Source organism: Ovis aries, chromosome 24 (assembly GCF_016772045.2).
Source record: "Ovis aries strain OAR_USU_Benz2616 breed Rambouillet chromosome 24, ARS-UI_Ramb_v3.0, whole genome shotgun sequence".
In the NCBI taxonomy this organism is placed as follows: Eukaryota; Metazoa; Chordata; class Mammalia; order Artiodactyla; family Bovidae; genus Ovis; species Ovis aries.
In genome coordinates this window covers 25,371,791-26,511,158 of record NC_056077.1, presented here as the reverse complement: position 1 = coordinate 26,511,158, position 1,139,368 = coordinate 25,371,791, and the positions used below count along the sequence as shown (strand labels likewise).

Genomic DNA, 1,139,368 nt, shown 5'->3' with positions numbered 1-1,139,368 from the left:
ATAGCAATTTGATGTCTTAGCAGTGCAAAAACTTCATTGTGGTTTTTTGAACTCGGGATTTAGATTGAAATTTTTCCTGAATGGAAAGAATCACACTGAAACACTGCTACCCTACACTGAATGGCTTTAGTAACTAGCTTTTGTTGCAGAATTGACAGTGTTTATTAATGAACTAAACCTAAAATTACAAAGCAGAATAGCATTTATATACATACATTATAACATTGTAAAGTAATTTCAATGACAACATTGTTGGAATCACATGTCAAACTGCATTCTGCAGACGATGTCAAAAATTAAAACAAGCAGCAGCAAGATCTCCATTCTCACACCAATTTGTAAGAGCAGTTATTTTGCAAGCTCAAACTATAGTTTCAGCAGCATTTTTTAGGACTTTAATATGGGCAGTACAAAGGAAATTTCCATATCTCAAAATCCATTGAACTGTGTGATTCAGGGAATTTCACGTAACCTTCCATTGGAAGTGATCAATCTGTAGTGTTGTGACATGCTACAAAGCAAATAACAAGAAATTTTTTTTTTAAAAAGCAAATATCAAGAGAAAACTCTTAACAGAATTCTTCTATACAATTTGTGCCTTCCAAATGATGAATATGCTCAAATAAAATTTATGCTTATGTACTGATATCTGTATTTGGCAGTACCTATCTGTGTGAAATACACAGATTAAAAATACTATTACAAGGACTTCCCTGATGGTTCAGTGGCGAAGACTCTACGCTCCCAACACAGGGGCCTGGGTTCAATCCCTGTTCAGGGAACTAGATCACACATGCTGCAGCTAATGATCTAGCATGCAGCAACAAAGATCGAAGATCCCGAGTGCTACAGCTAAGACCCAGCAAGTCCAAATGGATAAATATTTTTATGTCTTTATAAATCTGAATTAGCATAAATATTTGTGAAAGATTTTGATAGAGAACACTCACTTTGAACTCCAACTAAACAAAAATGTTACACAAAAAATTCCATTAGTAGACTTATAAAAAGCGTACTCAACTATTGTTACCATATTTTTAATCTGACAAGTAAAAAGTAGTTTTTCTCTCTTGTTACACGAGTAACCTATAATATCCTCATTTTTGCCTGTTGTCCCACCAATGCCTAAAATATGTACAATTTAGTTCTTTACAGAAAATGTTTGTCAACTCCTGCTCTGCTGCTGCTGCTAAGTCGCTTCGGTCGTGTCTGACTCTGTGCGACCCCATAGACGGCAGCCCACCAGGCTCCCCCGTCTCTGGGATTCTCCAGGCAAGAACACTGGAGTGGATTGCCTTTTCCTTCTCCAGTGCATGAAAGTGAAAAGTGAAAGTGAAGTCGTTCAGTCGTGTCCAACTCTTAGCGACCCCATGGACTGCAGCCTTCTAGGCTCCTCTGTCCATGGGATTTTCCAGGCAAGAGGACTGGAGTGGTTCGCCAGTGCCTTCTCCGAACTCCTGCTCTAGAAAATGCCAATAAGGACTTCCCTGATGGCCCAGTGGTTAAGACTGTGTGCTTCCACTGCAGGGGAAATGGGTTTAATCCCTGGTCAAGGAACTATTAATAAGATGCCGAATGGCACTGGTTGGGGGGAGGGTACAGAAGCAAACAATTTATAGTGACATGAAGCAGATCAGTGGTTTTTGGGGGATGGGAGAGCTTGGAGAGGGGCAGATGGGAGAGATGACAGAGGATCACAAACTTTTGAGGTAATGGTTATGTTCATTACTATGATTGTGGTAATGGTTTCATGGTTGTATACGTATGTCAAAACATACCAAATTTTTCACTTTGTACAGTTTATTGTATTTTAATTATACCTCAGTTACGCTGGTTTAAAAATGAATTATTTGAGTTGATGAATTACAATGATAGTTAAATTCAGTTTCACAAATTTCTTACATGTGATTCTGGGCACTGCTTGGGGAAGAAGTGGATCCTGAACTTGGAATGTTGTTGTTCTTTAGTTGCTCAATCATGTCCGACACTTTTACGACCCCATGGACTATAGCCCGCCATGCTCCTCTGTCCGTGTGATTTCCCAGGCAAGAATACTGGAGAGGGTTGCCATATCGTTCTCCAGGGGATCTTCACGCCCCAGGCACCAAACTCAAGTCTGCATTGGCAGGCGGATTCTTTACTACTGAGCCACCTGGGAATCCCTATCAATTACAGCCTCATGACCAGCTACAGAAATGACAGTTGTAGAAGCTCGGCATATTTTCTCTTCCTTTAATATATCCACATGTTTATTTGTATATGCTAGCCAGCTTCTTTTTCTGTCTTCATTTTTATTTTTATACAAGTTGTTGGGGGTTAACTTTATAATTAGTGTTTAGGTAGTAGAATATTCTGGAGGATTGTGACCGACTTTGAGGAGTAATTCATATAACCAGCAAGTTATACAATGATGTTTCCCTCCTTTTAGGCAACAGGAAAGAACTTCACTTGTATGAAGGCTAGCTGTATTTTATATTGTGAAACAATGGTATGGGTGCCCTAATTTTTTTTGTTTTTAAAGGAGGAGAGCATACAAAAGCTGAGTAGCCAAAAAGGTGGCTACTTTGATGGTTATCAATTTTTTGCCTCTCAGTTTCAAATCTACCCTTCCTTGCTCTGTTTGTGGGCATGTAATAGACACTTTATTAATGCTGATGCATAAGTGAATGAATGCATGAGAAATGGGATGGACTAGACGGTTATCGCTGGAAAGAAACAGTTTTGGAAAACAGAAGTGAGGAGATAGGGACATGGGTATGAAGTGAGTCCAACTAAAAGAGAATTGGAAAGGTTGAAGGAGGAGAGAAGGTAGAAGTTGGCAGAGAACCAGAAAAGAGGAAGTAGACAGAGAAAAGAGAAGTCACCTGGGGAAGTGAATGAAAAACTAACTCTCAGACAGGCTGTGGTCTTTTAGGCTTGAGAGACAGGAGGCGACTACAGGAATGAACTCAGGTCTGAGAGGCAGAAGAGAGTGTTCATGGAGAAAAGTCTGGGCTTCAGGACTGGACAAGGAATGTTCCTGAATGTGGATTCACTCAGCCAACATCTAGAAGAAGCTGGACAGTCAGAGATTTGGGGGATACTCAAGAGAGGGGTCATTTATAAAAGATTTGAATACTTAGCTAGGGGAAGGGCTTTTTCCTTGGAACAAGTGAGTAAGTTTCCGGGGAGAAGAGTCTGCTCCAGAGGTTTCAGGAAACTGACTCCCTTTTTTCCATCTTCCATGGTCGGGAGACTGGCGACAGGGTTTTCAGGGTGATGATGAACCAGAGGGATATTATCAGGACTATTTTGCTGAGCATCACTGCCCTGGATGTGTGATTTTCTACATCTAAAGAAGCACGGAGGTATCTGGGGTAGAGAAGGAGCAAGGTGAAGAGCCCAGAATGAGACAAGAAATAAACACTACCACCATGGTGACATGGACTGGGAGGTTCAGGGCCGCTTGGAAAGGATTGGAATCTTGCTGCCTTTCTTGTGGAAATCCTGGGATTCTAGACAGGGAGAGGAGAAAATTAGGCAATTGTTTATTTAACAATTTTTAAGATTTATTTTATTTTTGGCTGCCCTGGGTCTTCATTGCAGCACCTGGGCTTTCTCCAGCTGCAGTGTGCAGGGGCTACTCTCTAGGTGCAGTGTTCAGGCTTCTCATAGCAGCGGTTTCTCTTGTGGAGCATGGGCTCTAGGTGCGCGGGCTTCAGTAGTTGCGGCACATGGGCCCAGTAGTTGTAGCTCTCGGGTCCTAGAGCACAGGCTCAGTAGCACATTCCATAGCATGTGGAATCCTCCTGGACCGGATTGAACCTGTGTCCCTACATTGGCAGGCGGATTCCTACCCACCTAGCCACCAAGGAAATCCCAGGAAATTGTTTCTTTTGAAGGAGAAACTAGTATCTAGCATCCTTACATATCCCAGTCTCCAAGATCTGAAAAGCAGCAGATGGAGAGGGCAAGGAAGAGATGCCACAGAGAATTGAGTTCCTGTCCTTGCAGTGGACTTGGAAGCAGAGTCCCTGTGATCATATTGGCTGGAGCTCCCAGGAGACGGGAGTGCTCGACCCTGAAGTTCTCTGGATTAGTGGAAGGTGGGGAGAGATGAAAACATGATAGGTAAATACTGAAGTGCAAAGCCCAGGAAAGTGCGAAGGGATTGGGGACCAGACACTGCGATGGGAGAGAGAGATGGGTTTTGAAGAATGGAGAGGTTCCTGGAAGGAGATGGAAGGAGTGAGCTTTAATTTGTGGGAGTAAATGAGCTCAATCTTTGAGGCTATGTTCAGAAGGACAGAGATAAACAGGAGAGACTGGTCAAGGGAGACAAAGAGAGCCAGATCCTAGAAGTGAATAGTGAAGGAATGCTTTTTTAAAAAAATTAATTTATTTATTTGACTGCACTGGATCTTGGTTGTGGCACACACCATCTTTCAGTTGGAGCATGTGGGATCCAGTTCCCTGACCAGGGATCACACCTGTGTCCCTTAAGTTGGCAGAATTCTAACCACTGGACCACCAGGGAGGTCCTTTTTTTCACATTTTAAGTGAGATCTCTGGGAACAGTAGGATACATCCCTGACTGGCAAAAGTTGGTTGAAGCTGAGAAGTGGGCATCCCTTTTAGATAGGGAACGTGCTTTCCAGTTTCATGGTGCTTCTTTGCTTCACTCTGTTGTATCACCCATCTCATGCAGAATTTGAGTTTGGGATCCTTCTAATCTAGCCTTTCCTTTTACAGATTGGGATGGGGGTCCCAGAAGTCCAATCACCTGCCCTTTATTAGTGCTAACGAGACAAAGGCAGAGCCAGAACTCTTATCTCTGGGGACCCTTTATTTCTTCTGCTGCCAGATGCTGCCTCTTTTTGGGAAACGTTCAGGCCTTTGTGAAGGAAAACTTCCTCCGTAAGATTTGTCAGGGAGATGTAGTTGAGTTTGGACTTAATGAATGTCTCTTGCTGCCCCAGCCACTCTCTTGACAAGTCTTAAGTGAGAATATGGCCTCTTTGGTATCAATGGAGTTGGGTAACCCTTGAATCTCAAACTGGAATTGCTTCCCAGGTGTTGTCATTGTTTAGTCACTCAGTCATGTCCGACTCTTTGCAACTCCATGGACTGTGGCCCACCAGGCTCCTCTGTCCATGGGATTTCCCAAGCAAGAATACTGGAGTGGGTTGCCATTTCCTTCTCCAGATGTTGCCGACCCAGGGATGGAACCCACATCTGCTGCTTGGCAGGCAGATTCTTTACCTTGTAACCTTAACTTCCCAGATATACTTGAATAAAATGCAGTGAGCACTGGGGCACTGCCTAAGGACTCTCATGAGCTACAGACTCCTCACCTAATTTATCAATGAGTTTATGAGTGTTTAGTATATAATTAGATGGTTTATTCTCACTCCTTTCCCTGACTTTAGGGGTATCAAATAAATTTACTTAATTAGATGTAAGTTTATTTTTAAAATAATTTCAAACTTACAGAGACATTAAAAGGCTACTTCAAAGAACCATGTTTACCCAGATTCACAAACTAACATTTTGCGAATTTGCCTCATCATTTTCTCTGCGTGTGTATAAAGAATATCTAGAACTTGAATTATTTGTTTTTTGGCTGCACCACACAGCACAGGGGATCTTAGTTTTTCGATCAGGGATCAAACCTGCACCCCCTGCCTTGGAAGCACAGAATGCTAATCACTGGATCACCAGGGAAGTCCCATAACTTGAACTATTTAATAGTAGGTTGCATAAGTCATGTTCCTTTGCCTATAATACACTTTAACACATCTACAGAGTTAGCACATTTAGGAAATTTATCTGCATGTAACACTTCATAGTCTATATTCCAAATTAATCAATTTCCCCACAATGTTTTTTTATAGCAGTTTTGTTCAGGATTTACGCCCGGATCAAGTAATTCATCTAGTTTTTAGTCACTTTCAGTTCAGTTCAGTTCAGTCGCTCAGTTGTGTCCTGCTCTTTGCGACCCCATGAATTGCAGCACGCCAGGCCTCCCTGTCCATCACCAACTCCCGGAGTTCGCCCAAACTCATGTCCGTTGAGTCAGTGATGCCATCTAGCCATCTCATCCTCTGTTATCCCCTTCTCTTCCTGCCTCCAATCCCTCCCAGCATCAGTCTTCCAATGAGTCAGCTCTTTGCATGAGGTGGCCAAAGTGTTGGAGTTTCAGCCTTAGCATCATTCCTTCCAAAAAACACCCGGGACTGATCTCCTTTAGAATGGACTGGTTGGATCTCCTTGCAGTCTAAGGGACTCTCAAGAGTCTTCTCCAACACCACAGTTCAAAAGCATCAATTCTTCGGCGCTCAGCCTTCTTCACAGTCCAACTCCCACATCCATACATGACCACCGGAAAAACCATAGCCTTGACTAGACAGACCTTTGTTGGCAAAGTAATGTCTCTGCTTTTGAATATGCTATCTAGGTTTAGTCACTTTAGCTGCCTCTAATCTGAAACAGTTCCTCAGCCTTTGTGTTTCATATCATGGACAGTTTTGACAAATACAGTCATTTCTGGGTTTCCTTTTTTTTTTTCAGCTTTGTATGCATGTACATTTATATGTTAACAGTACAGATTCATGGATTCTTTTATTCAGTGAGCTATGCATGTGTGCTGAGTCCCTCAATCGTGTCCAACTCTTTTCGACTCTATGGAATGTAGCCTGTTAGGCTCCTTGGTTCATGGAATTTATTTTTTTTTAAATACTGAGTTTATTTCACATGTATATTTGTCTCCCCACCATTCCCATCTGTCTGACCACCACTACTACTATTCCTATCATAACATTCCATACATACTTAAAACCAAGCAAAGGGTGGAGTTCCATCTTTAAAAACTAAACAGGCATTTTGGACAACACATTCTTGGCAATGGAACGTGGACAACGTTTATCAGACACGGTAGGGAAAGTTCTCACTCTGCATTATAAAAAGGACAGCCAGATATCAACTGTTACAGAAATGAAATAAGACGGAAAATTTTTAACAAACTGTTTAAACTGTTTTCTTAAAGAGACTTCCTCCACTGCCAGAGATCTTGAATAGCCTCCTGGTCAGTCATCCGGAAACAGTTCTTCACGTAATTGATAAACTTGGCTTCCACTTTGGGAAGGGAACCACCTTTTTCTATACTTGCTTGCATTTTTGCTTTAATGTCTTCTACAGAGCTAGGTCCTTTTGGTGTTTTTTCCTGCTTCTTGAAGGATTCTTGACCTTTTGATCTTGGTGTTGACGGTTTTGAGTCTTTTCCATTTTGGTTTGATTTTTGTGCATTTTTGGCTGGAGTATCTCGTACAGATTTCTTTACTGGAGCTTTTTCTTCAGCTTCTTCATCAAAATCGTCATCATCATCTTCATCAGCAGCAAGCTTTACTTTTTTCTGGGGAAACTTGCTACCACTTCCAGGGACAGAACGCTTTCCAGATAGGAGTTTCACCTCCTCCTCCTCCTCTTCTTCTGACTGCATCTTCCTCCACAGCTACTAAGTGCTGTCCACTGATATGCACAGACCCTGAACCACACTTCAACCGTAAGACCACAGGTGGTGTAATTTCAAAGCCCCCAAGAGAAACCGTTGGCTGTACAGACATCTTCAAAGTTGCCAGTGTTACTTTAATTGGACTGCCTTCATAATTCATCGCCTCTTCTTCAACAATGTGTAACTCATCCTTTGCTCCGGCCCCTAAACTGACCGTTCTTAAAGATAACTGGTGCTCATTTTCATCATTATCCACCTTGAAGTGATAATCGCTGTCAGCCTTTAGTTCACAACTGAAAAGATAGTTCTGGGGCCTCAAGGGGCTCATGTCCATGTCCATTGAATCCTCCATGGGTTGGCGGCACACACTTATGTGGGAGAGAAGCAGGACGGAATTAAACGACTACTATTTGAACCAGCAGCCTCGCAGGACGGAATCACACCCCATGGAATTCTTTTTGAAACCCCATGGACTGCAGCCCGCCAGGCTCCTCTGTCCATGGGGTTTTCCGGGCAAGAATACTGGAGTGGGTTGCCATTCCCTTCCCCAGGGGATCTTCCCGACCCGAGAATTGAACCCACTTCTCACGTCTTCTGCATTGGCAGGCTTTTTTTTTTTTTTTTTTTAACCACTAGCGTCACCTGGAAAGCCACCAATGAGCTATAATCACTATTTTTATTTGTTTCAGTGCTCCACTTGTGCCAGATTTGTCCTCTTCAAGATGGCGGCTATGGCTCTTTGATGCCCTTATAAATGTTTTTAAACTTTATTGTCTTTTTTATTTTTGGCTGTGCTGGGTCTTGTTACTACACGTGGACTTTCTCTAGTTGTGGCAAGCAGGGTCTACTCTCTAGTTGTGGTGTGAGGGCTTCCCATTGCAGTGGCCTATCGTTGCTGAGAAGGGGCTCTAAATAGCATGGGCTTTAGGAGGTGAGTAGCTGCTGCACGTGGGCTCAGTAGTTGTGCACAAGCTTAGTTGCTCCATAGTGTGTGGGATCTTCCCAGACCAGGGACTGAACTATTCTCCTGCATTGGCAGAAGGATTCTTTACCACTGAGCCATCGGGGATGTCCCAGTAAATGTTTTTAGTACTTACTTTCTTCAAGGAGCCCTGGTTTGTTTCTGTGGGATATTTAGAAAACAAGATCTGGGAACTGCTGTAAATATCAGTGTATCTATCTATCTAATTTTTTTCCCATAAATTTTATTTTACTTAAAAATTATGTATATCTTATTTGGCTGCATTATGTCTTAGTTGTGGCATGTGGGATCTTTAGTTGAAGCATGTGGAATCAAGTTCCCTTACCAGGGTTCAAACCTGGGTCCCCTGCATTGGGGGAGCATGGTGTCTTAGCCCCTGGACCACAAATCCTTCCTATAAATTTTATACTGTTGCTTTCCATTCCAGTCCCTCATTTGTGTTAATTTCTCTCATCCCACATTTGCTGCTCCATACTTCCTCAGCAAGAACCCTAGGACCCAACCTGCCTGCACATTTACGCTTGTGCTCAATCCTACAATACACTCCACATAGCTTCAGAATTGCCATGCCCTTACTAGAACAAACCGACCTAAGAATTCAAGGTGTAGAGATTTTTTCTTTTCTTCAGCAGGTGCTTGAAAGTGACTTGAATTAGTTCCATTTTTTTTCTGTTTTGCCCTTCAGGGTGTTTTTACTCATTTACAATAGAGTTGGGTTCATTTATTTACATCTGTATTCAGATTTTAGGTACTCTGTTTTTGTTGATTTAATTGAGTATGTTGACCATTAACATTACTTGAAAAGCCAAAACTATATGAAAAGGCTCAAAGAAGTGTCACCCTCTCCCCATTCAGGGTTCTGTTGTTTCCCCTCAACAAGAGGGACGTAACCCAACAACCAAGGAACCTTTATTTTTCCTTACCCCTCAAGGGTGCCTGATTTTATTAGTTTTTGGTTTACTCTTCTTGTTCTTCCTTGCAAGAATTTGTGGATATGTTTCTGTTTTATTTCCCCTTCTTCCTTGCACACAAGGAAGCATTCTTTACACTTTCTTCACTTAAATCCTGGAAATCACTCCAGAGCAAATCACAGTGATACCATGTTTCTTTTAAAAAAGTACTTACTCATTTGGCTGTACCAGGTCTTAGCTGAGGCACTTGAGACATTTAGTTGTGGCATGTGAGATCTAGTTCCCTGACCAAGGATCGAACCTGGGACCCCTGCATTGGGAGCCCAGAGTCTTAGCCACTGAACCACGGAAGTCCCTATCATTTCTAAATTGTATGTAAGATGACAATATTTCATTCATTTATCAACTTGTTGAATCACTGTGCCAGCCACTGAGCTAGACAGGAAGGAGAGAGAAGTGAGTAAAATATCACCCCTGACCTTAATGATCTCAGGCTCCAATAGAAAGGGAAATCATACATGCAAACAAACAACAACAGCAACAACCATCACAGTGCTCTGGGAACTGAGAGGAGGGAGTCAATAACAAGTTGTCCAAAAGGACTAACACCTGAGCTTGAATAATGAGAACTAGGTGAATAAACAGCACTTTCAAAGGCAGAGCTGGACCAGGGCAAGGCAGGTTGCGGAAATTAAGAGTTTAATGGGCTGAAACCTAAGAGTGTGGGAGCAGTATGTGATTGGGGAGATGGGAGCGCCCATAATGCTGCTGAAGAGGTAGCCTGGCACCATGTGGTACAGTTAATGCCAGGAAAAAGCTGGACAGTTATTCAGACACCCAGGAGACATGGTCCTCAAAATAACACTTGAATCCATTCACTTCACAGGTATTTAACGGACTGCCTGCATTATGCCAGGTAACACAGAAGGAGCAGTGAGTAAGAGTAAGATCCCACCCATTAGGGAGCAGATATCAGCTTCCCTGGTGGCTCAGACAGTAAAGAATCCACCTGCAACGCGGGAGACCTGGGTTTGATCCCTGGATTGGGAAGGTCCCCTGGAGGAGGGCATGGCAACCCACTCCAGTATTCTTGCCTGGAGAATCCCCAGGGGAGAGGACCCTGGCTACAGTCCATGGGGTCATAAAGAGTCAAACATGACTGAGCAACTAAGCACACACACCAGCAGTAAAACAGAATAGAAGGCGCTCACAGAATAAAGTGGGGGGAAACTGCTGGCCAAACAGCAGTTTTGGGAACCCAAAACTCTCAAAGCTAGGAGTGAGGCTGGGCTAAGGAATACTTCTCAAAGAGTAAGACAGACTTTTAGCTAAGTATGTGCATGTTCAGGGGAGAGTTGAGAGCTGGAAGAGTTCCAATGCTAACACCTGGAGGGAAGAGAGACTGAGATATTGAAAGTTTCACCTGGACTAAGACCTATCACTCCTGCACTCCATTCTCCACCTTGCAATAAGTAAATCCTTTAAAAAGGCAAATCTGTCCCCTTCATTTTCTGAAAAGGGCTCCCCACTGGTCTCAGGTTACCTGTCTTTTCAGTTTCTATTTTTAAAACCTCCTTCCTGTTATTTTATACTACAGACATGCTTAAGTTTTTTTACCTTGTCATGTCCTATTCCCCCTGCCTAGAAATCCACCACCCAACATTGAAGTAGGTGTGTCACTCTTATCTATTCTTAGGGGCCCGTGCTTCAGCCTAATAGATTGCATCTGTCTGAATACACTGCTAGTTTAAACTCCTTGAGGGTAGGAAGTGGTTTAATTATTAACAGTTATATCCAAGGCACCTAGTCTAATGTCCTAAAGAAGGTGTAGTCGCTCAGCTGTGTCTGATTTTTTGTGACCCCATGGACTGCAGCCTCTCCGGCTCCTCTGTCCATGGAATTCTCCAGGCAAGAATACTGGAGTGGGTTGCCATTCCCTTCTCCAGCAGATCTTCCTGACCCAGGGATCAAACCCGGGTCTCCTGAATTGTTGAGATTCTTTATTGTCTGAGCCACTAGGCAAGTCCCATGTCCTAAATGCCCAACTAATTTGAATGACTGAAAGCTGTTTTCATTGTAGAGCTGGGTGGAAGATTTTGAACTAGACCCTAGGAACTTTGGTTTTCAGCCTGTTACTAGTTTAAGATTCATTCTGGGCTTCCCTGGTGGCTCAGATGGTAAAGAATCTGCCTGCAATGTGGGAGAGACCCCCTGGAGAAGGGACAGGGTACCCACTCCAATATTATGGCCGGGAGAATTCCATGGACAGAGGAGCCTGGTGGGCTACAGTCAGTCTATGGGGTCGCAAAGAGTCGAACACAACTGAGCGACTACACTTTCACTTGCCACTTCCACTTTAAGGGTTCATTCTAGGGCATGGAGAAACCATTAGTTTGAAAATCATTAAAATAATTTAGAATTAGGTATAGAGTTATCTCCAAAGATCAGCATGCTCAAAATGATAACATTAATGCCTATCAGTCTTTTATGGAAAGCAGATAAAGTCCCCATGAAACCTACCACAAGCCTTAAATAAGTACCAGTTCTCGTGCCGGGACTTTTTTTGTACTCAAGACTCCGCCCATGGGCCCTCAAATGGCGGAAGAACTGCACGCTACGTCGTGACTTCTCACACTACTGCGGAGGTATCCCGACGCTACGCCGCCGGCGTAGGCGGGGCGGCCGGCTCTTCCTTCCTCTCTGCTTCTTCGGCTCCACCCCCAGCGTTTCACACGCTCATTGTGAAGCGACAGCGGCAGGCAGTCTTCAAGGCTGCTTGAGACCTAGAGACCCTAAGTCCCTGGGGCACGCAAGCGCCCCGCGCTGCTCCTTCCCCACTCCAAAGGCGAGGGGCGCGAGATTCACCTTTATTTTCTTCCCCCGCCCGGAGCTAACCGCCCCGGTGCGCGCGGACATCTCGAGCCGCCGCTCCCTCCTCCCCGCCCCTCCCCCTTCGGGAGCTCCCGCCCGCGCGCTCCTCCCCCTCCCCTTTCCCCGGCGACGCGCACGCGCGCCAAGCCGGCTCGCGCCCTCTCGCTTTCCTCCGGCCCGCGAGACCCCCTCCCCTTCCGCCTCGCGGTGCTTCCTCGCGCCGCGGTCTTCTCTATTCACCCCCGACACCGCGGGGCTTGCCCCCGCCCGCCAACGGCGGGTCCCCAGCTTCCCAGTCCCCTTCGCTTCCCGCGCTCTCCGGCGGGGGCCCAGCCCCGGCCTCCTCTTTCCCTCCCTTCCCCCTAATTCCCCTTCCGGACGCTGCCATCATGTTGAAGCCTCAGCCGCCACAACAGACCTCCCAGCCCCAGCCGCCCCCCACGCAACAGGCCGTGGCCCGTCGCCCTCCCGGGGGCACCAGCCCGCCCAACGGCGGTCTCCCGGGGCCCCTGGCCTCCACCTCGGCTCCCCCAGGACCTCCTGCGGCCGCCTCCCCCTGCCTGGGGCCTGCAGCCGCTGCCGGGAGCGGGCTCCGCCGGGGAGCCGAGGGCATCTTGGCGCCTCAACCGCCGCCACCGCAGCAGCAACATCAGGAGAGGCCAGGGGCAGCGGCCATCGGCAGCGCCAGGTGAGGATGGTGGGTTTCCAGGCGCTAGAGCCGATGTGGCCGAGACCTGTACACCGCGCCAGGTGGACTTCTAGCTTGGCCACCTTTGAGGGTCGCCAGGGGGAGTGGGAAAGCCCGGTGAAACGGGGGTGGGCCCTCAGGTCCTAACAGGTCGGAGGAAGAGGGTCCCTGGTGGCCACCGGGGTATTCAGGGGCAGTGCTCAGTTCTGCTAGCGTAGTCAGGGCTCGGGAGCTGGGCCTTAAGGGCAGGCAGGGCGCATCCCGCCGGCAGCGTCGGAACGAGGAGTTGGGGGGGTGAAGAGGTGATCGGGGTCCCCGGCTCCATTACCACGAAGGGTCTCGCGGTTCCCATCTTCAGCCAATGGGGAGTCAGCTGCGGGAAGGGGTCCCTGCCCGTAGCCAATGGAGGGGGGCGCGCGGCTCACAGTTTGGCCAATGGGGAGGGAGGGACTTGGGAGCGAGTTGCTACCTCCCCGTCCCAGTCTGGCCAGTAGGAGGGGAGCAGGGTGGGCGGGGGGACGGAAGGAGGGACTGGGAGGACTGCGGGCTGGGAACCTCCAGCGCGCGCGCTCTTCCCGTACGTGCGCGCGGATGCTGTGTCTTATGACCCGGCCATTCTCCAGCCTCGGGTAACATATAGGGCAGCGGCTGGGAGTGTTCGTGGACGGGTTCGCCTGGTGTTCTTGGATGAGTGGTGGACACCCGACTCGGTTTCTTCTGTTTGTGGGTTTATGGAATTGAGAGTGGAGGTATACGCAGGCGCAGTGGGTTCTGATCGCGGGGCGGGGGGGGGGGGAGGTCGATTTTGAAGAGGCCCGTAGGCTTTAGTGCGCAAGCGCAGACCGGGCGAGGCCTCCGGGTGGATAGCTTTTGCGGCTGCGCTGTCCCCCAGCCCTGCCAACGGCCCCCTGATCGCCCTCTTCAACCGCTGGTTACATCAGCCAGCAAGAAGCAGGGTTACTGGGTGATAGGTGACCCCTCCCAGAGTGGGTAACAGGCTGAATGAGTAAAGAGGTCCAGAAGGGTAGATTGTAGAGGGAGTACCTTCACTCCTAGTTTGGGGCGTAAGGCTGCGGGAAATGATGGCCTTTCCTGTTTGGGAGGTAATTTACCTGAACCTAGATAGTTCAAAATTTGAGTTCTCTGAGCTTCCACTGTTACATCTGGCGGGGGTTATTGTCGAATATCGTAACGTTTGTCATTTGGAAGCATGCAGCCCTGGCCCTCTTGCAGAAACGTTGTGTTGAATTGGTTTTTAAAGCAGTTGACAGACGTTGATGATTGAGCCTATTTTACTGGTATTTGGAGGAAATGGCTTTTAGTGCTTTTCTTCCTCTGTGAAGTGAGAATTTGAAAATCTGTTGGTTAATGATGTGTAGCCTAAGTCGTCATCCTCACATAGTACGTGGTCTTGGCATACAGTCCTTTGAAAGCAGTTGAATAAAAGGGCTTGATTGTACTTAAATAACTAGCTTCTTGTTTCCTTCTCTTATAGGGGACAAAGCACAGGAAAGGGACCTCCACAGTCACCGGTGAGTGCCTTTTCTCCCCTGTCTAAGACACAGATACTTAAAAGATATATATATGGGAATAGAGGGCAGACTAGGTGCAGAAATAGATGTGTTCCGAAGGGCAAGTATCCCATATGTTCGAGGTGGTTATGAGTGGAGTGTGGACATTGTGAAGGAGGGTAAGGTGTTGACTGGCTGTTCCTTTATTTTTGTCTCTCTCCTGTGTTACTGACAGGTGTTTGAGGGTGTCTACAACAATTCCAGAATGCTGCATTTCCTTACCGCTGTTGTGGTAAGTGGGCCCTTTGCTGCTAGCTTGAGGGGTGTAATGCATTGGTTTGCTAGAGGCACTCTTCCGTTTTCTTCCCTCTGCTCTTTCAGGGTTCCACTTGTGATGTAAAGGTGAAGAACGGTACCACCTACGAGGGCATCTTCAAGACGCTGAGCTCAAAGGTCAGTCTACTCAAATTAGCTTGCTTTTTGGAGTTTCATGGGAGAAAGAAGAGAACGAAATAGGTTCCTTGAAGATACAAAGATGAGTGGTTTTGGACAACATGATGGCTAGCCTCGTTTTTGTAGGCCTTTGTCGGAATAGAGCTGCATGGAATTAAAGACGTGGGTTTGAAATGTGAGGGCTGGGTATTTTGATGAGAAGTTTAAAGTTTGGGGCTTTGACTAAATCCCATGGGTGATGTTGTCAAGACAGTGCACGTGAGAATGTGTTGGGGAAAGTTTAGAAAGGGTGAAATTAAAAGTAGTCATATTTTTGTCTTCACGTTTCTTAATACTGACCCTTGGTTGCTGGGAAATGGAACTTTTATAGTTTGAACTGGCAGTGGACGCTGTGCACCGGAAGGTATCGGAGCCAGCGGGTGGCCCTCGTCGGGAAGACATAGTGGACACCATGGTGTTTAAGCCAAGTGATGTCATGCTTGTCCACTTCCGAAATGTCGACTTCAATTATGCTACTAAAGGTATTTATGGGTGCAGGCTGTTGTGTCAGACCCAGTAGAAGGCAGAGAATGTGATGATCTGATTCTCCTCCTTTCCGTTCTTTGTCACCTTATTTCTGAGGAGGAGGCCTGGAAGTTTTTTCTTGAGAACATGTGTTAATGTCTAAGATGCAGTGGGGTGAATTCCAGCCTATGTTGTGGTTCATACTTTTCCTGCTTTGTTTTCACCTCCTTGCTTCTTTTGAACTCTTGGAACAAGTGTTTTTATGCTGCCCTGCACCCCCTTTGCTTCTGTGGTGGGAAGGGTGTCGGAAAGACGGCTATGAAGTACCACCTGACTGCTGATCTCAATCCACCCTCACAGATAAGTTCACTGACTCGGCCATTGCCATGAACTCGAAGGTGAACGGGGAGCACAAGGAGAAGGTGCTTCAGCGCTGGGAGGGGGGAGACAGCAACAGTGATGACTACGACCTGGAGTCTGACATGGTACAGTCCCTTCTGGGGAGCCCTAGAGCTGGGGGGCTCTGCTGCCCAAGTGGGGTGTTGACCGTGACATCACTCTTGGACCCGAGAATTGCTGGGGTGGGTGGGGAGAAATCTTTTACTATTGCCTGGCAGTCAGAGTCCAATAGAAAGGTATAGGACATACTCAAACAGAAATACTCATTTTTCTACCATCAGTAATTGATACCTGTTAAAATTTGCTTCAAATCAGTTTTTTCCCAGCCTGGGAGAAAAAAGATACAGATGAGATTGCGTATTGTATAGGCCCGTTTCCCTTCCTCCAAACAACCACCTTGATTTAAAATTTGTCAGTGAATTGTTACCTCACTTTATTAGTTTGTTTAAAATTTGCTTTTCCTACCTGTTTTTGGATGTTTCACTTTGGTGTATAGATCCTAGTCATTGCTTTTAACTACATGTGTTGTGCTATTTGTATGTGTATACTTGTGTGTATATATCTGTTCCTTTTTTATTGGTGTTTCTGGGCCATTATTTTGGTATTAAAAATAGTACCTTACTGGATTTTTAGAATGTGTATCCTCATGCACTTAGGTCAGAATTTCTCTGGGATATAAATCTGGAAATGGATGTTAGGTCCCAAAGACTTCTGTGTCTTGGAAACTGCCAATTTGTGCTGCAGTCAGTAGATGACCTTCCCATCGGCCCTGTTCCTTTTTTTCCCCACTCTTGGTTTGGTCAGATTTTTAATCTTTCAACCTGAGGAAGAGAAAAATTGTTTATTATTGCTTTCCTTGCTGAGCTTTGAAACATTCTCCCTCTTCCTCTAGTCTAATGGATGGGACCCCAACGAAATGTTCAAGTTCAATGAGGAGAACTATGGTGTAAAGACTACCTATGACAGCAGTCTCTCTTCTTACACGTGAGTGTCTTTCGGTAGTTCGCACATGGTGCAGTTTGAGGTATGGGGACATCAACAGAACGGAGGTCTCTAGGTGGAACATAGCTTTTGTACATGTCTTTCTGGGTGTCTGGGTTGCCGTCTCCCCACTCCTGACCTGCCTAGTGAACTCCTCGTGAAAAGGTTTTTCTCTTTCTTATAACCTTGATTCCGTGGGTAGAATTAACTGCTTTTTTGGTCCATACTTTTCCTGTAAAATCTTAACAAATTTATATGTGTGTCTCAGTGTCCCTCAGATTCAGAGAGATGCCTTGCAGCTCTGCCTAGGACCCTGCTATATGCCAGATCAGTGTATGCTGAGTTGTTGAGGGTTTAAATACCCATGTCTGATCTGGTGATGGGACTGATAGAAATGTCTTCCTTTTTCCTCCCTCTTGTCCCATGGCCCTGGGGTGGCTACGGTCCTCACAGGGTGCCCTTAGAAAAGGACAATTCAGAAGAATTCCGTCAGCGGGAGCTGCGTGCTGCCCAGTTGGCCCGAGAGATTGAATCGAGCCCCCAGTACCGCCTGCGGATCGCCATGGAGAATGATGACGGGCGCACGGAGGAGGAGAAGCACAGTGCGGTTCAGCGACAGGGCTCAGGGCGTGAGAGCCCCAGCTTGGCAGCCAGGTGATTGCTGGGGGAGGCTGGTCTGGGTGGGGCTCAGTGTTTGCGCCAGGAGTTTGGTGTATACTTTCGTTGAAGCCTCACAACCACATAGGTTAATATGTATTTACTCCCAATTTTTTGATTTAGGTTAGGGCTGAGAGCTTGTTCTATACTCTCGTTGAAGCCTCACAGTCATATAGGTTAATACATAGTTATTCCGAATTTGGGGGTTTAGCACGCTGAGGCCTAGAACTATTAATTTGTCTGAAGTAAGAAGGCTAAAGATTAGGGATTAAGACAGGTTTTCTTTCCCCCACCGATTTTTGCTACCTTTTTTTTTTTCTTTTCCTTTTTTTGCTTTTTGCTGCACTCTGCAACTTGTAGGATTTTAGTTCTCCAACCAGGAACCTAGGCCCTCAGCATTGAAAGCTCAGAGTCCTACCCCTAGGGAATTCCTCATATTCTTTTTTTATTCTGCATTTCATTCCTATGTATGTCTTAACTTCTCCTTTTATGAAAATGAAACTGAAGTGTATCGTACCTTAATCCACAATGTTATACTACCTGTCTTGTAGGTCAGGAGGGGCTAAGGATTAATGGAGCACTGGCTGCTGTGGTCTGGTCAGGCGTAGCTGCAATGTAGGGTCATAATCCTGGAACCGCAGGATAGTTTCTCAAGGGAAATAGTACAGAAAGCTGAAGTCAGGCATATTTGTGTGTGTGCATTGAGGCAGGAGGTGGACTTTATAAGGAGGGCTTTATTCTTGGAAATTGTGTGTTTTGTGGCTACTTGATGTTATTTGAACTCTCTCCCCCAGGGAGGGAAAGTATATCCCTCTACCCCAGCGAGTTCGGGAAGGTCCCCGGGGAGGCGTTCGCTGCAGTAGTTCTCGGGGCGGCCGGCCTGGCCTTAGCTCTTTGCCGCCCCGTGGCCCTCACCATCTTGACAATAGCAGCCCTGGCCCAGGTTCTGAGGCACGTGGTATCAATGGAGGTGAGTTAGGAAGCCGATTTGTTGATGGCAGGGGAGGGGATGGTGGTAGGTGGCAAGGAAAATGATTTACGTGGGTTGGATGGAAGTTGCATTGATGGTCATGTAATAGCAGGAACTCTGCCTCTTTTTTCCCCATCTTAAAAAAAAAAAAAAAAAATAGGCCCTTCCCGCATGTCCCCTAAGGCCCAGCGACCTCTGAGAGGTGCCAAGACTCTGTCTTCCCCCAGCAGCAGGCCTTCTGGAGAAGCCTCTGTTCCACCTCCTCCTGCAGGTAAGATTCCAGCAGCGTTACGTGAACAAATGGATAGGGGTGTAAATAATCAGTTGTTAGAATGCTGGGCTGGGAGAGTTCCAAGATAAAGGTGTTTTGGAGGCTAGTATTTATTTATGCTTTTTAGGAAAGAATTTTTCAGTTTCCCTCAGGGAGAAATTCCAGCATGGCAATCCATGCATTGTGTCTGGCTGGCAGGTGCCTTTTATTTAAATTAGTTGGCAACTAATTTTAAGGGAGGAGAAATCATAGAAAATGTCTTAATATCTTTTGAAATACAGAAAGTTCTGCAAACACAGAACCTGTCTTTCTGTAAAGCTCTGGTTGGCTGGAACTGAGTCGTGACTGCCCCTTGGAGCATTCCAGTCTTTCGTGGTACCCATGAGGCCATTTTACGTGCTTACTTTACTTGCCTTGGCCTTCTAAACATTTAGGTTTGTGACCTTGTAGATAAACTTTCCTTGGTGTTTCTGGTGGGTCCCTAGTACTCACTGCTCAGTGTCCAGCAGTGACCAACACAAATCCCTCTCCCTTTTCTTCCAGTGGGCCGGATGTACCCGCCGCGCTCTCCCAAGTCAGCTGCCCCTGCCCCAATCTCAGCTTCCTGTCCTGAGCCTCCCATGGGCTCAGCAGTACCAACCTCTTCAGCTTCCATCCCAGTAACATCAGCAGTTGGGGAACCTGGAGTAGGCTCCATTTCCCCAGCTTCTCCAAAGATCTCACTGGCCCCCACAGATGGTAAGAGCCACCTGGTGGGGGACTGCGGACAGTGGGAAGTGTGCTTCTGGACAGAAGGGGCTTCATGTGTCTCTTCTTTCTTGCTCAGTAAAAGAACTCCCAGCCAAGGAACCTGGAAGGACCCTGGAGTCCCAGGAGTTGTCCCGGATTGCAGGGAAAGGTGAGGATTGTTGTTTTTCCTGCCAGGGTCTCATGCCCCTTTGATTAGGGGAGCATTTCACTTAGGAAAGTGTTCCAATTCAGAAACAGATGACATTGGGTCAGCCTTTTGATCCTAATTTAAAGGGTTCTAATAAGCTCAGCTTTTTTCCCTTGGTTTCTTTGTTCTTTGGGTTGCTGTGTAGCCACCTTCAAGAAAAGAAATGTGTATTTTCTCCTTTTTTGCTCTTTCTCATAGTCCCTGGCCTTCAGAACGAACAGAAGCGTTTTCAACTGGAAGAACTGAGAAAGTTTGGGGCCCAGTTTAAGGTGAGTGAAGTGTGGGAGTGACTAGGATGTTAACAGGAAAGAGATGAAGGTTGAGGGGTCTGGGGAGAGGTTTATGGAATAGGCACTGGGTGGCGTTGAGAGATGAGAGCGCGCAAAGATAACGAAGGAAGGTGAGTCTGGGGTTGAGATAGGAGAGTACTCTCTATGTTCTGGTTTCTGTCTTTCTAGCTTCAGCCCAGTAGCTCCCCTGAGACCAGCTTGGATCCTTTTCCTCCACGGATCCTGAAAGAGGAAGCCAAAGGGAAGGAGAAGGAGGTGGATGGTCTTTTGGCTTCAGAGCCCCTGGGGTCTCCTGTTTCCTCAAAGGCTGAATCAGTATCAGACAAGGAGGACAAACCACCCCTGCCACCAGCAGGGGCTGCCGAGGGGCCGGAGCAACCTCCCCAACCTTGCCCAAGCCAAACTGGCAGCCCCCCAGTGGGCCTCATCAAGGGAGATGACAAGGATGAGGGCCCAGTTGCCGAGTGAGTGGAATGGGGAGCTGGGCGGGTGTCTGGTGACGAGAGGCAGGCCGTGAGAATTTACTCCATTTTTCTATCATAGACAAGTGAAGAAGTCAACATTGAACCCCAATGCCAAGGAGTTCAACCCCACTAAGCCCCTGCTCTCTGTGGTGAGATGGGACAGGGGAATGTGGGCTGGGGTTTCCATGAGGAGAGTTGGGAGCTGGGTGTTGGGGGGAGTGAAGAACAGTCATGCAAGTACGTCAGGACCGCGGCAGTCGTGGAGGCAGGTCTTAGCAGTGGCTGGCCGGGGATCGTGGCGTATCTGACAGACACTTACGGGTTCCTCACTGGGACTTGGCATTTGGTTCAGGGGGAGTCACAGTCGTGCATTTAGGAGCATGGGCTTCATTTGGGCCCGCTGATTGCGCTTGAACCTCTTGCAAGCTCTGTGATCTTGGATGAACCACTTAACCTCTCTGTCTCAGTTTCCTTGCCTGTAATTCAAGATCACTCATCTGGAGGTTGATGTGAGGTTTAACCAGGATAAAGTGTAGGATATGTTTGGTGCACAGCACTCTGGATGCCCTTGACTGGGAGAGGAGGGTGGTATAGACGTCATTAAGATATCTTCTGCATGTCCTCCTTTGTCTCTTACAGAATAAATCCACCAGTACTCCAACTTCTCCTGGGCCCCGAACTCACTCAACTCCCTCCATCCCGGTGCTGACAGCAGGCCAGAGTGGGCTCTATAGCCCCCAGTACATCTCCTACATACCTCAGATTCACATGGGACCAGCTGTTCAGGTGAGAAGAGACTGGGCGGGCCCAGGGTAAGAGACGTGACGGGGCTGCCTGAGGGACCAAGGCCCACCTGTCGTGAGCATTCACGAGCGAGTCGTTCAGCCTCACCTCTGTTCTGGTCCCCAGGCACCGCAGATGTATCCGTATCCTGTGTCCAACTCAGTGCCTGGACAGCAGGGCAAGTACCGGGGTGCCAAAGGTGAGCAGGGTCAGGAGGGGCCATGCAAGGTGCCACCCGCTGCCTGCTGGCAGATGGAGCTTGAGCTCTGCACCGTCTTCCCCCCACCTGCAGGCTCCCTGCCCCCGCAGCGCTCGGACCAACACCAGCCAGCCTCCGCCCCTCCCATGATGCAGGCTGCCGCCGCCGCCGCCGGTCCACCTCTGGTGGCCGCCACCCCTTACTCTTCCTACATCCCCTACAACCCACAGCAGTTCCCAGGCCAGCCCGCCATGATGCAGCCCATGGCCCACTACCCCTCGCAGGTGACTGAGGCATGGAAGAAGGTGGGGTACAGAGTCCTGGCATCTTAGCAAGCCTCCTCCACCTCCCACACTCAGGAGCTGGCAGGAGAAGCCAGCAAGAGTTCTGGGTGGTGGGGTCCAACTTGGGCTTCAGTCTTGGCTATAGGAGGATCCTGGGGAGGCAGTGGATTCTGGGGCCTTTGTTTTTTTTTCTGTAAAGTGTAGCATCTACTTGATAAGGGTATTGTGAAAGTAAAGTAAGGTGGTCATCATGATGAGAGCAGAGTAGTACTGAACCCGGTTGTTTGGCAGCAGGGTACTCTCTTGGGCCCTCTGCCGGGCCAACCGCTTCTCTCCTCCTCCTCCAGCCGGTGTTTGCCCCCATGCTTCAAAGCAACCCACGCATGCTGACGTCGGGGAGCCATCCCCAGGCCATCGTGTCATCCTCCACCCCTCAGTACCCTTCTGCAGAGCAGCCCACCCCCCAGGCCCTTTATGGTGAGTTCTGTCCTGTCCCCTGACCCGGGTCGTGCTGCTCAGCCCCTCCAGGGTGCCTGTCACTGATTGTCTCCCCTTTCCTGCTGTAGCCACTGTTCACCAGTCCTATCCACACCATGCCACGCAGCTCCATGCCCACCAGCCGCAGCCGGCCACCACACCTACTGGGAGCCAGCCGCCGTCCCAGCATGCGGCCCCCAGTCCTGTCCAGGTGCCTGCTGTGGGGCATCCACGTGGGTGGGGCAGGGATGGGTGGCTGAAAGAGAGGACTAGGACTCAGGGTCATTCCCTAGTGAGGAGAACCTTAGGGTCAGAGGTGGTACTGGAAGTGGCACTCACCATTCGCCTTGCCCTGATGACAGCACCAGGCGGGGCAGGCCCCACACCTGGGCAGTGGACAGCCACAGCAGAACCTGTACCACCCAGGGGCCCTGACAGGCACGCCGCCTTCTCTGCCACCGGGACCTTCTGCCCAGTCCCCTCAGAGCAGCTTCCCCCAACCAGCCGCTGTATATGCCATCCATGCCCACCAGCAGCTGCCCCACGGCTTCACCAACATGGCCCATGTTACCCAGGTAAGAGCCCACGCCACCTGCCCTGAGCCATGGGGCGCCCCTCCTGGGGTCATCGGTGCGCCTTTCCCTCTGCCACTGCCTGGGGCTCTCCGACCCTGTGGCGCTCCCGTGGTGCTCACAGCTCCTTTTCTGTTCTCCACAGGCCCATGTCCAAACTGGAATCACAGCAGCCCCGCCCCCTCACCCTGGGGCTCCCCACCCGCCCCAGGTGATGCTGCTGCACCCACCCCAGAGCCATGGGGGCCCCCCCCAAGGCGCGGTGCCCCAGAGTGGGGTGCCTGCACTCTCAGCTTCCACACCCTCACCCTACCCCTACATCGGACACCCCCAAGGTGAGCAGCCTGGCCAGGCGCCTGGATTTCCAGGAGGAGCCGATGACAGGATTCGTGAGTTCTCGTTAGCTGGGGGTATTTGGCATGGAAGAGCTGATGGGCTGCAGGTGGGGCAGGATGCACGGGTTCTGGGTGGGGAGTGAGGGGTCTTGGAGGCAGGGCTGTCCCACAGGGCGCCTGCCGACCTGCACCTGTCTGTGAAGTATGTAGGGTGGGCAGAAGCCACAGTCGCCGCCGCCAGGGGCTTGCTCCTGGCTCTGTCCTTTGCTTCCCTCCGTCCTCGCTCAGTTGTGATCCAGCAGCCCCCCTCCCCACTGCCTCCCCAGCTCTCAGTGACCCCGACTGTCTCCTGACTTAGCCGAGGTAAGGTCAGCGCAGTAGACAGGGCCAGGCTGGGGTGTGGGGGGCTGAGCTGGGCACGTGAGGAAGGGCTCTGGCTCACGGGGAAACGGCGATTGATCTGTGCTTCTGACAGCCCCATGAGACACCTCGAGGCGGCCGCTCCTACCAACACTCCCCCCACACCCCACACTGGACGGCATTGGATGAAGGGACAGCTGCTTGGGTTCTAATGCTCCTGCTCTCTTCTCTTTCCCCTCCAACCAGTTCAATCTCATCCCTCCCAGCAGCTCCCCTTCCACCCCCCGGGGAACTGAAGATTGTCCTGGCCGCGACCTGAGACCTCCATGAGTGGAGGGAAGAGTGATCTATGTCTCTTCCCCCAGCAGCTCGGACCAGTCCCAGCCCCCCACCCCCTTTCCCCGCCCCGGGGGAGCTGGGGAATTCCTGCCAAGCACCTTGAATGGGAAGGGCTTCAAAGTGGGCAGGGCCAGGGTCCAGCGGGGGTGGGGGGGTTCCTGCTCTGCCCTTGCCCATCCCCACCCCATCTTGCCCTCCCATCCTCTCATCTATCCCCCCCCTCCCCGCTGGAGACGGAAGATCTTTTATTTTCTATTATTTATAACCTTGGGCCCCCTGTTCTTTCTTCCCATTAACTTGAGTCACCTGCGTAAGAGAAACAGACATGCCCCGCAAGGATGGTTGGACAAGGACTTTTACTTTTTATTACATAAAAATATTTAAAAAAATTAAAAAAAAAATAAAATTTTAAACTAACTTAACCGGCCTGTAGTTTTCTCTTTGAATAGTAAGATGGGAGTGGTTAGTTTTATGAGGTTTCCAAGGTGGGGCACTGTAGTTGCCCACTCAGAGTATCCAGAGATGCCTTTATGGCTCTGTAACCGCCATGCAGGCCTGCCATTGTCTCAAAGGCTGTTTTCTCAGCTCAGAACTGGCCTCATTGTGAGGTGTGACTTGACGTTTTCATTTCTAAGGAAAGTGCTTCGTGAATGATGTCTAACTCTTTGTCCTAAAAAGTACACTTGTGTTTTGGGCCACCTGAGATAAGGGCCGGAGTGGTGCACAGCTGAGCGGTCTTGGTTGTGGGTGAAAGCTATATAGGATGAAGCTGCTAGTGAAAGTGGCAGGAGGGCTGGGTTGAGCCAGGCTGAGGGAAGCAGGGGCTGGATTAGAAAGATGGGGGCCAGGTATGGGATGGAGAAACAATAGGCTCCAGGAGGAGTTTGGAATTTTTTACTAATAAGAACTGGTATTCGTTTCTTACCTGTTTCTTACAGGTAGAGGATAGAGAATGGGACTGATCTGTAGCCTCTAATTGGTTGTTAAGAAGGGGCAGGTTGGGGACTTCCCTGTTGGTCCAGTGGCTAAGACTGTGTTCGTAATGCAGGAGCCCCCAGGTTTGATCCCTGGTCAGGGGACTAGATCCCACATGCTGCAACTAAGACCTGGTGCAGCCAAATGTTTTTTAAATATGCGGATGTGCGGTCCCAAGTGACAGAGCTCTCCAACTGGGGTTGGGAGGCCTTAATGGAAATAGCAGCAGGAAAGCCTTCAGGTGGGCTCCAGATGTCTGCAGTGCAGATGGAGACCTAGTTTCTATAGTGCTGGAGACGTACGTAATTGCAGGTGTTCCTGGGTAGCCCTCTTAATTTATTCCTAAGAGCAGAAATCTTAGGAGCTAGAAGGAACTTGAGCCTCCACCCTGACTGAATGTGCCTGAAAACTTTCATCAGCCTCTCATTGCACACTGAAGGTAAAACAAGTAATTATGCTTTACTGTTGGAGAGTACTTTTCATGAGATTGCTTTATGTGAAGTTTGCTTCTGTTTGCCTTGTTCTGGGCCTAAGAGCCTCCATTCTCTTGTGCTATTTGTGAGTAGGTTGTCTGTCCTGAGTATATTCATTTGTCAGGATACAAGTTTGAAAAGGTGCCATTAACCCCTGCTGAATGCCACCTGTGTTACTGGGGGTCATCCCAAAATCTCTGTGATTTGATAAACAGACCTTGTTAATTTTAAATCTCAGTAATTAACATTAAAAATGAAACTTTCATTCTACAGTTTCTCACTCCAGTTTGGACTTGGTGATATGGTGGGGATAACCCATCAAGTCTACAAATTATTTCCTAAGGATAATATTCTGTGTGCCTGGTCTAGAGTCAAGATAGAACACCCAGTACCCAGTATCAAGTTTAAATAAGGGTAGCTAGACATGAACAGGCTGGTGACAACTCAAAGAGACCAGGCACCTGAACTGGGCCCAAGCTATAACCGTTTGACCAGTATCTCTAGGAATAGCTAACATTTAGCCTGTTTTATGTAGCATTTTGCTAAGCAATCGAAATTAAGAGATGCTCCTTGGAAGAAAAGCTATGACAAACCTAGACAGCATATTGAAAAGCAGACTTGACTTTACAGGTCCATATAGTCCGAGCTGTGGTTTTTCTAGTAGTCATATATGGATGTGAGAGTTGGACCACAAAGCAAGCTGAGCACCAAAGAATTGATGCTTTTGAACTGTGGGGTTGATGAAGATTGAGTCCCTTGGACAGCAAGATCAAACCAGTCAATCCTCAAGGAAATCAGTCCTGAATATTTATTGGAAGGACTGATGCTGAAGCTCCAATATTTTGGCCATCTGATGGGAAGACAGGATGAGAAGGTTGGATGGCATCACCAACTCGATGGACGTGAGTTTGAGCAAACTCCGGGAGCTGGTGATGGACAGGTGTACTGCATGCAGTCCATGGGGTCGCAATCAGATACCACTGAGCAACTGAACTGAACTGAAGCAATCATAGAAAGCTCACTAGGATAGCTTTCAGTCCTTTAGTTTCTCTACCTTCCTCATGTTGCCACGGCACTGCTTTAAGACGAGCTCTTCCACCGTGTACCAGAGATGAACTCGTGAGGCTAGAGAAGTACTCTCAGTTCAAATGGCTCAGGGATCACTCCCAAGCTCATGTATCCTGGGCTTCAGCTCCATTTCTATATCCCCCACCCTCCCAGAGTACAAATGACACAGGACACACAGGCTATCTTTCTATTCACAGAACAGTTTATTGACCTACCTCACCTGGCCAGCCACATGGCCCTTGGACCAGGGGAAGTATCTAGCTGCAATTCAGCTGGGCCACAGCCTCTGCCCTGCAAAGAGGGCCGCAGAGGCAGGAGAGAACGCTGGCCAGTGCAGCCCTGAACACAAGAGAGCCCCAGCAGCAGAGGTCCAGACTCAACTCCACTTGATGTTCTTGTCCTCCTCGGTCATGGCCGGCGTGTCAGTGACGAGGCCAGTGCCGATGGTCCGGTTGCCGTCCCGCAGGGTGAAACGCTGGCCTTTCTCCAAGATCATTGGCTGCCGCAAGATGAGCGTGAGCTTCAGGTCCTCCCCAGGCATGGCAAGCTCCTGAAAGGCAGACACAGACCATGTTTCAGGGCACCTTCACTTCCTATTGGTTACCAAGGTTAAAGGTTATGGGAAAATGCAGCAGGGTGATTCTGGGGAAACTTCTGTCCTAGCTGTTAGGCATATGCAAAGGCAGAAAAGGACTCATGGGACTTCCTTGGTGGTCCAATGGTTAGGAATCTGCCTGTCAATGTAGGGGACATGGATTCGATCCCTGATCTGGGAAACAAGATCCCACGTGCCGTGGGGCAACTAAGCCCCTGTGCCACAACTACTAAAGCCCACATGCCCTAGAGCCTGGGCTCTGCAACAGGAGAAGCCACCGAAATGAGAAGCCCGTGCACTGCAACTGGAGAGGAGCCCCCACTCTCCCAACAGCAAAGCCTGTGCAGTGCAACGAAGACCAGGGAGGCCAATAAACAAGCTATAAAGATAAAAATTAAAAAGGACTAGCCATTAGCGTCTCTAAAGCTTTTCTTGAGGAAAAAAATTGTTTATAAAATTTGGGGTTACGCAGGTCTTGGGCTCAAGACTTCTCTTGAGCCTTTACGTAAAATACAGTGGAACTCTCTACTACAGGAACTCTGCTGGGGAATCTGTGTGGGTCAATGCTAACACAGCTAAGGAACCCTGGAAGAGGATTCGTTCCGCCTGAACCCACTGATCTGACCCTTCCATCACCAGCTCTCCTCTTGCACCATCAGCCAGGCTTTCTTCACCAAGGAAAAGTCACCCCCACTGCCATACACATCATACCTTCCCTGGAGGTAAGATGATCCGACAGGCCATGTCCCAAGTCAGGGAGAACATGACAGGCATGAAGTGGGATACAAAAGGCTTGTGGCGGCCACCCTCTTCCTTGCTGAGGATGTACACCTGTGAGAGGGAGCAAGAACATGGGTGAAGCCGGGCCTGGCTGGAAGCACTGACCCTCCACAGTGCCTGCCCATCACCTAGAGCCCTCACCTGTGCCTCCACCTTCTGGTGGGGCTGGATGGAACCTGGCTTGGCCATGACCAGGCCACGTCTCAGGTCCTCCCGCTTCAAGCCTCGGACCAGGGCCCCAAGGTTGTCGCCCGCCTCTGCCCTATCCAGGCTCTTGTGGAACATCTCAATGCCTAAGAGAGGGGAGACACGCAGGAGAAGGGTGTGGGGGCAGAGGGAAGGCATGGGGGGGGTCTGTGGGGGGGAGATGTCACCCTAGCCTGGGTCCCAAGGCTGCCTCCTGTACCTGTCACCACAGTGCGAATATTCTTGCTGTGTCCCAGGAATTCACACTCGTCTCCTTTCTTCAAAATGCCACGTTCGAGCGTGCCTGTCACCACTGTGCCCCGGCCTGGGAGGGAACAGGACAGGGCATCAGGGACACCGGATGAAGCGGCAGAGAGGGGAAGGGAATGCAGTGAGCCAGGTCCTCACCAGGGATCGAGTACACTGACTCCACGGGCAGCAGGAAAGGCTTCTCCAGGTCCCGGGTGGGCACTGGGATGTATGTGTCCACAGCATCCAGTAGCTTCTGCACGGACTTCAGGCCTAGCTCAGGGTCACGTTGCTATGAGCGGGAAGTGACAGGACTCTGAAACTTCCATTCTGCTCTTCTTACTTGCCCAGAGCTAGGCCCTGGACTCAGAGCAGAGCTCTGGGTGCCCATCCAGCCCCCTCCCCAGCCTGACCCCGCCTTCACCTCAAGGGCACAGAGGGCAGAACCAACAATGATTGGAGTCTCCTCCCCTTTGTAGCCAAACTCAGTCAGCAGTTCCCTGATCTCCAGCTCCACCAGCTCCACCATCTCAGAGTCCTGCACAGCGTCCGCCTTATTCACATACACCACCACATGCTCGACACCAATCTGCAGGTGAGAAAGACACACAGACGGTGTCCTGAATGGCCCAACACCCGCCCGCCCCCCCTTCCACCCCTTCCCAGGCTCTTGAGTACCTGTCTGGCTAGCAGTAAGTGTTCTCGGGTCTGGGGCATGGGGCCATCATTGGCTGCCACCACCAGGATGCAGCCATCGAGGGGGGCAGTGCCTGTGATCATATTCTGGGGAGAAAGAGGAGAGGAAGTAGTGCAATTCCATGACCTCCTCCACTCCCCAGCCACCTAGCTAAGCACAGACACTTCTTTACCACCTGCTGTGACTGGCCAGGCCCACAGATCCAGGATCTCCAACCCATACATCTCAAATATCTTAACCTCCTCCCCACAATCCTAACGTTTTTCCTGAGGGGGGCAGTTCCCAAGCCCTGTCCCCAGCGGCTCTCTCACCTTAACGTAATCTGCATGACCGGGGCAGTCAGTGTGGGCATAGTGGCGGGCGGCTGTGCTATACTCCACATGAGCCGCATTGATTGTGATACCTCGGGCTCGCTCCTCTGGGGCGTTGTCAATCTCTTCGTACTTCTTAAACTTGGCCCCACCTCCCTCCGCTAAAACTAAGGGAAGGAAGGGAACACACTTTTCAGCAAGGCCCTTTCCACTTTAGAAAAGGACAGTCTAGGAAAAGCAACCTTCCAAGATACCCTCCTTCAACTCCTGGGACTAGTAACTCCAGATCAGAAAGAAAATAGAGCCTCAAGGGCTAGCCCTGTGACTTCTCTAGGCCAACAATTCTGCTTACAGGGCACCTTCCCAGGGCTGGAGGGAGGCCACTGGGGGGGTCCCCCAACTTATGCATCAAAAACTTCGTGTTCACGGGAAATCTGTCTTCTGCATCCTGCAGTGTACTGTCCGCCCAATTTCTGGCGCCTTGTGCCCTGGTAAGTCACTTCAGTCGTGTCCGACTCTGTGCGACCCTATGGACTGTAGCCTGCTAAAACTAAGGGAAGGAAGGGAACACACTTTTCAGCAAGGCCCTTTCCACTTTAGAAAAGGACAGTCTATGGACAGGCTCTTCTGTCCATGAGATTCTCCAGTCAAGAATACTGGAGTAGATTGCCATTCCTTTCTCCAGGGGATCTCCCCGACCCCAGGGATCGAACCGGCCTCTCTTACGCCTAACCTGCATTGGCGAGCGGGGTTTTTACCACTAGCGCCACCTGGGAAGCCACCTGGCGCCTTTGGGGCAGCACCAAACACCTAGGCAGTTCCTCCGCGGGCCCCGCCCCCTTGGCTCCAAGTCCCACCTGCAGAGCAGGCGTTGCTGGAAGCCCCCCAACCCAACCCCACTTACTTTTCGTGATGGCCGCGGTGAGGGTGGTCTTGCCATGGTCTACATGGCCGATGGTACCCACGTTCACATGGGGCTTGTCACGTACATAGGTCTTCTTGGCCTCCACAGCCAGGCCACGGCACAAGACGGGCAATGCCGGGGCCTTCAGCTGCCGCAAAAGACCCTGCAATAGTGGTGCTGGGCCGGCGCCGAGACCTGCCGGGGCAGATGCCTGGAGTCACGGCGCAGGTCTGAGCCCGGCCGCTCCCGACGACCCCCACGTGAACCCGGGGCGCCGTGGCCCTCCCCGCCCCCTCACCGCTGAAAAGGGGCGTCGCGCGCAGCAGGGTAGCGGCCGCCATTGTGGTCGTACTGGCGCCGTAGAGAGTACCGGGCACGGGGGCCGGCGCGTGCAGCGGGGAAAGGGCAATTGCGGATGGAAGTCGCTTCCGGCGGAAGTTAGGACCGAGAGGGCACGTCTGGGCCCCTCTAGCCTCCAATCTCTATGGCCCTGTGAACTTCCGGGCGCGCGACAGAACCCGTCCAGGAAAGTGCTGATGGTGGTAAGGTGGGGAAGCTTTCCACGGCGCCCTCCAACCTCGCGGGCTCAGGAGCCACGCAGTTCTCTCTGGTGGCGCCGGGAGGCGATGTGGAGCATCTCATAGCGCGCCTACGCCCCGGAGGCTCATGGGCGTTGTAGTTCCCAGGGCCGTGAGCTGTACTGGCACGTATCGTGGGAGGGCGAGGCCAGGTCCGGAGGGACGGTCCAGGCCTTCTTGAAGCAGAGGCAGCGGCCCCGGCGTGGATGACTCCGGAACGTCTTGGCCCCGAACCACTTGGAGTCCAGTCCGACCCGCCGCGCGGGTCTGACGACAGATCTGGCGGCCTTGTGTCGCAGCTGGAGGTAGGACCAGCCGCTGCGGCCAGGCTGAGGGAAGACTCCCGAGAACCTGTTGGGGGTGGGTCTCTAGTGTGACCCACCTCTCTTTTAAGCCTTTGTTTTCTTATCTGTGAAGTGGGAATAGTATCTACTTTACAGGAAGATCCTGACATCTAGCTCTGAGAGGAAATGAGCTGGGCAAGAGGCAGAAAAGGGGTCCAAAAGCCTCCGGGTCCTACAGTCTTTGAGACCCTCCCCTGGCTCAAATGCCCTGTGAGCCAGGGGGGACAGAGTTTCCTGTCCACCCCTGTCGCCCCTCAGCAGGCCAGAGTAATTCTCTGGATCGTCGGTCAACCCACCCGGTTTTACAGATGACCAGGTGAGAGACCAACTTCTTGTGCCTTTAAGGGCAGCCTGAGTCTGTCTTGTTCCCGCTGTGTCCCTGGCACCTACCACAGGGCGGGGCACTCAGTGAGTGCTCAATTAATGTCTGTTGACTGAATGAATGAGTGCAAGGATAGTAAATGACCTTTAACTTTCACATCCATCATCTCATCACCGTGGGATGATAATAGCAGCTGCTTAACCTTGATTAATGTTTCCAAAATTCATCAGCTCCTAAGACTCAGCTGATGGTGTCTGTTTCAAATAGATTCCTTAATTCCTCCCTTGGAGATTATGATTCAGTAGTATCTGGGTACAGACAAGAAAACTATATTTATTTTTAATACTCTTCTTAAACTCATAGGAGTTTGGGGGACTCAGAATTAGAGCTTTTCATGGTTCAGGCGTTGTGCTTCATGTTGCTTCTCATTCAGTATCACATTCAATGTTATACTGTGTGATAGGACCCCATTTTACTAGTGAGAAAACTGAGCATCACGGTAATTAAGGAACCCAACACAGCTAAACTCCAAAAAAGTGTGCATTTAGCCACTTCACCGAACTATAATTTAACTGTCATTTTACAATGAGAAACTTGCTAAGACTTCTGTCTTCCTGGCCCTCTAAACCCATCAGCTTTGATGAGAAAGGGCTTGTACAATATGAAAGGGTTCTCCTTGTCCCCAACCTGAACCTCAGTCATTCCACTTCTAGAAATTTATCCTAAGACACTATCAGCCACTAACCAGGATATGAAATATTGGGGGCTGGTACTTAAATTAATGCTTTCTTTTTTAGTGGTGCTATATTCATTTTAATGTGTATTAGTTTGAAAGAAAGGCTGGCATTGTAAATGTTGTATTTAAAAAAATGTTGAATCAATTAAAAAAAACAACACTTGGTAGATAAAATGGGTGATATGAATATATGGCAAATCTGGGGAGAGGTGTATGTGAATGACTGAAATTTGCAAAACACAGTGCTCAGGAAAGAGTCCAGAGGGACAGAATTTTTGTAGAGCTTTTGCCTGTTGCACCCTATGTCACAGGAGTCTGGATTTGCAGATAATAGAATTTACATGGGCTGGTTGGAAAACTGTGTCAAGGTGGTAGGCAGCCTACAGAATTGTGGAACGGGCTGAAGAAATGGATCCTAAGCCACAGGTCTGACCTGACCTGGTAAGAAAACTGCTTCTCCTGACACTGCCACCAGACACTAAATGCCAGGACTTAGACTTGTCTGCAACAGCTGCTGCTCATGGTCCTGAAACCGCTTCTACATCAAAAAAGTGACCTTTGGGACTTCCTGGTGGTCCAGTGGTTAAGAATCTGACTTCCAGTGCAGAGGACTTGAGTTCAAGTCCAGATGGGGAACTAAGATCCTACATGCTGCAGGGCAACTGGGCCTATGTGCCACAACTACTGAGCCGGTGGAGTGCTCTGGATCTGTAAGCCACAACAAGGATCCCACGTGCCACAACAAGGATCCCACGTGCCACAACTCAGACCCAACACAGCCATAAATGAATAAATATTTTAAAAAGAAGGAGGAGACACCGAGGAGACAGACCACCTTCTGACTCTGGGAGTTGTTGGATCAGGATGGGAAGCCTGGAATTACCATGCCCATCATGCTCCCATCCGTGGTGAAGCCAAAAATCCAGAAGTGGGCAAAGAGGATCTTAGAAGCCTGGACTCTACATGGTGTGAGATGACAAGTGTCTTTATTGTTTAAGGCAGATGGTGTTAGAGTTGTCTGTTACTTAAAGCCAAATACACCCTAACAGATAAGTCTGCCTTACAGCACTTGGACGTATTTCTTGGTGTCACTTGTCTGAGACTAAGTGACTTGAGTGGGGTGAGGACTGGGCTTCCTTTATCTCCATATACTGTGTGCCTGGCCATAGCAGGTCTCTGTGCATACTTGCACTTGAACTGTTCATGAGCCTTCCAAATCGAAGGGTGCTACCACTGTGATGCTATGAACCTAACATACTCCAAACAGGACACTATGTTTCTCCCATACTCTCTTTACATATCTGAATAAATGGCACCACCTTTGTCCTTTTCCCCCAAACCTACATCTGTCCATTACCCAGTCCCACTGGTTCTCCAAAATAAATCTCAGTGTAACCGTTTCTCTCTCTCCCCTGTCAACACTGGGCTTCAAACTGGGATCATCTCTTGCCTAAGTTACCTCATGATCTCTCCAGTGGGTCCTCCAGCTTCTGTCCTTACTCTCAATATCTGTCAAATCCATCTTCCACACAACCAGATCAGTCTTTAAAATGTGAATCAGAAATGAATCCTCCCTTAGTACACGTGGAATAAAATCCAAACTCCTACTTATTTAAATGGGTGAATTGTATGGCAGGTAAATTATATTTCAGTAACATACATATTTTTGTCAGTAAACATTAAGAAAAAAAAGTCCGACATCCTCCCTGGGGCCTGTGGTCTGGCATGGCCATGATCTAGCCCCTGTCCACCTCTCTGATCCCCATTTGGTACTTTCCTCTCACTCTCTCCAGCCACACTGGGCATCCTTCTGTTCCACCAACACCCCAGGATTGCTTTTACCTCAGGGTCTTTGCAAATGTGCTTCCATCTTCCTGGAATGTTCTTCCCTGGAGCTTTCCCCACAGCTTGTTCCTTCTCGTCTTCCAACCTCACATGTCACCTCTTTTGACACCCTCTTATCAATGGTCCTCTTATTTTCTTGATAGCACCTAAATATCCAAAATTATCTTAGTAGTTTGCTTGTTTGTTGGGTTTTGTTTTTTGTTACTTTTTTCTCTCTCACCAGCTCATGATACTAAGAACTTTTACTTTTTATTTTAGGAATAGTGTCTAACACTTAGGTCAAGAAACATTTGTTGAAGGAAGAATTTGTTGAATCATTTCAGTTGATCATTCAGTGAAGCATTGTGTTGGGCTTAAGTTTCTGTGTTTTCAGTGGAAAGCAAATTTTGTATTCACATTCATTTAAAAAATACAAGCGAATCACTAGAACTTCTGAGGCCTCTGCTTTATAAAATGGGGGGAGTGAAGAGGTAAAACTATGATCTGTAAGGGTTTTTTTTTTTTTTTTGTAGCTGTAGCTTCTAAAAGGAGGTGGGGTCTGCTGTAATTGACATGGGTTCTGGGCTGACCTATAACTTAGTGGCAAATTGGGGACTAGGACTTAGAGCCTTGTCCTTGGTACCACTCAACAGACTTATTGGAAACTCAGGGGCATCTTTCACTCTTTTTAGGGGCTCACAAGTTACAGACACTTCTGTCACTCAGGATATTCCAGCCAGCCTGGCAGTGTCTCCTCAGAAATCCCTCTGGACATTCACCTTGGAATTAACCCCACTGCACTGCCTTGGCTGGGTCAGCATCATCCCCCTCTTGGACCACTGCACCCATCTCCTCTCTATATCCAGTCTCAACGCTCCCATACTGGCCCTGAATATCCTTCCAAACACAGAACTCCAATCATACTCATGTCACTCAGATGTGACTGGAGACATTCCAGTTGGAAACACTCTGTGAAGCTCACACAAAAGCTGCTAAATAAAAGGCACTTGAGAGGCTGCCTCGGTGCATTGGCCTTGCATAGCTTCTTAGAGGAGGCTACACTTTGGCGCCTGAAACCAGAGAAGGAAAACTGGCAGAAGTGGGGAAAATGGCGTGTGTAATACCAGAGACAAACCTAAGTGAAGATGGAGTATGTTAGCTGTCAGAGTGTTCTGATTGTGCAAAGCATGATTTGCTTGGAAGGACAGGAAGTTCTGGCCAAAACACTTAAGGCTGAATTTGACATATCCATCTCTTGGGGCGGGGGAGGGTCCAGATGACCTCCAGAAGAAGCTGGTAAGCAACCAATTCCCCCTCAGTGAGAGACTCTGGTTTTCCTTTGAAGAACCACCCTCTGCTGTGCTCAGCCTATCCCAACCTCAGGTGATTGATCGGTCCATGATCCAGTGTTTACCAATCAACCTAATCTATCCTTCACGGTCACAACTGTCCATTCAGGGTTAGTATTGTGTTTCAACCCCCACTGGTGACTTGAAGTTCAGTTCTGGCACTTACTGCCCAGAGTTAGCAGAGACCCCGCAAGGTAAGGGCTCACTCCACAAGACTGCCCCCACTTCAGATGCCAGCTGCAAGGGGGTCCCCTGGCCATCTATCCTTGGCAAGCACCTACAGATCTGGGAGTGTCCATGAGCCCCCTGAGGCTTGATAATTTGCTAGAACAATTCACAGGGTACAGGAAAGCACTATACTTACATTTTAGTACAGTTACGATTGTATTTTATAATTAAGGATACGTCAGGAAGAGCTAAATGAGGAGCTACATAGGGAGAAATCCTGGAGGGTCCACGTAGACTTGGGGCATATCACTCTCCCCACACATCAGTGTCTTCACCAACAAGAAGCCCCACTGAGCTTCAGTGTCCAAAGTGTTTACTAGGGGTTTCACTACTTAGGCACAATGGAGTAAATCACTGCCGTGTGACTGAGCTCAATCTTCAAGTCCCCTTCCCTCCCTGGAGATCAAACTGGCTCAAAATCCCAACCCTCTAATCATAAAGTTGGGGCTTCTGCTGACCAGTCCCCATCTTGAAGCTATGTAGAGGCTTGCTATTAGTGATTTCATCAGCAAAAACTCACGTGTGATCGAGGGGGCTCACAAGTAACAGACACTTCTGTTACTCAGGAAATTCCAAGAATTTTAAAAGCTCTGTGTTAGGAACCTGCAACAAAGACCAGACAAATTCCTTATTATACAAAAGATGGGCACTGGGTGACCCAAGCTGAGCTGATGAGGTGCAGCCCTACTGCACTTGAGCTAGAATTATTGGAAAAGCTATGATCTGTCTCTGCTGGGACCATGAAGCTAGTAGAATGTAAACTTGGGACTCTGGTGGCCATCTTGCTCCCTGGGAGAGGGCAATCTGCTTGAGAAGGAAGATAACCCAGAGGAAGGCAGAGCTAAGAGACAGAGCAAGTTCACATGGACCCTGTTTGAGTCTCTGGCTCCTGCCATGCCTCACGTCATTCTATCTCTAATTTTTTTTTTTTTTTTTTTGCCATGCCACATGGGGTCTTCCTAGACCAAGGATGGAACCGTGCCCCCTGCAGTGGAAGCACGGAGTCTTAACCGCTGGACTGCCAGGGAAGCCCATACCTCTTACTTTTTAATTCTGTGAACCAACAAACTCCCCCTCTTTTAGGACCTTAAATGGAGTAGGGGAGGCGGTGGTCCGATTACTTGTAGCAGAAAGCATCCTGAATATTACATCCCCTGTTCCTAAGGAGGAAGAAGTGTTTTGCTTTTCACATTAACAGCTTGCTTAACTGGGCTCTGGACCCATCCTTCCCCTGGGGGTGGTAATTGAAACTTCACTCCTTCAATTACTTCTACTGGATCCTCTCTCCTAAAACTTCAGACAGAAAATCCAGCTTCTCTCAGGATATAAACAAACAAGCAAACCTTTCCATCCTCTACAATCCTCCATATCTCCTTCCCTTTTTGGCCAAACTGTGTAGGATAACTTCACATTCCTACCCCCACTTGTTCACCTTCCATTCATCCCTCAGTCTGCTACCATTGCCTTCTGCTTCCTTCACTTCCCTAAAAATGACTCTCAACAAAGTCACTAAGCAATCTAAGTCAATGTTTTCTATAGGAGACAACAGCAAGGCCCAGTCCTATGGATCCCTTGTCATTTGTGTATAAAGTGTTTGCTCAAACCACCCCACGCCACCCAATTTACACGCATGCTCACATGCACAGGCTCTTATTACCACACCCCCTGGTCTTTGGCATGTGGTGTTTTTTCATACAATTAGACCTTCTAGATGTTTTTTCTTTTTCTTGAGAACTGTCCTGTCCTCAGGCTACTGGAAGCTTTGCCTTGATGAAGTGCCTGAGAATTGACATCTCCCAGGGGAAGCCCTAGTTAACAGCTGAAGAATGTTGGTACGGGAAAGGGCCAGCTCCCTTGTTTCTGGATAAATCTGAGTCACAACTTACATCCAGAACTTCTCTGAGGAATCAAGCTGAACTGCTCTCACACATTCTCTGAGATCACACGTTCTCTCAGTTTCCTCTCCTGCCCCTCCCACTCTTTTACTAGTTTCTCCTGGTAGCACTTTAAAAAAAAACATCATTTGCACACAAATTCTCATCTCTGGGTGTGCTTCTGGAAAACCTGATCCAAGACATCCCGGCACTTTTACTTTTTTTTTTTTTTGCCTGCCCATTAAATGTGGTTTCCCTAAATTAAGTTCTAGGCCCTCTTCTCTCTACAGGTATTACCAGGACAATCTAATTCATGTCCATGGCTTTAAACACTACTTGTGTCTGATCACGGATCACACTGCTGAGACTGTAGATCTGTCTGCTGGACAGCTCCACCTAGTTGTCCTCAGACATCTCTTACACCAATACAGTAAGTCATCAGGCACATGTGACTATTTTAATTAACTAAAAAAACCCTTCAGTTCCTTAGTCACACTAGCCACATTATAAGTGCTCAAAACCCACATGTGGCTAGTGGCTACCACACTAGGCAGTCCTGATAGAGAACATTTCAGTCATTGCACAGTTTATTGGACAGTTTAGACAATATTTCCAAACCTAATTCATCATCACTAGCCCCTTTCTGTATTCCTCACCTGGTCTCTCTTCTGGACAACAATGGGCCAACTACAGAGAAAGGGTGTGTGAACCTGTCAGGGAGGAGGGGGGTGATCACAGAACTAGAGTCCTTTCCACTGACATCTTCTGAATTGGAAAGATGGATGGACGAAGATGGTGACGAAGACCTTAACAAAGGCCATCTGGTGAGCTGATGCTAATATGGGTTAGAGCTGGGGGAGAGATGGGGACTAAGACTGGCTAGGCCAAGACTTTGTGTTTCAGGAATAGCAAGTGATACAAGCCAATCAGCTAAAGTCAGTTCTGGAAATTTTACTGCAAATCTCAGAGGAAAAACATACCCCTACAAGAGTTGCTAGGCTATTAGGACTTAAGTTTGGAGCTATAGAAACCTATTTTGCCACTAAGAGAGGCACGGGGAGAGCTCAGTCTAGAGGTGAACCACAGGTTCCTGATATCTTTTGGCCCTTTTATTCAGCTGTTCCTGAAGAAACTTGATCCATTCTTTTCAATGGCTTGAGTCCAAAGAGTCCCTTATTGCTTAGGCCAGTGGAGCTGGGTCAATGAGAGATCTGAGTGACTAGGATCTCATCGTGCTCATGATTTCAACTGCCCTCTACTACACCTTAATACCGTCTCAATTTCTACATCTGGCCTTGATGTCTCTCCTGAGCTCCAGACTGTATATCCAACTGTCTCCTGACGTCCCACAAACACGTCCAAAACTGACCTCATTATTCCTACCGCCCTCACTTCCATTTCCCAAGCTGAGAGATGGAATCTCCTGGAACATCCAGTACTTTGTCAAAGAAACCACCAAGGTCGTAAGTTCAGGCTCCGCCTCCTCTCAGGGCCTCACCAAGGTCACCCGCATCTTCCCTCCCCCAGCTCCTTGGGGGCGGTGCCCTCGAACCCCTCAGCGGCCCAGGACGGCGCTCTAGGCTGCGGCGGGCCCTTCAAAAACCCTTCTCAACTCGCTGGTTTCCGGTACCTGGCTCCTCTAGCCTCCGTCAGGCCCTCGAGACTCTACTCCACTAAAGTCCCTTCTCTATGGTTGACAGCTCTCCTTTGTCCCGACTTTCCTCCAGGAGGATGTTCTGGTAGGACCCAACCCCTTCTTATGGCTGTTCCTGCCGACCCTGGTAGGTGCAACTGGAGAAGTCACTGAGCCCTCCGAGACTCACATACTTTCAGCTCTGGAAGGGCTGCACGCAGTGGGAGGATGGCGGAAGTGAGTATGAAGGTGCCCTTCCTTCTCCCCGCTCTTCTCTATGGTCGCTTCCTACGGTGACGGGAAAAAGGGGGTCCCGGCGCCTGCGCAGAACCGGGCTGGGAGCTAGTCGCGGAGGGGGGGTGGGGCAGGAGCGGGAGCTGCCGCCGCCGCCGGAGCTAACCGCGGGGACCGAGATGCAGGTGGGACCGGAACCGGAACCCCCCTCTTCAAGTCCCTCTTCCCTCTCCGCGACCCGGCCCCGGCGCTTGCGAGGACCCTTGGGTGGGGGCGGGCGTGGGGGGGCTAGAGGCAGGAGGGGCGCCCGGCCCCGGAGAGTGCAGCGGACAGGGCTGCTTCCTTGGGGGCTGCGGCCCCGGGGAATGGGCGGGTAGAGGGTGTCCGGGGAGGAGGGTCGGGTCGGAGTGGATTGACCACCGGGTCCGGAGGGTCCGAGCCAGGAGCGGAGCCTGCACCCTCCACCACCCGCCCTTCGGGAAATAACAGAACTGAGCCAAGAGGCAGGTGCAGTGGGAAAAATGTATCTGAGTCCCGCTTGACGAAAGAGAAACTGACTCACCAGCTTAGGGCCCGCAGGGTCAGCGGGCCTGAAGGGGGGCTGTGTCTGCCTGTGGTGCAGAGGGTTGGGTGGGCCGGTGTGAGCTGAGGTGGCCTCTGCCTGGAGATTGGGCTCTCCTCTGCTGTGTGTACACCTCTTGGCTCGGTTCCCCCGTGCTCCATGACTCTTTCATCTCCTGGCGTCTTCTCGTTGGTTTGGAATTGCCCCTGTGGTTGGAGCCATCTGAGTGTGTAGGGTCCAAGCCAAAGAGAAAGGGGAGGGGGCGCTGACCTGGGTCTGAAGAGGAGTCTGGGGTTTGGGGAGACTTGCCTGAACTGCCTTCACCCCCTTGGTGCCAGTCATCTTCAAGTATAACATGGGGGAGGAACACTAACAGAGGAGCCATGGGCTTGTAAATTCCCTGCCCAGCTTTGCCACTTGCTAGTTGTAAGACCTTGGGAAGGCTCTTCCTTTTGCTGATTTCTCTTTGAGAAAATCAGAACCCCATAAAGATAGTAATAACGACTGTCATTTGTTGTGCACTTACTTTGTGTCAAGCCGGGACACGTCCTGTTTAATTCTCCCAACAGTTCTAGGGGTTAGGGATCATTAGTCCTGTTTTATAAATACGAAAACCAAAGCTCAGAGAGGACGTGTAATTTGTTCAAGATCACCCAGCTAATAAGTGGCAGTGATGGAATTTCATCCTAAGTCTAACTCCAGAACCTATGGCCTTAACCACCAAGCAACCAGCCTTTAGGGCACACTCCTCTATGAGAGAAGAGGAAGGTGAGAAACCCAAGGCCCCAGCTCTCTGTTTTACCTTGCGGCCAGCAAAGACTCCCCCAGACCCAGCCCACACTGCTGTTGCCTCTGGGCCCCAGACTGGAGGGCCACCCAAGAAGTGGGCTCTGGCCCTTCCAAGCCTTCCAAGCTTTCCAAGTACAGTGCTTGGGTACTGGGCCCTGGGGTTGGCTTTTATTGGTCTGTCCTCGATGAGCAACCTCCGTCCTCAGTGATGGACCATGGGAGGCAGGGTCTCTTAAGCTCCACAGGCCTGGCTCCCCTGCAAGCTGGGGCAGTGAGGGGCAGTGACGTGAGACGGGCACGGTCAGTGCCTGGGGACGAGGGCTGTGCCGTGGGAAAGACAGGAGACTTGGAGTTCTGAAACTCTCTGAGCTCCGGGTTCCTCTTCTGTTAAAGAGGCTGTTAAAACCTCTCGCAGGGAAAGGTAAGAACGGCAACTGGGAAGCAGGTGATAAATATCGAAGGATCATTTTAGAGAAGGGAGGGAACGTGAAACATTCCTGTTTAGAGGAAGGCGCTGTCCAGCCGTCCATCACACCTGGAGCTGAAGCCAGGGAATGTGGATCAGGGAGGCAGCAGGAGGAGGGGTGCAGGCTAGACATTGGAGTCGGGGGCGGGTGGGGGTGGGTGGTTGATTGGCTGGGGCCTGTGGGGCGCAAGGACCTGGGGAAGGGCAGGGAGGCAGTGTGGTGTGTGTTCCAGTTGCGCTCAGAGGAGGGGGTCTGGCCCCGTCCCACCTCAGCAGTGACTCCATATATGTGCCTCTTCCTTCTGCAGCTGCTGCCGCTCACCCCGTGTCTTCTGGCCGCTTCTCTCTTTGCCGCCCCTCCCCACAAGCTCCCCCTCTCCGCCTCCTGGGGGCCATCATGAATGGTGCCCCTTCCCCAGAGGATGGGGCCTCGCCCTCCCCTCCCCCGTTACCCCCGCCGCCTCCCCCGAGTTGGCGGGAGTTCTGCGAGTCCCACGCCCGGGCGGCCGCCCTGGATTTTGCCCGCCGTTTTCGCCTCTACCTGGCCTCTCACCCCCAGTACGCAGGGCCAGGGGCCGAGGCCGCCTTCTCCCGCCGTTTTGCCGAGCTCTTCCTGCAGCACTTTGAAGCGGAGGTGGCCCGGGCCTCCGGCTCCCTGTCGCCACCCCTCCTGGCTCCTCTGAGTCCTGGTGTGGAGGTCCCGCCACACGACCTGTCCCTTGAGAGCTGCAGGGCGGGCGGGCCCCTGGCTGTGCTGGGCCCTTCTCGATCATCTGAGGACCTGGCCGGCCCCCTCCCTTCCTCGGTCTCTTCCTCTTCTACGACCTCCTCGAAGCCGAAGCTCAAGAAGCGCTTCTCTCTCCGCTCAGTGGGTCGCTCGGTCCGCGGTTCGGTCCGCGGCATCCTGCAGTGGCGGGGAACCGTTGACCCGCCCTCTCCAGCAGGGCCCCTAGAGACAGCTTCGGGGCCCCCGGCGTTAGGTGGGAACAGCAACTCCAACTCCTCTGGCGGGGCTGGGACTGTCAGCAGGGGGCTGGTCAGCGACGGGACGTCCCCCGGGGACAGATGGACTCACCGTTTCGAGAGGCTGAGACTCAGTCGCGGTGGGGGGTCCTTGAAGGATGGTGCAGGCATGGTGCAGCGGGAAGAGCTGCTGAGTTTCATGGGGGCTGAAGAGGCTGCCCCTGACCCCGCTGGAGTGGGCCGGGGAGGAGGGGCAGCGGGGCCTACCTCAGGGGGAGGGGGGCAGCCTCAGTGGCAGAAGTGTCGCTTGCTGCTTCGAAGTGAAGGAGAAGGAGGAGGAAGTCGGCTGGAGTTCTTCGTACCCCCCAAGGTGAGGCCCAGCGGAGGTGGGGTGGCTGGGAGCAAGGGGTTGAGCAACCAGGGTGGTGGCTTGGCCCACATACCGAGCTATGCTTATTTGTTGTTTGTTTTTAAAAAAAATTTGTATTTGTTTATTTGGCTGTTCTGGGTCTTCGTTGCTGCGTGGACTTTCTCTAGTTGTGGCAAAGGGGGGCGACTCTCATGGTTTGCAGGCTTCTCACCTCAGTGGCTTTTCTCGTTGTGGAGCCCGTGGCTCTCGAGCGCTCCGGCTTCCGTAGTGTCGGCTCGCAGGCTCTATAGAGCACAGACTCAGTAGTTGTGGCGCACAGACTTAGGTGTCCCGCAGCATGTGGGATCTTCCCGGACTAGTGATCAAACCTGTCTCCCCTGCACTGGCAGGCAGATTCTTTACCAATGAGCCACCCAGGAGGGCCTGGGTTTTTTAAAGCTAGCTCCTGACTCTGGGTTAGTCGCTGTGGGCACGACAGAGAAAGCAGTGTTACTTGTTTAATGCCCTTTGGGTGTGGAAGGAAGGCCGAATCTCTGGAGGGAGGGGAACGATTGTCTCTCCACACCAACAGTCTGGGTCTTGTTCTCTCTCGCGACCTAGGCGTCTCGGCCTCGACTGAGCATTCCCTGCTCCACCATCACCGATGTGCGGACGACCACAGCCCTGGAGATGCCTGACCGGGAGAACACCTTTGTAGTTAAGGTAGGAGGCCTGGGCTCCCTGCCCTCTTGGAGCACTCACGTTAGAGAGAAAGCTCTTTTCGGACATTGAAGCAAGGGATACACGTACAAGGAAGGTGCCTTGAGAATGTGTCCCCAGGGCGGCGGCTTTTCTGGGAGGGGGGTGAGCAGGAGGATGTCCTTGCTCCTGTTAGGGGTGCATTAGGGCCTCGAGACCTGGAAGTGGCCTGTGGGCCTCCTCTTGTCCCCATAGGTGGAAGGCCCCTCGGAGTACATCCTGGAGACAGCCGATGCGCTACATGTGAAGGCCTGGGTGTCTGACATCCAAGAATGCCTGAGCCCAGGGTGAGGAGCCCGACTTCTGTCACTGAGGGGCCCAGGGGTGGGCTTGGGGAGCAGCTGTCTGCCTCTCCGCGGTGACTTGTCCTCCCAGCACCGTTTTCCCTGTCTCTGCAGACCCTACCCTGCTACCAGTCCCCGCCCCATGACCCTCCCTCTGGCCCCTGGGACCTCCTTCCTGACAAGGGAGAATACAGACAGCCTGGAGCCGCCCTGCCTGAACCACTCGGAGAGTCTGCCCAGCCAGGGCCTGCTGCTGGGACCCAGTGAGAGCAGCGACCGCCTTTCGCAGGGTAAGGGTGGGGCCTCAGAGCTGAGGACCCTGGGACCTGTTATGTAAGCCCCCTGGCCGGCAGGCCCGGGCCCTGGCCCTCTCTCCAGGCTCCGCTCAGCTGCCACCCACCAACATTTGACTTTTGTCCCTGAACAGGCCCAGCCACAGTTTACCAGTTAGAACCGTCATCATCACTGCCCCGACCCAAGCCCCAAGCCCACCCTTCTCCAGTGTTCTGTCCCCGCCCCGTCACCTTCTCCTTCACCACTCTGGCCAGAGATAATGGTTCTCTTCTCCAAGCTCGCAGAACGCTGTGCACATCTTTGTTGTCTTCTTGCTCTGCATCTCCATGCATATGTTGGTGGTACTGGGATTTCTTTTGAGTCCCAACTTTTAAACACACACATACGCTGTCCGCACACATAAACACAAAAAGATGTGTCTACCTGGCCCCAGCTCACCTTTCTAGACTCGACTACACTCTTCCAATCCTCCATTCTGAGCTTCAGTTTCACTGTACCTTGCACACAGCCTGTGTAAACAAATGTATTAAAGAATCTAGAGGCCAGAATGGACCTTACAGGTCTTCAGTTCTGATCTCCTCATTTCTCAGGCAGCTAAGAGCAGAGAGGAGAAATGGCTTTTCTGAGGTCATCCAAGGATCACTGACAAAGACAAAGGCTATGCCAACTTGATCCTGAGCCACAGTGCCCTGCACCCCGCATATTCCTGTCCTCAGCACTAATATGTAGGACGCACCTGTAGGCTCCTGCCTGCTGCTCAGCAGACACTCAGGAACTCCTAGTACCTCCTCGACCTAGGCTAGGCTCTGGGCAGGATGAGGAGCTCAGAGCTCCTCTGTGGGCTCACGGTCTAGCTGAGTTGACATCACTCCTAAAATACAGGGCTCCCACCTGGTGAGCCTGAACAGGAGGCCTTGGGAACTTTGGAGGAAGAGAATCAGGGAAGGTGGGCTAGATGAGGAGTTCTGCACAGGGGAGGAGAAAAGAACGTGGCTTGGAGAAAGGAGACGGTGTGAGCAGAGACCTGAGGTGGGAAGAGCCCTGGACATCTGAGAAAGTTAGGCGGGATAATTGGGCTAAATCAGAGGACACGGGAATACAGGGTAACCTGAAGATCAGGCTGGTTAGGTTGACGGAATTCACAGAAGTAGAATCTTTGATGCCACTGAGAGTTGAGGGCTTTGTCCTGTAGACAAAGAAAGTACCTATTTTTAATGTGAAAATACTTGAGGGGTTCTACCCCCCAGTTCTGCAACTATAGAGTTGGTTCAGAAGAGATGTGGACACATTTGGATTCTAAGACCTTATTGATATCACTGCAGCCCTTTCAGCAGTGTGTGAAGTATAAGTTAGGAGCCACCGATGAGAACCATCAGGCTCAGTGCCTGAAGAAGGAGCCAGCATTTCGGCCGGCTGACGCCAGTGCCCACCGGGTAGCCTGGCCGCTGGGGAAGTGGGTCCGGCAGACCAGTCCTCCCAAAAAGAAGCTTCAAGTTCTCAGTTTTACTCTCCCCTTTTTCTTCTAGGGGCCTACGGGGGCCTGTCAGACCGCCCCTCGGCATCCATCTCCCCCAGTTCCGCCTCCATCGCCGCCTCCCATTTTGACTCAATGGAACTGCTTCCCCCAGAGTTGCCCCCACGGATCCCCATTGAAGAGGGACCCCCAGCAGGGACCGTTCATCCCCTCGCAGCCCCTTACCCACCCCTAGACACTCCGGAAACAGCCACAGGTACCAGAGGTGTGAGTGTGTGTCTGCTTCCAGGCCTGGTGCCCACCTACCTAAAACTCTTGTCTTGGGATCCTCAGGGGTCCGACCTGGGGGGCTCGGGAGTAACCCATGAGGGAAGAGCAAGGCTTCTCTTCTCCTTGGGATCAGGGTGGCTTCCCTGACACCTGGTTTCCTTCCCTCTGTCTTTACTGAAGGGTCCTTACTGTTCCAAGGAGAGCCAGAGGGAGGCGAGGGGGACCAGCCCCTCTCAGGGTATCCTTGGTTCCACGGGATGCTCTCTCGACTCAAGGCCGCCCAGCTAGTGCTGGCTGGAGGCACTGGCTCCCACGGGGTTTTCCTGGTACGTCAGAGTGAGACAAGACGGGGTGAATATGTCCTCACTTTCAACTTCCAGGGTAAGGCCAAGGTGAGTGCCTGAGGAGGAGGCTCCATTGCAGGCAGCGGGCCTGCGGGTCGAGTGGGGGAATGCTGCCATCGGAGGAGGAGGGTTCTGTGACTGGTAGGGCTCAGGCTCCTGTTTTATCCCACTCGTCCCACCCTCAGCACCTGCGTCTGTCGCTGAATGAGGAAGGTCAGTGCCGGGTCCAGCACCTGTGGTTCCAGTCCATCTTTGATATGCTCGAGCATTTCCGGATGCACCCCATTCCCCTGGAGTCTGGAGGCTCCAGTGACGTTGTCCTTGTCAGCTATGTCGTGTCCTCCCAGCGACAGCAGGGTGAGCAGAGCAGGTCTGCAGGGGAGGAGGTGCCCGTGCACCCAAGAAGTGAGGAGGTGTGTGTGCCAGCAAGCTGGAGGGGGGGGCCCAAGGAGGAGAGCGGGGGCAGAGGAGATGCCTGTGTGTTGGGTCTCTCCGGGAAAAGGAGCCCATGGGGACGTAGGAAGGCAGCAGGCTCCATGCTGGAGCTGGGAGGAAGTGGAGAGCTGGGTTTCGCGCATTCCCATTCCATCGGCCCGTCTGTTCCATCGTCTGTCTGTCTCCTAGACGTGTCCTCCCTGGCCTTGGCTTTGCCCTCCATCACAGCCTCACCTTGGGCCTGCCCTTCTTGGGGGTGCTCGGTCTGATCCCCTTCCCTCCTCCCTTGGTGTCTGATGTCCCTGTCTGATCTCTCCCTTTTCCCCACCCCCAATGTCCCATCTGTCCCCACGTTGCCCCTCCCCTACCCCCCAGGCCGGGAGCAGGCCGGGAGCCATGCAGGGGTGTGCGAGGGAGATCGATGCTACCCCGATGCCTCCTCCACCCTCATGCCCTTCGGAGCGAGTGACTGTGTGTAAGTGTGGTCCTCCTCTCACCGCCGCCCATGATCCATCTTCCATGGATGGGGGGATTGCTCAGGAGACGGGATCTGGGGGAGATAGCACATGGCTCCGGGGAGGGGATGAGCGAAGGGGAGGCTGTTCCAAGAGCTTGCCTCCCTCCACCATCAGTCTGTCTTCTTACCGTTCCTATCCAGAACCGAGCACCTCCCATGACCCACCCCAGCCCCCTGAACCCCCTTCATGGACAGATCCCCCACATCCTGGGGCAGAAGAGGCGTCGGGGGCGCCAGAAGTGGCGGCAGCAGCAGCCGCAGCAGCCAAAGAGAGGCAAGAGAAAGAGAAAGCGGGCAGTGGAGGGATCCAGGAAGAGCTGGTCCCCGTGGTTGAGCTGGTCCCCGTGGTTGAATTGGAAGAGGCCGTAGCCCCAGGCACGGAGGCCCAGGGAGGCGCAGGATCTGCTGGGGCCCCCGGGGTGACCCTGATGGTGCAGCTCCAGCAGTTACCACTAGGGGGCGACGGAGAAGAAGGGGGCCATCCCAGAGCCATAAATAACCAGTACTCTTTTGTGTGAGACACCCTACCCCACCCTCTCTCTTCTTGCTCCCCAGCCCTCAGTTGGTGAGATTGGGGCTGGGCTGAGACACAGAGGAGCAGTGAGAATCCCCTCACCACATGCTTCCTGACCCTTGACGGCCAAGGGCATGTATGTTGGTACAAAAAGGTTCAAAAGCCCTAACTCCCCAGTTCATACACTACAGGTGCCCCATCCCCTGGGCAGGGGATTCAGGCTCCATTACCTCCCTAGGGGCTCTTACGGTCAGCCCCATCCCTGGGGGCCATTTCCCCATTAACCACCCCTCAGCCCAAGGAAGGGTGAGGGGGAAGGGCTGTCAGTTATATTAAGGTGGTTGTTCTTGTTGTTTTAAACAAAATGGAGAAGCATAAATAAATAAAAGGGTTTATCTCAGTTCCATTGTGATGGCTGTGGCCAGTGTTTGCAGTGGGGGGCTGGGACTGGCGGGTCAGGAAGGTAGCCCACTCAGTGTTGCCAACTTCAGAGCTGAGAGGCCAGAGGTCTGGGTCATCTTGAGTCCCTGTTGCTCCCAGACCTGAGCTTTTGGCCCATTGCTCCCGGGGGGACTGTCCTGTTTCTTGAGGGTTAAGTGCGGAGCCAAATGGTGCTTCTCAGGGTCTCCAGCTAAGTTCGCTTAGTGGGACAGGACCATGAACAGCAGGATCGATGATCTCCAATCAGTACAGACCTTCCTGCTCTGGATTCTTCAGTTAAGGCTTCTTACCCTGGAGAGAAAACAGGCCAGGAGAGATTGTGAGGGGCTGGGCTAGGGGCACGGTGGCTGTGTTGGGCGATTGAATGTGGCCACCACAGCCTAGCTGCAGAGAGCCCCAGGGGCAGGCTGACCCGCCCCTCTTCTCAGAGCCAAGCTGGAAAGCTGAAGGCTGGATGATAAAGAGTGCTGGCTTCCACTCTTGGCTTTGCTTCTCATTTGCGGTGTGTCCTGGGCAAGGTGTAGCCTCTCCAGGCCTCAGTAGCCTCATCGGTAAAATGGGAAGGTTCATCTAGGTTGAAGCCACTGACATGATTTACTTGGCCTGGATGATGTTTCCATTGGAATTTCACATAAAAGTTCAGATCACTGGTTCTTCCCAAAAGTCAGAAGATCCAGCCTCACGTGGTACCCGCCTTCCACATCTGCTCCACGCCCACTGGCCCACTTTACTCAAGGAGGCTCCTAGCTGGGCCTGTGAGTGTTTGAATTTGCGACGTCTCCCTCTCCTCCCTGTACCCCTCCCCCACAGCACCCAGGCTCTGCTCTCTGGACTGAATTGCGGCTGTGCCTTCCTCCAACTGAGGGCACCCCTGGGCTTCCCAGCTCTGCAGGTGCCAACAAGGAGGAGCTGGGTTCTGAAGAATCCCACCTGTTCTGTTGGCCCTCTCCCTCCCCCACTTCCATCTGGCTGGGCCCCTTCCCATTCTGCCTCCCACTTCCCTTCCCAGGCAGTGTGGAGGCTCCACGCTCACGCCCCTCAGCCTCTGCCCCCACCTCCAGGAGGCCCTACCCATGCTCATGACCTTGCTATTCTGGGCCTTGCGTCCTGTTGGGAGATGGACAGGAGACAGCTGGGCTCATGGGCCACCCAGCCTGGGGGCTTGCCGGGGGAAGCTCTCCTGGTTTCGTCTCATCCTTGGGGCTCCCCCAAACCTGGGCCTAGGGAGCCTGGGGATAGAATTGGCCTTGCAGAGGGAGGGAGATGGATTGGGGATCTGGATGCTGTGTTCTCAGAGTGAGGTGGCGAGAGAAAGCTGTGGCGCCCCAGGGTAAGCAGGAGCTCATCGTCTCCTAATCTAGCAGCAACTGCTGCTGTGAGGCTCCCCCTCCCCGCCCCCTCCAAACCCTGCCAGCCTTCAGGGCTTCGCCTTCTGAAGGTGGGTGGGCAAAGGGTACCAGGACCCCCTCATTCCCCCTCCCCCACCCCCCCAAGATGTGCATATCTTGGCTGGAGGAGCCTAAGATACTGTTTCCCTCTAAGCCTGTCTACTGATGTTTCGGCCAAAGTTCCGAACTGATGGGGAATGGCCAGGCCGTGCCTCAGTGGTCCCTTAGAAGTCCACCGCTCCCGTTCTCAGCTCCAGCCCTCAGGATGGGATGAACACCTTCCAAATCTGGGCCTGGAGACCCTGGCGTAATGGTGTGTGTGTTGGGGCGGTGCTCCAAAAGAGCATGCGCCTCCATCCCAGTTCACACCCAGCCTCCCTGACGGTGATCCTTTTGCAGCTCTTGGCTGGTGGCTATCCCTTCCTGGCTGCCATTTCCCCTCTGGGAAGTTGAGGGAGGCAGAAATGAATAACCTTAAAGGGCCTCGTTGGCAGCGGTGCCCTGTAAAGCCTGCGTCCTTCCCTCAGCCTCATGGTCTGAGTCCCTTGAAGCCACAGTCTGTCGTCTTCTCCCCCTTCTCCATGTTTGGGCATTCCTGCTCCTTTAAGACAGTGCCCCTGTCACTCCTCCAGGGGGTGGCGGGGACAGGCCAGCCAGCACCAAAAGGCTTGATACTGGCCTAAGAAGGTAGGTGCTCGGCCAGGTGGAGGTGCCTGGCAGTGTGACCCCCAACACACATGCCTCCTTGTCTGAGCCCCCCAAACTCCCCCAGGTCACCGCAGGATTCTGCTTCAGGGAGGGATTTATTGGACCTATGAAATGGGGGAGGCAAGGAGCACCGTGTCCTTAAGTCACCTGAGAAGCCACCCTCCCCTCCAAGTGCAGGCAGAAGAAAGGATGAGCTGGTGGGGGCAGCTAGATCCTGCAGTGCCAACCACCCCTGCTGGCCTACCCACCCCCCAAAGTGGGGCTCCCCTCTCCCTTTGCCCCACCGTCTGCTGTACCACTGTCTGCTTGGGAACGTGGGTGCCAGACAGGGAAGCAACCGTGAGCACCCTTGCAGCGGTCCATGTGCCTCACTGTGGACTTAGGAAACTGAGCCCCAGACAGAAGGACTTGAGGCCAGGGCTGCTTCCACGAGGCTGCTGCTTCACCTCACTGACCTCGCACCATTCTCTCATGGAACCTTCCTCCTCTCTGCCCCCGTTTCCTCCCCTGCCCACGCCCCACGCCACCCTCTGTCTGCTCCTCCTGCTGCCCTAGTAGTGACCAACAGACGCCCCTATCCCAGAGCCGGGGTGGGGGTGGGGGGTTCGGAGCAGCTGCTTCTCCAAGGAAGCTGACACCGAGGCCAGCCGCTCAGCAACAACTTGTGGCTTTGCACCCAGCTCTGGGCCCCCACCCACCTGGCTGCCGCCTGCCAGCTCCCTGCTGTCCGTTTTCCCCACTGCTCCTCAGACTTCCCTCTGACCCTGGCAGCCTTGTCTCTAGTCCCCCAGGTCTGTCTGTCCTTATTTCCCCTAGACCTGTCCCCATCAATCTGCCCGCGTCCATTCCCTGCCTCTGGAGCCTCTGCTTCCCCGGCCCCTGCCTTTGATGCCCCTTCCGTCGCACCTCTGCCCACGGGGTATGCCCAGCGCCTGAGCACAGTTCCATCTTTACTTCCCTTGAGCACAGCTCCTTCGGGGCCAGGGTGGAGTGCAGACCACATGCCATCCAGGGTCTGCCATGTAAACCCTGTGGATTGAAGAGAGCACAGCGTGGGACGAGGTGACCCTCATTCTGTGACTTGGGGTGACCCCTGCCCCCATTCTGAAACTTTGATCCCTCTCTGTCTGCCATCAGCACATTCTGTAGGCTCTTGGGTTTCCCGGCTGCCTGGGTATCCCATTTTCTTGGGGGGGGATTCCCTCTCAAGGATGGGGGGGCCCTGAAGGCTCTGTTCCCAGAGGTTGAGTTAGAGCCATGGTGGGGGGGTGGTTTAGGGGAGAGACAAGCAGTCCTGGCTCTGCTCACCAGGGCCTGGACACTAAATCCCTTGTTGATGGCTGCAGCAACCCCTCCCTAGGGTAGGGTTACCATCTTCTGCCTTGTCCCCTTGACCCTCTCCCCTCCCTGATTCCCCTTGTCCCTTTAGAGCCACTTCCTCTTGCCCCCAAAGGATGTCCTCTCCCTTTTCAGCCCCTTGAGGGCTGGGTATCTCTGCTGCCATTTCAACAAACTCAGTAAGGAAGGCTGAGTCTGCAGCAGTAGAAGTAGGTTCAGAGGGGATGAGATGGGAAGGGGGTTCGAGGAAAGGGAATAGAGAGAAGTGGGCTGAAGGGAAGAACTGGAAGGAGTGACTCTGTAAGAAATTCAGTGCAGCTCAAGAAGTCGGGGCAATTGGGGAAGGGCTCAGCAGCAGAAGACAGAAATTGAGGTCTCTCCCTGCCCCCTTCCCTGGGGCTGGGGCCACCTTAGCTTCCCTCATGAGTGACATCTCAGGCTGCAGCCCCACTGTTCCCCCTCGTCAGCAGAAATATCTCTCTCTTCTGACCCCTCCTGCTAGAGTCCCGGCCAGCCAATCCCTGGTCTGAGGGAGGGGGGAGCCTGGCCCCCCCACTCCCTCATAAGGACCAGCTGGGGGCTGGGGGGGTGGCCGGCTGCTGTAAGTGGAACGGGGGTCAGAGCTTCGTGAAGGGAAGAATAACTTGGGGGGGGGAAGGAAAGAAAAAGGAAGACACCCAGACAAACAGGCAGGTGGATACACTGAGGAAGGCCCCCGACGTGTGAGAACCCCCCCAGAAGGAAGACACCGCCCCCTGGCCCCCAGGAAGGGAGCACCATGGAGGCTGCGCACTCCAAGACCACAGAAGAATGTTTGGCCTATTTTGGGGTGAGCGAAACTACAGGCCTCACCCCGGACCAAGTTAAGCGGCATCTGGAGAAATATGGCCATAATGGTAAGTGTTCCCTGGAGGAAAAGGCTGGTAACACCCTCCTACATCCCTACAACATACACACACAGACACACACACACAGAGACTCACTTACACACACTGACACACACACACTAAAGCCTCTCCCTCCAGGGTATCTTAGCGAAGAGGCAAGACCTGGTCACTTGAGGGCAAGGGAGGGGAGGATACTGAGAAAGCAGGATCCCTGAGTCCCTGAGTTTTGGCAAGTTTTTTGGGACAACCTCGGTGAACCTCAGCTTTTTGGTGGCCTGATTCTCTTACCTTAGTCACAAAGTCCTGGTTGTGGGTGGCATTAGACTGAATGCCAAATGAATAATATCCTTTTCTTCTTTTTCCCCGGGCAGAGCTCCCTGCCGAGGAGGGTAAGTTACTGGAAGCCCTGAGCTCTCACAAATGACACCTCCTTCCCTCTGGGCCCCACTCCCTTCTCCCTGTCCTCTCCTTCCAATTCCTGGGGCAAATGTTCCTCCCCAAAGGTTAGAGTCTGGCTGGGGGCAGAAGTTTCCAGGCACGTTCTCCTTGAGGCATCCAATCCTTGAACAACTGCCCACCACTTTGAGGAGCCTGTTTCTGGACTTCGGGCCAGCTCCCTCAGCCCTTTTCTCAGTACCAAATGGCCTGCCCATCACCCTAGACCTTTCCTGCTCCAGGCTGGACTCCAGCCTGCACCTGGAGTCCCTGCATTCATCCGTTAGACCTTAACACCGCTCCCCCCGCCCCCCCACCTCCCTCCCCTCCCCTTGCCTCTGCCCTCAGGGAAGTCCCTGTGGGAGCTGGTGTTAGAGCAGTTTGAAGACCTCCTGGTGCGGATCCTTCTCCTGGCCGCCTGCATTTCCTTTGTAAGTGTGTTGCGCGGTGGTGCGGCGGGGCAGGTGGGGCAGGGGGGTAAGGGGGTGTATCTAGGGGCTGGCCTGAGCTGTGGATTGGGGGGATCTGGAGAATCTGCTCGTGGGCAGCCCCAAATCAGCGGCTCCTTTGGTCCAAGCCCTCAGCATCCTGTCCTACAGACTAGAACTGAGGGAGAGGGATGACGCTGACTTGCATACTCCTCTGTCCTCCCCCACACCCCGCAGGCAGGTTTTATTTTAAGCTTTAAGGATGTTCTCAGCCAAAACACTGAAGCTAAGCCGCCCCCGGAGCTTCAAGGGCTCCGAGGGCTCGGGTTACCCCCCCAGCGCCGGGCTCCGGGGCTCAGATGCTACTGCTGTTCCCAGGCCACCACGGCTCCCAGCATGCCCCGGGGCTCACACACGGCTCCGCCAATCCCCGAGCGTCCCGGAGCTCCTGCCCCTCCCCCCTGACGCTGATTGGTCGACACAGAAACTCCCTCCTAGAGGCGGGAAAGAGCTGCTGGTGCGAGGGGAACTCCAAAGGCGCTCAAAGGCCCAGACCCCTCACCTGTCCCTGGGCCTCACTTCCCAGCTACCCCTATCAGGGCTGGAACTCCCGGGACCCCCTTCCTCGTCCACTTGACCTGACCCTCCCCTTCCTCCTCAACCTCAGGGCTACCCCCACCCGCCTCCCAAGGGCCTGCCTCGGCTCCTGCCCTGGAGCTCCCCTGCGCACCTACCAGCCTAGCAGTCCCGCCTGCATTTTGGACTTCCTTTCTTAACATCGTAGTCCTCCTGGAAGACAGGACTCTGGAGGCAAAAGCGTCTCCTTGTCCCCTGGTCTCTGTAGTAGAGGCCCCGCGGGCCCCTGAGTACTAGCTGGCAGAACCCCACTTCTCCCTTCTCAGATTTGCTCCTTGACATTTGCCTGTGGCTGTTGCCTGGCAGTGGCAACAGCTGGGGTGGGGTGTGTACAGGAGGCCCCGTAACACTATCCCCTCCTCCTGCTCCCTCATGAAATTGGAGCTTCCCTGCCTCAGGCTGTGGGGGAGGGCTGTGGGTGGGCAGGGCGCCTGCGAGGACCACAGGGTTTTTTCTATCGGATTTTGGCTCCCGTGGGATGGATGTGGCTTGAGGGTAGTTGGCCTGGGTGTCCCCTGAGCTTCGTGTACAAGCCAGCAACTTGGTCAGGGAAACCTGAAAGCATTCCCAGCTAATCCCCGAGCTGTGCATGTCTGTGCCCGCCTGTTCTCGCTGAATAACAGCAGTGGCTGCGCTTGTGTGAGTTAAAGGAGTGGACCGTGTAGGCACTTAAAGGGATGTGGGGCTGCAGTGCCTCCGTGATGCCCCGCCCACTTTGCTCCTGCACGTGTTCTCATCTCTGTCTGCTCCCTTTAACCACCTGAGGGGCTTTATTATCTGTTGATCTCCTTCCCTTGCTCCCCAGGTGCTGGCCTGGTTTGAGGAAGGCGAAGAGACTGTCACCGCCTTTGTTGAACCCTTTGTCATCCTCTTGATCCTCATTGCCAATGCCATCGTGGGGGTTTGGCAGGTTAGCTTTGACCCCACCCCACCCCATTCTTTCACATCCTGACACTGGACCTGAGGCCAGCCTCCCTCCCTGTCTCCTCCTCCATCACTTACCCTGGGCTTGCCTAGTATCTGGTCCTTTTGCCCAGTCCAGGAGACTTGGTATTCCCACTTTCACTTGCTGGTTGTTCAACCCTGGGCAGGTGCCTTCATCTCTCTGAGTCTCAGTTTCCTCATACATAAAATGGGACTCATAATCCTGTCCCTTGAGTTGTGGTGAAATTTAACAGGATGATGAGTGTGAAAGTACCCAGCCCTGTGTCTGGCATGTAGGAGGATTTCAGTAAATGCTCATTTGATATCCTTCTTCCTCTTGCTTTCTACCACCCTCTGCTTTTCCTATCCCCTGCTTCCTGATTTTCTTTGATTCTCCTTCTTTCTCTTCCCAAAACCCCTGTAGTAGTAGTAGCAGTGTTAGTTGCTTAGAGTTGCAAAGAGTTGTCCAACTCTTTGCGACCCTATGGACTGTAGCCTGCCAGGCTCCTCTGTCCATGGAATTCTCCAGGCAAGAATACCAGAGTGGGTAGCCATTCCCTTCTCCAGGGGATCGTCCCAACCAGGGATCAAATCCACATTGCAGGCAGATTCTTTACTGTCTGAGCCACCAGGAAAGCCCCTAAACCCCCTTACCTATTCTCAGCTATGAGTGATGGTATCCTCACTCATCATGTGAAGTTTGTCTGCTCCCGTAGGCCAGGAGCCAGGACCACATAACCTGCCTCCTTCTCTGTGATGCCCCAACTTCCCCCACGACTCTGGCCCCTGCTCCTCCATCTCTACCCCACCCCATCCTCCTTGACCAGTCCCTTCTCACTCCACCACCTTCTTTTCTCTGCTAACCCTCCTCTCCTCAACCCTATTCCCCCCAGGAGAGGAATGCAGAGAATGCCATCGAGGCTCTGAAGGAATATGAACCCGAGATGGGGAAGGTCTACCGGGCTGACCGCAAGTCAGTACAGAGGATCAAGGCTCGCGACATTGTTCCCGGAGACATCGTGGAGGTGGCTGGTGAGTGATGGGAACGAGTGGTCCAGGATGGGTTTTGAGGCCAAGAAGATGTTGGGGGTAGGGTGGGGGTGGGGGCTGCTCAGCCCCGATCCCGTGTCTAAGAGGTAGCCAGGATGGTGTCTGGTAGTCTTGGCTTCTCCTTCTCAGACTCCTCGGGGGTCACTCCAGGGCACTGTGGCCACGGCACATCCTCTCCACCAGAGTCTGAGCAGGAACAGCCAGTCCTGTCCCCGAAGCTGCAGGCAGACCCCTTGTTCCCCCTCCTCTCAGCCAGCCCTTGCGAGCGACAGGTGGAACCCAGTCCCTGCCAAGGGCCCCGTCTCCACCCCCTCCTGAGGCCTGGCTTCCCTCTCCTTCCACCCACCCCCAAGCTTGGTCAGCTTTAAATCTTGACCTCTCAGTGCCCTTGAGGCCTCTCAAAGGGGAAGGAGCGACAGTAGAAGGGAAGGGGGGGCCAGAGGCTCGAGCCCCCGACCATGTAAGGGAAACTCAGGCCCCAGCAGAGAGCACGGGACCTGGAGGAGGGGAGCTCAAGGAGGGCCCCGCCTCTCCGGTGAGGGACACTTAATGCCTGACCAGGGAGGGGTGGGGGCCGGGAGGCTAAGATTACTGGGATTCTGCCCCCTTCAGCGGTTTTTATATTTGCCCCACACCAGCCTTCCCACGTCTCCAGGCCCCTGGCATAGGGAGCCGTGTCTTTCTAGGGCCTGCTTCCCTCCACCAGACACCCAAGTCGCTACCCTGGGAAGCTTGGCGAAAGGGAGGGCGGGCGGGCTGAAGACCCCAGTGCTGCATCCCAGGGCCCATCTGCCACCGTGACACTTTGGAGTCAGCGCCATGAATGTCTATAAATATCCCTTTGGCTTGGGTGACAGGGTGTCCCGCCCAACTCCATTGCTGACCTCCTCCCTTCTCCGTCAGCTTCCTCTGGCACGGGAGGAGGAACCTTGGGAGCAGGGAAAGGAGAGCAGTCAAACCCCATCCCTGGGACCAGCCTTGGGACCAGGCAGGATGAGGCTAGGGGGCGGTTCTCTTCCTTGGAGAGGTCTCCAAGTCTGGTGGGGCATCCGCCATGTCTCTCAGGTGGTTTCTTAGGCTGACCCCCTCTTTCTGTGCCCATCCCTTGGCCTCCCCCGACTTTTCTCAGCTATCTGCTGTCTATGGCTCCCCCCTGCCCCCCCACCCTGCTGAAGCCACCACCACTGCCTTGTTCCCTGCAGATGCCCCTTCTCCCCAGCCCATCTCCCCAGCTCACTCACACTGGCTTCCTGCCTTCCCTTGATGCTCAGACCATGGCCCAACAGGCTTCTGATGTGCATCCATCCCCTCTATGTGGGCCTGGCGGGCCTGCACCCTCTGCTTCCACCGCTGCCCCCTGTCCTCCTGTATCTTCGCTTCTCACACTTCCCTCTCCTGTCTTCTTACTCCTCCTTTTGTCTGGGTTGACACTGATTTTCTCAATTCCCAATTTTTTTTTTTTCCTGTTTCTTGCTACCTTCTCCAGCTGTTCCACTTTGTTCTCGTCCATGGATACATGTCTATCGGACTTACCCTAGTTTTGGGGGGTCAGGGCTGCCTCTTGTGGCATGTGGGGTCTTAGTTTCCCAACCAGGGATTGAGCCCGCAACCCCTGCATCGGAAGCATGGAGTCTTAACCATGAGCTGCCAGGGAAGTCCCTGACTCATCCTGTTTACTCTAGTTCTTCTCATGCCTGTCCCTCCTCACCTTTCTCCCTCTCGTTTCCCTCTCTGTTCTGCTGTCTCCCATCCTCACTTTTAGAGCTTCCCTGGTGACTCAGTGGTAAAGGACCTGCCTGCCAATGCAGGAGACTCAAGAGTCATGGCTTTGATCCCCGAGTCGGGAAGACTCTCTGGAGGAGGGCATGGCAATCCACTCTAGTATTCTTGCCTAGAGAATCCCCATGGACAGCAGAGCCTGGTGGGCTACAGTCCGTGTGGTCGCCTAATAGGGAGAGGAACATTTGGCAGGGAGACAGTGGGAGTGAGGGTTAGAGGGATAGCCTTGCTAGGATGACAGGAGCATAGCCCAGGTGACCCCCTGAGACCTGAAGGAGGAGGTGAGGTCTTCAGACAAAGATGGGGTTTTCTCCCTTCTCTGCTGACTTCATGCCCCTCTTCTCTCTCCACAGTGGGGGACAAGGTCCCGGCAGATATCCGCATCCTCACCATCAAGTCCACCACCCTCCGGGTCGACCAGTCCATCCTGACAGGTCTACTGGCCAGGGGGCTGGCGGGGGGCGGGGGTGGTTTGCATCACAGGAGGATTTGATGCGGGAGGAACTGAGAGGACAGAGAAAAGGGACCCCTGGCCATAGGGCCCCTGTCCTGGCCCCATCGTGGCAGCAATGTTTGCCCTGGTCAGCTCTGCTCACAGCCTGAGCCTGGAACATGGGGTCACAGGAGACAGTGGGATGTTTGTGCCCATCTCCAGATGGCCGATAACTCACCCCTTCCACACAGATTATGTGGGCACGGTCACCCAGAAAACCATCCTGCCTTTTCAAAAGCCCCCAAGTGAGGAAGCATAGGTTCTAGGATCAGATACAGGGTTCAGACCCACTTAAAACCTCAGCTGCTTCCGTTTCTGCCCTGGGAGAGAGGGGAGAGAGCCAGTGAGCTTGCTCTGTGGTTCAAGGAGGCCAGCTGGGCTGGCTCAGGGTGATTGCCTGAGCTCCTGCCCTTCCGGTGAGGGAGAAAAGGTCCCCAGGGTGGGGGCCTCTCCCTTCCACGAAAGCGCTCTCCAATTGAGAGCGCACTTCCACGTACATCTGCTTATTAGATTTTCACCAAGACTGTGTTCTGAAATGTACACGTCATTGTCCCTGTTTCACAGAAGAGCAAACCGAGGTTAAGTCATCCAAAGCCATGCAGCTTGTGAGTAGTCAGGCAGGGATTGGGGTCAAGGCCTTTTTTCTCTAAGGGCAATGAGTTTCCCATCTGCCTCCAGGGGCTTCTTTTCAGAGTCCAGACTTCCTCCAGGATTGTTGCTTGGTCCTTCCTAGGCTGAGAAGAGAGAGAGTTAGGGGCGGGAAGTCTGAGAGGACATGACGTCATCTGAAAACCCCTCCGGCCCTTCTCCGCAGGCGAGTCTGTCTCTGTCATCAAGCACACAGAACCTGTTCCCGACCCCCGAGCTGTCAACCAGGATAAGAAGAACATGCTTTTCTCGGTGAGCCCTTCAGGGCCAGCTGTCCTGTGCTCTAGCCAGGGGGCCCTGGTCTGGGAGAGATGTGACGGCAAGGGAAGAGATGAGGCCCACAGCTGAGGGGGTGAGCTGCAGCACGAGGGGCGTTGTCTGACTCCCTGCCTCTTCTTTCCCTTCCCAGGGCACCAACATCGCAGCCGGCAAGGCCATCGGCATTGTGGCCACCACAGGTGTCAACACCGAGATTGGGAAGATCCGTGACCAAATGGCTGCCACAGAGCAGGACAAGACCCCTCTGCAGCAAAAGCTGGATGAGTTTGGGGAGCAGCTCTCCAAGGTCATCTCCCTCATCTGCGTGGCCGTCTGGCTCATCAACATCGGCCACTTCAATGACCCCGTACATGGGGGCTCCTGGATTCGTGGTGCCATCTACTACTTTAAGATCGCCGTGGCCCTGGCTGTAGCTGCCATCCCCGAGGGTAGGGCGACATCTCTGTCTCCTCCCGTTTGCTCCTCTCATCTGCAAAGACCTTTCATCCGAATAAGATAACATTTACCAGTCCCAAGGATTAGGCCCCGATATCTTTGGGGGCTGCTCTTCAGCCAGGTGGCACAGCTGTTAAAAGAATCTCTCTGCCAGTGGAGGAGACGTGATGAGACGTGGGTTCAATCTCTGGGTCAGGAAGATCCCCCTGGAGAAAGAAATGGCAACCTGCTCCAATATTCTTGCCTGGGAAATTGCATGGACAGAGGCCTGGTGGGCTTCACAGTCCACAGGGTCCCAAAGAGTTGTATACGACTGAGCACGCGTGCATGCACACACACATGCGCACGCATGCACACGCGCACACACACACACACACGGCTCTCCCTCTGTCCCCCAGTTTAGTTCCCTCACCCCCTCTTTTACCCCACAGGCCTTCCTGCAGTCATCACCACCTGCCTGGCCTTGGGCACCCGCCGGATGGCAAAGAAGAACGCGATCGTGAGGAGCCTGCCCTCCGTGGAGACTCTGGGCTGCACCTCTGTCATCTGTTCCGACAAGACGGGCACCCTCACCACCAACCAGATGTCTGTCTGCAAGGTCAGGGCAGGGTGGCAACTTCCACTCAGATGGGAGGTGAAATGGTGGGGTGACTCCTTCATCACGGGCCTGAGAAAGAAATGCTCAGAGGGCACAGGGCGCCATCCTGCCAGCTATGAGAGGGAGCAGAGAAGCCCATGTGTCCTGGGCAGACAGCTCTCTTGGCCCCCATCCATGTGCCAGACACTGCCGTGTGTTATCTCTAATCCCCCACAGCTGCCCCAGCAGGGGAGGGTTTTGTTACCTAGTTTTCCAGAGGAGGAAACTGAGGCTCTGGGAAATTCCATGCACAGTTAATAAGGAGCAGAACTGAGTTTCAGACCCAAGTCTATCTGGCCCTGGAGTACCTGCCTGTGCACCAGACTACCCTCCAGAGTGGTCCTGTGTGACGGGGCAGGAGGAACCTGGTCACATGAATCCCAAATGGCATTTCCTAAACCAGGGCCCTTGATCTTGGGCCTTGGACCCTTTAGCCGTCTGGACCTCTACATTTAATATTTTCAGTGTATAAAATAAAACACACAAGATCCTGTTTTTAAAATACACTGGATTGGGAACTCCTGCCGGTCTGATGGTCAGGGCTTGATGCTTTCGCTGCCATGGCCCAGCTTCCATCCCTGGTCGGGCAGCTAAGATCCTGTCAAGCCAGGCAGCGCAGGCAAAAACAGAAATAAAATGCACTGGATTACAGAGGAAACCACTGATTGAAACACAGCAATCAAAATATTTTAAATCGTGATTTGATAACACATATGCTTCTTTAATAATGTATTAAGTAGCAAGTCCAGCAGTAGTTCTCATAAGCGCCGTAACGCTGAGGCAGGGATGAGTATAAATGCTATTTTGAGAGCCCTGAAACAATGCAACGTGATAGGAGAGTGTTTATGATTTTATTGGTGGCCAAGTCACAGGTTTTGCTAATGCTAACGTGGTGCATTGCCCACATTCATAACTGGACGGAAATGCTAAATATCAGAGAAAAAATGGAACGTAATTTTAAATTTTTTAATTCATTTTTAATTGAAGGATAATTGCTTTAACAGTATTGTGTTGGTTTCTGCCAAACATTAACATGAATCAGCCATAGGTATATCTGGAAAAGATGTTAGTTTTGTTTTGCCATCAAAGTTCACAGATCCCTTGGTCTGTGGGGTCATCCATGGACCTGAGGCAAAGAACCCCTGACCTAAACACAATTCTCTAGACTAGCATGTCTGTGAAATAGAAATTACTGTCCTAAGAATCAAGGCCTCTCAGACCAGGCACAGAAAGGCTGTACTATAGGCCTGCTGGCATTTGAAAGCCTCGGAGAAGGCTGACCATAGAGAGGATGGATTTCCCTCTATTTAACCCAGATTTTCCCAGACTTTGCTGGCCGCAGAACCACTTTATCTTGGAACGTGTCTTAAGCCCCATCCCTTCCACACTTGCTCTGGTTCAGGGTGGGCTTCTCGCCTCTGTGCTGCGTGACCTACATTCCCTCCAAAGCACAGGCATCAAAGCCAGGCCACTGGGCTCCTGTCATGTTTCATAAAAATGAACTCATTGCCCCCATTTGAAAAGTTAAGAGATTTCATAGAAAAATAACCTGAGTTTCTAGTTCTTCCTGCAAAACTGGAAGATCTCGCTGCAAGAGGCTGGAGCTGTAGATGGGTCACGTGCTGACACGTGGACCGGTGGCTGCAGTCCCCAGAACATCTTGTGATGCACCTCTTATTTTACCAATTGATCTGGAGGGACCTTCAGTGTGACCGGCAATAACCTTAAAAAAATAATAATTTTATTTATTTATTGGCTGTGCTGGGTCTCTAGTTGTGCGAACTTTTCCCTTGTTGTGGTGAGCAGGGTCTACTCACTCATTGCAGTGTGCAGGCTTCTCCTTGTGGTGGCTTCTCTTGTTGCTGAGCTTGGGCTCCATGGCATGTGGGCTCAGCAGCTGTGGCTCCCAGGCTCTAGAACACAGCTCGACAGTAGTGGCACACGGGCTTGGTTGCTCCGTAGCATGTGGGATCTTCCTGGATCAGGGATCGAACCTGTGTCTCCTGCATTAGCAGGCGGCTTCTTTACCACTGAGCCACCAGGAAAGCCATGCAATAATTTAAAAAATATATATATATATTCATTTTTATTTATTTGTCTGTGTGGGGTCTTAGTCATGGCACCTGGGACCTTTGATCTTCACTGCAGCATGTGGGCTGTCAGTGGCAGCACGTGGGATCTAGTTCCCTGACCAGGGAGCCAGTCCAGGCCCCTGCATTGCGAGTGTGGAGTCCTAACCACTGGACCACCAGGGAAGTCCCGTAACTTATAAGGCCATGGACACAGAATAAGAAAAATGATTTGCAAGGGAGTGGTGGGAAAGGGGAGGATGCAGGAAGGAAAAAGGAAGAATGAGTGGGGGGATGGTGAGGGGAAGTTGGGTAAGTGTGTGCAGCTGGCCGGACAGGGATGCTCGTGGCCCGGCCCTCGCCTCAGTGCAGACTGCCTTTGGACACAAGGAGAGTTAGCCATGTGTGCGCACCTGCTTCTCTGCAGATGTTCATCATCGACAGGGTAGATGGGGACCTCTGCCTGCTGAACGAGTTCTCTATCACTGGCTCCACTTACGCTCCTGAAGGAGAGGTGTAAGTCCCCCCAAAGGTCGTCTTCTGTTTCCCTGTGCCCCTTCCCCACCACACACACAAACACACAGACACACACACACCTCCTCTCTCCCCCGGGGCCTTCCCTCTAGTTTTGTCTTCCTGTTTCTCTCCTGTTCTTCCCTGGCCTCGTTCTCTCTCCCACCACCGCGCATCACCACGTTGGTGCCACCTCCCCCGTCCCTCACTGCTTTCCCCATGCTCTCTCTGCATCTCATTCCCCGTCTTCTCTACCTGTCTCTTCCCCTTCCTTCCTCCCTGCCCCGCCGCCAGCCTGAAGAATGATAAGCCAGTCCGCTCAGGGCAGTATGACGGGCTGGTGGAGCTGGCCACCATCTGTGCCCTCTGCAATGACTCCTCCTTGGACTTCAATGAGGTAACCTCTCCTCTCCTGAAGCGGCCCCTCCTTCCCCCTTGAGCTGGCTGCGTCCAGGCCTCCCCGACAGGCCGCAAAGAAGGGGTCTGGGGGAGGGGGTCCCTCGTACCAAGCCTCTCCTGGGTGCAAGGGGAAGAGAGTAGTTTGCTCCCTTCCTGTTCTAGGTGGAAGGTGGGAGCAAGGGACCAGGAGCCCAGGGCACCTACTTCCTCTTCCTTCTCTGCCCTCTCAGGCCAAAGGTGTTTATGAGAAGGTGGGAGAGGCCACCGAGACAGCCCTCACCACCCTGGTGGAGAAGATGAATGTATTCAACACTGAAGTGAGAAACCTCTCGAAGGTAGAGAGGGCCAACGCCTGCAACTCGGTGAGTCTGGGCGCTCCCTCCCAGTTGTCTCCACCCTGTACAGGCCAGGACCGAAGGAACCTCAGGAGATGGGGCCCCGCAGGGCCTTGTGCTGGGAGCCGGCCCGAACAAGCAGCCGGCCTGACCGCAGCTTTCCTTGGCGAGGCTGACTTGGGGTGGGGCCTCCTGACCCTCACTTACACTGCTCTTCTGGTGCCCAGTTGGAACATCCCTGGATGCACTGACAGTCACCTTCTCCATCATGTTCCTAGTGGAAAGGGACTGAGCTGGTCCCAGAAACCATGAGTGACCCATCCTGGGACAGCCCAATGTCAACTGCTACCCACTGCCTCTAGGAACACACTCATTTTTTAAATCAGATCTCAAGACTTGATTTGCGGCTTCCTTGTGGCTCAGATGGTAAAGAATCTGCCTGCAGTGTGGGAGACCCCCGGTTCAATTCCTGGGTCGTAAAGATCCCCTGGAGAAGGGAATGGCTACCCACTCCAGTATTCTGCCCTGGAGAATTCCATGAACAGAGGAGCCTGGTGGGCTACAGTCATGGGGGCGGGCTACAGTCCATGGGGCCGCAAAGAGTCAGACACAACTGAGTGACTAACACGTTCAAGACCTGACTTAGGATTTGAGAAATATGACCACCTCATATGTTCTGCTTCCCTGATACACAAGTCAAAATCTGAGATTATTACTCTAAGTTCCCACTGTTAATATTTACTGAATGTCTATATTGATTTCCTCAGGGTTGTCTTATATTTCCCACACTGCCCATTCTTTTTTTTTGTTTTTGGTAAAGGCAAGATGCTTATTGGTGTTTTAATATAACAAAAATATTGAAAGCCACCTAAGTGGCTTCAATCATTAAAAAAATTTACAAATGATAATATGAACATCAACATATTTTTAATCTTATTTACTGTTGCTATTATTGTTTTGTGGAGAAACTTTCAGACTGCATTTGGCACATTCATTTTATGAGGTGCTTAGTACTGCATGCCAGGCACCAGCTCACCACTGTCTAACAACACACAGACCCACACATGTGGTTGCTTACATTTAAAATATTAAATAAAGTAAAAACTCAGTTCTTCAGTTGCACTAACCACATATCCTGGACTCAGTAGCCACTGTTCAGTTGCACTGCATTCAACCACCTCGATTATTAAACATACATACCCATCATTCTGGAAGGCTCTACGGACAGTGCTGCACTACATCATCTTGTTTCTATTGTGCTTTCAGTTGGACAATAAGACTGTAGCACCACTAGCCTTGGAATTCTCTCCATTTCTGCTGTAGGTAGCAGACTCAGCTTTATCTCAGACTCAGCTTGCGGTCTGCTCTGACCTCCAGATCTTTTCTGGCTATGCTTTTAGGGGTCTGGGACCCTTCTAGCGCAGCATCATCGCTCTTTCCCCATCCGTCTCAAGCCTGGCCTCTCCCTCCCTGTCTCCTCTCTCCCAGGTAATCCGCCAGCTAATGAAGAAGGAATTCACCCTGGAGTTCTCCCGGGACCGAAAGTCCATGTCTGTCTATTGCTCTCCAGCGAAATCCCGGGCTGCTGTGGGCAATAAGATGTTTGTCAAGGTCAGGAATTTCTGAGTGTGCCTTGGCCCCCCTTCTTCCTAATCCTGAGCTCTTCTCTTTGCCCGTGCCACTCACCATGTGCTGGAAAGAACAGCCATCTCTGAGTGTTGTTCTGCTCCACTAGGGTGCCCCCGAGGGGGTCATCGATCGCTGTAACTACGTGCGAGTTGGCACCACCCGGGTGCCCATGACAGGGCCGGTGAAGGAGAAGATTTTGTCGGTGATCAAGGAGTGGGGTACTGGCCGGGACACCCTGCGCTGCCTGGCCCTGGCCACCCGGGACACCCCCCCCAAGCGAGAGGAGATGGTCCTGGATGACTCTACCAAGTTCATGGAGTACGAGGTGAGTCACCTGCCTCACCCTCTGCCACCCGTCATGTCCTACCTCGTCACGGGGCCTGGAGTCACAGGACGTCAGAGTTTGAAAGAATCTTAGGAGTCTTCCAGTCCAGGCCACTTGGCCTGTGGTCCATGGACTCATCTGATATGAGGGTGAGGCACTTGTTCCAGAACAGAAGCCAGCTGGGTCACTGAGCACACTTGGGTTCAGCTGACGTGTTTCCACAGTGAGGTTTTGTGGGGGTTTTTTTTGGGTCTTTATTGAATTTGTTGTGATATTACTTCTGTTTTATGTTTTGGGATTTTTTGGGCCCCGAGGCATGTGGGATTTAGCTCCCTGACCAGGGGAGCTTTCGGTCCCGCACCCCTTGCATTGGAAGGCAAAGTCTTAGCCACTGGACTGCCAGGGAAGTCCCACAGTGAGGTTTCCTTAAGAGGTGCATCGACCTGTATCCTGGCACCGGCTCTTTATCTCGTAGTGGACCTTCTCTGAGTAGCACAGAAGTCCACTCCATTTTACAGAGAGAATAGTGTGGCCTGGCAGGTAACACTCAAAGCTGGAGACCAAGCAAGTGGCCCAGCTGAAAGCAGAAAGCAGTTCCCTCACTTCCAGGTCGAGTTCTATGAAAGACAGGATCTGCCACCTATGATGGGCCTGGCATCACCAGGCCCACAGCCCCTCATGGGAACAAGGAATGTTTCCTGCCCCTGAGCTTAGAGGCCTGGCTGAAGTTTGAGCACCAGGCGCAGACACAGCTCTCCCTCCCACCCCCGCCAAGCCTCGTCCCCTGAGCCCGTCACTCTGCTCTGTCCCACTAGACGGACTTGACATTCGTTGGCGTAGTGGGCATGCTGGACCCACCCCGCAAGGAGGTCATGGGCTCCATCCAACTATGCCGAGACGCCGGAATCCGAGTAATCATGATCACTGGGGACAACAAGGGCACGGCTATTGCCATCTGCCGACGGATTGGCATCTTCGGGGAGAACGACGATGTGGCCGACCGGGCCTACACTGGCCGGGAGTTCGATGACCTGCCCCTGGCCGAGCAGCGGGAGGCCTGCCGACGCGCCTGCTGCTTCGCTCGTGTGGAGCCCTCCCACAAGTCAAAGATCGTGGAGTATCTGCAGTCCTACGATGAGATCACGGCGATGGTGCGGGGACCAGGGCACGTGGGGTCTGCTCAGTGTCTGTTGAGATGTCGGTCTTGGGAAGCTGGGGGCCCAGGGAGGACATGGCTGAGTGGGCCCCCTGCTGAGATGTGCAGAGGGGAGGAATTCGGACCCAGATGGAAGTGTCAGGAGAGTACAAGGAAGGGGCCGGCTCCCACCTTCTCTCTCTCCCTGCAGACAGGTGATGGCGTCAATGACGCCCCTGCGCTGAAGAAGGCAGAGATCGGCATTGCCATGGGATCCGGCACTGCTGTGGCCAAGACGGCCTCTGAGATGGTGCTGGCCGACGACAACTTCTCCACCATTGTGGCTGCCGTGGAGGAGGGCCGCGCCATCTACAACAACATGAAGCAGTTTATCCGCTACCTCATCTCCTCCAACGTGGGCGAGGTGGTCTGGTGAGCAGCGGGAAGGGCTATCAGCAGGGAACCTGTGGCTGGTGTGGGAGACGGGGCGACCACAGGCCTGGGAGGCAGGACAGACCTGTGACCGCCTGCTTCTGGCAGCATCTTCCTGACAGCCGCCCTGGGGCTTCCTGAGGCCCTGATCCCTGTGCAGCTGCTGTGGGTGAACCTGGTGACTGATGGGCTCCCAGCCACAGCCCTGGGCTTCAACCCCCCAGACCTGGACATCATGGACCGACCCCCCCGGACCCCCAAGGAGCCCCTCATCAGTGGCTGGCTCTTCTTCCGCTACATGGCAATTGGGGGTGAGCAAGGCGGAATGTCGGGCTTCTTGCCCACCCTCAGCTTCCCCACGGCAGCCACCCTGGCTGGTGGGCCCCCTGCCTGCACCACTGTTCATGGCCACCAGGCCCTCTCAAGCCCTCCTATCTTCCCAGCCCTGACGCCCCACCCCCCAACTCCCATCTCTCCACCGCAGGCTACGTGGGTGCAGCCACCGTGGGAGCAGCCGCCTGGTGGTTCCTGTACGCTGAGGATGGGCCTCACGTCACCTACAGCCAGCTGGTAGGGCAGGACCGAGGCGGGAGGAGGGGCAGTGAAGGAGCGTGGTGCGGAGGCTTCTGGGGGATCCCAGCCTCTCCCCTCGCCCTCGGCAGACTCACTTCATGAAGTGCTCGGAGCACAACCCTGACTTCGAGGGTGTGGACTGTGAGGTCTTCGAGGCCCCCGAGCCCATGACAATGGCCTTGTCTGTGCTGGTCACCATCGAGATGTGCAACGCTCTCAACAGGTGGGCCCCCACCCCCTCCCCCTGCCTGTCTGGAGGCCACCGCCTTTGTCCTCCGGCCCTCCCGCTCATCACTTCTCTCCCCCGTGCGCCCCCCACCCTGGCTCTGCCCGCCGCCCGCTTGCAGCCTGTCTGAGAATCAGTCCCTCATGCGGATGCCACCCTGGGTGAACATCTGGCTGGTGGGCTCCATCTGCCTCTCCATGTCCCTCCACTTCCTCATCCTCTACGTGGACCCTCTGCCGGTGAGCCTTCTTCTGGCCAGGGGCCACCTGCCCCCTCACCCACGGGGGCCTCTTCAGGGATGCAGAGGGAGGGATAGTCAGGCTGGGGCAGTGGCAGCTCTGCGGGCTCCTTCTCACTGCCTTTCCCGCCTCCCCCCAAGATGATCTTCAAGCTCCAAGCCCTGGACCTGTACCATTGGCTCATGGTCCTCAAGATCTCGTTACCAGTCATTGGGATCGACGAAATCCTCAAGTTCGTTGCTCGGAACTACCTGGAGGGTAAGAGGCTCCCCGCCTCAGAGCCCCATCTGCCCCCCCCAAGCCCCGGCACAGCCCCCTCCCTCCGCGCTGCGAGGGTGCCTGCCCCCCTCTCCTTCCTTTTCAGGTGGGTGAGTTCCCGGGGTCCGCCAGCCCGTGCCCTTCGTCAAGCGGCCCACCCGGCCCCTTCCCTCCTTTCCCGCGGCTCGCCCCTCTGAGCCCCATGCAGACATGGTCTCCTAGGCACCCTCACAACCTCCCCAGCCCTCTTGGCCCCTGTGCCTGCCTCCCTCCCTGGATAACGGTGTCTCTCTGTCCTCTCTGGCCATAGGATAACCCGTTTCCCCCTCCTCCATCTCTTTGAACCGTGTCACAGGTATCACCCCTCTTCCTGCCCTTGCCCCAGCTGCTGTGCCCCTTGCCCGCCCCTCTCCCTTCAGGTGGCGCCGAGGTCACTTATCCTCGCAGCTCCACCTGGAGCCACTGCCGCCACCGCCGCCGCCACCGCCGCGCTTCCTAGTGGGGCCGGGTGTCTGGCACCACTGTCTGCTGGGCTGCGCTGCGTTGCGCTGGCTGGGCGCTGAGCTGTCTGCCGCTGGGGCTGCAGTGGTTGGGAGGAGGGGGGCTGGGGACACAGGTGAGTTGGGGAGGTTGCGGTGAGGGGGGCCCTCCAGGTGAGTGTGCAGGGAGCTGGGAGGGACTGTTCTTCTCGGGTCCTGCTCCACCCCCACCCCCACTAAGATGAGAAAGTCTCATCCTTCCCTTTCCCCTTCCAGATCCAGAAGATGAAAGAAGGAAGCAACCAGGCCTTTTGCCCTCCCTCCCCACCCCATAGTGACGCATCTTCGGCCAGAGCTGTGGCACAGGCCTCCCACCCCCCACAATGTTCCCTATTCCTCCCGCCCCGACATTCTTGTTTATAAACACAATGTCCCCTTCACTTCTCCTTCCCCCTCAGCAACCTGTCCCCCTTTTGCCTTGTGAAACTTCCCCTCCCCAACCCTGTGGGGCTCGCAGGGACAAGGCGACTGATTGAGCTGAGCTGCTTATTTATTGAAAATAAATGACAGAAAAATCTGGCCTTGTCTCCATGCACACATCTTGGGGCCTGGCTCGGGCCCCTGGGGACAAGCATCTTAGTGTCAACGCAGTCTGGGAAGCAGCCACCTGCCCAGGGCGCGGGTGTGGAGGGGCCTGGGGACGCACCCCAAGGCTCCCGGCCACCACTCGCAGCTGTCCCTGGGGGAAGGGGACGCGAGGTGACAGGTGTGGCTGTTAGTCTGGGTGGCAGCGAGCGCAGGAGGGTTGGAACCCAGGAGGCATCATGGCAGCCAGAAAGCCACAGGGCCGAGCTGGCTCACGGAGGGGCTTGGGACCCTCGCACGGGTGTCATCTTTGGAAGCAGAAGGCCAGCCGCCCTTAGGAGGAGCGCTGCAGGGGACAGGGCAGCAGTGGCCCCATCACCTCAACCCCGGCCTTGGAGAGGGTGACGACTCCATCCTGAGACCACCCGCCTCAAGCCTCGGCCTCACAGTTCAGGAGTGAAGGGAGGTCTCCTCCAGGGTGGGTGGGCGCTGGCCCCTCAGGTGTCCTTGATGTCCCTGACATCCCGAAGGGGCGCCTCGTCTATGATGCTGCGCACCTGCTCCAGGCTCCCTGCCTGGCGGATCCGTTCCAGGCGCACCTGTGGGGGCCGGCAAGGGAGGCAGAGGGCCCTTGGTGGGAAAATGCAGCCTCCACCCCGCCGGCCAGCCGTTCCCCAGCCACAAGAAGCAAGGGCTCAGAACTCCTCCTCCCCCAACCCACAGTGAAACTGGCTTCAAGGGAAGAAGTAGGTCCTCAGACAGCAGGCCAAGGAGGGGCGGGCAGGGGCAGGCGGGACTGACGAGATGAGCATGCGGCATGCCCACAAGCCAGGCCCTGGGCGATGGGCTTCGAGTGACTAAGAAACACGGACACACAAGATCTTCAGTGTTTTTTGAGCAACAGCTCAGAGGAAAAGACCATGCCAGCCCCAGGGGGATGAAGAAGACTCCTCTTGCCGGGGGCCTGTCCTTGCAAGACCTAGGACAAGTCGCCGGGAGTCATGCCAGCCGGGTGGGGAAGGGACACGCCGTACCTGCAGGGCCTGGGACAGTCGTACGAAATCCCGCTGCACCTGCTCACTGGTCTCCAGCTCCGCCTGCAGCCGCAGCATCTTTGCCCGCTGCTCCGAGAGCAGGTCTGTGAGCTGGGCCTGGGGGCACAGGACATAGAGCTGGGGTCCTGCATGGGATGTCTGGACAGGGTTACCCCTTTAGTACAACCCCGATCCTGACCTCTTCTGTGCGGCCCGAGCCCTGTGACGGCCTGAGGACCTCCTGCCGCTTGGCCTGAGGGAGACAGAAAGGGCAGCAAGGACTGGTGAGGGTCTTGTCCACGCTGCCAGCCTCCCCCGTCACCCTGGCCTGGCCCAGGTCCTGCCTCACCTTGCTCTGTTCCTCCTGGATGCGCTCCATCTCCATCCTCAAGCTGCACAGGGAGGCTGGGGAGTCAGGCAGGGCCAAGACGTCAGGCCCAGACCCTTGCTCCTTCCCCTCCCAGCCTGGCAGCGGGGACAGGCTCCCGCCCATACTCACCCTCTAACACCTCTGTGCGGGAAGGAAAGAAAGACAGGTCAAGGCTCATCCTTCTTGCCCTGCACCCTCTCACCCCTCCCAAAGCCCAGGGCTGCGGGGGGTGGTCCTCATGGGAGCTGGCCTGGGGAGGGAGTATGGGTGGCTGGCACCCTCTCTCTCACCTGTCTCCTCCCGCTGCACCCTCAGCTGCCCCTCCAGGCTGGCCCTCGCCGCCGTCTCCTCGTCCAGCGCCTCCCGCAGAGTCACGATCTCGATCCGCAGCCTCTCAGCCTCATGCTCCTGGGCCTGCTGGCGGGCCCGCGCCTCCTGCTTCGTGCGGCGCACCAGCTGCTGCAGCTCCTGGGAGGAAGCAAGTCACCGGCTGGTTTCAGGGTGGTGTGTGGGGGGGAGGGGAGGAGGGGCAGAGGCCCTGGGGGCCAGGGACTCAAGGGGGATGGTGAGGAGGGTGGACACACACACCCTTGGATGGCTGCTTCCTGCAGCACAAGCCCGGGGAGGAGGACCCTCAGGACCACTCCCAAGTGCAAGTTGAGTGCAAGTCCCAGATTACTCAGAGCAAGATTTGGAGCTCTTGTAATGCTCAAAAACAACTAAAGTTATGAGCACTCCACAGTTTAGGCAGACGTGTGTATGTGTTGGGTTGGCCGAAACATTCATTTGGGTTTTTCTGGGTGCTGTTATGGAAAAACCGGAACGACTCTTTAGGCCAACCCAATGATAAAAATGACACCAAAGAAGGGCAAAGGAATGATAAAGCTGGGGACGGCAGAAGCAGAGCCAAGGAATGTAGGGCAGGGTCGCACGTAAGATGTCAGTCATGGTTCTCAGGGTGGGAAGGGTTCCAGGTGATGTTCATATTCTTAATAAAGTCAATTGACGGATGGAGGCCATGCACGGATCAATGATGATAGCTTTCAACAAACCAAAGATTCTGATGAATTCAATTTGGTGGACCTCCTGTCACTTAAAAATAAGTCAGGGACTTCCCTGGTGGTCCAGGGCTTCAGAAGTGGTGCTTCCACCGCAGGAGGTGCAGGTTCAATCTCTGGGTGGGGAATTAAGATCCTGCATGCTGTGCGCTGGGCTTCCCAGGTGGCACTAGTGGTAAAGAACTCTCCTGCCAGTGCAGGAGACCTAAGAGACATCAGTTTGATCCCTGAGACATGAAGATCCCTTGGAGGAGAGCATGGCAACCCATTCCAGTATTCTTGCCTGCAGAATCCCGTGGACAGAGGGGCCTACTGGGTTACAGCCCATAGGGTCCTAAAGAGCTGGACGTGACTGAAGTGACAGCACACAGGCTTGCTCTATGCGGCCAAAAGAATTGATAAAGTAAAAATAACAAGCCAAATGACTGCTTCCTTTGTGTCAAAGTGAAAGTGTTAGTCACTCAGTCGTGTCCTACCCTTTGTGACGCCATGGACTGTAGCCTGCCTGCATTATGGGCAGATTCTTTACCTTCTGAGCCACCACAGAAGCCCCTCTTCATGTCAAGCGCTCTGTTAACTCATTTTCTCTCCGTGCCAATGCTGGGAAGGGTTGTGGCCCCATTTTGCAGAGGAGGAAACTGAGTCTTAGCAAAGCCGCATGAGTTGACCACGGTGATGCAGCTGAATCAGCAGCCTGGGCCTGTCCCTGAGTCCTGTGGCCCCAGGCCAGTGCTTCGCTGCACGTGGAGAGGAAGGGCGCACACCCCCCTTACCGGCAGCGAGCTGGGCAGCGACTCCTCCCAGCCCTCATCCTGCTCCAGGACCCGGGGGGCTGAGGATGGTGGCTGCTCAGCGCGGAGCCCTTGGTTCTCCTCCGTCAGGCGCTTTACCTCGTGGCTCAGGCACTTGTGGGAGTTTGCCAGCTCTGCCTGGGGGTGGAGAGTTTAGGATGAGGCGATGAGGGGATTGGCGTCTCCTGTGAGGCCAGACCCTGAGCCCTCCTCCCAGACACTGGAAGGAGAACCAGGAAGCCCACGCCCTCCTTCTCAGCTGAGAAAGGAAGAAACACCCTTCAGTAAGCATCTTTGGCTCCCAAGCTCATTATTTATTTTTTTTCCCTTGTTTGCTTGAGGGATCTTAGTTGCCCAAGCATGTCAAGCTCTTTCTACAGCCTCCTCGATGATTTTGAGGTCACACAGTGGCAGCTACAGGCCACATCGGTTGTTTTATGTGGTCCCTGGATATTCATTCAAGGACTGATGATGAAGCTGAAGCTTCAATACTTTGGCCACCTGATGCAAAGAGCTGACTCATTAGAAAAGACCTTGATGCTAGGAAAGATTGACGGCAGGAGAAGGGGATGACAGAGGACAAAATGGTTGGATGGCATCACCGACTCGATGGATGTGAGTTTGAGCAAACTCCAGGAGACAAAGAAGGACAGGGAAGCCTGGCATGCTGCAGTCCATGGGGTCGCAAAGAGTCAGACATGACTGAACGACTAAACAACAACTTTAAAACCTGGGAGACTACAAACAAATATCTGGATCTGGCTTCTCTTGACAAATGAGAAAACCAGGCAGCATGAAGCCTGAATTCCCATGTGCCGCGGTCAGCAGAGTCGAGGGGCATGAAGCCCCCTTTACAGGGTCTCTGTTTGCCTGCTGCTCCTTCTGGCCATACACCAGACCTTGTTCAATCATTTGCCTCTCTTGTCTCAAGAAGCATCCGATTTTGCAATCTCTGCTTTTCATCCTCATGACTCTGCAAGCTAGGACCCATTATTGCAATTTCACCGCATCAAGGCTGCAGCTCTGGGCTTGTGGGATTAGCTTAAAGATCACTGAGTTGAGTGTGTGGTGGGCTCTGTCTAAATGCGGTACTGGGTGCCCTGGAAGCCCTCTTATCAGGAAGCCTTACCAACTCCAGGGTGAAGCCAGAGCAGATTGGGGTGGGGGAAGGCCGTAGGATAGGTGTCTCGACTTTCCACGTGGGCCTCAACCAAGTCCCCTCCCACTCCTCTCCTGGCCCCCCTGGCCCCCCTGCCCTCACCATCTGCAGCTGAACACGCTCCTGTGCCTGGCTCACGGTTCCCTGCAGGGTCCGCAGCAGCTGCTCTGAGTTCTGGACCTGAGCCAGGAGGACTTGCATCTGTGGGTGGAGGTGGGGCGAGGGTGAGGCGGGGCCAGAAGGAAGCCGGCAGTAGAGGCCCTGTGGGGCTGGAGCTGAGGCTGAACCCACCTGCTTGGCGCAGTCCTCATTGCTCCGTCTCAGGCCCTCCTGCAGCTCGTCGCGCTCCCGGCTGACGCTCTCCAGGTCCTTCTGCAGCTGCCGCCCCTGCCATAGATCCTGGCCTCAGCCTCAACGGCCAAGGGGAGGCCTCCCTCCTCTCCAGGCCTCTCACGCCTTGCCTCCTGCATCTCCTTGGGCAGCGCCAGCATCCGCCCAGTCGTTCCAGCTGAAAGCTCGGGAACGGACGTTGACTCTTCTTTGTCCTCCACTACCCGGGTCCGGACCACCAGCAGGCCCTGCCCGGCAGCCTCCAGAATGAATTCCAAATCCACTCACTTGTCTCCATCTTGGCCGCCACCTCCTGGTCCCAGTCACCACTTTCCTCTAAACTACATCAAGCGTCACCCTTCCAACCAGCCACCTTGCTTCTCCTGTTACCACTTCCCCAGATTATAATCCATCCTCACCTAGAGAGACCAGTGACCCATGATGAGCTCAAAGCAGAGCAGGCCTCTCCCTGCCTTAAACTCCACAGAGGCTTCCCACAGCTCCTGGTGTGAAACGCAAACTTCATGGCTGGCCCCGAAGCTGAGGCCGACCTCCTGTGGCCCCTGCCTGCCTTTCTGACCTCATCGCTCTTCCCCTCCTTGGCAGCCTTCCAGCTCCTCAGACACACCACAGTATGTCTATCCTCTGGGCCTTGGAACCTGCAGATCCTTTGGTCTCTGATCTTCAGAAAGCACCTCTCTTGTTAGGTAGGAAGATCTCCTGCCCTGCCAGTCTCTACCTCATAATCCTAATTTTTAAAAAGATTTTTTTTGGTATGTTGATCATTTTTAAAAGTCCTTATTGAATTTGTAGTGTTACTTCTGTGGTTTCCGTGTTCTGGATTTTTAGCCGCAAGGCATACGGAATCTTAGCTCCCTGACCAGGGATCGAACCTGTGGCCCCTGCATTGGAAGGTGATATCTTAACCACTGGACAGCCATGGAGGTCCCTCCACAACCCTGTTGAGTTTTGTGGTGGGGGTCTCCCCCTGTGATGCTGTCTTCCTCATGGGCCCATGGGCCTGGCTTCCTCACTAGAGGAAGCTCCAAGAGGGTAGTTTTCTTCTTCACTCCAGGATGCCCGGCTCTAGCTCAGTAAGGACTTGAAGGGAGAGATAGATGGATGGATGGATGGATGGATGGACGGATGCGTGCATGTTGGCAGCCCACCCTGCCCTCTCCACTCACCTCCAACTGCAGCTGCTCCCACTGGTTGTCTGGGACCAGCTGGTAACCAGGAGGGGGTAGGTAGATGCCTTCAGGGACCAGGGTGCCCGTGGACACCAGAGAGGCTGTCTCCTCCTGCTCGGGGCTCAAGCCCTGGCGGCTGCGGGGCAGGGAGGCGCTGCCGCTGGGCCCCCCGCCAAGGGAGAAGGAAGAGATGGAGGCGCTGTCATCACAGTTGTGGGCGAAGGCCTCAGCTGCTGGGCCCCCGTCCTCACTCAGCTCCTCAAGAGGCTCCAGAGGGGGAGATGGGTCCCGGGACAGGAGCAACTCCGTGGAGCCGTGCAGGGAAGGGGGATGCCGGGGCCGTCTCTAGGGAGATGGGGCAGGGAACAGGCTGAGGGGCTGGGGTCCTGCAGCGCCCCTGCCTCCCTCAGCGCCCCCTGGCCACCCCCTCACCTGGATCTCTTGGATCAGCTCCTCTGCCCTCAGCAGTTTCGCCTTCAGCTCCTCGATCTCCTGCTCCATGGGCAGCACGATCTCCCGCAGCTTCTCTGAGTCCTCATGGGCCTGGAGAAGGGGAAGGGGCATTGGGCAGTGACAGGCAGTCCTCCCGACTGCAGGAGCCTCAGGCCTGTTAGAGTTTTACCTTCAAGCACATCAGTTGTTCTAATCCTCCCAGGCACGTGCTATCACCCCCATTTTAGAGAGGGAAACACAGAGGCTCGGAGCGCTTACAAGGCTTACCCCAGGTCACATGGTAGGTGGCTAAAGTCACAACCGCCTTCCTGTTGCCCACTTGTAGAGTGACATAATTTTCTCCCCCAATATCATGTGTCCCTTTTTTAAATCATAGAGTCTCACATTTTCAGCTGGGCTTGTGACCTGAATCCTAGAATACCATCTACATTTCTCAGCTTCCCTGTAACTAAGCATGGTCATATGACTAAGTTTCAGCTAATGAGATGTAGGCAGACGTGCTGGGTGTAACTTCCAGGTCAACGCCTCAGGGGGAAAGGCTGTATTTACTCCTCCTTCTCCTCCTCCTTCTGGCTGGCTAGAATGCAGACGTGATGGCTGGTGCTCAAGCAGTCATCCTGGACCATGAGGCAGTACGCTACCTATGGCATACCAGCAACATAGGAGGAGCCTGAGTTCCTGACGACTTGTTGAGCTGCCACATCAGTCCTAGAATGTCTACTTCTGAACTCTAATAAAAATAAAAGTGAAAGTTGTGTCTGACTCTTTCCAACCCCACGGACTATATAGTTCATGGAATTCTCTAGGCGAGAATACTGGAGTGGGTAGCCTATCCCTTCTCCAGCAGATCTTCCAGGCATAGGAATCGAACCAGGGTCTCTGTATTGCAGGTGGATTCTTTACCAACTGAGCTATCAGGAAAACCCAAGAAAAATACATTTCTACCTTATTTAAGCCCCTGTTGATCTGGGTTTTCAAACTTTGTCCTACCTGTTATGTCTTCCCACACTCCCATCGCTGCCATATTGCTGGCTGCTTCTCTTTTGCTCTCTTTTCAGGTTTGGGATTCTGTTGAACTTGTACAGTCAACAGCCTCTGGACACCTCAACTTGCAGGTTGGACAGGCTCTTCTGTCCTTGTACAGCCAGTCTAAACCAACTCACACTGCCATTTCTCCTCTCGTTAGCACCAGGTCAACAACAATGACCCTGCTATCCACTCAGCTGTCCAAGGCAGAAATTGGCCAGTCATCCATCCTCTTCCAATTCATACAAGTTCTGCCTCTTGGGTAATTAAAAAACCCATCTCAGACAAGTTCAGTGTAAACCTCCAAATGTCTTATGTGAACACTGCCAACAGGTAGGGTAAGCCTGTATGGCCCAAACAAAACACCTCTGATCCCATCTGAAGCCCTGAAGTACATGCTCTGCAGATGCCCACACAGTGGATGAATGACGGCTGGATGCAGGGCCAGGACCGGAACTTCCTGACTCTGGGCCTGTGCTTCTTTCCACCGTACCTGGCAGATTTAATTTAGCAGAGCCTTTCTCCTTCACCACCCTGCATAACCACTCCCTGAGGAACACTTAGAATGCAAGTATAGTGGCAGTCCCTGCAGGCAAATTGTGGGTGGGAGGCCTTCCTTTCTTGTGCTCCTGTTTAGATCTTTGTCCTTCTCACCAGATTTACTCCATCTCCCTGAGCTTCACATATAAGGTGAGCCTCACATTCCTCATGTATAATGTGAGTAAGTACCCACCTCACAGGGCAGCTGTGAGGCTCAAATGAGGGAAGATGTGACCTAGCCCTGAAAGGTGAAGAGTTTGGTAATATGTGTTTCCTATGATTGTTTATGACAGCAGGAATAAAAGTGATGGTGCACCATAGAGATTAAGAACAAAGCTTTAGAACTAGGCTGCCTAGATTTTAAAATCCCAGATCTGCTCCTTTTTTTTTTTACTGTGCTGGGTCTTCCTTGCTGAGCATGGGCTTTCTCCAGTTGCAGCGAGCAGGGGCTACTCTCTAGTTGTGAGAAGCAAGAGCTTCTCATTGTGGTGGGTTCTCTCATTGTGGAGCATGGGCTCTAGGGCTCTTGGGTTTCAGTAACTGTAGCACATGCGCTTAGCTGCTCCTCAGCATATGGAATCTTCCGGGACCAGGGATCAAACCTGTGTCCCCTGCATTGGCAGGAGGAGGATTCTTAACCTCTGGACCACCAGGAAAGTCCCAGATCTGCTCCTTTTTATGTGCATAACCTGGCAAGAATGACTAAACTTCTTTGAGCCTCACCTTACTCATCTGTTACATGGATCTAATGGACCTATCTTTTACGGAAAAGACTGCAGAGATTGAGTCTGTCCACAATACCTAGTACGTAAGCGGTATCCTTAAATGTTAGGGGCCCCCACATAACTTTTCTTAATTTTTCTGAGTCATGCCACACAGCATGCTGGATCTTAGTTCCCCAAGCAGGGAATGAATCTGTGGCCCCTGAGGTGAAAGCAAGGAGTCTTAACCAGTGGACCACCAGAGAAATCCCAATTTTCCCGTGCTGAGTACAGGGTTAGTACCTAGAATTATCGCTGGGTGCCCTGCTCCCAGTGACGTGGCAGTGGGACATCAACAAACCCTGTGCCCCAAGGTCACCTTTGGCTGCCTCAATATCTTCTCAAGTCCCCGGGGAGGGGGCAGGTAGACTATCCCAACCCCAACCTTTTCCATCTGCTTCTCCAAGGAGTCCAGGGGGTGAGCCCGAGACAGCAGCTGCTTCAGGCGCCCCAGCTCCCGCTCCTTCTCCTCACAGTCCTGCTGCTGCTGCTGCCGCTCCTGCTTCAGAGACGTGATCTGGGCTTCATAGCTGCTGATGGAGTCTGGCAGGGCAGGAAGGGCAGAGGAGAGGGAGGGTCAGTGCGTCAGCCCTACCTGGGGGCGAACAGGGAGCTCTCCATCACTGCTGCTCTCTGCAAGGCAATTTACCATAGCGGTGATGACAGTAGGCTTTGCGGTTGGACTGAGGAGATGGCAACCTACTCCAGTATTCATGCCTGAAAAATCCCCATGGACAGAGGAGCCTGGCGGACTACAGTCCATGGGGTCACAAAGATTTGGATATGACTGAGCAACTGAACACAGCACAGCAAGCTCCTGGGCAATTTGCCTCTCTGCATAATGTCCTCAGCTAATGAAAACCCTGCTGGCTTGTTATACGATCCAATGACATGATATCGGGAAGGGCTTTAACCCTCTTCCTGGTGCATAATAAATGCTAAAGATAGGCTATCTGTTGCTATTAATACATAAGAATAACAAGCAATATCTAATAATAGTCATAAATATTCATTCTGGACCAGACTCTGAACTGGGCTCTGGAAATAGAGAAATTAATCAAACACAAACCCTGACACCAGGAGCCCACAGTCCAATGAGAAAGATAGCCGTGGAAAGTTACAAAGCAGTCTGAGAAGACCTTGTGAGAGGACCACTCCTGGCCTTGGGGGTCCCAGAAGAAGGAGACCCTCGCTCTGAAGCAGGTCCAGAAGGCAGACCCTGCCTGCCTGGCCAGGAGAGACACTACCAAGTGGTGAAGGACAGAAAGGACACATTAAGTAATGGGCGCAAAGGCTCACGGGTGGGAAAGTGGATGGTGTGGCTGGGGCATAGTGGACACACTGGAAGAACAGCAGTGAAGATGCAGAATGCCATGCCGGGATTTAGAACTCATCTTATCAGGTCAGTGAGAGTTAAAGGTGACATTGAGTGGAACATGGTCATTTTTCATTTGCATAGTTACTTATTTTAACATGTACTAACATCAGAAGTAAAGGTTCTGTTGTCAGACTGCCAGGGTTCAAATCTTCTCCTTTCCAGCTATATAATCTTAGGCAAGTTATCTAACCTCTCTGAGCCTCAGAGCTTCCTCTGTAAAATGGAGACGGATAACAGTTCCTACCTCATAGAAATTCTGATGAAGATTAAATACTCATCAAGTATTTAGTTCAGTGAAAGTGTCAGTCGCTCTGTTGTGGCCGACTATGCGAACCCACAGACTCTACCCCACCAGGCTTCTCTGTCCATGGAATTCTCTAGCCAAGAATACTGGAGTGGACTGCTATCCCATTCTCCAGGGGATCTTTCCAACCCAGGAATCAAACCCAGGTCTCCCACATTGCAGGCAGACTCTCGACCATCTGAGCCACCAGTGAAGACTGGCACTCAATAAATGTTGGTCATCGTTATTATTTAGGACACAGTTTCTTAGATGGATAGGAAGTTCCCTTTAAAATAGATGTGTGTAAGTTTTTAAAAAGTGGATCTATTTGAAGAACAAGCATCAAGCAGATTACAAGGTAAGTCATATAAGGAGACAACCACATTGCACAGATGGGACACGGATGCCTAAAATGTACGAAATATGGGCCCAGAGAAGTCTGGAGCCAGGAGTGGTCGTTAGAAAGGGGAATGACATGGTGGGATGGGAACTGTAAGAAGTTTAATCTGGAAGCCAAGGTCAAGGCCAGACTATGGAGGGAGACTTTTAAGAAGGCTGAGGCTACATTATGCAGGATCAGACAGAGAGCTCCGCTACAGCAGTAGCCATGGAAGCAGGGGTGGGACGTGACTGGAAGCTATTTCAGAGAATCTGGCCTCTGACTAGGGGAGAGCAGGAAAAGAGGAAAAGATGCTGGATGATCTGGGACGAGGGGAGTTGATGTATCCCAAGTACAGAGGCCGTGAGGGAAGACGGAAGTTGGTGCGTGTTGGGGGAGGCGGAGGTTGTGCGAGGATGTAGGGGTGCTTGGGGAAGCAAGGAAATCAGATAATGAGATTTACAGAGATGAGGCCCAGGGCTGAGTCTGAAGGCCAAAGACTCAAACGAGTTCTCAGGGAACTGAGAAACTGCTCACTTTCAGGGTTGATCAGTCATTAGTGAGGGACAAGAAACGACATGAGGCCAGGGAAGAGGTAGCCTTCTGAGCTAAACTTAGCTGGAACTGACAGAGCTGCTGCTGGAGCCCAGCCTGGGGTTCTATGCAAATTAAAAAAGCACGCTTCTTCTGTTTCTTCCTCTTGAGTCCCCAGCCTGCCTGTGCTAGGCAGTCCTGCTAAACTACCCCATGGGTGTAGGTCATGACCCCTTTCTTGTCATGCACTCCCCCTTATGGGGCCGAGGGGGTCTGGGAGGACCACCTGCCTCACCTTTCAGGATGGCTTGCAGCGAGGCCACCTCCTCTTGGCATTGCCGCTGCACCGCCGCCACAGCCTCGGCCTTCGTGCTCTCGCTCACCTCGGCCACAGCCTTCATGGTTTCCATTTCTGCCAGGGCGCCTGCTAGCTCAGCCCGAAGCCGCTCGAGCTCCCCAGACTCAGCCTCAACTTTTGCCCCCTCCTGGGGCTGGATGTCCAGCGCTGTGGAGAACAGGGATCAGCCTCTTTTCTCATCACTCTGATTCCCAATATTCCCAAGGTATCAAATCCTCAAATGCTGCAATTTAGAACTACAGCCAAGGTCCCTGCACCTTTACCTAACCCCGCCCTGCTTACCTGGCCCCGCCCCTTCCCCGCCTCCTCCTCACCTAGCTCTGCCTCGTATTGTCTAGAGCCCCGCCTCTTTCTCCCTCGGTTCACCCAATCCCCTCTTTTCTGACACGCCCCCTCCCTTTCAGTGGCCCCGCCCCTTGTCCACCTGGCCCCGCCCCGCCCCTCCCACACTGGGCCCCACCTCTAACCTGCCACTGGCCCTCCACCTTGCATCGCTAGACCACGCCCCCTCCACCTTTTTTTCCTGGCGGCGTGGTCCCGCCCCTTTCTCCAGGCTCCCCCCACTCCCCCCCCCATCCAGCGACGCCGAACTCGGCCCCGCCTCCGGCCTCACCGCCCCTCGCGTGCACGGACGAGCCCTCACGTACCGGCCCCTGGCAGCCGCCGCCGGCCATCCTCGCCCGCGGCCGCCGGCGCAGCTGCCGCCATTGCCTCCGCGCAAACGGCGGGTTCCCGCACTCCCTGGTGACGGCGCTCACCGCTTCCGGGTCTTCTCGGCTGTTTCCGGATCCGCTCGGCTGTTTCCGGATCGGCCCTGAGCTCGAGGCTGAGGCTGAAGTTAGGGGGGCGGGGGTGGCCGAACCTCAGCCGAAGATTGCCGAGTGGACGCCCTGCCGCTGCCCCGGGTCCCGCCGCGGCCCCGGGTCCCGCCGCTCCCCGCGTTCTTTCTTGAGTTCCGCTGTTGGACGCCTACCCTTCAAACCCTGAAGTAGCTCTTTCATCAAAGGCCTCGCGCGTCTCCGCGTGACCTTGGAAGCTCTGCTCAAATTACACGTCCTCCGGGACTCCCGCCGGCTTCAGCCTAAGGAGGACAAAGTTCTCGCGGTCTCGCCCAGTCCCCGGAGCTGACCCTTTTGATCGGTCCCTGGCCGCCCTTCCGCCGGAGCTTGGCTCAGGTTACAGCGAATTGTGGTCGAGCCTCCCTGCACCTCCGCTTTCGTGGAGCGTCCTTCGGAGCAGGGCTGCTGGGTCGACTTCACTTTTCTGGGCGCCTGGGCCCCCGCGTCGTCAGTCGTGGAAGTCAGAAACTTCCATGTCCCAACCCCAGTTTGCTATTCAGCCAGTCACCGCTTCCTGCTAATCTTCCCCTCCCAGTGCCGCTCAAATCCCTCCTTTCCTCTGTGGGCCACTGCCCTAGGTCAAGCCCTCATTATCTGTGACCTCTCCCTCCAACAGCCGACCTGAGATCTCCCCTAGTCAGTGACAGGCAACTCAGACTTAAGTCTAGAGTCGTGATTCCCCTTCTCCCAAACACGCTTCTCCTTCTGTAAAGTAATATTCCAGGAGCCTGCAAGTCTTGCAAGCTCTACCTCCAAACGACTGAATATTCCAGAATGGGTCCCTATTTCTGCATCTTCAGCGCTGACACCCAGCCCCAGTCCCCATCATCTGTCTCCTGAACTTCCACACTGCCTCCTGCTCCGCCTGTGTCACCGTTTGGGCCCCTTAGTTAATTCTCAAAGCAGTTAGAGTGATCTTTGTAAAACAGATCATGTCTCATCCCCGCTTAAAATCTAGTTCAATCCAATTTGAAAATGGGCAAAGGACACGAGTTTCACTAATGTAGGTGGCAAATTGAGCATGAAAAAGGATACCCAACCTCATTAACCATTCAGTTCAGTGGCTCAGTCGTGTCTGACTCTTTGTGACCCCATGAATTGCAGCATGCCAGGCCTTCCTGTCCATGACCAACTCTCAGAGTTCACTCAGACTCGCGTCCATCGTTAGAGAAGTTCAAATTTCCTATTTGCACACCTACCAGGATGGCTAAAATTTAAAAAGAGTAGTAATATCAAATGCTGGTGAATAGATGGAGAAACAGCTTCTCAAGTATTCCTGATGGGAATGTAAAATGATATAGCCACTTTCTGGAAGGGTATGACAGTTTTTTTAGAGACTAAACATGACCTTGCTTGAACACACCAAGCTTTCTCCACCCCAGGTCCTGGCTCAGAAGTTACCTCCTCAGACCTCCCGGTGGTGCAGTGGATAAGAGTCCGCCTGCCAATGCAGGGGACACAGGTTTGATTCCTGGTCCTGGAGGATACCACAGAGCAGAGCAACTATGCCCATGAGCCACAACTACTGAGCCCAGATGCTGCAGCTGCTGAAGCCCAACGGCCTAGAACCTGTGCTCCACAACCTTAATGAGAAGCCCACACACTGCAACTAGAGAAAGCCTCCACATGGCAACGAAGACTCGATACAATCAAAAGGAAGAATAAATAATGTTTTTAAAAGTCACCTCTTCAGTGAAGCCGTCCCTGATCACGCTGTCTTAAGTCACCAGCTCAATAATCTGTCCACTATTAAATCACGTTAGAGACGTCTCACCATTTGTTTATTAGTTAATAATAAACAAACCAGTTGTTTATTGATTCACTTTATTACCTGGCCCCCTTTAGCCTTCTGTGGCCCCAGGACTTGAATCAGAGCTCCATGAAATTAAGAATCTTGTCTTTCTTGTCCCCTGTTATTTCCCAGCACCTAGCACAGTGTCTCGGAGAAGGCAATGGCAGCCCACTCCAGTACTCTTGCCTGGGAAATCACATGGATGGAGGAGCCTGGTAGTGGTAGGCTACAGTCCATGGGGTCGCTAAGAGTCGGACACGACTGAGCGACTTCACTTTCACTTTTCACTTTCATGCATTGGAAAAGGAAATGGTAACCCACTCCAGTGTTCTTGCCTGGAGAATCCCAGGGCTGGGGGAGCCTGGTGGGCTGCCGTCTCTGGGGTCACACAGAGTCGGACACGACTGAAGCGACTTAGCAGCAGCAGCAGCAGCACAGTGTCTGGTAAATAAACAGTAGTAAACAGGACTTCCCTGGCGGTCTAGTGGTTAAGAAGCCGCCTTGCCTTTCAGGGGACATGGATTCCATCCCTAGTCTGGGAAGATTCCACATGCTGTGGCACAGCTAAGCCCGCGTGCCACGATTGCTGAAGCCCAGGTGGTGCAACTACTGAAGCCTGCTCGCCCTAGGGTCCATACTCCACAACAAGAGAAGCGACCGCAATGAGAAGTCTGATATCCACAACTAGAGAAAGTCAGCACAGCCAAAATAGTAATAATAAATAAACCGTAACACTGACTGTTAAAGTAGTAAATATTTGGTGAATGAATGAATGAACATGTCCCTTTCTGATCTCTCTGGACTCCCTCCAACCCCCTCTTCTGCCACTGCGGCAAGGAGAGTTTTAGAAAATGACCAGGTCAACTCCTAGCTTACAAATCCCCAAGAGCCTCTTGCCCTCAGAATAAAGTCCAGATTCCCTGTATATGCGGCAGGGTTTCTTGTGAAAGGTATGAAATGAGGGCATGAAATGATGCCTGTAAGTAAGTCAACTATCAGGTTTGGATTTTAACCTGAAACCCTGGGAGTCATTGAAGGCTGTTGAGCAGGGGAAGCACATGGCTGATCCCAAGGAATATCTCTCTGTGAGCAATATGGATGGGAATTAAAAGGTAGAGGATAGAGAGCCCAAAGGAGAAGCTGTTGAGGGACTTTCCTGGTGGTCCAGTGGCTAAGACTCTGAGCTCCTTTTGTGGGGAGCTGGGATTCAAGTCCTGGTCAGGGGACTAAATCCCGGGTGCTCCAATTAAGACCTGATACAGCCAAATAAACGAAGCTGTTGAAATTATTCTGCTTGAGAAGAGTCCAAAATAGGGGGAAACTGACACTAGAGTTATTAAGGATCAGAAATAGACTAACTTTGGTGACTTTGTACATGGGGGAAAGAGAAAAGTTTTCTGTCACTCTTCCCAACTTCCTTTCCTTTTCATTTTTAAATTTTTTATAATTGATTTACAATATTGTGTTAGTTTCAGGTGTATGGCAAAGTGATTCAATTATATACACATATTTTTTTCAGATTATTTTCCAATATAGGTTATTACAAGATTTTGAATAGAGTTTCCTGAGTTATACAGTAAATCCTTATTTCTTATCTATTTTTTGTATAGCAGTCTGTATCTGTTAATCCCATACTCCTAGTGTATAACCCCCCCTCCCTTTCCCCTTTGGTGACCATAACTAACTTCCTTCCTTTATATAACCAACACTTAATGAGCACCTTCTGGATGTCAGTGAAGTAAAGACCCTTGTTGTAGCAGAGCGAATAATCTAGGGCAGGAGGCCAATGAGAAGACTTGAAAAATAAACAAGCAGACTTTGGGACTGGGGCAAATAAATGCTGGGAAGGAAATAAAAGAGGTGTGAAATTAAAAGTCCCGGGGGTGGGACATCCCTGGTGGTCCAATGGCTAAGATTCCATGCTCCCAATGCAGGGGCCTTGGGTTTGATCCGTGGACAGGGAACTATTAATAGATCCCACATGCTGCAACTAAGAGTTGGCATGCCTAAACAAAAGATCCCACAAGCAGCATCTAAGACCCAGCTCAGCCAAATAAATAATTTTTTAAAAAAGTACCTGGGGTGTCAGGGAAGGTCTCTGGGAGGAAGTAAGGTTTGAACAGAGGCTTGAGTGATGGAAAGGAGCCAGTGGAGCGCAGAGCCGAGTGTCGTTCCAGGAAGAAGAGCAGCAAGTGCAGAGGCCCTGAATGGGGGCAGACTGTCAGAGGGCTGAGACAGCAAATGTAGTCATGGGTAGCCTCACTCAGACCTTTGGAGGCCGTGGTTTGGAATGTTGACTTTAGGCAGATGACCGTCGTTGGAATGTTCTAAGCAGGGGGCTGACAAGCTTTAGCAAGAAGACTCGGCGTGTGAGGCAGCTGAGTAGCCAGTGAAGGGATTAGAGAGATTCTGTTGAATGAAAGGCACACGGACTCCTGCTCCCTCACCCCCTCCATTCTCCCAATGCCCCAGTCTTTCCCCTGCAGCTACCCCAACCCTACCAAAGGGAAGTAGGGGGCCTGGCAGCTTGAGGGTCCCCTGAGGTTCAACTCAGGCAAACAGGAAGCCACAGCCCAGTGAGACGGGCCTGGGAACCAGCAACTGAGAGAGCCGGTCTCCTGGGTCCCTGGCCCTTTTCCCTGCGTGACTGCAGCAGTGATAGACACAGAGCTTCACATGCAGGGGTGGGGCGAGGTGAGAGAGAGAGACGAAAAGCAGGGTGGGAAGAGACGGGGGTTTGTGTGAGACAGAGAAAAGATTTAAGAGTCAAGACTCCTGCCTTCTGGTGTCTAATTATACCACCAGTGGAATTCGTGCTCTTAGACACACCCTGCCCTTTGGGGGGCCTCAGTCTTCCCATTTCTGAATGGGTTCCTTCCATAACTGAAGCAAAAGGCTTCATGGGGGAAGATCTGGAGACAAAGGGGCATTAACTATCAGTCATTTCTCAGGACTGCGGCAAAGGAGCCCCAGTGGCAAAATGACTTGAACCCTTAGCTCTTAATGGACCCCATCTCTCATGGACAAAGAGGGCTTGCTATGTGCTGTGCTGGGCTACTGCTGTATGTATGTCATCCGGTTTAATCTCCACAAATAATATTTGGATAGTACTATTATTATCCCCAGTTGATGAAGAGAATGAAGCTCAGGCTTGGAAAGATGAGGACATTTAGCCAAGCGGCAGAGGCAGAGGATTCACTCAGGTCTGCCGGATCCCACCTTATTTGTGATAGGCTGATTGTATGGAGGTGGAAGAAGACCCAAGAGATGTTGGTTGAATGAATGAAGGGGGTTGGTATGTGTGTGTGAAAGGAAATGAATTCAGAGCCTGAGGTTGAATGAGGGAGGAGGGGGAGAAGAAAGGAGTCTGAACCCACTCATTCAACAAATATTCCTTGGGCAACTACAGCATGCCAAGCCCTGTTCTGGGGCACCATGTGTACAGTCTGAACCAGACAATCTTTGTCACAAGAGGCTTACATTCGAGGGGGGTGGGGGACAGAAAGTGATCAAATAAGGAAACACACAGACAAGGTCATTCACATGGTGGTAAGTGCTGAGATGAAAATAAAACGGGGTAGCAGGGAGGAGGCGAGTTTTGTGGTTCTGGAGGGGTGCATGGAGACTGGGCCTGAGGCGTGACCACCCCTTCCTCTCTGGGGGGACTGCCCGCCCGCCCCCACAGACGCCCATGGTTCAGTGCCCACCGGGTCCCCGCCTGCCCCAGCATCCCCCGCGCGGCGAAGCCGGGCGCCCCGGGGAGTCTGGCCACCATGCCACCTCCTCTCCTCTTCCTCCTCCTCTTCCTTGCCCCTGTGGGAGTCAGACCCGAGGATCCACGCCTAGTGGAGGCTAAAGGTATGTCCGGAGGGCAGAGGTGGATGGAAGTGTTGGAAATCTGGGTTCCGGCTGGGTGCCCTTGGCTGAGTCACTTACCCTCTCTGGGCCTCCATTTTGTTATCTGTAAAATCCAGGGGAGGATTGGAAAGACTCTGAGGACTCACCCACTCCCTGCTGTGGGGATTAGGGGCTCCTCACCCAGAGTGAGGAGTGAAGGGGGCTGGGGGTTCCTTTCTCCCCGCTTCCACCCTGCCACCCCACCCTGTCTCTCTCTCTCTCTCTCCACAGAGGGAGGCAACGCTGTGCTGCCATGCCTCGAAGCTTCCTCGGCTGGTCCCCCTGAACAACTGGCCTGGTTTCGGGGCTCCCAATCAACAACACCCTTCTTAGTGTTGACCCTAGGGTTACCAGGCCTGGGCATCCATGTGGGGCCTCTGGGCACCCTGAAGGAGCCCCAGGGAACCATGCTGTTCCTCTTCAATGTCTCCAAACATATGGGGGGCTTCTACCTGTGCCAGCCAGACCCGCCTTCTGAGCAGGGCTGGCAGCCCGGCTGGACGGTCAGCGTGCAGGGCAGCGGTGAGGTCCGGGCTGGGGCAGGGAGGGCTGAGTGAGAAGAGGGAGGCCCACCAGAGATGGAGGAGGTCCAGCAGCTGAAATGAATCCGGAGGGAGGGGCCGGAGGGGCCGAGAGACAAGCTGGGAGCTAGTTTTAGGTGGCTTCTAAAACCCCCTGTGGCTTTATGACGTCAGCGCCGTGTGGCTCTGTGTTTTTCACTCTTTTCTCTGAGCCGCTCTTTCTCTGTCTCTCTCTGGGTCTTTGCGTCTACCTTTCTGGGTCTCCGTCTCTCTCCTCCTCTCCTGGATGTCTCTGTATTCTGGTTCTGGGTATCTTCCCAGGGAAACTGTTCCGGTGGAATGCTTCAGACCTCAATGACCCGAGCTGTGACCTGGGGAAGGGCCCCAGGCCCACTTCTGGTCACCCCACAAAGTCCCAGCTGCATGTGTGGGGCAAGGACCACTTTAAGGAGATCTCACACACAGACCGGGCCTGTGCTCCACCTAACAGCACATTGAACCAGAGTGACAACCGTGGTAAGGTGATGGGGGTGCCAGGAAGAGGGGGGAAGGTGACTGGGAACTGGATGATCTGCAGGGGAGGAGGATCCCCTACCCCAAGGATTACACCTTCCTAGCCGTGGCTCTCCCTGCCCCAGACCTCACTGTGGCCCCGGGCTCCACGCTCTTGCTATCCTGTGGGGCCTCCCGTACCTCCCTGGTCAGAGGCTCCGTCTCCTGGATCCACAAGCATCCCATGAAGCCTGAGGTCAAATTGCTGAGCCTATATGTGAGCGAATATGCCCAGCTCAGAGAGATGTGGGTCATGGGCACCCTTGGGGGAAAGGTGGTTCTGTTACTGCCCGAAGCTACAGCTCGAGATGCTGACATCTATCGTTGTAACCATGGCAACAAGACCACCCAGATGCAGCTGAAGGTCACTGCCCAGTCAGGTAGAGTTTCTTCCAACTGTGGCTCATCTGAGTGGCTGGGGCAGGGAGGGCTGGCTGAGGAGAGGGAAGAAATGGATGCTAGGCAACCTTGGCCCCTTGACCTGAGACCTAGTACCAGCCTCATCATCCCAAACTCCAACCTCTACACTGAACACCGACCCCAACTCTTTTCCTCCCTTGCTTCCGAGACACCCACTTTTCCCTGTCTTCTCCTACCACTGGTTATTTCTTCCCATAAACTTTGGGGGAGTTTTCCTCCCTCCCTCACGCCTCACTGTTGAAGCCCTGAGCCCCCTTCTTATGTCTGTCTACACTCCCACATCCTATTTGACTTCCTTTACTCCCATGCCTCTTTAGGCCACCATGCCTTGTGACTCAGTTTCAGGCTCCATCACACCCCACACCCAGCCAACACCTGGAATTGCCATTTGATATCCCATGGACAGTGCAAGCTCAACTTTTACAAAATCAAACTCGATAGTCTTCTGGGTGACCCTGTGTAAGTGAAAGACACCTGCCCACAGGCCCAAGCCAGGAACCTGGGCATCCTTCCTTTTTTCTTACCCATCCATCAAATTGGTCATAATGTTCTGCCCATTCTGTCTGCCTTCATTCAATCCTACTGTGCTACTGCAACCACAACTCTCACACTCAACCTGAATTTTCCCTGCTAACTTAACCTCAGCACATGGCACATCCCACCTCTAACCTTGTGAACCCCACTCTGCCCTTCACACTGACCATAGCTGTTCTTAGCTGCAGCAGGAAGCTGATCATCTTGCTCCTCTAAATCCTAACATAGCATCTGACGATAGTCATAGTTTGTCAATGGTTTGCTTAACAGATGCCGCTCCAGGCCCTGTGCGAGGTTCCAGGTCCTCAGAGGGAGGGAGGAGAGCCCTCCGTGTAGCTTGGGGTGTTGAGGATCTATATCTGGCCAGGATTTCTCAGACCTATGGCGCTTTGAGGAACTGAGGCTGAAAAGCAAGATGCCAGCCTGGGGTCTTCATCTCATAGCTCCTTCCCCCTACCAGTATGGCATTGGCTGCTGGAGACTGGTGCCTGGGAAGTCCCTGTTGTGACTTTAATTTATCTGATCTTCTGCCTGACTTCCCTGGTGGGTTTTCTTTATCTTCGAAGAGGTGAGTCATGTTTGTCTTCCCAAGCCTTACCCCTCCTTCCTCAGGAGAGCCCACTCTGGCCACTCTGACAACCATTTTCCCTCCCACACCTCCCCAACAAACCTCAGAGTCCTGCCCTCCCTCCTTTCTTATCCTCCCCAAACTACCCAAGCCCTTTGAAATTTAAACTCCTTTCTCCTCCAAGTTATCTCCCCAGCATCTCCCAAATCTTCACTCTTGAGTTTCTCCTCTGATCATTGCCCTTAACTCCCATCAGCCCTGATCCTGAGGAGGAAAAGAAAGCGAATGACAGATCCCACTAGAAGGTAATTATTCCAGCGCCCTCCAGGCTCTCACTCCTACACTTTCACTTTGCGCTATGCTCTCAGTTTCCTCTGCTCGTGGTGTCTTTCCTCCATCTCTATGGTTGAAATGCTGCCCAGCCTTCAAAGACCAGCACCAAATCTACCTCCTCTGTGAAGTCCTCCTTGGATGATCACAGATCCCTCTGTAGGCTATGTCAGAAGCTGCTGCTGCTAAGTGGCTTCACTATGTCAGAAGAGAGGTGCTAACTAATAACAAGTGATCACACTTTATTTTATTTTATTTTTTTTGCTTCACTGGGTCTTAGTTCAGGCATGCAGGATCCTTGATCTTCCCTGTTGCATGCGGAATCTTTAGTTGTGGCATGCATACTCTTGGTTACAACATGTGGAATCTAGTTCCCCAATCAGGGATGGAACCTGCCCCCCTGCGCTGGGAGCACGTCTTAGCCACCAGACCACCAGGGAAGTTTCAACAAGTGACCACGTTTTAACCTCTAAGGGTTTAGCCTGAATCTTTTTTTTAAATAGTTATATTTATTTATTTTTGGCTGTGCTGGGTCTTCATTGCTCTGCGGGCTTTTCTCTAGCTGCGGAGAGTGGGCGCTACTCTCTAGCTGTGGTGCCCGGGCTTCTCATTGCAGTGGCTTCTCGTTGTGGAGCACTGGCTCTAGGGTGAGCAAGCTTCAGCAGTTGCAGCGCGAAGACTCAGTAGTTGCGGTTTGGGGGCTCTAGAGCACAGACTCCATAGTTGTGGCGCACAGGCTCAGTTGCGGCACGTGGGATCTTCCAGGATCAGGGATCAAACCCGTGTCTCCTGCATTGGCAGGCTTATTCTTTACCACTGAGCCACCAGGGAAGCCTAGCCTGAATCTTGAGGCCTGGCCTCAAGTGCAACTCCCTTTTCCTCCCCCAGGTTCTTCAAAGTGACGCCTCCCCCGGGAAACGGGGCCAACAGCCAGTACGGAAACATGCTTTCCCTCTCCATGCCCCACTCTGGCACGGGTAGGTACCTGACCCAGAGCGGCATCCCACCCATTTTCCTCCAATCTCCTGAGCTCCAAATCTTCCCGAACCCGGAGCGTCGCCCTCAGTGAAAAGCCCGCCCCCGCGACGCTGAGACCACCCAAACCTGAGGCCCGCCCCCAGGACTAAGGCCCGCCCTCAGAACTCATATCCCCGCCCCCAGGACTCGAGACCCTAAGTCTGGTTGCGAGAGCAGAACCTCGCGTCTATATTTAGGTCCCGCCTCTGCCCTCGCTCAAGGCTGGGTACCAAGACGCGGAGTCCTTCAGCAGGGCCCGAAAGCATCCTCCGCCCGTAGCCCTGACCGCCTCCATCTCTTCTCACCCTCCAGGACGCGCCCTGCGGTGGGCTGCGGGCCTCGGAGCCGCCGCGCCGTCCTATGGAAACCCGCGCAGCGACGTCCAGGAGGCCAGAGCCGCGGGGTCCCGGAGCCCGCCAGGAACTGGTGATTGATGGGGGTGGTGATTACTCACATGAGAGGTGTCGGAACGGTCTGGGATAGGAACAGTAGACTGGGGCCTAGAGGAGGGGGCCCCGTGACCCGGTTCCCACCTCCATCCCCGAACCCCAGGCCCAGAAGAAGAGGAAGGGGAGGCCTACGAGGAGCCGGACAGTGAAGAGGGCTCCGAGTTTTACGAGAACGACTCCAACCTTGGGCAGGACCAACTCTCCCAAGGTAAGACTGCCCTCCCCCATCCTCACCTCCTCGGGGCCGTGGGCTGTGGGCCGTCGTTGGATGCCTCTCCTTTCCCACCAGATGGCAGCGGCTATGAGAACCCTGAGGACGGGAGTTTGGCTCCTCAGGATGAAGACTCCTTCTCTAACGGTAATCTGGAGACGTCGTGGGGCCTGGGAGACTCGGGAGAACCCACGGGGCTGGGATTCCCCTGCAGGAAGGAGTGGTCCCTGGAGTTCTCTTTTTCCTGCAGGAGCTGATTCTTATGAGAATGAAGATGAAGAACTGGCCCCGACTGTCACCAGGACAACAGGTGTGTGTGAGGATGGTCACGTTCCTGTGGGGTGGGTGGGTGTGTGTGTGACCCAAAAGCCAGAAATGACTTCCCTCTTCCTTCTCCAGACTTGCTGAGCCCCCATGGATCAGCCTGGGACCCCAGCAGGGAGGCAACCTCCCTCGGTGAGAAGTGCTTGGGACCTGCCTGTCTTGCCCAGATTGGGTTGATGTGGCCCTGGCTCTGAAATCAGGCCCCACCTTGACCTTGGCACTGACCCCCAACCCAGGCCCAATCCTGACCTTAGACTGGACTCCTAACCCTAACTTCAGCATTGACCCCACGGCCTATCCTGACCCCCAGTATCCACCCCCATCCCTATCAACAGCAGCCCCAGTCTCAATGCACTTCCAGCCTGGATTTTGACCTCTAGCTCACCCCAGCCCCAGTGCAGACCTCAGCTTTGACCCAAACTCTCTCTACAACCTCCTGACAACTCTGACTCTGACTCCTTCCAGTTCTGTTCTTGACTTTTTCTCTGACCATGAATGTAATCTAACCCACATGTGACCAAAACTTACAGGGAACAAGGGCCCAGAACCTGGTGCTAACCCTTCCTAGCACAATATTGCTCAAGTCTCTAAGAGCCCCCTCCATATCTTAGGCTGCACTTTCCTTCCCCAAGTTCCCAGGATGGCTCCTAGGCCTCCAACTCTCTGTGCCCTGCCCACACAGGGTCCCAATCCTATGAGGATATGAGAGGGATCTTATATGCAGCTCCCCAGCTCCGCTTCGTTCGAGCCCAGCCTGGTGCCAATCATGAGGAAGGTAGGTGCATCTTCTGCCACCTCCTGTGGTCCTCCGAGACTTCCTCCCTCTTGGCTGACTTCAGGCTCTACTTCCATCTTACTCCTTCCTGGTTCTGACCAGATGCAGACTCTTATGAGAACATGGATAATCCCGATGGACCAGAACCGGCATGGGGAGGAGGGGCTCGAATAGGGTGGAGCACAAGGTGACTCCCTTCAGGTGAGCTGGGAACTGCCCTCCAAGGATGCGAAAGGAGGGAGATGAAAAGGGATGGAAGTGGGGTGCTCTCTGCTGGACCCATTTTCCATCACCCTTTCTTCTGCATAGCCTGGGCCTCTTCAGGGCCCTGAGGTCCTCACCCTACTTTGAAATCTGGGACCCCAAGAAGACAGTGTCAGCTCTGGAGCGAAGTTATGTCAACCTTTGGATGCATATAACTGTGTGTGTGTGTGTGTGTGTGTGTACAAGTGAAACTTCAGCCCCCTTTGCACTCCCCAAATAAACTGTGTGTGTTTGTGTGCTCAGTCATGCCTGACTCTTTTCAACCCCATGGACTGTAGCCCACCAGGCTCCTCTTTTCATGGGATATCCCAGGCAAGAATATTGAAGTGGGTGGCCATTTTTCTCCTCCAGGGGATCTTCCCGACCCAGGGATCAAACCCATGTCTCCTGTGTCTCCTGCATTGGCAGGCAGATTCTTTATCACTGAGCCACCTGGGAAGCCCAAACTCAGTGAGCTCTTCCAGTCCTGGGACATAGTGCCCTTGTGGGGGAGGGGAAGGGAAGATGCGAACGCTTGTGCTCCCAGCCCCTCTGGAATCCAGTGAGAACTGTCTTGGGGACCACAGGGCCTTTCTCCCCATGACTTGACCTGCACTCATCTCCTTTACTTGCCTGCCATTCCCGCCATTCAGGCATTCAATCATGGTTCATTCAACAGTTGTACGAGGGGCACCAACTGAAGAGGAAGCAATCCAGGAATTGGCAGTCATCACTACCATTTATTATTTTATGTATTTGGCTGTGGTAGGTCTTAGTTGTAGCACTCCGGATCTGCAACCTTGGATGCGGCATGTGGGCTCTTTAGCTTCAGCATTTTCCCCCTCTGCTATGTAGGCTGTTCACTGCGGAGCATGGGCTTCTCCTGTTGCAGAGCATGGGCTGTAAAGGGTTCAGTCTTTGCAGCACATGGCTCTCTTTAGTTGTGGCATGTGGGCTTAGTTGTCCATGGCATGTAGGATCTTAGTTCACTGACCAGGGCTCGAACTCTGGTCCCCTGCTTTGGGAGCACAGAGTCTTAGCCATAGGGAAGTCCCATCACTGTTAGTTACTGAGTGTCTGCTATAGTCTGACATCAATGAATGCATTTAATCTTTCCAATCACCTCACAAGATTATTGAGCTCTTATGTGCCAAGACTGTATTAAAGTATTTTATATTTATTACGTGTGTATGTATGTTTCTGTACATTAACTCATTTTGCCTTCACGAACAACCTTATTTCATAGATGAGGAAACTGAGGCAGAGACACTAAATTACGTGCTCAAGGCTTGCCTAGTTAATAAAGATTGGGGTCAGGATTTGAACTCTGGCAGTCTAATTCCAGAACCTATATCATTCTTGACACCCTCCCTTCCTAAGTGCAGTTCTGTAGATGGCAAACTGAGAGTCAGAGAGGCCAGGTCACATGACTAGCATGTCACAGAGCTGAATCCAGAAACCTGGCTCCTGTTCTATTACCTGGTAAACTGCCTGTGATGTAAACCACAGACACAAAGACTTCAGAGCTAAAAGTCTCCAGGCTCTGAAACTACGATGTAGCAAGCTCCACCACACCCAGATTCCTGTCTCAGGCAAAGATGGACTCGGTCATTGACAGTTCTGGTATCTTCTGCCTGGCTGCCCCAGCTCCAGTGCTCTTCTGAAAATTGGTATCTGAATCCTAGTCCCTCTCATGCTCTCTGTAAGGCTGCCTAGACTTTTTCAATACCCACATTTTTATTTCTAGAGTTCCTTTTCTTTTTCAATTAAACTTTTTGTTTTGTATTGGAGTATAGCTGATTAACAATGTTGTAATCGTTTCAGGTAGACAGCAAAGGGACTCAGCCATACATCTTTTTTTTTTTTTCAATTTTTTGTTGCACTGGGTCTTCGTTGCTGCAAGCAGGCTTTCTCTAGTAGCGGTGAGTGGGGCTACTCTTCATGCGGGTGTGTAGGCTTCTCATTGCAGTGGCTTCTTTTGTTGCAGAGCACAGAGCTCTAGGGTGCATGGGCTTAGTTGCTCTGTGGCATGTGGAATCTTTCTGGACCAGGGATCGAATCCATGTCCCCTGCATTTTCAGGGGGATTCTCAACCACCTTAACCACAAGGGAAGTCCTAGAATTCCTTTTATTAATACTCCAGTTCTTCATAATGTCCTATATTTATTGTTGAGACTGTTCTTTCTTGTCTCTGAAACTTTGTGGCTCAGACATTAAGAATCTGCCTGCAGGCATGCTCCGGTGTGTCCCGGAGGTCGCTCGCGCGGGTGTTTAACCACGTGTAGTGTAACTTAGGGCATCATGTTGTGAAGACATGGGGGCTGCGGTGGCTCGCGCAGTCAGGAATTTCAACCTAGAGAATCGGGCGGAACGGGAAATCAGCAGAATGAAGCCTTCCCCCGCTCCCAGGCACCCCTCCACCAAAAACCTCCTGCGAGAGCAGATGAGCAGCCATCCAGAAATTAAGAGAGAAATTGATAGGAAAGATGACAAACTGCTGTCATTACCAAAAGACGTGTATGTTGATTCCCAAGATCCCATGTCTTCTTTGCAGGGAAAGGATGCCGCAACACGTCAGAAGCCTAAGGAGTTCAGGTTGGCGAAAGACCATCAGTTTGACATGATGAACGTTAAGAACATTCCCAAAGGCAAAATTTCCATTGTAGAGGCATTGACACTTCTCAATAATCATAAACTTTACCCAGACACATGGACTGCTAAGAAAATAGCTGAAGAATACCATCTAGAACAGCAAGATGTAAATTCCCTTCTCAAGTATTTTGTGACTTTTGAAGTCAAAATCTTCCCTCCTGAAGGCAAGAAAGCAATAGAATCAAAATGAAGAGAATCTTGACAGGACTTTTCCTGTCCTCATCCCTATGTCTTGTTTATTTTCTTCATTTGTAGCATGTTAAATTATATAAATTACCAATTGTGTTGAGCTACCTCCTTGTGAGAGCTTACTATTTATGAACTCTTTTGAATTTTCAGGATGGCTGATAGGATTGACTTTTTCTCTCTTTTAAATTTTGGTTTCGTATGTGTTCTTATGTAATATAAGCATGACTAATCAGCACATGTATAAATTTACTGTAAATAAAAGCTACTGTATCTTAAAAAAAAAAAAAAAAAAGAATCTGCCTGCAATGCAGGAGACCCAAGTTTGATCCCTGAGTTGGGAAGATCCCCTGGAGTAGGAAATAGCAACCCACTCCAGTATTCTTGCCTAGAGAATTCCATGGACAGAGGAGCCTGGCAGGCTATAGTCCATGGGGTCGTGATGTTGGGCACTACTAAGCAACTAACACTTTGATTTTAGCTATTTTAATATACCTTCCTCATAGGATGATGTATCAGGCATAGTTCTAATATTAATAAATGCCTTACAAGTAGCATCTCGTTTTATCTTTATGACAATCCTATGAGGAAGGTAAACTAAAGTTATTGCCTTAAAGCCGAGAAGACTGAGGCACAGAGAAATTAAATACTTTAATTGCTAACTGACTTTAAGTAACTTACTCAAAATCACTGACCCTCAGTGTTCCCAGTTATAAAGTAGGATTAGGGAGGAGGTGATTACTGTCATCTGTACATGGCGATGTCACCATGGAAGCATTCTTTGTTTCTCCTGCAGGAGTCCTCTGAGTTCCCTGGGCCCCACTCACATCTCCTGGGGCCAGCTTGATTTGGCTTCTGCCACAGTTTTACAGGCTACACAGGTTTCTTATCATTTTATTCAGAGCAAGCTTTTACCCTAGAGGTTTGGTCTGAATCCAAACCCATAATCCGATGGCTCCGGGAATTCTGATGACTTTTTCCAAGCTGTATCCCAAGGTTTGTGGATGGATTTTTTTTCCCCCTCTGTCTTCTGTGCCCAGGACATACAGTCTTTTCTCTGCTCCCAGCTTTGTGCAGGGGGCTTAGTTTCAGCTCGCTGCTCTTCCTGAAACTGCAAACTTGACCTCTGTCCCCAGGTGGTCATTTAAACTCCAATCTTAGGGACCCTAGCATTCCAATGGGCTTCTGTTTCACTGCTGTGACTTTGATTTCCTTCTTGATTTCTAGCACTGGGAAAATTCTGTCCTGCATTTGAGCTCAGGTATGTACTAAGAGAAAGAAAAGAAAGAAAGTGATACTTCCTGTTACATTTGCATAGTGTATATTTGGAGTGTGGGGGTTGGGAAATGAACCTTCAGCATTTCCTTGGGCTTCCATCTTGGACACAGTCCATGTGGCAAAAAATAAAATAAAATTCCCACATCCAGCTCAAGATTCACCCTCTCCCTACCTTACCCTTCAACTAATATAAACTTTCCATATTGCCATAGTCCCCAGCATTCTCTATTGCCTCTCACCCAGCGTGCTTCATTCATGTAGGTTTCCTGTCTATGCCTGAAGCATGTAAATTTGTGACTCCTGGTGAAAACATCCTTCCTCCTTGAGGGTGAATTCAGGTCTGGGTCTTCTCTGTGCCTCTGATACCCAATCAGAGGATGGCAAAGATGAAGAAATGAGTGGGAAAGGAGGAGTGAGTGAAGGACTCTGGCAAGTCCTGAGATTTGGGGGACAAAAATAGGAGTCTTGTGAGCTCGGTTACCTGGCGAATGCTTGGGGGAAGAGAGGAGCCAAGGTGTGCCAACTCCAGCCCAGTGCTCTGGAATCAGACTACCTGGGTTTGATCCCAGATCCACTCTATTCTGACTGTGTGACTCAAGCTGTCTGTGCTGCAGCTTCCTGATCTGTAAAATACCCATCGTAATGATAGCTACATTAATGAGCCTTAAGTGAGATATGAAGCATGTGACGGTGGCATAGTAGTCACTCGAATATTGGCTGTTTTTACTATTATTTTTAAAATATGTATTTACTAATTTGGCTGTGCTGAGCCTTAGCTGTGGCACACGGGATCTTTGATCTTTGTTGCACCATGAGGAATCTTAGTTGGGGCACTTGGGGGTCTAGTTCTCTGACCAGGGATTGAAACCCGGCCCCATGCATAGGGAGCATGGGGTCTTAACGACTGGATCACCAGGGAAGTCCTAGCTATTACAATTATTTGGCATTTATTAAGGGCCTCTGTGTCCCAAGAGCCAGAGGCCACCCAGAACATTTGGGTCAGGACTTCCTCCAGCGTAGGGACCTGCTCAGAAGACAGCCACGCTCCAGAGTTTCCCAACTTCCCACCCCATCATCTGTCTCTTTGGCAGGTGCTGGACCACTTATATCTCGTGAACAGGATTTAGGGAGACAGGCTTGAGGGAAATTTCAGGCCCTCAGAGTCACCCCTAGTTTGCAGGAGCCTCTCAGGTAGGGAGGGGCTTCCCAGGTGACACAGTAATAAAGAATCCGCCTGCCAATGCAGGAGACACAAGAGACGTGGGTTCAGTCCCTGGGTTGGGAAGATCCTCTGGAGGAGAAAATGGCAACTTGCTCCAGTATTCTTGCCTGGAAAATCCCATGGACGGAGGAGCCTGGCGGGCTACAGTCCATGGGGTCGCAAAGAGTTGGACACGACAGAGGCTGAGCATGCTCAGGTAGGGACCAAGGTGGCAGAAAGACTTTTGGTGCAGTCTCTATTCTTCCAGCTTTGCTGCAAAAAGATGATTTCCTGGGAGTGGGAAGTCCTTGGAGTCCACACTGCCAGAGCCAGAGTCTTTGTCCCTTGGGAAACAGCCCCACCTGCTGGGCCTGTGTGACTTCAGTCTTGACTTTGGCTGAGTCTATTTGGAGGACTTCAGATGTTGGGCTAACTTGAGGTGTATGTATAGTGGATATCAGTGTGGTAGAAGAGGGGGATGGGATAGGATGTGGGTGGATGTCAAGATGCTGTATTGGATGGGTGTGTGAAGCACAAGCCACGTGAACCCTATGTGTGTGAGAGACAGGTGGTATTGGCTGTATGCTGGGTGGGCGTTCTGTGTGAAATATGGTGTGGCATGTATAGTGTGAGGTGTCAGGGGTGTGAAAATTAATAAAGGGAACCCTCACTAAAATGCTTCCCTCGTGGCTCAAAGGGTAAAGCGTCTGCCTGCAATGCAGGAGACCCAGGTTTGATCCCTGGGTCGGAAAGATCCCCTGGAGAAGGAAATGGAAACCCACTCCAGTATTCTTGCCTGGAGAATCCCATGGACAGAGGAGCCTGGTGGGCTACAGTCCACGGGGTTGCAAAGAGTTGGGCACGACTAAGAGACTTCACTTTCTCCAAAATGCAGTTGAAGGGGATGCTTTCATCAATTACAGGGACCGTTGTCAGTTGAAGACACTCATCATCAATTACAGGAAGAACTGTCAGTTACAGACCCTAATGGAAGAACCATGGACCGGGAAGAATCATCAGTTACAGGTCCCAAGAGGAAAAGATGGACATTTCATCTCCTAGAAAAACCATTACCCTAGCAACTCGAACAGTGAGAAACCATCATTACCCTGAACTCTTACTTTTCTCCAGTGGACATTCCTTCAAAACAACCCCTCCCAATATCTTCCCTTTTTTTCCTATACAGTAACCTTCTCTGTTTGTTGGCCTTGCCTATGGCTTTTGGTGTAACTTCCTTGTTCTCTGCTATTCCTGAATAAATCTATTCTTGCTGGTAAAAATAACTGACTTTGGTTTTGTTTGTCTTTTTGGCTGTGCCACTCCCCTTGAGGGATCTCTAACCAGGGATTGAACCCTGGCCCTTGGCAGTGAAAGTGAGGAGTCCTAACCACTGGACTGCCAGGGAATTCTCTACAATAACTGACTTTTATTTAGGTCAACAAGTGTCATGATTGGAGGCAATGTAGGAGGTGTCACATGTGGGAGGGGGTGTGTCTGTGCTGTGTGTGTTGGGGTGCATCTGGTACAGGAGTTGTGAATACTGTAGTGTGTGGAGGGTAGGTAACCTCTGAGGGACGCAGTGTCATTGCTGGGTTGGTTGGGAAAATATAATGAAAAAACAAAACCTTCCAACCCAGAAAACCTCTCTACAGAGGTGGTAGAGACAGAAAACCATTTTATTATTAAATAAGCATTAAACAGAATGTGATGCATGTCACAGGCAGTCCCCTAAGAGACTGATTGCAAAAGCCGAAAGAAATCTCACACTTTCGTATAAGCCAAGCAGGTATAACCCATTATCCTCTTTTCAAGATGAATATTCAAAACCATATCCTGTTTCCAATGACTAGACCTCAAGAAGGGGACTTGACTTCACCTTTAAGACATACGTAGTCGATCACCCTTTCTCATGGCGATTGGCTTTTATCCAAGGGTGAAACAAGCTTCTAGCATCTTTCAGATGGTAGGTGGTTTTGAATATTGCAGAAGAGCTTCTACAAGTTAGGCTGTTAGTCTCCCGTTGGAGCTGGAGCTATTTCCCCTGACACTTGGCTTTCAAAAAGATGGCTCCAGAACTTATTTACAGAACAGAAACAGACTCACAGAAGAAAAAAACAAGTTCATGGTTACCAAAGGGGAAAGGGTGCGGGGTGGGTTGGGATCAATTAGGAGTTTGGGATTAGCAGAAACAATTACTATATATAAAATAAATAAACAACAAAGTCCTATTGTATAGCACAGAGGACTACAATCACTATCTTGTAATAAAGTATAATGGAAAAGAATTTGAAAAAGAAAATATATATAAAACTGAATCAAGGACTTCCCTGGTGGCACAGTGGATGAGTCTGCCTGCGTTAGCAGGGGACATGAGTTTGATTCCTGGTCTGGGAAGATTCCACATGCCACGGAACAATTAAGCCTGTGCACCACAAATACTGATCCCATGAAACCCATGCCTAGAGTTCTGTGCTCTACAAGAGAAGTCATCCCAGTGAGAAGTCTTGGCACCACAAATGAAGAGTAGCCGCCAGCTCCCCCCCTCCCCGCACTGCAACTAAAGAAAGCCCGCACAAAGCAAGGAAGACCCAGTCCAACCAAAAATAAAAAAATAAAATAAAATGTTGATGTAAAAAAGCTAACCTTAAAAAAACACACACAAAACTGAATCACCGTGTTGTACACCAAAAACTAACACAATGTTTTAAATCAACTCTACTTCAATTAAAACACATACACACAGATTTACAAATTTTTAAAAGTTGCAAGAAAGAAATTCTGAAAGAGTGAAGAAGTCATGATCCTTATTTTCAACAGGGAGAATTAAACCTATTTTTCATTTGTGTTTGCCCTTCCAGGTTTTTTGCGAGGCGGGTGTTCTGAGGTGTATATCGAGGGAGTCTTGCAAGAGCGCATGTTGTGTTGATATGGCCCGTGTAGTGTCTGTCGGGACGTCCTGTGTGAGGAACGCTGGAGGAGGGAATTCGGAGAGTTGTATGGTGTTGAAGTGTGGCTCCGGGTGTGTGTTGCGTGGATTCTGTACATGAGGAGGGGCGTATGCGAGGTTCGGCGTGTAGTGTAATTACTGAGCCCACCCCGCAGTTGGGGGAAAGGAGAAAGCGGACACCCATGAGATCCGCGGTGTCTGAAAGCTATTGTCAGCCCAATTTAGTCTACACTAGCCTGAGGGTTTGCGGACTATAATTCCCAGGATGCCTCACTCCTCCACCAACCAGGAAAAAGACTCCATTCAGTGGGCGGGCCTTGTAGAAGGCCGGTCAGGCCAATGGGTGAGCCGGACCGAATCGAAACCTACGACGATTGTGCCAAGGTTGATTGGAATATTTGGCGCCTTGGTTTCAGTGGTGAATACGTGATGGGCGGATGCAGAGACCAATGAAAAGGCGGAGAGGTGGAGCCAGAGGGCGTGGGCGGAGAGAGGTGTTGACTAGCAGGCGATTCGCCCAATGAAGGGCGGAATCCGCTGGAGGGGGCCGGGCGAGTTGACCAGAAGCTGGCGACTGTAGAGTCCCGGTGTGTGCCATGGCGGAGCCGCTGAGGAGACCGGGCCGTCCCAGAGGCGGCGGCGGCGGCCGAAGGACTCGGGGATCCCGGGGCGGCCGGAGCCGATGTCCTGGCGCCCAGCGATCCCCAGCTCGACGCACCTTGGACTCGGTGCTCGTGGACTTGGTCAGCGACAGCGATGAGGATGTCTTGGAGGTCGCAACTGCGCGCGACGCTGCGGCGGCGGCCGAGGTCCCACTCCCTGAATCCCCCGTGCCGGCCGCGTCCCGGGACGACAGAGACAGTGACAGCGAAGGGGCGGACGCAGAGCCGGGTGGAGCCCCTCGGGTCTTGGTCAGGCGGCGGCGGCGGCTGCTGCTGGATCCTGGGGAGGCACCGGCGGTTCCAGTGTACTCCGAGAAGGTGCAGCCGGGTTCCCGGGAGGGTTAGCGCGGAGGGACTGGGTTTAGGAGTGCTGAGGTAGAGTTCTAGGGTTGGTCTTGGGAGACGAAATGGAAGCAGGGCCTAGGGGACTTGGAGGCAGAAAGATGCAAATTGGGGAGGCTGAAGGGGTTTGGAGTGTGCTTGGAGTTTGGGATTGCCAGGAGCTGGAGTGTCGCGGGGGAGCCGTATAGGGAGCCTAAGGGGTTGGGATCCCTGATGGTTAAGGGAAGAGCTGGAGGACCTAGGGCTGGGATTTGGGGCATGTTGGGTTTCTCGATGCTAAAGATTCAGGAAGATGGGGACGGGGGTCCATGGAAATTCAGAGAGGACTGGGGTCCCCACATGGTATGGTGAGTGAGGGGCCTGAAATTGCCAAGGATCCTAAGACAGCAAGATGGCTAGCTCCTTCCTAAGAAAGGGGAATGAAACTTGCATCCTTAGAGTGCATTAGGAAAAGGGTGCTCCTCATCAGAGTACTCCTGTATTTTTTAAATTGAAGTGTAGTTGATGTACAATGTTGGATTAACTTCTGCTGTACAGAAATTGACAAAGTGAATGTGGCAAAGTGACTCACATATATGTTCAGTTCAGTTCAGTCGCTCAGTCGTGTCTGACTCTCTGCGACTCCATGGAGAACAGCACACCAGGCCTCCCTGTCCATCACCAACTCCTGGAATTTACTCAAACTCATGTCCATTGAGTCGGTGATACCATCCAACCGTCTCATCTTCTGTCGTCCCCTTTTCCTCCTTCCACCTTCAATCTTTCCCAGCATCAGGGTCTTTTCAAATGAGTCAGCTCTTTGCATCAGGTGGCCAAAGTATTGGAACTTCAGCTTCAGCTTCAGTCCTTCTAATGAATATTCAGGACTGATTTCCTTTAGGATGGACTGGTTGGATCTCCTTGCAGTCCAAGGGACTCTCAAGAGTCTTCTCCAACCCCATGATTCAAAAGCATCAATTCTTTGGCATCAGCTTGCTTTATAGTCCAAATCTCACATCCATACATGACTACTGGAAAAACCATAGCCTTGACTAGATGGACCTTTGTTGGCAAAGTAATGTCTCTGTTTTTTAATATCCTGTCTAGGTTGATCATAACTTTCCTTCCAAGGAGTAAGCGTCTTTCAATTTCATGGTTGCAGTCACCATCTGCAGTGATTTTGAAGCCCCCCAAAATAAAGTCTGCCACTCTTTCCCCATCTATTTCCCATGAAGTGATGGGACCAGATGCCATGATCTTCGTTTTCTGAATGTTGAGCTTTAAGCCAACTTTTTCACTCTCCTCTTTCACTTTAATCAAGAGGCTCTTTAGTTCTTCATTTTCTGCCATAAGAGTGATGTCATCTGCATATCTGAGGTTATGTGTATGTATATATATTCTTTTCCATTATGGTTTGCCCTAGGACATTGACACTGTGCTGTACAGTAGGGCCTTGTCCGTCCATTCTATATGTAATATGCATCTACTAACTCCAAACTCCCAGTCCATCTCCCACCCCACCCCCAACTTCCCCCACCTCCCTGCTTGGCAACCGCAAGTCTGTTCTCTAAGTTCTGCTTCCTAGATGGGTTCATTTATGTCATAGTTTAGATTCCACATACAAGTAATATCATATGGTAGAGTACTCCAATTTTGGATCCTGGCGAAGCTGAGCTCCTGAGTTCCTCTGGGAGAGTGGTAATATCTACATCCTTGGGGTGGACTTGGGAGCTGGAGGAGGCTGGGTGTGAGAGAATTGACCCCAGTTTTCTCTGTAAGTCGAGGGAGCATTTGGTACTGATCTACTTTTTCTTTGCAGGTGAAAAGCAGCCTCCATCTTATCCCAGATAACGTGTCCCTCCTGAAATTATGTCCCCCAGAGGCTGAGGAAGGTAAGGAGGGCTTCTAGGGAGAGGTGTCCACCGCTGGCCTCTCTGAGAAGACTTTCTGGAGTTTACATTCCTGCAGTTAGTTGTTTCCTGAGGCTCAAGAGGAGGACATGAGAGAGGCGACTTCTGCGTCCTAGCCAGAAAAACCTCCAGTCCTGAAAGGAGCTGGCTTGTTAACCAGAAGACTCAGAAAGTGTTGTCCAGACACTTTCCCCTAGCTCTAATAAGCATCACAATGTGCTAAAATTTTTTTGGCCACATTTCGTGGCTTGTGGGATCTTAGTTTCCTGAGCAGGAATTGAACCTGGACCCTCAGCAGTGAAAGCACCGGAGTCTTAGCTGCTTAGCCGCTGGACCACCAGGGAAGTCTCTCACAGGTTTCCAGGTGTTATCCCCAGAGACTCTGATTGTATAACCTTGGGAGCAGTGGAAGGGAGAAGTGTTGAGAATTTGTAACATCTTTTTACATCTGTAGCAAGTTTCCTGGGAACACTCTAAGCCAGCAGGGTGTTCTCTGAATCTTATCAGGGCTGCCCAGCCTTTGTCCTCCTGCAGTGACGTGATTTTTTGCAAACTGCTCAAGGGCAGTGAATAGAAATCAGGTCTACTAGGGAAGAGATCCAGTGAGCAAATGCAGACCTTGGACTAAGACTTTTGTGCCATGAGGGAGTATGGCAGGGTGATGAAGAGCTGATTTAGGAACCAGCTCTCCCCCTTAGTAGCTGTGTGACTTTGTGCAAGTTAATCTTTTAAGGCTTCAATTTCCTCATCAGCCAAATGGGGATAAATAATGGACCTGTGTCAAAGGATTCTGGTGGAAATTAATTAAAGAGAATATGTATTAATAGAAAGCCCTCCTCCCGTGGGCTACATATATGGTTTACATATATGGTACTTGAAACTATATATGTATGTGAAAGTCGCTCAGTTGTGTCCAATTCTTTGCCACCCCATGCCACCCCACTCTTTGCCACTATACAGTCCATGGAATTCTCCAGGCCAGAATATTAGAGTTGGTAGCTGTTCCCTTTTGCAGGGATCTTCCCAACCCAGGGATCGAACCCAGGTCTCCTGCATTGTAGGTGAATTCTTTACCAGCTGAGCCACCACCAGGGAAGCCCAGTTAAAGAAAATATGTGTTAATAAAATGTTCCCCCTCCCACCTTGGGCTGCATATATGGTTTACATATATGGTACCTGGAACAGAGAAGTACCAAGGCACCTCTGTCCTTGCCACTCAAAATGCAGGGCCCAGGAACTTCCCTGGTGGTCCAGTGCTCGGGATTTCACCTTCCAATGCTGGGGGTGCAGGTTGAATCCCTGATCTGGGAGCTAAAATCCCGTATGCCCTACACGGAAAAACCAAAGCGTAAAACAGAAGCAATATTGTATCAGATTCAGTAAAGACTTTAAAAATGGTCCATATAAGAACAATCTTAAAAAAAATGTGGGCCCAGGAGTGTTGGGTATCTCCCAGGAGCTTGTTAGAAATGCAGAGTCTCAGGCCAATGGCAGCTCCTAGGACAGGGTTTCTCACCCTTGGTGCTACTGCATTTGGACTGGATCCTTCTTTGTGTGGGGCTGTCCTGTGCCCTGTAGGGTGTGGAGCAGCAGCCTGGCCTCCACCCAGCAGACATCGTCATCCCCCGCAACTCCTTCCTCCCTTGGCTGCGACAGCCAAAATTGTCTCCAGACACGGCCACATGTGCTCCGGGAGGCAAAACTGCCTCTGGTTGAGAACCACTGATCTAGGATTTATCATTGTTTTGTATTCACGGTATTTATTTATAAAAATAAATAACGATGGTTAATGATCTGGTGACAGGCAAACGGAAAAGAGCTTCTATGGTCTAGAATAATATCTGGTTTCCTTTTCTAAGACATATGAGTGAAGATGAGTGATTTAAAGAAACATCACGTAATACGGAGATATGGCAAAATAAAACAATGACACTCACATGAATGCCATTTGAGAAGCCTGGACTTAGAGGGCCTGTACTTAACCTCTTTACCAAAGACCCTCCCAGCCCCCACCCCAGACACATCTTTGTGCCCACCAAATTGAGTAGGGGCAGAAAACAAGAGAAATAGTTGGGGGAGAAAAAAATCATCCTTTGATAGCATTTGTTTTAATGTATGATTCATAACATATATAATGGTTAGTACATGTATAGTAAGTGAAAGTGAAAGTGAAGTTGCTCAGTCGTGTCCGACTCTTTGCGACCCGATGAACTGTAGCCTATCAGGCTCCTCCGTCCATGGGATTTTCCAGGCAAGAGTGCTGGAGTGGATTGCCATTTCCTTCTCCAGGAGATCTTCCCGACCCAGGAATCCAACTTGGGTCTCCCGCATTGCAGGCAGACGCTTTACCGTCTGAGCCACCAGGGAAGCCCATAGTAACGTGTATTAAGTACATACATGTTTCTGGGTTGTGTGCTCAGTGTTCTTGATTTGTGAGGTGCAGGTGATCACAATGAGAAGAGCACGCGTTAGTTGCTGAGCCACTTTCCGTGAGTCCACCCTTGCCCCTGTGTCATGCACTAGTGCGAGGTGTGGACACTTTCCTAATCTCATCTGTCAGACTCCAGTTCATGCCTCTCTCTAAGGCTCCCCCTTCCTTTTTTTTTGGCCACACGCATGTGGGATCTTAGTTCCCTGACCAGGGGTCAAACCCATGTCCCTGCACTGGAAGGCAGAGTCTTAACTGCGCCACTGCAGTGTTGCTGGGGAAGCTCTCTAGGCTTTTGTCTTGATTCATGCCCCCAAACCCTTCCCCAGTGGTCATGTGTGTCCGGGGTCCCCTAATCTCCTCCTTTTTCAGAACCTTCTGAAGCCCCTGCCTTGTCTCTCCTTGGTCTCCCTCTGCCTTCTCTTGGCTAACCCTTTCCACTTCCTCCTCCCCTGTCCCCAGAGGCAGATGTGGAAGATGCCAGCAGTCCTCATACAGTGGATTTTCCACGTCCCAGTTCCCCCTGGAAGAAGAAGCTGAGGAGTAAGGATGGAGAAGAGAAGAAACAGATGTTACTGTGAGTGAGGCAAGAGCACTGGGGCCACAGGAGCAGAACGGGAATCGGAAGGGTGGGCTGAGGCAGGCAAGACCCTTGGGTGGCTCCTGGAAGGGTAAGAAGTTTCCCAGAAGGCAGCCTGAGGCTTGGATGAGGAATGAAACTCTTGGGAGAAGCAGTGAGTCCCACTGGAGGATGACAGCAGATTCTCTAGACTGGCCAGGAAGTGGAGGGGCTCCACTTTGTGTCTAAGAAGGTAGTGATGCAGAGCTGAAGGGTGGCTCTGGAGACTGCCCTGTGCTTCAGACCCTGTCTTTGGGCCAGCCTCTCTCTCTGTTTTGGCTGCAAGGGGTCTTCGTTGCAGTGTACACGCTTCTCTAGTTGTGGCATAAGGGCCTAGTTGCATGTGGGATCGTAGTTTCCCAACCAGGGATCGAACTTGCGTCCCCTGTATTGGAAGGCAGATTTTTAACCACTGGGCCACCAGGGACTCCCTGGCCATCCTCTTTGTGCTTCAGTTTCCTCTTCTGTAAAACGGAGATAATAGTGATACTTGGGTTAGAATTTTAGGGTAAATGAAGAGTTAACCCTTAGCATGCAGTGTTTGGTGTCATTTGGATTTTATCAGATATTCACCTGGAAACCAACTTATCTTAAAAGTGAGGCATTCTCCCTCATATTTGGGCCATATAAGTATAAAAGTCATGACTCAGGTTTTCCCTGTCCTTCCCTACCCCTCCACCCCTCCCCACGCCAGTCTTCCAATAAGATGGATGTCACCAGAAGTGCTCCCAGTTGATCCCCCTGGTCCCCCTCTGGTGCCCAGGGGTCCCTTGGAAGGAGAGGTGTGGGTGGGGCTGGGGTCTCATCTTATTTCTGTCCCTCTCTTCTGTCTGCAGGGCTCAGGACACCTCGCCTTTGCCCTCACCTCTGCCACGGACCAAAAGCAGGAAGCATACTCAGGCACTCCGGAAGCTAAGGTACCAAGGGCAGGGGTAGGGGGCTGTGCCCTGCTCTGGGCTCGATTGAAGAAGGGGCAGTCGGGAGGGGGCCCACCCTGACTGACGCACAGTCCTTTCTGCACCCCAGGGAGGTGAACAAGCGTCTCCAAGATCTCCGTTCCTGCCTGAGTCCCAAGCAATCCCAGGGCCAAGCCCACTTGAGCCAAGAGGATGAGGTGGTCCTAGTGGAGGGACCCACTCTCCCAGAGCACCCTCGACTTCTGCCACTCAAAATCCGGTGCCGAGCTGACCTGGTCAGGTTGCCCATCAGAATGGTAAATGCCTGAAGAGTCTGGGAGCAGGGTCCCAGGAGCTGCCTGTGGAGAGACGAGTGTCTTCCTTTGCGCATCTTGCTGTCTGAAGCTGCCCAGCGCGCTTTCAGCCCTCTGCGCCTTTGCACTCGCTGCTCCCTTTGTCCGGATCTTTTCCTCCCTCTGCTCTCTCTATCTGGCAAGCTTCCCACCTATTCTTCAAGGCTCCACTAAAACATCCTAAGAAACTTGGCTTGGTAGGCCCTCCTCAGGGGGCATCCCTCCCTCCTTCCTTCCCTTGAACCCTGTACTTCCCTCCTGTGCTTGTTCTGACTGCCTCGGACACCCGGGGGTCACTTGGTCCTTCCAAGCTCCCCTAGCTTCCTGGTGAAGACTACTATTATAGGGATGACCCTCATTCCAAAAGAGCAGAAATGACTACTTATTGAGTAGCAACCGTGCATCAGACAAGCAGCTAAGCCAGAACTTGCCAACTAGCAGCCCCTGGCCTTGCCAACAATGCATCTTCTTGTGTTTTTTTTCTGTCCATGCGAGATCTTAGTTCCCCAACCAGGGACTGAACCTGTGCCCTCTGAATTGGGAGCGGGGAATCTTAACCACTGGCCCACCAGGGAAGTCCCATGCATCTTCTTTCGAGCTGTATGGTGATTTTAAAACCAAATAGTTCATTGCCAACCTTTGCAATGGGTGACTGGGGACTGAGGTCCAGATTTCTGGCTTCTCTTAAATAGGAAGATGCAGTACCTGGCCCATATTCCCGCCTGGTACCAATTAGCCAGAGCTGCGGAACAGCTGCCCAGGCTTAGATGGGGCATATCCGGTTCTGGTTGGCCACAACCCCCACCACTCCCTTTTTTTCCCTCTTAACTCATGGCTGCTTCGTGTCTGTGTCACTTGCCTGAACCTCTTATTGACGTGATTTTATTTTGTGCCTTTCCAGGTAAATATGATGGAACTCACTGCTGAGGAATTCAGCGAGTGGTTAAGGCCAGAAATTGGGGGTGGGGGTGGGGAAGCAAGTCAAGGCGGGAGTGCCTCCTTTACTTTCTGTCCCCCTCCTAGTCGGAGCCCCTTAAGAGTGTGGTGGACCACATGGCCGCCCACCTTGGGGTGTCCCCAAGCAGGATCCTCTTGCTGTTGGGAGAGACAGAGCTGTCCCCTACCGCCACCCCCAGGACCCTAAAGCTCGGCGTGGCTGACATCATTGGTGAGGGGAAGGAGGCCTGAGGAGGCTTTTGCCACATGGAGGGGATGTGGGAGAGGCCCAGAGGGGGCCCAGCTTCCAACCCTCACTTAGGCCTGGCTTCCCTATCCTGCCTGCCACAGACTGTGTGGTTCTAGCAAGTTCTCCGGAGGCCGCAGAGACGTCGCCACTGCTCCAACTTCGAGTCCAGGGCAAAGAGAAGCACCAGACGCTGGAAGTCTCGCTTCCTCCCGTGAGTGGGGGAGCCGGCTGGCCACGCCCCTTGCCCTGTTGGAGTCCCTGCCCTCTGCGGTTGATCCTAGAGAGTTTATAAAGTTCAGTGTTCAGGTTCCCTCCCCCTTCTTCTGGGAAGCTGGCACTGGTCTCCTAACTCCTGGTTAAAGCGGAAATCATCCTTGAATAGTGACCAGTAAGACCAATCAAAAGCACAACAGAAGTGACAGTCCCTGTGCTAAGGCTAATTACTTCACATTCAGGATATTGAAATTCATAGCAGTCTTGTATGAGAAAGCACCCTCATTTAACAGATACGGAAACCAGCATCTGTAGAGGTGGAATAACTTGCTGTATTTGTTTCTGAGAGCTGCTATAACAAACTACTACAAACTAGGTGGCTTCAAACAATAGAAATGCGTTCTCTCCCAGTTTTGGAGGCCGCAGGTTTGAAATCAAGCTGTCAGCAGGTTCTTGCTCCCTCGGAGACTCTGGGTCCTTGCTTCCTCCTACCTTCTGCTGGTGGCCAGCAGTCCTTGGCTTGCAGCTGCATCCCGCCTCTTTTGTCATAGGACGTTCTCCCTGTGTATCTCTGTGTGTGTCTGTTTTCCCTTCTTACAAGAACACTAGTCCTGTTGCCTTAGTGCACACCAAACCATGACCTCATTTTTTTTAAGAGGATTAAAAATGTTTTTTTAATGTGTATTTATTTATTGAGCTGCACTGGGTCTCAGTTGTTGCAGCATGCAGGATCTTTAGTTGCAACGTGTAGCATCCAGTTCCCTGACCAGGGATTGAACCTGGGCCCCCTGCGGTGGGAGCGTGGAGTCTTAGCAGCTGGACCACAGGGAAGTCCCAGCCTCATCTTATCTTGATCATATCTTCCAAATGAGGTCACATGCACATTTCTTAAGGGTTAGGACCACACGGTATGTTTTTCGGGGGATACAGTCAATCCACTGTCGTTCGGTCACTAAGTTGTGTCCCAGTCTTTGGGACCCCATGGACTGCAGCACACCAGGCTTTCCTGACCTTCCCTATCTCCCGGAGTTTGCGCAAACCCATGTCCATTGAGTCGGTGATGCCATCCAACCATCTCATCCTCTGTTGCCCGCTTCTCCTCCTGCCCTGAATCTTTCCCAGCATCAGGGTCTTTTCCAATGAGTTGGCTCGTCTCATCAGGTGGCCAAAGTATTAGAGCTTCAGCATCAGTCCTTCTAATGAACATTCAGGGTTGATTTCCTTTAGGACTGACCTTGCTGTCTAAGAGAATCTCAAACCCATAGCACTTGGCTAAGGTTACACATGTAGTTTAACACATGTAGTTTAAGGCACCTGGCCCCCAGCTTGGGTCATGCTTACTCCAGAGCCTGGCTGGCTTCCTCCTTGTGCTTCACGCCTCCACGTTACATAAGGAGACCAGCTCTGGAGAATGTATCCGATCCAGAGCCAACATCTCAGCCCTGGGCTCCATGGCCCAGCTCCCTAGAGAAACGAACCAGCTAGCTGCTGGCTTCTTCGTCCACTTGTGTTCCCCTCGGTGGGCTGCAACTTGACATGTTCCCTTGTCCTCCCTGTCCCAAGCTCTCTGTCCCTACAAGTTTTCCACAGTCTCTCTTTTCAGATTCTCACGTCTGTGTTTTTTTCTTCTCCGCCCAGGATTCTCCTCTCAAGACCCTCATGTCCCGCTACGAGGAGGCTATGGGACTCTCCGGCCACAAGCTCTCCTTCTTTTTTGATGGGACAAAGCTTTCAGGCAAGGAGCTGCCGGCTGACCTGGGAATGGAATCTGGGGACCTCATCGAGGTCTGGGGCTGAAACCCCTCCCTGTTTGGAGGCCCAGCCTGGACTTGAGGAGAATGGGCTGCCCCCTTTTGGCCCGTAAGGGCTTGCTAGCTGCAGCTGAGTTAGAACTCGTCTTCAAGCTGAAGCAAAATCCAGAAGTGATCTTTGACTCCCTCTCCTTTGACCCCAGTTTCAAGCTGTTAGCTGCTGCTGCTGGTTTAATTGTGTGATGGTCTTTGCTGCCTTAGGTGGACTGTGGCTCCATCCGCAGGGTGTGCTGAATTTTACCACCCTCTGGGACATGGAGAAAGGTATCCCTCACCTTCACCTGTCCACCATCACTCACTGAAATGTCTCGTATATGAAACTTCTCATACTGAAAGAGTGAGTTGAAATTAGTAAGGGTTGGGTAGGGGACTCCAGGCTTCGGAATTCTGCCACATCTGGGACCAGCCGTGGCCTCAAGGTCATCGGGGGATGGAGGTGAAGTTGACTTGAGGCACGTACAAGGGTGTGGTTCCTCTGCCCGGCCGGAAACTAAATGATCAACCTCACAAATGCATTAGCTTCACCAGAGGCAAACAGTGGGTTATTACTTTGAAGAGTACAGTAGATTCTCAGGCTTGGGTGTCTTCCACACCCTAGGACCCTTTTGAGCCACCTTCCCGATGCACACGTGTTGTTTAAAGCATAATTGAGCACCTTGAACCTTTTGGTTTTGATCTCAGGATCGCAGTCCACACAAGGCTTCTTTGGTTTTATGGCTTTTTCCCTTCACGTCATCCTCTCCTGTAAGCATCCATTCGAATGTGTTGATTCCATGTCTTTGAATATGAATGTTTCCTTGAACATCCTGTGCTGAATGTGTGCGTCTACTTTGCCCACATGTAGTATAATGCTGTCGATCTTGTCCTATTGCTTCTCTCACTCAACATGGGTTGCTTAGGCTACATCAGCTTTATTTCTTTGAGCTGCTCTAAGATATTCTATGGTGGGTGTTAAGTGCATTTTTTTTAGACATTTGGTAAGTGGTAGACACCTGGGTTGCCTGCAACTCCTCGGCCCATATGCACGGCCACGGTGAACATCTTTTCCTATGTCTCCTCCCGTACTTTATGGACAGTTCTCCAGCAGAGGTACCCAGGATGGGATTATGCATCAGACAGCTTAATTTCTCTATTGTTTTTTTAGAATGATTTTTGACTCGCCCGCTTAAAGCTTCCTATTTCTGCTCACCCCCACCAGCATTTATTACTGCCCAACTTTCTAACTTTTGCCAGTCTCTTGGTTAGAAAGTGGTGACGTGTTTTAATGTACATTCATCTAGTCACCAGTAATTTGAGGAATTTCATTTTCCTGTCCGCCTTTCAGGTGCCCCTTTCTGTGAATTCCTAATTTATCTTTGTTCCTTTTCTCATGGGGGCTTCGCACCTTTTTTTTTGTTTACTCTCAAAAGTTCCTCGTATATTCCTGGGTAGTTGCAGAAACTCTGAAGATGGCGCTTGTGTTTGTATAACCAGGGGTCTCCTTCACTGAACAGACATTCTTAATTTTAATGTAGGTGAATTAGCTATTTTGTTATATCATTTGTTGCTTTTTTATTTCTTATTTAAAAATAGTTAACAATATTTTGCAGTTTCTTCTATTAGTTTTATTAGCTTTTCTTTCACATCTAGGCCACTAAATATTGGGCTGAAGTCCAGCCAGTACATGCTGGTATGTGTACTGGCTAGCATCTGCCCTGCGTGGTCAAATATTTGTTTTCATTGCTTGATGCCAGGCTGAAATGTTGAATATTAAACTATTTAAAATTCACCTTTGTGTATGAGATCCAAGTTTTGGTTTCACTGTATAATGAGCCAGTTTTCTCAGCGCCATCTACTAATAAAGCCATGAATTTTCCACTAATATGTGGTATGATTTTGGCAAAAGCACATCACTCTCTTTAAAAAGTTTTTTTAATTGTTGTTGGAATGTAGCATTCGTTTGAACTTATAATGTGGGAAATATAGAAAGACAATTTTTAATATTTAAATAATCCATGGTATGGTATAGCTCGTTTTTTCAGATATGATATGTCCATTAATAAGTCTGAATACATTAAAATGATAGGTTCAGTATCAACAGAATAAATGGGAATATATTAAATTTGTGTATATTTGAGGATTTCTGTCTCTGCCCCCACCATGTGACCCACCGCCCCCCATGAATCCCATGGCTGAGACCATCAGTTGTCCCCTCACATCAGTTCTTCAGAACCCCCGGTTTTTAGCAGAGCACAGAGTGTTCAGGGTGAAGACGGTGCCTGCCAGCCTCCATTGTAGCCTAGTGTGGCCAAATGCCAATACAGGGGAATGGGGTTTGACTTCCAGGATCAGTCCTAAGTGGGCAGCGTGTGCCCTTCTCTTTGGCTTTTTTCAAGCTGCTGACTGGAGGTGGAGCATCCCTGTGGACACCCCCTGGGGTGACCTTGGTGACCCTGGGGAAGGAAGCCACGCAGGGCAGGACAAGGAGAGGAGGCACCTGGGTCTCAACTTCCATACGGCATCTTACTAGCCCCGCACCACTGACCTCTGGATTTGGCAGGAAGGGGAACTTCCTGTCTTATTTAAATCACTGCTATTGGATGGGAATTCTCTGGGAATCCAGTGGTTAGGACTCTGCACTTTCACTCCTGGAACCTGGGTTTGATCCCTGGTTGGGGAACTAAGATCCTGCAAGCCATGTAGCAAGACAAAAAAAAAAAAAAAAAAAATCCCTGCTTTTGGAGGATTCCTGTCATTTGTAACCAAACCCCATCCTAGCCCCAGGGTGGTGCTATTGCAAGCAGTGTTGTAGTGACCCTGAGTGGGACTTCCTCAGGTTTATATCCAGGAATGGAATCACGGATCCTCAAATGTGCACCTACACATTTTCACTTGAGTACAAGTGGCTGGACCTCTTCATGATAAATGCATTAGCAGGTACTAGAAGGTTCCGGTTTCTTCTTTTCTTTCTCAGCACTTCATCTGGGGAGGATTCAGGAAAGATTCCTCATTGTAAAAGGATTTGCAGTTCTTCTCTGATGAGAGTGATTATTCATCCTTCTAATCAAACAGATTGATCACCTTTCTAACACTTTCCCAATGAGAAACCTTCACAACTTGAAGGAGCCCTAATCTGGTACCACATACCAAGCTCAGCACTTTTCCTAATCACATTCATCCTCAGGGCGATCCTGGGAGGTAGGTGTGATACTTCCCACTTTACAAAAGAGAAAGAGAAGCTTGGATGAAATAACCTGTCCCAGGCCACACAGCCACAGAATGCAGAACAAGATGGAAAACCAGGTGGGCCTGTTGATGACTCAGTTAAGGAGCTATGTGCGTTTCACACTTCCGTGTGCACGCAGATCAGGTGGGGAGCTTGTCATGATGGAGGTGGGGGACCCACAGTTTGGAGGTGGGGCCCGAAATGCTGCATTTCTGGTTTAAAATTATTTATTTTTGGCTGTTCTGGGTCTTCTCGCTGCATGCCACCTTCTCTAGTGGTGAGCGGGGGCCACTTCTTGTTGCAGTGCTTGGGCTTCCTATTGTGGTGGCTTCTCTTGTGGAGCCACGGGCTCTAGGTGCGTGGGCTTAGTTGCCCTGTGGCATGTGGGATCTTCCTAGACCAGGGATTGAACCCATGTCCCCGGCATTGGCAGGCATATACTTATCCACTGGACCACCGGAGAGGTCCGATGCTGCATGTCTAACAATGCTCCCAGATGCTGCCACACTGCTGAGTGGCAAGATGCCATTTTCCTTTTTTGTTATAGCTTCACATTTTTAAGGTGACCTGGTGGCTCAGACAGTTAAGAATCTTTCTGCAATGCAAGAGACTTGGGTTTGATCCCTGAATTGGGAGGAGCCCCTGGAGAAGGGAATAGCAACCCACTCCAGTGTTCAAAATCCCATGAACAAAGGAGTCTGGCAGGCTACAGTCCATGGGGTTGCAAAGAGTCAGACACGACTGAGTGACTAACACTTTCACTTTCACAACTTTAAAGCTTCCCATGATCCACCCTTCCCATTTCCTCCATAAAACCCCCCACAGGACTGGTCATGTTCTTTCCTGTGTCCCACCTTAGCCTGGACCAAGGATCTAGCTCAAAACTCCTGAGCTGTCTTTCTTGGTCTATGTCTTTCATCCCTACTAGACTGTAAGTTCTTGAAAAAAAATACTGTATCTTGTTTTTCCCAAAGATTCCCTAGCTCTGTGTCTGGCACATAGAAGTTACCTAACAAATGTCTGTTGAATAAATATAAATCCTTTGTCTCAAAGAATCCCATTACCATTCATGAGCCCAAAACCTAAGTCTCACTCTTTTTTGGGGCTGTACTACACGCTTCCCTGGTGCCTAAGACAGTAAGGCGTCTGCCTGTAGTGCGGGAGACCCAGGTTTGATCCCTGGGTTGGGAAGATTCCCCTGGAGAAGGAAATGGCGGCCCACTCCAGTACTCTTACCTGGAAAATTCCATGGACAGAGGAGCCTGGTAGGCTACAGTCCATGGGGTTGCAAAGAGTCGGACACAACTGAATGACTTCACTTCACTTCACGCAGTATGTGGGGTTTTAGTTCCCTTGACTAGGGATTTAACCCAGCCCCCACTGCAGTGGAAGCATGGAGTCCTAGGAATTTTAATCACTGGACTGCCAGGGAATTCCCTAAGTTTTGTTCTTTTTTTTTAAGATTAAAAAAAATATATGGACCATTTAAAAAGTCTTTATATTGAATTTGTTACAATATTGTTTCTGTTTTCTGTTTTGGTTTTTTGGCCACAAGGCATGTGGGGTCTTAGCTCCCTGACCAGGGATTGAACCCCAACTCCCTGCATTGTAAAGTCTTAACCACTGGACTGCCAGGGAAGTCCCTCTAAGTTTCATTCTTGATACCTCTTTCATGGAGCCACACTCAGACGGTAAAAAATCTACCTGCAATGCAGGAGACCGGGTTTGATCCCTGGGTCAGGAAGATCCCCTGAAAAGGGAATGGCTACCCACTCCAGTATTCTTGGCTGGAGAACACCATGGACAGAGGAGCCTGGTGGGCTATATACAGTCCATGGGGTCTCAAAGAGTTGGATACGACTGAGCGACTAACACACACACACCTTTTTCATTCCCATAGCTTCTCCATCACCAAATCAACTGCCCCAAAGCAGTTCACTTCCCTGCCTCTGTCCCATCCTGGTACAGGCCATCACAGCCTGCAGCCTAGTGCCACGGGTTGCTGTACCTCTGAACCCTTCCCATCCAGCCAGAGTGATTTTCTCAAATGCAAATCTGACTTCAAATGAAGGAAATCCTTAAACATGGCCCAGGCGCTGCCCAGCCTGCTCCCCACCTGCTCCCTAGCCAGCCTCCCGCTCTCACTGCCCTCCACACTGCCCTTTCAGATCCTTGTGTTCATTGTGCTTCCTTTTGTGACAGGGCCTTTGCACATGCTCTTCTGCTGCCTGACTCCTCCCCAACAACTGAGGTTTTATTCAGGAGCTTACTGAGAAACTGCTCCAAAGAGTGAGCAGGCAAGGTCAATTTACATGTATATATTTTGGTCAGGAAATACAAGCTGTAAGTATGCTTTTTGGTAAAAGATTACTGCCAGTCACAAAGAACAGATTTCTCAGGGACTTCCCTGGCGGTCCAGCAGTTGGGACTCCACGCTTCCACTGCAGGGGGCACGGGTTTGCTCCCTGGTCAGGGAACTAAGATCCCGCATGCCCCAAGGTGTGGTCCCAAACAAACAAAAACAGAAAACAAGAACAACAAAAAACAAAGAACAGTTTTCTCAAATTAATGATTATAGTACTTTTCTTTGTAAGGGAAGATGCAACAATCAGGGTTCATTAAAATTCTTCTTGAAATGAGAAGAAGCATACCTAACAACCTGTTTATTCAAATCACAGCGCATCCTATTATCCTCAACTTCCTCTGTCTGGAGTACAAAGCACTTCACCTGACTATCAACTTAATCTCTTCATCTGAAGCACAGAGTGTGTTGTTGGTCAGCGGCTGCAGCAGCTTAGACTTTGTAAGATGTTGAGCAAAATGCCTTTTTTTTTTTTTTTTTTTTACTTTTTCCCTGCTGCAGTAGGTCTTCAGAGTGGCCCACAGACTTTTCTCTAGTTGAGGCACACGAGGACTTCTCAAGTTGTGGAGCATGAGCTCTAGGCTCGAAAAGTGAAATCAAAGTGTTAGTCCTTCAGTGCTATCTGATTCTTTGTAACCCCATGGATTGCAGCCCATCAGGCTCCTCTGTCCAGGGGATTTTTCAGGCAAGAATACTGGAAAGGGTTGCCATTTCTTTCTCCAGGAGATCTTCCCGACTCAGGGATTGAACCCGGCTCTCCCACATTGCAGCCAGATTTTTTTTACTGTCTGAGCCACCACGGAAGCCCAGGCTTGAGGTCTAAGTGCTCTTATTTTGTTTGCAGAGCTCAAGGACCACTTCCTCAGAGAGGCTATCAAACTTCCCTGACCAGGTCAAATGCCCCTGTTATCAGGTCCTTATAACACCATATGCCAGACTTTTTTGTGACACTTGTCATAGATGAACTTTTTTCCCCCCAAAATTCCACATGTACTTACATTTCACAAACCACAATTTCCAGAGCAAAAAGTTGGGGTCCAGTTGAAACCAATAGACCTGTATGGATGTATTTATTTATCTGACCTTAAAGGAATTTTAATCTTACTTATCTGACATTAAAGGAATTTTAATCATGACATCCATAAAATTAAAGGACAGCTGGGGGAACTCACTGGCATCCAGTGATTAGGACTCCTCGCTTCCACTGCAGGGCATGGGTTCAACCTCTGGTTGGGGAACTAATATATCCCACGGCCAAAAATAAAAGGTACCTGTACTTGGTGAAGAATCAAATATTTTTCCCATTTGCCAAAACCAATTAGCATCAAAATATTTGACTTTATAACCAGAAAGTTTTATTTTCATTCATGTCCAGAGGTGCTTAATGGGATTTAATTTACATGTCTAAGCGTTTACTTATTTTAAATCTACAGTTCAATGAGTGTTAACTTCCTGGGTAGCTAAATGGTAGAGAATCCACCTGCAATGCAGGAGACTCCGGTTCAATCCCTGGGTCAGGAAGATCCCCTGGAGAAGCCCCAGTATTCTTGCCTGGGAAATTCTTGCCTGGACAAAGGAGCCTGGCTGGCTATGGTTCATGGGGTCACTAAAGAGTCGGAAACAACTTAGCAACTAAACAACAAGACTAGTTTTACTTAGAGTGTATGTTTATTAACTGTAGCTTGGCGACTGGGGTGAGCAGATGCTTAACAACCAGGCTGTTTTGGTGCCAGGGCTCTGTTGTGTTCAAGTCCCCTTGGGGCTAGGAGTCTCCTTGTTGTTGTTTATTCACTGAGCCGTGTCTGCACTTTTCGACCCCATGAACTGCAGCACGCCAGGCCTCCCTGTCCATCACCAACTCCTGGAGTTCACTCAAACTCATGTCCATCGAGTCGGTGATGCCATCCAGCCATCTCATCCTCTGTTGTCCCCTTCTCCTCCTGCCCCCAATCCCGCTCAGCATCAGAGTTTTTTCCAATGAGTCAACTCTTCATATGAGGTGGCCAAAGTATTGGAGTTTCAGCTTTAGCATCAGTCCTTCCAATGAACACCCAGGACTGATCTCCTTTACAATGGACTGGTTGTATCTCCTTGCAGTCCAAGGGACTCTCAAGAGTCTTCTCCAACACCATAGTTCAAAAGCATCAACTCTTCAGCGCTCAGCTTTCTTCACAGTCCAACTCTCACATCCATACATGACCACAGGAAAAACCATAGCCTTGACTAGACGGACCTTTGTTGGCAAAGTAATGTCTCTGCTTTTGAATACACTATCTAGCTTGGTCATAACTTTTCTTCCAAAGAGTAAGCGTCTTTTAATTTCATGGCTGCAATCACCATCTGCAGTGATTTTGGAGCCCCCCAAAATAAAGTCTGACACTGTTTCCACTGTTTCCCCATCTATTTGCCATGAAGTGATGGGACCAGATGCCATGATCTTCGTTTTCTGAATATTGAGCTTTAAGCCAACTTTTTCACTCTTCTCTTTCACTTCATCGAGAAGATTTTTAGTTCCTCTTCACTTTCTGCCGTAAGGGTGGTGTCATCTGCATATCTGAGGTTATTGATGTTTCTCCTGGCAATCTTGATTCCAGCTTGTGCTTCTTCTAGCCCAGCGTTTCTCATGATGTACTCTGCATATAAGTTAAATAAGCAGGGTGACAAAATATAGCCTTGACGTACTCCTTTTCCTATTTGGAACCAGTCTGTTGTTCCATGTCCAGTTCTAACTGTTGCTTCCTGACCTGCATGTAGGTTTCTCAAGAGGCAGGTCAGGTGGTCTGGTATTCCCATCCCTTGAAGAATTTTCCACAGTTTATTGTGATCCACACAGTCAAAGGCTTTGGTATAGTCAATAAAGCAGAAATAGATGTTTTTCTGGAACTCTCTTGCTCTCTTGCTTTTTCCATGATCCAGCAGATGCTGGCAATTTGATCTCTGGTTCCTCTGCCTTTTCTAAAACCAGCTTGAACATCTGGAAGTTCACGGTTCACGTATTGCTGAAGCCTGGCTTGGAGAATTTTGAGCATTACTTTACTAGGGTGTGAGATGAGTGCAATTGTGTGGTAGTTTGAGCATTCTTTGGTATTGCCTTTCTTTGGGATTGGAATGAAAACTGACCTTTTCCAGTCCTGTGGCCACTTTTGAGTTTTCAAAATTTGCTGGCATATTGAGTGCAGCACTTTCACAGCATCATCTTCCAGCATTTGAAATAGCTCAACTGGAATTCCCTCACCTCTAATAGCTTTGTTCATAGTGATGCTTTCTAAGGCCCACTTGACTTCACATTCCAGGATATCTGGCTCTAGGTGAGTGATCACACCATCGTGATTATCTTGGTTGTGAAGATCTTTTTTGTACAGTTCTTCTGTGTATTCTTGCCACCTCTTCTTAATATCTTTTGCTTCTGTTAGGTCCATACCATTTCTGTCCTTTATTGTGCCCATCTTTGCATGAAATGTTCCCTTGGTATCTCTAATTTTCTTGAAGAGATCTCTAGTCTTTCCCATTCTGTTGTTTTCCTCTATTTATTTGCATTGATCCCTGAGGAAGGCTTTCTTATCTCTCCTTGCTATTCTTTGGAACTCTGCATTCAGATGCTTATATTTTTCTTTTTCTCCTTTGCTTTTCGCTTCTCTTCTTTTCACAGCTATTTGTAAGGCCTCCCCAGACAGCCATTTTGCTTTTTTGCATTTCTTTTCCACGGGGATGGTCTTGATCCCTGTCTCCTATACAGTGTAAGGAACCTCTGTCCATAGTTCATCAGGCACTCTATCAGGTCTAGTCCCTTAAATCTATTTCTCACTTCCACTGTATAATCATAAGGGATTTGATTTAGGTCATACCTGAATGGTCTAGTGGTTTTCCCTACTTTCTTCAATTTAAGTCTGAATTTGGCAATAAGGAGTTCATGATCTGAGCCACAGTCCTTATCCCCTGCCTATCTCAAGTGAGACCATCTGAGGGCGCAACGACCTTGGTCCCGCTGGGAGGTGAGGAAACACTGGCTCCAGAAGCCGCGGCTGGGGTGTGGGGACGCTTTCAACATCCGCTGGGAAAGTTCAGGGGTTTACCGGTAGCTGGGTTGGGGAACTGGAAAAGTAGGGACGGGGTCGCGCTGTTCACCACTCATTCATTCATCCAACAGGTATGAAAGCCCCAACCTGGACACCGTGGGGGAGAGAGTCAGAGCTGTTTGTTGGCAGGTCTGGAGGCCATGGGGTCGCAAAGAGTAGGACACGACTGAGTGACTGAACTGAAATGTGAGATGTTTACTATTTCCAGAAGCTTTTAAGGCTCCATTATCTCGTTAGATCTCCTTCGACAAGAGGTCTGCCCAGTAGCGCTGCAGATAAGGAAGCCAGAGATTCAGAGCGGGGAGGCGCTGCCCCAGTTCACCCAGACAGCTTTAGGTCGCTGGTCACGGCGGGAACGCAGCCGGCGGAGGACCCCAGCGAGCGGCAAGAGTCACCTGATGTGGGAGAGGCTGCGAGGCCGCAGGGGCGCGCTCGGCCTCCGTAGCCGCGTCGGGGCGCCAGAGCGTCTACCGCCCCAGCCCCTACTCCAGGGTCACATGACCGGCTCTTAGGCAACATGGCGGTGGCCGTATTGCAGCACCCTGGCTGAGTGACCGCGACTGCAAGTGGGCTCCTACCCGGGGCGAGGGGTGGCCTCAACCGGGGAGCAGAGGACCACAAACTCTCCTCAACCCGTTCCTGTCTCCGATCTCACCCGAGTTCCACTGGTCCCCTCCGCGCGGTGTGTCCGCCGGCGCGGGGACGCATGATAGAGCCCGGCTGCCATCCCCCGGCTCTGTGCTTCGGGGCAAGCTCCTCTTGTGTGTCCAGGCACATCTCCTTCGCCTGGGTTCCCTCCTTTCTCCAGCCTCCTCCCCTCGCAGGTGGGATCGTCGGTGGGACCGTAGCGCGGGCGGGCGCGGCCCACCGGGGCCATGTCCGGGTCCGACAGCGCGCCCTTCCTCAGCCAGGCGGATGACACGGACGACGGGCCGGCGCCCGGCACCCCAGGGTTGCTGGGGTCCATGGGGAACCCGAAGTCCGAGGATCCCGAGGTCCTGGACCAGGAAGGACTGCAGCGCATCACGGGCTTGTCTTCGGGCCGTTCGGCTCTCATAGTGGCCGTGCTGTGTTACATCAATCTCCTCAACTACATGGACCGCTTCACCGTGGCTGGTACTGACTGTTGGGAGAAAGTTAGAAGAGGGGAAGGGAGTGGGGTCCTGAGTGGGGCTGCCTCGGACGGCCCATCCTGAGTCTTCTCCTTCCCAGGAGTCCTTCCGGACATTGAGCAGTTCTTCGACATCGGAGACGGTAGCTCTGGCCTCATCCAGACCGGTAAGTGGAGGCTAGGCACAGGCAGCAGCTCTTCTTTCTGTCCTGCCCTCCTTGAGGCCACATGTTGGCCTGCCTGGGGCCTCATTTTTGGGAGGTACTGTGACCAGAGGTAGGGGAGATGGCCTCGACTCTACCCTGAAGCTGTCTTGTTTGAATAGGACACCACATTTAAAGAGATTTCAAGAGGGAGTCAGTTTAGTGTGATGGTATTTAGGCAGACATGGGTTTAAACATCAGCTTTTCACTGACTGTGATGGTAGGTAAGGCCCTCAGTTTCTCTAAGCCTCACTTTCCTTGTGGGTGAGATGGAACTCATAATAACCAGACTCACCTCCTAGGGCTGATGTGAGGATTAAATGAGGTAATGCCTGTGAAGTGGCTTGTGCAATGTCGGCAAATGGTAGGCACCCAGTAAATAGTGGCAGGAGGGGAAGAGGTGAGTGTTACTTGTTCAGAACTTCGGGATTCATGGGAGAGGCAAAGCCAAGACCTACTCCTCTTTACCTTCCTTCCCTCCTTCATTCATTTCTGAGCACCTACCTGTGCCAGGCTCTGGAGGAAGTGCTGATGACATCCAAAGAGCATGGCAAGACCTCGTACTCTCATTGTCTTCTAATCCTTTTTATCAGCCAAAGAATCTGGGTTATTATTCTTATTTTATAAAGGAAGTAGGTAGTATTTTTATAAAGAAAAAATATTTTTAAAGCTATACTTTTATAAAGAAACTGAGGCTTGGAGAAAAGTTAAGACTTTCCTAGGGTCATACAACAAGTCCGAAGCAGAAGAGGAGTTTGAAACAAGGTCTTGCAGTGTTTTTTGCTCCACTCTGGGCCACTAAGGAAATGGAGATATCTAAGCCAAAGTTGGATGGAATGAGAACGGGATCACAGGTCCAGTTCTGCCCAGCTCTAAAGAGTTGTTGAGTTAGAGAAGAAACAGGTCTTTCTTGGCAACCGTGTTCCCGTTTTCATTCAACTCATGTTTGCTGGACACCTGTTTTGTGCCAGGCATTGTGTTAAGGGATGGAAACACAGTCATGCCCATTACAGGCAAGGTCTTTTTCTTCCTGGAGCTAACGTTTTGCTGCGCATGAGGGGGCAGCAGTCCCTAAACTACAATGAGATAGTGTTCTATAGGAATAACTGTTATGTCAAAGAAGACAGAGTAGATGAGATAGAGAGAGATTGGATATGTGGTGGTTGGGAAGGTTTCTGAGCCGAAGGTAAAGGAGCTGAAGTCTGTGAAGCTCAGGCGAGAGGAGAGATTGTTCGAGATGGAGAGGACAGCATCTCCATAGCCTTCAATACCAAAGCCTTAAGTTGGTACTGAACTTGGCAGTTGGACCATTGGGGTGCAGAGTGGAAATGTGGATAAGCGTGAGTTTGGAGAGGTAGGGAGGGGCTGGATCAGATAAGTTTTCGGGCCAGGGTATGGAGGATAGGATAAGTCAGCTGGGCCATCCATTCTACAGTGGACGATTTGAAAGACATTACAGATGGGGTTGGACGACTACTCCCCCTACCCCAATCCATCCACACCCCAAAAGGAAGCTGTGATGGTTTCAGGATCGGGAGTTATTCTATCCCTCTTCATCCTCCCAAGCTGGGGTGGAGGGTCGGGTAGGGGTACTGAGGCTGGGCTGTGACTCTCTGCTTCCCCCCAGTGTTCATCTCCAGTTACATGGTGTTGGCACCTGTATTTGGCTACCTGGGTGACAGGTACAATCGGAAGTATCTCATGTGCGGGGGCATTGCCTTCTGGTCTCTGGTGACACTGGGGTCGTCCTTCATCCCCAGAGAGGTGAGGTCCCATGCTGGTTCCTGCTTCCACCCCCATCCCCACCCCCTGCCCCAGCCCTCGCATCAGTCTTTGCTGCTGCTCTTTGGAGTCACTGCAGAGTGGGCCTGGGGAGCTTGCGTGCTTCCCTTGGTCCTTACCATCTTTTATCCCTTGCCTGCCTAAATCATCTGCCCACCCCATCCTCTCCCCTGTTCTTCCAGAACCTTCTTCTGTCCGTCATCCCCTCTCGCCCTTTGACTGGCGATTGACTCCTTCCACTGCATACCAAACGCTCCCGTTCCTCTGCCATGGGAAAAACCTTACCCAACTGCCCTCTGTTTGTCTTCCTATTCCTAGCCAGACTTCCCCAAAGGACCCCTTACCCCAGCTCCAGTCTGGGTGAAGGGGCAACCGGTCAAAGGCTCTGCTTTGCCTGTACTTCCTCTCCTCACACTCCTTGAGCACCGCTGGCTTACCTGCCCCCACCGCTCCATTGCCAAAGTCAACGGGGCCCTCTCAGTTGCTAACTGTAGCTCCCAACTTCTTAGGCCTGTTCTCCCTTAATCTCCTGGGAGCCTCTGGCTCTGTTGACCCCCTTCTTCCTTCCAGAAACTCTTCTGACTTCTCGGACTCCCCTCTTCTGGTTTTCGCCCCGCCTCCCTGGCTGTTGCTTCTTTACAGAACTCTCCTCTGTCTGTCGTCACTCTCTGCCCTGGGACTCTGTCTCCTCAGCCCCAGACACTATGTACTCTCCTTGGGTGATCGTGCCTTGTCCTTAGCTTCTGGTGTCTTTGGCAGACAAATAACCCCCCACCTAAGATCATTATTCATTGCCGCGGTGTCTTGGATGGGTGGATGAGATAGAAATAAAGATTTATTTTGCACCAGTAGGTGCAAAATAATGAATAGACCTTTTGTGGTCCAGTTCTCACAGCAGTTATGTGAACAAGTTGTTGTTATTATCCCCTTTTGCAGATAAGGAAACTGAGGCTCAGAGAGGTTAAGTTGCTTTCTCACAGTCACAGCTAGTAAGTAGTGGAGCCAGGATTCAAGCTCAGGTCTGTTTGCTTCTGAAACCCAGGCCTCTCCTGCTATCCCCACCACCTCCCCAGAGCGGGCTGGTGAGATTGGCGGGGAGGCTGGCCGCAGAGCAGGGTGCCACCTCCCCCATATCTCATTCCCCAGCGATTCTGGCTGCTCCTCCTGACCCGGGGCCTGGTGGGGGTTGGGGAGGCCAGTTACTCCACCATCGCGCCCACCCTCATCGCTGACCTCTTCGTGGCAGACCAGCGGAGTCGGATGCTCAGTGTCTTCTACTTTGCCATCCCAGTGGGCAGGTGAGTGGACCTCGAGCCTGATAGGGAGGCAGGAGGGCCTCACCTGGGATGTGACTGACCGGCTGTCTCCTCCCCCACCCTCTTTCCCCAGTGGTCTGGGTTACATTGCGGGCTCCAAAGTGAAGGATGTGGCCGGAGATTGGCACTGGGCTCTGCGGGTGAGTTGGGTCACAGCCTGGGAGAGGGTCAGCAATATGCTCACTGATTCACCCTTTTTTACCTTCAGGCACCCCCCCCCCCCTTTTAAGGCATTGCTCACTCTGCTAAGCCTGCGGGAAACCTGCCCTCACCATGAAGCCACATACTAGATAAAACTCTTGGTTACAGGTGACAGAAGCCACTGTAAACTGTAAGCCCCTTAATGGGACTGTATTGGAAAGTCCCAGGGTGAGCTTCAGATAAAGCTGGATCCAGGACACCACACTGTCCCAGGAACTTGCTCATCTTTTCTCTCAGCTCTACTTTCCCCTGTGTTATCTTCATTCTCAAGCAAATGAAAGCTCCACGTGTTTATCTTCCCATTTAGAAACTTTAGCAGCCTGGGTCCTTGAGCAGTAGTCCTGGATGGTGTCTGATTAGTTGAATGCAGGTCACATGCCTTCCACTGAATCAACCACCAAGGCCTGGGAGGTTAACGTGACTCTTGTTGGCTAAGTCTGGGTTTCAAGCCCCACCCTGTTTGAACCAAATAGGGAGTGGTTTCCCAAAAGAAAGTTAGGGAAAGTCCGTTGTTACCAAGGAGGGAGCAGTTAGGCTTGAAGAAACGGGGTCCATTGACAGTGACAGTCACAGGTTTAGCTTCCTTGAGCCAGCACTCACTGGTTGTTTGAGGTCTCGGGCCCTGAGTTGCCTTTACACACGCGTATGGTCTCTCATTCCCCAGGGTTGAGCACCTCCCCGCCTGTTCCCTTCCTGAAGCCCACTCTTTCCCCAGGTGACGCCAGGTCTAGGAGTGCTGGCTGTCGTGCTGCTGTTCCTGGTAGTACGGGAGCCACCAAGGGGAGCTGTGGAGCGCCACTCAGACTCGCCGCCCCTGAACCCCACCTCGTGGTGGGCAGATCTGAGGGCTCTGGCAAGAAAGTGAGTTTCAGTTCAGTCGCTCAGTCATGTCCGACTCTTTGCGACCCCAGGGACTGCGGCATGCCAGGCTTCTCTGTCCATCACCAACTCCCGGAGCTTGCTGAAACTCATGTCCATCGAGTCGGTGATGCCATCCAACCATCTCATCCTCTGTCATCCCCTTCTCCTCCTGCCTTCAGTCTTTCCCAGCATCAGGGTCTTTTCCAGTGAGTCATTTCTTCAAATCAGGTGGCCAAAGTATTGGAGTTTCAGCTTCAGCATCAGTCCTTCCAATGAATATTCAGGACTGATTTCCTTTACTGGAAACTGACTGGTTTAATCTGAGTTTAGTTGGAACCTAACATCTGAGGGCCCCAGGGAGGCCCTGGGGTTGGTTTTGAGATTTACATGGGTGTGGTCTTTGTTGTGTTCTATCCGTTGACCCTACCCCAAGGCAAGGAATGCTTGACCCCTTTGTGGCAGCTGCCTGAATTACAGGCCCAGATCCTGGAGCTGGAACCACCATTATACCCAGTGCCCAGGCAATTCAAATAAGCCAGAGAAGGAGAACAGAGGTCTCTGACCCTGATGCCTCAGTGGAGTCTAACTTCCTCCCTCCCGATTGTCCGCAGTCCCAGCTTCATCCTGTCTTCCCTTGGTTTCACTGCCGTGGCCTTTGTCACGGGCTCCCTGGCTCTTTGGGCCCCTGCTTTCTTGCTGCGTTCCCGTGTGGTCTTGGGGGAGACCCCACCCTGCCTTCCTGGAGACTCCTGCTCTTCCTCTGACAGGTACCTGGATGGGGACTGGGCTGGGGGCCCCTGCAGGTGGCAGGGGATGAAGTGGAGAGGGTCTGTGATTCAGACTCAGGCAAGGAGAGTCTGAATCCTGACTTCACAGCTACTTCCTCTCGCAGAGTCTCAGTTTCCTAGTCTGGGAGTAGGTGTCTTCCTCTTGGAGCTTTGTGCGCCATGGGGTTCTGTGCCTAGATAGACCTGGGTTGTGAGCGTGGCTGTGATGGACCATCTCTGGGCCTTGGGGGTGAGGCTAGGGGGCTTGGCAAGCAGAAGGGCTAGCCCCCCTTTTCCTCCCCGTCCCCTAGTCTCATCTTCGGACTCATCACCTGCCTCACTGGGGTCCTGGGTGTGGGCCTCGGCGTGGAGATCAGCCGCCGCCTTCGCCGCACCAACCCCCGGGCTGACCCGCTGGTTTGTGCTGCTGGCCTCCTGGGCTCTGCACCCTTCCTCTTCCTGGCCCTCGCCTGCGCCCGTGGCAGCATCGTGGCCACCTATGTGAGTATCCAGCAGGTGTCTAGGGGGTGGTCTAGGTCCAGGGTGGAGGGATGGTGCACTGAGGGGCAGAATTGGGGTCAGAGCCGACTCTGGAGCAGGAATGCCTGGATTTGCATCTCAGCTCTGGCCATTCTTAGCTGTGTGACATTGGGCAAGTGACTTAACCTTTCTGTGCTCAGTGTCAACTGCTGTAAAATGGGAATGCTAGTAGCACCTGTCTCCAAGGGGTGTTGTGAGGGTCAAAGGAATTAATAGAGGGGCCTGGTACCTGGTGAGCCCTCCACATGTCTGCTCATGTTGTGGTGAGACCCACCCCATCCCCCCTCCTTCACCACCTACCTCCCATCCTCCAGATTTTCATTTTTATTGGAGAGACACTGTTGTCCATGAACTGGGCCATCGTGGCTGATATTCTGCTGGTAAGTAGGTGTCTGGCCCAAGGTTACCCCAGTGGCTGATGGGAGCGGGTGGTGGGTAGGAAACTTCATGTGTGCTAAGTCACTTCAGTCGTGTCCGATTCTTTGCGACCCTATCGACACTGTACCCCTCCAGGCTCCCCCGTCCATGGGATTCTCCAGGCAAGAATACTGGAGTGGGTTGCCAGGCCCTCCTCCAGGGGATCTTCCTGACTCAGGGATTGAACTCACGTCTCTTATGTCTCCTGCACTGGAAGGCGGGTTCTTTACCACTAGCACCACCTGGGAAGCCCCATAGGGAACCTCACTTGTCTTGAATTGTAGTGGTCATCCCTTTTTCAGAACCTAGCCCTGAGACTGACTTCCAGCCCCAAGTGGGCCTGTAGTTTGGGCCTGCCCTGCCCTTCATCCCAGCCACACCTCTGAGCTGTGGTTCCCCTGATGTCAGCCTAGGGTGTGCCTTGCTCCTCTCCTTACCCTCTGCCTCCTGTTCCTCTCTCCCACCAGTATGTGGTGATCCCCACACGACGCTCCACTGCTGAAGCCTTCCAGATTGTACTGTCCCACCTGCTAGGTGATGCTGGGAGCCCGTATCTCATTGGTTCGGTGAGCAGGACCTCTTGGCCAGGCCTGGGCTGGGCTTCAGGGGGACCCTACGTTCCTGGCACCAGCCAGTCACCAGCGGCCGAATTAGAGGGTCCAGTCCAAGTGAGGCATCCGAGTCCCTGTGCCACGCACCCCTCACCTCAAAGCCTCAGCTCGGCCGGCAGGATTTTGTCTTGGTAGATTTCCACCGGTGAGGTCCTGGCTTAAGTCTTCTTCGTTCTTCTGGAGTTTGGGGGTTTCCTTTCCATGCCTTCTTCTGACTTTTCTTTTCCTTCTTTTTTTTTTTTTTTTTTTAAGATTTTTTTGATGAAAAATTCTGCTAAGTCTTTGTTGAATTTGTTACAGTATTGCTTCTGTTTTATGTTTTGGTTTGTTGGCTGTGAGGCATGCGGGATCTTAGCTCCCCGACCAGGGGTCAAACCCGCGCCCCCTGCGCTGGAAGGCCAAGTCTTAGCTACTGGACCGCCAGGGAAATCCCTCTCTTGACTTTTCTTTCCCTGTCTCCCTGCAGATCTCTGACCGCCTGCGCCGGGACTGGCCCCCCTCCTTCTTGTCCGAGTTCCGGGCCCTGCAGTTCTCACTCATGCTCTGCGCCTTCGTGGGGGCACTCGGGGGCGCGGCCTTCCTGGGCACCGCCATCTTCATCGAGAGCGACCGCCGGCAGGCTCAGCTGCACGTGCAGGGTCGGTCGGGCCTCCCCTCTGTCAGTCCACAGTTCCCTGTCTAGCTTCATGATGCTGCCTGCTTGTCTGTCTGTCTGCCCGCCCAGCCCTGTGTACCTGGCCTCTCTCAGTCCTCAGCCCTCCCCTTCCTCGGCTTCAGGGCTGCCTGACCCATGAGCTCATGCCCTGCTGTGTGCCCATCAATGCTGCCCTGTCCATTTGCCACTGCTTGTTCGTCCCCTTCCTGGGCCTGTGTCTGTCTGTCCATCCAGCCCTGGCTCTGATTCTCTTCCCTGGCAGGTCTGTTGCCTGAAACCGGGCCCACCGATGACCGGATTGTGGTGCCCCAGCGAGGACGCTCCACCCGGGTCCCTGTGTCCAGTGTGCTTATCTGAGGGATCACCGCTTGCTATCTGCAGACCTATCACAGCTGGCCCTGGGCCCACCCCAGGAGGTGCCCAGGCCCCAACTCCTCGGCTAGCCCGTTTTCCGGGAGGGGCCTTGGGCCGTGTTCCAGCTCCCACACACTACATGGGTAGCCAAGTGGGGACACTGGGGGCTCGGGACGGGGGAGCCCCTGCCCCTGGAGCAGCCCTGGGGGCTCGGTGCTATTTGTAACTGAATAAAATTTGTAGCCAGAACCCCAAGTGCCTGCTGGAGTCTCTCTGGGTTAGGGACCTCTGATCTCTGGATGGTGGGGGATGCCCCCTCTCTACCCCCAGGGTCCCAGCGGCTGTCGGGTGACCCCCGTGGGCCCTGGGGCAAAGCCCTGTCCTTCTGGGCCGGTGAGCATTGGGGTGGAGTGAGCTGGCTTTGTGTGACCGTGAGTCATGCCCGTGTCTCCCCTAGAGCCCGCCCTCCGCAGGCCAGCCAGGGCGAGGTGGGGGTGGGCACACCCAGGGGCCCCTCAGAATTCCCGGTGTCGGAGCCTCTCTTTGCTGCCTCCGTGAGCCACAGCTGTGGAGGCCGCGGCCACTGACTGGCCTGGAAGCATCTTTCCCTCCTCACCCCCGCTATGAGTTGCCCCTTGCCAGGGAGACCAGCTGACCCTTCTGGAGGGCCCAGGGTGGCTCCTGAGGTGGCCTCCTCCCCCTCCTCACTGGCTGAGTGGGGGTGGGAAGGGGGCGGGTGCAGCTGGCTGAGCCCCGATGATTTCCTGCCCTCACCCGGCGCTCACCACAGCTTCCTGCCACAGGCAGGCAGGCGCTGAGGAGAGGCGGGCGCGGAGCGAGGGGCAGGTAGGGCTGGGGCACAGGGTCTGTGTAGGGGTGGCTGGTGCCCCAGACTCCAGCCCAGACCCTGGCCTGACCACCCTGGGGTCCAGGGTCTTCCAGAGCCAGCGCTGACACCCGCTCAGCCCAGCGAGGGGAGGGGATCCAGAGGAACCCCTGCCTTCAGGCTCTCAGCCGGCCGCCGGTACCCTTCCCGGCCTGGCCCTTGCCCGCTGCTTCTCTGTGTGGAGGGGTGTGCAGCGAGCAGCTGGGCCTGGTCCAAGCAGATGGAGGCGGTCAGCCTGCCTGTCTACGTGCTGGGGCCCCTGCTGCTGCCTCTCTTGGCCGTGTTGCTGATGGCTCTGTGTGTCCGTTGCCGGGAGCTGCCAGGTGAGTGGGTGCCAGTGGGTTGACCAGATGCCCAGACACACTGCTAGGGATCCTCACTCCATTCTCTGACCTCTTCCTTCCCTTTAACTGTCTGTAACTCTTTCTTGCACGCGGAGACGCTGAGAGCCCCATACTCCATCACCCTCTGCCCTCGTCACCCTCTTTTCCTGCCTCACGGGCCCTCTCTTCCCCAGGCTCATACGACACTGCCGTCTCCGATAGGTGAGTCTGCCTTGTCGACCCCGTTCGACTCCCTCAATGCCCCGTGTGGGGCTGGGCCCCTGGGGGCCTGGGGTGGGGTCCAGGGCCTCTCCCAGCTGCTGACCTGAGCTCTGTCTCTCCTGCCAGTTTGACCCCAAGTAGCATCATGATCAAACTGCCTCGTGAGTACATGAGTGTCCCCTCCCTTGGGTGCGGGGAGAGGGTCCCCTGGCCTGGGAGAGCGTGTGCTTTTGTTCATTTCCCCGCTGTGGCCGCCCACATGGCCTGAGCTGGGGGTGGGGAGGGAGATCGTGTCTGCCCGCCCAGGACTCTCCAGGGCCCTGGGGGTGGCAGGGGTCAGTCTGCCTTTCGAGGCCTTGTCCAGGGTAGGGGTGTGAGGTGTGGAGTCATTCCTTCAGCTTGGTCCTGTGTCCTCAGCCACACTCGTCCCACGACCATCGACCACTCCCTACCCGCTCCCGAGCCAGCCAGACCTGCTCCCCATCCCGTAAGTACCAAATCCCCTCTTTAACCCCTCACCTCCTTGGATTGGGGGCCTCTTGCCCTGTTGCAAGCCCTCTCCCCCTAGAGCCCCACCCTAGTATGACCTCTGACCTTTGACGCCCAGAAGGTCCCCGCAGCCCCTCGGAGGCTCCCACCGTATGGCGTCGTCCCGGCAGGACTCAGATAGCGGTAAGCCTGGAGCGGGACCCACAGGGCTGGGACCACTGGGTAAAGGCCCCCTCCGAGCTGACTCAGTCTCCCTCTTGCGTTCTCTCTGCAGCCAACAGCGTGGCCAGCTACGAGAACGAGGGTGTGACTGGGACCCCTGTGGCCCCGGCTGGGAGGCGGCTGAGACCCGTCCTGGGCTCCGCTGACCCTGTGTCGTTACCCCCAGAGGCAGCCTGTGAGGATGCGGATGAAGATGACTATGACGAAGACTATAACAATGAGGGCTACTTGTGAGTGGCCAGGTGGGAGGTGGGGGCCGAGGCCAGGGCTCCTCGCTCACCTGACCCTTGACTCCCGCAGGGTGGTGCTTCCTGACAGGGACCCGGCCACCAGCACTGGCAACGCCGTCTCACAGGCTCCTGCGCCCAGCAAACCCGGCCTCCGAGACAGCGCCTTCTCCAGTGAGTCGGCCGTCTGACCACTCCCTGCCCCTCCGTGCTGCGGCTCCTCGGTCTTCCCTCTCCTCCTGGATCCTTGCGCCCCTCCATCTTCTCGCTTCTCTCTTTCTAGCCCTCCTGTCCTTCAGCTAGGGGACTTCCGGCTCCGATCTTCTTTTCTTTTCTCTCCTCTTCCCTCTTGATCGTTTGCCTTTTTGTCTGCAAGATTTCCTTGACTCTATTCTTCTTTGGGCTCCGAGCTTTTGTCTTTCTTGTCCAAAAGCTCTTTCTTCATCTCTGAATATTCCTTTCTCAGAGCCTCCTCTCTTGTCTTATGAAGGTGATATCATCTTGCAGATCTCGAAGGATAGTGATGATCAGCTGTCTTTTTTGGGTTTCTTTGGAAAGTTTTCTTCTGCTTCCAGTGTTGTTTCAGTTTCCTTTGGGCTACTTTTCGCTCTTCGTTTTGGTTTCATCCTGCCTCTTGGAGGCTTTTATCAGTGTCTTGTGATCTTCAGTGTCCGTTACTCTTTTCCTTCTATGCTTGCTCTGTGCCATCGTGTCCACACCCTGGCTTAATTTGCCATCCGCATCATCCCTAACTCATGGCCTCTCTCTTGGGCCCCAAACCATCTGTCCAAGTGCTTATTTTCATTCATTCATTCACTCACTCATGTTCGTCCATCTACTCACACAATTCAGCCATCATACTTACTGGTTGCCCCTGAAATAATCACTGCTAATGAGTCTGAGTGAACTCCGGGATATGGTGATGAATAGGGAGGCCTGGCGTGCTGCGATTCATGGGGTTGCAAAAAGTCGGACACGACTGAGCGACTGAACTGAACTGAACTGAATGAGAAAAAGTCATGATTAAAGCAGCTCGCATTACTGAGGACCTCATACATTCGCAGCTAAAGAGTTTTATGTGTATTTGTTGTTGTTATCTAGTCACTAAGTCATGTCTGACTCTTTTGCAACCCTGTGGACTGTAGCCCAGCAGGCTCCTCTGTCCACGGGATTTCCCAGGCAAGAATCCTAGAGCGTGTTGCCATTTCCTTCTCTGGGGGATCTTCCCAACCAACTTATTAATATTAAACCTCACAATTCCCAGGGGCTTTTGAGCTTCTCCCTTCCCCTCCTGCCTCTCACTTATCCCATCTATACAATGATTTGTGTATTTAACAGAAGCTTGGCAGCACTTACTGTATGACAGACCTTGTTTTATTTAACTCACCATTTTCACAACACCCCTCTGAGGTGGGTACTGTTCCTCACCCTATTTTACGAAACTGAGGGCTGGAGTGGTTAGGTAGATCATCTGAGGTTAGTTAATGCTGAGGCTGGACTTGAACCTGGGCAGTCTGGCTCCGAAACCTGCCTGTCCACAGCCTCATGGAGAAAATAAGTCAACCCCTGAAAGAATAAGATGGCGTCAATGGCGCGAGGCACCAGGAAGGGATGAGGACAGGGGAGGGGGTCAGGGCAGGCCTGGCTGAGGAGGAGGAGCCAGTGGGGCTGATGACGCCCCTGACACCACCCAGCCTTGTGTGCTGTCTCCTTCTCCACACGTGTCGCCCTGCCCCGCCGCCCCGAGCTGCTCCCTGTGTCCCTGCTCACCAGCCTGGGGGACGCGCTGGGATCTGTTGCCTCTCCTCCCACAGTTCTCTTTCCTCTGATCAGTTCTGGTTAAGTTGCCCAGGTTCTTTCCACGGCCATGGGCGTCACAGGGCCGGCCTCCCTGTACCACTCCGGGCTGACGGTGGGCGTGATCTCTGGTCGGGGGGAGTCTGTGTGCAGGAGTCTCGGTCTGGTTACGTGGGAAGTTTTGGGTATCTGCATTTGGGGAGTCTGGGTAACGGTGCCCGGGGCGCCTGTGCTTTTCCTCTAGTGGAGTCAGGGGAAGATTACGTGAATGTTCCTGAGAGTGAGGAGAGTGCCGACGCATCTCTGAGTGAGTGTGGGCGGCCCTCCTGATGCCCTCCTGGGGTCTGCCATCCCTTGCTCCCTCCCTCTTGCCCCCTACCCCATCCTTACTCCCATGCCATCCTGGGGTGGGTGTCTCCAGTCCCCTGCCCCCCTTGTGGCTCCCTCGCCCTCTGCCTGGGTGTCCTCTTGCTCTCGCATCCTCTGTGTGACCTGTCCCTCTTTGGGTGTGGCTGTCCCTCCTTCTGACCTGTCCCCACAGATGGGAGTCGGGAATATGTGAACGTGTCCCAGGAGCTGCAGCCCGGGGCGAAAACCAAGCCTGGTGTGTGTCTGTGTGTGTGTGTGTGGAGGGGGTGGGGGAGGTGGGGCAGACCCTGAGGGAGCCGCCTTGGAGATAGGGGTGGGTTCGCTTTAGGAGCTGAAGAGGAGCCTCCCCTTCCTCACAGACACCCAGAATTCCCAGGAGGTGGAAGACGAGGAAGCTCCGGATTATGAGAATCTGTAGCTGAACTGAGGGCCTGGTGAGAGGTCCCATCCGGCCCAGCCCTGCCCTGCCCTGGGCCTGCAGGCCCTTGATCCTTCCCACCCTCTCAGCCCTCTCTGTCTGACTCTGGGGACCCCCTCTGACCCCACCGATGACCTCCCCCCTGACTCACAGCCCCTCCCCATATCCCCGTCCTCTTGTGTTTCAGCGTGTGGCCGTGCCTGTTCTGGAACCAGCCTCGCCTGGGAGTGCTGAGCTGGGAGGCTGGTGGTGGCTCTGCAGGGCCCTGCTTGGCATCCTGCCCTGGCTGCTGCCTGACAAAAGCCTGAGAATTTTCCCCCTAACTTATTGTCACTTTGGGGTCCAGTCTCTGTGGCCCCCGAACTCTGCACCTTCTGACACAGCCTGAGAGTGAACCACCCCGGCCCCAGCCCTCCTCTGTCAGAGAATAAAGGCTGGTGTAGTCTGCAGTGCTCTTGGCTTTGGCTGGCCAGTGGGTCCGAGTCAGGGTTTGGGTGGGCTGTGTCTAAAGGCTTGTGTGGTTGTGTGAATGCATGTGTGTTTCTGGATCTCCATTCTCACAGGCCCTTCGTGCTCCCAAGGGTCCCGACTGCATGTGTGAGTGACTGCATGAAGCCTGGGGCTCGTCGCCTTCTGAGTGAGGCTGTTTCTGACCCCGGCTGGCACTCTTGGGGCTCGGACATGTCTCCCCACAAAATAGTCCTTGGAAGGGGCTGGCGACGACTGTGATGATGGGAGAAGGGGGTGTGAGGAAGCACTGGGTGGGCGTCTGGAGCAAGACTTTCCCCGCTGGCTCCCAGTTTCTCCGTCTTTAAAATAAAGGAGTTAACTCACTGACCTCAGAGGACCTTCTTAATTCTTAATTTTTGTGGTTCTTAATAAAACAGAACTTTAAAAAATTGTCTAAGTGACTGAAAATGTTAACGGGCAGCACAGTCTTCTTCAGGCTTGGATGTACAAACGGGGGGTTTTGCTAAAATGCAGATTCAGATTCAGTCAATCTGGGATGGAGCCTGGATGGACTCTGCATTCCTAAGGAGCTCCCAAGTGGTGGTTCTACAACTGCTGTTCTGAGACCCCGTTCCAAGTCGCAGGGTCTGGTGGATACCCTGGTTGCTGTGACTGGCTTCCCTGCGCGAGCGTGTGACAGCCTGGCCAGAGTGAGGCCCAGCGCTGGATGTGGGCGAGAAGCATCAGGAAGGAGGAGCTTTCTTGTTCATGGCAGTCGTGGAGCAGGGAGAACGTGGCCCTGGAGCCCCCCCGCCCACCCTGGAGAGTCTCCCGAGAATGAAGCCAGCGTGGAGGGGAGAGACAGCCTGCAGATGGGCAGGGCTGGCTTCCTGGTGGTGTCAGAATGCTTGGACCCAGTCAGAGCTGAAGCAAGACATCCCCTCCAACTGCCAGTTACTTGGGCCAATAAATGACCAGTTTCCTTCAACTGGCTTGATGGGGGGTTTCTGTCTCACACAACTAGAGTAGGCCTGAGTGAGATGCAGAGTCGTTGGCATCCTTTGCAAAGCTGTGGGCTCCAGATGTGATAGTCACAGCTCCTCTATGGAGCGCCTGCTTCATCTCCAGGCTTATTTTATCATCATCACGCCCCTGTTGTCAGCGAAGGAGCCTATCCCATATCCCCATTTTGCAGGTGAGGAAAGGCAGGCTCAGAGAGGAAAAGTGGTTTGCCCAGAGGCACACAGCCAGAATGGCAAATCTAGGGTGAGATGTTTGCCTGTTGGTCTTCAGAGTCATTGCTGGCAACACCTTTGCTCTGGGTGTTATACTAGCTGCTGGCTGCCCCAGGCGGGGAGGTTGTGAGAGGCCCATTATAAAAGTGGAGGAAGGAGGTCTGGGGAGGGGCTTGACAAGCTAGATGTCAACAGGTGGTATTAAGTCATTTTGTTTGGAGATAGTTAAAAGGAAGAAGGGTACTTCCCTGGTGGGCCACTGGTTAAGACTCTGGATTTCCACTGCAGGGGGCATGGGTTCGATCCCTTGGTCTAGGGACTAAGATAACCACAAGCTGTTTGGGGACAAACATCCCACATGCCATGCGGCATAGCCAAATAAATAAATGAAACAACCCAAACCTGAAATAATTCCAAATGCCATTAAAGGGCAGAGGCACCTTCCTGCCTGGGCTGAGGCACAGAAAGAGTTTACCAGAAGGTTATGTTGGTGTGGTCACCCTGAGGGTCATCTAGCAGCATCTGTCAAGCTGAAGACTGTGTGTCCCCTTGCTGAGCAATATCCCTGGATATAAACCTGCACAAACCAGCACGTGGGCTAAGGGGGTGGGCCCCAGGGGCTCAGGGCAGGTTGTAATGGCCCACAGTGGACACGGCAGAGGCCATTACTGGGGGAGTGGACGGTGGAGGTGCAGTCTAGTGACACGGTGGAAACCCACCAGCAGAGAAAACTGGATTGGAGAAACATCTGTCAACTCCAATGAATATCACCAACAGGATGTGGAGTGGGCAAAGGAAAACATTGTTTTATTTATATAAAGTTAAAAATGAAACATGAAAGATCTGTATAGGCAAACGAGGGAATTCTTGGGTGGTCCAGTGGTTAAGGTTCCATACATTCACTGCTGTGGGCCTGGGTTCAATCCCTGTTCAGGGAACTAAGATCCCACAAGCTATTCAGCCCAGTCAAAAAAATAAAAGATAAACAAAGGAATGAGGAATACCAAACTCAGGAGAGTGGTTGTTACCACAGGCCAGGGGGGGAGGGTTCCTGGGAAGGGGTTCAAGAAGGCCCTCGTGATATGTATAATGTCTTGTTTTGAAACAAGGTTGGATACATAGGTGTACGATATGTGATCCTCTCAAGTGTTTGCACGTCTGAATGATTTTATAGTAAGAAGAGACCTAGGCTTAAGGGGGGAATGGATGGGGGCAGGAAATAGGGCAGCTTTAGGAGGCAGAGAACAGGAGGCTGAGAGGCACCAGTCTGTGCCAAGTAGGTGAGTTGCATATGGCACTCCAGGCCTTACGGTCAGCGAAGGCAAGGCCCTGATGTGGGATCAGTGAGGCGGCTGCTGGATTCATCTACATGAGAAACGGCGGGCCAGCTGAAGAAGCGGCAGGGACAGTGGTGAGAGGAGGTAGAATAGGAAATGTTTGAGAGGCAGAGGCAAGGGACGTGGTGATGGGTTGGTCATGGGCTGTGAGGCTCAGGGAAGCCCAAGGTGACTCTGGCCCTTGGCTTGGTGGATTGTGGGGGGCGGGGGTAGGTGTTCCTGGAGGGACTGAGCAGCTTCCCGTTGATGTTTCTTGGATCAGCAAGAGAATGTGGCTTTGCTTCCACCAACAGGTGAGCCGGGAAGAACAGACAGTCAAGGCCAGGAAGTCTGCAGCGCTGAGGCTAGGGTTCCCACTTCACACCGTGGGGGTGGTCAGGAGGTAGAGTCCTAAAAGCTGGGAAACAGAAATAATTTTTTTTTTTCCTTTTAACTCTGTTGGAGGAAAGGTAGATTTAGTGATAAGTCAGAGAATGTTTTCTAGAATTGCTGGGGAGACAACTGGGTGTTTTAAAGGCCTTTGGGGACTTCCCTGACGGTCCAGACTTCCCTGATGACTAAGACTCCAAGTTACCAATGCATAGAGCCTGAGTTTGACCCCTGGTCGGGGAACTAGATCCCACATGCCACAACTAAGATTCCCCATGCCTGAACTGGAAGACTCCGAGTATTGCAGCTAGAGATCCTTCATGCCGCAAGGAAGATTAAAGAGCCTGAATGCCGCAACTAAGGTCCGGCACAGCCAAACAAGTATAATTAAAAGTCTTCAGGGAAATCCGGCCGTCAGGAAAATATATAAGATCCACTGGAGTAGGGAATGGCAACCCACTCCAGTATTCTTGCCTGGAGAATCCCATGGACAGAGGGGCCTGGAAGGCTACAGTCCATGGGGTTGCAAGAGTCAGACATGACTCAGTGACTAAACAACCGCCACCATAAAATTAAACATTAAAAAATAATAATAATAAATTAAAAGAAAAAAGGCTATCAGGAGGTAACAACTCTCTTGATTTAGGGTCAGAAGCAGTCCTTGAGACAAGGGTCCCAGTGAAATTGTTTATTTGGGAGGTGGTCCCAAAAACAATGACAGGAAAGTTAGATAGGAAAGAGATGGCAGCTAACAAAGGGTGCATGAAAGAGCCAGTTACCCCTGCAGTCACAGCCCGGTGAGAAGAGGAGCGGGGGCAGGCTGGGAGCCTAGTGGAGTGGGTGGGTGTGAGCCATGCTGCCCCGGGAGGGAGCTGCGGTGTTTGACAACATCTCCCACTAGTTACCACTGAGGGAAGTTCCAGGAGAGGCCAGGGCTGTTTATTCTCTAGAACTTCTGGCCTCCCACCTATGTGGACACAGTGGGCTCCATGGCCCCAGCAAGCCTGGAACAGAGGAAGGCAGTTTCTGGCAGGTGCGTGGGCCACTGCACCCTGAAATGGTGAGGAGGTGCAGACCGACAAGGCACTGTCAGTGCCTGCTACAAGAACTTGGGCTGAGGCGTCCCTGGTGGTCCAGTGGTTAAGAATCCACTTGCCAATGCAGGGGACACAGTTTCGATCCCTGGTCCAGGAAGATCCCACATGCAGCAGAGTAACTAAGCCCATGCACCGCAACTATTGAACCTGTGCTCTAGAGTCTCGTGCCCTGCAACAGGAGAAGTCACTGCAGTGAGAAGCCTGCTCACCTCAGCTAGAGGGTAGCCCCACTCACTGCAACTAGAGAAAGCCTGCGTGCAGCAACAAAGACCCAGTGTAGCCATAAATAAAGAGCTTGGGGGAATCCCATTTTTCTCAAAATGCACTGTGTGGCCCATGAATCCTGGGAGAAGCTCCTCGAGAAAGTATTCTGCATTCAGAAGAGTTTGGGAAAACCGCCTTCTCTGAATCCTTCTGGCCGGGTCGGATGAGTTCCTGGCTCTGAGGGCGCCTATGACTCTTTGTCTAACTTAGTACTCCCCAAATATGTTTACCTTCAGAACCTTAAAAAAAAATTATTATTAGCATTTTGCTGGCCACCTTTTTAACGTCTATAGAAGACCTCTTTTGTTTTCCTTGTCTGTATCCATGCCTTCTTCTTTCAATGATGCCACCTGAATTTGAAATGTCTATGTGGCTCAGGTGGAACTGAAGTCTTAGATGTGCCTATGACCCAGAACTGGCCAATCATTCATTATATCCCACCCCCTGACCACACCCATTGGTTGATAGAAGGGCACATGCCCAAATTTAGGCCAATGAGACACATTCCTGAGACTTTGGGTAGAACTAATGGGGAAGAGTTTCTAGTAGGTTGTCCACCGGGGATGTTAAGCCCATAAGACATAGACCTAGAGTTTTTGCAGGCTTCCACTTGGAAGGAGCCTGCCTGAGAATGAAGACTCCGGAGAGGAAAGCAGAGTCAACATAAATAAAAATAGAAAAATTGAGTCCTAACAGCTGTATAAACTCCCACATCCAATGATCCATTGTGCCTGAAGGCATTACTCCTTGATGAGTCTTTTTTTTTTTTTTTTTTCAGTTAAGCCAGTTTGAGCCTGGCTTTCTTTCACTTGCCACAAAACGATTCCTAGTGGATAGCCATGGCTCCTCTCATTTCCACCAAATCCCAACCACAATCAGGCCAGCCTAGGCTGGTGATCAATGTGTGAAACTCACCTTTTTTGTCACCTTCTAACTATCCCTCAGAGACACCTGGGTGTACACTTTATGGCTGGTAACCCATCTGTCCTGTGCCTATCTCCCTCCTCAACCCTGCAGGGAAATACTTCTGTATTTTTCTGAACTTTTTCTTTACTTACTTGGTATTATTAGTCTTAGAGCTGATGAGCAAGAATTCCAGAAAAAGAACCACGTTTGGTGGCAAGAGCACTGGAACACAAGTGAGGAGACTGAAGTTTGAATCCTAACTCTGCTACGAGATTTCTGGGCTTTGGGAATCTTTGAGGATGTTGAACTTAAGTTTTGGGTTTTTTAAAATATAAATTTATTTATTTTAATTGGAGGCTAATTACTTAAAGCATGATTTTTTTTTTTAAAAAAGAACTTATTTATTCATTTGGCTGCGCCAGGTCTTAGTTGCGGCATGCAGGAATCTTTTTAGCTGTGTCATGCAGAATCTTTAGTTGCAGCAGGTGAGATCTATTACCTGACCAGGGATCGAATCCAGGCCCCCTGCGATGGGAGTGAGGAGTCTTAGCCACAGGACCACCAGGGAAGTCCCGAACTTAAGTTTTAAAACATTCTCATTCTGGGGTCCCTAGCCCCACAAGGTGTCCCTGAAAGTAAAGAATGGAATCCCTTGTTGCTGAGAAGGGCTTCCCTGGTGGCTCAGACGGTAAAGCGTCTGCCTACAATGCGAGAAGTTTGGAACTCAGGTATGGCTGGAGTCAGAGGCCTAAGTATCACCACTAACTTCTAGTTCCTCTTCATCTCTCCTTTCTCCACTGATTTTGTTTTATCTCCCTTGTGGTCATGTGATGATTCGAGCAGCTGCAGGGAATATGTCTTTCCAGTTTGCAGCCTTGGGGCAGTGGCAGGGTGGGGGGAGGGGAGGGATGTCCCAGCATCTCCAACAAAAGCCGTAAACTTACTCTAATGAACTTAGCTTGGGTCGCAAGACTCCCTGGTCTTCCCAGGTGGCACTTAGTGGTAAAGAACCTGCCTGTCAATGCAGGAGACATAAAAGACATGGGTTCAATCCTTGGGTTGGGAAGATTCCCCTAGAGAAGGAAATGGCAACCCACTCTAGTATTCTTGCTTGGAGAATCCCATGGACAGAGGAGCCTGGCAGGCTACAGTCCTTGGGATCTCAAAGAATCAGATATGACTGAAGCAACTTAGCACACACGTACGAGACTGCCTGAATCAATCATTGGCTGGGAGAATGCCATAAGCTGACTGATTTGGGCCTGGGTCCTATGCTCCTCTCTGAGGGATTAGAAATGCAGAAGGCGCCCAAAGAAAATTAGGGGCTATTGCTGGTAGAAGGGAAGATAGTGGTTGGGATGACATCTCACATTTGGGGTTCTCACATTATTTTGAGAACCGCACTCATGATTTCACTGAGTCTCCCAACACTCAGTGAGGAAGTGAGGTATGAGGTATGAGGAAGCCCCTCTTGTAGAGAAGAGAAATAGACTCAGGGAAGTTAAGTGATTTGCTTCAGGTCACACAGCAATCCCAAAGTTACTTATGAAAGCATGGCCTACTTTGGAAGGGAGGGAGGGAGGCCATATTAGAAGTTCATGTCTCAGCCACCAGGGAAGCCCCTAAAAGTTGATGCAGAAGGTGAAAAGAGAGAGGCAAACCAAAGGAGAAATTCCACAGAGAGTAAATTCTGCTTGGCAGGACTTCCCTGTTGGTCTAGTGGTTAAGGATGCACCTGCCGATGCAGGGGACATGGGTTCAATCCCTGGTCCAGGAAGATTCCACACGCTGCAGAGCAGCTAAGCCCCACAGTTACTGAGCCCGAGTCCTGCAAGTACTGAAGCCCATGTGCCCAGAGCCCGTGCTCCACAACAAGAGAAGCCGCCGTGATGAGAAACCTGTGAACCGCAACAAAGAGTAGCCCCCGCTCGATGCAACTAGAGAAAACCTGCTCACAGCAAGGAAGACAAGTGCAACCTAAATAAATAAATAAAAGTAATCATAAAAATCATTGGCATAGGGACTTTGGCCAAAACTTTTGGAACTAAGGCTGTCTCTTTCTCTCTCCTGTGACCCCTCAACAGGGAGGATGTGGGCTTGGAGCTGCCAGGGGCCACCATGTGAAGGGCACCTGTGAGGGAGAAGGCAGTACAGAGGTGAGCAGCACCAGGCAGGGGGAAAAAGGCTTCTGAGACTGTGGGTTGGGGTCCTGGATCCATTCGTTCCTGAAACTGGCGCCACCCATGAACTGCTCAGTTACAGGAGTGAATAACCACCCCTCACTTGGCTCGGCTCCAGCTGGGTTTCTGTCATTTGCAAATGAAAGGGCCCTGACTCATCTAGACAGGATGCTGTGGATCATCGACCTTCAACAAGGCCCACCTGCAGGCACTGAATAGGCCACGCGAGATGCCACACACTTCACATATGTTCGGTGGCTTCTGTGACCCTGAGTAAGTTCTGCTCATTATCACCATTTTACAAATGAGGAAACTGAGGCTCAGAGAAGGCAGGTGGCCAGACCAAGCAGGGGATTGGCCAAATGGTCCAAGCAACCCCTGTTCCCGAGTGCCTCCATCTGTACCCACCAAATGCCCCCTCGGCCTCTCTGTCCACCTCTGTCTCTCAGCGGGTAGACGAGGCCACTCAGAACTCACATCCTGGCAGGACTTCAAATGGGCTGCTAGCTCTGGGGCTGTGAGCAGCTGGGCCTGAGCTGAGTCCTCTTCTCGAGGACACGCGGACTATGTGAGCCTGAGGAGTGGATGCTTGGAGCATCTGTGGCCCTGTGGAGGCTGGGAGTCCTCTGAGTTCTGCGCGAGAGGGGGGCTCGGAGCCCCTCCTGCCTCCAGCGTCCTCGTGCGCCCTGGCGGGGCCTCTGAGCGCTTCTCACTCTCTCCCACTGGCTCTCAGGCCTGCCTTGTCGTTCTGTTTCCGGGTCCCCCCCAACACCCTGCACCCCAGGCTCTGACTCTGGCCCCCTGTCTGCCTGTGCCACTTGCCACTTTCCTCTTATGCCCTCCCGCCTCGTCTCAGGTGCTTCTGGGTCCCTGTCCCGTGTCTCTGCAGGCCTCAATCTGTTTTTCTGTCTTGAAGCTGTTCTCTCGTCTGTCTCTCTGCCCTGTCTCTCTCTCTCTGGTTCTCTGTCTCCCTCCTCCTCTCCCTGCCCCTCCCTCCCCACATCCTGAGTTGTCTTTGGGGAACCGGAAATTTGGGGGATCAGAGAGATACCAGGAGGCTCAGCTGCTGCCGCCTAGAGATAAAGTGCGTGTGGGGGGCGCGGGCTGGATGGGGGATGGGGGAGCCCAGAATCCACCGCGTCTTCCTCCCGGCCCTGCTGCAGAGACTGACAGGAATTATATCACCCCTTCAGGGCTCAGCCCTACCCTCTGGGGACTGGGCCTGATAACCCGCTCCCCTTTCGGGGTTCCTGTGAGAATTCAACCAAGTCTCCTGGCTGGAGCAGGGGCTTGGGGTTGGGGGGCGGGAAATGGGGCCAGTGAAGGGGAGAGAGAGGGCTCGGGGTGGGGTGAGGCCGGCTGGGTCTGGTGAGGGGCTGAGGGAAGGGGGCTTCCAGATGCTCTGAGCTCCTCCATTCCCCTACCTGCTCCTCAGGAGTCCTGCCTATAACGCGGTGGGCTTATCTATTTCACAGGGATTTCTCAGCCCTTTCTCTAGCGCAGGTTTTCCTATTCATGGCTTTAATCTTCACAGCACCCTGAGGAAGTGGGTTCTGTTATTTATCCTATTCTAGTGAGGGGGAAACTGAGGCACAGAGAAGTTGAGTGACCTGCCCAAGGTCACTCTGAAGGAACTGTTGATGTGACAGGACTCTGGTTGGATTAGACTGGTCGTTGCCAATAGCTAGGTGCACTGCATATGCACCTTTTTAAACAGTGGCAGCATTGTCCTTGTTTAGTCCCTAAGTCATGTCAGACTCTCTTGCAACCCCATGGACTGTCGCCTGCCAGGCTCCTCTGTCCATGGATTTCCCAGGCAAGAAGACTGGAGTGGGCTGCCATGCCCTCCTTCAGTAGCGTCATTAACTCACCTTAAATCCTGGGGAAAGAGAGTAATTTTCTTCTCAATTCTGATTATGGCTATGGAGAAAGGTTAATTATCCTTAGACACTTGATTTGTTTGGTCACGTCGGAGTCTTTGTGATCCCATGGACCATATCACGCTGGCTTCCCTGTTCTTTACTATCTCCCAGAATTTGCTCAAACCCATGTCCACTGAGTCGATGATGCCATCCAACCTAGACACTTGCTAATCTCCCTTTTGCAGTGAGAGGAAGCCTCAAGCTCCATGCCCTGTGTAGACAGCTGGATATAATTTAATCATTTTGATGGATTTGTCTTTTAGGGTTTCCTTTTGTTTGAGGAAATTAATACAGGTTTTCCATTTAGGAATATAGCACATAGTTGACTTTTAAATGAATTTGAGTTTTTTGTTTTGTTTGGGCTGTGCTGTGCAGCTTGTGGGATCTTAGTTCCCCAATCAGGGAATGAACCTGTACCCCCTTGCAGTCCAGTACCCCTTGTAGGGAGTCCTAACTACTGGACCACCAGGGAAGTCCCTGAAATTAAGTTTTAAAAGGAAGTCATTTTAAAGCAAAATGGGAAGACTGAATCCAGGCAGTTCTGGATACGGTAAAGATCCTTAATGTGGGTTCAGAACTGAATTTTAGGAAACCCAGAGCCAGTCAGTGACTGAGAGCCCTTTACTTGCTCTGCCAATGTTTCTCCGAGCCTGGCAGAGCCAGAGGTTGCCTCTCCCAGACCACATAGCCAGTCAGTAACAGAGCTGAGACCCAAGCAGCCATTGAGGGGGCTACAGGACTGATGATGGAAGCCCCGCAGCTTGGGAGACCCTCTAGATCATGCGGAGTTCCTGACAACAAGCAACAGAACCCAAGGGAGACTCTTGGCTTCAAAGAGATGCACTAGATGGGATGCCAGGCCCAGAGGATCATGGGAGAGGGCCGAGGCGGGCTTGGAAAACTGGCAGGAAGTGAGGGGAAGGTCTAGGCACAAGTGGCTGTGCTCAGACACTCCCAGCCCTGCCAGCAGGCCACTAGCTTGACGCTCAGCTGTCCTTCCCAGGCCCCACACTCGTGCCCAGGCTGCGGGGGTAGGTGAGGGAGAGGTTTCTCCCCATACTGGAAGTGGGTTCAGGGCCCTCCAGTGTCCCACCGCTCATGGCTCCTACCGTGAAAGTAAGGGTCATAGGCTGTGGCCTGCATCCTCTCCCATGCCCACCGAGCCCACACTGGGGAGAGGTGTGCCTCACCTTCAGGCCTAACTCCTGCTCTCCCCTGGCCTTACTTGGAGTTCCTTCTCTGCTCTGGGCCTCAGTACACCCAGCGGTTGACTGGGGGCAATGGGACCCACACAGATCAGTGGTTTTTAAATTTTCCCAAGGAACTAGTTCAGAGATTCAGCAGACAGTGGATGTATTGAGGTAAACAGCAGACTTTGAGGGGTGTCTGTTGACCCAGTCTTTCTCTAAGACAAAATTATTGTTATAACTTATTTTTGCCTGGTATTTTTGTTGTTGTTTTAAATTTATTTTTAATTGAAGGATAATGGTTTTACAATATATATTTTTACCATAAAATTTAATGATATATCTGAACTCCCAAATCAAGTTTATGCTGATTTTTAAAAAAGCATTTATGCTGATAAAACGCTGCTTTTTCTCTGTTTCGTATACGTGGGCTTGCTGCCAGTACTTTAACCATTCACCTCCCCCTTGCTCTCTGAGTCAGTCACGCAGCCTTCCTGCCTCATCCTCCCCAAACAGGCCAGGCTCATTTCTGCCCCTGGGTCTTGGCACTTGCCCTTCCTTCTGCCAGGAGCCCTTCTCCCATGTCCTCACATGGCCCCCTCCTTCCATCATTCAGATCTTCAGGTAATCATGTCCCCCCTCAAAGTCACCCTGGTTCCCGTCATCCCCCTGAATTGGCTGAAAAGTCAGTAACACTGATCTTTTTATGCAGTTGGCGTTTATCATTTGTCCCCTCTCTAGACTGTGAGCTACTTCATCTCTGTCACTCCAGGGCCTGGCATAGATACTGGCACAGAATAAGTGCTCAATTAGTACTGTTGAATGAATGAATTAAAAGGGAGCTTAAGGGCCTTCCCTGGTGGTCCAGCAGTTAAGACTTCGTCTTTCCACGCAGCAGGTGTGGCTTCAATCCCTGGTCAGGGAGCTAAGATCCCGCAGGTCTTGTGACCAAAAACCCAAAATATAAAACAGAAACAATATTATAACAAATTCAATAAAGACAGACAGAGAGAGCCTCAGACAAGCATATGCGCCCCTAAGAGACAAGTTCCCCATGGCTCTTGCAGTCCTAATACATCCAGCCTCAGGGAAGCACTATCTAAGAGAAGGATGGCAACCTGCTGACCCTTTACAGTGTTTATTTTTTTTTTAAACTTGTAGTTATAAAAAAATAAACATGTAACAGAAGGTTCACCATCCTAACCATTTCTAAGTGTACAGTTGAGTAGTGTTAAATAAATTCACGTTGTTGTACAACAGGTCCCCTGAACATTTTCACCTTGCAAAACCGAAACTAGGCCCATCAAACGACTCCCCATTCCCATTCCCCCAGCCCCTGGCAACCGCCAGTTTACTTTCTGTTTCTATGCATTTGACTTGAGCGATCTCATATCAGTGGAGTCATACAGTATTTGTCCCTCTGGGATGGTCTTATTTTACTTAGCGTAATGTCCTCGAGGTTCATCCACGCTGTAGCATGAGACATGATTTCCTTCCTTTTTTTTTTTTTTTTTCAATAATTGTATTTATTTATTGTTGGCTGTGCTGGATCTTGGTTGCTGAGAGCTCTTTTCTGTAGTTGTGGTGAGTAGGGTCTGCTCCTCCATGTGGTGTTCGGGCTTCTCATTGCGGCGGCTCCTCTCGTTGCACAGCACAGGCTCTAGGGTGCGTGGACTTCAGTAGTTGCAGCATGGGGGCTCAATAGTTGCAGCTGCTGGGCTCTAGAGCACAGGTTCAATAATTGGGCCTATAGGCTTAGTTGCTTGAGGCATGTGGGATCTTCCCAGACCAGGGATCGAATCCATGACTCCTGTATTGGCAGGCGGATTCTTTACCCCAGAAGCCCTTGATTTCCTTCCTTTTAAAGCCTGAATTATATTCCATTGTATGTATACACTACATTTTGCTCATCCATTCATCTGTTGATGGATGGTTGCTTCCCCCTCTTGGCTATTGTGAATTGACAGATCGTATGCTAATTCTTGGAGAAGGCAGTGGCAACCCACTCCAGTACTCTTGCCTGGAGAATCCCAGGGACCGGGGAGCCTGGTGGGCTGCTGTCTATGGAGTCGCACAGAATCGGACACGACTGAAGTGACTTAGCAGCAGCAGCAGCATGCTAATTCTATTTTTAATTTTTTAAAGAACTGCCATATTGTTTTCTATAATGGCTGCACCATTTTGCATTCCTACCAACAGTGCACAAGGGTTCCAATTTCCCTACCTCCTCCCCAACACTTATTATTTTTTGTTTATTTGTTTGCTTTCTGGCTGTGCTATGTGGCTTGCAGGAACTTGGTTTCCTACCAGGAATTGAACTGGGGCCCATGGGCAGTGAAAGCACCAAGTCTTAACCACTTGGACTGCCAGAGAATTCTCTATTTTCTGATTTTTAAAAAAAATCTTCTTTATAGCAGCCATCTTAATAACTGTGAGCTGATATCTCATTGTGATTTTTCTGCATTCCCCTAATGATTAATGATGCGTATTGGCCATTTGTGTATTGTCTTTGGAGAAATGTCTATTCAAGACTTTGGCCCATTTAAAAAATCTGGCTATTTTTTTTTGTTGTTGAGTTGCGGGATTCTTTATATATTTTCTCCCATTCTGTAGGTTGCCTTTTCACTCTGTAGATTATACCTTTTGAGACGCTGAACCTCTTAAGTTTGATGTAGCCCCTTTTATCTTTTTTTTTTTTTGCTTTTTATCTTTTTTTTTGCTTTTTTTTTGCTGTGCTTTTAGTGTCACATTCAAGAATTCATTGCCAAATCTGATTCATGAAGCTTTTCCCCCATGTTTTTTTTTTTCTAGGAGTTTTTTCAGTGTTAGGTGTTTTACCCAGTTTGAATGAATTTTTGTATATGGTGTTATGTAAAGGCCCAACTTTATTCTACTTCTTAAAAGATTGGTGTTTATTTATTTTTGACTGTGCTGGATTTTCACTGTGGTGGCTTCTCATTGTGGTGGCTTCTCTTGTTGCAGAGCATGCACTCTAGGCACGTGGGTTTAGTTGCCCCTTGGCTTGTGGAATCTTCCTGGACCAGGGATCAGAACTCTGTCTCCTGGATTGGCAGGCGTATTCTTAACCACTGGGCCACCAGGGAAGTCCCCAATTTTATTCTTTTGCCTGTGGACATCCACCTTTCTTAATACTATTTGTCAAAAAGACTATCCATTTCCCATTGAATGGTCTTAACAACTTTGTTGAAAATCATTTGCCCGCATATCTGAGGACTTATTTTATTTCATATATATGTCTGTCTTTATGGCAGTACCACACTGTTTTGATTACTGTAGCTTTGTAATAAAATTTGAAATCAGAAAGTATGAGTTTTCTAAATTCGTTCTTTATCAAGATTGTTTTGGCTATTCAGGGTTCCTTGAGATTTCATATGAATTTTAGGGTGGATTTTTTTCTATTTAATTTTTAAAAATTAGTTGCTGGGTTAGTTGGATTTACAATTGATTGAGACCTGACTATAGTAGCTTAGGCAAATAAGAATCTAATTCTTTGTGCAAATTAGAGAAAGATACCCCATTCTCCAAGACTGTTTTCCACTTGTTGAAAGACATTGTTGTGATTATGCTGATTTTGTTCAAACAAGACTTTCCACTATTGTAGTCTAGAAAATGGTGACATGCACATGTGAACGTGCCATGTCTGCTATGTGAATGTGCCCTACAAGGCAAGTAGGCCCAGTCCAAGTGTGTGTGCCAGCTCCACAGTATTATCAAGAACCCAGCTTCCTTCTGTATTTCTGTGTTACCATCCTCAGCTCTTGGCTCCATCCTCAGAGTCACAAGATGGCTGCCAGTGCTCACATCTGTGCTTCAGCAGGAAGAAGAAGAGCAGGGTGAGGCAAAATGGGCACCTCTCCCACCAGCTCAAAGCCCCTATTCCAGGTTTTGTGTATCTCCACTCAGGGAGACCACAGATTCTATTTCACTAGCTAATCCTAATGGCAGAGGAAGCCAGGAAATACTTTTTTTGTTTAATGTGATCACGTCGTGACTTCAAATCAGAGGTCTGTAACTAAGGAAGAAGCAAGTAATGAGAGTGTCATAGTGGGCTCTGCACTGTTGCCACCATGAAGAACACAGGTAATTTCCATACGAAATTCAGTTCCAACTTCTTCTAGAAGCATGACAGGTCTAGCAAGACTGGCTTTGCGTTACTGTGTGGCAATCACAGGCCAGAGTTGGGTAGAGCTTGCCCTGTTTATTTTATTTTCAAAGTTTTAAAATAAAAATTTAATATGTTTTAAAAACTAGGTATTAGATACATATACATGTAGGGCTGAGTCCCTTCTCTGTTCATCTGAAACTATCACAATATTGTTAATCAGATATGCTGCTGCTGCTGCTAAGTCGCTTCAGTCGTGTCCGACTCTGTGTGACCCCAGAGACGGCAGCCCACCAGGCTCCCCTGTCCCTGGGATTCTCCAGGCAAGAACACTGGAGTGGGTTGCCATTTCCTTTTCCAATGCATGAAAGTGAAAAGTGAAAGTGAGTTGCTCAGTCGTGCCCGACTCCTAGCGACGCCATGGACTGCAGCCTACCAGGCTCCTCCGTTCATGGGACTTGCCAGGCAAGAGTACTGGAGTGGGGTGCCATTGCCTTCTCCGGTTAATCAGGTATGCCCTAATACAAAATAAAAAGTTAAAAAAAATAGGTATTAGATTTCTGTGCTTTAAAATCCCAAAGGTACTAAAGGGTATACAGTGGAAAGTCTTCCTCTTTTGCCCCCATACCCTGCCACTAAGTTCTTGACACAAGGCACGGTAGGTGTTATGTTACCCGGAGATCTTTCACACATATATAAGCAAATACATGTATGTGCATATTATCCACCCCTCCTTTTTAAAATAAAGGGTATAATTCTATATGTTCTTTGTATGTTGCTTTTTTCATGCAACAGTGTGTTAGAGGTTGTTCTTTGCATATCCCCAAATTTTGCTCATTCTTTGTTGGTTTTTTTTCTTTTAACAGATCCATAGTTTGTCACTGTATGGATGTACTTCAGTTGTTTAGTGATAGCCACTTAGATTGTTTCCAGTAATTTACTTTACACACATTGAGAGGCAATAACGATCTTATTCCTGGGAGTATCTCTGCATAACAAATCCCTAGAAGTGGAGTCATTTGATCAAAATGAACTAGCAAGTGTGATTTTGATAGATATTGCCAAATTCCCCTTTGGGGGAGGAGGGCAGTTGACACTCCCACAAGCGGTATCCACAGCGCCTATCTCCCCACATCCTTGCCAACTCAGTGCGATAGAACCCTTTCATCTTCTGCCAAACTGTCAGTTAAAAATTGGCATCTAACTGTAGTTATAGTTTGCATTTCTCTTATTATAAGAAAAAGTTGAGCATCTTTTCATATGTTTAAGAGTCATTTGTATACTCTTTTCTGTGACTTGTCCATTGCCAAATTTTGAGTAGTCTTTCTTATTTATTTCTCAGAACTTTTTACATATTGGGGAAAGACACTTCACCTATGATATGAGGAGCAAACATGTTGTCCCAATTTGTCATTTCCCTTTTAAAAAAATAAAAACGTACAACATATTGTGCTGTATTGGGCTTAGTCACTCAGTCGTGTCCAACTCTTTGGGACGCCATGGGCTGTAGCCCACTAGGCGCCTCGGTCCATGGGGATTCTCCAGGCAAGACTACTGGAGTGGGTTGCCACGCCCTTCTCAATGTATAAAATACTTGGTGTTAAATCAGAAGTGTGCAGCTTGATGAACCTTCACAAAATGGGCCACCTGTGTCCCCAGTTGTTTATGACATTCATCATCATTTATCCTAGGGTTTGCCATGAGAAGTTTCTTATTGTTACACAGGTGAGTTTATCCATCTCCTGTTTTATGACCTCTAGGTTCTGTGTCATAGCAAGATCTTTCCTACACTGAGATAAAAACATTTTTTCTGACGATTTATTTTAGTATTGTTGATGTTTTATTGTTTCCACTTAAATCTTGGATGTAATTCATGCTAGTGTAAGGTATGAAGTATGGAGCAGTCTCATAATTTTTTTCCAGGTGGCTAAATCTTATCCCCATGCCATTTATGAAATAATCTATTTTTTCTGTCTATGGATTATACATATAATCTGAAATTGTGCCATATCTTATACTAAATTCCCTGGGCCTGTTTCTGGATTTTTGGTCCACTTGTTAACATCTTTCTTTTCCTGGGCCATTTCAGGTGGTGATTCCTGATGTGGAGGTGTTTTTGAGCACTTCTGTGCTATGCGGTTTATACATAAGAGCCCTGAGCCCTGAGCCCTGAGAATTACTGTGACCTCAGTGACCTTGAGTGAGTGACTTCATCTATCTGCCTCAGTTTGTTTCTTTCCTTTTTTCCGACCATGCTGCACAGCTTACAGAATCTTAGTTCCTCAACCACGGATTGAACTCAAGCCGACAGCAGTGAAGTGCTGAGTCCTAACCACTGGACCACCAGGAATTCCCTCTGTCTCAGTTTCTTCCCAGATCCTGATGCTGGGAAAGATTGAAGGCAGGAGGAGAAGGGGACGAATCTGCATCCCCTGCTTTATAAGTGTGGGGTCTTAACCACTGGACCTCCAGGAAAGTCTCTATTTATATTATTTAAGGCCATTTTTAACCCTTCCTTCAGCTCTGTGATGTAGCAAGTATTGCTGATCCTATTCGGGATGAGAAAACTGAGACTTGGAGTCATGAAATGACTTTCCCAGGACCTTGCTGAGTGGCGGCACTGCTTCCGAAAGGGGGCTTGTCTGCTCCTGAGCCCCACACACAGATTTCTCCAAGTTCCCATGGGTGCAAGGGGCCTCTCTTCCTCCCTCTCCCCCAGCCCCAAGGCGGAGGCTGATCCTCAGAGAGGAAATGTCACTCGAGGCCCCAGCTGCAGGGGGTGGGATGAGGCTTCACCAGGTGGCTGCAGCACCAGCTCCTGTGTGAACAGACCTCGTGGGCTGAGGGGCTGGGAGCCTCAGCCGCTCAGCCCCTCCCCTCAGGGCTTGGTCACCTCTGCGGGGAGCCTAGCTCTCCGAGGAGGCGAGAGCATGCTCTGGGCAACCCTGAAGTCCTTGAAAGAGACCTCGGCTCACCACTCACCAGCTGTGTGACCTGGGGCGAGGCCCTGACTTCTCTGAGCCTCAGTGTCCTCATCTGTCAAATGGGGACAGGTTGTGGGGAGACTCAGAGGAGAGGATGTGTGCAGAGCAGGATGGTGTGCAGGGGTTGCAGGGGTTGATTTGTGGCGGCCTGCTCATGTGAGGCATCAAACAATGTGTTGATTTCTACCCCCACCCCCCCAACAAAGGCAGCTGGGAATGGAGACTGAGCCCAAACTGCCAGTTCAAAGGACTGTGCCAGGTGTGGCCCAGAAGGGATCGGGGAGGGGAGGCCAAGTGGGAGAAAAGGTTTTCTCCTTGCCGGCAAGTGAGGAAATGTATCCGATCCAGAAAGGGGATGGACAGGGAGAGTTTGAGGTGATGGGGAGCCTTGGTGGGGTTCTTCCCTCCCTCTCCTGGGGAACCCATCCAGGGGCGAGGATGGGGTGGGAAGAGGGCAGCCCCCCAAGGAGTTTGGGGTCTTTGAGGAAGAAGAAAACCAGCAACCTTCTCAACTGGATTTTCTGGGCCGGGTCCTTCCAGACAAATCCAGTCCCTTCCCTCTGAGTTGTGCTGCCAGGGGTGGCAGATAAAAATATAATATTTGGGCCACATTGACACAAAAACATTATTGATTTCCTGAACTTTGAATTATTTAACAAGTCTACCATGGGCTTGAAAGGAATAGGAGGGCATTTCTGGGGGGAGGGCGTATCCCACGGCCTATGCCTAGAGAAAAGGCCTTCCAGAACTTTCTGCGGACTCCCAGGGGGACACAGAGGAAGCTGGAATGAACAGCTTGGGTGCTTGCCAGCAGGGAGGCTCTTGCTTCTTGGAGGTGATGTGACCGTGTAGCTGAGGGCTGGTACCAACCAGGTATCGAGCAGAGGGTTGAGAAGCCTCAGCAACAGTGAACCCAAAGAAGAAAGCCTTGAAGCTGTAGGGGAAACCACAGCGTTCCTGCTCATCCTCTCCCCAGGGCAGGTGGGAGGGGGTGGGGCAGAAGCACCAGCCAGGCCCCAGCTCAGCCCGACCAGTCCTAGAGGCAGATGATGGGGGAAGAATCTCATGACCACTGTCATAAAATGGCTGAGACTCAGTCTTCACCATGATTGAAAGTCACCAGTCTACACTGGATTTCCCTGATCCCGTCTCCATTGTGGTGTCAGAGGTGATGCGGAGGGTGGGAAGGGTCCAAGTCAAGAAAATTAGGTCCAGAAAACAAAGTTATACTTTCTTCATCTGCTCCAGGATTCTGTGATTTTCGCTTCTGCAGGGAGCGCCTGGTGTGGAGCAGAGCACCCAGCCCCGGATCTGGGGTGGAGGGTCAGCTGGAAGCAGGGCTTTGAGGGTGATGGATCAACCAGGGTGTAGTGTGAAGGAGTAAGCGGCCTGGGAAATAAGGGCCCTGTGACCTAGACCTTGAGGTGGCTGGGGCAGGGAGTGAGAGCTGGCCAAATGTGGACCCTTGAAGGGGATGTAGTGGCTTATTTTTATTCCGACAACCCTCACGCAGCATTGCTGTGGCCAGCCCTGCCTTAAGCGCTTTATAAATAGCCATTTGTTAATCCTGGTTGGAGCCCTTGGAGGTAGGACGACTGTTACCCCTACATGGCCAGTGGAGACACTGAGTAACTGAAAGGTTAACTTAAGTGACTCGCCTGAGGCCCAGAAAGAGATAGTCCCCCTCTCATTGCAACATAAGCCCAGCCTGCCTGTTCAGGCAGCTCTGGGCCCCAGCCTCTAACTGCCATTCAGCACCAGGGAGCTGGACCTCAGTCATTCATCCAATAAATCAGATAAGTGTTGAGATGGCCTCCAGCGAGGGCCTTGTGCTGGGCTCTGGAATTTCTGCTCTTGGGGTGCACTCGGCCCAGTGGGAGAAACAGACAAACACAGTATCCACAAATCAGTGCCATAAAAATGAGCCTGCTGTAACGAACATTCACCGTGGGGCAGGCCCTGTCGTTAAGCCGGTTACCCAGCTTATCTTTTCATCTTTGAAGAACCCCTTGAGATGTTGCTGGCCCCATTTTGTAGATGAGTAAACTGAGACTTAGAGAGATTCAGTAATTTGCCTAAGGTCATAGCAATAACGTGACAAATTTGGGACTCACTAGGGGAAGTTTGGAGTTCTATAAGGGCATATCCCAGAGGGCTTCCCAGAGGAGGTGTCCTGCTCTTGCGATGTACCAGAGAGGGAACTGGTCCAGTGGAGAGAAGGAGGCAGGTGATTCAAATAAAGGAAACTCTCTGCAAAGGCCTGGAGGCTGAGCAGCCTGGCATTGAGGGAAGCTGCAGGCCATTCTCAGGAGCTCTGGCTGGTCTGAGCTGAAAGAACCGGATGAGGCCCCAGGGCAAAGACCCAGCCTTGCTGGGCCCTTGGGCAGTGTTGGTGTTGGTGCTGATGCTGATCATGGAAGGGAGAGCCAGAAAAAGTCACCAGGCCAAAAAGGCAGGATCGTATATTGAGTCTGTGCCTGGACTCGGGTCATGGGCTGCCTGAGTTGGATTCCCTCCTGTGTCCTTGTCTGGCTCTGTGACCTTGGGCAAGTCGCTTCCCCTCTCTGGGCCTCAGTTGCCTCATCTATCAAACAGGGACCATAGTACCTCATGGCCTTTTATGAGGACTAAATGTCTTCATGGATGCAAAGGGCTTGGAGCAGAGCCTGGCTGAAGTCAGCACTCCAGAGGTGTCAGCTGTTATGAACACCGAGGCTGCATTTGCCTGGCGGGTTCACTGCTTTCACTTAGGGGGAAGGAAATGAAGAGTGGTTAGAGAGCCTGGTGCACCCCGACCCTCACCGGCCACCCTGCCCACCTCTCAGATCCCGGCCTCACCAGCCCCACCACCGAGCCCCCACCACACTTGGCACCAGAACCCACTGGGGGTGGCCCTGGTGGCCCTGGGGCCCTGGCGGCCCTGGCTGGGGAAGCAGAGGCTCCCGGCTGTCGGGGGAAGGGTGGGAACCAGAGACCTGGTGACTAAGACAGAACCCGAAATGCACTCTTCTGTGGGGGGGTAGGGGGAGGGGAGGCTTCTTTCACTCTGGCTTGGGGCGAGTGACTCATGCGGGGGCAGGTACGGGAGGTGCCAGGGAGCAAGGGGTGATGATGCATGTGCCTTCCAAGAAGCTGGGGGTCCAGTGGGCTATGGAGGGCTGGGGTTTCTCCCAGATTCTGGGGTTTGGAGGCTGGATAGATCCTGTGACTGAGAGGCCTGGAGCTGGAAAGACCTAGGTTTGGATTTGGGCCGTTGCTTTGTGGCCGGGTGAACTAGGGCAAGGGATTTCCCCTCTCTGTGCCTCAGTTTCCTCACCTGTAACATCACGCTAATTAAATCCACTTCCCAGCATTAAGCCTTTTCTGCTGTGCTTTTATTGGGGACTTCCCACCTCAGAGCCCTGCAAAGGCTCCCTGGTCCCCACACAGCAAAGTGCAGACGGGGCCCAAGTGCAGCCTTCCATCAGGGGGAGCTTGGGACAAGGGGGAAAAGGAGGAGGCACATTTTGGAAGGTCTGCAGACACTCACAGCCTTGTCTTGGTTAAACTTCACACACATCTGTTTACAACTCAGAAACCCACTGCCAAATGTGCGTATGCTGAACCTTGGGAACACCGAAGAGTAATTTATAAATGTACCTTAACTTGGCTCTTGGGTCTTCGTTCTGTCTCCAAACTTAACATTTATGTTACATTCCCTTTTTTGAATGTGTAAAATTGTTTGTAAAGGCACTAGGCCCTGGCGATTTCAAAGATGAGTCATCAGACAGTTTAAATTGATGAAATTAAAGGTAATTTCAGTGTTACTTAAACTATTCTAGGTCAGAGAAAAAGATGGACACTCTCCATTTTATTTTATGAAAGGAACATGACATTAATATGAAAATCTGATAAACATAGTAAACCAGTAAACAGATTGCAATAATAAAAAGAGAAAGACAAAACCCAAGCCAGTAAATTGTAGACCAATCTCTCCACAATTTGGATGCAAACCTTATAAATAAAAAGCTAACATGCAAAATGAAATTATATATCAAAAGAATAACATAATTTGAGCAGATAGAACTTTATTTCAGGAATGTATGGCAGGTTTAATCTCAATAACTCAGTTGGTAAAGAATCTGCCTTCAATGCAGGAGACCCCAGTTTGATTCCTGGGTCAGGAAGATCCGATGGAGAAGGGAAAGGCTAGCCACTTCAGTATTCTTGGGCTTCCCTTGTGGCTCAGCTGGTAAAGAATCTGCCTGCAATGTGGAAGGCCTGGGTTGGGAAAATCCCATGAAGCAGGGAAAGGCTACCCACTCCAGCATTCTGGTGTGGAGAATTCGAACACAACTGAGCAACTTTCACTCAAGCCAATTGATCAATGTAATTCTTTACATTACATTAAAGGAAAGTAACAATGTGATCATATCAATTGATGTAGAAAAGTCAGTTGAAGAAATTCAATAGCTTCTTCAAAAAATTACTAAAAAAAAAGAAATTAAAAGAAATAAAACTACTTAAAGATGATAAGTTTTCTCTGCCAAACATTGACAGCAAACATTATTCTAAATACTAAAGCCATTCCCTTGAAATCAAAATAAAATAGTATTTTGGAGACTCTATCAAATACACCAGGATTTTATTATCATTATTATTTTTACCTGCTGGGAAATGTTTATTTGCCACTAAATCGCCCAAGCATGCTACAATTATAAGAAAGGTACAGGTCATTTTTCCTTTCCATAACAATATCCATAGCATCTCCTCAATCATAAATATTACAAAAGAAAGTAAAAAAAAAAAATCACATTTTATAGATCTTAGACTTGTCTTTGGAGAAGGCAATGGCACCCCACTCCAGTACTCTTGCCTGGAGAATCCTATGGACGGAGGGGCCTGGTAGGCTGCAGTCCATGGGGTCGCTAAGAGTTGGATACAACTGAACGACTTCACTTTCACTTTTCACTTTCATGCATTGGAGAAGGAAATGGCAACCCACTCCAGTGTTCTTGCCTGGAGAATCCCAGGGATGGGGGAGCCTAGTGGGCTGCTGTCTCTGGGGTCGCACAGAGTCGGACACGGCAGCGGCAGCAGCAGCAGCAGACTTGTCTTTAGTATTTAGCTCAGATCTTACCATCTCCAAAAAACAGTTCTGTCAAACTCATCAGCTAAAAGTTCTATCCAAGCAGTGAGAAGATGGCCTTTCTTAGCCCGTGGCAATTTTTTTCCGATTTGTCCTAGCTTGTTAATGCTGAACGGCAGAATGAGGATTAGATTGCAGGGGTGGGGGTGAAGGGGTAGCAAGAGTTAATTTCCCCCAGTACAAGATGGCATCTGAAGCTTGAATGGGAGAGCTGAACTGGAGAGAATTGAGGGAAGGGTCCAGGCCCTGTATTCAGTCAGAGTTACTGCTGGAAGAGGAGGAGGAGGAATGCTTGTCATGCTTGTGGTGTTTCTGCTTCTTTTTATGAGCTTTCTTCATTTTCTTGCGCACCTTCTGGTCAATCACTATTCCTGGTCCTACTATACCCGGAACCAATGGATTCACAGGACGCATGCCAGGGCCAGGTATGGAGGAGGGTAGGGACCTGAGGGCTGGCATCCTGGATATCCTGGCTGTGGCACAGGATGACAGGGCCCACAGGGGGAAAGGCTGGATTCCCCTGGGGTGCTCCTGGGGGAGTGGGAAAGGGGCCTGGAGGAAAGGGAGCGTTGGCAGGTGGTGCATGGCTAGGATTGCAACCTCCAGGATGCCCAGTGTTAGGGGGGTGTGGATATGGTCCTGGATGCCTGGCATTGGGATTCCACATGTTCAAATGTTTCCTTCAGCCCAGGAATTGAGAAAGGAGACTGGGGTATCGAGATGACTGGTCACCCTTACACCCCATACCAGGATTTTAAAACGTGAAATGCTCACTCTGGACGAAGTAATTTGATATTGTAAAAAATTATTGGTAGAAATGGGAAAAGAAAAATATTTCATTCACAGTTATATTATCAGAGGATGTAGGATCTCTATGAAGGAAAAAAATGTCTTGAAGGAAAAATAAAGAGGCGATATCAGAAAACAGGATTTTTTTTTTAAGAAAATAGGGTTACTTAAAACATCAGAAAATATGAATGCTCCCACATGCAGCTCCCATTAAAATGGGGTCTTTTCGAAATTAGGTAACATGATATAAACTTTAATATAGAAGTTCACATGGAACATGTTAAAATCTGCAACCAGGACAACTAAAGAGACAACCCAGAAATGGATCCCATTATCTATAATAATCATTACAAAAGTGGAACTTCACATCAGTCAGAGAGGGCAGTTTGTTTATTTTTAACTTTTTTTTTGGCGCACACTGGTGGCCTGTGGGAGCCTAATTCCCTGACCAGGGATCGGAAATCGAACCCGTGCTCCCTGCAGCAGCACCTCGGAGCCCTAACCGCTGGACACCAAAAAAATACCAAGAGGGCAGTTTATATAGTAATATGTTCCAGCACAACTGGCTGTTTGGAAGAAATAAAGAAATAAAATTGAATCAATATCCCCTTATATCATAGGCAAAAGTAAATTAAAGATGAATTAAAATCTTAATAATAGTCTTAGAAGAGGGACTTCCTTGGTAGTCCGGTGGTTGAGAATCCTCCTGCCAATGCAGGGGACGTGAGTTTGACCCCTAGTCCTGGAAGATTCCATATGCTGTGGGGCAGGAGCCACAACTACTGGGGTCTGCGTGCCCCAGAGCCAGTGCTCTGCAACAAGAGAAGCCTCTGCAATGAGAAACCCAAGGACTGTAACCAGAGTGGCCTCTGCTTGCCATAGCTAGAGAAAGCCTGCGGGCAGCGACGAAGACCCAGTGTAGCCCGAAAAAAGTCTTAGCGGAAAATTCAGGAAATTAGATTTACAATCTAGGGCTTGGGGGAAATATTTTCAGACCAAGTCAAAAAGCCCAGAGGCCGCCAAAAATCTTTAGATGATTCTATGTTAAAATTAGAGGGAAATGTATGGGAAGATACCATCAGCAGAGTTAAAAGAATAATTAGGGACTTCTCTGATGGCTCCAGGGTAAAGAATCTGCCTGCCAACGCAGGAGACAGGGGTTTAATCTCTGATGCAGGAAGATTCCACATGCCTCAGAGCACCTGAGCCGGTGCACCCTAACTAGTGAGCCCCAAGTGCCCTAGAGCCTGTGCTCTGCAACAAGAGAAGCCACCGCAATAAGCCTGCACATGGCAACTGAGAGTAGCCCCCTACTCATCACAACTAGGGAAAAGCCTGAGCAGCAAGGAAGACCCAGCACAGCCAAAAATAAAGAAATAAAAAAAATTTTTTTTTTTTAAAGAAAGGGATGATTTGTATTTACAAAGATGGTCCAGGCTTGTTCCGCTCAGACAGTCCTTATAGGTAGACAGCAAATCCAAATGGCAAATCCATAAACTAAAAATGTTCAATCTCATAGGCAACAGGGAAAGGCAAATTAAAGCTCCAATGAGCTGGCAATTTATACCCAGCAGGTAGGCAAAAATGAAAGAACTGGAGGGGTCTGGGGTTCCTATATTGCTGATGGAAATGCAAACTGTTAACAACTCTTTTAGAAAGCAATTTAGCAACATCCCATAACAATTTTTGCAAGATTTTATGCACACTTTATTGAGCAACTGCAAAAGAATGTGCTCCACCAAAACAAGAGAGGAAATCAAGGAGGCTAAACATAATTTCATATAGAAATAGGAGCTCCAACATAGAAAAGAGGGAAGGGACTCCTCTGGGAAATATTGAGAGACAGACCCCAGGATGACATGGCAACAGGTTCAGAGAGTGGTCAGTCCACCTTGGAGCAGGGCGAGGGGCTCCAGCAGAGATTTTCTTCAAGAAGATTAGATTTGTAAACCAGTTAATCCAACCGAACATCTTGAGAAACAATTTAAACAACTGGTGGAGAGTCTGAGGTTGAATTTAACACATGCATGGCTTTTTCTAAGCAGATGGGGAAGAAAGAAAGAAAATTACTAACACCAGGAAAACCAAAAGTGCAGAAAGGGAAGGTAATTATAATTTACTACTTCGCTCAGCACTGAGTAGTGTTTACATGTCTTAGCGACATTGGCTGAGATTCTTGGATGGACAGATTAATATCTCTTTCATCAAGTTTAGGAAGTTTTCAGCCACATTTTCCCTCCCTGCCCCAATATGTTTTTCTGTTTTCCCATAGTTTATTTATTGATTTTCGACTGCACAGGGTCTTCGCTGCTGCTCACGGGTTTTCTCTGGTTGCAATGCTGGGGCTTCTCATTGCAGCGGCTTCTCTTGTTGCGGAGCACCGGCTCTAGAGTGTGCGGGGTTTCAGCAGTTGTGGGGCAGGGGCTTGCTTGCTCCACCGCACGTGGGATCTTCCGGCACCAGGGACTGAACCTGTGTCTCCTGCCGTGGCAGGCAGATTCGTTACCACTGAAACCACCAGGGAAGTCCCGTTATTATTTTTTGGCTGTGTTGCATGGCTTGTTAGTTCCCTAACCACAAATTGAACCGGCACTCTCAGAGGTGGAGGCACCAGTCTTAACCTCTGGACCCCCAGGGAAGTCCCTGTGTTATTAATAATAAGTTATATGTAAGTGATTATGAGATTTTGTTTTCATGCAGCTTTGGGGAACCCAAACCCTAAACCCAATTTAGTTTTATTCAGAATGATGAACACATGCAGTGTCTTCTGGTTTATAATTTGATAATTATGCTTTCCGGGTGCAAACTGGCAGCTCTCTGGGGCTTGGCCATGAACCATTTTCTAGGTCATCCATTTTGCCAAGCCTCAAAAGGAAAACATCTTTTTTTAAAACTATAAATTAAAAAAAATAAAATCAGATCATGTCACACCCTGCTTGAAACCTTCCAGGGCTTCCTCACGCACTCAGGATAGAATCCAAGGTCCTTAAATGACCCAGAAGGGCTGACAATAGCAGCCTCTACTCAATTAGGCTGCAGCCATACCTTCTCCTCAGCTTTTTATTTTTCAAATATTCAAACACGGAGGAAATGAAGGAATGGTATAACAATCACTCATCGTCTGATTCAATAATTACCAATAATTGCTTTACTGCTTGGGCCATGTGTCTGTATTTTGCTAAAACATTTTAGTTAGTTGCAGGCAACATGACGTGCGTGCATGCTAAGTCGATTCAGTCATGTCGGTCTCTTTGCGACCCTATGGATTGTAGCTTGCCAGTCTTCTCCGTCCATGGGATTCTTCAGGCAAAAATACTGGAGTGGATTGCCATGCCCTCTTCCAGGGGATCTTTCCAACCCAGGGATCGAACCTGAGTCTCTTACATCCCTTTCACTGGCAGGCAGGTTCTTCACCACTAATGTCACCTGGGAAGCCCAGAGCTCATGACACTTTACCCTTAAAGACCTCAGCATAAATCTGCTAAAAACAAGGACATCTTCCTTCACAGTCCCATGCCCTCATCATATCCAAGAAAATTAACAGTAATCCTCAAATATCTTCTAATACTGAAGGATGAAACAGAACAGGCTCTATCTTGAAAGCATGACTCCATCTTGGGCCAGACTGTGGACTTTGAGCTATATGTCCAGTATCTATGGAAACGACATACCGGCTGGAAAACCAGGCCTCCAGAAGGAAGAGCCCCAGGGCTCTCCATAACCTAAAAGAATACCCTAATTATCTGTGTAATTGAATAGAATCATACCTTCTATTATGTTTACTGGGGTATGACCACAGGCCTATTGATAATTGTCCACTGTTAACTACTTAGGCTTAAGGCATATGATCGTGGGTTAACTTTGTATCTTTCTTTTTCCTTTGTTCAGACTAGTTTCAGGGAACCTTATACACTTAGGGTATATAAGTTTTCACAAAAACTGGTCAGGGTCCTTGGCTAAGAGGAGACTCTGTCTTGGGCCCGCTGGTGTGAAAAACTGCACTCCCCCATCTGCATTGTCCTTCTGAGTGAATTTGTTTCCCGGAACCCATGGCTACAACAATACTGAGTCCACATTCAAATGAACCCAGTTATTTTCCAAATGAGTTTACAGATGTTTATTTCTTAAATCAGGACCCAGTAAGATTAACATGTTGCATTTTTCCCAGTCTCTGGTAGTCTAGAACAGTTACGCATGGTGAGGTTTGGGACCGCAGATTAGAGCACCTGGAACCTGTTAGAGATGCAGCTTCTTTGGCCCTGCTCCTGACCTCCTATCTCCAAACTCGGGGTGGAGCCTGGGAATCTGTGTTTCAACCAGCCACGTGATTCTTATTCATGCACAAGTTTGCGAATCACTGATAGACCAGCCCAACTTTTCTTCCCCCTGCTTCCTTGTCCTTCACCATCTCCTGGAGATTGCTCAAACTTGTGTCCATCAAGTCGGTGATGCCATCCAACCATCTTGTCCTCTGTTGTCCTCTTCTCCTCCTGCCGTCAATCTTTCCCAGCATCAGGGTCTTTTCCATTGAGTTGGCTCTTCACATCAGGTGGCCAAAGTATTAGAGTGTAGGAATTTAGAACCAGAAAATTGTTAAGTACCCAGCCAGTTGTCTTCATGATCATTTCTGGCCATTCCGCTCCGCTTTACTCTATCAGTTTCCTCCCTCTTGCTCTCTCTCTCCAGTCCTGTAGCAGAGAAATGTGGCTCCTTTCCTCTTGGGCATCTATTTCCCAGCCTCCCGTATGGTTAGTTATTGTTTAGTCGTTCAGTCATGTCTGACTCTTTGCAACCCTATGGTCTATAGCCCATCAGGCTCCTCTGTCCATGGAACTTTCCAGGCAAGAATACTGGAGTAAGTTGCCATTTCTCCAGGGGATCTTTAGGTGTGGTCATATGACCAGTTCCAGCCAATGGGATGTGAGTGGAAGGTGTGTTCCATTTCTGGGAAAAAGAATTTATCCTCTCTCTATATTGTTTGCCATCTCCCAACTGAGGCCCCAGGGGGAGCAGAACCACAGACAGAGGTCCTTAAATCACCATGCAGAAGACCAGCCTCAGACTGTTCGGTGAGGCAGATATAATGTTTGCCACATCAGTTATGATGTTAAGCCACAGAGATTTAGAGTTTCATGTGTTACAGCATCAGTTTAACCAACACATTGACTGTTCCTGCTTCTCTAGGCTCAGATTAAACACAGCTGCCCTGTGACTTCTACGCACTCATATTTTATTGAGATATTGAAGCAGGTATTGATCAACTTCTCAGTTTCAATTCTACACCTCTGGGAGAAAGACTCAAACTGGCCCAACTTGGGACAGCTTGAGACTACCCATAAGTTACCAGCTATGGCACAAACATGGCAGCGGACCCCTCCATTGCCAGTGGAGGGACAGGGCCATTCTTAAAGAAGATAACTATTTCAATACTTTCTAGTCCTTAAAAACATATGCGTATGCAGATAAGGAGTAAAGAAAAACAGGGGGTGAAACTCCCTGGTGGTCCGGCAGTTAGGACTCTGTACTTTCACGGGTTTGATCCGTGATAGGGGAATTAGGATCCTGCAAGCCGTGGCACAGCCGAAAGATAATAAAAATAAAAGATGACATTCTGATGTTAGTTTGCAGGCTTCCGTGTGTTGTGCTGTGCTTAGTCACTGAGTTGTGTCCAACTCTTTGCGAACACAAGGACTGTGAAGTAGTACTTAAAGAAAAACGGGGAAAAATACAAAGGCAGTTATCCCAGATCCATGAAGAAGAAACAAACATGGTTTCGTTGCAATGGGAGAAAGTAAGAGACATTGAGCACCCAGGAGCAAACCCCCTTTCAAGCCTCAGGATCACACCTGGGCTCACATTGGGCTGCTACCTCATTAACTGCAAGTCATATGCTTTGACCCCAGATTCAAGAGAATGGGAAGGTCATCCTGCCCGTGGTTGGAAGGCACTGCAAAATAATCTGGCAAAGGACGTGGGTGGAGAGAAGGGTGAAGAATTGGAGGCAAAGGATACATTCCCCACACCCCATCTGAATTTTCCCTGGAAGAATACACCCTCTCAGTCAGTTCCTTGAGTGAGGTTCCACCTCCTGCTCAGGGGTGGAGTAGCTGACAAGGCGTCAGCCAATCAGAGAACTTCATTGCCCTGGCTACTGGTGATTGGCTCATCCATGATACAGGATCCATTCAGGACCAACCAAACGCAATGCAAACACCAGCCAGGACAAGACGGAGAGGAAGGGGACTCACACTCTTTCCAGCTGGGAATCACTCTGAGATGATGCTGGCTGGGGGGACTGGCAGCCATCCTACACCACCGGCAGAGAGGAAGTCCGGAATAAGTTGACACAGAGGGGGCCGAGCTGGTGGAGAGGGAAATCCATCGCGGTGTTGAAATTGAAGCCTCTGCATAAGCTGACCCTGATTTGTGCTTCACTTTTACAAATCAGTTTCAAATCAGCCAGTCTGTGTTGGTTTATCTATTCCTGCTGCTGCTGCTGCTTCGTCGCTTCAGTCATGTCCAGCTCTGTGGGACCCTATGGACTGTAGGTCGCGCCAGGCTCCTCTGTCCATGGGGTTCTCCAGGCAAGAATACTGGAGTGGGTTGCCATTCCTTCTCCAGGGGATCTTCCCAACCCAGGGATCGAACCTGGGTCTCCTGCATCGCAGGCAGATTCTTTACCACTAAGCCACCAGGGAAGCCCCATTTATCTGTTATTCCGGATCAAATAGATCCTGATGAACACTCAGGTAATCTCAGCCTGAGAAGTGAGAATCTAGACCCAGAAGGGCTCAGTGGCTTCTAGAAATCAATGTTACCTATGTTGATCCGTGGCTGCTGTGGGACAGGACCCCATAGATACTGGTGGTTTCAGGGGTCTTACAGATTAGGTTTCTCTGCCTACCAGTCAGAGCTCTCTCTCTCTCTCTCTTTTTAAACTTATTTGGCTGCATTGGATTTTAGTTGCAGCACACCAACTTAGTTTCCCTGTGGCATATGGAATCTTCTCGGACCAAAGATAGAACCTGGGCCCCATGCATTCCAAGGTGGGTTTTTTACCATTGGGCCCGCAGGGAAGTCCAGTTAGAGCTCTTTGTTTGCAAGGGATAGACAATGAACTCAAATAGATTTGTGAGGATATGTTGGCTCATGTAACTGCAAAACCCATTTTGATCTAATTTCAGTCATGGAAGCATGCTAAGTTGCTTCAGTTGTATCGGACTCTTTGCAACCCTATGGATCGCAGCCCGGCAGGCTCCTCCGACCGACTCTTTGTGAGCCTATGGACTATAACCTGCCAGGCTTCTCTGTCTATGAGATTCTCCAGGCAAGAATACTGGAGTGGGTTGCCATTTCCTCCTCCAGGGGATCTTCTGAACCCAGGTGTTGAACCTGTGTCTCTTATGTCTCCTGCACTGGCAGGCAGGTTCTTTACCACTAGTGCCACCTGGGAAGCCCATGGATCATTCATGGATCCTTGTATTCAAATAATGTCATCAGAGTCCATCACTCCTTGTCTCAACTCTGCTTCACTCACTGTGTCGGTTTCATGCTTAACGAGACTCTCCCCAAGAGGTGACAATGATGGCCACCAGGCTTACATCTCACAGGTTACAGCTCTAATGAAAAGAGCATACTTTTCCCCCTAATAGGTGCAGAGAAGAGCCAGGAGCTGCCTAAACGTAGTTATACAACCTGGGCTGTATAACCCAGTTCTGTAAACCTGAGCCAATCGCTGTAGCTCATGAGTAGGAAGACGCTGCTTGACAAGACCTGGGTCATGTGATCATCCCATGGAGCCAAGGGATGGAGTAAGCCCCACTGGAACCACGTAGATCAAGAACATGCAAGGGAAACTTGGGTTGCTGTCACCCAGAGAGGGGCAAATGAATGCTGAACAGGAAATAGCAGATGTCCACTAAGTCTTCTGTTATTCTTAGCATCCCATGGTCCTTATCACAGCTGTAATTAATTATAAGCCCCAGTCCTCTACTTTCTGCAGTTGCCCCCATTTTCCTTAAATATCAGAATAAAATGTCATGAACCTCTCACCACATGCTAAGGATATCCAGGCCCCTCCATGATCTTTCTGAGGATTCCCAAGTTGGGGCTCACTGTCTCTTTTTTTTGGTTGAACCACCTGGCACGTGGGATTTTAGTTGCCTGACCAAGGATTGAACCCACATGCCCTGCAGTGGAAGCCGAAAGTCCTAGCCGCAGAACCACCAGGAAAGTACCAGGGCTCACTGTCTCTTGAGTTGGGCCATCCTAGTTTATTACTTTTTTTTCCTTAGCTTTATTGAGGTTTAATTGACAAAATAAAATGTGTACAATGGGGCTTCCCAGGTGGTGCTAGTGGTAAAGAATCTGCTTGCCAATGCAGGAGATGCAGGAGACATGGGTTCGATCCCTGAGTTGGGAGGAAATGGCAAACCCACTCCAGTATTCTGGCCTGGGAAATCCCATGCACAGAGGAGCCTGGAGGGCTGCAGTCCACGGGGTCGCAAAGAGTCGGACACCACTGAGCAGGCACACACGCCATGTATGCTGTACAACTTGATGTTTTGAAATAAGAGTATATTATGAAATGATTACCACCATCTAATTAATATATCCTTCAACTCCCATAGTTCAAATTTTACGTGGTGAGAACACAAGGTATACCTTTGTGGCAAATGTCATGTATACAATACAGTATGTTAATTATACAGCCTACTCTGTGGCTGTCCCCATATGCTCTCGGCCTCTGAAGCCACCATCCTCTTTCTGCCCTTTTGTTTCCACATGGAAACCCCTGAATTCCTCCACTGCCCCAAAGCTCTGTTAACCCAAGGCTGGGTGATGAATATTCTCCTCCCCTCAACTTCTAGTAAATACCTCAAATTTACTTTTCCTCCACCCACATTTCCACCCCAATCCAGGCACTAGATGGCTGGGTAGGGCTTGACATTTTTGAGACAGAGATGCTGTGTGGGGACTGTCTTCCTGAGTGATGTAAGTTGAGTAGGCATCCACTGTCTGGCATGAAGGGTATACTGGGAGCTTTGAGGTTGCCCCCGCCAGTGCTCCTTGTCTTGACAGCCTTAACTGTCACTGGCGAGAACTGGGGAAATTTTGCCTGGGGTTCAAGGAGCACCTTGGGGAAAAAGGAACCAAAGAATAAAGTCTCTTCTCTTCTAAAGTTCAGTGTCATAGGAAATCTTTTGAGGGACTAAATTAATCTAGACTGAAGACTGCGGGCAGGAAAGGACACTAAATGCTCTGGAGAAGAAACTTTCCACGATCAAGGGGAGGTTCAGTTCAGTTCAGTTCAGTCGCTCAGTCGTGTCCGACTCTTTGTGACCCCATGAACCGAGTGTGCCAGGCCTCCGTGTCCATCACCAACTCCCGGAGTCCACCCAAACCCATGTCCATTGAGTTGGTAATGTCATCCAACCATCTCATCCTCTGTCATCCCCTTCTCCTCCTGCCCTCAACCTTTCCCAGCATCAGGGTCTTTTCAAATGAGCCAGCTTTTTGCATCAGGTGGCCAAAGTATTGGAGTTTCAGCCTCAACATCAGTCCTTCCAATGAACATCCAGGACTTCAAAAGCGTCAGTTCTTCTGCACTCAGCTTTCTTTATAGTCCAGCTCTCACATCCATACATGACCACTGGAAAAACCATAGCCTTGACTAGATGGACCTTTGTTGACAAAGTAATGTCTCTGCTTTTTAATATGCTGTGGCCTGGGCTAAACAGAAGGATCCAAGGGATTTCTGGGGGTTGATTGGGTTCTGAAACAGTGTGATGTTTTTATGGAAACCCTTCTTGTCAAGCCCCTTTGAGCTGGCAGGACGATGACTTCTATCACCCGGAGGATGCCTGAGTTCAGCAGTGACACTGAATGGCAGACCGAAGCAACAGCGCAGAAAACCAAGGCCCCCTAGTGGCAAGTCCTGGCATTCTCTGACACATTGTTCAGTAGCTAAGCTGTGTCCTACTCCTTGGGGCCCCATGAACTGCAGCACGCCAGGCTTGACACATTGGGGGTTACAAAGAGGGGATATTTGTACATTAGTAGATTTCCCTTCCATCTCCATGTTGTTGTTGTTTAGTTGCTAAGTCGTGTCCAACTCTTTTGCAATCCCATGGACTGTAGCCTGCCAGGCTCCTCTGTCCATTGGATTCTCCAGGTAAGAATACTGGAGTGGGTTGCCATTTGCTTCAGGGGATCTCCTTCACCCAGGGATCGAACCCATGTCTCCTGTATTAGCAGGCAGATTCTTTACCACTGATTCACCAAAGTGTTCTGTTTTGTAGGGGACTATTGCCCCCAGGTATCCACCTTTATCATTGCAAACAAATAGCAGACATTTTCAAAAAATTCTTGGGTAGGATTCCTTCCCCATCTGATCTAGTCTGGGTGGATTTTTTTTTTCCCCTCGCTGTCTCAATTTTTTTTTAAATTTGTTTTTATTTATTTATTTGGCTGTGCCAGGTCTTAGCGGTGGGATCTTCCATCTTTGTTGCCTCTTGTGGAATCTTTGGTTGTGGCATGCAAACCCTTTAGTTGTGGCATTTGGGATCTAGTTCCCCAACCAGGGTCCGAACCCAGACGCCCTGCATTGGGAGTGCGGAGTCCTAGCCACTGGACCACTAAAGAAGTCTTTTTTTCCACTTATTTCCCCCCTTTCTCTTTTACCTCCATGCCTCTCAATTTCATAGATAGTTTTGTAACCTATTTAATGCCTGTTTTTAGAAGTAAGCTTCAGGAGATATGGATTGTATATCTTGTTTATTGCTATATCCTCAGCCCCTAAAATAGTATTAGGCATTCATTCACTCAGTTGACAAATTCTTATGGAGTGTCGTGTGCCAGGCCCTGTACTAGGCATTTGGTGGGGGTGGGGAGGGGAGTAGCAATTTGCCAAATACTGACTCTGCTCTTATGGAACTTATGTTCTAGTGGGGAGAGATGGAGAACAAACCAATACTTGGTATCCGGAATGGTGGGGCGTGAAGCAGGGTGAGGAGCATCTGCTCCAGGAAGTGGACTCTGATCATTGGCATTGGAGCAGGGACCTGAAGGAGGGGAAAGGGAGCTGCAGGGAGATTTGGGAGAGCCCAAGGCAAGGATTCAAGCCCTGAGGGTAGAGTGTACTTGGCTGACCTAGAGGCCAACAGGGCCTGAAGGCAGCACAGGCTTGGAGTAGGGAGTGGGACCTTTGAAGGCCACTGTAAGGACTTCAGCTCTGATTTGGAGTGAAGTAGGGAGATTTTCTGGGGCTTCCCAGGTGGTGCTGATGGTGAAGAATCCCCAGCTAATGCAGGAGATACAGGAGACACAGGTTCGATTCCTGGGTCAGGAAGATCCCCTGGAAGAGGGCATGGCAACCCATTCCAATATTCTTGCCTGGAGAATCCCATGGACAGAGGAGTCTGGTGGGCTGCCATTCATAGAGTTGCAAAGAGTTGGACACAACTGAAGTGACTTAGCATGCATGCATGCAGGGAGCTTTTGTAGGCTTTCCAACAGGATGACAGGTGTCACCTATGTGCAGACTCATTCTGGCTGCTGTCCTGATAAGACCCTGAAGAGGCTCAGGAGAGGAAGCTGGGAGTGAGTGAGGAGCACCAGGCAAATGAGGGGTGCCAACTTCCTTGCTGGCAGTGCACGCACTCAGATTCTGGGTAGAGCTGTGGCTGAAGGCAGAGCTGACAGAACTGTTCTGTTGTCACGAGTACGTAATTAATAAATATTTGCTGAATGAATGTCGAATCATGAAACTCCTCATCGCCCGCCTGACTCCCCTGCGTTAGAACGTCCATTTGCCTGCTGCCTCGAGTCTGCAGCCTCAGCCAATCAGCTTTTTTGCACCCGCTGTGCCTGCCACCCAGACAACAAGCCTCTGGTCTCCGTCTTTGGGGAGTTCCTGCCGCCTCCGAACTTGACCGGCTTCCCGGTTACGTAATTTCGCAGCCCCCAGCCTTCCACGTGGGTGATGTCTGCTACATCAGTAGACCACTGGCTGCCCGAGGATGGGGCCCCATCTGTCCTGTTTACTGGCATATCCCCAGGCCCATCTAGGAAGCCAGGTGCACAGAACGCGCCCCAGTAAACATTTGCTGCTGAGTGGCTGGCTGAGTCGCCTATTCTGGTCCTCTGGGCTTTTTGGCCGCTGTTTCCTGCCCAGTCTGTAGGGCTCCATGCTGAACCTGGAGTCCAGTTCAGGGAAAGCTCCCTACTTCTCCCCCACAGAACCCAGGTCCTTGTTCCTTTCATGCCCCATCATCCCTGGCTGGGGCCTCCTCTAGCTCACACAAGAGGTCGCAGGAGGCCTGGGGTGGCTGCCTTTGGACTCTGCAGACCCCACCTTAAACCATGTGTTGTCTTGTTTCCAGAGTTAATTCTGTGTATCTCCCTCTCTAGGCCCTATCTGAGACAACACAAGACACCCAGTGGTAATTTTTCTAAACTTTTCTTTATTTTATAGCAATTGTCATGATTAGAGAAGTAAATAACACATTTAAAAACCTTCTCAGGGCCAAAGGATGCCAGAGTATTTACAAACACATGGTGGAGGACGGTGGCAACGTGAGGGTCTGGGGCTGCGGGGCTGGGATCCCACCCAGGCCCCGAGTCAGGCTGGAATGCTGACACCAGCCACCAGGACGGTCCCACCGGCCACAGTGTGGGCCCGGGGAGCATTGGCAGCCTTAGGGCTCTGCTCAGCTGGCCTGGTGGCAGACGGCTTAGCTAACCTGTGGCCCTGCCTCCTGCCCAGGGGCTCACCACACCCCACAGGCCAGCTCCGAGGGGCCTCTGGGAAGCACCGAAGGACAGGGGGCAGTGTAGGGGGCGCGGGGCTGGGACAGAGGTCGGGGATGACCCGGCCAGCCCCGGGTGGGACAGAGACACGTGCGCGTGTGCGCACACACAAACACCTGCACAGAAGAATCGCGAGGGTTTTTTTTCCTAAGTCTTCAGGTCTACGGCGTGATTCATTTTTTTGCTATTTACTTGTTCTTTGACAGTGACATAAACTGAGGTAAACATCTGTGACCAACACCTCTCCTAAGGGGCAAAGGGTCCCAGCCCCCACAGCAGAGGTGGTGGTGGTGGTGGCGGCGGCGGCGGCGGCAGCAAGGCCCCGATGCGGAGGGCGGGCACAGAACCGGTTCCAGTCCTGCTTCGCTCTAGGCTGCCGCTGCCCCCCTCTGTGCCTCTGACAACAGGGGCTGGGCTACAGAACTACGGTCCCTTCCCAACTCTAACATCCTAGATACTACGACAAGGGAGAGACTCTCAAACAGGATCTTAACAGAGAGAGAGAGAGAGAGAAAGAGGGCGCACGCGAGGGGTGTCTACTTGGAATCTCGCTTCCGTGTTATTGCAGGAGAGACGGGATGTCGAGAGGCCTAAGGCAAAAGGAGAAGTCGCGGCTGGGAGAGGTGCCCAGATGGGCTCCAGGTGGGCTGGGGCGAGGGCAGTGATGGGGAGGCAGGCCCTGCTCCAAGGCTTGGCCCTTGGTGGGAGGGGGGGGGTTGCTACTTACCTGGCATGTGTTGGGCCCCCATGCCCGCCGGGGAGGTGGGTCTCTAGATGGGCGGGCACACTGAGGAGGGAGGGGGACCAGGCCCTGGGGCAACCACACACTGTAAACTGGACCCGGGCAGGGTGGGGGGACCTATAGCCCTTTTGCGTGGTGGGAATGAGGGTGAATGGAGAAGTGGGGGCTCCTGGCCAGAGGGTCCCCTCTGGTCAGCGTGGCCCACTAGGGAGCCCCCTCAAATGGCCGAGAACCCTGGAAGGGACCCTGGAGGGTGTGGCCTGGGACAGCGGGTAGGGTGCTGCCAGGCAGAGGGAGCAGCCTCTCCCAGGATGAGGTTATTGCAGGGTCCCAGGCCTCCACGGACAGGGCAGGAGTTGTGAGGGCGGGCTTTGTGAGTCTGGGCTCCTCTGGCCTGCGGGTGCCTCCTTGCCAGGCTCCCTGATGGGTGTGCTGAGCCGGGGGCCTGAGCGCCCTCTGGCAGCTGCCCGCTGAGAATCCTGGGGTGGAGTGACTGGGGTGTCTGGATGCAGTCACTGAACACACGAGGCTACACGCACACAGGTGCCTTCTGCATGTGCTCACACTGCACAGGTACCTGCTCACACGCTCACTCCCTCCCATTTCCAGGGCCTCTGTTCTCACACCCACACCCCAGTAGGAGAAACTTGGGAGACATGGGGATGGAGTCAGCCCCAGGCTCAGATGTTGGACTCCAGCAGAAATCCGGGAGAAATTCCTGGCACAAGTAACCTCGCCGCCTGCTCAAAGTCCAGGCCACTGTCTGGGCTGGGGCAGCGAGGATTGAGAGGATCTGAGCAAGGTTTCCCTGGCCCGGGGAAGGTGCGGGTGGGCAGGCCAAGCTGGGGTGCGGCCGGGCTCTGAACTCATTCCCCGGGCCTGGTGATGCAGGGGCATGAGGCCCCTGGCCTCGGGGACCAGTTGTCCTGAAATCCCTGTAAGGGGAGGGGGAGGGCTGCCGCCTCTCTGGCTGTGTGTGATCTTGGCCGGCTGCCCTCCTTTTGGGCTCTGTGTCCTCATGGGTTGAGGGGAAGGACTGGGTGGTGGGAGAGTCACTGGATTCTTGGGGCCTGTGTTTACACATACACACTGCTGTGACATCCAGACGTTTGCTACATTTTTGCAGGGGGCGTGGTCCCTCCCCTCTAACCCTCCCTGGAAAGGGGCCGGTCTCAGATGAGCAACACCCCTGCCCTCGGCTCACCGCCCTCCTCCCAGCCAGTGAGTGCCTAGACGCCCTAAGCCCTTTCTCGGCCCCAGCACTTGAGTTCCTTTTCGTTCCCAGGGTGGGGGTGGGGGCGGGATGGTTGGGAGGGGGGCAGGAAAAGGGGTAGGGCTGCTGGATGGTCTGCCAGGGGGGTGCAAAGGGCCCGGAGCCACTAGGGCAGGGTCCCAGGTTCAGGGAGGTGTGGGGGAGTCTGCCGGCAAGCTCCCTTGCTCCTGGTGTCGGGGGTGGGGGGTGGGGTGGGGGCCTCTGAATCCTCGGGTCTGTGGGGCTGGGCTCCTTTGGTGGCATCTCACCGGCCCGCCGCCGGGCCGGGCGCCTGCCTCGCCTACCACTACTCCCTCCTGCCGCCGCAGGGGGCTGGCCGCTTCGGCCAGGGCGGCTCCCTGCGCCCCGGCCTGGCTGCTGCTCGGCGCCCGGGCCCCGAGGGCGGCGGGGGCGGCTCAGACGCAGATCTCGATGGCCGTGGCCAGCACCACCTGCCCTTTGCTTTTGTCCGGGCGGCCGTCGGTCCTGCCGGGAGGCCCCGGGGGGGCCAGGCCGGGCTCGGGCACGGGGACCGGCACGGGCACGGGGACGGGGACCGGCACAGGTCCGGGCCCAACGGTGGGAGGCGCGGGCCGAGAGCCGCTGCCGCTCTCGGTCAGCACCGTCCGCTTGAGCGGCCCGGGCGCCTCGAGGCGCAGCGGCCCGGCGGCCGGCGGGCGGTCCCCGGCGGGCTTGCGCGCGCGGTGCGAGGGCCGGCGCCGCAGCTCGGACGTGAGCTCGTGCTTGAGGAAGCGGAAGACCTCCTTAGCCGGCCCGCGGCGCTCGGGCTCCAGCGCCAGGAGCCGCTGGAACATGCGCAGCGCTGGCTCGGTGAAGCGGCGCCACTGCGACGGCAGCCCCGGCAGGCGGCCCCGCTGCCAGCGCACGAACTCCTCGAAGAAGGCGTCGGCGCCCGACGCCGCCTCCCACGGGAAGTTGCCGGTGAGCACGCAGAAGATGAGCACGCCGAAGGCCCACACATCCACGCCAGTGTCCACCGCGAAGCCGTCGGCGCGGCCCGCCTGGCACACCTCGGGCGCTGTGTACGGGATGGTGCCGCTCACCCGCTTCACGCGGCAGCCCACGCGGCGCGTCATGCCGAAGTCGGCCAGCTTCACGCGCCGGCACTCGCGGTCGAACAGCAGCACGTTCTCCGGCTTGATGTCGCGGTGCACCAGCTGCCGACCGTGCATGAAGTCCAGCGCCAGGCCCAGCTGTTGCACGCAGCGCTTCACGGTGTCCTCGGGGAGCCCCACCTGCGGCCGGAGGAGAGGGCCGGAGGGCGGCTCAGGGGCGCGGACAGGTTCCACCAGGCCCTCTCCCTCCACCCCCGCCCCGCCCGGCCTCTCCTTCCGCCCCCGCCCCGCCCGGCCCTCTCCTCCCAATCCCCGCCCCCCAACCGCCCCCTCCTTCCCATCCCCGCCCCCCAACCGCCCCCTCCTTCCCATCCCCGCCCCTCCATCCCATCCCCGCCCCCGCCCCGCCCTCTCCTTCCCATCCCCGCCCCCGCCCCGTCCCTCAACACGAACTCCTTGCGGGGTCCCTTTCCTGGGCAGATCCGGGGCCAGCCGCCCTTCCTTATCCTACTTGGGCATCCCCGGCTCCCTCCCTGGCCCCCGGGTTTTCAGATACCCCTCGAACCTTCCCCACCTTTTCCCCCAGCACCTGTACGGAGCGCCTGCTTTGGGCCAAGTACTGGGTTAATAAGGACCCTATCCGGCATGGTCTGCTGTATGCCCATCTCACTTAAACGGCAGCTCTGAGAGGCCTTGTCACTTAATCCGGTGAGCGGCAGGGCAGTGTTTCATCCTGGCCGACTGCAAAGCCAGGTGCCGGGAATCCCCGGGAGCAGTCTCCCCATCCCGGGCACCTCCTCTGGGAAGGCTAGTGGCCCTGCCACCTTCCCTCTTGGGTCCCCACCTCCTATACAGCAGCGGAGGAGGGGGCTGCTGGACTTATCCCATCCACCGGCTGGTCCTTATCGCAGTACGGTGCCTAAGTCAATTCAGTCGTGTCTCTTTGCGACCCTGTGAACTGTAGCAGGCCAGGCTCCTCTGTCCCTGGGATTCTCCAGGCAAGAATACCGGAGTGGGTTGCCATTCCCTTCTCCATCATCTTAGTGCCTCATGTGGCCAACTGTGGAGTGTGTTGCCCCCACTAGGCCCATAGCAGGAGCTTTTGTTCACTGTGTATCCGCAGCCCTCCAAACAATGACTGATACACAGTAGGCACCTAATAAATGATTTAAGCGAGTGGCCTGACTCCTCTTCAGCTCTCACACTCGGGGACCCAGCAGAGCCTCTCCCCTCCCTCAGCCACCCCCCCAGTACCTGAGGAGGAATAATGTCGAACAGGTCCCCGGCGGGCGCGTACTCCTGGGCGAAGACATAGCAGTCTTCAGTCTCAAACACGACGTCGAAGACCTTGATGATGAAGGGGCTGGAGGAGAGGCTGTTGGTAATGCTCACCTCCCGCAGGAAGTTCTTCAGCTTGGTTTTGCTCTTGTTCACAAACTTCAGCGCCATCTTCGTGCCTAGCGGGGCGACAGTGAGAGCGGTGAGGACCCCTCTCCCTGCGCCCCTGCGCCTCACACAGCCGGGCCTGTCTGTGCAGCCTGTCTGGGCCACAGCGCATGACTTGACGGGAGCCCCAGTGGGCAGGCTGTCATTTCACAGGTAGGAAACTGAGGCCCAGAGAGGGGAAGGCCCTGCAACAAGTCAGGGTCAGCCTGGGTCCTCTCTGCCCCGCCTGCAGCCCTCCATGAGGCGGGCCTGCTGCTTCCTCCACCCTCTTGTTTTTCTCCTGACACACTGTGTACTTACGTATCTTGTCTGTCTGCCCCTGGTCAGAAGGCCCTTGAGCACAGGAAACTATCTGGTTTTTTTTTTTAAATTTTTTTGTTGTGGACCATTTTTTCAAGTCTTTCATGAATTTGTTACATTATTGCTTCTGTTCCTTGGCTGTGAGGCATGTGCCATCCCAGTTGCCTGACCAGGGATGGAACGGGCACTCCCCTGCACTGGGAGCTGAAGTCCCAACCACTGGACCACCAGGGAGTCCCAGGAACCTGTGTCTTGTTTGCTCTTGTATCTCCAGTGCTCACAGAAGAGCCTGGTGCACTGCAGGTGCTCCGAAAACGTTTGTTAAGCAGATGAATAAGTAAGAAGGCAATAGACACACAGAGGTGAGGGCCTGCAAGGCACGTGTCCCCGACTCTGAGCGTGAGCAGCCATCTGTACCCATCTGGGTACAGAGCTGTGTGACACGTGTGTGTTCACAGAGAGCTTACACATTGCGGGTCTTGCCTTCTGCACTTCATGTTCACAACTCACTTTTTATAAAAACCCTGTCAACTGGGCATTAATACTCCTCTATTTCACAAAGGAGGAAATCTAGGCACAGAGAGGTTAAGTCACTTGCCCCAGGTCACACAGCAAGCAAGCAGCCAAGCTCAGGTGACCCCATGTCCAAGGTTCCTCCTTCTGGCCCGGTCCCCTCTGAGTGCAGCTGTGGGCACCTATGAGCCCCTATCCCTGGCTGGCTGATGGGCACTGCAGTGAGCTTACACTGTGGGGAAGGCATCACGTTTAGCAGTTAAGCGAGAAGGCCCTGGAGCTGATGACTGGGGGCTCATCCTAGCTCACACTTTCTGTAGCTGCATGACCTGGGCTGAGTGACTGCATCTTTCTGGGTCTCAGTGTCCTTGGGATCTGAGGAATGGAGCAGCCACATGGACCTCACAGGGCCCTCTCCCACCTGCTGTTAAGCATGGTGCTCTGTTCGCGAGGACCCCAGTTCAGTTTGGTCCACCCTCCCGGGGACAGCTATCACATATATGCTGGTCATCCCCCAAACACCACTGCCAGCCCTGACCTTTCCCCTGATTCCACACGTCCCCAGGCACACCTCCTCGACTGTCCTGAGGGCACTTTTGTTCAGTTGCTCAGTTGTGTCTGACTCTTGGTGACCCCATGGACTGCAGCATGCCAGGCTTCCCTGTCCTTCACTATCTTCCGGAGTTTGCTCACACTCATGTCCATTGATTCGGTGATGCCATCCCACCATCTCGTCCTCTTTGGCTGTCCTCAGGGCACTGTGGATGGCCCCAGAGCAGCCCACTTTCCCCAGAGATTCCTCCCTTGTCCCCGCTTTCCCGGGCTGCTTCACGCCACACTCTCCACTGGTAGCACAGACTCTCCTTCCCTGCTGGCCTCCTGGCCCCCACAGAGAGCCCCCACCAGGTCCCCACTCCTGTCTTACAGCGGGCCGCCCTGCAGATACTCACCCGTGCCCTTGTAGGCCACGAGGTCGACCTTCCCATAGGTGCCCTTGCCCAGCTCCCGGACGAGTTCGTAGTGCTTGGTGACGTCGCTTGCGGCCACTGTGCGGAGGGTCAGCGCCTGCATGTCTTCGGTGAGGAGGGGCACGCCGGCACCCAGCCCGGGGGCGGTCCCTGGCCCGCAGCAGGGCAGGGAGTGGGGCGGCTCGGGCTCTGGGCAGCCCACGCTCATCTTCTCCCTGGTGTGGGGGTGGGGAGAGGGATGGAGTGTGACATCAGACCCCTCCACTCCCCACCTCCTCCCCGTCCAGGGCCCAGGATGTCTGGGGCTGGGCCCGATGCCAGGCCTAAGATGACCACCAGGCGGCGACAAGCATCTTTGCTGCAAATGGTTGGTTGTTTAGTTGCTAAGGCGTGTCCAAACTCTTTGAGACCCCACAGACTCGAGCCCACCAGGCTCCTCTGTCCATGGGATTCTCCAGGCAAGAATACTGGAGGGTGTTGCCATGGCCTCCGCCAGGGATCTTCCTGACCCAGGGTTCAAACCTGCATCTCTTACGTCTCAGGACAGGTAAAGCGGGTTCTTTACCACTGAGTCACCTGGTTCAGTGGTAAAGAAGAATCACCTGGGAAGTCCCCATCCTTTCCCTGAAGCTTCAGGGTCAGGCCTGAGCCAGCAATCCCCAGAGACACGGCCATTGTCCCACCGCTCCCTACTTGGGCGTCTCATGCTATCATCCAGACACAGTGTCAGGCAAGGCACACGTGTTTATGTCACACAAAGACATGCCATATGCTGAGTTCACACGGGTGCTCCCATTCACAAGTATTGATCAGCACCTGCTGTTTGCCAGGTGCGGTTTGGAGCCCTGGGGACACAGCCCTGAACACACAGACTTATGTTCAAGGTGGGGAAATGGACAATACACAGTAAGCCCACAAATTATATATTGTGATAAAAGGTGACATTGGCTATAGAGAAAATAAGGCTGGGGAGGGGCAGGGGGGGTGTGAGGGGAGGTTGTTCAGTCACACAGTCGTTTCGGCTCTTTGCGACCCCATGGACTGCAGCACGCCAGGTTCTGCTGTCTGTGGGGTTTCTCAGGCAAGAATGCTGGACTGGGTAGCCATTTCCTTCTCCAGGGGATCTTCCCAACCCAGGGATGGAACCCAGGTGTCCTGCATTGCAGGCGGATTCTTCACCGACTGAGCCTCCAGGGAAGCCGTAACAGGGGGCAGAAGTCTCAGATAAAACCCTGGCAGGGCGGCGCAGGCTGGCCACATCCCCACCAAGGCCTTATAATCTGTCCCCCGACCTCAGACGACCACACACAGCCCAGCTCAAGTACACAGCTGCAGCTGTAGCTCCTGGGTCCCCGCCCAGGCTCCTCGGATACAAGGACAGAATGCCTGTTCCACCACGACCCACCCTCCACTTTTCACCCTTCCGTGTTCACACGGGCTGGGGGAGGGGGCTTCCTGGACACACCCACCCCTTCGGAGGTACTGAGTTTGCCTCCTGATGGTGCTGGGGGCGCAGAGAGCTGCAGTGGGAAGCGTTCAGGGGTGGGTGACAGCGAATGCTTATCTGGGGTTTGCATTTCTCGTCCGTCTAACGGGGGGAGGCTTAGACCAAGGAGCCAAGCAACTGGGAGCAAGTGTCTGTGTGCCCATGTCTGCCTATGCACCAATGATTGAGGCCGCCGATGAACCCCCTCTGGGCTGAGCCTCAGCAGCCATCCCCGGGTGCAGCTCCTCCGCCCTCGCTCCCTTCTCCCTCCTGTAGGTGGACCACCAGTGCTCTCAGTACCCACAGCCTGCCCCTCAGCCCCCAGCCCTGCCCTCGTGGTTCAGAGTGAAGGCACAGACTTGGAGCCAGACTGCCTAGTTGGAAGCCGGGCTCGATGACTTGCTAGCTGGATGTCCTTGCGCAAGTTACTTCCTGTCTTTGTGCCACGGTTTCCCCACCTTATAAAAAGAATACAATAGTGTCTTTTCCCTGAGGATTATAGGACATGAAGTGGTTGGTCCCTGGTGCACAGTAAGCGCCCCCCAAGAGGCAGGTGCGGTTGGGTTCTCATTCCGATGATGCTCGCCTGCTCAGCTGGGGTGAGCCCAGCCCGGGAGCCTGGTGTCTCTACCCTGGCCCGGCCGCTCCCCTTCCAGGCCCAAACCCTCTTTTCCTCCTCTGCTTTCCCCTTCCCCCTCGGCACGACCCAGCCTCCCACTTCACGCGGAGAAGAAGAACATCAGGAGGGAACTTCCTGCCTCCCACCCAGCCCCAAACGGAGCTCCATCTGCACGTCCTCCTGGCTGGCTGCGGGGTGGGGGGGGGGGGGGGGGGGCGGGGGACGGTGGCGGGGACAGGGAGGGCAGTGCAGGGAGCCATCCTCCCCTCCTCTGCTCTGGCTCCCACCCCCTGCTTCTTCCTCGGTATCCGGCTTCCCCACACAGGCCCCTCCCCTCCATTCATGAAGTCCCATACGGTGCTCTCCCCACCGAGTCTCCAGCGAGAACCTAGGACCCCTAACCCTGCTCCCTCCACCAGCAACAGTGTGTCAAACCCAGCCCTGCCTGGCATGGCCACCGAGTATATGCAGTGCCTGCTCAGGGCAGGACAGCACTGGGCATCTCCCTGCTGCAGGGCTAAAGTAGGGTGACATCTCCCCATGACAGTCTCCGGGCTAAAAGGGTCAGCTCTCCCGATCCCGGTCACATGTCCGCCCACTGCCTAGGTGGAGAGGACTCCAAGAGGGAACAGCCAGGTCACGGGCTCTGGTGCAGCTTGGGGAGTAGGGGGGTCAGGCTGTTCCTGTGGAGTGAGTGGGGCTCCCCCTGCCCCCTGGGTGCTGATGAGTATGCATCCTCTTCACCTGGAGCTCTTCCCCCCTGCCCATCAAGAGACCCTGGGCTGCTCTGCTGACCTACTTCTGATGTGTGTGGACTCCCCAAGGGCTGTCTCGTGTGTGCAGGCACCTGTGTGCACACGTGTGGCGATGCTCCCGCTTCGGGCTTTGGTCCTGTCAGGTCCCCTTGGGGCTGTTTTCTGCATCCCCTGGGAGCTTGGCAACTGCAAGTTGCTAGAAGCCCTTCTTCTCTCCCCCAGGGACTGTGGGGTGCCTGCTTCTCTCTGCCACTTTGGCCTCAAGAGTTGCCCTGGGCAGGTTCCGCGGGCTGGGTGGGGGCCACACCAGCTTCCTCATCCTCAGGCTCAGCCCAGGCTCTGCCCACTGCCCAGCAATGCTGCTCATCAGCTTGAGTGTGCCTCTCCAGCGCCCTCTGCCATTCCTGCTGGCCTGGCCTGCCCTCCCCAGCCCCTGCCCCTTCCCCTTATCTCATTATCCTCAGGTCCCACTCCTCCAGGAAGCCTTCCCTGCTGCCCCAGGTATCAATTCCTGTCTCTGAGGGGCCCCAGGGTTCAGGCAGGGTCTGTATGCCTCTCTTCTGGCCCCTGTTGAATATCTTGGGTGGTCGCAGCTGTATCCTGTCAGTCCCCATCAACAGGCCAAGACTACCCTGGGGGCTAGTGCTACATCAAACCCAACTCTCCATGGTCCCTTCCCTTGGTTCTGAGGGTCCAGGTTGTGGGACCTCCATTTCTTTCCCCCACTCACTTCTTCAACCCCTCTTCCTCCAGGCCTGTTCTCTGCAAGGTGTCAGCAGGAGACAAGGGACTGACCTGCACCCGTCCCTGATTGATGCTGCCGCGTCATCCCCCAGGTACGCTGCCTCTGACCCAGTTACTACGCACATGACTTCAGAGGCGCAGTGGGGAAGCGATGGAAACAGCACGGGCCTTGGGGCTCAGCAGGTTTGGCCTTGATCCTAAGGTGTGCCACTTTTTAGCTGGGTGACCTTGAGTAAGTCACATCCCCTCTCTGGGCCTCAGCTTCCTCATCCGTAAGATGAAGAAAATAACAGTAGTAACAGGGGTGACGGCTGACACTTAAATGTACTCACTGCATGTCAAGCCCTGTTTGGTCGGAGGCTGACCTCATCTCTCATTTTCACAATTCCAGGCGTGCATGCATGCTGAGTCCCTCCAGTTGTGTCTGACTCTTTGTGACCCTGTAGACTGTAGCCTGCCAGGCTCCTTTGTCCATGGGATTTTCCAGGCAAGAATACTGGAGTGGGTTGCTATTTCCTCTTCCAGGGGATCTTCTTGACACAGGGACTGAACCTGTGTCTCTTATGTCTCCTGCATTGGCAGGCGGGTTCTTTACTACTAGCATCACCCCGGAAGCCCACAATTCCATGAGGTAGCTGGTATTATCATTATTATTGTTACTACTACTACTATTATTTTTGGCTACACTGCACAGCTTGTGGGATCTTAGTTCCCTGACCAGGGATTGAACCCATGCCTCCTGCAGTGGAAGCATGAAGTTTTAGTCTCTGGACCACCAGGGAAGTCTTCAAGGTAGGAATTATTAGTATCCCCATTTTAGGGGTGATGAGCACGAGGCACAGAGACTGTATAACTCGCCCAATGTCATCTCGCTAGTGCTGGCACTGGCTCCAAAGTTGGTGCTTTTAACCACCTCTATTTTTTGCCCCAAGACAGAATGTGGGGACATTACCTCCAGCTCCCTCAGTATCCGAGCATGGAAATGGAGGCCCAGAAGGGGGCACAGCCTCAGCCGGGGAGCACATGCCCTCCTGGAGCTCCTGTGGCGAGTCGACTGGGGGCCAGGCACTGGTCCAGATATTAACTCACTTAGTTCTCACAACAGTCCCTGCGGCAGGTGTGTGTGCTTGCTCAGTCGCCAAGTCGTGTCCAACTCCTTGGGACCCCTTGGACTACAGCTCTCCAGGCTCCTTTGTCCATGGGATTTCCCAGGCAAGAATACTGGAGTGGGTTACCGTTCCCTTCTCCAGGGGATCTTCCCGACTCAGGAGGTTGAACCATGCATCTCCTGCACTGGCAGGCGGGTTCTTTACCTCTGAGCCACCTGGGAAGCCGAGGTATACCAGCTCCTTTTTTCAGGTGGAGACTTGAGCCCTTCAGCCTCGCTGGGTGGTTGAGGGCATAGATGTCTGGTATCATGGGGAACTTGACCTTGAGCTATTTCACCTTCAGCATCATCACTTCCTCCCCTTGGAGGAGCAGCTGAGAACTTGGTGGCTGTGAACTTCCCAGCACCAGGCGTGGAGGCCCTGGCTGGCCTCCGTTCACCCTGTGTAGCTGGTACTGCATCTGTGCACACTTGAGGGCTGTGCTGCCCTTGGGGACCCCATGTGACCTGTACCTCCAGTGTGTGTCCTTGCTGATCCCAAGGGAGGCCCTCAATTCCCCATCTGTGGTGAAGGCAAGAGGGCCTCGCCCAGTCTTCATGGCAGCGGTGGTGGCCCTGACCACAAAGGCTCCAGCCCTGTGGGCTGGGTCTTCCGCCACAGGCTGGGCGGGCCACGGTGGTGGGGGAGAGTTTCCTAAGCAAGACCGAACCACCTACCACTTCCTGTTGGCAGGTGGCTCGAGCTGGGTTCCACCTTTGTGAAAACAACACCCAGTGTGTAACCCAAGTCAGGTCTACACTGGGACCCCCTTCCCTACCATGCGTGCGTGCGCACGCACACACACACACACACACACGCACACACGCGCACACACACACACACACACACAGTGCCAGACTGGCAAAATTTCACTCACTGAGTCCTCATAAGTGCCCTCAGAAGGGGGCAAGATGCCTCCTATTTTTAAAAATCTGCTCAACTGAGGTGTAACTGGTATATCTAGGCTTCCCTGGTGGCTCAGTGGTAAATAATCCACCTGCCAATGCAGGAGTCACGGGTTTGATCCCTGGGTTGGGAAGATCCCCTGGAGAAGGAAATGGCAACCCAAACCAGTATCCTTGCCTGGGGAATCCCACGGACAGAGAAGCGTGGTAGGCTATACTCCGCGGGGTCGCAGAGAGTCAGACACGACTTAGTGACTGAACAACAATTGGCAATCACAAAATTCCCCCATAGCAAGTGTACAATCCAGTGATTTCAGTAAATGTACAGAGCTGTGCAACCGCTGCCTCCATCAGGTGATCTCCCTCATGGATGAAGAGCAGAGGCCCAAGAGGTTGATGACGTATTGTGGTTATCACAAAGATGGCCAACTGCCTGTCAGAGCTTTGTGTTCCCTCCTGTGATACAGAGCTGTTCTGGAGGGTGGTGGTCAACAGGGAGCTACGTCCCTCCCCTCCCTTGCATCCAGCTGTGGTCACCTGTGGCAGGTTTTCCCCAGTGGCATGTGAACAGAAACGAGGTGTCACTTCTAGGCTGGGGCTTTTAAGAGTGGCTAAAGTGTCTCTCTTCTTCTGCGCCTTGATGCAGAGGACCCCAAGACTCTAAAAGATGGTGGTGGAACTAAAGATGGGAGGAACCTGGTCCCCAGGTGTTGGAGGCCCGCTGCTGACCAGTATTACCTGCTCTGGTATTTTGTGAGCTGGAAGTAAAATGCTGTCCTGTTAGGCTGCTGACGTATATGAGATTTAGTTGTTAAAGCAGCTGACATCACCCTGACTCAAGGGTTATGCTGCAGGTAAGCAAAAGAGCTGAGATTCACACCTCAGTGTTTGGACTCCTGGGATGTGGCCAGAGAAGGGAACCCAGATGGTGGTAACACTGGCAACCAAGCGACAAGAATTCAGTTACTGGATTAGGTGGAGGGTGACCAGTCTGTGAAGGTAAGGGAATCTGCTCTTCTCCTGTCTTGTGGGAGAATAATCATCCTGGCAAATATTTACTGAGTGTTGACTGTATGCCAGGTGGTATGCAAACAGTGGATTAAATCATTTCATCCCAACAAATCTGCGAGGTGGGTGCTACTCTTATCTCCATTTTATAGAAAGGGATACTGAGGCACAGATGGGTTGAGTAACTTGCCCCAGAGCTAATAAACAGCAGAGTGGGATTTGAACTCAGGCTATGAGGTTTTAGATCCCATGCTCTCATGCGCTGTGTCCTGCGAGGCTCCTGTAGGCAGACAGCAACTCAAAAATGAGACAGTTCTCACAGTCTCACAGTCTCACAGCAGGGAGGAAGTGCGTTCTTCATTGCTGGGAGCAGAGAAGCAGATACTGGAAGCCCATCTGTTGGGGGGAATCGGTGGGGGGTGAGATTGGACCGATCCAGCCCTCTCTAACTGTCAATCTGGGATTCTGAGATTCTCAGTCCCCATGCCGGGGCCCCTTCACTCAGGTCACTGGACCCATGCTCTGCCCTTTGCACAGGCAAACCCCAAGGGTGTCCTTACAAAGCCCTGGCCTGGAAGGATGCCATCAAGCAGTGATTGTGCCTTGGGGGACGGGTCCCCTCTCTGCATCTGCACTATCACTAAAAGTTCCCATGAGAAAGCAGCCACAAGGTGGGATTTCAGGTGATGAATCGGGATGGAAGTTAGCCTCTCTCACCTGCTTCACTTTGCTTCTGTGTCAAATGAGAGGCTGGGCTTCCCTGGTGGCTCAATGGTAAAGAACCTGCCTGCCAGTGCAGGTGACCTGGGTTCGATCCCTGGGTCAGGAAGGTTCCCTGGACAAGGAAATGGCAACCCACTCCAGTACTCTTGCCTGGAAGACCCCATAGAAAGAGGAGTCCGGCGGGCTACAGCCCAGGCTTAGAGACCAAACAACAATAACACCAGCGAGCGGCTGTCACTTCATTCCTTCAGCCTGTGTGGCTGAGCCAGCTCGCTGCACCCCACATTCTCCCCTAGCCTGTCTCCAGGTTTCTCCCCTCTAGTCCTCCCGACCTGTGGGGTCAGATAAATTGTCTCAAGGCCAGAGTTGACCTGATCCTTGCCTCGTTCACATTTTTGGTGGTTTCTTGTGTCGGGTTCTAGTGTGGTCTCCTGTTCAGCATCACTTCCCCTTTCTCTGGGGAGTGGTTCCCTCCTTCAGTCCACTGGTTCAGTAGGGCTGGCCCCACCCTGACTCTCAGCGCAGAGCTGGTCCAGGGCCAGTCAACCACGGGGTGCCTCCCATCTGCAAGGTCACTCTGGCAGGTTCTAAGATGAACATGTGCTCCAAGGTGACCCACTGAGATCTCACTTTAGGACTCTTGCTTAAGTTTTGAGAAAAGAGATACCTCTGACCCCTGGCCTACAAAGCTGGAGAACACAGGCCTGGAGCTGCTGGGGGCTGGCTTGGCCAGCATGAGGGTAGCCTGAGAAAGAAGCAACAAAGAGATAAGCAGCGCTGAAAGATGGAGAGATTTCTGATGACTCTGAGCATCTGGCTCCAGATATGCCTAAAGTCAGTCATACTCCTGAAAGTTTGTTTCCTGAATCAATACATTTCCTTTCAGCTTAAGCCAATTTGAGTTGAATTTATGTAGCTTACAGCCTAAAGCCTCCAGACAAGTACATCTGTTCAAGCCCAGGCACTGTGCTGGGTACTGGCACTGGGTGAGTAGGTTAGATAGAGGGTATGAGCCTACAAATCAAGGAGGCAAACCAAAGAAGGACTCAGATAATCATAAGGCCAGGAAGGCCATGATCAGTGCTCTGCCATTTCCAAGAAGGACACTGGCAGTGGGGATCAGGGTGCCTTCCTGGAGGAGGTGACACCCAAATGGGCCTTGAAGAGGACTGACAATCTAGCAAGAAACCCAAGAGCTCCTTGAAAGCAAGCCCCATGCCTTAATCATCTTGCTATTCCTAGCTCTTAGCCAGGGTGTGACAAATGCTGGGTGAATAATTCTTTACGTGTTTGGGAAGCTGTAACTTTTTATATCTTGGCTTTCCTGAATGTGACCCTGCAGGCACATAGCTATTTTCTCAAGGGTCTGCATGAGATATCATTAGCCCCATTTTACAGGTGCAGAGACTGATGGCCAGAAGAGGACAACGATTTGCTCAAAAATCACAGAGTCAGTGGCAGGGCTGGACTAGAAGCCAGGGCGTCTGTAGGACAAGGTGCTATCTCCCTATAACAGCCCCCAGCCCCAAACACAGCAGAGATGGGAGTGGCGGTGAGCGACACTGGTCACTGTGAACAGAGAGGCTGGGGTGCCACGATCAGAATGCTGAATACAAGGGAGAGGAAGTTGACAGCAACAGCTAACACTTAAGGAACCCCTGTCCTGTGCCAAGTCCCTCATGTAAATGAACTCGTCTACTCTATTATTCACTCCAGTTTACAGACAAGGACACTGAAGCATAGAGCAAGTCATGTCACTTGATCAAGACCATCCATCCAGTAAGTGGTGGGGCCAGGATTCCAATCTAGGCATTATCACTGCAGTGTCCAAACGCTTCTCCACTATGCATTACAGCCTCTAAAATGATTAATAATCAAAATGACTATTTATTTTCTCAATTGCCAATGCTTTACATTGCTGCTGCCATTCAATCTTCACAGCAACCCCATTTTACAAATAAGGATCCTGAGGTTCATAGGGGTTAAGCAGTTTGCCCAAGGTCACCTAGCTGGTAAGAGGAAGAGCTGGGAATTGAACCTTGAATGCTTCCTGCTCTGTCTCCCTTTTCCTATCTTTGGTCTCTGGTTTGCAGCCCAGACCTCCCTCCAGCTCCATTATCTTCAGCACCACAGGTGTGGACAGCACCCGGGCTGGCATTAAATGCAAGGCTAGGGGAGGTCCAAGGAGGCTGGACTGCAGGACAGAGGAACTGCTGACAGACCAAAGCCCCCAGGGCATGAAAAGGTTTGTCTGAATATAGGTTGTTAATGTTGTTTAGTTGCTAAGTCATGTCCAACTCTAATGCGACCCCATTGACTGTAGCCCGCCAGGCTCCTCCGTCCACGAGATTTCCTAGACAAGAATATTGGAGTGGGTAGCCATTTCCTTCTCCACGGGATCTCCCTGACCCAGGAATCAAACCCACATCTCCTGCATTGCAGGTGGATTTTTTAACCACTGATTCACCTGGGAAGCCCATGGATATAGACACTGCCATTTATTTAACCAACTGATAGATGCTGACTGTGTACATTCAACCTTTTGCTGCCACAAACAATGAGCAGCCTTGTACACAAGTCCTGTGGCAGTTGGCAGGTGTGTCTGTAGGATCGATTCTAGAAGTGGGTTGCCAGGTTAAAGGATGAGTGCACCTGGGATTTCTATACAGAGCCTGATGTCCCCCAGGGGGCTGTGCCACTGGCCCACCCCAGTCATCAGGAGAGGGCTGTGGGACACAGCAGCTGCCACCCGCTTCCTGGCTCTCTCTGGGCCTCCATATCACTTTGTTTAGTACATTATTTTGAAGTGAGGGGGGAAACAGGAATAGGTTTCTTATTTGCTTGCATTTGCATAAAGTAACTCTGGATGCAACCAGACACTAATGAAGGTGCTTGACCATCCTCAGCACTCACTCCTACTGTTCTGAGCCATCATCAGGGCTCAGCTACTGTTCCCCACCCCCCTCAACCTCTCCTGACACAGCACCCAGGGAGCCCATCAAACACCAATCAGACCACATCACTCCCTGGCGCATCACCCTCCAGGGGCTCCCAATCTCAGTCCAAGTCCTTACAACAGCCCTTGATTTACCCCTCTGACCTGTCTCGTCCCTCCTGCTGCTCCAGACACACTGGTCTCTCTGCTGTTCCCTGAACACGCCAGCTCCCCACCCGGGAGCTGTTCCCTCTGCCCCCAGACATCCACGTGGCTCATTTCCTCCAAGTTCTGTTCCAACAGCATCTTCTCAACTAGCGCTATCCTACCGCACTCCCCTTTTCCTGTTTTACTTTCTCCCCCAGCAGAGCATAGCCCTGTCTAACATAACGTCTATTGTGGATGTCTCTCTTCCCCACCTGAATGTAAACATCAGGAGGGCAGGGACTCTGTCAGGCTGGTCTCGTTCACTGCTGTATCACCAGCTAGCGCAGTGCGTGGCACATAGTAGAAAACTTAATAAATTTTGGTGAACGAATGAATGAACGTCTGGGGAAAGAAGTGGGAACTGAATGACCAGGAGCAGGGTGAGAATTAAATTTTCACTGGGTACAGTCCTGTTGGATCTAGGGGGATATAAGGAACCAGGCATGGTTAGGGGGCCAGACAATCCCAAGGGAGAGTGTGAGGGGAGATGGTGCCCACTCACCCAGGCTCAGCACCCTGGGATGGGCATCCCCAGAGAGGGGCCTGGTGGGGAGGAGTGGCCCAGCTTGGTTGCCCTGAATCACCACATGGAGCTGGCCCAGGCTCAGGAAGGTGGGGGAGCTGGGAACCCCCCTGACACTCACCCCCAAGGGGAGCCCGCCCCCCTCCTCCCCCACGGCCAGTGCCCCAGTCTGGTTCTCTGTCAATTAACACCTTCTCAGTAGAAATCAGTTCACACGTGGGCTCTCCCATCCACTGCAAGTGAGGCGGGGGTGGGGGAGGTGGTCCAGAGCTGGGTCCTCTCACCCCAAAAAGAGAAGTGTGAATTGCCTGGGAAAGCTCTGGCCTTTGCTGCTCATGCCCAGGGAACCTTGTGCAGCCCTGCCCCCAGACCCTTATCTGCACAAGTTTCCAATCTAGGAAACGAGCTATTTCATGTTCCTTCATGGGTCACCAAAGTCTCGGTTCTCTTTACCCTGAAAAATGTCCCCAGCCACCACCTACACACTTCTGCATATGACGTCAGGGCCCTGAGAAGCCCGTAAGAGAGGCCAGGCAAGTCCTCTCCCTCTCCTTGGTCCTTTGACACAAATAACAGACTCCACCAAACATTCCGTTCTGGCTCAAGAGGAAGAGGAGAATATTCTCAGATCTTTTCATCTTCCCCTCATGGTGCATATTCTGGCTGTATCCCCTGCCTAAGCCTGACTAAGCCTCAGTTTGTCCATCAGTAAAATGGGATGAGAATGCCCATTTAACGTGATGGGCTTCTGTGAGAGTTAAAGGGGCACTTCCTACAGTGCTTGGCACAGAGCAGATGCTTGGTAAGAATTTGCTGCACGGAGGGGACTGAGACCTTGGTTCCATCCTGGACCCTGAAGACGCTGTACCGTCTTGAGTGTCTTGGTTTTCTAGGCTGGACATGGGGGCCATACTAGCTCTGCTAAATCTCACCCCCCAGACCTGCCTGAGCCAGGAGGGACCTTGGAGATCACGTAGCACCGCCCCCCCGCCCCACATCTCCCAGGTGAGGAGACTGAGAGGGAGAGCTGAGACTGACCCGAGATCAAGCAGCAGAGGCTGGCAACGGCCTGCTTCCCGCTGCCCTCCCCACCAGGGGCAGCCTGGGGTTCCCTGTGCTGCCAGGTTGCTTCTGGCTCCAGCCTTTGCCTCAGCCTCCTGCCCAGCTGGCGCAGTCTGCCCCTTCCCCAGGGCACAGCCTTGGTGGTTATTAATAGTCTGTGCTACGCCTGCCTGCAGCTGGTGCCCAGAGCTGGGATAGGCGTTCTAGCCAGGCCCTGAGGGGAGGTGGGAGCCCTGGGCCTCCTTGTTCCCAACCTGCCTGTGGCAGCCCCTATGGGTGCGGGAGGAGGCATGAGCCTTGTTGCTGGGTGATGCGGGCAGCCTGGCCCTCAGGGTCCTTGGCTGATCGGCCACCAGTGGAAGGGGGCAGTCACTGGGTGGGTGAGCAAGAGGCTCCCTGCAGAGCGGAGCCCTTCCCCAGCCCTCTCTGCGGCCCCCTGCCCTGACCCCTAGCGAGGGATGGAAGGGGAGATGCAGCCTAGCTTGGGAGCCTGGAGCCCAGTTTCAGTCCCCCCTGGGTGGAACCAGGTCACCACCACATCCTGCCATGAAGAAGTCACTTGGGTAAGTCACTTGCTTTCTCTGTGCTTCCATTTCCTTGTCAGGAAATAGGGTTAATAGTGGTCTGGGTTAAAGTGTTATTAATAATAGCTGACATTTATGAACCACCTAAAGTACTTTAGACATATTGACTCATTCATACTTCACAACCATTTTAGGAGAAGCTGCTCTTGCTGTTCCCATTATATCCTTCACTGCGCAGGAGACTTGAGACTCAGAGATGGGGCAGCTAAGTGACGTGTCCAGTGGCACGCATTTAGGGCATGGCTTACAGAGCTCTGCCTGGCTCCAGAACATTCAGCAGATGTTTGCTGAGCACCTACTATGTGCTTGGAGGTGGAATACATTCATGAACCAGACAAACAGCCCTGTCCTCAAGGACGTTACATTCTTATTTGGAGACAGACAATGATAAAGATAAGTAAGAGGATGTTCTAAACAAAAAAACAAAGCAGGGAGAGGCAAGGAAATGCTGGGGGTGGGGAATGGAACTGTAGGACAGGGGACGAGGGGGTCAGGAAAGGCCCTACTGAGAAGGGTGTAAGCACATGGAGAACTGTAGGCCTGTGAGTCTTTTTTAATATTTTATTTGGCTCCACTGGGTCTTGGTTGTAGCACACGGGGTCTTTAGTTGCAGCCTGTGGGATCTAGTTCCCTGACCAGGGATCGAACCTGGGCCCCCTACACTGGAAGCTTGGAATCTTAGCCACTGGACACCCAGGCAAGTCCTGTGGAGACTGTGGATCTTGTAGGGGAAGAGTCCTCCTGGCAGAGGCATGTGCTGTGCTTGGTGTGCTCAGGGAACTGTGAGGAGGCTGGCATGGCTTGAAGTAGTGGGTAAGGGACAAGGGCCAGAGGGGATGGCAGAGGTAAGGGGTGGGGGGCAGTGGACAGGGCCTCGGAGGCCGCAGTGAGGACCTGCCTTTCACTCCGAGTAAGATGCGTGCCAGTCTCTGAACCTGAGCAAACCTTTCCTGAAGCCAGCCCATGCGCCAGGCCCCGAGAGGCCAAGAGACAGCAGGAACCTGACCCTGCTGCACTCAGAGACCCCTTCAGGCCAGCAGCATCCCACCACTGTCCTTGGAGGGGCCAAGAGAAGAAGGAGTGGGGAGCCTTTCAGGCTTCCTTCGAAGATTCCTCGGTGCTGCAGCTCTCAGCTGCTGTGGCCCCAGGTGAGGTGTGAGGGCAGTATGTCCAGGAACATGGCCAGAGCTCAAGTTAGTGTCTGCCGGTTCCTTCTGTCTGGCCATGCCCTGTGGGCTGTGTGTGAATGATGGAAGGATGGATAGAATCCTCTCTGAATCCTAGATATGGACGCTTGAGTAAAGACCTTTAGCCCAATCCTCTTTTTTTTTTTTTCCCCACCTGTAAAATGGGGCTAACATTCCCCTTCTGCTCAGGGCTTCAGGGGGCTGATATTAACAGCAAAGCATAGAGGGTACTTGGTGCCATTCACAGCACTTTACACAGCTTCATCACTGAGTCTTCACTATGACACTACAAGTCAAGGACTAGTCTCATCCCCTTTTTTTGTAGCTGAGGGATCTGAGGCACAGAGAAGCTAAGCACCTTGCCCAAGGTCATACAGCGGGTCGAGAAGTTGTGCTTTTGGCCACTAACCCTGTTAACTGCGGGTCCCGCTGCACTTCCTGGAGACATGTAGGATCAGGGCTGGCAGGTACCTGAGCTCTCAGAGTGGGATGATCTGATCTGCCTTAGGACTGTGGGCCCCCAGTTCGAGAGAGCAAGACACCTTCTTGCTATGTTGCGGGCCCATCAGATGAGGAGCTATCCTGGGGTGGAGATTGGTACAGCCTCTACAGGGCCTGACCAGGAGGAGGCTCTATCCTGTCCACTAACCAGTCCCCATCCCTGCCCCTCAGGGTCATCCCAACATGCAGAGGCAGCTGGAACATTCTCTGCCTCTCCCAGGACTGGCTAAGGCCACAAGGAAGGGAGTCACAGTGGCTGGATCCACTCATCGTGGACCCTGCAGCCAGTGGCAGAAGTCATAAGCAAATACTTAAGTAGCAGGTGCCATTATAAGTGCTCGATCATGTAAACCTCCCCACACTAGGAAGGAGCTCGTACTATTCCCATTCTTCATCAGAAGAAATTGAAGATGGAGGAGACTGCCTCATCCAAGGTCACACAGCTGGAGAGGGGTAGAGGCAGTTCTGATGTCAGTTTCACATGAACCTTTGGGAGTTCATAGGGCTGGGCTCAAATCCCCACACTGGGTTAATGAGGTGCTGTTCTTCGTGTTATGGGAGAGGGGATGTCCAGAGACCGACGTGGGACACTTGACACTAAAAAATGCTTCCCAGAACCCTGATATTACATGGCTCCCCGAATCAGGGCAGAGCTGGGAGTCTAGACCTGTCCCCTTCTCAGGCTGTGGCCAAGCTATACGGTGGGGGGAGAGGAGGATGGGGAGAAGGACAGGAGAGGAGAGGTGCTCTTAGGGCCCCACCAGACTTTATGCCACAGCTTTCTGAGACCGAAGAGGGACTAAGGAAGTCGGGGAGGGAGGGGGAAGCCTGGAGCAGAACACATCTGTTGGAGATGCTGGTCTGGCTCTGGCCAGAGGCCCATCTGCCTGGACAGGAAGTCTGGGGACACAAGCCTGGCAAATACCTCACCTGGAAAGCAGCTCTGGTCAGGAAGAGGACCTCAGCTACAGCTAACATAGATCCCACCCCTCAGGCTTGACTTTCACCCTACCCCCACCCATAGCAGGGGCATGTCATTAAGCACCACACAGAACTACTCAAACACCCACCTCCCCTTTCCTGAGGGGAAAAGCCCTCTGGCTTCCCCAGTAGGAAAATCAAGAATAGTTTCTGAGCACAACTGGCTCCTATTGGAAAGGGCATTGGCAAGTGGATGAGTAACCCTTGGTGGTAATGCCACCTGGCAGATCCTGTCCAAAGCCCTTTTCATGCTTTAGTTCACTTAATCCCCCTGCTGACCCTGAGGTAGGTATTATCCTTGTTTTCCACATAAGTAAAATGAAGCTCAGAGAGGTTAAGTGACTTGCCCGAGGTCACACAGTGGCGATTCAAACCCCAGAAGTCCAGAGCTCAACTACAGAGCTCTGCTGATTCCTTTGGCCTCAGGATGCTGTTGACCTTTATCCAGGAAGACAGCACACCCTCTTCTAGGGACATGCCCTGTGCCTGGGGCCCACTACTGATTCCTGACCCCTGTGCAGCTACTTAGTATCACCCCTTGGTTTCCTCAATGTTTAGGGTAGGTTAATATTTTTGCATGACTTTGAGACCCCCCCCCCCACCTCTTCTGCCTGACCAAAACTTAGAGCACTTTAGATTCAGTCCTAGAGTGTTAGAACAAGGAGGAAGATTATAGCTGACAGAACCTCTAGTCCAATTCCTCCCTGACACATGGGGAAACTGAGGCCTGGAGGGCAGTCCTCCCCCACGAGGCCTCAGCAAGACCTTGGTCTAGCACCTGGGACTTTTGCTCCCACGTCATGTGGGACAGTTAAAACAGGATTTTGCTGGCTGAATCCTTCTAGAAGAGGGGAAGGGGCATAAGATGGGGCCCAGAGTGTAAAGTGAGACCAGGGAAGAGATGCTTCTGGCTAATGGAGGAATTCAGGCTCACTTCATCTCTTGGCCTAAAAGACCTTGGAGAGCTGCTGCTCTGTGGTTGTTCTAACCTGGCCACGCGGGAGGCAGGGAAGACCTGAATGCACAGATATACAGAGACAAAGGTCACCCGCTGAGCAAACATTTTCCGGCCTCTACCTTAGGCCTGCAAAGCTAGATGCTACAAGAGGGACCAGCAGGTCATGTAAATGAGTGAACAGGCCAGGTGGGGCCTGGGGCCAGCTAGATGATGACAGCTTGCCTAAAGGAGGTCATCATTCTTCAGCTCTGGTCTGGGCTTGTCACAGCATTTGATTTTTCAAGAGGACCCCCAGATCAATATTTGTATGTGACACTGCATGTTTGTTTAGCATTGGCAACAAACAGGAGAAAAACACTGTTTGGATCAACAAAATGTGTCGAGAAGTTGTGTTTGACAACATGTGCTATACAATATGCTGGGCTCTGGGTTAGGCAAAGCCGATGCTGCGGGGAGTGGGGGACAGACCTGGTCCTGTCTCCTGGAGTTCGGAGTCTGGAGATGGAGATACACTCTCACAGCCACCAACCATCACCCAGCCCAGCTCTGCTCTCCATTCTGTGCCAGCCCAGGTCAGAGCCAAAGGGGAGGGTGGAGACAGAGCGCTGCCCGTGAGCCATCCTGCAGTGGGGCTTTTCAGGTCAGGGAAACAACACGTGGTGGAAGGAAGGAGCTGGGGGACAGAGATGAGCCCGAAGTAGAGGATGGAGAGTGAGGAACGAACAGGAGGTGATGCTTGGGAGGTGGTTTCAGGTCACACTGCAAAGGGCTCATTCCAGACTCAATGGGGAGCCATCGCAGGTGAGCCTGGAGGGAAGAGCTTACTCTCTGTCTCCCTCTGGTCTCTTGGTGGTTTTCCCTAGTCACAGTGACTCAAATCTCCACTCATTTAGCCACCGACTCCACTCCTTTGCCGGTGAGTTGTCTGACAAGGCCCTGGGCTCTTGGGAAGCCAGTGGGGGAAGAGGAGCTCCTTTAGAGATGGAGAGGGCACACCTGGATACTTCTGCGGGCCCAGGTGCGATCCACATCCACCCTGCCAGCTGCAGAGTGAATGGCTTGCTGTCGTTCTCTCTGGGAGATGCCACTTGCTTGCCCAAGGTCACCCAGTCTTCAGGGCAATTGGCTCCCCCACAGCCTGAGCTGAGGCTGGGGGCTGTCTCAAATGTCCTTGAATTTGAAGGCAGGGCCGCCAGGGGTCTGACCTGGAGCCCCCAAGCCTCTTCTCCTGCTGACCACATCCCACCCTTTAAGTCAACACCAGTAGCACGTAGGGATGGGGGCACTTGGTACTGGGAAGTGGGGAGAAGAGGAATCTGCTACCCAGGCTCAGACGCTTCAGGTGTGGGATCAGAACTGACCAGACCCACCTCAACTGGTCCAACCAAGTACGGACAAATTGAGAACAGCCCAGAGACGTGATGAACAGGAAAGATCAGGAAAGGGGATGAAGTGGGAAAAAGGACCTTGACTCCAGTACCTGGTACCTCACAGACACTAGCTAAAAGGTTTGTTGAATGAACCAGTGAACAAAGGAACTCCTGGTGGGGCCACCTGTACCCAGAGTCGTACCTTCTTCAGCATCACTGTTCGCATGCAGAGGGCTGAGAGAGGAGGCTGGTGGACACCCCAGTGGCTCCGTGTGTTCCCTTGCACGGTCCCGTCCCTTCTCAGGACCTCTGATCCAGAATTCAAGGATAAAACATCCCCTGGGCCTCTCATCCTCCCGTGAGCTGCAGGGGCTGGGGTTCAGGACCTCACTGATGGCCGGGCGGGGATACTGCTTTGTACACCACCTGTAAAGCTGAAGCCGGAACCTAGAATGGTTCCTTGGTTGTCCAGGACACACTGACCCCACCTGCGGTTTGGCCCTGGGTGTCCCAGAGGTCAGGAGGACAAGGGAGAGCCTTGGCTTTGCTGCCCCTGGGGCAAATGGGGACAGAAAGGTGCCCTGACCTGAAATGGCTCCTTGATCCAGACTTCTTCCCCTCCCCAGAAACCAGAGCCTCACTTTAGAAAGGGCTTGTCCCCTCCTCCTTGTCCTGCAGGGAGCACAATGTATGGCCTGGGTGAAGATCCCCCCACGCCCCCTGTAGTTTGGGTGAGGGGGGGTGCAATGGGATCATAGAGAAAAGAAGGGGATCCCACTCATTCTCTCAAACACACCCCTTCCTTGACTTTCACAGACAAAGACACACACCCAAAGCCCCAGCCATCACCCTAGGGCCACCCACTGCAGGCCCCCTCACCTGTGGACACCCCAAATCTTCTCTTCCCAGGAGAGGACTTCACTTGAGAACTCAACCTGGCCTTGGGAGGAGGGGTGTATATCCTCCAAGGACCAAGGGTCCCAACAGCTCCAGGCTCGCGATTTTGGGGGGTGGACTCCCCACCCTCTTCTCCCTTCTTCGCGGCCGAAGGGTCTCTGCCACCACTCCCCCGCGGTCTGGGGAGCTGTGCCCGAACCCCAGGGATAGGGTGGGGGGTGGGGGAAGGGAGAGGAGGAGGGGGCGGCTCCTCCAAGCGAGACACAAAGAGACGTCCTTCAGCCTCGGCTCCATGGCGACGCTGGGGAGGGGGCCGTGCGCACCCCATACTTCCTTCCCCACCTGCAGGACTAGGGGCCTCGGAGGCCACTCACCTGCTGCCCCTCACCTGGGCCCGGCTTACCTGAGCTGGGGCCGCGGGGACGCCGCGGCAGGGGGCCTGGGCGCCGTCTCGGTTTCCGTCGTCAGCCCGGCCCGGGGGGCTCAGGGCGCCACGATCATGGGCCGGGATGAGAAAGGGGCCGCGAGGGGCTCAGTCGCCCCGGTCCTGGAGCTTTCAGTGGGGGTCCCCGAAGCCTCTTGCTGGTGAGGGATAGCTCTTGCTGTCCTCGGGTCCCTAGATTTGGGGTTTCTGTGCGCCGGAATCGGGGGATCTAAGACCCCTGATCTAGGGGCGTTCTGAGCTGGATCTTCGTGTCTTGAGGTGTGGAGTTGTAATGGCCAGGATCTTGAGAAGGGGTCCCCACAATCCCGGACAGGGGGTCACTGCGTTCTAGGTCTTGTGGGGGCCCAGACTGAAGAGGGGGAGTCCGCGGAACCGCAGGGAGGTCGCTGTCTTCTGAATACGGAGGTAGTCTCCGCTTTCCCCGGGTGGGGAGTCGATCTCTGTTGGAGCTGGGGGGCCACTCGCTTTCCTAAAGGTCTCTGGGTCCTGGATGTGGTGGTGGGGGATCCCCGCGCTCCCCGGCTGCGGGGGCTTGCTGAGTCCCGGCCACCGGCAGGAGCTGGGAGGAAGCCCCTCAGCCGCTGGGGGGCTCCGTCGCCGCCGCTACGAGCAGCCCGGCCCTGCGGTCCCGGACCCCGGCCTGGTCCGGGCTCCGGCTGTGGCTCCGGCTCGCGCTCCGCCCGGTGCTCGGGCCCCGGCCCCGGCGCCCGCCCGGGCAGCGCTCCATCGCGGCATCGCGGCTCCGCCCTCCGGCCTGCGCGCACCTGCCCGCCTAGCCCGCGGCTCCGCCGTCCGGCTCGCGCGCCACCGCCCGCCCCTTTGTCCGCCCCGCTTGGCGCGCGCCCTCGCGCACGCGCACTATCCCCGGCGCGCGCTCGCCCTCCCGCCGCGCCCTCCTGCCGCGCGCCGCGGGGCGCAGATTTTCCCCGCGCGGAGGGAGTGGCGCGCGGCGCCCCCACCCCGCCTTCCGGCCGCGCTGGGTCCTAGCGCCCGTGGGCTGCTTCTCTCCTTCATCCCCGTCTTTTCTAGGTCAGAGCCCACAAGGGGGCGAGAATGAGGTTAGAGGGGACTCGGGGGAGTCTGAGAGGGTCACCTGGTCCACCCTCCAGGCCCCTGCGGGACCAGACTGTCTCAGACTGTCCCAGTCTGTTGTGGGGCGGAGCCTGTGTCTTTTTCAAGGAGGGAAACATCGCTCTGCAATCCGATATAAATTCATCAATCCGTCCATCCATCCATCCATCCATCCGAGGAGGACCTCAGAGAACTAACTCAGGAAATCCTACTTAGGAAAGAGGTTGTAAACTGGGGCTTTCAGGGTCAAGTCAGCCCAGGTTGCGTTTTCGACCCCTATTGTAAACAGGCAGTAGCCAGTCATGAGATGCAACTGGGATTCACAGAGTTCACCAGATAGAAGGGAGGGAAGGGGATTCGAGGCAGCAGCATGTGCAAAGGCACTACCCAGGTATGAAGGACCACTGTCTGGTAACTGGGAATTGATGACCTGGAAGGAAGCGGGGTGAATGAGGATGGAGATGAGATGGGAACAGCTCACCCTCCCAGCCTCTATTTTCCTTTCTTTCTCAGCCTCATCCATGCAGCCTCACCCACACTGTTTCCCTAAGGAGAAAACCCCTGCACCTTTCCTGTTTGTCCACCCAGCACACTCTTTCCAACCACACCTCTCCGTTCTTCTAGAAGCTTGAGTTTGTTTCTGGCTGTGCCACACAGCTTGTGGGATGTTAATTCTCTGACCAGGGATTGAACCCTCCTAATTACTAGTCTGCCAGGGAATTCCCCATTTCTAGAAGTTTGAGAGCCATTGATTGCAAACTGACTAGGTTCAGGTGTGACAACATAGGGAATGGTGGCGATGAAGCAAACTGAAGTATCATGGGCCCTGTGCGGACAGATGACTTTTCAAGCAGGGAATCCATATTCTAAAATACAATTTTGGCCATGCCACACAACTTGTGGGATTTTATTTTCCCACCCAGGGATTAAACCCAGGCCCTCAGCAGTGGGAGTGTGGAGTCCTAACCACTAGACCACCAGGGAATTCCCTAATTGTCCAACTTTTAAATGTTTGAGATGAATTCCCCAAATTCAGAAATACTGAATGGGTCAAATGAAACACTGGTATTTTAGTTGCTAAGTCGTGTCTGACTCTCTGTGACCCTGTGGACTATAGCCCACGGGGCTACTCTGTCCATGGGATTTCCCAGGCAAGAATACTGGAGTGGATTGCCACTTCCATCTCCAAGGAATCTTCCCGACCCAGGGATCGAACTCTGGGCTCCTGAATTGGCAGATGGGTTCTTTACCACTGAGCCACCAAACATTCTTTGGGACCAAATCTGGCCCAGGGCCATCAAACTTCTGCCGGGAAGAATATTGCCTGACTTTCTATCTTGTCTCCCTCCAGCTTCTATCGAAACTTTTAAAAAATAATCCAAGTCTATGTGACCATCAGCTCCGTAAAGTACATAGTAGATTGGGTTAGTCCCCTACATAAAATTACCAGTAACTTCCTGTTACCTCTGAAAATACTTTCAAATTGTGATGCTGGAGAAGACGCTTGAGAGTCCTTTGGACTTGGAGGAGGTCAAACCAGTCAACCCTAAAGGAAATCAACCTCGAATAATCTTTGGAAGAACTGATGCTGAAGCTGAAGCTCCAATACCTAGGCAAAGAGACAATTCATTGGAAAAGACCCTGATGCTGGGAAAGATTAAGGGCAAAAGGAGAAGGGGGCAGCAAAGGATGAGATGATTAGAGAGTGTCACAGACTCAATGGACATGAATTTGAGCAAACCCTGGGAGATAGTGAAGGACAGGGAAGCCTGGTGTGCTGTAGTCTTTGGGGTTGCAAAGAGTCAGACACGACTTAGCAATTGTACAACCACCACCTCCGAAAAAATCTAACCTTATCCTGGCATTCAAAGCCCTCAGCCTTTTGAGTCTCCTACTTTTGCCTCTTCTCCATTTGGCCTTGACCTCAGCTGGTGTTCCTAGAACGTCCTAGAACCCCTCTCTGTTTTTCTGTCTCCTCTGTCTAGAACATCTTCTCTTCCTTGTACTACAAACAGCTTTCCTCCAAGCTACCTCCTCTGTGGGGATTTCCCTGGTGGCCCAGTGGTTAGGACGTCACGTTCCCACTGCAGGGGCACTGATTCGATCCCCAGGCAGGGAACTAAGATGACCCTACACGCTGTGTGGTTGGGGGGCGTGGGGATTGAAGATGTCTCCTCTGTGTCTGTCTGCTTTTCCTCTCTCCTCCCTGTCCTGCCAGTGTTTCAGATTTCATCCTAACTGTGTTCTAATCCTTTCCACCTGTGGCCTTATTGCCAAACTCAAATGAATGGAGGGGTTTGAGTTACTGGGCAGCTCATAGAAGGAGACTAGAGAGGGAGGAAGGGGTAAGGGAATAACTTCCTGGGTCTAACACCTGAGTCCCAGAACATTAGCTTTTAGAGAGTACGTCCTCTTTTTGCAGATGAGGAAACTGAGGCCTAGAGAAGGGCAGAGGTGGAATTGAAATGTTCCCAGCCATGGTTATCAAGGGTAGTGCTGTTCAAGGCCACTTTCAGCAGAAGCCATCCCTGATTCTTCAACTGGGGATTTGATTCCTACCACTGTGATTAGTGGGTTTTCCAGGTGGTGCTAGTGGTAAAGAACCCACCTGCCAATGCAGGACACATAAGAGACATGGGTTCGATCCCTGGATGAGGAAGACCCCCTGGAGTAGGAAATGACAACCCGCTCCAGTATTCTTGCCTGGAAAATTCTATGGGCAGAGGAGTCTGGCAGGCTACAGTCCTTGGGGTTGCAAAGAATTGGACGCAACTGAGCGCGTGTGATTAGTAAGTTTGCCAAAGTGCATTGTGGGTAATCGGCCTCCCTACCCCCCAGCTCTGCAGGGTTGGAAGTCCTGGTCCCTAAAGGGGGCAAACTCTTACTAGGGGACACAGCATGGGTCTCATTAAAATTTAAGCAGCTATGGCTGCTGCCAGGACACTCTGGAAACTCTGTGTTGTGGGACCAGCAGGTAAGAAGAGAAGTCACTGTTCTGGTGGTAGACACCGACCCTGATTGTTTAATAGAAGTTACTAGAAGTACGCTGGCCAATTATTAAAATTGGTAATTCTAGTACCAATTAGGTAAAAGCAGGGCTGCTTCTACAAAGTGGGAGCAGGAAGATATACACGTGGAACCCAGTGAGCCATCAGAGTGATCTATTGGTTATGCTAACCAAGAGTTTGGGTTTTTAAACTTTTTGTAACTTTTGTTTTTGGTTGTGCTGGGTTGCTGCACGTGGGCTTTCTCTAGTTGTGGCACACGGGCTTAGTTGCCCTGCAGCATGTGGGATCTTCCCGGACCAGGGATCAAACCTGTGTCCGCTGCATTGCAGTGTGGATTCTTAACCACTGGACCACAGAGAAGCCCCTAACCTGCCTGGGCTTCCCAGGTGGTGCTGGTGGTGAAGAATCCATCTGCCAGTGCAGGAGATGTAAGAGACCCATGTTCGATCCCTAGGTCAGGAAGATCCCCTAGAGGAGGGCATGGTGACCCACTCCAACATTCTTGCCTGGAGAATCCCACGGACAGAGGAAGCCTGGCAGGCTACAGTCCATAGAGTCAGACATGACTGAAGCAATTTTCCATGCAACCCAGAGTTGAGACCCTTCAGGACTAAAGGTCACACCACCAGGTAACCCACCAAGATCTTCCCAGGTGACAGTTGAGTGTTCGGATAATTGAGAATGGGTGGTGGTGGGGGTGGGGGAGATGAGTACCACTTATGTCCTCAGGTCAAGGGCAGCAGAGGGCAGGGGAGCTATAGTTCGTTCCACCATGCTCCCTCTTGAAAGTTTCTGCTTGGAAAGAGAGGCTCACGGCCCCCATGGAAGAGCTATGCGGCACAAGGGGCGGGATGGGGCAGTCCTGAAGACGCACCGCCCAGAGCTCTGACGGCAGGGCTGCTGACCCTGGGGGCAGCAGTCATGGAGTCTGCAGAGCTCACACAGGAGGTGCCTTTGATCCCCTCCAGCCCATCCCAGCTAATGACTGAGTGCGGCAGGGACTCTCAAACGTCTAGTTCTGGGAGACACAGGGCTTCTCTGATGGGCCCCTTGAGATCAAGGACTCTCCATTGGCTTTGTGGGAGCTTTCTTAACCTTGCACTGCAGTTAAAGACTCTTCCTATCCCCTATTCCTTCCTTCTTTCCCTTTGCCAAATATCGGCTGTCTTGCAGTCCGATGGTTCTCCCAGCTTCCTCTGGCTCCTTCTGTATGTTCCTTCTCAAGCATTCCCTGCCCCGTACTGTAAATCCCTTGCACATCTGACCCCATCATGGCTCGCTTCTTGGAAGGCTGAACCAATACAGTGTATCTGAAGAGAAGAACTAGAGCATCTGTTTGAATGCTGCAAACATTGTTTGACATTGAGAGACAATCCACCTTGGCCCACTCACAGTTTTGTATCCACAGCAAATGCTGCCTTTGCAAGAGAAGGTCTTGATGGCTGCAGTTTTCATTTATTTATTTAATTTTATTTTTGGCTGCACTGGGTCTTCGTTGTTGCGCTCAGGCTTTCTTTAGTTGAGGTGAATGGGGGCATCTCATTGTGATAGCTTCTCTTATGGAGCATAGGCTCTAGGGCGCGCAGGTTTAGTGGCTCCGCAGCATGTGAGATCTTCAGGGACCAGGGATCAAACCGGTGTCCCCTGCATTGCGGGATGGATTCTTCACCACTGGACCACCAGGAAGTCTGATGGGGGTGATTTGAACACAAAGTAAACTTTGACTGTGACCTCCATAGCGACACAGAAGAAACACTGGAAAACAGAGATCTCCATTTAGATTTCCTTGCCCATATCCCTCTCCATTGCTGACATGTCCTCATTCTCCTGGGCGGTCACTTGCTGATCTCCTTGCAGGGAGGCAAGTGAGACCAGGAACTTCAGGATTTCTGATGATTTATGCACCTTCCCCCCAGTTGGCTGCATTTTATATTCATTGATGTGTCAGAAGTTCCTGTTACCACTGCGGGAAGCAGAGAAATCGAAATAGAATCCTTGTCCTGTAGTAGGAGGAGGGTCTTTGTGGCTCAGATCATAAACAGTCTGCCCGCAGTGTGGGACACGATATCGTGTTTCAAACTGGATGAGTTTGGGTCACTCTACCAGCCGTACTGAAAGGGCTCTGTTGGGACAGTGTCTTGGCCATATCGACCGTCTCCATCAGTGGAACAACGATGGCCCTTGTGGTCTGTGTTCTGCGGTGCTCCTTATCACGTCTGGCCCCCGTCAGGATAGGGAGAGGACATTCCTGGCTTGTTGATCTGCGTTGTGATCGGCTTGTGCAGAGACAATCTCCTCTCCTGGATGGCCACCATCGAGTCCAGGACCTTGCTGGTGGCAACTGGCTGGTGCCGCAGGATCAGGGACCCTGGTGGCATTGGAGGCCGAGTAGCTCAGAGCTGATCAGGCTTAGGATGCTGAAGACAACGGCATTTTAGGCAAAGGTCCAAAAGCTTCTGGGGCTTCCCTGGTGACTCAGTGGTAAAGCATCGGCTGCCAATGCAGGAGACACAGATTCAGTCCCTGGGTCGGGAGGATCCCCTGGAGAAGTAAGTGGCAACCGGTGTTCCAGTATTCCTGCCTGGGAAGTCCAATGGTGAGAGGACCCTGGAGGGCTACAGTCCATGGGGTCTCAGAGTCAGGCACGACTTAGCAACTGAGCATGCGCGCACCAAAGCTGCTCACAGCCAGGAGTGGGAACATTCAGGGCCACTGGGAGACACAAGTCAATTTGTAGCTGATAAGGAAAACCATGAATCCACCAGAACCCACGATGGATCAGAGAGAAGGCGGCGGGGCAGCCCAGGACATATGGCAGCTGGAGGCCATGGATCTTTGAATCTCTCATCACCTTTTGGGAGAATATATTCTGAAGTGAGAAACATTGTGTTCAGCAACAGTCCTGATGGGCTCCACACCTCCCCGGTGGAAATACAACTCTGTGATGGCGGGCAGCAGGATGCCAAGGATGATGGGAAGTACAGAGAGGAAAGAACCCGCTTTTTATGACATCGCAGAGCTACTGAGTTGTACTTGGAGCTGCTTTGAAGGGAATTCTGTCCCTTGCAGCTGAAAGCATGCCAGCTGATTTGAGAAGACATCTGTGGTTGCCCCTTAGGGATGGAATCCAGGAAATGGGACTGGGGCTGGGGCAGATCGTGGGAGTTCACTTTTATCTGTTATATTTTAGTCTTTTTTTGTTCAAAACATCTGACACAAATACAATAAAATGTTACCATTGATTTTAGTTATGGATAGGCACAGGGTTACCCTTTTCTCTGTTTTCTTTTTCTTTTTTTCAAAATAAAAATTACTAACTGGGAATGCTTTTAAATGGGATCTGGGAAAAAGAGAGGAAAGGGACTTCCCTGGGGGTCCAGTGGCTGGGACTCTGAGCTCCCAGTGCTGGGGGCCTGGGTTCGATCCCTGGTCAGGAAACTAGATCCCCCATACTGCAACTAAAGATCCCACATTCTGCAGCTAAGACCTGGTGCAGCCAAATAAATGTTTAAAAAAGAGAGAGAGAGAAAGAGAGAGGAAAAAAAGAACTTTTTCACTGGGGGATTCTGTTTTCTAAAGCCAGGTCTAAGAGCTATCTGAAATGATCTCACCTCTTGCTCTCTGAAGGCAGAAGAGAGTGACAGAGGATGAGATGGTTGGATGGCATCACCAGCTCAATAGACATGAACTCAGGCACACTCTAGGAGATGCTGAGGGAAAGGGAAGCCTGGTGTGCTGCAGTCCCTGGGGGTAGCAAAGAGTCAGAAATAGCCTGGAGACTGAATAACAACAACTCGACCTCTGAGGATTATAGGAATGGGTAGTATTGAATTGGCCAAAAAGTTCCTTCGGGTTATAGAAACGCTCGAATGAACATCTTGGGCAACCCAATACATTTGGCTCCTGGGCCCCCAATACCAGTCCCTACTGCTCACAGGAGATGAGGACACTCAGGCCCCTTAGGGCTGGATGTGGCTGCTTCCCTGGAGGTTGTGACCTGAGGATCTGAGAGGTCTTTGCCCCTCTCCTGTCACACTTACTGCAGGGGGACCAGGGAGCATCCTTGGAGCAGAGGCTACTCAGAGCCCATTCAGTCTCTGCTCCTGCCTCAGGAACGTGGACATTCTGAAGGAAGCCAGTGCGGTCTGGTATGCATCCCTGGGGGGCTGGCTTTGATGATGTCCTAGTTTGGGTTTCCTAGAAACAGACCCTGAACCAGGAATTTGAGATCAGTTTTTTTTGTTGTTGATGTTAGGTGATCCCAGGTAGAGGGGTAGAGAAAAGAGACAGGGAGGCAGGGAGGCACCTCAGGTTACCACTGCGGGCAACTAGAGGTGAACCCACTGGAGAGCTCTCAGAGATAGTGTAGAACACACACGGACACACACTGAACACATATGATATCCCATCTCGTGTCAGTCATTGGTGAGAGCTGCCGGTTGGGGAGTGCAGACTGGAACAGAGGAGGTACTCAGGAAGAGAGGCAAGGATGCACGTGAGTAGAAGTGGGGAAGGGGCCCAAGGAGATCTGAGGCTCCCCAGGTGGCACAGTGATAAAGAATCTGCCTGCCAAGCAGGAGACCTGGGTTCGATCCCTGAGTTGGGATGATCCCCTGGAGGAGGAAATGGCAACCTACGCCAGTATTCTTGCCTGGAGAATCCCATGGACAGAGGAGTCCGGCGGGCTACAGTCCATGGAGTCACAAAGAGTCAGCCACGACTAAGCATGAGCATGCATGAATTCCAAGGAGACTCAGGCAGAGAAAGGACAATGCCTGCCACAAATAACGAGCACTTAGAACAGGGCCCTGGGGTTGGCTTGATGCTCACCTATTCCAACTGGAGTGGAATTCTGGTGCCCAGTATCACCTGCCCCTCATTTTTACCAACAGAACCCCAATTTTCCTTTGGGGACTCACATTCCTTGACATACCTTTCCCTACTCACTAGGGGTTCTGAAGGTGGGGCTTACCTCTTCGGCTCTAGGGCTAGGCTTGTGACCCCAGCTCCCATCAGTTAGCATATGCCAGCCCCCTGGCCACAGTGATTGTTTCTGAGATGGGTCTGTGATCCACACCAGGCTGATGTGCCAGAACTTACTATTGCACTGAAAGAGGGTGGGATGTCAGCCTGGAGTGGCTTCCACCAGGGAGAACCTCCCAGAGGAAGAAGCCGACATAGCAGAGAGCAGTCAAGAGATGGAGAGTATCAGAAGCCACATGCCATCATTTGAGCCCCTGGATCCAGCCATGCCTGAAGTCCCTGGACTTTTCAGTCTTGTAACCTGATAAAGTCCCTTTCGTGCTGAAGTCAGTTGGAATTGGGTCTCTGTCACTAACACCCCCAAGTGTAAACTATGTGTAAATGGGGGTTTCTAAAGTGTTTAAGGATGCAGGTGTAAGTGAAAGGTTCTCCTCTCTGTCTGCCATAATCGCTATTTGCTCAGCACCCCAGGATGTCTGAGGAGATTCTCAGAGGGAGCTCAGTGTGTCCAGGAACAGGGGTTTGGAAGCCTGGGAGTTTCAGCTCCTGTCTCCTTCGGGTATGGTTCTTGGGGTCATGTGAGGAGCATGCAGGGTGGGAACCTGGGCTGCCATGTGGCCCACTTCCCTCTAAGCATCAGGAACCTCTGGGTTCCTGCATGCACACATGAATTCATACATTCACACTTATTCGTGGGCACCTACTGCATAAAGGGGGCTTCCCCGATGGTTCAGGGGTAAAGAATCCACCTGCAATGTAGGAGACCCGGCTTCAGTTCCTGGGTTTGGAAGGTCTCCTGGAGAAGGGAATAGCAACCCACTCCAGTATTCTTGCCTGGCAAATACCATGGACAGAGGAACTTGGCGGGCTACAGTCTATGGGGTCGCAAAAGAGTCGGATGGAGTGACTAAATAACAACTGTAAAAGTGTACCAGGATAAAAAGGTGGGCTAAACAGACAATCCTTGCTTTCAGGAGCTTCCAGTCTAGTGGGGGGTGGGGGTGGGAATCTCTATACTAATTACACCAATAAATGTCAGATTCTGAGCTAAGTAGGTAAAGGGCCACGCCAGTGTTCAGGGCCTCATCTTACTCCCTTCTGATCCTTGATGACTGCCCATCTCTCCCCTGAGCCCTCTCAGCAGCTCAGACACACTTTTTCTCCGTCACACCTTCCGGATCTTGTACTCCTCAACCCCGGAAGTCCCACCTCAAGTCTAATCTGCATCCTGCCTGCTGCCTGCTCAGCCTGCTTTCTTTGCTTTGGTCCCCAGGGAGGTGAAGGCCATTGAGCATCTTTTTGTGTCACCTCACTGCTCAGGGATGAGTCTCTAGACATTTATCAAGCATCGAGGGTGTGCCAGGTGCCTGCAGAAGGCTAGACCTTCCCCAGATGGAGAAACTGGGGCATGACCGTGGCAGTCCTGCGCTAACAAGGCCAGCCTCTCCCGTCCCCTGGAGTAGGAACGGGACGCCCTGTCCTGTGCCCTTCTTGCTACTTGTCCTCTTAACCTCTCCCAGGCCAAGAGTTTCTCTAGATTGAGGGCAGGAGGAGAAAGGGGCAACAGAGGATGAGACTGTTGGATGGCATCACCGATTCAATGGACATGAACTTGGGTAAACTCCGGGAGATCGTGAGGGACAGAGAGGCCTGGTGCACTGCGGTCCATGGGGTCGCAGTCAGACACGACTTGGCGACTCAACAACAACAACAGGCCAAGGGTCCCTCCCAGTTGGCAGCCCCTGCTTGCAGTTCCCAGGCCCAGTCCACTGCCTGCACCCCAGAGCCTGCCTGAGGGTGGGGGGTCTCCCTGACCCCTGAGGATGGCCCCTTCTGCCTGTCTCCTCCCCTCCTCCAGCCCCTCCTACTTATTTAACAAACACACATTTGGCCAGATTTGAAGCATAAACTCATTTAAACCTCATAATATACTTACTGTGTGGGTGAGTGATCATTTTGTATCCGAGATGCAGGGAGGGAAGAGGTTGCCGAGGCTGACCCATTAGCTGGGGCTCGAATCCAGGCCAGCTCTGGAGTCCAGGCCCCTAACCACCTGGCTGCCCAGCCCCTCCAGCCCCCACCATCCTGGCCTCCTCTCACCTGATTCCACTGATCTCACCTGCATCCCTCTTCCCACCCACCTCTCACTCTCGATTTCCAATCCTTTGGTCCTGGGCTGCAGCCAGGGGAGAGGCACTGGGCTGGTCCTACCAGAAGGAGGGACACTGGGTGGAGGCCTGAGAGCTGGGGGGCCCAGCCCCGCCCCCACCGGTTCCTGGTCCTGAGTGGATGAGAGGATGGGCTGTGCCAGGGCCCTGGAGGAGGTGGGCAGGGTTGCAGCAGGGAGGGGAGGCTGGGTGGAGCCAGGCCTGCAAGCCCTAATTAAGTCAGTTAATTAGGTGGGGAGGAGAAGCCTGTGGGAATTAATGAGCTTGGCTAATTAAGTGGATCTGGCAGAATAGCTCCGATCCTAGCGGCTCCAGAGAGATGGGGGCCTAGGCAGGACACAGGGTCGGAGGCAAAGTGCTGGGCACCTCCCCTTTCCACCAGATCTGCAGCCTCCACTGGGCTAAGGCCACTGCCAGGGCCCGCACTGACCATCAGGGTCTGCGGCCACCTCCTGAAGGTACGGGCCATGCATGCTACTAAAGTCCCCATCGACAACCTGGTGCCCTGTTACCCATCCCTCAGGGGTTAAAGCTCTATCCCCCCTTTGAACATTTCGGAGATGGAGGCTGAAAATGAGCCCCCACCAGGCTCCTAGCAGAGCAGCCACTACAATCCCTGACCGGGAACCATGACTGCCACCCACATGTCCCCCAGGTTTCAGAGGGAAACCTGCCTGGTGCTCTCCCAGCTCACAGATGTGGCAACTGAGGCCGAGAGGAAGGGGCGTGGCTTGTCTTCCACCCATTGCTTACAGCAGCGGCTGGCCCGGGAGCCTGGGGGCTTTCTCTTGCTGGGCACTATTTCCCTCTGATCGTGGGCCGTTGAGTTACAACAGCAACAGTGCCCATGGCTGGAGTACATACTGTTTGTGAGGTGTGTGTCCTTGACACAAGGGCCAGCTACAGAATGTGAGGTTTCTTATCTAGAAAGCAGGAGAGAAGCTTTTCCTTCCTATCCAAACCTCTCTCTCTGCCTGCCACAGTGTTCTATATTTGCTATTGAACATGATGCTGCCTTGGGCATCACGGATGCCTGGGGCCCCCTGATGCACACCCAACGTGGAACCTTCCTGGTATCCAGGCCGCTGCTAGACCAAGCACATCAACCTTGACTGTGGCATGCAGGACCGTAGTTCTTTGACCAGGGACTGAACCTGTGCCTCCTGCAGTGGAAGCACAGAGTCTTAACCACTGGACCTCCAGGGAAGTTTCGCTTGTGCCACCGTTACTCAGACTTCACTTACACTTGAAAGATGATATGATGAAGAATGGCAAGCTGCTGGGAATACCCGGGCAGTCCAGCGTTAGGACTCTGTACTAACCTGAGGGCATGGGTTCAATCCCTGTTTGGGGAGCTAAGATCCCACAAGTTGCATGGCACAGACAGAAAAAGAAAAGAAAAAATTCTAAGATACCAACCACAGAGCATTAGAGCCCAAGTTTGGGGCCCTGAGTGATACATATTAACTGAGTTCTCACAGCCACTCTGCTTACTGGGATTGTTACTGCCCTCGTTTCACATATTTGTTCATTCATCCATTCAATTACTAAATATTATCAAGTGCCTCCTATGTACCAGGCAACATTTGCAGTGAACAAAACAGAAAAATCACTGCCCTCATCCATTGTAGTGAGGGGAAAAGACAACAAACAGGGTATGTGAAGAAAGGACTTCACAGGATTTATGGAGGGAAGACATAAAGCCGGGAGGTCTTCACAGAGAAGGTTCCTTTTGAGCAGAAACTTGAAGGAGGTGAGGGAGGAAGGGAGCCATGCTGAAATGAGGGCAGGCAGGCAGAGGGAAGAGCCAGTGCAAAGGCCCTGAGGCCAGAGTGTATGCTTGGGGATGCTCAGGAACAACGAGGCTGATGGAGCCTGGGAGGAGATGAGAGGTGATGGGGACAGTTCATCCAGGGCCACAGTAAGCCTTTGCCTTTGACTCTGAGAGCAGTGGCAGTCCTTGGAGGGTTTTGAGCAGAGGAGGGAGAAGGTGGATTATAGGTTTTAACAGGCTCCCTCTGGCGGCGCAAGAAGGGAAGTGAGCAGGCTCCAGTACCCAGCGAAGTGAAACAAGATAGCAAGGGACCAGGTAGTAGGAACAGAAGTGATGAGAAGTGACAGGATCTGCTGACTGGACAGTGGGGTGGAGTGTGTGTATGTGTGTTATTTGCCTTCAGCCTCTGGACCGTGAAATTCCACCAACAGCCGAGGACACCAAGCAGCTCTCTGGACCCTGGATTCCTTGCCCCTGAAGGTCTGCTCTCAATTCTGGGACCCTACCCCTCTCCCTCTGCATTTCTGCCTGCCTGGGGCCAGTGGCTGCAACATGGACAAGGTACATGAAGCCTCTCGGGCACAGTTCTCCTTTCATGGAGTCAGACTGAGACACTGAGTCCCCAGGGAGGGACTGTGAATGGGGTGCATGACCTGGGTGGCGGACAGTGGTGAGCGGGAGAGCCCTAGCCCATCTGAGTGGTGGCCTCCCCTCCCCTGGGGCCATTGCTGTCACATGGGAATGTGAACTCAGGATTTCAGAGCTTCTAATTTTCCAGGAGAAGTTAGAAACCTGGATCTGATTTGTAAAATGTTAGCAAACCATTGATTAAAAAAAGTCAGGAAGGCTAGACCCCCTCTGAGGGACCAAGGATAAGACAAGGGGGGCTGCTTCTGTGGGTCTTCTACACATCGCGACCTCCATACCAGCGGCCTCGGCCAGCCTGGGAATACAGATACACGAAGACACTTCTCCCCGAGGTGTGGCCTCGTAGGCCAGCTCTTGGCTGGTCTGGGCAGGATCCTGGAAGGACTGGGGCAGTTAGGATGGAGCACCCCTTCTGAGCCCTTGGTGGGGGCACCAGACGGTGACATTTCTCAAGGATGATATGGCTGCCAGGCAAAGGCAACTGCTGGTCCCCTGGCTGCCTGGAGGAGCAGGAGAAGGCCTGGGGTCAGAAGGAGAAGACCATGGCCAGGAATGAGCCACAGGGTGAAGTCTGCTCCCAAACAAAGAGAACCAGCAAGACTAACAGGAACGGGAGGCACCCAGGCTTGTTCCTGCCTTACAGGCCGCCCTTAACTCTGCCTCTGCTCTGGAACATTCCAGAAGCTGACCTCTGTTTCTTCCCCTGGATCTAGGCTGGGCAGGGCTGGGCTGAGGGGCTGCAGGAGAAGCAGAGAGAGACAGAGGCGGTGGCAGAACCTCTGGCACTGTCAGATCGGGTTAGCCATCGCCCAGTGTGGCGCAGCGCTTCACACGCCTGACCTCATTCATCCTCTGAACTGTCTCAGGTCAGAGTTACAGCTGTACGGAGGACGAAACTGGGTCACAGAGCGGTCGGGTAACTGGCTAAGGTCACGCAGCCTAAAAGTAGCGGGATCTGGAGTTAAACCCAGGGGTATCTACCTGCAGAATCTGAGCTTGGACATAAACTCTGTCAGAAAAAGACCGAAGCAGCACGGACAGACGGACGGAACGAGCGGTGCCGTCCCTGCATGTGCGGGCGCGGCGCTCCCTCTAGTGGCCAACTCACCGCAGTGCGGGACAGAAGAGGGGCTCGCCGGCCGCCGGACTCGCTGTCTCTGGGTCTCTGTCTGTCTCACAAGCCTGCACGCACGCACGAGGGCGCACACACATTCAGTTTTCCAGCGGGAAGACCGCAACATCTCCACCTTCTCACCTGCCACAAGCGGCCCCTACCCGGCTTCCCCTTTCCCCCTGGTCAGGCTCCATCAGCGATGCCAGCCCCAGGGAGCCTTCCGGTTACTCCCCTGTGTCTCTTTCTCTCTGTCAGAACCTGGGTATCCTTGTCTATACCTGTGGTTCTCAAACTCTGCTGCACATTCTAGTCTGGCCGGGAGCTTTCAGAAGTCCTGATGCACGGCCACGCCCAGAGCAAAGGAATCAGCCTCTTTTCTCACCATCACTAGACCTTAGGAGTTTAAACCTCAGGTGGAGGGTGGAGATCTCAGCCTTTTGGTTCTCTGGCCTTTCCTGACACCTTTAACCCTCTCTGCTCCCTTCCACCTCTGAGGCTCACATCCCAGACCATATAATTACCCCACACCCCACCCGCTCTGGGATTCTGTTTTGATCACCTCCCTCTGTGTTTCCCTTCCATTCTCTTCATCTGGTACCTATAAGCAACAGTTTTTTGACCCCATCGAGGCCACCAGTCCGCGGGCCCCATCCCTTTCTCACTGCCCATCAGCCCCCTTCTGCCATGATGGTCCACCGTGCCCTGCTTGGGCTCTGCACACCATCACCATGGCTGCTCCCTGGCACCTTCATCTCCACCCCGCTGTGTCCAGCTCTCCTGTTGGAGAACCTGCCTGGCAAAACCCCAACCATCACCTGCTTTCTGCCTGCACCATACAAGCCAGCACTGGTCCGAGGGTCCCCCACCAAGTAGAGAGTTTCCCTTCATGGTCTTCAAGGGGCACTCGCTGCCCCCCACAACCCCAGTATGCCTGCCATGGCCCTTCCCCACTCTCTCTGACCAGGCCTTCTCAAATTTTAATTTGCTTGCACCTCTCCTAGGAATCTTGGTGAGGCCTGAGCTGCATGTCTAACCAGCCGCCCAGGGGTGCTGGTGCTGTTGGCCTCTGCACCCTCCTCTGAGCGGCAAGGTCCTCCCACCTTCTCCTCACTTCTCAAACCACGGTTCCCATTTCACTGAGAATACAGGTGGACCGGATGCAGTTTCATTGGCTCCTTTTATCAAAGCACAAAGCCACCCAGCCCCTCACTCTCACTTCTTCCAGCAGCTTCAGTGAGGGTGGGGAGGCCCTTCTCCCGAGGCCAACCCCTCCTTTGGGCCCTGGACTCTTCAGGACTCCCCTCTACCACACGTCTCCATCCATTTCTATCAAGAAACACGGGCACCTCCCACTCCCATTTCCCACTGCTTTGGGACAATCATTTCCATCCTTTTAGCTGAGTATTAGTAATTTTCATTCCTATGTTTCCTGCGTAGCATGTTTTAGGTTATGCTTTTCATCTCCACTTCTCATGCTGGAAGATGAACATGGACCACTTCCTGTCTCCCACCCTCCAGGAACAGTTGCATCATAGTATTGATAAGATTGGTAGTGTTGGCAGGACTTCCTTGGTGGTCCAGTGGTTAAGAATCCACCTGCAAATGCAGAGGACATGGGTTCGATTCTTGGTCCGGGAAGATCCTGCGTACCGCGGGGCTATAAAGGCCATGTGCCACAACGACTGCACCCTCCTCTAGTTTAGACCTCCTTTAGACCGTGCCCTAAAGCCTGTGCACCGCAATCAGAGAAGCCACCATAGTGAGAAGGCTGCATCTCACTATGGCATCTAGAGAGTAGCCCACACTTGCCATGACTAGAGAAAGCCCTCGTGCGGCAACGAAGACCCGGTACAGTCAAAAATATATAAATAAATAAAATTTTTTAAAAAAACGATTGATAGTGTTGGGGACTTTCCTAGTTGCCCAGTGGTTAGGGCTCCGTGCTTCCACTACAGGGAGCGTGGGTTCAATCCCTGGTTGGGGAACTTTGCCGCACAGCCAAAAGGGAAAGAAAAAAAAAAAAAGATTGGTAGTATTTACATAGTGTGGAAACACAACTTTCTGTGGGATACTATGATTTCTTTCCCCCCTTTTCCCTTTTATGATAGATTTTCTGTTTTAGTTTTATAGAACAACTGAACACGAAGTACAGAGACTTTTCATGCATACCTCCCCCCTCTGCATTTTCCCTGATTATCAGCATTTTGCATTAGTGTGGTGAGCTTGTTACAATTGATGAACCAGTGCTGATAAACTAATATTAACTAAAATCCATAGTTTACATGAGGGCTCCCTCTGTCGTACAGCCTATGGGTTTTGACAGATGGATGGGGTCACGGACCCATCTTTCCAGTATTGTACAGAATAGTTCCACGGCCCTAAAAATCCTCCGAGCTCCACCTACTCACTCCGCGCTCCCCACCAGCCCCTGACAACCACTGATCTTTTTCCTGTCTCTAGTGTTGACTTTTTCAGAATGTCATAGAGTTGGAGGCATACAGCTCATAGCCTTTTCAGACTGGCTTCTTTCACCTTGTGGGGTGGTTGTTGTTTAGCCGCTGAGTCATGTCTGACTCTTTGCAACCCCATGGACTATAGCTTCTCTGTCCGTGGGATTTCCCAGGCAAGAATCTTGAGTAGGCTTCCTTCTCCAGGGGACCTTCCTGACCCGGGAATTGAACCCCCGTCTCCTGCATCAGCAGGCAGGTTCTTTACCACTGAGCCACCAAGGCCATATGCATTTAAGATTCTTGTATGTCTTTTTGGGGCTTCATGGCTCATTTTTATCAGCAAATGATATTTCATTGTGTGGATATATCATAGTTTGTTCATCTATTCGCCTGTTGAAGGACATTTTAGATGCTCCCAAGTTTTCAGGCAATTATGAAAAAGAGCTTTTATAAACATCCATGTGCAGGGTTTTGTTCAGACATACGTTTTCAACTCATTTGGGTGAGCACCAAGGAACGCTATTGTTGGATCATATGGTAAGACTATGTTTAGCTTTGTAAGAAACTGGCAGACCGTCTTCCAAAGTGACTGTATCGTTTTTGAGTTCTCACAGCAATGAACGAGAGTTCCTGTTGCTCCACATCCTCCCCAGCATTCGTAGCTGTCAATATTTTGGGTCAGTGTGTAAATGTATCTCACTGTGGTTTGAATTTGCCATTTCCTGATGACATCTGATGTTGAGCATCTTTATAAGCTTATCTGCTGTCTGTATATCATCTTTGACCTAGTGACCGTTCAGATCTTTTGCCCCCTTCTTTAATGGGGCTGTTCCTTCCCTTTCTTCCTTTTCTCCTTCTTTCTTTCTTTCAGCTGCACTGGGTCTTCACTTCGGCACATGAGCTTCTCATTGCGGTGGCTTCCCTCGTTGCAGAGCAGAGGCTCTAAGCTGCTTGGCCTTCGGTGGTTGCTGCGTGTGCGCTCAGCAGTTGCAGTTCCCGGGCTCTAGAGTGCAGGCTCAGTAGTTGTGGCGCATGGGCTTAGTTTCTCCTCGGCATGTGGGATCTTCCTGGACCAGGGATCGAACCCGTGTCTCCTGCATTGGCAGACGGATTCACCACTGAGCCACCAGGGAATCCCTGTCCTAACTGTTTTAAATGTTTTCCATTCCTGCTCTGATTTCCTTTAGGATTGACGGAAATCAGTCAGTCTTAAAGGAACATCAATCCTAGAGGAAATCAGTCCTGAATATTCATTGGAAGGACTGATGCTGAAACTGAAACTCCAATACTTTGGCCACCTGATGCAAAGAACCGACACGTTGGAAAAGACCCTGATGCTGGGAAAGATTGAAGGTGGGAGGAGATGGGGATGACAGAGGATGAGATGATTGGATGGCATTACTGACGCGATGGATGTGAGTTTGAGTAGGCCCTGGGAGTTGGTGATGGACAGAGAAGCCTGGCATGCTGCAGTCCATGGGGTCGCAAAGAGTTGGACACGACTGAGTGACTGAACTGATCTGAACTGAAATCTGCTAGGATACTTTTTTTTGAAAATTGAAGTACAGTTGATTTACAATGTTGTGTTAATTTCTGCTGTACAGCAAACTTATTCAGTTATACATACATATATATGTACATATATACATATATAATATATATTCTCTTTCATATTCCTTTTCATTCTGACTCACCACAGGATATTGAAGATAGTTTCCTGTTCTGTAGAGTAGGACCTGTAGTTTATCCATTCTATGTATACTAGTTTGCATCTGCTAACCCCAAACTCCCATTGCTATAATATTCTTAAATTTTAAGAACTTTTTTGTTTTGTTCATCCTCGGAGGTTTGTTTTCTTTCAAAATAGCATCTAGTTTTCATTTCATAGTTACAATATATATTCCTAAATCTCTGAGTATTGTAGTAGTTTTTTGGGGGGCGCTCTCCAGGTGGCATTAGTGGTAAAGAACCGGCCTGCCAATGCAGGAGACGTAAGAGACACAGGTATGATCCTTGGGTTGGGAGGATCCCTTGGAGGAGCTCATGGCAACCCACTCCAGTATTCATGACTGGAGAATTCCACGGACAGAGGAGCCTGGCGGGCTACGGTCCACGGGATCTCACAGAGTTGGACAAGACTGAAGCAACTTTGCATGCATGCAGGGAGAGAAGAGAACTAAAACCGGAAATAAGAGACCAGCAAGAACAAAATACCCATTGTCAACATATTCCGAGGCTGAAGGGAGTGAACTCTGCTGTGTCCTGCCTGGAGAGTCTGGACCAGATTTCACTGTGCTGGGAGCCGACGGGGGAAGGACGCTCCAGGTGATGGGGGCAGGGGCAGGACACCCCGCATTCAAGATGCAAATATTCAAATAATCCCTCCAGTAGAGCATAGAACTCCTCCTTATCCTCATGGTGCCCTGTCCTCCAGTTCACAGACCCTGTGTTTTATCCTCGCTGGGGAATAAGCCTTCAGTCTTTGTCAGGGTGGGGGAGGGGCAGCTGCCCTGCGGAGCTGAGCAGGGAAAGAAATCTGAGAATTAAAGCCCTTCTTAGACCAATCCTCCTGGTTTTGGCCCTAGCTTTACTCCCCCTTCCAGAGGTACTTAGTCCATTAACACTAGGGCCTTTTGAGGTTTTGTGGTGGAAATTGTGGTGCCCCTTGTTTTTTTTTTCTCATGCCCAATTTAGGGTTCCCTTGAGGCGCCACGTCACCGGACCGCTATATCCCTCACCATGTTCATCTGTTTTCTAGATTCCAACGTCGTGTTGCTCTTGTCTCCTTTTTCGCTGTTTAAGTTCTTGCTGATTCATGCTGTGGGAGGCAGAATAATGCCCCACCTAATTCCATTAATGTCTATGTCGTCATCCCCAGAACCTGGGAGTATGTTACCTTAGGTGACAGAAAGAGGCTTTGCAGGTGTGATTAAGGTTAAGGACCTTGGGATGGGAAGATAATCCTGGCTTGTTCAGGTGAGCCCAAGATAATAGCATGCAGCATTAAAAGCTGAGAACCTTTCCCAGCTGTGGTCCAAGAAAGATGTTGAGAGAAGCAGGGCCAGAGAGACGCTGCCTTGCTGGAAGGAGGGGGGCCCTCTGGAAGGCGGTACCTTGGAAAAGATAAGGGGGTGGATTTTCCCTGGAACTTCCAGAAAGTTCTTCCAGAAAGAGTTCCCAAGAGCAGCCCTGTCAACATCTTGACTTTAGCCCAGGGAGACCCATGTTGGACTTTTGACATATAGTCAGTAAGATAATCAATTTGGTTTTAAACAACTAAAGTTGCAGTAGTTCGCACCTTAAAACCCACTCACACGTGGAGAAAAGGGCTTACACTGTTGGTGGGAATGTAATCGATGCAGCCACTGTAGACACAGTATGGAGTTTCCTTAAAAAGCTAAAATAGAGTTGCCCCACAACCCTACATTCCTACTGCTGGGCCATATATTCAGGGAAAACCCTAGTTTGAAAAGATGCACGTGCCCCCAATGTTCGTAGAAGCACTGTTTACAATAGCCGAGATGTGGAAACAATCTCGATGTCCACTGATAGACAAATGGATAACTAAGAGGTGGTATATTATGCGCAGTGGGATATTACTCAGCCGTAAAAATGAAATAATGCCATTTGCAGGAAAATGGCTGGATCTCGAGATGATCGTCCTAAATGAAGTAAGTCAGACAAAGACAAGTATCAGATGATGTCACATATGTGAATCTGAAACATGGTACAGACGAATTTATTTGCAAACCAGAAGCAGACTCACATAGAAAACAAATTTGTGGTTACCAAAGAGGAAAGGAAGGGGGAGGGATAAATTAGCAGTTTGGGATTAATTGATACACACTACTATATATTAAATAGATAAGCAACAAGGTCCCGATGTATAGCACAGGGAACTATATTCAATATCTTGTAATAAACCATAAGGGAAAAGAAAAAAGTAAAACCCACTCGTTTCTTTTTCATGGGGTTTCAGGATGCAGATAACTTAAATGTGTGTATTCAGTCCACCATTTTTAACCGGAAGTCTCCACTCACCCCTGCTCCCGTCTCCACCCCGCCAGGAACTGTAATTATCCAGGTCACTTTCGACTTCTGTGCTGCTAGATCGATTCTCCTTTTCCTTGGCTGTTCAGCATCTTTGAAGCCAGTTGTCCACCTCTCTCTCTGCCTTGAGACACTCGTCTCTTGGTTTCCATGGCTACCCACGCTCCTGGTTTTCCTCCTACTTTATTTCTCTCCCGCCCTGTTAGCATCTCCTCCACGTGACCTCACATTGGTAGTGTTCCTCCGGGCTCCATCCTGGGGCCTCTCCTCTGTCCCTCCAGTGTGACCTCATGGCTTTCAAAGCCACCTTCATGCCACAGTCTCTGATATCTCCTAGGTGGCCCACAGACTCCTGCTTTGAGCTCCAGTCTCTTAGTACCAACTCCTCCTTTGACATCTTCACTTGGGCGTCTCATGTGCTTCCAGGTTGAAAACCTCTATGGCTGAATTCCTGAATTTCCCGCTCTCTCTCTTCCCGCCCTTGAGCCTTCCCCTCATCCACACATTTATCCAGCCTAGAAACCTCAGATTCATCCTTGATTCCCTTCGTTTAACCCATCAGCAAGTTCTGTCTCCTAAATCTATCTAGAAAGTGTCTATTTCTCCCACGCCCTAGGGACACCTTGGTCCAGGCCGACACCACGGCCCCCCTCCGTCACCACCATGACTTCCACACTGATTTCTGGTGTCTGCTCTGGCCTGGCTGCCACGGATTCTCCCCAGAGGAGCCCAAGTGATCGCTTAAGATGGCAATCAACTTATGCCACTTCCCCCCTTTCCAGTCACATTTTATACCAGAATAAAATCCATCCTCCTCATGAAGGCCCATAAGGCCTGTATGATCCAGCCCATCCCTGTCTCCCTTCATTGCCCATGTCTCTCTCCCCATCACTTACCTGCCCTGGCCATACTGACCTGATATTTTCTCACATTCCCCAAACTCTGACCTGCCTCTGGGCCTTTGCCCTCCCTATTCTCTATGCCGGGAATACCTCTCCCTCAACTCTGCTTGGCTCCTTCTCTTTCTTGAGGTCTCAGATGAATTGTTCCTACCTCCCCTCCCCCTTATGCCAAGTGGTGTTTCCCTACCATGACTCTGGTAATTTCCTTAACAGTATCTTTTTCTAAAATATATAATATTTGTTTACTTATTTGACTGCATTGGGTCTTCGTTAAAGAACGCGGGCTGCTCGTCGTGTCACATGGGGTGTTTTTGTTGCGGTGCGTGGACTCAGTAGTTGTGGTACCCAAGCTTTCTTGCTAGGCGGCGTGTGGGATCTTAGTTCCCTGAACAGGGACTGAATCCATGTACCCTGCATTGCAAGGGAGATTCTTCATCACTGAACCACTAGGGAAGTCCCAACAGTGGGTGATTGCATTTGTTTGTTTACTTGTGTTTTGTTTGACTCCCACTTTGATAAAAGCTCAGTGAGAGGGAATTCCCTGGTGGTCCAGTCGTTAAGACGCCATGCTCCCAATGCAAGGGGCATGAGTTCAATCCCTGATCAGGGAACTAAGATCCTGCATGCTGCACTGCAGGGCCAAAAAAAAAAAAAAAAAAAATCCAATGAGAGCAGTGAGATGTGTTTTCTCTGTCCAGTTTCTAGGACTAGTCCACTGAGGGTGCTCAGTGAAGTCTGCAGAATTTCCGCGCAAACATGCTGGGCACCTCTTCTGTGCCAAGTGCTTTCATGTATACCAAACATATCATCTTCACAACAGGATTATGTTCCCGAGGTTTCTCTTGTAATTAGCTGCCCTGGCCACACAGCGTGGGCAGGAGTGAAGTAGGCCACTTGCAGCTTTGGTTTGGAAAACCCTTCCATGTGATCTCCACCCTTCTTTGACTGCCTGTGAAAGCAGAGAATCCAGTGGATTCTAAAGCCCTGGGTGATGACGGCATCACAGGTGGGCGGAGCCTGGGTCCCCAAAAGACAGAGTGGAGCAGAGTCTCCCCCGGCCCCGCCCAGCCCTCTCTGGACCTTGCCTGAGCAGCCAGGGAGGGTCTGCCCTTTGAAGCACATGTGGTTTCAGTGGAGCCTCACCTAATCACGCATCAGACATCAAATAGAGATGGCTGGTGGGCGATGCTTTTGTTGACAAGTTCTCATTAAATGCAGATGAGTTCTTGGTGGGGGCGGTTTCTCACTTCAGCCCCAAACAGAAACGGAGTTCACACCTCAATGGCAGCACGTTGCACTGCAAGCCATTGTTTCAGCGCGTGTTCCCTGGCTCTTCCAGGGAAATGCCTGATTCGTGTTCATCTCTTTGGCCTCAGCCTCTAGTCCTGGGAAGCCTTGGGGAATCTTTGTTGAACCCACAAATGAGGGAACTGGTCTCCCTACATTCCTTCTTGCATCTCTATCCCTAAAAGCGCCCCAGCAGCTCTTTAATTTTACAGAGGCTCAAAGAGAAGAAAGGACTTCCCCGGCATCCCAGAGAAGCAGGATGCTGCAGAATTAGCACGCCCTGGGGCAGCTAAACACGGCAGCAAATTGGGAGTGAAACCTGGCGCCTTCCAGGGGCTGGAGAAAGGCTGAGAGTGGTGGGGTTGGGGAGCAGGCTCCTCTAAACCCCCAAGGTGACCCCACCAAACCTCACTGCTCACTGCCCCTCCTCCACTAGGGAAAAAAACACTCCAGAACCTCCCCCCGCCAACACTACCCACTAGCACTGCCTGGCTCCTGCAGCCTGGGCGTCCACATCACTCAGTATTTTTAGCTTCACCACCTGGCACCTGTGGTCACTGTCTTTGCCCAGCCTGGTGGTGTCCCCTCTCCAGATCTTAAAGGGCCAGTACCCACCAGCTGGAAAGGAGACCAGATTCTGCCAATGCAGGTCACCATACTGCCAGGACAAGAGGCTGAGGGGCATGCCCTACAGGAGGAGTCCCCAGAGTTGGAGGAGGAAGATGGGGAGATGAGGGAAGAGGGCAGGATCTCATGACTGCCTGACTCTAGAGCCCATCCCTGTCTCATTCTGGGGTTTCCCAAATGCTGGTTTATTCAAGCTGCCCACCTGGTGGGGGTTGGTTATTGTTTAGTCACTCCATCCTGTCTGACTCTCTGTGACCCCATGGACTGTAGCCCCACCAGGCTCCTTGTCCAAGGGATTTCCCAGACAAGAAAATTGGAGTGGGTTGCCTTTTCTTTCTCCAGGGGATCTTTCTGACCCAGGGATTGAAACTGGGTCTCAATCAGGTGGATTCTTCACCACTGAGCCACCAGGGAAGCCCCACCTGGTGGGGGGCTGATTAGAAATATATATTCATCCCCTCTGAGACGTGAGGCCACGAAGTCTCCAGGGCAGGGCCTGGGAGTGTGTATTTTTTTTAACAATCAGCTCAGTGGTTCTGATGTTCCATCTCCCCACATCTCATCCATCCATCCATTCATTCAATCATTCAACGAGAATTTTGAGTTCCTATTATGAAAACAGTGATGCTCTCAGGAGTCCATTGTTTTGTTCGGGAAACATTTCCACACCTGTGGTCTCACTGAATCACCTAACTCGTTCCATTTTGCTTCAACACCCTCCCCACAGCTCGCTCTATCACCTATAGATCAAGTCCTGGGCTCAGCAGTCAAGACCCCTGGTGACCTGACCCCTGCAGACCCTGCCAGCCCCATGCCCACCATGCCCACACAGTTTCTTTCTCACGCCACTGGGTCTTTGCTCTCTCTCCATCTCCGCTGTCTGGAATGGCCTTTCCTTAACTTCACTCCTAGACTCACAGACGTGGAGAACCATCTTATGGTTGCCGGGGTCGGGGGAAGGATGGGGGGAAGGGATAGTTAGGGAGTTCGGGGAGGTCACGTACACACTGCTATATTTAAAAGGGATAACCAACAAGGACCTACTGGGTAGCTCAGGGAGCTCTGCTCAGTATTATGTGGCAGTCTGGATGGGAAGGGTGTTGGGGGAGAAAGCATGCATGTGTATATATGTCTGTCCATCAGAAACTATTACAATTTTGTTAACTGGCTATACTCCAATACAAAATAAAATGTTTTTAGAAAACTTCACTCTGTACCTGGAAGAGGACCTGTCCTTTAAGACAGACCTGCAGGGGCTCCCAGGGTTCCCGTGGGCCGGGGTGGTCAGTCTCTCCCCCTCACTCCCTGAGCACAGTGCACTCATGCCCAACCAGTGCCCATCACCGCCAAACTGATCCGTGTGATCGAGGTCTCTCCTAGCAGGCTGGACCCCAAGAGCGCTGGGGTCCTGGCGCTCTGAGTACCCAGTCACTGCTGAAGGATGAACTGATGATCATGCACCATGCACAGAGGAGCCCACTGTTCCACACATGAGAAGACAGAGGCCCATGGAAGACAAATGACACACCCAGGCCCACCAGTGAGATTTAGGGAGGAGCCTGTCCCAGGCTGCAGGAGCCCCCGCCCTCCTGCTAGGGGCCAGGAGGGCACACCTGGGCTGGCACTGAGCCTGCCCTTCTCCCCACCCAGGGCAGTGCTGACTCAGGTGGTGATGGAGGTGTGGGCGGGCTGGGCTGGAGCAGAGGTGACCCCTGTCTCCCCTACAGATGTTGCATCTATTCCCGGAGCCTGTGGTCACAGCTTGGGAAATGCACTTGGCTGGAGCCTGGGTTTCCCTGAACGTGGGGGTGGGAAGAGGTGGCCAAAGAGACGCTGATCTGTAGGGCATGAATCCCTCACCCCTCCGGGCCCAGTGCACACCCTGCCCCATACCATGAGTACGTAGAACTCACACCTAGTGCCACAAACATACACACACACACATACACACTCACCCCCAAATACCCAATCACCTAGACACACAAGCCTTCCATCCCCTCCCCTCCCTTTCTTTTATACAGACACACACACACATGCGTGAGTACGCACATGAAGACATTTCCACTTATTAATTCAACAAAAACCTAACACTAAAAAGTGTCAGTGCAGTGTAGGTAGGAAAGGTGACTCTCAGCTTGGGATGGGGCAGGGGCTTCCTGGAGGGCTTCTTGGAGGAGGAGGTATGGCAGCTGGGCTTGGAAGGAGGGGAGCTAGGGGAAGGCAAGTCTGGGCAGGGTTTCATGGAGGGTGAATACAGGGGAGAAGAGCGAAGATGAGGTGGGTGGGGCTGATCTGATCTCACAGGCCTTGAATGTCCAGCTGAGTGTTGACTTCACTGTGTGGGAGCTGGGAGTCACAGAAGACTCTGAGCAGAAGGGGCATGACCACAGGGGGAACAGACAGGAGAGTCACTGTGGGGGCAGGATGGGAGAGACAGGGAGGAGGCTGTGGGGTACCCTGGTGAGAGATCTGGGAGTCTGACACAGGAAGGAGGGATGGGCTGGTAAGCAGTGGACAGAGGAACTCAGAAGCAGGACCCCCGGCCCCCAAGGGGCCCCTTCCCAAGTCCTGTGCCCTCACCTTGCCCACCCACTGCCCACCTCGGGCACTGACCTCTGCAGTGGGACCTCTTCCAGCAGCTCCTCCTCCTCCTCCCTGTGGAAACAGACGAAGCAGAAGGCTGGCACATCCTCCTTCCCACAGCGCAGGGGCCAGGCCGGAGGCAGCTCCAGGACGGGGCAGGGGCGGCCGGTGGCGGCCTCGACAGCATCGTCCCTCGCCTGGGCAGGGCTCCCCGAGCCAGCGTGCTCCAGGGTCAGTAGCCTGTTGGCCTCGGGACCCTGCACCTGCGCTTGCCCACCTGCCACCTGTGCCTTTTCACTCAGGTTACCCGTCGCCTCGGTGAGTGGGAGAGCCCGTGGCTCTGTCTGATGGGATCGGCTGTCCTGAGTCACGGACCTTCCAGCCCCGCGGCTGGGCCCTCGGAAGCAGCTCCCGGTCGCCTGGACTCAGAGGCAGCTGGCCGGTGGACAAAGGTCCAGCAGGGCCCCTCGCCACCCCTGGTGGTGCCTGAGGCTCCTCGGCTGCCTGCTCCACTGCAGCTGGTCAGAGGCGTGACCCGGAGGACAGGCTCACAGATGCCCTGTCCATCTGTTCATCTGGCTGTCCGGCTGTCTGCTCCTTCCCGGCCAGCCAGCACAGGCGATCGAGGTGGTTTCTCCAAGAAAGTTTGTTCTCCCCGGGGGGGTGGGTGGCATGGGTGGCCTCCAAGAGGGAGGGTCGGGACCTGAAGCTGAAAGGTGGGCGAGGACCAGATGAGGTTGGCACGGTGCCCACGCTGTCCACGAGAAAAGTTCTGGTCCCTGGACTCCTGGCTCCAGTGCCAGCTCGGACTGGAGCTCCCTGGGCTCAGGGCTCCTCCGGCTCCTCCAGCGGCGGCTGCTCTGGCACACCGGCTTGGCTGTGGGTATTAATAGCTCCACATTCACGCTGAGAAGCCGGGAGGTTAACTCCTTCTCTGCCGGAGCTGGGAGGCCAGTGGGCGGATGGCCACAGGGAGCAGAGGGAAGGCGGCGCCTGAGATCTGCCCGCGCAAAAGCCTAGCCTGGCCCCCTCATCCCCCCTGCGGGACCCTCTGATGCCACCTCCTGCCCGTGAGTGACTATGCAGCGCTCGGCATCTGGATTTCGAACAGAATGCCCTGGCCGCCTGACCCCACCAAATGCGCCTCCAGGAAGCTGGATTAGACTGGGGGCTCAGGGCAGAGTCCCTGGCAAGGTCAGGGCACTGAGTTCTAGGGAGCATTGCCAGGACTCCTTCATTTACACATCCCACTCCTGGGGCCCCTTGGCATTCTCTTAACAAACAATTACCGTCACCAAGTCTGGGGCCAGTTTTGTCCCTGGCTTCCTGTGGGATCCCCCGCTAGATGAACCATACACAGCCCCAGAGATGGACCACATGCGTGGTGCATTCTACTGAAGAGTGTAAGGAGTGGATGGGAGTGGAGGAATCTGAGTAAGGTTTGTTTGCTTGAAAAATGTTTATTGCAGGACCTCCCTGGGGTCCAGTGGCTAAGACTCCACGTTCCCAATGCTGAGGCCCAGGTTCAGTTCCAGGTCAGGGAACTGAAACCACATGTCACAACTAGGAGTTCACAGGCTGCAACCCGTTGCAGCCAAATAAATAAATATTTTTTTTTAATGAAAGAAAATGCTTGAGCACCGGCTATGTGCCAGGCACTGTGCTGGGCACTGGACATACAGCAACGGAGACAGCAGACACCTGTCCTGTCACAGCTGGAAGCCACTGGGGCTGAAATTTGTATACCTGGTGGCCTGGCAGTGTGCGAATTAGGGAGGGCGCTCCCGCTGGGCAGGTGCAGCCTCTTCCACAGCCCCCAACCCCTCTCCCCAGCACCCAGCTTGTAATGTGAGTCGCAAGGTGGCCTTTAGCCTCACTCACCTCCTCTGCAACTTACAACATGCATAGCCATTCATTGTGGACCTGGAATCACCAATAAACAAAGGAAAAATTCAGCTTGTGAAAAGGCTTATGAAAACAGAAATCAAGGAGAGGTGAGGGAGACTAACCAGGAGGTGGTTGGATAGGGTGTTCAGGGCAGACCTCCCACGGCGTGACACTGGAGCTGTGACCAGCGCGAAGAGGAGCCAGTGGGAATATCTGGATGGAAGAAGGGTCAGCAGCTGCAAAGGCTCAGAGGCAAGAACTAGCTGGTATGTTTAAGGAAGAGAGTGAGCAGCAGCGAAGGTCTTTAAGCTGAGTTTGAGCGTGAATAGAGTTTCCCCAGGGGCTCGAGAGGTGGGGTATCACCAGCAGAGAGGGCAGAGTCCCTGCAAAGACTCATGAAAGGATGCATAGGGCTTTCTTGCTGGTCCAGTGGTTGAGAATCCACCTGCCAGTGCCAGGGACATGGATTCGATCCCTGGTCTGGGACGATCCTGCCTGCGATGGAGCGACTAAGCTCATGCACCACGACTCCTGAGCCTGTGTGCCGTAAGTGCTGAAGCCCGCACTCCGCAACAAGAGAAGCCACCACAATGAGAAGTCTGCTCGCCGCAACTAGAGAGTAACCCCCATCATTGCAACTAGAGAAAGTCCATGTGCAGCAACAAAGACCCCGCCTAGCCAAAAATAAATAAATAAATCTTTAAGAAACAAAAAAGAAGGGGGGATGCATGGTGCCTTGCAAGGCAGGAAGAAGATGCAGGCACGGTCAGAGATGTAGGAGGTATTCATTCCCGAATTGCTTCTCCTGGGGCTCTGAGGAGGAAGGCTGGGTGGGAGGAGGATGGAAGCAGGGACCTGGGCCAGCCGAGGGGCTGAGGCGGTGCGTGGGAGATGGAGCAGCTTAGAAGGAAACATCAGTTCAGTGAATTGAATTATGCTGGCTGGGAGGACAGATCTGGGTCTCCCTGGCCCAAAACGGTGGAGCCCCCACATACAGTTGCTTAGGCTCCACACTCTGCACAGGGCACCCTGGCAGACGGTGAGTGAGGGCTGATATCCAGCCCTACCTCTTGCTCTGCCAAGCCTTCCACCTTTAAAACTGTGACCTCATTGGGGGAGGGCACCTTTTTCTCATTGGTCCACTCAAAAGAGTTCCTGTTTCTTATTGGTCAGCCTGAAGAGGGTCTTTTTAAAAGTTAGTCCAAGGATCTCCCTGGTAGTTCAATGGCTAGGACTCTGAGCTCCCAATGCAGGGGGCCGGGTTTCGATCTCTAGTCAGGAAACTAGATCCCACGTGCTGCAACTAAGCGTTCGCATGCCACAGCTAAAGATCCTGCATTCCGCAAAGAAGAACGAAGATTCCCAGGTTCTGCAACTAAGACACCAGTGGAGCCAAATAAATAAATATTAAAAAAATAAAGGTTAAAAAAATCAGTCCACTTAGAGGGATCTCTTTTGAACTAGCCTCTTTAGAGGGCACACTTTCATCTAATTGGTTCCCCCGGACAGGTGCCATTTTCCAACTGGTCAATCCAAGGGGAGTGACCTCTTTTTTTGGGGTTTGCATAAAGGTACCCTATCGGCTGGACTGGGAGCGAGGATGACTGGAGGCCCCAGGTCCTAGTATGGGCTCTGTTTGCAGACCTGCTGTGTGTGTGCTTTGGGCCAATCACTGTCCCTCGCTATGGAACCACAGATCTATAGACTTAGCCAGAGGAATGAGCCCAGAAAGGGGCAGACTCCCCCGAGGTCACACAGTGACACACAGCAGAGCTGGGCAGACCTGACTCTCCTCTCAGCACTCCTGTCTTCCTAGGTCGCTTGCCTTGGAGACTTGTTTCTTTGAGACAGGAAATGAGAGGGGACAGGAGGACTAGTAGAGATTCATGGAGGAGGAGAGGAGGGGAGGTCAGGCCAGGCCAGGACTCCCGGGTGGTGGGAGTCATAAGGGGTCAGGTGCCCCAGGCCTCTGGGCACCCCTTCTCCCTCCCCTGGGCCCCCTGGGGTTGTCATTTGTGGATGTTAATTATTCATGATGCTGGTGCTTTGCCTGGTTTTAATGCACTCTGATGGCCTTCTCTAGCTAATGGGGAAAATCAATAGGTTTTAATTCTCAGTGGCTGTGAAGCTCTGTCTCCTGTTTGGGTGGCTGGGTCTGGCTCTTGGGCTGAGGGTGGGGGGGTGGAGGCTCAGACCCAGTTCTCAGGAGCCTGAGACTCTGGGTCCCACCCGCTCTGACTTCAGCCTGGAGAGAGAAGATTAGTCATCAGGCATCTCCAAACTGCCCCAGGCATCCTGGGAAGAGTCTGAGCACTACATCTAAGCCATTTAACCCCCTCCAAGAGAGACTGCCCCGGCACCAGACTTATGGGCCAAAAATGCATCAGCAGGGGCAGTCCCACCAGCTCTGGGGGACTGGAGTCAGGCCTGCAACCCTTGATACTTAGGGTCAGCCCCAGCCATCCTCCTGGGCTCAGGCTCCGCTCACAGAACTGTCTCAGGCGTCAGAGGAGTCTGGCCCAGGCTTCTGAAGAGACTTAAATGTAAGCTTCTGCTATGGTTTCTAGATGCAGTTATATATTCAGGCATGACAATTTTCTGATGGGGTTGATAACCAAGAACATTTATGGAACATTAAGAGCTTGTCCCATCTCAGATTACACTCTCCCCTGACCTCATGGGTTATCCCTGAGTCAGTGTCCTTTATGAACCCTGTGGTTGTCTTGTGAGTGGAATATCTGTCTTGCACTCTATTTGTGCGTGTGTTAATTAGGCAAGTGTAAACATTTATGATGGGTTTCCCAGACGGCGCTAGTGGTTAAGAATCCGCCTGCTAACGCAGGATTCATAAGAGATGACAGTCGGATCCCTGGGTCAGGAAGATCCCCTGGAGGAGGAAATGGCAACCCACTCCAGTATTCATGCCTGGAAAATCCCATGGACAGAGGAGCCGGGCAGGCTACAGTCCACGGGGGTCGCAAAGAGTCAGACACAATTGAGTGAACACACACACACATAAACATTTACGATATACCGCGGTCTTCATTATGCTGTTTTTGGCATTTCTGAATGTTTCCAGGACACAGTGAGCCTCCCAAAAAGAAGGAGTCCTGGCACTTCCCTGGTGCTCCAGTGGTTAAGAATCTGCCTGCCGATGCAGGGGACCCAGTTCAGCCTCTAGTTGGGGAAGATCTCACGTGCTTCGGGGCAACTAAGCCCGTAAGCCGCAACTACTGAAGTCAGTGCTCTGCAACTACAGTCTGTAAGCTGCAATGCAAGATCCCATGTGCTGCAACTAAGACCCGACACAGCCAAATAAATAAACATCTAAAAAAAGAAGTGAAAGGAGAGAGGCTTGCGATGTGTTCACCTTGGAGAGGCCCTGCCTTCTTCTCTGAGAACCTGGGCCTTTTCTGATGGACTCTGGACCCACGTCTTGCTGTCTGGAAGCACTCAGACCATTTGCTGGGTTCCCAGCCTAGTACCCTGGCCTTTGGAAACCAGGAACCAGTGTGAATAGTGAGTGCCAGGCCTACAACCTGTCCTGCCTATCCAGGCCCCATGCCCCGTATTTTCCATTTGGACCCAGGTATTCAGAAGGCAGAGTTCGTTCTTCCCTTCAGTTCATGGTGGGGACTTCCTTGGAGGCTCAGATGGCAAAGTCTGCCTGCACTTCAGGAGACCTGTGTCTGATCCCTGGGTGGGGAAGATCCCTGGAGAAGAGAATATCAACCCACCGCAGTATTCTTGCTTGCAGAATTCCATGGACAGAGGATCCTGGTGGGCTACAGTCCATGGGGTTGCAAAGAGTCGGACACTACTGAGAGACTAGCACTTTAATTTTCCCTTTCCCTTTTCAGCGCATGCACATTGTTATTCTCAGTCTATGCAGACCCCCTTCTCCCTTGTTTTGATTCAGTTCTCATTGTCTTTCACCCCCAAGGATGGTGAGCAGGCAAAAGCTGCTGGGTTTTTTTCCAAACACCCACCTTGTGGGATTGTGGGAAGAAATGTATGAGCCAGTCAAAAAGAGGCCTCCAACTACAGTGGCTCAAAAAATCTTCTGACAAATTAATTAAGAGCACATGCCAGAGTTTTACTTCAGGTTTGCCATGGAGAAAGAGGCTTATGGCCAAGTTGATTCAAGGAGAACTTTCCCTTTCAGAGGAAAGAGACTGCTGAGATATTTGTTGTTTGATTTGTAGAAGCAAGGAAGAAGAGTGTCTGATATTAGAACATTAGCTCCCTGAGTGACTGACAGCTGAGTAGATAGGAAGACCTCTTAAGAAGTCTTCCTATAAGACCTTCCTAGAAGAGGTCTTACTCGAATTAAGGTTTATCAGAATATTGCTTAAGCATTTTGCCACAAATGCCAATGTTTTCTCAGAAGGATCTTGAGAATTATATCACATGGAGAAAGTTATATCTCAAACCCAAGTTTGTTCCGGGTTTTGTTTATTACAAGTGAATTTTGTTTCTCTTTAGGTAATAGTCTAGAGATAGGTGGTCCTCTGGGTTGAAGCTGGCTCATGGGCATCATGCTGAATTTTTAGTCCTCAAGAAAGAGGAAAGATTAAAAAAAAAAAAAAAGAAAGAGGAAAGATGGAGTGATGCAGAAGGAGCTTTCCTCACCTTCACTGTATTCTGTCAGCAAGCAATAGGTCCTTTAGCTGCAAGAATGACTGGGAAATTTAGCCCTGAACTGCACAGTCATACGCATTTTTAAAAACCAGGGCAGGGGTTGGGTATTACGAAAAGGGAGAAGGGAATCCAGTTTGAAGTCAAGAAGGACTAATTCATAGCTGAGGCTCTGAACTTTCCTTTCTGCTTTCTGCCATAAACTCTGTTTACCAGTCCACCTTTTGATCTTTTTAAATGAAAAAATAGAAGGGGTAATCAGTCTATATTGGTCCAAGAGGACAAAGGTGCCAAGATGTAGATTATATGATGTATGTTTGGATCTATTAAGAAGAGACTTTTCATTTTGTCAAAAGGGTTTGAGTATGCATTAAGGAAGGTGAAATGGAAAAAAAATGAAGAAATTATTAACTCCAGGGAAAACAAAAAGTTGCACAAGAAAGGAAATGTAATCAAGGTATATTATGTGACTGAGCTGTGAATATTATCTATGAAAGTAAAAGTGTTAGTCACTTAGTCTTGTCTGACTTTGCGACCCTGTGGACTTTAGCCTGCTAGGCTCCTCTGTCCAAGGAATCCTCCAGGCAAGAATACTAGCGTGGTAACCATTTCTTTCTCCAGGGGATCTCCCTGATCCAGGGATTGAACTTGGGTCTCCCAGGTTGCAGACTCTTTACCATCTGCGCCAGCAGGGAAGCCCATCTATAAATAAACAGTAATGTAAATAACAAAACTGTTTTAAACAAAAAGGTACCTGACTGTATTGGGAGGATGGGGATAGGATCCACATGTGTGGGAACAGGGGGAGAAGAGAACAAAACTTTCACTTTCTATATTAGGAAGTAAGATCAAAAACAAAACATCAAGAAATAGCTATATTAGCATGTTAGTTAGAAAAACGCCCAAAGAATGATCCATGGACAGGTAGCATCAACATCATCTGGGAGAGCTTGTTAGAAATGCAGAATCTTGGAGCTCGCCTCAGACCTGCTGAATAAGAACCTGTATTTTAACAAGATCCCAGGTGATTCATGTGCTCCTTGAAGTGAGAAACCCTGACTTAGAGAATGGAAAAGATAAAAAAAAAAAATTAAAAAAAGAAAGAAAGAGCGGCAACCGGAAGGGACAGCTGAAAGATTTGAATTCATCGCCTTTAGGAAAAGACGTGGAATACAAGAAGGGGGAGGGTAGGTGACTGCTAATTTTTGATATAATCCCTGTAGCTCAAACTGTGTGGAAGATTTGCATTGCTGAAAAAGGTAAACCATGTGTGTAATTTAAAATCCCCTAAATATCAAATGGTATACAAAAGTTTTCTCCCGCATGAGACCCCAGGCTCCCTTTTGCCTTGTCAACAGTTTCTAGAATATTCATTCAGGACATTTCTCTGCACATCCAGCCTGCGTGCATCTGGTCATCCTGCTTATTTCGTACAGATACGAGCCCATGCAATGCACTGTTCTGAGTCTTGCTATTTTTACTCAACAATACCTTGGAGGTCATTTCAAATAAGCACATATAGATCTGCTTAATTCGTTTATAGGTTGCTTTTATAGACTATTACAGGATGCCTAATACTGTAATTTATTTAACCGCTCCCCTACTGATGGGAAATTAGGTTGTTTCCAGCCTTCTTCTGTTACAGACAGTGTTGCAATATAAGCATTTGGTAACTGCAATAAGGGCACAGGCCCTGGATGAAGAATGCCTGGGACTGGAGACAGGCTGCTGCTACTAAAGCCAGTTATTTAACCTTTAATTTCTGTAGCTGTGAAATGGAGATAAAAATACTGGAAAAAAAAATATATTGGGATTTCCCTGGCTGTCCGGTGGTTAGAACTTCACCTTCCAGTGCAGTGGGTGCAGGTTTGATTGCTGGTCTGGGAGCTAAGATCCTGCATGCCTCGTGGCCAAAAAAAAACAACCATAAGACAGAAGCAATATAGTTACAAGTTCAATAAAAACTTTTAAAATGGTCTACATAAAAATATTTTTAAAATTTAAAAATAATGCTTCTGAAAGTGGTTGGGAGGAATTTGGTCAACAGATATTTTTTGAGCACTTACTTTGTGGCAGGCACCGTCCTAGACACAAAGGACTCAGTCATGATCAATGATAAACAAATAAGATAAAGCAAAAAGCAAGATCAATTAATAAAATAAGCATATAAGCAAATAATAAAATAAAAAGCAAATCAGCAAATAATAAAACAAGCATATAAGAAATAATAGGCTTGTATTCTAGTGGTAGTAAGCATATAAGAAAGATAATAAGCAAGATCAATTAATAAAATATATGATAAAATGTTTTAGGGAAGTGGCGCAAGGAAGAGGGATGCAGAGGGAGGTTTGCAATTTTAGATAAGGTGGTCAGGAATGGCCTCCCTGGTAAAGTGACACTTGAGGGACAGACCTGAAGGAAGTGAGTGGTGAGTTATGTTAATACTTGGGAGAAAACCATTCCAGAGAAAGGATCACTGATGGGGAACTCACTGCCTCCCAAGATGGATTCTGGAAATGGGAAGGGCCCCTGTGCCTTCTACCCACTAGTCCTGTCTACCCCTGGGGACTCAAGCTAAAGAAATAAAATCCTTCCCCTCTGTATAGCAGCCCTTCCAGCAGATGCCAGCTAGAGAGCGGCTGCCTCATGCTCCTGTATTGTCATGAGCTGTCCAAAGAACTACCGTAGTATCAGCCATAGCTGAAGAAGTCTGGTGGCCTTAGAGATGGATTCCCAGCCCAGCATGTTCAGTCCCTGGCACCAGTGGACTCTGCCTTCAGGTCTAGGTTCTCCTTCCAGAGTGGTATGTGGTGGGGAGGAGGAACCAGAGAGTGGGAGGCAGGGAATGTTGTCTTTGGGTCAATATACTGGGTAGGCTCAGCTTTGTGGAGAAGTTTCCTGGGCTGGGTGAACTGCCGGCAGGTCTCAGCAAGGTGGCGGCTTCCCAGGTGGCGCTAGTGGTAAAGAATCCGCCTGCCAACGCAGCTGATGCAAAAGACGTAGGTTCAATCCCTGGGTTGGAAAGATCCCCTGGAGTAGCAAAGGCAACCAGCTCCAGTAGCCTTGCCTGGGCAATCCCACGGACAGAGGATCCTGGACCGCTACAGTTGCAAAGAATCGGACACACTGAGTGACTGAGCACTCAGCAAGGAGGGTCTTGGACCTGGGAGAGCAGCCCCCTTAGATCTTGATGATCTCTCCTTCTGAACCCAAGTAAGGTCAGTTTCATCATTTCTCCATAGACATCTTTGGGAAGGCAAGCTGATTACAAGAGAAAGAGGAGCTTGTTTAGAGGCAGCGATGGAGAACCAGGCTGCCGCTGAATTTTGTGTTTATTTGCGATGACTTTGTAGGGGGTGATTGATGAAGTGGTGGGAGAGTTTAAGCCCCTCAGTCACCCATAATCATCACCATTGCCCCAGGATCCATGTGGGTCCTCTGTCCTCCAGTCCCAAAGTGTGCCTCTAGCGCCCCCTATGGGCAGAGTTTACCACAGCGCGCTCACCCCGGCAGGACTGCAGCACGCCACGCTTCCCTGTCCATCACCAACACCCGGAGTTTACTCAAACCCATGTCCATTGAGTCAGTGATGCCATCCAACCATCTCATCCTCTGTCGTCCCCTTCTCCTCCTGCCTTCAATCTTTCCCAGCATCAGGGTCTTTTCAAATGAGTCAGTTTTTCACGTCAGGTGGCCAAAGTATTGGAGTTTCAGCTGCAGCATCAGTCCTTCCAATGAGCCTCAGCCTCTGCAAATAACTTCCCAGGTGGCTCAGTGGTAAAGAACCCGCCTGCCAATGCGGAGAAGGCAATGGCAACCCACTCCAGTACCCTTGCCTGGAAAATCCCACGGACAGAGGAGCCTTGTAGGCTGCAGTCCATGGGGGTCGCTAGGAGTCGGACACGACTGAGCGACTTCACTTTCACTTTCATGCATTGGAGAAGGAAATGGCAACCCACTCCAGTGTTCTTGCCTGGAGAATCCCAGGGACGGGGGAGCCTGGTGGGCTGCTGTCTATGGGGTTGCACAGAGTCGGACACAACTGAAGCGACTTAGCAGCAGCAGCCGCCAGTGCAGGGGATGTAAGAAACACAGATTCGATCCCTGAGTCAGGAAGATCCCCTGGTGGAGTGCATGGCAACCCACTCCAGTATTCTTGCCTGGAGCATTTCATGGACAGAGGAGCCTGGCAGGCTACAGTCCGTGGGGCCGCAAAGAGTTGGGTACGACTGAAGGGACTTAGCACACACGCATCCTACGCATTGCAAAGTCCAGTATAGCAGGGGTAGATTTGAGCTCAATGCCCGGTCCCTGGGACATTTCAAATTAGTGAAAAAAAGATGGCTTATTAAAAAAAAAAAAAGGGCTTTTTGATAGTCTTTGAAAAATAGAAATCTGGGCCCTCACTCATTGGATAGCTCACTCGTTAAAGCATAGGAAACAACAGATGGATCAGAGATCTCAAAGTTAAAAATAAAGCTATAAACGAATTAGAAAAAAATACGAATGAATTTAAAAAATAATCTCAATGGGAAAGTGTTTTCAGGGTGAGAAACCAAGTTCAGAAATTATAAATTTGACTACCAAAAAATAGAAGTTAAAATTTCTACACAGCAAAAACTACCACAGAACAAACAAACACAAATGGCCAACTATTTTTAAAGTATAGTACAAATGACAAATAAAAGCTAGTGTCCTTAATAGAAAATTCACTCTTACAAATCAGAAGCAAAGGACCATGAACCCAATAAGAGCAGGAGCACAGTCTGTGAACTGGCAGTTTCAAAACAAAGAAAAAAAGAAACAGCCAATAAGTACATGGGGGAAGATATTCAACTTCTCTCATCTCCGAAGGGGCTCTGCATTTCCTGTTCATTTACCTGGAACACTCCTCTAGGTAGCAACATCGCTTTGCCACAGGGGCCCTCAAGTAACAGTATTTAAGCTGGGGAGGCCCCTGGAAGATCATCTTTGTGAATTAAGGCCAACAGGGACCAGGCTGTGCGAGCGGGTGAAGGGTTTCGATTTGATCCTAAGAGGAAAGAGAGGCTAGTGACGGGGACAGATTTGTGACTTGAAAAATTCCCTCTGGCTACTGAGGGCAGGATGGGGGTGGGGAACTCACGTGGGAGATGCTGTGGTGGTCCAGGTGACAGTGGCCTGGAGCAGACTGGAAGATGTGGATGAATGTGAAAGCTATGTTGAGGGTAAAACTCGGGGTATGGTGAGGTTGGAGGACAAGGGGCACTTCTGGGCTCCTGGCTCATGTATATAGACTGGCAGTTTCGCCAGTCACTGAAAACAGGGAACGTGGAAAGAGAATTGGTAGGAGCATCAGGTGGGCAAGCTTAGCCTCATGGGCCCTTCGGGTGTGGGAAACATCCAGGTGGAACTGACGAACAGGAAGTTAGATGTGCAGAACCAAACCTTAAGGGTGGGTTTGGCCAGATGGTGATTAAACTCAGGGAGTGAGTGACATCAAGGAGGGTTGGTGCGGAGTGAGAGGAAAAGAGGGGCTAGGACCCCACCTCGGGGAATGCCCACGTTTAATTGCCACATAGAGGGGGATGAGCCAGGAACGGGAATGAAGAATGGGAAACCTGGTCACAGAAGTCAGCTTTTCAAGATGCAGGGAGGGAGGGTGAGTGTGAATGCTGCTGAGAGGCCAAGAGTGATGAAGACTGAGAAAAGTTCCCCTGGATTTAATATGGCTGGCAGAGGCAACCTCAGGGCTGGGATTCTCAGCCTCGGCCCTGTGGATGTTTGGCCTGGACGATTCCGTGTTGTGGGGCTGTCCTGTGCCTTGCAGGGTGTGTAGCGGCAGCCCTGGCTGATGGGGTGGCAAGGTTTTGACCATCCTTTGCCACTCCTTTTTTTGGCGGTGGGGGGCTGTGCTGGGTCTTACTTGCAGTGTGCTGGATCTTTGATCTTCACTGCAGCACATCAGCTCTTTAGTTGTGGCCTGTGAGATCTAGTTCCCTGCCCAGGGATCGAACCCGGGCCCCCTGCACTGGTATCTTGGAGTCTTAGCCACTGGACCACCAGGGAAGTCCCTTTGCCACTCTCTCATAGGTGAGAAATAGCCTCTCAGAGTGATTTTGATGTACATTTCTCTTATTATGAGTGAACATGGCATCTTTTCATAGGTGGAGGGGAAATTTCTCTTTAGAGATTCTCTTTGTTTTTTACATTTTTACCCATTTTTCCTATTGGTTCATTGGCCTTTTTTCTTATTGACTTTAGGAATTCTACAGATTAGGCAGAAAGTCCCTGCATTTGTGATATGAATTGCAATAGTTTCCATTAGTATGTCATTTTTCTTTAAACTCTCGTGAGACAAAAGAGACATAGGCCCCTGTGTATATTTCCGATAGGCTGTGCAAATTGGTACGATTCTTGTGATCGGTAATTTGTCATTGTCTATCAGAATTAAAGATGCCTTGGCTGGGGGACAGAAGGATTGGGAGTTTGGGATTAGCAAATGCAAGCTATTATACATAGGATGGCTTCCCTAGTGACCCAGGTGGTAAAGAAGCTGCCTGCAGTGCAGGAGACCAGGGTTCGATCCCTAGGTTGAGAAGATCCCCTGGAGAAGGAAATGGCAATCCACTCCAGTATTCTTGCTTGGACAGTTCCATGGACAGAGGAGCCTGGCGGGCTACAGTCCATGAGGCCACAGAGTTGGACATGACTGAGTGACTAACACACACACACACACACACACACACACACACACACACACACTCACACTGTATAGCAGAGGCAACTATGTTCATTCTCCTGTGCTAAAGCATAATGGAAAATATTATAAAGAGAATATACACACATATAACCAAATCATTTTGATATATAGCAGAAATTAACACAACATTGTAAATCAACTATAGTTCAATAAAATTTTAAAAATTACATGTGCTTTTATCCTTTGATAAAGAAGTCTCACCTCTGAAAATTTGTGCTATTGAGCAACTTGGCATGGATAAAAATATGTGTGTGTGTGTGTGTGTGTGTGTGTTGGTTACTGTTTCTGTTGACCATTTGTCTTACAAGACTGGAAATAGCCCAAGAAGCCATCAATAGGGGACTTATTCACTGCGTAAGAATTTTTGATAAGAAATAAAAACACTTATCAAGCTTTTAGAAATTATAGCAGAGGAAGAATAAGATAGTATGAAATTTGAAATGATAAATATTATCATAGTTTTAAGCAACTTGGAGGTTGTTGGATTGAAATTATTAGTCATTCATTCAAATAATAAACATTTTATGAATACTTGCCATAGACTTTTCAAAAAGACTGAATCACTGCTATAAAAAAATGAAAGTTTCTATATACTGTAGTGGAAAGATCGCTGGGATACACTGTCACGTGAAAAAAAAAAGCAAGAGAAGAAAGAGTATATTTATAGTGCCATCTTTTGTGTAAGACACGAGGGAAATGGGAAATAAGAAAATATATTTTATTTACATTAAACAAAACACTGAAGGGAAATAGTAAAAAGTGATTACCGCAAAAGGTTGGGACACAGGGAGGGTGGAAAATAGAAATGACAAATGGAAATTTATTTTGTGTTTAGCATTTTTTTTAAACAGTAAATTATTTACTCAAAAAATTAATGGGATGGATTTCATTTGAGAGAAAGTGTTGGAAATATAGAAGAGATGGGTTCTCAAAAAAGTAGGAGGGTTGGGGGACTTCTCTAGTGGTCCAGGGGCTAAGACACTGTGCCCCCTATGCAGGGGGCCCTGGACTTGATCCCTGGTCAGAGAACTAGACCCTGCATTCTGCAACTAAAGTTCCCACATGCTGGAAGAAAGATTGACGATCCCACGATCTGGAGCAGCCAAATAAATAGATTAATTAAAACAAATTTTTAGAAAATGTCTTAAAAAAAAGAAGGTAGGAGGGTTGGGATTCAAGGCCCAGGTGTAAACGTAGGGGTTTGCCTCAGTTTCTCCATCTGTACCATGAGCTAACCAGGAAGAGCACTTAGCACTGAGTTTATTGAATGGAACTCTTGCTTCTTCTCTGAGGCCCTGAGTAGGCCAGCTGCAGATGCCAGGTGCGGGAAGAGACCTTGTCCATACCTCCTCCAAGTGCATCCTGGGAGGACAGTCAGCAGTCAGTGCGGGGCCTGAGCCGGTCCCAAGCCTCACCGTGGGAGAGGGAGGGAGACCGTGAGTGAGGATGAGGGGCGGGGAGGCTGCAGGCCTGCAGCCATCACTTCACGAGTCCACCCACACCCTTCTCCAGCTCCACAAGCCCACGGTGGGGACAGATTGGCCCTAAATTTAGCTAAAAAGCAGCCCCAGGGGGAGCTTGAGAAGCAAAACGCACAACGGCAGACATCAGCAGGTTAAGCCCCTTAAGAAAGGAGAAACCTATGGTTCACAAAAGAAGAAACTGAGGCTCAGAACGGGCAGAAGGCCCGATGACCCAGCGCTGCACAGCAGGGTGCGTCTGGCCCCTGCTGGCAAGTGTGTGCTCTGGAGTGCTGTCCCTCTACCCCACTTCATACGTGGTGCTGGAGAAGACTCTTGAGAGTCCCTAGGACTGCAGGAGATCCAACGCGTCCATCCTAAGGGAGATCAGTCCTGAGTGTTCTTTGGAAGGACTGATGTTGAAGCTGAAACGCCAATACTTTGGCCACCTGATGTGAAGAGCTGACTCATTTGAAAAGACCCTGATGCTGGGAAAGATTGAGGGCAGGGAGAGAAGGGGACAACAGAGGATGAGATGGTTGGATGGCGTCATTGACTCAATGGACATGGGTTTGGACGGACTCCAGGAGTTGGTGATGGACAGGGAGGTCTGGCATGCTGCAGTTCATGGGGTTGCAGAGTTGGACACGACTGAGTGACTGAACTGAACTGAACCCCAGAACCTTAGACTGTCACAATGTCTGATGCACAGTGAGGCCAGACAAAGTATCGGAGTTTGGAACAGAAGAATATTTATTGCAGGGCCATGCAACAAAGGAGATGGCTCGTGCTCCTCAAGCCCCCAATTTCCTGAAGGTTTTCAGGAAAGCATTTTTATTTTTATTATCATTTTATTATTTATTTATTTTGGCCTGGCTATTTGGCAAGTGGGATCTTAGTTCCCTGACCAAGGATCAAACCCATGCCCCCTGCAATGGAAGCATGGTGTCTCTTTTTTCCCCCCTTTAAAAAAATTACTTATTCTTAATTGGAGGATAATTACTTTACGATGTTGTATTTGTTTCTGCCATTCATCAACATGAAGCAGCCGTAAGTACACCCACGGCCCCTTGCTCTTGAACCTTCCTCCTACCTCCCATCCCTCTAGGCTGTCACAGCGCACCAGGCTTGGCTCCCTGTGCTCTACAGCAATTTCCCATTAGCTATCTTATACGTGGTAGTGTATATATTTCAATGCTACTCTCTCAATTCACCCCACCCTCTTTTTCCCCTGCTGTGTCCGTAATTCTGTCCTCTGAGTCCTTATTCCTGCCCTGCAAATAGGTTCATCAGCATCATTCTTCTAGATTCCATATATAGGTGTTACTATATGATATTTGTTTTTCTCTTTCTGACTTACTTCATTCTGTGTAATAGGCTCTAGTTTCATCCACCTCACTAGACCTGATTCAAATTGGCCCCTTCTTATGGTTGAGTAATATTCCATTGTATAAATGTACCATAGATTCTTTATCCATTCATCTGCTGATGGACATCTAGGTTGCTTCCATGTCCTGGCTCTTGTACATAGTAATGCAATGAACATTGGATACATGTGTCTTTTTCAATTCTGGTTTTCTCAGGATATATGCCTAGTAGTGGGATTGCTGGTTTTTAAAGAAATCTCCACAGTCTTCTCCATAGTGTCTGTATCAATATACATTACCATCAACAGCGCAAGAGGCTCCCCTTTTCTCCACATTCTCTCCAGCACTTAGTGTTTATAGGGAAGCACAGAGTCTTAGCCACTAGACTGCCAGGGAAGTCCCAACAAAGCATTTTTAAAGGCAAGGTGAGGGAGGGATGTGGTTGGTTGTTGCAAACTTCTTGGTGTTGGAATCCTTTCTTCTTGCAGTTGTCCACATAAGTCAACTCAAGGTGTTCCTGTAAACCTCAGGAGACAAATATTATTCTCTGTCTACAACTTTTTATGTCTGTATGAGTGGAAAAGTGTTAAACTCTTAAAGGTCAGAGTGTTGAGAATGGGCTGTTCTCTATATTTCAGGCAATAAGCAACATGCTTAACTGGAAGTAAAGGCTATAGAACACAAAGTTTAAAGCAAAAGAAACAGGTCTAATATGGAGTCAGATTTGTTCTTCCCTGTTACAACTGTATTTGGAGATGGTGTCTTTAAAGAGGTAATTAAGGTAAAATGAGGTCATTAAAGTGGGCTAATCCAATGACTGGTGTCCTTATAAGAAGAGGAGATTAGGACAACACACAGAGGGAAGACCAAGTAAAAACAGGGAGAAGACAGCTGTTTATAAGTCAAGGAGAGACAATCCTAAATTTCTAGCCTCCAGAACTGTGAGAAGATACATTTTGTTGTTTAAGCCACCCAGCCTATAGAACTTTGTTATGGTGCTCAAGCAGACTAATATAGTTCATTTTCCATTCATGTCAAATAAGCCTGGAGTAGGGCAGTCCAAGATGGTATGGCCACTTTTACTTCACTGTTCTCCACTTTTACTTCCACGGTCTATTTTCAAGGTTACCTCTTGGACCAAGATGGCTGCTGCAGCTGCTTTATTCCAGGCAGCATAAAGGAGGAAGGGATAAAGGATGGGTCCCTCCCTTTTAAGGCAACTTCCTTCAAGTTCCATGGGGCAGTTTTGATTACATCTTATTGGCTGTTTCTTAGTCACATGATTATACCTTGCTGCAAGGGAGTTTGGGAAGTATGCTAAAAGCCAGGGTTTGTTCCTAAGGAGCAAGGGGAGAATGGATGCTGGGGGAAGCGACCACAGACCGTGACCTCAGTCTGTGTACTTACTCACGGGTACATGAAGAGCTTTCTTTGCATTTTCTGTATCTTAGCATAATTTCTATTGCAAGCCAGAATGACACTTAATGTCACTGTGTGAATGTCTAATTTCCTGGGTGGTTTTTGAAATGCCCAGCAACGCTGGATGATATCTGTCCTGAAGTCCTCTATCTATGTTGTTTTTGTTAAGTCACTGAGTCGTGTCTGAATCTTTTGCGACCCCATGGACTATAGCCCTCTAGACTCCTCTGTCCAAGGGATTTTCGAGGTGAGAATACTGGAGAGGGTTGCCATTTCCTTCTCCAGGGGACCTTCCTGACTCAGGGGTCTGCACTGCCAGGTGGATTCTTTACCACTGAGCCACCAGGGAAGCCCTCTGTCCATGTCAGTGTGTCCAGACATCAGCTCTTAGGTATCTGCCACTGACTTGTTCAGGTTCTCTTGTTTCTGTCTGTGAGTTCTTCTGGACCGTCCTCCAGGCTCAAGGATCATTCTGTTGCTCGCATGCCTGCATTCTTTCCACCTGCTCTCAAAATCTCTTTCTGGGGTACTTCAGGAAGTAGTTCTCCTGGGTTTCCTTACCCTACTGCCCTTCACCCGGGTACCCTTTCCCAATAAAATCTCTTGCTTTGTCAGCACATGTGTCTCCTTGGACAATTCATTTCCTAGTGTTAGACAAGAGCCCAGTTTCGGGCCCTGGAAGGGGTCTCTCTTCCTGCAACAAATGGTGACTCTGGTGGGACTCTTCTTCGCCAAGACTGACATCCTGACCACTGGGGGTACTCAGGGGCCAGCTTGCCTGCCAATGGACCAGACCCAGCAGCCGCAACTGGGACCCTTTTGTCCCTGGTCTCCTCCTGATGCGGACAATTGGCCAGAGTGCCCCGACCGGTAAGGAGCAAAAGACTTTATTGCTCTCTCTCCCCTTCCCTCTCTCTTTCTTCTCCTTAACCCTTCCTATCCTTCCCTGTTTTTCTAGTCCCCCGGTCCTGGACGCAGGAATCTGATTGAAGGGCCCTCAGCCTGAGCTGAGGACTGGAGACTGATCATCTCCTCTTGGCAGAGAACTCAAATTCTGGTTCTGGTCTGGTCTGATTTCTGGTAGGGCCGAGTTCTAGTCCTCCCTTCTCTGGAGGCCCAGGGAAAACTCCCATAACGCCTGGGTATCTGTAGGTGGCAGGAGATGTCTGTAAGGCCACCCCTTTTGCCCCCCTCTCCCGTCTCCCCTCTCCCGTCTCCTCCCCCTTCTTCTTTCAACCTGGCTTTCTTTCCTCCCTTGAAATCTTTGATGTTAGTACTTGGATCTGAAGTTCTGTGTCTCTATAGGAGGTTTTCTGAGAGACTGTATTCTTGTATTTAAGGGCTTCCCTGGTGGAGCAGAGGTTAAAGCGTCTGCCTGCAATGTGGGAGACCTGGGTTCGATCCCTGGGTCGAGAAGATCCCCTGGAGAAGGAAATGGCAACCCACTCCAGTATTCTTGCCTAGAGAATTCCATGGACGGAGAAGCTTGGTGGGCTACAGTCCACAGGTCGCAAACAGTCGGACACGACTGAGTGACTTCACTTTCACTTTCAGGAAGTACAGTTCAGGGCCTCATCCCCAGAGACTTCCCAAACTCTCTCTTTTTCATTACCTCTCTTCTGCCTCTCTCTCTTTTGTCCCATACCTCAGGGGAATATTTCTGATCTGAGGTTGGCAAGCTTCTAGGTTTCTCCAATTAGGACTTAAGCGACTGGGACACAAAAGCCAGATTCATGGCTTTTTACTGCTTTCTACCTGCTCACATTCCTCTCTTGAGGTGACAAGCACAGGTTTTGACTTGACAGCAGGAAAGAAAAAAGAAAATATCAAAGGACAGAAAAAAAAAAAAAACAGGTTAATATCGCCAAATATTATCCTGCCACATGTTCAGTAAGCTTTCCTGTGCTTGACACTATTTGGCATTCTTCACCTCCTTCTCTCTTGTCACTACACAGTCTAGAAAGGCGAAATGTTTTCTCTCCCAGCCTCTCTTACAGCTTAAGGAAGTTGTATTTCTCAGTTCTCATCAATAAGATGAGAGCAGAAGGCTGTTCAAGGTTTACAGGAAGACTTTAACTTTATCAAAAAAAAAAAAAGAGGCAGGGGCAGATGTGGCCGCCACCACCGTCTCTTTCCCTCTGCTTCTTACTTAGGATGTGAAGACAATACCTGGAGCTGCAGCAGCCTTCTTACCACCATGAAGGCAAATCTAGGAGAATCGGAGATGCTGTGGAGCCATTGAGCAGCTGAGTCTACATAGCATCACTTATTTACTGTTAAGCAAGAAAAATGTCTTTGTATCTTGCTGCTGAAAGCACTTCTAATGTATATACTATCGCTTCCTTCAAGTTAGCACAAATGAGCTTCTCTTTGTTGTTGCAGCTGGTCCCTAGGCAGTGACAGTGTCTTAAATTCTGGGCCATGCGGATACACGAGAATTCCTAGCCACCTTCCATCATGTTCAGCCCAGACCCAGCCAGCAGTTCTGTACTCTGGTGTTCCCGACACTGGGCTCTAGGTTTCAAAGGGAGTCACATGGGTAACTAAATGCTGCCCAGCAGTAATGAGTGGACAATCTTGGTTCTTCAAGTAGGCTGAAGGGTAGAGATAGTCCACCGACTACTGTCAACCTTGGGACCCACCACACCTCCTTGGCCTTCCTTCTGGGAAACAGAGGGCCCATTCAGTGAGTATCTGAGGAAAATCCAAGCATTTCTAATAGGGTCTTCTCTAGGGTGTGTCATGATATGTCAGGCAGGTTCCTGACTGCTCTGGAGAGAGGTCCCAGCCTGAGGTCTGTCTCCCTTTCTGAGAAGGCAAGTCCTTTTTCGAGCCCCTTCCTTCTGCACCTTCCCTCAACTGAAGTCATTAAGGCCTGAAAATAGAGGGGTGACAGAGTACAGATATGGTCAGCGTGTGAAGCCTGTGTACTATCTAGAACTTAAATCTGACTTCATACAGCTCAAGGGTGATGGCCCAAGCCTAGCCAATCTAGAATGAGCTCTCAGACTCTTCCAAGAACAATTCAGGAGGAAAATCTTTCTTTCCTTTAGAATTATTCCTGAGAGGATAATAGTCTGGAGCAATTAGGGTCCACAACTAGAGGCGACTCTGGCCAAGTGCAAAGCAAAAGTGAAGTAATAGAAAGATAATTGATGCTTTTGAATTGTAGTGCTGGAGAAAACTTTTTGATAGTCCCTTGGACAGCATGGAGATCAAACCAGTCAATCCTAAAAGAAATCAACCTTGAATATTCATTGGAAAGACTAATGCTGAAGCTGAAGCTCGAATATTTGGCCACCTGATGCAAAGATCTGAGTCATTGGAAGAGACCCTGATGCTAGGAAAGATTGAGGGCAAGAGGAGAAGGGGGCAAGATGATTGGATGGTATCATCAATTCAATGGACATGAGTTTGAGCAAATTCTGGGAGATAGCAAAGGACAGGGAAGCCTGATGTGCTGCAGTCCGTGGGGTCACAAAGAGTTGGGCATGGTTGGGCAACTGAACAACGACAAGAGAAACCAAGGATGTGGGAGGAGCCCCTGGATCAGGCTATGCCTGGTCACCTGCACCTAAACTTTTAAGAATATATGTGAATCAGAATACATCACTATTTTCTTAAAGCCAGTTTGAATTGCTTTCTCTCATACAAACTAAAACCATCTTGAGAATTTCAGCTCATGATGAACAGTGTGGCATGTAGGCAGCTAGGCTGAGACTTAAGGCCCACACTGTCTGCTGTCAAATCCATTGCAATGCAGTGATTGACCAGAGCTTGATTCTAAAGTGTCCCTGGGAGAATTTGTGAGCACAAAGCTTCTCCTGATGTTTGAGCTCTGCTTTGTCCCTGAGGATTCCCCAGGCCATTGGTTCTAGCCCAAAGTGCATCCCTTAGCCCTCCACACTTATCTGTGCAATGCATTTGGCACTAAAGTGTATACCACTGCATTTGTTGCTATCCTGAATGAGTCTTTGAAAGTGAAAGTCACTCAGCTGTGTCCGACTCTTTGTGACCCCATGATTCTCCAGGCCAGAATACTGGAGTGGGTAGCCTTTCCCTTCTCCAGAGGATCTTCCCAACCCAGGAATCGAACCCAGGTCTCGTGCATTGCAGGTGGATTCTTAACCAGCTGAGCCAAAAGGGAAGCCCAAGAATACTGGAGTGGGTAGCCTATCCCTTCTTCAGTGACCCTTCCCGACCAAGGAATCAAACCAGGGTCTCCTGCATTGCAGGCAGATTCTTTACCAACTGAGCTATCAAGGAAATGTCCAGGGAACTGGTCTTTAAATCTTGACAAACTTGGGCTGCTCTTAGCTTTTCTCTTTTTATGTGAATTCCTCCAGGCCAGGAACTGGTTTAGACAGCTTAGGGCTCTGCATACAGACGAAACTTTTGGATGACAGCATGGAACAATGAAAGATACAGTGGCTTTGAATCCTGGCTTTGCCACATACTAGCTGGGTGACCTTCAGCCAGTTACTTAACTATTCTGAGTCTTATCAGGGTTACTGTGAAGACTAAATAATATAAAATATCATTCATTTTTTTCGCCATTCAATAAATACTTATTTGAGTGCACACTCCGTATCAGGCATGGGGCCAGGGGCTAAAAATACATCGAGTGAGTGTACCAGTCGAGCTATATTTTGAAAAATCTTAAAAAAATATTTGTTTGTTGCTGCGTGTGGGCTTTCCCTAGTTGTGGCAAGCAGAGGCTACTCTCTAGTTGCAGTGCACAGGCTTCTCATTGCAGTGGCTTCTCTTGTTGCAGAACATGGGCTCCAGAGCACACAGCCTTCAGCAGTTGTGGCCTATGGGCTTAGTTGCCTTGTGACATGTGGAATCTTCCTGGATCAGGGATTGAACCCCGCGTCCCCTACATTGTCAGGTGGATTCTTAACCACTGGACCACCAGGGAGGTCCCAGTCAAGATATACTTTGTTTGGTAGTAAGTGATGGTGGCTAGCACAGTTTCTTTGTTCATCCTGGCACAGAGCTAGACTACATTTCTTAGTTTCTCTTGCAACTGGGTGGGGCCATATAGCTAAGTTCTGGCCAAGTTTGCCAAGATTTAAAGACCAGTTCCCTGGAAATTTCCAGAAGTGATATATGACACTTCCAGGGCTTTCTTCTAAAGTACCTCCAGTGGATTCCTCTACTGTCTATTTCTTTTTGCCAGCAGATGCAGAGGATCTGAAAGACTCCAAGTTCCTAAAGGTGGGTTGAACCCCAAGATGCAAAAGGTATGGGACCCTGAATGACTATGTGAAATGGAGCCCTCCTGTCAAATCACTGATCATGACATGAATATGTGATAAGCTACGGAGGTTTGATTTATTTTTTGACTGCACTGTGTGGCATGCAGGATCTTAGTTCCTCGAACCGGGATTGAATCTGCACCCCCTACAGCGGAAGCGCAGAGTCTTAACCATCGGACACACCAGGGAAGTCCTGCTACTGAGATTTTAGATTATTTATTACAGCAGCATAGCCTACCCTCACATCACCTGTGGCCAACTTAAGGAAAAGTGAATTTCTTGGAAGGAAATGGGCTGCTCATGGAGTCAACAGGAAGCTTGGAGATGGGCAATTCCAGAGACCAGGAAGGGGAACTTGTTACATGAAGTGGGCACCGTATCTGACGTCACAGTCCAATCATTTCACTCTCTTTGTCCCAATATTCAAATTCCCAGGAAGAGGGCTCCTTTTGGCCTGTGTGTGTGCTCACGTGTGCTCAGTTGCTAAGTTGTGATTCTATGGACTGTAGCTCACCAGGCTCCTCTCTCCATGGAACTTCCCAGGCAAGAATACTAGAGTGAGTTGCCATTTTCTCCTCCAGGGGGTCTTTCCAACCCAGGGATCGAATTTGTGGCTCCTGTGGCGTCTGCACTGGCAGGTGGATTCTTTACCACTGAGCCACCTGGGAAGTCCATCTGGCCTACTTTTAACCATATGCCCCTTCCCTTTGCTAGAGAAGAGAAACCTTTTCTTTAAAATTTATTTTTGGCTGTGCTGCGTCTTCACTGCTACATACCGGCCTTCTCTAGTTGTGGTGAGCAGTAGCTACTCCTGTTGTGGTATATAGGCTTCTCACTGCAGAAAATTTTTTTGTGGTATAGCATGGGCTCTTGGGCCCTTGGGTTTCAATAGTGGCTCCTCTTGGGCTCAGTAGTTATGATGCATGGGCAGCATATGGAATCTTCCTGGACCAGGGATTGAACCCATGAACCCTGCATTGGCAGGGGTATTCTTAACTCCTGGACCCACTAGACCACCAGGAAGTCCAGAAAACCTTTTTCAATCCCTATTAATTGTATTTGTTGCCAAGCAAGGGCTCATGTATCCATGGCACAGAAAGCCAAACTCTGAGAGTGGATGTTTGCAACAAAGTAAGGGTTTGTTTGCAGGGTGCCAAGCAAGAAGAAGAGGTGGTAAGAAGACACAGAAGAACTATACAAAAAAGATCTTAATGACCCAGATAACCACAATGATGTGATCAATCACCTAGAGCCAGACATCTTGGAGTGCGAAGCCAAATGGGCCTTAGGAAGCATCACTACGAACAAAGCTAACGGAGGTGATGGAATTCCAGCTGAGCTATTTCAAATCCTAAAAGATGATGCTGTGAAAGGGAGGCACTCAATATGCCAGCAAAATTTGTAAAGCTCAGCAGTGACCACAGGACTGGAAAAGGTCAGTTTTCATTCCAATCCCAAAGAAAGGCAATGCCAAAGAATGTTCAAACTATGCACAACTTCACTCGTTTCACACCCTAGCAAAGAAATGCTCAAAATTCTCTAAGCCAGGCTTCAGAAATATGTGAGCCGAGAACTTCCAGATGTTCACACTGGATTTAGAAAAGGCAGAGGAACCAGAGATCAAATTGCCAACATCTGTTGGAAAAGCAAGAGAATTCCAGAAAAACATCTACTTCTGCTTTATTGACTACACCAAAGCCTTTGACTATGTGGATCACAACAAACTGGAAAATTCTTCAAGAGATAGGAATACCAGGCCACCTTACCTGCCTTCTGAAAAACCTGTATACAGGTTAAGAAGCAACAGTTAGAACCATGCATGGAACAACAGACTGGTTCCAAATTGGGAAAGAAGTACGTCAAGGCTGCATATTGTCACCCTGCTTATTTAACTTATATGCAGAGTACATCATGAGAAATGCCGGGCTGGATGAAGCAAAAGCTGGACTCAAGATTGCCAGGAGAAATATCAATAACCTCAGATATGCAGATGACACCACCCTTAGGGCAGAAAATGAAGAGGAACTAAAGAGCCTCTTGATGAAGGTGAAAGAGGAGAGTGAAAAAGCTGATTTAAAACTCAACATTCAAAAAACAAAGGTCGTGGCATCCGGTCCCATCACTTCATGGCAAATAGATGGGGAAACAATGAAAACAGTGAGAGACTCTATTTTCTTGGGCTCCAAAATCACTGCAGATGATGACAGCAACCATGAAATTAAAAGATGCTTGCTCCTTGGAAGAAAAGCTGAAATAAGCCTAGACAGCGTATTAAAAAGCAGAGATGTTACTTTGCCAACAAAGGTCCGTCTAGTTAAAACTATGGTTTTTCCAGTAGTCATGTATGGATGTGAGAGTTGGACCATAAGGAAAGCTGAGTGCCAAAGAACTGATGCTTTTGAGCTGTGGTATTGAAGACTCTTGAGAGTCCCTTGGACTGCAAGAAGATCAAACCAGTCAATCCTAAAGGAAATCAACCTTGAATATTCATTGGAAGGACTGATGCTGAAGCTGAAGCTCCAATACTTTGGCCACCTGATGTGAAGAGCTAACTCATTGGAAAAGACTCTGATGCTGGGAAAGATTGAAGGCAGGAGGAGAAGGGGATGACAGAGGATGAGATGGTTGGATAGCATCAGCAACTCAAAGGATCTGAGTTTGAGCAAGCTCTGGGAGTTGGTGATGGACAGGGAAGTCTGGCATGCTGAAGCCCATGGGGTCACAAAGAGTTGCACACGGCTGAGCAACTGAGCTGAACTGACATTCCACAGACAGAGTATGGGACATCTTGGAAGGCAAGAGGCCTTAGGAGAAACACATTCCACAGAGTATGGGCCATCTCAAAAGACAAGAGAGGCCTAAACTTTCATGTTTTGAGACAGTGAGATTTGGGGGTTGGTTTGTTACTGCAGCATAACCTGGCCTTTCCTGACTGATACACATGACCATGTGTGCAAAGATGAACCCCCATTGAATCATATCTATCAGTATTCTCAGCCTTATGTAGTCCCCTGCCCTTGAACCTGGACTGGCCCTGTGAATTCACTTCTGACCAATGAAATGAAGTAGAAGGGAGCATGACTTCCAAAGTTAGATCTTAGAAAGCCTACAGCTTTTGCCCAGGAATATTTCCCTTCAGAGCAAATCAGCCACTGTGTAAGAAGTCCGGTTACCAAAGACCGCCATGCTGTGAGGAAGTTCTGGCAAGCCACATGGAAAGGCAGTGGGAAGAAGGAGACAGTTGGCTGACCAGCTTCCAGCCATCACAGCTGGCCCAGCTGAGGGATGAGGCCATCTTGAATGGTGGAGCCCAGTCAGAACTTGGGAAGACTTCAGGCCCAGCACCTCTCTGACTGCCGCTGCATGAAAGACCCCAAATGGGCCGTCGCTCTCCAACGCCAGTGCCACCTCAAGCTCGCCGAGCTCCAGCCGAAGGAGAAGCGGGGTAAGTAAAGAGGTCTCTATACCATGGCTCGTACAAAGCAGACTGCCCACAAATCGACCGATGGTAAAGCACCGAGGAAGCAACTCTCTACAAAAGCCACTTGCAAGAGTGTGCCCTCTACTGGAGGGGTGAAAAAACCTCATCGTTAACAGGTCTGGTACTGTGGCACTCCGTGAAATTAGACGTTATCAGAAGTCCACTGAACTTCTGATTTGCAAACTTCCCTTCCAGCGTCTGGTGCGGGAAATTGCTCAGGACTTCAAAACAGATCTGTGCTTCCAGAGTGCAGCTACTGGTGCTTTTCAGGAGGCAAGTGAGGCCTATCTGGTTGGCCTTTGTGAAGACACCAACCTGTGTGCTATCCATGCCAAACGTGTAACAGTTATGCCAAAAGACATCCAGCTAGCACGCTGCATACGTGGAGAACGTGCTTAAGAATCCACGATGATTGGAAACATTTCATTCTTTAAAAAAAAAAAAAATTATCTTCTTCCTGTTATTGGTAGTTCTGAACGTTAGATATTTTTATTCCATGGGGTCAAAAGGTACCTAAGTATATGATTGCAAGTGGAAAATAGGGGACAGAAATCAGGTATTGGCAGTTTTTCCATTTTCATTTGTGTGTGAATTTTTAATATAAATGCAGGGACATAAAGCATTAATGAAAGTCAAAATGTTTCAGTGAACAAGTTTCAGCAGTTCAACTTTATAGCAATTATAAATAAACCTGTTAAATTTTTCTGGACAATGCCAGAATTTGGATTTTTTTTTAAACAAGTAAATTTCTTATTGACTGCAACTAAATGGTGTTTGTAGCATTATATCATGCAGTAGATTCCATCCATTCACTATACTTTTCTAACTAAGTTGTCCTACATGCAAGCACATGTTTTTAATGTTGTCTGTCTTCTGTGCTGTTCCTGTAAGTTTGCTATTAAAATACATTAAACTAAAAAAAAAAAAAAAAGAAGGACCCCAAATGATATCCAGCTAGGGCTGGTCAATCCACAGAATTGTGACAGATAACAATAAGCTGTCTTAAATCATTTACATATTGGAAGACAACAGTATATACCCAGTACCTGTAACAATCCGGAACCAGGAAGCTATAACAAGGTCTGCCCTTTAAGGGAGCCCTTAAGGAGCCATCACAGCTCCTTGCTTTTCAGACTATGAAAACCAGTTGACCATAACCCCAATCAACCACCAGGCAACCCCTTGACAGGAGACCTGGCCCATTTTCTGTTGACTGTGTCCTTTCAAAGACAGAGAGTGCCTGAGGCTCACATCTTGGAAGATCAAGACCATCCAACCTGGAGACACTCCCAGGTCTCCCACAGCTTCACTGAGCCCCAGGCAACCTTCAGATCAGAGCCCTCCAGCTCAAACCCAACCCCCCACCTTCACCATCAGCTACTTGCTGACATGGATTTCTCTTTGAAAGAATGGCAGACTTTGAAAGAATGAAGCAGGGCATATGTATTATTAATTAAAAAAAAATTGTGAGGATGCAATACCTTGATCCTGAGCAGTGTATGGAAGAGATATATTTTTTTTGTAAGAGATATTTTTATCTAAATTATTTCTTCAACATCTAAATTTAAGAAACCCATAAATAACTTGCTTTTTTAAATGGCAAATGAACATGGGGAGGGTGGTAAAAGATCGCAAATGATTTCCAAAAATATGGTGCTGACGAAAGAGAGGATGAGCCCTGGTCTGTAGACGGGTAAGGACAAATTGTGTGCAAAACACCTCTATTTTATATGCAGATTAGACCTAATGGGGGGAAAAATGTACAATGCAGAAAACTAAAAGGACAAGTTACGGTAATTCCCTGGCGGTCCAGTGGTTGGGACTCTATGCTGTCACTGCCAAGAGTGTAGGTTTGATCCCTGGTTAGGGAACTAAGGGTCCACCAGCTACACGGTGCTGTAGTCAGAGTTTTTTTTAATTAAAAAAGAAAAAAAACTTATTATGAAGCAGATGACAAAGAGGAGATAAATCTAGGGCTGTAATGAAGGAAGATATAACAAGAGAAATTAAGTGATGTAGCTACAATATAATCAAAGTCTTAAACACAAGTGTAACCCAAGTGCCTGCTGTGTCTTTGTCCTCTGACTCCTGTGTGCTCTCCTTTTTTCCTTACATCAACCTGGATGCAAAACCCAAAACATCTTCAAATTTTCCCAGACAATTCACTCACACCAAAGCAGTGTTTCCAGCTGGGGGTGCAAACAGGTCATGTATGAGAAATATCTCACTAGATGGCATGATCCTGGCCACGGAGACAGTAAGGATCATGCCCTCACTCCTGGCAGTCACTGTAACCAGTAAAAAAACCAGCTCCCAAGTTTTGGTGGCACTAGTGATAAAGAGCTCGCTTACCAATGCAGGAGACATAAGAGACGTGGTTTCGATCCCTGGGTTGGGAGGAGCCCCTGGAGGAAGTCATGACAACCTAGTCCAATATTCTTGCCTGGAGAATCCATGGACAGAGGAACCTGGCAGGCTACAGTCTATAGCGTTGCAAAAACATGACTGAAGTGACTTAGCACGCACAGGGACAGTACCATCCTCAAAACAGCAACTGTGCACCAGAGCCACGAGGACCCATCTTTACTAAAATTTTCATAAGAATTCAGAAGAGGGGACTACATCACCCATCCCAATGCAAAATAACCTAAGACCTTCATTCACGCTTTCTGCTTTTTTTTTTTTCTACAATTCTTGCATCAGCAAAACTGCTACTGGATTATTTTTTCTTTAGCTCATATCTCTCATAGTGCCTGGCAGTCTAGTTTATTTCTCTCCCTCCAGAATTTCATTCCAAATCCCAAGTTTCTCTTCTTAGTATTACACAGAGACGAGACATATCACTGCCCTGGATGCTACCCCATGTTTACATATCCATGCTCATCGTTTGCTCAGCAAAGCAAAGGACCCTCACGTCGAGAACCCGTTATTCTTAAAAGGTGTTTTTTTTGGGGGGGGGGGGTGTTGTTTTTTTGGCCACACTACCCAGCTGGCAGGATCTAAGTTTCCCAATCAGGGATTAAACTGGGCCCCGGCAGTGAAAGCACCCAGTCCTAACCACTGGACCAATAGGCAATTCCCTAGAAGGTGGTTGAGCCACTATCACTGGTTACCTGAAAACATCTTGAAATTATACCACAAGTGCCATGTCAGCTGTGTTTGCTCTGGAGCATTCTGACAGAGGCAGCTGTTTGTACCTTGTTACACAGGAAGAACATGGAGGGTGCAGGACTGTCATTTTCTTCCTGTCCCTTGCTCTGATAACCCCAATATTGCTCAGACGGTAACTTTCCTCTCCTCTCAGTGAAGTATGGCTGGACTGATCCCACTCCTTGGTGTCATGTGACCTGAGGGGTAAGCATGTGACCCTAGATAATATATTTTCCATTCTTTTAATAACAAAACCAATGCTGTAAAAAATAATCTTGTGCATCTATGCATGTAAGTGGACTAGAGGGTCTATAGACTAAATTCACCAAAGTAGAACTGCTGGGTCAAAAAGTGTTTTTGGTGGACTGTGCCAACTCACTCTCCGGAGTTGTGGACTCCTACCAGGATATGTGCGTGCTAAGTCGCTTCAGCTGTGTCCAACTCCTTGCGACACTGTGGGCCATAGTCCTCCAGGCTCCTCTGTCCATGGGATTCTCCAGGCAAGAATACTGGAGTGAGTTGCCATGCCCTCCTCCAGGGATTTTCCCAACCCCACATCTCTTAAGTCTCCTGTGTTGTCAGGTGGGCCCTTTACTACTAGCGCCACCTGGGAAGCCCCCTACAAACTACACAGAGTATCTATTTCCACACAGATTGGCCAAAGGCTATGTTGTCGAACTTTTGAATTTGGAGCTAAACTGGGAGGTGACATCGCAATTTTTGGGTGAACTATCAATTTACGTACTTTACCCCACTCTTTCTACTGAATTGGTGGACTCTTATCTACATTTCTAAGAGTTCTTTTTGTAATTAGGAGGTGATTATCTCTTTGTGACATTGACTTGCAGATATTTTCCCCAGATTGTCATTTGTCTCTTGACTTTGCTTATGCCTTTACTTTGCCAGGAAGTTTTTAATTTATTTTTTACAGTTGAATTAATCAATCTTTCATTGTTTCTAGATTTTGAATCATTTTAGGTAATGTCAATGTTGAAAGTAATTTGCTCAGGCTTTCTTCAAGTACTTTTATAGCTTTGAAAAAACAAACCAACAATAACAGGTAAAACTTTGGTCTGAGTGAGTGAGTGAGTGAAGTTGCTCAGTCGCGTCTACTTAGAGTTTATTTCGGTGTACAGTTTGAAGGTGAGGTATGAAGCCAGATCTGGCTTGAGAGAGGAGAAATAAAACCCAAACCAGGCACAAACTAAGGTGACTTCGTTCCCAAAAAGAGACCAAGCCAGTTGCCAGGACCTGATATACAGAATGAAAAAAGTGCCCAGAACTGACCAAGGTTAGACTCTAGGACAGCAAGAGCCAACAACAGGTCCCAGTAGGAAGATGGCAAGAAGTGGGATCAGATGGCACGTCCAAGGTCCCAGGCAGCAGAGGAACAAGGAGGCCAGGAGAAGGCCTGGGTAGCTGCCTCTGGAATTCCAGACAAAGCCTGCATGTAGCATGATCCCCGGGAAAGCCTGTGACTCCAGGCCTCCCCAGCCTCATGGTCAACATCAGCTTGAACCCTACTAACCTGATACATGAAGGGAGGTGGGAGAGAGTCCTTGCCCTCAGTAAAGTCCCCCTTAGGGGCATCCACAGGGAATTTCCTGGTGGCCCACCAGATAAGACTACAAACTTTCACTGCGGGGGACCCAGGTTCAATCCCTGGTTAGGGAACTAAGATGCCAAATGCCTCCAGGTGCAGCAAAAAATCAAAGGAGAGTCACAGCTGTCTGCCACTAATTCTAATAAAGATTGAAAGCAGAATAAAGGTCAAGGAACACTGATCGGGTTTCTGCTGGTGGTCCAATGGCCAAGACTCTGAGCTCCCAACGCAGGAGACTGGGTTCAGTTCTGGTCAGGGAACTAGATTCCACACACTGCAACTGAAGATTCTGTGTGTTGTACTTAAAACATGGCAAAGCCAGATAAATAAATAAATATTGGGGGGAAAAAAGGAACACTGAGCAGTGCATTCTGACCAGGGGTGCTTCTTGTAGGAAGGCATTTGAACTGAGACTTAAAGAGTGATAAAGAATCTGCTTGCCAATGCAGGAGATGCAAGTTCAAGTCCTGGGTCAGGAAGATCCCCTGGAGGAGAAAATGGCAACCCACTCCAGTATTCTTGCCTGGAAAATCCCATGTACAGAGGAGCCCGGGGGGCTACAGTCCACGGAGCGGCAAAGAGTCAGACACGACTGAGCACACATGCAGACACATTAAAGAATTAGTGAGGTCTGAACAGATGGGATGGAGAAGGCAATGGCGCCCCACTGCAGTCCTCTTGCCTGGCAAATCCCATGGACGGAGGAGCCTGGTGGGCTGCAGTCCATGGGGTCGCTAGGAGTCGGACACGACTGAGTGACTTCACTTTCACTTTTCCCTTTCATGCATTGGAGAAGGAAATGGCAACCCACTCCAGTGTTTTTGCCTGGAAAATCCCAGGGACGGGAGAGCTTGGTGGGCTACCATCTACGGGGTCGCACAGAGTCGGACACGACTGAAGCAACTTAGCAGCAGCAGCAGCAGCAGCAGCAGAACAGATGGGAGTTTTTGTTTTTTTTTTTAATCACAACAATATTTACTATATAGATCATCTTAGGAAGAAGTGGCATCTTTATGCTGTTGACTTTTCCTTCAAGGAAAAGTTTGTCAAGTCTGTCAAGACCTGACTTCAGTCTTCTTTAGCATCATTCAGCAATGTTTTAAAGTTTCCTTCATGGAGATTTTATTCATTTCTTAGTAAGTCTATTCTTAGGGTCTACCTTTTGTGTTGCTGTTGCAAATGGGGGTCACCACTTCCATTATATCTTCTAAGCAGTTGTGGTTGATATAAATAGGGAAGTTATTGATGTCTTTAGTTTAATTTTGGACCCAGCCAAGTAACAGAAGATTTTTATTATTTGTTCAACAGATTCACCTGGATTTTCCAGATATACGACTGTATCATCTATAAACCATGTTTGTTTTACCTCCCTTTTTCTTTTCTAGAGATGACTGAAAATCAAAGAGGGCATTCCTCCTGGTTTAAAATCCTGTAAGTTTGATAGTGAGGAAGACAAGAGAAATTCACATCTTCTGTAGTACCTCATGGCCTTTACATACATTTTTTCCTTTGCCATCACCTCTCCTTTTACATTGGAAAAGGAAATGGCAACCCAGTCCAGTATTCCTGGGCTTCCCAGATGGTGCTAGTGGTAAAGAACCCACCTGCCAATCCAGGAGATATAACAGATGCAGGTTCGATCCCTGGGCTGGGAAAATCCCCTGGAGGAGGGCATGGCAACCCATTCCAGTATTCTTGCCTGGAGAACCCCATGGACAGAGAAGCCTGGTGGGCTATAGTCCATGGGGTTGCAAAGAGTTGGACATGACTTAGCAACTAAAGAACAACTCTTTTACATAGGAGATTCTGATTCCCATTGAGACAGGAGGGAAGGGGGTAGGGCCCAACTATTAAAAGAATAACATAGTTGTTGAGGATACCACAAAAACTGGTTAGAACCAACTAGCTCCAAGATGGCAGAAGATCTGACTTCTAGTAGACCTTGAGCTTCACTATACATTTATTTTAATGCATTAGTATCTAAATGATATCAGCTTCCCTGGTAGCTCAGCTGGTAAAGAATCTGCCTGCAATGCAGGAGACCCTGGTTTGATTTCTGGGTCAGGAAGATCCGCTGGAGAAGGGAAAGGCTACCCACTCCAGTATTCTGGCCTGGAGAATTCCATGGAGTGTATAGTCTGTAGGGTCACAAGGAGTCGGACACGACTGAGCAACTTTCACCTTCAGTTTCACTAAATGACACAACCACAGGTCCCATGACAGTTCTGAGGCTAACCATAAAAGGCCAAAAAGTGGATGGCGACCCCCAAATCTCTCTAAATACACTTGGGCTTTCACTTTACTGTGTCTCATTCTTGAATTCTTTCCTGTGTGAAGCTATGGACTGTCACTTGGCAGCTGGCCCCAGGGACTCCCCTGAGACCTGGGAAGTGACCATCCCCTCGCACCCCATTTTTTCTTGCAACACCATCACTCTTCAAGCCTGAGATGAAGTGTTGCCTCCTCTGGGAAACTCTCTCTAACTACATAGCCCAAGTCTAGGTGGCTTGTACTTCTCCATCATGGAGCTCACCCCAGTCCATTGTACTGCCCTATGGGAGGATGTGATTAGCTTCCTGTAGGCTGGGATTCTTCAAGGGAAGAGAGTGCTCATTTGAGGAGCACTTGTTTTCAATTTACTGAACATTCATCTCCCCCTCAGTTTCCTTTTGACGTTTTCTTCCTCTTACTGAATATGAAACTGAATCTCCCTCAAACTAAGTTCTGCTGAGTTTCTGATTAATCTCTCTATCCAAAACTGTATTCCCTTTCTTGTCCCAACCCTGTTCCCTTCAGAATTGAGGAATATCGAAGAAAAGGCGGGGATTGAAGCCAAGCAGGACCCTGCGGGCCTTCTCCGGCACAGAAGTCCCTCTGTGACCTCCATTTCTTTCTTTTTCTCTTTTAAATACTTTTATTCATTTATTCTTGGCTGTTCTGGGTCTTTGTTGCTGCACGGGCTTTTCTCGGGCTGTGGGACGCAGAGCCCACTCTCCAGTTGCCGTGCCCGCAGGCCTCTGATTGCAGTGGCTTCTCCTGTTGCAGAGCACGGGCTCTAGGGCTCTCAGGCTTCAGTGGCTGCAGTGCGTGGACTCCGTAGTTGCAGCTCCCAGGCCCTAGAGCACAGGTTCAACAGTTGTGGTGCACGGGCTTACTAGCTCCGCAGCATAGGGGATCTTCCCGGATCAGGGATCGAAACTGTGTCCCCTGCATGTGGCAGGTAGATTCTTTACCACTGAATCACCAGGGAAGCCTCCCCTCCCAACCTTTTTAATGTAATAATTTACTTGGCTCCAAGTAAGTAATTTGCAGCTCTTAGTTGTGGGTCTTTGCGGGATTTAGTTGCAGCAGTTGGGATCTTCGGTCTTCCCTGCGGCATGAGCTCTCTTAGTTGCAGCTTGTGGGACCTAGTTCTTGATCAAGGGTTGAACCCAGGTCCCCTGCATTGTAAGGTGGATTTTTAACCATTGTGCCACCAGGGAAGTCCCTCCATTTCTTGTTTGTAGGAGAAAAAAGGCTTCAGTCTCCAAGGCCTTCCCTGAATTTCAAAGAGCAGGCTCAAGCAATCAGTGATTAGGACAAGAACCACAGGACTCCTAGTTCCTTCTAAAAGGAAACAGATAACAATTTGATGCATATCTTTGGGTTGTTCTGCAGAAACTAAGCCCCCCCCCCCCCCCACCCAGGTGGAGGATGGTGAGTTCATGCCGCTTTACAACAGACCCCCTGCTGACTGGAACCAGAAGGTTGAGATTCCTGAAACATCACAAAGTTACCTCACCACCAACCAGTCAGAAGAATGTCCACAAGCTGTCCACGTACTATGACCCTCCCCTCACCACCATCTTTAAAAACCCTTGCCACTGAAACCACTGAAGAGTTTGGGTCTTTTGAGCATGAGCTACTCATTCTCCTTGCTTTGTTGTCCAGTCACTCAGTCCGACTTTTTGCAACCCCATGAACTGCAGCACAGCAGGCTTTCCTGCCCTTCACCATCTCCCAGAGTTTGCTCAAACTTATGTCCATCGGTCAGTGATGCCATCCAACCATCTCATCCTCTGTTGGGCCCTTCTTCTCCTGCCTTCAATCTTTCCCAGCATCAAGGTCTTTTCTAATGAGTCAGTTCTTTGCATCAGGTGGCCAAAGTATTGGAGCTTCAGCTTCAGCATCAGTCCTTCCAATGAATATTCAGGACTGATTTCCTTTAGGATTGACTGGGTGGATCTCCTCGCAGTCCAAGGGCCTCTCAGAGTCTTCTCAAACACCACAGTTCAAAAGCATCAATTCTTCAGTGCTCAGCTTTCTTTATGGTCCAACACTCGCATCCATACATGGAAAAACCATAACTCTGACTAGACGGACCTTTGTTGGGAAAGTAATGTCTCTGCTTTTTAATACGCTGTCTAGGTTTATCAAAGCTTTTCTTCCAAGGAGCAAGAGTCTTAATTTTGTGGCTGTAGTCACCATCTGATTCTGGAGCCCAAGAAAATAAAGTCTCTCACTGTTTCTATTGTTTCCTCATCTATTTGCCATGAAGTGATGGGACTGGATGCCATGATCTTTGCCTTTTGAATGTTGAGTTTTAAACCAGCTTTTTCACTCTCCTCTTTCTCTTTCAAGACGTTGTTTAGTTCCTCTTCATTTTCTGCCATAAGGGTGTTGTCATCTGCATATCTGAGGATATTGATATTTCTCCTGGCAATCTTGAGTCCAGCTTTTGCTTCATCCAGCCTGACATTTTACATGACGTACACAGCATATAAGTCAAATAAGCAGGGTGACGATATACAGCCTTCATGTACTCCTTTCCTGATTTGGAACCAGTCTGTTTTTCCATGTCCGGTTGTACCTGTTGCTTCTTGACCCGCATGCAGATTTCTCAGGAGGCAGGTTAGGTGGCCTGGTATTCCCATCTCTTGAAGAATTTTCCAAAATTTGTTGTGATCCACACAGTCAAAGGCTTTGGTATAGTCAATGAAGCAGAAGTAGATGTTTTTCTGGAATTCTCTTGCTTTTTCTATGATCCAGCGCACGTAGGCAATTTGACCTCTGGTTCCTCTGCCTTTTCTAAATCCAGCGTGAACATTTGGAAGTTCTCAGTTCACATACTATTAAAGCCTGGCTTGGAGAATTTTGAGCATTACTCTGCTAGCGTGTGAGATGAGTGCAATTGTGTGGTGGTTGAACATTCTTTGGCATTGCCCTTCTTTGGGATTGGAATGAAATCTGGCCTTTTCCAGTCCCGTGGCCGCTGCTGAGTTTTCCAAATTTGCTGGCATAGTGAGTGCAGCACTTTCACAACATCACCTTTTAGGATTTGCAATACCTCAACTGGAATTCCATCACCTCCACTTGCTTTGTTCACAGTGATGCTTCCTAAGGCCCACTTGACTTCACATTCCAGGATGTCTGGCTCTAGGTGAGTGATCATACCATTGTGATTGTTTGGGTCATGAAGATCTTTTTTGTATAGTTCTTCTGTGTATTCTTGCCACCTCTTCTTAATATCTTCTGCTTCTGTTAGGATACCATTTCTGTCCTTTATTGTGCCCATCTTTGCATGAAATGTTCCCTTGGTATCTCTAGTTTTCTTGAAGAGATTTCTGGTCTTTCCCGTTCTATTGTTTTCCTCTAATTCTTTGTGAAATGTATTTCTCTCTAAATAAATCCATTTATTACCTATCACTTTGTCTGAAAACAAAATCAGCTCATTCTGCTGGTCTCGTGTGGGTCAGGAAGTGGTTCTGTCCTGTGCAATCACTTCATTTCATGGTGCCACAGTTTCAACATGGTGCCTCAGGGTTCACTATGGTAGGGGAGAGCAGAATGGAAGAGAATCACCCACGCAAAGAAATGCTCTGGCCCAGCAGTGACACAGGTCACTTCCACTCAGTCAACTGCAAGGAATGGGGAAGTACAATCTGTCCTTGACATGGCTGGACATTAGAGGTCTCTCTTGCATAATATTGTACCCATGGATGATTCCTGTTGGATATTTCCAGGAGCTGTTACAACCAGGTAAAGCTGCAGGCAATATTTCTCCAACGTCATATTAATGATGGTTTATTAACTCCTTTTATTCAGGTGGCTCAGATGGTAAAGAATCCGCCTGCAATCCAGGAGACCGGGGTTCGATTCCTGAGTTGGAAAGATCCCCTGGAGAAGGGAACGACAACACACTCTAGCGTTCTTGCCTGGAGAATTCCATGGACAGAGGAGTCTGCTGGTCTACAGTCCATGGAGTCACAGAGTCGGACAGGACTGAGCAACTAGCACTTTCACTTTCATTTTCTTTTACTCCACAGGAAGAGGACGCTCTGTGGGGGACATCTGCTTTTGGTCTTTGGGATGAATAGGAGATTGAAAGGGGTCAGGAAAAGGTCATCCTAAGATGGAACATGAGCATAGGCGCAGAGACATGAAAGAGCCTACTGTCTTCCAGGAGCCATGAGGATTTGAGGAAGAGGAGTTTGAAAGGAGGGCTGGAACTAGGATGGAAATAGTAATTGCTAGCTAAAATGATTGAAAATCTTTAGGGACTTTCCTAGTGGTGCAGAGGTTAAGAATCTGCTTGTCAATGCAGGGGACGTGGGTTTGATCCCTGTTCCAGGAAGGTCCTGCATGTCATGGGGCAGCCAAGTCCGTGAGCCACAACTAAGTGTACACCCTAGAGCCCATGTTCTGCCAAAAAACAAAACCAAACCCAACAACAAAAAACTTTACAATTTTAAATGCCAGGTTTTGTTCTAAACACTTCATGGTACTCTGCTCGTTCTCTTCTATTCCCCTTCTCTGCCTAGCCCTGGGTCTAAGAGGTTGGTCTCTATGAACAGTATCAGCAGCATCCCTTGGTCCCTGGCTTCTAGTTGGATTTATGCAATGGGGAGTCCCAACAGGAGAGAGGGGGAGGGAAGACAGTGAGGTCAGCGTATTTATTCCACTGGCTTCTTCCCTGCAGGATCACCTTGGCTGGATGCTTACTTCAGCTGCTTTCACATGATTCTCCCTTGTCAGAGTCTGGCAACCATCCCTCCTCTTGCCCTGTTAGGTCTAGAGGTGCAAGTTGTCCTACTATTGCTAGACTTGGGGTACTGTATTACCCTTTGTAGGGTTTCCTTACCCACCTTTGAATTACACCCTTGTCAATCCTTCAAATCTAAACTAGGGTTTCCTGATAGAATCTGACTCACACAGGTACCTGTACTGATGTTATTCCCATTTCATGGATGAAGAAACTGAAGTTCAGAGAGTTTAAGTGACTTGCTCAAGGCCACACAGCTAGTAAAGGGCACAGTAGAGACTCAACCCAGAGAGTCTGGTTATACAGTTTCAGACTGTCAAAGGCCTTGAATGACAGGCTAAAGACAGTTTTCCTATCACCTATAGAGAGTGCACACACTTACCCTTTTTTTCACCCCCTTCTTTCACCAAGTCCATACTGAGTGTTACTGTTAACACACCTTTTGAGAAACTAACATGTTTCCTCATCTGCAAAATGGGAGAATTCTCCAGGTTCTAACAGCCTGGCAGAATTGTGGTTGGGCTCAGAGAGAACTTGGCCATTCCCTTGAAAGAGACATTGTGGAGCTTGGGGTGGAGCATGTGACCAAAGTCCAGCCAATCACAGCATCATATTCACCCCCGGTTGGAATGATTGGGTCATAGTGAGCCAACGAAAGCCAATGGGATTATTTTCCTGGAACCTTTGTAGGAGAGGCATACTCTCTTTTCTACCAGGCTTCCATCTGGGAGAAGATAAAGCCTGGGTATGCTGGGCCCACCACATGGGTCTTCAAGCAGAACCAAGAAGTGGGGAAAAACTGAGTTCTGTAACATCATTTCAGACCCAGAATTCAGTTGTGTCTGAAATCCATGCAACCCGTTGGATCTCTCCTAGAAACAATACAGTCCCTTTTTTGTTATATGATAGTTGAGTTCCAACTCTAGGGTCCCAATGTTGTCACTTGTAGTGGAAAGAGTCTTGTCACAGTAGAAGACAGCTTCGAGTTGGAATAGGAGTTGGGGACACTGCTGCATTCAGGTGAACTTCTATTCATCCCAGAAGATCCAACTGAAATGTTACCATTTTTGTTTAGCCTCACAACTGCTTCCCCTACTATTGCTAGAAGACTTATGAAAGTGTGTGTGCTCACTCAGTTGCTTAGTTGTGTTCGACTCTTTGCAACCCCATGGACTGTAGCCTGTCAGACTCCTCTGTTCATGGGATTGTCCATGGGAGTGGGTGACCATTTCCTACCCCAGGGATCTTCCCGACCCAGGGATCGAACTTGCATCTCCTGCATTGGCAGGCGGATTCTTTACCACTGTGCCACATGGGAAGCCCAGAAGGTTTGTATCTATCTCTATTATAGCATCTCTCACACTGTGGTAATTGTTTGGTGGCTGTTTCTACCACGAGGCAGTGAACAGTTTGTCTGAATCTTATTCATTTTGGAAATCTTAGGTTTTGCAAAAGGTCTGGCAGAAAGTTGATACTAACCGAATATTGAACAAATAGCAGAATGAATGAGACCAAGGCAGGGGCAATAGGAATGGGCAGAAGGAGATGGATACGGGCCATCCCTGCAGTGCCAACAAAAGGTAACAGCAGCCTTAAATCTTCTTTTGGAATGGACATGCTTGAGATTAATATTAATAACAAAATGTTATTTACTTGACTTGGACAAAATCCCTGGAGTAAAATTAATAATAGCTGTGATGTATTGTCTGCCTTATGTGCTAGATGTTTTGTGTACATTAAATTTAATCTTCACTCTAGCCTGGCAATGGAGGTATGATGGACATGGCGGTGACGCCAACAAATCCACTTTATTCTGGGGAATTGAAATCAGCCCCAGGGGAGGCTTCTTTAAGTCAGTCTTAGCAATTCCATCTTCCTCTACATGGCTAGTTCAGGGATGGGCAGGCCTGGGTCGATTAGGACCAGAAGTGTAAAACTTACTGCCATGAGATAAGACATGGGAAAATATGCTCTCTCTCTTTTTAAAACATGCATTTATTTGGCTATGCTGGGTCTAAGTTGTTGGACGTGGGATCTTTAGTTGTGGCATGTGGGGCATAGTTCCCTGACCAGGGATTGAATCCTGCTCCCCTGTACTGGGTGCACAGAGTCAGCCCCTGGACCACTAGGGAAGTGCTCTCTCTTACTGGATGTGAACAGGGAATTGCGTGGCCCTGGATGGCACTGGCTGCCATCTTGAGGACAAGGCTGATACACCTAGGATGGCAAAGCCAAGAAAATCCTAGATTAATGGATCTGGGACACCCATTACTCCCAGCCTGAAGCTGACTTATTTCTGGTTGTCCAGGTTTGCGAATCATGTGAGCCAAAGGCATACGTCTGTTCTTTTGCCATGTGGCATACGGGATCTTGATTCCCTGACCAGGGATTGAACCCACAGCCCCTGCATTGGAAGCACCGAGTCACGACCACTGGACCGCCAGGGAAGCCCTGGAGTACTTCTTGTTGAGAGTGAGTTGACTTCCTGTTGTTTCATCTAATTACACAGTGAGATAATTGAGACTTTGATAGTCTCTTGCTCAATATACCTCGGCTAGTGATTAAGAGCGGAGAAGGCAATGGCAACCCAACTCCAGTACTCTTGCCTGGAAAATCTCATGGATGGAGGAGCCTGGTAGGCTGCGGTCCACGGGGTCGCTAAGAGTTAGACACAACTGAGTGACTGCACTTTCACTTTTCACTTTCATGCATTGGAGAAGGAAATGGCAACCCACTCCAGTGTTCTTGCCTGGAGAATCCCAGGGACGGGGGAGCCTGGTGGGCTGCCGTCTATGGCGTCACACAGAGTCGGACACGACTGAAGCGACTGGCTCAGATGGTAAACCGTCTGCCTACAATGCGGGTAGATCCGGGTTGAATCCCTGGGTTGGGAAGATACCCTGGGGAAGGAAATGGCAACCCACTCCAGTATTCTTGCCTGGAAAATCCCATGAAGGGAGGAGCCTGGCAGTCTGTGGGGTCAAAAAGAGTTGGACATAACTGAGTGACTTCACTTTCACTTTCAGTGATAAGAGCTGGGTTTCCCACTCCAAATCTCTCATTCCAAAGTCTTGGCTCATTTCACTACACTGAGCCAAGACAGGGCAGGCCACTTGGCATCCATCCTGATTCATCTGTTTATCTTCTGAGATGGCTTCTCTTGTACATACAGTTGGAGATTCTTTCCCCTCACTTTGCCTAGCTAACTACAACATGTCATTCAAGCCACGGGTAAATAAATGTCACTTCCTGACTGCCTCCCCATCCAAACCCCCAAGATTAGCTTAGATCCCTTGGCTATTAACCCTCAAATGGTTTGTATTTTTCTTCAATGCTCTTATTGCAATTATAAGTGATGACTCATTTGGTAATACTTTTAAAATAATTCTTCTCTCTATTCCATAAAGGCCCAAGTGTGTCTGTTTTATCAGCACTGAATCCTCAGAACAGTGGTTGTCACTTAGTGGGCAACAGTAAATATTTAATGAAAGAATAAATGAGAGCCATTGCTTTCTGTGGCCATGAGTTATGTCAGCAGTCCCCCAAGGGTGATCCCCGGACCTGGAGCATTAGTATCACCCAGGAATTTTTTAGAAAAATTTATGAGCTTCTACTGATTAGAAGCTCTGGGAATGGGGAAGGACAATCAGTGTTTTAACAGGCCCTCCAGGTGATTCTGATTCATGCTGGAATTTGAAGGCCACTACACAGATTTCCACAATAAACTGTGGAAAATTCTGAAAGAGATGGGAATACAGACCACCTGACCTGCCTCTTGAGAAATCTGTATGCAGGTCAGGAAGCAACAGTTAGAACTGGACATGGAAGAACAGACTGGTTTCAAATAGGAAAAGGAGTATGTCAAGGCTATATATTGTCACCTTGCTTCTTTAACTTCTATGCAGAGTACATCATGAGAAACACTGGACTGGAAGAAACACAAGCTGGAATCAAGATTGCCGGGAGAAATATCAATAACCTCAGATATGCAGATGACACCACCCTTATGGCAGAAAGTGAAGAGGAACTAAAAGCCTCTTGATGAAAGTGAAAGTGGAGAGTGAAAAGGTTGGCTTAAAGCTCAACATTCAGAAAACGAAGATCATGGCATCTGGTCCCATCACTTCATGGGAAATAGATGGGGAAACAATGGAAACAGTGTCAGACTTTATCTTTCGGGGCTCCAAAATCACTGCAGATGGTGATTGCAGCCATGAAATTAAAAGACGCTTACTCCTTGGAAGAAAAGTTATGACCAACCTAGATAGCATATTCAAAAGCAGAGACATTACTTTGCCAACTAAGGTCTGTCTAGTCAAGGCTATGGTTTTTCCTGTGGTCATGTATGGATGTGAGAGTTGGACTGTGAAGAGGGCTGAGTGCGGAAGAATTGATGCTTTTGAAGTGTGGTGTTGGAGAAGACTCTTGAGAGTCCCTTGGACTGCAAGGAGACCCAACCAGTCCATTCTGAAGGAGACCAGTCCTGGGATTTCTTTGGAAGGAATGATGCTAAAGCTGAAACTCCAGTACTTTGGCCATCTCATGTGGAGAGTTGACTCATTGGAAACGACTCTGATGCTGGGAGGGATTGGGGGCAGGAGGGGAAGGGGACGACGCCAGAGGATGTGATGGCTGGATGGCATCACTGACTGGATGGACCTGAGTCTGAGTGAACTCCGGGAGCTGGTGATGAACAAGGAGGCCTGGCGTGCTGCGATTCAGGGGTCGCAAAGAGTCGGATACGACTGAGCGACTGAACTGAACTGAACTGAACACAGATTTGGTTCAGCCCATGACTAGCAGCACCTCTGCTGCTGGGCATTGTTTCTTGCTTCTATTTGTTAAAGTCACTTCTTTCACAAGTAAAGTAGGTTGGAGGATAGAAACAGGAACCAGAACCCACCACGTCTTTGCCTTGTTAGAATCTCTGCAGTTGCTGTTCCTTAACTTTGATCACGCTGGCGGCTATTGACTTTATCCTCAGGCTTGTTTACATTTCCATTCCTCCCTTCCACGTTTTATCTGGGGCCCCTGTGTGTTCGTTCGTTCATAACACTCACAACACTCCTCGTTTCTTACAATTAATTTATTCACTTGGTTGCTACTTGCTGCTTATCTGCCTCCTTGAGTGCAGGGACTACATTGATCTTCTTTACTGTACTAGTCCTGGCATCCACAGCTGAGCCTGGTCCACAGCAGCTAAAATGTCTATGGGCTGAATGGATGTAAATTCCACAAGGGAAGAGGCTGCGTGCCACCGACTTCTAGCCGGGTGCTGGGCAAATAGAAAGTGCTCCTTCAAGATGGGTGGAATGAATGAGCTCAGGAAATGAAAGAGAAACCGCCCCTTTACCAAGATGGCAGGGCCAGTTCCCTTTACCAACATGGCCGCTTGCCCTCGTGGACCGGCGGAGAGCGGCGGGCGTGGGGCGGGGCCGGACGGGGGCGGGGCCAGAGGGAGCCGTCAGGTGCGGCCCCGCCCCGCGCCCCCCAGCCCCCGCCCGCTCGATTCCGGATTGGTCCGGTTCCAGCGCCGCAGCCCGGCGGCCGCGCCGTGGGGCCGCGCCGAGCGCTCGCCACTTCCGGCGCGTTGGGGCTGTTGGTCGCGGGCGGCCGCGCGGCGCGAGCGGGCAGCTCCGGGGCGGGCGCGCGCAGGGATGCTCCGGGGGGCGGCGGCAGCGGCTGTGTGGGCTGAGGCGGCAAGGATAGCGTGGGCTCCCGGGCCTTTCCCCTGAGTCGGCCGCTCGGACTGCGCCGCCCAGGCCCCTTCAGCCTCCGCCCCTTCAGCCTCCGGGCCGGGCCCGCCGCCGTTTCTGAACGCGGGGGCCGGGGAGCCCCTGCCTGGGCCCGGAGCCTCCCCTCGGGGGTCGGGCCCGGGCAGGGGGCCCCGAGCCGCTGCCCTCCTCGTCAGCCCTCCGAGCCCCATTTCCTGCTTTTTTCAGTTTCTTTGGGGAGGGGCGGGTGGGTCTGGATGAATTGTTCCGGGGGTCCCCGATGAGGTGGGCCGGGGGGCCGCACTCTTTTTAGAGGGTCCCCGCGAGGCTCGGGGGTGGGGAAGCGGTTGTCTTTGCATGGGCGGGGGACTTCCCGAGCCTGCGGGACCATGACCTGAACTGTGCAAGCCGGACGTGTCCGAAGCCCGAGAGCCAGCTCACCTGAGCCGCCCCCTCCCCCGGCCAGCATGGTAAGTGGGGTCGAAGCCCCTTCCTTCCCGGGTGCCAAGTCTGAGCGGTGGGAGCGGGCCCGGGACTGCTGAGCCATCGCTTCTCCCTGGGGCGGGGAGAGGCGCGTGCCGAGTCCGGCAGTGACACATGCGTGCAGGGTTTGCAGCCGGGCTCTGAGCTCCCATCCCCCCCCCAACCCCCCCTCCACCCCGCCTCCCGCCCCAGGGATGGTTTAGGACTGGGAGGGACCTGGACGCGGAGCAGACACAACCCTTGCATCTGTTGTTTGCCTCTCGTACATTGTAGCTCATCACGACAGTAGCTAACAATTCTGTGCTAAGTGATTGACGTGTGTTATTAGTACACCAGCCCTGTGTTCTGAAGTAGGGAGACTGAGGCACAGAGCAACTAAATATCCAGCTCAGGGTCACTCTTAAGTGACAGTGGCGAGGTTTGAACCTAGTTTGATTTCAGAGCTCCTAATAGAACACACGTGACAGAGCTGGAGTGGATCTTGTTTTAGCCGGTTCAGTCGTGTCCGACTTTTTGCGACTCCATGAACTGCAGCCCGTCAGGTTCCTCTATCCATGAGATTCTCCAGGCAACAATACTGGAGTGGGTTGCCATCTTGGTAGAAGCTTATATACAGGGCAGCTGAGAGGGTTTGTGGTTTGCAAAGGTCACTTACCTAGATGATAGCAAAGTCAGGAACAGTACTCTGTTGACACTCACCCTGCCTGTCTTTCTACTACATGCCCTGACCTTTGCCCTGGAGTGCCTGGAGATCGCTTCATCTTTCCAGATCTGGTTCAGAAGCCACCTCTTCTGAGGATAACATTCCACATTTTCCAGGCCCAAAGGCACTCTCAGTACTTCCTGAGATTTGTTCACATCTGTTTTTAAGCATTTGTCTTATTGGAGTGATTATTTCTGAGCCGTAGTCGTCCATTGCGGTGAACTCAGTTTCCTCAAAGGTGAAATTGTCAGAATTTTTATCTTCTCTGGCTCTTGGTACATAGTAAGCCCATGGAAGGTGGTTGATCGTCAAGTCTGTGTTTGAGCACCTCCAGTTATAGGGTGCCCATTTTATCGCTGTCACGTTAGGGGTTTAGTAGAGAAAAGGAGGCCGTGACATCGTCTGTGATAATAGCTCTTCAGGCCAGTGTGGTTTTCTGAACGTTGGAGTGTCCTGTGGGTGATGTGTTAGGTCTGGGGCAGAGAGAGGAGACGTAGGCTGTAGCCCGTGTCTTCATAGTGCTTATAACCAGTTAGATAAAATGCACTGTTAATGCCAGGCAGCACTGTATAGTGTTGCCTGTACCAGGTGTAGGTAGGATGGATAGTGGCAGATCAGTTAAACTTTCTGAGTCCCGGGGTCCTCAGCTGTAGAATGTGGAGACAGGAATTCTCTAATGAACAAAGGTATGAGGTGTAACACTGAGTGAATGATGAAAGGCGTATTCAGTGGTCCTTCACTGATTCTTTCAATGAATTAAAAAAAATGGTAGTAAAATATAGGTAACATGAAATTTACCATTTTAACCTTTTTTTTTTTTAATCTTATATGCACGGGTTTAGTTGCTCTGTAGCATGTGGGGTCTTCCCAGACCAGGGATGGAACCAGTGTCTCCTGCATGGGCAGGTGGATCCTTTACCACTGAGCCACCAGGGAAGCCCCATTTTAACCATCCTTAAGGGTACAGTTCAGTCACATTAAGTACATTCATAGTGTGTCCATCCCCAGAATTAGTTTCATCTTGTAAGACTGAAACTATACCCATTAAACAAAAACTCCCATTCCTTTCTTCTCTGTCCCCTAGTGACCACTCTTCTACTTGTCTCTGAATTTAACTACTGTGTAAGCCTTCATATAAATGGAGTCATACGGTTTTGTTTTTTTGTGACAGGCTTATTTCACTGAGCATAATCATGTCTGCAAGGTTCATCTGTGTTGTAGCATCTGTCAGGATTTCCTTCCTTTTTAAGAATGAATAATATTTCATTGTGTGTGAAGCCCACGTTTTGTTTATCCGTTCATCTGTTGATGGACACTTGGGTGTCTTCCACCTTTTGGCTATTGTGAAAAATGCTGATATGAACACGGGTGTACACAACTTTTAATGAATTTAAGTAGCCACTGTATGTGAGGCTCTAGCAAATGTCAGATAAACAAGACAGACAGGTACCTTCTCTCAGGTAGCTGACAACATTGCATTAGAACAGAATTGCTTTTGGGCAGAATTTTACTGTTTATCGACTTAGCTGGCCAAGCACCCTTGTATTCAGGTTTCATTTTAATTAAGAGTCAGGAGACCGTTATGAAAATAACCACCTTTGAGCAATTAATTGTGAAGTCGTTGACTTCATCATCACCATTTACAATTTTTTTCTAGGATAACTTGTGAGTCAAGTTTTGTAATCTTCCCCTCACTTATTTTAGCACACAGTGGGTGACCACAGCGGATGTAAGGCCAATAGGACTGTCAAATCATGTCCTCTTTGCAGCACTGATCCCAGGGGTTTGTCTCCTTAGATGTCCCAGGTTCAGGGGTGTGGCTGGGGCAGGCCTTGCCCCCAACTGCAAGGAAGCTGTTGCCTGGTTTGTGTCTCATTTGAGGGGAGGGATCACAGTTCTTTATTTGTTCCAGAAGCTCTTTTTCCATTTCGTACTGACTTAACATTTTTGCTTTAAAGAGCCTTGAAAGAGTTGACAAATAAGTTGGGGCCTTTGTAATATCTTTTTAAAATTTCAGTTTCCTTATAAGATGAAAATGGTGTAATATAGAACTACCATTGATTAAGTATCTACACTAAGCTAGCTGTGTTTCATTTATTTGTTTCCTTTCAGTCATTCAGTATCAGTTACGCACACCAGTCCTGCTAGGTTGGTTACCGTATTGCCATCACTACTAGAGGAGGAGGTGAACACAGCTGGTGTAGGATACCTGTTTAACAAGAGGTGGAGCTGGCATTTGGACCCAGGCTGCCCTTCTCCAAAGCCTCTGCTGCTTAAGGCCAGATGCTGCCTCACACGGAAGATGGTTGGGAATGTCATCCAGCTATAGTTTATTTGGTTCTGAGATAGTGACGTGGGCAAGGGACCATGGGAATTTCCTTTTAAGTCTCCCTCTAGGAAGAGTTTTGACCTGCAAATTTAGAATTAATGAAAGATTTGTAGGTTCAGCATGGAATACCTAGAACAGTGAGACTGTAACTACCTTTGATGAAATCATTTTGGGTTGAATTCTCATGAGTTCTCAAGTGATGTAACATCTCAGAGGTTCCCACCACTTCTCTGAAAAGTTCTTACTTAATGTCAAATTTGCTTATTATGGAAATTTTGTGCAAAACTGAACCCTTGCTTAAATTAGTGGGGTTTTTTTTTTTTTAGTTGCCTGGAAGATTGCTTTGGTTACTAAGCCTTCTCATTTTTGAATGTCCTCTTCTGTGAACAGTCCCTGTAATGGAGGGAAAATCAGACCTTAAAATTGGCTCCTCACTTGGTGTGCCTTGCATTAGTTTAGCAACTGTATTGCATTGTGCACTGCAGGACTGGAGGCGTGAAGAAGCTCTGGTGGTGGAGGGAGACCACAGGGCAAGGTTCAGCGGTACTCAGGTTCTCTGTGGCAGTCATGGCACAGAGGTTTTCTGGGAGATAGGTTAACTATCGAGAAATGACTTGAACATCTTTTGAAAAAATTAGGAGATGGTATGGTTCAAATGATAAAATGACCTGCTAAACAGATCCCCAAAACACTATTAACATGGTGTCGAGAAGTTATTCTGTACAGCAGGCCAGAGCTTTGTAGTGCCTCAGTTTATTCCTCTGTTTATTGACTTCCTGCATCAAGCTTAAAATCCTAGGATCTGTGGATACATTATCATCATGAAAGAGTCTCTATGAAAGAAAGTGAAAGTTGCTCAGTCATGTCCAACTCTTTGTGACCCCATGGACTGCAGCCTGCCAGGCTTCTCGGGAGGTCCATGAAGTTCTCCAGGCCAGAATATTGGAGTGGGTAGCAGTTCCCTTCTCCAGAGGATCTTTCCAACCCAGGGATTGAACCCAGGTCTCCTGCATTGCAGGTGGATTCTTTCCGTCTGAGTCACTAGGGAAGCCAGAGTAGCCATTCCCTTCCCCAGTGACCTTCCTGACCCAGGGATCAAACCCAGGTCTCCTGCAATGCAGGCAGATACTTTACTATCTGAGCCTTTCAAACAATGCCAGGAGGCAGAGACTATTTTTATTTCCCATTTTATAGATGAGAACATTCAAGGCCCAGAATGGTTAGGCAGCTTCTCAAGGTCACAGTGCAACCAAGTGATAGAACTGGCATTCAGAGCCTGGCAGTCTGGTTCAAGAATCAGTGCTCTCAACTGCTACACTTTTACCCCAGGAAGGGTTATATTGCCCCTGACCTCAGAGTCAGTTGAGTGAGGAAATGGGACATATATTCTGGTAATTACGAGAAGCTGTGTGATAAGGTTTAGCATAGTAGAAGAATAGGGCTTCCTTGGTGGCTCAGATGGTGGAGAATATGCCTGTAATGCAGGAGACCTGGGTTGGATCCCTGGGTAGGTAAGATGCCCTGGAGAAGGGAATGGCAACCCACTCCAATATTCTTGCCTATAGTCCATGGGGTTGCAAAGAGCTGGGCGCGACTGATTGACTAATGCATAGTAGAATAATTCACTGGTACAGAGGTAGCACACCTGAGGGAGGTTAGTGGAGCAGAGTGGCCAGGGAAGAGTTCCCAGGAGAAATATTTGAGTCGTGAGGGATTCAGAAGAGTTAGACAAGGAAAGAAAGGGCCTTCTAATTGAAAATTTGCAGATAGTTACAAAGATTAGATATGGATCAATAAAAATAATAGAAAATGAGGGTGGAAGTGAAGGAAGGAATTAACATCTGTTGAGTGCTCAGGACTTTGTAGGGCCCAGTAGCTGTGGTGCACGGGCTTAGTAGGGGCTCTGTGTGCCCGTGTGGACACAGTACACAAACATGCTGTTTTTTTCTCGTCGTGAATACCTTTACTGCTACCTTCCTGGCCAGCTGCTGCTCTATTTCCTTGTTCCTCTGCAGCAGAACTCCAGGAAAGAGTGGTCTTTAATTCCTCACCTTCCTTCCATCCTCTCTTAAGCTCGCTTGTCCAGGTTCCGCCCCACAGTTGTTGAACATCGAGGTTAGTCCTCATCTTAGTCTGTTGGTAGCACTGGACACGTTGAATACGCCCTTCTCTGTTAAGTCTTTCTTCACCTGGCCTCCAGGATGCTAAAATGTGCTTTTGGTTCCCCCCATCTTACTGGATATTTCTTCTTCATCCCACGATCTTTTAACAGGTGGAGTGCTCTAAGCCTTGGGTCCAGTGAGCTCCCAGGCCGGACCTGTCTCCCCAGTTGCCTTTCTCACATACACAGCTGCATACTTGACATGCAGGCTTGTTTGTCAGGCATGGCAAATGTAACCTGTCTAAAACTCCGCTCCCGATCTTTGCCTTAATTCCTTTCCACCCACAGGGTATCTCTGTCTCAGTTGGGGGCAGCTCCATCCGTTTAATTGCTTGTGCCAAAAACTTGGAGTCATCCTTGACCTTTCTTTCTCTTCTGTCCCACATCTGGTCTGTATCAGGAAGGCTAATTGTTTTCTACCTTTGAAATGTAGCCAGGATTTTCACTTCTTGTTCCCTCTACTGCTGTCTCTCTAGTTTAGGCCTTGAGCATCTCTTGCCTGCATTATTGCAGTTGTCTCCTAACTGTTCTCTTAGCTTCTGACCTTGTGCCTTTATAGACTGTTTTAACACAGTAGCCTCAGTGGTCCTTTGAAAAATCGAAGGCACCTAATATCTTTGTTCTGTTTCCTTGGCTCCTCAGCTCACTTAGAGTGCAGGCCATGGTGCGCCTCCGTGGCCTGCTGTGCCCTCCATATTCTGGCTGTGATTACTCTCTGAACCCATCTCCTGCTCTTCCCTGCTTGGCTCACTGTTCAACTGCCCTGGCCTTCTTGCTGTCCTTGAGAAGCTCCAGATGTGTACCTGCCCCCATCTGTTGTCTCTCCTTGGGCTGTACTTTCCCCTAGATAGCTATAGGAGCAGAGTGAACTTCTTCAAGCCTTCTCAAGAGTAATCTTCCCAGTGAAGCCAGTCCTTACTGAAAACTGTGATCCCATCTCAGAACTCCCATTCCACTTCTTTTTGTAGCATATACACTTTTAAACATTTTACAAACTTAATGTTATTTATGAGGTCTATTTTTTGTTACTTCTTTCTGCCAAAATATTAACTTCCTATGGCTTTGCTCTGTTCACTGATGTATCCCAGGAGCATAGAACAATTCCTGCTGTAGTGGTGGTGGTGGTTTATGCGCTAAGTCGTGTCTGACTCTGTGACCCTATGGACTGTAGCCTGCCAGGCTCTTCTGTCCATGGGATTCTCCAGGCAAGAATACTGAAGTAGGTTGCCATTTCCTTCTCCAGGGGCTCTTCCTGACCTGGGAATCAAATCTGGGTCTCCTGCATTGCAGGCAGATTCTTTGCTGACTGAGCTATGAGGGACATCCTAGACAGTTATGTTGTAGTTAGGAATGATGTGGCAGTCTTGTGTGTGCAAGGTTTTTAGAGAAGGAGAGTGAATAGAACTTGGAGAGACGGGGCACTTCAGAAGAGAAGGGTATAACTGAACGTGTAGTGTTAAGATAGCGTCTGTAATAGACTAGTTTGGCAGTGGTGGAGATTTTTGTGAAGCAGCAGTTAGAAAGCTTATAAAAGCAGTAAAAAGCTGGATAATGGAGGGCCTCCAGCCCTACCCTAGGGAGTTTGGCTTCATTTTTTGGTTATTTTTTTCCTTGAAGGAACATTGATTCATCTGCTGTGTGTAGGTTAGATTGGTGTAGGAAACCAGATAGAACACCTGTGTGGACATGACAAAGGCTTGTCTTTGGATTTGGAGTTAGGTGTGGAGAGGAAAACTTGACCAAGAGAGTCAGCACTTATAACAGATGGACTCTAGATGCAAGGGACGAAGAAAAGGGAGGAACTCAAGCTGATTTTGGAAGCCTCTAAACTGGCGATTGGGATGGTGGGAAATTGTAATTAATTGGTGATTGGATTTGGTAGAGATGAAAGAGATGGCAGGTGAACGGATAGGAAGATGACAGGAGATAGGCCATGGACTGATAAAATAAGGAATTTGGCTCTGTCTGTAGATACAGAGTCACTGCTCTGTCGAGATGAAGGTGATTGTCTTTGGACAGGACAAGGATTGTGACGATTGTAGGTGGTTGGGTTGTCACCGTAAGTGTCCTGTGCAGTTACAAGGGAGATGTAACTGCACAGGCTGGGGTGAAGAGGGACAGAATTCTTGAATGTGTAGCTGTTATTATTGCTTCTTTTTCCTCCTCCCTTTTTCTCTCCACCAGTGGTTGGTTCTGCAACCCATTGCAGACTGATTTGTCGTCACTACTTTCTAAGACCACCAGTGACCACTGTGTGCTGAATCCAGTGTACAGTCATCCCTTGGCATCCATGGGGGTTGGTTCCCGGAGCCCTGAGTATACCTAAATCCACAGATTCTCAGTTGGTGTAGTACAGTGAATACATAAATAGCCTCTTTTCAGTCCTTATGCCCTCTTTTGGCTATTGGCAACCACTGGTCCCTTCCGGCCTCCCGCCCGCCCTTCCCCACTGCCTGCCCCAAAACACTTTTTCTTGGTTCCCATGATATAACTCTTGTTTCAGTCTCCCTTGATCTTCTTTCTTATGACTTCAGCTATGGCCTGTGAACCAGTGAGAACTCAGTCACCCTCTCTTGCCTTGGATGTCCACTGGAGTGTCCTGTAGACATCAAATTAAATGTGTCTTAACCAAACCCATCGTCTTCCATTTAGGTTAGCGCCTCCTCCCCTATACCCTAATTCTCTTAGTGATCTTGTTCACCGGATACTCCAGTGATAAAGCTGAGTCATCTTTAAATTTCTCTTTGCCTGCAGTCCCCCATTTATGGACTTGTTGATGCTGTAGCTAACTTACGTCTGACCTCAGCCTTACCCTCTATTCCCTCTGCCTTGGTGAGGCTACTGTCATCTCTTGCTTTCGTAGTTGGTGTCTTGACAGCTTCCAGATTCTTCCTCCACCAATCCATCTTCTTTCCATGTTCCTGCCAGAGCTACCTCATGGACCTCAGACGTGGTCATGTCACTTGACCCCAAAGTGTTCTGAGCGGAGGGTCCCCAGTGTTGTCAAAGACCAAGTTTTATCACAACAGAGTAGTGGAAAGCACATTGGCCCTAGATTTTCACAATTTCTCTTACTTTTAGTCCTCTCAGTAAGGATGAAGATGATTTATTAAATGCTTATAGTGGTTTGTTCAGAATATCTTTTAAAGACTTCTCAAATTATGTCTTGTTCTATAGCCTCTGCGAGCCAGTTGTCATTCCCAGAACACTGAGTACACTTTGATACGTCTCTGCCTTTGTTCAGTGCTATTCCCTCTGCTTGAACATCTTTTTCTTCTTTTTGAGACCTTACCTACCATGACCGTGACCCCCTTGAGGCTTTCCAGCCACTAGTTTAACATTTATCATCTTTGATTATAGTTAGTTTTTTTTTTACTTCTATTATTTTGATTTGTTTTTATAAGAATTTGTTTTACAAGAATTACAAGATTATATTCTTGTAGTAAGTGTCAAATAATTCATAAGTTTGAAGAGCAAAATGGGAACTTCCTCCATCCTTTCCTTAGCTTTCTCTCCCTTCCTTCCCCTCCAAGCCTGGGGGTGGGGAGGATTGATTCCTTCTCTTTATGATCCCATAGCAGAATGAGTCTCACTCTTTACATTTCCAGTGCCCAGTAAGCATTCAGCAGATATTTAGGTAATTGAAGAAGTCAGGTGTGATGGGCCTTCCCTGGCGGTCCAGTGATTAGGACTCTGCTTTTGCTGCTGCAGGCTCGGGTTCAACCCCTGGCTGGGGAGCCAGCTGAGATCCCACAAGCTGTGTGGTGGAGCCACTCCCCCCGCAAAACAAAAGAAAAAAAAGAGGTGTAAAAACAGCAAATCCCAGAAGGTCATTGTAGGCCCTTGAGGTTAGTAGTTGATGGTAGCAGCATTCAAAGAGTGTAGTAAGATTGAAATAGAGTATGAGTATAATTTTTCCAAAAGCCATGTAGCCAGCAAGCTCAGGTAATTTTTTGGGCAGGTAGAGGTGAGGAACAGGTGAGCAAGAGGAGTTGTCAGAACAAATGCTGTGTAGATGGTACACTTCCTGGGAGGCCTCCAAAACTGATTACTCCTGGGAGAACTGCTGGGGGGTGGGGTGAGGTGAGGTGAGGGCTGTGGATAGTAACTGAGGAAACCCACAAGGCAGAGAGATGGTGAGAGAGGCTGATGGGAAGGGAAAGAAGCTGGGGCTTAGAGGGAGAAAAAGGTCTGAGTGTGTTTCACAATTACACTCCGTGCTAGCTTCGTTTAGGGCCCTCGTGTACTCAGTACCTCATTTTGTCTCTTACAGGTGTTCTGCACGGTAAGTATGATTGTTTGTTCCCATTTTACAGTTGAGGAAGATGAGGACCCTGAGGCTCAGGGAGGGTAATGTAAGTACGCAGCTTGTCCAAAGTTACATAGCAAGTTGATAGAGATGGGGTGTAGACACCAAATTCTAAACTCACAGCCCATGTTCTTTCTGTAGCACTAGGTTTCTTCTTAAGCCTGTGCACATTTACATAGGCATATTTACTTGAAATGTAGCCTAAGTGGGTATGTTGTCCCAGGAAAAACAGTACATATAGTGACAATAACCTTAAAACTTGCATAATTTACCTTTTATAATAGAAAGGGCAATATGGTAAAAGCTTGCTGATAACAAATGAGAGAAAAGAGATTTCTGCTTATTCTCTGATGTGAGAGAATAGAGAAAATCTGACTCCTGAGGGTAACGTGGTAGCTGGAGCACGTTACAGAACAACATAAAGGAAGGCTCTTTGACTTTATGTGTTTCAGTTCAGTTAAGCCAATTAGGCTTAGCATATGCAGTAGTTCATTTATCAGAGCAGTCTGGTGCTCTTTTATATGAAGGTTATAATGAAAAAGGTCTTTGGTCTCAGACTCCCTGGAAAGCTAAAGGTATTCTATGAGTTAAATGCAGTTAGTTAAGATAGAGGGGAATCATTGGTTTTTCTTTCCCTCTGCCTTGTGAGGATATGCAGGCAAGAATACTGGTGTGGGTTGCCATGGCCTCCTCCAGGGGATCTTCCCGATTCAGGGATCAAACCTGTGTTTCTTATGTCTCTTGCATTGGCAGGTGGCTTCTTTACCAGTAGCCCCACCACCTGGGAAGCCCTCATTGGTTCTTAAATTGGCTAATAATCAGACTTGGGATAAGTTTTTTTATTTTTAGTGTAACAACTGGGTAATTTTAATAAAAATTATGTATGCTCATTCAAAATCTAGCAGTATCAAAAGGTGTAAAGAACATGGCAAAAAAAAGAAATCCTCTAAATTCTCGTACCCTGAACTATGATTAATAGTCCATATATCTTTGTTTCTATCTGTCTATAAGATGAGAATAGATGCCTAAAATAAGTACTTTTATTAAAAAAGTGATCATGCTGATTTTTTGGGGTCATGCTTGTTTAAAATAAAAATCATTTTATTATCATTTGCATTTAAAAAAGTATATTTTTTTGCAATGTGTATATCACTCAGAAGAAGTTGCAAAATGAGTGCAAGGCTTTCCATTGTACCCTTCACCCAGATTCCCCCAGTGGTGACATTTTACATGGCTGTGTGCAGTATCAAAACCAGGAAATTGACATTAGTACATGTCAATTATTGACTAGACTATAGACTTAATTCCCTTTTTATCATTTGTAACCTGCATTTACGTGTATGTATGTGGTTCTGTGCAATTTATTCCATGTATTGATTCATGTAACTACCACCACAGTCAAGGTACAGAGCTGTTCCATCACCACTGAAGGTCTGACTCATTCCTAATATTTTTTCCCCTAATACCCTTTGTAACATTCCTCCTTGTCTCCTGGCAACCAGTATACTATCTGTTCTCCATCTCTGTAGTTTTGTCATTTTGAGAGTCGTGTGAATGTAATCTGCAGGCTCTAACCTTTTGGTATTGATTTTTTTTTCCACTGAGCACAGTGCTCTTGAGGTTTCTCTATTTCATTTCAGTTTAATAGCAGAAAAAGGAACAAATGAAACTGAAAGATGATTTGTTAATTTCAAACATATCTTTGCTTTGATAATTATTAGCTCTTGATAAATTTCGTTAGGTTAAGGATAAAAGGTTATGGAAGTGGAAAACATTTCTATGTAATGGAAACCATTACAAAGATGGCATAATTTTTAATATGTTCCATGTTTCAGTTCTAGGCAGCATCAGTGAACTTCATAATAGGAAAAAGAAGATGTGTAGTCTTTCCACTTTTCCCTCTTTACTCTTGTTATTTTACTTTGTCATTGTCTTTAGAGCCTTTATAGTCTGTTCTATAACCACAACACCCTCAGTGTTTAGTCTTAGTTTTATATTTTAAAGAATCCAAATGTCCCCCCACTAGTTCTTTTAACTATGGTCTTTCCATGTCTGAAATTTTTGATTCATTTCCCTGTAAGCTAGATTTTATTGTCACTCTTAAGAAACAGTGCCTTATTTGGTGATTTAAGAATGTCTCTGCCTTTATATATGAAGGACATCTTGGCTGGGTATAAAATTTTTGGAATGCACTCTTTCCCTTAGATCTTGTAGACATTGTTCCACCATCTGGGATTGGGTGTTTTCTTGAACCTTTTAATTTATTTAACATTGATGAGCTGATATATAATGTGTGTGTATACATATATAATTTTTTTTCCAAAAGAGTTTATGGTTGCTCTGTTTCCTGAATTACTCATTTTGAAAGTTTCTGTTGTCCTTACTCATAAATGACAGCTTGGCTGGGTGTAATATTCATGGGTCATACCTTTTTTTTTTTTTAGAATTCTTTGTATATTTCTCCATTGTTTCCTTCCATTGAAGGTTCAGTTCAGTTCAGTCCAGTTCGTTTGCTCAGTTGTGTCTGACTCTGCGACCCCATGGACTGCAGCATGCCAGGCCTCCCTGTCCATCATCAGCTCCTGGAGTTTACTTAAACTCATGGCCATTGAGTCGGTGATGCCATCCAACCATCTCATCCTCTGTAGTCCCCTTCTCTTCCCGCCTTCAATCTTTCCCAGCATCAGGGTCTTCTCAAATGAGTCAGCTCTTCACACCAGGTGGCCAGAGTATTGGAGTTTCAGCTTCAATATCAATCCTTCCAATGAACACTCAGGACTGATCTCCCTTAGGATGGACTGGTTGGATCTCCTTGCAGTCCTAGGGACTCTCAAGAGTCTTCTCCAACACCACACTTCAAAAGCATCAATTCTTCAGCACTCAGCTTTCTTTATACCAACTCTCACATGCATACATGACTACTGGAAAAACCATAGCCTTGACTAGACGGACCTTTGTTGGCAAAGTAATGTCTCTGCTTTTTAATGTGCTGTCTAGGTTGGTCATAACTTTCCTTCCAAGGAGTAAGCGTCTTTTAATTTCATGGCTGCAGTCACCATCTGCAGTGATTTTAGAGCCCCAAAGAGTAAAGTCAGCCACTGTTTCCCCATCTACTTGCCATGAAGTGATGGGGCCAGATCCCATGATCTTAGTTCTCTGAATGTTGAACTTCAAAGCCAACTTTTTCACTCTCCTCTTTCACTTTTATCAAGAGGCTCTTTAGTTCTTTGCTTTCTGCCATAAGGGTGGTGTCATCTGCATATCTGAGGTTATTGATATTTCTCCTGGCAATCTTGATTCTAGCTTGTGCTTCATCCAGCCCAGTGTTTCTCATGATGTACTCTGCATATAAGTTAAATAAGCAGGGTGACAGTATACAGCCTTGACGTACTCCTTTTCCTATTTGGAACCAGTCTGTTGTTCCATGTCCAGTTCTAACTGTTGCTTCCTGACCTGCATACGGATTTCTCAAGAGGCAGGTCAGATGGTCTGGTATTCCCATCTCTCTCAGAGTTTTCCACAGTTTATTGTGATCCACACAGTCAAAGGCTTTGGCGTTTGTCTTGAAGGTTGTTGTGTGGGAAAGCCTTGTCATCCTGATTCATGTGATGTCCCTCTCCCTTTACTTCGGTGAGAGAGAACGTGCCTTTTTTGCGTGGTTTGCTGGCAGAACTCCGCATAACTAAAGTTCAGTAACTCAGTTAGGTTGTCTCTAGTGTGGATCACTCTTTTATGACTTTTCCTGGGAACATGGTATGCCTACCTTCATGTTTGTACCTAGTTTCCTAATGTTGGGTACTTTAGATTTCTAGTGTGTTTTGCATCAGAACTACAGTCAACACATTAAATGTATCTTTATCCATTTTTGTGAGATTGTTGGATAAGTTTCTAGAAGTGGAATTGTGGGGCAAACAGTACATTTAAAAATTCTGGGATTTAGTGCTTCTTCTACAAAATGATTATATCAGTTTATATTATCACTAGTGGGATTCTGGCTGACACCAGTAAACTTTTTAATGTGAAAGATGAAAATGACACTTTAGGAATTTATATGTTATGTTTGGTTTTGAGTGAAGTGCAACATCTTTGGATGTTTTATTTCCATGTGTTTTTTTCCTCTGTCAGCTGACCATTCCTGACCTCTATTCATTTTTCTGTTGAGTCAGCCAACAATGTTTTGAAAAATGTAATTTGGCTGACTAGTTTCAGAATGTTGATAAAATTAGGTTTGGAATAGCCTGTACATTTGGTTGATTAATCTCATGCCACTAATTTTACTCAGATTAAGAACACTATAATTTCTTGTACACTAATACTGTAGACTTGAATAAAATGATTGTCTTGGGATAGGACTGTATAATCTGGTAGTTTTGGTAATTTTATGAACCGTCATACATTTACCTTTTGTCTGATGATCTGTGTAGTTTAGTTGTGTATTCCTCCCCACTTGGTTTCAGGTTTATTTGTTACAACATAATGTAAGAACAGGTTTAATTGCAGGAAAGTGGTTCCATTGCCAGAAAGTTGCAGAACTCACCCTGGTGAATGGTTTTTCTGGTAATCATTTGTTGCTGATCCTGTTAGTTTGGTGTATTAATGTAGAATGTTAAAGCATACATGAAGTAACTTCATAGGAGAGTTTATCAGTCACGCTTAGGATTTCTCTGATTTTCTGCTGAAATTCCTCAAATGGCAGAGAGCCTATACTTGCTTAAGAGAAGGCCCTGTCCTGGGGCTTTAGGTCAAAACAGCTCTCTTCAAACCTGAAATTTCTTGCAAATCTTGAACTGTATGTTAAATCTTTATTGTTTAGAAGTCAATAATATTGTTTAGAAGTCAATATATATTTTTCTTTCTTCCTCTCTCCCTCTCCTTTTTTCTTCCCTTTCCTCCCTCCCTGATCTTTACAAAGATCCAGGCATATATATATATGTGTGTATATGTGTGTGTATATATATATATATATATATATATATTTTTTTTTTTAAAGTCTTTATTGAACTTGTTGCAATATTGCTTCTGTTTTATGTTTTGTTTTTTTGGCCACAAGGCATGTGGCTTCCTAGCTCCCCAATCAGGGATCCAACCTGTGCCTCCAGTATTGGAAGCTAGGAGTCTTAACCACTGGACTGCCAGGAAAGTCCCAGACACATACATTCTCTTTGAGGAGCACTCTGTGTCCACCGCCACGTTTTTCTTTTGGGATTGACTGATCCATGTCTCCAGAATTCTTTGGATAGACATACTTATCTGAGGAGTGCTGAAAAATCATATCATGGTGTATCTGTGAAGAAGACTTCTTATGAAGGGAAAAAACTTGAAGACTTGAAAAGACCTCAGAAATATAAACCATCCCTCTTTACACTGTAAGAGTGAACAGATTGAAAGAGAACTGTTGGCATACTCAGTAGACTCTTGATATGTAATACTTGTGTTTTTGGTTATTTGTCAGTAACTTTCAAAGCCTTTGATAAATCATTTGTTGTTTTAGAGGAGTGTGACTTGCAGTGCCTTCAGGTGTCTGGAACAAGTCTCTTGGCTGGCATATAAGTGGGCCTGTCTGATTGCCTAGCTCAGTACAGCCTGGGGGGTTCTTTACTCTTCAGGGTTATGGCTTGAGAGTTATGAAAATCTTCATTACTTTATGAAAAGTAATCCCCCAAAGAAATTCAACTTGTAGAACTGAATGAAACGATCTGAGGAAGTTAAAGTTCTTAGTTAGCATAGAAGAGTTATGGACAAATTAGAGTACAGGGTTAAAATCTGGTGTCTTCCACACTCTAGTTGTGGAAAGAAAGGAAAGCAATTCGTAATACTAGGTGAATGCTGGGCCATGGCAAACATTGCTGATTGGAGAAAGTTGAAAAGACAGTTAACTTGTGATGTTACTTTGTTCACCAGTATGTCTGTAATTTTAATTCTTTACTGAAATGCAAAGTCAGGAGTCGGAGGAAGCACTGTTGGTGAATTTGGGGCCTCACTTGCAACAGAGTTCCAAAATAATTGCAAATCAGCTGGCCTGCAGCTATTGAATGTAAACATGGGAAAGGCAACTAGAAAGTATGGGTGTGTGTGTGTGTAGGTGTGTGTGTAGGGGTGTGTGTGTGTAAAGATGGGAAAGGGTGACTAGAAGGTGTGTGTGTGTGTGCGTGCACATGTGCACGCTCAGTCGCTCTTTGTGACCCCTTAGACTGTAGCCCGCCAGGCTCCTCTGTTCATGGAATTTTCCAGGCAAGAATGCTGGAGTGGTTTGCCGTTTCCTTCTCCAGGGGATCTTCCAGACCCAGGGATTGAACCTGGGTCTCTTGCATCTCTTGCGTTATTGGCAGGTGGATTCTTTACCACTGAGCCACCTGGGAAGCCCTGACTAGAAGTCATAGAAGTTTTTAACTTTTGGAAGATGAGATGTGCATGGCGGCAAGTGATTACAGTGCTGGGGGAAAAGTACAGAAATAGGCAGCAATGGTGGTGTCTCCAAAGGCAGCTACTCTTGGAAAGGCTTTATTTAATTACTGAGGAAAGGAGCTTTATTATTGTCTAGGAAATTATTCCTCTATACTCTGAATTCTGTTTTTAGATAAAGAAATTTAATTATTATTAGTAGTAGTAATTTTTTTTTTGGCTATGTCATGTGGCATGGGGCATCTTAGTGTCCCAGCCAGATACTGAACCTGTGTCCCTTGCAGTGGAAGCATGAAGTCTTAACCATTGGACTACTAGGAGGTCCCTAATTTTTCTTTTTTATTGAAGTGTAGTTCATTTATAATGTTGTGTTAGCTTCAGGTGTACAGCAAAGTAATTCAGCTGTATATATATGTATAATATATATCTTGCCTGGAAAATCCCACGGGCAGAGGAGCCTGGGGGTCCATGGGGTCGCGAAGAGTCGGACACAACTGAGCGACTCCACTTTCACTTTTCACTTTCGTGTATTGGAGAAGGAAATGGCAACCCACTCCTATGTTCTTGCCTGGAGAATCCCAGGGACTGGAGAGCCTGGTAGGCTGCCGTCTATGGGGTCGCACAGAGTTGGACACGACTGAAGTGACTTAGCAGCAGTGTAAGTTATATATATATTTTCAGATTCTTTTCCATTGTAGGTTTTTACAAGATACTGAATATAGTTTCCTGTGCTATACAGTAGGCCCTTGTTGTTTATTTTATATATAGTAGTGTGTATCTGTTAATCCCAAATTTATCCTTCACCCTCTTTCCTCTTTGATAACCATAAGTTTGTGTTCTATGTCTGTGAGTCTGTTTTATAAATAAATTTATTTGTATCATTTTTTAAGCTTCTTCATAAATGATATCACGGTATTTGTCTTTCTCTGTCTGGCTTATTTTATGTAGTATAATTTCTGGGTCCATCCATGATGCTATAAATGGCATTATTTCATTCTTTTTTAGTGGCTGAATTGATGAGTATGGTGTGTCACTGGACATTTGTGCTGCTTCCATGTCTTGGTTATTTTAAGTAGTGCTGCTTTGAACATTGGGGTGCATATATCTTTTCTAATTAGAGGGGTTTTCTTTTCTTGGATATATGCCCCAGACCAGGGTTGCTGGGTCACATGATAGTTCTATTTTTATTATTTTTAAGGAACCTCCATACTACTGCACCAATTCACATTTCCCACCAAGAGCGTAGGAGGTTCCTTTCGCTACATTCTCTCCGGCATTTGTCAACTTTAGACTTTCTGATGATGGCCCTTCTGACCAGAGTGAGGTGACGCTGCACTGTTGTTTTGATTTGCATTTAGAGAAAAAACAAATTAAGTGATCTATCCCAGATTTATGTGTTCAGTTTAAGCATCTGGTTTTGAGATGTTTTAGACTTTCAGAGGAGTTGCAAAAATAGTACAAGGAGTCTCTTTATACTCTTTTTTCATAGGAATTTATTAAAGTCAAAAACAGAGTCACAATAGCCCAGTCTTCCAAGATTTGTGGCCAGTAGTTTAGCTCAGTTTCTGCACCTACTTGCTTCTAGTACTGTTTGGCAGTTAAAGTTGGTACTAATGTGATCACAAAGTCTTCTCCACCATTTTTTGTTTGTTTGTTTTTGCTTATTTTTTCCTGATTATAAAAGGTATTTTGAACTCTGTAGACTATTTGACAAGTATAAAATAGGCAAGAAATTACCACCATCTGATTCAGCCTCTAATAACATTTTTATTTTCTTCCAGTGTGTTTTTCTATTTACTTTTAAAAAATGGTTGAGATCACACCGTAAATGTACTTTTTTCTTCTGCCTTTTCCACTAATATAAGTAGTTTTTTCAATCATTAAATACTTCATAAGTATTTACAGTGGCCCTATAATATCACATTGCATGGATTCTTAGATAGTTAGATTGTTCCATTTTTCACCATTGTAAATAATATGTGATTAATGTTTTTGCTAAAAGCTTTTTCTGTGTTTCAGAAAATTGCCTTAGAATAGATTCCCAGAAGGACCCAAAGGGTATGAAGTTTTTTTTTTCTTTTTTTTAAATAAATCTTTTAAAGGTATGTCATTAGCCTTTCTCCAGAAAGCTTATACCAATTTATTCTCCCACAAGCTGTAGAAAAATACTCACCAGCATTGCGTAGCCTTCAGAAAAATTGTTGTAGAATTAGTAGGTTTTAAAAATGGCTTTTAGTTGTTCCTCAGTTTCTTTTTTTTCTTTGGTAGGAAAAGTTTTTACCAAGTTAGATTTTATTTTTGTTTGTTTATAGAAGACATCCCTTATGCTTACTTTACTTACTGTTTATCCTTTACTGTCATCTGTTGGAAGTGGTGCCTTAAGCATTTTTTCCCCGTCGTCTTAAGTAGATTTTTATTATTATTTTTAATTGTGTTAAAGTACACATAACAGAGGAACTAAAAAGCCTCTTGATGAAAGTGAAAGAGGAGAGTGAAAAAGTTGGCTTAAAGCTCAACATTCAGAAAACTAAGATCATGGCATCCGGTCCCATCACTTCATGGGAAATAGATGGGGAAACAGTAGAAACAGTGGCAGACTTTATTTTTTTGGGCTCTAAAATCACTGCAGATGGTGATTGCAGCCATGAAATTGAAAGACGCTTACTCCTTGGAAGGAAAGTTATGACCAACCTAGATAGCATATTAAAAAACAGAGACATTATTTTGTCAACAAAGATCCGTCTAGTCAAGGCTATGGCTTTTCCAGTGGTCATGTATGGATGTGAAAGTTGGACTGTGAAGAAAGCTTAGCGCCAAAGAATTGATGCTTTTGAACTGTGGTGTTGGAGAAGACTCTTGAGAGTCCCTTGGACTGCAAGGAGATCCAACCAGTCCATTCTAAAGAGATCAGTCCTGGGTGTTCTTTGGAAGGACTGATGCTAAAGCTGAAACTCCAATACTTTGGCCACCTCATGTGAAGAGTTGACTCATTGGAAAATACTTTGATGCTGGGAGGGATTGGGGGCAGGAGGAGAAGGGGATGACGGAGGATGAGATGGCTGGATGGCATCATCGACTTGATGGACATGAGTCTCAGTGAACTCCAGGAGTTGGTGATGGACAGGGAGGCCTGGCGTGCTGCAATTCATGGGGTTGTAAAGAGTCGGACACGACTGAGCGACTGAACTGAAAACGTAACAGAAGGGCTTCCCCACTGTCTCAGCAGTGAAGAATCTGCTTATAATGTGGGAGCCGCAGGAGACATGGATTTGATCACTGGGTCGAGAAGATCCCCTGGAGGAGAGCATGGCAACCCACTCCAGTATTCTTGCCTGGAGAATCCCAGGGACGGGGGAGCCTGGTGGGCTACAGTCCGTAGGGTCGCAGTGAGTTGGACATGACTGAAGTGACTTAGCACGGCGTGATACATATAACAGAAGGTTGACCATTTTGAAGTGTACAGTTTAGTGACATTAAAACTACATTCACCATGTTATGCAACTACCACCACTCTCTAGTTGTAGCGCTTTCTGACTCTCCTTTGGAAACCCTGTACCCAGGAATAGTCACTCCCCGTTTCTCCCTCTTCCTAGCCCCTGACAACCACAAAGCTGCTTTCTGTCTCCATAGCTGTGCTTATTCTGATGTCTCATATATATGGAATCATATTCAACTTAAAAGAGAGTCACAACCTAAAAGTTGAGAATTATGTTTTATTTGGTGAAAATAAATAAGCCTAAGCCTGGGAGACAGAATCTTAAGTAGTTCTGAGAGAACTGTTCCAAAGAGGTGAGGGAAGGAGTCGGGTTATATAGAAGTCTTAACAACAAAGGGCAGGTAGTCTGAACATCAAAGGATTACTGTTAATTAAAGAAAACCAATGGACGTGAATTCGAGCAAACTCTAGCAGATAGTGAAGGACAGGGAAGGACAAGGAAACCTGGTGTGCTGCAGTCCATGGAACTGCAAAGAATCAGACATGACTCAGCGACTGAATAGCAAAGAAAATCTGATACCCCAAGTTAAGAAATTTAGCAATTTTTTTTTCCTGTGTATGGTAAGATGCAGGAGTCTCGGCTCACGGAAATCATTCCTTTCAAATGCATCTCAACTATCCTGGGGCCAGTATCCTGTGTTTTCACATGCTGACCGCGGTTGAGCTCACCAGAGGGAGTGGCTGCAGTCTAATGACTGTTAGATCACGGGTACTCCTCTCCTTCCTGAGGGCCCTGCAGGGCTGGAATCGCTGATGACTGTGACATCCTTGCTTATTGATATGGCAGGAAGTATTCCAGTTCTCACAATATATATGGCCTCACAGTATCTTTTAAAGCAGGAAAAAAGATGAATTCGATTAAGTAAAATTCAGATTGAATCTATGTGTTAATATTAGAGTTTGCTAATTGACAGTCCATCTATTAAACAGTCTTAATTCAGCATATTTACTGGTCAAGATTTCCCATCCCTAGTTTGTGATTGTTGGTGGTGACAGAGGGCCACAGGCCTTCTGGGGAGGAGGGAACCTAAAGTAAGGACAAAGATAGAAAGAGTATGGTGCTTGGAGAGTGAAAGCCAATGAAGTGAAAGCACATTCCATGGCTGGGAATATACAGGAAGCCCGTCTCAAAGTTAACCTCTACAGCAGCATGATTTGAAGAACTTTAGGTAAGGTGCCTCCCTCTGTGTCATCCAAAAAAAAAAAAAAAGGCAACAAAATAGCCTAAAAATGAATAAGTTTTTGACAGTATCTAACACACAAGAACTCAGGAAATGGGTGAATTTTTGCTTAGAAGTAAGATTGGTACTGGGGACAGCAAGGACAGACAGAGAAGGGCCAGGGCATCTGGTTTTCATGTTTGATCTCTTCACTGAAAGTCCTGGGAAGTGGGGGAAGTTTTGTGTGTCTGGTTTTTCATTTTTTACATGGAAGTTTTTCCAAGGGCCTTCAGAGTTTGATTAGATGCTCACTGAGATGGAATGCTTGGTGTAGATGGAGGATTGTATTTATGGAACCATATATAGCTTCTGTGGTAAATTCTTCTGTGGGCAAGTCAGTGTCTTGTTTTCATTAGTCAACACGTTAATCACTTTCCCAGAGTGGGTGGGGTCAGTGTGAATCAGCAAAGCCAGTGATCAGCACTTGGGTTAGAGATACCTCAGTCCCCCAAGTAGGCAGTGACCTCATTTTATTTCAGCGTTGCTTATGATTAAGCAGTTAAGGACCGATTTTTGCAGCAGGTATTCAGAAAGGAGTACATTCAGTGTTTAGTGATTTTAATACATTCCTAGATATCTGAAGACTAGTATAACCTCTTGTTTAACAGCATGGGTTTGGGGCCTGAGTTTGAATCCTGGCTCTTCCACTTAACCAAGTATATGACCTAGGACAAGTTACTTAATCCTTTTGGGCTTCTGTTTCCTGTCTGTGCAGTGGGATTGTGTACGAGGATTAAAGGAGTTGATGCCAGTTCATTAGGACACTCTGGGGAAGTGATTAACTTGTTTACTAATGAAAACAAGATACTGACTTGCCCACAGAAGAACTGACCACAGAAGCTGTATATGGTTCCGTAAATACACCAAGCACCAAGTTAGGACAGGGCTTCCCTGGTGGCTCAGTTGGTAAAGAAACTGCCTGCATGTAGGAGACCCAGGTTCGATCCCTGGGTTGGGAAGATCTCCTGGAGAAGGGCATGGCAACCCACTCCAGCCTTCCTGCCTGGAGAATCCCATGGACGGTGGAGCCTGGTGGGCTGTAGTCCGTGGGATGGCAAAGAGTGGGCCACGACTGAGCAACTGACACCTGTAGGACAGTGCCTGGTGTGTACCAAGTGCTAAGTAAATGTTAGCTTTTTAGGTTATCACCATTGGGTAACTAGTTTACAGCTTCACTTAACGTAAGAGAAAGAATTAAAGTAACTCCTGTGACAAGTGTTTATTAAGTGCCTGCTGTGTGCTTAGGTAGACCCTGGGAATAGAGATGAATCGGAAGTAGTCTCTGCCTCTGCACTCCAGGCCACTGGAGGGACCTAGCAAGAAATTTCTTTTTTCTCCCGTTCTCTCTTTCTCTTTTTAAACAAGTGAACAAGGTGCAAAATTTAAATGATGTAATAGAGTGTACAGAGAAAAGTCGGCCTCTTTCTGTTCCCCTGCCCCCAGTACTCCATTCTCTTCTTCAGAAGCATCCACCATTGCCAGTGTAAATGAGAGAGAGAGAGAGAGAGAGAGAGTGTGTGTGTGTGTGTGTGTGTGTATTTTTCTCTTAGCCATTCTACCTCTACTAATGGCTAGCATGCTATACCTACTGGTATATTGTTTCACAGTTGCGTAGTATTCCATGATGTGGATGTACCTTATTTAACTAATCTTGCTTTGATGGAATTTTAGGTTGTTCCCAATCTTTTGTTTCATAAAGTGTTGACCTGAAGATCTTTCACACATAAACTTTGGGCGGGGGTGGAGGGGGTGTGGGGTGGGGGAAGAAACTGCTGAAAGTATACTTGCTGGATGAAGCTATCTGTGCATTTAAATTTTTGTAGATGTTGCTAAATCATCTTCTGTTGTGGTGGTACTGGTTTTCAGTCTCACCAGCGTTATATGCAAGCCAAAGAGGTCATTTCAGTCCACTGTCTTCTGTATAATGTTAGGAAGCCCACAAACAATGACTGGCCCAGCTGGGGGAATTTCAGTAGGTTTCACGGAGGTGGTGCCGCTTTTCAAGGAGTCTTGAAAAATGCGTAGATACGAGTTCCCTAGGTAGGGAAGGTGGGAACGGCATCTGAGAAGACGTGGAGGTGTTGTGTGGAGAAGATGGGTTTAGCTGGCGCCCAGGATGGGTGAGGAAACTGGAAGAGGGAGTGTGGGCCTGGTGAGGTCCAAGGGGCAGGTCAAGGCCAGGTGATGGGGTGACTGGATCAGCTGTGATGGTCAGATGGCAAAGACCCTGGGTGGTGGTGAGAGGCTTCCAGTTGAAGGATATTTAGAGAATTTGTAAACCAGACTTTAGCAACCATTTATTACCTGAAGAAAACTTGCCATACTTGGTGGAACCTGAATCAAAGCTGGAAGGGCTTTAAAAATGCTAGGAATTTTAGTGTGGGGGTTTCTTGGAGAGGTCCTGAATGCTGGATAGGTGTTTCAATTCTCCTGTTCATCCCTGTTAATTCAGCAGTCTCTGATTGAGTCTGTATTATATTGGGATTCTGTGTAATATTATTTCCTTAAAAAAACAAAAGCAAACCAAACAGCTTTTGCTGCTGCAGTCGTGGATTTGGTTCCAACCCATGTTGTCCCAAACACAAACAGAAGCCTGGAAGAGAACGGCACCATTCTTATAGTCTTTGTTTGTAGCCCTGGTGAAGATGGTGGCATTCTTGGAATTTTTTTGAGCATTTAGTTGACTCTTATTTGGAATTTTTGTTTCTTTGGTGTCTTCCTTTTTTTAAAGGTTACTGACTCATCAATGAAAAAAACAGTGAAATAGTTTTGCTCCTTTATGGTTAAGGGTGCCAGTGGATTTGTATGTTATGTCATTGACTTCTCATAACTACCTAGAGTGGGGGGAGATTGTTGTAAATCCATTTTGCAAGTGAAATACCTGAGGCTCAGAGAGATGAAGTCATTTGTTCAAGGTCATGCACCAAGTAAGTGGTGAAGTTAGAGGTCAGACACAGGTTAGAGGTCAGACACAGATCTGGAGAGCCCATACCCCTCGTGGTTATGCTGTGACAATTCACTTTTAAGGCGTTCCCAGGAACGGTAGTGTCCAGCCTTCCCAGTAATGGTGGAAGGGCGCACACAGGTGCAGTGGTGTGGAATTTCTGTCCCTTGGCTTTGGACTGTTGCCCTCAGTTCAGTTCAGTCGCTCAATCGTGTCCAATTCTTTGCGACCCCTTGAATCGCAGCACGCCAGGCCTCCCTGTCCATCACCAACTCCCGGAGTTCACTCAGACTCACGTCCGTCGAGTCAGTGATGCCATCCAGCCATCACATCCTCTGTCGTCCCCTTCTCCTCCTGCCCCCAATCCCTCCCAGCATCAAAGTCTTTTCCAATGAGTCAACTCTTTGCATGAGATGGCCAAAGTATTGGAGTTTGAGCCTTAGCATCGTTCCTTCCAAAGAAATCCCAGGGCTGATCTCCTTCACAATGGACTGGTTGGATCTTCTTGCAGTCCAAGGGACTCTCAAGAGTCTTCTCCAACACCACACTTCAAAAGCATCAATTCTTCAGTGCTCAGCCTTCTTCACAGTCCAACTCTCACATCCATACATGACTGCAGGAAAAACCATAGCCTTGACTAGACAGACCTTAGTTGGCAAAGTAATGTCTCTGCTTTTGAATATGCTATCTAGGTTGGTCATAACTTTTCTTCCAAGGAGTAAGCGTCTTAATTTCATGGCTGCAGTCACCATCTGCAGTGATTTTGAAGCCCCCCAAAATAAAAGTCTGCCACTGTTTCCACTGTTTCCCCATCTATTTCCCATGAAGTGATGGGACCGGATGCCATGATCTTAGTTTTCTGAATGTTGAGCTTTAAGCCAACTTTTTCACTCTCCTCTTTCACTTTCATCAAGAGGCTTTTTAGTTCCTCTTCGCTTTCTGCCATAAGGGTGGTGTCATCTGCATATCTGAGGTTATTGATATTTCTTCCAGCAATCTTGATTCCAGCTTGTGTTTCTTCCAGTCCAGCGTTTCTCATGACGTACTCTGCATATAAGTTCAATAAGCAGGGTGACAATATACGGCCTTGACGTACTCCTTTTCCTATTTGGAATCATAGTGAGGAACAAAGCCGAGAGGTAGGAATCAAAAGCAGCACTTTCTCTTTCCCTCTCTTCCTCTCCTTACTCCAGTTGAGAACTGTGAAAAGGGCCATAATGTACTCCTCTTTCCAGCTAGTTGTTCCTGTTATGTGGAATTGGAGGCTGGTGGAAAGCTGTTGAGTCATCCCTGCCTTACCCGGGGATATGAGCAAGGCCAGGGTTCCTGGCAGGTCAGACAATTGGACAGGAGCTAAGTATCCATTTCCTTTCTCCTGTGTACCTCCCACCTCCACTTCCCCCACTCCCCTCACCCCCCAAAAAAACACCCCTGGAACTGCCACTGTTCTGCCTTTGTAACCCAGTGAATCTTCAAAGGGCTAGAGGCACAGGATCAGTATAGTTTCAATATTACAATAGCTTTTCCATATTGTAAAAGTTACAGCTTTTATTTTTTTTATTTTTATTTTTATTTTTTTTTAAAGTTACAGCTTTTAAACAAAATCACAGTTGTGAGTACCAAGCTTATTCTTGAAAGTAAAACTTAAAAGACAGCTGCATTGACTAGTAGAGCTGTGCGGAACCCAGCTCTTACAAGAGCACACGGTGTCTTCTTTCCTGGTGGCTCGTGGTCATCTGTGGTGACGGGAGGAGCATCTAGAGCCCCCAGCCAGGAAGCGTCGCTTCCTACTGAGCGCACATCTCTGCTTGTGCAGCAGCACCACACTTCCTGCAGCCTGCAGCGCCCTCAGAGGTCCTCCGGCAGCTGCTCTCATGGACATCATGGTTTATGTTGTGTGGGATACATCAGCACCCTTGGGCGCTTGGCAGTGGTCCTTTGAGAGCCTTAAAGTAACGTGACTGATTGTAAATAAAGAATTACAGTATTAAGGTGGTGCAGGGTGTATTGAGAGGGACAAGCTGACGACAACTTTAGAGGACATTGTCTTTATAAAAGCAAATCCAAACATGGAGGGTGGGCTGAGAGTAACATACAGTGAAAGAGGGATAACTTATTAGCTAACATTTACATAGTGCTTTATCATCAACTTATCTGGTGGCTCAGAGAGTAAAGAATCTGCTTGCAGTGCAGAAGATCTGGGTTCAATCCGTGGGTTGGGAAGATCCTCTGGCGAAGGGAATGGCAAACCCACTCCAGGATTCTTGCCTGGAGAATTCCATGGACGGAGGAGCCTGGCGGGCAGCAGTCCATGGAGGGTCGCAAAGAGTCGAACACGACTGAGCAATTGAACGGTTTGCATTTTCCTTTTATCATCTACTGCATGACACACACCTGATTGCATTTAGTCCAAGGATGCCTGTCCAGCAGCTTGCAGGATTTGCCCAAAGTCATGTAGGCTGTACTTTGGAGCGGGGCCTGCCCCTCACCTGGCATTTTCTCTGTGGCCAAGGACCTCTTAGTGTTAGCACTGGCTTGCATGAAGCCTGTTCAGTCATTTCTCATGTAAAGAGCTCCTTTTCTGTGTCCCTTCACTCCTGCTCTGGTGCCCACTTGGGGGATTGTCGTCTGTACCCGAGGTGGGAGTTGTACTGGAGCAGATTCTTCTGGGCTATGTCTCCCACCTCACTTTTTTTCCTTCCCACAGGAGAGATTGATCACTGATATGCTTATGATGAGTGCGTGGTGGTGGGGAGCCTAGTAACATGGCCCGCATCTACCAGGTAGAAAGTCATTGCATCAAAGCTACCCAGCTTTCAAGCCTTTCACCTGTCTCCCCGCAGGAGAAGCTCATGTTGCTCTGTGTCCTGCCTTCCTGTCGTGGCTGGACCTGGGCAGGCTGGGGCAGTTCAGAACAGGAAGGCGGCTGCAGCTTTGCCCATCCTGAGGAGGACATTAGACTTTGATCTGTACTTCATTTCTTGAGATTATGTATCAACGGATAGAACTAGGGTGAGGGAAAGGAAATGATTATATATCGATGGATAGAACTAGGGCGAGGGAAAGGAAGTGATTATGCTCTCCCAGATTCCAGCACTCTGTAATACAGCCTGGAGATGTTTGCCAAAATTTCAAACATTATTTTAACTGTTATTTAGAAAGGCAGTTCTGTTCCAGAGTAATTTAGGAGGCATGTGGTATGGGATTTACAGGAGACTTGCTGCTAAACAGTTCCAGTGGCAACAGCAGTGAGATGAAATCAGTTATGTTTGAGCTGCAGTGGTAATTGTGATTCACGTTTGCTGCCTGTTTTTACCGTGGTTCATCAACCCTGCACCCATCCACTTCCTGATTTCATCAGAGGCAGGGTAACAGCAGGTCATTCACCATCCCTAGCTCTTGGAGCAGAACACTTCTACCTTCTGGCAAGGGGTAGAGGAGCTATGGCTGGGAAGGGACTCTGGTGGCCCTGCCCAGTGACTTGACCAGTAGCTTGCCGACTTTGGGCAAGATGCTCTCTCTGAGCTTTATTTTCCTGATCTATAAAAGGGGGTTGAATTGCTGTTCTTTGGGGTTTGTTTTATTTTTTTTTATTTTTATTTTTTTCTTTTAATGACCAATTTAATTCTAAATATTATTCAACATGTGGGGGGTTTGTTTTATTTCTCTCTCAAGATTCCATGGTCCTGATTTAGGAATTTTTGGTAGCATGCCTTGTGTTAAAATGTGCTCAGTGCATATCTTTTGAGTTTAATTGACTCTGCATGCAGATGTAAACATTGGTCCTCCTGGGATATGTACCTGGGAAAGAGCAGCAGATGGGATTGTGAAGAGAGAGCCCAGTCTTGGCTGTGTTACTCATTTATTTTAGACAGTTTCTTGCAGAATAACTATTTTTATCATTTACTTTTTTGGCTGTCTAATTAAAGCCTTCTGACTAGAATATGAATAAGTAAGGATATAAATTGTATGTATTTTAGCTCCTAGTGGGATGTGGTTATAGTCCAGTCAGCAGATGCAAAATTTTTAATGTCTGACCTAGGTATTATCCTTTTTCAGAAACAGTGTGAGATAATAAATCTGGCATCTGAGAAAGTAAAATAATTTCTTCCTTTATTGTATTCTCTTCTCACTTTTTCTTTCCTCTTTGACCAGCTAACTTGGAGCAGTGTGGAGCAAGATGAAATGTACCAATCCAACAGATGAGATTTTAAAAAACTTCACTTGGGAAAATTTCAAATTGGCAAATCTGGCAAAGAAAGAGTAGTACCAGGAACACTCTTAACACTCTTTCTACAAACTCACCTTTTGTTAACATTTTGCCGTGTTTGCTTTATTATTTGCACTTCCTCTTTGTATCTATTATATATGTATATATATGCATATACGTCCATGCACATGATATTTTCTGAATCATTTGAGAGTAAGTTGCCTATGTCATCGTCCATTGCCCCTGTATAGTGTGTTTCCTGATAGAAATATTCTCTTACATAACTATGGTGCAGCTGTCAACTTTAATTAATTTAACATCGATTCAGTAGTTTTAGCTGATCTACCATCTGTATTCCAATTTTGTCAGTTTGCCAAATTAAGTTCTTTATAGCATTTTTTCCCCCTCCAGTGTAGTATCTAGTCTAGAATCAGGTATGAGTTACTTGTGATGACTCTGTAGTTTTCTTTAGATTTGCTGGAAATTTTTGAAACCAGTGCACATGTCCATTCATAGCTAATTGGTGCTTCTTGTTTTTATAGCTTGTCCAGTAGTACAGGGATAAGGTTTTCCCAGCATAAAACACAGTGTCTTCTGGGTACGAGATGTTTCCTCTAATTGGTCCCTGTGGGGACAGAATACACTGCTTTGACTTTCTCGGTGGCCGCAGTGGGACCAGTTGGGCTTCCTGGCTCAGACGCTGGGCTGTCATACTGCTCCTCACTCCCAGTCCTCAGCTGTCAGCAGAGCCTTTTGTTCATGGAAGAAACAGAATCTGACTGGGCACTGTCTGCAGACCCCAGAAACACTGGGAGCGGGAGGGGGGGATGTCTGGCCGTTGATCAACTTTACGGTAGATTTAGACTAAAGCAGAAAGGTGCCTTTTTATGGTTAGAAATATGTTTAGATGTAGCCTCAGTATATGTTTTAATCAAATATTAAGTATCTGCATGATGATATCATACAAAGTTATGTCTGTAGTTACTCTCAAAGGGCAAATATCATTCAGATTTAAGCTATAGGCAAGACAGCCAGGAGCCTTTGTAGGCACATGTGTAACTTCAGTAGTTAGTTGCAGACACATGTTCATAGAGTTGTGATAAGTACATCTGCCTGGGCTTTGTTTTCCCAGAACAAGGTGTGGCGCTCCCTGTATTTCTATCAGTAGAAAACGTGTTCCGTGCCCCGTGCCCCCCGTCCCCGACCACTCCTGCCCTGCAACTTTTGTGTATAACTTAATTACTCCTATGTATCTGTTGTCTCAGCATTCAACAACCCAAGTGTTGGACTTTGAAGATTCAACTGGTTTCACCAGTTTGCTTTTAGAGAAATAAAATGAGTTTTCTAGTTCATCATGGTTTGTTTAATTTGTGTCTCAATCTGCAGACACTGTCCTTTGAAAAACAAAGAGCAGTGATGGGAAGGGTGAGAAGTCTTGTTCTGCGCACCTTCTCCTGCCTGGGTCTTCCCTGATGTGCTTCCTGGCGTTTTGAACTGCCTGTAGGAAGGGATGGACGGATGGATGTCACATTGATTTCCATTGTGTGTTATTTTAAGCTTAGTATTTCATCTCATATTTATACGCAGGCCTAAAGGCCAAGGAGATTTTCCTTCATCGGTTTTCTTTGCAGCGGTGAAGGGTGCAGGGAAGAATGTGAATTTTCTTTTGAGAGTTTAGACATCCGTGGTAATCCTCTTAGCTTCCAGAGTTTACATGAGGTTGAATTTCTTTGCTAATGAAATCTCTTATTAACACACCAGGTGTCTTTTGCATACTTTTTATTTTTAACCTTGGTCAGCAGTTAGTATAGAATCATTTTTCTCCGGAACCTTCTTTAGATAGAAGCAACTGGAGTAGTAAAATGTTCTGCATCTGCTGTAGGAGTCTTTGAGCTCAGAGTCTGCTATATGCTTGCCCTCGTATTTAGGTTTACTATCAAGGAAGCATCAACCTGAGTACAGAAGGCTCATGTGATTCATCTCATTGAAAAATAGACAAAATGTAGCGCTTGGTGAAGGCGATGAAAAGCTTGATTAGCAACCTTCTTTTAAAGAAAGAGTCTTTTTTTTTCCCAGTACCAATTTTATAAAAAGGTTTTGCATTACAGAGGGGTGTTCTAGAGGCAATTAGGTAAAACATTGCAGATTAATCAGGATTTGAGAAAACTGTCGTCTAGGTGTCCTGTCTTAGGAGACAAAGCACAGTAATATACATTGTCAGTCTCAGTGTTTTTACGATAAATTGTTAGCAGTCTCCTGGTTTTCAGAACCTAATCATTGAGTGTTTGTGAGCAAAAGTCATTGTGATTAGAGCTCTTCAAAGGGGGGAATTAAAGCACAGTCATATGTATCTTGCATTTGGAGGAATTGCCATTACTCCTGAGAAACGATATCAGCAGTCTACTTATTCCTTTTACTCTCCTGAATTTGGTCTGTAAAATAATTGAGTGCCAGTCAACACTGGCTTCCCTGTGGCTCAGATGGTGAAGAATCTGCCTGCAATGCGGGAAACCCAGATTGTGTCCCTGGGTTGAGAAGATCCCCTGGAGAAGGGAATGGCAAGCCACTCCAGTGCTCTTGCCTGGTGAATCCCACAGACAGAGGAGCCTGGTGGGCTACAGTCCGTGGGGTTGCCAAGAGTCGGACACGACTCAGCGACTGACGCTCCTCCTACCACCATACTGGCTGTTACAGGAAATAGGAACGCATTAGGCAGAATCTCTTTCCACACAGTTTCATGTTCTCATTAGAGAAAGAGGCCTGGTATCTATGAATTATTAACAGGTACAGATGTGATGTCACATCCTTACTTTATTCCTGGCATTATGTTTACTACATGCTTTACACAGATTGTTTTCTTTAATCCTTAGAACAGTCTCATGAGTTAGGTTTTCTTCTTATTCCCAGTTGTGCGTAAGAGGAGAGTGACAGGTTAAATAACTAGGCCGAGGTTGAGATGTGTTCTGATTTGAACCCAAGGAACCTGACACCAGAGCTTGTGCTCTTTAATGGTGCCATTCTGAAGTGAGCAGAGAACATTGCCATGGGCAAAATTCTGTGATACCGCTTACGAGGAAATACAGAAGATGAAAACAAGGGAGGGATCTGCACTGAAAACTTCATAAGAAATTTCATGAAGGTGGAACTGTGAATTGCCGTGCGTACGTGCTAAGTTGCTTCAGTTTTGTCTGACCCTGTGTGACCCTGTGGACTGTAGCCTGTCACGCTCGTCTGTCCATGGGATTCTCCAGGCAAGAATACTAGAGAGGGTTGCCATGCTCCTCTTCAGGGGATCTTCCTGACCCAGAGATCCTACTCGAGTCTTATACATCTCCTGCACTGGCAGACCAAGGAGCAAATGCAGGATGGGAATAGCTATTTGTTCTGGAGACCATGAGTATTCAGACCGGAGTGATGGCTTCCTGTCTTGAGTAACAGTGAATCAGGCATAGGCATGCTTTCCTGCTAGTAAACGTTGTCTGCATTCTTCAAATCCCAAAGTATTTTGTCATCTCTGTGAAGCTTTCCCTGTGTCTCTCAGAGTTCTGTTTGGGCTCCTAAAGCTATTTATCCGTATGTCACTACTGTAGGATATAAACCGTCATATTCTACTCCCCCCCCCCCCCATAGTCTCTACCCCCGCTCCCCAACCCGGACTCCCTAGGCCATCTCCAGTTCTTGGAAGTCAAGGACAGTCTTTTGTATCTCAAGGACCTAATGCAATATTCATTACTTAGTGAATATTGAGATTGTTTCTTGAAGAGTTAACTGAACATCTCAGTTGGTCCAGATAGAAAGTCTCTTGAAAGCTAGATTTAGGTTAACTGGGGCAGAAAATGGCTATTTAGAAGCATTTATCTGGTAGTGAAGTAGAGATGGAATTGGAATTGGGAAAGCTGACATCAGGATGACTAGGTAAAAAGTTCCAATAATCTAGGCAGGAGGGGGTTAGGGCCTGGTAGAAGTGGTAGTGGGGAAGAGTCAGAAGATTTAAATTATGTGGACCTTCCCCTTCTCTCAGTTTGTTTTTTTCTTTGGGTAAGTTTTTAGGTAATTGTGAGTCTTGGTTGACTTTAATAAATCAGTCATATAGTATAGTGTCTGAGCTGCTAGACCATGAGCAGTGCTATAAAAAAGCAGATAAAGTTAAGGCAGGAACAGTTGAAAGCTCCACTTGGCAGATTTTAACTCTTTCTGGAACAGAAAAGATTTTTTAGATATGTACATAGGTCTCTACGAGCATATTATGAGCCACATTTAATTCACCATCCTGTCTAAATTTGCTGTTGAGGGAAGTCTAAGGGAAATATAGACTTCGGGATTGCAACTTTCTGTTGTCATCCTTGCAGCTTTGAGGAGAAATAGGTGATGATTCCTAGGAATTTAGGAGTCTCATGCTCAGACTTCACCTCTGGGTCCCCAGACTGCTCTTAATAATTGTGCTATTAGAGGGAAAAACACAGTTTCTAAAATCAGAGTCTGCAGACACCAACCTGAATGTTGAAAATAAGTATTCTTTTTAAGTTTCAAAACTTGTGTGTATGTACTTACAAAGGGCATAAAGCAGTCATCCTTGTGTAACTTTCAGATCAAGAAAATAGAATATTACCAGCATCCCAGAATTCCTCCTCCCCAAAGGCTAATAATAATCACTTCTGATTATAGGGCTTCCCAGGTGGCTCAGTGGTAAAGAACCTGCCTGCTAATGCAGGAGACCCAAGAGACATGGGTTCGATCCCTGGGTCGGGAAGATCCCCTGGAGTAGGAAATGGCAACCCACTCCAGTACTCTTGCCTGGAAAATTCCGTGGACAGAGAAGCCTGGCAGGCTACAGTTGATACAGTTGATGGGGTTGGAAAGAGTCGGACGCAGCTGAGCATGCATGCATTCTGTAACATCATGGATTTGTTTTGCTCATTTTTAAAAGTTAGCATAAAACAAATAAGGTTGGATGTGTCTTGGCTTCTTTCATTCAGCTTTGTTTGTGAAACACACCCATGTTGTTGTATGAAGCAATATTCATTCGTTTCTACTGTTATAACATCTTCCTGATGAATGAACCACAACTTATCCATCCCACTGGTGGTGGACATTGGGTTCTTTGGACTCTTTGGATATTATGAATAGTGGTATTGTGAACATTTGTGTACATTTCGTGGGGTACAAATTTCTCTTGGCTATATTGTCAAGGAGTAGAATTACAGGGTCATAAAGTATGCATGTGTTCATTTTCCAAAATGATTATACCCGTTTATAGTCCCACCAGCAGCATCTTCAGCAATTCCTGTCACTGTCTTTTAAACTTTAGCTGTTCTGATAGATTTGTGGCATTATATTGTTTTTAATTTACATTTCTATGATGATTAATGAGGTTGAGTACTTGTTCTATGTATCAGCTTTTGGAGTATCCTCTTTTATAACTATTAGCCTGTTGAAAAAAATGAGTCATTTATCTTTTCCTTATTGATTTGCAGAGGTTATTTTACGCTGAGTTCTCTGTTACCCATATTGATGATATCTTTTTCCATTTTGCGGCTTTCTTTTACACTCTCTTCATGGTGCCATTTGATGACCATTTCCATTTATCAGTCTTTTTCTTTATGTTTAGTGTTTTCAACAATTTTTTCCCTACCCCGGGGTCATGAGGATGATCTATATTTTCTAGAAGCTTTGTTGTTTTACCTTTTATATTTTATATCCGCCATGTAACTGAAATTTTATTGTGTGTGGAATGTGCCTTGCTTGGTTTTTAGCTGACCTCGTTTTTTTGTTCTGTAAGATCTGGGTCTTAAATCGTGTCCAGGATGGGAAGCAGTCAGGTGTGTCTGAATTCTGAATGTTCTTCATCAGTTAATCAGTGCAGTGCTTGAATAGCCTTTGGGAATTGAAACCTCTCTTCCTACCACATCAGGGCACTTGGTTTTGTTTTATTTCTTTGTCCTTTGATTACTTGAAAGTGTAGTCTCATGTGCTTACTTATCACTAATTTCTTAACCCATTGCTGTCTGAATTCTGGCTTCATCACCTGCTTAAAACAACTGGCAAGGGGTCCACTGGCCATCTTGCCAATTAGGGATAGTTCTCCAGTATCCCTTCAACCATTTGCAGGTCTTGAATGTTATCCTTTATATCTCTGTTCTGACTGTGTGACCTTAGTAAAGTCTCAGCCTCCTTTCCTTCCCCTCAAAATAGTTGCGTTTTGAAATCCAGTTAGAAAAGCCCCACTAAATTAAATATGTTTGGGACAAAGCCCTTAGGGTGTGAATCTCCAGTTTCAAAGGAGGCCTGAGTACTTCTATTGTTTTGCTTTGGTCTGCTTTCATTTGGTATCTGGGACTAAATAAAAACGATAGCAGCCATACTGTGAATTAGATAGCTCCTAGGAGTTTACCCAGCAGCTTAATGTGGAGTGTTTCATTTGATCCTCTTAACACCCCGTGGGGTAGGTATTCCTTTTGCAGTTAGAGAAGTGCTTGAAAATGCAAACAGAACGTTATTTGTTCTTGTTGAGAAATTCCTGGTGATGGCACTAGGTTATTAGGTTTTGGAGGTTTCCTTTTTCATATAGTGACCATCATTTGGTAAGAAGCACATCCTATGGTTTTGGTGGGTGTTCATCTTTCCCCTTTCTGTGGGAATGTTAGCTTCTTGGGTTGGACCTGTGAGGTTGGGTGTGATGGGACTGGAGTGGAGATAGAGATGGATTTTCTGTGGAGGCAGAAACTTGCTGCAGCAGCTATGACCAGTGATTGGCAAGTTCATGAACTTCTCCCTCAAGAACCCATCTGAAATAAACCTTGACAGCCTGAACGTGATGAGTTCACGTTTTTTCTAGTCTACGCTGGTGTCGTTCACTAAGAATAAGTTGTGGAGGGACTCCCTGGTGGTCCAGTGGTTAAGACTCCATGCTTCCACTGCAGGGGGCCCAGGTTTTATCCCTGGTAAAGACCCCATATGCTGCATGCTTCGGCCAAAAAGTAAAGAATCACTTGTGGAGCAGGTGTGACTTGAAGATGTGTCTTTAGTGTTCAGGAACTTATTTTGGCTCCTGAAAACTATTGATTTATTTTAGCTAAATAGCTGGCTTTAGTTCAAGAAATATGTCTTGATTTATGGCTATTGTTTTTATTATTATTTTTTTTGCCAAAACGTTACTTTAACATAGATTTTCCTTTGGTTCTTTCAAATCTTCTCACAAACTTTTAAAAACCAAAAATCATTTTTTCAGATGAAATGGTACACCAAGTTGATCTATGAGGCAGACCAAAGCATTCTTTTATTTATATAAATTCATTTTGAAATTTGAATTTATAACACTTAGAAAATCTGTCCGAACAGTGAGACCGTTTTGATCAACACAAACACACACACAAAAGGATTGCAGTCTTATTTTTGTCCCACATTCTGGTTATTTCTGCATTAAAAAATTGTGTAGTTTAGAATTAAGCAGCTTGCAATCCAACAGTTTTTCTTGGTTGAACTGATGTATTGGTTTGAAAGAGGAATAGAGGGCTAATGCTTATCGTGAAATTCAGACAGGAAAGTCCTTTGGATTCACAAGTGCTAGAACTGTTGAGCAGTAATTCGTCACCCCACATGTCAAGAGTTCAGCTGTCATTGCAGGGCTGTCACCGTGACCGCGGCATGGGAGGGACAGCTGTGCCTGGCACTGCTTGAGTGTGACCCCCGTGTGCGGAGGCGTGTTTACATGTGCTGGTTGGTGTAGATGGGCTGGCACAAGCCTGATTCAGCCTGTATAATTAATACCAGTCCTAAAAAGTGCTGGTTCACCCACAGAAGTGGCCCAAGTTCCTCAGTCTCCTGAAAAGCCAGTTACCAAGTAGAGGCCCCTGCTAATACTACAGTTTGATACGTGACACATTTGAATGTGGACTTGTTTTAAATGCAGTTTTTTAGACAAATGTCTATTTGTTTATTCGGCTGTGATGGGTCTGATTTGCGGCAGGCAGGATCTTCCATCGTGGCGCACAGACTCTCTAGTTGTGATACAAGGGCTCCAAAGCCCACGGGCTCAGTAGTCAGCGACCCAAGGGCCAGCAGCAGAATCTTAGTTCCCTGACTAGGGATCAAACCTGTGTCCCCTGCATTGCGAAGTATATTCTTGACCACTGGGCCACCAGGGAAGTTCCCTTAAAATGCAGTTTTAATGGTCAGCTCTCACTCTGGGGGTAGTGGAGAGGATATGGGGAAGGTGGGTGGAAAGGAGGAAATTAATAGACGACTAAGAAATCAGAACTGCTGTTGTCTCCTGATCATCTCATGGTAGATTAATGCCAGTGAAGATTCACAAAGGGCCTGCTAGTGCTCACCTTGTCATAGACTGGTTGGCTATGTGAGGAGTGTTGACTCAAGTTCATTGCTGTGCTTGATGTTCCTGCCTTCAGTAAGAGAAGAGGAAGTGGGTTTGGGGCTCCGCATGGAAAAGGGAGAGGAGGAGCCCTGGGGCCCCTCTCTTCTCATTCTCCGCTGGCGTGGTTCAGCTGAGAGTAGGGCTCTCTGCGGGTCTGTGGTTGGGAGGTGCTCTTATTTTGAGTCCTTGCTCTGCTTGGCTCTTAGCTACACCTTAATCTCTGTTGGCTGCTCATGTGAAATTGAGAGTTGAGGGATCATGTTTGGCTCCTGGAGTCCCTTTGAAACCCCCCAGAAATCCATGCGGCAGTTTGACTGCAGTTGTTCTGAGTCAGAATATGGCCAGTAGTCTGCTGGCTCATATTACGGTAAAGAATCCACCTGCAATGCAGGAGACCTGGGTTTGAGCCCTGGGTCAGGAACAGCCCCTGGAGAAGGGAATGGCTACCTACTCCAGTATTCTTGCCTGGAGAATTTCATGGACAGAGAAACCTGGCGGGCTACAGTCCATGGAGTCTCAAAGAGTTGGACACAACTGAGCGACTATTATTAACACATGCTATTCAGACAAGGGGCAAATATATTGTTGATGGATAGTCTATAAAGCACCCTAACCTCTCTGAATCTCTTCACTCTACCTGTTCAGTCTAAAATAAATCAGGGACTGTTAATTTGCTTTTAATATGTTTCCAGAATTTTAAATTATCGCTCCCTTTTTCCTTAGCATAAATAATTGAAAATTAATTGCATAGTAACATGAATATATACAGTATTCTAAAGCTTTGGGCACTGAGCCAAGTGGGAAATTCCCTGCAATTTTTCTGGCTTATATCATGCATCTGAAGAATGTTGACAAGATGTTTTGAGGAAGTAAATTACTATGACTGTTGAATGTGACCTGGACGGAACTGAGGAGCATAGAACTGAAAATACAGTTGCTGATTTTTTTTCAAATTCCTTTGTTAGGCATCTGAAGAAGCCTCTCTCAGGGCATTGGAAAGTCTGATGACAGAGTTTTTCCATGACTGTACAACCAATGAAAGGAAACGTGAGATAGGTAAGTGAAGTGTTGAATTCTAAAGAGTCATTTATAACGAACAGACCCCAGAGGGGAGGAAGGAGTTGGTACTCTGGACTGGTCAAGCCTAAATGTTTCCCCTTGAGTTCTGGCTTTTTTTGCTCCAGTGCTGCTGGTCAGTGACTGGTGGGGTCTACAGACCTAGCTGCGATGGATGTCGTCAGCAGAGCCCACTTTAATCCAGAGTGATGGATTTTCTTTCCTTTGGCTGTATGTGGAAACCCCTCCTCCTGCTTTGCTTTTAATTTCAACAGTGTTGAACTTTTACAAGACGTCTGTGACTTAATAAAAAAAAAAAAATCTCATAAAAAGCATTAAAACAATCATACTTTTGGTGTGTAGAAGTCTAGCTGAAATCTTATCTAGTGCCCAGAGATCCTTTAACCGGTGTTACCTCCAGTTCTTGCTTTTTCCTTATCACCATTGTTATTCCTCTCCTTCTGAAACTTTTGTTGAACAGAAGCTTCAAACAACAGAGAGATGTAGGTATGGATAACTTCAGGTATTCTCAGCACCTTCTAGAACCTCTTTGTGAATTTTATGTTCATCTACATGCACGCTATTCATTAAAGCATGCTTTACATTAGAAGGGTGTTCAAGTGTGAGATCTCTGCTTCAGAGACATGCTGTACTTTGGTCCTAGAGTAGTCTTTCTCTCTGTGTCTCCAAGTCTTCACTTAACCCCTGAACTTGAAGATGAAAACTGTTTTTCCTGATCCAAACTGGCAGGCCTGCCCCTGCATGTCTGGCTGCTCTGCACTGACCTTCATTGCTTTCACTTCCTTGGAGGCCTTTTTCTGTGTCTGCAGGACTCTGTAGAGCCATTTCTCTGGCCCATGTGGCTTCTCTAAGTTATGTTAGCCAGCTGAGTGGTATGGCTGATCTCTCCCTTTGGTCCAAAGCTTGATTAGGGTTTGGATTTTCGGGTGGCCAGTCAGTAAAGCTTTGGCTGCAGCATCCTTTGAGCATCACATCAGATCCTGGGGGATGTACCTTCTTATCGCTTTTCATTTTAAACGTGATGGTCTCTTTTGGGCCTCCCATGTTTATGCCTTTTCCAAGGGAGTGTGCTATAGGGAACCAGAGCATTTATTAGTGGGGTTTGCTGACAGAAGCTGGGCCCACTTGGATGATCAGGCATCTGGCTCAGAAGACACCCTTTGCTTGCTCCCCTAGGTTCCCTTATTACTCAGTTGTGTTGATGCAACTCCTGCTCCCAGAGTGAGCCCCTTATTAGTTTTATGCTACCAAAGTACCTTACAGTAAAAACATCGTTGGTGATTTTTACCAAAGGAGGTGAAGGATCTTCCCCTTAAATCAGTCTGTTAAATATTCCAACACAAATTTCTCTGTAGTCCTGTTTTTAGCTTATAATGGACATGCTTTTGTTTTTCTCTTAAATTTCAGTTTGCAGTGCAAATGTTATTCATCTTCAGTGTTCATGCATTAAAAGTGGTATCATTTTAGCATGTTTGTATTCTAATCTGATTTTAAAGTAGTTTTAAATAACCAGATGCTACAAATGTCTAATTTGAATGCTAGCTAAAGGGAATCCGGGGGCTCAGTACCAGGCGTGCCTTAGTTCTGTTCTCTTTGTACCTAGTCTCCGTAGCTTTATTTGAGTGTGTGGGCTGGAACCACTTCTTGCTTCTTTTTTGACATCTTAGAATAAATTACAGTCTTTCCACGCTAGGTGGGGGAGAGGAGGGAGACCTTTTATTATAGGGGCCCCACCCATCCTCCACCAGAAATGTGTTATTAGTGCTCTAGAGACAGAGCTGATAGCAGGGAGCCTCTGGAGACGGATTGGTCATTTTTAAAAGTGGAGAAGGATGGAGCATCAAAGAGGAGCAGGGATTCGCTTGGGCTCAGACTCAGTGAGTTAGTGATAGAGTCTAGAACAGAGCCCAGAGCTCCTCATTACCAGTCAGAGGTCATTGTCTCTGGTTGGGCTTCGCCTCTGGGGTCCATGGAAGGTTTGCCCGATTATTGTAAGAAGGCACTGTGCGCTTGCTTCTCTGGGATTCGTAATGAGACTGCCCTGGTGCGTTTAGCCTGAGTGGTGGGGCTCTGGCAGAGCAGTAGGATCAGGATGGGCTGCTGTGCTCGCTGCTTTTCCGGGGGCTTTCGAGAATCTCTCAGGGTCACGGCCTTTGTATTTTTACCCACTTTGTGTTACATTGTATGACCCATGCAGTATAAAATATGACTTATGGGCAGCATGTCTGGAAGCACGGTGATAGGCTCTTAATGCTGCTGTCTGTCCAGCAGTCTCAGGAGGAAGAAAACCATTTCCAAGTGATTTGAGGTAGACAGGGTTGCTGGAAATCCCACAGTTGCTACTCTTTATTTACCGACTTCCGACTCTGGGTGGTGTTTTAAAATAAAACCAACTCACATGAAAGGAGTTAACCATCTTGAATTCTCTTGCATTTTTTTCCAACTCTGTATTTATAAGATTAGTCTTAATTTTTTTCCCTACTTTTCTAGCCGTCATTGTGTGTGTGTAATTGTATGTAAGAATAGTGTTGAGTGAGTGGCGTGGATATATCTACCTTATCTATCTGTCTATCTATCTAGATATATGTGTGTATAGCTGTACCCCAGAGGAAGTAAGTTACCAATCAGCCATCATAAGGCAAAAATGACATTCTTACAGCTATCTATCCACTCATTAGGTTAAGCACTTCAACAGTGACAGTTTCTCTGCCTAAGAAGGTGTCCATAGCTAGGTTATGTATTGGTATTTTAGACTCAGTGTTCATGGTCACCTTAGGTCAGAAAAATACTTATGCTTTGTCCTTTCTGTCTTGAAGAGTCAGCTGGATATTGTAGGTTTTTTTTTTTCTTTTTTTTTTTGGTGTCATTGCGTTGTGTGGCGAGAAGGAGTTAAAAAAATAATAATAAGACAACCCAGCTTTGTATTAATTTCATGTATTTTCATAGCTTTTTTGTTGCTGTTTAACTTTTCCAGAGGAACTTCTTAATAACTTTGCTCAGCAAATAGGAGCCTGGAGATTCTGCCTGTATTTTCTCTCCAGCACTAGGAATGACTATGTAATGATGTACAGTTTAACGGTTTTTGAGGTAAGTTGTCGGATACTTTTATACTATTCTGGAGAGTACTTTGTAGTCACATTGCCTTGTCCTTGGCGCTGGACTTCACTCTTGATGTGTACATGGTTGGGAAATAAGCACAGGGACTTCTTCCCACGTGCTGCCTTTGTCAGGATTCTCTCTCCTTGACACCAGAAGGTAAGATGGGGTAAGGTTGGGAGGGCTTCTGTGGTAACATATAATTTTGTCTTCCCTGTTATTATTTAAAAGAGATAATGAAAGAAAAGCAGTTTGGGAGGAGGGGTGTTACCATTATACCATCCCAACCACAGAAACCTTCGTTTATGTCAGCTCTCCTCCAGTCATTGTCTTCCAGTGCATACTTTTAAAAAATGGAGTTATAAGCTCACATTGCCCATGCCACGTGCATTCGGTCCCTCCCTCCCTACGCTTACCTTTATGTAATATTCCTGTAAGTGGTTGTACCTTTACGCACCAAACTGTTCTCCTGCCCCTACATTAAAGTTGTTTCTGTCATCATTTTTTAATAGAGACAATAGTGCAATAGAAAATTTTTGTACCTGCCCTTTTTTGTTTCCGTTAGATTATGTTGCCAGTTTTCCCAGAAATGAAGTTGTTGTATCATAGAATTTGAATATTTCATTATTCTCATTGCCAGATTGCTCCAAACCTTTGTTTGAAAGCAGAGTTTCTTGTTTGGGAGGTAGCTGCTGGTGCATGAAAGCCAGTTTGTTTAGTGTTAGATCGTTGTTGTTTAGTCACGAAGTTGTGTCCGACTCTTGCGACCCCGTGGAGTGTAGCCTGTCAGGCTCCTCTTTCCGTGGAATTTCCCAGGCAAGAATACTTGAGTAGGTTGCCATTTCTGTCTCCAGGGGATCTTCCCGACCCGGGGATTGAACTCGCATCTCCTGCATTGACAGGTGGATTCTTTACCACTTAGCCACCAGTAGATTGTTAACTTAAAAGATATGTGCTTGTTTTTCAGAACCTGATCAATAAAATGTGGCTTGGGGTCCCATCTCAGGATAAGATGGAAATCCGTAGCTGCCTGCCCAAACTCCTCTTGGCTCACCACAAAACCTTACCTTACTTCATCCGGAACAAGCTCTGCAAAGTGATTGTTGACATTGGCCGTCAAGATTGGCCCATGTTCTACCATGACTTTTTTACTAACATTTTACAGGTAAGGAGATACTTAGGGAAACTTGATCTTGCAAATAATTTGTTTGTAGGAGTGATTCTTTTCTGTTTGGAAGAGGCATTTTAAGACTTCTTTAGACCTGCAGTGGTGAGGGCTCTGTGGGGTTGATTAGCTCATTCACTTAAGCTTTGTTCTCCAGATGGGTTGTACGTTGGTGCAGTGGAGAAGGTGGGGGATGGGGAACCCCAATTGCTGTGGTAACCTCTTGTGAAATTTTGTCCAGCAAATATTGGAAGCCCTGTTGGGTGCCACTCTAGGTGTTGGGTGCCAGGATGAAGTTATAGTTAAGTGGGAAGATTGCTGTGCAAGTAATAATTACCCCACAGTATGTAACGACTGCAGTGGAGTATGCAGATTGTGGTGGTGACACGGCATTTAGACTCACGGAGGTGAGTGTTGCATTTCCAGTGTTGCTGGTAATGCGAGGTGGTGAAGTGGTAGAATGAGAGGCTGGGCTGATGGGCAGGGCCAGGGAAGGAAGGGCCTTGCTCTCGCAGGGGTCATCGGTGTTTGATTCACAGTCCTTTCTTGAGGACTGAGGAAAAGTTTGGAAAAGGGAGACAGTGTGGTCACAGTTTTATACTGGAATGACAGTTCTAGCAACAGTGTGAACTCTGGGTGGCAGAAGGGCGAGGTAGGAATGGAGGCTAGGAAGGCTGCTGCTGGAGACATTGAGTGAGCTGAGGGGCCTGAGCCGAGCTGGGGCCTGCCTGGTGAACCTTGGTGGGGAACAGAGGAGGCGGAATCGCGAGGCTTTGGGCAGGGACTGGGTTGTGGGGATGGGGGGAGGAGGAAGCTAGACTGCCTTCCAGGTTTCTGGCTCAGATGGTAGATTTTCCAGTCCAGGGATGGAGGAAGAAGAAATGGGTTTGGCTAGAAGATGGTGTGTTCAGTTTCATAGAGAATACATTTAAGATTTGTGTGTTGCTTCTGCGTCCATCAAGTGAGACATTAGGAAATGTGGATCTGGGTTCAGGATTTGGAAATCATCAGGGAATAGGTGGGACCTAAAAACCAAGGGGGAGATGCTTTCATTCTTTGACTCCTGTGATAAAGTTGGAAGTGTTTTTATATTATTGAGGCAGTCTTGGGTATGCAAGAAATGGGTATCATGTACAGATTATAGCAATAACAATCTTTGAAAATTGATTATAGTCTCAGTGACTGCAGGTTCAGAATTTTCCTAAACAGTACCATTTCCTAATGTTTGGCTGCTTCTCCCTACAAACCAGTTGAATGATACAGCAATTAAAACAACAGCAGCATCCATCTTGCTTTTCTCAGATTGCCTCTCAGAGTGGCACAGCAGTTCTTCATTCAGTACTATTTCGTTTTATATGGTGATTCATGTATCTAGAGATTTATTGCATTGATATTGTAAAGAAAATTCATGCATCTATTAAAATTTTTTTTCTGAGATTAGCATTTGTTTTATTTTTGGCCGCACTTGGTCTTTGTTGCTGCATGTAGGCTTTCTCTGGTTGCAGTGAGTGGGGCCTACTCTCTAGGTGACGATGTGTGGGCTCCTCATTGCAGTGGCTTCTCTTATTACTGAGCATGGGCTGTAGGGTGTTTGGGCTTCAGTAGTTGTGGCACATGGGCTTAGTTGCCCCACAGCATGTGGGAATCTTCCCGAAACAGGGATCAAACCTGTGTCCCCTGCGTTGGCAGGCAGATTATTAACCACTGGACCACTAGGAACGTCCAGATGCATGCATTTAGTAAACTATTTGTTGAATACCAGCCACATATCAATACTAATAACTAAGCACGTCGTGGGGGGATATAGTAGTGAACAAATACCCACCTTTATGGAGTTTATAATCCCAAGGGGGAGGTATCAGTAAGCAATAAGCAAATAACTTCTTTCAGGTAGTTAATAAAAGTATTGTGCAAAAACTAAATATAAGGTGAGGAGGAGGAAATACCAGGAGTATTATTTAGCGGGGATGATCCTGAAAGCCTTTTCTATGAAGCAGATATCTGAGCAGAAACCTGAGTGGAGGTGATGGAGGGAGCCATGTAGACATCCAGGGAACAGGAACAGTGTTGTAGGCAGAGGGAATAACCGTGCAAAGGACCTGAGGAGGGCAGGAGGCAGGAGCCTGGAGTTGGGGGTTAAGAGGCGAGAGGCTTGCTGGCTCTCTGACACAGTTCCCTTCTCTCCAAGTTGGAAAGAACTTGTGGTTACTCTCCATGTTCTCTAAGAGGGAGCCGGGAAGTCCACGGAGATGGAAAGGATCCGGAAGGTGTGGGTCTGAGTGGTTCCCTTTGTGGGTTGGTCAGTGGTGTGTCTTGTGTGAAGCAGCAATGTAAGGTGAGGCAGACAGAGAGCTGAGTCCTGTCGGCAGCAATGAGGATGGCCCCTGGCGCGAGGCAGTGCCTGTGGGATCATTTCCTTTGATGAAGAACAGACATTACTTATCTGCCCATGAGATTTAATTAATGATTGTAAATGAGAATTTGGAAGAGCACTTTTAGGTTCAGGTGCTCATGGAGATTCCAAAAGGGTAGCTGTCTTTCTCTCTTCCCCACTACTTCCCTCTTCCCACCCTTCATAAATGACTCCTTTCACTTCTTGCAGTCCTGAGGGCTTCAAAACACCCCTTTGTGGAAGGGACACTGAACCAGGAGGTGGTGATTTTTGTTCCAAATCACCTTGACTTTTAGCAACTCCTGCCACTTCTGTGAGCTTCCATTTCTTTCCTTGTAAGATGTGAGAATTGGACTAAGTGTTCTTTAAAATTCTTTCCAGTTGTCTTATTCTCTGCTTATCCTTGAATGACAACCAGTCAGTGGTATGAAAGCCATGTCAAGAACCATTGGTGTTCCATTGCTGACATTTCTGATAATGATGATAAATTTCTTCAGGTATGAGTAAACAAGATCAAACTGGTTCTGGAATCAACTTCACCATTATATGATCTTCTGATTAAATCATCTGAAAGTTTTTTTTTTTTTTTTTTTTTTTGGCTTAGTATCCACAGGGGTCCTGAAACCAGTCCCCTGAGGATACTGAGGAACAACTGTACTTCGCTGGTTTACCATTAGTTAGCCTTCTTTGTGCCTTAATTAGCCAGACACTGTGCTCAGAGCTGACTTTTTCCTGGCAGTTGATCCAGTCCCCCGTGACAACTCCCCTTGGGCTGATCATGTTGAAGACAACTTCAGAAGAGTTGGCTTGTCCCCGTGAGGACCTCAGCGTGGCTCGGAAGGAGGAGCTGCGGAAGCTACTGCTGGACCAGGTGCAGACGGTGCTTGGGCTGCTGACAGGTGAGCGGTTGGGTGGCACCAGGAGGCAGAGTTCTGTCTGCAGATGCCTGAGTGTGGCCCTGGAGCTCAGAGTTCTTGAGCTTTAGCTATTACCGAGACGGTGCGTGAAGACAGAAAGAATATGATGCCATAGTCCCAGCACCCAGCCCAGTGTCTGGCACATGGGAGGAACTAAAAAAAATGTTTGTAATTTATTTTCCTTTTAAAGTCTCCCCTTATTTGAACCTGACGATAGCTATGATTAATGAGATATAGACCGGGTCATGGGAAGGTGATTGAAATACTGATGACTACATTAAAAGTAAGGCAGATGGCAGGCACTTTATTTAAGACGATTTGCATTTAAATCACTAGAAGTTGGAGGAGGAAGACGTGAACGTTTCAGATACGGAGCGGGGAGGTGAGCCCAGGTGTGGAGTTGGAGCTCAGTGCGCCAGGTTGGAGCTGTGTATAGCGTTTGTTTTGTCATCTGGTCTGTTGTACTAGAGCCTTGTGATGATGAATGAAGAGTAGCAACAACTCAAAAGCAAACTGCAGAATGAGAGAGGATGGCAAGGAAGAGAATGGAGCCCCTGTGTCTTGAGGGCAGCAGGGCGGAGGCCGTGCCTGCTGAGCTCCTGGTGGAGCTGCAGGTTCTGAGACACCCGAGGCTCTGGGCTGTGCCAGGCAGTGAGGCCAGGCCACGCTGCTGGAGAAAATAGTGTAGGGAAGGGAAGGGTTTTATTTCCAGCTCTTTGACCGAGGCTGCTTTTTGGATGTCTAGGAACTTTTTTTTTTTTTTTTTTTTTGCATGTGTTAACAGAAGTGCTTAGCATGTGGTGGGCACTTAAAATTGGTTGTCAGAGTGCTTGATTAAAAAGTAAACTTGTCACTCCTCCCCTACCCCCCCGCCCCCTCATCTTTCCCCAAATCTCTAGGGGGAAACCCAGACCTCAGAGCATTTATTTATTCAAATCATATTTATTGACACCCGCAATTAGATGTTAAATTTCTAAAGTTAGGGACCATGTCTGATATCTGTGTCCTACTTGTGTGGACATTGACATTTTTTGAATCAAGATGTCATTCATGTATCATGAAGTCTACCATTTTAAAGTGTAGCAAGCAGCTCAGTGATTTTGAATAGAGTCTCAAGGCTGAACGACTAGCACACTGTCTAGAACATTTTCGTCACCCCCAACCCTGTCACCTCTCAATGGATTTTCCTATTTAGACTTTTCATAAAAATGGAACCATAGAATACGTGATTTTTAATGTCTGGCTTCTTTTGCTTAGCATGATATATTCAGAGTTTTCCATGTCGTAATATTAAATATTTTGAGAACAAAATATTTTTGAAAGCTTTTATGATCTTGTTATGTACCACGTTCTGTAAGGAGATACAAAGAGTGCTGAAACATAGTCCCTGCCCTCTTGTACTGTGTACTCTACTAGGGGAGAAGGATAATGTGCTAAGAGTTAGGGTAGTCATGTTTCATGTGCAGGCAAAACTGAGCAGGGAAGACTTCTTGGAGGAGGTGACAACTGAGTAAAATTCTGAGAGATAGGTAGCAGTTAGTCTGGTGAAAGGTCAGGTTGGATTGGAAGGAGAGCAGGTCAGAGATTGAGAAGGAGGTCACATGAGGAAGGAGCAGCTAACAGTGCAGTGTGATGAAGCCTGTGCGTGGGGTGCAGGTGAAGCCAGATTTGGAGAGCAAAGGCCCATGCCGAGATTGCGTGGGATGGTACTTATGTCTGGTAAGGAACGTGAGAAGATTGGTGGCAGCTTTGTGGGAGAGGATACACTGAGTTTGGAATATCCAAGTGGTGGTGTTCAGAAAAAGCAGTTGGAGAGAGAGACAGATTTTTAAATACTGATGTTGGGTCAAAGATATCAATACATCGTTTTTCTAAATCTGACTTTTATATGTTGGGTTTTATTTCTCTGTTCAACTCAGTTTCTCCTTTCTTGGTAGGTATCTTGGAGACTGTCTGGGACAAACACAGCGTGACTGCTGCCACCCCACCACCATCCCCGACCTCAGGAGAAAGCGGTATGGCCTGCAGCACACACGTGCTCCTCTCTTAACTGCACTCGGGGTCTCAGCAGGGTAACAAACGTTTATCTGTGCCATATACAGATGTAGATTCTTCCTTAATCTATTTTTGGCCTCTCTGCCTTTGTCTTCTGAGTAGCTGTCTTTCTTACTTCTTAGTTCCTTATAAGTACTTTCTAATATAATATTCTAAACAACATAGTTTGTTTTTTCTTGCCCATTAGGGAGATGGACTTTCAGCTTATGACTGCTGTCCCTCCTGGCTTTTTCTTTTTGCTTTTTCTTAAATTCCTTGGCTGTCTTGTTCCTGCTGAGGTTGGCGTGAACCTGTGGGCGTGACAGGTCTGCTTTGCAGGCCTGCAGGGGTCAGGTCATAGGAAGTGGGTGGCAGCCTGAAGGAGCTGAAGTGAGCCTGTGAAGTGTTTTCTTCTCCATGGGCTCAGGGAAAAGTCATGTTGGTCTGGGTGGACTAGGGACCAGTGTGCAGAGATCAGCACACCTTACTTCAGTTCAGATCCATTTGATAAAGTGTGGATGTATTTGCACTGCCCATTAACTAGTTTACTGGTGGCTTAGTATTGTCCCTGGAGAAGGCAATGGCACCCCACTCCAGTACTCTTGCCTGGAAAATCCCATGGATGGAGGAGCCTGGTGGGCTGCAGTCCATGGGATCGCTAGGAGTTGGACACGACTGAGCAACTTCACTTTTACTTTTCACTTTCATGCATTGGAGAAGGAAATGGCAGCCCACTCCAGTGTTCTTGCCTGGAGAATCCCAGGGATGGGGGAGCCTGGTGGGCTGCCGTCTCTGGGGTTGCGCAGAGTCAGACACGATTGAGGTGACTTAGCAGCAGCAGCAGCAGCATTGTCCGCAGTATTAATATCTGTTTCAAAAGTCAGAGTGCAGTTCACCTAAAAATGGCTCTTTTCAAGGATGGATGGAAAGAGGAAATTGTGTCTGAGCAGGAACTTTTAGTTTCTAAACGGCTTTTGTTTACACCAAGTGATCACAAATGCTTTTCAAGTAGAGGACATCCTGTGAAGTGGCGCACACTTCTTCCTCTACTGTAAAGGTTGATGTGGCTAATGAGAAATGTTTCCTCATCTTTCTCTTCTACCTCGGGAAATAGGCTGTTGAAATTGGACAGCTCTGAGCTCCAACGGTTTCATGTAGCCTGTTGTTAATATGTGGAAGTTGAAATTCTTGCAGTTACTGTAGAATTGAAAATATATTGAGGGTGAATTGAAAATGTAATTGAAGTTCTGAGGACTGCTCACAGTTTACTAATTTATTCCAATTCTATTTATCATACCTGGATTAAAAACCGTTAGAGTCTTTTGTCATACTTCTTAGATAAAAACTGTTAACAGAGTTCTAGAGGATATTAGAAGCCTACAAGAAATTGAATTTTATTTTTATTTGGTGGCAAACCTTCATTTTCAAAGTGGATATCTGAGGTGACTTAGCAGATTTATATTTTGAAATATTAAATGATTAAAGAAATTGCAAAGTTGGAGAGATTTGATTTTATACCTTGAAATCTCTTGCAATTTGGCTGATCTTAAAATTTGACCTTTTGGGAATTCCCTGGCAGTCCAGTGGTTAGGATTCTGCTCTCACTGCGGAGGACTCAGGTTCAACCCCTGCTTGGGGAACTAAGATCCGATAAGTCTCGAGGTGCGGCAAAAAATAAAATCTCATTTCAATAGTAATTTGCTAAAGTCAGTTCTTTAGATGGTTGAATACTAGCTTAGTGTCATGATTAAGAGAACAGCAGCAGTTTAGTAAAACTTGTTGTTTTCCAGTACCAAAAGCTGTGAGTTTTAGTTGACTTCTTTCAGGTACATACTCTGAGCTAACTCAGTTTATACTTTGATAGACTTATTTCCTGGAGGTCAGGTTGGGTGATATTAGATAATACAAACAATAAATGCTTGCCTAGGTTTTGTTCAGGCTTCCCTGGTGGCTCAGAGGTTAAAGCATCTGCCTCCAATGCGGGAGACCTGGGTTTGATCCCTGGGTTGGGAAGATTCCCTGGAGAAGGAAATGGCAATCCACTCCAGTATTCTTGCTTGGAGAATCCCATGGATGGAGAAGCCTAGTAGGTTACCGTCCATGGGGGTTGCAAAGAGTCGGACACAACTGAGTGACTTGACCTTCACCTAGGTTTTGTTTATGAGGTTAGGTGAAATAAAATAAGAACTCAGTTAACATTTCCATATAAATAAAACCTTAAAATATGATGCATACTTTTTGAGAGTTGCCTCTTAGGCACTACTACAATTTTTGAAGTTTTGAATTTTAGTATTTGAGACAAAGCAAAATAATTGAGACTAGTGGGAGGATGGACCAAGGAGTTAAGTAAACTTTTAAGCTGGCACACTTCCTCTTCAAGGGAAAAAAAAAAACAATTACATGTTCACTTGTTAACTCTTTTTCTCTTTGTGACAGTTGCAGGTGAAGTCATCAGGTCTTGCTTCACTGTTTGGGCAATACTGATGATTTAATCAACTTCTGTTTTGCTCAACTGCCTTTGTGCCCTTAAGACCCAGTTAAGTGGTAAAACTTTTAGAAAATTCTTTAGCTCTCTTGACTATCAGTTCAGTTTTATGGAGGAAATTCCTTCTGCGAAACTGTGAGGCCCAGTGAGTAGACCAGATAATCCCTAAGCACACACGGTGTGCAGTCCCTGCCAGACTCTCACTGCCCTGCCCAGCTGCCCGTCAGACTTGGCCCTGTGAGCTTTTGGTCTCTTTTTTCACATACTTTCTTGTAATATCATTTTCTGTCTGATCATTTTGAAAGAGTAAAACCCAGGGACTAGTCCCTGCAACAACTACTCTTAACAGTCTGGAGGTAGAAAAAGTGTTGATGAGTATATGTAGTTAATTTCTCAGAGTAGTTCCCCCAAATTGTTGACTCATCTCCTAAGCTCACTTCACCAGGCCATAATCCTGTGAAGTCAATGGTGGTTTTATATCTCATTTACTAAAAAGGAAGCTGGGGTTCATGGTGGTGGTGGGGGGTAACTTGCCAGAGGTCACATCACCAGTGGAGGGTTGCAGTGACGTGAACCATCATTCCAAGTTGAGGTGTGCCGTCTCCTGAGTTTGCTGTCTCAGTCACTCTCAGCACTTCTGCCCGCCGCCTCATTCCCCGGTGGAGTCCTGGCTCTGACGCCTACTCAGTTTACCTTCTCTGCCCTCGGATGTCCTCGTAGAAGAGCGCCTGTGCTCTGGGGAGTGAGGGAGGGGAGGTGGGTGTGTCCCATCTGCGTGCTGCGGGTCAGCTTCCTTCTGCACTCGTGCAGCCTCAGCCCTCTCCCTTAGGTACTCTCCTCTTGTCCCCCTTGTCTTGGGGGTGGGGAGGAAGTGGCCGAAATGGAATTACATAAATACTGTAGTTTTGAACTAGCTTTGATTGTTCTGTAGTAAAAATTAGGAGTCCATGTTGTCCTTGCCCACATGGTGTTTAGTTTTAAATACGTGTGTTCAGTTGTGACTAAGTTGCTTCAGTCATGTCCGACTCTGTGCAACCCTATGGACTGTAGCCCGCCAGGCTCCTCTGCCTATGGGGATTCTCCAGGCAAGAATACTGGAGTGGGTTGCTGTGCCCTCCTCCAGGGGATCTTCCTGACCCAGGGATTGAAGCCAGGCCTCTTTTGTCTTCCGCATTGGCAGACGTGTTCTTTACCGCTGGAGCCACCTGGGAAGCCCAGTTTTAAATATAGACTTGGACATAGACTGTTGATGGAAAGGTTTTAGGTAAATGTGTTAGAGAGCCTGAACTGATTGCGAGCAGTTTACACCTTCCTGTTTTTTTTTCCCCAAACTCTTTACAAGTTGCACAGGTTCATGCACTTACATATCTTCTCACCTGTAGAAAAAATGGGACTTGTTATCACAACTCTTAAGATCTTGTTTCCTCCTCCCAAGGGTTTCTTGAAAAGAGTTCCTCCCCATTTTACTGGACTGAGGCTACAGTTAGGTCAGAGGTTCTCAATTGGGGTGGTTTTGCCCTGCAGGGGATATTTGGCATTGTGGAGAAATTTTTTTTGTTTTTTGTTTTTAAAGAAAAAGAGCATTACTGGGATCTGGTGAGTGGAGGCCAGGGATGCTGGTAAATATCCTACAGTACATAGAACAACAAAGAATTAGTCAACCTCAGATGTGAGTAGTGCTGAGGCTGAGAAACACCTAGTAAAGGTAGAACGGAATAGAAAATGTGGAATTTCAGTAGGGAAGAAAATGAAGATGCTGAGGAGATCTTTTCATAAAAGCCCATTTACGAGTGTTCCAACCATGTCTGAGGTACTCCCAAATTAGTAAATGCCCCAGAGTAGCTCACATACTACTTTGGGCCTGAGTGCCTGTTGCTGCTGGTGCCTGGCCCATTTCGGGGATGATGAGGTCACTGACATGTTTTTGTATAATCAAGGAGGTAGCTTGTTAAAGGAGAAGGCAATGGCACCCCACTCCAGTACTCTTTTTTTTTTTAATTAAAAAAATTTTTTTTTAATTTTTATTTTTACTTTATTTTACTTTTACAATACTGTATTGGTTTTGCCATACATTGACATGAATCCACCATGGGTGTACATGCGTTCCCAAACATGAACCCCCCTCCCACCTCCCTCCCCATAACACCTCTCTGGGTCATCACCGTGCACCAGCCCCAAGCATGCTGTATCCTGCGTCGGACATAGACTGGCGATTCGATTCTTACATGATAGTATACATGTTACAATGCCATTCTCCCAAATCATCCCACCCTCTCCCTCTCCCTCTCCCTCTCCCTCTGAGTCCAAAAGTCCGTTATACACATCTGTGTCTTTTTGCTGTCTTGCATACAGGGTCGTCATTCCACTCCAGTACTCTTGCCTGGAAAATCCTATGGACGGAGGAGCCTGGTAGGCTGCAGTCCATGGGGTCGCAAAGAGTCAGACACGACTAAGCGACTTCACTTTCACTTTTCACTTTCATGCATTGGAGAAGGAAATGGCAACCCACTCCAGTGTTCTTGCCTGGAGAATCCCAGGGACAGGGGAGCCTGGTGGGCTGCCGTCTATGGGGTCACACAGAGTCGGACACGACTGAAGTGACTTAGCAGCAGCAGCAGCAGCAGCAGCTTGTTAAAGCTCTTAGCTTTGCTTTGGAAATACTGCGGCATGAAGCAGGGTATCTGTTCTGTGGGGACTCCTACACTGGGATTCAAGTAACAGTTTTGTTAAAAACTCTTCTTTGATTTACTAAAATTCCCCTGAAGATTGAGAGTTGAGTAAAATATTTTTATCGAGAAACATTAAAAGGTACTTGTTTTGAGAGGGGAGAATCAGAGATCACCCTGTATCATTATTAGTAGGTTGTATTTTATTTACCTTTGCATAATCCTGTTCAGTCTTCGTCCTTGTGCCGGTATCTTTTCTATAGTTTTGGTCATGGTGGACACACACTATTCTACATATGACTTTAGATCTTTGGTACTTTTCTATATTTGAACATTAGTTTTCTGACTGTTCATTCTTCCTGGCTACATAATCTTTCCTGACCTGGCTTCTGGTAAGGAGCATAGGCTTTGTGTATACTAAGACCCAAAGCCTTAGTTTTAGCTAGACCCTGGTTTTAGTTTCAACTCTGCCTCTGACTAGCTGAGGAACATGGGGGAAATGCCTAGTTTATCTGTGTTTTAGATATTCTAAATCCCCCTGGAAATCCCACTGTGGAAAAATTCTGAACTGAAGAAAAGGGCTGCCTTTTTTGTTTTGAAAGCCAGGATTTCTTTCTTTTCCATAAGGTTCAAGAGGCTTTAAAAAAGGCCCAGGGTCCCAAAGATGTCTGGGTGTAATTAAGATCATACTGAGGTGGTGTTGATTGGTTCCTCCATTGCGAAAGCCTCAGTTTGATCCTGGTTGATAAATGCTCTGATAATTTTAAGAGTTGGGTAATGGTGATTTCCTCTGACTTTGGCATCTTTTATAAAGGGCTGTTCCATGATCCATGTTCCATGTTCCATGATGAAAGAAGCAATACCAGAAATAGTCATTGATAGAGAATAGGTTGTGTGACTTAGGTGGATAGCTGCCACAGCAATCAAAATAATTAATCCAGTAACAAACTGAAATGTTTGCAGAGTCTTCTTGAATATCCTTCTGCATTATTCTCTGAAGCCAGGTTTTCTGATTATCAGCTTGGGTAGCTGAGATTATGATGAGTCTCATCTGGTATCAGATGTAGCTCTTTCAGAACAGAAACCAGCAAACACCTTTCAGGATAGATGCCAGGGGACAACTGTTTAATCTGGTTTTAACAATGGAAATTAAAGTCCTTATTAATAAATCACAAAAGCCTCATTTTAATGGCTGAGGAGATTGAGGCTGAGAAAGGTTAACTACTTTGTTCATATTAATCCAACATTAATATAAGGTGGCAGGTCTCAGTAGGTCTGGGGACCCCCGGAGGTCACCCCCATACCCTTTCAGGTCCCAGAGGTCAACCATGTGTTCATAAAAATTGCTAAGACATGGTTTGTCATTTTTATTCTCACTCTCAGGAGTGTACTGAAAAACAAGTGCATTCAGATCCTACATTGCAGGTAACCTTTAAGAAATTGGTACTTTTCAAATTTTGTTATTAGAATAGCTGCCATTATCTGAAAAGGCCACTAAAATACTCTCTTTCAGTTTTATTATCTGTAAAGCTGGGTTCTCTTCATGTCAGTAAAACAACAGATGGACTACAGAAGCAGATGAGAAAATCTGTCTTCTTTCAAAAGTGTGTTAGTCACTCAGTTGTATCTGACTCTTTGCGACCCATGGACTGTAGCCTGCCAGGTTTGTCTGTCCATGGAATTCTCCAGTCAAGAATACTGGAATGGGTAGCCATTCCCTTCTCCAGGGGATCTTCCCGACCCAGGCTCAAACTCTTATCTCCTTTATTGCAGGCAGACTCTTTACTTATCTGAGTCACCAGGGAAGCGCCTCATTTTCTTTTAAGCCACACAGTAAAGAGAGTTCCAAAAATGTAAAAGCAGTGCTATTCTTCACATTAACGTTTTGTAGGGCAAAGTATCTTTTTCATTTATAAATGTTATTTATGATAACAGGTAAATAGGCTTAATTATTATTAAATGAATTAAATATTTGAACAATTTCCAGTTTTAATTTCTAATGACAAATATCAATAGAAATAACCAATATAAACATGTTTTTGGTGTCTTCAATGATTTTTAAGAGTGTAAAGATTTCTAAGACCCCAAGATATGAAAACTGCTGCTAAGGTAAAAAAATATTTAAAATGTAAAAATTTATCTAGTATTCCACCTTCCAGAAATAGCATCATTTCAGACCTTTCTTTCTACGCAGATGTAAAGGTAGAGTAAGCTGAATAAAAGGACAAAATAGCATCATAACACGTATATTTATTTTTTAAAGAAAAGCTGTTTATTTTTTATTTTTTGGCTGCTGGGTCTTCATTGTTAAGCTCCAACTTCATCTCGTTGTGGTGCTCGGGCTTCTCATTCTCGTGGCTTCCTTGTTGCGGAGCATAGGCTCCAGGGCACACAAGCTTCACTAGTTGCGGCTCACGGGCTTAGTTACTCTGCAGCATGTGGGATCTTCCTGGACCAGGGAGCGAACCCTTGTTCCTTGCATTGGCGGGTGGATACTCAACCACTGGATCACCAGGGAAGTCCTATTTTTATTTTTTTATAAAGACTATTAAATTTTAGTTTTACTTGAATTTAACAGAAAGTACTAAATGGAAGTAATTGCTGACTGTGAGATACTTTTTCCACAAGGAATATTAGTTTGTAACAGATATCTCCAAAGATAAGAAAAGAAAGATTATGAAAACAAATTTCTGACTACATGTTTTAATTTTAGTCCATATATTTTGAGACTTAATGCTTGTGGAAGATGAGAAAGTTAGCTAGCACGGCCTTCTATTATTCTTCCGTTTGTTTGGTCTTGATTCTATATTTAATTCAGTACTTGCAGTAGTCCCTTTGCCACAGCTTCTCCATTCCGTAATTCTTCATTTTTATTTATCTCTTTATGTACATGGTTTCTTGTTCATTATTCTCCCTAAGAATTTGTGGGCAATATATTATTTGAATTTTTGCGTGTTTGAAAAAATGTCACCTTTCTTTATACTCAAAGAGACCTTTGGGCTTGAGTCATTCTTTGCCCCAGAACTTGCGACAGTGCACCACTGGTTTTCGGCTTTGAATGTTACGGTGCAGTTGGACTTCAGGGTTTTCTTCTTTGTGTAGGTGCTTTTGCTGCCTTCATTCCTTCCTTATTCCTAAAGTTTTTGTATTGATTACTCCTTATTTTTTTTCTTGGGGCAGAATAAGCCCTTTTATTTTATAGTCTCATCTTTATTTCAGAAAGACTTCTTGTTATAGTTACTGAATGTCTTTTTTTTTCGTCTTTTCTAAAATCGTTTTATAGCCATCTCCCCACCCCCAGTTTCATTTTGTGTGATTTCCTTTGGTGTTTAGTTCAGGGCTCTTTAAAACTAATGAGCAAGCATAAGAATCACCTGGAGAGCGCAGGCGCAGCTACAGGCGCAGCTTCCTGACCCTCCTAGCTTCTGGTTCAGTGGGAGTGAGTGGCACCTGAACATTGGTATCTCTGACCAGCTCCCAGGTTATGTTGATGCAGGTCCACAGACCTCACCTTGACTAGCCCAGTAGTTTCACATTTTGGTCCTCGGGCCTGTTTATTCTCTCTCTTTTTAAATTGAGATATTTAATATAACTGACATGTAACACTGTTAGTGTTAGTTTCTGGTGCATAACATTATAGTTTATGTATATTTTGCAGAATGATCACCACATTCTGACCTATCAACAGTAAATTTATTAACACCCATTACCACACATAGTTACAAATACTTTTCTTGGGGTGAAAACTTGTTTTATACTCTCAGCAGCATTCAAATGCTGTATTGTAAACTATATTGTACATCACATCCCCTCCCCAGGGCTTATTTATCTTATAGCTGGAAGTTTGTACCTTTTTAATGCTCTCAGCCTGTTTGACCCACCCTCAGCTTTGGTACTCTTAAGGATTATTGAGGTCCTCAAAGAGCTTTATGAGTTTTATCTGTTGATATCAAAACTGAGAAAATTTAGAAATATCCTTTTTTGGGAGGTGTCATTTTATTTCTCCTCATATAATTCATCTTGGTTTTATAGTGTATTGTTGTAGTAGTACTACTGTTATATTTGTGCACATTTCAGAACAGTATAAGATTTTATGACAGCTCTCCATTGTGGCCACAGGCTTTCTCTGGTTGCAGTGAGAGGGAATAGAGTCTCTGGTTGCCGTGCATGAGCGTTTTTTGTTGTGGCACGAGGGCTTCTCTGGTTGTGGAGCATGAGCTCTAGAGTTCACGGGCTCAGCAGCTGTGGCCCTCGGGTTCTTTGTTTGTGGTTATGTAGCCTTAGTTGCCCCGAGGCATGGGGTATTTTAGTTTCCTGACCAGGGCTTGAACCCATGTCCCCTGCATTCTTTTTTTATTGGAATATAGTTGATTTACATATTAATTCTTTTAAAAGTAACTGTACTGAACTCAGTACATATAAACAAATAATATATCTTAATGAAAAAATAACTTTCCAAAGCAATCAGAAATTTTTACTTAGAGTGGAGTTATTTTATAGTTTGTAAATCTCTAACATGTAGCTTAATGATAGATAGCTTTTGCTTTTTCTTGCTTGTGGAACGTAGCCTCTGGAGAGCTCTGTTTTACACTTGAGAGATAATAAAAATGAGAGGGGAAAATAGCATTAAAAAAAAAATATTGTGAATTTGTGAACCTCCAAAGGGAGTTCCTGGGGACTGTTAGGGGTCCCCGGACCAAACTTTGAGAACTTCTGCTTTGCACTAATGCTTTGTTTTTTTTTGTTTTTTAAGGAGAATTCTTTCTTAAGTTGGTCTGTAAGAGATTTGATGGCGTGTATCTTAAAGTCTTTTGTATTTCAGGTGACTTACTGAGTAACCTGTTGCAGAGTCCTAGTTCAGCCAAACTGTTGAATCAGCCAATCCCCATTCTTGATGCGGAGAGTGAGTATATCTGTTCCCTGGCGTTGGAGTGCCTGGCCCATCTCTTCAGTTGGATTCCTCTGTCTGCCAGCATCACCCCGTCCCTCCTTACCACCATCTTCCACTTTGCGCGCTTTGGCTGTGACATCCGGGCCAGAAAGATGGCATCAGTTAACGGCAGCAGCCAGAACTGTGTGTTGGGTCAAGAGCGAGGCCGGTTGGGGGTCCTGGCCATGTCCTGCATCAATGAACTCATGTCCAAGAACTGTGTGCCTATGGAATTCGAGGAGTACTTACTGCGTATGTTCCAGCAGACTTTCTACCTCCTGCAGAAAATCACCAAGGATAACAATGCCCACACAGTGAAGAGCAGGCTAGAAGAACTCGATGAGAGGTAATGAAAACAGGTGTGGCTTCGGCTGTGCCCCAGAACGGGCCTTGACCGTTGATCACGTTGCGCTGCCTAGTGTCCGTAATCCTCTTTGGTTTCAGAACCTGGGGCTCCTGGTGAGGAGCGGAGAGGTAGGTATGTGCCAGTAAGTCTGAGCTTAGCCAGGAGGGCTCGGGTGGTTAAGGGAAATAAGTTGAGGAGGAAAAGCGATTGTACATTGTACAGGTTGGTTGTCTTCTTTGCCCGTCCATCTCCTGTCCTCCCTTTCTCCCTCGTCCGCCCTCTTCCTCACTCTTTGCCTGCAGGTCTGAGGTGGTGCAGGAGCGGGGACCGCTGCTCAGGCAGAGCCAAGCACAGGAGAGGAGGCCCGTGGAGGTACAGGAGTTACACTCGCCTTTCCTCGCTTGGTGTTGCTTGTTGGTTCTCACTGTTTGACTTTTCCCAAATGAACGTCGTGCAGTGTATAGGAATGTTGTCACTATTGTAAGTTTTATGCTGCTGGCAAGGTTTCCTCAGAAGAGAGGGGAGATGTTCATGTGGGCAGACATCTGTGTTTCTTGGTTACTGTCCTCTTGAAAGCAGCCTAAAGTCACTTCGCCTGTCTTTGTTAAGGACTCAGATGACTCCGCAGTGAGCTGAGGCACAGTCTCATTGTTTATTTCCCTTAGAGATGATGTCATTTATGAATCTTACAGTGTTCATTAATGTGATGCTACTGCTGTGTAAAAACAGGGGAAGATTGGAAGCTTATATATCAAGAACATTATGTTGACCGTTCAGAAAGTTTCAAGCAGATAAATTGTATTGAATTAGTAAATATTTCTAGATTGCCTGGGAGAAAAAGTCATTAGTATTTCAATCAATTTTCCTTGGTTTGTTTTTGTTGTTCTATACAGAATTAAGCCGTTTCCTTTTCCTTAGAGTAAGCAGTGGGATATAAAGTCAGGTGCCTAAAGTCAAGACAGTTCTAGTCTTTTTTAAATTTAGCGAGTTTGACAAGTTTTTCTAAAGTTGAAAAAAATTGGTATGTAAGATTATTTTGGTTTGGTTCATTGTGAACAAGCTTTCTGTGAAATTTTCTTTGTATATTCACAAAGGAACTCATAATCTGATATGGTAATATGTGGGTTTATTTTGCATTATTTGATAATGGCTTTCTATCTGAATTCAAAGGTATCAGCTTTCAAACACACAACTGTATATGTTTATATCCTTTGTAGCTTTGGTTAAGTAAGGCTGTATCTTCGTATGGTTTAAAAAACCCAACAGTTAACCTAGCAGCTTACACTAAGCATCAAATAGATATCAGTTGTTTTGACTTTTACTTGTAGTCTAATGTCTGTTATGGCTTACATTTGGGTGGTATAAAAATGTCGTCATGGATGATGTATACTGATTTTGTCACATGTAACTTTTGTGCTCTTGGTTTTATATTTTAATCCTATGCTTCCTCTTGCCCTGTGAAAGCTGAGAGGTGCCTGGAAGCAGAAAGGTGACATGAACAATACTGTGTGCTTGCTTCCTGGCTCTTGGGTCCCTTCCCCCTAATTCTAAACAGCTAAGTCCTTTCTCAGTTGTTTAGGAGCTACTTAACCCCAGGTTTCTTGCCTCTCTTCTCCTGCTTTTTTTTTCTAACTTTCTACTGCTCATTAGCACCTGTACCAGAAGGTGGACAAGGGAAAGAAAATGAGGTGAAATAAAATCTGAGTGTTAGCTGCCAAACAGTCTTGCCTGTGTTCTTTTTAAAAATTGAGTTGGAGATGAAAATAAAATTGAGATTGTGTGTTACATGACCTACGACTTTTCCTTATTCTTTTATGGGTGGTAGGGAATTGAGTACGGCTTCCTAAAGAGCAGCAAAATGGTTGACAGCTTTGAATAACCACGTCAAAATGTAATAAGCAGAGCAAGGAATGAAGAGTTCCTGCTCTTGAGTCTTAGTGATTGAAGGCTTCAGAGAGGAGTTCTTTTGTACTTTCCCATCTCTAAGTACAGTTGATTGGTGCCTTACTGTTTTTAAGTGTTTGGCCCCATGATCCTTATCAAACAAAGTAATTTTTTTTTAAAGCTTCAGATAAACTTACCTGTGTGTGGCAGCCACACAGACCGATTGGTCACCCTCAGGTGCTAGGTCCCAGGAGCAATTTGGGACGTTTATTGATGGGCCAGTTTTGCTCTTCTCAGGACTAGTCTTCTTCCCCTTTATTATCTCGTATATCTTTGCTTTAAACAAAAAGGCCAGCTTTTTGCAGTTAGGACTGTCAGAACTGCTTTTAGCCAACATATAATTTTTGGCTAAGACCAGGTTTACCTTTTTTTAATCAGTCTCAAATGTGATTTATGGAGGTACACCCATCTCATTTTCTAATCACCTTTTGGTATTGAGGGGCTTATAATGACAGTTTCTGAAATGTGAGAGTGATGATGTGCTGTGTGTTTAATAACAGACATCTCTTATCCTTACAGCTGTGACCCACACTCCTCTGTGAAATGATTTTTGAATACAAATGAATTGGGAACTCCCTGTGATGTGAAAAGAAAGAGCACTGGATTGGGAGTGGATGGTGGTCCCATTCTTCCATGAGCTGGCTGAGTGACCTTGGGCCAGTCACTTTGTCTCCTCTGGGCCTCATCTGTAAAATGAAGCATCGCTAAATTGTCCCTGAGTCTTGTCCAGCTCGAACAGCCCTCCTCCCTTACTTCTGAAATTTTTTAGAATGGATTGGGATGTGCTATGTTTAATTAGCACCAGAGCTAGAGGGTGGGGAAAAACACGAACATTGGGTTGCAAGCTTGAATAGATCTTACCTGGATGCCACGCCTTTTGTATAGCCTTGTTTTATTTTGGGGTTTTTAGCACATTTGTTGTAATATTTTGGCCTCTTAGCAAAGAAAACCAGCCCTCCAGACGTGCCACATTGAAATGACAGCCGATCCGCCCATCGACCTTTTTAGTACCATTTCCTTTCCCTTTAATTGGGTCACTGAGTTAGCAAATGTGAGGATGCTAGCTTATAAGGTGCCTTAGTAGATGGTATCTGAGGATTAAAGTTGCTTTTCTGCTGTGTTTCAGGTGGTAATGGAATGAAGGGTTGCCTGAGCTGTAGGTAATTGTTGCAGGCCTTTATATTTTTAACTGAAAATATGTTATAAATCTGTATAGTTCTGTACTGAAAGAAATTTGGATTGAATTGAATTATCCTCTAAGGAGGTAACTGAGTTTCTCACTGTTGCCTTTTGTCTTCTTGTCTTCTCTAGCTACATCGAGAAGTTTACTGACTTTCTGCGGCTCTTTGTGAGCGTTCACCTAAGGAGAATCGAGTCCTACTCCCAGTTCCCTGTGGTGGAGTTTTTGACACTTTTGTTCAAATACACATTTCATCAGGTAAAACACTGGAATGACCCATATCCATCCCTTTCCCACCCAAGAAGCCCACTTTGTTATTTTGGGGAGAAAGAACTTTTCTATTTTATTTTGTGAACATTTACATAGCGCTTACTATATGAAGATGAACACCTTTATCCTTCATAACAACCCTATGAGGTAGGTATTATTATCATCCCCATTTTACAGATAAAGAAACTGAGGCACAAAGTGTAACTTGCTGAGGGTCTTAAGAGTTGGTAAGCAGTGTAGCCAGAATTTGAATCCATAGGGCCTTTAGCTGTAGTCTGTAGCTGTCACTAAGCCTTCCCACAAGGAGATGGTAGATAGTACAGCTCTCAAGAGTTCAGTTTTGGTGGTCCAGTTGTTCCCCCCATTCAGCAGTTGTTTTTTGAGCTCCTATTGTATTTCCTCTTAAGCCAAGTCCTTTCTTTTCATTAGAATTTACATTCTGGTAACCCAGTATTTTTGTTTCTGTATGTATTTTAGCAACTTTATTGAGATAGAATTTACTTGCTAAGAAATTCACCATTGTAATTGTACAATTCAGTGGTGTTCGGTAGACATACAGACTTGGGCAGCCATCATCACAGTGCCATTGTGGATCTTTCAGTCATGCCCTTTCACTTGTGCTCATTTGCATGTCTTTTTTTCCCCCTTTTATATAATTGTCTTTATTTTTTTAAACTTTATTTTGTTTTGGGGTATAGATGATTAACAATGTTGTAATAGTTTCAGGTGGACACGATAGAGACTCAGTGATACATACACACGTATCCATTCTCCCCCAAACTGCCCTCCTATCCAGGCTGTCATGTAACGTTGAGCAGAGTTCTCTGTGCTACACAGTAGGTCCTTGTTGCGTGTCCTCTTTAAAATAAGCTTTTTGGGGAGTTCCTTGGTGGTTAGGATTCTGGGCTTTCACTGCCATGGCCTGGGTTCAATCTCTGGTCAGGGGAATTGAGGTTCCGCAAACCTCAAGGTGCAGACTGCCCTGCTCCCCTCCATAGCTTTTTGTTTTTGGGTTACACACCTAAAGAAGTATGTAAATCATGCGTGTACAGCTTCATGAGGTTTCCCAAAATGAACAAAGATTTCCCAGGTAACCACCACCCAAGTCAAGAAATAGAACGTTACCAGAATCCTCAGAAATCCCCTCCTGTCCTTCCCAAATCCTCCCCAGTTCTGACGTCAGCAGCTCAGATTAGTTGTGCCTGTTTTAGAACTCCTCTAAATGGAAGCATACAATGTAGATTTGTTTGACTTTTTTCATTCAACATTATGTTTACGAACTTCATCTGTGTTGTGTGTGGCAGGATTTTGTTCTCACTGATTTATAGGAAGTCATTAGAAAATCCGCGCCCCTGCTGATTTGGGCTACTTCCAGTTTCTGGTGGCCTGTACCATGCAGCAGACGCTCTCGTGCCTGCCTTTGGTGACATGCGTAGCTCCTTCTGTTGGTGTGTACTAGGAATGGAACTGCTAGGTCAGGGAGGGCAGCTGATTTTACAAATAGTCATTTTGGTAGTTTGAAACATGTAACTTCATGAGGCTAGAGGAGAGGCAAGGGTGGAGGCTGGGAGGGGTGTGTGAATGTAATAGGGGGTTTGGAAGGGCCTGGGTGGAGGAGGAGGAGGTTGAAGAATTGATGAGATGTCTGATAGAGGGGCCAGTGAGCTCAGAGCGAGGAGGAAGCCAGCTAAGCTCACCAGGGCTAACATGGGACAGAGAGGTGATGCGATATAGGAGGGTGAGGATGCAGGAGAGAAATATCAGAAATGGGAGAGTTTTGACATCGATCTGGAGAAACTGGAAAGAGAATTAGGAAAAAAGGAAGGCTTTGCTTGATACTTTAGAATAAGTGCAGTAGATGTGAGAGAGAAGGAACCCGTGCTGGGGGCAGAAAGAAGGGGTTTATTTGGGAAAACAGAATGAAATGTTATATAACTTTGCTCTCTATGTAAAATGGGATCTTTTAAAGATGCATGTTATAGAAGAAAGCTTAAAAAAATGTTTTAAGTATGCATGTCTAATGACTACTTCTTTGGGTGTTTGAGCTCTGGTTATTTCTAACAGGCCTCTGTCCTTGGACAAGTCTTTTAAATTTCTAGGGATTTAGACTGCAGGGGGGCATCTTTTTTTTTTTTTTTTCCCCTAATTTTTGACTGAGCAGGGTCTTCCTTGCCACACGAGGGCTTTCTCCGCTTGTAGTGAGTGAGGGCTACTCTCTAGCGGCGGTGCAGGGGCTTCTCGTTGCACAGCACGGGCTCTAGAGCATGTGGGCTTAGTAATTGTGGCTCATGGGCTCAGTTGCCCCATGGCATGTGGAGTCTTCCTGGACCAGGGATGGAACCTGTGCCCCCTGCATTGGCTGGTGGATTCTCAAACATCGAACCACCAGGAAAGTCCTCTAGTTCTCTTTTTGTTCCTTATCTTGTCACCTTAGCAGGTGACTTTACTTCTGAGCCTTGGTTTCTTTAGTCTGTAAAATGGAAAGAAGAAAAATTTCTCTCCGTTTTCCAGGACTATTGTGAAGGTCAGATAGACCAAATGCAAAAGGAAACAAATCCCCTGGAGAAAGAAGTAGTGGTATCATTAGTTTCTAAAGGCGCTTGCCAGTTAGTCTTTATTGACTAACTGGCTTTGGAATCTGATGAGTAAATCTGAGTATAGATACATTTTAGAAAGGAGTCTGTGAGGGCTCTGCAGAGTTGACACCAAAAGTGCGGTCAACCCATCCAGCTTTATGACCTTAGCCTTCTGTGCCCAGAGCAGTCATCAAAGGCCAGATTGTGGGCAGCACAGGAGGCCTCACAGTGGGGCCTGTAGATGTGGATGTGAACCGTGGTGTTTCAGGTCCTGAAGAGGATGTATCTGCCCAACTTTCTTCCAGCCTCAAGACACATAGTAAATCCTCAATTCAAAGGCATGAGAAAGACATGTGTAATCCTGAAGCACTTTGACTTAGCCATTAGCTCTTGGCTTTTCTCAAAAGCCACATGCATCTGATCAGTTATGTTTTTTGGTGAGGGAGCTGGTAGGTATTGCTTTTCAAATCAAGGAAAGGCGACTAGGCAAGCTCCTGACAGGAAGCACAGCACACTGCAGCCAGGACAAGGCTACATCTCCTGGCTGCCGGTACGGTGCCTGTCCCCAGGCCACCCGTATTATTCCCACATGGCTTACTGTGGTTTTTTTCCTGCTTATTTTTCTAATTCATTTTGTGCTCTGAAGATGGCCCTGCCGGTGGTCCTGATGGAGCTGTTAGCAGTCTAGTTCCAGGGCTGCCCTGTGGATTATTAGTGGAGTCTGCCGCTTTGAAAAATAAAAGTTGACATATTTGGCTGTGTTGCGTCTTGGGTGTGGCACGCGGGCGCTCCGCTGTGGCACATAGGCATCCCTAGTTGTGTAGCGTGGGCTCCAGAGCCCCCGGGCTTAGTTGCCTCACAGTATCTGGGATCTCAGTTTCCTGAGCAGGGATCAAATCCAAGTCCCCTGCATTAGAAGGCGGGTTCTTAACCACTGACCACTAGGGAAGTCACTGCCACATTTTTTAAGTTTATAGCTTTTCTGTCTTAGACTCAGCCTGGGTTTAGAACTCTCACTGTACACCGCCACCGTCGTTGTAAGTTACCTCTTAGGCAAATTCCATACCTGCCCATGTAAACTTCTGGATTTTCTTGGATCAGAAATGGAAGGAAGCTGATCTGAGAAGATAGTGTTAGTATTTCTTGCCATATCTAATCCTGCTACCAATGATGTAGTTGAATGGAGCAGTCACAAGTAAAACCAAGGAATTCTTGTAGGTAGCAAGAATTTGAGGGGATACATAAGGGCTTGTGGGGCGGGGGTGCCACAAATGAAACCTAATGTGTATGAGGAGGACTGGATACTGGAGAAAAGAGTGCCTGGATTTTACAGAACTCCTGAGAAAGTGCAGTGGTCCAGTTGCTACGACCCTACAAAGACTTGCTCTCTTCTCACTTTGTCCTTTTTAAAACTCAGGCCAGAGGTTGCTGTCAGCCTGTTTGACACATCTACTTTGCAGATGAGCCGGAGCCTGCGGGTCAGACTTAATGCGCTCACTTTGTCGTGTAGGAAGACTGCAGGTGTTTCTTTCCTAATGTTCAGATGTATAAACTTGTCACTTAGAAGCCGCTGAAACTTAGTTTTGGTTTTATAATAGTACATAGTGGAAAGAGCATTGGCTGGGGGAGTAAAGAGACCTGCTCCTATCCCTGACATTGAACGTATCTCTGGATCTCAATTTCTTTTTCTCTGAAGCAGATTTGAATCGGAGGATCAGTGAGAACTCTCCACATCGCAGTCTCAGAGTTCAACATAGGTGTTCTCTCGGCTTATTTTGTAAATTGGTTTGTTCTGCATAATATCTCCTTAATAATATGTTCCATGGTAACCTTGTCTTGTTAGTTCAGCAGGGCCCAATCGTGAAGACCAAATAAAAGACACCAATTGTGGTTATTACTAAGAAGTCGAGGGAACCTAGGCTTATGGTTGTAGCGTTCTGGTGGAAGTAAACACTGGTGGGTGTGTTTCTAAGGAGTAGTTCCATTAAGTAATTTCATTGTCTGGATTTCTTTTGCACCATAGCCTACTCATGAAGGTTACTTCTCTTGTTTGGATATCTGGACACTCTTTTTGGACTATCTGACAAGTAAAATTAAAAGCCGTCTGGGAGACAAGGAAGCAGTTCTCAACAGGTAAACCACAGAAACATTAATAACTAGAAATAGACATTTTGGTCAGTTTCTCTTGTGGCCTAAAGAGTCCGCCATGCAGTCAGACTGCTTTAGTGAAACGGAGTCGCAGAAGCTGTTCAGGTAGTAATGCCATTGAACATTGTCTTCTTCTCTTCCCCTTAGATACCTCATTTTTAAAAAACATTTTTCTGATTAAAAAAGTAACATGTATTAAATTTTTAGGTATGATAATGCTTTTGTGGCCCCTTCTCCCCCATGATCCTTACTTTAGAGATATAAGTTGAAGTATTTATTGGATGAAATGATATAACATCTGAGATTTGCTTTAAAATAATTCCCTGGGGCTAGTGGGGGAAGTGGGTTGACCATGTGTTGACAATTGATGTTGAACTCAGTTGATAGGAACTTGGAGTTCATTGTATCCTCACTTCTTTTGTATGTGCTTGAAAATTTCCTAAATAATGAATACTTGTCAGGGAAAAAAGTATTTATTTTAAAAACTAGCAAAGATAGAAAAATATAAAGAAGATAAGTTTTCTATAATCCCGCTATCCAGAGACGATTAGTTTTGTACTTCTTGTTATAGTTTAGAAACAGAAAATGGGGAAATGTTTTTCCCCCACATTTCTCAAGACCATTTTTCTTGTTTGCAGGCAGAAAGTATGTTTCCTGTACACTGTGGTCCTTATATATCTAACTATTTGAAGCTAATATATCTAGAGTGTTCAGCACATTACAAATGCTCGGTAAATAGTATCAGTGGTGGATGGTGGAGATAGTAAATACGTCTCTTCTAGAGAGTGCCAAATGGAGGTGGTGAGGAGAACTCCCATCTGGGGAGAGTTGGACTGAACCTCTTAAAACCCTTTCCATCTCTGAGGTTTGAAGAGTTTTTAAAATTCTAAACGGTATTTGCATTCCAAGTTTAAGCATTTGCACTTTCATTTTCCAAACTATTTTTATGATTGCAAAATAGCTTCCAGCTTGTTAGATGTCAGGTCACAAGTGGTTCTGGGTAGTATATTTGTGTATCAGAAACCTTCTTACACAACAGTAGATCCTGTTTTTGGTGAACTTGCCAACTGTGAGTAATTGTGTTGTTGAATGAGATTGTTCAAAGAAAAGGCGCTTCCGCCAGATTCTCTTTCTTGTATGTTGAGCAGTCGCATCCTTTGCTTCTGGGACTGTGCCTGATTTTGCTATATTTAAGTGGTTAGATGGTCTTTCACATCGCTCAGACTTTTTGGAAGAATAAGCTGAGGACATGATCAGCACGAAAATGCTTTTAAAAGCACAGTACAAATGTGCTTTAGGTGGGGAGAATACGGTATTGTTCCACTGAGAAGTACTTGCGCTGATTACTGCTCCAATAGAAGGAGCAGTGGTGCAGTTTAAATTCCTTTTCTGCTTCATGGTAGCAGTGTTACTGTTGGTCAAGTCATATGGTAATCTCATTTCCTCTTGCAAAATGAGATACTAATATCTCTCTTGTAGAATGGCTAGGATTCAAGGAAATCGTGTATATAAAATACCTGGCATAGTATTGATCACATGTTAGGCACTCAATGGATGGTCACAGTAATGACCACACAGTAATAGTAAGTCATAGAAGATGTTGCTGTTGTTTGACTGAGGTGGTGACTGTGGAGTTAAATGACAGTACCCCTGGACAGCAGAGACTCCTCAGCCCACTTGCAGATGGTGGCCTGCCTGCCTGCCCAGGCATCTGTCGTCATAGCTGTCAGCGGTCCTGGCTGACCACTTTAAACACTAGGGATTTTTCTCATTGATCCTTTGATTATTATCCTGAATAAGGCTTTCTGATTTTTCATGACTTAAAAAAATACACACATAACACTTTCACACTTTAACAACCCAAACGTCCAAAGCTCGTCTGTGGTTTATGCCGTTAATGGTAACCATCATCTGGGGGAACAGCTTGTCAGTCTGACACCCCCTAGTGGTCAAAGGTAGTAGACGACAAAGAAAGATGTACAATGGCGTCTACTGCCTGCTCAAAGAAAATAGTTGAACTCTGTGTTTCCTGTCACCTCTCACAGAGCATATTTATAGAAATACATACTCAAAAAACCTTAAATGAAAGTTTTGAAAGTTTGGCAACCACAGCTCTGGGTTATCTTAGAGATCCCAATATATTGAAGCAGCTGATAAAGAGCACTGGCTACAGATAATTACTGCATTGATTTTTAGTGAAGAGCTTGTCAATGCAGTCAAATGTTTTTCAACTGATAAAATATATCTGAAAGAAGTCAGGGGGCTTTTGTGACTTGAACCAGAATTTCAGAAGCAACTGGTCTTGCAGGAAGTAGTCAGATGTTTTCTTGGTGTCTTAAATGGGAGACGTAGGTGTGGTTAAGTTGCAGAGACAGCATTCAGTTCCTGTCTCTTGTGGTTTATAGGTTTTGCATCATTCCTCACAACAAAGTGGTAGGCTTTGTAGGCTACAAATTTAGAAGTACAAATGTACATAGAATTATTTTTGGTCCTAGGAGTTTGGAAATTGGAGTTCCACATGTTCCTTGCTCAATGAAGATGCTCAAGAATTTCTTGTTCAGAGCTGGCGGGGACTTGGAGAACTTGAGTCCCATTGTTAACAGATAAATATTCTATAATGCACCCAACTGAACTAATTGCTAGTGGGGTTCACTGTCCAGGTTTGCCATTTTGAATCAGTGGTGTTGGAAGACCTGAATTTCGGTCTCCATTTCCTCTTTGTAGTTTGGGAATGGTTGTGCCTACTTTACAAGTTCTTGAGCAAATTAAATGAACCAGTGTGTATAAAGTACCTTGGCTGATGGTAGATGTTCAGAAAATAAGTATTAGTTCTCATCCTTTGTCTCTCTTTCTCTAACTTCCTTCTCTCTGTGCTTGTCAGTGTGTAGGGAGACACCTGGGTAGAAACTTATTTTTATAGGAGGATGAGGAAACTTGCAGTGTGTTAAGCAACCTAAAGTTACTGAGTCATGTCCTGTGAACCCCTTTGTCATGAGAGTACTGGCAGGTGCTGGCCACAGACCTGCCAGGGATTCTGGGTGACATTAGATTGGACTGTAAACAAATGTGGGCAGGCGTGAGAAAACTTGCTGCCCTTTTCTTGTGAGTGGGTTTTTCTGCTTAGTAAAGAGGAAGTGCCATTGTGACACACAGCATTTTGATACAGTTAGTAAAAGGTATTAACTAGGTTTATGTCAGGGCTCCAGTAGCTTTCTAGCTCTTGATACATGAAATCCATGCTGTTGACTGCCCCAGAGAGCAAGTGAATAGGAAATATTCACTTAGAATATTTCACTGAGTTGCAAAAGCTACCCAGGATTATGCTTTGGTGCCTTGTAGTTATCTGACTTGTAGGTTTGTTTATTTATTGCCTGCATATTGATTCATTTGTTCTCTTTCATTGATCACACATTTACTAAGCAGCTGCTATGTAGTTGCCTTAACATAACATTTCATTTAACTCTCAGAAGAAGTTGGGGTGCTTCTGAAATCACATTTGTGGTTTGAGCACACCGATCTGTAGGTTTATTTCCATTGTATATTTAAGCATTTAATGCTCTAAGTTTCCCTCTGAGCACTGCTTTAGCTTTATCAAATTCTAATAGGTATTGGTTTCCTTTTCATTCAATTTATTTTGTAATTCCCCTTGAGAATTCCTCTTTGGTGTTTAATTTCTAAATATCTGAGGATTTTCCCTGTGTCTTCTTGCTGTTGTTTTCTAGTTTATTATGATCTGCAAACATATTCTGTGTGGTTCCAGTTCTTTTCAGTTTGTCAGGACTTGCTTTATGGCCTGCTCTTCTTGGGGCTCACTCACTGTGCTTGAGAGTGTGTGCTCTGCTGTTGCTGGGTGCAGTGTTACCGGTATGCCAGATCAGGTTGATTGAGAGAGTTCTACAGGTTATCTTTTTATCCGGTTTGTTCTGCCAGTTACTGAGAGAGGGGTGAATTCTCCCAAGTAAAGTTGTGGATTTGTCAACATCTCCTTTCAGTTCTATCAGTTTTTGCTTTGTTTGTTTTGAGACTCTCTTTGTTAGTTTCTAGAGAAGGAAATGGCAACCCACTCCAGTATTTTTGCCTGGGAAATCCCATGGACAGAGGAGCTTGATGGATTACAGTTCATGGGGTTGCAAAAAGTTGGACATGACTGAGCAGCTAAACGACAACTGTTAATTTTGCACAAATTTAGTTTTCCCTTTGAGTGTATCTACTGAGTGTTTGACTATATTTATGAGTTTTTAAAGTCATTGCTCTGTATATTAAAATGCATATATATTTAATTTTTCTAGTTGACGTATTACCACGTCAAGTGTAATATAGAAGCCTCACTACTGTTTTGCTGTCTCTTCTTGCATTGAGGTTGCCATATATTTTCCATCTGTGAGCAGTGAAAATGCCATCAGACAGTGTTCTGTTTTTGCTTTCATCCAGCATTCATATTTTAAAGTTCTTAAGAGAATCAACAGAGAAGCAGTTGTATTTACCCAGAGATCTGCCAGTTCTCTTGCTTTCCCTTCATTCTGAAGTTCCATGTTTCTGTTTTAAAATTAATTAACTAACTGATTAATTTTGGGGGGCTGCACTGGGTCTTTGTTGCTTTCTCTAGTTGTGGTGATTGGGCGCTGCTCTTCGTTGCAGTGCGCAGCCTTCTCATTGAAGTGGCTTCTCTTGTTGCAGAGCAAAGGCGCTGGAGCACACAGAGTTCAGTGGTGATGGCTCGTGGGCTCAGTAGTTGTGGCGCATAGGCTTAGTTGCTCCACGGCATGTGGATCTTCTCGGACCAGGGATTGAGCCTGTGTCCTCAGCATTTGCAAGCAGATTGAAAAAAAAAAAAAAAAAACCTTAAAAAAAATTTATTTATTTAGTTTTGCCTTTGTTGGGTCTCTATTGGCGCGAGGGCTTTTCTCTCGTTGCGGCAAGCAGGGGCTGCCCTATAGTTGTGGTGCGTGAGCTTCTCCTTGTGCGGCTTCTCTTGTTCCAGAGCACAGGCTTCAGAGCGTTCGGGTTTCCTTAGTTGTGGCATGTGGGCTCAGCAGTTGCAGTATCCTGGGAAAGGCAGGTTCTTAGGCACTGGACTACCAGGGAAGCTCCCAGGTTTCTTTCTGATTATTGTTTACCTTCTCGATCAGCCAGCTCGGGTTGCCATAACGAAATACCACTGACTGGGGTGGCTTAAACAATAGAAATTTGTTTTCTCTTACATCTAGAGAATGGAGGTCATAGATGAGGGGACTGGCGGATTTGGTTTCTGGTGAGGGCTCTCTTCCTGGCTTGCAGATGCTGCCTTCCCTTCATGTCCTCATGTGGCCCCTCTTCTGTGCTTGCACGGGGAGGAGGGAGCGTGAGCACACTCCACTCCCTCAGGTCTCTTTCTCTTCATGTAATTACGGCCCGCCCCGCCCTTATGATCTCACTCAACTTTTATTGCCTTTCATAGGCCTGGTCCCCAAATACAGTCATACTGAGAGTTGGGGGCTTCAGCATACGAAGTTTGAGTGGACACAGTTCAGTCCAAAACACCCTTCAGCTGAAGACCCTCAAGAAGGATGCTTATAATAGCTTGCTTTAAAAATCTTCGATGATTCCAGCATCTGTGTCATCTGTGACAGTTTGCTGATTGTCTTTCCCTTGACAGGTGTTCAGTGTCGTCTCATTTTTTGTATGTCAGCTAGTTTAGAGCCCTGTACATGTGTGTTCTACCAGCTGTAGGCATGACTTCCATCTCCACAGTCACTGTATGGTCAAAGGTGGGTGCTGAATCTAAGGCGTCGCACCCGTGATTCAGGCAGCAGGAGTAGAGGGGAGAGGCTGGGCAAAAGCAGCTTTCCCAGCGGCCCCACCAAATCACTTCTTTTAAAATTTCCTTGACCACTCCTGTCTGCAGAGGAAGACTGGGAAACGTAGTCTTTCATTTGGCATCAGGGCCTCGTGTTCTCTTCCTGGGGAGGAAGGGTGTTGGGTAGGCAAATGACAAATATAAGCTCTAGGCTCAAGTGTTTGAACTTAGCCTTTTTCTAAAGTCTACTGAAGTGGGATTTTGATTCTGTTTGCAAGTTTTCCCACAGATGTTGCCTATTTTATTAGTGATTTTTCTCTGCTAACATTCTCCTCTGGGCCATCATGCTTAATTACTTATCTTGTCTAGCTTGTTATTGGCAAATAATGAAGGACTCTTTGAGGGATTGAGGGGGGACAGTGTCTCTGTTTCTGATGAAGAAATGAGCTCCTGTGCCCACAGAGCTCTGAAATGTGACATTTCAGGAGGATTTTTAAGTAGTCTTTAGACCGTATCTCGGAGAAGGCAATGGCACCACACTCCAGTCCTCTTGCCTGGAGAATCTCATGGACGGAGGAGCCTGGTAGGCTGCAGTCCATGGGGTCGCTAAGAGTCGGACACGACTGAGCGACTTCACTGTCACTTTTCATTTTCATGCATTGGAGAAGGAAATGGCAACCCACTCCAGTGTTCTTGCCTGGAGAATCCCAGGGACGGTGGAGCCTGATGGGCTACCATCTCTGGGGTCACACAGAGTCGGACACGACTGAAGCGACTTAGCAGTAGCAGACCATATCTACAGTCTCAGTACAGGGGTTGTAACTCTTAGACTGAATGAACTGTACTTGGTCTTGGTATTAGATACCTTTTGGCTTTGATTGTCTTGTTGTCCTGATACTCCCGGTATAAGAGGAGGTGACTGATAAGTTAGAGTCTTGTCAGGAAAACAGAAATTACACTTACTTATTTTAAGAATTCAGTGTAGGAAATTGCTTAAACAAGTTTTAGAGGAGTGGAAAGCAAAAAGGGAACACTGAGACAACACAGACAATAGCTACAGGAAGCAGTTTCATCCCTAGGGCTGGGGTACCACGCAGAGGTGTCGGGGACATTGACTATCAATGGCCCGAGAGACGGCCTCCAAGCAGCTAGAGGTCAGATCTCTGAGGGGAGGGAATCCCCCAGTTGCACAGCTCAGAAGAGGGCCCCCAGGGAGCTGGGACTTAATCCTTTGAGGAGAGGTTGTGACCTGGGTCCTGTTGGCACCTCAGAGAGGGTGTGATTCAGCTGGCTTGGGGAGTGTGGAAGCTGGAACCAATTATTGCTGCTGTTACTGCCTGGGGACCATTGTTGGGGTGACACTGCCAGGACAGCAAGCCCACAGGAAGAGTGGGGTCCCTTTGCCATTCAGTTTTCCTCCAGTGTTTGATCGAGTCCAGCAAGCAGAGATGAAGCATGTTGTGTGCAGTCTCAGCCCCAGCATCACAGAATATGGAGAGCGGACTGGTGCTAGGAGCTGGACCACCAGGGTGGGTGCTTTGCTCTGTGTGGGCCCAGCCCTGAACTTCTCGTAGAAACATTTCAGGAAATGTTTAAGGCAGACGTTTAGGCCACATGATTTGTTCTTGAAAGTTAGTGGCTTGTTGGCCCTTGTGGTAGCAACTATTACATATAACTTTGGTGCTGAGTTAGATTCTTATCACATGTGGGAAATATCCAAGCCTCCGGCTCCAAATGTTTCTTTGAGAAATTATTTTTAGACAGATCAAGGGGTCAGGGTGTCCCTAGACTTTTCCCATGTCTTCTTTTCGACTTTAAGTGTTGTTAAAAGTTGACTAAAATTGAGGTTTTTGGGGAATGGGTGGAGCAGGCTCAAAGCCTGTTGGTGGTTTATGTGTAGAGAGAACATGAGGCGTTGAGTTAGGGAGCCCTGGGTTCAAACCAGCTAGCTTTGTGACCTTGGGCAGTTGATTTAACTTCTCTTAACTATAATTTCCTCATCAGAAAAGTATCAGTAATACCACCTACCTCTCACAGTTGTTGACAGCATTGAATCGTTGGGTTCCCTGGTGGTCTGGTCCTGGGGTTCTGGACTTTCACTGCCATGGCCTGAGTTTAATTCCTGCTCAGGGAACTGAGATCCCACAAGCCATGTGGTGCAGCCCCCCACCTCCCCCCCCCCCCAAATTAAACCATTGAGTTAATTGATATTTATATATAGCACGTATAATCCTCAGGGCAACCACTGAGAAAAAAAAACTTTAAAATATATGGTAAAAGAAATGGCAAGGGAATTAAAATAGTACACTCAAAACTATCTATTTAACACAAAAGGAAGCAGTCCTAGCAGAAGTAAGGAATAAAAGATGAAACACAGAGCAAACAAATAGCAAAATGGCAGAAGTCAGTCTTTCCTTATTGGTAATTACATTAAATATAAAGGCTTAACTTCCCTAGTTAAAAAGCAAAGATTGGCAGAATGGACTGACTTCATGTTGTTTACAAGAGACTGACTGGAATTTTAAAGGCACAAATAGGTTTAAAGTAAAAGAAATAGGAAAAGATATTCCATGCCAACAATAACCAAAATAAAGCTAGGGTAACTACACTGTGTAGGGGGGTATTCTTAGTCACTTATTCGTGTCCAGCTCTTTGTGACCCTTTGGGGTGTAGCCCACCAGGCTCCTCTGTCCATGGGATTTTTCAGGCGAGAATACTGGAGTGGGTTGCTATTGCTTCCTCCAGGGGATCTTCCCAGCCCAGGGACTGAACCCATGTTCTATGTCTCCTGCATTGTAGGTAGATTGTTCACCCACTGACTATACTAAGTTAGACAGAATAGACTTTTAAGACAAAAATTGCTACCAGAGACAAAGGATATTATACAAGAAGGTTCTGGAACATCGTTGAGTAAGTCACACCCCTGCTCCTGTCCCACTGTCACGTAGCATTTGCCAAACCATAAACTAAGTTTAGTTTAGATGCTTCCTGTGTGTGGTAATCCAGTGTAGACACCATTCCCTTCAGAATGCAGGGGGCCTTTTTGAAATCCTAGGCTAAGAGCCTGCTCTCACCTGATGCTGCATTTCTCCCTGCCACGCAGGTACGAAGACGCCCTAGTCCTCTTGCTGACGGAGGTGTTGAATCGCATCCAGTTCAGATACAACCAGGCCCAGCTGGAGGAGTTGGATGATGAGACTCTAGATGACGATGTAAGCAGCATAGCCTCGTTGGCCTTAATCCTTGCCATCCTGTGGTATGAATGGAAATGGAGACTTGGAACCCATAGCTTTTTGCTCTGGAGACCATCTTTAAGCCAGAGCAGTCTTACGGTTTGAGTTACACATTTGAAATTTGTATTCTGCTGGTCGATTTGGGTTTATGAACTGTAAAAATATTTTACAGGCATTTACCTATATGGACTAGAGATGTAAGTAAAGCAACCATATGTACAGTGAAAAGTGGTTTAGTAAGAACTTGGCATCCCACCTATTTTCCCCTGCCTTGCATCCACATTCTGGGCAACAAATATAAGCCAGCTGGATACTGGTAGAGATAGTTAGAGATACTTAAATGATAAGGCTAGAATAAAAGGACATCTCTTTTGACTATATGTTATTAATATAAACTGATATCTCAAAGTTAACCTTGAGTTTATTGATGCTGACATGCTTCACATTGGTAAGAAAAACGTCTTAAGGATACAATTCCAGTGTTCCTTTTTCTTAACCACCATGCATTTAAACATTTTCAAGTCACTGTTATGGCTCTCAGAATAGCAGCCACTGTGCTGTGGTTAAGACCTTGAGGGTAGCCATATCTGGGTTAGAAACAGCCTTCTGCTTGGAACCAGATGGCCTAGATTTGACTGTGCAGCCTTGAGTACGAAGAAGGTAGCAGTCTGGTCACTGAATTTCCCTGAGGTTTAATTTCCATGTCTCCCAGAAGAGGAAGGCTCTCTAAACCGACCTGTGTTGACGGTTACCTGTGGGCACCACACGTGGATACGGTGGCACGTGCCTGGTGGGTAGTAGGTGCTTGGCAGCACTTAGTAGACTTTAGCTTCACATCTGTTACCTGTCTGATGTAAGCCAGTGCATCTCATAGTTTAGCCTGAATAAGAGGCGCTGTGAGACAGCTTGTTAAGCAGACTTTGATTCAGGCAGTGTGTGGGGGGAGGGGTGGGGGAAGCATGGCCAGAATTTGCATTTCTGACAACCCCCCACCCCGGAGATGCCGATGCTGCCTGTTCATCAACCATACTTTGTGTAGCACTGGTGTGGCCGGTTATGTAAGCTCAGGAACGGGCTGTCTCAGAAGGTAATGAATGACAAATTCCTATAGCTGGGATGACGGAAAGGGGACTCGAGCATTTATTTTACCAGTCGCTTTTTAAAATCTCTTATTCCTATGACAGAGAGAAAAGTAGGTCATTTTATGTGAATCGTTTCCTTTTTGAGGAACCAGGTCCTTATGACATTAATTTATTGGATCAAAAATTTTTTTAGCTTGGCATTTTTAGAGTACCAAATAACCTGGTTTACTATTTCTCCACATACTTATGTTGGAGAGTGGGCTTGAGGTGGAGGGCAGGCTGGCAGGAAAGCTGATGAGCCTTTGCCATTCTGGGAAGAGCTGATCCTTCTGTGTTTGCCCCGCAGCAGCAGACAGAGTGGCAGCGGTACTTACGCCAGAGCTTGGAGGTAGTGGCCAAAGTGATGGAGCTCCTTCCCACACACGCCTTCTCAACACTGGTAACTCACCGTTTGGAGGGGAGTGAAGAGCCTAACTATTTCCCTGCATATAGCATGAGTAGTAAGGCTTTTGTGCTCACCAGTCTTATAAAATGGATATGTTTTAAACAGAGAATAATAATTATGATAACTGACCCTTGAATTTAATGTGTTTAACATTTCCTCCCAGTATTTTAAAATGAGCTTTTGGAAGCTCTGTTTTTCTTTCCTAAACTCTTGGGTGTAATATAAATTTTACTGATGCCTTTATGCTTTCACCAGTGGCTTACAAGTGGCCAAGCCAAGTGGAAGATTTATTTATAAAAATTACACTGTTGGAAAGTTAGCGTTCGTAAAACTCACAAAACTGTTGGCAGATTATTTACTGGGCACTTTGTGTCTGTATTTATGTCATAAGGACTGATTGCATTCGCCAAGTGATGCTTGTTATTTGAAGGGATTTCGTTAAGTCCACGTCTCCTCTGAAGGCAGGATAGTTCACTGGGGTCGGGTTTGCACTGCACCGCCCAGCTGTCTTGTGTTCTCTCATGGAGAGTGCCATCTTACTTTGCCATCTGCCTTTCGTGGGGACCTGTCACAATAACGTCTTAATTTTATCTTACTGGTGAGTTAGCAGCTTTAGGAAGAAAAGATAGAGCTCTGATTATGAAGGTCCTGTCTGCTAAATGAGTAAGGCAAACTGAGTACAAATAATTTGGCTGTCTCTTCACTCTATCAAGCACTTAAATAAGGCTTAACTGCGCTTTTTTTCAAGGGCAGGGTTTTCCTTGGACTTGAAGGGAGGTGGGTCCTGTGTTAGAGCTCTAGAAAGTATAGATCATTTGGGGGCTTGATATCTTCCTTTAAGGACATAATTGTCATAATAATCGTAGAGCCTTATTTAGAAAAGTATGGAACTAGTGCGTTATTTTCTTTCTTATTCCAAGTATTAACTGGTGGTTTTAATTGTAGAAGACTTTGGGGGTGGGAGGTGCTGAGGGGTGCCACCTCTTAGCTGTGTGTAAAGGCTCCCAGAGAAAAGTTTTTTACCCTGCTCCTCCCACTACAGGTACTTCTTTCAATGTTGAAATGCTGTTAAAATTCGCATTTATGTTTTTTTTAATCTTCTGTTTCTTTGTTTTCAGTTCCCAGTTCTTCAGGACAATTTAGAAGTTTACCTGGGGTTACAGCAGTTTATAGTTACTTCAGGGTCAGGTAAGCTGTCTTTTATTTTCTAATTTAATGTTCAGAAAAAAGGTTCTGAAAAATCATCCTCCCGGGAGGACTTGGGAGCAAGCTCTGCAGCAGACGACCTGGCAGAGCCGATCATGGCGATTGTCAGCTCTCTTGTGTCAGCGTTGTTGTTTAGTTGCCAAGTCGTGCCCAACTCTTTGTGACCCTGTGAACTACAGCTTGCCAGGCTCCTCTGTCCATGGGATTATTCTGGCAAGACTACTAAAGAGAGTTGCTGTTTCCTTCTCCAGGGGATCTTCCCGACCCAGGGATCGAACTTGTCTCTCTTGTGTCTCCTGCACTGGCAGGCAGATTCTTTATCGCTGCGCCACCTGTTAAGCCCTCCTGTGTCAGTGGCCCTGACTGTAGCCATTTGGAAAGGCTTTGGCCTGCTGTTGGCAGGTTTCTCCAGTTGGGGGTTTAAGGTTAGCATTTTGGGATTATTTTGTTAATAATAATAGCTTGTTTGTAGAAGAGGTATTGCATGCCAGGCACCATATTATTTGTTCTTGTTATTTAATTCTCTCAACTCTCCTGTGAGGTGTAAGTACTAATCACAGTTCTCTTGTTTTACAAAAGAGGAAATTCATGTTCAGAGATGTTAGTTTACCTAGGGTTACATAGCTTGTGGCGCTAGTCCCAGGAGGGTATACTAGGAAGCGATAAAAAGTTGAATTAGCCAAAATCTGATATTCATTCTGCCAGCCGAAAGCACCAGGAACATCATTCTTGCAAACACATTTGTGCTACAAACACACACACATAGACACAAGCACAGACACATAGGAACTTAACCAAGTGCTTGCAAACACTTGTGCTGCACACATGCCCACCCACCCATACGCCCGCACAGTTTTCCTTGCAGGAGTTACCCTGGCCCTGGCCAGCTGCCCCTCTCGTATAACTGCTGCTTCAGCCTGGCACACAGCTGCCTGGGGTACAGCCTAGCGCCTGGATGAGCTTGTTATTTGTGGCAGAGCCTCCCCAAGAGGCTCTTTACGAGGCTGCCCTTCTTGGTGGCCTGTGACTGCTTGTTTCCATGACCAGATTAGCTTCTACCAATAAACAACCCACTGGGCCCCAGGAGGTTGACGGGCTTGGCATGCCTCAACTCTAGACCCTGATTTGTGTAGATCGAGTAAGAACAACTTCTGTAGAACTTTAAAAAGACTACTTTTCAAAGCAAATGTGCCTGTATGATATGCCATCAACATTCATGGAAGTCTTTGGACTGTGTACAGATGCTGCAGATATTTCCAAAATCTAGGAAAAAATTCTTGGGGAAAAAATCATACTGTAATGTTTTCTCCCTCAGGGCTCTTGTTCAAATTAGAATATACTCAGGACCCTAAAGTCGCACAATGGTAAAGAATCCACCTGCCAGTGCAGGAGATGCAGGAGACACAAGTTTGATCCCTGGATTGAGAAGATCCCCTGAAGGAAGAAATGGCAAGCCACTCCAGATTCCTTGCCTGAAAAATTCCATGGACAGAGGACCCTGGTGGGCTGCAGTCCATAGGGTTGCAAAGAGTCAGACTGAGCACACACACAGGATCCTAAAAAAGTTATTATTGATCTTAAAGATAAAATTGAGCATGTACTCTTTTCCTCCCAGAATAGATACCTAAAGTCAGTATTAGTAGCTGACTTTTTAACATTACATTGAGTCTGTTTTCAGGTGGCAGTCTGCAGTGATTCCCAAGTCCTTTATCTCATAACTTAGATTTTCTCGTCCGAGAAGGATAATCTGATTGATTTTTCCCTAAATGAAGTATTGTAGGCCTGCTCTCGTCGCAGCCCGTTTGCTGTCAATTTCACAGTACACTTGGCTCTTCCAGGTCATTTCTAAACCTCATCCCAAGCACTGATCCTTGGGGCATATACTCAAGGGGCAGACCCTCTCAGGCCAGAGAAATACTTATTTCCTGTTTTAAGATGAGCTTTCTTATCCATGATGAAGCAAAAGCCAAGTTTCCAACGCAAAGGCTATTAAAAAATGGAAACTCTGAGTACGATTTGTTCCTTGGTTCCCATGGTCGTTTACCCCTCACATAACCTTCATGCTATATTAGTCAGCCTTACTGCCTCTTACCAGAAACTGCGTTCTTTTCCCCAGTGGGTTTGGGCTCATTCCTTTCATTTGCATTTACCTTCTCCTGGCCTGAATTCTGGAGTGATGGAAGCCTTACTTTTTTTTTCCCCTGGCTACGTTTGTGAGGCAGATACAATCTTAGCCCCATGACCATGGTTGAACCCAGGCCCCCTGCATTAGGGGCTCCGAGTCTTGGCCTCTGGACCTCCAGGGAAGTTCCTGGGGGTCTTACTCTTTACTCACTTCTATTGATCCCCCTGCTTCCGCTTCCTTGGTAAAGTCCAAAGCAAAGCGTGCTGTCACTGCGCCTCCTCTACCCTGGCAGTCATCTTGGCCCTGGCTGGCTGTCTTTTGCACTGCTTGTGGTCTGCGTCACCCCCTCATCAGTCATTGTGCCCCTGGTGCTGCGTTTGTGTCCTTACATGTCCTGAAGGGTCTGTCCTGTAGGTGTTTGGCTTCTGCCGCTGTTCACCGAGATCCTCCCCCATTGGGGCAATATTTCTGCTCCAAGCAGTCCTGCTAACTTTTTTGTTTAACTGTGCAGGCTTCCCTGCCTAAGAGATTGCTTATGATACAGACTTTTGGACTTAAATTCTTGGTTCTGCTTAGGTTCATTTATTGTTCTCTCTGAATGGAATACCTTAAGTGCTAAGTTTTATATTTTTATTGCCCAGTCCACCACCCCCGCCACCAAAAAAAGACTGAATTTATTTTTTTAAAAAATATGGACCATTTTTAGTCTTCATTGAATTTGTTACACAGCTGCTTCTGTTTTATGTTTTGGCTTTTTTTTTTTTTTTGGCCCCGAGGCATGTGGACGCCTAGCTCCCTGACCTGGGATCAAACTGACACCCCCTGCTTTAGACAGCAAAGTCTTAATATGTTTCTTTACAGGGCAGTAACTTTCCAGTGAGCTGTTCTTTGTGTTTTTTTTTTTAAGGTTTTTTTTTTTTTTTTTTATGTGGAACATTTTAAAGTCTTTATTAAATTTGTTATAGTATCGCTTCTATTTTATGTTTTGTTTTGTTTTGGAGGGGGGGCTGTGAGGCATGTGGGATATTAGTTCCCCGACCAGGGATTGAACCCACATCCCTTGTTTTGGAAGGTGAAGTCCCAACCACTGGACTGCCAGGGAAGTCCCGTGGGCTGTTCTTTGGTGTGGCTTAGGGGACATCTGTCGAGACAGCTGCAGGGTAACGTGGTTTATGGAAGGTTGGACTTTGGTGTGGCCCTGGTATCTTCTGTCTCTGAAACCTACACGTCTCAGTGTCCTCACCTGCAGGTTCCACTGTGTGGATGTTCTGTGTTGTTGATGGGAGCGAGGAGGAAACTAAGCCTCAGCCAAACAGAATAAAATGTGGATTGATCTGAACAGCCTTTCACAGTGGGAACTCTGGCCTTCCCCCTCAGGTGGCAGTGTGGTTACCTTGCATGATTTTGTGGTGATGGTAGTATGAGGTTTCCAGGCTGGGGGTCAGGGCTAGAGACTGATCTGGGGTACTTACTGCCTGTGTGTTTGGCTGCGTTGCAGACACATCAGCAAAGAAGCAGCTGCCGTTTTGATTGATCTGAACCTTGGATGGCACATAGTGTTGAGTTGAACTCTATGAATTACCATGGTTCTGTAGGCCAGAAACAGTCAAATAGCAGCAAATTAATGTGGTTCAAACCAATAGTTCAAAACACACACAGGCTGTTTCTCATTCTAGGACTGCTTTTTTATCAGAAAAATTAGGGCAGGTTTAAACAAGAGTGATGAGAATGGCCAGGATTCTGCAGAGGGGCTGAGCACAGAAAACAGAAGGGACCAGGCGTGTATTTCAGCCAAGAGGAGATTTGCAAGAATGTGACCCTCCCTCCACATCTCCCCAAGACTGCCATGTGTCAGCAGGCTTAAATTAAGCTTGTGTTTTGTTCTCCCCTGAAAGGGTGGAAGGGCTTCCCTGGTGACTCAGATAGTAAATTGTCTACCTGCAATGCACGAGACTCGGATTTGATCCCTGGGTCAGGAAGATCCCCAGGAGAAGGGAATGGCAACCCACTCCAGTATTCTTGCCTAGAGAATTTAATGGACAGAGGTGCGACCAGGGGATGATAGGAGGAATTATCAGGGAGACCCCTGTGTTTCTGGCCAAGCTATCCAAAGGTGGAAGACTCCCTCAGGAGACATTGGGCCCTAGCATTCTATTGAGGGGTCCAGGAAGAGGCTGAGGGGCCATTGCTGGGGAAGGCCATGCGCCAGATGTATGTGTGGATGAGGGGCAGAGGGGAGGAAGGCTGGCCCCTTGAGGATGACTTTGAAGCTGTCTCATGCCCATCCATGAGGGAAACTTGATGTAGGCTGGTGTTTTGGTTGGTTTTTAATAGAGAAAAAGGCTCTTTCCCTTCATGCTGAGAATTAGTACAGTGCAAAATTTGAAAACAAGTTACTGGGGTAGAGCTGTGTGGGTGATGAGGATGGGTGTGTGCAGGGAGAGGGAGGGGCCCCTGATGAGGAATCGGAACCCCTCTTCTGGCAGGTTTTAGTTGACCCTGGGCTTCGGTTGCATAGTGGTGGCCCTGGACAGCCTTGACGCCCGGAAGGTGTGTGCTGGTGGTGCTTTTCTTAACCGGGAGAGGAGGGTGCAGAGGCCCCGCTCCCCTCACATGACTGCACACGACCACAACCACTGCTTGCTCTGTGTGTTCTGTGGGCTCCTCTGGCTGGCAGTGTGGGGTGCTCACCCCTTTGCCCTGACCCTGGGAGCTGGCCCACCCTCCTTAGCCACCCATCTCATGGTCTTGGCGGGGCTGCCTGCAGGCTGATAATCCTGCTGGGGGACGTTTCTGCGCCAAGGCTATGCTCTCCGTGGGGAGTGCTGCAGGGGGGCAGGTGGTCTGGCAGGTCGGGGCCGCTTTGTCACCGGCTCTTCCTCCTTCCTTTTGTCCTCTGGCCCCTCGGGGCATGACCCACTGTCACAGTGCCCTGGCCACAGTGTCCCCCATTCCAGGCTCCTGTCCCCCATTCCAGGCTCCTGTCCCCCTTTTGGGGCTGTCCTGGGCTCTGTTCCAGCCTCATCACTTGGAAATCTATGTGGCGTCGAACTTGTTGACTCATCCCCCCAGCTCTTAGGTGTCAGCCTGCCTTCTTCCTCTCTACTGTGTTGCCTGTCCATGTGTGTGTGCGTGCTCAGTTGTGTCCGACTCTTTGTGACCACTGTGGACTGTAGCCACCAGGCTCCTCTGTCCATGGGATTTCCCAGGCAAGAATACTGGAGTGGGTTGCTATTTCCTTCTCTGGGGGAAATCTTTCTAACCCAGGGACCGAACCCGCATCTCTGCATTGGCAGGCGGATTTATTACCACTGAGCCATCAGGGAAGCCCCGTTACTTATCCTTTGTTGTTGTTCAGTTGCTAAGTTGTGTTCGACTCTTTGCGACCCCATGAACTGCAGCACTCCAGGCTTCCCTGTCCTTTACTGTCTCCTGGAGTTTGCTCAAACTCATGTCCACTGAGCCAGTAATGCCATCCAACTATCTTATTCTCTGTCACCCTATTCTCCTCCTGCCCTCAATCTTTCCCAGCATCTGGGTCTTTTCCAGTGAGTTGACTCTTGGCATCAGGTGACCAAAGTATTGGAGCTTCAGCTTCAGCATCAGTCCTTCCAATGAGTATTCAGGGTTGATGTCCTTTAGGATTGACTGGTTTGATCTCCTTGCAGTCCAAGGGACTCTTGGGAATCTTCTCCAACACCACAGTTTGAAAGCATCAATTCTTTGGTGCTCAGCCTTCTTTATGGTCCAACTCTCACATCGTACATGACTACTGGCAAAACCATACCTTTGACTAGAGGGACCTTTCCCTTGAGAATCCCTTGAACCATATGGAAAGGCAGTTATCTGTAGTGGGAATTAGAGCATGTTCTTCCTGTTGAAAAACCACCTGAGGCGTTCTGTTTCAGGGCCCAGGCTGAACATCACAGCGGAGAACGACTGCCGGCGCCTGCACTGTTCCCTGAGAGACCTGAGCTCCCTGCTGCAGGCCGCGGGCCGCCTGGCCGAGTACTTCACTGGGGACGTGTTCGCCGCGCGCTTCAGCGACGCCCTCACAGTAGTGGAGAGGTGGGTGGGCAGTTCCAGCATGCAACTCAACTTGCCTGCTTGTATGCGGTGCTGTGGTGGCCAGGCAGCTCTGCCCTGTGCAGGTGACTCGAGGCTCCGCCGCACACAGGGGTGTGGAGCGTTACTGCCCTTCTCTGAACTTCATTCAGGTCCTGGTAAAATGGAGTGGACATAGTATCCTGTGGGTTTATTGTGAGATTTATATGAGGTAAGGCCCTGAGCCTGGGGCTTAGTATGTAGCACATGGTAAAGATAAGCTGCGATTTCATGGAAGAGCTTCTATTTAAAGACAGGAGTAACCTCAAGAGAAACCAGGTGTGGTCATAAAGAGACGTTAAGACAGCCCTGTTAATAAGAGGACAGACAAGTAGGCAGTCTGCACTCTTGACCAGGCAGCCAGATGCCGGAGCGGTCTTCCTCTGCTCCTGTTAGAGTGGGCCTAGTTCTTGCAGTCCTCTTAGGGCCCTGAGGAGTGGAAGCAGGGCAGCCGCCAAGCCTGACTGCGGGGCGGACCCCCGCCTTCCCTGCACGGAGCCCCCATTACTGCTGCTTCCTCGAGGGGCCCTCACAGGCTTTACGGCTGCATTTGTTGAGGTCCTCCCTCTCCCTTCTTATGAACTCAGGCACCTACAACGTCATTTGCTGAAAATAAAAGGGACAAAACGTTCAGGTCATTTCATGGTAACCAGCAAGTAGATTAGATCAAAACCAGGTGGGTGTGGATCCAGCCCAAAGTTGAGACACCTGGTTCTTTCGTCGGCACAGTGGCTATGTCACTGGTAACACACTAGGGGGAGCTAGGGCCCAGGCCAGCTTACTTGCATGCCAGACTTTTCTTTGTTACTCTTGGCTTAAAAGCAGACATGACTGAGAATTTTAGATAAATCTGAAAATCCAGATTAATGTTAATAAGAAAAGCAGTTTACAGTAATAGGAGATTTTAGAAAGTAATTTTGTCCATTTTCTTTCTATATTTTGAGGGACAGGTATTATCACTTTATCTGAGTAAACTGTGTCCCAGAGGGCGAGTGCCTTGCCTCAGACCGTGCAGTGCATGAGAGGCTGCACATGGACTTTTACCAGTTTCTTGAGCCCAAATGCTGAGCTCTCTCCAGACACAAAGCTTCTACTTCAAGCTCTTTTTCCTCTTCTTCCTACGCTAGGCCTGTTTCCTCTGATAGTAGAAACAGAACATGTCTTTCTGTCTGAAGTCTATATTTTTTGAATTTAAACTTAAGCCATGTATTGTGTCCATCAGTCATTTCGGCTTCATAGGGAGGTGACTGTTCAGAGATTCTGGGTTGTTATTTTATAGGTCCTTATGTATATACATCTTTCTGCATTGCTTAGGTTTGCAGGCTCAGTAGTTAAACACACTTGGCTCTTTTGTCTTCACTTAGAATAAAGTGTGAGAGAAGCCTCTTTGTTATGGCTATAGCCACTGTCATCAGTAGCATTTTTACTTGTCGGTTACAGAATATTAGTATCAAGACTGCTAAACATAGAAATATTAAAAGACACATTTAGAAGTTCATTTTTAGTGTGGAGGAACATTAAAGAATGCTGTTGAATGTAAGTGAAGAGTATCAAGTCACAAGCTGTATGATTTCACTTCTATGAGGTACTTAGAGTTGTCAGAATGATAGAGACAGAAAGTCAGTGGTTGCCAGGGGTGGAGGGGTTGTGGAGAGTTACTGTTTAATGGATACAGAGTTTCAGTTTTCTAAGATGGAAAGAGTCATGGAGATAGATGATGGGGGTAGTTGCATGTTACGAATATATTTAACACCAGTAAATTGTACACATATTGTATGAGTGTAAACCAATTTAAAGAATTAAACACTGGGCACTCATTGGTGTATTACTTACTGATGGTGACTTTTGTGATGCCTACTTATCACCACCACCATACCCCACTTCCTAGAACTTCAGATGAGAACCCCTGACTCTTTTACTTAGTTCCTGGCTTACTGGAAATACCTCTTTCTGACTGCTCTCCAACCCTGAATAACTTGTGACTCAAGCTTGTGGTTTTTTATAATAAAATCCTTCTTTCTGCCCCTATCAGAGAGGAATATTTTTCAAAATATGGACCCCATGCATCAGAGTCCCATGGTTGCTCTTAGAGATGCACATTTCTAGACCCCCTCAGAGCTGCAGTGTGCGTCTGTAGGGCGGCACCAGCAAGCTGTATTATAACTAGTTCCCCAGTTGATTCTTCGCTCAGTGAAGTTTGAGACCTTCTGCGCTGTTGGGTTGAGGGAGCAAAACACACACCATCTTCCCTGGCATGCCCCGCAGACCTGAGTCCAGGGTTCCTTATAGAGCAGGCACGGAGGGAACTTAGCCAAGTCTCTAGGTTTTTTTTTTAATGTTTACTCAGAAAGGAGTATCTCTAATGGAAGAGCAGTCTTCCATTTCCCAGTAGAGCTGGCCGTATTTAATGTTCATTTGTATGTAGTGAGCCCTTGGGCAACCAGTGGGCTCAATAACTTGCTTCTTAAAGAATTGTGCTGAAAATTAAACATACCTTAATCTACGTTAAAAGCTTTTGTGTCCTCCCTTTCCCAACCCCATCACAGTGTTGTATCATGAACATTTCATATCTTCAGAAAGTTAAAAAATTGTGTAGGTAATACCCATGTACCTATCACCTAGATTCTACAGTTAAATTTTGCTGTATTTTCTTTATCATATGTCTATCTACCTGAAACATTTGTTTTTCCATTTTTAAAATTGTGATAAAGTACACATACAATAACAATTTCCATTCTAATCATGTTGTTGGATGTATTATGTTATGTTGTCTATTGGATATTTATATTGTTCTCAAAAAGTTTGAGACTGTAGGTAGTGCTTTAGACTGTGTCTTAGTATATAAATCTTTATGCATATCTCAGATTACATCTTTGGGATAAAATTGAAAACCTGGTCTTGATTCTTTTTTGATTGGAAAAAAGTGCGTCCTCAAGACCTTTGTTGATACCTTGTCCATTTTGTCTGCTTTAGTCCACAAACTGAGCGTGGCCTCATTCGTACAATTCTTCTTTGCCAACAGATTGGTCAAAGTCACTTTGTATGGATCTCAGATAAAATTGTACAACATTGAGACTGCTGTGCCATCAGTATTGAAGCCTGATCTCATTGATGTGTAAGTATAGTTAGATGTTTGTGTATTCTCAGAAAGACTTGTTCTCTGCCCCCAAATGGCTTTATAGATAAAAAGGGACTGTAGTGGCTGTCGTGAAAAGATGAAAAACTCCCGTCTCCAAACCTCAAAAGAGAGAAAGCTTGTTATATCTGGGGACTGGGGTGGCTGGAGTGAGTGGCATTCATCAGGCAGATGAGAGCTGGGAGCAGAGGGTAGGTGTATGGAGTAGGCATTTCAGGAGGAAAGAATAGCACATGCCGAGACACAGAAGTGGTGCAGAGTCGCACAGGTAGGGGTGTGGGGAGCAGCTGGTGTGGTGGGAGACCAGTGACTGAAACTGCCCCTAGAGATTCTGATGACAGCAGGATGGTACAAGGCTTGGGTGTTTGCATATTAAACAAGAACCCTAAGTGACTTTGAAACCAGGCACCCAGGGACCACACTGAGAAACATTATCGACGGTGGGAGGCCATTAGGAAAGTGACATAGAGATGGGGTGAAGGAATGGGGACTGGAGATGGGGCCCTCTCCCAGAGGTCACTGCCCGGAAGGCCTCCTCTCGGCTGGAGAGGCATTCTGCCAGATTCAGCCCTGTGCTAGCTTTTTAAAATACCTTTATTGGAACAAAGCCCTGCCCATTCATTTACATATTACCTATGGCTGCTTTTGCACTGTAGTGGCAGAGTAGTTGAACAGTTCTGGGTGAGAGTGGATGGCCTACAAAAACAAACATTTATATTCTGACTCTTTTGCAGAAAAAGTCTCTGATCCCTGTTCTAGAGCATTCTGGAGCTTCAAATTAGATACATAGAAAAAGAGTCTCATTTACTATGGTGGTTAAAAAAAATTTTTTTTTTAAATATTGCTCTCCTGTTTGAGAATTTAGAGAAAGCTTCTTCCAAGAAAGAGGCTAATTTGCTCATAAACACGCCTTGCACACAATTTTGGGAAGTTTCCTTCAGGCTTAAGGAACTGTATAAATGTAAAAAGATTGGCAGAAATTCTGAGACACCCCTTTCACAGGACAGACTTTGATGCCTTTCTCCTTTCTTTTTGTACTTTTTGATCAATGGATTCTTAAGATAAAATACAAAATAACTGTTTTGTCACTGTGAATAGCAAAATCCCTAAATTTATAGTTTCTTACTGTAAGGTGTTTAGAACCTATTCTTACCTACCTTTTTAATTTGGAAAAGCTCAAATTTATAGAAAAGAGGGTAATAGGATGAACACCCATACACTATACTCTGAAGCTCGATTCGTTATTGACAAGTATTCTGCCACATTTGCTGTGTGTGTGTGTTTTTCTGTTTTTGCTTCTCTCTGTATACATATTTGCATGTGCATTCTCAGCGGCTCAGCTGTCTGACTCTTTCGTGGCTCCACGGACTGTAGCCCGCCAGGCTCATCTGTCTATGGGATTTTTTCAGGCAAGAATACTGGAGTGGGTTGCCATTTCCTCCCGCAAGGGATCCTCCCGACCCAGGGATCTGACGTGTGTCTCCTGCACTGCAGATGGATTCTTTACTGCTGAGCCATCAGGGAAGCCCTGCACACGTGCACACACACACATGTTTTTTGCGTGAACTATTTGAAAATAAAGGGCAGGCAACACATCATTTCACCTTTATATCCTTCAGCGTTTATCTCCTAGGAGCGTTCTTCTGTATAACCATAATACATTATTAACACTCAAAACCTTCCATGGGGGCAGTAATGTCATCTCCTGTTTTTAAACATATCTATTTGGTGGTATATTCCAGTTTACCTAATTGTCCCAGGAATGTCCTTTATACGTATGTATCTATAGATGTATATATTTTAGATCCAGGTTCTAACTAATGAATCTCATTATGTGTTTCTCTTATAGTCTAGACAAGTTAGTTCCCCAAATTGTGTGTTTGGGAGGGGTAGGGTGGGGAGAGAGACTTACTTTTTGGAGATGCACATCTAAAATTTTTTTTTTTTTTTAAGAAAAACTTAAAAATCTTGATTTGTCTAGTTTTTGTCTGTGTTAGATCAAGGTTAAACATTTTAGCAAGAATGTTATATATGTGATGGTGTGTCCTTCTTGCGTCATGTCTAGAAGCCCTTAGAGGTTGGTTTGCCCTGGAATTACTGATACTGAGTTTGATTTTTAAATAGTGTCTGCTGTGTCCTTGCTTCTCCACTGAAAGATCCTAGAAGCAGTGACACCACAGAAACAGTGCTCCCTTTAGTATTCAGGCTCTTGGTTTCTGAGATACATTCTCCACCAAAAGGAATCAGGGCTCCTTGGAGAAATGCTACAAGTCTGGGGCAGGCTAACCCTGGAAAATCTTGTTGAGCCAATTGGGAAGGTTGGGAGTGTATGAAAAGGACATGGGAGTCAGCTAGAAAGGGTGCTTCCTGGTCAACTTGATGATGTGATCATCAAGAAAGAATAAGAATGATAAGGAGTTACAATATATTGAATATACAGCATCCGTATGATTAGAAAAGAAGATCGGGGAGAGAAAGTTCTTTTTACAGAAGAATATAGCTAATGAAAAGAAAAAGAATTAGAAAAATCCCTCGTTTGCAACCACCAAGTTTTAAGAATGATTTACTCATGGATTCTCAACAGGTATTTGTTGTGGAGGGTGTTAATTATTTATGGAGTCTCAAAGTATCACCCCATCCAAAAAATTACTTAATAATTTTTTCAGAAACGGGAGAAATTACCCATTTATGTTTATTAGAAGGTCTGGTGTTTTGTAAGCTCTGGGACAGCTGCCTCACTTTTTGAAAGATTTATTCTCTTTGGTGAATTGTGAGCTTTTATGATGTAAAAGAATACACAAAAGAACTGTACAGAAAAGATCTTCACGACCCTGATAATCACAATGGTGTGATTATCTCACACCATTATCACTCACCTAGAGCCAGACATCCTGGAACGTGAAGTCAAGTGGGCCTTAGGAATCATCACTACGAACAAAGCTAGTGGAGGTGATGGATTTCCAGTTGAGCTATTTCAGATCCTAAACGATGATGCTGTGAAAGTGCTACACTCAATATGCCAACAAATTTGGAAAACTCTTATAGTCTAGACAAGTTAGTTCCCCAAATTGTGTGTTTGGGAGGGGTAGGGTGGGGAGAGAGACTAACTTTTTGGAGGCCACAGGACTGGAAAAGGTCAGTTTTCATTCTAATCCCAAAGAAAGGCAATGCCAAAGAATGCTCAAACTACCGCACAGTTGCACTCATCTCACACGCTAGCAAAGTAATGCTCAAAATTGTCCAATCCAGGCTTCAACAGTATGTGAACCATGAACTTCCAGATGTTCAAGCTGGTTTTAGAAAAGGCAGAGGAACCAGAAACCAAATTGCCAACATCTGTTGGATCATTGAAAAAGCCAGAGAGTTCCAGAAAAACTATTTCTGCTTTATTGACTATGCCAAAGCCTTTGACTGTGTGGATCACAGTAAACTGTGGAAAATTCTGCAAGAGATGGGAATACCAGACCACCTCACTTGTCTCTTGAGAAATCTGTATGCAGGTTGGGAAGCAACAGTTAGAACTGGACATGGAACAACAGACTGGTTGCAAATAGGAAAAGGAGTACGTCAAGGCTGTATATTGTCACCCTGCTTATTGAACTTATATGCAGAGTACATCATGCGAAATGTTGGGCTGGAAGAAGCACAGGCTGGAATCAAGATTGCCGGGAGAAATATCAATGACCTCAGATATGCAGATGACACCACCCTTATGGCAGAAAGTGAAGAAGAACTAAAGAGCCTCTTGATGAAAGTGAAAGAGGAGAGTGAAAAAGCTGGCTTAAAGCTCAACATTCAGAAAATAAGATCATGGCATCTGGTCCCATCACTTCATGGCAAATAGATGGGGAAACAGTGGCTGACTTTATTGTTTTGGGCTCCAAAATCACTGCAGATGGTGACTGCAGCCATGAAATTAAAAGATGCTTACTCCTTGGAAGGAAAGTTATGACCAACCTAGATAGCATATTCAAAAGCAGAGACATTACTTTGCCAGCAAAGGTCCGTCTAGTCAAGGCTGTGGTTTTTCCAGTAGTCATGTATGGATGTGAGAGTTGGACTGTGAAGAAGGCTGAGCACTGAAGAATTGATGCTTTTGAAGTGTGGTGTTGGAGAAGACTCTTGAGAGCCCCTTGGACTGCAAGGAGATCCAACCAGTCCATTCTAAAGGAGATCAGTCTTGGGTGTTCATTGGAAGGACTGATGCGAAAGCTGAAACTCCAGTACTTTGGCCACCTCACATGAAGAGCTGACTCATTGGAAAAGACTCTGATGCTGGGAGGGATTGGGGGCAGGAGGAGAAGGGGATGACAGGATGAGGTGGCTGGATGGCATCACCAACTCGATGGACATGAGTTTGATGAACTCTAGGAGTTGGTGATGGACAGGGAAGCCTGGTGTGCTACGATTCATGGGGTCGCAAAGAGTTGGACACAACTGAGCGACTGAACTGAACTGATGATGTATATTTTGTCGTGTGTATGGTACAGTACAACATCGGCAGAAACTGTAGTCTTTGCTCCTTCAAGCCTCAGCCAGATACCATGTATGGTGTGATGGAAGCTTAAAGCTGAGAGTCTTGTATCAAAGCTTATTTGTAAAGCTCTAATTCCTGGTAGTTTTCTACGTCCCGGTCTGTAGTTAGGGTATAAAATTTTTACTATTTCCCAGTCTAACACATTATCACTTGAATTCTTGGATTCTGGTTTTATTATTTACATTATTTCACCTGACCCCATGTGTGTCACAGAAAGATTGAATGAGATCTGATAGACGTTTGCTAACTGCCTTCTGGGTTCCAGGCAGTGGTGGCAATATTTAGATGACGGGTTTTAACTTTAGGTCCTTAGGGCACAAGGAGAAGATTTCTAGCCTGTCACACGTGGTGTAGATTGGTAAATGCGATGGGTGGAATTCTTTCCTCCTGTGAAAGTAGATTTAGTGCTGATGTATTCTGACCTTAACCTGTAACATCGCGTCTTCTCTCTCTTCGCAGGCATGCTCAGTCCCTGGCTGCCCTACAGGCCTACTCTCACTGGCTCGCACAGTACTGCAGCGAGGCACATCGGCAGAATACCCAGCAGTTCGTTTCGCTCATCTCCACCACCATGGATGCAATCACACCTCTCATCACCACCAAGGTCTTGAAACAGCGAAGGCTGCATCTCTTCTCTAACTCCCCATCTGTCCTCCTCTTCATATACCCATTTATAATGCCACATAATATGAGACCCAGTCTTGCCGCCGTGATAGAACTGTGCGCCATTTCACGTTCCTTTTCAGTTCTAGCCCATATGAATTCAAATATACCTATTCGTGCAGTTCTCTAAGTCTCCCATGAATACATGCTCATTGTCTAAAAGTAAAATACTATTCAAATGTATAGGCTAGAAAATTATGGTACTCTCTAATTCCTTCCTCCAAAACATTTTCCTTTCCAGGGTAAGCACTGTCACCCGTTTGTTGCATAGCCTTCAGACTTTTTCCGGGTCTCATACACATAGGTAAATGTTTGTAGACAGCTGGAGATAAATTAATATCTTCTTTTGTGTCACAGTGTGCCTTGGAGACCTTTACATGTGGCAAACAAATGTAGAGTGTGAAGCTGGCCAGTGCTATTCTGTAGTGGGGGTGTATGATAGCTCTTCTTTTGTTGGAAATTAGACCCTTGTATGTACATCCTTGGAGGATAGGTTCCTAGAAGTGTAATTGCTGGGTCTAAGGTTCTATCCATGTAAAACTTGATAGATTCTAAGCTGTCCTCTAAGGAAACCACCAAGTTATATTACTAAAGCATGTAGATACTTCTTTTCCTTTTTTCTTCTTTTTCTGGTAGTTCTACTCATATGGCATTCTGTACCACTGTTAACAGAACAGTGTGCTGTTTTCTATAAATTTTTGTTGTGTTTATAATTGTAATTTGTAAATGAGTTATGATAATCCTGTGAGGGGTTGGTTTGAGAATTCACCTATCCATCGCCGATCTTTTAAATTGTGTCCCATTTGTTAACAATTCATTACAGATAGTTTTGAAATGTGTGTACTCATGACTGTAGCTTTATCCTTTTAGGTAATTTGGTTAGAATAACTGGGATTATAGGGTTCAAAGGTTAGGGATATTTTGCGGTTTTAGGAAATTATGTAATTTTTCTAAATTATTCTGCATACCACTGGCTCTTTGGTGTGCTGTTGGACTGTAGTCTTACTAGCATCTGGTCCTCTTTTTGAAGCATCTTCACTTTTGCCAGATAACTTGAAAGGGATAGAATGGTCCTTAAACCATGGGTTTGATTGGCCTGTTGAAGTGAAGGAAGTAGGCAAGCCTGGTGTGATTGATGGACTGCAGAATGGGAGGTTAAGAGAGATCTCTGCTTGACTAGAGTAAGAAGAGTCAGATGAACGATCCCCAGTTGTTTGGATGATATGCCAAGGAGTTTGCCATGTGGTTTAAATGCTGACAGGGAGCCACTGTAGATTCAGGAGCTGAGAAGTGACTGAGTTCATGGCTGAGAGCTAGAAAATTAGAGACGACGGTCTTGGCTTGAGGGCAGCAGCTGTGGATGTGTCAGGGAAGAGGAAACCTTGTTACTGGGCATCATCATAGGAAAACTTCTTTGAGACAGAGTCTAGTTGTGGCTTCCCTGGTGTCTCAGGCGGTAAAGCGTCTGCCCGCAATGCGGGAGACCTAGGTTTGATTCCTGGGTCAGGAAGATCCCCTGGAGAAGGAAATGGCAATCCACTCCAGCACTCTTGCCTGGAAAATCCCATGGACGGAGGAGCCTGATAGGCTACAGTCCATGGGGTCACAAAGAGTCGGACACGACTGAGTGACTTCACTTTCTAGTTGATGTAGTTTGGCATCAAGCCTCCCTATTCAGCTCATGGTTGCCTCATCAAATTCTTCTAATACCAGTCTCACAGGAGATGTTGTGAGCTGACATGTCTTCTTCCCTCCCCAGGTCCAAGATAAGTTGCTGCTGTCTGCGTGCCACTTACTGGTCTCACTGGCTACCACTGTGCGACCTGTCTTTCTGATCAGCATCCCTGCAGTGCAGAAAGTATTCAACAGGATCACTGATGCCTCTGCCCAGCGACTTGTCGATAAGGTGAGGCCTCAGGGCTCCCCTGGGGTCCCCAGAGCCATGTGGCTCAGGCTCAGAGAGGCTGAGGAAGAAGAATCTAACTTTTCATCTTGTACTTAGAGCTTACAGGCCCTGCCAGCGTATGTGGATTTCTTACATGTATGACACTGATGCAGCCTCAGTGCTCTCTTGTTAAGACCTTCCTTCTCAACACAGTCAGTGTGCTGATTCAGACATAAAAAGTTCCTCCCGACAGGCCTGGTGATTATGGTGCTTTGAGAACTGGCAGTTTGGCTGGTGCTGGGAGAGTCCTCTTTGTATTCTTTGTGGTTTAAACAGTCTGTTTTTATTGTTAAATGTTTGTTTTCTTAGGGTTGAGACACTCCAGACAAGTATATTCTCTTACAATCCTCTGGGAGGCTCAGGCTAGAAGTTTAAAGCAATGAAATGGGGGCAGGGTCATAGGGGCGTCAAAGCAGTTACTTAAAAGTGCCTGGACTGTGAATGTGTTGCTTCTGACTTGTCCCTAAGGGCACATTGAGTGTAAAAGACTCGACAGCAGTGTTCTGAGTAGCTTCTTGGTGGAGGGTATCAGGAGCAGGCGGCCGAGGGACAGGTTAGACTCAGTATCAGTGATTTCTCCCCCTCTTAACGCTTCAAGCAACGAATTAGAGGGTAAGTGCCAGCAGTAAGAATGATGATAGAGGCTGGCCTTCAGATGTGCTTGGCCCAGATTTGGTGGTGTTTCTTCAGTTTTTCTCTCCTTCCTGGATTGTTCAAGTTGGACCCAAGTCCCAGGCCCAGGTTTTAAGAAAGGAGCCCCAGGCCTGAGCTCAGTGTGTGTGGTCAGTGTCAAAGGTCATGTCAGGTGCAGCCGCTCTGCTGTCCACGTTGGTCGTAAACTTATGCTGGATGGATACCCTCGGGTCTGTTCCAGGCTCAGGTGTTGGTGTGCCGAGCCCTCTCGAACATCCTGCTGCTTCCGTGGCCAAACCTCCCAGAGAGTGAGCAGCAGTGGCCTGTGCGCTCCATGAACCATGCCAGCCTCATCTCTGCGCTGTCCCGGGATTATCGCAGTCTGAAGCCCACTGCTGTCACCCCACAGAGGAAGATGCCCCTGGATGACAGTAAGTGGCCCCAAGGCAGGGGCAGCCTGGGGAGATAGGTAGAGCTGGCATCATTCTTCCTTTGTAGCAGATGGGCTTTGCATCTGGGGCTCATGGGTGAACTAATCTGCCCACTGTCACCCAGTTGCTCAGCCACAGAGTTGACTCAGGTAGAACCGTGCTTACCTGTGGAATTCAGTGAACACATCACATGGACCTATTCCCTGAATGCAGGGTGCCCGTCTCTTATTTAAAATGTCAACAGTAAGAGATACATCCATTTGAAGACCCTATTTGATTTGAAGACCCTATTTGATGATGACTTCTGTGGGTAAAAACCCTTCAGTGATTATTGATCCATCTCAGGTACTTGTATAAACAGTCAAAGCAGTTGACTTCTCCACACTGGGAAATAGGAAACTATCTTTTGACTGTTTTTAACCTTTCTCAAAATATAAATGTCTTAGAGGCTTTGAAAGAGCTTTTTGTATCTTTAAAAGTGATTAAGCTTGGTATCTTCAAGTTTAGTTGTTTATATTAAATAAGGAGGAAAAAGAATTCAGTTGTTCAAGTAGAAGGCATCAGATTTCTCTGAACAATCTTCCTGAAATAACATATTACAGAAATAGTTTGAAAATTGTCTCTTCACAGTGAGAAAATAATAGAACATTACTGGATAATGTCAACAAAAATGCTTTGTGACATATTAGTAATATATACTGAATGTTTTTTTTAAAGTACATTACTTTTACAATTAAGAATATTAACACAAGCTCATTATACAAAAATACTAGAGTGGTATACAGATGGAAAAGGGAACTCTTAAATCTCATCATTTTTAGTATTTTGGAAAGTAACCCTTTTAACCATTTTGTCATTGTCAGCTTTGGTAATAGTCAATTATTTTACCAACAAAAGCAGGTTTATTCAGGAATAGCCAGAGGAATTGCAATTCTCAGGTTATGAGGACTGTGGCAGACCACAGGCAAATTCAAAGAGCTAGGAAGGGGCACTTTCTCTTTTAGGGCAAAGGGAGGGGTTGAGAGGGTCTGTAATAACCAGAGTCCATTGAAAGAAGCTGGGAGGTCAAAATTTGAAGGCTTCTCATTGGTTGGGCTGTTAACAGTCTCTGATTAGCTGGCTTGTCTTCAGGAAGAAGAGTAGTTTTCTTCTTCCTGCTGGGTGAAGTGGGTAACACCTGCCTGTTTGGAGTGATTGGCAATGCATGGAAGGGCATAATAGCTCCCCCTGCAGGCCTGTCTTGACTCTTGTTGTCAGTTCAGTCCAGTCGCTCAGTCGTGTCCGAGACTGCCACCCCATGGACTGCAGCACGCCAGGCATCCCTGTCCATCTCCAGCTCCCGGAGTTGACCCGAACTCATGTCCACTGAGTCGGTGATGCCATCCAACCATCTCCTCCTCTGTCGTCCCCTTCTCCTCCTGCCCTCAATCTTTCCCAGCATCAGGGTCTTTTCAAACGAGTCAGCTCTTTGCATCAGGTGGCCAAAGTATTGGAGTTTCAGCTTTAACATCAGTCCTTCCAATGAACACTTAGGACTGATCTCTCTTAGGATGGACTGGTTGGATCTCCTTGCAGTCCTAGGGACTCTCAAGAGTCTTCTCCAACACCACAGTTCAAAAGTATCAATTCTTCGGCACTCAGCTTTCTTTATAGTCCAGATCTCATGTGCACACATGACTACTGGAAAAACCATAGCCTTGACTAGACAGACCTTTGTCGGCAAAGAAATGTCTCTGCTTTTTAATATGCTTTCTAGGTTGATCATAACTTTCCTGCCAAGGAGCAAACGTCTTAATTTCATCTCTGCAGTCACCATCTGCAGTGATTTTGGATCCCCCCAAAATAAAAGTCTGACACTGTTTCCACTGTTTCCTCGTCTATTTCCCATGAAGTGATGGGACAAGACGTCATGGTCTTCGTTTTCTGAATGTTGAGCTTTAAGCCAACTTTTTCACTCTCCTCTTTCACTTTCATCAAGAGGATTTTTAGTTCCTCTTCGCTTTCTGCCATAAGGGTGGTATCATCTGCATATCTGAGGTTATTGATATTTCTCCCAGCAATCTTGATTCCAGCTTGTGCTTCTTCCAGCCCAGCGTTTCTCATGATGTACCCTGCATATGAGTTAAATAAGCAGGGTGACAGTATGCAGCCTTGGCGATATCAGTAATTACATATATTTTCAGCCCCAGGAGACCGAGGTCTGATCAGGCAGTCGATTAGCGCGGCAGCAGCAGGTGCGCTCAGCGGGTCCTGTGTGGGCCATCAGGCTGGAGTCAGACTGGGAGGTGAAGGGGAGGGCTCGATCTGCATGTGTCCATTCCCACCTGTGCCCTTACGACCCTCACATCCTCACTAGTCTGTTCACCATCTTAAAGTCTCAAGTCCAGGACCCCAAACCCGAGGGACATTCCATCTTCTCTGTGGAGATGTTTCATGTGGTAAGAGGCAGAATAGAGGCAGAACACTGAGCAGGCTGGCTGGCAGGCAGTTGGAGTCCTGACAGTGAAAAGGGAACAGAAGAGAAAGAAGATACAGAGAGATCCAGACAGAGATTGAGAACGCAGTCGAGAGAAGCTTCTGTGCGACTGTCCTTCAGAGAAAGACCTTTGCGGATTTCGTCCCCTTCTTGGTGTTCCCTCTTACTCTGCTTTTCTCCTCAGACAAGTCATAACCTGCCGCTCACTTTCGGTTTGCAGCCAAAGTGATCATCCACCAGACACTTAGTGTCTTAGAAGACATTGTGGAGAATATCTCTGGGGAATCCACCAAGTCCCGACAGATCTGCTATCAGTCGTTGCAGGAATCCGTTCAGGTCTCCCTGGCCCTCTTTCCAGCTTTCATCCATCAGTCAGGTAGGAGCTGGCTGCGGGCCCCACTGCTGGGTGGTACTGACAGGGCCCAGAGTCCTGCCTAGCCCTGTAGGGCAGGCTGAGTCAGTCGGCTGCGCAGACTAGAGGTGTGGGCTGAGGGCAGTGACGTCATGAGGTGCTCAGTCACTTGGGAACATAGCAGTGGATGGGGCGTTATTCCAGGGCCGACATAGAACTTTTTCTGGGAGTTCTACTTATTTATTATGTGGCAAGATGAGTTTTGCTGAGATGCTAACCCTCCCTGCACTCTGTCACCATCGCTCAGAGAAGCTCGCTCTCGGTCTCTGGGTCTGCTGGCCTGGCTCTCCTGAGCAGTGACTGTGGTCCTGTCAGTCTTGTGAGAGAAATACCAGGGCTTCTCAGTCAGCACATGCTCACTAATTGCCCCCAGGTGTATGTGGTTGAAGCCAGAACATACTCTACAGATGATTTTTGAGATCTGGAAGTGCAGCCACACTAAATGTAACCAATATTTTCAGCAGTTAGTCCATTTAACGGCCCAGGGCATGCAGTCAGAAGTACACCATTATCCATTTTCAGCGGCTTGACGCTGGACCCAACTGCAGAGAGAAGTGGCTGAAGCCTCCAGGTGCTGACCCAGTTCAGTAGTTGCATCCGCGAGCACAAGATGGCCCAGCCACAGTGAGCGCTCTGCACAGCGCTGGATGCTGGGCAGTGAGGGTGGCTTCAAGGTGACCTTCGTTTCCTACCATGAGCCACTGGGTGGAGTTGTCCATATTAGGGCTGTTTTCTCAGCATGTCCTTAATCATTTCCCACTTTCCGTCACTGGCTGTGATGGTCCTGGCTGAATTTCTTCCAGCAGGAAGCCTTAGAGCTGGAGAGGATAGTACAGATAGCAGGAGGCAGTGCGTCCAGCCCGGGGCTGCTCTTCACGCGGGTGTACGTGCCTCTGATCACCCGCTTTGTCCCTTTATTTAGATGTGACTGATGAGATGCTGAGCTTCTTCCTCACTCTGTTTCGAGGCCTTAGAGTCCAGATGGGCGTGCCTTTCACTGAGCAGATCATACAGACTTTCCTCAATATGTTTACCAGGTAACCACTGACCTGCTCGCTATCCGTGGTTTTCCGGCTCCACGTGAGAAGTGGTGGGACCTGGCTGCTAAGCATGGGCCTTTTTGCTCCCTTTCTTCTCTTGCCACGTGCTGCTCCCAGAGAACCGTTTCCTTGGCTATGGTGTGCTTTCTCTTGTCTTCAGAGAACAGTTGGCTGAGAGTATCCTCCATGAAGGCAGTACTGGCTGCCGGGTGGTCGAGAAGTTCCTGAAGATCCTGCAGGTAGTGGTCCAGGAGCCCGGCCAGGTGTTCAAGCCCTTCCTCCCCAGCATCATCGCCCTGTGCATGGAGCAGGTGTATCCCATCATTGCCGAGGTACGAGGGGCTGGGTGGTCTCCCATGCTGCCTGTGACTGGGGAGGGAATGAGATATTGAGAAAGAGTTGTTGTGTTTTAAACTGAATTTGTTAGTTACTTTATTTTTCTCGTAAGATAATATTTCTGAGAATGCTACTGGCTTGGTACACTGGCTGAGTTAATTAGAACTAACCTAGTACAAGCATAGCAGGTTCATTGTCACGAGGTTGCTTGGTTGGTAAGATCAGCCTCCCATGGGAAACAGTTTATAACTTTAGGTGAGTATGTGGTTTTCTCCAGCAGATATAACAGACGTTATAATAACAAAATTTTATAATGCTTCCCTATTAAGAACTTTCATAATCTCAAGCATACAAAACAAGTTCCTAGAACCATTCAAGGTTTTCGTCATTAGAAAGCTCCTTGTCCTCCTTAGAAAACAGCCACTCAGCATGACCAAATTCAGAATCAGTATATTTTTACTGAAGTTTTCTATGATAGTTTCGTAAACAAGGGCTGTCCTTTCTAACTGCCCAAGCTAAGGCGTAAGTCACTCCAGTTGCTCTGTGTCATTAAACACATCTTGGCCCTCTGAGTGTTCTGTCATGGAAGCTGGTGCCCACTGGTCTTGATTTCAGTCGAAGCTGGATTAAATAGATCCGGGCCTTATAATGTTGACTTCTGCCAAGACACGTGGAATAATGTGACCTGTCATGATCTTCCACGACTTGGAGATTTTTGGATAAATTAGAAAATTATTGCTGAGCCTGCCTCCCTTTCCTCCTCCTCCTGCCGGTGAAAGAGGAGACAGACTTGGAGAGCAGTTAGCACCAGAAGCTGCCTCCACCGTGAGGTGCCACTTCTACCTGGAGGCCCTCTCATGCTGCTTTCGGTGGTTTCTGAGTGCTTTTTAAACTCCTTTTCTATAGAGGGCAGAACCTCTGTTAAGCCTTTTCATCTGTGTCTATCCTCAGAGGTTGCATAAGACCAATAGGTTAGCCGGGACACTTTTTTAATTCTGGCAAAGGAACATGACAGATCAGATCAACTGCTTTCTAAACAGGAAATCCATAGTCCTAATTGTTTTTCCACTTAGGAACCTTTTTTCCGAGCTTGAAAAGCTGTGAGTGCTTCCATCAGAAAAAGGGCCCCTTGGCACTGACCCAGGCATTGTGTGTCTCAGCTCTGGCCCCGTCTTGGCCTAAGTGCTGCTTGTTTGAACTGCAGGCCTGTTGGGGGGCTAAATAGGATGAGATCGAACTCCTTGTTTCAACTGCTGAGAGCCACGCGGAAGGGGGCATACTGCTGTCAGCAGGGATCTCTCAGACCTCTTGCCTGCGCTGGGACCAGGCTGTGGGTGGCTCCTGAGCCTCAGGAAGGGAAGGTGCGAGGGTCTGTGTGTGTCTCCACAGCGCCCCTCCCCTGATGTGAAGGCAGAGCTGTTTGAGCTCCTTTTCCGGACGCTCCATCACAACTGGAGGTACTTCTTCAAGTCCACCGTCCTGGCCAGTGTGCAGAGGGGCATGGCTGAGGAGCAGATGGAGAACCAACCGCAATTCAGTGCCATCATGCAGGTAACCTGGAGAGCTGGTGAGGCTGAGTGGAATCCACGAACAGGCAGGCCCCATTCCGGACGCCAGTGCATCTATTGGCTGACTGTCCGTCGCGTTGCTTCTCCGGCTCACGGTCCCACTTCCTCTAACGTGGCCGCTTCAGCGGGTGCCACAGAGTGGTGCTTTGAAGCCTCGCAGTTTTGGATCTGAAGCTCAACTCTCGCTCTATACTTGTGATGTTAGTTAATTTCCTGGAGCCTCAGTCTCTCCGTGAAGTAGGGGTAACACTGCCTGATTCACGGCTTTGTTGTGGGTTACATGAGAGCATACATCGTGTTCCTGGCCCTGGGAGTGCTGGGTCCACATGAGCTCCCCCTGCCTTGCAGTGGAGTTAGCCCGCGTGTGGGCAGCCCCCTGCGTCGGGTACCCCTGGGCCTCCTCACCCACAGCACTGTGGCCGTTGATCTGCATTTTTCGAAGATAGTTCTGGCTTGTGCGACGGTGGGAGAAGCCCTGCCCTGGGAGTCAGTCTCCCTTTCCGATCAAGTGTGATGCTTGTGAGCCCTGGGGGCCGAGCACACAGGGTGGCCAGCTGCTCCCTGACTGCTTTTAGGCACGCTCCTTGTTCTGCACTCAGCTGTACAACTTTTTTATTTTAAGTCTCGGTCAAAGTAGAGGGTTATTTTTATTTTCTGATTTTTCAGTGCTAGTTTTTCCTCATAGAGAACCCAAAGGGGTTTCTACTGTTCTTCACTTTAGCTCTGCTCCAACACACACGCATGAGACACACTCCTGGTGTGGAAGCGCAATTGTTGCACCCCTGGTCTCGCCAGTTATTTTGCTGTTCTTCCATCTCTGACACCACATGGCTGGCCTGGATTTGGAGTATTCAGGTGCCTTCTCCCCTCCCCTCCTACCTCCTTCTTCAACTCTGTCCTTGCTTTTAAGGTGCTTTTGGTAGACAGATGGCTAGTCCTCCACTCAGGACTGGTGAAAGCCACTTTGGAAAACAGCTTCACAGTTTGGCAGTTTCTTACAAAGTTAAACATGTAGTTACTCCATGATCTGGCAATCTCGCCTCTAAATTTTTTACCTAAGGTAAATGAAGACATGTTATTCCCACAGAGTGTACAGAGATGTTATAGCAGCTTTTTTCCTAATTGCCAAAAGCTGGAAACAATCCAAATATCCATCAGGCGGTGACTAGATAGCCTGTTGACACCTGCCCCTCCACAGTGAAAAGGCACGTTCTCACCGATGCAGCAATGCCGTGGCCTCCCGGTACATTGCACCCAGTACAAAGGAACCAGCTCCAAAGGGTTGCTTTGGAAACACTGCCGATTCCATCCCATCATATGACACATGTTTTGGAAAAAGCAAATCCCAAGGAACAGAGAGTGAGCAGTGGTTGCCTAGGGCAGGAGGAGAGGAAGGCCATGAAATTAAAAGACACTTGCTCCTTGGAAGGAAAGCTGTGACAAGTCTAGACAATGCATTAAGAGACACTAAGAGACAGCCTCTGCTGACAAAAGCCGCACAGTCACAGCCATGGCTTTGCCAGAAGCCACGTATGGGTGTGAGAGGGAAACCATGAAGACAGCTGAGGGCCAAAGAATTCATGCTTTCGAACTGTGGTCATGGAGAAGACTCTTGAGAGTCCCTTGGACTGCAGGGAGATCAAACCAGCCAATCCTAAAGGAGATCAGTCTTGAATATTCATTGGAAGGACTGATGCTGAAGCTGAAGCTCCCAATACTTTGGCCACGTGACATGAAGAGTCGACACGTTGGAAAAGACCTTGTTGCTGGGAAAGATGGAAGGCGGGAGGAGAAGGGGGCAGCAGAGGAAAAGATGGTTAGATGGCATCGCTGACTCAGCAGACCTGAATTTGCTCACACTCTGAGAGGTTGTGGACAGGGAAGCCTGGCATGCTGCAGTCCATGGGGTTGCAAAGAGTCGGACACGACTGAGGGGCTGAACAACAGCAGCAGCAGGGGGTGAGGACTGACCGCAGCGGGGGCGTGAGAGGACTTTCTGAGGAGGGGAAATCTTTGTTATTGATGATGGTGGTGGTTAGATTCCTCTGTGTGTTGCTTAGAACCACATGATGGTGAACATCAAAGGGGTGAACTTTACTCTGTTACACTTCAATAAACATGATTAAAAAATAAAACCATTGGATGTTGTAAAGGTTTCATCACGGCACAAGGATTATAAGACCCCCCTTCTTATAGTTTAGGAGCCCAAGGGCAGAATGATGACGCTGTCAGCTGGCCTGTTGTGGGGCATGTCCTGCCCGCCGATGGGTTTGCGTTTCAGTGGCCTACCCTGCTCCTCCTCAGTCAGACTGCTTTTGTAATCTGTACATGTTGTTCTCTTTGGCTTGCTGGGTCTTCATTGCTCTGTGAGGGCTCTTCTCCAGCTCTCTCGTGGCGAGCGGGGACTGCTCTCTAGCTGAGGCACACAGGCTTCTTGCCACGGCTTCTCACTGCGAAGCGCAGGGTCTAGGGCGCACGGGCTTCAGGAGTTGTGGTTCCCAGGCTCTAGAACACAGGCTCAATAGTTGTGGCCCGTGGGCTCAGTCACTGTGTGGCCTGTGATCAGGGATGGAACCTATGTCTCCTGCATTGGCAGGCGGATTCATTACCACTGAACCCCCAGGAAAGCCCCCTCCTCAGTCACTTCCTGTTGGAGCAGGCCTCTTTGTACTTAGAGTGGGGAGGGTGAACGAGTAACGGAATTCCACAGCCCAGATCCTGCAAAGCAGTTTAAAGATGAGCTATTGCTTAACCCCAAGGCAGAGGCAGCTGGTTGTACAGGAGCTTCAAGGATTTGTGGTTTATGAGACCTGGGATGCCATGGAGAGGGTGGCTTATGGGTGCGTAGTTGGCATGAGCCAGGGGTCGGCAGCCTCTGGTGTGTTTGCCTTGGTATTTGCCTTGAGGTGTTAGCTTCTTCCTCCAAAGACAGACTCTGTGAAGGAGGTTAGAGGTTTATTACAAAAGGGTCAAGATGCAACCAAGTAAGTGAGGCCCAGTGGGGAGTTCTTGGGGGCCCAGACTACACAGGAGCATTCCAAAGATCTGACCAGATGGGCCAGGAGAGCGAGGCAGCAGGCGCCTTCACCCTGTGTTGACATGGGGAGCCGCCAGCGAGTATTGGGTCTCTGGGTGTAGGGAGGTGCCCTGGAAGGGCTGGATCTAAGGGTATGTAAAGGTCGCTAATAAAACGGTGGTCTTACTTCCTAGGCTTTTGGACAGTCCTTTCTCCAGCCCGATATCCACCTATTTAAACAAAACCTCTTTTACTTGGAGACTCTCAACACCAAGCAGAAGCTGTACCACAAGGTGAGTGCCCCGCCAACTCTCAGATAAAGGCTTCATTGTCAGCGGTGTCATGGGCCCAGGCCTAGCCCCCCGGTCAGTGGCTGCGGAGCCTGCCGGCCTGCCGCTCACCCCGCTCGTCCGTCTGTCTGTCTGCAGAAGATCTTCCGGAGCGCCATGCTCTTCCAGTTCGTGAACGTGCTGCTCCAGGTCCTGGTGTGCAGGTCCCACGACCTCCTGCAGGAGGACATTGGCATCGCCATCTACAACATGGCCTCCGTGGACTTTGACGGCTTCTTCACGGCCTTCCTCCCGGAGTTCCTCACCAGCTGTGACGGTGTGGATGCCAACCAGAAAAACGTACTGGGGCGCAATTTCAAGATGGATCGGGTGAGGAGAGAAAGGCCCGGCTGAAGGGAGGTGGGCAGGCGTGGGCGCTCAGGCCCGGCGCCCGTTCCGAGAGGCGGAGCAGGCTGCCTCGGGCATGCTCCGCTGTAGCTTGTGCGGCTCCTGGGGGACTCGGTGCTGTGACCAGACTGAGGGGCACACGCTGTCCCTCGGGGTGGCCTATGTGGCGAGTATATTCTTTGTCTCTGCTGCTCAGCCCCCAATCCCTGTTCTGGCCCCAGCCATCCACCTGGTTTGTCTCAGCTTCTTTGTACCCCGTCGAGCCCACGTCTGAGTAGGGCCCAGCTCTTGTTTCCTCTGGGTCGTGAGCTGGCACAGCCTGGACTTGTGACAGACCAAGAAGATTGGTGCTTGGAAGGGAGCCCAGGGTTAGAGGTGGGGCCTTGGGCACTTCTCAGATGCTAGGCACAGAGGGGCTGACCTGCTGCCGGGGCCTGGGAGGAGCCTCCTGGCGTTCACACTCTTCCCCACGCTGTTCCCCCGGAGGCGGTCAGGTGGCTGGGCAGCCGCTCAGGTGGGAGCTGGGGTGGTGAGGTCTCTGGAGTGTGGGAAGCCATTCCTGCTGGTGTGTCTGGGTCCCATGGTGCCGGCCTCTTCTGCCCTGGGGCCTCCTTGCTGGGCCCTCACCGGCCCTCTTCCTTCCTGTTTACCCTGCCAAGTCTTCGCTGCTCGCCTGCCAGGAGGCTCTTCCAGGACCTTTGTGTCCAATAATTTTTTGCAGTGACGCCTGCTCCTTCTGTGTGCTCTCGGTGTTGCTGACCTGACCCGTGTGCAACAGCCTGTCCACCTACCTCTTCAGGGGCACGTGTTGCTCTTGCTGGGGAAACTCCACATGCTCCTGATCGTCTCCTCTGTGATATGTGGCAGGATCATTCTTTGTTAGACTTAGCTCCTGTTTTCCCTTGTCTTGGAGTCTTTCTCTCCCTGGGATTGATCTTGTTTTCTCCTGAGCTTCTTGAAGTTCACTTCAGCTAGTTGGGTCTTTCTGTCGTCCTTGTCCTGGAGGCCCTAATGTTCAGTGATTGGTTTCTAGTGGTGCCATTGTTAGGTCGACTTCTGGATTTAAACAGTGGCTTTCAAATCTCAGTATGCATCGAGCACCTGAGGTGCTTTTGCAGCAGTACTCCTGTGTTTCACTCAGGAAATTTGAACTTGGCATTCAGGAGCCATTGATTTTAAAAACATCCCTGGATTTGTTTTCATGAGGATGAAATAAGTAGTCAGTGCCTTCATTCATTCATCCACTGTGTAGTTGAAGCTGGCTGCGTCTCAGGCCCTGTGCCAGGGTTTCCGGGAGCGCCACTCACCCTGCTTGCAAGCATCTTGCTGGGAAGACAGGCAACAGCGACCTCTCTGGACCTCGCTGAGCCAAGCATCTTATGTGCTTCGTTTAAATAAAAACTTTATTTATTTATTTTTGGCTGGGCTGGGTCTTTGTTGCTGCTCAGGATTCTCTCTAGTTTTAGAGAGTGGCGGCTGCTCTCTAGCTGTGGTGCGCAGGCTTCTCGCTGTGGTGGGTCCTCTCGTTCTGGAGCACTGACTGAGACGCACCGGCTTCAGGAATCGTGGCTCACTGGTTGGAGAGCACAGGCTCAGTAGTTGTGATGCACGGGCTTAGTTGCTCCACTGCATGTGGGATCTTCCCGGATCAGGGATTCTGCATTGACAGGTGGATTCTTTCCCACTGAGCCACTAGCTCAGTGGAGCTGGTGGAGCTCAGCTCCATTGACTTCTTTAAGCCTTGAAACGGCCTTCTGTGAAGGGTAGGTCCTGTTGCCAGCCCTGCTTCACAGAGGAGCCCAGGCTCAGAAAGGTCAGCAGTACAGAACTTGGGATTGGTAGATTCAAGAAGCAGGATCCAGAGCTAGGGGTTCTGGCTCCAGAACCTGTGCTCTGTCCACGGGCAGGGAGAGCCACGGGCCTCCGAGAGCTCGGAGCAGAGGCGCTGACCTCCCCGGTTGAGGCCAGGAAATAGATCGTATCTGAGTGGCCTTTTTGGAAGAGGCAGCCTTTGAGAGGAGGGAGGGTAGCCAGGTGGCCTTGCAGGTGTGGACAGGCACTGTAGATGTTCCTCTGTGTGTGGACCTGCAATCCGGCGTTACTGATCCAATCCCCAAGTGAAGAAGACGACCTCTGGTGGTCCCATAGTGGTCCGTGGCTGACTTTGGGCTTCCCGTGGGAGGCTTTCTCTGTTTGCACTCGGTGGCCAGCAGGCTAGGTGTCGGGTGGCATGTAGGCCGCTTCCGGTGTGTGACGCTTGATTGGCAGGGCCTGCCTGGAGCCCTGGTTGGAGACGGTTCTGCAGAGGGGCCTGGCTGGCCATGGGGAAGTGACTTCCGTCTGGACGCCCTCCCTTCCGGCCTGTGTCACCGGGCAGGTTCCCTGACCTCTCTGTGCTTCACTCTCTTCCCCCTTCAGTGGCAGTGCTGACAGTCTGTGTCGCAGGCTGGCCGTGAGGATTGAATGAGTTGTCTCCGAATTGCTTGGGGACAGGGCCTGGCACGTGGTAGGCACTAGGGCCGTGCCAGCTGTCATTCTTTTCCTCCTGCCGTGCTTTTGCTCACGTGTGGGGCAAAGAATGAGGACAGTTTCGAGTCTGGTAGAGGGTCCGCAGAGCCCCGAATACCCCGTGGGAAGCAGTGGCTGAGAGGTGTGGGTGGTTGGGGTGTCGTGTGGGGCTGGGCTGCAGCTGTGCCCCTGCCTTCCAGGACCTGCCCTCGTTCACCCAGAATGTGCACAGGCTGGTCAACGACCTGCGCTACTACCGGCTCTGCAACGACAGCCTGCCCCCTGGCACCGTGAAGCTCTAGGTGTGGCCTGCTCACCGCCCGAGGGACCCCGACTCCTGCTGCTGCCCCTGCACCACCTCCGCCTGCGGCCACCGGTGTCTCCTGACCAGCCTCGGCCGCTCCTCTGACGCTCAGAACTCCTCCGTGCTCCTGTCTTGTGCCCCCCTAGCAGAACTGGCTCCGGGGCATCTCAGCACCAGCTGAAGGGCATGGGGTGTTTGGAGCAGGCGGGGGTCACGTGGCCAGGTACCAGGGCAGTGCCCGGACGCCCTGTAGGGTGGTCTGTGCCGGTCATGCGTGTCAGTCACCAGGCAGCGACGCCAAGGACAGCTGCGACGGTGCCACCTTCCCACCATTCCACCCCCCTGGCCCAGCCCGCTCAGGAGAGGCATGACTCTGGGGCTGCATTGGCGCTTCGTCAGGCCTCTCCTCCCTCCCCCTAAATTGCCTTGAAGTCTCTGCTTTTTGTCAGAGATTTGCAGACTCATGGGTTTTTTTTTTTTTTTTTTGGTTGTTCTTGTTTTCTCATCATTCCATTGTGATACTAAGAAACTAAGAAGCTTAATGAAAAAATAAAATGCTTATGTTGTTGTTATATAAACGTTGGTTAGGGAGCTTCTTTTCCACTCAAAACTTTCTCAAGAGGAAAAAAAAAACACCACCACTTCCTCAGGGTCCAGCATCCAGGTGAAGGGTCAGGCCTGGCGAGGAGCGGGGCCATGAGGGGTGGGCCCTGCATCGATGCCCTGGGAGAGCCCTTCCCAGGACTGGCTTCCATTCTACCCTCTTCTCGACAACGTCTTGAACCACAAGAAAACTCGGGCTCTTTTTCTCATGTTCAGGAAGGGCGGGGGACTTGGTTCCACTGATGGTTTCCCTAGTGGAGCGGGCTCTGGCGTCCGGGTGGTGCCCACCCTGTTGCTCATTGAGCCATATCCACTCCTCTCCCTCCCAGGGAGTGGGCCCCTTGGGGTCCCAGGGTCTCAGCCGAGAGTGGCAGGGTGGCGGGGGTCTCCTGATGGACTTTCTGAGAGTGGTGGCTGGAGAAGGGAAGGAGGGTATAGCCATTCATGTGAGGGGCGAGGAGTGGGTGGGACTCGGGCTCACTGGTGTGTCAGGGAACAGACACATGGGCAGCGATGACACTTGTCCTGAGAGTTTCTGGGCTAATGGACCAGTGCAACTCCTGCTTCAGGTGTGATGGGGAGTGGATGACAGAACTGGGTTGCTTCTCATGAGGAATACCACGCCTGGCGGGAGGAGGTATGCTCACTTGAAAGTAAGGGTGGGTTAAGGGTCAGGGTCAGGGTTGTCGATAGAACTGGAGAGGAAGGGAGCTGGCTGATGGCTTCTCCTTCCAGGGCCTTTCTTGATCAGAATCGCTTTGGTGGGAGTGGGGCCCTGGGCCGGGTTTGAGTTGGGTGTGTGTTTATGCACACAGTCCCCTGTTCCTTGTCAATCACAGCCTCCCAGCTGCAGCTAGCCCCACTTCTGAGTTCATAGAGGAGGGAATTGAACTTCAGTCGCTCTCCTACAGAAGGGAATTAGCATCCAATTATTCTCAGGCTATAAATACTACCTCACCTGTCTGCTTGGCAAGGCCGGGAGCAATGTCTATGCCGGCATTATGAAAGGGCTTTCTGAACGCCTGGAGATGGAGTGGGGATGGGTTTGGTCCCCTGTGAGCTCCACTCATGAAACACAAGGCAGGACCTGGGATGGTAGAAGAAAGGCCCTGAGCAGTGAGGTGGGTTGGGATGGAGGGTTTTTATTCCAACACTGACAGGCCCGGCCCCTGCTGTGTGGATTGTAGTGAGCTCCCGGGCCTTGGAGGTGGACAGGAGGCTGGGTGACCTGCAGGAAGGCAGCCTCCCCTTGGGGGAGGTGCGACAGCTCTGATCTGATGCCTCCTGACTGCAGTGTACCGCAAGGAAAGATCCTGCGTGTCACAACAAAGACCCACTGCCACCAAATAAATATTTCAGAAGTTATTTCTGTGAATTTTCTTTCCTATATGTGTGTAGAAATGAACAATTTTCTCATTCTTCCTTTTTTTTAAAAAAATTGAAGTCCCATTGTTTTTATAGTCTTCCTTTTATTTACTTAACATCACCATTTTCTCATGTTATAAGTGTTAATCGCTCAGTTGTGTCCAACTCTTTGCAACCCTAGGTACTGTAGCCTACCAGGCTCCTCTATCCATGGAATTCCGGTGCAGTGGGTTGCTGTGCCCTCCTCCAGGGGGATCTTTCTGGTCCAGGGATTGAACCTGGGTCTCAATGCATTGCAGGCAGATTCTTTAGCCGGGAAGCCCCATTATTAAGTATTACGCTGAGTGTTATGTATTATGCTAAGTCATGATTTTAAACCTTGGTATTGTAATTGGAAAGAACAAATCTGACTCCATGTTTGAGCTGTTTTGCTTTAACCTTTGTATCCTGTTCCTTTTGCCTGGAGTTAAGAATATTGCCGATTGCCTAAAATACACAGGATAGGCCATTCGCAAGGCTCCAACCTTTAAGAGTATAACATTTTTCTACTCATATAGAGATAAAAAGTTGTAGAACAGAGAATGACATTTGTTTTGCTGGAGGTTTACAGGAACATCTTGACCTAACCTACGTGGATGGAAGATAGCTGCATCAAGAAGTTTGCGACAACCAACAGCACCCCTCTGTCACCTGGCCTTTAAAAATGCTTTTCTGAAATCCTTCAGAGAGTTCAGGGTTTGGCGGGCATGAGCCTCCTGTCTCCTTGTGTGGCCCTGCAATAAACCTTTCTCTGCTCAAACTCCAACATGTCGGTATTGTGTGGTCTCACTGTGCGTAGGGCACATGAACCTCAGTTCAGTAATTGTATTCTTTCATATGGTGATAACCATGATTTGCTTACAGTTTTTTTTTTTTAATTTTATTATAAATGAAGCTGCAGTGAACATCTTTGTACATAAATCTTGGTGCACTTGTGTGATTATTTCCATAGGTTCAGTCCTGCATGTGAAATTGCTGCATCAAATATTTTTGAGGCTTACGATAGGTATCAGTGGGGCTTGATTTCTATTTCAGGAGAAGGCTGAAAGTTACAGATTTCAGAGCTGCAAAATGTCTGTGCTGTAAGATTCCAAGTCAGCCCCTGGCTTTGTGGATCTCAGGGCCTCTGAGCCCCCGGGGGCGCCTGGCTGGTTAGTGGCACCCTAAACAGGCCTCCTGCCCACTTCTGAGCCACGTTGTTGTCCCTGAGGGACACCTCTGTAAGGCGGCTGGGACCCGGGGGAGAAGAGGTTACAGTTCTAGTCCACTCCTTGGGCCTTGACAGGAACCATAACTGATGGTGGTTCATCAGTTCAACAAACTTACCATCTGCCTTCTTAAGCCAGGTGCTAGGCTGCAACGAAAGGAAAGATTTGGAGACAAGTAAGACACGGCCTGTGTCTGCAAGGAACTCACAGACCATTGAGAAAGGCAAAGAGATCATTGCAGAATGTGTACTAGACTTCTCCGGTGGTACAGTGGGTAAGAATCCACCTGCCCGTGGAGAGGACACGGGTTCAGTCCCTGGTCCAGGAAGATTCCACTTGCTGCAGGGCAGGTAAGCCAGTGCACCGCCACTCCTGAGCCCGCAAGCTGCAGCTACGGAAGCCTGCTCCCCTAGAGCCCATGAGAAGAGCCAACAAGAGAAGCCACCGTGATGAGAAGCCTGAGCACCACAATGAAGTGTAGCCCCTGCTCACTGCTACTAGAGAAAGCCCACACAGCAACGAAGACCCCGCACAGCCGAAAAACAGAATCTTAAGTATTCAGGACTGTTGGGGGTGATGGGGGTGAAGAGTCTAGGAAATGGACAGAGGGTTGTTGAACTAGGGGGTCAGGGGAGGCTTCGTTGCAGGTGTCACCTGAGCAGGCTCTCACCTGGGGCAAGGGATGGAGGAAAGGTGAAGACCCAGGTCCAATAGCATCTTCAGGCTGGTGAGCCAGGCTGGAACTAGCTGGAGACGTTTTGAAGACTGCCACGAAGCTTTGGTGGACAGATGGGTGGGGTGACTAAAATCTTCCTTCCAAACCAGGATGTGTTGAGCGAGAAGAGACATTATCAATAGCAATTCTGGGACTGCAGGTGTCAGCTGGGGCTTCTGTTCTTCTTGGTCCTGGACGATAGTGTCGGCCCTGGGAGGCTTGTCTCACCATAGTGGATCCTCCCTAGTGGGTCACGCATGAACAGTCGGCCTGCAATGCAGTAGGTCTGGGTTTGATTCCTGGGTTGGGAAGATCCCCTGGAGAAGTGGATGGCAACCCACTCCAGTATTCTTGGCTGGGAAATCCCCATGGACAGAGGAGCCTGGCGGGCTCCACTCCATGGGGTTGCAATGAGTAGGACACAACTGAGTGACTAACACAAAGACAGATGACCCCCGATGTCCTTCCATTCAGCTTCAGGTGCAGCCTCCTGGCTCATTGGGAGGGGTCGACTCTGAGCTGGTCCCGAGCCCTGAGACAGAGGATGCGCAATAGTGTATTCCGCTGCAGCAGTCTGACCGGTTTGGGTTGTCTCCCCACCAGCTCGGGAGGAGGGGCGGGGGGGGGGGGGAGCGGGAAGCAGGGCTCCTCCCTGACCCTCTGGATGAGCCGGCTGCCCTCCCCCAGGCCCTCCCCTCCTCAGGAGCTCTGCCCGCCCCTTGACTCAGGCTTCCTCGCTGACACTGGGTCCCCCACCAGGGTGAGGGGTCCTGGAAGGCCGGGGCGCATCTGTATCCCCAGTGCTGTGTGTAGGGCCTGGCCTGGGACAGGTGCCCCCAGAACACTTGAGTGTGCGAGAATCTCTCCAGATTTATCCAAATGGGTTTTTCCTCACAGGAGGAAGCTGGAGTCACACTGGGGTCTCTTCTGGCTGATTTCTCACATAATGAAGCTGTATCCTTGGTGTCTGCTCGGATCGCCTGGCCTTGCTTTCAGGCTCCTCAGGGAGAAGCGCTCGAGTGAACGGCTCTTCAGTGAAGGATTTCTTCAGTTCAAGGACTCCCTTTTCCGCTCTCCCCTATCTGCATCATTTGGAGACATCTTTTAAGAGCCACTTTAATTAACTGGCTCAGGCCCTTGAGGGAGGTGGTAGATTTCACCGCCGACCTGTGTTTTGTAGCCCCTTGGGTCTAAGCCAAGAGCCTTGTGTGGTGGTGGTGGTGGAGGGCAAGGAGAGAAAGACTAATGGTTTAAACACCTCCAGTAGCTCCAGTGTTTAAAAATATATTTGATTTATTATATTTGTTACCTGCACCGGGTCTTAGTCGCAGCTTGTGGGATCTAGTTCCCTGACCAGGGATTGAACCTAGGCCTGCACTGGGAGTGTGGAGTCTTAGCCACCGGACCACAGGGCAAGTCCCACGGCTCCAGTTTTCCTTCTCTTTATTGTACAAATAATGCATGTTCCTTTCTGATAAAAAGAAAATAAAAATCTCTTAAGGCATTATGATGACCCTTTCCCTGTGTGTCTGTATATCCACACATCTCAGGGTGAACCAGACAATGTTACATGCATGGCAGGGTCCTAGCCCCTTAGGCCCCTCTGCATGTACACGCCTTTTGGTGGGTCACAGGCCCCTTAGAGAACTCAGCTGTCTTTGGCTGTTTCTGCCAAGACATGACTGGGGCTGGTGAGAGAGAAGCGGCCCCTGGAACACTGTCAGAGGTAACCTGGGTCCTCATTTCTCTCGGACCCACATGAGTGTCTGGAGTTAGCATGAGGCCTGAAACAGGAGGCTCATCCAGAGGCGCAGCTCCTTCCAGAGGACCCATCAGATGCTGTCTACTCTTGGAGCCCTCGAGGAAGGCTTACCTGCCATTTTTGCCGAGGTGGGGGCCTGTGGTCCACAGGCTGCCATCAGCCCACCCCACCTCTCCCCGCCAAGTGGATGACTCCTGAGCTGACGGGAATCGCTGCGACCTTGCTTCCAGCCTCTGAAGGGCACTGGAGTAGAAGTGATTCAGGCTCCGGAGAAGGACGCGCGCAGCATCTCCAACTTCCTTCCCCGGAGCCTGCCCGGGGAGGGACTGGGAACTCTGACGAAGCTGTGAAAAAGTGAAAGTGTTAGTCACTTAGTCATGTCCACTCTGCAACCCCATGGACTGTAGCCTGCCAAGGCTCCTCTGTCCATGGGATTCTCCGGGTAAGCATACTGGAGTGGGTTGCCATTGCCTTCTCCGGGGGATCTTCCCGACCCAGGGATTGAGCCTCGATCTCCTGCGTTGCAGGTAGATTCTTTACCATCTGATTTGTGTTGTGCCATTTTCAAAAATGGTTCCCACCTGCCGCTGGAGACAGGCTGCCTTCCAGATCCTGTCCAGGGCTTGCCCTCTGCAGGCACCCACCTCACCCCCTTAGGGTTCCTTTGCTCTTAGAGCACACGCTTACAGAGGAGAAGACTGAGACTCAGAGAGAGAGGTGACTTGCCCAAGTCACTGGCAGAGCTGGGCTCCCATTTGAGGGCTGTGTGCTCCCCTGCCTGCGCTCTTTCTGCTGTGCTAGTGCTCATGGAGGCGCTGGCCTCGGCTCAGCCGCGCTGCGGGTACGGCACGCACAGGGGCCTGGAAGCTTCTGTGCTCCTGTCAGTCATTCCTAAGCCCATATTCCTTTTTTTCGGCCACACTGGCACGTGGGATCTTAGTTCCCCGACCAGGTATCGCACCTGTTCCCCTGCAGTGGAAGTGCGGAGTCCTAAACACTGGACCACCAGGAAATTCCTCCTAAGCTCATATTCCAACGAGCTGGACATTTGTCATTATTCCTCTTAAACCTGAAAGACATTGGGGCCCGGAGGGGTTATGTGGCTTGCCCAAGGTCACACAGGCTTCCCAGGTGGCCCAGTGGTAAAGAACCCGCCTGCCCATGCAGGAGACGCAGGAGACCTGGGTTCAATCCCTGGGTCAGGAAGATCCCCTGGAGGAGGAAATGGCAACACACTCCAGGATTCTTGCCTGGAGAATCCCATGGACAGAGGAGCCTGTGGGCCACAATCCATGGGGTCGCAAAAGAGTTGGATGTGACTGAAGTGACTGAGCAGGCTTATAAGGTCACAGAGCTGGCATGCGGCAGGGTGGGAAACCAGGTCTCCAGGATTCCGAATACTGCTCCCTAGCAGAGGTTCTGCGGCTGCCATGCTCTGTACACTGCTTCCTGACGGGCCCCGGAGGAGGGGCTTTGTGGGTGGGGCTGCGGGGTTTCCAGAGCCTGAGCTGGTTGTGGGGAGAGCGGGAAGCTAAGAGCTCTGAGCCTGGGTCCCTGGGGGCTCAGGTTCACCGTGTCTGCCGGGCCCCATCCCTCTCTCTCTTACCTTCAGAGCCTGTGCGTGTGAGGAACAGAGCTGCTTCCTGACGCACAGCAGGCTTCATTCCTAAGTTGGTTCTGCTTTCCCTGGTGGCTTTGAGAGTAGTTGGCAGAGTCCAGTTTGTGTAGGTGGCCCAGGTGGAGTATACTTCTGGGAGGCCCATCCCTGAGCACAAGGCTCCTTGGGGTTTCTCTGTGTGCAGGGGTGCGGAGTCAAGCCACAGCGGTGTAGGTTTCCCTTAATGGGATGGTGCGTGACACTTACGCTCAGTCTTACTGAACGTGTCACTCACTGGTTCAGTCTGCCAGGCTGTCACCAGGCATTTACTGCGCGTCTACACTGTGGCCATTGCTGGGTCGAGGACCCATGCATGGAAAACCATGGGTCCTACCCTCAACAAAGTGGACTGTGTCCTTTTTCAAAAAAACTTTTAATTCTGTATTGGCATGTGCGCTCAGTTGTGTGTGGCTCTTTGCGACCCTAGGGACTGTAGCCCACCCGGCTCCTCTGTCCATGGGATTTTCCAGGCAAGACTGCTAGAGTGGGGTGCCATTTCCTCTTCCAGGGGATCTTCCTGACCCAGGGATTGAACCCAAGTCTCCTGTGTCTCCTCCATTGCAAGCAGATTCTTCACTGCTGAGCCATCAGGGAAGCCCTATTTTATATTGGAGTATAGCCAATTAACAGAGTTGTGATAGCTTCAGGTACACAGCAGAGCAGCCGTGGCTGTACATGTATCCATTCCCCTCCACACTTCCCTCCCATCCAGGCTGCTGCATAACAGTGAGCAGAGTTCCATGCGCTACGCAGTAGGTCCTTGTCGGTTATGCATTTTAAATAGACCACTGTGTACATGGCGGTCCCAAACTCTCTCTCTCTTCCCCCATACTTCCCCTCTGGTAACCGTCTGTCCAGTTCTTTAAGTCTGTGAGTCTGTTTCTGATTTATAATAAGTTCTTTTGTATCATTTCTTTTAAAGTTCCACATATAAGAGATATCATGCATATTTATCTTTCTCTCTAACTTGCTTCACTGTATGACAGTCTTTAGGTCCTTCCGGGTTGCTCCAAATGCAAACTGTTCCATGTCCTTTATATCATCATAATTACTCATGAGAGAGAGAGAGAGAGAGAGAGAGAGAGTGTGTGTGTGTGTGTGTGTGTGTGTGTGCGTACATGCGTACACGCACACGTGAGGGATGGTGGGCAAAATGAACTCTGATGTGACTCAGGTGTCCACAAAACGTGCCTGTTTCTAGAAATGATCTCATTTTATGCTGGAAAACTGGTGGCTGGAGAAATACATTTTTAAAAAATTTGCCTATTAGGAATGATTCTCTCCAGATTTAAAACAGACTCTTCTGGATAAAATATTCAGTTAAAGTTCCAACTTTAGACAAATTCTGTGAGAGTTTCAAAAGGCACTCTTCCCCCATGCAGGTTCAGCTCCATACCAGGAGAATGGAGGGTGGACACAATTTTAACCCACACTTGCTCCCTGAGCCAGGCCTTGTTGGACAGTGAGCAACCTGCATAGCTGTCCATGGTGAACTTGTCAAAATCCCCACTGAAACTCGTCTCCAGAGGCCTCCTTTCCCCCGCATCCCTCTTCTTTCCAAGATGGCTTTCAAGGGGAGGGGGCTTATGTGTTTTGATGAGGCTAGGGGAGGGACATCTAGCTCTTATTTTGGATTTTTAATCCTCAGACCAACAGGGCATGAATATCCATCACTGACTCAATTCCGTGTCTGGGGCTAAGTGTGTCTGGGTGCCACTCCCTTGCCTGTGGCTTCTGGCCTTAACTGTCCCCACCAGGACACAGCAGGTGAAATATTGAAGTTGTCACTGGTGTCTGGAGTTTCCATTTCCCTGTCACTCCACCCAGGCCCTGTGGGTTAGGGCTTCCCCCTCCGCCCTCAGCCACCCCCTCCTCCCCCCGCAGTGTCCAACCCCCATCACTCTGCCAGAAAACTCTGGACAGGCCACGACAGTAGAAAAAGGAGTTGGTGACAAGAAGTGACGCCAGAGGGGGACGGAGCCAGAGCTCAGTACAGACGGGCGTCAGTCCTGCTGGTCAGTCGGGCCTCACGCGGGCCACTGCCCACACGGAGGCTCGACTCGTGTGGCTCCCGGGGGGTCTGCCGCTCACGGACTGGTCCAGCAGTTTGGATGTGGTGACAGGTGGCGGTCCCCTTCCCGAGCTTCTTGCTCCATCTTTCCTCTTTCTGGCCCCTCTGGCCTCCAATCCAGCCTCCCGGGGACAGAGTTTGGGGTCAGCCATGGCCTTGCATCCTTGAGGGGGTCAGCAAGGAGAACTAAGAATATTTGATGTCCTAGGAATGGGGCGCTTCATGACCGCATCCAGACAGTCTCACCTGTCAGTGCTGAGCAGCAGGTGAGAACAGGAGGCTGCCCAGGGAACCCTGATTAGGCTTGGTGCTCCACCCCAGGGACCTAAACCCCAACCACTGGTCAGGCTTATCCTCTGAAATCTTGGTGTCCCCCACCATGCTCTGCCTCCTACTCCAGGAAGCGACTGGACTCTCTCCTAAACTGGAATCCTAGGTGGGGGCAAATGATGGAGGCAGAGCCTGGGACAGGGAGGCTGGAACGCGAGTATTGCCTTCTATGCCAGGAGATGGATTCCCAATGCGAGAATGGCCCCCAGACGCAAAGGCTGTTTAAAAGACGGTGGGCGGCTGCGTGTGTGACCTTTGGCCACTAGATGGCCACACAGGCACTTCTGGATCCCTCCGTCTCCTCCAGCTAGGGCTTCCCTGCCTGCCAATGAGAGAGGCGGGGGTTTTGATCCCTAGGTTAAAAAAGATCTTCCTCTTTGGAAGATCCCTTGGAGGAAGAAATGGCAACCCACTCCAGTATTCCTGCCTGGAGAACCCCATAGATAGAGGAGCCTGGCAGGCTACAGTCCACGGGGACGCAGAATCTGACATGATTTAGCAACTAACACAGATAATCCCAGAGGACTCTTCCTGCTAGACGACCCCACAGGCCCTTCCTTCAGGTTGGGGAGGGGGCAACAGTGTGTGTGGGGAGCTGGGCCTGGGCCTTCCTGGGGATCCTGCCTTCTGTCTTCCCCTCCCAGTCCCAATCCCCTCTCTGAAGGTGAGGACGCAGCCTTCAGAGAGGCGGGTGTTTGGGAGCATGGTGGCGCTCAGAGTCTGTCAGTTCTTGCCAAGATCTTGAGAGTCAGATTCGGAAAGATCTGGGGTCAAGTGCACACGTTACCACTTCCTACATGCAAGGCTAGATCTTAAACACTGGAAACAGTGTAGGACCAACTCCCCTGCCCCCAACCCCAAAGTAATTAAAAATAAAAATGCTAAGTCAATTGTACCTCAGTAAAACTGGGGATAAGAAAAAAAATCTAAGTCATAGAACTAGATTTAATATTGCAAAATGATGTTACACTTGTCTGTGGGCTGATTTCTCTCTTGTGCTTCTAAGCACAAGTCAGTCAGCCCAGCTGTGTGACCTCGGGCAAGTCGCTTGGCCTCTCTGCTCCTCAGTCCTCAGCTGTAAAGGGGAATTAGTATGAGTTCTTCCCAGGGTTGTTGAAGGACCACGTGAGGTGATGGATGTATTCAGCTTCAAGCCTGGGTTGCCGTAGTTGTGATAGAACAGTGGTCCTTCGGGTTGTTACTGATATAGACTCCTTTGGGCTGTTGGGGTGTGTAATCCACAGAGCATGAGGCCTGGCTTTGGCCAGTCAGGTTGGGGGATTGGGAGTTCAGTCGATCTGTTGTTGTTTAGTCACTTAAGTCATGTCTGACTCCTTGCAACCCCATGGACTGCAGCACGCCAGGCTCCTCTGTCCTCTCCTATCTCCTGGAGTTTGCTCAGGTTCATGTCCATTGAGTTGGTGATGCTATCTAACTATCTCATCCTTTGCTGCCCCCTTTTCCTTTTGCCTTCAATCTTTCCCAGCATCAAGGTCTTTTCCAGTGAGTTGGCTGTTCACATCAGGTGGCTAAAGTAGTGGAGCCTCAGCTTCAGCATCAGTCCTTTGAATGAGTATTCAGTGTTGATGTCCTTTACGATTGACTGGTTGGATCTCCTTGCTGTCCAAGGGACTGTCAAGAATCCTCTCCAACACCACAGTTTGAAAGCATTAGTTCTTTGGAGCTCAGAGTTCTTTATAGTCCAATTCTCACGTCCATTCATGACTACTGGAAAAAACCATAGCTTTGACTCTATGAACCTTTGCCAGCAAAGTGAAGTCTCTGCTTTTTAATATGCTGTCTAGGTTCAGCTGATACGTGATTGTAAAGGATAGAGTCAGCCTGAGAACACTGTCAGACACATGGGCTAGGTGTAGACGTGAGGCAGGTGTCAGGAGAGGAGATAGTCCTGGGCTGGGCATCCCCCCAGGTCTCTCATGCACTCCCCAAACATTGGCCCCTGGGAGAGGTTATTCTCACTTTCTTTGCCTTAAATTTTTTTTATTTATTAATTTGGCTACCCCAAGTCTTAGTTGCAGCATGCAGAATCTTTAGTTGTAGCATTCGAACTCTTGTAGCACGGGAGATCTAGTTCCCTGACCAGAGATTGAACTCGGGCCTCCTGAATTGGGAGCTTGTTCTGCAGATACTAAAACCCTCACCAGCTGTAAAAAGTTAACTGTACACGATCTATAAGCATGTGGACCCCACACCACTTGGAACCAGGAGGGTGATGATGCTGACTCCTGATGACCTCACCACCAACCAATCAGAAGAATGTCCACGAGCTGACCATGCCCTGCTCCTTGAACACTGTCAGACTCCTACTGCCTCCTCCAGAGCAGGACACAGGATCACAGTTTTGAGGGCATTAGCCCACTGGGGCCCCCTTTGTCTGGCAAAGCAGTACAGCTATTCTTTTCTACTTCATCCCAAACTCGGTCTCTGTGCTTCTGTTCAGCACCGGTGAGCAGAGGCCAAATTTGGCAACAAAAGTGACAGCATGTCACTTTGACCTAAGCCTTCAGAGGCCTCATGCTCACTGCCTTGTACCTCTGCCATTGTCATGAAAAGAGAAGGCCTGGGCCACCTTTCCGGCCCCAGGAGGAGGATGAAGAACACACAGAGAGGAGCTAAGACCAGCCCAGATCACCAACACAAGTCAGCTGCTGACACCTGAGTGAGCCCGCCAAGCTCAGCAGAGCCGTCCTGCAGAGCCCAGCCTAGGTTACCCCCAGGCAGGCGGGCAAGCCGGGCTGAGATCAGCAGACCTCTCCCAACTCTCTGACACTACAGTGAGTTCGACTGGATCATGGAGCAGCCCAGATAACCTAGCTGAGACCAGCTGACCCCAGCCACCCCCTGGACGTGTGAGCAGGCCCAGTGGAGATCAGCAGAGCTGTCCTGGCCAGTTCATTCTAGATCATCCAGCCGCACATGCCCCAGATGGCAACTGAGATTTTGTGGCTCCTTGTTACATGCTGTTATCTTGGCCCCTGGTTAACTGCTATACCATCCCCCCACATTTGACCCCACAACGGAGGAGAAGGGCTGAAGATGAAGATGTGTTATGCACCTCTGAGGGCCCTAGGAAGCTCTCTGCCCACGCTTCTCTCCTGTAGGGATGCCTGTCAAGCCTCCAGCTCAGCCAACACCCAGCTGGCAAACAAGATGCCCTTCCTTGTAGGCACCCCCAGTCTGTCTACACAAGCCTCACAGAGCCTATGTCTATTTAGAATGTGGGATCCTTGACAGCTTTTGTCCTGGGCTTCAGATCTTAGCTGCTAAGCACGTACGAAACAGGAAAAATAAATCCCATGAGGTGGCCTGTTACCAGCATATTATCTGAATGAGCGTCTGCAGCATCAGAGAGACTGCCCCCACTTTACAGATGAGGAAAGGGAGAACAGTGATGGTCAGTGTCCGGCACAGGTTGTAAGTGATGGATCCCAGACCCAACACACGTATCTGACATCAGAGCCCTGCTCCTAGTCCTGCCATATCCCCAGGAAAAGAATCTCAGCCAGGTGGATGGAGCGAGCAGCCCTCTCTGGCCACATCATGGAATCTGGGCTGAGATGGGCCTGCGGCTTTTGGAAGAAGTTCTTCAGGGTTCCTCTCTAACTTTCCACCGCTGCTCCCCCAGAAGGGAAGCTGCTATACTTGGGTCAGGTTCAAGGGTGAGGGTTGGGTTCCGTTCGCCAGAGGCAGAGTGAGAAAGGACAGGGGTGGGTGCCTGTGGCTGTGTCTGCCTCTCCCCGTCCCCCTGATTCCTCTTTATTTCTTTCTTTGACCAACATTCAGTGAGAATCTGCTACAGCCCAGGCTCTGTTCTAGGCCCATGGGACTCGGCAGTGAGCCACAGCGCTGGTCTTGCCCTCGTGTAACTTGCATTCCAGTGGAGGAGACAGAACAGCTCGTAAATGAACAACAGCTGTAAATGACTAAACGTGACCATTTGGGATCATGCAGAGAAATGCAGATGGCGCTGGGGCAGGGATGCATGCGCAGTCACAGGGTGAACGGTCGTGGGGTGACTCACGGAGGAGCTGACCTGGAGCTGAGACCCAATGAGACACTGGAGGGGTCCTCAGGCGGGAGAAGCAGCAGTGCAAAGGCCCTGAGGCAGGAATCAACCGGATGAGCTAGAGAACAGAAGGAAGGCCAATGCGGATGGAGTTTAGAGGGTAAGGGGCTGGAGTACTATGAGATGTTATTTGATTATTTAAGTCTGTACATCTACTACTCTGATATGAATTTTAAATAGTAATTGAAAATCAACAGGACAAACCAGGGTCTTCCTTGGTGGTTAGGAGTCTGCTTGCCAATGCAGGGGACATGGGTTCGATCCCTGGTCTGGGAAGATCCCACATGCCAAGGAACAGCTAAGCCCGTGCACCTGGCTACTAAGCCCCCGCGCCTAGCACCTGTGGTCTGCAACAAGAGAAGCCCCCACAGTGAGAAGCCGGCACACCGCACCTAGAGAGTGGCCCCCGCTCGCTGCAACCGGAGAACAACGAAGCAGCAGCCAAGACCCAGCAGAGCTAAAAATAAAGCAAAAAAGAAAACAAACAAGCAAAAACCTCACCATAGTACAAACCATTACGCCCCAAGCCCCAGCACAGCCCAGGTCAGGTCAGAGCTGCTGTCCTGTCCCAGCTGCCTCATATGGTGGGGACGGGGGTCTCAGTCCATCATTTCAGCAGCCCTTGCTGAGGCTTGTTTTCCCCCCAACCCCAAATTTGGGGCCCTGTAAACTCTTGGGCCCCGCGAACCAACCCCACACGTACAATAGCAGAGAGGGTGCGTCCTCTGGTGCTGGTCAGCCTGGCAATGCCGCACAGGAGACAGGCGCGCACACATCCGCGCTTGTGCCCTGGGGCTCTGCTTGGGAAGGCTGTGATTCTGTGATAATTGACCTCCTTGAAAGTCAAAGCAGGACACCCGCTGCCCGCTCCCGAGCACCGAGCACCGCTGGAGCCTCCTGCCGCTGGAGAAAACACGTCTGCTCTGCAATCTGGGTGAGGCTGAACTCTGTGAAACCCAGCGTCCTCCCTTTGGCTCCTTCTTTTTACAGAAAGGCCCTGCGATGGGCTGTGAGAGAACCATCACCCTGGCTCTCAGCTCTGCTGCCACCGGGCCAAGAGACCTCGCACGGGTCCCCTGCCTTGGTTTACTCGAGCACATGACCAGGGAGGGATGCCGATCATCAGAGCTCCCAGTTAGGGCTGTGAGGGAACTGACGGCGAGTGTGCACGTTAAGTGCAGGTACGTAGGATGACATGTGGGAGCGCTGAGTCCTTCTTATAGGGACCTGGAACTCAAAAGGGATCTCGGCTCAAGCGTATATAAACAGCCTCTTTGTCTGCCTCACCTCCTTTACTCAAAGCTGCTCTTCACAGCTCTCATCAACATCTGATCTGTTACTTTTTTCTTTTGGTGGGGGCTGCTTATCATCAGTTTCTCTTCAAAAGAATGGAAGATTCTAGAAGGCAAAAAACCCCCACTTGTAGTGGTTCAATGATGATGCCTTCCATGTCTCAGAACTGGTAAATGTAACCTTATCCTATTGTACTTATTTTTTAAGTATTTATTTGTTTGGCTGTGCCAGGTCTTAGTTGCAACACTCGGGATATTACAGTTGCGGCCTTGAGGGATCGTCCATCTTCACTGGAGTGTGTGGGCTCTTTAGTTGCGCCATGCAAACTAGACTCTTAGTTACAACATGTGGGATCTAGTTCCCTGATCAGGCATCCAACCCAGGGCCCTGGCCTTGGGAGCTCGGAATCTTCACCACTGGCCCACCGGGGAAGTCCCAAGGCAACCTTTTTAAAAAGGGGTCTTTGTAGATATAATTGAGCATCTTGAGATGAGACTACCCTGGACTATCCAATGGGCCCTAAACCCAGTGATGAGTGTCTTTACAAGAGAGGAAGGCAGGAGGCAGGCAGAGACCAGAGGGAGGCAACAGAGGGGAAGACGGGAGGCAGAAATCGGAGGGAGGTAACCAGGGCTTCCTGGGTGGCTCAGTGGTAAAGAACCTGCCTGTCAATGCAGGAGACGCAGGAGAGCCTGGTTGTGATCCCTGGCTCAGGGAGATCCCCTGGAGGAGGAAACGGCAGCCCACTCCAGTATTCTTGCCCGGAAAATCCCATGGACAGGGGAGCCTAGTGGGCTACGGTCTGTAGGGTCGCAAAGACTCAAACATGACTGAACAAGCACACACAGATTGCCACAAGGAGTGTCTGGAGCCTCCAGAAGCTGGGACAGGCAAGGAAGGACACTCCCCTGGAGCCCCCAGAGGGAGCATGGCCTCACTGACACCTTGACTTCAGAGGGAATCCATTTCCGTGGTTTTAAGCACCCCCAGCTTGTGGTTTTTGTTACACAGACCAATGGAAAGAGCCCTGTAGCGCCAACCCCCAGAGCAGGGCTAGAACAGAGCAGAACAGGGGCTGCAGGCTTTCCCTGGAAAGGGCTGGAGAGCAAACATCTGAGGCTCCGTGGGTTACAACAACCCAGCTCCGCCCTGGAGCCTGAAGGCAGTCACAGATAATATGGAAATGAATGGCTATGTTCCAATACAACATTATTTGAGGACACTGAAATTTGCATTTCATGAGTTCCATGTGTCACAAAATAGGATTCTTATTTTGATTTTGTTTTGACCATTGAAAAATGTAAAAACCCTTCTTTGCTCATGGGCAGAAGGCAGCAGGTGGAGGGCCGTGTTTGGCCTGTGGGCCACGGGTCTCTGCTCCCTGTGGCGGATGATCGATGGGGATTTGTTGAGGATTCAGGGAATAGCAGATGTGGCAGCTGGTGCTTCAGTCAAAGAGCCCAGAGACAGAGATGAAACCGTTTGCAGACTGAGTGCCCGGAGGACGAAAATGGACTTGGATTCTGGGGCCCTGTGAGCTGCCGAAAGCAGAGGCCTCACCCCACTATCTTCAGCCACAGGGAAGAGTCAGGACATCTGAGGGCTCATCAGAGCACTCAGATGCCTGGCTAGGGAGGTGGTTCTCAGGTCCTCAGTGCCGGTCAGTTCCCTGGTGGCTGGAGCAATGGAGGATGCAGAGGGAGGCCACGACTGCTCTCTGCAAAGGTCAGACGTTGAGCCATGTGCTTAGTGACAGTGGATCCTGGGATAAAGACCTGCTGGAGCTCTGAGGACGTGCTTGCGTTCTAAGTCACTTCGGTCATGTCTGACTCTTTGCAACCCCATGGACTGTAGCCTGCCAGGCTCCTCTGTCCATGGGATTCTCCAGGCAAGAATACTGAAGTGGGTTGCCTCCAGGGAATCTTCTTGACCCAGGGATCAAACCCACATCTCTTATGTGTCCTGAATTGGCAGGTGGGTTCTTTACCATTAGCGCCACCTGGGAAGCCCAGCTCTGGGGACAGTGGAATTAAAACTCTAACCCAGTGGTGGCAAACTCTAGTGCCTGCTGGGTTTAGGCCAGGGATAAAAATGAGCAAAGTAGAGCTGATGTGAGCCAATAAGGAGTGGTGGGGACTGTGGCGAAGTGGGACACTCTCCAGTCTAAAGCAGTTACTTACCTTCCAGCCAGTCCTGTTGCCTGGAATACAGGCCCAGTGCTGCCGAGTGGTTTAGACTGTTTTTAAGAAGCTGGAGAACACAATTGTTTGTATGCAATCTCCTGATTTAAAACCTTGGCTCACATTAAAAAAAAAAAAGTCAGGGGCTCCCCTGGTGGCTCAGTGGTAAAGAATCCGCCTGCCAATGCAGGAATGCAGGGGGCACGGGTTCAGTCCCTGGTCTGAGAGGATCCCACATGCCTCGGGCAGCCTAGTCTGTGTGCCACAACTACTGAGCCTGTGCTCTCAAGCCCTGGAGCTGCAACTACTGAAGCCCACGTGCCCTGGGGCCTGTGCTCTGCCATAAGAAAGGCCATGTCAATGAGAGGCCTGCATAGCACAGCTGGAGGGTAGACCCCTTCCCACTCCCCGCAACTAGAGAAAGGCCCGTGAAGTACTGAACACCCAGCACAGCCAAAATAATAAATACATATTTTTTAAAAAAGTCATGCTGGGAGTTTCCCATAGGCTAAGGGATCTTGTTGCGCCCATCTTCAGGTTCAGAGGGGCTAAGTTGCTTGGGCAGCAACACAGAGCTATGGGATGACCAGTCTGGGTGCTCCTGCTGCTCAGGCGCTTCAGTCGTGTCCGACTCCATGTGACTTCATGGTCTGCAGCCTGCTGGGCTCCTGTGTCTGTGGGATTCTCTAGGGAAGAGTACAAGAGTGGATTGCCATGCCTTTCTCCAGCGGATCTTTCCAACCCAGGGATCAAACCTGGGTCTCCGGCATTGCAGGCAGAATTTTTTTTTTTTTTTTTCACTGCTGAGCCATCAGGGAAGCCCGAATCTGGGTATGGGTGACCTCATAGTCTTCCACGTGGGGGCCCTGCGTGGCCCCATTCCCTGGGTGGACTGGGGAGGGGCCCAGAGGATCTCTCTGGCTGGGAGGGCTGGGGCCCTGATGCCTTCAGTCAGAGGGGTCAGGAGGGGCTGTTCAGGTTCCTGGATGGGTAAGGCCACACGTGACCCTCCTTCTTGGCTGACAGAGCAGTGGCTGGGCACACACTCCTGCGTCCGATGGAAGGAGCGTCACTCGTGTCTGTGAAAGAGGCAGCCCTTCTGGGAAGGAAACTTGGAAAACTGGATGTGGCTGTTGTGCCCGCATTCTCAAGGGCCCGGGAAAGCACTCTGCATGCGATTAGCGGACTCACAGCCCCTGCTGCAAGGAACGCCCCCCTCCTGTCATCGCCCTGTCACTTCATAATTCCATCTGGACCAGCGACGGCGAAACTGGAGAAGGATTTGCCCTTAATGGGTCTGCCCAGAATTGCCTTGTTTTCTTGACATTGACAGACTATATCCCTTAATAAAAGTTTCATGACTCAATTTAGTGAGGGAGACATGTAATCCCAGCCCCTTCTGTCCTGATCTCAAAGATTATCCCTGGGTGTAGGTCCCAGGGACATGCCTGTGACTGACACAAACGCTGTCTCCCGGGGCGTTGCCTGCTGCGATCGCCAGGGCACGCCTGGGCAGAAGCAGCCCCCTACTCCCTGCCCTTTCGTGGTGGTCCTTGGCCGTTTTGATGCCCAGAATCCATTCTCTTGTATCTGCCCTAATCAACTGTGAGGATTGTTTGCAGACCTACCAGCTCTTTGCAATTCACCCCTCCCATTAAGAGGCGGGGTGCCCTCCCTTTAGATCTGGGCAGAGATTCTGAGACCAACAGAATACATGGAAGTGACTCCATGTGAGTGCACAGGGCAGAGCTTGGGAGGCCTTGCAGCTTCCACCTGTGCCTTCTAAGACCCCAAGACGCCACGGAAAACAGGGGCCTTGTCCAGCTGACTGGAGGGGAGGGCTCATGAGGAGAATGGGGCACCCTGAGCAGCACAGTACAGATTTCCAGGTGTGCAAGTGAGCTCACCAATGATTTTACAGCCCCGGTCGAGCCATCAGAATGGTGTAACCCATGAACGGTGCCAGGAGAGAGAAATGTAGCTGTCTAGATTCCAGCCCATAAAATCATGAAAAGCAGTAATTGCTGCCGAGTATTGCTAGTATTTTATGCAGCAGTAGATAACTGTTCTGGCCACCTCTCTTTCTGTCTCTGTCGTGATGTCTGGGCAGGGACTGACCCCAGACACAGCTCCAGGGGTGGGTCCTGTCTTAAGTCACTTGGAGCCTCCCATTTGCCTTGTCTACAGTGAGACATCAGGAACCATTTGCTGGGGCTTCTGAGAAAAAGAAACTCCCTCACCATCTAAGGAAGAGCTGGTGAGGTTTGAGAATGTGAGATCAAGAATCAAGAAAGCAATTTTGTTGGCCTGGAGCTTCTGGGAGACTTCCATGTGGAGCCGTAGATTGGAGAGATGAAGCTAACACTGTGGAAGGTAAACCAAAAGACTGGAGACGACCCAAGTTCTTGACATCTTTCAGCTGCTAGATCAAGCCACACCTGAAGCCAGACTTTCCCTTGGTTTTTCAGTGAGTGCCCTTTGAATGGATTAAGCCAGCCCTAAATTACACACTTCCCTCCAATGTGTGGCACAAGTAAACCCAGGGGATGAGTTTACAAATTAAAAAAAAGAAGTTGATCAGAACTGTGTTAACAAATGTGCATTAGAGCATCACTTCTATTGAAAAACATAATTGCCAAATGATTTGTAGCTGTTGAGTCGCTAAGTCGTGTCCGAATCTTTATGACCGCATGGACTGTAGCCCGCCAGGCTCCTCTGTCCATGGGATTTCCCAGGCAAGAATACTGGAGTGGGTTGCCATTTCTTCCTCCAGGGGATCTTCCCAACCCAGGGATCAAACCTGCCTCTCTTGCATTGGCCAGTGGATTCTTCCCCACTGAGCCACCAGGGAAGCCCCTGAGCCTGCTTACACACCGCCTGACACAGGGTTGGTGTTCTCTATATAGTGTTTATGATTTATATTATTACTGCTAAGCACAAGACCTTTGCATAGAAGACTTCAGTGATACTCGGTTACGAGATGAGGCGGGATCCTGAGTGTGACTTCAAGCAGCTGCTAAGCCTGAAAGTGAGATTCACGTGTTTCTTTTGTGAAAAAACACAAGCGCCCACATTCGCTGACCTCTTCTGGGGGTGACACGTGACTGTTGACTATTTGTTTCACCCCGGAAACAAACCACCTCATCTGCTCCTCCAAGAGGAAGGTAATTTTTAAACAATGTGAGAGAATGTAACTGATTGTTTTACATTTTTGGAAAGAGCATTTTGAAAGCAGATGTTCAGAAATGTTTCCATTGTTATGAGCTTTTATTGCCCCAAAGCAAAGTATGTTTCCCTTAGAAATTCTCCAAGTCTGCATACTTTAAGAACTTGCAAACAGAAGATTCCAATCAATTTCAAAAAAAGCTTCCCAGAAGAAAACTTTCAGGGAGTTTTGAATCCCATTTGTTAAAAATACATGAATACTAATCTTCCGATTTGTTTGCAGGACTTAGCGCTGGTTATCTAGGAAGATGGAAGTAGATTATCCAGATTTCACCAAAAATGGCTCCCTATTTTGAGAATGCGACTAAATATGAATGTTGATATTTAGAAAGCACAGCCCATAAAGTAGTTCTTTCATTTGGATTTAGAAATCTTTGTATAAATCCAAATTAAAGTCCTGTTTTCAGCTCTAACAGCCAATCAAATCAAGTATGGAAATAACCACATAGAACCAGACCTCTGAATCATGACAGCACAGTGTTAACCCATGCTTTTCAAAAAATTTTAAAAAGCATATGCTATTGCATTGCTCGCTGTAAAAGTATATTATTAAGAATGTTTAATGAAGGCCAAAAGATCTGCTATACTATTAGTAAATAAAAATATTTCAATGCAGTGGCTATTTACTCTTTATGTTCCCCCTTTAAAACTTTTTAGTTTTTAAAATATTTATTTTAAATTCATTTATTTGACTGTGCATTTATTTGACTGGTCTTAGTGGCAGCATGCAGGATCTTAAAACTTCACTGAGGCATGCAAGAACGTTAGTTGCAGCCTGTAAACCCGTAGTTGCAACATGTGGGATCTAGTTCCCTGACCAGGAATTGAACCCAGGCTCCCTGCCTTGGGAGAGTGGAGGCTTAGCCACTGGGCCATCAGGGAAGTCCCCTCTAGTTTTTATGTATGCTTTAATATGTTTGTAATCTATAATGTACTGCTTGTAATATATTTGTGCATCCTTATGTGACTTATAAATATTTACACCCAGCTGGAGACCTCCGCTCTTAGTCACTAAATCGATTTCCAGGGTGTCGGTCAGGTGTCGTGGCAATTTTAGCTTCTTGGTGGGTGGATGGGGAGAAAGGGGGCTTTCTTCCTGGTTAGGGGAAGCAAAGCTGGCATTCCCACTTGTATCCTCTAGGGGGCAGAAGAGGGAAGCAAAAAACAACTTGGATTTAAAAAACAAATGGTCGCACAAACTACCCAAGCAGGGCTGGTTCCAGGAGACACTTCAAAACGTGTTTTCTCCCCAACCTTCCTTGTTGTCCCTCCTCAATATAGGGGTGAGACAAACCAGCTACAGCTCTTGAAGACCTGGAAAAATCCCACTGAGTGCTAAGCACAGTCAGTGGGCTGTGGGGCTTTTACCAGGACCCCTGATTTCACCCGAAGACAACAGTGTCAGGCCCTGGACTCCGGCCTCTGTCCTGCTACTTCTTGAGCCTTAGTTTCTCTAGCTGAGATCAAGACTCCCATAAGAGTTCAGGAGTTCCCTGGCAGTCCTGTGGTTAAGACTGCACTTTCACCATCCCTGCTTGGGAAACTAAGATCCCACATGCCATGTCGGCAGGGCCAAAAAAAAAAAAAAAGTAAGAATTCCAAAAGGGTTCAGTGATATCCCTTTGACCAAAGTGCCTGACATGCCCTTGGTCCTAAATAAATGTCCCCAGACTCCTTCTCCTGCTCATTCTCGCTCTGTCCCCTGAGATCCTCCCTGGCTGGTCATCCAGAGAAGGCCACAGCTGATGCCTGGGACCAGTGTGAGGTCCTCCTGCCCTTCTCCCTCTTCTCTCCAGGCCTGACTCTCTTCCCTCCTGCCCTGGACGCCAGAGCCGTGGCTGACTTGCTGGTCACCCTACGGCTGTGGTTTCGTAGCACGCCTTTGAACAGATGCCCCTACCGTGCATGTGTGTCCTGGCCTTGTTCTCCGTGAATTCGGCCAGGTAACTAGTCTGGTCTCCCATCTCATCGCCAGAGCAGGCGTGGAGCACAGTATGAGCCTCTGACACATCTGCAGGACTCCTCACCTCCCAGCCACTCACCCTGCCAGTCCCCGGGACGACCTTCTAGAAACACAGCCCTGAGTGTGTCATGCTCCCGGCTCCACAGTCATCAGTGAGTCTTCATCGCTGCTGGGGTAGGAACTAAGCTCCTGGTTGATGTTCCAGGCTGTGGCATGGGAGCTCTCTCCCACCCCTGGCACTCCAAGCTTCTTCTCTCTCCTCTGCTTCCTCAGTTTCCCCACCTGTCAAGTGGAGATGACTAGCCCCTTGAAGGTTGAGAGTGCCCGGAGGTGGTAGCCTCCTCCCATGGTGAGGACACTCAGCACCTGTTGTCCTCTGCCCCACCCTATCTACAAATGAGAAAGTTGAGGCTCTGAGAGGCAGGGGAAGCCCAGATGTGGCAGAGTGGGGATTAAAATTTATACCTTCCACCCTCAATCGGGAACATGTTCTCAACCGTCCCTCCTCAGCGAGGCCCCTGGTTGCTTCCTCTTGCGTCCTGATTCCCCATCTGCAATTATTGAACTGATGAGTGGCTTCCTTGTTCATGATTACCTTCTTTTCTGGACTATAAGTCCCATGAAGGCACAGAGCTGGTTGGTCCAGTTTGCCAAAAGCCTGACACAGAGCCAGGGCCTGACAAACTCCTCTTGAATAGTTGTTGGAAGAGCTAAGACAATTTCAAAGAAACTCCAGTTCGTCACTGGCTAATGAAGTGGGTTCCTTTCTCCTCCAGAGAACCCACCCCCTGGGACTTCGTGGATTGTCCTGAGCACCAGGGTCCCTCCTGCCCCTGGGAACACCGACCCTGAGCAGCAGGCAGCCTCATAAACACACTAGCAGCGCCAGGCCGGCTTTCACAGAAGCCCTGGAGAAGCATCTTAAGCAGGGAGTAAAGCGTGTATTAGGCTTAGATACCTTGGGAGTCTATGTTTAAAAAAACCTCACCGGTAATTGGAAATTGGCTAATCCCTTGCTATCATGAGGAGGTCCTGGAGGCCGGGGATGCGCTGGTTCCTCAAGCTTTATTTTGAAGGCTTAGAAAACAGGAAGTGACTGAGGAGGTCCAGAAGCTGCTGAGAATCCCTGCAGCAGCTGACTCCAAGTGGAAAGCGAGATGCATTTGGGTCATGTCCCTTCAAAGCATATTCACGTTTCCTGAAAAGTATGAATTTCATTATTAATAGCAACGATTTTTCTGGTAAATTTTGTTGAATATTAAAAAAGGCACAATTCCCAACTGTAGGGCTTTGATGAGTTTGCATAAACCAATCCCCAGCCTCCCTCCCTACCTCCTGCTCCCCCAACCCCCCCCCCCCCCCCTCCCTCCACCCCAGGGCCTCTCCTAGCCACTATGCCTCCTCCTGACAGTAACCATCACCTAACTTTTAGCACCATAGATGGGTGTTATCCAAAATGTCTAGAGCCTTGACTCCAGGTTCTCAAATTTGAATGCCCCCCACAGGTATCCCTAAGATGGAAGCGCCTAGTGGGCCTGTGGCCCCTGGGGACTTCCTCTGTGGGGACATTTGCCAATAGTTTCCAGGCAAAAAATGCAGGTCCGGTGTCAGCAGGTAATTTGATCTTGCAAAAGAAGCTGGAAGCCTAGATTTTTTATGTGAAATCATGATTACTGAATGTTGGCCACTCATGAAAATTTAACACCCTGTGGAGGCCAATTTCATCCAGGCCAAACAAAAGAAGCTCATGGGCCAAACCTGGCCTGCAGGCTGCTGGTGGGGGTGACCTTGAGGGACACCGCTCCCATCCAGGGCCTGTTGGGGAGAGGAGTGTGAACACAGACATCACACCTCGGAGGAGCGGTGACAAGGGCCGGATGGTGGGTTGCGGGGCCAGGGAAGGCTCTGCCGTGTGTGGAGTGATGTGTGACCACACTTGGAGGAACACACAGGATAAGCACAGCAAGGCCATCCAGGCGGAGGGAGGGAGGTAGGGGGGGCCGGGGGCGCGTCTGAGCCCAGAGGGCTCAGAGTGACGTGGGCCAGGCAGGCCCAGCTGCCTAGGACCTGCAAAGGCAAACTTGGGCATGTAGACTCTGTCCTGGGGCCGGCAGAGGCACTGGGGAATTGCCTGGCGGTCCAGTGGCAACCTACTCCAGAGTGCTTGCCTGGGAAATCCCATTGACAGAGGAGCCTGGCGGGCTGTAGTCCATGGGGTCACAGAGAGTCGTACACAATTGAACAACAACCAGTGCTTAGGACTCGGTGCTTTCACTGCCGTGGGCTGGGTCCAATCCCTGGTTGGTGGTCCTGGGAGACAGCGTCCTTGACTCTGTCTAAAGAGGAGAGAACAGGGGATTCCCTGGTGGTCCAGGGGCTAAGACTCCATGCTCCCAATGCAGGGGGCCTGGGTTCCATCCCTGATCAGGGAACTAGATGCCGCAACTAAGAGTTCTCATGCCACAACAAAAAATAATCCTGCATGCCACAACGAAGATGGAAGAGGCCATGTGCAGCCAAATAAAAAAATAAAGAGGAGGGGACAGGGGTATGGGCCTACATTTCTGGCCTCGTAAACAAGCTCCACCCCCACCATACCCAGACAAAGCCTCTTCTCCGCCAAACCTGAATCAGGCTCCTCTGAGCTCTCTTCTCAGCTATAGGCCCTGACCTTGGGTCCTGTCCTTGGCCTGCCTACGTCAGTTTTAGCAAGAATCCTACTGGCTTAGTTTAGCAAGAATCCCTCATCCTCGAAACCTGATCAAGCCCCTTATTCCCCGCTCTGGAGCTCTCAGTCTTCTTCAGCAGGAATCTTGTCGAGTCACTTTAGCCAGAATCCCTCCAGCCTTCAGGTTTCCTCCATCTGCTGACCCCCACCCTCCTTGGCTCTAAATCCTCTATTGTTCTTGTATTCAGAGTTGAGCTTCATTTCTCTCCTGGGGCAGAACTCCTTTTGCAGCGGCCCCTGAATAAAGGCTGCTTTACTGCCTTATCAAGTGTCATGAATAATTTTTCTTTAACACCTGTCCATTCCCAGGGTAATTCCAACTGCATCCCTATTTGAGGATAAATCCTATCCAAGGTGCTTGCTCTTGAGTTTGGTTTTATTTAAGGAAGGGTGTGTAGACCCAAGCAGCGGCTCCCTCCAGTGGCACAGACTCTATCCCCTTGTTCCATCTTCATTTTGAGTGCAAGCGTGTGTGTGTGTGTGTGTGTGTGTGTGTGTGTGTGTGTGTGTGTGCGCGCGCGCGTTGCTCAGTCATGTCTGACTCTTTGTGACCCTATGGACTATAGCCTGCCAGGGTCCTCTGTCCATGGAATTTTTCAAGCAAGAATACTGGAATGGGTTGCCATTTCCTACTCTAGGAGATTTTCCTGACGCAGGGATCTAACCTGTGTCTCTTGCATCTCCTGCGTTGGCAGGCAGATTCTTTACCACCGTGCCACCCAGGAAGCCCCCAGACTACTTTGAGTGCAAGGCCTGGGACAAAATCAGTGAGAACTGTGGAGCTACTCCTGCCCCCAGCGTTTCCAACTCAGCTGCCCCACCTACGATGAAATGCTGTTCTCCCAGGACCTCCCGCCAAACACCTCGAAGGCGTCTTATACATGCCATCTCAGATCCTAGTGGAACTGCTTTTTTTCGGATGTGGACCATTTTAAAAGTCTTTATTAAATTTGTTACAATATTGTTTCTGTTTTATAGCATTTTTTATTTTGGCTACAAGGCATGTGGGATTTGGCTACAAGGACTGAACCCACACCCTCTGCCCTGGAAGGTGAAGTCTTAACCACTGGACCACCAGGGAAGTCCCAGGATCTGCTTCTAAAATTGAAATAGATGCAGAGCCCTATCGTCACTGCATGGTCTGGGCCACTGGCCTTACTTGCCCGTTTTCACTCACTAGCCCCCAGCTGCTCCTTTCTTGACCTCTTTTTTTTTCTGTAATTTATTTATTTATTTTTGGTCACATGGCAGGGCATTTCAGGATCTTAGTTCCTCAACCAAGGATCGAACCCTTGCTCCACTCTGTGTTGGGTGCACAGAGTTGTAACCACTAGGGCACCAGGGAATTCTTCCTTCTTAATCCAGCATCCTGAGTGGTCCTGTTATACTCTGAGCAGACATCTCTCCTCTGCTCAGAACCTCCCCAGGCTCCCTCCCAACTCAGGGTAAATGCTGGAGTCCTTGTAACAGATTCCACGTACCATGACCTGCCCACCCCCCGCCGTTTCCTCTCTACTCTTCCCCTGCCCCCTCAGCTCTGACCATACTGCTCTCTCAGTTATTGCCTACCCCAGGGCCTTTGCACTGGCTGCTCCTTCTTCCTGGAACCTCTTTTCCTGGGATGTCTCCACAGCCAGCTCCCACCTTCCTTCAAACTTTTGCTCCCATGTCACCTTCCCTTGAGATCTCCTTGCAGCCCTGATTTAAAGCCACAACCTGCTACCCTCGCCTCTGCACCTCCCTGCCTTGTTGTTCTCCCAAGCTCATGACGCCTGCTGACTCTCCAATGTACTCATTAATGCCATCATGCTTTTTTCTCCTTGGTGCTGTATCCAAGGATAATGGAAGAATATCTTAGACGGAAATATCAGACCCCTCTGTGCTTTCTCTAGGTGTGTCTTAAGAGAGTGTGGTCTCGGAGACATATGTCCCCTGGGCTCTCCTCGCTTTGGACAGCCGCGACAGGGTTCCCAGGCTCTAGGTCCCTGAGTCCTGCACATATGCACGTGCCACTGTCTCAAGCCAACATCCAAGGAATTGATTTTCAAATGTGTACAGATGCTCCTCTGATGAATATTGTACAGCCATTTAAAAGCGCTACTGAATTCCTTTTAGCTGCTTGGCCATGATTTATTTTCTCTGTCGACCAATATTCTCAATGCCACCATTATTGAATGGAAGTCCTCCTTCTCAAAATAGTTGGGAACGCCTTGCCTAAGGCCAGAAAAGGGATCTAATAAACAAGTCTGGGGACCCTTGGCCATCCTTCATACAGGGTTCCTGCCAGGAACGTCGCCCACAATTACTCTCACCTACCCCCAGGCAGAGTAGCAGCAGCTTCCAGGGAGCAGGGGCTCACTCACCAGAGTGAGGCAATTCATAATCCGTTAACCTTGAATTCTGCAAGTCCTGCCACTCCACGAGCTGGGGCTTGTGAGAGCCGTTCTCAGCTTGGGAGGAATTCAAATGAGCTCTTGCAAGCAGCATGCACCTCATTGCTGCACATCCCGGGCGTCTGGGCACCGTGTGCTGTACAGTGTGGCCAGGGTTCTGGGAATGTGGTTATCTGAGAGCAGAGGTGCAGGAGTGCTCACAGTCAGCCATCCCACCTTGCACAAGAGATCCTGAGAAGGTCTGTGCAAATTTGATCTGATGATCTTGGTTCAGATGTTAATAATAATGTGTGCTAAGTTGCCTCAGTCATGTCCAACTCTTTGTGACCCCAAGGACTGTAGCCCACCAGGTTTCTCTGTCCACGGGGATTTTCCAGGCAAGAATACTGGAGTGGGTTGCCATGCCCTCCTCCAGGGCATCTTCCCCACCTAGGGACTGAACCTATGTCTTCATTGGCAGGCGAGTTCTTTACCACTAGCGCCACCTGGGAAGCACGTTAATAATACTGGGCAGCATTTACTGAGCACCTACTATATGCCAAGTGCTTTATGCAGGCACAATCTCATCACAACAGCCCAGTATTCCTCCCTGTTCCTCCTCCCCCCCTTTGTAAAATAGATAGGGAAGTAGAGAGGTTTGGTAACTGGTTCAGAGCCCACAGGCGGTCAAGCCCCAGGGTTGCCTGACCTCCAAAGTCAGTATTCTTGACCTTTCTGTCCATCCCCAAACTTGAAGATTCTGGGTTGGCAGCCTCTGTGGAGACACCCCTGTCTGATAACTGCAACAGGTTCCTGTCTGGCATGGTATCTCCTTGGGTCATACTGCTAAGGATCTGGGCTGGGTGGGGATGGCCTGCGAGGGGGAGCTCCATTTCTGTATCTAACACCTGGGCACCTTGTGTGGTTCATTCCTGGCAGTTCCATGCCTTGATAGGGAGGCTTCATTCTGCTGGGCGAGCCTGTCCTATTGGTTCATACAACCCAAATCTCCATGGGAGAGAGACCCCCCAGGGGAAGCATAAGCCCTTCAGACTAGTGCCTGGTGAGGTACCCCTCCTGATAGGTCCTGTAACTCCAGAATCAGTAATGAAGCATCCGTCCCAGTGGGTCCAGCAGCTTCCTTGGTGTGTGAAACCCAAAACTCTGCAGCTCAAACTCTTTGGGGATCCTTCCTGGGGTTCCCTCTTGGGGCGAGGGTGCTGCGGGCCCCTGTTCTTCGTGGGGACCCCAGCAGGCTTGCTCTTCTCTCTAGAGGGCGGGACTTCTTCGGTTCCTGCGCGAGATGACCCCTCCCGGCTGGTTTTGTGGCTTCACCTCCCTCTTTCTCCGAGAGCGCCTCTCTGGCACTCTTGCTTTTCAGACCCTTCACTCGGGTGCCGGTGTCTCCACGCCGCCTCTTCTCTGCCGGGCCCCCCTCCGCCCGCGCCCGGCGAGGGGCGCCCCCTCTCCCCGTGAGGGCGGGAGCCAGAACAGCGTCTCCGGCCGCCTGCAGGTGTCTCCCCACGGAGGGGCGCGCGTCCCTGCGCCGTGGCCGCTGCCAGGCGCCCGCGGCTCCTCGCCGAGGTGCACTCGCGCTCCGGGCTCCGGGCGCGCCGGAGCCGCTCCGCCGCCCGCCCCGCGCGTTTCCCCGCGCGGCCCCCGCGCGCCGCGCCCCCACCCCCGGGGTAGGGGGGCGGGTCATGGGCCCGCGCCGCGTCCGCCGCCGCCCATCGCAGGCGCCCGAGCCCCGGGGCGCGGCGGGCAGCGGCCGCTGACGCGGGGCGCCGGCTGCCAACTTCGCGCGCGGAGCTCCCCGGCGGCGCGGTCCCGGCGGCGCGGGCGGCATGAAGACGAGCCGCCGCGGCCGAGCGCTCCTGGCCGTGGCCCTGAACCTGCTGGCGCTGCTCTTCGCCACCACCGCCTTCCTCACCACGCACTGGTGCCAGGGCACGCAGCGGGTGCCCAAGCCGGGCTGCGGCCAGGGCGGGAGCGCCAACTGCCCCAACTCGGGCGCCAACGCCACGGCCAACGGCACCGCCGCCCCCGCCGTCCCCGCCGCCCCCGCCGCCGGGAACGGCCCCCCTGGCGGCGCGCTCTACAGCTGGGAGACGGGAGACGACCGCTTCCTCTTCAGGAATTTCCACACCGGCATCTGGTACTCGTGCGAGGAGGAGCTCGGCGGGCTCGGTGAGTGAGCGGCGGCGCCCCGGGGCTCGGCTCCCGGCTCCCCCAGGGCTGCGCGCTCCCTCCTCGCGCCGGGGCTGGGGGCCCCGCGCCGCCGCTAGGACGCCGTGCCCCGCGCTCCGCAGGCGCGGCCGGCCCAGCGTTCGGGCGCGGGGAGCGCGGCGGGCAGGTTGCCGGATGGTGTGGTGGTGGTGTCTGTAAGATGCTGTGCTTTCGGGACTCTCCACCGTTTCAAGGTTCAAGAGGAGCTCCTGCCCCTTCCGAGCGCCAGGCGCCTTTAGTGGGGGGCGGGGGACGTCGCCGCGCCTTGGGGAGGCGCGTCTCCCGGCCACCCGCCCCGGCTGCCGGTCGGCGGGGCGCGCGTTCCTTTCCGCGCCAGAACTCATCTTCACGCTCGCCCCTTCCCCGCTTTTCCTTCGCGGGGCTCTGGCTGCCCCCGTCCCTCCCGGGGTGGTGGGGGTGTTGCTGCAGGGACTGTTGCTATCAGCTGCCCCCTCCCACCGCAGATCCACAGAGCCCGGAGCCCAGGGGGTCATTCTTCCCCGCACCCCATTTCCAACCCGCGCTCATCGGCTCCCAGCCCGGGTTTGGGGAGTGAGCAGTGGGGGCAGTCAGGTTGGTTCCCTGCAAGGGGCAAGGAACGCTTCGCGTCAGGCCCCCCGCCCGGGGAGAAGATGAGGCGGGAGGCAGAGAAGGCAGGCGGGAAAGCTGGACAGCCCCGGGAGGATCCGATCAAAATTGAGGCGGGGGGCGGGGGGGGGGCGAGGTTTGTGGGGGAAGGGGGTGACTTTTCAGAAGACAGATCCAACTGCGCGCGCGGCCTCGCACCCTTGCCTGTACCCGCAGGAGGCGGCCAGGGCTGGAATAAGGGTCCCCGAGGGGAATAAGGGTCCCCGAGGCAGGCAGCGAGGCCAGGGCAGGTCCCCGGGGCCCCATGCTGGGGACGCTGATCCACACCACCCGGAACCTCCCGGACGCTGGAGAGGATGTTGCTCCAAGTTCAGGTGAGGGGACCCTCTTGAGTGAATTGACCTCTCTCCCCAAGGTTAAAACTCTCCATCTGTCGCTTAGCTCTCAGATGTCAACGTGGGCTATGTGTGCAGTCACACGGAGACACGAGTGGGCCACAAACCTCCAGTTTGCCCTGAGTTAGGCTTTGGCCTGACTGGTTGAAAGGACCGAGGGAAGGTGTGAAATAAACCCGGGGAGGCTGCAGTCCCTGCAGGGAATGCCCTTTCCCATGTCTTCCCTGGCTGGCTCCTCCTCTGCTCCAGGGGGACTTCCTGGCAGGGTCCCCTGCAGAGAAGACCTCCCTGTCCCCCTCTGGAGGCAGAGTCTTCCCATCTTTGTATTGATAGCTCATTGCCACTTTTATCTCCCCCATCACACGTGGCACAATCTGAAGTTTTCTGGGGGCATGCCTTCGGCCACCCGCTTCTTGTCCCCGGTCCCCATAGGCTGGCACTCTATGAGGGCAGGACCCTAGCCATCTTGTTCATTGCCATGCCCAGTCTCTGGGTATTGTCTAGTGCATAGAAGGTCTTCAGTACCTATTTGCAGGATAAATGTTGCATGAGGCCTCAGGACCATGGACTGGAGGTTTCCTGGGGTGCTGCCTGCTCTGTCTCGCCTCTGGGGGTGGCCCACTGAACTTTTATGGCACCACTTGCTTGATACTGGCTGCTTGCCAAAGACCATCTGAATAGGGTCATGCCCTGACCAGTTTCACCCCATCAGACTTACTTCTGGCGTGCACTCAGGACATGAGTATTTTACTCTGGGATGTAATAATAATAATAATAAATTAACCTTAAAAGACATCTTGGCTAAAATTCCCTGCTTTCCACTCATCCTAGTCCTCTCCCACAGAGGCCCTGGAATGCCTTATCCTGGAAAGGATCTGCACCCTTTTGGGGGTAGAAGTCCCTCCCCACGCTTCACCTCTGCCTCTCACCACGTTTCTCCTCATGGAAACTCTCAGACCACCTGCTCCTTCCTTTGTGTACACACTCAGATCCAACACTGTGCCTGGCGGTGGCGTGGTCCCGTCTCTGCTCCATGAAGTGCCAGGGTCTTCACTGGCCAGCTTAGCCTCTCAATTGTTGGAGGTCCCTCCAGGCCTCTTCCTGAAGGTCACGCCCCGAACTGTTGCTGTTATTTCCCTGTAGCTCATCCGTGCGGCTCGTTCAGGGCTTGACACAAGATGTTACGGATTTTTTGATTGGAGTATAGTTGCTTTACAGTGTGTTAGTTTCTGCTGTACAACAAAGTGAATCAGCAGTATGTATATGCATAGCCCCACACAGGATGTTTAAATTCTTCAAGCTTTAAGGAATGTTAATTAAAAAAATTGAAAACAATACTAGCTCACAATTATTGAGCCCTTGATGTGTACCAGGCACTGTGAAAACGTCTCACCTGCGAAATCTTGTTGAACACCCTTGCGCGGCAGGCACTTCTATGGTGCCCATTTTTCAGATGAGGAGTTTGAAGTTAAGAGAGGTTCTTGTCTGGCCTCACACCTGATGAGGGGGCCTGAGTTGTCTTCCTGGGGCAGAAAGGAATCCAGATGAAGTGATCAAAGAGAACCGTGCAGTTGGGGGTCGGAGAAAGGGGCAGTTTCAGAGAGGGCTCAGCATAAGACCCTCACCGGCAGTCCTTTCTTAGTAAAAACGTGAATGGTTATAGTTTGTTCGGTAAATAAAACAAACCCACAGTTTTTCTCTTTCCTCTTAATCACTGTTGGTTAGCGATCACCCCTCCCAGAAAATCACAATTTTCCTCCCTGGGAGCTTGGAAAATAGTTATCAGCCTGTCACTGTTGGTGAGAAATTTGGGAAGTCTGAGCCAAACTTGGATGATTTTCCCAGCAGATCCTATGGTGCCCAGATTCTACCCCTCCACCACTGTGGTACTGAAAGGGTGTCACGAGGTACCTGGCCTCAAACTTTTGTTGCTATGACAACCTTCCTTCTGGGTTCTGCGACCATTTTAAAATTTCTTTCTACTTAGAGAGGGGGAAAAAAACACCCTAACACACCCCTCCCGCCCACCCCCCAGGAACAAAATCCTACTCTCCACACAGAACATGGCCAACCAACTTCCTTCCCTCCCACCATGAAACTACAGCAAAGGTTTTCTTCCTTCCTCTGGATTTTATGTTCACTCCAGTGAAAACACCAACCACGAAATCCTAACCTCTCCATGAGAGGCAGCTGTTAAATGTTCCTTCCTCTCAAACGCCTGTTCGGTAATTTCTTTCTGTGCTCAGGGTAAAAACCTCTCCCCACTCTGGGCAGCCACAGGGAAATCTAATAAGCCCCTTTTCCCACACTAAAAAAAAAATCTACAGGGTTCACAAAGAAAACTGCAGCCTGTCCTGAACAGACACAATCTCCCCAGACCCGGCACAAAGGACGCTTTTCTCTTTCCTCTAAGAAGGAGCATCAGCCTCCTTCAACAGGCAGACACGGAAGCATGGCCTCGACACAGAATTACCCCAACCCCTTCACGCAAATTGGATTTATCTTCTGGCTGAGATGCTCTGAAGGCGCGGATGGGTGCAGACACGGCCCTTGGGGTGGGAGGGGCGGCAGAGAAAGGCCTGGAAGAGTGATGAGGGAAGGTCTGGCGGTGGGCGGGAGGGGGTGGCAGGAAGGAGGCTGCGCTGACGGGAGCGCAGGTAATGTTTGACTTCGGCTCGGGGAGTGTGTGTTTGAGCCTCAGGAGAAGGGTGACTCCGGAGGATTGATGGGGTGGCCAGGTCTAGTGGGGCTTGTGAGGGTGTCTGGAGGGAAGTGGGACTGGGGTGGCCGGTGAGAAGGGAGAGCTGAGTCAGGGGAAGGAGAAGCAGGATGGTTGGTGTCCTGACTCTAGACCCATTCTGTCCACTGTCATGGGTGGACAAGGTCCAAGAAGGATGGATGCCTCACGATGCCTCTTTATAGCCCTGTGGTTTGGGCAAGGGCCTCAGTTTACTGACCTGTAGAATGGGGTTTATGGGGATCAGAGCAACTAGCAGCTGCTCAAGGAGTAAGGATTCAGTGAAATAGTGAAGGGATGTTCTGGGCACCTGTTGGGTGTGGGATGCCTGGTCACTTCTGTGCTGCCCCTTGTCTGAGCCGTATTGTGTGTCTCTCCTGTGGACTTCTGTACCTGTTCTATGATTGCCCCCATCCCTGCCCGTCCCTGTCCACTCTGCAACTGAGTAATCATCGGATCCTGTCCCTCCTTTGCACAGGCCCCTCTGACAGTCCCCTTCTCACTTAGAGACAAAGCCACATGGTCCCCGAAGCTTGAGGCCCCGCATGAGGGTGGCCCTCAGCCTCCCCCAGCTCTCTGGGTCCTCTCCTTCCCACACTGGTCCCTGACTTCTGCTGCACTGGCCCCCAACACCAGACAAACGCAGCCTCAGGGCCTTTGCACTGGTCCTCCCTTCTGCCTGGAAGGCTCTTCCAGCAGATGGCCACAAAGACTGTTTCAGCAATTAAAAAAAAAAATTTATTTATTTGGCTGCACTGTTGCAGCATGTTGGATCTTTCATTTGTGGCATGTGGGACCTGGGCTTGCCAGGTGGCGCTAGTGGTAAACAGCCTGCCTGCCAACGCAGGAGACATAAGAGACACGGGTTCGATCCCTGGGCCGGGAAGATCCCCTGGAGGAGGGCATGGCAGCCCACTCCAGTATTCTTGCCTGGAGAATCCTGTGGACAGAGGAGCCTGGCAGGCTATAGTCCGTGGGGTTGCAAAGAGTCAGACACAACTGAGTTACTAAGCACACATGCATGTGGGATCTAGTTCCCTGACCAGGAATCAAGCCTGGGTGCTCTGCTTTGGGAGCATGGATTTAGCCACTGGAGCACCAGGGAAACTCCTGTTTCCCAAAGCTTCTTGAAATCAGCTCTCTCCCACACCTGATTCAGCATTGATCTCCCCACACTTTTCCTGTTGATTTCTAGCCGCTCGCCACCATCGACCTTTGCTTAGTCTTCCTTGTTTGTTTCATGTGTGGTCCATGGGCTCTGTGCAGGTGGGGCTTGGGTTTATCTGGGTCCTCCACACTGGTCCCCAGTGCTGGCATGTAGTGGGGTTCCATCACCTTTTGTGGGATGGATTTCGGTTGTTATAACTGTTGTTTTCTGGGTGCAGTTCTCCGCCAGGCTCCAAGTGTCTTCTTATGCTGCAGTGAATCAGGGGGCTGGCCGGGGACCCCTCCCCTTCTGCTGAGGTTTCTGCTCCACCTGCCCCTCATTATGCTCACCAGTGAGCATGGGGTGGGACCCTTGCTGGGGAGGAGAAGCCCCCTGTTACGCTATGCCTTCTTGCTTCCCCTTCATTTCTGCAGAAACCTCAGCCCTTCTGTCTGCCCCTTACATTATGCTGCTCTATTTTCACAAGTATAAGGAGGCCTGTGATGTCCCCAGCCTGGAGCTTCCAGTGCTTGGGAATACATCAGTGTAGTATTACACAGGCCAGGAGCAGCTGATGGGTGAAGAGCTGGACTTTGAAGGGGGTGGCTTGGGCCCCCCATGTGTTACTTCCTTTGGTTCCCATAAGAACCCTGTGAAGTAGGTACCATGGTTATGCCCAGTGAGGAAACTGAGGCACAGAGAGGGAAAGTGATTGGTTCAAGGCCACACCTTTCCAGGTGGCAGAGCTGAGATATGCAGGAGGCACCAGAGCCTGGCCCTTGTCTGCTGTGCCATGCTGTGCCCCATCTCCCCCACCCCAGTTAATAAAGGCTCCCCCGGCGCCTCCCAGAGGCCTTGTTGGGAAGAGCACTGTGCCAGTGGTCCTGAGTCCTGGGTTCGAGTCCAGCCTCCAGTGCCAGCTTGCAGAGGGACTTTAAACAAGTCACACACTCTCTGGCCTTGTCTCTCCTTGTGTGTAAAACGAATGTTTCATTTTGTTTTTTGTCTGCATGATGGAGGCGGCAGAGCACCCTGTGACCACAGGCCTTGTGGTTGCACTGTCCAGGCTCCAGCCCCTAAGCCACCACTCATATGCTGTGTGACCTCTGGCAGGGGCTTGCCCTCTCTGGGCCTCAGTTTCCTTGGCTGGGACAAGAGGATGATGATATCTGCCTCACGATTGTGTCCTTGGAGTTCAGGTGGATAACACAGATGCTTGGCTTGTATACAGCGATCACTCACTAATGGAACTTGTGGTCATCTGACCTTGGGTTAGAGGCTGTGGACGTGTGGCCCTTGGGTCACCTTCAAACTGTCCATTTTTTAAAAAAATAGGTATATTTGGTTTATTTATGTATTTTTGGTTGCGTGGCATGCTGGATCTTAGATCCCCAACCAGGGATCGAACTCTCGCCCCTTTCAGTAGAAGTGCGGAGCCTTAACTGCTGGACCACCAGGGAAGACCCTGTCCATCTGTTTTCTTGGCCCTGCAGTGTTTTCAGCATCTTTGAATAAGTTGCCAGTGTTTGAAAATTGAGACACTTCACAGAAACAACCAGATTGATGGCTTTTCTCAAAAACTTGGCAGGTCCATCAGCACTGGGCCCAGGTTCCTGTGGGGGTGGCAGTTGCCTCTTCCTGTGGTCCACCATCCCCCCCACCCCCCACCATCCGCTCTCCCCCATCCACCCAGGCCCCAATCCTTGGGGTCCTCCTTGGTGCCTCATGTTCTCACATCCCATGTCTCATCCATGGGCAAATCCTGCCTGCTCTTCATTTAGACTCCAGCCCCTACCTGACCATGTCCTGACCAGCTCTGCCCTGGCATCTCTCCCCTAGACTAGGGCAGTCACCCCTCCCTGGGCTCCTGCCCTTGGTCCCCACCCTCTGTCTGTTCTGCATCCGGCAGCCAGAGGAATCCTGTTAAATCCGAGTCCCTCCTCTGCGCAGGGCCCTCCCGTGCATCCTGTCTCACTTGGTTACAGCCAGGCATCCTCCAAGCCCTGTGGGCCCTTTGAAATTTGCCCCTTGTGCCTCTGACCATCTCTCCCCAAATTTGCTCTGCCCTGGCCACACCAGCCTCCTTGCTGGTCCTCCAACAGGCCAAGGCCCTCCTGCCTCAGGGCCTTGGCACTTGCTGCTCCTTTAATGTGGGAACTCTTTTCCAGGTACCTGCCAGGGTCCCTCCCTTCTTAGGCAGGGCTCTGCTCAGATGTCCTCTTCTCAGTGGACATGGTCCCAGACCACCTTCCCAGACCATGTGGTCTATATCAGTGACCTCACGACCTCCAAACACCTCCCCCATTTATTCCCCCATCACTCTAATTATTGTCTTACCCACTACCTATCACTCATTTATCTCTGTCCTTCCTTTCTTTCAAAAAATTTCATTGGAGTACAGTTGATTTACACTGTTGTGTTAGTTTCAGGCGTATGGCAAAGGGAATCAGTTACACATGTACATATCTCCCCTCTTTTTAAGACTCTCTTCCCATATAGGCCATTACAGAGTATCGAGAAGGCTTGCCCGTGCTATACAGTAGGTCCTTGTTAGTTACCTACTTTATATATGGTAGTGTGTATATGTCCATCCAGGGCTTCCCAGGTGGCGCTAGTGGTAAAGAACCTGCCTGCCACTGCAGGAGATGTAAGAGATAAGAGACAGGAGTTCAATCCCTGGATTGGGAAGATCCCCTGGAGAAGGAAATGGCAACCCACTCCAGTATTCTTGCCCGGAGAATCCCATGGACAGAGGAGCCTGGCGGGCTACAGTCCATGGGGTCACACAGAGTTGGACACGACTGAAGCGACTTAGCACGCACACATGCGTATGTCCATCCCAACCTCTAAATTTCTCTCTCCCCCTTCCCCCCTTGATAATCATGTTTGTCTTCTACCTCTGTGACTCTATTTCTGTTTTCATTTATCTTTATTATGTCTCTCCCTTGCTCGGTTGCTGTCTTCATGGGGGCAAGACTTGGTGCGTTTTACATAATACTGGCTTTGAGTGAGGATTCGGTGAATATGTGCGGAATGCATGTGGGGTTCTAGGACCTTCTCAGGACTCTTGTGTGCAGCAGGAGGCCCCCGGTTCTGTGCCTGCTGTTGCCTTGGACTTGTCAGATGTCCTTTCTTCCCTCTTCCCTTCCCTGTTCTGCTTCTGAGAAGAGGTATTCAGTGGGGGTACTGTAAGGGGCTAAGGGGGTTCATGCAGTCATTCTGTTTAAATCCTGGGGCCAGACTTGGAACCTTGTGGGGATATTGTGACCTCAGGCCTCTGTGTTTCCTGTGGGGCCATCAGTGGTCCGAACTGACAGGAGCAGACTCAAACCCACTTAAGGATAGGGTTTCTTTCTTTCTTTTTCTTTTCTTTTTCTTTTTTTTTTTTTAAGGAGGATGCTGCTGCCTGCAAAATCCAGGCAAAGGCCTTGGAAGTCAGAGCCAGGACTATCTGCGCTCCTGGAGGCCAGAGCTAATAATCTTCCTGCAGGTCCAGAGTCACTGACTAAAATCCTACTGAGGCCAGACTGGAAACCAAAGAGAGTTTGGGGAATGGAGGGGCCAGTGGGGAACTGGGAATGGCTGCCCCCCTAAAGGGGCAGCTACTGTTCAGCTCCAGTGCCCATTATTATTGGAGAAAGGGGGACCCCGTGGGACCAAAAGTTGTCCATGTTATCAGCCCTCCAAGTAATGGTTGAAATTTGGCAATGAATTCAGTTAATAAGAAGTGTGCTCTGCAGGACTGGGCCTAACACTTATGAGGGGCGAGCAAGACTCTGTCCCACCAGTTTGCAACTTCTAGGCCAGAGCTCTGCTGCTCATGTGATTGGAGTCCCAGCTCCTTGTTTCCATGGCTATCGGTTCAGTCTTGAGAAAGAATCTGATTGGACGGCGTGGCAGCCTTGATGGCTGATCCCGTTTGCTCTGTCCAGGAGTGGGGGGTGTAGGATCTACACAAGCCCGTCCTGTGAAGAGAGGAGAGCAAGCAGAGCTTCAAGCCAGGGGGATGGCTGGGGGCTTGGATGGACATCCCTAAAGGAGGTGACCCATTAGGCAGGACTCCAGGACTCACCACATGGGAGACAAAATTACCTGAAATGGGCTTAAGAAAAAAAAACAAACAAACAGGAATTTATGGTCGTTCTTGATAGAAAGTCTCCTAAGAAAAGTCCAGGTTGTGGCGAGGCTGGATCACAGTGTAATTGGGAATTTCTCTTTCCTGCCCTTGGCTCTGCCTTCCTCTGGATTAGCTTCATTCTCAAGTCCACTCTTCCCCTGTGGACATCCCCCAAAACTTTGGACTTAACCTCTGTCCCTTCAGTAATTTCAGGGGCAAAAGAGATCATCCTCTCCAAGGTTCCAAACAAAAGTCCCAGAGCCGGTTCTCACTGGATCAGCTTGGGACTGTGTCTCCGTGTCCTTGAACTGATGGGCATGGCCAGAGGGGTAGATGGTATTGATTGACCACAGGAGATGAGGACAGGTTCCTCTCCACCATGAGGCCTGAGAGTGGAAGAGGGCTGTGCCAGTCAGCACTTGCCACAGTGATGCTGTGTAACAGCAGAACCTCAGGGGCAGACAGCTGTAAGCTCAGCTTGACTGTCTGTGGGTCCACATTAGTTTGGGCCTAAATATTAGGTGGCTCACAGGTATGCTGGTCACTGGCTGTTTGCTTTGCTGACATCTCATTGGTCAAAGCAAATCACGCAGCTGAGCCTGGAGTCACTGTTGCGGGCACCACAGAGTTATAATGGCCAAGGGCATGGATATAGGTTGTTGCTATTATTTAGTTGTTAAGTCGTGTCTGACTCTTTGTGACCCTATGGATTGTAGCCCTCCAGGCTTCTCTGTCCGTGGGATTTTCCAGGTAAGAATATTGGAGTGGGTTGCCATTTCCTTCTTTGAGGGAATCTTCCTGACCCAGAGATCGATCCTGAGTCTCCTGCATTGGGAGGTGGATTCTTTACCGTCTGAGCCACCAGGGAAGCCCTCTATGGATACCGGAGAGAATGAAGAATTGGGGCCATTAAAACAATCATTGGATTGACATATACACCTTGCTCTGTTTAAAATAAGTAACCAACAAGGACCTTCTGTTTTAAAAAAAGGGAAGGGGGACAAGAGAATGATATAGATGAGATGACATTGGCCAGGTGCTGATAATTCTTGATGGTAGTCGATAGATTCATGGGGATTTATTACACTACTCCTTTCACTTTTGTATATGTTTGAAATTTTCCACAATAAAAAAGTTAAAACAATCACTGTATTGTAGGTGGTTCTTCAAAGTTGGGACTTGTCCAAGTAAGAGGGACTTCCCAGGTGGCTCAAAAGTAAAGAACCCACCTGCCAACACAGGAGACTCGGGTTTGATCCCTGGGTCAGGAAGATCCCCTGAAGAAGGTAATGGCAACCCACTCCAGTATTCTTGCCTGGGAAATCCCTTGGACAGAGGAACCTGGCAGGCCACAGTCTATGGGGTCACAAAAGAATTGAACATGACCGAGTCACTGAACAACCACCACCCAGAAACAGATGCTGGGCAGATAAGGACAACAGATGCCCCCTACTTACACAGCAAAGGTACATCTAGGAACTGAAGGAGTCTGTGGCTGCGCCCTCCATCCCTGGCCCAATTCCTTTTAGCCAAGGCACTGCAGCTGTGCCCGAGTCAGAGGTTCTTGATCATGTGGCCCTCTGGGCTCTGTGATGCTGAGATGGAAACCTGGAGCCTCCATCCAGAGAACCGGGTCCCCCTAAACACACAATTTGGCTTGTGGTTTCCAGAGACCCACACTGGAGACCACCCCAAGTTGAGGACCTCTGATCCATCTGGTGTTTCCCAAACCTGGCTGTGCCCAGGGCCATCTAGTTGTTGGTGGTGGTGTTCAGTGGCTAAGTGTTGTCTGACTCTTTGCGACCCCATGGACTGTAGCCTGCCAGGCTCCTCTGTCCGCCACTATCTCCCAGAGTTTGCTCAGATTCATGTCTATTGAGTCGGTGATGCTGTCTAACCTGAACTTGCTAAAAGACAGATTCCCTAGGGCCTCGCCCTTGGACCTTCTGCTGGATAGGTGGGGGGTAAGGCCCAGGGATCTGAATTTCTTTTTAAATTAATTAATTAATTGGCTGCACTGGGTCTTCATTGCTGCTCTAGGGTTTTTCTCTGGTTGCACCGAGCAGAGGCCACTCTTCCTTGCGGTGCATGGGCTTCTCATTTCAGTGGCTTCCCTTATTGCAGAGCACGGGTTCCAGAGCTTGGGCTCAGTAGTTGTGGCACACAGGCTTAGTTGCTCCTCAGCATGTAGGATCTTCCTGGGCCAGGGATTGAACCCATGTCCCCTGCATCGGCAGATGGATTCTTAGCCACTGCTCCACCAGGGAAGTCCCAGGGATCCACACGTCTAACCAGCTCCCCAGGGATTTCTGAAGCACAGCAGGTGTGGGCCCCAGTGTTCCTATCCAGGCCTCTCATTCTGCATCTGACAAGGGGGCAGCAGGCTCCGGCCAGGCCCCTCCCTGCCAGCCCCCTCCCTGCCAGCCCACCTCCGCCTCCTGCTCTCTCAGCTTCCGGTACGGTCTTCCACTTCCGGTTCTGCACCATGCTCTCTGCACTTCCTGCCACATCCAGCGTATCTGCGTGTTTGCTCTCACTGGTCCCTCATCCGGATTCCCTTCCTTTAAATATGAAGCTGTCACGTCCGAAGACCCTCCCCAACCCCCAGCCCTCGATGCTGTCTTCTCCCACAATCTCCTCACAGCACGTACCACTCACTGAAATGATTTGTTTCAAATTTCCAAGCACATTTATCATTTGTACCTCTCATCCTAAAGTGAGCAGCTCAGAGCAGACCAGAGACTGCGTTCAACTTCTGACCATGGTGTCCCTCGGCCAGAACGCCGTGGTCCTTAGGAAGTGGCAGAATCCCTTTGGATGGAGAGCTGATACCCAGGGTCTCAATGTTGCAGGATGAGGGTCTTTCCATGGGATGTACATGTTACCTTGGAAATGCAGAAAGCAAAATTGAGGGCTGCCAGGAGGGTCAGTACGCGCGCGTGTGTGTGTGTCTTTAAAGGGGGTAGAAAGTGACAGGCAGGATCAGCCCAAGTGCAGAGGCCCTATTGGCTGGTGGGGAGCGCCCCACAGCCCCCCAGGACTGTTCCAGGGTGGTGAAGCCCAGGGCTCCAGGATTCCCCAGGTCACGATAGGAGCAAGGGGAGACCCTGAGCATCCTCAGAGTGGAGGCCTGGGCAGATGTGCAGGATCCCAAGGAAGGAAGATGTGGTCCCACATGGGATGGGGCCACTGTTGGGGACAGTAGTTTAGAGCAGAGTGAGTGGGAAGTTTTCCTCTCCTGAGTTTTCAGAGGAAATGTGGGTCTCAGTTTCCCCACCTGGCAAGTGGAGTGATTATCCCGAGCTCCTGGTTTGGCTCCTTCCTGTGAGTCAGTTCAGTTCAGTTGCTCAGTCTTGTCTGACTCTTTGTGACCCCATGGACTGCAGCACTCCAGGCTTCCTGTCTATCACCAACTCCTGGAGCCTACTCAAACTCATGTCCATTGAGTTGGTGATGCCAACTATCTCATCCTATGTCGTCCTCGTCTCCTCCCACCTTCAATCTTTCCCAGCATCAGGGTCTTTTCTAATGAGTCCTTGTGGTTTAAATCTATTCCAATGGGAGGCCAGAATTGCTGACAAAAATTGAAGATGGCAGCGCTGACCTCTGTCACTGGATTCCAGGTGGGTGGTGACTCAGCGAGGTGTGAAGGGTGGCCCGGCCCCAAACTGCCCATGCAGAGGCTGCCTCCTCATCGCTTCTGGATAGTGGGCTGCAGGGTCCTCTCCCAGGGGCTGCCCCCTTGCTGCTGGTGGACATCAGCCAGGGGATGTCCATGTTCCATGTTCCATATTCCAGCTTCCGGAAGCAGATCTGGAGCCTGGGGGAGGGGCAGTGGTGGGGAGGGGCCTTGTCCTGCATCCCAGCCTCCCAGGGAGGTGGTCAGAGACGGCAGACACACTCTGAATATGAGAGGGACCCAGGGCAAGGCTGCGATCAGACAGAGGAGCCAGGAAGGGAGGTAATGAAAGAGAGTGACAGAGACAGAGAGAGAGAAAGACACATATAGAGGGGACGAGGGCAGGAGAGGGGAGCAAGGTAGAGACGTGGAGACAGACAGAGGGATGTGCAGTTACAAACCAGGGACACACACACATAGATGGAGAGACACAGAGAGAAGCAGAGGCAGCAATTAGGAGGGAAACAGAGTAACTGAAAGGGAGACACCGAGAGGGAGAGGGACACACACACGCACGCATGCACGCACGCACACACACACAGGCACACACACACACACAGGCAGGCCTGAGGAGCTGGGAGGAGAGGCAAGTAAGGGGAGCCTGAAATAGCCCGGGGGAGGCGGGAAGGCTCACATATGGCCCCCTTCTTGCTGCTCTCTTCCAGGAGGGCTGAGTCCATGGTGGGAGAAGGTGGCACTGCCAGGGGTGGGCTCGTGGGGCCTCAGCCCTGGGTGCCTCGGGCAGGAGGGGAAGGTGCGGCAGCCAGACCAGACCCTCTCCTTCCACAGACTCCCCCTCCTCCTCCCTCCATCCCTCCCCTGCTGGGGGGAGTGGGTGGGCTTGGTGTTGTGCTACTGGGGGGCTTCTGCCCATCGAGGCTCTCCAGCCCCTCTCCAAACTGCCACAGGTCAATAATAATAAGGATGGTGGTGACTCATATATGAGGAGAGTAATAAACACATCTTAGCAAAACTATGGTTTTTTAAAAATTTTTATTTTTACTTTATTTTACTTTACAATACTGTATTGGTTTTGCCATACACTGACATGAATCTTTCATGTTTGGAAAACTATGGTCTTTTTATTAGTCATTCGCAGCCCAAGTAAACTCAGTGTGTAGGAGGCAGCTTCTCAGTGAGTCGACTGGATCTGTGTCCTGGTGGCCACTGGGACACACTGGTGGAGCCTCCCCTGCCTCTGTCCTTGTCTCTCTGTCCCTCCTTCTCTCTGGGCCTCTCTCCATCCTGCTTGCTCTGTCCGAGGGTCGAGCTCCAGAAGAACTGTCTCTCCCTGCCATCCTTGTCCCACGCTCTCAGCTGCCGGCTTTGTCCCCTGCTGGTTCTGGTGGCTCAGATGGTGGAGTACACCTGCAATGCAGGAGATGTGGGTTTGATCCCTGGGTTGGGAAGATCTCCTGGAGGAGGAAATGGTACCCTTCTCCAGTATTCTTGCCTGGAGAATCCCATGGACAGAGGAGCCTGGTGGGCTGCAGCACATGGGGTTGCAAAGAGTCGGACACGACTGAGCAACTAACACTTGCCTTGCCTAGCCTCAGGAGAAATCTGGGTGGTCCTGGGTGAGGAGCAGAGGGAGGAAGACCCTCCCCAGACACAGTCAGGGTTGGGGGTTGGGCACAAGTCTCAGTGACTCCCCTCAGTTGAGACCTCTACTCAGAGGTCTGTCCTGCATCTCCAATGAACAAGTCCCCAACCCACTGTCTGTTCTGCTGCCATCACTGACCGGGGGAGGCTGGTCACTCTGCCCTGACCATCTACAAGTCTGAGAAGGTTCAGACACCCCCAGGGGCTATGTTCCATGTGTCCCCATCCTGGACTCAGGTAAGAGAAGCCCTGTCTCTGGGTTCCGAGACTGAAGAAGCAGGAAAGAGGGGCGAGTTTCTGCCCAGAAGTAGCTTATGCCATTTGGCTTGCATTTCATTGGCCAAAGTAAGTCACATGGCATTAGCTAATCTCCTGGAGGCTAGAGCATGGCGCTCCTACCAGGTGCCTAGACAGCGGAGCTTGGGAAGACTGGTGACAAGCGTGATTGGATACCTCATCGTCACCTGCCCCCTCAGCTCCATCTCAACAAGCAATAAAGGACAGCACCATCTTTCCCAGGTGAAACCTTGAAGGTCTGTTTAAACCCTTCTCCCTGCTCTCTGTCTGTCTCTCACACATATATCAGCGTTCAATCCATCAGCAAATCCTATCGGCTCCTTTTCAAAATACATCCAGGGACTTCTCTGGTGGTCCAGTGGCTAAGAATCCACCTTCCAATGCTGATGCGAGTTCTATCCCTGGTTGGGGAACTAAAGTCCTACATGCTGTGGGGCAATGAAGCCCGTGTGCCACAAGAAGGATTCCCACGTGCTGCAAGGAAAACTCCACGTGTGTCAACTAACACCCGATTCAGCCAAAAGTAAATAAATAAATATTAACAAAAATAGAAATACATCCAGAGTCCAACCATTTCTCCCCCTCCCCTCTGCCCCCCTGGTCTGAGTGGCTTGAGTAGAGGAATACATCTAATGTGTAGTAAGGTGCCAGGCCACTCACTGCTTCCACCTGTGTTCTTAACTGCATAAACCAGTCATGTCTCTGTGACTTTTCTAGACTGTCTTTTTTTTAAATTGAAGTATCATTGATTTACAATGTTGTGTTTGTTTCTGGTGTACAGCAAAATGACTCAGTTATGTATACATATTCTTTTCCATTATAGGTTATTATAAGATATTGAATATACTTCCCTGTGTTATACAGTAGGTCCTTGTTGTTTATCTACTTTATTTTTGAATCTCTTATACATTCAGATACTCACTGTCTTTAATGGAGGTTTTTAAATTGAAGTGTAGTTGATTTGTGAATACAATATCATGTTAGTTTCAGTTTCAGGTACAAAGCACAGTTACACACACACACACACACACACACACACATATACTTTGCAGACTCTTTTCCCTTATAGGTTGTTACAAAACATTGAGTATAGTTTCCTGCGCTGTATTGTAGGTCCTCCTTGTTGGTTATCTATTTTATATATAGTAATGGTACCCCACTCCAGTACTCTAGCTTAGCAAATCCCATGGACGGAGGAGCCTGGAAGGCTGCAGTCCATGGGGTCACTAGCAGTCGGACATGACTGAGTGACTTCACTTTCACTTTTCAGTTTCGTGCATTGGAGAAGGACATGGCAACCCACTCCAGTGTTCTTGCCTGGAGAATCCCAGGGATGGGGGAGCCTGGTGGGCTGCAGTCTATGGGGTCGCACAGAGTCCGACACGACTGAAGCGACTTAGCAGTGTGTATCTGGGGGCTTCCCTGGTGGTGCAGTGATAGAGAATCCACCTGCAATGCAGGAGACATGAGTTCCATCCCGGGGTCAGGAAGATCCCCTGGAGAAGGAAATGGCAACCCACTCCAGTGTTCTTGCCTGGAGAATCCCATGGACAGAGGAGCCTGGCGGGCTGCCCTTTTCCTTGGGGCTGCAAAAGAGTCAGACGTGGCTTAGTGACTAGACAACAACAGTGTGTGTATGTGTTAATTCCAAACGTCTAATTTATCCCTCCCCGACTTTCCCCTTTGGTAACTTAAGTTTGTTTTCTATGCCTGTGAGTCTGGTTTGTAAATAAGCTCGTTTGGGCCCTGTTTGAGATTCCACATATAAGTGGCATTGTATGGTCTTTGTCTTTCTCTCTCTGACTCACTTCATTTAGTCTGGTAATCTCTAGGTCCATTCATGTTGCTGCAAATGACGTGAGTTCATCCTTTTTACAGCTGAGTAGTATTCCATTGTATATATGGACCACATCTTCTTTATCCGTTCATCTGTCAGTGGATGTTTAGGTTGCTTGCTTCTCAAGCCGGTTCTTCATTCTCCCTCTGATTGTGTTGGAGTAGGATTTTGAGACCTGTGGTCAGTCATCTTCCCATATACGACTGCCGGCCCAGTTGTTCTGACACTTACTGGGTAGTTATTTCCATCTTGAAAGAGTTGTCTTCCTTTGCAATAAGAGATCATTTGGAATGATTATTTGGAAGCTATCTTCTTGTCTTCTTCGGTCTTCATTCATTCAGACATGTTTTTTGAGCACCTACTCTGTGCTGGGTCCTCTCCTCTGTACCAGGAATACTGGGTGAACTTGATGAATGAGGTCCCTGCTCATGAGGAGCTCATATTCCAGTGGAGAGAGAAAATAAATAAGTTAAGCAGACATAAATCAATAATTTTATATGAAAAGTAAGTGAAAAGAAAGCTGAGTCATGTCTGACTCTTTGTGACTCCATGGACAGTAGCCCGCCTGGCTCCTCTGTCCATGGAATACTCTGGGCAAGAATACTGGAGTGGGTAGCCATTCCTCTCTTCAGGGGATCTTCCTGACCCAGGAATTGAACCCAGATCTCCTGGATTGGAGGCAGAGTCTTTACTGTCTGAGCCACCAGGGAAGCCCATAATTTCATATATTTTCAATCACTGTAGACCTAAGTGCTATGAAGCAGAGTCATGAGATAGCAGGGGAGGGTGGGGTTCTTGATTGGGTGTTGGGGAAACTTCTTTCAAGGGGTGACATTTGGACTGAGATCTGAATGACCAGGATGAGGTGGCCACACAGAGTTCTGGGTACGGGGGCAGTGTTCTAGGCAGAATAAGTTCATCCATTTTCTACTTCTTGAGTCAGTTTTTAGAGAATTGTGTTGTCTCCTAAAATAATTTATTCATCAAGAGATTCAGACTTATTTGCATAAAGTTTAGCAAAGTATTTTCTTGTGATTAAAAGGAAAAGTCTCTGTTTAATTAGTTTCTTCTTTACACTCCTAGTCCTATATATTTTCCCTCTTTCTCTTGATTTATCTTGCTGAAATCTGCTGAGGGTGATATGGGTCCTGGTGAAAATTGCTTTTCAGACCCTCCAGAAAAGAGCAGACTGGCTTGAAATCTTTACATGGGATCTGTACCGAGATGTCACATTCTCAAGTTGAAGGCTCTGGTAATTTGTTCCTGACTTTTCTCTTGTTTTTGGTCCAGGTCTTACCAGCTAGGCTGTTTAATCGTACCCCACCCTCTTTAAAAAAAAAAAATAAAGAAAGAAGCCATACTCTTGTATTTATAAATTCAGTTTAAATTTCCTAATGCATCATTAATTTCTTTTGGCTTACTTTTGTGAGGGTTGTTTTATTAGCGTTTTCAAGTATTTGAGTTGAAAATTTTGTTTCCATAGTTTTAAAAACAAGAATGCGTTTAGTGCTGAGTTTGCCTATCAGCACCACTTTGCTCAAATCTTGTGAGCTTTGAAATGTAGTGCCTTTTTCAAAATGGTTTTCTAAAAGTTCTGAAATTATAATTTTGTTTTCAGCAGTTCTGGAATTTCAGTTTTGTTTCCTCATTGAATTATTTGCTTGTTTATTTTGGCTGCACTGGATCTTTGCTGTGGCGCACGGGCTGCTCTAGCTGGGGAGCGTGGGCTTAGTTGCCTGCCCTGCAGCTGGGGGTTCTTAGTTCCCTGACGGGGTATTGAACTCATGTTCCTTACATTGGAAGGCGGATTCTTTACCACTGGACCAACAAGGAAGTCCTTTTCATTGAGTTTATCTTCAAGAATAATTTAGTGGAGCATTAAAAATTTCCTGGTGCTTTGCCTTATTCACTTAAATTTTTTTGTCATTAATTTTTAGCTTTACAGAATGTTGAAGGAGGTGGCCTGTGAAATTCTGCTGTGTACTTTTTTGGGAAAAATTATTTGACAAAAGGAATGTTTTATTTAATTTCCCTGTGTGTAAGGTAAAGCAGCTTTATAAAATTTAGAACTTCAATGATGATTTTGTTGTTTATTTCTCTTTGCTTTCTTGATCTGTCAAAAACTGGATGCAGTAGGTCAAAGTCTTTCTCTTCAATAGAATTCTTCCCATTTTTACTTGTGTTTCTAATAGTTTTTGTTTTTATAAAGTTTGATTCTTTGTTATTCATCACAAAAAGATCTGTGACAGTTATATTTTCATTGTGGAATTGTGGATTTTATCTTTTGTCAAGATAAAATGACTGTTTTCCCCTGGTAAATGCTTTTTGCTCTGGCTTCTGTTTTTTCACATTTTAATATCAGTATCCCAGCTTTCTTTTGTTTGTGTCCTCTTGATATCTTTCTAGCCAACTTTTTTGTGTCTTTCTGTTAGGTGCACATCTGGTAAGAACAGCGTAGTTAGAGTCTGTCTTTTGGGACACCTGGGGGTCTTAACCAAATGACGTTTATTTCTGTAATCAGTACATCTGATTTCATGTCTTTTTGTAGAATGTTTCAATTCTTTATTCCTTTCTCTTTAAGCATGTTCTTTGTTTTTCCTTTTTGCTTTTGTTTCTATTTCCTTTGCTAATGACTTGAAAAGTATACACATTGCTGTTAATTCTGTTTTTAAAACCTAGATTTCTATTTCTCTAATAATTATGAAGAGCTGTTTGTAGTACATCTTCTGTGGTGGGATGAGATTGTGTGCTAAGTCACTTCAGTTGTGTCCGACTCTTTGCAGCCCTATGGACTGTAACCTTCCAGGCTCCTCTGTCCATGGGATTCTCCAGGCAAGAATACTGGAGTGGGTTGCCATTTCCTTCTCCAGGTGTTCTTCCTGACCCAGGGGTTAAACCTGTGTCTCTTACGTCTCCTGCATTGGAAGGCAGTTCTTTACCATGACTGCCACCTGGGAACCCAGTTGTTGTTGTTGCTGTTGTTTGGCTGCCTCATGCAGCATGAGGGATCTTAGTTCCCTCACCAGGGATGGAGCCTGTACTCCCTGCAGTGGAAGCCCACTGGCCTACTGGAGAAGTCCTAGGATGAGATTAGTGGCTCTTGAATTTTGGTTTCTACTCATATTTATAATAATAATTGCAACTTGATTTCTTGCATAACTGGTTTCACTAATTCTAAGTCCTTTTAGTTAATTTCCACCCCTACCTCATTTTAGTTAAATGTCCTGGTTGACTTTTGACTTTGAACACTAGATATGATGGTGTATGTTCTGGCCACCAGCTGTGGGCTGGATCCCATGCTTGATGCTGAGATGCAGTGGAGATGAGGCCAGTGAGGTAGTTCCTGCCCTCCTGGAACTTCTAGTGGTGTGTATGTGTTCACACATACATCTGCTCAGGTGTGAATGTGCATATATTAACAATACATGAAGCAGCAAACCCATCTCCTTCTGAGGAGGGGCATTTAAGTGGGGTTTGAACAATGAGAGGAAGCTAGCCTGGGGCAGGCAGAGGAAACAACAGTGAAAAGCCTCTGCAGAGGGACAGAGCTTGGCGAGTGGGAGGAATGGAGAGAAGCTGGATGTGGCTGGAGGGTAGTGAGCTAGGGAGAGTGGTGTGGGGTGAAGTAGGGCAGGGAGCAGAGACAAGATCAGAGCTTTGTAGGCATGGAGGACTGTGCTTTATCCCCAGTGCACGTAATCTGCTTCTTAGCTCTTGTTTAAGAATGGCTCGCTGTGACCTTTGGCTATGAATGACACCATAGCTGGGTATAGAAGACACAGGTTTAAACCTTTCCCCTTAGTATCCTGTGGGCATCATTCCATGTTTTCTGGCATCTCTCACGGAGGAAGAGATGCCTGAAGTCAGTCTATTTTTCTTTTGTAGACAACTTGTTCTGTTTTTCCTTGATTCTTATATGATTTTCCCCATTCATCCTCAAAATAGAATTTCATCACAGAATAAATAAATCTCTTTTTAAATTGGCCAAGTACCTGCCATTATCAGCTTAGGAAGCCTTGATTGTATTGTATTTTCAACTATTTCTACTGTTCCGTTTCTTCTGGGCGCTTCTTCAGAAACACCCACCTCTTATGTATGGGACTGTTTTCTGCCCCCTGACCTCTATGGCTATTATTTTCTGTCATATAGGCTAAACGTTCTTTTTGGCATTCTCTGAACTTTCTGGATCTGTCTGATGTTAATTTGGGGTGTATGTATATATCCCAAATAAATTAAATGTAACATAAATGTGTATATATATCATATCTCATATTCTTTGCCATTATGGCTTATTCTAAGATATTGACTATAGTCCCCTGTGCTATAGACAGTGGCACCTTGTTGTTTATCTGTTTTATATATTAGTGCATATCTGCCAATCCCAAACTCCTAATTTATTCCTCCTCCTACTTTCCCCCTTGGTAACCATAAGTTAATTTTCTGTGTCTGTGAGTCTGTTTCTGTTCGGTAAATAAGTTCATTTGTATCATGTTTTAGATTCCACATATAGTGGTATGATGTGATATTTGTCTTCATCTGGCTTATTTTCTTAATATGTTAATCTCTAGGTCCATCTATGTTCCTGAAAATGACATTATTTTATTCTTTTTATGGCTGAATAATATTCCTCTATACATATTTTAATTACATCTTATTTATCCATTCATGTGTTGATGGACACTTAGGTTGCTTCCTTGTCTTGGCTATTATAAATAGTGTTGCTACAAACAGTGGGGTGCATGTATCTTTTCAAAGTAGAGTTTTCTCTGGATACATGCCCAGGGGTGCAATTCCCAGATCACATGCTAGCCATACTTGGTAATTTTTTTCTTAATAGCTGGATGTGGTGTGCTGGGTAAAAGGAACTTCTGTCAATAGCCTTCAGTAGTGTGATGGTAAGGTGTGGGGCAGGGCAAGTGTCCTGTGGTCTAGCGACTTAGGTCTCAGCCTTTTGGTGAGCCTGTGCCCCTGGGTTGTGAGTTTCCCATGTGCTTCTTGGTCCCCTGTACTATTAGGTGGCATAGGATCGCTGGCATTGGGTATTTCCCTTCCTCCAGGTTAGTGAGGCTCTGATAACACCCCAGCAGGTTAGACTACTCTGCTTCCCTGGTAGCTCAGATGGTAAAGAATTTGCCTGAAATGCTGGAGACCCGGGTTCAGTTCCTGGGTTGGGAAGATGTCCTGGAAGAGGAAATGGCAACCCACTCCAGTATTCTTCCCTGGAAAATCCCATGGACAGAGGAACCTGGCAGGTTAGAGTCCATGGGGTTGCAAAGACTGAGCAGCTAATATACAGGTTGGACTCTGGCTAACTAGTTTGTCCTGAGGGTGAATCTTGTTGAGAAGAACAGAATGCTCTGATGAACTTCATATGGTTCATTACCCCTGTTCCCTCCTGAAGTATGAGGGGTTTTTTCTCTGATATTCACTGTGAAGATGTGGTAGACTTTCTGCAGGTAAAAATCACAGAAGTGTGAGGACCCTGGATGACGGAGTCCCCCGCAGGAGTGTTCATTGCTCAGGCTTGTCCACACTGAGCCTCCAGCAGTTCATCAATTACAATTCAGGATGCCTTCACCCAGCACTGGTTCCCACAGCGGTTTCTGCTCTGGGATGTTGTGTTTCTCTGAATCCGCCTGAGCCTCCACCACTTTTGGGGACAGCCGTTTGCCTTGTGACCTCACTTCTATTGGAGCTCTAAAAAGAGTTGTTGAGTTTTCAGTTTGTTTAGCTTTTTCTTTTACTTGTTCTTAGGATGGATTGGGGGCTTCCCAGGGGGCGCTAGAGGTAAAGAACCCACTGGCCAATGCAGGGGACATAAGAGACACGGCTTTGATCCTTGAGTTGGGAAGATTCCCTGGAGAAAGGCATGGCAACACTGTCCGGTATTCTTGTTTAGATAATCCCATGGGCTTCCCTCATAGCTCAGTTGGTAAAGAATCTGCCTGCAATGCAGGATACCCTGGTTCAAGTCCTGGGTTGGGAAGATCCTTTGGAGAAGGGATAGGCAACCCACTCCAGTATTCTGTCCTAGAGAATTCCATGGACTCTATAGTCCATGGGGTCGCAGAGTTGGATGTGACTGAGTGACTTTCACTCACACACTCATGGACAGAGGAGCCTGGTGGACTACAGTCCGTAGGGTCACACAGAGTTGGATACAACTGAAGTGATTTAGCACACAAGCACGCAGGGTGGACTGGTGACTTCAAAGCCTCTCACCTGCCATAAAGAAAACCAGAAATCCCGTTCCTTCTTTCGTATGCCAGAATAGTTTAGAAAGTTTGTTCTCCAGCTTTTGGTATCTCTGAATGCTCAGAAGCATGGATTCTGGCCCTAAATCCTTTATGCTTTTCTACTCCAGTGATTATGGTTAAATTGTGCTTGGGCAGCTCTGAAGGTGCCTTGGTCTAGTCTGAGAGATCCTCTCGCTTCCCCTTCCCTGTACTCCAGCCTGATTCTGCTGGGAGCTTTAGGGTAGGAAATGTGGTGCTTCCATCAAAGCAAGAGATTCTAGGCCCCAGGTTTAAAAATAATTCTTTTTTTGGCCAGGCCACATGGCATGCGGGATCTTAGTTCATTGACCAGGGATTGAATTTGTACTCCTTGCATCAGAAACTTGCAGTCTTAACCACTGGACCACCAGGGAAGTCCCACCAGGCCCTAGTTTTAATTCCAGCTCAGAGGAGCAGAAACACAAGAGAAGATTCTCTCTGCTCCTCGAGCTGTCCCTCCTGGTGTCCCTGACTCATCAGAGCATCTCCTCCTGGGCAATGGTGTAAGTTTTTGGAGGTAAACCGCCATGCTGCAATGTTGATTCCATTTTCTGTGGGGTTGAGTCTGCTCTTCACTGCTTCAGATATGTATCTGGACTCTGTTTTTGCATTTTTTGGACTCCGATGGTAAAGAATCTGCCCACAATGTGGGATACCTATGTTTGACCCCTGGATTGGGAAGATCCCCTGAAGAAGGGAATGGCTACCCACTCCAGTATTTTTGCCTAGAGCATTCAGTGGACCAGCTGAGCAACTAACACTTTGAATCTTTGCTTCCTTAAAGTCCTTCCTTTCACCTAGACTGCCTTCCTGGCGGCTCTTCCCAACTAAATCTGTTGTCTTATTCTCCAATCTGTTGAGTCTCAGTTATGGAGTTTATATTTTCTCAGGGACAGGAACAAATGCTTCCACGAATTATCTTAGAATAAGTGCATTTCAAAGATGTGCTTCTGTTCCTCTTTTTAGGTTGTAGAATGATCCCCAATGCCCTATTCATGATTGTTTCCCTCATCTCTGGGTTCTGGAAAGGTCTCTTCCGGCCTAATGTTTATTCCAAAATAGGATGTGTGGATTCTCTCTGATCTGCCTCATTTTTCACCTGGTGGCTGTTAGATTCTTCCTCATGTATCTTAAGTGGTACAGAAGTCTGGCACTTATATCACTAAGCTGATTTCTTTTCTTTTCTTTTTTTTTTTTTTGGGACTTGTTTACATTTTGTGACTCAGCTTGCTGGAGGTAGGACCTCCCTCTGTCCCTGCTGGTGCTTTGATATGGAAAGGAGGGACGACCTCCTTGTTCTGTGCAGTACTTTCTAGTTATTTGTTGTTGTTGTTAATATTTATTTACTTGGCTCTGTTGGGTCTTAGCTGCAGCATGCAGGATCTTCGTTGTGGTGCGTGGGCTCAGTAGTTGTGGCTCCTGGGGTTAGTTGCTCTGAGGTGTGTAGAATCTTAGTTCCCTGACCAGGGATGGAACCCACATCTCCTGCATTGGAAGGTGAATAGGATTCTTAACCACTGGACCACTAGGGAAGTCCCCTTTCTAGTTCTTTTCTTAACAGACATGGCTGATGTAAAACTATGGTCCCCCCAGCATTCCTATATTTCTTCTTCTTTGCCCCTTTTACTTCAACTCAAGATGCAATGCATTGTTGCACATCCTTTCTGATCCTTACTGTGTGCCCTCACTGGGCATCACGGATACTGGGTGGATGGAGGCCGGGTACTGAACAGTCCTGGTCGCCTCAGAAAGCAGCTCCTGGGCTACGGAGGGTGGGCACTGCCTCTCCCAGATCTAGTGATGTCACTGAGCTAGGGCAGTGGAACCCCTTTGGTCTTCCTTCTTGGCTGCAAAGATAAGTCAATGAATGGAAATTCCTTCTCAGTCTGGCAGAGATCATTGACTGTAGGCCCAGTTGCTAGTCCCCTTGTAATACTCCACTGCTTCATGTGTCTTCCTGAACGTTTTGATTGAAAGAGGGGTGTGTGCTGAGTCACTTCTGTTGGGTCTGACTCTTTGTGACCTTATGGACTGTAGCCTGCCAGCCTCCTCTGTCCATGGGATTCTCTAGGCAAAAACACTGGAGTGAGTTGCCACGTCCTCCTCCAAGGGGGTCTTCCTGACCCAGGGATTCAAGCTACGTCTCTTACATCTCCTGCATTGTCAGGCAGGTTCTCTGCCACTAGCCCCAAGGGGCAAGTCATATATCCCTGGCCTGCCACTACCCACCAGTATTTTTTTTTAAACATTTAATGTATTTGGCTGAACTGGGTATTGGTTGCAGAACACAGGATCTTTAGTTGCGGCATATGGGATCTAGTTCCCTGACCAGGGATTGAACCCAGACCCCCTGCATTGGGAGCATGGAGTCTTAGTGACTGGGCCACCAGGGATATCCATGTGCTGCCTGTCTTAACCCAGAAGCCCTTCACCCTCTACTGAGTGTAGGTTTTGATAAAGATGAGGGGAGCCCTCAATCTCTTCTGGATTTACAACAAGAAGATATGAGTTGGAACTGTGGCCCCGTTATCAATTCATTTACTCACTCATTCATTCCACTTATTCATGGTCCATTTATTCATTTATTCACGGTCTTTCATGACCATTTATTAAGGTCTGGATTGTCGTTCAGTCTCTAAGGTGTGTCTGACTTTTTGCGACTGTGCAGACTGCAGCCTGCCAGGCTCCTCTGTCCTCCACTGTCTCCTGGAGTTTGCTTATATTCATGACCTTTGAGTCAGTGATGCCATCTAACCATCTCATCCTCTACTGTCCCCTTCTCCTTTTGCCTTCAGTCTTTCCCAGCATCAGGGTCTTCTCCAATGAGTTGGCTCTTCGCATCATGTGGCTTCAGCATCGGAGCTTCAGCTTCAGCACCGGTCCTCTGGATGTTTGCTTATCTTGCATCAGGTGCTTACCTAATAGGTTCTAGAGGTGAAAGATGACTAGCAGTGGGTCTTTGTCCTGTGAGGGATTCTTCCATTACCAGCTCTGTGTGATCCTGAATAAATAACTCAGCTTAAAGTTCCCTCATTGTATCCATCAATAAAACGGCCACCCCCCAAAACATCTGAAGGGTTGTTGGGAGGTTGAGAGAACGCAGGCAAGACCTCTCCCATAGCACTCAGCAGAGGGGGTATGTGCTCTTTAAAGTCCAAATAAACCACTTGGAATTTAGAGAGGGGTTCTAGGATGGGGGCGCTGTTGAGGAAAGAGAGTCTAGTTAGATCTTAACTGGTTCCAAGAAATGCCTGGGTAGCCAATCAGCACTGTCCTGGCTGAGCGGCGGAGGGATTGTGGGAGGCCCTGGAGCTATGTGCAAACCCCTCATCTGCCTGAGTGCCCACAGGGGCCCCAGCTCAGCAGAGGGAAAGCTCTCAGTTCTGGAGCTGTGAGACTGTCTTCGTCTCCTGGGTCCTGCCCCACTGAAAAGGGTCTCTTTGTAGGTTGCTGGGAGGGCATCTATCCCTGCAGTTTTATTCATGCCTTTATTAGAAAAAAATTGAAGTGCATGCTGAGTGCTGTGTGTATTTTGTTTTGTGTTTGGGTTTTTGGGAATCAACAAGGAGGATACAGTGATGAAAGAGATGAGGTCTCTACTCTTATGGCCTGTAGTTCTCTTTTGGGGGAGTGATAAGGCAACAAATGAATAAATAAGATGGTTTCAGAGAGTGAAAATTACAATAAAAACAAAAATATACAGAGTGAAGTAATTCAGAAAGAGAAGGACAAATACTGTATGTTAATGCATATATATGGAAACTAGAAAGATGGTACTGGTGATCCTGCATGGGGGGCAGCAAAGGAAACACAGCTGTAAAGAACAGACTTTTGGACTCAGCGGGAGAAGGCGTGCGTGGGATGATCTGAGAGAATAGCATTGAAACATGCACGTTACCATGTGTAAAATAGATGACCAGGGCAAGTTTGATGCATGAAGCAGGGCTCTGGGACAATCCAGAGGGATGGAGTGGGGAGGGGCTGGGAGGGGGGTTCAGGATGAGGGGACACACGTGTATATCTGTGGCCGATCCACGATGATGTATGGCAAAACCCACCACAATATTGTAAAGTAATTATTCTCTAATTAAAATAACTAAATTATTTAAAAAGATTAGTGATTGGATGGAGGGTAACCAAGAAGCAGTGTAGTTCGATGGGTCAGGGCAAGGAGGCCTCTCTGAGGAAGTGATGTTCTTCTTGAGATCTGAATGTCAAAAAGGAGCCTCGCAGTGAAGATCTGGGGAAAGCAGAGCAGGCAGAGAGAAGAGCAAGTGCAAAGGCCCTGAGGTGGGAGCAAGGAACTGAAAAGAGGAGGGTGTGGCTGGGGGGCTGCAGTTAGCAGGCAGTTCTGGCGGTCCGCACAAGGTGGTAGATGGAGCTGGGGTGGGGGGCCTGGAGGAGGGGGTGGGGGTGTGGGAGCTGTTTCACAGGAAGAACCATCAGGACTTGATGGTGGGGCTCACAAAGGAAGGAGAAGAGTCAGGAATGAACCTTAGGTTTTGGGCCTGATGAACAGGTGGTGCCATTTACTGAGATGGAGGAAAAGGTGGGGGAACAAGTTAGGCAGAAAATCAGGAATCTGGGGTTTTGGCATATAAAGGTCTAGGTATTCCTGTTGGCATCTGACTTGCTGAGAACAAAGGAGAGAAGTCCAGACTTCTGTGAGTGTGAGTGTGTGTGCGTGTGCGTGTGTGTGCATATGAGAGTGGGTGTGTTCTGTTGAGGGCTTCTCAACCTTGATACTGCAGACGTTTCGTTTGTTTGGTTTTTAGTTAATTAATTAATTATTCGGCTGCACTGGGTCTTAGCTGGGATACACCTGATCTTCCCTCTTTGTTGTGGTGTGTGGGATCTTTAGCTGTGGCATTTGAACTCTTGCTTGTGACATGTAGGATCTAGTTCCCCAACCAGGGATTGAACCCATGTCCCCTGAACTGCAAGGCAGATTCTTAGCCCCTGGATCACAGGGAAGTCCCTGACATTTTGTAGAGTGGTGAGAAATCTCACTGGCTTCTACCAAATAGGTACCAGTGGTACCCATTCCAGTAGGCAGCAACCAAAATGTCTCCAGGCATTGTCAAATGTCCCTTGGGGGCAAAATCTTAGAAGATTTTGTTCTCCTGGTTGAGAACAAGCGTGACATCTTCCCAGGGACATTTACCACTGTCCTAGGAAGAAATGGAAAATACGCAGCCCAGGTGCCAGCACCACCCCCTCTCTTACCCATGGTCAGCATCCTTAACAGATCACATCACTTTGGAAAACAGTTGATTTCTTATTTATGGCTGCACTGGGTCTTTGTTGCGGCGAGCAGGGTTACTCTTTAGCTGCGGTACTTGGCCTTCTCATTGTGGTGGCTCCCCTTGTTGCAGAGCACAGCCTCTAGATGTGCGGGCTCAGTAGTTGCAGGCATGTGGGATCTTCCCGGACCAGGGATTGAACCCGTATCCCCTGCTTTAGCAGCCAGATTCTTTTTATTTTGCATTTCTACTTTAAAAATTTATTTATTTATTTTAATTGGAGGACAGTCACTTCACAACACTGGTGGCCCCTGCCACACATCAACATGAATCAGGCATGGCGCACATGTGCCCCCCTCGTTCCTGAACCCCCTCCCATCCCCCTCCCCACCTCATCCCCCTCCCCACCTCATCCCCCTCCCCTCCCCTCCCCTCCCCACCTCATCCCCCTCCCCACCTCATCCCCCTCCCCACCTCATCCCTCTGGGTGGTTCCAGAGCACTGGCTTTGAATGCAGCAGGCAGATTCTTAACCACTGGGCCCTCAGGGAAATCCCCAATCACATTACTTTGTCCTACAAACCTCAGATACTGCCTTAGAATCCTTAACACAGCTGACCAGTAACTCTTATCAATGATGGAGATTGGTAATGAGATGAAACCCATTTATTCTCCCTTGTTGTTGTTCAGTTGCTCAGTCTGGTCTGACCCTTTGTGACCCCATGGACTGCAGCATGCCAGGCTTCCTTGTTCTTCACCATCTCCCAGAGTTTGCTCAAACTCTGTCCATTGAGTCGGTGATGCCATCCAACATCTCGCCCTCTATTCTAGGGTTAAAAGAAAACAAACAAACAAACCCAGAATGCTCTTTGTGGCCCTGATTTACAGTAAAATCCTAGACAGCAGCCTTTATCCATCTGTACCTCAGTGTCCCTCCAGGTCAGATGAAAGCAATTCCACCTGCTTTCTATGGATCTGACAGAACCTTAAGTGGGAGGATCAATGAGATAATCTTGGTAACTCAATTTGAGTTTTTGGAGGCGGGCAGAATGTTACAGAAATGTGCAGCAGGATCATTATCTCATGGGGTGCTGTGAAGGTGAACCTGTAAATAATTAGAAAACATTTAGCTGTTATAAAGTGACAGATTTAATAATGGGAATAATGAAAAAGGAAGGCTCTCAGAAGCGGCAGGCAGGTTGGAAGGCCCTGCGGTCGGCTGTCTCAGGCTATCGCTGGGAGGAGGAGTGGCAACGCTTAAGGCTACGGTAATCTGTGTGGTGTATGATGTTTTGTTCAGGTTCCGCGTAACCATGGAGACAGACTCTCCCCCCCCCCGACCCCCCCCCGCCCCGACCCCGCCCCACCACTCCTGCCTTCTTTCTGTGGAGCTGATTCCTCACTCCTGCATGTATGTATACCACACACACACATGCACGTGTGCACACACACACACACACACACACACACACACTGCCCTCCCTCTACCCCAGCTCCTTCTGGCTTGGGCAGAAGTGAGGAGTCAGAGGAGACCCTAGAGTGGGTGGCATTGTGGGATCTGGACCCCAGGATTGTGGGTTCAAATGCTGCCTCTGCCTGCTCCTGTGTGAATCACATAATCCTATGTGATGTGGGTAAGAGGCTCAGCCTCTGGGAGTCTCCGTCTCCTCATTTGTAAGATGAAGATAAAGTACTCTCCCCTCCCCACAGGGCTATGGGTGGGGGGGCATCAAACTCCATCTCCAGTGGGAAAGAACCCTGTGAACTCTCAAAAACTCTTAGAGTGTGCCCTCACTGACTATATTGTTAATATGGATCTCAGGAACCCAGAATGATAGGGCTCCTTGATTAAAAAAAAACCACACACAAACAAATGAACAAAGTCAACCAAACCGAACCTGTGGTTCACGTTGTTCTCTCACCAAAGAGAGGACATGGCCTCGCTGTGTTTTATTTATGTGTTTAATAAGAGCCCTTGAGGACGAGATTACCTGAGAACTAGATCGTGACTCTGGCAGCCTGTGCTGGTGCCAGGCTGGGCAGCCTGCCTGGGCTCACATCTCACTTCTTGCCTTATTCGATGTGTAACCGCACATTATTCAGCTTCTCTGTGCCTCAGCTCCTCAGCTGTAAAGTGGGATAATAAGAGGACCTACCATAGAGTTGTTGTGAAGATTAGAAGGATTGATATTTGTGAAGCTTTTAGGACCGTGTCTGGCGGCGTAAGTGTTTGTTAAGTCAGTGAACTTAACAAGCCTGGTGCTTGATATCCACTTTCTGCAGAGCTTGGCAAAGCCATGGCAGGATAGGGGAGAAGCACATCAAGTGTGTGTGTGTGAGTGTCTGGACGTCCAGACGAGAGGACCTGGGCGAGGGCGTGGGGTGTCTAGAGGGCGTGGTGAGGAGCTGTCCTTGGTGCTGATGTGGACACATTTAATCCATGACCTGCAAGGGGGACTGGGGGCACTCTGATCAAACATGTAGCCATCAGGCAGTAAGGGGGAGGGGGAATATAAGGTGCAGAGGTTTGGAGAGAGACTGGTGGTGCCTGCATCCCACTAGAGGAAATCTTAGATGGAAAAACGTAACGTGGGGCACTCAGGTCCAGAGTGCAAAGGACAGGATCTAATGGTCAAGTCCAGCAACACATGAGAGATTCAGCAAGGCATTGGTTAACTGTGTGCTTGGTATAAGAACAGTGCCTGGCTCATCATATATGTATATTATTGTTATTGTTGCTGCTGCTATTGTTGTTACTGTTATTTTGTGCCAACAGTGAAAAATGGCTTCCAAAACCCAGAGTGTGACCATGGGTGGTTGCTGTTCAGTTGCTGAGTTGTGTCTGACTCTTTGCCACCCCATGGACTGCAACATGCCGGGCTTGTTTGTCCTTCACTATCTCCTGGAGTTTGCTCAAACTCATGTTCATTGAGTCATTGATGCCATCCAACCATCCTTTGTCGGACCCTGGGTTACATCACTTAAAACATTATATATATAGCACGAGGGAGGTGTGGTCCCTCTCTGTCGCAGTTGAGGCACACCCAAAGCATTTGGTCTTCGAGGGACATTAATGAACGATCATGGGTCTTCTGGAGAGGAACCAGGAGGGTGATTTATTCATAGGGAAGCGGAGGCTGTGTTTTATTCACCTCTTAATGCCTTGCAGTTCTAAGAATTCAGGAATATGCCAAGAGAAATTCTGCCCTCATGGAGTGCACACTCGTCTGTGAGTTTAAACCAGACACATGACTCTCATATACAATGGGAATGCAATTAATACTGTGTGTGTGTATTTCAGCTCTGGGAAAAAGCATTTTAAGCCAAGGAGAGAGAAGAATGCAAGGGGGGAGTGGCCTGGGGGCATCTGAGAGCTGCTCTAAAATGTGTCAAGGGCTTCTGTGGTGGAGAGAGTCCTGACTTGTTCCAGGAGACCCCAGAGTCAGAGTGAGACTGTGTTGGCAAGAGCTTATGGAAGGAAGTTTCGCTCAGACCAGCCAGGGCTGCTTGGCTCCTGCCTTGTAAGCCAACTCTGAAATGAGGATGTGAGGATTTGTGTGCCTGCAGTTTATTTGGGGGGATTCCCTGGTGGCTCAGAGGTTAAAGCGTCTGTTTATAAAGTTTATTTGGGAGGGGGTTCCAGAAGTCCTGCTAAAGAGAGGGGCCATGATTCTTACATGACAGTATACATGTTTCAATGCCATTCTCCCAAATCATCCCACCCTCTCCCTCTCCCTCTGAGTCCAAAAGTCCGCTATACACATCTGTGTCTTTTTTGCTGTCTTGCATACAAGAATCGAATCACCAGTCTATGTCCGATGCAGGATACAGCATACTTGGGGCTGGTACACGGGGATGACCCAGAGAGATGTTATGGGGAGGGAGGTGGGAGGGGGTTCATGTTTGGGAACCCATGTACACCCGTGGTGAATTCATGTCAATGTATGGCAAAACCAGTGCAGTATTGTAAAGTAAAATAAAGTGAAAATAAAAATTAAAAAAAAAATAAAAAAGAGGGGGGCCATGAGACAGGGTGGGGAGGAAGCTGGGTCTCTGCATGTTCCAATGTGGAACCTCGCTGAGAACTCTGGGGGACAAAATGAGGTGTGGGGGCATCAAGCATTTTCCCACCAGCTGCCACGGGCCATTGGCTGAGGGCATCACTGACCTCCTCCCCACGCTGGGCGCTGGCTGAGCATACTCTGGGGCTGGAGGAAGCACTGGAGGATGTTGGGTGTTGAGGCACAAGGGTGGTACTGGAGAGCTGGCAGGGAGCCTCCTGTCTGGGGTTGGGAAGTGTGTCTGGATGACTGTTGGTTGGGAGTTGGGTCTGCCCTGCTCGATGTGGACTCTTGATGGTATTTGGTGCGTGTTTCCCACCTAAGAGATGCTGTCACCCCAGCTCACTATCCCACAGGTGACTGGGGGAGTTTGGAGGTGGGTGGACATGAAGGAAGAATAACTTTTTAAGTGTTTTTTTTTTTTGTTTGTTTTCTTCCCCCCTAAACCACCCACTCCAGCTTCACTCTCAGGCTAAATCCAAACATGGGAACCCGCTCAGCTGTTGGTCAGAAGTGCCCAGTGTACTGACCCTGAGGACTCCTATACCGATTAAGGGTGTTTTCCCGAGGGAGTAGGGTTGGGTGGCCGTGAAGTAGCCCAGTGAACCAGGGGACCTGGGCTCTTTTCACAGTTTATGAGCTGTGAGACTTCAGAAGGTCACCTCCCTTTGTATGGAAAGAGCTCAGATTTCCCATCTGAAAAATGAGGCTTGGATGAGGAAATATCTAATTCTAGAGCTGACATTTCAAGTCTCTGGAAAAAGCTTGAATAAGACATTAAAGCAATTTATTATTTGAGCTGCCGTTAAACTACAAAGACCCTGTGTGGAAATTGGGGCTATTATCATGGTGTGGCAAAGTGATTCCTAATATTTTATGAATTAATCGTGGCCCCATTAGAGCCCCCGTGTGAGGGAGCACCCGTGTGCTATAAAACCAGACCTGTATGTGTGCGGGGGTGAGAGGATGATAAATAATTACTGTCACTGAGACAGGCTACTGAAAAGCTCTCAATTGGGCTTCCCACGATAAAAGGATTCCCACCTATTTTATTTAAATTTAAAAAGCACCATATAAATCCATTTAATATACATCTTCTTTAAAAAATACAGCTGTAATTAGGGACTTCCCTGGTGGTCCAGTGGTTAAGAATCCACTTTCCAATGCAGGGGACGTGAGTTTGCTCCCTGGTTGGGGAACTATTGATAAGATTTCATGTGCTGCAGGGCAATTAAACTCTCAAGCCACAACTACTGAGCTCGCGTGGTACGATGAGAGATCCTGCATGCCGCAAATGAGACCTGGTGCAGCCAAGTAAATAGATAAATAAAGATTAAAAAATAACATTAAAAATATAGCTGTAATTGGGCCTTCTCCTGTGGCTCAGCAGTAAAGAATCCTCCTGCAATGCAGGAGCCGCAGGAGACGCAGGTTCAATCCCTGGGTTGGGAAGATCCCCGGAAGGAGGAAATGGCTACCTACTCCAGTGTTCTTGCCTGGAGAATCTCATGGACAGAAGAGCCTGGTGGGCTGTGGTCCCTAGGGTTAAAAAGAGCCAGACATGACTGAAGCAACTGAGCACACACACAGGGGTTCTTGACTGAGGGTGGGGGCTGCTACTGACATCCAGTAGGTTGGGGTTGTGCTGCGTGCTCAGTTAGAGACTCCATGGACTATAGCCCGCCAGGCTCCTCTGTCCATAGGATTTTCCAGGCAAAAGTACTGGAGTGGGTTGCCATGCCCTCCTCCAGGGGTTGAGGTCAAGGATGCTGCTAAACGTTTTACAGTGCGCAGGTCTGTCCTAACAACAGAATTTCCTATCCCCAGATGTCAACAGTGCGGAGGCTGGGGAACCCTGGCCTGGTATCACCCTGCTAAGGTCTCCTGGAGCCTGAATCCTGGTCGCTCACTGCCTTTGTTGCCAACCCAGTCCTGCATGGGCCTCCTCAGAGCCTCAGTTTCTGATCTCAAAGATCAGCAGGGAGCCGCATCTCTTGGGGTTTCAAGATGCACAGGAAAGAGGAGAGACGGCTCCGGCTCTTTGCCGGAAGATTCCTCTCCAGTGAGCACCTCTACGTTCAAGGTGGAAATGGCTGGAGATGCTTGAACTCAATGGGAAACCTAGAAAGTCCTTTTTTCTGTTATTTTAAAATTATTTATTTGATTACATCGGGTCTTAGTTGTAGTGTCTGTGATCTTTGTTGTGTCTGGTGGAATCTCTTGATGGGGGGCATGGACTCTCTAGCCCTGGAGAAGGAAATGGCAACCCACTCCAGTATTCTTGCCTGGGAAATCCCATCGACAGAGAAGTCTGGTGGGCTTCAGTCCATGCGGCTCACAAAGAGTCGGATACGACTGCACGACTAAACAGCGGCAGGCTCTCTGGTTGTGGCGCGTGGGCTTAGCTGCCCCACCATACGGGGATCTTAGTTCCCCAGCCAGAAATTGAACCTACATCATCCCCCGCATTTCAAGGCAGATTCCTAACCACTGGACCACCGGGGAAGTCCTAGCTTTTTTTTGTCATTTGGGTACCCAGCCGACTTTGGTTCTCCCCTAGATTAGGTAAAGCAGGAAAGTCCTTAAAATCCAAACTCAGGCTTAGAGCTGAGATGTTACCAACAGTTTTTCATGTCGCACGCTCCCTGGAGAAAGTGATGAAAGCTGTGGGCCTTCTCTCTTCAGCAGTTTCCCGTTTTCACGACCCTATTTTCCCTTCTTAGTGTACTCCCTTAGAGTCTGCTTCTCCGTTAATGATTGTCATAAACATTCCTCCACATTCCTGCAGGCTTAATAATGATCATTATTGAGAGCTTCATACTACTCCAGCCTCTTCACAAAGCAGTATTTCCCGAGTCCTTCCTGTGTTGCTGGGCATTTATTTTATTTTTAGTTTTTGGATTCCTTGTAGTTTAACACCACAGTGATTATTTTCTTACATGGGACATTTTTTGTTTGTGGAATTATTTCCTTAGGACAATTTCCCAAGAGTATTTCTCCCTCTCTTATTCTCTTTCCCTCTTTTCTTCCTTATTTTATTTGATTTATTAACATTTTGGAATAATAATATATGCACATGATTTTAAATTCAAAGGCATTAAACAATGCACAGTAAAAAATCTCCCTGTTCCCAGCCACCCACTTCCTCTCCTAGGGGTGACCTCTGGTATTACTCTTCAAGTATCCATTTCTTATACTGGGGTCTGCAACTCAGCCCACCATTCTGCTTGTGGACGTGTATGGGAGCAGAGCTCCTCTGGATGGGAGGCGAAGCAGACAGGGCCTCTCTAAGGAGGTGACATTTGAGTGGAAACCTAGAATATGGTAAGAATGGGAGGAAGAGTGGTACAGGATGATGGGGCAGCATGTTCAAAGGCCCTGGGGTAGGAATGGACTGGTAGATTTGAAGACCTTAAAGGAGGTCAGTAAGGCTGCTGCAGAAGGCAGATTGCTTGGGAGGGAACAGGTCATGCAGAGCCTTGTTGGCTGTGGTATAAAATTTAGACTTTATGCTAAATACACTGGGATGCCTTTGAGGGCTTTTAAGCAGAGAAAGGATATGATTTCCATTGAACAAAGGAGTGCTTTTGACTGATGAGTGGAGACTATTGGATGGAGGCAGGAATAAAAAGCTTAACAGGTGACAGGCCAGGTGAGAGATGCTGGTGGCTTGGCCTCTGGGGAAGATGGAGACAACTGGATGGATTCAGGAGGCAGCCTGAAGGTACAGCCAACAGGATCAGCTGACAAATTGAAAGTGGAGTGAGGGAAAGGAGCCACTTGAGGCCACCTCCTCGAATTTTGTTCTATTGATAAACACAGGGTTGTGTCCATTACTGAGATGGAGAAGACTGAAGTGGGAACAGATTTTTGTTTTCTGCTATTTATCATTAATTTGTTTAGCGGGAGGGGAGGGAATCTTGAGTTCATACTGGCCAGGTTTAGTTTGCTGTGTCTGTGACAACCCAGGGGCAATGTCAGTGTCAGAGGGGAGCAGGGTAGCGATGATGGGGTAGGATGTGGGGGAGGATGGGTTGAGGTTACCCAGGAAGCATTGAGTGCACACTTCAGTGTATGAATCTATTTGTTTCAAACCATCTGTGGTCTTCCCTGGTGGCCCAGCGGTAAAGGATCCATCAGCAGTGTAGGCGCTGCAAGAGACGTGGGTTTGATCCCTGGGTCGGGAAGATCCCCTGGAGGAGGGCATGGCAACCCACTCCAGTATTCTTGCCTGGAGAATCCCATGGACAGGGGAGCCTGGCAGGCTACAGTCCATATGGTCACAAAGAGTTGGACACAACTGAAGTGACTTAGCATGCGTGCATACCAGCTCTGCATGTTATCATTCATTTTTGTTATTTATTTTGTAACTTTCTAATTTTCCAAAGCGAATGTGGCCTGTAGTGAATTTAAAGATGGTTGGCTGCTAGTATTTGGATTTTTGAAACTTTCCTGCTTGTCTCAGTGGCTTTACCTAATCCAGGTGAGAAACAAAGTCTGCCCAATACCCAAATTAAGAGAAAAAGACTTTCTGGGTTTCTATTGAGTTCATGCATCTCCAGCCATTTCCACCCTGAATGTCAGCGGTGCTCACTGGAGAGGAACCTCCCTGTAAAGAACCAGAGCTGTTTCTTCTCTTCCCCGTGCATCCTGAAAACCCAAGAGACACCGCTCCCTGCTGATTGTGGCATAATGCATTCTAGTTGATATTTTCATTATAAATCCTAATTTTCTCTACTTCTAGATTCTTTTCCTTCTCAGTGGGGTTGTAATTCTTGCCAAGGCTCAACAAGTGCCAGGATGCATTTCTTGGTCTCCTGTGATGTCAAAGCTCTCCTCAGAGAGGCTGCTGATAGAGACTCGTGTGGAGTTCACCTTCTGTGCTCTGCACACCCAGAAATCGAGTTTCATGTTTATGTTAACATTTACATGAAAGTGAAAGTCGCTCAGTCGTGTTTGACCCTTTGCAACCCCATGGACTGTAGCCCACAAGGCTCCTCTGTCCATGGAATTCTCCAGGCCAGAATAGTGGAGTGGGTAGCTGTTCCCTTCTCCAGGAGGTCTTCCCAATGCAGGGGTCAGACCCAGGTCTCCCGCATTGCAGGCAGATTCTTTTACCTTCTGAGCCACCAGGGAATCCCATTTACATAAGGCAGCATTAACTGATTCATTGGATAGTTATTTATGGCGCACTGTCCACGTGCTGGAGTTAGAACTGCAATTGTTTCTCAGATCACATCAGGTTGCCACAAAGAATCTGGCATATAAAAGTAGGCAGGAAATTAAATTCACCCCTTTGGTCAAGCCTCTTATAAATGGACAAATGGACTCATCCATGTGGAATCTAGAGGGGCCTCATGCTCTTGGACACCCTGCTTTGGGAAGTTAATGGGTAGACTCAAGTAATAATGTTCATATTAGTGAACAACTACAGTTCGGCCTGTGTGCAGTTACCATAAAGGGCCAGGCTGACTCCTATCCCTCCCACCCCATCTCTTCCCCATGTCCTGAGTTCCTGGTGTGGATGTTGGGATACACAGATGAATAAGGCAACTTGTTTGGTCACAAGTGACAGAGTCTAACTCAAACTTGCTTAAGCAAAGAGACTTTGGGGGGAAGAAAGTCTTAAGCGACACAACACAAAAGGGATGGCTTCAGGCTCAGCTGGATCCAGGTGCTCACAGGATGTTGACATGGTTCAGTGTCTCTCTTTCTCTCCACTTCTTCTGTTTCTGTTTTTTTCCCCTCGCCACTTCAGAATTCTTCTTTCTTTTTTGTTGGATTTACTCTATAGTAGGGTCTTCCCAGGTGGCTCAGCGGTAAAGAATCCACCTTCCAGTGCAGGAGATTCAGGAGATGCAGGTTCCATCCCTGGGTTGGGGAGATCCCCTGGAGGAGGAAATGACAACCCACTTCAGTGTTCTTGCCTGGGAAAATTCCATGGACAGAGGAGCTTGGAGGGCTGCAGTCCCTGGGATCACAAAGAGTTGGACACAGCTGAGCGACTGAGCAGGACAGACACTATGGTAGCCCCAACAGCTCCATGCTTATATCCCCTCCAGTTTAGCACCAGCAAGCCTCCCAGGTGGGGCTCATTAGCCAGGTTTGGATCACGGGCAACCCTTTACCCTGCCATTGTAAAGAATGCAGCCCTGTAGTCTAGCTCTGGGTCGTCTGCTCGTTGCCAGAGTTGGCCTCAACACGATCTCACACACTGATGGTGGTGGTCCCTGAGGGAGAGTCCAGATGCTGCTACCAGAGTTGAGGGGCATGGGGCTTGGCGGGCAGAATCACCAGCAAGCCCCTTGCTGCCTTGTTCTCCAAAGAGCTGCTTCATGCCTCTGCGTCTTTTACAAGCCCTCCCCTTCTGAAATGGCTCCCATCCGGTCCTCCTGGGGTTTTCCTTCCTCCTCTTTCTTCAAGGTTGTGCAAGCCAGGCACCCTCCGACTGTGATCTGGTGTGCCTCGCTGTGGTCTGTTCTCTGTCCCCTTAGCTTGTAGAGATGTGCAAAGTCATCTCTCTATGCACGCTCAGTCGTCGGGATCTGTTCATCAGTGCATGTGTGGTGTGCGAGAGGAGGTCCCCAGTAGCGTGGACCAGGCGCTCAGCCAGCCGCTGTGAGACGTCCGCGGGTCTCCTGGCATCCTCCGAGCCTAACTCTAAGTCAGCGCTGCTTTCCTGCTGAGGTTTCCTTGGCCTCTGTAGGCAGGGTTACTTGCTCCCTCTTTGCGTTCCCATCAGTGAGGTACTGAGTTAATGTGTTAGTTGCTCAGTAGTGTCTGATTCTTTGCGACCCCACAGACTGTAGCCCGCCAGGCTCCTCTGTCCATGGAATTCTCCAGGTAAGAATACTGGAGCGGGGAACGATTCCCTTCTCCAGGGTATCTTCCCAACCCAGGGATCGAACCTGGGTCTCCTGCTTTGCAGGTAGATTCTCTACTGTCTGAGCCACTAGGGAAGCCAGAGTATTGTAAGGGGCTGGGAATTAGGCTGCACCAGGTCACTACCTGCCGGTCCCACCTCTGGCTCGAGGAGTGCTTGAGAGACCAGTGGTGAGTCAGACCAACACTGAGACTAACCCATCATAGGTAGGTGGCCTAGAAGATGGGCCACTCGAAGTAACTGAGAATTTTGGTGAGAGGAGGCCGGAGTGCTTGGTCCCAGCCACCCTGGAAAATTCGTTTGAGATAAAATCAGTGCCCCTTGGCGCTGGACTGTGCTGAACTACATGAGAAATGCCTTTTTAGGGTCTTTCACCTTAACTGGACTCACCAGCAGGCTCCTGAACACAGACCTTCCTTTGTGTTGGTCTGGATGATGTAGCTGGCATAGGAGATTGGGGAGCAGGCAGACTCTCAGAGGGCATATTCCAGAAGTTGTTTTAAAAGTATTATACATTTTAGGTAGCAACCAGGTGGTACCAGGACACTTGTGTGTGTCTGTTGGTCCTTTCATGCCCATGCTGGAGACCTGTCATGGGGCTGCCTGGCATTTTTTAAAAAGTATCTTTTAATTTGAACATTTTTTTCCCCAAAACCCACATTCTCTGCCTAATTCTCCCTCAGGACAGCACAACACACAAACATACACACATATATACACGCTCCTTGTGGTTTGAGGGTTTGGGGTGTTGGGATCTAGTACCAGAGTAAGATTCTGGCCTAGCCAAGAGTTGCATCCTAAAATTTCAATTTCATCACCCATCCATCCTCCATCTATTTATTCATCTGGTATACATCTGTCACCCATAAATACATCACCCACTCATCCACCGTCCATCCATTCATTCAACCATCTCTCATCCATTTATTATATACCCATCATCCATCATCAGTCCTTCATCCTTCCATCTATCCATCACCACGCGTGCATTCATCCATTCACAGTCCGTCTATCCATCATCCATCCCTTCATTCCACCCATCCATGCCCCTATACATTCACACATCCAGTTCTCCATTTATCCATCAGCCATAATCCATCCATATAAGAAATATTTGTTGCTGCTCTGCTCTACCAGGTATTGCCTTAGGCAGTGGGCTGCCCAGATGGGAAAGAAGATCCCTGCCCTGGAAGAAAGCGACAGATGCAAAAACAAAGAGAATTCGGAAAATTACAGGTGATTCCATCTCACCCTTGTGTCAGCCCTTGACTTTGTGTGCACGATTCCTACATGGAAATAGTACATGTGTACTCAGAGAATAAAAATGGCAGTAGTTTATGTTTATTCAGTTCCCTACACAGTGTGTTCTCGTGTATGGCCTCGTTAGTTTCTTAGGATCATTCTGTGGGGGTAGGTTTTTTTTTTTCCTTTTAATTTTTCTTTATTTTTGACCATGCTGGGTCTTGGTTGCCGTGTGCAGGCTTTCTCTAGTTGTGGCGAGCGGGGGCTGCTCTTCGTTGCGGTAGCACAGGCTCTAGGCCCCCAGGCTCCAGTAGTTGCGTCTCTCAGGTTCAGGAACTGCATCTTGCGGGCTCTAGAGCGCAGGTTCAGCAGTTGTGGCGCACAGGCTTAGTTGCCCCGAAACAGGTGGGATCTTCTCTAAGGTCAGGACAGGGTTCAGACCCGTGTCCCCTGCTTTGGCAGGCGGATTCTTACCCACTGTACCACCAGGGAAGTCCGGGGGTAGGCATTGTTATGTCTGTTTCTCAGATGACAAAACTGAGGCTCAGAGAAGGGAGGGACTGCCCACAGACCCTCAGCCCGGTACTCAGATTGGGGCCTTTGGCTCCTGATCACATGCTGTGAGGTGGAGTGCTTTTTGCAACTCTACTCACTGCAGGTCGAGAATCTGTCAGTTAGCTGATGCAGGCTGGGTGACATTTGGTGGTCATGGAAGGCTGCTGGCCCCCCAGTGCCCTGCCATCCACCACCCTGTGAAACTTACCTGGGCTGCAAAGGAGAGCCTTGCAGACTGTGGGTGACCTCCGCAGGCTCCGAGAGCTTCCTGAAGCCAAGTCCTCCCCTCTCTAATCACTGCCTTTCTGGCTACCAGGAGCCATAGCAGGTCTGCTGCTGCCGCTGCTGCTAAGTCGCTTCAGTCGTGTCCGACTCTGTGCGACCCCATAGACAGCAGCCCACTAGGCTCCTCTGTCCCTGGGATTCTCCAGGCAAGAACACTGGAGTGGGTTGCCATTTCCTTCTCCAATGCATGAAAGTGAAAGGTGAAAGTGAAGTCACTCAGTCGTGCCGGACTCTTAGCAACCCCATGGACTGCAGCCTATCAGGCTCCTCCGTCCATGGGATTTTCCAGGCAAGAGTACTGGAGTGGGTTGCCATTGCCTTCTCCAGAGAGAGGGAATTCCTGCCTCTGCCTGAGGCATAAAGCAGAGAGCTTAAGCACAGCGCCTATTAAATCCCCTCCAGATACTGGGGTCGGCTTTGAGCCTTAGGCTGGCTCTCTCTGCACAAGTACTGGAGAGGCATTAAAGATATATTGGCACTGAGCGGGGACTTTCTCCTTGGCATTAACAGAAGGACAGGAGGAGCATTGAAAAGGGAATCGTTTTCTTTCTCTGAGAGTTAAAAGCTTGGGCTCCGAGGCAAAACTGCCTGGGATTTATATTCTTGGGCATACGATTAGTGCTAATACTTATTCATATTACTTTTCTCATGTCCATGGACAGAGGAGTTTAAAAGCCACAAACAGAATGATGTGGTGGTAAAGAGTTTATATTCTGGAATCCTATAGGCTGATGTTTCAGTCCTGGTTCTTTGTCACCTGTTAGCTTCATCACTTTGCAGAATCAGGATGAGAATAATGAAAAAAAAAAAAGGGTTAACACCAGAGAGCATTTGCTAATGCCTGGCACTGTTGTAGGCAGTCCACGTGTAATAACTCACTTGGCCTTCACAGCCCTGCGAGGCAGGGACAACGCCAGCCCCATTGGGCACAAAAGGAAGCTGAGGCATCAGAAAGTGCATTCCCTGCCTGAAGCCCCTAGCTGGTAATTGGTGAAGGTGGGAATTCAAGTCTAGGCTGTCTGGCTCTCCAAGTTCCTCGTGGGCCTATTTAGAAAGATCACTGAGATGCGTATCAGCTGAATGCTTGGCATGTAATGTGCAACCCCATGGACTGTAGCCCACCAGGCTCCTCTATCCATGGGATTTTCTGGGCAAGAATATTGGAGTGGGTTGCCATTTCCTTCTCCAGGGGATCTTCCTGACTCAGGGATTGAACCCGTGTCTCCTGCATCTCCTGCACTGGCAGGTAGATTCTTTACCTCTGTGCCACCTGGGAAGCCCCCTGGCATATAATAGGGCACAATAAATGGAGGTGATACTGTTGCTGATGGCACTGCTTAAGACTAGTTCCACTTCTTTTTTTTTTAAACATCTGATTTATTTATTTGGCTGCCTCGAGTCTTGGTTGTGGCATGCAGGATCTTTCGTTGTGGTGTGTGGGCTCAGTTGCTCCGTGGCGCGTGGGATCTTAGTTCCTCAACCAGGGATCACACCAGCGTCCCATGCATTGCAAGGAAGATTTGTAATTGTTGGGCCACCAGGGAAGTCCCTAGACTCTTTCCACTCCTGATGTTGGAAACCTTATTATCTTAAGCAAAGATACTTTTGTTGTTCAGTTGCTAGGTAATGTCTGATCCTTTGTGACCCCATGGACTGCAGCACACCAGGCTTCCCTGTCCTTCACTGTCTCCTGGAGTTTGCTCAGATTCAAGTCTGTTGAGTCAGTGATGCTATCTAACCATCTCATCCTCTGCCACCTCTTTCTCCTTTGGCCTTCAATCTTTCCCAGCATCAAGGTCTTTTCCAATGAGTTGACTCTTTGCCTCAGGTGGCCAAAGTATTGGAGCTTCAGCTTCAGCATCAGTCCTTCCAATGAATATTCAGGGTTGATTTCCTTTAGGATTGACTGGTTTGTTCTCCTTGCTGTCCAAGGGACTCAAGAGTCTACTCCAGCACCACAATTTGAAAGCATCCGTTCTGTGGCACTCAGCCCTCTTTATGGTCCAACTCTGACATCCATACATGACTACTGGAAAAACTATAGCTTTGACTATACGAACTTTTGTCTGCAAAGTGATGCAAAGACACTTACTTGCTCTTATAAGTGACAAAAGGCATCAGGGTCAATGGGACACAGGGACTCCAAAAAAATCATAAAAGACTCTATACTGATTGCATCCAATATGTTAGCCACTAGCTATCTATGACTATTAGGTTGAAATGTAAATGAATTAAAATGAAATTTAAATTAAACCCCAAAGGAAGTGTGAAGCTCAGTAACTCATTTGCACCAGCCATAGTCATGTGTGGGCAGCATAGAACCTTTTCCTCATTGCTGTCATACTGGACTGTGCCTTTCTGTGGAGACCAGTGTGGCTACTTAGAAGCTCTGCACTCACATCCTACCTACTTAGCAACCCCAGAGAGAAGAGAGCATCTTTCCTGATAGCTCTGGCAGAAAGATCTCAGGGAAGAGCTCTCATTGGCCTGTTTATATCACATGTCCATTCCTGAGCCAATCGTCGTGGCCTGGAAGGTGTCAATACAGTACTCCAGTTGGCTGGCCTAATTCATCTGCCTACTTAGTGCTAAGGATGATTAGATCTGCTCATACCACATAGAATATGTTTCTGGAATGGAGGAGAGGGAAGGCTGGAGAGTGAAAAATAATGTATTCTGCTCAGTGGCATTATTTGTTCACAATTTTTCATTTCTTCTCCATCATTCCACCCCAATTGAAAGGTCACACGACTCACTTTGACCATAGAAATGCAAGCTGATGTGATATGCAAGCATGGCGAGCCTCTGCCTTCCTTTAGCTTCTGACCCTTGTCATGAGAACACAGAGCCCCAGATTTTGGCTCTTTCTTCTGCCTGGTCCTGCAGAGAGGGCACGTGGAACCCAGTGCAGCCAAGGCCCAGCTGAGTCCAGCTGAACTGGCTTGAGCTGTAGCCAGCCTACAGCCCTTGTGTACCATGCTCAAGAAAGCAGTGTTTGGTACTGAAAGTGGCTGAGATGTTAGGAATATTCATTGCTGCAGCAAGAGCTGCCTCATACACACCCTGACCCTCTTCCTCTAGTCCCAGCCAGCTTCCAGCTCTCATACAGTTTGGGATCTGAGGTCACACAATCATGACAACGTCACACTCTGGTGAGGACCAAACGTGGGCCAGGGCAGAAGGGGCTCCTCTCCTGATTGCTCTTGAGCTTGCTGCCTTTCTTTCTTTTTCTTTCTTTTTTTAAATTTATAATTTTATGCATTTATTTTTGGCTGGGGTGGCTCTTTGTTGCTGCGCAGGCTTTTCTCTAGTTGAGGCAAGCAGGGGCTACTCTTTAGTTGCCGTGTGCGAGCTTCTCTTTGCAGTGGCTTCTTTTGTTGTGGAGCACGGGCTCTACGGCTGTGGGCTCAGCGGGCTCTAGAGCACAGACTCCATGGTTGTGGCGCACGGGTTTAGTAGCTCCACGGCAGGTGGGATCTTCCCAGGAGACTCCAAGTCTCCTGCATTGGCAGGCAGATTCGTTACCACTGAGCCACCAGGGAAGCCTGAGCTTGCTGCCTTTCATTCGGTCAGAAGCACTTAATGACCTCCTGCAGGGAGCCGGCACTGCAAGATCTTAAGGAAACTCAGTCCCTGCCCTCTAGCCAGAGGGGGAGTGAAGGGCAAGCAAGTGACCGGGTGCAGCAGGACCAGGACTCTGGCAGACCCAGGTCCAGGATGACCTGGGAGCTCAGCTCAGTTTAACACCAGGCTGCCCTTGGGTCCAGAGCACTGTGTTTGTCTGATCAATTTCTTTAAAAATGACCCTGGATTAGAAGTGCGGTCCTACAAGTGCGGGTGGGCCTGCAAGAGTGGAGGCCTCCAGAGATTCTTCTTTCTGTAGCAAGGATCATCCTTCCCCAGCTCGTTATCCTGCACACAGAGCCTGCCATGGCGTGTCTCTGCCTTGGCTGTGGGTTACATTTTACTCTGTCGAAGCCCCTGGGCCGTCAGAATGACAGGCCCGTCACACCCAACTGTCAGCCCTCTCCTGTCCTAACACACTGTTCTCTGACTTCAGACCTCACTGGTCCTAATTATAAAAGGACAGGCCAGGATGGAGGGGGAGGTCCCTGCTCTTTCATAGCGTCCTAGAGGAAGGCCGGGCTCTCTCTCACTCGTTTATTCATTAACTTATCAGACGGAGAGAAAACCAATTATGTCCAGTTGTGGGTGGGTGTGTGGATGGTTACAAGGATGCATAAGCTTCAGTTAGTCCTTCTAGCCTGGGATGGGGAGTACAGGGATCTGGGGAGGGGAGCAAGGGAGTGGGCATTTGAGCTGGGTCTGAGAAGAGACTGACAAAGCAGAGAGCATTTTAGGCAGAAAGAAAAACACAGGCAAAGATCTGGAAGTTGTCCATGGGGATGGCCCTTGGGAGTTGGGGCTCTCCCCCCCTCCCAGGCCCTCCCCCCCTTGGAGCGCTCGTCTCTATGGAAGTGTGAAGCCGCACAGGGCATGGCAACTCGTTTTCCATTTGCACTTCCTGGAGTCCCAGCCTTTCCTGCGTGGGCTGCGGGGGGAACACGGCTCATTCCACTCAGTCCTGCAAGGTTTTCTTTCAGGACCTGCATAGGGGGTTTCTCTTGGTCCTAGGAGAGGAGCTCTTGTCACAGCCACGGTCAGAAAGGCCTGCACCCCCAGCTGGGGAAAATCAGGTTGCTGTGATCCTAATGTTCCCATTTATTGATCACCTACTATGTGCCCAGCACTTTCGAGGCTGATACAGTACATGGCGGGCTCGGGCAAATTTGAGAAAGCCTCCTGCTTGGGCATGGAGGGTGGGTGCAACTGTAACCCCACTCACAGCTTCAGGTAAATGGCCTTGTTGGTGCCCGACCTGAACAACTGTGCTTGGCGACCCTGGGCCCTGTCTAGTTGATATCTTGTTTAATCCTCATAACAGTGCTGGAAGGTAGTACGTGCTCTTTCCACTCCTATTTTATAGTCAAGGAAGCTGAGTCTCTGAGAGCTCCAGGAACTTGTTTAAGGTCACCTAGCGGGCAAGTGTGGGAGTCGCTTCACACCCAGACGTCTCTGACTGCAAGCCCTCTTTTCTCTGCCACACTTCACCATCTCACGCTACCAGCTGCTCAGGCCTCCCGTCTGATGGGCTCTTAGTTGATTTTCCAATAATTCTCCCTTGCTGCTCTGGGGCCTGTTATCATTCATTATTGCGTTTTGTAGCTTCAGATTGTTTTATTTTTTACTCCCAGTGGCTTGTTGCTCCGATGCAGCTGAGGACTGCTGAGAACCTCGCGCTCCCTTGCTCTAAATGCATAGTGTCAGATGCAAGTTTATCTAATTTACTATCAGAGTTGGTGGCGGCAACTTGTCAATTCCATTTCGAGCTCATTTCCTCTCCAGTGATTTCCATGCAGGTGGTGGTCTACCTGCCAGCCCTTGGGCCAGGTTCCACGTGCATCTCAGTTAGTTGTGACCTTGGGGACATTGGGTTGCCTTTAGCCTCTTGCTAGGGGATATCCATGGGCTTTTTGGGTGGCTCATTGGTAAAGAATTCACCTACCAAGCAGGAGACGTGGGTTTGAACCCTATGTTGGGAAGATCTCCTGGAGGAGGAAATGGCAACCTACTCTAGTATTCTTGCCTGGGAAACCCCATGGACAGAAGAGCCTGGTAAAAGAGTTGGGCATGACTTAGCAACTAAACAACAATAGGGGGTATCCATGGTTATGTCTCAGGAGCACCTGTTCTTTAAAGAGCAAAACCCTACATCTTGGCAAGAGCTTGGATTTGGAGACAGAAGATCTGAATCCAAGTCCTTGAGTTGCTGCTTCCTTGCTACGTGCATGCGTGTGTGCTGAGTCGCTTCAGTCGTGTCTGACTCTTTGTGACCCCATGGACTGCAGACCGCCAGGCTCCTCTGTCCATGGGATTCTCCAGACAAGAATGCTAGAGTGGGTTGCTGTGCTCTTCTCCAGGGGGTCTTCCCGACCCAGGGATCGGAACTTTGCTTCTTGTGCCTCCTGCATTGGCAGGCAGGTTCTTTACTACTAGCGCCACCTGGGAAGCCCTTGCTGCGTTGCCTCAGGCAAAGTGCTTCAGTTGCCTGAGACTCTGTTTCTTCATCTGTGAAATGGACAATTAGGAGGCAGTATTTTCCTTCCCCCAGATGGCTCCCCAATGGAGCACTTGGATGATATCATGAGTCGGTGAGGATGTAGGAATATGAGAATCCTTACCTGAGGCTGGAGAGAGAGGAACCAGTATGTCTACAGTGAACACTATTTTGGCAATGTTTACTAAAACTCTCAGAGTTCAAAAAAAAAAAAAAAAAAAGATAAAAAGAGGGGCTTCCCTGGCAATCCTGTGGTTAAGACTCTGTATTTCCACTGCTCGCGGTGTGGGTTCCATCCCTGACTGGGGAACTAGGATACCACAGGGCGTGGCCAAAAATAATTAAAAAAAAAACTACCAATGTTCATATCTTTGCCACAGCAATTCCAGCTGCTGGGGTCTTTCCTAAGAAAATGCACATGTCCACAAAGATGCTCACAGCAGTCTTGTTCAAATTAGAAACAAACCGAATGTTCATCTGAACGGGATGACTAAGTGAATCTGGAATTCCCACTCTGTAGAGTATACTGTAGCTGTTAAAAAAGAATGAAGTACATTTTCAGGTGACAAGTGGATAGACTTATTGAAGAGTGAACAGAATCAGTGTTTAGAAAGATAGAATGAGAAATCTGCTATAAAACAGAAATACAGAACACGTATTTTCTTAAACTAGGCCTTTTACAATTGTGAATTATATTTATAGGAAGGTACACAAAAGGAAAACGCCCTGTTTAATGATTTATCACAAAGCCTACCTCCTGGAATCACCTCGGAGGTAAATGTGACACAGTGCCACCCTCTCGAAACTCCGCTGACACCTCTGCAATGACCCCCGCCTTTATCCTGAGAAGTGCTCACGGTCCTGGCATTTATGGTGGTCACTGCTTTGATTCACTTGATCATTTTGTGGCTTAAACCTACAACCCTAAACACTAGTATCATTTTGCCTGCATTTTGTATTTACATTAGAGGAGTCACACAGTGTATTCTATTGTGTCCTGCCCAACATTATTTTGTGAGACTTAATCCCATAGTTTTTTGGCTATGTAGTGTTTTTTTTGGCGGGGGGGGGGGGTGGGTAGGGGGAACATAAGTATGAATATAGATAAATGACTAGGAAGAAATATCTGAAAACGTACCCACCAAACTGATGATGTCAGCTTGGGAGAGGGACCTGGGTGTAGGGATGGGAGTGTTCTAAGGAGATTTAGGGATCTTATCTTCTAATTGAATTTTTTTAAAAGGAGGAATGCATTGATGCATTACTTGGCTAATTACATTTTAATAGAAAAAATAAAATGCAGAGAATATTACATGTTTGCCCGAGTTGTTGGGAGAGTGTGAAATAAGTTCATATAGGTAACATTGGGAACACAGAGTAGGCACTCAGCAAAAGGGAGATGGATACAGCTGGACACCAGCTGGATCCCTTTTGGAAGCGGCCAGAGGGGCAGTGCAGTGGAGTGGTTAGATGCACGGGCTCCAGATAGCCTGGGTTCAGCTTTTGGCTCCATTAGTTGCCAGTTGGGCAAGTTATTTAGCTTCTGTCTCCCTTTCTGAGTGTTTCGTTTTGGTTGTGCTGGTCTTCGTGGGGGCATGCAGGCTTCCTCTAGGGGCCCACAGGCTCCAGTGCAGGCTCAGTAGTTGTGCTGCACGGGCTTAGTTGCCCCAAGGCATGTGGGGTCTTTGTTCCCCGACCTGGGATCAAGCCTGAGCTCCCTGTACTGGAAGGTGGTTTCTTAACTGCTGGACCACCGGGGAAGCCCCGCTGCTGCCCGGGTTTTACCACCTGTTCTAGTTATCCAACAGTGTGCGTGCGTGAGTGCTCAGCTGTGTCCTACTCTCTGCAACGCCAGGGGCTGTAGCCTCTCAGGCTCCTCTGTCCATGGGATTTTTCCAGGCAAGAATACTGGAGTGGGTTGCCATTTCTTCGCCCAGAGGACCTTCCCGACCCCAGGACTGAACCTGCATTTCCTGTGTCTCTTGCATCGCAGGCGGGTTCTTTACCTGCTGAGCCATCAGGGAAGCGCTGTTTACTGCCTAATAAATCACCTCCAAGACTTAGTGATTGCAAACAGTAATTGTGGGTTATCTCCCTTGGTTTCTCGGGGTCAGGAATCTGGTGGGTGATTCTGAGTTGGGGTCTCTCATGAGACTGCAGGAGGTGAGGGTTGAGACTGAGGTTATCTGAAGCTTCCCTGGAGCTGGAGGGCTGGCCTCCATGGTGCCTCACTCTCTCGTTGCCAAGCTGGGACTGGCCAGTGGGTTCCTCTCCACACGCACCTCGCCACGGGGCTGCTTGAGGGTCCTCAAAACATGGCGGCTGGCTTCCCCCAGCACACACAGTCCAGAAACCAAGTCAGAACTCACAGTGCCCTTTGTAACCTGGCCTTGGAAGCCACACACTGTCACTTCTGAGGTATTCCATTAGTCACCTGGGCTATCCCTGACTGATGTACACAGCCATGAAGAACAGGAGGTGAGGATCCCTGGGAGTGATGTTGGGGCTGGTACTGCATCCCATTGAAACAGGGATAGGAAAGGCAACCCACTCCAGTATTCTTGCCTGGAGAATCTCATCGAAAGAGGAACCTGGTGGGCTACAGCCATTAGCATTGCAAAGACTTGGACACAACTTAGCAACTGAACAGCAGCAACAAAACAAGTATCCACCTCCTAGGGTTTGTGTGAGGATTGAGTGAATTAATCAGTGTAAAAGCACTTAGAACAGGGGCTGACATGATAAGCTTCACGTGAGCACTAGTTTTTATTTCAGAAATGTTACCAAGTGCACCGTCTTTCATGAAATTTTTGGCCGGGCTTCGTTTTATTTCCTGGTTTTGTAGCTGTAAGTCGGCGCTCAGGTTTCCTGGAATGACACACCATGTCACAATAGTCAGAAGAGCCGTGCTTTGGAGGAACCGCCAGAGCAGTGTTTGAGCCACTGAGCAGAGATGGCACCCCACATGGCCGTTTTGCATGTCGGCTTCACCGCAGGGACTGATGCTCAGCGAGATGGTAGGGCTGATTTTCATCTCTTTGGGAACAAGCCTGGAGTCTTTGACTTCAATCACTGACCACATCAATGCCCCAGAGCGACTGAAGGCATTGATGTGAGAGTAGGCTTGTTACTTTCACCACAGAACAGGGAACTTGACCGTCTTCAGTGCTTTAGTTCAAGGATCCAAAACTCAAGTGTCTATAAGGCCGGACGGGTGACCCAAAGTTTGGGAAGTGGCCAAGGGTAAGAAGAACCACGTGAGCGTGATGATAAGCAGTAGTCAACCCTTGGCTTCAGCGTTGGAGAAACAGAAGGGAGTGGTGGGGACTGCGGCAAACAGGACAGCAGATGTCCTGTCTCAGGATCACTGTCTTTCAAGTGCTGGGCAGTCATCGTTTGCAGGACTGTAGGCCAGCATGGCCTGGATTTTTGCCCCCTCCCACCAGCCCTTGGCTGCCAGGGCCCACCACGATAGTGAACTGTTGGGTCCTCGAAGCTCAAGTTTCCAGTTGATTTGCAACCAGTGCATAAAGTGGCTCATGGCCCGCCCCCCTGCCGCCCGACTAGCTTCTCCCTTTTCTATAGGCTTTAGCATTGGGGTTGTCACTGTGACACACCAGAGTCCCCGCTGACCAGATCACAACAGCAGGAGGACTTGCTGACTTCAGTCATCTGATAGCGTCCGTCGATTGGCAAAGTGAGGTTTATCACTCTGTGTCGGATCATGAGCTGGGGGCTGGAGAGCCAAGGATTTTCAGAGCACAACCCCTCCCCCATCACCAGGCATCTCACGGAAGAAACAGACATGTCTCACCCATTCATTCTGGGGCTGTGTGGTACCCACTCCAGTTTCCACGGAGGCATGGGTTACTTGACAGATTTGAAGGCATCAATGGTAGAACAGATGTACTCCACGTGCCTAGAGGTGGGGGCGGACTGGGATAGGCATTATGCTTTCTGGCCCAGTGGGTAGTCCCTCTCCTTCCTTTTCTGTCTGATAGGGAGGATGAAAAGGGCAAACATTTCCCCAGCCTCCCTTGTGGCTTGTTATTCAGTCGCTCAGTCGTGTCTGACTCTGCAACCCCATGAACTGCAGCACGCCAGGCTTCCCTGTCCTTTACTATCTACTGGAGTTTGCTCAAACTTAATTCCGTTGAGTTGATGATGTCATCCAACCATGTCATCCCCTGTCCTGTGCCTGGCAGTGGTTAAATGATCCAGTTCTGGGACTTCCCTGGTGGTCCAGAGGCTAAGACTCTGTGTTCCAAATGCAGGGCACCTGAGTTCAGTTCCTGGTCAGGGAACTAGATCCCACGTACCACAACTAAAGATCCCACATGTGTCAACTAAGACCCAGGATAGCCAAATAATAAACAAATAAATCAAAGAATAAAGATTAAAAAAAAACTACCCAGTTCTGTCCAGTGAGATGTAAATGGAACTCTGCTGGGACTTTTTGGGAAACATTTTCCCCCTTGATGAAAAGCCTATGAAGGAAGTCTTTCTCACTATCCTGGCTCCTTTCCTACTTCTGGAAGTGGTTGGGTGAAGATGTGTTGTCTGGAGCTGCAGCAGCCATCTTGTGCCTCTAGGAGAATTTCTGAAATGCATCACTGAACTACTAGATCAACCCTTAAACCCTAGCTTTCCTCTTATGACAGATCTTTGAATGCCTGTATTATTTAGGTCACTGTTGGGGAGCTTTTGGTTTCTACTACAAGCTGCATTCCTAATACTATAGAGAATGTTTGAGCATGTTATCTGAGGCTATGGAGAATTGCTGCTGTTGCTAAGTCGCTTCAGTCGTGTCCGACTCTGTCCGACCCCATAGATGGCAGCCCACAAGGCTCCCCCATCCTGGCTGGGATTCTCCAGGCAAGAACACTGGAGTGCGTTGCCATTTCCTTCTCCAATGCATGAAAGTGAAAAGTGAAAGTGAAGTCGCTCAGTCGTGTCTGACTCCTAGCGACCCCATGGACCACAGCCTACTAGGTCCTCCGTCCATGGAATTTTCCAGGCAAGAGTACTGGAGTGGGCTGCCATTGCCTCCTCCCATGGAGAATTGGGTGCCCCTTAAATATCCACGGATTTCCCTGGTGGCTCAGACGGTAAAGAGTCTGTCTACAATGCAGGAGTCCTGGGTTCGATCCCTGGGTCGGGAAGATTCCGTGGGGAAGGAAACAGCAACCCACTCCAGTACTCTTGCCTAGAAAATCCCATGAATGGAGGAGCTTGGTGCAGGCTACTGTCCGTGGTGTCGCAAAGAGTCGGGCACTACTGAGTGACTTCACTTCACTTCACTTAAATATCCACAGGGTCTTGAATTTGCTCTATCCTACCTCTAGACCATTCTCTTCCTTTTCTTTTAACTGTAAATCTAAAAAATTAACTTGTGAGCTGTATCACTTATGCAAAAGAGTGTTTGAAACTTAAGTGTATAGTCTAATGAATAATAATAAAATATTCATATAGTCACCGCCTAAGTATTAGAACATTACCAAACTGTAGACACTCCCAGTGTGTCCCTCTCCATCACAACCTATTTCTTCCCAAAGCCCACTACTATCTGTAAATCTGTGCTGATCATTTTCTGTTGTTCTTTACAGCTTTATCACCTGTGTGTCCCCAAACATATGATATTTAATGATGCCTATCCTTGAATTGTATATAATCATAAGCACTTGGGATGCTTGCTGTTCTGTCGCCATTGCCAACAAGGTTGCTCTGTCTGTGTCTCAGGGTGCACATGGGCAAGAGTGACTCCGGGGCACATGCTTTTGAGTGGATTGTTGGGTCGTAGGGATGCACACGCTGCCTTGGTTAGGTAATGCCAAGTGCTTTTCCAAAGTGGCTATACCCGTTTATACTCCCCCAGTAGTGACTGACGGAGAAGGCAATGGCAACCCACTCCAGTACTCTTGCCTGGACAATCCCATGGACGGAGGAGCCTGATAGGCTGTGATCCATGGGGTCGCTAGGAGTCAGACACGACTGAGTGTCTTCACTTTCACTTTTCACTTTCATGCATTGGAGAAGGAAATGGCAACCCACTCCAGTGTTCTTGCCTGGAGAATCCCAGGGACGGGGGAGCCTGGTGGGCTGCCATCTATGGGGTTGCGCAGAGTCAGACACGAGTGAAGTGACTTAGCAGCAGCAGCAGCAGCAGTAGTGACTGAATTCTTGTGTTGCCTACATCCTCACCAACATTTGGACCTGGATTTGTTCTCTTCTGAATGACCCTGTGGTCAAGGACAGCGATCTCTGATCTTTAAAGGTGCTTTGCCTCATTTGCCATTAAATATCACCATTCATACTTCTTTTTTCCTGAACATTTGTTTACTTATTTGGCTGTGCTGGGTCTTAGTTGTGGCACAGAAGATCTTTGATCCTTGCTGTGGCGTGTGGGATCTAGCTCCCTGACCAGGGATCGAACCCGGGCCCCGTGCTTTGGGAGCACAGAGTCTTAGCCACTGGACCACCAGGGAAGTCCTGGCATTCATACTTCTTTAAATGATCACCCCAGATGATTTTAGGGGGCTTAAGGCCAATGCGTCACTCATGGCTTTATCTCTGGGGTCTACTGATTTTAGAGTTCCCAGTAAGGGGAAAAACTGATCTGACATCTCAGTCATCAAAACTGCCCCTGATTCGATTTGCCCACACATCATCAGCAACTGCTCTTCAAGGTCAGCATCCAATTTCCCTCCCTTGGTTCTCTCTATGTATTTTGAATAATCAGCTCTATTCAATAATCAGGTGAAGGCAAATTTAGGATTCTCAAGGGTGCCTGCTGCAGGGAGATGAGGAAGTGGGGTGGGCAAGAAGACTTGAAAGGATGCAAGGGGGGCCCTCCCTGGCTCTAATTCCTGACTTGGACAGCTCCCCTACCTTCTCTAGGCTTCCGTATTCTCTTCTATTAAAGTGGGGATGTTAGGGGCATCCTTGGTGGTTCAGTGGTTAAGAATCCTCACTTCCACTGCAGGGGGCATGGGTTGGATTCCTGGTGGGGAGCTAAGATGATAATATAGGGTTATTGCAGAGAGAGGAGGGATATAACTTCTTTAGCATAATGTCAGCCTTTAGCAAGTGCTCAGTAAATGTTAGCAGCCTCTATTGGTCATAGTTCTCATCCAGAGTGGTGCAGGGGGGTCGAGAAAAGTTGCGGGCGTCCCTCCTCTCTTGCTGTGAAGGTGTTCCTATGAGACTTTGTGATTAGACTTGTGCACTAATAAGAACAGGGCCGATGAGAAAAAAAGAGTTAGGGTAGATGGTTGAAAAATCTTCCAGAGCACCACAAAATCAATACCAGTTCTAATAAACACTTGAGCACGTGTAGACTCTTGTCAGGGTCTCTGGTCAGAGAGCTAAGATCCCTCAAGCTGTGCTGCACGGCCAAAAAAAAAACCCAAACTCTTGTCTGCACGTGCTTAAGGGTGCCCAGCTACACACTTGTCCACAGGTTCCAACCTTGAACTCTGAGGCTCCAGCTGCCTCTTGAGAGGGCGGTCCTGGGGGGTGGTGGCTTCTCACCAGGACCATCTTGATCCACAAAGATATAATTGAAAGGATAGCCTTGGGCGTTAATCCACTGCTCCAGGAGAGGAGAGGTAGGCACGACTTTGTAGCTTCTTCATCTCAACTTGCCATGTCCCCGGGTGGTTTAATCCTGTGACAGCACAGAGGTCCTTGGAGCCACTGATCCAGCCACTACTTACAGCAAGGGAAGGCAGAATTCCACTCTTTTTCTTCAGTTCTTTAAATCCTGCTAAGGGAGAAATATCAATAAACTCAGATATGCAGATAACACCACCCTTATGGCAGAAAGTGAAGAGGAGCTAAAAAGCCTCTTGATGAAAGTGAGAGGAGAGTGAAAAAGTTGGCTTAAAGCTCAACATTCAGAAAACGAAGATCATGGCATCTGATCTCATCACTTCATGGCAAATAGATGGGGAAACAGTGGAAACAGTGGAAACAGTGTCAGAGTTTATTTTTTGGGGCTCCAAAATCACTGAAGATGGTGACTGCAGCCATGAAATTAAAAGATGCTTACTCCTTGGAAGGAAAGTTATGACCAACCTAGATGGCATATTCAAAAGCAGAGACATTACTTTGCCAACAAAGGTCCGTCTAGTCAAGGCTATGGTTTTTCCAGTAGTCATGTATGGATCGTGAGAGTTGGACTGTGAAGAAAGCTGAGTGCCAAAGAATTGATGCTTTTGAACTGTGGTGTTGGAGAAGACTCTTGAGAGCAAGGAGATCCAACCAGTCCATTTTGAAGGAGATCAGTCCTGGGTGTTCTTTGGAAGGACTGATGCTGAAGCTGAAACTCCAGTACTTTGGCCACCTCATGCGAAGAGTTGACTCATTGGAAAAGACTCTGATGCTGGGAGGGACTGAGGGCAGGAGGAAAAGGGGACGACAGAGGATGAGATGGCTGGATGGCATCACTGACTCGATGGACGTTGGTTTGAGTGAACTCCGGGAGTTGGTGGACAGAGAGGCCTGGCATGCTGCAATTCATGGAGTCGCAAAGAGTTGGACATGACTGAGCGACTGAATGAACTGAACTGAACTGAAGGATATTTTAAAAATCGTGCTTGTTTCTGGCTATTTAAAAATATTAGCGTGCTGGGGAAAATCACGTATGGGTGTGATTTCCTTGTTATCACAACATCCTTTCCCTATTTACCAATCATGGGTGAGGTGTGTTTGTTAAAGAAGTCTGCCTTAGAGCAGAAGAGACTGTCCTCAGAGAGTCTTTCCAACTCTGATGTTCTAGAACAGGGGGTTGGCAAACTACAGCCCTGGGGTCAAATTCAGCCCACTGCCTGTTTTTATGTTTTGTTTTTGCATTTAAATGAAAATTTTAACTTTAAAATTTATATATTTTTGGTTGCACTGGGTCTTTGTTGCTGCGAGGGGACTCTCTCTGGCTTCAGAGAGCAGGGGCTACCCTCTAATTGCGGTGCGCAGGCTCCTCATTGTGGTGGCTTCTCCCATTTCGGACTATGGGCTGGAGACCGTGCAGGCTCAGGAGCTGTGGTCATGGGCTTAGTTGCTCCACAGCATGTGGTATCTTCCCAGACCAGGGATCGAACCCTTGTCCCCTGCCTTGGCAGGAGGATTCGTATCTCACTGTACCACCAGGGAAGTCCCAGAAAATTTTAATTTTTAATTATTGCAAAAAACAAAATGTACCATCTCAGCCATTTGTCAAGTACAATTCCATAGTGCTAGGTATATTCACATTTTTGTGCCCACTGCCTGTTTTTGTAAATAAAGTTTTATTGGAACATGATCATGCTCATTTGTTTATATATCTTGTATGGCTTTTTTTTTTTTTTTTTTTGCTACAAGGTGAGTGTTGGATAATTGTGACAGGGACAGGATGGCCCACAAAACCTAAAAACCTAAAATATTTGCTCTCTGGCTTTGTACAGAAAACGTTTTCTGACCTCTGTTCCAGAACTATGAGAATGGTTATCTTCCTGGGGCTGTAGCCTCTTCCTGCTCTGAGGTCTCAGCCCTTTCCCAGAGGCCAGACTTAGCTGTGATAGAGATGTGCTGCTGTAACAAAGGGGCTCTGTAATGCAGTGGGTCCAAGCTCGTCATCGTCAGCTGGGCTGCCTCAGTTTCTCCGTGGTGGCTGAGGACAGATACGATGTGAGGAGTCACTAGTTGAAGCAGCTGGGATTCATCTGGCCACCTTTCATGTGGGTGGGCTTCCCCCACTGAGTCACTGTCCCTCCTGTACCCCAGGAGAGAGGGGACCCACCCTGCCTCTACCAGGATGTTGCCCAGGCCTTCCCAGGATAGCCGTGGCCAGGCCCTCTGAAGTCACATTTCCTCACTCCTGGCCCAGGCAGACAGGGCAAACTCCCTCCCTCTGAGACTTAAAAAAATTTTTTTTCCGCATGTGAGACCTTACTTCCCTCATCAGGGATCGAACCTGTGCCCTCTGTATGGAAGCACAGAGTCTTAACCATTGGACTGCCAGTGAAGCTCCCTTCTAAGACTTTTGTCTCAAGGAAACCACTAAGCTCAGACTTGCCTAACTGGAAAGTGAAAGTGTTAGTCGCTCAGTCGTGTCTGACTCTTTGTGACCCTCATGGCCTGTAGCCCACCAGGCTCCTCTGTCCACGGGATTCTCAAGGCAAGAATATTGGAGTGGGTAGCCATGCCCTCCTCTAGGGGATCTTCCCAACCCAGGGACTGAACCCAGACCTCTTGCATCGCAGGCAGATTCTTTACTGTCTGAGCCACCGGGGAAGCCCTGACTAACTGGAAAGTGATTCTTAACCTCATTGCTCTGAAACTCCTGCGTCCCGCACTCTTGAGGACTAGTAATTATACCAAGGCCTCCTTCCGAATGAAGCTCACGTCCTGGCCGGGCAGGGCAGGACAAGCACATTTCTAACTTGCTTTAGAAATACAGGAAAGTTTTACTATAGCATGATAGGTATTCATTATCGAAAGACACAATAGCCCCACAGGACAAAAAAAGTGAAAATTAAGAAAATCCCTCTTCTTCTCTTGTGCTGTGGCCCCACTCCTCAGTGTAGCCTATATTTTTCCCTTTGTCTTCTCTCCATATACAACCACGTTCTTCTGTACAGCAATGGAAGTGTGTGACTGTACTTGTCTTCTTGAGAAAACAGAACTCAGGCATTGCTTCCTGTCTGCACCTGGGGATCAGTCACAATGTCTTTAACAGCTGTTTAGTAATCCTTCAAAGGGTATACGCTTATTTATTTGGAATACAGACTTCCTTAAAACTTAGTGCAAATGCTGTCTTCCTCCAGGAAGTCTTCCTTGATTCCTCCAGTCCAAAATGGCCACTTCCTGCTCCAAACTCCTAGAACCCTTTCCCTTATTCACATGTAAGGTTATGCTGCTGTAACAAAAGGTGTGTGTGTGTTGTATCATGCTCAGTTGCTCAGCTGTGTCCGACTCTTTGCGACCCCATGGACTGTAGCCCACCAGGCTCCTCTGACCATGGGATTCTCCAGGCAATAATACTGGAGTGGATTGCCATTTCCTCCTTCAGGGGATCTTCCCGACTCAGGGATTGATCCCACATCTCCTGTATCTCCTGCATTGGCAGGCGGATTCTTTACCACTGAGCCACCTGGGAAGCCCCATAACAGACCCCCTGCCCCTCATACAGAGGCTTACGGATCAGAGAGGCTATTGTCTCTTTTAGGTGCTAGTCTTGGTTAGTGGAGCTGCGCCACCCCTGCCTGTCGTCTCAAGACCTTGGTTCCATCCAAGTCATTGCTCTGCCAACCCTTAGGACAGCCTATTGTCTGCCTGGTTGAAACTGAGCCACCCAGGGAGCTGGGAAAGAGTGTGGGGAAGGCCTGCCTGGTGTCTTCATCCATGACGTGGAGTGCCGACTCACACGCCATTGGCAAGAGCTTTGCATGGCTGTGCCGACTGCCCAGGGGGTCTAGGAGACATCAGTACCAGGGAAGAAAGGAAACAGGTTTTGGTGGGCAATGGCTAGTCTTTACCACAAGCCTTGACAGCTTAACCTCATATCTGGGGGTCCCCTGTTCCTGCTTCCCGGCTTTGGAAGTGGCCAGGCGGAGGGCAGGATCCTGGACCGGTCCATCTCTGCATCTTTCTTCAGTCCCACACAGCACCTGGTGTGTGGCTGGTGCCTGGCAAACACCCAGCCAGTGCGTGGTTAATGTAGTTAGTCACTGAATTGGAGGCGGGCGGACTCAACAGAATCCCTCATTCATTTGGCAGATATCAGTGAACGTTTGCTGTGTGCCAAGCACTGATCTGGGCCCCAGAGACCCAAAGACATAGCTACTCTGCTCACAAGCATCATTATCGTTATCCTGTCTGGTTCCTGGTAAAGGACATTCTCTCCCTGCCTCAGGGCCTTTGTATATGCTGTTCCTGCTTCCTGAGACGGCCTTCCCCGCAGCTGTCCTCACCAGCCCAACCAGCTCCTGCTTTCTGTCTCTTCATAAATATCACCTCCTCATGGGAGCCTTCTCTGGCCTCCTCTCCCAGACTAGACTGGATTCTCTTTTTATCCACACGTGGTACTTTTCCTTTATAAATTTTATCACAACTGCATTGAGGAAACTTAAAAACATCTATTTATTATTATTTAAAAAATATTTATTTTGTGCAAGTTTGTAAGGAAGACTTACACCCATTTATTTTTCCTGTTTATTTTTTAATGTTTACAATGTTGTGTGGATTTCTGCCATGCAACAATGCATGCGTGCTAAGTTGCTTCAGTCATGTCTGACTCTTTGCAACCCTATGGATTGTAGCCCACCAGGCTCCTCTGTCCATGGGCTTCTCCAGGTAATAATACTGGAGTGGGTCGCCATGCCCTCCTCCAAGGGATCTTCCCAACCCAGGGATCGAACCCACGTCTCTCATGTCTCCTGCTTTGGCAGGTGGGTTCTTTACCACTAATGCAACCTGGGAAGCCCCAACAACTAGAATGAGCCGTAATTATACGTATATCCCCTCTTCCTTGAGCCTCCCTCCCTACCCCTGCTCTGCTCTAGGTCGTCACAGAGCACCAGACTGGGCTTCCAGGGTTCTACAGCAACTTCTCACCAGCTATCCACTTTACACATGATGGTGTATGTATATTGATGTTACTTTCTCCATTGGTCCCCCTCTCTCCTTCCTCCACTGTGGCCAGAAGTGTACTCTCAGCTGCACTGGGTCTTTGTTGCTATGCGCGGGCTCTCTCTAATTGAAATGAGCGAGGGCTACTCTTTTGTTGCTGTGTGCGGAGATTCCCAGGGATGGGGGAGCCTGGTGGGCTGCCGTCTATGGGGTCGCACAGAGTCGGACACGACTGAAGCGACTTCGCAGCAGCAGCAGCAGCGGGCTTAGCACGGTAGCTTCTCTTGTTGCAGAGCTCGGGCTTCAGTAGTTGCAGCACGTGGGCTCAGGTATTGTGGTGCATGGGCTTGGTGGCTCAGTGGCATGTGGAATTTTCGCAGACCAGGGATCGAACCCATGTCCCCTGCATTGGCAGATTCTTAACCCCTGGACCACCAGGGAAGTCCCTGAAGTAACTTTTGTTGTATATGATTTTCTTTCAAGCCAATCCTCTCCCTGGGTTTGTAAGCTTCATGATGACAGGTGCATTTCTGTATGCTCAGCACTTACCAGGACACCTGGTAAACCGGTATTCTGTCTCTACTTATTACATGTCACATCGGTTCACAGATGGGGAAATTAAGGCTCAGAGGGGCTGAGGAACTAACGAGCCTCAGATCATACAGCTTGTGAGTTTGTGCACAGGGATTTCAGTCTGTCTGCCTCCGGAGCCCTGGCTTTCACAGCTTGATGCAATTAGAACGCCACATGATGTGTGCTATAATAGGGTATTAATAGGGTATGTTTAAGGGGTGGTGGGAGGGCAGAGGGGGGCGTGACTGACTCAGCCTGGGGGCGCGGGTGGCTGCCTGGAGGAGGCGGTGACCTTGGAGACTTAGAAACTGTGGGTAGTTTGGAGTAGCTATAGCTACTACGTGGGCGTGTAAAAGATGGAGCCAAATGCAAGGCAGGGTGTGCAGGCCCTGCTTTGGGGTCTCAGGGAGTTTGGGCTTAGTCGAGTTGATGGGAACTCTCAGAGGTTCTTCAAGGAGCCACGTGAGACCACAGGGTCCGTTTGGAACATCACCTCAGGTCAGGGCTGCAAGCTGGCACTTGCTGGCTGGCAGAGTTGGCTGGACTCACTGAGCATCCTACTGTGGAATCTGGGGCCAACTGTATTAGTTAGGATTTATATTAGTCTGACCGTGGAGCCAAACACCCTAAAATAGCAGTGGCTTCGGTGTGATAGAAGCTTTTTTCCTCTCTCACGTAAGAGTCTGAACTAGTCAGGCATCTCAGCTCCACACTGGGGACCCAGGATTCTTCTCGATAATCGCTGTACCATCCCCAACATACTGCCCGTGTCCACATGGCCCTAGATAGTCCACAGCCATGGCCAGGTTCTAGCCGCCAAAGGAGGAGAGGGGCTGGATCCTGGGGCCGAATAAGAGTCTCTCTCACTTCAAACTGGGAAGACCAGGAGATTTCAGGGAAGCATTGGGGTTAGGAAGAATCCAGCAGTGGTGGGTCACACCGGGCCACAGGGATGTGAGTTGAGTAGCATCTACCCTTCTGTATGGGACCAGCCGGCACGTGGGCTCTCAGTTCTCCACAGCCCCCACCACTCCCTCGTGGGTCCCTGACTCTGTTGGCGTCAATCATCTTATACCTGCTCTTTCACTCACCTGCATCTGAGGGGACCACCTGATTGGTCCCTGAGGCATCTGAGTTCCTTGTCCTGGGAGTTGGCTCTCACTGGGGGTCCCCATGCAGGGCTGAGCACTGGCAACCCAGCAGAGCCTCCCCACTCAGCCTGCCCTCAGAGGCTCCCAGACCTGCTTTCTCTTCCCAGAAAGGAGGTATACCCAGTGCCTTTTGGCCTGGGATTCTGTGCAGAGGCAATTGTGGGCCACTAGGCTATGTATTGGAGAAGGCAATGGCAACCCACTCCGGTACTCTTGCCTGGAAAACCCCATGGATGGATGAGCCTGGTAGGCTGCAATCCATGAGTCGGGCACGACTTGAGCGACTTCACTTTCACTTTTCACTCTCATGCATTGGAGAAGGAAATGGCAACCCACTCCAGTATTCTTGCCTGGAGAATCCCAGGGACGGGGGAGCCTGGTGGGCTGCCGTCTATGGGGTCGCACAGAGTCGGACATGACTGAAGCGACTTAGCAGCAGCAGCAGCAGCAGGCTATGTACAGATTTTGCAGTCAAGGCCCTGTGGAAGCTCTAGATGATATTTTCTTTCCCACTCTTGCTGGGGACCAGTTGCCAAGGAGTGATTTCCCATGTTGGGATACTTGCCGCCATCCATCCGTATCCGTGATTCCTGACACCAGCACCTCCATAGCTGAGACTGTCAGGCAGGAAGGAGATAATAAGTCTCCTTTTAGGGGGCAAATATTGATGGAGACACTCCAGCTGGAGCTGGAGAGCAGAGAAGCTTGTCTCCCAGGGGCTGGGGGACTCCTGGAAACCAAAGGCCCCTGTGGGAAGGAAAGGGCATTGCCACCTCTAGGTCGACTCAAGTGAAGTCACTCAGTCGTGTCCAACTCTTTGTGACCCCATGGACTGTAGCCCATCAGGCTCCTCCATCCATGGAATTTTCTAGGCAAGAGTGGATTGCCATTACCTTCTCCAGGGGATCTTCCCGACCCAGGGATCGAACCTGGGTCTCCCGCATTGCAGGCAGACGCTTTACCGTCTGAGCCACCTGGAAAAGGCTCTTCCGTACCAGTAGAGGTCTGGTCTTATTTGTTCTTCCGGAGCGCCAGCTCTCAGCTGGGACCTCTATACCCTTGGAGACCCAAGTCCGTCTGGCACAGTTCCCTGTAGAGCATATGGTCTCTGGGCCTATGTGTGTGCTCAGTCACTTCAGTCGTGTCCAACTCTTTGCAACCCCATGGACTGTAGTCTTCGAGGCTCCTCTGTCCATGGGATTCTCCATGCAAGAATACTGGCGTGGCTTGCCACTTGCTACTCCAGGGGATCTTCCCAACCTAGAAATCGAACCTGCGTCTCCTGCATAGCAAGCAGATTCTTTACCCACTGAGCCACCTGGGAAGCCCCCCCACCCCCAACCCCCGGCCCACTCCCTACTATTTCCAAGTTTCCAGAGGCTGCCTGTGCCTTCAGGGTCTAGGTTTCCTACAACTGACTCCCCTAATGAATGGGGTTAGCTTCAAGATGAGATGCTGGCCTTTCTTTGGTTTCCATGGTGACAAACCCCTCTTCAGAGAGCCTTGGGGGACTTAGTTGACTTTACTGAAGATCCGTGGGAGGCTACGTCGCACAGTGCAGAGCTTCTGGCACCTGACGGGCCCCCTCCTTCTACCCGGGTTTCCCACAATGTGTCTGATGCCTCTCCTCCAAGGCCTTCCCAGTACACAGTGTAGGTATGTGTGACGGGACATCACCTTCTACTCCAGCACTCGTCCAAACATTTTTCTCAATGGAGTCATTTCTGTCCCCCCGAGGAATTCTGGTACTGGCAGCCAGGACAAGACATTTTTTCCACCTGGTCATGCTGCTCACAGGTGTGAGATGGGCTGAAGTAAGTCATCACCCCCATATTACAGATGAGAAAACTGAGACTCAGAGAGGGACAGTGAGTCTCTCAGGGTGACCCAGCTGGATGAGGTGTGCCCTGGGACTCAATTCTAGGCCCACTGACTCCCAAGTCCAGTGCCCTTTCTGGGGCATCTCTAACTTTTGGAAGCCTCTTTGCTGCATGGTGATGCTGAGTTCACTTCCATCATGAACCTTCCTGGTATGACCAGAAAGTGAAAGTGAAGCTGCTCAGTCCTGTCTGACTTCGTGAACCCATGGACTGTAGCCTGCCAGGCTCCTCTGTCCATGGGATTCTCCAGGCAAGAGTACTGGAGTGGGTTGCCATTCCCTTCTCCAGGGGATCTTCCCCAACCCAGGGATCAAACCCAGGTCTCCCGCATTGCAGGCAGACTATGAACCATCTGAGCCACCAAGGAATCCCTGGTATGACCGGAGATGAGGTTAATAGCAAAACGTTCATTTATTCATTCAATGGATACGTGATGAGCCCACGCTCTGTGTCAGGAACTGTACTAGGGCATCAGTGGTGAATAAGACAGAGGGGACCCTTCTGCCCTCATGGAGCTCACGGTCTGTGGAGACCAATGATGGGCGCACACAGCACAGGAACCAAAGCGTCTGTTCCCAGTCAGGGTTAAGGGTTGCCAAGGCACATCCAGCAGGGTCAAGAGGGCAGGGGCAGAGTGCTCTCTTATTATGGGGGTCATGTATTTGAGAGTGAGAGCCCCATGGATACCTGGAGGAAGAGAGCAAGCAGGTTCAAAGGTCTGAGACTGGATGGTGCTGGGGTGTGTGTCGGTTACAGCATGGAAGCCATGGGATTTAGAGTACAGTGAGTGAGGGGGTAGGGGGGAAGCTGTGACAAATTGTCACAAGTGCAGAGGCTTAAAACAACATAGATTTTTTTAAATTTTACAATTGTGGAGTGCAGAAGTCCTGTACAAATTAGCCACCTAAAATCAAGGTGTTGGAAGGCTATTTTCTTTTCTGGAGGCTCTAGTGTGGACTCTATTTCTGCTTATTTTAGTTGTTAGAATTCAGTTCCTTAAGGTTGTAGGATTGAGGTGACCGTGCTGTTGCTGGCTGTAAATTGCTGACTCTTCTCAGCTTCTATAGGTCATGATGTTCTTGGCTTATGACACCTTTCTCCATCTTTAGAGACAGCAATGGTGATTGAGTCTTTTCACAGCAGGGAAAGGTTCTCTGCTGTTAAAGACTTGTGTGGTTACATTGGGTCCGCTTGGATAATCCTGGATAATCTCTCCATCTCAAGATGTGCAGTTAATTACATCTGTAAAGTCCCTTCTGCTGTGGAAAGTAATATCCTTATAGGTTCTGAGGATTAAAGCATGGATATCTTTGGGGGCCATTATCCTGCTTACCAAGCCAAAAAATGAAAATAAAGATTGTAATGTGACTCACATTTATTAAGCATTTACTGCTTGCCAGGTTTTATGTTTAGAAACTCACAAATCCTCAGAATGAAGGTAGATGAGAGAATGGAGGTACAGAGAGGTTATGGGTTGAATTGTGTCCTTCCAGAATTCATATGTTGATGTCCTAAACCCTCTAGTCCCTCAGAATGTGACCTTGATTGGAGACAGGGTCTTACAGAGGTAATCAAGTTAGAATGAGGCCATTAAGGTGGGCCTTAATCTAACATCACTGCTGTGCTTATAAAATGGGGAAGTTTGGAGAAGCACATGCTTACGTGGAGAGTGCTATGTGAACATGAAGATGGCCATCTACGAACCAACGAGTGAGGCCCGGAACAGATTCTTCTCTCACAGCCTCAGAAGGAACCATTCTTGCCAACACCTTGATCTTGAACTTGATCTTGATCTTGCCTCCAGACTTGTGAGGCAATAGATTCCTGTTGTTTAAGATGCCCAGTTATTGGTACCAACAAACTAATACAAGTGACTTCATTCGCTGTGGTGCCTGGATTTGAACCCAGGCAGGTCTCCCTCTTTGACTCTTCAGTGGTTTTCCTCCTTGTTTCTGTACCCATCTCTCTCTCCCTTTTGGCTCTTTGGCTCCGATTACGCTGTCCTCATCTTCCCCTCTTCTGTCTTTTTGTCACTCCCTGTCCCTCTGTCTCCTCAGGGCTCACCCATTTAATCTCTCTCCGTCCTTCCCTCCTGGTCTCTTCCTGGCCCTGCAGACTGAGAGGGCTGCTTCAGCTCCCTGTCCCCCTTCAGCCACCCGTTCCTCCCAGAGTGCCCCTCTGTAATTGCTCCACTGACCGATCAAGGTCCAGACATGCCCGCGGCTCCAGGGTGCCCACACGGTCTCTGCTTCGGGCCCTGGTGGCAGCAGCATTGAGCTGATAATGGAGACCCCTCCCTACCTGGGAGAGGAGGCACTGAGCCGCAGAGGAGCCAGGCTGAGTCCCACATGTTCTCTGTGCTCCCAGTGGACTCCGTCCTCTCTCCTTGGCCCTGCCATGCACGCAGGAGCCTCTGGTAGAGCCGCTGTCAGCCTCACTGGGCCTGGCTGGCACACGATACTGACTGTGGGCACCAGCGGCTGTTCTGGCAGTCACCCTGACCCTGCTGCACTGACTGTTGTCTGCTCCTGATTTCTGATTTCACGATCTGCAGAGTAGCCTTTCTCCTTGCCAGACCCCAGCCTCAGTCTTTCAGATTTGGCCTGTCCCCTCTGTTGCCCTTGCATCTGCAGCCCCCTGATGCTCTGAATGGGAAGCTCCCCACTTCCTAAACCCCAGGGAACTCTGGTGATCTGGCCAGCCCATAGTCTCCTGGAGAGCTGAGGGTGGGGACTGAGATGGAGACAGGCATTCAGGAAGTCAATGAAGGCTGCCTAGAGAGAGTTCTGGGAAACGGCCAAGCAGAGGGCCCTTGGAGGTGTCTTCCCAGCCCAGCCCAGCCCAGCCCAGCCCAGTCCAGCCCTGCTCTCCGGGGGGTTCCCCATCTACAGTCACAGCCACTGCCGGCGGCCATATTTTCCTGGGTTGCCCCGGCCTTACTGGGCTGTGCTGATTGGCCACTAGGTTGGACCGGTGATCTGAGCTGGGCCAATCAGCTTAACTCACCTGGAATTTGGAGGACTGGTCAGGCTCTGTTGGGCTGGGTTCTGAGCAGGGGCTGGAGCACTTGAATTGGGCCTGTGGTCTGAGAAGCAGAGAGGGACTGAGACAAGAGACCTTGGAGCCAAGATGGCCAGAGAGAGGCTGCTCTGGTTCCCAGTGGCTCTCGGATCCCTGTAGTCTCTGCATTTGGGTTCAGTAAGATACTGTTGTATTCTTCTGAGTTAACAGGCTTCCATGTTTAAGCTTGTGAACTGGTTCAGTTGTTTGCAACTACTCAGCCTCCAGACAGAGCTTTTCAAAAATGCAAATCAGGTAACAGCATTCTTCTGCTTGGCTTCCTCCAGGACTTGCCAGCACCCCAGCTTATCTCCTTACACCTGTCCCAGCCTGAAGCCTGTAAGACAGCCCTGCCCATCCTGCAGCTTCTGGTGCTGCTGTTCACTCAGGACCCAGTTGGCCCCAGGCCCTCCAGACTCTTGGTTGCTTCCCCAGCTCACCACGCACATTCCTGCCCCAGGGCCTTTACACTTGACGAGCTTCTTTTTGGGATGCATTCCCCCTGGATCCTTACGTGGCTGGTTTGTCCTCATCAGCTTGCAGCTAGAATACTCTTTCATCAGAGAGGCCCTGATCACTCTGTCAAAGATGTCTCATGCACCCATCACTACATCCTGTTTTGTTGTGTTCAGAGTGTATACGACCATCTGTTATTTACTTATTTCTTCACTTATTCACTGTCTTCTCTGCTGGAATGAAAACGTCACGTCCTGTTCAGTGTCAGCTCCTCAGTGCTTTGAATAGTGCCTGGCACATAGTAGGTGCTTAATGAAGATTTGTTCGATTGAATGCAAGAAATGGTAAATGGGCTGAGAAATCACCTGGAACTTGGCTGGGTTTGCAGGGAGAGAGTAAAGGACCCCTCTCATTCTCATGTAGGACCCCTCCTCTTGCCCACTGGCTGCTCTTCCCAGTAGATGATGGAAAGTTCCCAAGTGGTGGGTGAAGACCAGGCTGCCAGGCTGCATGGAGGTTGAGTGCAGCAGAGGTGGCCAGCTGTGTCTGGACTGACCTTGGGTCCCCTACTGGGCTGATGTGCACACTGTCCACTGGGCGGGTGTCTGTTCCTTCTCTTATGAGATGACCTCCTGTGGCAGGTCCCCTGTGTTTCCTAGAGTCCTTCAGTAGGGGACCATGGTTCAGATTTCTCAAGACTTGGGAGGCGGGATGGCTTGGCCTGGGGAAGGGCCTTATGTCAGGAAACAGGCCCCATCTTGGGGCAGCTGGCAGCAGCAATTCTTTCATGTGAGGGTGAGTTGCCTTCCATCTGTCTCTCTCTGCTTTGTTTTTAAAAAATTCATTGCATTTATTAGATAAGCCATCACACAATGATCCCTCAACATATTTCATGCTGTAAAGAGACAGCCCCTGCCATCAAGCTGTGCGCTGTAGCTGACAACAGGCTCACTGCTCACCCCGGCACGCTTGTTGCGAAGTGTGCCGATGTCACAGGCTGGTGGGAGCAGCCATGAGCATGGGAGATCCAGCCTAGTACCGGCCATAGCTCCCTTCTCCTTTCAGGAAAAATGGTCGTAAGCATCGAATTATCTGTGTGACTTGGGGAAGAGGCAACATGAGCAGATGAGGCCAGTGTCCGAGTTGCCTCCTTGCCAAACAGAAATGACTGATCAGGAAGTGGACTTAAAAAAAAATAATTGTTAATTTTTGGCTGCACTGGGTCTTCGTTGCTGCTTGAGGGCTTTCTCTGGTTGCAGCGAGCGGGGGCTACTGTTGGTTGCAATGTGCAGGCTTCTCATTGCGGTGGCTTCTCTTGATGTGGGGCGTGGCTCCGGGTGCACAGGCTTCAGTGGCTGCAGCACGTGGGCTTCAGTGGCTGTGGCGCACAGGCTTAGTTGCCTCAAGGCATGTGGAATCTTCCTGGATCAGGGATGGAACCTGTGTCCCCTGCATTGGCAGGCGGATTCTTAACCACTGGACCACCAGGGGAGCCCCAGGAACTGGTCTTGATGGCTGGGAGTTTGGCAGACTCTTTTCCTTGCTTCCCTGCTGATGGAGGTGCTAACGAGCAGTGCCAGGTCGACAGAGAGGAGGGAAGCAAGAAGCCGGAGGAATCTACTCCCTGCATAATCAGCGCTGAATAATTGCGAATTGACTTGTAATTGCAGTTGTGTCAGCTGAGTTGCTGACGCTAAAAGACAGGAACAGGCAGACAAGAATGATGGGGTCTGGAAAGAGGATGCAGGATCTGGGATTGATGCTGGCAAAGCAACTCAGGGGAGTTAGGGGAAATTTTTTTTGTTGCAATTTTAAACTGCAAGGGCAGAGGGCTAATGCCATGGGAGAAGGTTACCGGGAGGAGAGGAGAGGCATACAGGAAGGAGTGATGTTTCTTTGCAGACAATAAACAACTGCCAAAGAAATGCCAGAAATGACACTTGGAGAACGTATGTGGGAAGCTTAGAGAGCTGCTCGTCCTGAAAGAGTTATTGGTTTTGTTCAAGCGTCATCTGATGCTCACTTAAAAAAACGGATTTTATTTCCCCTTTTGCAACAGTCTGGAGGGGAAAATCAAGCACATAACGTCTGCCTCGTGTCAGTATTCAGATGCTTATGAATAAACTGACACCGGAAGGATAAGGGAATATGGTGGGCCCGGACCTGGCCATCTCCCGATGTTCTCTTGTGTGGATTTATCCACTGTGGGGATTGTCCAGAGGAAATGCCCATTCCAGGGTGGGGTCCTTCCTGCCACTCATCGGGGTATCAGGCCTCTGTCCTTTGTGGTGAGCTGTGAGCAGGCAGTGGCTAAGAGGGTGGTTTTGCAGGCAGATAGACCTGGGCTTGAATTGGTCTCCCACTCACGCTAGCTGCAATGTCTTGGGCCATGTCTCCATTCCTCTGACCCTCTGTTTCTTCAACTGTAAGATGAGGCAGATAATGACTGTGGCAGTGGCCTCTATACTTATCAGTATCTGTGAGCTCCTCTGAATTTCCCAGCATCCTTTGCAGTGGGATTGACCATGTGACTGATGTGGCAGGTGGGATATGAATGGAAGAGATGCAAGTCCTTTCTGGGCCAAGGTGGGGAAGTGTCCCATGTGTTCTCTCCATCCTTTCTCTTTCTTCCCATGGTGCATCTGTGCCATGGAAGCAGCCTGGGTCCTTGAGTCACCTCATGGATGGGAGGCATGCAAGAGAGACAGCTGAGAAATAAGCCTTTCAGATTTTGAGATATTTGTAACAGCAGCTAGTACTCATTACCCAGATACAGTAGTGCTCCCCTGGGGGTTGTTGTGGAAAAATTAATGAGGGAGGCAGAGATTATAAAAAGCTTAGCCAAGTGCCTGGAATATAGAAAAAGTTCAATAAACATTAGATATGCTTATTAATTGATTTACTTGGCAAATATTTATTGAACTCCTGTCATATGCCAGGCACGTGGACTGACAATAATAACAGCATACATTGTAATAACAACAGACACATAAAAACATATTCTGAATCGCAAATAATAAAATATTAATAAGTAAATATATGTATGCGTATACATATATACGCATACATATATGTATTAAACACATATGTATATACATATATATATATATACCTAATATATGTATTTTATACATATGTATTTTGGGACTTCTCAAGTGGCTCAGTGGCAAAGAATCTGCCTGCCAAGCAGGAGATGTGGGTTCGATTCCTGAGTTGGGAAGATCCCTTGGAGAAGGAAACGGCAACCCACTCTGGTATTCTTGCCTGGGAAATCCTGTGGACAGAGGAGCCTGGTGGGCTACAGTCCATGGGGTCGCAAAGAGTTGGACATGACTTAGCGACTAAGCAGCAACAGCGATATGTATATTTTGCACGCCTCAGTAAAATAGAAGGGCTTAAGTCATTCATTCCTTCAGTGTTTGCTAAACCTATCGCGTGCCAGACATCATGCTGAATGGTGGGGATGTGTGGTTGAATAACTTTTCACTCTTAAGTTGCTTGCTGGCACATACAGGCAAATCATTCAAATGCCAAGTGACAGGTGGGGTCTTATGGAGGGGTCTTTCCAGAGTGCTAGCTGGGTCCCTAATTCTTCTTGAGGGAATCAGGGAGGGCTTCACTGAGGAGGTGGCTATGGAGTTCAGTCTTGAAGGTTTGAATAGGAGTCTGGCAGGTGAGAAAGAGCCTTTCAGGCAGAGGGATGGATAGATCATCACGTGGTCTTGAGTTTGATGAGATGTGATGAGTGCCTTGGCTTGAGTCCAGGGTAGCCATGGTGGGCAGACAAGGCTGTCTCTCCAAGAGGTCCCCGTGAGAATCTCCATAACCATGAATTTGCTGCCGCAAATGGTGAAAGAGATTTTTTTTCAGATGTGATTCAGTTAAGGATTTTGATTGGGGAGATTATCCTGAATGTTTCAGATGGGCCCAATTTAATCACATGAGTCCTTGAAAGAGGAGACCCTTTCCAGTTGTCATCAGAGAGGGAGCTTTGTCTATGGAAGGAGAGAGATTCAACATGGCTGACTTTGCAGATGGGGGAAGGGACCATGAGTCGAGGATTGTGGGCAGCCATGAGAAGCTAGAAAAAGGCAAGCCTGGGGAATCGTCCACAGAGTCTCCTCGAAGACACATAGCCCTGCCAGTGCCATGATTTTAACTCAGTGGGACTCTTATTGGAATTCTGACCTATAGAATTACAAGATGAAATTTTGTATTTTTTAAGACTTTAAGTTTGTGGTAGCTTGTTATAGCAGCATAGGAAACTAATACAGTGTCTGAAGGAGAAGACGGAGACCGCACTGGAGAAAAGAAGGGGCAGAAGGGACTTCCTTGGTGGCCCAGTGGTTAAGACTGCACTTCCAATGCATGAGGCAAAAGTTCAATCCCTGGTCGAGGAACTAAGATCCCACATGCCACGTGGCATGGCTTAAAGAGAAAAAAAGGCAGATGAAATGCTCAGATTTATTCTGTAAGGGGAATGAGGCTCAAACTTCAGTGGGGTAACCACTTTTTCTTTGAATATTGATATCCTGTGTTTTGTACTGATATCAATTAATATTAATATTCTATGTTAATGTTCTGAGAGAGAAAGAGCTGCTTTAATGGATGTGCGTGCATTCATGCTACGGTGCTTCAGTCATGTCTGACTCTTTGTAACCCTATGGACTGTAACCCACCAGGCTCCTCTGTCCATGGGATTCTCCAGGCAAGAATACTGGAGTGAGTTGCCATGCCCTCCTCCAGGGGATCTTCCTGATACAGAGATAGAACCCGTGTCTCTTACGTCTCCTGTATTGGCAGGCAGGTTCTTTACCACTAGCACCACATGTGAGTTTTCCATAAATCGAATGTGTATTTCTGATTTACTTCTTGGGAATTTAGATTACTTCTAGTCTTTTGTTATTAAAATAATGCTGCAATGAATTATCTTGACCTTCTGTAATTTTGCACATGTGTGGGTATGTCTGTAGGAAGAATCCCAAGGAATGAAATTGTTGGGTCACAGAGAATATACATCTTTGGGAGTCTACATTTTTAATAAATGTCTGAGGACGTGATGATTCTGATGAGAACTGAAATTAAGTGAGAGTTCCTGAACGGAATTTCAGATTGGGGCTCCATAAACATCCTCGTGACTGACAGTGTGGAGGCAGGGAGACTGGACCTCAAGAGAAATGAATGTGTGTATATGAGAGAGATAGAGATGTTTAGGACTGACTTGGCACAGGTAAGTATAAGTTGATTTTCTTTCTTTGTTTTTTTTTTTTTTTTCAATCAACCTGGGAAATTCCTACAACATGAGAGGCTCTTTCTCAGTGACCCTGGGTCAGAGAGCCATATTGGGGTTGCTGGAGACATGTGTTCACATGTGAGGACTGAGTTCTAATCTCCCTTCTCGTCTGCCCAGGAATTTGACTCTAGGTAGATAGTTACCCTTGTAATGGGAAGGGGGGTTACAGTCCATGGGGTGTCAAAAGAATCAGACACGACTTAGCAACTAAACAGTGAGTCTTACAAGGTCAGGATTGCACTACAGCCTTTGACTTGTGACCCTTAATATCTCCAATAGTTTCATTTTGTTTGGGTGTTTTAGTTCAGTTCAGTTGCTCAGTCATGTCTGACTTTTTTTGTGACCCTATGGACTGTACCATGCCAGGCTTCCCTGTCCATCACCGACTCCTGGAGCTTGCTTAAACTCATGTCCATCAAGTTGGTGATGCCAACCAACCATCTCATGCTCTGTCTTTCCCTTTTCCTTCCACCTTCAATCTTTCCCAGCATCAGGGTCTTTTCCAGTGAGTCAGTTCTTCCCATCAGGTGGCCAAAGTATTGGAGTTTCAGCTTCAGCATCAGTCCTTCCAATGAATATTCAGGGTTTATTTCTTTTAGGATTGACTGGTTTGATCTCCTTCAGTCCAAGGGACTCTCAAGAGTCTTTTCCAACACCACAGTTCAAAAGCATCAATTCTTCAGTGCTCAGCTTTCTTTGTGGTCCAACTCTCACATCCATACATGACTAATGGAAAAATCATAGCTTTGATTAGATGGACCTTTGTCGGCAGAGTAATGTCTCTGCTTTTTAATAAGCTGTATAGGTTGGCCATTCTATGGGGTTGCACAGAGTAGGACACGACTGAAGCGACTTAGAAGCAGCAGCAGCAGGTTGGCCATAGCTTTTCTTCCAAGGAGCAAGTGTCTTAATTTCATCGCTGCAGTCACCATCTGCAGTGATTTTGGAGCCCCCCAAAATAAAGTCTCTCATTGTTTCCATTGTTTCCCCATCTATTTGCCATGAAGTGATGGGACCGGATGCCATTATCTTAGTTTTTTGAATGTTGAGTTTTAAGCTAACTTTTTCACTCTCTTCTTTCACTTTCATCAAGAGGCTCTTTAGTTCCTCTTCGCTTTCTGCCATAATGGTGGTGTCATCTGCATATCTGAGGTTATTGATATTTCTCCTGGAAATCTTGATTCCAGCTTGTGCTTCATCCAGCCCAGTATTTTGCATGATGTACTCTGCATGTAAGTTAAATAAGCAGGGTGGCAATATACAGCCTTGACGTACTCCTTTCCCAATTTGGAACCAGTCTGTTGTTCCATGTCCAGTTCTAACTGTTGTTTCTTGACCGGCATACAGATTTCTCAGGAGGCAGGTAAGGTGGTCGGGTATTCCCATCTCTTGAAGGATTTTCCAGAGTGCCTTCTTTGCCTTGCTGATTTTACTATGACTTCTCCATTCTTGAGTTGACTTTGGTTCATTCCCGGGTGAGCTAAATTTCAGTGTCAACTAGCTTTTCCCAGAGTGGTTCATGGACACTGTATTCTCCAAGTGCCTTCACGTCTGAGGATGTCTTTCCGCTGCCTTTGTAGCTGAATGTGCAGCTCGCCTGCCATTTATCTTCCTGCCGGCTCCCCTCAGGAGAATCCCATGCCCTGGGTTCTGGTTCTTCCATTCATCCCTGAGGATGGATTGGGTGCCAGCAATGCTTGGGCAGCCTGGTGGCCCGTGAGCACGGTGGGGGGGGGGGGCGGGTACATGGTGGGAAGATCAAAGATTGCCATAATTTGGAGTGAGTAACTTTGACTGCCAATTTCAGTCTAGCTGAATAGCAGATTAATTCTCTTTTGTCCTGTGTTTGGGGGTATGTGTTACTCTAAAAATATCCATGGCTGCTGTGTACAGCCATACAGGCTGTGCACTGCAGGACTCCAGGGAGCCTCATTTGTATAAACTCTCATGTGGATGGTCCTCCCAGCCTTGTGCAGGATGGTAGCCCTGCAAGCTCTGGGCGTGGAGTGGACCTAGAAGCACAGAATGCTTTTATCCCAGGGTTTGCCAGACTGCAGTTCTTCTTTTAACACCTTTTTGAATTTGTTCTTAGTCACATACTCCTGTTCTACTATGAATTTTTTTTTATGCTGCATATTGTCTCACATTTTCCTTACAGAAATGAATTTAAAAGGAGAGCTTTCAATTCCAATTGGAAATAGAAAGTCAGCATGGCTTGCCAAAAATAGAAGAAATATATACGTGCGTGTGTGTGTATGTGCGTGCATACAAGAAAACAATGCAGTCAGATTCTAACTGGTATTTTTGCTGTTTCTCTCTTTTTGAAACAGAAGATTACAAGTGTTAGAGCCATGTTTAGGACAGGCTAGCACAAAACTGATTTTTTTTTTCTGGAAGTAATCTTGAAGTGTTGGAAGGGAAAATCACTTCTCGTGATGTGACAGTGTTATTTAGTGTCACAGCTCCCATCATGAACCACCTGTGGGACGTGAGGCAGCACCGCCCAGTCTGATACCTCACTGGCTGCTTGAATCTCCTGGCAACATCTCCATGTGGGAATCCAACCTTTTCTTACATCCTCTCAGCTCCTGGAAGTCTGAGGGCTTTTTGGCTTGTTCGTTTTTGTTTTGTTTTGTTTTGGCGGATCTTAGTTTCCCGACCAGGAATCGAACCATGGCCCCCTACAGTGGAAGTATAGGGTCCTAACCACTGGACCACCAGGGAAATCTCTCACTCCTGGGAAGTTTAATGCCACCGGGGAGGGACTTTTTCTGTGGCTGGACTCTTCTTTGGTTGTGTTGGGTAGGGCTGCTCCTTGGGCTCACTGCATTTAGTTCTGGTCCTAAAGTCAAGCAGAAAAAAAAAAAATCAACTGCTTCCTACAAGTTCCATCCCTCCAAACATGATTAAAACCGAGGCCTCGGGGACTTCGCTGGCAGTCCAGCGGTTAGGGCTCAGTACTTCCACAGCTCAGGGTGCAGGTTCTATCCCTGGTTGGGGAACTAAGATCCCCCAAGCAGTGTGGTGTGGCCAAATTAAAAAGAAAAAAGTGAGGCCTCTGAAATTAGATTCCCTGGGTGGGATCCTGGATCCAACCACTTACTATCTTTGTGGGTTTGGGTAAGATACTTAACCTCACTGGGCCTCAGTTTCTTCATCTGGTAAATGGGAACAGTAACAGTGTCTCCTTCTTATGGTTGTTATGAGAATTAGACAAGGTAGTGCTTATGGAGATTTAGAACAGTGCCTGGCATCTTACGCTCAGACGGTAAAGAGTCTGTCGGCAGTGTGGGAGACCTGCTTTTGATCCCTGGGTTGGGAAGATCCCCTGGAGAATGAAATAGCAACCCACTCCAGTATTCTTGCCTGGAAAATCCCATGGATGGAACCTGGCAGGCTACAGTCCATGGGGTTGCAAAGAGTCAGACACGACTGAGCAAGTTCACTTTTACTTTTGTGAAAGTAAAAAAAGTACTTTTACTTTTGCACCTCATATGTGTTGATTTTAAGGGTTGGCAACTGTTGCTTTCTGTAGCCACAGACAGTGAGGCCCCTGGCCTCTCATACCTTCTTCTGGGTTAGAAGACATAGGACTCAAGTTCCAGCTTCAGCTCAATATCTGCCTGATGACAAGGTCATAAGCAAATCACGAGCCCTCCCTGGGCTTTCGTTTCCATGTCTTGAAACTGAGCATGGTGGGCTTTATGGCCCCAAGTCCCTCCTCCCATCCCCAGCCAAGGTGGAGACTTCTGGGTTGAGGGAGCAGAGGAGAAAAGTGAGGATATTAATACAAATGATTGTGAGCTATAACGTCTGTGTGTGTCAGCCACAGGGTACCACAGGAAAACTATACATACTCTCTCCTTAATTTCTCTCTCAGAACATCATTTTGAGGAGTGAGATAGAACAGAGGATGAAAGATATTCGATAGTATAAAACAAAAGGGCAGAAATAAGACTGAGGTATTGAGAAAAGCAGCTTTGCTTTAACCAAACCCAGCATATGGGATGACATAAAAACACCACAAATCCTTTATTTATCAAGCTCCCTTGAAAGAGGACAGTAATAATAATTGGGAACACTTGCTGAGTTCTTGTCATGCACCAGCTGTCTCGCATGTATGTTTTCATTGGATCCTGAACTATGTATAAGGCAGTAACAGCTGCTGTAACAAATAGACCCCTGAGATGGCAGGGGACTGACATAGTAGCTCATGGAACACAGCTGATGCTGGTGGGTGTCAGCTCTCCTCCACACAGGGATTTGGGGATCTGGCAACTTCCATGTTGTGCCTCCACCATTTCCTAGGGCCTCAGAGCCCTTTGCATCTGGGCTGAAGAGGAAAGAAAAGGCACGCCCATTTCATAAACGCCCGCCTCAGGAAGTGCCATACATCACTTACACTCACATTTTATAGGCAAGAACCAGTCACATGACCCCAGCAGGATGTAGGGGTGCTGGGAAATATTGTGCCTGGCGGGGCAGCCACTCTGTAGCAATAACTCCACACTATAAAAGGGGTGGCACATTTTTTGGATGGATAGCTAGCAGATTCTGTCACAGCTTATGTGGTGGAGATGACAGTTACACCCATTTTACAGATGAGGAAACTAAGGCCCAGAGAGTCTGGGCTGGGTCTCAGAGTTTGTAAGTAGCAGGGGCTCTATGAGTTCAAGTGTTTGTCGCTCAGTTGTGTCCGACTTTTTGCGACTCCATGGACTGTAGCCCACCAGGCTCCTCTGTCCATGGAATTCTCCAGGCAAGAATATTGGAGTGAGTAGCTATTCCCTTCTTTAGGGGATCTTCCTGATCCAACTGCAGGCATTTCTTAACCATCTGAGGCACCAGGGAAGTCCTTGAGTTCATAGCTCTTGCATTTAACCACTATGGTGTTCATCTGAAATAAGCAATTAGGTTCTTCTGGCTGTACAGTTCTTCAGAACAAATTCTTGCCTTCCATTTTTAATGGCCCCAGGTGCCCGAGCAAGGTGTGTCCGGGGGTCAGGGTGACACAGTTGTGATGCCAGGCAGGATTTCAGTTTCCAGTATTTCATCCACTTGGAGAAACGATTATCCCCAGAAAGTTGACCCATATTTTGAACTTCTGCCAGAAATCAAGGCCTGGTACCATCTGTAAGAGATAAATAAATCAAAATATCATCAGCAGATAAGTGTATGCCATCTGCTGCCCTGTCAGTTGAACTGGCAGAGGCCTCCAGAGAATTCCAAGGAAGGGCTTGCCAAGGCTCTGCTGCCAGCGTGGAGAGCGAGAGGAAAAGCTTCACTTAGAATCTGCTGGCATGTTTCTTTACTTTCTGCTCTTGGTGCTGAATGCCTTGAATCCAGCCCAGCGAAGGTGTGTGAATTTTCGCCCTTGTCAAACAGCTAAAATCGTTTCTCTTCAGCCACATTTGTTGGGGGTCCAGGACTGTTTTCCTCTGCTCTCCCAGCAAGTCAAAGACTCCTGCTATACAGACAACTAGCCAAGTGCCTGCCCAGGGGTTGGGCTCCATGGAATCTGGGTCTCAGAACCAGAGGTAAACTCAGAACCAGCCATGTTTGGGCATCTGGCCCAACTTCTTGAAATGCAGCGCCATCCTGATGGATGCTGATTTTTTTCCTGGAGTCCTTTTGGAGGGCATCTGAGACTTCCCTTAGAAAGAATAGATTTTTCTAGAACCAGCTTATTCTGCTCGGGCAGCACAGAGTAGTGGCTAAATTCAAAGGATCTGTGATGGGCCATCTCCACTTGAATCCTGGCTCCACTTTCCACTGTGTAACCTTAGACAAGTTACTCAGTCTGTCTGTGCCTCAGTTTCTTCATCTGTACAATGGGGGTGGTAGTTTGTAAAGCAGATTGGACCTGGCCCCTCACCCGTGGGGCTCCCTCCAGATGCCCTCTCCCTACCCTGCAAGTCCCTGAAACCTCGCCTTCACCATCAGGTGGAACATGGAATTAAGTCACGATCCTCAGACCAGGATCTGGGGACCCAGCCAAGGACTCTGGGACCGCCCCCAGAGCCCCTTCCTCTTGCTGCTCATCTTCCTGCTGCCACGCAGATCTGGTGCCTGCGTGTTCATGCCAAGGGTGACTTGGCTGACCCTCAAGGCTCCTCACGCCTTCTGCCAGCCTTGGGCATCTGCCTCTCACCACCTCCCTGGATTGTGCTCGTGGCCCTGCCAGGCTCCCCTCACCTGCTCGGGCTGAGGCGGCACCATTACAGCCTCCTGATTCTGGCTTGAGAAGACATCCAGGTTCTCTCTCCTTTGGAGGAGCGCAGTGTGACTCTAACTTGGGATCCAGGGACCGAATCAAAAATAGCACTTCAAGCATGGGGCAGGCATCGTCTCACACTCCCTTCTGTTTTCATCCTCTTTGGCAAGCCTAGAGGGCAGATCCCAAAGGACTTTCATCTGGCAGCTGAGGCAAAGGCTCAGACCGATGAAGCCACTTCCTGAGGTCACGGGGCCAGGAAGAGGCAGAGGAGGGATGTGAACTCACGTCTTATGGTTTTGGAACCCAGACACCTCCGTTCACCTTTCTCGGAGGGCGCCCTGGGAGCTGTGATGAATGACAGAGGGATGTGGGTGTTGATGCATCAGGCTGATCCCTCGCAGGTGTTGCCTGATTTAAATCCTAACTGAAGACATCTTGTTTTATACCTGTTACCTCGTTTAGCCCTTTAGCAACACCATGAGGCCTTTTCCTGGCCAAAAAACCCAATCAAATAAATGAAAACCATTGTTCCCCCAGTGTTCCCACAGCTGGCAGGTGGCAGAGCTGGGTTTTGAACTCCTGGGAAGTGAGAGTGCAGGCTTTTCACTGGGGAGCACAGCCTGCCTGGCCCCCATGGGCAGGGCACCCGCCTCCCCTGGGCGCCTCCACCGTGAGCTTCTTTCTCAAGAAGATCAGACCTGGAGGAGGGACCTCGGGGTAAGATTCCTGGAATCATGCGTGCGTGGTGAGTCAGAGAGGAGGTGGCTCTGACCCACCGATTGTCTCTGGGGTGGATTCTTGGAAGCCTCGTTTCTACTGTTTCTGCTGAGAACCTGTGCCAGGCGCTCCCCTTGGTGGCAGGATCGGAGCACCAGCTGACAAACTGAAGATGTTGTGTTGAGGGCAATTTCTGAGCCACCCTCACCCTTAGCTTAGCCAGGTCCCACAGACAGTGGGTCAGAAGGAGTCAACAGCTAGAGCAGGTCAGGACCTCTTGGGTTGCGTATTTTATTCCTGTAATGCTAAAAGTCAACAGCCCCAGTAGGGTGACACCACAGGGTTTAAGAAGAAATGACTTTCCATTTGTCTTTTCTGAGCAAGGAAGCAAACCTTTCAAAGAGACATTTAGGATTTGTTTCAAGATAACCCCACTAGTAGTCAAGTACAGCTGTGAGAATTGGACCATGAAGAAGGCTGAGTGCCAAAGAATTGATGCTTTTGAATTGTGGTGCTGGAGAAGACTCTTGAGAGTCCCTTGGACAGCAAGGAGATCAAGCCAGTGAATCTTAAAGGAAATCAACCCTGAATATTCATTGGAAGGACTGATGCTGAAGCTGAAACTCCAATACTTTGGCCACCTGATGTGAAAAGCCAACTCTGAAAAGACCCTGACGGTGGGAAAGATTGAGAGCAGGAGGAGAAGGGGACGACAGAGGATGTGATGGTTGAATGGCATCACCAACTCAATAGACCTGAGTTGGAGCAAACTCCAGAGCATAGTCAAGGACAGGGAGGCCTGGCGTGCTGCAGTTCATGGGGTTGCCCAGAGCTGGACACGACTTACCGATTGAACCACAACGGCAGCTCCACTAGTGGTGGGGGTGGTGGGTGCAGAGAGAAAAGACTGATCATGGGGCGACAGTTTCCAAGCTGGGATGGGGACATGGGACTCTCATACTAGCCTCTCTGCTTTTGCAAAGGATAGGAACTCCCCATATTATGATGGTTAAAAAGTGTATTTCAGAGACAGTGTTGAATTGCTGGAGTCCAAACAAGCTAGTCTGCCCTTGGTCCCCACCTCCTCTGTGCAAGTCAGTCTCTTTCACGATGGAAAGCACTTTGGAAAGATACAGACCTGGGTCCAGCTCCCAGTCCTCCTGCTCCCTGGCTGTGTAACCTTGGGTAGGTCACTTTGCTTGTGTAAGCCTCAGTTTCCTCATCTGTAAAGTGGAGATGAGTACTGACTTTATACAGTTGTGACGTGTGCCAAGTTCTTAGCATGCTGCTTGCTCTGGACTCTTCTTGGGTCACTGGGCCCTCTAGCTTCTACCTGATGGTGGATAGATCTGCTGTTGACAGTGCCATAGGGGCCAAGCTGTGCCCGAAGTAGAAGGGGACAGTGTCTTGGGAGGTGAAACACTGGAAATTCAGGGAGATATCCCTTCAGGGTGGGGCAGGTGGTTGGTGGATAATACTTGATTTGTGGTGGGGGAGCCGGTGAACTTGAAGGCTAGGGATGGGTCAAATATGGCCAAATGGAGGGAGAGAAGATGTTGAGATTGAGAGGTGGGAAAAGGGAGGTTGTAAATCTGAACTACCAGGCAACAAGCAGCAGAAAAGGAGGTGAAAGGTGGCCATTAAAAATATCACCTCCAGGCTGATCTCCGGGCTCCAAGCCCTCTGTGTCTTGGCAGCTGTGAGGCTGGAATGCCTCTCTGATTGCCTCTTTCCTCTCAGGTGGGCCCTGAGATGCTCTAGAGCTCAGTTTCTTGTCTCACCTTGACCTGCAGGTGTGATGGCCACATCCGTAGGATTCTGTAGAGCTGCCCCCATATGGTGTAATCCTTGGCAAAGGCCATTTGTGAAATGCTCTTCATGTACTCATTCCATCACCACGTCATGTCCGGAGCACCTGTTACTGTACAGGCTATGAGGACACAGCAGCAAATGAGATGCGTGGTCATGGAGCTTCCACTTGTCTCAGAGACGCTATCTGGGCACTGTTTATTTACTAATTTTAATTTTCATATATCTGATTTACACTGTTGTATTTATTTCTGCTGTACCGCAAGGTGATTTAGTTATACACACACACACATATGTATGTAGATTCTTTTTATATTCTTTCCCATTATGGTTTATCACAGGATGTTGAATATGGCTGTCTGCGGTGCACAGTGGAACCTTGCTATTTATCCATTCTACATATAATAGCTTACAGCTGCTAACCCCAGCCTCCCACTCCAGCCCTCCCCCAAGCCCCTGCCCCTGAGCCCTGCCAGTTTGCTCTTTATGTCCCCAAGTCTCTTTCTGCTTCATAGATACGTTCGCTTGCGTCATATTGTAGATTCCATGTATAAGGGATCTATGGTGCTCGTCTTTCTTTCTGACTTACTTCACACAGTATGATAGTCTCCGGTTGCATCCATGCTGCTGCAAATGGCGTTATTGGCTTCTTTCTTACGGCTGAGTGGTATCCATTGTATATATGCAACACCTCTTTATCCGTTCATCTGTCGACTGACATTTAGGTTGTTTGCATGCCTTGGCTCAGAGAAGGCAACGGCACCCGACTCCAGTACTCTTGCCTGGAAAATCCCATGGACGGAGGAGCCTGGTAGGCTGAAGTCCATGGGGTCACTGAGGTCGGACACGACTGAGCGACTTCCCTTTCACTTTTCACTTTCATGCATTGGAGAAGGACATGGCAACCCACTCCAGTGTTCTTGCTTGGAGAATCCCAGGGACGGGGGAGCCTGGTGGGCTGCTGTCTATGGGGTCGCACAGAGTCAAGCATGACTGGAGTGACTTAGCAGCAGCAGCAGCAGCAGCAGCAGCAGCAGCAGCAGCAGCAACGTGCCTTGGCTATTGTGAATAGTGCTGCAATGAACATAGGAGAGCATGTATCCCTCTGACTTAGTTTTGTTTGAATATACACGTCTAATACCGTTCAGATGAGCTGGGACACGTCCTCTTTTGGTGCAAGGATTCTGAGCGCTCGACACATACACTTTAACATTAGATCAGCGGCTCCATGAGGGCGGGCACTTGCCTCCAGGTTCACTGCTGTGTCCCTAGCACCTTGAGTGGTGCCTGACACATAGTAGGTGCTCAATGAATGTTCACTGAATATAACTGCATGAATATCACACACTGGTATTGGGAACCAAAGAGAAGAATATTTTTAGGGATCAAAATTAATCCAAACATCCTCAAGTATCACTGCTGGTTGTGATTTGGATTCCTAGGATTGCGACAGAAAGAGAGAGAGAGAGAGAGAAGGAGAGAGAGAGCGAGTGATTTCATCTGCACTCTTGAATTGTTTTCAGAATGGTCCAGAATGTGGTCAAGCCCACAGCCCAGGCATATCTATGTGTATATATAACCCATGTAGAGGAAAAGTCCACACGCACCCCGTAGAGAACCCAGACGATAAACATATGACCGCATGCATACACAAGATCATTTTAGATGGAGATTGTGATAAGATTATGAAAGAGAAGCATGCAGGGTGAGGGGATGAGGGCGATGGCTAAGGAGGGGTGAGGGCCACCTTGGGTAGGGTGGCATACTGGTCACTCGCTGTTTACCCCTCCACGTCTGTCCTCTGCCCCCTGTGCGGTGAGAGACTGCCCTACTCAAGTGCAGTGTCCAGACTCCTACGTCCTCTTCTTTCTCTTTGGTTCCAGCCAGCGGGAGGCATCGGCAGGAAATCAGAGGGCAGAAGGGGGAGATAGCTGGGGTTGAGACTTCCCTGTTGGTCCAGAATCTGCCTGCCAGTGCAGGGGCATGAGTTTGATCACTGGTCCGGGAAGATCCCACATGCCGCAAGGCAACAAAACCTGTGCGCCACAACTACCAAAACCCACTAGCTGTAGAGCCGGTGATCGGCAGCTGGAGAAGCCACCGCAAGGAGAAGCCCATGCATCGTATTGCAGAGTAGCCCCTGCTCGCCACAGCTAGAGAAACCTCAGTGCGGCAGTGAAGAGCCAGTGTGGCCAAAAGATGAAAACAAATCAATTTTTTAAAAAGTTGGAGTGGTCCTCCTCCCCTGCCTAGTTCTCACCCTGTTGAGGTTTGACAGTGACCACATTCCTCTAAGGACTGTGTGGTCCCCAGATCAGCAGCATCAGCAGCCCCTGGGAATTTGTCAGAAACGCAGCTTCTCGGTCCTACCCCAGAGTTTCTGGTTCTGATACCTGTTTGGGTGCGGCTAAGCTCCAAGGGGCATGTCCTTCTCTGTGGCTTCACCTCTTGCAGCCTCCTTTCCCTCCTCAGCCCTTTCAGGCTGGAGCTGAGGGCTTTCCACATTGCTGGCCCCTCATCCCTGTCCCCGTGTCTGTGAATAGACCCTTCGCTCAGCAGTCTGCGGTGAGCCCCTTCCAGGGTGCCATCTGTTTCCTGCCGGGACCCTGACCAGTCCAGACGGCCAGGATGTTAATTCATATTCCTTTAGACAGAGCACACACCCTCTAGGTTACCCAGTCCATGCAGGCTTCCCCAGTCATTCCTGGGTATTGAGAGCTCATGAATTGACTACCCTTGCGTTGGGGTTGGGTTCCAAGTCCCATCCGTTGACCACAGACCTTGGAGCAAGAGGCGAGGATGAAGATCCTCGTGCAGGATGTTTCCCTTTGAGGCTACGGTGGGTCTGAGTCACTGCTTACAGGCGAAGTGCTTCCCATGAGTTTATTTCTCTGGTCCTCATGGGACTGAATATCCATTTTCTGGGATAGTAGGAAATTCAGACTTCACATAATGCAGGTTCCTTCCCAGTCCCTGGGTGCTGTGAAGTTTTCAGGACTTTTGGGAGAACCTCTGGTCTTCTTCTGGGAGAAGGAGGTCAGAGGGGATCAGAGGCGGAGGGAATGATGGGCCAAAGGGCATCTTCAAGGGGGCACAAATGAGGCAGCCAGCAGGCAGTGTCCATGGGTTTGAGGGGAACAATGGAAGGCGTGGGGCCATAGGGGGACCCCTTTATCCCTGTAACTACCACTTGGCTGGACTCCTGGCTGCTGAGCGGTCCTTGCCTTGCCACCTGGTGTTGGCACTGAGCCCTACGGATCCACCCTGTAATAAGCACTATAGAAACACTAGCATTCGTGATCGTCATTTTTCTAGGTAGGGAAACTGAGGCACCAAAAGGTTCCTGTTGATGTTGCACGTCTAGTAAGCGATGGAGCCAGGCTGGAACCCAGGCAGGTCTGGCTCCGTGGCCACGTGCCACCAGCTCCATGGGGGTGGGCCATAGGGCAGTCTTGTCTTTCAGGAAGTCCCATGGCTTCTCTGACCCCTGTGTGGAAGGTGACAATGACGACAGTCACCATCTCCTAAGCTCCTACTCTTCTTTTCCTAAAAAAGCGTCTCATTTATGTGTTTGTTTGGCTGTGCCAGGTCTTAGTTGTGTCATGTGGAATCTTTAGTTGCAGGACGTAGGATCTTTTTTAGTTGCAGCATGCAAACTCTTGGTTACAGCATGTGGGATCTATTTCCCTGACCAGGGATCGAACCCGGGCCCCCTGCATTGGGAGCATTGGGAGTCTCAGCCCCTGGGCCACCAGGGAAGTCCCTAAGCTCTCCCTCTGTTCCAGGCGCCCTAAGTTCTTTGCCCATGTTGAGCCTTTCTAACACCCCTACAGATCTGTGCCTGTTCTACAGACTGGGAACTCAAGGTCCAGAAAGACTGGGAACTCATGTGACAGGAAGTGATGGAGTCAGGATTTGGGCCCAGCCTTACTGATTCAGCATCTTTCTACAATGCGGGAGACCTGGGTTCAATCCTTGGGTCGGGAAGATTCCCTGGAGAAGGCAATGGCAACCTACTCCAGTACTCTTGCTTGGAAAATCCCATGGACAGAGGAGCTTGGTGCAGGCTGCTGTCCATGGGGTCCCAAAGAGCCGGGCACGACTGAGCGACTTCACTTTCTACTGATCCCAGAGCTCAGGCCTTGGCCACCCTGCTCTCCTGCCCCATAAACACTGCTGCTTGAAGGAGTGTCCAGTGCGATAGCACCAACCACCACTAAAATGACTTACTATTGCTTTTCTAATGCTGAAAATCGATATTTTTTATTTAAAAATATATATTTAAAATAAGATATATTTATTTTTAAAATATAAAATAAATATATATTTATTTTTGGCTGTGCTGGGTCTTCGTTAACGTATGCTGGCTTTCTCTAGCTGTGGCGAGCGGGGGCTTTTCTTCCGTATGGTGCACGGGCTTCTCATTGCTGTGGCTTCTCTTGTTTCGAAGCACAGGCTCCAGGATGCATAGGCTTCAGTTGTGGCTTAATTTCCCCGAGGCATGTGGGGTCTTCCTAGATCAGGGATTGAACCAATGTTCCCTGCATTAGCAGGCAGATTCTTAACCACACTGGACCACCAGGAAACCTTCAAAAATAGATGTTTTTACAGATCAGATTAGAGTGTGAATCTTACCCTGGTTGTCTGACTAGAATCACCTGGGGCTTTGAAAACCCACTGATGTTTAGGCCTCCTGCTGACCAATTACATCAGAATGTCTGTGGGTGGGCTTCCCGGGGCTGAGAACCACTTACACTAGGTGACCTTTAGGATCCTTCCTGGCTTCCCTGGTGGCTCAATTGATAAAGACTCCATCTACAATGCAGAGCACATCTTGTGAAATGCTGGGCTGGATGAAGCACAAGCTGGAATTGAGATTGCTGGGAGAAATATCAATCACCTCAGATATGCAGATGACACTACCCTCATGGCAGAAAGTGAACTAAAGAGCCTCTTGATGAAAGTGAAAGAGGAGAGTGACAAAGCTGGCTTAAAACTCAACATTCAAAAAACTAAGATCATGGCATCCGGTCCCCTTATCTCATGGCAAATAGATGGGGAAACAATGGAAACAGTGACAGACTTCATTTTTGGGGGCTCCAAAATCACTGCAGATAATGACTGCAGCCATGAAATTAAAAAACACTTGCTCCTTGGAAGAAAAGCTATGATCAACCTAGACAGCTTATTAAAAAGCAGAGACATTACTTTGCCGACAAAGGTCCACCTAGTCAAAGCTATGGTTTTTCCAGTTGTCATGTATAGATGTGAGAGTTGGACTACAAAGAAAGCTGAGCACTGAAGAACTGATGCTTTTGAACTGTGGTATTGGAAAAGACTCTTGAGAGTCCCTTGGACTGCAGGGAGATCAAACCAGCCAATCCTAGAGGAAATCAGTCCTGAATTTTCATTGGAAGGACTGATGCTGAAGATGAAACTCCAATACTTTGGCCACCTGATGGGAAGAACTGACTCATTGGAAAAGACCCTGATGCTGGGAAAGATTGACAGCAGGAGGTGAAGGGAACGACAGAGGCTGAGATGGTTGGATGGTATCATCGACTCAATGGACATGAGTTTGAGCAAGCTCCGGGAGTTGGTGAAGGACAGGGAGGCCTGGTGTGCTGCAGTCCATGGGGTTGTAAAGAGTTGGACATGCCTGAGCGACTCAGCTGAACCGAACTGTACTGCAGTGCAGGAGACCCAATTTCAATCCCTGGTCGGGAAGATCCCCTGGAGAGGAAGATGGCGACCCATTCCAGTATTTCTTGCCTGGTTCAATCCCTGGTCTAGGAAGCCCCCACATGCCTTGGGGAGATTAAGCCGCAACTGAAGCCTATGCGTCCTGGAGCCTGTGCCCCGAAACAAGGTCCCATGGACGGAGGAGTCTGGTGAGCTGCAGTCCATGGAGTTGCAAGAGTCAAACATGAGTGAGCGACTAAACCACCATCGTCACCAGCTTTCTGCTTCCGTGGTTCAAGGAAGGTATGCAGCTATCAGGTGGTAGTAACAGGCCACAGCTCCATGATCTAATTGACAAGCCTCAGTGCCAGCAGATAAGCACACTTGTCTTCAGTTTTATACCCAAACGAGATCCCTTGTTCCACATATAGACTTAATAATGATTGTAAAAAGCATTAATGTTTTAAGAACTACTTCTAAAAGCAGTTAGCCAATATGCTAGTTTGATACCTTTCTCACAAATGGTTAGCTAACTTTTATCATGGAACTAAGGGTTTAGAGCCAAAAAAATCTCTTCTGAGTTTGGATTTTCATCATTAGACTTGTTGACCATTGATATATCCAGGCTTTCTTACGTCATCACTATTATTTTTCCTTAAACCTCAGCTTTGCCCTGCACAGTCAGTGTGGGCCAATTTTGACCATCTCTGCTCAAACATCTTCTGTTTGGTCTTGTCCACATAGTTGGAAATGGAAGCATGAGAGTCATTTTATTTAGCCCCTAGAGGATTTTCCCCATGTATGTGGAGGTATGTTCTCAGAGAGTTGCTTTCAGGACCCCGAAGCTCTGCAAATGGGAATAGATAGCTGGAAAAACTTTAGGGCATGGAGTTTGGAGCCTATGGACCTGGGTTGAATGTGTCACTTACTGCCTATGTGGTCTTGAGCAAGTCACTGGAAGTTCAGTGCCTCAGTTTGCTGGTCTCTAAAATAGGGATTCTCAGAACTACATTACAGGCTATAAAAGGATTAAAAAGAAAGCAAACATACTTTTACAATAAAACTACTCAACAAACTAGGAATAGAAGGGAGCTCTGCAAGTTGATAAGGAATATCTATGAAAGGAAAATCGATGTGTGTGTGCTCCATTAGGTCCGATTCTTTGTGACCTCATGGACTGTAGCCTGCCAAACTCCTCTGTCCGTGGCATTGTCTATAGTATATATACATTCTTGTATATAGTACTTTATAAGAATCCACTAAAAACTACTAGAATAAATGAATTCAGCAAGATTTCAAGGTACACGGTCAGAACCAAAGTCCATAAAAATATTTTCTTTTATTTGTTTTTTGATTAAAGATGTGACTTTAATATTTGGTCTTGCCATAAATGAACTTATCTACAAAACAGAAACAGACACACAGACATAAAGAACAAATTTGTGGTTGCCAAGAAGTGGAGGGGGTAGGGGAGGGAAGGAGCCAGAATTTGGGATTAGAAGATGCAAACTAATCTATATTGGATGGATAAACAACAAAGTCCTACTATATAGCACAAGGAACTATATTCAGTATACTGTGATTCATCATACTGGAAAAGACTTTGTAAAGAGAGTATATGCATGGATAACTGAATCATTTTGCTGTTCAGCAGAAATTAACACAACAGTTTAAATCAACTATACTTCAGTAAAAATGTAAAAATAAAAAAATTAAAAAATAATTTGTCTTGCGTATTTAGAAAATCATCTATTATCTTATTTGTGTATATTTTTCCTTCTCATTTGTTTTCCAAGCTTTCCTATCCCTCTATTATGTGTCCTAACTTATTTCTTATGAGAAAGAGAAACATGGCCTCTGACAGCTAGAAGCTGCTCTTGAACCATCAGTTAGACCCGAGTCTTGTTAGCTGCTGAGCTCATGTCTTGGTAGTCTCCTGCTGATTGTAAACAATTTTATAGGATATCAATCAGACAATGACAAAGATGTCACTAACATATGTTACTATAATGGATGAAGACAAAATAAGACCATTCCATACATATGTCTAAGCACAGATTAAAAACATGAACATAATCAAAAGGACAGAAATGAGCAAATATCCTCCTTTTCTGAGTAACATGAATAAGTGCTGCTTCTATACTAATCAGATTTTAGCCGCATTCTACTCTTCGGTCATTCCAGATAAGATTGATTAAAATACCTATAGCAGACCCACTCCAAAATGGCCCAGTTATCCTACCTTCTAGTTCTCACCCTTATGTGTTTCTTCTCTTGAATGTAGGCAGAATCCCTAACTTTCATTTAACCAGTGTAACATGATAAAGATAATGAGATTTTATTTCCATGATTACATTTTATAAGATGGTAAAAATCCACATCTTGCCAGCAGACTCTATTTACTACCTGTCCTTGCTGACTTTGATGAAGTAAGTCACCATACGGAGAAGCCTGCATTGCAAGCAACTAAGGTGGCCTCTAGTTGACAACCAGCAAGGAACTGAGGCTCTCAAGTATCAGCCAATTCAGTCATTCAGTCGTGTCCGACTCTGCGACCCAATGGACTGCAGCATGCCAGGCTTCCCTGTCCATCACCAACTCCTGGAGCTTGGGCAAACTCATGTTCATTGAGTCAGTGTTGCCATCCAACTGTTTCATCCTCTGTCATTCCCTTCTCCCACCTTCAATCTTTCCTTACTGGTTTTTCCAGTAGTCATGTATGGATGTGAGAGCTGAACTATAAAGAAAGCTGAGCACTGAAGAATTGATGCTTTTGAACTGTGGTATTGGAGAAGATTCTTGAGAGCCCCTTGGACTGCAAGGAGATCAGGAAGCTGAAACTCCAATACTTCAGCCACCTGATGTGAAGAACTGACTCATTTAATTTCTTGTAGAATCAAAGAAAAAGAGAAAAATTTTAATACACTGAGTTGGGCAAAAACTTTACTCCAGTGTTTCCGTAAGGTATTATGGAAAAACCTGAACGAAATTTTTGGCAAACCAGAAATAATGTTAATGTATTAATCTCTAACCAATGCATTTGTTAAAATATAATTTCTAGTTTAATTTTTTATTGAGGAAGAGACCCCAAAGGCGAAAGCCTAGGGTCCACATAGTCTTAACGGGGCCCTTGCTGCTCGTATGAATTTGACGGTAAAAATTTTCCCTCTCTAGTTTTGAGAGGAAAAATATAACAAAGAAAGTTTAAGGTGATGCACTCAAAATCCATGCATTCTTAAAGTGTTAGTCACTCAGTTGTGTCTGACTTTTTGTGATGCATGGACTGTGGCCTGCCAGGCTCCTCTGTCCATGGAATTCTCCAGGCAAGAATACTGGAGTAGGTTGCCATTCTCTTCTCCAGGGGATCTTTCCTGACCCAGGGATTGAACCCAGGTTTCCTGCATTGCAAGCAGATTCTTAACCATCTGAGCCATGAGGGAACCCTGGGAGGGGAGGAGGAAGGGATGGAGTGTGGATGGAGAGGCCGATGGCAGCCAGTCCTGGCTCCGCGTGAAGGAATCTGGGCTTGATTTGGGGATGGTGTTTAGAGCAGGAGTGTGTGTTCTTGCGTGTGTGCCTGTGACATAATGTATGGTGTGAAAATATCCCTCCAGCTGCAGTGTGGAGAGTGGATCAGACAGAGGCCTGGGGAGCCGAATGATGGCTTCTGCCCTCATCCTGCTGGGCCTGGATGGGGTGGAGGCTGAGGAAAAGGCCACAGGGCTTTGAGGAGGTGCAAGCGACAAGGCTGGATGGATTGTGCTGGGAGGTGACAGGAGGTGGCATCACAGCGGGGGTTGTGCATTGAGTTTGCATCTTTGCCATCCACATTCCTCAGGGCATTGGCTTTCTGGGAATTAAGGTTAGAGAAAGAGGCTGCTCGGGTTAGACATGCTTGGGTGGCGGCTTAGTCTGGGGCTCCTGGAAGGGGGAGAGGTGAAAGCTTGAAGCTCTCACTTCCTCTCGTATTCTGAAAACCTTTCTTTTCTTTTTCCCCTCCAAAGGTGAAAAATGCCGCAGCTTCATTGACCTGGCCCCAGCTTCAGAGAAAGGTAGGTGTGGCCCAGCTCAGGCGTGCCAGCCTCACCCTCTGGGACACTTCCTGCAGCCCTGGGAAAGCCTGTCCGTTAGCACCCCTGGGTGGTGGCGCCCCAGGGGGCCAGGATCCTGCAGCAAAGCTCTGAGTTCCTTGAGCAGCCAGAGCAGTGGGAGAGGCAGGTGGAGGGTCCTCATCTTGCCCCCTGCCACGCTCCCTCCCCACAGTGGGCGTGTGGTCCTGAGAATCCTTCCACTTCCGTTACTTCTACAGCATGCTGGGACTTTGGGGGAGGTGGAATGGGTGTGTGGAATTTGGGGTCAGGCAAGACAGCGCTGGGGGCATTGCCTCCCAGTGTGGGATTTGTCCTTGGAAGGGAGGGAAGCCAGATGTTCTGTCTCTGTCATCTCACAGGTGTGGGGAGGGCCAGCCTGATTGGACCCTTCCTTTCAGAGAGGAGCCATTGATGTTCAGGGCCGGATATCAGAGATTCTGAGCCCATGACACTCAGATAGGACGACAGGGAGTGGGCTGCAGCGTATGTGAGAGGCAGAGTAGTCAGGATTACATTTAGTTGGAAGTAATGGCACACCACTCCAGTACTCTTGCCTGGAAAATCCCATGGATGGAGGAGCCTGGTGGGCTGCAGTCCATGGGGTCGCTAAGAGTCGGACACAACTGAGCGACTCCACTTTCACTTTTCACTTTCATACATTGGAGAAGGAAATGGCAACCCACGCCAGTGTTCTTGCCTGGAGAATCCCAGGGACGGGGGAGCCTGGTGGGCTGCCGTCTGTGGGGTCGCACAGAGTCGGACACAACTGAAGCGACTTAGCAGCAGCAAAGTGTAAGTAAGTGTTAGTCGCTCAGTTGTTTCCAACTCTCTGTGACCCCATGGACTGAGCCCACCAGACTCCTATGGAATTCTCTAGGCAAGAATACTGGAGTGGGTAGACATTCTCTTCTCCAGGGGAACTTTCCTGACCCAGGGATTAAACCCGGGTCTCCTGCATTGCAGGCAGATTCTTAACCATCTAAGCCACCAGGTGACTCCAAACAACTGGCTTCAGTGGAGAAATGTGTTTATAGCTTTTATAAAGGTTTGAATCCAAAGTGGGTCTGCTCCATACAGTCCTCAGGATCCCAGCACTTGAGGGCCCTCTCCATCACCCTTTGTCCTCTTGGTCTAAGCGGGTGGTTAGAGCTCCAGCCGTCACATCTGTACTCCAGGCAATAGGATAGAGGAAGGGGAAGAAAGAACGGGCAAATCTTGCATGTCAATTGGGTTCCCAGAAGTTGGCCCATGACATGGGCTCATTTTCTCTTTGCCAGAACTTGATTATAGCTGCAAAGGAGTCAGGGAAGTGAGGTCTTAATCAGCAACCGTGGGCTCCGCTAAAAGTCAGGGGTTCTATCATTGTGGGGGAGCAGGAGAATGGATACTGGAGGCTGTGCCGTCACAAGAACATAGGGCGTGGCTGCTTCCCCTCCCGCCTACTCCCCCCATCCCCCCACCAGGGAGAAGCCCTGCCGAGAGAGAACAGGTGTGCAGGTCCCTTTAAACAGCCTGGATATTAGGAGAGGGCTCTGGTCCTGGGAGTTGGGATCGGGAAACAGGCAAGAGTTCAGTCCTATACATTGGAGTCCTATATTTGTATACATCTTATACAGATATGGAGGGCCTTGGTAGGCACTATTGTTGTTCAGCCACTAAGTCGTGTCTGACTCTTTTGTGACCCCATGGACTAGAGCCCACCAGGCTCTCTGTCCATGGGATTTCCCAGGCAAAAGTATTGGAGTGGGTTTCCATTTCCTCTTCCAGGGGATTTTCCTGACTCAGGGATTCAACCCATGTTTCCTGCATTGCAGGAGGATTCTTTACCACTGAGCCACCAGGGAAGCCCTTGGCAAGCATGGGTCAGGGAAAATTAAGTCCAGGACATGTGGCCACCCACACCCCCTGCTGGTAGGGCTGAATTTGGGGTTTCCTTGCAGTGTCAGGAGGTTTAAAAGCCTGGAGGGCTGGGACTGTAACCCCTCCAAGGTGTTGGCAGAGATGGGGTAGGCAGGGGGTGTGGGCCATTGAGGCTGATGACATTCCTATCTTGCACATACTGTCCCCTTGGAGAGCTCTGGCCAAGTGACAGCTGGTGAGACTGAGGGGCCTGTGACAGGAGGCCCGAAGTGCCCTCAGGCCCAAGAAGAGGCTGGGCTCCCCTGCTGAGCAAGCTTGTGGCCGTGGGGACTGCCGCCTGTTTCCTTTGCTTCCTTCCCACACTCTGTACCCGGCCCTTGTACTGCATCTTAGAAGTCGACTCCTGCATATGGCCAGGGCTGAGCGACTCAGACTGTACCTCTCAAACTGAGATCTCCAGAAAATACTATGAATACAGCTGCCAATAAATGACTGAAATTTGATTGATTGGGTACCATGTGCTGGGCACTGGGCCATGCACGTTGAATGTATTAACTTGGAAATCTCCCCACAACCTTGTGAAGAAGGGGCTGACTTTCTCACCCTACTTGACAGATGAGGAAACTGAGGCTTAGAGACATTAAGCCACTCACATCTCACATCTCATAAGCCAGGGGTCCCCACCCCTTGGGCCATGGATGGGTGCTGGTCTGTGATTAGGGACTGGGTCACAGCAGGAGGTGAGTGGCAGGTGAGTGAGCAAAGCTTCATCTGTATTTATAACTGCTCCCCATCACTCTCATTACTGCCTGAGCTCTGCCTCCTGTCAGATCAGCATCAGCATAATAAATGTAATGCACTTGAATCATCCAGAAACATTCCTCCCCTGGACCCTTGGTCCATAGAAAAATTGTCTTCCACGAAATCAGTCCCTGGTGCCAAAAGGTTGGGGATCATGTCATAAGGGGTAGAGTACACATTCTACACCCCACCTTGTACTGCATCTTAGAAGTCGATACCTTTAGGCAACCTCTGTGATGCCCATCCCACAATCCCCTAGGCCTTGGAGTTTCTGGGTCACCTCTGCTCCAGATCTGACTTCCAGGAAGCATGACCCGTGTGGTGGTGTTCAGTTCATGTCTGACTGTTTGCAGTCCCAAGGGCTGCAGCACTCCAGGCTTCCTTGTCCTTCACTATCTCCTGGAGCTTGCTCAGATGCATGTCCATTGAGTTGGTGATGCCATCCAACCATCTCATCCTCGGTCTGCCCCTTCTCCTCCTGCCTTCAATCTTTCCCAGCATCAGGGTCTTTTCCAATGAGTCGGCTCTTTGCGTCAGGTGGCCAAACTATTGGAGCTTCAGCTTCAGCCATCAGTCCTTCCAATGAATATTCAGGGTTGATTTCCTTTAGGATGGACTGGTTTGATCTCCTCGCAGTCCAAGGGAAGCTCAAGAGTCTTCTCCTTGTGTGCACATGTAAATGTGTGTGCATGTCTGGTTGAGGGTGAGGCTGTATATGCATGGGCAGGTGCTCCTGTGAGAGTGTGCACATGGGTTTTGTGTGTGTGCCTGCGTGTACACTGGTGGGTGAGTGTGGGCAGGGAGGCAGGTATGCGTGTGGGTGCACATAGGAGTGTGTGGATGTGTGTGCATAGGCATGTGGGTCTACGCACAGCAGCAGGTGGCTTTCTCTTGCCTCCTGCTGGGGGCATCAGAGCTTTATTGCTGCTTCTTTTACGCGGACCTAGGGCCCCAGAGAAGTTGTTTCTTTGTGTTTACTAGCCTTGTGATTTTACTTTCAGGGCTTGGCGGCCACGCAGAGGACCTTCCGTCTGTGTATATGAAAGTGTTATAAGGAGGCTGAGTGGGCTGGTTTTGCAGACCAGTTTTCATGGACTTGCTGCCTCTCAAGCACTTAAGGTCTCCCTCGGGGCTGGAGGGGTTTGGTTGTGGCAGCTCGGTGGCCAGTTCCCAAACCTCCTGGCCCCTCCCAGGGGCACCTGCAGGAGCGTAATGCTTCCTAACCCTCCGTTATGCTCACCGAGTCCTCACTGTGTTGACTGTCCATTTCACAGATGAGGAGCCTGAGCTGCAGAGAGGGAGGGATTGGTTCTGGGTCACGGCAATGTTGGAGCCCATGTGTGTTCTCTCCCTAAGCGCACTCTTCTGCCAGATTGTGACTTCAGCCTCATTCCCCTGTGACTTCCTGCCTGCTCTGCAAAATCCAATCATTATCATTAGTGTTAGGTGACACTAACAAGGACTGGCTTTCCTGCAGTGCTTGCCACATGCCAGGCACTGTTCTGAGAACTTTACACCCCTTGGCTCATTTAATCCCCATTTTACAGATGAGGAGACTGAGGTCTAGGGAGTTAACTGACTTGCCCAAGGTCACATAATTAGGATGCTGGGATTTGAACCTGAGCCATCTGGCTTTTTAATGCCTGGTTCTTCTGCTGAAAAGCTAGGCCTTTTGTGCCTCTGTGTATGTGTGTGTGTGTGTGTGTGTGTGTGTGTGTGTGTGTGAGTGTGTGTGTGTGTGAGTGTGTGTGATTGAGGCCCTTCTCAAACGGCCCCCGTCTTTGCCATTTTCTCCAATACTCTCCTGTCTTTTCCCCCTCTGCTCTCTCCCCTGGCAAAATAAGTGCCTGTCATCAGTGTTTTTACCATGGCATATTTTCGTTAGTTCTCCTGATCATTCTAGCTTTCTGCTTCACGTGGGAAATCACTTTACATTTTAAACCAGCCTAAGCCACATCCACTTTTCATCTGGATTCCTGCCACAGTCTCTTAGCAGGTTACGTCTTTTTATTTTTGCCCCATCTCACTGGTAGCCAGAATGATCTTTTGAAAGCATAAATCATCTCGTGTGGTTCCCTGTTTAAAACCCTCCTTTGGCTCCCATCTCACTGAAAGGAAAAGTCAGCATCCTCATCGTGGCCTGTGCGGTGTAGGGGATCCAGCCCTGGACATACAGGAGCCTTTCTCCTGAGATCTCCCCCTGTTACCACACTTTAGTCTCCAATATCTTTTTTTGTCCAGTCGCTAAGTCATGTCTGACTCTTTGTGACACCATGGACTGCAGCACGCCAGGCTTCCCTGTCCTTGACTGTCTTCTGGAGTTTGCGCAAACTCATGTCCATTGAGTTGGTGATGCTATTTAACCATCTCATTCTCTGTCTCCCTCTTCTCCTCCTGCCCTCAATCTTTCCCAGCATCAGGGTCTTTTCCAGTGAGTCAGCTCTTCGCATCAGATGGCCAGAGTATTGGAGTTTCAGCTTCAGCGTCTGTCCTTCCAATGAATGTTCAGGATTGTTTTCCTTAAGGATAGACTGGTTTGATTTCCAAGGGACTCTCAAGAGTCTTCTCCAGCACCACAAAGTCTTTACTGTTCCTTGAGTCAGCCAAGCTTGTGTGTGCCCCAGGGCCTTTGCACTTGTTTCCTGTCCTGGGAACACTGTTTTCTCAGCTCTTGGCACAGCTGGTTCCTTCTCATCACTCGAATGCCATATCTTCAGGGTTGCCTTCCTTTAACAACTTTAGAGCAGCCGTTCCTCTTGCCACATTCTTTGCCACTCCCTTCTCTGTTTAGTTGTCTTTACATCATATATGAAATGTGTCCTGTGCTTCTTTGATTAACAGTTGTCTCCCCTGACAGACTGGCAGTTCCATGAGGGCAGGAATTCTGTCTTGTTTGTGACTCACAAACATCTGCAGGGCCCAGAGCAATGCTGGCAATATTGAATTAATCAAAATACGAACATTGATTTTTTTTTTTTACTGTATACACTTGTTATCAAAATTATAGCAATTCTTACATGTATAAATGAGAAATGAAAGTCTCTTATAAGCCCACCCTTAGATACTCACTGGTAATGGTTTGATTTATTAGTCCTTGAAGAAGGATAGAAGGATGAAAGATAGGTAGGTAGATAGGTAAATACACACGTACGTGTGCACACACACACACACACACAGAGGCTTCTCTGGTGGTTCAGACAGTAAAGAATCCTCCTTCAATGCAGGAGACCCGGGTTTAATTCCTGGTTGGGAAGATTCCCCTGGAGAAGGGAATGGCTACCGACTCTAGTGGGTACTCTCGTATTCTTGTCTGGAGAATTCCATGGACAGTGGAGCCTTGTGAGCTACAGTTCATGGGATCGCAGAGTTGGACACGACTGCGCGACTCACACACACACACACACACACACACACACACACACAGAGTAAGTCTCCTACATATGCTCCTTCAAGTTTCAAACTTTCAAAGATGCGAACATGCATTCCATCAATGTCAGGCAGGAGTGAAATTGCAGCCTGCCCTCCGTCTCCTATTGCTGACGATCCTTCAGCTCCACTGTCTCCCACCTCCTCTCTCTGCTCCAGTCAATAGCGCTTCTTGCCTGTTCACTTGATGCCAACCCCTGTGTGCCAGCTGTTGTACTGTACTTTACAAGGTACTGTACTGTGAGATTAAAACTGTTTTATTTTCTGTGTTTGATTTTTGTGTATTATTTATGTGAAGAGTATTATAAACCTATTACAGTACAGTACTACATAGCTGCTTGTGTTAGTTGGGTACCTAAGCAAACTTTGTTGGACTTATGAACCAATTGAACTTAGGAATGTGCTTTCAGAATGAAACTCATTTGTATGTAGGGGACTTACTGTATACTTATATACCTGTATAAAATTGTAGATTGTTTTTTATATCAATACATAGAACTCATGTTCATCTTTTGGAACAACTGTGTCATAGCCCATCACATAGAGACAATTTATTTAATCAGGCCTTGTAGCTGGACATTCAGATTATATCCCCGGTACACTTTGAGAATCTTGTATCATAGCTGAATAATAGCAACCTGTACACACATCTTTCTCCCTTACAAGAACGGGGCCCTCCAGGGCTCAGCCCAGGGGGGCTCAGGAGCCCCGCTGGCAGAGCAGAGTAATAGGTTCTCTGACAAAGATCTTCCCAGCAGGCCATGGGAGGCAGAGGAGGAGGAATGAAAGATGCTTGAGCAGTTTATGAAGATGAAGCATGCAAATGCAGATAAACAGCAACGTTTGTGTGCTGTGAACTTGATAGTGAAAATGCAGAGGAAAAACTTCCTAATCTTCTGCTTCAAGCTTCCTTTATCTCTCCAAATCTCAGTCTCTTATTCCCTGAGGCCAGATTCTCCTACCAAATAATGTGACCAACTGGATAATCGTCAAGCCTAGCACATTGGTCAGCAATAGCCACCATAATGCTGTATAGCTAACCATCTCCAAACTTGGTGGCACTTGGCTTTTTTTTTTTTTTTTGCTTGCATGTCTGGGGTTGATTTAGGTTTAACTGATGCAGACTGTCTGAGTTCCAGGATGTGGACTGGGCTCAAGTCTGTTCCATGTATGTTCATCTTAGGGACAAGGTTGTTGTTCAGTTGCTCAGTTGTGTCCAGCTCTTTGTGACCCCACGGGCTGCAGCATTCCAGGCTTCCCTATCCTTCTCCATCTCCTGGAGCTTGCTCAAACTCATGTCCATTGAGTCAGTGATGCCATCCAACCCTCTTGTCCTCTATTGTTCCCTTCTGCTCCCGCCTTCGGTCTTCTCCAGCATCAGGGTCTTTTCCAAAGAGTTGCCTCTTTGCATCCGCTGGGCTTCAGTCTCAGACTAGGGGCCAGGTAGAGGGAACGAAAATGCAAGATGGCTAATTGCACAAGCACGTTTAAAACCTTTGCTTGCATCCTATCTGCGAACATCCTGTTGGCTAAAGCAAGTCATGTGGTTGCAAACAACATCAATGGGGCAAGAAATGCATGACGCATGCGGAGGGGAGGATGGAGCAGGAATAAATATTTGCTGAATGATAGTGTAATCATCTGGGTCACCACCCCTGGGTCTGACCACAGGCCTTAAGGATGATTGGGAGCTGGTTGTGCTGAAACTGGCCCAGCTGGATTTCTGGATGAATATGTGTAGGGATGACTCATTTAAAATAAGTTTACTTATTTTTATTTTTGGCTGAGCTGGGTCTTTGTTGCTTTGCACGGCTAGTTGCAGTGAGCAGGGCCTCCTCTCTCGTTGCAGTGCTTGGGCTTCTCATTGCGGTGGCTTGTCTTGTGGCGTACAGGCTTTAGCTGCATAGGTTTCAGAACTTGAGGCTCACTGGGCCCTAGAGCTCTGACTCAGTAATTGTGGCACACGGGCTTAGTTGCTCCACAGCACGTGTTATCTTCCTGGACCAGGGATGGATTCCATGTCCTCTGCATCGGCAGGCAGAGCCACCAGGGAAATCCTGAGGGTGACTCATTAATTTGCCTATCAAGGTCTCCTCTCTTTATTGTCATCCCAAAGTGACTTATTTATTTGTCCCAAAGTGCCCTAAATGCTTGGAGGGAGGTAACGGCTGTTCATTCCCCCAGCAACCAACCAGTCGAGCTGCCCCTCTGTGCCAGTCACCTGCACACAGGGCTTCCAATTCAACACAGATTTTCTGAGCACCTACTGTGATCCAGGCTATGGGCTAGGCTTTGGTCAGGGGAGTGTGGGGATGAATGAAGTGAAAGTCCCTGCCCTACAGGAGTGGGAGACAGCTATGTGCATGGCGATCAGGCATCGTGCAAGGGCTCCAGCCAAGGGACAAAGAGGATGCCACCTTCCAGTACAGAAGGCTGGGGACATGATGGCTGCCACCTTTGATCCTGTCACGGGGGGTGAGGTCCATAAGGATTCTGTGCTTTTCTTATATTAACTGCTCCCACCCCTCAGCAGAGATCTATCCTGTCCTTTGTCAAGGTGTGGTGTGGGGAAAATTCCCAGCTCCTAAATCTGAAGTTGGAGCTGCCACTCGAAGGTGGGTGGGTTCTCACTGTGAATGAATGAATGAAAGAAGAATGAGAGAAGGAAGGAAGGATTTGAGCCTGTCATGATTCATATTTGCCATCAAGGCTGCACCAGTAACCACGCACTGTGATTCTTCTATGTCCATTCATACACACCATGGAGTACTGTGTAATCTATAACTGCTCCCAGCAGCATAGATGCTGGGCAAATGAAGCCAGATTCACAGGAACCCATGGTACATGATTCCATTTGTATAAAACTGGAAAATAGGCAAAACAGATCTCTGCTGTCAGAAGCCAGAACAGAGATTGTCCTTGAAGAGCAGGTGTGACTGAAAGGGAGCCCGTGGAGGGCTCTGGCAGCTGGTGAGGTTCTGTTTCTTAATCTGGGTGCTAGTTACATGGATGTGTTCAGTTTATGAAAGTTCATCAAGCTATGCTTTTGTGACCAATGCACTTTTCTGTATATGCGATACTTCCATAAGAAGTCAAGGAAAAAATTCTCACACTGAATTCTAAATTATCTTTCTAAAGTGAAAATCCAGCTCCATCAGCCTCCTGCTTAAAAGCCTTTCCTGGCTCCAGACATACACCATGTAACAGGACCTTCGTGTTCTAATGTGTGCCTGTTCCTCTCCACCTCCTACAAGTCTTGTACATTTCTCCCCAAACTCTCCATCGTCTCTCATGCCTCTGTGCCATGGCATATTCTCTTTCCTCTGCCAACCTGGCAAACTTCCATGTATCCTTTAAAACCCAGTTGAGACATGACATCTTCTGAAGGTACTCAGGCTTCCTAGATGGCTCAGCTGGTAAAGAACCCTCCTGCCAATGCAGGAGACACAAGAGACACGAGTTCGATCCCTGGGTCAGGAAGATCTCTTGGAGAAGGAAGTGGCAACCTGCTCCAATATTCTTCTTGCCTGGAGAATCCCATGGATGGAGGAACCTGGTGGGCTACAGTCCATGGGGTCACAAAGAGTTGGACATGATTGAGTGTGCCTGCACACACGTAGGGCTCATCTTGTTAGAACCCATCAGTCTGCCTTGTGCTGATCTCCTCTACCAGACTGGACACTCCCTGAGGACAGGCAGTACATCTCTGGACTTCTGGTGGTTCCTGTGCTGTCATGGAGTTGGCACACAGCAAGAATTTAATAGAGGTTTGTTGAACGAAGGAAGAAAGGAAGGGAAGAGGGAAGGAAGGAACGAAGGCCATGTTCTAGACACTGGGTGTCCCATCTGGTTTTGGAAACCTGGATCTCTCCTCCATCCCGCCTGGGCTGAGTTGTGTTTTAAGGCATCTCTTTCTGCTCCCTGCTTGTGTTTCCCAGAGAGCTGGGATTTCTGGCAGCCACCAGCTGGCAATTTCTGTGAAACAATCTCCAAAGCTTGTAAGTTTCATTTGTTTAATATTTCAGGGATGTGTAACAAGGTGGTAGCTCTGCGACCACAGTCCCGAGTCTTGCCTGAGTCATTTCTCACTTGAGTTCCTATAATTGTCTCTTGTTGGTTCCCTCAACCTCTCTGTTCTCCGTCTGAAATCGATTTACAGTTCTGCTGCTCACTTAATTTATTTAGTGCGTTTTATTGATTTATGCCATAGAACTGAAACGTGCATAGATCAGAACATGCTGAAGGGAAGGGAGAGAAGAACCAGCTTCCACAGCCGCCCAGACTCTTGACACCGGAGCTGGAAGCGGGTCACCTGCCAGCTGCAGCCTGAACAGAGTCGCTGGTGCATCCTGGCGCCTGTGCGTTAATCCTGGGTGATCTTTTCACCCCGGCTATTTGGGGACCTCCCTGTGACCTTCACCTCTCAAAGATCCTGACTCTGTGAAGTCCTCTCTGGCCCCCAGACTGAGTTAGTTACACCAGCTTTGGTTTCCCAGGTTGCTTCAGTTGTGTCCAACTCTTGGCACCCCGATGGACCACAGCCCGCCAGGCTCCTCCGTCCATGGAATTTTCCAGGCAAGAATACTGGAGTGGGTTGCCGTGCCCTCCTCCAGGGGATCGAACCTGCTCTTAGTCTATCTGCACTGGCAGGCAGGTTTCTACCAGTAGTACCGCCGTGGTGGCTCAGACGGTAAAGAGTCCTCCTGCAATGCAAGAAACCTGAGTTTGATCCCTGGGTTGGGAAGATCCCCTGGAGAAGGAAATGGCAACCCACTCCAGTATTCTTGCCTGGGAAATCCAATGGACAGAGGAGTCTGGGTGGGCTACAATCCACGAGGTCGCGGAGAGTTGGACACGACTTAACAATTCAACAACTGGGCTCCTCCAGAGCCTGACAAACTGGGAACTCTGATTCTTTCATCCCAGTGAGTCACGCTTCAGGAGACAAAGAGGCAGGAGCCCAGCCCGAGTGGCTCACACGTCCGTTTTTCCCTCTCACCTGCCATTCCCAGCCAGCATGGAGCTAATTCTAGGAGCCCTCTGACTGCGGGTGGGAATCATTGTCTGTCTGAATGGTCCTGCTGCTTCCATGGAGGCAGGAAAGGGATGGAATATTCCTACAGGAGGAGATCGTTGCCTGGCAATTCTCAACAAACTCACAACACGGGCCACCTCACCTGGTGCCATTCCATCCTTGGAGACAGGCTTCACCCTTACTTTCAGGGAAGGGCTGTGGGGACCTTGTCCCCCTTGCCTCAGGCCAGTGGCAGTGTCCCTTGGTGGCAGGCTATATGCCAGGAGCTGGGACAGCGAGGAGAACCCCCTTCCCTAGCTTCCGATCTCTAGGAGCTGTCTAGTGGGGTCGGCACATAAAGAGGTAGAGAATCATCTGTGAATCAGGGACCCAGAGTGGGTGGCCAGAGGTCTGTGGAAGGAACGATGGCAGTCTGGGGAGGGTCCCATGTGGGGAGGGCCCTGGAGGATGAGTGGCATTTCTTCTACTGCATAAGGGGCACTGCGGTGGGGGAGGGTGTCATTCCTGCCAGAATGAATGGCCTGTGCCAAGATGTGAGACCAGTGTCCTTGTGCCAGGCATGTGGCAGATGTGCAATAGACGTTCGCTGAATGACTGAAGAGTGGAAGGAAGGTCGAGCCCAGAGAGGTTAAGTGTTTTGCTCAAAGTCACACAGCAAATTTAGGTTAGAGTCAGACTCATCCTCCAGGCTCCTGAGGTCTTTTCATCAGGATCCTGCCCACCCTGCCCACCCCGCCCATCCTTTCTCACCTCCCCTTCCTTCCCACCCATGCCTCCAGCCTCATTTTTTCTAGCATCACACATGGTCCTCCCACCTCCTTCATTCTGCCACTTTATTTTGAAATTCTGGATTCCTCTAATTACGTGCCCTTATTAAAAGTGATTGAATCCCTGTGCCGGTGGAGGATTTCTCCCGGAGATCACAACATCCAATAATTGCTTTAGTTGCTCTAATTCCAATTATTCAAGATTATCTTTTCAGGTAATTAGGTGTCTGGGTAGTCTCGCCTGTTCACTCTCTCTGAAAGTGTCATATTAACCCCAAACAGTGACCAGCTTTCTTGTTTCATAATTGGAAACAGTTTCTCCTTGGTGAGAAGACTCTGTTAAGTGTAAACAATGGTAATTTACATTTTGAAATGACTCCTTGGTCTTATCATACTTTGGTGTGAGAAATTAGCTCAGATGCTTAAATCCAGCCCTTTGCCCTTCTGAGCAGAGGTTTCAGTAGCACTGGGGAAATAGGACTTGCTGAATTGCATAGAGTTGGAGGAATCTGAAGGATGGCTCCTTTGCACATCCCAGGAAAGTCTATCCATGAGCTGGTTCCTTCTAGATTTCTGCCTGGATGGGAGGTCTTAGGATGGTATTTGCAGTAAGACTCTTTATTTGGTTCCAATCTTGCATTCAAACAGGATCTTCCCTTGAGACAAATGATGAGTTCTTCAAATGAAGTTATACAGTCAAGGCTACCGTGGACAGCTGTGTAGGTTACCCACTGTGCAACTCGGGGGTGGGAGGGGATCATGATTTGTCTATGTGAATGGCATAGGATTGGGCAGTGCACGTCCTGTACAACTGTACACAGGGATCAGGGATACACAGGCTATGTTACAGAAGACAGCATTCAATATACAGGTCTATACCTGTGCCTCATTGCAGAAGCACACTGCCCGTGAAAAGCAGGAGATTTATAACCCTATTTTATCACATTTCTTTTTAAATTGATATAACTTTACTGATACGACATACAAACAGTAAAATGCACAGGTTTTAAATGTACATTCAATGAGTTTAAAAAAATGCATGAAAGGCATGAATACATCCAAGGATGTAGCCCACATCCTTGCCAAAACCAGGGCCAGCTTGGTGGACACGTGACCTTACAGTCACATGGGGTTCCATGCATAGAAGGGCCCTCCATTTGGTTTAATGCTGCACTGTTCCTGTCTTAAAATTATTAATAACTCTTGCAAGAGGCCCTGAATTCTTATTTTGCACTGCCTTCCCAACTTGGGCTGTATACGGCTCAATATCTATATTATTATTCACTTATTGTTTTGCTTTACATTGATTCACTTATAGAGTCAAATTATTTTCACCTCATCCTGAGCAGTAAGGTCTGTCATTTGTGGTTTTAGTGTGCCAGGATTTTCCCAAGATGCTTTAAAATAAATAATAATAATAATCCCAACAACTTATTTCTGTTTTGCTAACATGTCAGACCCCACTGGTCCCCCAACAACTTGATGAGTTTGTGCTATCTTTAAACTGGTTGATGGGTGGGGAAACAGGCCCGGAGGGTTATCTCGCCCAAGGCCATATGGGTTGTGACGATGGAGCTGGGTTGGAACCCGGACCGGTGGGCGGCAAAGCCCTTGTGCTTTTGCAGTTCCACTTGCTGCCTTGATGAGTGCGTGTATATGCTTAGTTGCTCAGTTGTGTCTGACTCTTTGCGACCCTTTGGACTGTAGCCCATCAGGTTCTTCTGTTCATGGACTTTTTTCCGGGCAAGATACTGGAGTGGGTCACCATTTCCTCCTCTAGGGGATCTTCCTGACCCAGAGATCAAACCTGTGTCTCCTGCATTGGCAAGTGGATTCTTTACCCACTGAGACATCAGGGAAGCTGTGTTGATGTGAACTATTAAAATGGGAAAAGAATCCCTGTAACTAGGGAAGGACTAAAAGGTGGCTCAGTGGTAAAGAATCTGCCTGCCAAGCAGGAGATGTGGGTTTGATGACGTGGGGTGAACCTTGGGCATGCTTCTCATCTTCTTTATGGTTCACGTTCTTCATCTGAAAAATGGGGATAGTGTTCACTTTGTGGGGTTCTTCTGAGAACCAAATGGGATGATCCATGCCAGGGGTTAGCACAGGGTCTGGTTCAGTCAACGCCAGCTTGAATGACTGATTATTCCATTGTATTTCCCCTATCTCCTCACTTTGGCTCAACCGGCTAGAAAGCTAACTTGAAATGAAACTCAGTTGGTGTTTCTCAACCAACCTTCGCTGAATCACGCACGGAATTCCACTCACCGCTAAATACTTCCACATCTCTTGGTTCGTTTAACTCTTTTGACAGCTGTTTGAGGACTTGTGGTTATCTCTGGTTTACAACCAGCTAAACGGATTCAGAGAAGTTGAGCTACTAGTCTGAGATCACTCAGCAAAGCGATGTATCCCATTCCTTTGCTGTCTCTGCCACACCTCATGGGTCTTTCCATCCTGCCAGGGGGCCTCCTGGCCCCTCTTCTGCTCCTCAGGCCCAGGAAATTCTTTGGTTGTCTTTGCTGTGTGTTTTGACCCAGCGAGGCAGCCCCATTGGCTCAGAGCTGTCAGAGGCTGCGTGGAGCAGAGGGAGGTGGCAGCTGAGGGGACCCACGGTTGCTCCTGGCACCCTCTGCTCCTCACGCATCACATCTGCTGGCTCCTGCAGACTCGTCATTTGCAACCATCTGCCGGGCTCCCTAGAGGCGTGAAGTCTGGGATGTGACTTCCCCAAACATGCTGCCTTTAGCCTGTGTGAGGAGCAGAGGGCTTTAAGTCCCTGAGACCTTACCTACACCTTGAACTCACTAGGAGAAATGGGCTTAAGAGAGAAGCCCTTTCAGAAGGAGTGTCCTGGGAGGGCTGAAGCCTCTGTACCAATTTGCTACCCAGGGCTTTGCTCCCCCAGGCCTGGCGTGGGTTCTACAACCAGCCTTTCTCCAATGGGCTCTGCTTCACTTAGGCATTTGCTTAAAATTTAATTTTGAGTTGAAAGAGTCCTGTGTCTCTTGGCAGGAGTGCCCCAGTCACCTACTTGTCCAGAGGATCTCTGGCCTCATGGGCTTCTGGCATTTAGCATGAGTTTTGCCAAAGGCAGGCAAAGCCCCGGGGTGTGTGTGTGTGTGTGTGTGTGTGTGTGTGTGTGTGCGTGCACACACCCATGCATTATAGAAACACCAGGAAGGCATGTGGTTTCTCCAAATTTGGTGTCTCCCTCCTTGGTTTCATTACACATGCCCCTTGCCTGGCTCATCTCTGGTGGCGAGGGAAGGGGCTGTTGATTTTATTCATTAGTTTAAAATTTTTTGTTTTGGGGGTAACAGCTTTATTGAGATATAATTCACTTACTGTACATTTGTCCCCTTAAAGTTCAATGGTTTTCAGTGTATCGACAGAGTTGTGCAGTCATCACCACTATGAATTATAGAATATTTTCTTTTAAACATTGTTATTATTTTTTGGCTGTGCAGGGTCTTCATTGCATCACATAGAGTTCTCTGGTTGCGACACAAGGGCTCAGAAGTTGTGGTGCATGGGCTTAATTGCCCTGCAGTATGTGGGATCTTAGTTCTCTAACCAGGGATCAAACCCCTATCTCCTGCATTGGAAGACAGAGGCCACCATGGAAGTCCTCAAATTGTAGAATATTTTCATCATCCCAAAAAGAAACACTGTTTCCTATAGCCATCATCCCTCAATCCTCCAGATATAGACCACCAATGATCTCCTTTCTATAACTGTAGATTTATCAATACTGGACATATAAGAACCACCCAGTATGCAAGCCTAATCACAATAGAGTTACTTGTTTTTGACCTTTCTATATCAATATGATTATATGGTGGATTTTTTTGGTATGTATGGCTTCTTTTGCTTAACATTATGCTGATCACTGTCTTAGTCTATTCAGGCTGCTAAAAACAACAGAAATTTATTTCTCACAACCTTGGAAGCTGGAAGTCCAAGATCAAGGCACTAGCAGGTTCAGTGTCTGGTGAGAAGCCACTTCCCTTGTCTTCTTGGTGTGTTCTTACCGGGCAGAAGGGATGGAAGCTCTTTGGGGTCTCTTTCATGAGGCCTCCACCTTCATGATCTAATCAGCCCCAATGCCCCACCCACAAGTACCATCACATTTGGAGTTAGAATTTCAGCATATGTATCTGGGGGGCAGCAGAATACACGTATTCGGTCTACAGCAATTGTGTGGCTGTAGTTTGTTTCTTTCTGTTACTGTATAATATTCCATTGCATAGCTCTATCATCTTCTGTTTGTTCATTTTGCTCTCAGTGGATATTTGGGACATTTTCTGTTTTGTCATCAGTAGTACTGTTGGTTCTTTTAAAATAATTTTTATTTATTTTATGTATTTTTGGCTGTGCTGGGTCTCGGTTTCCGGATGAGGGCTTACTCTAGTTCCGGCAAGAGGGAGCCCCGCTTCGTTGCAGCGCACAGGCCTCTCACTGTGGTGGCTTCTCTGTTGCGGAACACGGGCTCTAGGCGTGCGGGCTCAGTAGCTGAGGCATGTGCCACAACTTTAGCTGCTCCACGGATGTGGGATCTTTCTGGACCAGGGATCGAACCTGTGTCCTCTGTATTGGCAGGTGGATTCTTAGCCACTGGCCCATGAGGGAGGTCCCTGTGTTGTTGATTCTTCAAATGTGGACCCCAGACCAGCAGCAGCAGCATCACCTGGGAGGCTATCAGAACTGTAAATTCTCAAGCCCCACCCTAGACCTCCTGAACAAGAAACTCTGGGTCTAGGGCTGGCAATCTGTGTTTAACAAGCCCTTCAGGTGATTCTGATGCATCCTCCAGTTTGAGAATCTGCTGTAGTATTTATCTGGACTCAGAATTGCTGGGTCAGCTTTGCGTAGCTTTAATTGCACTAAGTAAAGCCATCTTGTTTTCCAAAGTGGGTGTACCAATTCATCTCCTGCTCACGTGGTATGGGAATTCCCATTGTTCTATTCTCGGCAATACTTATCTTTTGTCAGATTTTTAAAATTTGCCAAATGAATGATGAGAAATGGCATCTTATTGTGGCTTTCAATTTGCATTTCTGCAGTTATTAACAGGATCGAGCATCTCCTCATGTTTATCGTGATTTGGATTTTCTCTTGCATAAGTACCTGTTCACATCATTTACCTATGCTTCTATTAGATGGCTTGTCTTTTACTTACTGCTTTATAAATTTTTTTTTAAAGCATATTATAACCCTTTGTTACTTATAGGTATTACCCGTTTCTTACTCTGGGGGCTTGCTGTTTCACAGATGTCTTTTGATGAATGAAGTTCTTAATTTTGAAAATAGTGGTAAAACATCTATAACATAAATTTACCATTTTAACCATTTTTAGCTGTACAGTTCAATGGTATTAAGTACATTCATCTTGTTATGCAGCAATCACCACCATCCATCTCTGTAATGTTTTTCTCATCCTCCCAAACTGAAACGTGATGTCCGTTAAACACTAATTCCCATTCCCCCCTCGCCCATCATCATTCTCCTTCCTGTCTCTGTGGATAAGACAGCTCTAGGTCCCTCATATAAGTGGACTAAGCAATATTTGTCCTTCTGTGCCTGTCTTCGGGCTTCCCAGGTGGCGCAGTTGTAAAGAACCCACTTGCCAATAAAGGAGACTCAGGTTTGACAACTGGATCAGAAAGATCCCCTAGAGAAGGAAATGGCAACCCACTTCAGTATTCTTGCCAGGGAAATCCCATGGACAGAGGAGCCTCGCAGGCTACAGTCCATGGGGTGGCAAAGAGTTGGACACGACCTAGTGACTGAGCGTGCATGCCTGTCTTATTTCACTTAGCATAATGTCTTCAAGGTTCATCCGTGTACCTCGCTGTAGATGCATCAGAAACAAAATGTTCTGGTCTGGTCTGGTATATATACTGTACTTTGTTTATCCACTGGTTGATGGACATTTGAGTTGTTTGTAACTTGTGGGCATTGTGAATAATACTGTGCTATGAACGCTGGTGTACAAACAGCCATTCAAATCTCTGTTTTCACTTCTTCCTCCCAGAAATGGAATTGCTGGATCATATGGTAATTCTATGTTTAATTTTTTGAGGCCCCATCGTACTCTTTTTCCCAAACAGCTGTACCATTTTATGTTCACAATGCACAAGGGTTCCAGTTTCTCTGTGTCCTCACCAACACTTGTTAGTTCCTGTCTTGACAGTAGCCAGCCTAATGACTGTGAGGTTGTAGCTCACTGTGAATTTGATTTGCATTTTCCTAACAACTGGTGATGGTATGCATCTTCTTGTGCTTTTTGACCCTTTGTATATCTCCGTTGGAAAATGTCTTTTCAGGTCCTTTGTTCCTTTGCTCCTTTATGAATTGAGTTGCTTGGTTTTTGCTGTGGAGTTGTAGGAGTTCTGTATCTATTCTGAATATCATTCTTTTTCAGGTGCATGCTGTGCAAATATTTTCTCCTGTTTTGTGGGTAGCTTTTTCCACTCTGTTGATAATATCCTCTGATACACAGAAGCTTTCAACTTTTATGAGGTCCAATTTATTTGTTTTTTTATTTTGTTGCCTGTGTTTCTGTCATTGCACCCAAGAGATTATTGCCGAATACTGGGTTGGCCAGAAAGTTCCTTAGGTTTTAAAGTAAAAATAAAAGACACATTTTTCATTTTAACCAAGAAGTTTATTGAACACTGTTTATTCACTGTTCTGTTCCACTACCTTCTGCCATTTTTCAGGCACCTTGGTAATTCCATCTTTCCAAAACTTTTTTCTCCTTTTGAGCAAAGAACTGTTCCAGGTGCCTTTTACAGTCTTCTGGGGAAGTGGAATTTTTCCCTTTAGTAGAATTTTATAAAGACCAAGATAAATGGAAACCTGAAGGTGTAATATCTGGTGGATAGGGGAGATGAATCAGAACTTCCCACCCAAGCTGTAACAGTCTTTGCCTGGTTATCAAAGAATCAAAGAAACAAGTAGTCTTACATTATCCTGCTGGAAGCTTGTGGGCTTTCTGTTGACTAATTTTGGACACTTTCTGTCAAGTGCTGCTTTCAGTGGGTTTATTTGGGAGCAGTACTTGGTGGAATTAATCATTTGGTTTTCTGGAAGGAACTCATAATAGAGGACTCCCTTCCAATCCCACCATGCACACAACATGACCTTCTTTGAATGAAGACTGGCCTTTAGTGTGATTGGTGGTGGTTCATTTCACTTGCCCTGTGATCTCTTCTATTCGACATTATTGTACAGTATCCACTTTTCATCACTGGTCACAATTTGTTTTAAAACTGGAATGTTTTCATTACATTCAAGTAGAGAATTGCATTGGAAATAGGGTCAAGAAGGTTTCCTTTTTTTTTTTTTTTTTGCTTAACTCATGTGGAACCCAAACATCAAAGTGATGAACATAACCAAGCTAGTGCAAATGATTTTCAGCTCTTGATTTGGATATTTGAGTATGTTAGCTATCTCCTGTGTGGTATAACATTGATTGTTCTCAATTAATGTCTCAATTTAATTACTATCAACTTCAACTGGTCTACCCATCCATGGAGCATTGTCCAGTGAGAAATCTCCAGCATGAAACTTTGCAAACCACTTTTGACACTTTTGATCAATCACAGCACATTCTTCATGCATTGCACATATCTTTGGTTTTGTACTTCGGTTGCATTTTTACCTGTCTTGAAATAAAGCATAATAAACCAGCTTTTTCCTTTGCAGCTCCAATATTAAAATGGCTATACAAAAAGTCACCAGTTTTGATAAATTTGTTATAAATGTATACTGATATGATAGCTGTCACAATACAATCTAACAAAATTGTTTCCAATGAAGTTAAAGACCACAAAGTGCTTTTAAAGCCTTCTTGCGGATATAACAGGATGAATGCTTTGGCCAACCCAGTTCGATGTGAAGTTTCCCCCTACGTTTCCTTTTAAGAGCACAGGCACATCCAAAACTTATTTATCCATCCACCCCTCCATCTATCCATCCATCCATCCAGGAACTCTGATTCTCCAGCCGCTTGCACATCCCTTTTGGCTTCATGGAGAACACTCCAAGGCTGTCCCAGGCCCATTTGTCCTTCGCACACATTGTTTACTCCTGCTCTGTACTGGCTGCAGGAGAACTCTTGAGTCTTGCTGTTCTCCTTGTCTTCCTTGGAAGGTTGGATGATTCTCTGCTTTAAGATTTCCTAGTCTATCATTCCCTCCCTGGAAGGATGGTGTGTGTGTGTGTGTGTGTGTGTGTGTGTGTGTGTGTGTGTGTGTGTACACGCGTGCTGGGGAAAGGTGCCAGGGACCCCTTCAGTGATCTCCTCCAGCATCTATGCTTTTTTGCGTCCCTTGAGTTAGTAGCACTAGCTGCTGTAACAAAGAAATCTCCAAATCTTAGTTGCCTTCCATGATAAGAGTTAGTTTTCTGATTCTAGGAAGTGCTGTGTAGGTGGTCCCATGGCAGACCCCCTTCCTCATTCCCATCCAGAGCTTCATGCTCCTTCCCCAGCAGGCGTTGGGGTCTTCTCCATCCAGCCAGCAACTGGGGAGAGAGGAGAGTTGGGAGGTCCCCATGGGCCGGGCTAGGCCAGGAAGTAGCTCCTTTCATTTGCACCCACATTCATTTGGCCAGAATTCAGTTTCATGGCTGTATTTAACCACAGAGGCTATAGGGAAATGTAGTTTATCTAAGTGCCCACGAGGAAGAGGAAATGGGCTTTGGTGACACATGGAAGTCTCTGCCATACCTGTTATCTTTTCCCTTCTTTGTCCCCCAGGTCAAGGGGGACAATTTTATTATTATTATTTAAAGTATTTCTTTTGAAAAATTATTTTATTCCTCTTATTGTTATTTATTTTTATTTTTTGGCTCTGCCACCTCACATGTGGGATCTTAGTTCCCCAACCAGGGATCGGACCCATACCCCCTGCATTGGAAGTGTGGGGTCTCAACTGCTGGACCATCAGAGATGTCCCTGGGGAAGATTCATTAAGTGTGGGATGTGGGGGAGAGGGGCAGGAGAGGGGAGGGAGCCCAGACTTTCTTCTTTTATTCTAAATACAATGTTTATAGTTAAAACGGTGGCTTTTGAACTTAAACTGTGGCTTTTGTAGCTCAGAAGCCTTGCTCTTGTGTCCTGAGATCTGGGCCTGATTTCCCCTGGACTCTGTCCCCTGCAGCAGTGAATATAGCTGAGGAAGGAAGGGGGCTCAGGAAGGCTGTGGGAAACCTCAGCTAATGTCTCAAAGTATCACTCAGCTGTGGGTATCTCAAGAATCTGCCTGCCTGTCCACCACATTTTAGTTTGCAGGTACTAGTGTTGCAGGAAGGCAGACCCTCTTCCAGGGCCAAAGAGTTGGTCCTTGTCTAACACTCAGAAATGAACTGTCTGCGGAGACACACGAGCTGACAGGGCAAGGGACTTTATTGGGAAGGGGCACCCAGGTGGAGGGCAGGAGGTAAGGGAACCCAGGAGGATTGCTCTGCCATGTGGCCCAAAATCGCAGGTTTTATGGTATTTGGGTGGGTGTCTTGGTTGTCTCTAGCCAATCATTCTGAGTCAGGGTCCTTCCTGGTGAGTTGCGCCTCGCTCAGCCCAGATGGATTCCAGCGAAGGGGATTCTGGGACATCGGTAAGACATACGGACTAGAGTCTCCTCTCTCCTTTTGACCTTTCCTGAGTTCTTCTGGTTGGTGGTAGCTTCTTAGTTTCACATTTCTTACTAGTGAGAGGGAAATTATTAGTTGTTCAGTTGTGTCCGACTCTTTGTGACTCCATGGACTGTATCCCACCAGGCTCCTTTGTCCATGGAATTCTCCAGGCCAGAATATTGGAGTGGGTTGCCATTCTCTTCTCCAAGGGATCCTCTCAACCCAGGGACTGAACCTGGGTCTCCCTCATTGCAGGCAGATTCTTTACCATCTGAGCCACGAGGGAAACAGACCTCCTGTTTAAGATAACTCGTGCAAGTGGCTACTATGGTGGGCAACTTCAGACAGTGGTTCCCCTAACACTAGTTTTTGGAATTAGAACACCCATTACCTGCTTTCACATCCTTGATTCTCCCCTGCACACCAACAAAGGGCTGCTGATCCCCAGTGGGGGGTCCCCACACCCTGGACTGTGTTCATTTGCCCTAGAGGCTGGAACAAATTCATAAGGTACAGAACCCCACAGGGTCAGAGAAGAGTTATTTGCAGACCAGTACTTAGAACGTGAGAAGGAAACTCATCAGGGGTCTTACCGCTATTCTTCTGCACATCTGTTTCTTTTCTTGTGGCCTCTCCGGCATGATGACCATAGGCCTATAGTAGTCTTCTGACCTTTTATCTTCTGACCTAGGTCCCATTTTGAAAAACTCGAGGATGGAGAATGATTGGTCCAGCTTGAAGATGGGAACAACTCAGGTTGGATGAGCCGAAGCAGGGGGTGGGATCACCCAGGACAGCCCCAGGGTTGTGGTCAGTTTCATTATGAAGGGGGTGTGGTCATGGAGATGACTGACAGGGCTACTGTGGCTAGGGGATGAGGAGTGAACCATTGTTTGGATTAGGAGAAAGAGGAGGGCTTTGAACCAGAAGAACCCAAGACTTGGGTTCAAATCCCAGCTCTGATTTGCATGTCAGGTGACCTTACCTCAGGTCTCTTATTTGTAAAGTGGGCAGGATCATCCCCAAGTAAGAGTATTACTTATGAGTATTACTCTCTGCCCTTATGGCAGAAAGAGAAGAGGAACTGAAGAGCCTCTTGATGAAAGTGAAAGAGAAGAGTGAAAAAGCTGGCTTAAAACTCAACATTCAAAAAATGAAGATATGGAATCCGGTCCCATCACTTCATGGCAAATAGATGGGGAAACAGTGGAAACAGTGAGAGACTTTATTTCCTTGGTCTCCAAAATCACTGCAGATGGAGACTACAGCCATGAAATTAAAAGATACTTGCTCCTTGGAAAAAAAGCTATGGCTAACCTAGACAGCATATTAAAAAGCAGAGACATTACTTTGCTGACAAAAGTCCATCTAGTCAAAGCTATGGTTTTTCCAGTAATCACCTATGGATGTGAGAGTTGGACTGTAATGAAAACTGAGTGCCAAAGAATTGATGGTTTTGAACTGTGGTGCTGGAGAAGACTCTTGAGAGTCCCTTGGACTGCAAGGTGATCCAACTAGTCCATCCTAAAGGATATCAGTCCTGAGTGTTCATTGGAAGGACTGATGCTGAAGCTGAAGCTCCAATACTTTGGCCACTTGATGTGAAGAACTTAGTCATTGGCAAAGATCCTGATGGTGGGAAAGATTGAAGGCAGGAGGAGAAGGGGACGACAGAAGATGAGATGGTTGGATGGCATCACCAACTCAATGGACATGAGTTTGAGCAAGCTCTGGAGTTGGTGATGGACAGGGAGGCCTGGCGTGCTGCGGTCCATGGGGTTGAAAACATCTGGACATGACTGAGCAACTGAACTGTACTGAAGAGTATTACGAATGTTAGCACCTCCTTTGCCCTTGTCTGGGTTGCAGTGGCGCTGACCACGTGAAATGCTTAGTGTCCTGGGCAGGCCCCTGGGTGAAGGTCTGATGGGGTCCTGAGTGGGTGGGGTTGATCCATGGGTCCTAGAGCTACGTGTGACCCTGCTTGGGGGAGGGATCAGATGATCAGGTAGGGGTTACTGAGCAGTATCATCTCGATGCGTCTTGCAGGCTAAATGGTTAGGGCAGGGAAAGACATTTCAGCTGGAAGGACCAGCATGTAGAATTTTTTATTTTTGGCTGCACCGTGAGGCATGCAGAACTTCCCTGACTAGGGATCAACCTGTGCCCCCTGCACTGGAAGATTAGAATCTTAACCACTGGCCCACCAGGGAAGTCTAGCATGGGCAAATTTCATATTTTAATTTTGAATTATTTGTTTATTTGGTTGCGCTGGGTCTTCACTGACATGCAGGGGCTTTCTCTAGTTGCAGGGAGCGGGGCTACACTCTAGTTTCCGAGCATAGGCTCTGGGAGCATGGGCTTCAGTAGTTGTGGCACAGGGGCATAGTTGCCCCAAGGCATGTGAAATCTTCCCAGACCAGGGATCAAACACGTGCCCCCTGCATTGGCAGATGAATTCTTATCCATTGGACCACCAGGGAAGTCTGGCAGCATGTGCAAATTTGAGATGCCTGTGGCCTCTTATGTCTGCAGCAGCTGATGGCTCTAGCTAGACACCGACAGTCGGGGAGCAGTGAGGAGCCAGGCTAGAGGGGTCAGCAGGACTAGGTTGCCACAAGCCTCAAATGTCATATCAAGAAGCTTGGTCTTTATCCTGGAGGCCACCAGAGGGTCAGCAACCAGTAGTGGCAGATCTGATCTGAACTCTGGAAACTGATTCATAGCTGCCTCTAGGCAGAGAGGTGTCATTGGAAGCAGCAAGCTCTCCGAACTCTGGGGGAGCTCGGGGAGGGTCTGAGAGGAGGTCTGTCTCTCTGAGATAGCCGGACAAATTCAGGGTAGAAAGAGCCCCAAACCAGAGCCTGTGCCATGGACTCCAGATGTCACCGGGAATAAAAGCCCAAGTAGAGCCCCGCCCCCGTTGCTGACTCTGAAGCCCTCCTTTCCTCCAATAGGTTGTAAGGAGCTGGGGAGGCGGGGCCAGGTATGCTTTCAAAGGACCGGTGGGCGGGGCCTATCTCAGCAGCCCTCCTAGCTGCCCTTCCCAGGGCAGGGGAGCGCTGTTTGCCGGTGGGAGTGGGAGCCTCTTCCTGCGCCCTGTTTATACCAGCACTGCCCACGTGGCCATCTTTCCAGCTTATGGTCTCACCTCAACGAGAGATGTCATCTCCTCGGAGAAGTCTGGTCCTGCCAGCTTGTCTAAAACGGACTCCCCTCATCTCTTAATCACTCTGATTTACCACTTCTGCAAATCCCTAAAATGATCTTGTCAGATGCCTTTAGTTTTCCGTTTTGTTTCCCAAACACCTGGAGATCCATGTGGGCGCAGCCTCGCCTGCCTCATTCGGCGCCGAATCCGGCACAGTGCTTGGCGCCCAGCTGGAGATGAGCCAATATCAGAGCTGCATTTTGGAGGCTCTGCAGAGCCAGGCTGTGTGCACAGACCATCTCACTGAATTCTCCCAACAGCCCCACAACATAGGGGCAATTCTTGTCCGCATTCTTCACACAGGAAAACTGAGGCTCAGAGAGGCTGTTCGCCCTGCTCACACTCACACAGCTGCAAAATGACAGCACCAGTGTTCAACCCTGGAGCTACTTGGACTCCAGAACCAGCTCTTTGGTGGTTTCCAAGTCATTTGCTTTGGGTTTCCTCTACTTGTGGCTATCTTCTGAATCTAGTTTCCTTGGAAATGAAACTCACAACTCACTTAAGCCTTCCTTCCCTCTCTGCACCTCAAGGGCCTTCCTTCCTGAGGTTAATTTAGAATTAAATAAGCTGGAGGTGGCTTCCCAGATGGCTTAATAATAAAGAGTCCACCTGCCAGTCCAAGAGATGGAGGAGATGTGGGTTAGATCCCTGGGTCGGGAAGATGTCCTGGAGAAGGGTATGGCAACCCACTCCAGTATTCTTGCCTGGAGAATCCCATGGACAGAGGAGCCTGGCGGGCTACAGTCCATGGAATCGCAGAGTCGGACACAACTGAGCAATTGAGCACACACACACACAGGCTGGAGGTGGAGGGGCCCTAACAGAGGACCGGCGACCCACTGGGCATGGAAGGCCGCCCTGCTTCCTTGGCTGCCACTTACCTCCCCCTCTGCCGCCTCATTATTTCCTGTGGAGTTCTCATCAACATCCCTTTAGGACTGAAGTTGACAAATAAACTAGCTGCGAAGGTGAGGAAGATTTAATTTAGTTCAGCCCTGGCCTTTCTCCCTCCCTGCACTCATGCCAGTGGAAGGAGCACCATGGGTGGGGCTCCAAACAGGGCTTTCTCCAGCAGAATCTGGCACCATGCAGGGCCAGCTCCCAGGGGACCTTGAGCTTGTTTCTGAACCTCTCTGAGACCTGCCGGGTAAAGGTGACAAAGACCCTCCCTCCAGTCACTTGAGTTCTGCATTCTGACAAAATTGTGTGAAACCTTTCTTCTGGAATAGAGGTTCTGGGGTTCTGAGAGTTAAAAAGGCTTCAGATTTTTCATCTTAGTCGTTGGTTCAAGGAGTCTTTACTGGGCACCAACTGGGGACCCTTCCAAGGTTATTTTAGGTCCCTGCCCTCCTGGACTTGACTTTGGTGAGGCAGAAACTCCGGGAAAAAGATTAAGCTGATGTTACCACTCTGATCAAGGCCCTGACCATCAGTGGTCCATGCGAGTATCTAACTGATGGTTTGATTTCTCTTTCTCCACCGTTCCCTCCTCCCATTCCTCTCCCTTCCATACTGGCAACCCTCCATTCTGTTTAAAGCACTTGTGTTTGTATATGTTCTTACAAATGTGTCACTTTCTGCATCCTTTACGTCTATATAAATAGTACGCATATTACTATTTCTGCAATAAGGCTGTACTAGAACAAATCACCCCCAAACTCAATGGTTTATAAAAGCCAGCTTTATTTTTCTTGCTCGTGGGTATGAGGGTTGGGTGGGGTGACTGCTGTGGGTTCTGGGCTCACTGGGCTTGGTTCCTGGCTGTGCATTGGTTTCAGGTCTGTCCTGGGCTTGTCTTGTCATGCTGGGGCCAGCATCTACCCAGAGGATATTCTCATGGCAATGGCAGAAATGCAGGAGGGTTGAGAGGAGTCTGTGATGCCAGACACAGAAAACAGACTTGCGGTTGCCAAGAGGAGGGGTGGAGGAGGGATGGATTGGGAGTTTGGGATTAGCATAGACAAACTGGTATATATAGGATGGATGAACAACAAGGTCCTACTGTATAGCACGTAGAATTATGTTCAATATCTTGTGACAAACCATAATAGAAAAGAATATGAAAAATAATACATATATATAACTGAGTCACTTTGCTGCATAGAAGAAATTAATATAACATTGTAAATAAACTATACTTCAATAAGATTAAATAAATATCCCATTTGCAGATGCAAAACATCAAGAATAAAAAGAAAATCCTTAAAAAAAAAAAAGAAAGGAAAGGAAATCTGTGATGCCTCTTAAGTCTTGGCTAAAGAATGGTACATGGTCACTTCTGCCTGTATTCCAGTGGACAAAACAAGTCACATAGCCAGGGCTAAAGTTAGCAGGGTGGGGAAGTGTGTTCTGCCCCAAAAGAAAGGAGTGTGAATGTTGGCTGAACAGTAATCCAGTCGATTGCAGTATACATTATAGATCTCACTTTGTTTCTTAAGTTTCCATTGAGTACCATGTGTTTAAGATCCATCCATGCGGCTGTGTGCACACCTAGTCCTGCATCTGCCTGATACTCCACCTTGAGCATCTCCTCGGTGTGCTATTTATTCTCTTAGAGATGGACACTAGGGTTGTTTCATCACAAATGATGCTGCAAAGAACATCCTGAGGTCTGTCTTTGTAAGGACCTAAGTGAGAATGTTCTTGAGGTATACACCCAGGAGCAGGGTTGCGGGGCATCAGGTAAGGTATACTTAATTTGAAAAATTAACACCAGCCACCGCTGGAGGGTCCTACACTCCCTACGTTGGATCATCCGGACTCACATCCCGGTATCAGTCAGCTCTCTAGAATGTTTACCTGTGTAATCAGTAGAAAGCATAAAGTCATGTCTCATTGCCTTAATTTGCATTTCTCTGATTAGTAATGCGTCTGAGTGTCTCTTCACGTGCCCCTCGGGTTTGAGTTTCCGCTTCTGGAAGTGGCCTCTTCATATCCTTCATACTGTGTGCTTTCTGCCAGGAGTGGAGGGGCTGGGAAGGGGGCTGGGCTGGGCCCAGTGGCCTGCAGATCACCTGCTTGGACACGTTGGGCAGGGCATCCATGTGGCTGAGTCCTCAGTGGACACGGCAGGTGATTTCATCTGGAAACAAGTCCAGGCTCATCTGCTTTGTCCTGGTGGCATCCATTATTTAACCTTTTTTAGCAGCTCTGAGACAGGACTCCTATTGTCCCTTGTTTGGCCCTGTGAAGAACCTGAATGAAGAAGCAGATGTTTCATCTTATTTGCTGTTTTATGAGTGACCTAGAGGCACCCCCAAACTTTTCTTTCTCAGGGTGCTGTGGAAATCATAAAAATAACATTTTGGAACCATATCAACCATGTTAGTTGAGGACCTACTGTGTGCAGGGGGGGATGAAAGACTATAGTATCACCTAGGGAATGATAATAGAACCTTGTAAGGACTGAACTCATTCATTCAATCAACAAACATTGCTTGAGCACCTACTATGTGCTGGGCATATGCCAAGCTCTGGGAAATAGCAGTGAATAAAAGGAAAACAATTTATCTTCCTGCAGCTCACCTTCTAGTATGGAGTCAGACAAGAAATGGATCGTGTGGTGTGTTTAGGTGGTGTTGAGTGCTAAGGTGGGAAATGGGGCAGGGTAGTTGCACTTGCAAATAGGGCGATGGAGGAAGACTTATTTGAATAAAGGCCCAAAGGGGACGAGGGGACCAACTGTGGGGTGTCAGCAAGGCATTACAAATAAGTATTGAGAGCAGCTCCTGACACCTAGGGACCTTGGGTATAGAATATAAGGAGACCCTCATTCTTGGAGGCATGCAAGTTCCAGACCTGGTCAAGAGGTGCAGTGGGGCTCAAACCCTCGTCTCTAACATGTAGCACAGGGTACCCAGTAAATCACATACATGTCAGGGTGGCCAGCTATGCAGGATTTGGCTACTGCTTCATCACAGAAAATCTTTTTTGGGGGTGTGATCTGGGCTGTAGGAGACCCACAAGAGCAGGAAAGAAAGAGAGCAGGATGGAGGAGAGCAGAGAGATGGGACCCTGCCCCACAGTCCTCATTCTCTCTCTTTGGGCTGGGTGCCTTGGGCATGTGAGATGGAGTGTGGTCCACAGCCTTACCTCACCAAGCTCACCATGGAGCAGACAAAACAGTCCCAACTCCAGCCATCAAGACTTTTAAACACAGATATTTCACAGAAACACAACTCAGGCAGGCTGAAGGGAAAAAGGAGATTTTGTCGCCCAAGTAACTTGAAAAGCAACTGTCAAGCGTGGCTGGAACCAGGACTCACACTACATCTCTGGAATCTATCTTCTTTTCAGCTATTGGTTTGCAGTTCCTCTGCTGTGACTTTATTATAAGGCCAATTCTTTCCAGGAGGTGGCCCAGCGACTGCTGGAGGGTCCATACATAGCAACCCCAGAGGAAAGACAGCTTTTCTATGTCAGCAGCATCCGCAAAAACCCCAGGTTGTTTCTCTGTGGGATGACTTGAGCTACTTGCCCTTTATGAATCAATCACTGTCACTAGGGAGATGGAAGACTCTGATTGGCCAGGTTTGGGTCATGTGACCATCCCTGGGGCCAGCGGTGAGACTGTCCCAAACCACAGGACAAAGGTAGTGGAGGGATAAGGAAAACCAGGCAACTGTTAGCAGAAGAAAGGAGAATGGGCTGGGTGAATCCACTGGGATATCATCCTCTGTCACCTCCTCCAGGGAGCCTTTTAACCTCTTGGGCAATGGTTCTCAAGTCTGGCTGCAGGTTAAAGACACCTGATATTAAGAAATATGGGTCCCCTGCCTCTTGAACAGGGTATACCTATGGCTGGTTCATGGTGATGTTTGGCAGAAACCAACACAACACTGTAAAATAATTATCCTTCAATTACAATTGAGTAAATTGAACTACTAAAAAAAAAAAAAGAAAAGAAATACAGATATCTGAGCCCCACCTGGATAGATTCAGGTCTGAGGTAGGACGCCAACATTATTATTTTTTAAATGCTTCTCTGGCAGCCAGAACTGAGAACCACTTTTCTGGGTCCCCACACCTTAATTCCCTCCATGTATTATCATTCTGTGATTATTAAAGATTTTTCAGTCTCTCAGTTCAAAAGGAAGAAAGTTAAAAGGGACAGAAATCCATAATCAGACTTGAAACCTCTTAGCCAGTCTCTGGCTTGTATTAAATTGAGCATTGAGCTCCGGGCAGGTGTCTGGGTCTTCTGGGATGGCGGTCATCAATTTGAACCTCAACTGAGCGTGGCTTCTGATGGGCATCAAAGCCACTGAGGTTAAAGTCGCACTGCCCGGGCTGAGGGCCACTCTGAGGACTCTCTGCCCCAGGTCTTTATCATGCCCTTCACCACCAGCAGCCAGATGTCAGCAAGAAGCTCCAGATCGGCTGAACAGAGCCCAATTAGACGCCTCTGCCTGGCGCGCCACGGACCTGACACACAGAGCCCCGGTCTTGGTTTTGTTTTCTCTCCACTCACAAGGGTTTCATTTTCCTTAGAACCAGGCTCAGGGGGTGAAGAGGCTGGGAAAGAGCGACTCAAACACTTAATCAGCGTCCCCTAAGGGGCGACAGCTTCACACTTGTTATTTTTTACCATGTCCTGAGGAGATGGGCCAGGTTGGATAAGAAGAAAGTCCTGGAGTCCTGTGTTTGGGGTTGGAATCCACCTTCTGGGACTTGCTTCTCTCGGTGACTTTTTGAGATAATTTGATCTATTTATTTATTTTTGGCTGTGCCAGGTCTTTGTTGCTGAGCAGGCTTTTCCCTAGTTTTGAAGAGCGGGGGCTGCTCTCCAGCTGCGGTGCGTGGACTTCTCGTTGCCGTGGCTTCTCTTGTTGAGCTGCATGGGCTTAGTTGCTCTGAGACATGTGGGATCTTCCCAAATCAGGGATCGAACCCATGTCTCCTGCGTTGGCAGGCAGATTCTATACCACTGAGCCACCAGGGAAGCCACTCTTTTTGTGACCTGGATTCTGGCCTCTGGGCCTCAGTTTCCCCATCTGTGAAGTGGGGCTATTAGGGATTATTACCTGATAGCATTTTTGTGAGAATGAAATCGGATGGTATATGTGAAGACCTGGCACACGCTGACTGCAATAGTGATCCTCACCCACAGAATAATTATTGTTGAGTGCCTGCTTTCTTAGGAACTGTGAGGCATGCTTGGGGAAACTTTCTGCCCCCATAGAGCTTATAGTTTAGTGGAAGGGACAAACATGAATAAGATGATGGCTTGCCCATTGAGGACATTATGATAAGGCACTGATTCTCCACTGTGGCTGTCCTGGGGTGATTTCCCCTAGACTGGGAAGGTGACTGGTGGGCTGAAGGATAGGTGTAAGCCAACTAAGGAGCTTCATGAGGGTAAAGGAGGGATAGAGTGTCAAAGGCAAGGGAGGAGCATGAGCAAAGGACCTGTGGCATGAATGAAGTTGGCATTGGGAGGATGTCTGCAAAAGGCCAGTGTGGTGGGAGCACAGAGCAGGTGAGTGTGAAGACATGGGAGGGGCAGACTTTACAGGGTCTTGGAGTCAGCCCATGGCGAGGAACCTTTCTTCCATCTCAGCAGTAAGGGAAGCCTTGGAAGGATTCTGGTGGGACAAATTGAAAGATGCTTGCTCCTTGGAAGAAAAGCTATGACAAATCTAGACTGCATATTAAAAAGTAGAGACATCTCTGTTGACAAAGGTCCATCTAGTCAAAGCTATGGTTTTTCCAGTAGTCCTGTACGGATGTGAGAGTTGGATCATAAAGAAGGCTGAGTGCCGAAGAATTGATGCTTTTGAACTGTGATGCTGGAGAAGACTCTTGAGAATCCCTTGGACAGCAAGGAGATCAAACCAGTTGATCCTAAAGGAAATCAACCCTGAATATTCATTGGAAGGACTGATGCTGAAGCTGAAACTCCAATACTTTGGCTACCTGATGCGAAGAGCTGACTCCTTGGAAAAGACCGTGATGCTGGGAAAGACTGAAGGTATGAGGAGAAGGGGACGACCGAGGATGAGATGGCTGGATGGCATCATTGACTCAATGGACATGAGTTTGAGCAAGCTCTGGGAGTTGGTGATGGACAGGGAAGCCTGGCATGCAGCAGTCCATGGGGTCACAGGGTCAGACACGACTGAGCGACTGAACAAGGACATAACAAGGTCAGATTTGCCTTTTCCAAAGATCCCCTGACTGCCGTGTGGAGGGTGGACTGAAGGAGGACAGACCTATGGTCCAAGTAATGGTCTCTGCCTTAGAGGAGCTCATGGTCAGTCCAGTGCAAATGAATAGAAGATAAACTGATGCAATGCTTTGGCAGGGAATCCTAGTGGAGAAGCAGTGAGCTGGAAGTCATGCCATCTGTGGTGACGACTGAGGAATAAGAGGGTAGCCTAGAAGGTTGGCATCAGTGAAATGCACACCATGTACTCAGGTGATTTTCTACCATTTGATGATCATGACAATCCAGTGAGCTGGCTGGTATTACTATCTTCCCTTTTCAGGTGAGGAACTGGAGGCTCAGAAGGATTAAGAAACATGTCAGAGACTGCGCCCAGACCCAAAGCCCTTGACCACTGCCCTGAGCCACCCCCTCATGCAACCCTCCAGCTTTGCTCACCGGATGAATATTGTTGTTGTTCAGTTGCTCGGTCATGTCTGACTCTTTGTGACCCCTTGATCGCAGCACGCCAGGCTTCCCTGAGCTTCACTATCTCCTGGAGTTTGCTCAAACTCATGTTCATACAGTCAGTGATGCCATCCAACCATCTCATCCTCTGTCGCTCCCTTCTCCTGCCATCAATCTTTCCCAGCGTCAGGGTCTTTTCCAATCAGGAGTCAGTGGTTTATATCAGATGGCTAAAGTATTGGAGCTTCAGCTTCAGCATCAGTCCTTCCAGTGAGTATTCAGGGTTGATTTCCTTTAGGATTGACTGGTCTGTTCTTCTTGCTGTGCAAGGGACTATGGTAACCTCCTAATGGCTGTTTTCTAGCCTGGCACATAGCATGGACTTAATAAATGTTTGTGGATGCAGGAAGGAACAAATAAATGGATCACTCCTCCCACACGCTATAAAACCAGGATGGAGTCCAGACTGTGGTCAGGTGGTTGTGGAACCCTTCAGTGATAGCTCCCCACACTTACAATCTAATGTTTAGGGCCTTTCCTTGGAGAAAATGGAACCGTAACTGTATTAATAGATTAGGCTTTGTCATTCCTTTTCTCTATTTCCCATTTGTGAAGCATGTTTTATTGAAATCCAATTAGAAGCCCCACTTCAATTAATGCAGAAAAACTTTCACGGAGGTTGCCTCTGGAATTTTAACAACACACACACCATTTCATTTAGCTAGTTTTCCCCTTTACCCTCTGATGTTGGCATAAATGCATTTTTGTTTGGATTTCCTGGGCTGCTCTGCTGTCACCATCTGAGGTGTTGGCACATAGCCTGGAAACCCAGGACTCTATGCAAGCCGCAGGTGGGGTCATATTCTTCATCTTTGCTTCTTTGCTGGCTTGGTTAATGATGCCATCATTCATTCTCCTCACCCGCTGCCCCCTGGCCCCTGTCCTAACATGCAAGCACTGCTGGTTCTGTGGCTCCTGCCTCTCTGGATGAGTGGACCCTCTCACCTCCCTCTCACGACTGCTGCCCTGGGGGAACCTGTAGTATTACCCTTGGATGATTGTAGCTCGTTCTCAACTGGTCTCCCTTCAGCCACCCCTCCCCTGCTGTGCATTCTCTATCTACACCCAGATTTTTCCCCTCAAAGTTCAGCTTTTCTGTGTCTCTTCTCTGAAACATTCAGTGACTTCCCTTGACCTCCAAACTCTGAGTCCAGCAGGCTTCAGCTAGCATTTAAACATTTACTCCAATTTGGCCTCAATCTAGCCTTACATTGCAGCTTCCCTGGGACATTCATTCTTCCTGGAGAATGTCCCACAATTTATTGCCCCTTGACTGTAGTCATGCTGGAACTTCAACCAGAAATGTTGGCTCCTCCCACACTGTTGACATTTATACATCCTTCAAAGCCCATATCAAATGTCACTTCCTTTAAGCGTTTTAATCCTGTTACTCAAACTTAATTGTTCCTTGAAGTTGGATGTAAGTGAAGCTTACTAACAAGGAACAAGGCGTATACTGTTAGCTGTCTCCCCAATATCTGTCTGCCCTACTCTCCTGCTTCCAAAGGAATTTGTTTTCTGTTCAGCTCTTCACATGTATCCACTCTTGGGGACTGTGACCCCGCATCCCCAGCCTTGGAATGAAACCCAGTTGGTCTAAATCGACAAGGTGAGCCCATCTACTTGGCAGTGGTTGGCTTAGAAGTAGGTGTGTAAACCAGTTCTGCTGGGCGATTGTGGAAAGCTTTTCTTACTCTTAAGAAGGAAAAAAAGTCAGCGCCTTCTTCCAGTTCAGCCTGGATCACTGCAGTCATGTCATGATCGTCAGGGTCAAAATTAGGACAATCCATTTTCTGCAGATGGCAGAACATAACTATAGAAAGGATTCTGTGATGAGATTGTTGAGCTGTCAAATTAATCAACCCCAGACATGCTTTCCTTCCGAGGTTTCTTTTATGTGAGCTAAGAAAAGCCCTTTTTTTTGTTTAAAGCAGTTGAATCAGGGCTTCTTATTACTTGCACCCTAAAGCACCCTATCAGATATAAGGGCAGTAGCTAAGTCAATCCAGGTCTCTTTGCTCTTCGGAATATTATACAGCCATTAAAAAGGAACTCTCAGGTTGTGTAGTCACATGAAACAGTGTTTATCACATTCTTTTTAAAATTTTATTTATTTGATTTTTGGTTGTACTGGGTCTTCATCACTGTGTGTGGGCTTTCTTGAGTTGTGGTGAGCGGGGCCTGCTCTTCATTGTGGGGGGTGTACAAGCTTCTCATTGCAGTGGCTTCTCTCGTTGCAGAGCACAGGCTCTAGCCACACGGGACCTGTCATTGCAGTTCTCAGGCTCTAGAGCTTGGGCTCAGTAGTTGTGGCACATGGGCTTAGCTGCTCCCTAATCTTCCTGGACCAGGGGTTGAACACATGTTTCCTTCATTGGCAGGCAGATTCTTATCCACATTCCTTATGCCCAAAACTCAATACAAACCTCTAAGTCCAGTACGATATAAAATGTACGCAAATGGAAAAAGATTAGAAGAAAATAATTTAAATGATGATAACTCTTACAGTAGCACATTTGTTCATTGCTACCTCCACTTCATGCTGCCTTTAGTAATGTGTGTACAGACACACACACACACATGTGCATGTACACATGCTAAGTTGCTTCAGTCATGTCTGACTCTTTGGGACCCTATGGACTTTAGCCTGCCAGACTCCTCTGTCCATGGGATTCTCTAGGCAAGAATACTGAAGTGGATTGCCATACCCTCCGCCAGGGGCTCTTCCAGACCCAGGGATTGAACCTGCATCTCTTAGGTCTCCTGTATTGGCAGGTGGATTCTTTTCCACTAGTGCCACCTGGGAAGGCCCACAAATACATATTCATTATACTAAATATACTCTATAAAGGATAGTATATAGTGTACCGTAATGATATATAATATTGTTTGCAGAGTTCAGTAAGTATATATGGTGTATACTAAGCACATAACATATATAATGATATATTTATGTTTTTCTGTATATATACATAGGTGTATATTCACATATATGTATAATCTGACTCCTACAGATTAAACATTTTATAAATATAAATTTATACTATATATTTTATTTTATATGTATAATAACAGGAAGGTACTGTTATTATTCCTATTTTACTTGGAGGAGATTGAGGCTCAGAAAAGTTAGGTAATTTGCATAAGGTCACAAAGCTGATATGAGGGGTAGCCAAGATCTGAACATAGATAGCTGGGCTCCAGAATTTGTACTCTTAGCCACCATGGCACTCCTTCTGAATGTCCCTGGACAAATGGTTTCCATGACAGTATTTGCTGTTGGTCTTCTGGAACTTTCCTGTAGCATGCCATGTACCATGGATTTTGGAAGTCTTCGCCATTTGCCATAGGGCAGGGCATTGGTGAGTGTATCAGGAATGTGGAAGTGAGATGTGGTACTTATCCTGGGGGGTGTCTGGAGCTTCTTGGGGACACAGGAACAGAGATGGGAGCTAAACAAGAGCTGCCCAGATGGCTGTGGTGTGCTGAATGTCACACAGAGCCTGATCCTAGCCAGAGGCAGCAGAACAAAGCTTGCTGATCATGTCCAGCCCATCCCCCAGCACTAGGCTTCATCCAGCAAGTAAATACTGGTCCAATTTGTCAAATCTGTGTATGCAAAGAGTATGCTTAAATGATTATATGTTGAATCAGTTGTGGAGAATGAGGGGGGATGAGGAGATTCAAGAGGATAAATATGGGATATCTCCATCTGTCTGTGTTTGTGGAGAAGGCTGGTGTGTAGGATTGAGTGCCATCTACCCTTGGATTTTGAATCCTGGGGTAAATGGTGCTGGGGAGCTGTCCAGTGGGCAGTGCTGAAGGCTTGAATCACAGGAGAAAGCAGAATGCAGAGTGAACAATGGAAAGGACCTAGAGACTCACAGAGACTGGGAATCTAGGCCAGCATCTGCATCAGACAGTCCCATATTCCCCTAGAATTGATGGGTAATGTTAATTGGGTGCCAATCTACTTGTTAAGTAGTAAGTATATAAAAGGTATTTGGTTATAGGTATGTGAAGGAAAAAAAGTATAGTTATATGGGCATGTGTGTTGGAAAATATTTTATAGACATGTTTTGTTGGGAGAAATAGAATATATTGGATCAATGGAAATAGACAAATATCTTGTGCAGCAAGATACTTGGAGACACAGGCATGATAAAGAGGGGAAAACTGCAGTTTTGACATTCTTGTGCCCAAGAGAGATGGGGGAACTAGAGTAATGTAAAGGAGAGAGAAATAAGTCATTTTCAGGGTGGAAAGGATGGGTGATGGATAAAGGAGATGTGTACAGGCACGGTCACAACAAGGGTAAATAAATGTAATGTTGATAAATTTGTTTTATATGTTCTGCTCATCAGCACAGCTGATTAGAGGATATAGTGGGTGGAGGGAAGGCAGAAGATACTCTTCTGGTGGTCTTTACGAGGTTGACTTGAGTAATTGGATACCATGACATTCTGATGCTTTGGTTTCCCTTCCTGTCTTTTGCTGCAAAAAAAAAAAAAAAAAGTGACAGGTATGATAAAGGCAGAGTCTTCATCGTAGGAGAAGGCTACAGTCTAAGGCACATCACCAAAGCAGGATCCTGGAAGAGAAATCAAGACAGAAATCTGATTAAACACAGAGCAGAATCCAAGTGATCAAGCCAGTTTCTCAACTGGCAGGTAACTCACTTATATGAAGTGAAAGTCACTCAGTCGTGTCTGACTCTGTGACCCCATGGACTATACCGTCCATGGAATTCTCCAGGCCAGAATACTGGAGTTGGTTGCCTTTCACTTCTCCAGGGGATCTTCCCAACCTAGGAATCGAACCCAGGTCTCCTGCATTGCAGCAGGATTCTTTACCAACTGAGCTATCGGAGAAGCCCCCACTTATATGAACTAGGGCACAATTGAGAAGGCTTGTGAATGATGAATAGGAGTTTTGAAGGAAAGATGAGGGAGATAGAAATCTAAGTAGGGAGATTTTGCCTTGTTTTGTCTTTCTTGGGGAATAATGGGGAATTCATGTTGCTGGAATTCATGGTGATTGTGTTGTGGGAGATAAGGCTGGACAAGTTGGTAGGAGTGAGAGTATAAAATAATATGTCAGATGAAAGGCTATGGACTTTGTTTTTTTAAAATTTTAATTGGTGTATAGTTGCTTTACAATATGTTAGTTTCTGCTTTATAGCAAAATGAATCAGTTATGTGTATACATATATCACCTCTTTTTTTAGATTTCCTTCCCATTTAAATCACCACAGATCGCTGAGTAGAGTTCCCTGTGCTAAATAAACAGGTTTTCTTTAGTTATCCATTTTATATATAGTAATGTATATACTATGGACAGAGGAGCCTGGTAGGCTGCAGTCCATAGGGTTGCTTGGAGTCAGACACGACTGAATGACTTCACTTTCACTTTTCACTTTCATGCGTTGGAGAAGGAAATGGCAACCCACTCCAGTGTTCTTGCCTGGAGAATTCCAGGGACGGGGGAGCCGTCTATGGGGTCGCACAGAATCAGACACGAATGAAGTGACTTAGCAGCAGCAGCAGTGTGTATATGTCAATCCCAATCTCCAAGTTTATCCCCCTTCCCATCTTGGTAACTATAAGTTTGTCCTGTACACCTGTGACTCTATTTCTGCTCTGCCAATAAGTTCATCTGAACCATTTTTCTAGATTCCACATGTAAGTGTTATTATACTATATTTGTTTTTCTCTTTCTGGGTTACTTCACTCTGTAGGACAGTCTCTAGGTCCACCCACATCTCCGCAAGTGGTGCTATTTAGTTCCTTTTTATGGCTGAATAATATTCCATTGTCTTCTTTATCCATTACTCTGTTAATGGACATTTAGTTTGCTTCCCTGTCCTGGCTATTGTAAATAGTGCTGCTATGAACACTGGGGGACATGCATTCTTTTGAGTTATGGTTTTCTCTGGATATATGCCCAGGAGTGGGATGGCTGCATCATATGGTAGCTCTATTTTTAGCTTTTTAAGGAATTTCCATTTTGAATTCTATACAAAATTGGAACAAAAATTTCCAATGTTTAAGGTTCTCCATAGTGTGCTCGGGTTTCCCTGGTGGCTCAGTTGGTAATGAATCCGCCTGCAATGTGGGAGACCTGGGTTCAGTCCCTGGGTTGGGAAGATCCCCTGGAGAAGGAAATGGCAACCCATTCCAGTATTCTGGCCTGGAGAATTCCATAGACTATCCATGGGGTTGCAGAGAGTCAGACATGACTGAGCGACATTCACTTCACTTCACTTCATAGTGTGCTAAGTCTCTTTAGTCATGTCCGACTGTTTGCAACCTTTTTGGATAGTAGCCCACCAGACTCCTCTGTCCATGGGACTGTAGCCCACCAGACTCCTCTGTCCCATTTCTTCCTCCAGGGAATCTTCCCAACTCAGGGGTTGAACCCACATCTCCTTTGTCTCCTGCATCACAGGGGATTCTTTGCCTCTGAGCCATGGACTATAGATTTTAAATAGTGGTGAGTGATATTCAAAGTTTTTTAATAACATTCAGGCACCAGTGGAAGAACAGACATGGCCAGGGTGCTGGGGCAAGTCTTGGAAGGGAAAACTAAGGATCTTAGAGAGGGGCTGGGACAGTGTGTATTCTAGGATGAAGATTGGGGGCGGGGAGGTGGTGCTCCAGACAGCAACTATTTACCTGTATAAACGTATTTGATATGAAAGTACTGCAGGACTTCCTTGTCAGTCCAATGGTTAAGACTCTGCGTTTCCGGTGTAGGCAGCTTGGGTTTGATCCCTGGTCAAGGAACTGAGATCCCCACCTGCTGCTCGATCCGGCCAAAAAGAAAGGATTTTAGTATTTGAGCCATCAGAATGGGTGAATATCAGCTGACCATCACACCTGAGAAGGGAGCAAGGGAATGATACAATCAGATTTATGCTTTGAAAAGTGGCTCTGGTCACAGCCAATGTTTGTTCGCCAGGTATTAATAGATTGATGGGTTATAGGATTTTAGAATGGGTAGGGACCTGGGCTGATTTCTTTCCACCCAGTTTCCTTCTCAGACTGGGCCCAGCCAGAAATCACTTGCTTGCATCTGGCCCCTCGTTCCCCGTGACTGAACATATCCCCAGCTCCCCCACGTCCGTCTGCTCTTGGCCCCTGCAGCCCAAGCTGCCTCTGCCCGAGCTAGCTGTCTGTGCTTGGCTCTGTCTGGACACGCCTGCTGTGCCTTGCTCTTTTCTCCCCTTACCAGCAGGAGAACTGGCAATCTTCTGGGATTTAATTACAGGTTCCCTGAGGGCTTTTCAGCCCTTCACAAGGCTCCTGCAGGCTGTCGCTGGGAGGGTGACAGGAGCGTGCAGTGATGAACAGCGGCTCCCCGGCATGGTGGCTGTACCCAGTGGCCAGCCCACGCTCCTCGGGCTGCTCTGCATTTTCCTGAGCAAAACATGTCTCATTCCCATTTTCCGAGATCAGTTTGCAAATGGGGAAAACACTTGCAACGGGAGAGATGATAAAAGGGAGAAAGCCACGCAGCCAGGGCGGAGGACAGAAAGCATAGCTGTTCCCCTGGAGGTGGTACCTGCTTCCAAGGACTTCTGAAAACGCTTTAGATCTGTTAAATAATGACTTGGTAATTCTGCTCACTTTAATTAAGTCAGCCTGGTGTGCTGACAGATCAGGTCCAGGTGGGAATCTTTTTGGCCTTAGGCAGCCACGCGACAGTCCAAGAAAGTTGGTAGACTAGCGTCAGCAAATACACAGCAGGCATACCACTGTTCCCCACTCCTCTGCCCGTGGAAGACATTGCTCACTGATCATAGCTCCACTAAGTCTGAATGCTACAGGGGCATGGATGCAAATGTTGGCTATTCAGGGCTTGGGGAGTATCTTAAAACATGGGAAAGCGCTCGTCCCCTCTGTCTCCCTCTTTTTTATTTTCTTGTGTGTGATCCTTTTCAAGTACAATGATAACGTAAGGCCTCAATAGCTCTCAAAGGAAAACATTCTGATCATGGCTTAAAATGGCCTTCCCCTCCCCCCACCCCCATCAAGATTCCCCAATATTTCCCCAGTGCAGCCCTCTCTGAATATACCATCTGCAGGGTGTAGGGGTATGAGGGGTAGGATGACCCTCATCCGGAGAGATGGTATAAACCCACTTACTCTGCACCATTTATTCTTGATCCTGGAAAATAAACATCTAAACATCCTGTCTCTCAAGTTCTTCCTTCCAGGTGAAAACCAAATGGCCCGGATTCTCCATTATCCACTAGAGTGTCTATGGAGCCCATCTTCCCTTCCTTTGCCAGTGTGCTTTAATTTCCCCATGGGCAACCACCTCTCCATCCTTGTCAGTCTTTGTGGTCAGGGTGAGGCTCTCCAGGGATTCAGGATCCATGCCTGGCCAATCAGTTTTCCATCTTCTTGGCTGCCGCAGTGGGGTCTGGATGCTAATAGGGTGGTGAGACGCAGGCTTGGGGCTTTTGCTGCACTCAGTGGAAAAGGGGTGATCTCCTTCTGTGGGATTTGTGGGCTAAGCTGGTGGGATATTAGTCTGGAGCTGCGGGTGAAGGTCTTTGTCTCCTCTCAAGGAAATCTCCCAAAGGCATTGAGCAGCGGCTGAGCTTCGCATGTTTTGAGGAACAAAAGGACAGGCTGGCCAAAGCCTGGAGTGCGAAGGGAGACTTGTAGGAGATGAAATCAGAGAGGAAGGCAGGGACCGCCTATGGAAAGCCTTGAACTCTATACTATAGAATTTGGAGGGACTTCCCTGGTGGTCCAGGGGCTAAGACTCCATTCTCCCAATGTGGGGGGCCCAAGTGTGAACCCTGGTCCGAGAACTAGATCCCATATACCACAACTAAAAGGTCCTGCATGCTGCAACTAAGATCCAGTGCAGCCAAATAAATAAACGTTAAAAAAAAAAAAAAAGAATTTGGAGTTTATTCTAACAGAAGTGGGAAGCCATCCCCACTTTGAATATCTCCACACCCTCGAACTTTCTTTGCCCCTGACTCATCCCTCCATATGAGTCATCTTGGATATTACCAAGATTAATTAGAAATTGGAAGACTGGAGGTGTCCCCAAGCTCTGCTGATGACTTGCTCAGTGAAGTGGGGCAGTTGCATCCTTCTCTGCACCTGTTTCCATGCTGGTTCACGATGGAAGTGGGCTAGATGAAGGATAACAAAAGGATTCCATCTTTCATTCCTTCTCTGTTCACTTGGTAGTGCCTGCCTGGACAGCTGTGGGGAGGACTGTGAGCACCTCCTGGGCTCCATGGGAGAGTGCTGTGATCCATTAGCCATGTCTGCTGTGGGTAAAGAAAAAGGAGTGGTGAATCATTCATCTCAAGACCGCACGTTCCCGGAGGTGTCTCCTATGGCATTTTATGACCCTTGAAATCAGATGTATCAGCAGCTTGGAGCACCAGACCAAGAATAAAAATAGCTAGCAAGTTAGGAAAGTTACACAGAGTTTCCCAGTTTACAAAGAGTTCCATGGCTATTTTCTCATGCGAGCTTAGCAGTCTTTTATGTTTGACTCATACCCAGCATCCCTTCTTCTGGTAACCATACTCTGGAGTTTTTTCCTTGATACCAATCCCTTCCTGTGTTCAGGCTGTGTGCTTTGAGGCTGAGGCTGGAGCATGAAACTCAGGCCTACATCATCATAGATCGTCCCCTCATCATGGCAGTGGATCAAGAGATGGACCCATGGGACTTCCCTCTTGATCCAGTGGTTAAGAACCCACCTTCCAGTGCAGGGGACACAGGTTTGAGCCTGGTCACCGAGCTAAGGTCTCACGTGACTCGGAGCAACTAAGTCCATGCACCGCAACTACTAAGCACTTGCCACAAATGGAAAAGATCCCGAGTGTCACAGCTAAGACCCAACACAACCAAATAAATAAGTATTTTTTAAAAAGACAGAGATGGACCTAGGACCATATAGAGGTTAATGAGATGTACTGAAATATCTGCTGCAACCCCTGGGAAGGCTCCCATGCCCGTGGATTTGCAGGTGGGAGGATATAGGCCTAAGTGTGCTAGGCCTGTTTAGATGTCTCTGGAAGCTCCTTTTACACCTCTTCTAAACTTGACATTCAGTGACACTGTACCGGTAGCTCAAAATTAGCCACAGTGGAAGTTGTGGTTGTTGTTCGGTCATCAAGTGGTGTCTGACTGTGAGCACTTGTCCCTCACCATCTCCCTGAGTTTGCCCAAGTTCATGTCCACTGAATTGATGATGCCATCCAAACATCTCATCTTGTCACCCTCTTCTCCGTCTACCTTCAATCTTTCCCAGCATCAGGGTCTTTTCCAGTGAGTCAGCTCTTCGCATCAGGTGGCCAAAATATTGGAGTTTCAGCTTCAGCATCAGTCCTTCCAAAGAGTATTTAGGGTTGATTTCCTATAAGATTGACTGGTTTGATCTCCTTGCTTTCCAAGAAGCTCTTAAGTGGAAGTATTTGCCATAAATCAGGGACCATTTTCCCCTGAGAACTGACTTGCCAATACTCCACTGGCCTGGGGGCCGCCAGCAGCTTTCTTGCTACTGCCAGGAGTCTAAGACCCAAGTCACAAAGTGGGAAGTGGACCATCAGAGAGAGGACCAGGTCTGAAATTCAGTTGTGCCTGAAGCTAGACCTGCCTTTATATTTGCAGCTGATAAATGATTCTTCTGTTTAAGTCTATTGGGGTTTTATTTTCTATCCCTTTCAATTAAAAGAAGTTGTTATAAATTTTGTATTTGAGTATGCAGAGAACAGATGGTTTAATACTTATCTCTTCAAAACTCTGTGAATAGTTCTGCACTGCCTTGGGTCAAGTTCTTACCCAGCACCCAAGAGTTCCCAAAGTCTGGCTCCACTTCCTCTCTCTGGCTTCAGAAGATTAAGGCATCCTGTGTTCTAGGTTAATTGGACTTTTAAACTCCCTCAACCATCTCCTCCTTCTCCACCTCTGTGCCTTTGCTCATTCCATTCCATCTACTTGGAACACCTTCACTTTCTCTCTGCATCTACATTCCTGCCACTGTATTTTATGGTCCAGCAGCCTTCCACCCCTAGGCTCCTCCAGGTTTCCCCTTTCCCTCTCTATCAGCACTTTCTAGATTGTAGCGTTCTTTTTAAAAACACATTAAAGTTTTTATTTATTATTGGCTGTGCTGGGTCTCAGTTGTTGCATGTGGGATTTTCATCTACGGGATCAGTAGTTGTGGCATGATGACCTAGTTGCCCCATGTGATGTGGAATCTTAGTTCCCTGATCAGGGATCAAACCCGCATCGCCTGCATTGCAAGGCAGATTCTTAACCACTGGACCACCAGGGAAGTCCCTAGATTCTAGAGTTCCGATGCCACGCCTCTCTACCTCTTCTGGACACGACCCCTTGATGTGAGGTTCACCTTTGGCTCCTTCCAAATGCTTGTTATACTGCCCTGCACAAAACGAGCCACCAGTAAGTATTTGTTAAGCAGCCAACAAATCCATTCTTATCAAGCAGAGTGATCTGCAGTGTAAATCAGATTAGCCTACAAACGGCAACCCACTCCAATACTCTTGCCTGGAGAATTCCATGGACAGAGGAGCCTGGCAGGCTACAGTCCTTGGGATTGCAAAGAGTCAGACACGGCTGTGCGACTAACTTTTTACTTTACTTAAAACCCTTTGAGGTTCCAGGCACACCGCCTTTCTGTTACAGGAACAAAACACTTAGCAAGACTTTTTCTCACCACAGAGCTTCTGCACTTGCTGTCTGTGGATTTCTCTTAATCCAGCTCTTCACTTAGTTCACGCCTTTTCATCACTCAGAACATAGCTCAAATGTCATCTCCTCATAGACGTTTTCCCTGGACACTTCTAATGAATGTAGCTTCTTAGACACTTATTTTGCTTTGAACAATTTTTTTCATTAATAATTACGAATGCTTAAATAGGACTTATAATGTGCTATTCTAAGACCTTAAAAATATACTAACCTTATTGTGGTAATCATTCCATAATATATGTGTATATCAAAGGGCTTCCCAGGCGGCACTAGTGGTAAAAAACCTGCATGCTGATGCAGGAGACATAAGAGATGTGGGTTTGATCCCTGGATCGGGAAGATTCCCCTGGAGGAAGGCACAGCAACCCACTCCAGTATTCTTGCCTGGGAAATCCCATGGACAGAGGAGCCTGGTGGGCTACAGTCCATGGGGTTGCAAAGAGTTGGACATGCACAGGTTTATCAAATCATCACATTATATATCTTGAACTTACACAATGTTATAATGTCTATTATATCTCAGTAGCTTGAGAGGGAAAAAGAAATATATTGACTCATTTAGTCTTCAACAATTTCCTAGTTAGAAATGCCATTATGGCCTCCATTTACTGATAAGAATGAGTGTCTTTAGCTAGGTTCCCTAGAAACATAGCTTAAGGTACAGACTCAGGTGCAGGAGGTACTTTCAGGAGAAGGGCAGTGAAGGAAGCATGATGCTGCTAAGGCTTCAATCTGATCCCATGGGAGGCTTCAGAGCATAAACTGCACCATGGAACTGGTCCCATCTTCAGCCAAAGGGGAGGGCCTTGCCCCCTCATTGGCTGCCTTCAGAGTTAGGAAATGAACGTGATCTTCCAGGTGAGGTGGCTGTAATTGGGTCAAGGGCATCTGCAGAAGAGGGCAGTGTGAAGCCACGTGAATATTTAGTGGTCCACATTTAGGGCAGCCAGTGATATGGGGAGAGCGCAGGTAGCATTCACTACAAAGAACTTCAGTGACTTGCCTAACATCCCCACCTAGGAAGTGACAGGGTCAGGATTTGAACCCAGGCTGCCTGGCTCCAGAGTCTGTGCCCCCAGCCACTCTCCTCTGGTTGGCACTCTCTCAAATGATCTCATTTACTTCTTTCTTTTTTAATTTTAAAATTTATTGGCTCTCCAAGTGGTACAGTGGTAATGAATCCGCTTGTCAAGGCAGGAGATGCAAGAGACGAGGGTTCAGTCTATGGGCTGGGAAGATCCCCTGGAGTAGGAAATGGCAACCCACTCCGGCATTCTTGTCTGGAGAATCCCACAAAGGAGCCTGGTGAGCTACAGTCCATAGGGTTGCAAAGAGTAGGACGTGACTGAGCACACACACCCGTAGTTGATTTACAGTATTGTGTTCGTTTCAGGTGTACAGCTTTAGATTCTTTTCCATTATAGGTTATTACAAGATTCATTAACTTCTTGTTCAGTTGCTAAGTCATGTCTGACTCTTTGCCACCCCATGGACTGCAGCAGGCCAGGCTTCCCTGTCCTTCTCCTGGAGTTTGCTCTAACTCATGTCCATTGAGTCGACAGTGCTAAAGCTTGTTTATTGTCAGTCTCCCCAAGAGAGCAGACTCATTGTTTTGAATAAAACAACTACATTCCCAGCACCTTGATCAGCGCCTGGCACGTAGTGGGTGCTCAGTAAATATTCTTGGTGCGAATGGGGGCTGGTGCAGCCTATGAGCCCAGGTAGTTAGTTGACTCTCCGCTGTGGTTTGTTTGCTTACTACCCTGCCCTGTATGACTGATCTTTATTTGTGAGCCCACAAGGCCTCCTGCTGTTCATGGATTTCTTTGCTTTCAAATGTTTCTTTCTTTAACTGAAACAGGAGTCCGGCAAACCCTCCCTAAATCACTAGACCTCCCTGGCAGCAGTCCCCATAGCCAGACCGCACCCCATCCCTCCCTCCTTCCTTCCTGCTTTTGAAACCAACTTGGTGTGTGCATGTAGGCATGTGTGTGTGCACACGTGCACGCACACACATCCTCTCGGGGAGAGAGAGTCGCCCTGTCACTCAGCTCGGTCTGTCTCAGCTTCGATCAATACCTATGTAGTAGCAGCTCAGTTCTGTCTGTAGTCAAGAGCCATTTGCTTTTGTTTGTTTGTTTGCTGGTGGGTTCTCGACAAAGCCCATTTGCGATCATAGTCCTTCAATTATCACACAAATGGTATGTGAAGAGTCATCACAGGGCTGCAAAGTTGAGCTGGAAAACTGCCTCCTGCCACTTTGCCCAGGTCCCTGCCAGATGCTGGTTATTTTCACTTAGGTGTGGATGTAGCCAGGGGCGATCTTCAGAAATTCAGCAGCTGGGGCCTTCCCCCATAGCTTAGCAGTAAAGAATCTGCCTGCAATGCAAGAGAAAAAACAGACATGGGTTGGATCCCTGAATTGGGAAGATCCCCTGGAGGAGGACATGGCAACCCTCTCCAGTATTCTTGCCTGGAGAATCCCGTTTACAGAGAAACCTAGCAGACTACAGTCCATAGGGTCACAAAGAGTTGGACATGGCTGAAGCGACTTAGCAGAGCACATGAGCACGCAGCATGCAGGACTGACCTATCAGCCTGATTATATCCTTTTACCTGTTTATATACTGTTTTTATTTTAGATGGGTGGATTGTATTTATTTATCTATTTTTTCAATGTGTATTTACTTGGCCACTTCATGAAGCATGTGTGATCTTAGTTCCTTGACCAGGAATAGAGCCTTCACCCCCTTGCACTGGAATCGCAGTCTTAACCACTGGACCCTCAAGGAAGTCCCATATTGTTATTTTTGTGCTAGATGCTTCCAGAGCAGCATGTCCTTTAATCCTCCTAAAACATCTCTGAAAGGTATTATCTCCACTTTGCAGTGGAGGAAACTGAGGCTCTGAAAGATAGCCATTTTTGCATTCTGTATGTTCATCACTCTTAGTCGCTACAGAATATTCCATCCGATGATGTACCAAGTTCAGATAATGATTCTCCCACTGCCATCCCATTCATCTTTTTTCCAGTCTTTTTGCTGGTATAAATAATGCAGTCGTGACAGTCTCTATATCATTCAGAATTCCCTGAAGAATTCATTTTGGATGACTATATAATATTTCATATGGACAATATTTCATATTGTCAACAAAAATGTGTGTACAAGGATACTAATCTCATCATTACTTATAATGGCAAAAATGGAATGTAATTAAGCCACACAGGAAAAAAAATGCTTCTAAGATGATATTGAGTGAAAGCAGCAGGATACAAAATTTTATAATCAGCATGCTCTTGGTTATGGAGCGGGGAGATGTATAGATGCATAAAAAAAGAAGGGAATATCTCCCAGTTTTCCTAATGGTTATTGCTGGGTGGTGACCTTATATGGAAAAGTGTTATTTTTTTTTCATGCTTCTATATGTTTCAAAATCTTCACAATGAGCATGTATCAATTTTAAATTTAAAAAAAAGGGGGGAGGGGAAACATTGAAAATAATTAAGTGTGTGAGTTTGGCTCATTGCTCTAGCCTAGGGTTCAGCAAAAATGTTTTGCAAAGGGGCCAGATAGCAAATATGTGGATATTAAACATTGGCTTTATGAGCCTACAGTCTCTGTTGCAGCTACTCACCTTTGTCACTGCAGTGTGAAAGCCATAGACAATGCATGGACAAATGGACATGGCTGTGTTCCAATAAAACTTTATTTGTAAAAACAAGACATGGGCCAGACTTGGCCCAGGGAGTATAGTTTGCCAACCTCTGCTCTAACTTACCCTAATTATTGTTTTCCTTGTTTTTTAAAAATTAACTCATATTTATTCAGCACTGTTTTATTTATTTAATTTTGACTGTGCTGGGTCTTTGTTGCTACATGCAGGTTTTCTCTAGTTGCGACGAGCAGGGGTTGCTCTCTAGTTGCAGTGCACAGGCTTCTCATTGCCATGGCTTCCCTTGCTGCAGAGCACAGCCTCTAGGTGCATGGGCTTCAGTAGCTACGACACAGATTCAGGAGTTGCGGCTCGCCGGCTCGACAGCATAGGCTCAGTAGCTGTGGCGCAGGAGCTTAGCTGCTCCGTGGCATGTGAGGTCTCTCTGGATCAGGGATTGATTAAACCTGTGTCTCCTGCACTGGCAGGTGGATTCTTTAGCACTGAGCCGCCAGGGAAGCCCTATCATTTTCCTTATTAAAAATACCTGACTTTATTAAATATTGGAATAGATACTAAAGACTATTTATGAAAATAAGTTCAAAGTAGTAATAATGAAAATGCAATGAACATCCAATCACCAATTTCTTTTAAAAAATATTTATTTCTTTGAGTGCACTGGGTCTTAGTTGCAGCTCATGGGATCTTCTTAGTTGCGGTATGTGTTCCCTGACCAGGGATTGAAACTGGGTCGCTTGAAGTTGGGAATGCAGAGTCTTAGCCACTGCACCACCAAGGAAGTCCTGCCAATCACCAACGTCATGAAAATTACTGTTAGTGTTGAAGCCCTGGATGCCCTAAATCCAGGTCCCAGCTCCTTCCTTCAAAGAGAACTTATTTCCTGACTTCCCTGTTTAACATTCACTTGCTTGTTCCTTTGCTCATAGTTTTACCACAATTTGCTTTCTCAAGATACATTATGTGGTTTTGCTTATTCTTCAGATCAATTGAAGCGCTTCCCCGATGGCTCTGTGGTAGAGAATCCACCTGAAGTTCAGGAGACTTAGGAGACACAAGTTTGACCCCTGAGTCAGGAAGATCCCCTGGAGGAGGAAATGGTAGCCCACTCCAGCATTCGTGCCTGAAAACTCTCATGGACAGAGGAGCCTGGCAGGCTAGGTCATAGCAAGTTGGACACGGCTGAGTGACTGATTACATATGTACATAGCAGATCAATTGAATGATGGTGTGTGTGTTATTCCATCACTGGCTTACACTTTGATGTTAATATTCATCCATGTTGATGTGTGTAGCCTAACCTGTTTTCCTAATCCATGGTGCATTCCATGGTGTAAATAGACCATAATTTATTTATCTATTCTACCATTGATGGCCATTTGGTTGTTTCTAGGATTCCCACCCCCTTATTTCAAACTGTTTTGTATTATGGTACATACATTTGTCATAGAGGTTTTTTAAAATTAAAAAAAAATTTTATTTTTAATTGGAGGATAATTGCTTTACAATGTTGTGTTGGTTTCTGCCATAGAACAATGTGAATCAGCCAAAAGTTGTAGAGGTTTTTGCAAAGATTAAGTATGTTGAAATAAGTCAATTAATTAGAGTGGCACCAGTACTATAACAAATACTTTGTAATATTAGATATTATTATTATGGTCATTATTATTATTTATACCAAAGAAAAGCACTCACTTGTCTTGGAGATCACAGCATTTATCTTTGTCCCAAATATGGACAGGACAGGAGGGGCATGGAAAGGTGTACATCACTTAATTGCTTTGTGATCATGGGGAATTTATGTTGCTTCTCTGGACTTCGGTTTTCCTTTTTAAAAATTACTTATTTATTTACTTGGCTCTGGGTTGGGAAGATCCCCTGGAGGAAGGCATGGCAACCCACTCCAGTATTCTTGCCTGGAGAATCCCATGGACAGAGGAGCCTGATGGGCTACAGTCAGTAGGGTCGCAAAGAGTCAGACACGACTGAAGTGACTCAGCACACGTGCATGTCAGGTCTTAGTTGCGGCATGCAGTATCTTTAGTTGGGCCATGCAAACTCTTACTTGTGGTGTGTGGGATCTAGTTCCCTGACCAGGGATCGAACCCGGGCCCCTGGCATTGGGAGTGTGGTGACTTAGCCACTGGACCACCAGGGAAGTCCCTGCACCTTGGTTTTCTTGGCAATGAATGGGACTATTAATGTTCTCTTTATAAAATGAGCAGTGCCAGCTTATCTAGAGCTGGGTTATGGTGGGTTTTAGGTCACTTTATGTTTTCTATCTTTTCATTGTCCAGGCCATGGGCAGATAGTGGTGAACAAGGTGTGGGTCTTGACTTTGGGGCCCAAATACATTCTTGCCTTGATGAGGAAGCCAGATAATTGCATTGTCCTGGCCCTGGGAGATTGAGACCCCAGCCAGGCTTCCTGGGGGACTGATTTCTCTCTCTCTTTTTAAAAATAATCGCACAGTTCTGCCCCATGGAGGGCCTTTTTTACACTCCTTTTTTACACATGATGTGATAAGCACCATGGTAACAATAACAACAGCTGGCTGTATGGTGTACTTAAATCTGTGCTCCAGACACCATACTCAGCCCTTCCTGTGGATTATCTATTCAGTTCAGTTCAGTTCAGTTCAGTCGCTCAGTCGTGTCCGACTCTGCGACCCCATGAATCACAGCATGCCAGGCCTCCTGGTCCATCACCAACTCCCAGAATTCACTCAAACTCATGTCCATTGAGTCAGTAATGCCATCCAGCCATCTCATCCTCTGTCGTCTCCTTCTCCTCCTGCCCCCAATCCCTCCCAGCATCAGGGTCTTTTCCAATGAGTCAACTCTTCGCATGAGGTGGCCAAAGTATCGGAGTTTCAGCCTCAACATCAGTCCTTCCAGTGAACACCCAGGACTGATCTCCTTGAGGATGGACTGGTTGGATCTATTAGGCTGGCACTATTTTCATCAGCCCAATTTTCAGGTGCATGGGATGGGTCCAAAGCCCCCAGAGCTGGTGAGTGATGGCTTTAGGACTTGACCCACAATATCCGACTCAAGGTGTTTTTTTCTTGGCTTCTCTGTGCAGTATATGAGATTTTAGTTCCCTGACCAGGGATTGAATCCAGCCCCCCTGCTTGGAAGCTTGGAGTCTTAACCACTGGACCATCGGGGAAGCCCTTGACTCCAGCCTGTTTTAACAGAGGGGTGTTGCAGGGGCACAAAGTAGTGAACTATCTTGCGGTGGGTTGGGAGGAGGAAGTTACTGAAGCCTCCATTGAATGAGACACTTGAACTGAGTATATATATATTCCTACTTTTTGTCTGTGCTCCGTGGCACGTGGGATCTTAGTTTCCTGACCAGATATCGAATCTCTGCGCTCTTCAGAGGAAGCTCCATGTCCTAAGCGCTGGACTGCCAGGGAAGTCCCTTGAGCTGAGTATTGAAGGATGTGTAGGAGTTGTAGATCAGAGTGGGGACGGGGAGGTTCGTTCGCCAGGCAGAGGGAAGAGCCCTTGCAAAGGTCAAAGGTGTTTAGGCGAACTGGAAGATGTGTCAGTGAGCTCTTGCTGCGGTAGTGACATGTGAGTTACGTGTCCCGCGTGTCAGTCGTCTCCTGCGTGTCGCCATGTGTCAGTCATCTCTTGCCGCGGGGCCCGACCTTGGGGCAACAATAGAGGTGCAAGCAGAAGGGCACCCATGTGGTTGCGGCTCATCCACTGAAACCCCATTGGTCAACGCAAATCACGTGGTGAAGCCCAAAGTCCCCGGGCGGGGTGGGGTAGTGTAGAGGGCACAGACACGAGGAGGGGTGAAGAGTTGGGGCCATGGCTGCAATCTGTCGCACTGGGAGTTTGGAGGATTGGAGAGCTGGGGTGTGGGGAAGCTGCAGACGAAGCAACAGAGGTCATTGGGAACGAGCTTGTGGAGAAGGACCGGAAGGGCGGAAGGGAAATGGCAAGGAGGCTGCTGCAGCCAGGAGAAAAGACCTGGGCTTGGACCACGGCAACAGCAGTGGGGCTGGAGACTGATTATGCTACATTTGTCCTATAAAAACCAAGGCAGTCAGGCTGAGGTACTTGGTCTGTTACACAGATGTCACAGATGGCCCCGGGGATGTAATTGGCCTTGGCCTCTGCAGAAAGGTTAATTGCTCAGATCACGCAGTCTGAAGCTTCTTGGACTGACAGAATGGCTCCCCAATTAAAGACTGGGAGCTGCTGAGCGTTCTGTCTTCTCTGCTTGCTTGACCAGGGCTGTGGAGGGGCGGAGAGACCAGAGGCTCTGCCCAAGGCTATGAGGAGCTCCTAGCCTGGAGGGATACTAGGCCAATAAGCAAACATTCTGTGGGCTGTGACAGACATTCTCACCAGGCTCTTCTTGTTCTGGACAACTCATTGCAACAGGCTTGAGCCAAAGGAGGAAGTTGCTGACTCAGGTAACCCGGCGGTGGGGTAGATCTTAGAAATGCACAGCAGGGTCCACTTTGCTCTTAGGAGGTCGCTTCTGTCAGCTCGTCATTCCTGTGTCAGCTTTGTTCTCAGGTGGGTTATTTAATGACAGCTCCATCTTCCTCAGTTTAGCAATCCACAGTGCTAAAGAGGAACGCGGCTTTCCCAGACATCGCCACAAAGCTGGGACCTGGCTCTGATTGGCTCAGCTTTGAGTCACGTGCCCATCCCTGAACCAATCACTGTGGCTTGGGTCTCAGCCCCACTGGAACCGGAAGGGGTGGTCTGTCCCACCCATCACTAGGACTGAAGTGGGGAGCTGTGGTCCCTGGAAGGAAAAGCTGATTCTATTCCCAAGAGGGATGTGGGGGAGGGTAGTGGGGGTGGGAGTGTGGGGGATGGGGAAGGGGGTGGAGTGCCTATCAGGGTCCTCAAGTCATGTCTAGAGGAAGGGTCTTTAGGAACTGTTGAGTCCAGCTGCCTATTTCACTGGTGAGGAGATCAAAATGGGAAAGCTGCTAGGAAGATGAACAAGATGTCAGCGTGGGGAGGGTCTGGGGAGCGGAAGGTTGGATTAGTGGAGAGACTGGAACTTTTCTGGATCCTGTCTGAAAAGTTGACATCTGAGCTGAGACCTGAACAGAAAAAGGAGCCAGCCACATGAAGATAAGGGGGAAGAACATTCCAGAAGGAATATCTACGTGCAGAGGGCCAAAGGCTGAAGTGTAGGTGGTCTACACACCAACATCTCAATGCATGGTCTCTCACACTCCGGGTTATCAGGAGTGAGGGCTGCAGAGGTCCCACACTGGCTTTGCTATGCATTTCCTCAAAAGTGATCTATATTTCTGCTCAAAGCATGGTGGCCAGGAGAAGTCACTGAGCCCTTCCAGTCTGCAAGGGGTCTGGAACACAGAGGGTGTTGTTTCTCAACTGACATGGTTGTTGAATTAGAAGTAAGCGTTCCTGCAAGAGAAACCCACTTGCCCTTACCATTTTCCCCCTGCAAATCTCCAGGCAAGAATACTGGAGTGGGTTGCCATTCCCTTCTCCAGGGGGTCTTCCTGACCCAGGGATCAAACCCAGGTCTCTTGCATTTCAGGCAGATTCTTTACCATCTGAGCCACCAAATAAGCCCCCTTTCTCCAGAATCTATTACTTGAAAAACCTTTGCTCAGTAGGCTTGTTAGAGGTGTTATTTCATGGATGTTTTCATTTAAATTTTACTACTAATGAGGTTGAATATATTTTCCCATACAATTTTAGCTACAGTTGTTTCTTCTTTTGTGAATTATCTGGAAACCTAACCTTTTGGGTCTCCTTAAAAAACCCTTAAAAAAAAAAAAAAAAAAGCCTGAAACATGAGGCATTTGGAAGCTGTGATCTCACAGGCCCTGTCCAGCTTGCATATTCTCTTGGATTCTCTGATCTTTAAAAATACCAAAGGAAATGCCATTTATATTGGCAAAGCTTTGTGGATGCCTCCCAGATGAGAGAATAAACCCCTGAAGTTGGTGAGTTTAGGTATTTTTAGAAGCTTCTGCTAGAGTGTTAAAACCCGGGATCCTTTTGACCATGGTGGGCGCTGGTCTTCTTGCAAAAGAAAAGATGCTGTCTTGGTCCAGGGTAATAAAATAGACATTCCAAGTGCACAGGAGACTCAGGCAGAATCATACATTTCTCCCCCCACCCCCTGCCAAGATGAATGCCTTACTCAGAAGTGCTAGAATAACCTTTCACGCACCCTTGCAGATAAGCCTTAAAAGATCTCTGCCCACAAACATTTTTTTTTTCCATCTGATTCTGTGCATGCCTTAATGGAGCGGATAGGAACTTGACTAGCATCTTCCCCTTTGTGTGGTCTAGCCTGGTGCATTGTAGGAGTTAAAGAAATGTCTGTTAAGGATCAGAAGTCCTGGGACTTCCTTTGTGGTCCAGTAGTTAAGAATCCACCTGCCAATGCAGGGGACATAGGCTCGATCCCGGGTCTGGGAAGATCCCACATGCCTCAGAGCAACTAAGCCCATGAACCACAACTACTGAGCCTGTTCTGTAGAGCCCATGAGCCGAAACTACTGAAACCCACACGCCTACCCTGTGTGACCTTCTTTACTTCTTCCCTCCCTGGGGTGAATTTTTACTATTTGAATAATGATGTGGAGAGCACTCAGTTATGATGGGGTTTTGAGTTCTGTGAAGTATTGCACACTAGTGTCCTTAGGGTCCCACCACCGCTCAGCTGTGTGTGTGTGTGTGTGTGTGTGTGTGTGTGTGTTTAATTGGAATGTACTTGTTTTACAATGTTGTGTTAATTTCTGCTGTATAACGAAGTAAGTCAGCTATATGTATATGTTCATCCCCTCCCTCGTGGACCTCCCTCCCCCTGACCCTAATCCTATTCATTTAGGTCATCACAGAGCACCAAGCTGAGTTCCCTATGCTTGAGAGCAGGTTCCCACTAGCTATCTGTTTTACACATTTGTGGTTGTTGTTCAGCCGCTCAGTCGTGTCCAGCTTTTTGCTATTCCATAGACTGCAGCACGCCAGGCTCTCCATCCCCACCCTCCCCCCTCCCCTGTCCTTCACTGTCTCCTGGAGTTTGCTCACACTCATGTCCATCGAGTTGGTGATGCCATCCAACCATCTCATCCTCTGTCGTCCCCTTCTCCTCCCACCTTCAATCTTTCCCAGCATCTGAGTCTTTTCCAATGAGTCAGCTCTTCGCATCAGGTGGCCAAAACATTGGCGCTTCAGCGGCAGTCCTTCCAATGAATATTCAGGGTTGATTTTCTTTAGGATGGACTGATTCAATCTCCTTGCTGTCCAAGGGACTCTCAAGAGTCTTCTCCAGCACCACAGCTCAAAAGCATCAGTTCTTCTTGGTGCTCAGCCTTCTTTATGGTCCAGCTCTCACATCCATATGTGACTATTGGAAAATGGTAGTGTATATAGTGTATATATGTCAATTGCAATCTCCCAGTCTCTTGCACCTCCCCTCTCCCCTCACCATGTGCACATGTCTGTTCACTATGTCTGCGTCTCTATCCCTGCCCTGCCCTTCTGTACCATTTTTCTAGATTATGTATATGCATTGATGTACAATATTTGTTTTTCTCCTTCTGACTTACTTCACTCTGCATGACAGACTCAGCTCGTGTGGTGTTTGGAAATATTAGAATTTGTTGCTGATGTTTTGGAATGGGGAGATGTCACATAAAAAAAAAAATCAGGATTTCTGGTTTCTTTTAAAAAGTTGGAGGATCTGGCAGCCCTGGTTGCAACATCCCATGGGTCTGCTGAGCGGCCTCTCCTTTTACCTGCGGTGGGGCCCTCCAGGTGGTCGCAGTTGCCATCCTGTTGCCCTGTTGTCTTCCTGACATGGAAGCAGGGGGTCAGTTCCACTTATTATTGTGCTTGTGCCTTTACTGAAGGAAGAAAGTAAGAGATTTCTTGTTCCCATGTTTTCTATCAAAAGTGGGGGGAAAACATGTGCAAAGTCCCTGGGGTGGGAATGAGTTTTGTGCATTTGTGGATGGGAAAAGAGACTCAGGGAGGAAGGGAGATCAGGCTAGACAGATGGGCAGGGGCCAGATCATTTAGAATCCTTGAAGGAACTTGGATTTTATTTTGAGTGTGATGGGAAAACATTTGCACATTTGAGGGCTTGAAGAAGCAACATTCCATTTACATTCTGGACTTGGGCTGCTGAATGGTGATAAATGCTAGAGAGAAAAATAAAAAGGGAAGGGGATTGGGAATATTAGGGAGGGGTGTGGGCAAATAGTGGGATCAGGGAAGATATCACTAAAAAATAACGTTTGGGAGAAACTTAGGGGAGGGGGAGGGGATCCAGGGGAAGGAAGAGGCAAGTGCAAAGGCCCTGAGGTAGGTGTGTGAATGATGTATTTAAGGACCAGCAAAGAGGCCAGGGATGCCTGATGTATTTAAGGACCAGCAAGGAAGGAAGGACAGGAAAGCCTGGTGCATTGCAGTCCATGGGGTCACAAAGAGTCAGACATGACTTAGCGACTGACCAACAACAAGGAGCCCAGTTTGACTAGAAGGAGGTGAGCAAGGGGGAGGAGGGGTAGAGGTGAGGTCAGGAGGTGTCAGCGAGTTAAAGGCTATTGTACTGCTGACCCTGAACAGGTGAGTGAATGCTGAGCCCACTGCAATGCCCTCTCCCAGTGGCTTCATGGAGGACCAAGGAGGGTGTGTATCTTAGCTGGGACCTCCTGGGACCAGGACTTCCCAAGTGAGAACTTGAGGAGGAGGTTGGAGGTGCAATCTGTCCACCAAGCCCTGAAAGCCTGGCCTGTCCTACAGGGGGCGGTGCCCTGCTGGCTCATTCCAGCTCTGAGGCTGTTCTGTCTGTCTGCAGCCCCCAGGATCGAGTCTCAGCAGCTGAAGTCCCCTCCCCATCTGTGCTACCAGTAGGCTCCGCCTGTGACCCTCTGCCAGCCATGGTGTTGGGGGAACAAGGGTGGACAGAGTTGGGTGGGAGTTTGGCAGCTGCCTCGGGTACTTGTCCTCTTGGGACATGTGTCAGATTAGCACAACCTGGAGTTGTCAGGGGTGAGCCCTGTGCCTGCCTTGGCCAAAGTCTCCACCCTTACCTTTGGAATCATCACCGTTCAGTGATGATCGTCACAATCGTGCCCCCACAGATCAGTGTCAACTCCAGGCTCCCTCCCCCCTCCCCCATCTGCATGGCTCCAGCATGAACTTTTGGACACCAGGTCCCTGCTACCCTTGAGATAAAGTGGCCTCCTCTGCCCAGCCCCCCCCCCCCCCTTGGCCTCTGTGGGCCAGCCACACCTGAGGGCCCCTGTGGTTCTGATTCCTGTTTCCCCAGGTCTGGTTTGCCTTTCCTGGCTCCCTCTCATCCTTGAAGTCCCATTGGATGCAGTACCTCCTACAGAAACTCTTGGGACTCCCCAGTCTAGCCACAGTCCTGGCTTACAGACTCATCAGTGAACCATCTGTGCTTTGCTGCTCTGGCTCTCTTCTTTCTGGCATGTCCTGAGAGTGGCCTTTCATCATGACGTTCCAGCTCATCACGGTGCCGGCACAATTAGGAAATAAAAGAGGACACTTGCTAGGCACTCAGTGTGTGCCAGGCTCTGTTTCCACATAGGTCATTGAATCCCCACTATAACCCTTGATGTGGGCGTTGGAGGCATTCCATTTCACAGATGAGGAAACTGAAGCCCAACAGGATTTAAGTAACTTGCCCCGCATCATACAGCTGGTAAGCGGAAGAGGACTGAATCCACTCTGTCAAGGCTCCCTAGAGCCCTGTTCTTGTCCCCACCTTGTCCCTCCCCACTGAATGGGATGAATGACTTGGGTACTGACCCAGTTCAGATGAAAACCCCTCAAACTTCCCCTTCTCTCTCCCTCTGCAATGAAGCTTGAGCAAACCTCCCATCAGGCTGGCCAGTCTCATCATCAAAACCCACAGCATCTGCACCACCAGCCTCACTGATCTCTGGGCCTTGGCCTGCAAAGGCTTGGAGCGGGCTTGGGTTCCCAGCCAGAGGTGGGCTGGGTCATGGCAGTGACAGCATCCGATCCTAGCCACTAGACCAGTGGTCAATGACAAGCGCCTTGGTTCTTCAGGTTTTCAGAAAACAATTTCCACAAAGATGGACACTAGTGAAGCAAGTAAAGTGTTCATTAGGAGGAAAAAGAGTATAGTGCTTGTGGATAGACACATGGGTGGGCTCATGTGAGTCTCTGAGTTGTGCCCACACAGCAGTTTAAATCACTTCCATGGGACATTTCTTCCGGTTTTCTTTTGGCCAATCATTTTGATTTGCCTGGTTTATGGTCCATACTGGTATATCTCAGGTTTTTTCAATGTGTGCGCACGCATCTCTTACCCAAGATGGATCCTACCAAAAAGGCATCTGGGTAGAACATCCCTTGTCATGACTCCCCTTCGGTCTCCAAGGAGACTTTTCTACGCTTGTGTGGTCAGAGAGGTCTCCTGACTTCGGGAATGAGAAATATGTGGTCTGTGCAGGGTTCAACCTCCTCCCGTAACTGCCCTGTGATTCTTGTCTTGGAGTTTCAGTCACTAGAGGATGAATCTCCAATTGCTTTACCCTTGGGTGGGGGATGTGCCCAGGGCATCTGCCTCCTGCCTCATCACTGCCCACTAGTTTCCCAGTGCCTCAAGTCACATTCCCCTTGGCATCGGCCCCTCCGAAGAATCTGCTTCTCTCCCTGCAAATGTCACCAGAGGGGCTCAAATCTCCAAAGCCCGTGGCCTTTCCCTCATCTCTTGGTCCTCATATTTTCCTGACCTTTGGGTGGCATTCACAGCAGCAGCCGCCTCATCCTTGAAGCAGTTTCTTCACTTGGCTCCTTTGCTGCTGGCCGTCTCCTCTGTTTCCTCTTGGCTTATGTCCTTTCTTAATTATTTGTTTAACAACTTTTTGCTGAGCATCTCCCGGGTCAAGGCCAGATCTTGTTCTAGGAGATAGCACTGAATGGTCTGATAAAACCCTTGCCTGTGTGGAATTTTCACTGTGGCTGGAGAACCGATCCCGTGTGTTGGACAAAAGATAATGTTACCATTTCAAATAATAAAAAAGAGAACAGGGTGAGGGATGGGAAGTGACTGTGTGTATGTTGTGGGAATGGTTCCTCTAGATGGAGTGGTCCATGGCATCTAAGCTGGAAAGCAACTGAGCAAAGCTGGGGAATGAGCATTCTGGATACAGAGCTCAGCAAGTGCAAAGGCCCTGGGGTGGCTGGAGCATGGTGGGCGAGGAGGTGTCAGAGGATAGGCGGAGGCTCGACAATTTTGGTGGTGGAGGGGGTTGGTTCAAAAGACAGGCAGGAAGTTGGGGCCTATTCCAAGTGCAATGAGAACTCTCCAGAAGGTTGCAATAAGGAGGAGACTTCATGGTATTTGTATTTTTAAAAGACACTGCTCAAAATATGGCCCATGCATCAGAATGACTCAATGGATATGAGTTTGAGCAAACTGAGAGATAGTGAAGGACGGGGAAGCCTGGTGTGTTGCAGTCCATGGGGTCACAAAGAGTCGGACTCTTTGACTTAGAGGCTAAACAACAAGCAAATCAGAATGACCTGGGGTGCTTTTCATAATGCAGAGCCCAGCCTTTTCCCCCATCTGCAGTATCAGCTACCCTGGGGCCAGCGTGGGAACTGAACTTTAACAAGCACTTACATATTTGAGAACAACTGCTTCAGGCAGAAATTGTTAACCTGGAAATTCCCAAGGAGTCAGTGGTCAGAATTTAGGGGATCCCAGAACTTGGGTGGCCAAATATCACATCTTTACTCTCCCTGCCTTCTAACTGGCAGTCAGCATTTCCCTCCATGATATGTGGTGTCCCAGCCCCACCTGGGACTTTGTTGCTGAGTGGAATCCCAGAGTTTTCATAACACATTACAGGGCGTGCAGAGGTCTTGAAAATATCACTTTCTTCCTGGCTGCTTCAAAGTCTCAGAAGTTATTAGACTCGCACTCGATCTTGTTATTTTGTGCATTAATAAAGAAGCACGTAGGTTGATACTACACATTTGATTTTTTTAAAATGTCTTGACAACTCCATTTCGGTATATTGGTTTCCTTTACGATCCTGTATGTTTGTCTTATGCATTTAAAAACATTGTTCAGGGAGAAATGTGAAGCTTCATCAGATGCCATAGGCGTCCAATGCCCCAGAAAAGAGGCGGATCCCCTGCAGAGAGCCGGAAGGGGGCTCAGACAGGGCTGAGCATCAGTCTTGACTACTCCCCTCGCCAATGCTGTGAGACCTTGGGCAAATCACTCTCCTTCTCTGTGCCTCAGTGTGCTCATCGGTAAGATGGAGCCTGTGTCAGCTGTTTTGAATGCTTCTTGGAAGGGACCAGCCAGGCCAGCCAGAGGCTATCAGGAGGTGCCCTTTCTTCCACTGACCTTGAGGCCAGCTGGGCTTGTCCTTCATGGGGACCTGGGCTGGCTGCCCTTTGAATCCCAGCTCTGTCATTTATTAACTGTGATCCTGGGCTGGATAATTAACCTGCCCATGCCCAGTTTTCTCTCATCTGTAACTTGGTGATAATCATAACACCTAAGCCATTATAAGGTTGAAATGAATTTCTGTTTGCTAAGGGCCCAGCACAAGGCTTGACACTCCTTAGGTGATGTATGTGCATGCGTGCGAAGTTGCTCATTTGTGTCCAACCCTGTAACCCCAGGACCATAGCCTGCCAGGCTCCTTTGTCCATGGGATTCTCCAGGCAAGAATACTGGAGTGGGTTGCCATGCCCTCCTCCAGAGGATATTCCCAACCCAGGGATTAAACCCGCATCTCTTTTGTCTCCTGCATTGGCAGGCGGGTTCTTTACCAATAGTGTCACCTGTATAGGGTTGGCCAAAAATTTCGTTCGGATTTTTTTTTGTCACGTGGTATTGGCCAACCCAATAAACGTGATGGTCATTATTGGGTGTGTGTCTCACCCCTCAGGTTATTTTTTTACTTATTTATTTTTTAAGACATTACAAGGTGGATTTATTTTTGACAGTGCCGGGTCTTCGTTGCTGCGAGAGGGCTTTCTCTAGTTGCAGAGAACGGGGGCTACTCTCGAGCCACAGTGCAGGGGCTTCTCATTGCAGTGGCTTCTCTTGTCGCGGAACACAGGTTCTAGAGCACAGGATCAGCAGTTGTGTCGCATGGGTTTAGTGGGATCTCCTTGGACCAGGGATCGAACCCCCGTCTCCTGCATTGGCAGGTGGATCCTTAACCCACTGGGCTACTAGGAAGGTTCCACCCCTCAGGTTAAATTGGGGGTTTCCAGAGGGCTGGACCCAAATTTATTCCCCTTTGCATTCCTCATAGCGCCTGACGCAGGGTCTGAGTTTGGGAAATGTGGTGCACAGACTGTGAATTTTTCGGGTGAGTTTCAGGGAAGAGGAACACTGTAGGGGCCAGGATCAGGGAGGGCAAGTCAGAGTGCCCTGGATTCTGCAAGAGGGCTACAAAGAGTCTGCAGGCAGAGGCTAGAATGTGCTTCATTTTGGGATCCTGAGCAAATGTTGAATCCAGGTCACCCAGTTGACAGTATCTCCCTAATGCCTGCTCAGCCTGCCTCTTTCAGGCTTGAGACAGATGAATTTTTTCTTCTTTCCAAGTCTCCATGTTCTCATTTGTTAAATGGGGATAGCTGGCATGTATTGAGGCTTATTGTGAGCTGAACCTGGATTATGCCTCTTTACGTGTCTTATTGAATCCTCACAACCAACCACCCTCAGAGGTAGATGAGGGAAGGTTCAGAGAGGTGAAGTAACTTGCCCAAGGTCACACAGCAGGTCAGTAGCAGAGAGGAGGTCTGTCTGCAGACCATGCTGTTAGAATATAGAATAGAATAGAAAGTTGCTCAGTCGTGTCCAACTCTTTGCAGTCCCACGGTTTATACAGTCCATGGAATTCTCCAGGCCAGAATACTGGAGTAGGTAGCTTTTCCCTTCTCCAGGGGATCTTCCAACCCAGGGATCAAACCCAGGTCTCTTGCATTGCAAGCAGATTGTTTACCAGCTGAGCCACAAGGGAAGCCCACCGCTATCATCTCACAGCAGATAAACCTTTCCTTCCCCCCACCCCTTGCAGGGAGGGATCCCATGGACTATAGCCCACCAGGTTCCTCTGTCCATGAAGTTTTTTCCAGGCAAGAATACTGGAGTGGGCTGCCATGCCTTCCTCCAGGGGATCTTCCTGACCCAGGGATTGAACCCACGTCTCCTATGTCTCCTGCCTTGTAAGCCAATTCTTTACCGCTGAGCCATCTGGGAAGCCCTTGTTTTTCAAATGTTGGTATCTATTTCAAAATTTTAAAAAATACCATGTATAACAAGAGAGACAGAAAGATAGAATGACAAAGATAAGGAAGAACAAAAACAAACCCAGGAAACAGAACAAAAGAATCTCAAAAACTTGTCTTCAGACCAGTTTGGGACTTCTGACCTCCCCCATCCTGCTTCCTTGGTCTGCAGAACAAGCCCATTTTAGAGATGGGAGAGGGGAGGCTCACGTGGTGGGAGGACGTACCCAAGTGATGAGAGGCCACGGTGGAGTGGTGGCCAGAGTCAGCCTTCGACTTCTAAGTGCTTCCCATCATGCTCTCCCTCCCAGCCTCCTCCCCAGGACCTGGCATGAGTGGGCCAGAGACTATGTTCAAGGCCAGCTTCTGGATCCTAAAGAGAGAGGACAGTCATTGTAGTCTGATAGGTCAAGGTCACCGTGACACATCTCAAATGCTCGGTGACTATCCCCAGGTTCCAACAGAGCCATTTCTAAAGGGCATGTCTACCAGAGTCATTTCTAAATTGATGGGGACTGTAATCTTGTGGAACTCTGGGGGCAATGAGACATTGTCAGAATCCATTCTACTGATCAACTCATTTATCCAGTTGTGAGCTCAGAGGAGGACAACTCATTTCTCTGGGCCCAGCTTGTCAGCTTGATACACCAACATTTACTGAGGACCTACAGTGTGCCAGGAAGCAGGATGGAGATGTGGTTTGCAGACACCATCTTACTTAACTTGCCCAGAATATGTGTGAGATTGGTAGTGTTGACTCCATTTTACAGCCAAAGAGACTGAGGCTCAGAGAGGTTAGGTAAGGGTCCAAGGTCAAATCCAGACCTGCTTGACTCCAAGTCCAGGCTCTCTCCATCTCAGTCAGGCATTTAACTACCCAGAAGTGATGGAGAAGCTTCCTTCTTTGCTGAGGTCTGTCTGAGGGCTGCAGTGGGGCTGGGTAGTCAGGAGAGGCTTCTTGGAGGTGGTGTCTTGAACTAAGAAAGAAGATATATTAGTTTCTTATCGCTGTTGCAACAAATTAAGCACAAACTCAATGACTTAAAATGACATGGACTTATTATCTTAAAGTTCTGGGGATCAGAATTCTGAAATGAGCCTCATGGGGCTAGAATTGAAGTGTCAGCACTCCTTTCTGGAGGCTCAAGGGGAGAACCTGTTTCCTTGCTTTTTCCAGTTTCTAGAGGCTGCCCGCATTCCTTGACCTATGGTCCCATGTCGCTCCAACCTCTACCTCCATTGTCCCATTTTGTGTTCCTCAGACCTTCCTGGTTCCCTCTTTTTTATTATTTATCTATTTTTGGCTGTGGTGGCTCTTTGACGCTGCACAGGCTTTTATCTAGTTGTGATGATGGGAGGGGTGCCTATTCTCTGGTTGTGGTGTGCAGGCTTCTATCGCGGTGGCCTCTCTTGTTGCGGAGCACAGGCTCTAGGGTGTGCGGGCTTCAGGAGCTGTGGCTCACCAGCTTAGTTGCTTTAAGGCACATGGAATCTTCCCGGACCAGGAGTGGAACCCGTGTCTCCTGCATTGGCAGGCAGACTCTTTATGACTGAGCCGCCAGGGAAGTCTTCCATCCCTCTTATAAGGACCTTTTTGATTACACTGGGCTCATGCAATTAATCCAGGATAACGTCACCATCTCAAGATCATAATCGTGTCTACATTCCAAGCTGCCACTGTAGGGGGCACAGGTTCGATCCCTGGTCAGGGAACTAGGAGCCCACATGTTGCATGGTGCAGCCCAAGGGTGGGGGAATATCATGTCTGCAAAGTCCCTTTTGGCATGTAAGGTAACATCTTCACAAGTTCTGGAGATTAGGACATGAATATCTTTGTGGCCACTATTCAGCTGACCCTGGAAGAGGACAACACTCCAAGGGCCTGGGCCATGCTGGAGGCATGGGGACGATGAAGTGTTCAGCAAGTAGCCAGTGCTGAGGGTGGAGGTGGGCAGAGTTGCTTAGGATCTGCTGGTCAAGGATGAGGGTCCCATATGAAGACAGATAAACTTCATCTTCTAGAACAGCGCTCCCCACACTTGAGCGTGCATTCAGGGCAGCTGGGGAGCTGAAAATATAGCTGCTGGTGTGCTTTGTGTAGAGAGGCTCTGTGTGCGCATGCGCATGTGCTAAGTTGCTTCAGTCCTATCCGACTGTTTGTGACGCTATGGACTGTAGCCTGCCAGGCTCCTGTCCATGGGATTCTCCAGGCAAAAATACTGGAGTGGGTTGCCTTGCCCTCCTCCAGGAGATCATCCCAACCCAGGGATTGAACCTACATCTCTTACATCTCCTGCACTGGCAGGCGGGTTCTTTACCACTAGTGCCACCTAGGAAGTCCAGAGAGGCTCTAGAAAAGGACAGTTCTGCAAAAGATGGTGACTGACACAGGAAACAGCCTCACGCAGGCCCCGTGTTTCCAGAGCAGCACCCAGTTCGGCGTTTGACTGGCATTCCAGTCCCAGGGGCTCTGTTGCCGCATGCTTTTGCATCCTGCAGGAGCAGCCATCTAGGGTCTCCACCGGGCACGTCTGCTTGTGCGTGCGTGTTCAGCTGCTCAGTCGTGTCCGACTCTTTGTGACCCCATGGACTGTAGCTCTTCTGTCTGTGGGATTTTCCAGGTGAGAATACTGAAGTGGGTTGTCATGCCCTCCTCCCGAGGATCTTCCCAACCCAGGGATTGAACCCGCATCTCTTGTAGCTCCTGCCTTGGCAGGTGGGTTCGTTACCACTGAGCCACCTGGGAAGCCCTCTGCCATGACCTGCAGTCAAAGTCTCAAAGTCTCAAAGGTTCTGTCTGACTCCTGAAAAGAAGATTCCCAGTGTCAAGCCCTCCAGCAACTCACCGGCCCTCTCAGGATGTGGGGCTGAGGTAGACAAGAGGACTGTTGGAAATAGATTTCGGATCCATGTGTTTGACTCAGATAAATCAATCCGGGCATATTTTTAGAGCTGAATGCCTTTCCTTTGAAGCTAATTTTTCCTTTGAAACTCAGCACCTTCACGGTGGAGTGTCATGGTGTTTGCTAGAACCCCCGAATCCATGAGGGAGCTGGATAACTGAGAGTTTGATGTCTATTTCACTCCTACATGTATTTATCAGGAAGGACCATACAGGCTCTCAAAATGTTGCATGTCTGTGGAGTGACTGGGATAGACATGACCTTAGACGTCATTGTATGAGGGCTGTAAACTCAAATGGTCATGAGTGCTTGGAAGGAGCCATGAAGGGATGAAGGGGGCTGGCTGGGGCCTGTGCTGACTCAGGAATACATTCCCTGTTGGAGGGGGGCCACAGCATCTCAGCTCCATAGTCATATGGGGGTGTGGGTCCTGCATTCTTGCATCCACCCATTTTGCAAACAAATCCGGAAATCTGGATTTTTTTCTGTGAAGTCTCCTATTTTTAAATGTTGATAATGAATTCAGATATTTTTAAAATACTGTGTGGGCCAAACAAGACAATTTTGCGGGCTGGCTTTGGTCTGTTGGCAGCTTGTTTGAGAAGCCACTTGTTTTACCGAGGAGGGAAACTGAGGCCCCTGGGAAACACCAGGGCCTCCCAGAGGACCCATAGTGCTGGGGCTGGAACTCAGGGCTGCAGAAGTGCAGTGCAGCCACCATTTCCAAGGCAGCCTCGTTCCCCTAAAATCTCAATCCCTGTGCCTCTGACAGCGTCCCCTCACTCCCTAAAGATGCAACGTCACGTAGCCTGGCAGGTGGAAGACCTGCCCCTGCTCCAGTCTGCCCCCAGCCTGCTTTGTGACATGCACACATCCTGACTCTTTTCTGGGCTAATTTCTTATTTGCAGATGGAGAGCTGGGGACTTGGTGACCCTCAAAGCCCCTCACTACAGTTCTTCCAGGCCTCTGGCTTTCTCCTCCCAGCCCCCCATGCATCCCTGCCTCTGAGCTTCCAATATTGACATTTCACGTACAGCAGCTGTCACCGAGCCGTTTCCAGCCTCAGAGGTCCCTAACCACATCATTTACATGATTTAACCTGCTGGGTTTCAGGGGGTGTGTCACCGAGCCCACAGCCAGCGGCCACTGCACCACGACTTAGTGATTTGACATATTAAACGGATGGATTTGGGAAGGAAAAATGTTTTCTCTTAAAATGCCATTGCGTCTTGGGATTTCGTGTGATTTTGCCACAATCCCCCTCTGCCCTCCTCGCCTTCCCCACTAGGGTTTTATTTGTCCTGTGGCTGAGATGCACTCGTTCCAGGCTGCCCACTCCTTGGCTCTACCCATGTGAATAACGATGATGACAACAATAATAGTAACAGCGAATGCACGTAACTCTTGCTATGTGCCAGGCACTGCCCTGAGCTCTTCACTCATTGATTGAATTGCTTTATCTTCACAACCATCCATAAGTGCACTCTGGATCTATCCCCAATTTAAGCGAGAAAACAGATACAAACAGATACCATGAGAGACGACACAGTCTCCCGGTTGATAACAGGCAGAGCAGGTGTCAACCTCTGTGGCCTGGCCCACGTCTGGCTCTTCATCCATGTGCCTCCCTGCCTCTTGTAATTATCATAATTGCCAATAATTATACTAATTAGGAAGTAATAGTAACACTTAAAACTCTTGTGAACACTTTCCAAGTGTCAGGCTTGTGTGACTGCAAGATATTGTCTCATTGAACGCTGATGACAAGTCTATTATGGCCATTTTTCAGTGGAGGAAACAGAGGGCAAAGGAGTAAGGCCCTCCCAGCCAAGGTCACCCATCCAAGACACGGTTCCCACCTGTGATTTCCCCTCCGTTAAAGGGCTGGCCCTGGAAACTGTCTTAGCAAGGGAGGGATTCCTGGGCAAAAGGGAAATCGTTCTTCCAAACCCATCAGTTCCATCAGTGGAGGGTCAGAGTTGGCGTCACAAAGATGTTTTTTAAAAAGGCAAAAAGTGCAGCTAAGAGGATTAGCTGTCACCTCGTGGGCCCCACACCCGATGAGACATCATTTCATTGATCCTGCCCCAGGAGGTCACCAGTTCTCAGCTGTGAATCGAGCCATTAGTGGCAAGTTTCAGAGACTAGAAACAATCATCTCTGTGATTATTGAGCCTTTCCGGGCATCACCAAGGCTCCCTGCTGATCCTGCCCGGAGGCTTCCAGCCCACTGTCCTGCCAGCTTCCCTTATTCACACGTACGTACGGTGCGTTCCGTAGCACTAATAATAACAGTGGGCATTGGTTTTAGACCAGACACTACGTGATGATTCCCAATTATTTCATTATTCCCCTTCTACCTTCTCTCTGTTTGCCAGGCGCCAACACCTACGGTCTAGCATTGACTCAGTTTCCCACCCCCTAAAGTTGACTGGCTTTTTTCTCAGTACGTTTGAAAGGGCACTGCAGATCAGTGATGTTTGTATTTGAATATGCATCAGCATCACCTGGAGAGCCCATTAAGACACAGATGGATTCCACTCTCTGAGTTTCCAGATCCAGGAAGGCCCAAGAATTTGCATCGCAGGTTCCCAAGCGTTGCCACTGCTGCTGGTCCGGAGTCCAGTCTGAGATCACTGGCTTAGATCACTCCTCTAATTGGATCCCTTGCCATAAAAAATGATATGCCGGGGAGCTCTCTGCAGGAAACAGAATCCCCCACATGGTTCAAATGAAGGCTCTTGGATGAAAGCACTCATAGAGGCATGGGAAGGGTTGAGAGAATCTGAGGCACCCGAAGGCTGACAACGGAGTGGAGCTGTTACCAGCTTTGGACAGGAAGGAGAAAAGGGCAGAGCAGAGCGGTGTTCTGGTGCCTGTAAGAATAGTAGCTGTGACAGCGGAGCTGCAGTCGTGGGCAGAAGAATGAGGTCACTACCAGAAAAGTGGGCAGAGACTGAGAGGGAGCAGGGCAGAAGCACGCTGACCTCTCTCTTCCCGTGGTCCAGTTTCCAGCTAGTGCCCCCCATTGCTGACTCAGAGAGCCAGGGAGCCTGGGGGATGCTGTCTAAGGAGTCAGGCCCCTGGGGCACGGAGCGGGGCAGAGAAGGGTGGAGAGCAGTGGCCTATGAGGGAAGAGAGGGTGGGGGAGATGGAGAGTTCCCAGCACACAAGGAAACTGTCAAAATGTTCTTCGGGTCTGCCTTGATGTTCTTCAGCTCCTCAGTCGTGTCCGACTCTTTGCAACTCCATGGACTGCAGCACGCCGGGCTTCCCTGTCCATCACCAACTCCCGGGGCTTGCTCAAATTCATGTCCGTCGAGTCGGTGATGCCATCCAAACATCTCATCCTCTGTCATCCCCTTCTCCTCCTGCCTTCAATATTTCCAGCATCAGGGTCTTTTCCAGTGAGTCAACCCTTTGCATCACGTGGCCAAATTATTGGAGCTTCAGCTTCAGCCTCAAGCCTGCCTAGGAGCTGCTGAAGATCTGAGCATTGTTTCAAACAAAGTGTTAGGAAGGTATTAAGAACATATTGGCAACAAACAGAGATGCTTGGTGGAGCTGATAAAATTTTTTAAATAATGGAAAAATGAATAGTGTTTTCACTTAGATGCAGACAATTTAATGTTGTGCTTCTTCACACTTAACTCCACCTTTCCTCAGGGAATAACGACTTGATTCAGAAGGCTAACAGACTGAGAAAACGGTGGACTAAAGTCCCAAAGAACCATCTTAGAACCGAGTTAGAATTCAGGCTTCTTTTATACTAAAAGGGGAGGGGTTGTGGTTAGTGTTGCTAACTTCTTGGTGTAGGAATTCTTTGTTCTTGCAGCTGTCCACCTAGTTCAGGACATAATATTTATGTAAACCTCCAATGAGACAAAGGTTTTTCTCTATTCTGCCACTTAAAAAAAAAAATCTCTATATGAATGGGAAAGTGTCACACTTGTAAAGGTTAGAACCTTGAGAATGGGCCATCCTGTATATTTCAGGCTACAGGCAACATTCTTAACTTTTAGCAAAAGCAACAGAATACAACTAAGACTTGATGCAGCCAAATAAGTAAGTAAGTAAATAAACTGTTGTTGTTCAGCGCTAAGCTGACTCTTTGCGACCCCATGGACTGAAGCACACTAGGCTTCCCTGTCTTTCACTATCTCTTGGAATTTGTTCAAATTCATGTTCATTGAGTCGATGATGCCATCCAACCATCTCGTCCTCTGTTATCCCCTTCTCCTCCCACCTTCTGTCTTTCCCAGCATCAAGGTCTTTTCCAACGAGTCAGTTCTTCGAGTCAGGTGACCAAAGTACTGGAGCTTCAGCTTCAGCATCAGTCCTTCCAATGAATATTCAGGACTGATTTCCTTAAGGACTGACTGGTTTGATCTCCTTGCTGTCCAAAGAACTCTCAAGAGTTTTCTCCAGCGCCACAATTCCAACACTCAGCTTTCTTTATGATACAACTGTCATATCTGTACATGACTACTGAAAAAACCATAGCTTTGACTATATGGACCTTTGTCAGCAAAGTGATGTCTCTGCTTTTAATATGCTGCCTAGGTTGGTTATAACTTTTCTTCCAAAATGCAAGTGTCTTTTAATTTCGTGATTGCCGTCACCGTCCACAATGATTTTGAAGCCCAAGAAAACAAAATCTGTCACTGTCCACTTTTTCCCCATCTATTTGCCATGAAGTGGTGGGACCAGACGCCATGATCTTAGTTTTTTGAATGTTGAGTTTTAAGCTGGCTTTTTCACTCTTCTCTTTCACTTTCATCCAGAGGTTCTTTAGTTCCTCTTCACTTTCTGCCCTTAGAGTGGTATCATCTGCATATCAGAGGTTATTGATATTTATCCCAGCAATCTTGATTCCAGCTTGTGAGTCATTCAGCCTGGCATTTCACATGATATACTGTGCATGTAAGTTAAATAAGCATATACAGCCTTGTTGTGCTCCTTTCCCAATTTTGAACCAGTCTTTTGTTCTAACTATTGCTTCTTGTCCTGTAGACAGGTCTTTCAGGAGACAGATAAGGTGGTCTGATATTCCCATCTCTTTAAGAATTTTCCACAGTTTTTTTGTGATCCACACAATCAAAGGCTTTAGTATAGTCAATGAAGCAGAAGTAGATGTTTTTCTGGAATTCTCTTGCTTTCTCTATGATCTGACAGATGCTGGCAATTTGATCTCTGGTTCCTCTGCCTTTTCTAAATCCAGCTTGTACATCTGGAAGTTCTCAGTTCGCATACTGTTGAAGGGTAGCTTGAAGGATTTTGAGCATAACCATACTAGCATTGGAGATGAGCACAGTCGTGCAGTAGTTTGAACATTCTTTTTTGGATAATTCCCAGATGGCTCTAGTGGTAAAGAACCCGCCTACCAATGCAGGAGACATGAGATGTGCATTCGATCCCTGGGTCAAGAAGATCCCCTGGAGAAGGAAATGACAACCCACTCCAGTATTCTTGCCTGGGAAATCCCATGGACAGAGGAGCCTGGTGGGCTACAGTCCATGGCGTTGCAAAAAGTCAGACATGACTGAAGCGACTTACCACGCTGAACATTCTTTGGCATTGTCTTTCTTTGGGATTGGAACGAAGACTGACAGATATTTTAAAAACATAAAGTCATGCTCAGAATTCTCCAAGCCAGGCTTCAGCAATACTTGAACCGTGAACTCCTTGATATTCAAGCTGGCTTTAGAAAAGGCAGAGGAACCAGAGATCAAATTGCCAACATCCACTGGATCATGGAAAAAGCAAGAGGGTTCCAGAAAAACATCTATTTCTGCTTTATAGACTATGCCAAAGCCTTTGACTGTGTGGATCACAATAAACTGTGGAAAATTCTTCAAGAGATGGGAATACCAGACCACCTGACCTGCCTCGTGAGAAATCTGTATGCAGGTCAGGAAGCAACAGTTAGAACTGGACATGGAACAACAGACTGGTTCCAAATAGGAAAAGGAGTACGTCAAGGCTATATATTGTCACCCTGCTTATTTAACTTCTATGCAGAGTACATCATGAGAAACGCTGGACTGTAAGAAACACAAGCTGGAATCAAGATTGCTGGGAGAAATATTAATAACCTCAGATATGCGGATGACACCACCCTTATGGCAGAAAGTGAAGAGGAACTAAAAAGCCTCTTGATGAAAGTGAAAGAGGAGAGTGAAAAAGTTGGCCTAAAGCTCAACATTCAGAAAACAAAGATCATGGCATCCGGTCCCATCACTTCATGGGAAATAGATGGGGAAACAGTGGAAACAGTGTCAGACTTTATTTGTTTGGGCTCCAAAATCACTGAAGATGGTGACTGCAGCCATGAAATTAAAAGACGCTTGCTCCTTTCAAGAAAAGTTATGACCAACCTAGATAGTATATTCAAAAGCAGAGACATTACTTTGCCGACTAAGGTCCGTCCAGTCAAGGCTATGGCTTTTCCTGTGGTCATGTATGGATGTGAGAGTTGGACTGTGAAGAAGGCTGAGTGCCGAAGAATTGATGCTTTTGAACTGCGGTGTTGGAGAAGACTCTTGAGAGTCCCTTGGACTGCAAGGAGATCCAACCAGTCCATTCTGAAGGAGATCAGCCCTGGGATTTCTTTGGAAGGAATGATGCTAAAGCTGAAACTCCAGTACTTTGGCCACTTCATGAGAAGAGTTGACTCATTGGAAAAGACTCTGATGCTGGGAGGGATTGGGGGCAGGAGGAAAAGGGGACGACCGAGGATGAGATGGCTGGATGGCATCACTGACTCGCTGGACGTGAGTCTGAGTGAACTCCGGGAGTTGGTGATGGACAGGGAGGCCTGGCATGCTGCGATTCATGGGGTCGCAAAGAGTCGGACAGGACTGAGCGACTGAACTGAACTGAAAATTATTTTTATTTTAAAACAATTTTTAAAAAGTAAATGAAACAGATCCAATATGGAGTCAGATTTGTCCCTCCCTATTACAATGGGAAACACAGATTTGAAGATCCCACCCCACCTGGTGGGTACCCAGTGTTACCCACCCCCTGGGTACTTATTCACTCACATTAGGCATCGGTTGAGGGCTGCTCCTGGGGTGGAGGGCAGGGTGGTGTCAATCTCCCAGCAGGTGGGGCATGGGCTCTGATGACCAAGGCAAACCCTGGGGCAGAGAGGTGCTGGCAGGTGGCAGGTGCATTGAAAGGTCATGGGCAGGAATGGGTGGGTCATCCCTAGTATGGCTGCACTGTCACAGCCCCCTCACCACCCTATTGGTTGAGTCTTCATGTTCCCATGGATTCTGCTTCCCACCATTTTCTCTTTTGCTTGGCATACTTTCTGGGGGGCATCCATCCCTGTAACAATCATGGCAAACACTCAGTGCCATGTCTTGCCAATGCCCCCACGTCCCTATCTGGGCTCCAGCTGCCTTGTGCACATCCTCACCAGAGGTCCTGCAGCAACTGAAGATTCTGCACCTGTAGGCCTCGACTCACACGTTCCTGTCTTAGCATTGTCCCATTCTCACTGCAGGGCAACGACCGACTGCTCAGATGCCTGGGTTAGAAACATGGCCCCACTCTGGACTCCTCCCTCTCTTTGGCCATCGCATCCATGGGTCAGCAGACCACTGAGCCCATCCCTCTGGAGTTATCAAGCTCCCTACTTGTCCTCACCATCGTCGCCCTGCCGTTATCGTGGTCTGGACCACCAGCATCTCTTCATGGGTGCGTGTGTGCTAAGTCACTTCAGTCATTGCTGACTCTGCGTGACCCTATGGACTGTAGCCCACCAGGCTCCTCTGTCCATGGGATTCTCCAAGAAAGAATCCTGGAGTGGGTTGCCATTACCTCCTCCAGGGAATATTCCCAACCTAGGGATTGAACCTGAGGTCCTATGTCTCCTGTATTGGTAGGTGAATTCTTTACCACTAGTGCCATTCTTCATGGAGCAGGGCTAAAGCCTCCAGTGGATCTGCTAGTCAGGCCCCCTTCCAGAGTGAGCCTCCTGGCAGGTCTTTTCCTTGCTAAGGCCTTTAGGACAACACCTACCTCTGCGTCATGGGTCAAGCCCATCTTTTTCAGCCTGGTTCTCAGTGTTACCAACCAGGGTTCTTAACCTCCTTAATCAACAGAAATTGATACGAGGCCAGACAGGTAATTCAGGCCAGGCTTTATTGGGGGTGAGAACAAGCAACAGTTTCTCTTGCTCGCTCCCCCTGCAGGGTGGAGGGGGGAGGACAAGCTATTTCCCTATACGGGTTAACAGTAGGGAGAGTCCAGGGATCTGGCCACAGAGGTGGCTTGCCCACCCCTTTGATGGTGGTGTGTGTAGGGGTCATGAGCAGTACCTGCTTTTGCTCCCAGCTCTTTAGTGGTGGCAGTTGTTTTCTTAAAGAGTATCTTTTACTGTATATTTTACTTAGATATTTTTTGGCTGTGCTGGGTCTTCCTTGCTGCGCACGGGCCTTCTTCAGTTGTGACAAGCGAGGGCTACTCTTTAGTTGTTGGTGCCAAGGCTTCTCATTGCAGTGGCTCCTCTTGTTGCCGAGTGTGGGCTCCAGAGAGCCAGCTCAGTAGCTGTGGTGCACTGGGCTTAGTTGGTCCAGGGCATGTGGGATCTTTCCGGACCAGGGATGGAACCCTTGTCCCCTGCATTTACAGGCAGATGCTTTACTGAGCCACCAGGGAAGCCCTGGGTTTTTGGTCTTTTTGTATCTTATTGTCCACAACTTGCTCTAATTGCGCAGGCACACAGTTATTTTTAGTCCCTTATGGTTTCTGTGTGTTTTTGTTGCTTGAAGAGAGTTTTGTCCAGGTGCAAGCATTGCAACCAAGGGTCCCAAGTCCCAGCCTGTCTCACCAGCATCCTTAAGACTCATCCACTTTCCCCTGTGGCCTCCTTCCCCACCATACCTCGTGGCCAGCTGGGCTCAGGGTCGTTGAGAATATGCTCCCCCACTACAATCCCGCTCTGTGGCCCTCTTCCTGCAGGAATCCTGGCTCAGGAATTCTTAGGGGTGCTGGGGTGCATGTAGATGAGAGCCGTGGTCAGAGAACCCAACTCTCCCGTATGACTTCAAAGGGCCACTCTCTCCTGCTAATTTATGATCTCCCTGCCCATGATGGTTTCTGGAGTCAGAGAGGCCTGAGTCTCAACCCAGACTGACTGTATCACTCACTACCCAGCTGTGTAGACCAGTGGCTTAATCCTTCGGAACTTCAGTTTGCTCATCTATAAAATGGGTGCTGCCTTGCTAAGCAATCAGGAAGACTGGGGGTGGAGGCGGGGAGATCATGCATGTGGATACTGGTGTCTGAGGCCAGAGTCCTGGAAGCAGATCCTGGGATGAGGATCCATGTGCAAGTCATTTATAAAGAAATGTCCCAGGGAAGGGCTTCCCAGGTGGCACTAGTGGTAAAGAACCTACCTGCCAGTTCAGGAGACCTAAGAGATGTGGGTTCGATCCCTAGGTCAGGAAGATCCCCTGGAGGAGGGCATGGCAGCCACCTCCAGTATTCTTGCCTGGAGAATCCCCTGGACAGAGGAGCCTGGCAGGCTACAGTCCATGGGGGTTGCAAAGAGTGGGACACAACTGAAGCAACTTAGCACCCACGCACACCCCAGAGGAGAGCGGTAAGGGAACTGGAGAGAGCAGACCAGGGAAGGGAGGAAGGCAAGCGAGGGGTTGATGTGAGGCCGGAGCCCAGGAAGGGCAGCTTCCGCTTTGGCCCAGAGGGAATTTTGCAAAGTGTATCAGGTCCCAAAATTGCCTCTGCCAGAGCCACGGGGCCGGACCACCCAGATCAGCCTCTGGCTGATGACATCGCAGAGAGGAAAAATACAAGTTTCCAGGTACTTTCTGAATGAAGATGGGCAAAACGAAGTCCAAAGACTTCCTGAAGACAATCCTCCAAAGACAGAAACACTGAAAAGAGATGCGAGGACATCGGGTGGAACATTAACACCATCCAGTATGACTTGGCACCGGAAAGATGCCTAAAACCCCTGGCCCTTAGTGCGGCATTGCTGCTACTATTAACATAACCTCAGCAATGATCCTGCTTCTTACCATTGTTACTAATTTCCTTGCCTTGGGTGGGCTGGAAATTTCAGACAGATGCTCTGAGCCCAGTGGGTAGACAGGAAAATAAATCTGGCAGAAAGAAGCAGCATAACCCCAGTTATGCATCTGAGATTCCAGTGCCTGTTTCTCCGTGGCTAACTCACTCCTGGAGCATCTCACTGCCCCACGCCCATGTCATCTCCCATCCCATCTGAAAGAGCAGAGTTGGGCCCTGCTGGGAGGGGCAGGTGGTGGGGTGCGGGCCTGGCCCCAGGCCCATGTGGGCAGGAGGAGAGCATCCGCTGGGGGAGCGGGGGCGATGTGGGGGAGTTGGCTGAGTCAGTGAGCCTCACTGTGGTGAGGGGCGGCCTCCGCCCACCAGCAGTGCAACAGCAGCTGGAGGTAAAGGCTTCTGGGAGCAAGATCAGGCCTCCCTGCAGGCATCCACCCCCCTGCAGGGCCCGGCTCGCCCTGCACCTCCTGCCTTCCTCCCCGCTGCCTGGTGGGCCCTGGGCCAGCAAAGGGCTTTGGAGGCTGCAAGTGTTCGGTGCCAGGGGGTGTTTTAACAACATCCAGGCTGCCAAGAGCACATTATTCTCTTACAGAAATCCAAGGGATTGCCCAAGAAAGGTGATATTTTTGTAGCATAAAAAGAGAGAGAAAGAGAAAAGAAAAGTTCTTCAAAGGTCTGAAAGGCCCGTTGCATCAGGAATGATAGTGGATGTATGAGAATCTGGGTCCTTCATCAGCCAATAGATAGGGGATCTGAAATTGCTGTTTGTTTGCTTCCTTCACTGGATGCTGTGTATCGGGGTGTCCCTAGGACATTAACGTGGGAGAACAGCTTGTGCAAAGGCAGAAAGGTAGGGAAGGACAGGTCTAACAGCTTGTGAGAAAAGAAAAGCTGAAGATCAGGACTGTTGATTATAAGAGATGGAAATTCTACCTCTAACCAACTTAGGCAAAGAGAAAGAATTCTTGGTTCCTCATTGAAAGAACAAATGACTGGCAGCTTCAGGCATGTCTGGATCTCGGGGCTCAAACAACGTCACAGGATATGATCTTCCTCTGTCCCTCGGTGGCTGCCCTTCTTGGCCTTGGCTCTGCCCTAAGGGAGGCTCTTGCTACTCAGTGCAGCCACTTCCATCCTTCCCAATCTCAAACTGAGTGGAAAAAAAGGAATTTTCTTTCCTCGTAGTTCCAGCAAAAGTCCTGTGTCTGACTCATTGAGCTGACTTGGGTCATATGTCCATCTCCTGCTGGTCAGGTCTGGTCCATAGTCCCTTCTCAAAACCTATGGTTAGTGTGGCTTGGAAGGTAGGTGGCTTCTAGAAAAAAAAAAATGGAGTGGGGTACAGGGTAAATAAAAATGTAAGTGTCCCTTGAGGGCAACCATGATGTGTATAAGAGGTGGGATGTTTATAGCTGCAGGCAGCAGAGACCACCACACGGCCAGCTTAGCTACAGGGAAGCCTGGGGGGTTGGTGGTTGGTGGTGGGGTATCCCAGTGAGCTTCCCTAGTGGCTCAGTGGTAAAGAATCTGCCTACAATGCAGGAGACAGGGATTCAGTCCCTGGGTTGGGAAGATCCCCTGGAGAAGGAAATGGCAACCCACTCCAGTATCCTTGCCTGGGAAATCCCATGGACAGAGGAGACTGGCGGGCTACAGTCCATGGGGTCGCAAAGAGTCGGACATGACTTAACGACTGAATAACAACAACGATGAGATCATCTTTCCATCTCTCGGCTCAGCAACTAGTGTCAGCCCTGAGGTAGCTCTCAGCGGCAGTCACTTTACAGATGAGAAGAGAAAGAGAGCCTCTTACCCAGTCACAGGATGGAAGTTCTTGCCTCCAATCTGAATGGACCCACTTATGGTCCACATGCCTGCCTGGACCAGTAGCCATCACCCCAAGAGTGCCATGATCTGAGGGACTTCAGCTAGGGCTCCTGAGCCAGTCCCAGTGAGGAGGATGGCTGGCCAGGATCTCCTTATCCAATTGGGACCCACCCTAGATCCGATGGTCTTCTCTAAAACAACTTGATCCGCCAACCCAAGGGCGTGGGGGTGGAGTGAACCCAGGGAGAGTCCGCCCTGTGGGTCCTCATCTCACGACCTCCCTCCTCCTCCGTGCAGGGGTCCTGTGGCTGTCGGTGGTCTCCGAGGTACTCTACATCCTCCTGCTGGTGGTTGGCTTCAGCCTCATGTGTCTCGAGCTCTTCCACTCCAGCAATGTCATCGACGGCCTCAAGCTCAATGCCTTCGCGGCTGTCTTCACGGTGCTCTCAGGTAAGGCAGAGGGCCTCGGGCAGTGGGGGAAGAACACACCAGAACCAGCCCTGCCCTCAGAGCAGAGGACAATGCGGGGGGTTGGAGCCACCTTCGGGCTAAGACCTGATTGGCTCCCCCGGGTGACTGTGGACCAATCACTTCTTTTCTCTGAGCCTCAGTGTTACAATTTGTAGAGTGGGATTTGTCTGCTTCCTTATTCTCTGAATCAGCATGTGTTTACTGGTGTCTTGTGTGCCAGGTTGGGTGCTAAGAAGTACCGGGGTTAGAGTAATGAATGGAAACAGACAGTTGCGGCTCTTGGTGAAGCTTAACACGTGTGGGACGGAGATGGTTAGCTGGAGATGTTTCCAGGAGATGAATGCCACATGGCGAGGTGATGGATGGGATGTGTGCACAAGCGGGAGCGAGGTGGCCACGAGAAAGGCCAGACGGTGGTGTCCTGAAGGATGCAAAAGGGGAACCTGTTGGGGGCGGCGGGCACATTGATTATCTGCTTTAGCTTATTGCCCTTGAGACATCCTTGGGGAGATGGCCAGCAGATAGCCAAAGGAACAAACCCATCTGGAAGCTCAAGAGTGGGGGCGGGGTGAGCAGAGATTGTGGGCAAAGGTCAGGGATTTTGAGGGTTTTAGGAAGAATTGGGTGGTTGGCGGCAGCAGCCCAACTTCAGGAACTGGAGACAGAAGACTCCAAGGAAAGGTCATTGGATTAGGTGGCCAGGTGCCCAGAATAGCTTCAGCAGATCCAGGTCATAAGGGGTTAAGCCGGGAGTTGGCCAGAAGGGAGTGAAAGAAGCCTGTAAACCATAACTTCAGGAGGCCTGACAGATAGAGCCGTGGCTTGGCTGTGTACGACAGCTATTCCTCAAAAGCCAAATGTAAATTGAATTTCTATAAATCTAATCCTATTCTTCATGCACTGGAAGAACTCTCTGTTTAATGAAACCGAAACGATGAACCTTTAGGTAAGGGAAATAATCGGCCCCTAATTGAGGTATGTATATATAGTAGAAAGATCTCTCAAAGAATAAGGAGCAGAATTCAAGAAATTATAGCAGATCCATAGATCAAAACATGCGCATCGTCATTCCCAGGATGTGGGCAATCTAACCGAAATAGTAAAGGGAAGAACAGAAAATCAGAGTGAGCCTCTCGGCACAGTGTTGATTTCGGCCCCCTGCTTACTCTGTTTTCAGCTATTCCAGATCGAGAGATAGTTTATTCTTTTTTTTGCAGTTGTTAAATGCATTTATTATGCCTAAAATCAGTTTTCATTCATGGTTCTTTTTCTCTTTTAATGTTTTATTCATTTATTCAACTGATGGCCTGCTGGGCTCCAGGGAAAGTACTAGGTTTGGGGGAGTCAAAGAAAAAATGATTCCATTGTTGCCCTCCTGAAGTTTGTGATCTTGGAGAGATATAGACTCAGAGATACAGACTCATTAAAAGATTGTAACTTGGTGAACTGGGTGGGGTGAGTCCTGTGGGGTGGGGCGGAGGTGGGGTGGAGGGATGGGGGGGTGGGGAAGGGGGGGAACATATGTTTGCCTGGAGGTGCAGATGGGTGGGGTGGGGAATGGGCAAGCAACCATTCAAGCTGAGACTTTGGAATAAACTTTGAGTTTGCTTGATAGACAGCTTGCGTGCATGCATGCTGGGTGGCTTCAGTCGTGTCTGACTCTGTGACTCTCTGGACTGTAGCTTGCCAGGCTCCTTTGTCCATGGGATTCTACAGGCCAGAATACTGGAGTGGGTTGCAGTGCCCTCCTCCAGGGGATCTTCCCCACCCAGGGATCGAACCTGTGTCTATTATGTCTCCTGCATTGGCAGGAGGGTGCTTTACCACTAGGTAGTGGTAAAGTACTTTACTATCTGGGAAGCCCAATGGATAGCTTGGGGAGGGCATTCTAGGTGGAGAGAAAAGCACAGGAAAAAGCCTAGTGAGTTGTCATATTCTGGCAACTTCATGTAGTTAAAAATGATGGGAGTGTGGAAAGTCAGGTGAGGAGGAATGTTGAAAGATGAGGCTGGAGAGCGGGGTGAGGGTCTTGGTGCTTTGCAAAGGTCTGTAGAGTTTATCCTGCAGGCAATAGGGAGCCATTGAATAATCCAGAGCAAAGGGTGATACAGTCAGGTGTGCACTGGAGGATGAGGATTCAGGGTGCAGCACGGGCAGAGTGGAGCAAGAATGGAGGTGAGGAGATGGGAAAGGAGGTGAGAAAGGGTGAGTCCCCAGCCCTGTGCAGTGGCTCTGGGAATGGGAAATGAGCCCCAGTGCCCTCCAGTGAGAAGTCAGCAGGGCTTGCAGACTGATTAGGAGAGGTAAGCGGGAGTGGGTTACTGTGGAAAAACAGAGCCTCTAGGTCAGGGGTTCCTAGTGTGGAGTCCACAGACTTGAGGGAGGCTATGAACCTGGATGTGGGGAAGTTGCATCTTTATTTCTCTTAACTTGTAACTGACATTTAGAATATCTTTTAAATATGAAGGGAGGCAACACATCACAGTTGTGGGCGGCATCTGTGACGTAGCCACCAATAGGAACCGCGGTTTTCATATCATGCTATGGATGTGCAGATATCTTGCAATGCACTCCTTCAAAAGGGCAATGCTTCTTAGAGCTTCCGCTGAATCTTATCTAACATGGTAATGAAGGCGCACATATATTATGATACAACACATGTGTTTGTGTATTTTGCTAATTGTATTTCAATATAACTGGTTTCTTCTGTAATCTTGTTATTTTATTTTATGCAGCTAAAAACATTATTCTGGGGATGGGACCCTAGGTTGAGATGACCAGACCCCTTGATCCGGGCTGGCATTTGACTGGGACAGAGTAAGTAGTGGTACCATTGAGAAGGCGAAGGCTGGAAAAGAGCAGGTGGAAGAGATGATGGGTCCATTCTGAAGAGGCTGGGTGTCAAAAGGAGAGGAGACATCAGCCCACATGGCCTACCAACCTCCCGGAATCCTTTTCACTGGAATCCATCTTGGCTGAGTGATGCCACCAGGAAGAACCTGAGCTAGAATGATGGGTCAGAGACAGCCCGGAAACTAATCCCGTCATAAGAAAACCTGTGACTGCGAGAGTCACATGGCAGAGCAGTTCCCTGGGTTCCTTTACCCTGCTATTCTCCACCCAGGCGTCTCTTCCCGATAACGTCTCCTGCTTGTTAGCACGTGTGTCTCCTCGGACAACTCAATTCTGAGTGTTAGACAAGAGCCCACTCTCGGGGTGGGAAGGGGTCCCCCTTCCTGCAACACCGCAAGATATCCAGCTCTTTTCTTTGTCAGTGGCTTTATCTCTCCTTTTCTTTCTCTCTACCAGGCATCGAAGAATCCCCTCTATTATCCTAAGCCTCCAGCCCTCCCCTTAACCTGCTTACTCCAGCCACATAACAAAAGCTGGCGGCCAGCCCCAGGCAAACGTCTCCAGTTCTACAAGCAGCCTCTTCGTGGGGAAGCAAGTAGGGGGCTCTTGCCTCTACCTTGAAGAGCTTATCAAAGTTTTCACCCCTCAAAAATACCCCAGTTTCCTTTAGCGGGGAGTCCTACTGCGAAAGAAAATAAGATTGTCTTTGTAATTTCAGGCAGATAAACAACGCCGGGCTCAGGGAAGTTAATTGATTTGCCCAAGGTCACACGGCTGGTCAGTTGTGGAGCTGGGCTTAAACCCCACTCCTGCTGGCTTCAAAGCCCTCTGTTTGTTTTTCAGGATTGCACTGCAGGAGTGAACCCACGGGTGGGGAGGGAGAAGCCTTTTACATCCTCAGAAAACAGTAACTGAGAGGGATGTAGCAGCCAGATCACGTGATAAGATGATGTGATAAGCAGGCGGTGGAGAGAAAGCAGTCTGTATTCATGCCTGTGTTCAGTCGCTAAGTCCTGTCTGACTCTTTGCGACCCCAAGGACTGCAGCACGCCAGCTTCCCCGTCCTTCACTGTCTCCCGGAGTTTGCTCAAACTGATATCCATGGAGTCAGTGATGTCATCCAACCATCTCATCCTCTGTCGTCCCCTTCTCCTCCTTCCCTCAGTGTTTCCCAGCATCTGAGTCTTTCCCAATGAGTCAGCTCTTCGCATCAGGTGGCCAAAGTATTGGAGCTTTAACTTCAGCATCAGTCCTTCCAATGAACAGTCAAGGTTGATTTCCTTTAGGATTGACTGGCTTGATCTTCTTGCTGTGCAAGGAATTCTCAAGAGTTTTCTCCAGCACCACAGTTCAAAAGCATAAATTCTTCAGCACTCAGCATTCTTTTTTTTTTTTTAACATTTTATTTTATTATTTTTTTAATTTAAATTTTTTTTCCTTTTTAAAAAAAATATAAATTTATTTATTTTAATTGGCAGTTTATGGTCCAATTGGGAGAAGATAAACCTAGGAGAAACAGGAGCCCAAGAGGAAGCCAAGCCCTGACTTGCCTGACCCAGAGGGACAAGAAAGCTGGTTTTTCGGGAGTCCCTTGAGAACAAGTCAGCTGGGGAAGGATGTGGAGATGGGGGTGAGAGGCTTGGAGGAGGTGGGTGGGCTTTTGGTTTGCTCCTCTGGGAGGAAAGAAGCAGGCAAGCAGGATCAGGGAGAATCCGTTGATTGAGGCCATATGAGTGAGGGTTGGGTTCTGATGCTGCTGAACCAGCTCACATTGAGGGGTGCTCAGGTCAAGGTCAGTGAGTCTAGGGCAAAGGAGAAGGAAGAGGTGAGGCAGCCCCTACTGGAACCAATTATTATAAATAATTGTTATAAAGAACCAGTGGGGCACTTCCCTGTTGGTCAAGTGGTTAAGACTTTGCCTTCCAATGCAGGGGACATAGGTTTGCTCCCTGGTCAGGGACGTAAAATCCCACATGCCATGGGGGGAGCTAAGCCCATGCACTTCAACTACTGAGCTCGCGCCACCACTAGAGAGAAGCCCCCGAGATGGAACAAAAAGCCAGCACATGGCAGCTAAGACATGATGCAGCCAAATAAATAAATATTTTAAAAAATGAATCGGTGGATTAGGGTGAATTGTAATAACCAATACCAACTGAGATGCCAGGTTGCACCAGCCCTGGGCTGACCTGCCGCAAGTGTTAATGTCTTTATGCCTCACTGTCCTTGTGGGAGGGACTAACATTATGCCCATTCCACAGATGGGAAAACTGACTTGCCGGCAGTCACATAGCTAGTCAGTGGCTGAACCCAGAGCCTGCCGCACAGGGTGCTTTGAGCAGGGCTGAGGACTTCAGATTGTCATTGGTTATTATTATTGTTAGTATTCTTCCTAGCTGTCCCTGAATAAACTGAGGGATAGATGGCGGCCCCAGGGGCCAGCCCTGTTGTAGTGAGGCTGGGATGGAGGGATCTGGACTCTACAGCAAACCGAGAAGGAGTAGTGGGGCCTTGCCAGCAGGGTTGTGTTCAGATCCTGTGTTCCACAGGAGGGTGTTTGTACAGAGCGGACATCCCCTGAGGGCTGGAGGCAGGGGCTGTGATGGTTGGCTCTCTGGTTCAGAGTCCGGCGCATCCCATGCTTCTAGGTACCTACAAAGTGCTTAAATTTTGACTGCTTTTAGAATCAGAAGGAAAAAATAGAATAATAATGAAGACATAAGAATGAATCTAGACTGGATTATATTTTTTATACCACTGCCATCATAAAATGTAATTTTTAATATTTATTTTATGGAGGAACAGGCCCTTGAAGGGAAAAGTGCCTGGGGCCCATGAAAGTTATAATGTGGCCTTGAACTAGGCTATGGCTTTTCTCTGTCTCTCAGGGATGGAGCAAGACTGATTCCAGATGGGGTGGGGGCGGGGGCAGTATGGTTCCGGATGCCAGGTCCCCCTGCCAGCCCGGTCCTGTGGTTTTAGCTGAGGTGCTGGGCAAGATGGAGCTTCCTCGGCCCCTTCCCCCAGTGGCCAGGGTTTTGTATCTTGGAGGGGATGTGAAAGCAGGCTAGAAGATGTCTCTTCTTCCCCAGTTCCTCTGAAAGATGAGGGTGATCTCCTTAGGAAGGAAAGAAAGCCATTTGGAGAATTCCTACATCATCAGGCTAACAAAGGTGGGCTTTTAGTAAAACCTGCACTGGCATGAAGGGAAACATGTCTGTTTCCAGGAAATGATGAGAGCTTGTGGAGAAGTCAGCAAGCGTCTATTTTGTTAAGTATCAAGAGAAAGAAATTTTGCGACTAAACAAAAAATGCCCAAGGATGAGGTAGCTCTTTGAATCCGGGAAGCTAGAATCTTGTCTTTGATGTAATCTTGGCGTATTTGGTTTCATCATAAAGTGTATATTTCACTGCACAGTAAGCACATCACTATTACGCCTGTATTTAATTTCTTAACCTTCAACCATGTTTTAGAAATTATTTTGTGACATTATATATAAAACATATGATTTCAAAACAGTTGTTTTAATTTTTTAAAATACAGAATATCTTAAATATGAAAGGGAACTGAATAGGGTATGATGGGAATGGGGATGTTCTGATGCTTTTGTGACCAAAAATATGCAGAGCCAGTGGACACTTGGGCTTCCCAGGTGGCTCAGTGGTAAAGAATCCGCCTGCAGTGCAGGAGATGCGAGTTCGATCCCTGGGTCAGGAAGATCCCCTGGAGGAGGACTCAGCAACCCACTCCAGTATTCTTGCCTGCAGAATCCCAAGGACAGAAGAGTCCAGCGGGCTATAGTTCATGGGGTCGAAAAGAGTCAGACACGACTGAAGGGACTAAGCATGCACACACTGTAAACGACCACTGATTTTAGCATGAGTTTCCTGGGACAATAATCCCACTAACTATCCCACCTGTTAGGCCTGTCCTAAAAGAATCCTCTGCCTATAATTCCCTTTGTTCCTTTCTTCTGCCTGACCAGACTAGGTTTCTTGCTCATAGCTGAGAGAGCAAGTATTTTTATGTATTTTTGTGTCTAAAAATGCAGAGGCTCTAAGAGAAATGAGTGTTTCCATATTATTAAACGTTTCTTTTGCTTGCAAGTGACCAGAACCCAATCATATTAGCAGAAGGAAGAAAGGCAGGTGGGAGAAGGTGATTGAACTATATTGACTTCTTGTAAATTGAAGAGTACAGGGTGAGTAGGCTTCAGGCATGGCTGCATCCAGAAGATCATGTCATCAGGAATCTAGCTGTATCTCCAGGCTCTGATTTCTTTTAGCTTCGGTCTCAGTCAAGCCCATCCTTATGGAGATAGGATGGTCACAAGGGGCTCCAAGCCTAGATAAGGCTCCAGAAGCAGAGAGAGCTTCTCTCCAGTACAAAACTCCAAGGGAGACTGTGATTGGACTAACGAGATTCATAGATTTATTCCTGAACCAGTCCTCATGCCGGAGGATGAAATACTCTGGTTAGCCAGATCTGGGTCTCTAGGCACACCTGTGGTATGGGCTTGGCCAAGGACCAAGCAGGACTAGTATGCAATGGTGGACAAGTGGTTACCCAAAGGCACTGGTTGATTGCAAATCCTGGTGGTTGGGAGTTGGTTGACTTGTCAAGTTGGGAGATTATCAGCAGTGGAGCTGAAGAACTCAGGGCCCCAGGAATGGCATAGGTCTTTATTTGGGTTCCTCCAGAGCAAACCCTAAGGTTAAAATATGTGTACAAGTAGTTTATTTGGGAGGTGATCCCAGGAAGTATGGTGGGACAGTGGATTTGTAAGACAAGAATGCAGGAGGGCCAGTAAAGGGAGTGTGGGTGGGTGGGTGGCCTCTACAGGCAACTGGGAGTCCCTTCTGTTGGGGACCCTCTGAGAGACTATGTAGGACAAGGGATGAGAAAGCAGTGGAATTTATTCACCGGCTTCCATCCACCACCACTGGCTCTAAGTCACTCCTGAGTCAGCACCCCACCCCTTTCTCCCCTGAATTTCTAACCTTCTCCACCTAAGAAAGAAAGTGTTTGAGGAAGGAGGTCACCAACACTCACAGGAGCTGCCAATCAGAGCTGCAGGTGACCTCTGGTATTGGCCAGGGGTAAGGGGCGAGGACAAACCAAGGCAAAGGGGAGTATGCTGATATTAACCTGTGCCCTGCAGTGCAGATATGATGCTATTTGTCATCAGAAACCACGGTCCCAGCAAGACTGCTCCACTGTACAGGTGCCAGCTGTTAGTTCAGGGAATCTTTGGGCCACCCTTACCTCTGACCAGCTGACTGCAAATCGGTCTTCCCAAGACCCCTTTATGTTCGGTTTTCATTAGGACTACTCACAGAACTCAGCAAAGCACTAGGGTTTTGGCATTTTCATAAAGGATACGAATCTGGGACCTCCCTGGTGGTTCAGTGGTTGAGAATCCACCTGGCAACTCAGGGGACATGGGTTTGATCCCTGGTCCAGGAAGATTCCACATACCACAGGGCAACTAAGCCTATGTGTGACAGCTGCTGAAACCTACTCACCCAAGAGCCCGGGCTCTGCAACAAGAGAAGCCATCGAAATGAGAAACCCTTGCACTGCAGTGAAGAGCAGCCCCCGTTCACCATTCACCACAACTAGAGAAATTCTGCATGCAACAGCGAAGACCTAGTGCAGCCAAAAATAAAGTGAATTCATTAAAAATAAAATTAAAATGCATTAAAAAAATGACCCCAGCCAGGATCAGCCAAAGGAAGAGACATTGAATGAAAGGTCTAGGAGGCTCCCCAGGCTTTGTCCTCTAAAACTAAGCTGGCTTGTGTTGTTCTCACCCCCGAAGCCAGGTGTGTGAGGAACGCTGCAGATCTTTCATTTCTGCAAAAGAACTTCGCTTGGATTCTGTGCTCCCATCCTCCTGGGCTGGTAGCGGATTTATTGTCATATTTGAGGGGCTACTCTGTACTGGCTGTGCTACAGTTGTCTAGACTCATGCAGTGTCTGACAAAGTGTCTTTGTCATCATCATTTTCATCAAACGGCCCAGACCCTGATCTGAAACCCTTGGGGCTAGAAGTGTTCCAGAATTTAGAACTTTTCAGATTTGAGGAGTTATGGTAACACATAGATCATCCATTGCATAACACCCCAGCAGGGATTAGGGCCATACTCTGTAAGCAAATACAGCAGAACCCATGAGTGTTCATGCTGGGGGCATAAATAAAGATGGTCAACAGCCTCATGTCCATTCAGGTCAGGCGTGACTGCTAAATGAGTTCAGACCATGTCAGATTTTTGTGGCCAAGTGAATTATGAAGAAGGTTTTGGATTTCAGAACGTCTGGGAATTTGCAGTTGCAGATGAGAAATTATGGTCTCAATAGCTCCCTTGAATTGAGCACCTACTCTATGCCAGACACTGTTCTGAACACATTCCTTCTGTTGAACCCTATAATAGTAGGTGCTGTTATTATTCCCATTTCACAGCTGAGAAAACTGAGGTACAGATTTAGTAAGTGGCGGCTTTGGCTTCCAAGCCCATGTGCTTTACTATTATGTGGGTCCATGCAGGTTGCCACTGAGTCTCTAGTGCTGTCCACAGGGTCCCTTCTGGCCCCCAGGGTTTTGTTGCTCAGGTCAGGAGGGAGATGGGAGAAGGGAGCTGGTGACAGTGCCTGTGGCCTCATCACTCCTGATCAGAGGTCTCAAGGGCAGAGCGCACAGGGCCCATGCAGGTGACATAAATGGGTCAATCTGTCCCGTAACACAACAGTGGATGTGGGCATGATGGCAAACCTGGAAGTGCACACCCCCTCAGCACCCCGGTGTTGCCATGGGGGAAGATGCATGGCATTCAAGGAAAGCCAAAATCTGAGTTTTTTATGGAAAAATCGCCTGATTTTTAATTCAAAATGTTTTTTAAAACAGCTTTATTGGGATGGGATTTACATATCGTAAAGGTCACCCTTGTAAGGTGTATAAAGGCTTTTAGTAACCACCATAGAATCCAATTTGAAAATCTTTTCATCGCCCCCAAAAGAAACCCCATACCCAGTGACAGTCACCCCTTATTTTCTACCAACCCCCACCCCAGCTCTAGGCAACTACTGATGTCCTTTCTTACTATCTCCATGGATTTACCTGTTCTGGAAGTTTTGTATACCTGGGCTCACCCACGATATGGTCTTTTATAACTGACTTCCTTCACTTAGCCTGGTGTTTTCAGGGTTCATCCACGTCGTAGGTTGTATCAACCCTGCATTCCTTTTTGCTGTTGTTCAGTTGCTCAGTCGTGTCTGACTCTTTGTGACCCCCATGGACCGCAGCACCCCCGGCCGCACTGTTTCCCGGAGTTTGCCCAAGTTCATGTGCATCAAATGGATGATGCTATCCAACCATCTCATCCTCTGCCGCCCCCTTCTCCTTATGCCTCAATCTTTCCCAGCACCAGTCTTTTCCATTGAGTCGGCTGTTCACGTTAGGTAGCTTCCTTTTTATTGCCAAATGATATTCCATGGCACAGGTATACCACATCTTATTTCTCTGTCTGCCAGTTGATAGACGCGTGTGTGGCTTCCACTTTCTGGCTCGTATGAATAATACTGCTATGAACAGTCGGGTCCAAGTGTTTGCGTGCACATACATTTTCCTAGGAGAGACTGTAGTTACCTTGTTTAAATTTTTAATTCAAAATGTTTTAAACCATTGTACCAGCCAACAAAACATCACTGCAGACCCTCAGTCTCCGCTTCTGCCCCTGCCACAGACCATACTACCTTTCCCCCTGCCCCCACCCCTCCCAATGAGGACTGGAAGATTGTTCTTTCTTTCTGTCCCCCACTCAGAGGTCCCTGTCCTAACCTCCTCTGTAAATTAAGGCTTCTCAAGATTAAAGCCAGGAGGGAAGGATTTTGCAGATGGATTTTACTTCCCTCTTTGCTGCAAAACCTCTGGGACCAAAAAGTCCAGAGCCTCTTACCCCTTGAATGAAGCGAAAGGAAAAGGGAGAAAAATGCTGGGGAAAAAAACATGAATTACCATCTAAAAATATTTCTCCATGCCTATTTGCCAAGTCATCAGTTTGCATACTTAATGGTTGACCTCAAGTTGATACTCATCAGATGTACGGCTCTCCATGTGATGAAGTTTCATCTCCTTTAGAGTTTTAAACCTAGCAGGCTTTTTTCTCACTTAGCCTGACTGGACCATTTTAGGGGATTTTTTTTTTTTTTAACACAGTCTGTTTTTGTCATTTCTAGTTGGTATTTATCAAATGTTACTTTTGTAGAATGAGATCTAAACTCCTTCCTAAGACTACAAAATATGACCTTTGCTGTCCTCTCTAAGTTTATCTCCTACAACCCAGCCCCTCCTCACTGGTCCTCACATTCTCCAAGCTTGGTCTTGCCTAGGCCTGGGGTCCCCTCCTTGGCGCTGCCTTCCCCACCCGCTCCTGGCTCATTTCTTCCCTCAGCCAGCTCTCCACTCAAATGTCATCTCCTTTAGGAGCTTTCACCACCCCCGGCCCCTGTCATTTCCACCCCCTCCTGCTTGTTTTTCTTAATGGCACATAATGCTTTCTGAGCAGCAGCTAAAATGTGGCGGATACTCGATGAATATTCGTTGAGTGGATAAGTGAACTTACACTGTTTGCTAATTCATTTACATGTCTGCTCCTTTATCTCTCCTCCTCAGACCAGGTTTTCTCAACATTCTTTGCTGAATCATTCTTTCTCCTGTGGGCCTTTGTTGGTGTGGACTCTTCTCTAGTTGCAGGGATGAGGGGCCATTCTCTAGTGGTGGTGTTCAGGCAGCGATCAGGGGCTCCTCTCTAGTTGGAGTGCTTGGGCTTCTCATTGCGGTGGCCTCTCATTGCTGAGTACAGGCTCAGTAGCTGTGGCCCATGGGCTTAGTTGCCTCATGGCATGTGGAATCTTCCTGGACCAGGGATCAAACCCATGTCCTCCACACCGGCAGGTGGATTCTCAACCACTGGGCCACCAGGGAACCCCACTGGATCATTCTTTATTGTGTGTGGGGGGAGAGGGGCTGCCCTGTGCATTGTTGACCAGCAGCATCCCAAGCCTCTACGCACCCCCAGATGCCAGGAATACCCCCCGCCAAGTCGTGACAACCAAAAACATCTCCAGACATGGCCAAATGTCCCTTGGGAGGCAAAATCATGCCTGATTGAGAACCACTGCCGTGGATAATGGGTTCCCCAATAGCTGTGAGTGTCTTATTCACTGCTGTATCCCCAGGGCCTGGCCCTTACAGCGTTCTTTTTGAATGTAGGCGTGACTTACAGAGGGCAGCCCCTCACAGTGAGGTTATTGGTATTGGAGCTTTGGGGTCTGCACCTTGTCCCAGTAGGACCATCAGGGACTCGAACCACACAGACTGGATCAAACCACAGCTGGATCCTGTTGAAATGGTGTGCTCTGGCAAGTTACTTCTAGCTCTTTGTCCCTGTCTGCACCCACACAGGATGGGTTTGGGTGATCAAATGAAATCACCCGACCACGCCAAGAGCCAGTGGAGAGGGTGGGCACACAGCCTGTTCTCAGTCTTGTTCATTGAAAAGTTTGGGTGAGAACAGTGACAGCGGTGGGATCGGAGGGCTCTGCCTGTACGAGGAGGCAACCCTGTGTCCAGGTGTGTCCAGGAGAGTCCCAGTATCATTGTAAACAGGGCCCACTTCACTCTCAGAAGCATCCTGGTTCTGCTGAGAGACCGTCTAAACTGTCTGCTCACTCAGGCAGTTTGGCTGGGCTAGGGGGTGGGCATGAGGGCTGGATCAGCTCTTGCCTTATTCTGTGAGTTTCTGCTTAAAAGAGTCCATATCACGGACTTCCTTCATGGTCCAGTGGTTAAGACTCCGCCTGGCAATGCAGGGGGCAAGAGTTTGATCCCTGGGCGGGGAAACTAAGATCCCACATGCCTCGAAGCAACTAAGCCCATGAACCACAACTAGAGAGTCCATGCCCCACAACAAAAGATCCTGTTTGCTGCAACTGAGACCCGGTGCAGCCAAAAAAGAGTCCATACCTTTCTCTCCTCTTTCCTAAGGCAGAAATCACCCACCCCCAACGGCAGCCTTTCCTGCTGTCGCTCCTTGTTTGAACTGTTCCTTTTCTTCTAGTCCAGGGCTTGGTCTATTTCTGCTCAGCTTCTCTCAGCTTGCTAGAACCATGGGACTTTTTTTTTTTTTTTTGACTCTGAGTTGCTGACTTTCATTTGGGCTTTGTTTTCCTTGTGGTTGTCGTGGGCTGGGCAGCTGGGAGGAAGGCTGGGAAGGGTCAGACTGTTTGGAGCTGGGGGGACGGGCTCTGACAGCAGCCTGTCCCCTGGGTGTAAGTGTTAATTCCACCCTGGGGCTGACAGAAATGTAGAAAAAGACTCTCTGAGCCTTCAAGGATGGGTGGAAAGGTGTGAAAGGCCTTGCCCAGGAGGAAGCTGGATGACAGATGCTGAGGCTCCAGGGACACACGGCATCCATCCTTCATCCATTTCTCCTTCCACAAATAGTCCTGGAGCCTCTCTGTGCCAGGTACCAGGAGAGCAAGCAGGCGAGCACTCTGCCCTTGGGGGCTTGTGTCTAGTGGGGAAGGCAGGGAATTAGCAAGTGGTTGGGACTCTGATGTGAAGAGACAGTCCCAAGGGTGGAGACCATGCCCTGTGGGGGGCTCAGGGGCCTTCCTAGAGGCTCTAAGGATGGGAGGATTCAGCTGGGGAAGGAGGCAGTAGGGGTGATGGGGGCAAGAGAGAGAGAGTGCTCCATCAGAGGGGCAGTACATTCAAAAGCCCCAAACGGGTGGGATTTTGGAGGATCGATGAGAAGGTGGCCGTGGGAGGAGACTGGGGAGCAAGGGGGAGCTGGAGATGAGTGAGACACAGAGGCCAGGGGCAGGGCTTGAGTTTTCTTAGCAGAACAAGAGGGAGGAAGGCAAGCTTTAGGGGTTTTCAGCAGGGAAGTGTCCCTGGAGGGGCCAGACATGGACACAGGTGCACTGGGCAACAGGAGGGAAGTGGAAACGTGGGTCTGCTGGTGACCTGCTGTGGATGCCACGCCAGGAAATGTGGGCCTTGCCCGAGAACAGATGCAGCTGGGGACCTCTGAGGCTTTAAGCAAAGATGTAGTAAGGTCCAGGGGCAAGTTCTATGAAGATGGTTCTTGGGGTAGAGGAAGGGGCTTCCCTGATGGCTTAGTGGTAAAGAATCCACCCACCAATGCAGGAGACACGGATTTGGTCCCTGGATGGGGAAGATCCCCTGGAGGAGGGCATGGCAACCCACTCCAGCGTTCTTGCCTAGGGAATCCCTTGGAAAGAGGAGCCTGGTGGGTTACAGTCCATAGGGTCGAAAAGAGTTGGACACGACGGAAGTGACTAAGCATGCGTCCATGGGGAGGAGAAAGGGGTGGGCACAATCCAGGAGCCTCACTATGAGGCCGTGTGGCCATCTGGGCACAAGGAGATGGTGGCAGTGTGAACAGAGAAGGATGGGGGTGGACTTGAGAGAAGCAGGGTTGGCAAGACTTGGCAGTCTGTAAACCAGAGGGTAAGGATGGGAGTTGTCAGTGTGCCCCATCACAGCTGACTGTGATGGAGAAGTGGAGAGTTGTGCCCTGAGGTCAGGAAGACAGAGAGCTGCATTCTGGGTGGGTGAGGGTTGAGACAGGACCTCTCGTGGGAAATGCTTGCTCATCACGTCTCAACCTGTCCAGGGCTAGGAGGGAGGGGACAGGGAACAGAGGAGGGTAGAAAGCCCCTGATAACAAAAGAGATGGAGCAGGAGGCTGAGGGAGGCAGAGGGAGATGAACAGACCCACTAGGATGGAGGGGGACACACGCAGGGAGAAAGAGACAGAGCAGGGAGGAGACACAGCGAGAAAGCTAGCAAAGACACCAACACTGACTGCGCCTCTGCGTCAGAGCCTTTGACTGCGTGGATCACAGCCAACTGTGGAAAATTCTGAAAGAGATGGGACTACCAGACCACCTGACCTGCCTCCTGAGACACCTGTATGCAGATCAAGAAGCAACAGTTAGAACCGGGCTTGGAGCAACAGACTGGTTCCAAATTGGGAAAGGAGTACGTCAAGGCTGTATATTGTCAGCCTGCTTATTTAACTTATATGCAGAGCACATCATGCAAAATGCTGGGCTGGATGAATCGCAAGCTGGAATCAAGATTGCCAGGAGAAATATCAACAACCTCAGATATGCAGATGATACCACCCCAATGGCAGAAAGTAAAGAGGAACTAAAGAGTCTCTGGATGAAGATGAAACAGGAGAGTGAAAAAGCTGGCTTACAACTCAGCATTGAAAAAATGAGGATGACACCCGGTCCCATCACTTCATGGCAGATAGATGGGGGAAAAAAATGGAAACAGTGGCAAATTTTATTTTCTTGGGCTCCAAAATCACTGTGGATGGTGACTGCAGCCACAAAATTAAGAGACACTTGCTCCTTGTAAGAAAAATTATGACAAACCTAGACAGCATATTAAAAAGCAGAGACACCACTTTGACAATAAAAGTCAGTATAGTCAAAGCTACTGTTTTTCTAGTAGTCATGTATGGATGTGAGAGTTGGACCATAAAGAAGGCTGAGCACCAAAGAATTGGTGCGTTTGAATTGTGGTGCTGAAGAAGACTCTTGAGAATCCATCAGACTGCAAGGAGATCAAACCAGTCAATCCCTAAGGAAATGAACCCTGAATATTCAATGGAAGGACTGACGCTGAAACTGAAGCTCCAATACTTTGGCCACCTGATGCAAAGAGCCGACTCATTGGAAAAGACCCTGATGCTGGGAAAGATTGAGGGCAGGGGGAGAAGGGGACGACAGAGGATGAGATGGTTGCATGGCATCACCGACTCAGTGGACATGAGTTTGAGCAAGATCCAGGAACTAGTGAAGGACAGGGGAGCCTGGTGTGCTGCAGTCCATGGGGTCGAAAAGAGTTGGCCGTAATTGAGCGACTGAATAACAACAACAGTGTCTTGATAAACTCATCATTTGAAGTTGAAAACATCATATGTTGAAAATACGTTCAAGTTACCTAACCGTCAAAGCTGGCCCTGTGCTGCCAGGACAGAGTTTCTCAGCCTTACATTCATTTTTATTTTATTTTTTTGGCTGCATGGGTCTCTGTTGTGGTGCGTGGACTTCTCTCTAGCTGTGGCATGAGGGCTCAGGTGCCCCACTGCATGTGGCACCTTAGTTCCCCCATCAGGGATCGAACCCCTGTCCCCTTCATCGGAAGGCAGATTCTTAACCACTGGACCTTCAGGGAAGTCCCTCAACCTCATATTCATTCTTGTTCCATGTTTTATACCTTTTTTTTTCCTAATTGCCCCTCCCCTCATGAAATCTGATCTTCACAGTTATTCTATACATCTGTTTACTCACATTATATACATGTGTGCTCTCTATACAGCTGGATTTTTTTTCTCTTTTGCATCTACTAGGATGGTAGTGACCTTTTAGGCTGAGACTTTCACATACAGCCTGCCTTGAAGTGAGTCAAACCATGGCCCTGGGACCTGGGGGGCTGGCATCTACCCTCCTCTCTGATCTACTTGCCGGCTGTGGGTCTTTGCTGACTTAGTCGTTCTGTGCAATTTAATTTCCTTCACAGAGCACCTCCTATGCACTGAACCTGTGCTAGACTGAGGGCTGCTGATCTGAGCGAGTGTGACCCCCCCCCCCAACAACTCCCCCCCAACCCGGTTTCTGTGAACTTACGGCCTGGGAATGGTGGAGGGAGGAGACAGGCATTGTCCGAGTCTGACAATGACTGACGATGACAGGGTTGCCAAAATTCTGGGATCACTTAGAAAGGTCGAGACTTCGGAAAGGTTGGATCCCCAGTGAAAACTCTAGATTTTTGTTTCTAAATGAAAGTCCAATTATCAAGAAAGTTATCACCCATATATTGTTGGTGGGAATGTAAGATAGTACAGCTGCTCTAGAAAATAGTTCAGCAGTTATTTTCAAAAGTAAGAATGGATCACCATAAGACTTACCAGGAGACCCAGGAGTTGCACTCTTGGGCATGGATCCCAGAGAAAGGAAGACAGATTTTCACATGGGAATTTGTATAGGAGTGTTCATAGTGACTTTATTTGTAATAGCCCCAAACCAGAAAATAACCAAATGTCCTTCAGTGAGTGAGTAAACAAATACAGGTAATACATACTTAATAAAAGTAATAATTGTTTAATAAATTAAAAAGTAAATTAATAAGCAGCACATCCATCTCATGGAACTCAGCAAAAAAAAAAAAAAAAAAAAAAGAACCAGTACTGATACACACAATAACTTGGATAGACATCAGGGAAATGATGCTGAGTGAAAGAAGGGATGCATATTGCATGATTCCATCTGTGTGTCATTTAATAACATAGTTATGGATTAGGAATTGCCAGGGATTAGGGATGGCAGGCGAACTGGGCGTGTGTAGAAAAAGGCAACTTGCTGGGTCTAGTGATGGTGCAGTGTGCAGTGGAGTATCTTGATTGCGTGGTGCTTACGCAAAGTTGCGCATATGATAAAATTGCACGGAGCTGCACATATACACACAAGGGTGCGAGCAGAACTGGTGAAATCTCAGTCAACTACGGATTGTGCCCTGGTCAATTTTTTGACTTTGATATTGGACGCTCGGACCATGCAAATTGATAAGTGTTAACACTGGGGTAAGTATGTGTGAGACTTCCTTGCACATTTCTTTCCTCCCTTTTTTAAAGAAAATTTTGGCCGCGCTGGGTCTCCATTGTGGCATGCAAGCTCTTTGTTGCGGCGCACAGGCTCTCTCTAGTTGAGGGGCTCGGGCTCTAGTGTGCGAGGACTCAGTAGTTGCCCCAAGGCCTGTGGGATCTTAGTTCCCGGATCAGGGGTCAACCCCCGTCCACTGCATTGCAAGTTGGATTCTTAGCCACTGGACAACCAGGAGAGTCCCCGCATACATTTCTTTGCAACTTCCTGTGAGTCTATAATTATCTCAGAATAAGAAGTTTAAAGAAAAAAATCCAGTAAGATTTACGAGATGGCTTAGAGATGATCTGGTTGGAAACCTCCCCTTTTTATGTCCCCTGCACTGTGTGTTCTGTGTCGCCTGTCGCCTCGCTCTCTCCAGTCTGAGGCAGGTCCCAGGAGATCAGAAGCAGAATTGGGACCGTCCTGAGTCAGGAGCCCCATCAGAGCAGCCAGTGCCAAACACAGCAGGACAGGGAGGTCCAAATCGGGCTTTTCCTCTCTTCCCTGCTTTTGCTTGGGCTGTTTACCGGTCCAGGCTGCCTTTCTCCTTCCTCCCTACCTCCCCTTGTTCCCTCTTGGTGAACACATGTTGATCTTTCCTGGCCCAGCTCGAAGCTCAACTCCCCTTCCAAGCCTTTCCCTAAGCCCAGGTAACACTGACCTCTTCTCTCCCTGTGGCTCCTTCCAAGGGTTGAAAATGTACATGCTTTCAGCGACATATGGAAGGAAATGTGGATGCGTGAGTGGGTGGGACTATTACAAGATTGACAGAGGCAGCAGACTGGGCAATGATGGGCCCCACGGGTACCACGTAGCCCCTGAGGCTTGGCCACTGGTCCTCCCTGAACAGCACAGCTCTGATCAGCTCCAGCTGAGGGTCACCGAGGGGAAATGTGGATCCAGTCTTGCCAGAGTTTCTGATTTTTACAAGAGAAGCCAAAACTCCCATATTTTTAATGGAAATCCTCCAGATTTTTAAGTGTCGCCCCCCTCCAAAACAAAAAATTCATCATTTTTTACAGCTCTAGCCAACCTCTGCAGGTTGGGTTCAGTCCACGGCCTGCCATTTTTCGATTGTGGATGTACATATTTCTGTTTTCGTATTTGTAATCAAGGATTTTCCTTCACTGTTTACATGGTCCTCCTCATTAGTGTTGGGAGAATAGCCATGCCATAGTCACAGCTGTAAGCCCGGTGGCTGATCCAATGCTTTGTATATAGAGGATGCTTCACAAGTGTTAGTTGAATGAATGAGTTGGAGTGTTAGAAGCAAGTTAGGGGCTTGCAGAGTGGTTGGAAGATTAAAGAAGGGCACCAGGACCTGTCAGCTGTGTTTTCAGTAGGTGGGGCCGAGGGGGCAGCCTGTGCTTGTTTGGCAGCCTGGCCTTGCCCAGACTGGTTGTGGTGATTAAAATTCTGCCACATCCTTGGCATGCTTTTGCAAGCGAGGGTTGGGGGTGTATGCAGGCCACTGGGTCTTTCATACAAATGAGCCTGGCCCCAGGCACAGAGCCAGGCAACAATTGGACTTTGGCAAGGGGATAGGAGGAAGCAAGAATTTTAATAAGTTTAATAAAAATTGGAAGTAAAACCCACGATCCTGGAACTGCCTGGTTCTAGCGGTTTTAACCTACTTATGGAGTGGGTGTGGCGATGGATGCCAGGTGCGCAGGGGATGCCTGGTCTCTGGGGAAACCCAAGGACGGCCAGGTACTGGCCCAGTGGAAGCTGGACTCTGAGGAGTGTGGTCAGGAAGCGTCACCTGGTCCTGGGGGCGTGGCTTTCACGGAAATCAAATAGGTGGACGGTGCAGCAGGAGATCCTCCCTGGAGCCTGTTATTCTACTCTCCCTCTGGTGGCCAGGACTGCAGCCAGCCGGGGCTGGACAGGCACAGGGTCCAGCCCTGGGGGAGAGGATTGGGTAGGGAAACTGAGGCCAAAGTCCTGCTGTAGGGAGAAAGCCACACTCTGGAGTCTCTTAGGCGGGGTGGGCTGGGGCTTAGTGGAGGGACTGGAGTTCTCCATTCACCAGAGGGAAGGGGACTCTGAGGGACCCCAGTCACAGCTCTTTGGCGGGGTCCACTAATCTGCACCGTCCATGTCTGATCTACACAGGAGCCAGGCCCCTCGGCTCCCAGAAGTTTCCGTTTTGTCACCAACATGCCAGGCACTCTCTTGCTTTAAGGCAGGATCTGATCTGTCTGGTGGTTCCCGAATCCCTAGTACCTGGTTCAAAGTTGGCCTCCACAAATGCTTGTTGACCAGGGGAGCATAACAGAAACCTGCCTGACAGTAACTCAGGGGGGTTTCTGTGTGTGGTGAGAGATGCTCTGGCAAGACATGGAAATCTTGGAAGCTGCCTACCGCAGAAGTGAAGTGGTAAGATGTGTGGAGATCTCAAGGAAGAATGGCTCAGGTAGAGGGACAGCTAGAGCAAAGGCCCTGAGGTAGAAACTTGATTGGCACATTCAAGGGACAGCAAGGAAGCCAGAGTGTTTCAAGAAGAATGAGAGAGGGGAGGAGGGCAGGGTTAAGGTCAGGGAGGGAGACAGAGATTTCTGTTTCATTCCTGAATCCATCAGCCCCCTGGATTGATGGTGGACTTTTAGGATGTTTTCAGTCCTCCTCTGCAATGAATAACCTTGTCCGTGTATCTTTGCTCACAGGTGCAAATATGTCTGAAGGTAAATTCCTTGAAGTGGAATTACTGGGTCAAAAGGAAGGTGTGCTTTCAGTTTTGACAGCTGACCCTTCGGCTGGCTTCCTCTTAGGGTCTTCCACACCCTTACTTTCCTGGTCCCTGCCTGGGCCTGGTGTTGCATCCTGGCTGTTTCACACTGGAGGGCTCTGCTGTCTCCCAGGCTCCCATCTTTCTTCCACCCCGCCCCCCTGCCCCACAGCTCCAGGTGGCTGGGGAGTCTTAAGAGCCCCTTGGAGGACACTTCCCCTTGATGGAAATTCTCCACGCCTGAGAACTCTTCTCACAAACGTGCTTTCCCCAGGAATTGGAAACTAACTGATGGCTATTTTGAGACACGGAATTGAGTTTGTGCTTGCCCATTATCCATCTCTGGGAAGGGGGCCAGATGGCAGAGCACCTGGCTGGGAAGGAGACCCCACCGTCCCCCCCGCCCCGACCCCCATGCCTCTCCTCTGGATAAAGCTGAGTCACCTCTCATGACATCACAAGGCCTAGCGGCTCTGAGACCCACCCAGTTGGAGACCAAAGAGTCAGCCAACATGTATCCGACACTTGCTGTGTGCTCTGTGCGCTTGTGTATAATATAACTGTAAACGGGAGGAGTGTCATGCCTCCCCCCCTTATACCTTTCCTATGACCTCCTGCTGTGTCCTGAATGAAATCCCAACCTCCCCATCTCCCTGCACCCTTCACCCCCTTGCTCTCAGGCTCCAGCCACCCTGACCCCTCCCCACTCCTGGGCTTTGGCAATCGCTGTTCCCTCTGCCTGGGACTCTTCCAGACTTTTTCATGACCAACTAACTCCTTCTTATCTAGGAAGGTTCTAGCTTGAAGTTCCAGCTTGAAGTCACTTCCCCTGATAGTCTAACCTGAAGTAGCTTCCCCCAGGCACTCTGTCTCCTTGCTCAGTTTCTTCCTTGAAATCACATGTTTCATATCTGTCTCCCCCACTTGCATGTCAGCTCCATGAGGACTGGGACTGTGTGTTGTTTGCCACTGGTTCCCTAAGACTTAGATCAGTATCTGGCACATAATAGCTGCTCGAGGGATACTGGTTGTGTGAGTAAATGTGACTAGGTATTTATTATCTCCACTTTCCAGATGAAGAAATGGAGCCTCAAAAAAAAAAAAAAAAGAAATGGAGCCTCAGAGGTGTTCAGTAACTTGCCCTTGGACACACAGCTGGCAAGTGGCAGAACTGAGATTCTGCCTGGCTTCCAGCCAGTGGTCTCTTCCCTGCTGGATGGCCAAATTGACATTGTTGGCTGTCTTGAGATGACAGGCAGGTATCTGGCTGGTGTTTGAATCTTGAAGGCCAGCAATGTCCAGGTAGGTGTGCCAGGGAGTCTGGGAAGACTGGAATGAGGGACTGCTGTCCCTTCATTCTCTTCTCTTTGAATAGAGCCAAGCCGTCCACTGGCCATGTGGTATTACAAGTCCTGGAGAGGCCCACTGGGATGGAGCCCACATAAGAGTCAACCAGCAGGCAAGATCTGGGTCACTCTCCAGGGCCACCCCTGTGCCTCACATGTGCCCTGATCCTTCTCATCTAGGGTCTTCTGGGGTTCCATCCCCTGTCGCCTGAGCTGCTTCTGATGGCTCTCAGGCCTGCGCCCTCTCCTAGCCAGATTTCTGCTTTTCTTATCATCATGCTTAGTCATAGCTCTTCTCTGAGGTTCAGGCTGCCTGGGAGGCACTGATGGTGTTATATATCTGGAGAACCTGGCTCTCCAAAGGGGCGCCTGGACAGTGCTCAGTACAGCCTCAGCACCTGTAGAGCAGACTGCGTGGACCCACAGCTCATTCTCATAACTAGATGGGGAAACTGAGTCATCGACATTTAACAGATTTGCTCAGGGCACAAGACCAGTAAGTGTTGGGTGCAGGCTTTAGACCTAGGCAAATCCTGGACTGTGTGGAGGCAAATTTGGATCCAGTGTGGACTCTGACTCTGGAGTCCACACTGTCCTGTCTCTTGTGACAGCATCTGAGGTGGTCTTCTAGTTGGGGAAAGGGGCCCAACCAGCAAAGGGGGAGGGCGGAGATGGTCTAGTCTGGGATGCAGGGGTGGGGTGATGGGATGATTTATTCCCAGGGGCCTGGGAGGATAATCAGCAGTTGGGATGGAACTTGGTACTTTGGTTGGGAAGGCCTCTATCAGCTTGGGGGTGGAATGAGGCATAGTGGACACTCCTGGACTTGACTTGGGAAGGGAACCCCTGCAGACCCCACCTCTTGGAGGCCACAGGTCAGGAGCAGGGGAGCCAAGAGTGGATGTGGCTGCCTGGCTCAGCCTTGCTGGGACAGGCAGGGGTCCTCTGCAGTGGGGTGCTACCTAGAACCGCCCTTCACTTGCCTGTGCTCCTCTGCAGAGTGCAGATGCAGATGAGCCCCCATGGTCTGAGGACCAACCCGCCCCCCAACCCCAGTCCTAATATCTGCTCTCAGCACTGGGGAGCCCTGGTGGGGGCACCTGCCTGAATCCCAGATCTTCCTTGGAAGAAAGGCTGGAAAACCCACCCCTGCCTGAGGAAGGAGCAGAACAGAAAAACTGGGTCTTGGGCAGGGATGCCAGGTGGGCAGGAGCAAAGGCAGTGATGTCCAGTCCTGCGGTGATGCTCGTGACACACCCTACTCTCCCAGGAGCAACCCCTGGGCCCAGACCATCCCAGCTGCTCACCTGAGGGAGCTCTCAGCAGCACTTGGAGGGGACCAGGGGACAGCCCCTCAACGCCCAGCTCCAGGCTCGCTGCACTGCCCCACTCCTGCTTTGCCCTCCCATCCCCCTGGCTGAGCATGGCCAGGTCCCAGTCTTGAAGGCTTCCTTCTTGGCTCCTGTCCCAGGACAGAGGTGGGCCCCATGGGATCTACAGTCCATTGGCATCTGGGCCCCTCTGAGTCCTCCTGAGTCAAATCAGGAAAGGGGCCTGGGGAGAGATTCCCTGAGCCAGCATCACTTATGAAGGAGCTGCTAGTGCCCTGCCCCCACTTCCATATAGCACATAAGCCCACTTCCCTGTAGTCACAGATGAGGCTCCCACCCTCCTGGCCTCCTGAACCAAGCAAAGAGGCTTCCTTCCACCTCAGGGCCTCTGGCTTGCCCTCATCTACCCCTCGGCCTGTCTTCCCCAAATCTTCAAAAATTTCAGGTCTCGATGAATACGTGAGTCGCTGTGCTTCGTACCTGAAACTATCACATTTTAAATAGGCTATGCATGCGTGTTCAATCGCTCAGTTGTGTCCAACTTTTTGCAACCCCATGGACAGTAGCTGGCCAGACTCCTCTGTCCCTGGAAATTTCCAGGCAAGAATACTGGGGTGGGTTGCCATCTCCTACTCTAGGGGTTATCTTCCTGACCCAGGGATCTAACCCGTGTCTTCTGCATCTCCTGAACTGGCAGGTGGATTCTTTACCACTGTGCCACCTGGGAAGCCCCAAGTTAATTGTCTATACGCCAATATAAAACAAAATTTTTTTTTAAATTTCAGGTCTCAGCTTAAATGTCACGTTGTTAGATGTGCCCACCCTGACTTCCTTGGCCAGACTTACTACCCCATCACCCGTTACCCCTAGCGCCACCTGGGAAGACCCTCCCAATAACCCTTTTTTCTCATGCCCCCTCTTTACCTTCACAGCATATTCTAAACTCTGAATTTTGCATATGTGCCTATGTTTATTTCGTCTTCCTTCATGAAGCTATCAGCTCTGTGAGAGCAGGGATCATGCCTGTCTTTTAAAAAATTTTATTGGGCTGTATTTGCTTTACCATGTGTGTTAGTTTCTACTGTGCAGCAAGGTGAATCAGCTATACAAATACAGATATCCTCTCTTTTTCAGAGTTCCTTCCAATTTAGGTCACCACAGAGCCCTGAGTAGAGTTCTCTGTGCTATACAGTAGGTTCTCATTAGTTATCTTATATATAGTAGAGTATATATGTCAAATCCAAACTCCCAATTCATTCCACCTCCCTTTTCCTCCCTCGATGTCCATACACTTGTTCTCTACTTCGGCATTTCTATTTCTGCTTTGCAAATGCACGTGAAGTTGCTCCAGTTGTGTCTGACTCTGTGCGACCCTATGGACTGTAGCCTGCCAGGCTCCTCTGTCCATGGGGATTCTCCAGGCAAGATACTGGAGTGGGTTGCCATGCCCTCCTCCAGGGCTTTGCAGATAAGATCATCTATATCATTTTTTTTTTTAAGATTCCAATATATGTACAATATGGGATATTTGTTTTTCTCTTTCTGACTTATTTCACTCTGTGTGACATACTCCTTTATATCCTGAACCACGAAGAGAGCCTGGTATGCAGTAAGTGCTTAATAAATATTTGTTGACTGAATGAATGAATGGAAGGGGCTGTGATGGAATGGTAAACATTTAGATGGAGTTGGGAAGACCTGGACTCACACTCCTTTCATGCTGTGTTGCCCTGGGTGAGGCGTCACCAAGCCTAGCTTTCCTGGGATGAGGCAAGGACTACATGAGACATGGGACAGTTGAGTGCTTTACACACTGTAGAGTCCCCAGGGAAGGGAAGGGCTGTGCAGAGATTTTGTTCTCTAGAGGTTTTGCAGGAAGGCATCTCACTTTCCTAGCACGAAGGTGGCTTCCTGGGCAATGAAACTAATTGGATGGTATCACAGCTTCGCTGTGGGGAAGTTGGAAGCTCAGAGCACTTAAGATCTCACTGGCCAGAAGAATCAGATTTGCATTTCAGCTAATGCGATAGAGGGATGGAAGGGTAGCCCTGGGAGGAATGTTCTTGAGGCTGCTTATGATGGGCTCTGGTTACTGCGTGCTGAGGCGGAGGTGAAACCCAAGTACAGTGAATATTCCTGCTTGTGACTTGGACACATGTAACTAGATATTCCCAGGGCAGTGAGAAAGTGAGTGAGAGAGGGACAACCAGACATAGAGTGAGAGTCAAAGGCAGAGACAGAGGAAACAGAAAGAGGGAGATAGAGTCAGGCGCAGGAAGAGAAAAAAAACCTGGGACTTCCTTGGTGGTCCAGTAGTTCAGACTCCATGCTTCCAGTGTAGGGGTGTGGGTGCAGTTCCCGGTCGGGGAGCTAAGATCCTGCATGCCATGTGATAGGGCCCCCAAAAAGAGAAAAAGCCAAAGGGAGGGGGTCTGCCCGGTGGCCCCTATGAGCATGTGCCCCAGAGGACAGCGAGACAGGACTGTCCAGTATGCTGGCCCTGTCCCCATCCATTTCAGGGCCCCTAATGCTTCTCGTGGGATTCCCTGGTGGCTCAGACAGTAGAGAATCCACCTGCAATGCAGGAGACCCAGTTCAGTCCCTGGATTGGGAAGATCCTCTGGAGGAAGAGCATGGCAACCCACTCCAGTATTCTTGCCTGGAGAGTTCCATGGACAAGGGAGTGTGGTGGGCTAGAGTCCATGGGGTTGCAAAGAACTGGACACAACTGAAGCAACTTAATACACACACGTGGAATCTTTATCGTGGCATGTGAAGTCTTAGTTGCAGCATGTGGGATCTAGTTCTCTGACCAGGGATGGAACCCAGGCCCCTTGCCCTGGGAATGTGGAGTCCTAGCCACAGGACCACCAGGGAAGTCCCTGACTCAGTATTTCTTACCCCTCAGACCTGTGATTCTTCCTCCGTGACTATAGCCACATCCATGTGCTGTTACATACTTAGCATTTTTTCCCCTCTAAATCACCCTTTTTGAAATTTAAATTTATTCAGAAAGGAAGCTTCTGATCACTATTGGGACTAAAAGTCAGTATCTTTTGTAATAAATAGAAAGGAACTGTAAATCTGTAAAAATGAAAACATTACCATTGTAAAAATGTTTATGTAGCATCTAAACCAGTGGTCTCACCCCAGGGGTAACTTGGCTCTCTCAGACCCTCCCCAGACCCCCAGGGCCACTTGGTAACATCTGGGGACATCTGGGATGGTCACAACTAGAGGAGGCGGGAGGGAGGTGACTACTCTTGGCATCTAGTGGATACACATCCTGCAGCACACAGGGCTGCTCACCCCTCAGCAAAGGGTTATCTGGCCTTAGATACCAGTAGTGCTGAGGCTTAGGACTCCTGATCTAAAATAAGATTGAGCACCCCAGGAGAGGTGTGCCCCATACTCGAGCAGGTCTGATCTGGTTAGTTGCGCCTCATCCTTTAGGCTCAGCTGGAACATCCACTCCAGAGATTCCTGCCCTGATCCCCAGGGCAGAGGACCCCAGCCATCAGCTCCCCTGGCCCCTGCCCCTCCCACCTCCCAACACTCTGATCCTTGGCGGTTGTTTTCTGCGTGTGTCTGTTTCCACAGGTGGAAGGGGGATCCCTGGAGAGATGGGGGATCATTCCCTCGTTCGTTTATCCGCCATCATTGTCGAGAGTCCGTATCCCTCTTGTCCCAGGGTAATTTTTAATTACATCCCCTTTCATCTCATAGGTGTCCTGGCTTGGGCAATCAATGACGTGGTCCCTGTCACTCTCACCCACTGTTTCTAGTAGGTGGAGAGGTGAACAGGCTTGAGCAGGCTGTCCACCCTGGCTGTCTCCTCTGCCCTGTAATCTGCTCCTTGCTCCCCCCTCTCTGGATCCTGCTTTAAGTGCCCGGGGATCTCTGGTTAGCAGCAGGGCCTGGAGGCTGCAGGAGGGACTGGCTGGGAGCCTCTGAGAAGGTGCCACATAGCAGATAGGGCCGGGAACATCATGCCCAGGTGAAGCCGAATCCTGCCTCTGTCCCCTGACACCAAATTAAATCTCAGAGATGGAGTTTTGGGTGAAGTAGTAAAGAACAGCTGCATTGCTTTGCCAGGCAAAGGGGGTCACAGGGGGCTGTGTGCCCTCAGAACTGTGTGTCCTGACCTGGAGTGGGGGGCTGGGAGGAGTCTGACAGTGTTCAAGGAGCAGGGTGTGGTCAGCCCATGGACATTCTTCTGATTGGTTGGTGGTGAGTTAAGTGGGAGTCAGCATCATCAACCTGGTTCCAACCTGTCTAGAGTCTGTGTGCTTGTGGGCAGTGTTCAGTCAATTTCTCCCACTTGGTGAGGGTTTCAGTATCTGCAAACCAATTCAGAGATATTGTTGTCTGTATCCCTTGATCGGGGAGCAGGACCCTACCCCAAGGACGCACTATGTTTTTTCTTTAATTAATTCTTTATTTTATTTTTGGTTGTGCTGGGTCTTTGTTGCTGCAGGCAGATTTTCTCTAGTTGCGGCTAGCAAGGGCTACTTTTTGTTGCAGTACCTGGGCTTCTTATTGTGATGACTTGTTGCAAAGCACAGGCTCTAGGACCACAGGCCTCAGTAGTTGTAGCACGAAAACTCAGTAGTTGTGGCTCGTTGGCTCAGTAGTTGCAGCTCATGGGCTCTAGAGTGCTGGCTCAGTAGTTAGGGCGTACAGGCTTAGTTGCTTCACAGCATGTGGAACCTTACCAGGCCAGGGATCGAACCCCTGTCTCCTGCATTGGCAGGCAGACTCTCATCCACTGTACCCCCAGGGAGGTCCCCACACTATTGTTTCTTGGCTCTTCCTCCCCTGTCTTCACCTCTGTCCCTTCCCTAATTAGCAACTGTTTGGACCTGCCTCTTGGGACTCAGGAAAAGTCACGGAGGGTGAATGAATTCTTTTCCTATAACAAGAAATGGGGGACACAGAAAGGCTTTCAGGCCCAGGAGGCCCACAGGGTTCTGCTCCATTTTGCAGAGTCAAGGCTGTTCCCCACAGAGGCAGCCCAAGTCCGAGGCTTAGATGGAATGTCAAGACCACGAGCTTTGGTATGTGGATTTCCAGGGTGGAGATGTGGGAGAAGGTGGGGAGGGGGCAGGACCATAACTTGGGCATGTGTACCTGTGAAGGGGGCCTCTCATCTCTGCCTGGATCTCTGTGTGACGTTCCCAGCGGGCTTTACTGAGTGTCCCCCAAGCCCAGGCCAGGGGACTTTCTCCTCTTCCTCCCACCATTATCCTCTAGGCCAGAGGGCCTGCCTTCCTTCTCGGGGGCCTTAGGAGCACCCAAGTCTGCCACAGTGGGGTTGTCCACGTGAAGAGTCATACGGGAGTCCAGGGCTGGTACTCAGGCGGACAGCACTCATTCTGAATAGGATGTGCTGGCCCTGTCTGTGAGCATGTGGATCAACACCCAGAATATCCCCTGTCCACTTAGATGGCACGAGACCCTTTGCAGAGGCCAGTTCATTTCCATGTGCCCCCAGGGATGAAGTCTGGGACCCTGGGGCTGCCCTGCTCATATCTGCATCATTGAATCCATTCTCTCCTGGTGAAACTGTGGACCTCAGTTTGGTACTTGAACCCACATGTCCAAAACCCAGCCAGAACTCATGGTCTTCTAACTGAGATGACAAACCTGCTTTCAGGACTTAATGAAGCTCAGGTTCTCGGTGTCTCATCACAGAAAGAATTCAGTGAGAGTCAAAGTGGTGTGGGATATGTAAGAAGTGGATTTATTTAGAGAGAAACACGCTTCACAGACAGAGCGTCGGCAGCCTTAGAAGGTGAGGATGGCCTCGAAATCTGGGGTGGTTAGTTTTGGGGCTGGGTAATTTCATAGGCTAATGTGTGGCAGGATTACTCCAACTATTTCAGGTAAGAGGTGGGGATTTCCAGAAGTTGAGCTACCACCCACTTTTTGACCTTTGTGGTCAGCCTTGGGACCAGCATGCACCTGTGGGAGTGTCCATTAGCTTGCTGATGGGTTACAGTGAACATATACTGAGACTCAAGGTCTCGTGGAAGGTGACTTGTCTGCCATCATGGACCTATTTGGTTCTAATTGGTTTATGTCGTGTCCTTTAGTTCAGGGTTTCCCTGGTAGCTCAGCTGGTAAAGAATCTGCCTGCAATGCAGGAGAGCCCAGTTTGATTCCTGGGAAAGATCTGCTGGAGAAGGGAAAGGTTACCCACTCCAGTATTCTTGGGCTTCTGTGGTGGATCAGCTGGTAAAGAATCTGCCTACAATGCGGGGAGACCTGGGTTGGATCCCTGGGTTGGGAAGATCCCCTGAGAAGGGAAAGGCTACCCACTCCAGTATTCTGGCCTGGAGAATTCCATGGACTCTGCAGTCCATGAGGTCACAAAGAGGTGGATACGACAGAGTGACTTTCAGTTTCACTTTTCAGTTCAGTTCAGTAGCTCATTTTTGTCCTACTCTTTGCGACCTCATGGACTGCAGCACACCAGGCTTCCCGGTCCATCAGGAGCTTGTCATCCAACCATCTCATCCTCTGTCATCCCCTTCCCTCCTGCCTTCAATCTTCCCTAGCATCAGGGACTTTTCTAATGAGTCAGTTCTTTGCATCAGGTGGCCAAAGTATTGGAGTTTTAGCTTCAACATCAGTCCTTCCAATGAATAGTCAGGATTGAATTCCTTTAGGATGGACTGGTTTGATTTCCTTGCAGTCCAAGGGCCTCTCAAGAGTCTTCTCCAACACCACAGTTCAAAAGCATCAGTTCTTCGGCACTCCGCTTTCTTTATGGTCCAACTCTCACATCCATACATGACTATTGGAAAAACCATAACTTTGACTAGACGGACATATATTGGCAAAGTAATGTCTCTGCTTTTTAATATGCTGTCTAGGTTGGCCATAGCTTTTCTTCCAAGGAGCAAGCGTCTTTTAATTTCATGGCTGCAGTCACTATCTGCAGTGATTTTGGAGCCCAAGAAAATAAAGTCTGTCACTACTTCTATTGTTTCCCCATCTATTTGCCATGAAGTGATGGGACCTGTTGCCATAATCTTGGTTTTTTGAATGTTGAGTTTTAAGCCAGCTTTTTCACTCTCCTCTTTCAATTTCATCAAGAGGTTCTTTAGTTCTTCTTCACTTTCTGCCATAAGGGTGGTGTCATTTGCGTATCTGAGGTTACTGATATTTCTCCTGGCAACCTTGATTCCAGCTTGTCTTTCATCCAGCCTGGTATTTTGTATGATGTACTCTGCATATAAGTTAAATAAGCAGGGTGACAATATACAGCCTTTATGTACTCCTTTCCCAGTTTGGAACCAGTGCGTTTCAAGACGTGTCCTTGGGCTACGTCATTCTTTCAAAGGCTGTGTCCTGCCAGTTTGTTTCCCTCCTGTATCGCTGGGATCCACTATCCTCTCTTTGTCCTCCTCTTCTTCCCGCTTCCCCCAGGCAGACAACTTTACCTGGTCTCCAGGTGGAGTGGGGAGAAACTGGCTCTGCTTGATCATATATGCTTCTAAGCCTTTTCCTGGAACACCTGCATGTAGGCTTTAGAAATCCCCACAGCCAGGGGTCTGATTCTTGTTTTTCCAGTCCTCTGTGACAGCCAAGGCCATGGAGATCTTCTGTCTAGTGACCCAAATGAAGGCGGGTGTGGGGACATATCTGCTAACATTAAAAAAAAATCCTCCACCACCAAATTGCCCTGGGCCACTGGGTGGGAAGAGCCGACTCATTGGAAAAGACCCTGATGCTGGGAAAGATTGAGAGCAGGAGGAGAAGGGGACAACAGAGGCTGAGACGGTTGGATGGCATCACCAACTCAATGGACATGAATCTCTGGGAGCAAACTCTGGGAGATAGTGAAGGACAGGGAAGCCTGGCATGCTGCAGGCCATGGGGTTGCAAAGAGTTGGACATCAGCAATAGTAGCAGCAACCCCAAGATCCATTGGGGGCATGGCCTCTGGACTCATTCTAGACTCTCACCTGGGGGACAGGGGTGTCTGAGCCTATTGCAGAAAAGGCAACCCCTTCCAGGTCCCAACAGTGGGCTCTTGTCTAACACTCAGAAGTAAATTGTTGGAGGAGACACACATGCTGACAAAGCAAGAGGCTGTATTGGGAAGAGGCGCTGGTGGAGAGCAGGAGGGTAAGGGAGCCCAGAACTGCTCGGCCACGTGGCTCACCATCTTGGGTTTTACAGTGATGAGATTAGTTCCCGGGTTGTCTGTGGCCAGTCATTCTGACTCAGGGTCCTTCCTGGTGGTGTGCGCATCGCTCAGCCAAGATGGATTCCGGTGAGGAGGATTCTGGGGCATGTGGACTGATATCTCCTCTGTCCTATTGATCTTTCCCAAATTCTTCCAGTTGGCGGTGATTTGTTAGTTCTGTGTTCCTCATGCAAATGGTTACTGTGGTGCCTGGCCACCCACCCACGGTGGGTGGTTTCAGCCAGTATCTTCCCTAATCTGAGACTCACCAAGAACTGGGGCGTGGCCTCTGGACTCATTCTAGACCCCCACCTCGGGGCTGGGCTCTCTGAACCCATTTATTCTCTCGGGGCTGGATGGGGGTAGCCAGGTGACAGAGGCTGGTGGGGATTCAGTAAACATTATGTGTGTGTGTGCTAAGTCGCTTCAGTCATGTCAGACTCTGTGCAACCCTATGGACTGTAGCCTGCCAAGCTCCTCTGTCCATGGGATTCTCCAGGCAAGAATATTGGAGTGGGTTGCCGTGCCCTCCTCCAGGACATCTTCCCGACCGAGGGATCGAACCTGCATCTCTTATGTCTCCTGCATTGGCAGGAGGGTTCTTTACCTTGATCCCTACCACCACCTTGATCCCTCCTTAAATGCCAGCTCTGACTTGGGCCACTTCACTTTAAAGGGCAAATAGAGAAATGGGCAGAATCCAAACAGGAGTGATGCTAATGACTCAGGGGGCCTAGAAGGAGACCACTGGAGCAAGGGCAGAATAATTGGAATGGTCTAGTGCCAGATGACAGAGTTGAGGGGTGGCTCGGTAATTGCCAAGCTCTGGGAAGGTTCTTCTCAGGAAGATGCCAACCAGCTCACCCCCATCCCCCTTGTCCTCAGAGGGCAGAGCAAGAAATTAGCTTAAATTGGCGCTGGAAAGATTTAGGTTATGTGTAAGGAGGAACTTTTTAAACCTTGAAATATGCTATCAAGAGAGGCTGTGGGTTCTCGGGAGAGTATCTAAAAATAGCCTGTTCTTTAAAAATAGATCTGGGCAAGCTTTAAACATAGCATCAGCTCGGCTTCTCGGGGATGGTTTTAAGTGCAGGCATGCCCGGTATGATTTCCTCCCCGGGCCAAAGGGCAGGAGGGAGAGTCAGCCTTTAGCCCCCATCAGGGCAAACATCTGGATGTTTCAGATGTGCACAGATAAGGGGTTTCTTTTTCTGTCTGCCCCCACGTTGATTGGTGTCAGAAATACCAACCTTTGGCCTCTCCCAGTTTTCTTTCCGTGGGAGGATGTTATGGGGCTGATGTTAATCGGGTCAGTCTCACCAGCTTCTCCCAGTCCGTCCCCTTTCCTGAGTCAGGGCTCTCCAGGGCCCGAGGCTTTGCTAGGACTCCATCCGTCTCTGCAGTGCCAGGCGTGGCTCCTCCAGACACCTGCCCACCCCGCTCAGTACCCTCCTCCTGGCCTCATCCTCTCACTCAACTGCCCCTCCAGGACCTCCCTGCCTGCCACCTTCTTGCCAATCTGTCCTCCATCAGTGGCAAGAGAGGGCTAGAGGGATAGGGTGGGCAGGGAGGTGGGAGGGGGCTTCAGGATGCGGGGGGAATACATGTATACCTATGGCCGATTCATGTTGACGTATGGCAAAACCCATCACAATGTTGTAATTATCCTCCAATGAGATAATCTAAGGAAAACAGAGAGAGAGGAAAAAAAGGCTGCCTGGTTCTCACCCCCAAACTTACAATTATGCAATTCCTGCCTATTGCTCTCAGGAGAAAGCCTGAACTCCCAGTATGGCTTCAAAACTTTCCACGCAGTGTCTTGTTTACCCCTCCAGCAGTGCTCTCTCCACCCACACGCCCTACCTAACGGCTCATCACGGCCCCACCAAGCCCTGATGCCTGTGGGCTTGGCCAGGGCTGCTCCACTGTCTGGTTCTTCTGTCCCGGTTCTTCTCTGCTTGAATGTCATCCCCTGTAGAAGCCTTTCCTGACCCCCCAGACTTGGTCTCAGAGCCCCAGCTCGGATTCCTGTAGGCCCCCAGCCTTCCCCCATTAACTGCCCTGCCGCACAGGCATCCCATTTTCTCTGTCCTCCCTGAGAGCATTGAAGCCAGGTCACTGATCCCCCATCATATTTCCCCAGCTAGAAGGTGGCCTGGAACACAGCAGGTGCTCAATACATGCTCAGCGACTAATGACTAAAGATCAAGCTGCCCTTGCTGGGGTTTCCCTTTGCTACCTTCCTGCCCTACCTCATCTGATTTCAGCTTCCTCCAGGTCCCCAGGGGCCTGTCTGTCTTACATCTCTGACATGATACGCCCGAGATATTGGCAAGTCCAGATCACGGCCCATGTACACAGAATACTTGTTTAGACATGAACGTCCCCTGAGTGTTCTGAGTAATAACTTGGACAGTGCCTTTAATGGTAAGCTCTATTAAAAATTAATTCATCAGCGGATCCCTCTGATATCTCAATTAAATGGAGCATGCCACTAGCATCATACATCCAAACCCTATGAAAGAGAGGGAGGCTGGAGGCAAGAGGAGGTCTGGAAGTCAGCTGGACATCGTTGCTCTGTATCCTTCCCCAGAGGAGGCATCCTGGCTTGGCCCTCCTGTGTGTCTTCCAGCCCCAGGAGGCACAACTCCATGTGGTCAGGCTGACTCCTATCCCCACCCGCTACCTGCGGCCACACTGCATGGCCTCACTTTAAATTCCTGAGCACAAGCGTCACACAAGCAGCACGGCCCCACTGGCCACACACACTGCCACACACACTGCCACAGTTTGTCTGCACCTCCCATACTCTGAAAGGACCGTTTCACACCATCTCCTGGTTCCTCAAACCTCCCCCCATCTTCTGTCTCGCTCTGGGCTGGTGGCCTGGCCTCCTGGGAGACAGGGAGAAGCAGAGCCATTCCTGTACTGGGGCCTACACGCACCTGCTGGCCTTCTCCTTCCCTTGTGCCAGGAGTCCCAGCTTCCTTCAAAAGCCAGCTCAGGACTTGTTGGTGGAGCAATGGATAAAAGTCCGCCTTGCAATGCAGGGGACACAGGTTCGATCCCTGGTCTGGGAAGATCCCACGTGCCATGGAGCTAACCGCTGGAGCCCACGAGCTCTAGGGCCCATGCTCTACAACAAGGGAAGCCACCGCAATGAGAAGCCTGCACTCAGCTAGGGAGTAGCCCCTGCTTGGCGCAACTAGAGAAAGCCTGCACGCAGCAAGGAAGACTCAGTGCAGTCAAAAACAAATAAATAAACTTGACTTTAAAAGGCCAGCTCCTTTGTCTTCCAGAACCTTCTCTCTCCCTGGTTTCTATTGCTGTCTGGCTCATCTGTGCTCTCAGGCTCCCTCTGTCTACTTGGAGTGCTCTGGGTAAAGGTGGGAACATCCTGTATCTCCCCTCTTCAGGAACCCTCCCTGAGCTCCAGGCCCCCTCTGCTATCACCTCATCATTTGGCTTCTCCATGCAGCGAGTTTGGACATCTTCTCTCTGTCCGGCTGTTTTCTTTCCTCTTCTCAGCCTGTTCCATGGAGCATCTGCCCCCATGGCCTCCATGTTGGCAAATCCAGCAATCACTTCCGGGTCTTCATCTCTGACCCAACAAACTGCTTCCTCCTCCTCAGTGTGCATCCTTCTCCTGGCCTTGGCAGTGCTGCCTCTGGTTTTCAGTGGCAACCCACTCCAGTACTCTTGCCTGGAAAATCCCATGGACGGACAGAGGAGCCTGGTAGGCTACAGTCCGTGGGGTTGTAAAGAGTCAGACACGACTGAGCTACTTTACTTTCATTTCTTTCTTTCCTGGCCTCTGGTCCTCACTCTCCTTTGCTGGACCTGCCTACCCTGCTCAGCACTGGACATTTGCCCCATTCTTGACATTTCTTTGCTCTCTCTACCATCTGCGCCCAGGTGGTCTCTTGTAGGCCCACGTCCACATACCAATGGCACATGCATTTAAATCTCCAGCTCTGTTTCCCAGGCCTCAAACTTGTACACCCAACTGCTGGTATGATGTCTCAGCGTGGGTTTAATATAGGCATTTCAAATTAGCTTGGCCCAGGTGGGGTTTGACTCACCCAGGCATCTTCCTCCCGCCATCTTCATTTTTGTGATTGGCACCATCATCCATCCAATTGCACAAGTCCAACCCCCACGGTCCTCCCAATCGCTGGGTAGCTCTGGCCCTCCACACCCAGCAGGTCTTGAGTAATCCACCCTCAAAACCCGCCCGGGAGCTGGCAACAACTTTAGTTCAAGCAGCAACAGCTGGGCCTGGGCTCCCTTCTCTACCCCCACTTCCTTCATCTGTCTTCACACTGCAACCAGAACGATCTAAAATGTAAATTAAGCCCCTGCTTCAACCCTCTACAATGGCATCCCGTTGTACTTAGAAGAAAGCCAGACTCCCCACCGTGATCTACAATGTCCTTGCTCTTGCCTGCCTTCCTAACCCCTCTTTAATTCCCCCAACCCCCTGCCCCTTTCCCACTCTGCTGCCGAAGGTCAGGCTCTGCTGCCTCCAAGCCTTTGCCCCAGCCAGTCACTCCCTGCGTCTGGAATGCTCTTCCCCAGACCTCCGTGTAGCTGTCTCCAGTTCCCCGCTCAAATCTCTGCTGATTTGAGTCACCTCCTGGGAGAGACTCTCCCTGACCACCCACTCTGGAAAGCCCCCAGCATTTGCCCTATTTCATTTCTCACTCTTCACTGTCTGACATTTTCTTGTTAATCAATGTGCTTGTTGTATGGATCTCTCCACTAGAACCTGAGACCCCGAGAGCAGGGTTCCCCCCACCACGTCCCCAGGAACAATGCTTGGCATGTGAAAAGCATGGATAAATATTCGATGACTGATTGAGTGAATGAATAATAAATAAACAAACGATGAGTCTGACATTTGTTCATGTCTGTAGACAATTTGCTCTCCAGAGTTTTCAAATCTGGCCCTGTCCTAGCTTATCCCCATATCCCAGACCCTAAACCTTTACACCAGCCAGCCCAGTTCCCCAAAGCACCTTGCACTCAGCATTCATTTAACAAACACCTGCAGCACACTTACTATGTGCCGGGCCCTGGGCTCGGTGCTGGGGAGTCACTGGAGAGCAAAACAGGCCTGGACCCTGGACTAGGGTACAGGCAAGGAGCCTACACAGCGAGCTCTAAGCACGTGTTCGTTCATTCATGAAACACTTATACAGGGCTGATTATGAGCCAAGCACTGTTCCAAGTGCTTGCTTTACTGCATAAACCACTTAATCCTCATACCAATCTGTGCACGCATGCTCAGTCGCTCACTCGTGTCCGACTCTTGGCAGCCCCATGGACTGTAGCCCACCAGGCTCCTCTGTCCCTGGGATTCTCCAGGCAAAAACACTGGAGTAGGTTGCCATTTCCTGTTCCAGAGGACTTCCCAACTCAGGGATCAGACCCGAGTCTTCTGCGTCTCCTGAGTTGGCAGGCAGATTCTTTACCTCTGAGCCACTGAGGCAGTTGTTATTATCCCCTTATTACAGCTGAGGAAACTGAGACACAGACAGGTGAGGTAATCCAGGTCACACAGTTGGTGAGAGAGCTGGAAACCAGCCCCTCCCCCTCCCTTTGTTTCACTCCTGCTTTACTCTGGGTTCACCTCTTGACCCTCCGTGCGTGCTAAGTCCCTTCAGTCGTGTCTTAACTCTTTGCGACCCCATGGACTGTAGCCCGCCAGGCTCCTCTGTCCATGGGATTCTCCATGCAAGAATCCTGGAGTGGGTTGCCGTGCCCTGCTCCAGGGGATCTTCCCAACCCAGGGATCTGACTCTCCCAGATTGTCTCTTTATTCTGGCCCCATACCAGCCCCTCTTGCCTTGACAACAGGTTTCAGCTTCCTCGGTCTGACCAGTGGAGGGTGGGCTGGGGGTCATGGCAGCTCTTTTTGTCTTGGGTTCCGGTTCCGGTGGGCACCACACTCAGCCCAGCTCTGAGCCCTTGGCCAGTATCCTTCACCCCATTGCTCTCCCAGGTCTCCCAGAGGACAGGGAGGAGCCATGCTTGCTTCACCACCCTAGCTGGAAATCCCATTTATGGTGTCAGGAGTTGGGAGAAACCACAGGATGAGAGATTTACAGCTGCGAGTTTCCTGGTGTGGGCCCACGCCAGGAAGCAGCAGTCGCAGCAGAGAAAGCCACGTTCATTTAGTTGCCGCTAATTTATAGGAGGTGCCGTAACTCGACAGAAAGTCACTTTTTAACTCAGAATGAATTAGAAACAATTCCTCCTGCTGAAGATTCTTACAGCAGATGTTGGTGGATCGCACTTCACAGAACAAACATGCTTCCTGAAACTTGATCGAGGGCCCAGTTTTTTAAGCAGGGTCTTTAGAATGCAACCCGAAAATCTCACCAACCTATCTTTGAATGATTTGTACGCTTCGTTTATTGACTTTTCTTAAAGCATGGCCTTTCATATTTGGGAATAAATGTGATTCAATTGAGAAATCAATGCATTTCTAAAGTAACAATTTGGAGAATTGATTATTCTGTCAACAGGCTGGGTTCAGCTTCTGGGTCTAGTTGGTAGTTTTTGTGTTAAAATACTGTTACGTCCCCACTGTCCTAGTGTGTGGGGTAGTTGTTCTCATGAACATTTTCCTTCTTTAGTGGATGCTTTCTGACATTGCATATGCCTACTACCATTCCCACTTTATAGATGAGAAAACCAAGGCAGTGACAGGTCCGATAAACTCAGAGAGCATCTGGACTGGCATGGTGAGGAAGAAACTGAAGACGTTGCAACAGCTGAGGGTTTGGAGAGCAAGGTCCAGCCCTCAGAAGGAGACTGGGGCAGGGGGCGAGGTTGGCATGGGGCTAAGGACTGAGCCCCACAGAGGGAGCGACAATGCGTGTGCGCGCGCTATGTTGCTTCAGTCCCGCGTGACTCTTTGCAACCCTATGGACTGCAGCCCGCCAGGCTCCTCTGTCCATGGGATTCTCCAGGCAAGAATACTGGAGTGGGTTGCCATTTCCTTCTCCAGGGAATCTTCCAGACCCAGGGATTGAACCCACCTCTCCTGCCTTGGCAGGTGGATTCTTTACCATTAGCACCATCTGGGAAGCCAGGCTCTGGGTAGGGTAGCACTTCTGGAGGGAGTAAACAATGGGCTAAAAGGAACAGAGACCTGTCCTTCGAGCCAAAAGACCACCGGAAGTTATAGTGACGAAGACAGTGCAGCATCAAAGAAATTCATGGCACAGAATGATGCGCTAGGAGCAGACATGTCACGTGAGACTTGGCATATGGTACAAAATCATGACGTAAAATCAGTCGGGTATATGTCTATGCACAGTTGACTCACTTTGCTGTTCAGGAGAAACTAACACGACATTGTGAGGCAACTATACTCCAATGAAAGTTAACTCACTTTTGTTTACAACCCAGAAATAAAATTATAAAATAAAGTCAGTGGGGAAAGAACAGTTCGTTCTATAAGGCTTCAAAGCCATTACCTACTCATTAAAAAAAATTAAGTTCTATCCTTATTTCACACCGCTTACCAAGATAAAGTCCAGATGACTCAACATAAATATTTGTAAGTATGTTAGAAAAATATAGGAGAGTGTTAATTTTCTTAAAGTAGACACAGGAAGCAAAAACTAAACATCAAAAGACTGCTAACTTTGACTATAATAAATAATCAAAGTAGGTGACGAAAACAGCTTTATTCATAATTGTCAAAACTTGGAAGCAACTAAGAAGTCCTTCAATAAGTGAATGAGTAAATAACCTGTGATACATCCATACAGTGCAATATTATTCAGGAATAAAAGGAAAAGTGTAATCAAGCCAGGAAGCACATGGAGGAACCTTAAATCCATATTGTTAAGTGAGAGAAGCCAATCAGAAAAGGCTACATACTATGTGATTCCAACTCTATGACATTCTGAAAGCACCCAAGCCATGGAGACAGTAAAAAGATCACTGGTTGCCAGGGTTTAAGGAGGGAGGGTTGACCAGGTGGAGCATAGGGGATTTTTAGGGTCATAACTATTGGACACAATGGTGGATACATGTCACTTTGCCTTTGTCAAAATCCACAGACTGTACAACACAGAGAGTGAACCCTAATGTAAACGATGGAGTTAGTAATAATGTGTCACCGGGGCTTCCCCGGTAGCTCAGCTGGTAAAGGATCTGCCTGCCACGCAGGAGACCCTGGTTGGGTTCCTGGGTCAGGAAGACCCCCTGGAGAAGGGATAGGCTATCCACTCCAGCCTTCTTGGGCTTGCCTGGTGGCTCAATCAAGAAAGAATTCACCGGCAACGCAGCAGACCTGGGTTCGATCCCTAGGTTGGGAAACTCCCCTGGAGGAGGCCATGGCAACCCACTCCAGTATTCTTGCCTGGAGAATCCGCATGGACAGAGGAGCCTGGTGGGCTGCAGTCCATGGGGTCACAAAGAGTTGTACACGACTGAGCAACTAAGCCCAGCACAGCAATGCATCCCTACTGTCTCATCAGTTGTCACAAATGTACACACTATTGAAAGATGTTAATCATAGGAGAAACTGTGGGGGAAGGGGGGGCGGATTTGGGAACTCTGGAACTATTTTCTGATCCTTTTTCTGTAAACTTAAAGCTGCTCTAAAAAATAAAACCTATCAATTAAAAAAAGATGTGCTATACATGAGAAAAGACAAACGGTAAACTGTTTGGAGTCAATATAACAAATAGGATTAGTATCCAGAACACATAAAGAACTTATATCAGTTGATAAAGAGGAAGATTTTTTAAAAAAGGAAATTGACAGAGGATACAATCATAGAATAAGAAATATAAGTGGTTAATAAACACATGAAAAATGCCCAAGCTTACTAGTAATGAGGGAAATGTAAAATTTAAAACAATGTTGAGGTGTCATTTTTCACCATGCTGTGGATACGATTTGTAATGTTTTATAATATGAAGTATTGGTGAGGATTTGGGTGAGGACTCTCACAGCTGGCAGAAGTTCCACAAGGTTCTGCTTCTCAGGTGAGCAATTCACTGACATTGATCAAAATTGAAAACGTACACGGCGTTTATGACCCGGCAGTTCCTCTTGTTTTTCACGCTGGAGAAATACTTGCTTGTCTGCACAAAGAGCCTTGTAGAAGTGTGTTCATTGCAGCATCACTTAGGGAGCAAAAAAGCTGGAAATAGTGTCAACTGATTGGATAAATAAAACATGATATATCATTATCAAGAAATCTTATGCGCCAGTTCCAAGCAATAAGGTATGTCTTATGTACTTTTTGGAAGTTCACCAAGAATTAGGTCAAGTAAAGAAAAATAAGAGGGACGTCCCTGGTGGTCCAGTGGTTAGGCATACCGCCCGCCGGTTCAGGGAGCTCAGGTCTCCATCCTGAACTGAGATCTCACGTGCCTTGGAGCAGCTGAGCCCCTGCACCCCGACTACTGAGCCCAGGTTCTAGCCCATGTTACAGACCTACAATAACTGAGCCCACACACCGCAGCTACTGAAGCCCTGTGCCCTAGAGCCTGTGCTCCTCAGCAAGAGGAACCGCTACAATGAGAAGCCCGCACACCACAGCTAAGAGGAGCCCCCACTTGCTGCAACTGCAGAAAGCCGGCACGCAGCAACAAAGACCCAGCACAGCCAAAAATAAACAAATAAACAAACAGAAAAAGGAGAAGAGAATATCCATATGGCTCAATCCTTGTTTCCTTCCAACAGAGGGAGCCAAGGAAGAGGGGATGGGAGAGGTTTCTGCCTACCTTTGCTGGGGCATGACTACGTATGAGGTCTAAGCCTGGCAGAGACAGCCTGGGGCAGGCTGAGCCCTTAGGAGTCTTTGGGGGCCTCAGCACCTGTCACGATCACCCCCTTCCTTGATTTCCTGGCCCAAGTACACCTTACCAGCCCTGAGGAGCACCCCTTATCTGAGGCCAGAGGTCCATGATAGGCTGGCTTCAGCCCAGAGATACGGGCAGCCAGCTGAGTCCTCTGTCTCCAGGGGACCTAGGGTGAGGTGACTGGAAGGAGACAGATGTTCTGGATCCTGCCGGCTCAGCCCCCAAGCCCCAACCATGCACATCTTTGCTCTGTTCTGCTTTCAGTGACATCACCTTGGTAGCTTGAAACTGACCACAGTGGGATTATCCACACCATGAAAGCTGGCAGACACTACAAATCATAGCTTCTTTATTTTTCTGTCTTCAGAGAACCTGTTGTTAAACCTTTACATTCAAGGGACTTCCCTGGCGATCCAGTGGTTAAGACTCCATGCTTCCACTGCAGGGGGGCACAGGTTTGATCCCTAATCGGGGAACTGAGGCCCTGCATGCCTGGCGGCAAAAAAAAATTTTTTTTACCTTCACACTGTGGGAACACAGGATGTCCACCTACACCCTCACTCCTGCCCCTAACTCTGGATTCAGGACTCAGAGCCTCACTTCCTCTTTACTTCTGTCTTTTCTTATCTCTGCTGCTGCTGCTGCTAAGTCACGTCAGTTGTGTCCGACTCTGTGTGAACCCATAGATGGCAGCCCACCAGGCTCCGCCATTCCTGGGATTCTCCAGGCAAGAACACTGGAGGGGGTTGCCATTTCCTTCTCCAATGCATGAAAGTGAAAAGTGAAAGTGAAGTCACTCAGTCGTGTCCGACTTTTAGTGACCCCATGGACTGCAGCCTACCAGGCTCCTCCGTCCTTGGGATTTTCCAGGCAAGAGTACTGGAGTGGGGTCCCATTGCCTTCTCCTTATTTACTCCTCTCTTTATCTCCATCTCTTCTCTTGCATCAGAGGGGAAAGGGTGACTGGGGCAACAAGAGGAGGAGAGAGACCTTCTCGGCAGCTTGGGAAGAACCTTGGCTTTAAGGGCATTTGGATCTGGGCCCCAGTCACAACTAAGCCATTTACTCTCTTTGTGACCTGAGACAGACTTGACCACTCTGAGCTTCTGTTTTCTCACCTGTGAAATGCAAATAATCACAGTCAGGACTACTATATTAGAGGTGTGGTTTTGCTTTGACTTCAGGGAGTGACATGCACCTAGACTTTGATGTGAATGGAGCCCTATGGAATTGTGCAGTGGGCAACCTGAACAATGGTATATGGCCCACATCATCTTACTTACTTCAGAGGGTTGTTGTGAAAGTTAATAATGGAGGTGAAAGAGTCTGACGAGTGCCTGGCACACAGTAGGTACACATGCATTATTGGTTTCCTTCCTTCCTCTTGTCATCTACCCCTTCCGTCCTCATCAATACCTTATCGCTCCATTTAAACTTAGGTATGAGCCAGTTAGCCACATGCCGTCGCACCCACAGGCTCTAGATGCCATGATCCACACAGTACAATGTCCCCTGTCTTATAATAACCCTGGTAACTGTATCAGTTGCATGCCTGCTAGGCAGCAGACATGGAGGCTTCATTTCAGTCAGTTTTCACCTAATCTGTCATAATCTTCATCTTAGGGTTGAAAGACTTGAGGCTCAGAGGAGGGAGGTACCTCACCCAGGGCCATATGGTAAAAAAAGATTCCCACTCAGATCCTTTGGAATCAAAGTCCTCCCAGCCAGTTCCAAAATTTTTGACATGAGCCACAGAAAAACACTTCATAATTACAATCGCTACACACAGCCGTACACAGAGACACATGTGCATAGAGCTGAAAGTTTCACAAAGCAATATTTACTCCTGCTACATTTGATGTTATCAGATATTTCTATTCCATTCCAATAGCTTTTTTAAATGCTGGTTGCAATCCATGAAGTTGATTTCATAATCCACTTGTCTAATGCATCAAGACCTGCAGTTTGATAAACACTCTCTAAGCAGTTTCTCTCAAATGACCTTCTAACACAGGTATCAGCAAACTCTGGCCCATTGGCTAAACCTGGCCCAACACTTGCTTTTGTAAATAAAGTTTTATTGGCACACAGTCATGTTCATCCCTTTGTGCACTGTCTGAGGTTCCTTTGTGCTAATACAGTAGAGTTGAATAGTTGCAATAGAGACCACATGGCCCAACCCACAGAGCCTAAAATTTTGACTTATCTGGTCCCTAACAGAAAAGCTGCCCATCCAGAAACAGACCTGACTCCGTGTCTTTCTTGCTTAAATTTCTCCAGTGCTGCCCTTTGCCCTCTGGTTGAACTCAAATTTCTTGGTGGGCTTAGAAAACCACTGCCCTCTGATCTTCTGTGCTCTGGTCCCACTGACTGCCCTTTCCTGGGGAGGTTCATGTTCTCCCCAGCACTAACAGGCCTATGGTGGGTAGACAAAGCCCCACCTTGCTTCCTGACACCTTGTCCTGCTCCCCCCGACAGGCCTCCTGGGAATGGTAGCCCACATGATGTACACGCAGGTGTTCCAGGTCACCGTGAGCCTCGGCCCTGAAGACTGGAGACCCCATTCCTGGGACTACGGGTGGTCCTTCTGGTAAGTGGCTTTTGACTTTCAGACACCAGAGCCCTGAGGCATGCTGGGACTTTAGTAGCTCAATTCAGTTGGGAAACAGAGGAAGGTGGGAGTGGGGAGGGGAAGTAGGGGAAACTCAGAGTCCAGAGATGCTTTGTGATCCTAGAACTGAGGTTGGCAAACTCTAGTCTCTGGGCCAAATCCAGCCCATCACCTGTTTTTCTGCAACTAGGGATGATTTTTACATTTTTAAATGCTTGAACATGAATCAAGAGAAGAAGAATATTTTGTGACATGCGAAAACTCTGGAACATTCAGATTTCAGTGTCCATAAATAAAGTTTTATTGGGACATAGCCAGGCTCATCGTTTACATATTGTCTACAGCTGCTTGCAATCTAGAGTAGCAGAACTGAGCAGTTATGACAGAGGCTGAATGGCTCACTGAGCCTAAAATATTTACTATCTGGCCCTTTACGGAGACAGTTGGCCAGCCTCTGCCTTAGAGGCTGCTCCAGTAGTAAAGACAGAAGCTGTCAAGAGCCTAGGGAAGGGTGCTGGATGCAGGGAGCAGGGACCAGCACCTTAGAGCTTGGTGTATGAAATAAAGGCAGACTCTGTCAGGATTGTTTGGCTTGGGAGTGATGGAATCCCAGGCCTAAGTAAACAAGAGGAGCGTATTAGTTCATGGCATTGAAAAGCCCAGGTAGGTCAGCTGTGGGGGATGGAGGAAATGGATTGTAAAGAAAAACCCACCCACCTCAGTCCAGTCAATACGGGTACACATTGCTTCCTGTAAATGGAAAGCGCAGCCTGGCAGGGACTTTAGGGAACGTTTGATCCAGAGTTGCTAATGTCATCAGAGCTGAGTTTTCTTCCTCTGTGGTCACTGGAGCATTGCTCACTCCCCATGTGTCCCTGAGTGGGCTTCGCTCCTGGTGCTAAGAAAGCTCCTTTGAGGCTGGTGCTCCTTGCTTCACATACAGGATACAGGAGGAGAAAGAGCTCTTTCCCTAACATTCACTGACGTCCCCCAACCCTCCCTCTGATGAGCTCAACTTAGGTCATTTTCTCTCTTCTGAATCACCACCATGGCTGGGGGAATGTCATGAGCTGACTGGCTCAGCTCGGCCATTCTTCTGGAACAAGGAATGAGTCCAACACTCCTAAATGGTGAGTGAGTGGAACAGATGCTAAGTGAGCTACCACAGTGTCCGCTTCAGGCACAGCTGGATCCAGGTGGTCGCGTGATTGATCAGGAACCCAGTCATTCTCTCCCCACTTCTGACCCCATTCTCTTTGTGTCAGCTTTACTCATAGGCAACTTTCCCCCAGGTGGTAGCAAATTTGGTCACCAAGCCCAGTTCTAGGCTTATGTGCTGTGCTAAGTGACTTCAGTCATGTACGACTCTTTGCGACCCTATGGGCTATAGCTTGCCAGGCTTCTCTGTCCATGGGATTCTCCAGGCAAAAATCCTGGAGTGGGTTGCCATGCCGTCCTCCAGGGGATCTTCCCAACCAGGGATCTCTTACCTCTCCTGCACGGGCAGGCAGGTTCTTTACCCCTAGCGCCATCTGGGGCAAACTAGTCCTAGGCTTACATGTTACAAATGTAGCAATACCAGAAGAGAGACTGGGCCCCTTTCCAATATTGCCAGCCAAAATCCTGGATATAACTTTCATTGGATTAACTTAAGTCACCTGACCGTATTGCAACCAATGATTTAGACCCTGAGGGGACTCAACTGTTCTAATTGGGCTGGCATGAGTCACATGGTGTGGTGGGTGGGGTTGCCCCATCCACACTATTGGACGGAGAGATGGAGGAGAGATCCTCTAATGGGAAACTGGGGGTGGGGTATGAGTGGAGTGAGCTGTTATCAAAAGGAGGACTGTGCCCTGGAAGGACAAGTGACCATAGTCTGTTCCACAGGGTATCCGTGGCCTGGTTCTGGAGCTTAGGGACCATTCATCCACTCAGGCATTTAACACATTAGCTGAGTGAGCACTTATTCAGGGGCAGCTGGTGCTGGGGCTGCTAGCTACTGAGGATACAGCAGTGGCTGAGGCAGCGTTGTAACAGGAGTTCTGGACAGGCAGGCACGCTACCCACTGAACCACGCTATGATGCGGGTGGTTGGGGGGAGTCAGCCAGCCATGGAAGCATGGAAGGAGGGGTCCCTGGCCCAGCTTTCCCTGGGGAGGGTCCTCGGGGAGAATCTGGCAGACAAGCTGGTGGAGGAGGGGATAAGGTAGGTGCTGGGCAGGGGGATGGCAGGTGCAAAGACTTGGCAGTGAGAGGGCATCTCTGGTAGAGATGGTCAGAATAGAGCAGAAAGAGCTATGATTAGGACCAGTGGGGACTCCTGCTGTATTTCTGTCCCTTCCCACTCTCTGCTTGGCCTCGCCCCCTTAAAGCTAAAGGCCTGTGCCTTAAAGCAGAAGTCCCCAACACCTGGGATCGAATGCCTGATGATCTGAGGTGGGGCTGATGTAATAATATTGGAAATAAAGTGCACAATAAATGTAATACACTTGAATCATCCCCAGACCATCCCCCTACTGCCCCGGTCCTTAGAAAACTTGGCTTCCACAAAACCAGTCCCTGGGGCCAAGAAGGCTGGGGCCTGCTGCCTTAAAGGGACCTTGACCGGCCAACACAGACCCCAATACCTTTAAGTAGAACAGTTGTAGGGAATCAGCAGTAGGGAACCTCACAACAGTGTGTGAGGCGGGTGGTTCATGGAGGGGAAACTGAGGCATGGGGAACTTAAATAGCCTGTCCAAGGTAATCCAGCTTATGAGCGGCAGAGCTGGGATTTGAACCCGGACAGTCTGGCTCTGCAGTCTACGGTCTCATCCTCTATATTCTGCCTCTGAGTGTGTGTGTGTGTGTGTGTGTGTGTGTGTGTGTGTGAGAGCTTAGTCATGTCCAACTCTTTGTGACCCCACGGACCGTAGCCCACCAGGTTTCTCTGTCCATGAGATTTCTCAGGCAAGAATACTGGCGTGGGTTGCCATTCCCTTCTCCAGGGGATCTTCCCGGCCCAGGGATTGAACCTGCGAGTCTTGCATCTCCTGCATTGGCAAGCGGATTCTTTGCCACTAGCGCCACCTGGAATATCAACAACCTCAGATATGTAGATGATATCACCCTAATGGTAGAAGGCGAAGAGGAACTAAAGAGCCTCTTGAGGAAGGTGAAAGAGGAGAGTGAAAAAGCTGACTTCAAACTCAACATTCAAAAAACTAAGATCATGGCATCCGGTTCCATCACACGACAAATAGATGGGGAAGCAATGGAAACAGTGGCAGATTTTATTTTCCTGGGCTCCAAAATCATTGCGGATGGTGACTGCAGCCCTGAAATTAAAAGACGCTTGCTCTGGGGATGGGGTAGAGAGAGAGAGTGTGTGTTTAGCACACGACACACCTAAGTGCTCTGGAAACACTGGTTTTCCTAATATTACCAATACTGACATGAAATTCAACACTCACAATAACCCCCTGTTGTATATGTAGACACTGAGACTCAGAAAGGTTGGGTCACTTGCCCAGGATTCAGCTGGTGCTGGGGTGCCTCTCTTTCCAGCATCCGCTGGCCCTCCAGCCTGGCGGGGAGCCCAGCCTGCTGTGTTGGCCACAGGAACCTTTCTTCCTCTGGAAGCCAGACCTCCTGCCCTGTTCCTCAGCTCGCCCTGGGCTGGCCTCCTGGGGGGCACCCAATTCCCATTTAACTTATTTGAGGCCGGGCCCCAGTGTGAGGCCCCTATTAGGGCTGATCCATTTCTCCTTGTCACCGAGGCCTGCAAGATGGATCAGCCCCATTTTTCATCCCCCGCATCTGGGGCCTTGCCAGGGCCGTGCAGTGTCATCTCGCTTGTTTAATATGTGTGAGGCCATTTGTCAAAATTCTGCCCCAGCCCCCACCAGGGAGGAGGCCAGCTCCATGGTAAGACAGCGCCAGCCTCTGTCTCCTTGCCCAGCTGGGGTGGAATAACCCCTGGGCTTGTAGTCCTGCACTTCTGAGGAGCTCAACCGATCTTGGGGACCAGCTTTCAAGCCACACCTGCCCAGGGAGGTGAAGTTTCTGTGGCTGGGTGTCCACCAGCCTGGGTTCAGTGCTTACATCGCTGGCAGTGGTGCTGTCTGGAGCTGGGAGCTTGGCTCAGGCTGTCAGCAGGACCAGCTTCTCAGGCATGGTGGCAGGGTCCCTGGAAGGTGTCCCAAGAGCAGACATTCCCAGAGATTCAAATGCAAGCTGCAAGTGTATTTTCTGAGCCTGCCTCAGAAATCATGCAGTGTCACTCCTGCTGTGTTCTGATGGTCAAAAGCAAGGGATCGGGGCCAGAGGTAAGGAGAAAGGGCTGCACAAAGCATGAACCCCAGGAGGTGTGGCTCAGGGCAGGAGAAGGGACATCTTTGGAGACTGCGTGAAATAACGTCCGTGAGGCATTAGCACAGTGAAGGTGCTCAGTGCGTGTTTTGTTATGAAAGGCAAGTGCCCCATCTTCCCTGAGTCTCAGTGTCTTCCTCTCTGGAGCAGGGATCATAGTACTGCGAGTCTAATGGCGTCCTTGTAAGCACCAGGTGGCCCCCAGCTCTCAGAGTGCTTATATACCAGAAGTGCTCTGTAAGTGGCAGTGATTATAAATGGTGATAATGACATGGGGGCCTTTGATAATGCCATGCTGGCTTTTTGAGAGGCATGTGATCCAGATGTCCGAGAGGATGGCATCTGGTGGGCATGCAGGCAATCCCTTGCACTCTGTTCTCCCCAGTCTCCCGGACTTGGTTCCCAGGACTTGAGTGTTTCCTCGAGATCCAGCCCTGACTGCACCCTCTCCTTACTCCCCGACTCCCCTCCCTGAGCCAACCCCCCCACACACACTAAGCAGAAGAATCCCATTCCTGCCCTGTGCCCCAGGCCCTCAAACTCTCCTGCCTGCTACTTTTTTCAGCTGTCTTAACTCTCTGCAGGTTGTCCTGTGACAGTGCCAAGGCAAGCCCCTGAGGACTGGGGTCGTAGGGACACAGGCAGCTGCTTGGCTTGGGGAGCAAGTGGATGAGGCCAAGGTCGGTTAGCACCTCCTTTGTACCCGGCATGGCGGGAGGCACTTTACAAACCCTGAGCTATTCATTCCTGCCATTGACCCCCACTTGGAGGGGTTGCCATGCCTACCTGTGGGATGAGGACACATGCTCAGACAGGGCAAAGGTCCAAGTCACATAGCTTCTGTGTGCTGTGCACAGCCTCAGAAGATACCACGTTACATGCAGCCCAGGGCTGAACCCAGCCTGTAGATATTTTGTTTGACCCACCATGGTGTTTTTTTTTTTTAATTGCATTTATTTCTAACATGCAAATTCATAAGAATTTGACATAAAAATCCAGGTTTCTGGCTTCTCTTGACTATCGGAAGATATGTCCTCGCCTAAGCCACGTTGCCTCATGGCAGCAGGCAGCTTCAGCCGAGTAGAGGCTGCCCCTTTAGATGAATCACCTGCTCACTGCCTTACCCCAGTCCCCACTGCTCCCTACCGCCTTACCCACACTTTCCTCATTGGGCCATCACCTGACTCTGCAGGAATTGGGGTGCATGACCCTGACTTGAAATGCCAACATTTCCTGATGATGATGGGAGAATGGAAAGCCAGGGCCACTGTCTACTTCTGCTTTGCATTTGGTCCAAGTGGAGAGAGATGGAAAAAGAGCCCCTCCTACCCCAGCACACATAGAGTGAGACCCCAGCCCTGAGCATTGACAGAATGCTTGACAGAATGAGGGCTGGGGAACCTACCATCATGGAGTTGTATTATAAACGTGGGATGCCCAGAGAGGTTAAGCAGTTTGTCCTGGGTCGCACAGCAGAGGGGTGGCAGGTTAGGCCAGGTCCCAGGAGCATGGCCCCTCTCTGTTTGCTTCTGGGGTCCGTCTGTGTGTCATGTGGCCTCCCTACTGTCCTCCTCTCTTCGTCTCCCCTCCTCTTCCATCTCCCTGGCCCTGTGGAAACCGTGGTCTAGCCCTTTCCCTCTCTGGGGACCCAGGCTGCCCTGCCCTCTCTCCATTGCAGCAAGTTGGCCCCTTGCAGTGGGAGAGGGGTTTCTGGAAGAGCCTTGGCTACAAACAGCCGCTGCAGTGGGTGTTTGCTGGTGTTACTGAGAGGCTGTGTTGGCCAGAAGAACGCTCTCACTCTGACTTATATCCCCGAAGCAGGTGACACCGGCCTTGTTTTCTGCAAGACCAGAGTGGGGAGAGGGCAGTGTGGTGCCCAGGCGTGCCCTGCTGCCGTGGTGTGGACCAGCTGGGCCCCCAGAACCTGCCGTCATCATCTCTTGGTCTCTTCATTCACGGGCACCAAGGGTGGCCTAAATTAGGAGCATTTGTGCCTTGTCCTGCCCTACATGGTGACTCTGTGCCCATCTGGCCTGAAGGTGGGCAAGGACTGCCTTCCTCAGTGACCAGGTACAGTCTTTCCACTGAGCAGGGCCTGGGGTAGGTTTCAAGGTGGCATCCGAGTGTCTCTGAATCCGGTCCCCTAGTGTCCCTCCCATGACCCACCCCGGTAGCTCCCAGAGGACAGAGAGTACACTGACAGCCACCCCCACTGCCCGCCCCCCATCAGTGCCACAGTGTCCACTCTGTCCTTGTCTCCAAAAACCAGGTCAACCACCCACGTGCCTCACAGTACCAGTCCAGCCACGTAAGCTGCAAACTCCAGCGGGCATTCCACCCTCGAGGTTTTCAGCCTGTGCCTAGCATGTGGGTCTGGGAGCCTTGAGGTTTGGGCAGTGGGGAAGTTGAAGACTCACAGATGCAGCCCTGAGCCCCTCACCCACATCAAAACCAGAACACGGGCTTCTACGGTGGTCTAGTGGTTAAAAATCTGCCTGCCAATGCAGGGGTCACAGGTTATACCCCTGGTCTGGGAAGATTGCACAGGCCTGAAGCAACTATTGCCTGTGCTCCAAAACTACTGAACCCACGTGCTACAACCACTGAGGCCCACGGGCCTAGAGCCTGTGCTCTGCAACAAGGGAAACCACCACAATGGGAAGTCCGTGCACCACAATGAACAGTAACCCTGCTCACTGCAACTAGAGAAAGCTGTGCACAGCAACAAAGACCCAGTGCAGCCAAAAATAAATAAAACCAAAAGAAACAAAAAACCGTCCTGCGGCTCCACCCTACTTGTGCCAAGTTTAGGTTTTCCCTTACCGGACTGTAATAAGGCACCCACATCCAGCTGGACTGGCACCAGAGTAGAGAGCTGTGGTTTTCACCCTGCTTGACTCTAACAAGCCCCAGGCACCTCTGAGTGTCTATAGAGGTCACATGGGGAGCTCGGACTCCCTCCCAATAGGCAGTAACAAGGTGCCCCTCCCCATCCCTGCTGAGGTGGTGTCAGAGGAGAAGTCCTGGAGAGTCAGGGTTGTCACCGCTGCTGGGGATGATGAAGTCATTTCTTCCCCTGTGGTATCAAGTGGAGGGAAACTGGGGAGCCATAATGAGTCACTCCTACCCTTCCTAACCAGAATGGTAGCTGCAGAGGCTTCAGGGGGTCAGAACTAATCACCCCTGCCCAGCAGTAACCAGGAACCTTTCCGCCGTGAATGTCAGTGGTGGCCCAGTGGGAAGCCTTGACTTCTACTCCTACCTGGCAGTTACAAGGCAGTGTTCCCTCTTCCTTTGTCAGAATGGTATCAGAGGAAGTCAGCTAAAGCAGAAGGTTTAAACAAGATCCAGAGTCTCATAAAAAAAAAAAAAAAACCCAAATCTCAAGGTTGCCACTAAAAATCACTGACCATGTGAAAGCCTGGGAAAATCTCAACCTGAAAGTAAAAATGTACTCCATAGATCCCAATACTGAGATAACAGAGGTGTTACAATTATCTAAGAAAGATTCTAAAATAATTATTATTAACATGCTTCAGCAGGCACCCTTGAAACAAATGAAAAAAAAATAGAAAGTCTTAGGAAAGAACTAGAAGATGTAATAAAGAAATGAGTGGAATTTTTAAAACTCAAAAACACAATAACTGAAATAAAAAACTTAGTGGGTGGGCACAACAGTAGGCTGGAGAAGACAGAGGAAAGAATCAGTGAACTTGAAGACAGAAGTTACCCAATGTGAACAACAGAGAAAACAGACTTTTAAAAAATGAACAGAGCCTCAAGGATCTCTGGGACTGTAGCAGAGGATCTGACATTGAACTGCCAAAAGGGAAGAGGCACGGGCGTGCTGAAAAAGTACTCAGAGAAATAACGGCTGGAAAATTCTCCAATTTTGTAAAAGGTATAAACCTACAGAGTCACACTGAGTGGATAGCCAAACAGGATAAACTCAGGATAAGCTTGTCAATGAATATCGTAGATAAGCTGGTTTTAAAAAAACTAAAGTCAAAGAAAAAAAATATTGAAAGCAGCAAGAGTGAAACAGTACCTTAACTGTGCTTTGACGTGCTCGACTCTTTGTGACCCCATGGACTGTAGCCTACTAGGCTCCTCTGCCCATGGAATTTTCCAGGCAAGAATACTGGAGTGGATTGCCACTGTCTGCTATAGGGGATCTTCCCGGCCCAGGAATTGAACCTGTGGCTCTTATGTCTCCTGCACTGGCATGTGGATTCTTCACCACCAGCGCCACCTGGGAAGCCCTTCTTAACTGTATGTGCTCAGTTGCTTAAGTCGTGTCTGACTCTTTGCGATGCTATGGCCTGTCGCCCGCCAGGCTGCTCTGTCCGTGGGGATCCTCCAGGCAAGAGTACTGGAGTGATTTGCCATGTCCTTCTCCAGGGGATCTTCCCAACCCAGGAATTGAACCCACATCTTTTTACACCTCCTGAATTGGCAGGCAAGTTCTTTACCACTAGCATCACCTGGGAAGCCCTTAACCATGGGGAAAACCAACTTAAACAGGGAGTTTTGCATCAGAAACAATGGAGCTAGAAAGAAGTGACATGATGTTTCAAGTGCTGAAAGAAAAAAACCATCAATTTAGAATTCCGTTTCTAGCAAAAATATCTTTTAGGAAAGGGAAGGAGGAATCAAAATATTCTCAGATGGAGGAAAACTAAGAAAAGTTGTTGGCAGACCTATCCTGAAAGAATGGCCAAAAAAAGTTCTCTAAATAGAAAAAAAAATTAAGAAGAAATCTTGGAACATTAGGAATAAAAGAACATTTTTACTTTTCCTCTTGAGTTTTCTGTCATGCATAATGATTGAAGCAAAAATTACAACATGGCCTGATGTAGTTCTAAATTACTCAGAGGAAATATTTAAGGCAATTATATTATTAATGGGAGAAGATTAAGGGGCATAAAGGGAAAACAACATGATCGTATCAATCAATGCAGAAAATTTTTTGACAAAATTCAACATCCATTCATGATTTTTTTAAAACTTGCAGAAAGCTAGGAATAGAGAGAAACTACTTCAACTTGATAAAGAGCATCTACAAACAGCTACAGCTCACATTATACTTAATGTTGAAAGACTGAATGCTTTCTCCCCAAGACTGTAAACACCACTGTTGCTCAGCATAGTGCTGGAAGTTCTTGCAAGTGTCATGAAAAGTAAACAAAAGGCTGCTGCTGCTGCTACTAGGTCACTTCAGTTGTGTTCAACTCTGTGCAACCCCATAGATGGCAGCCCACCAGGTTCCTCCATCCATGGGATTTTCCAGAGAGTGAAAAGGAAGAAATAAACTATGCCTATTTGCAGATGACATGATTGTCTATGTAGAAAAATCTAAGAAATCTATGCCTCCCCAAAATGCCTAGACCTAATAAATGAGTTCAGTTTGGTGTCGGGATACAATGTGAAAAATAGAAAAAAAATTACTTTTTCTGTAAGCTAGCAAAAACAGTTGGACAACAAAAGTAAAAAATGCAATACCCTGGACACTTCAAAAAGTGAAAGTCATGAAACATCTACAGGATTTGCATGCCCCAAACCACAAAATGCTAATGAAAGAAATCAAAGAAGATCTAAACAAGTGGGGAGATATACTATGTTCGTGGTAAAGACGTTGATTCTCAAGTTGGTATAAAAATCTCAGCAATATTTCATGTAGGTTTAGACAAGATAATTCTAAAATTTGGTAGGAAAGGCAAAAGAACTGGGAGGGCTAAAACAATTTTGAGAGAGAAGAAGAAAGTGGAAGGAGTCAGTCTATCCAGTTTCAAGACTTACTGTTGAGCTACAGTAACCCAGACTGTGTAGCATTGGTGGAAGGATAGGCACACAGATCAATGGAACAAAATAAGGAACCCAGAAACAGACCCACACAAATATGGCCAACTGATTTTTGACAAAGGTGTAAATCCATTCAGTGGAACAGGAAATAACTTTTTCAACAAATGGTACTGGAGCTATTTGATAGTCATAGGCAAAAAAAAAAAAAAAATCAATCTTTATCTATTCCTTACCTTATATAAAAAGTAACTCAAAATAGATCACAGTCCTCAATATAAAATGTAAAACTATAAAATTTTTAGAAAAAAATATGAGAAAAATCTTTGGGATTTAGACCTGGCAAAGAGTTTTTAGACTTGACATCAAAAGCATCAAAGGAAAAATTGATAAAATGGATTTCATCAAAATTAAACACTTTTCCTCTGTGAAAAAAATCTTGTTAAGAGGTTGAGAAGATAAGCTACAGACTGAAAGAAACTTTTGGAAACCACATATTTGACAAAGAACCGGTATCTAGGGTATAGAAAAACACTCAAAACTCAACAGTAAATAACAGCAGCAAAACAATCCAATTAGAAAGTGGGCAAAAAAAAAAAAGTGAACAGCCATTTCACCAAAGAGGACACACAGATGGCAAATAAGCAAATGAAAAGATGTTCAACACCATTAGCCATTAGGGAAATGCAAATGAAAGCCACAATGAGATATTTCTACATGTCTCTCAGAATAGCTAACATTAATAAATAGTGACAACACTAAAAGCTGGTGAGGGTGTGCAACAACTCATACATTGCTCTAGGAATGCTGTTCAGCAGTATAAAGGAACACATGCTTAATACTCACAACTTGGATGAATCTCCAGAGAATTATGCTGAGCAAAAAAAGGCAATCCCAAACATACATATTGTATGGTTCCATGAATATAACATTCTTGATGAGTGGTTGCTGGTGGTTGGGAAGCACGTGGGTGTGGCTGTAAAAATGGCAACTGGAGGGATCACTGTGGTGATGGATGAAAACTTTTTGTGTCTTAATTGTATCAATTTCAGTATCCTGCCTGATACTATATTTGTAAGTTATTTCCAACCAGTCCATTCTAAAGGAGATCAGTCCTGGGTGTTCTTTGGAAGGACTGATGCTAAAGCTGAAACTCTGATACTTTGGCCACCGCATGCGAAGAGTTGACTCACTGGAAAAGACCCTGATGCTGGGAGGGATTGGGGGCAGGAGGAAAAGGAGATGACAGAGGATGAGATGGCTGGATGGCATCACCGACTCGATGGACGTGAGTTTGAGTGAACTCCGGGAGTTAGTGATGGACAGGGAGGCCTGGCGTGCTGCGATTCATGGGGTTGCGAAGAGTCGGACACAACTGAGTGACTGAACTGAACTGAACTGAACTGAGCCATGGGTGGCTCAGATGGTAAAGATTCTGCCTGCAATGCAGGAGATGCAGGTTTAATCCTTGGGCTGGGAAGATTCCCTTGGAGGAGGAAATGACAACCCACTCCAGTACTCTTGCCTGGAGAATCCGATGGTCAGAGGAGCCTGGCAGGCTACAGGCCATGGAACCACAAAGAGTTGGACATGACTGAGCAACTAACACTTTCACTTTTTCACTTTTGCCATTGGGGGAAACTGGTTAGAGTGCACAGGGCTCTCTCTGAATTATTTCTTACAATTGCATATGAATTTATGATAATCTCAAAATAAAACATTTAATTAAAAAACAAAGGATGAAAAATAATAGATAAAAAGACACAAGAGAAGTACAGGGTGTTTTGAGGACTGTGGTGAAATTAAATAGGCATTATGTGGTAGAACAGGGCTTCACTGATGGCTCAGTGGTCAAGAATCGCCTGCGAATGCAGGAGGCTCGGATTTGATCCCTGGCTCGGGAAGATTCCCTGGAGAAGGAAATGGCAACCCACTCCAGTATTCTTGCCTGAGAAATTCCATGGACAGAGGAACTGGGCAGACTACAGTCCATGGGGTCGCAAAAGAGCCAGACATGACTTAGTGACTAAATGACAACATGTGATATTAACAGAATTCTATGCTGCACCTCGGTCAGGTCATCACAGTTGAGAGTTAGACGTCTTCAGTTAAGATCCCTGGTTATAAAGACTAGAAAATCACTTCTTAAGGAACTTATGCAAAAGAAGGGAATTTATAGAAAGTAATTGTATAAGAACTTTTGTTGCCAATGACAGAAACCCAATTCAAACTGGCTTGAGGGGGGAAAAAATCCAAAAAAGGAATTTGGGCTCCTACAATATAATTGCAAGTCCAGGAATAATGGCTTCGAAGATCTAGCTCCTTTTTGTGGCTCTGCTTCCTTCTGAGTCAGCTTCATCCTCAGCCTGAGGGGTGGGGCCTTATGGACTCCAGCAGCTCCTGACTGAAATCTCACCAGCATGATACCCCAGGAAAAAAGGTGAACCCTGTTTTCCAATAGCATAAGCAAAAGTCCTGGGGTTGAGCCTCAATAGGCTGACTTGAGTGTTCCAGGCTTGTCCCTGAATTACTGTGGCCAGAGGGAAATGAACTCATTGGCCGGGCCTGGGTCATGCAGGGACCCCTGAAGGTTGGGGGTGAGGCCAGCCCCACACAAATTACATCGCCAAAGAGGAGGGGAGTCATGGTCCCTTTACAGAATGGGTGCTGGTCAGGCCAAACCGGCAGACTCATGGAATCCCAGAAAGAGCCTACTTCTTCATTCTCCATCCTCAAGCTTGGGTGTCCATCACTCTAGTTCAAACAGACATCCCAGATTAGACTGGAACCTTCAGATTCATTGCTCAGAAGAGAGTATCTGATTGGACCAATGTTGGTCAGATGTTCAGCTCTGCTTCAGTCATCTAAGAACAGTAGGGTGCGGTCACTTACTGGGTCCTTTGATGGACAGGATAGGTCTTAAAGGGGCCAGATGGATACTCCAAAGCTGCCTTTTATAGATCCACAGAGTTTCTGGAGGATCTAAATTAGTTCCTGATGAAAGAATAGGGCAATCTACTAAAGCAGGGCTCCCTGACTTCCCGGATCTAATGCTTGATGATCTGAGGTAGAGCTGATATAATAATACAAATAAAGTGTACAATAAATGTAATGTTCTTGAATCATCCCCAAACCATTCCTCCCACCCCCAGTTGGTGGAAAAATTGTCTTCCATGAAACTGGTCCCTGGTGCCAAGAAGACTGGGGACTGCTGTTAACTAAACAGTTTGGCAATAAGGAGAATATGATGATGGGGGTGGGGGGTGGTCCCTGAGAAAAAGGCTGAATCCTCAGGTTCCACCTTGTTTTCCTTCTGGGCACTCCGAGGCTGACAAGAAGAGCAGTGGGTGTGGGAGGTGGACTGCACTGACCTTCAGGAAGGCAGGGGTGGTCATGTTGAGACACCATGGTGGCAGGCAAAAGGGGAGGCTGGAGGCCCTGAGACAGTGCAGGCTTGGAAGCAACCAAACTGAGCCCTTGACATGGAGGAAATCAGTTATTAGGGAAGAGACTGGGGACTAGGGACTGGAAGCCACACCAGGTGTGCCTGGAGCAAGGAGGGTACCCCATCCTTGTTCTGTATATTACTGCGTGGTCTTGATCAGAGGAATCAGGCAGGAAGCCATGTCTGGAATGGGCAGGGGGTGCAGAGAAGCCCAGCCCCCTCGCCAGCTGACTCTCCTAGCTCCACACCCCGCTCCCTTTCTTTCCAGATGTGGATAGGACAGGTTCTCCGGCTTTGGTTGGCTCGACATCCGCATCCGATGAACGCAGCCAAGAATCCCCAGCTGTGCACAGAGGGAAGTGTGAGTCAAGAGCCTTCATCTAACAGAGAAAGAACTTGGAAAGCAAGACAGCTAGGATGGGTAGTCAGGATGTTGATAATAGGGATGACAGCGAGGGGGGCAACCCTTTCTTGAGGGCCTCCTATTTCCAGACCCTGTTCTAAGACACTTCCAGTGCATCCTCTCCGTGAATCCTTGCAGCAGCCCTGTGGCGTGGCACTCTATAGGGTACCACTGTGTGGAATGCTTCCTACTGCCCCTTGTCCCAATACCTTAGCACACGCTCTTCCGTCTTCCTGGAATGCTGTTTCCCCAGCAAACTCTCACTCATCCACCGAGACCCAGTGCAAGCGTGGTTGTGTTCTGGTCACTTTCCCTGATGCCAGCCTGTGGGTGGAATGACTCTTGCCTCCCACCAATGAACCCTGTCATGTCTGAATCACAATGTCCAGACAGCCAGACCAGGAGCGGGGACCAAGGCCTACCTCTCTCAGGGCTGGATGTCTGGCGGGTGTGGTCCCCTGTCCCCTGCCCACCCTGACTGCGGCGTCTCTCTCCTCGTCTCTCGGCAGCCTGGCGTGGGGTTCGTTCACCTGCTGCATGGCAGCCTCTGTCACCACGCTCAACTCCTACACCAAGACGGTCATTGAGTTCCGGCACAAGCGCAAGGTCTTTGAGCAGGGCTACCGGGAGGAGCCGACCTTCATAGACCCTGAGGCCATCAAGTACTTCCGGGAGAGGTCAGTGCACATGGGGTCACCTCTGGCCACCGCTGGGAATTGGAAGCCCAAGACCCAGCCTCAGTGGCCACAGGGCTCCAGTTGAAAAACTTGAGTGGTTGGACAGAAGTGTTCCAAGGGGTCATGGGGTGGAAGGGGCAGGCCGGGTGAGGCAGAGTTTGGACTCCACTGAGTTGAAATTTCTGGGGTGTTTTAATATTTTATGGGGCATGAGGTTGCCTTGGTCTGATGTGATCAGAGCTTGAGAAACTAAGAAGGGAATCAAGTTTGAGTATTTGCCCTGGCTCCATGATTTTTGGAACCAAGGTAGGGTCACAGAGATGCTGAACTAAGGTTTCCTTCTTGGGCTCTGTCATAGCACTGAGTGAAAAAAGCACTCAGCATGAGATTGGTGATGACTGCCCCAAGGGAAGGGCTCCTCAAAGCCAGGGACCACATCTGACCACCTGCATCCTTATAGACCAGCTGGGAAGAGAGGAGGTGACAGTGGATGGTGGGTGGATGTATGGCTGGCTGGATGACTGGGTGGATGGATGATGGAAGGATATACAGATGTATGTGTGTATGTATGGATGGGTAGATGGTTGGATGGAAATATAGGTATATGAATGGATGGATGCTGGATGGTTGGATGGATGATGGATGAATGGATGCTGGATGGATGGATGATGGATGGATGCTTGATGGATGAGAGGAAGAACAGGCAAGTCGTTATCATATTTCCTGGGACAGCTCCTTAATAAACTACCTGTACCCAAGTCTTTATCACAGTCTGCTTCAGGGGTGCTGATTGGACATGCACTAAAGATTTTCAGTGGCAGAGAACGGAATTTCTCAGGACCGATGACAGTCTGAGGAGGAAAAGAGGGAGGGAGGGAGACTGTGAAGCTGGGCAGCGCCGAGGAGTCAGACTCCCCGTGGGGCACATGGAAGGGTTTCAAGCCAAGAAGTCTCAGGGTGCGGGCCACACAGGGACGGTGCTCTGACTGCTACAGACCCCTTCACCTCTCCTTTGCCACCTGAGCCTCCTTTCTGTCTCTGAACACGGCAAGTTCATCCCCACCTCAGGGCCTTTGCACCTGCCGTGTCCCTGCCTGGACTCCTCACTGGCTGGCTCACCAAGGTCTCAGCTCAGATGTTACCTGCTCAGCGTGGCCTTCCTTAGTCACTTAGTCTAAACTGCACACACACACCCATACACCCTGTCCTAGTCCCTCTTTATCCCATTGCTGTTTTTTCATAGCACCTACATAACCTGACATTATTCTGTTTGTTTATCAGGAAGATCCCCTGGAGAAGGGAATGGCTACCCACTCCAGTATTCTTGCCTGGAGAATTCCATGGACAGAGGAGCCTGGCGGGGCTACAGTTCATGGGGTTGCAAAGAGTCGGACACAACTGAGTGACTCACACATACACATCGGTGTAATAGTTTGTAGACCATGAGGTCTGGAGGGTTCTGCTATCTTCTTTCCCACTATATTCTGAGCACCAAGTACTGGACCAGGTACCTAATAGGTGCTCATTTAACATCTGGGGGTTAGTTTGATGTGTGCGTGTGTAATTGACCAGCTTCTCTTTGGAGACCTCAGCCTGCCTGCCTGGTACTCTTTCAGCCTAAGCCCCACCATCATCGGGCAGATACAGCACCTTGTTCCTATATCAAAGTCCCAGGTCACGTGTCCAGGTCCAGGCCAATTGGTTGTCCCCAGGGAGCCCAGGACAGGTTGGCACACAGGCCCGCCTTACCATGGCTGTGTACAGAGTGCGTCTGCTAGGAAGGTGGGGGTGACTGGCAGAGCACGGGACTCATAGTAGAGACTCAGGAATGTTTACAGCAGCCACATAAGCAGCCTGGTGTTGAAAGTGGCCCTGTTATTATTGCCTCTGCTGTCACCTCGGCGGTGGGAGAGCCCGGGGCATCCGTAGAGGCCCTCATTTTGCTGAGGTGGAAGACAGGACCTCTATGCACCTCATGAACAAGAAGCTGCCGTTTGCTGGTCCGTCATAGCTCAGGCCCCAACGACGTGGGAGAAGATAAATGCTTCCCAGCATATGTGCGGAATATCACTTTACACGTTCATAACTTGAACATTATGCAGAGGTTCATCAAATTTTATTTTCCTTCCTCTCCAAGGAGAACATTTCAGCTTAGCTGGGCTGTTCACTTCTTTTTTTTGGTGGCTTCCCTACAAAGCGCTCAGAGCACACAGACAGATGTCTGCTCAGATCTGCAAGGGGCCCGGCTGCAGGGCTGAACTCCTGCAGGGGCCAGAGTGCTTGAGACCAAAACCAGGGACACGCGAGAAGAGATCCTTGACCCCACCTGCCCATGTTTCTCAATCTCTGGGCCACAAGGGGTGGCTGTGGGAAGAACAGGGGTTTGGGAGTCCCCTAACCTGAATTTTCCTGATCTGTTGCCTGAGTGCTGTGTGACTTGGGGCAAGTCCCTGAGCCTTTCTGGGCTGGCTTCCTCTCAACCACAGTAAGAGAGAGCCCAGAGCTCTCAGCATCTCAGGAAGCTTCCAATTGGATGGCCCAGGAAAGGTAGCTAGCACAATGTGTGGCTTAGGAGGGCATTTCATCTGTGGTTCCTGTCCCTTCTGCTACTGATACAAAGTATAAAACTCGGCAATGACGAGCTTAGGACAGTGTGGTAGACACTGGGTATCTAATAATCACGTTAATAACCACAGCAAACGGGTGGGTGAGGTGTCAGGTAGGCTGTGAATATAGAAGAGGGGTGTGGGGCCAGAGACGTCTGGGAGAGGGTGCAGGTTTTCTCAGATGATGCCCCCCACCCCTGCCATTCCTGCCATCGGGAGAGGAGCCGCTGACTAAGGACAAGATGGGATCCTGCAGGGGTTGTTGGGGCAGAAGGGCCTGGATTGCTGCCCCTCCACCACCATCACACCCCATCCTTGTCCTGTTGGATTTTTCTTTGCAGGAGCAGAGGTGTGATTGGGCAGATTCTAAACTGGTTTTCAGAGTTTCGCAATGTAGTGGTGTGTGGAAGCAAGGTATGGGCGTGTGTGCACGTGTGTGTGTAGTGGCCAGTGTGTCCCCGTGTGCTGGGCTTGTCAGAGAGGCTGAACCTGCACGCCCTGACTCTGAGCAGCCTATGCCAACTCTGAGAAACATCTGGGATTAAACCCTCCCAGCCTCACCCTGCCTGTCGTCCCCAAGGAGGGCGGCTTAATGGGGCCTCCCAGGGGAGGGGAGGAAGCTGCAGGGTGAAAAGTTAAATGTTTGCAGATCGGGGCTTTCCTGAATGCTTGATGTTCAGATCAGGTTTAACAGCATGGGAAGGAAATGAGACCCTGTTGGATTGGACTCCAGAGGGAATTCAACTGAGCAAACTTCAGCTTCCTTGGGGAAGCTGCAGTGGGTGGGTTCAGTTCAGTCAGTTCAGTTCAGTCGCTTAGTTGTGTTTGACTCTTTGTGACCCCATGCGCTGCAGCACGCCAGGCTTCCCTGTCCAGCACCAACTCCTGGAGCTCACTCACACTCATGTCCATTGAGTTGGTAATACCATCCAACCATCTCATCCTCTGTCGTCCCCTTCTCCTCCCACCTTCAATCTTTCCCAGCATCAGGGTTTTTTCAAATGAGTCAGTTTTTCTCATCGAGTGGCCAAAATATTGGAGCTTCAGTGTCAGCATCAGACCTTCCGATGAACATTCAGGACTGATTTCCTTTAGGATGGACTGGTTGGATTTCCTTGCAGTCCAAGGGATTCAAGAGTGGATGGGTGGGAGCGAGCAGAAGCCTGGGGCTTCAGGGAAGGCAGCTTCTCCCCGCTGTCCCCACGCCGCCCAGCCCCAGGATCAGATCTCCCAGTCATTCCCTTGCCCCTTGCTCTGAGGCACAGCAGGCACTCGTCCCAGTCTCCAAATTTCCAAGTTCATTCGTTTACTGGCCTCCTCCCGCGCGTGCGCAAACCGCAGGAGCAGGGCGCTTTCTTGGCTCTCGCTCTGTCCCTGACACCTGGAACCACAGGGGCTCAACAAGTTATTAACTCTCCGTAATAATTATATTGTTAATTATAGTGATGCTGTTCCCCCTCCCCGCCCCCCCGCCTCCCCGTTCAAGGGCCTTGCCTGTACACTCTCACTCAACCCTGTGGAAGACACGAGGAAATAAACCCAGGCTGGAATAAACCCTGCAATTTATTAGCTGAGGGTCCCCAGGTGAATCACGTCACCTTGGAGACCTCCAGCCTCTAACATCACCTGCCCGGCCACCTGGCTCTGGTCTGCGGAGCTTAGCAAAACACCCTCCTGGGTGCGGCTATGGGGTCTCCTGGAGGTCACTCCAGGTGGGGAGCTTGGTACCACCCTGGGGGAGGCAGAGGATAGAAAAGCCTTCACAGGTGAGGTCTCAAACCAAATTTCTGTTTATTTTTATCACTTCTTATTATTATTTAGTCTACTTGTGAGATCTTAGTCTCCCGACCAGGGGCTGAACCCAAACCACCTGCATTGAGAGCACAAAGTCCCAACCACTGGGTCACCAGTGAAGACGTCTCAGACCAAGTGTTTAAAGGCGTGGCCAGCACTCCTGGCCAGGCGGATGTGGGGTGGGGGCGCATGCTTCCAGGCAGAGGCAACAGTATGACCAAAGGCCAGACAGGCAACAAACAAGGGTATTTAGGAAAATGTAAGCAGTTTGGTGTGATTTGAGAGTGGGGAGCTGGTGGGAGTCGGGCCTGGGTGACTCATCTCTCTCACCCTCCTACAGTGTTTGGGGTGGGGCTCTGGCCCAGGGGCAGATTAGATGTTACTGGGGTGAGAAGGTGGCATGGGGACCCTCCCCAAACCTCCTTCCTGGGTGCCAGGCCTCATGGGGCTTCCTACCTGGGGAAGCAGGTGGACATAAATCGTTGTTCACGGCAGAGGGCCACCCCCTCTTTACCCATCCCTGGGGCCAGTGCAGAAAGGGCCATTCCTTGCTGGTTCTGCTCCGGCTCCTGTACACAGGGAAACTTTTCGAAGGGCTGGTCTCCACCTCCTTACCTCCCACTCATTGCTCGACCGAGCTGCTCCCCACCCCCGTCTCTGCAGAAAGAGCTTCCAGCTGCCCGGAGAATGGGCATACCCCCTCCCTCCTGCCCACCCTCTCCAGGCTTCCACCAGCCACTCTTCCAGGCGCTGGGTGCCCTCTCCCACCCTCCTCCCTGTTCCTTTAGATGGTGATGCTCCCAAGTTCAGTTCTAGGCCCTCTTTTGACATTGGCCTTTGTGATCACGCACGCACCAGGACGTATGAGTGCTTGGGCCCCTGCAGACCCCCGGCCCCATATCCAGCTGCCTCTTTAGTGTTTCCACTCTGAATTCCCAAAGGCCTCAAAAATCAACATGGTGGGACTTCCCTGGTGGTCCAGTGGTTAAGACTCTGCACTCCCAATGCAGGGCACGTGGGTTCAATCCCTGGTCGGGGAACTAAGATCCCACATGCCTCATGGCATTGCTAAAAAATGATAAACATAGCCAGGACCCATTTAAGATGGTCTCCCCCAAACTGGGTCCTGTTTCACGTCCCTCTCCTTTGCTTCTCTATGTCCTGCCTGAGTAAGCAGACATCTGCACATCTTACCCTTCATATCCGGACACCCCATATCCAGTGCTTTCCCCTGTGGGTGGGCCACTTCTCTCCATCTCCACTCCCGCCATCCTCATCCAGGGCGGCAGCTCTCACCTACTGGAGGGCACTTTGCCCCTGGCATCTGTCTTCCCCCAGCAACCAAAGTCTCTTCTCTCTGCCGGTGCGATCAGGGTGCCCCCACCCTCATCTGTCTGCTGAAACACCCCAGTGCCTCCCCAGAGCCCCAGGACAAAGGCCCAGCTCCTGTGGTAACTTACAAGCCTCGCCATGGATCGGGCCCCACCCCTCCCTGCTTCAGCCTCCACTCCGCTGGAAGTTCCCCAGACAGGTCATTCCTCTGCTTCTGTTGTAGCCTCAGGACAGCTCTTCACATGGGGTGCCCCCCTTCTTTGCCTTGTCGATTCTGGGCCTGCAGATCTTACTTCAAGCATCAACCTTAAAAAAAAAATTTTTTTTTAAAATCTTTTGGCCATGCTAAAAGTGGTATTTTAGTTGCCTTACCAGGGGTTGAACCCGCATCCCCTGCATTGGAAGTGAAGTGAAGTGAAGTCGTTCAGTCATGTCCAACTCTTAGTGACCCTATGGACTGCAGCCTACCAGGCTCCTCCATCCATGGGATTTTCCAGGCAAGCGTACTGGAGTGGGGTGCCATTGCCTTCTGGACTGCCAGGGAAGTCCCTTAAGCATCCATTCTGCACTGGATGGAATCCCCCATCCATTCTCTTTCAGCACTGGCCACGTGTGCACAGGGCAAGGATGCAGGTCCACTTCCTTTTAAATTCCCGGCTTGGATGGAGAGGGTGACAGAGGGCAGAAGGGCAGGGGCCTTTGGGGCAGGTCACTAGCCAGTCTGTTGGCCAAGGCGACCTTCACCCTCTGGGAGCTGCCACTGGATTTGCTTGCCCGTCCTTTTCCCCCATTGCTGCCGCCATGCTGAGCGGACCCCGCTCAGATGCACCCACCTCTGGGACTGCCGACCTGGTCTCTCTCATTGTCCCCAAGGCTGGGCTGAGGAAGGCGCTTTGGAGATAAGTCAGGTCTAGAGGTTTCCATGTTGTCGGGGGCCCTTGAAGCTCTTGAAGGCAGGGCTGGGGGTGTGGGGTGGGGGCCCCATTAATGCTAGTGATTGTTTTTCTGAGTAATAATTTGTAGCCCATGCAGTTCCGAAAATAATCTCAAGGTGCTAATATCTTGAGGTCTCTTTTTAAAACCCAATTTCAGAGAAATGGGAGGTAAAACTGTCAACTGCACACAAAGATCAGGGGAGGGTTGCTGGCACTGTGGATATTTATCTTCCCTGTATTTTCCGAATGTTCTGTATCATGAGCTTGCTTACAAAATGGCAAGAGAAAAAGAAAAAACCAGAGAGAGGCTCTTTAAAAAAAATCCATTTATTTCCCCCTGCCTAGGAATGGCACTTCTGCTGGGATGTTATAGAATATTAATCTCCTATGCGTGGTCATTTATTTGCCAAATTTTCTTTTAATTTCATCCTTCATCCCATCATCAGTCCTCGTTTAAAAATCATTGTGTTCTTTGTCCCCTGCGACTGTTTCTTAGCCATTTAGCCTCTGAGACGTGTCCAATCATAGCTCCCTCTTCCTCGTCTTTTCCCACTCTCGATGCTTGAATATTACTTCTCAGTAATGCCTCACACCTTATTTGTCTTTACTGGGGTCTTTTGATGCCACTGTTTAGTCTCAAGAGGAGCGAGATGCCCAGAAATTGGAGAAGGCTCTGTGGAAATTTCTGGGCTCTCCCTAGATTCACCTGATAACCAACCCTTCGTGCAAGGAAAGCAAAGGGCACAGTGTGGGCCTTGAGCTGGGAACAGCCTTGCAGGACAGCTGCTTCCTGACCTCCACATCCTCTCTAAGTATCAGCCCAGTGGAGAGAAATGCGAGGCGGGGAGGCTCCGGGGGGGCTCCTGCCCGACCATCACTACTGCCAGTGCTTTTGGTGATTCCCATTTGCAGCTGGAACTCTGGGGAGGGCCTGGGAGACCTGCACCCAGATGACAACCTAGGACATGGAAGGTGATTGAGCTGATGCTTCCAGGAGGCTCACAAGTGCCCAGAGCCCATGGTCTAATGCCCAGTTCCTCAGATGAGATCTGGGGACTAACAGCATCATCCCACCTGAGGATCTGTTAGAGTTCAGACTCTCAGGCCCCACCCCAGACCTATGGAACCAGAATCTGCAGTTTAAAAAGCTCCTTGTGCCTGTGGTTACTGGCACATTTGGGGAACGCTGGGCTGGAGGACAGAGTGGATGCAACCCCGGTTATGGGTCAGAAGAGGCCCGTGGATAAAGACGGGTTCTGCACCTCTCTGCTGCTCAAAGTGTGGTCCCCAGACCAGGGCCCATTTGCAGACACATCCGTGATAAAAAGAGAGGAACTGAGACACGTGTTTGGAAACTTTCACAGTGAGTTGACATCACTGGTACACCCAAGCTTGCCTTTTGTGTGTGTGTGTTTTCATTTCATTCTCCAACAGTTCATTTTTATTGTATTTTATAAAAAAGTTGGTCCAAGGTAGGTTGAAAATTAAAGGGGGGGCGGTGTGAAACCTAGCCCTTTATCAGATGATTTGAGAAGCTCAGCACACAGGCTGCCGCCTTGTACCAGGAAGCGAGTGGAGATTTGGGAAACAAGCCAGCCTGGGGCAGTGAGAAAGAGGTGGCTTTGAGGATGACACAGAGAAGGCATGGTGGGTGGGGAGCGGGCTGGGCACTCTGTGCTGGGGCGGCTTGGGACTCTTGCCACAGCAGAGGTAAGACCTGGTGGACCCCTTGCCAGGGTCCCCAGCTGCTGTGGCCACGCTTGTGCCTGGAAAAAGATGTGGAGGTACCAGGAGTCTCCTTGCAGGAAAAGATATGGGTTCAAACTCTCAGACCCTTGAAGCCTCCCTGCTCCATCACTCACCTGCCTCCTTCTCTCCAAAGAGCAAATGCCCAGATTGCAGATCCTGTGGGTCATCAGAGCAGTGACCATGTGAAAGGGTGGCCACACCCCTCACCACCCTTTTACACACTTACTGGCAGTCCTGGGAGGGGCCAGGCTGGATGGTGCCCAGCCCCACTTTCCATGGGACCTCCCAGCGCAAGTGTACCCAGGGTGGGTCTGGTGGAGCTTCTGCCAGCCAGGAATCTGCAGGCCACAACGGAAACACGCTTGAGCTCCAGGGACTGACAGGCCTGAGTTCAAATCCCTGCCCTGCCATCAGCCCGCTACTCCTTCTGAGCACTGCTTCAGCCCCAGCGCCCCCCCACTGACCCTTCAAAGTGCTTATTTAGATTCGTGGGTCACCTCTCACACTACCATCAAAAAAACCCCCACAAACCTATCTTCAGAAAGCATGTACTGTTCCCTGCAGGAAGCTGTACTTCAAATTAAAGAAGATAGTCACCTAGGGACACTTGAGCAGTACCTTTTCTTTTAATGCTAAGCTCAGCCTTCCTGGATGAACCCAGCGGGCTGCTTGTAGCCGCAGGTTGCTCGTGCTCACGCTTAGTCGCTAAGTTGTGTCCAACTCTTCTTTCATCATTGTTCCCCCAACGATGAAAGCATGGACCCCCGAGGCTCCTCTGCCCATGGGATTCTCCAGGCAAGAATACTGGAGTGGGTAGCCACGCCCTCCTCCAGGGGATCTTCCCGACCCAAGGAAAGTCTCCGGCATGGTGCTTCTCCCCAGTTCCTTGCCTCCCTACTTCCCCCTCCTTCCCTCCTCTCTAACATTCCTTGGGATACTTTTTGCATCGCTGTCCTGGACCCCAACACTACAAGTGGAGAAGGAGATAAACACCATCCTTTTTCTGAGTTTAAAGTGTTTGCGGGGGCACCAATGATGAAACTGATTGAAAGTCAGTAGGGCTACTCTGTTCTGACCCTCCCTCTATGCCGGATCCTCGGCTCCCATCGTCATAGCAACCAGTGGGGCCGTGGTGTCTGTCCTCCTGGTCATTCCCACCACCACTGGTCTGCCCATGGCCATGTAGAAAATTCCAGAACACAGAGATTCAGAGCTTCCGGTGAGCTGCCCGTTCATAGCAGAGCAGGACTCAGCCACGACCCTGCCTCCCTGCAGGGCCCAGGTCTCAGTTGTACCCAGAGCATCTCTTGCCCTCAGGGGTTTCCTGCCAGGGAGCACGGGGTGGGGGGCTAAGAGTCAGAGCTCTTGCCGTAACTGACATTGCTGTACACCCAAGCTTGCTTTTTGTGTGTGCTCGTGTGTTTTCATTTCAATCTCCAGCAATTCATTGTTATTTTATTTTATTAAAAATTTAGTCCTAGGTAGATTGAAAATTAAGGGGGGAAAACCCAGCCCTTTATCAGATGGTTTGGTTGAGACCTCTCCGAGTTGTCCCCAGCCCAGCAAGTGATTTCTTTTTTTTTGTTGGTTTTTTTTTTTTTAATTTTAAAATCTTTAATTCTTACATGCGTTCCCAAACATGAATCCCCCTCCCACCTCCCTCCCCACAACATCTCTCTGGGTCATCCCCATGCACCAGCCCCAAGCATGCTGCACCCTGCGTCAGACATAGACTGGCGATTCAATTCTTACATGATAGTATACATGTTAGAATGCCATTCTCCCAAATCATCCCACCCTCTCCCTCTCCCTCTGAGTCCAGAAGTCTGTTATACACATCTGTGTCTTTTTTCCTGTCTTGCATACAGGGTCATCATTGCCATCTTCCTAAATTCCGTATATATGTGTTTGTATACTGTATTGGTGTTTTTCTTTCTGGCTTACTTCACTCTGTATGATCGGCTCCAGTTTCATCCATCTCATCAGAACTGATTCAAATGAATTCTTTTTAACGGCTGAGTAATACTCCATTGTGTATATGTACCACAGCTTTCTTATCCATTCATCTGCTGATGGACATCTAGGTTGTTTCCATGTCCTGGCTATTATAAACAGTGCTACGATGAACATTGGGGTACATGTGTCTCTTTCAATTCTGGTTTCCTCGGTGTGTATGCCCAGCAGTGGGATTGCTGGGTCATAACAGCAAGTGATTTCTAACTGGCAAGTTTTCTCATATGTTGACTACTGAACTCTGGGCCTCTTAGCAACAAGGTTTGGGTGTCCAGGAAGTGGGGTACCATGCCAGGCACAGTGGTTCTCTCCTGAAACATAAGCTCCAAGGTAACTGAAAGCAAAGTGAAGAACAGAGGGATGCTGTCAAGTCGCAGGGCCACAGAGAAGGGCTTGGAGGTGCCTGCAGTGTGTGCTTTAGGACGTGCAGTAGTGGTTGGAATTGTTTCTACTTCAGGGGACTAGGTTATATTTGTCTAAAGGCACGGCTCAGCGTAAAGAATCTGCCTGCAATGCAGGCGACCTAGGAGATGTGGGTTCGATCCCTGGGTCAGAAAAGCCCCCTGGAGAAGGAAATGGCAAGCCAGTCCAGTGTTCTTGCCTGAAAAATCCCATGGACAGAGGAGCCTGGCGGGCGACAGTCCGAGGGGTTGCAAAGAGTTGAACATGCACGTGTGCGTGTGCACGCATGCACACACGTGTGCACACACGCACACACGTGTGCACACACAGACAAAGGAACAGCACATGTGCACTGGGCCTCGTGGAGCTCTGGGATGTATTTGGGTTACACATGGGTGAGCGCCATGTGGGCATATGGACCTGCCCGTTCTCCGACTCTGTCTTCAGTGGGATGGGGGCAAGGGTCTAGATCTGGAGCCATGTTGGAGAGTCTGCAGTTGCCTCCTCTCTGACCCTGGCCACCCTCTGCCCTGTGCTTGTCGCCCATCCCCGGCTTTGCCAGTCCCTCTGGAACTGCAGTGAACTTCGGATGCCAGAGGAGAAATTCTCACAGCTGTTGGTAGGAAAGAGAATTGTGGCAGACTTCGGAAGACCAGGGCTTTGTTTCTGTGTAGAAATATCTATGGGAGTTGTTTTAATTTAGTTAAGGAAAGTGACACAGCTAATCAAAGTCTTTTGCCCACAGATGAGAACATAGAGGTAAATTCAAAAAGAAGGCTTTCCAGGAGTGGGGAAAGATTAAAAAAATAAAGGGCTTCAGATTTAATCCCTTTATTCCCATTATCTGGGGTCAATCACTGGTAACCTTTTGGTATGCGTTCTGCCAAGTAATGCTTTGTGCATATCTGTGTGATTTGATTAATGAATGGATTTTTTTACTGCGCTGGGTCTCCATTGCTGCCCGAGGGCTTTCACTAGTTGCGGCAAGCAGGGGCTCCTCTCCAGTCATGGTGCACAGCTTCTCGTGGTGGTGGATTCTCTCGGTGCAGAGCGTGGGCTCTAGAGCGTGGGTTCAGCAGTCCCGGTGCACCGGTTTGGTTGCCCCGCGGCATGTGGAGTCTTTCTGGACCAGGAATCCATCCTGTGTCCGCTGCATTGGCAGGCGGATTCTTAGCCCCTGGACCACCAGGGAAGGCTTAGTGTGTAACTTTTCAAACACACTGCACACTTGCTTTTGTCACTTACCATTTGCACGTGATTGAACATCTTTTTGTGAGAGCGCATAGGCTTGCATCCCTATTCTGCCTCCAGTTTATCAGCTGGATGGCACCCGATCGGTCACGTCACCTTTCGATACCTCAGTTTCATCAGTCAGATGGAGGAATGATGCCCATCTCACAGGGCTGCAGGAAGGATCCCACAGGGCGATGGTGCCAAGTTGCTTTGCCACGTGTTCTCCGGGGTGGGGGGGGGGCGTGCTACACTTTTCCAGGTCCTGGGTCTCTGCCAGCTCAGCCTGATCTTTCTTACGCCAGCTTTTGGCTTCTTTTCTTTCCAGGATGGAGAAGGGGGACGGGCACGAGGAGGAGGACTTTCGCTTGGATTGCCGCCACGAGAGATACCCTGCCCGTAAGTGGCCTCAGCTGCAGGAGCTGGTGCTGCGGATTCGTAGGCTGTCTGAGAAGAGAGGACCCTGGAGACGGGCCAGGCCGACCTCTCCCTGCGCCCCTGCATTTCCCCCTAGACACACGCTGTAGAGGGTGAAACTGAGGCTGTGGGCAAGCAGAGCAAGCCTTCTGCGTGCAGCAGCCACAGCCCTTGCAATGGGGTTGCAATGCTAAGGCAGCAAGAGGAACACCTTAAAGACAGAAAGGGGAGCCACAGTTCCGTGCAGGCCGGGTTCACCATGGGCTTGAAGGGACAGGAGCTCTGGGGTGGAACTAGCCAAATCAGGGGAGTCCCAGGTCCCAAGATCTGTTTGAGCCGAGAATGCTCCCGGAAGCTCAGAAGGCTTCACTATATAGGACAGACTCTAGGGCTTCTGTGCAGAAAACAAATGTCAGAAAGCAAAAGAGAGGAAAAAAAGAGGAAGGCTTTGCTCTGGACAGAAAAGAAAGGAGCTGGTACAAGATTAAAGGGGCAGAGTCTCATCTGAGCCTGCTGCTTGCCCACCTTGTGCTCCCTGCCCACCCAACTCTGTACTAAGGACTTTTTTTTTGCCTGATTTCCTGTTCTTGCTGACCACCAACCCCGACAGCCAGGATTATTAGCCACACCTTGCAGAAAGGAGGGCTCAGAGAGGCGGAGCCACTTGCCAAAGGTCACACAGCTTAGCTAGTCAGTGGCAGGACTGTTAGAGCAGATGCTCATATGTCTCAGACCTGTTAGGAGACTACAGTGCCTCCCAGCTGCTTGTATCTGTATCTCTGTGCCTGGGAGCTTGCTCCACCTCTACCCACAGAAGGCAGGAAGTGCACAAGGAGGCTGGCACATAGACACCCCGGCTCCCTCGCCCCTTGAGTAGGATCGCCTGGAGGTGTGTGATTTGCAGGATTACCTAAGTGTTACCAGTCTAGGGGCTTCCCGGTGGCTCAGTGGTAAAGAATCCACCTACCAGTGCATGAGACGAAGGAGACACAAGTTTTGTCCCTGGCTCGGAAAGATCCCCTGAAGGGGGAATTGACAACCTGCTCTAGTATTCTTGCCTAGGAAATTTCATGGACAGAGGATCCTGGCTGGCTGCAGTCCATGGGTCACAGAGGGTCAGACACGACTGAGTGGCTAACACACAGCATCATGCCTAGCAGCCGCCTGGGCTGGCCACCTTCCCTCCCTGGGCCATGCTCCCCCTCTGCCAAGGCAGGTGGCACCTCTGAGGTGTCTCCCTTTCGCTCTGATTCCTATCTCAGGATCTGCTTCTGGGGAGCCTGAACAAGATGGCAGAAATTTAAACTCAGGTCTGTCTGACCGCACCCTCTGTGATCCTAGTAACTGAGTGAGGAATGGCTCTGATGGGAGAAAGAAGACGGAGGCGGGGGAAGGAACCTGGGAGGAGACCTGGTTGGGGAGGAGGAGAGGGTCTGGTCTCCATGCTGAAGGAAGAGGCTCCTGGGGGAAGCACCAGTCCAGGAAGGTGGTCAGAATGCTAACTGCTTGCCTGAGGAACTAGAGTGTGCGGTGGGCGCATATACTGTGGTTTCATGTCAGGTGTCAGGATGGAGGGCTTCCTGGAGGAAGAGGTCAGGAACCAGGGCACGGTCGTGGCTGGGAAGTGTTATCTCCTCTGATAACAGAGGAGAGCAGGAAGCACATGCTAGAGATGGGCTAAGAGCCCTGGCATATTCAGAGCCCCACCCCAGAGCACCACGAACTCCCTGCTTGGATCTAGCACTGCCCCCTCTCAGGGGGGCCCTGCAGAGCAGGCAGGAAGCCCTGGGTGGAAAGAGGTCTTGGGGCTTGTCTTGGGGGCAACTGGGGAGACAGGAGGAGGAAAGGCCAGATCCCTGAGGCCTGAGGATGGAAGCAAGAGCTGCAGGAGTGTCTGGCCCTGAATGCAAGCCCTGGGATGGAGAGTGGGGACAGCCAGGCTCAGGGGAGCCGCAGAAGCCCTGCACCCCCAGCCCAGCCCCGGTGCCCACTTCACCTCCCAAGCATCAGATGCATTCCCCTGGTCAACAGCTCGTGGAGAATTCCTTCTTTTGTGCCCCCAACAAATACTGAGCTGTGCAGGCCCTCCATCTTGGCGCTAGAGATGCAACCAGAAGCCAGATCAGACAAAGCCCCTGCCTGTGAGGCAGGGTGTCTAGAGGAGAGAATCAAGTGAGATGTGAACTCAGAAACACATAAGACCATCTCAAGAGCTAAGGAATGTGATGATAAAGCTTGTTCCAGGAGACCCCTTTAGAGCCACCTCTTTGAGGAGCGGCTGGAACGGGGACTTAAGGAGTGAGAAGGAGTCAGCCAAAGAGCCTTCTGGGCAGAGGGGCGGTAGGTGCCAAGTCCCCAGGGCAGGGACAGCCAGCCCTGGAGGCCTCGTGGCTGGGGTGAGGAGAGCAATGGGGAGGTGGGGATGGATGGTGGGCGGGGGGATGGGGCTGGGGGACCCAGGAGGTGGGACCATGCGAAAGAGTTGGCTCTGCAGTGGGGAGCCCAGGGGCATTTTGAGCAGGGAAGAGACGTACCCAGGTGATTCTTCTTTTTTTTTTTGGTATTTATTTTTTTATTCGGCTGCACCTTGTCTTATTGTGGCACGTGGGATCTTAAGTCGTGGTGTGCAGACTCTTAGTTGCACCATGAGGGCTGTTAGTGGCCGCATGTCTAGTTCCCTCACCAGGGATTGAACCCAGTCCCCCTGCATTGGGAAATGAGGAGTCTGAGCTAGTGGGCCACCTGGGAAGCCCCTTACCCAGGTTATTTATCTGTATCTGCATCATCTTTATCCATACCCATATCTACCCATCCTCCTTCTATCCATCTGCATTGTGGGAAAAAGGACAGAAGGGGAGGAAGAGAGAGACCAAGAGAACAGCTTGGATGCAGTTGCCATCATCCCAGGAGTGGTGGTGGCCTGACCTGCGGCAGCAGAGATAAAAGTGGGCGAATTCAAAAACCTTTTGCTGGAAGGGTTGTCAGAGTGCCTGTTTGTGTTCCTCCAGAGCAGATCCCAAGATGAAGATTCAACAGCAAGTGCCTTATGTGGGGCATCCCAGAAAAGGCAAATAGGCGCTGGGCAGGCAGGCTCAGCAGGGAAAGGCAGGTGGCAAGTGAAAGTCACCTTCCAAGTGGTCATCAGCAGAGCGCCCGCTGGAGGACTCAGGAAGCCAGGGCAGAGCACGTGGTCCGAGTTATCCCCCGAGCCATGACAGCAACTGTCCTTGGGCATGTGTGAGGGCTGCTGGAGTGCGGTGGGGTGAGGTGCATGAATCTCCTGGGGTGGATTGGAGGAAGTCTCCACAGGAGGTGAGCAACATGCTTCACTTGCGGGGAGGGGGTGCCCACAACATCAGCTTGTCTGATTGGAGGTGACGGATGGGCCAGGAACCTAGGATATGCTCGGAAGTTTCAAGTCAGCCATCAAGGGTCAGATGTTACCCACTGATGGAAACGGAGAGGATGAGTTTGAGGGGGATGCAATGATATGGCATCTGTGTCAAATTTTAGGGGTGTGTAGGGTTGAGAACAGAGACAGTTGAAGCTGGGGGACTGCTGAGATGGTCTAGAATCATGTAGGGTGGGGAGAGATGGAAAGGCCACAAGGTCCTAACACCCTGGGGCTCAAAGAGAACCATGGAAGGGCTTCTCTGGTAGTCCAGTGGTTAAAACTCTGTGCTTCCTATGAAGGGGGCATAGGTTTGATCCCTGGCCAGGGGACACCCACGTGCTGTGTGGGATGGCCAATTAATAAATAAAATAAAATCACTGTAAAAAATTAGGTAGCTTTTAAAAAGAGAATGAGAAGCAGGGAAGCTGGTGGAGAAGGGGCTGCGGCTCCCAGAGGTTTGTCAAACCCCAGCTTCTTGGGGAAGAAAGGAACCGTGGGCCCCACAGTGCCTCTGCCAGGCGTGCCTTTCATCAGGCAGCCAAGCTAGTGGGTTGGCTGTCTTTCCCCTGGGACCAGTGGAGGCTCTGGGGACTCAGAGTTCAAGCAGTGAGGTAGAGAAAGACCCAGTCTGCTGTTGGAGCTGAGGGCAGGGGCAGCAGAGCATGGGCAGGATGCTGGCTGGAGGGCCCTGGTCACTTTTATTGTCCTCAAGTGGGCTGTCTGTGGCCACGTGAAAGTCATTGATTCACTCACGTATTCCACAAATCTTTGCTAAAGATGCTTCTCTGGGCTGGGCGTCACATGCTGGGCTCTGGAACATGGAGGTGAAGAAGGCGAGTCTGGGCCCAGGAGCTCCCAAAGCTCTGCTGTATTGCTGGCCAGAGCTACCATGGGGTCAGTGCAGCCGCTGTGACAGCAGAGGCCAGGCGCCTCACCCTGCTGAGGGAGGGAGGGGTGGAGAAGAGGAAAGAGAGGGGTGCTTAGTCTCCGGGTGTTCCAGCTTGGTTGAATTCTGCAGCTATAATGATGATACTTGGACTTGATGAGGAAAATAGCCAAGCGGAAGAGCTCCATCAGCCTCACCAGGTCTGATGACAACATCTCACCCTTGTGGATGCTCTGAGGACTTTACATTGATCCTCTCCCTCTCATCTAACCCCAAACATATGTAAGAGTTGGATCATAATAAAAGCTGAGTGCTGAAGAATTGATGCTTTTGAACTGTAGTGTTGGAGAAGACTCTTGAGAGTCCCTTGGACTGCAAGGAGATCAAACCAGTCCATCCTAAAGGAAATCAGTCCTGAGTGTTCATTGGAAGGATTGATGTTGAAGCTGAAGCTCCAATACTTTGGCTACCTGATGTGAAGAACTGACTCACTGGAAAACACCCTGATTCTGGGAAGATTGAAGGCAGGAGGAGAAGGGGGTGACAGAGGGTGAGTTGGTTGGATGGCATCACCGACTCAATGGATGTGAGTTTGAGCAAGCTCCAGGAGTTGGTGATGAACAGGGAAGCCTGGCATGCTGCAGTCCATGGGGTCACAAACAGTCAGACACGACTGAGCTACCGAGCTGAACTGAACAGATAGACCCGTTTTACAGACAGGGAAAGTGAGGCCCAGGGAGGTTATGGTTGTGCCAGGAAGAGGACGTGTGCCCAGCCTGTCTGGTTCCAGAGCCCATACCCCGAGTCATCAGGGATGGGCTGCCACGTGTCAGTCAGTGGCTCCACATGTCGGGCATACCCCATGCATACCCCAGGCAGCCTTTGGGGGTGCAAGGCCCAGCCACAATGGACTGGGCCCTCACATGGGTCATGGGCTAGAGAGCAGCCTGATACCACCATCCAGGGAAATGACACCATCTGCAGAATGCGGCCTCTTAGCTGCTGGTGGAGTTTGGGCCAAGAAAATGTTTTGGAAAGGCCTGGACCTGTTTTGCAATATTTCTGTGCTGAGCAACTGTTCAGATCTGGTGGTGGACTGACTCCCCGGCAGGAGGCACTGGGGAGAAGTGCCAGGGAGCCCGCGTTATTAAACACTTACTGAGTGCAGGTTCTGCTGAACACTTCATAGCCGTTGGCACAGCCCTGGGAAGGAGGGGTGGCTGTTCTTACTACACAGACGGCGAGATGGAGGCTCTGAGGTATGGATTGACTTTGTCAAGATTTCTGGTGGGATCTCTGGGCAGGATGGCTCAGCTTGGCACGTAACTCTTTCCCTTTATCTTGGGAACCAGGCTGTTCCTGCTCTGGCCCCCAAACTCCTCACCTCATCTCTTCTCTCTCTCCCCTGCCTCAGTTGGCTGAGGCATGGCCTTTCTCTTTCTAGAACAAGCAAAATGCATTCCCCACTCCCCACCCCAGGACTTTCAACATGCTCTTCTCAGCACCTGGAATGCTCTTCCTCTAAATCTTTGCTTGGCTGGCTTTGTCTTCTCTTTAATCTCAGCTGAAGGCCACTCCTCAGAGAAGCTCCCCTAACCTGCACCAGCTTCCCCTGTCAACACTGTATCACTTGTGTCTTCTTCACTGTGTCTGTACCTCTCCAAAATTATATTTACACACCTGGTTCTGGTTCTGTTGCCTTTCTCCGCTGGGTTCCATGAGATTAGGCACCCTGTCTCTTCTTAATGAATAACTTATCAATTAATTAATATTCATATTAGTTAATAATATAATAGTGTGTGTGTGCTCAGTCGCTTCAGTTGTGTCCAACTCATTGTGGACACACAATGGGCTGTATCCCGTCAGGCTCCTCTGTATCCTCCAGGCAAGAATACTGGAGTGGGTTGCCGTGCCCTTCTCCAGGGGATCTTCCCAACGCAGGGATCAAACCTCCCTCTCTTGTGTCTCCTGCATTGCAGGCAGATTCTTTACCCACTGAGCCACCTGGGAAGCCCAATATATAATAATACAATTAATTAATGTATCATTGCTTTTTGGCTGTGCTGGGTCTTGGTTGCTGCATGCAAGCTTTCTATAGGTGTGGTGAGCAGGGGCTACTCTCTAATTGCATTGTGCAGGCTTCTCTTTGCGATGGCTCCTCTTGTTGCAGAGCACAAACTCTAGGTGCCCGGGCTTCGGTATTTGCAGCTCGAGGGCTCTAAAGCACAGGCTCAGTAGTTGTGGCACATGGGCTTATTTGCCCTGAGGCATGTGGGATCTTCCCAGACCAGGGATTGAACCCGTGTCCTTTGCATTGGCAGGTAGATTCTTAATCACTGGACCACCAGGGAAATCCTAGGCACCTTATCTTCTGTTTTGTTCATACCTGTATCCTGAGAGCCTGGAACAGTGCATGGCACACAGTCGGTGCTGAATTACTGCTTTAAACTTCTCATTTTCTCGCACTGTATCCCACTTGAGAACTCCCTTTTATATAAACAGTTATGTGAACTTTTGCTTTTCTTAACTGTTCTAAAAGTTGCTATTTTTTCCTGGGGCTACTTATGATATAGATTCTGCCTTTTTTTTTTTTTTCTGAGCAAAGTGGTTTTGAAACCTACCTCTGGGGCTCTGCAGTGCCACCAGCTAGCTCAGGAGCTCCTCAGATGTGACATTTCATGGAGGCGATGCTGCCATATGGTCCAGGTGTTTGCGTCTTCCTTTTAGGGGCAACTGGGGTTTGCAGCTGATTGCAGCTGTCAAGTTCAATGCCCGAGACAAGCTTCTGACTTTGCCAGGTGTGTCTGCGAGGCTGGGCTGGCTGAGAGGCTGTCACTCGCCGGGTACAGAGGTGGCTTCTGAGAGCTCTGTCTAGACGTGTCTCTGCCGCCGCTGCCCTCAGAATAGCAGAGGGAATTTCAAGGAAGACTTTTCTGGTCTCGGAGCAACTTGGCATTTTTATTAGATCAAAATCAGATCCAATGTAGTACCGCCTGAGTTGGCTTCTTTTATTAAAATGGAAACAGACAATATTTCTGAAATAAATATCAATGCCAACTTGCTGGGCACACAGCTTGCAGACTTCTGAGACCCTGGCACTGAGGTAGAGAGAGCCAAGCCAATGTCAGTATCAGAATCCCCTGGAAGGCTCCTTGCAACACGGATTTCCCAGTCCCGCCCCAGAGTTTCTGGCTTCTTGGAATGCAGATTCCCGGGCCCCACTGGAGTTTCCAGCTGAGGAGGGTGGAGCCTGGAATCCTGCATTTCCAGGGCTGCTGCTTCTGCGGCTCCATGGACCAGACTTCGCCCCGGGCTCCCGCCAGGAGGGAGTCTTTATCTCGTCACCCACTAGGCTTCCCTGGTGGCTCAGATGGTAAAGAATCCCTGCAATGCAGGAGACCTGTGTTCGATCCCTAGGTTGGGAAGATCCCCTGGAGAAGGAAATGGCAGCCCAGTCCAGTATTCTTGCCTGGAGAATCCCATGGACAGAGGAGCCTGGCGGGCTACAGTTCATTGTGTTGCAGAGTCGAACATGAGTGAAAGGACTATCACTCACTCACTGGGCTGTTCAGCAGCTTCTGGGTGGAAATTGCTGCTTCTGGGGTCATGTCTCTTCCCATCCATCCCCCAAAGACACAACCTGAATCATATCTTCTTCACCCCCTCCCAGCCCAAACACTCCAATGAGAGCATCCTTGGTGGGGTGGGTGTCAGGCCTGTACCGACTCCTCCCAGACATTCCCCCAGAAGCCTTCTCCCACCATCCCACCCCTGCTTCAGGTTTCTTTCAGTCACTCAGCACTCTCGGAATCCTTCTCTGCTAACTCTCTCCCCACTGGAATGGAAATGTCAGGAGGACGGGGACCTTATCACCACATTCATGCCTGGAACAGGGTTGGTCCTCAGGACCTTTCCAGTGAATGGTCCAGCTCACTTCATCCTCATAAGTTCCTTGGATTTCAAGCAACAGTGTTATTTGTCTTGGCTCACAAGTCTGGGTGACTCCAAGCTCAAGCTGGGTCATTGTTCTTCTTTATGTCCATTGTTGCCCCCCTTAGTTCGGGGCAGGCCAGGAATCTGCATCAGGTAAGTCTGATGATGCAGAAGAAACCCCAGGTACAGGAGGAACCCTGTACTCCCTGGGGGGCTGTCGCTTCCACCTGGCACCCAGCATCTTTGCAGTTGCAGCCCTCTGCTCTGTATCCCTCCAGCCCTGTGTGCCGGGCTTTCCAGCCTTACAGACCATCTTGCCTTCCTCCAACCACCATCGCTATGCTTTTCACGCCTCCAAAAAGCCTCATTTACCTGCCAACAACTTATTTCACACTCTGTTCCTTCTGCCTGAAGTGACCTGCTCCCTGCCTCCATTTGGCAAAAAAAAAAAAACAAAAAACCCTACCAGTGGAATTTTGAGCTTCATGGGGCTTTCCAAGTCTAGCTCAGATGTCCAGGAGTAGCTAGCAATCAGCCCCCTCTCCAGTCCCAACAGAGGAGGTTGTGTTCACCTCTGCATTTCCCTGCCCTGCCATTTGAATAGATGAGGGAGAGGTTTACAGTGGTTACAAGCCCAGCCTCTAGAGTGAAGCTGCTTAGGTTCAAATTCCAGGGGTCAAACCTCAAGGATGTAACCTGTCTGGACCTGGGTTTCATCTGTATGATGGGCATAGTGGTGGCACCTAACTTCCATTTCTGAGGATCGCATGAATCAATGAACGCGGGGCACAGTGAGTGGCTCCCTGGCACAGTGAGGACTGGAGGAGTGTTTTCTCCTGTCATCTCTCTCTCTTTTTAAATTGATTTCTGGCTGCACTGGGTCTTCGTTGCTTCACTCGGGTTTTTCTCTGTTTGTGGTGAGCAGGAGCTGCTTTCTCGTTGTGGGGCACAGGCTTCTCATTGCAGTGGCTTCTCTTGATGCAAAGCACAGGCTCCAGAGCTCGGGATCAGTAGCTGGGTTGCATGGGCTTAATTGTTCCTCGGCATGTGGGATCTTCCCAGACCAGGAATCAAACCTGTGTCCGCTGCACGGGCAGAGGGAGTCTTATCCACTGCACCACCAGGGCAGTCCTGCTCTTGTCATCTCTTCCCCCTCACTAGGCTGTGAGCATTCACTCCTGCCTCCAGACCCAGCACCCAGTGGGGAGGCTGACACAGAGTAGGTGCTCAACAAACAAGGAAATGAAGGAATCAGGGGCTCTGGGGAGAGGTGGCAGGTCCCGTGGACTCAGCCTGATCCCAAGTGTGGAAAAGAGATGAAGAGAATGTTCTGACCAGAAACGGTCAGTCCCCAGAAGATAGACTCGAATGAAGAGAGGGATGGAATTCCATTTGATCTCCTAGGACAAGCCACTTCCAAAGCAGACCGGAAAACCCAGCCTTCCCCCGCAGCAGGAATCCCACACAAACCTGCTCTTCTTCCCTAGTCCTCCATTGTTTATTCTTTCAACAAATCTATGGTCTCAGCACTGTGTGTGAAATTGTGCTGGGTGCTGGGGACACGGTGATGAATAAAAGCAGAGCTAGTCTGTGTCCTTGTGTTGTATACAGCCTAGAAAAGGAAAATGGAAGGAAACAAGTGAACAGATATTACCAAATATGATAGGGTCGAGATTGACAGAGCAGGGTTGACTTGGAGAGGCAGTCAGGGTGGCCGTGGAAGAGGAGTGATGACATCACTATCTAGGAGGGTATCCAAAGCCAAACAGCTCAGTGCCAACCTTGGTCCATCTCCCTATCTCTCTCCCACATCCTATATCTGTCTGGAGGTAAGAGTTCCAGACTGGGCAGCCGGGACAGTAGGCTCTGGATATGACCCATGAGTCCTGGGGAGAGTAAGTCAGCACCTTGGACAGCGGGTGGCGCAGTCCGTCTGGCTCTTCTGTATCAGGCGCGGCTCCTTTGGGGGTCAAGAATGCCAACACCAGACATCTCCCCACCCTCACTGATCCCTTTACCAGCTTCAGAGCACCCTGGACAAGTCACTTCCCCTCTGATTGTCCCCATTTCCCTACCTGCACATTGGAGATGCCATTCTTGGTCTCGAAGGACCCTTCCAACCCAATGAATTTGTTTTGGAACAGTGATTACAATTTCATGCATTTCAACAGAGCTAAGAGCTGATCTCTTGGGATCTCAGTGCCTTGGGGAATTTTGAGATGGTGATTCCCCACTGAGGGATTGAGATGTTAGGACTGGAAAAGACCAAATGTTTTAAAAAGTTCATGTTTGATATCTCGACTAAAAAGAGAAAATAAATCACAACTTCTGAGAACCTCCTATGGGTTGACTGCTATGCTGGGAGGTTCCAAGGGGATTTAAAACACAGTACTTGTGGCCAACCGTTTGGGTGAGGCCTTGGACAAATCTCTTCCCACCTATGGACCTTGGCTTGCTCATCTGTGCAGAAAGGTGGCTGAACCTCAACCCCCTCTATCCTGAGCATTCTGTTATTTTTACATCTCTCTGAGGTTGCATAATGGAGGGCTTCTAGCAGGGGGGCTTGCTGGGTCTGCTGATGCCTTTACAACTAACATCCATTTGCAGGCCCAGAGAGGTGAAGCCACTTGTCAAAAGTCAAACAGCTTTAAAAAAAAAACAAAAACAAAGTCACTCAGCTTGTTATTGGTGAAGCCTCGATTTGAACCTTTGATGATTGGACTCTAAGTACGGTTCACCCCTGCCCCATGAGCCTGTACCCAAAAGAGGAGAGAGGCAGAGCTGAGAGCATCTCAAATGTACAGAGAAAATATCCATTTTATCTGGGGAAATGGGAGGAGCCTAGGCTTCCAGTGCAGGGATCACTCCATCCTCCTCCTGAGTGGTTTCTTCATTTGTCAGCTCAGGACTTGCTCTGGGCCCAGCCAGCTGCTGGGGGCTGCAGACTCGAGGATGGAGCAGACTCATTCCCTGCCAGCACTGAGTCTCCCCAGGTTAGTGGCAGAGACCTTGCCAACAGAAAGTGACAATCACAGGGAGAGAACAGCGTGCAGCCTGTGTACGGGTGCAGAGGTCCATGGAATGCTTTGCAGAGGAGGGATTTGGGTGAGGACCCAGGGTCTCAACAGCCAGAGGACAGCAGGGAGGAGCACATGGCCCAGGGACCAGAATGTGCAAAGCCATGGAACAGAGTCAGGCCAGGGAGCAGTGAGAGGTCAGAAATGGCTCCTGTGCGCTGAGTCCAGCCTGAGAGATGCTGCTTGGCCCACAGGTGGTTTTAAATGGTTTAAAAGCCTTGTGTGCATGCTAAGTCGCTTCAGTCGTGTTCGACTTTTTGCAACCCTATGGACTGCAGCCCACCAGGCTCCTCTGTCCATGGGATTCTCCAGGCAGGAATACTCGAGTGGGTTGCCATGCTCTCCTCCAGGGGATCTTCCCAACCCAGCGGGAAGAAACTGTGACTTCTGTTACAGGCAGATTCTTTACCGCTGAGCCAGCAGGAAGCCCTTGAAAAGTCCTTTAAAATCACTTAGAAGCCAGGAGATTTGATTTCAAAATCCAGATTGTCAGTTTCTCTGAGTGTTTTGGAAGATCGGAGCTCACATTCCCTGGGGCAACAGTTGGCCAGAGCTAAGGAAAGGCTGCTTCTGACTGCTTCACCCAGTTATGCCATTGGTTTAGGCCCAGTAGACATGTTAAGGTGGATTACCTGATCTGTAACATACGGATTCCCCCCGCCCCCCGCCCCGGCTGGTGACTGACCCCAGTGTAAAGGGCCGCAGAGAAGGGAAGTGAGTGGGGAGTCGTGGTAGGTCAGTGGGATGCATAGTGAGGACAGGGCTCCTCCCACTGTAAATGACTCTAGACCCCCGAGCCTCTCCTAGGATCCAGAGAACAGGAGGCTTGATTTTTGTTTTGGCCTTGCCATGTGGCGTGCAGCCCTGAGCAAGGGTGCAGAGCTCTAACCACTGGACAGCCAGAGAGTCCCCTGTATTTGATTTTTTAAAAGATATGTATTTATTTACTTTGGGCTGCATCAGGTCTTGGCCGCAGCATGTGGGATCTTCTGGTTGTGGTGTTCAGGTTTCTATCCAGTTGTGCCTTGGGCTCCAGGCTGCACGGCCTCTGCCGTTTACTTGCTCAGTCGTCTCCAACTCTTTGCGACCCCATGGACTGCAGCCCACCAGGCTCCTCTGTCCACTGGTTTCTCCAGGCAAGAATACTGGAGAGGGTTTCCATGCCCTGCTCCTGGGGATCTTCCCGACCCAGGGCTCGAACCCCGGTCTCCTGCTTGTGGGAAGCAGGCTCAGTTATCCTGTGGCACATGGGATCTCAATTCCTCAGCCATGGATCGAACCCACGTCCCCACACTGGAACCCACACTGGAAGGCAAATTCTTAAGACCAGCAAGGAAGTCCTAGGAAGCCTGATTTTGACTCAAAGAAGGATAAGGATCATGGCCCCTCCTTTCCCTTAAAAACACATGATCACTTTCTGTTCCATCAAACTCTCCAAGGTTCTGCTAGTTGGCAACGGTAAGAGCAACTACAATCATTTCTAAATACTCATTTAGAAAAACAATCAAACCTTTCTGTACACCAAATATTTGCTTTTCGATTAAAAAAAAACCCCCAACACCTATATCTTGGCAGCGAGCACGTGCAAAGAATGCAACTGTTTCAGCGACTGGGGCCAAAACAAATGTTTTTCCTAAGGCCAAACGATTCCAGAATGTTTGCCGAATGTTTGCCAAATGTTTCCCACCCCTTTTTTAAAATCTAGTAAAATTAGCAAAGCGCCAACATTAAAGAATATTAAAAATAGAAGAAAAGCCAAAGGGGGGGGGAAATGACATGTGCACACTCCCCAGCATTGGCACAATCTTCCTCATCTTTGCCTGTTCCCTTGCTGCCTTTGTTATGAGGAAGAGTCTCCCAATAGTCAGAGCTGCTTTGGGGATGTAGGAAGAATAATGAGCTTCCCATCCTTAGAGGTGTGCAAGCAAGAATTCTTGGCGTTAGCAGGAATTTCTACCTCAAGGGGCTTGCTCTGAGGGATGTCTGACCCTAAAGGATGAGAAGTTATCTGAGCAGAACACATTAAAAAAAAATGCTGAAGTTTGGAATCAAGAAGAAATTAATTCAACCCAGCAGCAGTGGAGCTGTGAATCCTAAGGCAGCTGCTTATGCTGGCTGAGCCTCAGTTTCCTCATCTGTAAAATGGGTTCAGGCTTTTGAGGACAGAACCTAGCATGGTGTGTGGACTATACGTGCTCTGTTGCTGTTAGTTTTCTTCCTTGCCCTTCACACCCATCCCACTCACCATTCCAGGCAGTCTCTCCTCCCCATGTTCCTCTTTGTTCTCATCTTTCTGGTTCTAAGCAGTCACCGTGGAATGTCCTCCAGGGATTGAGTCATCTCTCTCCTGGGCTAATGGTCTCATAGAGACAGGGCTGGTGGAGCACCATTCAGAGTAGGTGCTCTTAAGAGAAGGAGACCCCTGAGGCCAGAAAGAGGATGTCTGGAGGGCTTCCTGTAGGAGGAGAGATTTGAGCTGGGCTTTGAGGGTTCAGTTTGATAGTAGGTACAAGGACATTTTAAGCAGGTCCCAACTTGGAGATGGAAATGGTCTGGTGTGTTAGGAAGACACGAAGGTGGTGCTTGGATGAAGGCAGGGGAGCGAGCTTCTGGGAATCAAGAAAAAAGGAAGAGTGAGCGTGCACGTTGGATCAGATGAGCCTCCCAGCCCCTCCGCTTGCCCAGGTGGAGCAGAGGCTGTGGTCATAGAGGCTGCCCCCTGCCTTGGCCCAGGGAGCAGCTCAGGGCTGGCTTTGGGATGTCCACACACTCGCTCGCTCAAGTAAGTGTCAAGTAAGGGTCAAGTAAGGTCAGGGCTCTGGAGTCATCTACACTATTCTCCTAACCCTCCCATAGCGCCTTGAGCACATTGGGAGCATGCAGTGGACCCCAGGGAAGCCTGATGGGGTCGGGGGGTGGTGGGAGACAGGGGAAGCCTTTGGGTGGGTGGAGGGTGGAAAGAGGGTGGGTGGATGGCTTGAGGGGTAGGTGAAGTGAGGGCAGGTGGGTGTGCAGTGTTGGTGGTCAGGCAGTGGGCAATATTAGATGAGAATGTCTGTGAGTTAAGGGCTGGAGACTTGACGTGTGGGTGCAGATGTGTTGGCAGGTTGGGAAGCAGACAAGTAGGTGGGTGAGGTGAAAAGTGGCCAGGTGGGTGGATGGGTGGGTGTTTTGGGTGGTGGGTAGATGTGTGTTTGGAGAGCAGGGCTGGTGGGAGTGTTCTGGGCTGCTGCCAGGATGGATGGGATGTTGGCGGGTGTGTGATGTGTGGACAGATGGGAGATGCTTGACTGGGTATTAAGGCTCGGGGAGTCATGGTGGGGACAGTATGTGAGCGGAGTGGTGGGTATTTTGGTGGGTTGGTGAGTGGATGGCAGTGGGTGTTGGCAGGCGGATGTCTAGGTGTTGATGGACTGGTGGGCAGAGAGTGGGTGATGGGGGTGTGGCAGAGACGGAGAGTTGGGTAAGTGGATGGTGAGATGCTGAATGGAACAGTGAGTAGGGTGGAGAGTTGTGTGTGGATGGACCGATGGGTGGACGGGGAGTGGGAGGGGCGGTGGGGCATGGGTGGAGGAAGGCAGCTGTCAGCACTGACCACCCTGTCCCCTTGGCAGGACACCAGCCACACGTGGGCGATTCCTGGCCCCGGAGCTCTGCACACGAGGCAGCAGAGCTGAACCGCCAGTGCTGGGTCCTGGGGCACTGGGTGTGACCGTGAAGAGCCTGGTTCCAGACCTCAGGCCATCATCAGCACCAGCCCCCTGCCGTAGGATCACTGGTCTGGCACCTTTGGAACCTGGCCTGTGTGCTGTGAACTCAGCCAGCCTGTGTGGGAGACACATGGGCTGCCCTGCCCACAGCTGCCTGGGGCTCAGCGTCCTGGAATTGGGGCCAGGGCTCCTGAGGGGCTGCACAGGGCTGCGCAGTGCGACTTGGGGACAGCCACTCCTGCCTCCTGCCTCCGTCGTGTGCAGAGCCCTGCTGAGTGCAGCTGGGATGCTGAGAAGGACACGGACCCTGGCCGCTAAAAGGCTGGGACCCACGAGCCAGCCAGGAGGTCTCGGAGGTCCCCTGCAGGGGACAGGGAATGAATGGGGCTTCCTGAAAGAGGAGCTGTGGCCTTGGCCCCGCAGTGGGGGAGGGTCCCACTGCAGGCACACAGCAGGGACTCAATAAATGCTTGTTGGATCTGTTTTCTTGCTGTGTGTGGAGGCCAGTTGCTCTCTGGGCTGTGGCTGCTCCTTCGTGGCCCCACCCTATCAGGTCTCTAAGGAGCCTGAAGATGAGACAGCCCTGAGTGTGCTGGTCAGGGTTAGATGCTGAAGTGTGGGTGGGTGGGAGGAAAGGGGGGCGGTCCTGTCGCTGAGGCTGGGTCTGGGGGGGTGGGGCCAGGATAGAGCCAGGCTGGCAGGCTCTCTTGGATTCCAGAGGGTGGGGAGGTGAGCGCCAGGCGGGTGGGACACTGGAGAGGGCCATAGACAGGCCCTCAAACCCAGGCCCTCAGCCACCCTGACTCCCGTGGGGACCCTTTACCCTCTGTCTAGAGTCACATTTATATCAAACCTTAGGGCTTAGATGCCTGGAGAAGCAGATTCCTATTATAAAGATGAGGGAACTTAGGGTCACAGAGATGAAGCATCTTGCCCAAATCACAGAGCTAGCAAAAGCAGGGTTAAGGGTTTGAATTAGGACTCCTGACTCCAAGAGGCCTTGTCCCTTCCCAAAAGATTTCTAGAGATTTCCCTCAAGGAATGTTGTTCTTCATTCTTCCATAAACACATCATCCAACCAACCATTCATCAATCCACTCATCTACCCATCTCTCCATCCATCCATTCATCATCCATCCATCCATCCATAACCCATCCCCCCATCCATTCATCCATCCATCTATCCATTTGTCCATCCATTACCCACCCATCTATCCATCCATCCATTCATCATCCATCCATCCATCCATAACCCATCCCCCCGTCCATTCATCCATCCATCTATCCATTTGTCCGTCCATTATCCACCCATCAGTGGTCATTCTTGCTTTTACCAGACATCCATCCATCCATCCTTTCACGTATCACCCTTTCACATATCATCATTATTCAGCCATCCATCTGTGTATCCATCTACTCAATGATACAATTCCTTGTGCTCCTACTGCATGCCAAACACTGTGGCAGGCACTCGAGATAGGACGCTAATCCAGAGATGGTGTCTGTCCTCGGAGAGCTCACAGGTGGGCAGGACACGTAACTAGATGGGTGAAGATAGGACGGTGCGCAGAGTGCTCTGGGACCAGGCAGCCTGGGTGCCGATGCCAGCTCCTCCGCTTGAGATCCAGGGCATGTTACCTGACCTCTCTGTGCCTCGCCCCCGTGGGCACGTGGGGATCGTCAGTACACATACTTCTTAAAGCTCTTCTGAGGGTTAAAGGAGCTAATATACGAGAAGCCTTTAGAACAGAGCCTGGCACATAAACGCTCTGTCGGTGTTTGCTGTTTTCTCAATGAGGGGAAGTTGGCGGGATGGGGGTGGGGGCTGCTCCAGAAGCCCATAGGCAGCACCTGCTTGTGGGAGGGAGTGGGGGTCATGGGAGGCTCCTTGGGGAAAATGACATTTAAGCTGAGATGTGACGTTGTCTAGATGTCAGGTAGGCAAGAGTGTAGAGGCAAAGAAAGTTGGGAACATCATAGGAACTTTGGGATAGTCTAGATGGCAGGTGTATGGAGAGAAAGAAGGGCAGAGGATGAGAGGACAGGCAGCAGACGTTAGTGGAGCCAGAGGGACTGACGCCTCTTTAGGAAGGATCCATGGGAGATGCTTTCAGGCAAAGCGGGGAGCGCCCCGCTGAGCATCCCAGGAAGGTCTCCGCAGCTCTGGGCAGAGAACAGATGTAGGGGGACGGTCCCCGTCCTTGTCCTCACCACATGTGAAGGGAGGGGAAAGGGTGAACTGGTTCAGAATGGAGTTCCTGGGATAGTACAGTGAGGGCAGATTCAGGAGGCAGGCAGGAGGGAAAATGAGCTGATGTGGGAGGGTGGGAGGAGAAAGTCAGCGACGACGCTCAGGTTAGGGGCTGCGGGGAGGTGGGGGCGGGTTCAGATGTCTTGAGTCTCAGGTGCCTGGGAGACACCCAGGTGGAGGCGTGTGCTTATTCACCCATTCATTCATGCTTTGCTAATCAAGTCAGTAATTCATTCACCTAGTAACTATTGTGGACCTCCTCTGTGGGGCAGGAGCTGGGTCTGGGACAGAGACTGGGACTCAAATAAAAAGGCTTTGAGCATCAGGATGAGGAGGTCAGCTGGGTGAGAAGAAACCGCTGCAGCAGCTCCAGCTTCAGCCTGGGCAGGGGCATGTCCAGTGGGAATCTGGCCCTGGGTACCCTGGAGCTCTCTATTCTCTTCTAGGATCCTTTTGAAGTTGCCAAGTGGATCACAGAGGGCCGGGAGATGATTTTTTTTTTTTGTTGAAACATGGGCAAAGTTTTTATCTATTTTAATAGTTGTGTTTATGTAAATTGTGTATTAGGAAAAAAATGTATAACGGGCACACAAGTCCATGATTTCACAGACGTTATTGCTTAGGATGAAGCCAAAGTAGGCATTGAAGTTAAAAGGCAAAAAACAGTTGGCTTAAAGAAAAATATTAAATAAATAATTGTGCAAGTGGTATGTGATGATGGAATGCGGACGCCTCAAGCAAGGGCCATTCTTACCCTCTGCTCAGCCCAGAGAGGGATGGGGAGGACGGAGGAGGCTCATGGGACCACTCACTCAGGCTTCAACTCCTTTTGGGTGCCTGCTGGGCAGGGGGAGAGAAGTAACTGTCATTCAGTCCCATGGAGGCTGTAGCAAGGAGGCTGCAGCAAGAAGGCTGCAGGTTAGACAAAAGGCAGCACTTCCAGGCAGGCCAGGTGAGTGATCCCAGTGGGTCCCTACTGGGAGTTCCTGGAGGGTTGTCTTCATGCCACACTGTCTGCCTGCACCTGGGATGGGGGGAGGACCACCTGGTTTGAAAGCAGGGGTCCTGGGTGAGCACACAGAGGCCTGGATGGGGCGGCAAAGCCCCCTCCTCCCACTCCTGCAGACAACTTTCCCTGCCTATCCCCTGCACCAAGCAGACCATCCCTCTGTCCACAGATAGAATGGCCGTTGGCCTTGGATGCTGACCTTGACCCCCATAGGCTGGCTTGACCTGCAGCCCAGAGTAGCTCTTACACAGCCTGTTCTGCCCTGGACACCTGCTCCCAGCCTCCCTGTAGCCACACACCTGGGCTTGTGTGGACAGACCCACCTCAACATTGCACAAACTTGAGTTAGCAATTGTACGTGCACACGTGCTAACCCACCCATGTCTGTGTGCTCCTGCTGACGCTGAGCACACACTCCTGTGTGCACGTGCTGGTGCTGGATGCACGCCAGCCCTGGACCTGGGTCTGCACGTGCCCACCACCCTAAACGGGGCTCTGTCCTATGTTTGCTCAGGTGCGTGTGTGCGTGCTAATTCGCTTCAGTCATGTCCGACTCTGCGACTCTATGGATTGTGGCCCACCAGGGTCCTCTGTTCATGGAATTCCCCAGGCAAGAACCCTGAAGTGGGTTGCTAGGCCCTCTTCCACAGTATCTTCTTGACCCAGGGATCGAACCTGTATCTCATTGTCTTCTGCGTCGGCAGGCAGGTTCTTTACCACTAGCGCCACCTGGGAAGCCAGCCTGTGCTGTGCTCACACTCTCAGTAGCGTCCAACTCTTCACCCCCTTTCTTCTTAGGTGCCCTTGGGGCCCTGGTCCTTCCCCTGCCTGGGGGCTAACTGGAAGGTCCAGGCCGCTGGAGGCCACTGGGCTGACTGCCCTTGGGGGCTGGTGGCTGTGACGAGCCGTCTTCCCTGCAGCCTCCACCAAAGCCCACCCGTGCAGCCACACCCTCCCTTGGGTAATGCTAGTGTCAACTTGATTCATGGCCGTTCATCCGCCGGCAGCCGGGCCTGAGGACATGGTGCGCTGGGAAGCTCACCCCTGGGGGAAGCTGCTGCCACCAGGGTGCCGACCCCTCATTTGGGAGGAAGTGGGGACAGAGGAAAGCACCCAGGGCTGAGGAGTTGTTAAAATCCCGAGACTATTGCTGACCTGTGTGGGTCTTCATTCATCGAGAACTATTTGCCAAGGGGCTTCCGTGTGGCAGGCGCTGAGTGTGCACTGGAGCTGCCATGGCGAGTCAGAAAGGCACCGATTCCATCCTCATGGAGGGCATATTCCAGGGAGGAAACAGAGATGACTCCGATAATTTCAACAGCAAGCAAAAGTTTTCAGTTCAGACTGTGAGAAGTGCTGTGTAGGCGAACCGCAGAAAGTCCGGATTTAAACTGCAGGGCTGAGGGTGGGCCTCTCGGAGGAAGGGCCGTGGCAGCGGGGACTGAGAGATGAGGAAGGAGGCGGTGAGATGGTGTGGGCTGAAGTCAGAGCATGTGCAAAGGCCCTGGGGCTGACAGACTGCCGCGTGCCTGTCCGCAGCCCTGGGGCGGAACACGTGCCTGGAGCCCCAGGTGAGGGCACGTGGGTTGCTGCTGAGTGGGCGTCTGGGGTCAGCTGGTGTGGGGCTTCGTGGTGATGGGAAGTGTGACCTTCACCCGAAGGCTGCGGAGAACTGCTGACAGGAGGGATTTAAGAGGTGGACGCATCAGCTTTTCATTTTGGGAAGTGCCTCCGGGTCTGGGGGATGGGGTGAGGGGCCGAGGCAAAGTGGCCAGAGAGGGGCTGCTGTGGGTCCTGCTGGGAGGTGGGGAGGGAGTGAGGGGCTGGGAACCACCGGGACTGGACCGGCCTTTCTCTGAGCCTCCCTCCTGGGCATCAGTGCTATGCAGGCAGGGATGCTGTAGGCCAGGCTGGGCCTCGGTGAAAACCAGGGAAGACTGTTCTCCAAGTGGATGACTGAGAAAAGCCCCTGTCCCCAAGCCAGGAGAGACAGGGCCCTGGAGCACACAGCCTGGGGGGCCTGCAGTCTCGTCCCCCTCGCCCATCCCCCGGGGGCTGTGGGCATTGAGCACGTTACACCGCCCCGCCGGAGGACAGCCCCACCGGGGGACTGAAGACAACGACCATCAGTCATGAGGAAAAACCAATCTCTTCCGCGTGGAGATTTATTGCGTAGACAGACAGGAAATCACAACGCGAGACCTCTGCCCTGTGCCCACGTGGCCTGGCCCACCGTACCCTGGTAATTGCTTCTTGGGCCATAATTCATCTTGGATGGATGCTGTCTGAGCCTCGGCCTGCAGGGAGGCCGGAGGCTGGGGAGTGGCCAGAGGCCTGGCAGGGGAGTGGGCAGCGGGCAGCGGCCAAGACTGGCCAGGACGTTGGGGAGGGAGGGAGCCTGGGGCTCTGGGGGAGCAGGAAGGGGCCTCTGCTTGGGACCAGTATCATGCCAGGAGGCCAAGACGGTGCGTCAGGGCACCAAGCCCCCTTCTACATATACTCCTGACCCTCCCTCCTCGGGAACTTCCAGGGTGGGTGGGTGGCTGTCAGGTGGAGGGGCACACGCAGGGTGGCTTAGGGAGAGGAGGCGAGAGAGGGGCTCCCCAGGTCAAGAGCTGGCATGGGAGGGGAGACAGCACTCACTCTCTAAGGCCGGCGCCCTTCATGGACCAACCAGCCCAGGCTGCGGGGATTCCAGGAAAATCAGGAGGGCCATGCTGCCCTTTTGAGCAGCCTCCCGTCTCAGCCCCCAGGCCACTCTTGCTGTGAAAGCCTCAGTTTGCACACCTGTAAGATGAAGGTTCATGAGGTTCTCACGGCAAAGACAGGGAGGTGGTTTGCCATTCCCTCCTCCTGTGTTGAAAAGCAGAGACATCACTCTGCCGACAAAGGTCCATACAGTCAAGGCTATGGTCTTTCCAGTGGTCACGTATGGTTGTGAGAGCTGGACTGTAAAGAAGGCAGGGCACCGAAGAATTGATACCTTCACACTGTGGTGCTGAGAAGACTCTTGAGAGTCCCTTGGACAGCAAAGAGATCAAGCCAGTCAATCTTAAGGGGGATCAACCCTGAATATTCACTGGAAGGACTGATGCTGAAGCTGAAGCGCCAGTATTTTGGTTATCTGATGCAAACAGGTGGCTCATTGGAAAAGTCCCTGCTGCTGGGAAAGATTGAGAGCAGAAGAAGGCGTCAGAGAATGAGATGGCTCGACAGCATCACCGATGCAATGAACAAGAACTTGGGCAAACTCTGGGAGATGGTGAGGAGTAGGGAGGCCTGGTGTGCTGCCATCCACGGGGTCGCAAAGAGTCAGACACGATTGGGCAACTGAACAAGAAGATGAGGGCCATTGTGGAATTCAGCCAGTGTGCCCTGCCTCCTAGGAGATGCTCCTAAGGATGCCCAGAGTGACTCTGAGGAGCAGGCGCGGCGGGCACCCTGAGGCCTGGGTAAGGAAGCCGAGGAGGCACGGACGTAAGGTTGCTCACAGCTAAGAGGTAGTGGGGTCTGGACTCGAACCCTGGCCAGGCGGCCCCAGGTTGCTCTCCATCACCAACTCACCGGGAAATGGGTACCTGCAGCATGAGGTCTCAGCGTCTAACCGTGATACGCAGCTTCAGTGACAAACCCATGGAGCATCCAGGTCAGGTGAGAGCTTAGTATGTGCTGACTGACATTTATTTGGCTCCATTGAGATTTATTTTGGTCTTAGTCACCACATTCTGGATCTTTAGTTGCAAAGTGTGGACTCTTAGGTGCGGCATGTGGGATCTAGTTCCTGACCGGGGATTGGACCCAGGTCCTCTGCACTGGGAGCGCAGTCTTAGCCGCTGGGCCACGAGGGAAGCCCCTGTCCTGACTTTTGTTATTATCACAGAAGATGACTGCTAAAGCCTGCCCCACTGTCAGGAGCGGGTGTGAGTGGAAAAGTTTCCCAGAGGCTGGGAGCCTGGAAGTGGTAGGCTTGCCATGACTGCCACATAAAGGTCCAGGGACATGCCTGACCGCCAGCCCCCAGCACCCAGGGACACACAGCCCATTGGCAGAGGCCCCCATACCTCCCCCCGGCACCTGTCCTGGGCCTGTTCCCTGACTGGACACCAGAAGCTCGAGTTCTTGGGCCCCTCGAGAGTCTCTGCATGTGCAGCAGGGTGGGGCCCGCAGCACTGTCCCCCGGTCCCCTCCTGCTCCTCCATGTAAATGACCTGCCTCTGTCTCGGGGTGCCAACCCGGATGCCTGTAGGGCTGTGAAGCATGGAGCGATGCGGGGAGGGCCGCAGGCCGAGCGCGAGACGACAGGGGCGGGTGGCGAGTGTGGTGACTGGGGAGCTGCTGCCCGGGCTCGGGGCCAGCTCTGGCTTTTGGGACCATCTGGTAACACGGAACCAGAGCTGCCACGGCTTCCAGTTTTTCCAGAGAAGCAAGGAACTGGCAGACCAGTGCAGCCAGCCAATCCTGAGGAGGCTGAGGGCGAGGCTGAGTGACAGTGGTGGTGGGGAAGGGGAGGTGCTGGGGCCTCGGGAAGGGACCACCCTGCTCCAGGTGGGGTGGGCGGTGAGGTCTGGGGAGGGACTCAGGACATCTCAGCAAACGTGCCCGAGTGTGGGGGCAGCGGCCACTGGTCTGGCTACAGAAACGGCTTTGGCAGGCTCTGGGGGCCCCTCTGAGGTCATGGTGCCAGTGCTGGAGCCAAAGGAACAGACAGAAGTGGGTCCATCCCTCTGTGGGTCAGAGAAGGCGGGTCCCCAGGGGACAGAGGCCTGAGGGGAGGCTCCCCTGGGAGACTCTGCCTGCTCTTCCTTAACCCTCTTGTCAGCTGTGGCCAAGATTCATTCGCTGCAGCCATGCCTGGGTGCCAACCAGCCCCCGTGCCCCTGACAGCTGCAGCTCGGGGCTGATTTACAGCCCTGTAGCTTACAGGGTGGGGGTGGGACCCAGGGAATGAGCAGGGAAATGGGATGTGGAGGGAGAGGAAGGCCTCTGCTCTCCAGGAAGACTGGGGGTGGGGACTGCAGGTCCAGTCTGCTGAGATCACTCCACCGACCCCCCTGGGCAAGAGGGGCGGGGCCAGGAATAGTCCCCTCCCTCTCTTTACCTCCCTGGAAAGGCAAGGAGGACTGGGGGGAACCAGCCCCGGGCGTTCATGGAGCCTTGCATCAGGGACTGAGGGCCTCCCTGGTGGCTCAGATGGCAAAGAATCTGCCTGCAATGCAGCAGACCTAGGTTCAATCCCTGGGTTGGGAAGATGCCCTGGAGAAGGGAAGGGCAACCCACTCCAGTATTCTTGCCTGGAGAATCCCATGGACAGAGGAGCCTGGCAGGCTATAGTCCATGGGGTCGAAAAGAGTGGGACCTGACTGAGTGACTAATACTTTCACTTTCGGGTCAGGGACTACAGGCTCCGGGGAGCCAGGAAGAAAGTGGGGGCCAATGTTCATGCTGAGCTAGGCTGGGAGCTGTGGTGGAGGGTCAGCTACACAGGACCCGTACCTGGATTCACTTGGCTCACTCAGTGTTTGTTAACTTAGAGCCAACATTTAAAAGTTAGATTTCACATTAAAAATGAATACAACACCTGGATTCCTGGCTTCTTTAAAACCCCCTGAAGATCTGGCGCGGTGGGACCCTGGGCTCTGAGCTGCAGAAGGTGCCTGGGCTGCTCTGCTGACCAGGTCCTGCAAGGCCAGCTTTGCCCCCTGGCGTTGCTTGCCTGGCCCTTGAACAGCAGGGACCCAGGCCCAGCACTCTGGCTGGTGTTGGAAAGGCTTAGAAGCTGGGATGCTCGGCCGGCCTCCCAGCCCACAGCTGGAATGCAGGGAGGGCTGCCCTGCGTTCAGTCTCCAGGGCTGGCCCAGAGACACAAGCCCCGGTAGTACCAGGCTGTCTGGCAGGGCAGGGCCCCTCTGTCTTCACAGGAACTCAGAGGGGAGCCGGGGACGAGGTGGGCCCAGTAGAGGCCCAGCCGTTGTCCCTACATGCCGGCAGGACAGAAGCCCTCTCTCCTCTGGCCAGTTTAATAGACGAAGGGAGGGTCTCCAGGGGGCCCCTTACCCAGCCCCCAATACAACTGCTGGCAACTGAGCTACAGTCTAGACCGCTAGCCCCTTCAACTGAACCTTCTTTCTACTGGAGGGCTGCTTTATCCGGACGCTGATACTCACCCCTAAAGGAAGCGGGGGTGGGGAACCGCAGGAGGAGCCAGCACTCAAGCATTTGGGGGCTGTGCTTTCAGGATCCACTCATGCTGAAGGGAAATCCCCGGGTCCAGGAAATTTCACCCCAGTTCTCCTGTGGTTATCTCAGGATTTGTATACTGACTAATAGCTCCCCAAGCTGAGCGTCTCGGGCAAGTTACTGAACCTCTCTGTGCCTTAGTTCCTGTATCTGTAAAAGGAGGATCATAATCACACCTACCCTACGAGGCTGAATGCGGGTGAAATGAGTCAGTTCTAGGCATAAGCGCTAAGTCACTTCAGTCGTGTCCTACTCTGCGACCCTATGGACGGCAGCCCACCGGGCTCCTCAGTCCATGGGATCCTCCAGGCAAGAACACTGGAGTGGGCTGCCATTTCCTTCTCCAATGCATGAAAGTGAAGAGTGAAAGTGAGGTCTCTTAGTCGTGTCCAACTCTTAGCGACCCCATGGACTGCAGCCTACCAGGCTCCTGCGTCCATGGGATTTTCCAGGCAAGAGTACTGGAGTGGGGTGCCATTGCCTTCTCTGGTAAACCGTATGGGCTTCTATTATCTCGCCAGGATCACGACCTTCTTCGCAGGTGGGAAGAGGGAGTGGCCGGCCTCCAGTGGACTCAGTCCATTCTTGGAGGCAGCACAGTCTCCCTCTTGTCTGACCCCAAATCTAGCACATCAGACCATATTCTTAATAACATTTTTTATTGATCTTGCAAGAGAAAAAAATAGAAATTTATTTTAGGGTTAATGCCTGTACAGCTTTTTTTCCCCCCTCCCCTCCTAACTTCCATGGTACATACAGTTATAAATATCAACTGAGATCCTGGGAGCAAGTGAGTGTGGTACTCGTGTGATCTCCCAAACATATCTGACCTGTTACAAATGCCTCAGGCGGGAATAGAAAGCTGGGCTCCCTTTAAAGCCAAGGTACTGGTTTTGATCACTAAAAGTCGATCAACTCCCCACCCCCTCCACCACACCGCCCCCCGATTCTCCTGGGAGTCTGGAGGCCCAGAGGTGGAGGTGCTTGCCACATCTGGAAGGGTGAGGTTAGCCTAGAAGCTGGGGGCTTGGAAGCTACCGAAATTATGGATCTTCTCTGGGAGAAACAATTCCTTATCTTCACGTCGGGCCCCACGCTCCTAATGAAAAACTCATTTGCATCGCTGCTCGGCTGAAGCTGCAAAGCTCATAAAGTATTTGCTGGGGCTTTTGGTTGCATAGGAACCTACTTGGAGTACAGTATGGTGGCAGCGGGGCCGGGCCGGGAGCCAGGAAAACAATGGATTAATATTTGGAACGAGAAATTACCCACCACTGGGAAACCAATGAGGTCCCTGATCCGAGCTTGTTACACAGATGAAAATAGATGTGATCTGGGCTTCACGTGGCTGGTGGGGGCAAGGCACAAGTCCAGCTTGCCCAGAAGCTGCTAGAAGAGGGCAAAGGCATAGGGACCCTTGGGCAACAAGAACCTCACCACCTGGAGCCCAGGACGCAGGGGGACAAGAACGGATGGAAAGGGAGAAAAGCCTGGATCTGACAGAGGGAGTCCGCCCCCCACCCCCAGGCTAGTTCAAGTGGCAGGGGCGTGGCCTCTGGGGCTGAGGGTGCGGCTGTGGCACTGGTCTTCTGTCTCCCAGCCTGGCGTCTAGAGGGCATCCGGATGGGCCCTCCTGACCCTCTGGGGTAGGACGCTGCCTGCCTGTCCTGTCTGGGCCTGGCAGCACTGCAGGGACCGGGGCCCGCATGCCGGAGAGAGGCACAGGGTGGACTCAGGGCAGCAGGTGGGTTCAGCTCCCTCAGTTCCTAAGCTCCCAATCCTTTCTCGGGCTTAACCAGAGGACAGAGATCCAGCAGGATCAGGGATCCCTCATGGGATCCCTCCTTCTCCACCGGGCCTGGGTGAGACCCCCTGTCCCCGGGATGAGTGAAGGGGTGGTAGCAGTCCAGGAGGGGTCCAGGGGAGAACCACACCCTCTTGGCCAGCTCCTCCAGCCCCCGGATGAGGCAGGGATGAGATGGGCGTGGGGGCCTCCGAAGGCAGGGCCCCATGCTTGTTGGTGTTGGTATCTGAGGCCTGGTCTCCTCCACCTGGCTCAGTAATGCCCCGGGCCCTGGGGCAGCTGGCTGGGAGGCCTCACCAGGCCTTGTCACTGTGTTACCTCGAGACAGGCAGAGCCCACGGATCCCATGACGGGCCCTGCTTTGCGGGATCTCACCCAAAAGTCACAGAGCCAGGAGTCCCCGGGCTCCCCGTGCTGACCCCAGGACCGCAGGGGCCAGTGGAAGACCACACACCCCTTCCTCCTCCTGAACTCGTGTGTTTCCCAGGGCGGTTCACCCCTTGAGTCCCTTCTCCCCAGCGGGCCCCTCCACACTGCAGCTCCCTTCCGCCCTCTGGGGTCTGGAGTCTGGGCAGGCCCGCACGAATGCCTGAGGGCCAGGGACACAGGTGCTGCATGGGGGCTGGTGCAGAGCCCCGTCCTGGCTGAGAGGACCAGCCCCGCTCCTTCGCTGGTCAGCACCGCCACGGTCTCGCTGTCTCCTTCTCACTGATGCAGGTTTTGGGGCGTAAGGCTGTGGAGGGGGAGCACGAGAGGAAGCATTGTTACCCAGCCTCCATCCCCGAGGGTTGCCCCCTGCCCTGGGGGTGAAACCCACCCCGCCCGGGGTCTCAGCACTCACGGCCCCTGGAGACCTAGCCACCGCCCCCAGCAGCCTCCAGCTCGGAGCAGGCTGGCCCACACTGTTCCCTCTGCCTGCCCAGCCCTGTGCATCTTTTAAGATCCAGTTCAAGCATCCCCTCTCTGGGAGGCCCTCACCCTTTGCATCCTCTCCGGGTTTCCCATGGTCCAAGGCTATCCTCTTGATACAGCGCTTCTGCCCTTAATGGCCCTTTCCCCTCTGTACCCGTAAGACCTGGCTTCCGGGAAGCATACCACATTACTCCCAGGGTTCTGACCCCATCACCCATTTCACAGACCCCCAGGAAGGCTCCTGGGTGGAGAAGAGGGGGCTGAAGGCTGGCAGGGATGACAGACAGTGTCTGATGCTGCCAGCTCCTTCTCTGTTCTAACCAGACCCTGGAAGCAGGGTGGGAGGGGCACTCTGAGGAAACTGACCTGGATCAACTGCATTCTGCTTCCTCTTCGAGGTGGTAATGATTTGGTTTTCATTCATCATCTGCACGTCCTGGTCCTCTACCTGATTGCTGCGGAGAGGGAAAAACCAGAAGGTGCCTTCCGGCTCCAGACGGCAGGTCCCTGGCATCTTCCGCCATTAGGGCTGGCGGGGGAGGTCGGAGGGGAGGGGAGGGGAGGTCACAGGGCCAGCTTGGTGTGGGAGGGGGGCGCACCTGATGGCGGTGTGCTTCTCCTGGTGACAGATGTCCGCGTCCTCGGTGAAGAGGATGGTGTGGTAGGGCACCGTGGGCTCGCACGTGGGCAAGATGCCCCCGACCAGGTGGCCTACCATGGCCAGGATCCCGTTGTACACGAGCAAGTCATCCACCAGGAGCTGGACAGGCAGAAGAGGGGCTGCAGTCCAGCGTTGCCCTCCTCCTTCCCACGTGTGACCTCTAGTGAAGGGCATCACTGCCCAGAGGCTTGCCTACTACACACTCAGCCCGTGTTGTGATTTCAAATCTTCATGATGGCCAGGAAAGGCGCCTGGATCAGCCCCACATTGCCAACGAGGATACTGAGGCTCCAAGGGCTCAAATCTTAAACCCACGTGGCAGAGCTCAGAGGCAAACTCGGGTCTCTGACCCCCAGGACCCCCCGACTCTCCCCACCTGAGTTGCCCCTTGGCAGGAAGAACTCCCCACACCACTATGATTCAAGGAGAAAAGATGAAAGAAAAGCAACATTCTGCTTTTTCGGGGTGATGACTCAAATCACTCAGAGAAGCCTTTGAATTCACGGACGGATGGCATAGATCCCTGCCTCTGAGGACCCAGCATTTGTGTCTAAGGTTGCGGCCGACAGAAGTAACTCAAAGTGTGACAAATGATAATTGCTGGTGGCCTAATTACCAACGGGTATAATTATCTCCCAAAACCCAGCCAATAAGTACTTACGCCAAACTCCTTCACCCCTCGATGCGGTGTTTTTGCGTAATTCCACAGTTTGATCATTGACACCGTAGTGGGCAGATCGAAAATCACATAAACCCGGTTCACCTGTCAGAGGGAAGAACTAATTCAAACAGGCATGTTTGGGAACAGAGGCACGGGGCTGGGCCGGGCGGGGGTGCCAGGCGTGGGCCCGTGTCAGCTGGCTGGGCTTCTCCAGGGCTGCCGGGTGTGGGGCTCTCACCGCCTCTCATCTCCCCAAAGCCCATCTTGAGTCAGGTCACGTGTGGCTGCGTTTGCAACAAACCGCTGAGCTGGCTGTTGAAGGGCCTGTTTTCTGGGCCTGGCGTGGCTCTCATTTAAATGCCCGCGGAGAATCAGGGACACCCTTCCTTTTCCTCCAGGCCAGGCCCAGAAACACAGTCCGGGGTCTCAGGGCCAAGGGCGATGGCCCCCAACTCCAGAGTCAAGAGGCACGGCCCCCCACCCCGCCCCCCCGGAGCAATCAGCACAGCCTTGACCCCTGTTTGTCCTTTCCCCGAATCACAAATGAAAAGCATCCCTGACTGGCCAGGAAGGCGGTGCTGGTTAATTTCAGCAGAGATCTTTGAACCTCTGGTGTGGGGTAGTGGGGGCAGGAGGGGGGCGGTGTTCCAATCAGTGGCAAAAATCAGCTAGTAAAGTGGGACCCAAGAGCCCCCCACCAGCTCCCCACCCCCAACATAGACTCTCAAATATTAGTGGGGGAGCCCTTGCAAGATAGGATAAAGCAAATAGAATTCACTGTTGGCCATAGGCTGCAGGCTTAGCTTTGACCCAGGCCCAGGGTTTCAGCCCCAAGAGGATGTAGTGGGGTACGGGAAAGGTCAGCCTTCTCTGCTTGTACCATGGAAACTATTTAGATGAGGAGCCTCCAAGTGAGTGCCCATGGGACTCAACTGGATACAAATATTTGAGTCCAGCTGAGAGAGGGACAGACAGGGAGATTGCCCCACACCCAGAGGTCTTCGTGTGAAAGAATGGCAAATGCTTGAAGGTCAAGGTCAAGATGGCCGAAGGCTAGACTGGCTAGGGGCCACCAGTTTGCAGCCCCAGGTGTGAAGGCTGATAGATCTATGCATTTCCCGTCTGCAGTGGTGGGGCTGGGCCGGAGGGGTCAGCCTCTGCTCAAGGGAATCTGACGGAATATCGCAGGGGTGCTGCCCCTTCCTGGGAGGATTTTGAGAGGAGAATGTATCCCTTGTCTTCCTTCCAGGGGTCACAGGGGTGGGCACCCCAGCCCCTGCTTCACATCTACCTAGGCATCTGGGCCCGTGGCTGACAGGCTGGGGGGCTGCGATCCGCCCCATCCCATCCCGAGTGGTCCCTCACCTCCCTTGCTACCGCCATCGGCCAGGCCCAGATGAGCAAAGGCCCACCCCCAGGTTTGCTTTGGAGCAAAAAGATGGGTGGGACCACTTGTAGAGTCTGTGATCTGGGAGACTGAGTTGGTGGGTTGGAAGAGCTTACCAGGCAGGTCTGAGGACAGAGAGAGGGCAAAGTAGGGATCACGTACCCGGTGACACAAAGAAGGAGCAGAAATCAGGAATGTGGAGAGGCTGGGGCTGGAGGGAAGAGCAGAGCGAAGCAGAGAGGAAAGAGAACTGGAGAGGGAGGCTCACAGGGACCCACACCCCCAGGCCTGCTGTGCTGGGCTCCTGGCCTCAGAGGCCCACTTGATAATCAGCACCCCCAGAGCAAAGGGAAAGACCTCTGGCTGGGAAGATGTGTTAGCAAACACCTGAGCCTTCCTGGCAGCCCCCGGGCATTCTGACTTGTTTCAAGGTTAACTTGGCCTGGAAGGAAGATGTGTTGCTGAGACTGGGGACAGAAAGTGCCACACACACCACCCCCCTTCCAGCCCCACCCCCATCCACCCCAGGGCTGGGAGCCTCTGGAACCCACCAGGCCAGGCAGGATGGGGGCCAGCCACATGTGTCTGCCGTCGCTGGTGTTGTTCACTTGGTCGATGAGCTTGTCAGGGGTCCGGACGTCCCCACACACGCCCTCCAGGGAGTTGACGCTGTCGGGGAAGGCGGCGATATCTGAGGATGCCTCTAAGCTGTCATAACCCAAAGCAGTGTGTTCGGCCCCGGGCACTGTGGGCCCCTCTTGCGGCCGCCAGCCCCCATCACGCGGATGGCGTGGCCTGGCAGGGGATGCCGGGTTGGGCTGAGCCGCTGTCTGCTGCTCGGGGCGGCTGGAGGAGTGTCAGCCAAATTAGACATGTTCTGGGGGAAAAGGAAGGTGAGGAGGCTGAGGGGAGTGGGGGTGAGAGTGGAGGGGTGGCCAGTTTCAAGGAAAGGAGAGGGAAGTATGCAGAGGGCAGGCTGGAAAACACGGGTTAGGTGGAAAGGGGTTGCTGCCGCTTTGGTGCGCTTCCCTAGCGGCTCAGCTGGTAAAGAATCTGCCTGCAGTGCAGGAGACCTGGGTTCAATCCCTAGGCTGGGAAGATCCCCCTGCAGAAGGGAGAGGCTACCCACCCCAATATTTACAGGCTTCCCTGGCGGCTCAGCTGGTCAGGAATCCGCCTGTAAAGTGGGAGACCTGGGTTCGATCCCTGAGTTGGGAAGATCCCCTGGAGGAGGGCATGGCAACCCACTCCAGTGTTCTCGCCTGGAGAATTCCATGGACAGAGGAGCCGGGCAGGCTACAGCCCATGGGGTCACAAAGAATCAGCACGACTGACGTGACTGAGCAGCGACAGCCGTGGCATTTTTTCCAGGTCTGGTTCCTTCAGGGACACTTCCCTCTACATTCAAGGATTCTGCTCCTTCCTCCGGACCCTCCCGTGCTCCCTGCAGTCTGGCTGGGGCCCCCCTTCTGCCTAGAAAGGATACTGTTCTCTGACAGAGGGATTTTTTCTCCCCTTTCATCATATAGCTCCAGGCCGGTAAGACCGATGTAATAGGGGTCACCCCAGCTGGTCAGGAGCTGAAACTGGAAAATGACTGGAACATGTTATTAAGGAAAAAACAGACGTAATTTTCTGGAGAACAGAGGGAAATAATTACAAAGATAACAGGGATATATATATGTGTGTGTGTGTGTGTGTGTGTGTGTATATGTGTATATATATATAGAGAGAGAGGTTTATAGAGATGAACGAGAGAAAAAAATGATTTTTCCCCCTCCGAGACTGAAGTCTATCAAAATGTATGTGGCATGAAATTTTCTTTCATTTAAACAGCAATATGAATGTGTGTATGTGTGTTTGAAGAATTCAGAAGCTTTCTCCAGGCCCTGGGAGACAGGGCAACGGGCAGGGAGGGTGACCTTCAGGGAGCTGGCAGGATGGAGAAGCATCTGTCACAAACTCAGTGTAGAGGACTGAACAGTGACCAGACCTCAAAAACCCCCTCCTGCCTCAGTTTCCCTGGTTGTAAAATGACAAGAACAGAGTACCTGTTCCCTCCTCCACCCATTTCAAGTGTGGAGGGCATGAACGGCAAGGCAGGTTGTGGGAGAGCCACAGCTTCGTGGGGATGGGCTGTGCCAGGGTGACCCCCTCCTGCTGCTGACTGCATCCCATGTGCCAGCCCTTCCGCAGCCCTGCCCTCCACTGGCTCCCAGCATCCCCAGGAGCAGGCAGGCCGAGGAGCCTGAGAAGTGGGAGGGTGATCCCGAGGGGGTTAAGTCAGAGGTGGTCCTGCCCGGAGAACAGGCAAGTGAGAGTGCCAGGCTGGCTGTGCTCACTAGACCTGACTCTGCTTCTTCCCAGCTGTGTGAGCCAGCAAATTACTTAACCATTCTGTGCCTCAGTGTTCTCTGCTGTGAAATGGGGGTGCTAGCAGTGCCCACCTCACAGGGCTAACACAGAGGGTTCACACAGGTGACCCACTGCCAACACTGCCAGGTGGCAGGAGGGGTCCAGCACGTTTGAGCTATGACTCCTTCCCTTTTCACCTCCTCCCCACCTGGTTCCAAGGAGAGCCCCCAGCCCCATCCCCAGGTGGGTTCCCACCGACAGTCCTTGGTGCTGCCTTCTGAACCTCAGTCCAGCAGGGGGGTGGGGTCTAGAACTCGTGTTGCCCCCCAGTCCCAGAAGCACCAGTCTCCCTGAGGACCTGGGAGCCTGCCTAACCTCTCCGCAGTTTCCCTGCATGGGCTCCGCTGCCTCTGCTGAGGCCTGGCTGAGACCCAGTGCCGCAGCTAAAGCCCAGAACCCGCCCCAGGGCCGGCAAGGAGATACAAGGGCCTGGCCCTCTCCCTGGGTTCTGGGTGTGGTCCCGAGGGCCTGCCATGTGCGACGTGTGGGCGGCAGGAGGAGGAGTCCCTGGATGACTCAGCAGTAAAGAACCCTCCTGCCATGCGGGAGACTCGGGAGGCTTGGGTTCAATCCCTGCGTGGGGAAGATGCTCTGGAGAAAGAAATGGCAACCCACTGCAGTATTCTTGCCTGGGAAATCCCATGGACAGAGGAGCCTGGTGGGCTGCAGTCCATGGGGTCTCAAAAGAGTCAGACACGACCGAGTGACTAAACACCAACAGGAGGAGGATACAGCCGCAGGGCATCGGGGGCGCCTCGTAGTCCATGCTCGCCCGCTCCAGGCTCTTCGTGTCCAGCCTGCAAACACAGAAGCAGAGGATTGTAGTGGCCTGAGTTGCTGGTCAGTTATTCCCCCTGGGAGGTGGTGGGGGAGGGGCAGACACACAGCTTCTGCTCACACAGAGTTCCCATCCCCTGGGAGAGGCTCGTCCCCTTGGGTTTGACTCATAATCCTCACAACAACCCTGGGAGCTGAGTACTCTCACGTCCCTGGAGCACAAGGAAGTGAAGTCACTTGCTCAAGGTCACACAGCTGGGAAGTGGCACAAGTGGGATGTGACCCGAGGTCGTCTGGTTTCAGGGTCCACACTCTGAACCACCCCATTCGACCTCAGTCCCTTTGTGAACAAGGTTAAGTCCACTCTGTGCTAAGCGGAGACCCATGATGGACCCATGGATTGTGGTGCTGGGAGGGGGCAGGCTCCAACCCCAGGTGGTGGTCAAGGACGTGATGTCTGAGCTAAGGAGAAAGCAGCCATGGGAAGAGTCAGAGCTGAGCCTTCCAAGATGAACGGCACCCAGAGCAAAGGCTGGTGGGAAGGAGCTGGGCAGTTGGTGTTTATCCCCAAAAGCAGCCAGTCGGGGGTGTGGGCTGGGATAGGAGACAGGCAGAGAGAGGAGGCTGGGAGGTGGGGAGAGCCCTTGAAGGCTTTGGCTTCGTGGACCCTGAGCAAGTGGCTTTACTAGCCTGGGCCTCAGTTCCCACATCTGTAAAATGGGCATAACAACCCCTGCTTCAAAGATGGTTGAAAGGATTATCTGAAGGATGAATACAAAGCATCTGGCTCAGAGCAGGCACCCAGGAGGGAGCCTCTCTCCTCCCCCAGATTCCTCCCCGCAGGGCTTCTCTCCCTGGTCTACCGCCAGTGACTTCTGGCTCTGGCCTGCTTTCTTCAATTTCAAGGGCAATGTTGTAATTAAGTGACTATTCCCAGTATCTGGCCCCAGGAGTGATGCCAGCTACGGTAAAGGGAAACTCATTTTGTTTCAAGAGCTTGGCCTCTGGTATTTGGACATCAGGGGGTTTAAATGAATAAACTTAACGTGGCATTTACAAATTGTTAGGAACTTAAAGCAGCTGAGACTGGGGCCAAGCAATCCCAGTGAATCCATGAAATGTTAGGCTCCGTTTTCCTCTCTGAATCTTTCTAAATCAGGAATACAGAAACAAGACGAAGGAGGCCCTTCTACGAATGGGCCAGCGGGTGTTTCTGAAATCTAGGCAGCCTGGAGCCTCTTTCCCCAGCAGGAAGCCCAACGAAGCATTTAAAATCTCTAACACCCAAGACTGTGAAAAACCCAAACATCCCCAGACAAGGTGGGTACATCCCCGGGCTTCCGGAGAGGCTTGGCTAAGCTTTAGAAAACTGGCCAAGTTGAAAAGCGATGTGTTTGATCATCACTTCAAAGCCCTTTAGGTACAGGCTTCAGAGCCAGGGCCTGTAGGCTGGGAAGGACCGTTTCGGGAGCCGCTCCACTCACCTCTGGGCCGGTGGGGGCAACGGTCGGGCCTGCAGGTAGTCCACAAAGAGGATTTCTTGAGCAAAGTCAAAGTGGCAGTTGCCCGGGCCCTTCCGGATGAGGAAGCCCTCGGGAGGGGAGATGCACAGGCCATCCAGGGAGACGTGGACGATCTTGGCCTAGCAAATGAAAAAAAACAATAAGGCTGAAGAGAAGGAGCCGGTGTGAGGAGGGTGGTGAGTACTGATGTGGCTGGAGGTCCTAGTAGCTGCTGTTTACAACTGAGGGCCCCCCCAGGCCTTCCTCCCAGACCAGACCCCACCTGGTCAGGGGGCTCCTTTCCAGTTGCCATCCCTACTCTGTGCCAGGTGCTGGGCAGGCAGCAGAGGAGCAGGCGGGTGAGGCCCTCGCCATGGAGGACACAAATGGACCTTCTCTGGTCTACTCAGCTGCAGAGGGCTGGGGTCATCAAGGGCGTGGACTCAGCTGCTCTGGGATTCACCGTGAGTGGCTGCGCAAGTTATTCGACCCTTCTGCCTCAATTTTCCTCATCTGTTAAATGGGCTCAATGAGGCACTAACTTACATAAAGTCTCCAGAACAGAACAGTGCCTGGTACACAGTGGGCCAGTGTTTTCCTAGATCAATCCTTCTCTACCCCCGATTCACACCTCCTCTCCTCTCCTAGCCCTTTCCCTTGGGACAGAAGTGGACCCCTTCCTGATTTTCCTTCTTGAGCCCTTGGCCCATCCTGTTAAGGGCATGTACCCCATAGCTATATCCTGGGTGGTTTCTGGGCTCCCTTGATGGCAGACTCTGGCTGGATTATCTCTACATCCACCTTAGGGCCTGACACACAGTAGGTGTTTACTGAGAGCTTGCTGAATTGATTGGATGTGAGCTAACATGTCCCCCTGTTCTAGGCCAGATGGATGGCTGTCACCAGCCATTCAATGTCAAAGCCTAACGGCCAGGTCTGAGGTGGCTCAGCTCTGGTCCCCTGGGCAGGGGTAATGATATGTGAGCAGAGAAGGGTTAGCAGAACGGACCGCTGCTGACCACACTGATGGCGTCTCACCGCTGGGAGACACAGAGAGGCTTCTCTGTGCAGAAAGAAAGGGGCCCTGACTTGGGTCTCATGATTACAATGTACCTGGGGGCCCTTCATTCCTTCAGCAGTTGGGGGGTCCCCATAATCACTCAGGGCTTCCCTGGTAGCTCAGCTGGTAAAGATCTGCCTATAATGCAGGAGACCCCTGTTTGACTGCTGGGTTGGGAAGATCCCCTGGAGAAGGGAAAGGCTACCCACTCCAATATTCTGGCCTGGAGAATTCCATGCTGTATAGTCCATGGGGTCGCAAAGAGTTGGACACGACTGAGCGACTTTCACGTTCACTTCCTAGTCAGTCACAGGGTGCATGCACCCAGAAGGTGTTAGAGGGGCTAGCTCCGGGCACGGCTGGATGTGGCTCTAACTCCCCTCTGCTTCCCTCAAGGTTCCTGCCCAGGCCCCAGGCCTGGCCGGATGGAGAACTGTCACCCCCTTGCCATGTGATTGGTTCAGAGATGGAACTCGACTAGAACAATTGGTGTGGCTCCTGGGGTTTTGCTGGCTTGCTTGCAAAGAGGAGTTCTCTCTTCTGCTGGACTTGGAGCAGGCAGGATGTAAGTCTAGCACTGCCAGGGTTTGCCCGGTGGAGAAAGCCATTTGAAGTGAAGCCGAGGCCCAGGAAGCCCTTGTCCTTCTTCTAGAACCACCACCTCCTCCAGGAAGCAACCCTGACTTCTCCAGCCCCCCATTCATTCCCTCAGGGGGAGCTTTAATTATCATCTCCATCTTACAGCGAAGGAAACCAGAGTTCAGAGACGCCAAGCAATTTGCCCAAGGACACACTGGAGGGGTGTGGAGCCCACCTCCGGGAGTGCCAGGCTTGGCTCTAACCTCATGCCAGGGGCCCGGAGCCAGAGTTCCCAGGAGTGCCTTGTGGGGTAGGCATCTGAGGCACCCTTTCCCGGGGAGGAAGAGAGGGGACCAGAGTTTCCATCCCACTGCGGCCCGGTTGCACCCTCTCAGATGGTGCCCACCCCCCAACGGTGGCCACTTGTCACTAGTACTGCAGCTGGTGGGGGCCACACCTGGGAAGAGGGGCAGTGTTTCTAGGCTGTAAATCTAGCCTCGTGGAAGCTCAACTGGATAGACAGATTCACTCAAGAGAAGAGCAAGGCCCAGAGGCACAAGTTGAGGCAGAAGAATGTTTTTTAATGCCAATATAGCTGACATTTTATACGCGCTTGACCTGAGAGCGTGCTTACAGACACCAGGGCGGCCTTGGGCGGGGGGTTTATAAATTGCATGCTCAGGGGAGCCGAGGCTCCTGAAGGAGGTGGGATGGGGGGTGGGCGCAGTGGAAGGGGGACTGCTCACTCTGCTGTGATAAATGACCAACGTCTTAAGGCCCTGGACGTGTTGAGGAGCCCAGACCTGGGCTCAGAGCAGCCTCACAGGCCAGGTCCTGGCCTTGTCAACCTCTGTGGGGTAGAGGTGGATGTCTTTCTCCTCTTCCTTCTACAGCCAAGAAAACTGAGGTCCAGGGAGGGCAGGCCACGTGCCAAAGGTCACACAGACTCAGACACAGAGCCTGGTGACTTTAGGGTCCTAACTGCTTTGCTGTACTTTAGGTGACCTGGTCATCATCACATCTACGTAGTGGGAGGGGACAACTGTCTCACGGTTCATGGGCACACCGGTCAGAAAAGCCCATGAAAGGGGCACCTCCTGATAACTCTTTTCCACAAGCCAACAGAGGCCCCTGCTTTCCCACACCCAGCAGGAGAAGAACATGGAGTGGAAATCAGAATGTGGGCAACCAAGCCGGGCACATGGGGACGGGGCCTCTAGCTGCGTGATCTTGGGTGAGTGCCTGGGCCTTTCTGAACTTTGGTTTTCAATATCTTGAAAGATGGGGGTAGTAACACCTGCCTCCCAGAGGCTGGGATGCGGGTCCAGTGAAATGACAAAGGTGTGAGAAGCCCTCAGCCCAGGCCTGGTTCCCAAAGCTCTCAGGAAACAACAGGGCTGTGAAACTAGGCACCACACAGCGGGGCTGGGCCTGCTGAGGACCCCTGAGTCCCCAGAGGCCACGAGGCGCTGCAGTTCCCCGAGTCTGCCCTGGGCTCTTTCGCCTGCATTTGCTGTTTGCAGAAGAAGGAAACGGCAGCAGCTCTCTCGCTCCCCAGCGGTAACCTCCCCCAGCTCCATTTGGAAAGTTCTGGAGGATTTATGCTCCTCTCTGGCAGCCACACCAGCCATTCATCAAGGCGCTGTTTCCCTGACAGTGGACCAAGCGCGGCCGCTGTTCCCCGGCTTACCCCTCGATAGGTGTCCTCGGGAGATTTATTGTAGTTCCAGAAGCGAAGGCCTGCGATGCTTTCGGCTCTGTCGAAGCGGATCGTGACCACGTGGTCCAGCCCCGGCGAGAAGGGGATCAGCCACATATGCTCATCCTCCATCGTGATGTTGGCTCCATCAATTAACCTGCGCTCAGTGGGGAGGGCAGGGAGAGCTGAGGGCAGCCCGGTCAGCTGGGAGAACTCACAGTGTGGGGTCGGCACCCACTCCTCTCCCCACCACGACGGCTGCCCCTGCCTGGCATGAGCCTGGCTGGATCAGGCTCATGAAGGGGAGGTGAGACTAATCAAAGCAACAGTGAGGAGTCATCACTTATCTGTGAAGTTAGACAAAACAAGAAACTGGGGGAGACAACAGCCTGTGCTATTAAAGGGATTCTCTGGTGGCTTAGATGGTAAAGAATCTGCCTGCAATGTGGGAGACTGGGTTGGATCCCTGGGTGGGGAAGATCCCCTGGAGAAGGAAATGGCAACCCACTCCAGTATTCTTGCCTGGGAAATCCCATGCACCGAGGAGCCTGGTGGGCTACAGGCCATGGGGTAGCAAAGACTAACACTTAGATGCTGTTAAAGGTACAGTGAAGCGATCATCAAGGTTTTTAAAAAGGATGAGGGTGGGGAATGTATTATTTTTCAGGACTCTTTAAACCAGTGATCCCACTTCTAGAATTTTTCCTCCTAAGAAAAGTTTATTCCACATGTCAGAAAGCCATCTGTACCTAGATATTACTTAATTAGCCACAAGATCTCAAAAGAGGGAAATGTTCAGTACATCTACACAGTAGTGAAGATGATCCTCACGAGGATGGTGCACTAAAGCGAAAAGGCAGGCTGTGGGATGGCAGGAGCACTGGTTTTAATGTTGTGAAATGAGGACAAGGACCAAGAGAGAGCACCAAAAATGAAAAATATATTTCTGTCAGAGGGGATGGGAAGTGACAATTTCTATTTCCCCAGCTTTCTGTAAAATACTGTATTGACTCTATGGTACATTTTGAAAGAACTCTATTCCTTCTTCCTTGTGCTGGAGGAAAATGATACTGAAGCACTAGGGGGAACTTGGGAGCTCCTGCCGTGGGACAAGTACGAGAAGGGGCAGGTGCCTCTGGAGGGAGGTGGGCTGGCCTGCAGTCACTCAGCCTGGGTAGCCCAGGGCAGCCTGCCTACCACTGGGTGGGAGCCCCCAGCACCCTCATGTTCTTTTCTTAAGAAATAATTTTATTTTTGGCTGTGTTGAGTCTCCGTTGCTGTGCAGGCTTTTCTCTAGTTGCAGAGAGCAGGGGCTACCCTCTGGTTGCAGTGGGCGGGCTTCTCATTGCGGTGTCTTCTCTTGTTGTAGAGTACAGGCTCAAAGAGGTGCCCGCGTCAGTACTTGTGGCATGTGGGCTCAGTAGTTGCAGCTCCCGGGCTCCAGGGCAGAGGCTTAGTAGCTGTGGCACACCGACTTAGCTCCTCCTTGGCATGTGGGATCTTCCCGGACCAGGGATCTAACCTGTGTCCCCTGCACTGGCAGGTGGGTTCTCTACCACGAGCCACTGAGGAAGCCCCATCATGTTCTAAAAGAGCTCGCCAGCTGGCCCATACTGCACTTCCACCCCGGCCAGTTTCTGGTCCTCCGGCCTCATCCTTCCCAATTCTGTCCAGCACACCTCAGCCCTGACCCCAGCCCTGGTCTCACTTCCACGGAGAGGCCTGGCCCTGGAGATAGGAGCCCGCCTCTCTGCCTCTTGGGTGGCCCCCCTCTCTGCACTCTCCCATTTTCCAGGTGACTTTGAAGCTGCTGCCATGTTGCCTAGATCTAATTTATTATTATTAATTGTTTTAAGTCTTTATTGAATTTGTTACAATGTTGCTTGTTTTACTTTTTGGGTTTTTAGTTGAGAGGCATGTGGGCTCTTAGATCCCCAGCCAGGGATCGAACCCATACCTCCTGCACTGGAAGGCGAAGTCTGAACCACTGGACTGTCACGGAGGTCCCTCCTAGATTTTAAGATAAACTTTGCTTTTCCTTTTTACATTTTAAAGTTTTGGACTTGGAATAAATCTTACAAGCAAAGTGTTCATCCAAGAAGGTAATGTCTCTTTTTTTTCCCCTCTAAAAGGTTGTTATTAAATTGATGGATGGTGTGTCTTACAACTGCTGGCATCTTAGAACTGAGGAAATTCAGCAGTTTAACCCTGGGGTGTTTGTGGAATTAAGCTGGCTGAGGTCTACCACTAGAGAACCTTCTGTTTCCTTCCAAAAGCAATTACCTCCCTGTCCTACAAATGGGGCCACTTCCAAAGAAGAACTAGTGCCCAGTTCTGAGAGTGGAGAGACCTGTTGAAGCACTTAGAGCTGACAGTTTAGGGAATTCCCTAACGGACACTCTCAAGAATATATAAATGGTACTTCCTAGCTCTGTCCACAAAAAAGCCTAGAAACAAGGACTGACCTAGTAGCAATGAGCACCCCTAGTGGCTAGACTATGGTCTCTAAATACCATTTCCCAGTAGAAGGAGCCTAGGCTTCTAGGAGAAATGGCTGACCCCATACCGGGGATAATACATGTATAAGAGGAACCTGGAATTCCTTGTCATATCAGAAAGGAAGGCGGCTATGAGAGACTATTTTACAGAAGGATTCAGGAGCCCCTAGTGTCCAAAGAGGGATCAATTTGAGCATCCGTAGGATAAAAACTGCTGTAGATTGAAACCCTTCGGACACAGGAGATTTAAATCCATGAGTTTATGGTAGTCAAAAGCAAACAAATGTTTTAAAGGATTCTAGAGAAAGAATTTGCTCTTTTGAAAACTGAAGAAACAAAGGGAAAGAATCAAGCATCAAACTGTCTTTGCTGTTTGAACTGTACCTCAAAGTAGCCAAGTAATTGAGCCAAATTTTCCCTTTACTGACAAAAACAAACAAAAAGAGTGATAGGATCAGTCTATCACTGTGTCACAACCCCTAAAAGAGTAGTAGATCTAACCACTAAGTGTTGGCTAACAGCATCACAAAAAGCCTGACAACCAGATGTTCCATGAGTCCAAAGGAAATATAAACGTACATGACCTGATAGTTACGTCTTGCCCTAATGGCCAAATCTCAGTATGATCAGGCCTCTAGATCTAGTGAACAGTTTACAAGAAATACAGGAGCTTGAGGAACAAGTTAAACAATACCATAGTGATGCAGTAAAATCCACTGGATTTTACTGATTCAGTAATCTGGTAATCTGGATTTTAAATCCAGTAATATTTTAAATATTAATCCAGTAATACTTTATAATTAGTATAATGTTAGTATAATATAATAGTATAGTATATATAATATATATAACATATATAATATAAATATATAATTATAATAATATGTTATATTACATATCATATTATATATATTAATTATATATAATACAATACTATACTATACTATACTATTATATTAATATATTAATATAATATATAATGTGTTATATTATATTATATAGTATATTATACTATAATATAGTATAATATTAATCCAGTAATATTTAAATACTGGATTTTAAATCCAGTAATATTTAAATTTTAAAATCCTGTAATCTGGATTTTACTGATCTAGTAAAATCCAGACTCAACAGAGCAAAAACCCTGGTTTCTTCTACAGATCATTTATAAGAAAAAAGTGAAAAAAGATGGAAGGGAACCCAGAGATTATGAGAGGCTTAGGTGATATATCAACCATCAAAGGACTTATTAACAAATAGAAATAGACTCACAGTCATAGAAAACAAACTTATGGTTACCAAAGAGGAAAGAGGCAGGGGAGGAATAGATTAGGAGTTTGGGATTAACATATACACGCTGCTATATATAAAATAGATAACCAACAAGGACCTACTGTATAGTGCAGGGAACTCTACTCAATATTTTAATAGCCTCTAAGAGAAAAGAGTTTAAAACAGAATATGAATAAACACATATATATATTATACACATATACATGCATATGTGCGTGTTAGTTGTTCAGTTGTGTCTGACCCTTTGCGACCCCACGGACTACAGCCCACCAGACTCCTCTGTCCTTGGAATTCTCTAGGCAAGAATACTGAAGTGGGCAGCCATTCCCTTCTCCAGGGGATCTTCCCAACCAGGGATCAAACTCAGGTCTCCTGCATTGCAGGCAGATTCTTTATCATGTCAGCCACCAAGGAAGCCCATATATGCATAAATTTACATATATATAAACATATGCATGGAGAAGGCAATGGCAACCCACTCCGGTACTCTGGCCTGGAAAATCCCATGGACAGAGGAGCCTGGTGGGCTGCCGTCTATGGGGTCGCACAGAGTCGGACATGACTGAAGTGACTTAGCAGCAGCAGCATACATATGCATCTATGTATATACATATATGTGGGTATATATGCATATGTGTACATGCTTATACAGGCATCCCAGGTGGCGCTAGTGGTAAACAGTCTGCCTGCCAATGCAGGAGACTTAAAAGACGTGAGTGTGATCCCTGGGTCAGGAAGATCCCCTGGAGGAGGGCCTGGCAACCCACTCCAGTATTCTTGTCTGGAAAATCCCATGGACAGAGGAGCCTGGTGGGCTACAGTCCATAGTCATGCAATCAGACAAGAAGTGACTTAGCACAGTGTAGCACATATGCGTATGTATCTATTTACATATATATGTATACACATCTGGATCACTTTGCCATATACCAGAAACTAACACAATACTGTAGACCAACTATATGTCAATACAATTTTTAAATAAATTTTAAAAATAAAAAGTTGTTTTTTACCTATGGCACTCAGCTTGCAGGATTTTAGTTCCCTATCAACTAGGGATCAAACCCAGGCCCCCAGCAGTGGAAACACAGACTCCTAACCACTGGACCACAAGGGAATTACAAAAAAACAATTTTTAAGAGACACAGTGAGCAATCACAATGTATAGATCATATCTAGATGTCAGTTCAAGGAACAAACTGTTATAAAAGGGGGAAAAAAGATGGCGAGGGAAATAGAAATATGCTAGAAATCTAGCAATTTAAAAGAGTGCTCGGTTACTCAGTCATGTCCGACTCTTTGTGACCCCGCCAGCCTCCTCTGTCCGTGGGATTCTCTAGACAAGAATGCTGGAGTGGGTTGCCATTTCCTTCTCCAAATTTAAAGGAAGACTGTTAATCATTTAGGTAGAATAATGATACTTGGATCAGGTGTAAGTCCTTATTGTTCAGCGATACATACTGACATACCCAGAGATGAAATACTTTCAGACCTGGGATTCACTGCAACATAGTCTGGGCAGAGGGGAAGGAACTGGGTGGGTGTGGATGAACAAGCGAGGCCAGGCCAGCTATGAGCAGACCGCTTTTACAATTGGCAGCAGGGACCACAGGCTCCCAGTCTAAGTTTGTGAGAGTGTGACTCACCAAGATGGCCCCTGATCGGTCAACGCAGCAGCCGTGATGGCCGCGGTTAAGGAGCACCTTGGAGGAAGGCAGGCAGGAGGCCACCACTGATCCCACACACTCGGGGCCAGGCAGTGGGTGCAGCTGTGACGTGGCAACCCCCTTTCTGCCCAATAGCCAGATTACTGTCCCATTCTACTGATAAGGAAACTGAGGCAGGGGAAGACAGTATAACTTTGTGGTTAAATGCATGGGTGTTGGTCTTCCAGGCGCTTGTGTTCAAATCATGACTCTGCCACTCAGCTAATGTGGGTGACTTTTGAGGTACCTCTGTTTCTCCATCTGTAGAGTAGGGGCCTCTTAGGGCTGTTTGAGATTTCAATGAATTAATATCTATAACCTGCTTAGCACAGCCCAGGGTCTGGCATTTAATAAGTGCTCTAAAAATGGCAATTATAATTTCAGTTATTATTATGATTATTATTACTGGAGAAGTTAAGGAACTAGCTGGCAAGGGGCAGAGACAGGATTTGAATTCTCATCCCTCTGGCTCCCCTAGACTCTTCTAGTTCACACCTGCAGGCAGGGCCCAAGCCTGACAGCTGTCCTGGTTCAGGGGTGCCTGAACACTGTGGATCAATGCTGTGTCCAGGCTTGTCCTCTTACTACTGACTTGACTCAACCTGGGCTTATAAAACTGGACAAATGCAGAGGAAAGTGCAGCTTCAGCCATCATCTCCAGCCTCAGGGAGGGGAAAGTTTTCAGCCCCCGATAGGTTGGGTCCTTCAGGCCTAAACACAGAGCCAAAGGCTTAGCAAGCAGTTACTGTGTTTGAAGCCCCACGCTAAGCACCATGGAAGTGTAAAGTGAAAGTCACAAACACTCTTTGTGACTCCACGGACTGTAGCCCACCAGGCGCCTCTGCCCATGGGATTTTCCAGGCAAGAATACTGGAGTGGGCAGCCACCCCCCTCTCCAGGGGATCTTCCCAGCTGAGGGACCGAACCCACATCTCCTGCCCCTCCTGCACTGCGGGCAGACTCTTTACTGTCGGAGCCACCAGGGGCTTCCAGCACCATGGAGGAAACACAAAGCACAGCTGGGTCTGGAAGCAGGAGAGCCTGGCTTCCAATCCTGTCTACCTCTTTCAGCTGTGTGGCCCTTTCCTGGGCCTCAGTTTCCCTTGACTATAAAATGGGCAGACGCCAGACCTTGGGGTGGCCGGAAGAAGGTGGAATGGGGACGCCAGGGGATGCCAGTTGATGGTTAAGTCTGAAATTTACGACGCACATCAGGTCCCCGAGCCCCTGCTGTCATGAGCCTTGTGCTTCTTACAGACACTCACTTGTCCAGGGTCCGGGAGTCGTCCGTGTACTCAGGGAGGTCATTTAAGTCTCTGGGGGAGGCAGAGATCTGGTGCGGGTTGATGGGCAGTGCCTGGCCATCCTGGCCCACCACCTCCAGGCCGGTGAGCCCCAGGTAGTGCAGGTCACCCCAGGAGGCGGTGAAATTCAGTTGCAGGCCTGCAGCAGAAGAGAAGTGTCCGGTGAGCACCGGAGATTCTGCAGGAGGTACCCAATCCTAAAGGAAATCAACTCTGAATATTCACTGAAAGGACAGATGCTGAAGCTGAAGCTCCAATACTTTGGCCACCTGATGTGAAGAGCTGACTCACTGGAGAAGACCCTGATGCTGGGAAAGATTGAAAGTGAGAGGAGAAGGGAACGATAGAGGATGAGATGGCTGGATGGCATCACTGACTCATGGACATGAGTTTGAATCAACTCCGGGAGATAGTGAGGGACAGGGAAGCCTGGTGTGCTGCAGCCCGTGGAGTCGCAAAGCACTGGACACGACCGAGCGACTGAACAAAGACAATCCAGGACAGAGCTGGCAAGAGGACTGATTTCAGACTCTGTATTCTACCAGCTAGAAAACTCAGACTTGAATGAAAGGGCCTTCAGAGTAGGCTCTGCTTTCTTCTCAGTAGCCCTTGGACCTGGGCCACTGTTGATACTCAAGAAATGTCTGCAGGATGAATGGACCTGTGTGGTTTAGCCCTGCACACAGCCGTAGGTCCTTTCTCCACTCATCAGTCACGTTGCCCACCCCGTGATTAGCACCCTAGCATGGTTTCCCATGCTGCTCAACCAGCACCCCTGCCATCTGGATTCCGTCTGCTTTTTTAATCTCACCTTGGGCCCAGGACCCCTGGGGCCACCCAGACGGTCTTTCCATCCCTCACGTTCACAATGCTCTCTCTCACCACAGGGCCTTTGCACATGCTGTTTCCTCACTCCTGAACTCACACAGCCTAGCTAACTTGTGCCCATCCCTCAGATCCCAGCTTGCTTTCTCGGGGAAGCCCTCCCAACTTCTCTGACCACATCAAGCCTCCATTCTCAGCCTGCCATGCCACTGTGAATGTCCCCTTCCATGCCCTGGTCACCATGGTGAGCTTGGGACTGTTTGGTAAATTTCCATCTGCCCTGTCAGATGGTGAGCTCCTTGAGGGCAGAAATCCCATCAGTTTTGTTAGATCATAGTGCCCCCAGAGCCAGGCACAGTACCTGCCACATAGAAGGAGCCCAGGACAGATGGAAAAATTAAATAACTAACTACACGGAGGTGGCTGCACCAGTAAGCCACAAGGTTGGAAATGGACACTTTACGCAAACTGGCCACTATCACGGGGATTCACGTGGATTCAAGGGAAAGGAAGTGATCCAAAGTGACACTCCCATTCTTTTGCCCTTGTTCCACCCCTGCTCCATCAGGGAGCATTTCTTAAAAAAATGTATTTATTTATTTGGCTGTGTCGGGTCTTGGCTGGAGCATGCAGGATCTTCACTGCATCATGCGGGATCTTTCATAGCAGTGCACAAACTCTAGCTGTGGCCTGTGGGCTTAGCTGTTCTACGGCATGCGGGATTAAACCCGAGTCTCCTGCACTGCAGGGCGGATTCTTAACCACTGGATCATCAGGGAGCATTTAGGAGTGAATTTCTGTGGTCCCAAGGCAAAACTTCCCAGGTGAGTCATTCATTTGCCCAGAAGGCTCAAAGCAAATGAATCTCTGTCTGATATCTGGCTGGAACTTCTCTTCCCTTATTGGTCTCCCATCAGCAGGACCAAGTCCAGTGACCTCTTCTACCCTTGGAGAACTGGGGGCCTACTTTAGAGCTCTTCTGGGTGGCTGTGTTCCAAAGAGTCACACTTGTTGCAACTGTTACAGAACGCCAGCACAGTAGCATTGGAAGAAGGAAGCCTGGATTCATGGCATTCCACGCACTTCAGTGCATATGAGGAGGCAGAAGCTCAGGGAGGTTGAAGATATTTGTGTGGCCAGGAAGTGAGGCCAAAGCAGAAAACCACCTTGGAACGTGGCTTCCTCTGTCATTTCCAACATATGTTTCATAACTCGGCCTCAGATCGCTCTGCTCTTCATGATGCCAAGGTAGCTCTGAGCATCTTGGGGGCAGATGAAACGGACGGGTGACCAGAGTGCTTCTGGATGTATCACAGCCTCTCACAGCATCAGGGCCTGCAATACAGCCACAAACTCCTCCCTCTGCACCCTTGCCTCTGTGTCACGTGACCTTGCTGCTTCTCTCATACAGAAGTGGAGTCTATTTCTCCACTCTCTTGAGTTCTGGGCAATGTGATTTGCTTTGGTCAATGGAACAGAAGCAAAAGTGAGTGAAACCAGCAGAGGCTGTGAAGCGCGTGTGCAGGGGGCTCTGGCCCATCCCTCTACACTTGAGAGTCCTGCCACGGGATAGAGCCGGGCCAGCCTCCCAGTTGCTGGCTGTGCAGCTGACGCCATCCTAGGTTGTTCAGCTGCCAGTGCCTCTGCCAGCTGACCAGACACAAGAGCAGGCCCCACAGAGGCCGGCTACGCTCAGATGTGAAGAAACGCCCAACCAAGCTACTGAATTATGATGAATCACGATTAATGGCGATTATGTTAGGTCACTAAATTGGGGGCTGGTTTGTTTAGCAGCAGAAGCTAACTGATACATTCCTTTTCATGGTGAGTCTATGTTCAATTAACTCTTCAGAGAAAGAGAAAGTGTTAGTTGCATCCGACTCTTTGTGACTTTACAGGACTGTAGCCTGCCAGTTTCCTCTCTTCATGGAATTCTCCAGGCAAGAATACTAGAGCACGTAGCCATTACCTTCTCCAGGGGGTCCTCCTGACCCAGGGATGGAGTCTGGGTCTCCTGCAGTGGAGGCAGATTCTCTACCATCTGAGCCACCAGGGAAGCCCAGGGGCCCTGCCTAATCACCTGAGCTCAAATAGCACCCTCCCCCATCACTCTTAAAACCCTTTGTTGTTCAGTTGCTAAGTCATGTCCGACTCTTTGTGACCCCATGAACTGCAGCATGCAAGGTTTCCCTGTCTTTCACTATCTCCTGGAGTTTGCTCAAACTCTTGTCCATTGAGTCGGTGATGCCATCCAACCATTTCATCCTCTGTTGCCCACTTCTCCTCCTGCCCTCCATCTTTCCCAGCATTGGGGTCTTTTTCCATCAGTCGGCTCTTCGAATCAGGCGGCCAAAGTACTGGAGCTTCAGCTTCAGCATCAGTCCTTCCAATGAATATTCATTGTTCAGTTGCCATCTCCTCAGAGAGGCCCTGCCTAACCACCTGAGCTCAAATAGCACCCTCCCCCATCTCTCGCAAAACTCTTATTCTGCTTTATTTTCTGTCATCCAACAAGATGTTCTACATTGATTTGCTTATTTATTTTCATTGATTTGCTTATTATTTTGCTTATTTATTTTCATCAGTCTTTCCCACTTAGATGGAAGCTCCCTGAGGGCAGGAACTCTGTTGACAGTGTTCACTGTTTCATTCCCAGATCCTAGAACAGTACTTGAAAACAGATGGTCAGTTAAGGCTTTAAAAAAAAAAAAAAAATGATTGATTGATTGAAGAGTACATGTTTAGTAGATACCTATAGGTAAATGAATCAAAATACAGCATTTGAGTTTCACCAAAATCACAGCCAATGGTAAACAAATATTTATTGCCACTAATGTAACAAGTGCTTTGCATACTGTTCATGGGGTTCTCATGAATATTCATTGGAAGGACGGATACTGAATCTGAAGCTCCAATACTCTGGCCACCTGATGCGAAAAACTGACTCCTTGGAAAAGACCCTGACGCTGGGAAGGATTGAAGGCAGGAGGAGAAGGGGACGACAGAGGATGAGATGGTTGGCTGGCATCACCGACTCGATGGACATGAGTTTGAGCAAGCTCCTGGAATTGGTGATGGACAGGGAAGCCTGGCATGCTGCAGTCTATGGGGTCTGTACAGCAACAGAACCAAGCCCTGTTCTTGGCACCAGAGATTCAGGGGTAAATACCAATACACAGCAAAGTCTCTCTAGGAGTTTCCATTGCAGTGAAGACAGACAATGAACACATAACAACAACAACAACAACAACAATCGGATAGTTCCACAGAGCAATGAATACCATGAAAAAAAGTGAAAGGGCTGGGATAGGGAGTGACTAGGCATGGGTGGGGGGGAGTAGTCACGGAGGACTTCTTGGAGGAGGTGACATTTAAGCTGAGACCTGGGTGATGAGAAGGAGGCCACCATCCTGTAGCATTTCTGGAAGGACTTTCTAGGCTGAGAGGACAGAAACAGTAAAGGCGCTGGGATGGAAACACATTTGATTTGTGGTTGGAACAAAGTGACTGAGGGAGAAGGTGGAGGAAAGTGAGATCAGAAGGGCAGGTGCGGGGCTAGATCATGTCAGGAGGTCTGGATTTTCTTCTCTTCAGTGGGGAGCTAGGGAGGCATAGATCTGGGAGCAGAGGTGCCACAATATGAGCAGTGTCTTGGAAAGTGCACTAGGGCTGGACTCCATAATGAGGCCAGGAAGGACACTGTTGTGATCCCTGTGGCCGGGACAAGGTGGGTAGTGGTGAAAACGGGGCAAAGTGCACAGACTGAGAGACAGCAGTACCAGGACTCTCAATGGCCTGGATGGAATTGAAGGAAAGAGAAAATGTTCCTGACCCAAGGGGCAGAGCGGCTGCGGGCACCACATTCCTGAGATGGAGAAGGCCTGGAGGGCAGGAGGGAGCCGACTTAGATCAGGCAGGGATCCCTGTGAGGGAGAAAGGCCACCTCCCTCTCGAAACAAGAGGCAGCACCCCGGATTCTCCCAAGCTGCCCCTACTTTGTTTGCCTGGCAAGAGGCACTGTTGTTGTTCCATTGCTAAGTCGTACCCGACTCTGCAACTCCATGAGGCTCCCCTGTCCTTCTCCCGGAGTTTGCTCAGATTCATGCCCATTGAGTCGGTGATGCTCTCTAACCATCTCATCCTCTGCCGCCCCCTTCTCCTCCTGAATCAGGGTCTTTTCCGATGAGTCAGCTCTGAGATGCACTCAGATACCATCTAATCTAAGGTTGTTGCGAAAGCGATTACTCTCCTCTTTGAGCTAATATCCATGTTCCATATTCATTTTCCTCTGGTGTATCAATTAGTATTTATATAAATGGAAATTAATTTTGTTATTTCTCTCCCATGTTTCAACTCTCTCAGCTCCTTTCCTATTCATCACTGCTGATATTTGCAAAACTTCTAAAATTAGTGTCATCTGCAAATTAGCAAGTCATATATCTCCTTTCAAAACATTAATAGGATTGGCCGTATTTACCAGCCACAACGCATCTCCCCTGGGTCACTTTATCAAAGCACTCGTCATTTGCACAGGCTAGGAGAGCACATTTAGGATTCGGGATACAGGGAGGAAAAAGGCAAAGGTTCAGAGAAGGCAGCTTTGGAAATCACAGGTCTCAGAGTGGGCAGAGGGTCCTTGGGCAGCAGGTTCTTCTGCCATCCTGCTGAGTAGCGACACAGAGAAATTACGCTTTTCTTGTAGCAAAAAGGTCTGGGAGCTCTACTCCAGGGCAAAACTCCCAGGGCATTGAAATAACATTTCTGAGAAAGGTCAGAAGCTGGTTCAGCAGGAAAAACATTTACAGACAGCATCTTTGGAGGAAGTCATCAGATGGAGGGGACACTGGATGCTTCTGGCTGGCTTTCCTTCCTTCCTTCTTCCGGTTACGGCACTCTAGCCCCCTCTGAAGCACCATCAGGGTGGCGGACTCCCCACTCTTGGCTCTAAAGATGGGCCTCTGACCCAGGCCAGGCCAGTCCATGTTTTCCACCCCATTCCTTCCCTTCCCACCAAGGTAAGCCACAGTGATTAGTTAAGCATGGGCACGTGAGCCAGGTGAGCAGACATTCCAGGAAGACAGTTGGACTTACTGGGAAACAAAAGCTCTTTGACCTGGGATTACAGGGTGGAGCTTCAAGGAGCTCATGTGGACAGGGTCTGAATGGGAGACAGACAAGAGACCGAGAAATGGGGCAGAAGGAAGGAGGGAGACACCAAGCCTTGATGACATCATTTGCACACCTGGATCCAGCAGTGTGGAAAACCAGCAACCCCTGACCTTCCTAGTTACATGCACGAGTGTGTGCTCAGTTATGGCTGATGCTTTGCGACCCCGTGGACTGCAGCCCGCCAGGCTCCTCGGACCATGCGATTCTTCAGGCAAGAATACTGGAGTGGGTTGTCATTTCCTTCTCCAGGGGATCTTCCTGACCCACAGATCGTCTCCTGCGCCTTCTGTACTGCAGGCAAATTCTTTATCACTGAGCCACTGGGAAGCTCTTTTAGCTACTAAGCTAAGAAATTTCCTTCTTTGCTTAACTCAGTTTGAATTCAATTTCCCTTATCCCCAGTTCCCCACCCCGAATCCTGACCAACCTAGGGGAGCCCAGACTAAACCAGAAATGACGGCTGTCTCCCAGTTTTGTGAGCTGCTGACTCTTCCCAAAGACCTCTCTGGAGTGTATTGAGTGGTGAGGACCTGGACTGTGGATTCAGACAGACTCGGTCCCGTCCTTGACCTCATAACTAGCTGTGTGACCCCAGGTGGCTCTCTCCATCTCTCAGAGCCTCAGTTCCCTAACTTCATCTGGAAAACGGGGAGAATAAGAGCTGGAAGTGAGATAAGGCAGGGAAAGCCCTGGCACAGGGCCTGGATGGGGGATGAAACCAAGTCTCAGCTGGGCCCTGGCCTACACTGGGTTGGCTTTCAAATTACTCAGTTGTCCCCAAGTCCCAAAGCAATTGAGAGAGAGTTCTGAAAAGTAAGGGGCCGAGGATTCAAAGGGAAGGCTTCCTCTCTTCTCAGAGGTGATTTGTGCTTGTGGAATGAGGGAGGGAGAGCTGAATTCTCACTGGGCACCACGGAGATGGGAGAGGGTCACAGCAAGGCCTTAAGAAGGGGGTGTGGTGGGCACTGTGGGAAAGCCCCCAGATCCCGCCTTCCACCCCCAGGGGTGACAGTCCCCAGGGGACTGGGAGTGTTGACAAACCCCCACCGTGACCGCACTTGGCGTTGCCCCTCCCCAGCCTGCATCAGGTGGCCTATTAACGCAGGCGTGTAAAGGCCCAGCCCCCTTACTCAAGACCCCCTTACTCAGCCCCCTTACTTCAAGGGGCCTTTGAGCTCCCTGCAGGCTGGCAGAGGCCTTAGTGTGATTGCCCCGTGGCCCAGTTCTCTGTGCCCAGCCCTGCTTCCTACCCTCCCCCAAGAGCATGCCCCAGTAAACTCCATCGCAGAGGCTGCTTCTTGGGGACCCAGACAGTGGCATTCAACATCCTTTTAAAGGGCAGAGACGGAGAGCGAGGGCACACAGGGTGGGCATGGCCTGCATGGAAGCTTGGCGGGGGGTGGGGGCTCAGGAGATGGGGTGGGGAGGAGCGGAGCAAAGAGGAGGCTAAACTCTGACACCTTAAGGCTCCGTTCTGGAGATGATGGTGGGGAGGGGGCATGATGATGGCATGGTGCATCTCTTCCTCTCAGAAGATAACTGGAGGTGGACGGCGGGCACAGGGGGCAAGAAAGAGCAGGAGGGGAGGTGGCAGCGAGCAAGCTGGCAGAGCCCTGTGAACAGAGAACGGGAGGCAGAGACCACAGCCAGTGGGACCGGGGCCCAAGGGTCCCCGAGGACTCAGGCAGAGGTGGGGGACGTGGGCCGAGTCAGAGAGGACCTGGCCCGAGGGGCACATGGGCCGAGGACAGAGAACAGACTCAGCGAAACCCATATGAGAACTGCCCGGAGACCACCAGCCAGCAGCCGGCTGGGCAAACACACGTGTTTGGCTCATAGGATGTTTTTATGATATTGTAAAGTTAGTCACCACCATTTAAAAACCTGGAGATTTCACGTAAAAATCCAGATATCTGACTTTTTAGAAGAGTGGGCACCTGGGCTAGTACTCCTGATGCCCCACCCCAGATGGAGAGGGGAGGATGCAAGCTTCCTCTGTTCCAGCATCTGCTCTGTGGTCCAGTCTGAAGGGGCAACTTTAACCCTGGACGGACAGATGCCCAAGTCTCTCCGGCTCTTACGTCTTCTTGCTCTATAACTCCGGGCTCCCACTGCACCCTCTGGGGTCAGGGCTGCAGCTAACGCATCAGACTTCTGTGTGTGGCCCTCTGGGAGGGCACACTGCCAGGAGGACCCCTCCTCTGAAGGGCTGCAGCCCTGCCAGAGCCAATGAGCCCAGCGCCAGCTGGTTTCAGCCCTGACTTGTCCCAGGGCCTGGTGTCTCTGAACACAGTACAATCTCCTCCACTGTCCCGGGAAACCCTGTCCCAAGCGGCCATGACTCCCTCCCCACCCCCGACCCCCGAAGGTCCTCCTGCCTGTGACACTGCCCCAGGGGAGGGTACTCACAGATGCCGTGGTAGACGCCCGGCTCTGGCGTGGTGACATCAGGGACAGGGGGACTGGGGGGCAGCTCTGGCTCCAGGCCCTGCACACAGGGTGGGGAGAAGCAGAGGGAAGGGGTGATTCTAGTGATACCCACGCAGCTGGCCGGCCACTCTTCCAGCTACTGCTGCCCACCCCGTGCCCCAGGTAGGCCCTGGTGTCTTTTCCGGTGTTCTGTTTTCTGCCTTGATGGGAGCCCCGTGACTGGTAATACGGGCAGGCCCAGAAACCCTCCTGCATCTGATGTCTTTGCCAGAAGCTCTTACTGTTAGGGGAGGTATTGGACACTAATCAGCTCAGGCGATCAGATTTTCTGGACCAGGGAAGGACTGTATCTAGTTTATCCAGTGAGCTGGAAGAAGGAGGGGGAGAGAGAGAGATCGGGAGGGAGGGATGAAGGGAAGGAGGGGAAAGAATTCAAACATACAGAACGGTTCTCAACCCTGGGGACTGTGCATCAATTTAAAAAACATCTTTTGGCTGCTCCGCATGGCATGCAGGATCCTAGTCCTCCAACTAGGGATCGAACTCATGCCTCCTGCGCTTTCAGTGTGGAGTCTTAACCACGGGACCGCCAGGGAAGTCCCCCTGCATCTGCATTTTGTAAACCTTCCCATGATTCCCATGGGCAGGCAGATAAAGAACCCCTGGTCTATAGACAGAGTGGGCCACCACATCCTGCTGCTAGATCTCTGTGTAGTCGGAAACTTTTCTCATTAGATCTCTGCACTGTAAATCAGGGTAGAAGAGCCCATAGTTCTTCACAGACGGGAAAGTGTTAGTCGCTCAGTCATTTCTGACTCTTTGCGACCCCACGGACTGTAGCCCACCAGGTCTGTCCATGGGATTCTCCAGGCAAGAATACTGGAGTGGGTAGCCATTCCCTTCTCCAGGAGATCTTCCTGACCTAGACAGGAAAGCTGAGATGCAAAGAGAGGTGGAGCCACTTGTCCGGATCTTAGAGTTTTAGTGGGGATAGTGTTTGGGTACCTGATGACACCCTAATGACCCCTCAGTCCAGCCCCTTCAGGCCCCTGCCTGGCTACGGGGAGGAACAAGAGGAAGGCTGTCTGCCAGAAGCTGTCCTCTGACGCTGAGCAGCCTCGGGCCACTGGGAACACTGCCGCCCTAAAGCCCACGTGCCTTCTCTTGCCTCCCCGATCCCCTGACCTCCCTGAGCCTCCTAGGACGCCCCCTGCTGGATGGACAGACCTGGACACCTAGGCGAGCCCCCTGCTAGGGGTGTGACCCTGACATGACCTCCCTGAGCTCGCTGTCCTAATCGCCTAGGCAGAGAGAGTGATCCCTCTCTGCCCCTCCCAGGACTCCATTGGATCAGAGTCCCTGAGCAGGGACTTCACCATGTGGAAAATGGTGGGTGAGTGGAAGGCTTCGAGACCCTCTCTCAGCTGGAGGCCCACACAGCAAAGCCAGACTGCAGACGTGTTTTGTGGCTTGCCGAAGGTTTGAAAATACTATGAATTGGTGGCCAACGTTTTTTTTACTGGGGAGATTTTACGTAACAATCCGGATTTCTGGCTTTCTGTGAAAGAATCAGGACAATCACTGGCAATGAGCTAGCTTGTCTGGTGAGGGGAGGACAGGGTCTTTGCTCGCCCCTTCCCCATCTCACGCGGTGCTCTGCAGGCCCCTGCAGGTTGCAACCTGTGAACATGGTGCAACTGACAAGCCGCATCACTGCCCTGTCTTGGTCGTGACCTTCCTGTAGCTGAACATTTTGTCCTTGGTTCCTGGTTGGTTGTTTGCACTCTTCTCCCCACCCTCTTTAACTATGTCCTCTTTCTCCTATGGCCTCAAGAGCATCCCCGGAGACCCTGGCGTCCCTTCACTGTGACCACTGGTCTTTGACTTGGGCTGACCCTTGTCCTGAAGGTCATCTTTCATTTTCGATAATTAGTCCATTAAAAGCACAGACTTGGGACTTCTCTGGTGGTCCAGTGTCTAGGACTCTGCACCCCCAATGAAGGGGGCCCAGGTTCCATCCCTGGTTGGGGAACTAGGTCCCGCATGCAGCAACTAAGACCCGGTCTGGTCAAATAAACAAAATAAATAAACATTTGAAAAAAGAAAAGCACAGACTTGGTAGAGTCTTGCATTCAAGTTCGAGCCTTGTTACTCCCCCACGAGGTGTCCTTGGATAGGTCCCTTAGCCTGTCTGAGCCTTGGTTTCCTCAATAGGGATATTATTAATCATCTCTACTCCAAGGGCTGTGAGGAGGGTTAAACACCAAGACAAGTGCTCCACGACTGGTCACGATATGTGCCCAAGAAGTGACTGCCAGGATCATCATTATTTTAATTCTCAAGTCTGTCTATTAAAAGCATTTGCAGCCCTTCCATCAAAAACAACAGTGAGTGATCAAAACGCAACCCAAAGCAAAAACTCCCCCGAGACTGCCAACCTCTAAATTACAGAGATGACACAGAACTGATTTCCCCAGCTTTGATTAAAATTTGAATACTTTCTTCACTTTGGTTAAAAAAAAATAAAAAATAATTAGAGAATGAAATACGACACACAGCACAAAAAATGAAGCAGAAAAATGGGAAATGTCAAGACGGGAGCGCCAGCAGCTTACGGGACATCCATCTCCATCCCTCCTGCTCGACTCTGAGTCGGGAGCAGGAATCTATCTTCCCCGTTGCCCCCCACGCGGCTCCCCTCGCCACCAGCCCTACCCGGTCATCGGCCCACGAGCCGGCCTGGGTGCGCGGCCTCTCCTCCCCCTGGCCGTCGGCCGTGCTGGGCCTCTGCAGGGCCTCCTCGCTCTGCAGGCTGCACAGGCTCTCCACGTCCAGATCACACGTCTCGTCGGAGCAGAATATGGCCTCAAGAATATCATCGTCGGTCGTGAATAAGATCGTGTCGCCAAAGTGCTCTGGAGCTGACAAGGGGGACCGGGAAGACGGAAGAGTCAGCTCATCCCACATTGCAATGAGGAGCAGATCAGGAACCTAAATCCATCAATCTTTGGGCTAGGAAAATCCCAACCCACTCACAGGTCTTGATTTGAGTAACTGAGCCTTATTCTTCTTTACATCTTTGCAAATGGAATTCACGGATTGTAAGAATCATACAGATTTAATGAAGGCACCTAATCTAGTGAGGGCGGCTTCCCTGGGGGCTCAGACAGTAAAGAATCTGCCTGCAATGCGGGAAACCTGGGTTCCATCCCTGGTTTGGGGAGATTCCCTGGAGAGGGGCATGGCAACCCACTCGAGTATTCTTGCCTGGAGAATCCCATGGACAGAGGAGCCTGGCGGGCTATGGTCCAGGGGGTCCTAAAGAATCGGACACAGCTGAGCGCCTTAGCACAATCTAATGAGGATCACTGTGATCTGTTGTGAAATAAGGGCTGTTGCACAGGCACCGGTGAGGCACTGAAGCTGATCCTGCTGGTGCTCCACACAGATCTTTTGCTGGTCCTCACAGGGGGCCTTGCCTGGAAGGGTGTGGGAGTTATGTCCCCAGCCAGGGGAGCCTGGGGGTTCCAAAGCCTTGCTGCTTTGCTGTCAGGCAGGACAGATCCTGAAATTTACACTCCTGAGCTCCCCTTGGGATCAGGCTGAGGCTGGGCTTCCCCTGAAAAAGCTTCCTTCCTAGCTTCTCTTCCTACCCTTCCACATCCTACACCCTTCCCTGCCCTACAGATTCTCCCGAGAACACTCTCTCCATCAGTCACTTATGGAAGGAATCCCCTTGTCAGTCAGACTCAGGCCCTAGGAAGCTGAGCAAGGCTGGTACCCAGAGTAGGTATCTCAGTGAGGCCAGCTCTTGCACACCCCGCTGTAAAAGGCAAGGAGAGGGCCAGGTCTAGGAAAGCAGAGGGACCTATCTGTCCCTGGCCAGCCACTAAGTTTAGTTTCTCCTCAGAGCTTCAGCGAGTAGTGGGTAGGGGCTTCGAGAACACTCTTACAGCCATATCGTACCTCCCGTTAGGGTTCCAGAGGCCTTGGCGATTTCTCCCTTAAAGATGCATTGCGCGTCTAATAGCATCGTGATGTCCTTCACGCCCCGGAAAGAATGGATCCGTGATTTATTGTAATTCCAGATCCTGATCAGGGCCACCTGGCAAGGCTGCACGAAGTCCATGGAGATGGAGTGGGACTTGCCCGGCGTGAAGGGGGCCAGCCAGACGTGCATGTCGTCCTGTGTCCTGTTTACCCCATCGATGAGGTTGCTGACCACGCGGGGGTCTCTCCCGTAGGCCGGTAAGATATTGATGTCCGGGGGGTCGGCCTGAATGTTCTCGATTCTCACTGGTTCCCCCTTGGAACTGAATATTTCTATCCCGTTGAGGCCAACATAGTGCCTGTCCCCCCACGTGGACTTGATGTCGATGACCAGGTGCTGTCCATAGGGCAGGACGGGGATTTTGAAGTCACCCCCGTCGTCTGTCTCAGGGGAGCCGTGGTCCTGCCCTTTCACGGGCTCCGGCTTCCCCTCCTTCCAGGGGGGTGGCTGGTCGCTCTGCCGGCTGCTTTTCTGCTGCTGCAGGAACTCGTCCAGGATGTCGCCCTGGAATTCCATGTTGGAGATGCGTCCCCGGTGGGAGCGGTCGAAGGCCGTGAGGGAGTCCCACGATTCGTGCAAGGTGTGATCCTGCTCGCTGTGCCACCGGGGCCGTGGCGGCATCCGGGTGGACCAGGTGTCTTCTGGAAGGAAGCACACAGGAGGGGTGAAACTCCATTAGTGGTGCATGAGGCAGTGGGGACCCTTAAACACTGTCTCATCCGGTGGCTCTCAGCTGGGTGGGGGTCACCCTCAGGGGCATATTCTAGAAACCGTGGGTGTTTTTTTAAAAACTTTTTATATTGGAGTATAGCCAATTCCCAGGTGGCGCTAGCAGTAAAGAACCCGCCCACCCATGCAGAAGACATGAAATCAGGGTTCAACCTCTGGGTCAGGAAGATCCCCTGGAGGAGGGCATGGCAACCCAGTCTAGTATTCTTGCCTAGAGAATCCCCATGGACAGAGGAGCCTGGCGGCTACAGTTCATAAGAGTCGCACACAACTGAATTGACTTAGCATGGACGCATAGCCAATTAACACGGGCTCAGTGGTAAAAAACCCACCTGCAATGCAGAAGACATGGGTTTGATCCCTGGGTCGGGAAGATCCCCTGGAGAAGGAAATGGCAAACCACTCCAGTACGCTTGCCTGGAAAATCCCATGGACAGAGGAACCTGGTGGGCTACTGTCCACGGGGTCGCAAAGAGTTGGATACAACTTAGCAATTAAACAACAACACAGCCAATTAACAATGTTGTGATAGTTCCAAATGAACCCCAAAGGGACTCAGCCATACATATACATATATCCATTCTCCCCCAAACTCCTCTCCCATCCAGGCTGCCATATAACTTTGAGGAGAGTTCATTGTGCTATACAGTAGGTCCTTGTTGGTTATCCATTTTAAAGATGGCAGTGTGTACCTGTTGACCCCAAATTCCCTCTCTCTTCCCCTGACTCTTCCCCAGTGGGTGGTGTGATGCTCTTGGCTGTCTCAGTGCCTGCTGGCCCTTGAAGGGCGGAGCCAGGGATGCGACTAGGAATGGTCCAGGCACAGAATCTGGTCGCCTGTCTCAGGCACCATTCAGGTTGGTAAAAAAAAAACTGTCTGTGGTCACCCGGGTCTGGAACCTTGTTGTTTTACAAATAGACAAGTATCTTTTCGATATACTTTGGATTTTTAAAAAATGCAACGACTATGCAAATCAAGGGAACACTCCCTGGTTGTGGGAGAACCTTTGCCGGAAGTCATCTCCACTTCAGAAACTCACCCGACCCAAAGCGATGCGGCTGCCTGCGGTGTCTGAGTCAGCAACCCCAGGGTCTGATCTGGAGGCTGTCACAGCCACATGACCCTAACGGAGTTTTTCAAAGGCTGCCGAATGGCAGGTGGAAGGCTTGTGAAAGAATGTTACGAGAGGGGGGCGGGGGGAAGCCAGACATGCCATTTCAGATGCGGCCCCTCGTGTGGGCACCATGTCCCAACGTGTTAATATCATTCCTGGCTGGGGAATAGGCAAGACGTGAACTTTCTTCTCTGACACCTTCTCTTCTAAGTTCCCTACGTGTATTATTTTTATAATCAAGGACAAAATTCTATTTAAAAAGCCAAACGACCCAGGTATACTACAAGGTAAGGAATTTACTTCTACTTGTGATGAAATTGATTCCAAGAGCCGAGTTTATGTCCGGAGCATGTGGAGAACAGGGACCTGGCCCTCAGGGGGTGGCCCCAAAGGCCGTGCCCTCCCCCTTGTAGGACCGTAAAGCCCAGGCACGTGCGTCCAGCAGTGGCCGGTCCCCCCGGCCAAGCCATGGCTAACTGACACCTAAGGGTGTCATTCTGGACAAACAGCAGCTGACGACCCTGGCATTCTGTTTTCTCTCCTTTCATCTCGTCCTGTGCCCTGTACTCCATTTTCTGCCTGTCTCCTAGGGGGCCTGACTCCATCAATTATCTCCTCTCTCTAGAATCTTCAATCACTCCTTCCCCACTGGCATCTCCCCTCTCTCTGCCTGCAGACACGCATAAATCTCTCCTACCTGAAAGAAAAAGGAAGCTGACCTGATCTTGCGGCTCCCTCCAACTGCCGTCCTATTTTCTCCCTCCTTTCATTGCAGACACTGCATCCTCGTGACCCCCACCCTCGCTTTACCCCCTGTAACCCGGCTCCTCTGTGCAGAGCTGTTGCTTTTTGCAACCTCAAGCTCCACTTCTCCTCGTCAGTACAAAAATCCCGACTTTTATTTGGGTACCCTGTACTTTTAGGCCATGCAGTTTAGGTGAATGCTGACAACACCTTTCCAAGATGGGTTCATGAAAGGAACTATGCGGAAGGAGAAGGCTCTCTTTAAATTGGTGCTGCTTCCTAGGAAGTACTGTGGTAAAGAATGGGCCTGCCGATGTAGGAGACATAAGAGACCCAGGTTCCCTCCCTGGGTCAGGAAGGTCTCCTGGAAGAGGGCATGGCAACCACTCCGGTATTCTTGCTCAGAGAATGCCATGGAGGAGCCTGGTGGACTACAGTCCGTGGGGTCACAAAGCGTCGTATGTGACTGAAGCGACTTAGCACGCACGCATGCACTCTGAGCTGGTCGGATGGAGGGATGGAGTGGCCACTGGCTACGTTGTGGGGAGGGGAGAACGTGGCTGAGAATGAAGTGGGTGGATGTGAACTGAGAGCTACAGAGTCCTGATGACACTTATATGATCCCCTGGATCCAGCCATGCCTGAAGCCAAACCCCTAGTGGATTTCTGTCCCTTGCATCCATAAGAGTCTTAGAATTCCCACCACCTCTCCACTGAAGCAACTTTATTCAAGTACACAATGACTCCAAGCACACAATCTTTCTCGGTCCTCTGTCCCTGTTTGATGTCCCAGTCAAGGTAGGTGCCCCTCCACCTGCTCAGGAGACATCTCTTCCTGGTTCTCCGCCCTCCCCTGCCAACTGCGCCTCTCTCTGTGCCACAGTACCCTCCGCTCCTCCTGGTGCTCTAACTCTGGCTGCACCAGAACGCCTCAACCCCCTCCTATCCTCTCCCAACACTCCCTTCATCCAGCTCCTGGCTCCTGTGCAAGCCCCACTCACTGTCATAAGCCAGGTTCTGGCCTCTCTCTGTCCTCCCCCAACACTCCCTTCATCCAGCTCCTGGCTCCCGTGCAAGCCCCACTCACTGCCATAAGCTAGGTTCTGGCCTCTCTCTGTCCTCCCCCAGCACTGTCTTTATCCAGCTCCTGGCTCCTGTGCAAGCCCCGCTTACTGTCATAAGCCAGGTTCTGGCCTCTCTCCCTGGGGTACCATGTTCTAATTCCCACAATCCCTTGGAACATCTAGACATGTCCACTCTGTCACTTCCACCTCTAGATATCTAAAGTGGAGTTGACCAAATCCTCTAATTGGCATTATCCCTACTATACCAGTGATTCAGATGGTAAAGAATCTGCCTGCAAAGTGGGAGACCTGGTTTCAATCCCTGGGTCAGGAAGGTCCCCTGGAGAAGGGAAAGGCAACCCACTTTACTATTCTTGCCTGGAGAATTCCATGAACAGAGGAGCCTGGTGGGCTACAGTCCATGGGGTCTCAAAGAGTTGGACATGAGTGAGCAACTAACACTTTTCACTACAATACTGAGAATAAAGAAAATCTAACTCCTCACTGTGCCCCCAGGGCCCTGAGTGTGACCCCCCCAACCCCCAACCTCAGCTGACTTCTCCAGCCCCACCTCCCACCCTTTTCTCCATGAGCATCCCACGCCAACCATGCCAGCCTTTCCTTCCACCCATACAAGTCTCCCCTGGCCTCAGAGACTTTGCCCTCACGGCGCCCTTCTGCCAGGAATGCTCTTGCCCCAGAGACCCACTACACTGGCTCTTCTGGACACCCTCCTTCTGGGAGAGGCCTTATCTGCTCTCTCCCCTGTTGCATCCCAGGGCCTGGCACAGAACCGGTGCCTGGACATGCTCCTAAGTGTGTCTCAGTAAAGGGATGGGGGTTTGGCACCACTATCACATTCCCCGCTGTGCTCAGGGCTGGAGGCCGAGGGACTCCCCCCTCCACCTGTCAGTCCTGCGCCTCCTCACCACCCCCCACTTCTCATCTGTCATTAACAAGACCCCAGGAGTCTCTCCCATCCTTGCCTCCAGGCGTGAGGCTTAACATCTGGCACAAGGAACTTCCATATGGATCGTCACCACCTCAGTTTATTGTGATTTGATTTCCACTGACTGAAATGAATGGGCCGGGCTGGTCTTCAAGGGCACGGAAGGAGAAAGCACCGAAAGTCATGTGTGTCAGGGACTCAGCGTGCCTTTCTCTGCTGGGGTGTGCGAGAAAGGCAGGACTTGGCTTTCATCCCGTGTCTGCTTTCTGACCCACTCTCCCCTAGAGAGGCACGCTCTGGGTTTCAAAAGTGGAGAGGTGCAGGCTTCGCCCTGGACCTCTCAGATGTGACAGCAGGCTGGGGCCAAGTTTCCCTCTGTTTGCGGTAGGACAGGCGACTTGTTAACCTTGGGAGTCAGGCAACTGCTGGGATCAGTGCTTTGTCCTGTCCGTCAACATTCCTCCCCACAGATCTGCACGGACAACAGAAAGCTACTGCTTTCATCTGCAGTCAACACGGTTTGGGAGGGAGCAATATGAGATGACGGGACTGAAGGTTCAAAACTATTCCTTGGTGGAGATTAATATGAACGGCAAAGTTCTGAACTTCACTTTATAAAAACCACTGTGAAGTGTTAGTTGCTCAGTCATGCCCGACTCTGTGACTGCATGGAGTGTAGCCCTCCAGTGTCCTCTGTCCAAGGGATTTTCCCGGCAAGAATATTGGCATGGGTAGCCTTTCCCTTCTCCAGGGGATCTTCCCAACCCAGGGATCGAACCCAGGTCTCCCGCATTGCAGGTGGATTCTTTACCAGCTGAGCCACTAGGGAAGCCCTGAGGTAGGCACTAATTGCTACTAAAAGGGGAAGTGCAAAAGCACATAGTGAGGTGCAACAGAGCCACGTTTATTCTAGGCGAATAGCCACAGCTGATAGGACAAGAAGTGGACATCTGACCTAAGCCAACCAATCAGCTTCTGCCATGAGTCTTTGGAATTGGGGTTTCCCTTTTGGCTCAGCTGGTAAAGAATCCACCTGCAATGCGGGAGACCTGGGTTCGATCCCTGGGTTGAGAAGATCCCCAGGAGAAGGGAAAGGCTACCCATTCCTGTATTCTGGCCTGGAGAATTCCATGGACTGTATAGTCCATGGGGTTGCAAATTGGACATGACTGAGCAAATTTCACTTCACTTCACTCATGTCAGAGAGAGAGACTGCAAGGCCACTTCCTGCTATTTGCACAGAGTTGAGAAAACGGATCTCAGGAGGAACAGTGAGGGAAAATGGACCTGCAGAGTGGCAGAGGGAGGGCCCAGCAGCCCTGGAGAGTTTAGGAGAAGCATCCTTGGTGCCTCCTGGCTTTCTGGCTCCTCCTTTCAATCCCATGTGATGCTTCCTGTCTTTGCAGGGCCAGAGGCTTCTCAAATAACACCTCCTTACTGCTCAAACTGGACTGCTGAGATTTCATTCATCTGTAGCTCACTGAGCCCCGATAAAGACATTTCCAAAATGCAGATATCCTTACAATGAGATACTTTGTTGGACAAAAGGATTTCCAGGCTCTGTCTTATGATGACAGAAGGATTCCAGCCCCAGGGAGGAACTTGGGCAGTCCTTCATTCTACAGGCACTGTTGGAGGGCTCGACCCGAACCTTTCCTGAAGGGCATGGCTGTGGGATTTGGCTCTATGTAATGAGTAATTTAAAATTTCTAAGCAACTCTCCTTTTTAGCACGACCAGCTTAACAAGCATGAAATCTCAAGAGCTCAGTTCTTAATGTGTGTTGAGCTAAGCAGTGAAATGCCTGGAAGGAAATTAAAGTGAGACAAAGTGTTCTGATCGTGGACAAGTTAGAAAAATGCCCATCACCTCATAACTCCCAGTGGTTCTCCAGGTCTGTTTACCAGGAAGGCTTGGAACTGCCTAAGTCTTCTGGGGGCAGGTGGCTGATGACAGCAGGGCAAGCAGGGTGCTGAAGGGTAGTAGCATGAAGCGTGGATGTTGGAGCCGGGCTGTGTGTGATGTTCAGTCGCTTCAGTCATGTCTGACTTTGTGCCCCATGGACTGTAGCCCGCCGGCTCCTCTGTCCATGGAATTTTTCTACCAAGAATACTGGAGTGGGTTTCCATGCCCTCCTCCAGGGGATCTTCCTGACGCAGGGACTGAACTCGAGTGTCCGGCATCTCTTGCATTGCAGGCAGGTTCTTTACTGGCTGAGCCACTGTGGAAGCCAAGAGGGCTGCCTGGCCTTAAATCCTGCTCCAACCCTTATCGGTTGTGTGATCTGGGGAAAATTACTTAAACCTCACATTTTCTTTTCTTTTTATAATCATATAACTTTCAGGTGTGTAGCATAGTGGTTCAATATCTGTATACACAAAAAAGTGATCACCACCATAAATCTAGCTCCCATCCATTACCATAAAATTGACCTTCGTCCATCTCGTGGCTCAGAGGTTAAAGCATCTGCCTGCAATGCAGCAGACCTGCGTTCAATCCCTGGGTCAGGAAGATCCCCTGGAGAAGGAAATGGCAACCCACTCCAGCATTCTTGCCTGGAGAATCCCATGGGCTACAGTCCACGGGGTCGCAAAGAGTCGGACACGACTGAGCGACTTAACTTTCACTTTCGTCCATCTCACCCACACTGCAGTCACCTTCCACTCTGGTAACCACTAGTCTGCTTTCCATATCTGTGAAATTGTTTTTATTTTATTCTGTTTATTAGAGTCTACATATGAGTGAAGACATCGGTATTTGTCTTTCTCTGTCTGACTTATTTCACTTAGCATAATACCCTCAAGGTCCACTCATGTACATTACATTGTACATATATTACTCCATGTATATATGTACCATATCGCATCTTTATTCATTCATCAACAGATACTCAGTTTTTTTTTTTTCCTATCTTGTCTCTTGTAAATAATGTTGCAATGAACATGGGGGTGTGTATAGCTTCTCAAATTAGTGTTTTCATGTTCTTCAGATAAGTACCCAGAAGTGGCATAGCTGGGTCATATAGCAGTCTATTCTTAATATTTTAAGGAATCTCCATACTGTTTGCCATAGTGGTTGTACAAATTTACAATCTCACCAACAGTGTACAAGAATTCCCTTTTCTCCACATCCTCTCCAACATTAGTTCTCTTGTCTTGTTGATAGTGGCCATCCTAACAGGTATGAGGAGGTATCTCCTTGTGGTTTTGATTTGCAGTTCCCTGACAATTAGTGATACTGAGCATCTTTCCATGTACTTGTTGGTTATCTGTATGTCTTCTTTGGAGAAATGCCTATTTAGGCCCTCTTCCCATTTTTAAACCTGTTTTTTGTTGTTTTTGTTGTTGAGTTGTATGAGTCCTTTATATATATGCTGGATATTAACCCCTTAAAACATATATGATGTGCAAATATCAACTCCTATTCAACAGATTGCCTTTTCATCTTGATGATGGTTTCCTTTACTGTATGTAAGCTTTGTTGATTGATGTCGTCCCATTTATTTATTTTTGCTTTTGTTTCTCTTGTCTTTGGAGTCAGAGCCACAAAACCATCTCTAAGGCTGGTGTCATTGAGATTACTGCCTGCATTTTCTTCTAGGAATTTTATGGTTTCGGTTCTTAAAATCAGGTCTTTAATCCATTTTGAGTTGATTTTTGTGTATGGTGTAATATAGTGGTCTAGTTCTGTCCTTCTGCATGTGGCTGTCCAGTTTTCCCAACATTATTTATTGGAGAGACCATCCTTTCCCCATTCTGTATCTTTACTCCTTTGTCATTAACAAATAGTCCATATATGCATGGGTCTATTTCTGGGCTCTCAATTCTATTCCATTGATTTGTGTGGCTCTTTTTGTATCAGTATCATACTGTTTTGATTATTATAGCTTTGTAGTATAACTTAAAACTAGGGAGCATGATACGTCCAGCTTTGTTCTTCTTTCTCAAGATTATTTTGACTATTTGGAATCTTTTGTGGCTCCATACATGTTTTAGAATTATTTTTTCTAGTTCTTGAAATATGCCATTGGAATTTTGATAAGGATTGCATTAAATCTATAGATTGCTTTGAGTAGTATGGACATTTTAAGAATATTAGTTCTTCAAACCCATGAGCAAGGAATATCTTCCTTTTGTGTGTCTATGTCTTCTTTAATTTCTTTCATCAGTGTCTTTCACCTCCTTCATTAAATTTATTCTTAGGTATTTTGTCTTTTTTGATGCCATTATAAGTGGGATTATTTTCTTTATTTCTCTTTCTGCTAGTTTGTTATTAGCATATAGAAATGTCACATATTTTTGTATATTAGACTTTGCATCCTGCAATTTTACTGAATTCATTTATTAGTTATAGCAATTTTTTGATAGAGTCTTTAGGGTTTTCTATTTCAAAATGTAGTATCATGTCCTCTGCAAAGAGTGACAGTTTTTATTTCTTCTGTTCTGATTTGGATGATGTTTTTCTCTTTCTTGCCTAATTGCTGTGGCTAGGACTTCCAGTGTTGAATGAAAGCAGTGAGAGTGTATCCTTGTCTTGTTTCTGATCTCTTAGAGGAGATATTTTCAGCTTTTCACCACTGAGTATGATGTTAGCTGTGAGCTTTTCATATATGGTCTTTATCATATTGAGCTATGTTCCCTCTATACCAATCTTGTTGAGAACTTTTATCCTAGGTAAATGTTGAATTTTGTCAAAAGCAATTTTTTTTACATCTACTGAGATAATCATATGATTTTTATCTTTCATTCTGTTATATCACATTGATTAATTTGTGGATATTGAATCATCTTCGCATCCCTGGAATTCAGTTCAGTTTGGTTCAGTTCAGTTACTCAGTAGTGTCTGACTCTTTGCAACCCCACGGACTGTAGCACGCCAGGCTTCCCTGTCCATCACCAACTCCCGGAGCTTGCTCAAACTCATGTCCATTGAGTCAGTGATGCCATCCAACCATCTCATCCTCTGTCACCCTCTTCTCCTCCTGCCTTCAATCTTGCCCAGAAACAGGGTCTTTTCTAATGAATCAGTTCTTCAAATCAAGTGGCCAAAGTTCTGGCGTTTCAGCTTTAGCATCAGTCCTTCCAATGAATATTCAGGACTGTTTTCCTTTAGGATGCACTGGTTGGTTCTTCTTGCAGTCCAAGAGACTCTCAAGAGTCTTCTCCAACATCACACTTCAAAAGCATCAATTCTTCGGCACTTGGCTTTCTTTATCTTTCTTTATCTCTCACATCCATACATAACTACTGGAAAAACCATAGCTTTGACTAGACGGACCTTTGTTGGCAAAGTAATGTCTCTGCTTTTTAATATGCTGTCTAGGTTTGTCATAGCTTTTCTTCCAAGCAGCAAGTGTCTTTTAATTTCATGGCTGCAGTCACCATCTGCAGTGATTTGGAGCCCCCCAAAATAAAGTCTCTCACTGTTTCCATTGTTTCCCCATCTGTTTGCCATGAAGTGATGGGACCAGATGCCATGATCTTCGTTTTCTGAATGTCGAGTTTTAAGCCAACTTTTTCACTCTTCTCTTTCACTTTCATCAAGAGGCTTGTTAGTTCTTCTTTGCATTTTGCCAAAAGGGTGGTGTCATCTGCATATCTGAGATTATTGATATTTCTCCTGGCAATCTTGATTCCACCTTGTGCTTCATCCAGCCTGGCATTTCTCATGGTGTATTCTGCATATAAGTTAAATAAGCAGTGTGACAATATACAACCTTGACATACTCCTTTACCTATTTAAAACCAGTCTGTGGTTCTATGTCCAGTTCTAATTGTTGCCTCTTGACCTGCATACAGATTTCTCAGGAGGCAGGTAAGGTGGTCTGGTATGCCCATCTCTTTAAGAATTTTCCACAGTTTGTTATGATCCAAAAACCCCTACTTAGTCATGGTGTGTGAGCCTTTTAATGTACTGTTGGATTAGGTTTGCTAATTTGTTGAGAATTCCTGCACATATATTCATCAGTGATACTGGCCTGTGATTTTCTTTCTTTCTTCCTTCCTTTCTTTCTTTCGTGGCCTACTTGTCTAGTTTTGCTATCAGGATAATGCTGACTTCATAAAATGTTTCAAAGTTTTCCCTCCCCTTCAGTTTTTTAAAAGTGTTTGAGAAGACTAGATATTAAATCTTCTTTGAATGTTTTATAGACTTCACCAGTGAAGTTATCTGGTCCTGGTATTTTGTTTGTTGGAAGATTTTTTGATTACTGTTTCAATCTCCTTACTAGTAATTGGTCTATTTAACTCTTCTATTTCTTCATGATTCAGTCTTAGAAGATTGTTTCTAGGAATTTGTTCATTTCTTCTAGGTTGTCCAATTTATGTGTATAATTGTTCATAGTAGTCTCTTATGATCTTTTTGTATCTCTGTGGTATTAGTTGTAACTTCTCTTTCATTTCTGATTTTGTTTATTTGAGCTCTCTCTCTCTTTCTCTTTTTTTCTTGGTTAGTCTAGCTAAAGGTTTCCCAACTTCATTTGACTTTTCAAAGAATCAGCTCTTAGTTTCACTAATTTTTTTTCTATTTTATTTTAGTCTCTACTTCATTTATTTCTGCTTTGATCTTTCTTATTTCCTTCATCTACTAATTTTGGGCTTCATTTGTTCTTCTTTTTCTAGTTCCTTTAGGTGTAACATTAGGTTGTTTATTGGGGATTTTTATTTCTTGAGGCAAACCTGTAGTGCCATGAACTTCCCTCCTGGAACCACTTTTACTATATCTCACAGATTTTGGTATGTCATATTTCTTTCTTTCTTTTAAAAATTCTATTTATTTATGTTGCTGTGCACAGGTTTTCTCCAGTTGCTGTGTACGGACTTCTCACTGCAGCAGCTTCTCTTGTTGCCAAGCACATGCTCTAGGGAACATGGGCTCAGTGGTTGTGGCTCGAGGGCACTAGCATGCAGGCTCAGTAGTTGGGGTATACAGGCTAGCGTGTGTCTGTCTGGGTTCTTCTTATTCAGAGTTCTCTGGGCTTCCTGGATCTGGATGTCTGTTTCCTTCCCCAGGGGAGTTTTCAGCCACTTTTCCTTCAAATAATTTTTCATGCCCTTTCTCTTCCTCTGGGAGCCTATAATATGAATGTCATTCTTCTTGATGTTCCAAAGCTCCCTTAAAATCTCTTTATTTTTTAACATTCCTTTTTTCTTATGCTGCTCTGTCCCTGGGTGATTCTATTGCTGTGTCTTCCAGCCTGCTGATTTGTTCTTCTACCTCATCCAATATGCTGTTGAACCCCGCTAGTGCATTTCTCAGTTCAGTTATAATTTCTGCTTGATAATTTCTTACATTTTCTATCTCTTTGTTGAGGTTCTCACTGGGTTTGTCCATTCTTCTTCCAATTTCTGTGAGCATCATCTGACCATTATTTTGAACTTTCTACCAGGTAGATTATTATCTTTGTTTTGTTTAGTTCTTTTTTGGTAGTTTTGTCTTGTTCTTTTGATAGGAATATATTCCTGTTTCCCCATTTTGCCTAATTCTCAGTATTTGTTTCTATATGTTAGGTAAATCAGCTCTCTTGGCCTTGAAGGAGTGGTCTTATGTAAGAGATATCCTGTAGGGCTCAGAAATGCAATTCTGCCTGGCAACCAGAGCCAGGTGCTCAAGGAGTGTCCCCTTATGGGTTGCATGCATGCTCTTGTTGTGGCAGGGTCATGGGTGCTGCTGTGCACTGGGGGCAGGGCTAACCCCTGGAAATACAGCAATGCTGGCCCGATGGCTGCTGAGTTCTAGTGGGCAGGGTTTATCACCTAGTCAGCTGTGAGGCCTGGCTGAGGTGTAGGGGTGCGTAGGGTTCTAAGTGGGGTGTGCCTACTGGTGCTCAGACTAGAGGGAGAATTCCAAAATGACACCCATGGGCACTGGGATCAGCAAAGTAGCCTGAAATTGCAAAACTGGCTCCCTCCGGTTTCTCAGTTCCCAGGGAGCGTGCAAAATGGGTCCAGCAGATGCTTGGGGATTAATATGTGGGTCCCACTCACTTATGGTCCATGCATGTTTTAACCCAGGGTTTTTGTGCTGGTTTTCAGGTTGAGTGAATCTGTGAGTGCGCCCTTTAAAAACTAGCTTTCTATTCTCTGCAGTTCCATAGTTTGGGGTGTATTCTTCATTGGTTTTTAAAGCCAGATGTTTGGGGGGCTCATCTCTCATGTGCAGGATCCAGGAATTGGGGTGCCTAATGCTCAAATTCCTTAATCCTCAGAGAAAGTAACAGTACCTGTGTAATCCTTGCATCTGCAGAATGTCATGGTTGGGGTGTGGTTTTTTTCCTTAGTGAGATCATCTCTCTGCCTCCCTGACCCACCTTGATGCTGTCCTTTTACCCTTTACTGTGGAGACTTTGTTCATCCAGCTTTCAGGTCCTTTTCAGGGGGAATTATTTCACATGCAATTGTGGTTTTGTTGCGTGCATGGGAGGAGGTGAGTGGGATCTTCATATGCCACTATTTTGAACCTTCCATCTTACCCTGCTTTCTTACCTCACATTTTCTTTTTTTAATTCATTAATTCATTTTTGGCTGCACTGGGTCTTCACTGCTGTGCATGGGCTTTCTCTAGTTAATGGCGAATGAGGGATGCTCTCTGGTCGCAGGGTGCAGGCTTCTCATTGCAGTGACTTCTCTTGTCGCGACTCGCAGGCTCCAGTAGTTCTGGTGCACAGGTTTAATTGCCCTGCGACATGTGGAATCTTCCCAGAGCAGGGATCGAACCCATGTCCTCTGCATTGGCGGGTGGATTCTTAACCACTGGACCACCAGGGAAATCCCCACATTTTTTTTATCTGTAAAATGGCGCTGATATGAGAATTAAATGAGCCCATTTGAGTAATATGCACAGATGCCCAGCCTGGTTTACTGCAAACATGCCATGCATCTAGCCATTGCAATTCTTTTTTATCATCATTCCTCCCACACACTGCAGGAGACCCACCATGAGTCAGGCACCTGGGTCCCGGTGTGTGTGTGCTAAGTCGTTTCAGTCGTTTGCAACTCTTTGTGACACCCTGGAGTAGAGCTCACCAAGCTCCTCTGCCCATGTGATTCTCCAGGCAAGAATACCAGAGTGTATTGCCACGCCCTCCTCCACGGGATCTTCTTGACCCAGGGATTGAACCTGTGTCTCATTATGCCTCCTGCATTGGCAGGTGGGTTCTTTACCATTAGTGATACCTAGGAAGCCCGAGGTCCTGGGGATCCCAACACAAATAAGACACAGCATCTGCCCCCAAAGAGCTTCTTGGTCCTTTTCTTCCACTCTGCGCTCCTCCCTGAGACACAGTCTTACGGTTAAGTCTTGGCGGGATGGGCAGCACAGTCTGTAAGGCTGAGGAGTCAGAAACAGAAGCTCTGCCTGGGAGAAGGAAGCCATCTCTCACCATGGAAAGGCACTCAAGAGTCTGAGGGGACTGCTCTGCCCCAAGTGACATTGAGGGTCTGAAAGAGACCACAAACTCTCCACATTTTTAAGTGTAACTCTGGCTAAATGCAGACCTTTGGGGTCTGTCCACTAGACAAGAATGGTGCAGGTGCTAATTAATTCACTAAAAATATATGCATGGGTTTTGCATACAGCTAAACCACCATCCCATGCTGCTGCCGCTGCATCACAGAGTGCGCGTGCTGCTGCTGCCGCCGACAATAATAGCAGACAGCAGCAGCGAACAGCTGTTGTGTGTTCTTATGTGCCAGGCTCAGTGCCAAATGCTGCCCCTGTATGATCTCACTTGATCCTCCCAGCTTCTACCCCACCATGAGTTGGGTATTATCTGCCTCCTTCCACATGAGGAAATGGAGGCTCAGAGGGATTTCAGAACTTGCCCACAGTTTGGGTTGGCAGTGGGGAACCAGGATAAACGTTTGATTTCAGGGCTTGTGCTTCTATGTGGTACAGAGTGGGGATAAACCCAGAGGATCTCGAGGTGAACCCTGTCTCGGTAGGTCCAGGAGCTTTGTGGACAATAAAGGATGTAGAAGCTAGCGTTGAAATAATGGCCCCCGCTTCTGGAGCACATTCCACATGCCAGGCTCTGGTCACTATTGTGAAGCCATCGTCTCATTCATTTCTCACAATGCTGTGGGGGGAGGGCCAGTTGTGGGAGTTCATTCCCATTTCACAGATGAAGATGCTGAGGCTCAGAAAGTGCAAGTGTCCAGCTCTACAGGGCCCAGGCGAGAAGTCTCAGGTCTGCAAGTAGCAGAGTCTGAATTCAAGTGGTCTGACTCATGTTGCTCTGCTACATTCTGTCCTGGGAGCCAAATCTGAGTGCAAATATTCAGAAACCCATCTCCTTTCAGATCTCTAAGAGATAATCTACTGCAAAGTTCACAAAGCAGGTGAATCCTGCTGCCAGATGTGTGTTTTTTTTTTTTTTTTTTTTTTACCCACACAGTGGTTTAAAAATAATCTCCATCAGTGGTCAATGTTGAAAAATAAGAATATTCTACAATTTTGATCTATCTTGATAAAAGGAAAAGGGAGATCTAGCCCAAGGGCCTTATATTTCTTTTTCCTTTAATATTTGTTTATTTGGCTGCCTTTCAGTCTTAGTTGCATTATGTGGGAGCTTTCGTTGCAGCCCACAGGCTTAGTTGCTCTGTGTCATGTGGGATCTTAGTTCCCTGACCAGGAATCAAACCCATGTCCCTTGCATGGCAAGGCGGACTCTCAACCACTGGGCCACCAGGGAAGCCCTGGGCTTGTGTTTCTGAATGCCAAAAAGCCCCCTTTCGATGGGTGTGTGCCCTCCAGTTTGCCACAGTCCTCACCACTCCCTATAGTACTTCCAATTCCCAGGCAAGAATCAATTGCTATTTATCATCACACTTGCATTATTTCCCTAACAGTACAGTTAAAAATAAAGTGAGGTAATTAGAGACCAAAAGTCTCTATCAGAGGTTAGATAACAGACTAGACTGGAAAAGCCATGGTTGGCAAGAAAAATGGACAAAGGAACATATCTTGGAGCAAGTGACAAACACGCCTGTGGGTTTCACGGGTGAAGTGTGCCTTGCCCACTTCACTCACTGCTACTGCCCCTGTGGCCCCTGAGACAGGGAATCTGTGACCCTGGTTGAGAAGAACCTTCTTGTTTTGCAGTTGGGGGAACTGAGGTCCAGGGAGTAATACAGCTTCATGACAGTTAGAGCCCCTGGCTCCAGTGAGACAGACCCAGTGAGTCAGACGGATTCTGGAACTTACCTCTGCTGGCTGGCTGGCCGTCACCATGACTGAGGCTGAGGGCATCCCTCCTCAGGCCCCTCCTCCCGCTGGCAGGCTGCTCCCTGTTGGGGGGCTGGTTAAAGATGTCAAAGTCATCACCGTGGACTGTGGGGGTTGTTCTCTGAGCTCTCTCAGCGGCGATGACATTCCAGCTGTTCACCCGCCCTTGCTCACGTCGGGGGCCTTTATCCCTGGCCTCGGACCCTCCAGGCCCCTTGCCAATGACATCGTCTGATGGAAGCTCTTCTCTCCAGTCCAGTGGCTTCTCTGGACTCAGCCAGAGGGGTTTCAACTTCGGGCCTCCCGGCTTCCTGCCTTTCCCCACGGGAGAAGGTTGTAACCAGGATGGGGTTTTCCCTGGTGGCTCAGAGACTTTTCTGCCCGTAAGGTTTTCCAGCTGTTGGAGCAGTGAGAGCTCCTGGTCAGGAGGAGGAGGGCACTCCACAGGGGAGGAGTGGGGAGGACCACTGGGCTCGCCACCCGTCGAGGATGGGGCAGCTAAAATGCTGAGCTCCTCCTCTAACTGGGACAAACTGTCTTTCACGCCTTTGGGAGAATTCATCCTTCCAACAAATGAATTTCCTTGTGAAGAAACCTTCACATCCTCTCCTGCTCCAGCTGGCTGCGAGTGACTGGCGTGGAGCTCCTCATGCCCCTCGGTTCCAGGCGTCTTGCGGACACCTCCGCTTTCTTTGGAGAGGGCAGCATCGCTCTTTTCCATCCTCTCATCCTGCAGCCCCACCAGGATGCTCTGCGGGGCCTCGCCACCTCCTTTGTCTAACTTGCCGTCAAAGATGAGTTTTTTGTTGACATAAAGCTTCACGTTCTTAGCCCCGATGTCAAAGTCCTAAAAACACAAAATTTCACAAAATGAAGGTGCGCCACATTGTACTGATGTATCAAGTTTTCAAAGCAGCCGATGAGGGACTTCCCTGGTGATGCACTGTTTAAGAAGCTGCCTACCAATGCCAGGGTCATGGGTTTGATCCTCGATCTGGGAAGATTCCACATATGGTGGGGCAACTAAGCCCATGTGGACAAGGACTGAAGCCTGCCTGCCTAGAGCCTGTGCTCTGCATCAAGGGAAGCCACTGCAGTGAGAAGCCCACGCACAGCTAGAGTCACCCCCTCTTGCCGCAACTAGAGAAAGTCCACTGTGCATCAGTGAAAACCCAGTGCAGCCAAAACAAAAAAAAAAGTAGCAGATGAAAAAGAGGAATGTGGGATGCTAAAAACATGAGCTTTCTGAGACCACAGCACTAGGGCTGTTAAATCAGGCCCTGTCTCATTTTGGCGCAAAGGGTTCCATACGCTATAAATCAAAGGCCTTTCACAAAGAGGAGCCTCTGTCGCCATCTTTGTCATCATTACCTCCTTCTGGGACACGGGTAATAGCCTGCTAATTGGTCTGCCTGCTTCCTGTCTCTTGCTCCTTCATCCTCAGCTTCACATTGCCACCATAGTTAATTTCCTACAAGAGCTGGATCTGGCCCCATCACGTCCCTTTGTGAAATCCTTCATGTGTTTTCGCCACATATAGTTCCTTAAAGCATGGGTCCTGGGCCTCCTGCACCAGAAAAGCTGGGCAGGCACATAAAATGCAGACATCCTAGGTCCCAGGGGATCCATATTTTGGGGGCTCTGAAAGCAGAGCCTGAGACAAGGATTTGAGTGCAGGTAGCTTATGGGCAGCTGCTCCTTTGAGGGAGAGTCAGGTAGGGCAGGTGAGAATGCAAAAAGGTTTTCAGGCTGGTCACTGCTGTGGGCAACGGGGGCTCCCTCCAGCTAGGACACTGTGAGCGACCTGCAGAAAGAATCTCAGGAATGTCCCTCCAAAGGTGGGGGGTTGGACATTTATCCACTGACCCCCTTCCCTGTGGTTGACGGCTGCCCCAGGGGGCACTGATGCCCTGCCACGTCCACAGGTTGAGCCCTCTGGTGGCTTTGGGGAAAGGACCCAAGCAGCAAGGCTGAGAGCCTGGAGGCACTGGGGGTGGTGCTCAGTTGGCATGCCCAGTAACTGGCTCAACTCACTGCAGCCACAATCAGAGGGGAGCCCAGAGGATGCAGTGTGGGCACTTCACTTGTGACGGATAATCCAGATGGTTTCTTTGCACACAGAAGCTGAAGGATGCCAGGCATGTGAGAGGAACTCTGAACCCCTGGTAAAGAACCCAGCTGCAGTGAGGGAGACCTGGGTTTGATCCTGGGTTGGGAAGATCCTCTGGAGAACGGAAAGGCTACCTACTCCAGCATTCTGGCCTGGAGAATTCCATGGACTGTATAGTCCATAGGGTCGCAAAGAGTCGGACACAGCTGAGCGACTTTCACTTTCACTTTCAGCATGACAAAAAATGACCTTCATAAGAGGGTCCCTGCCTGGTCTTCTCTCTTCCCCTCCCCTAGCACGTGTGCCCCACATCAGGCCACAGTGCTTCACACTTAAAATCAAATCACACCTTCTACTACTCCCCTATTTGGTCATTCTTTTTTTACACAAAAACAGTTTTAATAAACAGCTCTCTTGAGGAATGTAATACCTACCTCATACAGTAAACTGGACATATTTAAAGTGTACAACTTAATGGATAAAGAAGATGTGCTAGAAGTATATATATAATGGAATATTAGTCATAAAAAAGAATGAAGTAATGCCATTTGCAGCAACATGGATGGACCCAGAGAATATTATACAAAGTGAAGTGAGACAGAGAAAGACAAATATCATATGATATCATCCACATGTGGAATCTACAAAAAAGACACACATGAACTTATCTGCAAAACAGAAACAGACCCAGAGACTTAGAAAACAAACTTACATTTACCAAATGGGAAAAGAGCGATGGAAGGATAAATTCGGAGCTTGAGATTAGCAGATACACACAACTATCTATGAAATAGATAACCAACAAGGATCTACTTAAAGCACAGAGGACTACATTCAATATTTTGTAATAACCTGTAAGTGAAAAGAATCTGAAAAAGGATATAAACATATATAATCTTTTATGTATATATATATATATTTGAACCACTGTGCTTTACACCTGAAACTAAAACAACACTGTAAATCAACAATACTTCATTTAAAAAGAAATAGTAAAGCACAACTTAGACAGCAAGGAGATCAAACCAGTCAATCCTAAAGGAAACCAACCCTGAATATTCATTGGAAGGACTGATGCTGAAGCTGAAGCTTCAATACTTTGGCCACCTCATGCAAAGAGCTGACCCACTGGAAAAGACCTGGATGCCAGGAAAGACTAAAGGCAGGAGGAGAAGGGGGCAACAGAGGATGAGATAGTTGGATGGCTTCATCGACTCAGTGGGCGTAAGTCTGAGGAAGATCCGGGAGATACTGAAGGACAGGGAAGCCTGTAGTGCTGCAGTCCATGGGGTCGTAAAGAGTTGGACACAACCGAGCAACTGAACAACAAATACAACTTGTTAAGTTTTAACACATATACACCCATGATCATTACCCAGAGGCTTCCTCATACCCCTTCAAATTCCCTTCCACCCCGCCCCTAGGCAACCACTCACCAGCCTTCTGTCACTACAGATTAGTTTGCATTTTCTAGAATTTTTATACAAAAGGAGTCACACACCATGACCTCCATGGGGCCTGGGGGTCTGGTTTCTTTCCCCCAGCATAATATCTCCGAGATTCATCCATGTTGCTGATGTGAAGAGTTTTATGCCTTCTTATTGCTGAGGAGCAGTCTATCCTGGGGTGCCCCACAGTCTGTCTATCCATCCACCTTCACAGCAAACTCTGGGAGGCTGCACCTCCCTCCAGCTGGCCTTTGCCTCCTCTCCTCTACATGAACCCACCCTGCCAAGCATGCCAGTAACTGGGATGATAACCATCATCCTTGTTCTCTGGATGATTCTGATTGGTTCTTGTCCTGGTCCATCACTCACAGGGCCCTCCTCTCACTCTCAAGGGTGCCCTGGTTTGGACAACCAGTTTTAGGGTCCAGCAGGTGACCAGACACACTGGGAAGTTCTCAGTCCTTAGGCGGGTTATCCCCCTGCTTCCTGTTCTCACAGCAGCCCAGGCTCCCTGCTGCTCCTTGACTGACTGGGTGGGTCCTGGGCCTCCTGATTTTCCTGTGTTCTCTCACTAGGTGGTCCCACTCAGGCCCAAGGCCCTAAATTTCATCCTTGCACTGGTGACTCCCAACTATTTAATTTATTTTACTGGAGTATAGTTGATTTACAATGTTGTATTAGTTTCAGGTATACAGCAAAGTGATTCAGTTTATATATATATATATTTTTGCCAGATTCTTTTGCATTATGTTTTATTGCAAAATATTAAATATAGTTCTCTGTGCTATACAGTGGGCCCTGTTGTTTGTCTGTTTTATATATAGTAGTTTGTACCTGTTAATCCTAAACTCCTAATTCATCCTTTCCGACTCCCTTTCCCCTTTGGTAACCACAAGCTTGTTTTCTATGCTCATGAGTCTGTTTCCGTTTGGTGAATAAATGCATTTGGATCACTTTTTAGATTCCACGTAAGTGATACCATATGATGTTTGTCTTTCTCTTGACTTTACTTTGGCCTTCCCCAGTGGCTCAGCAATAAGGAATCCACCTGCACTGCAGGAGACATGGAGACATGGGTTCGATCCCTGAGTTGGGAAGATCCCTTGGAGGAGGAAATGGCAATCCACTCCAATATTCTTGCCCAGAAAATCCCATGGACAGAGGAGCCTGGGGGCTATAGCCCATGGGATTGCAAAAGAGTCAGTCATGACAGAGTGAGTGAATCACAACAAAGGTTTCACTTCACTTAGTATGAAAATCTCCAAGTCCATCCATATGGCTGCAACTGGCATTAGTTCATTCTTTTTATGGCTGAGCAGTATTCCCTTGTGAGTGTGGTGGTTTAGTTACTAAGCCATGTCAGACTCCTGTGACCACATGGACTGTAGCCTGACAGGCTCCTCTGTTCATGGAATTCTTCAGGCAAGAACACTGGAGTGGGTTGCCATTTCCTTCTCCAATGCATGAAAGTGAAAAGTGAAATCAAAGCTGCTCAGTCGTGCCGACTCTTAGCGACCCCATGGACTGCAGCCCACCAGGCTCCTCGGTCCATGGGGTTTTCCAGGCAAGAGTACTGGAGTGGGGCTCCATTGCTTTCTCCTATATATGACATATATATACATATATATATATATATTTTTTTTTTTCCTTAATCCAGTCCTCTGTCAAAGGACATTTAGGTTGCTTCTATATCTTGGCTAATGTAAACAGTGCTGTGTGGACACTGGACTCCTGACTGTTCTAATCTCCAATTCAGGCCTCTCCATCAGGGCCCAGTGACCACGTGACTATTCCTCCTGCATATCTAACAAGGATCTCAACCTTAATGAGCCCCGAACAGAATGATCAATTCACTTTTCCCAAACCTCATCTTCATCCATCTTGAAAATGGTTCCTTCATTCAACCAGCTGCCCCAAACCTAGGAGTCCTTGAGCCCTCTTGCTCTTTCACACACATGTCCAGTTCATCAGAAGCTCCCATGGTTCCACCTCCCAAACCTCTCCCTAATCTGACCTCTTCTTCCCAGATGGCCCCTGCCTCCTAGCCCAGGCCACCACCATCTCTCCCAGAGACAACAACGGTAGCCTCCTAATTGGTCTCCGTGTTTCCACTCTGCACCGTCACGCACCCGCCCCCAACACACCCCAGCACACACATTTCATTTTCGGCAGCCAGTCCTCCTTAAAAAGCAGCTTAAATCACTAGGGGATTTCTGAGTGGTCCAGTGGTTAGGACTCTGCACGTCCACTGCAGGGGCCCCGGGTTCAATTCCTGGTCAGGGATCTAGGACACCACATTCTGTGTGGTGTGTCTGGAAAACAGAACAAAACACCCACGACAAAAACAAATCAGATCATGCTTAAAACCACCCCATAATTTCCTATCACTCTGAGAATACATGCCAGCTCCCTTCAGGAGCCAACATAGCCTGTGTGATGTGGTCCCAGGATGACCTCTCTCCCCTTCCGTTCCCCCTCCCAGCACACCACTCCACTTGCGGCTCCGTGATTCTGTGGAGCTCAAGGCCACCTCGGGACCTGGGCAACTGCCTGGCACGTTCTGCCCCCAGAGACCTGCAAGCCTGGCTCCTCCTTGTCTTCAAAGAGATGGTGCTGCTCTCCCTCAGGCAGCCCCCGCCCTATCCAATCCCCTTTCTAGCCCATGGTCCTGTTCTATTTTCTTCCTGTCTCTGACATGGACTTGTTCATCAGCTTTCTAATTTATTTACTGGCTCCCCCACTCAAAGTTAGGGCTGCCCTGATGGCTCAAGTGGTAAAAAAAAAAATCTGCCTGCAAGCCAGGAGACCTGGGTTTGATCCCTAGGTCAGGAAGATCCTTGCAGGAGGAAATGGCAACTCACTCTAGTATTCTTGCCTGGGAAACCCCATGGACAGAGGAGCCTGGTGGCAAACAGTCCATGCGGTTGCAAAGAGCTGGCCATGACTGAGCACGCCCACACACACACTCAAACTTAAGTTCCAGGGGCTTCCCTGGTGGCTCAGTGGTAAAGAATCCGCCTGCCAATGCAGGAGACATGGGTTCAATGCCTGACCCAGGAAGACCCCAGGTATCGTGAAGCATCTAAGCCCATATGCCACAACTACCGAATCTGTGCTTTAGAGCCTGACAGCTGCAACTACTGAAGCCCACGCACCGCAGAGCCCACGGGCCACAACGCCAGAAGCCACCACAGCTAGAGAGGAGCCCCTGCTTGCCACACTGGAGAAAAGCCCTCACCGCAATGAAGACCTGCCGCAGCCACAATTAAACAATAGACAAACAAGCTCGAGACAGCAGAGGTGCTACCGGTCTCATCCAAGGGCCCAGCAAGTACCTGGCACACAGTCTTTGCTCAGCCGTCATTTTGGAATTACCAACGAATCAACACAGCCACTTTTCTCCCCAGATAGCGCTGCTCCCTAACAATCCTCGGAGAACAAGCCTGATCAGAAAAATGGCAGCCTGTGGGTTTCAACCCCAGACCGTGTTCTGTCTTGCTTTGGCTTCTGATCTACTCTTGGGATGTGAGAGCAGAGACTCCCAGAGGTGTCCATGTAGACTCATTTCCCCCCTTTTGCCTTCCTGAAAGCCAGGCAGGGAAGCTCTAACTTAAATTCCTAGCTCACTGAGCTATTGCTCTGAAGGCTTCCGGAGCAATCTGGGATGAGAACCGTCAAGCCCGTGTTAGACGACAGGAATCCGGCTTCAGTTGTCCAGTTGCGGGATGGCAGGCTGCTATTTGCAGCCTGTCAGAAAAGCTGATTCTCAGAGCACCCTTTTTCATGTTTATATGGATGTGTTCTCTGTTTAGCGGAGGTGCAGAGCAAGCGCGTGCTGTGAATTAATCAGGAAATAGCTACTGGAGAAGGACAGCCCGGGGAGCTTCCTGTTACTAGTTCCGCAAAATTACCGCCGTGGAAACATCTGGAGAAGACACGCTGTCACTGAAAGAGGTGGGGGGAGGGGGTGGGAAGCACGCTTTTCAGTCCCATAGTCACGAGGTGGGTATCCTGGATCCCATCGGGAGATGCCTGGTCTCCACAATGGGCTCTCTGACCATCCGCAAACCATCTAGAGCCCCTCCTGATCTCAGCTCTCTCCAAGAAGCCTGGCCGAGGGACTTCCTTGGTGGTCCAAGGGTTAGGAATCCACCTTGCAATGCAAGGGATGTGGGTTCAATCCCTGGTTGGGGAGCTAAGCTCTCGCATGTCAAAACTAAGCCTGTGTGTTGCCACTACTGAGCCTCATGGCCGCAGCTAGGGAGCCTGTGGGCCACAACGAAAGATCCCACGTGAGGCAGTGAAGATCCCAGCATGTCACAGCTAAGACCCAAGGCAGCCAAATAAATACATAAAATAAAAAGAAGCCTGGCTGAGTGGGGATAGAGAGTGGGGAGCAGGCTGGAGCAGGGTGTGACTGCCAGTGCTCACAGGACTGGACAGATAGGAGAGAGAAGAAGGTTAGGTTTGAAACCAGAGGGAGTGGTGGGGGTCCTGGGGAACTGAGAGGCTCATGCCCCCTGCCTGATGGTGTTTAAATCTGCCAAAGTTCCAACATTCTCCAGATCAAACAAGCCATTTGTCAGATTCTGTAGGTGAATCTGATCCAAGCAACACCAGGGTGGGATCCCGGGCGGGGAACAGCATCTGGGGGTGCCGAGTGTGAAACATGAAAGGCCACACGCATTGTCCCATGCTGTCCTTCAAACTACTCCCCAGGGTGGGCCTTAGGGCCCCTCTGACAGATGAAGAAACTGAGGCTCAGCCTTCCCTAAGGCCACACAGCTGGTGCACAGACAGCCGCTCTTGCTGCGCCCGTCTCCTACTGCCAGCTCTCTCTGGGTCAAGCCGGACCCGGAGAAGGCCTTGGTCTCGGTTGTGCCTGCCTGGCCACTGGCAGAATCGCCTGCTTTGGGTGCACTCTGAGCTCCTACTTCTATTTTTCAAATTAGTCCTCATGGACCAAGAGTCTCACACTCCCATCCCGACTCCTCCTCACTCCCCAGAGGCAATTGACATGGGTGCTGGCGGGGGGCGGGGCATGCCCACGCTCCTGTCCTTGCAGACTTTTCCTACGTATTTATGTTCACATCGATGCAACCGTCACAGCTCAAGCATGTGGTCGGAAGCCATCTGAGATACACTGCTGTGTCGTGGCGAAGACGGGATTGAGATTTTGCAGGTCTGTACTCGTCGGCATCCCCTCAGTGAAGCTCTGGATGAAGGGTGCCTTTGGGAATAAATCCAGGCGAAAATCCTCTTGCTGCTAAAGAACGAGCCTGCTTCTTCCTTCCAACTAGAGGGCTCTAGTCCTATTTCCTCCTTTGCCTTGGCTTCCAAGAATTCCAGGTGAAATTCCATCCTGCTGATGACCTTACCCTCGAGAATCATTTGTGTGTGTGTGTGTGTGTATTTGTTCCCTTGGTACTCATATTTTCTTCCTCGTTTAACTAGAGTTATTGCTATGTCCTTTGTTGATGCTGCCTCAAGCCCCTTTTGCAATGCATTTTCAAAAGGACACAAACTCTGTGGCTGGCACGTGGTGGAGGGGAGCACCGTTCCTTGTTCAAAAAAGGGCTTTACCCTTTGTTCCAGCTGCCCAGAACCAATCACGTTGGGACTATAATGCATTTGAACCCAACAATATTAATATCATTTTGATCTAAGTGATTGAATTGACTCAGTAAGGCCACGTTCCTCCTTGGCCCTGGGGTCGAATGACATGTCTCTTCCAATGAGCACACGAATTGCTCAGGGAAGATTGATGGCGGATCGGTTTCATCATGACAACAACCCTAGCAGAGGCGGGGGCTCTTGTGCTCATAAAACGCTTTGCCTAGACACTAATACCTGGCCCTGAGCACAGGCAGCAAAGCCTGAGGGAAATCATTTGGAGCAGAGCATTGGCTAGGCCCACCCGCCAGATGCCAGGGAGGGTCCACTGCGGGTCCCCAACCTCTGGGATCTAACGCCTGATGATCTGAGGTGGGGCTGATGTTAATAATAATAGAAATAAAGTGCACAATAAATGTAATGTGTTTGAATCATCCTGAAACCTAGCCCCACCCCCTGACCCCCCGTCTGTGGACAAGCTGTCTTTCAGGAAACTGGTCCCTGGTGCCAAAAAGGTTGGAGACTGCAGCTTTAAGGCAAAGCCTTCATTGGTATGGGTGCATGACTGGAGTCAAACCAGCTGTGTGCCTCTGGACCTCACTGGGCACAACCCAGGCAGCCCCCCAGCCCAGCTGTTCTGTCTCCTGCTGAGTGCCCGCGCTGGCCCCAATGCACAAGGAGAAGACGAGCTTCCATCCTTCACTGCTGTCTTTGCCCGGGGTGCTGGGTCCCGAACAGGAGGGGCCAAAGGGCTGTGGGATGATTGGGAGGCTTTCTGGGGATGGGGGCCTTTGGGGAGTGAGCCGCTGCAGCCCAGAGAGCCATCATGCAGGCTTCAGGACCCGGCTCAGGAGCTGACTCTCTGGGAAGCCCCCGGCCTTCCCCATCTGCCCCACCTGCCTCTTCAGGTTGGGTCAAGGGTCCTCCTCTGGGCTCTCAGAGCTGAGTGTGCACCGGGACTCTCACGCCAAAGACCTTGTGGTCCCATGTGCAAACCTGTCCTCACCAGGATGGAGGCCTTCAAGGATGGGGAAACGGGCCTATTCCTATCTGTCTTAAGACCAGGCTCTGAGAACTGAAGTTGCCCCCTCCTGGAGCACTTGAACTAGAATGCTTTACTGGGGATGAGATCTCAATGACCTTTCGTCTGTCCCTTGGGAGGAAGACCAATGAAAACCCTTCTTTGTGACACAGTAACTTGATGAAGATGGTGGGGCTTGAGACACTTTACAAGCTACAGATAACCTACTACAAGCCAGGCTGGGAGCCAATGACTGACACCCACCCCACCTCCAAAGTCACAGAGGAGGAAGGACGGGGATGGGACGTGACAGACAGGGTCACTAACTGGAGCCCCTACGGCTGATCCTGGGCTTGTTCGGCCCATAGAGGAGTTAAATGTTCAGAACCAGCTGATGCTGTCCAAAAACTGAGAGTGTTCACATAACAGTGTGCCTTTCTGGCTTCTCTTAAAAATTTAGGCCATCTGGCAGGACGGAGCCAGGGCAGGGATAGCTGCCCTAGGCAGGTCCTGGCTCACTAGGGACCACAGTGCCCCTCTATTGAAAGGCAGGGCCAGGTGGTGCGTACCAGACTGCCTGGGAGTCATGTGACCACCAGCAAGCTGTTCTGTGCCTCAGTTTCCCCATATGTAGGATAGAGCTGACCACCATAGTACCCATCTCACTGCAGTTCGGAATAAACGAGCTGATATATGTAAAGTCGTTTCAATGCTGCCTGGCACATAATACATGCTCAAGAAGCTGCCATCATTGTCTTGTATCCAACCTGCTGCCTGCACGGCTATACCCACTGACACTGGCTGCTCAGGGCTAGGGAGGCCAGAGGCCCCCTGCTCCCCTAAGGCCGGGTGCAGTGACCCCCTGTTCCTGGCCCAGGTTGGCAGCAGGCGCAGGAGAACCCCATTCACTCTAGGATGGGGCCTAGAATTACTCTCGCTAACTTAGGTCAATACTCCTCAAGTTGGGATTAATAGATACATACTACTATATAAGGGCTTCCCTGATAGCTCAGTTGGTAAAGAATCCACCTGCAATGCAGGAGACCCTGGTTCCATTCCTGGGTTGGGAAGAATCTGCTGGAGAAGGGATAGGCTACCCGCTCCAGTATTCTTGGGCTTCCCTTGTGGCTCAGCTGGTAAAGAATCCACCTGCAAGGTGGGAGACTTGGGTTCAGTCCCTGGGTTGGGAAGATCCCCTGGAGAAAGGAGAGGCTACCCACTCCAGTATTCTGGCCTGGAGAATCCCATAGACTGTATAGTCCAGGGGGGTCCCAAAGAGTCAAGACACATCTTTCACTTTCACATAAAACAGATAACCAACAAGGACCTTCTGCTGGTTACGGGGAATGATACTCAATATTTTGCAATAACCTTTAAGGGGAAAGAATGTGAAAAGGAATCTATCTATTTATCTATCTATATGTGTGTGTGTGCTTATATGTATGTATGTAACCATATACATGTGCGTATATTCAGTCACTCAGTTGTGTTTGACTCTTTGCAAACCCAAGGACTCTAGCCCACCAGGCTCCTCTGTCCATGAAATTTTCCAGGCAAGAATCCTGGAGCGGGTTGCCATCTCCTACTCCAGGGAATCTTCTGGAGCCAGCAATCAAACCCGAGTCTCTGTGTCTTCTGAATTGGCAGGCAGATTCTTTACCACTAGTGGCACTCAGGAAGCCCACCTATATATACCCATACATAATACATACACACACACACACATATTAATATATAACTGAATCACTTTGTTGTATACTGAAATGAACACAATATTGTAAATCAACTACATTTTAATTAAGAAAAAAAAAAAAAGATTCCCCTTGATCTGGGCTCAGGCCCCAGCTGGCAATTCTTGCAATTGTATTCAACCCAGCATGTACCACACGGGGGCCTTTCAGGATCCTAGCCTGCGTGACATACAAAAGATGAAGGCGGGGCTCCTCTCCTTGAGGAATTCACAAAAGCCTGAGTAATTAGGGGTCACAGACTCAGATGCTTACAGTACCACCAGCGTGGAGGGATGGGAACTGCGGAGCACCCGCCTGCAAGTCTAGAGGCTGCAGGAGTCACTGGGCTCCAGCCGGCGGACACTACAGAGGGAATACCACCAGATCAGAAGCCAACTTTCCAGTGTCGTCAAATGGTTCACAAGCTGTGCAACGTCGTGAGCGCCAAATGGAACACGCCTGCAGGATAGATTTGGCCAGGGGCACCTGTCTGTCAGAGACATGGGAGGCTCAGGAAACTGACGGATACCCTAGGGAAGCATGAAATCTGGTGCCCAGAAGGGGTGGCTGAGACCACGAGCAGGGGCCTGGGGCAGGCTGGGGGTGTGTGGGTGGCTGGTGGTTGAAGAGAGACTTGAGCAGAACTTTGAGGTTTCCGAAGGCAGGGTTTGTAATAAGACTGGCTACGCATTCCAGGTGCTGGGCAGGGCAGGAGCAAAGTCACAGAGGAGAGAAGAGTTCCCCGGGACCAGAGGGGATGGAGGTTCCGTAAGGATGGAAGCACCAGAGAGCCCATTTTGGGGTCTGAGAGTGGTGGAGACACATGTGCGCAGGGCGCACGGAAACATGTCAAGCGGGAGGGGTGGTGTGGCGTCAGGACCACGGTGCCACTGTGTAGGGGACACAAGTGAGATCGTGATGGCAACTGCCGCACCCTGACTCAGCTCCACCAGAGCTCCCAGGAGTGGATGTGACCTGATGTCACCAGATCTTCTAGATAAAGGTCCCTACTTTTCATGGAAACTCACCAATTTTTAAATGTTAGTAATTAAAAAAAAAAAAAAAAAAAAGCAGAGACATTACTTAACCAACAGAGGTCCGTCCAGTCAAAGCTATGGTTTTTCCAGTAGTCACCTAGGGATGTGAAAGTTGGACCATAAAGAAGGCTGAGCACCAAAGAATTTATGCTTTTGAACTGTGGTGTTGGGGAAGACTCTTGAGAGTCCCTTGAACAGCAAGGAGATCAAATCAGTCAATCTTAAAGGAAATCAATCCTGAAGATCCATTGGAAGGACTGATGCTGAAGCTGAAGCTCCAATCCTTTGACCACCTGATGCAAAGAACTGACTCACTGGAAAAGACCCTGATAATGGGAAAGATTGAAAACAGGAGGAGAAGGGGATGACAGAGGATGAGACGGTTGGATGGCATCACCAACTCAATGGACATGAGTCTGAAGCAAGCGCTGGGAGTTGGTGACGGACAGAGAAGCTTAACATGCTGCAGTCCATGGGGCTGCACAGAGTCAGAGATGACTGAGCGACTGAACTGAACTGAATTGACTCAAAGAACTTTGGGGACTTCCTGGTGGTCCTGTGGGCTTCCCTGATAGCTCAGCTGGTAAAGAATCTGCCTGAGGGAGACCTGGGTTCAATCCCTGAGTTTGGAAGATCCCCTGGAGAAGGGATAGGCTACCCACTCCAGTATTCTTGGGCTTCCCTTGTGGCTCAGCTGGTAAAGAATCTGCCTGCGGGAGACCTGGGTTCAATCCCTGAGTTTGGAAGATCCCCTGGAGAAGGGAAAGGCTACCCACTCCAGTATTGTGGCCTGGAGAATTCCGTGGACTGTATAGTCCATGGGGTCACAAAGAATCGGATATGACTGAGGGACTTTCACTTTCACTGGTGGTCCTGTGGTTGAGAGTCTGCATTCCAACGCAGGCGATGTGGGTTCGATCCCTGGTTGGGGAACTAAGATCCCACATGCTGTAGGGCAACTAAGCCTGCACACTACAACTGGAGAGAAGCCCAAGTGCCTCAACTCAGACTCAATGCAGCCAAATAAATAAATAATTTAAAACACATACACATACACAAAACCCAAAGAATTCTGAAAACACAGTGTGAGCCAGCTGCAATCTGTGAGCTGCCTTCGGTCCACTGGGGCACAGCCTCTTCCCAAGATGTCCAGGGCAGCACATGCTGGCCGGGGACGGTGGTCACTCCCCTGAGGCATTCTGCAGCAGCTAGGCCCTTAGCTCATCTCCCACCACTGTCCTGGCCCCACTGAACTGTGGTTTGCAGGGGTACCCCTGGGCCCACCTGCCTGGGCAAGAGCTCATGGGGGCAGACAGCATGTCTGATTGCTGGCCCCAGCACAAATGTCTGGGGCGATCGATATGGCTCTGCCAGTGAGACGGGGGAACGAGCAGATGAGTGAGCCGAGCGGGAGATGGAGGAGACAGCAGGCAGCAGGGGAAGGAGGAGCTGGACTTGGAAGGAGGCAGGTTCGGGCAGTGGAAACAGTAAGACCTAAAGATGACTGACAGGGAGGGGCACAGGGGGAGCGGAGGATTCAAAGGTGGGAGTCAAGCGCTCCTGCAGACAGCCAAAGGAAGCAGAGCCTGGAGTGGGGCTGAGGGGTCTGGGATTGGGGTACCAAAGCTAGGGCTTCAGTACATGGCCGGGAAGAAATGCTGAAGAAAAGCATCTCGTGGCCAGGAGAGAAGCTTGGTTCAGAAATTAAGCCTTGGGGTAGGTTTAGATTTGGGAGCTGATGAATACGTTCACCAGCAGTTGACTTCCATGTTCTTAGAGGAAAAGAAGGGACCTAGTCTGGGTCTCATTTTCTACTTTCCCTGGTGATTTTTCCCTCCTTAGCCGGCACCTCAATTTTTCACTGGGAATCCACTCTTCCTTGACCTTACTTTATGTGGATAACGTAGGCCTCGCTCCAAGTCGCAACACAGGCCTGGCCAGTGGGTCCTAGACCTGGGGCTTTCTGCAAGCACTCCTGAAATCAAGAGGGATGTCAATGGGGACCACCACTTGGAACCTGAGAATGATGCCAACACAGAGGGAGGAGATTCCTGATGGCATCATGTGAACTCCTGGATCCTGCCACGCCTGAGGCAGCCAACTCATACTCTCCTGTAACATGGGCCAAAGAACACTTTTTTGTCCTTAAGCTGGATTTAATTGGGTTTTCTTGTCCTTTGTTACCAAAAGAATCCTGGCTGATAACACTAGCGTTGGGACTGAGAATTTTAATCAACAGATTCAGCTACTAAGTCAGTCCTGGCCAAGGCAAGCAGGAGTGGGGACAGGAGAGCTCTACCCTCTAGGGGGTCTGGGATTTGTCTTGCTGTCCTAGGCTGGCCCCTGCACATGGGTGAGCAGCCCTCTCTACTTAGACATCTGTCTGGTCCCAGAAGCAGCTCGTCCCCTGGTCTGTGCAGTACAGAGATCCAGGCCTCAGCTTCTACCCCTGTTCTGCATCTCTGTTCTCGTTCCTGCTGGGAGTACAGTTTGGCTCTGAATTCCAACTTTCTGGTTGGAGCCTGAATTCCGACTTTCTGGTTGGGGCCCCCTCTCTCAAGGTGGAATTCTCTGCTCACCTCTCTGTCCTCTGCTGGCTGGGGGCCTGCTTCAAATCTGAGCCTCCTGGACCTCTCAAGGTGACCATGCCTTACCTTCCCAAGCATGGGCATGCACACAGCCTTTAGAGGCTGCAGTCCACCCACCAGACAGCACCCTCTCGCAATTGACAGTGGCCCACACCAAGCCCGAGATTAACACGTAAGGAAGGCTCTTGCACATCTGGGTCAGTGCCCTTCCTCCCAGCCACCCTATTAAGATGCCATCATGGTCCCCAAGAGCTTCCCAGATGGCACTAGTGGTAAAGAACCCGTGCCAATGCAGGAGACTTAAGAGATGCAGGTTCAATCCCTGGGTTGGGAAGATTCCCTGGAGAAGGACATGGCAACCAACTCCCGTATTCTTGCCTGACGAATCTCATGGGCAGAGGGGTCTGGTGGGCTACAGTCCATGGGGTTGCAAAGAGTCAGACATGATGAAGTGACTTAGCATGCACACACAGGAATGCTTGCCAGGCCCGAGGGTGCTCCCCAGACCAGAGGTGCCCAGACCCTATGATGTGGTGGAGCCATCAGGCTACACTGACTCAGTTGCCCAAATGAAGGTCACATCTTTGACTGCAAAGCCACTGCCATGTTTGGCCTTGGTTTGTATCCTGATCCAAATGAATCAACTGTTGGGACTTCCTTGGTGTCCAGTGGTTAAGACTCCACTCTTCTACTGCCCTGGTGGCTCAGATGGTAAAGAATCCGCCTGCAATGCAGGAGACCTGGGTTCGATACCTGGGCCAGGAAAAATCCCCTAGAGAAGAGAACGGCTACCAACTCCAGTACTCTTGCCTGGAGAATTCCATGGACAGAGGAACCTGACAGGCTATAGTCCTTGGGGTTGCAAAGAGTCAGACACACCTGAGCGACTAAGACTCTTCCACTGCAGGGGCCAAGGGTTCAATCCCTGGTCAGGGAACTAAGATCTTGCATGCCACATGGTGTGGCCAAACAAAATAACTATTAAAAATTAGGCAGTTAGGGATATTTGAATGTGGACTAGGTACTGAAGCATAATAATGAATGATTGTCAGGTATGATAGCAGCATCGGGATGATATAAAAACAAACTTATCTGTCAGAGATGCACGCAAAAAATTATGAATGAGATGATATGATACCTACAATTTCTTTTTAAACATTAGGGGAAGAGATGAAACAAAAATGGCAGAATGTAGATAACTATTGAAGCTGAAGAAGGGTACATAGGTTGTTAATGAACTAATCTCTTCACTTTGCGTTCATTTGAAAATCCATCCCTACCCCACCATGAAAGGCCTTTCTGAAAATACAAACATTGCCCTGGGATGAACTGAATCTATCCTTATATGCAGAGTACATCATGAGAAACGCTGGACTGGAAGAAACACAAGCTGGAATCAAGATTGCCGGGAGAAATATTAATAACCTCAGATATGCAGATGACACCACCCTTATGGCAGAAAGTGAAGAGGAGCTAAAAGCCTCTTGATGAAAGTGAAAGAGGAGAGCGAAAAGTTGGCTTAAAGCTCAACATTCAGAAAATGAAGATTATGGCATCTGGTCCCATCACTTCATGGGAAATAGATGGGGAAACAGTAGAAACAGTGTCAGACTTTATTTTTTGGGGCTCCAAAATCACTGCAGATGGTGACTGCGGCCATGAAATTAAAAGACGCTTACTCCTTGGAAGAAAAGTTATGACCAACCTAGATAGCATATTCAAAAGCAGAGACATTACTTTGCCGACGACTAAGGTCTGCTTAGTCAAGGCTATGGTTTTCCTGTGGTCATGTATGGATGTGAGAGTTGGACTGTGAAGAAGGCTGAGCGCCAAAGAATTGATGCATTTGAACTGTGGTGTTGGAGAAGACTCTTGAGGGTCCCTTGGACTGCAAGGAGATCCAACCAGTCCATTCTGAAGGAGATCAGCCCTGGGATTTCTTTTGGAAGGAATGATGCTAAAGCTGAAGCTCCAGTACTTTGGCCACTTCATGTGAAGAGTTGACTCATTGGAAAAGACTCTGATGCTGGGAGAGATTGGGGGCAGGAGGAGAAGGGGACAACCCAGGATGAGATGGCTGGATGGCATCAACGACTCGATGGACGTGAGTCTGAGTGAACTCCGGGAGATGGTGATGGACAGGGAGGCCTGGCGTGCTGTGATTCATGGGGTTGCAAAGAGTCGGACACGACTGAGAGACTGAACTGAACTGAATGGTGCATTTCAGAAGCACTGGGACCCTCATCCAAGCCACCAAGCTAGACTGTGGAGACCCCAAAACACCTCTTGGGGCTCCCCCTTCCCTCTGACCCCTTCTCCAAAAAGCATCCAGAGTGATCTTTTAAATTCCTCAATCAGGTTGTGTCACCCTTTGCCCAAAACCCTCCCATAATGATACCAAGAGCTGATCTTTGTATAGAGTTCACGAAGGCCAGGAATCATTATGAGCACTTCATATGTATTAACTGAACAATAATCACCCTCATTTTACAGATGAGGAAACTGAGTCAGGGAGGCGTAGAATAACACTCCCAAGGTCACAGAGTTAGGACGAGGAGGAGCCAGGGGTTGCCCCAGCCAAGCTGGCTCTGACCCTCTCCCTATTCTGCCTTCAAACCAGTGAGGCCTACGTGACCTGGCTCCCAGGCACCCTTGGGACCTCCCCTCACACTACCCTTTGTTCACCAGCTCAGCCTCTGCCTAAACTGGATGTTCCTGCCGCAGAGCCTTTATTCTTGCTATGCCGCCTGCAAGAATTCCCTTTCCACTTACGTCCCCACGGCTACTCCTTCTCAACGCTCAGGTCAGGGATGCCTTTGATCACCTGTCCAGTGCGGCCCTGCTTCATTCTCCCCTTGTCCCTCTCCGGTCGCCAGAGGTTATCATCTTCACAACACTTAGCATTACTGGAGATGACACTAGTCATCTGTGCCCTTGTTTTTTGTTCCCTTCCTCATGAGAGGGGAGAGGACTGTATGAACAGGGCCTTGTCGGTTTGTTCAACACGGCTCCCTGAGCACCAAGACCTGTGTGGTCCAATACATGGTCACCAGCCACACGCGGACAATGACATGAATATTAAAATGACAGACATTGCAAGACGTTGGCCTGTCAGTTACAGGAGCCACCTGGGGCTGAGAACTCGAATTGTTCTCACTGGACAGGGCAGAGAGAACGTGTTAAGATCATTGCAGGAAGTTCTATTGGGCAGGACTGGCCTGGTTGACCACGACAAGTCACAGAAACATACCACTGGGTAAATCTAACATTCACTCACTCATTCATTCATTCAAAAGCTACTTCATCAGCACCATTTCCATGTATAACATATACCACTGGGTCCTGCTTCACTTGCTGGTGTGGCCAGGCTGGAGGCAGAACCTGTGTGGTGATGCTGTTGGCAAAAAATGGTGATGACCTGCCTGTTTTTACTCAAGGGTGGTACCACGTAGCAGATTAATATGCTTGTTATTAATATAAAGGAAAACAGATGGACTGTGGGGAATAGCTGAAAGTCCACTTTTTGGATGAGTTATAACATCCTAGGAGAGACTATGGATTCTTTTCTCCTACTGGATGCACCAGGAGGAAGGTTCTCTTTACTCTTAAGTCCCAGCTTCATCTACAAGGTGGGGCCTGACAACCTCTACTTGTAGGATGGGTAGGAGGTTAACTGAGATGATGCATTTCATCATCAGGCATCAAATGTTTACCGAGTAGGATTCCCTGGTGGCTCAGTGGTAAAGAATCCGCATGTCAATACAGGAGACACGGGTTCGATTGCTGATCCAGGAAGATCCCACATGCTGCGGAGCAACTAAATCCCGAGCACCACAACTACTGAGCCTGTGCTCTAAGACCCCGGGAGCCGCAACCACCGAAACCCACGGGGCCTGGAGCCTGCGCTCGGCATCAAGAGAAGCCGCTGCGATGAGAAGCCAGTGCACCCCAACTGGAGAGTGGACCCCGCTTGCCGCAACCAGAGAAAACCCGCGCAGCAATGAGGACCCAGCAGAGCCAAAAATAAATAAATAAGTAAATAAAATTATTTAAGGAAAAAGTGTTTATGGAGCCCCTATTCGGGGCCTCATGCCTGCCCGATGCGTGCTATGCTGGGTAAAACAGCGGCCGTGATGAGCACCCACATCTGCAGGCTGCCCTGTGCGGCTGCGTGAACCGATGCTGGCTTCCGAGTCCTTACCCTGCCCGGAAGTCCTCTCCTCCGGGCCAGCTCTGAATCCCCGCACTACCTAAAGAGGGTGACGGAGCCCATCCAAGTTAGCCCAGGGATTTAAACAGGCAGCAGATCTTCCAATAAGAGACTCCCATTCTTGCAGCACCTTCTTTTCTTATGCTGTAAATAAGCCTTGGTTGGATTAGTGCCTCATGTTGAACTTTGCTTCCTCGGATTCCCAGACACAAAACACCCGTCTTAACAAGCCATGTCTACCGGGCTGAGCTATATTTCTATAAACTCTCATTTTATCTCCTCTAAAACACACAGTAATAGCATTCACCGGAGAATATTAAATCAAACCAACCTGCAGCTGCATTTGTTTGTGCTTTCTGCCCCCGGAAAATGCTGGCAACAGATGGGTGTGCGTTATGTAAGTGGTGGCCCTGCCGGGGCCTGCGGTCCTGCACGCGCTCCTCTGTGTCGGAACACCCCGAGTCTCTGATCCCCACAGCCGGCTGCCCCCCGGAGCGCCCGCCACGATGCCCTGACGTCCTGGCCCTCTTTTCTATTCTCGGCACACAGGGAAGGGGCTGAGTGCAGGTTAAAGAAGAAAGGCAGGCTGCGGCCAAAAGAGATGAAGCTTATCTCCTTTGTAATCCAGCACATAAAAATCCTCTTTTCTTGGCCTGAGCTGTATAGTCAATGACAGGGCCGGGCTACAGGGCACAGGCTTGAGCAGTCAGTGCTGTTTCATTACTCATTCCAGAAGATGCTGATGACCGCCTGCCAGGAAGTGTTGGGTGGACTGGAGGACCTGGCCTGAGATGCTGGGAGCCCACTACTCAGGGCTGGGGCTCCATCTCGGGCCTGGAGGACAGCCCCGTATACACCCTGGGTCAAAACTGGCCATGGGGGTGGGGAGGAGAACCTGATAGGCCCACAGGAACCTCCTCACTTATCCAGTGGTTTAGACTGTTTCTCAAATTTAAACTTTAGGCATTTGTTTTTTAAAGAAAAAACATAAATCAGAGAAAGCGTTTTGTTACTTCACTGAGGAGTGTCGTGTGTCAGCAGAGCTGGCTGGGACTGTGTCTGCCACGTTAGCACCTAGATCCCCAGAGCCTAGCAGATGTTTATCTGGGAGCTGGAGGGATAGCTCAGTGGTAAAGAATCCACCTGCAGATGTGGATTCTATCCCTGGATGGAGAAGATCCCCTGGAGGATGAAATGGCAACCCACTCCAGTATTCTTGCCTGGAAAATCCCATAGACAGAGGAGCCTGGTGAGACTAGTCCATAGGGTCACAAAGAGTCAGACACAAGTGAAGCAACTGAGCACACGTGGAGGGATGGCTGGGTGAGTGGGTGGGTGGAGAACCAGCAGGAAGAGCTGCAGGAGAGAGGAGAGGACGGGAAGGAGGGACGAGGCTCGGCGTCTCCTGGTTGGCCTCTAACCTGCAGTAGCACCTGTCGAAGGCATCTCCTGCTCTAGGTCACTCGTCTGGATCTCAAGGAGGATGAGGCAACTGCTTACCGGCTCTTAGGGGAATGAACTCATTCACTCATTAGATAGCCATGATTTGCTACTTAGAATAGAACAGTGGTAAAGTCTCAGGCCCTGCTCCCAAGATGCCCCCTGGGTGATGGGGGGAGGCAGGTGTGTATCCTGATCTAGGGGTGATGTAACTAGTTCATGTGGTACAGAAGTGCACAAGGGTTGGGGGTCAGGTGAGCAGCCTGGAGAAAGTGATGCCTGGGTCTTCCAGGAATATGAGGCATTGACAAGCACCTGGAGTTGAGTGAGACAGGAGGGGCCGGGGACTAAAGTTGTGCCTACAAGGAAGGCTGGTGGAGAGCCCCAAGAGCAGCTGGCACTCTGGAGGGGGGTGTGAACAAGGGGCAGGTGCTGAGAGAGAGGCAGGCATGACATATGGGGATTAGGGGGCTCTGATGTCACACTCAGAGGTCTGACCTGGATTTTCTGGATCAAGGAAAGCCTTTGAAGTTTGAGCATTGGAAGGACTGATGCTGAAGCTGAAGCTCCGATACTTTGCCCACCTGATGCAAAGAACTGACTCCTTAGAAAAGACCCTGATGCTGGGAAAGATTGAAGGCAGGAGGAGAAGGGGACAACAGAGGATGAGATGGTTGGATGGCATCACTGACTCGATGGACATGACTTTGAGCAAGCTCCAGGAATTGGTGATGGACAGGGAAGGCTGGTGTGCCACAGTTCATGGGGTTGCAAAGAGTCGGACACTACTGAGTGACTGAACTGACTGAAGTTGAGGGTTTGAAACCATAGTCATGATCAGACCTCCCAGGGGCTACTGGAGACAAACCAGAGGCCTGGGCCTGGGATTAGGGAGAGCGGTTAGGAGGCTATACTTTTCCACACCTCTTTTCGTCCAAGTATCTCCCTCTACCTGGAGATACTTTCCCTTGTCTGCCTGGCTCAAGGCTTCTCTTCCCACTAGAGCTCAGGTGTGCTCTCCCTTCACACCTTCCCTGACCTCTTCCAGCTCGAGGTGGACACCCTCCTCCTCGAGGGTGCAAGCTGGGAACAGCCAGCTCTGGCTCAAAGATGAATTTGGTTTGCACTACATGGTGGTTTCGTCTTCCCAGGTAGCACAGTGGTAAAGAATCTGCCTGCCAATGCAGGAGACTCAGATTTGATGCCTGGGATAGGAAGATCCCGTGGAGAAGGAAACGCAAGCCACTCCACTATTCTTGCCTGGAAAAGGGACACAGGAGCCTGATGGTCCCAAGAGCTGGACACGACTGAACACGCACGGATACGGTGGTTCCGGAAGAATTTAAGTTAGCTACTGACATTTGCAAACAAAATAGCTCAACTCAGATTTCCAGCTCCCTGGGAATGCTGGGAAGATGACAGCACTGGCTGGCATTGCTCCATAGCGAACATTAGTTAAAACTGAAAAACTGCCTGCCGCTAAACTGGGCCATGTGTTGGCCAGTCTGCTGCACTCCCCAACAGGCCCGTGTCTCCCTAACAAGACTGAGGCTGAGAATTGGTCCCCATTTATCATCTCGCTTGTACTATCAATTCCCTTATGGCCACTTATAAAGGAAGGTAGAATGTTCATGCTCCCCTTTCTATCAAAAGAAGGGAAACAAAGTTCTGTCCCTCCTCACTGACTGAGTTCCCTGCAGAGTCCCTGAGGTTTCTATCTGAAACCCATGGCACTCTGGGTTCAGCTTGATCAAGGTCTTCATCACACTGTCTCCTTCATCTATCTACATCACTTGTCTGCCGGCTCTTAGACAACAGATACCCCAAAGCATAGACTGTGTCTTTATATCAGTGTCTTCAGAATCGATCGTGAAACCTGATGGTACCTAGGATGTGCTCAAGAACCAGTATTCAGTGAAGGAACAAATGCAAATGAATACGTGGAAAATAGCTTAGAGAAAGCAAGAATGAGGACCTGGGGGTGGGTAGTGGTGTGAGGGTAAGAAGAAGGGGAAGGGCTCTGAAATCAGAGAGGCCAAAGAGCATAGACGTGAAGAGCCTGGCTGTTTGGAGTGGGGCGCACAGCAGGAGCGCTGGTACACCTCGGAACTGGCTGCACACACAGAATCTTGGGCCCGCCCTAGACTTGCTGGATTGCCGTTTTCCAGTCACTAAGTCGTATCCGACTCTTTGTGACCCCATGGACTATAGCACGCCAGGCCTCCCTTTCCCTCACCATCTCTCGGACTTCGTACAAGTTCATGTCCATTGAATCAGTGACGCCATCCAACCATCTCATTAGGACCTGTATTTAATCAAGATCCCAAGGGGGTCATGGAGGATTATGGTTTGAGAAGAGCTGGCGAAGCAAATGGGCCTGGAGTCCAATTGTGGGGGTTCAGATTCTCACTCTGACACTCACTGGCTGTGTGACTTGGGCCACATGACATAATCTCTCCATATATCTGTTTCCTTATCTGTTAAAATGGAGCCTCAGTTCATGTTTCTCCAGTTCCCCCCGAGGCCCGACCTGCAGCAAAGGCTCTGTTCCTGGGGGGCTCTGACAGTGCGAAGTGAAAGTCCCCAGCAGGTGCTTGCTACACCCAGGAGGAAGGGCAGTGGGGCCACCTGGTCCTCATTTTGCAGCTGGGGGAATGAATCTGGTTATGGAAAATGCTACGTGCTGCCATCAGTCAAATGCTCAGTGAGGAACCGGAGCCTGTTACTTACACCATCAGCTGTCCAGTAATTCCAAACCTTGATCTTGGTTAGACCAAAGTCACGCAGCTGTCCCGTGTTGCGGATAACAAAAAAGAGCTGGAGCGGTGGGTGGAAGGGGCACGTCCACAGGGAAGGGTCTTTCTTGCCCTGAAATGCCAGCAGGAGAAGGATGTTGTTATGGTTAGCACATTTCTGCCTTACCCCACAGTAATCCTCCCAGTTTTGGCTCAGGCTGCAATGCAGGAGACGTGGGTTCAATCAGGAAGATCCCTGGAGAAGGAAATGGCAACCCACTCCAGTATTCTTGCCTGGGAAATCCCCTGAATAGAGGAGCCTGGCAGGCTACAGCCCATGGGGTCGCAAAAGAGTCCGGGACACACTGAGCGACTAAACCACCACCACCACCCACAGTAAATGAGCAGTGACTATGGAAACCAGGGAGGGATAAGGGTGGGAAGCCAGCTGCCCCCTGTACATCATCCCGGGTGGCATCTTAGATCTCACCCCATCTGGATCGCTCTTGGGAGCAGACTACTGACCCTCGACCCCGACCCCTCACAAAGCCGCCACAGGGGCCCCTCGGCCCTGCCAACCAGACTGAATTTAAATTGCAGCGGGCTTTATTTTAATCAACCTAATCGGCTTTGTGGGGAGAGAGACCCACCAAAGGGGGAAGGACGGGAAAAGAGCCACGACGTGCGCTTGTTTGATTAACCTGGCAAACAGAGCCTTTGATTTTCTTTTGTAAAACCCTGTAGAATTTTAAAAATGTAAGAATAGAAAAGAAAGAACCTGGCTCAGGCGTCTGTTGGGACGGGGCCATGGCACTGAGCCTTGGGATTTATTCTGTTCCCTTCAGGGCTTCCAAGCCTCGGGACCCCCCGTGCAGTTTCCGCCTGCCGGATAAGCTGCTGAGCCCACTCTCAAGGCCCCAGAGGCAGAGGGGCAGGGCAGTCTGGCTGGCATTTTCATTCGCACCAGCAAGATTTTGTATCATGAGCGCTTGGGATAGAGGTGGAAAGGAGAAATGGGGGTGGGGAGGGGACTTCTCTCAGCTCCGGTTGGCTCCCCTCGTCTCTTTGGGCACCTCTTCTGCTCTCTGTCTGGACAAAACCCACAGCTGCTCCCCAGCATCTCCATGCTGGCGTGGCTTCTGTGCCTTTGCACCGGCTGGGCTTCCATGCGCAATACTCTCCTGCCCTGGGGCTTCCCTGGTGGTCCAGTGGTTGAGAATCCGCCTGACAATGCAGGGGACACGGGTTCCCTGGTCCGGGAAGATTCCACGTGCCGCGGAGCAACTAAGCCCATGTTCCACAATTAGAGGGTTGCATCTGCTCGTTGCAACTAGAGAAAGCCCGTGCAGAGCAACATTAAGACTCGGGGCAGCCAAAAATAAACAAATAGATAAAAAACAAAACCAAAAACACACCGCTCTTCTGTCCTCACCCTGGGAAATTCAGCTCAAGTGTACCGTCACCCTCTCAGTCACCCTTCCCCTTGACACAATCACTCCCCCATCTAGGTGCCCATAGCTCCTCAATACGCCTGCGGGTATCATTTACTCGGTGCCCCACGATTCCCTGTCTTCAAGTCTATGTCCCCCCCCCCCCCCCAATAACACACACACACACACACTCAGCTTCAAAGCTGTTCTCATTCACTCCAGAACCTTTAGCATTCAGCACAGTTCCTTGGCACCTGGGAAACGACAACAAAAACCTCTGAATCGAATTTTTCGAACAACAGTCGAATAAAGAAATGACTGAATACACGAAATTCACCTGCTAATATCTGTCCTCTCACGGAAACTTTATTTTTCTTTCTTTGGCTGTGGCGCAGGGCCTGTGGGATCTTAGTTCCCCAACCAAGGATTGAACCCACGCCCCCTGCATTGGAAGCTCAGAGTCCTAACCAATGGACCACCAGGGAAGTCCCTCGCTGAAACTTTCAAGAAGAGACTAAAACGATCTGGCCGGCAGAGCTATTTTGTGTAGCTCACTAAGTGCTGTTGTGGTTGCTTTCTGGAAAAGGCAACTTGTTGCCAAAAGTTAAAGATGGAAAATATCTCCTGCTCCTCAGAGGTAGATGCCTGGCTTGTCTATAGACTCAGAAGACGTGGCAACACGGGGTCCCTGACAGCTGGAGCTGAGTACACCGCCCTGGTGGCCAGGGCCCCAGTCCCCAGCACTTACTGCTGTTCCACACTCATTTCGCCTCCCCGGTTATGCTTTTGCCCGGCCCCTTAAATGCAGCCATTCAAGTTTAGGGTCCCTGCTTAGGGGCTGACAACCACAAATCCCAATAAGCAATGTGCATCTCTGACACTGGCTGAAGTTGCCCCTTTTATCTAGAAGGAGCATCGCCCTGTATCTGAGGACATCTCCATGGGCTCCCGTCCCCAGGACCGTGCCTGCTACTTGACAGAGCAGAGAAGGGGGGACGCTGGCCGCCTCGGGGGGTCTGCTGGCCCCCAGGAGACACGAGGCGCAGTCTCCAGCTGCACAGAGGACAGAGGTGGCTTGTCCCGGGGACAATGGTGCCTTTCAGGAGGGGGGACGCTGCTGAGATGAGTTCAAGGGCTTCTGACTTATCCTGGCAAGTTTCTTGAGCTCTGCTGGAACTTCTAGTGCTCTGGGCAGCTGCGAGGGGTCAGGAAAGCACATCTCCAAACCCAGCGGGGATGTCTCATCCCTGCTCTGAGCTGGAGCCTAGAATGGGTTGCTGAGGCTGCCTGACAACGGCAGAGATGGAAGGCTGACCCTTAGACGCCAGTGCGGGGACTGTAATTGATTTCCCATCACATTTCTGTCAGCGGGAGGGCTAAGCGGGAATCGTGCTGTTCAGAGTCAGAGAACGTTAATCTACAGGTAACTCTGAACCTCATTAGCCACTGGGCCTTCTGACTCTTCCTTTCCACTGACAGAATGCCTGGGAGGAAGGCTGCGGAAAGCCGCCAAAGGCTGACCCAAGGCTCACTGGGCAAACCTCCAGGTGCCAGCCCAGCAGGCAGGATGTCAGCTGCACCTGCCCATCGCAGGTGGTAATCAAGAGTGTCGAACAACAATTAGGGCACCTGGGCACTGCTGCTGTTATTCCATTGGGTTCCCTCCAAGCCCTGGGAACAGGGAGATGGATGGTGAGTCACTGAAGGAAGATCCGAGTCCATCAAAGATGTGGTTTGCACATGTGGTGGAGTGAGAATTGTTTGAAAGATAGATTTATTTGTCTGTGCTGGGTCTTAGTTGAGGCAATCAGAATCTTTAGTTACGGCATGTAGGATCTAGTTCTCTGACCAGGGATCGAACCTGGGCCCCTGCACTGGGAGTGTGGAGTCTTACCCAGTGGACCACAGGGAAGTCCTTGGAGTGAGGATTCAAACTCAGGGTTTTCATTCACTCATTCAATCACTCTGTCTTGGTCTGGGTTCCCCCAGGAGCAGACCCTGAGGCAAGGATTCCAGTATAAGGAGTTGATTTAGACAGGGAAGGACGAAGGAGCTGATATGTATCCACACTCCAGTTCCCATCATTGTGCCCATATTCCAATTCCCATCTGCAAAGCTTCAGAGCTGCTCCCGGGGGCTCCACTCCCCGCCAGTTTGGACCTGCTGCAGCGGAAGCAAAAAGGGTCCTGGAGGCCAGAAAACAAACCTTCCATAGGAGAGAGGTGTTTGCTGGCAGGCGGAAGAGCAGCCAGCAAGGACCGCAGTGGGAGGGGTGAAGGACCAGGGCAGGCACCAGCGGTATCTACTACCCGCTTGCTCAACAAATCCTGAGTGCGGGGGATCCCGGCCTAGACAGTCCCAGCTCTGGGTGAGCAGAGGAGGCAAACAAGTCACATTGCCAAGGGATTAAAAAAAAAAAAAAAAAAAAAAAACAAGCAGGGGGAAACATCTGATGAAGCAAACATAGGAGAATTATTAATAGCCACCAGAATGGCAATTTTAAAATCGACGGTCAGAGAAGGCCTCTCTCAGGAGGTCTCTTTCTAACTCCTAAGGAAGGTGCTGCTGTCTCCAACATTAACCCGACACAGATCCACACACCCTCAGAGTGATGCTGGACAGCCCTCAGAAGAAGCCTCGCTTTAATAAGTTAGCATCTTAAAAGGAAACAAACTGGACTTCCCTGGTGGGGAACCTAGAGCCTACTATGCAGAGTGAAGTCAGAAAGAGAAGGAGAAATACTGTATACTAAGGCACACAAACGGAATCTAAAAAGATGGTACCGAAGAATTTATTTCCAGGGCAGCAATGGAAAAACAGACACAGAGAACAGACTTATGGACACGGGGAGAGGGGAGGCGAGGGTGAGATGTATGGAGAGAATAACATGGAAACTTACACTACCATATGTACAATAGATAGCCAACAGGAATTTGCTGTATGTCTCAGGAAACTCAAACAGGGGCTCTGTATCAACCTAGAGGGGTGGGAAGGAGGATGCGGGGGACATTCAAGAGGGAGGGGATATGTGTATACCTACGTCCCATCACTTCATGGGAAATAGATGGGGAAACAGTAGAAACAGTGTCAGACTTTATTTTTTTGGGCTCCAAAATCACTGCAGATGGTAACTGCAGCCATGAAATTAAAAGACGCTTGCTCCTTGGAAGAAAAGTTATGAGCAACCTAGATAGCATATTGAAACGCCAACAAAGGTCTGTCTAGTCAAGGCTATGGTTTTCCAGTGGTCATGTATGGATGCGAGAGTTGGACTGTGAAGAAAGCTGAGCGCCAAAGAATTAATGCTTTTGAACCGTGGTGTTGGAGAAGACTCTTGAGAGTCCCTTGGACTGCAAGGAGATCCAACCAGTCCATTCTAAAGGAGATCAGCCCTGGGATTTCTTTGGAAGGAATGATGCTAAAGCTGAAACTCCAGTACTTTGGCCACCTCATGTGAAGAGTTGACTCATTAGAAAAGACTCTGATGCTGGGAGGGATTGGGGGCAGGAGGAGAAGGGGATGACAGAGGATGAGATGGCTGGATGGCATCAACGACTCGATGGACGTGAGTCTGAGTGAACTCCAGGAGTTGGTGATGGACAGGGAGGCCTGGCGTGCTGCGATTCATGGGGTCGCAAAGAGTCGGACACGACTGAGCGACTGAACTGAACTGAACTGATGGCTGATTCGGAGAAGGAAACAGCAACCCATTCCAGTATTCTTGCCTAGACAATCCCGTGGACTGAGGAGCCTGGTGGGCTGCCATCTATGAGGTCGCACAGAGTCGGACATGACTGAAGCAACTTAGCGTGGCTGATTCATGTTGAGGTTTGACAGAAAACAACAAAATTCTGTAAAGCAATTATCCTTCAATTAAAAAATAAAGAAAATTTTAAAATACTACCCAGAAGACTCCAAATAAACAGGTTATTTGAAGAAAAAAAAGAATTTGTCTGCCAATGCAGGGGACACACGTTCGATCGCTGGTCCGGGAAGAGCCCCCGTGTACAGGTCAACTAAGTCCACGTGTCCGAGAGCCCATGGCCTGCCCCAAGAGACGCCACCGCAATGAGGAGCCTGAGCTCCACAATTCGCGAGTAACCCCGCCTGCCACAACTAGAGCAAGCCTGTGCTGCAGCAAAGACCCAGCACAGCCAAAAATAAATACATTTTTTAAAGAAGGGAACAAACTATTGATGCAACAATTTGGATGGGTGTCAATGGCATTATGTTGTTGCTGTTGTTAGTTGCTCAGTCATATCTGACTCTTTGCGACCCCATGGACTGCAGCCTGCCAGGCTCCTCTGTCCACGGGATTCTCCAGGCAAGAATACTGGAGTGGGCAGCCACTCCCTTCTCCAGGGGATCTTCCCGACCCAGGGATCAAACCTGGGTCTCCTGAATTGCAGGCAGATTCTTTACTGTCTGAGCCACCAGGGAAGCCTCAAGGGCATTACCCTGAGTGGGAAAAAGTCAATCTCAGAAAGGTTACATACAGTATGATCCCATGCATATGGCATTTGGGGTGGGGGTGGGGGTTGCTGTGCAGCATGGCATGTGGGATCTTAGTTCCCCAACCAGGGATTGAACCCACATCCCCTGTGCTGGAAGCATGGAATCTTAACCACGGGACTGCCAGGGAGGTCCCTATGACATTCTTGAAATGACAAAAATTATAGAGAACAGATTGATGGCCGCCCGTGTTAGGGACAGGCAGGGGGTGGGATGGTTAGAAAGGGTCCCATGAGGGGATTCCTTTGAGGTGATAGAACTCTTCTGTATGTTGCTGTGGCGTGGTTACATGAATCTACACATGACAGAATTGAAAAGAATGTACACACACACATGCACAAACAAGTGTATGAGGGTCTGCTCGTTATACTAATGTCAGTGTCCTAGGTTTGATGATGTACTGTGGTCACATACAATGTTACCACTGGGGAAGCAAGACAAAGGCACATGGACCTCTCTCTACCTTATTAAAAATTGAGGGATCGCTCTGGTGGCCCAGTGGCTAAGGCTCCACGCTTCCACTGCAGGGGGTGCATGCCCACAGAGCGTGGCCAAAAGAAAGGGAGATAAAATTCACATATACAAAACCACCACTTTAAAGTGGACAAGTCAGTGGCTTTTTAGTGTATTCATGAGGTTGTCCAACCATCACCATTATCTGTTTCCAGCATACTTTACTGCCCCTCAAAGAAACCCCGTACCCTTTAGCAGTCACTCCCCATTCCTACATTTCCTCTGTCCTTGGTACCCACTAGACTACCTTTTGTCTCTACGGACTTGCCTATTCTGGACATTTCATATAAATGCAGTCATACAACATATATGGTCTTTTATGTCCGACTTCGTCTTTCAGCATGGTGCTGTCTAGTGATTCAGCATGATGCTTTCTAGTTATGCAAGTTTATTCAGGACTTTGCTCCTGTTTACGACCAAATAATACCCCATTGTATGGACAGACCACAGGTGTTTATCCGTGCATCATTTGATGGCCATCTGGGTTATTTCCACCTTTTGGTCATTATGAATAACAGTGCTATGAACATTTGTGTACAAGTTTTTGTGTGAATGTTTTTTTATTTTCTTGGATATATACCTAGAAGTGGAAATGCCTGGTCACATGGTAACTGTACATTTAATTTTAAAAAATCATTTATTTATTTGGCTGTGCTGGATCTTAGTTACAGCATGTGGGATCTAGTTCTCACCAGGGATGGAACCCTAGCCTGCACTGGGAATGCAGAGTCTCAGCCACTGGACCACCAGGCAAGTCCCTACATTTAATGTTTTTGAGGAACTGCCAAACTGTTTTGCACAATGGCTATGCCATTTTCCTTTTACATTCCCAACAGCAAGGTTCCAATTTTTCCATATGTTTACAACACTTGTTATTCCTGTTTTCTTTTTTTTTTTTTTAAGTATAGCAAACTAATGGGTATGAAGTATATCTTTGTGGTTTTGCTTTGCATTTCCCTAATAACTAATGAGGGAAAGACTGAAGGCAGGAGGACAAGGGGACGGCAGAGGATGAAATGGTTGGATGGCATCACCGACTGGATGGACATGAGTTTGAACAAGCTCCAGGAGTTGGTGATGGACAGGAAAGCCTGGCATGCTGCAGTCCATGGGGTCGCGAAGAGCTGGACACGACTGAGTGACTGGACTGAACTGAACTGAATGACTAATGATGTTGAGCATCTTTTCATGTGCCTGTTGGCCATTTGTAAATCTTTTGAGAAATATCTATTCAAAGTACTTTGGCCTTTTCTCACTGGGCTGTTTGTCTTTTTGCTGTCGCGTCTGAGTTCTTCACATATTCTGGATACAAGGCTCTTCTCAGATATATGATCTGCAAACAGTTTCTCCCTTTTCTGTAGGTTGCCTTTCACTTTCTTGGTAATGTTCCTCAAAGCAAAAATGGTTTCAAATTTTGATGAGGTCTTATCTATTTTTTTCTTTTGTTGTTTATGCTTTGGGTGTCGTACCTAAAACTCCATTGAAAAATTCCAAGCTACGAAGATTTGTACCTATGTTTTCATCAAAGAGTTTTATGCCCTTAAAACTATAAAAGTTTCAAGGTCTTTGATCCATTGAGTTAGCTTTTGTAGATGGTGTGAGAGAAGAGTCCAACTTAATTGTTTTGCATGTGGAAATCCAGCTGTCCTGATGCCATTTGTTGAAACAAAATTATTCTTTCCTCATCGAATGGGATTGGCATCCTTGTTAAAGAAGAATTGACAAGAGATGCATGCATCTATTTCTGCAGTCTCAGTTGCGCTCCATTGATCTATATGTCTATACTTAAGCCAGAACCACAAAGTCTTAATTACTGTGACTTGGCAGTAAGTTTTGAAATTGGGAAGTGTGAGTCTTCCAACTTTATTTTTTCCCAACACTTTTGAGGGCTATTCTATATTCTTTGAACTTCCATAAACATTTTATGAGCTCGTCAATTTCCACCAAAAAAAAAAAAAAGGTAGTTGGAATTTTGATAGGATTACATTGAATCTATAGATTATTTGGGAGCATTGCCATATCAACAGTATTAAGTCTTCCAATCCGTGAACACAGATATATTTTCATCTTTCATTATTTGGGTCATCTTTAAATTCTGTCAACAATATTTGATACTTTTCGATGTATAAGTCTTTCACTTCTTAGATGAAGTTTATCCTTAAGTATTTTATTCTTTTTGATGCTATTATACATAGAATTTTCTTAACTCCCTTTTTGGATAGTTCATCACTAGTGTATAGAAATACAATTGATTTTCGTATATTGACCTTTTATCCTTTAAACTTGCTGAACTTGATTTTAGCTTTATCAGTAGTTTTTGCAGATTCTTTAAGATTTTCTGGATCCTTTACAATTTTTAATAAGATCATATCACCTGCAAATATGGTTCTTTGTTTCCAACCTTTCCTAGCTTAACTTTCTTGAGTAGAATCTCCAGAACAGAGTTGAATAGAAGTGGTGAAAGTAGGCATCCTTGACCCATTTCTGATCTTAGGGGTAAACTTTTAGTCTTTCCCCATTCAGTATGATGTTAGCCATGGATTTTCACAGACAACCTTTATCAGATTAAGGATCCTTCCTTCTGTTCTTGGTTTGTTGATGTTTTTATCATTAAAGAATGTTGAATTTTATCAAATGCCTCTTCTGTGTCTATTAAGACGCCACGTGATTATTTCCCCCTTTATTGTATTAATATGTCACATTCAACCGACTGATTTTCATTTGTTGAAAGCTTTGCATTCTTGGAATAAATTCCACTAGGTCTTGATACATAAATCTCTTTATACACTACTAGATTTGATTTGCTAATGTTTTATTGAGGATTTTTACATCTATATTCATAAGGGCTAAGACAGATCTGTAGTTTTCTTCTGATGGCTTTGTCTGGTTCTGGTTTCAGGGTAATAGTGGCCTTGGAAAATGAGTTGGGAAGTGGGCCCTCCTCTTTCATAGTTTAGGACAGCGTGAGAAGGACTGGTATTGATTCTTTAAATATTTGCTAAGATTCACCCGTGAAGCCACCTGGTCCTGGGCTCTTCTTCTTTCTTTTTTTATTGATTACTACTTCAGTCTCTTTTCTTGCTATAGGTCTAATCAGATTTTTTCTTCCTTCTTGAGTCAGTTTTGGTAATTCATGTCTTTCTAGGAATCTGTCCATTTCATCTGGGATATCTAACTTGGCATAAAATTGTTCATAATATTCCCACAATAAAAGGGAATAAAAAATTCTCTTAAGTTTGGTAGTAATGGCCCCCTTTTGATTTCTGATTTTATTTCCTCCTTTTCTTTGCTCAATCGAGGTTTATTCATTTTATTTTTCTTTCAAAAACAACAACTTTTGGTGTTGTCATTCTCTTTTCTGCACCTTTTTTTTAAACAATTTTCTGTGAGACTATAATTATTTTTTTTTACAAAAAACTTCAAAAATGTATTGCTTTCTGTGCTGGGAATATAATGTGACTAGGACAGACAAGAACTTACAGGTTGATGGGAGGAGTCAGATCAGAAACAAGTGAACAGGATAATTTTTTAGAGCTAGAAGTGCTCTGAAGAAAATGAGCAAGGCTGATGTGATAGAAACTGCAGTGGAGAGGGAACAGAACTCCTCCAGGTGTAGAGTCAGGGAAGGTCTTACTGAGAAAGTGATAGCTGGGCTGAAATCTGAGTGAGGAGAAAGGCAGGAGCCACGTGAACATCTGAAGGAGGCATGCTCCGGGCAGAGGAGGCAGCAAGGGCTGAACCCAGAGGTGAGAACGAGCTTGGCAGATCAGAGGAGCAGAAGGGAGCCTTGTGGCTTCTGGAGCCTGGTGGGTGCAGCAGGCAGAGAGGAGCTGGAGGTGTGTTTACAGACAGCCTCCCGGATCACAGGGAGGCATCCCATTTCTCCCAGAAAGTCATGGCAGAGGTTTTAATCAGGGGAGGTAACATTCGTAAAAGCTCCCTTTGAGTACAGGGTGGAAAATGGAGTGGATGGAGCAAGAATGGAAGAGAGGAATGAAGGGCGGCTGTTTAATGTTCCAATGAGAGGGACTTGGGAGGAATCAGTGGAAATGGAGAGAAGGGGACAAGTCCAGGCTCCGTGTTGGAGGCAGAATCAACAGGACGGGTTGATGCGCTTGAAGGAGAGGGGGGAGTGGGGCCATCAAGGAAGTGGTGAGCTTAGCAGCTGAGCAGATGAGAATGCCATTTTCTGAGCAAAAGGCTGCTGGAGGAGGAAGAGATGTGGCCCTGGGCAGGGGAATTGAAACTTAGGTTATAGATCTCTGAGGTTGAGACATGGAGGAGAAACTGACATTCGAGTCAGGAACTCAGAGAAGCAGACAGGGCTGGGTGCATAAATTTTGAGTTATCTTGAAGCCATGAGCCTGGGGGGAGGCCGATGAAAGAGATGGGGCAGGCAGGGCAGGGAGGAGGGTTTGCACCAAACACGGGGCACTCACAGCCCCCACGTGTCCCTCAATCACATCCACTGAAGTAACTTCTCTTTTAAACCCAGACTCTGCTTTTAGGTACCATCTGTTCAGCTTCCAGTGCAGCCCAGCCACTCCATAGCAGTGTGGCCTGGGGGAGTCACTCGTCTTCCTGGAGGCTTGGTTTTCCCATTTACCAAATGGGGAGAGCCATCCCAAAGTTCATGTGAAATTCAGCAAGGGATGTCCGAGGCCCAGTGAAATGTGATGGTTCTGAGAGGTGGTGTGCTCTGGTGGCCCCAGACCTGGCCCACACGATGACTATCAGGGAGACCTCAGACCGGAATAGCAGGAGGAATCCAGCCCACCCACAGCTGGGTCCGGAGAGCCAGCAGCTTAGGGTGAGATAGCTGTCTCATGTCCCAGCCTCAAGGCCCAAAATTAAACAAAAAACAAAAACAAACAAACAAACAAAAAAAAACCCCACCAAAATCCTGGGCTAAAGTCCTTACTGCTATGACAAGGCAAAGCTCGTCAGCCTCTGCTAAGCAGAGGAAAGGGGAGAGTAATCATCAGAATTGGTCCCCATCAAATCCAATGATGCTTTTTATCGCCCCTGGTGTGCTCTGTTCTGTACAGCAGACTTCCAAAATGTCACTCGCTGCCTTATACACAAGGGGGACTGGAGAGGTTTGGCGAGGGCTGGTCCAAGCCCCAGCGGCACATGCGGGAGTCCAGACTTGAAGCAGGAAGAGTGGGGAAGGCAAGGCCAGGGCATCCAAGCGGCCGTGGCCCACAGGGGGACCTGTTTCCTTCATGGTCATATAGGTGATCTTTAAGAGGGCTCAGACACCGCTCTGTCCAGCCCTGTGGACAGGCGGTGTTTCTTGGCTATCTCACATCTACACTGCCTTTCTTTCAGTAACAGCCATGAATTTCTTCAGGGAGGATTCCCTCCTTGCCCCACTGGGGCATCTTAGTGGGACTGGCACCAAGGTGCCTGGGCCTCCTAGTCAGGTTGGTCCATCAGCCTTCCTCTCCTGGGACTGGATATCCCCAGCAGAAAGACAAAATGACAAGTCATTTAAGCAACCAATCAACCGACAAAGAGGGCAGCCTCCCACCAAAAAAAATGACCAAACTTCCGGTGTTCAGGCATCCCTGGATGTTACCAAGAATCCCCAAGTTTCCCACGGGGCCTGTCCGATTCTGGCCTGAGTCTCAGTGAATATGCCAGCTACGCAAGAGGCTTGCAACACATTTTCTTTCCAAAAATTTGCTATAGAGAGCCAGACTCAGGGCCTCTTGCTGGCAAAATAAGAATCACATGGATTATCCAGGCCTCCCACTCCCATTCTACAGGAGGAGGGAAAAAGCTGACTCTCAGAGAAGGCAGGTAAGATGCCCAAGGTCACAGAGTCAAGACCAAAACCTGAATATCTAGAACCGGGGATTTCAAAGCCCTCCTTTCTGGCTTCTTTTTCTTTAAACGGGAATAATATTTGCTTCACAGAGGTGGCATTAGTGGTAAAGAACTCGCCTGCCAATGCAGGAGATGAAAGAGACATGGGTTTGATCCATGGGTAGGGAAGATCCCCTGAAGGAGGGCATGGCAACCCACTCCAGTATTCTTGCCTGGAGAATCCCATGGACAGAGGAGCCTGGCAGGTTACAGTCCATGGCATTGCAAAGAGTCAGACACAACTGAAGCTACTTAGCACTCACTGTTTTACTACTACTACGACTGGTGACAATGAAAACAGCAACAGCTGGTGTTTCAGAGCTCTTTCGGAGGTGTGGTGCCAAGTTCTTTATATTTACATTGATCCTTACTATTGTATCAAGGTAAGTGCCACTATGATCCCTGTTTCACAGATGAGAAAACCAAGTAGATGTTAGGTAAGTTACTGGTGGTCATGAAGCGGTATGTGATTAAGCTTGGAGCCAGGCCTTTCTGCTTCTTGGGTCTGTGCACTGTTATGTTTAAATAAGATTATACATACGACATACTTAGCACTGTGCCTGGCACAAGGCAAGAACTACAACAGTGGCAACCATTTTCATTTTCAATTCTTTTTTAAAAATTAATAACTTGGACTTCCCTGGTGGCGCAGTGGATAAGAATGCGCCTGCTGACGCAGCGGACACGGGTTTGATTCCCAGTCTGGGCAGATCCCACATCCCACGGGGCTAAGTAACCCCACGCACCACAACTACTGAGCCCACGCTCTGGAGCCTGGGCACCGTAACTACGGAAGCCCAAGTGCCTAGAGCTTGCCCTCTGCAACAAGGGAAGCCACCGCAGTGAGAAGTCCGTGCCCCGCAACAAACAGTGGCCTTGCTGGCCACAGCTAGAGAAAGCCTGAGCGCAGCAACGAAGACTCGGCACAGCCAAAAATAAATAAATACATAAAATTTTTGAAAAAATCTAATAATTTGTTCTTTGGAATAGAAAAATATGTGTACAGGGCAGGAAATTTAAAAGGTACAAAAAAGCATCCCAGAGAAAGCCTTCCTATCGCCCCTGTCCCTTGTTCGGCACGTTCCGTGATCCAGAGGCAACCTCTGGTCCTGTGTTCCGGGCCCCTCCCAGAGGTCAAGGTGATGGACGCTGAAGCCCACAGCACAGTACGGACATTGGTGCTGGGCGGTCTGTCTCAGCTTAGCTCCATCTCCTGTGTCCAGCTTGCAAGTGGCGGAAGAGAAAATGCCAGAGCTTTTCTTTCTTTTAGATATTTGAAAGAATGCAACGTTCTGTGTTTTCTAAGTGTATTCTCTGTGTCCCAGGGAAGCAGGGCCCAGAGGGGGTACATGGGCCCTGGGCCAGGCTGCAGGGTTTGCCCTTCCCGCACCTTCCAGCTCTGTGACCTTGACCAAGTCAATGCCCTTGTCCAAGTCTCAGTTTTTCGTCTACAAAACAAGGGTCTCAATGACGCTCCCCCTCCCCAGGTCCTGTGTCTGGTGGTGATGACTGGGTAAACCGCAAAGGTAGAGAAAGTGGGTGAATTGGCTCCTCTTTGTCCCCCAAACCCCAAAGAAAGCCCCATTGAGCGGGGATCTGGAAGAGCGCTCAGGGAGCGGGGGAGACCATTTGGAGGCTCTGCCTGTACCTTGTTCCCAGGCTCCTCCCCACTCTGCCCAAATGAATGGCTGAGACAATCACAACATCCTTCCCCTCCCTGCACCCACACCCTCACTATGGACTTATCCTGGACAGAAAAAAATGCATTAAAGCACGAGGCCAAGGCTCACTCAGGACTGCCTCCACTTACAGCTAAGTTCCTGTTGACCAAGTGGCCCAGGTCCCCCGGCATGTCTGCGTTCCGGATATCCACGTCATGGGGCGACACGTAGAGCTTTGCGTTGTTCAGGTCGAAGAACTCAACTTCCGTGAGGCCCACCCATGACGTGTTGCCCCAGTTGGACAGGATTTCCATGGTCACATAGATGGCATCTTTGATCTCTTCTGCTTTTGGTCCCGATTTATCCTTAACAAGAAGAAAGGTAATGCCACTGGATGAAAACAGGACAGGTGGAATCCAGCTCGACCGTAAAATGACAAGGTATTTGGGCTCTCAGTGCCTCAGTCTCCCCATCTGTACAATGAGGATAAGAGAAGCACCCATTACAGACGGTTACCATGGAGATTTAATGAGCTCATATTTGTAAGGCATTTAAAACATAGTTACTGTGGGGATTCCCTGGCGGTCCAGTGGTTAGGACTCTCTTCTTTCCCTGCTGGGGCCCAGGTTCCATCCCTGGTCAAGGAACTAAGATCCCGCAAGCCACTCAGTGTGGCCAAAAAATAAAAAGTTATCAGTGAACCCTGGCACTTAGTATTTTCTGTAAGAGTCCACAAATAACAAAAAACATTTAAAGGGATGTCCCTCATGGTCCAGCAGTTAAGAATCCGCCTGCCAATGCAGGGGACACGGGTTTGATCACTGGTCTAGGAGGATCCCACATACGGAGCAACTAAACCTGTGCGCCCTGACTACTGAGCCGGCGCTCTGCAACAAGAGAAATCAGCACACACCACAACTGGAGAGTAGCCCCCACTCACGGCAATTAGGGAAAGCCCGGGCGCAGCCAGGAAGACTCAGCGCAGCCAAAAATAAATAAAATAAGTAATAATAAAATAAAACTTAAAAAATGTTTAAAGGCAGATTCTTCCTGAGTATGCACTTTTCTCACCCACGACCAAGGGTTTAGGTCCTGTAGGCACGTCACAACTTCCGCTGAATTGGGCAGATATCTGGCCTGGAGAATTTCATGGACTGCATAGTCCATGGGGTTGAAAAGAGTTGGACACCACTGAGTGACTTTCACTTTACTAGGGACTAAATTGTGTCACCTCCACCCCCCCAACGCGAATTCAGATACTGAAGCCCAAACCCTAATTGCTCAGAAGGGGATAGGGCCTAGAAAGAGGTAATTAAGACACAATGAGGCTGTTAGGGTGGGCCTAACCCATTCTGACTGACGTCCTTCAAGAAAGGACATTTGGACACCAAGAGAGACACCAGGGATGGGCAGGCACAGAGAAAAGGCCATGTGGGGACACAGTGAGAAGGTGGCCACGTGTGAGCCGAGGATGGGCCTCAGAAGAAAGCCCGCCTGCCAACACCTTGCTCCTGGATTGGTGAGAAAAGAAGTCTCCGCTGTTTAAGCCCCCAGACTATGGCACATGGTTGTGCCAGCCTAGCAGACAGCCTACGTAATACAGTAGATCGGGGTCCCCAACTTCTGGGGCAAGGACCGGTACTACCCGTCAGATCAGCAGCAGCATTATAGATTGGGGGAAAAAAAGCACACAATAAATGTAATATGCTTGAATCATCCCGAAACCATCCCCTCACCCCCAGTCCGTGGGAAAACTGTCTTTCATGAAATCGATCCCTGGTGCCAAAAAGGCTGGGGACCACTGCAGCAGATAACACAGGACACTGGACAGGTCAGTTGACATCCCCCTGCCTGGATGGGGACCAGGAGATGACACCATCAATCTGACAATCCTATCCTGGAGATTAAGCAGGATACATGTGTGGCTCAGTGGGTAAAGAATCACCCTGCAACGCAGGAGACCCAGGAGATCCGGGTTCAGTCCCTGGGTTGGGAAGATCCCCTGCAGGAGAGCATGGCAACCCACTCCAGTATTCTTGCCTGAAAAATCCCATGGACGGAGGAGCCTGGCGGGCTACAGTCCAAAGAGTCGCAAAGAATCAGACACGACTGAGTGACTAAGCACGTGTGAACGCTCCAAGAAGGCCCGGTCAGCAGTCCTGGCCTGTGTGCCCTCTGTAAGCGGCCATTTCCGCCCATGTCTCTCCTCCACTGATTTTAATGCCCACCTCCTTCTCGGGCAGGCTGTCTGGTCTGGGAGGGCGTGAACACCATCAATCAATGGCCATGCCATGGAACGGCTTCCTGAGACCCCTTGTCACCCCGACCGCAGGGCTGGTCGCCATGGATCAGCCACTCAGAAAATGGTACCTTCCCCACATACATGCCCTCTCTTAATTAGCACTGTAATCTGCGACGGTCCTGTGAGCAGGAAGCTGAGCAAATGAACAGCAACTGTTCCCTACTTATTTTTTTTTAATTAATAGCCAGCGAGACGTGCTAGCGCTCTCAGCGTGCGTTTGGATGAGCCTTGATTGCCAGGCGATGGGCGGGGGATGCTGAGGGAGGGAGGTCAGCTCCCCGCTCCCGGAGGGAACATAGGGCCTGTTTTTATTAGCAGACCCCACGGCTTCCTCCTTCTCTCCCACGGGCCCATGTGGAGCCAGGGCCAAACTCTCTGTTGCCTTGGGCCTGAGTCCCAGGCTGGCAGGAAGGTGATAAAACTCTACCGGCCCAACTCAAGGCGTGAGGATCGGGAGGTTAATGAACTCGTGCTTGGGAGGTGCATCCGCTGCCGGTTGAGCCGCGTGGGAGGCGTGAAGAAGTGGCACTGGTCACTGCGGCTGTGGGCCGATGGAGGGAGGCCAGATGGGAGGCGAGCTGCCCCCCGGGAGGGGCTGCTGGATCTCACGCCCGGTGCAATCTAAAGTGTGTGAATGCCCTCAGCAGCGTTTCTAAATGAAGAAGCTGAAGGGTCTGTTAACTAAGGAAGTGTCACAAGTTGTCGGTGCTGCAACCTGATGTCGAGTCCTGCTCGATTTAGGAGGGAGGGCTGTGAGGCGAACACTGGCTGGGAAGCTTCTGGACCCTGGTATCACTGCCCCCCTTTCACCAAGACCACCTGCTTTTCTTTTGTCAAAGTTGCCCCTTCTCTTTTCTGAGCTGTGAGATAACAAGGAGATGGATGCTTTCCTACGCTGAGGAGGAGCTGAACTGGTCCAGTCGATCAGTGTGTCCTGATGCCTGGGCCACCTGGAGGGAGTGGGTCAGTGATGGGCATGTGACCTAGTCTCAGATCTGTGTGTGGAGAAGCCGCTCAGTTCTCCTGACTGTGGGGTATCAGGGTATAACAGAGAGAAGTGGGAATCACTGGCCATTGAGAGATCATAGGGAGCGAGCAGAGCTGGGACTGGGCACTAAGGTGGGGATGGGGCTCAGAGATTCAGCTGACGTGGTGGAGACACACTGTAAGCTTCTGGATCAAGTCCTACCTGAGCCTGACTATGACATTCACTACAAAGAAATCTCTCATTTTTCTTCTCTTTTTTGTGTAAGTCAGTTTGCCCTGGGTTTCTTGTTTCCTATAATATAAGGAGACTTGATCCATCCAGGTTCTTTTTTTCTTAATTAATTAATTTTTGGTGGTCCTAGGTCTTTGTTGCTGTGTGCAGGCTTTCTCCAGTTGCAATGAGCAGGAACTACTCTCTATTGCATTGCACGGGCTTCTCACTGAGGTGGCTTCTCTTTATTCGGGAGCACAGGCTTTGGGCACGAGGCCTTCAGTAGTTGCAGCTCTCGGATTCAGGAGCTGTGGCTCTCAGGCTCCAGACCACTGGTTCGGTATTTTCAGCACTTGGGCTTTGTTGCTCCCCAGCATGCAGAGTCTTCCCTGACTGAGGATCGAACCCATGTCCCCTGCATTGGCAGGTGGTTTCTCCAATGTATCACCAGGGAAGTCCCATCTAGGTTCTTTTTAATGTGACTGAGGTTTCACCACACTTAGGATCTTTATAGCTAAGAAAGCAACTATACCATACAGGCAGAATGCTGCTGCTGCTGCTGCTAAGTCGCTTCCGACTCTGTGCGACCCGATAGATGGCAGCCCACCAGGCTCCCCAGTCCCTGGGATTCTCTAGGCAAGAACACTGGAGTGGGTTGCCATTTCCTTCTCCAATGCATGAAAGTGAAAAGGGAAAGTGAAGTCACTCAGTTGTGTCCAACTCTTAGCAACACCATGGACTGCAGCCTACCAGGCTCCTGCGTCCATGGGATTTTCCAGGCAAGAGTACTAGAGTGGGCTGCCACTAGCTTTGCTTTCCGTAGATTTTTCTAGAAGGCATATTTCCTGGTTGGTGCCAGGCACCAAGTCACTTGCCCTCAGAGACCTTTCCTGTTGCAGCCACACACAGTGGCCCCTCGGGCTGTGGATTATTTACCCAGTTGGACTGCCATCCACTCCCAGGACCAGACAGCTTAACAGGCTTGTCTAGGGTCACACGACCTCTAAATGATGGTAAAGACTCCAAGCCAGGACTCCAGTCTAGGTTGCAGCAGGGCTCCTTCTGATGTCATATGAGCTTTACGTGTGCCTTTGGGAGGACTTCCTGTTAAGTCTCCATTGGCCAGTCACAAGGTGAGTGACTGCCGTACCAAACAGTTATAAGAAAGGCTTGGGTATAGGAAGTGGGGAGAGGATGGTGTTGGACACAAACCATTTGACCAAAAAGAGAAAAGCATCACCTGTTATTCCTCCATCCTGATGCCATCTTGCCCTTTCACTCTTCATGTCTCAGCTCCATCAAAGCACTCAGCCAGTCATATCTTTCCCCAATTGCTATAATAATATTGGACTCCATGAAGATGGACATTACCTTTTGCAGTTAATTTTATGTCTTTAACATTTTCTCTCTGTATAACCTCCATAATGAAATGTCCATCCTTTTACACAACTGCCTTGTGCCCATATATCATACTTTCCTGATTAACTGTATTATTGTGAGACATATATGTTATTTCTGTGTTTTTCTCTCTCACTTTCACCTACTTTCAATACTTTTGGAATAGACATTTTTGTGCCTATATATTTTTTAATTTCTGTTGAGGAGTTTCTTTGGGGTAAAGAAGTAGGCTTGTCAGGCTGGAAGACATAAATATTTCTAGGGCTTTTCCTAAGTCAGTCCTTTCTGCTTTTCAAAAGCTTTCCACCCTTATTTCTGTTGCTGCCAGCAGAGTAAGATGGTCAGTTTTACTGTAGCCTTGCCAGTGCTAGAGGTGATCATCAAAAATAATTTAACTCAGATATCAATGGAATGTTAAGGTTGCCCTAATTTTTATCAGTGATGTTGGATATTTTTCTATTAGACAGGCTACTTATATTTCCTCCTGGGTGGACAGACTTCTGTCCGCTGAAACTCAGTGCTTCATTACATGGATGTCTGAGTGCTGGGGAGGGGATGGAGACCTGGGCAGAAAGATGCTAAGTTTACTGCTGTCAGAGCAGTTCCCACCAGATAGAAACGATCGTCCTGAGGGGCCCTTTTTCCCTCAGCCTGCAGGCAAGTTGAGAATGCCCTGGGAAAGCCTCGCAAGTCAAGGTTCTCACCTCTGGGTCCAGCACTTGCTCCTCCGTGGGTGAAACAACCCAGCTGAGACGGGCGGAGTCACTTTCAATGGCCTGGAGGACTTTCAGAAGCTTCTGCTGTTGTCTGAAATGTGATTTTTGTTTTAGCAAACAAGTAGTAATAAATGATAACACAATAGACAGCATTAGACAGCATTCCCATTAAGGGTACCATGCTTACTTTTCCATTTCAGAGAGAAGTAACAATTTGAGAAGAAAATACTCACACCCAGCAGAGAGATCAAAGGCGCACATGGGCTGGTTTTCTCCCTTTATAAATAACTGTACAATTAGCCCTGAAAGAAGGGCCAAGTAAGAGAAACTGCCTGGGGCCAGAGCCAGCTGATCTCCTTAAGCAAACTTTTAACCTGTACAAGTCTAGATGGGCAGATATTCCTGGTCATCCAGTGGTTAAGCATCCACCTTCCAACACAGGGGATTCCGGTTCGATCCCTGATCAGGAAACTAAGATCCCACTAAGATGCCCTTAGCAGGGCAACTAAGCCCATGTTCCGTAACTAGAGAAACACTGTATGCCACAACAAAGATGCAGTGCAGCCCCCAGAGTCTAGAGCAGGGTCCACCCAGTACAGCCTGCAGATCAAATGCAGCCCACAGCCTGTCTCTATGTGGCCTGAAAGCTAAGAATGGTTTTACGGTGTTAAACGGTTATTAAAACAAAACAAAAAGTGGAAAGCCTAAAGTATTTGTTATCTGGCCCTTTACTGAAAGGCACTTCCCTGGTAGCTCAGATGGTAAAGAATCTGCCTGCAATGCAGGAGATCTGGGTTCAACTCCTGGGTCAGGAAGATCCCCTGGAAAAGGGAATGGCTACCCACTGCAGTATTCTTGTCTGGAGAATTCCATGGACAGAGGAGCCTGATGGGCTACAAGAGTCAGACACGACTGAGCAACTAACACTTTCATGACTTCTTGTCTAGGCAACTTTGGTTCCCTTAGCCCAACCTGCCCTCCCCTTCTTTACTGAAAAAGTTTGCCAATTCCTGACCTGCTCAGCACCTCTAGTTTCTGAGGACACAGCATGTCAAACCCAGAAGAGGGTCGTCTGCAAACATACCCCACTTCTGCTGTTTAAGGCTGAGAATCCTCAAGACCCTGAAGCACAAAGGATCTTGAGGACAAAGAAAGAAGCATTTGGAAAGAAGCACTTGTAAATAAAACTGTATCTGATGTGATACATCCTCGTGGCTCAGCCCTTTTGCTCCTGGAGGAAACTTCAAGTTCTGATTTATGGTCACAGGGGTACACAGCGTGGTTTCCAATCTGGGGTCTGCAGAATCCTGGAGGAATGGCTAGCAGTGCTTTTAGCCTATTCGGAATTTTTCTATAAATTATCAAAGGCAAACTCCCTCTGGGCAGACACAGATCTGGAGAGTATGCAGCTTGGCCAGGAAACTCTTCCTTCATGCAAAGAAAAAGCCCCCATCTTTCAGGGCTGCTGCAGCCCCAGGCCAGAGCCTCAGCTTAGCGACCACCATGTGGGCTGGACTACAGCTGCTCTCGCCCCTCAGCACCAGCACTGCACAGCCTACCATGCGCCCACTCTCCACGGCGGCCTGGCGAGCGTGGCGGGGTACGAGTGCATTCTTCGACCTACCGGCTGGTGCATCTTTCTGAAGATCGATGTTGCCTGAAGATTAGAGGAAAGCCTTTATTTTGATAATAAAGCCTGACAGCGCCAATCACTGAAGCTATGTGTAAAGGGAATAGAAAGCGGAGTTTGAACCAACTCTAAATAGAGAAAAAAAGGTTCGAAGGGCACTGCTTTGGGTCACTGCCTGCCGTGTGGGCCACTTCCCTGGAAAGCTCTGAGAAGACTGAAGTTTTACACTGGCTGAACCAAACCAAACCAAACAAGCCAAGGGTCTGAAAGCAATCAAGTCAATTTCATGCTTCCGGGCTGAAAGGAAAGGGAGGGGGGATGCAGTCTAAGCAACCAGCTTTGAATGGTCTGGAATCATATAGGAAATGCAAAGAAAAACCTCAGTTAATAAGATTCTCATGGCTGCATGACTATGCTAAGTCGCTTCAGTCATGTCTGACTCTGTGTGACCCCATGGACAGCAGCCCACCAGGCTCCTCCGTCCACAGGATTCTCCGGGCAAGAATACTGGAGTGGGGTGCCATTTCCTTCTCCAGCATGACTATGGGCTGCTTGTTTTCATTTTGAAGCCGCTTAGATAAGTACCTGCTCCCCAAAAGGCCGATTCTGTCGATGGCTTCACTGACGGCTCTGGCTCCCCCTGCTGCCCTGGCTGGCTCCTGCGTGCTGGTCGCTGTGGTGATGGGAGGTAGCTGAGGAAGGATGCAAAATCTCATGAGACAGATGTCTGAGGCGACCCTCCTGGCCCAAGCCACAGCAGAGCCATGGTCGAAAGGACATGCTCCGCAGATCATTAGCCACATTGCGGGCAACTGGGAGCTGGAATGAGGGTGACAGCAAGTGCCCGGGGCTGATTAGATTTCTAGAAAACCCTCACACGATCTTCAGCAAAAGACAGGGTCTCCGTCTCTTATGATCTGGGAAGTCCCAGGGAACGATCAGCTTCAATGAGCTATTGAAAAATTTCTCTCTCATCAAAACCTTTGCCCACCTCCAGTGAACCTCTGTGCTGTTTGCTACAAAGTAATGGGACTCTGTGGAGAATTCCAGTAACATTAGACCCTTTGATTTTCAATCCTCCAAGCCTTTTTCCCTTCTTTTTCATTTATTATCTGAACTAAAAATGTGCTTTGGTCTCTATCTGCAAGTCATTGTAGTCATTGGAAGCTCTGTGAATCAGGGGTCAGGTCATCCAGAAATCCTGGACCACAGGGTAGGCAGTGTGGCAAACCTGTCAGAAATATTGACTGGCAACAGTTTCAGAGGACCAGGAAATAATAGAAAAAGCAGGAGGGTTGCAAAAAGAAAACCATAGTGTTGCTCTGGGGTGCTGCCCTGCCTAGCACTCTATTTCATGAGCTCTCTCTCCAGTTCCCCACTGCCCACCCCCTACTTCCCCTGCCCTCTTCTCCTCCAGGAGTTCCTCCCCTCCTGGATTAGGCTAGGCTCATTTCCACTTCAAAGCTTTCCCCCGTTCCTTCCATGTGGAATGCTATTCTCTTGCCGGCTGACTCCTTCTTAATAGACAGGGCTCAGCCTAGATCAGATGCCCTCCAAGGGGCCTCCCCAGACCACCCCGTGGGAGGCAGCCACCATCCCAGAGTCTCCCACCCTCACCTTTACAACCTTTTATTGTCATCTCTGAAGTCACTGGGTTATGGATGGCTTAATTGCAATGTTGTCTGCAAGCTCCGAGGCCAGGGGCTAATCTGGTCTGTCTCGGCCACCTCTGTATTCTGAGGACGTGGAATAGCCTTGGGCACAATCTAGCAAAGACATTCCCAGCTGTTTTATTAACTCATATCCATCTTTCCTGGGGCCACCTTTGCTGAGATTGGCCTAATTCAAGTAGGTAGATATATATTTATCTAGGATACTAAGATCCAACCAGTCCATTCTGAAGGAGATCAGCCCTGGGATTTCTTTGGAGGGAATGATGCTGAAGCTGAAACTCCAGTATTTTGGCCACCTCATGCGAAGAGTTGACTCATTGGAAAAGACTCTGATGCTGGGAGGGATTGGGGGCAGGAGGAGAAGGGGATGACAGAGGATGAGATGGCTGGATGGCATCACTGACTCAATGGATGTGTCTGAGTGAATTCCGGGAGTTGGTGATGGACAGGGAGGCCTGGTGTGCTGCAATTCATGGGGTCGCAAAGAGTCAGACATGACTGAACGACTGAACTGAACTGAAGATCTGTTTTTATATTATCTTGTGAAAAAAGAGAAACCTAACAAGGGACTGGGAGTCAGCAGGGCCTGGGTGAGTTCTGGCTTCTGCTCATAATCATGGGCAAAGCGCTCCAGCCTGGGTCTCCCGAGCTGGGAGATGGGCAGAATGCTGGCACGCTCGGGAAGCACGGTGAGGGCCTGCTGGGACCGGGGCAGGGAGGCCCTCTCGAGACTGCCGGGCGCTGTTGGGCACGGCGCTCTGCTGTTCCTCTCAGGACTTCACTGACCTCAGGGGTCTCCTCCTTGAGCAGACTGGTCCATGATTTTGCTCGTGGTCCCTCTGTGTCCTGGAATGATGGAATCACATGATCTGAGGCCAGAATAAAGCCATCCACTGCACCCCCTTCACTGACAAAGACCATCTTGCGATCACAGACGTGAATGTCGGGGGCATAGGCCTGAGCACCAGGAAAACAGGCAGCAGATAATGCTTGATGATCGCCCCAAAGAGTAGCCCGAGACAGGGCCTGGGGAGCAACTGGTGGTGGACGGGGCTCTAGGCTTGTAGGCACTCAGACCTCAGCCACTTCCATAGACAGACATGCCTTGGGAAAGCCCCTCTGATTTCTGGGTGCCATCAGTCATATCTAGAAAACAGCGTCATGAAACCAGCCCTGCCTGTCTCAGGACTACTGTGAGCATCAAGTGGGACAAGTTAAGGCAAAGGATTTCAACAGGTGAGTCGGGGAACATGCTTCTGAGAAAGGATGTGGACACCGAAGGATGCCCGAGGGCCCCCACTCCACTCCATCATCCATCTTTCTGTTTGGTGCTCAAATGCCAAGGCTGTGGGCGCCAACTTAAACTCCTGTAGGGCTGGGGGTGGGGGAGTTTCCTGAGCAGGTGAAGCAGGCCAGGGGCGGGGCTTTAGGGAGTGGTGAGGACTGCTGAGGCCGGAAGGGCTCATGCTCTGGGAAAGGGGGTCTTTCCAGAGAAGCCAGAGATGGCTGTTATCTCCATTCTTGCTCTGACCCACCAGTCTACAGCCCTGGTTTAAGGTGTTCAGGGTTTGCAGGGAAACCAGCAAGGATTGGAGGCACTTAGGACGCAAAAGACGGAAAGGAGGCGGAGGAAATGGGGACTTGGATAGGTCAGCGAGAATCAGGCAGTGGACAGGCTGATTGGTCTGAGGTCAGGGGCGCCCCACAGCTCTCTCTCCTCATCATGTGCTCTTGGCAAGCATGGCTCAGACACCGCCTGGTCCCTGAGTAGCCCGAGTCTTCCTCCACCCTTTCCTGCTGCAGGGAACGCACCTGCGGTGGGCTGCCGGGGGGCTCAGCCTTTCTGCTGAGGATCGCCCTCTGCAGGGCCTCATTCTCCACCTGGATGGCTCTGAGCACAGCTGAGGCATCTTCCTCTCGGTCCTCAGCCTCGCGCACCAGTTTCCGGGTTGCAGATAGGGGTCTCTCTCGGCGGCTTCCAGGTCCTGGGGGCGGAAAGCAGGGGGTTCTGCTTTAGACTGCATTCTGGGAGGCTTGCTCCAAGTCGATTAGACTCAAACTGAGGAACATTCTATAAAACAACTGGCCTGTACTCTCCAAAAATGTCAAGGTCAAGAAAGACATAGATAGCCTGGAGAGACGCTCCGGATGAAAGGGGATGGGGCAGAAAAGGTAGCTGAATGCAATAGCAATCCTGGGGGTGGATCCTGGGTGGGCAGACATCTCACTAAAGAACATAATTGTAGCAAGTGGAGAAATCCGAGTAGAGTCTGTGGCTTGGATAACAGTATTGTATTAATGCTAAATATCCTGAATGTCACGTGTAAGTACACTGTAGCAATGGAAGATGAATGCCCCTGTTCTTAGGAGATGCATACTGCAGTGTTCAGGGTAAAGGGGGCCGCTGTCTACAATTTAATCTCAAATGATTTAAAAATACACACGGAGAGAGCAGATATAAAGCAGCCACAGCAAAATGTTAGCAACCGGTGAACCTGGGGGGATGGGGGTGTTGGTTGTACTGTCCTTGCAGTTTGCCTTTACATCTAAAATCGAAATAAAAAGTTAAAATTAAGTAGACTTCTAGCAAAGCGCCTATAAACAATAATCCCTAATATTGTGGAGAAGAATGGGTGGTTCGGAATCATTGTGCTTTATTTTATTTTGTTTTTGTGTGGGTAACAAGAATTACAAAGAAATTACTCTTCAGTTAAAGGAAAAAAAAGTATTGCAAAACTGAAGTTGATGGTAGAAGTTCTAATGAGTGGAACATTGACTTTATAAAGTGATAAGACTGGTTCAACCAATAAGACTGGTTGAAAAAAAAAATACATTCTGTTATGTTCTGTTGCTGTTCTTGTTTAGTCAGTAAGTTGTGTCTGATTCTTTTGCGACCCCATGGACTGTAGCCTTCCCAGCTCCTTCTGTCCATGGGATTTCCCAGGCAAGAATACTGGAGTGGGTTGCCATTTCCTCCTCAAGGGGGTCTTCCTGACCCAGGGATCAAACCCAAGTCTCCTGCCAAGTGGGTTCTTTACCACTGAGCCACCAGGGAAGCCCCAACCTGTAGGTACTATTGCTGGGTGATTTGTTCACCCAGTGGAATACTACGCAATTGGAAAAAACAAAAGGCATTCTAAAATATCTACAGATAAATATGACAACTTGAATTTGCTTCATAATCTGGTGGGGAATGGGTGGGGTCACAGATGAAATTGGCCATCAAAAGACTATTGCCTAGGTTAGGCAATGAACATGGGGGGTGTCTTATGATAACATCTCAATTACTCATATTTGGATTCTTCCTCTGTTTAAAAAGAAAATCTCTATTTAAAAGTAGAACTGCTCAAAATGTTGCCATTGGGATGTTTAAAGAGGCTTTAACCTACTGAATTTCATCCTCTAGGCAAATATATATTGAGTGCCACTCTGCCAGGCTCTGTTAGTACTGGGGACAGCGGTGACCAGACAGACCAAGATTCTCACCCTTGTGGAGGGAGGCAATGGCTGGAGAAACAATAAATAGTCTAGGGTGTTCCATGTCAGGAGATGATATGGAAAAACAATAAAAGCAGAGCAAGGTAACAGAGATGGAAAGTACAGGATGGCAAGATGGGCCTCGCTGAGCACTGGGGAAGTGTAGTCCACACACCAGTGTGAAGTGAGAGATCTGAGAAGGGGTGGGGAGGACAGGTCACACAGGGCCTTGGAGGACACTGTAAGGCCATAACTCCGAGAGAACTGAGGAGTCAGAGAAGGCTCTAGAGCAGGGGACCTGATCTGACTTAAGTGCTGAGTGGAGACCAGAATGAAGGGAGATGAAGGGGAAAGCAGAGGGGCCAGGCTCCTGTAGCTGTGCAGGGGAGGGGGCACACAGAGTGTGGTCAGTTTCTGCATGTACGTTACAGATGGAGCCAACAGGACTTCCGCCCAGAGTAGACGTGGCGGGTACAGAAAGAGAGGAGTCAAGGATGGCTCCAAGACTTTGGTCTGAGGAAGTGGATGATGGGGTTGCTCTTGGCTGAGCTGGGGAGGGCTGTGGGAAGAGCAGGTTTGGAAGAGAAGAGCAAGGGCATCTTGGAACCAAGAGATGTGATTGGCATCAGGGTGGAGCTGTCCAGTTGGCCTGTACACACACACGAGTGTGAAGTTTGGGAGGGTGGTCTGGGCTGGACACGTGAATTCAACATAGGCAACTGGATGGCACCACTTAACAATAGTCTCCAGACCTCCCTGGTGGCCTCGTGGTTAAGATTCCACCAGCCAGTGCAGGGAACATGGGTTCGACCCCTGATCTGGGAAGATCCCACACACTAAGGAGTAACTAAGCCTGTGTACCGCAACTACTGAGCCTGCGTGCCTAGAGCCCACGCTCTGCACCAGGAGAAGCCACCGCAATGAGTGAAGCCTGTGCACTGCAGTGAAGACTAACCCCTGCTTCCCGAGACTCACGGGCAGAAACGAAGGCTCAGCGCAGCCAAAACAAGCAAACAAAAAATCCACAGAGAAACAAACAATAGTATCAAGGGTTGACATTAGCGCTGGCTTATAACCAAATAACTGGGAATTAACATCTATGAATTCTCTGGGGTTTTGTTGTTGTTCGGTCACTAAGTCATGTCCGACTCTTTGTGACCCCATGAACTGCAGCACACAAGGCTTTCCGGTCCTTCAACATCTCTCAGAGTTTTTTCAAACTCAGGTGCATTGAGTCGGTGATGCCATCCAACCATCTCATCCTCTGTCGTCCCCTTCTCCTCCTGCCTTCAATCTTCCCCAGAGTCTTTTCCAATGAGTCGGCCCTTTGCATCAGGTGGCCAAAGTACTGGAGCTTCACCTTCAGCATCAGTCCTTCTCATGAATATTCAGGGTTGATTTCCTTTAGGATTGACTGCTTTGATCTCCTTGCAGTCCAAGGGACTCTCAAGAGTCTTCTCCAACACCACAGTTCAAAAGCATCAATTCTTTGGTGCTCAGTCTTCTTGATGGTCCAACTCTCACATCAGTACATGACCAGTGGAAAAACCATACTTTGACCATATGGACTATCTGTATATATCTGTCCTGGTGCAAAGACTTGTTAAAAAACCAGCAGCCTTCAATCCCCATGACCTCAGTAAACAGGCACCCATGGTTATCAAAGATTCAGCTGGAGCCCTTTACCCTCCTGCTATGTTCTGTTAGATTTTGCATCTAAATGAGAGTTCAAGTAGCAACATCAAGAATGGCTTTGGCTGGAGAGGGAAAGAAACACACAGCAGCTCTACTGCGGTGGCTTCCAGGATAGCCAGATACTGGGCTGACGGAAAAGGTGCGGCACGTGTGTGCTTATCCAGCCATGCCTGACTCTTTTGTGACCCCATGGACTGTAGCCCAACAGGCTCCTCTGTCCATGGGATTCTCCAGGCAAGAATACTGGAGTGGGTTGCCATTGGGCTGATGGAAAAACTAAGCTAAAAGGAAGGGACACTAATTTCTGCCAGGCATCCAGTAGAGGGGCTTTGAAGGTCAATGTCCAGCGACTAAGGCAGGCACTCTGAGTAACTGAGACTGAATTTGGGGGGTGGGGGAAGAAGGAGGGAGTGGGGGAGATGGGGGAGGAACAGCTGAGCCACCACCAAGCTCCAGCCAACACCTACCAGATAGTAGTGCTGTGCTTCTAGTGCCAACTTTTTTCCCAAAGAAAAGCTAGAATCTGAAATGAAAAGCTAGAATATGAAGTGACAGAGGATGAGATGGCTGGAAGGCATCACCGACTCGATGGACATGAGCTTGAGCAAGTTCCGGGAGCTAGTGATGGATAGGGAAGCCTGGCGTGCTACAGTCCATGGGGTCGCAAAGAGTCAGACACGACTGAGCAACCAAACTGAACCCTAAATTGTTTTTGTTCATAAAGTACTCCAGTTTTTAGGAAACATGAAAGCCAACAGAACTCAAGGGCTGGTCTGATACAGGTCATGGCAAGTCCAAGCTACTCCCCCAGGCAAGTCACGGGCACCCACAGGAACCTTTGTGGGCCTCGGGTGGCAGGCTGGCCTGGGCGATAGCGGCGGTGGGTCGTTCTGACTCTGATGGACCCTCGCCGTGGCTCCAGTGCTGCCCCTGGGGACAGACGGTAAGCACTGCTGGCCACGTGACCTGGGGATTCCGGTCTCTCTGGTCAAGGCTGCTTTAACTGTTATCCTTTCTTATCAGCTACTCGGCCTGCTCTGCCCCTCGAGGGATGAGCAGGTGAGAGCTGGAAGGAGCTGATTCAACAAGCTGATGAATGTGGGGACCCTCATTGCTATGGAAACACGGCGGGTCCAGGGGTTGTGGTGAGGCCACTGGCATCTTCTTCACGCAGGTCCCTGAAGCAGCTGGGGGATGGAAAAGAGGGTGAAAGGAAGGCATGGCTGTGGGCTCCTCTGGAGCTGGAACTGAGGAATCCTGAAGCATCAATGCACCCTCACCCCAAGGGGAGCTGAAGCAGAAATGGGTTCCCCACACGGCACAGGCATTAATGCCATAGGCTCTCAACTGTCACTATACTGTGAGATGAGATGCTGGTCTGGGTGGGTGGGGGGTACAGACGAGGGTGAACAGGCACACCCCATCCTCACAGACCTCCCAGTCACAGGGCAGAGACAGACGTGAATCAGTACACAGGACACACCGGCAGGAGGTCACAGGTTCTGGGAGGAAAATCAAGCAGGGTCAAGGCCGGAGATGACAGCAGGGGAAGGAAACTATTCCAGACCCTCAGTCAAGGAAGGTGACATCTGAGTGGAGACTTGAAAGTGGTGAGCCTTGTGAATACCCAGATGGGGAGCTCCTCCAGGCCAAGGGGGCAGCAGGTGCCAAGGCCGTGTGGCAGGCGGGGCTTGGCACACTGAGGAATGCCCCGGGGGCTGGGCTGGGGGAGCGAGGGGAAGTCTGGTGAGCAGCAGGGGTGGAGAGGGCTCAGCTGGGCTCTCATGGGACCCCGAGGCCACGTAAGCCTTAGAGGCCTCCTGCTACTCCAGGAGGCCATGCCTACCTGTTTAATGCTACACCCTGGTTCCCAGCGCGATTAATGGATGGAAAATGATTTCAACTCTGAACCTTGTCAATCTCAGTATCTGCGAATGTCAATAAAACATATTGTTCCCCCCACCATCTACAATAAAGCAGAGATGAGAAATTCAACGTCCCTTCAGATCCTAGAGAAGACCCCAGAAATAAGGGCTGAAGAGCTTGTGTACAGTTAAACAAACACATCAACACTCTGATCTAGGGGTACAAACCCCAGTGTCAGTGTGAGATTCTGGCAGCACAAGGATAAGGAGAACCTGGGCGATTTCATAAGTTCCTTCTTTTCTCTTTTTGGATGTTTGTGACTTTTTCTTATTAACCTTTTCATTTTGTACTGAAGTTTAGCCAATGATGGAATAGGAAATGGCAGCCTACTCCAGTATTCTTGCCTGGAAAATTCCATGGGCAGAAGAATCTGCCAGGCTACAGTCCATGGGGCCACAAAGAGTCAGACATGACTGAGCAACTGAACACACACACACACAGCCAATGAACAGTGTTGTGATCGTTCCAGGTGGACATCAAAGGGGCTGAGCCATACATAACACAAGTATCCATTCTCCTGTAAGCTCCTTCTGCATCTCCTGCTTAGAACACTTACAAAGTCAGTCAAAAAAGAGGCGCTACGTGGTGGCCTGTGCCTTTTTATTATCACTACATGGGACTTCCCAGGTTGTTCAGAAGGTAAAGAATCCGCCTGCAATGTGGGAGACCCGGGTTCGATCCCTGGGTTGGGAAGATCCCCTGGAGTAGGAAATGGCAACCCGCTCCAGTGTTCTTGCCTGGAAATTTCCATGGACAGAGGAGCCTGGCAGGCTGCAGTCCAAGAGGTCGCAAGAGCAGGATACAACTGAGCGAGCAAACCACCACCACCACGTGGGCAAAAGCCTCCTCCTCTTACATCTCAGTGACCTGGGGCTGGGGTGGAGCGGCACATCCAAGATGATTATCTGTGGCCTTACACTTGCCTCTTCTTGGGAAAGGATAATCAGGAAGGCATTTTCTTTATGCAGGATCCATATCATCTGCACAAACCCTTCTGCCCTGAGTGTCTTTCATCTGGGAGGGAACACTCCTGCGACAACATGGTTGTTGGGTCCTGCCTGTGCCCTTTGAGTCATATTATGCTAAGAAGATGCTTTTAAAAATTAAATCAGCCTTTCTCCCAGTGAAGGTCGATGCTGCACCTCCACTACCCGAGTTCTCCCCACTCATGGCTGCCCAGAAATGTGCACACAGCGCCCGCGTCCTCCTGGTTCACACCCCCGCTGCTGGGCTGTGTAGACTGCATTTCCTCATTGCACACGAGGGTGCCACCTTTTTTTACTTCATTGGAAGTTCCCCTTGCTCCTTTGGGTGAGCTGTTTCTGCACCGGCCTGAGCCCCATGTGAGGGTGGATTTATTTTCATCACAGCTGTGGAGAACAGTGGATTTATTCACACAATAGATCAGTGCCACCAGCGAAAGCCAAATGGTACATTTAAATTTATCCCAAAGCTGCTCTTTTCTGGTTGAAAACTACCCCTCTTCTGTGAACTGCACTTTCTCCTCGCTTCGCTAGAACTTGGCTTTCATCTCTGGAAACAAAAGAGCGTATCAAGTGAGGAGATTTACCGTGAACGCAGCACATGTCACAAAGAAGACGTGAGATACGCGCTGTCCGGTTGGCTCTCCAGCCAGGCAGCTTCTCCCCACCCGCTGGCTGTGATTCAGTGATTCAGAGTCTTAGCAAAATGGCCCCATCCCACAGGCAAGCGGTCTTTGAGGTCAGCCGGGAATCCGACGAAATGGCAAACATTACGTCTGAGAATCACACAGCTCTAGTATAGAGCTCATAGACCCGAAGCCCAATGGCTGAGGCAAGCCTGTAGACTGTGTTGAGTGACTTTTGTAATTGGAAACAGATGTTAAGTTAAAATAAATTTTTAAAAAAGAGGAAATTCATGTGAAAATGGGGATTCCTGGCCTCTCTTGAAAAGTCATGTGATCTGACAGCCCGCACCGGCATGCCTACATGGCAGCTATGCGGTGGGGAGCAGCGCCCCCTGCAGGCAGGGCATTGGCCCTCCAGTTTCCACAGTGGTGGCCACATGCCCCTCAGCCTGGCAACTGCGTGATGTGTGTGGTGAAAGGTTTGGGAAATGGCTAACTTAACCTCGTTCTGTCTTGAGCTGCCCACACTCCCTCTGAAATCCAACCAGGAGGGGGATGGGGGCTGCCTGCTGGGAGGACCGCTGACATCTGAGTGCTCCAGAGCCTCTGTGCATTTTAACCTGACTCACTGAGCATGCACACACAGCCTCATCCAGTTAGCTGCTTCCCATGGTTCAGCAGACTGCGACAAATGACCACAAACGACTCCCACATACAACATGCCGTGTTGTGCTGTGACTCTCCCACACCCACATCAAGAGGTGAGTGCTTGCTCAGTTGCTTCAGTCATGTCCGACTCTGCAACCCTATGGACTGTAGCCCACTAGGCTCCTCTGTCCATGGGGATTCTCCAGGCAAGAACACTGGACTGGGTTGCCATGTCCTCCTCCAGGGGATCTTCCTGACCCAGGGATCAAACCTGGGTCTCTTAGGTCTCCTACATTGGCGGGTGGGTTTTTTACCACGAGGACCACTTGGGAAGCCCCCCATCAAGAGGTAGCTGGAGCCTATTTCTCTAGCTGGGCTTAGCCTGGTGACTTCCTTTGGCCAACAGGTCCTTCGCAGTCACAACTGAGCAGATCCTTTAAAAAGCACTTGCATGCTGAGGCGTGTCCTCTCTGGCTGCCTAGAGACCCCCAGGTGCTGGATAATGAGACCACATGGAACAGAGACAAACTGTCCCAGCTGAGGTCCTCGGGCCAGGGGGCCTGCCAGACACTGTGAGTGAGGCCATGTGAGATCATCCAGCCCACTAGCTCACTATGGAACCAGCCAGTCCACCCGCAGCAATAATAAAAAGCATTGTTGCTTGCAGCCACTACAGCGTGGAGGGGATTGTCAGGCAGCAGGAGATAGCTGATACACCTGGCTTGTCAAAGCCTGTGCTCATCTCATCTCTAAAGCTTGTTTGGGGGCCTCTAGGGGCAGATGCTCTCTGCAGCCCTTAACAATCATCTTTCCGCTGCTGTCTCTTCGTGAGCTCAGGAATGCACATGATTTTTAATGATGTTCAAGGAAGGTGTCAGCCCCCATCTCCTCATCACTGAAAAAGCAACTTCTACTCTTTCCTCTTGCATATTACAGTTCTTTGCTCTGTATCTGGCCTCTGAAGAATTTGTAGCAAAATGTCCTGTGTGGTTAATTTTTATATGAAATGAGCAGCAGTTGCTTTCAGGCTCCAGAGACAGTGACCTTCATGGCATCCATGTTTTCCTTCAGGGAATCACCTCTTCCCCAGCTTTTCAATCCACATGGTTTGGAGGCAACTGCGTCTACCCGCACTCCTGGCCCTGCCTGGGCCCACAAGAAAACAGGTGCCTCTCCCTGACTGTGGAGTTTAGAGATCAATTCAGAAGAGAGCTGGTCCTTGGACTCTGCTGGGACTATTAGGACTATTAGGAAGAGGAGCTACCGGGGACCATCTCTAGGCCATGCTGAGACTATAGATGTGGTTCCCAAAGTGTGGTCCCTGGAACCGTAAAATCAGTATCACCTGGAACTTACTAAGAATCAAAACACTTATGTTCCACCCTAGATGCACTGAATTAGAAACTGGGGCAGGGTCCAAAAATGGGGTGTTAATTTGCTTATTTATCAAATAATTCTGAGGCATGTTCAAGTCTGAGATGCACTGGATTAGAGGAGAGTAGAGCTAAGTGACAAAGAAACACCTTCCTGGTGATAGCATCATCTGAACACCTGGATCCCACCATGCCTGAAGCCAAACTCTAGTCCCAGACTTTTCAGATCTGTGAGCAACACATTTCCCCTTGTTGCTTCGGCCGGTTTGGGTTTCTGGCCCTTGCTGTTAATCGTGAACACCGACACGTGCTATGAGGCGCTGGACTTTGGCAGAATGGTCTTTCTGCAGCGGGTCTTCTTGACAGCAATGCTAACTGCAGGGCTGTCAGGTCTTCTAATTCACTCATGCTGAGGGGTGTTACTTTATTTCTACGTTGGCAGCTTGTCTGGGAAAAGTGGTTCAGATATATCACTTCCCTAAAGCACTCTGACACCTTGGACAGTAAACTTTCTACATTAAAGACTAATGTTCTCTCACCCGCAACAAGACAACAGGTCCTTTCCTGGAAGGCTATTTGATCGAGACCAAAGTAATCCAAGACATGAGGCCCTTTCATTAGAAGCAGGGATAATTATAGTGATAGAGGGGAATTAAACTCTTGTGGAGTTGCCTCATATGTACATTTAATTGACACAAATTCAATTTTATGACTTCGGCCACAGATAAAGGGACAAGGAGAGAAATAACTCTTTTAAGAGTGCAGGCCATAGGTTATACTTATGGTAATGGCTAGCTAGCTAGCTAATCCAGATCAACCCATCCCTGGAACATAAGCAGAAAACCTGGACCAAGTAGTATTAGGAAACTCTGTTTATAAAGAGAAATCTGTCTGAAGGCATGGGGAGTGAATAAGACTATGAAGGGTTATAGGCAGGAAATGAGAAACCCAGAGAGGTGAACTCAGCACCTGGGAAGTGCTTCCCCTCAAGGTGCTGCTGATTCTAAGAGCTGCTGCAAAGCTGAGGAACTGAACAGAGCTGGTGACAGACTTGGGGCTACAGTCTGAGAGTCAGGGTAACCCAGAAATAGTCAAGAGTGAAGGGCACAGCAGTATAAGCAAATCCAAATTACAGTTGACTACTGTAACAACAACAGTAATAATGATGATGTCTGGTGAGGTTTAATATTTACAGAGAATTAAAATGCATGACAATAAGCATTTAATTTTGGAAAGGGGTAAATGGAGTTAGACTTGTAAGGTCTCCACCAAATGAGAAGCAGTAAACTTGCTAATTTAAAGGAGTCGCTAATAATTCAAGAATGCATGTTGCAATCTCTGGTAATGACTAAAAGATAATAAAAGAATGTATAACTAACAAGCTAATAAAGAAAAAACAGGGATAATATAAAGTAATCAGTTCAGAATAGGGCAAGAAAGGAGAGGAAAAGGAACATAAAAGAGGCGGAACAAATAAAAAAAACAATAAGATGGTAGATTTAAAATCAAATCTATCAGCAATTACATTAAATGTAAATGGACTAAATGTGCCCATTACAACACATAGATTGTTAGAGGATAAAAATAAAAACCAATTACATGTTGTTTATAAGAGATAAACCCCAGTGTAAGGATGCAGAAAGTTTGAAAATAAGAGGATGAAAAAGGATGCACCACATAGAAGATTTAAAAAAGAGAAAGACAATATACCACATAAACAATAACCAAAAGAAAGCTGGTTGACTTAAAGACAAAAGCATTTTTAGAGTAAAAAAGAGACAATACATGGTGATAAAAGGTTCAGTTCACCAGAAGATATAAAAAGGCTGATTTTGTATGCCCCTCACAAAAGACATCCCGCCACAAACAGAAAGTAAAGCATCTAAGCAGTACAGATTTTTCCTGGAAGAGGGTAAGTGGGTTTGATTCTTCTGTCCTTGCAGCAAGTCAAGGTCCTGTGCCTCTGGAGGCAAGGACCTCCCAGGGACCTCAGCGTAATGCCAGTGCTTAAAAACACATTTTTTTCTACAACCCAGGCTCTAAACATATCCAACTGCTTCATCTGGGGCTCAGCCAAGAAGCTTTGGTCGTCCCCACCCTGGAGGAGCAACGACTCTCTTGGGCTTAAGGAAAGATAATATGTCTCTATGGGGGTTTCTAGATAGAGCTGCATATATGCTACACTTGGTCATCAGCTGGAGGGATTTCAAGGGCAGATTGGGCACCTGTGCCTCCTTGACCTTTGGAACCTCATCCGTGTGTGACATGTGGCTTCAATGGCATCCCGTTTCAGTGTGAGGGTTGTGCAACACAATAGTTTTCAACTTTCTTTTCTTCAAATTCGGCTTCTGTAGGAGCATGCACTTTTATCAGATAAAGGCTGAGCTCCAAATCTGTTGAAAATGAGGATTCCACCACCTCAGTCCTCTTTAAGGGAGTCAATGGGACAAGCTAAGAATCACGTACTGGGGACAGCTGGTAATCCGATATTTATCAGATGGACCCACTGTGTATGCGAAGGCACACTTCTTTGCCACGATGGCCAGGAAGCTCACGGTCACAACTGTGACCCCACCTCAGGCATTCATTTGTTTATCCCCTGGTGTCATCTTATTGTTTCTACTCTTGTTTTCCCTTTACCTTCATTTCCTTACATATTTGTTAAAATCTTCTTGCACTACCCAATTTGTTATGTCAGAACTTCCTAGAGAAAAGCAGGTTATAAATAATTAATGAAGCTCCACTTCTCAAAATGCTACACATCAAGGTATGTGTTACCTGTTGACTTGTTGAAAACAAACCCCTAGGACCTGTGGATGTCACCTTATTTGGAAATAGTGTCTTTGCTGATGACCAGGTTAAGATGAGGTCGTTAGGGTGGGCCTCAATCGAACATGACTGGTGTCCTTATAAAAAAGAGTAAACTTGAACCTAGAGACAGATGTGTACACAGGAAAGCACCAGGTAAACATTGGAATTATGTTGTCACAAAGCAAGGAACTATCAGAAGGTAGAGAGGTGCCGGAGCAGATTCATCCCTAGTGCTTTCAGAAGGAACATGGTCCTGCTGACACCTTGATTTTGGACTTCCCAACCTCCAGAAATAGGATAATAACTGTCTACTGTGTAAACCAATTAGCTCTTGGTACTTTGTCACAACAACCTAGGAAACTAATACAGTATTCAAAATGACTTTACTTGATACGTGATTTAACTTTAAAAATAATAACAGTTAGCGGACTTCCCTGGTGGTCCAGTGGTTGAGAATCCGCCTTCCAATGCAGGGGACACAGGGTCAAGCCCTGATTAGGGAACTAAGATCCCACATGGCACCGGAAACTAAGCCTGCATGCCACAACTAAGAAATAAGGCAGCCAAATAAATAAGTAAATAAGTATTTAAAAAATACTGTTATATATTTATATTACTGAATATTAGAAAAAATAGACCAAGTGACTCCAACCAGTGGGCTTTAGGTATGTCATTCTTTAGGACTAGGCGGGTGTATGTGCGTTATAAGCCAACAGCAGTTTAGTTGGCACCTGAGGGGCCATGTGATAGAGTGGTTAGGGACAGATACTCGGCAGCCAGGTTTTTAAGATTCCTTAACCTCTCTGTGCCTGAGTTTCCTCTGTATAATAGTATTGATTATAGCAGTACCTACTACACAGGGTTGTTTGGGTGATTAAATGTAAGATTAACATATGTGGTACAAAACACAGCCTGGGAGCTGATTCAGGGGGTTTATAAGTGCTGGCTCTTCATTGTATTACCCAGAAATGTAAATATCTAGTGATCACAGCCCACACATAAAGGAGGGAGGTCCCAGGGAGCCCAGTAGGCAACCAGGAAGGGTGCTTGACCACCACCAGGCTGCTCCCACTCTATCAGGGCCTCTGGAAGGTTCCTACACCATGGCACACTACCTTTGGCTTCATTTCCCACCTTGTTCTGGAGAAACTTAAAAGCCGTTACTAACTTTTCATGTGGAGCGAACACCAGCAGTACAGACTGGAGTCCTGGCGAGCTGAGCAGCAGTCAGTGGAGCCAGTCTGGGTGTAGAAGGCACGATGGCCCAGGAATCGTTACCCTCTCCACCAGCTGACCTTCAACAAGGGCTTGCTTTGAGCCGGGTGCTCCTCTAAGCTGACTACCCATCCAGCCTTTTAATCCTTATAGTGACCCTCAGGGCAGAGTGCTCTTCTTTAAAAAAAAAAAAAAAAATTATTTATTTATTTAGGCTGAGCTGGGCCTTTATTGCTCCAAGGGCTTTTCTCTAGTTGCCATGAGTGTGGGCTTCTCTCTAGGTGTGGTGTCCAGGCTTCTCATTGGGTGGCTTCTCTTGTTGTGGAGATTAGTTGCTCCCAGGCATATGGAATCTTCCCAGATTAAGGGTTCAACCTGTATCTCCTGCACTGGCAGGCAGATTCTTTAGCACTGAGCCACCAGAGAAGCCCCAGAGTGCTTTTCTTAGCTCCATTTGAGAGATGGGCCAAGGAGGCCCAGAGAGGTTAAGTAACCTGCCCAAGGTCACAGAGCTGGTAGGCAGAAGGGCAGGATTTGTACCAGGTGGTCAGGCTGCAGAGTCTGCCAGGTCTATTTTCTGCCAGGGTTGCTGGGCTGGTGGGCTGTCAGCCCAGAGCTGCTGGTGGCCCTCTCACCACATCTAAGAGCTTTTCTGAGAATGAAGGGCAAAAAGGAGAAAGCTGAGCCGGGAGGTGGGGAGAGGCAGACTGCTGACACATTTTAATCACTGGGTCCGGCTGCGCCCGTGATCACACCACCTTCAGAAGTTCATTTACATGGATTGATGTAGACGCTTTCCCTTCAGTCCACTCTTTTTATCACTTGCTATCTAGAACGCCTTGTCTTGGACTTCCCTGGTGGTCCGGTGGTTAAGAATCTGCCAGCCAATGCAGGGGGGATACGGGTTTGATTCCTGGTCTGGGAAGATTCCACATGCTGCAGAGCAACTAAGCCCGAGAACCACAACTGCTGCAGCCCTCGAGCCCTAGAGCCTGTGCTTAGCAAGGAGAAAAACCACCACAGTGAGAAGCCTGTGCCCCGCAACCAGCCTGCACAGCAGTGAGGACCCGGTGCAGCCAAAAATAAAAGTAAGAAAATTGAAAAAAAAAAAAAAAAGATAAAACATCTTGTCTTGTATTAGTATACTGCTTTCTCTCAGTTGGGTGGGGTTTGATAAGGGTTAATCACCGAATGCCTGGGTGCCCCCTGCTCACAATCCCCTGGCCAGACCTCCAACCGTGACCCCCAGAGCCAGAGCTCTCAAGGGTCAACACAGCTCACACCCAGGACTGAAAGGAGGGTCCCTCATCCACCCTGGGATGGGGAGCAGGCTTCTGCTCAGCACTGCCCACGCACCCCCCACCCCCACCCCCGCAGCCAAGTGGTGCTCCACTTGCCCAGGGACCTTGCTTGGTGATGAAGCCAGTTTTGGCTCCTTCCCTTTCCAGCCCTCTTCCAGGAACCACCTTCTAATTCGATGACTTGTTCTGGAATCCTTATCTCAGAGTCTGGTTCTGGGGAATCTAAACCAAGACAATATTCACATAGCAGGGAGCAAACGCTCAGTAAAGTGGAAGGACTGTGGCCCCTTCTTCTGCCTCCTACCATCTGCCTGAGCTACTTGGAAAAGAGCTTCAAGCTTGGAGTGCACTGGTCTAGGCCTGGGTGGGGCTAGTGGTTAAGAACCCGCCTGCCAATGCTGGAGATGCCTGGGTGGGGAAGACCCCCTGGAGGAGGGTATGGCAACCCACCAGTATTCTTGCCTGGAGGATTCCATGGACAGAGGAGCCTGGTGGGCTATAGTCCATGGAGTCGCAAAGAGTTGGACACGACTGAAGTGACTTAGCATGCACACACACGTATATAAACTATATAATGTATATAAGTACATTATAAGTAAACATATAGTAAATATAATAATTGCTTACAGTGGTGGCTGGCTCAAGGCAAGTGCTCAATTATTAGACACCCTGATTTCATTAAAAGGGTATCAGATGAATCTTTCACCATAAACTCCTTTGTACCTTTAGAATATAGTATCATCTACAAGCATTGTTATCCATATAAAGTAAGAAAATTCATTTAAAAGTAAAAAGAAAAATAAAACAAACTTTCAATCATAACCACATCTTAGCTATAGACCCAGAAAGTAACTATGGCCATTAATTTTATGTGTCCACTCAACTGAGCCATGCAGAGTCCAGCTATTCAGTCAAAGCCAGTAGTCCTGTCTTGCCACAACTAGAGAAAGCCCGCACACAGCAACAAAGCCCCAGCACAACCAAAAATAGTAAAATAAATTAACTAATTCTAAAGAAGTAAAAACATAAATTTCTCCCTATAAATATATATATCCCACTGGTTCAGTTTCTCTGGAGACGTTTTTCTTTTTCTTTTTTAATGTGGACTATTTTAAAAGTTTGTATTGAATTTGCTACAATATTGCTTCTGTTGCGTGTTTTGATTTTTGGGGGGCCACAAGGAATATGGGATCTTAGTTCCCAGACCAGGAATAGAACCTGCACTCCCTGCCTTGGAAGGCAAAGTCTTAACCACTGGACCACCAGGAAAGTCCTTCTCTAGAGACCTTGACGAATGATACGTTTGCTAAAGATCAGCTCAGTCCTGGGGAAGGAGGGTGATGAAGCAAGGACTCCTCCTTGATGGCACCCCAATGAGAGTGATGCAAGCCCAGTGCCAAGCCCGATCATGGACCCCGGAACTCTTACTTGAGCACGCCCTGTCTTGATCTGGGAACATGGTCGGGGACTGGGGACTCAGGTGTGGCTCAGGTTTGCTGGGAATGAAGACCTCAGCGTTGTCCTTCCGCTTAGCAGACAAATTCCTTTCCTTTTTATTACCTGTAAAAAACACAATTGTTTATATGTCAAACACGGAGTGCCAGCAGAGATGGCACACTCTGCTCAGGCATCTGTTTACTTGTCTGTTCACTTATTCATTCAACAAATATTAATGGAACCCCTGCTCTGGCACCATGCTAGTTTGGAATTAGAGGTGTGAATAATGCAGACAACAAAATAAGTTTGCTGGTTTAAGTAACAGCTAAAAAAATAAATAGTACAAAGAACTATGAAGGTTTGAACATGACTCAGGTTTGGGGAGGGGGCTTCCCCGGTGGTGCCGTGGTAAAGAACCTGCCTGCCAATGCAGGGGATGCAAGAGACACGGGTTCAATCCCTGGATGGGGAAGATCCCCTGGAGAAGGAAGTGGCAACCCACTCCAGTGTTTTTGCCTGGAGAACTCCGTGGACAGAGGAGCCTGGTGGGGTCGCAAACATGACTGAGTGACTGAACATGAACACACGCATGCGAGTTTGGGGACAGTGGTTCCAGGGCTTTAGAACCAGCAGACGTTTAAGAACATGAGAAGACAGGGACTTTCCTGGTGGCCTGGTGGCTAAGACTCCACACTGTCAATGCAGGGGACCCGGGTTCAATCCGCAGTCAGGAAACTAGATTCCACAACCAAGAGTTCACAAGCCATAACGAAGAGCAGAGATCTGAGTGCTGCAGCTAAGACCCAGCACAGCCAAATAAATAAACAGTAAACAAAGAAGAACGTGAGAGGACATGCTTGGGAAAGCAGTCCGGTGGGCAGCGAGGCAGGTGGCTAAATGGACTAAAGAGAAAAATCAGGGAGAAGAGTGTAGTTCCCGGACTTGGGAACCCCCAACCTGGGAAGGCAGAAAGCCTTGGGAAGTTTCTGCTAAAATTCCGAGGAAATCCTGGGGTCTGTGATGGCCCAAAGGAGTGAAGCCCCAGAATCAAGGGCCCCGTGGGATTCTTGGCAGCTCAGGGTAGATAATGGGGACGTGGGTGAGGTCTATCTGATTTGCACTAACTTCTCTGCCATTCCCCCCTTGACTTTGTGAAGGGCATATGTTTCTCTATACTTTCTAAAGTGGCTGGTCCCTGGTTGTCCTGACACCCTGGACCCAAGGGCAGACCTGTGTGTGTGTGAGCCAGAACCCACCATGTCCAATGAGACAAGACGAAGAAAGGAGAAGGGCCAATGCTCAAATGAAGACTGACTGCCCAAGTGCTGAAAATATGCTGCTGATGGTAAGAATGACTGCTAGCATATATTCAGTTCTCCTCCAGACGACCCGGCACGGGGTCAGGCCCTTGGCACACGCTTTCTAGTGTACTTCCCTTGCCAGCCATCCTAGTGAGTGGAGGGTAGGCAGAATAATGGACCTCAAAATTGGCCACATCCTAATTCCCGGAAGCTGTGAATGTGTTAGGCGACAAAGCAAAGGGGAATTAACTGTGCTAATCAGCTGACCTTAAACTAGGGAGGTTATCTTGGATTATCCTGCTGGACACAATGTAATTACATGGGTCCTTAAAAGTGGGCTTCCCTTGTGGCTCAGATGGTAAAGAATCCGCCTGCAGTGTAGGAGACTTGGGTTCGATCCCTGGATTGGGAAGGTCCCCTGGAGAAGGAAAAGGCTACCCACTCCAGCATTCTGGCCTGGAGAATTCCATGGACTGTATAGTCCATGGCGTCACAAAGAGTCGGACACAACTGAGCAACTTTCACTCACTTCATTTAAAAGTGGAAGAGGGATGCAGTTTCAGCTGAGGATGATGAAAAAGCTTCTGGTGAAAGACAGTGGTGATGGTTACATAGAGTGTGAGTCTACTTCATGACACCAATTTGTGCTCTAAAAAACAGTGAAGAAGGGAGCAGGGGGACATGGGTTCAGTACCTGGTCCGAGAAGATTCCACATGCCGCAGGGCAACTAAGCCCGTAGGCCACAAAAAGAGAAGCCGCCGCAACTAGAGAGTTGCCTCCGAATGCAGCAACGAAGACTCAGTGCAGCCAAAAGCAAATTAATACATTTTTTTAAATGGTGGAGAAGGTAAAAGAATAGAAATGTTATGTGTAGAATGTTACAATATTATATACAGAACATTATAATAATAAAGAAAGGTTATGTATATTTTACCACAATAAAACACACACAAGTGCAAAAGGGCTGCTGATGAGGAGGGTCAAAGGGACATGTGACTACAGAAGAAAGCCACAGAGAGGCAATGTTGCTAGCTTTGGAGGTGGAGGAAGGAGCCAGGAGCCAAGGTGCGAACCTGAAGCTGGAAAAGGCAAGGAAACAGGTTCTCCCCTGGAGCCTCCTGTTGACACTGTGATTTTAGCCCATCACAGGTACAACCCACAGAACTATAAGATAATAAATTTGCATTGTTTTGCTCATTTGCTACAGCAGCCATTGAAAACTGATACATACTATTGCAGACTAAGGCGCTGAGGTTCAAGTCATTTTTCCAAGGTCACAGAGCTAGGAAGTGATGGAATCAGGGTTTGAGCCCTCCCCTTAACCACTTTTGGCTTCCCTGGTGGCTCAGGTGGTAGAGAATCTGCCTGCAGTGCAGGAGACCCTGGTTTGATCCCTAGGTTGGGAAGATCCCCTGGGGAAGGAAATGGCTACCCATTCCAGTATTCTTGCACTGGAAATCCCATGGACAGAGGAGCCTGGCAGGCTACAGTCCAAGAGATCGCAGAGTCGAACACAACTGAGCAACTCAAAGCAACTTAACTGAGCAACTGCACACTTGCTTAACCACTTTATTGCCTTCCTACCGGCTCCCTCTTCTCCAAAAGATGGCCCTCCGGCAGTTGCGGAGGTCTACCTTGGCCATCAGAAGGCTATACAAGGCTATTTCCTAGGGCACCAAAGGACCCAGCCTCTTGGTGCAACCCTGGAACCCTCATGTCTTCATGGAAAGTAGGCTGGGACATTCGTGTTGCACCATGTTCCCGCCTGCCCCTCCCTCCTCTCCCAGGCTCACTCAGCTCCAGCCACATGCCCTTTCTCTGTCCTCAGGTACACCAAGCTCTTTCCCTGTTCAAACCCTTTATGCTTGCTGTTCCCTGGACCTGGAAGGCTGTTCCCGTGGCTGCCCCCTTCTCCTCATTCCTGATTTAAACATCACCTCCTCTGAGAAGGCTGTTCTCACCATTCCAGCTACCAGCATCCTTCTCTCACCCTGATTCCCCAGCCAGTGTCCTGTCTTATAACATTCACAACTTTCAAGACCATCGGGGTACCATTCTTTCCTCCTCCCTGAATTTCTAACCTGACCCTGACCCAACTCTCCCCTTTCCAGTTACTGGAAAAATAACTTCTGCCTTTCTCTGTGCCACTCACTCACTGCTCCTTGCTCACCAGGAGGATGACTAGGATGGGAGAGAGTGGGGGCAGGAAGCCATCGGGGCTTAGTCCTCCCCTCTGGGCAGGGGAGGGGGGCAGGGGTTGCCCTCAGGTCACATGGTCCCCTTCCAGATGCCATTAGCTTCTGGGGCCAGGGCTTTGTCTATAGCGGAGGGGCAGTACTGCCTACCCACCAATCCTTGGAAAGGTGATCATTTGCTCCTCATCTATCCCATGGCTATCTCTCATTTGTTTCACAACTTGGAAGGGGAAACAGAGGGGCCTGGGGTTACTTACTGGATTCTCAAAGCCCAGTCACCACTTTGTAATCTCACCTGGTTTATTTATTTAGCCTTAGGCAGGAGGAGAAAGGGATGACAGAGGATGAGATGGTTGGATGGCATCACTGACTTGATGGACATGAATTTGAACAAGCTCCAGGAGTTGGTGAGGGACAGGGAAGCCTGGTGTCTATGCAGTCCATGGGGTCTCAAAGAGTCGGACACGACTGAGCAACTGAGCTGAACTGAACTGAACTGGAAGGTTAACAGTACAGGCTCTGGGCTCAAACTGCTGCAGATTCACTTCTGCTCTGCTCCTTCCTGGCTGTGTGACCTTGGATGAGTTATTTGACATCTCTGTGCTTCATTCTCCCCATCGGCAAAAAAGTGCAATGACAAGACTTTCCTTGGGTTTGTGGTGAGGATTGAATGACGGATTATATGTAAAGCCATTGGAACAGTGGTTGGCTCATATCAGTAACAACTCAGTGTTGGCAGTTGTTATTATTTATCTGGTTATGTGCTTATTGTCAGGGTTCCCAGATGATACTAGTGATAAAGAACCCGCCTGCTAATGCAGGAGATGTAAGAGACGTAGGTTTGATCCCTAGGTCAGGAAGATCCCCCAAAGGAGGGCATGGCAACCTACTCCAATACTCTTGCCTGGAGAATCCCCATGAATAGAAGAGCCCAGTGAGCTATCATCCATGGGGTTGCTAAGAGTCAGACATGACTAAGCAACTAAGCATGTACGCATGCTTACTGTCTGTTTTCTCTGCTAGGATTATGTGATGTAGGAGAATGACTGGGCTCGTCCTGTCCTGACATAGTACCTGGGCCATGATACGTGCCCAGGAGATGAATGAAGGAACAGCCCAGAACCAGGTATACCTTTTCAGGTTACTGCTGACTGCTCTTGAGTAAATGCTCAGGAGTGGCTCAGAACTCCAATCCTATGCCAGAGTTTGGGGGGACCTTGTAACAGGCCTCCTGCTTGCTCCCCTCTGTGGGAGCCTCTCCCCTGCTGAAGCTAAGAAGCTGCAGATGAAAGCAGTGGCTGAGGGTGGCAGTAGGGGGCATGTGCCCTGCCCTCCACCCCCAGCAGACATCACCATGATCAATGTGGGGCCTGCCAAGCAATCTGTTAAAAAATGTAAAATGGCAAAAAGTGAAGTTCTCTCTTTCCGCTTATGGGAAAGTATCACTCTTTAGGGCTTCCCCAGCGGCTCAGCCGTAAAAGAATTGACCTGCAATGCAGGAGACCCAGGTTTGATCTCTGGGTCGGGAAGATCCCCTGGAGAAGGGAATGGCTACCCACTCCAGTATTCTTGCTGGCAAATCCCATGGACAGAGGAGCCTGGTAGGGTGGGGGGGCTACAGTCCATGGGGTAGCAGAGTCAGGCATGACTTAGGGACTAAACAACAACGACTGTTAAACTGCCTGGGGTCCAGCTGCTCTCCTTCAATGACCTAGTCTTTCATACCTGGAAGTGAATGTCATGCTCACACCACATCCCCCACTTCCAGGACAGGGGCCCAGTCAATCTCTTCACAGCCTTTCCCTCCTTCTGTCCCCTTGGAGGAAATACAGCCACAGCAAGGAGGCAGCCCCAGTGGGTCTCGCTCAGAAGTGCATCAACACTCCCCTGATCACCAGATGCTTTAGCAGGGCGGCACGAAAGTGTCAGTTGCTCAGCTGTGTCTGACTCTTTGAGACCCCATGGACTGTAGCCCAGCAGGCTCTTCTGTCCATGGATTTCTCCAGGCCAGAAATGGAGTGGGTTTCCATTTCCTCCTCCAAGGGAACTTCCTGACACAGAGATTGAACCCAGGTCTCCTGCATTGCAGGCAGATTCTTTACTGTATGAGCTACCCAGCAGGTGGGGTTGGGGCAGGGGTGGGCGGAGGGGGCATAAGTCTTTGCTTTACTTGACAAAGATCCCTGAATGACCTGAATGTGCCAGGTGAGGGCTGCATGCTGGAGATGCAATGGAGGGGAAGAGCTAGACTGTGCCCTGGTGGTGGAGCTCACAGGCCAGAGGGGAAGAAAGGCAACTGGGGGCAGGGAGACCAGGGCCAGATGATGCTACAGGAGCGGAGGAGGCAGCAACCTAGCTTGCTGGGATGGGAGTGTTAAGAAGGCTTCCTAGAGGAAGCAGCCTCTGGGAAAGGCAAGGAGCTGGGTTTCATGGGTCAGAGTGGAGAAGAAAGGAAAGGTAGTGATCTCTGTGGAGGGAACAGCCCAGCAAGGAGGAGAGAGCATGTCCAAGGGACAAATGTTCTCCTGTCTGCAGACCTCAACTGTGAGGTGTAGATTTTCCAGATCTGCCTGTTATTATGTCCCCTCCAAGACTCATATGGTCAAGTCCTAATCCCCAGCAACTCAGAATGTGACTGTGTTTGGAGATAGCATCTCTAGAGAGCTAGTTAAGGTATTAATAAAATGAGGCCTTTAGAGTAGGCGCTAATCCAACATGACTGGTTTCCTTATAAGAAAAGGAGATAGGACCCAAGAACAGGGGACTTCCCTGGTGATCCAGTAGTTAGGATTCAGTGCTTCTAATGCAGGGGGCCCAGGTTCGATCCCTGGTCTGGGAACTAGAGTCTACATGTGGCAACTAAGAGTTTGCATGGTGCAACTAAAGATATTGCATGCTCCAATGAAGACCCAGTGCAGCCAAATAAAAATAAATAAATAAGATAAGGTCATAGGAAAAAAAAAAAAAAAGACACAGGAACACACAGAGGGAAGTCCAGGTAAGGACACAAGGAGAAAGTGGCCATCTGCAATCCAAGGATAGAAGCCACAGAAGACACCAAGTTTGCCAACACCCTAATCTTGGACTCCAAGCCTCCATAACTATGAAAAAATACATAACTGTGACTGTTGAAGCCACCTCTGGTCTGTGTACTTTGTTATAGCATCCTGAGCAGACCAGTGTGCTCACTGCCTGACTTCAAATACTCCCTTATTTCTTTTCTTTGGTTCACCCAGTTTGGGGAAAAATGAGCTCAGAATGGAGAGGGAGGAGGAAGCAGAGGCCATGCCAGCTGGGGATCAGAGACGAGGACTATTGTAGATGTGCCCCTCCCTGCCAAACCCACCGACTGTTTTGCTGACTTTACCTTCTAGGGTTTATTTTAAGATTTTTTTTTTTCATGTGGACCATTTTTAAAGTCTTTGTAGAATCTGTTACAATATTGCTTCTGTTTTATGTTTGTTTGTTTGCTTTTTGCTGCAAGGCATGTTGCATCTTAGCTCCCCGACCAAGGATCAGACTCAGAACCCTGGCACTGGAAGGTGAAGTCTCAATCGCTGGGCTGCCAGGGATGTCCCTTCTAGGGTCTTTCCTGAAAAGCCTTCTCTAGTGGACCACTGCCATGGGTGCCCATCTGTTTTCCTTCTCCCTCAGATGCTCTTTGATTTTTTTCTTTGGAAACTCCTATCTCTCTCCATGTGGTCTGGGTGGTGATACTCATACCCCCAGTACTGTCGGCTGGACCTGGCCAATCAGAGCCACGGTGACTAGTTCAGAGATGCCACCCCGTATGGGTTCAGGAGCCACGCCTAGGGATTTTCTAGAACTTTTAGGAAGAAAAATCCACTTTCTGATCAAGCTGCAAAGCCAGTGTCTCAATTCTGTGTCTATATGTGGAGAACCCATGTAAGGATGGTACCAAGATGAAAGAAGGCAGAGATAAGAGGAAGAAGGGGAGGGGAGGAGGGAGGAGGAGAAGAGATATGAGTCCTGCTATAGTCCTGGAAATAAACCCACAATACTCATTGGAAGGACTGATGCCGAAGTTGAAGCACCAACACTTTGACCACCTGATGCAAAGAACCGACTCACTGGAAAAGACCCTGATGCTGGGAAAGATTAAGAGTAGGAGGAGAAGGGAGTAACAGAGGATGAGACGGTTAGATCACATCACCAACTCAATGGACATGAATTTGAGCAAACTTCGGGAGATAGCGGAGGATAGAGGTGCCTGGCCTGCTACAATTCATGGGGTGGCAAAGAGTCAGACATGGTTTAGCGACTGAATAACAGCAACAACACAGTCCTGGACTCCTCAGTTATCCAGGTCAATAAACAGTCCCTTTCGCTTAAGTCAGTTTCATCAGCCAGTTGATGTGTAGATGCTGATAAACATCCTACGATGCGCAGGACAGCCCCCCCACAACTATCTGCCAGACTTTACCATCTGGAATTTCAGGGTCATTTGTAAGCTTTTGGGAGACTTCACCTTTGGCAATCAGCAGAGACCTGAACTGATATACACCCTGGCCTGTGAGACAGTCTACGCAAAGCTGAAAATCAAAGTACCACTGGAAATTTAAGCCCTGCTATTAGAGACATCAAAGGCAAAGAAATGCCACATAAGAGAGCTTACTTTTGGAAGTCGGGTTAAATTCCAGCACTATGAGGGTGTCTGGGCCCTGGGGAGAGCGTTCTTCTGTCTCCGGGTCCTCGGGAGCATCTTTCTGCACTGAGTCCCTTCGGGAAAGAGGGGAGTCATCTCTGGGACAGCCCACCAGCACCTGCTCCTCAGGCTCTGGCTCAGGGAGTACATCTTCTTCGATAGAGTCATACTCATCACTGGAACCATCCTTTTCTTTCCTTTGTAGATTGACACTAAGTTCCAGGCTTTTTCTTAGCTCCTGCCAAAGTCAAGAAGAGAAGGAAAAAATGAAATATGTCCCTTTGAGGAAAAACGCCTTTGAAAATAGATCACAGGAATCAAAGAACTATTTCCATCAAACTAACATTTACTAAAGCCGTCTCAACCCATGTGTCATCCTCACTTTGAAGATGAGAAAATAAAGGGGCAACGAGCAACTCCCTTCTGGACTGAGCAACATTTATAGTACTAATTGTGGTTTCACACCCTGAGGATGCCACTCAACTGTGTGTGTAACAATTTTGACGTGGGGGCTTGTTAAAACAGATTGTGGAGTCCCAGCCCCTGAGTTTCCAATCCAGTGGGCCTTGGTGGGGCCTGAGAACTTGCATTTCTAACAAGGTGATGCTGATGCTGCTGGTCCAGGGACCACACCTTGACTATGAAATCCCAAAGGTCTCCAAATGATGCTGATATTCCAGGTAGTAAAATGTCTGGCAGATGGTTGTGGGGGGCTGCCCTGTACACTGAAGGATGTTTAGAGGCACCTATAAACACGTAACATTTAGTTCTCAACTATAGTGGCTTGATTTTTTTTTGGGTATGTGTTTCATCTCCATGAGACTGTGGATTTACAATCTTGAGACCAAGCATTAAGATCTATACTTACGGTGATCAGAAAATTGATCCCTGAAGCCAAGATAATTTGGAAACAGAATAAGGGTACTCCTGCCTTTACACTGGGACAAAAGTATACCCTGGACTGTCTGGGGAAACCAGTGTGTTTTGTCAGTCTAGCTGTGCTCTCCCTGTAGCCTTTGTCATAATTAACATAGATGTGAGACCATGAGAAACAGTCAAGTTTACGGTTGACCATAAAGTTAAGAGCTGTGTGGCAGGCTGAATGATGGGGCTTCCCTGGTAGCTCAGCTGGTAAAGAATCCATCTGCAATGCAGGAGACCCCAGTTTGATTCCTGGGTCGGGAAGATCCCCTGGAGAAGGAATAGGCTACCCCCTCCAGCATTCTTGCCTGGAGAATCCCATGGACAGAGGAGCCTGGCGGGCTACAGTCCACGCGGAGGCAAAAAGTTGGGCAAGACTGAGCGACTACGCACAGCACAGCACAGCCTGGCTAATGACTCCCCGAAGACGTTGAAGTCCTGATCCCTGGGCCCAGCAAATTTGTGAGGGCTCATGAAGGGAGACCATACAGAAAACTTTGATCATCTTAGAGAAATCATCCTAAAAAGCCTGATGATAGAAATATGGACATCAAAGATGTTGCTGGTGAGGGTTCAGGAAATAAGCAACATGTTATTGGGAACTAAAGGGCAGAAAATCTTGTTATGCTGCAGCAGAATCTTAGCCAAACTGTGTCCCATAGTTATGTGGAACTTTAAATGATACACTTGAATATTTAGCCCAAGAGAGTTCCAAGCAAAGAGTTAAAGATACAGTCTGGTCTCTTCTTGCTGCTTACAGTAAAATGCTGGAGGAAAGGGACAGACTGAGAAAAGAACTGTTAAGTAAAAAGGAACTGGGATTTGATGATTTGGGAAGCTCTCAGCCTATCCAGATCACAAAAGATGCTAAAATTAGGAAATTCACGGTTAGAAAGGCCTGGGTATAAGTGGCTGTGGCTCAGATGGTAAAGAATCCACCTGCACTGCAGGAGACCTGGGTTCAATCCCTGGGTTGGAAAGATCCCCTGGAGAAGGGTATGGCAACCCACTCCAGTATTTTTGCCTGGAAAGTCTCCATGGGCAGAGGAGCCTGGTGGGCTACAGTCAATGGGGTTGCAAACAGTTGGACGTGACTGAGTGACTGAGCACAGCACTGTTAGAAAAGCATGCTCTGGAGGAAAAATGAAGGGTGTGGCTGGGCAACCTTTGGCTAAAACCTCAGAAGGATCCACAGTTTAGAGTATTCAATAAAACTGAGGGTTCCTTGAAGAGATGAGACATGTGATTCATGAATCCCCTTAGACAGCTCAGTGGAAGCCAGGAACAGAGATAGGATTATCCAGGAAAGATCTGTGGTGGAGTCTCCTGTTCACTCTCTAGGAGTGAAGCCCAGAGACATACATAGGAAATTCACGCGGCTTTTGAGAATGTCATACCAGCAGAAACACTGCCAGCCTGGACTGAATCAGAGGGAGAAAGGAAAAAATTAAAGAAAGCTGTCAGACTCCCAAAATTCTACAGGCAGGAAACAGGTTGATAAAACTGTGTAGCTGCAAACACACGCTACCCTTCATGGAAGAGGAAGAATGACTCTCAGGGTGGAACCATGGGCCCAGAGGGTGGAAACCTGGGCCACAGAGAATTATTCCCATGCCTTGAAACCTAATGGAGTTTGCCCAGTTGGATTTCAAAACTGCTTGGGTTTGGTGACTCTTTTGTTTGTTTGTTTTCCTTTAATTTTCTGTCTATTGTCATGAGAACATCTGTAATTGTAATACTGTGCCTGAACCACCACTGTATTTTGGAGCAGATAATTCATTTTCTAGTTTACAAGTTCACAGAGGGAGAGAAATTTGTTCTAAGAAAAGTAACACTCATAGTCTCACTCCTACACAATTTAGATGTAAATGATGAGATTTGAGAGTTTTGAGAAGATGATACTTAGAAGATACTTTGGACTTAAGCTGGCACTATAATGGGTTGAGACGTTGGGGACCCTTCAGATGGATGGATGTATTTTGCATGTGGACATGAATCTTTCAGGGCCAGAGGGCAGACTGTTGTGGGCCCCAAAGATGTCCATGTTCTCATCCCCTGGATGATGAACGTCACCTCATGTGGCAAACAAACTTCGCAGATGTGATTAAGTTAATGATCTTGAGATGGGGAAGATTATCTTGGATATCTAGGGAGGGTCTATGTAATCCCAAGGATCCTACTAAGAGGTGGCAGGAAGACCAGCATCAGAAGGAGAAGATATAAGGATGGAAGCAGAGGTTAGGAAGGAGAGAAGATGCTGCACTGCTGGCCCAAAGGGAAGAAAGGGAACAAGCCAAGGAAGGTAGGTGGCCTCTAGAAGCTGGAAAAAGCAAGGGAATGGATTCTCCCCTAGAGCTTCTAGAAAGAACATAGGTCTGAGGATGTCTTGACTTTAGACCAGTGAAGCTGAACTTGGACTTCTGAGCTCTGTAACTTAAAGTAAACCACTAAGTTTGTGGTAAGCTGTTAACAACAACAATAGGAAACTTTTTTGGGGGGGAAGGGGGGTGCCGTGCCATGAGGCTTGAGGGACCTTAGTTTCCCAATCACTTGGCCAGATGGTGGCCTGGTGGCCAGACAGTAAGGAATCCACCTGCAATGCAGGAGACCCGGGTTCCATCCCTGGGTCAGGAAGATCCCTGGAGAAAGGAATGGTTACCCACTTTAGTATTTTTGCCTGGAGAATTTCAGGGACAGAGGAGCCTGGTGGGCTTCAGTCCATGGGGTTAGGTTGCAAAGAGTTGTAAAGAGTTAGACGCCACTGAGTGACTAACACTTTCACTTTTTTACAGTTTCCCAATCAGGGATCAAACCCAACCCCCGGGCAACGAAAGCACCAAGTCCTAACCATTGGACCACCAGGGAATTTCCCAGGACACTAATGCAGCTATCTGCCTGTTACACCTCTCTTCCTCCCACCCTGCCCAATGTCAAGTATCAGTGCTATTTATTGAACAAATAGAACACTGCCTGGTACATAGTAGATGCTTGACAAATATTTGCTGAATGACTAATTTATGCCAGTGACTGGGTAGGGGTGGAGAGCACCCACCTGCCTCGGAGGTGACATTAGTGATGTGATTCATGGCAAGTAACTTAACGCCCCTGATCTGCATTTTGATATCCCTAAAAAATGAGCTAAAAAATCCCAACCTCACTGAACTGTTTTATTAAAGTAGTGATGTGAACTGTGGATGATTCTGCCCCCCAGGGGATATTTGGCAATGACTGGAGATGTTTTTGGTTGGAACTAGGGGAAGGGAGTGCTAGAGGCAATGGGTAGGTAAAGCTGCTAAACAGGGCTGCCGCTAAACATTCTAGACTGTACAGGACAGTTCCCACAACAAAGAATAATCTGGTCAAACGTCAGTGGTGGTGTGACTGGAAAAGCATATGTGAAAGGGAGCACGTATTTACCAAAGGCATTTAAAAAGATAATAACAAGGTCTTCTAATTGAGTGTACTGACATGATCCATGCAACCTGCATGGATGCCAGACTGAGGTCGTGGCTCGGGTCTTCAAAGCCTGATTGTGGTGGGCAGCTGGAGGACAGAGTTACTGCTCCTCCACAGGGAAACATGAGTTCCTGGGTGGCCTGCTGTTTAACAGCAGAGGCACTGACTGTAAGGCAGTAATCCTTTACAGTGGAATAGTGCTCTCACTTTACAAAACAGTTTCAACTCCTTCTCTCATTTGATCCTCACAATAAGCCTGCAAGACAGGTGGGTGGGGTGAAAGTTACTCTAATGATAAAAATGAACTCCTGCTACAACAGGATGAGCGATTGGCTCCTGTTCTTAGCCCACTCTCCCCCCAATCTCAGACGGGGTCATCTTCAGTTTTATGTTCTGCCGAGGTGAAGGCAAGGCTGAGTGAGAAAACAGGGGGCAAACTCCTTGGGACTTCCCTGGTGGTCCAGTGGCAAAGACTTCCTGCTCCCAAATGCAGGGGGCCTGGGTTCCATCCCTGGTCAGGAACTAGATCCCACATGTTGGAACCAAGAGTCTGCATGATACAACTAAAAACCCCACATGCCACAATGAAGATCGAAGATCCCACGTACCACAACTAATACCCATGTACCGCAACCAAGACCCAGCACAGCCAAACACAAAAATAAGTATTAAAAACAAACAAACAGTGGGCAACCCCTCTTTCTGCCTCCCTAGTGTTCTCATCCAGTTATGTGAGTCAAAATGATTAAACAGGTGCCAGCAAACTGGGAGATTCCTAGCTGGGAGACTACGGCACCTTCCAGAAAATCTTGATCAGTCCCAGGGCCCAGAATCCTGCCTACTAATGTCTAAGGCCGAGGAGAGCCATCCATCATCCACCCCCAGTTCTGGGAAATACTCCGGGAAATATCTGGATGGGATGTTAGGACTGAGCTTCCCTGGTGGCTCCACCGGTAAAGAATCCATTGCAGTGCAGGAGACTGTGGTTCAATCCCTGGATTGGGAAGATCCCCTGGAGAAGGAAAACCCACTCTAGTATTCTTGCCTCGAGAATCCCATGGACAGAGGAGCCTGGTACAGAGTTGGACACGACCAGGCAACTAACCCTTAGGATTCTAGAACCCACGGCCAGCTGAGCAGGTTCCCTCCAGCCTCTTCGTTACCTTCACCAGGTGGCAACCTCACAGTTTAAGTGACTGAATTTCTGGAGTCCCCCCAAGTTGGGGTCTATAAACTTCAAGCAGGTCCAACTTGTCACAATGATTAGATGGCAGAGTCATGACATGTACCCTCAAGCCCTGATCCCTGCTCCTTCTAGATTAGAAGTGAAGTCGCGCAGTCATGTCCGACTCTTTGCGACCCCATGGACAGTAGCCTACCAGGCTCCGCTGTCCATGGGATTTTCCAGGCAAGAATACTGGAGTGGGCTGCCGTTTCTTTCTCCAGGGGATCTTCCCAACCCAGGGATCAAACCCGGGTCTCCTGCATTGCAGACAGACACTTTAACCTCTGCGCCACCAGGGAAGCCCCCCTTCTAGATTATCCAACTGTAAAAGAGACACTTTCATGGTCCAACCAAGGGTGAAGAAGATGCGGCCACTGCTATCATCTTTTTATTTCCACACACAGGCGTGCTGCACTAAGGGCTGAGGTAATGGTGGGGAGTAAGCAAAAGGAAAGCAAAAGTGTTAGTAGTTCAGTCGTGTCCTACTCTTTGCAACCCCATGGACTGTAGCCCGCTAGGCTCCTCTGTCCATGGGATTTCCCAGGCAAGAATACTAGAGTGGGTTGCCAATCCCTTCTCCAGGGGATCTTCCTGACCCAGGGATCGAACCTCAGTCTCTTGCATTGCAGGCAGATTCATAACCATCTGAGCCACCAGAGAAGCAAGATGGCAAAGGCTCAGACAATCAACGCATAAAGAACAAGAAAAAGAAACAGGGGACTTCCCTGGTGCTCCCAATGCAGGGGGCCTGGGTTCAATCTCCAGTTAGGGAACTAGATTCTGCATGCCTGCAATGCCAACTAAAGTTCATTCATGCCACAATGAAGACTGAAGATCCCGTGTGCCATAACTAAGACCTGGCACAAAGATAAATATATAAATATATTTTTTAATTAGATAGATAAATATTTAGGTAAATATTTTTTTAATTAAAAAAAATCACTACGGCTTTTGGATGCCAAGTGGATTCTGAGAGGTGGGTCAGGATGAAGGCAGGGCAGACAGTTGCAAGTAAAGAGGAAGGTGGTGGCAGAAGTGGGGATGGGAGGTGCATTTTTGAGATGTATTTTGGAGGCCGAGACACAGAAATATTGACTAGAAATGAACCACGTGCATACTCTCCACTGCCATCCGTCTCGAAATTTATCCTTCAGCCTTCAGCAGCAAAGACTGTTGAGGCGTCATTTATAATAGAGAATGATCTGCATATTCATCTGTCAGAGATGGGTTACATTACTAATAGAGCAGGCGTCCATGGAGCTCCAGGCAGCCCTTACAGAGAATAAGGCAGCTCTTGTGTGCTTATTCACAAAAAAACAGGTTTAAGTAAAAGAAGCACATTGATAAATGTACCTATAAACCTGATTTTTAAAATAATTATATGTATGAAAGTGAAAGTGTTAGTCCTTCCGTCGTGTCCAGTTCTTTGTGACCCCATGGACTGTAGCCTGCCAGGGCTTCTCTGTCCATGGGATTCTCCAGGCAAGCAAACACCAGAGTGGGTAGCCTTTCCCTTCTCCAGGGGATCTTCCTGACCCAGGGATTGAACCCTTGTCTCCTGCATTGCAGGTGGATTCTTTACCATCTGAGCCACATACACATAGGCATACAAAAAGCCTGGAAAAATTAAACATCAGACTATTAACAATATTCTTCATTGGGGGTAGCATTATGGGAGCTTTGTTTTACTTAAATGTTTTACCTTAAATGGCAATTAATTTTTATTTATATATTTTTGGCTGCGCTGGGTCTTCATTGCCATGCTCAGGCTTCTCATTGAGGCGGCCTTGCTTGTTGCAAAGCACGGGCTCTAGACGTGCGGGCTCAGTAGTTGGGGCTCTCAGGCTAGTTGCCCTGCAGCATGAGGAATCTTCTCAGATTAGGGATCAAACCCATGTCCTCTGCAATGGCAGGTGGATTCTAATTCGCTGTACCACCAGGGAAGCCCAGTTTTACTTAATTTTTCATTGTAGGCATTGTTCTTAATTTTATAAATAGAAAAAAAAAATAGGTATTTACATTTACATTTAAATCCTGCTCCTTCCTCCTGAAACTAAATTCCCTATAGGAGTGGTAGGAACTGTGGTGTGGAGGACCCTCAACAGTCAGTTGTCTGAAAAGTCCCTGATCTCTAGCTCTGGAACATCTTCTCTCCAAAACAGTGATTCAGAAATGGGTGAGCAGTAGCACTTGATGCCATCAGATGATGGAACAGCCTGACTTCCTATATCGAATCGACAGTGGTCCAGATTCGAGAGGAACAGCATCATCAATCTTAACAGGAAGAGACTGTGGGCATGTGGAGTTGGTGATGGACAGGGAAACCTGGCATGCTGCAGTCCATGGAGTTGCAAAGAGTCAGACACGACTAAGCGACTGAACTGAACTGAACTGAAATATACCACTCACAAGTCCTGCTCAGGAAGAACCTCCAGAGGACAAGATCCAAACAAAGAAAAGTAAAGTCAAAATAAAGAACATGGGGGCTTCCCCGGTGGTCTGGTGGTCAAGAATCCACCTTGCAATGCAAAGGACACCGGTTTGATCCCTGGTCAGGGAAGATCGCACATGACTAGGGCAACTGAGCCCGGGGGGCCACACTCTAGAGTCTGTGCTCTGCAATAAGAGAAGCCACCACAGTGAGAAGCCCTCTAACCGCAACTAGAGAGTAGCCCTCACTCACTGCAACTAGAAAAAGCCCTTGCGTAGCAATGAAGACCCAGTGCAGCCCAAAATAAATAAATAAGTATTTAAAAAAAAAAACACACAGAGACCAGTAGACGCTGCGATGAAAGGTCTAACAGTGAACACTGACGCCGTTAAGTGATTAAAGACATACAGGGGACCCTTGAACAACACAAGGGGTTGGGGTGCTGACCCCCCCAAGGGGTTGAAAACCCATGCACTGCTCTCTCTGCCTCAAAAGCAAAGGAATTGATCAATGGCTTGCCCAAGAGCAAGAAGCTGAAGCAGTCTGGATAGATAAGGACTCAAATCCTAGTTCTTTTAATTCCACATATTGTGAGCTATAATGGAGCATAAACTCTTCCCTATACTTACAGATCTATAAAACAAAAATATAAGAACTGTATTTATTAAAAAAAAAACAAAACCTGTGTACAAGTGGACCCATGCAGTTCAAACCCATGTTGTTTAAAGGTCAACTGTATTAGACAATCATGCGTATGCAGGTCACGAAATGTAACACTCTAAGCCTAAGCTCTTAGCTAAGCTCACAGAACTGGAAGAGGGCAGGCAGTGTGGGTGTACCCTGGCATCATTTTCCATAGCAGATGAGTCGGTTCAAATCCATCTTAAGTGGAAACAAGAGTTTTTTAAAAAATGGCAACACTGGCCTCTTAATATTTTGTTCATAATTTATTAAACTGATGGGATATTTTAAGAAATCTTACTTGTGATAAAGAAATCTGAATTTCAATCATCCCTTCTGTTTCAGTTTGGTTTTGCTCCTTTTAAACTAACTCAAATTTAAATGCCATAATTGTATTTACTATGTATATACACATATATAGTAAATATATATATATTATACATAAAAGGAGCCTAGATTCTGTATGGCTGCTATCTTCTTCACAAAGGAAAATAACACATTTGCTCACACTGAAAGAGCAAAATTTAGGAACCTAGGCCTTTATAATGCCCATGTGATTGAAAACCATCTGTTCCAGGGCAAAGGGGAGCTGAACTAAGTAGACACATTCCTTCGAGAAAGTTATTCAAACCCTTTCCATCTGGAAAGATGAGGACCTTGGGCTGGTGGCTTTGAAAGCCAACCTGCCGACACTTCAAAGGGACACCACGCTGGGCCATCTACCAGTAGCTTTGAAGCTATCATCCCGAAATGCCTCTGTGAAAACTTACTTTACAGCTTTGCTTCAAAACCTTGTTATATGCAATTTCAATGCTCAGCCCTTAAAATGTTCAGTTCAAGCCCTTTCAAAAGAAAGCCTTCTGCATGGAGGCCAGCTGCAAACACCACAGGTGGAAAGCAGATGACGGGGCAGTATACAAATTGGCCTCCTTGCTGGAGAGCCAGGGAGGAGACGGAGGGAAGGAAGGATGCTGGACCAGTAGCTAAAATGCAGCTGAGGGCTGATGGTCAGTGGATTCGTGCCTTACATTCCTGGTCTTCTCTCTTTTCTGTTGGGCTAGGAAAAGAGCAAAACCAGACAGGTCACCATAACACACAAAATGTCTGTAACAGTCGCGTGTGCATGTGTGTGCTGGTAGCGCACGCGTGCGTGCTAGGTCACTTCAGTCGTGTTCCACTCTTTGAGATCCCATGGACTGTAGCCGACCAGGCTCCTCTGTCCATGGGATTTTTCAGGCAAGAATACTAAGGGTTACCATTTCCTCTTCTGGGGGATCTTCCCCACCCAGGGAATCGAACCCATGTCTCTTACATCTCCTACACTGGCAGGCAGGATCTTTACCACTAACACCGCCTGGGAAGCCCCTGCAATAGTAGCAACAGCAACTATATCAACAACATCAACCTGCCAGTTACAAAGCTTTTGCCACATATCAGGCACCAAGCTAGCCCCTCTATGAGCCTCATCTTCCTGCAGTCTCCCACCATCCCTGTGTGAGAGTGTCCTTATCTTTCTTTTTTTTAATTTTTGGCCCCACTGGGGGGCATGCGGGATCTTAGTTTCCCTAACCAGAGATCAAATCCGTGCCCCAGGGAAATCCTGCTGCTGCTAAGTCGCTTCAGTCATGTCTGACTCTGTGTGACCCCGTAGATGGCAGCCTACCAGGCTCCTCCGTACTTGGGATTCTCCAGGCAAGAACACTGGAGTGGGGTGCCATTTCCTTCTCCAATGCATGAAAGTGAAAAGTGAAAGTGAAGTCGCTCAGTCGTGTCTGACTCTTCGCGACTCCACGGACTGCAGCCTACCAGGCTCCTCTGTCCATGGGAGTTTCCAGGCAAGAGTACTGAAGGTATCCTTATCTTACAGGCTCAGTTCACTTACGTAGCAGTCCAAGGTCATGAGGCTAGAAAGGGCAGAGCCAGAGGTTTGGATTAAAGATTGTCTATCTCAAAAATCCAGGTTTTTCATCCCATGCCCACATTTATTCCCTGCCTGGCACCAGTGCCTCGGAAGCCAGTGGTCTCGAGAGTGAGATGAAAGTCAGGTTCTCTGTGATCGTCCATTGGTTTACATGAAATTTATCACATCTGCCTGTAAGAGCTTTCGATACAAAGCTGCTGTGAGGCCACTAGATGTGTTAAAGCGTGTGTTTGGTGTTAGTGGATGAAGCATTAAATCTGTAACCACAGTTAGAAAGGAGAACAGCTCAGTAAGTTCTGGGCGTGGGTTCCGGGCCCGACTCCAGTCACCCTAAGCCCCCAAGCACGTCTCAAGCCCCCAGCTCTTATGTGAGAAAAACCGCCCTGACAATCTGACAAGGTTGTGGAAGTGATGCAATGAGATAATAGCTATGAATTAGTGTTTCATGATTGCTGTAACAGAGGTCTAGATTTTACAGAAAATTTAACATTGAGATGACAGCATATTCTTTTTTCTTTCTCAGACCCTATTGACACTGCCGACAAGAAGATCAGATGTTTAGACCATGAAGCCACACTGGATACTTTAAGAGAGTCCTCAAGAGGAAGCAGCAGTCTCTGGGGAAGAGGTCGCAGATACACATTGAACCCCTCATCTCTTATTTCATCAGCAATTTTATAAAAATGGAATTCACATACACTGTTAGTTGCAACAGTTTCCGGTAACTCCTACTGTTTGATAGGAGCCATTTTACAGATATTAACCTTCCCAGAAATGATTTTTACCCGCAGGAAGGGGTTAATTAGCTAATTTGTCCTTCCTTTCATTCATTTCTTGAATATATGTGTCCCCATAAGCAGGTCTGATTGCTAAGTGCTAGGGACAGAGTGATGAATAAGACAGTATCCTTGCTCTCATGCAATTTATAATCTGGCAACAAAGACGGCTATTCCATAAGAAATTACAAGCATAACAAGTGTCAGGAACCCACATCTGAGGCTTACCAATCCACACCTCAAGCCTGGTGGCATCTAGACCACAAACTTACAGAATTAAGTGACGAGCTCTAATTTCAGGGTCCCTACTGTGGATTTTTAAATCACATTTCCTTACATCAATTTTCACAGAACTATGGCTAGAAAAACTTGAGTTTTATACCCAAGTGTCCGTTACCGGTGCAGTGTTTTTGCTCTTCTGCTACTTTCTTACACCACCCCCGCCAGTCAGATAAATTGATGTTTGAAGCCCTTCCCCCAGTGTTCCAGTCTCAAATGTCCACTATCATGAAGGGGAAAGCCATCCTCGTCTGTGGGTGTGGAGTGATGTAAAAGAAAGAGCACAGACTCAGGAAGCAGACGGGTACCATTTCCTGGCTGTGATGCCCTGGGCCAGCCCTGTGGCATCAGTGCGCTGTGGACGCCTCACCTGAGCCTGCCCAGCAGGGGTTGGGCAGGGAGGTGGCTGAAAGATCATGAGAAGGACATTGTATAGGGATGGCGGGATAGAGACCAAACAAGCCAGAATGCTGCTAGAAATTCTGAGGAATTCCTGAAAGGCAAGAAAGCAGAGATTACATTTAGGGAGCGGTAAAAGCAGAGGAAACGACAGACTAAAACAAGGGCAATAAAATTTTCCATAGAAGGAACTGTGTGTGTGTGTGTGTGTGTGTGTGTGTGTGTGTGTGTGTGTGTATGTGTGCGTGTACACACAACGCGAGTCCAGAGTCAAGGCAGAGTGAGAGGAAGTCCTGGAGCATTCATGGGGGCCTGTTCTTAGGGCTAGTGGCCCCTCCCCAGCTGTATTAAGTTGAGAGATGTTCATCTGCAGGCTGAGGCCTGAATGCAGGCACTGGGGCAGGAAGGCAGGGCAATGCCCCAGGAGGTCATTGTCCCCAAGGGAGACTAGGAGCTCCCATTCCTGGGAGTTCAGGCACACAGCTTCCAGGAGTGTGTTGTGCCCCAGCCAACATCAGGGTCGGGTTACACCGAATAGAACAGGCAGAAGAAGGATTCTCAGATACAAAGATGAGCAGACAAGCAGGAATGACCAAACATTTATCCAAATCCTGAAGATTGGCACAAGATAAAACTGACCGAAAGAACAAATATCCAGTGAAGGAAAGTTAATAGAGTAAGTAGAGGAAAGGACTTTCCTGGTGGTGCAGCGGATAAGAACCCGCCTGCCAATGCAGGGGACGTGGGTTCCCTCCCAGGTCTGGGAAGATTTCACGTGCGGCTTAGCAGCTATGCCCTAGAGCCCATGCTCCGCAACAAGAGAAGCCACCGCAATGAGAAGTCTGATCACCACAACAGAAAGTAGCTCCCACTTGCCGAAACTAGAGAAAGCAACAAAGACCCAGTGCAGCCGAAAGTAAATTAATTTTTAAAAAAGGAATAGAGGAAGACTTTAGAATACTGAAAATTAATGTCCCTGGAGAGATTTAAGAGGACATTTCGTCCACGAAAAAGAAACAACTAGAGATCTTGGGCTTCCGAGGTGGCGCTAGTGGCAAAGAACTTGCCTGCCACTGCAAGAGATGGAAGAGAGGCGAGTTTGATTCCTAGGTGGAAAATATCTCCTGGAGGAAGGCATGGCAACCCACTCCAGTATTCTTGCCTGGAGAATCCCCATGGTCAGAGGAGCCTGGCGGGCTACAGTCCATAGGGTCATAAAGAGTTGGACATGACGGATGTGACTTAGCACGCACACAGAGATTTTAAGTTTTAATTTTATCCTTAACATTTTTTAAAAGATAAATAGCAGGAAAAGCTATTTAGTGTGCTACAAATTCAAGCCAAACCATTTCATAAGAACACAGTATAAAAGACAAAAATACGAAAGAAAACTTAGGAGACCTGCAGATTTGGGCCAACATTTGTCCAAGAGAAGCTCCAGAGGATAGAACAGAAACAAGGAAACGGTAACAATAACAACAATGATAATAATAAATGGGCATTTTCCTGCTAAAGAAAAAGACAAGCCTTTAGACTGAGAAGACCCACCTAGTCCAGACAAGGACACAGGATGGCTTTTTCCTCCGTAACAGTGGACATTTGAGACTGAACTCTAGGGGAAGGGCTTCATACATCAATTTATCTTTGAATGAAAATCAGTGAAAGTAAATCCAAGGTTGGCTGGGGAGGTGTAAGAAAGTAGCAGAAAAGCAAAAACATTGCACTGGTAATTGACACTTGGGTATAGCTCAAATTTTTCTAGCTATAGTTCTGTGAAAATTGATGTAAGGAAATGTGATTTAAAAATACACAGTATGGACCCTGAAATTAGAGCTCGTCACTTTATTCTAGGACAAAGATAACAATACTGATATATTCGTATGGTAAAAGGAACAACCTGTTAGAAAACACCTTGACTCTATAAGCACATGATGACAGAGATTTGAAATATATAAAGCAAAACAGAAAAATATAACAGAAAATTGACAGAAATCACCCAGATTAAATAGACAAAAATTGAGTAACACTCTATTGCAGTGGTTTGCTACTGAGCATAAGAATTTTCTGGGAGTCCTATTAAAAATACAGATACTGAGCACCTTGCTCCCTTCTCAACTCAGTTCTATATCTTTTAATGGAATATGATAGTTTATTTTCATTTTAGATTTAAAGTCTTTTAGTTTAAATTTATTTTAAATAAGAAGCTAGTGATCCTGATAAAAAGTGATCTGGGACTATACAGGTACCTGCGTAATTGCCTGGTTAAATAGCACAATTAATAGCTAGCTTTAATCATGAAAACTTTATACCAGAAAGAGAATGATTATTCTTTTGAAATACCATAGGACATTCACAAAAAAAATGATTTGGTAAACCCACAAAGTCTCCAAAACTTCCAAAACAACAGAAATCAAACAGACCGATTTCTAATCAGGCTGCAGCAAAATTAGAAGCTAACCCAGAAAGACAAAAATTCTCTATTTAGAACGTTTGTAAAACTCTTCTAAATTAACAGGAAAAAAACCTCTAAAATCACAAACCACTTGGAGTGAACAACAATGAAAACACTTATATACATAAAAAAAAATTTATGAGATAAGGGAAAAGCCGTATTCAGAGGAAAATATGTAGCCTTAAAATCGCTGTATTAGAAAATAAGTCTGAAAATAAGTGAATTAAGCATTTAAAGTAAGAAGCCAGGTATGGGACGGGGATGGTGGAGAATCAAAGCAATAAACTAAAAAGTTTAAGGAAGGGATCAAGATAAAAGTAGAAATGAACTGAAATAGAAAACAATAAATGAATATATGATAAAATAAAGGAAGAATCATGCTCAGTGGAACTGAAAGCTGGGCCTGGTTTGCTGGGTAGAGAGAGCTCTTCCTATTTTATTCAGTTCACTTCTTAACTTCTTTTCTAATGGGAAATGCCTCATATATTAGATGTTATACAAAATGACACAAAATAATATGAAAATACCTAAGAAATTCTAAGTAGGCTATAAATACAAGAAATAAAAAAGATTATTTATTCCAGTATTGATTCAGAGATCATTTTACATTTTTATGAAGATTGAAAAGGATGCTTTAGGAAGTTAAATACCATTGAGTATCTTCACTTACAGGAATGCTCTACTGGGTGAAAGGATTACTATGTCTCTCAGATCTGGACCTGCATTTCATGGATATTTGTGCTTGTTCAGCATCACTCCACATGAATCATTCATGCTCATCGCTGAATTATTTCTGCTCAGCTGGTTTTGTGCTGTCTGACCTACCTTCTCAGGAACCAGTCTAATGCCATCAGCCAGGTGGTCCTTTGGTCTGAGCTATCCAGCTAGGTATCTCTGGGTACATTCATTCAGGACACCGTGCCCGTGATGGTTCTAGGTACCAGAGGGGCTAACTCAAGTACCACTGGAAAGGACAAAAAACTCAGGAGGGAACAAAACTTTCATTGTCTAAATCAAAAGTTACAAGCTGGTGGTCTGTAAACCAAATCTGACTGGCAGGCACATTTTGCTTGGTCCACAGAAAATTGTGAATCAGTTTTGCTGTTGTTGTTGAGTAGCTAAGTCGTGTCTAACTATCTTGTGACCCCATGGACTATAGCCCACCAGACTCCTCTGTCCATGAGATTTCCCAGGCAAGAATACTGGCATGGGCAGGCATTCCCTTCTCCAGGGGATCGTCCCAAGCCAGGGATTGAACCCGTGCCTCCTGCATTGCAGGTGGACTCTTTACCACTGAGCCATCAGGTTTTATCACTGAAGCCCTTGTGAATTAGTTACCAACATAAAAATTTGGGACAAAGTCACAACACAAACAAGCCCAGACACATGGCTTCTCTTATAACTGGAAAGGCTGGTATCACTGGGATCCTATTTCCATAAAATGATAAGTCGGCCAAGCTATGTAGAGACCATTCCCTCTGTCCCCACTATGCCCTGCCATGCCCTGACACCCAAGCCAAGTGCTGTCCTTCTTCCCCCCAACCCCTGCCAAAGAGTCACTCATGTCACTTAAAATATTCATTTTAATTAGCACCATCTGCCAGAAATCCCAATATTTCAGAATCCAAGCTACATCTCCCAAAATGACTCTTCTACCCCAAGCAGCACAAAAATTCTTTTTTCAGATTATGGGTCCTGATTCATAGTTTGGAAAATACTGTCACCATAATTACAACTTAGCAGTGTGATGACTGAACTCAGCTATGTGTAGGCTGGCCAGGGGGCCTAATCAACATCTCTGCCACGCTCGCTCATTGATTCAATCAATCAATTACTCAATTCACTTGCTTTACAAAGATTTGCAAACTAACTCTAGGCCAGGCACTCTTCTAGGGACCAGAGACACAGCAGGCAATGAGACAGCACAGGTCTCTGCCAAACTGAAACTTAGATCTGGGCTGGGGGGAGGGTGTTGCAAGCCCTAAATATGTAACTCGCAAACAGCCTCCAGAAATAGTCCTGAGATGAGAGGGGGGCTCCATGCACTATTATGTATCCTCTGCAAAATCCTCTGGATTTTGGCATATGGGAACATCTATAAACTCCCCCTGGGATTTATGATTTCAGAGCTGACAGGCCCAGGAAATACCTAATCTACTCCTTTTTGTCACAGAGGAGGAAATGGGGCTCCAAAACAGTGTGAGGTAGCCAAGGCCCTCCAGAGTTTATAGAAAAGCCCAAACTACCCTCTCCAGACTTGCTGAGTCTAATCTTGCTCTTTCTCCTTCCTAAAACAGGAGCCACAAACTCCCACATCTTCAGAAAATGTACTGTTGTGTGAAATAATAATGGGAGCCTTGGTATTAGACAATATGGAGTGGTGAAGACCAGGGCAAACTGAAGGGTTCAGGCTCAGAATAAAAGTTTTCTAATTCAAAATAAAACAGCAACAATGATGACTACAGTACAACACCAGGCCAGCCAATGAAACATGCTTGCGTGTTGAAGCTGGCTATTGAGGTCACGTGTCCAAGCCCTTCCCTTTGGATACATTTCCATTCGTCGATACCTATCTACCCTTCCTGGGCTTCCCTAGTGGCTCAGTAGTAAAGAACTCTCATGCCAATGCAGGAGATGTGGGTTTGATCCTTGGGCCAGGAAGATCTACCAGAGAAGGAAAGGGCAACCCATTCCAGTATTCTTGCCTAAAAGATTCCATGGACAGAGGAGCCTGACAGGCTACAGGGGTCACAACGAATCTGACACAGTTTAGTGGCTGAGCACCCATGCATCTACCCTTATCTTGAATTTGAGCACAGGTTTTTTCCAAGTCATAACTGATTAAAATATCAATAACCTCAGATATGCAGATGATACCACCCTTATGCAGAAATCAAAGAGGAACTGAAGAGCCTCTTGATGAAAGTGAAAGAGGAGAGTGAAAAACCTGGCTTAAAACTCAACATTCAAAAAACTAAAATCATGGCATCCGGTCCCATCACTTCATGGCAAATAGATGGGGAACAAAGGAAATAGTGACAGACTTTATTTTCTTGGGCTCCAAAATTACTGCAGATGGTAACTGCAGCCATGAAATTAAAAGACGCTTGCTCCTTGGAAGAAAAGCTATAACAAACCTAGACAGCATATTAAAAAGCAGAGCTATTACTTTGCCAACAAAGGTCCGTCTAGTCAAAGTTATGGCTTTTCCAGTAGTCACGTATGGATATGAGAGCTGGACCATAAAGTAAGCTGAGTGCTGAAGAACTGATGCTTTTGAACTGTGGTGTTGGAGAAGACTCTTGTGAGTCCCTTGGACTGCAAGGAAATCCAACCAGTCCATCCTAAAGGAGATCAGTCCTGGGTGTTCATTGGAAGGACTGATGTTGAAGCTGAAACTCCAGTATTTTGGCCACCTCATGCTGAGAGAGTCATTTCCTAGGCAGGTTGATAGGAAGTGTAGGGGTCCCCAAGGAGAGAGGGGTCTGGAATTCTCAAGGAGGAAGAAAGGACAAACTTTTTTTTCCTTCTCTACATTCCTTAGGATTATAGAACAACAATGTATTATGCCTGAGGACAGTCTCTGGATTAAACCTTCTGGCTAATTCTGTTATCTTAAAATGTAAATTATGGGAGTAGGTCTGGTGAGGTCTTTACAACCTCCAGACAGTCTTTGGATTCATTGGAGAGTATATAAACTCATTGCTAATACTAACAAGCGGGTACTCATTCTGCCCCCTTCTGATGCCTATGTCAGAAGCTTTCTCTATCTCCTTTATACTTTAATAAAACTTTATTACACAAAAGCTCTTGAGCGATCAAGCCTCGTCTCTGGCCCCGGATTGAATTCTTCTCCTCCGGGGGCCAAGAATCCCGGCGTCGTGATTCAACAACAACCTTACAATGCGAAGAGCTGACTCATTGGAAAAGACCCTGATGCTGGGAAAGATGGAAGGCAGGAGGAGAAAGGGATGACAGAGGATGAGATGGTTGAATGGCATCAATGACTCAATGGACATGAGCTTGAGCAAGCTCTGGGAGTTGGTGATGGACAGGGAGGTGAGGCGTGCTGCAGTGCGTGGAGTCGAAAAGAGTCGGAGAGTACTGAGCGACTGAACTGAACTGAACAACAACAACAACAACAAATCCTCTCTTACAAGCCCCTATGTTTCATGAATTGCTTTTCCTCAAGCTTGAGACATATTTTGAACGTGTGACATGTTTTGAATGTGACCAAGGTGAGAAAACCAAATATGAATGGTGCATATTCATTGTCTCAATATAATAATTCCTTAATGACACAAAACAAATTTTCTGTCTCTCTAAAATTCACCTCTTTAAATAACCTAAATAAAATAATTTAGTCAAAAACCTAAATAAAATAATTTTATATTAAAACACTTCCAAAATAGATTGACTTCCTTGTCTTCTTAAAAAGAGTATGTATAGTAAACATAATTTAGTCTTTTCATAATATGTATGGTCGATATTCTGGATAGAAATTGATCTGTAACACAGGAGATATTGCCAGGAGCTATTATGCTTTCGCATCTTTCATTTATTAAGTGACATCCTCTCCTGACTGAGTTCGCAGAAGTGCAGGATGTGGTTTGAAGACAAGGGCAGAGCCCCTCCCATCCTTTTCTGGCTTTTGTGAACCTATGGAATTTTGTGGTTGTTGTTTTATTTTTATTCTTGACAGTTATTTTAATTTCATATGATGTTCCCTGGTGGCTCAGAGGGTAAAGCATCTGCCTGCAATGCAGGAGACCTGGGTTCAATTCCTGGGTCAGGAAGATCCCCTGGAGAAGGAAATGGCAATCCACTCTAGCACTCTTGCCTGGAAAATCCCATGGACGGACGAGCCTGATAGGCTACAGTCCATGGGGTCGCAAAGAGTCGGACACGACTGAGTGACTTCACTTTCACTTTCAGAGGAGATTTTAACTTCCAGTTTTAACATTTCTTCCTTTTAGAGTCCCCAAATCCAAGCCACAAGCTTCAAATGATCTCAAAAACTTTTCCTTCCATTTGAAGTCAACTCTAATCTTTGGTCCTGAATATTCTGAATATTCTAAAATCAGTCTTGAATATTCACTGGAAGGACTGATGCTGAAGCTGAAACTCCAATACTGTGACCACCTGATGTGAAGAACTGACTCTTTGGAAAAGACCCTGATGCTGGGAAGGATTGAAGGTGGGAAGAGAAGGGGATGACAGAGGATGAGATGGTTGGATGACATCACTGACTCAATGGACATGAGCTTGAGTAAACTCCAGGAATTGGTGATGGACAGGGAGGCCTGGCGTGCTGCAATCCATGGGGTCTCAAAAGAGTTGGACACGACTGAGTGACTGAACTGAACTGAACTGATCTTCAGACCTTCTGATTCAGAATCCCCAGGAGTTCACCTGTTGCATCTTAAACAAATATGCTTAGTGATTCCTGTGCCTATCAAATTTTAGGGTCCACGGCTATCTCTCTCTCTCTTTTCCTTATAATGGTGGTTCTCAAAGTGAAGTGAAAGTGAAAGTCACTCAGTCGTGTCCAACTCTCTGCGACCCCATGGACTATACAGTCCAGGGAATTCTCCAGGCCAGAATACTGGCGTGGGTAGCCTTTCCCTTCTCCAGAGCATCTTCCTAACTCAGGGATAGAACCCAGGTCTCCTGCATTGCAGGCAGATTCTTTACCAGCTGAGCCACAAGGGAAGCGGGTTCTCAAAGACTGCTGCAAATTATAATCATGTGGAGAGCCTAACAAGAGGAGTCTGTTTGAGCCTAAACAGGATCAGAATCAAAACCTTTGGATGATGGAACCTGGGCATTTGTGCTTATTTTATTTAGCTAGCTTTTTACTTTTTATTTTGAACTAATTGCAGACAATACCAAGCCATCCTGTATACCCTTCATCCAGTCTTCCCCATGGTAACATCTCATATAATGATAGCACAATCTAGAAACTGACATCAATACTAAGATTAAAAAAAAAAAAAACTAGGTCTCAATTTTTCACTTTTTTTCTATTTCTTTCTTTGCTGATGCTTAGCTCTATTGAAGCAGCTTACCTCCTCCTTAATGAGCTAAAAACTTAGTTTGAAAAAATGTAAAACCCACAAAAAACTTATCAGCAATGTGTAATAGAAGGGTGCAATGAATACCCAAATACCCAGCACCTACATTCATCAATTCTTCACCAGTTCTCTGAGACCTGAGAACAAGGACCTTCTCTTACATTACCACAATACAATTATCAAATTCAGGAAATTTAACATCACAATATTATTTTCTATTATGGTTACAGTGTTATATAATATGGTTAATTTTAAAACTTCATTAATTTTCCCAAACTATCCTTAAACCACCTGCCCCTCCCCCCAAGATCTCACATTACACAACTGTGGTATCTCTTAAGCCCCCTTTAACCTGGAACAGCTTTTCTCTGTTTGTTAATGCAACTGACATTTCTGAAGCCTCTAGGCCAGTTGTTTTATAGACTGTCCCTCAATTTGGCTTTGTCTGGTTGTATACCCCATTGGATTTCACTTTTGAAAAACATTTTTCATCAATGTTCCCAGCCTTGCATTCAGTGGGGAAATGTTTGGCAGAGGAGAGGTCTTCCCCATCATTGTTTAAAACATAACTGATGGATGGCCACCTCTCAACACCTTCCTCCCAGGCAAAACATCAATAATATTCATAATAGACCCTGTCCCTAGGGAGACCTGGGCCCTTTCAGAAGCAAAAACAACGTAATGCGATTCCTGGCCTGTGATTGCTAATTTCATGGAACAAGGAGTCCTGGGGTCAGGGTTTCCAGTCTGGGCTTCTCTGAGACTTGGACAAGCGACATCATTTCTCATGTCTGTTTCCTCAAACTAGAAAAGGAGAATGAAAATACCTAGCACTGAACTCGCAGCATTCATGAAAGCAGTGATGGATGATATGTTCTCCAGTCAGTACCGGTCCCTGAGTAAGTGCTCATTTAATGAGAGCTTTTACTACCACTCAAGAAAACGACGAGAGTGATGCGGATGAACCTGGAGTCTATCGCATAGAGTGAAGTAAGTCAGAAAGAGAAAAGCAAAATAGCGTATGTTAATGCATATATATATATATATATATATGGAGTCTCGAAAAATGGTATAGATGAACCTATTTGCAGGGCAGGAAGAGAGGCACAGATGTAAGAACGGACTTGTGGACACAGCGGGGGAAGGCGCGGGGGGCGGGGGCTGAGCTGAGAGAGCAGCACCGATATATACACACAGCCACGTGTAAGAGATACAGCCGCGGGAGCTCAGCTCTGTGCTGTGATGACTTAGAGGGCTGGGGTGGCGGGACGAGGGAGGTTCCCGAGGGAGCGGATATATGTATACACATGGCCAATTCACTGTGCTGTACAGCAGAGGCTAACGCAACGTTGTAAAGCAGTTATAGTCCAATTTAAAAAAAAAAGACAAGAAAGGCATGGGATCAAGCCAAGTCTCTAATGTGTTGTTCGAAACCTGCTGGGTGGACCAGAGATTTTTTTTTTTTTCACATCGAATCCTGTTGTGATCTGTGCTGTGTTCCCAGGTGTAAATGGAGATTCTATCCTATGGCCCAGCTATTTTAGTACAGAGAAGACCCTGACCCCTGACAGTTAGGATCTGAAAGTCCATCTTACCATTACATCCTGAATAGTTAAGAGGATCCTTTCTCTGTCCGTACTGCTTGGAGGGTCAGGGCGTCCTTTTGCGTTCGGAAGGGAGAAATTAAAATCACAGGGCGTGGTGCTGGTGGGAGATTTGGTATCCTAAGGACAAGCAGAAAGAACTGGGCGTGGTAAAAGCAACTTACATCCCTGGAGATGAACGGGGTCCTCTTTCCCCTCTGTTGGTCTCCATGCCTCCCCTCATTCATCCTCACTCTTCATCTGTTGGAACTCACCCCTGCTTTACCAACATCACCTCAAGACACAGCTGCTAAGTGGACCAGGATTCACACTAGGGGCCACCAACAACCAGAGCCACTGGGTTCAGATGTCTGAGTGATACGGGTATTGTGAGATGGCCCCAGTATGTTGTTACCTAAAAACTGTGGGATTTTCAGAGCCTGGATGGTATAATCCCATTTATGTGAAAAGTACAATAAAAAAGAAAGGAAAAAAAAGGCACTTGCTTAAAGGTTATTTATATGGTAATCTGAAACTGCAGAAGTTCCCAAGCTAGAGAACTGCCCTAAAAAAAAAAAAAAAAAAAAAATCCCTCCTTAAGTCTCACCATTGAAATTAATGGAGGGTGACTGAAGGGATTTACTGAAGAGCCCTGCTGGGGACAGAGAGGGACAGGTGGGTCATGGGGGATGCTCCACCAGTGGGGGAACCGCCATCTAATCTACATGGCGCCGACAGGTGGGTGAGATGCCATGGGCCACAGCAGAGTCTGTCTGTGGCAGCCCTCCTGGTGGCACACGGGTTGGCACGGGTCTCTAGGCGTCAGCAAGGAACAAAGACTTCAAAGCCCTGAATTGTAATTGTGGGCTAATATCTAATTCATGCCACTCCAGGATCTACACGATGCAAAGGAAAACTCAAGAAGGCTTTCTGGAAGTTGCCACAGTGGGCAAACTTTCTTCCCATTACCTGTCATGCTCTCAGGGACTGACGAGATAACTAACTGCAGAAAACACCCACTCATTGGGAACAGGCCAGGACCAGAACATTTCAGATCAACTATCTCATGTTGGATATAATTGATGTATACTTTCAAGGAATACAATGCGTATATGCAATTTTCAGTCTGGATAGTCATGTACCTACCTATTCTCAGTAGTAGTCTCCAGGGCAGTGCGATTATGAGAGGACTTTTCTTTGTATCATTTTGAATTTTTAATATTGATCATGCATTATCAGGGGGAAAAAGGATAACTTAATCATAGAAAACAATATGTCTTTTCATTCCTGGTCCTTAAATGGAGCCAAAGGCATTTCGATGGAGACTTACTAACTGTTGCAACACATACCCCAAAGAGAGCCAATGTGACCAGGATTGGGCACTTGAGCAGAACGCTCTGGAAAGAAAAAGAGGTGCCCTCCTTCCCCTGGAACTGTTAAGCTGCTCAAAACCCTACAATGGCTCCTCCACTGACTCACAGTAGAAGCCCTCAGTCTTGAGCACAGCTCTCAAAGCCCAGTGTCATCTGAGCCTCGGCTCTGCCTCTGGCCTCTCCCCCTCTTCCTCTCCCCCTCGCCTGCTCAGCTCCGGCCACACCAGCCTCTGTGCTGTCTTCCCTCCTTGGGGCCTCTGTGCCTGCTGCCCGCTGTGTGCGGAAGCTCTGCTCCACCTGCTCACTTGCTGGCTTTCTTGAGGCCCCAGGTCACACAGCACCTCATCAAGGGCAAGCCCCCTCCTCCCACATAACATGGCAACCTCTGCCCACTTCCTCCAGCTCCTCACTCTGCCCTAGTGCTAAAAAGTGTTAGTTGCTAAGCTATGTCTGACTCTTTGTGACCCCCATGGACTAGCCCGCCAGGCTCCTCTGTCCTTGGAATTTTCCAGGCAAGAATACCGGAGTGGGTTGCCATTCCCTTCTCCAGGGGATCTTCCCAACCCAGTGATCGAACCCAGGTCTCCTGTATTGCAGGCAGATTCTTTACTGTCTGAGCCACTATGGAAGCCCTACTCTGCCCAGTGGCATACTATATACTTGTCTGCTTTATCTCCAAGATCTAGATGGTGCCTCGGATGTGGTGGGGACCGTGGTATAGGCAACACGATCTTGTCTAAGGGGAGAGCTACCCCCCAGGTCCACACATGGCTGTCATTAAAGAATGTGATTCCCAAATCTTTCCATTTTTCAAGAAAAGCCCTCAGTGCAGATTGACATGGAATCTCCTGATTCTTAAATGTCAGCTAGTAATTCACATCTTTCTAAAAAGCACAGTCAACGGGGGAGGGGGGTGGAGGCCAACAGAACATGCTTGCACATGCCCCATCTGTGAACTCAGAGCACCAAGAAATTGAAGTTCACTAAGGATCTGACGGAAGGCGAAAAGGCTGGTGTGTTTCAACAGTGAAGGTCAGATGAAAAGTACACACGCGGACAGCGGTTCCTTTTGCTCCACTTCAGGCTGCGCTTGCAAACAGTGTGAGGGGGACTGAGCATATTCAGCCAGGCGTGTTTTTTTTTTTTCCCCCTCCCTTTCCCTGTTCAGATAGCATCTCTTAAGGCTTCTGCCTTTGCTGAAAACTGGCGTGGCCATTTTACTCTTTCACTTAGGAGGAAAATAACTCCAAGGGGAAATTGACTGTGAAGCCTCACGGAGGGCCTCCCTCTTTTTGGGGAGAAAAAGGGAAGGAGGAAATACAATCAAGCACTCACAGTGGAAAAAAATTAAGTGCAGGCGAGTGGGGCGATGCTGCTCCAGAGCAGGCGCACCCAGGAATGCTAATGGAGCTTAACAGCTTGTGAGGGACAGGCTGCCTGGTGTTCCAGGGAGCTTGGGAGCTTGCAAAGGAAGGAATATATGTTCATTTAATCGGGTAGGGGTGGCGGTGGGGGGTACCAAATGACCAAAGCAGGACAGAGGATTAACATGCTTGAAGGCCACACAGGCGTTCTGAGACGGGGCGGGGCTGGGGCTGTGACAGACTGAGCTTGGCTTCAAACCAGCCTCCCCAGTGAAGGGAAGCTGAAGGCTGTTAGCACAGACTCCTGAGCAGGGAACCTTTTGGTTGATTCAAAAGCAAGTGTGTGTGTGTGTGTGTGTGTGTGTGTTGTGTGTGTTGTGTGGGAGGTGGGTGTTGAAGGCAACAAAGTCCACAGTTTTGTCCGCTGTAAAAATCCCATTTCTATGGACTGTTTACAGAGACAAGGTCATTGGGTCCTTCCATAGAAAAGAACATTTTTTTTTATCCAGGAAGAACAAAAATTTGCAATTAACGTTCAGATTTTCTGCAGCCGGAATGTGAAACAAAGTGATCCCTTGCTCCTTAATTGTCCTTCCTTGATGAGCAAAGAAGGGAAGACCAACATGCAACGGTGATCAGAGGAATGTTTCCAGGGTGACATTCCTGTCTCCTTTGTGAGTCATTTTAATTCTAGAGAAGCAGGTTTCAGGTACACAAGCGGCGGGCAGAAGGAAGAGTCTGTCCTGGGGAGGCTGTGGAATCTGCAGCTTGGGTCCACGGCCGAACAATCTCATTCTCAGCAAATGGGGCAGGACTGGCTCAGCAGCTTGACTTTGCCTCCTCTCTAAAATTCAGCTTGTACATAACTGTGGCAATAATCTACACACTCATCCTAATTGCAAAATCAATGCCCTTGAAATAAAACCCCATCCTCCATCCCCACCCCTACCCTGCTCACTGTGCACACTGTCTGGTTGGCTGCCCTGTTCCTCCGACCTCATCACCTCCTAACTCCCCTTTGCTCACATCATGCCTGCATCGTGCGCCTTGAACAAACCCAGCCTCAGGTCCCCTGTGCCTGCTGTTCCCTTGGCCTGGAATGCTTTTCCCCAGCTGGCTCTGTTTGATCCATCAAGTTTCAGCTGAAATGTCACACCTGAGAAAAGCGTCCTTTTCCTTTCTATCATCTAATGTTCCCTCTTGCCCACACTGTCCCACCTCCCCTTTCTGGTTCCCCTTCAACCCAGAACACATTATTTATTTCTTGATTTTCTTCTTTTTTAAAATTTTGTATTTCACTTTTAATTTTTACTTTGCATGTCTTGAAAGGTTTCTGAGTTTTTGATTTTATTCTTTATAGTCTGTCTCTCCCTCTGGAACATAAGTTGGTTAAGAATAGGAGCCATGTCAGTTTTGTTCTTTTCTGTGTCTCTGATGCCCAGGATTGAGCCTGATGCTCAAAAGTGGGTACGCAACAAATGCATGGTGAAAAGGAGACTGGGATTTACTGCCACAGTTCCAAGGATTTCAGAAACGGAATAACAGTTGCAGGAAGGGAAGGGAAGCACCTCGGGGGCCGACCTTGTCAGCTGCTGCATGGCCAGGGACTCCGAGCTACAGCTACACATGGGCCGCTGGGTGTTTCCATGTGTGTGGTTCTGCTGGCCTGGGCGGTGGGGGTGGCAGAGGGTTGGATATTCAAAATATTTAACAGCAGGTGCATGCATACAGGGTTTCCCAGGTGGCTCTAGGAGTAAAGAAACTGCCTGCCGATGCAGGAGACGCAAGAGACATGGGTTTGATCCCTAGGTCGGGAAGATCCCCTGGAGAAGGGTATAGAAACTCACTCCAGTATTCATGCCTGGAGAATCCCATGGACAGAGGAGCCTGGCGGGCTACAGTGCATAGGACTGCAAAGAATTGGACACGACTGAAGTGACTTAGCACACACGTATACAGGTGCAGACAGGTTATCAGCTCGGCTTGCCTCCCCTCCCCTCCAGCTTTTAGGAACCAGGTAAATGCCACTCCCTCCAGGAAGCCTTCCCAGATCCTCTCCCTCCTGGTCCCCGTATGCCTGCCCCACCTCTCACCTCCCTCTTTCAGTAGACGGATTCTATGTCGGTGCCTCTTTTAGGTCAGACACTAGCCCTGCTGATCTCTGGATGTGGGTTCCCAGCAGAGTGTCTAGCATGAGGTTTGTATGCTCATTAAAGTGTAGCAAATAAGTGCAAGAGGGAAGGAAGGCAGGCTCTTGCGAAGGAAGGAAGGAAATAAGAACTGTTAGCACCCCCGAGAGCTGCTCTAGCCCCGAACTGAAGCCGGTCCTACCTGTGGACGGTCCCCAGAAGCATCCTTCACCTTGACAGTCACATCCCCACTTGGCTCAGAGTCTTCAACATAGTCCGGAGGAGGCTGGATGTGGAGCCGCGGGCCAGCTTCCGTTCTGATCTGCACAGATTTCTAGGCACAAAAAGCCAGGCCGTTTCAGGTATGGTGAAACGAACTCCTTGATTCCTCTGAGGGGCGAGCGTGGTAGGGACTCGGTCATGGTCAGGGTCAGGGTGCACCTGACTGGGCATCACCCTGGACAGGCCGGCTGGATGGGTTGAACCACTCCTAGTCAAGTCTTTACTGGTTCTTACGCCCAAAGTGTGTGCAATAGAATTTTACAGTAATTTTTTGCTTGGACATATCAGTAGAATTTTAGTAGGTGTTCAGCTTCACCAAATGGGCTTTGTGATCTAAATAAGTTTAGGGAAGCCTGGGTTTGGGATCAGGACTTCCCAGGGCCTTTAATAAGCCCCCTTGTACCCTCCTCCACACACACTGGGGACAATCCTAAAAATACTGGGCTGACCAAAGAGTTTATTCGGGTCTTTCCATCACATCTTACAGAAAAACTCAAATGAACTGTTTGGCCAATCCAATAAAATACACATGAAACAGATCGCAAACTTTTGAGGCCGTGGAAGCTGTGTGGTGGGACCCCATCCTCCTAGCATCCCTTGAGTTATTCTTTGGGAAACCCACCCCTTGGTCCCGTGTCCCCTGAACGTCCATTTCCCCTCCCTTTCTTGTATTGCATTTCCAGGGGATCCCAGCACTCCCTGTGACTAGGGGTGGGGGAACAGGTGAGCGCGTTCTGGCCTGAGTGACGTGGGGGTGAGGAGGAATGTGTGTATCTTCGAGGTTGTGCCCACCCTTGCCCTGACCCCCTTTCCAGCCAGCTGGAGTGAGGAGGTGATGGCAAGCTGCTGAGCATGGTGGGGAGGGGACAGCCTGTGGAGGAGGCTCAAGCGACGAAAGAGGCTATGCCTGGCCTCCTCTGCCACCTCTCGGAGCAAGGTGACGGACCACCACTAACCTTTGCTGGAGACACCAACTTTCACGTTGTTGAAGCCAGAGTTACTTGGGTCCCCTTGCTTTCGCAACCAGACTTGTACCCCAGATGGTACACCTGGCATGTGAAGGTCTCTACGACCTGGCCCCACCCTCTTTCTCCTACGCTGATTCCCACACATACACTCACACACCTGACACCTGGGCCAAGCATAACTGTTGCCTGGCCCCTGAGTATCAGGAGCTTTGTCAGCCTAGCAATCCATCCAGTGTGTAGCAGGGCTGCACTACTCGCCCTACATGGCACCAAATAAGGGGGCCAGACCTCCCCCTCAAGGGTATATTTCATCCACCGTGAACCCAGGAGCAAGCTGTCTGGCTAGGCAAGGAAAGAAACTGTCACTGGATCAGCGCTCTGACTCCCAACACTGGCTGTGCTGGAATTGGTGGACAAGACTGGGGCCAGCGGAGGGCGAGGGGCGAGTCAGGTACCCAGGGAGCAATATCTAAGGGGATGCTTCCTATTGGTGAGGCTGTGCGTGCGCACAAACCCGAGAGCCAGGGCCTCTTTAAGTGTCACTCTGAGATTCTGATGGGCTTATGGGCCTCCCTGGTGGCTCAGTAGTAAAGAATCAGCTGCCAGTGCAGGAGACACAGGTTCGACCCCTGGGTCGGGAAGATCCCCTGGAGGAGGGAATTGGCAACCCACTCCAGTATTCTTGCCTGGGAAATCCCATAGATAGAGGAGCCTGGTGGACTACAGTCCATGGGGCCGCAAGAGAGTCAGACATGACTGAGCGACTAAACCACCAAGCCCCCACCTGAGAATCAGGAGAGGTCCACCAAGCCCCATGCACTGGATCTACTTCCCAGCCGAGGGACAGTCAACAGGGATTCAGAGCTTGCATTTCCCGATGCCCTAGCTTTGGAAACCTCCACTCCCCCAGATAAGATGCAGCTTCCCTGCAAGCATAGTAAATCGTGTCATTATCTTGATAATGAAGATCCTGAGCCTTGTTGCCCTGCAGGACTCTCGGTGGTCAGGACGGAAGTCCTTGCTGAGCCGCATCCACACTGCCCATGCCCCCCACCCCGCCACCATAACAGTGGACACCAAGTCACTTAATGAAGAGCGGGTGCCACTCCAACAGCTTCAGGGGCCTGTGTTCTTTAGTCCTCACAGCTACTCCAGGGGGAAACCGAGGCACAAGGCTGTAAGCCATGTGGTCAGCGTCCCACAGCTAGGAGGCCCCAGCGCCTATATCTGAATCCCAGCAGCGTGGCTCCAGGGGCCTTACTGGAAACCAGAGATGGGCCAGTTTCCTGTAAGAGTAAATATTTAAAGGCTTTGCCAGCCCTGTGGTCTCTGCTACAGTATTCCACTGTTTCATTGTAGCTCAAAGCAGCCTTGCCTAAATAAATACGTGCATGCATGCTAAGTCGCTTCAGTCGTGTCTGTCTCTTTGCAACTCCATGGACTGCAGCCTGCCAGGCTTCCGTGTCCATGAGATTCTCCAGGTACTAAAGTGGGTTGTTGTGACCTCCTCCAGGGGATCTTTCGGATCGAGGGATTGAACCCGAGTCTCTTATGTCTCCTGCATTGGGCAGGTGAGTTCTTTACCACTAGCACCACAAGATAAATAATAACACATAATAATGGGCATGACTGGGTCCCCCAAACACTTGATTTACAGAAACAGGCTGTGGTTGAATTTGGCCCCAAGGCTGTAGTTTGCTGCCTGACCCCAGTTCTGAACCTCCACGCTGTATTGCCCCCAACAGGCATGTGAAGAAGAAATGTGTCCAGGCTGGGTTAGAGTAGCCTTTGGGGAGATCAGAGAGGGATTCGAGACTTTCCTGAGACTATTTAACACTAAAGACACAAGAGCTGGGCTGTAGATCATTCCAGGAAAAGGCCTTGGAGAGAGAGTGTAAGAGGCACAAAAGGCAGGTATGGAGCTCCCCACCCTAGGCAGGAGGCAGAAATGCAGAAGGAAGGGGCCCTGGGACACATTTTCTTTCACAGGCCATCCTGCCATGTGGTGGCGCTCCCCAGACTCCAAGTGCGCCTGGCTGTTTACAGAATGGCAACTTCCACCCATCTTCTGTTTGACCATCAACCTTGTTGCCCTGGGCTCTGGCTCCCCGTGGGGTATCACTGCCTCCCAGGCTTTATCAATGTACTTTCAGAGCATTTGCTGGCACCAGCAGTGGGGTCTGTGGAGGATGAGTGTCACAGAATCCATAGAACTGGGGCTTCCAGGCCAGGGGGCGCCTGGGGACTTCCCTGCCCCAGGTCAGGGTGAAGCTGTGAAGGCTTTGAAGTTCATGGCTGGGATGCGTTTTCCAACATGTGCCCCTCCCTCTTTCCCAGGAATCATTCAATAATGTTCAAATGCTGGGAAGAAACAGTATGAGAGAGGAGGAAGGAGGGAGGACCACTGGGCACGGGGACCCCGCTTGGGGTGCAGCCTGGCCCCTCCGTGCGTTTCTATTACTTTATCTGGAAAGGGAGGCCTGGGACAAGAGCCTTGCTACTCCACGTGCGATCCAGGGCCCAGTAGCATTGGCTTCTCCAGGGAATTGGTGAGAAATACAAAGTTTCAAGCCCCATCTCAGATGCAGGAACCAGAACCTGGATTTTAACAAGACCCCAGGTGGTTTAAACACACATGCAGTGGAAGAAGTATAAGATCAGAAAGTCTCTGAGGCTTGGCAGTGGGCACTGTTGCTTCTGCCTGTCCAGTATGCAGTCCTCTGTATTCTGGTAAAAGTACCCTGGTTTTCTTTTGGGAAATCCTCCCCCTCCCCACCCCTAAGCCAAGCATTCATGTGGAACTGCATCCAGGGGTGGAGGGACTGCATGACCCTGGCCTGGCCAGTCTGAGCCTGCTGGCCCTTCCTGTCTGAGTGATAGGATTAGGGGACCGAAGAGATGCAACAGCAGGTGACAGAATGTGAGTTGTGGGCTGCTTGCTGGTGGCCATCGTGGCTCTGCCAGGACAACATGGAAAAAAAGCAGAGTTGGGTGATGGTGAACGAGCCCTGCTACAGTGTCTGAGCACCTGGATGCAGCCATGTCTGAAGTGGGAACTTCCCACAGGCAAGTGAGAGAGCTGGGCTCAGTGCAGCTCTACTGGCTTGATCTTAATTACAAACATAAGAAAGCACTCCAGGTCACAGAGAAGAGTCCACGTGTGCGTCTCTCTGTCCCATGGTTTTCCCCTTCCCTCCAAGGAGCTTAGCACAACGACTTGCCTCACAGAGGTAGGACAGGTGATGCCCTCACAGTAGGGCATTAAGGAACTTAATCAGCAAGTCCTCACCGAGTGCTAACTGCATAACAAGGCTCTGGAAACATGCGGATGGGAAAAAAAAAAATGTAAACCAATGCCTTGGCCTCAAGGAACCCACTCAGCACATATAACGGAAAAATGTGTTTATGAAGCAACATGTGACAAAATTAATGTGGTCCAGAAAGAGCTTCTAAATGCTGAGTGGGTGCTGGAGAGAGAAATAAATAGTCCTTCCATCTGGCCGGCTCTCCCGCCCCAGCCCCAGGAGGTGCCTCTGCCACCACGGAGAGGAGGTGGGGAGCAGCCCCACCCACACAAGGACGCCCACCTGCTGCCACCGAGGAGCCAGCCCCTGGGTGCACCAGCCCGCTCCCTGCCTCCCACCTTCACGTCCTTGCAAAGATGATGCCCAAGGTTCTGGCTGGCTCCCCGCTTTACCCAGAGTGGGTGTTTCTGAGCAGCTGCTCTCTCCTGCCTACTTGCAAGCACCCAGATCTGGTAGTCCCTTGCACTATCAACCATATACTGGAACAGGGTTCAGAAGCCCTAAACATCCTGAAGTGAAAGTGTTAGTCACTGAGTCGGGTCTGACTCTTTGCGACCCCATGGACTGTAGCCCGCCAGGTTCCTCTGTCCATGAACTTCTCCAGGCAAAAATACTGAAGTGGGGAGCTGTTCCCTTCTCCAAGAGATCTGCCTGACCCAGGGATCGAAACCAGTTCTCCTGCACTGCAGGTGGATTCTTTACTGTCTGAGCCACGAGGGAAGCCCCTAAACACGCCTAAACACCCACAAACCAGTTTGCCAGCCCAAGGCCAGCTTGTTTTATACTCAGCCACACTCAGCCCAGTGTCATGCCCAGTTTTTGTGTATCACCACCCTTCTTAGCACAGTATTGTAAGGGGCGTGTGTTTACACTTATCATCACTTAGGAAAAAAAAAAAAAAAGCAAAGCTGAGAGGTGACCTGGATGGTTGCACAGGTTGTGCATTATATAAATGGCTCCCTCTAGGGGCAGGAGAGCTCCGAAGATACTGACAGAGACAGCTTTGGGTTGGGGTGGGGAATAAATTGATCTTATTTGATATGGTTTTCCTGGATCTGTCTGATCTCTTACAACTAACAGTGCTTGCGCTCTGACAGTCTGTGTCGAGCAAGGTCACTGTAAAGCTGATGCTTTATGGGTTGTTTCACTTATTGTTCTCATTGCAGGGGTTTTCAAAACTCAGGGGGAAAAGAAAAAAAAACAAAACAAAGGGAAGGGTCCCCCACGCTTCACATTTTCACTTGTGAGTTTTCCTAGAGGTGCTTAAGCTGGCTGACCCCCAACAGGAAACCGGATGTGGCAGCAGAGTGAGAACAAAACCCGAGCTCTAATAATTGCAATGAACTTGCTTTTCAGGCCTTTAAGGAAAGCCCACCCCACAGTAAATTGCTGGAAGGCCAATCCCTTCACTACCAATTTGATGCTAAGAGTCGATGACGTTCATCAAATCTGACAGCATTTTGGTAAACGACGGCTCTGTTGATTAGGCCGCTGTCCACCCAAGTATTACAAGGCTGAGGAAGCCATAAATCTTAATCCTCTGATAGCAGCAGAAAGATCTAAGGCCGAAAAGTGGTAGGGGAAGAAAGGACAGCACCAACTAGAGCCATTTATCACCACCAGCCCGATCCATTGTGCGGGCGGCCGCTCGAAGCCCAGCCCAGCATAGCCATCTGGGTCCCTGGTCCCTCCAGCACTGGAGAGTCAGGAATGCCTTTACAGGTGGAGCGGTCAGCTTCTTGGCCAGCGTATGGATGACTCTCTCACCTTCTGGCCTAGGGATCCTGGAGTCTGTGCACCTGCAGCCCCTTCCATCAGGGCAGCTCCACCCAAAAGTGCTTCCTAGTTGCTGGGCAAGACCCTAAGGAGGGAACTCTTTTCTACCGGAAGTGGCATTGGGCTTGGTCAGTGGAAAGATTACAAGTGCCTCAACAGAGTTTCACGGGCTGTTCAGAGAAACCAGGGCTTCCCAGGTGGCTCAGTGGTAAAGAATCCACCTGCAAAGCAGGAAACATGGGTCTGATTCCTGGATTGGGAAGAGTCCCCCAGGGGAGGAAATGGCAACCCACTCCAGTATTCTTGCCTGGGAAATCCCATAGACAGAGGAGCCTGGCAGGCTACTGTCCATGGGGTCACAAAGATTCAGACACGACTGAAGCGACTTAGCATGCGCGCATGCAGAGAAACTGGCAAGATGACAAGTCGGAGGGTGCAGGGATGTGACGGGGAAGAAGTGGTGCTGGCTGGGAGGCAGCCTGTGCCTGTGGGGTCCACTGCGCACTGTGACTACTGTGTCCCCTGCTGACCCAGCCTGGGCCAGTGTGACTATAGCGAGGGACTGTGTGGCCCCACCTGTCCGTCCTGCTGGGCACAGCGTACAAGAGAAACCTTGGGACTGGGACAAGGCTGTGGTCCTGCTCCTGACATGGTAGCCACCGGGGCCACTGGAAATTGTGTAGCCCTGATCACCACTCGGCCAGACCTCTGGATGATGGTACCCATCCAAAAGGGTGAAAAGAGAGAGACTGCCTTCCTCTGTATCCTCCACACCCCAAAATCTGTCCCCATGTACTTTCCACCGTGGAGAAACTTTCTATTTAACTCCACTTCTTGGGGCCAAAGGAAGCCAATCCATTCCCTCCCCCTCCTGACAATAGTAGAGCAGTTGGCAAATTGGGTCTGTTTACTGTCTTGCCTACAGCCTCCTCGACAAGAAGGTGGGGACCAAGTCCCTGTGTGGGGGACATCTCTAGGGCAGGCAGGCTTTGAATCATCTGACCCAGCTCCCACCTTCAGTCCCAGCCGACTGAGGCCTGAGTGGGTGTCTCATCAGGCTGAAGCAGGCCAGCGCGTGGCCCGAGGAACAAAAATGAAATTAGAGGGCTTCCCTGGTGGCCCAGGGGTAAAGAATTTGCCTGGCAATGCAGGAGACATGGGATTGATCATTGGTCCCAGGTGATCTCACAGGCTGCGGAGGAACTCAGCTCCTGCACCATAGCTATTGAGTCTGTGCTCTAGGACCCAGGGGGCTGCAACTACTGAAGCCCGTGGGCCCTAGAGCCCAGGCTCCACAACAAGAGGTGCCACTACGATGAGAAGCTGCGTATCACAACTAGAGAGTGCTCCCCCACCCCGCCACTGTGGAGATAAAGCCTACACAGCAACAAAACAACACAGGCAAAAATAAGAATAAATACATAAATAAAATTATTTTAAAAATAACAATTAAAAAAAAAGAATGGAAAGATTCAGATGGTCTCTCTCTTGGAAAATTTCAACAAATGAATATGGAGGGAAGGAAAAACTGTGACCCAGAGAAGGCTGCAGTGAGAAGACGAAGCTACGGGGAGGGAACAGCTGTGAGAGTGGGTGCTGGAGAAGGCTGGGGGAGAGAACAGGCCCGTTAGGCTTATGGGGAGCCCTGCTTCAAATCCCCTTCCCCACCCCCAAGCCTGGTCCTTTCAGGCAACCTCCAGGGATGTTTCCCAAACAGGAGCCCAACACGTAATTCTCCTGCTGAAAACCCTCCAGGAGAGTCCTCACATTTAAAATGAAAGCCAGATTCCTTCCTGGGGTCTTCTAGGTCCTCTGACCTATGAGAGTAACTGACCCCGACACTCACTTACTCCACCACCGTGAGCACCAGGAGAGTGGGCCTGGCCTGCCTCACTCATGCTCTGACTCCAGAACCCAGAAGTATCCAGTAAATGGTCCCCAGATGAATGAAGGACTGAATGAGAGTGAGAACATACTGGAGGGAAAATCCACCCTCGGCATGTCCCCCTTGGCTGATGACGACAGTCAGTGCTGTTCACTGCCAGCTTCCTCTGTGCTGGGCACCACTGGGCGAGCTCAGTCATCAATCCTCATTAACTACCTGGTGGGGAGGGTGCCATTACCAACCCTGCTTATAGAGGAGAAGACAGGCACAGAGAGGTTAAGCCGCTTCTCTGGGACCGTTCAGCTAGTAGGTGGTGCAGCTGAGGCTTGGAAGCCAGGCTGCCAGTCCCTGAGTCTGTGCTCTTAACCCTTTGGACTTGCCTGTCACCTGCCGCCGGGTGTTCTTACCTGAAGAAGTGGACTGCTGATGGCTGCCTTATGGGCAGGCAACCCAGCCTGGGGGCTAGATCTTTCCATTTTCCCGGGGAATTAGGAATCAAGCTTTTTTAAAAAATACATAAAATTTTTTGAATTAAAGTGTTAGCAAGTGACTAAGTCTCTTATAAATTGTGTGAGTCCCAAAACCATTATCTGGGGGGCAAGTTGAGCCCACAGGCTTCAGGTGGTTAATTTTCAGAGTCTACCAGACTGGCCTTCCAGACACTGGAGAACAGCTGTGGCATCTCCCTCCCAGGATGAGCTGTGCCCATGTCTTCACAGTCGGATCTTCCGGGGCAGGCACTGAGCCTGATTTGGGCATTTGGGGCACACTTGCCGACTGCCTGGCCCATGGTAATACATGTTCATTAACTTAATGGATGACTTCCTTCATGACTGGCTCCCAGTCCAATTGTCACTTCTGAAGACTCCTGTATTTGTCTCCATCTCTGAGGGGTGGTCCCCAAAGGACTGTGTATGGGTGGAACAGAGTTGATTGGATGGTGCCCTCCAGCACCCATTTCACCCTCCTCTGAGGGTGCCTCTTGGTTCACTAGAGGCCTGAAAGCCAGACACTGCGTTTCCCAGCCTCCCTCTCAGCCAGGGTCTGGATGTGACATGGGTGTGGCTGATCCGATGGCCTCGTGGAAGGTAGGCACAGCAGAGGTGAAGTGGAGACGAAGGGGACACACGCCAGCTGCTTCTGTGCCAAGCATGCGGTAGAGGCCAGGAGTGTTTTCATTCACGTCCCACCCTGGCTGGGTGAGCTGTGGGCGAGGTCTTTCTTCCACGTGCCTCACTTGCAGACACAGGGTCGCTCGGAGGCCAACGGCTGTGGCACTGGCTTCCTGACGCCTCGATCACAGTTCAGGTAGCACTTTCTTTTACTCACTTACTTATTTTTGGCTGTGCTGGGTCCTTGTTGCTGCGCACAGGCTTTCTCTCGTTGTGGCGAGCAGAGGCTACTCACTTAGATGCGGTGTGTGGGGGCTTCTTATTGCGGTGGCTCCTTTTGTTGCAGAGCAGGGGCTCCAGGGCACGTGGGCTTCAGTAGTTGTGGTCCCCCGGCTGTTAGAGCACAGGCTCAATGGTTGTGGCACCTGGGCATAGTTGCTCTGCAGCATGTGAGATCTTCCGGGACCAGGAATAGAACCTGTGTCCCACGCACTGGCGGGCTGATCCTTGTCCACTGTACCGCTAGGGAGGTCCCAGGTGACACATTCTTGAGGCTGATCCCCCATCTTCCCTCCTGTGTCCTAGGTAACAGCTTTCCTGGCCGGCCCATTCGAGGATACTGGGTATACTGCTCCTGGAGGCCCAGCTCAAGCTCATCCTCTTACCAGCCTAAGGATTTTGTAAGCACTCCCCCCAATTCTAGCCTTCCATTCATTTATGATTCAAATAGCCTGGGGGTCTCCACTGTTAGGCACTGACTGACCCCTGATGGACTGGGTACAGAGGACAATTACAGCCTTTGTGGCATCAGGAAGCCAGGGAATTAGCCATGATTAGGCCCTGTGAAGTGCGGGACCACAGGGAGAGACCAGGGAGGGATGCTAATTAATCTTAGGCCAAGTCTTTAAATTGCACAGACTCCGGGGCCAGCCATTAAGTCACCGTCTAAGACGCAAATAACAGCTCCTGATAATAGAAGGCACTCAAGACAGCTTGGAGAACTGTCTGAAGTGAGAAGTGGAGAAAGGCTTCATTAATGGGAAATTAATATTCATTGCTGGGGACAAAAGGAAGCCTCCGGGCTGTGTGACCCGAGGGCCTTGCTCATCAGCAGTGAGATGAGGCTTGGGAGTTAGGCTGGCAGGAACACCCCTGCCCATTTCACCTAGATGTACAAAAGTGCCTGCAGAGAAGTAGAATCACTGGGTTTGGAGTCACAGGCTGAGGGTCCAAACCTCAGCCACTGTCCTCCGCCAGTATCTGTGGGAGCAGGTCACCTTATTACCTCTCTGGGCCTCGATTTCTTTAGTGGCACAATGAGGATACTCACGTTCCTCTGGGGTTAGCAAAGATGGGCCAATAAAAAGTATTTGCTGTTCATGTTCACTTGTTGTTTATGTGTGCATGCTCAGTCGTGTCTGACGCATCGCGACCCCAAGGACGGCAGCCCGCCAGGCTGCTCTGTCCATGGGATTTCCCAGGCGAGAAGACTGGAGAGGTTGCCATTTCCTTCTCCAGGGGATCTTCCCAACCCAGGGATCTAACTCGTGGCTCCTGCTCTACAGGCAGATTCTTCACTGCTGAGACATCAGGGAAGCCCTAGTATTTACATAGATCCGAACATATGCTATATGTGGAGCCCTGGGTTACAGTTCATGGGGTCGCAAAGAGTCAGACACGACTGAGCGATTAAGCACAGCAGGGCGCATACCAAGGTCACAGGTGAGAAGCAAGACGGCACTGAAACATGTATATTACCATATGTAAAATAGGTGACCAGTGCAAGCACAATGCATGAAGCAGGACACTCAAAGCTGGTGCTCTGGGACAACCCAGAGGGAATCGGGGGGAGGGAGGTGGGAGGGGGGTTCAGGATGGGGGGACACATGTGCACCCATGGCTGATTCATGTCGATGGATGGCAAAAACCACCACAATATTGTAAAGTAATTAGTCTCCAATAAAAATAAATATATTTTTTTTTAATCTCTGGAACTGACCAAGCCCCATAGCAATCAACTGTTGCCATGAGCCTCCAGATCTAAACCAGCCAGTTCCCTGACCCCATATTAGGTAAAAGACCCATCCTATTACCCACCCTATAGCATGCTAACCAGTCACCTAAGGCCACCACTCCAGTAGGAACTTTCTCTGCCCTGAGGCTATAAAAATTGCCTACTAGCCTGTGAAAGGGTTTGGCTCCGCCTTGAGCCAGCTTGCTGTTCTAACAGTCTCCCTCTCCAATAAACTTGATTCTCCTCCCATTCTGCCTCATGGAAATTATTTTCCAACTCGCATACGGACCATGACAGTATATATACATATATGTGTGTGTATATACATATATATATGTATGTATATACTGTGTGTGTGTGTGTGTATATATATATATTATATGTATGTTGCCTAAGCCTCATCTCAGATCACGTGAGCCAGAATCTCTGAGGGTGGGGCCTGAGCATCCCAGGTGATTCGAATGCACAGTGGGGGTCCCCCTGGTCCCAGATAAGGCCACAAGGGAAGGTGTAAGGACTACAGGAGCAAGAACTCCGAGCTTGGAGCAACAGATTTGGACCTGAATCTTAATTCCACCCTTTCTTAGTGATTGACCTTGGAAAGCTCACTTAATACTTCTGAGCTTTTGTGCCCTCAGCGTCCTTAAGTAGGAAGGACATGGGACTTCCCTGGTGGTCCAGTGGTTAAAACTCTGTGCTTCCAATTCAAGGGGCACAGGGGTGTTTGCAGAACTAAAGATTCCGCGTGCCACATGGCATGGCCAAAAAAAAGGAGGAAGGACTTTGGAATATACCCTGCAGGTCTGCTGTGAGGGCAAAGGAGAGGAGTCACGTGGCAGCTTAGCCCACGCCTGATACTGGCAGTTGCTCAAAAAAACAAGCCACTGAACCAGCAGCATCAGTAGCAACCTGATGTGGCATCTCAGGTCTGTGGGTTGGGGGTGTTGTCTTACACACCCACTGTATCCCCGGCACCTGAGACCGTGCCTGGCGTATCACAGGTGCTTAATAAAATCATCTGTGAGAATGCATCATTACAACGGGACTGTGAGTCTGACCTGTGATGCTGTGAGTCTGACCTGGGGTGGCCCCATCCAGAAGGGAGGATCATGTCACAGAGAGGGCTGGCGGGTCCCCAGGGCTCCTCCGCTCTCTAGAGGCCAGTGCCACAAGGTACCACGGCAGCGCCCAGCTAGACCCACCCCCTGCCCCTGGAGATTCTGAATACTTTTTACATTTCTGCTGTCACAAGAAGCCTGCTCCTTATTCTAAAGTGTAAGCTGGGGCCACTGTCCTGACTCTGCCCAGGGTTTCCAGACCTGATGCCATCCTCGGCGCTGGACTTTGCTGGGAGCTGTCCGTGCACTGCGTCTCAAAGCTTCTTCAGCTTCTCGAAACAGCGTTCTTCGTCCACAATCTGTACAGAGATGAAGGGAGGAGAATTGGTGAGTCCCCAAAGATGAGCTCACACTGATGGTGGTTTTGTAACTTACAGCTACAATGTCCATCGGGGTGCCCAGGGTCGTATCTGTGAAGCTCTTCACTTTTATAGCACTCTTTGTAGCCACAAAGCATCAGAAAACGAGCTAAATGGGGACTTCCCTGGTGGTTTAGCAGTTAAGAGTCCATGCTTCCAATGCAGAGGGCATGGGTTTGATCCCTGACTGGGGAACTAAGATCCCACATGCTGAGCAGTGGGGCCAAAAAAAAAAAAAAGAGAGAGAGAGAAAGAAAACAAGCTAAATGCCCAACAACAAGGGATGGCGAGTCAGTCACAGCCCCTCATGCTATGGAACAGTAGGTATAATAGTGGGCAGCTGAACTGGGCAGTCTACGTACAAAAGGAGCATCTCTAAGATACAGAAGCAGGTCAGGACAGCACGTACAACAGGTCAGCCAAAGGAGGGGCGAGGGGAGAGACCCGTTGAATGACTGAACATACAACTGGGGACCCAAATTCAGAAACTCCCATTATATGCCCTTCCCTGAGCCCTAGAAAGGCCTGCTTCTCCTAACCAGGAGGTCAGCGTAAGTCTCTCCTATGAAAGCTAGGAGAGTCCATCCCATTGCCCTTTGCCCTGGGGGCTAGGAAACTCATGCTAAACTCCAAGTTGAAATGCAGTGGCTTTCCTTGGGGAAGGTTTGAAGACACCACTTTCTCCTTTTATCCCCTTGTTGTATTCATTTTTATTGCCTGTTAATGGCTTGGGATCTTACATACCTATGAGCCAATGAGTTGGAACACAAATCAAGAATAGTGTGCTACAGGGAACTCTGCTCAATGTTATGTGGCAGCCTGGATGGGAGGGGAGTTTGGGGGAGAATGGATACATGGATATGTATGGCTGAGTTCCTTTTGCTGTCCACCTGAGAGTATCACAACATTGTGAATCAGCTATACTCCAATATAAAATAAAAAGTTTTTTAAAAGATTATTGTGTGCTGGACACTTGAGACTTCTTATCATTCAGTCCTTCTGGGAAATCTGCAGGGTAGGCATAATCACTCCCATTTTACTGAGGATCAGAAAGGACCCAATTGTCAGAGGTCTCAAAGCTAGAAAGGGGCAGGATGGGGTTTGAATCCAACCCAAGAGTCAGACATGACTGAGCGACTTCACTTTCACTTTTCACTTTCATGCATTGGAGAAGGACATGGCAACCCACTCCAGTGTTCTTGCCTGGAGAATCCCAGGGACAGAGGAGCCTGGCAGGAGGCCGTCTACAGGGTTGCACAGAGTTGGACACGACTGAAGCGACTTAGCAGCAGCAGCAGCAGCAGCCTTGCTCCAAATCCTCTTCTCGTAAGTCAGTAGCACACTGGCCTCTCAGACAAAATGACGAGTCTTGAAAGGCACTCTGGCACTCACTCGTCCCATGTTAAAGATGAGCAAATGGCTTCCTCAAAGCAACACAGCCAAACTGCGTCTGACTCCTGTGTGTGTGTGCACATGCTTAGTCACTCAGTCATACACGACTCTTTGAGACGCCACGGACTGTAGCCCACTAGGCTCCTCTGTCCATGGGATTTCGCCATTTCCTACTCCAGGGGCTCTTCCCTACCCAGGGGTCGAACCTGTGTCTCTTGCATCGGCAGGCACTTCGCCACCTGGGAAGCCCCAGTCTGACTCCTACGTGCTGCCATTTCATTCATTCCTGCTAAGTAGCTTCAGTTGTGTCTGACTCTCTATGACCTCTTTATGGACTGTGGCCCGCCAGGCTCCTCTGTCCATGGATTCACCAAAACATTTTGGGGGCCTATATGGGGCCAACCACTGGATTGGGAGTCTTCAATTCTACTTCCAGATTTTATTTCATGTGTCCTTTTATTATAGGATACATGAAATCTGATTAAAGTCTGTAGAGTATGGATTTGGAATCAATTATCACAGGGGTTAGGTACTGAAGTTAAGACACAGTGAGTGAAAATCAGATCTCACTAAAATTATCCTGCTGCTGCTAAGTAGCTTCAGTTGTGTCTGACTCTCTATGACCTCTTTATGGACTGTGGCCCGCCAGGCTTCTCTGTCCATGGGATTCACCAAAACATTTTGGGGGCCTATATGGGGCCAACCACTGGATCGGGAGTCTTCAATTCCACTTCCAGATTTTATTTCATGTGTCCTTTTATTATAGGATACATGAAATCTGGTTAAAGTCTGTAGAGTATGGATTTGGAATCAATTATCACAGGGGTTAGGTACTGAAGTTAAGACACAGTGAGTGAAAATCAGGTCTCACTAAAATTATCCTGCTGCTGCTAAGTTGCTTCAGTCGTGTCCGACTCTGTGCGACCCCATAGACGGCAGCCCACCAGGCTCCCCGGTCCCTGGGATTCTCCAGGCAAGAACACTGGAGTGGGTTGCCATTTACTTCTCCAATGCATGAAAGTGAAAAGTCAAAGTGAAGTCGCTCAGTCGTGTCCAACTCTTAGCGACCCCATGGACTGCAGCCCACCAGGCTCCTCCATCCATGGGATTTTCCAGGCAAGAGTACTGGAGTGGGGTGCCATTGCCTTCTCCAAAAATTATCCTAGACCTTTCATTAAATGACTGGCACGTGAGATCCAGGAAATGTAAAAGCCAGGAATTGACTAATCTGGTCTCCTTTGTCCTGCAGGAATGGACGCCAAGACTAATTTAAAAAGAAGTTAAAAAAAAAAAAAGAATCTCTCTCTCTCTCTCTCTGTGTCTCTCATTTTCATGCTATCTCTTTGTGGCCAAGTGGACAGAGTTAACTTGCACGGGCTCACTAGTTTCTGTGCGTGGGATGTGGCTCCATCGTCCCTCATTTGTCAGCAGAGCTGGTGCTGACCTGGCGTCCTGTGCTCACCATGAGTCCCCTCAGTGTGGGAGGCGCTTCTGGAAAAGTCGGAGTGGATGGCTTTCCGAGGGGACGCCTTCAGTTCAGAGTTGGCCCCATTGACATAGACCGAGAACCCCTGTTCCAGGTGCTCCAGCCTTAACTGCACGGGGTCCTTGGTTTTCAGATGCTTTAATATCCTGGAAGAGAAACGATCACCAGCGTCTCATCCGAGGAGCCTGAGCCACTGCCCACCCCCATGTGAGGAGGGACCTGCCGCTCTGACAGGCAAGCGTTTCTAATCAGAGGCTGGGTTGCGGGTGCCCAGCTGTTCATCTATAAACAGCCCTAAGAGGCCCATTTCACACATGGAGGAGCAGGGAGCAGGAGGCTCCGCGGGCCCTGCTTTCATCCTGAGGCTCAAAGGTACATCAGCCAAAACCCGGGTTCCATCCTTGCCGGTGGCACAGGGACAAAAGCAGGTGTGCGCACGCTGCTACACATGGCCTGGATTTCCTGGGGTGATCCCAATTTCGTGCACCTCCCCTTGGTGTGGACGGCAGCACTTTGTTCCACGTGGAACAAAATGTGGTCTAAGCCTCTGTGAGTCAGATTTCATAAAACACATCCTCACGTTAGAAAACAGCTGCCATCACGCCAGGCAGACTGATTTTTGGCTTCAGGAAATAAATGTGTTCTCCAGCACCCCTGATATCCCAAATGTCATCATTTTACATTCAGATGCAGTTTAAAAATATACCAGCGCAGGCTTTGTTCAAGATTAATGATGTGATGATCAAACCCTTTGCCTGCAAGGGTCTTGGCGTGCACGTGGCCAGGTTCCTTGTTCAGCTTTCTCCAGAGTCCAACCTCGCACTTTGGCTTTATCCTTTCCCCACTCCTGATGGTCCCTGCCATAGACAGGGCCCAGTGTCCATTTCAGAATTGCTCCCATCTGACGTCAAACCCTTCAGAGCCTTTACAAATGGCCGCACACACTCCTACACCAACGAGATTTCTTTTCGCAGAAGGAGAAATGCAAACAACCATGGTGGCAAAAAAGAAAAATTAAAAAGTGGATCCTCTTCAGTGATTAAATAAACTCCTACCAAAGTAGCAAAATGTAAATTTTTATAAACAGTAGTGGGATTTCCCTGATAGCCCACTGGATAAGCATCCGACTTCCAATGCAGGGAACACAGGTTTGATCCCTGGTCTAAGATCTCACGTGCCACGGGACAACCGAGCCCACTGGCCACAACGGCTAAGCCTGTGCTCTGGAGTCTGCTCACTACAGCCAGGGAAGCCTGTCTGTTGCAACTGTGCCCCGACACAACCCAATGAAGAAGAGTTTTAAATGTAATAGTAACGGTAAACCATAAAAGGTAGAAGCCACGCTCTGTTCTAAATGCTTTCTGTGCAGTAGGTGCATAGTCACTTCAGTCGTGTCTGACTCTTTGTGACCCCATGGACTGCTGTCTGCCAGGTGCCTCAGTCCGTGGGATTCTCCGGGCATAAATACTGGAGGGGGTTGCCATGCCCTTCTCCAAGGGATTTTCCTGACCCAGGGATGGAACGAACCAGAATCTCTTACATCGCCTGCATTGGCAGGTGGGTTCTTTACCCCTAGTGCCACCTGGGAAGCCCCTCTAAATTAGAGCCATCTCCCATTGTTTGAGATAAGTCCCATAAAGTTGAGGCAAACACTGAATTCGTGAATACTGAACCACTGTTTCTAGGGAAAAATACAGGATTTGGTTCCTGTGAGCCTCTGGTCACAACGTGTTCATCAGCTGATCAAAATAAAACCTTGCTTTATGTGTGTTTCCGTTTAAAGGTACCTTTTTAAATATATTGGGCTTCTCTTGTGGCTCAGCTGGTAAAGAAACTGCCTGCAATGCAGGAGACCTGGGTTCGATCCCTGGGTGGGAAAGATCCCCTGGAGGAGGGAAAGGTTACCCACTCCAGTATTTAATATATATTGATACTTAATACAGTAACACTCATGCCGGCAGCACTCCAACTCATGACTGAATGAGGCTTAACTAACACGTGTATTTTCTCCACAAGGGACATCATAGCCTCCTGGGCTTAGGAATGTGGGACAGCACTTCCACCTTACGCCGGGGACCAGTTTAAACAGGGAATTCACCAGTGAAAAACACAGAAATGTAAAAACACAGGACACTAAGTAAAACACAAAAAGGACACTTTACTGTATATGGTAAGGGCTTCCTAGGTAGCACAGTGATAATTCACCCCCTATGGGGTCATTAATTTTCTTAACCTCACTTAATAGATAAGGAAACTGGAGCACAGAGAGGTTAAGTAACTTGCCCGAGGTCACACAGCTAGTATGGCAGTGAGGCTAGGATGCAAATTGAAGCAGTGTGGCTCTAGAATCTTCGCCACGACAAAGACAAATTCAAGAGCTAGCAAGCTGAAACTGACAAGCTTAGACATGGCTGGAAACAGAACACGTTACACGCTTGGTTTTCGCTCAGTCAGCAAATAGTTTCTGATCAGGAACAATGGTCGGCACCCAGTCCTAACAAAACCACGAGAGCGACTGGAATGTCCCACACCAGGGTAATGGAAATGGAGATCTCTTGTAGCTGTTATAATTATGAAGATTCTGTCGAAACATGGCGGATGTTTGTGATCTGTTCAGAGAGGGGTGGAGGAGGCAGGATAAAAACAGTACCTAGGCGATAAGCGCAAAGTTGGAAAAAAGTGTGTTTGTGGGACCCAGAGTGGAAGGTGATAGATGTGAAAATTAAATCAGCTGTTGAGGGAGGGTGGTGGCATTGTGGGTGATTTCTTTGTTTGCTTTTTTAAATGTTTCTTTGGCGGTTGATACATCCATCTTTTCGCCAATCGTGGCAGGAACATTCATTACACACTGCTTATCTCTTGCCAGCCTCTGAAGCCTGGGAGATGCCTGATTGTTGGGCAACAGCATAAAACAGAAGGAAAACATAAGTAACTAAGAGACAGTTTCCAAACACGGCAGGAGCTGCGCTCTCTGGTGCAAACAATCAAAGGACGCAGTGGATACCAGTGGTCCCCGGGGAGGGAGAGCAGGGAACCCAGGCCCTGTGAGACCCTGAGATGGTCGGCAGGTGGAAAAATCTGACCACCTGGCCAGGCAGCGCCTGCCTCAACTTCCTTCCAGAGACCACCTTTTCTCCTGACGCTTCCTGAATGGTCACCGTGGCATCCCGCTACCCAAGCTCTGTGGCGGGCGCTCCACGTGGGTCTCTCTTTAAGCAGACTGATTTATGAAAATGTGGATTTATGAAACTGATAAACGAGGAGATAATTAGTCAGACTGTGAAAGGACTCACTAGAGGAACTCCTCTACTGCAGCTGAGCGCATCAGGAATACCCACGTGGCATCCAAGAAAAGTGGGCGTTTTTTTTTTTTTTTTTTAATGGATAGCCTACTTTGCATAAAAAACTGCCCTTGGTGTACGGGATTCAGGAAAATCAGATTCAGTCCCCTGCCCTGGTGGAGATGGAGCCCCCAAGCACCTGCTGCCCTATCACACTCTGTCCCCTTCCAGCAGGGGTCCCCAGCCTCTGGGACCTAACGCCTGATGATCTGAGGATAGAGCTGATGGAATGATAATAGAAATAAAGAGCACAATATGTGTAATGTGTTTGAACCACCCTGAGACCATCCCCCTCACCCGGCCCATGGAAAAATCATCTTCCACGGAACCAGTCCCAGGTGCCAAAATGGGTTGGGGACCACTGCCTTAGAGATTCTGTAGGTTTCCTATCACGAGTCTCCCTGCCTCACACTGCGGTTTAGTATCTGTGTGCCTGTTTATTCTCCCTTCATGCCCCCCACCCCAGGTGTGGGGTCTGTGCTGAGGGCAAGGAAAGGTGAGGAATACTCTGAGAACCTATTTCTGGAACTCAAGGTCTAGCAGGAGAGAGAAGGCACGGACGTGTATTCTAATACAGACCCCGGGCATCTAACCATGTCGCGGGCATCGTTTCTGCTCATCTCGTGATGACCTTCGGGGGCACTTGTACAGAGAGCTCTTTTGTACAGAAGACGAAGTAGAAACACTGAGTTAGTGCACAGGGAGGCACAGGGACTGTGACCGGGGACGCGAGATGCTTGACATGGGTGGTCAGGGCACAAGCAGGGGTTCAGGTGAGGAGAGGACTTAGCTGAGCTCCAAGGGCAGGGGGCGCGTTGCTCACAGGTCTGCTCGTGACCAGGCTTATAACAGCTGTCGTGGTCTATAGCCTTGGCTGCTCTGTGACTGTGGGCTGGCCACATGCCTCCTTTGGACCTCAGGAAACCCCAGGGTCAACCGAGGGGCTCTCCAAGTGTCAGGCATTCAAGGATTATCTGGATTTTTTTTTAATTTGGCTGTGCCAGGTCTTAGTTGTGGCATGTGGAATCTAGTTCCCGAACCAGGGATTGAACCCAGGCCCCCTGCATTGGGAGTGCGGAGTCCCAGCCACTGGGACACCCAGAGAATTCCCTCAGCTCACCGTCAAGAAGACATATTTATCACCAAAAAGATGACGATGGTGATGGAGAACGCATACTTGGATGGGTGGGCTTACTGCAGACCCTCAAACACTTTGTCCTGCTCAATCCTTCACTGGCCCAGGAATTAAGATCCTGGCATTGGCCTGTTTTATAGATGTACTTGTCCAAGGTCAGACAATTGAGGAAGCGGCTGGGATTTAAATTCTGGTCCATGAGGCTCCAGAGCTCATCTCCCTGCCACGTCATCCTGCCGTTTCTTGTCTCCTCACCAGGCATCACGCCACAGAGCTCCACACAAGGAGAGTTCAGAGGAGAAGCAGTGGCTCCCAGGTAGGGCTTTTTGGAGACAGTGGCATTTGAATGAAGCCTTAAAGGATGGAGAGGCAGAGGACAGTGGTGCAAGGAGCTTGCCATTCCTCCTGGGACCTAGTGGCTCACAAGCTCCAGTATTTGTCCTCTAGGAGGTCACCAGCCCCCATCCATGTGGGCGGAGGTGGCATGGTGCAGAGGACTGAGCTCTGTGCTGGAGGCTCTGCCATTTCCCAGCTTTCATGGGCAGGTCCCTACACCTCTGGGGCCTGTCTCCTCTTCTGTAAAATGAGACCCAGGATGCCTAAGCTCATGAGGATGGAAGGGGATGCCAGATGAAGCTCCAGCTCAGAGACTGGTCTGTGCAAGACCCCCTGGGAGCTGGTTCTCCCCTTTCTTCCTCTGCCTAAATCTTCTCATGAGGCAGTGGGTTCACCTCTCAATTGGGTACATTTTCCTGTAAGTTTCCCTCAAGCAACTTTTTTTTCAAAAAAAAAAAAACAATACCATTGCTGGATTCTTAGATCTTAGACCTGCCGCCCTCTTGAGTGTATATTACAGCCCCGCTTGGCCGTTAGCTCTTAACCGTTCCTCCTGTCTCAGCCCTTTGATGATTCAGGCTGCTTTTTCGTGGGTCCTGTTAGGCATGATTACATCTTTCATGAGGCTGCCGAGTGAGCAGAATCACTAAGCATCCTCTGGGCGAGGGTTGTGCGCGGGTCAACAAGAGCTGCCGCATCTCCCCCACCCTCCCTGGTCCTCTCCTGGAGCTCATGATCACTCTCTGCCCCTTCTGGCCCAGTCCTGGGTAGCTTTGTGCTCACCTACCCCTGCTGCGGGGAGTTCCTTGAAGGCCAGGGCTGTGTAGCAGACACCTGTCCTTTTCATTTGTCCAGTCACTCGCCCCCATCTTCCAAACACAGCTCAGATTCCCCTTGAGAACCGCCCCCTTCCTCCTCTTACTCCACGTGGTTTGAGTGAGACTCACACCCTTGCCCAGCTTCATGGGGTGGCCCAGGAGGGGCCAGGCAGACTCTGCCACCCCACCAGGCACAGGGCAGCGGTTGGCTCATGGATGGAAACTCAGGACTTTTGAATGAGGATGGGCCTCAGCACTTCTGCTGGAACAATTAAGAAAGATGTGTTTTCTTCCTCTAGAGGGAGAATGTCAGTGGGTTTCCAGGGACTGCCTTGGCCTCTGTGAGGGAGGTACCTTTGTGAGATGGTTCCAAGGTGAGGAAACAGAACTGAGAGATGGAGAGTGACTGATTTCAGTGACCCACTTTGAGTACCTGGATCCAACTATGCTTGAAGCCCGCCTATCATCCCAGATCTGTTTATTTCACAGGGCAATCAGTTTCACTGTATAAAGTCATTTACTCTGGGCTCCTGTCCCTTCGAGCAGAGGAGCACTGACTAAGACTGCCTGTGTCCCCCTCATTGCAATGTTCTCCTTCGTACTACTGGCAGGTACTGACAAGGTACTCAGTGGAACCCTGCTGAAAGAATAAAAGAAAGACCTGATCAGCATTTTGTGGGTAGCTGTGTTCTGGACAGGTCTCTAAGAACTCAGCCCAGTGACTATACACCCCCTTCTTGGGTCCCAGGCAACCCAGTACACAGACTGGGTTTTCACCTCCCTCTGTGCTCCATATGAAGTTCAGAGGCTGGGATTTCCCTGGTGGTCCAGTGGTCACAACTTCACCTTCCAGTGTAGGGGGTGAGGGTTTGATCGCTGGTCGAGGAGTTAAGATCCCACATGCCTTGTGGCCACAAAACCAAAACAAAAAACAGAAGCAGCGTTGTAACAAATTCAGTAAAGACTTTAAAAACAGTCCACGTAGAAAAAAAGAGATTTAAAAAGGCTCAGAGGCTGGTTTTCAATCCAGTCATTTTTCTAATTGGTGTATAATTGCTTTATAATGTTGTATGAGTTTCTCCTGTACAGCAAAGTGAATCGGCTATATATGTATATATCTATGTGTATAGATCTATACACACGTGTATATGTACCCTCCATCTTGAACCTCCTTCCCACTCTACCCAGTCTTATAAGTAGATTTCCAACTCAATTTCAGTTTATACCTACAAAAACCCTCCATAGTGAACTTAGAGCCACTGGCAACCCTGGCAGATCTCTCTCCTCTGGATTACTCATGATAGCGTCAAACAAAACATAAATAAGAAAGTACAGAGAATTTGTTGGTGGTCCAGTGGCTAGGACTCTGTATTTCCACCACAGGAGGCGCAGATTCAATCCCACCTGTTGCGTGGCACGGCTGGAAAAAAAAATGTAGGGCCCAGCTCCATTTCCTGGCTGCATGACACTGGGCAAATGCTTGCTGTCCTGGTCTCCACTTCCTCATCTGTAAAATGGGTGAAATAACTGCCTTATCGGGCAGTGTGTGGATAAAACGAGAGGATGGGGGCGAGCTGCCTGCCACACAGCTGGCACTTCAGCAAAGGTGCCTTTTCAGGCTCAATCTGATGCCAGCTCCGGAGCACTCCCACTCTGCATATGTCTCCATTTGGAGGCGTTTCTAGCTTTACCTTCTAATTCCCTGTCATCAAGCCAGCTCCCTCTCGGTGACAAACACATCTCCCAAATTTTATGGCAGCTCCATTTGGACTTTTTTAAATTGCCTTTGTGCTGTGACCTCGTCTCTGGCTCTTCCCAGCTATGCTATTGGCCGGTGCCTCTTTGATCACACATGTATTGATCCCTCAATTAATGAGAAGCAATTTGCTCACGAGGAACTATGATACTCTCCTCCCAGACAAGTCACGTGTATACGATTCAATGATCGCCCAGGTGTTTGGTGGCACCATCCAGCCTGCCAGAAACTGAATAAAAACATTCTGTTCCCTAGCATTAATGATGATAAAAACCCACATTGGTATAATCAGCACAAGCCTGGGTTTGAGGTTGCCCCTGGGACGGAGGGAGACCAGAGCAGCTGGGCACATGGGATGTTGCCTGGTATTTCTGGCTGGTCTTGGAGAGTTTATCTATTCAAAGGTGCTCTACTGGGGGCAGGACTGCCTTGCATGCAGGCATCTGGAATGAGGGCAGGTCTCATTGTCATAGATACTGGAGGTCTTAGTGAAATTTAGTAAGAGGACAGGTAGGCAGGGATGCTAAACTCCTACAACACATGGGGCAATCCTGTACATTAAAAGCTTTCCCGGTGCAACACGCCTCCAGGGCCCCAGCTGACAAGCACCTGGAATCCAGCCCATCAGAGAAGGGCTGAATTCATATTCAGAATAAGAACCCCCAGACTCTCTTGCCTACAAGACCCCAAGCACAGCCCCAAAGCACAAAGTCCCAAATAAGTTCCCCTGTCCTTCCCGCTCCTGCAGATCTGGGGGGTGTGGAGCTGTAGTATCTTTCTGCCTGTTTGGGCTTTGATTTGAATTCATTACCAACATCTTGGGGGTGCTTTCCAGGTGGCGCTAGGGGTAAAGAACCTGCCTGCCAATGCAAGAGACCCAAGAGATGCACGTTCGATCCCTGGGTCAGGAAGATCCCCTGGAGAGGGGCATGGCAACCCACTCCATTTTTCTTGCCTGGAGAATCCTATGGACAGAGGAGCCTGGCAGTCTACAGTCCATAGGGTTGCAAAGAGCTGGACACAACTGAAGCTTCTTAGCACGTACACACGAACATTTTAAAACTCAGGATATTTCACCACACAAGTCCAGATTTTCAGTGTCTCCTTGGAGGATATGAACCCCTGGGCCCATGAGAGTTCCAGGCACCCACTGTCCCCACCAAGCTAGCTTCGCTCACTGCCTGACCCCTCCTAGCATCTAAGTTTGCAAACCCAGCTTTCCCCAAGGTTCCAGGGCCTGAAGACAAACCATAATGAACTGCAAGTGAACTTGCGCAGCCTTGCAAAGGCCCGGAGAACATTATAATACTCTCCAACCAGACCACAAGCTTTGACCTCAGTACACATGGCATCGGGCTGCAGGTTTTTTATGAGAACCGGCACTGCAGAGTCAAATCAGGACTGACAGCTTTAAACGACATTGACCAACTTCAAACACAAGTGTAAAAGGACTCCCCCTTTACATAACAAGGCATGATTACAGGCTCAGATTTCTGGGGACCTTCAAAGCCTGTGAGATCACAGGCTAGGTTATTCACACACGGGCCCTGCCAAATTCTAGCTTTTCTTAACAAACCCAGCTCCTCCCAGAACGGAGGCACGGAGACGAGAAGCGGGCCCCACACGTCCGACGGTTTGCTACAGTTCAATCGAAAGATGCGATTAAATCAGTGAATGGAGAAATAGGAACTGGGATGGCAGATATTATTCCAAGCCTCCGCGTGGAGGGCGACTGCAGCCTGTTCCGATGTGAAACCGAGCCTGCACGCTGTTAATAACTCTAAATAGGCTTTTGATTTGGTTAATATCAAGGGCTGCTGTCGGGCGGCTGCATCTTACCGGTTCCTCTGCTGGAGCAATATTAAATACTCATCGTGCTTCTCATCAAAGTCTGTCACCATGTCCTTAGCGTAACCCTGAAATGAAGAAACAGAGCGGTGTGATGTCGGAATGCAGGGGAGCGTTTGCTGAGGCCCAGGTACAGCACACGCCCCACGGGAGGCCGGGAGGCAGAGGCTGACCTTGACGAAGGCCCGGCCCCTTGGGCGCATCACCGGGGCGACCCAGAGCCCCAGAGACTGTCTGACGGCCCAGTGGGTCTCGAACATACGCAACCAACAGTCTATGAAAGGGAAAAGGGCGATTTGATTCCCCAGCCTCACTGTTCATTCCTCCCATGCCCTAATAAAATCAAGGACTCTGAGAAGATTTGGGCTTTACTGTTTTCTCCATGCTCGTGATTTGGTGATCTCTATTGCCCTAACCAGATGGAACCCAGATCAGTTGTTTGAGAGAGAAATCTCATCTGTTTTTTCTTGCCACTGTGAGAGAAATGCATGCTTATTATAAACAACTCGGTCATTACAAAAATATAGGATGCAGAGAGTGAAGGTCCCTTTGAAGCAGATGTTTGCGGTTTTCCGCTTGCCCTTCTGGTCACAGAACTCTGGATTTCTTTGGGGGAACCATTCAGTCCCTTTTCCCAGTTCGCTGGCTTCCTTAGATGCCCTTGAAAGTTCCTTTGATCTCCACTCAGGTCATATGACCTTGACCTTGGTCTCGCCCATCAACACAGTACTTCCCCTGGCCGCAAGGATCCACTGGTCAGAGGGTGCGCCTCAGCCTGAGCCTGACCCTTGAAAGTCAGCCCAAGGACTTTACTGATACTCCTGGGGAAAAGCTACTCTCTTTCCACTCGGGTGCTACGGTAACGAGACGCAGGCTTGGAAATGCCTGAGAACGAAGGCAAGGAAGAAGACAGCAGATCCCAGTGATGCAAAGATGGAGAGTCCTAATGACAGAATTTGAGCCCCTGGATCCACCCATGCCTGAAGAAGCAGCTGGACAACTTAGTTATGACCCTAACGTTATTTTGTTTCAACTGAGTTTCTGTCATTTGCAGCCAATAGAATTCTAAGTCGTATACCATGGCCTGATGATTAGAGATAACCCCTATTAAAGACTTTTACAGCCCTGTGGGGGAGGGGGCAGTAAATGTATAATAAACTATAAATATTAAAAGTGACATACGGACCTCCCTGGTGGTGAGGTGGATAAGAATCTGCCTGGCAATACAGAGGACAGGGGTTCAATCCCTGGTCTGGGAAGAGTTCACATGTCCAGGTGTAACTAAGCCCGTGTGTCACAACTACTGAAGCCGGTAAACATAGAGCCTGTGCTCCGAAACAAGAGAAGCCACCGCAGGGAGGAGCCCGCACACCCCAGCCAAGAGTAGCCCCCATTGGAGGGAACTAGAGAAATCCCACAAGCAGCGACGAAGACCCAGCGCAGCCAAAAACAAATGAATAAAGTGACGTACGTAATACCAGTAAAACCTCCATTATGATTCGATACATATTCCACTAGATGCTTTTCTTTGCTTATAATATACATATATCTACATTTATAAACACACACACATTCTTTTAAACGAAAGTAGGGTCATACTGTAAACAGTGCTTTGCCATCTTCTATGCTTAACTAACTTAACTTCTTAACTAAAGAGACAGTGTTGGCTTCTAGTCAACAAGTCAGACAGATTAAGTGTTAAATGGCAAGTGAGACGCTTGTAATAGAAACACAATTTGTGTGAAAATCCTAACAATTATCATCGGGAGAAGAAGAAAAAAAGAATTTCCATCATTCTCTTCTTAGCTTCTCAAAATCTGCCTTGCACCCCATTAATCTACCAGAGCTCTTCCCAAGGGTGACCCATAACCTCCTTAAGCAAATATGATAGCTCTTTCCGACTTCATCCTTTTCCATTGATCCGGGGCCATGGGGAGCTGTTCCCACCTGTCCGTCCCCCAAGTTCTCCCCCTCTAGCTTCTGAGGTTCCGAACGAGGCTCCTCCACCCCCTCCCCCTGCACCTTCTCTGGCTGCCCCTCTTCCTTGGCCTTGGACGTGGATGGTCGCTGTCTGTGTCCACCTCAGCTGTCTGTGCCTTTCTCCCTCTGCCTTCCTGTCTCCTTCCGATTCCAAGGAAACGGGTCCCTGGGGTGGGGAGGCCAGAGGGGCCCTGCTAGTCCAGCGCTGACACCCTAGCTCCCCTCTCACCCCTTTTCCTGCAGGAAGGACCCTAGGTTGTGGCTGTCTGCTTCCTTCTTTCCCTGTCGCCCCCCCCCCCTTTTCCTCCCATGCTCCCCTCTCTCTGAGCCACCTAGGGACAGGATGCTGGATTCCCATCTTTTCTTTCACCCGGAGTCTCTGAAGCCTCCAAGTTTTCCTGAGGTTTTTCCAGCTAGCTAATCTAGCCAATCAGGAAGTGAGGAATAATAAGAAAGGATGATACTATGAAATCATAAGAAATTTAAACAAACTAGCAATAGGTGTTCCTATTCCTATTTCCCTGGCTTCCTGAGAAGCCCAGAGACATTCCTTGGTCCTCCCTGGACTGAGTCCTGCCTCATCTTGACTGTGAGGAAAGCACCATGACCTCAGGAGAGCTGGTAGGTTGCGGGATATAGGGTCTGGAGAGGATTCTCAGTTCCTTTTTCAGAACAACGTGTATATGAGGCGGACAGTTGACGCAGCATTTCCATATACATGATTCTGCTTTGATCTTCGCGGCAACCCTTGAAGTGGTTATTACCACCCCATTTAAGATACAAGGAAACCCATCCCTTGCGCCTTCTAGAAACACAGATCCTACTCCACGGTAATTTACATAACTATTTTGAGATATTAAAATGGCCACTGATATATTATGGTACGGGATGAAATATTCAATGACATTTTTAGATGAAATATGAGACTTCAAAGAGATCTCAGCTTGGGGTGGGCTGCCCTGGGTTTTCACCTCCGGGAATACATTCATTCGCCTCTGCCAGGAGGGAGATGTCATTGGAAAGATTTGAAGAGCTCAGGCACAGAGCCAGCAAAACTTCTCATCAACCCCATATTTCTCAAATGCTGATGCGTGCACAAATAACCTGGGACTGTGTGGAAAGCGGGGTTCTGATTCAGGGGCCCAAGCTGACACCTGTAACAAGCTCCCAGGCAATGCCCGTGGGCCACACTTTGCCAGCGAGGCACTGGACCAGCCCTGTTTACTCCTCATTATTCACAATATGCCCACCTCTAATCAGGTCAGCATTGAACTTGAGCTGTGAAGAATGTGAGCTTTGGAGTCCAGTGTGGGTTGCATGCTCAGTAGCTAACTTGAGTCCAACTCTTTGAGACTTTATGGACTGTAGCCTGCCAGGCTCCTCTGTCCGTGGGATTTCCTAGGCAAGAATACTAGAGGGGTTGCCATTCCCCTCTCCAGGGGATTTTCCTGATCCAGGGATCAAACCCACATCTCTTATGCCTCCTGCATTGGCAGGTGGGTTCTTTACCACTAGCACGACCTGGGAGACACGGCTTCAAGTCACAACAGTGCTACTTGCTTCTGTCAAATGGGGGTGACAATAGTACCTGTCCGGTTAGATCTGTCTTTCCCTCATAGGCTTCCCTGGTGACTCAGTGGTTTAAAAAAAAAAAATCCACCTGCCAATGTAGGAGACACAGGTTCCATCCCTGATCTGGGAAGATCCACTGGAGAAGGGAATGGCTACCCACTCCAATATGCTTGCCTGGGAAATCCCATGGACAGGGAGCCTGGTGGACTACAGTCCACGGGGTCACAGACACAAATTAGTGACTAAACAACAGCAACAACAACATAGGATGGAAGGTGAGTTGGATGCAATAACAGTAAAAAGGCCACAGCGCGGAATCTGGCACTTGGGTAGTTCTCAATGAATGTTAGTTAGAATTCCATTTACGGAGTTCCATTATTGAAATAGTACTATTTTAGCCCCGCCCCACCCCACCCAGCTCACCGCTGTCTGATGCCCTAATTATTCGATTCCCTTCCCCTCCTGGCTCCCCCGAGATCCTCTCCAAGGCCCAGCTCAGCTCCCCAAGTCTCCATGAAGGCTTCCTCTGCCGTTCTCACCCCCTCTCTCTTCAGCTCAGTTTGAAACCCCACAATTAGTATTAAGTTACATACAATACAGGGTGAAATCATATATAATTAAGTGCTACGTTGTAAGCCTTTAACTATATCTATTGCTCACTCATTATCTGGGGATTTGGAGACCTGGAGGGGAGCCCTGAACTCTGCTACTTACCTTCTCTGAGCCTCTGTTTCCTTGTCTGTAAAAAGGGGACTCTAAGAATTAACCAGGGGAAAAGTGGAAGTCATTAAGGATCCTTTTCTTTCTTCTTAGTACTGATTCCCTAGCTGGATTATAAATTTCTGGAGTGTAGAACCGTGAGGAAGTGGGGAAACCAACCATCTCGTGGGAAGCCTAGAGCCCTGAGCCCCAGTCTCAGCTTCCACATTGTCCAGCTCCGTGATGGTAACCGCTGAGGATGACCAGTGCCCACCAGTTAACTCTCGCCCTGGTCAGATGCCAGACGCCTCTCTTCCTGGCACGGCATATTTCACTTTGCTGAGGCTTTATTTCTCAGGCTATAGAATGTGGAGTGTGAGAGTGAGTGAGTGAGAATTAATATTTAAGCCTTCCCCCTGGAGTAGGAAATGGCAACCCACTCCAGTATTCTTGCCTGGAAAATCCCATGGACAGAGGACCCTGGCTGGCTGCAGCCTATGAGTTGGCAAAGAATCAGACATGACTGAGCACGCACACACATCAGACATCCTGCAAACACAGGAGAAGCATGTAAAGTACCAAGTTTATCACCATCATCTTTTAGCAAATGTTGATCAAGTGTTTACTGTGTGGCTGTTACCTATGCAATGAGGATTTAACAAAAACTTCAACCCAGTGGGCAGCCAGATCCCAGCTTGTCTGTAGACTGTACCCAACCCGCAGTCAGGGGCTGATCCTCACAACTCTGCCCCGCATTCCGGTTCTGAGGGATGTGAATGGCAGCCCCTGCTGTCATGCGCTCAGTCAAGCAACACACTGGCCAGGGGTCTATAATTTAGGGAAAGGCCTGCAGTGGGGTCTGGGGACACCCATTCAATTGAATGCATAAGGGTATTTTTCTGGGAAGAGAGTCCGTCACTTTCATCAGATTCCCAAGGGCATCTGAGGCCAAAGAAAGAAGACGGTCGACTATGCTGTGCTGTGCATAGGCAGTCCTGTCCGACTCTTTGCGACCCTGTGGACTGTAACGCGCCGGGCTGCTCTGTCCATGGGATTCTCCAGACGATAATCCTGGAGTTGCCATGCTCTCCTCCAGGGTTTCTTCCCGACCCAGAAATTGAACAGCAGTCTCCAGCACTGCAGGCAGATTCTTTACCAGCTGAGTTACCAGGGAAGCCCCAAGGGATTATAACAAAAGTGTATCAAATGTGATGCCAGGGATCTGAAGGAGGGGACTGGGAAGGCTCCTGAGGGCACGGCCAGGCTCAAATCCTTGGGAGTCATCCTGAAAGCCTCACTCACTCCCTCACTTTCCCACTCCAGTCCAATCCATCAGCATCATGTGAGAAATACCACGTATTCCCTAATCTGACCACGTCTCCCCACCTCCTTGCTACCACGCCAGTTCAGGACTCCTCGCTGTCCTCCTGCTCCTGCCCTCCCACTGCCGTCCATTCTCCCTGCGACAGCCCGGGAGTCCTGATGAAAGGGAAACCGAATCATTTCACTTCTCTGCCTTGGACTCTGCAGGGGTTCCCAGTGGCCACCAGGCCCCGCCCACTGGGCCTCCACCCACGTCTCTGACCACCTCATCACTCCGGTACCCGAAACACCCAGCCTGTGCCCACCCACCCAGGGCCTTTGACTCACCATCCTTCCCCCGGGCAAATACCCAGATTCCTCATCTCCTTCAAGGCTGGTCTCAGATCTTACCTTCTTGGCGACGTCCTTCCCAGGCATCCTATTTAAAATTCCAGGGACTTTCCTGGTGGTCCAGTGATTAAAAAGCCGAGCTTCCAATCCAGGGAATGTGGGTTCAGTCTCTGGTTGGGGAACTAACATTCCACATGCCACAAGGACTGAGCCCGGGTATCGCAACTAAAGACTCTGTGAGCCACAGCAAAGATCACCCAAACCCCGATGCAGGAAAAAATAAATATTTTTAAAAATTGCAAGCCATGTATACACACACACACACACACACACACACACACACACACTCCCAAACCCTCACTAATATAAACTCTCCCTGATCTTATTCATCATGCCTCTTATTACTGGGCCATCCCCCCTGCATTAGAATGTAAATTCCATGAAGGCAGAGACTGTGTCTGTTTTGATCGCTTTGTGTATTCTAAGCCCCTAGGACAGTGCCTGGCACACAATGGGCTCTCAATAAATGAATAAATATGGAGACCTTTGAGCTGAGATTTGAAAACTAAATGGTCTGGGCCTCCCCTGGTAGCTCAGAGGTTAAAGCATCTGCCTGCAGTTTGGGAGACCTGGGTTCAATCCCTGGGTTGGGAAGATCCTCTGGAGAAGGAAATGGCAACCCACTCCAGTATTCTTGCCTGGAAAATCCCATGGACAGAGGAGCCTGGTGGGCTACAGTCCATGGGGTCGCAAAGAGTCAGACACAACTGAGCAACTTCACTTTCACTTTTCAAATAGTCTAGGGACTTCCCTGCTGGTCCAGTGGCTAAGACTCTATGCTCTCAATGCAGGGATCCTGGATTTGATCCCTGGTCAGGGAACTAGATCCCACCTGTCAAAACTGAAGAGCCCACATGCCGCAACGAAGATGGAAGATCCTGCGTGCCACAACTAAGACCTGGAGCAGCCAAATAAATATTAACAAATAAAAATAAATATTAAATATTTTCCCTCATAGCTCAGTTGGTAAAGAATCTGCCTGCAGTGCAGGAGACCTAGGTTCGATCCCTGGGTCGGGAAGATGCCCTGGAGAAGGAAATGCAGTACCTTTAGCTGGAAAATCCCATGGACAAGAGGAGCCTTGGGGGTGCAGTCCATGGGGTCACAAAGAGTCGGGCACAACTGAGTGACTAACACACACAACACACACACAGATATTAAAAAAAAGAAAGTTAAAAGGCTCACTGGACAACAAGAGAAAGGCATTCCACACAGCAGGAGGAGCAGGAGCTGAGGTTTGGGAGTCTGAAAAAGCCTAAAAGGCCCATGGATCAGTCAGAAGTTGGGTTTGCCTCGAGTGACAGGTGCCGAGGAGGCTTGAGTTAAGTACGGCAAATGGTCTAAGGAATTCGGACGTGACGTGAAAGCCAAGTCCCACTGCCATCATTGTTATCCTTATCATCTTTATCCCTAATGCTGGCCCCAGAGAAAATTTGTAGAATTTTATCAATGGCCATATTATTAATTCTCTCTGGGGGGAAAAAAATGGAATTGGAAAGAAAGGCCTAGAATCAGTTATGCTTAAAGGAGCTCAACAGAGTCTATATTTCAGGGCTCACGTACTCCTCTGAGGCCAGAAGATTGGAATTCTCCTAAAGAGGGTTGATTTAGCGAGCGCCAGAGGCTGAGCTGCATTCACGAGCAGCTGAGAGTGTTGGGTTGGTTTCAGGGCCGGCAGATGTCAAGGACCCGACTTTGCAGGTGTCAAGTCCCATCGGAGAAGAACAATAACTTGGAATGGCTTAATGATGAGGTTGTGAACATGCTGTGTCGGGGGCACCACGCAGAGTCCACAGAGCACTTCCACACACCTGACTTACTCCATCTGTTCTGCCCTTCCCCCGGCCAAGGGCCGCATCTTACCGCAGGGACCATCTATGAGTGACAAGCGAACGTTACAAGTTACTGGAGCCCAGGTTTTGGGCCACTTCAATGACCATTTAAGGTGCTTTTTGTGAGTGTCTGCAAGAATGCTATGCCCTGGGATCATTATCCCCATTTTACAGAGGAGGAAACAGAAGCTCTGAAAGCTGAAGCCACTTGCCCCAAAGCCATGTCCAGGGGAACAGAGTGGACATCTGCTGTTTTTGTCATTTTTTCTTTCCTTTTTTTCGACTGCATCACGGGGCATGCAGGATCTTAGCTCCCTGACCAGGTATCAAACCCATGCCCCCTGCTGTGGAAGCTCGGGGTCTTAACCACTGGACCACCAGGGCAGCCCCTATTCACTTTCTAGTTACATCTCCTTGGTTTTCCTTTGGGAAACCATCTCTCCTCACTCTTAGCATACATGGTGTGGGTGGAAATCACACTGGTGGCCCCTCAAGGGTGGGCACATGACTGAGGCTTGGACATCCAAGGCCAGGCTAATCTGGTTAGTCTGTCTCCCTGGTCATGTGCCTGGTTTAGGGCTGTGCCCAAAGTCAGGTCAACAGACTCAAACCAGGGGTTGGTTGAATCTGCTGGAAAAGTCCCTCTCTCTCTTCCCCTGGAATTATTAGCTGATATGAGCTGTGAAGGGGGCTTCCCAGGTGGCACTAGTGGTAAAGAACCCGCTTGCCAGTGCAGGAGATGTAAGAGATTCAGGTTCGATCCCTGCGTCGGGATGATCCCCTGGAGGAGGGCATGGCAGCCCACTCCAGTATTCTTGCCTGGAGAATCCCATAGAGAGGGGAGCTTGGCACACTACAGTCCATAGGGTTGTACAGAGTCAGACACGACTGAAGCGACTTAGCATACAGGCATGAGCTGTGAGCTATAAGGGCCACCAAAATGAAGAAGCTATTTTTATCAGCTGATTAGGTTCACAGTTGCAAATGTCCTTCTATGGTCCATGAAGAGATCTGTCCAAGAGTAACACCAACATAGAGGCAGCAGAATTGAGGACACAGACAGACAACCAGATAGAAACAGGAACTTCTCAACCATGTTTAATCCCTGTATCTAGCCCCGCCTGAAGGCAGCACTACTTGGACTTATAAGTCACAAGAGTTGACACATTATTTTCTTTACTCAAGCCGTGTGTGTGTGTGTGTGTGTGTGTGTGATTCACACTGAGTGAGTTCTCAGTGATGTAGTGGTAGAACTAACTCTAAGAGGTATCTGAATCTGAAGTCACTACCAGGTCCTAGCAAGAGCGGAGCATTTAGTAGAGGTTTAAAATAATACCTGAGGGACTTCCCTGGTGGTCCATCGGTCAAGAGTCCGCCTTGCAATGCAGGGGACATGGGTTCAATCCCTGGTTGGGGAACCAAGATCCCACAAGCTGCAGCGCAACTAAGCCCAAGCCACAGCTACTGAGCCCACGTACTCTGGAGCCTGAGCCACAACTGGAGAATCCATGGGCCCCAATGAAAAATCCCCTGAGACAAAATGAAGATCCTGGGTCCCACAACTAACACCCAATACAGTCAAATAAAAAATGAGTAAATAAATTAAAAAAAAAACCTTAGCGAATGTTCTCAATGATGGCCCTATGCTCCCAGAAATCAATGATCCAAATGTATCTCACAGTACGAAACTCCTACTCTGCCTTCAAAACCCATCCTAGTATTCTCCCAGTGATTCGGGTTTCCCAGCACAGCACAGTAAGTCCTGAATGTATATTACTTGAATGAAAAAGTATAGTTCTGAGCTTGTATGTTGAGGCTTTTGCTGATATATCAGATGCACTCCCATCCTTAAAACAAGAATAACAGAGACTCCACATTCTGTACGCTTAGGTTGCAAGATCTAAACCAACGGTTGAGACTGCCCCCTAGAGGTGGATCAAAACAACGCAAACTGAAGCAAAGTTTCTCATGGCCAGGGGTAGACAGAACGACAAAATCACATGCTTATGCGCAAGTCAGATGGATCATTAAAGGAAGACGTGGGGTTATTTCTCAAATGCACCATTATTTCCTGCAACCAATGTACACCTTGAGATTTTATACTTCGTTTCAGGTTAGTAGAATATTCATGCAGATCCAGAATCTAGGGTTTCCTCCTGGACTCCGGGACACAGGACACTGTATCTTTATGAAACCATTTTTTCTTCCACAGCTATCTATAAAATCTTTTTCAATAGCCACTCGAAAAGAATTAACATTTCTTTTTATTCTCAGAAAACATTTTTTTGTAAGACAGCAATGTGCATTATAAACTGTCTTTTAGGTAGGCAAAGAGAGATTTTCTCTTTTTTTAATCTTGAATGAGTGTGCTTCAAAAAGGAAACTTTATATTAATGCCATAAATGGAAAATCATTATCGCCTGCCATAAACAGAAGGCAAAGAGAAATACAGACCTTCTGAAATAGCATGTGTTTACTTGCCACCTGCAGGGCAATGCAAGCGTGCAAACCACACACGGGGAAGCGCAAGGCGCGAAATTCCACATTCACATGACCCTGAGTGGCGGGTGGCGCTGACCTCATTTCCCCAATTCATTCATTCACTCAGTATTTATTGAACAACTCCTCTGGGCACACAGCGAGCGCATCAAAGACTCCGCTCTCAAGAAACTTACATTCTAGTGAGAGCAGACAGCTTATTTAAAAACAAAAGTGGGGGGCGGGGTATATTATATCAAATGAAGCTCAGTGCTGCGGAAAATAAGAGGTAGAAGAAAACAGAGGGAATAGAGGGTGGAGCTACTATGTTAGCCAGGGGGTCAGAGAAGGCCTCTGGTGAAATGACTTTCAAATGGAGACTGAAGGAAGTGGAGGAGGAGACCCCTATGGGAATCTGGACAAAGGAGCTTCCAGGTGGCAGGAACAGCACGTGCAAAGGCCCTGAGGTGGGGGTAGAGGCCATGGTGAGGACTCTGGGCTTACTTTGAAGTAGCCAGGAGGCTAGCGGAGGATTTGGAGCAGAACTGCCGGGCTCTGAGGCTGTTCCTACCGTCCACCCTGAGGAGAGCTCGGGAGGGGACGCAGGCCTGCAGGGTCCCCGGGCAAGCCCAGCTGTACAGACAGCCTCTGAGTGTTCAGGAAGGAATGAGGCAGGTCTGCTCTCAAGCTGCCAGGCTGGTGCTAAACTGACTCAGGGCGGCTGCTGCCTGTCAGAGCCTCCAAGCCCACAGCAGCAGCACTTGGCCTGATGAGAGGAGAGACGTCACCTGGGTGGAATTTTCCCTCCAGTCTCCGCCTCCACCACTTGGTTTGCATTCGAGAGCTTTTTTATTTTTACATATATATATAAAGAGTAGCTTCTTTTTAAAAATGTTTTATTAGTTATTTTTGACTGCACTGGGTCTTTGTTGCTGCGGGCGGGCTTTCCTCTAGAGGCGGTGAGCAGGGCTACTCTACTTGTGGTACAAGAAATTCTCATCGCGGTGGCTTCTCCCGCGGAGCACAGGCTCTAGGGTGCTGGGGCTCAGCAGTTGTGGTTCACAGGCTTAGCTGCTCCACGGCCTGTGTGATCTTCCTGGACCAGGGATCGGACCCACGTCCCCTGCCTTGGCAGGTGGATGCTTAACCACTGGACCACCAAGGAGGTCCACTGAGAATTTCCTTCTAAAGGAATGGACCTCTCACTGAGTGCATCCATCACCAGGACCTTCCCTAACTCTTCCTGCCCAGCAAGCGGGGCTGCCTGAGTGGAAGCTCTCCTCCCAGGACCATCCCCTCCCCACCCCTCTGGAGATGGGGGAGCCCTCAGGGCCCTGCCTCATCGATCCAACAGACTCCTTGAGCTTCTCCTACGGGGTGGGTGCTACGCTAAGAGCTGGAGACAATGATAAATAATCCGGATTCACCACCCTCCTGACCTCATCCCCACCCTGCACAGCCCTTCAGCCCAGCAGCGCTTGTGGCTGTTTCTCCAAGAGGCCGTGCCTCTCTCCTCTCAGGGCTGGGGCACTTGTGGTCTCCCTGGCCAGGAACGCTTCCTCTTGCTTGCGGGCACGTGGGGCCCTTCCCGGGGACCCCTTCTGACCGTCCCCGGCCTCCTCAGCCTCCTCGACGTGGCAGTGACACCTACCCCGCTCTGGAATTACCTCTCTTTTGTTTGTGGTTCCCCTACTGGGATGGCAGGCCCATGGGGGCTGAGGCGGTGAATTTGTGGAAAGGTAGGGATGAGGAGGGAAAGAAGGAGATGAAGGCAAATCAGCTCCTTGTCCTCGAGGAACTGGAGGAGCCACGGGTGGAGAGGACGTGGTGGTGGGGCTGGGGGGTGCTGGCCCGGGAGCCACGGGTGGAAAGGACGCGGTGGCGGGGCTGGGGGGGTGCTGGCCCGGGAGCCGTGGGTGGAGAGGACAGGTTCCCGGTGTGGCTCGGGCCGGGCGGGCTCTACAGAGGAGAGGTCAGGACGCTGGCTGCAGGGAGCTCAGAGGTGGGTGGGGGCGGGCAGAGGAGGGACGGGGCAGGCATCTGGGCAGGAGCAGTGTGTGCAAAGGCCCAGCGCCAGGAGACCCGGGAGCCGTCTTGAGAGGAGTGGTCAGGGCACACTAGTGATCCCCTGGCTTCTGACATTTCCAGGCCAGCTCAAAGCCTGATGAGGGGCGAAGTCTGTTTGTGCCGATGACGGGTGCTAAGTGGTGAGGAGTGAAATGTCCTGCTCAAGTCTAGGGTGGTACAGTGGGTGGAACTCAGGGTCCCGGAATAGATGTCATCTCACACACTAGTCAAGATTTCTGCCGTGTGAGGTCCCAGAGATCCAGGCACGTAGAGGAGACGACGGTTCACCCTATCTCGTCCCTGGCCATGTGGCACTGGGATCTTTTTCTCCCCACCCAGTCCCCGTCTTCTCCCTCCTCCCCTTCCCCCTCTTTAGGTTGACTGAGCACTTCCTCTTCAACATGGGGACAGGTTCCTTTGCCTCTTGGAGCAGATGGTCTAGGGAGGAAGAGCAACTTTAAGCAAAGGGCCCCACAACCAAATGTACATCATCAACCATTTCTGGAAGTGGGTGAGTGATGCCTTGTTGTTCAGTCACTAAGTCGTGTCTGACCCCTTGCAAACCCAAAGACTGTAGCACATCAGGCTCCTCTGTCCTTCACTATCTCCCAGAGTTTGCTCAAACTCATGTCCATCGAGTCAGTGATCCATCCAACCATCTCATCCTCTGCCGCCCCCTTCTCCTCCTGCCTCTAATTTTTCCGAGCATCAGGGTCTTTTCCAAAGAGTTGGCTGTTCACATCAGGTGGCCAAAGTATCGGAGCTTCAGCTTCAGCATCAGTCCTTCCAGCGAATATTCAGGACTGATTGGTTTTCAAAGGGAAACATGACTATGGCTGGGAGGTCAGTTGATGCTCCATGGAGGGGAGACAACAGATCTGCAGCCTGAGGGAGGAACTAGTTAACTGAGAGGCGCAGAGGTGTGTGTGCTCTAAGCAAAGTGGACGTACACGTGGAGGCCACTTGGTGAGAGCAAACAGCAAGAGGGACATGGAGTAACAGAGGGGCTGGATATGGGGGGCACGGGAGCCAGGCGGATGACTTGGGACCAGGTGGGCAAGACCACCAAAGCCATGTGGGCCACACAAGGGAGTTTTGCTCTTAACCTCAGACCAATGGGAAGCTGCGTGGGGTTACTGGGGCAGAGGGGCAATGTTGGGATGAGAGGTTGGAATGAAAGTCAGCGGAAGTGGGTGATAGCGGGGTGCGAGGGCTGGGAAGAGGCTCCTGTGGGTGATCAGACAAGAGGTGTCGGCAACAAGGAAAAGGCAGGGAGAACATATTTTCAGCATGAGGATGGAGGACCGGGTGATGATCTGGAAAAAGGCGGCAAGGAAGGACAAGGTATTAAGGATGACTCTGCCGCATCTCTGGTGGTTCAGTGGTAAAGAATCCACCTGCCAATGCAGAGGACAAGGGTTCAATCCCTGGGTCGGGAAGATCCCCTGGAGAAGAAAAAGCAACCCACTCGTTATTCTTGCCTGGAAAACTGTAGCCTGGCGGGCTACAGTCCATGGGGTCACAAAGAGTCGGATGCGACTTAGCGACTGAGGAACCAACCACCTGCAGCTTCCAGCCTGTGTAACTAGAGGGATGGCAGTGCCCTTCTCAGGGGGTCAAGGCTGGAGGAGGCGCAGGGCTGAGCTGGGTTTGGGGCAGTCAGGTAGAGACATTGAGGCACCCAAGAGGAACAGCTCATGGGCTGGAAGTGGACATGCAGGTCTGGGGTCCGCTTCATGACACAGTTAAGATGACCCTTCCTCCCTGATCACCCCCACCCCAGGCTGGCTTACACCCTCCATTCAGCTGCGTTTCGGCAGCATCTTCACAGACCTTTCTCTGTGGGAGCATTGATCTGAGCCACCATGGACATGGGGCTAGGTGTGTATAGCGGATGTGAGCCCAGGTCACGTCCCTAGCTGCTGGGAGCTGTGTCCCTTCCCAGGGAGAAGCCCCTCTCATGCCAGGTTATGTCTGATCTCTGATACTGACTCGTGACAAAGGAACAGAGACCCAGGCTCCTTGCCTCGACTGGGAGCACCTCTGCAGGGCCACCCATCCCACAGCTCCCTAGGGGATTGGCACGGCTGGCATCACAGTTCAGCTCCTCCCTGTGCCCAGTCCCTACTTCCCTCATCCAGTGCGTGTGTTCAGTTGCTCAGATGTATCCAACTCATTGTGACCCTTTGGACTGTGGTCCACCAGGCTCCTCTGCCTATGGAATTCTCCAGGCAAGAATATTGGAGTGGGTTGCATTTCCTCCTCCAGTTGTTACAGAGAGCCCCCCCGCCCCCAACCCAAATCAGCCTCCTGCACACACAATTCCATCCCACTGTCTGCATCCTGGGAACCTATGTCAGTTACTTGACCATGAACTCCCAAGGGCAGGACTGAGTCAATTACATCAAAGACCATTGGTAAACACATTTTGAATTAAATGAACAATCCTGGCTTAGCCAGGATGTCCCACAGTGGTGATGATTCAAACAGGACAGACCCAAGTCCCCCAAAATGAACTCCTCGGACCACAGGGCTCAATATTTAATTTGGAAACACAATTGCCGCGAAGGTATGCGGCATAGGTCCAGAATTCCCAGACCTTCATTCGTTAGCTAAACAGCCAAGTTGGGTGGTCAGGGCTCGGCTGTGAAGCCAGGCACCTGGGTAAGAATCCCATCTGTTTTGTTTGAGTGAGAAATGATGCTGGTGCCCGAGTCTCCTCAGCTGTCAAAGTGAGATGTGGTCCCAGGGACATGCATCATAATAGCCCCAAAGCAGAAGCAGCCCAACTGTCCATCAATGGGTGAAAGGAAAAACAGGCTGTTGCATATCCATACAATGGGAAATCACTTGACAGGCAGATTCTTTACCACTGAACCATCTGGGAAGCCTAGTGCAAGACATGCGGGATCTTCATTCCCTGACCAAGTATCGATCCTGCGCCACCCACAGTGTAAGCTGGGGGGGGGGGGGGGGGGGGGGGGGGGGCTTAATCACTGGACCACCAGGGAGGTCCAGGAATTGCACACGTTACAATGGCGGATTTTGTGTTACATAAATTAAGTATCTCAATTTAAAAATGCAAAAAAAAAAAAAAGGGAAAAAAAAAAGTGGGATGGTGATTAAAAGCACCCACTTTATAAACACAAAACATTTAAAATATTGCCAACTGTGTAATACATTCTTGATAAAGGTTAGCAATGAAGATGATGCCGAAGAGAAACATTTCAAAGTTTCTAATTATGAGTCTAAACTTGAAGTTTAGACCCTAGACCTAGTTCCCTGAGCTAACCGGGAAGGCACTTTATACAAAGTTAACACCCACCTGAAATTCAGGCAAAGAAAAGATGACGTAACTTTTCGGAGGCTACAACTTTCCTTTCCCCATGCAGGAACAGGAGAGTGTAGGAACAGGAGAGCAGCTGGCTGCAGGATTCCATCTGTCTCGGGAGTGGGGCTGGGATCACACTCTCTCAACAGGCGCCAGGCTAGTGACAAACACAACCTTGGTCATGCACCAGCCCTTGAACGCGCCGCCGAGCGTGTCAGGCAAGGATGCTACCAGGCAGGATAAGGGTCTCGATGATGGAGGAGTTGGTCTGCTCTAATAAAAACAGCAATTTTATAATGTCTCGACTGGTGTCTTTGTCAGGAGAGGATGACTTCTAGCTGGTGAGGAGGGCTAGGAATAGAAACTGGCTGACAGGGAAGAAGCCAGGCGTGCAGGCTGCAGGACAGCGGCATTTCGTTTGTGTAAATCTATTTCCAGGAGGAAAGGAAGGGAAGGGAACCAACTCTCTCAGCCCCGAAAGTAGCCTGTGTCTCCCCTAAAATGTGGGTTCTTAAGAGCAGAACGTGAGTGCGTGCTAAGTTGCTTCAGCCGTGCCCGACTCTGCAACCCTATGGACTGTATCTGTCCATGGGATTCTCCAGGCAAGAATCCTGGAGTGGGTTGCCACGCCCTCCTCCAGGGGATTTTCCTGACCCAGGGATCAAACCTGCATCTCCTGCGTCTCCTGCATTGCAGGCGGGTTCTTTCCTGCTGAACCACCAGGGAAACCCAAGAGTGGAACAGCAGCCCACAAACTCCCTGGTCTCTTGGCTTCCTGCTCATTCCTTCCAACCCACAGCCCGCCACTGTGCTTTGCTCTAAAGCACAGATCCCCGTGGCATCCCTCATTAAAAACCTGCCACGGCTGGTGAGGAAGCTGACAGAGGCACTTCGGGGAGCGGCGTGGCAGTCTCCACTAAAACAAGACAAAACAAAACCCCGCCTAGCTTCAATCTACTCAGACCCAGTCAGCTCAATCCCTGGAATCTACCAGAGAGACCCACACAGGTGCTGGAGGAGGAATGTGCAAAATGCTAATGTCCTCCATCTGGAACACGGTTGAATAACCCACAGTCTGTCCATAACATACGGTGACAAGTTTTTAAAAAGCTAGGTTTGTTTGTAACACCGAGGGCAGAGCTCTAAGACACAGTTCAGAGAAGAGGGGCAAATGACAAGCCACAAAAGCACGTATGACGCATTCATTACGTTACCATTTTGTTAAAATACCTACACTCCCAAGATACTACATGTAGTCTATGGATTCGCTGAGGTATGTTGATGCACAGAGAAAGGTATGGAAGGAGGCATGCCCAGCCTAGGACAACAGTTACTCCAGGAGGGGAAGACTGGGATTAGGAACGGGTGGCAATTACCAAAAGGGATTGTGGGTTGATCTAACAGGTTAAAAACATTTTCTTAGGGATGTTGTTTTCTTATATTACCTGCATAACTAATGACCTCCATCCACCCTACTTCTCTTCTCAAAAAAGAATCAACGGTTCTACATTGCAGATAGATACAGCTTGACAGGATTTTCCTCTGAATTCCAGAATCCCATATTCAGCTACCTTCATTATTATTATTATTATTGGCCATCCCTCTTAGTTCCCCAAAGAGGGGCTGGACCCATGCCTGTTGCCTTGAGACTTCAGAGTCTTAACCACTTGGACCACCAGGGAAGTCCCCTCCAGCTGTTTGACTGAGGTCTTCATAGCGTTGAAGCTGAATCTCTGATCTTCCTCCTAAAACCTGTCTCCACTCTCTTCCCCATCGCAGGAGAAGACCACTTTCTCTGCTTTTCAGACCAAAACTTAAAGTCCTTGATTCCTCTCTATCCGGGTCCATGTCTGGGTCCAACCACAGGTCCAAGTGACTCCATCTTGCACCCACTGCCTTCTCATCTCACTGCTGCCCCCCAGCCCGAGTCACTGTCACCTCCACAGACCTTCTGCAGCAGCCCTGATGGGCCTCCCCGTCTGCCCTTCCCCACTGTCTACTCTCCCCACATAGCCAGGGAGCGTATCCTGCTAAAATCTGTCCGGTCCTGGCCCTCCGTCAGTGAAAATATTCCCGTGAGTCCCCCCTACTCATTCAAAATCCTGTGTGTGTTCAGTCACTTCAGTTGTGTCTGACTCTTTGCGACACTATGGACTGTAGCCTGCCAGGCTCCTCTGTCCAAGGGATTCTCCAGGCAAGAATACTGCAGTCGGTTGCCATGCCCTCCTCCAGGGGATCTTCCTGACCCAGGGATCAAACCAGCATCTCACGTCTCCTGCACTGGCAGGTGGGTTCTTACCACTAGCACCACCTGGGAAGCCCACAAGTTCTACAAATGGCCCCAAGGCTCTATACAACTGGCTTTTACATCTCCTTACTGGCCTCCCACCACCCTGCGCCTCATCTCCCTTAATTCAGCCACACAAGCGGCAACCTCAGGCCTTTCATTTTCACGGTCTTCTCCGCCCAAAGCTCTCCCCTTGCCCCTCCTTTAGTCTCTGCCCAAGGGCCTATGCGACGTAACAACCCTCTTCGCAGCCCCCACCCTGCTTCCCTGCCTTTTTTTTTCCCCCTCTGACTCCCTTTGTATTTTATCTATTTGCTTAGTGCCTACCTCCAATCACTAGCAGTAAGTGCCACAAACGTGCAGATTTGTGCCTGTTCTGTTCACTGCAGAACCGACAGGACCCAGGGCAGTGGCTGGCACACAGCAAGTCATCGACAAATACTTGCCAAATGGACACACGAACAAGCAATGTTTTCTCGATCGGACCCCAGCTTCACAACCCCATTTGCTCCCAATATTTTACTTCTATCACAGTAAACTACCCACTGGTCCCTCACATGCCTGGATGTGCTCATATGCCTGTACCTATTCTTACCGGACTGGCCCTTCTCTCAATCCTCTTCTCCACTTTTCAAGTTTCAACATCATTTTCCCCTTGGAACCCTGGCCAATCTACCTTTCGCTCCCTACCCTGTCAATGAGTAAAAGGCTATCTCCGCTGGGGGTCTTCCCTGGCAGTCCGATGGTTAAGGTTGTGCCTTCCAATGCAAGGGGTGCAGGTTCGAACCCTGGTCAGGGAGCTAAGATTCCCACCTGCCTTGTGGTCAAAAGACCGAAACATACAGCAGAAATAATACTGTAACAAATTCAATTAAGACTTTACAAAATGTTCTACAAAAACAACAAAAAATCTTCTCTAAAAAAAGGCTTTCTCCTCTGGATTCCTGTGCCTTTCCCATTGTTTCTGAGTTAATCAACTGGTAACATCAATAGAATTGATTGGTCTACACGGGCCACGTGTGGTTTACCTGTAGTATCTCACTGAATCGTCACACCAACAGATAGAGTAGGTAGCATCACCTCCATTTCATATTAATAGTTACGGAAACCGAGGCAGAGAGCCAGCAGTGAAAAAGTGGCAGCACTGGAATCTGAACCCAGTTTTACTGGACTCCACAGTCTGTGCGTAACCTCTGAAGCGTCAGGTTCCTCATCACAGTTCTGAGTTCTGTGAGGACTAGAGCTGAAGCATCTGCCGAATCACCAAAACAATAAACAAATAAATAAAACAAGCAAACCAACTAACCAAGAACCTCGGAGTCCTGATCTGGGACTGAACTACAGAGAGGCAAAGCTGGGTGCTCAAGCTCCCCCAGTGGGGACACGGGCCAGCCCCATCCAATCCACCACAGGGGCCGCCCTGGGACCACGTGGCCTGATACAAGGAGCACAGCATCAGCTCCACCAGCTTTGGCAACAGACAGACCAGGATCACGTCTTGTTTCCTCTACTTACTTGCCATGTGACTCTGGGTCTCCCTTTCACTTGTAAAATGTACAGATGACACGGGACAGGACTCTGGACATCGCTGGCCCCACGGCCACCAGGTCATAGCCCAAGACTCCTGGAAGTCATGTCCAGACAGTGTCAACCCCAGTGCTGCCTGGGAGCAGGCATCTGATCTGGGCAGGGCCAGTAGCAGTGTTAGGCGTTCAGCCATGCCTGACTCTCTGCAACCCCATACACTGTAGCCAGCCAGACTCCTCTGTCCATGGGATTCTCCAGGCAAGAATACTGGAGCAGGTTGCCATTTCTTTCTCCAGAGGATCTTCCCAACCCAGGGCTCGAACCCGGATCTCCTCACTGCAGGCAGACTCTTTACTGTCTGAGCTACAGGGAAGCCTCCGTGCAGCGCCAATAATCCTGGGGAATTGGGATGAACAGGCTCAGGGAAGATCTGACTGCTTTCTCGAAAAGGGGAACATGAGCTGAGAGTTGCTAGTGGGACTACTGTCTACTAGGTGAACCAAGAAACAGAAAGCTGGTTTGTACCAGGTGAGAAGAAGGATACAGGGACTTCCCTGGTGGTCCAGTGGCTAAGACTCCAAGTGCCCAATGTAGGGGCTTGGGTTCCATTCCTGGTCAGGGAACTAGATCCCACATGCTGCAACTAAGACCTGGTATAGCCAAATAAATAAATACTAAAAAATTAAAAAAGGATAGATACTGACAGATGTAAAGATAAGAGCCATAGAGGCCTTTCTGGAACCCAGGGGGCCCCAGGCACTGATTCACCATTCCTGACACCGTTTCTGTCCTCATGTTGCCCAGGAACATCACTGCTTTTGGCTTCTGGGGAGCACCTCCCCTTTAGAGCCTTGTAATGAAGGGAATGGCAAACCACTTCAGTATTCTTGCCTTGAGAACCCCACGAACAGTATGAAAAGGCAAAATGATAGGATACTGAAAGAGAAACTCCCCAGGTCAGTAGGTACCCAATATGCTACTGGAGATCAGTGGAGAAATAACTCCAGAAAGAATGAAGGGATGGAGCCAAAGCAAAAACAATACCCAGTTGTGGATGTGACTGGTGATAGATGCAAGGTCCGATGCTGTAAAAAGCAATATTGCATAGGAACCTGGAATGTCAGGTCCATGAATCAAGGCAAATTGGAAGTGGTCAAACAGGAGATGGCAAGTGTGAACGTCAGCATTCTAGGAATCAGTGAACTGAAATGGACTGGAATGGGTGCATTTAACTCAGATGACCATTATGTCTACTACTGCAGGCAGGAATCCCTTAGAAGAAATGGAGTAGCCATCACGGTCGACAAGAGTCCAAAATGCAGTACTTGGATGCAATCTCAAAATGACAGAATGATCTCTGTTCATTTCCAAGGCAAACCATTGAATATCACAGTAATCCAAGTCTATGCCCCAACCAGTAACGCTGAAGACGCTGAAGTTGAACAGTTCTATGAAGACCTACAAGACCTTTTAGAACTAACACCCAAAAAAGATATCCTTTTCACTATACGGGACTGGAATGCAAAAGTAGGAAGTCAAGAAACACCTGGAGTAACAGGCAAATTTGGCCTTGGGATACAGAATGAAGCAGGGCAAAGACTAATAGAGTTTTGCCAAGAGAATGCACTGGTCATAGCAAACACCCTCTTCCAACAACACAAGAGAAGACTCTACACAGGGACATCACCAGATGGTCAACACCGAAATCAGATTGATTATATTCTTTGCAGCCAAAGATGGAGAAGCTCTACACAGTCAACAAAAACAAGACCGGGAGCTGACTATGGCTCAGATCATGAACTCCTTATTGCCAAATTCAGACTGAAACTGAAGAAAGTAGGGAAAACCACTAGACCATTCAGGTATGACCCAAATCAAACCCCTTATGATTATACAGTGGAAGTGAGAAATACATTTAAGGGCCTAGATCTGATAGATAGAGTGCCTGATGAACTATGGAATGAGGTTCGTGACATTGTACAGGAGACAGGGATCAAGACCATCCCCATGGAAAAGAAATGCAAAAAAAGCAAAATGGCTGTCTGAGGAGGCCTTAGAAATAGCTGTGAAAAGAAGAGAAGTGAAAAGCAAAGGAGAAAAGGAAAGATATAAGCATCTGAATGCAGAGTTCCAAAGAATAGCAAGAAGAAATAAGAAAGCCTTCCTCAGCAATCAATGCAAAGAAATAGAGGAAAACAACAGAATGGGAAAGACTAGAGATCCCTTCAAGACAATTAGAGATACCAAGGGAACATTTCATGCAAAGATGGGCTCGATAGAGGACAGAAATGTATAGACCTAACAAAAGCAGAAGATATTAAGAAGAGGTGGCAAGAATATAGAGAAGAACTATACAAAAAAATCTTCACGACCAAGATAATCACAATGGTGTGATCACTCAACTACAGCCAGACATCCTGGAATGTGAAGTAAAGTGGGCCTTAGAAAGCATCACTACAAACAAAGCTAGTGGAGGTGATGGAATTCCAGTAGAGCTATTTCAAATCCTGAAAGATGATGCTGTGAAAGTGCTACACTCAATATGCCAGCAAATTTGGAAAACTCAGCAGTGGCCACAAGACTGGAAAAAGGTCAGTTTTCATTCCAATCCCAAAGAAAGGCAATGCCAAAGAATGCTCAAACTACCGCACAATTGCACTCATCTCACATGCTAGTAAAATAATGCTCAAAATTCTCCAAGCCAGGCTTCAGCAGTACATGAACTGTGAACTCCCTGATGTTCAAGCTGGATTTAGAAAAGGCAGAGGAACCAGAGATCAAATTGCCAACATCTGCTGGATCATCAAAAAAGCAAGAGAATTCCAGAAAAAACATCTATTTCTGCTTTATTGACTATGCCAAAGCCTTTGACTGTGTGGATCACAATAAAGTGTGGAAAATTCTGAAAGAGATGGGAATACCAGACCACCTGACCTGCCTCTTGAGAAACCTATATGCAGGTCAGAAAGCAAAGTCAGAACTGGACATGGACCAACAGACTGGTTCCAAATAGGAAAAGGAGTACATCAAGGCTGTATATTGTCACCCTGCTTATTTAACTTATATGTAGAGTACATCATGAGAAATGCTGGGCTGGAAGAAGCACAAGCTGGAATCAAGATTGCCGGGAGAAATATCAATAACCTCAGATATGCAGATGACACCACCCTTATGGCAGAAAGTGAAGAGGAACTCAAAAGCCCCTTGATGAAAGTTAAATGGAGAGTGAAAAAGTTGGCTTAAAGCTCAACATTCAGAAAACGAAGATCATGGCATCTGGTCCCATCATTTCATGGGAAATAGATGGGGAAACAGTGGAAACAGTGTCAGACTTTATTTTTGGGGGCTTCAAAATCACTGCAGATGGTGATTGAAGCCATGAAATTAAAAGACGCTTACTCCTTAGAAGAAAAGTTATGACCATCCTAGATAGCATATTGAAAAACAGAGACATTACTTTGCCAACAAAGGTCCATCTAGTCAAGGCTATGGTTTTCCAGTGGTCATGTATGGATGTGAGAGTTGGACTGTGAAGAAAGCTGAGCGCCAAAGAATTGATGCTTTTGAACTGTGGTGTTGGAGAAGACTCTTGAGAGTCCCTTGGACTGCAAGGAGATCCAAACAGTCCATTCTGAAGGAGATCAGCCCTGGGATTTCTTTGGAAGGAATGATGCTAAAGCTGAAGCTCCAGTACTTTGGCCACCTCATGCAAAGAGTAGACTCATTGGAAAAGACTCTGATGCTGGGAGGAATTGGGGCAGAAGGAAAAGGAGACGATAGAGGATGAGATGGCTGGATGGCATCACTGACTCAATGGACGTGAGTCTGGGTGAACTCCAGGAGTTGGTGATGGACAGGGAGGCCTGGCGTGCTGTGATTCATGGGGTCGCAAAGAGTTGGACACGACTAAGCGACTGAACTGAACTGAATGAAGTAATACAGGCTTCCCTGGTGGTTCAGTGGTAAAGAATGTACTTGCAATGCAGGAGAAATGGGTTCGATTTCTTGGTCAGGAAGATCCCCTGGAGAAGGAAATGGCAACCCACTCCAGAATCCTTGCTGGAAAATTCCATGGACAGAGGAGCCTGGCGGGCTACAGTCCACGGGGTTGAAAAAGAGCAGGACATGACTTAGTGGCTAAACAACAACAACGATGAAGTAATATAGTCCTTGTTCTGCAAAAGCTAGATGGAGTTTATTTTTTACAACCAAGTCCTAAGTAAGACAAATGCTTACCTTATAGACTTGTTATAAGAAAAATAAAAATAATATATGATAAATGCTTACCTCAGTGCCTGGCCTGTAAATAACACCCAATACCTGGTTGCTAACATTATTATTACAATCAAGTCACAAGGACAGACTGTTACAGGAACTAGACAGATTAATCATCCTGCTCAGTCACTTAAATTACTCTCCCCTGAAGGGTGGCATGCCATGGGGTTCTGTCCTTGGTCCTATCCCAGGCCATAATTTTATCAATGGCCAGATCTGGCTGTAGAAGGCTCTTTTATTCAGTCTGCAGATGACATTCAGATGGGTGGCACATGGAATAAACTGGATGACGGAATCTGGGTTCAGGTCAATTTCTACAGGCTAGACATGGATCAAGAACAGCTTGATAAAATGCATCATGGCCAGGGTAAAGGTCCTATACAAGGAGAGGCATTGGAAAAGTCTGCTTGAGAAAAGTTCACGAGACAAAGGCAGGTCTTTTAGCTAATGTGTTCACTATGAGCTAACAGGGTGATGGGGCTGCCAAAAGCATGCCACAACCATAGCACACGCGATGTGTGTTGGAAATTTTGTTAGGATCAGAGGGAAGAAGGGAACTAACACGTTTCGGCACCTACTGTGGGCCAGGCCCCATGTTAAGCACTTGACACATTATTGCAATTGACGCCTTCATTAACCTATAAGGGGGTGTTATTCCCATTTGACAGGTGAGAAAACTGAGGCTTAGGTGAGTGAAGGGACTTGACCAGTGTAGTAGAGAGCAGAGTCAGTATGGGAACCCAGTTCTTACTAGAAAGTACACTCTATCTCCATGGTCTATACTGATCCGTTCATAGTCGGGATACTCAGTTTGGTTCTGACAGTGTATTTTTAGAGACGAATGAACTTGTCCAGATGAAGGCGCCCAGGAAGGTGAAAACTCTTAATAAGTCACCTTGAGACTGAATCAAGTTGGAAAGACCAAGAGCAAGTACACACAGCAGCCTCTCCTACCCAAATCCACAGAAATGATACCATTTAAAATTCATAAGGAACTTCCCTGGTGATCCAATGGTTAAGAATCTGCCTTCCAATAGAGGGGACTCGGTTCGTTTGATCCCTGGTCTGGGAATTGAGATGCCACATGTCACGGAGCAGCTAAGCCCATGTGCTGCAACTGCTGAGCCCCCAGGCTCTGGAGACTGGGCACCACAACTAGAGAGAAGCCCACGCACCTCAGCAAAAGACCCCGCCTGCTGCAACTAAGACATGATGCCACCATCCCTGGTGGCTCAGACAGGAAAGAATCCACCTGCAGTGCAGGGACCCATCGCTGGGTTGGGAAGATCCCCTGGAGAAGGAAATGGCAACCCACTCCAGTACCCTTGCCTGGAAAATCCCACGGACAGAGGAGCCTTGCGGGCTACAGTCCCTGGGGTTGCAAAAAGTCAGACACGACTAAGCAGCTAACACTTTGAACTAAATAAATAAACATTTTTTAAAAACAAAATAAAATTCACAGGAAGATGAGGAGGGGTGATACTGCTGGATTTAAAATGTTGAGAAATTCTTGAGAAACGCTGGCAGACAGAACTGGATGAATGAAAACAAGCGCAGGCCAAATCGAAAGCTCGGAAGGAGGATTGTGATATGGGAAGGGGGTCTTGGGCTGCTCCAGGCCTAGAGGCAACGCATTCTCCAGGGAGAGGACAGGACCTGAGGTTAAAGGTGAAAGAGATGGGTTGAGAATGCCTATGAGGATGCCAAGAAGTGGCTCTTCAATCCATCCAGATTGTAGGAGCTGTGACCGTGGGTCTCTGGGACAGAAGAGCAGGATATATTCAGAAGAAAAAGGAAGAATTCTGTGCTCAGAAGACAAGCATCACATTTTTTGTGGTAATTTCCACCCCTCTGCCCATAATCACTGGCAGCAAACTCTCGTAAAAAAGAAAATGCATTCACAGACAACAAAACAGATTGCATTACATAGAAGAGCACATATTCACAAATTACCAAACATTTCAAGAAAACTCACACCGTGAAAGAGAGGGGCCAACTCAACAAACAAACAATGAAAGAAACCGAGATAACAATGCAAGCAGAGGCATTAGAAACATTTTTAATATTATCAAAAGAATCAGAGAAGGCACTGACTCCTTGAACAATCTACTATGGAAGAGAATCAGAAATCATGAATACAACATTTAATCATCAAAACTAAAAAAAAAAAAAAAAAATCAAAAGACAATGAAGAGGTCTTCCTTGGTGGTACAGTGGATAAGAGTCCAGCTGCCAATGCAGGGGACGTGGTTCGATCCCTGGTCTGAGAAGATCACACATACTGCAAAGCAACGAAGCCTGTGTGCCACAGCTACTGAAGCCTGCGTGCCTAGAGCCTGTGCTCCACCTTGAGAGAAGCCACTGCAATGAGAAGCTCATGCACCATAACGAAGAGTGGCCCCTGCTTGCTGCAACTGGAGAAAGTCCGTGCACAGCAATGAAGATTCAGTGCAACAAAAAAATAAAATAAAAACAAAATCAATCCATCAATAACTTTTTTTTAAAAAGATAATGGAGAACAGAATAGATATAGATATAGAGAAAATTACTGAGTGGGAAGATCAGGCAGAGGTGTTTCCCCAAACACAGGAATAAGGACAAAGAAGTACTGGCAAAAACAGGATAGGCTGTTAGCCACTATTAGCAAGGTTTTTTAGAGAGTCTGGCATTCTCAAATATTTTTAGTAGGAGTATAAATCATTAGGCTTTTTTTTATAAGGCTATTTCTAGACTTTTTTGCCACGTGAGTCAAATAAATCCCTATTGTTAATCCAAGGGTCAAAAAACTATACCCTATAGGCCAAATCTGTCCCACCATGTATTTTTGTCAATAAAGTTTTATTGAAACACAGCCCCAGGCTGTTTCCACACTACAATGACAGAGTTGAGTAGTTGTAACTTAAAATGCTTGCTGATCCCTGGTTTAGGCCATTGTTAGTTGGGTTTCCTGTTCTTTGCAGCCAAATGCACTCCCAACTGAAACAGGGACTAGAACTGTAATAAACAGAAAAAAAGTCTAGAAAGATGAACATTCTACCAATGGCAGGTTATTTCTAGATAGGGTTATTAGCTTGGGGTATGTTTGAAGAACATTTTTTAATTTAGTGAACAAACTTGAAATTAAAAAAAATAATGACAGGTAAATTATTTTTAAAATTGACAATTTAATTATTCTAATGAAAGGATAATTGAAGGTTTAATACCACAGTTTAACTATTAATACATTTAAAAACACAGATGAAGACTTCCTTGGTGGTCCGGTGGATACGAATCCACCTGCCAGTGCAGGGCACACGGGTTTGATCCCTGGTGAGGGAAGACTCCGCAGCTGCGGGGCAGCCGAGCCCCTGTGCTATAGCTGGCCTGTGTGTCGCAGCTACTGAAGCTGGGAGCTCTTGAGACCATGCGCCCCAACAAGAGAAGCCACTGCCGTGAGACGCCCGCGCACCACAAACCGGAGAGTAACCCCTGCTCACCGCAACGAGAGAAAGCCCACTGTAGCAACAAAGACCCAGCGCCCCACAATAAGTAACTAAAAGAAAAACATGGATGAATCTCACAGATATGTTTAACAAAAACAAAACAAAGACAAAAAAAATGTGCTTACTCTGTGAATCCATTTATATGAAGTTCAAATACAGGCAAAACTACTCTATACCATCAGAGCCAAGACAGTGGTCACCCTCCTGGAGAGCTGCAGTACCTGGGAGGGGGCATGAAGATGCCTCCTGCATTGCTAGGAATGGTCCATATTTTGACGTGGGTAGTGGTAACACAGGAGCACTCATAAAATTCATAAAAGTGTACACCAAAATTGTCTCCTTTATTGTATGTAAATTATACCTCAATTAAAAAAAACTAAAAAAGAAATGGAAGATAGGCATTTATAATTGTCCTTTAGTATAATCCTAAGCCCGAAATATATATAGTTGCATATTAAGAAGAGGTGGCAAGAATACACAGAAGAACTATACAAAAAAGATCTTCATGACCCAGATAACCACGATCGTGTGATCACTCATCTAGAGCCAGACATCCTGGAATGCAGTCAAATGGGCCTTAGGAAGCATCACTACAAACAAAGCTAGTGGAGGTGATGGAATTCCAGTAGAGGTATTGCAAATCCTAAAAGATGATGCTGTGAAAGTGCTGCACTCAATATGCCACCAAATCTGGAAAACTCAGCAGTGGCCACAGGACTGGAAAAGGTCAGTTTTCATTCCAATCCCAAAGAAAGGCAATGCCAAAAACTGCTCAAACTACCACACAATTGCACTCATCTCACACTCTAGCAAAGTAATGCTCAAAATTCTCCAAGCCAGGATTCAATGGTACGTGAACTGTGAACTTCCAGATGTTCAAGCTGGATTTAGAAAAGGCAGAGTAACCAGAGATCAAATTGCCAACATCCGTTGGATCACTGAAAAAGCAAGAGAGTTCCAGAAAAAACATCTATTTCTGCTTTATTGACTATGCCAAAGCCTTTGACTGTGTGGATCACAACAAACTGGAAAATTCTTAAAGAGATGGGAATACCAGGCCACCCGACCTGCCTCCTGAGAAATCTGTATGCAGGTCAAGAAGCAACAGTTAGAACTGGACATGGAACAATAGACTAGTTCCAAATCGGGAAAGCAGTACATCAAGGCTGTATGTTGTCACCCTGCTTATTGAACTTATATGCAGAGTACATCATGAGAAATGCTGGGCTAGATGAAGGACAAGCTGGAATCAAGATTGCCGGGAGAAATATCGATAACTTCAGATACGCAGATGACACCACCATTGTGGCAGAAAGTGAAGAAGAACTAAAGAGCCTCTTAATGAAGATGAAAGAGGAGAGTGAAAAAGTTGGCTTAAAACTCAACATTCAGAAAACGAAGATCATGACATCCAGTCCCATCACTTCACAGCAAATGGGGCAACAATGGAAACAGTGAGACTTTATTTTCCTGGGCTCCAAAATCACTGCAGATAGGGACTGCAGCCATGAAATTAAAAGATGCTTGTTCCTTGGAAGAAAAGCTATGACCAACCTAGAGAGTATATTAAAAAGCAGAGACATGACTTTGCCAACAAAGGTCTAATCTAATCAAAGCTATGGTTTTTCCAGTAGTTATGTACGGGTGTGAGAGTTGGACTATAAAGAAAGCTGAGTGCCGAAGAATTGATGCTTTTCAAGTATGGTGTTGGAGAAGATTCTTGAGAGTCCCTTGGACTGCAAGGAGATCCAATCAGTCCATCCTAAAGAAAATCAGTCCTGGAGATTCATTGGAAGGACTGATGCTAAAGCTGAAACTCCCACACTTTGGCTACCTGATGCAAAGAACTGACTCATTGGAAAAGACTCTGATGCTGGGAAAGATGGAAAGCAGGAGAAGAAGGATGACAGAGGATGAGATGGTTGGATGGCAACACCGACTCAGTGGACATGAGTTTGAGTAAGTTCCAAGAGTTGGTAATGGACAGGGAAGCCTGGGGTGCTGCAGTCCATGGGGTCACAAACGGTCGGACACAACTGAGCAACTGAACTGAACTGAACTGAGAAGGGAATAAAAAAATAAATAAAAATAGTGACTTTATAGGTGGTAGGATAAGGACTAATTTTTATAGCATTAAGCCTCTTCTATTTTTCTACAATTGGCATGCATTAGTTCTGGAATCAAAAATACATTAAAAATGTCTGGAGCCAGCCCCACTGAGGTCAATGCCTGCAGATATGAACTACACCGACACTACCTCCCCCAGCTACCCCAGCTGATGGAACATTCTGGAACGGGACTCGGCAGTGGGACTGGACAAATAATAACATACTTTTAAACAGGACTTACAGATATAGTTCTAAGTACTTCATATGTATTATTTAATTCTCTCAACAGCCCCATGAGATGGTACTATGCTTTCAGTTCCATTCAGCAGATGGAAACTGAAGCACAGAGAGGTTATGTAAAGTGCCAAGAAAGCTCAGCTGGTAAAGAATGCCTGCAATGCAGGAGACCTGGGTTTGACCCCTGGGTTGGGAAGATCCCCTGGAGAAATGAAAGGCTACCCACTCCAGTATTCTAGCTTGGAGAATTCCATGGACTATATAGGTGGACACGACTGAGTGACTTTTACTTTCACTTTCAAAGACCACACAGCAAATTAAGAGTTAGAACCAGGATTGCAAACGAAAGCAGTCAGGCTTGGACAGCTTCCCTGCCCTTGATCACTCAAGCCATCTCCCAGGGCATCAACAGAGCATGGGCAGTTCAAAGAGATTTTTGCAAGAGTTTAGGCTTCTGTATTGAAACAGCAAAAGGCCATCAAAGTAGTCATCCTGGGAAAAGAAGCTGAGAACTTTCTTGGACTTTCCTACACATAGCAGAGGGTGAGGAGGGGCATATAATCTCTTCAGCAGCCTCCAAGGGGAATACAGGACTTTCCAGGTGGCTCAGTGGCAAAGAATCCACCTGCCAATGCAGGAGACTTGGGTTCAATCCCTGGGTCAGGAAGGTCCCCTGGAGAAGGAAATTGGCAACCCATTCCAGTATTCTTGCCTGGAAAATCCCATGGACAGAGGAGCCTGGTGGGCTACAGTCCAAGGGGTTGCAAAAGCGTTGGATACAACTTAGCAACTAAAACAACAACGAACGGGAATGTAGCCATCATTAACAGTGCTTAGCTGGGGAAGGTCAGTGTCAGACCATCTTGGGTCATCAGGCAAGGAAACTGAGGCTTTTATTTATCTGGCAGTCACTGTCCCAGCTTCTCATTCACCCGCCCAGCCCTGTGGTCCCAGGAGTCTGGGACCCTCTCTAGTTCTAAACCATCAGCAGGATCCATGGGGAGGAGAGAGAAAGTGCCCAGTGTGAGAGGCAGGGGCATCCTCTGAGCGGGGCTGGGCTTCCCATGTTTATCTTCCTCATCCGCACTGAGCCCTTGGACGTCTGGGGAGGAAGGACAAACGCTGTCCACTTTACAGTTAAGGAAACCAAGAAGGGCTAAGGAAGGTGCCTAACAGATGTTAGAGTGTGTTATATCTGTCTAGGTAAACCTATAAAAGGGGAAAGTTAACTCATGGCATCTGGATTGAGAAAGAAGGCTTCTCACCGTGGTGGAGCACAGGCCCTAGGCACGTAGGTTTTGGCAGTTGCTGCACTCTGGCTCACTAGTTATGGCTCACAGGCTGAGCTACTCCACAGTATATGGGATCTTCCCCGACCAGGGATCGAACCGGTGTCCCCTGCATGGCACCCAGACCACCAGAGAAGCCCTGAAGCTGGGTTGAGGAGGGCTTCTATCACTTGAGCAGAGCCTCAGAGACATGGCTTGTGGGCCCTGATGAAGTTGATGTTGGCTCTTAACAGACCTGGGGTGGTTGCAGGGGAAATGGAGGCCCAGAGCAGGGAGAGAGGGTGTGCCTACGGTCAACCATGGTAACTTAGGACTGGAGCCCTGGGGGCCTGGCACTCTTACAGCCCTGGCCCTGCTTCTCCAGAGGTGTTCCCAGACTGGGCAACAGTTCTGTGGGCTCCCATTCACCATGAAACACACCTGTCATCAGTAATTTGCAGGAACCTCCTTCACTTGAATAGTATCATTTTCTTTTCTCATGATATTCTGCATTCTCTAAAGTGATGGGGGGTGGGGTGGAGAGGTAAAGGGACTCAGGGCAATTTAATCCCTAGGGTTTGAGGATATAGAAAATTTTGATGCTCTGGTGAAGGGCACACTGCTTATCCAAACCTGACTTGGGAAGAAGCTGTCAACATTATCTCCTTCTGGTCACAAATTGCAGCTCTCTGATGGGTTTTTTTGTTCAAATTTAATCTTGTGTTGGAAGCTCAGCTGATACCAGGAAGGTTTTAGACGTGTCAATCTCCTTCCTGGCACTTTATCAGAAATTGATTCTCTTTGCTTCTTGAAGCTCGATTCTTGGCCATGCCGTTTGTTCAGCTTGGGTTACAGGCTCAGCAGCTGCATACACGTTTCCTGCAGCTCACAGCCTGATGGCAGGGGCCTGGGAGTAGGCTGGCGATTTCAAGGGCAAGGTAATTCTCACAAGAGGGACGATGTGCTGTTCCATCGGACTGAAGCGGCGAGGAACAATGACCAATCTGTGTCCTGCTTTTTCTTAGCAAGAGTTCTCATCCTTCTCTGACTCGGAAGGGATTCGCTTTTTAATCAGGCCATTTTGCCCTCAGTATAATACTAATTACAATACCAGTCCTAAATTATAATACTCAACACGTATCCAAAGTGTATCTTTGGATGTACATCTTTGGATGTATCCAAAGATATGTAACCATTTTCATTTTTCCAGCTCCTAGTAAGTACCAGGCACCATTCTAAGCACTTTACATACATTAGCTCACTGGATCCTTACCTCACCCCTAGACTGTAGGTTCTATACTATCCCTACTCTTTTTTTGAAAAAATAAAAGAAAAATGATTTTATTTATTTATTTTTGGCTGTACTTGGTCTTTGTTGCTGCACGGCTTTTTTCTAGTTGTGCAGGGCGGGAAAGCACAAGTCACTCAGTTGGGTCCAACTCTTTGTGAACCCCATGGACTATACAGTCCATGGAATTCTCCAGGCCAGAATACTGGAGTGGGTAGCCATTCCCTTCTCCAGGGGATCTTCCTGACCCAGGGATGGAACCCAGGTCTTCTGCATTACAGGTGGATTCTTTACCAGCAGAGCCACCAGGGAAGCCTCTAATCATGGTGCATAGTCTTCTCATTTCGGTGGCTTCTCTTGTTGCTGAGCTAGGGCTCCGGGGGCAAAAGCTTCAGTAGTTGTGACACGTGGGCTCAGTAGTTGTGGTTCCCAGACTATAGAGTACTGGTTCAATAGTTGTGGTACATGGACTCAGTTGCTCCGAGGCACGTGGGATCCTCCAGGATCAGGGACTGAAGCTGTGTCTACCGCCTTGGCAGCTGAAGCCCATATTCCTACTCTTTAGAAGAGTAAGTCAGGCCACAGACAGGATAGGTATCTTGCCTGAGCGACGGCAGGAGCCTGGGAATCCTGGCTGTTTGGGTCCAGGGTTCACAGGCTCAACTACTTGGCTCTGCTGCTTCTAAACCCACCATGTGACTGACCTGCCCCTACAGAAATCAGAAGCTGTTCATGTCACCGGAGCCCCCACTGTCCAAGTTCTCAAAGCTACAGAGACCAAGACCACAAGAAGCAGAAAGACTAACTTCACCACAGGGAATGCAACTAGCTGTTGGATGTAAAATGAATTTCACTCTTCTCTGCCCAGAAATGTGAACAAAAAGGCTTCATTCCAGGAAAAGTACAGATTTGGAATGTCAGCTGTCACACCGGACAGGCTCTTGTAATGCAGCACCATTAGCTTCCACTGTCTTTTTTTCCCTCTTCCTTCCTTTTAAAAAAAAATTTTTTTAACATTTTCAACAAAGCAGTGGAGATCTGTAAACATGCAAGAGGCAGCTCCCGATCCCCGCAGAAGGACTGAAGCTGCAAGAACACAGAACTGAAATGAGCAAAGGGAAGGGTCTGCTGTTTGCAGGCTGGCGGGGTCTGAAACTTACAAGAAGAATCACTGGCCTCCTGCAATTGGCCACGACAGGTGCTTGGGGCCGAGGGCCCAGGAGATCTGGCACTCAGAAATCGAGGTGCTGGACATGCCCCCATGTTTTCAGGATAATACCCTGCTCCCATTCCCCGCTAAGCAAAGGACCAGGGACCCACAGCTGAGGCTACTGAGTGTGAGTGCCTCAGCTAAGGGCAGCTGTACTTGAATCTGGCCAGAATCCCACAAGGTGTCCTGAACAAAAAACTCTGCCCCACTCATGCACCATTACAAGACAAATTAGGATCATTGATTTTAAAAAATCACAACCTCTTTGATCCATTAATTCTACTTATAAGAGTTAACCTTTGGCTATACCTGCACATCTGCACAGAGATGCCTGCTCTAGAATGTTCTTATAGTAGCAGAAGACTCCTGATAGCCTAGATTAGTCATTAACCGGGAAGTGTCGGTCACTCTGTCACGTCCAACTCTTTGCAACGCCATAGACTGTAGCCCACCAGGCTCCTTTGTCCATAGACTTCTCCAGGCAAGAATACTGGAGTGGGTTGCCATTTCCTTCTCTAGGGCATTAACCGGGAACTAGTTATATATTTAGGCTTTCCTGGAGGTTCAGTGGTAAAGAATCCTCCTGCAATGCAGGAGATGTAATACACTGGCTCAGTCCTTGGGTCGGGAAGATCTCCTGGAGAAGGAAATGACAACCCACTCCAGTATTCTTGTCTGGAGAATCCCATGGACAGGGGAACTGTGGCGGGCTACAGTCCATGCAGTTGTAAAAGACTCAGACACAGCTTACAGCCTAAACAACAAGTCATATATTTATGGACAAGTTCACAATTCTCTTGGACTTCCCTGGTGGTTCAGACGGTAAAGCGTCTGTCTACAATGTGAGAGACCTGGGTTCACTCCCTGGGTTGGGAAGATTCCCTGGAGAAAAGTGTGAAAGTGAAAGTGAAGTCGCTCAAGCATGTCCAACTCTTTGCGACCCCATAGATAGTAGCCTATCAGGCTCCTCCATCCATGAGATTTTCCAGGCAAGAGTGCTGGAGTGGATTGCCATTTCCTTCTCCAGGGGATATCCCCAACCCAGGAATCGAACCCAGGTCTCCTGCACTGCAGGCAGACGCTTTACCATCTGAGCCACCAGGAAGGAAATGGTAACCCACTCCAGTACTCTTGCCTTGAAAATCCCATGGACAGAGGAGCTTGATGCAGGCTACTATCCATGGGGTCGCAAAGAATCAGGCATGACTGAATGACTTCATTTTCTCACTTTCACAATTCTCTAAATGTCATTTTTTAAAAAAATAAAAATAAAAATAAATGTCATTTTTTAGTAGCAAAACTAGCTCTGAACTGACATGAAATTTAGTCTTTATCCCACCTTAGTAGTAGTATGAACATTCGTATTTTCCTACAGATATGTTAATATATTTGACTACAGAATGCTGACCCAGGGCTATACTTAGATAATACTACTTTCTAAATTCTAAAAAACTAGAAACACGTTTGGCTCCAAAGACGTCAGATAAAGGACTGGGTTTCTGTTCATTCACAGTGAAGTACTAGGCAGCCATAAAAAAGAATGGATGAGATTTGTATACATGTGCTGCTACAGGATATTCTCTGAGACACATTGTTAAGTAAAAAGAAAAACCCAGAACAATGTACTGCATGCTGTCATTGTGTTAAAAGGCAGGGGGTGGAGGTAAGGGCAGAGAGGGTAGAATATTTCTGGAAGGACAGAGACTGATTACAATGGTTGTCTCTTGGGAGGGCAGCTGGGGGGCCAATGTCAAGAGCATCGTACCCCTCAATGTATTTAGTGGTTTTTTTTTTTTAAATTTCACTTATTTATTTTTGCCTGTTCTGGGTCTTCACCGCTATGCTATGGTTTTCTCTAGTTGTGGCAATTGGGTGCTAGACCCTAATTGAGGTGCATGGGCTTCTGATGGCTGTGGGTATTCCTGCTGTGAAGCTGGGGCTCTAGGGCACACAGGCGTCAGTAGCTGGGGCACGTGGGGGCTCAGCTGCCCTGTGTCATGTGGGATCTTCCCAACCAGGGATCGAACCCTGGTCCACTGCATTGACGGGCAGATTCTTAACCACTGGACCAGCAGGGGAGTCTCTGCCGCTTAGTATTGATTAGGCAGGTTGATCAGACTCTTTCTGGCCTCTGAGCCGGGAGAAGAAATAACTGGAAGAGAGGAGTATGAAGACAACACCAGGTCCAGGGCCCAGAGGGGAGTGAAGGCGTGCTCCTGGTGGCACACAGAGAAGCTGTCCAGAGCCTGGTCCCTGGAGGCTCCCTGAATCCTCGCCTCCCTGCTTTGCTGGGTCCCCCTGAGATCCCAGTCTCCTCCTCTACTTGGCGAACATGAAAGGCGTCTCTAGTCCTTGTACCACAAGGCTCTGTTAACAGCAGGAAGTGCTCGTGTGTGCGTATGTGTGCATGTGCACACTTACACATGCGTGCAAAGGGAAGGCGTAACATTTTCTAGGCACTTGAGTTAAATGACTTCTGCAGTCCTTTACAAACTGAGCTCAGCAGAAGAGTGTGCTGTCAGGGGCATTTTGCAGAATCTCCCATCAGCTGCATGAGGAGGCAGTCCATTATCACAGAAGGCTCTCAGAGTGGTTTACAGTGGGGGCCCCAGAGCTGCCTGTCTGGGGCGCACAGCCAGGAACCCGGAAGCCTGGAATCAGCCTACAGTCCGCCTGGAGCAAGGAAGACCCCTTCAGCCCTGAGTGCAATTGTGCTGTCATTTCCATCCAAGGCCATGGCTGCCTCTCTGTTAAATTCTAGACACGCTAAGGAATGATCACAATTATGTAGCAACTAACATTTATGGAATATTTACTATGCACAGTGCTAGGCACTTTATCACTGCCTTGATTCTGTAAACCAAGTCTCCAAGATGGGAATTATGAAATGAGGTGAGAAGGGTCAAGAAACTAGGCTAAAGGTCACAGGACAAGCATTTGAGCAGAAGCACATTGTGGGCTCCGTTCACAGAGTGGCCTGGGGCCTCCGTGGCTCTGTGTAAGAGCAGGGCGTATCCTCAACACCGTGCTCTCGAGCCCCACAGTGTTTCTGTTGCCATCGCTGTGGGCCCTGATCAGTAAGGGGTTGATGAATAAATACTTCTTCCTCCTCTATGTTTTCCTGTTTGTTTTTTAAAATTTTTAACACTGTATGAAAAATTTACTTTCTAATGATTTTTGAGTAAACCACAATGGCCAGGATTTCAGAAATCATTAACAATTCATGACCAAAGGCCAGAAACACTACATAAACTCCACAGGCGGGAGCCGTGAATCCTTGCTAGAGAAGAGGTGGCGGATATTTTTACCAGCTACTTCAAAAGTAGCTACTGACTTCAGGCCAGCCATCCAAGCAATATTCTTTCAGAAATGACTGTCATGCTTCCTAAGCCTCTGTTAAAGCCACCTCTTCCAGGAAGTCTTCTCTCTCTCCTCCAACACCCGCTGGGGTTTTGATCTGGCTCTCCTCTATGCTTTTCTGCTATGCTATGAGCTTGTCTGTCTGGCGGGGGAAGTGCAGGCATGCAGTGCGTGGGGAAGCACCCAGGCTGAGAACTTAATAAGTATAAAACGCTGGTTCTCAGTATCTGTGGGCACAGTGGGAAAGGGGAGGGTGGTGTGAACTGGGAGATTAGGATTGACGTATGTACATTGGGTGTGTGCTCAGTTGCTTCACTCAGGTCCAAGTCTTGGCACCCCACTGGACTGTAGCCCACCAGGCTCCTCTGTCCATGGGATTCTCCAGGCAAGAATCCTGGAGTGGGTTGCCATGCCCTCTTCCAGGGGATCTTCCCAACCCAGGGATCAAACGCGTCTCCTGCATCACAGGTGGATTCTTTACCACTGAGCCACCGGGAAGCCCCCATATATACACTATCATGTGTAAAATAGATTGCTAGTGGGAAGCTGCTGAATAAGACAAGGTACTCAGCCCGGCACTCTGTAACAACCTAGAGGGGTGGGATTGGGCAGGGTGGGGGAGAGGCTCAAGAGGGAAGGGGCATAAGTATACTCATGTTGTTGTATGCCAAAAACAAACACAACATTGTAAAGCAATTATTCTCCAATTAAAAATAAATAATAACACACACACACACAAAGGCTGGTTCTCATCCATGGCTGCGTGTCAGAATCACTTGGGGGGAATTACAAAATTCTGATGCCTCGGTCACACCCCCAGAGATTGTGATTTAACTGATCTGGAAAGAGACCTGGATCGTTGTTGTTGTCGTTCAGTTGCTAAGTCGTGTCTGACTCTTGACATTCCCATGGACTGTAGCACGTCAGGCTTCCCTGTCCTTCACTGTCTCCTGGAGTTTACTCAAATTCATGTTCACTGAGCTGGTGATGTTATCTAACCCTCTCATCCTCTGCTTCCCTCTTCTCCTTCTGCCTTCAATCCTTCCCAGAATCTGGTTATTTAAAAGCTCCCAAGTGATATAAACATGCTGTGATATTTGTGAACTGCTGACATCCCAGCATCCAGCCCAAGGCCCGGTTCTGATACCTGCTTGTAGTCACACAGGTGTGTGTGTGGGGGGGTGGCGCAGGGAGGATCCCATTAAAAGAAGACAGGTCTTCATCAAAAGTCATTACCCAGGGACTTCCCTGGTGGTCCAGTGGCTAAGACTCCAAGTTCCCAATGCAGGACGTCCGGGTTTGATCCCTGGTTAGGAAACTAGAACCCACATGCTGCAACTAAGACCTGGCATATCAAACATACATCTGTACACACATACACATACATTTAAATTTTACTTATTTATTTTTGGCGGTGCTGGGTCTTCCTTGCTCTGTAGGCTTTTCTCTAGTTGCAGCGAGCGAGGGCTACTCTGCAGGTGCAGTTTGCAGGCTTCTCATTGAGGTGGTTTCTATTGTTGCAAAGCACGGTCTAAGCCACAAGGGTTTCAGGAGTTGCAGCTCCCAGGCTCTAGAGCGCAGTCTCAGTAGTTTTAGCACACGGGCTTAGCTGTTCCAGGGCATGTGGGATCTTCCTGGATCGGAAATGGAACCATAGTTCCTGTGCTGGCAGGCAGATTATTTACCGCTGAGCCACCAGGAAAGCCCTAAATTGTTTGTTTTTCAAATGCCCACCGTCGCCTTACAGGAACAAGGAAAGACTCAGTGTTGCCACTCTCCATTCTGCAGAGAAGCCAGAAGCCTGCATTTTTTTGGTGAAATCTCTCAATTTTTGAATGTGATCAGCTAATTCTGGACTTCCCAGGTGGCTCAGTGGTAAAGAATCTGCCTGCCAAAGCAGGAGACACAGGTTTGATCACTGGGGTGGGAAAATCCCCTGGAGAAGGACATGGCTACCCACTCCAGTATTCTGGCCTGGGAAATTCCATGGACAGAGGAGCCTGGCGGGCTACACTCCATAGGGCTGCAAAAGCGTCAGACACAACTTAGAGACTGAAGAACAACACTTAATTTTAAAAGATTGTCATAGGGTATGGGCCCAAAAAAAACACAACTTTGGAGCTGAAAGTGGCCTGGCAAGCTCATTGAGAACAGCTTCTCGTCCTCCCTTTGCAGCGCTGGCCCACCACCATGCAGGATGGTACCCAATCCCCACTGAGGATACAAACTGCCCATCCACCTGCCAAGGTGTGTGCTGTCCTGTATACCCTAGCCTCGAAGGAACATGACACAGGACCCTGTCTGCTTGTTCTCACCAGCTTATCTTTCCCTTGCCTTTCATGGAGACAAAGCTTCCGCTATACCTGGCATCCTGTGTAAGGCAGAGAGAGTCAGGAAGTGCGAACTTCACAGACAACGTGGGCAGGAATGCGGAAAGAGGAGGTGGGTGGAGAGGCATGTTACAATGTACAGGATGAGCGTCCTGGCAGCTTGCTATTAGTTTCTTTCTCTTGTTTTTCTAACCAAACAAAAGTCGTGTTAAGAAAGTCAGTGCTCTCTTTTTCAGAGGGCCTGAAACCGTTTTAAACATCTTTCAGGACTGAACTTGGATGTTGTGATAAACAACCCCATTCTCTGTTTTCCCTCACTTCAGGCATTTTTCAGAGGAGTGATGTGAAATGCTCTCCGCGGCTGGCATGCTGGGAGTAGCCAGGAGAGTGGCAATTAGGGGAGTCCTGTTGCCAAGGAGAGAGAGGAGGGGAGGGGAAAGTGTCTCTGCTAGTTATCGGCTGCCTTAACCATCATTTTCCAGTGAATTTCTTAACATGGATAAATAAGATGCTGTCATTACGCAACCAAGGGCCTCAGGTTTAAACAATTCATTCCTGGCCTTAGAGGGCTGGTACTCACTCTTGATCATTTAATCGGGGGAGGCCAGGTGCCTGCAGGCCAGTGTTCACCCCCATTCTGGCTTCTCCACCCTGAGGCTTCTGGAAGGATCTTCATGGAGACAGGCACATCTGCTTTTTTCTTTTTTCATTTTTAGGTTTCACTTTATTCCTCGTGATAAAAATCAGTACATAAAACACAAGGGGAAAACAAACAACCAAAAAACCCACTTCCATAATCTTATTGCCCAGATGAAACAACTGCAAATATTTTCTTTCAACGAATCAATCGTGAATTTTAAGACCAGCCCAAAAAAACCACCTAAAGCAGCAGTGGTCCCCAACCTTTTTGGCACCAGGGGCCAATTTTGTGGACAGTAAAGAATCTGCCTGTAATGCAGGAGACTCCGGGTTGGAACCCTGGGTTGGGAAGATCCCTTGGTGGAGGAAATGGCAACCCACTGCCTGGGAAATCCCATGGACAGAGGAGGCTGATGGGCTGATGTCCATAGGGTGGCACAGAGTCAGACATGACAGAGGGATTAACACTTTTGCTTTCAATTTTTCTGCAGATCAGGGTGGCATGGGGGGAGCGGTGAGGATGAGGGGAAGGATGGCTTCGGGATGATTCTCATAAGGCCCCCAGATCTCTCGCATGGGCATTCCACAGTAGGGTTCAAACTCCCATGAGAATCTAATGCCACTGCTGATTGACAGGAGGTGGAGCTCAGGCGGTAACAAGAGTGACAGGGAGCAGCTGTAAATACAGATGAAGCTTCACTTGCTCACCTGCTGCCCTCTTGCTGTACAGCTTGGTTCCTAACAGGCCATGGACTGGTACTGGTCCATGGCCTGGGGGTTGGGGACCCCTGACCTAAAGTATTTCTACTCTGTATATTCAAAAGGGCTCTCACATTTGATACTTCTTCAGAAAAATGCCCCCATCAGAAAGGAGTGGGAAGAGCCACCCTAGTTCAGCTGCTGGAGTGCCCACTGGGGGCTGACACTGCAGTCTTCTTAGCATCCAAGTTCCTCAGTTATCTCCAAGCCCTCATCCCAGGCAGGCTGATAATATAGGAAGGAAAGCCATGCTGGCTGTTCTGACTACAGCTGAGAGAGGAGGTAATAGGAGAGAGGATGAGTCATAGTCAAGAACACAGGGTCCTTTGCAGGCCCACCCTAACCCACCTCCTCAGAGCTGGCTGGGGCGAGGCCATCACAGAAGCAGCAGCACCACAAGCTACAGAGAGAAGAATCAGGTCCTGTGGCCGTTTAAGCCCCTGGATGCATCTGAGCCTGAGAAGTTTCCTTTTGTCTTTGGAATCAGGTCTGTTTACAGTCAAGAGTGTGAGTACTGAAGTGTTGATGAATTTCAGGATTGGTCGATATAGGTGATGAGCACCCAAGACTTCAGACCCCTGCTCCCATCAGCCACTAAATAAGACTCAAATGTAAACTCCCACAGGCTTGGGACTCGATCGAAGGGCCCTCCAGTCATTCACAGGTCCTACCTGCCACTTCCCCTCTCAAGCTCAATGACCTTGCAACTTTCCTTGTTCGATCTTTCTGCATTTGACCATGTTGTTTATCTGGCCTGGAAAACTACTCACTCTCAAGAGTTAACCTTTACATCAGCCTTTCTTGATACCACTGGCAGAGGTAGGCGATCCCTTTTCTGCACTGAAATCCCACCCTTTGTCCTTCTCTCCCGGGATTGGTACTTTCACACTGTATTGTGATGACCTCGTGGCACATCCTTCCAACGGTGCTGTGCACACCCTAAATCAAGGACTGTCTCTCATCCTTCCCTTAGTCTTAGCCCTGGTGCCTAGCACAGTGCTAGTGGGCTCAGCGTACTGAATTTCAAAAATTTCAAGAATGGTTAGTTTCAAGTTATGTGGTATATTTCAATATTTTGTAGCTCTTCCCATGAAGAACTGGGGCCTATTTCCCCATTCCCCTTGAATCTGTGTTGACCTTGTGATCTGCTTTAAAGCATAGAAAGTAGCAGAAGTGACACCGTTCAAGTGCCGAGCCTAAGGCTCAGGAGTTTCCGAGTCCTCCACTGTTATACTCTTGAATCTCTGAACCTAAGTGAATCAACCTGTCTAGCTTGCTGGAGGAGGGGAGGACATTGAAGGAGAATTAAAGCACCATAACTGATGCTCCAACAGCCCCAGGGTGACACAGCTGTTAACGGCCAATGCATAAATAAAGCCCAGCTGTGGTCAGCAAGGCCTGGCCCATCAGCAGAATCTTTAGGGGAAGCTGAGCCCAAATGGCTGACCCTCAGAATCATGAACTAAACCCACAGTTGTTTCAAGTCACTAAAATCTGGGTGACTTGTTACACAGCCATAACTGACTGATACATTCAGTAAGAGATTATTAGTGACACTGGGTTGATAACTCCAGTTGCCAACTATCTTTGGGTCAGGGATTCAAGCAAGAGACTCAAAAAAGGAGATCCAGGGATCTTTAAACCACCAGCCCATTCCCTCAGATCCTTTTAAATTCAGTTGCCTCCCACCAGCCCTCATCAGTGGCTCATTTACCTCCTTTTTCTCCCGAGAGCAGGACCGGCTTCTCTCAGCCTTTCGCAGAGTCTGACCTGTAGCAGTTCAAAAGCAAAACCAGAGATTTTGAGGCTGTTTTAAAACAGCTAGTTTATCACCAAAAAAGCTTTTTATTTGCAAAACTGAATAGACGGGACCAATCATAATCAAATGATTTTAAGAAAATGTAGCCTATTATGATAATGGGAAAATGGCATACTCTTGAAATAGACCAACGGCAATGAAATGGTAATTCACACACTCACATTATTTGACTATAATGAACAAAACCTCCGCTCTTTAATCTAGAACATTATCTGCACTTTGCAAGGGCCGACAGACTGTAGTTTTTCCCAGTCAAATTACATTTTTATTAAATTGTTTGGAATTATATAAAATGCCTTCCACCGTGCGCATACATATAACCTTTGATGAGTGCGTGCCAATATGCAGCGCCAAACCTCCGATCTCGCTGCATAGGTGCTGGTGCAAATGTGAATTAGCAGTAATCACCCCCATTTCACATAATGGGGCAATTTCAGAGAGAATTGTTGCTTTTCTCAGAAAACTAGAAGACTAACGTTGAAGGTATGCATACATTTCACAGATCGACATCAGGATGTTTAAACATGCTACTCCAAATGCAGTTTTTACAACTTTGATGGAAGCGGCCGTTATGAAAGGAGTCCTTGATGGAAAATTAATGAATCGCTCTGGTTTTAGAACATAAGACAGGAGTCTCCCTGCACATCGTCAGAGTGTCTCGCAAACTGTCCAGCTTCACTCTCGGGTGGCTATCCGTGAGAAGGTCACAACCACATGTTCCATTAACCAGGAGCATTCTGAAGGTGGGAACAAAAAGGCTGAGTGATGACTCATTGAGACGCAAGAGAAGTGGACAGAGTCAGAGAGGAAAGACTTTCTCTTTTCAATTAATTTGGCTGCGCCAGGTCTTAGTTGTGGCACGTGGGATCTCGTTCCCTGACAGGGGACTGAACCTGGGCTCCTTGAACTGGGAGCACGAAGTCTTAGCCACGGACTGCCAGGTAAGTCCCAGATGTTTATCTCTGCATGTGGTCACTTCTGGTGGGTCCACATATGACTAAGACACAGAGAGCTGCTCATAGCTGGTAAAAAAAAAAAAAAAAAAAGCTCAGGTCAAAGGATGAGGCTCTTTCCAAAAAAAGGATAAGGGAAAAAGCAAAGGTGCAAAGATGAACCTGTGGCACTGGCCAAACTTTGGGCCCATACATAAAAGGATGTAGAAAAGAGGTAGCTATTTGTAGGAGACCCTGGGTAATACAGTATCATGGTATAGCAGACATCTTTGGAGGTATCTGCTGAGCTCATGATGACACTCTAGACTGCTCCCTTCTCTCTTTTCTTCCTCTGTATCCCCACGGTGGTCCTGCGGCAACCATGACGGTACATGACCCCATACCCTGAATTTGGTATGCTCCACTGGGTATGGGCCCTTGACCCAATCACAGCCAATGAGAATCCCAGCCCTTAACATTTGAAATTGATTCTGAAAGACAGAGAAGAGAGAGGGCTGGAGCAAGGCTACCTCCACGTGTGAGCAGCCACCAGCCACTGGCTTTAGGGACAGATTAACAGAGAATGACAAGACAGAGTGAGTGGATCTGACACCCACAGCATGCACGCCTTTGTGTTTCACAGACACCTACTTTGCTTAGGTTCTTCGTGTGTGTGTTTGCTTTTTTTTTTTTTTTTTTTTTTGGCCTTAAGACAACCTAGGGTTTTAAAGACGAAAAAGAGCCCAGAAAAGGACTTCCCTGGTGGTCCAGTGACTGAGAATCCAACTGCTAACGCAGGGGACATGGGTTCAATCCCTGGTCTGGTAAAATTTCACATGCCTTGGGGCAACTAAGCCCTTGAGCCAAAACATCTGAAGCCTGTGAGCTCTAGAGCCCGTGTTCCACAACAAAAGAAGCCACTCCAAGGAGAAACCCACGCACTGCAACTGGAGAAAGCCCAGCACAGCTAAAAATAAAATTAATTAATTACTTAAAAAAAAAAAAAGCCCAGAAAAAGATACCACTGTGCTGCAGGATGCCCGTGGCGGGGGAGGTTTTACATGGGTGGACAGGGGGTAGACGAAAACACTCCGTACTTTGCACTCAATTTCCCTATGAACCTAAATCTACTCCATAAAGTTTATTGATTTAAAAAAAACAGCCTGGGATCTAGGGATCAGGTGATCCAGGCTGTCATGTCGATTTTAACCTGACTTCTGATCCCTAATGCTCTGGGGCAGGAGCTAGGTTGGACGGCTCCTCCAAACCCTTCTGCACACCTGCTCTGGCTGTTGGTTGAGGGCCTCTGGGTCGGCCCTAAGGTGGACCAGGGACGACACACCAGGTAGTAGGAGACCCGGGAGCTGGAAGGGGACAGAGCAGGCTGGCGTTGCTCTGGGCTGACAGGTCAGGGAGCTCTAGCAGTCGGCAAGATGCCTGCAGAGCCAAGCAAAGCCCGCAACAAGGGCTGGGAGCAGGAGGGAAACAAAGCTGGTTCAGGGTGAACACAGCAGACCCCAGAGTCCGGCGGAGGCCCTTCACGTGCTGGTCACACACAGGCTTGAGGATCCAGTCCAGGGGATTGCTGCATGTTATGAGATCTTAGATAACTCACAGGATCCAACAGGTTCTCTCTGGGCCATATTTTCTTTCAAAAAATTTTTTTTTTTAATGAGAAGCAGGCTGAATCACCTAATGAGTTTGCTTTCCACCTCTAAAATTCTGTGATACCAATAAAGAGCAATAAAGAAAATTAGGGTGGGCCATAAAAAAAAAATTAATGCAAAGAACAGAGAGCTTAACCACTGAAATTTGCAAGCAAATTTCTCTATTGGAGTTAATTAGAAGATTCTTTATTCATTAAATTGGAAGATAATTTGCTTATTTTTCAGTGAAGATAATTCACTCTAATTATGCACGTTTGTTATCAAATGCCTCTGTCCTCACATCACTGAGCCCCTCTCCTCTCCAGGTAGCTCAGTGTGGAGACGGCTCCTTCTCCCCACGGACAGAGGAACCAGATTACATGGCGCCTGTCTACTGCACTTAGCTCCTTTGAGTAGCTTCCAAAAAGATCTCATTTTACCCTCATGACAACTCAGGGAGGGGGGAAGAAGGTGACATTAACATCAATATATGCTGCTTGTGAAATGAAGGGGCTGTTCCTCCACATTTTGCAAGGTGACCTGCCAGCTGCAGCCAGAAAACAATAAATAAGGCCAAATGTAAATACTACATGTGCACCTCACTTTAGAAAACAGATGTTGGCCTGGGGAAAAGAGAAAAAAAAAAAGACTGCATTGAATTGTTGTAAATATAACACCATTCTCCCATGTAGGCTTTCAGAGAGATTGTATCTGCACTTAGGATTAATTTTCAATGGTTGGAAGATTCTGACACTTCAGTTTCACTTTGCTCTAGATGCAGATAATAATGTTCATCGCTGCCACTTAGAGGGAAGTTGCATTTTCCTTGGATGTTAGATTCTGAAGTTGGCAGGCATGGGAAAATCAGTGTCAAAATTCCCCTTGAAAAACAGCCTTAAACGTCTTATAAAGAACAGTCTCCAGGACACAAGATTTTATACCCACTGATGTAGACCTATGTGCATGTGTAATATTTGGTGCATTTGGAAATCCATGGTATGTGATAAAAGACATATGCAAAATATAACTTTATGTATTTCTAATTAAACTATTTTTAATTTTTTATGATCTACGGTTTTTTTTACATATTCATTTTTATTTATTTATTTGGCTGTGCCACATCTTAGTTGTGACATGTGGGATTTCTGATCTTAGTTATGGCACGTGGGATCTCTAGTTGCAGTAGGCGGAATCTATTTCCCAGACCAGGGAGGGAATGCAGCTCCCCCTGCTTTGGGAGGTGTGGAGTCTTAGCCACTGGACCACCAGGGAAGTCCCTAAATTACAACTATTGTAATTATTTCCCTCTATTCTTTTGTCTTGGGGTAGAAGGAACTTGTCAGAGGTCGGGGCACGAATCGGGCACCAATATGATGAAGGCTAAATGTTCTGGACGGGACACCTACTAAGGGCCAGGTTCTATGCACCAGCTTCATCTCCTGTATTCTCACATTCACTCCTCCAGGTCAGGAGTCAATAGGGTTTCTCTATAAAGGGCCAGAGAATAAAATTAAAGAAAAAAAATTTATAGGTCATAAAGTCATGCAGTTTTAAGGTCTCTGGTGCAACTACTCAACTCTGCCATTGGAGGGTGACAAGAGCCACTGATACACGTAAACAAACCAGTATAGGAGGGCTCTCCAGGTGTCTCAAGTGGTAAAGCATCTAGCATCCACCTGCCAAGTAGGAGACCTGGGTTCGATCCCTGAAGAAGTTTATTTCTTCTGCTGTCCAAATACGAGGGCTCATCCTGTTCTCATTTTATGTATCTATGTCATTTCATTTAAATGGCAAATATCCCACTGAGATGCCACTTCATCTCAATCATTGGGCTGGCAAAAATCCAGAGATGTGGCAATATACTGCTGACGAGAGCTGGGAAGCAGGCCTTTTAGAGTACTGTTGGGAGACGTATAAAATGATACAGGCGCTGTGGAGGGGATTTTGGCAACATCTTCAGAGAGGCTTTTGGCAGTATCCCTTTAAGCTAGCAATATCCTTTCTAGGAATCAACCGGGAAGAAATACCTCCACAAACAGGAAACAAATGCATGCACGAGGTATTTCCTGCATTGTGATTTGCAATGGAAAATATGAGAAGTGACCTATAAGTCTATCACAGCGGAGGACCGGCTGAATAAATATGCTGGACCCACACAAGGGAATGGAATACTGGGTGCGAGAATGGCAAGCTGATAAGATGGCCATATGTTCAGTGAAAAACTCAAGAGGCAGAAACTTGACATTATATGATTCTTTTCTCTGTGAAAGAGGGAAAATAAGACTGTACTGGTTCTATTTATACTGAGAACTACCTGGAAAGCACATGCGCAACAGTGGCTGCTCAATGTAAACTTTTTATATTGTTTTTATTTTTGAAGGATTTAGATGGATATATTTCCTATTCAGGAAACTAAAACACTTTGCTGTACAGCAGAAACTAACACAACCACGAAAGCAACTAAACTCCAAAAAATAATAATAATAATAATTAAAGAGCAAGAAACAAAGGAAACCATACTATGATTGGAATTGGCATAAGTAATTTAACTAGTATGTCAGAAAACATGACGTATGTGAGAGTCACTCAGTTGTGTTCGACTCTGCGACCCCATGGACTGTAGCCTGCCAGGCTCCTCTGACTATGGAATTCTCCAGGCCAGAATACTGCAGTGGGTAGCTATTCTCTTCTCCAGGGGATCTTCCCAACCCAGGGATCAAACCCAGGTCTCCCTCATTGCAGGTGGATTCTTTACCATCTGTACCACCAGGGAAGCCCAGAAAACATGATACATAGAATGCAACAACAAAAATGTATTTTGGACTCTAAAAAAAAAAAAGAAACTAGAATATACTTAAAATATTAAATGTCCAAAAGGTCTGGTTCAGATTTTTTTTAACATAGTGAAAAATGCTGTTGACATTCCCATCCAAGGTGCAAGGGAGGGAAAAAAAAGTAAGCCTCCATGGACCTTGGGATCCTGTAACTTGCTTGAAAGAAAACACAATCGGAGGACACACTGCCTTTTTTTTTTTTTTTTTGGCTGCACCACGGGATCTTGGTTCCCCAACCAGGGATCAAGCCCGCCCCCACCTTCTGCCCCTCTCTGCAGTGGAAGCTCGAAGTCTTAAACCACTGGACCAGGGAATTCGCTGAACTACTTCTTTCAAGACATCAGTCTGTGATGTGTAAGAGATAAGAATAAAATAAGGATGAAATACGGTTTCTGGACATTGAAATAATTTCTAAACCAAGCCAGTAGGCTGGTGGTGACTTGCTTGTTTGAGGGTAAAGTTTTTTGTTGTTGTTGTTTGTTTTTAAATAAAATGGCTAGATAAGGTGAGAAAGGAAAAAGATAAAAGGAAAGGAAGATTACAACCTGTCCAGATGGGTTGTCGGACTCATGATTTCCAGGTATTTACTGGGAATCTGCCACTGCCAGGTTCCTCCCCAGGTGACAGTTCTCGGAACTCCCTATCATCCACAACAGGCTTCCCTGATGGCTCAATCCATTAAGAATCGCCTGCAGTGCAAGAAGGCCCAGGTTCAATCCCTGGGTCGAGAAGATCCCCTGGAGAAGGGAATGGCAGCCCCCTCCAGGATTCTTGCCTGGAAAATCCCATGGACAGAGGAGCCTGGTGGGCTACAGTCCATGGGGATGCCAAAGAGTCAGATATGACTTTAGCAACTAGACCACCATCACCGTCATACACAACAGCAAAGCCACGAAGCTCAGAGAAGCAAGGTAACTTGCCCAAGGTCACAGAGCAAAAAAGAGAAAGAACTTGGGTTAGCAACCTGTCAGCCTAGCTGCTAATCCAGTGCTCACTACACCTGGCAGTCTGCCTGCCTGTCCTTCAACTCCAGGAATGGGAGTGCCCCAGCCCCACTGGCCTTCAGCCCCATCCCAGCTTTCTGAACCTTGATCCTTCCACCTACAGCCTCTGCAGAGACACGTGTGACAGAGGAAAATGGCAGGGTGGGGACAGGGCTGAGCCCCTGCCCAGCCTAATGAGGAATCTCAGTTTGTCTCTAGCTGCTGGTTTCCAGGCAGGAATGTGGGCTCAGTTTTGTTAGGTGAGATTCTTCCAGGGGAGCATAGGTTTGTGAAAAAAGCTTCTAATTTTTAAATGTTGACAAACAATTTAAAAAATGTCAGTGCTCTGGACGGGCCCAGCAAAAGAGGCCTCTTGGGACTTCCCAGGTGGTCCAGTGGTTAAAACTTCGCCTGCCAGTGCAAGGGGTGTGGGTTTGATCCCTGGTTGGGGAACTAAGATCCCACATGTCTCATGGCCAAAACACACAAAACCTAATACAGAAACTATATTGTAACAAATTCAATAAAGACTTTAAAAAAAAAGCCTCTAGTTTCCAACCTAATAGACAGCTAGGGCAGAAGATGGGAAAATCACTCCTCCCATTATTTCCTCATCTTTGTGTCATGGACCCTTTCTTGTGCATGTGGGTGGAAACAGACCTCTTTAAGGAAATCTCATCATAATAACTAAAATCTATTAGACAAAGAGCATGACTGTTTGGGAGCCAAGTAAACAAACATTGGCTCCGAGACACACTTTCCTCTTCAAATTCTTCTTGTGCACCTCCAGGCTGGTTCTGGTCCTTTGAGTTCCATCCTGTTTTCTGAACACCCGAAACAATATCCCTGTCACTCTTCCTTTGCATTTTCTGTGGAACTGAAATTCCCAGGGCCCAGTTTACTGCCAAATTACCTGAGATAAACAAGTCATGCTAAGATCCTCTTTTCCTTTCCAAACCTAAACAGCAGCTGGCAGCTAGAAATGGTTATTTATAACCTGCACACCGTTCCACTCATTTGCTTGGTTTAGAAACGCTTAGCCGTGCATTCTTCGGCTGGGCTTGGTAATCAGATGAGAGCCTGGGAAGGATGCTGTGCAGTGGCTAAGAGGCTGGGCTCTGGGTCAGCCACTCATTACCTGTTTGGGAGTCCTAATAGTTCCGACTCCATTTCCATCCATTTTAAGGCTAAGGTAGTACATGTGAGGGACTTCCCCCGGGCTCCAGTGGCTAAGCATCTGCCTTGCAATGCAGGGGTCTCAGGTTCGATCCCTGGTTGGGGGGCTAAGGATCCCACGTGCTGCAGAGGAACTAAGCCCATGCGCCACAACTGGAACCTGAGGCAGCCAAAAACAAACAAACAAACACAGAAAAGAAGTGTCCTGCACGTAGTAGGTACTCAGCAGTTTCCTCTCCCAGAAACAGCTGTTCGGGGATCTCAGGGAGTTCTGGCGATCTCTGGTACCCAAACATATCCTCAGTCTGCCACTTCCTCTCCATCATCCCTTTGTGAACTCCGCTATCTCATCAATAGCCACCTGGTAGATCTCCCCCCTGCCCCGCACCCCCGACCCCACGCAGCCATCTAAAAATGAGACCTCATCATTCTCAACTTGACCATCCTCTGGTGTGTTTCACTTTGTACATTTCCCTCTTCCCCTTTACGTTCACACCTCTGCAGCCCCCAGTCTTCTCCCTGGATTCAGGATCCCTTCCTGCCTCGGGGCCTTTGTCCTTACCCCCTAGGTCTTCTTGTCAATCAAATCTCAGCCTAAAGGAACCCCCTTGCTCAGAGAGGACTAGCCCCCGGCTCTCCCGACTTTGATCTTCTGCACAGGACTTATCTGATCTCTTTTTTGATGCTGTGGTCTGCCTGCCTTACTAGATATCAGCTCTGTGAGATCAGAGGCTGCTGTCTGGCCTTTTTTTTTTTTTTTCCCTTCAATTACTGTATTACCCACACCTGGCACAGTGCCTAGAAGGAGTAGGCTTGGGGAGACATTTCTGAAATCAATGAATGAGTGAATGACCAAATATCTGAATGGAAAGGCAGGAGGCATGATTACGAATGGCTATAAAGACTTCATCTTCTCTTCCAATGTGTTTTCTTGACCCTTTCCCCTTTCTCTTTCTGGGACAGCGAAATGAAATATGACAAAGTAAGTTTAATGCACCATTGGAGATAATTGAAAAATATTGATTTTTTTTTTTCACTTGAAATAGTAAAGATAAGTAAATGCCACACATCTGTAATCTAATCAGTGGTCTCTGTGAGACATGATTCCTAGGCTAAAATGGACTTTGGTCTACCTCTATATCCATCATACAAGTTTCCAAACTTACTGCCATGCCACACTCCCTATCCTCCCATTCCAGTTCCCCAGGGAATACAAGTGAGGCCCCTGCATTTGTGAAAATACGTGTATGTGTATGTACATTCAAATTAAAGTGTCCTTTGGGTATTTTCACCCTCTCTCCAAACTAATAGTATCTTGGAAGACATGAGACTGTGCAGAAGATCCCCAAATTCCTACGGAAAAAGATGCAATCCTTCCCCTGAGAGCTAATTTTACTGAGAGCTCATAAGTACTGCGAACTGTTCTAAGGGCTTTAGAAATGAATTCACCTGATTCTTGCAGCAGCCCTATGGGAAGATCCTACAGTTAATCTCCATTTTACAATTTAAGAGTCTAGGTACTGAGATGAAGTAACTAACTCCCACCCCCTACCCTCCACCCTGGGCTGAGATCACATGGCTGGGAAGAGGAGTTCCAGAATTCAAACCTCTTTAGGTCAACTCCAGGATGAGTTTGAGCAAACTCTGGGAGATAGTGAAGGGCAGGGAAGCCTGGCGTGCTGCAGTCCATGGGGTCACAAAGAGTCAGACACAACTTAGCAACTCAACAACAACAGGTGAGCATCAAGAAGAAGATAAGTTGTTGTTGTTTGTCTCTAAGTGGTGTCTAACTCTTTTGCAACCCCATGGACTGTAGCCCACCGTGGGATCTGGGATTTCCCGGTCAAAAACACTGGAGTGGGTGGCCCTTTCCTTCTCCAGGGCACCTTCCTGACGGAGGGATTGATCCCACATCTCCTGCAAGTCTCCTGCACTGGTAGGCAGACTCTTTACCACTGAGCCACCAGGGAAACCCTTGAAGGGAAGGAGAGGAGAGTCCAAACTCTCAGCCCTGGTTTTTATGGTTCCCCTCGGCATGGTTAAAATAAAATCTCCATCCCAATGGAAGCAGGAGGCAGAACTCCCACTATGCAGGTTCACTGGGAGAAAGGCTTTGTTGTGGGGGTAGAGCAATGGACTGAAAGAGATCTGGGCCTTGTTCTCCCCTTCCTGAGCTGCCCACCAGGGGTTCTTAACCGCCCCCCTCCTCCCATGCCACGGCCTCCATATCCAATTAATGTGATAGTGATCAGACTACATTCAAAGTCACTTACTGGCTGAAACCAGCCCATATACATTTGTCTGGTCTCCAAAAAACAATTTTATTTTTTCCAGCTAACATTTAAAACTGGGCAGATTTCACATGTATAAATCCTGAGTTCTGGATTCTTTTGAAAAACTGAAAAATCTGTTGACATGGGGTCTGTGCTCCTGCCTGGCAACAGTTGTTGGGAGCTGAGGGCAATGGCCCGCCAGATGGCCCGTGGTACCCTCTGGTTCCTTATCCCCGCCCATCTCCCCAGTTGTCTCTCTGCCACTGAGGTCAAGTCCAAGTTGCCATTTATCAGCAGGTCTCAGAGTTTTTCCCTACAGTAAAGATTCAAGTGAAGGTTCATGGGTTCATGTTTCCAGGAGAATGAATCATTGTCATCATAAGTACTTACATGTGTACTTCTCATGTGCTAACCCTTGATTTAAAGGCTTGGCAGCTATTAATGTATTTAATTCTCACAACAACCCTAGGAGGTGAATACATTTATTATCTCTATTGTATAGATGACAGAGGGTTTCCCTGGTGGCTCAATGATAAAGAATCTGCCTGCCAATGCAGGAGACGCCGGTTTAATCCCGGGGTCAGCAAGATCCCCTGTAGAAGGGAATAGCAACCCACCCTAGGGGCTTTCCTGACAGCTCAGGTGGTAAAGAATCCGCCAGCAATGTGGGAGACCTGGGTTCGATCCCTGAGTTGGGAAGATCCCCTGAAGAAGAGAAAGGGTACCCACTCGGCATTCTGGCCTGGAGAATTCCGTGGACCGTATAGTCCATAGGGTCACAAAGAGTTGGACGTGACTGAGCAACTTTCACTTTCTAGTATTTTTGCCTGGAGAATCCCATTGACAGAGGAGGAGCCTGGGGGACTACAGTCCGTGGGGTCACAAAAGAGTTGGACACAACTTAGCAACCAAGCAGCAACAACATAGATGATCCGAGATGGAGGAAGCCACAAGCTTTAAGAAATTAGTAGACAGCAGATTTCTTTAGGAAATTCCCAGATATGCAAAATATATTCAGGTGTTGAAAGAACCTGAGGCAAAGCAGCATAATGAAATAAACCTGGCTGCTGCCGTGTTATACTACCTGCCCGGTCCCGGCAGGCCTCTAAATCTATGACATCTCTGCAGTATCTTCAGGGCTCTGAGACATATCAGCATCCCCAAATGGGATCCTGGACTAGACCTGTCAGGCCCCTTCCAGCTCTAACCTTCTGTGATTTTATATGGGGATATACAATGTATCTAATTACTTCGGGACTCTTTGGAGAGGACACACACACACATCATGAGGTTCAAGTTCACTAGAGTTTAGAAAAGTGTCATGATCTCTGCAGGGGTCCAGTGGTTGGTGACTAGACATAGATGATGCTGCATTCACCTGTTTTACTATCCCCGAGGGATGTTAAGTTGGGGGCCGTGTAATCAGCCCAGGGTGGTCAAGGTAGCATCAGGCTCCAAGATGAGATGGGAGATAGCAGTGACAGGGACTTCACTGGGCTAGAGAAGGGGGGAGCACAGGAACACTAAATGAAAAGCAGAGGAAGAACAGAATACAACTAGAGGCTCTGGGGTGTAGTGAAGGTAGCTAGGCTAGAATATGTTGTTAAGACGGGTTGAATGATTGCAAAAGACAAAGTCTGGATGAACCATCCTTGTCCACCAGAAAAACAGAAATCAGGCCAACTGAGGGATAGGGGAAGGGAGGGGACAGCTTCCCCAGGAAAATTCTCTGGTTAAAGGTTCTATGTCCACAGGGCAACTGTTGAGGCTACAAGGCTCGGGCTATTCAAAACCCCATGGGGCATCAATAGTCAGCCCAGGGGTACTGGACAAGGCATGTGGAGGACAAGGATGCTTTCTTATTCCTACACAAAGTACTCTATAAACAGCTCCAAGCTCCTCCTTTTAACCACCCATGTTGCTTCTTGTAAGCCCCCTCCTACGTGGGAATAGAGGAGCAGCCTCAGGGTCCAGGGAGAGCTGGGAAAGTAGTTTGGGATGGTGTCTCTTAAACTGTGTTTATGCTTTCACCAGCCTAAACGGCAAGCCTCGCTCACAGACTCGCTCCCCAGGTGTGAGAACCAGGTCAGCACTGGCAGGGACAGGTCTTCGATGACACACTAGGATGTAGACTTTATTCAGATGAGTCCTGGTTCTGCCACTGACTAGCTCTGCAGTATAGGAGCATAATTACAGCAGCATATTGAGCCATCGGAAGGACCAAACTGAGTCCTCTGCGGCTGATGTTGGCAAACTCCTCCTGTGAAGGGCCAGACAGCAGATATTTTTGGCTTTGTGGGCCATATGGTCCCTGTCTCAATGAGTCAACTCTGCCACTGAAGCATGAAAACAGCCAGAGACCGTGGGTGTACATTTGTACACAAATAGGCGTGGCTCTGCTCCAATAAAACTTTATTTACAAAAGCCAGCAGTGGACCAGAGTGCTTTGGGCATGGGGAACACCTCTACAAATGTTATCTTCTGAGGACCACCAAGTTGGACTAAAGCTATGTTTATGTCTGGCTTTCTCACCCAACTCTGAAGTTCTTAAGGGAAGAGAATATAAGGCCTCCCCTTTCTTTTCTCCCAGATTAAAGCTTAAAGAACAAGTAAAGCACAGAGCGGCACACAATAAAGTGTACAGGGATTTTCAAAATGGTCCCAGTTAACGCTAGGGCAGGACTGCAACCTCAAATGCCTTACAGGGGCCCAGGTGGCTATCAGAGGCAATGAGGGAAGCCAGCCAGGTCGGGGCTGTGATGGATTGGAAAGAGATCTTGTCTTCTTAGGGGATGGTCTCCACATAGCCCCCGCAGGGGGAACTCTTGCCATGCTGAATTTCAATTTGATATTAACTTTATTGATATTTATTGGGATTCATCAATTGACTTCTCCAGTATTTTAAAGAAAACATCATAATTGGAGATTTATGAGAAATCTTCCAATTTTTCAGTGGTGACAACAAATTCAAAAAAATTAAAAGAAATAAATTATGGGCCGAATCAATACGCTCGTGGGCTGACCCAGCCAGAGGCTCTCAGTTTGCAACCTCTGATATAAAGACTTCATTTTCAAATTTGCTCCATCTCTGTTTTTTTAAGGATTAAAAAAAATTGTAACTTATGTCTTTAAAAATTGACTTTACAGAGAACTTGGAGAAGAGTACACTGCGCTCCCATCCCCTCTTCACCTGGATTCAATCTAATTCATCTTGATGTCTCTGGATCCCAGTGCGCAGGAGGCGCTGAAATGTGGAGTCACTGAAAGAATGCCCCAAAGAAAAATAAACAAAACAGAGTGTGCCAAGTTCCTGTGAGCTAAAACGACAGGATGGAATGAATGCTGAGGAACGGCAAGGGAAAAGAAATCAATCAGATAGAAGGATTGTAGCCAAGGAGGAAGGGAAACAGAACCAACACAGAGACTACATGGACCACACATTTATTTTGCCCGCTGAATGCTTTCTTTGTTTTATTTTATTATTATTATTATTTTGGCTTGATTTATTTTCAGTAGGAAGAGAAACAGACAAATCACCAGGAGCCCAGGTAAACACCGCCCAAGGACAGAAAAGACACGCTGACAGTGTACTTTCGGCAAAACCATACTAGTTCAACTATCATCCGATTTGCAGTTTGGGGTTATTTAGACAAGCGAGGCTAAATTTCATGTTGGCATTATTAATTCTTGGAGAAAGTTTGCTAAGCAAATGAACAGTATAAATAGGGGAGACGTCGAATATTTGCTCTGGGGGGAACTCAAGCAAAGGCGTAGCTTTAAAATCCTATCTAATTATCTCGATGCGCTGAACTTTTGTCTAATTATCATGTTGCTGCAAAACTGAGGAGAATTTTTTTCTTCTCAGCGATCTCATATTCTAAAAGCACGGGGGGAAATTCCGCTTTGACATAAAGGTGAACATTTTCAGAGGCAGAAGACTCCTACACTGCCAACTTACTTTTGTGTAAATAAACCATGTCAAACATTGGGATTTCTTTTAAACAGTGAGCTAATTACCAAGATTATTATTTGTTAGCGAGCTTCCCTCCTCCCTCTTCTGTCAGCAGTACAGAAGAAATCTGCACAGTGGCAGGTAATAACAGCATAACCTCCATGTAGGAGTGCTTTTCATAGGCCAGACTCGGCATTAAGTGTGTTAGCACAGTCTCCTTGAATCCACAATAATAGATTCACCAACGAATTGGCACACAAAACAAGGCAAGCTTCAGTATCATCTCCACTTTATTGACAGGAAAACTGAGGCTCAGAGAAACTGAGACTCAGAAAACTAAGGTCAGAGTATACCACTGAGATCCAAGTCGAGTTATTTGGCCCAGAAAACCTATGAGCATTACAATACTTTCATCTCAGAACCACACAGAATCTGCCGAAAGCCAAACCCAATGAGCCAGGGAAAAATGATGTGAAAAGCTATGGTGATTAGCACAGGTGGAATACACCAAACTACAATCCAGTCTGGGGATACTTAGCAGATATTTAAACTTCTGTGAGATTAGGAAGTAAACATCTTTCTAACAAGGCTGGGCTTGACTTATCTATCTAGTTGGCTAGAATCATAATTCATCAAGGTATGCTTCTCTTTACCCAATAGATATGTGCCTGGAAAACTGTGTAGAGATCAAAGTTTATAAAATCGCAAAGGAAAAAGGGATCCTTTGAATGCTAAATCTAACCTCAGGGCAAATACTTTCTTAAAGAGAACAACTTTTTTCTTTTTGTAACCAGTCTGAAAGGGATTCCTTGGTAGCTCAGCTGGTAAAGAATCTGCCTGCAATGTAGGAGACCTTGGTTCAATCCCTGGAGAAGGGATAGGCTACCCACTTGAATATTCTTGGGCTTCCCTGGTGGCTCAGCTGGTAAAGAATCTGCCTCTAAGGCGGGTGATCAGGGTTTGATCCCTGGGTTGGGAAGATACCCTGGAGAAAGGACCGGCTACTGATTCCACTATTCTGGTGGGTTGCAAAGAGTCAGACACAACTGAGCGACTTTCACTTTCACTTTTCAATCAGTCTGAAAAATGGACAGGTTCCTCCGCTTGGTCATAAAAATGCTCTAGGAGTGCTCAGAAGACAGCAATTAGAAGTGACTGAACAGACCTCTTGCCAGTGGTCTACAGCAGTGTTTCTCAAGGTGTGCTCCACAGATCCTGGGAGGAAGAGGGGTTCTGACGAACAATTATTGTCTCTATCATAATTCTAAGACTTTCTACTGTGTCAGTATTTGCACGGATGATGCAAAAACAACAGTAGGTATTAATAAAACCGCTTATAGCTGGAGTGGCTACAAGGCACTGGCACCACACTGTACCAGTTGCTATTATATTCTTTAGTGCCATGACTGATGACGAAACAGACAACAATACGTTTTCGCTTAAGAAGGTCCTGTATATTGTCACCCTACTGATTTAACTTATATGCAGAGTATATCAGGAAAAATGCTGGGCTGGAGGAAACACAAGCGGGAATCAAGATTTCTGGGAGAAATATCAATAACCTCCGATATGCAGATGACACCACCCTTATGGCAGAAAGTGAAGAAGAACTAAAGAGCCTCTTGATGAAAGTGAAAGAGGAGAGTGAAACAGTTGGCTTAAAGCTCAACATTCAGAAAACGAAGATCATGGCATCCGGTCCCATCACTTTATGGCAAATAGATGGGGAAACAGTGGAAACAGTGGCTGACTTTATTTTTCTGGGCTCCAAAATCACTGCAGATGGTGATTGCAGCCATGAAATTAAAAGATGCTTACTCCTTGGAAGGAAAGTTATGACCAACCTAGACAGCATATTTAAAAGCAGAGACATTACTTTGCCGACTAAGGTCTGTCTAGTCAAGGCTATGCTTTTTCCAGTGGTCATGTATGGATGTGAGAGTTGGACTATAAAGAAAGCTGAGTGCCCAAGAATTGGTGCTTTTGAACTGTGTGTTGGAGAAGACTCTTGAGAGTCCCTTGGACTGCAAGGAGATCCAACCAGTCCATCCTAAAGGAGATCAGTCCTGGGTGTTCATTGGAAGGACTGATGTTGAAGCTGAAACTCCAATACTTTGGCCACCTGATGTGAAGAGCTGACTCATTGGAAAAGACCCTGATGCTGGGAAAGATTGATGGCAGGAGAAGGGGACAACAGAGGAAGAGATGGTTGGATGGCATAACCGACTTGATGGACATGAGTTTGGGTGGACTCCGGGAGTTGGTGATGGACAGGGAGGCCTGCTGTGCTGTGGTTCATGGGGTCGCAAAGAGTTGGACATGACTGAGCAACTGAACTGAACTGAACTGATGAAGCAAAAAAAAATTAATTTTATTAAACTTGAACCCATAAGAACACATTTATTTTAATATTCTGTGTGAAAAAATGCAAGGTACACATCAAACACTTCTGCTATAAGCCAAAGTACAACAGTTGATCTAGAAAACACTTGTGTGGTTATTTAATTTGCCAGCTGAACTGGCCAAATATTTTATCAAATGTCATCTTTACTTGAATGAACAATGAAAAGACAAACTACAGTTATTCAGACATGAGTGTGTGGCAGACATTTTCTTAAATACAAGAAAAGTAAGCCTGTCTCTTTATGGAAACAACTGACGGTGTGTGTTGCCAATGAAAAATCTTAAGCTTTCCAGTGGAAATACGTAGGAAACTTGTTTAGTCTACACTTTGAGTTTAATAGTTTCCCAATACTTAAACTACTTTAAAAAAAAATGATAGGAATACTAAAAAATATGAAATTTTTTGACATTGTGTAATGAGATGCCATTTAATACTACATAAATGGCATGTCATTTCCAATGTCAACATTTGAAGATTTGCATAAATCAGTGAAATAACATTTTCCAAATGACCAATGCTTAATATTACAAAATTATACATGGGTAAAATATACAATCAAAGGGCAAGATAGACCAATGGGTTTTAATGTAACAGAGTACAAAAGTTCACTGATATGGTTTCAGATGCCACATTGTGGCTGACCTTTGAGAAATTACCACTTGCTAAGTTTTGGAATCGTATCAAAGAAGAATGTCTACAGTTATCTAAAATGGCAATTAAAATATTCCCTGCCCCAAATATATGTCTGTGTGAGGCCCCATTTTCTTCAAATACATCAGCCAAAATAACACCACCAGTTTGGCTGATGAAGCAGATATGAATCTAGCTATTTCCTACTAACCCAGGTATTAAAGAGATTTAAGAAAATGTAAAACAATACCACATTTTCTACTGATCTTTTTGGTGGGAAATATAGCTTCTTTTCATTAAAAGTATTATGTTCAGATGTAATGCACTTATTATTACTTTTAAATGAATTGATACATGATAAATGTAAGATTTCCTCATCTTTCATTTCTGATATGGTCAAATCACAGACATAATACATACAAAGCTCTTTTGAGGTCAGAGCATACGGGCATCCTAAGTAAAAAGAAGAGGTGAGTTTTGATGTTCTGCAGCAACATTAATATGGACCTTTCCACTGGGCAAACTGGTGAATGACATTTTATAGTACCTCTGAAGTCCAAAGGGCAAAGATGTCTTTTAAGCATAAAACAGATTACTCAATTAAAATTTTTTTCCATACTGTATTAGGCAGATATAAAAAGGAACAAACTTCCCAGAAGTGAGGGAGTGGTGTAGTGGGAAAAATTATTGGTAGTAGACTCTACTGGTCTACCAGTAGGTACTACTGGTAGTAGACTCTATCAATCTCTCTCGACTTTAGTCTTCTCATTTATAAAATGAGATATCAGGGTAGCCTATTTTGGGAAGCATAGAATTCTATGATTCTTATTGAAAGTGAAAGTGTTAGTTGCTCAGTCCTGTCCAACTCTTTGTGACCCAATGGACTGTAGCTCGCCAGGCTCCTCGGTCTATGGGATTTCCCAGGCAAGGATACTGGAGTGGGTTGCCATTTCCTGCTCCAGGGGATCTTCCTGATCAACGGATAGAACTCAGGTCTCCTGCGCTGCCGGCAGTTTCTTTACCATCTGAGCCACCGGGGGAAGCCACGATTCTTACTGAGGATCCCCAAATGATGGCCCACAGGCTGCATCTGGCCTTCAGAATGATTAGCCATCACAGCATTTTGAGAAGCACCCTCCAGGAAAATAATTGCTTTGAGCTGAGTGAGAAGCTTCTCTTTCAGAAAAGAAATTGACTTTTAATCACAGCCCAATCCAGCCCATTAGACTTGCCCCTGCAAGTATCTGTATTTGCAACTTTTGGAATGAAGGGCTTCTAAAATTCCTTCCATATCTCTAACTCCCTAATCCAGCTCCAGAGCCTGGGTCCCTTTCTCACTCTGCCACTTGATGACTTTGATTTGGGGCAAGATACTTCAACTTCTCTGAGCCTGTGTCCTCATTTGTAAAATGGGATAACACTCAAAGAATTTATGAAGCTTATCGAGCTACTTAACAGCATTTACAGAGTTTTTGGAACAGTATCATTAACATCAAAGCACAGAGAGTATTCCCTAGTCTCTTCCGACTCCCATCCCCAGTAGCTGATGATTGCACTACCCTTGTAAATGCCTACACTCATTAACTCCTATATTCCATAGTTCCACACCCATGACATACAAGACCCACCCCCTCAGACCTCTATTTGTCTTTGGTTTTTTTCCCCCCACCCTAAACCCCTTCTCTGATGCCCCGGCCAGTACCGGGTCCCAACACAACCACAGGCAGCGCAGTGACAAAATCACTGACCACTCCCCCCAGCCTCCTCTTCCCATCCCGGACCACTTAGGTTCCCTTTCCCTCCGACGGCGACTCCCTTGGGTCAGGCAGTGATGGTCCAGGGGTCTGTGGCCTAGGATTCTGCCCGGAGGGCCCTCAGGAGGAATGGGAGAGTAACTGCCCGACCTCCCGGAGGGGCCCACGGACACTCACCGTCCATCTCTAGAGGCGGCGGTTCCGGGAGCTCGAACCGGAAGCGGCCTCTACACTGTTTGCAGTTCCCCTGGTTACTGCGGGGTTCCGGACCAATAGCGGAGGAGCTCCACGGAATGAACCCGCCCCCAAAGGGAGTGACGTTAAGATCTCTGTCTGGAACTCCTCCTCCGGTTCCCGGGTCCGCCTCGCCTCCCTAGCTGCTAGTCGTTGTGCGCAGGCGCCCTGGACCGGGGCCCTTGGCGGCGTGGTACGCAGGCGCCCCGGGTGCAGCTAACTGAAGTAGCAATGGACGCGCTGGAGTCGTTGTTGGACGAGGTGGCCCTGGAGGGGCTTGATGGCCTGTGCCTTCCCGCGCTTTGGAGCCGTCTGGAGACGCGAGTGCCGCCCTTCCCGCTTCCTTTGGAGCCCTACACGCAGGAGTTTCTGTGGCGGGCCCTTGCCACGAACCCGGGCATCAGCTTCTACGAGGAGCCTCGGGAACGACCAGACCTCCAGCTCCAAGACCGGTCAGCGGCCTGGCCCTGCGGGCGGGAGAGGGCAGAGCTCGGGGTCTGGTGGAGCTGGGAGGCGGCCAGGTTCTTACGAGAGGGAAGAGAAAGGAGTGGAGCGGAAGGAAGACCCGGAGCCTGATGGGGGGGGGGGGGTGCCGCAGAGTAAGGCTGATTGGGGGGGGTCTTCGGCCTGGCAGGGCCCAGGCGTCTGATGGAGTTGGGGGATCGCCTTGTGATGTTCCATTATGTTCGTGTGTGTTTGGGGTGATGGTGAGCAGAACTGGAAGGATATGCTTTGGGAGGATATGCTTTGGGTTTTAAAGAGTAATTTTTTTAAAGTGGAGCTTAGGATTGAAGCAGTAAGGCTGTTCAGATCAAGACTAGAGACCAGTTGAAATCAGCAGACCTTTATGGAGCATTCCTGCAGTGCTGGATTAGAGAGCAAGTTTAGCAAGCAACGATAATGATAGCTAATATTTATTTATTGCTGCTTATGCCTTGGTGCTGTGGGCTTCCCAAGTGGTGCAGTGGTGAAGAATCCCCTTGCCAAGCAGGCAGCGCAGGTTTGATCCCTGGGTCAGGAAGATTCTCTGGAGTAGGAAATGGCAACCTGCTCCAGTCTTCTTGCCTGGAAAATTCCATGGACAGAAGAGCTTGGCGGCCTACAGTCCATGGGGTCACAGAAGAGTCAGACACGACTGAGCGACTGAACACAAACACCTAACTTGGTACTAGGGGGTATCTTGTTCCTGTTGTTTCAGGAGATTGAACCTATTTTATTCTCGCATTGACCCTATGAGGAAGGTGCTCTTTGCTTCCCCATTTTTTGTGTGTTTGTTTTTGTTTTTAATTTTTTTGGCTCCAGTGTGTGGCTTGCGGGATCTTAGTTCCCCATCCAGCACTGAGTCCTAACCACTGGACTGCTAGGGAATTCCCAGCTATCTTCCCCATTTTGCAGCGGAGGAAACCGTGATGGAGAGAAATTAAGTCAACCATCCAAAGTTACGGACATTGTAAGTGACTGGGTGTTGATTCGTTTCCCAAAGCTGTGGGTTTTTTTTTTCCTTTTGTTTTGAGGGTCAGGTTTCCAGAGGGAATACTGTGTAAAACAAGACTTAAAGGTTGGATTTAGGTGGCCAGTTGGCAGAATTTTCTAAAGGAAGAGAAGTAGGTTTGGTTGAAGTGTAGAACTGGAAGTAGTGAATGAAGAATAATAGTTGACATTTATGTATATGGTTATTGTAAGCAGGGACTGTTCTAAGATTCTTAAATATACTAAGTTATTTAATTTTAAAACTAAGTTGGATATTCTTATCCCTGTCTCCCTCAAGAGAAAGAAGACTGAGACACAGAGAGGGTCATCTACTAGCAGGGGCAGAACCCAGAAGCTGAACCCAGGAAGTCTTGGTTCAGAATCCAGCCTGCCCTTACCAGTTGGACTGGACTAATCCATTTAACTGGGCTTCCCTGGTGGCTCAGACGCTAAAGAGTCTGCCTACAATGCAGGAGACCAGGGTTTGATCCCTGGGTCGGGAAGATCCCCTGGAGAAGGAAATGGCAACCCACTCCAGTACTCTTGCCTGGAAAATCCCATGAACGGAGGAGCCTGGTAGGCTATAGTCCATGGGGTTGCAGAGTCGGACACGACTGAGTGACTTCGCTTCAATCCATTTAAAACCTGCACCACCAAATGGAGGGTCAAACTAGGGGCAAAGAGTGAAGTTGAGAGATCTGTAGTAATCCACTCACGAACCAGCAGTCAAGGTTTGGCTTTCCACGGTGGGTGTGAGAATGAAGAGGAAAAGCTGATGGAATCAGACATGAAGCAGAAGAATCTGGAGGATTTGGTAACTGGTTGGGTGTGGGGTATAAAGAAAAGTAGGTCTGGAGGATGATGCCATCCGCTTCCTGACTTTTGGGCATCTGAGTGTGTTACTTGTTCAGTTGCTCAGTCATGTCTGACTCCTTGTGACCCCACGGACTGCAGTACACCAGGCTTCCCTGTTCTTCACTATCTCCTGCAGTTTGCTCAAACTCACTTCCATTGAGTCAGTGATGCAATCCAACCATCTCATCCTCTGTCGTCCCCTTCTCCTCCTGCCTTCGATCTTTCCCAGCATCAGGGTCTTTTCCATTGAGTCAGCTCTTCACATCACGTGGCCAAAGGATTGGAGTTTCAGCTTCAACATCAGTCCTTCCAATGAATATTCGGGACTGATTTCCTTTAGGATTGACTGGTTTGATCTCCTTCCTGTCCAAGGGACTCTCCAGAGTCTTTTCCAGCACCACAGTGTACGACAGGCCAATAATTGGGAGACAAGGTATTGAGGCAAGAAATAGCGACTTTATTGGAAAACTGCACATCCATGAACATGGCAGGCTAGCGCCCTTGAGTACGAGTCTCTTGAATGCCAGTTTCTGTTAAGGGTGGAAGAGGTGAGGCAAAAAAGTTAAAAGGCCATTGTTGTTGCTCTCCACTAAGTTGTGTCCAACTCTTTTGTGACTCCATGGACTGTAGCCCACCAGGCCCCTCAGTCCATGGGATTTCCCAGGCAAGAGTGGGTTAGGGCATCTTTTCAACCCAGAGATTGAACCTGTGTTTCCTGCGTGGCTGTCGGATTCTTTACCTCCAAGCCACCTGGGAAGCCCCTGAAAAGCCATTAGTCTTGCAGAATATCTCTTGGTTGGGCCAGCATGGGAAGCAGTTGTTTAGTTGCTAAGTCGTGTCCCACTCTGACCCCATGGACTGTAACCTGCCAGGCCCCTCTATCCCTGGGATTTCCCAGGCAAGAATACTGGAATTTTGCAGAATATCTCTTGGCTGGGCCAGCAGAGGAAAAGGATGTGCTAATTCCTTCTTTTCTGCAGCGATTGACAGGTGGGCAGGGTCAGAATGCTCCCTGTGAGCTGAACAAAAGCAAATCAGTTTACCATTAGAGCAGATGGGGGTTGGGTGTGGGGTGGGTTGGGACAGGTTCCCCTGAGGCAGGCCATTATGTTTGCTTACAGCTATTGATAGCATGCTTTTAGTGATTATATTAACAAAAGCAACGAATGGCAAAGGTTAAATAAAAGAAACAGATTCAGGTTTTGCTCTTCCCTGTTAAAATGGATGACTGCTACCCTTTGCTGTGATGGGGACCAGCTAGCTATGATGGGGACCACAGAAGTGCAGCAAGGAGGCTAAACCTGGGCGGTGGGGGGGGGGGGCAGGGGAGGGAGTGGGGAATATGCTGAACGAACCTTGAAACACTGGGTTCGAGGTTCCTGTGGGTTATCAAATGGAGATTCTGGTTGGTCAACATCTAGCTTTGTGGGAGGGTCAGCAGGTCAGAGAGTGGGACTGAGTTGGGCACGTGGAGTCACTCCTGTGGCTGGTAATGGAAGCTCTTGGCCAGGACCCTCACTGGGAGAGAGTGTAGTGTGTTTGGAAGCCTTAAGACATGGCCCTGGGGTGGATGAAGGCCCAGGAGCCTTCAGAAGAAGCCTGGGAAGTTATAAGTGGAGAGCCAGAGGACAGCAGGCCAGAATGGCCTGAATTGACAAGGTGTGATTTGAGAATGGAGGGTTAATAGTGCAGAGGTTACAGACAGGGCAAGAAGGAAAAGCACTGACAAACGTAGATGGGGTTTGACAGGTGCAGGATGTGAGCAGGATTCCGAAGGAAAGCTTGACAAACGTAGCTGACTGGATAAAAGCACAGCTCAGGATGTCTCCATGGTGTTGATGAGAGGCCACTGGGAGAAAACAGTACCAAGGAGGGGCTTCGTTGGAGGTGGGAAGTGGCCGTCATAACTTTGGTTTTGATCTCATCTACCATGACAGTTGAAAACAGGATTAGTGTTTGGGGGCAAGAAACAGGGCTGAGGATTTGATGGTGAGAATTGTTAACATGCCAAGTGATAATTGAAAACCATAAAAATGGGTGAAAGTAGAAGAGGGGTAGTTAGAGAGGTGGAAAGGTGACATCTCCGAGTAGGGAAGCCTTGAGTCATTAAGTCCAAACTTGATGGTTTGGAAACCAGGCACAGGATTTGCAGGGAAAATGAAAAGCAAGGAAGGTGGTGGGGCCAGGAAGGTGGTTCCGATTTCAGCATTCATCCTTGGGGGTGAACGTGGAGGCTCCTGGGAAGATCTGTGTTGTCTGGGATGGAGACTCAGAGACAGCGCTTGTCAAGACGTCCTGCGTTAGGAAGGCAGGGAGACCAGGGGCTCTTACTCCCTCTCCCCGACCTCAGCCAGAGGTTGTCAGAAGAACACACCCAACACATGTTACCTCTGAGGCTGAGATGTTTGTGCACTCCTCCCCTACCCGCCACCTTAGGTATGAAGAAATTGATTTGGAAACGGGCATCGTGGAGTCCAGGAGGGACCCAGTCCCTCTGGAGGATGTCTACCCCATTCACATGATCTTAGAGAATAAAGATGGCATCCAGGGCTCATGCCGGTACTTCAAGGAGAGGAAGAACATTACCAACGACATCAGGACCAAGATGTTACAGCCCCGCTGCACGGTGGTGGAAGCCTTTGGCAGGTAACTCGTTTGCACTGTGGGAGACTGGTGGGCCTCTTCCCTTTAAGTTGGGGTGTGTGGTCAGTGCGCCAGGACGGGGTGCAGCCCCGGTGTTCTCGGAGTGCGTCCACCCTGCCCTAACTAAGCCGGCCCTCTGCCTTCATCACTCCACTTCTTTGGGGGCTAATCTTGCTCAGGCTGAGGTGGGGGTGGGGAAGGCTGCCTTTCTCTTCACATTGTGTCCAGGTTGCGTCCTTTGTTGCCTAGTGAGCAGTCCTTTTGTGAGTCTTCAGTCAGGGTCCCAATTTCCCAAGCCCCTCGCCCCATCCCCACCTCCCTCCCGACTTGACAAACAGGGAGAAGCTTCCAGCGTGAACTCACTTTGCCGCCACCTTCCTCCTCAGCTTTTAGACCTGCCCCCCCATTTCCCTCCTCCCTCGCCTCGGAGGAGACGGAAACTGGGTCCTGTCTCAGCCGGTGATGTCTCTCCCTCTCTTTCTCCCCAGAAACTCGTGCTCTTTCCCGCCTCTGTCAGCTGGCTCATCTTTCTCCTGTATTTTCAGCTTTCCCCTATCGACACGGCTTTCTCCCCAGCCTGACACTGTGGTTCGTTGGTCTTAAAACAAGACCCTCTCCCCACCTCGGATCCCCTGTGACTATATGACTCTTGCTGGAGCCAAGCTTCTGAGAAACAGCCGCACTCGCTCTCTGTCCCTCTGGATCCCCCTCCCCTCCTGGAGCTTTGCAGCACCTGCTTCCTGCCCCTGCCCCACCGGGCTTCCTGCCTCCTCAGGAACCCCCCTCTTTGAGAGCTCTCCCTGGTGACGGCCCACAGGCTCTCTTCACACTCTTAGGCCTGAACTGGGGGCTCCTTGTACGTGTCATTTCATAACCCCAGTCTCAGTTATCACATCCCCTTGTAAGTAATTCTTTCTTTTCTTGTCTTTCTCTTCAATAGACTGTGAGCTCCACAAAGGCAGATACCATTTTTTATTTATCTTGGCATTGCTGGTTCCTTGCATGGCATTTAATCAGTGTTGGATAATTAAATGACCACAGTCAGCAAATCAGGCCTCGGGCACGAGTCCTAGAGTCAGCTACTGGGAAAAGTTGGAGTTCCCACAGGATGGGGGTAAACCACCCTGAATACATTTTTAAAGGCGCAAGTCAGCGTCCCTGTTTTCAAGCTTTTCTCAGCTGAGCTCTTCCAGTTTAACTTAATGAACCTGTTTCGAGGACACAGGTCGTAAGTTTGTGACGTGCAGACCCAGAAGGGAGACTGTCTTGTCCATCATGTGTATGCACTGCCTAACTCTTTAGAGATGGACCGTACGGAAGACTAACTGGGTCACAAGCAGTGCGAAGGAAGCTGCGGTTAAATGAAAACATCAGCAACCTCAGCTTTTTACTTTTTGCCTGCTCTCTAGGAGCAGCAGAATCATCTGTTTTTTGGCGGTGGGAGGGAAGCAGGAGGAGGACCTGTCAGGCTGAGCGATGTGAGTGAAGACAGGCCTTAGGATCAGGCATCTGTGAACCACAGGCTGGGAGGAGTAGATGCTGCCTATAGATGGGAGGGCTTGGGAGCCCGTGGGCTCTCATATACACCCTTAGTGACTTACTCTCCTGGGAGAGGGAGCTCCTCCAGCTGGTGTGTCTCGATACCAAGGAGTGAATAAGGATGGCTTCTCTGCCAGTACACCCTCGTGGGATCTCTGCAGCAGGGCTAGGACCCGAGACAGTCTGCCCAAGATGGCCATTTATTAATAAGTCAGCAGTCAAGGCCCCAGGGCGGAGTCTCTGTCTTCAGCGTCGGGGACTGTTTAGCTTCAGCAGAGAAGTCTATATCCCAAACCAGGGCTTCTCGAAGCGCCTTGCTGGGACAGGGCCTTGACCTCTTTTGCAGACATTATTTTTCACACACCCGGATAGTAGGAAGAGCTAATGGTTTGTCCCAGGTCTGCTCTCAAGAATGGCAGGTCCATCCATCACACAGGGCACTGTTCTTGACTCTGAAGTTTTGTTTTCTCAGTCCAGTTCAGGAGGCGTGTTCGTTCACTTAATAGATGGTTACAGAGGCCCTTCTGTAACCATTGAAGACACTGAGGATGTCCTGGGGACCCAGATGACAACCTGCCCCCCTCCCACTTAGGGCGCTTATGGCAGGAATGTGTGCCCCCAAAATGTGGCCATTTCTAAGAGTGCCAGGTGTGTGATGAGTCCAGAAACGGTCAGAGGCAGGGATGGCCTTTTGGCTAGCATTTTTATGGAGAATTGAGGCGTTGGTGTCTGAGCAGTGATCTAAAGGATGAGAATTGGTAGCCTAAGCATTAGGTGGGCACAGGACCAACAGGGCCATTGTGGGTGCAGAGCCAGGCAGTGAGGGTGTGTAGAAGGTTCCAGGCTCTGGTGGGGAGTAGTCTGGGTTTGGGTCCCAGGGCCCTGGCAGGACTGGGAGGGGTCCGAGCAAGGAAATGGTGAGACTGGCTCTGTTCCTGCTGAAATCCTCTTGTGGTTCTAAGGATAGAAACCTCCTTAACTGGGGATTGTGAACCTCTGAGGAGAAGCAGGAAACCATGGTTCACTAAGGTTCTGCTTAAATTAAAGTGATTTTTTTTCCCCCCTTGGTGGCTTCTGGTTTGCAGGTGGGGGAAGAAACTGATCATTGTTGCCTCCCAGGACATGCGGTACCGGGCCTTGATCGGCTTTGAGGGCGACCCCGACCTGAAGCTCCCGGACTTCTCCTACTGCATCTTAGAGCGGTTAGGCCGGTCCCGGTGGCAGGGGGAGCTCCAGCGAGACCTCCACAGCACTGCTTTCAAGTGAGAGGATGCTTTGCTTTTCTGCTGTAAATGTTGGGGCTCCCTGACCATCAGGCCCTGCCACCTGGGCAGTCCCAGCATCTGTGGTGTTTGAAGGCATGGTAGTTTCTCATTGAAGAGACCCTGGGGGAAAAAAAAAAAAGGAAAAGGGGGGACTTCGATGGTGGTCCAGTGGTTAAGACCCTGCCCTTGCATTGCAAGGGCCACCGGTTCAATCCCTGGTCAGGGGACTCAGATTCAGCATGCTGCATGGCACGGCCAAAAATAGGGGAAAAAAAGAGACCCTACGGTGACCATAGAATTTACTGTTCAAACTAGATATTTTGAGAGCGAAAGGTGGAGCTGACCAGAAGGAATGCGAGGCAGTGGGCATAAACTGAGCCCACCGGGCAGACCAGAATGCGTGGTCACCCTGATTACGGGCTGCTGCATGGTTAGATACCCATGTCTCGTCCGATCAGCTGCTTGCTAACCCAGCCATGCCTTCCCACTCCGTTCCTCGGTCCTCTACACACATACACCTCCACCCTGTCTCCCCATCCACCTCTCCGGGGGTCTGGAGCGTGCCTTAGGTTGGGTCGCTTTCCATGACCTTTGTCATATAGCAGTGGCTCCCTTAGGCTGACTGGATTGGGGGAGAGGGTGGGGATGTGTCTCTGGTATTCACGTCCTCTGCACTGTGGGGTGAAAGCAACCAGCAAAGCAAAATGACTGCTCTCTTCCTCTCCTCCAGGGTTGATGCTGGGAAGCTTCACTATCACAGGAAAATTTTGAACAAAAACGGGCTGATTACGATGCAGTCCCATGTGATCCGATTGCCCACCGGGGCCCAGCAGCACTCAATCCTCCTCCTCCTGAACCGGTTTCACATGGACAGGTACAGTGTAGACTCCAGAGCGCTTCCTTACCTCTGTATTTCAGCCTGGTGTCTTGTGCCTTTAAAAATCCTAGAGGCGGGACTTCCCTGGTGGTCCAGTGGTAAAGAATCTGGCTTCCCCTGCAGGGGGTGCGGGTTCAATGCCTGGTCTGGAAGTTCTGTGCCTTGAAGTGCAGCCAGTGAAGAAAAGAAAAAACACCCAAAATCCTAGAGGCGAAATCAAATATGACTAGCTTTTAGGAAAAAGACATTTTCCATCTGTTTCTGATTATGCAAATAAGCCATGCTTATTTAGAAAATCTGGAAATTATATAGAAAAGAAGGGGGAAGAAATACCTCTCGCCCCACAGCCCAGCAGTAGGGACTGTTTCGGTGAAATTTAGGGGGAGGGTAGAAAGAAAAGCCGATAAGTCAAATTTGATTTGTTATGGCGACAGAATTCTGTGGGTAGAAGAGAGAACAAGGGGCTTAAGTCAAGATCTGTATTTAAATCTTTGCTCCCGACTTGGGCGCAGTCACTTGACCTCACTGAACCACTGTTTCCCTCTTCTGTAGAGAGGCCCTGGCACAGCTTGGTGCTCATTCCTAAGCAGTGAATATCTGTGCCTTCGTGTATGCTTTCATTCCCAGAAAGGCAGCACGAATGAACAAGTCTCCCGATCCCATACATTTGCCCTTGCTGCTGCTAGACCTGTGTGGGTCGTTAAAGCCAAGTTCGCCTTCCCCAGAGGCATGACAATACCTTTCTCTCCGCCCCTCTCCCAGCACAACCCTCTCCCCCCAAACCCCTCACTCTCTCCCTGTTCCCCACAGCTGAGGAACCCTGGGCTCCTTTAATAGCTTCCTGTGGTGGCCATTAGCTTGGGAGCATTTATTATGACCTCCATTTCACATTAAAAATGCCAAGGAAGGGAAGGTCCTTCACACCAGTGAAGTGAGAGCAGAATCAGAGATGTGTCCTGATTAATAGAGCACTGTATTTCAGTGAAGGAGACCCGGGTTCACATTTTGTGCCTAAATTTTAAAATAGCTGAACTTGTTTGTGAAATCATCCCTATCCTCTCTTACCATCTGATTTATAAGAAAATGTGTGAATAGATGCTTCGTAAAACTTTACAGTCTTGTTGACTCAAAAAATACAACCTCAAAGTTGAGGATTATATTTTATTCGGTGGGAATTTTTAGGACTTTAAGCCCCAAAGGCAGCATCTCAAGCAACGCTGAGAGAACTGCTCTGAGGAGAGGAGGTGGGGAGAACCAGGTAATATAGTTTTGCAACAAAGGGCGTGAAAAATGGGAGTTATTTCCTGCCCTATCAGTAAGCAAGGATGTCACAGTCATCAGCAGTTACACCCATCCTGCATGAGCCGTTGAGCCCTGAGGAAACTCAGGATGTGAGAACACAGGATTCAGGCCCAGATAGCTGAGGAGCTCATCAAAAGAATGATTTCAGTAAGCCCTGGAAGAAAAGAGCTTAATTCCTTAACTTGGCATATCTGGTTTTCCCTGGCTGAGAACTAAGACCTCAAATGCCAGCATGCCCCTCCCCCCTGAAAAGGAACAACCCACAAACAAATTTAAAAGATATGATTAGATCAACAAACTTAAACTTTAATACCAAACAGCAGCTTAATATTGAATATTTCCCAGTTCCCATGAACCTGAAAGTCATTTTGGCCAGTTTCTTTTCTTTAATTTGTAAAGCTCTTACTTTTCAATTGAATAGAGCTCTTTATTTATTCAGTTTTTTTAAAAATTGAAGTATAGTTGATTGACAGTGTTGGGCCAGTCTCTGCTGTATAGCCAAGATACTCAGTTTTGCATCTATAGACATTTTTTTTTAATATTCTTTTCCATTATGGTGTATCACAGGGTATTGAGTATGGTTCCCTGTGCGATGTGCTAGGAGCTTGTTGTTTATCTGCCCTGTATATAACAGTTCGCATCTGCTTCTCCCAAACTCTGAGTCCCTTTTTTCCTCCCGCCCCCTCCCCCTGCGGTAACCGCAAGTGTGTGCTCTCTGTGAGTGTGTTTTCTGTTTTGTAGATAGGTTTGTTTGTGCCATATTTGAGATTCCACGTGTAAGTGACGTCATATGGTGTGTAAATTCAGTGTTGATAATACTTTCCCGAGGTAGAGATACCTCCTATATAATGTGTGCACAGACATATGGTATAAACAGGGCAAAACTGGAGATCTCATGGCTTCACTTAAAAAAAAGCTCCTTGGTGAGTCAGGTATCGCAGCGTAAACTCGTGTGTGGCGTGCAGTCACTCACTCAGATCCGACTCTCTGTGATCCCATGGACTGTGGCCCGCCAGGTTCCTCTGTCGGTGGAATTTTCCAGGCAAGAATACTAGAGCTGGTTGCCTGTTCCTACTCTAGGGGATCTTGCCGACCAAGGGGACAATGTAAACTTACTAGTTTACAAAGAACAGTTGGAATACATTAAAGTTGCTTGCTCAGATGACTAAGGCTTTACTATTTGTAAAATTTGGCTGAGGGAGCATTCCCTGTGGTTTGAATTTTAAAACTGCCATTCTTTTTAATTTTCTTGGATTTAAAACTGCCACTTTTTTTTTTCCCTTGGTTTCAGGTCTTGCCTGATTGACCTAATTAATTAGGCTCAATCTCAGATCCTTATGACCTATACTTAATATTTCTGGTTTGTAGAGATTTGCAAGAGAAAGACAGTTACTTTTCATCCCCCCAAAAGCAGGTCTGTCACCTAAATGATTCTGAAAGATTGATTTGTCTGACTTTATGTTATCAGTGAGACAATAAGTAAACTAAAGTTTATGAGTTCTGTGTTCTAAAACTTAGAATTTATCATGCCTCCAAAAGTTTGTATAAGGCATTCAGCAAAGATGTTCTGAGCTTACAAGTTAAACCCAGAGCAAAATTACCATTTTAATTTTTATTAGCCCTTGAATGTTAGTTCCCATTTTTTACTTATTTGTATGGCTCAGGTAACCCTATTGGTTTCCTTAAACGGTTCAGTTAATATTTCCTGAGAGGTACATTTATTGATATACACCTGATCTTATAATACAACACGGGGAACACACTCCCCAATGAAACACGTCTACCCCACAACATAATTAAGCAAAAGAGATGTTACCATCTTAAATAAAGCCCAGTTAAATATACCAATTTTATACACTTTGATCTCAATTCTGTCTACTTTGATACCTTTTGACTTTGGTCTTCATTAGGACCTAATCAATAAGCTTTGATCTTACAGGAGGAGTTTCAGAAGTTTTTCTTTCCTTCGTTTATTTCCTGTCTGTTTTATCAGTTTATATAAAGGGATCCCCAGAGTAGGGTTGAGCCAAGGAACTTAGGCCCTTTGGCCCAAATAGTTGCTGGTTGGCTATCTCTGTAAGTTTTTTTGTTCCCTTTATATGTAAAAGGGAAGGTTGCTCAGTCGTGTCCAACTCTTTGCGACCCCATGGACTGTATAGTCCGTGGAATTTTCCAGGCCAGAATACTAGAGTGGGTAGCTGTTCCTTTCTCCAGGGGATCTTCCCAACCCAGTGATCGAACCCAGATCTCCCACATTGCAGGCGGATTCTTTACCAGCTAAGCCACAAGAGAAGCCCTCCCTTTATATAATTTGTATTTATTTGTTGTTGTTTAGTCACTAAGTCGTGTCCGACTCTTGCAACCCTGTGGACTGTAGCCCACCAGGCTCCTCTGTCCATGGGATTTCCCAGGCAAGAATACTGGAGTGGGTTCCCATTTCCTTCTGCACGGGATCTTCCCAACCCAGGGATCGAACCTGCATCTCCTGCACTGGCAGGCAGATTCTTTACCACTGAGCCACCAGGGAAGCCCAAATTTATATTTATACTTACAGAGTTTTGTACATATTTAAACTGTACATAAGCGGTACATAAACTGAAAATGGTAAATAGAATGACTTATTTAACTTTTAATGTTGAGGACCAGTGGGGACATCCTTTTTTGTTGTTGCATTTAACCTTAGGAAATGTAATATCAAAACCCTGTGTTTAAATCACATAAATATCCATTTTATTTATCCCATTTTTAATAACCATCTAAAGATTTCTTTATTCATTTGACATAAGCCCTGTTTTAAAAAATTTCTACCTTCTTGGGAAAAGTATCTTTCCTTATAAGTTTATTTCCTGTTAACCATGGTTATTCTAATCTTTTTCTTAGCATCTGTAAGACCCATTGAGGGATAGCACAGACCACAAATAAAACTTCCCAAACCAGTTTTTCTCTGTTTTAAATTAAAGAAATTCTTCAGTATGATCAAAAGATGTAAGCATTTTAAACAATCATTTCCTGAAAGTTTTAGCCACAGAGTGCAGTCTGTACGCTGCTGCTGGTTAGGTGACCTTGGCCGTGTGACTGCACCACTCAGACCTCCCCCCGCCCCTGCCGCCCCCAGTCTTCCCGCTGTAAAGGACAGGAGTTGTTCTCTTGAGACTGAAGACCAAAGTTCTGTAGTTTGATATGTTGTCATGTAAACCTTGACATCTTTTAAAAAATAGGCAGTCATCACTAATAGGTCTAAAAAAATGAAATGTTTCGTGTTTCTCACAGGAGGAGCAAATACGACATCCTCATGGAGAAGCTTTCAACTCTACTGAGCGCACGGAATAACCGGACTGAGACCCTGGGAAAGCTGAGGGAGGAACTGGTGAGCTGCTGGCTGCCCTTGTGAGGGGCTGAATGCGTCCGTGCCCCTGTGGGCATCTTTGTCAAATGAAGGCTCCATGCATTGCAGTCAAGAGCTCTATTACGGAGTTGACCACCCCCAGCTCCTCGTGAAACGAGCAGGGTTTTCCTTTGGTTTATACAGAGTGAAAAAGGGCTCAGTCTTTCATTTAAACCCCTCCCGCTCTTGGGTGGCCTTGGTTTTCCCCTAGGGTTTGTGCCAAGTCCAGCTATAAAAGTTCCTGTGGAGCGGTGAATCTGGGCATTAAGATTTACTTTCATAATCAGTTCATTTCATAATCAGGCTTGTAACTTTCTTCCCACTGGCATTGTAACCATGTAACTCAGATTGGGACCTGAAGCTCAGCTTCTCGATATCTCCTTGTAGAAGGAATTCGGTGAGGGACGAAGTGAGAGGTAAGAAGTGGATTTGCTTAGAGAGGAGCACACTGCACAGATGGAGTGTGGGCCGTCCCCAAAGGCAGAGCAGCCCAGCAATGTGGTGCGGTTGGTTTTTATGGGCTGGGTAGTTTCATAGGCTAATGAGGGGGAGGATTATTCCCACTGTTTCAGGGGAAGGGATGGGGATTTCCAGGGATTGGGTCACCACCCACTGTTTGGCCTTTGCTGTTAGCCTCAGAACTGTCATAGCACCTGTGGGCGTGTCATTTAGCTTGCTGATGTGTGATGATGGGCACGTATTGAGGCTCAGGGTCTAGTGGAAGTCCACTCGTCCACCATCCTGGACTTAGTTTGGTTCTAATCAGTTTGTGTCATGTCCCTAGGCTGTGTCATTCTTTTAAAGTCTGTGCCCTGCCCCCTTCCCTCCTGTTTCAGGTTTTGTTTTTTTTAGAGATTTGTTTGTTTGTGTGTTTCCTCTGTTTCTTGGCTAAGCTGGATCTCAGTTTCAGCTTGAGGGACCTTTAGTTGTGGCTTGCAAATTCTTAGCTGCACTACATTGAATCTAGTTCCTGACCTGGGCCCCCTGTATCGGGAGCTCAATCTTAGTGGCTGGACCACCAGGGAAGTGCCCTGTTTCCAGTTTTATACTGAAATAGCGGAGTGACTGTACTGAGAAGAGGTGAGACAACACAGGGAAAAAAGCAGTTATGGGCGGACCTGCTTCATCTCTGGGCCCGGGAACCGAGGCAGTGATGAAGAGAGAGTGAGGGGAGAAAGCACCGGGGTTGGGGGGCTACTGCTTCCTGTCTGAAGTGAGGCTCTTTGGTAGAAGTTGGGAAAGAGCCGACACGGGAAATGGGAAGAGAATAAGATTGTCCTGCAGGTGAAACGGTAGAACCTAAAGTCAAGGTTTGCAGGGTCATAGTAATTGGAGAAGGAAATGGCAACCCACTCCAGTGCTCTTGCCTGGAGAATCCCAGGGACAGGGGAGCCTGGTGGGCTGCTGTCTTTGGGGTCGCACAGAGTCGGACACGACTGAAGCGACTTAGCAGCAGCAGTAATTAGTCCCCAGAAGAGCCTGCAGTCTGATGACAGCCTCCAGGAAGATCCTAGCTCTTCACCTGTGCTGCCCTGGGGAGGCCCTGCTCTCTGATCTCACTGTGCAGAGAGAAGGGAGACCTGCCTCTTCTACGGCTCAATTCATCACATGCCCAAGTCGGTTTGAAACAGAAGGTATGGGGCTTCCCTGATGGTCCAGTGGTTAGGACACCGTGCTCTTCTGCCAAGGGCCTGGGTTCAATCCCTGCTTGGGGAACTAACATCCTATAAGCCACAGGATGAAGCCAAAAAATAAAAAAGCAGAGATTATGAATCAAGGCTCGTGGGTCAGATCTGGCCTGCGCATTGTTAAGAAGAACTTTGGTGTAGCAGTAGGGTCTTTTAAGAAATGAGATTTTGCATCAAAATCTTAAGTTACCAGCTTCGCTTGAAATACCAGAGGTTCTGGCCAGCCTGGGCCGGTGGTCTCGTGACAGCAGCTATATGGAGCTGGCTGTTCGCTGGCCAGTGACCCCCTCTGCCGGCCCCTCCGCTCCCACCCCAGGTCCCTTACTTACCTCCTGTCAGCTCTCAGGCACCTAGGCAATGCCTTTTGTCTCTTTGTGAGCACTGTTGTTGAGGAGGAGGAAGTATTTCTCAGTATCTGAGTATCTGTCAAAAGTGGGAAATAAAAGGTAAACTGACAAGACCTCTTCCTGAGAGACCCTAGTCAAGAATAAGGAGACTCCTACACGTTCAGTGAAGAAATACCTGCCCACTGTATTCTTTCTATTGTCTGTCCAGCCCCTATGGACACTGGAGGTTGATACCCTCTGCCCTGCGGAGTCACTCGAGGGTGGAGACGGGGTGGGCCCAGTCTCAGGTCAGGACTGGGGAAGAGCTAAGTGACAGAATTCATTTATTTATTCATTCATTCAACAAATACTCTTAATTTTTTAAAATTTGTTTATTTTTGGCTCTGCTGGGTCTTCATGCTTCCTTTTCTCCAGTTACGGCAAACAGGGGCTCCTCTCTAGTTGCATCTCTTGTTTCAGCCAGCAGGCTCTAGCGGGTGGGCTCTGTCATGGCCCAGGGGTTAGTCGCGCCACAGCACGTGGGATCTTCGCAGATCAGGGATCAAACCTGCATTGGCAGGCGGATTCTTTACCACTGACGGACGCACCAGGGAAAGCCTCAACAAATACTTCAGTGAGTGTCCACTTGGAGTCAGAACTATATTCCGCAGCACAGTGACAAAAATTAACTGGGGTGACAGTCTCAGGCTGTCGTGGAGCTGTCTAATTGGAGAGGCTGACAACACACTCAGGCCGGACTGTTCCTTGGAAGGATGCGTCTGAGCTCCGTGAAAGGAGAGCTGGGAGAAGCTTTGTAGAGTGAGTTCCAGCTGCGCTGGGCTTCGTAGATGAGATGAGCCCCGAGGAGACATGGGGAGACCGGCTGGAGCAAAGGCGTGGGGCAGTGGGAGGCGCTGGGGGTTTCCGAGGTGGCAGTGACCCAGGGGCAGCCAGGCAGCAGGGTGCTCCTCAGAAGTAGTAAGAGAGGCGGCGGGAAAGGAAAGTTGCGGTCAGATAAGGAAGGGCTCAAGTGCCAGGCGGAGGAGTTGGGTTTCAGCCTTAAGCCTGAGGAATTGCTGGTGGCAGTTTCTAAGTAGAGATGACGCAGAAGTACTGGTGCGCTCAGTCGTGTCTGACTCTTTGGGATTCCATGGACAGGAGCCAACCAGGCTCCTCTGTCCATGGGATTTTCCAAGCAAGAATACTAGAATGGGTTGCCATTTCCTACTCCAGGGAATCTTCCTGACCCAGGGATCGAACCCAGGTCTCCTGCATTGCAGGTGGATTTTTCACCCCCTGAGCCACCAAGACGTCCAGAAGAAGAATGATTAGGAGATAAGCTGGTGGGCAGAGAGGGGAGGGTGGAGGCTGAGTGTGGAGGTGGATGTTGTGGCCTCAGGGTAGGGGGTTGACTTGGTGAGAGACTGAAGCCAGAGTGTGAGTGTTGGGGGAGGGGGACAAAGGAGAAGGAATCTGTTGTCTGGCTTGAATGACAGCCCCTCCCTAGGGTGGACCAGAGCTTGAGGGTGGGCTCCTGCTGGCAGGGACGCTGTGTGTGTGCCGACCACCCACCATGAGGACGGCCCTGCACATGTGAACGCTCAGCCCATGTTTGTTGAATGAGTATATGACTGAAGTAGACAGTTCAGAAAGAGGAGTGAGTTTGCTCAAGGACGAGGCATATAACAGTTGTTGTTATTATTTTTTTTGCCTCACTGTGGGCCTTGTGGGATCTTAGTTCTCTGACCTGGGATCAAACCCTCACCCCCTGCCTACATTGGAACAGGGAGTCTTAGCCACTGGATCACGGGAGAAGTCTCATGACAAATTTGATTGTAGGATTTATAGAGTATGGAGATCTTTGGGACTTTGACTTGGTAATAATGTCTAGTCAGTAGCTGGAAATAGGGGTCAGAGAAGGCTGAGCAGGATTTAGTAAATGATTAGCCTCCAGATGAGGTGGATGCTTTGAGTGTGGATGCTGTCTTTCGGGGGGAGTGGGAGGGAGGCTAACCTCTCTCCTTAGCTGGGCAGATTGTGCAAGTCCTCCATGGCAGCCCCCTGTAGGGTGGTCCAGGGCTCAGGGCCGTATGTAGAGGGCTGGGGTTTGATGGATGGGTGTCTGCAAGGCCTTTCCACGGCGCTGGGGGCACAGCTAGATTTACGATAGGTGTCATTGACGTGCCAGGGGGCTGAATGTGCTGTCTGTGAGTCGTCTGTATTTCTTTGATGACCATCTGTTCTGCTGCCGAGCAGCCAGCCTCATCCGAGAGGTGATCTTGGGTATGCGGCCACAGCAGCCCTGGCCCATGCGCTCGCTCTCTCCCCGCAGAGTGTAAAAGGGAACCTGGGAGACGCCCCAGACCACTCTCAGCAGCACCTCCTTTGGTTCAGGTGATCGCCTGCCTTGCTGATCTAGAGGTGGCAGAATCAAATGGCCACTAGTGGCCTGGAGGGTGGTATGAATTATTTGAGGGAGTTCCCTGGTGGCCTGGAGGTTAGGAGTTAGTGCTTTCACTGCTGTGGCTCATGTTCCGTTCCTGGCCAGGGGAACCTGAATTCCTGGAAGCCTTACGGTGCAGCCAAAAACAACAAAAAATTTTTCTTGACATCAGTATGGATTCAAGAAATCTTTCACTTTCCTCTTAGCTATCGTGAGAGAAAAGCAGCACAAAAAGGGTGATAAACAGGAACTGACCTTCAGCCTCACCGCGTAAGGGGTCTGATGGCTGGGGAAGGCTGGGGCGTCCAGGCCAGGCGTGCGTGTCTTGAAGGAGTAGCTGGTCCTCACCTCCGGCTGGCTACTGTTGTGATGAACCACAAGCTGGGACTTGTTGCCACGTCCTGTTTTCTGAAAGAAGCCAGAATCTGTTGTGTGTGTGTGTGTGTGTGTGTGTGTGTTTTCATTTTTTTTTAACATGACATCTCTCACTTTTCAATGTCGGCAAGTGAATTACTTTCTTCAAAAAAAGGAAAAAAACACATGTAGATGGAAACATATGGCCTGCACTGGTGGCAGCTGTTTGGTAACCCTGACAGCTTTAGAAATAGATATGGTTATTTTGGTTTTTCCACTGGACCACAAGGGAAGTCCCTAAAGGTTTTTTCTTCTTTTTAACCTAAAAGTTTTTTAATTTTTTTTTTTTTCCTCTTCCACTGCCTGTGGGAGTTGTGTGTATGTCTGCATATATCTGTTAATAATTTAACAGTAGGGACTTCCCTGGTGGTCCAGGGGTTAAGACTCCACACCTCCACTGCAGGGGCCAAGGATTTGATCCCAGGTCAGGGAACTAAGATCCTGCTACATGGCATGGCCTCCCACCCCCAGAAATTAATAGTACACTTAATTGGTTAAAAAACCAAAACACTTTTGAAAAAGTATATGGTGGAAGTCGTAAAGTGCTGCCCCCAACTGCCTCGTTCTCACCCCTTTCAGGATATTTTGAGGCAGATCTCTTTCCCCCTTTCATCATCAAAAAGTAGCACGGTCTCTATGCTGCCCCAGACTCATCTTGTTCCCGGGACAAGGTGGCTAGGCAGTGTTTCCTCATTAGTGCCCCCAGCGTTTCTTCATTCAAGATCATCAGTTAACTTGGGTCCCCGCTTGTTCATTTACATGACCCTCTGGAAGTTTCACATAGCTTGCTCGTTTCACATAGCTTGCTCGTATCTAACCGCCACGTTTGAATGTTGCAGGGACTGTGCGAGAGGACATTCAAGCGCCTGTACCAGTACATGCTGAACGCGGGGCTGGCCAAAGTCGTGCCCCTTCCCTTAAAAGAGATCCACCCTGAACGCGGACCTTGCAAGACTAAGAAAGGTAAAGGTGGTCTGAGCTGTTCACTGGGCTGCTCAGCCGGCTTTCACTTCTTGCCTCTAAGCACCAGCCTGTGTTCTTACCACATTCTGCCCTGCAGTGGGATGACATCACGTTATTTATTCAACCCTTTCATTCCTCAGTGCCTGTCTTAGGACCTTCTATATATAAAGCACTCAGGAAATGTTTGCTGAATGACACTTGTGCTCATTCTCAGCAAACATGTCTATATGGATGTCCCTCCAACATCTCCCATTCCTGGTGTCCAGAAACCAAATTCCTATTTTTCTTCTTATCTAAACCCTCTTATTCATTCTTTAGCCAGTATTTTTAAAGTACCTAATCTGTGTTGCATGGTTGCATTTTCTAGCCCTGCAAGGTAGGTGTTATTATCACAATTTTAAAGGTAAGAAAGTTAAGAGATGATGAGTAACATACATGAGGTTAAGCAATCAGAAAGTGGCACAGGTGAGATTTAAACCTTATAAGAAAGTTAAACTAAGGACAATGGATGATGAAACTTTAAAAACCTTTAGTGCTTTGATTTTTCTCTGCTCTTTATTTTCATCCCATGCACCCTCTGGATTAACAAAAGTCATTTAAAAAGCTGAGGGTCATAACTCTCAGTCAAAGTTGACAGAAGGAATAGATGTGTTTATCTGTACTCTTCCCAGCGCCTCCCTAGTAATCACAGGAACGTAAAAGGAATAAACCCAGGTACAAAGAGAATAGGACAGGACTTGACAGCAAGGAGATTGTCAGCTTTTTTGTGCTCAGAGGCAGATGGATAAATGATAACTGGCCAAGCAGACTAGAAAGCTGAATGCCTGTGCAGGACAGTAGCCAAGAATGGAAACCTCAAACGTGAAATAAACCAGGGGCCTCTGAAAGCCCCAGTTTGGATGAGGCTAAGTCTGTCTGAAGAGCCATTGCACCCCCCCAGGTCCCCTCCCCTTCTTGGTATAGCAGGTAGCAAGCCGGTTCCTACAAAGACAGAGGTCTGGACTTTGTGGCTTAGCAGTCTTTCCTCTTTAGCACCTACAGTGAATCCTCATTCCTTGGACGTACCTCCAGAGAGGATGCACTGGGGGCTTCCTGGTGGTCCAGTGGTTAAGCATCCACCTGCCAAGCCAGGTGATACATTGGGAAGATCCCACATGCTGAGGAGCAACTAAGCCCGTGCGCCACTACTATTAAGCCCCCGAACCCTAGGGCCTGCATGCCTCCACAAGAGAAGTCGCCGCAGTGAGAAGCCTGTGCACCACAACAAAGAGGAACTCCTGCTTGCCGCAACTAGAGAAAGCCCACAGGAAGCACTGAAGACCCGCTGCAGCCATAAGTAAATAAGTTTTTTAAAAGAGAGAAGATGCACTGGAGGCTTTCGAGACTCAGACATGAGATGCAGCCGGAGACAGGGAAGAGAGCTGATAACAGGTGGTGTGTAATCCACACACTGGGAGGTAGGAGTTCTCACTGCATTCCCCCGTGGCTCCCGAGAACACTGGCAGCTAAGCTTACACAGTCCCCGAGGCCAGCAGCTGGAGGATTCTTTTCTGTAGAAACTGACCAGTCCAAGAGAAAAAGTTTTCTAGATCCTGAAATTTCGGGGTTTCCTAGTACAGTAGCCAGCTCGTGCCTGCTCACCCTTCGTGGAAGTTCACACACTGGCATTCTCTCCCCTTTCCTCCTCCCCAGCCTGCAAAACACAGGTCTTTTAATATATTTTAATGCAGCATTTTAATGCTTCACCAAGCAGCTGAGAACTCTTAACATGAATGTAAGAGACACAAATTAACCTAGGAAATAGAAGCAAAGTGAGGAGCAGAGGAAAACAAAGGGGGAAGAGAAGATACTGCATCCAAGAAACCAAGCGAGAGGCTATAGATAAAGGAGGGACATGCAGAAAATAAAAAAGAGTTCTTAGAAATAAATCTGACTACTGCAATACGGGAGACCTGGCTTCGATCCCTGGGTCAGGAAGATTCCCCTGGAGGAGGGCGTGGCAACCGACTCCAGTATTCTTGCCTGGAAAATCCCCATGAAGAAAGGAGCATGATGGGCTACAGGCAGTGGGGTTGCAAAGAGTCGGACACGACTGAGTGACTAAGCACAGCACATTGCAATGAAAGACTTAGTGGAAGGAAAGACAGTGAGAGAAAGTTGAGAAAATCTCCCCAGGAAACTCAAAAGGGATAGAAATAGGAGAGTTCAGTTGAAAATACGAAGCTGAGCCTAAAAGATCCAGCCTCCATACAGTCGGGGCTTGAGCTGGGGGCGGAGGAAGGGGGTGTGTTCAGGAGAGTAGAAGGGAGGAGACGACAGCCAGCAAATGACGGACATGGAGTTTTCCCCAGATCTGAAGGAGTCAAGTTCTAGATCAAAAGACCCAGCAGACGTCTAGCCTGGTGAACATGAAGAAACCCACACCAAGATCTGACAGACTGAGACTTCAGCAGTCTGGCTGAAGAGCCTCCAGAGAGGAGATATCCAACTTCCCCAGTAGTAACAGAAGCTGGAGACCTTGGTGCAGCATCATCAACTTTCTGAAGGGGATGGACTTTCACTTTGGACATCTTTATTCACCTTTACCATCAACGAGGTGTGAGAACATTTTCATACAAGCGGATTGGAAACAACTCATCTCTCATCTTCCAAGTTCCCTTTTAGGAAGCTACTGGAGGATGTATGCCATCAAATGACAGACCAAACCAGGAGACAGGAAAGCGTGGGGTCCAGAAAGAGCGGGGACAAGGGGAGCCCTGGGGAGATGATGAAGGGAAATCACTGTGGCAGACTCTAGGAGGGCAGGAGTCCATACAAAGCGTTAGGTGCCTAGTGCCTGCGGACGTGTGTAGGGAAAGCTGTGTGCTGGCAGTGATTCTGAGTGAGGATTAGTGATCTGTACAGAGAAAACCAAGCAAATGGGATAAAAAGGTGCAAACACCAGCTAAAACTAAAAGGTGTAGAGTTTTAAAAACTTAGAGCATAGCAAGCCACCTAAGGAGACTGCTAACAGCTCTGGAGAATGTGTGCTGAATGGGGACAGACCAGAGCTCTGCCTGCAGGAGGGAGGGGGTGTGCCTTCTGAGTGACTGAACTGCGGGTCTATGGGAGCTGAGTCTCTGCCTTTACTTCCTCTTTCAGTTACTGGAATCACTGCCCACCCTGTCTGACTTCCTTGTGTCTGAAAGTCTTGTGAAGGAGATGGTAACACACAGATATGACCACACTACAGGTGTATAAAAACCAGGAGCCCCTGGAGATAGGGAAGCCCCCCTTGAGCAGACTTCATCTCTTATGTATGACTGGTTGAATGACTGGAATTCCGTCAAGGGAAGGAGTGGGGGAGCATCAGCCTTTGGTAGACAGGAAAGCAGGAAGTTCCACTGGCTCCTGAGCAGGCAAGAAAAGGCTCCAGGAACTGAGAGGTGTGCTAGGGATTTCCACCTAGCATTTGACTTGGAAGTAGGATTATCTGAATGCTGAAAATAGTGTGACCTGTGGCTCTAATAAGCTTTTTTATTTCCTGACCTATTGAAAGAAAGTCACTTTGGTAGTTCAAATGGTCAAGAATCTGCCTGCAGTGCGGGAGACCTAGGTTCAATCCCTAAGTTGGGAAGATCCCCTGGTGTGGGCATGGCAACCCACTGTAGTATTCTTACCTGGAGAACTCCATGGACAGAGGAACCTGGTGGGCTACAGACCATGGGGTCACAAAGAGTCAGACACAGCTGAGCGACTAACACACACGTTCAAAGAAAGGCATTAAATATAAGTAGATGAATCTAGGGGAAAAATAGCTCTAAATATATATGTGAATACATACATATATATACATTTATTTATTTACTTATTTTGCTGGATTTCTCCAAGGTTTGAGGTCCCTGTGTTATAGGAAAGAGGATGGGGTGTGACAGGATGGTTATATCCCAGATCACATCCAAGTCCCTGGGACAGTCGTCAATATGAGTTCTTGGCTTCACCATGGGAAAGGATTCAAGAGTGAGCCCTAATAAAGTGGAAAAAGGTTTATTCAGGGAGGAATCACCCCATAGACAGAGTGTGGGCCCTCTTGGAAGGCAAGAGAAGCACCCAGGTATGGGTTGGTCAGTTTTTATAGAGGCGGGTGAGTAGTTACATAGGCTAATGAATGGGAGGAGTGTTCCTGCTGTTCGGGGGATGAAGTGGGGCTTTCCAGAATTTGCGCCACAGTCCCCCTTTTGACCTTTGTGGTCATGGCTCCTCTGGGTATGTCGTTTAGCGTGCTGATATACTGAGGCAGAAGGTCTAGTGGATGACGACCTTGCACCTAGTGACTCTAATCATTTTATGTCATGTCTATGGGCTATGTCATTCTCTTAGAAGTTGCACCTGCCCCCTTCACGGTCTCACCTAGAAATTCAAACTTGCCCCTTGAAACTAACAGATACCTGAATGGACTTTGATGTAAGACAGTCTGGGTTGGAATTCTTGTCCTGTCACTTCCTACTGGAATTTCCTTTGAGTTTTGACCGCTCTCTGCCCCAGTTTCCTCATCAGGATTATCTGGAATAATACTACAGCTTCTTTCCGGAGTGTTGTGGGACTTACAGGAGACAGTGTACCCAGAGCAAGGCCTTTAGGCCACCTCTGGCAGTGTATTTTGTTGGCCTCATGGAGTTTGTTTTAACTGTAGTTGTTGGCATTTAAAAATCAGAAATTTGACCTACAAAGTCAGACTTTCCACTTCTCTCTAAAAAATAAAACCAGGCAACATTGAACTGCATTTCTTTAGTAGCAGTTAGCGAGGCAGAGAGGTGCCACCCCTTGTCGAGAGGACTCACCTTCCCCATTTAGCAGGCACACCCTGTTTGCTGCTGTGTACCCCACAGCAGCTTCACTCTGGTATATCATCTGCCTGAAGCTTCAAGGTGTGCTCACGTCACAAGATGAGGGACCCTCATTTCCCGAGGCCCAATGCCAGGAAGAAGGGTGAGCACGACTCACAGCGCCGACTGGGTACTAAGGATGGCAGTGGTAAGGTTAAGAGGGCAAACGCCTAAGCTGAGGAGATGACAGCATTTTTAGATTGCCATGCACACACTCAGTGAGCCCATTCTGACTGTTCAGGAGGCTCATCTCATATGTGATGCCGGTACCTGGGCTTTCTGTACACTGATGCTGAACTGAAATATGGGGAAACAGAGTTATGGAGGAGAAGGAAAGACTGGCTTTATTTCTTTGTCAGGCAAAGAACACAGTAGTGACTTCTCAAGAACTGTACCCCCTTCCCTGGGGAACAGGGAGGTCTTGTGTGCAAGGCTTGTGGTCGGAGGTTGGTGATATGGATCAAAGCAGTGAAGGGCTTGCATTCTGCTGATGGACTGATGGTGAGGTAAGTGGCACAATGGTAAAGAATCCGCCTGCCAATGCAGGAGACACAAGAGCTGCAGGTTCAGTCACTGGGGCAGGAAGATCTCCTGGAGAAGGAAATGGCAAACCACTCCATTATTCCTGCCTGGAAACTTCCATGGGCAGAGGAGCCTGGCGGGTGACAGTCCATGAGGTTGCAGGGTCGGATATGGCTGAGCACACAAGTAGGAGTCTTCATCAGCACCCTTCAGGTCCAACAGGTCTGGGTCTCCATGCTTGTGGGCAGCATGCCATCCTGTTAAGCACCCCCACCTGGAGGGGGTTTGGAGACATTGTTGTGTGTATCTGTTGATGAGGAAACAGAACCTCGCCCCAAGGCTGCTCTTAACTCTGTTTCTCCCTAGTCTTTGTTCATCCCCTGCTTGGACAAATAAACGTATTGGAACTCAAGGAATGTCTTGGAGGCTGAATGAAGGATGTTTCCTGTAATCAGAGAAATGGGGGACACAGAAAGGCTTTGTGTCCAGGAGCCCCGCAGGGCCCTGCTTGGTATCTTGTTACTACCTCTCAGCCGTGCGAGTTCATGGACAGACTTCCCTCCCTTCTCCGGTTGTTTTTCTGTGTGACTTTTTTCCCAGCTAAGCCATGAGCTCCTTGAGGGTGGTGGCTCCACGCCTCACATAATTTCTGTCCTTAATGCCTGTGCTGTGCTTGGTCTCTCAGTCGTGTCTTGACTCTTTGTCCGCCAGGCTCCTCCGTCCTTGGGGATTCTCCAGGCAAGAATATTGGAGTGGGTTGCCATGCCCTCCTCCAGGGAATCTTCTCAACCCTGGGATCGAACCCAGGTCTCCCACATTGCAGGCTGATTCTTTACTGTCTGGGCCACCAGAGAAGCCAGCGCCGGTGCATTGTCTGCTGGGAACAGGGTAGAAAGAGAAAGTGTTAGTCCTGTAGTTCTGGCTGACTCTTTGCAACCCCATGGACCCTAACCTGCTAGACTCCTCTGTCCATAAAATTCTCCAGACAAGAATGCTGGAGTGGGTAGTCGTTTTCCTCCCCAGGGGATCTTCCCGACTTAGGGATCGAACTCAGGTCTCCTGCATTGCAGGTGGATTCTTTACCATCTGAGCCACCAGGGAAGCAGAGCAGGTACTAACTAAATGTTTAGGGAATTTAATTTCACTTAGGTGTCCCTTCAGTGACTTTCCTAATGCAAGAGATAAGGGATAACTGCACAGTTTTCGTCTTTTCCTGGCTTGAATATGTCCTCCCAGTTTGCAAAATTAACATAAAACCTTTCCTCCCAGCTGTTACGGAGTAAGCAAGACTTAAATAATAAATAAAGATGATGTATTGCTTCATGTAAATTTACAGGTGTGCCTGGTTATATACGAGTTGTTTCTAAAAGCCCATAAACAAAGAGTTCGGATTTCGGCATATTTCAAATGCATTACAGAAAGCCTCTGTGACCTGTTTTGCAAAAGCAAAAAATCCTCAGTAATGGAAACATTCACCCTGAACTGATCTGTTTTGGATTATTCTCTCCAAGTGTTTAGCAGTCATTCTGTGTTTATTAAATTGTGCTGAGAACAGAAGGGAGGAGAAATAGAAGTTAACTTTGTAATCCTTGGAAAAGGGTCACAGTCGGAAGCAGTTAACAGAAGTTGGGTTCCCTGGGGCTGAATGACTGAGGCAGGCATTTAGCAGGTTTCCAGGTTCAGTGGCAAGGTGAGTCCAACTGTGAAGAAATGTTCTAGCATCTTTACCTCCCTGTGTATGATGTGGGCTCTTCCCTAAGCTGTCGCCCAACAACTCTTCAAAAATAGAAAAACAAGTTCAGCATGATTGCAGAACAAGATCAATATACAAAAATCAGCTCTATTGCTATACCCTTGTAATGAACAATCCGAAAGCAATTCTGTTTGCATTAGCATCAAAAAGAATAAGACAGGAATAATTAAACAAAACAAACGCAAAACATATACTTGACAAGTATAAAAGATGGTTGACAGAAATCTAAGATGTAAGTAAATGGGAAAATAGCCCCTATTCCTATGTCAGAAGACTTAACTTTGTTAAGATGCCCCTGTTTCCCAAACTGATCTTCAGATTCCACACAATTCCTGTCCGAATCCCAGCTGACATCTTTGTAGAGACTGATGTGTGCCTGCATGCTCAGTTGCTCAGTTGTGTCCACCTCTTTGCAACCCTATGGACTGTAGCCCGCCAGGCTCCTCTGTCCATGGGATTCTCCAGGCAAGAATACTGGAGTGGGTTGCCATGCCCTCCTCCAGGGGTTCTTTGGGACCCAGGGGTCAAACCTGCATCTCCTGCATAGGCAGGCGGGTTCTTTACCACCCTCCCGACCTGGGAAGTGTCACCTAGAAACTGAGAAGCTGATTCTAAAATTCATACGGAATTGAAGGGTACCCAGAAAGCTAAAACAATCCTGGAAAAGAAGAATCCAGTAGGAGGTCTCACACATTCTAATTTCAAAACTTACCACAGAGCAGCAGTAATCCAGACAGTATGGTACTTATTGACACAAAGACGGACCTAGAGATCTATGGGATAGAACTGAGAGTGAGAAATAAACCCATGTGGGGAAATCCATGGCCGTCCAGTGGTTAATACTCTTGCTTCCACTGCAGGGAGCACAGGTTCGATCCCTGATGGGGCCTCTAAGATCACGCATGTCATGCAGTGCAGCCAGAAAAATGAACCCACACTTCTGTGGTCAGCTGACTTTCAGCCAGCGTGCCAAGGCCATTCAGAGGAAGAAGCCACTCACCAAAGGCCATTACTCTGATTCCTTTTAGGGGAGAATCCAGAATAGGGAATCTAGAAGTAGACAATGAGTGCCAAAGGCTGCAGTGGGGGCGCAGAGGGGTGATAGCTAAAGGATGGGATGAAAATGTTCTAGAATTGACTCGTGACGGGTGCATATACCTGCGACATACACTAAAAAAAGTTGACTTGAACCTAATTGCTGGACATAAATGGAGACACAGAGAACAGACCTTTGGACACAGCTGGGGCAGGAGAAGGTGGGACAAACTGAGAGAGTAGCATTGAAATGTATGCATAACCGTATGTAAAATTGGAGGAAATGGCAACCCACTCCAGTGTTCTTGCCTAGAGAATCCTGTGGACAGAGGAGCCTGGTGGGCTGCTGTCCATAGGGTCACACAGAATCGGACACGACTGAAGCGACTTAGCATGCATGCATGCCTATGTAAAATAGATAGCTGGTGGGAAGTTGCTGTGTAACACAGGGAGCTCAACCTGGTGCTCTGTGACAACCCAGAGGGGTGGGGTGGGGTGGGAGGTGGGAGGAAGGTTCAGGAGGGAGGGCACATGTATACCAGGGGCTGATTCATGTTGATGTACAGCAGAAACCAGCAGGACAGTATAAAGCAATCATCCTCCAATTAAAAATAAATTTTTAAAAACGTGCCCCCCCCAAAAAAAAAACCATTGACTTGCATAGTTTGAACGGGTGTATTGTGTGGCATATGAATTATGTCTCAAGAAAGCTGTTAAAATTACAATGAAAATAAAAGCCGAATCCAGCAAACACTTGACAAGGTATAGCAAACTAAATTATGGTCATTAAAATGGCAAAAGAGGACATTTTAAAAGTTACAGTAGGATTAAAGTAGACAAGCTAAGAAAAAAGAGAAATGAGCCATACCAAGAAGGATTAAAATGCAATAAAATAAATGTAAAGGTTTTAAAGAGCTTTGAAACCAGAAAACTGGAATTAAAAAGAATGGAGATCAGAAACAGAGAGGATAGAGGATGAGCATAAACAGGAAAAGAATAGAAGATTGTCAGGAAAATTTAAAGCCTAGACAATGAATTGTACTAGAGGGAAAAACAGTTAAGTTAAAAATAGTGATTTCTTTCAGTTAAAAGTGACAAGATTGATTAAAGGGCACTAGCTAAACTATGAAGAGTAATTACCGTCATTAATAATTAAGACAAAAGAAACAGACTTTCTAATATGGCAAAAAAAAAAACTATTAAAGACGGGACTTAAAAGAGTAGAGAAAGGAGCAGAATCCTGTGACTTAAATTCTGGGCCTTGGGTGACTTCACCCATTTGTGGAGGCAGTTCTCCAGAGGGGTCGCCCGCGGGGGGAACCAGTCCTCTTCTCCATCTCCCCTGTGCCCCCAGGAGGGAATAGGGGCTCAAACCTGCTGGCCTCTCCACTGACCCCCATGGGCAGAAAGATGGGCCTGCCTGGGCCGTGCAGTGGAAGGAGCAGGCTGGGGGCAGGTGGGGGGCTGGTGCAGGATCCTAGAGAATCAGACAGGGGCAGACAACAGTAGACTTGCCAAGGAGGTCATTGTGGTCCTTCCAGAACTTTCTGTGGTGTAGCCCACTGATGGCTTTGAGGTTTGGGGGATGAGAATGGAAGGCTCCCCGTGCTTGGGAGAGCCCCAAGGCAAGTGCTGGGGCTTGTGAGCATGGGGGCTGGCCTGCGGGGAGCAGCCTGGCCACGGAGGGGCACAAGCGGGCCAAGAAGTGACTGGCTTCGCCGCGCGGTGAGGTTTCATTCTTTAACGGTGCCGTTTCGGAGCCCTCAGAAAAGGCCCGATGTGGCCTTCCTGCTCAGCACCGTGGTTTTTACCCAGGCCTTTCCATCTGTCAGTCATGTTCAAAGAGCTTTGGGGACCTAAGCCATCCATCCGGAGGTTGAGGAGGTGGTCCTCGCACCAGGCACTGAGTGACGCCTGAACCTCCGGACCGAGGCCGTTTCCGCAGGTTCCCAAGCCGGGCTGAGCTCCCTGTGTGCTGTCAGGACCCCAGAGCGACCCAGAGAGACTTCGACTCTGACGACTTGTCTTAGGACGGGACAAAGGGGAGGAAAGGGCTGGGGGAGAGCCTGCACTTGGTCAGCCGTTTTGTGGTCGGTGGTGGGGTGGGGTGGGGTGAGGTGGAAGACCCATGGAGAGAATTGCCGGCCCGGAGCCAAGTGTCAGTTCTTCAGCTCTGATCCTTTTATCGCCCCATCTTGTCAGTGCTGCTCATTCTCCTCATTTCACTGATAAGAAACTGAAGCACAGATTGCCTGCCTGGGGTCATAGAGCTGGGATGTGCTGGGGCGGGGTGGGCGGGGCCACAGCAAGAGTGACTCTTGAGCCCTTAGCCATCAGGTCCCTCTGCCCGCCTCCCCCTCCCTGAGAGGAAGTGGAAGGGGGCAAGGGAGGGGCCGAGCTGGTGAAGCCCCCAGGGCAGGAGACTGCCCTCAGGCCTTCTTCCCTCCAGGCCGCCCTCCACATCCCGGGTAACCTGGATGCCTGTGGTGTGAAAAAGTGAAAGTGTTAGGTGCTCACTCTCATCTGCCTCTTTGCCGTCCCGTGGATTGTAGCCCACCAGGCTCCTCTCTGCATGGAATTCTCCAGGCAAGAATGCTGGAGAGGGTAGCCGTGCCCTCCTCCAGGGGATCTTCCCGCAGAGTGAAACATAAATCTCTGCTTGGTTTAGCAACCTTTGGAATCTCATCATTCTCACCCTCATTCCCGCCTCCCCCCACCTCAGCCCCTTCCCAAACAGTCCTCTCCCACCTCCACGCCTTTGCTGGTGCCCCTCCTCCTGCCTGGAAAGCCTGCCCTGTTCTGCAGAGATCATTCTTCTGTGTCCTTTACTATCCCACCCACGTGCCCCCTCTTCCCTCTCTCCCCCTGTGTAGCCCTGGCCTGCGTCTTTTCTCGTCTGCCGACTCTGTGTGTTCTGGAAGCAGAGCCCTGAGCACTTCATAGCCAGTTCCTCTGTAGTCATCTGGCCAGATAGCGTGCCCTGAGCACTTACGCACGTTCTCCCCCTTAGTCCTCACCCCTGGGTAGTGTAGACACGCTGTAGAATTATCCCGTCTTGTAGACGAGGAGTCTGAGGCTCGGAGAGGTTCACTGCTGGTCCGCAGCAGAGCCAGAGTACACACCCAGGCCTGCAAGAAGCCGCGACACCCTGTGCTGGGCTCCTTGGCCTCTGTGCCTCTCAGACATGCCCTCTGCAGGGGCAGGACCCCTGTCTCATCCCTCTCTCTGTGTCATGGGCCCATCACAGAATAAATGCTGTGAAATCAAATTGAAAGGCCCCAAGCAGCCTCCTAACACTTTCCACCCGAGTGACATGGTCTAACACTTGCACCCCCGAGCTGTGCTTTTCAGAGGTTGTGATGAGTATTGATAAGACAGTTGCAAGCACTACTCACTGAGCAGTCTGTGAGGAAGATACTGTCCTTGTCCCCATTTCATAGCTGAGCAGCCTGAGGCCCAGGGCTCTGTGCTGGTCCAGCCTGTAAGTTCCAGAGGCAGGTTCTGACCCGACACACTGACTCCAGAGTGCATGCAGCCGTGGGTTGTGGGCTGCACCCCTTCTCTGTCCTTTTGGGTGCTGCCCCCAATTCTGTCCTTCCATCTCTGGTCAGGCTTCTCTGCTGGTCTTCCCTGGTGGCTCAGATGGTAAAGAATCTGCCTGTAATTCAGGAGACCTGAGTTCGATCCCTGGGTTGGGAAGATCCCCTGGAGAAGGGAATGGCAACCCACTCCAGTATTCTTGCCTCAGAATTCTATGGGGTCACAGAGAGTCAGACACAAGTGAGCAACTAATACTTTCCCTCTGCAGGTACCCAGGGCACGCCCCTCTTCTCAGGATGTCCCATGGGCTTGCTGTGATTTCAGTTTCCCAGGCTATCTGAATGACTCCCTATCACTGACCAGCCCAGCTCCATTCAGGGAAGGGTGTTGGTGGGGTGACGGGGTAGCACTCTGAATTTACATAACATCTGCCCGATGTTGCTTTTTCTGTCCTGCAAGTCTGTCCTGGGCTCCTCTGTTGGCTTTTGTTCCTTACCGAGTTGATCACAGTTAAGGATACAGCTCTGCTAGGGGCCAGATGAGATGTGAGACACATAGCTACTGGTTCCACACCACAGCCACTCTGGGTTTTCCTTTCCAAGGAACAGTGCTTTCTGATAGAAATGTGAAATTTGCATCCCACCAGGTGGCCAGGTGTGTAAGGAATACCATTTGCTGGGTCCAAGGCTCCTTAGATCCTTCAAGCCCTCTGAGCTTCAGTTTCCTTTTTTCCTTCAGATGGCGACAATAACTTGCAGAAGCCAGGAGATGATTAAGTAAAATAGTCTCTGAAAGGACCTAGCGCAGTGCCCAGCTCATCCAGGGTGCTCAGTAAAGATTCTGTCCTTCCCTTCTTCCTTTCTGGGTCTTCAGAATGTGTAAATTAAGGCTGTTTTCCTGCTAAGTTGATGCCCATCCTGAGTCGTTGACAGGCGTGTGTACAAGCGCTGACTTTCGTACACACCATGAAAGTTTTTGTGTGCCTGAAATGCCTAGAACTTTGTGTATTTGAAAGCGTGTGCAGTGAGCTAGCCGATTCTCTTTCTCTTGCCTTTTGTTCCTGGAAAGAATGCCCTGCACCCAGGGGTCAGGGGTTATCATCAACAGGCTCGTGCCTCCAGGGTGGTTGCAGATCTCCGTGGCAGCTCAAATGGAATGAGAGGCTACGTTCATCCACGTAGTCTCACTCTGGTCCCTGAGGCTTTGCCTTTAGCTGACTTGTGCTCTAGAACAGTCTCACTAGAAAATGGCAAGCAGAAGCTGAAGGGATTTTAATAATCAAAATCAAGATTCTCTGAGTCGTGGAAAAACTCTAGAACCTCGGGAAATGGGTTAATTTATGTAACACTCAGCACACAGTGCCTGGCCCATGTCAAGAGCTGGGCATTAGTGTTAAGTGATGGCTCCATGCCAGCTCCATGCCAGGTCAACATCGTGCCAGCGTACAGACATTATCTCAGGTCAGGCTAACGCCAGTGTGTGAGGCAGAGAGCATGGTCACCTCATTTTACTAAGTGGGGAGCAGACAGCTACAGCAGGTCACCTGCCCAGAGTTGCAGAGCTGAGGCTGAAACCACATGTGCCCGACCCAGGACTGCGTTCATCCCCACCCTCCCTCTGAGCATCATTTATTCCTGGCTGTCAGCAGAGGCGGCAGCTGTGCTGGCGGGAGAAGGCTCTGGCGGCGGATGCCCATGAGCCCAGTTACCGCCTTGGCGTGAGGAGCAGGAGGCTGACGGCAGAGAGCGTTGTCTTTCGGTGCCTCAGAGTCCACAAGTGTACCTGCAGCGATCCTCTTCTTCCACTTCCAGTTACTTGGAGGGCTGTTCTGTGTATCTTTCCTTGGCTAATTAAGCCCTTAAGGAAGTTATAAAAGTGTGGAAGAAATAACGCTGGGCTCTTGCCTGAGAACACGTCCATCTGCCTGCTCTAGGCGCTGCATCGAGCCCCCTCTCACGTGGGCGGCTCTGGCTCCCGGTCACATGGGTATCTGAATTAGGGGCCGTGTGTGGTCAAAGGTTTAGGGCCTGGGCTCCGAGGCTGAAGCGCCCAATAAGTCCCAGTTCCTCACCCCCTGAGGCTGGGGATTTGGGCCAGTCCCTTAGCTCCTCGTGTTCTCAAGTGTGAAATGGGAATGGTAGCCCATCTCCTAAGGCCATGCTGAGGACTAGCCATGGGAGGGCTTAGACCAGCCTCAGGGACTGGCAGGTGTCTGAGGAGTGGCTTGTCCTTTAGTGTCTCAGTCATGCCCGACTCCTTGTGGCCTCCTGGACTGTAGCCCGCCAGGCTCCTCTGTCCATGGGATTTCCCAGGCAAGAATACTGGAGTGGGTTCCCATTTCCTTCTGCAGGGGATCTTCCTGATCCAGGGATCAAACCCGTGTCTCCTGCATTGGCAGGGAGATTCTTTACTGCTCAGCCACCAGGGAAGCTGTGGTGGTGTGGGTATTGACTTAAAAGGGAGAAGCTGTGTTTCATCCTTGCAGTGATACCGTGCACGCATGCCTGCTTCGTTCCGGACAGCATTCCAGAGTGGGGTGGTAGGTGGTGGTGTGGACCGATGGGAAAACAGGCACGTTTCCTGTGGTCATTGGAGCTTGTCTGAAGCAGAGCTGCTGTTTACTTAATAGGCCATAGCATGGCATCTCATTATTCCTTTCATTTGCGTTTCTTTGTTTTCTAGTTATATTTATATTTTTAAAAGCAGCTTTGTGGAGTCAGTTTTCAGGGCTCGTGTTCCCAGGTATGCGGTTTTCCATGTTCGGAACTTGGTGCCACATGCGGCCTTTCCTCTGCCGAAGCCGTGCCAGTGTGTCACTGTGGAACCGCATGTCTGTGTCCCCAGGGACCGACATCATGGTGCGCTGCCTTAGACTGCTAAAGGAGTTCAAGCGGAAGGTGGACGACGACGACGACGACGAGGACGTCATCTCCAAGGGCGTGCCTCCGGTGGACATCGTGTTCGAGCGGGACATGCTCACGCAGACCTACGAGCTCAGTAGGTCCCATTCTCAAACCTGCTCTGGGTCCTGAGCTCTGGGGCAAGACGTGTTTTGGTCTCACGTCAAATGAGGGCCCTGCTGTGGAGAATGTCTTCCATCAGGGAGCAAAGTTTCCCTCGACTTTGCAGTCAGATTTGAGTCTGAACCCTTGCTCTGCCCCTTGTCTGCCGGCTGTAGACTTTAGCAAGGTCTCTGAGCCTCAGTTCCTTCATCTGTAAAATGGGGCCATTATCCCCGCCAGCACATAGGACGACTGAACGAGTAGGATTAAAACATCTGGTTTACATAGGGACCATGGAAACGATTACCTATTACCATTGTTATTCAAAGATTTGAGAGTCACCTTCCAGCTTTTAAAATTGGCCTGGGATCATTCATTGCAGGCTGGGGATTATAGTGATGAAGGTGGGGAACAACCATGTCTCCACCCCTCCCCTCCTTCCCCTGACTTTCCTAACATCTGTCTAAGGCAGCCGTGACCCAGTGCTGTAGATGCTGTGGCCGCAGATCCCTGTAGGGGAGCGTGTCTAGAGTAGCAAGTGAGGGGCTGCAGGAGGTCTGGTTCCATCAGCAGATACGAAGCCACCGGGCGAATCAGCACAGCCTATAGGGAGGTCTTCTTTAACATCGCTCAGACACAATCTGGGGATAAAACTGTCCTAACCCTTTCATCCCTGGTTGTAGCAAGTTGCTAGTTCAACATAGGAGCACATGCTGATCACTTCTTTGCATTCTGCTGTTTAAATTTTTATGCATGGACAATAAACGTAGCAAAACTGCCTTCATTCAGATTGGCATTGCCTAGCGGCCTCGTGTGTGACCCATCAGGAAATGAAAGGGAAATTCTTTCTGAACAGTACAGAATTTTCCCCCCAAATCTGCCCTATATTTGCTGTATTTTACTGGAGGGACTCCTGCCCACCCCCACCCCCACCCCCACCTCACAGGCACCTCCCAATCTCTGAGTATATTTGAAACAGCTCTTTAGAGGCAGATCCAGTAATAGCCCAGCATGTAGCAGGACAGGGGCTGACATACCAGACAGAGCAAATAATTGCACAGTTGTCCACTGATCATTTATTACAGGGCCAAATAGGGTTATTTTCTTCCCCAGCCCCTGCTGTCCGGCAGCTGTGGTAATACAATAGTCTGTGTCCATGGTGCCTCTGAGTCTACCGAGAAAGATAGGAAAATGAAAAGTTCGTCATTAAAATTACTTCCAGGCTTTTTTTAAAAAGGCTCAGTTTAATCTAGCTGAGAAAGTTCATTCATGTGAAAGCACTCACTTCTCGTTGCAAGAGAAAAACAGCGTCCCTGGAACTCAGTAGATCAGGCCTCGGTCACTTGACATTTACAGCTTTGACATGGAGGAGTCAGATAGGGAGCGCTTAGAAATGAGCCATGAGTCGGAATGTTCTGAGTCTTGGGAGCAGAGGGAGAGGGGAGGCAGGGTGTCTTATTCTGTTTGTCGGTTTCCCTGTGTTGAAATGTCCATGCCTAGGAAAGGTGGGTGGGAGCTGACCCGACCTGTGCAGAGGGGCTCCGTGGCGGAGGCTAGGGGTCAAGTGGATTGTTTCTCGCAGTCGAGCGCCGAGGCACGAAAGGCATTTCCCAGGCTGAAATCCGAGTGGCTATGAATGTGGGAAAGCTGGAAGCCAGGATGCTGTGCCGTCTCCTTCAGAGATTCAAAGTTGTCAAGGTAACAGCGTGAGTCATCCCGCGTGGTTCATTGTCTTCGGGTGCATGTGTGCGTGCTCCACGTGGTTCTAAAGGGCTGTCTCAGACAGTCAGGAGCCCAGGTCTCCATCAAGGGGGCACATGGCTGCCGGGGGAGGGGGCCAAATGCAGCCCACCAGCGTGGCCCCCACTCCCTGCTGTGGATTTGGTTGGTTTTCAACTTCTGAAAACTAACCAAGTCATCAGCATTGAAAAGTCAGGGGGAGATGCTGCAGTCTAGGGAGCAAGCACCCTCCCCCGCCCCCGTTCCCCTGTGGGGGGTCAGCTGAGGCTGGCGCCTCCGAGTGCCCCTTGAAATAAAGCAGGTAGCCCCAGACTTCAGTCCCCGCCCTACCCTCCTTCTTGTTTGTGTCCCTGGCCTGGGTCCTGGGGGCACCGAGTTGGCTAACTGGGTCTGGGATCCCCCTTCGGGACTAGACCTGCTGTCTCACAGCCTGTTATGCCTCACTCCCTTGTTGCCAACTTTTTGGCCATTTGCTGGATGGCAGTGTTAACAGTTGAGCTAATGATTGCAGAGTGCTTAGCCCTGTCCTTGGCGTGTGGTTGGCACATGGAAGGTGTTACCCTTTCTACCATTACGGGCAGAAAGCCCCTTTCCCCTATTCTGGAAGACAAAAGGCAGTAGGTCAGCTTCACTGTCAATCACCACGGCAGTGGCTCAACAGAGCTGGAGACCCCCAGGCTCTGACTCTGCATCTTGACGACAGTTAGAAAGTGTTGAATTCTGCTTACTGTTTCCCGTGGGCCTAGGGCATCCCGGGCCTGGGAGTTTATGGAAGGCCAGGTGAGGGCACTGCCCAGCGAGGGGCTCAGGGTCTCCTAGAGCAGACAGTCAGGATTGCTTCCTGTGGAGCAGGAGCTGAGGCTTGGTAGATAGGAGGGAACATCTTGAGGAGCTGAGCTGGGGTGCAGGCAAGAGATGGAGGAGGCGCGGGGAAAGGCAGGAATGATAAGCAGACAGACACTGCAGGGCCCCCCACCCTCCCAACCCTGGTCACCTGCAGGCCTGGGCGGCCCTGTGTCCTCTGCGGTGTCTTAAACACGTGTGTCCCCTGCCCAGGGCTTCATGGAGGACGAAGGGCGGCAGCGGACCACCAAGTACATCTCCTGCGTGTTTGCGGAGGAGAGCGACCTGAGCCGGCAGTATGAGAGGGAGAAGGCGCGCAACGAGCTGCTGACCACCGTGAGCCTGGCCTCGGTGCAGGAGGAGTCGCTGCTGCCCGAGGGGGAGGATGCTTTCCTCTCCGAGCTGGACAGTGATGAGGAGGGCGGTGGCGGCAGCAGAAAGAGAAAAGGCAGGAGAGCCCCGCGGGACGCGAGGTCCTTCTCGAACGGCGGGCTCAGGACCCAGCCCCACCACTCCACCCCGAACAAGGGTAGGGGCACTTGGGGCGGGGGCGGGAGGGTGCGCGCTCTCAGTCTGGCTCTGGGGCGTTTCAGTCCAGCGGACACCGAGGGTGGCCTGGGTGCTGTGCCATCAGGGGCCTGTCGGTGTCACACGCGTCACTTAACCTTAGGTTCAGGAGAGCCTTGTGTGGTCTGTCTCCAGGCTGCCACCAACTCTCCTCCCCTTCACCCATGTTTTGTTATATTTCAACTATTAAAGGGATGGAATTTCCTAAACTTCCTCTATCCACTTCCCTCCAACAATCAGAAGATGTTTCTTAGACATTTGGATGCTGCTGCTGCTGACAGCAGAATTGCACATCAGGGGTGGGGGGGTTACACTGGGAGGGGTAGCTTGCAGGCCCACCACCCTCATCTTAAACTGACCACATGGGCTTCTTTGGCCTGAGCAGCTCTGGCTTGGCAGCTGAGCAGAAGCAGCCCCTCTCACGTTCCCCCTGTTGCGGTCACGGTCATCCCACCAACACCTGTCCTCCGCCGTAGGGGGCTGGAAGGTCATCAACCTCCACCCGTTGAAGAAGCAGTCATCCTTCTCCTCGGGAGCCGCCGAAGAGCGAGCCTCTCGGGGCGCCTTCGGTGGGGACAAGCTGGACACCAGCGGCTCCTCGGAGCTTGGCATGTCCTTGGGCCCCCACTGCGTGGACAGTCACAGTGGCGACATTGCCGTGATTGAAGAGGTCAGGCTTGAAAACTCCAAGGTGAGTCCCACGGGGAGGCTGTTTCCTCCAGGAAAGAGCCTGTGGCAGGTGGGCATCAGCCTTCTCTTTTGTGTGCTTAACGAATCACAACAACAACAAAATCAGTAATAGCAGAAGGGCCACATGCTCAGGCCTGGAGGTGGGTAGGGGGCAGGGCCCTGTGGGAAGGAACGCAGCGCTTTTTACCTACCGCCGTCGCGTGGCCTGCCTTGACCAGAAATCACCTGTTATGTGCAGAACTTTGGCGTTTGTCGCCACATACTCTTTTTATTTAAATTTATTTTGGAGGGAAAATGGCTACTTTTTTTTCCCCTTTAATATTTACTTGGCTCCACCGGGTCTTGGTTGCGTCCTGCGGGATCTTTGGTTGTGGTGCATGGGCTTCTGAGTGACCTCAGGAGTTACAGTGCTCTGGTTTAGTTGCTCCACAGCACGTGTTATCTTGGTTCCCCAGCCAGGGATTGAACCTGAGTCACCTCCATGGCAAGGCAGATGTTTAACCTCTGGCCCACAGGGGAAGTCCCTGTATGGCTACTTTAAATCAATGGTTTTCACTCTGGGCCTATTTTGCCTCCTAGGGAATATTTGGCAGTGTCTTAATGCAGGAGATGCAAGAGACACAGGTTCAATGCCTGGGCCAGGAAGATCCCCTGGAGAAGGAATTGGCAACCCACTCCAGTATTCTTGTCTGGGAAATCCTATGGACTGAGAAGCCTGATGGGCTGCAGTCTATGGGAACGCAGAGCGCCGGAAATGACCGAGCGCTCACATAGAGACATTGTCAGCTGTCCCAGTGGGGAGAGGGCGCTGCCGGCGTCCTGTGGGCAGAGGCCAGGGAGGCTGCGAACTGTCCTAGACTGTGCAGGACAGCCTGCAGCGGAGTTATCCTGCCCAGAGCGTCAGCAGTTCTGGGGTTGAAAAACCCCGCTTTAGGTGAAAAGCCAGTATCATTTGCCCTAAAAAGAAAGTGATCATAAAAAGATCTGATAAAAACAAAGCTTGTTTAGTTCTTTCTGGTCAGATCCTGTTGTATCCACGGCATTAAAGAGTCAAACCAGTACTTTTTCCTGTATGTTATTAGAGGGATGAAAAGGCAGTTGACACAGGAGCAGCCCTGTCGTTGAGTGATTCAGTTCCCCATTGCCGTCATCGGTCTCCTGAAAGTGCCTCGGATAACGGCCAGCGGTGCCTCAGTCGTCCAGGACAGGGCAGACTTGGGACTGGCGTGGTTTGGTGGTGTTGCTGCTGTTTGGTTCCAGCTTCACAGCAGCCCTGACAACAAAGGCCGAGTCTGGTCCTGGAGGAGGCGAGCAAAGCCCCGGGGATGAAGGGACTTGCCTGCTCAGCTGATGACAGAATGGAGATTAGAACCCGTGGGCTTGCAGCTCCCACCCTGCCCTGCTTCTCTTTCTGTCTCTGGCGTGGAAGCCTGAGTTTGGGCCCTGTCCCTACAGCAAGGAGGGGTGAGGTGGGGTATAAGAGAGTGAGGGGTTTTTGTGGAATATTCTAGAACCTTCTGCTGCTGCTGCTGCTGCTGCTGCTGCTGCTAAGTCGCTTCAGTCGTGTCCGACTCTGCGACCCCATAGACGGCAGAACTTTCTAGCCGTATCCTGTCATCAGATGCCGTGACTCTTTTTCAGGTCGTGCCTGGTCTCATCTCCACCTGAAGCGCCCGGGCCCGCCGGCGGGTGGGGCCCACCAGGTTCCTGAGGGTCTTCCCTGACGTCCTCAGCCCTGCCCCCCTCTTTGCGCCTCCTTGTCGGCTCTTCGTGCCCCTAGCAACACGCTCCCTCCAGGCCCTGCAGGTCCTCGCTCAGCTCTGCATTTTCCTCTTAGAAGTCTGTCCCCAGAGTCCTCGTCCTTCTTTTCTCTACTTGCTGAGCAGAGGGGCAGGAGCCACACTGTCTGGAGGTCTCTTGGTAAAGCGTGTGTTCACTTTGCTCCCCGGCAGCCCCCTTGGAAAGCAGGCAGGTTTCTTTAACATTCCTCCAGAATGTTTGCTCTGAAGTAGAGGAGAGAACCAGTCTTTCTCCCACTCTTGGGCCCCTTCTTGGATCTGTGATTGACTCTCCCTTCAGGCCCCACCTGCTTGAGGAAATCAGTGAGCCCCTCGTGGAGCATCCGTGGCAGTGGGGAGGTGATGGGACCCCTGCCCAAGCGTGTTCTCTTCGCGTTCTCGTTTCTCTGGAAGCGCTGCTCCAAGTAAGAAGCGCGTCCAGCAGAATAGGCCCTGAGTTGTGCCAAGGGATCTTCCAGGAATGTGTTGGGGTTGGGATTTCCCTTCGCTGCAGGGTGCAGATTTGGGCTTTGGGGTAAGTGATCTGAAAGCAGATGGAACAAGGTCAGGATCTGAGCTCCTGAAAGGAGGCAGGAAAAGAGGTGTGGGCGTGGTGGCAGGGTGGGGAGGGCACCCGTCTGCCCCGCTCTCTGCCTCGTTCTCTCCTGCTCATCATGATTCACTCCGAGGCTGCCTCTCTGTCTACTTTATGTTCCTGGAGAGGCTGCCCGTGGCTTCCTCCACGTGGACGCAGAAGCCCATCCTGGTGCGCATTCATGCCCTTGGACCCTGTCTGGTTGTTTCACCTCAGGAAGCCCCGGATTCCTCTTCGGTAAAATGGAACCTTAATAATAAGGCTTGAATGAAGAAAGCCCCACAGAGTGACCGTAGGGAGTCCGCGTTCAGTCTGTCCATTTCCTTCCTTCCACTGTGGAAGAAGCAAGTCAGAACTGAGTGAAGGCAGTCTCCTTCTCCAGGAAGGGCTAGAGTAGACGTGTCTGGTTTCTGTTCTGAAGCCAGCTGACCTTCATAAACCTCTGGCATGTCTGTGCTGTTTCAAAGCACTGAGGTAGTGGGTTAGTGGGATCCTGTGAGAGCTGTGATCCTCTTGACTTCTTTTCTTGAAACGTGGTGTAGAATTCCATAAAGAGGGAAAGCATACCAGCAGGTGTGGTGTCTGGCCCCCAAGCCTTGCTGAGTCCGTTGTTTTTAATTCTCTTTCGGTCTCTGTTCTAGGAGAGTGGTGGTTCCCAGAAGACAGGGAAGCATGGCCCAGGCCAAGACAAGCCCCACGAGACCTACCGGCTGCTGAAGCGCAGGAATCTGATCATAGAGGCCGTCACCAACCTCCGCTTAATCGAGAGCTTGTTCACGTAAGGAGTAGTCTGTCTGTCTGTCTTACATTAAAACTAACGCCCGGGGGAGTCATCACCATCAGCAGAAAGGACCCGGAGGCATTTGCATCTCTCTTCTGTATCGATTCTCACAGGAGCCCTTTGTGGTAGAAAGGATTTAGAATCTGCTTGTGTGATTTGAGAAGTTAGACACTGAAGAATATCTACCCATACACTTGACAGGGAAAGCACAGTGGGGCAGGAAACAGAGGCCACGGGAAGCGCGTTTGCCCTGCTGCTTCCTTCGCCATTTGTGCTCAGGACAGGGTGAGAGGAAACGTAGGCAGGTAATAGCATCAGCCTCCACGGAGCCTTTTGTTCAGACAAAACGTTGTATGAAAGCAAAAGGGACATGTGGAGCTTCCATTCCCAGGTTCAGTGGAGGCTCTGCTCTCTGGTTTGGTCCTTCTAACTCACTGTTAACACCACGTCCTGGGTAGCATACTTGGGCTTCTGGGCAGTCAAGATCAAAGCCTCTTGATTGGAAGGAGCCTTACCCTTGAGGCAAGGACGGGAGTCCCTTCACTAGGGGAAGGGGGGACGGCCTGCGGATACTGCTGGCTGTGTCTCCTCTCCTGGGCACAGAGGCATGGAGCTGGCTGTTCCTGAAGCCCCGTCTGGCCCTGCTGTTCTGTGGCCGGTGATCTAGAAACACTGCCTTAGTGGCTCTGTAAACGCTAGAGAGATGGAGAAGAATCAAAAGAGCTCCGGAGCTGAGGGTGTCGATGGTGAGACACTGGGCCATTCCTTAGCTGCTGTGAATGGCGGCCTGTCCTTAGCTAACCCGTTTATCTCAGCGAGAGATGATCTTTGCCATTGTAAGAAGTCATCCTGGCAGCAGCAAAACACCCTGTAAATTCTCCCCAGCTTTAGGCTGGATCCCATCAGTCAGGCGTCAGTTGCTGGGGTTGAGACTGGCCTTCCATGTTGAGACTGTGACTATTAAACGGCTGCTTTTGTGGTGTCTCAGAATTCAAAAGATGATCATGGATCAAGAGAAGCAAGAAGGTGTGTCCACCAAATGCTGTAAGAAATCCATCATCCGCCTGGTGCAGAACCTCTCCGAGGAAGGTCTGCTGAGACTGTATCGGACGACGGTCATTCAGGACGGCATCAAGAAGAAGGTATCTCGTGGCCACCGTGCGCGCTGGGCATTTTCTGACCAGCTTCTCACATCCTTGTTGGTGCCCGGGTTGTTCCTTTGTTGCTGATGACTTGGAATTTCCCATCATGCCTCCTCACTGGGGCAGCAGGGATTTACCCCAACTTCCTGTGGAAGCTAGGGACAGAAAAGAGGAATAATTTGCCTGACGCAGCCTGTGTAAGCCCAAGGCAGGAGCCCAGCCCCGCAGCCGGCCTCAAAGGGGAGGAGACAGGGAGGCATAGCCAAGTTCAGCTGAGTAGCAACAGGAGAAATGAGGCAACACTTAGAAGGTAGAAAATTCAGGCTAAGCAGCGAGCACATTATCCACAGAAACGTGCAAAAAACACATCCCAGAGGAAATGGTGGCAGCGAGTCAGTGAGCATGCCCCGCCGGGGCGTCCACTGAAGACAATAGATCTCTTCTGTCCCAATCTATCTATTTCTGTAAGATTTAACGTTTGGAGCCCTGCCCATAGCAGCTGTAGCTCAGCGGCTTTGCACATATTTGAAGGCATAAATTCTTCAGGGTCAGAGTCATTCGAGACACCTGGCTAGGCGTGGAGACCAGAGGGAGGGACCGGCGTTTGCAATTCCCTCACCTTTTTTCTGAGGACGTCTTAAATCTCTTGCCTTAAGAAAGCTCCGCTTTGATGTTGTTTTTTTTTTCTGACTAAGCTGGCAAGGTCATTTAGGGTCTCTTTTACTTACCTTGGAGAAGATTATTTACTTATTATTGGAGAAGGAAATGGCAACCCACTCCAGTATTCTTGCCTGGAGAATCCCATGAACGGAGGAGCTCGGTGGGCTACAGTCCATGGGTCGCAAAGAGTCGGACACTTTCACTTATCTTATTTTTTGAGACCTTCGAAATTTGAGCAACAGAGCAGTCCTAAAAAGTAGCTTTGGAAACTCCATCTCTACCATTCCGGGTTGGCAGCTCTCATCAGTCTTTGTACCTGCTCTGAGCCCTCTTGACCTTGCCCCGTGCCCAGCCCCAGCCAGCCTGCCTCTCGTCCCCCTGAGCATGGCCGGAAGTCCTGGGCTGTGACCTCTCACTGGGGGACAGTCGCCCAGCCAGTCAGCAGCACCACCTCTAGTTTCTGTTGATCTTCCTGGAGCAGGTCCCTTCCAAGGCAGTCGCTGGAGACAGGAGTATCTACCCTGTCTAGGAGTTGAGAGAGTCTGTGTTTATAGAGATATATAGGTATCCATCATGTCCCATGGGCCCATTTGGTGCCATGTCCACCAGGTGTTACCCAAGGGAGTGGGCAAGGAGCTGGGGATGGGGAGTGCGTGTCCCAGGTAAAGGCTGATGACCTGTGCCTAGTACTGGGGGCCTCATGCCACAGGGTACCTCTGTATTAGACTGTTTGCCGCTGGAAAGGGCCCCCAGATTTTACATCTGCCTCTGGAATAAGCTTGAGTTTCTCGCTAGCACTTTGGCACCCAGGGCATGGGCTGCTGGCAGGCGGCCCTCCTCTCTGCTGGAGCCTCGCTGGCTGGGGTCGCTGTGCCTGGCGCCCGCCTTTTGCCATTGCTCCTGCATCTCCTCGGTCCATCAGGGGCCTTTGGGAGGTTGGCTGGGCCATTTGGCTGTGAAGAGTGGGGAACCAGGAGTGCTGTGTGTTGACCCCAGGCTTTCAGATTCTCTTGAGGTGTTGCTGAACTTTTTTTAATCTCACCTGAACCTCACAAAACCACAAAAAAGAGCTGGCAAGGAAGTGCAGGGGTCCCCTTTTCCAAGTGAAGAACAGAAAAGATGGAGCCCAGTGTGGCTTTTTGGAGTCCCTGCCCAGATGTGGCCACTGGTTCCCTATGACCCACCCTCTTTCAGGCCATTTTGGGCAGGAAGCCTGCTGGCCACAGTTCCCTGTTTAGCAGACCTTTCCTTGCCATCTTCTGTCAGAGGAAGCCGCCCCTCCCGGGTCCAGGTCACCATGCCTGCCACCTCCTGTACGGCTGTCAGACCCGCACTGTGCTGCTCAGCCCCACCAAGTCATGTCCATCCATCAGCCTAGTTGGGGCTTGAGAAATGATCACCACTTTCCTGTTGAACCTCAGTACCTTGGAAACACGAGACCAACACAGGCAGCCCTAAATCCTCTGCCAGTGTGTGCAGAGGCATAGCTGGCAGGAGCCCCCTGATGGCACCCAGTGAGGGGAGCCTGATGGAAGCCGCTTTCCTCTTCCAGATGGAAGCCCTTAGGACTCCCGGGCACCTGTGGGAGACGCTCCGCTCGCAGGAGCGGGGCATCAGGAGCCGCCCCCCAGGTAGCAGCAGGGACCAGTGGGCCGTGACAGCCCAACTCGGGGGCCGCAGGGCAGACTGCTCTGTTTCCAGGCCGGAATTCCTCAGCCATCAGAGCAGCACGCTAGCAACGGCAGAGCTTTGTGGCTGGGTGCTTGAGGGATTTGGGTGCCGGAAACTGTAACGGTAAACTGATCAGCATCTCACTTGGTTCCATCAGTGCCACTTGGAAATGTTAATGGCAGCAGGTATGACCAGGGATCCAGCAGGGAGCCGAGGTGTGGGGCTGAGTCTACCCCGGCTCCTCCCTTCTCCTTCAGGAGCCCCCCCGCATCCCTCTCTGCAGGTTGACCTTGTGGTGCACCCGTCCATGGACCAGAACGACCCTCTCGTGAGAAGTGCCATCGAGCAGGTTCGCTTCCGGATGTCCAATTCAAGCACAGCCAACAGGCAAGTGGCCGCTCCTGCAGGAACTCACAGTGAGGCTGCCCTGGTCAGCGTTCCAGCAAAAGCCCTTTATTCATGCTTGTGTGCGATCAGTGAATTCACTGGTCTGGAGTTTATGATTCATGATGCCTTGGTCTCAAAAAGGATCCATTTCGAGATTGTTTTTTCATTATTGTTCATTTATTTTTGTCTGTGCTGGGTCTTCGTTGTGCCACGTAGGCTTTCTCTAGTTGCAGCAGGCAGGGGCTCCTCTCTGCTTGCTGTGTGTGGACTTCTCGTTGCAGAGGCTCCCCTTGTTGCAGAGCACCAGCTCTGGGGCTTTGTTGCCCTGAGGTGTGTGGGATCTTAGTTCTCAGACTGGGAATCAGACCTGTGTCCTCTGCACTGACAGGCAGATTCTTAACCTCTAAACCACCAGGGAAGTCCCTGGATTATTTAAGACAAAAAAAAAAAATCTTAACATCCTTCATTCTGTTTTAATAGCGTGTGGACAGAGTGCTTCAAATCATAGGCCCTGTAGCATGTGAAGCTTGCCCAGTTCCATCCTAGCTCAGAAGGATTCCACTTGCCTCTCTGAGGTCTTTCTGTTCGTAAGCCACCTAATGAACTGAGAGAAAGCTTGGTGGGAGAACGTTTTCGGTTGAGTTTAAAGTAGAGGTGGGGCCCGGGCAGGCACAGGGCTGGATGTGACTCGCAGACGCTGGCTTGTGTGGCCAGCCGTGCCTCAGCCATGGGTGCTGTGAATCAGTTGCTGGTTAATTTCGCGTCCCATTCCTGTTTTCTGGCATGGATGAAAGTCTCAGAGGGCCCAGCACAGCAGGCCACCTTGCTCACAAGGTAGCAGCTGCCCCAGAGGTGGGGGTGTACTCTCCAGGTCTCCCCCGCGTGTCCAGTGCCCTGACACAGTTTGTCTGTTTACGATCGTCTGTCCAGCCCCTGTGGGTGGTTGATTTGACTCTGCAGGGCCAAATTCTTGAGGACAGACCCTGTCGTCTCTCAGCCCTTGGTTTTCTCACGTACTGTCGTCGCGTCTTACCTGTGACCTTCAGGATGAAAGCACCCCAGCCTCCAGTGCCTCAAGAGGAAGCCGAAGAGGAAAGTCAAGGAGAAGAGGGCCCGAGTGGATCAGGAGACGCTCAGCCAAGTGCCTCCTCGAAACCAGAAGGTGGACGGGTGAAAAAGACCCATGAGAAAATGGGCGTGACCCAGCTGAAAAACTACCACCCTGTCGTAGGTAAAAGGCCGCTCCCGGTCAGGGCCCAGTCGCGTTTCATCTGATGGGGCTTCCCTAGTGGCTCAGACAGTGAATGAGGTGCGGTGCGGGAGGCGTTAGGTTCAATTCCTGGGTCAGGAAGAACCCCCAGGGAAGCGAATGGCTGCCTGCTCCAGTGTTCTTGCCTAGAGAATCCCATGGACAAAGGAGCCTGCCAGGCTACAGTGCAGGGGTCATAGGAGAGTTGGACACGACTTAGTGAGTGACACACACACACACACACACACGCACAGCTCCTTCTGCTGAGTATCCTTGGGCTGGTCATTCGGTAAACCCCTGAAAATCTCTGCCTCTCCCGACCCCACAGCCTCTGGGAGTTACAGCCACTGATGAGTATGAGCGTTTATCCAGTTTTCCAGGATGCAGGTCTCCGACAGGGCTGCCTCCCGTCAGCAAGGATGAGAGGGTTGGATGTCGTCACCAACTCAGTGGACAGGAGTCTGAGCAAAGTCCAAGAGATGGTGAAGGGCAGGGAAGCCTGGTGGGCTCCAGTCCATGGGGTCGCAAAGAGTGGGACACGACCGAGCGACTGAACAACAGCAACTCCCCTCACCCCTGCACCAAGCAGCTCTGACGTCAGCTTGTGCTGGGCTGCGCACACAGCCAGGCCTTCGTAGTCAGAGCTTCAGTTGTGGTTGCTGGTCACAGCGTGCACGTTGGTGGAGGAGGGCATCGGCGTCAGGGCACAGACCTCAGGCGGAGACGTCCTGGCGGGGCCCCCAGTGGCTGGGGATGCTGAGCAGGAGGGACCCCACTTGCTGAGCTCTCCAGACATGTGGGCTCGGCCTTTCCTCTCGAGGCTTCGCAGTTAGAAAGTGCAGGTGGGGGAGGGGAACTCACACGAGGACGTGCACCTGAGCAGCGCACGCGCCTGCAGGGGCGAGAGGCAGCCAAGGGCTCCTCACAGGGTCCAGGCCTGGTGCCGGAGGAGGGGCCCTTGGGCCCCTTGTCCTCCCCGCCACATCTTCCTTGCTCTCACCTGTCTCTTCTCTCTGGGGCAAGTCAGGGAGCAGTTGGTGTCAAAGAAATAAGCCCTTTAGAAGAACCTGATTTTGGAGTGTTTGCAGTCCCCGTGAGCCTTGAGCCTGTCCTGGAGGCCCCCCTTCCCCGCCCCCCGCGGCTCACCTCCTTGCTCCCCTCCTTCCTTGCTCTGCCCTGCCCCTTGGGTCTCCTGGCCCTTCCCCACACTGCTGTGTGTGGGTGTGCGCTCAGTCGTGTCCGACTCTGTGAACCCATGGACTGTAGCTCGCCAGGCTTCTCTGTCCATGGGATTTCCCAGACAAGAATACTGGAGTGGGTTGCCATTTCCTCCTCTAGGGGATTTGACCCAGGGATCGAACCTGAGTCTCTTGAGCCTCCAGCATTGGCAAGTGGGTTCTTTACCAGCAGAGCCACCAGGAAAGAAAGCTAGGCACATTGCATTCAGTCTAGGGGGTGTGTGCCCAGGTGTCTGCATGGCCCACTCCACAAACTCCAGGCCACCCCCTGAGGTCTCTCCCCGGGACCGTCCAGGCCTCTACGGAAGTATCGCCCTCCTCTCCCTTCCTTGCTTTATTTGCTGCATCAGCTGTTTCCATCCAGCGTGCTCTCTTAGGTAGTTTGCTGTCGTCTGTCAGCTAGAAAGTAAGTCCTACGAGGATGGAAGCATTTGCTGTCTCCCTGGCCCTTGGGATCCAGGGGCCCTCGGTCATTTTGAATGAAGTGAACCGAAGGGAACCTGGGGTTTTCACGTACCACCCTCCTTCTTTCTCACCCCAGTTCCTGGACTGGGGCGCTCTCTAGGGTTTCTGCCCAAAATGCCTCGCCTGCGGGTGATCCACATGTTTCTGTGGTACCTGATCTACGGGCACCCTACCACAGTGGAGGAGCTGAGCTTCTCGGAAAGGAAGGCAGGAGTCCCGTCCTCCTCCAGGAGCGACTTGGAGGCCTCCTTCGATGCCGCACCCAAGGACACCTGGGAGGGCGAAGTGGAACTTGCCACGGAGACCGGTGAGATGCCCTGGGCCGGGACGTCACAGCAGGGTCCTCATCCTTATACACGGCAGTGCCTCATCCTTATAATCTGAACTGCCCCGGTCACTATACAGACATCACCCAGCCTTCCTGAGCCTCTGGGCCTCCTGCCCGATGGGGAGGGTTTTGCCCAAGTTTGTGGTGAGAGGGATCCAGGACCAGGGAGGAGAGAGCAGCACCGTGACCGAGAGTCTGGGGAGTGACCCCTGTCTTCTCCTAGTGTTCGTGGACGAAGCCTCGTGGAAGCGCTACGTACCCCCCATCCCGGTCCACAAGGACTTCGGCTTCGGCTGGGCCCTGGTCAGCGACCTGCTTCTATGCCTGCCCCTGTCCATCTTCACCCAGGTCGTACAAGTCAGCTACAAGGTACGGCGACCCCCAGGCCGCTGCAGGGGCCTGCGCCGCAGCTCCATCCACACCGGGGCTCTGCGCTCAGCTGTAGCTGGCTGGGTCACGGGTGGCTGGCCAGATAGACAGACAGATGGATTAAATAGGCAGGCAGGCAGAGTAGATTGTGGGGGTTGGATGGACGGTGGGTCAAGGGAAATATTTCAAAGACTTGTTCCTTCTAGATCAGTCAATAGACAAGACAGTTGTGGTAGAGCAATAAAATGTTTTTACAAATTCGGTAAATACAGGAGAAAGGAAAGAACGGAAGTTACCATAGAAATGCCATAACTGTATCAGTCAGAGACATCGCCGCTTGTGTTATCTGTGTGTTTTCGTCTAGTCTTTTTTTCCTATGCCACGTTTATATGTACGTGAATGTGTGTATATATTTGAGAGCTTCCTTTTTAAAAAAAATAGTGACTTGAAATCATACTGTGTTTATTCTTTTATCATCTGTTCTTACCACTGAACAACATATTGTGTTTTCCACACCATTGTTTTAACTTGATATTAAGTAAATTCATAGTATTCCTTTTTTTAAAAAATAATTTATTTTAATTGAAGGCTAATTACTTTACAGTATTGTACTGGTTTTTGCCATACATTGGCATGAATCAGCCACGGGTGTACATGTGTCCCCTGTCCCAAACCCCCCTCCCACCTCCCTCCATAGTATTCCTTTTATGCACATACCCCGATTTATTTAACCAGTACTGTATTTTGGGGTGTTTAAGTTCCAGTTTCTTGGTGTTGTAAATGACACGATGATGAATGCCTTTTAGTAGCTGTATTTGTGGGTAGCTCCTAAAATTTTTTCTCTAAGGGTAAGGATAGAAGCAGAATCAATGGCTTTAAAGGCAATAAGCATCCTTTATCTTTTTTTTTTTTTTTTAATTATTTATTTGGCTGCTTGGGGTCTTAGTTGTGACACGTGGGATCTAGTTCCCTGACCAGGAATCGAACCTGGGCCCCTGCTTTGGGAGCACTGAGTCTGGACCTGGGCCCCTGCGTTGGGAGCACTGAGTCTTAGCCACTGGGCCACCAGGGAAGTCCCATCTTTCTTCCTTTTAAATATAATACATTCTCCTGTGCTCCCCCACGATTGTTTTAGCACTTCGTATGCCCACCAGCAGTGAGTGAGGCCACATGTTCGGTCCCCAGCAGTGTGGCAGAAGGGTGGGAGGGGCGGGGTGTCAGGGCTGAGAGAGCGATGTGGGAGGTGGGGGGGAATGCGGAGGAGGGCCCATGTCCCCACGGGGCAGATGACCCAGCTCAGCGAGACCTCAGCCCAGAACATAGCGCGGAGTGTTCTTTCACGACTCTTGGAACTCGCCCTGGCCTCAAGGGTGAGCTGAGCCCTGAAAATCCCCTCTTAGGTGGACCACCTCGAGGAGTTTCTGAGCGACCCCCTGAAGAAGCACACGCTGATCCGCTTTCTCCCCAGGTCCATCCGGCAGCAGCTTCTGTACAAGAGGTGAGGTCCTTGCAGTCACTTGGGGCAGCTGAGGGTCCCGACAGGCCCCTCCAAATTAGGCTTCTGAGTAACAGTTGACCCAGAAAAGGAAAGGTTTCTGCTTTTTCCAGGTTGTAGAGACCCCAGGTCATTGCTTTAGCCACCCTGTGTCCTTCTACGTAAAGCACAGTGGCAATTGCAGTGTGGGCCGAGACATTTTAGCCCTTGATTGCAAGGTTCTTTTAAAAGTAAAATCTGCTGATAAAGACTGTAGGTGATGAAGTGGGTTTTCCTTTTGTTATTTTTGATCTCAAGCCCCCCGTGTAGAAGTAGTGCCCCACTGCCCTGGGTGGTGATGGGCCGGGGGTCCTGGGTCTCAGCTCAGTGCAGGCCCGAAGCCCGCAGGTAGAAGGTCCCACAGGTAGAAGAGGGGAGAAGTAGCGAGTCCCATCCCTCACTCCCATCCGACCCCCTGATAATGACTGAACGCCTGCCACCCCCTCTCCCTGCAGACGTTTCATTTTCTCTGTGGTGGAGAACCTTCAGAGGCTCTGCTTCATGGGGCTGCTCCAGTTCGGCCCCACGGAGAAGTTTCAGGATAAAGATCAGGTAAACGGCCTTCACCCCCAGTGGAGGGTGGCTGGTCCTGAGCATTTCCGACACTAACCCGACTCAGAGGTGGCCCCCCCTCGCCATCTGCTGTCTCCCTTGTAGGTCTTTGTCTACTTGAAGAAGAACGTGGGCATCGTGGACACCACCACCTGTGACCCCCATTACAACGTGGCCCGCAGCAGCCGGCCCTTCGAGAGGCGTTCGTACGTCCTGAACTCAATGCAGGACGTGGAGAACTACTGGTTCGATCTGCAGTGCGTCTGCCTCAACACCCCGCTAGGTACCAGCCGTCTTTACGGGACTCCCTGGGTACCCTCCTTTCTGTGGAGTTAGAGCTGGAAAGAAACCGCCTGCTGGTTTTCAGACTGTCCCCCAGAGGCCTGGAGCGTCCAGGAAGCTCCCTTAGAGAGGAATGTGGTAGACCTTACCTGGGATACCACAGCCCCCAGCACCACCACCCGCCCCCCCCCCCCCGCCCATTGAGCCCACGCAGCTCCACCTCTGTCTTCATTCACTGGGCTCGTTGAGCAGGTGTTTACTGACCACCGTGTGTGTGCTTTCCCTACACCCATCACACAGCAGGGGGACTTGTGCTCTCTTGGGGAAGACACACAGCACAGAGATCCAGAGTGCGTTAAGTGCTGGGGAGGAAACGCACCGGGTGTCGGATCGAGGGTATTTTCGTAGGCTAGTGAGGAAGCAGCCTTTCTGAGCAGGAGAGTTTGAGCTGAGTTCTAAAGGATGAGGCCGAGCCAGCATGACCAGAGCTGAGAAGCAGAATTGGCCAGTATATGTGGAGGGAGAGTGGCCACTGGGGTGGAGAAGCAGAGACTCAGGGGCCTTGCAGGACACTTGCAGGAGAACTTGCAAACTTCCAAACTTGCAGGAGACTTTGGCTTTATTCTCAGAGCAGCGAGAATCCATTGGTGGTTGTAAGTCAAGATCTCATGTCTTTCAAAGCTGCCCTGGCCGCTGTGTGGACCATAGGCTGAGAGGCACCAGAGCAGGGGCAGGGAGGCCAGCTGGGGACTGTGACTCGGGTCCTCTGGTGACAGTGAAGGACAGAGGACAGGTGGGGAGGTCTGGAGGAGGAACTGACCAGACTGCCCATTGCTTGCGTGACTTGGGCTTTGTGTTAGGCGTTGACTTGCGTCATCTTCTCTGTCTGGCACATCCTGACCTATGTTCACCTTGCAGATAGCCACCCCCTACTTCAAGCATTCTCTCTCCGAGAAAGCTTTTCCAGCATCTTTGCTGTCATCTGATGTCATTCTGGGAATCCTTGAGCACAGGAGATTTGGCATTCATCCCCACCGTGTCTCAAAGTGCCTGATACACAGGCAACATCCTGAACATGTTTATAAGAATGATTGGAGGGTTTGTAGAAGGTGATAGAACCACCAGTCTGGTGCTCTTCCTCTAAGCCAGTTTTCCTCGGGTCCTGTCTTGCCACTTCTCCCAAGGAGAAGAAGGATGCTGCATTCCGTTCGCACCTGGGAGAGGACTTCTGTCTTCCTCCTGTCACAGCGCCTGAAGATCAAGGTCCCGCTTTGATTTTTGCAAAGCAGGAGCCACACGTGTACTGTGTTGATGTGTGCTCAGTCGTGTCAGACTCTTTGCAACCCCACAGACTGTAGCCCGCCAGGCTCCTCTGTCCACGGGATTTGACAGGCAAGAACACTGGAGTGGGGTGCCATTTCCTTCTCCAGGAGGTCTTCCTGACTAAGGGATTGAACCTGCACCTCCTGCATTGGCAGGCGGATTCTTTTCTGCTGAGCCACCAGGAAAGCTTGTGATTTGGGTAGAACTGTTTAATGCTAAGAGGCTAACGAGCACTTGTATAGATCATTTAATGGGTCCAGACAAATGTGAGAAACAGCGTGTTTTGTAGACTCCTCTGGCAGCAGCGATGAGCTAGGCTTTTAGCATTGCAGATTTTAAAGTGCCCTAATTCCCCTGCATTTTATACTAGATAAAAATTTGCGAACCAGTATGTTATTTGCACCGGAGTCTTTCAGGCTTGACAGCGGGTGGATTTCCATCCCTTTTTGTGTTCTTGAGTTGAAATATGGGAGGCTTATTGAGTTTGATAATCAGACATTGACTGTCCCTTCAATCAACAAACATCTACGGGGGTCGGGGGGGTTCTGCCCCACAGACTGAGGGGAAGCATCAAATAATAAGATGTGGGCATCCTACAGGGTGGGGCTCGCAGAGCATGAGTGCACCGGCAGCTCTGGGGAAGCGCGTTGAAATGTGGGTTATTGGGCGCCGTCCAGGGACTTGGGCTCAGCAGTCCTGGGGGTGGCCTAAGTCTGCATCTCCAACAGGCAGCTTGGTGGTGCCAGGCAAGACATTGCCTGAGGTCCTCTTAGGTTCTCAGTCCATTCAGGTGCATGACCCTGGGTGAGCTCTTTGGAGCCTCCTGAGCCTCAGTTTCTTCATTTCTAATCTGGGAACGCCACCGCCGCCACCTTGTGGAGCTGAGGGGAGGCTTGAACCGGACGCTTCACATGAAGCTCTGGCTGAGAGATGCCTGGCATGTGGCATGGGCTCTGCCTGTTGCCCCTTGCCACCAGCCAGGCTGAAGTCTCCAGCTGACCATGTTGCAGGAGGCTCTGTGATAGTCTGCAGATTATCATAACCTTCCCTGGCCTGACTCAAGCAATTCTTTTAATTAATTGATTGGTTATTTATGGCTGCGCTGGATCTTCATTGCTATGCCTGGGCTTTCTCTAGTTGCGGAGAGTGGACTTCCCATTGCAGTGGCTTCTTTTATTGCGGAGCACGGGCTGTAGAGCGCAGGCTCAGCAGTTGTGACACGCCGGCTTCATTGTCCTGCGGCACGTGGGATCTTCCTGGACCGGGGATCAAACCTAGGTCCCCTGCATTGGCAGGCGGATTCTGAACCACTAGACCACCAGAGAAGCCCCTCAAGCAAAGGTTTTAGTCATGTTTCACATTTCTTTGCAAGAAGTGCAGTTTGCTTAACTTCTCTCAGCAAATGCGTCTCTGCAGAGAGCACTCAGGAATTATGGTGAAGAGACAGCGAGTGTACCTCAGAGCTGTGTGGCCATGTTTGTTGTTGTTTAGCCGCTCAGTTGTATCCCACACTTTGCAACCCCAGGGGCTGTAGCCCGCCAGGCTCCTCTGTCCGTTGGATTCTTCAGGCAAGGATACTTTACTGGGGTGGGTTACCATTTCCTCCTCCAGGGTATCTTCCCAACCCAGGGATCAAACTTGTGTTTCCTGCATTGGCAGGCAGATTCTTTACCACTGAGCCCCTGGGTAAGCCCAGGCCTGTGGCATGTGGCTCCTTGGGGCCTCCACCAGGAAGAAAGAAGGCCTGGGGTTTCTCTGGTTGCCTGCTCGCCTTCCCGCCTTTATAGAATCCAGGCTGTGTGCAGTCTCTTTTCTCAGTTTCACCCACCAGCCTTAACTCTTTCTTCTGCTCCCCCGTGACATGACGACGTAAGACGTTTTGTGCAAAGAGGTCCACCGGTTTCAGCCCCTCTCCCCTGGTGGGGATCCTAGTCCCAGAAAGGGAGTTCACTCCTCTTGCCACCCAGCGGCAGACCTTGGCAGAAAGGTGTCGTCAGCGGGGCTCGTGTCTCTCTCCTAGGCGTGGTGCGCTGCCCGCGCGCCCGGAAGAGCAGCGGCCCAGACCAGGGCAGCGATGAGGAGGGCAGAATGCAGAAGGAGCAGGAGAACGCCATGGACAAGTACACGCTGGAGCGCAAGTGTGCCATGATGGAGTACACCACGTGCGTCCCACCTGTCCCCGAGTGCAGAGCCGCGGGGGGCTCGCCCTGCAGGCTGTGGGCCCCCCCACCCCAGTCAGGCCCCCTGTCGGGCCTGGAGGCCTGAGTCCCTGCTGTGGGGCTGTGAGGGGGTGGCCGTGGCTCACTCTGGCCCCAGCCATGAGGCAGCTAGCCCCCCCCCACGTTGTCAAAAACTAAAAAGAACCAGCTGCTGAAGTTCAAAAACTGGGATTTTTACATAAAAATCTGGATTTTTGACAGGTTCTTTACTGCTACCTGTCAGGTGTCTCTGTGGGAAGGTAGCAGTTGCAGTACATGCCCCACCCACTCCACGGGCTCTCTTCCCAGTTCCCAAGGAGGCTCGGTGTCTGTTTATTTCCCGACTCCCAGGGGCAGCCGCGAGGTCGTGGATGAAGGCATCATCCCCGGAGACGGCCTGGGAGCCGCGGGGCTCGACTCCAGCTTCTACGCACACTTGAAGCGCAATTGGATCTGGACCAGCTACATCATGGACAAGGCCAAAAAGGTGGGCGTCCGTCCTAGGACCGTCACACCCCCTCCCCGGCCATCGCTACTCACCTGCCTCTGCCTTCCCTGGCTCACAGACTTTGTTTTTAGGATTTACTCACTCTGTTCCCGTTTTTGGCGGCCCTGGGGCTTGGTTGCTGTGTGCGGGCTTTCTCCAGTTGTGGGAGAGGGGGCTGATCTTCGTTGCAGCGCTCAGGCTTCTCGTTACGGTGGCTCCTCTCCATTGTGGAGCACAGGCTCCTGGGCGCTCAGGCTTAGCTGACCCGCGGCATGTGGGATCTTCCAGACCATCGAACCCGTGTCCACTGTATTGGCCGGTGGACTTTTAGCCACTAAACCACCAGGAAAGTCCCAGCTCACAGTCTTTGAATTGGTCAAACCAAAATTGACCAGACACACAAGTAATTGTATCCGTAAGTACTGAAGGTACAGTGGGACTTTGTAAATATCTACCTGACTTTCTTTTTTCTTTCCCCCCATGGATGCTAATTTATTCTTCGATGAGTACAAGTATTCCTTTTAAAAAGAAAGAAAGGGAAGTCTAAGAGGTCACACAAGACGGGGGTGTATGTTCCATAGGAAGGTCGCAGTCCCTGCGCCGCCTCTTCATCAGGGATGCAACACTCCCCACTGGCTGCACTGGGTTCCTGGGGGCCCAGTGAAGCTCACACTTCATCCAGTGCCATCCTTGTCTTTCAGGAGACCACCACGTCGGAGAACGGGCTCACAATGAGGCTGCAGACGTTTCTGTCTAAGCGCCCGATGCCTCTTGGGGCTGGAGGTACGTGGGCCAGGACCTCGGCAGAAACGGACGCGGGGCTGGCTTGGGCCAGTGGGACCCCTGCGCCGCGTCTTGTTCCAGCCTTTATGGGGGCCTTCTGCAATGCCAGGCTCCTTTGCTTGTTTCCAGGCAACGGCAGGTTGACGGTCTGGGGAGATGCTCGAGCCGGATCAGGGCTCTGTGCCGACAGAGACGAGCATGTCGAGGTTGAGCGAGAGCCCACGCTGGAGCGGAACCAGAAAGTGAAGGGTGGGAAAAGCCAGAAGCGCAAGCGGCTGAAGAAGGACCCAGGGAAGAAGATCAAGAGGAAGAAGAAAGGTTTGGTGATGATCATTTGTGTTTGTGAGGCTCGCCTTTGCCCGGTCCAGCCGGGGACGGGCAGCAACCTCTCCGTAGCCTGGCATGAGTGCTGCCCTCAGCCTCTGGTTCACCCTCTCCACTTGCAGGGCTAACTGTGTGTGGTTGTTTTTGTTTTCCAAGCCCAGCCTGTTAGCCGAGAGGGCCTTGAACTTTCTACACATCTCCCCCTGCTTTCTCCGTCACGGTAGTATATAGAGCCATTTCAGCTAGTGATTGCCTCTGTTCACATTTTTAATTTCATCTCAACTGGGAAAAAAAACCTTGGCAAAAATCCTTAGCCAAGTCCTCATCACAGCTGGTTCAAATCCTGTTATTCTCTTGGTTCACCTTTTAACGTCGGCATTTGTGCTCAGGGCAAAGTTTCAAGTTGTGTTTGTAAATCAGAGGGAGCGTGGGAGTCGCTTAAGCCTGAGGGATCTCTCTGGATCTCGTGAACCCCTTGTGCACAGCGCCTGTTCGATTCCCGTTTTGAATTCTTCATTCGGGCATCATTTGCAGTGAAGGAGGGCAGCGAGGAGACCAGTGTCCAGGTTTTCAGCCACTTTTATGTCATTTCAGTGGACCGTGCATTTTAACAACGATCTGATAGCTTTAACTGTTTCAGCTGAGAGCAGAATGCTTTAACACGAACCCATTTTTAGTGATTTATTCGGCTGGTGCTCATAACAAATAGCCTCGCATCAGCTGAAATGGCCCCCTCCGTTCAGCCTGTCCTGATATGTGTAAGATCAAATTGGCTTGAAAAGACCCGAATTCACTGCAAAGCAAAATCCGATGGTGGTGTTGCTTTGAATGCAAATGATCTTGCCCACTTTTCTCCTGCTCTCATTTGAAATATGCTCACTAAGCAAACAGTCTTTTAGAATTGGCGGTAGCATATGGCATCTGCCTTTGGAACTCCTGCCAGTGTTTCCCAGCAGGGAGGGGAGCGGAGGGTGGAGCCTGGGGAAACCCAGTGGTTTTAGAGCTCAGGGTTCCCATCCTAACTGCCGCTTCCTAGGATTTTTGACTTCAGGCAAGGTGCTGGGTCTCTGTGCATGTCAGATTCCTCACCTGCCAAATGGGGATAATAGTTGTATCCTTCTCCTACCGTGGTTGTCAAGTATTATTTTAATTGTAAGTGAATATATGTAAAAAGCTTAAGCCAGTGTTTGGCACCCAGTAAATATTCCATAATGTTTGTGGTTGATATTACTTAGATAACCGCTCCTTTGCACCAGGCGCTGCGCTGGGTGTGTTTTAGTGGTCTGGGCCAGTCCTGAAGTTATTTAGCCCTGGACAGTGGGCCTTGTTGTCCCCCTGCTGCACCAGCGTGTACACAGCATCTCTCAGGTCGCAGAGCAGGGAATGGTGGGGTCCCGCTTACCTGGAGAGCATGCCTCGAGCAGGTTCCTTCAGAGGGCTTCTGAAGGAGGCGAGGCACCTTCAGAGGGCTCATTGCCTCCGAGGGAAAGATTAGAGATGGGCAGATAACCGGCTGCATCAGGCTGCCCAGCCTGTCACCATGAAATCTGACCAAAGAGAAATGATGAAAGGGGTTAAAAAAAAAATCTGTCCCATTGGGCTGAGTCTTTTGTGGCTAATTGACATGACTTCCCACTTAATGAAATGCTGATAACTGACACCTTGATCCAGGCCCACCCACTGGGTAGGGACCCTTCCGCTCTCTGGAGTAACAGCTCTCAAACAGTTGTTCAAAGCCCCCTCTGCTATCCCCACCTTAGAAGAGCTCCCGGAAGACAAGAACAAAAGGCGTTACCATGACGAGGCGGACCAGAGCGCCCTGCAGAGGATGACGCGGCTGCGGGTCACCTGGTCGCTGCAGGAGGACGGGCTGCTCATGCTCTGCCGGATCGCCAGCAACGTCCTCAACACCAAGGTGCGCCCCCCCATCCCACTCGCCTCTCCACCCCACCCCAGCTTCCAGCCCGCTGACTGTGAGTCCCTCTCGTCCAGGAGGCTCTTGCTCTTCTGACCCCCACAGGGAGGAGCGTGGCCCTGGGACCCCTCATCCCATCTACTCCACTCGGCCCGTGGGAGAAGCGTCTCCCAGAATCTTCCCAGTGAACCCCACTCTCACCTTTGCACCTCTCTTTCCAGCCTTCAGCTCACACATCTGTGTCTTTGCCTGGCTGCACGCCACACAGCTCGGGCTTCCCTGGTGGCTCAGATGATACACAACCCGCCTGACAGTGCAGGAGACGCGGGTTTGATCTCTGGGTTGGGAAGATCCCCTGGAGAAGGCAACCCACTCCAGTATTCTTGGCTAGGAAATCCCATGGTCGGAGTAGCCTGGCAGGCTACAGTCCATGAGGTCGCAGAGTCAGATGTGACTTAGTGAACAGCAACAGCAAACAATGGCACACAGCTGAGAGCTGTACTCGCTGTCTCTTCTCGGGATTCTGTCCCTTCCCTGCTCCCTGCCTCCCATCCTCAGCTGCCTGGAATAGTCCTGTTTATCTTTCACTTACTGCTTATCATCTCTGGAAAGGCACCATTGATCCTGCGGAAAGGAAGTGGTTACTGCTGTCTCGCTCTGCCCCTTTCGTGTCACGCTGCTCCTCTGGCTTCTGGCCCCTCTTTGCCCTCTGGAGTGGCTGCTTCTAGAGGCAGAGGCTTCTTACTCATTTGTGTAGCTATGGCCCCAGGTTCATGCCTGGGTTCATGCCCCACCTTCCAGCCACACCAAGGCCAGTGTCCCATCAGGCTGGTCCATAGAAGCCCCCAGGAGTGTGGGCTCCACCAGCCGCCCGTCCGGGACCCCTGCAGGTAGTAACACCACCAGGCAGAGCGGGTGAGGCAGCTTCACAGCAGAGTCAGTATTTCCTGTCTTTCTGCGTACCGGCCGAAGAAACCCACCCAGAGGCCATGTGTCCCGGTTGCTCTCTGCCTTTAATTTAAGCTCAGTAAACCCCTTTGCTTGATCATTTTCCCAGGTTTTCGTACCCCTTTATGCGTTCCTAAATTCCATCGCGGCCCGTTCTGCTGGGAGGAACCTGATGGCGTGTTGCTGTCCCTCATGCCTGGCCCTTGTCTCATCACGGTGATGAGGGGAGAGGCCTGCACGGACCCTCCACTCACTCACTTCAGCTCACACCAGACTCCCCAGCCCCCTCGTGCTCAGGCACTAAGAAAAAACCTTGTCCTCACACCCTTTCTTCGCCTGGGCTCTGCCTTCCTGTGTGTGTTCCAAGAGGGGTCCTGAGCCCGGGACTCGACGCGTTCTGTTTCCATCAATGTGACTGCAGGTGCCACACGCAGCGTTTCTGAGCACAGCCCTCCACAACCATGTCACAGACCTCCTGACTTCCCCTAACATTGCCTTCCAATCAGTACTGCCCAGCACCCTCCAGGCACCTCCGTTAGTCGCCAAGAGACACTTCCCACTGGATGTTGAGGGTTTGTCTTACTCCTCTCTTCCCAGCCCCCACTCAGGGCCAGGCCTGTGGTCAGTACCCAGTAGCTGTGGCCGAGTTTTGTGTGTCCGCTGAGGGAAGAGGCTGCACGGGCCGACTCCTCCCTCACACTAGTAGTGACCCGTGCCGTGGGCTCCAGGGCCACTGACCTTCCATCTCGGCTTGTGTCTGATCCAGGTGAAGGGCCCGTTCGTCCCCTGGCAGGTCGTGCGGGATATCCTGCACTCGACCTTGGAAGAGTCTCTGGATAAAACCTCCCTGTCGGTCGGACGAAGAGCTCGCTACATAATCAAAAACCCACAAGCCTATCTGAACTACAAGTAAGCCGCTTTTGAACTTTTGGAACTCCCCGTCCAGGGTGTCCCCAGGCTTCTCGCTTGTTCTTTCCTCTGTTTTCATCCCATCTGCTTAGGAGTCGGCTGTAGAATCCAGGTAGATAGAGTCTGAGTCTTCTAGGAGCACATCAGATGTGTTTTGGAGGCGGTTAGTGAGGTGGTCCTTGATCTGGGGGGCCAGGTGTGATTCCGGGCACTCGCATGCATAAGGTGGTGTTTAGACTTCAGGATGCCTTGTGAAGCTAGAGCTGTTCTCCAGAGTTGCGGCCAGCAGGACGGTGGGGCCAGGAGGGGACCCGAGCTGGGTTGGGAGAAACCGCTTCTACCAGCTGATGCCCATGCTGTGGGTCAGTGAGAGAGCTTGGCTCCAGGTTGATCCCAAGCCCTGGGCTGCGTGCAGTCAGCCAGCTTAGAGGGGAGGCACCCAGCCCTGATCATGGAGGAAATTCAGCTCTTCTGAGCTTCTGGGTCTCAGCACTGCTGACACATGGGGCCGGATCATTTGTGGGGGGCATCCTATGCACTGTGGGATGTTTAACAGCATCCGTGTCTAGGCACCAGTAGCAACCCCCCTTCCCCAGCTGTGACAATGAAAAGCCTGACGAGAACTACAGGGTTAGGCACACCAGGGGGCCTTCCTGTGTGAAGCCACTTGCCCAGCACGTGGAATGCTCTTAAAATGCTCTGTCAGAAAGGGCTATGATCCCCTGGTCCAAAGTCCTCTTTTTTTTTTCACAAAGTAGGAACAGGCCCATAGAGAGGATGGGCAGCTTGCTGGGTAACGGAGAGCTGCAGCGAGTGAGGTCTGGGGCTTGGGCTTTCTGCCCCTGCCTGACGTTCTTCCTCTTGTCCTGCAGCAGCCAGGGCGGGGGGACGAGAGGGCTTGCAGGGCTTGGAGGCCTGAGTCTCCTTCCTCACTGCAGTTCAGAGCCGTGGGGCCTGGGACGAGACACTTATCTCCTCAGAGGCTGTTTCCCCACCTGTGAGCAGGGCCATAGTAATAGTAACCACACCTGTTCCATCTGACCCTTGGCCTCTGTGTGACCTCGGGGGCAGGGGATCCCTGCAGCTCGCCAAGCCATGAAATGGAATGATAGCCTCTACCTTGCAAGCTCCTTATGAGGGTCAGAAGTGCCCAGCTCCCAGGAGCTCAGCAAACACTGGTTGTCCTTCCCTCTGTTTCCTGGTGGGCAGGTCAGGCTGTCCTGTCACCATGGAGATATGAAGATGGGTGTGGTGGACAAAAGCTGATGGAGGAACCCGGAGCTCTTAATACCAACCCCTGGGGCCTGTTTTTAAGTTTATGATACACTTCCACGTAGATCTTTCGCAGAGTCCTGGCCAAACCCCTGTGAGGGGCAGGAGGGTGGGAGCTTGGAGAAGCTGAGGTGTGAAGTGTAAGCAGTAACAGGCTGACCCGAAATCCTTCATTTTTGAAAGCCGTGTGATCACCCAGCAGGCACACAAGCTGGCCACACTCCATGATTAGCTGACATCAGCAGCGTTAGAAATCTTCGGTGGTTCTGTACGTGGGCATGGTTGCAGTGCCCAGACTTCCCTGTGGTCCTTTTGCCTACAGGGTCTGCCTCGCCGAGGTGTACCAGGATAAGGCGCTTGTCGGGGAGTTCCTGAGTCGGAAAGGTGACTACGGAAACCCAAAGGTGGGTGCCGTGCGGCAGCTGGGGCAGCCTGCCCTGAGGCAGGGGTTTCTAGGTTTCCAGACCCAGAGTTCTGGTCCTCTGGGTCCCATGGTGCCTCTGCCGGCCTTGCAGACCTGGGCTTTTCCCGTGCTCGTCTGGGAAATTGACTTGTCAGGTGTTTGGCTGTGAACCTGTCTTGATCTGGCTCCAGCATCAGTGTTTTAAAGACGATTAGAATTTGGCTTGCCTCTTGGCAACGCTGCTGTGCCTTGGGTCTATTTTGTTAAGAAAGTAGGGCAGCTCTTCAGAAATTACAAACAGCTACACTTCCGGAACAGAGAAGGCAATGGCAACCCACTCCAGTACTCTTGCCTAGAAAATCCCATGGACGGAGGAGCCTGGTAGGCTGCAGTCCATGGGGTCGCTAAGAATTGGACACGACTGAGCGATTTCACTTTCACCTTCATGCATTGGAGAAGGAAATGGCAACCCACTCCAGTGTTCTTGCCTGGAGAATCCCAGGGCCGGGGGAACCTGGTGGGCTGCTGTCTGTGGGGTCGCACAGAGTAGGACACGACTGAAGTGACTTAGCAGCAGCAGCAACAGACTTCCAGAAAGCTCACAGATAGGCGATGAGTTTTCTTTCTGAGTTTTCTGTGGGTAGGGCTGGGCAGGGACTGACCAGGAAGGAAGCTGTGTTTCCAGACCCAGACTCCCCTGCCACGTGGCTCACAGTCTGCTTACCCCCAATTCGTTGAGCTGGCACTGGACTCTGCTGTGTGTGTCCAGCCTTGGCGCCAGCCGAGGCCAGTGAGTCAGGCAGAGAAGTAAGTGGACACCGCAGAACAGTGCAGCCACCCCACCAGAGAGCACGGGCTGCTGAGGTCACAGGGGGAGAGTTAGGAGTGCTTCTGATGCAACCTAGACAGCATATTAGAAAGCAGAGACATTACTTTGTCAACAAAGGTCCATCTAGTCAAGGCTATGGTTTTTCCAGTGGTCATGTATGGATGTGAGAGTTGGACTGTGAAGAAAGCTGAGCACAGAAGAATTGATGCTTTTGAACTGTGGTGTTGGAGAAGACTCTTGAGAGTCCCTTGGACTGCAGGGAGATCCAACCAGTCCATCCTAAAGGAGATCAGTCCTGGGTGTTCATTGGAAGGACTGATGTTGAAGCTGAAACTCCAGTACTTTGGCCACCTGATGCGAAGAGCTGACTCATTTGCAAAGACCCTGATGCTGGGAAAGATTGAGGGTGGGAGGAGAAGGGGATGACAGAGGATGGGATGGTTGGGTGGCATCTCTGACTCAATGGACATGAGTCTGGGTAAACTCCAGGAGTCGGTGATGGACACGGAGGTCTGGTGTGCTGTGGTTCATGGGGTCGCAAAGGGTTGGACACGACTGAGCGGCTGAACTGAACTGAACTGCCTGATGCAAGTGACCAAAGAAAAGCTAACACTGGGCTAAGCAGCCCGGAAGCAGGCTGTCCACATGGGTGCAGCAGAGCAGAAACGTCTTCAGGGTCCCAGGTTCATTCTGTCGCTCACTCCCCATCCCCGGGGGTCAGCTTTCCGTCTTCACGCTGGTCACCTCATGGCTGCCAGGTAGCTGTTGAAGCTGACATCTCACAACAGAGTCCCAAGGCAGGAAGAAGTGGGAAGAGGGCCCTTGTGTCAAGGGAGGAGGGGACAGCCGTCTCCAGAAGATCCGTCCTGACTCACCCCTGAGGCTGGGCAGGCTGCCTGCCCACTCCACGTAGGGGCTGGCTCCACCACTCAGGAAGAATGGGATGAAGGAAGTAGGTGACCGTCTGTTATCACACGGGGCCTTTTGGGTGTGTCACCCCTGAGCCCAGACCATAGAGACCAGGGACCAGCCGAGGAAAGGCAGAGAAGGTAGAGGGGCGAGGTGCCCTGTGGGAGGGCCGCAGCGAGAGGCATCGGGAAAGAGCCTGACCCTGCCCTGGAGCCCTGGGCGCCGGCTGGCAGGGTGACAGGCTGGGTTTGCCGGCCTCACCATGGAGGAGGAGTCGGAGGCACGAGCCTGGGGTGGCGAGGAGGTGAGGGACCACGCTGTGATCCGGGTCTGGTCTTGGATGGACGTGGGGTGGGTACAGAGGAGGAGGGGCTGGCTTGGGGCTCAAGGCTGAATGTGGGAGTGGAGGCCGACGTGAGTCCAGGTGAGTCGCAGAGGAGGGAGGGAGGTGATGAGGGGACACAGGCCTGCTGATGGAGGGATGTGTTTGGGGCTTGGGGGCAAGCGCTGGCGGTACAGGCATAAGGCTTGCCACCTCCAGAGTGGTGAGCACCTGGCACCTTCCCAGTGGTCTCAGGGTCTGGGGAGAGGGCACAGGAGACAGCATTTCTGTCTGGGTTTCTGGGGGTGCGCTGCCCCGGGTGGCTGCTCCAGGATTTTCGAAGTGTGTCTTAGTGAAGCCTCCCTTCAAGGAGAAAGAGGGCTTAAGGTCTCACTCTCTCACGGCGACAGGTTTGTGCCAGCGAGTTTAAAGAATTCGTGGCGAAGCTTAGAGAGAAGTTCAGCTCAGCCCTGAAGAATCCAAACCTTGAAATCCCAGACACGCTCGAGGAGCTGTTTGCCAGGTAAGGCTCCTCCAGGAAGGTTCTGTGTGGTCTTGGGGCAGGAGGGTGCGTCACAGCGACAGGTGTGTCCCCCACCAGCCGTCCACCTGGCCCGGCAGCGAACCCTGTGCTCCTCTGACCGCACCTCTCGTCTCCTCTCTGGGGGACTTGAAACTGGGGAGACACCGCCATCCCCTGCACCCCACAGGGCGCTCCCTTCCGTTCCGGCGCAGCCCCACTCTGGCTTACTTCGGGCTTGCTCAGATATTGGAGTGCTTTTGTCAAGATTGCTTATTTTATGCACAAGGAAACCTTGAAGTGTACGAAGCTTCCCCAGGTCACGGTGCTAGCACGCCCCAGGCCAGGATCTGAGCTTAGCCACCTAAGCTCTGACCCCCGAGCAGCTGCTCTTTCCAGCTCCAGCCCCGGGCACCTGGAGAGGAGCCCGCTTGAGCCTCCCAGAACCTGTGCAGGTTTAAGATTGTGAGTGCTGTTGAACCAGGCCTGTTTCTGCTGCCTCATCTGGACGTGAACCCCTTCTCCTCTCCATCTTCATCAGCATAGTCCCTGTGGCCACTGTGTTTCCAAACTTCTTCCTCTAGAGACGAAGTCCATCTGTCAGGTCCCACTGTGAGCCAGAGGAAAGAAAAAAAGTTCTGGCTGTAACAGCTGACCACTAGATTTGATCTTGAGCATTCTGGCAGGCAAAGTAAAAGAGAAAAATGGTCCCAAATATTTTCTCGTTTGACTAAAACCAGTTCACATTCTTCTGAAAAGGTGTTTTGTCTTATTGCTAAATTTTAGGAAGAATTTACTATTGCAAAGATGAATTTTGACTTTAGTGTTGTAGAAACCAAAGACATGACTTACAAATAAATAACTGTGGGTTTTTTCGTAGAGTTCTGTGATTTATGTTTATTTGCTTGGCCCAAACACAATGAGACAGTATTATATGGACCTCGGGGGACTTCCCTGGCAGCCCAGAAGTTGAGGCTTTACGCTTCCAGCGCAGGGGCTGCAGGTTCCATCCCCGGTCGGGGAATTAAGATGCCACATGCCACATGGTGTGGCCCCCCAAAATTTTTTTAATTTAAAAATTGCATGGAGCTCAGAAAAACAGATGGGGAGATAACGTGTAACATGATCCCCTGATACAGCTCCTACCCTGTGAGGTTATTTATTCCCAGGCTCCTTTCTCTGCTTGTTGGTCATCGTGATGAGCCCACAGCTGTCTTCCTCCTCCGGTAACAGTTAACAGTCACTGTTTGCAAGTTAACATATCTCCTTATTGCCTCGAGATGGTCAGTGATCGAGCATTCCTCATTTCCCCGACCCTCATTCTTACAACACGCTCATTCATTGGGCAGAACGCAGTGTTTTCTCATTTTAATTTACACGTATGAGTTTGAATTTTAGGGAGTTTACCAGTTACTGTTTTCCAGTGTTTAGGCGATCGGTAGCCATCTCACTCGAGCATCGCCTTGGCTCAGGAAGGTCAGCTGGGCTCCCTTGACAAGCGCTTCTTCTGTTTCCTACGCAGGTACCGAGTTTTGGTGATTGGGGACAGAAAAGATCAAACCATGAAAGAGGATGAGCTTAAGAGGCAAGTACTGGCAGGCCCGAAGCTCTCCAGGGGTTCAGTGCTAAGGAGGCTGCCTGCCAGAGCAGGAGACTCCTGTTTGATCCCTGGGCCAGGAACATCCCCTGGAGAAGGGCATGGCAACCCACTCCAGTACTCTTGCCTGGAGAATCCCGTGGACGGAGGGGCCTGGTGGCCACAGTCCACGGGGTCGCAGGGTGGCCATGACTGAGGGACTAAAGACCAGCAGCAACCAACAGGCCCGGCACCCTTTGCCTGCAGCCTCCCTGGGTTGCCTGCAGCCTGGCTCAGGGATCGGCTAGGGCCCAATCTAGCCTGGCGCCTCTTTCTGGAAATCCAGTGTTATTGGAACACAGCCTCGCCCGTTCCATGTGTGGTCAGCGCTGCTTTCAGGGTGGAACCTCAGAGCTGAGGGGCTGCAGCGGAAACCATGGGGCCCATGGATACTAAATTATGTGGCCCTTCATGGGAAAAGCAGGCCGACCCCTCACCTCGCCTGTCACCAGCCCCGCCTGAGGACGGGTTGGAGAAGGGCTATGAACTCCTAGCCCATGAACTTCCCAAGGAAAATTCAGGTTAGAAAACTCCGACTTTTCTTTCCATCTTGGATAATCAATATTTGATTTTTAGCTCTGTATTGAGTGAAAAGCCTATTCTCATTGGAGAAACAGTTGTTTAAAATTGGATGAAAAATATACGTGGCTGAATCTCTTTGCTGTTTACCTATCACAGCATTGCTAATTGACTATGTCGTTCTTGTTCAGTCGGTAAATCGTGTCCAACTTTTACCAGCCCCACGGACTGCAGCATGCCAGGCTTCTCTGTCCTTCACCATCTCCCCGAGTTTGCTCAAACTTATGTCCGTTGAGTTGATGATGCCATCCAACCATCTCATCCTATACTCCAATAAAAAGTAAAAAGTTTAAAAAATAATATAAACAAACTTGGGTTAAAAAAAAAAAAGAAGCAGTAACCACCCGTGTTTGTTGTCATGAAAACCTGTTCCTAGGTTATGTCACCCCTTACCCGCTAGAATAAAACTTTTTCCCTTCGAAAATGGACCAGTCAGTAAGGGGTAAAAACCACCGTTCATTCCTTTCGTTTGGGTTTGTGACTAGTGGGAACATTTGTATCACTGTCAGGAGATTGGAAGGATTTTTTGAGGTGGAATCTACCAGCAGGATGAGCAGTGGCTCGTGGCCCGTGGGCTCACATGGCCCTGTCCGCTCCCCTCGTCTCACGTGGCCCGTGGGCTCACATGGCCCTGTCCGCTCCCCTCGTCTCACATGGCCCGTGGGCTCACATGGCCCTGTCCGCTCCCCTCGTCTCACGTGGCCTATGGGCTCACGTGGCCCCCCATTTCATGTGGCCCTATTGCCCCCACCCCCCATCTCACGTGGCCCTGTTGCCCCCACCCCCATCTCACGTGGCCCTGTCGCCCTCCCGCCCCCCATCTCACGTGGCCCTGTTGCCCCCACCCCCATCTCACGTGGCCCTGTTGCCCCCACCCCCATCTCACGTGGCCCTGTTGCCCCCACCCCCATCTCACGTGGCCCTGTTGCCCCCACCCCCATCTCACGTGGCCGTTTCCCCTGCCCCCACCCCCCATCTCACGTGGCCCTGTTGCCCCCCATCCCCCATCTCACGTGGCCCTGTTGCCCTCCCGCCCCCCATCTCACGTGGCCCTGTTGCCCTCCCACCCCCCATCTCACGTGGCCCTATTGCCCTCCCGCCCCCCATCTCACGTGGCCCTGTTGCCCTCCCGCCCCCCATCTCACGTGGCCCTGTTGCCCCCTGCCCCCCATTTCACGTGGCCATATTGCCCCCCATCTCACGTGGCCCTGTTGCCCCCGCCCCCCATCACACGTGGCCCTGTCGCCCCCCCCGCCCCCATCTCACATGGCCCTGTCACCCCCCCATCTTACGTGGCCCTGTTGCTCCCGCCCCCAATCTCACATGCTCTGTCACCCCCTGCCCCCCATCTCACGTGGCCCTTTGCCCCTCCCCCGCCCCCCATCTCACGTGGCCCTGTTGCCCCCCCCGCCCGTCTCTTGCAGCGTGGACGACATCCACTTCCTGGTGCTCCAGAACCTGATCCAGAGCACGCTGGCCCTCTCGGACAGACAGATGGAGATCTGCCAGTCGTTCCAGGTGGGTGTTGGGGACACAGCTTGGCAGCAGCGTCCCAGGACTTGGGACCCTTCCCAGGCTGGGGGCCCATGAGGTTTCTCCTCCTTCTCTTCTTACCTATGAGGTTTCAAGGCCCTGATTGCCCCCCGAGGCTCCAGCCAAAGCTTCATTCATCTTTGTTTGTTTGTTTGGTTTTGCCACATGGCTAGCAGGATTTAGTAGTTCCCTGACCAAGGATTGAACCTGGGCCACTGCAGTGAAAGGGCTGAGTCCTCATCACTGGGCTGCCAGGGAAGACGCCCCCCCACCCCGCCCATTCACTGAAGTATGGGCACGGGATCTGGTGACCTCCAAAATCCCTCCCAGGGCTGAGGTTTTGAATCTAACGTTGAAGGCAGCCGATTAGGCAGAAGGAGAAATGAGCCATGGCAGAAGAGCTGAGAAGCTAACTGGGCTGCATAGCCTATCTTTTCAATTATAGTGGACAAGCGCCAGCGTATTCTGATTGTTAGAAAATGTCACCCGGTGGGAAAGCTGCCTTTCTGCGGGCATCGAGTCTTACACATCTCCTGAGAACATACTAGAAGTGGGATGCTGCTTGGATCGTAGTTGAATGAGGATGAAGGAGAAGGCAGGTCTCCTTAACCCTGTGCTGAGCCTGGGAAAGGGGTGGGATTAGTACTTTATAGGTGTGAAAACTTGGCTCAGAGAAGTTAAAAAGTCCGTGACCAAGATCCCAGGGCTCGTTCATCAAACCTGAGTCTGTGGCTCCGAGGCCCCAGCGGAGAGGAGTCTGCTCCCCGAGCCCGTGCTTGCTTTTCCCTTTTTCTGGCTGTGCTGGGTCATCATTTCTGCGTGGCCTTTTTCTAGTTGCAGTGAATACGCTGCTCACTGCAGCGGCCTCTCGTTGCGGAGCACAGGCTCCAGGATGCCTGGGCTTCAGTAGTTGCGGCGCGTGGGCCCAGCCCTTGTGGCTCCCGGGCCCTGGAGCACAGGCTCAACAGTGGGGGCTCACGGGCTTAGTTGCTCTGAAGTGTGTGAAATCTTCCCGGACCAGGGATCAAACCCGTGTCTCCTGCATTACCCCTGAGCCACCAGAGAAGCCCTTCTCTTGTTTTTAATGATCACAAAAGTACATTCCAAGTAGAGTTTATCTACGTTTGTATTTAATCTTGCAACCTAAAACTCAGCTCCTACAGCTTACATGACCAAGTCAAGCCAGTTTGGAACCTGAAGGAAGAAGTTAGAGAACAAAGGGCTGGTGGTGTTTCTTATCCCGCTGATGCGTTTAGATGGATGCTGTCCCAAACTTTAGGGTGTCTCAGAGTCAACTGGAGAGCTCTTATAGCACATGGACCCCAGGTCCCACCCCCAGAGACCGTAGACCGGAGTGGAGGGGGCAGGACCCTGACAAGCTCTTCTGCCCGGTAGGAGTTAGAGCTGGCACAACCTCAGGGGTGGGTCCAACCACCTGTTACACGAGAAAGTCCAGCCCCCAGGGTACAGCAGGAGCCTGGTCCCTGCGTCCCAGTGGGGCCTTGTCCCAGCCTCACTTTTCCTTCCTCCAGCTCTATTTCCAGGTGTGGCTTGGACTATAACAATGGTGCCAAAGGGCTGTCACTCTCCCTGACTTTCCCAGGGCATGGAAAGACATGAGAGAGGGCACCTGACCCCAAGCAGGATGCAGAACCTTTCTCCAGGGACCCCCACCCATGGCAGCAAGGAGTGGGAGGTCACAGGAATGAGGTTAGGGGATTCTTTGAGGGTCCAGTGTTAGAACTGGGTGATCCCCTGGCAGAGGGAAGCCACCAGGGCTTTGGAGGCAGGGAAGGACATGTGGTCCGATGTAGGCATAAAAGGGCTACATTGCCTGCCATGCAGAGCAGTCAGAGGTGGGGGCAGGGAGCCCTAGGTAGAAGCTGGAAGAGCAGGCAGTCACAGGCAGAAGCGACGTGGCATGACCCAGACAGACGGTGGCTATAGGTGGCACAGCTTGGATGTTTCTGGAACATACTCAGAGTAGATCAGCCCCAGCAGGTCTGCCAATGGCTCAGGTGGGAGCTGAAGGATACCCGGTATCAGAGATGATTCTGCGTCGGCTCCCAGCGTCCATACATCCAGAGAAGTAGGCGCCTGCCTTTTCCGCCTGCCTGTCCTCTGCACTCTCTAAGGGGATGTGCTGGTGGGTCAAGGTTGACCATGGGGCTGTGGGCTTCTTCTGGGCTCTCCCTCACTGCACCCCAAGTGTCTGTTCTGGCCTCGCAGCCTCTCCCAACCCCCGTGCCCCCTCATCAGCAGCCTTCCTCCATGGACGATCAGCCATGGCGTCTGCGTATCCACTTCCCATCCCCACGCCCTGCTGGCTGGAGAGCCCCACTCACGCCTGGCCTGCTGTGTTGCAGACCTTCCGCCTGTACCGGGACTACAAGGAACAGGTCCTGGTGAAGGCCTTCGTGGACTACCAGCGGAGGAGCCTAGTCAACCGGCGCCGCGTCAACCACACGCTGGGCCCCAAGAAAAACCGCGCTCTGCCCTTCGCGCCCATGTCCTACCAGTTGTCCCAGGCCTACCACAGGTGAGCAGGGAGGGCGGGGCCTGTCAGCGGAGGGAGCGCAGGTGAGCGGAAGTGACGGGTGTCCCTCTTCATCAGCGGGCAGGGCAGCCTGGGCCCTTTGTGGCCTCTTGTGCGAGACCCAGCCTCCGGGACCAGGTTTCTCATCAGCGCCCGTCCTTCCTTGTCTGGGAATTAGGTTCATGCCGGCGGTCTCTCATAAGGGGGCATTTACCAGTTTTGCTGGTAGTTTGTTTCCTTTTTTCGCATCAAGTTGGGTGAAATGAGTGTCCAATGATTAGACCGGCTAAAAGTGCACCCTCCTGGTTGGGTGTGATCTCAGTCCCTAGTCCCACAGCTCAGAGCTGTACCAGGCCGCCTGCCCCGAGGGCTGACACACTTCCTTTGGAAGCCATCGTGTTCAGACCTGGTTTGTGGCTCATAAGCAAGAGGGTGTTGTTACAAGGAACGAAAGCCACCCCTCTGCATAGAGGCGAGGGCTTGTGTGCAGGCGCCGAGTGGAAACAGTCTGAACACACGAGGGGTCCAGGGCTCGCCGTGTAAAGGTGATGACACAACGCACGTTCACCTTCCCCAGTTCAGCACCGAGGGGCCTAGAGTGTTGGCTCGGGTGAAGAGTCACAGCGCCTCCTTGAAGGCGCCCCAGGGAGCGGCCTCACGGAACCTGCAGTGCAGCGCCTTGGTCTGAGATGGAAAGAGGGCTTCCAGGGAGAAGCCGGTGTGCTCAGTGTGGGCGGCCGGTTGGAAGCGCCCGCAGCCCATCCGCCCCCAGGCCTCCGGCACCCCGAGCTCAGAAAGGCCCTGCCCTTCTCGTCCTGTCTTAGGATTTTCACGTGGCGGTTTCCGAGCACTGTCTGCACAGAATCGTTCCAGTTCTTCAGCAGACTCTTGGCTGCGGGCAAGCGGGACCAGGCCGATCACTTCTCCTTCAAAGACCAGAACTGTGGCGAGCCCGCGAGCAACCTGGTGGCGTTCTCTTTGGACGGCCCCGGAGGAAACTGCGTGACCGCCCTGATCCTTTTCTCCCTGGGCCTTGTTTCCGTGGACGTCAGGATCCCAGAACAGATCGTCGTGGTGGACAGCTCCATGGTGGAGAACGAGGTCATTAAGAGGTGAGGGCCACAGGCACCGTCACTTGCCCTCAGGCTGGTTGTCTGCCGTTTTCTTTGCTCACTCATTCTCGTTTTTATTCACTCAACAAACACATTTCTCTGCCTTGTGCTTGGCATCATGTGGCCCAAGACAGCAGGGTCTCGGCAGTGGTTCCCAGGAGCTCACGGGTCTGTGAACCAGGAATTCCAGTGCAGCGCCTCCTGATGGTGCCTCTAGGCACCAGGGGAACCACAGGAGGGGTTGGCTAGGCTGGGCCAAAGAGAAGGGCCTAGAACAGTGTGGCCAGGAGGGATGGGGAGGCAGAGAAGAGGGACCATTCCTTGAGGGCTTGAGAGCTGAAATGGGGTTTAGTGGACAGATGGGTGTCTTTTGGACAGAAACCTGGAAGGGTTTCCAGGCAGAAGGACCAGCCCTTGCAAAGACACAGGTGTAGGGAGTGGGGAGGGAGTGTGGGAAGGTGGGCAAGGTGGGTAATCTGGACACCAGTCTGTGCTGACCTGACCTCAGCCAGACGCCATGGGGCGTCCAGGGCCAGAGCATCACTCCCTGAGGGGGCAGCCGGACCAGCAGAGAAGGCCCTGCCGGGCTCCAGCACCCAGGTCCATTGTCTGCTCCCAGCCTAGGCAAGGACAGCACCTTGGAAGAGGACGAGGACGAAGAGGAAGACCTGGACGAAGGCTCGGGGGCCAAGCGCCGGAGCATCGAGGTGAAAGCCCACCAGGCCTCCCACACCAACTACCTGCTGATGAAGGGCTACTGTGTCCCCGGCATCGTCAGCAACCGCAACCTCAACCCCAACGACAACATCGTGGTGAACTCCTGCCTGGTCAAGTTCCGCCTGCGCTGCACCCCAAAGCCCACCAGGCTTGCGCTTGTGGGTGAGCGCCGCCCCCGCCCACCCCAAGGCCCAGACCCCCAGCTCGTGGCCAGGCTCCCAGGGCTGCCTGGGGAAGCCACCGCTGACCTAGCCAAAGGGAAAAGCAAAGGAAAACCCCTCCTGTCCTTAGCAGCCAAGCCGGGGCGAGGAGGGCAGTGGAGGGTGGGCATGCGGCCCGAGTTGCCTGCTTGTTTGCAGGGAGCCCTGGGCTGTGCATACTGTGGTTAGCGCTCAGCATGGTCTTTTTTACTTAAGTCTTTTGACCCCTTGCTGTGAAAGCTGAGTATTCATTACCTCTTATCTCCTTTTTTCCAATTTTTACACGTTTTTGAGTTCTTGTATTGATTGCCTCTGAAACGTTAATGATTTACTTCCACCTCCGTTTCCCGCACCCTCGGTATCAGGCAGTCTCTCCTCGCTGCACATATAATGAGAATGCTAGGGCCTCGTCCCTGCCCTTCTCACCCTTCCCTTTCCCAGCCCGTCTGACTCACCTTTGTTCTCACGAGTTGAGGAGTTTACTCTTGTAGCTAGGTGGTTTATTTTTGGCTGCACTGCGTCTGCATTGCTCGGTGCGGGCTTTCTCTGGTTGTGGTGCTGCGGCTCCTCGTTGTGGTGGTGTCTCTTGTTGCAGAGCACAGGCTCCAGGGTACAGGCTCAGGAGCTGAGGTGCACAGGCTTAGCTGCTCCACAGCACGTGGAATCCACCTGGACCAGGGATCGAACCCGTGTCCCCTGCATTGGCAGGCAGATTCTTATCCACTGGACCGCCATCTAGTTTCGTAACCACGATCAGTATCCCACACTGTGTTGGGAGCTTGGCCTGGGCGAAAATGTGGCAACCTGAGGCTTGTGGTCTTAGCAGAGATACCTTATCCAGGAAGTACCAGAAACCAGCCCTGGCAGGTGTGAGCAAAAGTGGGGATTTATGGAGAAGTCCCAGGGTATCTCAGAGGGTCTCAGAAGCCGTGAACATGTGAGCATCAGGAAGGGTGGGCCCGAGGCAGCCAGAGTGTAGGACCGCCCCCCCCCCCCACCCCCCGCTCCTTCAGAGCTGCTGGGCTGTGTTCTGAGGCCCCAGCACCCCCTTTTCCCCTTCACTGTGAGTTGTGAGCAGGAGAACCAATGGCCCAAGGGATCAAGTTGGCTGCAGTCAAGGGCCCAGAGGCATGTATCAGGAACCTGACTGCCAGGGGCCCAGCCGTGTCCACCCAGAAAGCGACCCCTTGACTTTTGCAAAACAGTGAATCCATGTTGGCGTGCACCTGCCTCGGCATTGCTTGTGCACTAGTCTAGGGAGGGGAGGGAGCTTTTCAGGGCTGATGCTCGTCCTCTCGGTCTCCACAGACCCTTCTCTGGAGGAGCTGACGGTGGGGCCCTCCTGCCTCCCTGACACCTTCACACGGCTGATAAACAGCCCAGAGGATACGTGCAGCTTGGAGGAGTTCGTCCACCAGGTGGCGCTGTCTGGGTACCAGCCCGGAGACGTGTTTGCCGCCCTGGAGATCCAGGAGGCCGTTGCAGCGGCCGGTTGCTTTGGGGTGGACCAGCTGGAGCTGAGCAAACAGTTCTTCGCCTTGGCCAGGACAGACAGTGAGCGCACCAGGACCTTCACAGACTACGTCCAGGTGAGCTGTGCTCTCAGGTAGCCTGCAGAAGCAAAAGCCGGAGTCGCAACTCCTGGGCCAGAGGCACGCTGTGGGTGGGCTTGGTTCAGGGCGTGCCGAATTTGTTTTTTCAAAAGTTGAATTGGTTGTCAACATTGAAGATTGCCTAAAACCCTAGCTTCTCCTGAAAGTTAGAAGGTCCGTCCGTTCACTCTGGGCCCTGTTTCTTCAGCAGAGCTAGCTAGAGCCTCCCCCCACCCAAGCCTTGGGCCTCGTCCTCCCCCAGCTCTCTGCTGTCTCCAGACTCCCTGCCACTGGTCCACAGTCTCACTGCCTTGTTAGTGCAAGTCCGTGTGCCCAGTGCACAGTAAGGCCAGACAGAATGAATCAACAGGGTTTGGAGCAGAGAAAAGTTAATTGCAGGGCCACACCAGAAGACAGCCGCTCATGCCTTAACACCCCTGAGCTCCTTGAAGGGTTTTAGCAAAGCATTTTTAAAGGTCAGGTGAGGGAGGGGCATCACAGGGTGTGCGTTTTTGCAGAAGCACTTGGCCATCAGCGTGTTGAGTCTGGGAGGAGCTGGCTGGGCAGAAGGAGACTGGTAAGGTTGCATCAGCTTTGAGGGTGCAGCTGTGGCTCCAAGAAGCTGAGGTAGAGTCACCTGCCCTAAGGAGGTGGCCTGGCCACTGGCTCAGGACACTTAAAACACTCAGGCAGGGGAAACGAGCCCCAGTGACCCTGGGGTTCCCTGCAGATCCCTTTGTCTCCCTCTTTCCTAGGACCTCTTAGAGCACCAGCAGGTGCTGGAAGTCGGCGGGAACACCGCCCGCCTGGTGACCGTGGCCAATGCACAGCCCTGGCTCCTGCACTCAGTGCGGCTGAAAGACAGAGAGGGGGGTGCTGACCTTCAAAGGGACGACCCCCGGGCCGGGCCCCCTGAGGGGCCCTGCAACGAGGACAGCCCCGCAGAGAGGCAGGCCCCGCCCTCTCAGAGCCCCCAGAGCGCCAAGAGGCGAGGCAGCTGGGCCGACGCTGACGCGACCAGCCAGGGCGGGGGTGCTGACCCCAAGAGCGCCCCGGAGCCCCCCGCAAAGAGGCCCGCACTCCAGGACATACGCTCGGCCCCCAGCCCAGGGCCCAGAGCGGAAGAGGAGCTGGGGACTCTGGCGCCTGCCCTGCTCGCGGCTCCTGAGGACGGGGGTGCATCGGAAGCCGGGCCGGGGGACCAAGAGGGTGTTGAGGTGCCCAGCTTCCCAGGCCAGGAGCAGCTGAGCTGTCAGGCCCAGGTTCTGGAGGCCCCTGAAGACCCCAGAGGTACCAAAGCCTGTCCCCACCCCGCCTTCCCCCACCCACCCCTTCTCTATCAGGGCCTGAAGGGCCCACACCACCTTCCTCAAGACCAGGAGCCTGCTATTGCCACAGAGGGGCTTTCCGTCCGCTTTCCTTGGCCCCCACTTTGAGCGGGAGGCTCTTGTCTGTTGACACTCGTCTTCCCTCTAGAGGGCAGGGGCCTCGTGCTCCTTAGCCAACCTGTGAATTAATTATAAGGACGAGGCGCTCTCATGGTTCTGGAAAGGGGCATTTCCTGAGGTGTCCTTACCAGGAAGCTGGAAGGGGAAGGATCTCACCTCCCAGGGGACTTGGCAAGTGCCCCCCACCCCTTTCCTCTCCTCTGCTGGAATTCTCCCAGGGGTTTACACACCCAGCTATGTGGTTAGGGCTTCTGGAGAAGGGTAGGCACTCGCTCACTCCCCTGGGGCGGGGGTATCCCCAAGCCCTGGGCACAGCCCCCAGACTGGCACCTTGCCGTCTGTCCATCTGATACTGTCCTGGGGGTGCAGCCCCCACACCCCGCCGCCCCGAGGAGGGAGGTGCTGTCTCTGTGTTCACGGCCTTACCGTGTGGGATGAACAGTCGGGGGAGAGACGGGTGGGCCCCACCTCTGCAGTCTCCCACGCCTCTCCCCTCTTGTCAGGTCTGGCAGACGGTTCCGCGGCTGGCAACCTCTCCCAGGTGGCATGGGAAAGGTGAGTGTGGTTCAGGCTCCAGCGGCCTGGGCTGGGAGGGGGCAGTGAGAGCCTCGGAGGGTGGCGCCCAAGGTCCAGGGTAGGTTATTACCTGGAGGTCTTTCACAAAGGTTTGTCAAGCACAGCGCTTCTCAGCCAGGGGTCTCAGACACCTGAGGGACCGTGGGTCCCCCTCACCAGAGACCAGGCAGGCGCCCCTTGCCCGAGGTGGACGAGCCCAGCAGTGCTGACGGCTGTAGCGCCCCGTCCGCTGGGAACAGTGGGTGTCACGGAAGTCCGAGGGGCGCCTCCCACAGCGTGTGCATCACCCTCGGCCTGAAGGGCCGTGTTCTCCCGCCTCAGATTGGGCAGGCCCAGTCACATAGTCAGAGCCAGGTGTCCAGCCAGCCTGGGGTCCCACACTGGGACTCTGTGTGGCAGACCTGTCGCCACTTTAGTTTTTAGTAAAAACCTTCTAAACCAGTCAGACTTCCCCTGTTGCTCAGATGGTAAAGAATCTGCCTGCAATGCAGGAGACGTGGGTTCAGTCCCTGGGTCGGGAAGATCCCCTGGAAAAGGGCAACCCACTCCAGTATTTTTGCCTGGAGAATCCCATGGACAGAGGCGCCTGGCAGGCTACAGTCTATGAGGTTGCAAAGAGTTGGACATGACTGAGCAACTAAAACTTCTAAACCAGTCACTGCTTTAGTTTTTAGTAGAAACCTTGTGAGGAAAGTGCCCAGAACCCCCGAATACAGCGCAGAAGCAGAGCTGCTGCATACAGACCTGTGAGCTTGGTCAGAAGGGGATGCAGCCATTTGTTGTTGTTGTTAATGAAAGTAAGCTTTATGATGCCAAGTAATAAACACAGAGATGCAGACAGCCCCATTTTCTTCCAGATGTTTGGGGTCAACTTATAGCAAAGGCAGAACTGAAGCCTGCTTTCAGTCTTAGGGAAAGCTCAGGGGTTAGGCTTGGTTTGGGAGGTTGACTCTTTTCTTCTGCATTGATAACTTGCGCGTTTTAGAATTGACTTCAGAGCGCCAATAGTTGTGCAAATGCTTAAGCAGAAAAGAAGTTACATTAAGCAGAATTCACACTGTATAGTAAACGAGGGGACCAGCTACTAGGTAAAGAGTCCCGTCAAGTCTTCCGTACAAAAGAAAAAAAAACACCCTGCAGGTTCTATCAGGTCCCAGAATAAGCTGGTAAATCTTAAAGTCCTGGCTTTTCCCTGCCCCACCAGTGTGGGGTGACGAGGGGGCTGGGGCCCATCCCTCCAGGCGGCAGGAGAGCTGGAGGCGGAAGAACAGGAGGGAAGTGGTCCCCAGTCCCTGCCGAGGTGGGGCCACGTGGAATCAGCTGTCTCCCCTCCCCCACTAAGCCTGATGCCCGTGTCCCCCGCCCCCACCCGCCGCAGGGACTGTGAGAGCGTGCGCTTCATCGGGCGCCCGTGGCGCATCGTGGACGGCCGCCTGAATGCGCCGGTGGTCAAGGGCATGATGGAGGCGGTGCTGTACCACATTATGACCAGGCCCGGCGTGCCCGAGAGCTGCCTGCTGCAGCACTACCAGGGTGTCCTGCAGCCGCTGGCTGTGCTCGAGCTGCTCCAGGTGAGCCTCTCGGTGGGGAGGGCGCGCGCTGGGTCCCGGCCCCACCGCACCTTTCCCCTTCCGCAGTCTCAGAGGGCGGGGGCCATGGGCACGTGGGCTGAGCTCTGGGATCGGCCACTGCTTACCAGCTCAGCCCACGAGGGTGCACTGGCCTCCTCGCAGGGAGTCAGCTCCTCAGAAAAGTCTTGGGCCCCTGGTATCCCCCCCGCCACCCCCAAAGCTTACTCCTGCCCCACTGCCCTCCAAGGTCACTGTGCCGGCCGAGCCCCACACCGATTTCCTTCCTCCTGCATCTGCTCTTCAGCGCTGCCAGCACCCAGCCCCAGTTCTCAGCACTCAGCCTCCCACAGCCCCCACCCCTGCCCTGGGTTCCCGCCCCAGCTGTCCCTCCCAGGTCCTCCTTCAGCCCCGAGCTGCTGCCTAGGCTTACAGAGAAACATCCACGGGGTCTTATCTCTGACCCTTTCTCAAGACCAGGGCTCAAAGGCTTGCATGCCCACGGGGACCGGCAGGTAGGTGAGTGACCAACCCTCGTGGGTGGCCAGGAGAGCTGGTGAGATGCCCACAGTCTCCTAAGGGCAGCTCGGCTTGATGGCCGCCCTGGGCTCTGGCCGTGTGTGCACAGGAGTTCCAACTCCTCGACAGAAGCAGGAGCAGGAAGTTCAGTGTGCATTTCGCGCACTTCACAGCAGATCTGGGCCACACAACCCCATCTGGAAGCCAGTCTGCAGCCCCTGCTCAACACGGGGCCGCTGTGTAAATGCTGGCCGCTGGGCTCTTGCTTAAACCTGCCTGGTCAATCCCTGCTCGTCTCTCAAGGTCACCCTCCTGTGTCTGTTCTGGGAGGCCGCTCTGGGTACAGAGGACGTGGTCCTTAAATGCCCCTGGAAACCGGTCTGTTTGTGCCATTGCAGGGGCTGGAGACCCTGGGCTGCATTAAAAAGTGTGTGCTGAGAAAGCCCGCGGCCGCCTCGCTCTTCTCGAAGCCGCCGGTGGGAGAGGCACCGCTGAGCCCGGACGAGAGCCCCGTGGTGTTCTACGAGCCCACGCTGGACTGCACCATCCGCCTCGGCCGCGTCTTCCCCAACGAGGTCAACTGGAACAAGTGGGTCCACCTCTGAGGCCTGTGTGGTCCTGGCGAGCCTCCCAAGAGTTTTCCTGGGGGGCCTCTGCCCATGTGTGGGGGTGGCCTGGCAAGGTCGGGACCCAAGGATTCCTGCATCCCACCCATGGGAACACTGTGTGCCCAGCCCGGCCCTGGCTGTGGTTTCTGGCCTGGAGCTCTGGGCGGAGGACCAGCTGGCCGCCTGCTCCCAGCCTGTCCACGGCTGGCCTTCAGGACTCTGCTTTGTCACCCCTGGAGCTGGGTGGGGGAGCTCAGAGATGCCGCTCCTCGCCTGCTCTCCTCCTGTTTCCAATCTCTCTGGATCCTGGGTTGTGGTGAGGGCCCCCGGTGGGCTGGTCCTCCAAGGGCTTCTGAGACGATCCTGCCCTTCAGGAGCAGAGCCGCCTGCCCAGGTCCTGAGCCTTCTCTGTGGACATCTGCCCGCTGTCCAGTGAGGGGTCAGAAGCTGTGGGCCTCGGGGGTCTGCCCCATCCACACAGACTCACGTTCCAGCTTCCGGCCACCCCATCATGGAGGACTCTCCATGCTCCCCAGAAAACCCCCCTTGGTCTGAGGGACAGGGCCTTGTGGGGACATGTCATAGAGCATGGGCTGGGTGACCCCCTGCCAAGGCTGCCACTGAGACTTGTTCCTCTGGAGGCAGGACCCCTGACTGCTGAGCCTGCAAGCCACCTGCAGGCCTCCTGCCACCTGGAAGCAGGGAGTCCTTACAGGTTTGGAATTTGTCTTTTTTTTTTTTTTTCAGCCTCTTTCCTATTAAAAAAAAACCCTGGCATGTATTTATATGTTTTTTTTTTTAATTAAAGTGAAGTAAAACGCATTTCGTTTTGTATTTCCTAAAGAATCTTTGATCCCCCAGGGGCCTGTTGTTTTCCACCATGGAACAGCCAGGAATAGACGTTGTCGGTAAAACCCGAGGAAGAGGTGGGTGCTGGGGGTGAGCTTGGCTCGGCCTGTCCCGGCACTGCCTCACCTCACACCACTGCCTCAAAACCCTTCCTCCTACTCAGCCAGGCCCCGGCCTCTCCCTTAACAGGCATCCGGCTGCACTCAGGCCAGGCCTGTGGCCAAGCGCGCGGCCTGCGATGCCGGCAGGCTGCTGAGGTCGAAGCCTGGAGCGTGGAGTCGGCCCACGGCTGGTCTCTTTCACTCAGTGTTTCTTTGTTGTTTTTTAGTTAGTTACCAACATTTCTTTAAAATTGGAGGTTTCACATTTTTTTTAAAAATCCAGATCTTTGTCTTCTCTGGAAAGATCTAGAAATACTGCATGTGACAGTCCCAAGTATGGGACATGCCCCCCCCCAGTCATGGCTGGCCCTCCCCCAGGCCAGGTCTCAGGCCCATCAGAGCTCCTCTCACTTTAACCTGCAGCTCATGGCCTGGCCCACCTGGCAGCCTTGGGTTTCCAGCTTCTCTCTGCCAGGGACCTGGTCCCCAGGCCAGACTCCAGGGTGACGGGGCAGAGGACAGGAGGCATGGGGTCAGGAGTCTCGAGAGTGAACCACCGCCCCCAGCACTGCCAAGACCTGGCCAAGTTGTGGCATCATTTTTTTTTTCCTTCTTTATTCGTTTTTACTCTAAAGTGAAAAAATAGCATTTAGGGTGATCTGGGGTAATCAAGTAGAATAATGGATATGGTTTGCTTTATAAACAGAAATTACAGTTGCTGATTATGTGGGAATGCATTTCGTGGCGGGAGGAAGGTAGGGCTGATGTCCCGTCCCAGAGCCTTGTTTTTCTCACCTGAGAAATGGGGATAGACTGTCCCCCTCACAGGAGGGCCAGATGAGCTGAAGAACACCAGGGACAAGCATGTAGTAGGACTCAGTCAAGTCTGTTTCCTTCCCTGTGTCCCGAGATTGAGGGACAGTCTGGGCACGTGTCTAGGAGATGGACACTGGGGCGAGGAGTCAGCTCTCCAGTGGAGAGAGGGGGTTTCTGTGACCGTCATTCCCACATCTAGGCATCCTGTGCAAGGATGACTTCCTTCCCTCCCTCCCCCGACCCATCCCATCAATCTGTCCGTGTGTCCATCCACCCCCTCAGCTAGCCCCCATCCAAGGTAGCTCTCTGCCTTGCCAAGCTCTGCACCCAGGGTTTGCAAAACCAGAAGTGTAGACCAGAAGCTATGAGATCAGATGGCTTCAGGGCCAGGCAGGTAATATAAAGTGGCCTGGTTAATACTAGGCAGGGTAGGAACTATGGAAAATTAAAATCTGCATGCCCAGGGTGAGAAGGAATTCATGTTTAGAAAAAAGAGATTTTAAACACTGACTACCTAGTAAAACACTCCGCCTGCAATATGGGAGACCTGGGTTTGATCCCTGGGTTGGAAAGATCCTCTGGAGAAGGGAATGGCTACCCACTCCAGTATTCTGGGCTGGAGAATTCCATGGACTACAGTTCATGGGGTCGAAAAGAGTTGGACATGACTGAGCGATTTTCACTTACCTAGTAAAACACGGGATGCGAGCGGGGAAGCACCAAGCCCAAAGGGGTCATGTCCTGTTCACCCCGAGTAACAGCACACCCCAGACCCCTGAAGGTCTGTCCTCTGGGTTCCTTGTCCCTCCACACTCTTCATTCTTTCTCCTCTTTACTTACATAAGGTGTTAGTCGTTCAGTCGTGTCCAACTCTGCAACCCCATGGGCGGTAGCCCACCAGGTTCCTCTGTCCATGGAGTTCCCCAGGCAAGCACACTGGGGTGGTGTGCCATTCCCTTCATCAGGGGATCTTCCTGACACAGCGATCAAACCCAGGTCTCCTACATTGCAGGTGGGTTCTTTACCATCTGAGCCACCAGGGAAGCCCACACCCTTCGTGTTTATGCCTTTTTGCTTATATAAGCCACAGCTAATCCATTCTCTTTAAACACCTAAACCTGCAGGCTGCTTTCTTCTCCAGGCCTTTTTCTCTGCATTTACATACCTTTTATGCTCCCCACCCCTGAGAAATCACAGCCCTGTGATGGCATTTTGCGTACTGACACAGCTCCAGCTGTGGCTCACCCTGGAGTGCCCTTGCACATCGGTGTCTGCACATAGAGAGCCGTGCAGAGTTAGGAGCTAAGTCTAGACGGGAGTCCTGGCACTGAGGTCCTGATGATTACTCCCTCTTGGTTGAAATTGCTTCCTGGTCTTCCCCACTGAGCATCTTCTCCTCTGCCTTCCCAGGCCCCGCCTCCCTTCCTCCTGGAGCCCAATCAGATCTCGCTCAGTGTCTGGCAGCTGCCAGCCTCCCACATCCCCTTCCTCCCCTTCCAGCCTCACTTTGCCCATGGCTACCCAGAACCCTGGGCTGAGTGTCCTCTAGCTTCACCTGACTCCCCACCCTTCCCCTGGGTCCTTGACCCACTTATGCCAGGGAATTTCCCGCATGTGTGTGTGTGTGTGTGAAGTGTGCATGTATTTTTTATATGCGTGTGTGTGAAGTGTATGTATTTTTTATATGCGTGTGTGTGTGCGCGAAGTGTGTATTTTTATATGCGTGTGTGTGTGAAGTGTATGTGTATTTTTTATATGTGTTTGTGTGAAGTGTATGTGTATTTTTTATGTGTGTGCGTGAAGTAGATGTGTATTTTTTATATGCGTGTGTGTGAAGTGTATATGTATTTTTATATGTGCGTGTATGTGTGAAGTATATGTTTTATATGCGTGTGTGTGTGTATGCGTGAAGTGTATGTGTATTTATATGCGTATGTGTATGTGAAGTGTATATTTTTATATGCATGCGTGTGAAGTGTGTATTTTTATATGTGTGTGCTGTCTGTGTGAAGTGTATGTGTATTTTTATGTGTGCACACGTGTATTTTTTATATGCATGTGTGCGTGCGTGTGCACACGTGATCTCCCTGCTGAGTGTGGTCTCACCACCCACCCCGCCTGGTGCCCAATGCAGGCCCACCCACCCAAGGAGTAGAATTCATCCCTTGTTGAGTGTTAAAAAGAACCTACTAAAAAAGAAAAATAAATAAGAATTTTTAAAACAAATTTTAAATTTAAAAAATTATAAGGAAAAAATGGAAAAGAACGTACTGTAAATAAATAATAAAAAAGAACCTACCACGGTTACCGAAGGGGAGGGACAAATTGTAAGGTTAGGATTAACAGATACAAGCTACTGTACATAAAACACACACACACACACAGTGTCGCTCAGTTGTGTCCGACTCTTGCGACCCTGTGGGCTGTAGCCCGCCAGACTCCTCTGTCCATGGGATTCTCCAGGCAAGAATACTGGAGTGGGTTGCCATTTCCTTCTCCAGGGGATCTTCCCAACCCAGGGATTGAACCCAGGTCTCCTGCATTGCAGGCAGATGCTTTATCCTCTCAGCCACCAGGGAAGCCCTATACATAAAACAGGGAACCAAGAATTACCTTGTAGCACAGGGAATTATACCCAGTGTCTTGTAATAAGCTATATGAAATATAATCTGCAAAAAAAAAGAGAAAAATCATTTTGCTGTGCATCTAAAACTAACAGCATTGTGACCAAAAGAACCTACCGGTTCACCTTGTGAACGTTCCCACCACACCGAGTTGCTGGGACAATTGTGTAGCCAGCTGACGGTGCCAGGCAGATGCGAGTGCAGCCCCTGGACCTCAGCGCAGGGAGCACACCGCCTTCAGCTGGCTCCTCAGCCAAGTTCCAGTGCTCACCAGCAGGTGGCAGCAGCCACCCAACATCTCCGTTTGCTGAGGGCTGGTCTGGTCTCCAGATGTCTGTATTAATAGCTTGTGGTTTGGGCTTCCCAGGTGGCCCAGAATCCGGCTGCCAATGTAGGAGACCCAAGAGACCCAAGAACCCAAGAGAGGTTCAGTCCCTGGATCAAGAAGATCCCCTCGAGAAGGAAATGGCAACCCACTCTGGTATTCTTGCCTGGAAAATGCCAGGGACAGAACTGAACGTACATGCACGTACATGCAGCTCATTGTCCAGCCAAATTTAAGGTTGAGGCCAACCAAAGTATATGGGAGCGGGGGTCAGGGTGGGGCTAATTTGTCCACAAAAATGGTAAAGTAACAACATTTTCTAAGCACTTCCAATGTGCCGGACACCGCTATCCATACTTCACACGTATTGATTCCTGGTCCTGATCAATATACCCATTCCATGTATGAAAAAACAGACATAAGGAAGTGAAATGGTTTCTGCAGGTTGAAAGCTAGTAATTGGGTCTCCTAGTTTCCCAACTCAGGCCGTCCAGGCTCAAAGCCCTCTCCACTTAGTCCCCTTTCCAGAGATGGGGTTTGCCTTGGGTGGGTGGCTAGCATGATGCTGAGAGACAACCCCCCTCAAATTGCAGAATCTAAAATTTATTTTCTGGGGCCATCAGTTTTTAAAAAGAGGATGCTCACGTCTTTTGCCCCCAGAGATGTACCGCAAAAGCCCAAGGGGAGTGTAGTTTCAGGCATGGCTGGATCCAAGAGCTTAAGAGGTATTATCAGGAATATGAGTCCGCTTCCCAGCCCTGCTTTCCAGTGTGTTGGCCTCGTCTCAGATGAGCTCAGATGTTCTCTAGGGGTCGGGGGGGCCGGGTCACGTAGCCATTCCCAGAGCTGGGGTCAGCCCCCCAGTGGTGCTGACACAATCTCGGGCACCCATGGCTGTTTCTTCCCTCCTGACCCAGGTGCCCTCCAGCAGAGCAAGATGAAGAGAGTTTGGACTTGAGGTCAGGAGCCCAGAGTTCAAGTTCTGACTCTGACCTTTAATTCAGGGTGTGACCGCAGACAAGTCACTGGTCCCTTCTGCACCTTCACTTCATTTGTTGAATGGATATCCCGCCCCTGGGAGCCTGCAGATGGAAAAGGGCTGGGCCAGGAGCAGTGGGTGGCACCCTCCTGCCTCCAAAGACAGGGTTGTTAGTAACTGTGTGGCCTGGACGCTGGGTGACGGGGACCTCCGAGCCCCCCACCCCACCCCATGTTTAGGGCTCAGCCACACCTCCAGGCCTTTGCTCAAGCTCTTCCCTCTGCCTGAGTAGCTGGTGTCCCTTACAGCTCCTATTCATTTTCCAGAGCCCAACAAATGCCACCTCCTCCCTGAAGACCCCCAGGGCCTTCCTACTGCCTGCTCTGATCTCCCATCCAAGTGCTGGGGTTGCCTCCTACCAGCCAGGAGTATCGATTATAAACATCTCTTCCAATCCCGTGTTTGAAGCCGTCAAGTTGCTGGCTTGAAATTGACCGTGGTGAAATGTTTACACCGTGGAAATAAGCAAACGCTGCAAATCAGGCTTTACTGAGGAGGGCTCCCTATGTGCCTGATCGGGAGTGAAGCAGCGAACACAAGAGGTGAAGTTGCTACCTTCCTGGAGCTTGTGTTTGGCACTTCATCCTTGTCTCTAGCAACTGTTTATCTCCATCCATCCATCCAACTGTTCTTCCTTCCGGCCTAGACCATCCTTCTTCCGTCCACCCACTAACGCACCCACTCGTCCATCGGTCATCCACCCACCCCCCTCCTGGTACTCCAGCCCCCCAGGTGGGCCAGCTCCTGTCTCCCTTCTGCACTTTTATGAGCTGGGTCCCCTTCAAAGACCCAGTGTCGGTGAGGAGTCCTGTCTGGCCCAGGCCAGAGACCCATGCCCCTCCCCCACCCTGGCCTGCCATCAGCGGGGGTCGCAGGTGTCCCCTCTCCCTACACCTGGGCCCGGAGCTCTGGGTGCTGGAGAGCTGAGCTGCTTCCCCGGAGAGCCAGGGGCTCATGAGCGCCTGGAGCCCGTGGTCTCCCTGAAGGTGTGAAAACCACAGCACACCTTGGCCCAAGCGTCTCCGGGGTGACGGCGGGGGGGTGGGGAGGGCTGCTCACACCTGCAGGAGCTGTGGTTTCACACCTGTGCTCCCATCTGCACCCCGCACATCCTGATCCCAGTCCCACTGTTAAGACCATCAGTGTTCTAGAATTTTCAGAACCAAGGCATCTGGTGTTCTCTCAGCAACTTAGAAGTCAGAGGAGCCATCGGCAGGACTGACAGGTCAGCCTCATCCAAAAGCAGAGACAGCCCAGAGCTTCAGGTGATGCCCTGCAGCCTGACGTTTGGGAAGAACCACAGGCCAGGCAGGGCCAGGCCAGGGCAGAGAGTCCCTCAGGGCTCCGAGAGCTGGTGGCTGAAACAGACTCCGCTATTTTAACCCTGTTCAGTGGCCTCGAAAACCCTGCCTTTAAAGGTGAGCACCCTTAGGAGAAAAATGATCTCTTTTCCTTTCTGATTTTTATTTCTATCGGGCTCTAGAGAAGGGGATGGGAATACTTCTGCACGTTATGCCCCACTACGGAGATGTCCATTCTGATTTTCCTGGGATCTTTTTTCCTTTTTTAAAGTAAGAATTGTTTGCAACATGCAGCACCGATTTCCAGCTCCTGTGAAAAGCTGACGTTCAGTAAGTTGCCTTCAAAATGTCACAAAGAAGTATTTTCTTAGCATCTTAATTTCACATTTCAGCAGGCTCTCTGACAAACTGTCAAGAACTTGACTCCCTCTAATTCCCCAGGATGAACAGTTAAGATGCCAGGGACCAGGACCACCATGTCCTTACTACCTAGACCAGTGTCCCTCCCCCACCGTGAGTGCCCCGAGGAGGGTCCTCTCCCAGCATCCCAGCACCTGTGTGTACTCAATAAATATCTCTTGGGCGCATAATGGGAACAACAAACGCGCAGCAGGCACCCAAAAACAAAATCTTGGTTGCTGAGGGGCTGATTCTAAGATACAAAGCTGGTTTTCAGCCCAAAATCCCCCAGGTGCCCCTCTGCAGGGCGGGACAGCCCGCAGGTACCTGCGTCTTGTCTGGTTTCTCAGCCCCACCCAACCTCCAGCACAGACCGTGGTCCTGGCCGCAGAAGGAAGGAAGCTGATGTTTATTGAGGCTCTGGGCTGCACACCGTATGTGGGCGACCTCTCTGATTTCTCCACAGGGTAGGTCAGGCCACCCACATGGTCCAGACAGGAAACTCCAGCCCAGAGAGGGGAAGCGACTCGCCGAAGATGGCGCAGCCAGGAGGTGTCAGAGTCAGGATTCAGAGCTACATTCATCGCCCACCCTCCCAGTCTTCCCACCCCCAGGGTCGTGATGGGCTTACTTGGTCCCCTTTCCCGCCCCCTGCGAGGTGATGAGGAAGAGTGTGGACCTTGTGCAGCTCCCAGAGGCAGGACCTGGGGTGGGGGGTGCTGGGTGCTGGGCTTGTGGCCTGTCCCAGGCAGGGAGGGCCCTGGTCCCAGCGCATGACTGGCCTCTTGGCACATGTCCTGAGGGCCACCCTCACGTGCCTGGGAAGGAGGGAGGCTGTCCTCGCGTGCACAGAGGCATGTGCCGCTCACATTCATGCATACGGGGAACTCACATCGGCACAGACACATACATGGCATCACCACGGGGGTGCTCCATGTCCACCCAGGCACATGGGCCACACACACGCGTGCACACAGCCACGCCAGTGGCCCCTGAACCCCAGATGCACAGTGTGAGCACCAGGCTCAGGCGTCCCGTCGGGGAGACCAGAGCTGCAGGCCCCTTCACTCCATAGCCCCCGGGGGACCCTGTCCGCGGCTTGTGGCTCAGGAGCATCACTAGCTGGCCTGGGATCCCGGTGGCGTAGGTGAAGGGGCCGTGACCACCCACTGTCGGAGGTAGCTCCTGGGGGGTTCCTCGTCCCTGGGGCTGCTGAAGTCACTCTCCACAGGGCTGCCACAATCAGAGTCCGCAAAGCCGCTGTCAAACGTGTTCATGTCCAGGCCGACCGGAGGTGAGCCTGCCTCACTGTCCGACGGCCCGGGTGTCCAATCTGCCTCATCCTCATGGGACAGCCTTAGCCGGTCAAGGAGGCTGCCCGGCCTCACGGGGCCACCGGCCGAGACGCAGCCACAAGACAGGATTGTGGCCTCCGTGCTCAGGAGCGGATCCTCTGTGCCTGGGCCAGGCTCCAGGCCAGTGTCCAGGTTCAGGGCAGGGTAGCCATCATCCCCACAGGTGCAGGGCCAGTCACACAGCCCCTCTGCATCCACCACGGTCACCGTGTCGATGGACACCAGGCCATATAGCCGGTCCTTCTCCTGGCTGTAAACCGAGCTGCCCAAGCTGCCTGCAGTGGAGGGCACTGGGCCCCAGGAGCCCGGCTCAGGCACCCCGTCAGCTTCCACCAGTTCTGTGGGTTCCGGCAGCTCCGTGGGCACCAGACCCTTGGCTGTACCCTGCGGTGGGCACGGGCTGCACATCTCCAGGGCCAAGTGTACCCCGGGGCTCCAGGGTCTCAGCTCCAGGCTGGAGGCAGTGAAGGGTGTGCCCACCCATTTCTGCAAGAGAGACAAGGAGGGAGAGTCATGGATGGGAGCAGGGACAAGGTGCTCGGTCACTGAATCGTGTCCAACTCTGCTACCACACGGACCGTAGCCCACCAGGCTCCTCTGTCCATGGGATCTCCAGGCAAGAATACTGGAGTGCGTTGCCGTTTCCTCCTCCAGGGGTCTTTCCGACCCAGGGATTGAAACTGCAACTCTTGCGTCCTCCGCATTGGCAGGTAGATTCTTTATCACTAGGGCCATCTGGGAGGCCCACGGACACGGGTTAGGGGGTGAGCTGTCTATGCATAAACAGACACAGAGACAAGACAGACAGTAAGAGAGACAGAAAGGACGACTTCAGAATATAGAGAGATGGGGGTGGGGAGATGAGTACTCGGCTGTGGCCCTGTCCAGAGATGGTCCCCTCCACTGTCCCTGCATCCCTGGGCCTCAGTTTCCCCACCTGTAGCAAGGAGCCATGGCTCTCGGCAGCCTGCAGGCACAGATGATCCGCTGCTCGGCGGCCTGGGGTCTGTGTGGGTGTGGGGTCAAGACTCCCGAGTAGTGGGGACCAAAGGGCAGGAGGGCCTGAGGACTGAGTGGCAGGGCCCCCACCAGGCCTCCTGTTTTATCTTCCTTGGGGAGATTTCTCGAAACCTTGCTTCTCCTGTTTATGTCCTTACTAGGGTGGACATGTGGCCAGGCAAAAGCTCCTAGCTTCTCGGGTCACAGCTGTGTCCCCCAGAGGCTCACACAGTGCCTGGCAGACAGTAGGCGCCCCAAAAATGTATATTAAGTAAATGAATGAGCGGAATGAATCAAGGACCAGCCACTCGTAAAGGATAAGGTGGTGGCGGTGGTTCAGTTGCTCAGTCGTGCCCGATTCTTTGCAACCCCACAGACTGTAGCCCACCAGGCTCCTCTGTCCATGGGATTTCCCAGGCCAGAATCCTGGAATGGGTTGCCATTTCCTACTCCAGGGGATCTCCCTGACCCAGAGATCAAAACTGCATCTCCTGATAAGGGCTGCAGGGCAAAGATGAACTGCAGGGCAGCCATCCTTAAGCTTTAAGGGTCTCCCTGCCCTTGCCTGCCAAGGGTTCCCTTCATGACACGGGGTTTCCAACCAGTCAGCAGAGAACATCCCTGAGAACCAAAATCTCCCAGTTTTGAGCTTCTTGGTCAGAAAGCTCATCTCAGAACCCTGCTGAGGCCCATCACCCCTGATCTGAAGTCACTTCTCAGCTGTGTGGCCTTGAGCCAGTTACTTGCCCTCTCTGCTTCAGCTTCCTCATCTGCAAAACGGGCCCACTAACAGTCCCCACTCCACAGAGTGCTTGTGGGGATTAAATGATACACTGAATAACATCTGTGGAGCTCCTAGCAGAGCTAGTGCACCAGCGAGGGCTATATGAGTCTTGGTAAACAAACAGAATAGACGTAAGAGCTGAGCTTCAGGGAAAGTGCAGACGAAAGAGGAAAGGCTGGTTGGACGTGATGGAACCTAGGCCTTGCCCCTGCCTGTCTCTGAGCCTCAGCCTCTGGTCTCCTCGTGTCTCCCCTGGAACAATGGAACACCCAGCCACCCACTCACAGGGGCTGTTACACAGGTGAAAGGGCGGAGGCGAGACGGCGCTCCATGATGGCCAGGCAGCCGGCAGGTCGCGCCTCCTGACTTTCAGGCTCGGCTGGAGCAGTTTGTCCGCCCCGCCCGCCATCACCACATCCTCTCGGTGGTGGCTGCCGCCTCGGGGGGGTGGGTGGCAGTAAATGGGCACAGAGAACCCATGGGTGCTGGCAGAGGGGGTGGGGGCCCCATGTATTTTGCAGGTGGGGCCATTTCCCTTCCCAGAAGCTGCTCCCTCGCCACCTCCAGAGCAAGGGTTTCTACGAAAGGACTGGGAGGCCAGTCTGAGGCTCAAGGGACCACCTAGCTCACACTCTGCCCCAGTCTGATTCCTTGGCCTGAGAAACGCTGCAGGATCTGGTTTAACACTCATGCCAACCCTGCTCCACGGAAACCCCTTCCTGCACTTTGTGGATGGAGAAAACGAAGTCTGGCTCTGGGCTGGGCGGGGATCTGGGTGCCCCTGACCTGCAGGGTGGGGCTGGGGGTCCAGGTGTGAGGGGAGACGCAAGCTCCCAGAAGGCGAGAGGCTCCAAGGAGCTCATCACAGGGTGGGTGTGCTCACCTTGAAGTCTCCGCTGTGGCCCACGTACAGGGGCTGGAAGAAGGGCTTCGGGCTGGACACCTGCAGCCACACCTTTTCCCACGGCCTGGGAAGGCAGAGACGAGGTGAGTCCCCCTGCACCCCCCAGAGGGCAACAGGGCCTCCTGCTCAGCTGCACCCCAAATGTGTCCTGTGGGAGACTCAGCGTCTCCAAGATACAACTCGGGCCCCTCCCTTCTGCCCCTCTGCCCTAGGCCTCAATTTTCACATCTGTAAAATGGGGCAGCGAGTCTCCTACGGTGCACAGTGTTAAAGGGCTGGACTGCCTACTCTGTGCTGAGCCAATGCTGCCCTGCTCTGAGCCCTGACTCCTCCTCCACCCTCAATTCCACAGGACTGTGGGGAGGAGTCGGGGAGTGGAGGCCCTGGGCACTCCAGCTCCTGGAGGTGCCCCCTATATCCTGGCCCAGGCTGAATCCCTCCCTGCCTCCCTGTGCCCTGGCCTCACCTCCAAGGGACCTTCAGGCCCAAGAAGACAAAGATGAGGCAGACCAGGATGAGCAGGATGGGAACCAGGTGAAGATACAGGTCTCCCTTTCTCTCTGGGAAGGAAGCAAACACTGGATGACATTGACTGGCCTTTACAGGAGGCCACGCGGGTATGGGTGGGGCACTGGGTCCAGGCTGGAGGGGAAGAGGGTGGGAAGGCTGTTGCTACCTCATAGTGGGATGGACCTCGGTTCAACCCCTACCCCAGGCAAGTGATTTTAATCTCTTGGAGCCTCCCTTCTCTTATCTGCAAAATGGGCATAATAATTCCCACTTCACAGATGTATTAGAGGGATCAAATGCCCTGCCGGGAGACGTGCCTAGCACCCAATGCAGGGCTTGACAAGCAGGGGCCCTAGGAATGCTATGGAGTGGCAAAGAACGGGCGCAGGACTCAATGGGTACCCTCCAGCCAGGCTCGGGGTGGCTGCCCTAGAACACGATCTGGTACAAGGAGTGGTGTCTATCCATCCACCCATCCCTGTTTCACATCTACCTTCCGGCTGGGTGTGAAAGACGACTGGCTCACTCCATTCGCTCCAGGTGCCCTGGAAGGTGGAGCCGGGCTGGGGCCCTGCCCGCACCTGCAGCTCGTAGTTTGAGCCGCTGTGGAACTCCAAAGGGAGGAGAAGGACGCTTCTGGAATCCTCTGAGATCAGCTTTCTCCCTGGACTCTGTTGGCACAGGGAAAGGATGCACCAAGCCATGAACCCCTAGTCCAGCCCTCCCACCCCCCAGCAGAACCATCCTTCACCAGCCGCCACGAAAGGGGCGGAGTCTGTCCCACAAAGTCTCCACCCTCTCCACCAGAATCAAGCCCCAGTCTGAGCTCTGGACACTCCAGCCTGAGCAGCACAGAGCCCTGGCCTCCCTAAGATATAGTGCACTGTTCTGTTCTCTCTGATCCAAGCTCATCCACTCACAGTCCTGGCAGGGCACCCTTCCTGGCCGGGCGTGGAAATGTCCCAGGAGCAGCAGTGGCCATTCCTGGGAATATTTAACTGGCAGCATTCCAGACCTTGGACACCTCTGTAGTTCTTCAACAGTGGGCATTTTCCATAGTGGGCATTTCTGGGCATCGGTAACTACAGGCATCTTAGCAACTGATGCCTCCGGAAGTCTTCCATTGGGGACAGTCTGAACAATGGCATTTATGAAAGTTTTCAACTGGGACCATTCTAAAGGATGGATAGTTCTAGAACTCTTCAGCTGTGACTGTTCTAAACATCAGGCCATTCTGGAACTCTTCAACACTCTAAACAAAGAACGCCTTCAGAAGCCTTCACATTTGAAACAATGGTCCCTCTGAACTTCCTTGGTTATCGATGCTTCTGGAAGTCTCCAACAGTGGCCATTCGAAGTGTAATGGGACAGTTCCAGGCTGCCCCGTTTCTGAAACTTCTCCTACTGTGACAGACCTAGACTTGAGATAGAACCAGGGATGGTGCTGATCCCTTCCTGTCTGGCACACTGATAGAAGAGGACACAGGGACAGGGAGGAAGGGATTTTAAGGGGCCTCCTACCCCGGGGAAAAATGAGACGAGGGCAGCATGGAGTGAGAGGGTATCAGGGAGCGCCTCCATCCCAGGCGAGTCCTTGGTTTCCGCTCTGGACGGTGAATTACAGGCTCACCTGTGGCTGCTCCTCCTCCTGCCTGGATGCTCTGCACATCCTGTCCCTCCCACCCCCGACCCCTCCAGCCCAGTCCTCTGAGGGCCTCACCTGAGCCCAGGGTTCTCCAACCTTCCTGTACCGCAGCTCATACTGAAGTTTGTCCTTCAGGGCGTAGACAAGGTCCCTGGGACTGGAACTGGAACTGGAACTCCAGGAGATGTTATAATTTCCGGAGAAGCTCACGGTCACGTTGAAAGGGGGAGATGGCTTGACTTATAGGAAAAAGCCAGAAAGAGAAAAATGGGATGAGATTTTGCAGCAGCTGAGAAGGATGTGGTGATGGGAATAAATTCCCTTATGCCTGATCCATTCTTGATGAGATGAAGACTAGTGACCCTGAATGACTTGGGGTGAAGCACCCCATCTCTGGACCTTAGTTTACTCATCTGAGAAATGGGAGATTTAGATGAGATTGGGTTGCAAACTCAACCCAATTGGGCAGGGGACAGAGATGGATGACACAGATTCGGAGACCAAGCCCTCCCAGTCTCAAGGGGGATGCTACCCCTCAAGGGGGCAAGAATGCAGACCGGCGGCGGCCAGGGGAAAAAAACCAATGAGACCCAGATGTTCTCCATGTCTGTTCTAAATGATGGCATCATGTTCTTTTAACTCTAGCTTCCTTGAGAAGTCAAGAGACTGTAATTAGCATCATGCTAATTAATTAGCACAAATTATGCTAATGATGGAAGTTACCACCTCTGAGTGCCTGCTGGGCTGCTCTGCAGAAGTAATTTGATACCGGAAGGGGCCCTGGGGATGTGATGTGAATGCTGTCATCTCCTGGACATTTTCTGGAAAGTGCAGGAGCAGAGATCTGAGTCACCACACCACGCCCTCTAGGGCTCTGTGATCCTGCTTGTCACCTGCCCCTGTCTCGGGGAATCTTAGCTCCTTGGGACAGAGGATTTGTTCTCCAGTCAATGCCATGTCCACAGTTCCTAGGACAGAGCTGGTGCACAGTAGGCCCTCAAGCGATGCTTGTGAAACCAACGCGCATCCCCGCCAGGGATTTCAGACAGCAACTCTGAAGCTGCGGACGACTGTGATGGGGGAAGGCACGTGCTCAGGCACGTGCTCAGGACGTGGTGGGGGGCGGGGGGAGTTTCATTGTCTCCTGGGACTGGAAATGCTTCTAGGCCCTCTCCTGTTTTCCCCAGGCCAATGGAGGCCTGGTTTTCCACTTTCTGGCATGTCCTGGGCTGGGTGGTGTGGACCAGAGTCGGGGATCAGGGATGGGGTGGGGTCAAGGACAGGGGTCCAGGGCCCAGGAGAAGAAACGGGCCTGGGGGTGGGGGAGAACACCGCCCCCTGCCAAATCTGGGTACAGGCCTGGCTTCAGACCCTGGCAGGGAGGGGAAGGCAGGGCCGGACGGAAAAGTGACTTGGAGCCCCACTGTGAGGCGGAGGGCAGTGGAGCAGTGCCTCTGCTCTGCAGGGGCAGGGGCAGGCTTGCTGTCTGCCCGGCTCTCTCAGAGGCGCAAGAGGGCACCCCTGCTCTGTGAACTAGCCACGCCTGGATCTGCGTGGCTGAGAGAGCATGCGGGCACGTGTGCCTGTGTAGGAGCGAGCATGTGGGCAGGTGTCCAGGCTGGATAGGCTGAGGGTGGGTGGGACACCCATGCATGTGTTCGAGGGTGTATTTATGAATGTGTGTATGTGAGAGAGACTCTGGGTGTGTCTGGGTGTGTGTGAAGCTTCATTCACACCTTGTGTGGTGTGACACCCACAGTGAAATGATCCAAACCTGGACCCCCAGGGTGTGAATGACAGACACCTTCTCACCCCCCGCCCCCCCCTTGGGGATCCAGGGCCCGCGGAGGCTGGGCCTTCCCAAGCAAGACAGGACTCTCTCAGCAGTCTGTGTTTGCATGCCTCTGGGCATGGGACTCTTACCCCCTCTCCCTGGAAATCCCACTTCGGACACACCTGGACCCAACCTGGTTCTGGACCCAGAGAGACAACTGCTTCCACCAATTTGGCCCCTTCTGCCTGTGGACTCCCACCTACCCCCAGCCTGGAGGGAGATGCTGGGCCTCACGGAGCCAGTGAATGGGAGAAAACTCAGCAAGGATTTTCTCTTGGGACCCAATGTCCCCCATCATGGGAACAGAATCCCTAAGAGTCAGGGTTCAACTCTATAAATAGGGAAGCAGTCCAAGGTCACAGACAGGCAGGGGCTGAACCAGAACTGAAGGCCAAGGTCCTGGGTCCCAGTCCAACTCGTTTCCGTAACCCTGCTGCCTCTATTTGGTTAAGACTCAAACCTACTGATCAACCCATCACACTATAGCAAAAAGAACTCTAAGGAGAGGGTGGGCCTGGGGGGCCAGCTCAGCGACTGTGCATTCTGCTAAACTCTGGGGTCTGAGGGATACTCACTGCTCGCAGCCACCATAAAGCTGCCACACTCCTTGGAGTAGTTGCCGGATGGGTCTGTCATGCTTACATTGAAGAAGTCGTCAGCCACGAGGGAGAACACTTTCATGTGGCACGTGTACTCCGCATGGGTGGCATTGTGGGTGGACTGGAGGAGGCTGCAGGAGGTGACTTCATCCTCCAGTTCTTCAAATGTGTCTTGCCTTCAAAGACAGAGCAGCCAGTTATGGCTGGAAGCCAGCAGGGCTCAGGGCTCAGGGTCAGGGCCCAAGCCCAGAATCTTGGGGCTTGGAAGGATTTGAGGTGGGGCTGGGGGATTACTTGGCCCAACTGCTCCTTTCCCAGGGAAGATATTCCTTCCCTGAAGCAGCCCTGATGGACTGTGTCCAGGCTTGACTTGCATGCCTCCAGGGGACCAGGAACTCACCACCTCACTTAAGAGCATGCATGCATACGTGATCAGGCGCTTCAGTCGTGTCCGACTCTGCGACCCGTGGACTGTAGCCCGCCAGGCTCCTCTGTCCATGGGATTTTCCAGACCAGAATACTGGAGTGGGTTGCCATGCCCTCTTCCAGGGAATCTTCCTGACCCAGGAATCAAACCCATGTCTCCTGCAGGTAGATTCTTTACCACTGAACCACTGAGGAAGCCCCATTTGACAGCAGTAGCTTTTAACTTTGGAAATTTGGGTCATCCTTTCCTGGACGGAACCTAAATACATCCTTGTCAGTTCCATCAACTGTATCACTGTCCTAGAGGAAGGAAGCTAAGCATTTCAAGTCTCCCTTTTGCCCTCTTTCTGTCCAATATCCGATGCATACCTAATAAGTGCTTGTACTCAGGGCCAAGATAAGAGCCAAATGAACATTACCCCCTGCTTTGGGTGGCCTTCCAGAAAGGCTGTTGGTATAAAGTTAGGGGAAAATGCTCTGGCTTTTTAACTGCCAGTGAGCAGAAACAGTGGGTTTTGAAGTATGTATAGGAGTTCACCAGATATTTATTCTCCTACCTACCTCTTCAGGCTATGAACATGACCACCCTCCAGGGCTAATATGGAGGCATGGACTCAGTTCTCTGCCAAGTATTTGCTGGAATAGAAACTGCTGCTGAAAAAAAGGGGGTCTCTAAGACTCTTAGACTGCATCCAGGGGGACCTTTAAAAATTCCCTGTCACCTCCATGCCTAAAATCCTCAGGTGGCTTCTCACCACCCACACAAATAAAAGCTGGCCCCTGCCTACCTCTCCCCTCCTTCCCCGGTGGTTCTCCCTTACCCTGGCTCACTCTGCTTCAGCCACACTGACCTCCTCCCTATTCCTCAAACTCACCAGCCTGTCCCCACCTCAGGACCTTTGCACGTGCGTTACCCTCTGCCTGGAATGTCCTCTCCCCAGCTCCCTGACTGCCTCCTTCTCACCCAGAAAAGGCCTGGCCGGACCACCCTGGCTAAAGCCGCTCTCCCCCCACGTTGCTGACTCTCTACTCCAGGGTCAAGACTCCTGGACTTTAAAGCATGCAGTTTCAGAACGTATCCTGTTGGCTGTTTCCGTGTTTATTGTCTGTCTTCCCTGCAGTGTGTCAGCTACAGGACAGCTGAGACTTTGTCAGTCTTGGGCTCTACTGAGCCCCCAGTGCCTGCGAATGTCTGGCAAGAGCTTAATAAGTATGCTCTGAAGAAGTGAGTGAGTGAACGAATGAATTGGTGATGACAGAATGAAAACCACCTGTTTTCTACCCTGAGCAGTATCTTGACAAAGACTCTCCTTGACCAGGCTCAGCTCAGGCTCCTCGGAACTCTCTCCTCAACTAGGTGCTGACTTTGGAGCATTGGCTAATTTCAGCAAGAATCCTGCTAACTCAGCTTAGCCAGCACCGTCCATCCTTCATAACTGGTCAATTTCCTCATCCTCAGCCATTACCCAGGTGATGTCTGATCATATTGGGCTGCCATCAGTTCAGGTCAGTTTATCTGGAATTCCCCCCGATCCCTGATGTTTCCTCTTAAGTGTTTCCCATTCACTGCCCTTCTCCTTGGCTATAAATTCCCAGTTTTCCTTGTTGAATTCTGTTTGAGCCCAATCTCTCTTCCCCACACCAAAACCTCCGGCCCCTACACCTATCATGATGGTCTTGAATAAAATCTGCCTCGGGACTTCCTCAGTGGTCCAGTGGTTAAGAATCTTCCTTCCAGGGCAGGGGGCGTGAGTTTGATCCCTGCTCCAGGAACTAAGTTGCCATGAGGCAACTGAGCCCGTGCACTGCAACCAGACAGAAGCCCATGTATCACAACGAAGAACCAGCACAGCATTTTTTAAAATTTTTTAAATTTAAATTTAATGAAATTCAATTAAAAATTTAATTCATTTTTTAAATTTAAAAATAAATAAATAAAAGCATGAACTCCTCATTCTGTTTTAAAACATAAAGTGAAAAAAAATATGAGGAGGGAGGTGGGAGGGGGGTTCATGTCTGGGAACGCATGTAAGAATTAAAGATTAAAAAGAAAAATACACCTTACCATTCTTTAACAAGTGCAATGAACAATGTTTTCTTTAGCATTGTGCACTAACAGGGACCCGCGGACCTTGGAGTCAGACTGCCTATGTTTGAATCTCAGCTCCACCATTCACTGGCTGTGTGACCTTGGGCAAACTGCATAACCTCGCTGAACCCTAGTGTTCTCATTTGTAAATTGGGAGTAATAATTGTGAGAATCAGAAGTGATGATTCATGTGAAGCATAGCTGGATGTGGGGCATGTATTTAGTGTTCAAGACAGTCATGGGAGACTGGTCATCCTGAAGTCTCAAAACCACAGTCAGGCCTGTGTGAGCAAGAGAGTATGGTCTCTGTAGCCCTGCTTACTGGACAAGTCTCAGGAGCCCTGTGTGAACATCTGTAAGATGGGCAGACTGATTCCCAGACCACAGTCAGTGATTCTCAGCTCCTGGTCCCAGATCATGGTTCTCAGCCCACAGTGAAACCAAGTGCTATTGGTGAAAGGGCTGAGTGAACCCCTATGCAGTGGTAGATATTTTTTAGATTGCTTAACTACCTGCTAGGAGGGCTTCCCTGGTGGTTCAGTGGTAAAGAATCTGCCTGCCAATGCAGGAGATGTGAGTTCGATCCCTGGGTTGGGAAGATCCCCTGGAGAAGGAAATGGCAACCCACTCCAGTATTCTTGCCTGGGAAATCCAGAGGAGACTGGTGGGCTACAGTCCATGGGGTCGCAAAAAAGTCAGACACAAATACTATACAACAACAGAACCTGCCAGGCACCCAGTCGGTCCAATTCAATCTGAGGTCTCTGTGGTCCTGCCTCATCCCAACCCTCCAGGGCTACCCTGAATATCATCCCCAGAGCTAGCGAGGCCCAGCCACTTACCAGGTGAGGGTGAGCGAGTCGGGGTGCCCGGCCCATGTCTCCAGGATGCAGGTGATAGTCTCGATGTAATCGGTGTAGCAGACGAGGTTGGAGCAGCCCCAGGCTGGAGAGTCAAAGGGAGACAGAGGCCTTGGTGAGGTAGAGTGGGGGCTGCAGGGCTCGCCACCTCCTAACCCCCTTGAGGGCTGGATGATGAGGGGAAGCAGGGGTCCCTGGGCCATGATGAATATGATGATTCAAGGGCAACTGAGATGAAGGACTTGGGCAATGGGGGTTCTTGCCACCTGACAGTTCTGTTTTTGAGCCCCCCAAAATTTTGAGGCTAGCTGTGAGGATGAGATTCCTAAACTAAGCAGGTCCCCACCATGAGCTCTCCCAATAAGCCCCGTGTCCAGACACCAGCTCATCATCCCTCCTGGCCAGCCTTCCTCTCAAGGTGGCGCATCCTGAATGCCCCAGATGCCAGATGAATCTGCACATCCCACGAGAGGGATTCACACAGCCAATGAGAGACAAGGAGGAGCCTTCTATTCCCCTGCAGTTGGTCTCAGACAGGACAAAGACCTCGGTGACCCGGAAGTGCTCTGAAGGAGCAAGAAGGCCTCAGAAAGCTGAGAAGCCCTTGAATATATTTGCCAAAATGTATGTATCCTATTACCCAAAGCACCACCACCACCACCAGAGTGGCACAGGTCTGGCCCTCTCAGGCAATTCTGTTGGAAGATTTCATACTCGCCCACCTCCAATGTCAATTGCTTCACTTTGGGTCTAAAAATATAGGTCCAACCACAGTTTAAATTTTGGTAAATGTTTGACAAAATCCACTTAAGTTTTAGTTCGGTTTTGTTTTGTAAGTTCAAGCGCCAACACTGCTCTTCCCCCACCCCCACATCCCTACTACTTACCAGAAATCCGTTCCCCTTTTAAGTGGATTCATTCTTTGTGGCCTTTTCCTATTTTTCCTTGACTAATGAAGATTCAGAGTGTGGGAGTACCTCCCTCCCAGGGCTCCATCTAGCTCAGAAGCTGGATGCGGAGCCAAGAGCATTGTTGCTGGAAACAGCTTTTATTTCCAATCCCACCCCTATTTTACAGTCTTCCCTGGTGGCTCAGCTGGTAAAGAATCTGCCTGCAATGTGGGAGACCTGGGTTCGATCCCTGGGTTGGGAAGATCCCCTGGAGAAAAGAAAGGCTACCCACTTCCAGTATTCTGGCCTGGAGAATTCCATGGACTGTATAGTCCGTGGAGTGGCTAAGAGTCAGACACAAATGAGCGACTTTCACTCTCCTTTCCACCACTTTACAGATGAGGATACTGAGGCTCTGAGACTGGGCTATGCCTCGTCTCTCTCTTTGGTCTGGGCCAATGAAACCCAGGAAAGGCAGAAGCTAATCTCCGCTAGGTCTTTACATCCGCACACATGGCAGACATTGCTAATCGATCATGGCACTCCCTCCAGCGGTGTGTGGCCTCAGAATCCTCGGCACAGTTGAGAAGGCTTCCGGCAGCATTAGCAAGGGATCTGAGACGTGGAAACCAATCCTATTCTAGGAGGAGGCGTCCTTTGGGGAGGAACACAGGGCCCATTGGTGGGCACAGAAGGGCTAGTTCAGATAATTTGTGGAGAAAAGAGGACAGATTTGGGCAGGACCCAAACCCATGTGGCCGTGTCCTCTCTGGGTTCGTATCCTGGTTATTCTCTCTCAGGGCTCCAGAGCTTGGAGAGGGGCTGCCATTCCTCGGTAAGCTCAAGGCCGCCAAGGGACAGCTACTGTTGTTCAGCCACTAAATCATGTCCAACTTTTTTGCGATCCCATGGACTGTATAGCCGCCAGGTTCCTCTGTCCATGGCATTTCCCAGGCAACAATACTGGAGTGGGTTGCCATTTCCTTCTCCAGGGGATCTTCCCGACCCAGGGATCAAACCCGAGTCTCCTGCATTGGCAGGTGGGTTCTTTACCACTGAACCGCCTGGGAAGCCCTTACCAAGGGGCAAGGTTTGTCTCAAACTTGGAATGAAACATTGAGGAGGGGACAGCAGTCCCAGAAACTAGCATGGAGGTGGCATCAGGGACCAGAAGGAGTAAAAACCCAATCACCTGGTCAGCACCCTGAGCCCTGGGCAGAGAGCCCCAGGGCCACCCTCCCTCCACCGCCACCCCCACCCCATTCCCATCCACAGGGTTATCACAGCATGTGGGAGGCAGTGGGAACCATGGAAAGTGGACACATGACTCACGACAGCTCCGAGTCCCTGTTATTAATCTGGGGACACTGGCTTCTCGAGGGTGTCTGTGTGTGTGGAGGTATTTAGATGCTATCATGCTGGGGCAGCCCACGCCGCCTGCACGAGGCACTTAAGACCATGGGAATCGGGCAGATTTGGGAACGGATCCCAGCTCCGCAACTGCTTGCCTGTGTGGCCATGAGCCTGCCCCCCACGCTCTCTGAGCCTTAGCTTCCTCAGGGCTGCAAGAACTTCACAGGCTGCTCGGTGGCGCCCGGGACACAGCAGGGGCTTGGAGTTTATGCCCGCGGGGTGGGGAGAGGCAGCGGGTGACCTAAAGGCCCTTTAGAGCCAGGACAGGCTGCTGACCACTCAGAAAGGAAAAACAAAGGAGCCTGACATCTGTTTCCTGACGGAGCTATTTGAAGCTCTGGGTCTTTCGGTAAAAACCGGAGAGAAATGCCCATGAGTCAGCAGAGTCGCGGCAGAGGGCCCCGCCCCCCAACCCTACCCCCGCCAGCCTGCCCCCTCCAGCCTCTATTTGAGCCTGTGTGCTGTGTCTGCCTCCTCCGGGCAGGCTTCCTGGATCTCTCAGCCCCGACTCCGCCCCCAAGTGTAACTCCTGGCCTCTCCCAGCTCAGGGCTTAACATCTCTGGGGAATATCAGTGCCAGCAGTGGACCCAGGGATTGTTGAAAACCATCTCCTAGGAGATGAGGAGAAACGAGGATAGACCACAGGCAGGACTCCCTCCCTCCAAGAACTGGGAGCTGGCCAACGCAGAGAGCCATGGAGATGAAGGATGAAGTCTCTCATCTTCCCCATGAACCAGCCTCCCCAGCCAGTGAGACCTGGAGACCCAGGACGGTGGGCTGGACCACGTGGGACTCGTGTGAACCACTTCTAGATGGTGGAGCTCGCTGGCTGGATGGGTTCTGGTTGATGCAGAGAGGGCTACTGCACCCGTGTCAGCTGTAAGTGGACAGATGCTACAGGCTCCGACCCTCTAGCCCCGCTCTGCAGCCCACAAGGCTAGCGCGGCCGCTCCCCACCTGCAGACCTCAGGGCAGCTACTTACTTCCCTGGAGCATTAGCAGGAGCAAAGTCGCAGCCCAGGCACACGGCATGCTGCCTCCCGGAGCCTGGAAGAGACACACAGCGAGAGGGTGAGCCTAGGGTCCAGAGACCAAGGGGCCCTAAACTGCCCCACTCTGGTCCGCATCCCTCCTTTGGAAGACTTGCCTCTCAGTTCCTTGGATTTGTTTTGGGGGGGAAAAAGTGTTTGAGGAGCCCGTGGCTGCTCCCAAGGGTTTCTGTCCCTTAGAGGTGGCCAATTTGCACCCCGGGGTCCCTCCCCACATCTCCCCCGCCTTCTTCCTGGGCACTCAGCACAGTCACAAGTGAGAGGGGGATGGAAATGGGGAGGAGCTCGCTACTCAGAGATTCCGATAAACCTGTCGCTGTTGAATGATGTGTGTGTGTTTATCCATCTAGATAAGACAAGGGAAAGTGGCTTGGAAAGCTGTATTTGATAAGCAGAGATATTTCCTTCCCATGAAATCCCCATGTTGCTGTTAGCCCAATTAATTGGCTTCTTGTTGCTGTTGTTCTGTTGTGTCTAACTCTTTGCGACCCCATGGACTGCAGCATGCCACGCTTCCCTGAATTGGCTTCTCATTGAATAACAAATCCAAGATTAGACCACAAATGAGATCACTACCTAATACTAAGATAAGCCTAGCCTGGTAACTCAACCACAGAGCCTGCCTGGGGGAGCCCACCAGGAAGCACCAGGGTACCCAGCCTGAGCACGTGAAGGTGCCCTGGACTCACCCTGATCACTCACCCTGATCTGTGAGAGACTGAGAAGGGAACTCTTTGGAGACCCGAGTCAGCCTGTCCAGGAAAAGCAGACTTTGGTACCCTGGGCAGAGGAACAACTCACCATACTGGCACTTTGCCAGCTCTACCCTCAGTTCTGTGCCTGCATGGGACGATACCAGTCAGAGACCAGTGGGTCCAGGAACCCCACCCAGACTGACCCCAGAGACAAGAGTGTAGCTGGAATTGAAGCCCAGAGGACTGACACACGCAGGGACCAGGTCACATGTGTGACTTCTTCCGGATGCCATCCCTGAGCCTGGGTTCCCCAGATCCTACTCTGGCCCCCAGGAGAGCGTCCTCTGAACTCCCTAACAAGTCACCAGTCAGCAGTGGTGCAGGGCACAGAGAGGCTCAGCTGTGGGACTCTGGGCTGGACACTTCCCCTCTCTGAGCCTTATAAGTAAAGATGGTAAACCCTGCTTCCAGGATGCCCGCAAGAATCCAAAGACTCCATTTATAGAATTGCTGGGCCCCTAGCAGAGCCCCTGACACGTAAACGCTCAAGAAATAGCGATGGATACAGGCTTTTAGAGCACCAGAAATGGACGGATTCCCTGAGTGACCCAGCCAGGAAGTTCTTAAATGTCTCATTTTCAAAAAGTTGGCCATATTTGTAGATCATGTATACTACTGTTTATTTTCTATAAATGAACTCTTAAAATTTTAACTCCAACCTCAACCTAAGCAATAATGTTCATAGTTGTGCATTTTTTCCACAATACACTTTTTTGGGGGCCTCCTTACCTGGCTTGCGGGATCTTATTTCCCTGACCAGGGATTGAACCAGGGCTCATAGCAGGGAAAGCATCAAGTCCTAACCACTGGACCACCGGGGAATTCCCTCCCCAACACACTTTAAAATGAATATTATCACTGTTAAAATAAAATAATGTTGGCACAGATAGTATTTAAATCTGCTTTAAGGAGCTCTGCTCATGCCTGGCTCCACGCCCTGGAGGAGGTCTGATCATCACACTTTAGGGGTCTGGCTTCCCATTAGAGAAGATGGAGTGTGTGTCTGCCCCTCACTGGTGAGCCCACATCTCTGACTCCAGCCTCGGCACAGGGCCTGGCCTGGCTCTGTCCACATCGCTCCCAGTGGCTCCATCTGGGGCTACAGGAAAAAGCACAAGATTCTTTGCCAGTTTCAAGGTCCCTCATTCCTCAGCTTTGCACCAATGACAAACAAGCCCCTGGGGAAGGAGAGGATGTTTCTGCTGCTTCTGTCTTCCAGGCATCTCTTCCCCTTTTATGAACAGCCCCTCAAACTGAAGCTGACTTGAACCAGGGTGTGCACCTAATCCAGCTCTGACCAATAAAGCACTCCACCCACCTGGTCAAGTGAAGGGATCAGACACAGAATCCAACCCAGGCTAGGCCAATGAGAGCGATCTTGGAATTTCTTCTAGAACTCTATTAAGAGGTAATCTTTTGGATGCCTGCTAAAAGCTGGTAGCTATCTTTGTCATCTCTTGGCAGTAGTGGTTTAGTTGCTAAGTCATGTCCGACTCTTGGGACCACATGGGCTATAGCCTGCCAGGCTACTCTGTCCATGGAGTTCTCCAGGCAAGAATACTGGAGTGGCTTGCTATTTCCTTCTCCATTATCATCTCTTAGAGAAATGTCAGTCCTGAGAAATACAGACCCAGAGTCCCCATGGCAGCACTTGAGGGCTTGGATCCAGCTGTACCTGATGTCCACACCTGGATTTAACATACGCCAAAACCCCCCACCTATTTGGTAGAATCCTTTTTCTGTGGCTTGCTATCTAAGATACCTGAAATAGTAGAACAGAACAAAGAGCCCCAGATTTGTGGCCAGAGCATCTTGGAGCAAATAATAGCTTTTCTCTGCCTTTTCTAACTCTGACCTCAGTTATCATCTCTAAACTAGGGACAGGAATGCACATGGCACCTGGCAGTTAAGAAGAGTCAGTGGGAAAGCAGATGCCGCAGTGCTCTGTGAACCGTAAAGTGCTGTCCAGGGGGTTGGATTCTTGCTCTTACTGGCCAGTTGCTCTGAATTACTCACCAGTCCCCAGCATCCCAGGCCCCCTTGTGCCTCCCTGACTTTGCATGAGACAAGTTCCTGTGCTGAGTCTGCCTCTTAGACATCTTCCCCCTCCCTCCACTCACTCAGTCTTCATGGCCCACCTGCTCCATCCCGGTGTCCATGAAGCTATGCTGGAATGTTCTAGAACTCCTGCCACTTACTGCCTTCAAGGTTCTTACCAGTGCTGTGATCTGCTTGCTGTTTCTCTTTATCTGCTCTCATAGTTTTTGCTCCAATAAACATCTCAAAATGGAAAATCAGACCATCAATAGGTACATGCATGCGTGCTCATTCGCTTCAGTCGTGTCCAACTCTTTGTGATCCTATGGACTAGAGCCTGCCAGGCTCCTTTGTCCGTGGGATTCTCCAGGCAAGAATACTAGAGTGGGTTGTCGTGCCCTCCTCCAGGGGATCTTCCCAACCCAGGGATTGAACCCACGTCTTCTGCATTGCAAGCGGATTCTTTACCACTGAGCCACCAGGGAAGCCCTCTTTCAACAGGTGACTAGTATGAAATGGAGAGGCAGTATGCACCACAGTGGTGAAAACACAGACTTGGGGCCAGCCTGCCTCAGTTTAAATCTCAGCACTGCTGACTATATACTGCGTGACCTTGGGGAGTTTACTTAACATTTCTGGGCCTCTGAGTCCTCATTTGTAAAATAGAGATATTAATAACCTACTTCATAGAGTTCTTGGGAGAATTGTCAGTGTTTTTAAAGCATTTGGAACACTGCCTGGCATGTTAGTAGGCACTGTATACGTGTTTCTTAAACTAACCAACTCACCATGAAACAAAATGCAAGGAAATGTAAAACCTGAATACAAGGAAAACAAAAGACAGAAACTGAGTTTTAGCAAGACACTATTCCTTGCTTAAGACTCTGATGAGTTGGAGATCTAGTTTGCCTTTGTTTAAAAAGGGAGATTAAAGAGTATCAGAGAGAGGCGTTGAAGACATACTAGCATCAAACTGAGATTCTCCCCCTCCACAACCACCTCGTCAACATCAGAGGAGCCAAAGAAATTTGAAAAGGGTCTCACTCTCTCACTAGGGGGTCCAGGGATATTTAAAACCATCTAAAACAAGCCACTCAAGTTCTGGGAAACATCAGCCTTGAATGATGAAGTCTTCAAGTCATCTCCTCTGGTTTCCACAGCACTGAGTACAAAGGCTTCCCAGTCCCATGGCCCTTCCTGCCCTGAATCCATCCCTTTATGGGGCTTCCTGCTCAGCGGACTCCTGAGGGCAACAGCTGCTTACTCCCCAGGAGCACCCAGACCAGCAGGTGTGCTTCCTGAGTGAAGGACAGAGGGTGCCCTGCAGCCTCCTACAAGGAGTGAAGAGCACCAGGCTGAGATCTGCCAGGTGCCAGCTGTGTGACGCTGGGCAAGTTCCTGGCCTCTCTGATTCTGTTTTCTTGGTTGTGGGCACTAACTGCATAAGTACATATGAAGCCCTCCAGCACAGTCCTGGCTGGGATAGAGCCCTAAAGAAGTGCTTATCCACAAGGCTCCAGTGCCTAGAAATGATTTCTGAGGTTGTGGTCATTTAGACTAAAAGTTGGCCAAATTTCAAGAGAGCCTGGGGATGTGGGGCAGACTCGGGGGAGGAAGTCAGATGGAAGCAGGCGCTATGGAGAATTCGAAGTGCTTACCTTCACAGTCAGCAGGGAAATGCAAATGGAAACCACAATAACATGCCATTTAAATTTTATCAGATTAGTAAAAACTGAAAGTCTGACAACATCACGTGCTGCTGAGGACGTGGCGTAATGGGAACTCTCATTTATGGCTACTGGAAATGTAAATTAATACAACTGGTCCGGAAAACAGTTTGGCATGGTCTGACAAACTGGAACAAGTATTTGCCCTAACATCCAGCAATCTCACTGTGACGTATACTACTGATGAAACACTGGCCCATGTGTACAAGAAGCCGAGGCAGAAATGTTTGTAACAACATTGACTTGAATATTGAAAAACTGGAAACAAGCTAAATCTCCGTCAGCAAAAGAATGGAAAGATAAACCATGGTGTCCTCACCCAACGTAACGATGAATCATAGCTTCACACAACAAAGCAAATGACTCTTATAGAAAAACAAAAACAAAAAACCAAGCAACCAAAAAAAAAAAAAAAAAAGCAAATGACTCTGAAGAAATAGAAAAGTAAGTTAGAAAAGAACACAGGCATAATAACACTATCTATGTCACACTTTCGAGACACTTCAGTCATGACTGACTCTTTTTGACTCCATGGACTGTAGCCCACCAGGCTCCTCTGTCCATGGGATTCTCCAGGCAAGAATACTGGAGTGGGTTGCCATGCCCTCCTCCAGGGGATCTTCCCAACCCAGGGATCAAACCCCAGTCTCCTGCGGCTCCTGCATTGCAGGTGGGTTCTTTACTGCTAAGCCATTGGGAAAGCCCATGTCTTTACACAACATCATGTAAAGAAGCCCTATATATTGTCTTGGTGAATATCCATGTGTCCTGAATATATAGAAAAAACTCAAGGGGATGAGAAACATCAAACTTTGAAGAGTGTAAACTAGGAGGGGATGTGATCAGGTGGGGATCTTCAGCCATCCCAATGGTTTGGTAAAACTGAGTGAATGGTGTTGATTATATTTTCCTTTATACTTTTGTGTATGTCCAAACTATTTCATAACATGTTAAATGTAAGTGAATTATAAAATAAAATGTGAAAGGACACTTTCACTTCTGGCTATGATGAAGGAGTTGGTAACTGATTAACCTTCTTAATAAGAACAACTGCTAAGCAGGAAGGGAAAAAAAAAAAAAAAAAACAACTATTAGCATGAGAAAGCAACCAAGTGAGATAGTACTTGAGAAGCCAGGGTGCCAGAGAGAAGGAAAATTCTCTGCATGCAATGTCCCCTTAAATAATTTGCCAAATCATTGCATTTCAAGAAACCTAGCAGAGAGCATCTGGTAAGAGGCTAAGAAAACTAAGAGATTTTGCCAGTGTCACAGTGCTAAGGAGAGAATCAAAGTTTAAGAAAAATGGGTCCCGATAAATACCGAGTTATTCAGAGGGAAAAAAAAGATGCCTTAGGAATCAGAAAAAAATCAGAAATAGTTCAGCCTTCACTGCATCAGGATGATCTGCCTATAAGCTATATGTCAACTAGAAAAAAAAAAAAAAAAACCTATCCAGAAAAACTTAGCTTCATCTAAAGCCTCCATACTTTTCATACACAATGTCCAGCATTGAATTAAATTGACAGGACAAACCAGAGAACAGTACCAAATGACCAAAAGCCAAGAGAAAGAAACAAAACCAGAAGCAGACACATAAATGATTATTAGACAGAATTTAGAATAACTGTGATTGGTCTTCCCAGATGGCTCAGTGGTAGAGAATCTGCCTGCCAATGTAGGAGACCCGGGTTTGATCCCTGGGTAGGGAGGATCCCTTGAAGAAGGGAATGGTGCCCACTCCAGTACTCATGCCTGGGAAATCCCAAGGACAAAGGAGGCTGGCAGGCAATAGTCCATTAGCGACTAGACAACAACAACAATGATCAATGTGTTCAATAATTCCACCAGAAATACGGAATGTATTTAACAGCAGAAACTCGAGAGCTGAAAGACACAATAATTGAGATGTACAAGAACATAACAGATGGATTTTGGAGAAGGCGATGGCAACCCACTCTATTACTCTTGCCTGGAAAATCCCATGGACGGAGGAGCCCAATGGGCTGCAGTCCATGGGGTCGCAAAAACTGAGCAACTTCACTTTTACTTTTCACTTTCATGCATTGGAGAAGGAAATGGCAACCCACTACAATGTTCTTGCCTGGAGAATCCCAGGGATGGCAGAGCCTGGTGGGCTGCCATCTATGGGGTCGCACAGAGTCGGACGTGACTGAAGTGACTTAGCAGAAGCAGCAACAGATGGATTTAACAACAGATTAAAAAATCAGAAGAGGAGATTGGTGAACTGAAGGATTGGTAGAAGATAATCAGATTGAAGCATGCAGAGAAAAAAATGTTTAAAAATACAGTAAAGATCAAAAGAGACATATGAGACATTGTGAAAAGATCTAACATAAATGTATTTGGAGTCAAGAAAAAGAGGAGAGAGAATGATTCAGAAGCAATGATAGAGAAACTGGTTAAGAGTTTTTCAAAGCTAACAAGAAACTTTAAGCTACAGATTCAAGGAGTTCTATAACCACCCCTCCCCTAAACAAATACAAAGAAAACCACATCTAGGCACATCATAGAAAAACGATTTTAAAAATTTAAGACAAAGATGTACTTAAAATCCAACTTAGAATGTTATATCCAGCAAAAAAATACCCTTCAGAAAAAGAAGGCAAGCTCAATATGACAAAAGGAATCTACTAAAATCCCATAGTTATAACATCATACTTAATAATGAAAAACTGAAAGCTTTCCCTCTAAGATCTGAAACAAGACAAGGATGTCCACTCTCATGCTGCCAAGTCACTTCAGTCGTGTCTGACTCTGTGCGACCCCATAGACGGCAGCCCACCAGGCTCTCTGGTCCCTGGGATTCTCCAGGCAAGAACACTGGAGTGGGTTGCCATTTCCTTCTCCAACGCAGGAAAGTGAAAAGTGAAAGGGAAGTCACTCAGTCATGTCCGACTCTTTGCAACCCCATGGACTGCAGCCCACCAGGCTCCTCCATCCATGGGAGTTTCCAGGCAAGAGTATTGGAGTGGGGTGCCATTGCCTCTCATGACTTTTGTTAAACAAGGATGTCCAGGGCTTCACTGGTAGTTCAGTGGTAAAGAATCTGCCTGCCCGTACAGGAGACACAGGTTTGAGCCCTGATCTGGGAAGATCCCACGTGCTGTGGAGCAATTAAGCCCATGCACCACACCTACTGAGTTTGTGTTCTAGAGCCCAGGAGCCACAGCTACTGAGCCCACGTGCCACGACTACCAAAGCCCTCACGCCCTAGAGCCCATGCTCTGCTGCAAGAGAAGAAGCCCGCCCACTGCAACTAGAGAACTGTGCGCACTCGCTGACCCTAGAGAGAGGCCCATGCGGCAACAAGGCCCCAGCAGCCAAAAATAAATAGATACATTCAGAGAACACAAAACGGAGATACCCACTCTCACTGTGCTGAATGCTTCGGTTCTAGCCAAGGCAATTAGGCAAGAAAAAGAAACAAAAGACAGCCATATTTGAAAGAAAGAAGTAAAGCATTTCTGTTTGCAGATGGTATGGTCTTGTACATGCAGCATCTTAAAGAATCCACACCAAGGAAATCAAATGAAACAAGGTAAACAACCAAACAAAAACGGTTCCCGCTAAATATTCTAGGACTACAGAGCAGTCTTTAAGATATATGGTGTTCATCCAACCAGATAGCCACATGAAATAGAATAAAGTTGGACTTCTATCTCACACCATATATGAAAATCAACTCAAAATGGATCAAAGACCTAGTATGAAGCGGTAGAATTAAATCTTAAGATAAAATATAGCAGTAAATCTTCAGAAACGTGAATTCATCGATAGTTTCTTAGACCTGCCACCGAAAGCACAAGCAACTAAAGGCAAATATATTGAAGGATTTCAAATTTTAAAACTGTTGTGCTTCAAAATACGCTATCAAGAAAGTGAGAAGATAGAGGCTTCCCTGGCGGTCCAGTGGTTAAGAATCTGTCTTGCAATGCAGAGGATGCGGGTTCAATCACTGTTCAGGGAACCAAGATCCCACATGCTAAGGGGCAGCTAAGCCCGCACACCACAACTAGAGTCCGTGCGCCCCAGCGGAAGATCCCGCGTGCGGCAACTAAGATCCGACACGGCTAAATAAATAAATAGTGAAAAGACAATATGCGAAAGCGAAAGTGAAGTCCCTCAGTGGTGTCCAACTCTGCAACCCCATGGACTGTAGCACGCCAGGCTCCACTATCCATGGAATTTCCTGGGCAAGAATACTGGAGTGGGTTGCCATTTCCTTCTCCAGGGGGATCTTCCCCATCCAGGGATGGAACCCAGGTTTCCCACATTGCAGGCAGACTTTTTACCCTCTGAGCCACCAGGGAATCCCTAGTGAGTGAAAGTTAGTCAGACGTGTTCGACTCTTTGCAACCCCATGGACTATACAGTCCATGGAATTCTTCAGGCCAGAATACTGGAGTGGGTAGCTGTTCCCTTCTCCAGGGGATCTTCCCAACCCAGGGATCGAACCCAGGTCTTCTGCACTGCAGGTGGATTCTTTACCAGCTGAGCCACTAGGCAGTGTGGGAAAAATACTTGCAAACTGTATATTTGTTAGTGTTCATAATATATAAGGAACTCTGAAGGTCTAAAAGCCAACCCAATTTTAAACTGTGTGAAAGATTTGAATAGATGTTTCTCCAAGGAGATATGCTAATGACTATTAAACACATGAAAAGATGCTCATCATCATTAGTCATTTGGGAAATGCAAATAAGGACCACAGTGCGGTACCACTTCACACCCACTAGCTGGCTATTTTTAAAAATGGAAAATAAAACACGCGGGTGAAGATGTAAGGGTGGGACGCTCACACACTGCTAATGGGAATGCACAGTGGTGCAGCCACTATGCAAAACTGCTTTGACAGTTCCTCCAATAGTTAACATAAGGTCACCACATGACCAAGTGGTTTGACTCCTAGGCATATAGGGAAAAGAACTTAAAACATATATTCACGAGAAAGCCCTTCTACACAGGTGTTCATAGCAGCATTATTTATAATAGCACTAAACTGAAAACAACTCTAATGTTCATCAGTTGATGAATGGACAAACAAAATGTAGACTGCACAGACAATGGAATATTAGTCCACCATAAAAATGAATCAAGTGCTGATATATGTTAAAGCATGGGTGAACCTTTAGAATCTAAAGTAGAGAATTCAGACACAAGAAGCCACATATCGTGTGATTCTGTTTATATGAAATGTCCAGAGTAGGCAAATCCATAGATAGGTAGTATATTCGTGGTTGTCAGGGGCTGGAACTTTGGAGGGAGGGGGAACAGGGAGGGCATAGCACTTTTCTGCAGAAATAAAAATGTTCTGCAGTTAGATAATGGTGATGATCACATGGCTTTATAAATATACTAAAAACTACTTAATTGTGTACTTTAAAAGAGTGCATTTTATGGTATGTGAATCAGACCTTAATTACAAATATTCTTAGATAAAGGCAAAATAAAGCTTTACTTTTCATAAAAAAAAAAAAGCTGAGAGAATTTGTCACCTGTAGACCAGCATCAAATGACATACTAAAGCGAATTTTGGGGGCAAAATAAAAATAATCTCAGAGGGGGAGTAATTTACTGTAGGAAGGAATGAAGAGTCATAGAACATTAAAAATATAAATTAATATTAATTAATGAAAATAATAATGTTAATGTCTTATGAAGTTTAAACTATATGCAAAATGAGAACATTGGGTTGGCCAAAAGGATCATTCAGATGTTATGGAAAAACTCAAACAACCTTTTTGGCCAACTCAATACATTACCATGATTACTAAATATAAGAAGAAGTGAACAAAGATAAAGGTCACTGTATTAAAAAAAAAAAAGAGTCAATGTATTGTCTGGAAAGTGATAAATGTACCAATATAAGGTGTCCATGGAATTCTCCAGGCAAGAATACTGGAGTGGGTTGCCATTTCCTTCTTCAGGGGATCTTCCTGATCCAGGGATCAAACCCAGGTCTCCTGCATTGCAGGTAGATTCTTGACCATCTCAGCCACCAGGAAACCCCTTAGTATACGGTCGGCTTCAAAAAATTCGAGTCTGATGCTATAATCTCTAAGAAAAACACTGAAAGAGTTACAAAAGAAAGTATAACAAACTAATAGGAAACACAGAACAATAATTTTAAAAACTTTATTCATTTAGAAAATGGGACAAAGAAGAAGAAAAAGGAACAAAGAATAGATAAGACAAAAGAAAAACAAGTAGTAAGAAGGTACACTTAATCCTAAACACATCAGCATTTTTAATAAAATGTAAATGAAGTCACCACAAATTAAAGACCTAACCTTGAAATCAATACTTTAAAGTAAAAATTGTAGTTTAATCTCTCTCACAAATGTACAGACAAAAACTGAAAACAAAATATTAAATCATATCTGATATTAATATACACAAATGTATTATACACCATTATTACATGAGGTTTATTTCAAGAATACAAAGGCTGTTTGACATTTGAAAATCAGTAATCTGTTTTACCACATTAACAGAATAAAGAAATTTTATGTGACAATTTAATAACTTTAATGTGACATTTAATAATTTGAAATACTTATTCATGATTTTAAAAACACTCTCAGGAAACCAGGAATAGAAAGAATTCTCTTGACCTGATGAGGAGCACACACACACACACACACACACACACACACACACACACACAGACACAGAATATACACAGCTAATATCCCAAAAGGTCAAATACTGAACACGTTATCCTCCAGGGCAGGGAAAAGACAAGGATGTCTTATACTGAAGGTCCTGTTCAATGCAATAAGGCCAGAGCAATAAATAAATTTATAAATATTAGAAAATTATAAGGATTGGAATGGTAAAAGACTGTCTTAAAAGTTCAGACTGTCTTTACTAAGTTCAGATACTTAGTAAATAAACTACTAGATAATAACTGTTCAGCAAGGGCAATGAATTTGAGACCAATATAAAAAATATATTATACTTCTAAAGATCAACAAAGTTGACAAACCTTTGGCTAGACTAAGAAAAAGGGAAGATTCAAATTACTAAAATCAGAAAAGAAAGATGAGACATTACAACAGATACCACAGAAGCAAAATGGATGATAAGATACAACTATGAATAACCCTGTACCAACAAACTTGATAATGCAGAAGAAATGGATAATTCCTAGAAACATACAACCTACCAAGACTGACTTACGAAGAAATAAAAAGTCTGAACAGACCTCTATGTTGGTTGCAAAAGCAGCAAAAGCAGAAAGAGAGAAGTGGGACTACATCATGACAAAAAGCTTCTGCATTCCAAAGAAAACCATCAACAAAATGAAAAGGCAGCTTGCTGAGTGGGAGGAAATATTGGAAAATCATATATCTGATAAGAGGATAATATGCAAAATAAAGACCTCATACAATCTGACTTTAAAACGAGCAGAAGATCTGAATAGACATTTTCAAGAAGAACGTACAGATGGATAATAGGTATGTGAAAAATGTTCAACACCATTCATTACTAGGGAAATGCAAATCAAAATCACAATGTGATTGCAGATTTCATGTGACACCTGCTAAAAACTGGCTATTATCAAAAAGACTTTAACAAGTGTTGCTGAGGATATGAAGAAAAGGGAACACTTGTGCACTGCTGGTGGGAGTGTATTAGGTGCAGCCACTATGGAAAACAGTTGCAGGTTCCTAAAAAAATTAAAAACAGAACTACCCCATGATCTAGCAATCCCACTTCTGGTTATATGCTGAAAAGAAATGAAATCACTATCTCAAAAAGATACACTTCACCCTTCTGTTCATTACAGTTTTATTGACAATAAACAAGACTGGAAACAACTCATGTCCTTCAACAGGTGGATGGATGAAGAAGATTGATGTGCACATACAGTGGAATATTATTCAGCCATGAAAAATAGAAATCTTGCCATTTGTGGCAACACAGATGAACCTCGAGGGTATTATGCTGAGTGAAATATGGAGTGAAATATGAAAGATGGAGAAAGGTAAATACAGTATGATCTCTCATATGTAGAATCCAAAAACAAGAATAATAAGTTTATAGATACAGAAAGAACTGGTTGATGTTTGCCAGAAGAAAGATGTGGGGGTGGGAAGAATTGGTGAATAGAGCTGAAAGGTAAAAAGAAAAAATATATGGTGCATTATTGAGTAAAAGCCACAATAAAAAAGAAGCAAAAATATTTTTTAATGTTATGTACTTGCAATGCATAAGTCCAAAGCATCTTATTCAGTGTGGTTAAATTTCATGAACTACATAAATTAGAATTTATGAACTACATAAATTAAATTTATGTAGACTACTACATAAATTATATTGTTACACCAACATTGAGTATTGCATTTTATTCTAGCTTTACTGATGTCTTTTTGTTCAAAACATATGTCAAAAATACTAACCATATGCTTTCAGCAATTTACTCAGTCAAAAGACTGAGTAAAGCTGAAACTCCAGTACTTTGGCCACCTCATGCAGAGTTGACTCATTGGAAAAGTCTCTGATGCTGGGAGGGATTGGGGGCAGGAGGAGAAGGGGACGACAGAGGATGAGATGGCTGGATGGCATCACTGACTCGATGGACGTGAGTCTGAGTGAACTCCGGGAGTTGGTGATGGACAGGGAGGCCCGGCGTGCTACGATTCATGGGGTCGCAGGGAGTTGGACACGACTGAGCGACTGAACTGAACTGAACGGAATGCTGCAGAAACTAAAATATACTGACACTTGAATACAATTCATTTTCTCTAATGACACAGCTTTGAAAAATACTTATCTTTAGGGACTTCCCTGATGGTTCAGTGGCTAAGACTCCAAGCTCCCCATGGGGGCCTCGCTTTGATCCCTGGTCAGGGAACTAGATCCCACATGCTGCAGCTAAAGAGTTCGCCTGCTGTAACTAAAGATCCTGCCTGCTCCAACCAAGACCCAGTGCAGCCAAATAAATAGATATTTTATTAGAAAATACTTGACTTTATATCACCACCACTGAAACTAGAGAGAATTGAAAATTATGAAATAAACTATCAATTATATAGAGGATATAAATTTTAAATAGCAATGTATGATTCTGATAAATTCATCTTTAAAAAATTGAATGTGGACTTCCCTGGCAGTCCAGTGATGAAGACTTTGGGATTCCACTGCAAGGGACACAGGTTCAATCTTTGATTGGGGAACTAAGATCTCTCATGCACAGTGTGGCCCAAAAGATGTTACATTAAGTAATTTTGTAAAAATTAACTGATACATGATTTAGTATCAACATTCAAAGGCTAATTTTGACCTCTATTTTGAGTCAACTGTTTCATCTTAAGTTATAAGTCACACTGCAAAATTTATGTACTATTTTTTTTTTTTACTAAAAAACTTTTAAGTATGGAGAAATAGTGAATGAATCATGAACAAATAGTGAACAAATCATGCTTCTTGTGTCCTAGTATCTTTGCAGATTACTTTTCAAAAGGAAAATAAGTACTTCTACAATTACCTTTTGCATAAGTCTAGAATCTATAAAAATATGCACCAGGAGATAATACATTAACACACTGAGGTGTCAGATAAATTGCCACATGTTGAGGAAGATATCTGGTTTGATGAAGAAAGCTACCTTCATTAAATTGGAATCTTTTTATTGTTCTCTAAAAAAGGGACAATAATAAGTCACACTATAATTCCATTTTTTTTTCTCCAATGGAAATATCTTTTGAATTTAGAAAAGTTTTCACTTATAAAAGACACAAACAAAAAGAGAAATTGAAAAAAAGAAAGACAATAGAAAAGAACTGAAATAGGAGCTTGTATCTACATCTGTAGTCTCTTTCATATAGTTATATTACACATTTTATATATTATATATAAATATATAATATATACAATTATGTCTATAATTCTATGTAACATATAGAGAGAACTCCTACAAAGCAACTATAAATAAATAACTCAGGACTCATTTTTTTTTTTAATGGACAAAAAGCTTAAGCAGACACTTCATAGAAGAGGATATCCAAACAGCAAAAGGCATGTTAAAAAGTGCTTAAAATCATAGCTCATCAAAGAAATGCAAATGCATATCCCAATATGAGGGCACTACATATCAACCCAGAATGACTCAAATGAAAACAAGCAAAACAAAACAATTCCAAGTGCTAAAAAAGGATAGGAAGTAATCAAAACTCTGAATCTCTACTCAGTCTTCTCCAAAGAATGTGAATTGGTACAATCACTTTGGAAAACTTCTGCTAAACAGGAGACCCAAGAAGTCCTTTTCTAGATTATGCACCAAAGGGCAAAATATACATATATACAAGCAGATGTATACCAGGGTGCTCGCGGCAGCCTTATTTACACCCTCCCCAAACTGAAAAGGACCGAAGGTCCTGATTTCCCTGTTTCTTCTTTCGCTCACTGATAATTCAGGAATGGGACTCCTTCAGATCCTCAAGCCGATCATAATTTCCAGTGTGACCCAGGTGGGGCCTGGGTCTTGAAAGTAAAAGGTGAGAGGGAAAGTAAAACGGCCCATTTCCCATAGGGACCCAGAGGACACGAGATGGGTGTAGAGGGACTCCCCAGCCGTGCCAGAAACAAGAGCCAACAGGTCGCCAGAAGGGGAAGTGTCAAGACTGAGGGACTTCCCAAGAAGGAACACAGAAGACGGCTTCCAGCCCATCGCTGGTCTCCAAGGACTTCTGCCCACTGCCCTCCCCGTGGCCTCCTCCCCAACCTTGTGCCTCCAGCTGCGGCTCCTCCCACCCAGGCCTCAGCCTGACTCTCTGTGGCTCCCCATCACACCTTCAGAGAAAGCCCTAAGTTCCTTCGCTCAGCATTCAAAACATGCCAGCATGTGTCCCCAGCATCCCCTCTGCCCCTAGTCTTCATCCCGGACTCCGGGTACTCCAGGTTTCTGACACCTGGACCTCTTCACAACCCCCTCGTGCATCTGGCTTCCTTCCACGCCTTTGCACCTGCTGTTTCAGCCACCAGAACTCTCCGATCTCCCATCTCCCAGCTTCAAAAGCCAGTTCAAATGTCATCCCCTTCATAATTCTTTGCCCTCTCCAAGGCATATGAGTCACTCCTTCTTCTAGGGTTCATCCTCCCCTCAGAGAACACCGCTCATGGTGTTATTGGCAACACTCTGAGCAGTTTCTAGGCAAGAACCACGTGTTTCTTGGTGGCCGCTGAATGTCAATGGCTAACCAGTGTCTGACACATAGTAGGTGCTCAAAGCACTCATTACATGAGTGACTAAATGCAAGAAAATGCTTTCTGGGCTTCCCTGGTTGTCCAATGATGAAGAATCTGCTTGCCAATGCAGGAGACATGGGTTCGATTCCTGGTCAGGGAAGATCCCACAATGCCACCGGGCGGCTGGGCCCAGGAGCCGCAACTACTGAGCCCACGGGCCACAGCTACTGAAGCCAGAAAGGCCTAGAGCCTGTAGTCCGCAGTAAGAGGAGCCACCACAACGAGAAGCCTGTGTGCCACGGCGTGAGCATAGCCACTGCTCACTGCAACTACAGAAAAGCCCGTGCAGCCAAGAAGACCCAGTCCAGCCAAAAATATATTCAATTATAAAAGAAAGAAATTGTCATAGAGGGACAGTGGGTTGCACAGGGTCGCACAGAGAGTTTTTACTTAAAGCAGAGCTCTCAGGCTGGTGGCCCTGGATCAGGAAGGAGGCTCGGCCCCTAACTCACAGTGGGATCCTGGGCTCTTCGTTCCTCTGGACCTCAGTTTCCTCATCTGTAGGATGGGGGCACTCACTCTGGCCTAGATGAGGGAGCGTGAGGCTGGTGCTGGGCACACTGGAGTGTGAGTAATGGGAATTGCTTTTCTACATATCTGGGGGAGGGAGGTGGTAGCAAAGGGCCGGTGTCTGAGGACAGGTGTGCTGAGACCCTGACCTGCAGCTTAATCAGTAGCTGCCGAACACGAGGGGAAAGGCCTTACTAGCCGGGGCCACCTCTCAGCCTGTAGACCCTTTTAGTCTGTCTGCCCCTCCCAGGTGGGCCATGAACCCAGGTCCACGCAGCTTTTCCAAGCCCAAGTGGCCTCTCCCTACTGGAACTTCTCTGCTGCTGCTAAGTCGCTTCAGTCATGTCCGACTCTGTGTGACCCCATAGACGGCAGCCCACCAGGCTCCCCGGTCCCTGGGATTCTCCAGGCAAGAACACTGGAGTGGGTTGCCATTTCCTTCTCCAATGCATGAAAGTGAAAAGTGAAAGTGAAGTCGCTCAGTCGTGTCTGACTCCCAGAGACCCCATGGACTGCAGCCTACCAGGCTCCTCCGTCCATGGGATTTTCCAGGCAAGAGTACTGGAGTGGGGTGCCATTGCCTCTAGCCTGTGCAAACTCTGCCAACCGAGGTACATGCCCTGCTCTCAGCAGGCTCTTCCTGCCTGTGCCATCTTGATTTGCCCTCCACCATGCTGGGTGACCGCACCCAGACTGTGCCATCTGCCTCAGCTCCTGTAGCCCCAGCCCCATTCCACCCCACCACGCCTGCCAGGAGGGGCTGGTTGTAAGGCAAAGAAAAAAAAAGGATGCTTTGCTCCATGGCTGTTTGAAGTCATGAGGTGGGGGGTGGGTGTGGGCCTGGCAACCTGCCCTTTGTCCTCGTCCTTGCCCAGCAAGCCCCCACCAGCCTGCCTGGCCCTGGCCAAAGTAGACTGGGGGTTACTGATTCATACTGCAGAACGTCTGCTCACCCTCGTCCCAGGTGACATCATCAAGCCCTCTTGGCAGATGAGGAAATAGAGGCCCAGAGAGGCCCAGAGGCTTGCCCAGAATCACACAGCAAGGAGGGCCAGGGCCTGAGCATGGAGCCAGGCTGGTGTGTTTGCCCCACATCCACTGGGACAACTGGAGTGGCCTGATCCTTCCTGGGGGCTGGAGGACCAGCAGGCTGGGGGCCAGGTCGGGGGTGCTTTGGCAGGTGTCCTGGCTACCCGAGGGCCCTCAGAGGGGCCTCTGCCCACACCCCGGGGAATATTTTCAGGTTGTTTCAGAAGTTCCAAGTTTACTCAGAGCTCTCATTTGAGCATTGGTAAAAAGTCCCTTTGGCGGGGCGCCAGGGTGAGGAGTGGAGGCGGGGGCACCTGTGAGCCATGAAGTGGGGGTGGGGCTCCTCTCTGCTCCCGCGCTTCCCCTGCCCTGGTGTGCAGTGAAGGGCAGGGAAAGAAGAAGCAGGTGAGGAAGGGACTGTGATGAGGGGAAGACCCCTACTCCTTGAGGGTGTTCCTTCCCATGTCTTCACAGTTTTCTTCCCTCTGCTTGTACATGACTCCCAGGGTGACCCTAGAAAACCTCTACCCCTCTCAGAGCCTCAGTTTTCCCATCCGAGAAAGGGGGAAGTAGAGTCATGATAAGAATTATCATTCATTGAGGGCTGGGTATATGCCAGAAGATATACCAAGTGTTGATAATGAGTAACAATGAGAAAATTATTACCAATGATATCTAAAGTAAAACAGAATAGCTACTATTTCTCATGAGCCATTGCAAGTTTCCCCTCATAACTGCACTGGCTCTGTCTGAGCATCACTGAATCCCCAGGACCTAGGACAGTGTTTCAGAAACACATGTTGAGTAAAGTGTTAGTCGCTCAGTCGTGCCTGACTCTTTGTGACCCCATGGACTGCAGTCCACCAGGCTCCTCTGTCCATGAGATTTTCCAGGCAAGGATACTGGAGTGGGTTGCCATTTCCTTCTCCAGGGGATCTTCCCAACCCAGGGATCTAACCTGGGTTTCCTGCACTGCATACAGATTCTTTACTGACTGAGCTACAAGGGAAGCCCATGTTGAGTAAAACCTCACAGCAAACCAAGATAGGCGTTCTTATCTCTCTGTAACAGATAAGGACACTGAAGTTTCAGAAAGGTTAAGTGACTAACTCCAGGTCACAAAGGTACTAAGTAATGGAGCTGGGACTCAACCCCAGGTCTGACCATTTCCAGAGCACAACTGGCAGTGTGAGTGAGCCAGATCCAAGGCCCCACAGTGGACTGCAGAGACCTCCCAGCTCTGTGGAGAAGCCAGGCCATCATTCTGGCGATCCTGTAGGCACTGGCTTCTCTCACTGGCAGGAAGGATGCTCTTCCCTTCCTTTCCTTTCATTCATTTATTTATGAGGCCCCAGGACGGTCCCGACGCTGCAGAGAAGCTGGTCCCACTCAAAGCTTCCTGTGGCCTGCTTTACCTGTTCTGTCTTCTCTTAAACTGGCCCCCTCCTCCTGCAAGCCCCCTCCCTCTCCCCATTTAGACTCCAATCCCTACCTCCAACCCCCTTCTCTTCTTTGCTGGGCAGGTGCGAGCCTGAAGCACCTGGGATGCATCCTTCATCTTGCTCACCTGTCTCTCCTGGCCCCGGGTCTCAGCCACCTTCTAACATAAGGGCTTTTAGTTTCCTCCTCCACGAGGCTGTAAGGTTCTAGACTTCCTGCCAGGTGTGGGGCAGGCAGGACCAGGATTTCTGCTGAACCCACCAGGGGAACAGGTGACCGAGGCTCCCCCTCTGGGGTCTGCCTAGCCCCCTTGATTCAATGCCCCACTCTCAGAAGGTGCCCCAGGCTATGGTTCTTGCTATTTTGCTATCCTGTCTAGCGGGTTGTCACCTTGGGGTTCCAAACCGACCTCTGCACCTTTCAGTCACAGCTATCTGGGGCAAGCTTCTCCCCACTGAGCGTCAGTCTCCGCATCTGTGAAACGGGCTGAAAGAGGCCAGCAGCCTCACCTGGGGTCATGAGGATGATGGGAGAGCTTCATGCACCTGTCACATGCTGAGAGCCGGCCTGGGAGGACCACAACCCAGGGGGCTGAAGGAGGCAAGACTGCAGGTTCCTGAGTGTGACGCTGCACCTTCCCTGACTCTTGGAAACTGGCCTTTCTCTTCCACGGACTCTAGGCTTCTTATGATGCAAATTCTCTCCCCTGGTAGACCCCCAGCCAACAGCCTATCTATGTCATGCCCTCGAATCCTCACAACCAGATCTATGAAGATGGAGCTGCCATTCTGCCCATTTCACAGATGAGAAAACCAAGGCTCCATGAAGTTAGAAAAAAGCAGAGAAACTCGTGGAAGTTCACCCAGCCAGAAAGCCACATGGCTGGATGTTGAACCCTCCAGGTTTTCCCCCACTCTACCATGTGCTTCTAAAAGCCCCACGCTTTCCCCCTGGGGAAAGCATATGTCCTCGCAGGAGGAACCCCTGACATTTTAATGCCCCTTCCCCTGCCCTGAGTCCTCTGCATCCTAAATTTCCCTCCAGGCATCAAGTCCTCCTCTGCCCAAGAGCCTGTCTGCCTGTTCCTTCCTTCCTCCCTTTTTCTCAAGTCAAAATCCAACCCATCCTTCAAGGCTCAGCCTCCCCAAGCCTCCTCACCCCACTCTCCACACACACGGAACCAGTCTGCCTCTCACCAGCCGCCCATCCCCTGTGTTTTCTTGAGAAGGAAGAGGAGACAGCTTGGAGGGCAGGACCAGCCTCCGAGTCACCTGCCCACCCAACCACGCAATGGTTGAGTCACCTTGGGAAAGCCACTCTATTTCTCATTGCCTCCGTTTTCATCTTCAAAACGGGGCACCAACCTGTCTTAAAGGATTTTGACAAAATAAAGGAGATAAAACACAGAACCTGGTACAAAGTCAATGTCTCCTCCCTTCCCCACACTGGCCTGATCACAGTCATGCCCACTTCTGCCCAGCTCAGCTGCCCAGAACCACGGTGACTATCACACCATGTTCAGTCTGGAAACAGCATGCCCGCCCCAGCCCCTGCCTTTTGGAGGCTTGTTTCCACCAGCTCAGGGGGTCATCCCAGCCATGCCCCTGCCTCTCTGTCCTGCGGCCTCCTGCGACCTACAGAAAGGCACTCCCGTCACCCTGAGCTGGGAGCAACAAGAGACTCCAGCTTAACTTTGCTGGTCTCACCGCCCCCAGGTGTGATGAGGGCACAGGACTCCTGTGCGTCCTCCCGAGCAGAGGAGGTCCCCTCCCCGCCTGCTCCCAGAGCGGGTGGCTGGAGATGAGTTACCTGCTGTTCTACTTCTTTCTCAGAAATCCATTTTCTCTGGGCTCCGGGCAGTCCGGTGGTCTCCCAGGGGTGGCAGCTGGGCTTGGTATTGGGGGGATATGGAGGGGAATGGGGGTCTGGGAGAACAGGCAGGGGTCTGGGGTGGGAAGCTGCAACCTGCCCCGAGCCACCGATCAGGCAGGGCCGGACCTGTCACCCCCGCGGATGGCAGGTGGGCTCCGGGCAGGCGGGCCAGGCAGAGGCAAAGGCGACCATCAGTTACATCCCAAAGAGGTTACACAGGGACAGAAGGCGGAGGCTGCGGGACAAGGGCCGATCCGCTGCACCGGCGGTGAACAGAGAGCAGACGACGCGGACAGACAGAAGTCAAGCGAAACAGACGGCTGGCCAGCCGGGCAGACAGGCAGGGAGGCGCAGGCAGACAGACAGCTGCGCGGCTGTCAGTCACACTCAGGAAGAAGCAGGCAGACCATCAGACCCCGAGCCCGTCAGTCACTTGGCAGAGACGCCGGCGGGTCCGCCAGAGGCGGCGTCTGCCGTCGGAGCCCCCGCCGCGTGCGCAGGGTGGGGAGGAAGGGGAGGATGTGGTGAGCCGCTCCCGCAGGCCCCGCCCACGGAGCGGCCGGCTCCTCCCCCCCGGGAGGGAGAAAGAGGTGGGAGGGGGCCGGGCCCCCGGGGGCTAGGTCCACTGCTCCCCAAAGGTCGCCTGTTAGCGAGACACTTAGGGCCACCGGGGTGACGTCGCCTCCTCTGGACGGTGACATCACCCCCGCAGGCCTCACGGTCTTGACCTTTAAGGCAGGCGGGGAGGTGGTGAGCCGCCGCTTGTCACAGATGTAAAAACTGAGGCTCCCAGGGTGCGGAGGTGGCAAGGCGAGATCCGGGAGGTCCCCGGGGGTCTCAGCTCAGCGAGAAGCGTGAGAGCCCAGAGACCTGCCCAAGGTCCCGGGGAGAAGCGGTGTTTGCCCACTGGCCGGCTTCACTCATGCACACTGCCTGCCTGGCCCAGAAAGGGTATGAGTTTGGGACCGTCCCTCCTAAATTCTCTGCCCCTGTTTCCTTTGAATCCAGCTTCCTGCTGCAGGGAGCAGGATGCTACCTGCGTGCCATTGCGAAGACAAGCCGTTGGGCAGGTCACCACGGCTCTGAATGCCTCACTTTGCCCATCTGTCCAATGGGGAGACCTTGACTTTAATACATGGGAACTCAAAAAGGAAATAGTGAAAAGAAATTCTCCAGAGTGTTTTCATCTTGCCGACAAGCCAGGAGCCCTCCAGAGGGTCAGATGTCTCTGGGGACAAAATTCAACAAGTTCACACCCAGCAGCCTCAAAAGAGAGCTGATGCTACCACAACTAATACTGTCAGTATCCTGCCTTTTTTTGGGCACTAGGTCATCTCATTTATTTCACAAACCCTGTGAGGCAAATAAGATTATTCCTGTTATACAGCGGGAGACACCAAGACTCAGAGGGGGGCCGTATCACACTAGCAAAGAAGTGTCCTAGATAGGATGTGAACCTGGGCGGATGGGATTCCTAAGTCTGCACCAAGTTGTGGAAACAGGACCCAAACATTTCATCCTTGAATTACCAGGGTGGTGCTTTGTGCTATTTTGATGACACAGGTGGGCTCAAACACACATGCCATCTCCCCCCAAGCTGACTCATTTTTGGGAAACAGTTTGCAGCTAAGCCACATGCTCACTCCAGAGAAAAAGAGAAAGCATCTTGTTATTTATTCTTTTTTGTTTTTTTTCTTTCTCTAACTGTTTTTGAGGAAGTTAGTACAAATTCCCCTGTGGCTGATTTGAAGGATGTTGGCCCTACAGAGATTCTCTTCCTCACGACCGAACTATCTCGTATTCTCTGGAGCATATATTTTGTGAGGAAGCCAACTTTTCTTTTTCTCTTGATCGTCAGGGTGAGTTTTCTGATATCGTAGATGTAAGATCAAGAGGAGTAATAATCAAAAAAAATTTTTTAAGCAGAAAAAACAGCTAATATTTGCTGAAAGCTGATTCTATGCCAGGGTTATAAGGACTTTAAAGATGTATCATCTGACTTCCTTGGTGGCCTAGTGGTTAAGAATCCGCCTTGCAATGCAGGTGACACAGGTTCCATCCCTGGTTCCGGAAGATCCCACATGCGGTGGAGCAACTAAGTCCCTTTGCCACAACTACTGGGCACACGCACAAGTCTTGGGCACAAGCCCGTGCTCCACAAGCGAAGCCACAGAAATGAGAAGCTTACACACCTAGAGAGTAGCCCTCTCTCGCCACAACTACAGAAAGCCTGTGGGCAGCAAGGAAGGCCCAGTGCAAACAAAAATAATGAATATGTTAATTTTTTTAAAATGTATCATCTCACTTAAATCTCAGAAGAAGGTAGTTACTATTACCATCACTGACATCACCCTACTTTTACAGACAAGGAAACCAAGGCTCCGAGAGGTTACGTGACTTGTCCAAGGTCACACAGCTGGTGCTGGCAGAGTTGGGATTGGAACTCAGTCTTTCAGGCTCCTGAGTTTACATTTCTGGTCACTCACCAAGTTGTTTTTGGATGCTTGTTAACCCAAGGTTGGTTGAGCCCTCCTACCCTCCCTTCCAACTGCCTGCCTTCCTCTCTCCCCGTCTCTCCACCCACGCACTCACCCACTACCCACACATCCATTCTTCTAGGCCCACACCCAAGCAACCATCCATTCTCTCCCTGCAGCCTTCTCTCCACCAACACTGAACATGCCCTTGGCTATGGATGTGACATATTCTCCAGAAACATACACGAGTGATGGCCCTCCTGGAGCCTGGTATTCTGGTGGGAGAGACAGACAAAAAGAAGTAATGGAGGGACTTTCCTGGTGGTGGGGTAGTTAAGAATCCTCCTTGCAGGGGGTGCATGTTCCATTCCTGGTCTGGGAACTAAGATCCCACATGCCACGGGGCCACTAGGCCCACGCTTTGCAACAACTGCACAGCGAAGAGCCCTCATGCAACAATAAAAGGAGATCCTGAGTGTGAAGGAAGGTCCAGTGTGTGGCAACTAAGACCCAGCACAGCCAAATAGATAGATTAATTAATTTAGAAAAAGAAGTAACGGATAAGCCAAGTGCAAACTGTTGCTGTTGTTCAGTCGCTGAGTCATGGGGACTCTTTGTGATCCCGTGGACTTCAGCATGCCAGGCTTCCCTTTCCTTCACCATCTCCTGCAGTTTGCTCAAATTCACGTTTATTGAGTCAGTGGTGCCATCCAAACATCTTGTCCTCTGTCATCCCCTTCTCTTCCTGCCCTCAGTCTTTCCCAGCATTGGGGTCTTTTCCTTTGAGTCAGGTCTTTACATCAGGTGGCCGAAGTATTGGAGCTTCAGCTTCAGCATCAGTCCTTCCAATGAATATTCAGGACTGATTTCCTTTAGGACTGACTGGCTTGATCTCCTTGCTGTCCAAGGGACTCTCAAGAGTCTTCTCCAACACCACAGTTCAAAAGCACCAATTCGTTGGTGCTCAGCCTTCTTTATGGTCCAACTCTCACATCCGTACACGACTACTGGAAAAACCATAACTTTGACTCTACGGACTTTGTTGGCAAAGTGATGTCTCTGCTTTTTAATACACTTTCTAGATTTGTCGTAGCTTTTCTTCCAAGGAATAAGCAGATAAGAGGTCTAGAGCGTGACACAGAAGGGGCACTGTGGATGGTAAGAAATACCCTAGCCGTAGGGGAAGCATTTTAGGCAGAAGGACCTGCAGGGGCAAAGGTACTGAGAAGGAAAGAGTGTGGCTCACTCCAGGAATTTGGGATCAGTGTGGGGAACAGAGTGAGCAAACAAAGGAATGCTAGGAGGCGGAGTCGTGGGAGTTCTACTGGCTGCACACCAGCTAGGGTGAAGAAGGTAGATTTGCTTCCAAGGGCAATCGGATGTCATCTGAGGATTCCTCATAAGAGTGGTTTAATCTGATTTACATTTTCAAAAGAGGGCTCCAGCCTTGATTTAGGGAGTGGGTGAGATGTAGCAGGGGCGACCTAATTCCTGGTATTTAAAAAGTAGATGCTTGAGAGTACTTGAGAAGCTAGGGCCATCATCTTTCAGTCAAATGCATATGTGTGGGACCCTTCAAGTTCTACTGGCAGTAACCAATGCAGATACAAGAATGGGGCAGTAGATGATAAGAACTATCTATATTGTTGTGGGGATTATTAAAGAACTGAGAGAGCAATTTAATACAATTAATAGTTCAAATGCCTTCTTGGTCTTCAAATTGTGACTGCCTGCATAAAATGCCAACTTCCGCTCTCATTATTCTGCTAATCAACAATCTTCTTTCAATATGAACAACATTTTCCTTATTTCAGTATAATCTTTTTTTTCCCCAAAGAAAATGTTTCTGTTATTATTTTTCTTTTTAAGTAGATGCTTTTAGGGACTTTCCTGGCAGTCCAGTTAAGCAAGGTTAAGACTCCATACTTCCACTTCAGAGGGTGTGGGTTTGATCCCTGGTCAGGGAAGTAAGATCCCACATACCGTGAAGCATGGCCAGAAACTTTTAATAATAATAATAATAATATATTTTTAAAATTTAAAAGTAGATGTTTTTGGAGGTGGAAAGTTAACAGTTGCGTGTCTTTTGAGGTGGACCTGAGTCCCCTCAGAAATAGATCTAAGTTGAGGGAAGGGTCCCTTAAGGGGCCTCTTTGGGTCTGTGCCTGTCTGGTGAGTGTGGCCTCAGAGGTCTCAGAAGAGGATGAAGTAAGATCTCTCAACACCCCCGAGTATTTAAAGCTGGTCAATGGGGAGGAAGTGGTTAATTTGCATTTCAGCCAAGGGGCCCACTGGGAAAAAAATAATTGAGACAACCCCTCCTTCAACCCATTTCCTCTTTTTTATTTTTATTTCAGCAGTTTTATTGAAGTACAATTTACATAGCATCAAAGTCAGCCATTAGAAGTGTACAGTTCACTGAGTTTTAGTAAGTTTGCTGAGTTTTGGAACCATCTAATCTTTTGCACATTTCCAAAAAGGCCCCTTGCTCCTGTTTGCAGTCTCATCCCTACTCTCAGCCCCAGTAGTCTCTTCTCTGTCACTACTGATCTTCCCTTTTCTTTTCTGATTCACATTGAATCATGCATGTGGTCTTTCATGTCTGGTTTCTTCTATTTTGCATAATGTGTGTGAGTTTCATCTGCCTGGTAGCATGTACTTCATTTTTATCACCAAATCATATTGTACCACACTGGTATGCCACTTTTGGTTTACCCATTCATTAGCTGTTGGAAGTTGAACTGTGAAAGAATTATTCATATCTTTATTATGAATAATACCACTCTGAACATTTCCATGCAAATCTATGTGCAGACATGCATTTCAAATCTTTTGGGTCTATACCCAGGAGTGGATGACTGGGCCATATGTTCATTCTATGTTTAACTTACTGAAGAGCTGACAAACCGTTTTCCACAGCAGCTGCACCATTTGACATAACCCCCAGCAATGAGCATGCCAATTGCTCCACATCCCTGCCAACACTTACTATTTTCCTTTCTTTCTACAGCCACCTTAGTGGGTATAAAGTGGTATCTCATTGTGGTTTTGCTTTGCATTTCCCTGACGGTTAATGATGCTGAACACCTTTTCATGTGCTTGGTAGTCATTCATAGATCTTTTTTTTTTTTTGGAGAAATGTCTATTCAAGTCCTTTGCGTATTTCTATTTTTGTTCATTTATTTTTAAAATACGTATTTATTTATTTTATTTTTGACCATGGAGGGTCTTCGATACTGCACGCCGGCTTTCTCTAGTTGCTGCGAGCAGGGGCTACTGTTCGCGTGCACCGGCTTCTCACGGCGGCGGTGGTGTCTCTCCTTGCCGAGCACAGGCGCTCTAGGGCGCCTGCGCTTCAGCAGTTGCTGCTTGCAGACTCCGTAGTTGTGGCTCATGGGCTCTAAAGTGCTGGCTCAGTAGTTATGGCGCACAGGCTTAGTTGCTCCCAGGCATGTGGGATCTTCCCAGACCAGGGATGGAACTGCCGTCCCTTGCATCGCAAGGCAGATTCTTAACCATGCACCATCAGGAAAGTCCCTCCTTTGCCTGCTTTTAAATTGGGCTGGGCTATAGACTGTCCCATTGACCAAAACAATCATATGTGGAAATCCTAACCCCCAAATGTAAGGGTATTAGAAGGTGGGGCCTCTGAGAGATGATTAGGTCACAAGGGCAGAGCCTTCATGAATGGGAAAAGTGCCTTTATAAATGAGACTCTAGAAAGACAGGTGGCTCCTTCTATCATGTGAGGACATGACATGGAAACAGGCTTTATCTGGCACGTACGGGCACCTACGGGCATCTACTGGCACCTTGATGTTTGGACTTCCCAGTCTCTAGAACTGTGAGAAGTAACTTCTGTTGATTATAAGCCACCCAGTCTACTGGGTTTTGTTACAGTAGCCCAAACAGACTAAGACAGATTGTCATTTTTTTTAAAATTTGGCCGTGTCGGGTCTTAGCTTTGGCACACGTGATCTCCATTGCAGCGCCTGGGCTCTTCCTCGTGGTGCGCAGGCTTCTCTAGGTGTGGGTCAAGGACTCAGTAGTTGCAGCACATGGGTTTAATTGCACCTTGGCATGTGGTATCTTAGTTCGCCAGTCAGGGATCAAACCTTCGTCCTCTGCATTGCAAGGTGGATTCTTAACCACTGGACTGCTAAGGAAGTCCCTCATTTTGTTATTGAGTTATAAGGGTTCATTATATTTTCTGGATACAAGAATATATATACCAGACCCATTATAAGTATACCTGGTACATATATAAGGGTCTTTATGTATACCAGACCCTTATCAGATATATGATATGCAAATATTTTCTTTTATTCTGTGATCATCTTTTCATTTATAGTGTCCTTTGAGGCAGGGAGGTTTTAATGTCTATGAAGCACAGTTTATCTCTTTTTCCTTTTGTTGCCCATTCTTTTGGTGTCATGTCTAAGAATCCATCACCAGATCCAAGGACATGAAGATTTACTTCCTCTAACAGTTTTATTTGTTATTAATTTCTGTATATGATGTGAGATAAGGGTCCAACTTTCTTTTTTGTATGTAGATATCCAGTTGCCCCACCCACTGATTCTTAAGAGACTGTTCTTTCACCCGTTGAATTGTCCTGGCATCCTTGTCCTTACATGCGTGCATTTATTTCTAGACTCTTGATTCAATTCCATTGATTTCGATCTCTATCCTTATGCCAGTATCACACTGTTTTTATTTTTTTAACTAGTTTTTGTTGGAGTATAGTTGCTTTACAATGCTGTGTTAGTTTCTGCTGTGCAGCAAAATGAATCAGCTGTACACACATGATTACTGTCGCTTCACAGTAAGTTTGGAAATTGGGAATTTGAGCCCTCCAGCTCCATTGTTCTTGTTTGCTTGGTTTTTGTTTCATTTTTTAAATTTTTATTAGAATGCAGTTGATTTACAATGTTGTGTTAGTTTCGGGTATATAGCAAAGTGAATCAGTTATATATACGTATATCCACTGTTTTTGGATTCTTTTCCCAGATAGGTCATTACAGAGTACGGAGCAGAGTTCCCTGTGCTATACAGTAGGTCCTTATTTTATATATAGTAGTATGGACATGTCAATCCCAATCTCCCAAGTTATCACTTCCTCCTCTTTCCCCCTCTACCCACCCCCACCAGCTGCCAGTAACCATAAGTCTGTGTTTTGGCTCTTCTGGGTCCTCTGCAATTTCCTATGAATTTTAGGATCAGCTTCTCCATTTCTGAAAGAACAAAAGGCTATTTGGATTTTCATAGGGATTGCATTATCGGTTGTTTTGAAGAATAGTGTCATCTTAACAATGTTAATTCTTGCATTACATGAGCATGGGATGGTTTTTCATTTACTTAGACTTTTACTATCTTTCAGCAGTGTTTTGTAGTTTCCAGTGTGTAAATCTTTCATCTATTTGGTTAAATCTATTCCTAAGTATATTATGACTTCTGATACTGTTATATATGAAATTGTCTTCTTTCCTGAATTACCTTTTTGCACTGTTCATTGGTGGTATTTGGAAACAGCTAACTTCTGCATGTTAATCTTGTACCCTGCCATTTTGCTTAATTCGTTCATTGGCTCTAACAATTTCTTTGTGGATTCTTAAGGGTTTTCTAGATATAGTATTATATCATCTGCAAATAGAGGTATTTCACCTTTTCCTTTCCAGTTTCTCCTATTTCTTTTTCTTGTTTAATTGCTCTGGCAAAAACTTTTAGTACAGTGTTGAGTCTCAGTGGTGACAGCAGGCATCCTTGTTTTTGATCTTAGGGGGAAAAGCTTTGATCTGTCATATATCTTGTGTTAACTGTGGGTTTTTCACATATGGCCTGTATGACGTTGAGGGATTTCCATTCTATTCCTAGCTTGCTAAGTGTTTTTATCATGAAAGGGTGTTGAATTTTATCAAATGCTTTTTTTTTTTTTTTTTGCATTAGTTGAGATGATCATACGGGTATTTCCTCATCTTATTATTGTGGGGTACTACATTGATTAATTTTCTTACGTTGAACCACTCTTGAATTCCTGGAAAAACCCTACTTGGTCATGGTGTCTAATCCTCTTAACATGTGATAGGATTCGGTTTGCTGGTATTTTGTTGAGGATTTTGTATTTACATTCCTAACGGGTATTGGCACATAATGCAGTTTTTTTCTTCTTCTGCTATCTGCATCTGGCTTTGGTATCATGGAATGACTTATGACGTGTTCCCTCCTCTTCTGTTCTGTGGAAGAGTTTGAAAAGGATAGATATTAATTCTTCCTTAAATGTTTCGTAAAATTTATCAGTGAAGCATTTCTGACTCTGGAATTTTCTTTGTTAGGAGGCTTTTGATGACTAATTCAATGCTTTCTTATACATCTGTTTAGCTTTTCTATTTCATTTTGAGACAGTTTTGGCAATTTATGTCTTTTAAGGAATCTTTCCATTCCTAAATGGATAATTAGGTTATCCAATTTTTGACATGCAATTGTTTATTCTCTTATAATCTTTACTTCTGTAAGGTTGGTAGTAACAAGCTCATTTCCATTTCTAATTTTAGTTGGTTGCATTGTCTTTTTTGCTTAATCCAGCTGAAGTGTTATCAACTGCGTTGATCTTTTCAAATGAACAGTTTCTTGGTTTTGTTGATCTTCTCCATTGTTTTTCTATGCTTTGTTTCATTTGTCTCCACTTTAATCTCTATCATTTCCTTCCTCCGTCAGTTCTGAGGTTTAATTTGCTCTTATTTTTCTAGTTCCTTGAGATCTAGTAGTAGCAGTGTTAGTGGTTCAGTAGTGGCCGACTCTTTGTGATCCCATGGACTGTAGCCCACCAGGCTCCTCTGTCCATGGGGATTCTCCAGGCAAGAATACTGGAGTGAGTTGCCACTCTCTTCTCCAGAGGATCTTCCCGACCTAGGGATCGAACCCGGGTTTCCTGCATTGCAGGCAGATTCTTTACCATCTGAGTTACAGGGAAGTCCTTCCTTCAAGTGTATAGTTAGGTTACTCATTTGTAGCAACAAGTGGTGGAGGCCATTCAAATATTCTTTCTGCCCCTTTCTCTCCCCTCCTTCTGGGACTCTTATAATGCATATATTGACATGGGGGTCTCACAGGTCGGTTAGGCTCTGTTCATTTTCTTCACTTTTTTTTCTTTATACACCTCAAACTGGATAATTTCAATTTGCCTATCTTCAAGTCACTGACTCTTTGTTTTGACTGCTTCAGATCTGATGTTGAATCCCTCTGGCAAATTTCTCATTTCAATATTTACTTTTCAGCTCCAGAATTTTTATTTGGTTCCTTTAAATAACATCTATCTTTTAATTAATATTCTGTCTTAGTTCATACATCATTCTGGTTTGAGTTCTTCATCCATGGTTTCTTTTAGCATTTTGAGCATATTTAAGACACCAGACTTAAAATCTTTGTCTAGTAAGTCCAATGTCTGGACTTCTTCAGGGACGCTTTCTGTCAAATTCTTTTCTCGTTGTTTGTTTGTTCCTTGTGAATGGGCCGTGATTTCCTATGCCGTTTTGTTACTGTTGAAAACTGGATTCTGGATATTATAAGGTGATAACTCTGGCAATCAGATTCTCCTCTGCCCCAGCAGGATTAGCTTTCATTGTTTGTCTCGGCTACATCCATCCATTTGTTTAATGACTCTTCCCATCTCTTTTTGCAAAAACTGTATTTTTGCCATTGTAGGTTCACTGCAGTCTCTGTTCCATTATCTTGGCAGCCAGCCAACGACCTGATGGAGATTTCCTTAAACGCCTGGTGCCTGAATGAGTAAGGTACACCAGAACAAAAAGTATTTTCGCAGTCTGAGACCAGCTCTGAGCTTAGCGAGGCTGACTACAGCTACATTTTAGCTTTCATCTTAGCTTTTTGCCTGTTTGTGAATAGTCCAGAGATCAGCCCGAGGTGCAGACCTAGGGCCCTATTGTTGTTGTTGTTGGTTTTTTTTGTGTGTGTGCATGCATTCAGCCCTCGGCATCTCCACTGCACTCCAGATCCTGTGGTGCAGATGGAAGCCTTTCAAAGCCTTTGTATTTTCCTCTTCAGCCTCCTCTTCCCAGTCTTTTTGGTCTGTCTGCTGCTTGTTCCTTCCATCCCTCCTTGCCCCAGTTGGGCAGTGTATGTCTTTAAATTATTTCAACAGACATTGCCTAGGAAGCAGCTCCAGTCTTGAAAGAGTTTCAGGGAGGTGCAAAACAAAGGCAAATGCCTAAGCCAATCCCTCAAGACGCTACCAGACAGATCAAAAGGTACAACCACAATTCTTTGAGAACAAAGGCTCTGTTACCCTTTCTTCCTCCAGCAAAACACACCAAAAATGCAGGCCACTGTTCTTGCACCCACCTCAGAGCTGGGGAGAAGGAAACTTAAGCAGGTAAGCAAAAATGCCACAACACGTTCTGAGCAAAGATTAAGAGTCTCTTTTTGGGGTAAGCAGTCCCCTGGTTGCTTTACAGTTTTGATTAGATTCCGAGAAAAAAGTCTATTTTGACAGTTTCTGCCAGCTTCATGCGTGCTTCAGTGGGAAAGACTGATCCTTGAAATTCTGTACATTTTAAAGCTTATTAAAGTGCCATTTCACCATTATTTTTCTTTTGTAGATTGCAATTTTGGTGCCATATCTAAGCACACTGTACCTAACCCAAGGTAACAAAATTTTTCTTTATGTTTTCTTCGAACTGTTTCATTATTTCAATTCTTATGTTTAGCACTATGGTCCATTTTGAGTTAATGCTTGTGTACAGTGTGAGAGGACAATCTAAATTTATCTTTTTGCATGTGAATATTCCATTGTCCCAGCATAATAAGTTAAAGAAAAAACATCTTTTCTCCATGGAATTACCTCGGCACCTATTTTGAAAATTAATTAGCTATAAATGTATGGGTTTATTTCAGGACTCTATTCTGTTCCATTGCTTTATGGTCTATCTGTGTGCCAGTATCACACTCTTGATTACAGTAACTTTGTAGCAAGTTTTGAAATTTGGAAGTGAAAGTCATCCAACTTTATTGGGCTTATTCAGAATTGTTTTGTCTATTCTGGCTTGGTTGGATTTCCACGTAAGTTTTAGGATTAGCTTGTTAACTTCTGCAAAAATATCTCCTAGGATTTTGACAAGGATTGTATTGAATCTATAGATCAATTAGGAGAAATGTACCATCTTAAAAATATTGTCTTCTGCTCCATACCCATGAACTAGCTCTCTGTTTATATAGATCTTCCAAAATTTCTTTCAGGCACCTCTTTCCTCATCCATTTGCTTTTGATCCCCAACATCACCAACACTGCAGGGCTCCTTTGATGGGCCAGATGCTCTGCTGAGAACCCTAGCCAAGGAAGGGCAGGAGGCGTTTCACTGAAAACTCATCAGAGACAAAAGTAACATCTAGAGGGTCTTGGCAGGAGGGCTGTGTTTTACACATATGTGTCTGACACTTGGAGCCCTCTTTTCACTGTTACCCTCATAGAGCGGATTTATTTCAAGAACAATGGCTGAATATAAAGGAAAAACAAATAAACAGCTAAACTATAACAACTATAGTATCAAATAAATTACAGTAACAAATAAACAGTTACTTTAACTGTCCTCAGTCAAAGTAACACTGAAGGGGTAGGATTATCCTGCTTTAAAGACTCATCTTGGTTTATTTCAGGCACTGGACCATTAAGGCTCTCATTTAAGCATGTGATAATGATGTCATAGAATTTTGTAAATCTCTTCCTCAAATTAGTCTCCCTGGGTGGGCTGATCTGATTCTCCCAGCCATCAATCATATTATAGCTGTTTGAGGCAGGAGGGGTGCCTGTGGTTTCCCTAGCCACAATTTCCAAGACAAGGATTCAAGCACATGTGATGGATTTGGGGAGTGATCCCAGGAAACACTTGCATGGGAGTGGGGAAGTGAGGCAGGGCAGGAAGCCACTAGAGAGCTCTAAGGAACACATTACTACTATGGCAACTTAGAACTCTTTTTTTTTTTAATTGGAAAATAGTTGCTTTGGGGATCCCTGGTGGCTCAACGGTAAAGAATCCACCTGCAATGCAGGAGATGTAAGAGATATGAGTTTGATCCCTGGGTCAGAAAGATCCCCTGGAGAAGGGAATGACAACCCACTCCAGCATTCTTGCCTGAAGAATCTCATGGACAGAGGAGCCTGGCGGGCTACGGTTCATGGGGTCTCAGTCAGACACGACTGAAGGGACTTAGCACACATGCATGGTTGCTTAACAATATTGTGTTAGTTTCTGCTGCACAGCAGGGTGAATCAGCTATACAGATACGTATATCCCCGCCCTCTTGGAACCTCCCTCCCACCCACCCCCAATTCCACCCCTCTAGGTCCCCCAACATGGTCACTACGGAGCACCGAGCTGAACTCCTTGAGCTGTACAGCGGCTTCCCGCTAGCTATATCTATTTAGTACACAGCAGTGTGTATACGCCAATCCCACTCTCTCAGTTCATCCCACCTCCCCTCCCCCTGCCCTATGCCCACACGGCCATTCTCTACACCTTTGTCTCTATTCCCGCCCTGCTTATAGGTTCATCTGCCTCTAGGTTCAGTTTTCTAGATTCCACATATATGCGTTCATATATGATATTTGTTCTTCTCTTCCTGACTTCATTCTGTCTGACAGTCTCTAGGTACATCCACATCTCTGCAAATGACCCAATTTCGTTCCTTTTTATGGCAACTGGAACTTAATCCAGTTAATTTCTCCAAACTGTAGCAGATTAAGGAACAAGGAAGTCGGGGTGTTTCTTGGCTAGGACCCCATGTGTCGTTAGGAGGGGGCGGCTTCCAAGAGCACTTCAGCTGCCCAATGGTGTGTACCTGCCCCCAAAATAAGCCTTCAGGCTGCTGGCTGCAAGTATAGGCAACGAGAACGTCTCAGTGCCTAGAGCTGAGGGGATGGGGGCGAAGCTCCGACTTCTGCTACAAAGCGAATGGCAGCAACCGCTGCCTCCCAGCTTCCACCCTGTACTTCTTCCTCCCATCAGAACCGCAACGTAATTCTGGTCAGCAACATGCCCAGCTAACAGACCACTTCCCAATCTTGCTTGCAGCTAATGATGAGAAGTTTCAAATGGGGCTTCTGAGAGCACCCTTTGGCCCTCCTACTCTTCCAGTTCCTTCTTTCTCCTGCCTGAAGTATAGATGTGATGGCTGGAGCTCTGGCAGCCATTTGGAACCAAAGGGAAAGGTCAAGAAAATCACAGAGAACTTGATGCTGATATCACATGTTATGAAGCGATATCAGCAGCTACTTGCCTTCAGGCTTCACATTACACAGGTGAATAGGCTTTTAAGTAATTCAGCCCAGTGGTTGTTCTCATACCATCTGAACTAGCATAAAGAAAATGGGTCTTACTGTATACCCAGATTGGTAGAACAGCTTATGCCAGGTACATATAAAAATACTGACAAAGTCTAAATGAATGAGAATGAGAGGTTTGTATTAATAACTGATGAAACATTGATATCATGGAATACTCCACAGATATTAAAATGGGATAATTTCTTTGTATATAAAAGAGACAATATAGAAATAGATTCCTATATCATTTAAAATCAAAAGGTATAATAGATCAAGTGAGAAAATCAAGCTTCATGAGTATAAGTACCACGTGCAATTTCAGAGTCATACCTTTGTAGGGAGGTGCCTCATACTTTTAAAATCCTTTACATTTATAAAAACAAAACAAGACTGGAACACTTCTGTTTGGGGTTTTGGCTGCTGCACAAGAACTCTAAGCACCCTGATGAGGCCGTGCTGTGGGGAAGCCCAGCTGCACGGAGAAATCATGTGTAGGTTTTCTGGTCAGCTGCCCTGTTTTTGAGTCACTCTGACCCAGGTGACCATACTTTGGCCACCTCGTGCGAAGAGCTGACTCACTGGAAAAGACTCTGATGCTGGGAAAGATCGAGGGCAGGAGGAGAAGGGGTAACAGAGGTTGAGGTGGTGGGATGGTATCAGTGTCTCAACAAACATGAGTTTGAGCAAACTGCAGGAGATAGGGAAGGACAGGGAGGCCTGGCGTGCTGCAGTCCATGGGATTGCAAAGAGTCGGATATGACTGAGCAACTGAACAATAACAATGACCCAGTTGCCATACCTGCAGGTGACCCAGCCATCAGATATTCCAGCCCTCAGCTGTTAAGTCGCCCAAAGCTTTCAAATCTTTCCAGCTCTGGGAGTCCCCTGGTAGTCTAGTGGTTAGGATTCAAAGCTTTCACTGTCATAGCCTGGGTTCAATCCCTGGTCTGGGACCTGAGATCCCTCAAGTCACACAGTGTGGTCAAAAAAAAAAAAAAAAAAATCTCCCCAGTTCAAGTTCCAGACACTATGGAGAAGAACCAATCTATCCCTGCTGTGTACTGTCCAAATGTCTGACTCACAGAATCCATGATCAGGACAAACTGTTTAAAGTCACTAAAGAATGATGATAATAAACAAAGGGAGGGAATGTAATCTTCCATTCTACCCCCTTCCTTTCTCCTGCTCCCTGGAATGTGGGCACTGTGGTGGCCATCTCGGGCAAGGCAGACAAGGGTAATATCCTAAAAGTGGCGCAGAAGCAGGACAGAAGGAGCCTGGGTGCCTGAATGCCCTGTGGAGTACCACTCAACCCTGGACACCTCGGTTGGTCTACACTGTGACATGTGAGGGAAAAAAAAACACACAAAACTCTTATTTAAGCCACCATGAACTTAAGTTCCTGTTGCATGCAACTGAACCTGTATTTGAACTAAGACAGATACAGATTTGCATGTGGAGGCAGATATAGACATAGAGATGGGGCTTCCCAGGTGGCACAGTGATAAAGAATCCACCTGCCAAAGCAGGAGAAGCAAGAGGTGCAGATTCGATCCCTGGGTTGGGAAGATCCTCTGGAGTTGGAAATGGCAACCTACTCCAGTGTTCTTGCTTGGAGAATTCCATGGACAGAGGAGCTTGGCAGACTTACAGTCCTTGGGATCTCAAAGAGATGGACACGACTGAGCACACACAAGGTGCAGAAACAGTCCTGACTGATGGATAGATCCCCTTCCGGGACTTGTTATGGAAAAAAGGTTAAAACTGACACAGGCAACCAGCAATCTCTGTCAAGTGCTAGAAACTAAACTAAACAAATTGTATTACACAGGGCCTGTTACCAACAGTATTATTCCAGTTGCAGTAGGAGGAAACCAAACCAAGCAAGTTTAGTAAACCTGGGAATGCATTGTAGCAGGTCAGAGCTCGGAAATGAATTCCCTCCCACCGCAGTGGGGATCTCTCTGCAGCATCTGTAGACTGCAAACTCCCAATTCACGAGTTCTGCAGTCAGAGTGGAAAGGAAGAGTTCCCATGGACTCCAGCCAGAAAATTCCCAGGGAATTATCTGCATCGGCTTGGACTGAATCACAGACCAATCTATGTGCCAGTCTGGGGTCAAGGAAGGCTCAGCTTAAGTCACCTGGCAATCCCGATGCTGGTTACTGTGGCCAGAACGAAGGAGGCTCAGATGGGGTAATTGCCAACCCATATCTGTGGTTATCATCAAAAGAAGGAGGGTTGGGTATAGAGTTATGCTGTGCAGGCAGTAGTCGTCACATGTACCAATATTATTGCTAAGGACTGAATTGCTCACACCTCCCCCGCCCATTCATAGCTTGAAGTTCAAATTTCCCATCTGATACTATCTGGAGATAGAGCCGTTGGAAGGGAATTAAAGTTAAATGAGGTCATAAAGGGTGAAGCCCAAATCTTATAAGACTGTGGCTTTATAAGAAGAAGAAGAGACACCAGCGTTCTCGCCCCACCCTCTCTCTCTCTCTCTACCACGCCCCCACGACCTTGTGAAGACTCAGCAAGAAGGTGGCTGTCTGCAAGCCAGGGAAAGAGCCCTCACTCAAACCCAACCATACCAAGTTCCTGGCTCAGACTTGATCTCAGACTTGCAGCCTCCATAACAGTGAGAAAGTAAATTTCTGTCCTTTAAGCCTGACCCACCCTGCCACCCCCATCTATGGTATTTTGCTATGGCAGCCTGAACAGACGAAGACATATTTCTCTGTATTAGTCAAGATTCTCTACAGAAAAACAGAACCTGAACACAATTATTAATAACAAGATTGTTTACATTTTTAAGGAATTCACCATCTAACAGGCATTGTACTAAGCTATCACTTTTAATTTCCCCCATTTCTAGACTCAAGGAAATGAAGGTGCAGGAGATTAAGCAACTTGCCCAGGATCATTGGGTTGGTAAATGGTCGAGTCAGGGTTTGAACCTGAGCAATCTAACTCCAAGTGTTAATAGGACTATATCTAGTTGATAGGAATTTTTAATTTAAAATTTTTTCTGTATTGATTTTTGGGGGGAGGGGCCCATGCTGCATGGCACGCAGGATCTAAGCTCCCTGACCAGGGACTGAACCTGTGCTCCCTGAAGTAGAATCAGGGGGCCTAACCACTAGACTTCCAGGGAATTCCCTATGTTGGTTTTTACTCTTATTTATTTATTTTAAATTTTCATTCGTTTATTTTTGGCCGCATTGGGTCTTCATTTCTTTGTGTGATCTTCCTCTAGTTTCACTGAGTGGGCCCTACTCTCTAGTTGCGGTGCCAGGGCTTCTCACTGTGGTGACTTATTGCGGCTCTAGGTGAGACGGCTTCAGTAGGTGTGGCATACGGCCTTAGTTGCCCTGTGGCATGTGAGATCCTCCCAGAGCAGGGACTGAACCCATGACCACTGAATTGCCAGTGGATTCCCCACCGGGCCACCAGGGAAGTCCATTTTGAAACATGTATTTGGCTGTGCTGGGTCTTAGCTGCAGCACATGAGATCTGCAATCTTTCTTGTGGAGTGTGGGATCTATAGTTGAGGCATGCAAGATTTAGTTCCCTGGCCAGGGATCAAGCCCAGGCCCCCTGAGTTGGGAGCATGGAGTCTCAGCCACTGAACTGCCAGGGAAGTCCCCTGTGTTGATTTTTATTAATTTGATTCATTTATTTACTTTTGACAGTCTGGGTCTTTACTGCTGCATGTGCTTTTCTCTAGTTGCAGCGAGCAGGGCCACTCTCTTGTTGCAGTGAGGGCCCTAGGGGGAGCGGGCTTCAGTAGTCACAGCTCCCAGACTCTGTAGCACAGGCTGTGGCACACGGGCTTAGTTGCTCCAAGGCATGTGGGACCTTTCCAGATCAGGGATCAAACCCATGTCTCCTACATTGGCAGGCAGATTCTTGACCCCTGAGCCACCAGGGAAGCCCTCCTGTATTGATTTTTAAAGTGATCCATCGCTTCTGGAATCTGAGGAAAACAATAAAGCTGTCTTCATATTTGAAATTAAAAAAAGGAAGGTCACCAAGTATCTGCATGCTGGGGAGAAGGCACAGCAAGAGGGAAGGCATTAAAAATATAAACAGATGTGAGCAGTGGTCCTTCCAAAGATGCTGATCAAGAATGATGGTGATACTTGCTGGCAGTCCAGGGATTAAGACTCAGCGCTTCCATAGCAAGGAGCACAGGTTGGATTCCTGATCAGAGAATTAAAATCCCACATGCTCAGAGCGGGCAAAAAAATAAATAAATAAAAGGGTGAGTGCAATGTCATTTTCTTCGGGTCAACTAGTCAATTTCACAGGCGTGAGGGTTAGAACCACTGAAGCAACATGTGCTCAGGAGGTTTTTCCCAATGCCAAGAGTGTGTCACATAACCTAGAGGGGTGAGGTGGAGGGTGGGAGGGAGGCTCATGAGGGGAAGGGGTATGTGTATACTCATAGCTGATTCACGTTGTTGTACAGCAGAGACCAATGACATGGCAAAGCAATTATCCTCCATTTAAAAGTCAAAATTAAAAAACTCCCTGGTGGTGCAGTGGTTAAGAATCTTCCTTGCAATGCAGGAAACACAGGTTCTATCCCTCGTTGGAGACCTAGGATCCCACATGCCGCAGAGCAGATAAGCCAACACACCACCGTTACAAAGCCCGTGGGCCACAACAAAAGACCCTGCATGCCACACCTAGGACCTGACCCAGCTAAACGTATATATACATAAACATATAAAAGAACGTGTCACAGCCAAGAGAAACTTGAGCCTCCCTGTGGCTGTGTTAATAGAGGTATGGTGCCCAGAGCAAGGGAGGTGAGTCTCACTGCAGAGGCCATACCTGCAGTCTATGTCCAGTTCATTTTAAGAACACTGGTGAACTGGAGTATATTCAAAGAGGCAACCAAGATGTTGTGGGAGGGGGGGAGGCAGGAGTGTGAAGAGGGTCTGAAAACCACGGGAAAGCAGAGGTATTTAGCTTGAAAAGGGGAAGATTCAGGGTGGAAGATGTAAGAGCTGACCTTTAGTTCCAGACCACGGCAGTCACAGTCGCCTAATTAAAGTAGATAGTGAGCTTCCGGTCGTTGGTGGTATGCAAACCAAGGCTTGGCCACCTGTTGATGTGGGCGCATAGCCGGATTGATTGAATGTGTGGTTGGACCACAAGGCCATGGAGGCTCCTTTCATGTTGAGTGTCTGTGGGGCTCTGATTTTTGGAAAGACTTGGGAGGGCTTACGCTGGAAGGAGAATGTCCTGAATTGAATGTCTGTATCTCTCTGAAATTCACATGTGGTGGCCCTAACCCATGCGGCGGTATGGAAGTTGTTAAGGACTGGACTGTTGTCCTTCCAAGAAGAGATGCCAGGGAGCTCCTCCTCTCTCCCTCTCTCCATGGGCACCAAGGAAAGGCCATGTGAGGACCCAGCGAGAAGGCAGCTCTCTGCAAGCGAGGAAGTGGGTTCTCGCCAGAAGCTGAATGGGTTGGCACCTTGAGCTTGGACTTTCCAGCCTCCAGAACTGTGAGAAATAAATTTCAGTTGCTTACGCCCCTGGGTCTGTGGTACCTGTCATAGCAGCCGGAGCTAAGACAGAGAGTCCCGCAGCAGCTACGCTAACAGGGCTGAGTGGGACCCTACTGGGGTCGTTAATAGGGTTGACCACCTCCTCCCTCCCCTGCAGCCTCTGATCTTTCTCAGTTAATAGAACAGAACTTCCTCACTGTCGACTGTCTCACATTCATTGGGGCATAGACATGCAGGAGTAACGTGAAGCACTTGGGACCAGTAGGTGTTGAGTATGTAACTGACTTAAAGAGTTGGTGTTAGTAGTTTTGATAATAGAATTTAGCAGTAGTGCCTTTTTACTTTTTCTTTTTCTGCTTTCTAGCACTAACTTACTCCTCTCCTGGATTGTGTCCCGATCTTTTCTGCCTCTCTCCCCAGAGGCACGCACGACTCTGTCCTAAGTCAATGTACTTTATTCCCGTTAATTAATCCAGTCAGAATATGTGACCCGCGCATGCTTGCTAAGTCACTTCAGTCGTTTCCCACTCCTTGCAGCCCTATGGACCGTAGCCTGCCAGGCTCCTCTCTCCATGGGATTCTCCAGGCAAGTATACTGGAGTGGGTTGCCATTCCCTTCTCCAGGGATCTTCCCAACCCAGGGATGGAACCCACATCTCTTTCATCTCCTGCATTGGCAGCTGGATTCTCTGCTTGAGTCAGTAAGGCTCCATGAACCTTTTAATGAGACGATTAGAGCAAAGACTCCAGGCTTGGAGCAGAGAGGATGGGCTACTGCAGATAGCTCATGGCCACAAAGAGAGAACTTGCCACAGAATGGAGTCAACATACAGGAAATGACCAAGAGATGAACTGAGTCATCAGGAGTCAGAGCCCCTGGATCCAGCTGTGCCTGAAAGCCAGACATTTTAGTGAAATGAGACAGTAAGTTCCCTTTTGGTTTCAGCCAAGAGAATCCATTTTCTTTCACTTGAAACTGAAAGAGTTTGACTGTGTGCCTTAAAAGTACATGACTGTGTGCCTTCAAGGGCTGCAATGATTGTACAAAGTCCCATGGGAGCAGAAGAGAGGCAAGTACTAATTACATGCCTGGAGTCAGGTGGAGGAAGTGTCCAGGGAAGGCTTCACAGAGGAGGTGTCTCTTGAACTGGACTTGGAAGGAGGAAGAGCCGTTCACTATAGTGAAAATAAGAGAGGCCATTCCAACGGTTTTCAAAAACGTCACTGGGCAAACCAAGAAGTACAATTCTAAATCACCTAAGAGACAATGAGAAGAACCACAGTGACAAAAAATGGAAAACATTTCGAACTTAAAGATGCAAAAACTACATATTGAAACTTGTGGGTTGCAGCTAAAACTACACTTAGAGGTAAATGTGTAGCCTTAAAAATTCTTAAATTAGAAAAGAACCAAAGCAATACAGAAATGTCTCAAACACTCCTCTCAAGAATTTGGGGAAAGAGCAACAAGATAAAAGCAGAAGAAAATAGAAGGGAAATAATCAAGATAAGAAGAGACTGAAAAAGGAAGGAAGCATGCCCCCAGCAGAGACACAGGGTATTCAGGGAATAAGAGCCCTGGTGTGGGTGGACAAGAGGGAAATGGTCAAACCATAGACTGGAGAGGAAGGTGGTACACGGAGCCACGGAAGGCTCTCAGCAGGATAAAGGGCTGGGACCACATAGGGCCCTTGGAGACCATCTGCACACGAGGGGCTGAGATGCCTGGGCCAACTGAAAAGGAGAGAAAAAGCCACAAGGATGTCAAGTTCAGTTCCACGGAAGAGCCAGCCTCTGTAGCCACAGCTGCCCGATGACCGCTGCCACCTAGGCAGAGGCTCACTCCCCATTTAGGGAGGGACTCCCAGAACCCTCTGGCAGTCTCTTAGGAGCCTTGGAAGGATGGGGGAGCTGGGGCTCTCCACCTCGGTGTTCAGACATTTAGGCTGGATAATTTTTTGCTGTGGGACTGTCCTCTGCCCGGTAGGAAATTGACCAGCCTCCTAGGCTTCTTGATGCCAGCAGTGAAAAGCAGAGGGGACCCCTGATATGGTGTTGTGGTGGGAGGGGAGCTGGACCTCAATTCTGCTAGTGATGTCTTGGTGTGACCCCAAACCTCAGGGTTGAGTGACACTTCCTCTGTTTTTTGGCTGTGCTGGGTGTTCGCTGTGGCATGTGGGCTTTCTCTAGTTGCAGGGAATGGAGGCTGCCCTCTAGGTGCAGCGCTCCAGCTTGTTGCGGTGACTTCTCTTGTTGCAGAGCACAGGCTCTAGGGCAGAAGGGCTCCGGTAGCTGTGGCTTGCAGACTCCAGAGTGCGCGTTCAGTCGTTGCGGTGCATGGGCTTAGCTGCTCTGAGGCATGTGGGATCTTCCTGGACCAGGGGTCGAACTCACGTCCCCTGCACTAGCAGGCAGATTCTGAACCACTGGACCCCCAGGGCAGTCCCCACCTCCACTTTGGACTCATCTCAGGAAACAGGTATTCCTGGCAGCCCCGAGTCAGGCTGACCTACAGATAACAAGTCTTTTTCGGCCTCAGACCCCACGTGTGACTCCAAGGACGTTGTTTTTCCCTCCGGCATCACCTCCTACCTCACTCACCTCATACTGAGTGCCCAGCCAGGTCAGGCTGTTCCCCTAGGACCTGACCCATGCTGTGCCCTCCACCAGGTGCCTTCTCGCCCCACCATCTCCTGGGAAACTGTTCCTCATCCTTCAGATTTTGATGGAGATGTCAACTCCTACAGGAAGCCTTCCTTGATGTCCCAGGACCAGGTGAGTTGTCCCACCTCTGGGCCCATGCCTCCCTCACAGTGCGGTGGACCACACTACATTACTGGGGCTTGTCTCCTTGACTGCAAGTTCCACATGGGTAGGAATGGGTCTCCGATTCCCCAGGGGCTAGAACCTTCCTGGATTCAAGAAAATGTGATTTGAGTGAATCAGTGGGTGAATGAACACTTTGGGTTAGCCTCAGAGGTCATTTCCTGTCCTCTAGCCCCTCCCAGAGCCTGGGCAGCAGTGATGGGAAGTCCCCATCCTCCTTAATCACTCTGATGGATGCCAGGCTCCTCTGATGCCCTCCAAGGCACACAGCTCCCCACCTGAGCATGGTAGCTCTTTTTAGACCCCTCAAAGTCACCTGGCTCTTTCTGTTTTATGGCATTCATGGAAGATTCCAGACCAATGACCCTCTAAAGGGCACACCCACTCCTAATGGGATCACCGTGCATGCATGCTGGGACTACCTCTCCTCGGAGTCATCTCCCCTCCCATCATTTTATATCTGTGTCCCCTGAGCCCAGTGAGGTGGCCTGGCAAAGACAGCCTCTCCAGGCTGCAAGGATGGAGTCAGGTGACCAAGGAAAGGCCAAGATCTCCTCTGCGAATTGGGAGTAAGGATGGCTGAGGAGAAGGAGCTATGGTGTTCAGGGTCCAGACAGTCTCTCCCACCCTCACCTCGCTCCAACCATCTTAGACCCGAGCCTGGTTACTTCCCTGAAACCCACTTGCAGATCTTGGTGTCCGGCTGAGAGGGTCCTTATCTCTCTGGGGCTGAGGTGGGAGCAGGCTGGAGACACAGATGTGCTCGTACAGCTGTGCACAACACACAGAACCGCAGTAGGACTTCTCCGGTGGTCCAGTGGTTAAGACTGTGAGCTCCCAATGCAGGTGGCCTGGGTTCCATCCCTGGTCAGGGAACTAGATCCCATATGCTGCAACTAACAGTCTGCATGCTGCAACTAAAGATCCCCAATGCAGAAAAGAAGATCAAAGATCATGCATGCCACAACTAAGACCCGGCACAGCAGTCAAATAAATAAATACTTAAAACAAACCAGCAAAAACACAGCATCAGCTGGCATGATTGGGACTTGCTGTGTGCCAAGCGCTAGTATCTTATTTAATCTCCCAAATGGGTCCAGGAGGCAGTTGGTATTATCACCCCATCTCACAGATGAATAAGCTGAGGCACAAAGAGTTTAAGTAACTCATCCATGGTTGCTCAGATGGACAAGTTATGAAATGAAAACAGGAATTTGAGCCTGGACAATTGGCGAACCATCACTCCGTCATCTTTCTCACAAATGTCCATGCACGCCCCTGTGTGTATATCTGAACAGATCTCACACACAAGTGCGCATGGAATCACACCCCAGCTCATGCACCCATGGGCAGAGCAACCCGAGCTCACAGAGGTAGATTCCCAGGTATCCAGAGACGCATCACATGTGCTCACATGGGCCAGCGAGGACTCACCCCACTTGTTCACACTCCCTCCTCAAGCACATTTACCCACAGGCGTGCACATCCCTGTTCACATGGCTGAACAGAAAGCATGCAACACTCCCATCCACCCACGTTCAGCGGCGTGCCGGCACACACACATTGTCACGTGAGCACAGGCACATACGTGTGTACACGTGCACTCTTGCATATGAGCACATATTTATTGAACATCTACTATGTCCCAGACACTGTGCTGGGGATATGATGCTGATGAACACAGAGCTCCCAACTCCCCAGCGCGTGTAAAATGGAGAGGGGATGCGCATGCTTAGACATGCGCGCACTGTCATCAGTGCGTGTCCTGGTTATTGAGTCTTTTCTCTGCAGAGGGGCTTCCTAGGTGGCCCAGATGGTAAAGAATCCACCTGCCAATGCAGGAGATGCAGGTTTGATCTCTGGTGGGAGAGATCCCCTGGAGGAGGAAATGGCAACCCACTCCAGTATTGTTGCCTGGAGAACTTCATGGACAGAAGAGCCTCGGGGGGCTACAGTCCATGGAGTCCCAAAGAGTCAGACATGACTGAAAGCAACTGAACATGCCCACACTCTGAGAGTTGAGCCCTCCCATGCTTCAGAGACTGTGAGTACCATTGCCCGCATGTGCACACAGGAGTAGACCCTTTCCTTTCTGCTGGAGCCACAGGGCACAACCTGAGTCTTGGCAAGAGGTGGCTGTGCTGGGGGCGGAGAGCAGCCTTATTTTCAGCACCTTCTGTGGTCTGAGGATCTGTGAGTCTCTGTCAATCCAACTGAAACTAGACCATTTTCCAAGTGACAGATTCAAATATATTTGTAGACATGTGCATACTCCCACGTTTATGCGTCTGTGCACACGTGTGCCAGCCCCCCCGCTTCCCCAGGGCCTCCTTCCCCACCAAAAGCCTCTGTCCCAGAGCCCCCCACCTCCTCCTCTTCCCTCTTCTTGTGCCTGAGGGAGCCGTGGCCCTGAGACACCTGGGGCTTCCAAGAGGCTGCACACGCAGGGAGGAAGGGCTGCAATGACTCGACTTCCAGGCAGCTGTGGTGAGTTTCTGCAAAGACTCCCTTCCTCAAAGCGGCTCCTATTTACTGAAAGTTCAGGCTGCCGTGGTTTCCCCACATTCACATGGGGAAAAGGTCAAACTTGCAAAAAATATTTACCAAGAATCGTCCGTTAGTCAATCAACACGCATTTACTGACAGCAGCAGCCTGCACGCTGGGCTGGGCGCAGCAGGGAAAGAGGGTGAGGAAGAAGCACAGGGCTTGTCTTTCAAGGCCAGGCACCATGAGGGAGCTGTGGTTAGCCATGGGGGCGAGGGGGAGAGGGGTCCAGGCAGGGGAGATGTGAGCACAAAATCTGGTGGTGGGAAAGCATGTCCCAGTGAGACCAACACAAAGGCTCTGCGGTTCCCTCCCCAAATCACAACTGGAGGTGTGTTGGTCAGCCATCAAAAAGCAAAAAACAAAAACTTGGTATGTGGTGTTTGACGCTTTCTGTGGTGTAAATACTCCCGCCTGGCCACTTTCCAGCTACCAATGTGATGTCATGGTTCGCTGGTTTGAGTAAAGATGACAGTTACTCTTGGGAGCTGTTGGGAACTAGCCTCGGATGCCCACTGGTCCACTGCCTTCTCTTCCCAGGGACACACGAAGGATGTCTTGATGCCCAGGACAGGGCAGGAGTCCCAGTTTGAAGGGCTCAGGGATGAGAACAAAATCATTTGTTCATCCTTTGATGCATATTCTGTTATGTCCTTTCATTGAACTCAGCACCCACCCCGTGCTGGACACCGGGCACCCCAAGGTATCTCAGATCATCCCTACCCGTGCTGATGGAATAGCGCAGGTGTGAGGCACCCAGAGGAGAGGCACCGAACCAAAGCCTGGGGAGCCAGAGGACTTCCTGGAGGAGGGGGCATCTAAATGGAAAGGCAGTGGAGTGAAGCAGTGAGTAAGGGGTAGAAAAGAATATTTCCAAGCAGGGGAAACAGCATGTGCAGTGACTTAGCAATCTCGTGCACTTCTTGATTAACCCAGAAAAAGCATCTTGTTTAGCAGGCTTCTTAAATGAGCCAGTGCTCTTTCAAGTGCTACACAAGTCTGCGTTCATGTCATCCTCTGATGACCTTATGGGGTACTTACTACTGTTAGCCCCATTGTACAGATGGGACAACTGAGATGAAAGACATTCAGTCAACATGCCTATAACGGTTGGTTTGCTCTGCCTCCCCACTATGCTACCACTAAGCATCTGAAGTCGGTGTGGCTTGGGGAAATTTTAGGGAGTACCCAGACATGGCAACCAACTGTAAATTTACTTTGGGGTTTAATTAAATGTCAGAGTGTGGGAAGTGATCAGTTCAGCTGAAGCATGCTGCCCCACCGCCCTTCATGCACAAGCCAGAGCAGAGTGGCGTCCATTGTGGAATTGTTTATCAAGGATGTCCAGCAGTCAGTCAACAAACCTTTGCTGGCATCTTCATGTCTTGGCCCAGCCCAGCGCTGGGATGTTTGGACTGAGCCCTTGTTCACTGTTTGTTTTTATTCTTATTTGATTATTTCACTGAGCCCTTTATCTGAACCTGGCCCCGGGCTGGGGGCTAGGAGACACAGAAGAAATAGATTATAGTTCCTGCCCTCAAGGGAGTCTAATAAAAGAAACAGGAGTAGTCGTTTTCTGTATGTTCAAAATATTCCATTATTAAAAACAAAAAATAAAACTGACGATCATAAGTGATAAGAAAGAAATGTGCGTGAAAGAGAGGACCATTCTGCCAGGTGTTTAGTGAAAGGATAGGGGGAAATGCCCAGGATAACTGGATCTTAAAAGAGGATGTTGCATCACTAGTGACTAGGGCATGGGAACGGGGGGAGTTGGGAATGACTGCTAGTGGGTTAGGGTTTTTTTCCGAGGAGGGGTATGGTGGGCGATAATGGAATTAAATAGTAGTGATGGATTCAACATTGTGAATATACTAAAACTCAGTAACTTGTATATTTTGAAGTGTTACGTTATGTGAATTGTATCTTTAAAAAGAAAAAGCTGTTTCAACATGGAATCTTGCATTTGCAATTGACAGAACTAGTTTTTTAAAATGGATTTCAGTTCAGTTCAGTTCAGTTGCTCAGTCGTGTCCGACTCTTTGCTACTCCATGAATCGCAGCATGCCAGGCCTCCCTGTCCCATAAAAAGAGGTTTGTTTGTTTGTTTGTTTTTTAAGTTCAACTATATAGTTTCAGGCATGGATGGATCAAGGTGCTCAAGTAATTTCTTCAGATTGGAGGGCTCAACCTCTGGGATCTGGTTTCTTTTGTATTGGCTTCATTCTTAAGGAGGCTGAGTGAAACTCAATAGTTCCCTCCTTCCTCTTCCCCAGAAAATAAGTTCTCAGAAGTCCAGGCTTATAACCTACCAGTTTAACAAGCACAGAGGAAAGAATAGATCTTTTTCCTAATGGTCTCAGTGAGCATATCAAGAAAGACTCTCATTGGTCAGTTTGAATCACATGCCTATACCTGAACCAATCACTATACAGAGTGGGGAAGGAATGCTCTGATTGGCCTAGTCTGAGTCATGTACCCTATTAGAAAGCATCCTTCCTTGGAAAGGACGTGAACTAAGAGTAGGGAGAGAATGGCCCCAAGGAAGAACAGGTCCTATTAGTAGAAGGAGTAGATGCTGGGCAGACAAAAGCAGAATCCCTTTGCATGAGGATGGAGGTGCCTGATGGAGACATGTGGGAGGGCACCCTTGGTAGATGGAAGGACATGAGCAGAGGCTTGGGGGTTTGCAAGTACATAGTGTGGTCTGGATACAGTGGCCACATCATGATGTCTAGGAGTTCCATGGTATGATTCTGACTCCAATTCTGGTGTGTGTGTTTCTACACCACCAATTGACTCCATTCTGTCACTCTCTACCCAGAGATACCATGAGATCCCACAGGTTGGGGGCTCAGTCCTACAAACCTGCCCCTCCCCCTACTTCAGACACCAATTACAAGTCCAGACATCCCCCCGTCTTCTGATCAACTTGCCGTAGAGTGGAGGTTCTGACTACTCCCTAGTCAGGTTTGATTAATTTGCTAGTGCAGCTCACGTGGCTGAGAGATACATTTTATTTACTAGATTCCCATTTATTTGGAAAAGATTTAACTCAGAAACAGCCAGAAAGAAGAGATGCATAGAGCAAGATATGGGGCAAGGCCGCAGAGCTTCCAGGTCATCTCTAGAGCTAGCTAATCTCCCAGCACCCCCAGATACTCACCAAACCGGAAACCCTCGAATCCTGTCCCTTTGCGTTTCTGTAGCAGCTTGATTGGTTATATCATTGGCCTTTGGTGATTCAATGCAGTCTCCAGCCCCTCTCCCTCCCCAGGAGACTGAAGGGAGGGGTTGGCAGTTCCCCTCTTATCACAAGCTTGGTTCCCCTGGCAACCAGCCTCCATCATTAGATGACTTAGGGGCTTCCCAAAGGTCACCTCATTAACATAACAAAAGACACTGAATGCTCTTTTCACTTAGGAAATTCTGAGGGTTTTAGGAGCTCTGTGCCAGGAACAGGGAGGAAGACCAAAAGCGTATTTCTTCTTATAAGTCACAATATCAGACCAGGTCATGTATCTGGGGAGTATTATGGGCTGAAAGGGGGCTTCCCTGGTGGCTCAGAAGGTAAAGAATCTGCCTGCAATGCAGGAGACCTGGGTTTGATCCCCGGGCTGGGAAGATCCCCTGGAGAAGGGAATGGCAACCCACTCCAGTTCTTTTGCCAGGGAAATCCCACAGACAGAGGAGCCTGGCGGGCTACAGTCCGTGGGGTCGCAAAGGTCGGACACGACTGAGCGAGTAAGCACAGCACAAGCACGATGGCCTGAAGGGGTGAGGGGGAGGAACGGAGAGCCAGGCTGCAGAGGGTCTGGGATCTGGTCTGTAGACCTGCATCTTCCAGACTTTTGATCCTCAGCCACACTGCCACAGCTTATTTCTTCCAGACTTACATGTTTCTCCATCATCTTTTTTTTTTTTTTGATGTGGACCATTTTTAAAGGTTTCACTGAATTTGTTACAGTAGTGCTGCTGTTTTATCTTTTGGTCTTTTGGTCACAAGGCATGTGGGGTCTGAACCAGGGATCAAGCTCCCACCCCCTGCAGGGGGAGGCAAAGTCTTAACCGCTGGATTGCCAGGGAAGTCCCTCTCCATCGCTTTTTGCTTAAACTTTTTCTTCATGCTGATTTACCTTTTTTTATTTAAAGAACTTTAATTTTTTAAGATTTATTTATTTATTCATCTTAGTTTCAGCATAGAGGGGTCTAGTTCTGTGATCAGGGATCAAACCCGGGCTTCCTGCCTTGGGGTCATGGAGTCTTAGCCACTGGACCACTAGGAAAGTCCCAAGAACTTCATTTTTGCAAGAAACACTGCCATCATCACAAATGGAGAGCCTGCCTTCCTTATCATAATAGAAATGAACTATAAAAATGAGGACAATGATCCCGAAAATGAGGTATGAAATTCTGGCTGGGTACTATAGCGTTTAGAGGGCTGGTCGGACCAAGAGAAAGAGAACTGAAAAAGGAATCACTTTCTCAGTTTGATGTTCTTTTACTCCACACCCATATGCCACTTAAAACCATCTTGGGGACCCCAGGGGTTGTGTCCTCTACTTGGGTTACTCCTGGGGTATGTGTCCCACGGTTCTGGCTAATGGAAGCCAGGAGGCAGTTGTGAATAGGAAAAGGACACAGAAAAATAGCCCAGGTCATGGTGGGGAGAGTGTTTGAGAAGATGCTGTTTGCATAATTCCAGGTGACAAAAAGGAGGAGACTGACTTGGCCAAATAAAGTTGTTGGAGAGGTGAGATGCTAGGCATGGGCTGCCAGAGCCTTAATCTCAGCAGGGAGGGAGGAGGGAGTAAAGCCGGAGGTGATGCTCACTCTGTAGAGTTAGCAGTTGAGACTGGGACCCGGAAGGAGGAGGTGTGGGGAGGAGGATGAAGAATTCAGCTGGGGATACACTGAGTCTGACATACGGACGCATCCGTGGAGAGATCATTCACTTGTTCAGAAAGTACTTCTTGAGCACCTACTATGTAGCACGCTCTGTTCTAGGACCCTGGGGTAGAGCGGTGAACCAACCAACCCCAAATCTCTGTCCCTATGAAGTCTACCTTCTAGTGGAGGACATGAGAGACTTGATGAGAAATCAAGGACTTACCATTACATACAGTATATCATCTGGAGAAGGAAATGGCAGCCCACTCCAGTACTCTTGCCTGGAAAATGCCATGGACGGAGGAGCCTGCTAGGCTACAGTCCATGAACCGCAAAGAGTCACACACGACTGAGCAACTTCGCTTCACAGTATATCAGGGGCGTTCCAGGCAGCTCAGTGGGAAAAAGAATCCACCTGCAATGCAGGAGATGAATTTCGATCCCTGGATAAGGAGGATTTCCTGGAGGAGGGCATAGGAACCCACTCCAGGATTCTTGCCTGGAGAATCCCATAGAAAGAGGAGCCTGGTGGGCTACAATCCATTGGGTCGCAGAGAATCAGACACGAATGAAGTGACTGAGCACGCATGCGCAGTGTGTCGAAACAGATGTCACATTAGCTAGTGCTGTGCTCTAAGGAGGACATGTCTAGGAGGGAGATGTGGAAACTGAGATACACCCACTAGCAATCGGCTACATGGGTCTGGAGCTCAGGAGGTATATTTAGAAGACATCTTTCATTCATTCATTGAGCAAATGTTTCTTGAACACAGTCTGTGTGCCAGGCACTGTGCTGGGTGCTGGGCGACACAGTCCCTATCTCATGAAACTTGTCTGGATTTAGGGAAGGCTGTGATTGGCTATAATCTGTATGGACACAGATAAGATTCCCCATAGGGTGAGTGTGTGTGTGTGTGTGTGTGTGTGTGTGTGTGTGTGTAAAGGATGCCAAACATCTGTATGGACACAGATATGATTCCCCATGGTGTGTGTGTGTGTGTGTTTGTGTGTAAAGAACCCCCAACATTTCAGGGAGGGCAGAGAAGACCTGGAAAAGGAGACTGACCAGAAGCAAACAGCCTGTAGCAAAAACACCCAGAAGGGCGGAGTTTTAAGAACAAGAGGGAAGCTGGTACCACAGAAAGCTAGGGATTGAAAGAGGCCTGGGACTGGCATTCAGTGTCCATGAAAGCAAGCTCCTGGCAGAAGTGCAGGCAGCTCCCGCACAGAGAGGATGGTGGAGGAGGGGGTGTGCTGGGAGGAAGTGGTGATGGAGACAGAAGACAGTTTTCGAGAACTGTGACTGAGAAGGAAGGAAAGAGAAAGAGAGAGGGAAGGAGAAGTCGGAGGTCAGTGGAGGGAAGCTTTAGTCTGCAGATGGAAGGGACTAGAACACATTGATAGGAAGAAGTCTGCTCAGGGATGAAAGTGAAAACATAGGGAAGTGGTGGGGTCTGGGGGACCAGAGGGAGTTGGGGGAGCCCTAGAGAGAAAGAAAGACTCCATGTCAGGAAAGGCTACAGAATCTGAGGGGCTCAGGGCAAAATGAAAATGCAGGCCTTCTTGTTCAAAAAGTACTAAGCATTCAAGATGGTCACTCTCGGTATCTGGATGGGGAAGGGGCAAGAGGCTTGTTTCGGCTAAGCTGAGACCTCAGGCCACCTGATAGACACACTGGTTGCAGGTGGAGGGGACGGTTACCATCACACTCTTCACCAAGATCCCATGAGGTGAGCAACTGAGCTCCACCTTCCCTTATGCCTGCGTCCAGCGCTCTCCAGTGAATAATGGATGCGGGTGGGAAGGGCGAGGCCGAGTGGTTTCCAGAGGGCCAAGGAGTACAGAAGTAGGTGGCTAAGACCCTCTCTCAGGTCAGCAGACAGATGGCAGGGGGTGTGAGCAGAGTCTCCAAGCCTTGGCACATGCTCCACTGTCCCATGGGACTTCCTTTGCACAGCTCAGGTTCAAAGATAAGATGATCAGGAAGTTTAGCAAGAGGACCTCAGAGCATCAAGTGCCAGGGTCCACCCTCAGCAGAGTCCAGGGATACCCTCAGGATGGACGACGTTGGCGAATGAATGAATGAATGAATGATTGACACGGGGTGACCAAGCTTCAGTGAGTGAGGCCCCTAACTTTATTTTCAAAAAGAACTTTTATATCTTGACTTGTACATAGAGGGAAATGAAAGATGCAAAGTCATATAGAGTCAGCCCAAACATTACATCTGTTTTGTCTTTATCGAAACCAGGATTTTTTCTGCATACCTTTCCCATAAACAATGTTGTGTACATTATCTTCCGGCCTTGGAGGCCTGTGAACACTTTATGATCCTCTTTTGATAAAGGCTGCTCAACCAGAAAACTTATTTTCCCTTGAAATGTTTTTTCTTTATATTTCTAATCTACTTCAGCCTCAGAAAGTATCAGACAGAGTTACATTCTCACGGAGCAAGGTGCAGAGAGTTACAACAAAGAAAGAATCAATTAGCTCAAAGGTCTGATGTGGTTAAATTCAAGGCTACTATTTGTTTTTCTTACATTCCAGCTATGTTAACTAATGTACTCCCAGGTGTACAATGGATAAGGGATATGGGAACTTGGCAGCAAGCATTGGCTCAACAGTGAAATTCTACACCAGCACTACTCTAATAGTCTTTAACTCTTCGAAAGGCTCTATATTTTAAGAATATTTTAGGCTTCCTATGCCTCTCACGGTTGGAACGCTGTAAACAATCACATGCATAGCTGCAAGAGTCTGGATAAACCTGTCAGGCAAGCTAGAAAGCCATCAAAGGGGTTTGAACTGAAACACTCCTATCATGTCCAGGAGACTTATTAGCTAGAGCCCTAAGTTGACTTTTTCCAGAGGAATGTGGTCAGGGACAGCCCCCTGTTAATGTCAGAAGAGTTGGTGAAAGACATAAAATAGTAAGACAGACAGATTCTGGTTTGGGGTTAGATGCTCAAGCAGGTCCAGGGGGGGTCTCTCGAGTCCTGAAGGCTTGCTTATCAGGTCTCTTCTGCATGACCTTGTCATGGGTGGGATGGCCCAGGGAGTCCCTCGAGTCCTGAAGCCTTGCTTATCAAGTCTCCTTTGCATGGCCTTGTCATGGGTGGAATCTCCTGTGCTGGCTCCCGGCAATCAAGGACCCTGGTGTCCTGTCCTTGAGGTTCAGCCCTGCACCATGTCCACTTCAGCAAGAAATAATGGATGCTGATGGAGGTAAGGAGCAGGCAGAGATACAGCAGAACCTTCTGGAAGTGGGGATTGGGTGGCAAAAATGAGGGAGGGGATGGTGATGGAGGAAGGGCTTGAGGAAAAGAAGGCTGGGATGTGTCCAGATGCAGGAGAAGTATCTGTGGATTCGTTTCCTACTGCTGCAGTAAGCAGTGGCCTGAAATACAAAAATGTGTTACCTTCTAGTGCTGGAGGTCAGAGGTCTGAAATTGGTCTCACTGAGCTGAAAACCAAGATGTCAGCAGGGCTGTGTGCCTTCTGGAGACACAAAAGGAGAGTCTGCTCCTAGACTTTTCTAACCTCTTGCGGTTTCCTGCCTAGAAAACCGCTAGCTCCCGGCTAGCTAAAATTTAACCGCTAGCTAAAATTACTTAGCTCCCAGCTCCTACTTCCACCTGCAGAGCCAGTAGGGTAGCATTTCCAAATCTCTCTCTGACTGTAACTCTCCTACATCCCTCTTTGACTTATAAACTCTGATTCTATCAGCCCATCCACATAATCAGGATAATTTCCCATCTCAAGGTCAGTTAATTAGCAATCTCATTCCATCTGCGACTCTGATTCTCCTTTGCAGTGTAACATGTCCACAGTTTCCAGAGATTAGGATGTGATCGTTTTTAGGGGTTCGTTACTCTACTGACTACAGTCTTTAAAGCTGCTTTGTGATTACAAAAGAAAAACTACATGGTTTAAACAAAAGCATGTTTATGGTTTGTTTCAGAATACAGAGGTCGATTTGATCACTTGGTGATATCATCAAAGATCCAGGCCCTTTTTTTTCTTCCCTCTCACTCTGCCACATTCAGAACACTATCTTTCTTCTCCAAGCTTGTCCCCTCATGATCACAAGATGGCTGCCAAACCACCAGACATCACATCCAAAGCAGAACAGAAGGTGGCAAAGGGGCCTTTCTTAACTGTGTCCTCTTTGATTAAAAAGGAGAACTATGAGCTTTCTCCTCACTTCCAAGGCAGAGAGGAAGGAGAGACAGACCAGATATGTTGACCAACTCAAGCTGAATTTACCAGCTGAAATCAGAAAATCCAAATTTCCAGATAGGGTGGGGTGTCAGTGTATAGGAGTAAGGGGTCTGGGTGGCTAGAGTCAGAGATTGGTCTCTGGGCTGGGGTCAAAGATAATTCCGTGGCCAGGGCTGGGGATCAGCACGTGGCTGGGTCCAACGTGCAGCCAGGATCACGAATAGGTCCACGGCTGGGTGAGGAATCAGTCTACAGCATGAGTCAGAAGTCATTTTGTGGTTGGAGTCAAGTTCAACCTAGAAGTTCGTTTTGTGTTTCTCTCTCTCTCTCTGCATCTTGGTCTCTCTTGTTTTGCTCTCCTTCTCTGGAAAGACCTGTCATATAATAAATGTGAATATATGATGAGAAATGCATGATATCAACCTGTGCAAATGTACGAACTCTGCCTCTGCATGCGGATGGCTTGTAGAAGTGATTCGGACACATACAAATACAGTCGGTGGGGTCATTCCTTCAGGACGATTTTTGTCTCGGATTTCTATTGGTCCAGTTAGTCCATTAAATTTAGAATGTGGTTATTTCCTTTAATTATGTTTCATGCCCTCCCCTGGGCTTCCCTTGTGGCTCAGCTGGTAGAGAATCTGCTTGCAATACAGAAGACTTAGAGATTCCCTGGAGAAGGGAATGGCTACCCACTCTAGTTGGAGAAGGCAATGGCACCCCACTCCAGTACTCTTGCCTGGAAAATCCCATGGATGGAGGAGCCTGGAAGGCTGCAGTCCATGGGGTCACTGAGGTCGGACACGACTGAGCGACTTCACTTTCACTTTTCACTTTGATGCATTGGAGAAGGAAATGGCAACCCACTCCAATGTTCTTGCCTGGAGAATCCCAGGGACAGGGTAGCCTGGTGGGCTGCGGTCCATGGGGTCGCACAGAGTCGGACACGACTGAAGTGACTTAGCAGCAACCCACTCTAGTATTCTGGCCTGGAGAATTCCATGGACTGTATAGTCCACGGGGTCACAAAGAGTCGGACACGACTGAACAACTTTCACTTTCTCTCCATGACACCCACAGACCCATTCAGTATAATAACAATAATGCTAGGAAACATTCAGAAAGCATTAACTGTGTGCAGGCACCTCTTTCAGCCCTATGTGTATTAACACATTTAACTCTAACATCCATGAGGTCAGTTCTAATATTATTCCCATTTTACAGAGGAGGAAGGAAGCATGGATGGCACGACTGGCTCTGAGCCACACCGCTGATCCTTGGAGCACCCTGAGCTCCGAACGTAAGTCAAGCCCTTTACCAGGTGCTGGAGGAGATGGAGGAGAAAGGCAGGGATGAAACAGAGGTGAGGTCAGGAGGGTGGAGATACCCCAGGTCTAGTTTTCTGGGTGTGGCTCCTCCCTGGGCACTGATGCAGGCGCAGGGCAAGAGTGGGCCACTAGGGGGCAGCAAGAACCAAGGAGCTGGTCTCCAGCCCATCTGCTCTGCCCGGTCTCGTGTCCTCGGCTCCTTAATAAAGCTGGAAAAGGGTGGGATTTTAAGGAAGATCTGGCGTTGTTCTACTGCTGTCAGGGAGCTTAGGCAAGTGAATCACAAGAACAGCTGGGCATCGCCTGGCTTTCACCCATCAAGACATCCACTCCTCACTCCACCACTGTGGGCTGCCAGGGGACTTCTCTTATCCATCTTTGCTGGGGAGGAAACAGGCCCAGAGGGGTCAATACTGTGTCCACAGTCACACAGCTCCGAATTGGCAAAGGTCGGTTCCAAACTGAGGCAGGATGAGTGCAGAGCCCTTGCTTCTCTGAGTCTCAGTGTTCTCACCTATAAAAGGGGTAAAAGAATCTAGACAAACGGCAAACAAGAGTGGTTAGCAGTCGGGGTACATCATGGAAATGTCTCCCACAGAGGCCTCCGGCTGCTGTGAGGATCCAGTAAGATCAGATGCCTCTCTTGCAGCGGGGACTCAGAAACTTCTAGCTGTTTGTGTGGGTGTGTGCGTGTTTAATGAATAACTTTCGTGGGAAAGTAATGTCAGAAAGATTATTCAACAGGATGTTAACAGAGATACACCTTTAAAAACAAACATAACATTTGGGGACTGCCCACGTGATGCCAGGTGCCTGGGAGGGGGATGGGATTTCCGGTGGTTTTCACTTTCCTATTTATACCTTTAGGTTTTCTCTGAATCAGAGAAGGCCAGCACGTGCCAATTTAGTAATCAGAAAAAAAAAGTGGTAAGTAGGGGGTTTGGGTTTTTTTTTTTTAATAAAAAAACTAAAGTGTAAACAGTCCCCACCTTGCCATCCCCACCCCCCTGGAAAAATCTTTGCAAAATCGAGGCTGGGGGTATGCGGAGTTGGGTTGGAGAGACCCTGAATTCAGTGTCTCTGGAGGTCTCTCCAGGTTTTGAGAACTTCCTAAGGGGTGCACCAAGCCCTCTTTGGTGCTGCTATTGTGGGACCTCTCTCTTGCTCTCCACACCTCTGGTCCACATTTGAGGGGAATGGTGGGAAACTCACGCTGCTAGCATCTTGCTCTGCCCACACCAGCTGCCAACTTCTTACTTGGCCAGGGCAGTCTCGCACTGGTCCCACCAGATCCGTTAGACCCTGCCCCTCCATAGCTCTGGGGCTAACATTTGAGGCAGTCTGACCCATAGCTCTCCTTTCGTCTCTCCGGACCAATACCCTTTCTCCTCCACGCTGAGGCAATTGATAAAGTTGTACCTTGGGCTTTAATAATCTAGCCCCACACTGTCCCTACTGTAATCACTAGCCACCTGTGACTATTTAAATATTAATTCAATAAAATTCAAAAAATCAGTTCCTCATCCACACTAACCATATGTCAAGTGTATAACAGCCATAGGTGGCTAGTGCTACGGTATTGGACAAAGTGAAAGTTTTCCATCATAGCAAAAATTTCTGTTGGATAGCCTTATTCTGGACAATTACTTGTCTTGCTATAAATCCCTTCCTGATGTAACACGGAGTAGGACTCTATGGGGCCATCTGGGGACAGATCCCTCCCCCATATCCTCTGCTGTAGCTCCTCTCTGAACTCCCTAGATAACACTTCCTCAGCTGATTTATGGATGCTAAAACCACTACCAAATGGAAGAAATTAACTGCTTGATACAGATGAGCCCCAGACTTACGAGCGCCTAAAAACTGATACCTCACCAGCAACCAATCAGAGAACAGTGCCTGAGCTGATCACACACCCTGTGACTCTCCACTCCCTCACCTGCCCTTTAAAAATGCTTTGCTGAACTCCTTGGGAGTTTGGCGAGTTCAGGATTTTCGAGCATGAGCCACCCGCTCTCCTTGCACGGCCCAGCAATATACATTTCTCTGCTCCAAACTCCAGAGTTTTGGTTTGATTGGTTTCGCTGTGCATTGGACGCATTAACTTGAGTTGGTAACACTCTAAGATTGTTCCTTGAAGCAATGTCCTCTCTTTTCTGATTCTCTCTCTAAAAAACATAAAGTAAAAACTTTGATCCACGATCATAATTGGAGAAATTTGTTTCTGTTTTAACAACCGCTCTTCAGGAGTAATTATTCAATTGATATTTCAGCGAAGGAGTGAATCACAGCGCCTGGTGTGAGGAAGTCCTGACCACAAAGTAAATTTGGAGAGACAGCAGTGAGCAACAGCTGGAAGCGAGACCGATATCGAATGCGGGTTGCGGTGGTGAGAGTGCTGAATCCTAACCGCTAGACCACCAGGGTCTATCTAGCTCTTATCTGCCTTGAAAAAAAATTTTGACAAGGAGACAGAAAATAGAGAGCAAAGTCACGCGTTTATTAGAAAAGCAGAGTAACACGCCAACATACGAGCTTAGAGAAAGTCATGCTTCGGGGACTTTCAGAGTGGAACTGGAACAAGCCACTCCAGTATTCTTGCCTGGAGAATCCCCACGGACAGAGGAGTCTGGTGGGCTACAGTCCATGGGGTCGCAAAGAGTTGGACAGGACTGGGTGACTAAGCATAATGCAGAATGGCAGGTACCATTTTGTGCTTGTGCAGCTGAGGTCTCCCTGACCCCAAGGATGAGGAGTTTGTGACTTCTTGATCTTTTTACCCATGCAGGGCTTGATTCCTCTCTGCCCCTGCTGTTACTGTTATCTTCAAGTGTTCCCAGGAGGCAAAGCAGCTATTTACCCTGTTCCTGCTGTTATTTCTATCTGAAGTGTAACCAGGAGGCTGGCTGTAAATGTCTAACCCAGAGCCCATCTATTCCTGGCTTCAAGAAATGCAAACAGAAGGCTAGTTGTAAGTGTCTGGCTTGAAGTCCATCTGTCTCCTACCTCTGAAAGAGTAGACAGAAGCTAGAGCATGAGGGTGGAGGGCAGGGATGGTCTTCTGTGTCAGGATCAGCCCAAAGCAGCGGGGGTTATTGGGGGCTTCCCATGGAGGTTTGGAGTGTCTACTGGGAAAAAAAAAAAAGGCACAACCTAAAAGCTGAGAATTAATTTTCATTTGGGGACATTACCGAGAACTATGTAACCGCAGATAGCTCTGTGTAGCCTCTCAGATAGCTCTGAGGCCCTGTTCCAAAAAGGTAAGGGAGGAGCCAAGTATATACAGGCGTTTTTGCTGAGGGGAAAAAAAAAACGTAGTCGAACATCAAAAGATTACTTCTAATTACAAAAACAGACATTTCAAACTAATGATTTTAGTGTTTATGTATGGGAAGAAGCAAGAGTCTGGGCTTACTGAAATTACTCCTTTGATGTACATCTTAACTATTTAGGGCCAATATCCTGTTTTTCTTCATCCTGAAAACCTGAAAGTGGAGAATTATGTTTTATTTGGGGACATTACCGAGAACTAAGTAGCCAGAGACACAGCCTCTTAGATAGCTCTGAGGCTCTGTTCCAAAGAGGTAAGGGAGGAGCCAGAATACAGAGGAGGTTTTAGTAAGGGGCGGGGCGGGGGGGGGGGGGGGAGTGCAGTGGAACATCAAAAGATTACTTCTAATTACAAAAACAGAATCTCAGACTAATGATTTTAGTGTTTTTCTCTATATGGGAAGAAGCAAGAGTCTGGGCTTACTGAAATTACTCCTTTGATATACATCTTAACTATCTAGGGGTCAATATCCTGTTTTTCGCCATCCTGAATTCCCTCGGGGCTCGGGGCTCCCTGGGATGGGGGAAGTGGGCAGCTGAGAGAGCTAACAGGCAGGAAGGCCAGAGGTCTCAAAACGGAGGAAATAGGCTGCGAATGTCTCTTAAAATTCTGTGTTGCTATGACGACACCTGGTTCCACCCGATCTTAACTTTTCTCTAAACCTTGAGCTAACCAATGCGTTTTTCTTATGGAAATGTTTTCCTTAAGCTATGTTAATGAAACTACGTGTTTGCTTTGGAATACTGGAGTGGGTTGCCATTTCCTTCTCCAATGCATGAAAGTGAAAAGTGAAAGTGAAGTTGCTCTGTCGTGCCCGACTCTTAGCGACCCCATGGACTGCAGCCTACCAGGCTCCTCCATCCATGGGATTTTCCAGGCAAGAGTACTGGAGTGGGTTGCCATTGCCTTCTCCGTTCTTCAAAATGGTTCCACCTAACACCAACTTTTGGCTGATAATAGCTCAACAAACCAGTATTCATATACACTGCTTTATGGCTGGGGGATGTCATACCTCGTGCCATCCTATCTTAAAACTGCATATTGTGGGAGAGGGGCCTGGTGAAACTCAGCCTTGTGTGTTTCTCTTACCTGATTAATAACTTTCGAACAGACATAAACTCCGGGAGTTGGTGATGGACAGGGAGGCCTGGCGTGCTGCAGTCCGTGGGGGTCTCAAAGAGTTGGACACAACTGAGCGCCTGAACTGATGAAACAGACATAAAACAGCTTGCTAAAACTAGCCGGGGGGCGGGAGCATTCTCTGTGCCCCTTCTAATGTCTGTGTCAGAAGCTTTCTCTGTCCCTTTTTATATTTTAATAAAACTCTGCTATATAAAAGCTCTTGAGTGATCAAGCCTGGTCCCTGGTCCCAAAATTAAATCTTCGGAGATCACAAATCTGACACTGTTCACCGTAAACTGTCAGCTGCAGTCACTGATGGCTTGCTGATGGGCAGCATTTGTTATTTACTAGACTGGCCTGTGGGCTTCCCTGGTGGTTCTGACGGTAAAGAATCTGCCTGCAATTCGAGAGCCCTGGGTTCGATCCCTGGGTTGGGAAGATTCCCCTGGAGGAGGGCATGGCAACCCACTCCTGTACTCTTGCCTGGAGGATCCCCATGGACAGAGGAGCCTGGTGGGCCACAGTCTATGGGGCTGCAAGGAGCTGGACACGACTGAGCGACTAAGCACAGCGCAGAATGGCAGGTAGCATTCTGTGTTGACTGAAATAGCAATATTTCTTTTTTAGTCCATGAGAGGAAGCCCAGAGCAGTAGCTGGGGCTGAGAATTCTAGATTTCTTAAAGCAGGCGATAGAGTCACCTTGGGATCTCACTGATAAGATGGCTCGTTAGGTCGACCTCGCAAACAAAGAACAAATCACAGTGATCCTTGAGACTGACCAAATTGCCCGAATGGCATCCTGTTATCTCACTGGTGCCTATCTTCTCAAAGCTGCGAGACCGCCAGATTCCAGACCTCCGGCTACGTCGCCATCCCTAGTAGGCAGTTAAAACAGGAAACAGGAGTCCTGAATTGCGGTGGCTAAAAGGCAAGGAAGGGAAAGGCCTGCGGAAACAGAACAAAGGAAGGTCCGAGGACCGGAGTGAGGACCTCAGATAGAACAAGCAGACCCCTGGTCCAGTTTACCCAGGGCAGGCCCGGGGGGGAGGAGAAATCATGAGAAGAGGGGCCAGGGGGCCGGGCTCTCTCTTACCTTCGTGTCTTTGGGTTGGCATTCCCTCATGCCTCCTCAAGGATGTATTTTCCTGCTATTCTCTAAATAAAACTGAGCTGTAACACTGATCTGTCTAAGAGCTATAACACGGTCTGTCCAAGACCTGTGACTCACCTAGAGCTTTAATGTCCGTCACTTCAAATCTTTGTTGAGATGAGACAGAACCGAGGAGATTACACTTGCCTGATAATCCCTTCAGAGAATTTTTCATTGGTGGGGTATAAGAAGGACTCCATCAGAAAGGGAGAATGCTGGTTCTCCCTAAGAGGCCGCCATCCTCTCTTCCTTCTAATAAATTTCCTTTTCTTGCCTGACTGCCCGGCTTGCTCTCTGTTTCTCTGCACTCGCCTTATAGTAGGTTGTACCTTTTTTCTCTTGACATCTGTGCCCCCCACCAGGCTGGAGTAGACCTAGGAGATGATGAAGATGGTGATAATGTAGATTATCTTTAGGATGACCTTCCAATGCAGATTTTGTTATCCTTCCTATTTTACAAATAAAACATGAAGACACAGGCAGATAAAGGAGGCAGAGCAGTCGTAGAGTCTGGGCCTTAACAAGAACCGTAGAGATCCCTGCCTAATTTGAAGACTAGCGCCTGGGAGGTCAAGACCAGATTTTAAGGGAATTTTTAAAAATCTTTTGCAAAGAAATTCCCAAGAAAGACCCTGGCGGCCAGCCAGTCCCCTGTGCTATAATTTTATGTATTTACTTATTTCTGGCTGTGCTGGGTCTTCGTTGCTTTTCAGGCTTTTCCCTCATTGTGGTGAGCGAGGGCCACTCTCTAGTTGTGGCGTGCACACTTCTCATTGCAGCGGCTTTTCTTGTTGCAGAGCAGGGGCTCTAGGCATGCAGGCTTCAGTAGCTGTGACTCCCAGACTCCAGAGCCTGTGCTCAATAGTCGTGCACACAGGCTTTGTAACTCCCCTGCCTGTGGGATCTTCCTGAATCAGACACGAACTCATGTCTCCTGCATTGGCAGGGGGATTCTTTACCACTGAGCCACCAGGGAAGGTCCCCACTCTGTGCTAATCAACACATTTCTGGTGGGAACCACTTTACTCCTGAGTGAGAGTTGTCGGCAACCAGCATTTTAACCACCCCAGCTGCTGTTGTCTGGAGGAACCCTCCTGCTCCACTTGTGAAAGGTGAGAGGGAGTTCTATTGGAGGAACACCTCCAGTGCCTCCACTTCCTCTCCCGGACTCCTGCTTATGGATGGATTTCATTTGGGGACTGGGGAGACTGAAGTGAGGTGTCTACTGGACCATGTTTCCCGGTGGGTGGGGCTGATGTGCATTTAAGCCAAATGTAAATTCCTTACTCCAGTCCTGGCTGACCTTATGTCTCACAACTGTTCCTGGCTCACTGCTGTAGCTGATCTTTCTATATGTGAACGTGCCAAACTCACTGTGCCTTGGGGTCTTGGCCCTTTGGTCTGTTCTCTGCCTAGAATACTCTTCCTCCAGACCATCCTGGTTCTCCCAGTCACAGAGGGCTCAGTTCAAATGTCACCTCCCTAAAGACCTCTGCTAACCCTCTTCCCCCCATCTCAGACTCCTATTTTCTTCATAGCACCTTTCAGGGTTTGTGGGTTTTTTTTTTTTCCTTTTGTGTATTTATACTGTTGGTCATTTAGTCATGTCTTTTTGTGCCTCTGTCCATGGAATTTTCCAGGGCTTCCCTGGTGGCTCACACAGTAAAAACTCTGCCCGCGTAGCAGGAGACCGAGGTTTGACCCCTGTTCGGAAGATCCCCTGGAGAAAGATATGGCAACCCACTCCAGTATCCTTGCCTAAGGAATCCCATGGACAGAGGAGCCTGGCCGGCTACAGTCCATAGGGTTGCAAAGAGTCAGACACAACTGAGCAACTAACACTTTTACTTTCCAAGGAGATGGAAAGTAAAAGGCAAGACTACTGGAGTGAGTAGCCATTCCCTTCTCCAGAGTATCTTCCCAGCTGTTTTTAAAATTTGGCTGCACTGGATCTTAGTTGCTGTATGAGGGATCTTCGATCTTTGTTGCAGCATGCAGAATCTTTAATTGTGGTATATGGCATCTAATTCCCCGAGCAGGGGTTGAACCTGCATTGGGAGCCTCGAGTCTTAAACACTGGACCACCGGGGAGGTCCCTCCTTCTGTCTTTTTAATATCTGTCTCTCCCACTGAACTGTAAGATCCAGGAGGGAAGGGACTTTGTTCCCTCACCCCAGCACGCCGCCTAGCACCTAGCAGGCTCTCAGTAAACATTGGTGGGATGCGTGGCTTTCTTGCTCTCTCTACTTCTTCCTTCCCTGGGTGGTGGGGAAGCCACAAGAGTGGCCTCCCACCAGCTTCCCTGAACCTGGGAGGGTGGATTTAAATCTGGATAAGAGATTGGACCTCTCAGGTGGTCCACTGGTTAAGCCTCCACTCACCACTGCTGGGGGTCTGGGTTTGATCCCTGGTCGGGGAGCTAAGATCACATCATGTGCTCAAGGTAAGAAAAGATAGATGGGAAGTGTCTCTGTGTACTTCTCCATTCTAGTTTCCCGAAGCCCAGAGGATTCTGTAATATGAGCCTCAGCTGACAAGTTGGGTCTCACAACATCCTGGGGAGAGAACGAATCAGTCTCAATCCTGTTGGATTTATAACCCAACGAACTCTCCAGCACTCACCTGAGTGTTTTTTCTCTGTTGGATGCTTAGTTTTAAAATTTGATTTTCTAAGATGACTCACAGGCTAAGTGGATCAGAGCTGACATTCGAGATGGCGCCATGCTGTTCATGAGGCAGTACATCGTGGTGGTTGGGAACCCTGCAGTCAGACCTGGATTCAAATCCTAGTTCCCAGGCTTTCCAGCTGTGTGACCCTAAGCTAAACCTCAACCTCTCTGGGCCAGCTGCCTTATCTGTAAAATTGGAATAATAACCTGCTTGCTAGAGCTGTGATATAGTCAGTGGATGGCACTTAGCATATTGCTTGATCCTAAGTAGTTACTTTTATTTAAAATTGTTACATTTTATTACAAAGCTCTCTTGAAGACAACAGGTGCAGAGGACTAGTTTGGGTTCCGTGGCTTGCTGCAGCTTGCTGCATGGGCAAGTCTCTTTTCAAGTCTCCCTGCATGGGCTCCTTCTAGAGCCGTTTCTCCATCAGCAAACTGTGTGGAGGGTGGTGATTCAGGCAGCTAAAGGGATAGATTCGGGTTCAGCACAAAGGAGACAGTTCTCACAAACATCAGGCTGCATGTTAGGTAATGAGTTCCCCATCACCTCTATAGTGTATTATGGAGAATGCCAGAGCGGAAGGCACGTCAAAAAGCCCCTCATTTTGCAAGCATTGCAGTCGGCGCGGCAACTCAGAAATATAGAATGATTGCAGACAAAGGAGCTTAATTAAGATCCCCTGCCTGCATGTCTGAGGCCCACACCATACACCGACCACCCAGATGTCAAGCACAGATCACCTACAAAGGGCCTGGGCGATGGTGACCCTGCCTGGGTTCAGCTTTGGTCTGCCACTGGCTGAGTGACCTTGGCAAAGTAGCAGCTGCCAGTTCAGCCCTGCCCACATCTCCTCCCTGTGCCAGAGGCCGCTCAAACAGCCCCCTGCTCTCAACCTGGACGTTTTTTCCTGGAGCAGCTGGAAGTTGCTGGGGAGTTAATGCCCCTGGACACAGCCTTCAACCTAGGACAGATGGGAGTGTGTGGATAAACAGCCCAGCTCCCCACCTCGAGGCATGCGCTGTGCCTGGCGTTCTGAAGCTCCCAGCGGCTGAAGCAGCTGTTGCCTGCGCTTCACACTCTGTGTGATAACACCTCTATTGCTTCCTGCCCTTCCCCGCTCCCTTCCCCATTCTCCAAGCAGGGCTTCCTGGGATCACCTCCTATTTCAGTGAACTTCACTTGAATCCTGGTCTTGGAGAAACCCAAGCAGAGACAGCAAGTTACTTAACCTCTTGGGCTGGTCTCAGGTCCTCTGGATGGAAAGATTCTGTGAGCTAATAGAGATAAAACAGTCTCAAGGATGCTTGGCAGGATGTTTGTTTAATAAATGGTGGGGGGGGGGAGGGGAAAGAGATAAAGAACCTTTATTTATACAAAACTCCGTCTCTTCCCATTCCACCCTCCTCAGCAAACACAAACACCAAGTGATGAAATCATTTTTTTTTTTTTGAAATAATTTTTGAGATGCATACAAACAAGCATTCTTCAACCTGAGGTGGGAGTTGATGATGTGTGGGTGATGTGCCTGGTGTCGGCGTCTTGGTAGCCCCAGCTCACTGGTTCAGGGGACCTGAGCCACACCTTCTGAAGCAGTGATGCCAGCAACTGCATCACTGGGGGCACACGCCTGCCCCAAGGTCGCCAGGCATGCCTCTTCTCTGGGGACCCAATGCCTAACAGGAACCCCAGCCTTGCGTGGGAAGCTGGCCACAAGCTGTCACGTCTCAGAAATCACAATTTATCATGTCCTTGGTTAACTCCGCTTAATTAATCACCCCTCTGCAGCTCAGACCTTGCCCCCAGTGTCAACTTCTGTTGAATGAATAGACATCTCTGGGCAGATAACCCTTCTTGGACCTCAATTTCCCAAGGCCTCCCAAGTCAATTCCCCTGTTGGCTTGGTGAGTTTCTAGGCTCAGCATCCAATCTAGAGAGATGGTGGTAGCTACTCCAGAGTCTGGGCAAGAACTGGATAGCAGAGCGACAGAATATGCCTTGAGTATGACAGGAACCGTCTGCTGGCGCAGCTGTGAACTGATGAAGTGGCCAACAGCTCGTGCACAAGCCAAGGTGCCCAGGGAATCTCCAGATGACTGCAGGTGCCTCTGTGGGCACAGCTGCCTGGAGCCCCCCACTCCCATGGGAGGTGGTGAGCTGGGGCCAGCGAAGGGAGCTGGGGGCGCCCAGTCCCTGTAGACCCAGCATCTGACAACTTCACTCCAGAGTTCCCAGAGTCTTTCAGAACTCTGCCAGCCTGGCAGCCTTCCTGGGGGAGGCATTTCGCAGGCCTGATTAAGGGCCCCTCTCTCCCGTAGACGTCAGCAAGGAGCAGGCATGCACCTAGGAAGCGTCCATGCACATGGGCCCTGGGGAGAGCACTGCAAGAGCCGGGCCTGAGCTCTGGGCATGGCTGGGGGCATTGAACAGAGGGCACTTCCCCTCCTCTGAGACACCCAAGGGTGCTAGGGAGGCCGCAGAGAGGCTGGCCTCCAGTGGAGCTCCCTGGGGTGGGGAGTCTGGGGCCTTCAGCGGACTCAGCAGAGGTGAGGACCTGTCCCCACAGCAGCAGCCGCAGCAGGGGCTGGCCACAATTTGAGCCTTGCCAGCTTCCTCCTGGCTGTGGCACTGCTTCAGATGGCCACACAGGTGGCAGGTGAGGGCTGAGTAGACGATGCCGTTGCCCAGGTCATCCCTGAGAGGGTCTGTGGCCGGCACCGGGGCGAAGAAGGGTTTCTGTCCATCGTCTCCCTTGACCGCTGGCTCCAACTCAGGCCACTCTGAGTCCTGAGGACTGTGAGGGGGTTCCAGGTCCAGGCCAAAAGTGAACAGGGGGATGGGAATGGGGGAAGGGGTCCCGGGGCAGGCAGAAGCGAGGCTCTGGAAGGGTTTGTAGCCCCCTTCCCCGCTGCTGGGCTCAACCCCAGAAGTTGCAGGGCAGCTGTCACTGCTGGCAAGCAAGCTGGAGAAGGCCTTGTAGCCGGCCTCTTCGGAGGGCCCGAAGCCGGCCAGCCCACTGTCCTGGGCGCCGCCCTCCTTCACCGCCTGCACAAATTCCCGGTAGCCGCTGCTAGGGGCCGAGGTGGGGCCAGGGGCTGCCCCGTGCTGGAGGACCCTCTGACGCAGGATCTGCTCCCAGGTTTCCGGTTCTGGCTGGGGGGTGGCGGGGATGTCGGGGTCCACCTCCCCCAGGCATTCGGCCAGCTGTGAGTCCGAGTCAAGCTCTCCAGGGCCCGAGGACTGGCTCAGGAAGGTGCTGAAGCTGCGGTAAGCGGGGTTGTCTGAGATGACGGCGGGCGTCTCTGGGAGAGGCAGGCTGGCTGGGTTCTGGGTTGCAGTGGCTGGAGGACTTGACTCTGGGCTCAGAGGCTGTTCCTTGTCCTCAGACGATGCCTCCTGGGGCCCCACCCTTGGGAACTCGGCCCAGGGCCTCTGAGCATTCGCATTTTCTAAAGGGCGATGAAGGCAGGACTCCACACCTTGTGGACTAAAGCCCCCAGTCTCATCTCTGAGAAGGTGCAGGAACAGGCTCTCTGTCAGCCGGGCCGCGATGTCCTCTCTGCCCTCCTGGAAGAGGCCCCCGCTATTCTCAGGTGATGGGCAGAAGCTCCCTTTATCTTCCTCCACTTCCTCTTCTTCCTTCTCCACTTGGGCCTCAAACAGCTCCACGCACCGCACCACACTGATGCTCTCTGGCCGGAGGATCGTCTTGCTGACCTCCACAGGGCACCATGCTACTTTCCCAGGACCCTGGGAAGGCCCATTTCTAGCAGCCTTAGAGAAGTCTTCATCCCTTTCCATGCCATGCTCCAGTAAACAGGGCAGGAGCTTGGCAAGACAAGTCTTCCAGTGTCTACAAAAACAAAGTTTAATCAGAGTTCACTTTCTCCTCTTGAAAAACTCCTATTCACCCTTCAAAGCCCAGCTCAAAATCACCCTGAACTGATGCTGAGACAGGCTGGGACCTGGGACACTTTGCTGCACTGCTGCACTGCAACAAACCTCTCCTTGAGCAGCAAAATGTTAAGAAACTAAATGGAAGTAAAAATAATTGTGTGCGTGCTGTAGCTGGGGCAAGTGATGGACAAAAGATACAAAAAGACCCCAAACCTCAACTGCCACTTCTGAAGAGTTGGGAGCAAAAACGGTGTCAGGAACAAAGGCAGGGTTCTCTGCATGCCCCCTGCACACCACACCACCAGAGAATCAGGCAAAACACCTATGCCACCTCTCCAGCCCAAGCCCTGGACACACCCCCACCCTCACCCTGTATAATGAACCAATTCGCCCCTCCCTGGCTAGTGAGCAAGGAAACCTGTTGCTTGTTCTCCACCCCTGCTCCCCACTGCAGCAGGGGCTCTAATAAAGCCTTGCCAGGATTTCTTGTCTGACCTCTAATCAACTCCCCAGGTGGCGACAGTGGTAAAGAACCCTCCTGCCAGTGCAGGAGACATCAGAGATGTGGGTTCAATCCCTGTGTCAGGAAGACCCCCTGGAGGAGGGCAAGGCAACCCACTCCAGTACTCTTGCTTGGAGAGTCCCTTGGACAGAGGAGCCTGGTGGGCTACAGTTTAGTCCACAGGGTCGCAAAGAGTCGGACACAACTGAAGCAACTTAGCAAGCATGCACGCACAGCTGCCTTGCTTGTTACCACCATCAGCCTTGCTCAGGACAGACTGGGCATCCCAAAGGGGTTCACTGACCAACCCCCAACCAATGAAACTCAGGGGGCTCAGTTGGCAGTTGACCTACTCAGACCACCCCTCCCCCTGCCACCCCTCAAAACCCAGTGTCACAGGACAAGTGCTGAACTAACCCAGGAAGGAAAGGCAGACATCAAGGGGGGTGTGACTCCAGTTTCAAGATGGGGCCCCCCACCCTAATTCCAGCCCCTTCCAAATCCTACATAGGCTATAATCTAAGTTCATATACATACGGGCACTTGGCTGGTTCCTGGCCTCGAGACCGCTTCCCCCACAGTGACACCTAAAACACGGAGACAGCCAATGACACAGAGCAGAGAGGCCTTCCCACCCAGCCTGGCACCCAGCGATGCTCAGAGCCTGTTTGCCTTGAGGAGACTTGGCATCATCAAAATTTCTAAATTTGGGGATGATTTGTTATACAGCAAGAGCTAACTGATGCGAAAATGACACTATGTGCTGTAATATTCACTTCCTGTGAATTGTCTCAGTGAATTCCAACATCAGCCCTGTTATAACCACTACTAGAACCCACATGAAGGAACTGAGGCTCAGAGAAGTTGAGCAGCTTGTTAAGTCTACCCTGCAGATAGCGACAGTGAGAGTTCAAAGCCAGCCCCGCTGGACTCCAGAGCCTGCCTCAGGGTCCCTGGAGAACTGAAGACTCACAGACTTTCCGTTCTAGACAGGACTTGTGCCTGTCCCTGCGGCCCTTCCTAGAGAACCCTGCTGGTGCTCAGGCAAATTCCATGCGGCCACCGCACTGGGGAAGCTGGCCGCACTCCTAGCTCAGGAGTGTCCATCTGGATGGTCCGTCGGTAAGGAGTATTCCCACTCCTTACAGGGGAGTGGTTTATGAAAGAGGCTGTGATGTAATTCAAGTCAATGAGAATGGAGGGATTTGCTGGTGCTTCGGGGGCAGTTTCCTGCTCTTAAGAGGAAGAAATGGAAAACTTGTTCCCTCTTCAACTCCTTGTGACCTCCTGTCCTACATGGGACAGGTACCTCCCTAGGAGACGATATGCAGAGGACCTCAGAGATCTCAGAACAACAACAACAAAGCAAGAAATCCAATTCCAGAGGACCCCGCTGCCCCGAGCTGAAAGAACCCTCATGGAAGCCAAAGGAAGGGGAGTGAAAGCCTCTAGCTGTTGACTCAACCTTACCTGAAATCTTCCTGACCGCCCACGTGCAACCCGCAAAGTTGAGATACCTCTAACACCCCACGTGTCTTGAAATGTGTTTCCCGATACACACGACCCAAAGCATTCTCACCCACCCCTTTTCCTACCTGAGAATCCTGGATGACAACAGCCACGAGGGGGCTGTGGGCTGGGTTGGGAATTTGGTCCCACCATTCTTTCTTAATCCTAAAAAGGAAAGGACAAGTTGTTGGTCCCTGAGAATCACTAACAGGTTGATGTTCTTCCCATAAAAAAGATTCATAGTCACCCAGACTTATTAGGGCTCAGAGATCACGCTGGTAGACTTTTGGCTCCCTCACCCTCACCCTGTGAAACAGGTTCTACCGCTAATCCCACTGTACAGATGAGGAGACTGAGGCCTGGGGAGGTGAAGTGACAGCTAGGGGGCATTAGAGCTGGGTTCGGGTCCAGCACTTTGCTACCCGGAGTGGAGTTCCTGATGCGGTCGCCTCCGCAAGCAGCAGAGGGACTTCCCAGGTGGCGTGAGTAGTAAAGAATCTGCCTGCCGATGTAGGAACCACAGGAGAGGGTTCGATCCTTGGGTCGGGAAGATCCCCTAGGGGAGGAAATGGCCACCCACTCCAGTATTCTTGCCGGGAGAATCCCACGGACAGAGGAGACTGGTGGGCTAGACTATGGGGTCACAGAGTCGGACACGACTGAGCAGCTGAGCCCAATGGCCACCCACTCCAGTATTCTTGCCAGGAGAATCCCACGGACAGAGGAGACTGGTGGGCTAGACTATGGGGTCACAGAGTCGGACACGACTGAGCAGCTGAGCCCAACACACACAAGATGGAGAGAGAGAATCCTGGGTTTCCCTTTCAACAACCTTTCCTCCGGAGCAGCGGAGGACAAAGTGCCCAGAAGCCTGGCATGGCCGGAGAGGCCTAGGGATTCCTCCTTCCTTCCTGGGTCAGGGCTGGGCAGGAATCTTCTCAGATTGCCTCTGGAGTAGCCTCCAGCACTCCACTCAGTCAGTTACCACCTATTTACTGAGCACCTCCTATGTAACACTCACTGTGCCAGGCTTCAGGGGACAAGACAGACAGAAGCACCTGCCTTCACAGAGCTGACCTTCTAGAAGACGGAGACAGGCAAACAGATGCGGAAATGACTATATGACATCATTCATTCCTGACAAGAAGTGCCGGGAATGAAAATAAAGGCCATAAGGGACTAGAGAGGAACAGAGAGTGTGATCCAGGAAGGCTTCTCTGAGAAGGTGGCTTCCGAGAGGCAACTGAAGATGGCGGAGGTGCGGTCTCAGCAATGCCTGGGGAAAGGGCTTTCCGGGCAGAGAGCACAGCGAGTGCAAAGGAGTGGAGGGAAGAACTTGCTTGGGTTGGGGGTTCAGAGAACAGCAGGGAGGTTGGAGAACTAGAATACAGAGAGTGGCGGGTGGAGAGGACAGACGATGGGGAAACTGAGGCTCAGAGAAGGGGAAAGACCAGCCCAGGGAGCTCACAGGTATCAGCGACAGATGTGGAGAAGGGACCTTGCGTTCCCTGCACACCTACTGTGCGCCTGGCAGACTGCGGATACTCACTCACCATCAGCCCTCCACCATCGCCCTTCCTTATGTGGTCAGCTTGGGCCCATTAGTCCCATTTCAGAGGTGGGAGGACTGAGGCTCTGAGATTCCACATTCCTAGGGCTCATGCTCATTGGAGACAAGGCTCCTTGCACCCAGGGCTCCGGGACTCCCTTAGGACTCTCGGGACTGATGAAATAGGGACCCAAGGCTGAACAGAGGTTCAGAAACTTGGTCATACAGTTACCAAGTGCCAAGGCCAGGATCCAAACCCAGGTCTCCTGATTCTGCAGGGCAATCGTCTAGAATTCCTATCTATTACCACCTGCCTTCAAATGTCTGGGGTGTACCCTGGGTATGATCCATCTCCCTTCTGCCAAAGGAAGGCCCTGTCCCCTGCCAGCTCCATCCCACCGTCAGGCCATCACCCCTCAGAGGGACCCACCCTGGCACCCCTGGAATATCCCCCAGCTCATCTTGGCTTGATTCCTCCAGTGCAAGGGTCACTATGGGAAACAGCCATGGTTACTTGCTGGCCTGGCATCTTCTGCCTCCCCAAGGACACAGGGTCTCCCTGTCCGTTCAGTGCCTTGCACATAGTAGCTGCTCAATAAGTATCTATCATTGAGTGACAGGGCTGCAAGCTGTCAGATGAGAGGGGAAATTCCTGCGCACTCCACACTCCACGGTGGCTGGCTCGGCAGCGCGCGGCGAGGGAGCCCAGGACTCACTTGATGATGCTGATGTAGCAGGACACGCACACCGCCAGGACGATGACGCACGAGATGCCGACGCCCAGCTGGAGGCGCTGCTCCCAGGTCTCCCCATAGTCTGGAAGCGGAGGGAAGTCGTGAGCCTTCGGTGCGCCACATCCAGCTGGTCTCCACCTCCCAGAGAAGGAGACCTGGGCCCCGGGAACCTCCAAGACGCTGTGTGAGCTGGTTGCCGCGGCAGCTCCTACTCCCCGCTCCGAGCCCCCGCCACCCCGGACTCCTTGCTGTCCCCTGCTCTCCCAAAGCTCAGGGCCACCTCAGGATCCTGAACTTCCTCTCTTTCCTGAAGCACTGAAGTCTAGTGCAGAGACTTGGAGTTGGATGCCCTCAGTTCAAAGCCTGACTCTGTCAGAGACTTGCTGGCAACCCAGGACAAGAGGCTCACCCACTCTGTGCCTCGGTTTCCTCATCTGTACAACGGGGTTAATAACTACTTAACTCACTGTTGTGAGGCTTCTACGATTTAATATGCACGTGAAGCAGGGCCTGCATGTCCGTGCACAGAGCTGGCCCCCCTCTCCTTGTTCACTGCCAGGTCCAGAAAGTTCTCCCCACCCCTTCTCTACGGTTACCTTCTCCCATCCCTTTTCCCTGCTTTATTTCCTTCTCGGACTTACTAGAGCTAGATCTCATTTATATTTTTATTTACTCATTTATTTTCTGTCTCCCTTTCCAAAATGTCAGTTCCACAGAAACAGGGATTCTTGTCTATTTTGTTCACCACTGATCCCTCGGCATCTAGCACTGGGCTGGTGTCTAATACGTAGTAGGAGTTCAAGAAATATTTGTGGAAGTAATGAATGAGTGTCCAGCACATGGTATCTGCCTCACACAATCTATTTCCCTTCACTTCTCTAGGTCAAAGGGGAAAATCAATTTGATAAAACTTTCCCAAGCACTTACTATGTGCCTGGTGCTATGCTGGACAATCGGGACATAGACACGGAGCAGGCACCACTCACAGGGCCTACAGCCCAGAGCTGGAGACAGACGGTCAAGAGACATCAATGGAATAGGATGAGTGATGCTGAGAGGGGCGTGTGATGGGTTGGGGTGGGGTACCTGCCACTCACCATTATACCTAGCACTTTGAAGAACTCTTCCTTCAGTGAGCGTTCACAACAGCCCTTCCGTCTCCCCATTGTTCAGATGATGCCTTGGGCAGCCTCCCCCACCCTACAGCTGTCTCCCCTTCTTCTTTGCCAGGCTGTGAAGTGCCCACCCTGAGGTTTGGGCCAATCATGGGCCCAAACTACTCCCCTTTCCAGGCATTTGAATTCCCTGCCTCCCTTGCGGTTGGGAGAGGCCATGTGACGGTCCTGGCTGATGAGATGCAAGGGGAAGTCCACCAGGACTGGAAAGGTTTTTGCTTCCTGATAAAAGGTGCATGAGATGTTCTCCTTGTGGCAGCCTTCCATTCCGTTTGGGGCTGGGACATGAGGATGTTTGCAGCAGACAACCTGGGGCCATGAGGTGATAGTAGGTAAGGACAAAATGCTACCAAGCTAGGGATGGCAGAGGGAAGGACAAGACTCTGGAGTAACGTCACTGAGAAGCAATATTCATTGGCTAAACCTCTTTTTTTTTTTTTTTTTCCCTTTCTATTGGCCATGTAGTGCAGCTTGTGGGATCTTAATTCCCTGACCTGGGATTGAACAAGGGCCCTCAGCAGTAGAAGCACAGAATCGTAAACACTGGACAGCTGGGGAACTCCCCTGTAAGGCTTCATTTTATGTTAGATAATTGAATATCTTTACTGAAAAGTCGCAAAGTGTTGTTTAGGGGAACAGAGTACCAGATGAGGACTACATTTCCCAGAACCTCTTGCAGCTAGGTGTGGCCATGTGACCAGTTCCACCAACAGAACTTGAGAGGAAGTGATGCGTGTCACTTCTTGCTGAGGCTTTTAAGAAGCAGCTGTGATCTCCCCACTCTCATTCCCTTTTTGCTGGCTGGATTCGGATGATGGCAGGGCCCTAGAGCAGGGATTCTTCACTTGGGGCCTTCCAACATGGTTGCCATTAGAATTTAGGGGTCTGGGAGCTTTGATGGGAAAGAAATGATAGCTTTATTTTCACTAATGTTCTTATATAATTTTATTCATTGATTTATTTATGGCTGTATTGGGTCTTCATTGCTGCACGTGGTTTTCTCTAGTGGGAGGGAGTGGAGCTACTCTTCAGTTGCACGGCACAGGCTTCTCATTGCAGCGGCTTCTCTCGTGGTGGAGCACAGGCTGTAGGACTTCAGTGGTTGCGGCTCCTGGGCTCTAGAGCTCAGACTCAGTAGCTGTGGTGGAGGGGCTTAACTGCTCCACGGCATGTGGGATCTTCCCAGATCAGGGACTGAGCCTGTGTCTCCTGCATTGGTAGGCAGATTCTTCACCAATGAACCACCAGGGAAGCCTTCACTAACTTCTGAAACCTGGCGTTTCCTCCCATTAGGAATGGAGAGAGCAAGCTACAGTGATGGCAGCATCAGCCACTCAGGACCCAACAAAAATCACAGGTATTCTCTTATCACCCAATGGCAGGAGTACTATGAAATATCCTTTAAGCTCATCTACTTTGAAATGACAGTATCTATGAGAACTACCACTAGATTCTATTTTTGATGTGTTATTAAAGAAGCCTATATTCTTGGATAGCAAATATATTTTAAAATCTTTTTATAATCACATTTCAATACAATTAGGTTTCCACTGAAATCCTCTGTACTTTATTTCATACATTTAAAAATATCCTGGCTTGTGGCTGTCAAGGGGGAAAGGGGTGTGGGGAGAGGGATGAACTGAGAGATTGGGACTGGCCATATGCACACTACTTTAAGTAAAAGAGATAATCAACAAGGACCTATTATATAGCATAGGGGGAACTATACTCAGTTCTCATTAACAACCTATATGGGAAAAAAAACCTGAGAAAGAGTAGATATATGAGTATGTATAATTAATCACTTTGCTGTGCTCCTGAAGCTAAGACAATATTGTGACTCAACTATACTCTAAAAAATACCGAGATGAGGTCCACAGGCTTCGCTGGACTGTCCATGATACAGAAAGGCTAAGAATCTTTGTCCTAGAAAATGGTGGCGCCACAGGGAGGAAAACCAGCTTGGCGATCAGCAAAGCTCATGTCGAACTGTTACCTGAGCAAGAAATGCACTCCTACAGTGTTAAGCTGTGAAATCTGTGGGTTTCTCACTGTAACCTACCCCACACCCTGACTGGTAGACCGCATCAGTTGGAAATTCTGTTACTGCAGTTAGAGGCATCTTATGATATGGAAACCAGATATTGGGCTGTAAGTGGCCCCAGAATGAAAGTGGGGAGCAGAGATGCTAATTGCTGAGAGTTCCCTGGTTGCCTAGTGGTTAGGATTCCAGGCTTTCAATAGAGTGACCCGAGTTCAATCACTGGGCCCTGGTGGGGAAACAGATCCTGCAAGCCGTGAGGTAAGGCCAAAAAAAAGAAAAGAAAACCCACACACATACACTCACAAAACCCTCCAAAAACCAGAGACAGAGAGAGATGCTAACTGCTCAGGACTTCCGGTAGGGTACTCACAGTTAAGCCACTTGATGCTGGGGCTCCACTCGCTCCAGGTGCTGTTGTAGCTCTGAGCCCAGGCCTTCACCCGTGCGCTGTAGGAAGCTCCAGACTTTAGGGTGCTGGCCGCGACACGGAGGGTGGGCCCCACGTAGGTCACGTTATAGATTCTGACCTGGTGGGAGAAAGGGAGCTGTCAGTGCCTCTGCTTGGGGGGAGGGCAGGACCAGCTCCCTCCCGGGCTGCTGTCCTTCGCTGACCCCACAGTGCTGCAGAGCCACCAGCCTGGGTATTTGGTTACTCCTCCAACTCTAGGCCTCTGCCGGCTTCACGACAGTGACCAGAGTCAAGCAAGACGGGTCACGGAACCGGCTCTTTCCCTACCCCCTGCACCCCTCATTGATTAGCCATTTGATGTTACTGAGGCAAGCTGATGAACGATTCTGAGTTCTAATTTCCTCATCTGTAAAATGAAGGTAAGAGTTCCTACTGCCACCTTCTGGCTGTGTGACCTCGGATAAGTGACATAACCTCTCTGGGCCTTGATGTCTTCTTCTGCAAAATGGCGATAATAAAAGTGCCATCCTCCCAGGGCTGTTCTGAGGATTAAGTGGGTTAATACAGGTCAGTACTTCAAGCTGGGCCAGGCATGCAGGGAGCACAAGAGTGATCTTTCTGAGCACACAGGATCGCCGCATGCCTCTCTCTCCAGTCAAGCCCAGAATCAATGGCCCATCATCTCAGCCCCATCCAACCAAGCCCCTCAATGAGAAAGAACTTCCAAGATCTGCCCTTAAGCGAAAAGGGCAGGATGAAGACTAGCACGTGTTGTCTGTTGGCTTTGATGTTAAAAACAGAAAGGGAGAAGGCTTACTGATGGTGGCACACAGACTCTGAGACGGCCCCGTGAGCCTCACCTCATGTCACGTCCTTGGGTCCTTCGGTCCCCTCTCCTCTCCTTGCCTGGGGCGGGGGCGGGGGGGCACGTGACTTATTCTGAACCAACAGAATATGGCAAAGGTGATGAATACGTAGGGACCACATGGATGTGATTCCATTATGGAAGACTGTAACTCCAACCTGCCAGGAGACTCTGGCTTTGAAAAGGTCACCAGGGAAGGAATTTAGGGCAGCCTCCTGCTAAAGGCCAGCAAGAACCTGAGGCTCTCAGTTCAAAGCCCACGAGAAACTGAATGCTGCCCACGTCACAGGATCTCAGAAGGAATCCCCCAGCCAACTCATGTGTGTGCACCCTTGAGAGACCCAGCTAAGCCATGCCCAGGCTCCTGACCCCCAGAAAGTCTGGGGCAATAAATATGTGCTATTCAAAGAAGTCGTGTTTGCAGTAATATTATAATGTTTGCTTGCTCAGTTGTGTCCAACTCTCTGAGCTCCTATGGACTGTAGCCTGCCAGGCTCCTCTGTCAATGGGATTTTCCAGGCAAGAACACTGGAGTGGGTTGCCATGCCCTCCTCCAGGGGATCCTCCCGACCCAGGGATAGAACCTGCGTCTCTTACATCTCCTGCACTGGCAGGCGAGGTCTTTACCACTAGCGCCACACGGTCTGGTGTAAAGTGAGCCGAGGGGAGGTTGTACACAGAAGGGAAGCAAAGTCTTAACAGCCTGCTGGAGAAACTGGAGGGCAGCTGGAACTTTCCAGGGAAGCTGGGGATGGGGTGGAGATGGCAGGAGGAGACCCAGGGCAGGGAGAGAAGGGCACTCTCACTCTCAGTGTCCCTTTCTTTCTAAATTGCTGTGAACAGGAAGCAGCAGCTGGAGCTGGTTCACAGAAGGAATCATACACTCTAGAGAGGAGTAGGGAATTGAGAAATGTTTTACTAAGAAACAAAAAAGAAATGGAGCTTCCAAGGAACTACTTGTGGTACACTTGGCTTTTTTAAACAAAAGGGCCAGGTGTTTGGGAGACTGTTCTGAGCAAAGGATCCCAGGGAAGGGGAAAATAGCACAGGCTCTGGAGTTTAAATCCTGGCTTTGAATGCCAGCTTGGCCATTTCCAATGTTGGGACTCTGGGTGAGTCATTCCACCTCTCCAAGCCTCAATGCCCTCGTCACTAAATGGAGAGACAAACACTTCTCCACCTGCAAGGCTTTCCCAGCCATTAGTCACAATACACATCATGCCTGGCACATAGTAGGCACTCAAGAAATGATCATGAACATGGCATTCACGGCCCTCGGTAGGCTTGAGGTCTCATTTTCTGCCTTTTCACTGTATACACTCCCACAGCCCCATAATCCTCAGATATGCCATGAATTTTCATACCTCCAAGCCTTCTACCTGGCCTATCCTCTCACTAGAGAACTCCTATACATCCTTCAATGCCCAAGCCAAAACTCCATTACAGAATCTTTTCCAGAAATCATCCAGGATAAGGAGTAGCTCCATCTCCCGAGTTCCACAGTGAGTTTCTAATATTTTTAGAATTGATCCCACCAGTCTGAGCCACAGCTGGTGTCTGTAGTACTGTAGCAAACACAGCTAGACACCCACCCAGCATCTATACCACTGGGGTCAAGTACTCAAAGCTCAGGGTAGGTAAGCCTCTATCTCCAGTTCCAGGGTTAATGCTCATTGGTCCAAACCAATCATGGCTATTTCATTCCCTAGCCTGTGATTGGTGAGAGAGGAGCATGTGACCATCTCTGGCCAAAGGCCAATGAGGGGAATTCTTGCCGGCCCAGTTTTGTCCTTGGGAAGAGAAAGATGGGGGAAGATGTCTCATTAGCTTCTGCCCCACCAACAAAAGAAGCAGGAAATGGGATTCTGAGGCCTGGGGCAACCCCGAGCACCTACATGACCACTAAGCCACAGCCCAGGCACATTGACCGATTCTGTCCACTGGCTGGAGTCTGGTGCCAGGTCCCAAACCCAGCTGCACTTCAGCCAGCCCAGTCTCTGTTCCCTGTTCCTCAGAACTTCCTTTGAGGAGCCACCCCTCCCTCGTTCTCGGCCCATCTGGTCTGGGTGGGGTTGGCCTGACCCGCTCCAGGGGGGGGAATGTAATCCTCCCCTGGCCAGCGTGAACACTGCCTCAGCATCCCCCTCCTGCCTACAGCCTGTGACAGGTTCAGAGATTGGCATGTGGTCCCAGGCAGGTAGCTGATCACTGGCCCCAGGACTTTTACTGAGGCTATCTGGAGGGAAGAACTTTTCCCACCATGCCTTTAAGGCTGGAGCTTCTATTGGGCATATTGGCCTCTATGTGAGCAAAGAGCCTGCTTAAAAATAAGGCCAAGGCCTTCCCTGCTGGTGCAGTGGTAAGAATTTGTCTGCCAATGCAGGAGACATGCGTTCGATCCCTGATCTGGGAAGATCCCACGTGCTGCAGAGCAACTAAGCCCATGGGCAACAACTACTGAGCCTGTGCTCTAGAGCCTGCTCGCCACAACTGCTAAAGCCTGAGAGGCCTAGAGCCTGTGTTCTGAAACAAGAGAAGCCACCGCAGTGAGAAGCCGGGCACTACGCCTAGAGAACAGTCCCCGCTCCCCACAGCCAGAGAAAGCCTGGGCAGCACAAGACGCAGCACAGCCAAAAACAATAAATAAATGAAATTATTAAAAAAAAAAAAAATGAAGCCAGGGCTTCCCTGGTGGCTCAGTGGTGAAGAATTAGCCTGTCAGCGCAGAGGACATGGGTTCAATCCCCAGTCTGGGAAGATCCCACATGCCTGTGGAGCAGCTAAGCCTGGGCACCACAACTACTGAGCCTGTGCTCTAGAGCCTGCGAGCCACGACTACGGAGCCCAAACGCCCAGCTACTGAGGCCCGCATGCCTGGAGCCTGTGCTCTGCAACAAGAGAAGCTACTGCACTTGAGCGCCGCAGCTAGAGTAGCCCCCACGCGCCGCAACTAGAGAAGGCCTGCCTGCAGCGACACTGTTTACAAATAAATAAATAAAAATGAAGCCAACACAGAATAAGGCAGGACCAAATGATGGAGACTCCAGGATCCTGGATCCAACCGTGACGGGCAAACACATGACCTTCCTTTGGACGCCATAGGTGGTACCCTTTCCTCCCCTCCAGCCCATCCCCTGAGCTAAGCCCTCACAGTTCCAGGAATTGGAAGGGGATTTACTGACCAAACTGTCTCCTTCTTTGGCGTCTATGTCAGCCCCTCTTCCCAACTGCTCTGAACGTCTCCAGTGTGAGCCCGACTACCCTTCCTGTTACTGCCCCACATCCTGGCCCAGTGCCAAGGAGGAAAACCACACCTGAGAGATGTAAATCAACACCCACCACCCCACCAGCTTGGCCAGAAAGAGAGGAAGCAGGAACAGGGCTGATGCGGCAGCTTAAGACGTCTGGGGCCTCTCGGCGGCAGACAAGGTCAGGCCAGACCGGCTTCCGGGACACGAGGCCTGGTCCCCAGCAGACCCTGAATAGTTACAGACCAGGGTCCAGGAGGACGAGATGGGTGGGATTCTGAGGTCCGAGGCTCTCAGGGGAAAAGGAAGACGACGTTTATGACGTTGTCGTGCCAGGCAGGGGCGCCTGTCTGTGTCACCCACTTTGTGCTCTCCATAGCCCTGCGGGGTTGGGCACTCTTGTTAGTGCCAAGTTACAGATGGGGAAACCGAGGCAAGAGGAGGGTGAGCAAGAAACTCAAGATCATGCAGCAAGTGGCAGGGAAGGTATTGGAACCTGGCTCCATGGGGCGCCAGGGCCCCTGGCGTTCAGATGTCATCCCTCCAATGGGAATATCTGAGGTGAAAACCTGAGTGGCTTACAGTGGCCTCCACCCCAACCTGCACCTAAAATAGAGGGGGCCTCAGCCATCCATTGTATAGCCCTGAGATTATTTGATGGTTTCTTACATATCAACTCTCCCTGTTTTAAAAATGCCAGTGCGTGCTGTGCGTGCTAAGTCACTTCAGTCTTGTCCAACTCTTTGCGACACTGTGGACTGTAGCCCACAAGGCTCCTCTGTCCATGGGATTCTCCAGACAAGAATGCTGGAGTGGGTTGCCATGCCCTCCTCCAGAGGCTCTTCGCCACCTAGGGACTGAACCCACGTCTCTTATGTCTCCTGCATTGGCAGACAGGTTCTTTATCACTAGTGCCACCTGGGAAGCCCCAGAATGTCAATCAGTTCAGGTCAGTTCAGTTGCTCAGTTGTGTCTGACTCTGTGACCCCAGGGACTGCAGCATGCCAGGCTTCCCTGTCCATCACCAACTCTCACAGTTTACCCAAACTCATGTCCATTGAGTCAGTGATGCCATCCAACCATCTCATCCTCTGTCATCCCCTTCTCTTCCCACCTTCAATCTTTCCCAGCATCAGGGTCTTTTCAAATGAGTCAGCTCTTTGCATCAGGTGGCCAAAGTGCTGGAGTTTCAATTTCAGTATTAGTCCTTTCAATGAATATTCAGGACTGGTTGGATCTCCTTGCAGTCCAAGAGACTCTCAAGAGTCGTCTCCAACACCACAGTTCAAAAGCATCAATTCTTCGGTACTCAGCTTTCTTTGTATTCCAACTCTCACATCCACACATGATTACTGGAAAAACCATAGCTTTGACTAGATGGACCTTTGTTGGCAAAGTAACGTCTCTGCTTTTTAATATGCTGTCTAGGTTGGTCATAGCTTTTCTGCCAAGGAGCAAGCGTCTTGTTATTTCATGGCTGCAGTCACCATCTGCAGTGATTTTGGAGCCCAAGAAAATAAAGTCTGTCACTGTTTCCATTGTTTCCCCATCTATTCACCATGAAGTGATGGTACTGGATGCCATGATCTTCGTTTTCTGAATGTTGAGTTTTAAGCCAAATTTTTCACTCTCCTCTTTCACTTTCATCAAGAGGCTCTTTAGTTCTTCTTTGCTTTCTGCCATAAGGGTGGTGTCATCTGCATATCTGAGGTTATTGATATTTCTCCCGGCAATCTTGATTCCATCTTGTGCTTCATCCAGCCCAGCATTTCACATGGTGTACTCTACATATAAGTTAAATAAGCAGGGTGACAATATACAGCCTTGACGTACTCCTTTCCTGATTTGGAACCAGTCTGTTGTTCCATGTCCAGTTCTAACTATTGCTTCCTGACCTGCATACAGACTTCTTAGGAGGCGGGTCAGGTGGTCTGTATTCCCATCTCTTGAAGAATTTTCCACAGTTTGTCATGATCCACAGTCAAAGGCTTTGGTGTAGTCAGTACAGCAGAAGTAGATGTTTTTCTGGAACTCTCTCGCTTTTTTGATGATCCAACAGATGTTGGCCATTTGATCTCTGGTTCCAAATACATTCGTTTAAAAAGGAACATCACAAATAAATAAAAAAATAAATAAAACAGAACCCCTCTGCCACTGCTGTGATTGGGGGCAAGTATCAAGATACCATGGGCATCTCATAAAGTAAATGCAATCACAGCCATGCAATGGCATTGAACTATGGCTGTCCATGTTTTCTGAGGGAAGGCTCTGAGCCTGCAGGCCCTTTTCTCTGTTACAAAGAAGCTCAGCTGACAAATTTCTAATTTATATTCATTCAAACCTTTGATCATAGTTCCATGTATTTTGGTATCTAGTATTACTGATGAAAGTCTAGAAAGTTTATTATTCATAGTGCTTTAAAAAAGTATTTGAATGAGGCTTGAAACTTCTAATCCAATTCTGAGGATTTAAATACTATGTTGTTAAAAAAAAAAAGGAAATTAACCTGTGATACAGCATTATTAACTAAAGTACAGATTTAGTTCAAATGTCAAATAAATAAATAAAAAATCTTCTTAAAAAAAAAAAGCTCAGCTGAGAAGTGACTCTTGACAGTCAGTGTCAGGAGGGAGTGAACATCTTGCCCTGAGATTTAGTCATTTAAGTGCGTTTAGAGTATTGCCTAAAATCTTAAGTGCCCCACCCCTGGGAAACAGATGTGGTCCATAGCTCTTCCTTTACAGATGAGGAGCCATGTTTGAAAATAAACTCCCTGTCTGCACACTGGGCATCAGGGGCCTGGGGAAGTGGAAAGACTGGTCCCCGAACAGAGCCACGACCAGCCACGTCCGGATGGGGGTTGTTTTCCCCACCTCACACCCCAGAGTCTGAGTCTCCACCCACCCGAGTCCCAAGCGGTCACAGAGAAACCCCGCAGGGCGCCCACTCACATCCGTGGGGTCGTTTTCATTTGAGACGTTGACCAGGTAGGTAAGCTCGGAGCACAGGAGGTTATCAGAAGGGTACGGGTTGTTCCACGTCAGCAGCCACGTGTGGGAGATGTCGGCGTGAACCGTGAGGTTTCTGGGGGCCAGCGGTTTCACTGTGGAGAAGGAGCGGCTGGTGAGGGGCTGGGTAGGGCGACGGGAGGAGGTGGGCCCATGCAGGCACGCAGACAGTTTAGAGCCTCAGTCACCACCACCTCCGCAGCACATCAGTGGGAAACCACATTGATTTAGTCATAACAGAGAATTACAACCGTATACCCGATTCTCATGTTGCTAAAATCCCACTGAGCACTGACTGTTCTTCTTGTTTAGGTGTTAAGTCATGTCACACTCTTTTTGCTACCCCATGGACTGTAGCCCACCAGGCTCCACTGTTCATGGGATTTCCCAGGCAAGAATACTGAAGTGAGTTGCCATTTCCTTCTCCAGAATATCTTCCCTACCCGGGGATAGAACCTGCGCCTCCTGTACTGGCAGGCAGGTTCTTTACCACTGAGCCGCCAGGGATGGCCACTGAGCACTTCAGTGGCTATTAACTACCTTTTCACAGTGAATGCAAAATGGATAAGCCAAGCAACCCGAACTCTGGCTTTTCCACTTTGATCCTTCATACTTCTGGCCACATCTGTGTACTGTATTATTTACTAAGCACTTTTCTTTATTTTGATTTCTGTGTTTTAAACCTTCGTCTCTTTTAAAATGATCATACCCATGAGATCACAGGTACATAGTGAGCATTAAAACTCACTCAGTCGTGTCCAACTCGTTTCAACCCCATGGACTATAGAGTCCATGGAATTCTCCAGGCCAGAATATTAAAGTGGGTAGTCTTTCCCTTCTCCAGGGGATCTTCCCAACCCAGGGATTGAACCCAGGGGTCAAATCCAGGTCTCTCACAATGCAGGAGGATTCTTTACCAGCTGAGCCACAAGCGAAGCCCAAGAATACTAGAGTGGGTAGCCTATCCTTTCTCCAGTGGATCTTCCTGACCCAGAAATTGAACTGGGGTCTCCTGCATTGCAGGTGGATTCTTAACCAATTGAGCTATGAGAGAAGCCCCTAAGATCAATATGCATGTGTAAAAATTATTTTAATTGATAGATTCATTCATAGGTCAATTTAAATCACCCCCACCCCACCCTGGGTATGAGAAATCCCTTCAGGAATTGATGATGTAGTGGCAAAGACTGTGTGCTCTGTGAGAATACTGCCTCTATCACTTAATAGCTGTGTGACCTTAGGCAGGTTACTTGCCTTTTCTGAACTATGTACTTTTTTCCTTCTCAATTGCAAAATAGGGGTAATAACTGTCTTTGAGAAACCAAGGCTCAGAGAGGTAACACGGCTTGCCCAAGGTCACACAGTAATAAATGGTGTTTTAAACTCCTGTTACTACACTCCAGCATGCTCTCCAGGGATTCCTATGGGAACTCTGGGTATCAGGATAAGGGCAGCCTCCCATGGTCTACACTGTCTAAAGAAGCAGCAGCTGAATAGTCGACAGAGGGTGGAAGGATGGTTCCCAATTCAGTTTCTGACCTGCAGCAAGCATGACTTCCACCAAACATACCTCATTCAACACGTTGATCTGGGCACTTAAATTCTGAAGGTTGAAATATCTGAACTGAACAGGGCCTGATGTACTCTTGAGCCCAACTCCATTTCAAAGATGGGAGGACTGAGGCCCAGAAAGAGGCAAGAACCCCATGGGGTTTGGGAAAAGGTAGGAGGCTGCTTGGATGGCCCTCTCCCGGGAATGAAGCCTGCCCGGCACATTGCAGGAACACCTGCAGCCCTGCCCCGCCCCCTGGCCCCGCCCTGGCCCCGCCCCACTCACCGTGATCGCTGGGCTTGAAGGAGCTGTTCCACAGCAGCTGCCCCCCGGCCCACAGGTCCAGCTGGTAGATGTCTTCTCTGACCGGGTTATCTATCTGCATATGGCATGCGCACACCGCACCCCCGACACCTCCTCTGTTCTCGGGGACACATGTGTTCTTTCTGCAAACACAGATTTTGCATTAGGCTGGGCATGTGACTCACTGGCAACCCCGGGATACACCTCAAGGAACCTCAGGCCCTTCCAGCTTCCTGGTCACCCTGCCTCAAGGACCAGATCTGGGGACTTGGGATCACAGTAGCTGGGGTGTGGTGGGGACAATGGCCTGGGAACACCTCCCTGCTGCTCATAGCTCCTCATCACATCCACTGTGGACTTTTATCCACCCCTGTCCCCAGGCTTGGACCCTGAAAGCCACTGAAAGGGAAGAACCCATGGCATGAAAGAATTTGTAACGACATGTGTGTGTCCTAGCGCCTCTCCGGTCGCACAGTCCAGCCCGGGCACATGCCCTGTGCCCCACAGCCTAATCCTAACGTGTCACCCAAAATAGCCAACCCCACATCTCATGGGTTAGGCCAGCAGCTGGCAAATGTTTTCTGTAATGGACCAGATACTAAATATTTGTGGCTTTGCGGGACATACCCTTTCTGTCCCAACTATACAACTCTGCTGATACAGCACAAAAAAGCCCCAGCCATAGACAATACATAAACAAATGGGCATGGATGTGTGTCAATAAAACTTTATTTAAAAATATGGGTGGTGGGCCAGATGTGACCCATGGGGCAGTTTGCAGATCCCCAGTCTAAGCCAATGTGCATACAGAAGCACAGTTGGTAGCCCAAATTGGGTAGCCACGTTGGGTGTACTCAGTAGCCCACATAGGGTATGCTGTATATCCCACCGTGCTCCGTAACTGTATGCCTGGTGTACTAGGTCATGTCCAGGGTACCACGTGCAACAACAGTTAGCCCGGTGTACCATGGGATATCCCAGTGAACCAGTAAACTGGAAAAACATTCCAAGTTCCATGGTCCACCAATCACTGCAGTGAGCTCTATCACTAACACCGCACCCCTAAACAATGGTCTAGCCTGGAAGTTCTCAAAGTGTGGTCTGGGGTTCCACTCGGTCTAACAGTTTTCATAGTAATACTCTGACATCAGCCATCATTTCCACTGGTTTTCTCTCACACGCTTAGAGTGCGATTTTCCAGAGGCTACATCATCTGTGGCGATGTTGTTGCTCTGACAGCCTGTTGAATGTGACCTGGTTGGCTCTTGGGATTTAATTTTCTGTTTTAATTTCTAATACAGAAAATATCAATAGATGTAAGTTACCCAGGCTTTATTTATTGGAAGGACTGATGATGAAGCTGAAGCTCCAATACTTTGGCCACATGATACAAAGAGCCAACTCAGTGGAAAAGACCCTGATGCTGGGAAAGACTGAGGGCAGGAAGAGAAAGGGGTGACAGAGGATGAGATGGTTGGAGGGCATCACCGACTCAATGGACATGAGTTTGAGCAAGCTCTGGGAGACAGTTAAGGATAGGGAAACCTGACATGCTGCAGTCCATGGGGGTCTCAAAGTGTCGGACACGACTTAGCGGCCGAATAGCAACAACAGCTGATGTCAGACTAAAGCTGTTGGGGTCCTCGCTAATTCTTAAGCATTCAAGAGAATCCTGAGACAAAAATGTTTGATAACCTTTGATCTAGTCCAGAATTCCACCACATCCACCTGCCAGGTGCCTTGGTGACACTGAGCCTGGAGCCCCACAATGCACTCATTGCCTCTTACCCTGCACCCCAGGGTACCTCATCTCTATGGTGCCCAGTCAAGCCCCCAAGAGCTGAATTTAGCACATGCATTCCAGCGCACCACCTAGGCCAGGTGAACTCCAAGGCAAACCCTCCCCAACTCCCAGCTCCAGCCCAGGCTTACTCAGAGTAGTAAAAATTCAGCTGGTAGGACAGGTGGAGCTCGGCTCTGCAGTTGGTGGGCCCGGCCATCTCCCACTCACAGGTGGAGATGCTGATGTAGTCGGAGAAGCAGGTGGGATCCTGAAGGACCCTCATGCTCCCTGGAGAGACACAGGAGACCTCTGAGCAGCTGGAGCCCGACAACCAAGAGGGATGAGTCAGAAACCAGCCCACACACAACAATGAAACCACTGTCACAGGCACAGTCCCTACAGAGTGGGGCCCAGGACCGGGCTCCGGGAGTTTCCCAGCTAGCACTGGGATGATGCCTGTAGCTGAAGAAATACCCTCTGGTATAGGGTCCATCAGTGGGGACAGACCAAATGCACTTTTATCATATGCAAACTCAGTGACCTGCCCATGGCTGAATGAAAGGAAAAACATGTCAGTCTGGGGATTGCTACCCCACCACCACAGGCATCTGTCCCATGGTGTGGGTTGGGGGAGGCACTATTTTCCACTGACTTGCTCCCTGCCGTCCATCTATTCCCCAGCCCTCTCTGTGCTCAGGAGGCTGATCCTCATGGCCTTGTCATCCAGACGCCTTGTCCTCTGGCTTGGGCCAATGCTGAAGGACCGGATGAGAGGCTTGGGGGACTTCTTCCAGCGAGTTTGTTGGCAGAGCTGGAATCTGAACCCAGCCAGATGAATGCTGGGTTTGCCAAATCATCAGGGAGCTATTGCCCTGCTCTGGGTGGCCATACCCAGCCACCAGGTGCCTTCCGGCTCCCACCCTCATTACCAGGCCCCTCCCAGCTCACAACAACTTGCGTTTGTTCGCTGGATAAAGGAGTTACCACATTAAGGAGAATCTTGCTGCTGTTTAGTCGCTAAGTCATGCCAGACTCTGCGACCCCACAGACTGTAGCCCACCAGGCTTCTCTGTCCTTGGGATTTCCCAGGCAAGAATACTGGAGTGGGTTGCCATTTCCTCCTCCAGGGGATCTTTCCAACCCAGGGATCAGACCTGTATCTTCTGCACTGGCAGGTGGATTCTTTAACACTGAGCCACGAGGGAAGCCCAAGAAGAGTCATAAATGTCTAATAAATACCCCAAACTCATCTCATGTCCAAAACTAACTCCTGATTCCCCGCCCACTACAAGTATCCTCTGCATCTCATCAATGATAACTGTGTCCCTCCCAGTCACTCAGGTTAGAAATACTGGAGTCATTCTTGCTCTGTCTCTCTCACCTCAATTCCAATCTGCTTTCAAATCTACTTTCAGATGGATCCAAAGCCAATGCCCGCCCCCTCTGCCCTGCCGGTCCCGGCCCCACCCATCTCAGGGCCCCACCCATCTCACGGTGCCTCCTCCCTGCCTCCCAGCTCCCACCCCGCTGGGGCCCCGTTTACTTCGTTGTCTCCACCTGTTCCCTCCTCCTGCTCACTGACTCCCCTACGTCTGCATCGTCTGGTCTCTCCAACACCCCAGGCAGGCTCTGGGCTTGGGGCTGCCACTGAGCACGCTCCTAACCTGGACGTGTGCCCGGCTCCCCATTTCCTTCACATTTGTGCTCCACTGCGACTCCAGGCAGTTTATTTTATTTTTTAGTTTTTAAATTGAAGGACAATTGCTTACAGAATTTTGTGGTTTTCTGTCATACATCAAAAAGAATCAGCCATGGGTATACCCATGTCCCCTCCCTTCCTGAACCTCCCTTCCATCTTCAAATCACAGTCCTCCCCCTCCAGCCAGCATTCCGAGTCCTGCCTCATCTGTCCTATTCTGTCTTTCGCCATCATCTTCTGAATGAATCTGAGCAAAACTCTGGGAGACAGTGGAGCCTGGCATGCTACAGTCCCTCGGGTTGCAAAGTCAGACACAACTTAGCGACTGAACAACAGCAACATCACCTTCTAAGGTAGCCTCTCCCTTCTCCAGGGGATCATCCCAACCCAGGGATAGAACCTGGGTATTTATTGCAGGCAGACTCTTAAAACTAAAGTGGGTAGCCTATCCCTTCTCCAGCAGATCTTCCTGACCCAGGAATCGAACTGGGGTCTCCTGCTTTGCAGGTGGATTATTTACCAGCTGAGCTATCAGGGAAGCCCCTAAGGATCTTTAGAATCTCCTGAATATTAGAAGCATCTGTCATCAGCTGTCCCCTCCCACTATCATGCAGTCTCCTCCAATCTTTGTGTTGTTCTCTGATTACCCTGGGGGCCTGGTGCGGAAACAATCCAAAGGTCTGCTGAATGAAGGAAGGAACAGATGACTGACGGGGGGTGACTTACCAGAGCCGGCCACCCCCAACAGGATCAGGCAGCTCACTGGGAACATGAGTACAGAGAGAAGCCGCCCCATCGGGAGATCCTACGGTGCCTGCTGGGAGCAAGTAATCAGGTTATCGGGTTAGCACTGACTCGTGATCTCCCAGCCCCATCAACTCAGCAGCTTTCAGAGCTCACCTCCCTCCAGACAGGACCCTCCCTCGGCCAGCAACAAGCCTTCCACACCCACGACAGCGCTGCCTACAACCGCTAAACACAACACACCCACACAAAGCCCAGAGTCAGAGCCACAGAACACCTGTTTCAAGAGATGCTTCTTAAAAGACACCCCATGGCCTGTTGAGTTTGAGCAACCCCCTTAGACTTCTGCAAGTTCATAATGCACATTAACATGTGAAGGTTCTGATAAGTCTCACAGGAAAGGAATCTACCTTTCTTCATTTAACCCAAGGCTTACAAAATTTATTTCCAGACCTAACCTTCATTTATGTGTGTGTGTGAAAACCCCAATTAATCTATGGAGCAATTTACAGTTCCTTGAAATATACTTTGGAAATGCCAATCTTTAATTGTCCAGCCTTACAGAGCTGGTTAAATAAAGGATGGTACCCATGCCAGGAAGAATTGTGCGCTGTGCTTAGTCACTCAATCGTGTCCGACTCTTTTGTGACCCCAGGAACTGTAGCCTACCAGGCTCCTCTGTCCATGGGATTTCCCAGGCAAGAAATACTGGCATGGGTTGCCATTTTCTTCTCCAGGGGATCTCCCTGACCGAAGGATTGAACTTGCTTCTCCTGTGTCTCCTGCATTGTAGGTGGATTCTTTATCCATGCGCCATCAGGGAAGCCCCCATGAAGCATTGCTGCTGCTGCTGCTGCTAAGTCGCTTCAGTCGTGTCCGACTCTGTGTGACCCCACAGACGGCAGCCCACCAGGCTCTGCTGCCCCTGGGATTCTCCAGGCAAGAATACTGGAGTGGGGTGCCATTTCCTTCTCCAATGCATGCAAGTGGAAAGTGAAAGTGTAGTCGCTCAGTCGTGTCCGACTCTTTGCGACCCCATGGACTGCAGCCCACCAGGCTCCTCCGTCCAGTGGGATTTTCCAGGCAAGAGTACTGGAGTGGGGTGCCATCGCCTTCTCTGCCATGAAGCATTAGGCAGCCACTAAAAATGACGCTGCTGAGCGTGTCAGATTCACTATGTCCATGGTTTGTACCCATGTAACTTTGCAGTCCCTTGGACAGCAAGGAGATCAAACCAGCCGCTCCCAAAGGAAATCAACCCTGAATATTCACTGGAAGGATCGTTGCTGAAGGTGAAGCTCCAATACTTTGGCCACCTGATGCAAAGTGCTGACTCACTGGAAAAGACCCTGATGCTGGGCAAGATTGAAAGCAAAAGGAGGAGGGGACAGCAGAGGATGGGATGGTTGGATAGCATCGCAGACTCAGTGGACATGAATTTGAGCAAACTCCGGGAGATATTGGAGAACAGGGAAGCCTGGCATGCTGCAGTCCATAGGGTCAGACATGACTTAGCAACTGAACAACATCTTTGCAGTGCCCTCACCCCCATCATCACTCCAGGGAGGGTGTTCTCCGCAACCCTTGAACCCCGGCCTCAGCTACGTGACTAGCTCCAGCCAGTAGGACATTAGCAAAAGTGATGCACAGGGAGACACGCTGTTGCAGGGCCACTGCCTGGACAACACGCCTGGGCTAGACTCTGGGAGGATGCTGACATGCAACAGTCCCAGCAGTTTCATGCTGCGTTAGGCAACAGGCGGCCGCCCCATTTGGGAGAGTGAGGTCACTTGAGTCAGGTCAAGATCAGCAGGGCTGCCTGGCCAACTGGAGGCTGACCTTGGATGCACTAGTGAGATCAGCCCAGCAAAATCAGCCAAGCCCAGGTAAGCTGCCCCCACAAACTTGAGCTAACAAATGTCTCCTGCTACATGCCCCTTGAGGTTTTGTGGTTAGCTGTTACAAAACACTATTACTGTTCCCCTCCAGTCATTACTCCGCCACCCTGACTTCTAACCCCGGATCACTTTTCTGCTGTTTACACAAATGGAATCGTGCATCACCCCTAATGTGTTAATGACATCCCATAATCCGTGATCTGTTGCCGTTTTCAGTCACTCAGTCATGTCTGCCTCTTTGCAGCATGACAGGCTTCCCTGTCCTTCACCATCTCCTGGGGTTTGCTCAGACTCATGTCCATTGAGTTGGTGATGCCATCCAATCATCTCATCCTCTGTTGCTCTCTTCTCTTCCTGCCCTCAGTCCTTCCTAGAATCAGCACCCAATCCGTGATTGGGGAATAAAAATTATTAAATGTGGTTACCCCAAAGAAAATCTAATTCAAATCCCCCCAAATCACAAGGCCCAGCAAGAACCCCTTACGTACTGACATCTATTCTTCCGTATCTGTTTAATTAAAAACTGGGAGATAATATATTTTATTTACCAAAATTGCAGCACCCAATACATGCTAAAGCTTAAAACTTAAACTTACTACATCCTTTAACATCATTCCAGGCCACTACGATCCCCAGCAGTTAATTAGTAGTATTCCATTGTGTGGCCACTGTCAGATTTTAGCCCTTATTTATTATGTTTATTACTTTGTTACTATAAACAGAGGGGTTTATGAGCCCTTCCTGGGAAAACCATCACCATACATTTCTGTTTATTTCCTTAACTTTAAATACTTGCTCTTTCGCTTGGGACAGAGCAAATTGCTTAACGCCCCTGTTCCTCGGTTTCCTAATCCATCAAGTGGGCCAATACACTCCATTTCACTGGGATGTTATGAGGATTTTTTACAAATTAATTAATTAATTAGGCTATGTAGAGTCTTACTTGCAGGCATACTGGAGCTTCTCTCTAGTTGAGGCGTGTGGCATATGGGATCTTATGCCGTCCAAGGATGGAACCTGAGTTCCCTATACTGGAAGGTAGATTCTTAACCGCTGGACCACCAGGGAAATCCCTGTTGTGAGGGGTTAAAAAAGCTACACACGTGGAGTCCTCAAACAGTGACCTGAACAAAGTAATGGGTCAAGTGATGTCAGCAGTTATCATCACTAAGAAAAGCGCTCAGAAGCCGACTCCCGAGGGGTCAAGGAGTTTGCAATTTCCTCCCACCACTCCCGACGCGAAATGCCAAACGCCCTCTCAGAAGCAACAGACTGGGATGGCTCCCCTGGCTTGACTGAGAGCACCCACCCCACACCCTCAAGCCCCGCAGCGGTCTCTGTGTGGGAGTCGCATCCGGAAAAGCAGCTGCCAGGCCTCGGGCTGCTTCAAAGTTCACGCGCCATTAAGAGAGTTACCCTGTCTTTCAGAGTTTTGGCTCCTTTCACTGCTCCGTGGAATAGACACGAAGATCAACCTCACAGGTGTGTTGCAAAGAGGAAGTGAGCTGTCTACCTAGCACCTGGCACAAAGTCGGGAACCTAATACCACGCCAGGGCCCTCAAGCTCCGTGGGAAGCTTTCCAGCGACTTTGTCCCACTTGAAATCCCTCCCCAGCCGGGCCCAATCTCCCTCTCCACCTGGCTCCGCCTCCCTCTGTACTTGGCCCCGCCCCTCTATGCTTGGCCCCGCCTCCTCTCCACCTGGCCCCTACATACGCAGGCACTGCTGCCCCGCTGGACACCGTCACTTCCTGCCACCACTCTTCAAACACACCAGGAACTCATTCTCACCCCCATGCCTTTCCTCTCCCTATCCTCATTCATTCTTGCTCACTCTCTTGTCTCCCTCTCGTGCATTTATTTATACGTTTATTCATAATGAATAAACGACCCCCTAATACTCGAGTAGTTTATCAAGAAAAGCAAGGAGAGTCACCAATATAACTACAATAGGACCATCAAAAGCAGGAAGTTAACACTGATGCCAGCTAACCCACAGACCCTATTTCCATTTTGCTAATTGCCCCGACGATGCCCTTTTATGCATCTGAGGACCATGCCATCCCAGCGCCCAGGGCTTGGCTTCTAAATATTATTCTGCACTGACAGAAACCAGAGCTCCTCGGAGAAACAGCTGACTCTAGGAGCGGGGAAAGTACACGAAAAGCTTAGAACTCTTGTGCCAGTAAGGGCGGGCTCTGAGAATGATGAAGACCTCTCAAAAAGACAGAGCCAGCTAGAATGGCTGCCCACTGGCCAAAACAGGCAAAACTGGAACCTCATAATGAATCTTTTAGTAACCAACTGTAACCCTTTAGAGGTAAAATAGGGGTGCAGAAGTCTAAAGTGATACAGATGAATAAGTGGGGGGAATGGACAGCTCTATTTCACCACAGCAGCCTGCAAGTATCTCCCCACAACTCATATTATTATTAATTAATGAGTCAAATACTTATTAATAAACTATGCATGCATGCTAAGTCGCTTCAGTCATGTCCGACTCTTTGGGACCCCATGGACTATAGCCCACCAGGCTCCCCCGTCCATGGGATTCTCCAGGCAAGAATACTGGAGTGGGTTGCCATGCCCTCCTCCAGGGAATCTTCCTGACCCAGGGATCGAAGCACGTCTCTTAGGTCTTCTGCATTGACAGCCGGGTTCTTGACCACCAACACCACCTGGGAAGCCCCATTAATTAACTTTATAACTTTAGATATTTTATATACAGTACAGTACTTTATATATATATGTATGTGTACGTGTATATATATATATATAAAATTGTATAGAACCTCATACACAGAAACCTGGCAGATACCACCTTAACCAAATGGTCTGTGTTGACATGGCCAGGGACAAATCAAGGTCATGAGCTTTCGGAAAACAATGCTCTTGGAGGACCACAGCATCCCTTCCCTGGGGTCCTGTCCCCAGTGCACGAGTCACATGGAAACGTGGAAATGTCAGACAAGCCTACTTGAAGGATGGTCTGTATAGCAAGTGGCCTGTACTCTTTAAAAAGTGTCCTGGGGTGAAAGGTAAGGCAACTGGGAGACGTTCTCCTTTCAACTGTGTGTCTATCATCCCAAGAGCCCAGACAAGAGTGTCATGTACGATCAAGCTCCTAGTACCTAGGACAACACCTGTGCTAGGAAAGCATGTACAAAGCACGTGCTCAGGAAAGTCTGTCGAATGAATTCACTTTGGACGTGATCTGGCACCTCTGATGGGCTAAGCACGGGGCTGGAAAACTTTCCCTAGGGGAGACTTGGTATCCACCTGAAGTCCCAACTGGCCTTCCTGGCAGAGCTGCCGTGAAGACCAAGGAAGGAGGGATGGGAGTGGGGCGGTAGGGCTGTGATGCTGGTTTCCTCTGCCTAGTCTGCATAATCTTCCCTCTCGCAAGATCACAGAGATCCACAGCATCTTGTGGCAGAGGTGGCAAAGGGGTCACTCCAGCCCAAATTCTGAATAAAGAGAAACAGAGAGGTCAAGACGCATGTCCAGGGTCACACAGCAGAAGGCTAGCTAACGTGGTGAAGTCCCCTAAGATGGTGTGGGAGAGCAAAGCAAGCCCCTCTCAGGGAAGACCGAACTATGACATTTACAGTGGGCAGGGTGTTACCTTTGATCTCTTTTGGAGGGCACATCCAGACCTATGTATGTTCACACACACACCCACATACGCACACCCACTGGTTTCACAGGGACAGCGGGTGTTGCATCTCAGGGGAAAACGCAAGATGTGGTGTGCACGTCTTCACACGGCACAGATGTGGTGGCAACAAGGGCTCTCTGAACATCACAGGGAATGAAAGGCAAAGGTGCAGAGAAGAAAAGGAATGAAAAGGAAGAATTAGCAAGCAATCAAGTTAAGAGGAAACAATTTCAAGTCCCCACCCTCCACTGTGGTATTCCTGAGATTGGGGTTGGAGGGGTATCACGGTGGCCTGCCCAGTCCAAATGCCGACCCGAACAGGGGTCCCTGCCAATATTCCACTTCTCACACGCTGCCGTCCAGTTTCTGCTTGTACTCCTCCTTGGACACAGTGCTCACTCTCAGGTCATTTCTGAGCAGAGCCTGACTGCTGGAAACAGCTTCTTTATCCTAACCAAGCATTTGTGTAAACAGAACCTTGCTTGTCAAGTATTCACTTGACCTTTTGCCAAGTGCACGAGAGTTATTACTTTACTGACTCAGCCGGAGAGCCCTGCAAGATGGGTTGTTATTCCCACTTTCTTCCTAAGGGAACTGAGGCCAGAGAGGTCAAATAACTTGCCCATCAGACACCACAGCTAGAGAGAGGGCAGGGCAAGGGTCAGAATCCAGGTTTGCTGGCTTCTGAGCCCAGGTACTTTCCAATATACCAACTCCTTCAAATTCTAGAACCACAGACTGAACCCAACAAGATGGAATGAAATGAGCCAGGAAGAGTTGGTTATTCTGCTTCCTTCTAAACTTTTTACATAGGTTAATTCAATAATCGAGAGTCCTTCCAGCTAAAGCCTCATGTGAAAATGGGAAAAAAATAATAGTACCTACATTTCTATTAACAGAAATGTGAGAGCCATGTCCAGGGAGGTGCCTCCCTTTGGAAGGAATCCTGCTGACTTGAAGCTTGTCGAGAGGATGACTACTGACACAGAGAGGGCCCGAAAACCCCAGAGGATCTAGCAGGCCCTTCCCTAAAGGGCTCTGTGCTCCCATCGCCTGCAGCCTCATCATGCAGTCAACAAACACTCAATATTTACCCCAATATTTAAACAAGCCAAGTTTCCTGGAGTGGGTAGCTATTCCCTTCTCCAGCGGATCTTCCTGACCCAGGGATTGAACCTGGGGCTCCTGCAATGCAGGCAGATTCTTTACTGAGCCACCAGGGAAGCCCTAAACATTATATATATACATTCAATTCAGTTCAGTTCAGTCACTCAGTCATATCTGACTCTCTGCGACCCCATGGACTGCAGTACGCCAGCCCTCCCTGTCCATCACCAACTCCCGGAGTTTATTCAAACTCATGTCCATTGAGTCAGTGATGCGATCCAACCATCTCATCCTCTGTCATCCCCTTCTCCTCCCACCTTCAATCTTTCCCAGCATCAGAGTCTTTTCAAATGAGTCAGTTCTTCACATCCGGTAGCCAAAGTATTGGAGTTTCAATTTCAACAACAGTCCTTCCAATGAATATTCAGGACTGATTTCCTTTAGGATGGACTGGTTAGATCTCCTTGCAGTCCAAGGGACTCTCAAGAGTCTTCTCCAACACCACAGTTTAAAAGCGTCAGTTCTTCAGTGCTCAGCTTTCTTTATAGTCCAACTCTCACATCCATACATGACTACTGGAAAAACCATAGCTTTGACTAGACGGACCTTTGTTGGCAAAGTAACGTCTCTGCTTTTAAGTATGCTGTCTAGGTTGGTCATAACTTTTCTTCCAAGCAGTACGCGTCTTTTTACTTCATGGCTGCAGTCACCATCTGCAGTGATTTTGGAGCCCAAGAAAATAAAGTCTGTCACTGTTTCCATTGTTTCCCCATCTATTTCCCATGAAATGATGGGACCAGATGCCATGATCTTCGTTTTCTGAATGTTGAGCTTTAAGCCAAATTTTTCACTCTCCTCTTTCACTTTCATCAAGAGGCTCTTTAGTTCTTCTTCGCTTTCTGCCATAAGGGTGGTGTCATCTGCATATCTGAGGTTATTGATTTCTCCCGGCAATCTTGATTCTGGCTTGTGCTTCATCCAGCCCAGTGTTTCTCAAGATGTGCTCTGCATATAAGTTAAATAAGCAGGGTGACAATATACAGCCTTGACGTACTCCTTTCCCTATTTGGAACCCATCTGTTGTTCCATGTCCAGTTCTAACTGTTGCTTCCTGACCTGCATATAGGTTTCTAAAGAGGCAGGTCAGGTGGTCTGGTATTCCTATCTCTTTCAGAATTTTCCACAGTTTGTGGTGATCCACACAGTCAAAGGCTTTGGCATAGTCAATAAAGCAGAAATAGATGTTTTTCTGGAACTCTCTTGCTTTATGATAATCCAACAGATGTCGGCAATTTGATTTCTGTTTCCTCTGCCTTTTCTAAAACCAGTTTGTACATCTCGAAGTTCTTGGTTCAGATACTGTTGAAGCCTGGCTTGGAGAATTTTGAGCATTACTTTACTAGCATGTGAGATGAGTGCAATTGTGCGCTAGTTTGAGCATTCAATATTTAAAACAGCCCTATCAAGTAGGTACTATTATTTTTTTTCCCATTTTCACATGAGGAAACTAAGGCTCAGAAAAGTTTGGTGACTTCTCTGAGGTTACAGAAAGGTGACAGTCCTGGGATCTGAACAGGAGCAGTCAGGATCCAGAGCCTTTGCTGGCTCTTAACCACTATAGGTGTTTAGACGCCAGAGTCCTCAAAGCTTTGGAGGTCACTGACCCATGTAAACATCCGTTGCAAACTCCAAGATCTTTTCCTAGAAAAGTGCAAACATTTAATTTTGCATTCCATCTTAGTGGTTCACACAGAGGTTACTTGAGCTTGCTTGCATGGGTGCTAAGTCACTTCAGTTGTGTCCAACTCCTTGTGACACTATGGACCATAGCCCACCAGGCTCCTCAGTCCATGGGATTCTCCAGACAAGAATATTGGAGTGGGTTGCCATCTTCCCAACCCAGGGATCGAACTCACATCTCCTGTATCTCCTGTACTGATAGGTGGGTTCTTTACCACTGAACCACCAGGGAAGCCCACTTGAGCTTACTGAAGCCCAAGTAAGGACTCCAGGTCAAAGGCCCTCCTGTAGGCCATGAGCAGTGTTTGAGAATCTTTGAATAGGGTCATGTCAAGATTTTTTCCAAAACCTAATTTGGAGGTAGGGAGAACAATGGAATAAGGGGAAGCCAGGGGGCAGTGAGCAGTTACTACAAACATGAGTCACCCCATCTTGCACCCCATGTTGCCATCTTGCACCCCATGTTGCAGCCAGAGTCATTTTAAAATTGGAAACCAGGCCATGATCTGCTCACTTCACTGGCCTCTGGCTCCTGAAAGATATCTTCCCTCGGGCAGGGGAGGGGGCCACAGAGCCCCAAGGGTTCACAGCTCATCCAAGTACAGCATCCCTGACTCAGCGTCACATCCAAACCCCGGAATGCAAACAGCCAATCCAAAAGGGTACACGCTGTGTGATTCCATTTATGTAACGTTCTTGAAATGATCAAATTATGGAAATGGTGAATAGATGAGTGGCTGCCAGTGGCGGCGGGAGGGGGTGGCAGGGAAGGAGGGAGGAAGGGAGGTGTGGCTATAAAAGGGCAACACAGGGATCCTCGAGAGGAAAGGACTGTTCTGTGTCTCACTGCGGTTGTGGAGACAAAAACCTGTGCATGTGATAAGGTTAAATTAGTAAGAGTCAGGCTAACAAAATGAATACAAAGAACATGGGCGTGCGCGCTTGCCTGTAAACACATTCAGACAAGTGCAAGCACAACAGGCGCTATCTGAGGACAAGCAGGGGATTCTATCAATGTCAATATCTTGGTTGTGATACTGAACTACAGTTTTGTAAGACATGATTACCTTTCGCGGAAAGAGTATAAGGGACCTCTCTGTATCATTTCTTACAACTGTGTGGATGAATTCTTACAATTTTGCTGTGTTGTTGCTTAGTTGCTCAGTCATGTCTAACTCTTTGCGACCCTATGGACGGTAGCCTGCCAGGCTCCGCTGTATTTCTCCAGGGGATCTTCCCAAGCCAGGGACCGAGCCCAGGTCTCCAGCATTGTAGGCAGATTCTTTACCTTTTGAGTCACCAGGGAAGCCCTCATTCTTATAATAATTACCATAAAATTAAAAGTTTAAGAAAATGCACACACACAAAAATCCCAAACCACCCAAATCCGTCTAATGATCTGGGTCCTGAGACCCCAGTAGCATTCCCTCCTATTCCTGCCCTCTTTCCCCAAGAGCCTTTCATCCCAGTAGCCTTTTGAACACTGATACACTCCTGTCTCTTTCCTCCTTCGCAGCCTATATATCAGGAAACACCATGCAACGAGGGCTCCTTTGTTACTTCTTATCTAGGCACCTTGTTTATTTCTGTCATATACTTCTCACCATTTCTAATCATATCACTGAGGTTATATGTGTGAATGTTTATTTTATTTCAGGATGTGGATGGCAAGGACACAAAGCTTTGGTGACAAAAATGTTTTCAGCTTTCCCAGATCAAAACACACCATGAAGAAAAAAAGCAAGCAAGCAAAAGATTAGCAAAATAGTAGCAATCTGCATTCTAGAAAGTGAAGGGCCTTCATATATAAAGTGGTCTTACAAATCAATAAAACAAACATCTCTTTGAGAAAAACAGCTGTGGTTATTGCTTTGTCCCCTGAGTCTAAACAATGCCTGACGTGTACACAGTCACGTGCTCATGAAACATCTAGGAAATGTTGGTTAAAATTCAACCACAGTGAAGACAATAATCTGGTTTTAAACATGGAGTATGTATCAAGCCTTTGCTCATTCCAATTGCTGTGCATATATAATGCTTATTATGTGCTTGCAGGACTTGGTTCTAAGTGCCTATAACATATTGAGCAATTTAGTTCTCACAAGTACTGTTAAAATCCCTAGTTTTTTTAAAAAAATCTTTTTATGTTATTTCTTATTTGAATGACATTTACTTTGGTCATTTTCTACTAAATTCAGCTATGTTCTTTTTTCTTATTTTTTTGGTTTCATTTTAATTTTTAAAATTTATTTTATTTTTTAATTGAAGAATAATTGCTTTACAGAATTTTGTTGTGTTCTATCAAACTTCAACATGAGTCAGCCATAGGTATACATAGTCCTCTCCCTCTTGAACCTCCCCATCCCACCAATCCCCATTTTAATGATGAGGCCACAGAGGCACCGAGAGGATAGCGCACTTGCTTGTGGGCAGAGAGCTAGGATCTGAACCCAGGCAATCTCACTCCAGAACCCATGCACCTAACCACTGCCTCTAGATACATAGTTCCTGAAGCCCTGGCATGCCGCGTTACCAGTTCCACTGGCCAGAGAGGAAACCTGAAGTCTCAAGAGGGCAAGCGACAAAGCCAAGGTCACAGAGTTAGGAAGCAGCAGAGTTGGGGGAAGCCTGAGCCAAGAAGAGAGCAGAAGCACCCAGAGTGTGCCGGCGGCAGGAGACACGCTTAACTCACTCTTTCGATCTGGGAGGAGATGAGCAGTGAGTCCTGAAATGTCAGAAGCCAGCAGGGGTATGGAAGCGACCCGCTGGGGCTGGCCTGAGCCCAGCAGGGTGCACAGGCCTCCTACTCCTCTTCCCTCTCTTGGCTGCAGACCCGAGTGAAGGGAGGGGTGGCGGTGGAGGGGGTGGATCAGTGGACAGGATGCAGCCAGCCCCGTGACAAGAGGCACGTGGAGAGGGAGCCCAGGACAGCAGGGCTGCGGGGGATACCTCCCCTGGGAGTTGCTGACCCCTGAAACTGCACAGTCTGAAGCCGGCCTGCAGCTTCCCTTGCTCTCCGGGGCAGCTGAGCTGGTCTGGCAGGGGGCCAGGAGGGAAGGGAAGACACGGCCTTCCCAGAACTGCTGCCCAGCGAGGGTTCCCGGAACCAGTGGCCACATCAGCTGCCCCACCCAAACCAGAGGCTGGCCAGGCCAGAGCCCCAAGATGGCCTGGGCTCTGCCTGCCTGCCCCACTCCCAACCCAAGAAGGGAGGGGAGGGCGGGCTGGTGGAGGGCTGTTTTTGCCGCCACCAGGAGCAAGAACCACCTCACCCAAGAGCCTGCCAGGTTCCCCGTGTACCTACTGTGTGCTCCAGGCCTCACCAGGCTCCCCGTGTACCTACTGTGTGCTGATGTCTTAACCAGGCTCCCCGTGTACCTACTGTGTGCTCCAGGCCTCGCTAGGCTCCCCGTGTGCCTACTGTGTGCTCCCGTCCTCACCCACTTGCTCGTGACCCATGTATTCTTTTTTTTTTTTCATTTTTATTTATTTTTGGTTGCACTGAGTCTTCACTGCTGCTCGGGGGCTTTCTCTAGTTGCAGCAAGCAGGGGCTGCTCCTCATGGTGGTGTGTGGGCGTCTCACTGCAGCGGCTTCTCTCTGTTGCAGGACACAGGCTCTGCGTGTGTGGGCTTCAGTACCTGTGCACACGCGATTAGTTGCTCCGCGGCATGTGGAATCTTCCCGGACCGGGGACTGAACCTGCCTCCCCTGCACTGGCAGGCAGATTCTTACCCACTATGCTACCACGGAAGTCCTGCCCCATGTATTCTCATTGCAGGTGCTTTCTGAGCACTCACTATCTGCCAGCTACTACAGATGTGGAAAAGACATTCATCACACATTCATTTCCTCCTCCTTGCCTTTAACAAATACTGGAGCCAGAAGAAAAGTTACTGGAGGATCTGGGGCACAGAGATGGGACTATCAAAGGCTCCCTCTGGCCTGGGGGGTCAAGGGCAGAAGCAGAACCCCATGAGGAGGCCACTGGACTAGCCCAGGTACTAGGTGCCAGGTGTGCCAGGGCTGTAGGGAAGAAGAGGTAAGAATGGGTTAAATTCTAGATCTGATTTGAAGGTAGAGTCAACAGGCTTTGCTGACAGAATGGAGTTTGAGGGCTGGGGGAGAGAAAAGGGGATTAGAAGGAGTAAAAATGATTCTGAGGGACTTCCCTGGTGGTCACAGTGCTTAAGAATCCATCTCCCAACACAGGGGACTTGAGGTTGATCCCTGGTCCGGGAAGATCCCACAAAGCTGCAGGGCAGCTAAGCCCGTGTGCCACAAACTACTGAAGCCCACATTCTGCAACAAGACAGACCACCACAGTGAGGAGCCTCTGAGTGCAGCAACAAAGACCCAGCACAGTCAGTACAAAATAAATAAATAGACAGTTTTTATAAAATGACCCTGAGGGCTTTGGCCTGAGCCACTGGAAGGATGGAGGTGCCACCCACCAAGATGGAGTGGACTGAGGTCAGCCACCATCAGATACGTAGGAGGCTGTGAGGATGGAGCTGTCAGTGCTGAGGGACCGGGAAGGTCCCCCTGGTCCCACAGGGTCAGTGGGGGCAAGCGGGGTGGGTAAATGACCAAGACTCCCCCAGGGAGGGGTGGCGGTGTGTGGACAGGAAGGAAGAACGTGCCCCAGAAGGCACATGGCCCCACCAGGGCAGGGAACCTGCTTCACCCTCTGTAAGGAGACACCTAGCCCAGCGTCCGGCACAGAGCAGGAACTCCACAAATGAGCATGTGTACTTGACTTTATTCCTGTTTTTACACTGATACAGTGCTTCCTTAGTGCCGGGCGCTGATCAAGGATGCTTAAGGACCCCTGTGAGATGAATACAATGATGAAACCCATTTTACAGTTTCTGAAGGAGCCTAAAAGAAGGAGGGTGTGGTCCATTTCCCATCCCACAAGACAGGGCCTGGGCTGCAGCGATGGGTAAGGGTCACAGAGGATGAGAGCAGTGAAATCAGCAGGGCTGGAGGACAACACTGTCTACCAGGGTTGGTAAGCAATTCAGACCTTGTCCCCAAGGCAATAGGGAGCCACTGAAGGCTATTAAGCAGGAGGGGAGCTGCCTTCCAGAAAGCTCACTCTGCCCTGTGTGTGAATGGCCGCAGAAGCAGCTGGCGGAGGAGCGGGTACTGCCGGAGCTGCAGAACGGGCGGCACCAGCTCTGTCTGGGAGGCGGACGTGGCAGAAGCCGGTGATGCCTAGTGGCTGGGAGCTGGGAGTGGCGGGGGCCTTGGGCTGGGGCATGGGTGGATGGGTGGATGGTGGGGGGATGCCGGGAAGAGGCGTGGTCTTGCTGGGGAAGACCACCTGCTTTGAGGCACTGCGGACTTGGTGAGTCCAAATGGGTGATGGACCCAGGAGGCATCCAGGAGGCAGTATGTCCTAGCAGCCTGGAGCTCAGAGACAAGGCTCACGCTGGAGGAGACAGGTTTGTGGGTCATCAGCTGTGGCTCAAGCCCAGGGTTTGCTGCGCAGAGTGAGACACAGCCGTGTCTGAGGGGCAGGAGAGGGCTGGGGGCTGTGGACCTCCTTCATGGGACTCGCTTGGGCCAAGACTCCCAGAGTGAGGGTCACCATCTCAGGGACAGGCTGGCACCCTACTCCAAGAGCCACTTTATGGCAACGTGGGCACTCAGGTTGGCTGTGGACACGTTGAGAGCAAGTGTCCACAGGAGAGGCATCTGGGTGACTCCACCTAGCATCCTGGAAGCCACGCCCATCCTCAGAAGGTACCAGAGCCCCCAGGCAGGAAGCTGAGCCTGAGGGACCCGCGTGCAGACATCGCCTGCTGAGGCCCAGCGGCCAGCCTCTATCACTCTACAAGCCCTTCTCCTGCTTCGTGTTTCTGCCCACACTTACTCCTTGTAGCTTATCACTCACACACGCCTGCTGTGCACTGTCAACCCCCCAGAGAAAGCCAGCTCCTACAAGGCCAGAGGCTATGCCCACCCTATTCGCTGCTATAGCCCTACAGCCTAGCACAGGGCCTGGCACACAGCAAGGGTGGGGGGGTTCCATAGATATTTGCTGAATGGAAGAATGAATGGACGAATGTCCCCTGGCTGTGTGCAGTGAGGTCTGGCCAGCCAACCCTGACGGAGGCAGGGATACAACTCCCACAACTGGTGTTTTCTGCCTCTCTCTGCTGGATAAGCACTGACAAACCTGGGCTCAGAGTCTCCTTGAATACCCCGATACAGGCACCACACGGATCTTAGCCACCCTGGCGCGGGGTTGGGGGAAGGGGCTGACCTCCCAAGAGCTGGTAATTGGCGCATTATCATAATGAGTGCTCACTGCCCTGAGACACAGATACAAGATGTCTGGAGCTCCAGATGCTGATTAGATTTTGGCCATCTTAGTGACAGTCATGGCTCCTGCTGCACCTCCTTCCTAAGGTCACCAGAAGTCACCATGATTTTCCCCAGTTCCTTGAATCTTTAGAGATCAGGCCCTGGGCCCCTCTGCCCATAGGGCCCACCCCTCTTCCCCAGCCGAAGGTGCAAGTATTATCATTCCCTTTGTAGACAGGGGAAACTGAGGCCCAGAGAGGTTCAGAAGCCTGCCTGAGGATGCACAGCTAGTCAGCAGTGGGCCTGGGATGTGAACCCGGATCTTCCGAGTCACAGCACAGCACCTGGTCTAGGGGAAGCAGCCATAAACTCACCCTCTTTATATACCACTCTGCTTGCTTCTCCCAGCAAGCCCCGTGTGGAAGATGCGGTCAAACCTCCCTTGTACAGAAGAAGAAACCGAGGCTCGGAGGGGTTCAATAACAGTCCCAAGGAAGTGATGAGCTAGAATTTGGCTTCCACCACTGTTTGCCCGGGATTCCCAGGTGGTGTAGCAGTGAAGAATTTGCCAGTCAATGCAGGAGACACAAGGGATGTGGGTTCGATCCTGGGTCAGGAAGATCCCCTGGGGTAGAAATTGCAACCCACTCCAGTATTCTTGCCTGGAGAGCCCCATGGACAGAGGAGCCTGGCAGGCTACAGTCCACGGGATCGAAGTGGATATGGCTGAGCACACACGCGCACGCACACTCTGTTTGCCTAGCCCTTGCAAGGAGCATGTCTTAACAGTGACCAGGACTTTGCCCCCTAGGCAAACCTGACAGGGCAGCACAGATAAATGCTCCCTGCTCACGGTCTGCAGACAGGCGGGGCTGGGGTGGGGCTCTCCTTGGAGTTCTTTCTGTTGTCTCACCCCTTATCATTCTTGGCCCGGTCAGGGACACCCGTCAGTCATGTGGGGTGACCCACGTGGGCAGGGACCCCAGGGCACCTAAGACACGGAAGCTTAACTCTGAGCGTGGGCTCAGCACTAACTGGCTGGGAGACCTTGGCAAGCTGGGGTCCTTGGAGACCGACCGCAGAGCCCCGGTCTCCTTATCTGTGAAATGAGAGCAGGACCACTTTGCCTCCTGGGGTGGTTGAGGAGGGGCAAAGGGACCGTGGCTGGCATGGCTGGGCAGAGAGGCCTGGGGCAGAGCTGACGGGACAGGCGACAGAGCCCGTCTCCCAGCGCCTAGTGACCACTCTGCAACCCTGAACACAGCAAATGGCGTGACACCCAGACGGGGTCTCAGAGCACAAGCTGAGCGAAGGAGGCTGGGCTTGGAAGGGCGATACGTGTGCTCCTTTCAGAAAAAGTCCAAAAGGAGACAAACCAATCTTGGGGTTAGTGGCTGGGAGAGTGTCCTGGGAGAGGGTGGGCAGAAGAGAAACTTCTGTGGGAGGTGCTGGTCATGCTTCGTTTCTTGATCAGGTTATACGTGCTCATGTTTACTTTGTGAAGCTGGGCCTTTGCCTGCATGTACATTGCAATAAAAAGGAAAAGAAAAAAAAAAAGATGGATGAGACGGAAAGGAAGAGAGCAGAGGAGAGTGCATGAGGCGATCAGGGTATGTCAGCGAAGGTCCCGAAACAGCCAGTTCTCAGGGCTGGTGGATCCCCAAAGACTCTGGAGTCCACAGTTGGTAAGACTGCAGGTCCCTCTAGACCTTTGCACAGCGCCATCAACACTCTAGCTAGCTACTTGCCCCCGAAGACGGGGCACTCACTCCTTCTGGGGGCAGCTTCCAGCCACCCCTCGTGGCCACGGAGAGTCATCTCCCTCAGCGTCAACTCAAGCATCTAAGAGACTTCAGACACATGACCCCAGAGTAGAGAGGGGACAGTGGAGAGCACATGTCCAGCCCTAACGGGAAGCCACCCACCACTCTGCTTTGCACCACATACGTGAAGGCCTAGGCATCGCTAGGACTCGATTTTCTACAAGAAGCTAGAAATCCAGATTTTTATGTATATTACTTTGATTTTTAAATGTTTGATTTTTAAAAACCACACACTACATTTGTGATCCCCTTTGGCTTACAACCACCAGCTGATGTCCTCTTGCAGGGGGCGGGGGGATGGGTGCAGGGTGGTGAGTGTCCTGAGATGCCAGGACCCCCAACAAGAGGAAAGGAGCAACAGGTGAGAGCCCCTGCACCTTCCCTAAGCTCCGGCACCCCTAAATGTTCTCTTCCTTCTGTCCCTCTGGGATGCAGTTGTTATGGTGATGAGAGGAAGCAGGGCTAGGGGCACGCCATCACTGCCTGCTCTCACGTGGCTGAGCCGCAACACTTTTTCAGTGAGGAATTCCAAAATTTTGCAAGCCCCACTGCCTTCCTCCTCCGCGGGGGCAGGCAAGGGGAGGTCAAAGAACAGTCTTTACAGCCTCCCCGCCCCGCCCCACTGTCCCCCAGTGTGCCACAGACTCCCCACTACCCTTGGGCCATTTCCTCTGCCTCCCGGTGCCCTCCACCTACGCACCCTCAGGAAGTTCCTGGTCAAACCCTACTCTTTCCTCTGCCCACTTCACAGCTCTGCGAGTCTCTCTGTCCCAATATCCTCTCCATTCTCATAAAGGGTGAAACATGCCTGTCATTTCTCTGTCTTTCCAGGCTAAAAGTCCTCCAGGGCAAGGATTGTGGCTTACTCATCATGTCTCTTTGCAAACACGGGACGCAGCCAACCAATGCCTGCGAAACTGAAGCTGTCAGCTGCCTCACTGTGGGTGAGTTCCTCCCTCCAGGCCATTCTCACTGCCCAGAACAGCGGCCAATATTGACACTCCGTGACTCATATGAGTACAGATATGTTTACGAGGTCTTTCATATTCACTATGTTATTATTTTCACAAAAACCCTAGAGAGGGGCAAAGCAAGTCATATCCCCATTTTATGGTTTAGGAAATTGAAGCCCAGAGAGGGAAAATGACTTGCCCAAGATTACTGAGCAAGTGAGTTGCAGAGCTGAGACGAAGATGCAAGTTTTGTTTTGCTTTTTTTAAAAAAAACTCATCTGGGTACCAGAGCAGCGTCAAAGAAAAGTCCTACAACTTTAGAGGGGAAGAAAAGAAAATAACTGGAAAATCAGTCAAGGAAAAAGCACGTAGAGATAACAGGTATAGAAATATTATTGCTGTTGCTGCTGTTTGTTGTTGTTTAGTCACCAAGTCGTGTCTGACTCTTTTGCGTCCCCACAGACTGTAACCCGCCAGGCTCCTGTGTCCATGGGATTTCCCAGGCAAGAATACTGGAGCAGGTTTCCTTCTCCATTTCCTTCTCCAGGGGATCGTCCCAACCCAAGGATCAAACACGTGTCTCCTGCATCGGCAGGTGGATTCTTTACCATTGAGTCCTCTTAATACTGAATAAAATGGAATTCAAGGCATCAAAGTATTATTAAAAGAGAGAAAGGTAGCTGTTTTATATTGATAAAAGGAGCAACTCACCAAGAAGGTGTAAAAGTCATGAACCCTCTTCTATTCATACATTCCGTTTACATGCACCAGAAAACAGAGCTTCCAAAAACGAAGCAAAAAACCAAGGGCTTCCCTGGTGGTCCAGTGGTTAAGAATCCACCTGGAAGTGGCCTGAATCCCAGTCAGGGAACTAAGATCCCACATGTCTTGGAGCAACTAAGTCTGTGTGCCGCAATCACTGAGCCTGCATGCCACAACTAGAGAGCCTGTGTGCTTGTGCTGGGATGAAAGAGCTAAAACTTGAGATAGCTAAATAAATAAATATCTTTTAAATGACACAAAAAGCTGAGAGCAGGTCAAGGGAAAATGAACAGAACTTCCGTTATAGTGGGAGATGAAGCAGGTAGAGAAAGCTACATAAAAAACATGAAAAATGCAAACGATATAATTCGTAAACATGACTTAGATAGACATAGTTTTATAACTTTACATCCAGCCAGAAATACACATCTTTCCAATGACAAGAGGAACAGACAGAAAGACTGATCAGAAAATCCTACAAAGAAGATCTCAACCAATTCTCCATCACTGAGATCACAGAAGCTACAGATATTGACCACTATCCATAGAAATCAATAATCAAAATATAACTTTAAAATTCCATCCACCTTAAAAGACCATAAAGCATATAACAATTTTTAATCAAAAAAGAAATTATCAACTATTTTAGTAGTGAATGATTTTGTGTAACAAGAACTGTGGAATAAAGTCATAGCAGTACTTAGAAAAAAATTATAGCCTGAGGTGGATTTATTAGGGAACAAGAAAAACTGAGAACAACTGTTAGCCACAAACAAGGAGTCTCAGAATGGAAGAAACCCTTACTGACAGCAGCTCATGTAGACGAGGGGCTTCCTGGGTGGCTCAGAGGTAAAGAATCTGCCTACAATGCAGGAGACCCAGGTTCGATCCCTGGGTTGGGAAGATCCCCTGGAGAAGGAAATGGCAATCCACTCCAGTGTCCTTGTCTGAGAAATCTGAGGGACAGAGGAGCCTGGTGGGCTATACAGTCCATAGGGTAGCAAAAGAGTCGGTCACTACTCAGTGACTGAACAGTAGAAGGGAATTCTGGAGGATTTAGCTGACAAATCCAATACCAGCCCCAGGGGGGTATGTGGCTACTACAAAGCAGGTGGTATCAACAGAGGTGTGGGTTCCAGACCAAGGAGGTGATAGTCTCCCTCCTTTCTGACTGGGGAAGGCTTTGGGAGAGGCAATGGTTTTTACGTGGGGCTCCGACCAGCTGGATCATGTACAAAGCCAGACTGAACAGGAGGAATGACAATGAATTATGGCTGTGTTGTCTGAAGGAGAGAACCATTAAGGGGACTTCCCTGGTGATCCAGTGGCTAAGACTCCATGCTCCCAATGCAGGGGGCCAAGGTTTGATCCCCTATCAGGGAACTAGATCCCACATGCCACAATTAAGACCTGGTGCAGCCAAATAAATAAATGCACAAATATCTTTTAAAAAGAAAAAGAAAAGCATTGGGCTGGATTGGAGGGCAATGCCTACAACCTCCAAGGAACAGAACTAAAGCTAGAAAGTGAAAGCTCCTGAAAAGCTGAACTGGCTAACTCCCAGGAAACATCTTCTCCTAGTTAGAGCTGTCCAACAGCAAGAATCTGGCTTTTAGAAGGCCTACTCCCCAGAAGCAAGACTGCTGCGAGGCCAGGGGTAGGGGTCGGTCTGCAGGCTTGGAGGGCTGCCGCCGCAGAGGACTGGCATCCCTCCTCTCCCTCTCCGGAGAAGTTCCATTTCCTCTTTTAAAAAGACAAAACACTTTTCTGGCTGTTTCTGGAAACCCTCAGGCCTTTCACAGTTCTCCAAAACAGTCCTTGGTGACTACACTCCCTTATTTCTAACCAAGAAGCCTAGTTCTTTTAAACTCTGCTCCGTGGGCTGGAAAGCTCAGAATAGTGGTTAAACTTTGCATACTTTTCCAGCCCCAGATTTGAAACCAGATTCTGCCACTTCCGAGTTGCGTCACCAGGTTAAGTCTCTTCCCTGAACCTCAGTTTCCTCCCCAGGGAAATGAAGAGACACCCATGCGTCTACCTGCCCCCATGTACCACGATGCCTGATGGGGGAGTCAGTCCCCCACTGCCTGCACCCCCACTGTGCCCCCTCTGCTTTAAGGTGCCCTCCCTGTCTGCCATGCTGGGGAGGATGCTCGCTGGCAAAATCATCTGTAAAATGATCTACACAATGATTGGATCACCTGTGATCTCGAGCCTGGCCTGACCACGTGCACAAAGGTCACTGAGCATGGATCTGAGTACCAGATCCATGTAGGTGAGCACTAACAGTGGATGGTGACAGTGGGCCTTTAGCACTTGAATAGTTTCCATGATGTGCTTAAACACAGTGGTAAAAGCTGAGGACCCTGGAGCTGTCGGGTTCACAGCTTTGTGACCCCCAGACAAGTTACTATATCTGCTGCCCTGTCTTTTTTTTGTATATCTGTAAAATCAGGATAAGAGCAGTTCCCACCTTGTACAGTTTCGGCACAAGATGAATGAGGCAATGCAGGTGTCTGGCTCCCACTGGCTTTCCTGACCTCTCTCCCCTCCCTTCTTTGCCTTGTTTCAATTCGGTCCAACCACATCAGCTTCCCTGTGCTGAGTCAGACACACCTCAGGGCCTTTGCACTTGCTGTTCCTTCGGCCAGGATCGCTCCTTCCCCAGATATCTGCCTGTCTTTCTATCTTGGGTCTTAGCTCAAAAGTCACCTCCTCCACTAGACAGCCAGCCCCACGAGGACCCTTGCTTCTGTGTCAGATGCTGCTGTGTCCACAGCCTCCACACACTTGCTGAGTTAGACAGTGTGCGTGCCTGTCACTTTTAGCTTTGCAAACAGGATCTGCAGGCTGGAGGCTGTTGGTCCCTTCGCAGTCCTGTTGCTCAGAACACATCCTCCTTTTCAGGAAATCTGTTCCACCAAACCCCGGAGGGCCAGGCTTCTCCTCCCTTCACCAGGATCTGTCTCCTCCCTCTCTCCTAGAGGGAGAAGGAGGGGGACTCAGATACCAGCTCAGAGGGTGAGCCTGCCCAGTGAGTCAGAGCTCCCACGCCTGCTTTGGTAAAGACCTGGATTTAAGTGCCAACGAGGAGGTGAGGAGCCCTGAGGGGGCCCCAAGAATGAGAATGAGTCAGTTGGAGGCAAACCCGAAACCTCAGAGGCATCACCACTTCTTGGAAAGGCACAGATGTGTGCACGTAGAACAGTGCACCCAGAGTGGGGGCAAGCAGCAGGCCCGGAAGTGGGGCTGGTGGGCTGGACAAGACCTGTTCTAGCATCCTCTGTGGTTTCCTCCATCTGGCCCGCTCCTCCAGGGCCCCTTGCCCTTCTAAATGTCCCTTCTCAGAGAGGCTCCCCCAACTCCGCCCGCATCCTGCTCTACTTTCTTCTGAGCACTGTCGCTATGGGACATGACACGATACTGCAGAAGACATGACCTCCCGCAGCCCAGGCGTGTTTCCAAATTCAGAATTACTCAGATTAGAGAAAGGTCATCTTGCATAAAATATACCGCCCGTCATAACGATCCCTGCCCTCCACGGGGCCCAAGGAGCACCCTGTGATCAATCACATGTGCATCTCTGCAGCAAGACACACGAGCCTTCACACCACAGGAAAGAAATGAAGACTCCAAACAGCCTCATGTTTAGTTCATGTCAGGTCTTGCTTCCATCTGAGTGATGAGAACACTTCCGGTTTTCAGAGCTTGTGGATTTCGAGCTTGTAGATAAGGAGTGTAGCTCTGTGCGTGTGTTTGTGTACTGCTTGTTTTCACAACTCGAAGTCAAATCCCTGGAGGACGAGGACTCTGTGCCCGTCCTCTGGCACCTTGCCTGGCATGTGCGTGTGTATGACTAAGTCGCTTTAGTCGTATCCGACTCTTTGTGACCCTATGGACTGGGTAGCCCACCAGGCTCCTCCGTCCGGGGGATTCTCCAGGCAAAAATATCTGGGAAGCCCTGCCTGGCACACAGGTGCTCAATAAATATCCAAAGAAGAAATGAATGAGGAAGTTAGGAGCTGGATGTGAAGAAGTGACTCTGTCCTCACTGGGGAGAGAAACAGCAATCACGGAGCTGGGTCTCTCCAAAAAATCATCTCACAAATGCTGCCCCTCCCTCCCCCAAATACCCATTTTACTGACAAGCAAACTGAGGCTGAGAGGTTAAGCAACTTCCTCCAGATCCCACAGACAGGAAGAGCAAGTTCACAATTGAATCTGGGGCGCCTGACTTTAAACCTGTGCCCTTCTCTCTGCCTCAGGCTCAGAGAAGCAAGGCAATAGGGAATACAGTCCATCAGATGCCAGGTCCCCTGGTCTCTCCAGGACCCCCCGTCTCCACTGGGGTTACCCCATCTACTTTCTTAACAGGGCAAGTTTGGACAACGTCTAGGCAAGCCATCATCCACTCTTCTAGCCAAAGGAAATCTGGTCAAACAATTCTGAGCATGTCTGTAGCCCTAAGGAATGCTCCCAAAGATGTCCCTTTCAGCCACCCCAGCAGACTGGCATGATGGGAAAGGACACAGGTTGGGAAGGAAAGCAGGTTCGAATCCCTCCATCTATCATTCCTAGATATACAACCTTAGGCAAGGCTACTGTGCACATCTCTGAGTCTTGGTTTTCTTACCTGTAAAATGGGTGGGTAGACTCAATGCCATCCAATGGGATTCATTTATTTGCTTAACAAATACACAGTGCTTACTGCACATCAGGCACTGTTCTGTATGCCTGACACTTAAGAATTCAGTTCATCACCACAAAAGGTATAAAGTAGTCATAATAATTTCACAAATGGGGAAACTAAGGTCCTGAGACATTGGCTCCATAAGAAGTAGCACGTGGCCATCCCTGTTCAGTGGTTAAGAATCTGCCTGTCAATGCAGAAGACATGGGTTCGATCCCTGGTCTGGGAAGATCTCACAAGGGGCAGAGCAGCTAAGCCTGTGCACCGCAACTATTGAGCCTGTGCTCTAGAGCCTGAAAGTGAAAATGAAGTTGCTCGGTCCTGTCCAACTCTTTGCAATTCCGTGGACTGTAGCCTACCAGGCTCCTCTGTCCATGGGATTTTCCAGGCGAGAGTACTGAAGTGGGTTGCTATGAAGTTGCTCAGTCGTGTCCGACTCTGCGACCCCATGGACTGTAGACTACCAGGCTTCTCTGTCCATGGAATTTTCCAGGCGAGAATACTGGAGTGGGTTGCCATTTCCTTCTCCAGGAGATCTTCCCGACCCAGGGATTGAACCCAGGTCTCCCGCATTGTAGGCAGACGCTTTACCGTCTGAGCCACCAGGGAAGTCAGGGTTGCTAGTAGCCGCAATTACTGAGCCCACACTCCACAACCACTGAAGTCCGAGCACCTAGAGCCCAAGCTCCACTATAAGGGAAGCCACCACGATGAGAAGCCCTCACACTGCAACAAAGAGTAGCCCCTGCTCTCGCAACTAGAGAAAACCCTCGCAGCAACAAAGACCCAGCTCAGCCATAAATAATAAATAAATAGAAGAATGAGCAGAACCAGCATTTGAACCTGGGCGACCTGGCTCCAGAGTCCATGCTCTTAACCTCCAAGCTATACGTCTTGACAGGTACAACAGACATGAACACTGACGGTGGAAGTATTATGTGTTGGAAATTGCGCTAGGGAGCTTATAAAACATGATGTCATTAACAACTCACAGAAGCTCAGTTTTACAAATGTGAGGAAATGAAGCACCCAGGGGGCTTGTGTCTCTCCTCCACTCCCAGGTGGCATCGAGGGCAGTGGGCATTTGATCTCGAACTCTCTCCTCTGAATTCTCTCCTCCATCTGGGGGTAGGGATTGGGGGTGGGGGACGCTTGAGAAAAGGAGGTCCAGGAAAGGGTTTTTCTTCTCACATCCCTGATACTTCATCTCAGCACTTTTTTCTGGATCTGAGCACCAGGAAATTGTGAATGCCTTCAGGGACAATTCCTGTCTCTGCCTGGGCTTTCTGCAACCGTGGGCTTTAGTTGTACAGCAAAACGCATCAGTCACTGAGTCACTGCGTCACTGCCCAGAATTTGGAAATGCTCAGGTCATCCCAGACCTGCTGGGAACTGACTGTGTTGTAATCAGGGCTACAGGCTAGTGCTTCTTCCTCCCTTCAAACTTCCCACAGCCTCCCGCCAAGATTTGACTCTAGAAATCCAGGGTGGGGGTCTAGGAATCTGCATTGTGATTCTTATGGTTCGGGCAAAAGTAAAATACATTGGCCCATACTCCTCTCATGGCGTGCAAGGCCTTTCATGGCATGTCCCACCTTTCCATCCATCACTGGCTTTTCTCCCCTTCCCCCCGGCCTCTGCACGACCCCTTAGCCTTTATCTATGCTGTTCCCACTGCTCAGCATGCTGTTCCCTCCCATTCTGCATCTACCAAGCTCCCCAACTCCTCTCCCAGGGCTGGCTCACAGGTCCCGGCTCCACGAAGTCCGTCCCATTGCCTCATGAAGGTTGATCACCCTCACCTTACCCTTCCTTTCTTCCTCATAGCTCTCCCCTGCCCCCACAACCCCTTCACCCAGGGGCAGCTCCTTGAAGGCACACACCAGCGCCCTGAACAGCACTCAAGCAGTGCCCAGTGGGAGCCCAGTGAATGCTAATGAGTGAATGAATGGCTAGGGTAGGTCATCCCCCCTTCCACATGCCATCAGGCTCATCTGTACTCATGGTGGGTCTAGCTGAGTTCAAGTGGCCTTTGCAGGACTCTGCAATGCCCTGACTGTGGGGGAAACCCAGACTAACATAAACCCGAGCCTCAGTTTCCCCACTGAACTTGAGGACTTTCATGAAGGCTCTGATGTCCCAGCAAATGCCTGGTGTTCCTTAAACGCCACCCAGAGAGGAAGAGCTGCAGGGGAGGGGTCACACATCACAGAGGGCAAATGTCAGGGTTCCAACAGGGTAAGTGCTGGCCTGGAGGGTGATCTGTGAATCTTAGCAGCAGGCATCAAGTTTGCTGGTCCCCAGTGTCTCCTGATTATAAGAAATACAGATTTCGTTCAAGGAAAACAAGGAGAAGAATCATCTAGATTCTGGGGTTTGCTGAATCTGAACCTCACCAAAAAGAGCCTGAGAATGTGCATCTTTTAATAGAATCCTCTGGAGAATTTGTTCCTAAAATAATTTGACAAATTTTGTTGTTTTGTGGACTGCTCTGGCTCTGGTGCCAGAATGACTGGGTCTGATTCCTGCTCCACACTTGCCTTGTGGGCATCAGCTTAGGCAAGTCATTAAAGCTGCCTCTGCCTCAGCAGTCCTCATCTGCAAAATGGCCACAATACACACAGAGCACCAACCAGAATGGCTATTTTGAGATTTAACTCAGAATACTTTCAATGCTCAGGACAGACCCATACAACATAAGTTCCAGCAAATGTTCGCTATTATTGGGCCCATCCAGTATTCAAATAAGGAGAGCAAAGGTCGAAAGGCCTAGTTTCACTCTATTCTTTGATCGGTCTCCAACTTCAGAGTTTTCAGAACTTTCCCCACCCTTTCTCTCCCCGGAATCCTCACCAACTTCCTGTGCGCGGGCTGGGAGTGAGTGCCCAGAGAAGAACCGGGAAAGGAGTTGGGGGGGACGGGGGTGATGAGCCAAGACCCGTCTCACCGCCACGCTCAAGACGCTCCCAAGCACCCAGGACTGGCCTCCCCAGGCCCGCTTCAGCTGCGCGGGGCCGGCCGGTCGGAGTCGCCGCAGCCCCGCTCGCCGAGAAGAGCCGGCAAGTGGGCGATCCCCGCTGGGGATCGGGTGATCGCCGGGTCCCCGCCGTCGGCAGCCCAGCGCTCTCCCAGCCGCCACGACATGCCTGGACCGATTCCCCCCACCTTCCACTCGTACGCGGGAGCCGGGTCCTACCTGCGCCCTCCAGGTCCATTCGCCGCGCCGGCCCCAGAGCGGGAAGTAGGGGACCCCCGGGGAGGCCGTCCCTTCCCTGGCCGCGCCGCTCGGGGCTTTCCTGGGCGCCGGGCGAGCCCGCCCCGCTTCCTGCGCCCCGCCCCGTGTCCGCCCATTGGCTTGCGCCGCCCCGCCCCGCGCACCCTGAGCTCCCCTGGCCCCCTCCCGGTGGGGCCGCCGCAGGTCCCGGCAGCGTCCCTGTTCCCTCAGTCCCCGCAGTCCGAGGGGCTTCCGATCTCTCCAGGAGACGACCCCAGCGCCTGGGCCCCGCGGCCACCGGAGGTCACACCCCAGCCAAGAGAACTCCGCAGGGCTTCCCCTCGCTTTCAGAATAAAATCCCAGCTCCCGAATTTAGCATCAGCCCGTCGGTCACCCCAGCCCCTGCCATTCCCTCTGAGGCCCCCAGCTGTCTCTCTCCGCCGAGGGCAGGTGCATTCAGGACTGGGGAGCTGGGCATCTTGAAGCCTTCTCCCTTTTCCGGCAAGCCCAACTTTTCCTGAACGCGGATATGTTTTCGGAGCGCCTACCATATGAAGGATTCCAGAAAACAGTTCTTCAATCAGCAGTTAGTCCCGTCTGGCAGACCCCTTTCTAAGGCGCTGCATATGTTAATATTAACCGCCAGCTAGCGCAGTCCCCCAGTTTTTTAGATAGGAAAACCGAGGCACAGAGCCTTTGTGGGGGAACTTGTTCAGAATCATGCAGCCGGTGGGGGTTCGAACCCAGGCACCATGGATCACTAATCCCTTAAAAGCAACATCGTAAAAGTTGTGATGGAGCCCAGAAGGTAGGGGAAAAACAGTAATTGAATGAAATATTTCAGGTAACAAGAGATACCAAGAAGAGAGTAAAACAGAGAGAAACCTGTCTCCTCCCCAGGGATGAGAGATTTGAGCTTTGAGTCTAAGGAGGACACGGGCTAGACTAGTTTAGAAGGGGGAACAACCAGTGCAAAAGTCCTGGGATAGGAACCAACTTAGCATGTTGAAGGAATTGCCTGGAGGTCAGGTTGACTGGAGAGCCCTCAGGAGGGGAGAGGGAAAGAAGGTCAAGTCGGAGGTATGCAAACTTAGACTGGACAGTGCTGGGGTCCCTTTGTAAACCTGAAACCTTTTGTTCCGTCTTGGTGTTTCTGAGTTTGTGGGTGGCTCAGGTGGTAAAACAATCTGTGCATCTGCCTGCAATGAGGGAATTCCAGGTTCAATCCCTGGGTCGGGAAGATCCCTTGGAGAAGGGAATGGCAACCCAACTCAATATTCTTGCTTGGAGAATTCCATGGACGGAGGAGCCTGGCGGGCTACAGCCCATGGGGCTGCAAAGAGTTGGACACGACTGAGCGACTGGCATTTATCCAGAGATGGCAGAAGTCTCATTTTAGAAGTGTACGGCTTGAGCTGTCTGCCCTCCTCTCCTCCCAAACTGGGCTCCCACCCTGTTTTCTGCATCTTTAAGCCATCTTCTCTCTTCTCTAGCTTCTACCAGATGGACTGTGCACTAACCCCTCTGCTTACTATGGGACTCCAGGCAAAGTGGACTGGGCACTGTACCTCAGCTCCCACGTCTGCAAAGTGGGGATGACCACAGGCCCCACTTCCTATGGTCTGAAATACTTGAAAAGTGCTTAGAACAATGCCAGGCACATATCAGGCGCTCAATAAATGTACATTGTTGTTCTGATCAGAAGGAAAATGAGAAAGAAGCCAATTTAGAGCCTGCTCCCTCTGCCTGTTTGCTTGGTTGTAAAATGGGGTAAAAATAGCACTGAAGGGAATTTCCTGATGGTCCAGTGGCTAAGACTACACACTCCCAATGCAGGCGGGCAGAGGTTTGATCCCTGGATGGGGAACTAAATCCCATCTGCCACAACTGAGTTTGCATGCTGCATCTAAGACCCGGGACGGTCAAATAAATCAACAGAAGTAAATATTTAAAAAATAGCCCTGAAGAGCTAGGAAAGGCAGGGGTAGACGTGATCGGATGTGAAGATATTGGGAAATCTAGAGAAAGGGCATGGGCTTCCCATATGGCTCTAGTGGTAAAGAACCCACCTGCTAATGAAGGAGATGTAAGAGACACAAGTTCAACTCCTGGGTTGGGAAGATCTGGAGGAGGGCATGGCAACTCACTCCAGTAAAATCCCATGGACTTTCTTGCCGGGAGAATCCCATGGACAGAGGAGCCTGGTGGGCTACGTAGTGTCCATCAGGTTGCAAAGAGTCGGACACGACTGAAGTGGCTTAGCACGCAGCACATAGGAAGGGAATATGGGAATTCTTCATACTTGCCACTTTTCTGTAAGTCCGAAATTATGTGAAAATAAAGAGCTAATGAAAAGAGGGCACTGTCCTGAAGCCCTAGAGAGATAATAAATGTAAAGTTTGCCATCTCGCACCCAGTTGCACTATTCGGGTTACTGCTGAGCTGCCTGAATTTTATTAGTGGCTGCTGTGTGTCAGGCCTTGGCGGGGTCCTGGAGACCCCAAAGTAATAAAAACTCCAGTCCTCAACCCAGGCAGTTGCCAGGTTTGGTCTTAATACTAGCTCAGCTCACACTGCATCATATTACCTGTTTTCAATCCTGTCTTTCAGGTTTAAAAACATTTAAAATTTATTTAGAATTTTTCTGTAGATTTAACAAAAAATTAATACATAGAGAGCTCCCATATACCCTCTCTTCTGTGCATAATTTCCCCTATTAGTCACATAACTTGCTTTAATGCAGTACGTTGGTAACAATTAGTGACCTGGTATTTTTACATTATTATTAACTAAAGTGTGCTGTTTACATTAAGGTTCACACTTGCTTCCCTTTTTCTGTCATTTAAAAACATTTGCAGTTGGAGGATAATTGCTTTACAATGTTGTGTTGGCTTCTACTGTACAACAACGTGAATCAGCCATAGTTCAGTTCAGTTCAGTTCAGTTCAGTCCCTCAGCCGTGTCCGACTCTTTGCGACCCCATGAATCGCAGCACACCAGGCCTCCCTGTCCATCACCATCTCCCAGGGTTCACTCAGACTCACGTCCATCGAGTCCATGATGCCATCCAGCCATCTCATCCTCGGTCGTCCCCTTCTCCTCCTGCCCCCAATCCCTCCCAGCATCAGAGTCTTTTCCAATGAGTCAACTCTTCGCATGAGGTGGCCAAAGTACTGGAGTTTCAGCTTTAGCATCATTCCTTCCACAGTAATCCCAGGGTTGATCTCCTTCAGAATGGACTGGTTGGATCTCCTTGCAGTCCAAGGGACTCTCAAGAGTCTTCTCCAACACCACAGTTCAAAAGCATCAATTCTTCAGTGCTCAGCTTTCTTCGCAGTCCAACTCTCGCATCCATACATAAGCACAGGAAAAACCATAGCCTTGACTAGACAGACCTTAGTCGGCAAAGTAATGTCTCTGCTTTTGAATATGCTATCTAGGTTGGTCATAACTTTTCTTCCAAGGAGGAAGCGTCTTTTAATTTCATGGCTGCAATCACCATCTGCAGTGATTTTGGAGCCCCCCAAAATAAAGTCTGACACTGTTTCCACTGTTTCCCCATCTATTTCCCATGAAGTGATGGGACCAGATGCCATGATCTTCGTTTTCTGAATGTTGAGCTTTAAGCCAACTTTTTCGCTCTCCTCTTTTACTTTCATCAAGAGGCTTTTTAGTTCCTCTTCACTTTCTGCCATAAGGGTGGTGTCATCTGCATATCTGAGGTTATTGATATTTCTCCCAGCAATCTTGATTCCAGCTTGTGTTTCTTCCAGTTCAGCGTTTCTCATGATGTACTCTGCATAGAAGTTAAATAAGCAGGGTGACAATATACAGCCTTGAGGTACTCCTTTTCCTATTTGGAACCAGTCTGTTGTTCCATGTCCAGTTCTAACTGTTGCTTCCTGACCTGCATACAGATTTCTCAAGAGGCAGGTTAGGTGGTCTGGTATTCCCATCTCTTGAAGAATTTTCCACAGTTTATTGTGATCCACACAGTCAAAGGCTTTGGCATAGTCAGTAAAGCAGAAATAGATGTTTTTCTGGAACTCTCTTGCTTTATGATAATCCAACAGATGTCGGCAATTTGATTTCTGTTTCCTCTGCCTTTTCTAAAACCAGTTTGTACATCTCGAAGTTCTTGGTTCAGATACTGTTGAAGCCTGGCTTGGAGAATTTTGAGCATTACTTTACTAGCATGTGAGATGAGTGCAATTGTGCGGAGTTTGAGCATTCTTTGGCATTGCCTTTCTTTGGGATTGGAATGAAAACTGACCTTTTCCAGTCCTGTGGCCACTGCTGAGTTTTCCAAATTTGCTGGCATATTGAGTGCAGCACTTTCACAGCATCATCTTTCAGGATTTGAAACAGCTCAACTGGAATTCCATCACATTCAATATCACAGTTATCCAAGTCTATGCCCCAACCAGTAATGCTGAAGAAGCTGAAGTTGAACGGTTTTATCAAGACCTACAAGACCTTTTAGAACTAACACCCAAAAAAGATATCCTTTTCATTATAGGGGACTGGAATGCAAAAGTAGGAAGTCAAGAGATACCTGGAGTAACAGGCAAATTTGGCCTTGGAATACAGAATGAAGCAGGGCAAAGACTAATAGAGTTTTGCCAAGAAAATGCACTGGTCATAGCAAACACCCTCTTCCAACAACACAAGAGAAGACTCTACACATGGACATCACCAGATGGTCAACACCGAAATCAGACTGAGTATATTCTATGCAGCCAAAGATGGAGAAGCTCTATACAGTCAACAAAAATAAGACCAGGAGCTGACTGTGGCTCAGATCATAAACTCCTTATTACCAAATTCGACTTAAATTGAAGAAAGTAGGGAAAACCGCTAGACCATTTAGGTATGACCTAAATCAAATCCCTTATGATTATACAGTGGAAGTGAGAAATAGATTTAAGGGCCTAGATCTGATAGATAGAGTGCCTGATGAACTATGGAATGAGGTTCGTGACATTGTACAGGAGACAGGGATCAAGACCATCCCCATGGAAAAAAAAAATGCAAGCAAGCAAAATGGCTGTCTGGGAGGCCTTACAAATAGCTGTGAAAAGAAGAGAGGCGAAAAGCAAAGGAGAAAAGGAAAGATATAAGCATCTGAATGCAGAGTTCCAAAGAATAGCAAGAAGAGATAAGAAAGCCTCCGTCAGCGATCAATGCAAAGAAATAGAGGAAAACAACAGAATGGGAAAGATTAGAGATCTCTTCAAGAAAATTAGAGATACCAAGGGAACATTTCATGCAAGGATGGGCTTGATAAAGGACAGAAATGGTATGGACCTAACAGAAGCAGAAGATATTAAGAAAAGGTGGCAAGAATACACGGAAGAACTGTACAAAAAAGATCTTCACGACCCAGATAATGATGATGATGTGATCACTAATCTAGAGCCAGACATCTTGGAAAGTGAAGTCAAGTGGGCCTTAGAAAGCATCACTATTGACAAAGCTAGTGGAGGTGATGGAATTCCAGTAGAGCTGTTTCAAATCCTGAAAGATGATGCTGTGAAAGTGCTGCACTCAATATGCCAGCAAATTTGGAATCAGCCATAAGTATATATATATATCCTCTCCTTCTTGAGCCTCCCTCCCTCCACCCCAATCCCACCCCTCTAGGTCATCACAGAGCCCCAGGCTGAGCTCCCTGTGTTACGCAGCAACTTCCCACTGGTTTTTTATTTTGCACATGGCGGTGTATATATCTCAAGGCTACTCTCTCAATTTGTCCCACCTTCTCCTCCCCTCACTGTGTCCACAAGTCTATTACCCACGTTTGCATCTCTATTCCTGCCCGGCAAATGGGTTCAACAGTACCATTTTTCTTGATTTCATATATATGCATTAATATATGATACTAGTTTTTCCCTTTCCGACTTACTTCACCCTGTGTAACAGGCTCTGAAGTGAAGTGAAGTCGCTCAGTCATGCCCGACTCTTTGCGACCCCATGGATAGTAGCCTGCCCCAAGCTCCTCTGTCCAAGGGATTTTCAAGGCAAGAGTACTTAGGTTCATCCATTTCAGTTCAACTGACTCAAATTCGTTCTTTTTTAAAGGCTGAGTAATATACCACTGTGTATATGTACAACATATACAAGTTTTCTGTCGATGGACATCGGGGTTGGTTGCTGTAAACTGTAAATATTTACAATGTTTGTAAATATTGTAAATAGTGCTGCAGTGAACATTGGTGCACATGTATCTTCTCTAATTCTGGTTTTGTCAGGGTATATGCCCAGTAGTAGGGTTGTTGTTGAGCAGTTCTGTGGGCTTTGACAAATGCATGATGACTTCTATCCACTCATGCGTGTGTGTGTGTGCATGTGTGAAGTCATTTCAGTCATGCCCGACTCTTTGTGACCCCTTGGACTTAGCCAGGGGATTTTCGCTACCCAGGAATCGAACCCACGTCTCTTACATCTCCTGCTTTAGCAGGATTCTTTACCACTAGCACCACCTGGGAAACCCTCTATCCACTCATGTGAAAGGGAAAGTGTTAGTTGCTCAATCATGTCCAACTCTTTGCGACCCCATAGACTGTAGCCCGCCCGGCTCCTCTGTCCATGGAATTCTCCAGGCAAGAATACTGGAGTGGGTAGCCATTCCCTTCTCCAGGGGATCTTCCCAACCCAGGGATTGCACCTGGGTCTCCTGCATTGAAGGCAGATTCTTTACCCTCTGAGCCAGTAGGGAAGCCCATCCAGTCATATAGCAACATAGAGAAGAGTTTCACTTCCCTGAGAATCTCTTAGGCTTCTCCTCGTCCTCTTCTTCCTCCTGAACCTTGGAAACCATTGATTTTACTGTCCCTATAGTTTTGCTTTTTTCAGAATGTCATATAGTTGGAATCTGACAGTAGATAGCCTCTTTAAGACTGGCTTCTTTCCTTTGGTGCTGCTGCTAAGTTGCTTCGGTCATGTCTGACGCTGTGTGACCCCATAGATGGCAGCCCATCAGACTTCTCTGTCCCTGGGATTCTCTAGGCAAGATTACTGGAGTGGGTTGCTATTGCCTTCTCCAATGCATGCAGGCATGCTGAGTCGCTTCAGTCGTGTCTGACTCTGTGCAACCCCGTGGACAGTAGCCCACCAGGCTCCTCTGTCCAAGGGATTCTCTAGGCAAGAATACTGGAGTGGGTTGCCATTGCCTTCTTCTTCTTTCCTTTAGTAATATGCATTTAAGGCTCCCTCAGGTCTTTTCATGGCTTGATACCTCATTCCTTTTTAGCACTGAATAATAATATTCCATTGTCTGGATGTACACTGTTTATTTAGCTATTCACCTACGGAAAGACTCCTTGATTGCTTTCAGTTTTTGACAAGTAGGAATAAAGCTGCTACAAACGCTTGTGTGCAGGTTTTTGTGTGGACATGTTTTCAGCTCCTTTGGGTAACTATGGAGTGTGATTGTTAAGATCATTTGGTAAGAATATTTAGTTTTGCAAGAAACTGCCAAACTCTCTTCCAAAGCGACTCAGCCATTTTGCATTTCCATCAGTAATACACGGGAGTTCCCGTTGCTCTGCGTTCCCACCAGCATTTTGTGCTGTCGGTTTTTTGGATCTTAGCCAGTCTAGTAGACGTGTAATGCTATCTCATTTTAATTTGCAAGTTCCATCAAGATACATTATGTAGAACATATTTTCATATGCTTATTTGCCATCTGTGTATCTTCCTTCTCATCTGTTAAGAACTTTTGCCCATTTTTTAAATTGGGTTGTTTCTTTTCTTAGAGTTGAGTTTAAAAGAATTCTTTGTATAGTTTGGATACAAGTCCTTAATTGGACATGTGCTTTGCAAAGATTGTTTTTACAAGCCTGTGGCTTCTTATTCTGTTAACAATTTTTTTTTTTTTTTGTAAAGTGGAAGTTTTGCCTCTTAATGAGATCCAAGTTATTGAGTTTTCTCTTTGGGGCATCATGCTATTGGTGTTGTATCTAAAAAATCATTGCCAAATCTAGATCCTAGATTTTCTCCTATGTCATCTAGAAGTTTTATAGTTTTATATTATACATTTAGGTTTATGACCCATTTGGGTTACTTTTTGTGATGGATAGAAGGACTCTGTATAGAATCTTTTTCTTTCTTCCTTTCTCTTTCTTTCTTCCTTACTTGATTTTTCTTTGTTTCTTTCTCTCCCTCCCTCCATCCCTCCCTCCTTCTCTCCTTCTCTCCCTTCCTTTCTGTCTCTCTCTCTCAGCCCATACCTTGGGATCCTTGAGCTGACATGTGTGAGAAGTCCAGCTATGCTGAAGCCACCAATCGTCCTAGAGAGAGCACATGGAAAGAGATAGAAGGCCTGAGGATCCCCAGCTGTTGGGAACTTGTCAGCCCAGGCCCATGTGCAAGCGAGGGAGACATCCAATGTGTTCAGCTCCCACTCCTGACACCAAGGGAAACAGAGCCGAGTGGAGCCCACTGAGCCCTCACCAGATTGCAAAGCCACAAGCCAAGTGAATGCTGTGACAGTTTCAGCCTGACACCAAATAGCACAGAGACAAACTATCTCCACTGAGCCCGACCGGGTTGCAGATTCAGGAGCAAAAGCAATGCACTAAGTTTGGGGATAGTTTGTTTTGCAGCCATTGTACTGACCTGCTGCCGACCCACGATACCCACCTTCCTTTTTTTTCTCTTGCCAACAGAACCCAGACTTCATCAGGGCAGCCATGTGCCCTCCCTGAGGTAATGGAGCATGATTTGTTTCAGCTGATCACGACAATCCCATTCCAACTTTCCCAGCCTCCCTTGTCCGAGGGGTTGCTGGATGATCCAGCTCTGCCAACAAAATGTACGAGGACATCCGTGTATTATGGGGGAAGTGCTTCCGGGGCAACCGTTAGCATCACGTGACAGAAGGGGGTCTCACTGTTGTGAACACAGCCCATCTTGCTGCCATGAGAGAAGGCTAAGACAACCACAGTGTGGATGTTCTGGGGCCTGCAAAGTACAGAATAAACTCCAGCAACCACTGATATCTGAAATTCTGGTAAGGAGAGAAGAACTTTCCCAGCATGGGGGCCCTGACATCTTTGAACAGCTGAATCATACCAGCTGCGGTCAACTTCCAGGCACCATTTCTCCACAGGAGAAATTTTGACTGTTTATGCTTCTGTGACTTGGCTTTTTGTCATTCTGAAGTTTAACAGAACAGATCCAGGGAGTTTATTGTGAGAACTGGAGCTGACTGGGGTCTCCAAGCTGGCCTGGCTCACCTGGTTTTGGGGGACTGAGGACATGAGGAATTGATAACAACCTTGAACCAAGCTCTGCAAGAGAGACTATGGGTCTGAGGAGTCAGTGGGGCTGAGGGTGGCTGACATCCAATCAAACCACAAATAAGGTGGGGCCAAGAAACAAGGTTTCTTCCAAAAGAGAGCAATGATGATGATGGTGGTGATAATGATGGTGGTGACGACAATGATGGTGCTGATGGGGGCGATCGTGGTGGTGGTGGCTGGGATGGTGCCGTTTGTGATGATGGCGGTGATTTTAATGGTGAGGATGATGAAGCTGAGGATGACGATGGTGATAAGGATGGAGGTGGTGATGAGAGGATGATGTTAAGAGATAAAATCATCATCATAAATGTGACGCTGTCACATTTTATGTAGCAGTGTGGCACTGTGTACCAGACTCTGTTGCAGGCTCTTGTCGTATACTAATTAGTCCTCACGAAAACTCTAGGAACTAGGTACTATTGTTGGGTCCATTTACAGAGGAGCAAAAGGCACAGGGAGGGTATGAAATTTGCTTAAGATAGCATAGCTGATGAGTGCTGAGTGAGCACGCTTCCTCAGGAGAAAGAAACTCTTCTCAGGAACCTAACTGACACAGCAACACCGTGCTTGTTGCAATGTGTACGATTTTGCCATCTGAGAGCAATGCCCACAGAGCTTAGTGTTTTTGGCTGAAGGCCTGCTTACTTCACTGATTTTCTGGGAGAAAGGGAAAAACGTCCTGAATTATACTATCTCCAAGCGTTGCCTTCCTCTAAGTCGCCATGGACTCAGCTGTCAGAGTTCACAGAGTTAAATCTCTCTCTTTTGGGTGAACTTCTCCTTGTGGCTCTCCATTGCTTAAAGGTTAAACCAGAGTTTCTCGGTTTTGGTACTACTGACATTTTGATCTGGGTGATTCTTTGTCATGAGAGTGTGTCCCGTGCATTGTGAGATGTTTAGCTGCATCCTTGACCTCTGCCCACTAGATTCCAGATGCATCTGCCCATTGTAGCAACCAAAATGTCTCCAGACTTTGCCAAATGCCCCCTGGAGTGGGAGTTGGGGGTGGCCCCTGGTTTAGAACCACTGGGCCAAAGGAAACAGGTTCCCAATTTTAAAAGGTAATTTGACCACAGGGCTCTCAGGAGACCCTCCCATCTTACAGTGGGCTTCCCAAGGGCAAAGAGCCAGCCTTACTTGTCTTCTTTCTCTTCCCCTGATGTTGACCTGTAGTTCATAGCAATGAGGACTCAAGAGATAGTAGTCAGATTGAACACAACCAGATTGCGATCAGGGATAAAACTATGCAAACAGAAAGCGCGGGGACTTCCAAGAAAGGAGGCCTCTGAAATGGGTCCTGAAGGCATCTCTGAAAAGGAGAGAGCTTCTGTGGAAGCATTCTAAAGGAGGCTAGAAAGAAGATGGGCATCTGGGCTGACAAAGCAGCACTAGCAGGGGGTGGCGATGTACATGTATATCTCAGGGAGTGCCTGGTTGGGGCAAGCAGTCCAGCTTAGGGCCATATTACAAAAGGTCTTGATCACCAGCCTCGTGAGATGTGCAGCATCAAAAGATTCCAAATTGGATATTTGGCAGAAAGCAACAAAATTCTGTAAAGCAATTATCCTCAGTTAAAAAAAAGATTCCACATTGGGACTTCCCTGGTGGTCCAATAATTAAGAATCCATCTTCCAATGCAGGGGACATGGGTTCAATATACAGGACAATTAAACCTGTGCACTGCAACTATAGAAACACAGCCAAAAAATAAAATAGGTATTTAAAAGAAGGTTTTCAAACCAAGGCAAGAGAGTTTCAACTGTGGGTTTTAGAACAATCCCTCTGGCAGTTGCACGGATGGTGAGCCCGAAGGAGACACAGCTGGTTAGCAGCTGAGGTGCTGCAATCATCCAGTGCGAGCTGAGACCCAGTTGACAGGAGAGCAAGAGGCAGAAGGACTCTAGGAGTGACAAGAGGCCGCACCCTCCCATGTCACCATGGATAGATGCTAATCCTTTCTAAGACGGTAAGTTCAGTTCAGGTCAGTTGCTCAGTCATGTCCGACTCTTTGCGATCCCATGGACTGCAGCACGCCAGGCCTCCCTGTCCATCACCAGCTCCCGGAGCCTACCCAAACTCATGTCCATTGAGTCAGTGATGCCATCCAACCATTTCATCCTCTGTTGTCCCCTTTCCTCCCGCCTTCAATCTTTCCCAGCATCAGGGTCTTTTCCAATGAGTCAGCTCTTCACATCAGGTGGCCAAAGTATTGGAGTTTCAGTTTCAACGTCAGTCCTTCCAGTGAATATTCAGGACTGATTTCCTTTAGGATTGGCTTGTTTGATCTCCTTGCAGTCCAAGGGACTCTCAAGAATCTTCTCCAACACCACAGTTCAAAAGCATCAATTCTTCAGCAAGTATAAAATTTCCAGCCCCTAGTAAGTGGTTAATAATATGAGCTTTCCCTTCTCCATCACTGCTCCTGGCTGTGCTTTTCCTCCACTCCTCATTCTTCAGAAACCGCCCTCACTTTTGAAAGCCTGACACCTCCTCAGAGGAGAAGTCCTGAGCTTCCCAGATGGGGTTCCTCTTCTGTATGCTTATGGACACTTACCCAGTGACCTTGTATAGGCGTTTGGGGCACCTTGTGATTTTGTGTTTTGCTTCCTCTATTAGACAGTGAGCTCTTTGCAGACTTTGACTCCGTCTTGTTCATTTCCTCCTTGAAACAATATTTATTGAGTACCTACTATGTGCCAGGCACTGTGCTAGGTATAGGCATACAGCTGCAAACAATGGTCTTGTGTTCCCAGCACCCGTGGATGGCCTGGAGAGTGAATGAATGAATGAACAAAGGTGCAGCCAATGGGATGGTTGAGGCGGCTGAGACCTAGAAAGCTTCAGTGAGTCACCCTCAACTGTCCGGGGGTGGGTGACCAAGGAGGAGCTGAAGCCTGGACAGTTAAAGAACAAGCAAACCAGCTCTCGACACACGGGGCCTCCATATCTCATGCTGTCCTGGGATGTTTCTGCGTTCCCAGGATGGCCCCCCCCGGCAGCAGGACTACCACCTGTCAGCTGGCGTGGCTCTGTCCTCTTCACCTAGTCGGCTGAAGCTGCAGGAACTGCGGCTTTATTTGTTGTGGATATCAGTGGTTTATCACCGCACATACTTGTCCCCTTGTTGCCAGGTGACAAGCCCTGTTTTTCCCTGTTATCTTTCCAGTCTTAACATTTGCAGTCCTAAACTGGATGCTCAGCCCGTGCAAGGAAATATTTGTAGTGGTTAGTCTCTGGTGGAAGGAAGGAAGAATGTGCCACTGCAAAGCTGTCGACAGGATGGCACCCACGCCTGCCCTCCAGCTGTTTTGCAAGAAGGAGGCACTAGAGCACCAGACTCTTCCAACACAGGAGAAGCCAGCATGTGCCCTGCCTTCCTAGAGTCCATTTCCTAAATGGAGTGGCCTCCTGGCTCCAGACTTTATTCCTGGATGTTCAGCCTCTGCACAATCAATGCTGTTTGGCCTTGGTGACGTCCTTTAGTGCTGTCTGTGTCTTTAGACTTCTTTATTTTTGGCTGCGCTGGGTCTTCATTTTGCTGCATGCAGGCTTTAGCAGTTGTGATGCACGAGCTTACTTGCCCCATGGCATGTGGGATATTCCCGGACCAGGGATCGAACCCATGTCCCCTGCATTGGAAGGTGGATTCTTAACCACTGAGCTACCAGGGAAGTTCTCTGTGTCTTTGGTCTTTAACTCAGCTTACCTCTAGCTGGGTCTTCTCTCTTGTTATTTGGATACTCAGACATACCTGTTGGGAATGTTATTTCCCCAGACCGGATTCACTTCCATTTCTTGGAAACTCGCCATGTGCCCAGTGTTATATAATCAATTATCCCACTAAATCTTCAAACAACACTGCATATTCCCATTTTATAGATGAAGACACTGAGGCTCAGAGAGGTTATGTAACTTGCTCAGGATCTCACAGCTAGCACATGGTAAAAACGGACCATACCCTGTATCTCTCCTCCACAGCCTGTACCCTTGGCCAATCTGCTATACTTCCCCTCTGGAATTCTATCTGGGAGCTATAGCTATGGGCTCCTTTTCCTTGAGAGCAGGACCCAGACCAAAATGAGCCAGTGAGTCTCCTGGCTATGACCATCTCTCCATGCACAGGTGCTTTTACATCCTACATACCTGTGCCCATATCCACAGTCACAGCATTAACATCTCCTTGGAAGATGGGGCCATGCTGGGGCAAAGGCCCCAAAGATAAGGATACAATGTCATCCTCATAATGAGTTGTTTGCCTCAGGATGTCTGGAGAGAAATTACAAGGATGCAAGGGCTAGCATGGGGCATGGAGAGAAGAGAGTTGAAAGACTAAGGTCTCAGGTTGATTGAAGGAATTCATAAAAAATGATGGTTAAGAAATCAGAGACATACAGGACAATAAAATATGCAAGAGTGGGCCCTTGGGAAAAAAAAATCAAACCCAGTGATGACCAAAGGAGTGGGGTGGGGAGGCGGGTTGGAGGGACGCTCAAGAGGGAGAGGATATATATACACACATAGCTGATTCATGTCATTGAACAACAGAAACACAACACAATTGTAGAGCAATTATACTCCAATTATGAAAAAACAAACCCTGTCACCCAGAACCCTGGGGTTTATTCATTCATTCAGTGAACATTTATTGATGCCTATTGTACATCTTCACATCCTAGGAGCTAGAGACTGTGAAGGTTAAAAAGACATGGTTCCCGTCCCCAGGGAGCTTGTTGTCTGCTGGAGAAAAGCGTGGCCAAGTAATTAGGGCACAATGTTATACCAGTTCTGAGAGGGAAGCTTGAAAACTGAAGTTTTCACGAAGAAGGGCCAACCCTGGAGCAACCTACAGGTGAGCAGGAATTCTCCAGTTTGAGCGTGAGTAGAATGAGGTGGGAACAGTAGCCTGAGGGAAGAAACAGATTTTGCAGAGGTATTAAGAGGAGGCCAGTTACTGGGGTAATTGATAGGAGATCAAGGAAGGTGACGGGGCAAGCAGAGTGACAAGACAGGTAGAAAAGAAACATGGGAGTTTTAGTTCAGGAGTACAGTCGCTTTTAAATCATTTTGACTGCAACCCACAGTAAGAAATGCATTTTCTATTTTGGCTCAGTACAATCATGCACGCACACACACACACACACACGCACGCACACATGTGCATATGTGTATGTGTGAAACAAAGATCCACAAAGCAATATTTCACAAAGGAACTTACCAGTCGTTCTGCTGTGTTTTGTTCTGTTTTGTTTTTCCAATGTTGGTCAGGGATGGAGTAAGCTTATCACAAAATAGTACACATGATATGATTTCATTTATATGCAATTATGTAACAGACAAAACTAATCTACAGTGGTACAGATGAAATCAGTGGCTGTCTGGGCTGCGGATGGGGTGGGGCAAGATTAAAAGCAAAGAACTGAAAGAGCTTCCTTAGGAGATGGAAATGTTCTGTATCTTGATTAAGGTGGTGGTTACATGGGCACATGCATTTGTCAAAAATAAATACATAAAAATAAATGCATGGGAGGGAACTTTCTTGGGTTGGTGTTGATGTTCTATATCTTGATAAGGAATTTGCATGCACAGCCGAGTGCATCTGTCAAAACTCATCAAGTGGTACACTTAAGCTTTGTGTATTTCACTGTATGTAAATTTTACAAAAAAAGAAAAAATCATGGACAAATAGTGAACTATAGTTGATGAAACGCATGCTGAAATGTTAGGAGAAAGCGCAACGCACTTTCTGAAATGCATCAGAAAATAAAATAGATTGGTAGGTGGAGAGAGGAATGGAAATGTTTACGGGTAAGTGACGAAGTAAATATAAACTGTCAACACACAACAGGACAATTCAATGAGGAAAGAGCCACCTTTTCATAAATGGTGCTGGAAGAACTGGGTATTCACATACAAAAGAATGAAGTTGGATCCTTACTTCACATCAGATACAAAAATTATCTTAAAACAGATTTAGGACCTTAATGTGAGAGTTCAATTATAAGACTCTTAGAAGAATTGTTATTGTTGTTGAGTTGCTAAGTTATGTCCAACTCTTTGTAACCCCAGGGACTGTAGCCCACCAGGCTCCTCTGTCCATGGGATTCTCCAGGCAAAAATATCAGAGTGGGTTCCTGACCCAGGATCTAACCTGCGTCTCCTGCATTGGCTGGTAGATTCTTTACCACGAGCCACCAGAATACATAGATGTAAATCTTCCTGACCTTAAGTTGGGCAATGGTTTCTAAGTTATGACACAAAAAAGCATAATCAACAAGAGGGAAAAAAAAGTAAATCTGACATCATCAAATTTAAAAGCTTTGGGGCTTTTAAGAAACTGAAAAGACAATTCCCCAGAATCAAAGAAAATTTTTGCAAATCATAGATCCGATAAGAGACTTGTACCTAGAATACGTAAACAACTTGCACACGTACAACAGGAAGTTTATTCATAATTGCCCAAAGGCAGAAACAATGCAGATGTTCACTGACTGACAGTGGATACACGCAAAGGAGCAGATTCATGCAGGAGAACATTATTTGGGAATAGAAAGAAATGAAGTACCGATACATGCTTCAACACGGATCAACCTTGAACACGTGCCAAGTGAAAGAAGCCACCTGTGAAGGACCATATGTTGTGGATTCTGTATATACAGAATGCCCACAACAGGCAACTCTAAAGAGCCAGGATGTAGATCCTGTTGCCCAGAGATTGGCGTGGGGATGAGAGGGCAGGATCCCAACGGTAAAGAATACAGGGTCTCTTCTTGGGCTAATGAAAAGGTAATGAACTTGATTGTGCTGAAGGCTGCACAAATCTGTGAATACGCTAAGGTGATTAAATTATATACTTTCAATGGCTGAATTGTATGGTTTTTACCACAATAAAGCTGTTTGAACATGTGAATGTAGATATGAGTGAAGCAACTGATAAACTGACAAATTGCACTTCACCAAAATGAGACATTTCTCTTCTTGAAAAGATACTACTAAGGAAATAAAGAGGCAAGCCACACACAGTGAGAAAATATCTGCAAACTGTATATCTAGTAAAAGACTGTGTCTATAATCTAAAGAGCTCTAAAACTCAGTAGAAAAACAACTCAGGTTTCTAAATGGGCAAAAGACTTGAACAGACCAACACATGTAGACATACAGCAAATAAACATATGAAAAGATGCTCAGCATCATGTCGTTCAGCTCAGTTCAGTCGCTCAGTCGTGTCCGACTCTTTGCGACCCCATGAATCACGGCACGCCAGGTCTCCCCATCCATCACCAACTCCCGGAGTTCACTCAGACTCGAGTCCATCGAGTCAGTGATGCCATCCAGCCATCTCATCCTCTGTCGTCCCCTTCTCCTCCTGCCTCCAATCCCTCCCAGCATCAGAGTCTTTTCCAGTTAGTCAACTCTTCACATGAGGTGGCCAAAGTACTGGAATTTCAGCTTTAGCATCATTCCCTCCAAAGAAATCCCAGGACTGATCTCCTTCAGAATGGACTGGTTGGATCTCCTTGCAGTCCAAGGGACTCTCAAGAGTCTTCTCCAACACCACAGTTCAAAAGCATCAATTCTTCAGTGCTCAGCTTTCTTCACAGTCCAACTCTCACATCCATACATGACCACAGGAAAAACCATAGCCTTGACTAGACAGACCTTTGTTGGCAAAGTAATGTCTCTGCGTTTGAATATGCTATCTAGGTTGGTCATAACTTTTCTCCCAAGGAGTAAATGTCTTTTAATTTCATGGCTGCAATCACCATCTGCAGTGATTTTGGAGTCGCCAAAAATGAAGTCTGACACTGTTTCCACTGTTTCCCATCTATTTCCCATGAAGTGATGGGACCGGATGCCATGATCTTCGTTTTCTGAATGTTGAGCTTTAAGCCAACTTTTTGGGGAACTACAAATTAAAATCACAATGAGATACCTCAACACACATTAGAATGGCTCGTGTTTTCACATTAAATTAAAAAAAAAATATATCACAGTTCCATGTGCCAGTAAATCAACTGGAATTCTTACAACCTCTGGTGGAAATGCAAAATGTTACAGTCATTTGGAAAACAATTGGGCAGTTTCTCATAAAATAAAGCACACTTTATGACCTACTTTTCCACTCCGAGATATTTATCCTAGAGATGAAAACTCAGCCTCACACAGCAATCTGTCTGGAAATGTTTACAGTGACTTTATTTATAACTGCCAAAAACCAGATGTTCCCCAGCTGGTGAATAAGTACATGAACCTCAGTTAAGCCACACGATGGAACGCTATTCAACAATCAAAAGGGAATCTTCAGATACACGCAACACTATGGAAAAATCTCCAAAACACGATGTATTATGAAAGAAGCCAGACTGAAAAATGCCACTGACTGTATAATTCTGTTCATATGACAGACTCTAGGGAGAGATGCTAGATCAGTGGTTGCCAGGGACCAGATCAGTGGTTGCCAGGGACCAGCTGGGAAGCAGGATCACTGCAAAAGGGGAGGGGGAGTTTTCTTGTGGTGAAGGCACCGCCCTGAGATGTGATTGTGGTGGTGGCTGCTTGACTGTATTTGTCAAAACTCACTGAACTGTACGCTGAAGGAGGTGAATCCTATGGTAGGCAAACTATAATGTAAAAAATTAATCTAAAAATAGAAAGGAAAGTAAAGTCACTCAGTCGTGTCTGACTCTTTGCGACCCCATGGACTGTAGCCTACCAGGCTCCTCTGTCCATGGGATTTTCCAGGCAATAGCACTGGAGTGGATTGCCATTTCCTTCTCCAGGGGATCTTCCCAACCCAGGGATCGAACCCAGGTCTCCCGCACTGTAGACAGACGCTGTACTGTCTGACCCACCAGGGAAGCCCAAAAACATGGTCTAAAGATGAATCTAAAACTTAAATAATCTTCATCTAAAAATTTTAAATATATTTAGATAGTGGAATCTGATGGTGGAAATATGTCTTTTTACATCTTTTTGGTATGTTTGCTGCTGCTGCTAATCGCTTCAGTCGCGTCCCACTCTGTGTGACCCCATAGATGGCAGCCCACCAGGTTCCCCCGGCCCTGGGATTCTCCAGGCAAGAACACTGGAGTGGGTTGCCATTTCCTTCTCCAATGCATGAAAGTGAAAAGTGAAAGTGAAGTCGCTCAGTCGTGTCTGACTCTTAGCGACCCTATGGAGTACAGCCTACCAGGCTCCTCCGTCCATGGGAGTTTCCAGGCAAGAGTACTGGAGAGGGTTGCCATTGCCTTCTCCGTTTGGTATGTTTGAATAAGTTCATAATCAGATGTTTGGCAAAAGTCATCAAAAAGATAGAAGTGACTGATAAAATAAATGTGTGCATGATCAAAACAGACAGACAATTAATAAATAAAAAATAGTTGAGAATCCACCTGCCATGCCAGGGGACCTGGGTTCCATTGTGGATCTGAGAGGATTCCACATGCCTCGAGGCACCTAAGCCCCTGTGCCACAAATACTGAGGCCTGCCTGCCCCAGAGCCCGTGCTCCACAACAAGAGAAGCCACTGCAATGAGAAGCCCAAGCACCGCAAGGAAGAATAGGCCCCGCTCTCCACAACTAGAGAAAGCCCTCGCGGCAATGAAGACCCAGTTCAGCCACAAAATCGGTCAAGAAAATTTTTAAAAATGAGTCATTCCACCCTTCAAATCTTAAATGATAATAAATAATAAATATAATGGTGAAAGCATTAGAAGTCATGACTCAAAAAATTGACTTTATAAGCTACTGATGGGTCATGACCTTCAGTTTGAAAAAACACTGCTTTAGACCCAGTTAAGGCACTTAATGGCAACCTGCTGCTGTATTCCTGCCTGGAAAATTCCGTGTTCAGAGAAGCCTGCCGGGCTACAGTCCATGGGGTCGCAAAGAGTCAGACACGACCGAGTGACTAACAGACACAGGGCACTTAAATTTTCTCTTTTTGGTATTTATTTGTTTATTTGGCTGGGTCTTAGTTGTGACACATGGGCTCTGGAGCGCTTGGGCTCAGTTGCTCCAAGGCATGTGGGATCTTAGTTTCCCTTCCCCAACCGGGGATCAAACCCACGTGACCCGCATTGGAAGGCAGACTCCCAACCATGGGACCACTAGGGAAATCTCAAGGTACTTCAGGTTTTAGCTGGAGACAGCCTGCCTGGGGAGGTCGGAGTCTCCAGAAGTGGGCTGAACTGGGCTGGTTCTCCACTCTGGGAACAGGGCTGGTGGGAGGTCCTGGCCAGCTCAGTGGGAAACAGCTGCCTGGTGTCCCCAGGGAATCTGGGCCACATGAAGAATCCTATCTCCTCCATCAGGGAGTCAGCTTGGGGGTGACAGCAGAAGGCAGCCAACATTCTGGAAGTCATCTGTGTGGATGAAAACCACAAGGCTCTCATCTCCCATATGGACTGGATTTGACTTTGGATTTTCACTCGACTCTGGATGTAATAGAGTTCTCCCATTCCGATGAAGTTTCGCTTTCTCAGCAGCCTTGCCACTGCACGTACAGGGTGGGGCTTAATTTAATTTTTTTAGTGAAATCATGTTCAAGATAGTTGTGGTCAAGGAAAAATGTGTCCCTATTACATCTGATTTTTATATTGGAGTTACAGTTAATATCAGCTTATGGAGGGTTTCCTGAATAAGAAAACGTTCTATGTAAAGGTGCAAGTTTGGAAAATTATCATTCAAACTCGTTTCTGCAGTTTTAAGAGGTGAGCTTAGCTACTCATGGTCTTGGAGATTAAGATAAAACTCCAGTGGATCAACATGTACACACTGCTATATTTAAAATGGATAATCGGGACTTCCCTGGTGGTACAGTGGGTAAGAATCTACCTGCCAATGCAGGGGACATGGGTTTGATCCCTGGTCCAGGAATATTCCACATGCCAAGGAGCAATTAAACCTGTGCACCACAACTACTGAGCCCACACGCTGCAACTGTCGAAGCCCATGTCCCTAGAGAGCCCATGTTCTGCAAAAACAGAAGCCACCGCAATGAGAAATCCACACTCGGCAATGAGAGAGTAGCCCCCAATCACAGCAACTATAGAAAGCCCAAGAGCACCAAGGAAGACCCAGGACAATCAAAGATAAAATAAGTAAAATGGATAACCAACAAGGACCTACTGTATAGCACAGGGAACTTTGCTTAATGTTATGTGGCAGCCTGGATAGAAAGGGAGTTTGGTGGAGAATGGATACATGTACATGTA

The 1,139,368-nt window shown here is 49.2% G+C and overlaps 17 protein-coding genes, 3 long non-coding RNA genes, 2 other non-coding genes and 3 pseudogenes across 84 annotated transcripts; 14 read left to right on the top strand and 11 right to left on the bottom strand.

The window, feature by feature from the left end:
• Window positions 1-3,526: 3,526 nt before the first annotated feature.
• Window positions 3,527-13,378, bottom strand: LOC132658602 (nucleophosmin-like; annotated as a pseudogene).
• On the top strand, window positions 12,113-24,149 carry ATXN2L (ataxin 2 like). Of its 13 annotated transcripts, none has more exons than XR_006057872.2 (23): window positions 12,113-12,941; window positions 14,437-14,473; window positions 14,688-14,744; window positions 14,834-14,905; window positions 15,276-15,426; window positions 15,770-15,894; window positions 16,701-16,792; window positions 17,243-17,443; window positions 18,241-18,416; window positions 18,577-18,687; window positions 19,231-19,425; window positions 19,514-19,585; window positions 19,823-19,893; window positions 20,083-20,378; window positions 20,458-20,527; window positions 21,018-21,164; window positions 21,288-21,360; window positions 21,454-21,644; window positions 21,992-22,121; window positions 22,211-22,332; window positions 22,484-22,696; window positions 22,839-23,391; window positions 23,658-24,149. XR_006057872.2 is itself a non-coding variant. In XM_042240015.2 (23 exons), exons 1-23 carry the CDS (start codon window positions 12,643-12,645, stop codon window positions 23,682-23,684), a joined length of 2,982 nt encoding a protein of 993 aa, XP_042095949.1. In that variant the 5' UTR covers window positions 12,113-12,642; the 3' UTR covers window positions 23,685-24,149. The 13 variants fall into 13 exon arrangements, 11 of the variants coding, with proteins under 11 accessions (XP_042095949.1, XP_042095947.1, XP_027816923.1 ...); XR_003586789.3 differs by having other exon boundaries at window positions 23,635-24,149; XM_042240015.2 differs by having other exon boundaries at window positions 23,029-23,082.
• Window positions 24,150-26,423: 2,274 nt separating this feature from the next.
• Window positions 26,424-30,378, bottom strand: TUFM (Tu translation elongation factor, mitochondrial). Its single transcript, XM_027961752.2, has 10 exons — window positions 30,264-30,378; window positions 29,966-30,160; window positions 29,062-29,228; window positions 28,732-28,836; window positions 28,478-28,642; window positions 28,213-28,345; window positions 28,025-28,129; window positions 27,760-27,911; window positions 27,550-27,669; window positions 26,424-26,793 (listed from the first exon to the last, which is right to left on the bottom strand). The coding sequence occupies exons 1-10, from the start codon at window positions 30,304-30,306 to the stop codon at window positions 26,620-26,622; spliced, it is 1,359 nt and encodes a 452-aa protein (XP_027817553.1). The 5' UTR covers window positions 30,307-30,378; the 3' UTR covers window positions 26,424-26,619.
• A 100-nt stretch (window positions 30,379-30,478) lies between these two features.
• Window positions 30,479-47,507, top strand: SH2B1 (SH2B adaptor protein 1). 6 transcript variants are annotated; one of them, XM_027961744.3, is made up of 11 exons: window positions 30,479-30,848; window positions 38,948-39,090; window positions 41,213-42,237; window positions 42,838-42,939; window positions 43,171-43,262; window positions 43,374-43,549; window positions 45,080-45,283; window positions 45,478-45,689; window positions 45,827-46,054; window positions 46,452-46,551; window positions 46,735-47,507. In XM_027961744.3, coding segments are annotated over exons 3-11 (2,052 nt in total). In that variant the 5' UTR covers window positions 30,479-30,848; window positions 38,948-39,090; window positions 41,213-41,301; the 3' UTR covers window positions 46,737-47,507. The 6 variants fall into 6 exon arrangements, with proteins under 6 accessions (XP_027817545.1, XP_060262210.1, XP_027817549.1 ...); XM_060406227.1 differs by having other exon boundaries at window positions 30,479-38,846; XM_027961748.2 differs by lacking the exons at window positions 30,479-30,848; window positions 38,948-39,090 and adding an exon at window positions 39,180-39,272 and having other exon boundaries at window positions 45,827-45,998.
• Window positions 47,485-52,912, bottom strand: LOC105604726 (uncharacterized). The gene is made up of 3 exons (XR_001024292.5): window positions 52,158-52,912; window positions 50,551-50,673; window positions 47,485-47,839 (listed from the first exon to the last, which is right to left on the bottom strand). It is a non-coding gene; the product is annotated as an uncharacterized LOC105604726 (long non-coding RNA).
• On the top strand, window positions 51,573-68,804 carry ATP2A1 (ATPase sarcoplasmic/endoplasmic reticulum Ca2+ transporting 1). Of its 3 annotated transcripts, XM_004020863.6 has the most exons (23): window positions 51,573-51,878; window positions 52,241-52,258; window positions 52,653-52,735; window positions 54,174-54,278; window positions 55,186-55,324; window positions 57,475-57,555; window positions 58,429-58,514; window positions 58,672-58,969; window positions 59,408-59,574; window positions 62,110-62,198; window positions 62,490-62,592; window positions 62,825-62,956; window positions 64,418-64,540; window positions 64,665-64,883; window positions 65,699-66,034; window positions 66,230-66,450; window positions 66,559-66,761; window positions 66,935-67,020; window positions 67,113-67,246; window positions 67,371-67,488; window positions 67,629-67,746; window positions 68,057-68,101; window positions 68,502-68,557. In XM_004020863.6, exons 1-22 carry the CDS (start codon window positions 51,761-51,763, stop codon window positions 68,059-68,061), a joined length of 2,982 nt encoding a protein of 993 aa, XP_004020912.1. In that variant the 5' UTR covers window positions 51,573-51,760; the 3' UTR covers window positions 68,062-68,101; window positions 68,502-68,557. The 3 variants fall into 3 exon arrangements, with proteins under 3 accessions (XP_004020912.1, XP_004020913.1, XP_060262207.1); XM_004020864.4 differs by lacking the exon at window positions 68,057-68,101 and having other exon boundaries at window positions 68,502-68,804; XM_060406224.1 differs by having other exon boundaries at window positions 67,629-68,804.
• RABEP2 (rabaptin, RAB GTPase binding effector protein 2) lies at window positions 68,758-81,216 on the bottom strand. 3 transcript variants are annotated; one of them, XM_027961751.2, is made up of 14 exons: window positions 81,102-81,216; window positions 80,392-80,601; window positions 77,908-78,065; window positions 75,175-75,285; window positions 74,740-75,087; window positions 73,514-73,609; window positions 73,325-73,423; window positions 72,046-72,201; window positions 70,505-70,682; window positions 70,344-70,355; window positions 70,194-70,249; window positions 70,044-70,097; window positions 69,845-69,961; window positions 68,758-69,409 (listed from the first exon to the last, which is right to left on the bottom strand). In XM_027961751.2, exons 1-14 carry the CDS (start codon window positions 81,160-81,162, stop codon window positions 69,308-69,310), a joined length of 1,758 nt encoding a protein of 585 aa, XP_027817552.1. In that variant the 5' UTR covers window positions 81,163-81,216; the 3' UTR covers window positions 68,758-69,307. The 3 variants fall into 3 exon arrangements, with proteins under 3 accessions (XP_027817552.1, XP_060262212.1, XP_060262213.1); XM_060406229.1 differs by having other exon boundaries at window positions 68,758-69,961; XM_060406230.1 differs by lacking the exon at window positions 70,344-70,355 and having other exon boundaries at window positions 68,758-69,961.
• LOC114110630 (uncharacterized) lies at window positions 78,525-83,063 on the top strand. Its single transcript, XR_003586887.3, has 2 exons — window positions 78,525-78,924; window positions 82,676-83,063. It is a non-coding gene; the product is annotated as an uncharacterized LOC114110630 (long non-coding RNA).
• A 3,759-nt stretch (window positions 83,064-86,822) lies between these two features.
• Window positions 86,823-95,580, top strand: CD19 (CD19 molecule). Of its 5 annotated transcripts, XR_009598459.1 has the most exons (16): window positions 86,823-86,943; window positions 87,214-87,504; window positions 87,825-88,019; window positions 88,142-88,435; window positions 89,470-89,577; window positions 89,834-89,882; window positions 90,796-90,884; window positions 91,237-91,350; window positions 91,477-91,581; window positions 91,663-91,731; window positions 91,835-91,894; window positions 91,984-92,040; window positions 92,591-92,683; window positions 92,786-92,884; window positions 93,606-94,848; window positions 95,481-95,580. XR_009598459.1 is itself a non-coding variant. In XM_042240003.2 (15 exons), the coding sequence occupies exons 1-14, from the start codon at window positions 86,859-86,861 to the stop codon at window positions 92,872-92,874; spliced, it is 1,698 nt and encodes a 565-aa protein (XP_042095937.1). In that variant the 5' UTR covers window positions 86,823-86,858; the 3' UTR covers window positions 92,875-92,884; window positions 95,481-95,580. The 5 variants fall into 5 exon arrangements, 4 of the variants coding, with proteins under 4 accessions (XP_042095937.1, XP_011959717.2, XP_042095943.1 ...); XM_042240003.2 differs by lacking the exon at window positions 93,606-94,848; XM_012104327.3 differs by lacking the exons at window positions 93,606-94,848; window positions 95,481-95,580 and adding an exon at window positions 92,993-93,189.
• On the top strand, window positions 95,167-99,526 carry LOC101111245 (NADH dehydrogenase [ubiquinone] 1 alpha subcomplex assembly factor 4). Of its 5 annotated transcripts, none has more exons than XM_060406234.1 (4): window positions 95,167-96,760; window positions 96,992-97,025; window positions 98,289-98,460; window positions 99,167-99,526. In XM_060406234.1, the coding sequence occupies exon 1, from the start codon at window positions 95,241-95,243 to the stop codon at window positions 95,766-95,768; it is 528 nt and encodes a 175-aa protein (XP_060262217.1). In that variant the 5' UTR covers window positions 95,167-95,240; the 3' UTR covers window positions 95,769-96,760; window positions 96,992-97,025; window positions 98,289-98,460; window positions 99,167-99,526. The 5 variants fall into 5 exon arrangements, with proteins under 5 accessions (XP_060262217.1, XP_060262216.1, XP_060262214.1 ...); XM_060406233.1 differs by having other exon boundaries at window positions 98,134-98,460; XM_060406231.1 differs by lacking the exon at window positions 98,289-98,460.
• A 2,253-nt stretch (window positions 99,527-101,779) lies between these two features.
• NFATC2IP (nuclear factor of activated T cells 2 interacting protein) lies at window positions 101,780-113,690 on the top strand. Its single transcript, XM_015104150.4, has 8 exons — window positions 101,780-102,170; window positions 103,993-104,065; window positions 106,974-107,088; window positions 107,967-108,047; window positions 108,157-108,343; window positions 109,403-109,547; window positions 109,667-109,776; window positions 111,417-113,690. The coding sequence occupies exons 1-8, from the start codon at window positions 101,787-101,789 to the stop codon at window positions 111,573-111,575; spliced, it is 1,254 nt and encodes a 417-aa protein (XP_014959636.3). The 5' UTR covers window positions 101,780-101,786; the 3' UTR covers window positions 111,576-113,690.
• An 8,031-nt stretch (window positions 113,691-121,721) lies between these two features.
• On the top strand, window positions 121,722-130,299 carry SPNS1 (SPNS lysolipid transporter 1, lysophospholipid). Of its 3 annotated transcripts, none has more exons than XM_027961418.3 (13): window positions 121,722-122,056; window positions 122,144-122,348; window positions 122,445-122,510; window positions 124,174-124,310; window positions 125,475-125,626; window positions 125,718-125,784; window positions 126,561-126,706; window positions 127,318-127,473; window positions 127,785-127,974; window positions 128,328-128,393; window positions 128,898-128,996; window positions 129,508-129,679; window positions 129,959-130,299. In XM_027961418.3, the coding sequence occupies exons 2-13, from the start codon at window positions 122,198-122,200 to the stop codon at window positions 130,051-130,053; spliced, it is 1,497 nt and encodes a 498-aa protein (XP_027817219.1). In that variant the 5' UTR covers window positions 121,722-122,056; window positions 122,144-122,197; the 3' UTR covers window positions 130,054-130,299. The 3 variants fall into 3 exon arrangements, with proteins under 3 accessions (XP_027817219.1, XP_027817218.1, XP_042095929.1); XM_027961417.3 differs by having other exon boundaries at window positions 122,140-122,348; XM_042239995.2 differs by having other exon boundaries at window positions 121,722-122,348.
• Window positions 130,300-130,846: 547 nt separating this feature from the next.
• On the top strand, window positions 130,847-135,840 carry LAT (linker for activation of T cells). Of its 8 annotated transcripts, none has more exons than XM_042239998.2 (12): window positions 130,847-131,259; window positions 131,376-131,481; window positions 131,608-131,642; window positions 131,899-131,968; window positions 132,092-132,153; window positions 132,245-132,274; window positions 132,359-132,422; window positions 132,493-132,593; window positions 134,461-134,523; window positions 134,758-134,820; window positions 134,945-135,019; window positions 135,191-135,840. In XM_042239998.2, exons 1-11 carry the CDS (start codon window positions 131,157-131,159, stop codon window positions 135,001-135,003), a joined length of 756 nt encoding a protein of 251 aa, XP_042095932.1. In that variant the 5' UTR covers window positions 130,847-131,156; the 3' UTR covers window positions 135,004-135,019; window positions 135,191-135,840. The 8 variants fall into 8 exon arrangements, 7 of the variants coding, with proteins under 7 accessions (XP_042095932.1, XP_011959709.2, XP_042095933.1 ...); XM_012104319.5 differs by having other exon boundaries at window positions 132,089-132,153; XM_042239999.2 differs by having other exon boundaries at window positions 130,847-130,896; window positions 131,454-131,481; window positions 132,089-132,153; window positions 132,245-132,422.
• Window positions 135,841-158,152: 22,312 nt separating this feature from the next.
• On the bottom strand, window positions 158,153-159,841 carry LOC121817822 (proline-rich protein 13-like; annotated as a pseudogene).
• A 5,760-nt stretch (window positions 159,842-165,601) lies between these two features.
• On the bottom strand, window positions 165,602-165,672 carry TRNAR-GCG (transfer RNA arginine (anticodon GCG)). The gene has a single exon. It is a non-coding gene; the product is annotated as a tRNA-Arg (tRNA).
• A 5,746-nt stretch (window positions 165,673-171,418) lies between these two features.
• On the bottom strand, window positions 171,419-224,646 carry SBK1 (SH3 domain binding kinase 1). Of its 5 annotated transcripts, XM_042239993.2 has the most exons (5): window positions 197,078-197,913; window positions 195,980-196,211; window positions 178,064-178,296; window positions 176,109-176,311; window positions 171,419-175,034 (listed from the first exon to the last, which is right to left on the bottom strand). In XM_042239993.2, the coding sequence occupies exons 3-5, from the start codon at window positions 178,287-178,289 to the stop codon at window positions 174,195-174,197; spliced, it is 1,269 nt and encodes a 422-aa protein (XP_042095927.1). In that variant the 5' UTR covers window positions 178,290-178,296; window positions 195,980-196,211; window positions 197,078-197,913; the 3' UTR covers window positions 171,419-174,194. The 5 variants fall into 5 exon arrangements, with proteins under 5 accessions (XP_042095927.1, XP_027817891.1, XP_027817892.1 ...); XM_027962090.2 differs by lacking the exons at window positions 195,980-196,211; window positions 197,078-197,913 and adding an exon at window positions 223,815-224,646; XM_027962091.3 differs by lacking the exons at window positions 195,980-196,211; window positions 197,078-197,913 and adding an exon at window positions 208,118-220,898.
• A 25,324-nt stretch (window positions 224,647-249,970) lies between these two features.
• LOC101110200 (histone H3.3A-like) lies at window positions 249,971-250,772 on the top strand (annotated as a pseudogene).
• A 16,619-nt stretch (window positions 250,773-267,391) lies between these two features.
• Window positions 267,392-375,612, top strand: XPO6 (exportin 6). Of its 3 annotated transcripts, none has more exons than XM_012104315.4 (24): window positions 267,392-267,997; window positions 305,121-305,211; window positions 308,207-308,319; window positions 309,296-309,493; window positions 312,625-312,784; window positions 314,740-314,817; window positions 324,810-325,263; window positions 328,519-328,645; window positions 333,257-333,366; window positions 342,261-342,369; window positions 343,822-343,911; window positions 345,036-345,105; window positions 351,157-351,316; window positions 354,375-354,467; window positions 359,485-359,629; window positions 361,448-361,594; window positions 362,508-362,697; window positions 365,394-365,549; window positions 366,508-366,622; window positions 366,786-366,957; window positions 368,351-368,512; window positions 371,740-371,838; window positions 371,974-372,204; window positions 374,931-375,612. In XM_012104315.4, the coding sequence occupies exons 1-24, from the start codon at window positions 267,995-267,997 to the stop codon at window positions 375,030-375,032; spliced, it is 3,375 nt and encodes a 1,124-aa protein (XP_011959705.2). In that variant the 5' UTR covers window positions 267,392-267,994; the 3' UTR covers window positions 375,033-375,612. The 3 variants fall into 3 exon arrangements, with proteins under 3 accessions (XP_011959705.2, XP_004020907.2, XP_060262205.1); XM_004020858.5 differs by having other exon boundaries at window positions 343,819-343,911; XM_060406222.1 differs by having other exon boundaries at window positions 308,179-308,319; window positions 343,819-343,911.
• A 28,864-nt stretch (window positions 375,613-404,476) lies between these two features.
• GSG1L (GSG1 like) lies at window positions 404,477-659,288 on the top strand. Its single transcript, XM_060406221.1, has 7 exons — window positions 404,477-404,819; window positions 495,367-495,414; window positions 572,677-572,829; window positions 616,363-616,474; window positions 631,005-631,172; window positions 643,562-643,632; window positions 658,555-659,288. Exons 1-7 carry the CDS (start codon window positions 404,477-404,479, stop codon window positions 658,650-658,652), a joined length of 993 nt encoding a protein of 330 aa, XP_060262204.1. The 3' UTR covers window positions 658,653-659,288.
• Window positions 479,589-479,661, bottom strand: TRNAG-UCC (transfer RNA glycine (anticodon UCC)). The gene has a single exon. It is a non-coding gene; the product is annotated as a tRNA-Gly (tRNA).
• A 9,501-nt stretch (window positions 659,289-668,789) lies between the features above and the next one.
• On the bottom strand, window positions 668,790-902,245 carry KATNIP (katanin interacting protein). 5 transcript variants are annotated; one of them, XM_060406218.1, is made up of 28 exons: window positions 902,212-902,245; window positions 883,346-883,401; window positions 841,181-841,257; window positions 831,932-832,101; window positions 828,920-829,017; window positions 816,461-816,592; window positions 789,165-789,432; window positions 781,023-781,154; window positions 765,352-765,524; window positions 764,326-764,385; window positions 762,452-762,558; window positions 760,225-760,327; window positions 754,772-754,987; window positions 740,631-740,768; window positions 716,683-717,550; window positions 700,796-701,521; window positions 699,545-699,750; window positions 696,809-696,887; window positions 688,367-688,544; window positions 681,596-681,761; window positions 678,249-678,406; window positions 676,720-676,784; window positions 675,059-675,169; window positions 674,124-674,263; window positions 672,186-672,287; window positions 671,463-671,623; window positions 671,230-671,318; window positions 668,790-670,684 (listed from the first exon to the last, which is right to left on the bottom strand). In XM_060406218.1, exons 1-28 carry the CDS (start codon window positions 902,216-902,218, stop codon window positions 670,626-670,628), a joined length of 4,845 nt encoding a protein of 1,614 aa, XP_060262201.1. In that variant the 5' UTR covers window positions 902,219-902,245; the 3' UTR covers window positions 668,790-670,625. The 5 variants fall into 5 exon arrangements, with proteins under 5 accessions (XP_060262201.1, XP_060262200.1, XP_060262199.1 ...); XM_060406217.1 differs by lacking the exons at window positions 740,631-740,768; window positions 883,346-883,401; window positions 902,212-902,245 and adding exons at window positions 811,405-811,533; window positions 847,154-847,319; XM_060406216.1 differs by lacking the exons at window positions 781,023-781,154; window positions 883,346-883,401; window positions 902,212-902,245 and adding exons at window positions 811,405-811,533; window positions 847,154-847,319.
• A 231-nt stretch (window positions 902,246-902,476) lies between these two features.
• Window positions 902,477-981,614, top strand: GTF3C1 (general transcription factor IIIC subunit 1). Its single transcript, XM_042239987.2, has 37 exons — window positions 902,477-902,720; window positions 907,030-907,239; window positions 909,861-910,037; window positions 910,771-910,914; window positions 915,490-915,586; window positions 921,315-921,438; window positions 935,998-936,150; window positions 937,738-937,853; window positions 938,952-939,267; window positions 939,782-939,996; window positions 943,010-943,146; window positions 944,138-944,291; window positions 946,906-947,009; window positions 948,056-948,240; window positions 950,038-950,268; window positions 950,513-950,658; window positions 952,059-952,156; window positions 952,648-952,744; window positions 952,850-953,027; window positions 956,370-956,511; window positions 956,899-957,034; window positions 957,736-957,817; window positions 957,947-958,135; window positions 959,902-960,056; window positions 961,771-961,913; window positions 963,508-963,589; window positions 966,059-966,171; window positions 967,691-967,753; window positions 969,808-969,901; window positions 972,283-972,455; window positions 973,277-973,564; window positions 974,184-974,443; window positions 975,790-976,070; window positions 976,829-977,363; window positions 978,025-978,076; window positions 979,476-979,668; window positions 980,583-981,614. Exons 1-37 carry the CDS (start codon window positions 902,500-902,502, stop codon window positions 980,787-980,789), a joined length of 6,291 nt encoding a protein of 2,096 aa, XP_042095921.1. The 5' UTR covers window positions 902,477-902,499; the 3' UTR covers window positions 980,790-981,614.
• A 7,026-nt stretch (window positions 981,615-988,640) lies between these two features.
• IL21R (interleukin 21 receptor) lies at window positions 988,641-1,024,720 on the bottom strand. Of its 3 annotated transcripts, XM_060405598.1 has the most exons (10): window positions 1,024,186-1,024,720; window positions 1,014,005-1,014,201; window positions 1,003,539-1,003,602; window positions 1,000,234-1,000,336; window positions 996,853-997,052; window positions 994,519-994,682; window positions 993,292-993,469; window positions 992,755-992,848; window positions 992,268-992,352; window positions 988,641-990,087 (listed from the first exon to the last, which is right to left on the bottom strand). In XM_060405598.1, exons 3-10 carry the CDS (start codon window positions 1,003,585-1,003,587, stop codon window positions 989,365-989,367), a joined length of 1,596 nt encoding a protein of 531 aa, XP_060261581.1. In that variant the 5' UTR covers window positions 1,003,588-1,003,602; window positions 1,014,005-1,014,201; window positions 1,024,186-1,024,720; the 3' UTR covers window positions 988,641-989,364.
• A 10,302-nt stretch (window positions 1,024,721-1,035,022) lies between these two features.
• On the top strand, window positions 1,035,023-1,064,064 carry LOC105604721 (uncharacterized). Of its 3 annotated transcripts, none has more exons than XR_006057868.2 (8): window positions 1,035,023-1,035,114; window positions 1,035,341-1,035,386; window positions 1,046,256-1,046,360; window positions 1,056,996-1,057,071; window positions 1,059,292-1,059,367; window positions 1,060,263-1,060,322; window positions 1,061,669-1,062,366; window positions 1,063,838-1,064,064. It is a non-coding gene; the product is annotated as an uncharacterized LOC105604721 (long non-coding RNA). The 3 variants fall into 3 exon arrangements; XR_006057869.2 differs by lacking the exon at window positions 1,063,838-1,064,064 and having other exon boundaries at window positions 1,061,669-1,061,784; window positions 1,062,184-1,062,554; XR_003586884.3 differs by lacking the exon at window positions 1,063,838-1,064,064 and having other exon boundaries at window positions 1,061,669-1,062,554.
• A 4,909-nt stretch (window positions 1,064,065-1,068,973) lies between these two features.
• On the bottom strand, window positions 1,068,974-1,133,532 carry IL4R (interleukin 4 receptor). Of its 11 annotated transcripts, XM_060405824.1 has the most exons (11): window positions 1,118,832-1,118,992; window positions 1,097,868-1,098,055; window positions 1,092,673-1,092,760; window positions 1,090,397-1,090,564; window positions 1,088,447-1,088,607; window positions 1,086,553-1,086,704; window positions 1,079,450-1,079,606; window positions 1,075,843-1,075,942; window positions 1,073,664-1,073,742; window positions 1,072,606-1,072,655; window positions 1,068,974-1,071,522 (listed from the first exon to the last, which is right to left on the bottom strand). In XM_060405824.1, the coding sequence occupies exons 1-11, from the start codon at window positions 1,118,984-1,118,986 to the stop codon at window positions 1,070,013-1,070,015; spliced, it is 2,808 nt and encodes a 935-aa protein (XP_060261807.1). In that variant the 5' UTR covers window positions 1,118,987-1,118,992; the 3' UTR covers window positions 1,068,974-1,070,012. The 11 variants fall into 11 exon arrangements, with proteins under 11 accessions (XP_060261807.1, XP_060261809.1, XP_060261808.1 ...); XM_060405826.1 differs by lacking the exons at window positions 1,097,868-1,098,055; window positions 1,118,832-1,118,992 and adding an exon at window positions 1,133,371-1,133,532 and having other exon boundaries at window positions 1,092,673-1,092,763; XM_060405825.1 differs by lacking the exons at window positions 1,097,868-1,098,055; window positions 1,118,832-1,118,992 and adding an exon at window positions 1,133,371-1,133,532 and having other exon boundaries at window positions 1,090,397-1,090,535; window positions 1,092,673-1,092,763.
• Window positions 1,133,533-1,139,368: the final 5,836 nt, after the last annotated feature.

Coding starts and splice junctions, on each gene's coding strand:
- ATXN2L (XM_012104795.5), top strand. CDS start 12,643: ATGTTGAAGCCTCAGCCGCCACAACAGACCTCCCAGCCCCAGCCGCCC. Junction 14,474..14,687: donor AGGGACCTCCACAGTCACCG/GTGAGTGCCTTT, acceptor TGTTACTGACAG/GTGTTTGAGGGTGTCTACAA. Junction 14,906..15,275: donor TCAAGACGCTGAGCTCAAAG/GTCAGTCTACTC, acceptor GAACTTTTATAG/TTTGAACTGGCAGTGGACGC.
- TUFM (XM_027961752.2), bottom strand. CDS start 30,306: ATGGCGGCCGCTACCCTGCTGCGCGCGACGCCCCTTTTCAGCG. Junction 30,161..30,263: donor CGCGACGCCCCTTTTCAGCG/GTGAGGGGGCGG, acceptor CTGCCCCGGCAG/GTCTCGGCGCCGGCCCAGCA. Junction 28,130..28,212: donor GTCAGTGTACTCGATCCCTG/GTGAGGACCTGG, acceptor GTTCCCTCCCAG/GCCGGGGCACAGTGGTGACA.
- SH2B1 (XM_027961744.3), top strand. CDS start 41,302: ATGAATGGTGCCCCTTCCCCAGAGGATGGGGCCTCGCCCTCCCCTCCC. Junction 42,940..43,170: donor AGAACACCTTTGTAGTTAAG/GTAGGAGGCCTG, acceptor TTGTCCCCATAG/GTGGAAGGCCCCTCGGAGTA. Junction 43,550..45,079: donor CAGCGACCGCCTTTCGCAGG/GTAAGGGTGGGG, acceptor TTTTTCTTCTAG/GGGCCTACGGGGGCCTGTCA.
- ATP2A1 (XM_060406224.1), top strand. CDS start 51,761: ATGGAGGCTGCGCACTCCAAGACCACAGAAGAATGTTTGGCCTATTTT. Junction 57,556..58,428: donor CGACCAGTCCATCCTGACAG/GTCTACTGGCCA, acceptor CCTTCTCCGCAG/GCGAGTCTGTCTCTGTCATC. Junction 58,970..59,407: donor TGTAGCTGCCATCCCCGAGG/GTAGGGCGACAT, acceptor TTTACCCCACAG/GCCTTCCTGCAGTCATCACC.
- RABEP2 (XM_060406229.1), bottom strand. CDS start 81,162: ATGGCGGCAGCTGCGCCGGCGGCCGCGGGCGAGGATGGCCGGCGGCGG. Junction 78,066..80,391: donor GCTGCAAGCCATCCTGAAAG/GTGAGGCAGGTG, acceptor CTGCCCTGCCAG/ACTCCATCAGCAGCTATGAA. Junction 75,088..75,174: donor AGCTGATCCAAGAGATCCAG/GTGAGGGGGTGG, acceptor CCATCTCCCTAG/AGACGGCCCCGGCATCCCCC.
- CD19 (XM_042240003.2), top strand. CDS start 86,859: ATGCCACCTCCTCTCCTCTTCCTCCTCCTCTTCCTTGCCCCTGTGGGA. Junction 87,505..87,824: donor GGTCAGCGTGCAGGGCAGCG/GTGAGGTCCGGG, acceptor GTATCTTCCCAG/GGAAACTGTTCCGGTGGAAT. Junction 91,351..91,476: donor CCGGAGCCCGCCAGGAACTG/GTGATTGATGGG, acceptor CCCGAACCCCAG/GCCCAGAAGAAGAGGAAGGG.
- LOC101111245 (XM_004020861.6), top strand. CDS start 95,241: ATGGGGGCTGCGGTGGCTCGCGCAGTCAGGAATTTCAACCTAGAGAAT.
- NFATC2IP (XM_015104150.4), top strand. CDS start 101,787: ATGGCGGAGCCGCTGAGGAGACCGGGCCGTCCCAGAGGCGGCGGCGGC. Junction 107,089..107,966: donor GAGAAGAAACAGATGTTACT/GTGAGTGAGGCA, acceptor TTCTGTCTGCAG/GGCTCAGGACACCTCGCCTT. Junction 109,548..109,666: donor CGGCGTGGCTGACATCATTG/GTGAGGGGAAGG, acceptor TGCCTGCCACAG/ACTGTGTGGTTCTAGCAAGT.
- SPNS1 (XM_042239995.2), top strand. CDS start 122,108: ATGTCCGGGTCCGACAGCGCGCCCTTCCTCAGCCAGGCGGATGACACG. Junction 127,474..127,784: donor TCCTGCTCTTCCTCTGACAG/GTACCTGGATGG, acceptor CCCGTCCCCTAG/TCTCATCTTCGGACTCATCA. Junction 129,680..129,958: donor GGCTCAGCTGCACGTGCAGG/GTCGGTCGGGCC, acceptor CTTCCCTGGCAG/GTCTGTTGCCTGAAACCGGG.
- LAT (XM_012104316.5), top strand. CDS start 131,157: ATGGAGGCGGTCAGCCTGCCTGTCTACGTGCTGGGGCCCCTGCTGCTG. Junction 131,482..131,607: donor GACACTGCCGTCTCCGATAG/GTGAGTCTGCCT, acceptor CTCTCCTGCCAG/TTTGACCCCAAGTAGCATCA. Junction 134,821..134,944: donor CGGGGCGAAAACCAAGCCTG/GTGTGTGTCTGT, acceptor CCTTCCTCACAG/ACACCCAGAATTCCCAGGAG.
- SBK1 (XM_027962090.2), bottom strand. CDS start 178,289: ATGAGCGTGGGCTGCCCAGAGCCCGAGCCGCCCCACTCCCTGCCCTGC. Junction 176,312..178,063: donor CGTGGCCTACAAGGGCACGG/GTGAGTATCTGC, acceptor TCGCCCCGCTAG/GCACGAAGATGGCGCTGAAG. Junction 175,035..176,108: donor TCGACATTATTCCTCCTCAG/GTACTGGGGGGG, acceptor CTCCGGCCGCAG/GTGGGGCTCCCCGAGGACAC.
- XPO6 (XM_004020858.5), top strand. Junction 333,367..342,260: donor AAGGAAGCAGTTCTCAACAG/GTAAACCACAGA, acceptor CCTGCCACGCAG/GTACGAAGACGCCCTAGTCC. Junction 343,912..345,035: donor CACACGCCTTCTCAACACTG/GTAACTCACCGT, acceptor CTTTGTTTTCAG/TTCCCAGTTCTTCAGGACAA.
- GSG1L (XM_060406221.1), top strand. CDS start 404,477: ATGAAGACGAGCCGCCGCGGCCGAGCGCTCCTGGCCGTGGCCCTGAAC. Junction 404,820..495,366: donor GGAGGAGCTCGGCGGGCTCG/GTGAGTGAGCGG, acceptor TCCCCTCCAAAG/GTGAAAAATGCCGCAGCTTC. Junction 616,475..631,004: donor GACTACGGGTGGTCCTTCTG/GTAAGTGGCTTT, acceptor GTCTCTCGGCAG/CCTGGCGTGGGGTTCGTTCA.
- KATNIP (XM_042239988.2), bottom strand. CDS start 847,282: ATGTTAGTTCCCCAACCAGAGACTGAACCCACATTCCCTGGATTGGAA. Junction 841,258..847,153: donor GGAAGGACGTCGCCAAGAAG/GTAAGATCTGAG, acceptor TCTTCATTTCAG/GGTTACGCTAAGGACATGGT. Junction 671,319..671,462: donor GAGAAGCACACCGCCATCAG/GTGCGCCCCCCT, acceptor CCCTCTCCGCAG/CAATCAGGTAGAGGACCAGG.
- GTF3C1 (XM_042239987.2), top strand. CDS start 902,500: ATGGACGCGCTGGAGTCGTTGTTGGACGAGGTGGCCCTGGAGGGGCTT. Junction 948,241..950,037: donor AAACTACCACCCTGTCGTAG/GTAAAAGGCCGC, acceptor TTCTCACCCCAG/TTCCTGGACTGGGGCGCTCT. Junction 977,364..978,024: donor GGCCCCTGAAGACCCCAGAG/GTACCAAAGCCT, acceptor CCCTCTTGTCAG/GTCTGGCAGACGGTTCCGCG.
- IL21R (XM_060405598.1), bottom strand. CDS start 1,003,587: ATGCCGTGTGCCTGGGCTGCGACTTTGCTCCTGCTAATGCTCCAGGGA. Junction 993,470..994,518: donor TTGGAGAACCCTGGGCTCAG/GTGAGGCCCTCA, acceptor CTGTGCCAACAG/AGTCCAGGGAGAAAGCTGAT. Junction 990,088..992,267: donor GCCACAGCGGAGACTTCAAG/GTGAGCACACCC, acceptor TCTCTCTTGCAG/AAATGGGTGGGCACACCCTT.
- IL4R (XM_042239977.2), bottom strand. CDS start 1,104,212: ATGTGGCCACTGGTTCCGGGAACCCTCGCTGGGCAGCAGTTCTGGGAA. Junction 1,090,565..1,092,672: donor GTTGGGGGTGGCCGGCTCTG/GTAAGTCACCCC, acceptor GTCGGGCTCCAG/CTGCTCAGAGGTCTCCTGTG. Junction 1,071,523..1,072,605: donor CAGGAACCAGCCAAGTGCCC/GTATGTATATGA, acceptor TTGTTTTTGTAG/ACACTGGAAGACTTGTCTTG.